This window comes from Pleurodeles waltl, chromosome 1_1 (assembly GCF_031143425.1).
Source record: "Pleurodeles waltl isolate 20211129_DDA chromosome 1_1, aPleWal1.hap1.20221129, whole genome shotgun sequence".
NCBI classification, from domain to species: domain Eukaryota; kingdom Metazoa; phylum Chordata; class Amphibia; order Caudata; family Salamandridae; genus Pleurodeles; species Pleurodeles waltl.
In genome coordinates, this window is record NC_090436.1 from 733,562,040 (window position 1) to 734,715,472 (window position 1,153,433).

Sequence of the window (1,153,433 nt, forward strand, 5' to 3'; positions counted from 1 at the left end):
GATGAAGTGGCGGCCTTCCTCCAGAATTTTCACACGAAGCTCCCCACGGACCTCAGGCTTGGACCGGTACCGCTGGTATCGCCCCACGTTTGGGCGCCAACTGAGGTACTGGGTTTTTCAGAACCGGTACTGATCCGGTAACCCAGCGGTGCCAGGGTACACCCAAAGACCTCGGGTACTTTCCTGATTCAGACTACAGAAACTCAGAGTCTTCTAGGTGAAGTCAAAGATCGAATTTATTGGCTGCAACCAATTGACAAGTGTCCTAGAAGTACAACAGCACGATTTGTATGTTCTCAGGAGACTGTGTTTCAATGCAAAGTCAGGTTTCCTTATATACAGTTTTTTAAGCTTCAGGCAAACATTCTTGACATTTTGGTTGGTCATTCACATGTTTTTACTACAAAGGAAAAAACAGTGTCATGATGAAACCTTATATTTCATGTCATCCAACCCATAATAAATTACCCAGCAAGGCCTAGTATTTTACATCAGATAAGTGTGGACCCCCAATAAAAACGGGCACCTCCCCCTCGTAAAGTAAGAAGAAGAAAAGAGCAGGTGCAGGTGTGAGCAAGATTAGGCAGGGTGTGTGAGCGATAATAAGGGTTTTATGGCATGGTGTGCCTTGATGCTATCTGATTCGGCCACTGGGAGAGGGACTGACCAAACAGGTTTGGCCTGAGGCAATGGTTCCAGCTTGCCCAGGCCAGAGAGAAGTCAATCAAGGTGTACGTGTCCTTGGAATCAAATCTGACTGTATTATAAGCCTATGTGAGGGCAACTTTTAAAAATGGCTGCTGTGTATAAAATGGGAGCCACGAGTGCAGGACGAAAATGGCGATTTCGAGGTGAAAACGCTGCTGGAATTGAGCGAAAATGCTCATGCTTAGTGTACTAGTCATTATCGGTCTTTTGATACTAAAATCGTACTGCTGTGGCAAAGTAAATTACATGGGTCCAGAATTTTTAGAACCACACTACAAGGAAGCTGTAATGTTAGAAAGGCACCCTTTAACTGTGTCCAAAGCAAGGTTTTGCCTGGCTAAGGGTGAGGCAAGCAACGGAATGTCAGTCAAAGATGCAGACAGAGGATCAACAAATTTAGCAGTACACCAAGCCACAAACATATCCCTTTGGCAGATGCATATCATTTTGGTAGAGGGATGCTGGCAACAAAAATGACATCAAAGACTTCAGAAGGGAGGTTAAATACCCTCAACTGTTTCCTCTCAATCTTCATACATGTAGATAGAGAGTTTGCAGGAACATGACCTGTTGCTGCAACAGGAGATCCTCCCAAAGGGGCAGCCTGAGCGAGGACAGATATTTATGTTCAAGAGCTCAGAATACCACAATTGTCTTGCCCGATCCGTGGCCACTAAGATGACTTGGGCTCAGTCATTCTTCATCTTCTTAGGAACTCTGGACAGACATGATATTGGAAGAAATTCATGCAGAAGTTCAGAGCTCCACTTGAGACAAAATGCATCTCCAGACGAGAGGAGTTTTGTAAATTCCAGCATGCAGAAGTGCTGACATTGTGCTTTCTTGGCGGTGGCAATTTGATATAACCTAGGTTCTTTCTCCCCTATCTCTTTACAGACCCAGCACCGCCTACGGATGGAGACACCATTCATGGTCTGGGAGGCATTTGCAACTGAGTTAGTCTGCCAACCCTCCAGATGCAGAACCACCAGAAAAATACCCTGATCATCCAGCCATGTCCGGAAGCACTGGAACTATTGACACAGAGTTCACAACCCCACACCACCCTGCTTGTTGCAATACGACATGTAGGTGGTTTTGTCCATAAACATCTGTACTAGCCATCCCTTAATGGAAGGAAGGAAGTATTTCAATGCCAGGTGAATCACTCTCAGTTCCAACATGTACAAATGGAGCTGAGACCAGAGTGCTTTGAACTCCACCTCGCCCAGTTGGCCACCCCACTCAGAAGAGACACATCTGTCACTAATGTGAACTCTGGATGAGGAAGAGAGAGTAGCCTGCTGCTGATTTAGTCTGCCACTGCAGATCTTTTGCAACTTCTTCTGCTATCTGGACCAGGTGGGAGAGATTTCCCTGATGCTGTGCCCACTAGGACTTCAGATTCCACTGTAGAGCCATATATACGAACCAGCATGTGTTACCAGCAGGATGCAAAAGGCGATGAGAACCAGCAGCCTTAGTCAGTCTCACCGAAATCCAGGATAAAGTCTGACACATCAGAATCATAGTCTGAAATCCCAGACTCCCTGTTCCAGAGGACAAGCCTGAAACAGCACTGTATTCAGATAGCTCTGATGAAAGAGGGCATCTGAGAGGGAGTCAGGTGTGACTTCAACACATTGATAGTGAACCCCAACGAATGCAGAAGGTGCACCATAGTCTGGAGATGGGAAACAAATTACTTTGGCAATCTCGCCTTCAACAGCCAGTCATTGAGAGAGGGGAAGACCGGAACCCCTGACCTTCACAGATGTCCTGCAACCACCACCACCACCCCCACTTTTGTGATTGCTCAAGGAGCTCTGGTAAGGCCAAAGGGGAGCACCACAAACTGAAATTGCTCTTGGCCTACCATGAACTGCAGGTAACTCTTGAGTGCAGGCAAGACAAACTTGCAGAGCTCTTACTTCCATTTGCCCAACGCAACCATTTTATCTCCAGGATCAAGGGCAGCAGACACTTCCTGAGCCAACATGAGCATTTTGATTTTTTCCTTTTTCAGGAAGTATTTGAGAGGGTGTAGATATAAGATAGGCTAGAGGCTACTATTCTTTTTCAGCACCAACATGTAGCAGGAATAGCAACCGTGACCTATTTCTGATATTGGCCCACTCTCAATAGTTCCTTTGGTCAGAAGAGCTAGTACTTACTGTTGAAAGAGTGAGAAGTGGTCCTCCATAAGCCAATTGTTGGACGTTGGTGCAGCTGGCAGGGTATTTTGCAAAGGTAGGCCATAACCCCATTGGACAATCTGAAGCACCCATTTGATAGAAGTGATTTTTCATCACTGGAGCAGATGTGCAGAATCCTTCCACCAACTGTGTTTCCTTGATGGTAGGACAGAAGCTAAAGAGGCTTTGAGGTTGCTGCTGCTAGGCTGGGCCTAGTGCAGCAACAAGAATGGTTCAAATTAAGGACAATAGTAGTGCTTGCACGGAGACTCCTATTGTCCTTGGTTGCATCCGTTCCTGTTGCTGGCACCCGGCGTAGTCACCCAAGTGTTTTTTATCACCAAAGGTGTAGCAGTGGTGGGTGGTAGGAACTTTGTGGATTTCTGCCGATTCTGGACACTTCCACCACAGAAATGTAGGGAAAATGCATGACTTAGGGCAAAGTTAGAGGTTTGAAGGACAGTGTGGGTAAGAAAATGGTATGGGGTGCATTTAAAGCACACCACCTGGACTTCCCCAGATGTCTATTTTTCACCAGTGACAGGGTCTGGTAGGTTTTCAAAAGGTAGAAGCCTACCCAGGCCCAAAAAGTGCATCCGTTCACCATTGCAAGTGGGATGTTATTTGGAGTAAGCAAAGCTCTGCTGGCCCATATGTGAAATTAACACTCAAAAGAGTCAAATCTCCTTTTGCTTGCCATTGGGATGAGATGCTTTAGTCATTGGGGGGAAGGGGAAAGGGAAAGATGGTGTACATTTTGAGGGGTGGGGCATTGCCATGCTCATTTTGTGCAACCCTCACCCCTAATAGTCCCTGGGGCCTAGTAGGCTTTCTGCCATCCAGGAGGCAGGTCATGGGCTATTGCTCCCATCTGCCTCCAATGGGGCAGAAAGTCTGTGCCCATTTTTGGGGGGTGGGGGCATTGCCATAGTCATACTGGACAGCCCCCACCCCCACACTAATAACAAAATAGTCCCCGGTGCCTAGTGGGCTTTCTGCTCCTCTGTGGGAGCTATTGCCCCCATCTGCCCCCCAAAGGGGACAGAAAGGCTGTGCTCCTTTTTTTAAGGGGGGTGGGGGTGTTGTCATGCTGATTCTGGCCAGCCCTTACCCCTACGCTAAGACAAAAAAGAAAAATCCCTGGTGCCTAGTGAGTGTTCTACCTCCCTCCCAGAAGTCAGATCAGGGGCTATGGTCAAAATTTGCCCTCGAAGGAGGGGCAGAAAGAATGTGCCCTTTTTTTTTGGAATGAGGGCATTGATAGACCCACCCCTACACTAATGACAAAAAATATTCTTAGGTTTGCTAGTGGGCTTCCCCCCCCCGGGGTCAGCAAATCAGGGTCTATTGCCCCCATCAGAAAGACTGAACAGCACCCAAAATGAAACAGGGAAAGCCAAAGCCCTTGCCCAAGCGGCCGCACCCCCTCCCTGGTGTCTAGTGGATTAGATCCCTGCTTGGGGATCACCCTTCGTGAGTGATTCCCAAGCAGGGACCCACTTGGGAAAGGTACCACTAGAAAGGGGATATTCTCCTCTTTCGAACAATACCTTTCCCATCTGGATCAGGGCTTAAGGGGCTGAGATAGCCCAACAAGCACCAGTGCAGAGAAAGTGAAATAAGCCGATCTGCTCATTTGTCTTTCGTTTTCAGAGAGATGAGGTCAGTGTGACATGCTTGCTGATTGTCATTTCCCTGAAAACCAAAAAACAGCCTCTGGAGATGGGGAGGCTGTTCCCTACTTCCCAAGGCTGTTTTCTTACAGGAAGAAATCCCACGGGTGCCTGCACCAGAGAGATTTCCATTGCCATGTTCATGGACAGCATGGAGCGGTCCAACGCACATGAGCACTGCAGTGTTGGATGGCTCCCTGCTGTCTGGTGCATGCAAGTGGTTAACCAATACAGCAATGTTCCCAGGGGTAACCTTACTTATGCAGCAGTTCCTGTGTGCCCTACTGCAAACAATTCTATAGTGCCACTCTCTACTTTTGAATACCATGCACTATGTCTTATTGGACATTAAGGCTAACTAGGAGGTGACTTATTAAAATATAAAAGACAGGTTTAGGCCTGTCAAAAGGGGTTAATTTGACAAGATGAATTTGTAGTTTAAACCTCCACAGCCAGATTAGTGCTAGTAGGTTTCTGTCGTGTTTTGCATGTGTGCTACAGTCCATCAATGACATTTAACTTGAAGCCCTTGGTATACTTTGTACCTTGTACTAGGGACGTATAGGTATGTTAAATATGGCAATGAAGTACACTGAGTCCCAGATTTACTAATGCTATGCATAGAGTTTATGTCACGTTTATGATGCAAATCAAGCTCAAAGTGTTGGGTGGGATTTGCTCTGCAATGCAAAGCAGAATTTCCTTTTGAAGGTATCCAAAAGTAATGCAAAGTTGTGCTATGTTCTACTTTGCGTCAAGCAGTTGTTCCTTGGGTAGAATGGGCATTTCCATGCAACCAACCATGGCTTTTAACACAAATCCCATATCTACTATCTTTCATAGAAAGAGATTTGTGGCAAAAAGGTATACCACCTTGAGGCTGGTCTAAGGATAATTATTTACATTTGACCTTATGTTTCCACTTGGCATGCGTGCTGTATTGTACAACACACAGGAAAAGTAGGGAAAGTTTTAAAAGATAGTTAATGTACTGAAAGGGTCCCTTTCCGGTACAAAATGTATGCTTTAGAGAACACACATGCACTATCGCAAAAAGGTTATGTTATTTGGTACATGGCTGTGAAAAGTGGACTAGCTCTAGGGGAAATAAAAGAAGTACCATAGCTTAGTATATATGATGCATTTATTCTCACTCCCTTTGGCACAACACAATGTAGTGCAGCAGCTTTGGTGGCTACTTCACGTTGCATCAAATACTGGTAAATCTTGGCCTTAGTCTTTTCACACTGTATTGTATTGCAATATTTATATAGTGCGTACTTGCCTACATGGACAGCATTCTACACCATTTAGGATGTGTGGTCGGAAAGATGTTGTTTTTGTATGAATCTTTTGTGGAAAGTGTTTCCATGTCATGTGTGGGGACCACCGAGGTGCTGTTATCATGGTATTGAACAGAGCGCTTAGCAGTGTGGTGAATGAAGAGGTGTGAGATAGAGGGGCGTGTATGCGGTTTATGGTTTTCAGTATGCTAGCAGCTTTGAGCAGTTCTGCAGACCTCTGTATGGTATTTCTTATGGTCGTAGTCCACTTATAGTATATGCCAAAAAATATACAAACAGAAGAGTGAAGAAAGGAAAATCAGTAAGTGTACAATAAAATTTAACTAAGAGCAAGAGTTGAAGTAAAAGCATTGTTCGGGAAATGAGAAATAAGAAATATATTTGTATTTATGTATGTACCAGTCCTTGAACACAAACCTCTTAGCAGGATTAAAAAAAATTCTACTGTAAAAAGTTTCATAGGACAATTCGGAGAAAGTTCTCAAGAGTCTTTTTTTACAGCAGTGCATTGCTAAAATGCAGGGGAAAAGTCACATCTTATGGATGCATAAATTTACAAAACTCAATTGGTCTTGCAGAAAACGTGACTTGCGTGTGTAGCTCGAATTGTGGATACAAAGCTGTCAAAACATATCATTCATAGTCAATTGGACTGATATCTATGACTTGTGCACCAATCCTATGACAGTGCTGAAGAAGCATAGGGCTGCCTCAGTGACAGACACAATGCAGGGCAGGGATATAAAACTCCCATGTCTGAAATACAGATCCTGTACTTCACCAACAGGGAAAACATGGGCAGAGAGGAGGTCACATTTATATTGCCACCCATTACTTAGTGGCAGAAAATGTATATGCCGTTAGATGTAGAGGCCCTCTAGGCCTGAACAGGTCAGGGTGCTCTCAGTGTTCCCACAAGACAATGCAAAGTGCAAGAAGGGAGCGCAAGACTGTCACTTTTGCCTTGCCTTAATGCTACTAGTACGTCACTATCACAGGAAAAGGTTAAAGAGGTGTATTATTAATGTGACGGATTTCTGAAAATGTTAATTTATCCTAGACAAGTATGCTCTGAAGCTTTCAGGATGTAGTTATTCAAGGCAGCATTTCATCTACTCGTCTGAAGAGGATGGTTCATATTAAGGGCCAGACATCAGCATAACAGCCCCATTGGAGGCCCTTCCCTAGTGACAACAGCCTGGGATTCAGGTGTGCCCTTGGATGGCTCTCTGCTGCGTAGACAGGGATGGTCAAGCGCTCGGCCCTTTGCTATGTTGAACCTGGATAGAGCGCATTGACACCTGATCGTCAGCCGCTGTTATGATAACGAGGTTGACAAATGAAGCTCTCACCCCCAAGGTGACAGAAGTATGGGGAAGGGCTTCTGCAAGGGATGGGGCACTGAAGGTTTTCTGATAAGAAGAGAAAATGCTGTGTTCATCTCATTCACAGTGGTATACATTCAATGCATGTTCAACTGTTAGCAGAGACAGGAAAAAGGGAATTTCCATACTCAGGCCAGTAAAAAATGTAAACGGGCATTGCAACATCTCGAGGTCTTTGAAAATGTAAAAATTGGCTCCAACCATAAGACACTTTTAGTTATTAAATTAAATTTGCATTACTACATGAAATGCACATCCCTGGTAAAAAAATAAGCATTTAACTTCAAGACCCCAAAAGTCCTCAGATGGTTATTTAAAAATAACCCTCTTTGCATTAAGGAATAGGTAAGATTGAAATGCACACAATGTGAACTAGTTTTTATAAGCTTGCGTTTTTTTCCTTAATTTAAGTTTTACAGGTACAGTGTTTCCTGGATATTCCATTAAGAGCTGTAATGACAGCTCCACATTTGGTCCTAGGAACAGTACACAAACCTCTCCGTTGTCTGTCAAGTTATAATTTTATTTGTTGCATTCTACAAACTGTAGTTTTGCTTTCCTGTTACAAATACAAGACTGAAAGCACTCATTGGGGACAACTTTTGATAACTTTGGAACTGTATATAGATCTTGGTATTTCTATAGCACCTAGCCATTAGCAATGGAGGGAAGTACAAGGCCAAAGGAAAGAAATATATAATTAGTGCTTTAAATGGAAATATAGAGGTTTTGAAGAATGTATTTGTTGGTGTAGAGTGTTGTAGAGTGAAGTGAGGGAGTAGAGTGTCATCGAGTTGAGTAGAGTTCAGTGGCAGAGAGCATCATAGAGTTCTGATGGCTATTGATCACTCTTTTATAAGACCTTCAGTGATGTCCTTCCTCCAATTCTGACCAGTCTCTTCAACGTTTTATAGAGACAGAGGCCCTCACTATGACATTGGTGGTCTTTTCCAAAGTCCGCTGTGATGGCGGCCACCAACAGACCGCCCGGAGGCGGGAATCTGTCCGCCAGATAATGACACACAAATGCAGAACTGACAGAATCCAGCCACAACAACAATCCCACCAGACACCAGGCGAAAAACTGTCGGACTCACCACCATCCCCGCTAGGCCAGCAACACAGTGCCCTCTAAATAATGGACCTCGAATCACCACAGCAGATACTCAACCGCGATCAGACATTGACAAAACCAGTAGCTTTTTCAGAGGTGGAACGTATGGACTTTGCTAATGCTTGTTTTTAACACTGATTGCCTGATGGTGAAACTTAGAGATGGGTCCCTCTCAAATTGTTCTCTTACTTCCCAACCTTCCATTTTCTTCTAATTACTAAAATCCTTACACTTTTAGATCCCATGCCCTTTGATATTCCTTTTTTACACACCAGCAGGTTGCATGTGCACCTTTTAAGAAAAAGCATTTTATAGTTAAATCCTTTCAAAGCAGTTTTTAGCAAAGCGCACTGTATTAGATCGATTGCATGTACATATATATGTATATGTTTACAAAAGCCACTATCGTGACAGATGATATTGCAGAACTACATTAAATTATTGCTTTGAGGTGGCTTGAAGGAGGCCTCTTGAATACCACGTTCTGGCTTTTATTTAAAGTTGTAATATTATTTGGATTCACTGACTCATTCCTTTTCTGCCTTGTTGCGCATACAGAAGCAAAGCATGATGAAAGCAACTGTGGGAGTTTGCAGATTATCTGTCTTGCAGCCATGCTAATTACATGTGAAATTGCTGTGCCTGTGTTGTGTGCGTGTTTGTGATGTTGAAACCCCTGAAACCGCTTATAGTGAACTTGGGCTGTGTATGAGGGGAATTTGCGCTGCTAACACTTATGCTGTGCCAGTGCTGTGTGTGCTAAGGCAAGATGTATACTTTCTGTCTCTACAGACCTTGTGAAGGTAATCTTCACAAGCCTTTACAGCCCCTGCTGTGAATGTGAGAGACATGTGCATAGCTGCTTTCACTCCTGTACCATTCTGTTTGTGCAGGAATAGTGTGCTGCACCTGTGCTGTGTGTGAAGGAAGCTTACATTTACTGCAGCCTGTGAAGTACCAAAGAAGTGAGTGTGAAGCAAGGGTGTGCTACTACTACCTATGCTGAGCTTGATTGGTATCTAAAGGGAGCTTGCCATGTTAGTGTTCTCTATGTTAAGAAAGCTTAGATGACTAATGTCTGTGTTTTATATCTTCTGTGTGTGCAGGAAGTTTACATCGTTGCTGCTAAGGCTATACCTATTGCACATGTGAGAGGAAAAATTGTATTGCTGCTACTATGCCTGCATGTTCCGTGGATGATTGTTAAAAAGCGTTTACTTCTGTGGACTGTGCTTTAGCTGGTGTGTGTGTAACTAAGGTTGTACAGATGCTGCCTCTATTATACTTCATGGAATGCTTAAGTTAATGTTTGAGTGTGGGTGTAAGAGGGTCATATACCCGTTTTCCGTGACAAAGCTGTTGTGTGATTAGGAAATCTTGCGCACTAACTGTATGTGATGTATCTGGTCTTCTTGTGTTTGCACGTGTGTGTATAAATGGACTCTTGTGCTGTTATTCACGCTTTGTCAGATCTGTGTATGTGAGGCGTACATGACAGTTACTGCCTGTGCTGTAGTGGTACCATGTGAGTTAAGCTTCCTCTGCTGTTTTCATTCTGTACCACTTCTGTGTTAGTCAGTTGTTGCCTACGCAATAGCAGTACCATGTAAGGATAGTTTGCTTTCCTGTTTCCATGCTGTACCAGAGCTATGTACGTCAGAGGTATATGACAGTTGTTGCCTACCTGGGGTATTATGTGAGGGAAGCTTGCAGTGGTCTTCCATGCTATATACCACGTCTGCCTATGTGAGAGGCACATGACTGTTGTTGCCAAAGCTGTAGCATTACTATATGAGGGAAGCTTGCACTGCTGCTTTACCTAATTACTGTGATGTCATTGTGACACACACACACAAATACACACCACACACAGGCACATAGGCCCTCATTCTGACCTTGGCGGGAGGCGGAGGCCGCCCGCCAAAGTCCCGCCGTCAGGTTACCGTTCCGCGGTCGAAAGACCGCGGCGGTAATTCTGACTTTCCCGCTGGGCTGGCGGGCGGTCGCCTTCAGACCGCCAGCCAGCCCAGCGGGAAAGAGGCTTCCACGATGAAGCCGGCTCGGAATCGAGCCGGCGGAGTGGAAGCTGTGCGACGGGTGCAGTTGCACCCGTCGCGTATTTCACTGTCTGCGCAGCAGACAGTGAAATACATGTAGGGGCCCTCTTACGGGGGCCCCTGCAATGCCCATGCCAGTGGCATGGGCACTGCAGGGGCCCCCAGGGGCCCCGCGACCCCCCCTACCGCCATCCGGATCTCGGCGGTCCGACCGCCGGGATCTGGATGGCGGTAGGGGGGTCGGAATCCCCGCGGCGGTGCAGCAAGCTGCGCCGCCGCGGAGGATTCAATGGGGCCGCGGTACACTGGCGGGACCCCGCCAGTGGTGCCGGTCCGACCGCGGCTTTACCGCCGCGGTCGGAATCCCCATTGGAGCACCGCCGGCCTGTCGGCGGTGCTCCCGCGGTCCTCCGCCCTGGCGGTCAAAGACCGCCAGGGTCAGAATGACCACCATAGTTTCTCTCTCAGTCTTATTCTAAGCATTCTGTGTCCTACTCTTAACAAGTAGACCACCTTTCAACCAAGTAAAGGAGATGCATTTTGATAATCAGCATGTTCCGTTGCTGACGTGTATTTTTGCACATCTTATTAATTGTGCCTCTTCGTTATTGTGATACAAATAAATAAATTCACAGAATCAGTGCTGAAGCGTTGGGAAGCCACGTGCATCAGCATAGCTGAGGAAACCCATGACCCAGACTATAGGGTAATTCTTGGAGTGTTTCAACATAGTCGAAGACACAAAGGGGCATATTTATACTCCGTTTGCGCCGGAATTGCGTCATTTTTTTTAACGCAATTTCGACGCAAAACTAACTCCATATTTATACTTTGGCGTTAGACGCGTCTAGCACCAAAGTCCATGGAGTTAGCGTCATTTTTTAGCGTGGACACCTACTTTGCGTTAATTATATGCAAGGTAGGCGTTCCCGTCTAAAAAATCGACTCCGAGGCATGTGCGTCGGATTTATACTCCCGGGCAAAAATCACGCCCGGGAGTGGGCAGGTCAAAAAAAATTACGCACGGCCGCTTTTGCGCCGTTTTTTAGCGCCTGCAAAAGGCAGGCGTTAAGGGACCTGTGGGCTCTGAAGGAGCCCAGAGGTGCCCTCCCATGCCCCCAGGGACACCCCCTGTCACCCTTTCCCACCCCAGGAGGACACCCAAGGCTGGAGGGACCCATCCCAGGGACATTAAGGTAAGTTCAGGTAAGTGTTTTTTTTAATTTTTTTTTGTGGCATAGGGGGGCCTGATTTGTGCCCCCCTACATGCCACTATGCCCAATGACCATGCCCAGGGGACATAAGTCCCCTGGGCATGGCCATTGGGCAAGGGGGCATGACTCCTGTCTTTGCTAAGACAGGAGTCATTTCTATGGGGGTTGGGAGTGAAAAAAAATGGCGCAAATCGGGTTGAGGCGAAAAAATTGCCTCAACCTGACTTGCCCCATTTCTTGACGCCCAAGCCCCATATCCCCCTACGCCGGAGCTGCCTGGTGTACGTCGTTTTTTTTAACGCACACCAGACGGCGCCGGCGGCTAACGCTTCAGAATGGCGTTAGCCGGCGCTAATTTTTTTGACGCAAAACTGCGTTACCGCAGTTTTGCGTCAAAAAGTATAAATATGGGCCCAATTACTGCAGAAAAAACACCCAACTGCAGTTTCTTATGAACCAGAGAACATGAGCAGAAAAGCCTCTTTCTCTGGTTATGTCAGAACTGCAGCAGTTTATGATCGAAGCTGCGCTGGAAGAAATAAACAGCTGCTGCCATGTTTGATGTGCATTTATAGGAAAGCAGTGATGCTCCACCATTCTTCTATTTATTCCCTTTTCTGTTTCTTAGTCGGCATCACCGCTTTGCCCCTGTTGCTTGCACTAGTGCAAGGGGAGGAGGTAAGTAACGCTGTTACACCTGTGGCGGAGTTGGTGTAGGGTTCAGACTGCCGTACCTTCGCAGGGGGTCGGCTTGTGCAGCACCATCAGAGCTGCAAGTTAGTAAAATTAAGGAAGAGTCTGAATGTATACTCTGCATGGAGCTACATCGAAATTCACTATTCGAATGGCATTTTGCGTCAAAAAGTATAAATATTTGCCCAAATATTTCCTTAGCGGCTAATTTTCAGTGCAGATTTCGGCAGCAGAATTAGATCTGTCAAGTTATCTCCATGATGAAGCCAACTCTCTGGGAGCTGAAAATACTTTAACGAAAACAAACCACTTTCTCCACAAATTGGTGGATGTTATTTTACCATTAAATGGTGGTAAAGGAACAAAATCCTAGTGGCATACAGTGGAACATCGTATAGTGTGTAGTGGTGTACATTGGAGTGCCATGGAGTGGAATAGTGTACAGTGGAAGAGTATAGAGTGGAGCGACATTAAGTGGAGTGCCATACAGTGGAATAGCGTACACTGGAGTGGGTTAGAGTGTAGTGACGTATAGTGAAATAGTGTAGAGTGGAGTGGTGTACAGTGAGAATGATGTAGGCCGCAGTGATGTATAGTGTAGTAGTGTACATTTGAGTGCAAAGAGTGGAGTGGCATACAGTGGAATAACGTATAGCATAAAGGTTGACTTGAGTGGCATACGGTGGAGTGGTATCTAGTTGAAGCACTTACAGTGTAGTGTTGTAGAGTAAACTTGCATTTAGTGGAATAGCATAGATTGGAGTAGCACCTGGTTTGTGTGAAAAATCTCTGCAAAGGGCTGCAGAGGAGGAGAAGTGTGGAAACAAAGCGGTGTGCGTCGATTTCTCGGGCCGCACACTGTGATGCGACATTTAGTTTCCACACAAGCATGGCTGTGCTTCGATTTCCGGCACTTGGTCGTGGTTTCTTTTTGGGTTGCAGGGTTTTCAGACACCCCGGGGATGTGTGTGGATTTCCTGCGCTAACAGGAAGAGGTCACAGGAGCTGCGTCGATCCAGTGGGCATTGCATAAAATTTTCTACCGCACGGCAGGCACTGCTTCGATTCCTCTCTGGAAGTCAGGCTGTGTCATTCCGACTCAGCTATGCGTTGATCCAGTGGGCCATGTGTCGAATTTCCAGTCGCTATGCTGGTGCTGCATCGATCTTCTTGTTGCAAAGTCAGGCTGCGTCATTCCGGTTCGGCATGCAGTGAAATTTTCACAGTGGGGCAGGCTGTGCTTCGAAGTTTCCCACACAAGGAGTCCTTCTTGAAGAGATGAAGTCTTTTTGGTACTGAGACTTCAGGGAACAGGAGGTAAGCTCTATCCAAGCCCTTGGTGAGCACTTCTTCACCTCAGCCAGAGAGTAGCAAGGCAGCAGGGCAACAGCAAGGCAGAAATCCTTCACAGAAAGCAGTCAGGTGAGTCCTTTGGGCAGCCAGGCAGTTCTTCTTGGCAGGATGCAGTTTCTGCTTACAAGTTTCTTATCCAGGAAGTATCTGAGTTGGAAGGGGCAGAGGCCCTGTTTATATACCCAAATGTGCCTTTGAAGTGGGGAGACTTCAAAGAGTGGCTTAGAAGTGCACCGCACACTCATACACACACAGAAACACTCAGACACACACACTCAGACACACACGCCACACAGACACACATACTCAGACACACACACACACTCAGACACAGACACTCAGAAACACACCGACACACATACAGACACACACTCAGACACACACACTCAGACACACATTCAGACACACACTCAGACACACACTCAGACACACAGACACACACTAAGAGACACACACATACTTAGACACACATACACTCAGACACTCGGACACACTCAGACACTCAGACACTCGCGCACACTCAATTACTCAGACACTCACGCACACTCAGGACACTTGCACGCACTTAGACACTCGCTCACACTCAGACACTTGTGCACACTCGTGCTCACTCAGACAATGAGACACTCGTGCGCACTCAGCAACTCACACACACTCAGACACTCGCGCACACTCGCGCAAACTCAGACACTCAGGCACTCGCAGGCACTCAGACACTCAGACACTCGTGTACACTCAGACACTCGCACACACTTGCGCACACTCAGACATTCAGACACTTGCACAAACTCAGACACTCAGACACTCATGCACCCTCAGACACTTGTGCGCACTCAGACACTCGCGCACACTCAGACACCCATGCACACTCAGACACTTAGACACTCGTGCACACTCAGACACTCACACACACTCAGACACTCGTGGGCACTCAGACACTCACGCACACCCAGACCCTCACGCACACTCAAACACTCACACGTACTCAGACACTCACACACACTCAGACACTAAGAGACTCGCACACACTCAGACACTTAGACACTATTGCACACTCAGACACTCGAGCACACTCAGACACTCGCACACACTCAGACACTCGCGCACACTTGTGCACACTTAGACAATTAGAGACTAGCACACTCTGACACTCTCGCACACTCAGATTCTCGCACACACTCAGACACTCGCACACACTCAGATGCTTGCACGCACTCAGACACTCAGACTCTCGCACACACTCAGACACTCAGACAATCACGCACACTCAGACACTCGCACACACTGAGACACTCTCACAAACTCAGACACTCATGCACACTGAGACACTCGCGCACACTCAGACACTCGTGGGCACTCAGACAGTCACACACACTCAGACACTCAGACAATCACGCACACTCAGACACTCACGCAAACTCAGACACTCGCGCACACTCCGACACTTAGACACTTGAGCGCAACCAGACACTCGTGCACACTCACTCACTAAGACATTTGCACACACACAGACACTTAGACACTAGCGTGCACTCAGACACTTGCACACTCTCAGACACTCGTGCACACTGAGACACTCTCAGACACTCATGCACACTGAGACACTCACGCACACCCAGACACTCAGACACTCGTAGGCACTCAGTCACACACTCTCAGACACTCGCACACACGTAGACACTCAGACACTCGCGCACACTCAGACACTCGTGCACACTCAGACACTCGTGCACACTCCAACACTCGAGCACACTCAGACACTCGCGCACACTCAGTCACTAAGACATTTGCACACACTCAGACACTTAGACACTAGCGTGCACTCAGACACTTGCACACACTCAGACACTCGTGCACACATGTGCACACTCAGACATTTGCGCACACTAGTGCACCCTCAGACACTAGCGTGCACTCAGACACTCACGTGCACTCAGACCCTAAGACACTCGCACACACTCAGACATTTGGAGACTAGCGCACACTCAGACAGTCTCACACACTCAGACACTCGCGCACAAACAGACACTCGCGTTCCCTCAGACACTCATGCACACTCAGACACTCAGACACTCATGCACAGTCAGACACTCACACGCACTAAGACACTCACTCACACTCAGACACTAGGACACTTGTGCACATGCGGACATTTAGACACTCGCGTGCACTCAGAAAATCACGCACACTCGGGCACACTGAGACACTCGCACACACTGAGACACTCAGACACTTGCGCACAATGAGACACTCGTGCACACTCAGACCCTCGTGGGCACTCAGACAGTCACGCACAGTCAGACACTCACGCACACTCAGACACTCAGACACTCGCACAATCTGACACTCAGGCAATCATGCACACTCAGACACTCGCGCACACCCCGACACTCGTGAACACTCCAACACTCAGACAGTCGCACGCACTCAGACACTCACGCACACTCAGACACTCGCGGGCACTCAGACACTCATGCGCACTCAGACACTAAGACACTCGCGCACACTCATAAACTTAGACACTAGCGTGCACTCAGACACTTGCACACACTTGCGCACACTCAGACACTTGCGCGCATTCAGACACTGGCACACACTCAGACACTTAGACACTTACGCACACTGAGACACTTGTGCACACTCAGACACTCAGACACTCGTGGGCACTCAGACAGTCATGCACACTCAGACACTCGCACACACTCAGACACTTGCACAATCTGACACTCGGACAATCACACACACTCAGACACTCGCGCACACTCAGACACTCTTGCACACTCAGACACTCGCACGCACTCAGACACTCATGCACAGTCAGACACTTGGGCGCATTCAGACACTCGCGCACACTCAGTCACTAAGACATTTGCACACACTGAAACACTTAGACACCACACACTCAACACTCGTGCACACATGCGCACACTCAGACATTCACGCACACTAGTGAATACTCAGACACTAGCATGCACTCAGACACTCGCATGCACTCAGACACTAAGACACTTGCGCACACTCAGACAATTGGACACTAGCACGCATTCAGACACTCGCGCAGTCAGACACTTGCGTGCACTCAGACACTGGCACACACTCAGACACTTAGACACTTACGCACACTGAGACACTCGTGCACACACAGACACTCAGACACTCGTGGGCACTCAGACAGTCATGCACACTCAGACACAAGCGCACACTCAGACACTCGCACAATCTGACACTCGGACAATCACACACACTCAGACACTCACGCACAACCAGACACTCTTGCACACTCAGACACTCGCACGCACTCAGACACTCATGCCCAGTCAGACACTTCGGCGCATTCAGACACTCGCGCACACTCAGTCACTAAGACATTTGCACACACTGAAACACTTAGACACTAGCGTGCACTCAGACACTTGCACACACTCAGACACTCGTGCACACATGCGCACACTCAGACATTCACGCACACTAGTGAATACTCAGACACTAGCATGCACTCAGACACTCGCACGCACTCAGACACTAAGACACTTGCGCACACTCAGACAATTGGACACTAGCGCGCACTCAGACACTCGCGCAGTCAGACACTCGCATGCACTCAGACACTCGTGCACACTCAGACACTCACGCAAACTTGCAAACGCTCAGAGACTTGCGTACACTTAGACACTCAGAGAATCACGCACACTCACACACTCCTGCAAACTCAGACACTCACGCACACTCAGACACTAAGACACTCGCACACACTCAGACACTTAGACACTAGCGCACACTCATACACTTGCACACACTCAGACTCTAAGACACTAGCGCACACTCAGAGACTTGCGCACGCTCAGACACTCAGACAATGCACGCACTCAGGCACTTTAACACCGTAAGACACTAGCGCACACTCGGAGACTTGTGCACACCCAGAAACTCAGAAAACACTCGCACCCAGACAATGAGAAAACACTCGCACTCAGACACTCGCACACACTCAGGCAATCACGCACACTCAGACACTTGTGCACAGTCAGATACTCATGCACACTCAGACAATCAGACACTTGCGCACACTCAGACACTCAGACACCTGCGTACACTCAGACACCTGTACACACTCAGACTCTCGCACAAATTTAGACACTCGAGGTTACTCGTGCACACTCAGAAAATTAGAGACTAGCACACACTCAGACACTCGCGCACACTCAGACTCTCGCGCACACTCAGACACTCGTGCGCACTCAGACACTCGGGCACACTCAGACACTGGCTCACACTGAGACACTTGCGCACACTCAGACACTCAGACACTCATGGGCACTCAGACAGTCATGCACACTCAGACACTCGTGCACACTCAGACACTCGCGCACACTCGCACAATCTGGCACTCAGACAATCACGCACACTCAGACACTCGCGCACACTCGGGCACACTCCGACACTCTGACACTTGCGCGCACTCAGACACTCACGCACACTCAGACACTCGCGCGCACTCAGACACTTGGAGGCACTCAGACACGCACACTAAGACACTTGCACCCATTCAGACACTCGCGCCCTCTCAGCCACTCATGCACAATCAGACACTAGTGAACACTCACACACACTCAGACACTCTGACACTTGCGCACACTCGTGCACACTCACACACTCATACACTCACTCACACTCAGGCACTCAGACACTCACGCACACTCAGACACTCACACGCACTCAGACACTCGCGCACACTCAGACACTTAGGGGGTCATTCCAACCCTGGCGGTCGGTGTTAAAGCGGCGGCCAACCCGCCAACAGGCAGGCGGTCAAAAAAATGGAATTCTGACCCTGGCGGGAACCGCCAACACAGGCCGCCACTTTAACACTCCGACCGCCACGGCGGGACAGACAATCAGCGCGGCGGTCACCGCCAACAGGCAGGCGGCAGACAATGTACCGCCCACCCTATCACAACTCACCAATCCGCCACCTTTTCCGGGGCGGGAGCCCCGCCGATAAAAACACGGCGGAAACAGACTACGAACGGGAAAACGCTCACCTCTACACACTCCACGAGGAATCTGGACAGCATGGAACCCGAATTAAACATCCTACCAGCTATTGTCTACCTGCTCATCTACCAGGAGTACGAACGCCGGCGCAGACGACAACGGTGAGTACTGCACCTACGACACAGGGGAGGGGGGAGGAGGAAAGCTTACGGGCACACACATACGCCATACACCCACCCCCCCACCCCAAATACCTACACCCCAATGCAGAGCAACAAGTCAGAGTGACACCCCCCAAACCCACCGGAATAATGCAAAGAGACAATTAAAATGAGCTTTAAAATATATGTATAATATAGCTCCATTGAAGTTATGGGAAATATGCAATATGAAAGATACAAAATAAGGAATGAACATAGTTAAAAATATATACATAGGCAATAAGTCCTGCCCATTCTGTCAAAGTTCCATAGTCCGTGGGCCAATGTGCACAAACACATGGGCAAAGCCCACACAGGAGACCAGATACCATTGGAGAGAACACTGCTGGGGCATCAGATGATAAAACTACAGGCACCTCAGGGGGAAGGGAAGAGGGGGCACCTCAGCCACATGAGTCCACGACGCCAGATCCACGAGGGGCCTCCATGCCCACTGTCCCATCCTGGGGAGTGCAAAGCCACAGTCTCACAAGTCTCTACAGTGGGTGGCTTGCCCACTGTGCCATCCTGGGGAGTGCAAAGCCACAGTCTCTCAAGTCTCTACAGTGGGTGGCTTGCCCACTGTTCCATCCTGGGAAGTGGCAAGCCACAGTCCATCAGATGGATTACCGACTCCACTGTTAATGGAGGAGGCATGGTGCCCAGAGTGCTTCGTGAAGCCCTGCTCGACACAGAACCGGCACTGTCAATGGGCCACCGGTGCTTGAGACGGCGTTGCCCAGCGGAGCGGTGCTTGACAGGAAGGGCCCAGTGGAGCGGTGCTTGACAGGAAGGACCCAGCGGAGCGGTGCTTGAGACGGCGGTGGCCAGCAGAGCTGTGCTTGAGATGAAGGGCCCAGCGGAGCAGTGCTTGACAGGAAGGGCCCAGCAGAGCGGTGCTTGAGATGGCGGTGGCCAGCGGAGCGGTGCTTGAGATGAAGGGCCCAGCGGAGCGGTGCTTGACAGGAAGGGCCCAGCGGAGCGGTGCTTGACAGGAAGGGCCCAGCGGAGCGGTGCTTGACAGGAAGGGCCCAGTGGAGCGGTGCTTGAGACGGCGTTGCCCAGCGGAGCGGTGCTTGAGATGAAGGGCCCAGCGGAGCGGTGCTTGACAGGAAGGGCCCAGCGGAGCGGTGCTTGAGATGGCGGTGGCCAGCGGAGCGGTGCTTGAGATGAAGGGCCCAGCGGAGCGGTGCTTGACAGGAAGGGCCCAGCGGAGCGGTGCTTGAGATGAAGGGCCCAGCGGAGCGGTGCTTGACAGGAAGGGCCCAGCGGAGCGGTGCTTGACAGGAAGGGCCCAGCGGAGCGGTGCTTGACAGGAAGGGCCCAGTGGAGCGGTGCTTGAGACGGCGTTGCCCAGCGGAGCGGTGCTTGAGATGAAGGGCCCAGCGGAGCGGTGCTTGACAGGAAGGGCCCAGCGGAGCGGTGCTTGAGATGGCGGTGGCCAGCGGAGCGGTGCTTGAGATGAAGGGCCCAGCGGAGCGGTGCTTGACAGGAAGGGCCCAGCGGAGCGGTGCTTGACAGGAAGGGCCCAGCGGAGCGGTGCTTGAGACGGCGTTGCCCAGCGGAGCGGTGCTTGACAGGAAGGGCCCAGCGGAGCGGTGCTTGACAGGAAGGGCCCAGCGGAGCGGTGCTTGAGACAGCGGTGGCCAGCGGAGCGGTGCTTGAGATGAAGGGCCCAGCGGAGCGGTGCTTGAGACGGCGGTGGCCAGCGGAGCGGTGCTTGAGATGAAGGGCCCAGCGGAGCGGTGCTTGACAGGAAGGGCCCAGCGGAGCGGTGCTTGACAGGAAGGGCACAGCGGAGCGGTTCTTGTCACGGCGGGCCCCTGTTCAGCGGTGCTTCTCACGGCGGGGCCCTGTTCATCGGTGCTTCTCCCGGCGGGGCCCTGTTCAGCGGTGCTTCTCACGGCGGGGCCCTGTTCAGAGGTGCTTCTCACGGCGGGGCCCTGTTCAGCGGTTCTTGTCACGGCGGGGCCCTGTTCAGCGGTGCTTCTCACGGCGGGGCCCTGTTCAGAGGTGCTTCTCCCGGCGGGGCCCTGTTCAGCGGATCTTGTCACGGCGGGGCCCTGTTCAGCGGTGCTTCTCCCAGCGGGCCCTGTTCAGCGGTGCTTCTCCCGGCAGGGCCCTGTTCAGCGGTTCTTGTCACGGCGGGGCCCTGTTCAGCGGTGCTTCTCACGGCGGGGCCCTGTTCAGCTGTGCTTGTCACGGCGGGCCCTGTTCAGCGGTTCTTGTCACGGCGGGGCCCTGTTCAGCAGTGCTTCTCACGGCGGGGCCCTGTTCAGCGGTGCTTGTCACGGCGGGGCCCTGTTCAGCAGTGCCTCTCCCGGCGGGGCCCTGTTCAGCGGTGCTTGTCCTGTGTTTCTAGGGAGCCAGACCTGGCCAAGACTTCCCACTCAGTCGCCATCCGACCTTGCGGTCGCGGGGCCCTCCTGTGATGGAGTCCTGGGCCCGTGGGTGTCATCCGTCACAACCAGAATGGGGCTGGTAGGGCCCTCCTGGGCAGCTCGCCTGCTGCCTGACTTCTCCGCCCTGCTGCCCTTGCCCTCCTTCGCTGAAGCTCTGTGGCCCTTGCCTCCCTTTGATGATGTGGCAGGTGACGGGGCAAGGCTACTGTCCTTGGTGGCAGCCGTCTCAGGCTTGTCGCGCCGGCCCTTAGTTTTTTTTGTCCTCTTCCCAGGGGGTGGGCTGGCTGTCCCCTTGCTGCTGGCCGATGTTCCTGCCCTAGCAGCTGGTGGACTCCAATAGCCCTGCACTATGGTCACAGTAGATGCAGGGCTGGTGGTGGCTGAGGTGCTTTTTTTACTCTTACCAGATGGAGGGGGTGGGTCAGTGGTTGGAACGAGGTCAAGGTTGGAAAGGAAAAGCACTTTGGAAGGACAGGGACGGGTAGGTGTAGTGGGTATGGGAGTGGAGGAAGAGGATGTGGTTGTAGGAGAGTCAAGTGTGCTCTCTTTGGGTGCAGGTGCTTGTGACGGAGGCTGTCGTGAGGTGGATGGCTGTTGGGTGGGTGGCTGCCTGCGTTTGTGTGGTTTGGAAGAGGCGGGGACAGACACACTGGGAGAGGACACAGGGGACGTGTAAATGGCAGTGGGGGTGGTGACTGCACGTGTGCGGACTGTAATGGATGGTGTGCTGGTGATGGAAGTACTGGCTGATGGTGGTGTGCATGCAGGTGTGAGTGGAGACGTCACAGGGATGGAGGAGGGAGATGAGGAGGTGGGGGACACAGAGGTGGTAGTGACTGTTGGCATGTCTGCATCTGGATGTTGCTTGGGTGAATGCTTGTGGGATCTGTGGTGCTTATGTCTGGATGAGCTGCCCTTGGGTGTAGAGGTGTGTGCAGGCTGGTCTGATGGTGTGGATGGGATAGGCAGAGGAACAGGAGACTGGGACTGGGTGGAGGGAGTCAGAAGAGGGAGGCTGGAGACAGGGACAATGGCTGCCGTCAGTGCTGAGGCCAGAGCGTTGAACGATCGCTGATGGGCAGCCTGACCCGAATGAATGCCCTCCAGGTATGCATTGCTCCGATGCACCTCCCTTTCTACACCCTGGATGGCATTCAAAAGGGTAGACTGCCCAACAATGAGCGTCCTGAGGAGGTCAATGAACTCCTCACTGAGGGCAGCAGGGGTAACTGGGGCAGGGCCTGAGGTGCCTGGGGCAAAGGAGATGCCCGCCTTCCTGGGCGAGCGGGCACGGAGCGAAGGCTGAGGGGCTGCTGGGAGGGCGGGGCTGGTGCGCTGGGTGGCGGCTGTAGCTGTTGTGGCGGTGGGCACGGATGTTGCCGCCACCGCAAGGGAGCTCCCTTCCGAGGACGTGTCGGTGTCGCTGACGTCTCCACGGGTCCCCGTTGTGGAGCTCCACTCGCCCTCTGTCTCACTGGTGTACTCGGAGTCTGTTGCATGGCCCTCCGGGGCCATGTGAGATGCAGCTCCCTCGTGCGCCGATGCCACTTCTCCTCCGCCTGATGATGCTAATGCACACATGAACAGGAAGACAAAGAAAAGGGGGGGGGAGAAATGAAGACAGGTTGAGTGCATGCATTGGCAACACCGTTGTCGGAGAGGACAGACACAGAAGCCCCCTGCACTAGGCCGCGCAATCGGGGTACACTACTCAGTTATTGTGACTAGGCCTACAGGTCTATGGACGACAAATGCACACATGGGTGAGGCCGGACCATGGATAGCTGTACTTGGCACCCTACAGAGGTGGGGGGTGGGGGCACAGGGCCATGCCTAACGGAGGGGCCTAGCCTACAGAATGCGCCCTGGCCTAGAGATAGCCACAGCCCTCCTCCCCCACCCAGACACCTTCACTGTGACCAAAGATAGCAGAATGTGCTGATACTCACCCCCTTGTGTCTGCTGTGATGTCCTCACACGCCCATCCAAATCGGGGTAGGCCACCGCCAGGATCCAGGACATCAGGGGGGTCAATTGGCGGCTGGCACCCCTCCTACGTTGGGAGGCCATCCCCAGCAGAGACTCGGCGGTCTTTCTGGTCCCGCGGCGGATGTCCTCCCACCTCTTTCGGCAGTGGGTGCCCCGTCTGTTGTGGATCCCCAGGGCCCGGACGTCCTTGGCGATGGCACGCCAAATGTCGATCTTCTGATGGGCGCTGACCTATGTGACATGTACAGGGTGGTAAAGGAAATCTCATCACTTTTCTGCCTGGTCAATGTGAGTGCCCCCCCCTCCCCAACCTTGCCATGTGGCACATGCTCTCATCTTTCGTGCGTTGCACTCCTCATTCGCTCCCCTCCCCACCATCTTACATACACCCCACTCAACACAGGCATAGCCCATTCAACGTGCACCCTGTGTACTAACCTGTTGGTCTGGAGGACCGTAGAGTAGCGCATACTGGGGGAGGACCCCATCAACAAGTTTCTCCAATTCTTCAGAGGTGAAGGCAGGGGCCCTTTCCCCAGTCGCAGCAGCCATTGTATCTCCCAGACCGAGGTCACAGCAGCACTTGCAGTATCGGTCCTCTCCTGTGGATGATCAGGTCTCGAGTGATTAATCAGATAGAAAATGGCGGTCACGCCCGCGGCGGTGCGTACCGCCGCGGTGCGTACCGCGACCGCAGGCGCCCATCCTCATTGGCTACTGAAACCCATAGGGTGCAATGTTAACCAATGCGGCTTAGCACCGCGGTCTTCGACCGCCTACCGCCACGGTGTGCCACGCCAGCGCATTGACCTCACATCCCACTGTCACACTTCACAGGTCAGGCAGCCGCCATTTCAAGGGCCCACATGGCATAATTTCTACTGCGTCACACAGGCCTAGGCCTTGCATTGCCACTCATACAAGCCTTTCAATGCATAGCGATTCGTGTACTGTGCAAGCTGTGTGAACGAACCTGTGCGTTGCTTGACTCTGTGCTCCATGTTGTCCTTCCTAGGCACCGTCCGCTGGGACTTGCGAGGAGAAGGATGAATCCTCCCGTGTACCGACCGCTGGTGGACCTGTCGACAATGGAAGAACGACATATCATACTTACATACAGGCTTGACAGAGCAACTATACATGAACTATGTGCCCAGCTGGAGCCAGACCTGATGTCCCCCATCCGCCAACCCACAGGGATTCCCCCTCTGGTGCAGGTTCTGTCAGTACTCCATTTTTTGGCAAGTGGGTCTATTCAGACAACAGTGGCCATATCATCTGGGATGTCTCAGCCTATGTTTTCTAAGGTTTTGTCCAGAGTGTTGTCTGCCCTGATGAAATACATGCGGAGCTACATTATTTTCCCTGAGGTGGGCGATTTTGCTACAGTGAAGGGTGATTTCTATGCCCTTGGACATATCCACAACATCATTGGTGCCATTGATGGGACCCATGTGGCTTTGGTTCCCCCCAAAGAAACTGAGCAGGTGTACAGAAACAGAAAAAGTTATCATTCGATGAAAGTCCAGGTGGTCTGTTTGGCTGACCAGTACATCTCCCATGTAAATGCCAAGTTCCCTGGGTCAGTGCATGACGCGTATGTCATGCGAAATAGCAGCATCCCTTATGTGATGGAACAGCTACAGAGACACCGTGTGTGGCTAATTGGTGACTCTGGTTACCCCAACCTGTCGTGGCTACTGACCCCAGTGAGGAATCCCCGGACCAGGGCAGAGGAACGGTACAATGAGGCCCATGGGCGAACTAGGAGGATCATAGAAAGGACCTTTGGGGTCCTGAAGGCCAGGTTTAGGTGCCTGCATATGACAGGGGGATCCCTAATGTACTCACCAAAGAAGGTGTGCCATATCATCGTGGCCTGCTGTATGCTTCACAATCTTGCTTTGCGACGCCAGGTGCCTTTTCTGCAGGAGGATGGTCCAGATGGTGGTGTTGTAGCAGCTGTGGAGCCTGTGGAGAGTGAAGAGGAGGAAGACGACGGGGACGACACGGACAACAGGGATACAGTCATACATTAATATTTTCAGTAGCACACAGGTAAGAATCACCCACGCCATTTTACATTTACTTAATGCCTCATGCGTCTCTACTGTCTGTGTTTCCCCCCAGTTCCTGTTAACTGATTTGTGACTTTCCCTTCCCTTTTCAGAGCTGTATGACCCACTGCGTGACTTCTGCTTTGTTTGCCCATGGACTAAGGCTTATTGAAATTGGTATGTTATCATCACATAGTAACTGGACATTATTGCACTGCTATGTGTAATACATTTGTTAAGAATACAAGCAGACTGCTGTTATTTTAAGTGCAATAAGTGATTTATTTTAAGTGCTACATATAGGTACATGATTGTAAAACGGTGATGGGTGGGGGTGGAGTAATGTCCATGGCAGAGTCCAGTTCTCAGTCTCACAGGTGCATTGTCCATATGCCTGGGGAAGGATGGAGCAGGGGCAGTTAAAGGTTGGACAGGGTGACAATGTGGGACAGTGGGATGACATCAGGGGGTATCTTATGCTGGCGGGGGTCTTGCAATCCTACTCTGTCTTCTTGTGAGATCTCAGGTTCCGCTTGCGGGGTGGTTCTTCTTCTGCAGGAGGTGGGGTTCTGGTGGCCTGTCGTTGTGTGGGGGCCTCCTGTCCACTAGTGCCGGCGGAGGTGGTAGGCTGTTCCTGGCCTAGGCTAGTGACAGGGGCCCTTTGGGGTGCCACATGGTCCGGCAATGTGGTGACTATCTGGTTAAGGGCCACGACGATGGTCCCCATTGCGGAACCGATGTTCCTCAGTTCCTCTCTGAACCCCATGTACCGTTCTTCCTGCAGTGCCTGGATCTCCTGGAACCTGGCCAGTACCGTCGCCATCGTCTCCTGGGAGTGGTGGTAAGCTCCCATGATGGAGGAGAGGGCCTCTTGGAGAGTGGGTTCCCTGGGCCTGTCCCCCCCCTGTCGCACAGCAGCCCTCCCAGTTCCCCTGTGTTCCTGGGCCTCTGTCCCCTGGACGGTGTGCCCACTACCACTGCCCCCAGGTCCCTGTTGTTGTTGGGGTGGTGGGTCAACCTGGGTGCCCTGTAGTGGTGGACACACCGCTGATTGACGTGTCCTGGAGACAGAGGCATGGGCCCGCTGGGTGGGAGCTGTGCTGGTGTTCCCAGAGGGGGTTGGGTCTGGTGTAGCCTGTGGCTGTCTGTGGGGAACCGACTGTCCAGAGGTCCCCGATGGGCCGGGCTGGTCATCTGGGTCCAGGGAGACAGAGCTGCTGTCATCGCTGGGGGCCTCTTCTGGGGGTGGGATGGACATCTCTGTACCCTCCGTGGCGGTGTGGTGGTGTTCGGGTCCTGCAGGGGTATAAAGGTATGGTTATTGCTTCTGTGTGTGGCATTTCGTGTGATGGGTGGGTGTCCGTGTACCCAAGTGCAGGCATTCACTTGTGGGGGCTTTTGTGAGGGTGGCTTGTGGGGGTGATGTGTGTGTGCAGTGGGCATGCTTTGGTGATGGGTGTCCATGCTTTGTGGTCGCATGCAGGGCTTGGTGTTGGGATGGGTGGGTTGTGATGGTGAGCCATTTGCAAAGAGTTGGTGTGATGGGGGTGGGGGTGAGGGTGGGGGTATGTGCTGGCATGCAGGTGGGTTGGAGGTGGGAAGCAGTAGTGAAGATTTGACTTACCAGAGTCCATTCCTCCGCCTACTCCTGCGAGGCCCTCAGGATGCAGGATGTGCAAGACTTCCTCCTCCCATGCTGTAAATTCTGGGGGAGTAGGTGGGGGTCCGCCGCCAGTCTTCTGCACCGCAATGTTGTGCCTTGATACCATGGAACGCACCTTCCCCCGTAGGTCGTTCCAGCGCTTCCTTATGTCATCCCGATTGCGTTGATGCTGTCCCACCGCGTTGACCCTGTCCACTATCCTTTGCCATAGCTCCATCTTCCTGGCAATTGTGGTGTGCTGCACCTGTGCCCCGAAGAGCTGGGGCTCTACACGGACTATTTCCTCCACCATGACCCTGAGTTCTGCGTCAGTGAACCTGGGGTGTCTTTGGGGTGCCATGGGGTGGTGTGGATGAGGTGTGGGGTGGCGTTTGTGGTGATGAGTGTGGTGCGTGTGGGGGTGTGTGGTGTTTGGTGCGTGGATTCTGTGTGGGTGATGGTGTTGAGTGCCTCTGTGTTGTGGGATTGTCTATTCTGTGCTCTCTCTCTAGCCCTCGTCAATAATTTCGGGTCGTAGGGGTTTGTGGGTGATGTGGGTGTGTGTTTTATATTTTGTTGGGTGTGTGGGAGTGGTGTTAGTATGTGTATCAGGTGTGTGTGTTTCAAACTGACCAATGTGGCTGAGTTTTCTATGTGTGTGTGTATTTTGACCGCGGCGGTGTGTACCGCCAATGGAATACCGCATTTGAAAGATTGCCGCGTGGATTCGTGTGTCGTGATAGTTTGGGCGTATTTCTGTTGGCGTGACGGTGGAGGTTTGGTCATCGCCATTTTTTCGCTGACCTTTGGTGTGGCGGACTTTTGTGGATGTCGGGTTTTTGGCGGTTTGCAAGTTGCGGGTCAGAATGACCGTGGCGGTTTACCACGGCCGCGGCGGTGTTATGGCGGTCTTCTGACCGGCGGTAAGCGCCTTTTACCGCCGAGGTCAGAATGACCGCCTTAGACAGTAGCACACACTCAGACACTCTCGCACACTCAGACACTCACGCACACTCAGACACTCGCACACACTCCGATACTCGCACACACTCAGACACTTGCACGCACTCAGACACTCACGCACACTCAGACACTCGTGCACACTCAATCATGCACGCTCAGACACTCACGTGCACTCAGACACTCGTGCACACTCACTCAGACACTCGTGCACACTCAGACACTTGGGCACACTCAGACACTTAGGGCCAGATGTAGCAAACCATTTGCGACTCGCAAACGGCGAAAATCGCTGTTTGCGAGTCGCAAACGTGTGTTTGCTATGCAGAAATGCATTTTGCGAGTCGGAACCGACTCGCAAAATGCATTTCAGAGTCGCAAATAGGAAGGGGTGTTCCCTTCCTATTTGCGAGTCGCAGTGGTATGCATACGCATACGCGGTCGCAAATGGAGCTGCAGTTACCATCCACTTGAAGTGGATGGTAACCCACTCGCAAACGGGACCACTACCTGCCCTGAAAAAATCCGAAACAAAAGGTTTCGTTTTTTTTTTCTAAGTGCAGCTCATTTTCCTTTAAGGAAAACGGGCTACACATTTGGAAAAAAAAAACTGCTTTATTTAAAAGCAGTCACGGACATGGAGGTCTGCTGACTACAGCAGGCCTCCATACCCGTGAGTGCCCATAGTCGCTATGGGGCCGCAATTTGCGACCCACCTCATTAATATTAATTTGCTCACGCACACTCTGACATTCAGACACTCGTGGGCACTCAGACAGTCACGCACACTCAGACACTCGCGCACATTCAGACACTTGCGCAATCTGACACTCAGACAATCACGCGCACTCAGACACTCGAGCACTCTCAGACACTCCCGTGCACTCTGAAACTCAGACACTCACACACACTCAGACACTCAGACACTCACGCACAGTCAGACACTTGCGCTCACTCAGACACTCGCGCACTCACTAAGACATTTGCACACACTCAGACACTTAGACACTTAGACACTAGCGTGCACTCAGACACTTGCAAACACTCTGACACTCGTGCACACATGCGCACACTCAGACATTCACACACACTAGTGCACACTCAGACACTAGCGTGCACTCAGACACTCGCGTGCACTCAGAAACTAAGACACTCCCGCACACTCAGACACTAAGACACTCGCACACACTCAGACACTCGCACACACTCAGATACTCTCACACACTCCGATACTCGCACACACTCAGACACTCGTGCACACTCATGTAAACTCAGACACTCGCACGGAAACAGACACTCACACACACTCACGCAAACTCAGACACACACACATTTGAGCACACTCTGACACTTGTGCACACTCAGACACTCGCACACACTCAGATACTCTCACACACTCCGATACTCGCACACACTCAGACACTCGTGCACACTCATGCAAACTCAGACACTCGCACGGAAACAGACACTCACACACACTCACGCAAACTCAGACACACACACATTTGAGCACACTCTGACACTTGTGCACACTCAGACACTCGCACACACTCGCACAAACTCAGAGAAACAGACACTCACGCACACTCAAACACTCAGACACTTGTGCACACTCGGACACTCGTGCACACTCAGACACTAAGACACTTGTGCACACTCAGACACTTAAACACTAGCACACACTCAGACATTCGAGCACACTCAGACACTCGCACACACTCAGACACTCGTTGGCACTCGGACACTCACATGCACTCACTCACGCACACTCAGACACTCGCGCACACTTGCATACACTTAGACCCTCATACACGTGTGCACACTTGCGCACACTCAGTCACTCGCACAAACTCAGACACTCACGCACACTCAGACACACGTGCACACTCAGACACTCGCGCACACTCAGACACTCATGTACACTCAGACACTTAGACACTGATGCACAGACACTCAAATACACTCGCACACACTCAGACACCCACACACACTCGCACACACTTGCGCACACTCAGACACTCGTGCACATTCAGGCACTCACGCACACTCAGACACTCGCATGCACATAAACACTTACGTACACTCAGACACAAAGATACTCGCGCACACTCAGACACTTAGGGCCAGATGTAGCAACCGGTTTGCATGTCGCAAACTGCGAAAAACGGCCATCGCGATGCAGATTCACATTTTGCGAGTCGGTACCGACTCGCAAAATGTGAATCCGAATCGCAAATAGGAAGAGGTGTTCCCTTCCTATTTGCGACCGCATCACCATGCTGAGTTGCTTTGTGACCGTGAATGCGGTCACAAACCAACTTGCAGTTACCACCCACTTGAAGTGGGTGGTAACGCATTCGCAAACGGGAACGGGTCCCCATGGGACCCCTTACCCTTTGTGAATGTCACAGAAAATATTTTTTCAGAGCAGGCAGTGGTCCAATGGACCACTGCCTACTCTGAAAAAATGAAACCAAATGGTTTCATTATTTTTTTGAATTGCAACTCGTTTTCCTTTAAGGAAAACGGGCTGCAATTCAAAAACAAAAAAGTGCTTTATTAAAAAAAGCAGTCACAGACATGGAGGTCTGCTGTCTCCAGCAGGCCACCATCCCTGTGAGTGCAGGGACTCGCTATGGGGTTGCAATTTGCGGCCCACCTCATTAATATTCATGAGGTGGGTCTATGCGATCCCATAGCGAGTCGCAGAAGGTGTCTGAGACACCTTTCTGCATGCACTTTTGCGAGTTGCAATTTGGGAATCGGTATGACTCGCAATTTGCAAGTTGCAAAAAATGTTCTTGCTACATCTGGCCCTTAGACACTAGCACTCACTCAGATACTCGTGCACACTCAGACACTCATGCACACTCAGACACTTGTGCACACTCAGTCACGCAAACTCGCACACACTCTCACACTCACACACTCACGCACACTTGGACACTCGCACGCACTCAGACACACACACACTCAGACACTAAGACATTCACGCAAACTCAGACAGTTAGACACTAGCGCATACTCAGACACTTGCAAACACTCAGACACTCGCACACACTCAGACACTCAGACACTCGCACACACTCAGACACTCGCGCACACTCAGACACTCGTGCGTACTCAGACACTCGCACACACTCACGCACACTCAGACACTTGCGCACACTCAGACACTTGCGCACACTTGAACACTCACTTGCACTCAGACACTCGCCCACACTCAGACACTCAGACATTTGCGCACACTCCGACACTCGGACACTCACGCACACTCAGACACTTGTGCACACTCAGACACTAAGACACTCGCACACACTCAGACACTTAGACACTAGCGCACACTCAGGCACTTGCACACACTCAGACACTCGCACACACTCAAACACTCGCGCACACTCACGCACACCCAGACCCTCATGTGCACTAAGACACTCAAAGACTCACGTGCACTCAGACACTAAGATACTCGCAGACACTCAGACAATTAGATACTCGTGCACAGTTAGACACTCGTGCACACTCAGACACTCGCACACACTCAGACACTCGCGCACACTCAGACAGACAATCACGCACATTCAGACACTCATGCACACTCAGACACTAAGACACTCGCACACACTCAGACACTAAGACATTCGCACACTCGCACACTTAGACACTAGCGCACACTCAGACACTCCTGCAGACTCGTGCACAGTCAGACACTCGCACACGCTCATGCACACTCAGACACTCGTGCACACTCAGACACTCCCACACATTCAGACACTAAGACACACACACACACAATCAGACAATTAGACACTAGCACACACTCAGACACTCGCGCTCACTCAGACACTCATGCACACTCAGACACTCACGCGCACTCAGACACTCAGACACTCGCACACATTCGCACACACTCAGACACTTGCGCACACTCATGCACACTCAGACACTCGCACACACTCAGACAATCTCGCACACTCAGACACTCGCGCACACTCAGACACTCGCACACACTCAGACAATCTCGCACACTCAGACACTTGCACACACTCAGACACTCGCGCACACTCATGCACACTCCGACACTCGCACGCACTCAGACACTCAGACACTCGAGCACACTCAATTAGATATTAGCGCACACTCAGACACTCGTGCACACTCTGACACTCAAGCACTCCCGCGCACTCAGACACTCGCGCACACTCAGACAATCACGCACACTCAGACACTCGCACACACTCAGACACTCAGACACTCACAAACACTCAGACACTTAGATACTAGTGTACACTCAGACACTCGCGCACACTCAGACACTCGCGCACACTCAGACACTCAGACACTCGTGCACACTCAGACAACCAGACACTCATGCACACTCAGACACTCGCAGGCATTCAGACACTTGCACACACTCAGACACTGAGAAATTCACGCATATTCAGACACTTAGGCCCTCATTACAACCCTGGGGGTCGGTGTTAAAGCGGCAGTAATACTGCAAACAGTCCGGTGGAAAACAAAATGGAATCATGACCATGGCGGAAACTGCCAACATAGACAGCCACTTTAAAACTCAGACCGCCACAGCGGTAGAAACAAACACTGTGTCGGTAACCACCAACAGACAGGCGGAACACAAAGTACCGCCCACTGTATTTCAACATGCCTATCTGCCACCTTTTCCGGGGCAGAACCAACGCAAACAAAAACACTGCGGAAACAGTACAGAAGGGAAAACACTCACCTCTCCACACCCCACGAGGAACCAGGATGCCATGGAGCCCGAATTGCAGACACTGACGATGCTGGTCTTCCTTCTCTTCTATCAGGAGCACCAAAGACGGCGGCGACAACCACGGTGAGTACTGCACCTACAACACAGGGGAGGGAAAAGAGAGTGACACACACACGCAACACGCAACACCCCCACCCCTACCCTCACCCACAACACCATACACACAAATACATGCAGCAACATTACATATACACTCCCCCCACCCCCTGGAAGAAGGCAAGGACAAAAGGAAATGAGTTGAACAAATGTAATCATGTGAAATCTCATTATCAGAATTCAAAATCCAGTATATACAATTATGTACACCAACTACACAAGTTCGGATAGTGCACCAATCATTGTCCGTGGACCACTGGGCCCAAAATGCACGGGCTAAGCCCACACTAGATACCTGACTGGAAACGGAGAGAACACTGCAGGGGCATCAGATCGAAATGAAACAGGCACCTCAGGGAGAGGGGGAGGGGGGCACCTCAGCCAGATGAACGCACAACGCCACTGCTGCAAGAGGGGGCTCCATGCCCATTGCTGTATCCTGGGGAGTGCAAAGCCACAGTCTCTCAAGTCTCCCCAGTGGGTGGGTTGCCCACTGCTTTATCCTGGGGAATGCAAACCCACAGTCTCTCAAGTGGATAACAGTCTCCACTGGTTCTGGAGGGGGGCTGGTGCCCAGAGTGCTTCATCCTGCCAAGGACTGAGGTAGTGGATGTTATACTCCACTGGTTCTGGAGGGGGCATGGTGCCCAGAGTGCTTCAACCTGCCAAGGACTGAGGTAGTGGATGTGATACTCCACTGGTTCTGGAGGGTGCATGGTGCCCAGAGTGCTTCATCCTGCGAAGGACTGAGGTAGTGGATGTATCTCTCCACTGGTTCTGGAGGGGGCATGGTGCCCAGAGTGCTTCATCCTGCGAAGGACTGAGGTAGTGGATGTGATACTCCACTGGTTCTGGAGGGGGCATGGTGCCCAGAGTGCTTCAACCTGCCATGGACTGAGGTAGTGGATATGATACTCCACTGGTTCTGGAGGGGGCATGGTGCCCAGAGTGCTTCATCCTGCCAAGGACTGAGGTAGTGGATGTATCTCTCCACTGGTTCTGGAGGGGGCATGGTGCCCAGAGTGCTTCATCCTTCCAAGGACTGAGGTAGTGGATGTGATACTCCACTGGTTCTGGAGGGGCCATGGTGCCCAGAGTGTTTCATCCTGCTAAGGACTGAGGAAGTGGATGTGATACTCCACTGGTTCTGGAGGGGGCATGGTGCCCAGAGTGCTCCACGTGCAGTGTGGCCAGTACAATTCACTCACCTGGTTGTGCGTGGCACGACATTGGCGAGATACAGGTAGCATGATACGCCATGGAGGCAGCGACATACCCTACACTGCTGCGGCTTCATCTTCCACCTGCAGGTGCCAACAGTGATGACAGTAATGTTTCATGGAAGCTGCCCAGGGTCCTGGATGGACGAATGACCGCTGGGGATGGTAGGCATGTCAGCGGTGGTGCCACTGTCCGAGGACGTCGCGGGCCAGTGGTGGTGCTTGTGGCGGTGTTTGTGGCGGCGGGGCTTGCGGCGGTCTCTGTGGTGGTGGTGCTGGCGGCGGGGTCTGTGGTGGCGGGGCTGGGGCGGTGCATGGGTCAGTACCTGCTGAGGGAGAAAGCAGGATGTCTCCTGCAGCCTCGGACGGCTGCCGACCGGGGAAGAGGCTGGGGACTGGTAGCGGGACGGGGTAGGGGGCGGTGCAGCTAGCGGTGTTCGCCGGCGTACAGGTTGGTGTGGACGTGGACAGAAGGTGTGACACTGGTCCCTCAGTCGGTGCCACCAGGCCCTATCCTGACCTGCCCTTCTGTTTCTGGCCCTGCCCCTCGTTTGATCGTGGCGCAGTTGTCTTGCCACTATCCCCTTTCGTTTTCGCTGAGCCCTTGGTGGCTGGTAGTTTCGGCTTCTCGCTCCAGGATGTGGGCACCTTTTTCACCTTGGCAGGTGGCAGAATGTCCTTGCCCTCGCTACGTGGCACACTGGCAGCCCTGATGGGTGGCGCACTCGATGACCCCGCAGTTGCTGGCACCACTGTTCCTGGGGATGGGGTGGCTGAGGTTCTGGGCTGGGACCTGGAAAGCCTGGCCCTAGGTGAAGGACGGGGGGGGTGTAGGGAAGAGATCAATGTTAGCCAGGAAATGTTTTTAGACACACTGGGACAGGTAGATGGAGGGGGTTTGGGAGTGGAGAAAGAGGTAGTGGTTGTAGGAGGTGTACGTCTGCTGAATTTGGGTGAAGGTGCATGGGCTGGAGGCTGTTGTGAGGTGGATGGCTGTTGGGTGGGTGTGTGCCTGGGTTTGTGTACTTTGGGAGGAGGGCTCACAGACACACTGGGAGAGGACACTGGGGATGTGTGAATGGTAGTGGGCGTGGTGATTGCACGTGAGCGGTGTGTGGTGATGGGCGTGCTGGTGATGGAGGTAGTGGCTGAGGATGTAGTGCATGTAGTGCATGCAGGTGTGAGTGGAGACGTGATAGCATGCAGGTAGGGTGGGGGATGTAATAGTTAAGATTTGACTTACCTCAGGATGCAGTATAGCCAAGACCTGCTCCTCCCATGTTGTTAGTTGTGGGGGAGGAGGTGGGGATCTGCCGCCAGTCCTCTGAACCGCGATGTGGTGTCTTGAGACCATGGAATGCACCTTCCCCCATAGGTCATTCCACCTCTTCCTGATGTCATCCACTATTTCTTGGGTGCTGTCCCACTGCATTGCCCCTGTCCACGATTCTGAGCCATAGCTCCATCTTCCTAGCTATGGTGGTGTGCTGCACCTGTGATCCAAATAACTGTGGCTCTACCTGGATGATTTCCTCCACCATGACCCTGAGCTCCTCCTCAGAAAACCTGGGGTGTCTTTGCAGTGCCATGGGGTGGTGTGGGTGATGTGTGAGGTGGTGTGTGTTGTGATGTGTGGGGTGATGTTTAGGGGTGTGTGGTGTTTTGTGCGTGGATGTGTATGTGTGATGGTGTTGTGTGCCTCTGTATGCTGGTATTGTCTTTGCTGTGCTGTCTCTCTGTGCTTCTTTCTCAATTTTTGGTCGTAAGGGTTTGTGGGTGATGTGGGTGTGGGTGTGTGTTTTATATTGGATTGGGTGTGTGGGAGCGGTGTGTGTATGTGTATCAGGTGTGTGTATTTCAAATTGTCCAATGTGGTTGTGTTTTGTAAGAGTATGTGTATTTTGAGCGTGGCGGTGTGTGCCGCCAATGGTTTACTGCGGTTCAAAGACCGCCGCGTGGATTCGTGGGTTGTGATAGTGTGGGCGTATTCCTGTTGGCGTGGCGGTGGAGGTTTTGTTATCGCCAGTTTATCACTGACCTTTGGTGTGGCGGACAAGTGTGGGAGTCTAGATTTTAGTGGATTCCGAGCTGTGGGTCATAATAGCTGTGGCGGAATTCTGCGGCCGCAGCGGTGTGTTGGCGGTCTTCTGCACAGCGGTAAGTGGCAAATACCGACAATGTTGTAGTGAGGGCCTTTATGTTTCCAGCCTGCAACCTCAAATTATGAGAATAGTAAGTCCCTGCTCTGGCAATAATATGCAGGGACTGACTGTTAAATTGCAGTGAGGAAGCCCCTTTCTTGCCTGGGCCGCACTCCATGATGTGGGACTTTCCAAAATTAGTAATCAGATCAAGGCTGTTCATGAAGGCTACAAATGCCTCCACCAAAATACTTAAACCTCTCAGGGTCCAAGCCAAAAGTACAGCATCATCTGCATAATGTAACGTAGGAACAAGCAGATTTGCTATTCTTGGTATGTCAGTACTAACCTTAGACAGATGGAAGCTTACATTGTTTAGATAAACAATAAACAATAGAGGTGCCAAAATACATCCTGGCAACCCCCTCTAGCAAGTGGAAAAGTGTCCAACAGATCACCTGCAAAGCATATCTCACCTTAGCGACTAGGTTCTCATGCAGAGTAAATAAATAACATCACCAGAGTAACTTCCAGCCCCAGATTCAACAGCATCATCATAATTCAATTCTATTAATGCAGAATCATATTACTTAAAGAATTACTAAAAACATTAGGGAACAAGGGGCCCCAAAGGTCACAATTATATTTAATAAGTTCCATGGGTACACTATTCGGAACTGGGGCTTTACTGCCAGGACTTTGCTTATGGCAGCTTCTACTTCTTGTAATGTAATAGTCAAAGAGTGGGGGTTTCTCAGGCAGTGCATGGTGCAGGGTTGGATGTCTACATGGGGCTGGCCACAGGCAGGGTTGTATTAACAAAGTAATTTAACATTACTTAACATTAAAAAAATCTTTAAAAATCACTAAAAAAAACAAAGGTTACAGGGACATTATATTTAGGGAACAGAATTAAAAAACTTTAGAAATTCACAGAAAAAAAACAAGGGTGCAGGAACATTATAGTTAGGTTCTGATTTTGCACACACGAAACCAGAGAAATTCAACAGTTATAGTTATACTTATCTCAAGAAACTATAATTCGTGCCTTAAGGTAACTATAACTCGAGCCCTCGCCATGCACTATTAATTATCCCACATACTACACCAGTCATGACATCTTCTATGACATCATTGAAAATATCACTGCAACATTTGTAATACAATTATTGATGATATAACTGTGAATGGCGGGGCATGAGTTATAGTTACCTTAGGGCACGAAGATTTAAGTCCTTTTCTTGATTTGCATCCAAGTAAGTGATGACAGCTTACTATACATAGCTTGTAGGAGTACCTGGTTAAACATAAGTGTTGACCAGGATGAGTGTATTCTTCAAAAGCAGAAAACCGTTTTGAATAAACTTTTTAAAATGTTATCTTATAGGAGTTGGCCGTACTCTCATGTGAGTGACAAGTTTGCACCCGAAAACTAAACACAAGTAAGAGTTTAAAGAGGGTATTATGTGGGGGGGCCTGAGTGTATTGGGCTTAACATAACATTCGAAATTGTAAACACACACTCTTTAGTGCCCTCCTTACCAATTTGATTCAATGGCCGAATTTAGAAATTGAAGAGAAAAAAGTAATAACAGAGTAGAAGAAGTCTTTAACACTACAGGCACTGGCTTTCACAAAACCCTTTCTAGGCAAAGAGTAAGTTCCAAGCCCTAGAAAAGGTAATAAAAAAGAAACATGGAAACGGTGGGAGGAAGTATTGTCGGACATGGCCTTGTTATGGGGATTTGTGTCAATAGAAGTAGCAGAGCAGTCATAGTTAGTAGACTGAGAATCCATGAAAGGTTTTTGAGTAGCTTTAGTATACATTATTGTACACAGAAAAGAATCATTTACTCAGTCTTAGTTAGTCATGTATACATCAAAGAAACATAATTCTTGACAATAAAAACAAGGATCCAAATAAATTGACGATCTTGATAGAAGTCAGCTGACGTGTTTCGTTCACCCCCCTCCCCCGGGACTTCTTCAAGTCTGATAAAAACTGAATATTACAACCTATATGACCAACTAGCTAGATTATAACCAGTAAAAATGTAAAAACTTATTTATTACCAAAAGTAGTTAGAATTAATATTCCCAAGGAAATAAAGAGGTTAACTAACCTCCACGTTCAGCCCTAGTTACCGGACCATTGTGAAAATGGAAAATGAAAAACTGAAGCATATCCATCACCAACACCCGAAATACACCATGGGCCTGATTACAACTTTGGAGGAGGTGTTAATCGGTCCCAAATGTGACGGATATACCACCAGCCGTATTACGAGTTCCATAGGATATAATGGACTCATAATACGGTTGGTGGTATATCTGTCACTTTACCGTCACCTTTGGGATGGATAAACACCTCCTCCAAAGTTGTAATCAGGCCCCATGTGTCCAAATGTGAAAAAAAACGGAAGAACCATTAGAAAACAATGAAGACACAGTCAAGAGTTTGAGAATAAAATTTATGCATACCCTAGATTCAATAACACACTATCTTTGGGAACAGAAACTGATAACCAGAGCTCCAGGGCAGAAAAGCACCAGTGCAAATAAGGACTGAAGAAAAAGAAAGAAAAATGTGAAATGTTACCTCAACACAAATTAAATTTATATACAGAGTAAAAAACATAGAAACACCCGATGTAAGTCGCAAGACCATAAGGTCCAATTTTAAATACACTACAAAAACAATATAGATCGTATTACATTTGTAACCTACCACAGGTAATGAGATCACGCTCAGAACAAAGAATCCAGGAGAACAGCTCTTAACATATCAACCTACCTTGAACAATGAATATTCTCTAATTCCTCCAGCATCTCCTGATGTAGTGATACTTGAATAGTTCAATAATCCATTAACAACCTGGTTTTGATCCTAAGAGTGTCACCATTCAGTCGCTGAAACGTTGCAGTTACCAATGACTAATGTATAGTCTCAATATATATGCAAATTGTGGCCAAAAACGGACACTGATAAGTCCATATGGAATACCTGAAATTAATCAACAGATGTATACTGAATATGAGATTTTCAAAACCAGTGCCCAATCCCTTATGCGTGAAGTAGCAAATTCCCAGCCGTTCGGGAAAAACAAAAAACTGAAATGTTGTGTGTGTAGTAGCACATGTCAAGAGAAACAAAAGTTAAACTGAATTACATACAGGAGTTCTCACAACAGCTCAAAAACAGGCACGTAGCCCATAAGATGTCCCACTTGAATGTTTTGAGAAGCTGTGAGTAACACAAAAGGTCCAAGTCCATAGCATGTTTACACAAAACCCCTGATTACATCCTGTTTGTCCATCTCAAAATAATCGGAAAGTAAATCGGAAAGTCAGCTTGATATGAATCCTCACGATAAATAACATTGTCACCTGGACATGTATCCTAGACCCCAAAACAAGAAACAGATTGATAAGTGCTTCATTCAAGATACCACCAAGCTTATACCTTAACAATTACAAAGAAACAAACTCACCTTAACTGGCAGCCTATCATTCGGCCACACTAACAGAATGAATCTGACCAGAAACTGCCAGGGATGTCCCCGCTCTACATTTTACGTAAATTCTATGTACTGATGTATAAATGCCCCTAGTGCGAAATCCATTCCGTAGAAATGGAAAGAGATCCAGATGATGAAACCGATGTCTAGAAGAACACCCAAGTCTATGACATTGTTAATTATATATTTTAAAGAAATATATTTCTAACTCATGTTGTCCAAAAAGAATCATCATTTATTTACACGCTCCATCTAAATGCACAATATAGGCTAAGCCTGCGATGGCAATAGTCTATATTACATATTACATCCATATATTACCACCATCATAAGAAGAGCAAGAATCCACACATTAAAAATAAAAAATTATCAAATACAGTGTGAAAAAAATAATAAACTAAGGTCCAGGTGAACAACCGGATCTCAAACATTATAGGAGGCCATTATCGGAGCCCAAAATCATAGGAACAAACTCACAGCTATATTTTAATACTGTCCTAATTCATTATGTCAAATGAAAATAGAGTCAATTCACAATTATCTCAGACAAATGAGGGGCACAGCTATTTGATCAACATGCATTTAGAATCCAACCCGATATATAAAACCAGTAGAATAAGATCTCAAATCAACAAAGTACAATAGTACAATATAAGAATAGATACAATATAGAAAGTGGGAAGAAACCCAACTTTTGATCCTGCCAGAACGAGGAAAGAGAAGAAGGGGGAAGGAAAATCCCAAGTCAAAAAGATAAGTGGACAAATGTATGAGGACTATAGCAAAAAAGTTATTAAAGCTAGTAATGTTCCTTAAACATATGCCTGAATACCAAATAGAATGGAGCATAGAAAGCCCAAAATCGAGTGCATCATAGGATGTATCAGATGAAGATGGTGTTAACAATTAAACAACCTAAACACTCAAAATAACACCCATCGATACCATAGAAAATGTATGCATTGGAACAGTAACAGCCAACAGTTTATATTATAGGACATTTAGCAATCTTGCATCCATCAACTTAATTTAATGATTACAAAGATACGTAATAAGCCTACAAACCAGTGTGTGACATATCTAGAGCATGTTAAATATGGTTACAAGAACATAAAAATATAAAATGGTTTGTGTAAACTGCATATTATGCCCCCTATGTAGTAATTAGTGTACGAACTGCCAAAAGAATATATATATCAGTGCATCACATAGAGACAGGCATATTAATCATTTTATGAGATGATAGTATTCCATAACATGATATTTAGAGATATCCAAAACCAATAGTAATACATATACCCCTTGTATTTTACTGTGTGATAAATAGACATCTATATAACTTGAGAACTCATGCAAAGCACCGATCCTTTTCATATCAGCAAGGTCAGATGATGAGTCGATGGCATCTATTGCATATATTTGAGACAATTGTGGATCCCGATCTAACCCAAGAAGTGATGTAATTCCCTATCCTGGTTCATGCCTTTTTTTACATGGCTCTCAGTCTGATAATCCAAAGTACCTCATTACATCTCAAATCTACTGTGCGATCTCTGCCCTTGGGGTTACACTTCATATGAATTATTCCCAAGAATTTTATAACAGGAGTCTTGAGAGTTGGGTGGACTGCATTAATGTGCCTAACCAAAGAGATCTGATCATTGTTCCTCATCAATCTCATATGTTCCTGTATACGTTCTTTTGAAGCTCGGATAGTGCTACTTACATTTAAACCCCACAGGCACAAATCAACAAATATACTACATATTTGGTGTTGCAGTTAATGAAACAATTTTTGGGGAATATCTTACTTTCATTAAAACTAAAGTTATGCGTTCTGAGCATTGCTAGACTGCACATATTAAAAGTACTGCACTTGAAGAAACCCTCAGAGGAGTCAGGTAGCCGAGTTTTAGTCGCCTTAACGATAGGTGGTAAATAGCTGTTGCAAACCCGATCCCTTATTGTTTTGACTGTCTTGTGAATCAATCTTGGTTTCTTTGAAATGATCTGTGAGAGTGTGCTGTCCGTACATAATATATGTCAATGTTTTGGTAAGATTTTATATATGGAATTACTGTCACTGCAGTAAGACGCCATAGATGCCAAAGCTCACAATAGCCCATATAGAGGTTAGCATATGAAGGTGAAAAACGAGAACTCATTGCTACTCCTTACACCTGTCAAAACTACTGTCCTTCATGTATGCAAACATTGTTATCTAATCTAAACTCAGTCATATCAATGTGCATATCTGTATGTTCAATATACGAGGACGATCTATTAGACAAGAAATAGAGGCCCTCTTCCAATCCTCTGTCCTTTGGAATACACGGATACAGTGATGTGACATCCAATGTCTCTAAGACAGGGCAGGGACACAAGGCGTTCCCTGACTAGGCAGGGAAGAACTCCACATGGGTTTTCCCTATCTATGGGGTTAGCCCCTCACATATGTCTCCCTGATTCCCTGTGAATGGCCTTAGGCCCTAGGGAACTGTCCCACTGTGTGTACAGTGTAGATGTGCCAGTGCCCTTCCTACGCATGGTGGGAAGTGACGCTAACCAGTGTGTCCTGGACCTTCCACTACAGGTCAGAGTGGGCACACTTGCAGTGGTATTCAGACATGTGCTGAACCTGGCCTGTCAGGTCAGTATGTGCGCACTTGCCCCATCGTGTCCAATACGGGACTGGGTTTACCATTACACAATGGTGTTCCAATGTACACTGAGCCTGACACAGCAGGCCAGTGGTTGTGCACTTGCACAATGAGGATTTAAGTAACTTTGGGGCCCTAGGTGCTTTTCCACTGTGAATACAGTGTGAAAGTGTGCTCACCTTCTTACTTATGCCAGGAAAGTGGCATTGACCACCATGTGCACATATGGACACTGATTTGCCCCTATGCACTTGGCCTGTCACAGCAGCCCTGAATGGGTGCACATGCACCCGTGTGGTGTCTTTTGACTTGTGTCCAGCCTGCCCCTGCAGATCTGTGTGTGTGCCAGAGCACATGTGTACAGGTAGTGAAAGAATACCCCCCATGTGTGTTTTCACTACCTATGAGAGCTGCTCTGTGGATAGGTTAACATGGGGATAAGTTGCAATTGATCCTGAACTGCAACAGTGGGTTGCAGTGGAGCAGCCGCATGGTGTTTACTATCATTAGATTCACAAGGACAAACCCCTTTCAATGGAAAAGGTGGTTTTGTCAGTAATGCTCTAGAAATGCCACTTCTGAGAAATGGGCATTTCTATGTTCTAAAAATCTTCATTTTGTGCCTTTTTATTCCAACTTCATTTCACTGGAGGCTGGGAAAAGCACATCTGTGCATTCCCAAGTAACATCCATAAAACTTGGGAACCCAGAACGACAGGCCTCTGCCAGTTGAGGGCCTATCTGGATAGATTGGAGATGAGGTTTTGACACTAGGCATGTCGCAGCCAAATCATGGCCCCAATAAAAATAACGATTGTCATTCCAGCGACATGGCAGACAGGACTGAAATTTAGGGGAGGCATCTGTTGTTCAAAGGGAAACCCCCTGATCCACCCCCAACTTCAAAAGCACACTTAAGTATATCTACTGGTACCACACTTCAGGAACGTAGAGCTACGCTTGCTGGAATGTCAGATGGAGACGCTGTGCGGCGTGTTGCACTCTGCCAGGGGACTCTGATGTGCACAAGGAGTATTAATTGCCCCCAGGAAGGGACTGCGCAGTCTTCTGACATTTTGGTTGGCTTGGGCAAACTGGTTGCTGCAGTGTGGCACTCTGAAGCGTGCTCTCCAAGGGAACAACTGCATGCCCCCTGTTCTCTTGTGGAGGTCTCGGGGACATCAAAGACCTCCCTTGAGGGACCTACATCTTCTACCGGTGTCATCTGGAGAGCGGTGCACTTGTAAGTACTCCCATTATCAGCTAGACTTTATTGGGCAGCAGCGGTGCGGGCACTGAAGCAAGTATACTATCTGGAGACCGGTTTTGCCCAGTGAAGTGCCTTCAAAGTATTGTCCACATTTCAAGGAATGTGGCCCTTCATCTTGGGACCATGACACACATAAGCGGTTGATTTGTTGTGAGTGGTTTCACCGGTGTGGGACCCTGAGTGGCCCACCTTTATTGAGTGTGACTCATGAGCTGCATGCTCATTGTGCCCGGTGTCCGTGTCATAGGTAACAACCCTCGGAGGTGTGGGCATCCCAGGAGCAGTGCCATATCCTACCTCGTGCGGCCCCTCTGAACTTGTGTCTTTTGTGTGTGTATCCAGATCGTCTGATGTGACTTATGGCATGGCTCATCAGACGTTGTGCCTCATCCCAGGGAGGCACAGAATTGGAATCACTTGTGTGCATGCTCAAGGATTGTCTGGTGCAACCCAGATCATCACACAAGGACAAGGAGTAATTACTGCCCCAAGGGTATGATGGTGTCTCCCCTGTTCCCTTGTGGAGGTCTCAGGAACATCGAAGACCTCACATGAGGGACCTAGGACCTACACCTTCTACCAGTGTTATCTGGAGAGCAGTGCCCTCGTAAGTACTTGCATCATCAGCTGGACTTCATTGCAAGAGCTGAAGAAAGTATACTATCTAGAGATCGGTTTTGCCTGGTGCAGTGCCCGCATTTCAAGGAGTGTGGCCCTTCATTGTGGGGAGATGGCACGCATAAGTGGCTGGTTTGTTGTGAGCGGATTCACCGGTGCAGGACCCTGCGTAGCCGTCCTTTGTTGAGTGTGTTGCATTCTCTCATGCAACTCCTGACTGCATGCTCATTGTGTGCGGTGTCCGTGTCATAGGTGACGACCCTCGGAGGTTTGGGTGTCCCAGGAGCCGTGCCATATCCTACCTCATACAGCCCCACTGAACTTGCAACTTCTGTGTGTGTATAATACAACTGGAGGAGCACAAACAACAATTTCAAAAAAGTTGAATCATCCAAGCAGGTCTCTTCCAACACAGCCTTTATTTTCTTCATACAAGGAAAAGCAGCCAACATGCTTCATTAACCACAAGTGAACTTCCTCAGGGCTGTAATACAGAAATATATACAATGTACAAATTCCTCAATAGTAAAATAACACAACATCATAGCCTAAACATATGAGAAAACAATTGTGACACTACATTTTACTGTTCAAGGATAGGGATGAAAAATAATACCCTAAAAACATCAATACCAGATTGAAAAACATTTAAAAAGACATAAAACACCACAGTGACTATTAAATATTAAGGATTAAAAAAACAAATATCCACATAAGACTCATAATAATGAAGAATAAACTGTTGTTTGACCATGGGTCCACTTCATAATTCTAATTAGGCAATCGGAGTTCCCAAAACCTGGGTGCACAAATATTTCCTACATCATTGCATTATTACATTCATTAATTAGGTGTATATTCTCATTCTGCTGTTTGATATGGCTATATTACCCCTAAAGAGAGCAACCATATTCCCTCACTACCATAATCCAAAATGAAGTCATTGTAATGAAAAAAGGGGCTTAAATGGAAAGGGATGTTAGACATATCATGAGCCACCATGAGATACAGCAAAGGAATAAATATAAAAATATTATTTGGCTACACCATGCTATACATTATTTTATTTCCAAAGTCTTATCCCTAAATCGTGTCTAAGATGAATTCAATAAGCATATACCACCCCTAGATGTGACACACGGAGACTAGTTGCATACCAACGACGATTTGTAAAAGTTAGGAACGTTGCAATCTTCACATACATCTGCTTCATAAAATTCAGTCACAATGTACCTTTGTGACACGTGTAATAACTCCTAAAAACATTGCAAGACATCGTATGAGATATGGCCCCCATTCGTCATCCCCCAAGAGCCATTTGACATGAGATACATACAGTGAGAAAGCCTAAACACCACCGATTCTACATTGAAATGCACGTGAAATTGGACTGGTTTGTTAATCATTGCGGAACCACCTAAATATTACAACATGACAATACTTCCCTAACTTTAGCTAACCAATCCTATAGTGCAGATTATTGTGCTGCTAGGAGTCTCAAATGTAGTGACATGTCTTACCAAAGTTTAATATAACATCATTAATTCTTTGTTGATCAGACAGTGTTTAATCCAACAAGTTCAAACCAATTTTATGTGCATGAACTAGCACATAATAGATTGCCTGTTACTGCCTAATACCAAATTATGTCAAAATTAGTAAGGTGACTTTTAAGCATTAAATAACCTCGTCCATAAATCTATCCACAAAGGAAAGGTCACACAACCAGGGTCACGCAACAATATTATGTTGTTAATGAATACTGCCTGATGTTCCAGTCAAAACAAAAGTAGGCTTTTTATTTCAAAAGGATTTCCCCAGTTCAATGTTAGGATGCTAACAAATACTTTCCTGCAAGTATAAAAGATGAATTACAGAAACTAAGGACAGAAGGGCTGTTTACGTCTAGACTCACCACTTTCAAAGCAACTCCAATCTAGATCGCCATGATAAGCTCCCTCGTCACTCAGTAAAACACCATGGTAAATTACCTTGCCCGCCCAAATTGACTTCTATTTAATTCTCAATCGTGGTCACATGATTGAACCTTTTAAAGTGAAATCCACGGACCCTTGCAAATCATAATTTTTTATATATTAAACCTGCTAATCAGACTCCATCAAAAGCCATTCAACTAAAATTCAGTTAAATCTGTTCATATACTTGAAAATATAGTGACAAACAAACTATTACTTGGAAGGCCCTCATTGGTCAAATAGGTTATGTCATATTGAAATCAACTAAAGACCATTCTAATGATAGACCAACCAGTAATCAATATAAGAAGATCCGCCCCATTATAAATATTCAAAAGTCACTTTAGCTACTCAAAATTATTTTAGAAAGACGAATCAAAAAATCCATAATTAGAAACCAATCACAGAATAGAACGGATTCAAACCCTGCATCCGTCCTGCACCTTCAAATGGAACACAGAGTGTATCACCTAGTACAGCACAGAGTTCCTCCTCTGTGTTAGTCTCAAATGTTCACATAGAGTTGCTATGTCATTACCCATATTTACATATATCCACTAAACAACAAGAGTAATCCTGTGTCAAAACCTCAAAGCCTTCCTAGCGCAAAACAACCATATTCTCCACCATGTTAAAAATAGCCACAAACAATTCTAATAGTAAACATCATTCATTTGTTTGCATGGTCCTGACTGAGGTAATATAACATGTCATTCAGAACAATAAAGGGATTTCAAAGTTGAATGTTCATATCATATGAACGAGATATCATATAAAAGGGATGTCAAAGAAAATAGTGAAACTCATTCTCAGTGTTGTGTCCCATCGTAACACAGCGAAGACGGCTGATCCAACCTGCTTCATTGCATCTCAACATCAATTCCCTATTACCACCCCTGACATTCAGGGGATCATAGTCAATTCCATGAAACCACATATTAGCCATACCCACATGGTCTTCAACCATATGCAAAGTCATAGGATACCTATTGTCTTTGCTGCGTATAGCACGTATATGTTCTTGTATGTGTGTCTTGAGGGATCATACAGTGCTGCCAACATATATTAGACCACATCCACAGTCAATAACATATGTCACAAACATATTTTTTCAGTTAATATAGTGCTGTAGACTGTATTTGCGTTCTGAATTCAAATTAAGGACCAGATGTATCATCACAGCCCTTTGCGATTTGGAAATTACTATTTTTAAGAAATCACTATTTCCGACTCGCAAAGTGCCATGTATCACATTTGCGATTCGGTAATAGCGATTTCTTAAAAATTGCAAATGCTATTACCGAATCGCAAATTGCGATACCGACCCCATTCGCAGCTATGGGCCTGTTGGCCCATATCTGCGAATTTTTCGCATTTCCAAAATTGCGATTTCTGAACCAGAAATTGCAATTTTGGAAATGCAAAACCCCAGGGTGCTGGGGGCCCAAGGCCCCCTCTGCTGCACCCCAACATTTTTGGGGGACATGTAAGGTGCACACATGCCAAAAGTGCATGTGTGCTTTACATGTACAATTTAAAAATGCCTTTTAAATGCATTTTTAAATTTTGCACATGGTTACCACCAAGTCCCACTTGGTGGTAATTAGAGATTCCTTAATGCCCAATTCGCATTAAGGAATTGCTTCATACATGTGCTTAAGAAATCGCAAATAAGGATTCCTTATTTGTGATTTCTTATTTAGAGAATCGCAATTTGCGATTCTCTAAATGGGGTCACAATTTTAAGGAATCGCTATTTAAGCGATTCCTTAAATTTGCTTTGCGAATGCCTTTCTTACATTCAGAAAGGTGATTTTGCATTCGCAAACGGCCGAATTTTGCAATTCGCACCGTTTGCGAATGCAAAATTCTTTGATACATCTGGCCCTAAATTCCTTAATCTTGTTTTTGCCATACCTACACATGTTACATTCACTACATGTGTAAAATCCCTTGTTTGATTCACACAACCATGTGTTAGATACTCTAATGTCTGTTACATAGCTTGGGCATAGCCAATCTCTTATTGCTCTGCCTCTACGGTATATTACCTTAGGTTTAGAGGTAATATTTTCTTTGATTCCTGTACATCCAATAGTAGGTGCCAATGTTTCTAAAGGATTTTATTTACATCATTACTCATACTAGTATACTGGGTGATAAAGGCCAAATTTCGATCCGTATTCTTAATGTTCCTCTGACTATTACCCAGTGTACTGGCTCTAGACACCTGATGGATTCTGTCCTCTGTCTTTTGTAAACTCCTGTACCCATAACCTCTCATTAGAAATCTTTGTTTAACACCTTGTAGATGTTCATAAAATGTTTCCATTTCACTACAATTGTGTTAAACACGCACCATTTCTCCATATGGGATATTGTTTATAGTTGACCTAGGATGGGCACTGGACGCATGAAGAACACTATTATGTGCAGTCACTTTTCTGAACAGGCTACTATGAACTCTGCCATCTTTGATGTAAAACTCAAGGTCCAGAAAGTCAATCTTATCTCTGCTACATGCCATAGCCAGTCTAACATTGTAAGGCTTGTCACTTACATATTCCAAATAACTTGTCAGTTGATCAGTCGTCCTTCTCCAAAGTACTATAATATCGTCGATATATCGCCCCCAGAAGACAAGGTAATCCGTCCACTTGGAGACACCTCTGCCCCAGGCATGCTCCTTCCCCCACCAGCCCATAAAAAGGCCGACATACGAGGGAGCAAACATGGAACCCATCGCCGTTCCTTGCTTTTGATGGTACTCACGTCTATTGTATAAAAATAAATTCTTAGTCAGGATGATATCAATCATCTCCAAAATCATTGTATTCTGTTCAAGCCAATCAGTGGTTTTGGTCCGCAGGAAAAAATCAACTGCCTGGATACCAAACACCTTCTTAATACAAGTATAGAGGCTTGTCAAACGTGACAAACATCAGGTCCTCCGACCACTCTATATCTTCACATGTATTTACAATATCCTTGCTATCCTTAATGTAGTATGGCAAATTGCAAATCAATGGTTGCAAGAACTTGCCAACCTATTCTGAAAGCCATTCTTCCAGGGAGGCCAACCCTGATATTATAGGCCTCCCCAGGAGGAAAGGGCCCTCCCTTATGTATTTTCAGTAAAATGTAAATACATGGAAATCGGGGATTCTTAACCTGTAAGTAACGATATTCATCATATGAAATCAAAAAACTCTCTGCCCATTCTCTAAGTCTCATATTAATAAAGGAAGAAACTTATTTCATAGAGTTATGGGTTACCAATTCATAGCAACCTGTATCCCCTAGTTGTTTATAGATTTCCTGTAAATAATCTATTCTATTCATGATGACCACACTGCCACCCTTACCCACTTCTCTTATTACTATAGAGTCATTCCTCTTCAAATTACACAAAGGTTCCTTCTCCCCAGATGTTAGATTGTTGGGTCCATAGTTTCTCCTCATATGTCCATCATCTAATCTATATAGATTCTTCATGACCCTATCATTGAAAATATCTATATTACCATGGTTTCCTTTCGTAATAAACCTAGATTTTTCTTTTGGGCCACTGTCAAAACACAAATTCTCAGTGATATCTAAACTATCAGCTAGTCCATCAAGAAATATTGGCCCTCATTACAACTTTGGTGGTCTTCTGGGAAGACCACCTAAGCCGCAGGCACCAGAAGACCCCCAGTGTTAGCTGTCTTCCACCCACCATATCATGGGTACTGCTGGATTTCCACCACACTTTGGGCTGAAATCCAGAAATAGTTGTGCTGGTGGGTGGAGTCGCTCTGGCGGTTCCCCCACCAGCCCCGCCCTGCCAGTAGGACATCGCTTGCCATATTATGGGCCATAATATAGCCTGGCGGTGCTCTGCTGGTAGGGCGCAGCCGGCGGTGGAAACACCCCTTCCCATTCCCTGCCGGAAGACCTTCTCCCCAGAACAGGTAAGGTGGTCATCTGACAGGGGAGGGGGGTGAGAGGGTGGGGGGAGTTGTGTGTGCATGTATAAGTGTGTGGTGTCTGCGTGTGTGCATGAATGTGTGTATGCGTGTCTGAATGTTGAAGTGAGTGCACGTCTACATCTAAGTGTGCATGCATGTTTGGATGGGTGTGAGTATGCGTGCTTGAATGCGTGGATAGATGTTGTTGGGAATGTGTGTATGTAAGTTTAGGTAAATGTGTGTATGCGTGGTGTGTGTCTGTGTGCATGTATGTGGGAAGGGGTGTGGGGAGGGGGCCTCTTTACTGAAGGGGGAAGGGGGCTGTGGCTGAAGGGGGTGGGGTGAGGGAGCACTGTGGGTAAAGGGGGAGGGGTCTAGTGCTTGCTGGGGGAGGTAGGGGAGCCGTCTGCCAGTGACAGGGAAGAAATTCTCTGTCAATGGTAGCCTTTCTGCCATGGTTTTCGTGACGGTGCTACCGCCGCAGAAACCATGGTGGTAAGCCGGCTCCTAATAACGCTGTCGGTCTTCTGTGGAGCGCTGGGTCTGAGATGATGATCTCCGGCCCAGCAGTTCCGACCGCCTTGGAGGTATGAGTGGATATGTGGTGGGTTGGCAGAGGCCAACCAGCCACACTCATAATGTGGTGGTGGGACTGCCACATTTGCCCCGCGGTCAAAAGACCGTCAGGGTCAAAATGAGGGCCATTGAGTCCTCGTATGTAATAGAAAGTAGGAGTTATAAATCATACAAATCAGATACATTATATTGGGGGGTGAGGGTTGTTCAGTTGGATGGAGAGGCACTTTACGGGATACAAAAAAATGATTCTTTAATTTTAATACACGTATAAATTTATATAGATCCACCATTAAATTGAGCACCCTACATTGCACCTCCATTAAGGGAGATGTAGATTGGTATCTCTTTGCGTGCAAATGGGACAATCTAGGGCTTCACAGGTCATCGCACCACAGACATTGCACCTCCTCCCAGGGAGGTGAGATATTTGGTAACTATTGCTTTATTAGAGTGCCTGGCTTGGCTGGGCACCACTGTGACCACATGTGTCCCCCATTGACCCCCCTCAGAAGCTGGACCATATGGTGCACACTGCCAGAGGAGTCTGTTGTGCACAAGGAGTAATTACTGCCTCCAAGTGTACTATGGTGTGTCCCCTGTTCTCTGGTGGAGGTCTCAGGGACAGCAAAGACCTTACATGAGGGACCTACACCTTCTACCAGTGTTATCTGGACAGCGGTGCCCTTGTAAGTACTTGCATCGCAGGCTGGACTTTACTGTGCAGCAGCAGTGCGAGAGCTGAAGCAAGTATACTATCTGGAGATAGTTGTTGCCTGGTGCAGTGCCCACATTTCAAGGAGTGTGGCCCTTCATCATGGGGAGATGGCCCACATAAGCAGCTGATTTATTGTGAGCAGAGTCACTGGTGCAGGACCCTGCAAGGCCTGCCTTTGTTGAATGTGTTGCATTCTCTCATGCAACTCCTGAGTGCATGCTCATTGTGTGTAGTGTCTGTGTCATAAGTGACGATCCTCAGAGGTGTGGGGGTCCCAGGAGCAGTGTCATATCCTACCTCATGCGGCCCACTGAACATGCATTTTTTGTGTGTGTAGCTGGATCATCCGGTGCGACTCGAGTAAACGCACACCAGACGTTGGGGGTCATTCTAACTCTGGCGGGTGGCGGAGGCCGCCCGCCAGAGTTCCCCCGACAGAACACCGCTCCGCGGTCTGAAGACCGCCGCGGTGATTCTGTGTTTCCCGCTGGGCTGGCGGGCGACCGCCAGAAGGCCGCCCGCCAGCCCAGCGGGAAACCCCTTCCCACGAGGAAGCCGGCTCCGAATGGAGCCGGCGGAGTGGGAAGGTGCGACGGGTGCAGTTGCACCCGTCGCGAATTTCAGTGTCTGCTAAGCAGACACTGAAATTCTTTGTGGGGCCCTCTTACGGGGGCCCCTGCAGTGCCCATGCAATTGGCATGGGCACTGCAGGGGCCCCCAGTGGCCCCACGACACCCCATACCGCCATCCTGTTCCTGGCGGGCGAACCGCCAGGAACAGGATGGCGGTATGGGGTGTCGGAATCCCCATGGCGGCGCAGCAAGCTGCGCCGCCATGGAGGATTCCTGAGGGCAGCGGAAAACCGGCGCGAGACCGCCGGTTTTCCTGTTCTGACCGCGGCCAAACCGCTGCGGTCAGAATGCCCTGCGGAGCACCGCCAGCCTGTTGGCGGTGCTCCCGCCGACCCCGGCCCCGGCGGTCAGGAATTACCCCCGTTGTGCCTCATTCTAGGGAGAATTTGTTTTTTTGTGTCCGTGCTCAAGGATTGTCTGGTGTGACTCAGATTCACTGCGCACCAGACATTGTGCCTCATTCCAGTGAGGTATGACAAAGAGCAGTTTGGCCCTCATTACATCCATGTCGGTGTTAAAGCAGCAGTAATACTGCCAACAGGCTGGCGATAAAAAAAATGGGATCACTACCACGGCAGAAACCGCCAACACAGACAGTCACTTTAACACTCCGACCGCCACGACGGTAGCAACAAACACTGCTGTGGTAACCACCAACAGACAGGCGGAAGACAATGTACCGCCCACCCCATCACAACCCACCAATCTGCCAGCTTTTCCGGGGCGGTACCAACGTCATCAAAAGCACGGCAGAAACAGAACACTGAAGGGAAACCACTCACCTCTGAACACTCAACAAAGAACCAGGACGCCATGGAGCCCGAGTTACAGGTCCTGCCCATGCTGGTCTACTTCCTCATCTACCAGGAATACAAAAGGCAGCGGCGACGGCCACAGTGAGTACTGCACCTAGTACACAGGGGAGATGGGGAGGAAAAATAGAGTGACAAGCACATGCAACACGCAACACCCCCACCCCCACCCTCACCCACAACACCATACACACAAACACATGCAACAACATTACATTTACACCCCGTAACCCCTTGGAAGAACGCAAGGACAAAAGGAATTGAGTTAAATCAGTGATATATTAGAAACAGGCAGATATACGTAATGAATAGAAAAACAGTATTTACAAAAATATACAATATGTACATAAGGTCGTAAACTGACCCTTCCAAATGTCGGTGAGCCACTGGGCCAAAATTCATGGGCCAAGCCCATTCTTGACTCCTGCCTCAGTACGGAGAGAACACTGCAGGGGCATCAGGTCGAAAACACACAGGCGCCTCAGGGGGACAGAGAAGGGGGGGCACCTCAGCCGGAAGATGGAATAACGCCACTGCTCCTCGAGGGGGCTCCATGTCTACAGTGATGTCCTAGGGGGGTGCAAGGCCACAGTCTCTCAAGTGGGTGGTTTGCCCATTGCTTGTTCCTGGGGAGTGCAAATCCACAGTCTCTCAAGTGGGTGGTTTGCCCACTGTTTGCTCCTGGGGAGTGCAAAGCCACAGTCTCTCAAGCGGGTGGGTTGCCCACTGCTTGGTCCTGGGGAGTACAAAGCCACAGTCTCGCTAGTGGATGGCTTGTCCACTGGTTCTGGAGGGGGACTTGTGCCTAGTGTGCTTCATCCTGCCAAGGAGGGGGTGAGTGGATGCATATCTCCACTGGTTCTGGAGGGGGCCTTGTGCCCAGTCTGCTTCATCCTGCCAATGAGGGGGTGAGTGCATGCATATCTCCACTGGTTCTGGAGGGGGCCTTGTGCCCAGTGATGCAGCACTTGGGGTGTGGCAGTTCACATTCCGTCACCTGGATGTCTGAGGCACGAGATTTGCAGGGACCCGGTTGCAAGATGGTCCATGGAGGTAGGGCTAGACTCCATCCTTCAGCGGCTAAGGCTGCAAACTGGTGGTAGTGCTGGTGCTGGTGGGGGTGCTGCCAGAGGTGGTGGGAGGCTCCAGCCCATCTGCTGCAGCCTCGGACAGCTGCCCACTGGGGCTGCTTCTGCTGGTAGTGGTGCTACTGTCAGCGGTGCAGGTGGTGGTGCTTGCGGCGGTGCTTGCGGCGGGCCTGCTGGCGGTGTTGGCCGTGGTGCAGGTGCCGGTGCTGCCACTGGTGTAGGGAAGCTTCAGCCCTTCTCCTGCAGCCTCGGAAGGCTGCACACTGGGGATGCTGCTGCTGACAGTACCGGTGCTAGTGGCGGTGCAGGATGCAGTGCAGGTGGCGGTGCTTGTGGTGGTGCTTGCCACTGGGCTGATGGCGGTGCTGCCTGCGGTGCAGGTGGCGGGGCTGGCGGTTGTGCTGGTGGGCACCAGGCCATCACCTGCAGCCTCTGGCGGCTGAAGTGCCTTTCCTGCTGTTTTCTGCCCCTTCCTCACCTTGGCAGATGCTGTTGTGACCTTGGCTCTGGCAGCTTGAGCTTTGGAGGAGGCCTTGCTGGGTGGTTTGTGCTCCTTGCCCTTGCTGCATGCTGTCCCCTTCTTCAACGTGGCAGGTGGCAGAATGGTTTTGTCTTTTGCAAGGGTTGGTGGCACACTGGCTGGTCTGACGGTTGCCACCTTTGAGCCTCTGTGAGTTGCAGGTACCACAGCAGACGCCGGCTTTGTGGCTGAGGTGCTGGTCTGCGTTCTGGTCACCCTGGCCCGAGGGGAAGGACGAGGGGGAGAGGTAGGGAAGAGGTCAATGTTTGCCAGGAAAAGCTTTTTAGACACACTGGGGCGGGAAGAGGGAGAGGGTTTGGGAGTGGAGGAAGAGGGAGTGGTTGTAGGAGGTGTCTGTCTGCTGAGTTTGGGTGAAGGTGCATAGGCTGGATGCTGTTGTGAGGTGGACAGTGGGAAAGGACACAGGGGACGTGTGCATGGATGTAGGGGTGGTGACTGCCAGTGAGGGGTGAGTAGTGATGTGCGTGCTGTTGATGGAGGTAGTGGATGAGGATGTAGTGCATGCAGATGTGAGTGGAGATGCTACTGGGAGGGAGGTGGACGAGGAGGAGGAGGGGCACACAGTGGAGGCAGTGGATGTTGGTGTGTCTGCATGAGGATGGTGTTTGTGTGAGTGCCTGTGTGGATGATGAGTAGTGCTTGTGTTTTCCTGAGCCACTTCTGTGTGTTGATTTGGATGAATGCTGGTCTGAAGGTGTGCTTGGGATAGGCTGGGGTTGAGGGGATTGGGACTGGGTAGAGGAAGTTGGAGGGGGGACAAGGGCTGCCATCAGTGTTGAGGCCAGAGCCTGAAATGCTCTCTGTTGGGCCGCCCCGCGAGAGTGAATGCCCTCCAGGTATTTGTTTGTTGCAAATGCCTCTCAAAACCCTGGATGGCGTTCAGAATGGTTGACTGCCCAACAGTGAGGGATCTCAGGAGATCAATAGCCTCCTCACTGAGGGCAGCATGGTTAACTGGGGCAGGGCCTAAGGTGCCTGGGGCGAAGGAGATACCCACCCTCCTGTGTGAGCGGGCAAGAGAAACACGCTGAGGGGCTGCTGGGAGGGCATTGCTGGTGGGGGGTGGCGGCTGTACCTGTTGTTGGGGTGGGCACAGAGGTGTCCGCCACTGCCAAGGAGCTTCCAGCGGAGGAGGAGGCGCTGTCTGTGGTCTCCCCTCTTGTCACCGTCGTGATGCTCCCCTCGCCCTCCGTCCCACTGGTGCCGTCACCCTCAGTGGGTTCGGCCTCCAGGCCCATGTGGGATGCAGCTCCCTCCGTCGCCGGTACCTCTGCTCCTTCGCCAGATGATGCTAATGTACAGAAGGACAGGGTGACTAAAGAAAGAGGGGGGGAGAGTCAGAGGATACACTTGGTCAATGCCTGCAACAACACTACCGTTGGCGTACACAACACACAGGGAGCAGCCCTATGCACTAGGCCATGCACTACCAGTTACAAAGATAGTCACCAATCCATGGGGTACATCAACTACACACCTGAAACAAACAGGGCCCTGCCAGTAGTAGATGCCTACTGATACCATTGGGGTTGGAGTGCTTCCGAGCCTGACCAACAAGGGACCTACCCTGCCATGTTCGCCGTGGCCTAGGGGCACCCACAGTCCACATCCCCACCCAGGTAAAACCTTAACGCATGCAAAGTTATGATTCTGAATCTGTACTCACCCCCTTGTGGTTGCTGTGATGCCCTCAAGCGCCCATACAACTCCGGATAGGCCACTGCCGGGATGTGGAACATCAGAGGGGTCAGGGTACGATGGGCAACCCTTCCTCGTTGGCAGGCCAGCTCCGGCTGGGCCTCCAACGTCTTCCTTGCCCAGTGGCGCAGATCCTCCCACCGTTTGCGTCAGTGGGTGCTCCTCCTGTCAAAGACCCCCAGGGTCCGCACCTACTTGGCGATGGCATGCCAAATACCCTTTTTCTGATGGGTGCTGGAGGAAAAATACAGCAGAAAAGGGATTAGTCATACCATCCGGACTGTCATACTCATGGCCCACCATGTCACTCCCATCCCCTTACGCACATACATTGACCACAGTACATGCAGCACTCTGCTCAGGACCCCTCAGCTCCCCCCCCTACATGAGGCTGACACACACAGCATTCCATACATTCATGGCCCACGCATCATGCTCACAGTATACTTACCTGTGCGTCTGGAGGACCATAGAGTAAAGTTTACTGGGGTAGGACCCCATCTACCAGTCTCTCCAACTCCTCCGAAGTGAAGGCAGGGGCCCTTTCCCCAGACACAGGTCACAGCAGCACTTGCAGTGTAGGTCCTCTCCTGTTGAAGGTCAGGTAGCAAATGAGTGAACAGAGAGAAAATGGCGGTCACATCCGCGGCGGTGCGTACCGTCACCGCCGGCGTACATCGCCATTGGCTCCTGGAACATATAGGGCCTAATGTTAACCAATGCGAAGTTGCGCGGCGGTCATCGACCGCCGAATGCTACGGCGCACAACACCAGCGGAATTCCCTCTCGACTTCACATACTAGTTCTGTAAAGGAAGAGAAGCATCATTAATCCAATACATGTGTGAATATGACCCTCTGCTCACCGTTTTAATCCCTAGACTTCAACTGCTGAGGATGAATATGAGATGGAGACATCCTCCAGTGTCCAGACCCCTGGTGGACCTGGCGACAATGGAGGACAGACACATTATCCAAACCTACAGACTTGATAGGGCCACAATCCAAGAACTGTGTGCCCAATTGGAGCCAGACCTGATTTCAGCTATCAGCTACCCCACAGGTATCCCCACTATAGTGCAGGTCCTGTCAAGCTCCATTTCCTCGCAAGTGATTCCTTCCAAGTGACAGTGGCCATGGCATCAGGGATGTCACAGCCTATGTTCTCAAACGTATTGACCAGAGTGTTGTCTGCCCTGCTGAAACACATGCACAGCTACATAGTATTCCCACAGGTGGAGGATTTGGCAACAGTGAAAGCTGACTTCTATGCCCTGGGACATATCTCCAACATGATTAGTGCCATTGATGGTACACATGTAGCATTGGTCCTTCAGGCGCCCATCCGAGTCCGGATAGGCCACTGCCAGGATGCGGAACATCAGGGGGGTCGTGGTGCGACGGGCACTCCTTCCTCGTTGGGAGACCAGTCCCAGCTGGGACTCCACCATCTTCTTTGCCCAGCGGCGCAGGTCCTCCCACCTTTCGCGGCAGTGGGTGCTCTGCCTGTCAAAGAACCCAAGGTCCGCACTTCCTTGGTGATGGCACGCTAAATACCCTTTTTCTGGTGGGTGCTGACCTGCATGGAAAAGACAGCAGAAAAGTGAATTAGTCAACCGTCCGGACCGTCACACTCATGGCCCACCATATCCCTCCCATCCCCTGATGCACATACATTGACCACCTTACATGCAGCACTCTGGCCAGGATGCCTCTGTCCCCCCCACATGTGGCTTACACACAGAGCAATCCATAAATCCATGGCCCACGCATCATGCTCACAGTGTACTAACATGTTTGTCTGGAGGACCGTAGAGTAACGTGTACTGCGGTAGGACCCCATCCACCAGTTTCTCTAACTCCTCTGCAGTGAAGGCAGGGGCCCTATCCCCAGACACATGAGCCATTGTTGCTTCCAGGCACAGGTCAAAGCAGCACTTGCAGTGTAGGTCCTCTCTTGTTGAAGGTCAGGTAGCAAGTGAGTGAACAGATAGAAAATGGCAGTGACATCCGCGACGGTGCGTACCGTCACTGCCGGCGTACATCGACAATAGCTCCTGGAACCCATAGGGCCCAATAATAACCAAGTTACACAGTGGTCTTCGACCGCCTACCGCGACGGCACACAACGCCAGCTGAATTACCTCATTTTCACTTGTCCCTCCTCACAGTTCAGGCACCCACCATTTCAGGGGGGCACAGGGCATGGCACCTAACTGCGTCACAGCAGACATTGGCACAGCAACTGATTGTCGGATTCACATCTTGTTTCTGTAAAGTAAATTAATCATCATTAGTGCAATAGATGTGTGAATATGACCCTCTGCTCACTGTTTTTTTCCATAGGCTTTAACCACTGAGGCTGAATTTGAGATGGCGGCATCCTCCGGTGTACAGACCCCTGTTGGACCTTGCAACAATGGAGGACAGACACATTATCATAACCTCAAAAATTAGCAATACACTGTTCCAACCATGTAAAATAGAAAGTAGTGACCGGGGTCCTAAATTCTAGGAGCAAGAGGCCTCACACACCCATAGGGTGTCATGCTTCATCATAGGCACTGCTCCTCATCAGACCGGCGCTGCAATGTCTGACGGGCACCACCCCTGGTGGGGGGGCTCTTTGCCAGAGATCTTTTTATGTGGTGGTGCCGTGACCCCAAAGGTAATTGAAGTGTCAACGGAGATCAGAAAAGAATGTGGTTTAAAATTGACTCTCAAAACCGCCACTGGGACAGTGGATTTAATTAGACCAGATGGACGGTCAGGGCCAAGGTTAAAAATACAATCAGAAGAGTGAATAAAGAAATTAAGATCAATCACTCTTATAGTATCAAAGAGAGGAGTCTGGGAATTCTCCAAAGTCTACCCTCTTCTGATTGTATTTTTAACCTTGGCCCTGACCGTCCATCTGGTCTAATTAAATCCACTGTCCCAGTGGCGGTTTTGAGAGTCAATTTTAATGTACTGTCCTTCCTGCAGCTGCTGGGTTTCCTGCAACTTGGCCAGTATCTGGCCCATTGTCTCCTGGGAATGGTGGGATGCTCTCAGGATGTTGGAGAGCGCCTCGTGGAGAGTGGGTTCCCTGGGCCTGTCCTCCCTCTGTCACACAGCAGTCCTCCCAGCTTCCCTGTTGTCCTGTTCCTCTGTCCCCTGAACCGTGTGCCCACTGCCACTGATCCCAGGTCCCTGATCATCCTGTGTTTGTGGGGTTGCCTGGGGTCCCTGTAGTCGTGGACACACTGCTGATTGACGTGTCCTGGGGACAGTGGCATGGGCCCGCTGGGTGGGTGCTGGTGTTTCCTGAGGGGGTAGGCTCTGTGGTGGGTTGGGACTGTGGCAGAGGAACCGACTGTCCAGAGGTCCCGGATGGGCCAGGTTGGTCATCCTGATCCAGGCGTGTAGAGCTGCTGTCGTCACTGTGGTCCTCTTCGGTTGGGGACTGGATGTAGCCAGCACCTCCTCTCCAGAGACATTGAGTATGGGTCCTTTATAAGGGACTTGTATACAGGGTGTAGAGCAAGAGTAAGGTAAGGGACGAGAGGGGAATGTACCAGGTCCTTTGGAATATACAGAGGGGTGCGTCAAGGTTGCGTTCTTGCTCCACTTCTATTCTCATTATACATAAATAACTTAGAAAGAGAACTGATAGGTAAATGCAAAGACCTTCCTCAAATAGGTAAGCGCCCCGTCCCTACACTTCTTTATGCAGATGATGCAGTACTCATGGCCAGGACACCGCTAGCCCTCCAGAAACTTTTAACCACTTGCATAAATTACATGACAGACCTGGGACTCACAGTCAACCACTCAAAAACCTTTATAATGAACTGTGGCAGGAAACTGAGCAAGTCCTATAATATTACTATTCAGGAGGATAAGGTGAAGATAGCCCCTACCTTTTCATATCTGGGCATAATGCTTGACAAACAGGCCACTTGGGCACACTGTGTGAAAACAAAAAAAGATCAGCTTATTAAAACAACGGCGGCCTTGAAGATCTTCTCTAAAAAGATTGGGGGGATTACCCGGACAAATATGGTAAAGATCTGCAAGGCCAAGTGCATCCCGGCGGCCACCTACGGAGCAAGTATTTGGGGGTATACTAACTGCAATGCGATTCAGACAGTGGAAAACGATTTCCTTAGACACTTGCTAATGATACCAAATAGCACATCATCCTACATTAGTCATGCAGAACTTGGGGTCCACTATGTAATTGATCTGATAAAAATCCAGCCATTATTATTATGGCACAAGGTGTGGACCACTGAGCATACTGGACTAAACAAGGCCATTCTATCTGATTGTACAAGCCTAACACACTCGTTCAGAGTTCCCTGGCTGAGCTACATCATTTTTTTGTTTTTTAAATGGGTTGCAAAGATTATTACTTAAATCCACAATCACTGGAAAAAATAACCAGGAGAGAACTGAGGGCCTTGTCATTGAAGCATTTGGAAGAACAGAGATGGGAAGAGGAATCAAAAAAATCCACCGTAATGTCTAATCAACTAATTTTGTCTACGGACGCCATCCAGCCTTACCTTGTAAGCGTGGCAAACCCTCGACATCGATTTGTTCTTACAAGACTCCGTTTAGATATTTTCCATCGGCTAGTAACTTTTCCGACCATGAATGATTGGAGTATAACTTTAAGAGTTTGTCCTTGTGATGCGAAGGCTCCCCAATCCACAATGCATGTGGTCCTTTTCTGCAAATTTTATAACTCACAAAGAAAACGGCTTTTACTGCCTCTTTTAAGGTCGATTAATTTGCGTCAGTGCCGCAATGCGTATTTTAGTTTACAGTTTTTATCCTCAATTGAAATGTGTCGTATTTTAGCAAACTTCTTATGCTCAGTATTGACTGTAAGGAAGTCTATGGGAGTTCTGGACTAATTTCATTGGACTGTTTGGAATTTTTTTACCTTATGGTAAACACAAAAGAGGAGAAAAAAAAAATACAAAAACTGCAAGGATACTTGATTTGGTATTGGTGTAAATCTATTAGGGGTTTATATACCTGTATTGAATGAATTTAGAATGTGTTTAATTACTTCCCCTCTTTTTAATACTTACTTCTTTTATATATATCTATTTATTACTAAACGTGCTATTACCTGATACTTTTATGGCTGGTTGAAAGCCGAATAAAGTTTGTTTGATTTGATTTGAGTATGGGTCCTGTGGGGATGCAAATGCAGTGTTAGTGTATCTGCGTGTGCCATCTTGTGCATGGGTGTGTTTCCCTCTATGATTGTGATTTACCTGTCAGCTTGTGTGAGTGGTGATTTTGTGGGCTGGGTGAGTCTCTCCACTGGGCATGCTGTGGTGATGGGGGTTCATGCAGGTCTGTGATGAGGGTCCATGCATTGGTGTTACATGTAGGGCTTGGTATTGGGATGGGTGGGTTGTGATGGTGGGGTATGTGTGAGGTGGTGGAGTGATGGGGTGAGGGTAGGGGTAGGAGTTTGTGATGGCATGCAGGTAGGGCGGGTGGATAAAGTAGTTTGACTTACCAGAGTCCAGCCCTCCTGCTACTCCTGCGAGGCCCTCAGGATGGATTATTGCCTAGACTTGCTCCTCCCATGTTGTTAGTTGTGGGGGTCCACCACCAGTCCTCTGTACGGCTACCTGGTGTCTTGAAACCACGGAACGCACCTTCCCCCGTAGGCCGTTCCTCCTCTTCCTGATGTCATCCCTTGTTCTTGGATGCTGTCCCACGGCGTTGACCCTGTCCATGATCCTCCGCCATAGCTCCATCTTCCTTCCAATGGACGTCTGCTGCACCTGTGATCCGAATTGCTGTGGCTCTACCCGGATGATTTCCTCCACCATGACCCTTAGCTCCTCCTCTGAAAACCTGGGGTGTCTTTGGGGTGCCATGGATGTGGTGTGATTGATATGTGTGAGGATGTGTGGTGTGATGTGTGGGGTGATGTGTTGGGGTATATGCTGTGATGTGCGTGGATGGTGTATGGGTGATGGTGTTTTGTGGCTCAGATTGAGTGGGTGCTCCTGGCTTGTGTCTCTCTCCTTTGGCAATGTTGTTTTTCGTTGAAAGGGTTGTGGGTAATGTGGGTGTGTGTTTTATAGTATTGTGAGTGTGTGGGTGTGGTGTGTGTATATGTGTCAGGTGTGTGTAGTTTGAATTGTCCAATGTGGTGGTGTTTTGTAAATGTGTGTGTATTTTGAGCGCAGCGGTGTGTACCGCCAATGGTTACTGCGGTTAAAGACCGCTGCAGTGATTCTTGGGTCGTGATACTGTGGGCATATTCCTGTTGGCGTAACAGTGTGGGTTCTGCTATTGCCAGTTTATCACTGACCTTTGGTGTGGCGGACTTGTGTGGATGTCTGTATAGTGGTGGTTTTCTTAGTGTGGGTCATAATTCCCGTAGCTGAATACTGCCGCGGTCACGATATGTTGGGGGCCGTTAGCACGGCTGTAGGCAGCATTTAGCGCCAGGGTTGTAATAAGGGCCTTTGTGTTGGTTAGCGGGATTGTTAGCGGGATTGTCTTGTGTGACTGAAGACATCGTGCACCAGACTTTGGGCCTCATTCCAGGGAGGTACAGGAGTGGAATCCATTTTGTGGGAGCAAAGGTTTTTCGTGTGTCTTCTAATCCACTAACAAAAATTTGTGTTATCTTAGGCCTCAAAATTTGGAAACAAAATAAAAAAAGTAGATAATGTTCATCTCAGCAGTATTCGGAGATCAATGCTCTGAAAAACACAAAAACATAAAAGTTAACATTAACAGAGCACTGTATGAAATGGAGTGCCTTATGTACCACATTGACATACAGCTCAAGGGAGACACTACATCAATTACATGCCGCCATCATAGACTGGTCATCATGGAAAACATGTGTGTCACATGAAAAAGTTAATTGGTTTGCATTATCTACTTTTTTATTTTGTTTCTTTTGTTTTTGCCAAATGTGAACAGCATAGGCAAACCCAATAGGCATGCAATGGCAGAGAAAAACGGTGAGGCCTTTGGCTATGCCAGCGCTTGCTCCTGGATGATTTCTGGGGAGTTGAGGCTCTGTTATCTTTAATAGAAGCTGAGTGAAGAGACTTTTATTGATGAACCACACAAATGGGCACTTAACGCCATATGTGGAAAAATCATCTATGTTTTATAGCACTTAATTCTGGTATCAATTCCCTTTATAAGCTCCCACACAATTTGGCAGTTATCAAACTAAGAAACAAAGAGAGCAAGTTATCTATGGTTTTTGGTTAAGTGAAGAGGCCTGGATAAAAATCCAGGTCTTCTCGCAACTGTGCCACTAGACAATGCAAGGGCCTGGTGCAGGCCATTTCAATGCTAATATTGACTTTCTAGACGGTTAACTCAGTGTTCTAGCTCCCTAGAATGCACATATATTTTTCACCAACTCATATGTACTTATTTTCGGAGCAATTGGCATATATGGGTCATTAATCTAGACATGAAGGGGTTGACTTGATTGCTCAGCAACTCCCTGGGAAAGCCTACCTGTGAGAAGAACTCAATCAGGGCCTAGGCCACAGTTTTAGTCATCATGCTGGTCAAAGGGATTGCTTTGGGATACAGTGTAGCTCAGTCTTCAAGGAACAAGATATACTGGTCTCTTCTAGAAGAAGCCATTAGGGGGGCGACTAAGTCCATACCCACCCTCAAAAAGGGCACCTCAATGATAGGTAGTGGTCTTAGGGGGGGCTTTAGTCACCTGAGCGGGGTTGGTGAGTTGACAATGACAACAAGCGTTACAGAACTTCCTGAGGCTTGAGAACACCCCAGGCCAATAGAAACGCAGTAGGAAATGTTCTATTTTTTCTCTACCATAATGACCCCCACTGGTTTGACTGTGTTAAGTGGAGGACCTGAGGTTGGAAAGAGAGAGGGACTAGCAGTTAGGTCATGGTGTCCTCATTCTTGCTGACATTACGGTAAAGGAAACCCTTTTTTACACTAAAATAAGTTCCCACTTGTCCAGAGTCATTGGTAACAGCATTGGCCCATGCATTCTGTAAGTCTGGGTCTTCTCTTTGACTCGCTCAAAAGCTTCTTGGTGCTGTCACTAGGTTGGCCACAGCGGGAGAAAGAGGAGTCATTTTAGTTTTGCTTGCAAGGAGGAACTGTCTACTGTTTTCACATTTTTCACTACGACTCAAAATTATTTTCATCTTTCCCCCGCCTATAGGGACTGTGGAAAGGTGCCTCACTTAGCCAGTCCTGCCCACCCTCTTTTGAGCAGGTGACATCCAACAGCCCTGAGCAATGCTAGTAGTCTTTGCCTATTATCATTTCCTCCACTAACTGGGGTACCCTCCCACTCTCATGGTCTCCTCATATCCCTCCAGTTTATCATCACTTCAGCGACTGGGTATGGACAGTTATTATTACTTTCTCATCCTTTTTCCATTTTGGGGAAAATATTCTTTCTGCACTAACCACTGACTGTCTGCAAACCGAATCTACCAGCACCAAGGTGTCCATACCATTCACCGCCATGTGTTTCATATACTTGGGACAACCATCTCCTGCCCATAAGACTCTTTCCTGAAAGAAGCCTACTTCCACTGGTTTGGGTGCCTGATTTTTCTGTGGATAGTTGTGCATTATATGGCCCCACTCAACACACAGAAAGCACTGGGGTCCCTGTGTGTGATCTTTTCCTAAAGGTCATGGTAGCATGCACAATTCTGAGGGGATCTTAAGGGCTTGTTTGAGAGGAGGGGGTGTTCTCCAACTAGGGGAAGGGAGGTGGGAGCTTTTGTGTGGGGCACCATAAACTCTGGTAACCTATGTCCAGTTTAGCTGCCCCAACTCTGTTCATCAGATGCTCTATTTAAGCCACTTCTCACCCAAAGTAGTGCCCCTTCAATCAGTCAATGTCGCTCTCGTACATGTATAATGTTGCTGGTGGTGCACCCTTGGTGTCTCTCTAAACTTTGCCTTGTGGACACCTTAACCCCTGATGACAGGGGTCATAAGTCAAGTATTTACCTGAAAATTGTTTTGTTGCTTGCTCACAGTGCCACTAGAGCTAAACTGTATCCAATTGAACAGCCCCAATCATGGCAAAACATGCTTAGAGTTGCTTGTGTTCTGGTTCAGAGAGGAACTGGCTTGGTAGTTCAGCTGAGCTGATTCTATTGGAGAAGGACCAAGACTGATTTGCATATAACTGGGGCTAAATCTGAAGTGGCATGGTAGGCAAAAGAATGAAGAGTTGAATGCTACCACAATCAATCGCCAGTGGTCAGATTTATTGCAAGCGTTCCTCCCACCACCTTTTGTGTGTTTCTTGTAGAGAGATATGCTTTTCCTGCCTGAGCCCCATGTAAGTTAATTAGCATTACCCTGTGGCTGCCGGCCTGCCCATGCCTCCCTGACAATGAGACAAAAGCCTGGGGTGGGTTGACATTTTTCTTCCCCTTGCAGAAAGGACAGTTGGGATGGGTCCAGAGACCTCTCCTTTCACAAGAAAATGGAAAATGAGGCCTGAAGGAAGACAAGCTTTTGTTACGTAGGCCCATACCATAAAGACTGGCTCCAAACCCAGTGACAGGAAAGGGCCCCGAAAATTGGTGTAACATGGACACAGGGGAAGGGACTGCTCATTTCCCTGGCCACATCTCTGAGTAAATACAAAGGCTCTATACAAGAAAGGAAGGTTTCCCCATCTAAGATTTCAGGAATAAGGTGCGGTGTGGGATTGTTTACAGTAAGGTAAACATAAAAATGGCATTTCGAGGAACCTTCCTCAGCTCACTTATGGAACCTGCAGAAGATAATAGGATTGTACCCTGCTGGTTTTAACCTGAGAAGAGCCCCAAAGGACTGGAGCTGCCCGCTCTTTTATCCAGGAAAAAGAAGAGGTCTACGATGGTCAGTCAGTTCATCTCCTGTGTAGCAACAGGGACACATAAAGATTTTAAAAAAACATTATTTCATAGATTCACATTTTCCCAGTCACACCTGGACCCTGCTGAAGGCCTTTACTGGTTAAAGCACTAATAAGAGTCACCCTCCAGGTATGGGAGCCTTAGATGAACAGCTGAGGAAAAGGGACTTACCTCTGCAAAGTTTTAGGCCTTCCACCCACCGGAGGATTGGGACCACCACCAGAATCAATGCAGTGATGGTACAGCAGTGATGGTACAGCTTCACCAGGCTGAAGAACTAGTTTATCCCACTTGGAGCTTTTTTGAAGATGCAAATTTGTCTCAGCTGACCCTCTGTAAGAAAGTATCTGACCTAGTGGAGCCCTTGTTGGATAAGCCTGCTACCTTGCCCCGCTGGAAAAAAGAACCTCATTTTCAGAGACTAAGGGCCTGATTTAGATGTTGGCAGATGGAAAATTCTGTCACAAACGTAATTGATTTCCAGTGCACCGTATTACAATCCCCGTAGGATATAAAGGGGTTGTAATACGGCGGACGGAATATCTGTCTCATTCGTGATGGAGTATTCCCTTGCGCCAGCATCTAAATCAGGGCCTAAGTCCTAATGCAAAAATCTTGGCCCGTTGAAGGAGCAAAAAGTAACTGGATGATGTTTGGACCTCAGCAGAAGAGAAATTAACATTTCTCACGCTTGGTGCTTTTTCCCCCTAAACCAATGACTTCAGTGGGACCTTGCCCTATGGCTATCAACTTTACATCAACTCACCGGATACAGCTTTCTGTCTTTCCCCACTGGAAGACATTTTACTCCATTTTGAGGACTAATTCAGAAGGTAAAATTCTTGACCAGGTCATCCCATGTGGTGTATTCAACCTCATGATTCATCACGTTTAGGCTCAAAGTGTGTCTAGGTCCCAGTATACCACAACCTCAGACTACCATTGGAGCACAGTGCTTATTGGCACTTTATTCACATAAATGTTTACCAACTCACATCTCTGATTCCCTTTATTGGATTTTTGACATTTTTATATCATTTTGTTTCTTAAACTTCAATCAATTATTCTAATTTGGATTGGGATTTTCACGTTTGGGTGCTTAGACTTTATTTCTGTTTTGGTTTTACATAATTACTTTACATGGTATCTTAAGTTAGACTTGCCTGCTCAGTGCCATAATTACCAGGGGATTGTGTTTAGGTTAATTTAGTGACATTTGGGATTCACTTTGACAAATTAGTGTTATTATTCCTTGTGGTGAGCGACTGCCCACCCCAACTATTAATCCACTTTCTTACAGGTACCTTCCTCTGAAAACAGTGAACACAGAACCATTAACTTGCCCCATGTTTGCTTCTCTCATGTTATTGGTGGATTGCAATGCAGCAGCAAATATTTACCAGTGGCTGATATTCATTCAAGCACTCCACCCATCACTTTTTTTAACTCCTTAGTGTTATTGCCATGTCATTAGAAGTCCTCATGTAAGAACTACCATTGACCCTTGTGTAATCCATTCCTATTGTGGGCACTAGGCCCAGGCACACCAGTTGGGTAGCGTTTTTATCAGGACAAATGGGGGAACCCTGGGTGGTAGGAAGTTTGTAGATCCCTGCACATTCCTGTAGTTTACATCACAGAAATGAAAGTTTTTTTTATTCAATGTTTCACATTTTCAGGGTAGTCTGGGTAAGAACACTTTGAGGGATCCACACAAGCGATACCTCCCTGGACTCCCCTTGATGTTTACTTTTCAGAAATGTCTGGATTTAATAGGTTTCCCTACATGGTTGCTGATCCTAGGACTAATTAGTACACCCACCATTGTTATCATCATTGGCGCAATACAATTTGGGCCCATTCTCCGACATGGGCATGTGGCCCACCTACACAAGTGGGCACCTTTTTTCTTGAGAGACCTGGGGGAATGCTAGGTGGTAGGAAATTTGTGACTGCCTGCACATTCCAGAGCTTTCAATCGCAGAAATGTGAGGAAAATTAGTTCTTTAGGCAACATTTGAGGTTTGCAAGTGATGCGGATAAACCAGGGTAAAAAACATGGTGTGAGCCACGCCAGTCAGCCCACCTTGGAGACCCCTATGTGTCTCATTTTCAAAAATGTACAGGTTGGCTAGGTTTCCCTAGGTGCCGGCTGAACTAGGGCCCAAAATCTCGAGCTACCCACATTTGAAATAAAGGACCAGTTTTGTGTGGAGAAATGCAATGTGTCATGTAGCGTTTTGGCACATTTTCTGTTGCAGGCACTAGGTCTACCCAAACAAGTGAGGTATCATTTTTATTAGGAGACCTGGGGTAATGCCGGGTGGAAGGAAGTTTGTGGCTCCCCACAGATTCCAGAGCATTTCATCACAGAAATGTGAGGAACAATGTTTTTTTAAGTCAAAGTTTGAGGTTTGCAAGGGATTTTGGGTGAAAAACAATGGTGTGAGCCATAAAAGTCAAACCACCCTGGATACTCCTAGGTTTCTAGTTTTCAAAAATGTACAGGTTGGCTAGGTGTCTTTCAGTGCCGGCTGAGCTGGGGTCCCAAATTTCAAGCTACCCAAATTGGGAAAAGGGCTCCTTTTCACTGGAAAAATGTGCTGCATCCATCTTGCATTTTGGGCCATTTCCTGTTGTGGGCACTAGACCAACCCACAAAGGTACCATTTTTATCTAGAGACTTGTGGGAGCATAGATTAGTAGAACATTTGTTTTAATCTACTGTATTTTGCAGCATTTGTGCCTTTCATATGTAAGCCAAGGTATAAGAAAGATGACATTTTGAAACATACCCTCCAAATCATACGCTAGTGTGGGTACCCACAAATTCAGAGATGTAGAAATGACCACTGCTCCTAAACTCAATGTCTTGGGTCCACTTCAGAAATACATAAGTTTCCTTGATACTTATTCACTCTGCCTACTTTGCTATAAGAATTGGTCTATACCGGGTACTCAATGAAAAACCATTGTAAGGTGATACTCAGGTGTTGGCTCTGTATACCTTGGGTTCTTGAAGAACCTACAAACTCATATATCATATCATATATATATCATATAAATATCATTGCAACCAGAAGAGTCAAGCAGATGTAATGGTAAATTGTTTATGTCATTTTGCCATGGTGACAAAAAGTTACAGATGAAAATGTTTTCACAAGTGCCCATTTTCTCTTACTAATTTTAAATATTTATTTATTTCAACAGGTATTTTCCGTATCAAAACCTTGAGGGATCTACACATATGATCCCTTACTGAATTCAAAATTTTGTCTACTTTTCAGAAACCTATATCTTTTCTGGACCACTCATGGGTTTCACACTCATTTCAACCACAAACTGGAAGTAGGTTGAAAGCCGAAAAATTGGAAAATAGGCTACTTTTAAGAAAAATGCCAAAACTGTACTACAAAACTAGGTTTTTGGATTCAGCTCTGCATGTTTCTGAAAGCTGGGAAGATGGTGACTTTAGTACAGCCAACCGTTCGTGGATGCCATATTTGGGGAAAGAACCAACCACTTTCATCTGGAGCACTTTTTCCCTATTGTTCAAAGAAACTCAACATTATGATATTTTTTGCCTTTTTTCACGGTCTCATTCAGGGGAATCCACAAACCCTGGATACATTTACAATCCCCATGCTGTTTGAAAATAAAGGATGCAAATTGCCACCCTAAGCGCAAACTAACCCTAATAGCCAAAAAAGGGTATAGCGCTGGGGGGAAAGGCCCAGCACCTAAGTGGTTAAAATAGATGACTGTAATGGATAGTTTGGTGAAAAAAGATAATGCCATTGGTCTATAAGATACCTTGGTCTTCAATATATTAGATGTAATTCCTTTCAGTTGCTCCTTCATTTGAATGGGTGCTATCACAGAGACACCCGGTCGGCTGTTCCTGGAAGTGGGGCAGGTAATTATGGGTGCCTCTCCTTGACAAAAGTGTGACAATAGGAGATGCCCCCTCGCAACAGACCATGAGGCAAATAGGCCCAAAAATGTGGGGGTACTCTACTACTAAAGTAACAGAGTATGCAAGGTAGGTCCACCTTTTTTATTCAATTCACCTTCCTGAAATAATCTTTTAGATTTAGGTTTTTGAGTGAAGACTTGAGGAATGCCCGAGACCTTTTTAGTCTAAAGAATATATGGGCAGAAACATGTTGGCAGGCAATACACGTAGAGGTACAAAGTGGACATAATACCCATCAGAACCCTGTAGAAAACTCCACGATGGAGTTATTTTAATCATATCAAGGATACCACCCTAATAAAAAAGGACTCTTTTTGTGGGTTATCCTTAGACATTTTTAAACTCACAACTGGACCTGAGTTCCTTGTCCAGTCAGATCATTTCTAAGAACCCCCTCAAGATAGCCCCACTTTAGGTTAAGTCCACCCTAGCAGTATCACCTCTCCAGGGTGGGATGCGGTGGCCAATGATGAAGCATGTCACATTACGTGAGTGAGTCCACCTCATCCTAATGTTTGGGAATTCTTGAGAATTACGGAGTAGGAAGTGTCACAACAATAGAAAGTTTGTGAAATAAAGAGCTCCAGGCTAAGAACATAGGAGTGCCATGCACTATATGCGAGTGTTATCACAGTAACCCAATTAATGTTGCAAATAGGCAAAGGGATGACACATTCTCTTGTTGGCTGGCTCTTGACAATATTAAGTCGTTTGATTATGAATCATAGTCCTTCACTGTAGGTGAGTTGAAAACAGCTTAAACAGTCTGGAAAAAAAGATGTCCCACTCAACCCTAAAAATTGTATTTTCTTCCTTGAAGAGGCTAGCCTTATAGATATGGACAGATGTGTCAACTAAATAGATCTCTCTCCTGTAATTGAAAATGAGCATTGACATTGGCTTGCACAAGACACATGAATTGCACTTTTTATTTTATAAAATATTTATAAACGCTTTATCGCAGCTTTTGAAGTACTTGAAACCAGGAAAAGGTTAGAGATCGGTCAATCAGTTGTTTTGTAAACAACCACATACTCTACTAGCACCCTTTGTTTGAAACACAAACACATTTGTGATTAGCAGAAGTGGAACAAGAATCTGTGAATAAAATTCATGAAACAGGTTTTAAACATGTCTAGTTTCACCCCTTAGGTCATTATTTTACAACTATAAATATTATGCTCACAACGAGATATCCCATTTCATCCAAAGAATAGCTATGCTTTTTCTTCCACTAGAAATTTGCATGGGAATTACATAATTATTATCCTTTTATGAGAGGCCTTGATTTTATTTGCATGAATGATTATTATTTCCTTATACTATTCTGTACTATGATCAGCTAAGGGTGGAGATAATTCCAATGTTGAATATTTGCTTATTGAAAAGGTTTTTAAGTTGGTTCCTGACATACATTTTTATACTCCTAACACACTGAAAACAACTGTGTAGCACACATTGTAGTTCTAAAAAAATGTATTCAGGTCTGCCATCCTTAATCAAAGTTAGAGCATCTGTATTTAGTGTCCTATTTGTCATCAACCGCCTAAAAAAGTTATTTACATTAACATTAAAACAAAACAACCAGTCAGCAATCTGACAGTAACATTGGGAGAAACTCAATAGCTAAGTTTAAGTAACCCATTGAAGGGTTAAACTAGTAATTCATATTAGCAAGACTTTGATGATGCAAATAGAAAATGAATTCCTATCAATCAGCATACGTCCCAGCCAAATGCTCTTAAAGCTCATATACATCCAAGAGGTTGGCATTCTTATCTTTTCTACAGATTGTAATAGCATATAACTTAAATATTTTGAGGCTAGACTTTAAAGCAAGATTAAAATCAGCTGCTTTGTAAAATTAGTCTTTAGTAACAAACAGTTCCAAAGATAATTTCTCCATACTAGGCAATAAATATGTTTTGGATTCATAAACAGATTATAGTAGCTATAAAAGTGCTTTTTTATTGCAATTGTCCATTTCCACAAATATCAAAGCTTTTTCCAGTAACTGGTTCCACCTTAATCAATACAGCATCATCTTTTTGTGTATTTTTATTCGAGCTAGCTATCACTTACACATTCCATCTTTGTTATAAGAGTTTAGATTTTCCAACAAAAAAAAACATTCTGCAGTAAAATTACATTTAATTTGTCAATTATTAAATAATCAATAAGTCACTAATATAATTTATGCTAGGACAAAACTATACTTGAAGGAAAGATCCATAATCTCAGTTTTCTGTAGACCTTTGCTCTGGTGTGATATCCATATTATAAAAGTGGTCAGACCTAAAAAGATGAATATGATGTGCTGGAGCTAAGAGATGAATTAAAAATCTGAACTTATTTTCTGTTTTCCACTTGTAGTTTAAAATAATGTAGGAAGAAGAATATGTCATATGGTCTCACCAAGTTAACTAAAATGCTCCAATCAATTCAAAATATGATAGTCTTTGATAGACTATATTGATGAAAATGTAACACAAATGTTGCCTACACATAGAAAAAAACAAAGAATCACATGACGAACAGATTATCATCCACAAAGAAGTGAGTGAACAATCTAAGATTAAAACAAAGTACTTTTGTACCTGATGCTCCTAGCCTCAGATAAAATCATTTACCATCTCAAAAAGACAGAACCAAAATATTTTATTGTTACTATTATTCACTGGAATTGCTCAAAACTGAAAATGTCCTAGTGGTATGAGATACAATTAATGTATCAAATTGAATTTAAATATGATCCTAGAAATACAAAGACTCACCCCATCATTCTGTGATTTTCTTCAACAAGAAAAAAGTGATAGATTTAACAAGTAACCTAGTAAATTTTCATACAAGCCATTCTTCAAGAGATATCTGGATTTTGTTGAAAATGTAAGAAATATTTTGGCTGACCGTTAAATTGTGCCTATTGTGTTTGCTTTCTTGGAGAACAAAATTGAAACAAAGATTTCATCCCTGGATCTCAGTTTGGTTCTTACCCAAAGTTGCATACCCATAACATAAAAGGGCACATTTCTTTACAGATAGGAAGGTTCAAGACAATAGTGAATAAAGGGCTGGTTACTGTTGGTTGGGAGCCACTGGGTGCCGACATTCTCATCACATAGTTGCATGTTACTTGTGAAGAGATCGATGGAGGCCACTACAAGCAAAAAAGATCATGTTTGCTGTCAGAAATTGTATGTGTTTTTTGAGTCTGGGAAGATGTCTTCTTAGGGTTAACAGATCGCTGTATATCTCTTTCAGTCTCTGCATGCAGCTGCATGCAGCTGTAGAAATATAGGTTTCAGATAGGTGTACAACAGCAGAATGCATGAATTGACTGAACTATTTAGCCTTCTTCTTACCCTGAAATGAACTCGCTGTATTTCTCTTGTGTAATTCAGCTTCCTCATAGGTTGTTTTACAACAACAATATTGACAAAATATTAACTGTTTAAAAAACAAATATGTAAGTATATGGACAAAGACATTACCTTTGTTTGCAAGACTAGCAAGGTAAAAACAAATAGCATAAATGATCTGGAACATTATCATTGATCTAAAGTATGAGCAAACTATTAGTAGGCATTGGCTAATACAAGTGGTATTAGTAAAAAAGCAAAGTATTTTGCAAGGAGGCATTTTTCTTTAAGCAGATTTGTTTGAGGGAATGGAACATTACAATACTGCATTTGTAAGGGTAAATGTCTGAGGATAACAGATATCCCCAAGACAAGCCAGCTGACATAGGTGGATTAGATATGGAAAGGCTCCTCTTGGGAAAGGTGATGTGGGGTTGACTTCAGGAAGGAGTGCACATGGACACTTACCGACATTTTGCTGTGCAAACACTTGAATATTTTATTGAAAAAATGTTATTTCCCTACTTCAGTAGTAGCGATTTGGTTCAGGAAACAGATAATGCATAATGTTATTTCATGGAAAGCTAAAAAAAAAAAAAAAAGTCTGGAATGAAATTACTTGAGACAAAAATGTTTATTTTAAATGCTCTGAGTGAAGCATTGACCCTTCACTATGCATACATCATTTATTTCTATATTATGTCAATAACAGGGACAATCACTGTAATCCTAATTTCACACATGCCACCAGGAAACATCAATGAAATAACTTGATTCACTCTTGTCAGCTGCATAAAATAATTGAATTTAAATTATGTTCAGACAACTCAAATGTATTAACCTATTTACATGTCCATATGTCTATTTCACAGCTCTGAAATAGAGCAAGCAATTCAGCAAGTAAATTGGAAGCTAAACAGAGCGGTGTTGTCTAATAGGATTTTCAAAAGAAAGCCAGATGGTGGTTTATCAATTTGAGAAAAAAAGAAGATATGCACATTGGACATTCACTGAAACTAAAAACTGTAATAAACTGTCAATAAAGATATCCATTTGGCATGAAAAATGAAGCAGAGTACAAGGAAACCATTAATGTATGTTACTTTCTCCAGATCACTGGCTTTTCAAATTAAAGAAATTCTAAAGATATATTAAAGACATTGTATTTGCTTAATTAATGACTGCATGGTATTAACACATATTTTGTGTTACTTAAAAAAAATAATTGAAGACTTTGTCTAGTTGTGTATTGTACACAATAGATCATATGTGTCTTGATATTGCATATCTCACTAACCCATCATTGTGTTCTTAAACTTGATATATTCATTTAATAACACTCTAAAAATTGAAAACTATGTTTTAGCGATTTTATTAATTCTTACACCTATTTTTGTAGAATAAGTATTATTCTGCAGTCCTACATAATTAAAACAGTGTATAACTCCGCACATTAATGCAGGAGGAGCACAGCATATTAATTCTGGAGTTTAAATCTTTACTTGGCAAAATTGCAATAGTGATCCAAATATTACTTATCTTTTCAGATTCATATATCTAATAATGCATTCACAAGGATGAATAGTAAAAACTTTTAATGCTAATACCAGTTATTCCTCAAAAATATGTAGTACATCCAAACAAAATAAATTAACAAGAAAAGTTAGATATGGATCATCAAAGCTATCCAAATAGACTAAATTAGGAGTAAAGGCTGCATATGTTTTATTAGATGTCTAATGGTATCTACATATATCCCATATATTGCTGACTGTTCTTAAACAAAGGAAGAATAATTCACATAAACAGGAACAAGCACACAAATTATGTATTGCTCTCTGAAAGCTTAACTATCAAAATATGTTGTGATAACCAGGTGCATTATTTTCCTTGCAAGAAGCAAAGTAAAAATCTTATTAGATGTTGAATACAGTTCATTAAGTAATTTACCTCAAGTAAAGCTATCAGATGATGAGGGATTAAATGATAGTTCAAGAACTTCTACAAGAATTTAGGATCAGTGAAAAAATCCACCTGTAGTACAGTTAAGTATAGGAATCAGTTGTATGGTAGTAATATGCTGCTGTATGTAATATGACTTCAAAACTGAAAGGGAAGGCAATAAATGTCTTAATATGCACTTACTAAGAACTAAAGATGACCTTATTAGATTTAATGTGCACAGACACGATTAGCTGATCATAAATAAATGAAGTAAGCAAATTGGTCACATTACCATGAGTAATATTGATATAGGTTCCTGATTGCCTACATTGACCAGTTAAAAATATATATAACATGAGCTCCATGGCTACCAAAGTTTACTAGATTGTGCCAATTAGAAGACAATGTATTTACAACTCTTATTGAGTTCATTCTTTCTTGATTTTACTGTATTGTTTAACCCACTTCTAATACCCAAGCTACACCCACAATGCTGCTTAGCTTAGATGTCTGAAGTTATTCTCCAGAGACTGTGTGATACATTTGTCTATATATTTATGTCACAGCTACACAATTTAATTCAAACTCAAAAGTGAAACCTATGTTCCCATAGTCCCAGATAATATTTCCATAAATGAGCAGACTCTACATTCACTCGGCTTTGCAATGGCATGACATCTTTCTTTGTTCAATGATGAGAAGGAAGCACCACATGAAGAGAATGTTAATGTTACTTTTACTTTCAAAACTATTTTTTGTAATGTAAAACCAGATTTGTGGAGTTTCTTTTATGTTCCATGATTCATTACCTCCATTATCACATCCACAAAGCGTATTTTTCAGGTTTTGCAGAGAGAACAAGCAATCCTTAGTTAAAAGGTTATGATCCATATAACAGATAGTAATCCAAATGAGTTAATAGTTGTCAGCTGAAACTACCATGGCAGGAAGGAGCTCTGGCCAACCTCTTTCTTTTATTTCTAGTTAGTGGCAAACATTGATGCAATCAATTTAGGTGGCAAAATAGCCACTGGAGTGAAAGTGAGTTAATTTAAACTTAAAGACGTCTGACATAGACTCCATTGACTGAACTGCCTTCCTTCTAAACACACACAAAGCTATTAGTGTTGTATATGTGATATGTATGATACTCAACCTAGCAAATCAAACAGGTAGCTAAAGTAATCAAAATATTAATTTACATTCTAAATATTACCAGTGAGTATACTGGTACACAGAACATGTTACCAACTGTATTTCAGTCCTTTTGCAGCTAACATTTCACAACTTCATATAAGGATTAAAAAGTGTATCAATTAATAAGCTTTGCTTTTAGAAAGAAAGGATGCCTAGCATAAAAGAATTAGTGAATGGTTACATTCTTTATTTTTCCAGACTCACCCTTCTTGTTTCAAGCTTCCCTCAAGTCAATTTGGTCTGAAGTTATTAAAATATAAGTCACTTCAGGCTGACCGCAAACAAACCACACAAGACCCGTGGAAGGGGTCAAAAACTTCCAAGTAATTTCCGGTGGTTTTAAGTAACAGCTGCCTTTGTACATAATAGCATTAAACCCCAACCACATAAGATTACTGATTTATAAAGGTTGCTTCATATCCATATACAGGTACATATTATTTTACTTCATGTTACATCTGTTTTTTTAATACTAGTGACTGATTGTTTTGTTGGTTGGAAAACAACAGAGAGAAAACTGCTTAGTACAATTCTACTTTTGAAATTATGAAATGAGAAACTTGTTAGTATTTGGAAAGTAACAACATGCCAGAGGTTTTCCAAGCTATACCTATAGGTGAGTGTATGTGACTGTGTATATATATATATATATATATATATATATATATATATATATATATATATTTTTTATGATAGATATAACATCGCTATTATGCCAATAAATATAGAACTTCACACTCTGACTGTCCTCTGAGAGTTAATTAAGCCATGTAAGAGTTAGAGGAGGCCACAATATTTATTTGTCATGGATATTTGCTCAAAGATACATTCATTGGCTGAATCATTAAGAAATACTATCCAGAAACTAAATGCCTCACTCACCCACCTCCAAACAAGGATCAGTCTATTATTTGGAATGAAAGGCTGTTTGTTTGCATTGACAATAATGTTTTGCATTAAAACATCTCTAAAATTATAAGAATATATAGCTAGCTTCCTAAAGGCTAATATTTAAAATACATATATTTTATATCACTGTTTATCAAACATGCATATTTAAAACAGATAGATAGGTGAAAATGGTATGTATGTGTAATTTTCATAGGGAAAAAATTGCCAAAAGATAGTGGAGCTATGTATAAGGTCAAAGACAAACATAAAACCTATCACTGATAGGAGAGGTAAAGTGCTTAATTTGTCAAGCTAAAAAGTACCAGGCACATTTCCAGGATTCCTTGGCAGCTTGCACCTCTCATTGCCCCTGCCAGTACAGCCAATGACAATACCATCACACCTACAAACCATCACACTCCTACAAGTGTGACAATTCAGACTTTTAATACATATTAAATATGGCTATTGTTATACAGCATTGGGTGGCAGGTATTAGCCATTTTAATTAATGTTCAATTATTGAATAACTGTTGCGCTCATCACAAAATTAGACAAACAGTGCCACTAGTTGGCAGGCTGTTGTAAGTGCCGGTGTTGACAATTAAATAGTGATTCCTAGTACTGGAAAACACTGGCTCAAATTAAGCACTGAAAAAGTAGCTGCTTTTTGCAACCTTAACGCACACTTATGTAGTTTTCTTAAAAGAAGTACATATTCAACTCTTTCCTAAATTGGAGCAGAGTTTGATTGGACTTATTGGATAGATGGTTGTTGTTTCTAATCCGGAGCACATAGCTGGGAAATTCATATTATTTTATGTTATTCACTAGAGAGTTTGGATTAGGTGGGCAACTGCAGAAAGCATCTGAGTTGGATTACAGTCTGGATCTGATTCACAGTGTTTTTTCTATGAGAAGTAATATCCTGCTTCTGTCTTAAAAAAATAATCAATGCCTAATTTCTGGGGCTGATTAACAGATCACTTTTTTTGAGCAGTGTATCTTACTTGCCACTAGGTGCAACCTGTAATTGTTTTTCCATGTAAGCATGTCTTACTCTTTGAAAATCATTAGTACGTTAAAAGAAAGGCATCACTGCTCAAAGAAAATGCATTAAAATGTGAGGGTAAGTCATACTTAAGACAGAAATTAAGCACAACTAATCACACAAAAAAGCTTTATGAATTTAAGCACTTGTGTTTGGTATACTAATCAGGCAAATGTATACTACAGCTGTTTGTGTGTGTTATTGTGTTTTGCAGACCAGTCTGATAAACATAGGGTGCTGCTCAATACAACCATTGTCCCTGCTTGGCAAACATGCTTACCAATCATGGAATGGTGCTGACTGAAACAACATTCCACTGACTAACAACCCTTTCAGAGAACCCTTTCAGATAAACCTATACCAAGCTCTCTCATGCCACTGCCTCTTGTTCTTGGACTATTCTGGCAATATTTTTGGAGTTGGCTGTGGCCACAATCTAAGAAAACAGTTTTATAAACACAAGGCCTGCTTACCAAATATTTTTCTACCAAGCAGTTGGGTTCACTTCATTTGTTTGAATATCCAGGAAATAGATGAACCTACTCACATACTTGATTCACAAACCTTTCATTCAAGTCTTACTCTTGTTAAAATCAGGACAGTCTAAGACACTGTTTTGTTGTTTGGTTAGAGATAATCATAACTTGCAAAATGCATAACACTACACAACACTCACATTTGCAAGGTTGGACCAGAATTATTTTCCTGCAAACAGTGCGCTAGACCTCAAGTCACCTACCACCCCAATACCTCGCTGTGCATCAAAAAACAATTTCATAAACTCATTGTTTGTCCTTTGACCTTGACCTCACCGTGACCTCTGACTATTCTGGGCCCTCTTAGGACCCTACCCCAGAGCAGAAAAATGCAATTGCTCTTTTGGAAATGATTGCCCTTTTTACTTGTGCTGGAGGCCCGTTCTCCCCAAAGCAAACCTACCTGTGGTATCCTGACATCTGCTAGTTTGAGCAACCTGACCATTTCTTGATCCCATGGTGCACACCTCATCCTCCAACCATCCCAAAGTGCCACTGTCCTTTAGCATAAATGCACATGTATAGAAATGTATATGTAGAGAAAGCGACTGAACCAACCTCCCGCAAATTTGCAAATTCTTTAACAATTTTTGGAGATTGACTTATGGATTGCATACAAAGAATTCCGACTCTTCAGACACTGCTTTCACAACCCATCTTTAAAAAAAGAACATCTAGTCCTCAATTTATGACATTTGTGAATTTTGGTACTGTGTGTCTTTTTCCGAACAGGAAAAATTCTCTATAATTTCAAGTGGGAGAAGGGTATTATCTGTGACACTGACTTTAACCATCTTCTATTTGCCATTAAACTCAAGGGCATAGTCATATATTTCTTTTTTTTTTCTCTTCATTTCATAAACAAGCTCTTTTTGTCCACAGTATTTTATCGTACAATTGGGGCTGAGATCAAGGACATAGTAATATGTGTCTGCTTTCACTCTGCATTTCACTCACCAGTATTTTTTAATTCAAAGGTTCAAACTCTGGTATTTGCAAAAGCTCCTAGCGGGGTTTCCTCTTAAATCTCGACACCTTGAAGATCTGAAGGTCTACACACATTTGTAACATGGCAGTGCAATGGGTTAAGTAGGAGCACTGCTTGCCTCTTGAGGAATAATGGTAAGTTGGTGACCTAAGGTTCTGTGAGGAACCATAGCAAGTAACTTGTATATGCAATTCAAAAGGAGATTTACCCAGATCGTTTGTTGACAGTATACAGGGCATTACTTGTTTGTGTATTGTTGTGTACTTTCTTGTTAAGACAGGTCACTAAGGGGACATGGTGGGATTTTAAATGAATGGCACGATGAAACATTTTGAGGCAAACCAACCACACACCTGTGCAGTGTAATATTTGGTTTTGCCTCTTCAATGGAACTATAATGAGAGTTGAGGTTATATAAAGGAGGCATGCACCACAGCTCCTGAAGCACAGTGCAGCTTTGGAGATTCAACACCCTGCCAGGTTGTACATGGACCCTTTAAAGGAATCCCAATGGCCCATGTGAAATAGGGAGAAATGCAGGTCACAGGAAACACTGCTCAAATTGAGAATTTATCATCAGGTGTCCAGAAAGCGAAGTACAGTGGACATCAGTGGCAGAGTAAAAGTGTGAAGTATCCCAAAGCAAGGAAAATTATTTCATCTACCTTCATGTTGAGCAGTTAAACACATCTATAACTACGGTGCAGTAGGTCCTTCACAACACTGGGTGACAGAGGTACTGCACGTGCTGCAAAAATATTAATAATATGGATAAACCACAACCTTTCCCAGGTAAAATATTTACTTAGGAATGTATTTAATACTGAAACTTTTTATCCACTTTAACACGTTTAAGTTTCCTAAAAAGGAAGCTTGGTTATCTGGTAATGAGACTTGCCATCCATTTTGGGTGAAATGTTAACATTTACTGCTCACCGGCAGCTTTTCTAGATAAGAACTGCTAACAGGCTGCCACATTGTAAATGGTGTCCCTTTTCCGGTATGACAACATTTGAAACAATAATAACACATGGAACTGATAATTTGGTGCCTGGCATGTGCAAAGTCAGACTTGCTTCGATGTCCTTTTTGTAAGAGGTGTGGCCCAACTCAACAATGCGCTTATTTGACTGGGCCTCATTTACAGAGAGAGCTTTCCATATTTTACAGAAATTGTAGAGGAGATTCCTTAACGCAACCAAAAGAAAAGCTGTTTAAGAAAGTTCTGTAATTACTAGTACTAACGTGCTAAATTGTATCTGCCTGGCTCTTTTGAAAGAAGTCACAAAATAAATATGATATATGTACATGTGTGTGTGTATTTATATTTATGTGTGTGCAAATATATATGTATATATATATTTATATATATATATATAGAGAGAGAGAGAGAGCGAGAGAGAGATAAACAGAAATGTTATTGAGGTTTATTGCAGCTTTCAGTGATAAATATATATAAATATTTCTGTGTGTGTGTGTATATATGTATATATATATATATATATATATATGTATAAAAAGAGAGCGAGACAGAGAGATCAGTGGAAAATGTATTGCAGTTTATTATAACTTTTAGTGAATTTGGCGTCTGCCAGCAGAGAATCAAGATTAGGGGCAGTAGATTTACTGCCAATGTTCAAGGCCACTGGTGAAATTTCTGTGTGTATATGCAGGATATGGAAATGCAACTAATGAGGAGGGTCAATGTCATTTCCCAGTTTCCGCATCGACTGGCCAGGGAGTGGAGAATCAAGTGCATGCAATGCATGCAATTGCATGGTACTTGCCATTTTACAGATATTTCCACTGTCGTTTTATGACATAGATCTCTGAAGTTGAACCACACAATATTGTGAAAGATTTTCTTCTCAAGATGCAATTCATTTGCCCTCACCTTTTTTGGCTTAGTTATATCTGAATGTTGACAGGAATCTTATTGGATCTGAAAGAATCAGCATGATGGAATCTCCACTGATTTTTAGAAATCTACATGGGCAATGTTTTCCACTTAAGCCAAACTATGACATTTGCTGCATTTCCTGGGGGTTCTCCATCACCACTCTAAAACAAGGCCACATTCAAATGTTACTATGTGATATGAGTTTTTGTTCTTGTATTCACATAACTAAAGTGTTACTGAATTCATGTATGTTTTTATGCCCTTCTATTTTATTAACACCATTTTACTAGTAAAGAAATTGAGGCTGAAAGTGACAGTTGATCTGTTTGAGATATATATGTGTCCTGCTTATGGAGTCCAAAAATACCCTAAGTTGGGAGTAACAGATGGTGGGGTCTTGAGTCTTTGTATACCACAATGACAGGTTAACACCAGGTCTGTTTTTTTTCTTTTTACAGAAATAGTATTTCTGGCCTCTAGTTCTCTGTTTTAGCATACATTTTACCTAAGATAGAAGCACAAGTTTTGATATCAGCTAAAACAGGTTGCTTTTTCTTAACCAGACCTGTAAAGCAGACCCAGGCTGTGGCTTCAGTAACCGGCACAGCGAGGCCAGCTGAGATGAGTATAGGCTCCCACAAAGTGTGTCTTGTTTCCGCCAGATGTCCCTGATACAGGGCTATTAGATCCTACCACAAAAATAGAAAAAAGTTGCGTAAAAAAAGCACATTCTCTGTGACCTGACAGAGATGGACGATCCGTTGGGCAGGTTTGTGGAAATATCCAGAATTATATGTGGCTTTTGCCTAGTAACCTTTCCCTTTTCATGGTGCAACTAAATAGTCACAATAGAGTTCATAATGAAATGTAGCAAATAATTACATTTTTTGAGATTTTTGATATATGATGACAAACACATGTAAAGTTAGCTGTTTTGCCAGTTCAATTTAGTTCAATGTAGCCTTTGTTTCAAGCTTGTATTCAATGCATCCATTGCCTAAGTGATTTTGTCTCTTTTTGTGTTGGGTAAGAGGTTTTGGAGAGGCATTTTAGAAAATAAATTCAGAAATACCTTTGAACAATTTAATCCTATTGGACATTCAACATATTTCTTTAACACTGTGTAGACAAAAAATGTTAATTCAACTTGCAAAACTGACACCTTTAGGATAAATCATTTGAACATTTATCAAATAAAGCTAGTGATAAGCCACTCTGTGAGGGGACATACCCTTGGGCATTGATAATGAACATAATAATTTAAGAATTGTGATCTTCACTTGGTGCATGGGGGTAATGTGCACCAGTGTTAGACATGTATTGTGATGCACTCTTGTTCAATAAATCTAAATCTAAATCTAAACTAAAAGCTGATGATTTAAGAGTGGTCTAGTTCCTTTATCTTGGTTCTTCCCACAACACCTCAGTATTGGTGTGCAATTCAACTTTAGAACTTGATAACAGCTGGTATAGGACTTAGGATGTCAAACCATTTTGAGTCCTTAGCTTGCACACATTCTGGCAAGTAAGCAGAAACACTGGAAGGACTGCAAAGAGTCCAAGAAGGCCATTGCTCCAAAAATATGCTTAATGATAATCAAAACGGTTTGTAAATGGACTGCATCCTAAATTAAGTGTTCTGGTTCCGAAAAGTGGCTAGGCAGCATAGAGCTGCCCATTACTTTGCTTTTAATTTCAAACGAAATAAATACTTTCATAAGTAATTCAAATTCTTCCAGGAGAAGTAGGCACAGAGAGCGGAGCTAAAGAACTGACAGAAATAATCCCTTTCTAGGAAAACGATTAAAAGAACCGTCCTGCGACACCCTTCTCATTTACTATGTCCTGTCCCTGACAGACACACCGAAGACAGGAGCCGGTGGAAGTTGTTATGTCGTAGTAGACAATTCATCACACATGCATTCAGACTGAGTGCCGGCCGCGCTGCAAGGTCACACTAAAGCGATATAGATCGTCACGTAGACGCACTGCGGGCCGTATTTATACTCTGGTTGCGCCGAATTTGCGTCGTTTTTTTCGACGCAAATTCGACACTAAACTAACGCCAACTAACGCCATATTTATACTATGGCGTTAGACGCTTCGGGCGCCAAAGTGCCCGGAGTGTGCGTCATTTTTTAGCGTGAACCCCTTCCTTGCGTTAATGATATGCAAGGGAGGCGTTCCCGTCTTAAAAAATGACTCCCAGGCCTTTACGTGGTATTTATACTCCCGGGCAAAAATGACGCCCGGGAGTGGGCGTGGCCAAAAACGGCGCATTTGCGCCGCTTTTTAACGCCTGGGTCAGGCATGGCGTTAAGGGACAAGTGGGCTCAAAATGAGCCCAGATTGCCCTCCCCTGCCCCCAGGGACCCCCCCTGCCACCCTTGCCCACCCCAGGAGGACACCCAAGGACGGAGGGACCCATCCCATGGACATTAAGGTAAGTTCAGGTAAGTATTTTTTTTTATTTTTTGTGGCATAGGGGGGCCTGATTTGTGCCCCCCTACATGCCACTATGCCCAATGACCATGCCCAGGGGACAGAAGTCCCCTGTGCATGGCCATTGGGCAAGGGGGCATGACTCCTATCTTTACAATGATAGGAGTCATGTTGATGGGGGATGGGCGTCGTTAAAAAATGGCGCAAGTCGGGTTAAGACGATTTTTTTGCCTCAACCTGACTTGCCCCATTTTAAGACGCCCATACGCCATTTTCCCCCTACGCCGGCGCTGTCTGGTGTACGTGGTTTTTTTCCACGCACACCAGGCAGCGCCGGTCTGGTAGCGCCGGCTAACGCCATTCAATAAATACGGCGCCCGCATGGCGCTTCAGAATGGCGTTAGACGGCGCTAAATTTTTTGACGCTAAACTGCGTTAGCGCAGTTTGGCGTCAAAAAGTATAAATATGGCCCTGCATATATAAAGCAATGCGCCACAAACAAGTAGCGCTCAGTACCATGGTATCCATGTTGGAAGCGCCGCTGTCCTTTTGTCTATGCCAAATAAGTACACGTTCATGCCCAGTGCCACATATTTCACGCTTTTATATTGCTATTTTCAAGTAGTGCGAGACTTTACTCGGAGTTGTACCTTCTCAGTTCTGACACCTTTCAATGTTCCCAGCCAAGCGTCCTGATTTGTATGCAATAATGACTCGCTATTTACTTTCCATTACAACCTTTCACGGTCCGTCGCGCCTGCCATTCAGGAGGAGCAGTGTCAGTGTCAGCAACTGCACATATTAATGCTCTCACTTCATGATTGTTCATTATGAAATCTGAAACAATTTGCATGTGTTAACACCAATCTAAACACAATCCAAAGAACCACTAATTCCTGCAGCTCGCTCCCGCAGTCCTCAACAGAAGGGCATCAAACGTGTCGTTGAAAGCCGAGCGCGGGAGGGTAGTTAACACTGAAACAAGCTAATTTGAATGATGATGACCGTGACTAATTAGGTGACTGCTTCGCTAGCAATTGCACTCTGTAATCTGAGCACATCATGTCACCAAACAACAGCAAATAACGTCTGCACAGAGGGAAGACAAAAAGCGGAGTAGAATACATGCATGCGAAAATAAAGTAGAATACACGCATGCAAAAGGAGAAAAATAAATATCAGGTAACCTTTCAGAAGCACATACATGGAACAGAGTCCTTGGAGACTCCAGTATGTGCTTGCAAAAAACAAAAATGCATTGTTGTACGTGTTTTTGTATGTGATTCCTGTTTCCTGCCGATTGCAGTACCTGTTTAACTTTCCTACGCATTTCCCTTTTTTACAGTTTCAAGGGATGTCACTTTTCACACGTTGTTTAGAAAGGCACTGGGTATACCCTACATGCAGCGAGATCATGTCTGGGGCATTATGATAGCGACGAAATACAAGAGGTATTGCTTATTTTGGAATAAAGAAACATATTGTCTGCGTGCGCCATTTTGTGAGCCTATACGGAAGCAGCGGATAATGCCGTTAAGCATACTGGCTGTAGTCGTCAATCAATTTACTAACAAGGGAAACAGGATTTAAGTATGATGTGTGTTGAGATTTTTTGTGGGGCCTTATTTAGGAGGCACGCCACTTGCACTGGTTTTTCCTCCTGTACCTTGGACTCACTGTTCTCTGCTCTCCCACCTGTTTTCCCTCAGTTTATCACACAGAAGTACACAAGGGCCTGATTACCTGTTATGCAGAATAGGTTGGGACATTTACCACACCCAATAAATACTATTACCTTGGGATGAGGTTTGGATAATACATCCCATTCTAAGCTTTCAACTTGGAAATGAACATACTATGCAGAATCGGTATTTAACAAACGGAAAAGTGTAGTTTTACCTTTTTTTTCCAAACCTTTGGTAATCATACATTTCGGCACATTTGACCTGCCAGAATCTATCAGGGGAAATATGCTAAGTTTTAATTAGTCACAACTCATAAGCGCAGTTCTCTGTGCAAACAGTTGTTTGCAGAGACATCGGATTTAGCCCTGAACCTGTAATCACAGACCTACAGATACATGGACCCACACACACATAAGCCCACAGGATGAAAAGGGACACAAACAAAAGGAGCTAACGTGACCGTAGGCTGAGAAGTGGTATTGGAAGGAGTCCTATGAACAAAATAAATCAAGACTAATTTCTAGCAAGCACTGGCAATGCCAGTAAGTCTGGCTTATGAACGAAAGTGCCTCTTGTATCACTGATAGGTCTAGGCATGGTCTTGGCAAGTAGATACATGAACTCTGCCTCACACATCCTTTATCCATCCCTGACTTATTCTTGCATTCACTCTCTGACATAATCACAATAAAATCCATACAAATTCAACAACATACACTTAATAAAAGAATAAAAGTAGAAGAAAGAAAATATGTTGCTATCAAACACAGCAGGCATATGCTTGTAATAATAAGCAGAGTTGTAAATAGACTACGATTGATTTAAAGTTCCAGCATGCACCCACATTTAGAACCAATGTGTTGGATATCTTGGAATGGTAAAACAATGGTACACTAAGGACAACAGCATTCCATTATCGCCCCTTGGTTTAGAGGAAGTGGCCCAGTGGGATGTGCTGCACTGCGAATGAAATGAGCTGCAAGCAAGTCACCCGTTAGCACTGCTTAGAGAGCTGTAGTATCAGCTACAGCAATATTAAAAAGAGGAGAAGCAAAGAAATGAAAGGGGAACTATAAAATGAGAAAATTGAAAACTAAAGTACTGGTCAATGACCTCTGACCCTGAAGCACACTCATTTTCAGGTAAATATACACATTTGTTCAGAAAGTGCTGTCACTCACAGTGCAGGCAAGTCAATGATTGATGTGGACTGAACCATAAAAGCCATTACTTCCTGCATTACACTGTCAGAGATGGAAGCAGAGTGTGAGTGATGGATCAATGGCAGAACTGAGCTGGCCCAATGACTCTCCATGTACTTGTATGCATGTATATTTAGATATGTGGATGTACGTGACACTCCATTTAACCAAATACCCATCTGTAAGCTGTAATACAGAGAAGTGATTTATGATTTAATTTATAGAGGTCGTGAATACCTGTTGGTGTCTTGGCGATGGGAATCAGAGAAAACAGCAGCAGTAGCAAAAATATCGGGAGAGCATCCTCTTAAATTAAACTGAGAGCAGCCATGATTTCAGCTGTTTTTTAAAAATAAGAAAATTGGATAGTATTTTCTGATACAGTAGCGTTCTGTTCCACAACAAACAGGTGGTGTGCACAAAACTGCAACCACCCCAGGAAGTTGTATGTGTCCTGGGAACTATAACTGACAACAACAAAGCAGATCTAGGATTTCTGTGGGCTGGATGCCACCTTATTTTCTTTGCCAGACTGGTAGACTTTGTGCCATACGAGTTCTTATGGACTACACAGAGAGCTTCAAAAGCTACTCTCTCCTTTACCAGGAGCCAGTGAAGTTCCTTTAAGGCATTAGACACCGACGAGTACTTAGGTAGTTTCTTTAGCACTCGAGCCGCTGCATTCTGTAGCATTTGAAGCTTCTTAAGAACAGATTGAAGCATAAAGGACATTGCAGTAATCAATCCTGGAGAGGTTGAGAGTAACCACTACAGTTTTTTGTAGCTGGAAAGGGTCATATGGTAATAAGTTCCTTATTGACCTAAGGAGCAGGAAGCAGGAAGACACCACTTTGTTTACCTGATCCCCGAAGGAAAGATCAGCTTCAAAAGGTACACTCAGATTTCTTACTTTGGTCACCATTATGGGGGTAGAACCTAGGGAGTCAGGCCACCATGAATGGCCCAAAAAAGGAGCTCTCTTCCAAAAATAAGTACCTCCGTCTTGTCTGAGTTTAATTTCAGACAATTGGAGGTCATCCAAGTTATAAGGGAGTTCAAACATTCCTTAAACCTGTCTGGCACCTTGTGCACCTTGCCAGGAACTGATACCACTATCAGAAACCATAAGAATGAATCAGTTTAGTTAAAGGTGCTACGTAAATGTTAAGGAGCATAGGACTGAGCGGAAGAGAAAAAAATGTAGAAAGGAAATCCTCAAGGGCCATTGTCTGCTCTCTGTTTCTTACAAAATAGGCAATCAGGTTATGTGTTGTTCCTTGGATCCTCATTTATGTCAAACGTTCTAACAGAACTGAATGGCACACCATATTGAAGGTGAAGGAGAGATTCAAAAGAACTACTTCCGCTCTCCCTTTTTTGTCTTTGATCTCTCTTATCTCCTCCGAGACCACAATTAAAGCTAATTTAGCACTAGAACCTGCTTGAAACCCAAACTGAGCATTGTCGATCACATCATTCGCTTCAAGATATTGAGAAAAGCACATATTCAGATGTTTTTCTAAAGGCTTGGTGTCAAATGGAAGGCGTGAGATTGGGTGGTAGTTTTTCTCCTCAGTTGGAATTAAAGCATATTTTTTTAACAAGGGTAAAATGGAGATCTTTTTCCTCTCAGCCGGAACAGAACCAGATGAGATTATAACATTCAACTAAGTTGTTAATAATGATAACAATAATAATTCACCCAAAGTACCTATAGATTTCAACATATGCATTTCACAATCAACAAATCATGCCTATTGCATTTGTCATAACCTGTCATGATAAACAGATCAAATCTATTCCTCTGAAAATATAGTTTCCTAGTGAACCAATCAAGCCACCACCTGTTATCACTTGCTTGTCTCCATAGCCAAGACTTACTATGTTGTTTAAAAGCCTCCCCACAAGGCAACCACCAAGTATACCATAACATAATAACAAATATCTGCAAAATGCTGAGGTCAAAACAATACAAAATTGCTACTAATAAAGTGTAATAAGGATTACCATATGGTAAATAATCTATCGCCACAATTTGTTGGGGGGGGGGAACCAACACCAAAACCCTTGTTTACTAAGGTAATCTGAGAGATTCCATGTAACCAAATAACTGCTTCCAGGGTTCAACACAGTTTAATAACAATTCGCCCCTAAGAGCCTATTGTATTTAACACATGCTTTTCACACTAAATATGGCCTACTTGCTTTGTGATAACTTTTCCTTTTGAACAGATCTAATCTAAGGGACCTGATATAACTTATCCTACTGAACTGATAAGACATTAATTCACAATAATACCAATCCACCCTTAAATGCCTATTGACTTTAACATATGCTTTTCACAATCAATATACCAGACCTATTGTCTTTATCATAACTTTCCATAATAAACAATCAAGCCCATATATAGCCTTTATCTTTGGCATGCCACTATAACCAACTCAAGCCTACTTTACTATGGGTAAACTATCTAAAAGACAACCGTCTGATAAAACAGTCATACTAGTACAAAAGGATACAAAATTGCAGCTGACAAAGCAAAATACTATCTCTTCAAAGAGAACCTAAAACAACTATTATAGTTCTTATCTTCTATCCTCGTGGTTTGTTTGGGAGAATCACCAAAACTATTGTCTATTATGATAGTCTGTGAAATTCCATGTAATACAATACTTGTCTATAGACTTTAGCACATTGTAATAACGATTCACCACAGAAGCCTGTTCTCTTTCACACATGTTTTTCACAATAAGTGGGTCAGGTCAACTGGTGTAGTTATAATGTTTAATAACAAACAGATCAAACCAATAAAATCTTACATGGCGTTTCCCCATGAACTGATGAATATAGAGTAATAACCAACACTTAAATGCCTATTGACTTTTACATAAGCTTAATATGTCAGGCCTAGTGCTTTTATCATAACAATTCATAAACTTGCCATGGCCACACCAGGCTTGCAACAATAGCCAACTCAGTTCTGTATTGAGTATAAGCTTTACCAAAGGCCAAAACATGTAGTACAAGTAGTCTCTTTTAGTGGAAGCACACAACCACAGCCTAATCAAATCTAGTACTCAGCGAACCCGGTATATATGAACAAAGTCTAAGCCCCTTTCTCAGAAGTAGTTATTTTTTGTTGATCATATAATTTCAGGTGACAGTTGCACTGTAAAGCCAGACCTAAAATTTCATGTAGATTAGTGTAGCCCTGGGTATCCCATTCTGCTCTCAAACATAAAACTGCCCTTTATGGCTCCCTTCCTTCCATCTGTGTTGCTGTCAAAGACAAACACCATAACTTTTCTAGTTATCTAAGTCACTTTTATTGTATTACAATGCCATGCATGTTACCCTGAAAGACCAAGCTCAGAGAAGCTAGGTAAATAAAGGAAATTATCACAGGTGCATGGAGGGCAAGCACTTTTTTGAGGATGTGCATAGCTTCTACCCAATCAAAGCAAGTGGTCTTGGCTCCCAACATTTTGGCAGAGCCAAAATCCTTCTCTAGTGAAGCTCACATAATTGTCTGGCAACAGCTGTGCTGTCAAGCCAGACCATAAAAAGGCAGATTGTTTATATTACAATAAATAGAAAAATACCAAATTTTCCTGCATTCAAGTTTGAGGACCCACAGTAACCTACTAGCAATCAGTGGTTTGGTAGCAAACTAGCAGTCAATGGTAACAATGAATATTAGCCCATTGAAACGGGAAAAAGGAGTTGATGTGCTCCAAATGCTATCTAGTACCTTAAAGAGTGACTTTGCTCTGTGCCACAAAGCCGTGAAGTTAAGGAGTATGATCATATTACTTCACATACGCTCCACTTCTTTGTATCACCATTCATTTTCTTCCATCGGAAGCTAGAATCTGCTTCATAACTGCATGGGCACAACACTTGGTAAGATGTGAAACATGGAGACAACTGGAAGCCAATTGTTTTGGGGGAAACACTAGGGCCATATGTATTTCACACATTTAATTCAAAATCAAAACACAAAAGCACACCTCCCAAAATTGTGGCATTTAGACAGAAATTGTGATATCACTGTTCACATCCTAATTATTGCACCCTCAATCATTCTTTATGGGAGATGGCCCCAGACAACCAGACAAAATCTTGGAACCCATGGCACAGGCTCTTTTTCTTCCACCCCAGGATCTGTAAATTATATCCCCTAGCACACAAAAACAGCTGCACAAGCAGCCTGCTCCATGAGACCAATCATGAGAAAATTTAAATAAAATGTAAAGTATCTCTTCTGAAATGGAATGGAAATACACTTGAATCATTCCAACCATGAGGGTACCCTTCAACAAGAATGAGCAATGACTTACCGGTCATTTGATCCCCCACCTTAAACACACTGATTAATTGCAAAAGCCAGCAATTTGTCACAAATGAGAAGTTTTACACTTCCTTTTTCCACCCATCAGAGATTCAGATAGTCAGTCCATGGCAGATTTAACCTGCAACAGGTCATTTGGAATTCTGACCTCTACCAAGCTAGCATAGATGCCCCTTGCCCCAGACCTTCTTGGTATTATAGGTAACCAAATAATTGATATTCCTTACAACAAGATCAGGCTAGTTCCAAGAATAAAAGCTCCTGGACATTGCTTCAACATATTTCTGCCATGTCCCTCCCTGCAATGTGTAATATTGTCATACTGGTGAAAGGAAGTCCACCCTCATGATCATTTATTGCCTTATGCCTCAGCTGATTGATGCACAATATCCATACACAACCGCAATAGGAATTCAAACCCACTATTTCAGCTCACAGCAATAGATCTGAAGCATTTCATTCAGCTGACTAAAAAACAAATAATCTGCCACCCAAAGTCTTCTTGGCACTATGCCTTATGCCACTTTTTGAGAACAAAACACAGAAAAAAGCAATAGGAGGCACAATAAAATAAATAGTCTATGTATGAAGAACAGATTTACAGCACTCAGTTTTCATGTTCCTATTCTCTTAACTCCAAACCATATCCCGCTGCCTTTGTCGCAGAACCAAGTTTGAAAAAGCGCAAGATGAAATCTTGTGGTTTTGTGCATACAGTGGTCAGGGTATTGGGGCAAAAGTCTTCCATACGGCTAAGGCTGTTGCACACTAAGGGGCAGATTTATGGAAAGTGCCAGTTTTCCTGTGCCCCTTAGCATCCCCCTACCGCCACCATGTGTGCGCCGTATTTATAATACGGTGCACCATGGCGCAGGGTAGGGGGCAATAGAGTCATTTTTAATGACTCTATTGACTCATGCTGCAGGAGTAGCGCCAAACTGTTGGCGCTACTCCTGCAGAGTAGATGGGGGCCTATTCTAAAGAATGGAAGCCCTCTTTAAACGCCGGCTCTTGAGCAGGCTTTAAAAGTGCCACAATAATTTATGCAAGGAAATCTCATAGATTTCCTTGCACCATTTTACCAGCTCCCCTAACGGAGGAACGCCCCCTTTGCATACATTATGCCTAGCCAGGCATAATGTAGTGCAAAACCACCCTGTAAATACAACGTGTGGATTTTGGCCTCGTTGGGCCACATTAACGTCATAATTAATGTCATTAATGTAGTGCAAGGTGGCACTAGGTGCCTATAAATAGGCCCTTAAGTACATTTTCTAGCACATTTTTCCCATCAATGAGCCTGGCAATCCTGTGATTCCACCGAATGTACTCTTTGTTTTATGGTTGCAAGAAATCAAAGTGGATCCAATGTCAAGGGACACCCAAAACGTACTCCTTTTGGTGAAAGTGTTAATTGTCCCCTTAACTTAAATCATGAATGCACTGGCAGTGGTGTGGTATAATCATTAGTATGGGCTTAGGTCTTTATGTCTGACTCTGAAAGGAGGGAAAACCTACCAGCTCACATAAAAATAACTGTATGGCAGAGATGATGCTCGTACACTGCACAATGTTTCGAATGCCTTTCAGTCTGGAGAGGAGTCAGCATTTTAATTGTTTACTGATTGGTAGTTTATATTTCATCAGTGTTTTATTTTTTTTCGACGTGTATATGTGTATTATGTTGTGAATGTTTCAGTCATAGCAAGATTTGAATCTTCCTGTGATGCCATCATTGGAATGTTTGAGCAGATGCTGAGACAAGGTGAATGTTTGACATTTGCAAGCCAGATGTTAGAGAAAGTAGGAGTGAAGGCCAGCAGCTGTTGTCAGTGATCTGGAAGATGCCCTTGTACAGGTAGCACCAGAGTAGCCCATTATTTTGATCTTATCATAAACTGTGTTTTAGTGACCTGCATTCCTGTGTTCAGTTAAAGCACTACAGGCTGAGAGAGATGGACACTGATGTAAGTGGTGGCCAGGCATTCAATCGGGATTCCATATTTTTGGCTTACACTTTGTTCCTTAGGTGTTAGACAAGGCACGAATACAAGAAAGTGAGGAATAACTGACCTGTGCGGGGCTGTACCTGTTAAAATCCCCTGCAAATACGTCTTTTTCCACATTTTTTGTGTAGACCAAATTGTGGGCAAATCAAGGAAATGGTGGAAGCCTGCTTGGCACCTCTGAAGGATAAACTACATTCTCTTAAATCAGCGGTTTCTTTGCTGTCCTCTAGGTTTGGGGCTAGACAGGGCCAACCACGTGACTCTTTTGTACTTGGATCAAATGGTGTTACGGGCTATCACTAAGAAAAGGAAGCTCCTTTGCTTGTTACTCCTGTTTCCCATGGGACTTTGATTAGACAGATCCCTCATCTTCCCCATAGCAACTTGGAGAATCATGTTATGTGTACCCACTGCCAAGCGGGTATTGAGTCTGCTAGACCAGTCCGGATCCAGGTAGTGATTTTTCTACTAAAGGCAGTGTCTTCAGGCCTATCCAGTGGGATCGACCTGCAAAGTGGTCTGTACAAGGTGCTATTTCCACTTTAGCTCTGTGCTCTCGCTTAGAGCTTCCCCCATATTGTGCTCCCTATGTTGTAATCCTCACTAATGTTTCTTTGTTTTCACCTGATTCACTAGAATCCACAGCTCAGCTGAAAAATAAGGTTGGACACTGACTGGGTAAAAATTGTGATTTCAATTTTAGAGACTTCAAGGATATTTTGTAAGTTAGGCGGGTTGGTTCGGTTGTCCCTCCGGCTAAGACTGGGAAAGGGGATTGCATTGTAGTTAACTGTAGATACCCATGGATAGCCTGCCACCTGACTTCCTCATGCTCTACAGAACCCTTCTCTCGTGATGCAATTGGGTTAGCTCCCTTGGGTTTTTTCTACATGCACATCCTTGATCAAGAAATTTCCTGTGCTCGAGTGATGACTAGCTTGCGTGGTGCCCAGCCAGAACAATAGATTCACAGTTTTGTCGGGCTTAGAGGACATTGACTGACCAATAAGCTGGGCTATCTGCCCTGTTCAAGTTGGGGGTCTCTCTAGTGATAGAAAAGGACCTAAGGTAATTCAGTCCCTGAGGTGGTTTCTGATAAGGATTTGTTGCCCCTGACATCATTCATTTCTTGTAATATTGCAGGGTATAATTCCAAGCTCTAGGATACGCAATGGGTGGGGTACATCTCTGCTGTTGATTTTATCCTGCTGCAAGAGACATGGTTGGAAGGGGAAGCTGAACTGGATGTTTTTTAAAGATTTGCTATCCCATCTGCCTGAGCGCCTGGCTGTCGATACAGGAGGGGCCTAGTGACCTTTGTTCCCATGTCTAAGATCTATAGAGCATACCACATTAGATGTAATCATCAGGGCATTTTAATTGTATGGGTGTTTTTTCCCCAACAAATACAATGCTTTACTTGTTAGTTTTTATAATGCTGTGTGAGAGTCAGGATGTCAAATTACTGCACTTTTTTTCTGCCCTACACACACTGAAATCAAGGATGGGATCTATTTAAAAAAAAATGTATGTAATTGTGGCAGGGGACTTTAGTGCTAAGATTAATGGCTACCCTTCCATAGGCAACCCTTTTGATTGGGAGGAGTGTGTTACCATTGGGCACCCCGGGATACTCAAGATGTGATGCTGACTAATGCTCTGTTAGAGATGGGGCTGATTAATACCGTAAAACTGGTTGTTAATTCAGGGACCCAGGCCCCCACTTTTGTTGGTAGAGGGGTGGGTACTACGATTGATTACCTTTTTGTGTCCGCTTCAGTGAGTCACCTTGTACGGAAAAGGTCGGGTCCAAATGCAGGATCTCAGCGATCATAATCCTCTTGTGTTGGCTTTTGACCTCCCCTCAAACAGTCTTTTACCGGCCATTAAGGGTCCTACTGGTCTGGAAGGCAAGAATCACGGTTGCAGGGTGCGTTAGCGCCAGGTTAATATCCCCCAGGTGTTAGTGACTATGGTGAAAAGTAATTTTAACATGATTGTAGAGATTCTTTTATCAGAAAACCTTTCAGCTGTTGAGGTGATTGATGTGCTGGAAGTAATGAATGGGTCCACTAGATCTATTAGCAATTTCAGAGTAGGGCCTTCTTGTAAGTCCCGTAGTGTGTGGTTTGATAAAACGTGCCATGCTGCTAGGAAAATCCTGTTCAAGGAACTGAAATTGTTGCCCAGAAATAGAGTATTTGTGACTGGGGCACAGTATAAGCTTGCCCTGAAGTCCAGGAAGCTGCAGCTAAAGGAGCAGATGTGGAGTGATTTAGTGCATGCCTGCCACACAAAGAATACAAGCCTTTTTTGGAATATTGTTAACAGGGGTAGACTTGCGACAGGAACTTCTGAGGGGATGGGATGCAATATTTCACACAATACTTTTGTTAGCCATTTCCACAGCATCTACTCTTCTGAGACTCGTATGGAAGATGCGGTGGACACAGGTGACCCAGGACAGAGTCTGTCCATTGGGTTTTGCCTAGACGAGGTGGTTGTCGCCTTACAGAAGAGTCCAGCACAAAAAGCTCCTGGGCCTGATGCTACCCCAATAGATTTATATAAAGGAAATATTCAGCTGTGGGCTCCTATCATTGTAAATGTACTAAATGCTGCCATGATTTCTGGGATCCCTCCTTCGTGGAAATCTGACTGCATAGTCCTGGAGTTTAAAAAAGGGAACCGTAGTGAACCTAAGTGTTATTGCCCTATCTCACAGTTAGATTCTTTGATGAAAAGTTTAGGCCGCATTGTTTTGCTGCCTATTGAGACCTGGGTGGAGGAACGAGATCTTATGAGGTGGGTGCAGTATGGGCTCAGGGAAGGGTTGGGGACCCAGGAACAGTGTTTAAATCTGTTGTTGCTGATCAACAAATATACGATCCCAAAAAAGGGACTCTTTACCTGGCATTTATGGACCACAGCTGTTTTTTCGACAGGGTAAATCGGTGTAAGTTGTACGTTTTGCTATCTATGATGGGGTTTCCGAGCCCTATTGTTGAGCTGCTGCAAAAGCTCCACACTGGTACTAATGCCTCTGTGAGATATGGGGTAAAAGGCGAATGCACAGACCCCTGCACCCTCCACAGAGGGGTGAGGCAGGGCTGCATTTTTGCCCCTAAGTTATTTCTCTTATATACTAATGGCTTACATGACTTCCTAGTGGGTAAATGTAAGGATGTTCCCAAAATTAATGTGAAGAGTGTGCCGGCTTTGGTTTATACAGATGATACGGTTTGTTAGCCCGCACTGTGAATGGTGTACGATCTGCAGTAAATGCTTTTGAGGAGTTTATTACCAGCCTAGATTTGGCTGTGAATATTAGCAAAATGTACTCTATGGTTGTGTATATAAAGGGTCAAATGATTAGCTGTGTGCATTATTTCCCCTACCTTGGGATTACCTTTGATGACAAAGGTCTCTGGGTCCCCTGCATTTCTAGGTGCTGCTCATGTTTTAATGCTGCAGTGGGTGCCACTTTTGACTTTTCAGACAGGTTTGGGAACAAGCCTATTCCACCCCAACTCGAGGTCTAAAGGCGTAACTGCATTCCGTTTTTATTGTGCGGGTCTCCTCTTTGTAGGTATTGCAGCACCATGGTGCCTCAAAAAGAAGATAATAATTTTTGTAGACGGTTACTAGGGGTTTGGGCCAAATACCCTGAGTCTTTGCTTGCATGAGGAATTGGACCTGGTGTTTGTAGAAGACAGTATTATGATTTCTCCACTTCTGTGGATTTCTGCCTGGACCAATGAGTGCACCTCCTTAAATAGGAAGGTGGTTTGTGACTGTTTTGCCTGTGACTCTGGTCTGGCCATTCCTTGGTTACAATATATTAAATGCATTGCTTCGCTGTTGGGTCGTCCGGAGATTTTTAACTCCTCGCAGTGTTTACAAGAATCCGATAAGCTTTGGCTTAAGGATCAATTTAACAAACTTATGATGGTTAAAAGGGAATCTACTGAACTTATGAAACTGTCGTTGCAGGACTCTTTAATGATTAAGATGTTTTTGGGGCCCGAGTTTTATTTATTGGTGATTAAAAATGTGTTGGAACGGGTGCTTATTACCCAATTTCGTTTTGGCTCAATCAGATGTAATTTGTGCTTTCAGCATGGTCAGTATGATCCAGAGCATATTCTTATTTGCCCCTGTGATGGTGTTTTGTCCTCAGACACTGTTCCATATTACTGTCTTTTGTGAGTTTTATGCTTCTTTCAGACGGAGGTTTTTATTGCCCTCATTGAAGAGTAAGGGTTTTTTGCAGTGGCATCCAGCTTATCTTTACTTGCGCATGGTGTCTGATTACCGTGGGGTTGGGTATTTTCTGAAATGTGCTATTCACTGGCATGATTGCGCCAATTTTTAAATGTTTTTTATGTCAAATTCTTATTCTTGTTTTTATGTGTTTTTGTATTCTTTTAAATACTTTTATTGTATATCACTTGCTTTATATTTGTATTTGTATAACCAAACAAAGAGGAATTGAATTGAATTGAATTTAAACAATTGATTTTTTATCCACGGAGATGACTAACTATATATCATCTGCATACGATGTAGTGTTGATGCTGTATGACGTAATTAAATCAATTGCCACATAGATATTAACCTCTCGAGTGCCTTGGACGAGGTGACCTCGTCCAAGGCACCAGTTCCCGGGTGCCTTGGGCGAGGTGACCTCGTCCAAGGCACGGGAACTGGGGGGAGCGCTAGCGCTCCCCCCGTGCTCCCCACCCACCCCCCCAAGGCAGGGATGGAAGGGGAAGCCCTTCCCCTTCCACCCCCGACCCCCCACCCCACTGTGACATCAGCGCGCTCGCGCGCGCTGACAATCACAGAGCCTCCCCCATCGCGCTGGAAGCTCAACTTCCAGCGCGATCGAAAGAAAAATGCTTTGCATTTCTCTTTCGATCACGTGGAGGAGGCCCGGAGAGGCTTCAAAGGGAAGGAAATGTATTTCCTTCGCTTTGAAGTCTCTCCGAGCGTTTCAAAAGCCGGATTGCTTGCAATCCGGCTTTTGAAACGCCCACTAGACACCAGGGATTTTTATTTTTTAGTGAAATTGTCATAAGGGAGCGACCCCTTGGGCAAGGGTCGCTCCCAGGGGGGGCATTTTTTTGGAAGGCCTTTTCTGCCCCCAGGGGGGGGCAAAAACCTCTAGGCACCAGGGATATTTTTTTTGTTTTTTGTTGTTTTTTGTTTACTTTTTTGTTTTAGGTGCGGGGAGCGACCCCTTAGGCAAGGGTCGCTCCCCTAGGGGGCAAATTATATTTAGGCCATTTCTGCCCCCCTTGGGGACAGAAACCACTAGACACCAGGGAGTTTTTTTTTTTACGTGATTTTCACACAAGGGGAGCGAACCTTGGGGGGGGGGAATTATTTTAGGCCATTTCTGCCCCCCTGGGGGGTAGATCAGCCTATTTTGATTAGGCCGATCTGCCCCCAGGGGGGCAGAAACCTCTAGGCGCCAGGGCACATTTTTTTTGTGTGTGTTTTTTTTTTTTTTTTAGAGATGGGGAGCGACCCATTAGGCAAGGGTCGCTCCCCTGGGGGGCAAATTGTATTTAGACCATTTCTGCCCCCCTTGGGGGCAGATTGGCCGATTTAAGGTCAATCTGCCCCCAAGGGGGCAGAAACCTCTAGGCACCGGGGACTTTTTGTTTTTTTTGTTTTACAGATGGGGAGCGACCCCTTGGACAAGGGTCGCTCCTCTGGAGGGGAAAATTGTATTTAGGTCATTTCTGCCCCCTTTGGAGGCAGATTGGCCGATTTTTGCTATGCCAATCTGCCCCCAAGGGGCCAGAAACCACTAGGCACCGGGGATTTTTTTTTTGGCGCCAATATCATGCAGGGGGAGCGTCCCCGTAGGCAAGGGTCGCTCCCGGGGGTGGGGTTGGGGGAGCAAATTTATTTTAGGCCATTTCTGCCCCCCCTAGGGGCAGATCAGCCTATTGTTATTAGGCCGATCTGCCCCCAGGGGGGGCAGAAACCTCTAGGTGCCAGGGCATTTTTTTTTGTGTGTTTTTATTTTGTTTGTTTGTTTTTTTAGAGATGGGGAGCGACCCATTAGGCAAGGGTCACTCCCCTGGGGGGCAAATTGTATTTAGACCATTTCTGCCCCCCCTTGGGGGCAGATTGGCCGATTTTAGGGGGCAGAAACCACTAGGCACCGGGGATTTCTTTTTTTGCGCCAATGTCACGCAGGGGGAGCGACCCCGTAGGCAAGGGTTGCTCACCGGGGGGGGGGTTTGGGGGGTGGCAAATGTATTATAGGCCATTTCTGCCCCCCCTGGGGGCAGATCGGCCTATTGTTATTAGGCCGATCTGCCCCTGGGGGGGGCAGAAACCTCTAGGCGCCAGGGCAATTTTTATTTTGTGTTTTTTTTTTTTTTTTTTTTTTTTTGAGATGGGGAGCGACCCATTAGGCAAGGGTCGCTCCCCTGGGGGGCAAATTGTATTTAGACAATTTCTGCCCCCCTTGGGGGCAGATTGGCCGATTTTAGGTCAATCTGCCCCCAAGAGGGCAGAAACTACTAGGCACCGGGGATTTTTTTTTTGCCGCCAATGTCACGCAGGGGGAGCGACCCCGTAGGCAAGGGTCGCTCCCGGGCAGGGGTTTGGGGGGGTGGGGGACAAATTTATTTTAGGCCATTTCTGCCCCCCCTGGGGCCAGCTGACCTAGAGGCCAAAATCCACAGGTAGGCACTTTGCAAAAAACACCTCTGTTTTCTGTCAAAAAATGTGATGTGTCCACGTTGTGTTTTGGGCCATTTCCTTTCGTGGGCGCTAGGCCTACCCACACAAGTGAGGTACCATTTTTATCGAGAGACTTGGGGGAACGCTGGGTGGAAGGAAATTTGTGGCTCCTCTCAGTTTCCAGAACTTTCTGTCACCGAAATGAGAGGAAAACGTGTTTCTTGGGCCAAATGTTTATGTTTGCAAAGGATTCACGGTAACAGAACCTGGTCAGAGCCCCACAAGTCACCCCATCCTGGATTCCCCTGGGATTCTAGTTTTCAGAAATGCGCTGGTTTGCTAGGTTTCCCCAGGTGCCGGCTGAGCTAGAGGCCAAAATCCACAGGTAGGCACTGTTTTCTATGAAAAAACTGTGATGTATCCACGTTGTGTTTTGGGCCATTTCCTGTTGCGGGCGCTAGGCCTACCCACACAAGTGAGGTATCATTTTTATCGGGAGACTTGGGGGAACGCTGGGTGGAAGGAAATTTGTGGCTCCTCTCTGATTCCAGAACTTTCTGTCACCAAAATTTGAGGAAAATGTGTTTTTTAGCCAAAGTTTGAGGTTTGCAAAGGATTCTGGGTAACAGAACCTGGTCAGAGCCCCACAAGTCACCCCCATCTTGGATTCCCCTAGGTCTCTAGTTTTCAAAAATGCACAGGTTTGGTAGGTTTCCCTAGGTGCCGGCTGAGCTAGAGGCCAAAATCTACAGGTAGGCACTTTCCAAAAAACACCTCTGTTTTCTTTAAAAAAATGTGATGTGTCCACATTGCGTTTTGGGGCGTTTCCTGACGCGGGCGCTAGGCTTACCCACAGAAGTGAGGTATCATTTGTATCGGGAGACTTGGGGGAACATAGATTAGCAAAACAAGTGTTATTGCCCCTTGTCTTTCTCTACATTTTTTCCTTCCAAATATAAGAGAGTGTGTAAAAAAGACATCTATTTGAGAAATGCCCTGCAATTCACATGCTAGTATGGTCACCCCGGAATTCAGAGATGTGCAAATAACCACTGCTCTTCAACACCTTATCTTGTGCCCATTTTGGAAATACAAAGGTTTTCTTGATAGCTATTTTTCACTCTTTATATTTCAGCAAATGAATTGCTGTATACCTGGTTTAGAATGAAAACGCACAGCAGGGTGCAGCTCATTTATTGGCTCTGGGTACCTAGGGTTCTTGATGAACCTACAAGCCCTATATATCCCCGCAACCAGAGGAGTCCAGCAGACGTAACGGTATATTGCTTTCGAAAATCTGACATTTCAGGAAAAAGTTACAGAGTAAAACGTAGAGAAAAATTTATGTTTTTTTCACCTTAATTTCAATATTTTTCTTTTTCAGTTGTTATTTTCTGTAGGAAACCCTTGTTGGATCTACACAAATGACCCCTTTCTGAATTTAGAATGGTGTCTAGTTTTCAGAAATGTTTAGGTTTCTGGGATCCAGCATTGGTTTCAAGCCCATTTCTGTCACTGACTGGAAGGAGGCTGAAAGCGCAAAAATTTTTAAAAATGGGGTATGTCCCAGTAAAATGCCAAAACTATGTTGAAAAATGGGGTTTTCTGATTCAAGTCTGCCTGTTCCTGACGGCTGGGAAGATGGTGGTTTTAGCACCGCAAACCCTTTGTTGATGCCATTTTCAGGGGAAAAACCACAAGCTTTCTTCTGCAGCCCTTCTTTCACATTTGTTTTTAAAAAAAACTTTTTTTTGCTGTATTTTTGCTAATTTCTTGGTCTCCTTCAGGGGAACCCACAAAGTCTGGGTACCTCTAGAATCCCTAGGATGTTGGGAAACAAGGACACAAATTTGGCTTGGCTAGCTTATGTGGACAAAAAGTTATGAGGGCCTAAGCACGAACTGCCCCAAATAGCCAAAAAAAGGCCTAACACAGGAGGGGGAAAAGGCCTGACAGCGAAGGGGTTAAAGAGGACAGGACTAAGGGAGGAAACCTGAATAACTCTATTATTAACTGGTCTCTTGGTAGAGAAAAGTTATCCCAGTGAAACTGTTTGTCTCTTTTCAGTCAGAAAATATTTAATCCAAGCTAACACTTTATGCAGGATGCCAATTTTTTTTCAATTCTCTGGAGAAGGATTTAGTGAGAAATAGTGTTGAATGCTGTGAAGAGAGCCATAAGTACCAACACTGCATTATTCCCTGCATCCAGCATCGTTTTTATTGTGTCGTGAACCTCTAATAGGGCTGACTCTGTAGAATGATTGGGTCTGAAGCTCGACTGTCAGAAGTGAAGGGCTTTGAATTTTCAAGAAAGGTGATCAATTGGTGATTTACTAGTTTTTCAAACACTTTGGTTAGTGGATAGGAAGTAGTGAAATAGGTCCAACGTTTGTGAGACTGGTGGGGTCTGGTAAACGCTTTTTTCTGGAGAGGTTTTCCAACTGCAATTTTCCATATGCAGGGGACTTCTGCTGTAGCTATAGATAAACTAATAATTTAGTTGATGACTGGATTGACAATAACATTGGCAGCATGAAGTATCAAGGGAGGGCAAGGGTAATAAGGAGAGCCAGATTTACATGCAAGAATGTACTGATGGGATTGATGGAAGATGATTTCCTGGAATGTAGACAAACTTATTTGATCCTTGTTGTTAGAGCTGCAGGAACCCAATATGACTGGTGGATCGATGGTAAGGACCGCGGCGAAACCCTGTTGTATCATCTGAATCTTCTTCTCCAAGTAAACAGAGATCTGGTTGCATAGGCTCAAAGAAGGAGAAATCTCTCTTAAGAGAGCTTTTGGTTGCTGAACATTTTTTGAGATTTTTAAAATAGTTTTTGTTTCATATTGTGCCTCCCCAATTTGGGTGGTAAAATAAGATATTTTTTTGTCTCTTTAATATTGTTTTTGGTAAAGATTATTTGCCTCTCTGAATTGGATTAAGTCGTCTGGTTTGTAGGCAAGACATCACTTGTGCTCAAGCTGTTTACATTTGAGTTTCAGTGCTGCCATGGCTGGATAAAACCAGGGTGCAGTGTTCACAAAAACAGGGAAAATAAGTCATGTTGGCCCCACTCTTAAAATGAAAGGACAACTGTCATTGTGACCTGGCAGCCCTTTGGTTAGCAGATGTTCTCCTAGTGTAAACACATCCTGAGTCTGGCAAGGAAGGAGCACCACCCATTCTCAGCAATGACCTCCTCTGCCAAATTCTAAATAAGCCCAGAGTGATCAAGCAGGATCACTAATTTGACCCACCAGCCTACCAAGACACATGTCCTTTCTTATTTATCTCCATGCCGCCATAGGGACTGTTGAAGTTCGTTTAAAATAAATAAACATTATTGATTTTAATGACAAAATACATCAGACAATAAGCATACAGCATCCACATCCTGCCTTGAATAGCCATCAACATTTCTTTAGAGCACCTCATCTTGTTCGCCTGCCAGTCTATAATATTCCCACCACTGCCCCTAAGTCTTTCAGTGTTTGCAAGCGCAACCGCTAGGGCTGTACATGGGTTCTTCCTGTTTCACACACCAGTCCATTGCTGCATACCATTCAGACAGACTGGGAGGATCTGGAGGTATCTATTGCATACAATATCTCATTTTGGGCAGTTATTGTAGCTCTCCACGAGTTAATGTGTGCTCTCCACAGGTTCCTTGTATATCGTCCAGGACTCGGGTCAGTACTCTCTCAATTATCAGCAAGTACATGGCAATCAAAGAGCATTTCCAAATCAAGTGAAAAAAGTCAGCATCTTTGTTAGACTTTTCGTCCTTGGCGTGGTCTTCCTTAAATTTGTGCCTCTGTTTCCCAAGTTGCTGATGTGTGCTGGGTTCTGTTTTTGCTGGTTTTGTTACTCCGGACACTTTACCACTGCTAACCAGTGCTAAAGTGCAAGTACTCCGATACAAAATGTGTATGTAATTGATTCATCCATGATTGGCATATTTGATTTACTAGTAAGTCTCTAGTACAGTGCACTTGAGGTGCCCAGGGCCTGTAGACCAAATGCTACTACAGTAGTGGGCCTGCAGCACTGGTTGTGCCACCTACATAAGTAGCTCTGTAATCATGTCTCAGACCTGCCATTGCAGGGTGCAGTTTTTAACTGTAAATTCGACTTGGCAAGTGTTCCCACTTGCCAGGCCTAAAACTTCCCTTTTCTTACATGCAAGGCACCCCTAAGATAAGCCCTAGGTAGCCCCAAGGGCAGGGTGCAGTGTGTGGTTAAGGTAGGACATTTAGTAATGTGTTTTATATGTCCTGAATGTGAAATATTGCTAAATTTGTTTTTCACTGTTGCAAGGCCTGTCCCTCTCATAGGTTAACATGGGGGCTACCTTTAAGTATGATTACAGTGTAGATTCCCTTTGGGAGTGGATAGACATGTGGAGTTTGGGGACTCTGAGCTTACAATTTAAAAATACTTCTTTTAGTAATGTTGATTTTAAGATTGTGTGTTTGAAAATGCCACTTTTAGAAAGTGAGCATTTTCTTGCTTAAACCATTTCTGTGACTCTGCCTGTTTGTGGATAACCTGTCTGGGTCAGTTTGACAGTTGAGCTGGTTTCACCTCTCACTAGACAGTGACACAAAGGGAGTTGGGGTGTAGTCTGCATTTCCTGATGAGGCATCTGTGCTAGGAGGGAGGGGAGGAGTAGTCACTCACGCCTGAAAGGGCTGTGCCTGCCCCCACACAATGCAGTCTCCAACCCCCTAGTGTGTATCTGGGGCCTGGTCTGGGCAAGGCAGGATTTCACAAAAAAGAGAGGCTTTCCTTTGAAGGAAGCCTACTTCAAAGGGCAAAATGGGTATAAGAAGGGCACGCAAAACCACAGACTTTAGAACACTTCTGGAAGCCAAGAGGAACCTCTGCCTGGAGAAGGGCTGAAGAGCTGAGGAAGAAGAGCTGCCCTGCGTGTGACTGTGCTTTGTGGAGCTATCCTGCAGTTGCTGTTTCTGCCTGTGCTAGAGGACAAACACTGGACTTTGTGTTGCCTTCCTTCTTGTGAAAAACTCTACAAGGGCTTGCTTTAGAGCTTGCCTCCTGTTGTTTGAAGTCTCAGGGACAGCAAAGACTTCTCTCTGCCAGCACCTGGAGCCTCTGGAGAGACTCCTACTCTGTCAAGTGGTGCCCACCCAGTTTCTGGGAGCCTAAGAAGAGAAGCTGGCAGCCCAAGAGTGAGAAATCCATGCACAGACTGCTGTGCGGGGAAAAGATCGACGCAACTCTGATCTGCGGCTGAAAAATCGATGCGCTGCCGGCTTTGCGGCTGAAAATCGACGCTTGCCTGCAATGCGACCGGAAGATCGATGCCCGCGGTTGGAGAAATGACTCACAGCATTGCTGGCGGAGGCTGGTGAGATAGCAACCCGCACTGCGTGGTTTTCGCTTGTGAGTGAAATCGATGCATCACAAGCCCTTTTTGACGCACACTTGCCCGTGCTGGGTTATTATTGACACATCCAAGGTACATTTTCACACTAACAGCATTAGCGTTGTTTTTAAAAGTACATGAAGACTCTTTTTGAATTCTTAGTGATAACTTGACTTGTGCATTGTGGATTTTTGCTGTATTGGTCTTGTTTTGTTTAGATAAATATTTTCTATTTTTCTAAACCTGTGTTGTGTAATTTGGTAGTGTTTTCATTAAGTTGCTGTGTGTGTTGGTACAAATACTTTACACCTAGCACTCTGAAGTTAAGCCTACTTCTCGCGCCAAGCTACCAAGGGGGCAAGCAGGGTTAATTGAGGGTGATTCTCTTTTACCCTGGCTAGAGTGAGGATCCTTGCTTTGACAGGGGGTAACCTGACTGCCACCTAAAGACCCCAGTTCTATCAATCTTGGTCTGCACAACGGAAATAGGAAGAGGCAGGCATATCTACCTGCATATCACAGCTGTAAGGGTGTAAAATAGGTAGTGTACAGGTATTTCACTTGGGCCAGCAGATGGGCCAAGTTGAAATAACAGCTTAATCAGAGAACTTCCTAACCACTCGCCAGTCGATGTCAAGGGGTCCCATTCATTCCTCCCACTTCTGTTTGGGGGTTACAAATCTGTCAGGAGCAGTGGTAACTAAAGATCAATAGATCTTTGCTATTTCTCTCTTCCCTCAACCATCCCGGTCTTCCCCCCAGCCTGGATTTTAGCTTCTAATTGACTTTAGCCTGGGAGATCTGAGAGCCCATCTTGGGGGCTAGAGAGGAAATGGTGAAGTTGTACGTATTTATAGAATTGGGTATTGGCCAGGGTGAAATGAGCTTGTGTGTGATCCCTGGCAAATGGCCCATTGGCTAAACCCCATCAGTTGTGCAATATTCCTCAACTATCTCCCTTGCCAGATGGCTTGCTGGGTTAACTTCTCCTCTCACCTATTGAATTGTATTGCTGCATGCCAATTCAGAAGAACTATTTTTGTGACCTTTGGGAGTAGTTGGGGGATGGGTAGGCCATACATTTCCATGACATTTCCAAGACTTAACAGAGACAATGGCATCTAATAGGCCTGGTCAACCCACCCTTCACATAGCCAATCATGGATTGCCAAAATTTGTGTTGCCCAATTGTATAATCATAAATCCACCATCCCGTCCCCCTGTCATACGCTGGTTGTTGATTTTTTTTTAATACAATATGGAGAGAGAGACTCACCCAAAGAAAGGAGCAGATCATGGCTGTGAAGGTTTTGAACCAGTTCGTTGGGATTATCAGTCAGAAGCTCTGTAGAATGTAAATGAGTCTCGGGAGGATAATCATTCGGAACAGTGCCACTCTGCGTAGGGTATGAAGTTGGAGTTTGTCCACCTCTGGACGTCTTTTTCATTTTAAACAGGAGGGGGAGAGGTTAAGTCTTCACATCAAGCCGGGTTCTAGTGCAATGTAAATACTAAGATATTAGAAGCTCAGTCATTTGAAAGGTAGAGAGTTCTGCCAGGTTATATTTTCAGTGCCTGCCTTGAATGGGATCAGTAGAAACTTAGTCCAGTTTACTCAAAGCCTGGTGGCTTCTTCATATAGGTCAAGAATTTGTAGAAGACAAGGCCCTGACATGTGGGGATGAGCTAGGAAAAGCAACACATCTTCAACATGCAATGCTATCCTGTCTTCCGCTCCACACCCCTGTCTCCACCTCCAAACTTCAGAGTCTCAGTCAACCAAGTTGAGTGCCTTCCTGAAGTCAACATGTAAAAGAGCACAGGGTTTTTTGTTTGTTGGAGGCAGGCCATTCCCACATGTACTCAGCTTATACACAGTGGCAGATACTGCAGTTGGGCATAAAGCCACATTGGTCTCAAACAGTTAGAGTGTCAGTTGATCATTATGGCCATACTCATAGAAAACTGGAGCATTAGTCAACAGCGATTAGAATATATTTGTATGCACCATCAGGTGTCAAGGGACCACAATGGTCCAGGTACAAACATTGTAGTGGTTTGTTTGAAATTAGAAGGGGTGTCTGCAGTTGCCATTTAATGCTGGGCCCTTTTATTTGCTGACAAATGTCACAGCAAAGGACATATTGCTTTTGTCTGTTTGTATAGACCTGGCCACCAGCAGCATTTTTGAAGTAAAGAAATAGTAGCCACCACACCTGCATGGGCAGAAGCAACTCCTGCATGTGCAGCTTTATTAACTCATATCTTTGATCTTGATTGGGAATCACACAATAACCCACCCCTGGTATTGTAACTAGGGAGGCATTTAGACTAGGTATGCAGTAGGAATATTTGGCAGGATATGCCTTTGGTAATGGCTTGCTGTCAGCCAAAGCTTTCGCAGCAGCAAGTGTTTCATCATCCAACCTTATTCGTGAACGAGTTATTGCAGCAACAGAAGCCGTAGCTACTGCTTACTTGGCCGCTTCATCAGCCAAGGTATTGCCTGCAATGTGTACTCCTACACGTTGATGTCCCAGTGTATGAACTACATGGGCATTAGGCAGCATTTCCTTTATATCGGCTACTTTCACCCACAATAACCTGTTTTTGATAGTGTTGCCTTTTTCAAGCTCTGAACCCATTCTGATGCCAGTAATGCAGATATTCATTGAAGGACTGGACACAGTAGTATGAATTACAGACTATCAACATTAGTTGTTCTGGATCTGAGTGTTCCAGTGCCACGACCAGAGGCTAAAGTGTTGTAGTTTGACTCTTGCTTTAGGCAAGACTGCTGGTTTAGGGATGACAGCACTTTTGTTTGTAGGTGACAAGGCCAATCCTACAACAAGTCGCAATTGTCGGCCCAACCCTCCCGGCTCACAAGCAGTACCTCACCAAAAACCCAAACAGTAAAAGGTGATTTGTGGCAGCCCTTACGCATGGACTCAAGAGTGAGATGGAGGTCGTGGTTAAATGGAGATGACCATTTTCTCACATGAATACATGTCTCAGTCAAACACAGGCAATTAAGCAGATGCAGTAAAGTTTCAAAAGGCTTTATTAACAAGGCTGCAACCTGCATGGGCTGCAATGATTAAGATAATGAACAATGCAAGAAACAGAATGGTAAAAACAAGAGCCATGAATACAAAGACCCCCACAATCTTGCAATAACATGTAACATGAAATAGATGTGAAATAGGCCCTACTACGCTAGCAAAATGAACCTAATCTCTAACCAAAAGAGAGCTATGTGTGTTAAACCTAATCCACCAGTACCATGTCCATGAGAAGAGCCCCCAACCCTTGTTACTTTGGAATGAGGTCTCTAGAACAGACTCTGTGGGGACACAAAGACTGGGTCAGCATCAAGGAGATGTGTAGCATAGAGTCAATGGCATCTGGTAGGAATCCCACTGATTATATTGTCTGTGTGAGATGTATTTATACAGATCTGGTAGGACCCCTGACGCAGGTATGTTTCCTAACAATGGATAAGAAGGCATGCTTGGGCCGGCAACTACATCACCAATTCCCTGAAAAGATACATTATGCTACTGTCACTCGAAAGTGGGAAAGTACATGATGTGAATACGTACGTATCTCATTTATCTTTGACACCGATAGTGACGCCATTACAGAGTGGCACTGATCATGTGAAATTAAAATTAAAACATCTGCCTACCTATAAACATGGAAGCCATCTTGGAAGAAATAATTAAATAAATGTGCTAAAACAGAGCACAATGAGTAGGTTAAAAGTCATCATGGCTGTCAGAGACATAGCTCATTGGATCCAAAGTGGATGTAATGCTTTAGTGTTAGAAATGGGGTCTTTGGTTGACAGTCTGGTTACCCCCTGTTCAAGCAAGGACCCTCACTCTAGTTAGGATAAAAGAGAATCACCCTCAGCTAACCCCTGCTTACCCCCTTGGTAGCTTGGCAGAGCAGTAGGCTTAACCTCAGAGTGCTAGGTGTAAAGTATTTGTACCAACACACACAGTAACTTAATGAAAACACTACAAAATGACACAACACCAGTTTAGAAAAATAGGAAATATTTATCTAGACAAAACAAGACCAAAACGACAAAAATCCAACATACACAAGTCAAGTTATGATTTTTTAAAGGTTTAAAATAAAAAGAGTCTTTAGGTAGTTGTAACACCACACTAGCGCTGCTAGCGTGAAAATGTACCTGGTTTGCGTCAAAAATAACCCCGCACGGGCGGTGTGCGTCGAAATTAACCCTGCACGGCTGTGTGCGTCGAAAACAACTCGGCACGGCGGTGCGCGTTGAAAAAGCCAGCCACACGACGATCCGAAAGTCCCGCGGCGCAGGGTGCGATCTCTCAGCCTCCGTCAGCGATGCTGCGCGTCGTTTCTCCTGCTCCGGGCGTCGGTTTTTCGGTCGCGTTTCCTGCGGCGTCGTTTCTCAGCTGCGGAACCGGCGTCGCGTCGTTTTCTCAGCCGCGATCGGATTCGCGTCGATCTTTTCTCCGCACGGCGCTCGGTGCGTGTATTTTTGTCCTTAGGCTGCCAGCCTCTCCTTTCAGGGTCCCAGGAACTGGAAGGGCACCACAGAGCAGAGTAGGGGTCTCTCCAGAGACTCCAGGTGCTGGCAGGAAGAAGTCTTTGCTATCCCTGAGACTTCAACAACAGGAGGCAAGCTCTACATCAAGCCCTTGGAGATTTCTTCTTCAAGATGGAAGGCACACAAAGTCCAGTCTTTGCCCTCTTACTCTGGCAGAAGCAGCACTGCAGGAAAGCTCCACAAAGCACAGTCACAGGCAGGGCAGCACCTTTTCCTCAGCTATCAGCTCTTCTCCAGGCAGAGGTTCCTCTTGGTTCCAGAAGTGTTTCTAAAGTTTGTAAGTTTGGGTGCCCTTCTTATACCCATTTTAGTCTTTGAAGTCACCTTTCTTCAAAGGGGACTCACACCTTCTTGTGAAATCCTGCCTTGCCCAGGCAAGGCCTCAGACACACACCAGGGGGCTGGAGACAGCATTGTCAGAGGCAGGCACAGTCCTTTCAGATGAGAGTGACCACTCCACCCCTCCCTCCTAGCAGAGATGGCTAATCAGGAAATGCAGATTACACCCCAGCTCCCTTTGTGTCACTGTCTGGTGTGAGGGGAAAAACAACCCAACTGTCAAACTGACCCAGACAGGGAATCCACAAACAAGGCAGAGTCACAGAATGGTTTAAGCAAGAAAATGCTCACTTTCTAAAAGTGGCATTTCCAAACGCACAATCTTAAAATCAACTTTACTAAAAGATGTATTTTTAAATTGTGAGTTCAGGGATCCCAAACTCCACATGTCCATCTACTCTCTAGGGGAATCTACACTTTAATCATATTTAAAGGTAGCCCCCATTTTATCCTATGAGAGAGAGACAGACCTTGCAACAGTGAAAACGAAATTGGCAGTATTTCACTGTCAGGACATATAAACCACATTACTATATGTCCTACCTTATCCATACACTGCACCCTGCCCTTGGGGCTACCTAGGGCCTACCTTAGGGGTGCCTTACATGTAAGAAAAGGGAAGGTTTAGGCCTGGCAAGTGGGTACACTTGCCAAGTCGAATTTACAGTGTAAGAATACACATACAGACACTGCAGTGGCAGGTCTGAGACATGATTACAGAGCTACTTATGTGGGTGGCACAACCAGTGCTGCAGGCCCACTAGTAGCATTTGATTTACAGGCCCTGGCACCTCTAGTGCACCTTACTAGGGATTTACTAGTAACTCAAATATGCCAATCATGGATGAACCACTTACATACAATTTAAACAGGAGAGCATATGCACTTCAGCACTGGTTAGCAGTGGTAAAGTGCTCAGAGTTGAAAAGCCAACAGCAACATGTCAGAAAAAAATAGGAGGCAGGAGGCAAAAAAGACTGGGGATGACCCTGCATAAGCAAAAGTCCAACACGACCCCCTACCAGCCTAAAGCCAGGGGAGAAAAATCAATACCTTGATGTACTTCCCTGATTGGGGCGATAGAACAGGGACCCAGGCCCACAACAGCAGGGGCATGTTCCAGTTCTACGCCTTCCTGACTCCAGTTGGATCCCTCTGTCCATACTCTCAGGGCCCACTAAGCTAACCCATGGGGAACCCTTCTCCACATCTACAGACACCATCTGTGCAACACCTAACTTTACTTTGCTCACAGATGTATTGCAATGGGCAGATAGTACCACCAGGGCCAACACAGTTGTGTTGCCCACTCCACCCCCGGGGTGTGACTCTCGTCCTCCCCCCCCCAGGGGCAACTCTGTCCACCAGGACAGCAAGCCACAGTGGCCCCAGACAACTGTCAGGGATGAGAGCCCGACCTCAGGCCTCTCTAACCACTGTGACTGTGGAGAGTGGGGGGTGGTAGCCCCAGGTGCCTGGCACCCTTTGACCACTCTCTCTTCCACCAGGTCAGGGATGACAACCTGACCCTGGTCCTCCCCTCTGGGGCTCTGTAACCTCCCTGCAGAAGCGGCATCCCCAGAGTCAAAAACTGTCAGGGTGCTTGTAGAAGCAGTCCTGCACAATTCTTCCACCAGTGCAGGGATGTTAACCTGCAACTGATCCTCCAACCTGGGGTCTGTACCTTCAGGTTGGACCAGGGCCAGGGGTGAGGCTTCCCTCCCCCTGCCCTCTCTTCTGGGGTCCTGAACCACCCAACTAGGAGTGGCCCCCCCAGAAGACAACATGGTAGGGGCACTGTTAGCAGTAGCCCCTTCCTCCAGGTCAGGGGGGACACCCTTAACCTGGCCTCCCAATCCAGGGTCTGTACCCACAGACTGGATCACTGCCTGGCAGACCAGGACTTCCTGGGGGGCATACCTACCCCCTACCCGGTCAGAGTTTACCCTCTGAACCTGGTCATCCAACCCAGGGTCACCACCCTGCGGTTGAACCACTGCCTGGCACACCAGGACTTCCAGGGGGGCACACTTACCCCCCTCAAGGGACACACTGTCCCGAAGGGCCACACAAGAGTCTGGCTGGCGCAGGTCTCCTGACCTCTGCCCATCCGACAGAGTCTGGATTCCCCCCAACCCAGAAATGGTCTCACCAAGGTCATTCATGGGGGGCTCTGCTCTCAGAGCTGACCCCTGACCCTCCAGGTTCTCCACTGGGGTCCGCAACCCCCTCTCAACCCTCTGTCTGGACTTCTGCACCCCCTCACTAGGAGTGGTACTGCCAGACACCAGAACTGGTGGGACGCTGGCTACAGCCGCCCCCCCAAGTTCTCCTGACACTGTGGGGTCTCCCTCAACAGATGGCCCTATGGTACAGGCTAGGCTCCCCTCCTGGTGTTCCCGCAGGGAACCCTCCAGGACCTGGGACCGGATCTCGGGCACCTTGGGCCTCAACCCATCCCCATTCCCTCTCCTCTGAGACTGGACATGGGGTCCCTCACCCATCCCACTACACTGGGACCTACCTGGGACACTACAATCCTTCCCTACCTCACCTGGTTGGGAACTACCTAGACCACTCCTCTCAGGAGCACCCCCAAATGCCTCTTCAGACTCTCTGGTACTCACCCAGAAGTCTGCCTCCATTGTAAGCTCCCTGGGGTCAGAGAACTCACACTCCACCTGGTGTTGGCATAGCTCTGGAAAATAAGGACTAGACATATGCTCTCCAGCAATTACATCACTCAGCCCCTCACATGAATTAACCAAAGTACCCTTCACCCAACCATCCAGTGACTCTGCTTTGAAAAAGCACCCCACATCACCCTCCTGAGACTGGTGAGACAGTACCTGACTGTCCCTGACACTCAACCCACACTCTTCTGGGATGTTTTCACACTCCATAACCAGGACTTCTACCTGGGGGGAACCCCTCTCTCTGTCACTCTCACCTAGAGTCAGTAGAGTGTCCCTCCCACCAGTAGGAATATGACTCCCCATGCCAGTTCCCCAATCCACCTCAGGGACCCTGTGCATCACTGGAGCTACCTCATACCCCTGAACCTCCTGGCGTGTGTTAACTCCCTCCTTCAAGTAGGGCACCACCTCTCTGGGCATGTGCACTTCTGCAGCATCACTGGATATACAATTGTTGCTGCCACCATTCCAGCTGGACTCAGCCCTCATGACTTCCAGCTCTTTCAATTTAAGCTCGTAAGCATAAATCATTTTTTTAATCTCTAAGTTCCTCCTCCTTTCTTCCAACTCCCAATCGAGCTTTTTCAGCTCCCATTGGTACTCCCTCTCTGCCTGTCTGTCCTGTAACTCTTCAGGAGTCAGACCCTTGGGTGACACCCTGCCATCCCTCCTGGGGACCCTCCCCCCAGGCGTAACAGGTTCCTCCACTACACCACTGTGTATCCTCTGCACTTCCCCCCCCATATTCTCCTCCTCTGTGTGCCTTCCAGCCTTCTTGATTGTCACCCAGGCCCTCTGTGCCTGTTGCAGCTCCCCCTCCCTGGTGGAGCTCTCAGTGGGACAGTCAAGATCTTTAAGGAACTGTTTCAATTGAGCAACTGAGTACTCCTTCAGTTTCTCCATTTCAAACACAGCTCCAGCTGTTGCATCTCCAGATTGAGACATGATGGTCACAAGTGCAAAGTTCCAAAAGGCAGAAAAAAATAATTTCCCAATGAAGTAAAAAGAATCAGTCAAGGGATCAGCCAAATCATGGAAGTAGAATAAAAAGAGTCCTTAAGAGAAAAATCAAAAGATCACCAAACAAGTAGTATGTGGTCACGTAGTGGTCTGAAATCAAAACAGTAGTGTACACTTAATTACTGTATGTCAAGTACAAATACAAGTCCAATCCCGACCGCTGGTCACCAATGTTAGAAATGGGGTCTTTGGTTGACAGTCTGGTTACCCCCTGTTCAAGCAAGGACCCTCACTCTAGTTAGGATAAAAGAGAATCACCCTCAGCTAACCCCTGCTTACCCCCTTGGTAGCTTGGCAGAGCAGTAGGCTTAACCTCAGAGTGCTAGGTGTAAAGTATTTGTACCAACACACACAGTAACTTAATGAAAACACTACAAAATGACACAACACCAGTTTAGAAAAATAGGAAATATTTATCTAGACAAAACAAGACCAAAACGACAAAAATCCAACATACACAAGTCAAGTTATGATTTTTTAAAGGTTTAAAATAAAAAGAGTCTTTAGGTATTTGTAACACCACACTAGCGCTGCTAGCGTGAAAATGTACCTGGTTTGCGTCAAAAATAACCCCGCACGGGCGGTGTGCGTCGAAATTAACCCTGCACGGCTGTGTGCGTCGAAAACAACTCGGCACGGCGGTGCGCGTTGAAAAAGCCAGCCACACGACGATCCGAAAGTCCCGCGGCGCAGGGTGCGATCTCTCAGCCTCCGTCAGCGATGCTGCGCGTCGTTTCTCCTGCTCCGGGCGTCGGTTTTTCGGTCGCGTTTCCTGCGGCGTCGTTTCTCAGCTGCGGAACCGGCGTCGCGTCGTTTTCTCAGCCGCGATCGGATTCGCGTCGATCTTTTCTCCGCACGGCGCTCGGTGCGTGTATTTTTGTCCTTAGGCTGCCAGCCTCTCCTTTCAGGGTCCCAGGAACTGGAAGGGCACCACAGAGCAGAGTAGGGGTCTCTCCAGAGACTCCAGGTGCTGGCAGGAAGAAGTCTTTGCTATCCCTGAGACTTCAACAACAGGAGGCAAGCTCTACATCAAGCCCTTGGAGATTTCTTCTTCAAGATGGAAGGCACACAAAGTCCAGTCTTTGCCCTCTTACTCTGGCAGAAGCAGCACTGCAGGAAAGCTCCACAAAGCACAGTCACAGGCAGGGCAGCACCTTTTCCTCAGCTATCAGCTCTTCTCCAGGCAGAGGTTCCTCTTGGTTCCAGAAGTGTTTCTAAAGTTTGTAAGTTTGGGTGCCCTTCTTATACCCATTTTAGTCTTTGAAGTCACCTTTCTTCAAAGGGGACTCACACCTTCTTGTGAAATCCTGCCTTGCCCAGGCAAGGCCTCAGACACACACCAGGGGGCTGGAGACAGCATTGTCAGAGGCAGGCACAGTCCTTTCAGATGAGAGTGACCACTCCACCCCTCCCTCCTAGCAGAGATGGCTAATCAGGAAATGCAGATTACACCCCAGCTCCCTTTGTGTCACTGTCTGGTGTGAGGGGAAAAACAACCCAACTGTCAAACTGACCCAGACAGGGAATCCACAAACAAGGCAGAGTCACAGAATGGTTTAAGCAAGAAAATGCTCACTTTCTAAAAGTGGCATTTCCAAACGCACAATCTTAAAATCAACTTTACTAAAAGATGTATTTTTAAATTGTGAGTTCAGGGATCCCAAACTCCACATGTCCATCTACTCTCTAGGGGAATCTACACTTTAATCATATTTAAAGGTAGCCCCCATTTTATCCTATGAGAGAGAGACAGACCTTGCAACAGTGAAAACGAAATTGGCAGTATTTCACTGTCAGGACATATAAACCACATTACTATATGTCCTACCTTATCCATACACTGCACCCTGCCCTTGGGGCTACCTAGGGCCTACCTTAGGGGTGCCTTACATGTAAGAAAAGGGAAGGTTTAGGCCTGGCAAGTGGGTACACTTGCCAAGTCGAATTTACAGTGTAAGAATACACATACAGACACTGCAGTGGCAGGTCTGAGACATGATTACAGAGCTACTTATGTGGGTGGCACAACCAGTGCTGCAGGCCCACTAGTAGCATTTGATTTACAGGCCCTGGCACCTCTAGTGCACCTTACTAGGGACTTACTAGTAACTCAAATATGCCAATCATGGATGAACCACTTACATACAATTTAAACAGGAGAGCATATGCACTTCAGCACTGGTTAGCAGTGGTAAAGTGCTCAGAGTTGAAAAGCCAACAGCAACATGTCAGAAAAAAATAGGAGGCAGGAGGCAAAAAAGACTGGGGATGACCCTGCATAAGCAAAAGTCCAACATTTAGCGTTTGGAACGCTGGCCTTTGTGACAGCCTCAAGGGCTGTGATCAGAGAGACAACAATAATGAGTTTCCCCTGAGACATAGGTCTCTCTCTAATGAAGGCCATTTGAAGTCAGAATCTTTCATGTGGAAGCAAATCAATGTTTAGCTATGGAGTATAAGTGTGAATTTTATGCAATAGGGACAGTATCAGCCTCATTAAAAGTTACATAGGTGAAACCGATGGTACCAGCAATTACTCTGATGTCAAAATGTGATTTGTTGTAATGCTTTGAGAATGCGTGTATGTTCGACTGTTCAATATTTGCTTGAAGTGGGGACTTATGAAATCATGTAGCAGTGTAATGTGTTGTGCATAGTCTGGATTATAAACTTTGCCAAAATTTTAAAATCCCAGTAAGGACTGTAGCTTTTTATGTGATTTGGTGGTTGCAATTGCGTGCACTCTTCTAGAAAGTGGGGCGCTAGGCTCTTGCCTTCATCTGATAACTCGTATCCCAAAAATAGGACACTGCGAAATTTGTAGCCGAATTCGAAAAATCCCACAACAATGTGGGCCACCCGCCTCAGGTGGTGAATGAGATCATCATCCATTAGTTAGATGTCATCAACACAGGACAATGCCTCAGGGTCAATGTCGTGTAAATGGATGCTACACATGCTGAAAACAGGCCAGGACTCTTTTTATAACCCTGTGGGAGCCTACATTTGTTTTCTTTGAGCCTAAGGCATTAATGCTGTTAAATCCCTGCTTTCAGGTGCTATATTTTGGCAGAAGCCATTGGAAATATCCAACGTTGTTTTGTATTTTTTGTGTGCACTATATTGTTGATGAGTGCTGTGCTATGTGCAGTTTGGATAGCAAATGTGTATGGGTGAATGTTCAAATGTGTATAATCTAAGACTATCCTATATGAATGGTCTGGTTTTGCAACAGAGAATAGAGGATTATTCATTGGCGAGACACAGGGCTCAATTACACCCTGGTACTCTAACTGCGCGAAAACTTATCTCACAGTTGTTTTAGCCTCATGCTTCAAAGGATATTGAGGCTGTTTTTGGGACCTAATTGGTATGATATGGCAGGGAGATTCTTTATCCCACCCTACTTGACTGCGATACAGTATGGGGGCCAGTGCCAATGCACAATCAAATGAGTATGACTCTATTAACTCTATAGGAAGCAGGGGCGCGAAGGGAGGCTTAATGATCTCTTCCCCCCACGGGTCTTCACAGACTAATTCTGGCAGACAATCTTTTTCGGACAATAAGATGTCATAAATGCCAGTCAGTCGTTTCCAAAATATAATGTACATTGTGTGCTCAATGTCTTCCTCTAATTCTATCTTTATGTAATACACTCTATTGGGGGGAGACAAGCATGTCCGCAGTCTCCGCTTCTATGAAGTTGTCAATTGCTTTCTCCTCCAGATGCTCTAGAAGATAACGGCAAACTATTGTGACCTCTGCTGCGCTGTCTAGCAGAGTCAGTGCCCAGTCCCTGTTCTTCAATAAAACTTTCATCTTGCATGACATTCCATGCAAACATAGCTGCCAGCTTATTCTTTTTGAATTGGGGCTTTTGTTGTGGAAGTTTCTCTTCTTTTTTAGCTGAAACATCTGCTGAGCATTGTGAATCTTTTTCTCATTTCACATACTCTGTTCATTGTTCTGATCACTCACTTCTCTCACTATGTTTATCCGGTGAGTCTTGAAAGGAACGAGATTGGCATGTATCAGTATATTGATATCTATCAGGAGTTTTTATATTATCCCTATTTCTTAAGTTATATTTTTTCTCAGAAGGCTCCGATTGTAGAGATTATCCCCTGTCTTTTTCAAATGTTTGTTTTTGTTTATCCCAGTGTTTCCTAGAACCCTCAGCTACTTGATTGGTAGAATCTTTATTGGATTTACCTTGTAATTGTGGTTTACTAGATGTGGCTCCCAGACTATCCCAACCTATACTTGAATAGGTTTTGGCAATAATTGTAGGCAGCTCTTGCTCTTGATTATGTGCAGGAACATCCCGGAGTCACATGTGCACTACTAGTGCTACTGCTTCCCCTTTAAGTTGACTCAATATTATTGAGGACACTGTAGCAAAACTGGCCATTAATTGCATCCCCAAATCCAGGGCAGGGGCAGCCCCATAATCATCTTGAATTTGTTTTAACACTTCCAGAAGATTTGCAAGTGTGGGTGTACTGTGTACGGTAGTGTAGAGTGTGGCAAATACCGTGCCCCAAGTGTTGCAGTTATCCACTGCAAAAACCTTTCCAAATGGCAGGCACATAGTGAGAATTTTGTGTTTATCTTGGGGCCCCATATGGGGAAGCACAGCTTCCAGCGCGTTAATTTTTTGGGCTGCCCAAAACAGGATTTCTTCACGTTTTACGGGTACTTTACCCACGATCAAATGCACCATCGCAGGGTTAATGCCTTGTTGTTGTGTTGAAGCAGTGTGTGCGTTTAATGTTTGCATTACAAACTGTACTAATAGTCTAAGGGGCATATTTAAGAGCCCCTAGTGCCACCTTAGCTCTTCCATAGCGTAACTTTTTAGATGCTAATACAGCGCTAAAGTCGCTTTTCTGCTGTGCCATATTTACAAAGTGGCACAATGTATGAATTGCTCCACTTTGTAACCCCTTACGCCACATTATGACTGTGCCAGGGATAATGTATGCAGGGGGGGGGGTGTTCCAGCGCTAGGAGGCCTGCAAAAATGGCACAGTAAAATTTAAAAGATTTCACTGCACCATTTTTGCCATCATTCTTAATGCCTGCTTAGAGCAGGCATTAAAATGATGCTCCCATAGTAATCTATGGGCCTCCTTGCACTTTGCTGTACTACTGTCACAGTGCCCTTTCCTTGGGATCTGCACGCTGCTGACCAAAAGGCCCACCTCCCGGCGTCACCAACTCAGAAAGCTATCAGAGCGCAGAGTATTGATGAAGCCAGGCAGGGGGAAGGGAATTAGGGTAGGGAACTGCAGGGAGAGAGATCTGAAAAGAAAATGTTTAGGACAAATATGCATATACTCTTTCATAACAGTATAAACTCACCAATAGACTCTGGAACAAAGGCATCTCCGTGATATCGGATTGAGACCCTTTGTGAACTGGGCGTAGCCCCTTCTTTGAATCATGGAACAAGAACGAACTGCAATCTCTGTACCCAAAGATGGCAAGAGCTTTGGACTATGATCATACTCTGAATATTAACCATGTAACAATTATGCTTTCATATCATAAACGTTTGATCTTAGCCTAGAAATGCACAACGATTTAAATATGTATCTCACATATTGTACTTCCCAAAACACAATGAAACTACAGCTTGCTTTTCTCAAGCGCTTTCACATTTGCAACTGAGGCCTGAAAAGTTTTACTAATTGAAGTTGAACCGCTTTGATCGTCATGCATAAAGTGCTTTACTCATTATGCCAGGGGAGCTTCTACTTGTTTTGCCTGAAGCACTTTGCTCGTTGTGTCAAGGGGTGTTTTACTCGTTTTGTCTGAAGCGCTTTGATCGTCATGCCAAGGGCGCTTTACTAGTGTAGCCTGAAGCGCTTTGATTGTCATGCCAAGGGCGCTTTACTCGTGTGACCTGAAGCGCTTTTGATTGTCATGCCAAGGGCGCTTTCCTCGTGTGGCCTGAAGCGCTTTGATTGTCGTGTTAAGGGCGCTTTACTCGTGTGGCGTGAAGCGCTTTGATTGTTGTGCCAAGGATGCTTTACTCATTTAGCCTGAAGCTTTTTTCTCATTGTGCTATGGGGTGGTTTACTCGTGTGGCCTGAAGCACTTTGATTGTCGTGCCAAGGGCGCATTACTCGTTTGGCCTGAAGCGCTTTGATCATCCTGCCAGGAGCGCTTTACTTTTGGTCTAAAGTGTTTTGCTCGTCTTGCTAAGGGGCGCTTTATTTTTGGTAGTAAACAACCCCCTTCAAGATTTAACTCATCAAGACCTTACCGATACGAGTACGACCTACTAATTTTTTAATTCACCATGGAAACAAGGATACTCTGAAATGCTGACACTCTGCCATGCAGGAAATCCACTTTCTTCACAAGAACTCCCTATGAGGTCCGACCGCACCAAAGTCTTCAAAATAGTGAGCAATGTGCTTAGGTGCGGCTGGGCTTTATAGGCCTGCCACACCCCAAGATGGCCACTGCCTCTAAAAACTTGGGAGTTGTAGTCCATTCATAGAATGGCATTGATAAGTGCATCTTGTCCACCAATGTCCTGACCCTGCAGCTACATGAGCTTTACCATAGGGCAGGTGACGCTGATGACCACTTCTGGAGCAAGTGGGGATGACGTGCCGCAAAGACACGAAGCAGAGGTCAGGGCAGGTCCTGGACCGCGCACAGCCTTATTCCTGACAACTGGTGTCAACATTTTTGATGCTATTGTAGCAAAGCACTACTATAGCGTAAAAAATGTTGATGCTATTGTGCTAATGACTGCCATGGTGCACCGTATTATAAATATAGCACAGCCATGGTACCGTTAGGTGGCAGTAGGGGGGAGCAAGAAAATGGCACTCATAATTGATGAGCCACTTTTTCCTAAATATGGGTCTATATATTGCTACAAGCTCAATGTATAAGCGGCAAACCTCAACTACCTTCAAGGTGCCTGTATCAGGATGCAGTGTGTATGTGGCCAGTTGAGGCCAGGTAGGACCATCAGTACTCAGAGAACCTAGCCTAACGTAGTGCTGTATGTGTTAGGGCACCATCGAGCCAGTTCTGGTGGTCTTGAAAAGATAGAGGCATCTCAATGTATGTGTATGCTCTGAATTGTGCAGGTGCATTAGCATGTGTATGAAATGTATTAGTGTTCCCATCAACTGGTGGGAAATTAACCCAAGAGAAGAAACTTTCTGTTCTATAGGCAGGATGACCCACAACCACCCTCAACCACAAATGTAACAGCACCCCCCTAGGCTATAATGCCATTATTTAATAAATAAATAAATGATTACTGAAGGGAGGGCTCATATTTACTGCAATTAACAACCACTGCAGGATTGCCATAGTAAATGTAGTGGTTCAGAGATAACGACATTAATTGGGGATGAATCCTTTTAAAGTTCAAGCTTGAGCAGCCTTCAGTCTAAAAGAGGCAATACCTATCTAGCTGAGGAGGAAATCCTGAATACCACGGACGTCTCCGTATATAGTATTGGGGTGCCTTTAGCACATAGGGAGACACCGATACTCATGGAGAGCCGTAATTCAGTACCTGACCAAACAGTGGTGCCACGTCATGTTGGCTTTCATTATACTAATGAGATTGCTGGATTTGGGTGGCTGCATTACCAGATTGTGGGGAGCTGAGTCCAATTCCACATCGTGTGACAACTGTGTGCCTAACCCTTCCGGCCAGTTAGCAGTACTGCACCAGCACCTGAAGGTGGCAGTGATTTGTGTCAGGCGTGCACATGACATTCTGTTTTTTCAGGGAAATCGCGGCGCAACATATCTCAACTTTTCTCTCAGTTACATTCGTCTCACACATGCAAAGACAAACAGAAGTAGAAATCGGTTGAATGTGTTTTATTGGCTCAACTACATTCTAAATAAAATAGAATGTACTGCAACAATTAGGATGATAAAATATAATAATAGCAATGCAGTGACAAGAAAAGTGAAACTTAGGCAAAGTCTCGCCATAGTCACAGAATGCTATAGGTTGGAATTCCTACCTATGCTACTAAGGTACTACTAGAGCACAGCAGTGTTAGCCCTAATCTGACCTTCAGGATCCCTAGGAAGACACCATTACCCATACCTGAATATTGTTGTAGCAATGAGGGCTGTTGGTGTACTAGATGTCCTCTCCCGGGTAGGGGGAAAAGGCGTCAGTCTCAGCAGACAGCTGTAGTGAAGCAACAGCATGCAATGGCAAGTTTCAGGCTGGGACTCTCCCCCTAATGTATAGGGAGCAGAGGGATGTTTTATGATAGAACAGCTGGTGTTCTGAGAAAACTGCCCTAACGTAAGAGCATATATGTTTCCTGCAAAGTGACAAAGAGTGTGGTGTTCCTACTTTGTACTGACAACAATATTGAGTACTGCCTTGAGCAGGGTACAAACAAGAATGTCCTACTAAAAGAATGAAAACAGTTCCCAGGTTAAAAATGTATGAGATAAAGGAAAATAAAACATCACAGCAGAATGAAGCTTCTGCTCAGAAATTAAAATTAATTATTATAAGGCTAAAGGGAACAAGCAGCAGGCCTATTACTAAAAAATACATACCCATGAAAGCTCATTAAAATAACCTCATGACACCGCGTAGAGATGGCTTTTCTTAATATAATATATTAACAGCGAAGAGCTGATAATCAAAGCACCTGGTCCATGGTGCTAATTTCCTCACAAAATCCTGCCTGGAAATCTGACAGGATATGATGATCTTTCGTCCAGGTCTGGAGCCAGTAGAGAACATGCCTGGCAAATAACTTTGTGTAATGTCTATAAGACTAAAAGGCCTGTAGTTTCCTGTGTTATCTCTCGCTCAATTCTTATGGATGGGAAAAAAATAGCCCATTCCAAAGAGTCAGGAAGATCTTTTCCCCCTGCAACTGCATTAGTGAGGATATTTTGATAGGATTTGCAGACATCAGGTTCACAAAGAAACAAATCACCTGGGATACTATCAGGGCCTGGTGCTTTTACCAACTTCATTGAGTGTAGGGCTACCACAGTTTCTTTTAGTGAGAAAGGGCACACATATGGCTTGCGTTCAGACATTTATGAACCCCTCAGAACATGGTTCATGCTCTAAAATATCAGGAAAGTTTATCACATGCGTTTCTCATTTGTTAAAAAGAGTGGCAAAGTGGGCAACGCACTGATTGGCTGGGACAGATGAATTCGGTTGGGGTACACTCGATCTACTGCTGATGTGTTCATTCTTCAGAAGGGTCTCTTTCCTGGTCAACCTACTGATCCTCCTCTCAATCTCTCCTATTGACCCTTAGAGTTTACATTTTTGCCTTTCTGGCATTAATGAATTCAGATTTATTGCCTTTTCTTATGGCTTCAATCAATCCCTGCTTTGGCACTCTGCACTCCTTTGTGAACCATGGGCAAGAAATGTTTAAGCTAGTCTTTCATTTGGCACGGGGGTCATAAAAAAATATCTTAAAATGGCAAAAGATCAGAATGAAACGAGACAAAATAACGCCAATCAAAAACGGCTGAATCATGTAAGTTAAAAAAAGTCCCAAAAGCTTGGTAAATTTCAACCAATGCTGAAATGTTATCGGCCCATTTTACATTACTTTGGTTATTAGTAAGTAACAATGCTGCTGACTAAGACTCAATTTCACAATTCTGAGAGGTGAGAAAAACGTAAATTGAAAGATCTAGGACCAGTGCATTGTGATCACTATCAGGGTGAAATATAAACTTCATGTCTCTTAAGAAAGTCCACAGCCTGAGGCTCAAGAGTGTATAATCGAAATAGCTTGACGATCTGTGCCTCTTGAAAGTAGGTTTGGCTGGATAGACAGATCTAGAAACCCACTGATTGTTCTTAGCCTATATTCAAGAATTAGGTAGAATCGTTGGCTAGACACCTTTGACCATCTTTTTCACCAGGTTGGCAGATAGCTCTGGGATTCCTCGCTCCTCATCTCCTGATGATAGCATGGTCGCAAAAGGGTTGAAACGTGTATTACAGTCCCCATCTATAGTCACAAGTCATTCTTACTTAACTGAGCCAAAAAGGTTTTAAAGAGAGAGTAGTGTTTGGGATTCATTATTATCAAAAAATAAGTGGACGTAAATAATAAACACAACTATATATCTGAACTCCATTCTTGAGGTAGTCCGCAGGGACAATTTAATACCCAGGATATCCCTAGAACCAGAATCAAGTATTTCAAGCATGCAAACAATCCTTACACTCTACCCAACTTATAAGACCCCCTGAAGCTCGTCCAGAGCTGGATGGGAAGCATTGCTGTAGAATGTTAAATAACCAGATGTGAACTCTGGTCTGTTGCCCAGGATTCCTGGAGTAAGATGATGTGATGGCTATCAATAAATTCGCCCCATTCTAAATCTGCGAGTTTTGATTGACTACCTGCCAGATTCCAAGACAACAGTTTCATTAATTCACTGGACTCTTCCTCAGAGACAGTTGATAACGGTGGTTGTGCATTGGTCAAAAAGAGACCACAGTCGCTCTCCCCCCCTCCACCCTGAGGGTGAACCTGCTGCAGTTAATCAGCATCCGATGCCCCCCAGTGAACAAGGTCTTTGCTCCTCTAGTAGTTTTCTCTGTGTTCAGCAGCTCAATGCATCTGTGCAACTCTAATTTCCTAGGTTGTGCACAAAATAGAATCTAGCGGAAAGCCACCTCACATGCACTCAAAAAAGAAACAGCAAATTCTATATCCATGGGGGAAAGAGTAACTATTCCGGGATTATTTCACAAACTGAAAACAAATTGGGGTTTGTATGTCCTTTGAAATTCGAAGCTGTTTTAGCGATCCAGTCGTTCAGTGTGGAACCTTATTTTGGATGAAAAGACTTGACCATGAAACGTTTTATATTTCAAATTTACCTGCGTCACACCTCGTACAGATACACTGAAGTTCTAGTTCTAGTTATGAAATGTGTAACGGTGACGAGCAGTGGACCCAAATGACCTAAGAAACAGTTAATTTAAAATATGGGGGTAAAAGTGTGTTTTAATGATGCATGCATTGAATGTTTAAACCTATTTTGAATATAGAGAAACATGTTCGTTTCATATTGAATCCTTCTGGAATGCTTGTCTCTGCCGCTGAGTTTCTACAACCCTGATAGAGCTATTTTTGTCTAGCACAACAATTTACTGTGGAAAATGTAGACTTTCTCATGTATAGTTGTTGTAAATGCTGGAGAGTCCGCAAATTATTGCTCCATTATTTCAGTGGGTTAGTTATAACTAGAATAGAATACTAAATGACACAAGTTAAAGCTGCGGTACAAAATACTGTTGGCTTTTGGTTTTCAGTAATTATAAGTATCATATTTAACGGCATGAGAGAAGTTGTGCAGTGTCTCTTAAAAATAAGAGACGTACACTGTTCAGGTTCCAGTCAACCCTCAAAAGGGGTACACATACATTAATTGCCCAGTGTGCCATGCCATGTTTTTGGGAATTGGAAATCTTTTCGGAACTGTGCCAGAGAGTAAACTGAGATATGAAATGATATGCTTTATTTAGTTGTGCATGTGTGTAACATATGTTGGCCAAAGTGAATTATATCACTATTAAAGTACATTTATATAGCACACAATAAAACATAGCATGAAGCTGGTACTTCCCCAGCTCTAAATAGAATGGGAGAACCATGAGTTTTACTCCACATAAGGCCTTAATGTCAAAACAGCATAAACTAAGGGCCATATTTATGTCAAAGTCATACAGCACAGAAAGTTACCTTGCTGCGCTTTGCTTCGTGACAGGGAAAGGGCAGGAATTTGCAGTATTTAAAAGAATACAGCACATTCTTGCCTTTGTCCCTGCCTTTGGTGCCATTTTGGCTGCCTAGCGACAATGCAGGCACCCTTGCACCAATGGCGAAAGAGGAAAAAACAAGGAGAAATAAAGATATTTCTCCTCGTTACACCTGACTAGGGAAGGTGCAAAACTTCCCAGGACTACCACTTTTTGTAAATCTGGGAATGCATCAAAATTCATAGATGTTGTGTGGGAACACCCATGTAACACCCGTGAAATGCCTCTTTAGGGTAGAGTAACCCAATGCACCAATTTGGCTGCATTACTGTGCTTTTATTAGGCCACTCAGGGCCATGCAAGATGGCCTTGCAGGGCTTGATAAATTGCATTTTGGACTTGTTGCGTGGTGCAAGAGCGACGCAATCCCAGTCATAAGTATGCCCCAAAAGAGTAAAGGGATCCTTTACTAATTGATTGCTTCATTTTATGATGTTCATGTCTGTCCTCTTAGGAAGAAATTGCTGAGCCAGACCCACTGTTAACCTTAATAAAAGTATGAGAGTGTACGGTGACTTTGGGGATTTTGGCCCGCATGCAATATAAAAAGGAATTCAGCAGGCCAAGGGTGGTTATTCCTAATTTGTGTTTGACTAGAGAGAAGTAAATGTTTGTCCAGAGTTCAATACGCCACGGTGATGACAATAAGTCTACTGAATCATACTGGAACAACCAGGCTGTGACAGTAAAAAAAGAGTTTGCTGAGCATTTAAACAAAAACAAAAATCACATTTCTTCAGTGGGGACCTTCAAATTTAAGCTTAATTGCTCATGTTGGTGATTTTCTTCATGCTCTGAGGCAAAATGTTTCCAAAAATCAAAATAGAAAGAATTAGGCATACATTGGTTAGTAAGGGTTGCATGAGAAATGCCAATGTATGGTTGACTTTGGATATCTGGTGCAATTGCGCAATCCTTACCTGAAGAAGGCTGATACACTGCTATTATATTTGATATCTGAGATTGCTTCTGAATTCATGCTCTCGGGACAACTCATAAAACTGAACAGTGACTAGTTTGGAGATGGAAAATAGAACACCAATGTCTGACAAAGACATCTCATATACTCCAGCATCAGCTCGACCTTGATAATGCCAAACTGCGTCATATATCCCTAGAAAAGGCCCTCTAATGCTGGATAGCCTCAACCAGAAAGATCTACGAACATTGGGGTAGGACAGGAAAGCTACATTACTTTAAAATTCTTACTTGGGCAATATGGACTACCCCTGAGCTGCTTTCATATAGAATGGTTCTGAAGGAGCTGATTGGTCTTCATAAGAACTGTTCCATGCCCTGGCTCAAGGTTACATTAGTTTACATTTGCCTGATGTGTGTGGAGACCCAGAAAATCTAAGAAGAAATGTGGGCACTGAGATCAGGAGCTTATACTAGGATCATATCCTTTCAGAAGTATGGTGTGAACCACATCAAGAGTGTTTGAATGGCAAGTTTTAAGCTCATCAGTGTATGCCAAAAATAAATCAAATCAAATCAAATCATTAACATTTATAAAGCGCGCTACTCACCCGTGCGGGTCTCAAGGCGCTAGTGGGAAAGGGGTTACTGCTGCTCGAAGAGCCAGGTCTTGAGGAGTCTCCGGAATGCGGAGTGGTCCTGGGTGGTCCTGAGGCTGGTGGGGAGGGTGTTCCAGGTCTTGGCTGCCAGGTAGGAGAAAGACCTCCCACCCACCGTGGAGCAGCAGATGCGAGGAACGGCAGCGAGCGCGAGGCCGGTGGAACAGAGGAGACGGGTGGGGGCGTAGAAGCTGAGGCGTCGGTTGAGGTATTCAGGTCCCTTGTCGTGGAGGGCTTTGTGAGCGTGGGTGAGAAGTCGGAAGGTGATCCTTTTGCTGACTGGGAGCCAATGCAGGTGTCTCAGGTGTGCGGAGATGTGGCTGTTGCGGGGTACGTCGAGGATGAGGCGGGCGGAGGCGTTTTGGATACGTTGCAGACGTTTTTGGAGTTTTGCAGGGGTCCCAGCATAAAGGGTGTTGCCGTAGTCCAGGCGGCTAGTGACTAGGGCGTGGGTCACGGTTTTTCTGGTGTCGGTGGGGATCCAGCGGAAGATCTTGCGGAGCATGCGGAGTGTGAGGAAGCAGGAGGAGGACACGGCGTTGACTTGTTTGGTCATGGTGAGAAGCGGGTCCAAGATGAAGCCGAGGTTGCAGGCGTGGTCTGAGGGGGTCGGTGCGGTGCCAAGGGCCGTGGGCCACCAGGACCCGTCCCATGCGGTCGGGGTGTTGCCGAGGATGAGGACTTCCGTTTTGTCTGTACGAAATACGAAAATACGAAACATTCCTGGATATGATTACTCTCCACACAGCTATAACTTTGTATATCCGTTTTAGGATCGATTTCCTTCCCCTAAATATGCTGACTGCAAAATGGAAGGGGAAAGAAGGTGATTTAGGGTAATGTCCCTTCTGTCTGGCAGATAGGGAAACTGAGATCCATGTTCTATTTTTTTGCTTAATGTACATTTTACCCTGTACTAAGCGGATTATTTCAATCTGTCACCACTTGGGAGTTGGCCGTTGCGCAGAGGCACTGCATATTCTCATATTTGACACATATGAATCAATAGTTTTTGCGCTATCAAGATTCTTAAACTGGGCATGATAAATAAGGACCAGAAGCCTCAACTAGAATGCTCAAACTCACCCTTGGGGTCTGTGGTGTTATTAATATGACTCTCTAGAGTTTGCTGGAACTGACACTTTAATATCAAGATATTTCTAGGTGGTTCACTTGTCACTTTCATACTGATGTCTTATTTAACAGAGTTTCTAGATATCTTTAACTGAAGGTCAAAGCACGATTCAATTTAATATGTATCTCAAGCTTTTGTAAATATTGGACTACTATTATGGTACTGAATTCCTAAAAGCTCATCTTGTCTATGGAAATCCGTCGATTTTTTTTTATTAGGCTATGCCTACTGAAAGCTGATTGTTTTGTATACAACTTGCAAAGAACTAGTACAATAGGAAGTACTATTTCGAACAGTGTGGAGACTGCTGAAGACCTTCATGAACATAAAGCTGCATGCTGCTTATTTCCTTTAGGCCAGGACTAGTCCTGAGATCCTCCTGAGGTTTTGCTGACTGCCGTACTGCTGTCTATTTTGCATTTGTGGAAGCTCCCATCCAGCACCTTAAGCACCGAAATGCAAACACAAAGCACCGAGAAGGCCACTCTGGTACTCACCCGAAGCAGGATGTGACTACCCACGATTTACCCCTCTACAGGGCTAAGTGAGTTGAGTAGTGACTGGCTGGCAACACCACCATTGCCCAATACCTGTCCACAATGTTAGGGGCACGAAACGATCTCAGCATCAGTGGGGAAAGTTTTGGAGGAAGAATCCTGAGCCATACCTGGGGATCTCTTGACTCTGCGTTGCTAAAAAGAGTGCCATTACTTAGTTGTTCTGTTTTCTATCCCAATCCAGAGAGTATGAAGAGAAGGTGCACGATCTTAGTGTATGTCCTTATATCTGAAAGATCACACTCTTCTTGTCACAAATGTCAGATTGTTTTCTGCCCCTTTCAGTACTGTGATGTATGTACTCCGAATATAAAGCTGTTGATCCGGTGTCACTAGGATTTGGGTCATGAGAAATAGTTTTCTAGGTGCCCACAAACGCTAACCCCCAAAAGAAGACCGAGGTGTATCAGTCGCATAATCTTTTGCAACAAGAAAGAAAACGTTAACTTTACTGTCCTAGAATTCTGCTTACCTTTTCTTCAGGTTCTATCATCTGTATTGTATGTTCACTGTAATTCAAATACAAATTTGAAAGAAGTATAATCAAAACAGAGATGACAGGAATGAGTAAACAAACAACTCTGGCAACGGTGAAGAAAGGAACACACCCATGGCTCAAATGTGCACATTGCAATAACGGTATGCTTTACAGAACACAAAATAAACTTTTGGAATTTGAATCTTAAAGCACTGATTGTAAGGAAATGGGTCACAACATCAATCAAATTAAGTTCTACATTCTGGAACAAATCATAATGCTCAATTTAGGAGGCAATATGGATACCTTACTAGCCCATAAATTACATTATTGATGTACCGTTTGAATACCCTGGTCCCAACAGGATTAAATGACAGGAAAGAGATAACATGCTATCGTAATAATGGATGTGATGCAATTTTTTTAACAATAAGAGAAATAGGATCATCTAAATAGATTTACTCTGGATAAAAGAACCAACGTTAGGTGAATGAATAATGTGACTTTATCACAGAGAATGGGACTAACTTCTATTTTCTCGAAATCACCATTAAGACTGATTGGGGAAATATTTACTGTTGGGACAGTCAGACTTATCATAAAGGATGTGATAGCTACCTGCTTATTTTGAATTAATTACGAGAATTGTTTTGATACCATGTGGGCTCACTGTAATACATATTAATGCAAGCCTTTAGCATTATGTCCAACATTTGAGTTATAAATTAGGGCTTTCTTGCTTCATTATCACTAGTTACCTAAAAGGATACCATGTTGATTGTATATGCATGAGCCACATGTATTATGTTTTCTTAAAACACTCAGATCACTCAACACAGTAAGCATGTGTAAAAAAAAACCCTCATGCTTACTGTGCCACTAGAGCCAGGATATACCTAATTGAACAGCCTCAAAAAATGGCTTTTCATTGCTTGTGTTCTGGTTCAGTGAGGACCGGGCCTGGCAGTTCAGGCTTGACTATTCCTACTGGACCAAGGATACTTCCTCAGCCCAACCCTGTTTAACATCTACATGACCCCCCTCGCAGACATCGTCAGATCCTACGGACTCAATATAGTCTCCTATGCTGATGACACTCAACTAATCCTCTCGCTCACTGAAGACCCCCACAGTGCTAAAGCCAACTAATGCAATGCCATGCCCAAGGTAGCAACATAGATGAAAAACAGCTGCCTAATACCAAACACCAACAAAACAGAAGTCCTAATCATCAGGAAGAACACCTTTGTATGAGACCACAGCTGGTGGCCAGCAGAATTCAGACCCCTCTCCATCAGACCACACACAAAACCCCAACATCATCCTAGACGTCCAACTATCCATGAATCAACAAGTAATTTCAGTCGCCTCCTCCTGCTTCTACATCCTCTGCATGTTCTGCCGAATCTTTAAATGGATCCCTACCGACACCAGAAAGACAGTTATGCACACCCTGGTCACTAGCCACCACGTCTGTGGCAATGCTCTCTATGCCAGAGTGTCCTCCCAGCTACTTAAAAGAGTCCAGTGTCTCTACAGAACACCACAGCCAGACTCATCCTCAACTTCCCACACCTCAGGAACCTCCAATGGCTCCCCTCACAGAAGAGATGCCAATTCAAAATCCTCACTCCAAATCAAATCAAGCTTTATTCGGTCAATTAACCATCAAAGCATCACATACATTAAAGGAAAAATTTCAACTCATTTTATAATCTGTACAATAATTAAATAATTTTATAAAAAAAACACATAAATAAATACATACATGTGATATCAAAGTATTCATCTAAAATCCTGCCTGAGCACGCTTCATGGGTCCTTGATTAAAATGGTGATCACGTATATGCCATGCTGTCACTAAAAACTTGCTGACTGCTAAAATTAATTAATTTGATCTATGGCTTTTTTAAAACCCTTATTGCTATACTGCAATTTTCCAGCCCCATTTCCCTACAGGTTTTTCGAATCCATTTTGACTGTGGCAAAAAATATGTTGGGCAAAAAAACATAAAATGCATAAAATGTTCAACTGTTTCCGGGGCACCGCCACAAGCCGGACATATATCTGAAGTAGTGATTGGCCCCCAGTTGCAAGTTAAAGACAACATTGGTAAGGACCCAAAACGGAATCTAGCACATAAACCTTTGCCCTGTAAATCGACCATGAGTTTTACAACAAATATAATTGTTCCATACATTGGACCAGTAAGCTGATTTCAAAGCAGTTTTATAGGATTTCACAAATTTTTGGGGATTCTCCCAATAATCTCCGAACCCCAAGATACAAAACCAATTGGACACATATTTAATCCAAGGAATAATAGCTGCATTTGATCTCTTTAGCAGGTCAAGCAATGATGCTTTGTATAAATCCAATTCAGGGTGGTCCAAATCCTTATCCAATATAATAGAGGTCATAGGGAAATTAAATCAGCTACTTGGTTTAGCCCCAAATCAAGAAACATTGGGATCAGTGGTGTACTTCGGGGGCACACTATCAAAGCCCTCGCAAAATTGTTTTCTCCCACAGTTATATTTGTACATACATAGCTTTATTGGTTACTTTCAACCCTAAAAGCAAAACAACCACCGGTAGAAAGATAAAAGATAAGTAAAAATTAAGTTAAAAAGGAAATAAGAGGAGTAAAAAAGAACATCCTTTACGGCCTTAAAACACATAAAAAACAAACACCTAATCTCCTACTGACTGTCATTTAAATCAATCATGGGGTATTGTTCCAGTCTAGGTGTGTGGTTAAAATTTGATGACTAAAACATTCCATTGTCAGTTTTTCATGTTGTCCTTATTTGGAAGTAAGTTCCGCATCAGCAACTTTCCCCAAGTGATTAATACGTACATGCAAGGCAGCTGTAATGTACTTACTAACCGCACAGGGCAAGGGGGGGAACTTTCCCTCATCAGAATTCTTAAGGCAACAATACAATGTCTTACCCCCATATTTCTACACACTGGCCGTAACCACTTTCGACGCGCAATCAAATAGGCAGGACATAAAAACATAAAATGTACAATGGATTCTGGATTATGGGTACAACTCTGACATAAATCAGATCTTGTAGTTGCACTCCACTTACTGCCATATGATTTGAGAGGCAGACAACCATATCTGAACTGGATATATAAACTCTTACTTAATGGGTCAAGAATTATATCCATAAAAGATTCAAAAGACGGATACCATTTAAAATCAAAAAATTGTGAGGTCAATCTGCCGTGAGTAAGGCACAGCAGATAGTTTTCCCTGACGTAAGTCCAGTATACAGTTTTCAAATGATTCTTCTGCTCCTTCCTTATACTTTCTGGATGACTCCATAGCTCACTAAGACCCAATTTGTGAAACCATTTAGAGATGTGATTAAACCAGGGAATGGTGAGTACATTAGGTCTATCCAAGATGTCTTGGATAGACTCCTTGTATGTAGATAACTCAGGGGTGGACCAAACACGGACCCAAAAAAGCAGAGGTCGTAGGGCAACTACATCTGTGATGCGTGGAAGGTCAAGGTCCCAGAACAATGGCAGCAGTGGGGTACTGCGAGGGCAGGCCAAAGTAGACCTCACGAAATTGTTTTCCCCCACTGCAAGCCTGCCAGTGTTTGAGGACCCCCAAATTTCTGCCCCATAGACCGCTGCACTTTGTGCCTTTGCTCTATAAATTTTAATAATTGGAGTAATCACTCTCTCAGAAGTAGACTTATGAAAACGAAGAATGGCTCCAGATGACTGTACCAGGCGAGCCAAACTTTTGTCGATTTGGGCCCCCCAATGCAGATTGTTGCTTATTCTCACCCCCAAGTAATCTATAGAGTTTACCAAACCTAGGGGCGTTCCATTGTAAAATATTGAATATCTCTTAGTGGGGCCACAACCCAAAGTCATGAGTTTAGTTTTGCTATGGTTAAGTTCCAGACCGTAGTCACCGCAAAACGAACTGAACTTGTCCATGAGTACCTGGAGGCCCATAGGGGTTCTGGAGATCAAGAGAGAATCATCGGCAAATAACAAAATTGGAATTTTATGGTGATTCAAAGATGGGGCATCATTTTGACAATTGGACACGACTTGCACCACCTCATTGATGAACAGTGTAAATAGCATTGGGGCAAGAACGCAACCCTGGCGCACTCCTCTCTTGATGTCTATTTTGTCTGTGAGTTCCCCCTGATTGCCCCATCTTACTTGTGCAAATGTTTTTTCATGTAATCTTTGGATTAAATGCACTAAGTTCCCTGGGATACCAATTTTGTACAATACTTCCCACAGTTTCTCTCTTGGGACAAGATCAAATGCAGATCTTAAGTCTACGAAAGCCACATAGAGTTTTTGCTTAGATAAGGTGACATACTTCCAGAACAGTAATGACAGCCTGAAAACTTGGTCCATAGTATTAGTTTTGGGCCGAAACCCAGCCTGTAAAGGAGATAAAATTTGCTGGTCTTGAATCCAGTCAGTAAGCCTCACTAAGACTTGTTTGGCAAACGTCTTCTGAAGGATATCAATAAGGCTAATTGGTCGATAATTTACAGGCAACCCTGTATCACCCTTTTTATAGATCGGTATTATTTCAGCACCATGCCAAGACTCTGGAATAGGGCTGCCAGCTGCTATGGCATTAGACAACAAATTGATATACCATGCCCATATCTTAGGTTCTGATTTGAACAAATCCCCTGGAATCTTATCCGGGCCAGGGGCTTTTGCTGGCCTCAGAGAATCAATAGCAGCTGTGGTTTCAGCTAAGGTAAAAACAATTCTCTCAGTTGAGATCTTATTAGCAGCCCAACACTCGACATGTGCAGGGTCCTCACTCACATACAAGGCTCTCCACGACTTAGGACCATCCTGCATCAACCATTGACTGAGCTTTTACATCCCAGCAAGACAACTATGCTCCACCTCACTAAACCTGACACACACCCCTGCATCCATTGCAGCTGCAGCTGCAGCAGAGGCCTCTCCTTCTCCTACACAGCTGCCAGGTCCTTGAACAGCCTCCAACTCAGAACAGCTCCCTCCCTGGCAGTCTTCAGAAGGAGACTCAAGACATGGCTTTTTGGCGGAGACACTGCACACTCAGTGCCCAGATACCCTTAGGGGTGATAGTGCTGAGCTTTACAAATGCTATGATTGATTGACTGATTGATTAATCAGGATGAAACATGTCTTGGGTTTGCTTGTTTTCTGGATCAAGGAAGACCTAGCCTGGCAAGTTGGGCTGGACTGCTCCTATTCGAGTATAGTCAGGACTGATTTGCATTTGGCTGAGTCCATACTGAGGTGGTATGGTGAACAAAAAAATGATAGGTTGGGATGCTACCCCAAGCGACTACCAGAAGGTTTAAGTATGTCTCTCATCTGTGCCATGTTAATCATTTTGCACTTGGTTCTCAAGCCACAAATAATGATTATTACAAATAAATTACCTGGTTCTAATCAAGCAGCATGTGCCTCTCTTATCCTATAGGAATAAGTAGACAAAGATGTGTTCTCCTACTGGTTGGTGAGAACTAGGGGCCACATGTACAAAATTTCAGATTTGCGACCCGCAAATTGCGAGTCAGAGCGACTCGCAATTTGCAAGTCAAAAATCTGAATGTCGGATGGTGTCCCTGACACCATCTGCGATTCGCAAGGGGCTCGCAAATGCCCACCTCATGAATAGTCATGAGGAGGGTCACAATTTGCGACCCCCTTGTGAATGGCGGCCATCACAGGGATGGTGGCCTGCTGCGGACAGCAGCCCATCATGTCTGGGATGCTTTTCAATAAAGCAGTTTTTTTTTGTTTTTGTAATGCAGGCCGTTTTCCTTAAAGGAAAATGAGATGCATTACAAAAACAAAAAATGAAACGTTTTCGTTTTGTTTACAGTGACATTCACAATGGGGAAGGGGTCCCATGGGGACCCCTTCCCTTTTGCAAATGGCTTAGCACCCTTTTGAAATGGGGGCAAACTGCAGTTGGTTTGCGACCGCGTTCGCGGTCACAAAACAATCCTACATTGCACTGCGAGTCGCAATTAGGAAGGGAAAACCCCTTCCTAATTGTGAGTCGCAAACACGTTTTGTGGTTCGGTAACCAGGTTATCGAATCGCAAAACTGGGTTTTTGCATCACAATGCGACGTGCAAAAACTACCTACATATGGCTCTAGATGTGCAGACCTTGGGCCTGATTTAGATATTGGTAGACAGGTTAACCCCTTACAAGGGTGATTTGTTATCTCGTCCGCCAAAAGCTAAATTCCATTACATCCAATGGGATTTAGATTTTAGCGGACAGGACATCTGTCACCGTTGTGATGGAGTAACTCGTCCACCCCAGGAGTGGCCTTAGCATGGCAAAGCGAGGAGGAATGCTTTTACATTGCGCCCATTTTGTAACACTTTGTGCTACATTATGCCTGCGCCAGGCATAATGTTTGCAAAGGGGGCATTCCCCCGTTGGGGGTGGGGGCTGAAAAATAAAAATAGTGCAAAGACATTTATAAGATTTCCTTGCATCATTTTCTATGGCACTTTTGACACCTGCTCACAGCAGGCCTTAAAAGAGAGCTTCCATAATTTAAAGTGGGCCCCTATGTACTCTACAGGAGTAGCGCCAATATTTTGGGGTTACTCCTGCAGAGTACATCAATAGCGTCATGAAAAATGACGCTATTGCCCCCCTACCCTGCGCCATACTTTAAATACAGTGCACAGATGGTGGCCGTAGGGGGGCGCTAAGGTGTGCAGGAAAAGTGCTGCTGCACTCAGTGCAGTGCACTTTCCATAAATCTGCCCCCAAATTCCATGGGTGATTGTTTATGTGCAGGAATGTGCCCCTGCATATTCCTGCATTTCAAAAGTGGCACAGAGCGGCTATTTTTGGCGCAGCACCGCGCTGCGCCACTTTTGAATAAATCAGGGCCTAGGTCAATGTGTGTGCTGCTTTATGTGTCTGCGCTTAAACTTACAATGTTCGTTCAGTAAAAGACTGAGGAGGCAGGGCCTACATTTTAGTCCCTGCGAGACCTGGAAGAATACTTGCATCACTGGAGGATTGTTAAATGTCGAAATGTGTAATTTAGCATTACATTTTGTAAAACTGGACATAAATGCATTACAGTTGCCTAAAGGAAACTAAGGAAAAATATACATCATTACAGCACTGTGGAAAACGCTCTAACCTGTGCTTCCAGTGACCAAATTAATAGAAACTGAATCGCGTATGCAGCCGTTACGATATTAACTTTTGGCCTTAGGGCTTTTTTTACGGATTATGCTGGCTGCACGTTTTGTAAGGACTAATTGCAGGGTGGAATAAGTGAATTGTGCTCATGTTTGTATTTGGTATATGGTGTGAAATAATGATGACAATTATATTTTAAATATATAGCTATTGTGTGTATGTGATCAATGTACACAATTAGGATATAGCAAAGCCCTTTCAATGTATTTCATATTCCTCGATGAAGAACAGATAATTTTGAAGCAGTTCCAATCCGCTAATAAATGCATCCCACATCATCGATATTTCCTCAAGAGGTATTACCTCCCGTAATTACCAACTCTTTAGAATGAGCCCAAAGTGTTCGGTATGAAACTTCGCACCCCATAGCATTATCGTAGCATACGGAGGGTCCTTAGAGGTAGCAAAGCATATTTTTTTATGTCTATAAAAATGATCTGAAGACTTCTGATGATAATTGAGCAAAATAGATATGCTCTATATCCAAAGGAAACAATTAACGACATGTAGGAAAATGCATATAACTGCCATGTTCTTAAGAAAACCCGGTAGCGCAGGGTTAATTCATCCTTTGATTTTTCTAAGGTTAAATAGGAAGCATTTGGATATTAATAGTACATATCATTAATGCACATAGACTCCATATAGTTCGTGGCGGTTCCTTGATAATCGCTATGAGTAATTATTATTAAAACCATCCTTCCATCGTAAAGTACATTTGGTACTTGTGATGTTTTACTATATCAGAAATGTAAATGACGAGGTTGCAGTAAGTTTTTCAAACATGTTGACGATGCAAATTATTTTAAATAGTGTTTTGGATTTTGCTGCCAGCAAAGTCTGCTTTTAAAACATACCAATATGGCGTTATATAATAAACATATCGAATGGAGTATATTCGACTCTAGGGCTATGACACCATATAAATATTTCCAAATTACTACTACGAAATACTAAAACGTAATACGGATTTCTAATGCCCATATGTCACCCTGTGCATATGGAACAGTGCAGGACAAATAATAGTATGTTCTAGAAATTTAAAAAATAAAGGAAACACTCACTGCTCTTTCATATTTCTAATGTAATAACTCTGAAATTAAACCATGTAATTTCATTTCATTTATTTAAATTAAATCTCAAACTTTGTTTCTGAAGAGCGAAGCTGCCACCTAGTGTGTATTTGTATTAAAACAGTTACGGTACCAACAAGGCAGGATTCGAAACTACCCCCTATCTTCCCCCTAAAACTAATTCCGCCACCGCCCTCACTAAACTTTCTTACCTGAAAGACAATGTATCGTTTGGGAACATTCAAAGTCACGTTTTTAACTGCATCGCCTCTAGACACCGCAAGGCCCAGACGTTAAAATCACTAGTTAAAGTGTTTCACCATTACAGTGTTTAACTTTGTTAAAAAAATATGTACCATGTGGAGTGATTCAGCACGGACTAATTCCCGCTTTCACCTGCTTCACCTCCTCCTCTGCCTTTCTTAGCTAGTCCAGGCATGCTGAGTTAATCAGCCTGGAGACACGAAGTCCCCTGTACAAAACTGAATGACAAATGTTTATTTCGCATTCGCGGACTGTAGATCGCAGTCTAGCGCAATGGATTGCATACTTTGTAATGTCAGGCCGCTCCTATTTGTTTCCATGAATCGAACGCACCCCACCCATAGACTAACAAACATGCCTCCGAGATTAATTTTCGGGCGTTCATCTGATGTTAAAGTTGGAGAAACTTATTCTATGAGAGAGCACTCTTGCATTGCTTCTAAGCGTGCATAGTCTCCCTACCTACCTCCTAAATTTATGTAGTTTCTTCTCCCTACTTACTCCTACAGTTTTTCTATCCTCGGTCCTCTTGCGCTCAACCATTGCTCAAGGCCATCACAGTACATCCTTTCCCTAGGATTCTGCATAGTTTACTCCCTCCACCCACCTGCAGCAATCCCTTATTTTAAAATTGTCCCACCTGCAAGACTCATGCAAACGTCTTGTGCCATCCAGATAAACAACTATTTTAGAACTTTAATTTCTCAAAAACTTCCAAACAGATTTACCCCAAACCACAAAAAGCACAATTTGTGGACCAAGCTCTAGCTTCCTGCCAGAAGTAAGTGGTAAACTTGTTTTAAACATTTTGTGAAGATTAGTCAAATGCTGCCAAAGTTATTAGCAAAACAAAAAACACTTTTCCAATAGAAACTAGGTCCTAACTATAACTACATACTGGTAACCTCTGTGTTGAATGTTTTGGGACCATTTGTCAAGCGGGGCCGAGGAAAAGGGGGCACCCCAAAACACTTTTTCCCCATGCAATTTTCATAGGGGTTTTTAGACACACTAGAGCCGAACTGCTGGACTGAAATACACCAAGGGGCATATTTATACTCCATCTGCGCCGAATGTGCGTAAAAAATGTTAACGCACATTCGGCGCAAACCATGCCCCATATTTAAACTTTGACGCCCGCGGACGTCAAAATCCTGCTGTGTGCGTCATTTTCTAGAGGCAACAAGTTGACCACACTAAACAGGTGGGAGGGAAAGTGGCAGCACAATGGACCATGGAGGGATGGGCAAAGGTGGGGCAAGGGCAACGAACCAACCATGCAGGACAGGCAAGAGAGGCTGTGGCAATATAACAGACCATTGAGGGCAGAAGTAATAGGCAGTGGCAGTACAACCATACATGCCAACAGACCTAATTCAGAGAGGAGACTTCAGGTGTTTTTAAGCCCAAGTTTTATTTGCCTTTTAAAACCTTGAGGCATGCCTAAAATGTCCTCTTTGTCAATGTAAGTCAATGGGGAAAATCAATAACCAAAGTTTTTTTCAAAAACTCCCTCTTACTTATTGCAAATTGCTGGCAAGGGTGGTACATTGGCTCACTGAGGGCAGGAGGAATGGGGTAGGGACATGGACTCAGATAACAGAAGTCAACAGGGAGATGGACAGGGGCACCAAACTGACCTTACAGGGTAGGGGGGAAGGGTTGCAGCAGCTCAATATACTACACAGGGCAAGCAGGATGGCACTGCAGCACAATGGACCATGAAAAACAATAGGGAAGGAACAGGGCCATACACATGGACAATAGGGGGGAAGAGACAAGGGCAGTAAGCTGACCATACCAGACAGATAGGGGAGACAGTTGCAGCATAACAGACCCCGAAGAGCAGAAGGGAGGGTGCAGGGGCACGACAATGGACCAAACAAAGGCAGGAGGGAGGAGATAGGAGCCTTCACATAGAAAACCGAGGACATGGGCAAGGGGGCAGGGCTGGAGCAGCAAGCTGACCATGCAGGGCTGGCAGGATGGGCTCTGGAAGCACAACACACCATGGAGGGCAACATGGAGACTATAATGACTCAGATAATGGAGGGAAGGATGGAGTGGGTCAGGGGCAGCAAGCTGACCACACAGAGCAGGTGGGAGGAGCTGTGGCTGCAAGGAAAACTATGCATGGCAAGGGAGAGGGTTAGTGGCAGCACAACAGCTATGGTAGGCAAGAGGGAGGGGATAGGGCTTGCACAAAGGATCATGGAGGACAGAAGGGAGGAGTAATGGCTAGATGCAGACAAGAGAGGGCAGGGGAAGGGGCTTCACAAAAGATCATGCAGGGCAGGCAGTAAGATTGGCAGCAAAATGGACCCTGGAGGACAGGAGGGAGGGGATAGGGGCATGGAACTCAGACAGGCAGAGTGAAGGTAGCAGGGACAGGCTACAGTCATATGACCATGCTAGGCATATGGGAGGGGTAGTGGCAGCTCAACAGAACACTCGGAGTGACCAGGAGAGGCAGTGGCAGGTCCATGGAACATGGTGGGCAAAAAGGAGGGAGCAGGGGCACACACAGACATCAGAGGGCAGTGGGAAGGAAGGTAGGGGCAGCAAGGTAAGCACAGACGCTAAGCAGGAGGGCAGTGATGGGCATAGAATTGAGCAATGGAGGGCAGGAAGAGCAGACAGGGACAACCAGTTAAATGGTGGGCCGTGGCAGCACATCAGACCATGCAGGGAAGGAGGGAGAGGGCTGGTGCATGGACTCGGACAACAGAGAGCAGCAAGCTAACTGTTTAGAGCAGGTGGGAAGGGGAGTGGCAAAACAATGGCCACACATGGCTGTAATGAGGGAGCAGGGATATGGGCTTGGGCAATGGATAGCAAGGGGTAGCAGGAGCAGCAAGCTTGTATTTGGGCAGCACAATGCCAGACTAGGCCCTGTGTCCAACCCCACCCCACCCCCACCCCACCGTGCTTTGTTATGGGCATCTTACTTAATGTATTAAAACCCTATAAATTCACACAAAAAATAAAGGTTACAAGGAGATTATAGTTAGGGAATAGATTTAAAAAAACCTTGGAAAGTCACAAAAAAAAACAAAGGTTACAAGTACGTTATAGGTACAGATTTTACACACACAAAACCATAGAAATTCAGCTGTTATAGTTTAAGTTATTTCAAGTAACTATAACTCATCCCCTAAGGTAACTATAACTCGTGCCCTCACCATATGCTGCTTATTACCCCAGATATTACATAACTCATGACATTTACTATGACATCATTGATAATATCACTGTAACTTTTGCAGCAAAAGTATTGATGAGAAAACTGTGCCTGTCGAGGATGTGGCACCCCATCCACCGGGCGATTCATTGAAAATGGGGAGCGTAGCATGCACCCCCCCCCCTTGAACCTTTTCCAGGCACTAGAAACCCCATCCCTTGGGGCTAATTATTTTTTTAAAAGAGGAGTGGGCATACATTTAAGGCCCAGGGGTCTCTATTTTACACTTGTGCCCTAAAGTAAACTATAACCCACACTATTGCCATGCAAATTAAAATAACTCTCAAATTAAATCACTCATGACATGTTCTGTGTCATCACTCATGACATCACCGCAATTTCTCAAATCACTCCATTGATGACAACACTGTGCTCTAGGGCACAAATTAAAGTTATATGGGATAACTGTCACTGGAGAATTTCAGTGGTTTTGTTTGGTAAAATGGTATGTTTTAGCTGACATTTTCACCTAACTACAATGTTCCTTTAACCTTTGTTTTTTCAGTATATTTCAAAGGTTTTTGTGAATACCTAGCTTTAACTTTCAACTTAAACTTTGTTTTTTCAGCGCAAAATATCTATCTATCTCTCTATCTATCTATCTATCTATCTATCTATCTATCTATCTATCTATCTATCTATCTATCTATCTATCTATCTATCTGTCTGTCTGTCTGTCTGTCTGTCTGTCTGTCTGTCTTTCTGTCTGTCTGTCTGTCTGTCTGTCTGTCTGTCTGTCTGTCTGTCTGTCTATCTATCTATCTATCTATCTATCTTTCTATCTATCTATCTATCTGTCTATCTATCTATATACACAGTTTTCTCATCATAATTTGATTGCAAATGTCATAGTGACATAATCAATGATTTCATAGAAGTTGTCATGTCTGGTGTAATATGCAATTATCAATATGAGAACGTTTAGGCACCTCTAGAAAACATTTGCAAGTTTTCTTCTTGCATTTGCTATTCTAAGTATGTGATGATGAGGGGAAAAATCACCCACCTTAGGTCATTTACCTATTTACCAGCCTGAACAGTAAAATATTGGTCATGCTAGTAGACAAAATGGCCAGGTGGCAACTATATTTGTGGTCCATTTAGAGGACAGTGTGCTCAGTTTTGGTAAGACAGACATGCACAAGTTGTCTGGTGTTAGACATGACACCCTTAGGGTGGTCATCCCCTAACTTTTTGACAGGCTCCCTCCACTTTTCTGTCATTGTTTTTGCTGGTATTAGGACTCTGTGCACTTTACCACTGCTAACCAGTGTTAAAGTGCATATGCTCTCTCCCTTAAACATGGTAACTTTGGCTCATACTCAATTGGCATATTTAATTTACATATAAGTCCCTAGTAAAGTGCACTACATGAGCCCAGGGCCTGTAAATTAAATGCTACTAGTGGATCTGCAGCACTGATTGTGCCACCCACAAAAGTAGCCCCTTAACCATGTCCCAGGCCTGCCATTCCAGGGCATGTGTGCAGGAAAATGACACTGTTGGAATGGTCACCCCCCACTTTGTGCCTAGTGTTGACGCCAGCTTTGATTGGAAGTGTGCTGGCACCCTGCTAACCAGGCCCGAGCACCAGTGTTCAGTGCCCGAGCCTCTTCACAGTCCACAAATGGGTATAAGGGTAGAAACTTTGACCCCAAGAAGGCCTGGTGTCACACCTGTAGACAGCATGGACACCAAACTGGAGACCAGGCCTGTCCCAAGAAAAGTCCCACAACTTCTACTCCAGTTAGCACTGGAATAGCCAGTATCCAAGTGGGATCAACAGTATGCCCAGAGCAAATCAGGATTCACACTGAAGCTAGTTTAGTCTCTGAGGGTGGGGTGGATATAGCCATACAAGCTGCCTGGCCATCTAATATGCAAAAATACAGGCAGAAGCTCTTGATAAATGGGACAAAGGTAGAAGCCCTGAGGGATATAGATGTCAGTGTCAGCAATGTGACAGACAACCTGGTTTCCTCAGGACAGTATTTGACTGGACAAACATATCCAGTCACCAATGCTGGCAATGAAACTAAGGTCCATCCCATGGCAATGTTGACTTTAGAATGGAAAAGGGTTACTGGCCTGAAACAGGTAGTGGTCTCTTCTGCAATCCCTGTAAAGTTTTTGCTAGGGAATGATTTGCAGTTCTCAGCATGGGCTGAGGCAGAACTCAAAACCCATGCAGCCATGCTGGTATTCCTGAACTGTTGTGTGTAAAAGCAAGAACACAGAGCAGAGCATAGGATGAAAAAGAAGTGTTGGAGCCTGGAATAATGGCCCAACCTTCCAAGAGAAAAGGTAAGAAGACTGGGGGAACCAGCCTCTGTACAGCAAAAGAAACAGGACCTCTCTTCCCAGGAAGATGTCCTATCCCTTGAGGGAACTGAGCCCATGGAGCTGGAGTCTTATCAGGAAGAGCTCTTGGGCCAAGGAAAACCCTCAAGGGAACAGCTGTGCCAGGGACAAAAGACTGTCCCACTCTTGAAGGCCTAAGTCAGCAAGGTGCTGGGCAAGAAAAAGGAGCTGTCAGTGGCTCCCACAGGGTCTATTGGGAGGATGGACTCCTTCACACTGGGCAACAGATCCCAAACCTGGTGCCACTAGGAGATTGGTAGTGCCTCAGGAGTTTAGAGAGTTCATCCTCACTTTGGCCCATGACATCTCCCTGGCTGGGAACTTGGGACAAACCAAGACATGGGACAGATTAGTGATCCATTTCTATTTGCCCAATATGTCCCAGAAAGTAACGGAGTTTTGTAGCCCCTGTGTCACCTGTCAAGCAAGTGGCAAGACAGGTGGACATCCGAAGGACCCCCTCATTCGACTTCCAGTGGTAGGGGTCCCCTTTCAAAGGGTTGGTGTGGACATTGTGGGTCCACTGGAACCTCCCACATCCTCAGGGAACCAATACATACTGGTAGTAGTGGATCATGCTACCAGATACCCTGAAGCAATTCTCCTTAAGTCAACTACTGCCCCTACAGTAGTTAAGGCCCTAATTGGTATCTTTACCAGAGTGGATTTCCCTAAGGAAGTGGTTTCTGAAAGAGGTACCAACTTCATGTCAGCCTACCTCAAACACAAGTGGAAGGAGTGTGGGGTGACCTATAAGTTCACCACACCTTATCATCTACAAACCAATGGTCTTGTTGAAAGGTTTAACAAGACATTGAAGGGCGTGATCATGGGGCACCCTGAAAAACTCAAAAGGAGATGGGATATCCTTCTGCCATGCAGGCTTTTCACCTACAGAGAGGTGCCACACAAGGGAGTAGGGTTTCCCCCTTTGAGCTTCTGTTTATCCATCATGTGAGGGGACCACAGCACTTGTAAAAGAGGCTTGAAGAGACCTCACCACAAGCCTAAACAAGATGTGGTGGACTGTGTGCTTGGCCTCCGCTCAAGGATGGCTGAGTACATAGAAAAGGCATCCAAAAACCTTGAGGCCAGCCAACAACTCCAGAAGTTGTCGTATGACCAAAAGGCTGCAATGGTGGAATTCCAACCAGGGCAGAAAGTCTGGGTTCTCCCAGGGCACTTCAGGACAGATGGAGTGGCCCTTACCCAGTGCTTGAGAAAAAGAGTCAGGTCACTTACTTGGTAGCCTGGGCACTAGCAGGACACTCAAGAGGGTAATCCATGTTAACCGCCTTAAGCTCTATAATGATAGGGCAGACATAACCATGTTGATGGTTACTGTTGAGGATCAGAAAGCAGAGAATGAACCTTTCCCTGACCTCCTCTCAACTGACCCTAAGGATGGGACAGTAGATGGTATGGTCTATTCAGACACCCTCTCTGCCCAACAGCAAGCTGACTGTAGGCAAGTCCTACAACAGTATGCTGAGATCTTTTCTTTGACCCCTGTTCATACCCATCTGTGTACCCATGATGTGGACACAGGGGACAATGTACCTGTCAAAAACAAAGGGCCATATTTATACTTTTTGACGCTAAACTGCGCTAACGCAGTTTAGCGTCAAAAAATTTAGCGCCGTCTAACGCCATTCTGAAGCGCCATGCGGGCGCCGTATTTATTGAATGGCGTTAGCCGGCGCTACCAGACCGGCGCTGCCTGGTGTGCGTGGAAAAAAAACACGTACACCAGACAGCGCCGGCGTAGGGGGAAAATGGCGTATGGGCGTCTTAAAATGGGGCAAGTCAGGTAGCGTCGAAAAAATCGTCTTAACCCGACTTGCGCCATTTTTTAACGACGCCCATCCCCCATCAACATGACTCCTATCATTGTAAAGATAGGAGTCATGCCCCCTTGCCCAATGGCCATGCCCAGGGGACTTCTGTCCCCTGGGCATGGTCATTGGGCATAGTGGCATGTAGGGGGGCACAAATCAGGCCCCCCTATGCCAAAAAAAATTATTAAAAAAAAAAAAAAAAAAACTTACCTGAACTTACCTGAATGTCCCTGGGGTGGGTCCCTCCAGCCTTGGGTGTCCTCCTGGGGTGGGCAAGGGTGGCAGGGGGGGTCCCTGGGGGCAGGGGAGGGCACTCTGGGCTCATTTTGAGCCCACTTGTCCCTTAACGCCATGCCTGACCCAGGCGTTAAAAAGCGGCGCAAATGCGCCGTTTTTGGCCACGCCCACTCCCGGGCGTCTCTTTTGCCCGGGAGTATAAATACCACGTAAAGGCCTGGGAGTCATTTTTTAAGACGGGAACGCCTCCCTTGCATATCATTAACGCAAGGAAGGGGTTCACGCTAAAAAATGACGCACACTCCGGGCACTTTGGCGCCCGAAGCGTCTAACGCCATAGTATAAATATGGCGTTAGTTGGCGTTAGTTTAGCGTCGAATTTGCGTCGAAAAAAACGACACAAATTCGGCGCAACCAGAGTATAAATACGGCCCAAAATATTCAAACAATCTGACCAAATCAAAGAAAGCATCAACGTGGAAGTCCACAAGATGTTGGAGTTAGGGATCCCCAAACCTCATACCAAAGAGGGAAAGAGAGAAATGAGGTTTTGTGTGGACTACAGAGGACTCAATTCTGTTACCAAGTCAGATGCTCACCCCATACCCAGAGCAGATGAGCTGATTGACAAGTTAAGTGCAGTCAAATCTCGAGTTCCTTTGACTTAATTGCAGGGTACTGGCAAATTAGGATGGCACCTGGAGCAAAAGAGAAAACAGCATTCTCAACACCTGATGGGCATTATCAGGTTACTGTTATGCCCTTTGTCTTAAAGAATGTCCCTGCCACCTTCCAGAGGTTGGTGAATCAAGTCCTTGCTGGCTTTGAGTCCTTTACTGCAGCATATCTAGATGATATTGCTATCTTTAGCTCCAACTGGCAGGTCACCTGGTCCACCTGGAGAAGGTTTTGAAGGCCCTTCAAGCAGCAGGCCTCTCTATCAAGGCATCCAAATGCCAGATAGGCAGGGAACAGTGGTATACTTGCAACCCAAGATCCAGACAATTCTGGACTGGGAAGCTCCAAAAACCAAGACTTAAGTCAGAGCATTCCTTGGCTTGACTGGATACTACAGGAGGTTTGTGAACGGATATGGATCCATAGTGACTCCCCTCACAGAACTTACCTCCAACAAAATGCCCAAGAAAGTAAACTGGACCATAGACTGTCAAAAGGCATTTGACACCCTAAAAGAAGCTATGTTTAGCACCAGTTCTAAAAGCTTCAGATTATTCTAAGCACTTCATTGTGCACACCGATGACTCTGAACATGGGATAGGAGCAGTCCTGTCCCAAACCAGTGATGATGACCTTGACCAGCCTGTTGCTTTCACTAGCAGGAGGTTACTCCTCAGGGAGCAGCGTTGGAGTGCCATTGAGAGGGAGGCCTTTGCTGTGGTTTGGTCACTGAAAAAGTTGAGACCATACTTGTATGGTACTCACTTTATAGTTCAGACTGACCACAGACCTCTCAGATGGCTCATGCAGATGAAAGGAGAGAACCCTAAACTTTTGAGGTGGTCCATATCCCTACAGGGAATGGACTTCATAGTAGAACACAGACCTGGGGCTGCCCATGCCAATGCAGATGGCCTTTCCAGTTTCTTCCACTTAGAAAATGAAGACTCTGTTGGGAAAGGTTAGTCTCATCCTCTTTCGTTTGGGGGGGGGGGTGGTTCTGTAGGAGAATCCCACTGTTGGCATGGTAACCTCCCACTTGTTGCCTAGTGTTGATGCAAGCTTTGATTGGAAGTATGCTGGGACCCTGCTAACCAGTCCCCAGCACCAGTGTTCTTTCCCTAAAACTGTACCTTTGTTTCCACAATTGGCACAACCCTGGCACACAGTTGTAAAAGGTACCCCTGGTACCAAGGGCCCTTTGGACAGGGAAGGTCCCTAAGGGCTGCAGCATGTATTATACCACCCTCAGGGACACCTCACTCAGTGCATGCACACTGCTTTGCAGCTTGAGTGTGCTGGTGGGGAGAAAATAAAGTGTCGACATGGCACTCCCCTCAGAGTGCCATGCCTACAAACCACTGTCTGTGGCATAAGTAAGTCACCCCTCTAGCAGGCCTTACAGCCCTAAGGCAGGGTGCACTATACCACAGGTGAGGGCATGGCTGCATGAACACTATGCCCTACAGTGTCTAAGTCAATTCTTAGAAATTGTAAGTGCAGGGTAGCCATACTAAGTATATGGTCTGGGAGTTTGTCATTACGAACTCCAAAGTACCATAATGGCTACACTGAATACTGAGAAGTTTGCTACCAAACGTCTCAGCACAATAAACTCACACTGATGCCAGTGTGCGATGTATTGAGAAATTCACATAGAAGGCATCTCAGAGATGCCCCCTGTATGTTAGCCCAAGTAGTATTGCAAGGCTGACCAGTCTGTGCCAGCCTGCCACTTCCAGACGAGTTTCTGACCACATGGGGTGAGTGCCTTTGTGCACTCTGTGGCCAGAAACAAAGCCTGTCCTGGGTGAAGGTGCTTCGCACCTTCCCCTGCAGGAACTGTAACATCTGGTGGTGACCCTCAAAGGCTCAAGCCTAGTGTTACAATGCCCCAGGGCACTCCAGCTAGTGGAGATGCCCGCCCCACCAGACGAGGCCCCACTTTTGGCGGCAAGTCTGGAGGGATAATGAGAAAAACAAGGAGGAGTCACCCCCTCAGCCAGGTCCACCTCTTAGGTGACCAGAGCTGAAGTGACCCCCTCCTTGAGAAATCCTCCATCTTGCTTTGGAGGATTATGACCAATAGAGATAGGGATGTGCTCCCCTCCACTGAGGGAGTGGGCACAAGGAGGCTGTAGCCACCCTCAGGGACAGTAGCCATTGGCTACTGCCCTCTAATCCTAACACACCCCTAAAATTAGAATTTAGGGGCTACCCTGAGCTCTGCAACTGAAAAGCGACGTGTTCTACAGGACCAGCAACACATGAAAAGCCTGGAGGGGACTGCCTGCATCACTGAGGACCAAGAACTCCTGTGGGCAGCGACTCTGCCCAACCAGAAGAAAAGACATCCATCTTTAAAGGGACTCCCACCTCACTCCAGAAGCGTGGGTCCCCACTACTCTGCACCCGACACCCCCAGCCCGTGTCCACAGAAACCAACTATCCAGAGAGGACCCCCAGGTGACTCCGACAATGTGTCCACCCTGGGCAGAGATTTCTGCACCCCCATGACGACGCCTGAGGAGGGAATCTCGAGGACCCCACTGACCGCGACTGCCCGGGACGAAGATATCAGATGCCTGGAAAAGCCCTACACCCGCAACCCCCAGGCCCATGAGAAACCAATCACTGGTGCAGCAGTGACCAGCAGGCAGCCCTCACCCTTGCCCAGTCTGTGGCTTGCCCAAGAGGCCCCCCGTGCCCTGCCTGCAGCACCTAAGTGACCCCCAGGCGCCTCCATAGAGTTCTACTGAGAACTTGACGCCTTGTTTTCACACTTCACCCGGGCGCCCGTGCCGCTGTGGGTGCATTTTTTGTGCCTCTTGGGGCCCCTCCAGTACTCCTCCAAACCCCCCTGGTCTGCCCTCCGACAACACAGGTACTTACCTGCAAGCAGACTGGAACCAGAGTACCCCCTGTCTCCATAGGCGCCCACATTATTTTGGCTCCTGTTTGACCTCTGCACCTGACCGGCCCTGTGTTGCTCGTGCTGGGTGCTTGGGGTTGCCTTGAACCTCCAATGGTGGGCTACCTATGCCCTGGAGACTGAACCTGTAAGTGTGGTATTTACCTCTGAAACTGTACTGTACTTACCTCCCTAAAGAACTGTTGCAAATTGCACTGAGTCCACTTTTAAAATAGCTTTTTGCCATTTTAATTAAAACTGTGTACAATATTATATCTATTCAAAGTCTCAATCATTACTATGCAAAGTACCTTTCATTTAATGTACCTACCTGCTAAATGAATCTTGCAGTTCTATAAATAAATTAACAAAATAATGTTTTTCTATATATAGGGCCTGATTCTGACCCCAGCGGTTCCTTACCGCCGGGGCCAGGGTCGGCGGGAGCACCGGCAACAGGCTGGCGGTGCCCCGCAGGGCATTCTGACCGCAGCTGTTTTGCCGCGGTCAGAAGTGGAAAACCGGCGGTCTCCCGCCGGTTTTCCGCTGCCCTGGGAATCCCCCATGGCGGCGCAGCTTGCTGCGCCGCCATGGGGGATTCTGACAGCCCATACCGCCATCCTGTTCCTGGCGGTTCTCCCGCCAGGAACAGGATGGCGGTATGGGCTGTCGTGGGGCCCCTGGGGGCCCCTGCAGTGCAGACACTGCAGGCATGCATTGCAGACACTGCAGGCATTGCAGACACTGAAATACGCGACGGGTGCCACTGCACCCGTCGCACCTTCCCACTCCGCTGGCTCAATTCTGAGCCGGCGTCCTCGTCGGAAGGCTCTTTTGCACTGGGCTGGCGGGCGGCCTTTTGGCGGTCGCCCGCCAGCCCAGTGCAAAAGGCAAAATACCCTCAGCGGTCTTTCGACAGCGGAGCGGTATTTTGGAGGGGGGAAGTCTGGCGGGCGGCGGAGAATGACCCCCATAGACCTATTGGCCTGGAGTTAAGTCATTGAGTGTGTGATTTCACTTATTGCTTGTGTGTGTACAGCAAATGCTTAACACTACTCTCTGATAAGCCTAACTGCTCGACCACACTACCACAAATAGAGCATTAGTATTATCTATTATTGCCTCTGTCAAGCCTCTTGGGGAGCCCCTGAACTCTGTGCACACTATGGCCCTCATTACAACCCTGGAGGTAAATCCCGCTTTCCGCCGTGCAGAAGATCGCCAACATACCGCTGCGGCAGTGGAATTCTGCTACAGGTATTACGACCCACAGCTCGGAATCCGCCATAATACAGACGCCCACACAAGTCCGCCACACCAAAGGTCAGTGATAAACTGGCGATACCAAAATCCACACCGTCACGCCAACAGGAATACGCCCACACTATCACGACCCACGAATCAACGTGGCAGTCTTTCAACCGCGGTATTCCATTGGCAGTACACACTGTCGTGCTCAAAATACACACACATTTACAAAACACAACCACATTGGACAATTTGAAATACACACACCTGATACACATACACAATCCACACCCACACACCCAATCCAATATAAAGCACACACCCACAAACCCTTACTACCAAAAGTTTAAAAGAAGGCCAGAGAGAGAGAGACTGCCTAAAACAATACCAGCATCCACAGACACACAACACCATCACTTACACAACATCAACGCACCTCAAACAACACACACCAACACATCCCCTCACACATCACAACAGACGCCACCACACACATCACACACACAACATCATGGCACCTCAAAGACACCCTAGGTTCTCTGAGGAGGAGCTCAGGGTCATGGTGGAGGAAATCGTCTGGGTAGAGCCACAGCTATTCAGATCACAGGTGCAGCCGACATCCATTACACAGAAGATGGAGCTATGGCGCAGAATTGTCGACAGGGTTAACGCAGTGGGACAGCATCCAAGAACACGGGATGACATCAGGAAGAGGTGGAACGACCTACAGGGGAAGGTACGTTCCCTGGTATCCAGACACCAGATTGCTGTACAGAGGACTGGCAGTGGGCCCCCACCTCCTCCCCCACAACTAACAACATGGGAGGCAATTATGCATCCTGAGGGCCTTGCAGGAGTAGCAGGAGGACTGGACTCTGGTAAGACACATCTTTACTACTTAATCCCCGACACCCAGCCTGCATGCCATCACATACCCTCACCCTTACCCTCACACCCATCACCCCAACAACCCACAGATACCCCACTAACATAACCCACACATCCCAAAATCAAGCCCTGCATGTAACACCAATGCATGGACACCCATCACCAAAGCATGTCCAGTACAGAGACTTACTCATGCCCCAAAATCACCAATCACACAAGGACCAAGCCAATAATGCAAGCACAGGAGTTCACTCACCCATTGCACAAGATGGCACACACAGATACAATAACTATGCATTTACACTCCAACAGGACCCATACCCAACGTCACCGGACAGGAGGTGCCAGACATATCCAGTCTCCCCACAGAAGAGACCCACAGTGATGACAGCAGCTCTGCATGCCTGGATCAAGATGACCAGCCCGGCCCATCAGGGACCTCGGGACAGTCGGTTCCCCTGACACAGTCACAAACAAGCAAAGAGCCTCCCCCCCAGGAAACACCACCACAGCACCCACCCAGCGGGCCCATCCCTCTGTCACCAGGACACGTCAATCAGCAGTGTGTCCACCACTACAGGGAACCCAGGCAACCCCACTAACACAGGACGATCAGGGACCTGGGGGCAGTGGCACTGGGCACACGGTTCAGGGGACAGAGGCACAGGATAACATGAAAGCTGGGAGGACTGCTGTGCGACAGGTGGAGTACAAGCCCAGGGAACCCACTCTCCACGAGGCACTCCCCAACATCATGGGAGCATACCACCATTCCCAGAAGACCATGGGCACAGTACTGGCCAAGTTTCAGGAGACCCAGCGGCTGCAGGAGGCACACTATCTGGGGATCAGGGAGGACTTGAAGTCCATCAACATCACCCTGGTCACCATTGCAGGGGTGCTGGCAGACCTTCTCACCACCAGGCGGGACACAGTGGCACACCAACGGGCCCCTGACACTAGCCTGGACGATGAACAGCCCTCCACCTCTGCCGGCGCTAGTGGACAGGAGGCACCGCCACAGGAACAACAGGACACCAGCACCCCACCACCTGCAGATGGAGAACCACCCCGCAAACGGTCCCTGAGATCCAGGAACAAGACAAAGAACATTGCCAACACCCCCTCCAGGAAATAAGACCCCCCTGAATGTCACACTTTTGTCCCACTATGTCACCCTGTCCATCCTTAAACCGCCATTGCTCCACTTCCTATGCCCCTTTGGACAATGCGCCTGTGAAACAAATAGACTGGACTCTGCCATGGACATACCTCCACCATCACCCCAGCCCATTTTACAACCCCCTCCACTTATTTGCACAGGAATAAACACACCTCAATCACAAAAAAATCTGGAGTCAGTCTGTGTTTTCACAAATGTGTAATTGCAATATCTATGGAATACAGCAATGTCAATTTACTTATTTACATACCAATGTAACACAGCTGTAGGCCAGGAGTAAACATAGCAGAGGGCACAAAGTGGGACCCAGATCTGTGAAATGGAAAGTCAAAGTGTCAAGTCAGTGTCCATACACTGAGTGAAAATGACAGACTTATGCAAGCTCCAACAATAGTATGAGATGTGGGAAGCAGTTACATCTTCTTAACTGTGTCTCACTGGAAGTATTGCATGATGTTGTTGTTTTGGTTGTCGATATCCTCTTCTTCTGCCTCCTCTTCTTCAATGTCCACAGGCTCCACAGCTGCCACAAGACCACCATCTGGCCCATCTGTGGTATCTTCTTGTACTGTGTGTATCACCTCATCACTATCTGTAGAATGTTATTGTGGAAGGGAATGTTGGAGAGATGGAGATTCTGGAAGCTGGGGGAGAAGGAGATGAGAGGAGGAAGGAAGAGGTTGGTGTGGTGAGCTGTGGATCGTCTTTTGTGGATGAGATGTTTATTTTGGACTGAATAAAATCCCATTAAAACAATCTACTATGGATGATATCTTCACACATCCTCCTGCAGAAAAGGCACCTGGCGTTCCAAAGCCAGGTTGTGCAGCATATAGCAGGCCACGATTATCTGGCACACCTTCTTTGGTGTATAGATGGAGGCACCGGAATCTGGGCTTCAGGAGGCCGGAGGTGTGCTTGATTATCCTCCAAGTTCCCCCATGTGCCTCATTGTAGCGTTCCTCTGCCCTTGTCCTGGGATTCCTCACTGGGGTCAGTAGCCATGACAGGTTGGAGTAACCAGAGTCACCTGCAAATGTCAAGGGACAACTGTTAGACACACACTAACCCTTAGGGACAACCCCATACCCAGACACCTATGTCAACTGTATTGGGACCTAGCCCTCACCTATTAGCCACGCACGGTGCTTCAGGAGTTACCCCATCACATAAGGGATGCTGCTATTTCTCAAAATGTAAGCGTCATGCACAGAGCTAGGATTCTTGGCATTGACATGGGAGATGTACTGGTCTGCCAAACACACCATCTGCACATTCATCGAATGGTAGCTCTTCCGGTTTCTGTACACCTGTTCATTCCTGCGGGGGGCGGGACAAATGCCACATGTGTACCATGAATGGCACCAATGATGTTGGAGATATGTCCCAGGGCATAGAAGTCACCTTTCACTGTGGGAAAATCCTCCTCCTGAGGGAAAACGATGTAGCTGCGCATGTGTTTCAGCAGGGCAGACAACACTCTGGACAACACGTTAAAGAACATTGGCTGGGACATCCCTGATGCCATGGCCACTGCCACTGTTATTTGAAAAGACCCACTGCCAGGAAATGGAGTATAGACAGGACCTGCACTAGAGGGGGTATCCCTGTGGGATGGCGGATAGCTGACATCAGGTCTGGCTCCAACTGGGCACACAGTTCTAGGATTGTTGCACGATCAAGTCTGTATGTGATTATGATGTGTCTCTCTTCCATTGTCGACAGGTCCGCCAGGGGTCTGTACATCAGAGGATGCCGCCATCTCATCACCTGCCCCAGCAGACGTGCCCTATGGAGGAGAACAGCGAGCAGAGAGTCATCCAACACTGAGGTATCACAATGTGGTATTTGCAGAAACGTTATTTGTCTATATTCCCGGCCTATATAGGTGTGACGCAGTTTTTATCCATCCCATGTGGCCCCCTGAAATGGCGGCTGCCTGACCTGTAGGTTGGGACAAGGGGATATGAGGGAACTGTGCTGGCGTTGTACACCGTTATGGTGGGTGGTCGAAGTACGCGGCGCAATTCTGCATTGGTTAACATTGGGCCAAATGGGTCCCAGGAGCCAATGGCGATGTACGCCGGTAGTGACGGTATGCACCGCCGCGGACGTGACCGCCATTTTCTGTCTGTTCACTCACTTGATACCTGACCTCTAACAGGAGAGGACCTACACTGCAAGTGCTGCTATGACCTGTGTCTGGAAGCGACAATGGCTCATGTGTCTGGGGAAAGGGCCCCTGCCTTCACTTTGGAGGAGTTGGAGAAACTAGTGGATGGGGTCCTCCCCCAGTACACGCAACTGTACGGTCCTCCAGACAAACAGATGAGTACACTGTGAGCATGCTGAATGGGCAATGCCTGCTTTAAGTGGTGTGGATGGAAGATACATTGGGGGGCTGAGGCCTGCATGTGCGGATGGTGAGTGTATGTGCGTCAGGGCATAGGTGGGAACTGGTGGGCAATGAGTATGATGGTCTGGACGGGTGAGTAATTTCCTTTCCCCCTGTACCATTCCTCTAGGTCAGCGCCCACCAGAAGAAGGGTATTTGGCGTGCCATCGCCAAGGATGTCCGGACCCTCGGGTCTACCACAGACGGAGCACCCACTGCCGTAAAAGATGGGAGGACCTGCCTCACTGGAGCAAGAAGACGGTGGAGGCCCAGCTGGGGATGGCCTACCAACGTGGAAGGGGTGCCCGTCGCACCATGACCCCCCTGATGTCCCGGATCCTGGCGGTGGCGTATCCGGAATTGGATGGGCGCTTGAGGGCATCACAGCAGCCACAAGGGGGGGAGTACACTCTCATTCAGCTGACTCTGTGCGCATAACGAGGTGTCTGGATGGGGGAGGTGGGCAGTGAGTTCCCCTAGGCCAGGGTGAACTTGGTACTCAAGGTCCCTTGTGAGGCAGGCTATGTGGCACCCCAACCCCACTAGTGGTAAGAGCCATCTACACCTAGTCAGGCTCCTGTGACTTCCAGGTGTGCAGCAATTGGGATTAGGCCTCGTACCCCATGGCCAGGTGAAATTTCTAGGAACTGTTAGTGCATGGCGTAGTGCAGAGGGCTGCTCCATGTGTGTTGTGTCCGCCAACGGTAGTGGTGTTGCATGCACTGAACATGTTTTTCATCTGTCTCCCCCCCCCTTTTTGTGGTCTCCCTGTTCTTATGTGCAATAGCATCATCAGGCAGAGGAGCATTGGCACTGGAGCAGGAGGGAGCTGCAACCCACTTGGCCCTGGAGGGTGAAGCAATGGAGTCTGAAGCCACCAGTGGGACGGAGGGCGAGGGGAGCTCCACGACGGGGACAGGAGCAAACACCAGTGACAGCGACTCCTCCTCTGATGGGAGCTCCCTTGCGTTGGCGCGCACCTCTGTGCTCACCACATCAACAGGTACAGCCGTCACCCCCCCACCAGCAACACCCTCCCAGCAGCCCCTCAGCATGTGTCCCGTGCCCGCTCACCCAGAAGGGTGGGCATTACCTTCGCCCCGGGCACCTCAAGCCCTGCCCTAGTCAGCCCTGCTGCCCTCAGTGAGGAGGCTATTGACCTCCTGAGATCCCTCACTGTTGGGCAATCTACTATTTTGAATGCCATCTAGGGTGTGAGAGGCATTTGCAACAAATAAATGCATACCTGGAGGGCATTCATTCTGGGCAGGCGGCCTAACAGAGAGCATTTCAGGCTCTGGCCTCAGCACTGATGGCAGCCATTGTCCGTGTCCAGCCTCCCCCCTCCAACTTCCTCCACCCAGACCCAATCCCCTGTACCTCAGCCTATCCCAAGCACACCATTAGACCAGCATGCACATACATCAACACACAAGAGTGTCTCAAGCAAACATAAGCACCACACATCCCACAGGCACTCACACAAGCGCCATCCCCATGCAGACACACCAACATCCACTGTCTCCACTGTGTCCCCCTCCTCCACGTCCTCCTTCTCCCTCTCAGTCTCGTCTCCACTCACACCTGCATGCACTACATCCTCAGCCACTACCTCCATCACCAGCACGCCCATCACCACACACCGCTCATGTGCAATCAACACCCCCACTACCATTCACACATATCCTGTGTCCTCTCCCAGTGTGTCTGTGAGCCCTCCTCCTAAACTACACAAACTCAGGCACACACCCACCCAACAGCCATCCCTTTCACAACAGCCTCCGGCCCATGCACCTTCACCCAAATTCAGCAGATGTACACCTCCTACAACCACTACCTCTTCCTCCACTCCCAAACCCCCTCCATCTTCCCGTCCCAGTGTGTCTAAAAAACTTTTCCTGGCAACCCTTGATCTCTTCCCTTCGCCTTCCCCCCCATCCTTCCCCTAGGGCCAGGCTTTCCACGTCCCAGCCCAGCACCTAAGCCACCAAATTCCCAGGCACAGTGGTGCCAGCAACTACAGGGTCATTGAGTGCGCCACCCATCAGGGCTGCCAGTGTGCCACATAGTGAGAGCAAGGACATTCCGCCACCTGCCAAGATGAAAAAGGTGCCCACATCCCAGAGAGAGAAGCCGAAACTACCAGCCACCAAGGGCTCAGCAAAAATAAAATGGGATAGTGGCAAGACAACTGCAGCACCATCAAAGGTGGAGAAGGGACAAGAGCGGAAGAGCAGGTCAGGAGAGGGCATGATGGCACCGACTGAGGGACCAGTGTCACAACTTCTGTCCAAGACCACACCAACCTGTACGGCGGCGAACACCGCTAGCTGCCGCCACCACAACCGCCACCTGCACCACCACCGGCACGTCTACAGCCTCAGCGACAGTCCCCAGCCTCTTCCGCAGTGGGCAGCCGTCTGAGGCTGCAGAAGACGTCCTGCTGTGTCCCTCAGCAGGTGCTGACCCATGCACCGCTGCCAGCACCACCACCACAGAAACTGCCGCAAGCACCGCTGCCACAGACACTGCCGCAAGAACCGCCACTGGCCCCGTGACGTACTCGGACAGTGGCACCACCATTAGACATGTCTACCATCCCCAGTGGTCAGTCGTCCGAAGCTGGAGGAGAGTTCCTGGACCCTGGGCAGCTTCCATGAGGCATGACTTCCATCACTGTTTGCACCTGCAGGTGGAAAGCGAAGCCCCAGCAGTGTGGGATATGTCTCTGCCCCCATGGCGTATCAAGCTACCTGTACCTCGCCAATCTTGTGGCACACACACCCAGGTGAGGAAATTGTACCAGCCACACGGCACGTGGAGCACTCTGGGCACCAGGCCCCCTACAGAGCCAGTGGAGAGATACATCCACTACCTCAGTCCTTGGCAGGATGAAGCACTCTGGGCACTAGCCCACCTCCAGAACCAGTGGACAATGACATCCACATCCTCAGTCCTTGGCAGGATGAAACACTCTGGGCAGCAGGCACCCTCCAGAACCAGTGGAGAATGACTTCCACTATCTCAGTCCTTGGCATGATGAAGCACTCTGGGCACCAGGCCCCCTCCAGAACCAGTGGAGAGGTACATCCACTACCTCAGGCCTTGGCAGGATGAACTACTCTGGGCACCAGGCCCCCTCCAGAACCAGTGGAGAATGACATCCACTACCTCAGTCCTTGGCAGGATAAAGTACTCTGGGCACCAGGCCCCCTCCAGAACACGTGGAGAAATACATTCACTACCTCAGTCCTTGGCACGATGAAGCACTCTGGGCACCAGGCCCCCTCCAGAACCAGTGGAGAGATACATCCACCACCTCAGTCCTTGGCAGGATGAAGCACTTTGGGCACCAGGACCCCTCCAGAACCAGTGGAGAATGACATCCACTACCTCAGTCCTTGGCAGGATGAAGCACTCTGGGCACCAGGCCCTCTCCAGAACCAGTGGAGAGATACATCCACTACCTCAGTCCTTGGCAGGATGAAGCACTCTGGGCACCAGGCCCCCTCCAGAACCAGTGGAGAATGACATCCACTACCTCAGTCCTTGGCAGGATGAAGCACTCTGGGCACCAGGCCCCCTCCAAAACCATTGGAGACTGTTATCCACTTGAGAGACTGTGGCTTTGCACTCCCCAGGATAAAGCAGTGGGCAAACCACCCACTGGAGAGACTTGGGAGACTGTATCTTTGCACTCCCCAGGATAAAGCAGTGGGCAAACCACCCACTGGAAAGACTTGAGAGACTGTGGCTTTGCACTCCCCAGGATAAAGCAGTGGGCAAACCACCCACTGGAAAGACTTAAGAGACTGTGGCTTTGCACTCCCCAGGATAAAGCAGTGGGCAAACCACCCACTGGAGAGACTTGTGAAACTGTGGTTTTGCACTCCCCAGGATACAGCAATGGACATGGAGCCCCCTTGTGCAGCAGTGGCGTCGTGCGTTCATCTGGCTGAGGTGCCCCCTACCCCTCCTCCTGAGGTGCCTGTATATTTTCGGTCTGATGCCCCAGCAGTGTTCTCTCCGTTTCCAGTCAGGTATCTAGTGTGGGCTTCGCCAATGCATTTTGGGACCAGTGGTCCACGAACAATGATGGGTACGCTATCCGGACTTCTGTAGTTGGTGTACATATTTGTATATACTGAATTTTGAATTTTGACTATCTGATTTTTCATGATTACAATCGTTACTATCATTTCCTTTTGTCCTTGCATTCTTCCAGGGGGTGAGTGGGGTGTATATGTAATGTTGCTGCATGTATTTGTGTGTATGTTGTTGTGGGTGAGGGTGGGGGTGGGGGTATTGCGTGTTGCGTGTGTGTGTCACTCTCTCCCCCCACTGTGTTGTAGGTGCAGTACTCACCGTGGCCGTCGCTGCCACCGTTAGTACTCCTGGTAGATGAGAAGATACACCACCATTGGTAACACCTGTAGTTCGGGCTCCATGGCGTCCTGGTTCCTCGTTGGGTGTCGAGAGGTGAGTGTTTTCCCTTCTGTGTACTGTTTCCGCCGTGCTTTTGATCACATTGGTTCCACCCCGGAAAAGGTGGCGGATAGGCATCTTGAAATGCAGTGGGTGGTACTTTGTCTTCCGCCTGCCTGTTGGCGTGACTGCCGCTGTGTTTGTTTCTACCGCCTTGGCGTTCCGAGTGTTAAAGTGGCTTCCGCCATGGTCGTAATTCCATTTTTTTTCCGCTGGCCTGTTGGCGGTATTACTGCCGTTTTAACACCGACCACCAGGGTTGTAATGAGGGCCTATATCTCATTTTGATATAATATATAGAGAGCCAGCTGCCTACAATGTGTGTGCAGTTTCACTGTCACCTCGACTTGGCATTTAAAAGTACTTGCCAAGTCTTAAACTCCCCTTTTTCTACATATAAGTCGCCCCAAGGTAGGCCCTAGGTGACCCATAGGGCAGGGTGCTATGTAGACAAAAGGCAGGACATGTACTTGTGTTTTTATATGTCCTAGAAGTGGAAAACTCCTAAATTCGTTTTCCACTGCTATGAGGCCTGCTCTTTTCATAAGCTAGCACTAGGGCTACCCTCATATACTGTTTGAGGGATTGATTCTAATCAGAAAGGGGTAAATAGGTCATATTCAGAATGGCCAGAATGGTAATAGAAAATCCTGCTTAATGGTGACATTGGATTTTATATTACTATTGTAGAAAAGCCACTTTTTGAAAGTGAGCATTTCTCTGCACTTAAAATCTATCTGTGCCTTACAGCCTGTCTCCAATCCCCATCTGGGCTGAGCTGGTTGACAGCTCCTCTGTTTGTGGCTGTCTGGGGGAAACCATTGGAGACTGTTATCCACTTAAGAGCCTGTGGCTTTTCACTCCCCAGGATAAAGCAGTGGGCAAACCACCCACTGGAGAGACTTGAGAGACTGTGGCTTTGCACTCCCCAGGATAAAGCAGTGGGCAAAAAACCCACTGGAAAGACTTGAGAGACTGTGGCTTTGCACTCCCCAGGATAAAGCAGTGGGCAAACTACCCACTGGAAAGACTTGAGAGACTGTGGCTTTGCACTCCCCAGGATAAAGCAGTGGGCAAACCACCCACTGGAAAGACTTAAGAGACTGTAGCTTTGCACTCCCCAGGATAAAGCAGTGGGCAAACCACCCACTGGAGAGACTTGTGAGACTGTGGTTTTGCACTCCCCAGGATACAGCAATGGGCATGGAGCCCCCTCGTGTAGCAGTGGCGTTGTGCATTCATCTGGCTGAGGTGCCCCCCCTCCCCCTCCCCGTTCCCCCTCCTCCTGAGGTGCCTGTATATTTTTGGTCTGATGCCCCAGCAGTGTTCTCTCCGTTTCCAGTCAGGTATCTAGTGTGGGCTTCGCCAACGCATTCCCCCAGACAGCCACAAACACAGGGCTGGGCTGGAAGGGTGGAGGGGCCTGACATTTACATTTCAAAGGCTAGTGGCCTGGCCTCACACAATGGATTGACAAACCCTCTACGGGGGGCCTCTACTGGGGCCCTGGCAGGCAGGATTGTACTGAAAGGGGAACTTGTGCACTTCAAAACCACTCTTGAAGTGTCCCCACTTCAAAGGCATCTTTGGGTATATAAACTGGGTCTCTGACCCAAATGCAGACACTTCTGGAACTGAACCTGCAACCTGTCAAAGGGAACTGCCTGGCTGCCCAAAGGATTCATCTGGACTGCTTTGCTGTGAAGGACTGCTGCCCTGCTGTTGCCCTGCTGCCCTCTAACTTTGCTGAGAAGTGCTTTCCAAGGGCTCAGATTGAGCTTGCCTCCTACCTCGGGGCCAAAAATACTTAATCTTTTCAGGAAACTCCTTGTGTGCTTTAAATTGATGCACAGCCTGCCGGAAATGCTGCACAGCTGTGTTGCGACTGAGAAATCGCTGCACAGCCGAACTGGAATGACGCAGCTAGACTTCCCGAGTGAAGATTTGATGCAGCTCCTGCTTTTCAACAGAAAAGTCGCTGCACAGCCCTACTGAATCGACACACAGCCGAACCGGAATGACGCAGCCCGATGCCCCAAGTAGAAATTGACACAGTGCTTGCTGTGTCACAGAAAATTTGACGTATCACCCTACTGGATCGACGCAATGCCTGTGACTTCTTCCCGCATGCCCAGGATTTCCCCGCATCATCTTTGGGTGTCAAAAGACTCCCGTATTGCAGTGAGGAACCAAGCCTGCGTGCTGGAAATCAACGCAAAGCCCCTTACAGCGAAGAAAGAAATTACGCATCATCTACGCCACGCCGGAAGATCCGACGCACACCCTATTTTTCCATGCTTCTCCTCCTCTGCGATCTCCGTGCTTGATAATTTTGATGCAAACCAGGTACTTTGTCCTAACAGGCGACAACTGTTGATTTCTAAGATTTAAGATTTTTTTTAATCTTGCAAAAGTGATATTTCAACTTGTATTTATTGAGTCTTTACCTTTTGCCCTTAACCACTTCGCTGCCAGGCCTTTTCCCCCTCCTGTGCCAGGCCTTTTTTTGCCTATTTGGGGCAGTTCGCGCTTAGGCCCTCATAACTTTTTGTCCACATAAGCTAACCAAGCCAAATTTGCGTCCTTTTTTTCCAACATCCTAGGGATTCTAGAGGTACCCAGACTTTGTGGGTTCCCTTGAAGGAGGCCAAGAAATTGGCCAAAATACAGTGAAAATTTTGTTTTTTTAAAAAAAAATGGAAAAAGTGGCTGCAGAAGAAGGCTTGTGGATTTCCCCCTGAAAATGGCATCAACAAAGGGTTTGTAGTGCTAAACTCAGCAGCTTCCTAGCTTTCAGGAACAGGCAGACTTGAATCAGAAAACCCAATTTTTCAACACAATTTTGGCATTTTACTGGGGCATACCCCATTTTTGCAATTTTTTGTGCTTTCAGCCTCCTTCCAGTCAGTGACAGGAATGGGCATGAAACCAATGCTGGATCCCAGAAACCTAACTATTTCTGAAAAGTAGACAAAATTCTGAATTCAGCAAGGGGTCATTTGTGTAGATCCTACAAGGGTTTCCTACAGAAAATAACAGCTGAAAGAGAAAAATATTGAAATTGAGGTGAAAAAAACATCAATTTTTCTCTACGTTTTACTCTGTAACTTTTCCCTGCAATGTCAGATTATGGAAAGCAATATACCGTTACGTCTGCTGGACTCCTCTGGTTGCGGGGATATATAGGGCTTGTAGGTTCATCAAGAACCCGAGGAACCCAGAGCCAATAAATGAGCTGCACCCTGCAGTGCGTTTTCATTCTATACCGGGTATACAGCAATTCATTTGCTGAAATATAAAGAGTAAAAAATTGCTATCAAGAAAACCTTTGCATTTCCAAAAAGGGCACAAGATAAGGTGCTGAGGAGCAGTGGTTATTTGCACATCTCTGAATTCCGGGGTGACCATACAAGCATGTGAATTATAGGGAATTTCTCAAATAGATGTCTTTTTTACACACTCTCCTATATTTGGAAGGAAAAAATGTAGAGAAAGACAAGGGGCAATAGCACTTGTTTTGCTAATCTATGTTCCCCCAAGTCTACCGATAAAAATGATACCTCACTTGCGTGGGTAGGCCTAGCGCCGGCGACAGGAAACACCCCAAAGCGCAACGTGGACACATCCTAAATTTTGGAAAAAAACAGAGGTGTTTTTTGCGAAGTGCCTACCTGTAGATTTTGGCCTCTAGCTCAGCCGGCACCTAGGGAAACCTACCAAACCTGTGCATTTCTGAAAACTAGAGACCTAGGGGAATCCAAGGAGGGGTGACTTGCGGGGCTCGGATCAGGTTCTGTTACCCAGAATCCTTTGCAAACCTCAAAATTTGACTAAAAAAACACATGTCCCTCACATTTCTGTGGCAGAAAGTTCTGGAATCTGAGAGGAGCTACAAATTTCCTTCCACCCAGCGTTCCCCCAAGTCTCCCGATGAAAATGATACCTCACTTGCGTGGGTAGGCCTAGCGCCGGCGACAGGAAACACCCCAAAGCGCAACGTGGACACATCCTAAATTTTGGAAAAAAACAGAGGTGTTTTTTGCGAAGTGCCTACCTGTAGATTTTGGCCTCTAGCTCAGCCGGCACCTAGGGAAACCTACCAAACCTGTGCATTTCTGAAAACTAGAGACCTAGGGGAATCCAAGGAGGGGTGACTTGCGGGGCTCGGACCAGGTTCTGTTACCCAGAATCCTTTGCAAACCTCAAAATTTGGCTAAAAAAACACATGTTCCTCACATTTCTGTGGCAGAAAGTTCTGGAATCTGAGAGGAGCTACAAATTTCCTTCCACCCAGCGTTCCCCCAAGTCTCCCGATAAAAATGATACCTCACTTGCGTGGGTAGGCCTAGCGCCGGCGACAGGAAACACCCCAAAGCGCAACGTGGACACATCCTAAATTTTGGAAAAAAACAGAGGTGTTTTTTGCGAAGTGCCTACCTGTAGATTTTGGCCTCTAGCTCAGCCGGCACCTAGGGAAACCTACCAAACCTGTGCATTTCTGAAAACTAGAGACCTAGGGGAATCCAAGGAGGGGTTACTTGCGGGGCTCGGACCAGGTTCTGTTACCCAGAATCCTTTGCAAACCTCAAAATTTGGCTAAAAAAACACATGTTCCTCACATTTCTGTGGCAGAAAGTTCTGGAATCTGAGAGGAGTTACAAATTTCCTTCCACCCAGCGTTCCCCCAAGTCTCCCGATAAAAATGATACCTCACTTGCGTGGGTAGGCCTAGCGCCGGCGACAGGAAACACCCCAAAGCGCAACGTGGACACATCCTAAATTTTGGAAAAAAACAGAGGTGTTTTTTGCGAAGTGCCTACCTGTAGATTTTGGCCTCTAGCTCAGCCGCCACCTAGGGAAACCTACCAAACCTGTGCATTTCTGAAAACTAGAGACCTACGGGAATCCAAGGAGGGGTGACTTGCGGGGCTCGGACCAGGTTCTGTTACCCAGAATCCTTTGCAAACCTCAAAATTTGGCTAAAAAAACACATGTTCCTCACATTTCTGTGGCAGAAAGTTCTGGAATCTGAGAGGAGCTACAAATTTCCTTCCACCCAGCGTTCCCCCAAGTCTCCCGATAAAAATGATACCTCACTTGCGTGGGTAGGCCTAGCGACGGTGACAGGAGACACCCCAAAGCGCAACGTGGACACATCCTAAATTTTGGAAAAAAACAGAGGTGTTTTTTGCGAAGTGCCTACCTGTAGATTTTGGCCTCTAGCTCAGCCGGCACCTAGGGAAACCTACCAAACCTGTGCATTTCTGAAAACTAGAGACCTAGGGGAATCCAAGGAGGGTTGACTTGCGGGGCTCGGACCAGGTTCTGTTACCCAGAATCCTTTGCAAACCTCAAAATTTGGCTAAAAAAACACATGTTCCTCACATTTCTGTGGCAGAAAGTTCTGGAATCTGAGAGGAGCTACAAATTTCCTTCCACCCAGCGTTCCCCCAAGTCTCCCGATAAAAATGATACCTCACTTGCGTGGGTAGGCCTAGCGCCGGCGACAGGAAACACCCCAAAGCGCAACGTGGACACATCCTAAATTTTGGAAAAAAACAGAGGTGTTTTTTGCGAAGTGCCTACCTGTAGATTTTGGCCTCTAGCTCAGCCGGCACCTAGGGAAACCTACCAAACCTGTGCATTTCTGAAAACTAGAGACCTAGGGGAATCCAAGGAGGGGTGACTTGCGGGACTCGGACCAGGTTCTGTTACCCAGAATCCTTTGCAAACCTCAAAATTTGGCTAAAAAAACACATGTTCCTCACATTTCTGTGGCAGAAAGTTCTGGAATCTGAGAGGAGCTACAAATTTCCTTCCACCCAGCGTTCCCCCAAGTCTCCCGATAAAAATGATACCTCACTTGCGTGGGTAGGCCTAGCGCCGGCGACAGGAGACACCCCAAAGCCCAACGTGGACACATCCTAAATTTTGGAAAAAAACAGAGGTGTTTTTTGCGAAGTGCCTACCTGTAGATTTTGGCCTCTAGCTCAGCCGGCACCTAGGGAAACCTACCAAACCTGTGCATTTCTGAAAACTAGAGACCTAGGGGAATCCAAGGAGGGGTGACTTGCGGGGCTCGGACCAGGTTCTGTTACCCAGAATCCTTTGCAAACCTCAAAATTTGGCTAAAAAAACACATGTTCCTCACATTTCTGTGGCAGAAAGTTCTGGAATCTGAGAGGAGCTACAAATTTCCTTCCACCCAGCGTTCCCCCAAGTCTCCCGATAAAAATGATACCTCACTTGCGTGGGTAGGCCTAGCGCCGGCGACAGGAAACACCCCAAAGCGCAACGTGGACACATCCTAAATTTTGGAAAAAAACAGAGGTGTTTTTTGCGAAGTGCCTACCTGTAGATTTTGGCCTCTAGCTCAGCCGGCACCTAGGGAAACCTACCAAACCTGTGCATTTCTGAAAACTAGAGACCTAGGGGAATCCAAGGAGGGGTGACTTGCGGGGCTCGGACCAGGTTCTGTTACCCAGAATCCTTTGCAAACCTCAAAATTTGACTAAAAAAACACATGTCCCTCACATTTCTGTGGCAGAAAGTTCTGGAATCTGAGAGGAGCTACAAATTTCCTTCCACCCAGCGTTCCCCCAAGTCTCCCGATAAAAATGATACCTCACTTGCGTGGGTAGGCCTAGCGCCGGCGACAGGAAACACCCCAAAGCGCAACGTGGACACATCCTAAATTTTGGAAAAAAACAGAGGTGTTTTTTGCGAAGTGCCTACCTGTAGATTTTGGCCTCTAGCTCAGCCGGCACCTAGGGAAACCTACCAAACCTGTGCATTTCTGAAAACTAGAGACCTAGGGGAATCCAAGGAGGGGTGACTTGCGGGGCTCGGACCAGGTTCTGTTACCCAGAATCCTTTGCAAACCTCAAAATTTGGCTAAAAAAACACATGTTCCTCACATTTCTGTGGCAGAAAGTTCTGGAATCTGAGAGGAGCTACAAATTTCCTTCCACCCAGCGTTCCCCCAAGTCTCCCGATAAAAATGATACCTCACTTGCGTGGGTAGACCTAGCGCCGGCGACAGGAAACACCCCAAAGCGCAACGTGGACACATCCTAAATTTTGGAAAAAAACAGAGGTGTTTTTTGCGAAGTGCCTACCTGTAGATTTTGGCCTCTAGCTCAGCCGGCACCTAGGGAAACCTACCAAACCTGTGCATTTCTGAAAACTAGAGACCTAGGGGAATCCAAGGAGGGGTGACTTGCGGGGCTCGGACCAGGTTCTGTTACCCAGAATCCTTTGCAAACCTCAAAATTTGGCTAAAAAAACACATGTTCCTCACATTTCTGTGGCAGAAAGTTCTGGAATCTGAGAGGAGCTACAAATTTCCTTCCACCCAGCTTTCCCCCAAGTCTCCCGATAAAAATGATACCTCACTTGCGTGGGTAGGCCTAGCGCCGGCGACAGGAAACACCCCAAAGCGCAACGTGGACACATCCTACATTTTGGAAAAAAACAGAGGTGTTTTTTGCGAAGTGCCTACCTGTAGATTTTGGCCTCTAGCTCAGCCGCCACCTAGGGAAACCTACCAAACCTGTGCATTTCTGAAAACTAGAGACCTAGGGGAATCCAAGGAGGGGTGACTTGCGGGGCTCGGACCGGGTTCTGTTACCCAGAATCCTTTGCAAACCGCAAAATTTGGCTAAAAAAACACATGTTCCTCACATTTCTGTGGCAGAAAGTTCTGGAATCTGAGAGGAGCTACAAATTTCCTTCCACCCAGCGTTCCCCCAAGTCTCCCGATAAAAATGATACCTCACTTGCGTGGGTAGGCCTAGCGCCGGCGACAGGAAACACCCCAAAGCGCAACGTGGACACATCCTAAATTTTGGAAAAAAACAGAGGTGTTTTTTGCGAAGTGCCTACCTGTAGATTTTGGCCTCTAGCTCAGCCGGCACCTAGGGAAACCTACCAAACCTGTGCATTTCTGAAAACTAGAGACCTAGGGGAATCCAAGGAGGGGTGACGTGCGGGACTCGGACCAGGTTCTGTTACCCAGAATCCTTTGCAAACCTCAAAATTTGGCTAAAAAAACACATGTTCCTCACATTTCTGTGGCAGAAAGTTCTGGAATCTGAGAGGAGCTACAAATTTCCTTCCACCCAGCGTTCCCCCAAGTCTCCCGATAAAAATGATACCTCACTTGCGTGGGTAGGCCTAGCGCCGGCGACAGGAGACACCCCAAAGAGCAACGTGGACACATCCTAAATTTTGGAAAAAAACAGAGGTGTTTTTTGCGAAGTGCCTACCTGTAGATTTTGGCCTCTAGCTCAGCCGGCACCTAGGGAAACCTACCAAACCTGTGCATTTCTGAAAACTAGAGACCTAGGGGAATCCAAGGAGGGGTGACTTGCGGGACTCGGACCAGGTTCTGTTACCCAGAATCCTTTGCAAACCTCAAAATTTGGCTAAAAAAACACATGTTCCTCACATTTCTGTGGCAGAAAGTTCTGGAATCTGAGAGGAGCTACAAATTTCCTTCCACCCAGCGTTCCCCCAAGTCTCCCGATAAAAATGATACCTCACTTGCGTGGGTAGGCCTAGCGCCGGCGACAGGAGACACCCCAAAGCGCAACGTGGACACATCCTACATTTTGGAAAAAAACAGAGGTGTTTTTTGCGAAGTGCCTACCTGTAGATTTTGGCCTCTAGCTCAGCCGACACCTAGGGAAACCTACCAAACCTGTGCATTTCTGAAAACTAGAGACCTAGGGGAATCCAAGGAGGGGTGACTTGCGGGGCTCGGACCAGGTTCTGTTACCCAGAATCCTTTGCAAACCTCAAAATTTGACTAAAAAAACACATGTCCCTCACATTTCTGTGGCAGAAAGTTCTGGAATCTGAGAGGAGCTACAAATTTCCTTCCACCCAGCGTTCCCCCAAGTCTCCCGATAAAAATGATACCTCACTTGCGTGGGTAGGCCTAGCGCCGGCGACAGGAAACACCCCAAAGCGCAACGTGGACACATCCTAAATTTTGGAAAAAAACAGAGGTGTTTTTTGCGAAGTGCCTACCTCTAGATTTTGGCCTCTAGCTCAGCCGGCACCTAGGGAAACCTACCAAACCTGTGCATTTCTGAAAACTAGAGACCTAGGGGAATCCAAGGAGGGGTGACTTGCGGGGCTCGGACCAGGTTCTGTTACCCAGAATCCTTTGCAAACCTCAAAATTTGGCTAAAAAAACACATGTTCCTCACATTTCTGTGGCAGAAAGTTCTGGAATCTGAGAGGAGCTACAAATTTCCTTCCACCCAGCGTTCCCCCAAGTCTCCCGATAAAAATGATACCTCACTTGCGTGGGTAGACCTAGCGCCGGCGACAGGAAACACCCCAAAGCGCAACGTGGACACATCCTAAATTTTGGAAAAAAACAGAGGTGTTTTTTGCGAAGTGCCTACCTGTAGATTTTGGCCTCTAGCTCAGCCGGCACCTAGGGAAACCTACCAAACCTGTGCATTTCTGAAAACTAGAGACCTAGGGGAATCCAACGAGGGGTGACTTGCGGGGCTCGGACCAGGTTCTGTTACCCAGAATCCTTTGCAAACCTCAAAATTTGGCTAAAAAAACACATGTTCCTCACATTTCTGTGGCAGAAAGTTCTGGAATCTGAGAGGAGCTACAAATTTCCTTCCACCCAGCTTTCCCCCAAGTCTCCCGATAAAAATGATACCTCACTTGCGTGGGTAGGCCTAGCGCCGGCGACAGGAAACACCCCAAAGCGCAACGTGGACACATCCTACATTTTGGAAAAAAACAGAGGTGTTTTTTGCGAAGTGCCTACCTGTAGATTTTGGCCTCTAGCTCAGCCGCCACCTAGGGAAACCTACCAAACCTGTGCATTTCTGAAAACTAGAGACCTAGGGGAATCCAAGGAGGGGTGACTTGCGGGGCTCGGACCGGGTTCTGTTACCCAGAATCCTTTGCAAACCGCAAAATTTGGCTAAAAAAACACATGTTCCTCACATTTCTGTGGCAGAAAGTTCTGGAATCTGAGAGGAGCTACAAATTTCCTTCCACCCAGCGTTCCCCCAAGTCTCCCGATAAAAATGATACCTCACTTGCGTGGGTAGGCCTAGCGCCGGCGACAGGAAACACCCCAAAGCGCAACGTGGACACATCCTAAATTTTGGAAAAAAACAGAGGTGTTTTTTGCGAAGTGCCTACCTGTAGATTTTGGCCTCTAGCTCAGCCGGCACCTAGGGAAACCTACCAAACCTGTGCATTTCTGAAAACTAGAGACCTAGGGGAATCCAAGGAGGGGTGACTTGCGGGGCTCGGACCAGGTTCTGTTACCCAGAATCCTTTGCAAACCTCAAAATTTGGCTAAAAAAACACATGTTCCTCACATTTCTGTGGCAGAAAGTTCTGGAATCTGAGAGGAGCTACAAATTCCCTTCCTCCCAGTGTTCCCCCAAGTCTCCCGATAAAAATGATACCTCACTTGCGTGGGTAGGCCTAGCGCCGGCGACAGGAAACACCCCAAAGCGCAACGTGGACACATCCTACATTTTGGAAAAAAACAGAGGTGTTTTTTGCGAAGTGCCTACCTGTAGATTTTGGCCTCTAGCTCAGCCGCCACCTAGGGAAACCTACCAAACCTGTGCATTTCTGAAAACTAGAGACCTAGGGGAATCCAAGGAGGGGTGACTTGCGGGGCTCGGACCAGGTTCTGTTACCCAGAATCCTTTGCAAACCTCAAAATTTGGCTAAAAAAACACATGTTCCTCACATTTCTGTGGCAGAAAGTTCTGGAATCTGAGAGGAGCTACAAATTTCCTTCCACCCAGCGTTCCCCCAAGTCTCCCGATAAAAATGATACCTCACTTGCGTGGGTAGGCCTAGCGCCGGCGACAGGAAACACCCCAAAGCGCAACGTGGACACATCCTAAATTTTGGAAAAAAACAGAGGTGTTTTTTGCGAAGTGCCTACCTGTAGATTTTGGCCTCTAGCTCAGCCGGCACCTAGGGAAACCTACCAAACCTGTGCATTTCTGACAACTAGAGACCTAGGGGAATCCAAGGAGGGGTGACTTGTGGGACTCGGACCAGGTTCTGTTACCCAGAATCCTTTGCAAACCTCTAAATTTGGCTAAAAAAACACATGTTCCTCACATTTCTGTGGCAGAAAGTTCTGGAATCTGAGAGGAGCTACAAATTTCCTTCCACCCAGCGTTCCCCCAAGTCTCCCGATAAAAATGATACCTCACTTGCGTGGGTAGGCCTAGCGCCGGCGACAGGAGACACCCCAAAGCGCAACGTGGACACATCCTAAATTTTGGAAAAAAACAGAGGTGTTTTTTGCGAAGTGCCTTCCTGTAGATTTTGGCCTCTAGCTCAGCCAGCACCTAGGGAAACCTACCAAACCTGTGCATTTCTGAAAACTAGAGACCTAGGGGAATCCAAGGAGGGGTGACTTGTGGGACTCGGACCAGGTTCTGTTACCCAGAATCCTTTGCAAACCTCAAAATTTGGCTAAAAAAACACATGTTCCTCACATTTCTGTGGCAGAAAGTTCTGGAATCTGAGAGGAGCTACAAATTTCCTTCCACCCAGCGTTCCCCCAAGTCTCCCGATAAAAATGATACCTCACTTGCGTGGGTAGGCCTAGCGCCGGCGACAGGAGACACCCCAAAGCGCAACGTGGACACATCCTAAATTTTGGAAAAAAACAGAGGTGTTTTTTGCGAAGTGCCTACCTGTAGATTTTGGCCTCTAGCTCAGCCGGCACCTAGGGAAACCGACCAAACCTGTGCATTTCTGAAAACTAGAGACCTAGGGGAATCCAAGGAGGGGTGACTTGCGGGACTCGGACCAGGTTCTGTTACCCAGAATCCTTTGCAAACCTCAAAATTTGGCAAAAAAAACACATGTTCCTCACATTTCTGTGGCAGAAAGTTCTGGAATCTGAGAGGAGCTACAAATTTCCTTCCACCCAGCGTTCCCCCAAGTCTCCCGATAAAAATGATACCTCACTTGCGTGGGTAGGCCTAGCGCCGGCGACAGGAAACACCCCAAAGCGCAACGTGGACACATCCTAAATTTTGGAAAAAAACAGAGGTGTTTTTTGCGAAGTGCCTACCTGTAGATTTTGGCCTCTAGCTCAGCCGGCACCTAGGGAAACCTACCAAACCTGTGCATTTCTGACAACTAGAGACCTAGGGGAATCCAAGGAGGGGTGACTTGTGGGACTCGGACCAGGTTCTGTTACCCAGAATCCTTTGCAAACCTCTAAATTTGGCTAAAAAAACACATGTTCCTCACATTTCTGTGGCAGAAAGTTCTGGAATCTGAGAGGAGCTACAAATTTCCTTCCACCCAGCGTTCCCCCAAGTCTCCCGATAAAAATGATACCTCACTTGCGTGGGTAGGCCTAGCGCCGGCGACAGGAGACACCCCAAAGCGCAACGTGGACACATCCTAAATTTTGGAAAAAAACAGAGGTGTTTTTTGCGAAGTGCCTTCCTGTAGATTTTGGCCTCTAGCTCAGCCAGCACCTAGGGAAACCTACCAAACCTGTGCATTTCTGAAAACTAGAGACCTAGGGGAATCCAAGGAGGGGTGACTTGTGGGACTCGGACCAGGTTCTGTTACCCAGAATCCTTTGCAAACCTCAAAATTTGGCTAAAAAAACACATGTTCCTCACATTTCTGTGGCAGAAAGTTCTGGAATCTGAGAGGAGCTACAAATTTCCTTCCACCCAGCGTTCCCCCAAGTCTCCCGATAAAAATGATACCTCACTTGCGTGGGTAGGCCTAGCGCCGGCGACAGGAGACACCCCAAAGCGCAACGTGGACACATCCTAAATTTTTGAAAAAAACAGAGGTGTTTTTTGCGAAGTGCCTACCTGTAGATTTTGGCCTCTAGCTCAGCCGGCACCTAGGGAAACCTACCAAACCTGTGCATTTCTGAAAACTAGAGACCTAGGGGAATCCAAGGAGGGGTGACTTGCGGGGCTCGGACCAGGTTCTGTTACCCAGAATCCTTTGCAAACCTCAAAATTTGGCTAAAAAAACACATGTTCCTCACATTTCTGTGGCAGAAAGTTCTGGAATCTGAGAGGAGCTACAAATTTCCTTCCACCCAGCGTTCCCCCAAGTCTCCCGATAAAAATGATACCTCACTTGCGTGGGTAGGCCTAGCGCCGGCGACAGGAAACACCCCAAAGCGCAACGTGGACACATCCTAAATTTTGGAAAAAAACAGAGGTGTTTTTTGCGAAGTGCCTACCTGTAGATTTTGGCCTCTAGCTCAGCCGGCACCTAGGGAAACCGACCAAACCTGTGCATTTCTGAAAACTAGAGACCTAGGGGAATCCAAGGAGGGGTGACTTGCGGGACTCGGACCAGGTTCTGTTACCCAGAATCCTTTGCAAACCTCAAAATTTGGCAAAAAAAACACATGTTCCTCACATTTCTGTGGCAGAAAGTTCTGGAATCTGAGAGGAGCTACAAATTTCCTTCCACCCAGCGTTCCCCCAAGTCTCCCGATAAAAATGATACCTCACTTGCGTGGGTAGGCCTAGCGCCGGCGACAGGAGACACCCCAAAGCGCAACGTGGACACATCCTAAATTTTGGAAAAAAACAGAGGTGTTTTTTGCGAAGTGCCTACCTGTAGATTTTGGCCTCTAGCTCAGCCGGCACCTAGGGAAACCTACCAAACCTGTGCATTTCTGAAAACTAGAGACCTAGGGGAATCCAAGGAGGGGTGACTTGCGGGACTCGGACCAGGTTCTGTTACCCAGAATCCTTTGCAAACCTCAAAATTTGGCTAAAAAAACACATGTTCCTCACATTTCTGTGGCAGAAAGTTCTGGAATCTGAGAGGAGCTACAAATTTCCTTCCACCCAGCGTTCCCCCAAGTCTCCCGATAAAAATGATACCTCACTTGCGTGGGTAGGCCTAGCGCCGGCGACAGGAGACACCCCAAAGCGCAACGTGGACACATCCTAAATTTTGGAAAAAAACAGAGGTGTTTTTTGCGAAGTGCCTACCTGTAGATTTTGGCCTCTAGCTCAGCCGCCACCTAGGGAAACCTACCAAACCTGTGCATTTCTGAAAACTAGAGACCTAGGGGAATCCAAGGAGGGGTGACTTGCGGGGCTCGGACCAGGTTCTGTTACCCAGAATCCTTTGCAAACCTCAAAATTTGGCTAAAAAAACACATGTTCCTCACATTTCTGTGGCAGAAAGTTCTGGAATCTGAGAGGAGCTACAAATTTCCTTCCACCCAGCTTTCCCCCAAGTCTCCCGATAAAAATGATACCTCACTTGCGTGGGTAGGCCTAGCGCCGGCGACAGGAAACACCCCAAAGCGCAACGTGGACACATCCTACATTTTGGAAAAAAACAGAGGTGTTTTTTGCGAAGTGCCTACCTGTAGATTTTGGCCTCTAGCTCAGCCGCCACCTAGGGAAACCTACCAAACCTGTGCATTTCTGAAAACTAGAGACCTAGGGGAATCCAAGGAGGGGTGACTTGCGGGGCTCGGACCGGGTTCTGTTACCCAGAATCCTTTGCAAACCGCAAAATTTGGCTAAAAAAACACATGTTCCTCACATTTCTGTGGCAGAAAGTTCTGGAATCTGAGAGGAGCTACAAATTTCCTTCCACCCAGCGTTCCCCCAAGTCTCCCGATAAAAATGATACCTCACTTGCGTGGGTAGGCCTAGCGCCGGCGACAGGAAACACCCCAAAGCGCAACGTGGACACATCCTAAATTTTGGAAAAAAACAGAGGTGTTTTTTTGCGAAGTGCCTACCTGTAGATTTTGGCCTCTAGCTCAGCCGGCACCTAGGGAAACCTACCAAACCTGTGCATTTCTGAAAACTAGAGACCTAGGGGAATCCAAGGAGGGGTGACTTGCGGGGCTCGGACCAGGTTCTGTTACCCAGAATCCTTTGCAAACCTCAAAATTTGGCTAAAAAAACACATGTTCCTCACATTTCTGTGGCAGAAAGTTCTGGAATCTGAGAGGAGCTACAAATTCCCTTCCACCCAGTGTTCCCCCAAGTCTCCCGATAAAAATGATACCTCACTTGCGTGGGTAGGCCTAGCGCCGGCGACAGGAAACACCCCAAAGCGCAACGTGGACACATCCTACATTTTGGAAAAAAACAGAGGTGTTTTTTGCGAAGTGCCTACCTGTAGATTTTGGCCTCTAGCTCAGCCGCCACCTAGGGAAACCTACCAAACCTGTGCATTTCTGAAAACTAGAGACCTAGGGGAATCCAAGGAGGGGTGACTTGCGGGGCTCGGACCAGGTTCTGTTACCCAGAATCCTTTGCAAACCTCAAAATTTGGCTAAAAAAACACATGTTCCTCACATTTCTGTGGCAGAAAGTTCTGGAATCTGAGAGGAGCTACAAATTTCCTTCCACCCAGCGTTCCCCCAAGTCTCCCGATAAAAATGATACCTCACTTGCGTGGGTAGGCCTAGCGCCGGCGACAGGAAACACCCCAAAGCGCAACGTGGACACATCCTAAATTTTGGAAAAAAACAGAGGTGTTTTTTTGCGAAGTGCCTACCTGTAGATTTTGGCCTCTAGCTCAGCCGGCACCTAGGGAAACCTACCAAACCTGTGCATTTCTGAAAACTAGAGACCTAGGGGAATCCAAGGAGGGGTGACTTGCGGGGCTCGGACCGGGTTCTGTTACCCAGAATCCTTTGCAAACCGCAAAATTTGGCTAAAAAAACACATGTTCCTCACATTTCTGTGGCAGAAAGTTCTGGAATCTGAGAGGAGCTACAAATTTCCTTCCACCCAGCGTTCCCCCAAGTCTCCCGATAAAAATGATACCTCACTTGCGTGGGTAGGCCTAGCGCCGGCGACAGGAAACACCCCAAAGCGCAACGTGGACACATCCTACATTTTGGAAAAAAACAGAGGTGTTTTTTGCGAAGTGCCTACCTGTAGATTTTGGCCTCTAGCTCAGCCGCCACCTAGGGAAACCTACCAAACCTGTGCATTTCTGAAAACTAGAGACCTAGGGGAATCCAAGGAGGGGTGACTTGCGGGGCTCGGACCGGGTTCTGTTACCCAGAATCCTTTGCAAACCGCAAAATTTGGCTAAAAAAACACATGTTCCTCACATTTCTGTGGCAGAAAGTTCTGGAATCTGAGAGGAGCTACAAATTTCCTTCCACCCAGCGTTCCCCCAAGTCTCCCGATAAAAATGATACCTCACTTGCGTGGGTAGGCCTAGCGCCGGCGACAGGAAACACCCCAAAGCGCAACGTGGACACATCCTAAATTTTGGAAAAAAACAGAGGTGTTTTTTTGCGAAGTGCCTACCTGTAGATTTTGGCCTCTAGCTCAGCCGGCACCTAGGGAAACCTACCAAACCTGTGCATTTCTGAAAACTAGAGACCTAGGGGAATCCAAGGAGGGGTGACTTGCGGGGCTCGGACCAGGTTCTGTTACCCAGAATCCTTTGCAAACCTCAAAATTTGGCTAAAAAAACACATGTTCCTCACATTTCTGTGGCAGAAAGTTCTGGAATCTGAGAGGAGCTACAAATTCCCTTCCACCCAGTGTTCCCCCAAGTCTCCCGATAAAAATGATACCTCACTTGCGTGGGTAGGCCTAGCGCCGGCGACAGGAAACACCCCAAAGCGCAACGTGGACACATCCTACATTTTGGAAAAAAACAGAGGTGTTTTTTGCGAAGTGCCTACCTGTAGATTTTGGCCTCTAGCTCAGCCGCCACCTAGGGAAACCTACCAAACCTGTGCATTTCTGAAAACTAGAGACCTAGGGGAATCCAAGGAGGGGTGACTTGCGGGGCTCGGACCAGGTTCTGTTACCCAGAATCCTTTGCAAACCTCAAAATTTGGCTAAAAAAACACATGTTCCTCACATTTCTGTGGCAGAAAGTTCTGGAATCTGAGAGGAGCTACAAATTTCCTTCCACCCAGCGTTCCCCCAAGTCTCCCGATAAAAATGATACCTCACTTGCGTGGGTAGGCCTAGCGCCGGCGACAGGAAACACCCCAAAGCGCAACGTGGACACATCCTAAATTTTGGAAAAAAACAGAGGTGTTTTTTGCGAAGTGCCTACCTGTAGATTTTGGCCTCTAGCTCAGCCGGCACCTAGGGAAACCTACCAAACCTGTGCATTTCTGACAACTAGAGACCTAGGGGAATCCAAGGAGGGGTGACTTGTGGGACTCGGACCAGGTTCTGTTACCCAGAATCCTTTGCAAACCTCTAAATTTGGCTAAAAAAACACATGTTCCTCACATTTCTGTGGCAGAAAGTTCTGGAATCTGAGAGGAGCTACAAATTTCCTTCCACCCAGCGTTCCCCCAAGTCTCCCGATAAAAATGATACCTCACTTGCGTGGGTAGGCCTAGCGCCGGCGACAGGAGACACCCCAAAGCGCAACGTGGACACATCCTAAATTTTGGAAAAAAACAGAGGTGTTTTTTGCGAAGTGCCTTCCTGTAGATTTTGGCCTCTAGCTCAGCCAGCACCTAGGGAAACCTACCAAACCTGTGCATTTCTGAAAACTAGAGACCTAGGGGAATCCAAGGAGGGGTGACTTGTGGGACTCGGACCAGGTTCTGTTACCCAGAATCCTTTGCAAACCTCAAAATTTGGCTAAAAAAACACATGTTCCTCACATTTCTGTGGCAGAAAGTTCTGGAATCTGAGAGGAGCTACAAATTTCCTTCCACCCAGCGTTCCCCCAAGTCTCCCGATAAAAATGATACCTCACTTGCGTGGGTAGGCCTAGCGCCGGCGACAGGAGACACCCCAAAGCGCAACGTGGACACATCCTAAATTTTGGAAAAAAACAGAGGTGTTTTTTGCGAAGTGCCTACCTGTAGATTTTGGCCTCTAGCTCAGCCGGCACCTAGGGAAACCGACCAAACCTGTGCATTTCTGAAAACTAGAGACCTAGGGGAATCCAAGGAGGGGTGACTTGCGGGGCTCGGACCGGGTTCTGTTACCCAGAATCCTTTGCAAACCGCAAAATTTGGCTAAAAAAACACATGTTCCTCACATTTCTGTGGCAGAAAGTTCTGGAATCTGAGAGGAGCTACAAATTTCCTTCCACCCAGCGTTCCCCCAAGTCTCCCGATAAAAATGATACCTCACTTGCGTGGGTAGGCCTAGCGCCGGCGACAGGAGACACCCCAAAGCGCAACGTGGACACATCCTAAATTTTGGAAAAAAACAGAGGTGTTTTTTGCGAAGTGCCTACCTGTAGATTTTGGCCTCTAGCTCAGCCGGCACCTAGGGAAACCTACCAAACCTGTGCATTTCTGAAAACTAGAGACCTAGGGGAATCCAAGGAGGGGTGACTTGCGGGGCTCGGACCGGGTTCTGTTACCCAGAATCCTTTGCAAACCGCAAAATTTGGCTAAAAAAACACATGTTCCTCACATTTCTGTGGCAGAAAGTTCTGGAATCTGAGAGGAGCTACAAATTTCCTTCCACCCAGCGTTCCCCCAAGTCTCCCGATAAAAATGATACCTCACTTGCGTGGGTAGGCCTAGCGCCGGCGACAGGAAACACCCCAAAGCGCAACGTGGACACATCCTACATTTTGGAAAAAAACAGAGGTGTTTTTTGCGAAGTGCCTACCTGTAGATTTTGGCCTCTAGCTCAGCCGCCACCTAGGGAAACCTACCAAACCTGTGCATTTCTGAAAACTAGAGACCTAGGGGAATCCAAGGAGGGGTGACTTGCGGGGCTCGGACCGGGTTCTGTTACCCAGAATCCTTTGCAAACCGCAAAATTTGGCTAAAAAAACACATGTTCCTCACATTTCTGTGGCAGAAAGTTCTGGAATCTGAGAGGAGCTACAAATTTCCTTCCACCCAGCGTTCCCCCAAGTCTCCCGATAAAAATGATACCTCACTTGCGTGGGTAGGCCTAGCGCCGGCGACAGGAAACACCCCAAAGCGCAACGTGGACACATCCTAAATTTTGGAAAAAAACAGAGGTGTTTTTTTGCGAAGTGCCTACCTGTAGATTTTGGCCTCTAGCTCAGCCGGCACCTAGGGAAACCTACCAAACCTGTGCATTTCTGAAAACTAGAGACCTAGGGGAATCCAAGGAGGGGTGACTTGCGGGGCTCGGACCAGGTTCTGTTACCCAGAATCCTTTGCAAACCTCAAAATTTGGCTAAAAAAACACATGTTCCTCACATTTCTGTGGCAGAAAGTTCTGGAATCTGAGAGGAGCTACAAATTCCCTTCCACCCAGTGTTCCCCCAAGTCTCCCGATAAAAATGATACCTCACTTGCGTGGGTAGGCCTAGCGCCGGCGACAGGAAACACCCCAAAGCGCAACGTGGACACATCCTACATTTTGGAAAAAAACAGAGGTGTTTTTTGCGAAGTGCCTACCTGTAGATTTTGGCCTCTAGCTCAGCCGCCACCTAGGGAAACCTACCAAACCTGTGCATTTCTGAAAACTAGAGACCTAGGGGAATCCAAGGAGGGGTGACTTGCGGGGCTCGGACCAGGTTCTGTTACCCAGAATCCTTTGCAAACCTCAAAATTTGGCTAAAAAAACACATGTTCCTCACATTTCTGTGGCAGAAAGTTCTGGAATCTGAGAGGAGCTACAAATTTCCTTCCACCCAGCGTTCCCCCAAGTCTCCCGATAAAAATGATACCTCACTTGCGTGGGTAGGCCTAGCGCCGGCGACAGGAAACACCCCAAAGCGCAACGTGGACACATCCTAAATTTTGGAAAAAAACAGAGGTGTTTTTTGCGAAGTGCCTACCTGTAGATTTTGGCCTCTAGCTCAGCCGGCACCTAGGGAAACCTACCAAACCTGTGCATTTCTGACAACTAGAGACCTAGGGGAATCCAAGGAGGGGTGACTTGTGGGACTCGGACCAGGTTCTGTTACCCAGAATCCTTTGCAAACCTCTAAATTTGGCTAAAAAAACACATGTTCCTCACATTTCTGTGGCAGAAAGTTCTGGAATCTGAGAGGAGCTACAAATTTCCTTCCACCCAGCGTTCCCCCAAGTCTCCCGATAAAAATGATACCTCACTTGCGTGGGTAGGCCTAGCGCCGGCGACAGGAGACACCCCAAAGCGCAACGTGGACACATCCTAAATTTTGGAAAAAAACAGAGGTGTTTTTTGCGAAGTGCCTTCCTGTAGATTTTGGCCTCTAGCTCAGCCAGCACCTAGGGAAACCTACCAAACCTGTGCATTTCTGAAAACTAGAGACCTAGGGGAATCCAAGGAGGGGTGACTTGTGGGACTCGGACCAGGTTCTGTTACCCAGAATCCTTTGCAAACCTCAAAATTTGGCTAAAAAAACACATGTTCCTCACATTTCTGTGGCAGAAAGTTCTGGAATCTGAGAGGAGCTACAAATTTCCTTCCACCCAGCGTTCCCCCAAGTCTCCCGATAAAAATGATACCTCACTTGCGTGGGTAGGCCTAGCGCCGGCGACAGGAGACACCCCAAAGCGCAACGTGGACACATCCTAAATTTTGGAAAAAAAACAGAGGTGTTTTTTGCGAAGTGCCTACCTGTAGATTTTGGCCTCTAGCTCAGCCGGCACCTAGGGAAACCGACCAAACCTGTGCATTTCTGAAAACTAGAGACCTAGGGGAATCCAAGGAGGGGTGACTTGCGGGACTCGGACCAGGTTCTGTTACCCAGAATCCTTTGCAAACCTCAAAATTTGGCAAAAAAAACACATGTTCCTCACATTTCTGTGGCAGAAAGTTCTGGAATCTGAGAGGAGCTACAAATTTCCTTCCACCCAGCGTTCCCCCAAGTCTCCCGATAAAAATGATACCTCACTTGCGTGGGTAGGCCTAGCGCCGGCGACAGGAAACACCCCAAAGCGCAACGTGGACACATCCTAAATTTTGGAAAAAACAGAGGTGTTTTTTGCGAAGTGCCTACCTGTAGATTTTGGCCTCTAGCTCAGCCGGCACCTAGGGAAACCTACCAAACCTGTGCATTTCTGACAACTAGAGACCTAGGGGAATCCAAGGAGGGGTGACTTGTGGGACTCGGACCAGGTTCTGTTACCCAGAATCCTTTGCAAACCTCTAAATTTGGCTAAAAAAACACATGTTCCTCACATTTCTGTGGCAGAAAGTTCTGGAATCTGAGAGGAGCTACAAATTTCCTTCCACCCAGCGTTCCCCCAAGTCTCCCGATAAAAATGATACCTCACTTGCGTGGGTAGGCCTAGCGCCGGCGACAGGAGACACCCCAAAGCGCAACGTGGACACATCCTAAATTTTGGAAAAAAACAGAGGTGTTTTTTGCGAAGTGCCTTCCTGTAGATTTTGGCCTCTAGCTCAGCCAGCACCTAGGGAAACCTACCAAACCTGTGCATTTCTGAAAACTAGAGACCTAGGGGAATCCAAGGAGGGGTGACTTGTGGGACTCGGACCAGGTTCTGTTACCCAGAATCCTTTGCAAACCTCAAAATTTGGCTAAAAAAACACATGTTCCTCACATTTCTGTGGCAGAAAGTTCTGGAATCTGAGAGGAGCTACAAATTTCCTTCCACCCAGCGTTCCCCCAAGTCTCCCGATAAAAATGATACCTCACTTGCGTGGGTAGGCCTAGCGCCGGCGACAGGAGACACCCCAAAGCGCAACGTGGACACATCCTAAATTTTTGAAAAAAACAGAGGTGTTTTTTGCGAAGTGCCTACCTGTAGATTTTGGCCTCTAGCTCAGCCGGCACCTAGGGAAACCTACCAAACCTGTGCATTTCTGAAAACTAGAGACCTAGGGGAATCCAAGGAGGGGTGACTTGCGGGGCTCGGACCAGGTTCTGTTACCCAGAATCCTTTGCAAACCTCAAAATTTGGCTAAAAAAACACATGTTCCTCACATTTCTGTGGCAGAAAGTTCTGGAATCTGAGAGGAGCTACAAATTTCCTTCCACCCAGCGTTCCCCCAAGTCTCCCGATAAAAATGATACCTCACTTGCGTGGGTAGGCCTAGCGCCGGCGACAGGAAACACCCCAAAGCGCAACGTGGACACATCCTAAATTTTGGAAAAAAACAGAGGTGTTTTTTGCGAAGTGCCTACCTGTAGATTTTGGCCTCTAGCTCAGCCGGCACCTAGGGAAACCGACCAAACCTGTGCATTTCTGAAAACTAGAGACCTAGGGGAATCCAAGGAGGGGTGACTTGCGGGACTCGGACCAGGTTCTGTTACCCAGAATCCTTTGCAAACCTCAAAATTTGGCAAAAAAAACACATGTTCCTCACATTTCTGTGGCAGAAAGTTCTGGAATCTGAGAGGAGCTACAAATTTCCTTCCACCCAGCGTTCCCCCAAGTCTCCCGATAAAAATGATACCTCACTTGCGTGGGTAGGCCTAGCGCCGGCGACAGGAGACACCCCAAAGCGCAACGTGGACACATCCTAAATTTTGGAAAAAAACAGAGGTGTTTTTTGCGAAGTGCCTACCTGTAGATTTTGGCCTCTAGCTCAGCCGGCACCTAGGGAAACCTACCAAACCTGTGCATTTCTGAAAACTAGAGACCTAGGGGAATCCAAGGAGGGGTGACTTGCGGGACTCGGACCAGGTTCTGTTACCCAGAATCCTTTGCAAACCTCAAAATTTGGCTAAAAAAACACATGTTCCTCACATTTCTGTGGCAGAAAGTTCTGGAATCTGAGAGGAGCTACAAATTTCCTTCCACCCAGCGTTCCCCCAAGTCTCCCGATAAAAATGATACCTCACTTGCGTGGGTAGGCCTAGCGCCGGCGACAGGAGACACCCCAAAGCGCAACGTGGACACATCCTAAATTTTGGAAAAAAACAGAGGTGTTTTTTGCGAAGTGCCTACCTGTAGATTTTGGCCTCTAGCTCAGCCGCCACCTAGGGAAACCTACCAAACCTGTGCATTTCTGAAAACTAGAGACCTAGGGGAATCCAAGGAGGGGTGACTTGCGGGGCTCGGACCAGGTTCTGTTACCCAGAATCCTTTGCAAACCTCAAAATTTGGCTAAAAAAACACATGTTCCTCACATTTCTGTGGCAGAAAGTTCTGGAATCTGAGAGGAGCTACAAATTTCCTTCCACCCAGCTTTCCCCCAAGTCTCCCGATAAAAATGATACCTCACTTGCGTGGGTAGGCCTAGCGCCGGCGACAGGAAACACCCCAAAGCGCAACGTGGACACATCCTACATTTTGGAAAAAAACAGAGGTGTTTTTTGCGAAGTGCCTACCTGTAGATTTTGGCCTCTAGCTCAGCCGCCACCTAGGGAAACCTACCAAACCTGTGCATTTCTGAAAACTAGAGACCTAGGGGAATCCAAGGAGGGGTGACTTGCGGGGCTCGGACCGGGTTCTGTTACCCAGAATCCTTTGCAAACCGCAAAATTTGGCTAAAAAAACACATGTTCCTCACATTTCTGTGGCAGAAAGTTCTGGAATCTGAGAGGAGCTACAAATTTCCTTCCACCCAGCGTTCCCCCAAGTCTCCCGATAAAAATGATACCTCACTTGCGTGGGTAGGCCTAGCGCCGGCGACAGGAAACACCCCAAAGCGCAACGTGGACACATCCTAAATTTTGGAAAAAAACAGAGGTGTTTTTTTGCGAAGTGCCTACCTGTAGATTTTGGCCTCTAGCTCAGCCGGCACCTAGGGAAACCTACCAAACCTGTGCATTTCTGAAAACTAGAGACCTAGGGGAATCCAAGGAGGGGTGACTTGCGGGGCTCGGACCAGGTTCTGTTACCCAGAATCCTTTGCAAACCTCAAAATTTGGCTAAAAAAACACATGTTCCTCACATTTCTGTGGCAGAAAGTTCTGGAATCTGAGAGGAGCTACAAATTCCCTTCCACCCAGTGTTCCCCCAAGTCTCCCGATAAAAATGATACCTCACTTGCGTGGGTAGGCCTAGCGCCGGCGACAGGAAACACCCCAAAGCGCAACGTGGACACATCCTACATTTTGGAAAAAAACAGAGGTGTTTTTTGCGAAGTGCCTACCTGTAGATTTTGGCCTCTAGCTCAGCCGCCACCTAGGGAAACCTACCAAACCTGTGCATTTCTGAAAACTAGAGACCTAGGGGAATCCAAGGAGGGGTGACTTGCGGGGCTCGGACCAGGTTCTGTTACCCAGAATCCTTTGCAAACCTCAAAATTTGGCTAAAAAAACACATGTTCCTCACATTTCTGTGGCAGAAAGTTCTGGAATCTGAGAGGAGCTACAAATTTCCTTCCACCCAGCGTTCCCCCAAGTCTCCCGATAAAAATGATACCTCACTTGCGTGGGTAGGCCTAGCGCCGGCGACAGGAAACACCCCAAAGCGCAACGTGGACACATCCTAAATTTTGGAAAAAAACAGAGGTGTTTTTTTGCGAAGTGCCTACCTGTAGATTTTGGCCTCTAGCTCAGCCGGCACCTAGGGAAACCTACCAAACCTGTGCATTTCTGAAAACTAGAGACCTAGGGGAATCCAAGGAGGGGTGACTTGCGGGGCTCGGACCGGGTTCTGTTACCCAGAATCCTTTGCAAACCGCAAAATTTGGCTAAAAAAACACATGTTCCTCACATTTCTGTGGCAGAAAGTTCTGGAATCTGAGAGGAGCTACAAATTTCCTTCCACCCAGCGTTCCCCCAAGTCTCCCGATAAAAATGATACCTCACTTGCGTGGGTAGGCCTAGCGCCGGCGACAGGAAACACCCCAAAGCGCAACGTGGACACATCCTAAATTTTGGAAAAAAACAGAGGTGTTTTTTTGCGAAGTGCCTACCTGTAGATTTTGGCCTCTAGCTCAGCCGGCACCTAGGGAAACCTACCAAACCTGTGCATTTCTGAAAACTAGAGACCTAGGGGAATCCAAGGAGGGGTGACTTGCGGGGCTCGGACCAGGTTCTGTTACCCAGAATCCTTTGCAAACCTCAAAATTTGGCTAAAAAAACACATGTTCCTCACATTTCTGTGGCAGAAAGTTCTGGAATCTGAGAGGAGCTACAAATTCCCTTCCACCCAGTGTTCCCCCAAGTCTCCCGATAAAAATGATACCTCACTTGCGTGGGTAGGCCTAGCGCCGGCGACAGGAAACACCCCAAAGCGCAACGTGGACACATCCTACATTTTGGAAAAAAACAGAGGTGTTTTTTGCGAAGTGCCTACCTGTAGATTTTGGCCTCTAGCTCAGCCGCCACCTAGGGAAACCTACCAAACCTGTGCATTTCTGAAAACTAGAGACCTAGGGGAATCCAAGGAGGGGTGACTTGCGGGGCTCGGACCAGGTTCTGTTACCCAGAATCCTTTGCAAACCTCAAAATTTGGCTAAAAAAACACATGTTCCTCAAATTTCTGTGGCAGAAAGTTCTGGAATCTGAGAGGAGCTACAAATTTCCTTCCACCCAGCGTTCCCCCAAGTCTCCCGATAAAAATGATACCTCACTTGCGTGGGTAGGCCTAGCGCCGGCGACAGGAGACACCCCAAAGCGCAACGTGGACACATCCTAAATTTTGGAAAAAAACAGAGGTGTTTTTTGCGAAGTGCCTACCTGTAGATTTTGGCCTCTAGCTCAGCCGGCACCTAGGGAAACCTACCAAACCTGTGCATTTCTGAAAACTAGAGACCTAGGGGAATCCAAGGAGGGGTGACTTGCGGGGCTCGGACCAGGTTCTGTTACCCAGAATCCTTTGCAAACCTCAAAATTTGGCTAAAAAAACACATGTTCCTCACATTTCTGTGGCAGAAAGTTCTGGAATCTGAGAGGAGCTACAAATTTCCTTCCACCCAGCGTTCCCCCAAGTCTCCCGATAAAAATGATACCTCACTTGCGTGGGTAGGCCTAGCGCCGGCGACAGGAAACACCCCAAAGCGCAACGTGGACACATCCTAAATTTTGGGAAAAAACAGAGGTGTTTTTTGCGAAGTGCCTACCTGTAGATTTTGGCCTCTAGCTCAGCCGGCACCTAGGGAAACCTACCAAACCTGTGCATTTCTGAAAACTAGAGACCTAGGGGAATCCAAGGAGGGGTGACTTGCGGGGCTCGGACCAGGTTCTGTTACCCAGAATCCTTTGCAAACCTCAAAATTTGGCTAAAAAAAACACATGTTCCTCACATTTCTGTGGCAGAAAGTTCTGGAATCTGAGAGGAGCTACAAATTCCCTTCCACCCAGTGTTCCCCCAAGTCTCCCGATAAAAATGATACCTCACTTGCGTGGGTAGGCCTAGCGCCGGCGACAGGAAACACCCCAAAGCGCAACGTGGACACATCCTACATTTTGGAAAAAAACAGAGGTGTTTTTTGCGAAGTGCCTACCTGTAGATTTTGGCCTCTAGCTCAGCCGCCACCTAGGGAAACCTACCAAACCTGTGCATTTCTGAAAACTAGAGACCTAGGGGAATCCAAGGAGGGGTGACTTGCGGGGCTCGGACCAGGTTCTGTTACCCAGAATCCTTTGCAAACCTCAAAATTTGGCTAAAAAAACACATGTTCCTCAAATTTCTGTGGCAGAAAGTTCTGGAATCTGAGAGGAGCTACAAATTTCCTTCCACCCAGCGTTCCCCCAAGTCTCCCGATAAAAATGATACCTCACTTGCGTGGGTAGGCCTAGCGCCGGCGACAGGAGACACCCCAAAGCGCAACGTGGACACATCCTAAATTTTGGAAAAAAACAGAGGTGTTTTTTGCGAAGTGCCTACCTGTAGATTTTGGCCTCTAGCTCAGCCGGCACCTAGGGAAACCTACCAAACCTGTGCATTTCTGAAAACTAGAGACCTAGGGGAATCCAAGGAGGGGTGACTTGCGGGGCTCGGACCAGGTTCTGTTACCCAGAATCCTTTGCAAACCTCAAAATGTGGCTAAAAAAACACATGTTCCTCACATTTCTGTGGCAGAAAGTTCTGGAATCTGAGAGGAGCTACAAATTTCCTTCCACCCAGCGTTCCCCCAAGTCTCCCGATAAAAATGATACCTCACTTGCGTGGGTAGGCCTAGTGCCGGCGACAGGAAACACCCCAAAGCGCAACGTGGACACATCCTAAATTTTGGAAAAAAACAGAGGTGTTTTTTGCGAAGTGCCTACCTGTAGATTTTGGCCTCTAGCTCAGCCGGCACCTAGGGAAACCTACCAAACCTGTGCATTTCTGAAAACTAGAGACCTAGGGGAATCCAAGGAGGGGTGACTTGTGGGACTCGGACCAGGTTCTGTTACCCAGAATCCTTTGCAAACCTCAAAATTTGGCTAAAAAAACACATGTTCCTCACATTTCTGTGGCAGAAAGTTCTGGAATCTGAGAGGAGCTACAAATTTCCTTCCACCCAGCGTTCCCCCAAGTCTCCCGATAAAAATGATACCTCACTTGCGTGGGTAAGCCTAGCGCCGGCGACAGGAGACACCCCAAAGCGCAACGTGGACACATCCTAAATTTTGGAAAAAAACAGAGGTGTTTTTTGCGAAGTGCCTACCTGTAGATTTTGGCCTCTAGCTCAGCCGGCACCTAGGGAAACCTACCAAACCTGTGCATTTCTGAAAACTAGAGACCTAGGGGAATCCAAGGAGGGGTGACTTGCGGGACTCGGACCAGGTTCTGTTACCCAGAATCCTTTGCAAACCTCAAAATTTGGCTAAAAAAACACATGTTCCTCACATTTCTGTGGCAGAAAGTTCTGGAATCTGAGAGGAGCTACAAATTTCCTTCCACCCAGCGTTCCCCGAAGTCTCCCGATAAAAATGATACCTCACTCGCGTGGGTAGGCCTAGCGCCGGCGACAGGAGACACCCCAAAGCGCAACGTGGACACATCCTAAATTTTGGAAAAAAACAGATGTGTTTTTTGCGAAGTGCCTACCTGTAGATTTTGGCCTCTAGCTCAGCCGGCACCTAGGGAAACCTACCAAACCTGTGCATTTCTGAAAACTAGAGACCTAGGGGAATCCAAGGAGGGGTGACTTGCGGGGCTCGGACCAGGTTCTGTTACCCAGAATCCTTTGCAAACCTCAAAATTTGGCTAAAAAAACACATGTTCCTCACATTTCTGTGGCAGAAAGTTCTGGAATCTGAGAGGAGCTACAAATTTCCTTCCACCCAGCGTTCCCCCAAGTCTCCCGATAAAAATGATACCTCACTTGCGTGGGTAGGCCTAGCGCCGGCGACAGGAAACACCCCAAAGCGCAACGTGGACACATCCTAAATTTTGGAAAAAAACAGAGGTGTTTTTTGCGAAGTGCCTACCTATAGATTTTGGCCTCTAGCTCAGCCGCCACCTTGGGAAACCTACCAAACCTGTGCATTTCTGAAAACTAGAGACCTAGGGGAATCCAAGGAGGGGTGACTTGCGGGGCTCGGACCAGGTTCTGTTACCCAGAATCCTTTGCAAACCTCAAAATTTGGCTAAAAAAACACATGTTCCTCACATTTCTGTGGCAGAAAGTTCTGGAATCTGAGAGGAGCTACAAATTTCCTTCCACCCAGCGTTCCCCCAAGTCTCCCGATAAAAATTATACCTCACTTGCGTGGGTAGGCCTAGCGCCGGCGACAGGAAACACCCCAAAGCGCAACGTGGACACATCCTAAATTTTGGAAAAAAACAGAGGTGTTTTTTGCGAAGTGCCTACCTGTAGATTTTGGCCTCTAGCTCAGCCGGCACCTAGGGAAACCGACCAAACCTGTGCATTTCTGAAAACTAGAGACCTAGGGGAATCCAAGGAGGGGTGACTTGCGGGACTCGGACCAGGTTCTGTTACCCAGAATCCTTTGCGAACCTCAAAATTTGGCTAAAAAAACACATGTTCCTCACATTTCTGTGGCAGAAAGTTCTGGAATCTGAGAGGAGCTACAAATTTCCTTCCACCCAGCGTTCCCCCAAGTCTCCCGATAAAAATGATACCTCACTTGCGTGGGTAGGCCTAGCGCCGGCGACAGGAGACACCCCAAAGCGCAACGTGGACACATCCTAAATTTTGGAAAAAAACAGAGGTGTTTTTTGCGAAGTGCCTACCTGTAGATTTTGGCCTCTAGCTCAGCCGGCACCTAGGGAAACCTACCAAACCTGTGCATTTCTGAAAACTAGAGACCTAGGGGAATCCAAGGAGGGGTGACTTGCGGGACTCGGACCAGGTTCTGTTACCCAGAATCCTTTGCAAACCTCAAAATTTGGCTAAAAAAACACATGTTCCTCACATTTCTGTGGCAGAAAGTTCTGGAATCTGAGAGGAGCTACAAATTTCCTTCCACCCAGCGTTCCCCCAAGTCTCCCGATAAAAATGATACCTCACTTGCGTGGGTAGGCCTAGCGCCGGCGACAGGAGACACCCCAAAGCGCAACGTGGACATATCCTAAATTTTGGAAAAAAACAGAGGTGTTTTTTGCGAAGTGCCTACCTGTAGATTTTGGCCTCTAGCTCAGCCGGCACCTAGGGAAACCTACCAAACCTGTGCATTTCTGAAAACTAGAGACCTAGGGGAATCCAAGGAGGGGTGACTTGAGGGGCTCGGACCAGGTTCTGTTACCCAGAATCCTTTGCAAACCTCAAAATTTGGTTAAAAAAACACATGTTCCTCACATTTCTGTGGCAGAAAGTTCTGGAATCTGAGAGGAGCTACAAATTTCCTTCCACCCAGCGTTCCCCCAAGTCTCCCGATAAAAATGATACCTCACTTGCGTGGGTAGGCCTAGCGCCGGCGACAGGAAACACCCCAAAGCGCAACGTGGACACATCCTAAATTTTGGAAAAAAACAGAGGTGTTTTTTGCGAAGTGCCTACCTGTAGATTTTGGCCTCTAGCTCAGCCGGCACCTAGGGAAACCGACCAAACCTGTGCATTTCTGAAAACTAGAGACCTAGGGGAATCCAAGGAGGGGTGACTTGCGGGACTCGGACCAGGTTCTGTTACCCAGAATCCTTTGCAAACCTCAATATTTGGCTAAAAAAACACATGTTCCTCACATTTCTGTGGCAGAAAGTTCTGGAATCTGAGAGGAGCTACAAATTTCCTTCCACCCAGCGTTCCCCCAAGTCTCCCGATAAAAATGATACCTCACTTGCGTGGGTAGGCCTAGCGCCGGCGACAGGAGACACCCCAAAGCGCAACGTGGACACATCCTAAATTTTGGAAAAAAACAGAGGTGTTTTTTGCGAAGTGCCTACCTGTAGATTTTGGCCTCTAGCTCAGCCGGCACCTAGGGAAACCTACCAAACCTGTGCATTTCTGAAAACTAGAGACCTAGGGGAATCCAAGGAGGGGTGACTTGCGGGACTCGGACCAGGTTCTGTTACCCAGAATCCTTTGCAAACCTCAAAATTTGGCTAAAAAAACACATGTTCCTCACATTTCTGTGGCAGAAAGTTCTGGAATCTGAGAGGAGCTACAAATTTCCTTCCACCCAGCGTTCCCCGAAGTCTCCCGATAAAAATGATACCTCACTCGCGTGGGTAGGCCTAGCGCCGGCGACAGGAGACACCCCAAAGCGCAACGTGGACACATCCTAAATTTTGGAAAAAAACAGATGTGTTTTTTGCGAAGTGCCTACCTGTAGATTTTGGCCTCTAGCTCAGCCGGCACCTAGGGAAACCTACCAAACCTGTGCATTTCTGAAAACTAGAGACCTAGGGGAATCCAAGGAGGGGTGACTTGCGGGGCTCGGACCAGGTTCTGTTACCCAGAATCCTTTGCAAACCTCAAAATTTGGCTAAAAAAACACATGTTCCTCACATTTCTGTGGCAGAAAGTTCTGGAATCTGAGAGGAGCTACAAATTTCCTTCCACCCAGCGTTCCCCCAAGTCTCCCGATAAAAATGATACCTCACTTGCGTGGGTAGGCCTAGCGCCGGCGACAGGAAACACCCCAAAGCGCAACGTGGACACATCCTAAATTTTGGAAAAAAACAGAGGTGTTTTTTGCGAAGTGCCTACCTATAGATTTTGGCCTCTAGCTCAGCCGCCACCTTGGGAAACCTACCAAACCTGTGCATTTCTGAAAACTAGAGACCTAGGGGAATCCAAGGAGGGGTGACTTGCGGGGCTCGGACCAGGTTCTGTTACCCAGAATCCTTTGCAAACCTCAAAATTTGGCTAAAAAAACACATGTTCCTCACATTTCTGTGGCAGAAAGTTCTGGAATCTGAGAGGAGCTACAAATTTCCTTCCACCCAGCGTTCCCCCAAGTCTCCCGATAAAAATTATACCTCACTTGCGTGGGTAGGCCTAGCGCCGGCGACAGGAAACACCCCAAAGCGCAACGTGGACACATCCTAAATTTTGGAAAAAAACAGAGGTGTTTTTTGCGAAGTGCCTACCTGTAGATTTTGGCCTCTAGCTCAGCCGGCACCTAGGGAAACCGACCAAACCTGTGCATTTCTGAAAACTAGAGACCTAGGGGAATCCAAGGAGGGGTGACTTGCGGGACTCGGACCAGGTTCTGTTACCCAGAATCCTTTGCGAACCTCAAAATTTGGCTAAAAAAACACATGTTCCTCACATTTCTGTGGCAGAAAGTTCTGGAATCTGAGAGGAGCTACAAATTTCCTTCCACCCAGCGTTCCCCCAAGTCTCCCGATAAAAATGATACCTCACTTGCGTGGGTAGGCCTAGCGCCGGCGACAGGAGACACCCCAAAGCGCAACGTGGACACATCCTAAATTTTGGAAAAAAACAGAGGTGTTTTTTGCGAAGTGCCTACCTGTAGATTTTGGCCTCTAGCTCAGCCGGCACCTAGGGAAACCTACCAAACCTGTGCATTTCTGAAAACTAGAGACCTAGGGGAATCCAAGGAGGGGTGACTTGCGGGACTCGGACCAGGTTCTGTTACCCAGAATCCTTTGCAAACCTCAAAATTTGGCTAAAAAAACACATGTTCCTCACATTTCTGTGGCAGAAAGTTCTGGAATCTGAGAGGAGCTACAAATTTCCTTCCACCCAGCGTTCCCCCAAGTCTCCCGATAAAAATGATACCTCACTTGCGTGGGTAGGCCTAGCGCCGGCGACAGGAGACACCCCAAAGCGCAACGTGGACATATCCTAAATTTTGGAAAAAAACAGAGGTGTTTTTTGCGAAGTGCCTACCTGTAGATTTTGGCCTCTAGCTCAGCCGGCACCTAGGGAAACCTACCAAACCTGTGCATTTCTGAAAACTAGAGACCTAGGGGAATCCAAGGAGGGGTGACTTGAGGGGCTCGGACCAGGTTCTGTTACCCAGAATCCTTTGCAAACCTCAAAATTTGGTTAAAAAAACACATGTTCCTCACATTTCTGTGGCAGAAAGTTCTGGAATCTGAGAGGAGCTACAAATTTCCTTCCACCCAGCGTTCCCCCAAGTCTCCCGATAAAAATGATACCTCACTTGCGTGGGTAGGCCTAGCGCCGGCGACAGGAAACACCCCAAAGCGCAACGTGGACACATCCTAAATTTTGGAAAAAAACAGAGGTGTTTTTTGCGAAGTGCCTACCTGTAGATTTTGGCCTCTAGCTCAGCCGGCACCTAGGGAAACCGACCAAACCTGTGCATTTCTGAAAACTAGAGACCTAGGGGAATCCAAGGAGGGGTGACTTGCGGGACTCGGACCAGGTTCTGTTACCCAGAATCCTTTGCAAACCTCAATATTTGGCTAAAAAAACACATGTTCCTCACATTTCTGTGGCAGAAAGTTCTGGAATCTGAGAGGAGCTACAAATTTCCTTCCACCCAGCGTTCCCCCAAGTCTCCCGATAAAAATGATACCTCACTTGCGTGGGTAGGCCTAGCGCCGGCGACAGGAGACACCCCAAAGCGCAACGTGGACACATCCTAAATTTTGGAAAAAAACAGAGGTGTTTTTTGCGAAGTGCCTACCTGTAGATTTTGGCCTCTAGCTCAGCCGGCACCTAGGGAAACCTACCAAACCTGTGCATTTCTGAAAACTAGAGACCTAGGGGAATCCAAGGAGGGGTGACTTGCGGGACTCGGACCAGGTTCTGTTACCCAGAATCCTTTGCAAACCTCAAAATTTGGCTAAAAAAACACATGTTCCTCACATTTCTGTGGCAGAAAGTTCTGGAATCTGAGAGGAGCTACAAATTTCCTTCCACCCAGCGTTCCCCCAAGTCTCCCGATAAAAATGATACCTCACTTGCGTGGGTAGGCCTAGCGCCGGCGACAGGAGACACCCCAAAGCGCAACGTGGACACATCCTAAATTTTGGAAAAAAACAGAGGTGTTTTTTGCGAAGTGCCTACCTGTAGATTTTGGCCTCTAGCTCAGCCGGCACCTAGGGAAACCTACCAAACCTGTGCATTTCTGAAAACTAGAGACCTAGGGGAATCCAAGGAGGGGTGACTTGCGGGGCTCGGACCAGGTTCTGTTACCCAGAATCCTTTGCAAACCTCAAAATTTGGCTAAAAAAACACATGTTCCTCACATTTCTGTGGCAGAAAGTTCTGGAATCTGAGAGGAGCTACAAATTTTCTTCCACCCAGGGTTCCCCCAAGTCTCCCGATAAAAATGATACCTCACTTGCGTGGGTAGGCCTAGCGCCGGCGACAGGAAACACCCCAAAGCGCAACGTGGACACATCCTAAATTTTGGAAAAAAACAGAGGAGTTTTTTGCGAAGTGCCTACCTGTAGATTTTGGCCTCTAGCTCAGCCGCCACCTAGGGAAACCTACCAAACCTGTGCATTTCTGAAAACTAGAGACCTAGGGGAATCCAAGGAGGGGTGACTAGCGGGGCTCGGACCAGGTTCTGTTACCCAGAATCCTTTGCAAACCTCAAAATTTGGCTAAAAAAACACATGTTCCTCACATTTCTGTGGCAGAAAGTTCTGGAATCTGAGAGGAGCTACAAATTTCCTTCCACCCAGCGTTCCCCCAAGTCTCCCGATAAAAATGATACCTCACTTGCGTGGGTAGGCCTAGCGCCGGCGACAGGAAACACCCCAAAGCGCAACGTGGACACATCCTACATTTTGGAAAAAAACAGAGGTGTTTTTTGCGAAGTGCCTACCTGTAGATTTTGGCCTCTAGCTCAGCCGCCACCTAGGGAAACCTACCAAACCTGTGCATTTCTGAAAACTAGAGACCTAGGGGAATCCAAGGAGGGGTGACTTGCGGGGCTCGGACCAGGTTCTGTTACCCAGAAACCTTTGCAAACCTCAAAATTTGGCTAAAAAAACACATGTTCCTCACATTTCTGTGGCAGAAAGTTCTGGAATCTGAGAGGAGCTACAAATTTCCTTCCACCCAGCGTTCCTCCAAGTCTCCCGATAAAAATGATACCTCACTTGCGTGGGTAGGCCTAGCGCCGGCGACAGGAGACACCCCAAAGCGCAACGTGGACACATCCTAAATTTTGGAAAAAAACAGAGGTGTTTTTTGCTAAGTGCCTACCTGTAGATTTTGGCCTCTAGCTCAGCCGCCACCTAGGGAAACCTACCAAACCTGTGCATTTCTGAAAACTAGAGACCTAGGGGAATCCAAGGAGGGGTGACTTGCGGGGCTCGGACCAGGTTCTGTTACCCAGAATCCTTTGCAAACCTCAAAATTTGGCTAAAAAAACACATGTTCCTCACATTTCTGTGGCAGAAAGTTCTGGAATCTGCGAGGAGCTACAAATTTCCTTCCACCCAGCGTTCCCCCAAGTCTCCCGATACAAATGATACCTCACTTGCGTGGGTAGGCCTAGCGCCGGCGACAGGAAACACCCCAAAGCGCAACGTGGACACATCCTAAATTTTGGAAAAAAACAGAGGTGTTTTTTGCGAAGTGCCTACCTGTAGATTTTGGCCTCTAGCTCAGCCGGCACCTAGGGAAACCTACCAAACCTGTGCATTTCTGAAAACTAGAGACCTAGGGGAATCCAAGGAGGGGTGACTTGCGGGACTCGGACCAGGTTCTGTTACCCAGAATCCTTTGCAAACCTCAAAATTTGGCTAAAAAAACACATGTGCCTCACATTTCTGTGGCAGAAAGTTCTGGAATCTGAGAGGAGCTACAAATTTCCTTCCACCCAGCGTTCCCCCAAGTCTCCCGATAAAAATGATACCTCACTTGCGTGGGTAGGCGTAGCGCCGGCGACAGGAAACACCCCAAAGCGCAACGTGGACACATCCTAAATTTTGGAAAAAAACAGAGGTGTTTTTTGCGAAGTGCCTACCTGTAGATTTTGGCCTCTAGCTCAGCCGGCACCTAGGGAAACCTACCAAACCTGTGCATTTCTGAAAACTAGAGACCTAGGGGAATCCAAGGAGGGGTGACTTGCGGGGCTCGGACCACGTTCTGTTACCCAGAATCCTTTGCAAACCTCAAAATTTGGCTAAAAAAACACATGTTCCTCACATTTCTGTGGCAGAAAGTTCTGGAATCTGAGAGGAGCTACAAATTTCCTTCCACCCAGCGTTCCCCCAAGTCTCCCGATAAAAATGATACCTCACTTACGTGGGTAGGCCTAGCGCCGGCGACAGGAAACACCCCAAAGCGCAACGTGGACACATCCTAAATTTTGGAAAAAAACAGAGGTTTTTTTGGCGAAGTGCCTACCTGTAGATTTTGGCCTCTAGCTCAGCCGCCACCTAGGGAAACCTACCAAACCTGTGCATTTCTGAAAACTAGAGACCTAGGGGAATCCAAGGAGGGGTGACATGCGGGGCTCGGACCAGGTTCTGTTACCCAGAATCCTTTGCAAACCTCAAAATTTGGCTAAAAAAACACATGTTCCTCACATTTCTGTGGCAGAAAGTTCTGGAATCTGAGAGGAGCTACAAATTTCCTTCCACCCAGCGTTCCCCCAAGTCTCCCGATAAAAATGATACCTCACTTGCGTGGGTAGGCCTAGCGCCGGCGACAGGAAACACCCCAAAGCGCAACGTGGACACATCCTAAATTTTGGAAAAAAACAGAGGTGTTTTTTGCGAAGTGCCTACCTGTAGATTTTGGCCTCTAGCTCAGCCGGCACCTAGGGAAACCTACCAAACCTGTGCATTTCTGAAAACTAGAGACCTAGGGGAATCCAAGGAGGGGTTACTTGCGGGGCTCGGACCAGGTTCTGTTACCCAGAATCCTTTGCAAACCTCAAAATTTGGCTAAAAAAACACATGTTCCTCACATTTCTGTGGCAGAAAGTTCTGGAATCTGAGAGGAGCTACAAATTTCCTTCCACCCAGCGTTCCCCCAAGTCTCCCGATAAAAATGATACCTCACTTGCGTGGGTAGGCCTAGCGCCGGCGACAGGAGACACCCCAAAGCGCAACGTGGACACATCCTAAATTTTGGAAAAAAACAGAGGTGTTTTTTGCGAAGTGCCTACCTGTAGATTTTGGCCTCTAGCTCAGCCGGCACCTAGGGAAACCTACCAAACCTGTGCATTTCTGAAAACTAGAGACCTAGGGGAATCCAAGGAGGGGTGACTTGCGGGGCTCGGACCAGGTTCTGTTACCCAGAATCCTTTGCAAACCTCAAAATTTGGCTAAAAAAACACATGTTCCTCACATTTCTGTGGCAGAAAGTTCTGGAATCTGAGAGGAGCTACAAATTTCCTTCCACCCAGCGTTCCCCCAAGTCTCCCGATAAAAATGATACCTCACTTGCGTGGGTAGGCCTAGCGCCGGCGACAGGAGACACCCCAAAGCGCAACGTGGACACATCCTAAATTTTGGAAAAAAACAGAGGTGTTTTTTGCGAAGTGCCTACCTGTAGATTTTGGCCTCTAGCTCAGCCGGCACCTACGGAAACCTACCAAACCTGTACATTTCTGAAAACTAGAGACCTAGGGGAATCCAAGGAGGGGTGACTTGCGGGGCTCGGACCAGGTTCTGTTACCCAGAATCCTTTGCAAACCTCAAAATTTGGCTAAAAAAACACATGTTCCTCACATTTCTGTGGCAGAAAGTTCTGGAATCTGAGAGGAGCTACAAATTTCCTTCCACCCAGCGTTCCCCCAAGTCTCCCGATAAAAATGATACCTCACTTGCGTGGGTAGGCCTAGCGCCTGCGACAGGAAACACCCCAAAGCGCAACGTGGACACATCCAAAAGTTTGGGAGAAAACAGTGCCTACCTGTGGATTTTGGCCTGTAGCTCACCCGGCGCCTAGGGAAACCTACCAAACCTGTGCATTTCTGAAAACTAGAGACCTAGGGGAATCCAAGGAGGGGTGACTTGCGGGGCTTGGACCAGGTTCTGTTACCCAGAATCCTTTGCAAACCTCAAAATTTGGCTAAAAAAACACATGTTCCTCACATTTCTGTGGCAGAAAGTTCTGGAATCTGATAGGAGCCACAAATTTCCTTCCACCCAGCGTTCCCCCAAGTCTCCCGATAAAAATGATACCTCACTTGTGTGGGTGGCCCAGGTGCCTGCAACATAATAAGGCCCACAACCTGAAGGGATAGAAGGGATAGCACAGCAAGTTTATAAGGGCATATTCTTTTATACATCTTTAGACGGACTCTGCTTTGGGGACCCACATAAGTGAGGTGTCATTTTACTTGGGAGACTGAGGGGAAAACTGGGGAGTAGGAATTTTGTGCTGGAGCGGTGATCCTACTAAGAAAAATCAGGAAAATATGCTTTTTTATGCAAATTGTGAGGTTTACAGAGGAGTCTGGGTAAGAAAATGTTGGGGGAGCCACACAAGCCACACCTCCCTAGACTCCTTGGGGTGCCTAGTTTTAAAAAGTTTCTGGGTTTTGTAGGTTTCCCTACATGACGGCCGCACCCAGGACCAAAAACATAGGTGGGCCCTCCCCCCCAAACACAGGTATTTTTGGAATATATCACTTTGATGTGTGCACATACGTCCGTGATGTGCCAAACACTAAAATTGTGAAAAGAAACACACTTAGGTTATGTGAAGAAGACCCCTCACCCACCAACCAAGTTGGTGGCATGCTTCATCATCGGGGTCCCACCTGAGGCACCTAGCGTGTCTCAAGTGTGCTGCGACGCCTGATTACAGCGGAGCAGGTTTTGTCATTTGTACCACACATACTGGTTGGATTTGGCACGAGGGTGAGTGATGGTTCAGTAGATCAAATTTTATTAACAAGAGATTTCACAAAAGTGAAATGCACTGGTAATAACTGAAAGGCCAAAAAACTGAACCAATGACTCACAGCTCGTGAGCTGTAAAGCCACGACAAGGCACCAACCGCTTTACAGTCCATTCACACACCTTTCATACATGACATGCACTAGACCATTCACGCCGCCAGCCACGGGCCCAGCACATTACAAGACTCGCATCCACAGACAGCGCCAGTCAAGGGCCCATCACTTTCATACGCCCACATGCCTGATACAGCAATCACACCAGCTGATGAGTGTGTGGACTGGCGTTTGGCCGGCACTGCCAGCCAAGCGCCACCCCACCCACACCACCAGCCAAGCGCCACCCCACACACACCGCCAGCCCAGCGCCACCCCACACACACCGCCAGCCAAGCGCCACCCCACACACACCGCCAGCCAAGCGCCACCCCACACACACCGCCAGCCAAGCGCTACCCCACCCACGCCGCCAGCCAAGCGCCACTCTACACATGCCATCCCCTTTTTTTTGTTTTTAAACAACAAAGAAACCACTAATCATAAATTAGTACAAAACTACAAACACAAAAGCTCTAACTGAATACATGACTAATGCCAACCGTGAAACCGAACATATAAAAATATAAAACACCAGTTTACGCTCACGGAATTTCCCAATAATTCTTCTGTGTGTGGTAGCTCCTGAAACAGCCACCCACACACAGCCCAGGCTTTGAAGGACAATCAGGGCAGTACATCCTAGTCTCCTTCCTGATACCTCTTCGAGCACAGACTCTACATCTCTTAGCAGGAAAGTTTTTTTTGGCCGTGGGAGGAATGTGCTCAGCAAAGTGACGATCTTTCAATCTAGCCACATCCTCCACCACTGCTTCTCTAGGAACTCTTGCCTGTTCCAGCACAACAAGGCTAGCTATGATAGACTCCTGAAATTTCACAAATGTCATCCTTGACTCTGGATAACTATCCTTAAACACAACAAAAGCATTAAAAGTTGCCAAGTGGAACAAGTGAAGCGCTAATTTCTTATACCACACATAAGACTTACGAGCAGCAGTGTAAGGTTCTAACCTCTGATCTACTCTATCAACACCACCCATGTGCTTATTATAGTCTAAGATGCACACAGGTTTGCGCACTTCGGCAACCTGACCCCAAACAGCCACAGGTGAAGTACTCTCATCATGGATGGTGCTTAGCATGTATACATCCCTCTTGTCTACAAATTTCAGAGCTAGCAGCTCATCATTCCGCAAGGCACTGCACTGTCCCTTCTCAAGTTTTTTACAGACAAGCTCTTTTGGATAGCCTTTCCGATTAGAGCGGATTGTGCCACAAGCAACAGTGTCCACTCTGAACAACTCCTTGAACAACCGAACTCCAGTGTAGAAGTTATCTACATATAAATGGTGACCTTTGTTAAACAGTCGTCTACCAAGTTCCCACACAATTTTCTCACTAACTCCAAAAGTGGGAGGACAACCAGGGGGGTCAATATTGGAATCCCTACCAGTGTAGACCCGGAAATTATAAACATATCCTGTACTACTTTCTGACAGCATATACAATTTAATTCCATACTGTGCCCTCTTGCTAGGAATGTACTGCCTAAAAACCAAACGACCCTTGAACAGGACCAAAGACTCATCTACAGATATTTCTTTCCCTGGAACATAGATCTCTGAAAACCGATCTACCAAATGATCAAGGACAGGTCTAATCTCAAAAAGACGGTCAGAATCAGGATGAATAAAAATAGGGCCAATCTGCCCCCAAGGGGGGCAGAAACGACAATAAATACATTGCGCCCCTGGGGGGAGCGACCCTTGCCCAAGGGGCCACCCCCCAACACAAAGCACACATACATACATACTATTTCTGGCGCTATTGGGATTCTGCCCCCCTTGGGGGCAGAAAGGCCTAAAAAAAATAGGCCTCTCTGCCCCCAAGGGGGGCAGAACTGCCCAAAAATACATGAGGGCCCCTGGGGGCGACCCTTGCCCAAGGGGCCGCCCCCCAACACAAAAAATACAAATCAACAATAAAATCCCTGGTGTCTAGTGGCTTTCTGCCCCCCTTGGGGGCAGATCGGCCTAAAAATAGGGCCAATCTGCCCCCAGGGGGGGCAGAAACGACGTAAAATACATTTGCCCCCAACGGGGAGCGACCCTTGCCCAAGGGGCCGCCCCCCAACACAAAAAATACAAATCAACAATAAAATCCCTGGTGTCTAGTGGCTTTCTGCCCCCCTTGGGGGCAGATCGGCCTAAAAATAGGGCCAATCTGCCCCCAGGGGGGGTAGAAACGACGTAAAATACATGTGCCCCCAAAGGGGAGCGACCCTTGCCCAAGGGGCCGCCCCCCAACACAAAAAATACAAAGCAACAATAAAATCCCTGGTGTCTAGTGGCTTTCTGCCCCCCTTGGGGGCAGATCGGCCTAAAAATAGGGCCAATCTGCCCCCAGGGGGGGAAGAAACGACGTAAAATACATGTGCCCCCAAAGGGGAGCGACCCTTGCCCAAGGGGTCGCTCCCCTACACTAATAAGCACACACACACACACATACTGAAATCCCTGGTGTCTAGTGGGCATTCCTGCTGCCCGATCGCATCGCGATCGGGCAGCAGGAATGCTCAAAGAGACATCGAGGGAAAGGAAAACCCTTTCCTTTCCCTCGATGCCTCTCTGAGAGCACCCCCACCCCGCACGAAGGTGAAAAACTCACCTTCTCCCTTAGACGCGCTGGAAGCAAATGGCTTCCAGCGCGTCTTTCCCCCTTTCCCTGAAATCAGCGCGCGATCGCGCGCTGACGTCATGGGGGGGGGTGGGGAGGGGTGGGCGTGAAAGGGGAAGGGATTCCCCTTTCAGCCCTGGCCTGGGGGTGTTGGGGGGCGGCCCTCGGGGGAAGCGCTAGCGCTTCCCCCGACTGCCAGTCCCAGGACGTAATGGTTACGTCCATGGCGCCACATGGGCGCTGCCATGGACGTAACCATTACGTCCGTGGCGGGGAAGGGGTTAATTTAACCAGATAAATATCATTTTTTTCTTAACCTGTGTGGTGTATTTATGTGGTGTTTTCACTGTGTTACTGTATGATTTATTGCACAAATACTTTACATATTGCTTTCTAAGTTAAGCCTGACTGCTCAGTGCCAAGCTACCAGAGGGTGGGCACAGGGTAATTTGGATTGTATGTGACTTACCCTTACTAGGATTGTAGTCCCTATTTGGACAAGGGTGTATACCTCTGCCAATTAGAGAACCCATTTGTAACACCTGGTAATACTGGGAAGGTCTTCACAAGAGCATAAAAAGACCTTGCTAGTTGCCATTATGTATGTATGTATGTAATGTATGTATGTATGTATGTATGTATGTATGTATGTATATGGTATTTCTATAGCACAAACCTAGCCAAAAGGCAGCGAGGGTTGTACATGGTCAAAGGCAAGCTTAAAGTTAGTGAGTAATGGAAGGAAAAAGCAGAGCTGTGGACAGTTAATGCATTGTGATGTAGCATTCTTTAAAGAGGTGAGTCTTCAACTCATTTATAAATTGGAGAAGTGTTGGGGCAGTCCTGACGGATACGGGTATGTTGTTCCAGATCCTGGGTGCGTAGATGGAAAAGGCCTGGAAAAGGCCTGTTGACTTCCATTTCTTTTTCATACTTTTTAGTCTGCAGTCTGATAGTGTCCTGGCTGTGGGTGTGCTGTGATGGTGAGCTTGTCTGCAAGATAAGCAGGAGCTCTAGTTGCTGTGGATTGGTAAATGATGCAGCTGGTTTTTAAGATGGTGCCGGCTGGCAAGGGGAGCCAATAGAGTTCTATCAAGGTTAGAATGATGTAATCAACTTTTTTCCCTCAGTGAGTTGTGCTACAGTGTGCAGGAGTCTAGTAGTCTAGGAGGCCATGGAGTAGGGCATTGTCATCTTTCAGATGCAAGAGTACAGGGGCGTGAACAGCAGTTCCGAAGTCGCTTGGTGGAATAAATGGTTTGACATTCTAAAAAAAAGAGAGAGCTGGTACCAGGTAGTATTTATTTTTGGAAATGTGTTTCATGAAGGAGTGGTTGGTGTTCAGAGTGACATTTGGCGAGAGGTGGAGCTTTAAGGTATCAAGGTTCACGTCATTGAACCAGGTTCTGTATCATGTTATTTGTTCTTGACAAATGAAGGGAATTCAGTCATGGTTGGGTTGAACATCAGGAGGTACTGGTCATCCTGGTTTAGATGATGAAAAGTGATGTTTGAGGTTTTGGATGTCTGAAGCAGAGGAGATTTCAAAGTAGAGATGTGAATCTTGATGCTGTCATCTGTGAGTAGAGCACCAAGAGGCTCCATGCAATGGATGGAGATGACAAGAGACAGAACTGAGCTCTTGGTAACTCCACTTGTGATGGGAATCTTTTGTGTTCTAGCGGTACCATCTGAATATCCTGGCTTTGTTTAGAGAGGTAGGAGGAGAACCATTGAAGGACATTGCTTGTGATTGCCATTTATCACCTAAGGGTGGGGTGGTTGGCTATGTCGAAGGCAGCTGAGAGGTCCAACAATATCAAGAGGCAAGGGTAATTTTTATCTGTGGGCAAAAGGGTATAATCTATGATGTGTAAGGTGGTGGTCACTGTGCAGTAGCATGATCTGAAGCCAGACTAGTGGTTCTACAAGAGATGGTTAGCAATAATGTGATTTTAGAGTTGAACATAGACTTCTTTTTGATGATCTTGCTGATGAATGGTAGATGTGTGATGAACTGGTAGTTGGCAGGTTATTATGGTTTATTTTAGGTTTTGTTTTAGAAGTGGGAGGATCTGGACAGTCTTGATAGCTTCTGTGCAGATCCCATGAGTAAGGGAGGCATTGACAATGGTAAGAAGAGGTAAGACTGCATCCCAGAGAGCGCTTTAATGAAGGATGATGGTAATGCAGCATCTTCATTAGAAGTGGCTTCGGGAGATTTAAGTAGGTCAGCCAGATAGGGCTTGACAGCTGAAAATTGCAGGATTCTATAGGAAGGGGTAGGTGTGAGAGATGAAGCAAGCTTGATATCATCAATAGATCATTTAAACAGGAACATTTATTGACTGTACCTGTGTTCTGGGTAATGGCATGCCATCTTGCAAGTGATCAGAGAAGTGACATTATGTGGAAAACCATTCCAACACTGATCCTGATGATTCATTATGTGTGTAGTCTAAAAGGGGGGTTCTAGTCTGTGCTTGACAGGGCAAAAGTGACTGCTTTGTTTGATTGCAACTTCAGCAATGTAAGTAGAGTCCCATTGGAAAAAGCCCTGCTTCAATTTTATGCCTGGTCTGAGCAGGCGGTCGCATTTTGATGCAGTGAAGTTGTGGATTGATGCAGTGAAAAGTTGTAAATTTCACTGCGTCAGTTCTATATGGATTTTTCCATGGGAATGCCTACTCTGCATACATGAAACCTAGGGCGGATATATTGTGAGGCAGGGCTGTTTGCAAATATGGAGCAGTGTAGTGCACTGCTAGCAACGCCACCGCAGCCAAAAATAATGAAGCGCAAGGGGCTTGTAAATGGTGCCCAAACTTGGCAAGAGCAGCTGACCACAATTGTAGATCTAAAAGTGTGCCCTTTCAGGCCCTTTCCATCCTTATTAGGTCATAGCTCTGAACTCAAACCTGAATATTCTAGAAGCAGTTTAGTGTAGATGTGTCAAAATCTGGATTGAGTTTTTTGGGTTGTACATAATATCGAGGAGTATGGGGGGTTTTCTGTAATTCTTCTTCCATTCTGAATTGTGAAGACAAAGCTTTTAGCTGGTTATAAACAAGGACATAGAATTGAATATCTATTTTTCTATGGAAAGTATTACAACTATAGTCTAGGACCTTACTGTGCCAGTACCTCATCCAGGAAAGGCCCTTTCGGACCTTGCTTTGACACTTTGAGGCTCCTGCATTGCTCCTCTCCTGGTCACTCTCTTTCTCTCATTCTTTCTCTCTCTTTTTCTTTCTGTGTCTCTCTCTCTCAGGCTTGTCCTACCCTTTGTGTTTTTTTCTATCCTCTTTTCTTCACTCACTCTCCTGTCATTTCACTCTGCTATGGGGCATTTCCTTTTGTTATTGGACTTTGTTTGTGTCTTTTCTTTTGCTCACTGCAGTTGTGTGTCTTTTATCATTGTTGTAATTCATTTCTCATTTTATAAGTCCCTTGCTTGTGCCTTTTCTTTTTGTTTTGTGCCATTCGATTTTCTCATTGCCCTTGTTTTATTCCATTATTCTCTCTCACTGTCATTTGACTTGTGCCACTTTTCTTTGTTATGTGCTATCTCTCGATGTAATCGCCGTTTGTGCCATTTCTCCCTGTCCCTGCCTTTCCCCAGTGCTTTAAATCTGCTCCCACTTAACCGCTTTCCACTCTTCCTCTTCCTTCCTCCCACATCCCTCACAGCCCTGCCTACCAACCCCTTTACCTCCCCAGGACCTAATTAATGGCAGGCACAGCACATTCATGTTTTGGCATGCCAAACATAATCCCATGTATGCCTGTCCATTACCTGTCCTTGCCCAATGACAGGAGGCCTGGATCAACTCCAACTCTCCACTACCCCACCACATTCCTCCACAGACTCAATCCTGGGTGCCACTTGCCATGTTGCTACTGTACCATACCAAGCAAGACAATGGGAGTACTCTCCTGCACCTCCTGCAAGTACTAATGCACTCACTTGCACCCTCCTCTCTCCAATCCCTCAGCAACTACACCCAACATGCCACTGTCTAACTCACACACAGCCAGTCACCACCCACACAGCACTACTCACTGTCATGCATTCTACTTAATGCCCGCTCACTCACCAAACATGCCATGGAGGTACAGGACCTGCTCCATGACCATGCTGCAGCCCTGCTATTTTTCAAGGACACCTGATTTAACCCCACAACAGCAACAGAAATTGACACTGTCATCCTCCAGAATACAAGATCGCCAGGCAAGCAGGACTTCAGAAGCCTACAGGTGTAATTACCATCCTCCACAAGCATGTCATCAGCTTCACCAGCTCCACAAGCATGCAGTCCACTAACATAGAACACCTCTCATCCAAGCTACACATCACTACTGTTGTAGGGAAACTGAAATAGAGAAAAACAGGACCCCTCTTGCCAAGGCAAAAGCAGGTTTACTGTCACAGCGGGAAGAATAGTTATCCCCGCACAGATTGAGAGCTGGTCTCAAATGGCTGCTCTCAGATACTCAGTTATATATTTATATGAACAATGTTTTTTTACAAAAGGTCAAATAATAGGTTACTCATTAATCACATATTTGTTACAAAAACATCACATCACCTGTGTCTTCAAACTCCTAACCTTTTCTTTACACATTCTTCATTGTAATTCTAACAATGCTTATTTGATTATGCATGAGTATGCATGTGTATTTTATTGCTCTGAATCCAAGACTTTTTATCAGATTCTGTGTACTCTTGGCTAACTCTATCTCATGCTCCCATTCTTTCAGTCAAAGTCAAACATTCATCTAAGCTTGCAAACACAGGTTTTCCTTTAACTATGACCTTGCTGATCATGCATAAATATGTATTTCCCTGAACATCTCCTGCTCTTGTAGGTGTCCTAACTGCAAACATCCCTCCCGTCTTTATACTGATTCTTCTACAACATGCTATAATAAATTGAATACCACAACATATCAACAACAGTGTCACAAGGGCTGGCAATAACGCGTTTAACAGTTCATGATGGTAGTAAAGCAAACCACCCACTGAGCCAATTATCTGGGTACCTCCTTCATCTAGTATTTTCTTCTGTAGATTATGCAAAGTTTGTCCAGCCTCTGACAACGTTCCATTGTCCATGTCATTTACTTGGACATAGGTACAGCAGCAGTTTGTATTTTGGCACATACACCTACTTCCAAGGTCCTCATAAGGTCAAGTGCATAACAATGCTGCATAATCATCATTCTGATGAGATGCAGCTCTTTCTTAATAGCATTAAATCCATCGATTGTGGTATTTGTTTTCAGAAGTTCCCATCTAGTCATTTGTACCCACCGTGCAGTTGCCTTTGCATGAACAAACAGCAGAATATTTCAAAAAGAACAACTGAGCATCATTAAACAACCTGTACTCTTGGGGAACATTTTTTCAAGTGGTACTGCCATGGTATTATGCAGCTTGTCTCCTTCTGTGATGATATAACAAAGTCGTTGGATGGCTCATGGGGTGCTCATGCAGCATAGAAAGGTTAACTCCCAGAATTACCAAGTCAGAGGTGTGGAAAGTCACTAGTAAACAGTTTGACAGTAACTGAGCATACAATAGTTCTCCATACTGCCAAGAATAGTCCATAATGCTGGAGGTGTCCCCCTGCATGTACCCATTATCTATTGTGGTACTGCAGTTGATATTCATTCCTACATTACCGGTCCATTTCCTCTGAACATTAAGAAACAGATGTTAATCTCATGACTGTCGGAGGACTTACTGTACTATCCATCCAAGTGTGTAGTGCAACACAATATTTTCCAATATATGCGCACACTTTTTCACTGCTTCCTGATTAATATCAGTACCATTCCATAAAGATGTGGCCTATGTGTCAATTCATTATCAGAATGCCATTAATCATGGGCATAAACTGATCCAATAACTCTAAATCCTGGCATACGAATACACTCTGGAGATAAAGGATTTACTAAATTACTATTACACTCAGTGGACGGGCGTGTTACTCCTAAAAACCGTAAACCTAAAACTATTTGTATCCCTTCTGCAGTGTTAGGATGACCTGTTTTATTCATTAGTGCTATCTCATCCTTAATGTCCTACCTGTCTGTAAGGATATATACAATTTCTGCTAAGGAGTCATATTTTGTAGAATTAACTAGAAATTTGACTACCCTGTTTGCATTCGGGCCTTAATCCTATACAGGTAGAGATGTAAAAGACATAAAGCTGTGCCTGGGGTACTTTTTAGTTAAGAGAAACCTGTCTCATGTGTGGCATCTGCAATTAATGTGAACACAAAACATGATTCATTTGCACTTTCTAATCCTATGTTTGACATTTATTGACACCGCATATTATCTAACAACCAGTATGAATATTATTGGACAAATTAATATGAGTAGACAGTTTTCTTTGTGGATGTGCGGTATTAGAACTGGATCTAAAATATACATTACTATAAAGAAGCAATAGTAAAAATAATAGTGTCAAAAGACAAAAAGGAAAACAAAAACAAAAATACATAACTTTTTTTTCACTGGTTCAAAATATAGGCCCTCATTATGAACATGGCGGTCCGTTCCGCTCCGCCGGCGGTGGCGGTTGAAACCGCCAACATAGGAGCAGTCCGGACCGCCAAATAATGATCCAAACAAAACACAGGCATCCTGCGAACCACCCACTGCCAGGAGAGGAGTGCCGCCGCCGACGGTCCGCCCACAGGCTGTCGGAAAGGCCCAACCACCCATCAAATTATGAACCACCATTCCGCCACCAGTTCCATGGCAGGAACCACCGCCACACAAAGCCAGTCGGAAATGAACCAAATATAAGGAACCACGCACCAGAGTCCCACAGAACGCCCTACGGCAGCCATGGATAGAGAGCTGCAGATCATGCCAGCCCTGCTCCTTGCCATATACCTCCACGACCGAGACCGCCGACGAAGATGACAAAGGTAAGTACCGCAACCTACGACACAAGGGAGGAAAGGACACAGTTGCATACCCACCCACTCCACCCATCCTGCAATGCCCCCCAACCCTTCCCAGCAGCACAAGTCATACACCCCACAGCAAGAGGTACTTACCCAACACAAGGCCAATGCAACTTGACCATAGTACATACAAAAGCCCCACACCCATTAAAAAGGGAAACAAATGACCAGGGTTTAACGGCATGCAGCCCAAATACAGGCCATACAGAAACTTTATTCACAAGCTCACAGAGCCAAACAGTGCAAACAGGGCCAATGGCCAGTCCATATTTTCACAAATGTCATGGGCCACAACGGGCCCAACCTGACTCCCACAAGTGCTTGGTACTCCACATAATGGGGTACCATTTGGGCATGCAGGCACCTCACAGAAGTGGGGCAGTGGGTGATGGGGGTGGGGATTTTTGACGGGGTGGGCCTTTGACTTTCTTTAGGAAGGTGGAAGGGGGTGGGCTTCTCCTTTGAAGGGGATGGGGGCTGTTTGGCTCGGGTGGAGCTGGATGGCCTAGGCTCTGTGCGGGCCTTCTTCTTATCTGGGGAAGGGGCACGGGAATGTGGAGAGTGTACAGGGGTGGGCTGTGATGTGGAAGGAGCAGAAAGGACAAGGAGGTGGGCACGTTTGGGGACAAGACGGGGTGGGCCAGTGGGTTGGAAGAGGTCAGCACGGGAGAGGAAAAGTTTTTGGGGAGCAATTGGGGTGAACGTGGATGAGGGCGTGGGCGTGGAGGCAGAGGGAGTGGATGTATGGGGTGTACGGATGTGTGTAGTGGGTGCAGGTGACTGCTCAGTATGCTGTGGTGTGGTGGATGTCTGATGGGTGGGTGTCTTGGTGCGTTTGTGTGTTTTGGGAGGTGGGGGGTGGACACAGTGGGAGAAGACAGACAGCTAGTGTGGATGTATGTTGCATGGGTGTCTGCAAGTCTGGTGAGTGTGCTGCATGTGTCAACTACAGTAGAGGTGGTGAGTGCAGGTGTGGTGTATGGGGTGCATGTAAGGCTGCCTGCTATTGTGGCAAGTGCAGGAAGAGGAGCAGTAACAGTGAGTGAAGGTGCAGTGCATGAGGGTGTGGATGTAGAGGGGACAGACAGGGAGGCGGAAGAGGTGGGCACACTGGGGGAAGTGGACATTGTTGTGTGTGCAGGTGTCTGTTGGCTGTGTGAATGCTTGTGGTGGGAGGTGTGGTGCTTGTGTTTGGAATTGTGCTTCTTCTATGTTGATGTGCTTGTCAGCGTGTCTGAATGTGTGCTTTGGACGCATGAAGGGAGTGGGGTGCTGGAAGGGGTAGAGGAGGTAGTAGGGGGGGCGGAATGGCCAGGGAAACTGGCTGCCGTCCAAGAGGAGGCCAGAGCCTGAAAAGATCTCTGTAGGGCAGACACGGCATTGTGAATGCCAAATAGATAGGCATTTGTCTGCTGCACCTCTGATGCTAGCCCATGGATGGCATTGACGATGGTTGTCTGCCCTACAGAGATAGTTCTCAGGAGGTCAATAGCCTCCTCTGTGAGGGCAGCAGGGCTGACTGGGGCAGGGGAGGAGGTGCCTGGGGCGAAGGAGACGCCCTTCTTTCTGGGTGGGCGGGCACGGGCAGCTCGGTGGGGAGCAGAAGGAAGGGCGGTGATGGAATGGGAGGTGGCTGAAGATGTCACAGTAATGGTGTGTGCATGTTGTGTCCGCCACCACCGGGGGGCCCTCATCGGAGGAGGTCTCAGAGTTACTACCTCCTGTGGTAGTAGCCTCCCCTGTGGAAGACCCCTCGCCCTCCCACCCACTGGTCCCCTGGGCGTCAGTTGTCTCTGCCTGAGAGGATCCGTGGGCCGCTGCCTCCCCACGTGCCGGTGCCTCAGCTCCCTCACCTGATGTTGATGCTGTACCAAACCAACACAAGAGAACAGGGATGGGGAGACAAAACAGGAGAGACACTTGTAAATAGCTAAATGCAGGTACATAATGGTCAGACATACACCCACCCAGAAAGCACACCCAACAGGCAGCATTGTTCACTATGCCCATAGCCATGCCCCTGACTACTGACCAGAATACGGCTCTACACCCATCCCCTGAAATACCTTAGGAGCAGAAGTAGGTGAAACCTGACAGGGACACCCTTACACCCTTTGGGGAACATACAGTAGATGGACACCAGTCAAATTCCCTGTCTCTAAGCAGCATGAGCCCTATTGCACACCCAGACATCCTTCCAGACTGAAGTATGCTCAATGAGTACTCACCCCCTTGTGACTGCTGTGCAGCCTTCAAGCGCTCATCCAGGTCTAGGTACGCCACCGCCAGGATCTGTCGCATGAAGGGGGTCAGTGCCCGATAGGCACCCCTTCCATATTGGGAGGACGTCACCAGCTGGGCTTCACTGATCTTTCGCGCCAAGCACCGCAGGTCCTCCCACCGCTTTCGACAGTCGGTGGTCCACCAGTTGTAGACCCCCAGGGTCCCCACCTCCTTGGCGATGGCATGCCAATGTGCACTCTTCTGGTGGGGGCTGACCTTAAAGGGCAACACAGAAATGGAACACAGAGGTCAGGCACTTGCACAATAGGAACAGCTGGCTGATCGCCAACTATGGGATGGACACTACTCTCAGACATACAAGACAGTCGCACGCAGCATGCCATGCACCATGGCCCAAGCAGGCTCAGAGGTGCACACATATGTCCAATCAACACCATCCATTACACACACACAGTGCACTCCAAACCCAGACTCACCTGTACCTCTGGCCATCCGTACAGTTTCGCGTACAGGGGCAGGACTCCGTCCACTAGCTTCTCCAGTTCTTCCTGGGTGAAGGCTGGGGCCCTTTCCCGTGCAACACGTGGCACATCCATAGCCAGAGGCAGTTCACAGCCGTACACAGAGTGGAGTACCTGTCCGCACGAGATCAGGGAGTCAAGTGATCAAACGATGACGAACGCGCGTACGTTCTGCGGCGGTGTGCACCGTCACCGCCGGCAGCGATCATGATACACCAGGATTCCCCATTGGCATCCATGTTAACCAATGAGGGTGCGAACAGTGGTAAACACCGCCTTAGGCTGTGACGTCAACCGCTAGAGGTATGAGGTCACTTCCACAATGAAAGGCCAGAACAACAGTGGACAGACATTTTGCCTTTACCTACGCATCTACAATTAATTAATACTCACAATTCAGGCTCTACTAGCCACATGAAGCACCTAGGCCTCTGTCCATTCAGTATTGTAGCCAACATGAAATACTCTGTTCCATCATTGTGATGTACATGTATATCTGTCAGGTGGCAGTTATTGTAGAGACACCGCAAAGAACAATGTCATGCACATATGATGGCAAGTGTGCCATTGTATGTGTTTTCATCACTCCCTTTTGTAACCCCTCATAGGTACCGACCCTTGTGGTGAGGAAGGGCACCATCGGTGGGGAAACATCCTTTTTTACGACTTTTTTATTACGAAAGTCGTGGTTAACGAAAGCGTAACAACGCTTTTTTTAACCACGACTTCGTATTTTTGTGCCTTAACTACGTATGTTCTGAACAACGAACATGCGTGGTGAAGGTACAAAGAAGGGAGTTGGCAAAGGTAAGTGGTGGGTTTAGGTTTTGGGGTGGGGGTCGGGGTCAGGGGGTTTTAGGTATTGGGGTGGGGTTGGGGGGGTGGGGCGTTTTTGGTTTTGGGGAGGGGGTGGGGGTCAGGGGGTTTTAGGTTTTAGGGTGGGGTTGGGGGGGTGGGGCGTTTTTGGTTTTGGGGAGGGGGTGGGGGGTTAGGGGGTTTTAGGTTTTGGGGTGGGGTTGGGGGGGTGGGGCGTTTTTGGTTTTGGGGAGGGGGTGGGGGGTCAGGGGTTTTTAGGTTTTGGGGTGGGGTTGGGGCGTTTTTGGTTTTGGGGAGTGGGTGGGGGTTTTAGGTTTTGGGGTGGGGCTGGGGGGGTGGGGCGTTTTTGGTTTTGGGGAGTGGGTGGGGGGTCAGGGGGTTTTAGGTTTTAGGGTGGGGTTGGGGGGTGGGGCGTTTTTGGTTTTGGGGAGTGGGTGGGTGGTCAGGGGGTTTTAGGTTTTAGGGTGGGGTTGGGGAGTGGGGTGTTTTTGGTTTTGGGGAGTGGGTGGGGGGTCAGCGGGTTTTAGGTTTTGGGGTGGGGTTGGGGGGGTGGGGTGAGGGATGTAGGGTGAATGGTGCTTATTGGTAATGATTTTATCAGGAATGCCTTTACAATGAAATATCGTTGTTAAGGCATTCGTGGTAAAATCATTAGTAGTAAGGACGAGGTCGGTGTTCCGACCTCGTTGTTAAGGTTAGTAGTTGTTTTTAATTCGGTGTTCCGTCATATAATCCCATCGGTGTACAGACCACTTGTGGATATGGGGACCATGGTGGAGCGTCAGATCATATTCACCTACAGACTCACACATGCAACTATTCAGGACCTTTGTGCATTACTGGATCCTGCACTAACTCCAGAAAATCGTAATCAGCATGCCATTCCAACTGAAGTGCAGGTGCTCTCCGCACTCCATTTCCTGGCCACGGGCTCATTTCAGGTGACAGTGGGCATGGGTGCTGGTTTTTCACAGCCAATGTTCAGCCAGGTACTGACAAGATTTCTGAATGCGTTTGTACAACATCTGCAATCCTATGTGAGGTTTCCCCAAAGCACTGACCTCCCTGCCATCAAGTCTGACTTCTATGCCTTTGCCAACATTCCCCATGTCATAGGTGCCATCAATGGCACACACATAGCTATCATCCCCCCAAGAGTGAGTGAACAGGTGTACAGAAACAGGAAGAACTTTCACTCCATAAACATCCAGTTGGTATGTACTGCAGACCAGTCCATTTCCCATGTGAATGCCATGTTTCCAGGTTCAGTCCATGATTCATTTGTGTTGAGGAACGGTAGTGTGCCACAGAAGATGGAACAACTCCAAAGAGGACAGAGGGTGGATCATAGGTATGTTTGCCTGTCACTAACTGACACATTTCAGAAAACCAGCCTGTCTGACTGAGGGACATTACAATGATGAGTCTGTATTGCACCATTTACTAGGTAATTCTGGCTATCCAAACTTGCGTTGGATCCTGACACCAGTGAGGAATCCCAGGACGGATGCAGGGAGGAATTACAATGAGGCCCATGGACGTACTAGAAGGGTAATAGAGCGAACTATAGATCTCCCGAAGGCTAGATTCCAGTGTCTACATATCTCTGGGGGTTCCCTGGCCTATGGGCCTGATAAGGTGTGTAGAAAAGTGGTGGCCTGCTGCTTGCTGCACAACGTGGCAGTGAGACATTCTATCCCTCTTTTGGAGGTGGAGGGTGCTATAGGTCCTGATCAGCTACCTCAGAGAGGTGAGGAGAGTGGTGGTGAGGATGAGGAAGGGGAAGATGTCAATTCCAGGAACCAACTGATACAACGCTACTTCCAATAATTGTGTGAGACTTAAGCCTGTCATTGGGGTTGGTGACTAATATTGTCAGTGTGCTATGTCATATGGGGGGGTCGGTAATGATAGGCGATACATGGCCTACTTCTGCATGGCACTGACAGAAAATATATGCATTCCCTCCTTGCCACCATTTGGGCACACAGGACTACCATCATGCTCAAAATTGACAATAAAGTTTTTCTTAGCCAGTTGCATCCATACTCCACTTTGTTCACAATTTAAGACAGGGGACAGTGTTACAGGTGTGAAATGTGTTTTATTGGTAGAAGTAAGCTATTTACAGTTGTCGCGTAGGCTCTCATTATCCTAATGAGACTACTGGATTTTGAGCGGCAAGATCGTTCACAGTGTGGGGACTAAGTCTGACCCACGGTGGAGGACCCTTGTCACTCTAAATCCGGATTTTGCTCCGGCTAACTAGCAGTGCCTCATCTCTCCCAAATGGAAGAGACAATTGGGCAGCCGAGCGCATGACATCTTAGCACTTCCCAGGGAAGTCGTGGTCACTCAGGTCACAACCGGTTCTCTCATACACAGTACGGTCTCAAATATAAATGACAAAGGAAGTTTAAGTTTTAAAGATTGGTTTAATAAAACAACTGCATTTTAGATAGCAAAGTGTGAGCTGCAATAACCAGAACTACACAACACAGTAGGATTAAAATAGTAACGATGAGAGTGAAGCACAAGAATAAGGCTATCATAGTGCCGCTAGATTATTTTCTCTCTAAGTTATATTTCGAGCACAGCATGTGAAGCTCTAAGCCTGCCTTTCAGGTTTCCCTGGGAGGACATTAACCCTCATACCTGAGCAAAGGCCTGTAATCTGCATCAGCATCTGCAAAGGGACATTCAGCATCTAGTTGTAGGTTCCTGGCCGGAATCTCCCTCTTGACGTGTACTAGGACTAGGAAGTGTTTTTATAACTAACACGCAGATGTTCTAAGAAAATGTCCCTACGTAAGGATGTGTTTTTTCTACGAATACTGGAGACTAAACGTCTACCACGTTTACCGGCAATGTACCAGACTGTAGCCTTGACTGAAGCACAGGGTGATCAAGAATGCATTATTTGAGAACACAGTGCTGAACTAAGCTAAACAGTACAATAGAACAAATTAAAACAAGACTGTAAAACTGGTTATTGTAAAATAACAGTGCAAAGTTGAATAAAATATATGTAGGGCAAAGTGCACAGTGGCCTAATACGAGAAACTAACGTGCATGAAGCTATATTAAAAATGGCTACACTACACAGTGATGGGAGTCGTAAGGGTGGGGGGTCCTCAAAACCAACTTGGTGGCAGACTTGTTGGATAGTATTGATGGGTCCATTTTGTTGAACAGTACTTCAAATTGCCCTCAGCTAAGTGTTGTTGGGGAATGGGTGGGATGGTTGCTTTGCATTTGTAGAATGGTCAATTGTTGGAGGGGGCCTTGTTCTTAGCTGGGTTTCCAGTGCCATATCTTGGCCGAAGAGTACGTTTGGGTGCCTGCTGTGGAGCTTCTTGGGATGACATGGTTGGCCCTTGGTTTTCCTGGGAGGGTATTTCCTGGGATGTTTCTGCTTCTTGGGTCATCTGATGCTGGTTGTCCAGGGCTGTTGTGGGGGCCTCTGTCCAGTGTGGGTGTCAGACTGGTTTTTGACCAACTGCAGCAGTGCTCCTGCTATGGTGGCCATTGTGGCATTGTGCTTTTTCCACTGCTCCATGGCCTGTTGGTGTTGTTCCTGCTGCATCCTCTGACTTTGCTCCAGGGTGGACACAATCTGTGCCAACCTGTCTTGGGTATGTTGGTAGGCCCCCAATATCTCTGAAATAACGTCCTGGGCTGCTGCATTAATTCTGTGGCCTCCCCTGGCCCACTGAGACCCTTGAACATTCCCTAGCCCCCTGTGCCTGTGTCCCCTGCACAGGTCTGGCAATGCCACTTGTACTGGGGCCCTCGCCTTCCTGCATGTTGGGAGTGGGAGACTGTGGCCTCTCTTGCTGTGTTCCACCAGTCTGTGCCCTGGGTACAGTGGTGTGGGTACGCCTGCCCTGGGATGCTGGTCTTGACTGGGTGGTAGCAGTGACAGTGGTTTCCTGGGTGGGGCTGCTGCATGGTTAGAGTCCAGGACTGTGTGAGGGGGCTGCCTGGTCATTCAGTGTCCAGGGATCCTCCACCAGTGTCTTGTGAGGTGCCTCTGTCTCCCTGGAGGGTAGTGGCACTCCTTGTCCCATCCGTTAGGGTTGCATGGGTGGAGGTGCATGTTGGGGGACATAGACATGTCTGTTACATATGCATGTTGGTTTGAGGTGTACAGGACTGGGCTATTTTGTGCTGGTGTTACTTTCAGTGGCCTTCCAGGGTGCCTTTGTGAGGTTGACATTGCATTTAGCGCCAGTGTGGGGTTGCATTGTGATGGGGGTATTGTTCCATTGTGGGTACGTGCAGGGGTGGGTGGCTGTGCACAGCGGGAGTGATGTGGCCCTGTTAGTGGGTGTGAGGTCATGCAGGGGAGTGGAGGTGGTGGGTAATGGCTGGGTGTGGTGTAGGTCCAGGTGGGTGTGGGTGGGGTGGGTTGGTGCATGCATTGCAGCTGTGGTGTATATGGGATAATTGTAGATGACTTACCCGAGTCCATTCCTCCAGTGAGTCCAGTGAGTCCCTCTGGGTGCAGGATGGCCAGTACCTTTTCCTCCCAGTCGGTGTAGTCGGGTGGTGCTGGTGGCGGTCCTCCCCCAGTCTTCTGCACTGCGATGTGGTGCCTGGATTCCATGCCACGGACTTCCCCCGCAGGTTTTTCCTTCTCTTGCGGATGTTGTCCCTGGTGCGCGGATGGTGTCCCACTGCATTCACCCTGTTCACAATGGTCAGCCACAGCTCCAATTTCCGGGTGATGGGTGTGTGCTGCACCTTGGCCCGAAGATTTGTGGCTCCACCTTCAGGATCTCGTACACCATGGTCCTTAACTCCCTTTCGGTGAAGCTTGGGTTTTTTGGGGGGGACATGGTGAGTGTGGTGGATGGTGTCGGGAACTAGGTAAGGGTGCTATTCTGTGGGCGGGTGTGCGTCTCCTGTATGCTGGCTTTCACTGTCTGGCTCTGGTGCTCTCCGTCTTCTTGTCCTGCTTTTGTTGCAAGAAATTGTTGGGTGTGTCTGGGGGTGTTTTATGGGGTTCTGGATGTGTGTCAGGTGTGTGGATGATACGCCTATCCAATGTGTGCACTTCTTGCTGTTGAGTCCACTTGCCGCCCGTGGCGGTCGCAGCCGCCAATGGTCGTCCGGCCTCCACTGTCCGCCGAGGTGATTTGTGCATCATTTTTTGGAGGGCTGGATGTGGGTGTGCTTGGCGGTGGCGGTGTGGGCCGGGATTCCCGCCGACGGAGTCACGGCGGGGAGTGGTGGTCTGGGAATTTTTGGCGGGGTTGGGTTTTTTGTTCATTATATGGCGGGTTTCCATTCAACGCCAACGGCGGGATTCTGTTCACCGCTGACATGGCGGTCGGCAGATTTTTCCGCCATGTTCATAATGACCGCCATAGTCTATGTGCAGAGGTGGAGGAGGGTGTTTTTACGGTCACAATCTTCTTCCCACGTCTTGTTTCATTCACTTTCCTGCAGCACTTGGCATAATACAGGGTTTATTGGAGCATCCAGTAGATGGATCCATGGTTTCCTGACACTTACATTGCGGGCAGTGGGAGTGGCCATTGTTATGGTAAAAAGGCAGTCAAATTTCAGATCCTTTCTAATATACACCTAGTCACCTATGTGTACAACTGGGAGGTCAGCCTCAGCAGTGGCACACTTTTCCTTTCCTTTGGATACCTGTTTAAAAATGACTTTTACAAATGTTGTTAACTCAGAGAGATAAATATGCATTTCATCGTCCAAAATTTCAGCTGTCCTTTCTCCCTGCACCTTACTTCTAGTGGCAGGTATTTGTGTGTTCATAAGTCTGTCTGTCACTATCTGATGGGGTAATATCACAACATAAAATAATGGGGAGAGAGTTGAAACTCTTCACTCACCCCCCGCCACAGATCTGGGTTTATCCACCGTTATTTTGCTTGTCAACTCACCCCAGTTCAGACTTAGCTATATGCAAATCAGTCTTGGCGCTGTACCCCATGGGAGCAGTCCAGTCCAAACTGCCCAGCCAGATCCTCCCTAGACAGGATTCAAGCATCTTGGTACCTGTTTCAGGGTATCACCCTTCATCAGCCAGGCTAGCTTGAACCCAGTGGTGCAGTAAGCAAAGGACCCATGTCTGAGCATACCCTAACAACTTAGGGTGCACAAGGCAATATCATAAAATAAATTGATGGATGGAGTGTTAAAGTCTTTCAAACACTCACCCCCAGTCACAGATCTGAGTTTAATCCATCGTTATTTTGCTTGCCACATCACCCCAGTTCAGACCCAGCTATATCCAAATCAGTCTTGACCCTTCTCCTAAAGGGAGCAGTCCAGCCCGAACTGCCAAGCCAGGTCCTCCCTGAACAGGATTCAGTTATCCTGGAACCGGTTTCAGGGTATCATCCTTCATCAGCCAGGCTAGCTTGAATCCAGAGGTGCAGCAAGCTAGGGACCCATGTCTGGGCATACCCAGCCACTGAGGGCGCATAATGCAATATCACAAAATAAAATGAAGGACGGAGTGTTGAAACTTTTCAAACCCTCACCCCAGTCACAGATCTGGGTTTAATCCATTGTTATTGTGCTTGCCACGTCACCCCAGTTCAGACCCAGCTATATGCATTCAGTCTTGACCCTCCTCCCAATGGGAGCAGTCCAGCCCAAACTGCCAAGCCAGGTCCTCCCTGGACAGGATTCAAGCATCCTAGGACCGGTTTCAAGGTATCAACCTTTATCAGCCAGGCTAGCTTGAATCCAGTGGTGCAGTAGGCAATACCTGGCAGTTCGTGCTGGACTGTTCCCATGGGGAACAGGGTCAAGACTGATTTGTATATGGCTGGGTCCAAACTGGAATGGCATGGCAAGCAAAAAAACAGATGGATTAAACCCAGATCTGTGACTGGGGGTGAATGTTTAATTTGTTCTGAATTCCGTTTATCATCTGTTGGTTTTGCAACTATCTGATGGGGTGGCAGGTGATGATCAGAACTAGGTGTGGTCCTAAGGGAGAATAGTGCTAATGGTAAGGAATATGACCATTTTTATGCAATGTGGTGCATTGCTTGCTGATCGTATTCTTCAGTAAGTAGTTTCAGTGCTCAACAATGTCATTGTTCTGGGGATGATAAACAGAAAATTGTGCTTTATCCCTAACATGATTGTGAGATGTGAGAAAATTGCATTAGCAAAGTGCTTACCATTATCGGATCTTATCCCTTCTGGAATTCCCCAGCAGGGGATCACCTCATGAATTACTTGTCGACCAGAAGCTGACAATAACTGTCCTAAGTAATGGACCTCCTGATGACAATACTGAATTTTGTCTTTTACTACCTTGTATCCTCTCTCTGCGAGAGTAACAAAAAGAGATACAGTATCTTTCCTGCACTATTGTTGTGTAGGACTTCAAATTACTGTCATCAACATACTTAAAATTTAAACGATCATTTTCGACTACCCTGTTGAAAATGCTAGGGGATTCACAATACCCTTGAGGCAAATGAGAATACAAATACTGAATCCACTGTCAAATAATGGATGGATGCTAAAAAAACATTCTTGAGATCTATGAAAGAAAAAAAGCTAGCATCCGGAGGAATATTTCTCAAAATAATGGAAGGGTCAGGAACAATTGGATATTCTGCTACCACTATATCATTCAGAGGACACAGGTGTTGAACCATACTCCAAGTATTACCCTTAGATTGATTGACTGGATAAATCAGGGTGTTATAAGGAGATACTGCAGGATAATTTACTCTTCTATAGCAACACCTGTATAGTAGAGGCAATGTCCTCATCTCCTTCGTTAGAAAGGGGATACCATTTCACCCTACGTAGAATAGCACCTACCTATAATGTAATTCTGAATGGAGCAGCAGTACGAATAAGGCCTACATCATGGGGATCTTTAGTCCATAAGGTGTGTGGTACTCAGGAAAGATCTGTATTTTTAACAAAATCAAAGGATTTACCTGGTCTGAACATCCATACTTCCAATGTTGTCCGTAAAGTTATGTCATCCTGAAAGACTATAACCATTTAAAACAAATCATCATCAAACATGTTGATCATCCAGTATTTCCGTATCCATTTTACCTAGCCCAATGAATATAACACATGCCTATAAGACATGGTTGTGATCAAAGGCTATTAGAGCACCATAGGTTGGTGTTGTCTCTAAGGTCTCTATTTGCAGGATCAACTGAGTGGCAAATAACCAAGAATATTGCCCTTGTGATCGGAAAAGGAACTACTTGGGTAACTAACCCTCCCTTCCCAATTACTCTGGGATTTTTGCTATTATTGTGTACACTGCTGTGATAAATGCTTCTTTAAAAGTGGGTCAAACTCTAATTTCATCTCCAGTAGAAGAATCTAGTGTTACAGCCATGATCCTAGCAACTTCACTGCATAGATCCTCCCGCGTAATTTGTTTAGAAGGGCTTTCCTCCCCTTACAGTCACACATGCCTGTCCACTTTGAGGTGGAGTTGCCACTGGGGGTCCTTGATAAATTTGCTGTGGATGCATTTGTTTTACTTGAAGCATTACTGGTTGCTGCACATTTTGTGGTGGCGCCTGAGATGCATATATTTTTTGCGGGTTTGACTGCAGCTGCACTACTGTATTCCCTGGCTGACTGTACACCCTGTCCTTCCATTTTGTTCATCCTACCTCTTAGTCCTGCAATCTTTAATGAAATGCTCATTTATAGGTCAATAATGACATGTTTGATCCTTCCTCTGGGGACCTATCGTGCCCTTTCCTATAACTCCTTGTGCTCCTCTGCTACTTTCTTGCACACTTACACTATCTTGCTGTTGTGGGTACTGTTGTTATGCTAGTCATTGGGACTGTTCCCACAGACACTGTAGTCATCTCAGTGGTGGCTGCTACTACATCCCCTTCCATTGCTCCATTTTTGCCAACTTTTGCTGAACCAACTTGCCTGGAGCCTTCTGTTTTACCTTCTACTTGTTTCTCTTTTTCTCCTATTTCTTTTTACGAAAATGCATTACATGTTATGTTATGTTATGTTAAGAGTTTTCTAAAGGGCCTGGTGTCCCCCCACTAAGAGGTTTCCCCACACAGATCAGTGACTCATGACACTATGGCCCATATTTATACTTTTTAAGCGCCGCATTTGCGTCGTTTTTTGACGCAAAATCGGCGCAAACTTCCAAAATACAATTGCATTTTGAAAGTTTGCGCCGATTTTGCGTCAAAAAACAACACAAATGCGGCGCTAAAAAAGTATAAATATGGGCCTATGCCTCTTTGATGCAGAGAAGCCAAGTTCTGTAGTTTCTTCTGAAACATAGCTTCCTATTCCACATGGGGCCAGGGGCATCCAGTTCCTTAACTTAGGGGCAAGGAATTTGAACAACCAACCTCCTAACCATGCTCTCTTAATTCTGGGCACTACCATCAGTGCATCAAAAAAAAGAGGGATAGGGAGGAATAATGGTCCAGTGTATCGCCTCCCTTATTGAATATGCTATACACAAAAATACACTGTTCCACAAAGGAGGGAGGAGTTCTAATTCTAGGAGCAAGAATCCTCACACACCCAACTGGGTGTCATGCTTCATCATCGGAAGTGCTCCTCGTCAGACTGGTGCTGCAATGTCTGACGGGCACCCCCCTTAGGTGGGGCTCTTTGCCGGAGATCTTTATTCGATGATGCCAAGACCCCAATTGTGAGCTCGGAAGGCAGAAAGGAAGAAAGAGAGCAGTAAAGGTTAAAATTGGCTCAGGACCCAAAAACTCAGGATAACCATTAAATTCAATCAAAGAGGGTCGAGGCCAAGGTTAAAACTAATGAGGAGAGTGAAATGAGTACAATGGTCAAAAACACTCTCTACCACATATATTGGAGATGGGACGGTGTGGAATTACCAGGCCGACCCTGAAACAAGGGTCAACATGTTTCACGTCTTTTGTGGTCCGAATGGATCCAGCGGCGCTTCTTCAGGACCAGGTGAAAATAGACTTCTCCTTCTCTACAATTGAAAAATAACTCCTATAGAATAAGACTATCAATTGTCAGTACTCCAGTCACTTACACTGAGTGTGTGTAGTTAGAACGTCCTATTCCTGTCACCCTGAAATCAAAAAGAACACAGGTGACAAGGTAATCATAAAATTACAACATACAGGTATTGAACTACAAATGAGAGTGTCCTATTAGGTGAGAAACACACTGTGATGGTGCAGTGGTGGCACTCGGGTGCATGAAAATCAATAAAATGCTTACCCCCTCATTAAGGGAACGAGCTTCATCGGATAGCGGGAGCCCAATGGCCAAGCATACACTGTCTAGTCATTAAATAAAACATAGGAAGGTTGTTATTGGGGGAAAACAAATAATAGAGTCCACACACAACAGTAAAGTGAAGCGTTCCCCTTAATGGAAAATATGGTCCCTTGCCACAATTTTGTGTAGAACTCTACATCCCCTGAGCTTATTGCGCAGCAGATATCAGGTCACTAGTATAATAACAATGAGCAAGTCGAGTCATATTAGGAACAGGCATTTTATGGTTTGCTAAACGATACTATAATGATGTTTTCCCCGTCAGTGCAACGAAAAACGGTGTCGTAATAAAACTGGAATATCCAGGTCAATTGGGGTAGATCAACCCAAGGGGTCGTAAAAAGATTAACGATATTAAATCAGGAGAATGTCGCACAAACTACGGCAGCCGCCTAAAAGTGGCCGTGTGTTGTCGATGAAAAGCAAGGCAAGTATCGTGAAAAATAAGCAACATATTATGGAACTTACTTGAGTAGCCCTGGTGCCTGGGAGGTACACCTACCCCTAGCCGCGCTTCCGGAATAATGGGGAAAGCGCGGAGCGTAGGAAAGAGAAACCCGCTTGCCGGAAGCGGGTGCGTCCGGCCAACGCAAGTGTTGCTAGGCAATACTGCTGAATAGTAGAACGCTTCGGTCACGTTGAGAGGCAGCATAAAAACAAAAAGAGGACTGTGCCTCGCTCCACCTTACGATCATTGCTAAACGATCGAGAGACGAAGATGGAACTGTCTCGATCAAACTAGACACAAGGGGGAAAAAACATTGTCGTTCTAAGTCCAAATAGTAATAAAACCAAGACAGCTCACAAGAATGATGTACTTGTAATAAAAAGGACAGTGAAATATAAGGCTGAAATGAAGCATTTATTGGTGATCAAAGAAGGGAAAAGTGCAGTCTAATACTGTGTGTACTGATTGAGACCATCACACCCCTGATATACATGATGGCCCTCAACAGAAGACCTTTGATGCAAAGTAGCAGCAGGCAATATCATACGGCCCCATTAGGAGATTGAAATGGATAGATGAAAAAACAAAGTCTAGATAAGAACTCCACCGTAGATCAATCTATCTTTGTGATAGACTAATCCATGGGATGTCATCATTAAGTCCCTTCACGTGAGTGTTCAATTTGTACACCCAATGCTGTTCAAGTTCAAAAAGGCCCCTCAAGTCCTTAGTCGGGCGCGTCTGCAAAATAACCCACCACATGTCATCTGGCCTGTGGTTCACCTCAATGTAATGTATACTGAGTTTAGTTGTGGTCCGGCCACATCTGATGTTACTTCGATGTTTGTTGATTCTCAGTTTGACTGCTCTCGTGGTCATGCCTACATAACATAAATTACATGGGCACGTAATCAAATAGACACAATTGCGAGTGTTGCAATTGGTATGTTTCAGTGGATGCCAAATGCCTATAGGGTCAAGTTCGAGAGTATCAATGCGTTTCATAAGTGTACACACATTGCAATTGCCACAGGGAAAATGGCCTGCAACTGGTGGAATGTCCCACAGCGCCCTTTGTCTGGAGGGAGTGGCACCAGGGCGTGGTCAAGTATGGACCAGCATATCTCTGATGTTGGTCGTTCTTTTAAAAGCAAAGAGAGATTTAGGAATATCTATTCCTCCACTGCACAAGATGTTCCACCTTCTATGAACCACCTTTTTTATGGTATTGGACAAAGGAGTAAATGTGGATACGCAGGTCAGCTTATTATCTGTAGATCGGGGATTCGTCAACAGTAAAACATCCCAGTTGCAATTTTTAGCTCGTTTATAAGCTGTTTTTACCACATGAACCGGGTAATGGCGTGCGCTCAATTTACTAGTTAGATCCTGGGCTTGAGTGTTGAATGTGGATAAATTCGTATAGTTCCGACGTAATCGAAGGAACTGACCGTAAGGAAGATTATTTCGTAGTGCTTTAGGGTGGTGGCTGTTGTAAAGTAATAGACTGTTGCAATCAGTGGTTTTGTGGTAAGTTCTTGTCACAAGTTTGCCATCATCATTACTAATCAGTAGGTCCAAAAATGGGATTTCAGTGGAGGATACTGAAGAAGTAACCTCAAAAAGGGGTCTAGACTATTGACCCATGTCGTGAAAGCATCGACTACAGAGAGTGGGCCCTGCCAAATGATCAAGATCAAGATATCGTCTATGTACCGGCGCCACAATTTGATTTTGTCATGAAAGGGGTTGGTGGAGGGCAGTATAAATCGCTTTTCGAAATCGTACATATATAGGCAGGCCAAACTCGGGGCAAAAGTGTTAAAGCTTGACCCACTATTATGAACTTTGTGATGTTGAGCAGCAGGCAAGTGGCTGCATTCTGTATCCTCTAAAGTTTTTGAATCCTGCCACTGGTGGAACCTAGGTACATAACGTTACAGTAGTCTATCGTATATAGGGCTGGGACCACCATTTTCCTTGCCCTTTTGGGAAGGAAACTATTAGAGCTTCCTCAGAAGTCTTCTCCCCACCTTGGGTTCAGAAACCACAAGCACACAAGTGAGACCACATCACCATTCTCACACTCAGTGGTTAACTAACAGTTTGGACTTAGTGACAGATATAGTAGTCAGAATCATACAATCACAAATCTTTGACATAAAACCATAAACCATATGAAACACTATGAACAATCTGACACTAAATCAAAACTCCAAACTGAATACAATTTCAAAGCTCTATTACAATCCCAAAATCAATATCACATAAATGGTGTGCAGAACTAAGTTATAAATATACATGAAAACCATATGCTGGCCAAAAGGTCTGAAAAGATTCAGTCTACTAAACATTAATACTGTTAAACACTCCAAAAGAATGATATAGATTAACAACAAAACAATATGCACATTATTATCAGACTTCAAAGCAGATGACGGCGACATCAGTAAATCATCGAAATACAATTTTGACAGTCAATTTCAGAGCTTATCATTAGCCAGAATTGAGACTAGCATGTGTGGGAATGGGCTAACACATGCGGGCAAAAGCAAAAATAAAAGAAAGACAAATATAATTTGGAAAATCATCTAACTAGGGCAACTAATTCTAAAAACACACTGCGGTAAATGATTAAGCTAAAAGGAAACAATAAGCCACATTTAGTTATAACTCTCTTCATGGTACAGTAGACAGCGATGATTTCTCAAGCAGGACAGTCCCCTTCTTCCAGTGTCAGTTAACAGCAGCATCAGAATAGTACAGAAGACAGGCTGCACATTGGACAAATCAGCAATAGAATAAGTTGGGTTTATTAATACTGAAACTTCATTAGGCAATTATGACAATGATGAGAAAGCTTATCAGGGGGCTTAGAGATGAGAATGCGACGGGAGACTTAGACATGGACAGAGTTCTGGACAGTTCTGGACAGCTTTAAGACAAGAGTGGACTAACTATGACAAGATTCTAAGAAGAGCTGTTGATGGACTGACTTCAGTTTAAGTTCTTCACTAATTAAAATATGTACAATTCATTAATTGATTCTTCAGGTAGGCACACTCAGTTTCAGTAGAAGCAGTGGTACAACCAATTTTGCAACATTTCTGAATCTTCTCAGTCAAAGTGTGTTGTCATTTTCCTAACTTTATGTAATTCAACTGAATTATTACATTTTCTAATAATTTGTTTCTTGAGATCCTTTCTCACGACACACAATAAACTAAACTAATATTCTTTCACATCAGAACTACAAAGTTCCTGTCCCTTTTGACAGCTAGAACAAATACTGCAACATTATCTGAACTTGAAACATGCTCTTCGTCCACAATACAATAGAACATTCAACACTACATTAGCAACCTAGGGACAGAATTCAGGTGTGAGGGGACAGAGTAAAAATGTGATTTTCCATTGCTGGTGGCAAAATGAATCTTCCAGGTCTAGTCAAGTTAAGAAGCCTAAATAGACATTAATACAATTAATACATTAATAAAACCTATTGGGCACCTTACAATTCAAATCAAATATGCAAAGCAAATGATCTAGCTGCAAACATTTTTCATGTCATGTTAAAACATTTTTAAATGTGCATTTATTTTTCTGCACAACGTAATTCATAATAATAAAATCCATTTAATTCAATATGTGTGTTTAATTCATACTCAGTACTTCAATTCTACTATCCTACATCTTAATAAACACTCTTAACATTAATTCACATTAGTACTTTAATTAGTATCAATTCAAAACCCTCATGTTAAAAATGTAGGAGCATATTTAAGAAAGGTGGCGCCGCACACAGTGCAGCGCCACTTTTCTTGTGCCCCTTAGCACCCCATAACGCCACAATGTGTGTGCCGTATTTAAAATATGGCACACCATGGCATTAGTTATGGACCTAGGGTCACATTTTTTTACGCTAGTCTGGCGCATTGCAGGATTATCGTAAAAAATGTTGACACTAAATTTGCAAAGAACCCAGAGGCCCATTGTAACCAATGTAAGCCTCCTTTTAACGCATGCTTTGAGCAGGCATTAAAAGTGCAGGAAAAAAATGATGCAAAGAAATCTCTTAGATTTCTTTGTGCCATTTTTTTGCCCCCAATGGGAAAATGCCCCCTTTGCATACATTATGCCAGGCGCAGGCATTATGTAGCTCAAAAGGTTACAAAGTGCTGCAATGCATGAATTGCGCCACTTTGTAAATATGGTGCAGCATTTTTGGCCTTCTAAAGCCACATTTTTGTAAAACAAAATGACGCTAATGTGGCATTAGAATGGAGCTAGGGGCTCTTAAGTATGCCCCATACTGTTTAAAATGAGTGTTTAAGATGAATGGTGGCCACATGGTTCACCATACTTCAAACGTGCACATTTTACAACTTATGTTATTTTATCTGTTAGGCCTTTAAATGCAGATTAATTCATCACCTTCCTGAGTAATTTCAGAGTGTTGAAGCAGGAAATAGCCAGACCGTAGATTTGTTTATCGAACGTGAGGTTCAAATCAAACCACGCGCCCAGATTATTCACAGCTGGCTTAGGAGCAGGAACTCATCCTAGGGAGTCTGGCCACCAAGCTTAAGACCAAATAGATGGCTATTTCCCCACCATCAGAAACTCTGTTTTTCCTGCAATCAACTTAAGACATCTACTGTCCATCCACCTACCCACATCTGAAAGACAGGATTGAAATTGAGCAGCACAGGAATCCTGATCTTGCATAAGGGTGATTATTAGCTGTGTGTCGTCAGAATAAGCATGTCGTCACACGTGCCTGTATCTCTGTCCAGGGTTTGGTTTCTAACACCACTGTATCAAGATTATCCTGCACATCAGAGGGTGAACCCTTGTTCACTACATTATAAAACCATACAGCATTTCCCCCTGTTACTTCCCAACCTTGACCTACTTCTTGAATCCATTTTTCCCTCCCACTGAGAAATCAAACAGGGTCCTCATTCAGCTGCATTGAGTCATGTGGGATATGATATCTGACCTATCAGAATACATCTTCCTCAGCTGATCCCAGACTACTGTCCGAACTAAATTGAATGGGTAACCATCACACCTAGTCTCAGTGAGGGTAACCTTTCTCACTCTAGATTGATTGAAAAACAGTATCTGTCTCATCTCCTATAAGAGAACTAAGTAAACTCTTTATGTCCCCTGCTGCCAGGTTGATGCCTGCAGTTTGTATCTCATAGGACCTAATCCATTTCCCTGTTCCCTTTGTAAGCAGTGGTAACAAATTTTAAAGATTCTTCTTGTCAATTTGTGGCCAAGGAACATAATGAGGTACCCCAGGCCCCTTACGTATCAGGGACATCTGATATATAGGCAATACAGAATGTTGGGGTTTATGCTGCCAGGCATATCTTGGACACGTGAAGCCATAAATAATGCAATCTTCAGCAGTTGTCATGTCATGTGGATCAAAAGACCCTTCCTGTGGCCATGGACTCATCTGCAGGGCTAGACCTTCAGTCCATCTTGCTAATTTATCTACATAGGGTACAACACAGTACTAACTATTTTCTAATTCTGTGACTATCTCACTAGGTATGAGATCAGTGCTGAATGGAACTGATTGAACACTCATCTGCTGCATTTACTTATCATGCAGTGTCATTACTCCTTTAGCCTCATAAGATCCCAACGTGGGATCTGGCTGACCATGTGTTCGCTGAAACTGCAATCACTCAAGCTCTGTTGCTCTGGGTTTCCTAGTTTTAGAGAACACATCCTGCTCTCCCTCTATAGTGTTGGTGCAGTTAGGCAATCTCATCAGTCCCTTTGTATAGTGAAGATTGATGAATGGTCTTTCCCGACTGCTAATGTCATGAATAGGGTGTCTATCCTCTGGAAATCAAAGTATTTCATCCATGTTGTCTACATGCCTATGTATTGACTCTACTCTCCTTGCCATTCTCCCAAAAGTTCCCTAAATTTGTGATGAGAAATTATCACAATATCCTTCTCTCCTAGCTTCCCTCATGTTTCTTCTATCCTCACTGTGTGATAACCATTCCTGAACACTCTCTGGTGAAACTATTACACTCCTCTTCAACTTCTGTCAAGGTGGCTGAATCCCAGACCAGGGTGCAATACAGAGGAAACCACCTGGTGTAGCACACATAATGCACTGGATCTGGCAGTTCAGGGAACTATGGTCCTGCACATAGATTAAACATGTGCAGTAACACAACTACTGGATGAGAAAAGAACTCACCTGTGCACAGTAAGAACCCAACTCATGGCCACATGTAACCCCACCAACCCACCCAGAGTCAGAGCTCCAATATCCCCGGTTATTACACACAGCAGGTGGTAGCATGGCACAAGGCAGATGGTAGAACAGGACACAAACCATACATATGACACATACCTTTATCTCAGTGGAAGTATTGTCTTATCAGCTCTGCTCTGGAGGCAGCTGCATCCTCATCATCTTCCTCATCATCACTTCCCATGTCCCCTTCATCAGCCACTGGTACAGATGCCACCTGCTCTGCATCCAGCAATGGGGTGTGATATCTATGGGCCAGATTGTGTAGCATGCAGCAAGCAACAATGATCTGGCCCACTTTCTGTGTTGTGTAGAATAGGAGATGTGCAGACACCGGAATCTGGCCTTCAGCAGGCCAAGGGTCTGTTCAACCACCCGTCTTGTCCTACCATGGGCCTCATTGTAACTGTGTTCCGCAGCTGTAGTCGGATGCCTCATGGGTGTCAGTAGCCAGAAAAGGTTGGGATAGCCAGAATCACCTGTGTGCACAGAGATAAGGCCCATGTCAAGACCAGGAGTATGTAGTAAAGGTTGTGAAGAGTGTTGAGAGCAGAGGAGCACACATATGTAGGGATTCATACTAATGAACCACGCCCAGTCCCTTTTTAGAGGTGCCATCATGTGTGGGATGGTGCTGTTCCGCAGAATGTAGGAGTCATGCACCGACCCAGGTAACCTGGCCGTCACTTGTGTGATTTATTGGTCAGCCAGACACACCACCTGCACATTGGTGGAATAGAAGTTCTTACGGTTTCAATACACTTGTTCACTCCTCCTGGGTGGCACCACATGAGGGACATGAGCCAGATCATAGAAGGCAGCTCTTACAGTGGCCAAATCCACACAATGTGGAAACCTGATGTAGCTGCGCATATTTGGTAGCAGGGCACATAGGACGTACCTCAGGACGTTGCTGAACATGGGCTGTGACATCCCTGCTGCCAAACCTACTATCATCTGGAAGAACCCTGAGGCAAGGAAGTAGAGGACTGACAACACCAGTACTGTGGGAGGGATGACGTTGGGATGATGAATGGCAAGCAATAGATCATGCGCCAACTGGGTCACCAGCTCCATGATGGTCTGACTGTTCAGACAGTAGGTCTGTATGACGTGTCAGTCTTCCAGGGTGGCAAGGTCGATTAGGTGGCGGAGCCTTCCTCATCCTCAACCTTCCACTGTACCTACAAATAGGAGGGAGTAGAAATCATGATATGCAGCATTGACTATGTGGACGTGGTTGAGCTGTGCACAGTTCACAAAATGTTACCCATGACACACCTTAAATGCACCCTCAATCCACATGCGGCATGTAAAATGGCAGCCGCCTGTCCTGCATGCACTGGATAGATATACGTGAGCTCATCCCACCGACGTAACATATCATGGCCTTAGGTGGTCTAAACCACTGTGCAACTCCTCATTGTTTAACTTGGTTGCCTATGAGAGACAGGAGCCAATGGTGATCGTCGCCGGCGATGTCAGCGGTGGCCGTGACCACCATTTTATGTGCTGCTGCTCACTTGACTCCGGACAGACGTGCACAGAAGACCTCCACCGCATGTGCTGCTGTGTCCTAACTCTGGTAGCCAAGATGCCACGTCCTGCAGCAGATAGGGCCCCAGCCTTCCCCCAGGAGGAATTGGAGAAGCTGGTGAAAGGGGTCATACCCCTGTATGGACAGTTGAATGGGGCACCAGAGCAGCAAGTGAGGCCAGTGTCACTGTCCTTTCTGTGAGTGGTACGTATGAGGATGGGGGCCTTGGGATGAGGCAGAGTGACTGGAGTTTGGACATGGGTGAGGAGTCTGAGCCTATATGAATTGATGACGTGTGAGCATGGTCATGAGATGTGTGTTGTCCCCTGCTGTCCCTGTGATGCCACTCTACATGGCTTTTCCCTTCTGTCTGTGTCACCCATGCAGGTAAGTGCCCATCAGAAGAAGGGGATATGGTGTGCCATCATCAAGCAAGTGCGGACTCTGGGGGTCCATGCCCAACGGAGCACCCACGGCAGAAAGAGGTGGAAGGACCAGAGACGCTGGGCCCAGAAGACTGTGGAGGCCCAGCTTGGGACGTCCTCCCAATGTGGGAGGGGTGCCCGTCGGACCCTGATGCCCCTGATGGCCAGCATTTTGGTGGTGGCCTACCCTGAGGTGGATGGGCGCTTGAGGGCAGCACAGCAGCCACAAGGGGTGAGTACACACTCTCACTTATGATATGTGTTGCCATAGTGGCTCTGGGTCTGCATTATTGGGAAGCTGAAGCGTGGGAACTAAGTGGATTCATGTCTACTATGGGTATTAGCTATCCGGGCAGGATTGGCATCATAGACGTATGGCCATGCAGTCAGTGAATGGAGAGGCAGTCAGTTCCAATGTGGTATCTGTGTTGTCAGCTACTCTCAAGATGTGCTACGCAGCACAAGACAACTGGCTCACAGCATGTGTGTTGTCAGGCCTTTGTAGTCAGATGATGCCAACCACTGTGCCAGGGATGAATGTTGGGTCGTCAATCTGCTGCTAGGCGCTGTATGTGTAGTGAGGCAAGGTGGGCCAAAATGTCACTGTGCAATTTGACTATGTCCTAGTTAGCATGCCAATTAGCCATGCTTGATTCTGATGGGACTGTAGTCCAGGATTAGTGTCTCTCCACGGGCATTTGAAGAGGGCAGGTATTGGGCTGATGTGGCGGATATGTCTCTTATCATGTACACAATTGCATCTGTATAAGCTTCAGCGGTGTACATGTGCATTGCTGTGGGGATACCCATGGTGTTCCTTTGTTGTAGCATATGTTGGTGAGGGCATGGCGTGTCATAGCATGGCATCAGAAGATGATTTAATTACTCTGTGAGACTGATGTGCTGGCATTGACCGATTGCACCCTGTCTCTCTCTCTCTCTCCCACCTACCCTCCCTCCCTGTCCTCCTTTGCCTTTGTGTGCATCAGCATCATCTAGCAAAGGAGAAAGGGCACAGGCGAGTGGGAATTCTGCAGCCCACGGGACCCAGAAGGCTGATACCAGCAGAGTAGTGGAGACCAGTGGGACAGAAGACGAGGGGAATACCACGGGAGGAGACAGGATCGAATACAACATCTTCGGATTCCTCCTCCGATCAATGCTTCCAGCACCATCCTTGTCCACCACCCCCCTTACCAGCACCGCCCTCCATGTAGATCCTCAACCAGTTGCCCTTGCCCGCTCACTCAGGAGGGTGGGCGTCGCCTTCGCCGCAGGCACCTCTGCTCTTGCCCCAGTCCGCCTTGCTGTCCTCAATGAGGAGGCTATTGACCTCCTGAGGTCCATCTCTGCGGGGCAGACAACCATCGTGAATACCATCAAGGGACTGTCATCCCAGATGCAGCAGACCAATGAGTCCCTGGAAGGCATTCACGGTGCACTGCCTGGCCTTTAGAAATCATTTCAGGCTCTGACCTCCTCATTGACAGCAGCCAGTGTCCCTTCTTCTTCCGTTTCCCCTCCAGCTACCTGTTCCCAAACCACATCCCTCTCCTCTCCCCCATCCAAGGCACACTTACTGACCCACATGCATCCACATCAACAGACACGGTACGCAAGGACAGACACAAGCACCACAAATGCCACCACTGCCATGCACACAAACCACATTCAGATGCATACATGCCAACATCCACTCCCATCACCGACTCCCTCACCACCTCCCTTCTGACAGTCACAAAACCACTCACACCTGCAGTCAGCACCTCATCAGTCCCAGATCCTGCCACATGTGCCCTCACATGCACCGTCACCACAATATCAGACCCCCATACATGCACCCCATACACCACATGCGCACACACCATGACTAACATCTTCTTTGTGCATCTGCTTCTTTGCAAATTAGAACTAACTTTCTGGTGGCAGGGGAGCCCCTTAAAACCTGGTTTAAAAGGGCAGTGAGGGTGAGGGGGATAGTGGCCAATGGGCTACTGGTCACCGCAGCGAGCCTCCACCTGTAGTGATCACTTCCTGTGGGAATGGATCACTTTCCTACCCAGAATGCACTAAACCTAAGGGTTGCCAACAAGGCAGAACCCTTCCTTGGCTGTACAGACCCCCTAGCCCACCCTAAGGGTACTGCTAGCCTTTTTGGAGTGTACACCTCCTGCATAGCTAATTTTCCCACCTGTAAGGCTGGACTGGGTAGGACGGGCTTTGTCCTCCACTGGGGGACAAGTAATTAAAATTCAAGGGTAGGTAAATGCCTTTGAGGTTCACCGCCTTGATTACCTTTTCACCCTATCTAGCCTGGGAGGGAGGAGGTGTGACCTCCTGCCTGCCCAGGCTCTTTGTCTCCATCACGTGGAAGTGCTAGCACAATCAGCAGGAGGCAAACTATTGTCTATTGTGCAGAGGCTAGAGAGAGCCCACCAAAACAGCATGGAGCTTGGTAACTTAGCGGGCACCCTCTAAGGACGTCACCTGGGCACATCCTTGGTAATGCCGAGCATGGGCATCATGTTTTAGGTTAAAAAGCAGGATGTTTGATACCAAATATGGGGGACCGTCCAGGCCATCACAGAGCTGGACAGCTGGGAATTGGCCAGATGCCAGTGCATGTTATCCTATGGACCTCTGGTTACTCGTGGTAGCATTACATTTTAAATGCTGTCAATGGGTCATGCATATATGTCCATACTCATAGTACAGTGCACCCTGCCTCCTGGGCTATAGGAAGCCTGCCATAGGGGTGACTGACCTATACTATGGGCAGTAAAAGGACTCTGCCTGCACCTTGTGGTGCAGGCTACTCAAGCAGTCTGACATGGCAGCTCTGCAGTCTCACTTTAACTCAGGTCAATCAGTGCTGCAGCCCCAACCCCTTTACCACCCTTACTAGCGACTTACAGGGGTGGTAAAGTCTTTGCCAATTGGTCTATGCAATGTGACATACAGTGTAAGGGAAAGAGCATAAGTACTGATGTCTGGTTAGCAGGTCTCAGTACCCAACAGGTCAAAAGCAACAGCATCAAGCAGTAAAAAGTGGGGATGATCATCCAAAAATAGCATTTACAGCACCACATTTCCATTTACATGCACACATGCGCATCCATCATCAACATTTATATTTAAAAAAATATAAATACTTTAACTACTTCTAAATGTTAATCACAATTGTTTGACTCTAAACTGTAAACTAAGTCTGTAGCAACTGCTCACTTCCCTCCGTGCTCAGGAGAGTACAACCCTCAAACAATGCTTCTCATAGACCATAGAATGACTTCTGGACATTAAGCCCAGGATGGTGATTTGAGTGTTCAGATTGTATTTAGAGGTAAAGTTTAGCGACTGTGGCCTCTCAGCCATCCCTCTATGCCAAAATATTGGAACACATATTGAACTCCCAACTTCGAATCACCCACATTGACCACTTCCAATTTAAATTGGGATAAACACTCTACCGACTACGCAGCACCTTAACGTAATATTATGGAAGGCTTGCACACAATCTTGCATGCAATAACCTTATTTACATTATACCTGCATTTACCATTGCCAAAGAGACAAGTCACATAATACACAAAACATGGAATGTAATCCCCATTATCCTCACCTTAATGACGGCAACTCCGGGTCTTACCTGCCCCTGACAAAAGGCAGAACTGTAGTCAACACAGTATCTACAGTGTCTGCTTACCTCATCAAAAATGTACAGTAATCTATGCCGAGGGGTTAGGCGGCATTCCAGCAGCAGCAGACACTTGAAGATAAATGGGACTCCCATCTGGCTTGCCCACTGTTTTAGGGAAACTAAAAGAAAGCAAAAAAGGACTCCTCTTGGCAAGGCCAAAACAGGTTTACTGTATTGGCAGGGAGAATAGCTATCCCCGCATAGGTAAACAGCTGGTCTCAAATGGCTGCTCTCAGACAGCCACTTACATAGTTACATGAACAAGTTTTTTTTGTAAAAGGTCAAAAAATAGGTTACTCAATAATTGCATGTTTCTTACAAAAACCTAACATCACCTTTGTCCTCAAACTCCTAACCTTTTCTCTACACATTCTTCATTGTAATTCTAACAATGCTTAACAAACCATTTTGATGCTTCTTTTGTATGCATGTGTGTGCATGTGTTTTTTATTGCTTTGCTCTCAAGGCTTCTTATCAGATTCTATGTACTCTTGGCTAACTCTATTTCCTGCTCACATTCTTCCAGTCACATTTTCAATTTACCAAAAGCACAGAATACATGTTTTTGTGCTGTGGCCATAGATTCATCTAAGCTTTCAAACACAGTTTTTCCTTTAACTAAACCCTTGCTGATCATGCACTCTATTTTCCAGTGAACTCTTCACCTGTTTTGCATCATTCTGGAATGTAGGCCTGTACTGATCTTCTACCACATATAACTCTGTAAAAGTCTCTACTAATGTCTGCAATGGCCCAACTTCTTCACATATTGTTTCCTCTCTAATGCTGCCAACTTTACCCTGAGCAAATGACTTATATAAAGACCCCTGGGACCATGCACCAATTTCTTCAACACCGCAACACATTTCATGGCAACACTCCTTGACACAAGCAACTGCATCCACTTCCGAGACCTGAACTTCCACCTGCAAGACCAAACTCTCCTCAACTCATAAATGCTCCTTAAAAGGCCTGGAAGACCTGGGCCTACTCACTGAATTGTGGGACCTACCCATGTCAATAGAAATCTACTGAACCCCATGTTTACCTCCCTCAATAACATTGAAGTCTTCACCCTTGTCATCGGGTTAGACCAGCCCTTGTCAAGTTCAGCATTGCGTCTCTTTCCAACACACATCAACCACCACCAGACCAGCCCACTGCAACTGGGCCAACATCCTGGATAAGGACTGGAAAATTGCTCTCAACAACCACCAACCCAAACACAGCAACAACCTTCACAAAGCCATCAAGAATTTCAACAACTAAATCACCTTCTGCACTGATGCCCTCAAGTACTACAACATGATGAGAGCTAGACCCTGAGCCAGCTGGAGGAACTCAGGCTTACGAAGCTCCCCTACAAACAACTGGAGCTCACATGAGGAATGAGCAAAGATAGCAAAGACAGGAGCACCTTCAATTTGTCCCTGAGACGCTACCAACAACTGATCCAGACCACCACTCTACCCACTATTCTTCAGCAACAAAATCAGCAGCATCTACAGCTACACTTCTACCAACAGCCAGTCTCAATCTGACTTCACCAATCAAATCCTGTCATCATTCAAAGAACCTATATTCACCTCTTGGCCCATTGTCACCCCGGATGAAACTGCTACTACCAGGAAGTCCATCCACTCTGGAGCCCTGCTGTATTCCTGCCCCACCATGCCTACTCCAGAGGACTTCTGCCCATCAGCACTATGCGCACACCCATCCTAAAAACCTCCATCCCATCAGCAAACTTCTCAAATACTTGGAAACACCCTACAGTCTGACCATTGGTTAAAAACCCTTTACCAGCTCTGCTGTGCACACTAATAACAGACAGATCTCCCTGCTGCCATACCCTGCCAAAGTAAATAATCAACAAACACCTCATCGACTACCTCAATGATTACCAACTGCTCAATACCTCCCAGTCCGGATTTAGACCCTATCACAGCACTGAAACTGCTCTCATCACCGCCACATATGACATCTATGGAATACTAAATCGAGCCACCTGGACCTCTCAGCAGCATTTGAAATGGTGTCTCACTCCGTTCTCATACAATTTCTGCACAACATCAGAATCCAAGGACCAATAATCGGTTGGATCTGCTGCCACCTGAGTGGCAGGACACAGTCAGTCACCTTGGCTCCATACCTAAACAATTATTTTTAACATAATGCATAATATTTTGTAGTGTGGGGATATTAAAAATACTTTTCCTTTTTAAAAGAAAATGCATTCACTGAACAGTGACTTGCTGAGTGTTGTTGTTGCATATCCACAGCTGGGTCACTATCCCTCACCACCTCCCCTGAATAGTCCTTAGACTGTGCGGCTTCGCTAATTGAAGAGAGTAAACTGCTACAATGGGGTACTTGGTTCCCAGCAAAAAATGCAATTTTGGATTTATTATTTGTGAAGGACTCACATCTTTTGCAACCAATAACCCAATTACTCACAATTTAAAAACAGAAAGTTAGGATTAGCTTCACGACCCAGTATCAGTGAGTATCTGAAGATGTGCCTTATTTGCTGGAATATGTTTCTAATGCAAACGACAAATGTTGCTCACCATGATACAAAAGGCCTATGACAGACAATGTACGTATTTCAATATGTTTCCAAAGTCAAACTCACTCATTGGTCTTCCGCTTGTGATTGAGTCTAGCATGCTAGATTAATTTCTACTCCCAGACTGTAGGGTTTCCGTTTTCTTTTGTCTTCCTCAAAAGGTTTTTTCCGACTCCCTATCATCCAATGTTCAAAAAGAACTATTCACATTATACCAAAGAGGTAATTACAAACATTGGAGAAGGGAGAGTCTGAACTGAATTACTCACTATTGAAGTTTTCAGGAAGAGAAATGCAAATGTTAGTAAAATAAACTTTACTGCAGACATACCTCTGAGTTACATTGTTGAAAAATATTACAATGGTATTAGACATGCAACTGTTTTTTGTAGCTTTTTCCTAACCTAATTTGTGACAAATTAAGACTTTCATTCAGAGATATGTTTTGCCATAAGTAGCTATCATAGGAAAAGCAAGTGCAGTGAAAGAAGCATATCAATCGAAATATTAGGCATGTGTCACTTTTGCACACTGTGTCCTTGAAGGCTTCAATGCACTATTTATATTCAGAACAGTTACCAGCTACTGGGGCAGACCTGAAGTCATGCTTTTAAAGACATTGATGTAGTTGTATATCTGAAATGCAGCACACTGTAACATCTAACTTTTATGCCACTGGTGGAAGCCTGCAACAAATTACTGTGGCCTAGTTAAAAATGTGTAAAAGTTAAATACAATCTTTTGCCATGGTTAAGTGCCAGAGTACATGTACTGTGGACTGTTAAGTGGTTTTCCAGTGCCCACAGTCAAAAGTGGCCAGTAACTGCAATTCCAATGAAGAAAAAACAATTGAGGAGACCAGACAAAACCCCACAATTTTAAACAGATATATAGCACAATGGCCCGTATTTATACTTTTTGACGCTAAACTGCGCTAACGCAGTTTAGCGTCAAAAAGTTTAGCGCCGGCTAACGCCATTCTGAAGCGCCATGCGGGCGCCGTATTTATTGAATGGCGTTAGCCGGCGCTAGCAGACCGGCGCTGCCTGGTGTGCGTGGAAAAAAAACACGTACACCAGGCAGCGCCGGCGTTGGGGAAAATGGCGTTAGGGCGTCTTAAAAATGGTGCAAGTCAGGTTGACGCTAAAAAATCGCCTCCACCCGATTTGCGCCATTTTTAACGACGCCCAGACGCCATTTACATGACTCCTGTCTTAGTAAAGACAGGAGTCATGCCCCCTTGCCTAATGGCCATGCCCAGGGGACTTATGTCCCCTGGGCATGGTCATTGGGCATTGAGGCATGTAGAGGGGCACAAATCAGGCCCCCCTATGCCAAAAAAAATATAAAAAAATATAAAAATTTATACTTACCTGAACTTACCTGAATGTCCCTGGGATGGGTCCCTCCATCCTTGGGTGTCCTCCTGGGGTGGGCAAGGGTGGCAGGGGGGGTCCCTGGGGGCATGGGAGGGCAGCTGTGGGCTCATTTTGAGCCCACAGGTCCCTTAACGCCTGCCCTGACCCAGGCGTTAAAAAGAGGCGCAAATGCGGTTTTTTTTGCCCCGCCTACTCCCGGGCGTGATTTTTGCCCGGGAGTATAAATACAACGCATTTGTGTCGCAGTCATTTTTTGGGACGGAAACGCCTACCTTGCATCTCATTAACGCAAGGAAGGCGTTCACGCAAAAAAATGACGCTCTTTCCTCATACTTTGGTGCTAGACGCGTCTAACGCCAAAGTATAAATATGGCGTTAGTTTTGCGCCGAATTTGCGTCGAAAAAAACCACGCTAATTCGGCGCAAACGGAGTATAAATATGCCCCAATGTGTTTACCGCCTTTGAGATTTTGCAAGTGTAATGGCCTACAGCTATGATTAGGACGCTATTGGTAAATCCTTTGTTTATGTTTTTCTAAAAAGCATCAGTTACAGTAAATACAAACTGGACTCTGATCATTTTTGTTGAGAAGAATGCAATTCAATCAGATCAGTAGGTAGATTCCAGGGATGGTTTGGAAATCACTTAACTTCTAAACAATGGTGATTTTTGGCCTGATGCATGATGCTCAGGTCACAATACCTTATGTGTATTTTCCAACATTTTATGACTTGACTTTATTTTGTAATGTGGATGATGTATTAATGAGCTGCTTAACAAACTGTCATATTTCAATATGTAGCACAAATCCTTTTTCTTTAATATGTATGCATAATATCCTATCAATAGTTGATACATTTCACTACAAATTACAATGAGAAGAGTGATGCATCATTTCCACCACCTACTGCTTGTAATTTGCAATGAGTAACAAAGCGCAATTGGCAATTGTAAAATAGTTTTATATATAGGGCCCTTTTGTCTGACGCTGGCAGGATAAAATCCCCAGTCTAGCAACTCTTAAAATATCATCATCTAACTATGCTGATACCAGTTCAGCATCTTTCTGAAGATTCCATCATACCTCTTTATCCTGATTCAGGTGTGTATTATGATAGGCCCCTAAAATTGTTTTACTAATTCACCATTTCCAATCCTTATTCAAAAGCACTGCTCCACAAGCTGCTACCATGACCATAAACCATCAGACATGAGTGAAGAACATATTCTTTTTGGTGAGTGGCTGTGATATAGTATTCTGAAAGTCAAAGTCACAAGATTGTGAACATTGTAGCAAAGAATCAGGACATAAAGAAAAAAGTGAAAAAGAGATTTGTTCTAAAATCACCAGCACGTATGACTAATAACCTGTATTTGAAATCAGTGGTTGTGTATCTATCTCAGAGATTCACAGATGCATAGCAAAATAATGAACATAGGCTTTCTAGTGCTAATTATCTACTGCAACCATGATTTACAACTACTTTTGCAATAATAGGGTAAAATGGTTGACTGAGCAATTAGGCGTGACTGTTGGTCTAACATTCCCTGAAGCCGCTTACCGCATACAATCAGAACTACATTATCAGCACACTGCTTGGTAAAAAATGTAGAATCTGAAGGGATTTGAGTTTACAGAAAATCAGAGTGCAGAATGTGTTCACTTTTCGGAGAATTTCAAAGCTGAAATGTACATAAAAAACAATTACAAAAATACATTCCTTGTTTAAAGCATGTACTTCTCCTAGCTCATCTCAATTTTACTTGCAATTTTGAAATTTACCCCTGCATTCATAATACCACAGATTACTCTCCTCTTGTGTACCTATAGTAGTATCTGAATGGATATATGTACTAGTCATACAGACATGTTGTAGGAAGGTGCAAAGTTCCATCCTATAACAATAGCCATACTGCAGAGAGTCCAGAACTGGTTCTCATCTCATTCCTGATCAGAAGCACACAGACCACTTCCTTATTGGTCTGAAGATGTTTCATTGTCTCATGCTAAAAATACGGGTTGCGTTCAAAATACTGTGGGCCAGATATATTAACGCTGCATACTTGTTCAAAGTCAAAAAAAGTGATGCAAAACAACAGAAAGTGTTGATTTACTTTACTGCAAATCTTGTTTTATGTTGGAAATTTCCCTAAAAGTAATGCAAAGTAGCTGTGCTACATTACTTTGCATCAAAAGTGGTATCCGTTGAGAAATGCACATGAGATTCCATTGTCACTACCTGTGTTTTTTTTAATGCATGGCCATATCTACTGACATTTAGAGACAGGGCTTTGACCACAAAATTGCACTTTCTTTTTTTTTGATAAAGAAAATGTATTGATTTTGCATAAAACAATAATGTATACACTTCAACATGATGCCAACGGGCATCAAACAATAATGGTCAAACCCTAGGCCTCCGCCACACACTGTGAAAACATTACGCATGGTCTAGAGCTTAGAAGCCTGCTATGCCCTCCCACTTCCCCCATATTTTACTGTGTTTGTGTAAGCAACCTCTGGCCTCATATACAAGTCTCTCCCGCTGCGCACACCAATCCACCCCCCGTCTCCACTTAGTCAGTGTCGGAGCAATTCTGGCCTTCCACTCTGCCATTATGTCTCTCTTGGCCACTAGGCATGCCACCCCTAAGAAGGACCGATCTGCTCTTCGCAGCCCTGTGTCTCCCATGACCCCCAGAAGGAGGGGCAATGGCAACGGCAACCTCTTTACCTCTACTTGTAAGACCCCAGAGATCTCCTGCACCACCGCTTCCCAATAAGCCACTATGGTCGGGCATGCCCATACCATGTGGAAGAAATCGGCTGTGTGACTCCTGCAGCGGGGGCATTCCGCCGAGGGGCGGAGGCCCGCTTTATGTAATTTGGCGGGTGTGAGATATGCGATATGAAGAAAGTATGTTTGTATTAACCGGAGGCGTGTGGCCATTGTAAGGGAGCGTGGGGCCATCAGTGCTTCTGTCCAGTCCATTTCCTCCATGGGTCCCATCCAATCCTCCCACCTCTGACGAAGCTCTCTCAGGGGGCCTCCTGCGGTGGTAATCAGGGTGCGATATATCTGGGAAACCCCTCCCCTGCCCAGGTCTCCCATCAATGCTTTGGCTTCCATGGGGCTGTGCTCGGGTATAGTGTCCCCTGCCTGTAGATGAACTAGTAGGGCATGGCGTAGCTGAAGATATCGATGGAACTGTGTCTTGTTTAAAGAGTATTGTGTCTGAAGGTCTTGAAAGGACCGTATGTGTGACCCTCGCCAGACATCACCCAGCGTGGAGATACCTATGTTGTCCCAGTTCTGAAAGCCTTCCAGACCTGCTTCCCCTGCCATAGCGGGGTTTGTTGGGTAAGACGTCTCCACCACCCCGTCACTTTCTGGGCCGTCCGCCATCCCTGTAGTACCACTTTGGTCACGTCTGGGGTCTCTCGGGGGATCGGGCTCCCGTATAGTGCGCCAATGATCCGTGGGTAGCCCATTGTCTGTAATTCTAGTTGGTATGCAGGGTCTATCCACCCACCTCCCACCCAGTCGTTGATTACGAGTGCGTGCATCGCTAGATAGTAGTATTGGATGTTAGACATGCCCAAGCCACCCTCATATATGTCCCTCTGGCATGTTTTGAGCGACAGTCGTGTGCGAGTGCCGCTCCAAATGAATTGGCGCGCTAAGGAGTCCATCTCCTTGAACCATCCCGTGGGAATGGGAAGTGGAAAGTTCTGCAGGAGGTATAGGAGCCTGGGAAGGATCATCATCTTGTACAGCGCAATTCTGCCAAGTACATTCAGTGGGAGGGCTCTCCAGCGTAGGAGATCGAACTTGATTCTCTTTATTAGCGGTGTGACATTGAGTTCCCATGCTAACTCGGGCAAAAGTGAAATGTATATTCCCAGGTATTTGAAGCTGTTTCTCCGTATTGGGATGTTTCGTTGCCAATCTATACAGTTGCGAGAGCAATGCAGGGGAATTAGCAAGGACTTGGCTGGATTTAGGACCAGTCCCGAGGCTTCTGCGAAAAGTCTCAGGATCTCTAGGACACGTGGGCCGCTTTTGGGTGGGTTAGAGATGTACAGGAGCACATCATCTGCGTACAACGCCACTCGATCCTCCGAACCAGAGGGCCAGCGCCAGCGCTCAATCAGTGGGTCACTTCTCAGTAATATCGCCAATGGTTCTATTACTAGTGCAAAGAGTAGGGGGGATAGCGGGCATCCCTGTCGAGTTCCACGGCCAATGGGGAATGGGTCGGAGACTACTCCGTTCACCCTGATTCGGGCAGTCGGGTTAGAGTACAGGAGTTTCACTAGTCCTCGAAATTTAGGTCCGAGCCCGTTCTTATGTAGGACCTGTTCGAGGTAAGACCAATCTACTGTGTCAAAGGCCTTCTCAAAATCCAGTAAGGGTAGTGCCAAGTGCGTATGTGATAGGTTTTTGTGGTGCGCCAGGGCCAGATGTAACCGTCTGATGCAGTGCCTAGTGCTACGGGTAGGCATGAAACCACACTGGTCATGGTGTACCTCCTTCAGCCTGGAGGCAAGGATCGAGGAGAGCACTTTGATTTCAATGTTTAGGAGTGAGATGGGCCGGTACGCTGAACAGTGTCGTGACGAAGATTGGGTTTTGGGGATTACCACAATAGTCGCTTGATCAATCTCAGTAGGGAAGCGGCCTAGATTTTCTGCTTCATCGTACATGTTAAGCAGATGGGGACCCAGGATATCGCTGCATTTACTATATAACTCCGCTGGAAAGCCGTCAGGGCCTGGGGTTTTGCCTGATGCCAGGTTAGATATTGCACATCGTCTCCGGGGACACCCCAGGAAGGGTAATGTCGTTTAGTAGAGGGGCCTCTCTTTCAATAGCAGGGCGTGGGTGCTTGGCATATAGACTAGTGTAATAGGAGGCGAAACACTGTGCAATTTCCATAGATGTTTTAACAAGAGAGCCCAAGTCCGATAAGATCTCAGGTATAATTCTGTTCGCCATGGGGCGGGTGGCTAGCCAGTGCAGCAGCTTCCCGTTTTTATCCCCCCATCCATAGATTCAGGCTGCTGAGGCTCTCCACATGTACTTGGCCGACTCCAGCATTATGTGTTTGATATCCTCTCTCACCCTAGTCAGTTGCCTCATAGTAGTGGCCGATGCCAAGTTTACTTGCTGGCGTTCCAGTCTTAGGGCCTTGTTCCCTAGCTCAGAGATCTGGGAATTTTGGTCTTGTTCACGGGACCGAAGGATGCTTTTGGCGTATCCTCTAATAGTGGCTGTACAAGCGGCCCATATTATCCCTGGGGATCGAACCGAGCCTTCGTTTACCTCGAAATATTGACCAAGATGCTTTCTGATCTCCTGGGTATAATCTTTGTCTTGTAGGTGCCAGGCGTTCAGGCGCCACATAGGCCGTCTGGTGGGGTCCGTTCTGCCAATTCGGATACATATTAGCGCATGATCTGAGACCCCACGGGGGAGAATCTCTGCCCCGCAACGTTTAAGAAGTCTAGGGCGGGCATAAACACCAGATCTATTCTGGATTGCGTCTGGTGGGCCGCCGATGTGTGCGTGTACCGGCGCTCTCTGGGGTGCCAGGTGCGCCACACATCGCACAGACCGAGGCTCTCCGCCCAGTCGCTTAGAGTTGAAGCTCGCTTGGCTCTACTAATGGTGATCCCCCCAGAGACGTCCAGAGTTGGGTCAAGAACTGCGTTGAAGTCACCTTCCAGTAGGGTGGTCCCTTGGGGAAGTCCTGAGGTCACTTGGTGGAGCGAACGTAGGAAGACGTCAAGCCCTGCTGGAGGAGCATAGGCGCACACCAGGTTTAATGGGTGCCCTTGAAGAGTCCCTGCGACTACTACAAATCTACCCTACGGATCGGACTGTGTGGCTGTGATCACCAAGGGTAGAGATCGGTGGAGGAGGATCGCTACTCCTCTGGAGCCTCTGGTGAATCCTGCATGGTATACCCTGTCATACCCACCTCGCGCAAGCATAGGGCACCTGGACCCAAGGAGGTGGGTCTCTAGCAGGAGGACTACTGAGGGGGAGTATCTGCGGAGAGTGTTAAATACTGCTGACCTTTTGATCTTGTCTAATAGGCCATTTACATTCCAGGAGAGAACCTGGGTCATTGAGGGCCAGGCGTGAGATGTGTAGGTATTATACAAGATTGGGTGTGTGGGTGCGAGCCCAGGGATGATCATTTCAAACGTGTTGCCGAAGCCTTAAAATTACAAACCAGGCTAACTAACTTGTCGCCCTTGAAACCTAATTCAAACTCCCCCCCCCCAAAACCCACCCCTCCCCATACTCCCACCCCGGAAGCATCTGTCGCCCAAATACCCGACCAGAACCAGACAGCCAGTAGAGCTGTCATGGGGTGGAGTGGTGGACCCCTCCTTTCATTCGGATCAATTGCAATTAACGGTCACAAATCGAGCACCCAACGTCATACATTTGGAAGTCTCCGGTGCCATCAATGGCAGCCCCACCGTGGACTGCCCGAGCAAACCAAGCGTGGCCAATCTCCTCTCTCGTCCAGCAAAGGGACCGCTCATATCTTGTCAGCCGAGTACCGGAGATTGACTCAAGCAGTCGTTCTCCGCTGTCTGGGATGGTGTCCGAGGCCCCGGGAGGGCATCAGTGGTAATCTCGGTCTGAGGATTAGGGTCCTGGATCGTCTCATCATCTGCAGGAGCGTTCCAGTTTTCGGTCTGCCTCTCCGGGATCTGGTGCGCCTCCGGCTCCTCCGGGGTCCCTCCGCTGAGGAAGGTTCGATACGCGGGGTTTTCCCAGTAGTTTTAGGGGGACCCCTTCGGGCTCCGACGCCCTCCTCCGTCAGCCAATCCCATGACTCCTCTGGTGATTCAAAAAAGTAAGCTTTCCCGGCCATGAGAACTTTGAGGCGTGCAGGAAAAAGGAGCATGTACGAGAGTTGCATTGCCCTAAGTTTTTGTTTAACACGCTCGTATGACCTGCGGCGGGTTTGGACCTCTCTGGTGTAGTCCGGAAAAATTAGGATTTTGTGGTTTTCCCATTGAAGATCTTCCAGCCGCCTCGCTTCTTGAGGATATTGTCTCTATCTTTGAAGTTAAGAAATCGTGCGATCATCGGACGTCTCGGGCCGCCTGGAGGGGGGCGAGGTACGAGCGCCCTATGGGCTCATTCAACAGCAAACAAGGGCGAGAGGGACTGGTCCGGCATCCAAGTTTTGATCCACTTCTCTAGGAATTCGGCGGCCTTGTCATCCTCTATGCCTTCTGGGAAACCTATGAATCGCAGGTTATTGCGCCTTGCCCGATTTTCCGCGTCCTCTGCACGGCGGTGAAGCTCGCTGGTTCGGGTTTGTAATTGGGCCACTTTAGTTTTAAGGTCAGATAAATCGTTTTCGTTCTGCGAGACTCGGGATTCCACTTCAGTAATTCGGTTCACTGCGTTTCTCAGGTCTTGTCTGATGAGGCCCATATCAACTCGCACCTCTCCGATTTTAGTCTCTACGGCCGTCTGCGATGATTGAATAGCTTGGAGAATGGCACTCACTCCGTCCGGGGCTGGTCCTCCGCTAGCCGTGTCTCCCCCTCCCCGTTGGCCCGTCGCAGTCGTGAACTGATCGATTTTTTGTTGGGAGGGCGGAGGTTGCTTGTTCGTTTTGTCTTTTCCCATCGCGGCACCTGGGAAGAGTGGGTCAGGCACCTCACACCCTCTTTACTACGTTTTCAGGCCCGAGGCTTCAGTGTACTATCAAGTGCTTTGGACCGAGGAAGATTCCAACGTGCTGCTCCGTGCAGGGACGGCAGGAGGTCACTGTCTCAGGGGCTTCTTCTAGTCTCTTTTACTCTCTCCCGGGCCCTGTGGGGGCATCATTTGTCAGCACCGCAAGGGGCCGGGTCGTCGGTTTCTCTCCGCCAGTTCCCCTCCTCGCTCCCTCCATTGAGATGGGAGGGATCCTCTCACGGTCACTGCCCGGGCCCCTCCACCTTCAGGGTCCGGTACTCCAACAGCGGGTCCCACTCCGCCTCAAGTGGGCCCCCGATTGAAAAATTTGAGGTCGCCCGGGGTGCTCTCCTCCACCTCTCGGCTCTCAGCCCGCTCCCAGCTCCTGCCATGGGCCAACCTGAGCCCCTTCTGGGCGAGGGCCCGAGGGAGGGTCGGAATCAGGCCACCGGGTCCCTCCCCTGTTGTAGCTGCGGTGGGAGGGGGGGGGTGTCACCAGTTGCCGTCCCCCTCTTCCTCTCCCAAGTCTTCAAGCCTCGTCTTTGCCCTCCCGGGGCTCCACTCGGCTCCCAGCCGGGTCCCGACCTCCCGCGCGGCCCCAATGCCTGCTCTCCGCCAGAGGGGGCTGCGGGGGGAAGGGGCCCCAGCCACGTCGGCGGTCCTTACGTCTTCTTCCTGCCCCGCCGCTACAGCTCAGACCTGCGGGCCGGCTGGGCGGACGGGGGGAGTCTCGTGTCCTCCGGCCGCGCCCGCGTCACTCCACACAGGGGCCACGCCTCTCACCTGGTGCTTCCAGCCCCGTTCGGGGTCCCGCCGGTCCCTCAGCGACAGGGATCCGCGGGTGGGGCACAGTCCAGGCCCCCCCAGGGCCTCACGCTGCTTCCCCGGTCTGCCGCAATCTCAGCCCGGCCGGGCGTTTCTTGCTGCGGCCGCCATCTTTGTTTCCTCTCCCGTAGTCGGCCGCATCGCCGCACAAGCGCGAGGTGTCTGATCCCTGTTCGTTCGTGCCGGTCGACCTCTCTCGGGGCCCCAGGATCACAGGGGAGTCTAAATCGACGTCTTTTTGCTCCTTCGGACCGCGTTAATTAAGGGCGGATGACGGAGGGGTCCAGAGCACTCTCAGAGTGCGACCGCCATCTTGACGCCCGAAGCCACGCCCCTCAAAATTGCACTTTCTTGATGTACGGACGGAGAAGAAACAATTATTTTTCTTCCAAGCTTTTTAAACTTTGTATATGTGCAGTACTGCACAGCCGGCAAAGCGCGAACATTTTTTAAACTAAGTCAAAGCTGCAAGAAAGTATGACACACTTCGCTTGGGAAGAGAGCAGCAGCTCCATATCTGAGTTGAATATGGATTTGTCCTGCTCTCTCTCTCTCAGACAAAGCAGAGCAGCAACTTTAGTTTCATTGTGTGAGATATTAGCAAATCCGCGCATTTGTCTAACGCAGAAGGCCTTAAAGGGCCAATCACATTTACACTGTTATTGCTACCCTACCAGTTGACCTAATACTTAAGGCATCTTAAACTGTTCTCTTCATCTCAGTATATGTGAAGACCACTGGCACAAATTCAGGAAATCTCTCCCCGGCCCTCAGAAATGACGTCACATCCACCTCGGAACTGACGTAGGTGTTGGGGTGTCACATGGGTTGTGACACCATGGGGTCACATGTTAGCCATGTGCCAAGGTCCTAGCCCCTGTTTCTAGGTCTATGGGCTGTGTAAAATGGGGGACCTGCTGGTGTTCACCCTATTTCTGCACCTAAGAGTACAAGTCTGGACATGTCAGACAGTCAGGATCATGTGGCTGCTGCTCACAGGTCGAGACATTGGAAATGTAAGGCAAAACCTCCACACTGTTGGCTAATCCAAAAAGAGGGGCTGGGCAAATGTTGCAAAGGTCATGGTCAGCATTACGTGTAATCCCTCAACATACCAGAGCCATCAACGAGAGCATGTGACCGCTACGTGTTGTAGAGGAGTACTCCCTTTTTGAACCATTGAATTCATATAAGGAGCCGGCTAGTGCTGTGTGCCAAGCCATGAACCATAGCTGTAATAGGTTGTCAGGGAATTATGAAGAGATACAATCCTCTCACAGGAAAAGCCGCCTCATCATGGGCCAGGAACACTATCAATAGATATTATCGGACCCTAACCCCTTTGGTGTTGGATGAGAATGCACAGCCGGCTGCCCCTAAAGATGGGGGTTCTGACATTACCGGATTTCAATAGGAACTTTGCCATCGGCTTGAGAAGCTCAGCCTCAAGGATTTGCCGCAACTGATGTCCCCTATTAAGGCTGAAAGCAATGGCAGCGAAACCTCAAAAGACAAATTAAATGATGGAATCAACTTTATCGACACTGAAGATGATGAAGAAGATATGGGCTTTCAGGAGGACCCTGATCCTGAGGCAGCCGTCATAAAGCCAGCAAGTGTTTACTCTGATGCCGCTTATACACCTATGGACCTATGTGACTCAAAAGATTTCAGAGCAGCCGCAGAGTGTAGCAAAAATTATGAGGTTAGTAAAAAAAAGATTTCAATAGATACATCATGTGTACACTGATATCATACTTTTAACTAATAGTTTGTTTTTTTCTTTATATTTGAACTGTAGAAGACAATTTCAAAAAGAGATGTGCTAGATGGGTCTTAGCCAAAAGTTAACAATGTACATTTTTACTGCTTATGCTGTTGCAGACAGTCTGACAGTATTACCAGACAGAATAAAGAGCTGCATTAGAAATGTGTTTGCACCAACAATTGCACAGAGTTTGAAAATAAAACTCCGGGTGTACCCTATGACACCATATGGCCTGTTAAAGGTTTTGCAAGGACCATTGTGAACACATGTGTTAAACATGACTACTATAACCTCTGTTATGGCTATAAAATTAACGAACCACAGCAGGAGGCTCACAAGTGTCTATACGAGTCGAACACAGCAAGAACAATTCGAAACATATGTAGCAGGTTAGACCTGCACAAAGTATATAAGTTGTTAAGTGTAGCATACGGGTTGTCCTCGGTGAAGAAATATGTGCACGCTGATATGATTATGGTTTTGGCGGCAGTGGTCAATGAGATCCGATACGCGTGCGAGCCCTGCTCAAAACTCGAATGTATGCAGGGGATGTGTACCTATTTTGACAAAAGATTGATAAAAAGGGTCATAGAAAGAAGAATGTGTGATATTTATTATAAAAATAGAAGAATGGGGTCTTTAGCCCCACAAAAGTTGTTTTAAAAAATACATCAGTCGAGGGTAGCATGCCATAACTGCGTTATTTAACTTGACATACTTACTCACTTTTAGGACGAGAATCAGACTGTTGTGATGCAAGATGTCTATGAGTTACACCCTGGATACATGTGTATTGCCAGAATGGTATATGTACTGTTTAAAGAAAGAATAGCTGAAATGTAGCCCATAATACTACAGTATCTGAACATTTCTTGGGGTTGTGCGACATTCCTGAATGTATAACCAGATGGTGTATCAATGTGTGGATGCCTACAATGGATAAATACTGGAGCGTGTACAAAGGGTGTATGTGTGAGTTAAGACTTTTGCCAACGACCCAGTTACGCACAGCTTTGGAGCTTCTGATCGATGATTATTTCACAAATAAGGGTTTTGTATTGTCAGGTCTAGAACTGCACGAGCTTATGAATGCTATCAGTATTCTGAATGTGCAAAGTTATAGGTGGGGCGAGAGGGAAGTCGTGTCTAGACCTATTGAGTGTATATCTATAAAAATAGCAAAATTGGTGACGCTGAGACAGAGTAGCAGTGGGGGTCCTAGTAATGTATGTAGCATGTGTCATACTATGTACACATAGTGAAAAGTCAACATATTGCACGGCAATGCCCAATAGCTAGAAACTGTAAAGTATATTGTGTTTATGCTGCGCTAATGTTCTTGATTTTTAATATAATGGCCTCACACAAAACATTTGTCTTTCATTTCATGGCTTGTAACAGCTGATAACATGTCCGGTGGTGGCGGGTTAAGGAAGCTTTATTACGATACAAGTGGTATCAGTAGATTATCAATGGCAGGCAGACATAATCAGTCTTCAAGATTTAGCAAAATGCAATAACGGTGTGTTAGAAATGGGGTCTTTGGTTGGCAGTCAGGTTACCCCCTGTCCAAGCAAGGACCCTCACTCTAGTCAGGGTAAGTCACACACAATCCAAATTATCCTGTGCCCACCCTCTGGTAGCTTGGCACTGAGCAGTCAGGCTTAACTTAGAAGGCAATGTGTAAAGTATTTGTGTAATAAATCATACAATAACACAATATAGCACCACAAACACAGTGTTTAGAAAAATATGTAATATTTATCTGGATATTTGCAGGTCAAAAGCGATCAAAGATGCAATAAGTAAATGTAGGAATATCACTGAAAAGTGATATAAATTGTCTTAAGTCTTTTTAAAGCAAACAAAGTCTCTTTCTAGCACAAAGTACCTGGTTTGCGTGAAAAATCTCTGCAAAGGGCCGCAGAGGAGGAGAAGCGTGAAAACAAAGGGGCGTGCGTCGATTTCTCAGGCTGCACACGGTGATGCGTCGTTTAGTTTCCATGCAGGGATGGCTGTGTGTTGATTTCCGGTGCTCTGTCGTGGATCCTCTTCGGGTTGCGGGGTTTTCAGATGCCCTGCGGTCTGTGCGTGGAATCCTGGGCTTGCGGAGCAAAGTCACAAGTGCTGCATCGTTCCGGTGGGTGTTGTGTGGAAGTTTCTTCCACACGGCAGGCGCTGCATCGATTTCCCCTCTGAAAGTCGGGCTGCGTTGTCCCAGGTCGGCTGTGCGTCGATCCGGTGGGCTGTGTGTGGAAGTTCCGGTCGCAATGCAGGCGCCGCGTCACCTTCTCCGTGTGAAGTCACGCTGAGTCGTTCCGGTTCGGGATACAGTGAATTTCTCACCACAGTGCAGGCTGTGCGTCATTTTTAGCAAGCTGTGCATTGAATTTTCACCGCATAAGGAGTCTAGTTGCAAGAGAGAAGTCTTTTTGGTCCTGAGAATTCAGGGAACAGGAGGCAAGCTCTATCTAAGCCCTTGGAGAGCACTTCTTTACCACAGCCAAAGGCACAAGGAGCTGCCAACTAAACCCAGCCAGATGTGGATTGTAGGCACAGAAAGATTTAAGTGCAGAGAAATGCTCACTTTCTAAATGTGGCATTTCTAAAATAGTAATATTAAATCCAACTTCACCAGTCAGCAGGATTTTATATCACCATTCTTGCCACACTAAATATGACCTTCCTACTCCTTTCAGATCAGTAGCTACCACTCAATGTATGAGGGGAGCACCAATGTTAGCCTATGATGGAGCAGGCCTCACAGCAGTGTAAAAACGAATTTGGGAGTTTTACACTACCAGGACATGTAAACTACATAGGTACATGTCCTGCCTTTTGCCTACACAGCACCCTGCCCCATGGGTTACCTAAGGCATACTTTAGGGGGTCCTATATATAGAAAAAGGGGAGTTTTAGGCTTGGCAAGTACTTTTAAATGCCAAGTCGAATTGGCAGTGAAACTACACACACAGGCCTTGCAATGGCAGGCCTGAGACAAGGTTAAGGGGCTACTTAAGTGGGTGGCACACCCAGTGCTGCAGGCCTACTAGTAGCATTTAATCTACAGGCACTGGGCACATATAGTGAACACTACTAGGGTCTTCTAAGTAAATTAAATAGTCCAATTGGGTATGATCCAATGTTACCATGTTTAAAGGGAGAGAGCATATGCACTTTAGCCCTGGTTAGCAGTGTGCAGAGTCTAAAAACCAGCAAAAACAGTGTCCAAAAAGTGGAGAGAGGCAGGCAAAAAGTTAGGGGTGACCACCCCAAAGCTGTCAGGTCTAACACGGTGCTCGATATATATTAGTGGTCATAGATGTCTTATCTAAGTACGCATATGCAGAAGCCATATTCAATAAAAGTGGGAGCAGTGTGACCGACACCTTTAAAGCAATCTTCAGGAAAGGACGAACACCTCAAAAACTACAAACAGATGCTGGAAAAAAGTTTTTAAACAGAACGTTTCAAAATTACTAAAACAGTACAATATTAAACATTTTGTAATGCACACTGAGGTAAAAGCAGCCATTATAGAACGTTTGAACAGAACCTTAAAGTCCAAGATGTGGAGATATTTTACGGCCTATGACACTTACCGATACGTGGATGTTCTACAGGCTTTTATAGATATTTATAACACCACTTACCACAGAACCATCCAAACGGCACATGTAAATGTGACAGCAGATAACTCTTTAAAGGTGTGGAGAACTGTGTACGGGAACCAGATCGACGCAGGTGTAAATAAGCCGCTTTTAAAAGAAGGCGACCATGTTAGGTTTTCAAAATTAAAAGGGATCTTCACGAAGGGATACCAACAGACTTTCAGTGATGAGATATTTATAGTGGAAAGTGTGGAGCTTATAGAGGATGTATATATTTACAGGCTAAAGGACAATGATCGGGAAAAGGTGGCGGGCTTCTTTTAAAAGGAGAAGCTACAGAAGGTACCTAATGATCCACACAGGGTGTAAAGGGTTGAAAAGTTTCTGAAAAGGAAAGGTAACGGCGCTAACCAATGTTTTTTTGTCAAATGGTGAGGGTGGCCCGCGATATTTAACAGTTGGGTGTTGGCCAGTTCTGTGCAGGTTGTGTGAGTGCAACGGTGTGGTTTAGATGCCGAGATGGTGACATCACCGTTTTATATTACGCTGCCATACAACGCCTCAAACGACATGTTCCCTGACAATCAAATTTCTAATTATACAGTGAAATTGGCTAAACTGGTTGACCTGAAAGGGGATTGGGAGGTAGCCCTAACGGAAATTCAATACCCGAGAACATGGAATACTTTTTCAATGCTCAAGGTCAAATTTAATATAAAGCGTGAGCAGGACCCTTTGAGCATCCACGCAGGATTTCCTCAAGGCTATTACCCAACAGTGCCTCGGTGGTTGACGCCATCAACAAATCTATAGGCAACATTTAAACATACACAAATGTTAATTAGTGGTAGATAACGTTAGAAGGAAGGTGATTCTTAAAGCTCCAAATCGCGATACAGTGTTTAACTGTTCTGGTAAATTAAGAAGGTTTTTTCGGACAGCACAACATAACAGAAGTCAGATAGAAACTGGACCAGGCGTGCCCCGTTATTAACAGTGGTTTCTATACACTCTACGTGTATAGCGACATCGTAGAGTCACAGAGGATAGGGGATAGTTATTCGACGTTGCTAAGATGGGTCCAGGTGCAGGGCAAAAATAACACAATGGTTAATATACAATACAACAAACCTGCCTATATGGCAGTTTCTAAAAACCATTTTGATACCATTACGATCATGATCTATGAAGATCAGACTGAGCCGGTGTCCTTTAAATACGGGAAAGTTATTGTTAGGCTTCATTTAAGACCATGACACAACAGCGACTATTTACAAGTCATCATGGTGATTAAGAAACATACGGCGACCCCTCTATGCATAGGGATTATTATAGAAACCAGGCTGGATATGGTGCCCCACCGCCGTACTTTCAAGGGGCCCCTTTCATGTACAGGGCTGGTTTGGGGGATTTCTTCCATAGGTTGTTTAGAAGAGCTATGCTGTTCTTGAGAAGAGGCTACGAAATTGCAAAACTGCACGTCAAAGCGGCTGCTACGAACATTGCGCAGGACGTTGTGGGTTCCGTGACGTCTGCGGTTGTCAAATGCATGAATAAATAGTCTGAAGAAGGAGCAGGGTTGGTGTACAAGTCTCGCACATGCGTTAAAAGGAAGCTTGGTGTTTCAATGTGAAGGTGTTCGCCTGCCCCTATAAAAAAAGGCGCCGGTCTTCAAAAACTGCTCACAAACGAAGAGAGCTATGAGGAAGAGGAAGAGAAGGGGAGCTAACATAAATATTTTTTTTAAAGCTGAACACTGCAAACATGGCCTTCTTTCATTGTGCATCGGGTGAATGCACTAATATCGGAGTTAGACCTGTTTTCCCTAAAACACACGTAGACTAGCATGGAAAACAGTTTTTTCATGGAGGTATCATGCTAGCTGCTTTAATGCCTTTGGCGCCGATAGAGTTTTATGTGTCAGGGTCCATGGATATGTATCTGGATCTCAACAATACGCTGCTACACCTCATCTGTAAAATTGTAAATGCGGATGGTTCCAAATAGAGAACAACGCTAAAGTGGTGATGATCTCTTATCCCATAGCAACCATGTTTAATCAGGTGGATATCACCCTCGGGGATTGGCTTATCACGCAGAGTGATAACATGTACGCGTGCAGGGCATACATTGAGAGTATTCTGAATTACAGCTGTGATGCTCAGCTTTCAGCAGGACTCTTCTACAAAGATACTTATGGTCATTTCGAAGCTACAGTGTTGGATGGTCACAATCAGGGTTTTGTAAAAAGAGCAAACTTTGCTGCCGGCAGTAGACAGTTGACCTTCTAGGCCGCATACATTCAGACCTTTTCTACCAAGATAAGCTACTCATCAATGGTATCAATCTTAAGATCAAACTAACCCGCAACAAGGATTCATTCCATCTCATCAGTAAGGATGAGGAACAGTATAAACTTGTTATACTGTCCGCCAATTTGTTTGTAAAGAGTTTGTAAGTGTCATCAAGAGTCAGTCTGGCTCATGCAGAGGCCCTACAGCTATCAAATACCAAGTACGCAGTGGCTCTGAAGATATTCAGCATACCCAGGGTTACCAGATTAACCCAACAGCAAATAAATGTCCTGGGTCAACTACCGAAACTTATTATCATAGGGTTTGTGGACAACACTGCTTTTAGCGGGCTGTATACCTCAAACCCTTTCAATTTAAAACACTACGAAATCAACTACTCAGTGCTGGTACATGAGAGTGCTGTGATTCCTGCAAAGCCGTACACGCCGAGTTTTGTAACATCTAATTTTATCAGGGAATATCTCGGCCTGGTATTGATAACAGGAAAACATCTGAGGGATTCAGGAGTTCTGGTATCAAGAGAAGGGTATGGGACAGGTTACACCCTTTTTGCTTTTGATCTGACATGGAAGACGGGGATCACTATACTCTGATAAAAAATGAAAATCTAAAAGCTGAAATATGCTTTAGTCAACCCTTGGCTACCAATGTAACCATGGTTGTATTTGCGGTGTTTGAAAGTGTCATTCAAGTGAACCATGCACGGCAGATTATGTTTGACATTTTGGGGGGTTGGAGGTCCCTGCCCCAGCCCTACTAACATTGTACAGTGAACACTGTACAGATTTGTGAGTTCTAAAGCAGGCATAAATATGCAAAGAAATACTTTTTAGATGTTTTCCCAAGTGATGGGCTACCCTCAGAAATGGGCGTAAAAATACCTCGATCGCTAGTCTGTAACACAGATCCACATTACAAGGGTGGAACACACTTGTTGGGAATGTTTTTGAATATCAACAAGATTACAGTGTTTGGCAGTTCAGCAGCTTTCCCAGAGCATAGCATCTATACAAAACATGTATTCAAGTATCTAAAGAAGGCACCTGCTAGGGTCGAGTATAACAAGATGCGGGTGCAGGATCCTCTAGCCATCACATGTGGGGAGCACTGTATATACTTTATTAGTAAAATGTCTGAGCTTATGACGTTTATTTTCTGAATTTGTATTCAAACGATCTAGTAAACAAAGATAGTATTGTTGTGAAATATGTAAAAGAAAATGCAAGGTCTACGTCACGCTCTGTTCAAACAGAATATGCCATTTGTCGAAAGTGTAAGGCCTTGTAATGCATATGTACTTGTAACGTCAAATGTCTACAATAAAATAGTTTAAGCTCAATACCATAATATACATTTGTATTCAGCCGCCAAGACACACATTAAACTTTTTTTTTTATAAATGTTAAAATATGACATAAGAGAGATGAAACAGTTAAAAAGTGCTTCTTATACATCATTTTAGTACAAGCAATAAGTATCCAAACATAATAATGAAAATAAATTAAAGCAATCAATATATTAAATGTTGTAAAACTATACACACAGAGATTGTAAAAGAAAATACAGAGAATCACAAGTATCACAGATTTAACCACGGTTTCTTTTTTGACAACAAGTTTTTAGCTGCCAAAGGTAGGGGTGCAGTGTTGCATCAGGGGGATAGTTGGGGGGTTGACGGTGGTTCCAAAACAAACGCTGATGGTGTACTTGGAGGGCTGTGAGTAGGAGCTTTCAAACTTTCGAGCAACTTACAGTGTTCGGTATTACCAACAAGCGTAGAAGGAACTTTGAGTTCTGCAGCGGCGTGTAGCAACTAGTCCCATCCTCTAGGCACTTTCTGAAGCTGTTGGGCTTTGGGGTCTGTGAAACCTTTGATGAGATCTTACATATGAGACCCAACAACTGGTTGCCCTTTGTAGAGGAATTCCCCCATTAATTCCAAGAGGTTAGATCTTTAGAAGCAGCCACTGTACTTAGTAACATTTGTGCTGCACCTCTGTACCTCTGACTTACATTTTTAAAAAGTTCTTCAACCAAGACGTCTGAGGATGGGGATGTTGGGACCGACGGCTGTTGGGGCTGTTGATCCTGAAGTGCTTCATGGGCTGGGATTGGCAGATCAGAATCTTGGGAATATAGAGTCAATGTTTTTTTTTCTTCAGAAGTCCATTGCTTATAGGTTTGTAGGAAGTTTTTAAAAACTCTGGAGTAAAGGTCAGCTTTGTTGTAAGGTTTTAAATTAGTCCTGTTTAAAATATTTTTAATCAGCATCAAGGCGTAGTGTTTCATTTTTTAATATATCCCAAGCATCGTTATTTGTTGTTTGACCCCAGAGTTTTTAAATAAAACAAGCCTGAAAATACACCTTATACCTGGGACATTTCATGCCTTTACATTTATGCTGATAGAGGACATTACGCCCGCAAGCCCTACAGTCTATTTTAGGTAAGCAACGCGCAAGTCTGGTGTGTATGCTCAAGCAGTTTTGCGAGCGACAAAACAGATTACACGTGCAACACTGGGTCTTCTGCTCAGTGGCCTCAATACAACCATGCCTCTAACACATTTTACAGTGCATTTAACACTGATGAGTTGTCTGTGTGTTGTAGATATGGTCCCAGTGGGGTCATACCTACTTGGTTCCTAGAAAACCCTTCAGGTTCAGAATACCATAAAAGTGGTTTTCATTATGAAAAATATAAATGGTCTTGTTTTTCGAATGCTCCCCTGTTATGAAGTACTTCCAGGGACCATTGTGGTAAAGAACTTTCACCGTAATGGCAAAATAGTTCTCAAAAAGCCCTTGGCCCCCAAAACCAACCATTTGGTGATGTGGTATTTCAAGAGCCCTATGGGCTTCAACAGCTCTAGACATAATATGGGCATCAGGCAGGTGTTTGCATCATAGCCTGCAAACACACATAGGAAACCATTAATGGTAAAATAAAAAAAAATAACAATCAAGACAGCTTTGTTTAGGATGGTTGATGACACGGGTCTCTGAACTATAAACCTCTAGATACATATACCTTGTTGCAAGGCATCCATTTCCTCTGTGGACCACGTTAGCTCTTGGGGATCCTGCGTGCAGAAGAGACAAAAAGAAAAGGACTTTAAAACCCTAATGTTTTTTAAGCTATATTCATAATTGCAGGGTAGTCACACAGATAAATAATAGTTGAAGCTTTACCCCACCACTTCACGACTGTAAGCCTCATTAAATAGCATGGTATATATACTTTTAGAAACATAGACTAAATCATATGTCACATTCAAGATTTTTTTTTCCATACACACCTAAGAAATAAAATTATTATTATATATATTTTTTAAAACAATGTTAAGTATTCTATCAACCCATTCAATTTGGAGCCACTACACAGTTCTGAACGTACAATCAAGAAAAAAACTATTGTTCACATTTCTCAAACACATAGCTGTTTATCAAAAAGACCAGATGGTGGCGCCGATGCATAACATAAGATCTAGAGAACTCTCAATATGACATTGTTTAAAATGGTTCCAGAACCTTCAAAACATTATTTACACATATTACTGTGTCATTTATAGCCCATGTAATACCCCACATAATTATAAGCAATATAACTCATACCACATCACAATTTGAAAAAAGAATACAGTTAATTGAATATATTTATATATATGTACAGTGGATTGGCTACTAGATCCTGGAATCCGTTCCAGGTTTTTACCCTCACTCTCAAACCAGTGTGGGTGTGGGGCTCTCTAAGCCCCAGCCTAGAAGGTGATGGCAGACATGCAGAGCCTTGCTCCAACATAAACATGTATTCAACTAACCCCTCCACAGGCATTGAGCAACTGTATGCTGTGGAGGAGCGCCTGGTGCCCCAATCATCGTGCTCAGAGACCTCCCTGGATATAACGACTCACCCCAGGTGCATGTATATGGGTTGGGGTAGGCCTCAAACTGGGTCTACACAGAGCCCACCATTGAGGGGCTATGTGGCAGGGGCTAGAGTCTATAGGTCAGAGGACATGAGCCTTGCACTCGGTGTCCTCCTGATTCACTACTGCTGTGATTCATTTTTTTCATTTATTTTACTTTTTTTTCTAAAGCACGTTGGGGCCCTTGGGCCCATGGTGGTCCCGAGGCTCACTCTGAGGGGCCCCAGGCCCTAACAATAGAGATGGTCTTGATTGCTGGGTGGTGGGGGACAGGAGGGCACTGGCCTTGTGCACTTTGTCCTCCTGCCCCCCTACTAAAGTGTTTTTTTTTTTTTATTTAAAAAACTTATAGGGGCCAGTGGGCCCTGGGGTCCCTAGCCTCCCGCTCCGGGACCAACAGCCCTAACACATTTTTAGGGGGTTGGAGGTCCCTGCCCCAGCCCTACTAACAGTTCTGTAATGGGGAGGGAAACCCGGGTCGTTTGCGGCACAAGTTCCCGTGCATCGTTACACATTGCCTGCTAGAAGGGCTGGGACGGGGACCAACAACCCATGCCCCAGCCCTACCAACACTTCTGTAATGGTGACCAGGGACCCAGGTCGCTTATGGCCCTTGTCCCCAGCCGCCATTACACATTAACTGGTAGGGCCGGGACTGGGACCTCCAGCCCGGCCCCAGCCGTATCAACACTTCTGTAATGGAGGCCAGGGACCAGGGCTGCAAGCAACCCTGGTTACTGGCCTACATTACACACTGCATGGTAGTTGGGCTGGGGGAGGGTTGGAGGTCCCTGTCCCAGCCGTCCTGTGATGCCATTACACAATGCCTGGTAGTAGGGCTGGGACGGGAACCTCCAACCCGGCCCTACCAACACTTCCGGAATGATGGACGGAGACCAGGGGCGCATGCGGCCCAGGCCCCGACTGCCATTACACTATGCCTGTTAGTTGGGCTGGGGCCAGTTTGGAGGTCCCCAGCCCCACCAACACTTCTGTAATGGTGGATGGGGACCAGGGTCTCATGCAGCCCTGGTCCCCATCCACCATTACACATTGCCTGCTAGTAGGGCTGGGATAGGGCACCAACACCCCGTCCCCGGCCCTACCAATACTTCTGCAATGGTGGACGGGGACCCAAGCCGAGAGTGACCCGGGTACCCATCTGCCTTTACACGTCCTGTTAGGGGTATGGGGCTTAGGGATCTGTCCCCAAAACCCCACAAACACTGCAGTAATGGGGTCTGGGGACACAGCCCCTTACGGGCAGGGTCCCCAGCCCCACATTACAGAGTTGTTTGTAGGGTCGGGGACGGAGACCTCGACCCTACCAACACCAATGTAATGAAGGGCTGGGGACCCGTGCGTCCGGGACTACAAATTTTTAAAAACATTCAGAGTTATTCAGAGTTAGATAACCCTATGTTAGAAAAAAAAAAAAAAAACCCTGAGTAATAAAATTGTACGGGCCTAAACTATAGACACGGGGCTTACAATATAAAAAAATTATAATAATTATTATAACGCATACTGTACTATAAGTTTAGGCCATTAATTTTTACAAACCTCTTTGTTTTTTTTCTTTTAAAATACTGTACACCTCTACAAATTAAACAAAGCTTCAAATGAACATAAATGTATGTCTCAAAATAACCTGTACAAAAACATATGCATTTTGCTCTGCTAGGCATAGCTGAAAGGTATTGGGATAACGTCAGGGTGAATTTACAATAGAAAATATACAAACAGGCCTTATTTAACTACCTTAAGTAGAAGAGGGGTAGCATCACAAGTCTGCGCTCTGCCCTTCATATTTTGCTCCTTGAAGGTTCTGAAAGCCCTGGCTCGCCGCAAACTACAAATACGTAGTTCAGAAAAAGAGCCCACAGACATATACACACAGGCCATGAGTGAATGTATCAAGTTGCATAGCCTTCCTATCCTCTATTGACGCACCACCTTCTCAAACTAGGGAATACCAGTTTTTATTCCAAATGTTTGGGTTGCTGTTGCGTCAGTCAAGAGTGCTTATCCGGCACAACAACATTAGTATTATGGTCCGCAGGAGTGTGGTCTGCCACATGTGCCCAATCACTGGAACACACACAGGAGGCCCAAACAGCCTATCTCTGTATAGGTACAGCTTTCCTGTACGTTACAAATGAGAAAAATGACACAAACACAGTTAAAGACAGATATTTTGACGCAAACGTGTAAAAAAAGACGCATATGCGTCAAATTTTGCCGCATATGCATTGAAAAATTACGCTCACAGCCATTATACATCCATTGGCCCCTAGCGGTATTTCCAACACTGCACCCCATGAAATTGCTTATCCATGAAAAATATATTGATCTTTGAATGCGGGGGAATTTTAAAGTATTTGCGTCAAAAGAATTTGACACAAAGCCCGTAAGAGGCATAAAAATGTCACGCATCATAATAAAAACACACTGCATTTGAGACAGGAAGTGATGTAATAGGATATCCTGTTTACAGAAATGGTACAGTGGGTGTACTTTCACTTTCACTTTGCAGTCTGTGAATCTTCTAGACTGTGTGGCTGTGCTGAGAGTTTTGTCATCTGTTGTATTTGTAATTGTCTCAGTAAATCAGTGTAAGTGTGTCTTTGTCATTTTTTTGTCTGATTTTGTCTTCGTACTGTTGGGAGTGTATATTGGTCATCGGTAGTTGGGGTATTGTTGGGCTGTTTGTGGGTTCTTTTTATTTCATATTCCTAGTTTCTTTCCCTGTATTTTCCTATTTTCTCTTTCCTATACCTATAACTCTTTTGTCATGTTGGAAAGGCCATGTCTGGGGAGAATGAGTGAGGAGGAGCTGGGTGCTTTCATTTGGCTGGTGTGCCACTTCCTACCCCTGATGTTAGAGGCTGGTGGCAGGGTGATACAGGGGTTTCATGCGGAGGCTTAGGTGGTCCAAGGTGCTCTTCCATCTGAAGAGAATATTCAACACACCGCACAATGACCACCAACTCAAGCATCGCTGGGCTGACCTTGTTGCCAGAGAGCAAGACCTGCTGGACCAACTGGGTGTGGTGATTGGTGGCCCTGTTGGTGAGTACAATTCAGACTAATGTGCACATTTAAATGCTCTGTAGTGATAGTAGCAGATTTGTGGACATGCTGCATGCAATGTTTGGGGACATGTGGAATGCAAGTTAAATATACAGTGACCCTGATTTATACAATATTTGCTACACATTACCGTAATTTGTTGACGCAAAAGCTACACAAACTTACAAAACACAACTTGATCTTGTCAATTAGTGCTGCTTTGACATCAATAGATGATGGTAATGCAGATCAAACTTATGTTTTATTCATGGTCTGTGAGTGTACCAGGAATGAGATGTATTTCACATGCTAAAGCAAGGAATGAATATAGTCCCCAATTATTTGGAATACATGTCTGGATTGTATTCATGGCCATACGTACAAAGTTCTTCCTAACCTCTGGTAATATCTTAGGCTGATACTTTGACTTGGTTTATGCAGCATTTAAATTAGAAATGGATGCCAAAGTAATGCACACAGGATAATATCTAAATGTTTGGTGCTACTTTCCACAGCTGTAGCGTAAAACTTGGAGCAAGTGCTACACATTGAAGAAAAGTGAAATATGTGGCCTTGTGTTCATTGTTCCTATGTGTTTTAATTTGACTTGGGCACAATTGCTGGAACAGAGCTGATGCATTTGCCATCTGTGTCCCTTTATAGCCATGCAATTCTCATATGTTGATGGGTCTTCATGGGATACATGAACTTGGTGAATGCATGGTCACAAATTATTACTTGCATGATGTTGTGCAAGGGACCCCTGACCGCTTCCATTATACATATAAAGTGACAAAATAGTTTGCTAGTTTATGTTTGGTACACCCCTGCTGATCTAGTGCAGCATATGTACAATAGTTAACTTCTCAGCATGAAGGCTATCACAGCATGGGTGTATGTTAAGAGCAGCAGACCACCATTCCTGTGACTACTGACATTCCCAAGGTCCATACAAATTGAGACCTACCTGATCAAGATTGCCACAGTGGGACATTTGCTAAACCATGTTTCAATTAGGGGACAGTGGCCCTCATTCTGACCTTGGCGGTCTTTTCGCAAGACCGCCGAGTTACCGCCGCGGTGAAGACCGCCGACCGCGGCGGTATGCCGCTGTGCGCATTCTGACCGCTGGGAGCGTTCCGCCGGAAAACCGCCAGCAGCCACACTGGCGGTCGGCGGGAAAGTGGAGACTGGTCAACCTCCACCGCCACGCCAGCAGAACACCGCCCACAGAATTACGACCCACATTTCTGTGTGGCGGTCTTCTGTTGGCGGTCTTCTGTTGGCGGTCACCTCCCCATGGCTCCTGTCACCTCCCGGAGGACCAACGCACAAGGTAAGTTGATCGTCCGTGAGGGGAGGAGGTGGGGGGGTGTTGTGTGATGTGTCCGTGCATGGGGGTGTGCGTGTGAGTGTGTAGAGGGGGTGTGTGAGTGCGTGCATGCGGGCGGGGAGTGCTGCTGTGCCTATGGGCAATGTGTTTAGTTCGGCGGGTGTGCATGTCGGCATGTATGTGTGCGGGTATGTGTCCCCGTTGTGTATGTGTGTGTAGGGGGTGTGTATATGTGCATGTTGGGGGTGTGTGCATGTCGGGGCGCATGTATGTGCATGTCGGGGTGGGGGTGGGGAGGGGGTTCGTACCACCTCTGGGGGGTGGCAGGGGGGTGAAGGGTGTGGGGGGAGGACTCGGGTGGGTAGTGGGGGGTGGGGGAGACCCCTATCAGTGCCAGGGAAGGAATTCCCTGGCCCCGATAGTGCTTACCGCCATGGTTCGCACGGCGGTTCCCGCCCGCAAGAAACCGCGGCGGTAGGCAGGGTCATAATACCCTTGGCGGTCTTGGGACGACCGCCGGGCCGGAGTGCGCAAACTCCAGCCCCGCGGTCATGACCGCCGCGGCGGTCGGAGTGGAGAAGTGGCGGTCGGTCGCGGCGGGGACCGCCGCGGTCAGAATGCCATTTTTAATACCGCCGGTCTGTTCGCGGTCCGACCGCCGTCTCTCCGCCGACCGCCAGGGTCAGAATGAGGGCCAGTGTCAGTTCGTTGTATACCCACAGATCACCCAACTTGGCAAATATTAGATGATGAATGTGGCTAACTATGATTTACAATACCTGATATAGGTACACAGGGCAATGAGTAACACATTTCAGATGCAATGTCTACACCTTTGCCCATGCATTCTATCACATATTATCAAAATAGACACTGTCAGCATATATTTCTTTGTTGTTTTGATTTAGATAAATGGCAAATCCATGTTTAGCGTAAGATTGTTATCAAGCAACACACAGGCTCCCTGCCATCATAGTGTCATAGGGGGCATATACGGCTCTGGGTATACTGTCAATGTGGCACATGTAACCTACAGACAACACAGGCACACATATAATGGATGATAGAAAGCATAATAATTCATGAGCTAAACTCAACCCACATAAGCATCACACAGTAACTGATTGTCCCTTGACGCACAAGCCACAATACCTGAGTGACTGGTATCGCAGTGAACCAGGAATGTGGCTTGGCATGTCTCTCATAACAACAATTGAAGAAATGGAGTACCCTCTATAAATGAATCTGCACCAAATTGAGTAATCATGTTTTTCACCACATGATTGTTAGGGCCACTGCATGTGTGCATATCTGTGTGTATCACTCACTGGAGTGACAAGGTCAATACATGTTTGCAGTGGTATGTCTGTTGGGGTGTCTACATGCCTGAGGTGCTGGTCAATCGTATATAATGTCACACACAGTGAGTTTTAGTCCCAAGTGTTGTACAGTGCGCAGACATTGAGCACATTTTACACTTCCATGTTTTACAGGTGGACCAGCCCCCTACACATTTGGAGAATTGGCTCGATTTGCGAGCCCAGACATATTCAGTAAGTGTTGATATGTTCGTTCAGTGTTGTGTTTGCAGCTGTTGTGTGATTGACTCCTGTGTGTTGGACAGATAGCAAGGTATGAAGTGCTGGCACATGATCTGATATGTGACTTGACTGGAGGTTGACTTGTTTTTCTATATTTGAGTTGGACAATCAGTGGCGTAGAGTCATATTTTGGGAATCTAGTGCTGCGCTGTTTGCATGGGCAGGTGAAAAGGGTGATATTTGTTGCTACATTTATACCAATGAAAATTTTGGAGGTAGCCATTTTCAAAATTTAGTTAGCAAGTCATACCCTGATTCACACAGACCAGTGATGCTGAAGTATTACCCACAGACTTGAGTCTCCCTGTTAACTAATAAACATGTAGGACTGTATGTTTGGGGTCATAGCAGCAACTAGCTCCACATGTTGTGCTACGTTTATGTGGCACTTGAGTAGAATGTCAATGGTGTGCATGCAGCTCAAGCCCAGATGGGTGCTTGCATCTATGTGCTTGTATTGGAAAGGTATTAGTGATATCAAATGATGTGGTCAATGGTCCACATTTATGAACATAAATGTGGATGTGATTGTCCAATGTTTGTGTCTATCCTAGTTGGAAGCCCTCCTTACCTGTGGTGGACTGACTAAACCCATGGACAGCTATCCACAGCTTCCTGGCTGTCCGTGATGTTTGAAAGTATGTGTTGCATGTGCATCCCCCCCGAGGCACAGGGTTAGGTTTATGAAATATGTGTAGCTAGGTGTGAGGATCCCAGTGTAGAAGACAGACATGTAATTCCAACATTCATTTGTTCCAACCTAGGATGCCCCCTGATGATTAGCAACTGCATGCCATCCTGGCAATTCCATTTACAAGTCACATATCATGTGGCCCTTGATTGTCATCCAGAAGATAGTCATTAGATGGCCTTTCACATGTGGACTACTTGCAGCATTTGCTATGTGACTAATGGCAGAACAATGATGCATAGATCATTTAAGTAGGTACACACCTTTTTGAGCATTGCTTTGCTGTTAGATAGGAGATGTGTAGGCTGTGTTGGCATGTAATTCCTCAGGGACAATCTATGATCTGTACTGTGATTTGGGCTGTTAAAGCTAATTTTGAGGAAGTGTTTGAATTTCATCAGTAGATGTATCACACAATGATGTAACTACTGTTTGGCTTTCTCTTTTTTTTACAGCTGCCAACATGGATGCCAATCAGATCCGAGAATTCCAGAGGAGGGTGATGCGTTATCGCCACATTCTGGATGTGGAGTCTGGTTTCCGCCACATGACACTGTGTTATTGCCATGAGAGAGCCACGGGGGTCTGGAGGCCATCCTTGACCACAACAGTCACCAACACCACCACTCCGCACCAAGGATGACAGCCACTGTTGCAGGTCCCTCTACATCATCCGCTCCTGGCCCACTAACAGCAGCTTCTGCACCTCGTCCTTCAAGCATGGCACCGCCAACAGCACAACCATCCACTAGTGGCACACAGACCACCCCTGCTGCAGTCATAGACAATGCGGAATTCATGAACATGCAACGTGACATGCAAGGGATGTTGCGCAGGATGGACAGGCTGTAGCAGGAGGTGTCCCGCAATAGCAAGAGACTGCATGGGATAAAGAAGATCCTGCAGAGGGCAAACCTGTGAGTGTTGGACCCTCAGCCATGATCCCCCCCCCTCCTCTTTCCTGGTTCTTATATTTAGTGGGTTTAGGGGGCTTAGTGTTAGGTTAGAATAGGCTGTTAGTTTAGTTAGTATAAGTGGTTTGGGGGTGGAGGGTATTATATTTTAACATGTGTTTTTTTTGTTGATGATGTTGGGGTTTATGTGTATACAAATAATAAAAATACCAAACAAAAATATAAAAAACATCAAAAATATATATATTTGTTTAGGATAAGATAGTATGTGTTTAGGTTAGTATATGTTGTCCTACATGTGTCCCGTCATACAAGGGGGGGTGGGAGGTTGATGTTTAGATTGTTTCGTCAAATGTGATAAGTAAGTTTAGAATAGGGTAGTTAGGGCCAGTTGTGGGTAATGTGTAGTTAGGATAGGTTAGGTTAGGTAAGGTGTTTCCCCTAGTTTTAGTATCTTTTTTTATTGTTAATAAATATTTAGGTACTCCTTTACAGTATGTGTCATATACTTGGGGATCAGGGCCTTGGTGTGGTTGAACAGTGTCAATTTAGTATTAGCATTTCTGTTCCATCCTGCATCCAAATCCCATTATTGACATGGTTATTCCCAATTCCAATTGAGCTGTCACGTTGGCTGCTACACCAAAGCTACTTCTCTATGCATCTGCCATCCTTTGTACCCACCACTCAAGGTTACTATGGTTCCAAATGTGTTGTTAAGTTTGGATGTATGTTTTCAATCTGTCATAGTTTGAGGCCAGATTTGGAATCTTGGGCACTGTGGTACAGCATTGGTAGTGTGTATTGCTGATGTTGGGAAATGTGTGCTACATTGGATTGCACTGATGGTCCTAGCAGTGTTCCATTTCCTCCTATGACTGTGCAGGTGTGTTTCACTAGCTGGAAACATATGTCCTACCCCCAATGCTGTTGTCTTAGCACTATGACACTTGAGATGTTGCATGGTGGCATTGCAGATATTGTGACCCAGGCACAGGGTAGACCCTGACATGTGCAGCATGTGTATGACATTACTGCTGTGTACCTCATAATGTTACATACAATACCTCATGTGTGTTGCGCCTATGGCATTTGACAGGATTTGCACATTTATATTCATTACAGGGGATTGATAACGTTGTCATCCTGAACCCTCTAATTTAAATGTGAGTTTGATCCATAGGCACATAACAGCCATTAGCTACTTGACCTGCACACACAGCAGAGGTGGTAGTGGCAACTGTTGTAAATGGTAAATACCACTTTCGGATATGGCCTGAGACTGGAAATTGAGCCCTAGTTCATGTAGCAACAATTCCAGCTGTTGTGTGACAGCAGGCCAGTTTTACGTTGTACCCTACCCTCCTGGACTGGCTTTTCTTTCCATCATCCTTGTCATGGCTGAGTCCCCCCATGCAAAGGTTGTTGGCGTAGTGTTGTGCTGTGCCCCAAGTTTGCCCTGCACAGCCCATGTCCCTGTGCTGTGCCCCTTTGCCCTTTCCACTACCTGATTATCATGGCTTACATTCATTGTGTAGTAAGTATGCCCCCCACTGCTTGCAGTTAACAATTAGGCATGCTACTTACCCTGCTTCTGTGTTGTTTCCTGGTAGTCTGCACTGTCCTGTCCTTGTGTCACTGTGACGATCTCCTCAGGGATGACAGCTGCCACCATCTCCTCCATGTGGTCCAGGGCATCCTGCAGTGCTGGACTCCCACCTCCAGTCTGCAGTGCTGCCTTCCTGTTCCTGGACATCTTTTCCTTGGTCCTGCACTTGCAGTCATGCCAGCGTTTCTTGCAGTCGGTGACTGTTCTTCGAGTTCTTCTACCACACTGTTGATCTTATCGGCAATTTGTTGCCAAATTGCCTCTCTCCTACCAATTGGCAATTTAGAGGTGACAAAAAGTTGGTGCTGGTGTTCTGTCACCTCTTTCACCAGTATTTCATGCTCCTCTGCACTGAACTGACACTTCCTTTTCTTCTTCTCCCTCTCCTGGGTCTTGTGTGGGTCCTCCTCCTGGCTGGTTCCTGGTCAGTTGTCATCTTCCTGGGGTCTCTCATAGCTTCTGGGATCCATTTTGGGGCTCCTTTACACATTTTGCTGTGTTTGCACTGATTTTTGACGCTATTATGTCAAAAAATGGCACGTATCCGGTTTGCGACATCGTAAACCGGATTAAAGTCATTTTTGACGGGTTAACGTAGTTTTTCTTTACGACGTGGCACATTGGTTTGAGTAAAAAAAATGACTCTAACCAGTGGTTTGCGCCGCCGTGCGTCAAAGTATAAATTTGACGCCTGGGTGGCGCAATGAAATGGCGTTAGCCAGCGTTAAATTGTTTGACACAAAACTGCGTTGGCGCAGTTTTGAATCAAAAAGTATAAATATGGCCCTTAGTGATTGGTAAAGGTTCACAAGAATGTCACGCTGTAACCATGAGGTCCATCAGAGAACATTGACTAGTCGACGAGAAATAACATGTGCGTTGTAATTTCCGAAATTAAATTGAGCTCTTTAATGTTCAGTATTGCCTTATAGAGTTGAAACATTTTTAGTAAGACTTTGCTGAAAACAACATTGACTCTAGATCCAGATGAGGCAACTGAAATGCTGTCCCATCACCATCTCTCGGTGTAAAGCCTGCCCATGTTGTAATAGCAATACACTTCAGTAACTGAGAGTGGACATACACTGCTATTCCAGCAATGTACAATTAAAATCATTCTACATTGTGTTGTGTTTTCCTTCTGCTGGATCATAGGACTACTTTCTTCCATTCCTTTAGGCGTCTATATATCCAAAGGCAGCGGTTGAAATAACAATGCACTCGGTAGCACCTCCCTCCTTTGCTTTCCTTTTCTTTTATATAGACAAAAAAAATCTGAGGAGAAGCATGTGCAGCAGAGACTCCTTTTCCCCCAACTTGGGCACATCGAGGTGCCTACAAATGTTAGGGAAGTAGTGCAGGTGCAAACACTATGGTGCTGTGTTCACAATTCAGAACCTGGTTCCCGCTAATGTATGCAGAAGATATGCGCCTTTTCTTTGAAATGGCTCTGTCAGTCAGCAACCAAGTGTCATCTTCAAACCACTGTTCTGTGAAACCTTTGAATATTAATAAATAAGCAAGAATGTAATGTACTGGTGTTGTGACTTACACCTCCCTCAGCGGGGAAAGACTATAACAAGCCTCAGTCATACCAGGAATCAGGCCTAGAGCCGAAAAGATGAGAAGAGACACTGAGGTAACGGGGTAAAGGATCCATCACCAATGGTTGAGTAGAGGTAAGTTTATTGTAAGTCAAGTAGAACATCAGGAAGCCTCATCCTGTCAGCAAGACGTCCAACCCTCAACTGCCACAACAACACATTCCTATGTCACCCACATTCCATATTCTAAGAACTGTCTTGCTAACTAGAATGTATAGCTCCTATAGTAACAGAATATCACCAAGTTTACAAGTTACAAAGAGCATAAGTAAATGTACATTACCACAGGGGCGCTGGGGCTGCTGTGATAGAGAAGGCTGCTGTGATGGAGTTACGGTTGGTGATAGTTTGTAAGTTTCATTGAAGTGCTACCGAGATGGCCGAACAGTAGCACCTGCAGCGCTCAAAGGAGGTTGACACTGAGATGAACCAAAAGGTAAGCTGGAGCACGAAGGAGAGGAGGTTGACACTGAGATGAACTGAAACGTAAGCTGGAGCAGGGAGGGATGGATAAAATACTGGGAATTAAAGGATGAGAACCAACAAGGATTTAAAAACAGATGGGGTGCGCAACAGCTGAGTGATGAACAATTAAGAGCATGGTTAGCCGTAACAACTGTGAGATGTTGCCAGGCACCAACCCTGAGCTTGACGTTCTGCACTACCTCAGAATCCAGGCTCACATAGGGGCATATTTATACTCTGTTTGCGCTGGGTTTGCGTCATTTGTTTTTATGCAAATCTGACGCAAACTTAACTCCATGTTTATAGTTTGGCGCTAGACATGTCTACCGCCAAAATACTGGCATTAGAGTGATTTGTTTGCCTGCAGAAAACTAACTTGCGTCGATGAGATGCAAGGTAGGTGCTTCCGGGCAAAAAAGATCTTTATAGCCCTAGCGCCTTATTTATCCTCCCGTGCAAAAATCACGCACAAGAGGAGGAGGGCCTTAACCCCTTTGCTGCCAGGCCTTTTCCCCCTCCTGTGCCAGGCCTTTTTTGGCTATTTGGGGCAGTTCGCACTTAGGCCCTCATAACTTTTTGTCCACATAAGCTAGCCAAGCCAATTTGCGTCATTTTTTTCCAACATCCTAGGGATTCTAGAGGTACCCAGACTTTGTGGGTTCTCCTGAAGGAGGCCAAGAAATTAGCCAAAATACAGTGAAATTTCGTTTTATTTAAAAAGAAAATGGGAAAAAGTGGCTGCAGAAGAAGGCTTGTGGTTTTTTCCCTGAAAATGGCATCAACAAAGGGTTTGCGGTGCTAAAATCACCAGCTTCCCAGCTTTCAGGAACAGGCAGACTTGAATCAGAAAACCCAGTTTTTCAACACAAATTTGGCATTTTACTGGATAATACCCCATTTTTACGATTTTTTGTTGCTTCAGCCTCCTTCCAGTCAGTGACAGAAATGGGTGTGAAACCGATGCTGGATCCCAGAAACCTCAACATTTCTGAAAAGTAGACAAAATTCTGAATTCAGCAATGGGTCATTTGTGTAGATCCTACAAGGGTTTCCTACAGAAAATAACAACTGAAAAACAAAAATATTTAAATTGAGGTAGAAAATGGCAATTTTTCTCTACGTTTTACTTTGTAACTTTTTCCTGTAATGTCAGATTATTTAAAGCAATATGCCGTTACGTCTGCTGGACTCTTCTGGTTGCGGGGATATATAGGGCTTGTAGGTTCATCAAGAACCCTAGGTACCCAGAGCCAATAAATGAGCTGCACCCTGAGGTGCGTTTTCATTCTATACCGGGTATACATCAATTCATTTGCTGAAATATAAAGAGTGAAAAATAGCTATCAAGAAAACCTTTGTATTTCCAAAATGGACACAGGATAAGGTGTTGAGGAGCAGTGGTTATTTGCACATCTCTGAATTCCAGGGTGACCATACTAGCATGTGAATTACAGGGCATTTCTTGAATAGATGTCTTTTTTACACACTCTCTTATATTTGGAAGGTAAAAATGTAGGGAAAGACAAGGGGCAATAACACTTGTTTTGCTATTCTATGTTCCCCCAAGTCTCCCGATAAAAATGATATCTCACTTGTGCGGGTAGGCCTAGCGCCCGCGACAGGAACTGCCCCAAAACACAACGTGGACACATTTTTTTAAAGAAAACAGAGGTGTTTTTTGCAAAGTGCCTACCTGTAGATTTTGGCCTCTAGCTCAGCCGGCACCTAGGGAAACCTACCAAACCTGTGCATTTTTTAAAACTAGAGACCTAGGGGAATCCAAGATGGGGTGACTTGTGGGGCTCTGACCAGGTTCTGTTACCCAGAATCCTTTGCAAACCTCAAAATTTGGCTAAAAAAACACGTTTTCCTCACATTTTGGTGACAGAAAGTTCTGGAATCTGAGAGGAGCCACGAATTTCCTTCCACCCAGCGTTCCCCTAAGTCTCCCGATAAAAATCATACCTCACTTGTGTAGGTAGGCCTAGCGCCCGTGACAGGAAATGCCCCAAAACACAACGTGGACACATCACATTTTTTTAAAGAAAACAGAGGTGTTTTTTGCAAAGTGCCTACCTGTAGATTTTGGCCTCTAGCTAAGCCGGCACCTAGGGAAACCTACCAAACCTGTGCATTTTTTAAAACTAGAGACCTAGGGGAATCCGGGATGGGGTGACTTGTGGGGCTTTGACCAGGTTCAGTTACCCAGAATCCTTTGTAAACCTCAAAATTTGGCTAAAAAAAAACACGTTTTCCTCACATTTCGGTGACAGAAAGTTCTGGAATCTGAGAGGAGCCACAAATTTCCTTCCACCAAGCATTCCCACAAGTCTCCCAATAATAATGATACCTCACTTGTGTGGGTAGGCCTAGCGTCCGTGACAGGAAATGCCCCAAAACACAACTTGGACACATCACATTTTTTGAAAGAAAACAGAGGTGTTTTTTGCAAAGTGCCTACCTGTAGATTTTGGCCTCTAGCTCAGCCAGCACCTGGGGAAACCTACCAAACCTGTGCTTTTTTGAAAACTAGAGACCTAGGGGAATCCAAAATGGGGTAACCTGTGGGGCTCTGACCAGGTTCTGTTACCCAGAATCCTTTGCAAACCTCAAAATGTGGCTAAAAAAACACATTTTCCTCACTTTTCGGTGACAGAAAGTTCTGGAATCTGAGAGGAGCCACAAATTTCCTTCCACCCAGCGTTCCCCCAAGTCTCCAGATAAAAATGATACCTCACTTGTGTGGGTAGGCCTAGCGCCCGCGGCAGGAAATTCCCCAAAACACAACGTGGACACATCACAATTTTTGACAGAAAACAGAGGTGTTTTTTGCAAAGTGCCTACCTGTAGATTTTGGCCTCTAGCTCAGCCGGCACCTAGGGAAACCTACCAAACCTGTGCATTTTTGAAAACAAGAGACCTAGGGGAATCGAAGATGGGGTGACTTGTGGGGCTCTGACCAGGTTCTGTTACCCAGAATCCTTTGCAAACCTCAAACTTTGGCTAAAAAAACACATTTTCCACTCATTTCTGTGACAGAAAGTTGTGGAATCTGAGAGGAGCCACAAATTTCCTTCCAACCAGCGTTCCCATAAGTCTCCCCATAAAAATGATACCTCACTTGTGTGGGTAGGCCTAGCGCCCACGAAAGGAAATGGCCCAAAACACAACGTGGACACATCACATTTTTTCACCAAAAACAGTGCCTACCTGTGGATTTTGGCCTCTAGCTCAGCCGGCACCTGGTGAAACCTACCAAACCTGTGTATTTTTGAAAACTAGAGACCTAGGGGAATCCAAGATGGGGTGACCTGTGGGGCTCTGGCCAGGTTCTGTTACCCAGAATCCTTTGCAAACCTCAAAAGTTGGCTTAAAAAACACTTTTTCCACTCATTTCGGTGACAGAAAGTTGTGGAATCTGAGAGAAGCCACAAATTTCCTTCCACCCAGCGTTCCCCCAAGTCTCCCGATAAAATTGGTACCTCACTTGTGTGGGTAGGCCTAGCGCCCACGAAAGGAAATGGCCCAAAACACAACGTGGACACATCACATTTTTTCATAGAAAACAGTGCCTACCTGTGGATTTTGGCCTCTAGCTCAGCCGGCACCTGGGGAAACCTAGCAAACCAGCGCATTTTTAAAAACTAGAAACCCAGGGGAATCCAAGATGGGGTGACTTGTGGGGCTCTGACCAGGTTCTGTTACCCAGAATCCTTTGCAAACATCAACATTTGGCCAAAAAAACACTTTTTCCTCTCATTTCAGTGACAGAAAGTTCTGGAATCTGAGTAGAGCCACAAATTTCCTTCTACCCAGCATTCCCCCAAGTCTCCCGATAAAAATGGTACCTCACTTGTGTGGGTAGGCCTAGCGCCCACAAAAGGAAATGGTCCAAAACACAACGTGCACACATCACATTTTTTCACAGAAAACAGAGGTGTTTTTTGCAAAGTGCCTACCTGTGGATTTTGGCCTCTAGCTCAGTCGGCCCCCGGTGGAGGCAGAAATGGCCTAAAACAAATTTGCCCCCCCACCTTCCCAACCCCCCCCCCCGGGAGCGACCGTTGCCTATGGGGTTGCTCCGATTGCGTGACATTGGCGCCAAAAAAAAATCCCCGGTGCCTAGTGGTTTCTGCCCCCTTGGGGGCAGATTGACCTAAAATCGGACAATCTGCCCCCAATGGGGGCAGAAATGGTCTAAATACAATTTGCCCCCCAGGGGAGCGACCGTTGCCTAATGGGTCGCTCCCCATCTCTAAAAAAACAAACAAACAAAAAAAAACACAAAAGAAAAATTTGCCCTGGCGCTTAGAGGTTAGAAATGGCCTAAAATAAATTTGCTCCCCCACCCCCCCCCTCCCGGGAGCGACTCTTGCCTACGAGGTCGCTCCCCCTGCGTGACATTGGCGCAAAAAAATAAATCCCCGGTGCCTAGTGGTTTCTGCCCCCCATGGGGGCAGATTGGCGTAGCAAAAATCGGCCGATCTGCCCCCAAAGGGGGCAGAAATGGCCTAAATACAATTTTCCCCTCCAGGGGAGTGACCCTTGTCCTTGTCTGTAAAACAAAAAAAACATAAAATCCCCGGTGCCTAGTGGTTTCTGCCCCCCTTGGGGGCAGATCGGCCTAATCAAAATAGTCTGATCTGCCCCCAAGGGGGGCAGAAAAGGCCTAAAATAAATTTTCCCCCCAGGGGAGCGACCCTTGCCTAAGGGGTCGCTCCCCTTGCGTGAAATTCACGTAAAAATAAAAAACTCCCTGGTGTCTACTGGTTTCTGTCCCCCTTGGGGGCAGGTTGGCCTCATAAAAATAGGCCAATCTGCCCCCAAGGGGGGCAGAAATGGCCTACATATAATTAGCCCCCTAGGGGAGCGATCCTTGCCTAAGGGGTCGCTCCCCACCTCCAAAAAAAACAAAACAAAAATAAAACAAAAATAAAAATGATCCCTGGTGCCTAGAGGTTTCTGCCCCCCCCTGGGGGCAGATCGGCCTAATAATAGGCCGGTCTGCCCCCAGGGGAGGCAGAAAAGGCCTTCCAAAATTTTTTTCCCATTGGGAGCGACCCTTGACAGTTTCACAAAAAAAGAAAATTCCTGGTGTCTAGTGGGCGTTTCAAAAGCCGGATTGCAAGCAATCCGCCTTTTGAAACGCTCAGAGAGACTTCAAAGGGAAGGAAATACATTTCCTTCCCTTTGAAGCCTCTCTGGGTCTCCCCCACGTGATTGAAAGAGAAATGCAAAGCTGAGCTTCCAGCGCGATGGGAGGAGGCCCTGTGACAAATCAGCGCGCGCTGACGTCACAGGCGGGTCGGGGGTAGAAGGGGAAGGGCTTCCCCTTCCATCCCTGCCTTGGGGGGGTGGGTGGGGAGCACAGAGCTCCCCCCAGTTCCCGGGTGCAGGACGAGGTGATCTCGTCGAAGGCACCCAGGAACCGGTGCCCTGGACGAGATCACCTCGTCCAGGGCACAGTAGGGGTTAAATAATGGCGCTAAGCCTGCTTAGCGCCATTATTTATTGCCTGGGTATGGGCAGGAGTTAGGGGACATGTGGGCCTTTTTTCATGGTCAGGGACCTTGAAAACAGCCCACAGGTGCCTTTCCCTGCCACCAAGACACCGCACCTACCCGCACCCACACCTAGAGGGCACCTAAGGATGGGGGGACCCATCCCAGCTAAGTCCAGGTAAGTATTTAATTTGTTTTTTCAAATTTCCATAGGGGAAGCCTAACTTGGGCCCTCCTACATGGCACTGTGCCCTATGGCCAGGACATCAGTCCCCTGGGCCTGGCCATTGGGCTGGTGGGCATGTCTCCTGTCTTAACTGAGACAGGAGTCAAATCCACTGAGTTTTAACATCAAAAAATTATGCTAGTCTGGGCAGAGGTATTTATTTTGCCTCTGCCCATACTAACGTCATCCTCTGAAGCTAAACCCTCTGTTCCCCCTACACCTCCTGCACCCAGCTAGCGTCCTTTTCTATGATGCTAGCCGGACCTTACTGATGGCTAGCATCATACCATAAATATGACACCCGGCCGGCGTCATGGTATGGTGCTAGCCGGTGGTAAACTTTTTGCCGCTGAACTGCGTTAGCACAGTTCAGCATCAAAAAGTATAAATATAGGCCCTACTCTCCAGGATCCCTTTCTCCAAATTGTTCGATCATCACTTATTCTGTATGTAAAAGAGGGTCTACACTTGACATGCCTGGGTAACACTGCAAAAGTATTGTTTCTGACAGCCCTAAAGTTGGCACCACCCTCCTTAAAGAAAAGGCTCACCTTAGTCCAAGAGGGAGAATCTTGCGGAATGTTGACTTCATTTTTTGCTGACATTCATTTTTGTTAGCCTTATGACTATGGGGGTCATTACGACCCTGGCGGCCGGCGGAACACTGGCGGTAATACCGCCAACAGGCTGGCGGTGTTCCGCCAGTCTGTTATGACCGTGGCGCATTAGCCATGGCATTACCGCCGGCCCCTCCACTATATCGCCAGGCTTTGGCCGGGCGTCATAATCCCCCAGGGCAGCGCTGCAAGCAGCGTTGCCCTGGGGATTATGAGTCCCCAACCGCCAGCCTGTCCATGGCGGTAAACACCACCATGAAAAGGCCCAGGACAGCCCCATCACGCATTTCACTGCCCAAATTTCGGGCAGTGAAATGCGTGACGGGTGCTCCTGCACCTGCTGCACATCAACATTGCCGCCGGCTCTATTATGAGCCGGCTTCAATGTTGATGTGACTTTTCCACAGGGCCAGGGACGGAAACGCTGTTTCTGTCCGCTGGGCCAGCGGAAAAGTAATAATACAGAGGGCCAGCCATACCACCAGCACTGGCAGTATGTTAGCTCCTGCGGCCTTGGTGGTCTTTTTCAAAGACCGCCGAAGTTGTAGTGATGGACTATGGCCCTCATTCTGACCCTGGCGGTTCTCTACCGCCAGGGCCAACGGGGGCGGGAGCACCGCCGACAGGCCGGCGGTGCCCCCTTGGGCATTCTGACCGCGGCGCTTTGGCCGCGGTCAGAACGGGAAAACCGACGGTCTCCCGCCGGTTTTCCACTGCCCGTAAGAATCCTCCAAGGCGGCGCAGCTCGCTGCGCCGCCGAGGGGATTCTGACAATCCCTACCGCCATCCTGTTCCTGGCGGCTCGCCCGCCAGGAACAGGATGGCGGTAGGGATTGTCGTGGGGCCCCTGGGGGCCCCTGCAGTGCCTATGCCAATGGCATGGGCACTGCAGGGGCCCCCGTAAGAGGGCCCCGCTAGTATTTCACTGTCTGCGTAGCAGACAGTGAAATACGCGACGGGTGCAGTAGCAATCGTCGCACCTTCCCACTCCGCCGGCTCGATTACGAGCCGGCATCCTCGTGGGAAGGGAGTTTTTCCCTGGGCTGGCAGGCGGTCTTTTGTAGACCGCCCGCCAGCCCAGGGAAAAACTCATTATACCCTCCGCGGTCTTCTGACCGCGGAGCGGTATAATGGAGGGCGGAATCCTGGCGGGCGGCCTCCGCCGCCCGCCAGGGTCATAATGAGGCCCTATGTGTACTTTACCACTGCTAACCAGTGCTAAAGTGCTTGTGCTCACTCTCATATACATGCTTGATTGGCATATAACTGATTGGCATATTTAATTTACTTATAAGTCCCTTGTATACCATATACCCGGGGCCTGTATATTAACTACTAACGGTGGGCATGTAGCACCTATTGTGCCACACACTTGAATAACACCTTAAAACATGTTTCCGGCCTGCCATTGCAACCTGACTGCAGTGTTACACTTGCATTCAAACCTCCTTGCCAAGCCTTAAACTCCCCTTTTATTACATATATGTCACCCCTTCGGTAGGCGCTAGGTAGCCCACAGAGCACAGTGCTGTATAATTAAATGGTTGGACGTTTTAGTTTCACATGTCCTGATAGTGAAAAACACCCAAATTTGTTTTTCACTACTGTGAGGCCTACCCCTCCCACAGGATAACATTATTACATTTAATAAGCTGTAATTCCTAATTGGGAGAAGGTAGCTATGTCATGTTTGGTACCTATGAAATTGTAATGATAAACATTATTTAAAGTTAAAGTCTGAGTTTTCGTTACAATTTTAAAAATGCCACTTTTTATCAATCAATCAATCAGAATTTGTGAAGCACATTACTCACCTGTAAGGGTCTCGAGGCACTAAGGGGGTTTGGTCCTCTGTGCTTCAGTCAAAAAGCCAAGTCTTAAGGTCATTCCTGAAGTGAGGTAACAATGGTGACTGCCTGAGGTGAAGAAGCAAGGTGTTCCAGCTCTTTGCCTCAAAGTAGGAGAAGGATTTTCTTCCAGCCGAGGTCTTCTGTATGCAGAGAACAGTGACTAATGCCTGTTGAGCGGAATGGAGAGGTCTGGCGGGGAATAGAAGGCTATGCGGTGGTTGAGGTAGGTAGGTCCTAGGTCATGGAGAGCCTTGCATGCATGGACAAGGAGTTTGAAGTTGATCCTTTTCTGGATGGGGAGCGAGTGGAGGTCTTTCAGGTGTTTGGTGATGTGTTCACTGCAGGAGATGTTCAGGATACGTCTGGCAGAGGCGTTCTCTATGTGCTGTTGTTTCTTTAGATTCTTCTGGGTGGTGCCAGCGTAGAGAGCTTTGCCATTGTCGAGCCTACTGGTGACCAGGGCGTGGATTACGGTCTTGCAGAAGTCATTTGGGATCCATTTGAAGATTTTCCGGAGAAGTCAGAGTAAGTGGAAACAGGGGAGGCGACAGAGTTGACCTGGTGGGGCATGGCGAGAGATGAATCCGGAATGAAGCAGAGGTTGCGTGCATGGTTTGTTGGGGTGGTGGGGGTGCCGAGTGTCGCAAGCCACCAGGAGGCTTTCCAGAAGGATGTGGAGTGTCCCAGGATAAGGATCTCAGTCTTGTCTGGGTTGAGTTTGCGGAAGCTCTCCTTCATCCAGGTGGTGACGGCTTCCATCCCATTGTGGAAGTTGTTCTTGGCAGTTGTAGGGTTTTCGGTCAGTGAAATGATCAGCTGGGTGTCATCGGCATAGTAGACAATGTTCAGTCCATGGCTTCTGACGATGAACGCAAGCCGGGTCATGTAAATGTTGAGTGTGGGGCTCAGGTAGGAACCCTGGGGAACTCCGCAGCTAATCTCTCTAGCTTCCGATAGGTAGGGCGGGAGTCTGACTCTCTGTGTTATGCCGCTCAGGAAGGAGAATATCCACTGTAGGGAATTGCCTCCGATGCAAGGTGCATGGAGTCTGGAGCAGAGGTTGTGATAGGAGACGATGTTGAAGGTGGACGATAGGTCCAGTAGGATGAGGTCTGCTGTTGGCCACGGTCGAGGAGTGAGCGGATGTCATCTGTGGTGGCGAGGAGGGCGGTCTCCATGCTGTTTTTACTCCTCAAGCCTGATTGGGAAATGTCCAAGATGTTGCTATCCTCGATGTGTTTGCAGACCTGTGCGTTGATGATCTTTTCGATTATCTTGGCTGGGAAAAGCAGCAGAGAGATAGGGTGGTAGTTCTTGAGATCCAGGGAGTCGGCCACAGGTTTCTTCAGGAGCAGACGGATTTCAGCATGTTTCCAGTCCTCAGGGAAGGTGGCTGTCTCCATGGAGCAGTTGAGAGTGTGGTGGAGCTCGGGAGCAATGGAGGTGTTAGCTTTGTTTAAAATGTGGTGGGGACAGGGATCAGTAGGGGCTCCAGAGTGGATGTTGCTCATGATGGAGAGGGTCTCAGCCATGGTGAGGATGCCCCAGCAGTGCAGGATCTGTAGAGGTTCATAGGAGCTGGAGGGTTGTTGGTGGGCTTGGAGGGTCTTCAGGTCTGAAGCTATCATGGATGCCTTTTCTGCATTACAGATATCACATTGCTGTATGCTGGTGTTACAGTGTTTACGTGTACAATAGTTATTAGGATGTCTATAGAAAGTTAATGAGATAAATAGTAAGATATTGTAATATACTGTGAATGGACCAGAATTAAGATGTATTGAGATGATGAACATTGATTCATTATATTTTACAGGGACAAAAAGTACTGCAGAACTACATGGGTGTATTATCACTTATTGAAAAACAATGATGGTATAGTTATGCAACAAGAACAAGAACCGCATATTATCCAAAAATTTAGACTGGTGTCATTTGAAGTAATTAAACCTAGTTTTTTAGAATTACAGGTTGTATAGTTCAACTCCAAATAAGCATAGGTTCCATTCAAGCATAAAACATGGAGTCTTTATCAGGGCTGGAGACTGTGATTATTCACAGAGCACACACTGCATCAGAAAATATGAATGCAATAATAGTTTAGGAGGGTTTTAAAAAAAAACTGAAAGGTAGATTTATCATAATTGCATGCAACACAGCAAGACAACTTGCTGCACTGTTCTGTAAATGGAGAGGGCAGGAATGCACTGTATTTATCAATATATGGTGCATTCCTGCTCTCTGCCTTTGCTGGCACACAATGTGCTGATTAGTGCCAACACTGACACCCTAGCATCTTGGTGTAAGGATGCCCGTGTTATAGGCAGGATTGGCACGTCCTGCACATAAAAATCCTCATTGCCTCTTTCTAAGTGTGGTGCAGAATGCAGCACGCTTAGAAATAGGAAACAATGAGGATAAATAAAGGTATTTCAACATTTCTCCTTGTTGTGCCTTTGGTGAGAAGGCATACAATTCTGAGCCATTGCCATGTCTACCAGTGTTGCTTAAACTGGGAATGCTTCAGAATACATGACTGAAATTAATGCCCCATCACACAGAGTAACGCAAGGCAGTGACTTGAGCTGCTTTGAGTTACTGCAGATTTACCAAACCATTCAGGGTGGCCTTGTGTGGCTTGGTAAGTCTCATTCTCGGTTTTGTGTCACCCTGTGTACCTTTGTGTGGTGCAAAATGTTAAAAAGTCTGGGTTTAAATTCACTGGCTCATGGTGTAGGACAGGGGACATGTAGAAAAACACATACCTAACATAACAACTCAGTTCCTTGGACAAAGGCAATTCAATATCTCAGAATGTGCCTATGATGCACTAGGGTAACAATGTGAATAATGGTGTTCAATGTATACCTACCATTTACCATCAGATTCTGCAAGAAGTTCTTATGTATGACTACAAGAAATCACTGCAAGAGGACAGGTGAGCCAAAAAGAGTAGCTGGGTTACTTTATTTGGAAAATAAAGTGCACAAAAAAGCCAAAGCACATTTTTCATTAAACAAATTGGAATAATCATCTGATTGGTTTAAATAAAGAGGAAGTAGTGCACAATGTTAATTTGATTAGTGCCATCTTTCTGCTCTAAACTCTTGAATGCTATCATTTCATTCAGTGTTAAGTGTGGACATTTGTTGCCACTTCATTGGTGACTAGACAGTTGTTCTCCGTAATGACTGAGAAAAACAACTTTTTGCTCTTAAATGGAGCTTTCTCATCACACACTCTCTATCATTGTGATATTGTGAGGGGCATACACAAGTCTTAAGGTAACAATTGGGACACACAAAATCTTTTGTTGTTTTTCAAATTCCATCAATGGAAATTTGTAGTTCTATGGCAGTAATTGTAAAATTCTGAAAGGCACTGCTTTATGTTTCCCCAAACATTCATCCTTCAGAGCCTTACAGCACTATGGATCCTATTTGTGTGCTTGCTATACATGTTCCTTATGTTACCCTAATTCCACCACTCTCTGCTAAATTTGAACAGAGTTTTATCATTTATAGTTTAGGTGCTAACATTTGCCATCCAAGTTGAATGTAACCACCTATATTTGATTGTTACAAACATATTTTTTAAACTACTAACACAGAATTAATAAAAATCATAAAAACTTGATTATATCAATAAATATATTGATGGCTTCACACCTTATTTTACTTCTGCAACTCCAGTGAGTTCAGGAAGGGCTAAAGGAGGTTTGATTACTTTAGTATCCCTTACAATTCCAGGCAAGGTAGCTTGACCAATCTTAAGTCTCCTCATTATCAATTCAATTCAATTCAATTCAACTCAATTCAATTCAATTGTATTATCATGAATTGGAACTCGAAAGAGATTCACATGTATAGTGATACAAAACAATATAAATACATAATAAATTAATACATTTTCTAAAAAATAAATAAAAAAAAATCCAAACCATCAAATCATTCGAAATAATTCACGCATTATGGATACTTTCAATAAATGGCAATATTTGATCTTGATATGACTTGGATTTATCTTCCTGCTATAAACACAGACTCTATAAATTCCAGGTAACCCCGTTCAGAAGGCCCCTCCTCCCTCAAAGCTTCGGAAAAGACCGCTGCCGTCCCTGCGATATTTAATTTCCATGCAAGGGCCCTATAGGCAATCTAAACACCAGACATCAATATAACTGCAGGAATGTTTGAAAAAATAAAAAAATCCTGAAACAAGATATTTCATTTGGGGGGTTATAACATAAGTCTAAAGCCTCTCTGTAAGATCTAATATTTAACCGCATGAGATGGGTTTCAACCATAATTTCCTCTGAGTGGCTAAAACTGGGCAGACAAATAAAATGTGCTTAATATTCTGCACCCCTCCATGACACAAGTCGCACAAATTAGTGGCACCACCCCATTTGGAAATTAAGTCCCTCAGAGGTACTCTATCAAGTCTAATCAGTACAAAATGTCGCATCACACCATGTGGGGGATTCCAAGTCAGGTAGGATTGTACCACTTTCAGAATCACTGACTTGATTAAATTCTTGAGCCCTTTTTTAGGGCAGCACGACTCAAGATCCAATGAGAAGCCTTTGGACCATGTTATCTCCTTCAAGAATTTTTTTAGGATTATTGGGGGAGTCACAGAAATGTAATCCAGATCCAGCTCTAAAAGCTGGATAGCATAAATGTAATTTCTAAAAAGCCTGAATTTTTCTCTCATATTGTTAAAAATGTTATTGACCCTTTTAGTGTGGGCGTCGGCTGCTGGCTATGGTTTATTGTCCTGCTGCAAAGGATATACATGTATATGTATTTAGCTGAGTGGATTAGTAAAGGCAAGCATTACCTGCACTTTAAAACAAATGATGTGCGAGGGGGACTATGGAGCTATGAGGGGCACTTTTGCTAGGTGGTACTAAGGGAATTAGAAGAGGAGGTAATGGGAGGCAGAGCACCAAAAATGACTGTTGCACTGGGTGCCACCAGCACTAAAGGCTGTGATGATGGGTATGTGGTAAGGTGAAGTAATACTGTTTGTTTTCTTTTTTTCAGTGTCTTCAGAGAATCTGCAGGATCGGAGAAGAAGCGAAGGTAAGATGATGACATTTCCTATTGGACATATCAAACATACCCACAAGCAATTTTGTGACTATCTGCCTTCTATGTAGGCTAGTAATTTAGAGGGGCAGTTTAGCCAGTAGCAGAGATGGCATCTCGTTGGATGACTGCTGCTCAAGCCCTAACTCAAGTTATGGAGGACAGTTCTGATGTAGGATCAGAGACTGAGACAGCAGATACTGAGACAGCATCTGAGGGAGAGGACAATGGGGCAGAATTTGGGAGTGATTTTTCAGTCGGCGGAGTCCCATCCGACGACACCTCTTCCAGTGATTCTGAAGGAGACGATGGCAACAGCCGTGCTGTCCCTTCGCAAGCACAATCTGTGCAGTGGGATAAAATTGGGTTAGCCAAATCCAGAGAGCAGGTGTATGCAGCCATAAGCACAGAAAGAGTGCTCTCTTGGCAGCCCCACTGTTTAGTTCAGCCCCAAATTGCACCTCTTACTGGTGACGCTGGATGTAAAGTCGATACAGCTAACTTTTTGCAAGTCGACTACATCCATGTTTTTTTGGATGTTGACTTCCTTCAGGAAATTGTGCATCAAACAAATTTGCATGCAGACCAATTTCTGAGGGAGCGTGGTGGCACTCTAGGGCCCCGTTCTAGGGCACGCCAGTGGACTCTCACTTCGCTGGTGGAGTTGAAGATATTTTTGGGCCTTACGGTGGGGTTAGTGCAGAAACCCACCTTGCAGTCCTACTGAACGATTTGCACTGTTTGGGTAACCTCCATCTTCGCACCATACATGAGCAGAGGTCATTTTTTGCTACTGCAGCGCATACTGCATTTCAATGACAATTCTGCTGCATTGCCCCATGACCATCCAGACCATGACAGGTTGTTCAAAATTTGGCCTGTCGTGGAACATTTGTCTGCCAGGTTTCCAGAGATCTATACTCCTGGAAAGAATATAGCAGTCGATGAGTCCTTGATCCTGTACAAAGGACGGCTGCTTTTCAGACAGTATATTGTGAGCAAAAGAACTTGCTATGGCATAAAGCTGTACATGCTGTGTGAGAGCTCTTCTAGCTATGTGTACAGCTTGAGAGTGTATACAGGGAATTATTCTACCCTAAACCCTGTATGTTGCCCTCCCGCGTTAGGGATCACAGGTAAGATTGTATGGAAACTTGTCCAGCCACTTCTTCACAAAGGTTATAACCTTTATGTGGACAATTTCTATACAGAAGTAGAGCTGTTCAGTGAGCTCTACAAAGCTGGCACTGTGGCCTGCGGTACAGTTCATTGTGACCGCAAAGGATTCCCGCAGGGGCTTGTTTGCAAGAAGCTCCAGAAATCAGACAGTACTGCATTGCGTTCTAACGAACTGCTCGCAGTCAAGTTCTTGGATAGGCGTGATGTATACGTGCTCACTTCAATTCATGATGAGAGCACTTCCCTCATCACGGTTTGGAGTCAGATGGCCGAAGTCCAGAAGCCCATCTGTATACTTGATTACAATAAATACATGGGCGGAGTGGACAAGAACGACCAGTTTCTTCAACCATACAATGGGTGTAGTAAAACTCGCACTTGGTACAAGAAACTGTTTACCCACCTGATTCAGATGGCAACATATAATGCATATGTTGTTTACCGTCAGACAACCACAGGAAGACTCATGACTTTCCTTGACTTCCAGTTGTCTGTAATTGAAAGCTTCACTGCTGTTACAGAAACAGCAGCCTCCACCTCATGTGTTCTGGAGGATGTGGCAAGGCTGCAGGAGCAACACTTTGCTGATCGCATTCCTAAAACACCCAAAAAAGGACCGTCCATGTCGTCGCTGTAAAGTGTGCTTGAAGCATGGAAAGCGGCAGGAGAGTCGATATTACTCTCCCCAGTGTCCATCGCAACCAGACCTCTGTATCCCTGCTTGCTTTATGTTGTATCATACTAAAGCAAAGTTCTGGGAAATCGACTGAGGTTGACAGTGCAGTGCATGGATACCAAACGTCCATGGGCCACTGCTTCGTTAGGCAAGGAGCCACAGAATTTTACTTCATCTACTTCATCATGGACTTCCATGTGGACTGCTTGAGAGCTAAATCCACCATCAGAGTGTGGTAGGTGTTCTGTTCAATTAACGTGCATTATATTCCCTCTACTGCATATACTAGTGGACAGAACATATGCCACATTGTCACGGAATACCCTTTCTTCACCAGCATGTCTGCCTTAGTTTCAACAGTAGATATGCTCACTCAGTTCGAGGAATTGCTTTGTACAGCATACTTGGACACCTCCAACTTGCATCCACAAACTAGTATAGGTTCACTTGGCAATTATACAGGATTAATCAGGACTCTGATGAGAACAGAGACATGAATGGGTAAGGAAAGCTTATGGTAGGTGTGCCGTCACAGGGATATTGCACAGGTAGAAGGCAGATAGTAAAGGTAGTCAGATTTACATCATCTACACCTACGGATTCAAACCCATTTGTGCCATCCCAGCACTGAAGGAGAATGACCTGCTTTTCATGTTCATCCTCCATCAGAACTTACAGTAGTAGATGTTCAGTTTGCTGTATAAGTGCATTACAGTCTCAGCACTGCACATAATGTTGGCTGGGTTATATGCTATGTTCTCATTGACTCCCCTGTGTGCCAAACACTACCCTTTTTCATAGCCTATGAACTTCTCTTTAGGGAACATCATGAAAAATCCCCAGCATGTCTACCTTAGTTTCAAAGGCAGATATGTTCACTTAGTTCGCGGAATCGCTTTGTACGGCATACTTGGACACACCCAACTTGCATTCACAAACTGGAAGGAGTTGGATTTAGCACAGTGAGTGCATTAAAGGCGCACAAAAAACATGTCTTCCTGAGCCTCAGGTGACTGTCACAGGAGTCATTAGTAAAGGTTCGTTACGCATGCATTTGGTAATGTTAAGGAAGAAGGAGGCAGTTACTTGAAAGGTGGTAAAATGTAGTCATTCTTATTCTGTTCTGTGGCGTGTGAATGTGATGGGCCCTTGTCTAGCAGCAGTAAGTTAATGTAAGTGCAGTGATTGGTTAGACTGGGCCCGTGGCCGGCGGTATGAAAGGGTTGTTTGTTGTGCGTGAATGGCGTGTGAATGGACCATAAACAGGTTGGTGCCTGGACGCGGCTTTATGGCCCTCCTTCAGAAGGCTTGGTTTCAATATTCAGATACTTTGATTAGAGTATTCATGCTTTGAAACCATTGGAGGTGCTAAAACCAACCAGTGTGAGTGGTGGGTTAACTTTAACAAACTAGTACTTGGGGAGTCCAAGGGTGCATGACTTTTGTGACTCTCACCTGTTTTCCTTCACCCAGAATCCCCTTGAAATCACAAAATGTGCTTAAAAAGCACATTTGCCCTGCATTTCAATGAGCAGAAGTCCATGGATCTGCAGGCAGCCACAATTTTTCTACCACTCAGCATTCCACTAAGTCTCCAGCAAAAAACTGCCTCACTTTAATGAGTGGGCAAGTGACAAAGGCAGCAAAGACAGGAGTCATGCCCCCCTGCCCCCCCCGCCCAATGGCCATGCCCAGGGGACTTATGTCCCCTGGGCATGGCCATTTGGCATGGCCATTTGGCACAGTGGCATGTAGGGGGGCCCTAGTTAGGCTCCCCTATGCCACTTCTACGTAAAAAAATAAATACTTACCTCTACTTACTGTAGATGGGTCCCCCATCCATGGGTGTCCTCCAGGGGTGGGTGAGGGTGGCAGGGGGTTGTCCCTGGGGGCAGGGAAGGGCACCTGTGGACTGCTTCCATGGTCAGAGACCATGGAAATCAGGCCACAGGTCCCTTAACGCCTGCCCTGACCCAGGCGTTAAAAAATTACTCTAAACCGGTTTAGAGTAATTTTTTAAGGCCCTCCCCCTCCCGTGCGTCATTTTTGCACTGGAGTATAAATGAGGCTCAAATGCCTTTGAGTCATTTTTTGCCCGGGAACGCCTACCTTGCATGTCATTAACGCAAGGTAGGTTTCCATGGTAAAAAGATGACTTTAACTCCATTAATTTGGCGCTAGACAGGTCTAGCGCCAAAGTATAAATATGGAGTTAAGTTTGTGCCGAATTTGCGTCAAAATAAATGACGCAAATCTGGCACAAACAGAGTATGAATATGCCCCTTAATTCCTCAGCAATGGTCCTTTGTTTATTAAGCTGCAGGTTGAGACTAATCCACTGCCGATGGTCTGTGCCCGAGACAAGGGTATACTAGTGAGTTAAGATTAAGTTAACAAGGATAGGTTTCTCTATGACCATGTTGGTGCCAGTCAGATTGAGTTCTTAATGTGTCTAGGTGAGAATGATGATGCTAGAGATATAATTAAAAGTTTTGGTCCATTTGTGATAGATTCAAAAATCTGCATGCCATGCCATTCAGGCCATACAAAAAGAAATATGTCAAACGGTTTGACTCACACTGTTCAAAGGCACTTAGCAATTTATTGAGAGCTTTGAAAACTGTCCCTAGCGATCCTGATATTGTGTGCAGATGTAGGTGGGAGTACAAAAGAGCTTTAATGGCCTGGAAAAGAGTTCTACACGCTGAAGCTTATCAAGCTTTAATTTGTAAATTCTCTCACAAGGAACAAAATATTTTGGCATATTGTTAATAATCCATACTTTCATGCCTCTCCTGATACAGCCCTAGATGCAGTGATCGGACCTGATGATTGGATTAGACACATTACCAAGATATATTCTAGCACAGCCCACCATAGCGACCCTTGCCTTTCAGGCATCTTTTTTCTGGTCTTGAAATAGTACTAGACAATATCATAGAAGCAATAAACAGATGCCCTGGTGATAAGGCCCCAGGGCCATATGGAGACCCAGTGGATCTTTTTCAAGATAATGTGCCCTTGTGGGCCCCTCTAATGACTAACGTACTGAAGGGCATTGTGAGTAGTGGCCCTCCCAAAACATGGTCACATGCAGAAATTGTGCCTATCTTTAAGAAGGGATGTAAAGGGCATTTCTAGTGTTATAGCCCAATATCATAAATTAATTCCATGGTGCAGATAATGGGCAGGATCTTACTAGAGCACTTACAAACTCAAGACAACAACATTCTTTCTGCTCTACAATTTGTTTTTCTCGCTGGCCTTGGCACGATTGAGCGGAGCCCCAACCTCTACCTTATAATAATTAAATATACAGTGGCCAAGGAGGGGGTTGATGTAATTAGCCTTTATGGATCTCAGTTCAGCGTTCAATTCTGTAAATCGGTCTAAATTATGGAACATCATGACCAAACTAGGGGTGGAAATAAATATCGCCAGCTTCCTGAGGAAAGAACATTCTGAGGTAACTGTTAGTGTTAGCAATGGGCCAGGCGGGAGACCAAACAGACATTCCGACTAGAATAAGGTGTGCCCCAGGGCTGTGTTGTCCTGGCACCTTTCCTCTTCACTTTATGTATAAATGGTTTGGATAATCACCTGCTCAGTTATGATATTAATTTACCATGGGTGGGAGAGCATTCTGTTCTGGCATTTTCATTTGCCAACGATGATGTCCTTCTTGACAGGATCACAACAAGCCTTCAGTGACTGCTAGATCAGTTCTGTATATTTATGGCTAATTAAGATATTTCACTTAATCAGGGTAAGACACATAGGGCCTGATTCTAACTTTGGAGGACGGTGTTAAACCGTCCCAAAAGTGGCGGATATACCACCTACCGTATTACGAGTCCATTATATCCTATGGAACTCGTAATACGGTAGGTGGTATATCCGCCACTTTTGGGACGGTTTAACACCGTCCTCCAAAGTTAGAATCAGGCCCATACTATGGTTTATGGCTCCTATAACCAGAAAATCATCTCTTTTACCCTCAACCATAAAATAATTAGTGCTCTTCTTTTGTTCCCGTATTTGGAAGTTTTATCTGATGACAGCCTTAGTTTGATCTCATATAGGGGCATACTTTTTTGCATCAAAAAGTTTAACACTGGCTTGCGCCATTCCATAGCACCAGCTGGGCGCCATATTTATGGAATGGTGAAAGCCGTGTGAAGGCTGGGCTAGCGTAAATTTTTTTACGTTAGCCGGGTGTGGCTGGCGGTATGGGAGAAGGGGGTTTTGCACCAAAAAATGACGTTATGCTGGCTAGAGTAAAAAAAGATGACTCTAACCAGCCTAGCATCATTTTCTGATGCAAAACTATCCATACCTCATGACTCCTGTCTTAGGAAAGACAGGAGTCATGCCCACCACCCCACTGGCCAGCACAAGGGACAAGTGTCCCATGGGCATGGCCATTGCACCCTGTGCCATGCAGGGGGCCCCAAGTTGTGCCCCCAATGGTACTTTAATTAAAAAAAAAACAATTACTTACCTATACTTACCCTACTTACCAGGGATAGGGTTTCCTCATCCTCCGGTGTCCCTCTGGTGTGGGTGTGGATGCTCCTGGAGCTTGAGGAGGGCACCTGTGGACCTATTCCATGGTGTTTAACCATGGAAATGGATCCACAGGTCCCTTAACGCCTTGTCTGACCCAGGTATTACATAATGGTGCAAAGCAAGCTTTACACCATTATTTAGCACCTCCTCCCACCGTGTGTCATTTTAGCACAGGGATAAATATGGGGCTATGGGGTTAGCACCATTTTTTAGATGGGAATGCCTACCTTGCATCTCATTGACGCAAGGTAGGTTCACACATCTAACAAATGGTGAAAACTCCAATATTTTGACGTTAGAAATGTCTAATGTCAAAATATAAATCTGGAGTTAGTTTTGCGCCGAATTTGTGTAAAAAAATAACGTAAATTTGGCGCAAATGAGATATAAATATGCCCCTAAGTATGAATGATGCCTTAGCAAGTAGTATTGAGGCTGTTTTCAGATTTGTTTTCAAAATGCCAGTGCCAGTCAAATGCCATTTATGGGGCCAGATTGTGGGGAATTGGAGGTCATCTATACATACAGAGGGTCGAAAATGATTTCATAAGAAGATTTTTGGCAGTTCTGATAACCACTGCTACTCATATTTGTCATGCAGAAGTTGGGTTTGATTATTATTATTATTATTATTATTTTATTATTATTATGTTTAAAGGTATTGAGCAAAAAAAAGAAACTATTTTGAACCAAAAGGTCTTAACTGATTTTCCAAAACTGGACAGGGCTTTAAAGATTGCAGTAGTCGCCACATCATCTGCACTGACAAAAACAAACACTCTATAAGAAAGAAAGTGATTGATCCATCAGGCGTGCTTCCATCTGTTAAATTATGAAACTATTGCAAAAACGGTTTATCAGATTTAGGCTAACTACACGTCTTCAATAGTACCATTACAAGTGTTTTATAAACCTAATCGTAAAATGTTGGATACTTTATTAAGGTATTCAATGCACAAACGGAAATAAGCAAAGTATTACGAGAAGGACATGGTTGGGTAGACGCTGTGTAGCACTTTGCTATAGAGCAGAGTATAAGTGAGCTCATGTGTGCCCAACAGGAGCGAAAAAAACAAATAAATAAAAGAACATTTGATCTATAGAATACATGTTGTACTCAAAGAACATTTTTGATAGAATCACTTGTGCAATCGATCGTTCAATGGGCGTTACTATGGCTACACACGCACGCAAAGCATTGAGCAAAAGATTGTCAAGGACAGTGCTTGAAACTGCTTGACATGGTGACTGATTGCTGCCTGTATATTAAAGCTTTAACTTGCACAAGGCATTATTCAAAAAACACAAGTGAACGACTTATTACAATAACATTCTGATGAGTGCTTACAGACTAATAACCCCAATGTCTTTCGTGTCGACCATTCTTGAACATTCTCCCTTGTAAGTAAGAGCCAATCGAGCACATCGTTATTACTTAGCTATAGGATGCTGAACATTTCCTAAAATTTTGCAGAGAAGGAGTTGATTTGTCTAATCTTCAAATGAGATTTAATTGTTGACCATATGTTCAGATCTATTTTTTCTTCTGTATTTTAACCCAGACAAGCAGTGCAAATTCTTACCTGAGGCGATTTCGTTAAAGGGGCTCCCCAAACACCAAGGCCCTCATTACGAGTCTGCCAGTCCTAGGACTGCCAGACTCTCAGTGGCAGTTGGACCACCTCCAATGCAGCGGTCCGGCCTCCACATAATAACTGTGGTGAACACGCCACGGTCGGACTGCCGGCGCCAGTTTTTCACCAGCTGATGGCCTGGGTGTACTGGCGGACTTAATCCACCAGGGCAGCGCTGTCCTGGGGATTACGAGTCCTCGCTCCGTGGCTTTTGCACAGCAATTGCACCATCTTGTAAAAGGTGGCAGGGACAGGGTGCTGGGGGCCCCATAGGGACTCCTGCTCTGCTCATGAACTTGGCATGGGCAGTGCAGGGGCCCCCATGGACAGCCTGTCGCACTTTTACTGTCTGTTAAGCAGACAGTGAAAAGCGTGACGGGTGCTATTGCACCCTATGCACGGCAATATTGCCGCCGGCTCGATTATGAGCTGGCATCAATGTTGTGGGCCGCTTCCAACCGGGCCAGCAGGAAACTCATAATAGGGGCCGCGGAAGGTCACTGCACTGGCGGTGATTTGACCGTGGGAGCTTGTCGGGCAGCCTTTTCCCAACTCCAAACTGGAAATGAGGGCCCAAGTGTTCTATATGGCTTAAGGTCTTGTAAAATTAATAAAGGTGTGCATTATGACAGTAGGTGATCCATACGAGAGAGGACCATTGCCGACGTTTGACTTCCGAAGGATAAGTCTTGAAGCAAAGGCCCATGACAGAAACGGTATACAAATTATGGGATGCACATGGGACTCAACCCCAAATTCACAAACTCATATATCTGGAGACAGATTAAAACAGAGGACTCAATAAAAAGAAGTAGGAGCATGTATTGACATATCAACATTAAGAATCAAGAAACATCAAACCTCAATATATATAAAATTCAACATTCTTTACACTGCTTTTATGACACCAAAGATGATTAAAAAACGATTCCTATCAATAAACTCGGATTGTACATACTAGATTCTGACACATGGTAGGGGAATGTCCAGTAATAGCCACCAACTGGAGAAGGTAATTGGACAAAAAAGAAGGGTTGTTGTGTGTTGGGGCATCTTTGTTGTCCAAAGATTGGAGGTCAAAGAAGAGTCCCTAGACCTCACATTATTATTATATCCAGAAGAACAATAACCATGACTTGGAAATCTTAAGTAGTTACTCCACTTACAAAATGGAAAAAGGTGGTCAAACCTTGGGCAGAAGCAGAGTCAGACACTGCATAGAGGAAAGCGGCATTAGGTAATTCAAGATAGCCTAACAATGGGATGAGTTATTGACAGAACTCATAAATACCGGTAAGAATGGTAAGAATGATGCTAAACCCTCTGCTTATACAAAAAAAAAAAAAGGTTCATACTTGATCCGTTCACTAGAGACAAAGAAGCAACTATAAATGAAACTGCTATGGCAGTACTGATTAATCCTGTATACCTTAGTTCGAAACCCTATGGTTGTGACCCAGAAAACATGGAAAGATATTCTTATAAGTATGCATACGCATATAGACCACTCATCTGAGAACGTTAGATATTAGTTCTACGTAAAGGTTTAATTTAAAAGTTGGAAGTTTGCGAGCAGTGTAATAAAGGGAAGGAGAGGCGTATATATGCAAAACAGCCAACAAGTTATTGACACGGATTAGACTGAGAGAAAACATTGCACTGAGTAGGCATGGACATGGGTAGAGAAGTAAACAAATGTGAGACATGACATGTTAAATGGTGTTGTTTGCCTATTGTGTTGAACTGTACTACATTGCCTATTGTAACCAATATAAAATAAAGATCAGTTGGAAAAATGAGTTGTGCAAATGGACTTAGAGTACTGGTGACAGAGACCATCTTTCCTTCTTTACTTCCACAGCACGTACAGGAGTCAAGGATGACAGTAGTTCTCTATGGTGCATGCTATGAAGTTTGTTGCTACTTGTTGCTGCCACTGCACACGAATGCTATGCACATCTTCTCCTATTATCTCTGTTCATCACACATGCATTATTTGATAAGGCCCCAAATGCCTATCCCAACTGATTCTCTCCACTTACAAATATCCAAAGATTCTAAAATGTGAAATGTTTGGTCTGCTCTTTGACTTACCTGTGATATCTGTACACTTTTTAGAAAAAATATATTATCCATTTTCAGTTTGTGATAACTAGAGAGCTGACAGAGTGTTGTCATCTTAGAATTGTAGTCTGCTGGTGTTACCTACTGCATGAGGTACCTGCTGAGAAAAGGTGTTAGTTTTTCATGGGATTCTGACTGTGAGAAAGAATTCAATGAACTTAAGTGTAGAATAGCACAGGCCCCCAAGCCTGAAAATTTTGATCCCAAGAAATGTTCAATTAAAACCACCAATGCCAATGTCAAGGGATTAGGGGCAGTCTTGCAACAAGGTGGATGTGGCCCTGAAACTACAATCATGTTTATCTCGAGCATACGAGGTGCAAAACGTAGATGGTAATAGAGAGGGAAGCACTTGCCATTTATTGGGCAGTTAAACATTTTAAGACATTTCTGTGGGAGAGTACATTTGTAGTAAGAACAGTTCACAAGTCCCTGTGTGAAGTATTCAATAAAAAGGGAATTGACTCGATTTCCTCTAGAATCTCTAAATAGATGGTGAGCCTGCAAGAGTATCATTTTAATGTAACGTACACTCCAGGGGCAGAACATGTGATAGCAAATATGTTATCCATGTTGGTACAGGACGATAAAGGAGATGACGTAGTGATATTTTCAGTGATTGCACAGAGTTCGTCTGTGAGATTGATTATAAAATAATTTCAGAAGACAAGTGACATAAAGCAGTAAAAGCAGATGAAACTTTACAGGAGGTGATGAAGCTTATCTGTACTGGCTAGAAACATAAAAACAGGGTGGTGTGGAGTGCAAAGATTTTTGGTTAGTGAGAGATCAATTGTCATTAAACAATGGTTTGTTGTTAAGAGGGACTAAATTAGTTCCTCCTGTCAGATTACATGAGGAATTGCTAGGTCAAGCACATAAGTGTCATCTAGGCATCTTGCAAACCAAAGAGAGGTTGCGGTCAACATACTGGTTTGAATGTACAAGTGAAACGTGTGGTGAGAGAATGCATGCATTGTGCATTGAGTGAGAAAATTATGAAATCAAGGACTCAACCCATGATAATCAGGAAAAGACCGTGTGACCCATGGAAAGATATTGCTCTAGACATATTAGGATCCATTCATGCTGCTGGGAATTCGACTTATGTCATTATTGTGACTGATTTATACTCCGGGTGGCCAGAGATATGTTTTTTCCAGAGGAATTATAACACACCCTCTAATTCATTTTTTGAAGATTCATATTGCGAGGGAGAGTTTTCCTGAAACATTGCTTACAGGCAATGGATTACAGTTGTTATCTAAAGAGATGGAGAGTTTTCATCAAGGATGTGGGATTGTACACAAGAAATGTGTTCTCTACCACCCTGAATCCAATTGGATAGTAGAGACATTTAATTGTGTATTAAAGGAGACCATTTTTCTAGCTAAAAGGAATCATCTTAATTGGAAGGATGAAGTATCATAGAGGGTTGGAGTATATAGAGTCACACCACACACAACCACAGGGGGGTCTCCGCTTGTTTTGTTTCGTGGGCAGCACACTAATACTATTCTAGAATTGAATTCAGTTAATCATTTTTAGGTATTAGGATCCAAACAGTGGATGATGAGGGAGGACAAGAAGATGAAAAACAGTAAATTATGCACAGATAAAATCATTCAGTTAAATCAACAGCTGTAAAAGTAGGGTATGTGGCAGTGATACGGTGACCTGGTTGCCATGCAGGTGGTACCAAGCTGTTAAAACCATTGAGAGTTACTAAGGTCTTCACCAATGCCATCAGGATGGAAGATCATCGTGTGTGGTATCTCAACAGAGTGGTGATGTACAAAGGAAAAGAGCTGTAGGATGCAGAGGGACATCCTCAGCAAGAGAAGAATGACAAGTATAAAGATATCAGAGGGGATAAAAATGGTAATCAGGCTGGTTCTTGGAGAGGTAATGATGAGAAAAAATAGAAAATTAGGAAAAAGTTTATACACCTAGAAGGTCTGGTAAAAAAGTTAAAAGTCCGGAATATCTAAGTGACTATGTTTTGTCTCCTACATGTATATTACTATTGCATCTCAGCAAAATTGTTGTATTTTGTTTTTTATTGTGATTTTTTCCATTCAAGATACACAAATGTATTGACTATAATCTTAAATTGCTCTTTACATTTTTGTTGTCTCAAACAAAACTTTGGGCCAGATTTACAAGAATGTGGCACATCAGCTTTGGTGTGCCACTTTTCTTGCACCCCCTAACGATACCATGTGTACGACGTATTTACAATAGCGTCATAATTTATAGTATAAATTGTGGCACTAATCCTGCAAAGTAGAGGGAGGCCCATTGAAAGTAATGGATGCATCATTTTAATGCCTGCTCTAAGCATTAAAAATGATGCTAAGACTGGCACAGTGAAATGTAAATTTCACTGCACCAATTTTACGGGCATCCCCTTGCATACGTTATGCCTGGCGCAGCCATAATGTAGCTCAAGGGCTTACAAAGTGGCACAATGCTAGCATTGCACCACTTTGTAAATATGGCCAAGGAGAATGGCCTCCTTAACGCCACGTGAGCGTAAAGAAATGACACCAGTGTGGCGCTAAGAGGCACTAGGACCTTGTATATCTGGCCCCTTGTTTTTTGGAGTGTTCATCATATATTATAGGTATGCCTTTTCGTTTTATATGAGAGGGAGGTGTGTGGTAACTAGAGATCTGATGTCAGCTCATCTTAGAATTGTAGTCTGGACATTCTAGAAAGTATGAGTTTTGAAAGGTGGTGAGCAGTCAGCACCATCATGATACAAAGAAAACACAGCTGCTTCTGTTTTCATTCAAATTTGATGAATGCTCTCTGGTGACCCAACTAAGATGCACACGTGGGTCTAATACCAAGTTTTTCAGTGCTCCACCCTGTAATTATGCTTCTTAGAGTTACCAGAAGCAGGGCTACCAGTAACTCTGACAGGAGAGTAGGTGGATTTAATAGAGATTACAAAGTGAGAGAATTGGAAAATTACCTGGGGAATTCAGCAGCCCGATTCTCCGGGTGAAATTTAGAAGGCCAAATGAGGCAACCTGATACTCATGACATTGCAGGTTAATTACAAGTGGGTTCAAATTATATTGAGAATATGACTAAGATTGTGTCAGACATTTATGTCACACACAGTTAGGAAACCAGTCGGAAATGAAGAATATATGAGGATGAAAAGATAAATATATATTTTATAAAAACACCACAAAAAAGAAATGAACTGTGGACACAATTACAGCTGGTTCTGAAAGACGCATAGTTTCAAATACAAAGCTTTTTTGCACATCAGTGTGCCATCCAAGAAAATGTGCATAGAAAGACAGCACAGCACTACCTGGAGATCTTGAAGTGGCTCCCAAGCAACACTTGAAAAACTGTAACTCATGCTCCAATCACCAGCATGTTGAACCACGGGAAATCCCTCTACACTGGGTTTACCAAGCAACACATTAGAAGACTACAAACCACCCAAAACTCATCAAAGAAGACTCATTTTCAGCCTCCCGCAGAGAACACATCACACCAGGAGCTTCACTAGCTCTCAATACTCAACTGTGCTCACTTCAAACTCTTCATACATACATTCAGGCACTATAAAACGTAGTCCCTCCCTACTTGACCAGTCGCATTACCTTCCACCAACACACCCAGACACATCCACTCCACAGGATTTCCATTCATACACATCCCACGTATACACAGAACCAAATCAGCAGGACAGGCGTTCTCTTACATCACTCCTAAAGCATGCAACAGTCTTCTGCTGCACATCAGAGCCTCCTCCTTTCTTCTTGAACTTTGCAAGAAGCTGATGACCTGGCTTTTCATTTAACCCAGCTATCATAGACAGGGCTAACTCACACACCTGCTCAGCACCAGGATACCCTTTAGGGTGATAGTATGCTTTACAAATACACATATAATAACAGGAGATCCTGAGAAATTAAACTGTGAACTTGTAATCAACCTCAAATTATATAATCTTACCGTGGCTCACTCTAACACATTGGGGACAAGAGCTTCATGTGTGCATTATCACAGTACTACATCATTAGAAAAAGGTTCAATGTACACATTTACACTCAAACTGCACCAAAAGTATTTAAAGTGCTGTTGGGAATAGACTCCCCCATCATCAAAACCTCAATCATTAGTCAAAATGTTTACCATCATCCTCACAAATGACCTTCAACTTGCTTGAAGATTGACTCTCCCATGAGTTGAAGGAATTATCTTATTGCAGAGAGGCAAACAAGTTAATAAAACAAGCAAATAATGCCGCAAACTGACACATCGGAGAACCAATCCTGACATGGTTACAAAATAGCTGCTCAATTAGGAAATGTAGTGATAATGGATTCAGAAATGTATACTAGAAAGTAAGAGTCTCACCCCTTTTCTGTAAGGGGGTGAGTCTCATATCTCATACTACTGGTTAGATATTTCCACCCAATAATGGTTAATAGCATCTAGGAGGAGATTTCTGCCCAGGTGTATGTGAAAATCGCAGATTTCCCCATGTGAATATACGTCTAATGGCATAGAAATGCACGGCAGTAAAACTGTATGCACCTTTCAGGAATTCTTCTGTGAACTGATGATAGGCATAAAGGAAGCCACTTTCTCCTGCAAATGTATGCTTATGGCTCAAACGTTGTTCTGGATTAAGTCCTTTGACTTGTGCAATGACTCAATCAGCAAGTATTTATTTGTGTAACTTAAGCTTTTATATTGCGATTCTCTGCAACATTTATAAGCTACTTGACAAGGGCAAGGACAAAGAAGAGCAGGACTAGGATTAATGCAAATAGTTGGTAGGCAGACTATAAATCTCACTTCTAGGCCATGAATAGTTAAACAGCTGAATATCAGGAAAAATTTGTTGCCTCTTATCTTCATCTTCCATTCAAAGGTTCATTATTCTAACCTTTCCCATTGTCAAATTCAGATGTTGGATCATAAGGCTCAAGAACTGTGGCAAAGACTTACATTGATCAAAAAACAAAGTTTGTGGCAGAGAAAGTCACCTCGTTAATGTATTAATGGGCTGTCAGCTGATTAGGAAGGTGAGAAAAATAGAAGAAGCATCATTTTTGCTGCCACTAAGTGAGCACTAAAAAATCAAGCACTTTTCACATTTTAAAGTGGCCGATACACCACCATAATTCAGTTTAGCAAAACCATTAATGTGAAGTATACAGTTATAGACAGTTTTAAGTTTAAGTTTATATGTGTACATATTTTGAAAACATAATCAAAATTCATTATTTCCATTTTCACCGACTCAAAGGTACTCAGACGTAAATATGCTACCAATTAAGAATTGTTTATATTTTTATCAATAAAATATTACACATCAATATTTGATCATTTATTGTGCTGAACTCTATGACTGCACTTTCCTAAAGTTCAACAAATGCTTTAAAGTACTACAAAACATGACCCTGCAATATTTAACACTGTTGGAAAGGGGGTTGTTCATGTAATCCATCTATTCTAAAAGTTTGCTGAATCGTACAACAGCCATTTCAGTGATATAGTTTCCAATGTTCCGCTCAGAGGTTTGATCATTCTCTAACCACATGTTTATCTTCTGCTCAGAAAACCATTTTGTACATTGGGTCACCTATTTTACAACACTGGTGAACTATCTCATCAGTCAGTTTATGAAGCTGAAGGCCCACTGTATTACATTTTGTTAGTTATAGTAAGGGATGCTAGAATTATATGGCAATGGAGAACCATTCTTTGCAGCCTGTGGTTAATTTATATGGCACAGAAAGAAATTGATGCAGCTTTTCTTGAAACATTAGGTGACACTAATAATGTCATATTATTATTTATATATTACAAAGAACCAAATGCCATAGACATAACAAATGTTTATTCATAAAGAAAACCATACGCATTCAGCAGATACAATTGAAACTGACAGTCACGAAAAATAATGCATTTGTCTCGCACAGGAGCACTGTTTTCTTAACATTGTCTTTTTTAACTCCCAGAGTGAACCAGTTTGTGTAAAACTTACATTGTTGTACATAGAAAAAAAGGTTAAACTTTAAATGTAGAAATTGTTTGTAATAAAACATAAGCATCTTTTAAACTGTGTATCCCTGATATATCTTTGAACTGGTAGGTTACAGGTTTGCAATCTATATGTCCCTGAACACACAGCTATCCTGTAAGAAAGAGCCCTACAGAATATTATTATACAGTAGGGTTTAATTAAGTATTTTACACACTGTCCATCATTAGAAGACTCATTATGTAGGACAGTTATAAAAAGAAATATCATTGGTCATATTCTAATAAATCCAGAGTGTTTTCAGAAAATGATTATAACTTTGAAGAAAGGTATGTGTGTGAAGAATGAATCTAAACATTGTTCTGACAAATTAGGAGTTAGTTCCACTGCATTTGAATTGAATTGAATTGAATGCACACTGACATGAAGTGCTTTCCTACATGCAAATCATGGCACTCTTTGGAAGAAGCCTGGAGTCACATGCAGTAAAGACAAAGGGTAAGCAAGAACACAGTGTCAGCATATAAGGAGCCTGATGGATATACCACTCTTTTTTGTGTAAAGGGATACATTTGCTCTCTTTTCTAGTATTTTAGAAGCATTTTCACTAATTAGATATTGACATAATTAAACTGTATGATATGTCATGTAGGCCTTAATTACACGCTGCTTAAAACAAGGCTTTGCACATTGCGTTTCCATGAAGACATGTATTTAACTTAAAACACTAACAAATTCCTTTTTTCTCTTTCTTTCCTTTTTTTCTTTGCTTTTCTCTGACCAGTGTCAATTTCATGACGCAAGTTTCATTCTTGAACCAGTAGAATGAATGGAGAAGGTGCTAGGATTCATGTGACCTATGTAAAATATAATAGTATATTTAAATGTTAGTTTAATCTTTAAAAGTTATTTCTTTATGGATAGGATTTGTCAATAGCAGGGTATGAGAATGGGGGTGATCTCATGTGCTGTACTTACCTTGACTTATATTGTCTTATAGAAAGAAGTATTGAGAGAAAGAAATCAAATTGATAATTGTGTTACCAGTTGTAGTCAAATGCATCTTGTGTTTGTTAAGTTTGCTAAATCGATGGAGTTTATTCTTTTTCCATGAAGACATAGTCATTCTATTGGTCCAGACAACAAGTTATCATCAAGAGACGCTACAGAAAGTTGTCTTTTGCTGATATGTTTTATTGTTTAAATGCGTGTTTCCAGACTAGAGATATAAGGCTTTTCTTCCTAAACCGCTTGAGAGTCCCTTTTGCAGAATTCCTTGAGAGCACTTCAACTCACATACATTCTGACTCAGACTCTTTGATGATGTCCCTCAGATTCATTCTAGGGAATAATTTTGACTCTACGTTTGAATTCATGGCGTTCTGAGACACTACTAAAGTTCTCAAACCTCTCTATATGAGAAGTTCTGCTACAACTTTTATGCTTTCACCTCTCAAACCGTGGACTCTTTATGGGTTCTGTTGATACATCTCTCCACTCTATTAAGCTTAGAACAGGGATAATCTTTATGGAACTTGCTTCATGCTTTGTTCTGTAATTGTATTGAAAATCTTATGATGCTAATAAAGAATTAAATTACTAAAGAATATTTAAATAAAAAGTTTAAATCTATACCAACAACCTCATCTTTGACTCCTACCAAATTGAATAATATTTAAAAATATCAATACCCTGTTAACTGAATTGCAGATTCTGATCAATTTCTTCTTACTTCAAAGGACCCATCTTTTAGGCCCAGACGGGGTGGGGACCGTCATGTTTCCAGTTAAATTAAATCTTCAACAGTTCGAGGTCCCTACAGTCCCCACTTCACTAGCTGCAACATAGAAAGATCTCTAAGTGATTTGCACATACATGGTTCATGTATTTGGGTGAGTGAACACCATAAAATACACAGTTTTTTAAACTAATTTTTGGAGTGTTAATTTACGAAACACAACTACCCCATTAAAAATATTTGGTTTGTGTTGTCCAAGAGGCGACTTTATGGAGCCCTTGGAGAACTGGGCGGCAACATTACGGAGCTCTTAATTGACTTACATTTGACTAGGTCATTTTTACACCCATGAAGTTTTAGTGAGCTGAAATATTCTGGTTTTGTTTTTGCTACATGTAATTCGATTTCACACACACACATTAAAAGGCTGGTGTGTCCCTTTTCTTTTTCCTGAGGAAATACCTGTTAGATTTCTGAATACAACATATAAAAATAAGTGTTGATGATCAACATTATTATGCCTGCATGACATGACTAAAGTGGTATAACAGGAATTAGATCAGTGTACCTTCCCAAATGAAGCACATTTGTGCATTGTATAGCCAGGTTACACCGCAAACAATTGACAAAAATAATTTGTTTGTTATATCTTGTAAAGCTAATTTTCACATTACATGAGCACTGCATCTATTTTCACCATGCACAGAGTATCTCGATTACAATATATTGCTGATGATGTTCTGTTAACTGTTATAAGAGAAAATGAAATGAAATTCACTCAATCAATGTGCGTGATTTAATTGTCTCAATATAATGTATTTACTCTTGTGAGGATCACTGTATAGCCTACAATAAATCTTTGAAGTACATGCCTATCTATCAGAAAGAACCACCTTTGATTTTGTATTGTAATTAGCCTAGGTTCTGAGGAATACAGGGTAACAACATATTTGAAAACTGAAGCACATCCATTATCTTCCAAATGTTATTTATTTGATATGCATTGCTATGGTTGCTGACTTAATAGGCAGCCATTTTTTTTTTTTTTTACTAAGGACGCAATAAAGTATTGGACACATACTGTGACAATTAGGTTCAACAGTCACACTTTGAAGAATATGTGGTATCATGGGTATATAGAAATGCAAATTGTTGTTTCTAATTTAAACCGCATTTGTGTTATCAAGTGCTTAGATGTTATCACTTTACACAGAAAAAAAAACTAGAAAAATACTACTGTAAATACTACTGACTGTCCTTCCATTTTGTGATTTATTTAAATATGCATGTCCAATTTTCCTTTCCAAGAAGGCGCACATGTTGTAAATATTCGTTGGGCATAATTTTCTACACAGTATCAGTGTTCTAAAACGTCCTTGTTATTGCTATATTTATCAATAATTCATATTTTGTAGGATTTACCCTAAAATAATGTCAATTGTGTGACACAAATTACTCAAAAGCACTGAACAATATCTAAGAACTGGTTTTGACAAAGTAGCTTTCAGAAATCAATAATACAAGTGTCTTCAGCTGAGGTTTAGCATTCTGGTGAATTATGTCAAATACGTACTTTGGTGATGCTGTTTTTATTTGTCTAGCATAGATACATTAACAAATCTGCTGAACTACACAGGTGGAGAAGAAAATGTAAATTCAGCAGACATACAGAGTAAATCATAGCTACAAGGCACCAAACAGAGACATACAATATGAGCCTCATTTCACGAAGTACTGGTTTTATCAGTGCTATACTGTAATTTCCAGTCCCAAAAGAAAGATTAACAGAATCTGAGATGACTATCGCAATCAATGCGAGATATCGTAGTAGTAGTTGCGTAGTTTTAGCTCAACACTTGCAAATCCTGGTCGATCATCAGCCCTGCAAAGAGAAAGCAGGTCCTATGTTAGTATGGAAAAGCAGTGCTTTCGGCACAAGCCCATATGCTATCAATGAAAGGGCCAGGCAAAAGAGTTAACATGACTGAAACAACCAAGTAGCCTGATATTTAACATTTTCTTTTATTTAAAAACACAGTGTAAGCACATTTTAATATGGGTGAATGCATGGGTCTCACGGACACCATCATACTCGGTAGAGTCAGGCACTTTTTGCAAGGAAATTTCTCAAGCTGGTTCAAACATATCACAGGCCTGTTGATTGTTGTTTAGAACATGCATGCTGACATGCTTTTTATTGATTCATAAGGAATCTTATGAATATCTACCGTTAAAAGGAAAGTGTCAATTTAATTATTGCCATTGTTAATGTGCAATATCCATTTTACACAGTATTAACTTAGAAAAAAATACGTCTCAGTTTAGCACTTCTAAAAAATATAATCTATTTAGGCGCTAATACTCATGAACCTGTAACATGCTTTGAAACTAGAGACTAATGTATCTAAAATTGAAAAAAATTAAAATAAAAAAACCAAACTGTATTTTTATTGTTTAAAATGCTATTTCAAAATATGTCTCTCACCATAGTGACAAAAAAGCTATAAGAAAATTTTTCAGCCAGTTTTGTATATCCATGTGTGAGTTTCAAATACTCGGAGAGAGGGGCAGCTCGGGGGCTATTACCACCATCTGCCCCCAGGGGGGCAGAAAGACTGAACTATGCCATTTAAAAACGGGGGGAGCAAAAGACCTTGCCCAAGGGGGCGCTCCCCACCCTGGTGTCTAGGGAGTGGATCCAAGCTTGGGGATCATCCTCTCAAGGCAAACCCCAAGCAGGGATCCACTTGGGAAAGAAACCATAGGAATGGGGAGATTATCTCATTTTCAGTAATACATTTCCCGTCTTGATCGGTGCTCAGGAGGCATAGATAGCCCTGGGAGCACTGATGCAGAGAAGGTGAAATGAGTAGATTGATGAATGCTGATGAGCGCTGATGTAATTTCCCTGAAAACACAGAAACAGCATCAGGAGATGGGGACACTCTCTCCCAGCTCTTGAGGCTATTTCTTTGTAAAGAAAATCCCTCAGGTGCCCGTACCAGAGGGATTTCCAATGCTGTGTGCGTCGGAAGGCTGCGAGCCATCAGACTCACACAAGCATCATGGACGGCTCCAGGTCGTCTGGCACACCAAAAGGGTTAAACAGAGTGCTAACTGGACACATCATTATTAAGCAACCTCTGTACTACCAGCACTCCCAGTGAAAACATGAAAACAACACAGGGATAGTTCAGGAAAACATTGTAGTGGATCAGTCTGTTTTTTGTCATATTATTTTGTTGTTGTACATAACCTTTCTGTTCCACTCGTAACTGGAATAATAAGAAGCTATTTAGAAGAACTACCTGCTGAATTGAGGTCACATGGTGTGTTAGGAAGCCTTGGCAACATTTGCTCTAGTTGAGGTTTGTAATGCTAAGCCTGGACATCCTGGATCAAACCCAGACCCTCTCTTTTGGCACTATTAGGGGCATATTTATACTCTGTTTGCACCGACTTAGTGTTATTTTCTTTTACTCTAATTCGGTGCAAAACTAACTCCATATTTATACTTTGGTGCTAGACCAGTCTAGCACCAAATTTATGGAGTTAAAGTCATTTTTTGGAAGTGGAAACCTACCTTGCATTAATGAGAGGCAAGGTAGGCGTTCCCGTGCAAAAAAAGACTCTATGGCCTTAATGCCATACTTATACTCCCATGCAGAAATGGTGCACAGGAGGGAGGAGGGGTCAAAAAATGGTGCAACGCTTGCTTTGCCCTGTTTTTTAACTCCTGGGTCAGGGCAGGCGTTAGGGGACCTGTGGGCCTATTTCCATGGTGAAACACCATGGAATAAACCAGCAGGTGTCCTCCCCAGGCCAGAGGGGCACCCCCACCCACACCAGAGGAACTGCAGAGGATGGGGGACCCCATCCCAGGTAAGTACAGATAAGTACAGGTAAGTATTGCATTTTATTTTTTTAAGTGCCATAGGGGGCCCTGTAATGGGCCCCCATACATGGCACAGGGTGCAATGGCCATGTCAGGGGACGCTTGTCCCCTGTGCTGGCCTTTGGGGTGGTGGGCATGACTCCTGCCTTTTCTAAGGCAGGAGTCGTGTAGCATGGTAGGTTTAGCACCATAAAATGACACTATTCTAGCAGAGTCTGGATTCCCCCAACCCAGAATTGGTCTCACCAAGGTCATACCTGGGGGGCTCTGCTCTCAGAGCTAACCCCTGACCCTCCAGGTTCCCCACTGGGGTCTGCAACCCCCTCTCAACCCTCTGTCTGGACTTCTGCACCCCCTCACTATGAGTGGTACTGCCAGACACCAGAACTGGTGGGTCACTGGCTACAGCCGCCCCCACAAGTTCTCCTGAAACTATGAGGTCTCCCTCAACAGATGGCCCTATGGTACAGGCTAGGCTCCCCTCCTGGTATTCCCTCATGGAACCCTCCAGGACTTGGGACCGGATCTCGGGCACCTTGGGCCTCAACCCATCCCCATTCCCTCTCCTCTGAGACTGGACATGGGGTCCCTCACACATCCCACTACACTGGGACCTACCTGGGACACTACAATCCTTCCCTACCTCACCTGGTTGGGAAATACCTAGACCACTCCCTTCAGGAGCACCCCCAAATGCCTCTCCAGACTCTCTGGTACTCACCCAGAAGTCTGCCTCCATTGTAAGCTCCCTGGGGTCAGAGACTCACACTCCATCTGGTGTTGGCGTAGCTCTGGAAAATAAGGACTAAACATATGCTCTTCAGCAATTACATCACTCAGCCCCTTCCATGAATTAATCAAATTACCCTTCACCTAACCATCCAGTGACTCTGCTTTGAAAAAGCACCCCACATCACCCTCCTGAGACTGGTGAGACAGAACCTGACTGTCCCTGACACTCAACCCACACTCTTCTGGGATGTCTTCACACTCCATAACCAGGACTTCTACCTGGGGGGAACCCCTCTCCTTGTCACTCTCACCTAGAGTCAGTAGAGTGTCCCTCCCACCAGTAGGAATATGACTCCCCATGCCAGTTCCCCAATCTACCTCAGGGACCCTGTGCATCACTGGAGCTACCTCATACCCCTGAACCTCCTGACATGTGTTAACTCCCTCCTTCAAGTAGGGCACCACATCTCTGGGCGTGTGCACTTCTTCATTAGCACTGGATATAAAATTGTTGCTGCCACCATTCAAGCCGGACTTAGCCCTCCTGACTTCGAACTCTTCCAGTTTTAGCTCATAAGCCAAAATCATAGTTTCTATCTCTAAGTCCCTTTTCCACTCGTCAAACTCCCTTTGCATCCTTTCTGCCTCTCTGTCCTGCACATCTTTAGGAGTCAGCCCTTAGAGGAACTACTGCTACCACTAATGGAGACCCTCCCCCCATGTGCAACAGGTAACTCTACTACACCACGGTGTAGACACTTTCCCATGCATATATTCTGTGTGCCCCCCAGCTTCATTGGCTGTTACCCAGGCCCTCAATGCCTCTTGACGCTCCCCCTTCCTGGCAGAGCTCTTAACGGGAAAGGCAAGATCTTCAAAGAACTGTTTCAATTGAGCAACTGAGTACTTCTTCAGTTTCCCTAATTCAAACACAGCTCCAGCTGTTGCATCTCCAAATTGAGACATGATGGCAACAAGTGCAAAGTTCCAACGGCAGAAAACAAGTTCCCAATGAAGTAAAAAGAATAGGTCAAGGGATCAGCAAAGTCATGGAAGTAGAACAAAAAGGAGTCCTTAAGAGAAAAAGCAAAAGATCACCAAACGAGTAGTATTTGGTCACATAGTGGTCTGCACTCACAATAGTAGTGTACACTTAATCACTGTATGTCAAGTCCAAATCCCAACCTCTGATTACCAATGTTAGAAATGGGGTCTTTGGTTGACAGTCAGGTTACCCCCTGTTCAAGCAAGGACCCTCACTCTAGTCTGGGTAAAAGAGAATCACCCTCAGTTAACCCCTGCTTACCCCGTTGGTAGCTTGGCAGAGCAGTAGGCTTAACTTCAGAGTGCTAGGTGTAAAGTATTTGTACCAACACACACAGTAACTTAATGAAAACACTACAAAATGACACAACATCACTTTAGAAAAATAGGAAATATTTGATTAAACTCAAAAATAGCGATTAGAAACACAAAATGCTTCGATGAGGTGTTAACACGGTGTTGTGACTGAGTTGTTCCCAACAAGCCGACACCAGCAGCGCCGGACACGGAGTCACATAGACCCCCAAGTACAGTACCTTTGGTGAAGAGTGAAAACAAGTTGATGCGCGAAGTCGGGGATCGTGGCGTCTGTGGGAAACATTGAATCTGCACACTTTGAGTGGCGTCGGTCACGACATGGTGCGGTGACTTCCACGGATTCACGGACTTTAGCGGGCTGCAGCGGCATCAGGCCTGCGAAGGTCGTCGCGTTCCAGCAAAGATCACAGAGTTGGTTGCGGGCGGCGTCACCGGATTCAGCAGCGGCGTCGGTCCGAAGTCGTCTGAAGTTGATTCCTTGGATTTCCACCAGCTTTCCTTTCAAAGGCCCAGGGACTGGATAGGGCACCACTTGTCAGAGCAGGAGTCTCTCCAGAGACTCCAGGTGCTGGCAGAGAGAAGTCTTTGCTGTCCCTGAGACTTCAAACAACAGGAGGCAAGCTCTAAATCAAGCCCTTGGAGATTTCTTCACAAGATGGAAGGCACACAAAGTCCAGTCTTTGCCCTCTTACTCTGGCAGAAGTAGCAACTGCAGGATAGCTCCACAAAGCACAGTCACAGGTAGGGCAGCACTTCTCCTCAGCTCTTCAGCTCTTTTCCAGGCAGAGGTTCCTCTTGATGTCCAGAAGTGATCTAAAGTTTATGGTTTTGGGTGCCCGTTCTTATACCCAATTTGTCCTTTGAAGTAGGCCTACTTCAATGTAAAGTATCTTTTGAATGTGAAATCCTGCCTTGCCCAGGCCAGGCCTCAGACACTCACCAGGGGGTTGGAGACTGCACTGTGTGAGGACAGGCACAGCCATTTCAGGTGTAAGTGACCACTCCTCTCCTCCCTCCTAGCACAGATGGCTCATCAGGAAATGTAGACTACACCCCAGCTCCTTTTGTGTCACTGTCTAGGGTGAGGTGCAACCAGCCCAACTGTCAAACTGACCCAGACAGGAAATCCACAAACAGGCAGAGTCACAGAAATTGTATAAGCAAGAAAATGCTCACTTTCTAAAAGTGGCATTTTCAAACACACAATCTTAAAATCAACTTTACTAAAAGATGTATTTTTAAATTGTGAGCTCAGAGACCTCAAACTCCACATGTCAATCCGCTCCCAAAAGGAATGTACACTTTAATCAGATTTAAAGGTAGCCCCCATATTAACCTATGAGAGGGACAGGCCTTGCAACAGTGAAAAACGAATTTAGCAATATTTCACTGTCAGGACATATAAAACACATTACTATGTTTCCTACCTTAACCATACACTTCACCCTGCCCTTGGGGCTACCTAGGGCCTACCTCAGGGGTGCCTTACATGTAGGAAAAGGGAAGGTTTAGGCCTGGCAAGTGGGTACACTTGCCAAGTCGAATTTACAGTTAAAACGGCACACACAGACACTGCAGTGGCAGGTCTGAGACATGATTACAGAGCTACTTATATGGGTGGCACAACCAGTGCTGCAGGCCTACTAGCAGCATTTGATTTACAGGCCCTGACACCTCTAGTGCACTTTACTAGGGACTTACTAGTAAATCAAATATGCCAATCATGGTTAAACCAATTACATACTATTTACACAAAGAGCATATGCACTTTAGCACTGGTTAGCAGTGGTAAAGTGCTCAAAGTTCAAAAGCCAACAGCAACAGGTCAGAAAAAATAGGAGGCAGGAGGCAAAAAGATTGGGGATGACCCTGCATAAGCAAAAATGTCCAACAAGGGCTATTCAAATCATTTGTCTTTGTTTATTGACAGTTTTGCAGCTTCACACTGCATTGAATTTCTTACAAATTGCAGGACCTGACATGTTCAAATGTCATATACAGCAACAACAGCATAGCAGGACATTTAAAAATTAGATCTCTTTCCCTTCATAACTACCTGCATTACCTATGTTTTTCGAGAATACAACACATACACTGTGCTGTACATATTCAGTATTTGTTCTGAGTTTTTAAACACATTACTTGGTGAAGGCATCCCTAATACTATGAAGTGGATTGGGCTTTCTTGCTATACTTACTCCATACAATGCCGTGCTGGTATACATCTTTTGGCATTGATTGCATCTGGTTTCCAGTCCAACCATGAGTGATAACATAAAGATTATATTGGTGGTGATACAGGTTTTGGTTACAAACCCCTGTCTTGAGGCATCGAAAGTAACGTGGCCAGTTCTGGCATGTACTCACTCTCTCATACTTTAAAATGAATTCATTAATCAGGAATATCTCAAACCTTATTCTAACTCTTCACATACAAAAAACCCTTGCCTTCTATCCTTCAAAAGTGGTTTTTCCTTTTTCTGTATCTTACTATCATGCAATCACTGCCAGTGAATCACTATTTTGGGAGTCAAGAAGGAAATATATTTTCTTTCATTTCCCAGAGACATACTTCTTAGTCTTGGAGGGGGATTGGAAGGGGAGATTGTTTCAGTGTCCTAAACAGAGAGCTCTCATCCATTTTTCTATGAATCATAGGAAGTAGTGTTTCATTAGCAGATTGGAACTTTTTTCTAAGCCATCTGTTGATGAAACACAAGGAGCCATCGCGGAAAAAGAACGATAACTGATGAACCAGCACCACCCATGACACAATTTTACCTTCAGCCAGCTCGAATCATTGCAGTTCCGTTGTCACTTTCATGTTAACACGAAGATGATCACACGAAGATGAACACACCACTGCAGGAGTACGCGTAATTGATGGGACTGTGTAGACTGGAAGGCATAAAAAGTTGTTTGCACTTTGACCTGATAGTCAGACATGTGAAGCACATGCCGCTGCTGACTCACTGCGTTAGAATGAACTCACCTTTGGTAATTAGTTGTGCTTCATGGGACAATTACTGTATGGCAACATACCTGAGTGTACGACTTATGACTCATCAGTAATAAATCCTTGTAATTCCTTTTTCTCTGTGACTTGTACTTACTTATGCCTTAAGCATTAATTTATCTAGAAATGCCAATTCTAATTCACACAGCATTTTCTGTGCATAGTTGTGTCTTACGCCAGATCTAGCTGTCACTGTGTCATAAACTTTAAAGAGCTAATCATAGTTACAGTGAGCACGCCTTACTCCTTTCACTTGATGTTATGTAAAACACAGTAAACGTTTTCCAATGGAGTCATGGGGCTCCAATTTCAAATATAGCCCTTGGTAAAAGAAGATGGCGAGGTGTGTCACAGTACGTATTTCTTAAGGCTGGCATCTAATCAACTGAAGCAAGGTTGGCCTGGGCAGTTAGTGAACATGAATGTGAGATGATCAGAATGTTCATTTTCAGAGACTTATGACCAGACTAAAATTATAAGTGCTATTTATTGCACCTGGTACACAAGAGTAGGACAGGGTTCATTATTTATCATGCCTGATAAATAGCACCTATTACGAGTTCTTGTGGCATATCATGCAGATTTTGTGCCCTCATTTACAAGGGTTGGAGCAGGGCAGCACTGCACGGATTCTTGCTGCACTGCCCTGTGTCAAAAGCAAAGGGCAGGAATGTGCTGTATCTATGAAATACAGCACATTCCTGTCCTTTTCCCCTGTGATGGCATACAATAGGCTGCCATGAGCCACTACAGACACCCTTGCACCATAGTGCAAGGGTGTCTGGGTTGAAAGGATGATTGTTTTTGTGCAGAAAGAGACACCTTCCTGCATAAAACAATCACAAGAGGCATTTTCCTCTTTTTATGTGTGCTGCAGTGTTGGCAGCCATCTTAGGTCTCAGTTTTGGCTGAGTCCCACACAAAAAGATTAAAAAACAGAAAATGTGCCAGGGTAGGGACACCCTGACCCCTTAGCTCTGGTGCTGGGGTTTCAGAGGGACCCTCCCCAGGACAAAAAAGCATTTTTTTAAACTAAGTTTGCAGCAAATTTAAGATGGATCTGTGAATCTGCGGTAAAAAAAGAAACCACCCAAAAAACCAAGCACACTAGTACAGCCCCCCAGTGGGCCAGGTCCCGGGGTCAAGTGTAAATAAAGGAAGGGGGCACCCTCCCAGGGTTTTTATATGCCCAGACGATCACCACCTCCCCGAGGCAATTTCAATGTTGGAGGGGGGACGTGCAGCCCCCTCGTGGAGCCAACAATGGCCCTGGGGACCGCCACATCCCAGGGCCGGCTCCTGCTATGTCTCGGGATGCCACCCCTGGGACATAGCTGTTTAGTGTGACTTGGAAGGAACTTTGACAGTTCCGGTCAAGCCACAGCAAACACTCCACTCACAGTAAGTGAAAGCTGTCAAACAGCTCTTGCTTGGTATGAGCGGTGGTTTCCTCTGTTTCCCTCTCAGTGTCCAGGGAAACAGAGGAAACAATTGCTCTGACAGAGAAGTAGCTGCATCTTTACCGTTCCCTCTCTGTGACAGCAATGCTGGCTCTCGCAGGTGGCAGGGAGCCTTGAGGCTCCCCCACGAACACCTAGTGTCCCCGCAGGGCACCCAGGATTGATGGCCAGGCCCCAGGCTCCCCTCTGGGAAGGGGGACAGCACTGCCCCCTAAAAAAAATTGATAATGGTGAGGCTGAGTCCCGAGGGATGGGGTGCCCGAGGCCGAAATCGGTCCGGGGAGGGTCCTGCGCGGCCCCCTCCCCAAAACAATAAATACATTATAAAAGGTCAGGCCCTGGGGGAGAGGGTCCCTGGGGCTGATATTGGCTGAGGGAGGTGTGCCATGCAGCCCCCTTCCCCCAAAATTAAAAGATAATGGTAAGGCCGGGCCCCGGGGCATGGGGTCTGAAATCGCCTGGGGGAGGGTGGCAGTGTGTTCCTCCCACGGAATTGTAGCAGGTCCCGGAATGGTTTCCTCAGGGCCAAAACTGGCCGGGGGAGGAGGGTGCATGGCCTCCCTCCCTCAAAATGCACATTAACCCAATGAGGTAGCACCTAACCAGTAGAAAGTGCTGCAGTTGGGTAGACTTTTGGAGCAAAACTGAAAATTCTTGTTGGATAGTTGAGCATTTAACATAAATTAAACCTGAACAGGGAGTACTCACAAATGTAAATGTAGCAGGTGCCCCAGTTGAAACTCCACTTCTGGAAAGTACAATGATCCTAACTCCTGGGCTGGTGAAGGCAAAGCAAGTGTGTTTACTCAGTACTTCCATATTGAAATCTGATCTGAAATCCTTTCTGGAGGTGAATGCATCATCCATTTAGTAGAACACGATCAGACACTCTCATACCCACATAGACCCTCTCACACCCACTCTCACACCCGGGTAGACTCTCTCACAGCAAGTATGAAATCTGGAGACACCCTCTCAAACCTATTCCCACACCCAGAGAGACAGGCCCTGTGACCAAATCCAGCTGCGCATGGCCAAAGGCGGTGCACAGCTTGGGGTTGGGTGGTTAGGGGGTTGGCCCCCGGGACTGGCCTCAGGCCAGGTCCTGCAGCCAACCCCTGCCATGCAGAGCCAAAGGCCATGCGTGGTGGTGGTTGGATTATCGTATAGTAATGAAAATTAATTTCCATGAAAAAAAAAACCATAGAAATTCACTGGAAAAAAAAAGGTTGCAGGGACGCTAAAGTTAAGAAATAGAATTTAAAAAAAACATAGAAATTTACTTTAAAAACCAAAGGTTAAAAGGATGTTAAGGTTAGGTTCTGAATTTACTCATAGAAAATGTTAGAAATTCTCCAATTACAGTTATAGTTATTTCAAGGTAACTATAACTCACGCCCTCGCCATGCACAGTATTTTCATGAATAATTTTACAACAAATGTTACAGTGGTATTATCAATGATGGTATAAAGGGTGTCATGATTGCTGTAATATCTCGGGTAATTAGCAGAGCATGGCCAGGGCACAAGTTATAGTTACCTTAGAGCATGAGTTATAGTTACTTGAAATAACTATAACTATTACTGTTGAATTTCTAAGGTTTTGTACAAGCAAATTCAGAACTTCACTATAACGCCCCTGTAACCTTTGTTTTTTTAGGTGAAAATCTATCTATCTATCTAGTTTTAATGTTAATTAATAATGTTTATATTAGAAGTTTGATATTTGTTTCTAAATTATTAGGTTTATTCAAATATGTAATTCGTTTGAAGCAAATTACTTACCTACTATTGCCTAGACTGAAGCAGGAATAGTAAATGTAACTCCTCCAAAGTCTAATGCTTCCATACTGTTGTTTCAACTAGAGGGAATAGTGAATTGAATCCCTCCAAAGCCCAACACCTTTCTTCAGTAGCACTTTTTAGAGTGAAAATGGTAAATTTAACCTCTCCAAAGTCGAACACTTTCCCTACTTTTTCAGTGACTGCAGTAGGAATAGTAAATGTAACCTCGCCAAAGTTTAACGCTTTTCTTAGCGTTGCTTAGACTGGAGTGGGCATAAGTATTCTAACATCTCCAAAGTCCAACACCTTGCCTCCTGTTGTGCTGTTTGGAGTGGGAATAATGAAATATAAATCCTCTAAAGTCTTAAGCTTTCCTCACTGTTGCATAACTGGAGTGGCAATAGTATATTTAATGTTCCCAGACTCAAATAATTTTCATAATATTGGTTCATATTTGTTTATTTTTAATTGTTTTCTTAGGATTTATTTTAAGTTAATTACTCTCTATTTGTCTGGATTATGCTTAATGGCTTGAAACAATGGTTATGTTGAGGAGATACATTAGCACAACATGAATGACATTTTAAGAATGTCCAACCTGGACCAGAATGGGACCGGTTTCAGGATATCACCCTTCATCAGCCAGGCAAGCTTGAATCCAGTGGCAGATTCAAGCTAGCCTGCCTGAGGAGGGGTGATACACATAAAAACAATTGGTCCATGGAGGACCTGGCCTGTCAGTTCGGGCTGAACTGTTCCCATGGGGAGCAGGGTCAAGACTAATTTACATATGGCTGGATCCAAACTGGAATGCCATGGCAAGCAAAAAATGGATGGATTAAACCTAAATCTGTGACTGGGGGGATTCGTTCCACCTTCCGTCCATCATCTGTTCTTTTTGCATTTGTCACCCTAAGTGGGAAGGGTATTCCCAGACATAGGTCCTGTGCTCACTATGCCACCAGATTCAAGCTAGACTGACTGGGTTTGGTGTGTTACCCTGAAACGGTCCCTGGATGCTTGACATCCACAGAGAACCGAGCCTGGAAGCTCAGGGGGAGCAGGGTTAAGGCTAATTTGCATAAGGGTGGTTCCAAACTGGAACGGCACGACAAGCAAAAAATGGATGGATTAAACCTACATCTGTGACTCAGGGGAATGTTTGATTTGTCCCACATTCTGTCCATCATCTGTTCTGTTTGCATTTGTCACCCTACGTGAGAAGAGTATACCCATACATGGGTCCTGTGCTCACTAAGCCACCAGATTCAAACTAGCCTGGCTGATTAGGGGTCATATCCCGAAAATGATTCCAGGATGCTTGTTTTGGTTCAGGGAGGACCTGCCCTGGCAGTTTAGGCTGGACTATTCCCATGGGGAGCAGGGTCAAGCCTACTTTGCATTTGGCTGGGTCCAAACTGGAAAGGCAAGGTGAGCAAAAAAACTGATGGATTAAACCCAGATATGTGTCTGGGCTGCAAATGTTTGATTTGTTCCACTTTCTGTCCATCATCTGTTCTTTTTGCACCTTTCTATTCCAGGGCATGTTGCCAAAAATGATGTCACCAGTTTAAAAGTCATGCCTCTTAGTATTGTGTTGGCAAAGCACCTCTAATAAAATGCTTTCCAATGTCTCATGGTGTATGAGTTTACCTTTATTTAGGCATTTTCAGGGCTCTCACTAGTGTTGTGCCAGTAGAGGGGAATTTGCAAGGCTCTTATCATAAGCCTCTATACTGATCTTCACCATACACTGTGTTAAACTTGGCATCATTGGTATGGTCTCTCCTAACTTTTTGCCCCTACTTCCCAGGTTGCTTCTGTGTGCCTGACTCTGTTTTTGTTGTTTTGCTTGCTCTGGACACTTTACTACTGCTGACCAGTGCTAAAGTGTAAGTGTTCCCTGTATAAATTATATGTGTACACTGGCTTATTTAAGATTGGCATATTTGATTTACTAGTAAGTGGCTAGTAAAGTGCACTAGAAGTGCCCATGGCCTGTAAATCAAATGCTACTAGAGGACCTGCAGCACCGGTTGTGCCACCCACGCTAGTAGCCCTGTAAACATGGTTCAGACCTGCCACTGCAGTGTCTGTTTGTGCAGTTGTAAACTGCCAATTCGACTTGCCAAGTGTACTCACTTGCCAGGCCTAAACCTTCCCTTTTTATACATGTAAGGCACCCCTAAGATAGGCCTTAGGTAGCCCCATGGGCAGGGTGCAGTATATGTTAAAGGTGTGACATGTACTTATGTGTTCTACATGTCTTGACAGTGAAATACTGCCAAATTCTGTTTTACCTGTTGCAAGGCCTATCTCTCTCATAGGCTAACATGGGGGGTGTCTTTAAATATCATTAAAGCGCAGATTCCCTTTGGGAGCAGATAGAAATAAGGAGTTTAGGGTCACTGAACTCACAATTTAAAAATACATCTTTTAGTGAAGCTGGTTTTTAGATTGTGTGTATGAAAATGCCACTTTTAGAAAGTAGGCGTTTTCTTGCTTAAACCATTCTGTGACTCTGCCTGTTTGTGGATTTCCTGTCTGGGTCAGTTTGACCGTTGGGATCTTTGCACCTCTCCTCTAGACAGTGACACAAAGGGAGCTGGGGTGTAGCCTGAATATCCTGATGGGCCATCTAGGCTGAGGGGAGGGAGGAGTGGTCACTTACACCTGAAAGGGCTGTGCCTGCCCTCACACAATGCAGTCTCCAACTCCGTGGTGTGTGTCTGGGGCCTGGCCTGGGCAAGGCAGGATCTTGAAAACAACTGAGACTTCTCTTTGAAGTAGGCCTACTTCAAAGGAAGAGAGGGGTGTAAGAGAAGCACCCAAAACGCCTGGAAATCAGATTACTTCTGGAACCAAGAGGAATCTCTGCCTGGGAGAAGAGCTGGAGTAGCTGGAGTAGGAGAACTGCCCCTTTGCTTGTGACTGTGCTTTGCTGGGTTGGCCTGCAGTAGCTGCTTCTACCTGAGAGAGGACAAAGACTGCCCTTTGTGTGACTTTCCACTGGTGAAGAATCCTAAGGGCTTGAACTGAGCTTGCCTCCTGTTGTTGAAGTCTCAAGGACAACAAAGACTTCTCTCTGCCAGCACTTGGACTTTCTGCTGAGAGTCCTGCCTGCCAAGTGGTGCCCTAACCTGTCTCTGGGCCCTTGAAAGGCGCAGCTGGTGGAAAAGGACAGAAATCCACGCAAAGACCACCATGAGGGGGAAACGTTCGACGCACCCACTGCCTCGCGGCTGCTAAACAAGGCGCCACCAGCTTCCTGGCTAAAATAGATGCTCCACCTGCATTGTGGCTGGGAGATCGACACAACGCGGCTGGAGAAGTGACACCCACAGTGGTTGCCGTTAACGACATAAGCCCCCATGCAGCGCAGTTTCTTGACACCGTGCAACTGGACTTTGACCCAACATCCCTGGGCATGGAAAATCAATGCAAAGCTTGCCCGGACCCGAAGTGCCCATCCGGGATTGATGCATCGCTCTCTTGTGGGAGAGAAGAATCGATGCATGCTGACTCAACTGGAGGAGGAAGGATGCACAATCTTGCCCGCGAGTGAGAAACCGGCTCCTCACTAGCCTTTTCTGATGCACACTTGGCTTTATTTTGATGCTACCCAGGTACTTTTGTGCAATAACAGCGTTCTCACTGTTTTCTAAAGGATTTAAGACTCTTTTTCTTTTTAAATTCATAACTTGGCTTGTGTATGTCGGATTTTTATCGTTTTGGTCTGGTTTTGTTTAGATAAATGTTCCCTATTTTTTCAAAACCAACATTGTCATTTTGTAGTTATTTCACTGAGTTACTGTGTGTGTTGGTGCAAATACTTTACACATTGCTTCTGAAGTTAAGCCTGCCTGCTCATGCCAAGCTACCCAGGGGGTTAGCGGGGGTTAATTGAGGGTGATTCTGTTTTACCCTGACTAGAGTAAGGGTCCTTTCTTGGACGGGGGTAACCTGAATGCCAACCAAAGACCCCATTTCTAACACACTGATATCTCATTATTTAGATATTCAATGCACTATCATAATACACATTTATTATAGACAGAACCTTGCACTGAAAGCCCATTAAAGAAGCAGTCACAGGTTTGTATGGTACACTACTTTTGATTTCCAACAGGCACTGATTACTCATCACCAAGACATCCACGTGACCCTCCTAATGCACATATGGACTGACCTGACAGCTATTCCAGGACTAGGACAATAGTCATATTCTGATCTCTACCTTGCACTGATGTTTCAATAGTAACACATTCAGAGGAGTTTAATTGTACCCTGTTCAAAAATCCCTATTCTGAAACACATAGAGGGCTCTCACTATATGCTTCTGTAGGGACCACCCACATGCAGTAGTTTGTCGATGCTGAGTAAATAACACAATGTTCGATAGTGAATAAAATACAATACATTAAATTATACTACTTTGTCTATGTAGAGAAGATCTGTCTTCGTGGCAAAGAAGCCCTCCCCCACATTTTTGTGTCATGCATCTTCATCAGGCTTATCCCTCATCACTGACACACCAAGGGGTGTGGGGGTGGTCTCTCCTACCAAGAAGAATATTATATTGGGTATGCCAACTCAATTATTTGTTATTGTCTGCCCAGAAAAGATTAGAACAATTTCAGTGGGATGGTAATAAAGTTATAGTTACCCTCTGTCCTCAAACGCCAGTCAGTCAACATGTTTCAGCCAATCACAAGTGCCCAATCTCAGTCAGCTGCCTTCGTCAGGGCTTACAGATCCCTGTGGATGTCCCTGTCCCTAAATTCAGTCAGCTTTACTTGTTGACAGACACACAAACACACATAAAACAGGCAATAGACACTCACTTGTATCTTTTTTCACAGGGAGTTTCAGTAAATGAGAACCAACAATAAAGCAGTCTTAGACATATCACAGATCATTTGGTGAAGAGCTCCTCTCATGCACAACTAAGTGAATCACAGCAAACAGTCAGGCACTGCACACAGTGTAAAAATGATAAGTTAGTTAATTGGTACCCCCTCGTTTAGTAACTCATCCTGTTTTTTTAGGAACATTTTAAAATAAGGAAAGAAGGACAGCATCTCCCTGAAGTCACAAACTATAAGGAGCAACTCTATGCACGCTTGGCAAATTGTAGTACCATTTCAAACATAATCACAAGTTGACTGCCCTCTTATTTTAACTAAGCCAATGGACGGTTGTCTCCTGAGCTGAGTGTACCCTCCTCTTCCACCAGTGATATGAGAGGAGCAGGGAAGCAGTCATTCTTAATACAGTGTCTGTTCCTCTTGCTTCCCTATGTGATGTCATTATGTGTTGGCAGTCACGTTGCACGTACACTTATCTTTTGCCATATCCATTTCCACTACAGTGTTCCCTGTTGCCTGGAGTCTTAGATAAGTAACTACTAAGACAGATGTCTTTGAAAATGTTATATGTGGTTTCATTCTCCACTGTATTAATTTAATGTTTCTGTTTCTAATTATATATTGCAGGTATTTTCATTCAAAGGAGATAGAGACTAAGGGGGTCATTCCGACCCTGGCGGTCCAAGACCGCCAGGGCCGGGGCCCACGGAAGCACCGCCAACAGGCTGGCGGTGCTTCAATGCCCATTCTGACCACGGCGTTAAAGCCACGTTCCTAAAAGGGAATCCGCCGTTTTCCCGCCGGATTTCCCCTGCTTGGGCTGAATCTCCATGGCGGCGCTGCAAGCAGCGCCGCCATGGAGATTCCGACCCCCTTCCCGCCATCCTGTTTCTGGCGGTTTTTACCGCCAGGAACAGGATGGCGGGAACGGGTGTCGTGGGGCCCCTGGGGGCCCCTGCACTGCCCATGCCACTGGCATGGGCAGTGCAGGGGCCCCCTAACAGGGCCCCATAAAGATTTTCACTGTTTGCATTGCAGACAGTGAAAATCGCGACAGGTGCAACTGCACCCGTCGCACCCCTGCAACTCCGCCGGCTCCATTCGGAGCCGGCTTCATTGTTGCAGGGCCTTTCCCGCTGGGCCGGAGGCCGCTCCTTTGGCGGGCGCCCGCCGGCCCAGCGGGAAAGCCATAATGGCCTCCGTGGTCTTTTGACCGAGGAGCAGCCAAATGGCGGTTTCCGCTTGGCGGGCGGCGCCCGCCGCCCTCCAATGTCGGAATGAGGGCCTAAATGTTATGTTACTAAAAGATTGTCTATTTTGATGTTGGCAGTTTTATTTGTACTAGTGGGGGGGGTCTTCCTGTCCGAACTAAGATTTAGGAAAGTTGTTATTTGAAGGACCAGAAAACCACACTAGTACTCACTGAGTGTAGTTTTATTTTAGATTACACTACTTCAAACTGATACAAACTGATACAACCTCCATTAGGGACTGTTAGGCCAGCATAGATGAATACCTTTGAGCATTAAGTAATTGGTACCAAGGTATAGGATCGTCAGCTCAATGTAGGTTTCCATCTTACATATCCATATTTTCTCCTTATTAGGTAAGATATTTTGGGGGTTTGAGTTCCTCTTGTGAACCTATGGTTTACCTCTCACTTCCCAGTGTGGGACAGTCTCTGTATGTGCAGTGCGAGACAGTGATTGGTAAATCATGTCATGGTTTTTTAATATCATATGTCACTCCTGTGTTCACTGGCTTTGATTTTTATTTTAAACCTGGTCATCCCCATGTTTCTCAAGCGGCAAAGGCACGCAATCATGTCAATTAGATTTTCGGAGTTACAAGTAGTGTGCTGATTGACAATCCATGCTGAATTCAAACTGACACTTTTAGTAACTGATACCAGATGACATACAATACACTGCCTCATGGGTCGAGGCCAGTAACTGCTGGTAGTCCCAATGGGTTTTGGTGTGAGTGCTGAATGAAAACATGGGTTTAGATAAATCCAGATTATTGGAACCAAGTGTTCAGCAAGGTTTATTAACCACTTTTTTACAATGTCAGATGCTCTGCTATACAAGTGGTCACATGTATCAGTCGTTCTTCTGATAACTGTTGATGGGCCTCAAGTAAGGTCTTACGATTATTGTTTCTGTCTTGCTTTTTTCCCATTCTTATTATATTTGCAGGATAGTGATGTTTTCTAAATTTAAAGAAAGTGGCCTGTTTTTTGTACTCTAGTAATGAATAATTATAGCATAGCCGAACAAACTGGTGGATGGATAGCTTTCTGCATAGTATCCAAAGGTGGACGATCTTAAATTATAAGACTATTCCTATCCGTTGGTTTATGGGGGATGTTTATTTCAAGGCGGCCATTTGTGGCTAGGATGACCAATCCAGAAAGGCTGATTCATTGTTCAAAACAGTATTTGTAAATTTAAAAAAAATAATTTGATACATTATAAAAAATCCTCTGTCTGAGTAATAGTGCCATGCTAGGCCTAATAAACAGGTCAATGTCAATGAAGCAAAGCCTAAACTTGAAGTTTTTCATGTACGGGTTCTGAACAGAACACATATAGTATACCTCAAATCTGTGTTCAATTTTTGTTACCGCTCCAGTTGTTCAAGCCGGCCTCCCTATTTAATAAGGGCTGGGGCACAAATGTGCAGCTGAAGTGCAGATGGAAAGCCAAAGGGAAGCCAATCTGTGCTCGTCCATGTCTGGATGGGGGCATGGTTGAGAACTCCTGCCAGTTTACCGAAAAAGAGGATTAGTTACTCATTTAAAGACCTCTGCCATTTAAAGCAGTCCCTAGGTAAGAATTGCTATCACAGCCTTGACCCGCTGAGTTTTCCATCTAAATATAGGTCATGTAAGCAGATCATAAGGCAGCCGGAAAGAAAGAAGCCACATGATCCTTTATACTCTGTAACTACAAACGAGGATAACTGGTGCATGTTTTTGATTAACTGTAGGTCTCTCCCTAAACACAAATCTGAGATGTTTACCTTCCTTGTAGACAAGCAGCCGAAAGCCTTATTTCTCACTGAGACTTGGCTTTAAGAAAACAGTGCTAGATGTAGTTGTGACACTTCCTCAGGGCTATTGTATAGTCAGGTGTGATTGCCAAAATAAAGAAGGAGGTGGGGTTGTGATAATCTTTAAAGAACATCCTGAAAGGAATTTCACTCTAGTACCGTTCTGGGGTGTAAAAGTATCTCTTTTGTGATCAAACTCTCTCCTACTTTTAGCTTCGCTGGGCTTCTGGTATATAGCCCTCTGGGGTCAATCACCCAGTTTATTCATGCTTTGCTGGGCATTTTGCCTGAACAAAGCCTTCAGAAAGTCAGCTTCACCCTGCTTGGCAATTTACACTTACATTTTGATGACAACAACTGTGATTATGCAATACATTTTTGCACGACCTTGTTGCAACACAGATCTCTCAATAGGCAATGTCCCTGTGCTTTAAAAAGGACATCTTCTTGATTTAATCTTTACTAGCATTTCTACAATAACATTGGAAGGTCCCCTCTCAGTTTGCTGGTCAGATCACTACATTGTTCCATTTCTTCTTCCAAAAAGAAGAAAGATGGCTTCTCCTTTTCAGTGGCCAGAGTTTAATCGGTCCTGGTCTAAATTAAATAAGGTAAGCTGGGAATCCTGCTCACTTAATTGCATTCTTGACATACATGTAAATATCTCCAAAATAAATATTACATTTAATGAATGGATACAATTTGAGACTGTACAAAACCAGCCGACTGACGGGACAGGCTTCCTGGTTCTCAGCAGAAATAGTAAATAGAAAAAAGAGTGTAAAATAATGGAAAGAGAGTGGATAATAAGCTATGATGCTAGGAGTAAAGTATTTAACAAAAATAGCATTAAAAGAGTATCAATATGCTATAAGCAAAGCATGGATTAATGATTTCAGTTTGATGATGGAAAACTCCTCCAATTCATATATGGAGGTTTATGATATACTCAACTATTATGAAACCAGACAACATGGGTGCTGGCCCTTCTCCATCCGGGTACAGCTGCAATATGCTTGCCGACTACTTTCTGGCTAAGGGTAGCAGCATTTATGAGACCTTGGCAGCACAGTCAGAGGTGCCAGACTGGCGGACCTGAGAAAAAAGCAATTAGGCCCTGTTTCCAGAAGACATAATTGACCTTGCTTAATGTGTGAGATTTGGCTCCTCGCTTGACCCAGCACCTCCTGAAGTTCTATTGAAAGAAGGATACATACTCTTTCTAGTGCTGATATTTACAATGGGTCAGTGGACAGTGAAACTGTTCCTGAGGCCTGGGAACATGCTATTATCAGACATCTGCTCATAAGCCCTCCTTGGACGCTAGGCTTGCAGAGAGCTACAGACCAATATCACTACTTCTAGGCATTAGCAAATTATTAGAGAAATGTATTAATAAACATATCTCTGGCTTTTTGGAAGCCCACAATTTACTGCACCCTACTCAAACAGGCTTTCTGTCTGGATGCAGCACAAAAACAGCTCTCCTAGTGGTCACAGAAGAGTTAAAAATGGCCCTCAACTAAGGGGGATCAGCTGTAATCATTTTGCTAGACCTGTGTGCAGAATTTGATTTGGTCTCTCGTCCAATTTCCCTTAAAAGTTTGGAAGAAGGAGGGATTGTTGGTCTAGCACAAAAATCTTTCACTCCCTTCCTAAGCAACAGAAGTTTTCAAGCTAGTGAAGGACCTTTTTTATTCAGCCTCCCATCACCTAAAATGTCGGGTTCCACAGAGACCTTCACTGAGTCCCACACATTTTCATCTCTATGTCCACTCACTTGCAGACATTATAAGCTGTCAGGGTTTCTCAATGGTGTCACATGCAGATAACACACAGATTATTGTTTTCCTCTCTTCCAATACCGGGGCATATCACGCAAACTTAATTCCGGTCAACTGAAGGTACAGATTGGCTGGTGGCCAGTTGCCTAAAATGTAATGGTGACAAGACTGAGGTACTAATAGTTGGTAATAATCCTTCCTTATGGGGTGATCTCAGATGTCCCTAGGAGATCTCCTGTCTTCCAAGCTGGAGGTAAAAGTCTGGGCATCATCACTGACAGCAAACCTACCATGGAAGACCAGGCTAGAAAGCTGTCATCAGTCTGCTTTGGACATCTGATAACCCTGAGGAAGCTACTGAATTGGCTACCAAGTCCTGTACAAAGAGTGGTTGTTTAGGGCTTGGTACTATCACGGCTGGACTATGGAAACTCCTTATACAGGGAGTGCAGAATTATTAGGCAAATGAGTATTTTGACCACATCATCCTCTTTATGCATGTTGTCTTACTCCAAGCTGTATAGGCTCGAAAGCCTACTACCAATTAAGCATATTAGGTGATGTGCATCTCTGTAATGAGAAGGGGTGTGGTCTAATGACATCAACACCCTATATCAGGTGTGCATAATTATTAGGCAACTTCCTTTCCTTTGGCAAAATGGGTCAAAAGAAGGACTTGACAGGCTCAGAAAAGTCAAAAATAGTGAGATATCTTGCAGAGGGATGCAGCACTCTTAAAATTGCAATGCTTCTGAAGCGTGATCATCGAACAATCAAGCGTTTCATTCAAAATAGTCAACAGGGTCGCAAGAAGCGTGTGGAAAAACCAAGGCGCAAAATAACTGCCCATGAACTGAGAAAAGTCAAGCGTGCAGCTGCCACGATGCCACTTGCCACCAGTTTGGCCATATTTCAGAGCTGCAACATCACTGGAGTGCCCAAAAGCACAAGGTGTGCAATACTCAGAGACATGGCCAAGGTAAGAAAGGCTGAAAGACGACCACCACTGAACAAGACACACAAGCTGAAACGTCAAGACTGGGCCAAGAAATATCTCAAGACTGATTTTTCTAAGGTTTTATGGACTGATGAAATGAGAGTGAGTCTTGATGGGCCAGATGGATGGGCCCGTGGCTGGATTGGTAAAGGGCAGAGAGCTCCAGTCCGACTCAGACGCCAGCAAGGTGGAGGTGGAGTACTGGTTTGGGCTGGTATCATCAAAGATGAGCTTGTGGGGCCTTTTCGGGTTGAGGATGGAGTCAAGCTCAACTCCCAGTCCTACTGCCAGTTCCTGGAAGACACCTTCTTCAAGCAGTGGTACAGGAAGAAGTCTGCATCCTTCAAGAAAAACATGATTTTCATGCAGGACAATGCTCCATCACACGCGTCCAAGTACTCCACAGCGTGGCTGGCAAGAAAGGGTATAAAAGAAGGAAATCTAATGACATGGCCTCCTTGTTCACCTGATCTGAACCCCATTGAGAACCTGTGGTCCATCATCAAATGTGAGATTTACAAGGAGGGAAAACAGTACACCTCTCTGAACAGTGTCTGGGAGGCTGTGGTTGCTGCTGCACGCAATGTTGATGGTGAACAGATCAAAACACTGACAGAATCCATGGATGGCAGGCTTTTGAGTGTCCTTGCAAAGAAAGGTGGCTATATTGGTCACTGATTTTTTTTGTTTTGTTTTTGAATGTCAGAAATGTATATTTGTGAATGTTGATATGTTATATTGGTTTCACTGGTAATAATAAATAATTGAAATGGGTATATATTTTTTTTTGTTGAGTTGCCTAATAATTATGCACAGTAATAGTCACCTGCACACACAGATATCCCCCTAACATAGCTAAAACTAAAAACAAACTGAAAACTACTTCCAAAAATATTCAGCTTTGATATTAATGAGTTTTTTGGGTTCATTGAGAACATGGTTGTTGTTCAATAATAAAATTAATCCTCAAAAATACAACTTGCCTAATAATTCTGCACTCCCTGTATTTAGGTTTTCCTAAATCTGTGATTTATAAACTCCTAGTGATCCAAAATGCTGCTGCCCGGATTCTTTTGGGAATCTCAAAGTATCGGACAGCTTACATTAGCCTTGCTACATTGGCTGCCAATACAAAAAAAATAATTAACTTTAAAGCTTTGTGCCTGGCCCTTAGTGGTCTGTAAAGGAAGGTGCCGTAAATCCTACATCATTTGATTCAATCCTACTCTGCCTCAAGAGATTTAAGATCTGGGAACCTAAATGTGCTTGCTGTCCCAAGGGTAAAGAATGCCAGGAGTGGGTGGGGGAACGGAGGGTTCCCAAATGATGGAATTCCCTTCCACTAGTGCTCAGGCAGAAACATAATGTACTCAGCTTCAGGAAACAGCTTAAATAAAACATACTTGTTTGTGTAATCACAATATTCTAGAAGTCTGGCAGACCGGTTAGAACTGGGAAGTCTGTTGGGTAGCCATGCACTTACGAAATGCCTTGAAGTGAATTGATTAGGTAGGCCAAGCAATGGGCAAACATGCTGCCAATGGAAGATCCATGTGTCTGTAGGGGGAACGTCCCCTCAAATTCAAAAATGTTTAGCATCAGTGCAATCGTAGCTAGCCTTCTCACAAAATGTATTATTGCTTTATAGTCTCAATCTGTGTTATGTAAAAGTTTATCAATAACTTGCATTGTCTTTTCTAGGAGGGTACTGGTAGTCTGTATCCATGCTAATTTGGAATTCTGGGACAGACTTACTAACAGTTCATGTAATGAAGCACAGTAGTGCAACTCGCAATACAAAGAGAGACAGAAATGTACCATGATTACAGAGTTAAGGCACATTTCTGCTGCTTCCCTGTGCTGATGCATTATGTGCCTTGCACCCTAGTGGCCGGGTTGGTTTTAGGCAGGAAGGGAAACCTTCCGGCTTAAAAACTATCCTTAAAGGTATTTCTCTTTTTGAATTTGTGATGCCAAATGCATCACACAAAGAAAAAGGATGTGAGGAAGAGAAATAGAGATATAGGGCCAGATGTATCTTTTTATTCAATTGTGATTACCTAATTGCGATTCCCTGCGAATTGCAATTAGGCAATCACTATTTTAATGTATGAAACTCATGGAGTTACATTTTGCATTTCCTAATGAGTCACAAAGAGACCTATCTCATTAATATTTATGAGGTAGTTGGCAATTTGCGACCCATTAGGAAACACTAAAATCACAGGGATATTGGCCTGCTGGGCACACCGACCACTATGTCTGTGATTGCTTTTAAATAAAGCAATCTTTTTTTTTAAATGCAGCCTGTTTTCCTTAGAGCAAAATGGGATGCGTTTAAAAAAGAAAAATTAAAAGTTTTCTTTTCATTTTTTAAGAGTAGGCCGTGGTCTGTGGGACGACTGCATACCCTTAAAAATGTTTTTCCATGCATTTACAAAGAGGAAGGGGTCCCTTGATGCCCCCTTCCCGTTTTCGAATGGGTTACCACCTATGCGAAGTAGGTGGTAAAATGTGAATGTTTTGCAACTGCATTTCGGTCACAAAACATTCCTCCATACTGCTGTGATTCGGTACTAGGAAAGGGATGCCCTTGACACACCCCTTCCTAATACTGAATCGGTATGTAGTTGCAATTCCAATTTGCGATTCGGTAACAAGTTACTGAATCTGAAATTGAAATTCATACATACCAAAATGCATTTTTGCGGTCGCAAATGGCTTGATTGGGCCATTTGCAACAGCAAAAATGCATGATACATCTGGACCATTTCTCCTTGTTAGGCCCAGGTCTGGGAGGTGTGTCATTTGGATGCATTCCCAGGTTTACAGCTTTTTGTAGATCTGGAAATGTGCTCAAATCCATGGGTAAATGTGTGGGAACTCCCACACTCCACCCATGGAATGCCTCCCTGCTGCAACTTTTTGCATGGCAGAGAAATACGCTGCCTTGCATCACCCTAGATTTACTAAAACACGCAGATCCACACAAGGTGGCTTTGCATGGCTTAGTAAATCCCAATTCAGGTCTTCTGTTGCCCTGCCTTGCCTTCGGTTGCTTTGTTTGGTGCAAGGGCAACACAAGCCCTTAGTAAATCTGGCTTTATTTGGCTAGTTTAAAGGGAAATCAGTCAACCAAATTCAGTGCCTTTTTTGCATCTTTAAGAAAATAGGTAATTCTTTCCACTAATGGTCTAAAAAAACTTATCGCACAACTGTGATAGTAGTTCCAAGATAGATCCTATCCCAGAAATGATAGTGCAGACAGTAAGTGGTCTAGTGGCCTTATGAATATTATAGAAAGTATAAAAAATAAGGTGCTTAGTGTCAGAAATTGGGTCTCTAGTTTGCAGAGGTATTCACCCTGTCCAAGTAGGGACCACATTCCTATTCAGGGTAAGTCACAAAACAATCCAAATTATGCTGTGCTCATCCTCCAGTAGCTTTCCACAGAGCAGGCAGGCTAAACGTAGAAGGTAATGTGTAAAGTATTTGTACAATAACTCATACAGTAACACAGTGAAACCACCACAAAAGTACTCCATACCAGTTTAGAAAAAAAAACAATATTTTATCTGAGTAAAACAAGACCAAAATGTCAAAAATCCAACATACATAAGCAAAAGACACATTTTTAAAGATTTGGGCCCTCATTACAACCCTGGCGGTCCAAGACCACCAGGGCTGTTCTGGAGGAAGCACCGCCAACAGGCTGGCGGTGCTTCCCAGGGCATTACGACCGCGGCAGAAGCACCGCGGTTGCACCGCCAGGGCCGGCGGTTTCCCGCCACAATGGCCCCGGCGGTTGTAATCCACCAGGGCAGCGCTGCTTGGAGCGCTGCCCAGGGGATTACGAGTCCCCCTACCGCCAGCCTTTTCCTGGTGGTACGGGGAGTCGCGGGCCCCTGGGGGCCCCTGCATTGCCCATGCCACTTGCATGGGCAGTGCAGGGGCCCCCTGCCACGGCCCGTGCAGCTTTTGCTATGCAGACAGTGAAAAGCGCGACGGGTGCAACTGCACACATCGCACGGCCGCAACACCGCCAGCTCCATTTGGAGCCGACTCCTGTGTTGCGGCCGAGATCCCAGCTGGGCCGGCGGGTGGAAACTAGGTTTCCGCCCGCCGGCCCAGCAGGGATCTCCAAATGACCGCGGTGGGGGTGCGGCTGCATTGGCGGCCGTCCGGCGGTCCGATCTTGGCAGATGGCTTCAGCCACCCGCCAAGGTTGAAATGAGGGTCTAAATCCCAATAAATCTCTTAGAAATGCAATAGCTCCAACTAGGGCTATCACAACGTTGTTGACAGAGTCATTCCCAACAGCGTGACACCATTTGTGTGGGAGTGTGGGGCCGGTCACAAAGTCACATGGACCCCCAGGAACAGTACCTTAGAAAACTGTGAAACAAAGACGTTGCACGGAGTCAAAGAGGCACCGCTTGTACATTATTCTTATGGCTACCAGGGAAGTGAGGCATCAGTTCCTGTCTGCGAGGCAGGGGAGGTGAGGCGTCAGTTTCATCCGGTCACAGGGGAGCTGAGGCAGTGTCGGTGGTGAGGCATCGGTTCCTTGTGACCTTGCGGGGTCGATGAATCCAGCCATCCAAGGTGTGATGTATTGACTTTGCAGTGTTGCGATCACACTGCAGGACTTCAGCGGCGTTGCGGCGATGTCGGGCTTCTGCGTTCAGCAAGGACCTCTTAGCCAGAGCAGGCAGCGGTGAAGCATTGGACAGCAGTGCTGGTTCTGGAGTCGCTGAAGTTGGTAAACTAGCTAGGAGCTAGTAGATGAAGTCCTTGCCCTGAGACTTCAGAACAGGAGGCAAGCTCAATCCAAGCACTTGTGGAGAAGGCAGAGTCCTTCCAACAGAGTCAGGGGCCAGCAGGAAGCAGAGCAAAAAGCAGGGCAGCAGTCCTTCCAGCAAAGCAATCCAGATGAGTCCTTTGGGCAGCCAGGTAGTCCCTTTGGACTTGTCTGATGTGCTTTATGTTTCCCCACCCTTACTGCTCCACTCCGAAGGGGATCCATTTCTTGGAGTGGGTTAGCAGGGCCCTATGATGAAGCATGCCACAAATTGTGGGTGAGGGCCATTTTTCCACACATAGGTGTTGAACCGTCCTGGTTTCCACACCAGGTATTTTTCTGTCCTCTTTTGTGATAATATATATAGTATAGAGAGGTCGGACAGGAAAAATCTCCTCTCACTCCTTTGTAGTGTTTTGTTGGTAGAAGCCAATGCTACCATGTTTAGGGGGATAAAGCACATGCATTTTAGCACTGGTCAGCAGTGATAAAGTGTGCAGAGTCCTAAAACCAGCAAATATGAGATCAGAAAAATGGAGAGAGGCAGGCAAAAAGTTGGGAGAAGACACCCTAAGGATGTCTGGTCCAACACTTAGGGTTTGAATTCAATAATAAACCTGCCTGATTTTTTAAAACCAATCATTGGATAAGCCAATTAACTTTGTGATTTCACTGTATAGTTTTTTTTGGTAGGAACAGAAGTCAAGATTTTACAATTCCTATTTGTATGCAAAAGGGTTATTAGTAGGAGGAGGTATGCACCTTCAGCTCATACTATAACCACAATCATAAATAAGGTCCAGCAAATCTCAATAAAATAATCCTTGCAAAACCCATTGTTTGGTTTTGCAAAACCCTTGGTAACTTGGCAAGGAGCAGCTAGTTTTTTCTTAAGTCAGTTTAATGTAAAGCATTTAGGCCCTCATTACGGTAAAGACCGCCACATCACAAGTTGTGGGGTTTGGCAGAAGCAACGCCGCCTGGCCTGCCGGTGCGGTCACACCAATGTGGCTGGCAGTGAACACCTCCTACCTGGTGGCAGGCCTCAGCCTGCCAGATTATGAGGTTGCAGACTGCCAGGCTTTCTGTAGCGTTCACCCGGCCATGAAAAACCTGTCGGTAAGGCACCCAGCAACAGGAATCCACATTCCTGTGGCCAGCACATACATGCACACATGTCCCCATACATGCACCCCCCACCCGTCCGCACATTTACAAACCACCCACCCCTCCACACACTTTCAAACACCCCCCAATCGTACACATCTATCCAAAGACCCACACCTGCACTGACATACACACACCACCACTTACACATTTGCACCCCCTCTGCTAACATTCATACCTCCCTCCCCTGCACAGCATTCATACACTCACCTACTCTCCCTGTTCACTCACACAAACACATGTACACACGTACTTACAAACACTCCCCACCTCCCCATCCACAATCATTCACTCCCCCACCCCTCCATGCACGCATACATTCACACACTCCCCCCTCCGCATACTCACACTTGCACACATGCACCCACATTCGCACACATACACCCACACACCACACACATGCACCCACCATGCCAGCAAGACTCTGCCAAATCGTATTACAGCTCTGTAGGAAAGTCCTCCTTTTTTCCCTGGTCACCCCAAACTTTTTGGACAGGTACTGTTGGTTACTGACTCTTGGCTGTGCCCTGGGTACTGCTTACCAGTCCCAGGACCACTGCTCTGTGTAAATTGGATATGCAAATTAGGCTAATTATAATTGGCAACATTAACCTACCTATAAGTCCCTAGTATATGGTAGGGCATGGAGGTTTAGGGACCCCAGCATAGGTAGTGCCCCCATAGGTGCACTGCTGAGGTGCCCAGTGTCAATTTATTGGCAGGTCTGCCTTGCTGGCTGCTTTTAAATTAAAGTTACATGCAAATTCGACTTTGGAATTAAAAGTAGTTCCAAAGTCTTAAACTACCTTTTTTTTACATAAAGGTTACCTCTAAGGTGTGCCATATGTGCCCCTAGGGTTGGGTGCCATGTAACTGTAAGCAGGGACCTTATAAAGATAGTTTTATAGGCCTTGGTGTGGTAAAACAGCCAAATTCGTTTTTCCCTCATTGTAGTGAATGGCCTCCATAGGCTAGAATGGGGAGACTTTATTTTAATTTTAAAAATCCCCTTAAGTAACAGATACCAGATGTTTGGTATCAAATTAATTGTTATAATAAATCCCACAACTTCTTATTGTGGGATTTAATATACCTAGTTCAGGTAAAGAGTTTTAAACTTTACTTGAAAAGTTGACAACTTCAGCCCTTCAGTGTTTTTGCTGCCTTGCTATGATTGGCCAGCCTCTGACAGCCTGGGCAGGCCTTGATGAGGTGTGAAGTGGGCTGGCTCAACACAAAGAGATGTGCCTGGGGGAGGAGATCTCCCCTCAGCAGATGGGGAAGCAGGAAGGGGGAGGGCTGCCAAACTGGTCTTCAAAGGCAGCGAAGGACATTTGGAGCATCCCAGCAACACCCTCACATCCTGCAAACCCAAACAATTAGGTACCCCATTGATTAGATTAGGAGAGGGCAGGAGAGGGGTGTGTTTAGGATTTTTAGCCACACCAGTGGGTGGGCTCCGCCAGATGTAACCTCCAAAAATAACTTTCAGCCATGATAGATTTTTGAGGAATGTTGCTCCCTGGGATTGATTTTCGCCACACTTCCCAAGAAGTGGCCATCACAGGGGGAAGGACCCTGCCCCTGATTGGAGAACCAGGACTCCCCTGTTTTTCACCCTGGAGCAAGGATAAAGCTGGCAGACCTGCACCCACACCTCAGATCCCCATCAGATTCCAACAAGGAAGAACTACAGGAGAAGAGGGACTGCCCTGCTGGACCCCTGACCTGCACCTGGACACTGCACTCTAAAGGACTGCACCAGCTGCATACTTGGGCTTCACCACAAGAAGGACTTTGCCTGGCTTCAACTGGTTCAAGGATCCCTGTTTGCTACAGGTGAAAAATTGCTAACCAGAGTCTCCTGCACCAACTCCTGAAGAAACCAACCAGCTGACCACTGTCCAGTGGCCAAAAAGGAGTTTGTACCAGGTGCATTCTTGGAGTTGTAGTCCGCACCCCCCAAGGAGCATCTCAGAGCTTCTGGAACCTTGGGGAGAACTGTGGACCTCAAAAGGACCTTAAAAGAACATCTGGAAGAAGATCCAGAAGTTTGCAGAACTTTGGAGAACTTTTGGAAAAATGCTCCATAGAGGGACCGACCCGCCACGGCAACTCTAGCCAGGTTGCCTCAACCGCGACCTGGCCTCACTTCGGTTCAGGTTCGTCCCGGTGAAGAAAATCTCCAAAAAAGAGACTAAGTCCGAACGTAGGAAGTTGACCGGGACCCCACAGGCCAGCGTATCCGAGGAGGGCTCCAAGGACGTCGGATCAAGATTCAGGTTTGCCCCGGTCGAAGGATTTTCACCTCGAAAAAATGATTACGTCTGAAGGTAAAAATCTCCACGAGGGCTCCCGCAACGCGTATCCGAGGAAGAGTTCCAGGAGGTCGGATTGGACTGGCAGGTTTGTCCCGCTGAAGAAAATCTTCAGAAAAATGACTAAGCCCTAAGGTAAACTTTGACCAAGGCCTCCCGCGGGCTGTAGCCGAGCCGGGCTCCATCGCGGTTGGCCTTAAACTTTGACTTTGCCCCGGTCGAGGTGTGACCAGATGACCAGATTGGCGCTTTTTGTTTCTATGCGCTAGAAAGCAATAATTCTTTAAAAATTAATATCTCCGGTTCCTCTTATCCGATTTTATTTGTTTTTGTGTCATTTTAAAGCTACAAATATTTCCTATTTCTATAAATTGATTTTGGATTTTTAAACTGTTTCCTGTGTTTTATTTGATGACTGTTTTGTGATATTTGCTTGCTTTACGCTTTATCTCCTAAATTAAGCCTTGTCGCTCGTTGCCAGCTACCAAGGGTTGAGCTAGGTTTAATTTACTGAGACTTAACTAGACCTATTTGGATGTTAGTGGCCTGTTGCTAATTGTAGGTACTTACCTGCCCTTACCAATAACATGCCAGCAAGAGTCCACCAATCCGTATTACAGCTCATAATATGGCGGATGGAGTCTTGCTGCTGTGGCGGTGCTAGCAACGCAACCGCCTGTTCAGGAGTCGGACTTCCACCCATAAATGACTCTAAATATGGCGGTCAGAAGATCGCCGGCACTAGTCATAATGAGGACCTTACTCTCACTGAATTGGTAAATAAGTAAAGATACAACACAATAAAAATTCAACACAAATGTATACAAGTATAGAATATCTTTGTCTTTAAAAAGACACCAAAATTACAAAAAAACAATGCAGGGAACCAGAAATATGAATTTTCAAAGAATAAATTTAAGAAATGGGCATTCTAGTGCCATAAAGCATAAAGCACCACTCACAGCTATCTGGTCATGCTTAACCAGGACAAACTCAAAGTTTTAGGCCAATTGTGATGCAGCACCGGTCTGATAGGGTGAGCACTTGGTCCGGGTCAAAAATTTGCCTTTGCATTTAGGGCCTGATTATGATCTTGGTAGATGGGATTCTCCGTCACTAATGTGACGGATATCCCGCCTGCCGCATTACAAGTTCCATAGGATATATGGACCATGTAATATTCCAGATGGGATACCCATCAATTTTGTGATGGAGTATTCCAGTCACCAAGATTGTAATCAGACTCTTAGTCGTCTTCACTCTACATTGAGTTCTTGCGTACCTCAGATCCAGAGTTCAATTTGACAATAGCAGCCTGTTGCAATACGATGCTTCTGTGAGCCCCTGGAAGTCCCTCTGCATTGACGCCGAGGAGCTCCGGAGCTTTTAGCAGGACAAACCAGCATGGTCTGGCCAATTCGTAATTCGACAATGCCAGCTTGATTTTTGATGTTGAGGTTGTCTCCTCCTGAAGCTTTTTGAAGCTTTGTAGAAAGTTTCCAAACTTTCAGGTCTTCTTCCTTTTGGTTTACTTTGGGGACAAAAGTATCCAGCAGCACCAGCCAAAGTAACAGAGTTGCCTCTTGGGGGGCTAGGACTCAAACACCCACAATGCACCACCACACTCCCGGAAAAATCTAATTACCACTGTCAGCTGGTTTATCCTTTCTTTGGGCTTGTAGGTGACTTCTTCCAGCATTTTTCTACCTGTTGTTGCTCAGGGAGTCCCCCCTTTTTCCTCTGAGGAAGACACAGTCCTTTCTTTGTGGAGCCTTGAGTGTGCAGCAGGTGCAGTTCTTTTGAGTGCAAGCCTTCTGTGGTGCAGTCCATGGGTCCAGCAGGGCAGTCCTTCTTCAGGCAGTGTTCTGAGGAGCTCCTGCAGCTCTGCCATAATTACCTTTCAATCTGGGCTGTCAGAAGCGGGGGAAACTTCAACCAATGGGGGTAAAGTTACCTCCCTCTGCTATGACGACCACTTCCTGCAAAGTGTGGCATATTGTTGACCCAGACTGCACTGTTCTCCAAAAATCAAAATGGAGAAATTCTCTCCTTGGTGTGTGTGTCTGTGTAACCCAGTCCAGAGGTGTGCTGACTACATTCCTCATCCAGCCCCTCTCTTAATCTAATTATGATCAGGGCTCCCATCTGGCTGGGGATCGAGGAAGTGGGGAAGTGCTCTGGATCCTGATACCTGCTCTTCTGCCTTTGAAGTCCAGTTTATCCCGCTATCCCCCTCCCTCTCCCTGGCTTTTTCCAGGAAGCAGCCCTCCTCCCACCAAATGGCTGTATTTCTTCAGCCCCTGGACTCTTCACACCTACTCGAGGAGCTTCGGCTCAGGCTGTAAAAGGCTGACAAATCCGAAGAGGCTGCTACAGGGCTGCTTTAGATAACTTCAGGATAGCAAGTTCTAAAACTACTTTCCTGTAATAGTTATAATAAATCTGACCTTGGCAAGCTGCTGGATTTATTGTAACCATTATTTTGATACTTGGAATTAAATTACTAGCTAGGTTCCATCAAAAGTTAGACTTCATTAAGTTTAAAATATTCTTCCCAATTTAGCCAATGGGGCTAGCAGCACTCCAATAGGGTAAACAACTTTGGCCTTTTTTCCCTATCAGGGCATATGATCACTATTTTATATTTTCCCTGCTTTTTATAACAAGGGTCTTTTAGGGCTTCCAGGCCAGTTGTAAAAAGGTTGTTGTGTACTTTGGAAGTATTTCTAATTCCAAACTCGAATTTGGACTGATGTTGACTTTAAAACCAGCCTACAAGGCAGGCCTGGATTTAGAATGATGCCAGACATCACAGCAGTGCACACGTAAGTGTGTTAAGTCCACTGAGGTCTCTAAACCTACTTGCCCTACCATATTCTATGGACTTACAAGTAGGTTGTCTTGGCCATTTCGAATAACAATTACCATACATCTTTAGAGGACAGAGCAATCACCCTGGACCTGGTAAGCATAGCCCAGGGCACTTTCAGAGTCAGTAACCACCAGCATCAGTTAAAAAAGGGGGTGATCAGGGCGAAAAGAATGACTTTCCTGCACTACTGTAATTGAGGAGACAAAGACATTCATAATTGTAAATTGTGTTCATTTGGAGAACCAAGGCTCCACCCTTATCACCTTGTGTGATTTTACGATGCTGGCTAGATCTTAGCTTTTGTAATTCTATTCTCTCTTCTTTAGTGAAGTTGTGACAGGTGGCTATGTGGATGTTTCTACATATTTCCTTGTCATGGGTCACTACTTGTCCAAAGACATGTGTCTCAGGGGGTAGATTGTTTACCTGGTGAAAGGGACAAGGATTTTTTCCATAGTCCTGTGTCATTGGTTTGTTGTACGTTATCTTCTCTGTCAGAGAACAAGACTATAATCTTATTCTGATAATTAAAATCTCAGTTGAAATGTATTTACTGTATGAGTTGGGGAAACCCCTGACCTTTATTTAAAAGACTTAGGGCCTGATTTAGAACTCGGCGGATGGTTTGCTCTGTCACAACGGTGACAGATATCCTGTCAGCCAAAATCTAAAACCCGTTCCATCCTATGGTATTTATATTTCAGCGGATTGGATATCTGTCACCAGGCCCTTAGCTGTTGCCTAGTACGAAGAGCGTCAGAGAGGTTTGCCTCTAGGTTGTCGATTTGTTGGTCCCTGGTGACAAACTCTGAGTTATTCTTTGGTTCATGTCTTCCCACTGGACCCACTGTCCTTTTTTATCCTCTGTGCAGAGGTACATAACATCTCTGGTAATCAAAGGAAATGATGCCAGTGCTAAAGTCATTAGATAAATGTGTAATAGCTCTGAAAGTTTATTACGATGCAAAAACGTGAGCAATCTGCCGGTTACAGCAACAGTAAAATGGCTTCTTGACTATGGGCACTGCGAATCACAGGTTTTAATTCTTGTAGGACTAATGCAGTCTGTCATCCTTTAAAATGTGTCAAAATGAATTATGTTAATGTTATAATAATAAGAACATTATTTGCACATTTATCTTGCTCCATTCAATGTGAAAGTAAAAATACAAATATGTTTCCATGCGTCACCCAAAACAATAGAACTAGTGCAACTTTAGGTTTGCGTTGTTCTGTCCTAATCAAATCTCTCCCCATGACAAGTGTGTGCTCCTACCCGAGTGATCACAGTAAAATGAAAAAGCATGACAACTTCTTGTTGCTGTCAAAAAATAAAAAATAACTGATTTAGCAGCTCAATGCTATGCCTTAAGTAGATTATTAACGAGCAATCAATGCAAATAATACTCCCTACTCTAGCCTTGCACAGCCCTGTCCAGTACATCTCTGTCTGCTGGTAATCCATCCTTCAGCTCAGTTGCCTGCATTGTTGTCAGTAGTACACAAATCCACAAATCCGTCAGTAGTGGAAATATATGACGATGTAGATTAAAATATCCTTCTGAAAAAATTAAATGAGTGGGTAGGGATGTGTCCAGGTGCCTTAGAACGGATCTGCTGCCATCTCCACAACTACATCCATAAAATAATACTTTGAGTTTTTCGAATGATTCATGCAAAGGGTATTGTACCAAGTATCAGATGGATTCACTAACCCAGGACCTGCAGCCCATATAGGTGAATTCTTAGATGTATGCTAATACCATTCAAATCCACACCCTGGAAGGGATTGCTCTGCCCGAATGGAGACAGCACACCTTCTCTGTTTCGCAGTGGATCACACATAACAAAATGCCTTTTAATTATCACCATGTAACTTGTTAGGGGAAGGTTAGATAACCCTTTCACACATCATGTTGATTAGTGAAATACATTAGAAAGAAATAATACTGAAAAAGAAATTAAATATTGAACTGTAAGAACTGTGGTAGCCATCTAAGAAATGATCAAGAAAATATTTACAGCTTTGTAATTTATTTTAATGAACACAATCAAATTATGCAAAATCTATGGAGGTTCATGTGGTTACAATGCCTTAAGAATGTGTCCAAAGTAGTATCTACATAATTGTCATGGTTGTTGTTTTTTCTTGATGAAGGGGATGAACAATGGCGAAACTTTTTTTGGAGGAGTGATCTGATTGAGCTCATAGATTAATTGTTATCAAATGTTTTCATTAACTGAATTTCATAAGAATGGACAATTGTACCCGCGATTGTGCAAAAAGAACAGCTGATGGGTGGCATGCAGAACAAATCAAACATTCACCCCATGTCACAGATCTGGGTTTAATCCATCAGTTTTTTGGCTCACCATGCCATTCCAGTTTGGACCCAGCTATATGCAAATCAGTCTTGACCCTGTTCCCCATGGGAACAGTCCAGCCCGAACTGCCAGACCAGGTCCTCCCTGGGCCAGAAACAAGCATCCTGGGACCGGTTTCAGGGTATCACCCCTCTTCAGCAAGGCTAGCTTGAAACTGGTGGCATAGTGAGCACGGGACCCACGTCTGGGCATACCCTTCCCACTTCGGGTGACAAATGCAAAATAGCATGCCACTTGTAATCATTTGATCAATTGCCAGCCTATTTTTATGTGTGATATGTAGTCACTGTTATTGTAAAAAAAGTGCATAGATCATGCTGTTTGTGCCCTTTGCTTTGGTATGATCGTTTGGAGTGTACTGATTTTGTTTCACTGATAATGTGATGTGATATTTATTGTTAAGAGTTTGGCGTTTAATTTTAAGAATTAATGGATAGAGTCGCTTGGAGGTCACTGCTTCTGTATACCTCCAAGTCACAATCCATTCCCATCATCTGTGGTGTCCTCCATGTCTCTACACTCTCAAATGTTTGTTTTAAAGTAGACAATCATTTACATATCAGAGCAAAATGTCTCAGAATTACATCAATTTCAGCAGAACAGAATATGGGCCTCATTTAGATATTGGCGGATGGATACTCCTTCACAAATGTGACGGATCACATTACGATCTCCATAGGATATAATGGGATTGTAATATGGCGGACGGGATATCTGTCACATGTGTGACAGAGTATTCCCCCCCACTAAGATGTAAATCATATCCTGTGTCTTAAGGAGGGCACATTTTACGATTGCATTGATGATTTTAGCAATTAATTAAGTCATGATTAATTTGACAAGATTTATGGTAATTAAAGGCATTCTAAATATTTATTAAATAAGCTGCAATTCAATCTACTATTTTGAAACACGAAGCAAAATAAGCATTGGCACAACCAATAAGTCTTGCTAAAGCAAGGGCTATTGGCATTGCACATGTGATTTAGCAATGTTGTATACAGTGTGGCTGCTGTTCAGCATGGCTAAAAGTTAGTGGTGTACAAGAGAGTGGAGTATTGTAGAGTGGAATGGCCAAAAGTGGAGTAGAAGAGAGTGTTGTGTATTAGAGAGGGAGAGGGAGGAGTCGTGTAGAGTGGCATACACTGGAGTGGCACAGAGTAGAGTGGACTGGTGTAGAGTGCACTGGCATAGAGTGTGGCAGAGTATAGTGGCATAGAGTGCAGTGCCATTGAATTCAGCAGTGTATAATGCAGTATGATAGAATTCAGTGGCGTAGGTTACAGTGATGCATAGTAGAGTGGAGTGGCACAGAGCAGAGTAGCACAGAGTAGAGTGGTGCAGAGTAGAGTGATGCTTAGCATAGTGGAGCAGAGTACAGTGGAATAAAGCGCAGTGGCGTGGAGTGCAGTGGCATACAGTAAGGTGACATAGAGAGGAGCAGAGTGCAGTGGAATGGTTTAAAGTGGAGTAGTGCAGATTAGAGTGGTTCAGAATAGAGCGTAGTGGCAAAGAGTGGAGTATTTATGGTGTGGTAGCACACTGCCATTAAAGACAACACATTTTCAATTGAAATTACCATTACATTTGCACAGACATACCGTTTTACTAATACAACTATACAGTGTGGAAATTGCATCACATGGTGTAGTGATTTGTTTTAATCACATTATACTATTTATTTCGAACTCACTTCAGAAATAACAAAAAGCATGCTTCATTGTCTTCCTAATTCTGATATACTTGAGTTCATTTAAATGTTGTGTGCTAGAGAAAAACTCTTCCCTACCCCCAGTAGTCAACATGAATTTCACATAAATCCTCTCTCTTTGAAGTCAGAGAAAGAAAAGTAAACATGCACCATAGGAAGACAGTGCCTGACATATGACCTCAGTCTTTGAATGCACAGCAAATGTGATGAGATAAGAACAAGATTTACATGTCTTTTCACAGAAAAGGAGCACTTGGAAGGATACTGTAAATAACGTTTTGGCAAAGGCAGGTACAAACTCACGCTCCACAGCCTAAAACAAATAAAGCCACCAAATGGAAAGCAAGAAAATGTGAGTTACAAACCACAAAGCCAATGAAAAGCAATGGGTAGAATGTATTCCTAGGTCAGCTTTCTTAATGTCCCCAAGACAAGAAAAGTGGCAGCAAACTATTCAACAAACTAATACGCATGGCGAGATATGCGCACACTTATTTAAAAAGGAGAAAATACATTTAAGAATTATGGTTTCACATTATCTACAAAGCCAACAAATCATGTGCAACTCACTTGTATGTCCAGCACAGCTTCATCAAATCATACATCTCCGTTGGACACTTTGCAGGACAATCGAGTCTGTCTCCCTTGTCAAGCATGGCAAGAATTTCACTCCCCTTCATGCCCTGAGAAACGATAATTTGAGAAACATAAAACAAGATTACAAACAATTCTGACTTATTTAGAAGGAGATTTTTCAAAAAAAGTTGGCAATTGGGGGGTGGGGAGGAAAAATGGTAGTGAAGCAGTAGGAAGACAGGGTTTCAGGTAGGACAGATCAAAAGAAATAGATAGGGATCAACTTAACCTGTTTTTGTGCCAGAATTTGAACATACTGACAGGTCAAATAACACTACAAAGGCTAAATGAAGCTGTCAACATAGAGTGGTATAACGCGATGTAAGGTAGCACTGCTTGCTGTCTACGCAGACTGCATGATACAATGACCTTAAAGAGTAAAATACCTCTGCTAATAGTCACATGACATAATCGTGTGATTTTATCACAGTGCTCCCATGTAACCCCTTAAATCCTGGTTCTGGATATTTTTCTTATTCCTACTACATATACAAAACAGCATATCATAAACAACGCATGCAGGTCCATATGTGTAATATGCTATATATTACCTATTGCTGATGGCACTACCTACCTACTTATAAATGAAAACCCCTTCAATTACATATTTCTGGTACTTCAACATCTACTATACTCTAGTACTTATATTACCACTGATACCCAGTTAATTTTAATTGTATTCCTCTCTCTGCTTCTTCCAATACCCTATTTGTTCTACCTGCCTCAAAGTACCTCTACTTAAAAGTCCCTACCTATTTCTTAGTGCAGCTACCTATATTCTAGTGCCTTAACCTTCACCTATAGCTTAGTGCCTCTACTCTTACTTACACCCTATAACATCTATCCCACCTATATGCTATTGCTATTCCCTTCCTAAGCCAATCAGTACCTCTAACTATACCCTAGATTGTCTATCCCTATCCATGTCATAGTACCTTTACCTATGCTCTACTCCAAACTACATAATAGTGCCCTCACCCTTCTACATCTAACCCTATTCGCACCCTAAGAACTATTTGTCTGCCAATAGCCTTGGACCTGTACTCTTGTTTATACCCTACTGTCTCTAATACTAGCTCAGTGCAAATACATCTACTCCTGTTCCTTTTAGTCCTTACATGTTTTCTTGTCCCTCTTTCAGGTGTTTGTATTTGCACAATTTCTTCAAATATTTTGAGGGAGAATGTTTACCTCATTTTTTGGAATTCATGCAAATGAGTTTTACCAGTCTGACTTATGTTCTCCATATTGGGTTTAAAAAAAAAGGTGAAGCAAGTGGTGCACAAGTGGTCCAGAAAACAAATTGATAATTCTAGAAAAAGCAACTTGTTCTTACGAAGCAAATTGGGACTTTCACATTCGCTCTGAGATGCAGATACAGTCTAAACAAAGTACTCCTGAGAAAGGATACAATTGTAAATATATATAATTGAGGTAGCAATTGTGCTACTGTAGTTAAGGATAGCAACTTACCAGAGAAAAAGCCAGTTTGTGTTTGTAATAACTCCCCACTAGCCAAATCTACACCTAACTTTACAAAAAATGCAAAATAATCAATTTCATACTACCAAATTTGGTATGCACTTGTTAAGTGGTGAAAAGCTGTGAAATAGGTCCTAGAAAGTTCTATTAATTCTATTTAAACAAGAAAATCACCATAACCAATGTCTTCCACAAAACAAAAATACAGAAAAACAAGTGATTGCAAGTACCCCCAAATAAACAAGTTTGTAGAACTAACTTTGATTTAGAGTCTTTCAGTGGTTTTAGTAAATATAGTCAGCGGTTATTGTGTTTTATGGTGGTTTTCTGTCCCCGGTGCCCCCCTCTACCTTCCCTAAAGCAGGGAAGGTTCTTTGCCCAGTTTTTTTTGTACTAGCCTACCTATGCCCTATGCCCACACCCCACCATTCATCCCATGTAAAACTGTCAATTCCCTTACCCAAGGCCTGGGGTGACTTTAGCAACACAAGAGTGTCACATCCTGATGGGCCATCACCAGGTGATGGGCTATCCTGAGCAGGATGGGAGGGAGGAGCTGGCACTTGCACATAAATAGGGCTGTGCCAATCCTCACTCAAAGAGCTATATACCCCCCTGTAGTGTGCCTGGAACTAGGGCAGAAAAGAGAGGACCTGTGTGCCCTCTTTGAATCACCCCCACGTTAAAGGCACCACGGGGTATACAAACTGGAATTCGGATGCTACTGAGTCAGTAGACTTCTGGACCTATGGATACTCTGACAGGAAGAAGGACTGCTGTGCTGTTACAAAGACTGTTACTCTGCTGGACTGCTGACCTGGAAGGATTGCTTTCTTGTCTGTGCTGACCTGCTGCCTGTTGCCCTTCTTGCCTGGATGAGAAGGACTGACCCCCAGAATCAAAGTGACTCCAAGGGCTTGCTAGCTTGCCTTCTGTTCTGAAGTCTCAGGGACATGAAATACTTTTTTCAGTTCTGCTACAGCTTCTGGACTCTGCCAACTGTGAGCCCTACCCTGCCAAGTGATGCCAATCCAGTCTTTAGCCCTTGAAAGTGGGTTCTGCAGCTGTCTTCAACAGAAATCCACTCATTGCCGTTGTTGTGCCAATCACAACCACTGCAGCCCTCCTTGACGCCAATGCATCGTCGCTGAAGACGAGGACATCACAGCACTGACTGCACAGCTCAGAACTGCTGCATCGCATCCCGGCCCTGACGCATCACCTTGGCATCACTGCCTGCACTATAAAGGGTTTGATGGTGCACCTCGAGGACACCACACCAACAACTGCATGGCTCAATGACAAAGCATCCTGGACTGCACCGATCAGACCCGAAACATTGCCTTCACATTGTCTCCCTTGCTCCTCACATCAGATCTTCATTGGCAACCCTCTACACAAGTTACTGTTTCAACAGAGCAAGGTTGCTCCCTGTAGCCGGCCCACATGCCATTGCAATTGGCCCTCATTTTGGGATTCCCCTAGTCTAGCGTGACCAGATAGCCCCAGTTGTCACTTTAAGTTTCTTAGCATCATATTTAGAGATATTCTTTAAAAAATCACATGTCGACTTCTAATGATTGGAATTTTGTCATTTTGGTCTTGCTTTGTTCATTAAATTAGGTTCTATTTTTCTAACGTCGTGTGGATCCTTTTTGTGTGGTGTTTTCACGATTTTACTGCCTTAAGTGCTGCACAAATACTTTACATATTGCTTCTTAAGTTAAGCCTGCCTGCTCTGTGCCAAACTATCAGAGAGTGAGTACAGGTTTATTTAGGGTGTTTATCTGACTTACTCTAACTAGAATTGTTGTCCCTACCTCCATTGTGTGAGGGCAAGTACAGCCCTTCCACTCCTCCCTCCACTCTAGCCCAGATGGCCCATCAGGTTATGTAGGCTACACCCCAGCTCCCAGTGTCTCACTGTCTAGAGGAAATTCACAAACAGCCCAGCTGTCTGTCTGAGCCAGACAGGGAAAACACAAGCAAATGCCCACTTTCTAAAAGTGGCATTTTCAAACAGACAATTTAAAAAACAACTTTACCAACAAATATTAAATTGTGAATCCAGGGACCCCAAACTCCAGATTGCTATCTGCTCTCAAAGGGAAACTCCACTTAAAAGTTATTTAAAGGCAGCTCCTATGTTAACCTATGTTAGAGACAGGCCTCGCAACAGTGAAAACCGATTTTGGCAGTAATTCACTGTTAGGACATGTAAAATACATCAGTACATGTCCCACCTTTAACATACACTGCACCCTGCCCGTGGGGCTACCTAGGGCTTACTTTAGGGGTGCCTTACATGTATAAAAAGGGAAGGTTTGGGTCTGGCAAGTGGATACACTTGCAAGGTCGAAATGGCAGATTAAAACTGCACACACAAACACAGCAGTAGCAGGTCTGAGCCAGGTTTACAGGGCTACTCGTGGGTGGTACAATCAGTGCTTCAGGCCCATTAGTAGCATTTGATGTACAGGCCCTGGGCACCTCTACTGCACTTTACTAGAGACTTTCTAGTAAATCAAATCTGCCAATCATGGAAAGCCAATTACACATACAATTGACACAGGGAGCACTTGTACTTTAGCACTGGTCATTAGTGGTAAAGTGCCCAAAGTATCAAAAACAGCAAAGAAAGAGTCTAGCACACAGTCATAACATGGGAAGCAGAGGCTAAAAAGAGAGGGGAGACCACACCAAGGATGCCAGGTCTAACACACCTCTACTCAGATTAAGAAATAATGAAGAAATTGAAATTCCTGTTGGTCACAAGGAACTGTGCACTAATTGTTTTTGAATGGGTTACAACTTCTCAAACATGAAAAGACCCTGATTAAAATACAATTGGATTTATGAATGATTATTGAATAGCTTGAGATTCCAAACATTGGCAAAGGCAGCACTTTCAGATCGCAGAATTTATACTTAGATGAAGGTATGATAGCACTTACAAAAGAAGGTTGTCTGAGCACAAACATCTCATAGCATCATGGGAACTAGTAGAATGAATTAAAAAGGCACTTTACATATAAACGGAAAGTTTGGATGCATCAAAGTGAGCTTTTGGAAACTGCAGGTTTAAGCAGGAAAACCCACTCTCACAAACATTTAGGATCACACTTAACCCTTTTTTATCAGTGCATATCGAACATTGAAGCTGTGAATTTATGTAAAAAATGATTCGTTATTACGTTAATTTGTCTTATAGAACTTTATTAATTACATTCTGCACTAAATAAATCTGTTATGAAGAACTGTTTGAGAAAAAAGTGCTCAGTTTTTTTTGATGGAGCGCTTAAAGTACTCTCTCACCAAAGCTTCAACAAAGCATAAAAAGAATGGATGTTTTTTCTAGTGAAGAGAAGTGTTTTTGGGAAGAACATAAAATTCTTCTATTTCAGCAGAACACAACATTACTGCACTCAAGGGAGTAGATGAATATATTGCAAAGTAAAGCCTTCTGAATTTGGTGATAAAAGTGATAGAGCGGTCCGTAGTAATAATTTACCTGTGTTTGGACGCTCTTTAGGCCGATGAACCTTTTGACTTAGTGGGAACTCTCTGTACTCTTAATCGATCAATTACATCAAATCAATAATCAATAACGAACATAAGCAATACCTTGTTCGACATAACACTTAACAATTAATCCAGAATACATTTCGGCGAACCCTGACCTTTCAGCCAGGAATAACCACACCAGTTTATTCCAAGTTAGTGAATTTTATATCCCTATATTAGCAAAGCTAGCAAAATATAAATGTGTCTCAACACCAAATGATAAACATATATGAACATTAATAACTGTCCATAACGGCGAAACAGGTGCAATCTATGTAGCATTTGAATCACAAGGTATTCGATAATAGCAATGCAAATCACTAAAACTATAATTTGTAGTGGACTAATTGCATACATTTAGTCAGCATAACAAGATTTCAAATTGCATCGTGCGACATATGGAATCCTCGTCTAACCTCAAATTAGCATCTGCATGTGGGACTTCATGCAAAAACAATTTAGCCACATTAATTTAGAAAAAAAACTCCTAACTAGGGATCTTATCAAAATCAGCAGTTGGTTACCTAAAAGAAACACAATGCAATTTTACAATTTCCTTTCATATTTACCAATTACGATCAGCATACAAGGAAGTCTTCGTCTCACAGGTACCGTTCTTCGGTCAGTATGGGTACCGTTTCTCGATCAGCATGGGTTGGGGCAAAGGGCAGGGGTGGACGGGGCAATTGCCTCACGGCGGCAAGGTAAAACTACTACTTCATGCAAGGGACAAATCAAAGTTAAAGTCTCTAGGGCAAGAATCATTTAAAAGGTCTCTTTCTCTTTATTAGAGAAAGCATCAAAGTCTCTCAAAATGGCGTCGCAGCAAAGTGGGCCATAATAGCTACGAAGTCTGCAAAATGGCGGGTATCGAGCTGGTAATGGCTGTAATAATCCCATTTCTTCTCGTGCACCTGGGTTTTATAGACAACAGTTTGAATCCAGTAGGGTCTTCCATTGGAGGGTTCATAGGTTAGCTTCAAATTGACCAATCAAAAACGACAGTTCTCAAGCTTTTACTTAAGCATACATTATCCTTGGAGATGGGTACGCAAGTTGCAACATTGTCTACCAATTAGCTCACTTTCAGAGCCTCCATTGTCCGCACCTGCAAATCGACCTTGAAGTAAGGAGAAAATATGCCAGGCTGGCACGAAACCTTAAGATAAGCATGTGAACAGTTTCTGTGGAAAAGTACAGCTTCAAGCAAAAATACACGTTTATTAGCACAGTGGAAAAATACGAGCACCTAAACCGTGAGACCGGGCAACTAGGCCAAAGCCTCCGCTAAAGTCATGCTAAGCTAAAGCATTTCAAACAAGCAAATCGTAGCACACGTTTATGATTATGTCGGATTAGTGCAATTCTAATACACCACGTTATATAAAGCAAGCGTATAAATGATGGCAAACTACTCTGAGGGCACATTTTGTCCCCGTACAATCTTTATTAGTTTGGTTAAAGTCACACACGATTATTTCAGCACTACGTTAAAGCGTTAATAAATCAAAACCTTCATTTTCTGCTTCATCAATCCCTCCTCTGATGACTACTTGTCATCACACAATTCATCCCCCACAAATTTTATTCCATTAAAATTCTGTCAGTTCCCTTTTGCTTTTAATCCCCCTAGTTTGCGCTTTGTATTCTTCTGCCATTCTTTTCATAATTTTCTCTTTTTTTCTTCTCTTAATTCTTTCCATAATCATTATTATTCCCCTTTTTATTCCCCAAATTCCAAACACACAAATTATTACTATTAATATTCCTTCTATTAATTTCAATAATATTCCATTCCAAATTCCACCAATCCAATGTCCCACTGAAGCAAGTCCCTTTCCAACCTTCTCCCACACTCCTGGTTCTTTCAATTCCTTCAAATCTGCACTCTCTTTGGTTAGATTAGCAAGCATAGTTTTAATTTTCACACTATTGTCAGGTATATAGGTACAACAGTGTCGTGCACCAAGCATTTTGCAAACGCCTCCATCCTTTGCTAAAAGAATGTCTAAAGCAAGCCTATTTTGAAGAGTCATAGCTCTTTCCGCTGCAAGTTCGGCATCTATCAGGATTATAGCACCTGAAAACTTTGTCAACATGTTATCCACTATAGTAGACAACTTTCGTATCTTGATGGAATTCAACACAACTCCCAATGAAGGAATCATGGCTCCAAATATATCTCCTACCACAGCAGCTGCGGTCTCTCTTTTCTGGATACGATGGGATCCAGATGTCTTTTGAATCGTCGATACGTCATCCAGTTGATAAACCTTTGGGAACACTATACCCAAATAACATCTCCCCCACCATCCCTTTGGAAGACGATAATAGGCATTATACCCACAAATGTAATATACACCTGGAATGACAGGGTCAAGTCCGTTCATCATGAATGTCCATTTGGTCTTAAAGATAAACGTATGTTTACACTCACTCGCTCCTACAAAAATATTGTCATAATAAGATTCACCTCGATATATACAAAATTTCCCTACATGCCAAGCATCTAAAGCTATTTTCCCTTGTGTCTTTATAGCAGCAAAATCATAATTATCTACTGAAGTCCTCTTGTGCAGTTCCTTTTCTAATTTCGCCTTCATCTGTGCCCTTCTATCATCTGTGCGATCTAAAAAGCTTATTTCTACAGCAGAGACTGAGCAAGTAAGGTTCTCCCTATGAGCATGAGCCGTTTCAAAAGGTTGCATTGGCTCGAAAAATTCCCTCATTATTTTGGCATCCCAATCTTTAGCAGTCTGGCTTAGCTGCGCTACTATAGGAACATAAGCAAAGGTAACATCATAATTCGAGTAAAAATACTGTATGTTAGTTTGACCATAAAACCTAGACATTACTATACTACATGTAATCCCATATGTAAGAGGCATGTGGTGATAAGTTACCCCTTCCTTTACTGATGTCGGTATCTGTGTGCACACATAACAATCTTTCGCATCCATAGTCTCAACATACTCTGTCAGCAAGCGATAGAAAACGTTATACGAAAGCTCTTTCTTATCGTGCAAGAGCCTCTCATCCAATGCTAGTCTTTTCAATGGGGTTAGTTCAGTGGCAGTAACAGGAGCAAAAGTAGAAGCCTCAATATTCTCACTCTCACCCTTTCCATGCATTCCAAGCACAATTGCCATTATTATTAGTACACATGTAATTACCAAGCCTATACACACATATTTACAATATTTCTTTCTATTATTTTGCGTAGCGTACCTAGTCATGATCTGTATAGAATCAGAGAGCTAGAAGCACCTATAAATGAAACTATTTAGCGATTCAGTTACAAAGCTGAACGAGCGCAATGTTCACACCGTCTTCTTCAAAAGGCCAGTCACTTATCGGTTAGCAGCATTTGTCTCAATTCGGCAATAACTCAGTCTTTATCTGTTTAGCAAGTCTCATCCGGTTTAGCAATGTCTCAGCTGGTTGTTTCTTTCACGTTAGATTGTAGCAAGCAATATCATTTACTATTCTTTCAATCGACAGAGTCTATGAAACTTTTCTTTTCTATTGGTATCTCTTCTTCTTCTTCGTTCTCGATGCTTAGAGATACAAACTCGTCAGTCCAATCGTCATTGACTGCATATGCCCATTCAGGACCGGAATACCTTCTGTTCGGTATCCTTTTCCTTTTCAATTTTGCTTCTCTTTTCGATTCTGCCTCGCTGGTACTTTCCTCTTTTGTCAAGTCTTTTTCCTCACTTGACGATTGTTCCACGACAGTCACTTCCTTTCTTTTCTCTTTCACTTTTGGCCTTCCTCCTTCGTTCAAACTTTCTTTACCCCTTTCTTTTATTGGCGAGATACTTAGTCTTCTCTTTGCACCGTGTCCATTTGATGGACCTGCAATCTTTTCTGTGGAAGCTTGAACCTTTTCGTTCTGTTCTGCCTCGTTCCCTCCTTCTGGGGAATCAATCACGTTCTCTCTTTCTTTTTCTGTATCGTCTGCTTCTGGGAAAGCCCTCCTCTGATCAGGCTCTCCTGCCTTTTCACCTTTTTCGAGCCCTTCGTCACCGTTACTTTCTTCAGGCTCTTTATCACTTTCAGCTGCTTCAGGCTCCTTGTCACCTTCAGCTGCTTCAGGCTTTTTGCTACCCTCAGCTGCTTCAGGTTGTTTGTCACCTTCAGCTTCCGCGTCGCTGTCTGAACTTTCTCCTTGGTCTCCCCCAAGCGAGTTGGTGTCTTCGTCTTCAGAGAATATCTCTTTTTCTCCGGTTTCTGCCTGTTCGCTTTCAGTTCGGTTCTGTTCTGTCTCAGCACTCAGTACTGTTTTATCAGGCACTGGCAGTTTCAGCGCTTCAACTTCCTCATCTGTGGGACACAACACCTTCTTTGTGTGACTGGCGTGAATCCAGTTGGGAACCCCCGCACACTTCACAGCGGTAGTTGTCGTCAGGATCACTTGAAAAGGGCCTTTCCAACGGGGTTCCAGACACGACTTTCTCACGTGCTTCTTTACCACGACCCAGTCACCTGCTTTCAGTGCGTGTCCTGGACCTTGTATCGGTGGCAAGGTGGTCGCTTCCACCTGGTGAGAGAAAGAGCGAACCACGTCAGCCAGTCCTTTGCAGTAGTCTAACACCATATCATCTGTAATATTCAAAAGCGCGTTTGCGGGAACTGCAGGAAGTCTCATAGCCCTGCCCATGAGTATTTCATACGAAGACAATCCAGTCTTTCTATCAGGAGTGTTTCTCATTGACATTAGCACTAAGGGCAATGCGTCAGGCCATTTCAAATTTGTCGATGCACATATTTTCGCCATTCTCGATTTCAGCGTACCATTCATCTGCTCCACCAGTCCTGAGGCTTCAGGGCGATAGCTACAGTGCAGCTTTTGCTCAATGTTCAGCGCTTCGCAAAGTAACTTTATCACCTCGTTGTTGAAGTGACTTCCCCTATCTGATTCTAAAGAGATCGGGAATCCGAAACGTGGTATCAACTCCCTCAACAATAGCTTCGCAACTGTAAGGCTGTCATTTCTACGTGTGGGGTATGCCTCAATCCAGTGACTAAAAATGCACACAATCACCAACACATATTTCAGACCTCCATGCACAGGCATCTCAATGAAATCCATCTGCATTCGACTAAAAGGCCCGCTTGCCCTACCAATGTGACTCGCGTTCACAACCGTTCCCTTTCCTGGGTTCATCTGCTGGCAAGTGACACATCGATGGCAAACTGCTTCTGCAGCTTGACGAAATCTGGGGTTAAACCAATCAGTTTTGAACAATCGTATCATGGCATCTCTCCCTAGGTGAGCCTGCCCATGATAGAACCGCGCCAGCTGTGATAAGAGACTATTTGGCAAAACAAATTTTCCCTCATGTGAAACCCATAACTCGTCTGGTCTCTTTATACATTGTGATTTAATCCAGGAATCTCTTTCATCCTCCCTGACATTATTTTGTAATGCTTTTAGTTCATCTATTGTATCTACGACCTTCAAGGCAAATGCTTCAGCTGGTTCGAGTTCTGGCTCATTTATCGTATTCCAATCATCCCTGAGTAATATACAGTTCAAGGCACAAAATCTTGCGACTTGATCCGCATATGCATTTCCCAGAGAAACATAGTCCTGTCCTTTCGTATGAGCACTACACTTTACCACTGCAACTTCGGCTGGCACTTGAATGGCGTGTAACAATTCCCTTATCCTCTCCCCGTTCTTCACTGGGGATCCTGAAGAAGTCAGAAACCCTCTCTGTGACCATAGCTGCCCAAAGTCATGCACAATCCCAAACCCGTATTGACTATCAGTGTAAATGGTGACTTTCATCAATGCAGACAGTTGACATGCTCTAGTAAGGGCTACAAGTTCTGCTACTTGTGCAGAATAGACTCCTTGAAGCCATCCCGCTTCCAAGACCCCTGTTACAGTACATACAGCATATCCTGCTTTCAAAATCCCCATCCCGTCTCTTAGACATGAACCATCAACAAAAAGAATTTGGTCATTTTCATCAAGCTTAGTATCCTTGATGTCCGGTCGAGGTTTTGTGCAAAATTCAGTCACCTGAAGGCAGTCATGCTCGACGTCTTCAGCGTTCTCAATTTCGGCATTTTCTCCAGGAAGCAAGGTTGCTGGATTCAACGTAGTGCACCTTTTCAGCTGCACATTCGGTGAGCCCAGAATTATCGTTTCATACCTTGTGAGTCTTGCTCCAGTCATGTGTTGCGTTCGGGAGCGGGTCAAAAGTATCTCAACTGAGTGAGGGACCATGACTGTTACTGGGTGTCCCATCACTATTCCTTCACTCTGAGTGAGGCTGATACCAACTGCTGCTACGGCGCGCAAACACCCTGGGAGTGCTGCTGCGACCGGATCCAAAGTAGCTGAAAAATACGCTACTGGTCTGTTTACGCCACCATGGGCTTGAGTCAAGACAGACAGAGAACATGCATCACGTTCATGACAAAACAATGTGAAAGGCTTCCTGTAATCCGGCATACCTAAAGCTGGAGCCCTGCACATGCATTCCTTCAGTTCAACAAAAGCATCCATCTCATCTCCTTTCAGCTCGATTTCATCCAAAGCATCCTTCTGGGTCAATTTCAGTAAAGGCTTTGCTAGAGTCGAGAAGTTGGGAATCCACTGGCGACAATAACCCACCATTCCCAAAAACTTCCTCACCTCCTTCCTTGTCTTTGGTGGACTCATTTGAAGTACACTCGTTATTCTTTCCTTCATTATTCTCCGTGACCCTTTCTCTATCTGGTGACCCAAGTATTTCACTTTCTTCTGACAGAACTGTAATTTGGAAGGAGACACTTTATGTCCATTCCTTCCCAAATGATTCAACAGAGCAATGGTATCGGCTGTGCAGCCACTTTCTGTCTTTGATGCAACCAGTAAGTCATCGATGTACTGTACTAGGGTTGACTCGAACGGCAATTCTAATGCTTCCAAATCTTTCTTTAGAATCTGATTGAAGATTGACGGTGACTCAGAAAACCCTTGAGGAATTCGACACCAACTGTATACTCGGTCTAGGAATTTGAAACAAAAGAGGAATTGGCTGTCCTCATGAAGAGGCACAGAAAAGAATGCTTGTGACAAATCGATGACTGAGAACCATTCAGCATCGCAAGGAATTTGAAACATTATCACAGCTGGATTCGGTACGACAGGGCAGCACTTGACTATGATGTCGTTTATTTTTCTCAAGTCCTGCACAAGTCAGACCTTTCCACTCGGCTTTATTAGTCCCATTATTGGTGATTTACATGGACTGCTTAACACTTCTTTCAGTACCCACTGTTTTACGAATTCGTCAATAAGTTGGGCAACTTTCATGAGGGTGTCTTGTGGCATGTGGTATTGTGGGGTCTGGGGAAAGATTGCATTGGGCTTTACAGCTACTTTCACTGGTTCCACCCCTTTCATCAATCCCACCTCTTTCCCTGTCATATCCCACACTTCCCTTCCGACTGTTTCCCGTAATTCAGCTGGGATGTCCTCTTCGGTTATCATCGGAAAAAGACAAATCAGAGGATACTCTTCATCGACAGTTTCCACCTCATCCCCCTCTACACTGTCCTCTTCTTCCCCATCACTGCTCGTCTGGATTGTTATTCCTTCGTTCGAACACATGATCGAACAACCCAATTTGCACAATAGGTCTCTCCCCAATAGTGCTATCGGGCTTGAGTCACATACCACAAACTGATGTACCCCTTGATAGTTACCGATGCTGACTGGTACCGGATCTGTAATTGGGTTTGTCAAGTGCCTGTTTGCTACTCCCACCACTTGAACTGTCCTCCCTGAGAGTGGCAAATTTGGTACTTCACTGCTCTTAACAGTTGAACGTGTGGCTCCCGTGTCAACCAAGAACGAGACACGATGACCCATTACTCTTCCCTCTACGTACGGACCCCTTTGATCAACTTCCAAGGATGCCGCAAGCACACAATCTCCTTCCTTTCCTGAGCTTTCACTCTCCCATACATTGTTTATTCCACTCTCACTGTGTAATGGGAACTGTTGTACGGTGCCATTTGTACTCATTACCTGACCTGAGACCTGTGGAGGAACCATCACTTGCTGCTGACTCATTGGTGCCAAGGGTATTTGCATTTGCTGATTAGGTACCATAGGTAACTGCTGTTGCATTGGCTGCATTTGCGTCATCTGCATACGAGGCATCTGCATCTGCTGCGGCTGCATAGGTTGCAATCCCTGCAACTGATTTACAGTCTGAAAATTTGGGCTTGGACCTCTCATTTTCGGTCCCCTCATTGTCTGAAATGCATTGACATCATTGTTTTGCTGACCAACACCTGCACCTGCACCTGCACCTTCCTGCACCACCATCGGGCACTCGCGTTTCCAATGACCTACAATTCCGCACACGTGACACGGCATCACCTTCTTCATTGCCTGCACACCCGTCACAACAGTGTTCAAATCCGGACCATTACTCACAAAACCTCCTCTGCCTCTGCCTCTGGCCTGTGGCTGAAACACCATGTTTCCCTGCAACTGCAACTGCGGTTGTGGTACCTGCTGTTGGAACCCTTGCATCCCTTGCAAACCCTGCAAACCTTTCAAACCTGTTTGAGCTGCCTTAAGCTGCATCATCATCACCTTCTCTTTCAACCTTTTCTGTTTCACTTCTATTTCGTCGCTACAGTATTTCGCATAATTCAACACCTCATCAATCGGTTTCGACTGCCAGCAAATCAAATGCGACTTTATCATCTGACTTATCTCTGGTCTCAGCCCTTCCACAAATCTGAAGACAAAGTGGAGCATGTCCTTCGCCTCGATTGTTTCCGTGCCACTGTAATTCTTGAACGCCTTCAACAACCTCTCATAGTAACTATGAATCGATTCTTTAGTCTCTTGGGCAGTTCGATCAATCTTCTGCCAATCCACGTTTTTCGCGGGTACCTTCGTTTTCAAATGCTCAATCACCTTATAGTACAAGCCCATCACCATAGGTGATGGTGCGCCCGTCTCCCTGTCTCTCTCTGGTTCACTTGTCGGTCAACCTACAGCTCTTTTACAATCCTCCCACAAATCTGCCGGAACCACAATCTCAAACAGAGTGTTCAGGTCTTCCCAGAGACACTTTGCAAGCTTCACAAACCTGTCAGTCTGTTGATACCATTCAATCGGTTTCTCTCTCAATTTGGGAAAATCGTCCGTAAAAGACTGAATGTCACTTCTGTGCCATGGTACATGTACTAATTTTCCCCCTGCTGTCTCCCTCATTGGTAACATGGTTACCGTATCACTACTCTGCGGTCTTTTCTCATTGTGCTCTGTAGCACTGTCCCTCCTCTTTTCCTTCCTCTTTACCCACCTGCTTTCCCACTTGTCTAGACACCTCCACACTTGGGCACTCTGCAGCAGTTCTCTAAGATGTGTCTTCATGCCTGCTGACCTCATGTGTTCAAAATCTGTGGTCCCAAAATCTAACCTGTAGCTCCTGCTCAAGTGTTTCATCTTGTCTATGTCAACCCCGTTTCTGTCCGCTGCTTCTTGCAGACTCTTATGTACCTTGTTCACTTCCTTCGTAATCCTGGGACATAGATACCTCAGCTCTTCTTCCGTGTAGGACTCTAACCTGTTCACACCCATGGTCCCTTCCACCAATTCTTGTGCTTCCATGTTCAACCTGACCCTATTCATATAGTCTTCTCCTTTCCCACTGGCTGAACTTTGTGTGGAATTTAAACTGTTGAACCACTGTGTCAACTGTTGCGCATTCAACCCCATCAGTGTAGCGTTCACATCGACTGCCATTGATGGTTGCGGCAACTTTTCAGTATTCGATGTTAAAGGTATTATCAGTGGGGGGCTCGACCTCACCAGTGTTGACTGAGCACATATAGGACTAAACTCCATCAAGGATCCGGGTCCATTGGGTTGAGCCGCTATCGGAGTTATCCCTGGAGTGTTTTCTATGCACCTCCTTTCGGTCCCATTCTGCAGCATTGATCCCTGACCTCTCAGACCCAAGTTAGGCTGACTATACAGAGGTACCGGTGGACCTACAGTAATGGGTAGTGATATCGCGTCTGGGTTTTGTCAATTCCCATGTTCTGAGGCATATTCATGCCCACACCATGGGTCATCATTGCCGGCATGCCCATCTGACTCCCCGTCATCTGAGCATGTGCATTTCCTCCCTGCATCTGCTTTTGGGGCAGCATAAACTGGGTTGATTCAGCTTGTGCCATTGTTGGGTTGTAACCATTCTGTCCTCCCCTTACGGTCTGTTCTAGAATTGTTCCTCCACTGTTGTCACTACTGTAGTACCCTGGCATCTGCAGCTGATAATCTTCTGCTGGTTTCAACATGGGCACATCTGGATATATTCTCCTAACCTGTGGTATCTGCGGGGTGAACAGCAGACTCGGGTCCTTTGGTCCCGATGATGCTCCTGTTCTGTACCGGTGCCGGAGGGGCAGAACTGGTACTTGGACCTTGTCCATTCTCTGCATAAGGCGGTGGACGGTCGTTCAGCAATTGCATTATTAGCTCCTCATCCTCTAACTCCTCTTCTCTTCTCAACTTTTCCTCGTCCTCTCTATCCTTGGAACACTTCCTGTCTGTCTTACAGGTAGCTTTCTTACCTGTCTCCTCTCCTTCCTTAGTAATTGCGGGGAACAATTTTATCCCCTGCAATACATCTGACCTCCACACCTTTTGTGCATTATCCCACCTAGCATCCGCTAGTGTCTTTTCTACCTTTCTCATCCTGGTCTCAAACTTCTTCTGCTGTTGCTGTCTGGCCATTAGTTCCCAAATCGCTAGAGCCTCAAACTGTGCTGGCCTTGGAGGCACCTTCATGTCGTACATCGTGAATCTCAAATTTTCTAGGATCTTTATATTGAATGTCCCATATATCGGTAACGCTACGCTCCCATGTTTCTCTGTCAACTTGTGCCATTGCTTTAGCCAAAGGCACGGAGCTACCCCCTTCTCTTCCATTACAATGTAAGCTGGTGTACCTTCGGGTGGCGTCTCCTCTCCTACGCTCGCTTTAATGTAAGCCTCCCCCTTCATCGCACTCCTGAATGCTTTAAAGAATTTCATTTTCTCATTTCTTATTTCACAAAGTTTGTAATCAATAGGTGACTTTAATTCCCGGAATACTCTTCACCTGCCTTTCCCCTTCCAATCGAGTCCCACGGACTGCGTCCAATCCGTGCGCGACCCTTCTCTGCAACCAACCTATCCCAGCGCGGCTCCTAGTGACGTCACACTCACACACACTGCGGCTGACAAAGCCTCGAGGCTAGTCCTCCTTCACTCACCTCCTCTCGTAACAACTTTTTGCATGTATCGCGAGCTACCAAAAAAATAAAACAGATCTGTCGGTTTACTACAGGAAGGGTAACACAATCGCTTCAGGACCTTAGGGACCTTTCACTAGCCTCGGCCGCTATTCCGTCTTTCTCAGTCCCCACATTCGCAAGCAAATCTGACCCGCAGATCTACTCTCAACTTGTCAATGATTTATTCTAGTGCACATAGAATCTTATCAAAGCTCGAAGTCGAAGTTTCTTTCACTCCCTAACACACGTACCGACTCGTTGACCACGCCCGATCAACCTACCAAACCGCCCAGACCACAACATGGATCAACCTACTCCGGAGTCTCTTGACCTCGCAGGGCCCGTCTCAACAACAACAACCACGTGGACCTTTTTATGCACAAAGCGCCACACGCACATGAAGTTCGACGACTTCCCTACTCTCACACTCGGAGTCGCACCTCCGCTATCTCTATGAAGTTCGACGACTTCACTACTTCTACACTCGGAGTCGCACCTCCGCTATCCTCTAAAAGAAAAAAAATCCCTCGCAACCTTCTCACACAATCTGCGGCAATAAGCTGTGCAAGCGCAAAACCCTAACTTCTCTCATACCATCACTAGTACCGCCAACGCCGAATCCACACCTCCATTCTCTCCATTCGCAAGCTCCGAGACCCCGGGAAAGTCGTAGTGGACCTAGCCCATCATCATTCTGTCAATCTGTTTTACCCAAGAAAATCTAATTCAACTTCTCGAATGGGGTCTCAAAATGCGTAACCGTTAATTCAACACCATGTACTTTAAGAGTACAGGGTCCCAAAAGACGAAACCATCCTCTGCTACCATCTACTGATAGAGCGGTCCGTAGTAATAATTTACCTGTGTTTGGACGCTCTTTAGGCCAATGAACCTTTTGACTTAGTGGGAACTCTCTGTACTCTTAATCGATCAATTACATCAAATCAATAATCAATAACGAACATAAGCAATACCTTGTTCGACATAACACTTAACAATTAATCCAGAATAAATTTCGGCGAACCCTGACCTTTCAGTCAGGAATAACTACACCAGTTTATTCCAAGTTAGTGAATTTTATTTCCCTATATTAGCAAAGCTAGCACAATATAAATGTGTCTCAACACCAAATGATAAACATATATGAACATTAATAACTGTCCATAACGGCGAAACAGGTGCAATCTATGTAGCATTTGAATCACAAGGCATTCGATAATAGCAATGCAAATCACTAAAACTATAATTTGTAGTGGACTAATTGCATACATTTAGTCAGCATAACAAGATCTCAAATTGCATCGTGCGACATATGGAATCCTCGTCTAACCTCAAATTAGCATCTGCATGTGGGACTTCATGCAAAAACAATTTAGCCACATTAATTTAGAAAAAAAACTCCTAACTAGGGATCTTATCAAAATCAGCAGTTGGTTACCTAAAAGAAACACAATGCAATTTTACAATTTCCTTTCATATTTACCAATTACGATCAGCATACAAGGAAGTCTTCGTCTCACAGGTACCGTTCTTCGGTCAGTATGGGTACCATTTCTCGATCAGCATGGGTCGGGGCAAAGGGCAGGGGTGGACGGGGCAATTCCCTCACGGCGGCAAGGTAAAACTACTACTTCATGCAAGGGACAAATCAAAGTTAAAGTCTCTAGGGCAAGAATCATTTAAAAGGTCTCTTTCTCTTTATTAGAGAAAGCATCAAAGTCTCTCAAAATGGCGTCGCCGCAAAGTGGGCCATAATACCTACAAAGTCTGCAAAATGGCGGGTATCGAGCTGGTAATGGCTGTAATAATCCCATTTCTTCTCGTGCACCTGGGTTTTATAGACAACAGTTTGAATCCAGTAGGGTCTTCCATTGGAGGGTTCATAGGTTAGCTTCAAATTGACCAATCAAAAACGACAGTTCTCAAGCTTTTACTTAAGCATACATTATCCTTGGAGATGGGTACGCAAGTTGCAACATTGTCTACCAATTAGCTCACTTTCAGAGCCTCCATTGTCCGCACCTGCAAATCGACCTTGAAGTAAGGAGAAAATATGCCAGGCTGGCACGAAACCTTAAGATAAGCATGTGAACAGTTTCTGTGGAAAAGTACAGCTTCAAGCAAAAATACACGTTTATTAGCACAGTGGAAAAATACGAGCACCTAAACCGTGAGACCGGGCAACTAGGCCAAAGCCTCCGCTAAAGTCATGCTAAGCTAAAGCATTTCAAACAAGCAAATCGTAGCACACGTTTATGATTATGTCGGATTAGTGCAATTCTAATACACCACGTTATATAAAGCAAGCGTATAAATGATGGCAAACTACTCTGAGGGCACATTTTGTCCCCGTACAATCTTTATTAGTTTGGTTAAAGTCACACACGATTATTTCAGCACTACGTTTAAGCGTTAATAAATCAAAACCTTCATTTTCTGCTTCATCAATCCCTCCTCTGATGACTACTTGTCATCACACAATTCATCCCCCACAAATTTTATTCCATTAAAATTCTGTCAGTTCCCTTTTGCTTTTAATCCCCCTAGTTTGCGCTTTGTATTCTTCTGCCATTCTTTTCATAATTTTCTCTTCTTTTCTTCTCTTAATTCTTTCCATAATCATTATTATTCCCCTTTTTATTCCCCAAATTCCAAACACACAAATTATTACTATTAATATTCCTTCTATTATTTTCAATAATATTCCATTCCAAATTCCACCAATCCAATGTCCCACTGAAGCAAGTCCCTTTCCAACCTTCTCCCACACTCCTGGTTCTTTCAATTCCTTCAAATCTGCACTCTCTTTGGTTAGATTAGCAAGCATAGTTTTAATTTTCACACTATTGTCAGGTATATAGGTACAACAGTGTCGTGCACCAAGCATTTTGCAAACGCCTCCATCCTTTGCTAAAAGAATGTCTAAAGCAAGCCTATTTTGAAGAGTCATAGCTCTTTCCGCTGCAAGTTCAGCATCTATCAGGATTATAGCACCTGAAAACTTTGTCAACATGTTATCCACTATAGTAGACAACTTTCGTATCTTGATGGAATTCAACACAACTCCCAATGAAGGAATCATGGCTCCAAATATATCTCCTACCACAGCAGCTGCGGTCTCTCTTTTCTGGATACGATGGGATCCAGATGTCTTTTGAATCGTCGATACGTCATCCAGTTGATAAACCTTTGGGAACACTATACCCAAATAACATCTCCCCCACCATCCCTTTGGAAGACGATAATAGGCATTATACCCACAAATGTAATATACACCTGGAATGACAGGGTCAAGTCCGTTCATCATGAATGTCCATTTGGTCTTAAAGATAAACGTATGTTTACACTCACTCGCTCCTACAAAAATATTGTCATAATAAGATTCACCTCGATATATACAAAAATTCCCTACATGCCAAGCATCTAAAGCTATTTTCCCTTGTGTCTTTATAGCAGCAAAATCATAATTATCTACTGAAGTCCTCTTGTGCAGTTCCTTTTCTAATTTCGCCTTCATCTGTGCCCTTCTATCATCTGTGCGATCTAAAAAGCTTATTTCTACAGCAGAGACTGAGCAAGTAAGGTTCTCCCTATGAGCATGAGCCGTTTCAAAAGGTTGCATTGGCTCGAAAAATTCCCTCATTATTTTGGCATCCCAATCTTTAGCAGTCTGGCTTAGCTGCGCTACTATAGGAACATAAGCAAAGGTAACATCATAATTCGAGTAAAAATACTGTATGTTAGTTTGACCATAAAACCTAGACATTACTATACTACATGTAATCCCATATGTAAGAGGCATGTGGTGATAAATTACCCCTTCCTTTACTGATGTCGGTATCTGTGTGCACACATAACAATCTTTCGCATCCATAGTCTCAACATACTCTGTCAGCAAGCGATAGAAAACGTTATACGAAAGCTCTTTCTTATCGTGCAAGAGCCTCTCATCCAATGCTAGTCTTTTCAATGGGGTTAGTTCAGTGGCAGTAACAGGAGCAAAAGTAGAAGCCTCAATATTCTCACTCTCACCCTTTCCATGCATTCCAAGCACAATTGCCATTATTATTAGTACACATGTAATTACCAAGCCTATACACACATATTTACAATATTTCTTTCTATTATTTTGCGTAGCGTACCTAGTCATGATCTGTATAGAATCAGAGAGCTAGAAGCACCTATAAATGAAACTATTTAGCGATTCAGTTACAAAGCTGAACGAGCGCAATGTTCACACCGTCTTCTTCAAAAGGCCAGTCACTTATCGGTTAGCAGCATTTGTCTCAATTCGGCAATAACTCAGTCTTTATCTGTTTAGCAAGTCTCATCCGGTTTAGCAATGTCTCAGCTGGTTGTTTCTTTCACGTTAGATTGTAGCAAGCAATATCATTTACTATTCTTTCAATCGACAGAGTCTATGAAACTTTTCTTTTCTATTGGTATCTCTTCTTCTTCTTCGTTCTCGATGCTTAGAGATACAAACTCGTCAGTCCAATCGTCATTGACTGCATATGCCCATTCAGGACCGGAATACCTTCTGTTCGGTATCCTTTTCCTTTTCAATTTTGCTTCTCTTTTCGATTCTGCCTCGCTGGTACTTTCCTCTTTTGTCAAGTCTTTTTCCTCACTTGACGATTGTTCCACGACAGTCACTTCCTTTCTTTTCTCTTTCACTTTTGGCCTTCCTCCTTCGTTCAAACTTTCTTTACCCCTTTCTTTTATTGGCGAGATACTTAGTCTTCTCTTTGCACCGTGTCCATTTGATGGACCTGCAATCTTTTCTGTGGAAGCTTGAACCTTTTCGTTCTGTTCTGCCTCGTTCCCTCCTTCTGGGGAATCAATCACGTTCTCTCTTTCTTTTTCTGTATCGTCTGCTTCTGGGAAAGCCCTCCTCTGATCAGGCTCTCCTGCCTTTTCACCTTTTTCGAGCCCTTCGTCACCGTTACTTTCTTCAGGCTCTTTATCACTTTCAGCTGCTTCAGGCTCCTTGTCACCTTCAGCTGCTTCAGGCTTTTTGCTACCCTCAGCTGCTTCAGGTTGTTTGTCACCTTCAGCTTCCGCGTCGCTGTCTGAACTTTCTCCTTGGTCTCCCCCAAGCGAGTTGGTGTCTTCGTCTTCAGAGAATATCTCTTTTTCTCCGGTTTCTGCCTGTTCGCTTTCAGTTCGGTTCTGTTCTGTCTCAGCACTCAGTACTGTTTTATCAGGCACTGGCAGTTTCAGCGCTTCAACTTCCTCATCTGTGGGACACAACACCTTCTTTGTGTGACTGGCGTGAATCCAGTTGGGAACCCCCGCACACTTCACAGCGGTAGTTGTCGTCAGGATCACTTGAAAAGGGCCTTTCCAACGGGGTTCCAGACACGACTTTCTCACGTGCTTCTATACCACGACCCAGTCACCTGCTTTCAGTGCGTGTCCTGGACCTTGTATCGGTGGCAAGGTGGTCGCTTCCACCTGGTGAGAGAAAGAGCGAACCACGTCAGCCAGTCCTTTGCAGTAGTCTAACACCATATCATCTGTAATATTCAAAAGCGCGTTTGCGGGAACTGCAGGAAGTCTCATAGCCCTGCCCATGAGTATTTCATACGGAGACAATCCAGTCTTTCTATCAGGAGTGTTTCTCATTGACATTAGCACTAAGGGCAATGCGTCAGGCCATTTCAAATTTGTCGATGCACATATTTTCGCCATTCTCGATTTCAGCGAACCATTCATCTGCTCCACCAGTCCTGAGGCTTCAGGGCGATAGCTACAGTGCAGCTTTTGCTCAATGTTCAGCGCTTCGCAAAGTAACTTTATCACCTCGTTGTTGAAGTGACTTCCCCTATCTGATTCTAAAGAGATCGGGAATCCGAAACGTGGTATCAACTCCCTCAACAATAGCTTCGCAACTGTAAGGCTGTCATTTCTACGTGTGGGGTATGCCTCAATCCAGTGACTAAAAATGCACACAATCACCAACACATATTTCAGACCTCCATGCACAGGCATCTCAATGAAATCCATCTGCATTCGACTAAAAGGCCCGCTTGCCCTACCAATGTGACTCGCGTTCACAACCGTTCCCTTTCCTGGGTTCATCTGCTGGCAAGTGACACATCGATGGCAAACTGCTTCTGCAGCTTGACGAAATCTGGGGTTAAACCAATCAGTTTTGAACAATCGTATCATGGCATCTCTCCCTAGGTGAGCCTGCCCATGATAGAACCGCGCCAGCTGTGATAAGAGACTATTTGGCAAAACAAATTTTCCCTCATGTGAAACCCATAACTCGTCTGGTCTCTTTATACATTGTGATTTAATCCAGGAATCTCTTTCATCCTCCCTGACATTATTTTGTAATGCTTTTAGTTCATCTATTGTATCTACGACCTTCAAGGCAAATGCTTCAGCTGGTTCGAGTTCTGGCTCATTTATCGTATTCCAATCATCCCTGAGTAATATACAGTTCAAGGCACAAAATCTTGCGACTTGATCCGCATATGCATTTCCCAGAGAAACATAGTCCTGTCCTTTCGTATGAGCACTACACTTTACCACTGCAACTTCGGCTGGCACTTGAATGGCGTGTAACAATTCCCTTATCCTCTCCCCGTTCTTCACTGGGGATCCTGAAGAAGTCAGAAACCCTCTCTGTGACCATAGCTGCCCAAAGTCATGCACAATCCCAAACCCGTATTGACTATCAGTGTAAATGGTGACTTTCATCAATGCAGACAGTTGACATGCTCTAGTAAGGGCTACAAGTTCTGCTACTTGTGCAGAATAGACTCCTTGAAGCCATCCCGCTTCCAAGACCCCTGTTACAGTACATACAGCATATCCTGCTTTCAAAATCCCCATCCCGTCTCTTAGACATGAACCATCAACAAAAAGAATTTGGTCATTTTCATCAAGCTTAGTATCCTTGATGTCCGGTCGAGGTTTTGTGCAAAATTCAGTCACCTGAAGGCAGTCATGCTCGACGTCTTCAGCGTTCTCAATTTCGGCATTTTCTCCAGGAAGCAAGGTTGCTGGATTCAACGTAGTGCACCTTTTCAGCTGCACATTCGGTGAGCCCAGAATTATCGTTTCATACCTTGTGAGTCTTGCTCCAGTCATGTGTTGCGTTCGGGAGCGGGTCAAAAGTATCTCAACTGAGTGAGGGACCATGACTGTTACTGGGTGTCCCATCACTATTCCTTCACTCTGAGTGAGGCTGATACCAACTGCTGCTACGGCGCGCAAACACCCTGGGAGTGCTGCTGCGACCGGATCCAAAGTAGCTGAAAAATACGCTACTGGTCTGTTTACGCCACCATGGGCTTGAGTCAAGACAGACAGAGAACATGCATCACGTTCATGACAAAACAATGTGAAAGGCTTCCTGTAATCAGGCATACCTAAAGCTGGAGCCCTGCACATGCATTCCTTCAGTTCAACAAAAGCATCCATCTCATCTCCTTTCAGCTCGATTTCATCCAAAGCATCCTTCTGGGTCAATTTCAGTAAAGGCTTTGCTAGAGTCGAGAAGTTGGGAATCCACTGGCGACAATAACCCACCATTCCCAAAAACTTCCTCACCTCCTTCCTTGTCTTTGGTGGACTCATTTGAAGTACACTCGTTATTCTTTCCTTCATTATTCTCCGTGACCCTTTCTCTATCTGGTGACCCAAGTATTTCACTTTCTTCTGACAGAACTGTAATTTGGAAGGAGACACTTTATGTCCATTCCTTCCCAAATGATTCAACAGAGCAATGGTATCGGCTGTGCAGCCACTTTCTGTCTTTGATGCAACCAGTAAGTCATCGATGTACTGTACTAGGGTTGACTCGAACGGCAATTCTAATGCTTCCAAATCTTTCTTTAGAATCTGATTGAAGATTGACGGTGACTCAGAAAACCCTTGAGGAATTCGACACCAACTGTATACTCGGTCTAGGAATTTGAAACAAAAGAGGAATTGGCTGTCCTCATGAAGAGGCACAGAAAAGAATGCTTGTGACAAATCGATGACTGAGAACCATTCAGCATCGCAAGGAATTTGAAACATTATCACAGCTGGATTCGGTACGACAGGGCAGCACTTGACTATGATGTCGTTTATTTTTCTCAAGTCCTGCACAAGTCAGACCTTTCCACTCGGCTTTATTAGTCCCATTATTGGTGATTTACATGGACTGCTTAACACTTCTTTCAGTACCCACTGTTTTACGAATTCGTCAATAAGTTGGGCAACTTTCATGAGGGTGTCTTGTGGCATGTGGTATTGTGGGGTCTGGGGAAAGATTGCATTGGGCTTTACAGCTACTTTCACTGGTTCCACCCCTTTCATCAATCCCACCTCTTTCCCTGTCATATCCCACACTTCCCTTCCGACTGTTTCCCGTAATTCAGCTGGGATGTCCTCTTCGGTTATCATCGGAAAAAGACAAATCAGAGGATACTCTTCATCGACAGTTTCCACCTCATCCCCCTCTACACTGTCCTCTTCTTCCCCATCACTGCTCGTCTGGATTGTTATTCCTTCGTTCGAACACATGATCGAACAACCCAATTTGCACAATAGGTCTCTCCCCAATAGTGCTATCGGGCTTGAGTCACATACCACAAACTGATGTACCCCTTGATAGTTACCGATGCTGACTGGTACCGGATCTGTAATTGGGTTTGTCAAGTGCCTGTTTGCTACTCCCACCACTTGAACTGTCCTCCCTGAGAGTGGCAAATTTGGTACTTCACTGCTCTTAACAGTTGAACGTGTGGCTCCCGTGTCAACCAAGAACGAGACACGATGACCCATTACTCTTCCCTCTACGTACGGACCCCTTTGATCAACTTCCAAGGATGCCGCAAGCACACAATCTCCTTCCTCTCCTGAGCTTTCACTCTCCCATACATTGTTTATTCCACTCTCACTGTGTAATGGGAACTGTTGTACGGTGCCATTTGTACTCATTACCTGACCTGAGACCTGTGGAGGAACCATCACTTGCTGCTGACTCATTGGTGCCAAGGGTATTTGCATTTGCTGATTAGGTACCATAGGTAACTGCTGTTGCATTGGCTGCATTTGCGTCATCTGCATACGAGGCATCTGCATCTGCTGCGGCTGCATAGGTTGCAATCCCTGCAACTGATTTACAGTCTGAAAATTTGGGCTTGGACCTCTCATTTTCGGTCCCCTCATTGTCTGAAATGCATTGACATCATTGTTTTGCTGACCAACACCTGCACCTGCACCTGCACCTTCCTGCACCACCATCGGGCACTCGCGTTTCCAATGACCTACAATTCCGCACACGTGACACGGCATCACCTTCTTCATTGCCTGCACACCCGTCACAACAGTGTTCAAATCCGGACCATTACTCACAAAACCTCCTCTGCCTCTGCCTCTGGCCTGTGGCTGAAACACCATGTTTCCCTGCAACTGCAACTGCGGTTGTGGTACCTGCTGTTGGAACCCTTGCATCCCTTGCAAACCCTGCAAACCTTTCAAACCTGTTTGAGCTGCCTTAAGCTGCATCATCATCACCTTCTCTTTCAACCTTTTCTGTTTCACTTCTATTTCGTCGCTACAGTATTTCGCATAATTCAACACCTCATCAATCGGTTTCGACTGCCAGCAAATCAAATGCGACTTTATCATCTGACTTATCTCTGGTCTCAGCCCTTCCACAAATCTGAAGACAAAGTGGAGCATGTCCTTCGCCTCGATTGTTTCCGTGCCACTGTAATTCTTGAACGCCTTCAACAACCTCTCATAGTAACTATGAATCGATTCTTTAGTCTCTTGGGCAGTTCGATCAATCTTCTGCCAATCCACGTTTTTCGCGGGTACCTTCGTTTTCAAATGCTCAATCACCTTATAGTACAAGCCCATCACCATAGGTGATGGTGCGCCCGTCTCCCTGTCTCTCTCTGGTTCACTTGTCGGTCAACCTACAGCTCTTTTACAATCCTCCCACAAATCTGCCGGAACCACAATCTCAAACAGAGTGTTCAGGTCTTCCCAGAGACACTTTGCAAGCTTCACAAACCTGTCAGTCTGTTGATACCATTCAATCGGTTTCTCTCTCAATTTGGGAAAATCGTCCGTAAAAGACTGAATGTCACTTCTGTGCCATGGTATATGTACTAATTTTCCCCCTGCTGTCTCCCTCATTGGTAACATGGTTACCGTATCACTACTCTGCGGTCTTTTCTCATTGTGCTCTGTAGCACTGTCCCTCCTCTTTTCCTTCCTCTTTACCCACCTGCTTTCCCACTTGTCTAGACACCTCCACACTTGGGCACTCTGCAGCAGTTCTCTAAGATGTGTCTTCATGCCTGCTGACCTCATGTGTTCAAAATCTGTGGTCCCAAAATCTAACCTGTAGCTCCTGCTCAAGTGTTTCATCTTGTCTATGTCAACCCCGTTTCTGTCCGCTGCTTCTTGCAGACTCTTATGTACCTTGTTCACTTCCTTCGTAATCCTGGGACATAGATACCTCAGCTCTTCTTCCGTGTAGGACTCTAACCTGTTCACACCCATGGTCCCTTCCACCAATTCTTGTGCTTCCATGTTCAACCTGACCCTATTCATATAGTCTTCTCCTTTCCCACTGGCTGAACTTTGTGTGGAATTTAAACTGTTGAACCACTGTGTCAACTGTTGCGCATTCAACCCCATCAGTGTAGCGTTCACATCGACTGCCATTGATGGTTGCGGAAACTTTTCAGTATTCGATGTTAAAGGTATTATCAGTGGGGGGCTCGACCTCACCAGTGTTGACTGAGCACATATAGGACTAAACTCCATCAAGGATCCGGGTCCATTGGGTTGAGCCGCTATCGGAGTTATCCCTGGAGTGTTTTCTATGCACCTCCTTTCGGTCCCATTCTGCAGCATTGATCCCTGACCTCTCAGACCCAAGTTAGGCTGACTATACAGAGGTACCGGTGGACCTACAGTAATGGGTAGTGATATCGCGTCTGGGTTTTGTCAATTCCCATGTTCTGAGGCATATTCATGCCCACACCATGGGTCATCATTGCCGGCATGCCCATCTGACTCCCCGTCATCTGAGCATGTGCATTTCCTCCCTGCATCTGCTTTTGGGGCAGCATAAACTGGGTTGATTCAGCTTGTGCCATTGTTGGGTTGTAACCATTCTGTCCTCCCCTTACGGTCTGTTCTAGAATTGTTCCTCCACTGTTGTCACTACTGTAGTACCCTGGCATCTGCAGCTGATAATCTTCTGCTGGTTTCAACATGGGCACATCTGGATATATTCTCCTAACCTGTGGTATCTGCGGGGTGAACAGCAGACTCGGGTCCTTTGGTCCCGATGATGCTCCTGTTCTGTACCGGTGCCGGAGGGGCAGAACTGGTACTTGGACCTTGTCCATTCTCTGCATAAGGCGGTGGACGGTCGTTCAGCAATTGCATTATTAGCTCCTCATCCTCTAACTCCTCTTCTCTTCTCAACTTTTCCTCGTCCTCTCTATCCTTGGAACACTTCCTGTCTGTCTTACAGGTAGCTTTCTTACCTGTCTCCTCTCCTTCCTTAGTAATTGCGGGGAACAATTTTATCCCCTGCAATACATCTGACCTCCACACCTTTTGTGCATTATCCCACCTAGCATCCGCTAGTGTCTTTTCTACCTTTCTCATCCTGGTCTCAAACTTCTTCTGCTGTTGCTGTCTGGCCATTAGTTCCCAAATCGCTAGAGCCTCAAACTGTGCTGGCCTTGGAGGCACCTTCATGTCGTACATCGTGAATCTCAAATTTTCTAGGATCTTTATATTGAATGTCCCATATATCGGGAACGCTACGCTCCCATGTTTCTCTGTCAACTTGTGCCATTGCTTTAGCCAAAGGCACGGAGCTACCCCCTTCTCTTCCATTACAATGTAAGCTGGTGTACCTTCGGGTGGCGTCTCCTCTCCTACGCTCGCTTTAATGTAAGCCTCCCCCTTCATCGCACTCCTGAATGCTTTAAAGAATTTCATTTTCTCATTTCTTATTTCACAAAGTTTGTAATCAATAGGTGACTTTAATTCCCGGAATACTCTTCACCTGCCTTTCCCCTTCCAATCGAGTCCCACGGACTGCGTCCAATCCGTGCGCGACCCTTCTCTGCAACCAACCTATCCCAGCGCGGCTCCTAGTGACGTCACACTCACACACACTGCGGCTGACAAAGCCTCGAGGCTAGTCCTCCTTCACTCACCTCCTCTCGTAACAACTTTTTGCATGTATCGCGAGCTACCAAAAAAATAAAACAGATCTGTCGGTTTACTACAGGAAGGGTAACACAATCGCTTCAGGACCTTAGGGACCTTTCACTAGCCTCGGCCGCTATTCCGTCTTTCTCAGTCCCCACATTCGCAAGCAAATCTGACCCGCAGATCTACTCTCAACTTGTCAATGATTTATTCTAGTGCACTTAGAATCTTATCAAAGCTCGAAGTCGAAGTTTCTTTCACTCCCTAACACACGTACCGACTCGTTGACCACGCCCGATCAACCTACTAAACCGCCCAGACCACAACATGGATCAACCTACTCCGGAGTCTCTTGACCTCGCAGGGCCCGTCTCAACAACAACAACCACGTGGACCTTTTTATGCACAAAGCGCCACACGCACATGAAGTTCGACGACTTCCCTACTCTCACACTCGGAGTCGCACCTCCGCTATCTCTATGAAGTTCGACGACTTCACTACTTCTACACTCGGAGTCGCACCTCCGCTATCCTCTAAAAGAAAAAAAATCCCTCGCAACCTTCTCACACAATCTGCGGCAATAAGCTGTGCAAGCGCAAAACCCTAACTTCTCTCATACCATCACTAGTACCGCCAACGCCGAATCCACACCTCCATTCTCTCCATTCGCAAGCTCCGAGACCCCGGGAAAGTCGTAGTGGACCTAGCCCATCATCATTCTGTCAATCTGTTTTACCCAAGAAAATCTAATTCAACTTCTCGAATGGGGTCTCAAAATGCGTAACCGTTAATTCAACACCATGTACTTTAAGAGTACAGGGTCCCAAAAGACGAAACCATCCTCTGCTACCATCTACTGATAGAGCGGTCCGTAGTAATAATTTACCTGTGTTTGGACGCTCTTTAGGCCGATGAGCCTTTTGACTTAGTGGGAACTCTCTGTACTCTTAATCGATCAATTACATCAAATCAATAATCAATAACGAACATAAGCAATACCTTGTTCGACATAACACTTAACAATTAATCCAGAACAAATTTCGGCGAACCCTGACCTTTCAGTCAGGAATAACTACACCAGTTTATTCCAAGTTAGTGAATTTTATTTCCCTATATTAGCAAAGCTAGCACAATATAAATGTGTCTCAACACCAAATGATAAACATATATGAACATTAATAACTGTCCATAACGGCGAAACAGGTGCAATCTATGTAGCATTTGAATCACAAGGCATTCGATAATAGCAATGCAAATCACTAAAACTATAATTTGTAGTGGACTAATTGCATACATTTAGTCAGCATAACAAGATCTCAAATTGCATCGTGCGACATATGGAATCCTCGTCTAACCTCAAATTAGCATCTGCATGTGGGACTTCATGCAAAAACAATTTAGCCACATTAATTTAGAAAAAAAACTCCTAACTAGGGATCTTATCAAAATCAGCAGTTGGTTACCTAAAAGAAACACAATGCAATTTTACAATTTCCTTTCATATTTACCAATTACGATCAGCATACAAGGAAGTCTTCGTCTCACAGGTACCGTTCTTCGGTCAGTATGGGTACCATTTCTCGATCAGCATGGGTCGGGGCAAAGGGCAGGGGTGGACGGGGCAATTCCCTCACGGCGGCAAGGTAAAACTACTACTTCATGCAAGGGACAAATCAAAGTTAAAGTCTCTAGGGCAAGAATCATTTAAAAGGTCTCTTTCTCTTTATTAGAGAAAGCATCAAAGTCTCTCAAAATGGCGTCGCCGCAAAGTGGGCCATAATACCTACAAAGTCTGCAAAATGGCGGGTATCGAGCTGGTAATGGCTGTAATAATCCCATTTCTTCTCGTGCACCTGGGTTTTATAGACAACAGTTTGAATCCAGTAGGGTCTTCCATTGGAGGGTTCATAGGTTAGCTTCAAATTGACCAATCTAAAACGACAGTTCTCAAGCTTTTACTTAAGCATACATTATCCTTGGAGATGGGTACGCAAGTTGCAACATTGTCTACCAATTAGCTCACTTTCAGAGCCTCCATTGTCCGCACCTGCAAATCGACCTTGAAGTAAGGAGAAAATATGCCAGGCTGGCACGAAACCTTAAGATAAGCATGTGAACAGTTTCTGTGGAAAAGTACAGCTTCAAGCAAAAATACACGTTTATTAGCACAGTGGAAAAATACGAGCACCTAAACCGTGAGACCGGGCAACTAGGCCAAAGCCTCCGCTAAAGTCATGCTAAGCTAAAGCATTTCAAACAAGCAAATCGTAGCACACGTTTATGATTATGTCGGATTAGTGCAATTCTAATACACCACGTTATATAAAGCAAGCGTATAAATGATGGCAAACTACTCTGAGGGCACATTTTGTCCCCGTACAATCTTTATTAGTTTGGTTAAAGTCACACACGATTATTTCAGCACTACGTTTAAGCGTTAATAAATCAAAACCTTCATTTTCTGCTTCATCAATCCCTCCTCTGATGACTACTTGTCATCACACAATTCATCCCCCACAAATTTTATTCCATTAAAATTCTGTCAGTTCCCTTTTGCTTTTAATCCCCCTAGTTTGCGCTTTGTATTCTTCTGCCATTCTTTTCATAATTTTCTCTTCTTTTCTTCTCTTAATTCTTTCCATAATCATTATTATTCCCCTTTTTATTCCCCAAATTCCAAACACACAAATTATTACTATTAATATTCCTTCTATTATTTTCAATAATATTCCATTCCAAATTCCACCAATCCAATGTCCCACTGAAGCAAGTCCCTTTCCAACCTTCTCCCACACTCCTGGTTCTTTCAATTCCTTCAAATCTGCACTCTCTTTGGTTAGATTAGCAAGCATAGTTTTAATTTTCACACTATTGTCAGGTATATAGGTACAACAGTGTCGTGCACCAAGCATTTTGCAAACGCCTCCATCCTTTGCTAAAAGAATGTCTAAAGCAAGCCTATTTTGAAGAGTCATAGCTCTTTCCGCTGCAAGTTCAGCATCTATCAGGATTATAGCACCTGAAAACTTTGTCAACATGTTATCCACTATAGTAGACAACTTTCGTATCTTGATGGAATTCAACACAACTCCCAATGAAGGAATCATGGCTCCAAATATATCTCCTACCACAGCAGCTGCGGTCTCTCTTTTCTGGATACGATGGGATCCAGATGTCTTTTGAATCGTCGATACGTCATCCAGTTGATAAACCTTTGGGAACACTATACCCAAATAACATCTCCCCCACCATCCCTTTGGAAGACGATAATAGGCATTATACCCACAAATGTAATATACACCTGGAATGACAGGGTCAAGTCCGTTCATCATGAATGTCCATTTGGTCTTAAAGATAAACGTATGTTTACACTCACTCGCTCCTACAAAAATATTGTCATAATAAGATTCACCTCGATATATACAAAAATTCCCTACATGCCAAGCATCTAAAGCTATTTTCCCTTGTGTCTTTATAGCAGCAAAATCATAATTATCTACTGAAGTCCTCTTGTGCAGTTCCTTTTCTAATTTCGCCTTCATCTGTGCCCTTCTATCATCTGTGCGATCTAAAAAGCTTATTTCTACAGCAGAGACTGAGCAAGTAAGGTTCTCCCTATGAGCATGAGCCGTTTCAAAAGGTTGCATTGGCTCGAAAAATTCCCTCATTATTTTGGCATCCCAATCTTTAGCAGTCTGGCTTAGCTGCGCTACTATAGGAACATAAGCAAAGGTAACATCATAATTCGAGTAAAAATACTGTATGTTAGTTTGACCATAAAACCTAGACATTACTATACTACATGTAATCCCATATGTAAGAGGCATGTGGTGATAAGTTACCCCTTCCTTTACTGATGTCGGTATCTGTGTGCACACATAACAATCTTTCGCATCCATAGTCTCAACATACTCTGTCAGCAAGCGATAGAAAACGTTATACGAAAGCTCTTTCTTATCGTGCAAGAGCCTCTCATCCAATGCTAGTCTTTTCAATGGGGTTAGTTCAGTGGCAGTAACAGGAGCAAAAGTAGAAGCCTCAATATTCTCACTCTCACCCTTTCCATGCATTCCAAGCACAATTGCCATTATTATTAGTACACATGTAATTACCAAGCCTATACACACATATTTACAATATTTCTTTCTATTATTTTGCGTAGCGTACCTAGTCATGATCTGTATAGAATCAGAGAGCTAGAAGCACCTATAAATGAAACTATTTAGCGATTCAGTTACAAAGCTGAACGAGCGCAATGTTCACACCGTCTTCTTCAAAAGGCCAGTCACTTATCGGTTAGCAGCATTTGTCTCAATTCGGCAATAACTCAGTCTTTATCTGTTTAGCAAGTCTCATCCGGTTTAGCAATGTCTCAGCTGGTTGTTTCTTTCACGTTAGATTGTAGCAAGCAATATCATTTACTATTCTTTCAATCGACAGAGTCTATGAAACTTTTCTTTTCTATTGGTATCTCTTCTTCTTCTTCGTTCTCGATGCTTAGAGATACAAACTCGTCAGTCCAATCGTCATTGACTGCATATGCCCATTCAGGACCGGAATACCTTCTGTTCGGTATCCTTTTCCTTTTCAATTTTGCTTCTCTTTTCGATTCTGCCTCGCTGGTACTTTCCTCTTTTGTCAAGTCTTTTTCCTCACTTGACGATTGTTCCACGACAGTCACTTCCTTTCTTTTCTCTTTCACTTTTGGCCTTCCTCCTTCGTTCAAACTTTCTTTACCCCTTTCTTTTATTGGCGAGATACTTAGTCTTCTCTTTGCACCGTGTCCATTTGATGGACCTGCAATCTTTTCTGTGGAAGCTTGAACCTTTTCGTTCTGTTCTGCCTCGTTCCCTCCTTCTGGGGAATCAATCACGTTCTCTCTTTCTTTTTCTGTATCGTCTGCTTCTGGGAAAGCCCTCCTCTGATCAGGCTCTCCTGCCTTTTCACCTTTTTCGAGCCCTTCGTCACCGTTACTTTCTTCAGGCTCTTTATCACTTTCAGCTGCTTCAGGCTCCTTGTCACCTTCAGCTGCTTCAGGCTTTTTGCTACCCTCAGCTGCTTCAGGTTGTTTGTCACCTTCAGCTTCCGCGTCGCTGTCTGAACTTTCTCCTTGGTCTCCCCCAAGCGAGTTGGTGTCTTCGTCTTCAGAGAATATCTCTTTTTCTCCGGTTTCTGCCTGTTCGCTTTCAGTTCGGTTCTGTTCTGTCTCAGCACTCAGTACTGTTTTATCAGGCACTGGCAGTTTCAGCGCTTCAACTTCCTCATCTGTGGGACACAACACCTTCTTTGTGTGACTGGCGTGAATCCAGTTGGGAACCCCCGCACACTTCACAGCGGTAGTTGTCGTCAGGATCACTTGAAAAGGGCCTTTCCAACGGGGTTCCAGACACGACTTTCTCACGTGCTTCTATACCACGACCCAGTCACCTGCTTTCAGTGCGTGTCCTGGACCTTGTATCGGTGGCAAGGTGGTCGCTTCCACCTGGTGAGAGAAAGAGCGAACCACGTCAGCTAGTCCTTTGCAGTAGTCTAACACCATATCATCTGTAATATTCAAAAGCGCGTTTGCGGGAACTGCAGGAAGTCTCATAGCCCTGCCCATGAGTATTTCATACGGAGACAATCCAGTCTTTCTATCAGGAGTGTTTCTCATTGACATTAGCACTAAGGGCAATGCGTCAGGCCATTTCAAATTTGTCGATGCACATATTTTCGCCATTCTCGATTTAGCGAACCATTCATCTGCTCCACCAGTCCTGAGGCTTCAGGGCGATAGCTACAGTGCAGCTTTTGCTCAATGTTCAGCGCTTCGCAAAGTAACTTTATCACCTCGTTGTTGAAGTGACTTCCCCTATCTGATTCTAAAGAGATCGGGAATCCGAAACGTGGTATCAACTCCCTCAACAATAGCTTCGCAACTGTAAGGCTGTCATTTCTACGTGTGGGGTATGCCTCAATCCAGTGACTAAAAATGCACACAATCACCAACACATATTTCAGACCTCCATGCACAGGCATCTCAATGAAATCCATCTGCATTCGACTAAAAGGCCCGCTTGCCCTACCAATGTGACTCGCGTTCACAACCGTTCCCTTTCCTGGGTTCATCTGCTGGCAAGTGACACATCGATGGCAAACTGCTTCTGCAGCTTGACGAAATCTGGGGTTAAACCAATCAGTTTTGAACAATCGTATCATGGCATCTCTCCCTAGGTGAGCCTGCCCATGATAGAACCGCGCCAGCTGTGATAAGAGACTATTTGGCAAAACAAATTTTCCCTCATGTGAAACCCATAACTCGTCTGGTCTCTTTATACATTGTGATTTAATCCAGGAATCTCTTTCATCCTCCCTGACATTATTTTGTAATGCTTTTAGTTCATCTATTGTATCTACGACCTTCAAGGCAAATGCTTCAGCTGGTTCGAGTTCTGGCTCATTTATCGTATTCCAATCATCCCTGAGTAATATACAGTTCAAGGCACAAAATCTTGCGACTTGATCCGCATATGCATTTCCCAGAGAAACATAGTCCTGTCCTTTCGTATGAGCACTACACTTTACCACTGCAACTTCGGCTGGCACTTGAATGGCGTGTAACAATTCCCTTATCCTCTCCCCGTTCTTCACTGGGGATCCTGAAGAAGTCAGAAACCCTCTCTGTGACCATAGCTGCCCAAAGTCATGCACAATCCCAAACCCGTATTGACTATCAGTGTAAATGGTGACTTTCATCAATGCAGACAGTTGACATGCTCTAGTAAGGGCTACAAGTTCTGCTACTTGTGCAGAATAGACTCCTTGAAGCCATCCCGCTTCCAAGACCCCTGTTACAGTACATACAGCATATCCTGCTTTCAAAATCCCCATCCCGTCTCTTAGACATGAACCATCAACAAAAAGAATTTGGTCATTTTCATCAAGCTTAGTATCCTTGATGTCCGGTCGAGGTTTTGTGCAAAATTCAGTCACCTGAAGGCAGTCATGCTCGACGTCTTCAGCGTTCTCAATTTCGGCATTTTCTCCAGGAAGCAAGGTTGCTGGATTCAACGTAGTGCACCTTTTCAGCTGCACATTCGGTGAGCCCAGAATTATCGTTTCATACCTTGTGAGTCTTGCTCCAGTCATGTGTTGCGTTCGGGAGCGGGTCAAAAGTATCTCAACTGAGTGAGGGACCATGACTGTTACTGGGTGTCCCATCACTATTCCTTCACTCTGAGTGAGGCTGATACCAACTGCTGCTACGGCGCGCAAACACCCTGGGAGTGCTGCTGCGACCGGATCCAAAGTAGCTGAAAAATACGCTACTGGTCTGTTTACGCCACCATGGGCTTGAGTCAAGACAGACAGAGAACATGCATCACGTTCATGACAAAACAATGTGAAAGGCTTCCTGTAATCAGGCATACCTAAAGCTGGAGCCCTGCACATGCATTCCTTCAGTTCAACAAAAGCATCCATCTCATCTCCTTTCAGCTCGATTTCATCCAAAGCATCCTTCTGGGTCAATTTCAGTAAAGGCTTTGCTAGAGTCGAGAAGTTGGGAATCCACTGGCGACAATAACCCACCATTCCCAAAAACTTCCTCACCTCCTTCCTTGTCTTTGGTGGACTCATTTGAAGTACACTCGTTATTCTTTCCTTCATTATTCTCCGTGACCCTTTCTCTATCTGGTGACCCAAGTATTTCACTTTCTTCTGACAGAACTGTAATTTGGAAGGAGACACTTTATGTCCATTCCTTCCCAAATGATTCAACAGAGCAATGGTATCGGCTGTGCAGCCACTTTCTGTCTTTGATGCAACCAGTAAGTCATCGATGTACTGTACTAGGGTTGACTCGAACGGCAATTCTAATGCTTCCAAATCTTTCTTTAGAATCTGATTGAAGATTGACGGTGACTCAGAAAACCCTTGAGGAATTCGACACCAACTGTATACTCGGTCTAGGAATTTGAAACAAAAGAGGAATTGGCTGTCCTCATGAAGAGGCACAGAAAAGAATGCTTGTGACAAATCGATGACTGAGAACCATTCAGCATCGCAAGGAATTTGAAACATTATCACAGCTGGATTCGGTACGACAGGGCAGCACTTGACTATGATGTCGTTTATTTTTCTCAAGTCCTGCACAAGTCAGACCTTTCCACTCGGCTTTATTAGTCCCATTATTGGTGATTTACATGGACTGCTTAACACTTCTTTCAGTACCCACTGTTTTACGAATTCGTCAATAAGTTGGGCAACTTTCATGAGGGTGTCTTGTGGCATGTGGTATTGTGGGGTCTGGGGAAAGATTGCATTGGGCTTTACAGCTACTTTCACTGGTTCCACCCCTTTCATCAATCCCACCTCTTTCCCTGTCATATCCCACACTTCCCTTCCGACTGTTTCCCGTAATTCAGCTGGGATGTCCTCTTCGGTTATCATCGGAAAAAGACAAATCAGAGGATACTCTTCATCGACAGTTTCCACCTCATCCCCCTCTACACTGTCCTCTTCTTCCCCATCACTGCTCGTCTGGATTGTTATTCCTTCGTTCGAACACATGATCGAACAACCCAATTTGCACAATAGGTCTCTCCCCAATAGTGCTATCGGGCTTGAGTCACATACCACAAACTGATGTACCCCTTGATAGTTACCGATGCTGACTGGTACCGGATCTGTAATTGGGTTTGTCAAGTGCCTGTTTGCTACTCCCACCACTTGAACTGTCCTCCCTGAGAGTGGCAAATTTGGTACTTCACTGCTCTTAACAGTTGAACGTGTGGCTCCCGTGTCAACCAAGAACGAGACACGATGACCCATTACTCTTCCCTCTACGTACGGACCCCTTTGATCAACTTCCAAGGATGCCGCAAGCACACAATCTCCTTCCTCTCCTGAGCTTTCACTCTCCCATACATTGTTTATTCCACTCTCACTGTGTAATGGGAACTGTTGTACGGTGCCATTTGTACTCATTACCTGACCTGAGACCTGTGGAGGAACCATCACTTGCTGCTGACTCATTGGTGCCAAGGGTATTTGCATTTGCTGATTAGGTACCATAGGTAACTGCTGTTGCATTGGCTGCATTTGCGTCATCTGCATACGAGGCATCTGCATCTGCTGCGGCTGCATAGGTTGCAATCCCTGCAACTGATTTACAGTCTGAAAATTTGGGCTTGGACCTCTCATTTTCGGTCCCCTCATTGTCTGAAATGCATTGACATCATTGTTTTGCTGACCAACACCTGCACCTGCACCTGCACCTTCCTGCACCACCATCGGGCACTCGCGTTTCCAATGACCTACAATTCCGCACACGTGACACGGCATCACCTTCTTCATTGCCTGCACACCCGTCACAACAGTGTTCAAATCCGGACCATTACTCACAAAACCTCCTCTGCCTCTGCCTCTGGCCTGTGGCTGAAACACCATGTTTCCCTGCAACTGCAACTGCGGTTGTGGTACCTGCTGTTGGAACCCTTGCATCCCTTGCAAACCCTGCAAACCTTTCAAACCTGTTTGAGCTGCCTTAAGCTGCATCATCATCACCTTCTCTTTCAACCTTTTCTGTTTCACTTCTATTTCGTCGCTACAGTATTTCGCATAATTCAACACCTCATCAATCGGTTTCGACTGCCAGCAAATCAAATGCGACTTTATCATCTGACTTATCTCTGGTCTCAGCCCTTCCACAAATCTGAAGACAAAGTGGAGCATGTCCTTCGCCTCGATTGTTTCCGTGCCACTGTAATTCTTGAACGCCTTCAACAACCTCTCATAGTAACTATGAATCGATTCTTTAGTCTCTTGGGCAGTTCGATCAATCTTCTGCCAATCCACGTTTTTCGCGGGTACCTTCGTTTTCAAATGCTCAATCACCTTATAGTACAAGCCCATCACCATAGGTGATGGTGCGCCCGTCTCCCTGTCTCTCTCTGGTTCACTTGTCGGTCAACCTACAGCTCTTTTACAATCCTCCCACAAATCTGCCGGAACCACAATCTCAAACAGAGTGTTCAGGTCTTCCCAGAGACACTTTGCAAGCTTCACAAACCTGTCAGTCTGTTGATACCATTCAATCGGTTTCTCTCTCAATTTGGGAAAATCGTCCGTAAAAGACTGAATGTCACTTCTGTGCCATGGTACATGTACTAATTTTCCCCCTGCTGTCTCCCTCATTGGTAACATGGTTACCGTATCACTACTCTGCGGTCTTTTCTCATTGTGCTCTGTAGCACTGTCCCTCCTCTTTTCCTTCCTCTTTACCCACCTGCTTTCCCACTTGTCTAGACACCTCCACACTTGGGCACTCTGCAGCAGTTCTCTAAGATGTGTCTTCATGCCTGCTGACCTCATGTGTTCAAAATCTGTGGTCCCAAAATCTAACCTGTAGCTCCTGCTCAAGTGTTTCATCTTGTCTATGTCAACCCCGTTTCTGTCCGCTGCTTCTTGCAGACTCTTATGTACCTTGTTCACTTCCTTCGTAATCCTGGGACATAGATACCTCAGCTCTTCTTCCGTGTAGGACTCTAACCTGTTCACACCCATGGTCCCTTCCACCAATTCTTGTGCTTCCATGTTCAACCTGACCCTATTCATATAGTCTTCTCCTTTCCCACTGGCTGAACTTTGTGTGGAATTTAAACTGTTGAACCACTGTGTCAACTGTTGCGCATTCAACCCCATCAGTGTAGCGTTCACATCGACTGCCATTGATGGTTGCGGCAACTTTTCAGTATTCGATGTTAAAGGTATTATCAGTGGGGGGCTCGACCTCACCAGTGTTGACTGAGCACATATAGGACTAAACTCCATCAAGGATCCGGGTCCATTGGGTTGAGCCGCTATCGGAGTTATCCCTGAAGTGTTTTCTATGCACCTCCTTTCGGTCCCATTCTGCAGCATTGATCCCTGACCTCTCAGACCCAAGTTAGGCTGACTATACAGAGGTACCGGTGGACCTACAGTAATGGGTAGTGATATCGCGTCTGGGTTTTGTCAATTCCCATGTTCTGAGGCATATTCATGCCCACACCATGGGTCATCATTGCCGGCATGCCCATCTGACTCCCCGTCATCTGAGCATGTGCATTTCCTCCCTGCATCTGCTTTTGGGGCAGCATAAACTGGGTTGATTCAGCTTGTGCCATTGTTGGGTTGTAACCATTCTGTCCTCCCCTTACGGTCTGTTCTAGAATTGTTCCTCCACTGTTGTCACTACTGTAGTACCCTGGCATCTGCAGCTGATAATCTTCTGCTGGTTTCAACATGGGCACATCTGGATATATTCTCCTAACCTGTGGTATCTGCGGGGTGAACAGCAGACTCGGGTCCTTTGGTCCCGATGATGCTCCTGTTCTGTACCGGTGCCGGAGGGGCAGAACTGGTACTTGGACCTTGTCCATTCTCTGCATAAGGCGGTGGACGGTCGTTCAGCAATTGCATTATTAGCTCCTCATCCTCTAACTCCTCTTCTCTTCTCAACTTTTCCTCGTCCTCTCTATCCTTGGAACACTTCCTGTCTGTCTTACAGGTAGCTTTCTTACCTGTCTCCTCTCCTTCCTTAGTAATTGCGGGGAACAATTTTATCCCCTGCAATACATCTGACCTCCACACCTTTTGTGCATTATCCCACCTAGCATCCGCTAGTGTCTTTTCTACCTTTCTCATCCTGGTCTCAAACTTCTTCTGCTGTTGCTGTCTGGCCATTAGTTCCCAAATCGCTAGAGCCTCAAACTGTGCTGGCCTTGGAGGCACCTTCATGTCGTACATCGTGAATCTCAAATTTTCTAGGATCTTTATATTGAATGTCCCATATATCGGGAACGCTACGCTCCCATGTTTCTCTGTCAACTTGTGCCATTGCTTTAGCCAAAGGCACGGAGCTACCCCCTTCTCTTCCATTACAATGTAAGCTGGTGTACCTTCGGGTGGCGTCTCCTCTCCTACGCTCGCTTTAATGTAAGCCTCCCCCTTCATCGCACTCCTGAATGCTTTAAAGAATTTCATTTTCTCGTTTCTTATTTCACAAAGTTTGTAATCAATAGGTGACTTTAATTCCCGGAATACTCTTCACCTGCCTTTCCCCTTCCAATCGAGTCCCACGGACTGCGTCCAATCCGTGCGCGACCCTTCTCTGCAACCAACCTATCCCAGCGCGGCTCCTAGTGACGTCACACTCACACACACTGCGGCTGACAAAGCCTCGCGGCTAGTCCTCCTTCACTCACCTCCTCTCGTAACAACTTTTTGCATGTATCGCGAGCTACCAAAAAAATAAAACAGATCTGTCGGTTTACTACAGGAAGGGTAACACAATCGCTTCAGGACCTTAGGGACCTTTCACTAGCCTCAGCCGCTATTCCGTCTTTCTCAGTCCCCACATTCGCAAGCAAATCTGACCCGCAGATCTACTCTCAACTTGTCAATGATTTATTCTAGTGCACTTAGAATCTTATCAGAGCTCGAAGTCGAAGTTTCTTTCACTCCCTAACACACGTACCGACTCGTTGACCACGCCCGATCAACCTACTAAACCGCCCAGACCACAACATGGATCAACATACTCCGGAGTCTCTTGACCTCGCAGGGCCCGTCTCAACAACAACAACCACGTGGACCTTTTTATGCACAAAGCGCCACACGCACATGAAGTTCGACGACTTCCCTACTCTCACACTCGGAGTCGCACCTCCGCTATCTCTATGAAGTTCGACGACTTCACTACTTCTACACTCGGAGTCGCACCTCCGCTATCCTCTAAAAGAAAAAAAATCCCTCGCAACCTTCTCACACAATCTGCGGCAATAAGCTGTGCAAGCGCAAAACCCTAACTTCTCTCATACCATCACTAGTACCGCCAACGCCGAATCCACACCTCCATTCTCTCCATTCGCAAGCTCCGAGACCCCGGGAAAGTCGCAGTGGACCTAGCCCATCATCATTCTGTCAATCTGTTTTACACAAGAAAATCTAATTCAACTTCTCGAATGGGGTCTCAAAATGCGTAACCGTTAATTCAACACCATGTACTTTAAGAGTACAGGGTCCCAAAAGACGAAACCATCCTCTGCTACCATCTACTGATAGAGCGGTCCGTAGTAATAATTTACCTGTGTTTGGACGCTCTTTAGGCCGATGAACCTTTTGACTTAGTGGGAACTCTCTGTACTCTTAATCGATCAATTACATCAAATCAATAATCAATAACGAACATAAGCAATACCTTGTTCGACATAACACTTAACAATTAATCCAGAATAAATTTCGGCGAACCCTGACCTTTCAGTCAGGAATAACTACACCAGTTTATTCCAAGTTAGTGAATTTTATTTCCCTATATTAGCAAAGCTAGCACAATATAAATGTGTCTCAACACCAAATGATAAACATATATGAACATTAATAACTGTCCATAACGGCGAAACAGGTGCAATCTATGTAGCATTTGAATCACAAGGCGTTCGATAATAGCAATGCAAATCACTAAAACTATCATTTGTAGTGGACTAATTGCATACATTTAGTCAGCATAACAAGATCTCAAATTGCATCGTGCGACATATGGAATCCTCGTCTAACCTCAAATTAGCATCTGCATGTGGGACTTCATGCAAAAACAATTTAGCCACATTAATTTAGAAAAAAAACTCCTAACTAGGGATCTTATCAAAATCAGCAGTTGGTTACCTAAAAGAAACACAATGCAATTTTACAATTTCCTTTCATATTTACCAATTACGATCAGCATACAAGGAAGTCTTCGTCTCACAGGTACCGTTCTTCGGTCAGTATGGGTACCGTTTCTCGATCAGCATGGGTCGGGGCAAAGGGCAGGGGTGGACGGGGCAATTCCCTCACGGCGGCAAGGTAAAACTACTACTTCATGCAAGGGACAAATCAAAGTTAAAGTCTCTAGGGCAAGAATCATTTAAAAGGTCTCTTTCTCTTTATTAGAGAAAGCATCAAAGTCTCTCAAAATGGCGTCACCGCAAAGTGGGCCATAATAGCTACGAAGTCTGCAAAATGGCGGGTATCGAGCTGGTAATGGCTGTAATAATCTCATTTCTTCTCGTGCACCTGGGTTTTATAGACAACAGTTTGAATCCAGTAGGGTCTTCCATTGGAGGGTTCATAGGTTAGCTTCAAATTGACCAATCAAAAACGACAGTTCTCAAGCTTTTACTTAAGCATACATTATCCTTGGAGATGGGTACGCAAGTTGCAACATTGTCTACCAATTAGCTCACTTTCAGAGCCTCCATTGTCCGCACCTGCAAATCGACCTTGAAGTAAGGAGAAAATATGCCAGGCTGGCACGAAACCTTAAGATAAGCATGTGAACAGTACAGCTTCAAGCAAAAATACACGTTTATTAGCACAGTGGAAAAATACGAGCACCTAAACCGTGAGACCGGGCAACTAGGCCAAAGCCTCCGCTAAAGTCATGCTAAGCTAAAGCATTTCAAACAAGCAAATCGTAGCACACGTTTATGATTATGTCGGATTAGTGCAATTCTAATACACCACGTTATATAAAGCACGCGTATAAATGATGGCAAACTACTCTGAGGGCACATTTTGTCCCCGTACAATCTTTATTAGTTTGGTTAAAGTCACACACGATTATTTCAGCACTACGTTTAAGCGTTAATAAATCAAAACCTTCATTTTCTGCTTCATCAAAAGGAAGATGAGTGACAGATGAAAATTAGTAAGATCAAAGGGACCAAAAGAGAGAAGGTAGAATAATGATTAAAAAAAAGGTCCAAAACAGAAAATTGAGTCACCCAATGACGACCTGGAAGCAGTGGGTGGGTAATGACTATGCACTCATCTGCATACACTGGCATGAATACATTGACAATCAAGTGTTCATACTGGGTGCTTTCCTTTGTTAGCTGGATAATTTCTTAATATGGCACTTGAGGTCTCATTGGCACACATACAGATATATGGCCTGGTGCTGTTTTATCTTGGGTTGTTTGTACTTTTACAGTGCGCTAATCATCCATAGCGGTATCCAGGTGCTTGTGGTAGATGTATAAGGCCCACCCTGGGGGGCTTACTCAAAGAGTCAGGTCTTCAGCTTCTTGCAGAATTTCATAAGGGCAGAGGATGCTCAGGTGTGCTAATAGAGGTTGTCACAGGCTTTAGGAGCCAGGTATGAGATGATGCCATCCTGATTTACTTTTGTGATTGCATGGTGGAGGTGTCTGGAAGGTTGGTGGAAATTAATGCAACTGTTCAGGGGCAGGGCCTGTGTTGTAGAGTGCTTTGTAGGTGTTGGTGAGGAGTCTGAAGTGTGCATGCTTGTTCATCTGGAGCCAGTTGAGTTCCTTAAGGTCAGGTGTGATGTGGGCTCGGCATGGAAGGTTGAAGACAAGCCTGGCTGCTGTGTTCTGGATGGTCTGAGTTCTTCTTATGAGCTGACTGTTTATTCCTGTATATAGTGTGTTCCCATAGTTCAGTCTGCTGGTGATGAGTGCTGGGGTGCCCATTTTGTTAGTGCTGTCTGGTAGCCACCTGAAAATCTTCTTCAACATCCTCAGTGTTTGTAAACAGGATGAGGCAGCCATGTCCAAGGTTTCCTTCCTACGCCACTGGGTGCTGGGGGAGGACTGAAGCCCTGTGGGAAATGAAAATTAGTTCCTGTGCTTCAGATGAGAAGGGTGGCATTTTATGGCTTGGGTTCTTAAGTTGAGAAAGGTGCACTTCCACTCGAGGGTGTGTCCCTGAGTGACTGTTTAGTGGAGTCTGCATGAACAAACTTTAAAGGGGCAAGGGGCCTTATTAGAGTCGCAACACTATGTGCCAGAAGTACAAAGCCCTTTTACAGTCTCAAACCTTACAATTTATCAAATCACTGAGTTTGAAGCTGCAAAAAAGGCTTTTGTTTATGTAGCAAACCAATGTGTAAGTCAGAACATTATTTCAGATTCGAAAATGGAGTTTGCATTCCATTCCAAGTCACAATTAGGAGGGAGAATGAAAGGGAAATGATTTACAGAGGGGAAGGTGTTTCCTAGATACATTCCCCATTGTGAATTCTTTCAGCAACCTTGGGCAATGGAGGAAGTAGGCAGTGGTCCAGGAAACTGCATCCTGCCTCTACTGATGTTTTTACAATTGGAAAACAAAAATAAAATCGAGTTGGAAATGCAAATATGGGGCTAGTGGACTGGTTTTGTTTACATGTTTTATGTATACTGTTTCAGCATTACATGAACTAAACAATACAATACAACAATTCCATCCAAAGATGGAGTGATTTAAACATACATTCTTTTTGAACTACAGGTCACTACAATATCTTGTATGCATCTAAGTTCTCCAGTTAGAGTCTCGCATAGTGGCCAGCTTTTCCTTGCCGCCCCATCACTGTGTTTGCAGCTAATAAAAGGGGTCACAAATAGCCACCTGAAAAATTAACATACGACCTATTAGAACGTAGGTCACATTTAAAAATCCGAGCCCATTTTAAAAAAAGTTAATGCACAACTTGCGCCTACTTTTTCCAGTCTGTCTCTTAGTACATCTGGCCCTATATTTCCCAAAATGCTTATAACCAAAAAGCATAAACCCAGTCAGTGGAACCATAACACAGGCAAGTCAAACTAGGGTATGCACTGTATAGAATTCAGTGCTGCAACTCAAGTCGTATTTCATTTAATTCACACCCTCAGGTGACTGGAATGTATTTGTACCCCATCTGTATGCAGATCATCTTTATTGCCCATGCACGAGAATATGCCTACCATTAGACATTTTTTCACAATCACAGCCTATATATTGGCTGACACTTCAAGTGGAATAGTTCTTGACTGGAAAATAGAAAAGGTCATGCTTTTGACTGAGTTGAGGGCCAAACCAGGCAGTAAAACTCGTTGTTACTTTTCCCAAAAATGTATCATTGTAGGGTCCCTTATCCCATAGTTCATCGCAGCTGTAAATTTGCTTTCAAGTAGCTACACATCAGAGAACCCTTAAGGAACACATATTTTCTATCAACCCATCCAGTTCAATGCCTGCTGAATAGTCTTCTGATATCTGCCGTGCGGCATGCACCATGGACATAAATGCCTATGCATCTCACATGGCTTACAGACTATTGCAGTTGTTTTACATTACCACTCTTTGAGCAATCTTACTTCTCTCCAGGTCTCCCTTCCACAAGGCCTATTTTACCAAAATAACTGAGGCTCTTCTTTGCAGCCTATGACTCCTTTATGTTTAGACGTTTACCAATGGCACGCTGTTTAGTCCTCTGTGATGGATGAAGGACACCTATATGGCTGACAAGGCATTGTGGCAGAACTCTAGTACTGATGTGACGTGCTTGGCACATGTGTGCACTGACTCATTCTCCGTCGCTATATAGGCCTTTGCAGAGTGGCACCATTGAAATATCAAACCATATAGCAACCATGTCATTTAAGTCCATATGCTCACAAGGTGTTGTTATGATGCATGGAATGCGACAATTGTTCTTTAGGGCACAGTCTGATTCTCAATGAATTACCTGCTCAAAATCCATATTGATTGCAAGTTAGAATAGGCGCTAAGCACCCTTATTGCACCGTTGTTCAAATATGCCAATTTTGCTAAATTTGTATTCAAAGGACTGGACTCCTCCCCAGAAATTCGAGTAGCTATGGCCTCTGTGACATCTTCAATGACCGCTCAAATTCCTTTGCCATGGATTAAAAACTAAATATTTATTCAAGGCTTTCTTATCACAATAACCATTTCTAGCCGGGTTTGAGGGCAATTGCGAAAAGCAAAATGTTATCCCAGCACAGCTGAATGTAGTGCGGCATCCCTGAGACTCTTGTACTTAACAGATATTAATAGTACTTAGGCTTCATGGGGCGTCCTGAAAGGCAGGGCCTGCAAGGGCCAGCATTACAAACGAGTTGAGGCTGCCTCAAACTGATTGAATGGTCTTATCAGTGATAGTTTCTCAGGTCCTTATCTGGTATTCTCTGTTTGGCACTTTTGCTCCAGAGGTATCAATGTAATCAATTACCCTTTTGTCAGAAGTTTTCTCTTGTCCTTCTGTATGGACTACAGTGTACGAACACAACTCAGGTGAGCTCATCAGCATGCACACTAGTTGTGTGCACACACGCACACACACACGCACAACCACACCCTCACGCACACACACACACACGCACACTTCCCACTGTGCTCAGTCATTTCAGAACAGTTTAATGTACTGCTGTGTCACCACTGATCAGAATGGCACCTGTAGAGAATTTGCCAGGTGTACTAAATGAAGAACCCTTAAAATGGAATGGGCTCTCAATAAAACGTCCTGGGCTTTTTCTGTAGGACAAAAACTGCTTTGGGGCTGGTGAACTGGGAGTATGTTCAAAAAGTCAGGTAGACGAGTAAAATAAATGTATTGGATATGGTGGAATAGGTTCAAATTTGGCTGTAAATGTATTATTTAATTGGAACATTTGAGTAAAGGGGAACAAAAAAAAGAGTAGTGCGATTTTCCCAAAAAAACAGTGCGTGCAGAGCCTTAACAAATGCCCCCTCAGCACAGCACCTAGCCCGAGTGAGTCAGCGGGGAGGCCCTCCACGCTCTGTGCAGGGGTGGGGGCCTTCCAGTTTCCTTACGCCACTTGGTGGCTGATATTTTCCAACGCACTTCTGCTAGGTAACAAATAAATGACATGGTAGGTGAGCAAACAAAATGAGCAATAAATGGTTGGAGAAGATTATTGGTTGATTCACAGGGATAGACGAGCTTATAGCAAATGGTTCAGTCGCTTAAGAGCAGAGAGATGAGAATGTTCTGAACATATTCCAGGCTGCTGGGACACGGGAAGAGCATATCAAGACAAATTAAGTGCGTTGAGAAAAGTGAAGAGTAATAAAGATAGACATCTTGAAAACAGTCAGCTGTATACCAGTGGCAAGTGGGAGACGGGTTAGAGAAGAGCAGTGTACAAGAAGATGGGTGCATGTATGAGCAGAAAAATGAAAGGAGAATTGACAAGAGAACACGATTTAACTATCATTTATTTACAGCACTCCTTGTATCACCACAAATTCGGATCCCAGAAACTATATCAAATCAAATCAAATCATTAACATTTATAAAGCGCGCTACTCACCTGTGCGGGTCTCAAGGCGCTAGGGGCAAGAGGGGGTTACTGCTGCTCGAAAAGCCAGGTCTTTAGGAGTCTCCGGAAAGCGGAGTGGTCCTGGGTGGTCCTGAGGCTGGTGGGGAGGGAGTTCCAGGTCCTGGCCGCCAGGAAGGAGAAAGATCTCCCACCCGCCGTGGAGCGGCAGATGCGAGGGACGGAAGCGAGTGCGAGGCCAGAGGAACGGAGGAGGCGGGTGGGGACGTAGATATATAGTTTTATATATGACTGGATAGCATTATAAAAGTCTAGTGCAAATGCAACAACAGTGGGAGAAAAACTTGTGCTAATGTTGCATCACGTTACTCGTTATTTGTATAACCAGAAAAGTCAGCGACCGACAATAAGTTGGGAGCTGGAGTATATTGATGCTTCCACATGCAGAAATACCGATGCCATAATTCAGCCCTAAACCTTGTGTTAATGCTGTACTGTAACTAGTAACACTTTTGCCACATATGGGTATTACTAGAGGATTTAATAGACCACACAAAAGACACTGCATTAAGGAAACGAGTTGAGAATCACAGCTAATACATAGGTACTACTCTCAGACAATTTACTTGATAATTGTGTTGTCATTCCTACATAGCTAACTTTGAAACTAGGAACCCTGATTTCTAATTGGGATTTGCTACCTGACTGGTATTTTTGTGATTCTAGCAAACTAGATTTCTTCCTGTGTCTAAAATTGTAAATATGTCCAAATTTAAATATAAAAACAAACAAAAAAAGCAAAACATTACTTTTCACTCCCCCCTTTAATAGCATTAAACTCTAATTCCTCACTGGTAAATGTATTGATTCCGTTGGTAGGTCCTCATTTTTAAGGGGACTCTGAGGGCCTTATTTACAAGCCCTTTGCTTTACCGCTATGGTGGCCCTAGCAGTGCAGTGCACTGCTCCAGATTTACAAGCATACACATTGAGCCCAAAGCATCAGTTTGTAAAGCTCTGCGTCAGATTATACCTGCACCAGTTATAATGTATGCAGGGTAGGTGTTCCCAGGCAAAAAGGCATGCAGAACTGATGTAGTGAAACTTACAACATTTCCCTGTGTCATTCTGCAACTTCATTGCATCAGAATTTTACCGCCTGCTCAGGGCATCATAAAAATGGATGCAGGGCTTTTTCCAAAGGGAGTGGCATCATTTTCACAACACTACTCCAGCAATGCGCAAGTTAAGTGCCAACAGATGTGTCACAATTTCTGATACATCAGTGAAAACGTGCGCCATGGAGCTCTGTACTAAATACAGTGTATCAATGACATTGTTAGGGTATCTTAGGGTAGTGCAAGAAATCTGACGCATCAATGCTGACACAACAGCTTCTTGTAAGTGAGGCCCTAAGGGGCATATTTATGAGCCCCTAGCGCCACTGGAGCATCATGTTAGGAGACGCTCCAGTGGCGCTAACCTCGGCTCCATATTTACAAGGAGGTGTAACGCCACTTTTTGTGGCGTTACACCTCCTTGTAAATATAGGCCCCTCTGATGCAGTTGTCTACGTCAGATGGGCGTGCAATTTGCGTGCCACAGAAACACCAGTTAAATTTGGATGCTGCCTCAGATTTACAAGATTTTGTAAACCTGAGGCAGTGCCAAAATCTAACGCCACCCCCAGGGGTGGTGTTAGCAAGGCACAATGAGGAGGAATACTTTTATTCCTCCACGTTTTTTGCTTTTTCTATGTGTGCTGCATTCTGCAGCATGCATAGAAAGAGCAAAATGCCAGAAATGAATGTGCTGGAAGCTGTCCCTTCCTGCATAAACAATAATTTTAAAATTACGCTTTGGCACTTCTGTGTGTGCTTCATTCTGCCAAAGGGACACCTTCCCGCACATAAACAATCACACCCCTCAACGGAGACGTCCTTGCACGAAAGTGCAAGGATGCCTTCATTGGAGCTGGCAGATAAATTTAGCACCACTGCAGGGGAAAAAACAGGGGTGTGCCGTATTCACTTACACATGGCACATACCTGCGTTGTGAAAATGATGGAGCGCGGCGTTGCCAATTTTGGCACAGCGTCGCGCTCCATCATTTTCACATAAATATGGGCCTAAGTGCCCTAATTTGAATTTGCGATAACTCTGTCTTTCTTCTACCGGAGTTTGTGTTGTCCTCCCAGTATGTCTAACTCCAGAGATCCAAGTTACTAGGCTGGGCCTGTTGCCACGGCCCCTGTTGCATGTGTTATACAATTGTACAAAGCACTGCATGTTCCAAGAGATCCTGCTGCAATATTATGCTCTCTGTAAAACGCTCAGCTAAAAAATAACAATAACGAAATCATGCATTTTCTTCCATTCATTATGCACAGATAAATATACAACATACTTTATAAGGCTTCTGTCCATAAGTGTACGTCTCCCACATCAGTACTCCAAAACTCCAGACGTCGCTCTTGCTGGAAAACTTGAAGTAGCATATGCATTCAGGAGCAAACCACTTGATAGGCCATTTGCCGTGGGTTTTTGCCTGGAAACATTTAAAAGTAAGAATACAGTAGCAAACCTCAAACAAATAAGTACACAAAAAAAGATGTAATGTGGTTGGTAGGCACACTACATTAGAATATACTATATTAATAAATTATTAACGACAGTACATTGACTGAAAGGTCAAACAACCAAGAATTTGCCTTGTTCATAACACCGGACCTGAAACACTAGTGTGAGCTTTGAAATGTCGGAAATGCACTGACATGGGTTGATGTTTTGAATAAATACCCGTACTTTTTGGAGCTCACTGAGCATACGAGTACTAGTCCCAGCAACATTTGACCGTCCAAGAGGACCAACATATGTAACCAAAATTCACAGATATATATTTCTGTACGCAGTAATATCAGGCAAGCTTTGTTTGCACATTGAATCTTTTTGATTTATGGCGTCTATGGGGACATTTTGTCATGAAGAAATCACTTCGCCTATAGCCCATCAACTTTGGCATGTTCCTTACACAGTCTCACATGAAGACTTACTTTTTCGTGTCCTGTTAGCTGTGGTGAGAGACTACCTGCCAAAAGACGGTGACTGCCTACACACAGTTTGTTGTTATTGACCAGCATTAAGGGCTGACCAACACTTCAACGCCCACAAACGCACCCTTCAGAGTAGTTTGCCTCACATGGGAATTTCTTTACACCAGTGGAAATTCTATGAAAGCAAGCTCAATGTATCTGGCCAAAATCTAACAATTTCTGATTCAGTGAATATATAAGAGTCCGGACGTACGAATTTATCTTTCAATTAAGCATGTCAATACCTTTCAGACTTACAAGTCTTGTTATTCAAGATAGTTTGGGTAGCTACGTTATCCTACTTTTGAACCCTAACGTTATGGCTTCTGGGTGCAGAATCATTATGATGTTTACCCATGAATTCCTATGAGTTCGTCAAAATACTGACTGCTGAACTATAAGAAATTTGAGATTCTGTAAACGTCATAACTTCAAATATCAAAACTTACAATTTTTACATATTTACAATATCTAAATCTGCAACACTATAATATGTTATGCAGCAGATACAGGTTATTGGTTGAATGCCAAGCAACATCTGCTGGGAGTGAGCTTAAATGAAGTGCTTGCAACAGATTGTTGCGGAGGTGTGTTACTTCAGAAACCTACTGCATTTATGCACTTTTAAGTATAAATGTGAGAGAGCGTAGCTTATATAATCTATATTAACATGAAATGTTTATGAATTAATGTGTGATAACGCTGCATAGAAACTATAATAGTGATTTTACTTAAAATGTGCACCTGAATTGTGACCAAGGGGAGTGGCCGTCAACGTATACGTGGATTAATAATGATGAGCAAAATGTTTGTATTACGTTAAAATAAGTTTGTACTAATGATTGCATTATTGAATCTGTGCTAAAATCCTTATAGGCCTTAAGTTTGCATAAGCCAAAGCTTATCTGCTTGGCTCTCATATTAAATGTATTCTTCTATTTTGCAGTGTGCTGACTCATAAAGGAACATGACCCTGCATGTTCTTTTTCCTTCCAGTTAGAAGACAAATGTAACCATGTTAGATCCATTCTCATAGCCTTTTCTGGTTTGTAGAATAAATGTTAAAAACAAAATGAAACAGTGTAGATTAATGTAATGTACAAGGTCATTCAAACCGGTGAAGACAATGGAACTGCTGACCAAAAGATGTGCAAAGAATTACAGAAAGATGAAATCATACCGGACGTGCCACCTCTGAAGACATCAATTATGGAGACCAATCAAAGACTTGTAAAACAATATGGGGTGAAGAGTTAGGTGACCTAATGTATTTTCTGATAGGCTAAAGATAGTGGGGTATAACAAATGTCCAATAAAATTTTGGGGGACTGTACAACGGAAAAGGGATAAAAACCCATGACACAGGAAGCCATTTAGAATTAGGTAGGGTATTGATTTTATCCAGAAACGTTGTCACTCTGTTTGGTTTACTCAGGACCATCCTCGCCCTTAGAATTGTCTATTTTACACTTTACCTCCCTATGAGGGAAGTGCCCTTTTGCCCCGGAGCTGAGTTCTGATTAATTCCGATTTGACTGATGTCCTGAAGACGAAGACTGATCCTGTGCGCTGACCTAAACTTTGGAGGGTAATTATGACAATGCAATTGTGATTTGTCTGTTTGCTTTTCCTTTCTAGGTACCAACTGCTTACTTTTGACAGAGTCCGTAGTTAGATGTTTTCCAAATTGGTGTTCTAAATTGTTTTGCATGAAGCCCAACATGCTAATGCTAATGAGTGGTTAGGACAGGTGTTCACTAAACTGACGCAAATAGACAAACGACGGAGACTATGCTTTGTTGAACTGACGCGTTATTGACACTCTGCTAAATTGATCTATGTTCATGCCGTGTTATGTTCTGATGTTTGTGATTCTCGCTTTAATGAAATCTTATCAAAGTTGCCATATCGTGACTATGCTATTATGTTTCTTGGTTTTGAGATTGACGCACCTGCTTTTAGATTGTAATTAATAGGGAATAAAACTTATAAAAATTCTACTAAACTGGTGTGGTTATTCATGGCTGAAAGGTCATGGTAGCGTCTTGAATTGATTAATGACTTTGACTAAGATGAAATGTATTGTCGTGATAAATATTGATGACATTATTGACATATTGATTGACATATTGATTAGCTATCTCGTCCTAAGTTGTCTCTCAACTGGGTCAAAAGATTCATTGGCCTAAAACAAGTCCTGATGTGTAATAAATTATCATAAAGGGACGCGTTAACAAATGCAATGCAGGACATTTGCGGACCCAGGCCAAAAGGTAGACCTCATTTGGAGCATTTTTTGCCAATGATGGACCAGTTCCAAGTGCTTAATTTGAGTCGTAGTTTCTGGTGATCAACCAGCACTTAATTGTCAACATCTTAACTTATGACAGTCTGCCACATGGTGGTCCTCTGTGTCTAATTTAGAAATGTGAACATCAACAGACGTTTATTAATGCAATATATATTAAAAAGGACTAATATCTGCAGCTCAAGCTATTCTTACAGTTTTAGGTGCCTGGAATAGTCTGAATTGTCACACGTGTAGGAGTGATGGCTAGTAGTTGAGTTGGAGCTGTCATTGGCAGCGCTGGCAGGGGTAATGTGTGGTGCAAGCCACAGTGGCCTCCTGATGAAGGCCTTGGCACTTATTATTATCATTTGTTTACAAATTAAGCACTGACAGTAACATAATATAGCAAGAGAAAATAATGAAAGGAATTTAGTTGTCAAGAGTTACCCAGATTGCTACTTTTGAGGTCTTGGTGAGTAATCAAGGTTTACTCCAAAGCTTGATATTGGATTTGAAACTAAGATGCAGTATAAAACATCTGTCACATGAAATAAAATTAAGATTCTTTTAGGTTTCCTAGGAAATCCAGAAGGCCCTAACACGTTGTGGGTTTGAGATACAAAAACATTATGCAAATTCTTCAGAACAATCGGGTCTTTCTCATTTACTAGAGGTTTCGATTCTCACCCTGTGCTCAAGGAGATGGTTGGTGTAAAGTAGGGGTGACAATGCATTTCAAAGGCCTGTGATTAATCTGCAGTTTGTTCTAGTTTTTTTGCAATAGTGCACTGCATGTACAAACCCCAACTAAACCAACAGCAATAAGTGACCTGAGTGACCAAATGGACATCTGTGTAGTTTTAGTCAGCAAGTATCAGGTACACATCTGTCTGGTATAGCTGTGCTGTTATATGGGGCTACCTGACATACTTTAGGGGAACAGTTAAGTCTGGTCCAACGCAACCACATGTGGAGTCTTCCAACTCTGGAGGTACTAGTAATCAGCAGCTGGACAAGCATGGTCAAGATTTTCAGTGTCAAGGAGCACCCACAGGACTACGACACACACGAGATCACTGAAACAGTAGATTTGAATGATTCTAGCACATCGAAGGCATGATTCCAGGGGTGTTAGACGTCTTAAGGCATTACAGCAACTCAATTTACACTTCCAGAATGTAAGGGTCCCTGCTGATGGGCCGATGAAACAAACACACATTTTGGTCCATCAGAACGCAGGGGAGGACTACACTTTCATCTCGGCAGACTTCTTCTGCATGGTCAATGTTGGAAATGGCCTTTCTGCAGAGTTATCCCCAGACTTTTTGCCTTCCTCCTTCTCTTTTTCTGACCTCATTTTTGCTGGATTTATGACTCTGCGCACTTTACCACTGCTAATCAGTGCTAAAGTGCATATGCTCTCTCCCTTTACACATGGTAACATTGGATCATACCCAACTGGACTATTTAATTGACTTATAAATCCCTAGTGGAGTGCACTATATGTGCCCAGGGCCTGTAGATTAAATGCTACTAGGAGGCCTGCAGCACTGATTGTGCCACCCACTTGAATAGCCCCTTAACCTTGTCTCAGGCCTGCCATTGCAAGGCCTGTGTGTGTGCAGTTTCACTGCCAATTCAACTTGGCATTTAAAAGTACTTGCCAAGCCTAAAACTCCCCCTTGTCTACATATAATACCCCCCTAAGGTATGCCCTTGGTAACCCATAGGGCAGGGTGCTGTGTAGACAAAAAGCAGGACATGTACCTGTGTATTTTACATGTCCTGGTAGTGTAAAACTCCCAAATTCGTTTTTACACTGCTGTGAGGCCTGCTCCCTTCATAGGCTAACATTGGGGCTGCCCCCATACATGGTTTGAGTGGTAGCTGCTGATCTGAAAGGAGTAGGAAGGTCATATTTAGTATGGCCAGAATGGTAATACAAAATTCTGCTGACTGGTGAAGTTGGATTTAATATTACTATTTTAGAAATGTCACTTTTAGAAAATTAGCATTTCTCTGCATTTAAATCTGTCTGTGCCTTACAATCCACGTCTGGCTGGGTTTAGTTGATAGCTCCTTGTGCATTCACTCAGACACACCCCAAACACAGGATACTCAGCCTCACTTGCATACATCTGCATTTGGAATGGGTCTTCCTGGGCTGGGAGGGAGGAGGACCTGCTCTCACACAAAGGACTGCCAAACCCCCTACTGGGACCCTGGCAGACAGGATTGAAGTGTAAGGGGACCTGGTGCACTTCTTAGCCACTCTTTGAAGTCTCCCCCACATCAAAGGCACATTTAGGTATATAAACAGGGCGTCTGCCCCTTCCAACTCAGACAGTTCCTGGGGAAGATAACTGGAACCAAAACCTGCATCCTGCCAAGAAGAACTGTCTGGATGCCCAAAGGACTCACCTGACTACTTTCTGTTAAGGACTGCTGCCTTGCTGTTGGCCTGCTGCCTTGCTGCTCTCTGGCTGTGATGAAGAAGTGCTTTCCAAGGGCTTGGATAGAGCTTGCCTCCTGTTCCCTGAAGTCTCAGGACCAAAAAGACTTCTCTCTTGCAACTGGACTCCTTGTGCGGCAAAAATTCGATGCACAGCTTGCTAAAACCGATGGACAGCCTGCCCCGCGGTGAGAATTTCACCGCACGCCAAACTGGAATGACGCAGTACGACTTTGCAAGGAGAAGATTGACGCAGTGCCTGCGTTTTGACTGGAACTGCGACGCACGGCTCACCAGATCTACGCACAGCAGACCTGGGATGACGCAGCCTGACTTCCAGAGGGGAAATCTACGCAGCGCCTGCTGTGCGGAAGAAACTTCCACGCAACGCCCACCGGAACGATGCAGCACTTGTGACTTCGCTCTGCAAGTCCAGGATTCCACTCACAGACCCCGGGGCATCTGAATATCCTGCAACCCAAAGAGGATCCACCACCGAGCGCCGGAAATCAACACTCAGCCGTCCCTGCGTGTAAACTAAACAACGCATTGCCGTGTGCGGCCCGAGAAATCGACGCACATACCTTTGTTTCCATACGTCTTCTCCTCTGCGGCGCTTTGCGGAGATTTTTCACATGAACCAGGTACTTTGTGCTTGAAAGAGACTTTGGGGGTCATTCCGACCGCCGGGGCCGGGGTCAGCAGGAGCACCGCCAACAGGCTGGCGGTGCCCCGCAGGGCATTCTGACCGCGGCGGTTTGGCCGCGGTCAGAACAGGAAAACCGGCGGTCTCCCGCCGGTTTTCCGCTGCCCTCAGGAATCCTCCATGGCGGCGCAGCTTGGGATTCCGACACCCCATACCGCCATCCTGTTCCTGGCGGTTCGCCCGCCAGGAACAGGATGGCAGTATGGGGTGTCGTGGGGCCCCTGGGGGCCCCTGCAGTGCCATGCCAATGGCATGGGCACTGCAGGGGCCCCCGTAAGTGGGCCCCACAAAGAATTTCAGTGTCTGCTTAGCAGACACTAAAATTCGCGACGGGTGCAACTGCACCCGTCGCACCTTCCCACTCCGCCGGCTCCATTCGGAGCCGGCTTCCTCGTGGGAAGGGGTTTCCCGCAGGGCTGGCGGGCGGCCTTCTGGCGGTCGCCCGCCAGCCCAGCGGGAAACACAGAATCACCGCAGCGGTCTTCAGACCACGGATCGGTGTTCTGTCGGGAGAACTCTGGCGGGCGGCCTCCGCCGCCCGCCAGAGTTAGAATGACCCCCTTTGTTTGCTTTAAAAAGACTTAAGACACTTTATATCACTTTTCAGTGATATCTCTACATTTACTTATTGCATCTTTGATCGTTTTGACCTGCAAATATCCAGTTAAATATTATATATTTTTCTAAACACTGTGTGGTGTATTTTTGTGGTGCTATATGGTGTTATTGTATGATTTATTGCCCAAATACTTTACACATTGACTTCTAAGTTAAGCCTGACTGCTCAGGGCCAAGCTACCAGAGGTTGGGCACAGGATATTTTGGATTGTGTGTGACTTACCCTGACTAGAGTGAGGGTCCTTGCTTGGACAGGGGGTAACCTGACTGCCAAACAAAGACCCCATTTCTAACAGTCAATTGTTCTGAAATTATTGAACGCTTAGAAAATGATTATGCGGCTCAAAAAATACATCTGATGAAGGAGCCACCATGACATCCGATGCTTAGGGTGACTATTTAAAAAGTACCTTTTCCATCTAGCAACTAGAAGAGTTACAGGACTGTTAGACCTGACAGCCTTAGGGTGGTCACCCCTTAACCTTGTCTCAGACCTGCCATTGCAATCGCTGTGTGTGCAGTTTCACTGCCAATTCGACTTGGCATTTAAAAGTACTTGCCAGGCCTAAAATTCCCCTTTTTTCTACATATAAGTCACTCCTAAGGTGTGCCCTAGGTAACCCGTAGGGCAGGGTGCTGTGTAGGTAGGTAAAAGGCAGGACATGTACCTGTGTAGTTTACATGTCCTGGTATTGTAAAACTCCTAAATTTGTTTGTACACTACTGTGAGACCTGCTCCCTTCATAGGCTAACACTGGGGCTGCCCTCATACATTGTTTGAGTGGTAGCTTCTGATCTGAAAGGAGTAGGAAGGTCATATTTAGTATGGGCAGAATGGTATTACAAAACCCTGCTGACTGGTGAAGTTGGATTTAATATTACTATTTTAGAAAAGCCACTTTTAGCAAGTGAGCATTTCTCTGCACTTAAATCATTCTGTGCCTTACAATCCACATCTGGCTGGGTTTAGTTGACAGCTTCTTGTGCATTCACTCAGACACACCCCAAACACAGGATACTCAGCCTCACTTGCATACATCTGCATTTTGAATGGGTCTTCCAGGGCTGGGAGGGTGGAGGGCCTGCTCTCACACAAAGGACTGCCACATCCCCTACTGGGACCCTGGCAGACAGGATTGAACTGAAAGGGAACCTGGTGCACTTCTAAGCCACTCTTTCAAGTCTCCCCCACTTCAAAGGCACATTTGGGTATGACAACAGGGCCTCTGCCCTACCACCTCAGACACTTCCTGGAGAAGAAACCTGAACCAGAACCTGCACCTGCACCCTGACAAGAAGAACTGCCTGGCTGCCTAAAGGACTCACCTGACTGCTTTCTGAAGAGGACTGCTGCCTTGCTGTTGCCCTGCTGTCTTGCTGCTCTCTTGCTTTGCTGCAGAAGTGCTCTCCAAGGGCTTGGATAGAGCTTGCCTCCTGTTCCCTGAAGTCTCAGGACCAAAAAGACTTCTCTCCTGCAGCTGAAATCCCCGTGCAGCAAAAATGTGATGCACCGCCTGCCAAGAATGACGAACAGCTTGCTCGCTGTAAAAACATCACTGCGCGGCGATTCCGGAATGATGCAGCCCGACTTTGTGACAGAAAATCATCGCAGCGGCAGCGACGCAACCAGAACTTTGACGCACAGGCCTACTGGAGCGACGCAAGTCGATGGCTGCCATGCGGAAAAAAATTCCACGCATTGCCTACCGGAATCGACGCAGCCCCTCTGACTTCGGTCCGTAAGCCCAAGATTCCACGCATCATCCCGGGGCATCTGAAAACCCCGCAGCCTGAAGAGGATCCAAGTCCGCAGGCCGGAAATCAACGCAACTTCTTCCCCGCGTGGAAAATAATGACGCAAGTCCGTGTGCGAAGGGGCAAAACCGACGCACACTCACTGTTTTCCACGCATCTCTTCCTCTGCGGTCCCTTTCGAGGATTTTTCAATGCAGACTAGGTACTTTTCCCTGCAAGAGACACTTGTTGTTTCTAAGAGAACTTAAGACACTTCTAATTGCCTTTACAGTAATATTTAAACTCTAAGACACTTGATAACACTTTCAGTGATATCCCTACATTTTCTTATTTCATCTTTAATCATTTTGACCTCCATTTATCCAGATAAATGTTGTATATTTTTCTAAACACTGTGGGGGTCATTCTGACCTCGGCGGTAAAAGGCGCTTACCGCCGGTCAGAAGACCGCCATAACACCGCCGCGGCCAAGGAAAGCCGCCACGGTCATTCTGACCCACAACGGCCAAACCTCCAAAAATCCGACCTCCACTGCAGGCCGCCACATCAGCGGGCAGCGATAAACTGGAGATGACCAAACCTCCACCGTCACGCCAACAGAAATACGCCCATGCCATTTCGACCCACGAATCAACGCGGCGGGCTTTCCAACGCGGTATTCCATTGGCGGTACACACCGCCGCGGTCAAAATACACACATAGCACCAAAACACAGGCACATTGGACAATTACAAATACACACACCTGATACACATACACAACCCACTCCCACACAATCAATCAACTATAAAACACACCCCCACATCACCCACAAACCCCTACGACCACAATTACTGAGAGAAGGAGAGAGAGACACAGCAGACAATCCATAGCAATACACACTGAGGCACACTACACCATCACACACACCACATAGTAGCACAACGACCACACACCAACATACTCATCATCACCCCAAAGGCACCCACGCTTTTCGGACCAAGAACTCCGGGTGATGGTGGAGGAAATCCTAAGAGTGGAACCCCAGCTCTTTGGCTCACAGGTGCAGCACACCAGTATAGCTAGGAAGGCGGAGCTATGGCAGCGGATCGTGGACAGGGTCAACGCGGTGGGACAGCATCCCAGGAATAGGGAGGACATCTGCAAACGATGGAACGACCTACGGGGGAAGGTCCAATCGATGGTCTCCAGGCACAACATCGCGGTCCAGAAGACTGGCGGCGGACCCCCACCCACCCCTCCCGAATTTACATCATGGGAGCAAGAGGTCTTCAACATCCTGCATCCTCAGGGCCTCGCAGGAGTAGCCGGAGGAATGGACTCTGGTAAGTCCAATCTCAACTACTATATCCCCCCCACCCCACCAGCATGCCAACCCACACCCCCACCCTCACCCCCAAACCCCCAGCACACATCCTCCCTGACAATGTCTCACCAGCACAACCCACCCATCCCAACACCAACTCCTGCATGCCAACACAATCCATGGACACCCATCACTAAAGCATGACCACTGCACTTACCCCCCCCCCCCACTAACTACCCTCAGAACACCTCCCTCAAGGGAATGCCTGCACTGGGGGACGAGGGCACCCATAACACACACACCATTGCACACACAGAAACAATAACCAAACTTTCTTACCCCATGCAGGACCCGAACACCAACACACCAGCCAGGAGGGTCCAGAAATGTCCATCCCACCCCCGGAACAGGCCCACAGTGAGGACAGCAGCTCTGTCGACACTGAACCTGATGACCAGCCCGGACCATCGGGGACCTCTGGGCAGTCGGTTCCCCTCAGGCAGCCACAGGCCACACCAGACCCGACCCCCTCTGCCAACACCAGCACAGCTCCCACCCAGCGGGCCCATGCCTCTGTCTCTAGGACACGTCAATCAGCGGTGTGTCTGCCACTACAGGGCACCCAGGCTAACCCAACACCCCAACAACAACAGGGACCTGGGGGCAGTGGGAGCGGGCACACCGTCCAGGAGACAGAGGCCGGGGGAAACCGGGCAGCTCGGAGGGCTGCTGTGCGACAGGGGGGGGAGGAGAGGCCCAGGGAACCCACACTCCAAGAGGCCCTCACCACCATCATGGGGGCCTACCACCACTCCCAAGAGACGATGGCGACGGTACTGGCCAGGTTCACGGAGATCCAGGCACAGCAGGAGGAACGCTACATGGGGTTCAGGGAGGAGCTGAGAATCATCGGGACCGCAATGGGGACCATCGTCCTGGCCCTCAACAGGATAGAAGACGCGTTGCGGGACCATGTGGCACCACACAGGGCCCCTGTCACTAGCCCGGACCAGGAACAGCCTACCACCTCCGCCGGCGCAAGTGGACAGGAGGCCGCAACACCACGACAGGCCACCAGAACCCCACCTCCTGCTGAAGAACAACCACCCCGTAAGAGGAGCCTGAGATCCAAAAAAAAGACAGAGTAGGATGTCAAGACCCCCGCCAGCAGGACATACCCCCTGAACTCTTCCCACTGTCCCACATTGCCACCCTGTCCAACCATGAACTGCCTCTGCTCCATCCTTCCACAGGCAAAAGGACAATGCACCTGTGAGACTGAGAACTGGACTCTGCCATGGACATTACTCCACCCCACCCATCACCCTTATAATCACATGTACCAATATCTAGCACTGTAAATAAATCACATATTGCACACAAATCAGTTTGGAGTCATGCTGTATTATTAGCAAATGTTTTACATATTACTGTTCAATATCTGTTCTGTCAATTAGTGATGACAACATACCAATATCAATACGCTGTAGTTCATGGGCAAACCAAGCAGAAGTCAGGCACTGAGTCATACAGCACTGAGAAGGGAAGGGAAAAACAAAAATTACCCAAAAAGATCTGGTGGGAACTACAGAAAGTACAGATGCAGGAGGCTATAAGCAATTGTGAAATGGCGTGGGTGATTCTTACCTGGGTGTTACTGGAAATACTGTTGTATCACTCTGTCCCTATTGTCTGTGTCGTCCTCTGAGTCTTCCTCCTCTTCACTCTCCACAGGCTCCACGGCTTCTACAACACCACCATCTGGACCATCCTCCTGCAGGAAAGGCACCTGGCGTCGCAAAGCCAGGTTGTGAAGCATACAGCACGCCACGATGATATGGCACACCTTCTTTGGTGAGTACATTAGGGATCCACCGGTCATATGCAGGCACCTAAACCTGGCCTTCAGGAGGCCAAAGGTTCGCTCAATCACCCTCCTAGTACGCCCATGAGCCTCATTGTAGCGTTCCTCTGCCCTTGTCCGGGGATTCCTCACTGGGGTCAGTAGCCACGGCAGGTTGGGGTAACCAGAGTCACCTATTAGCCATACACGTTGTCTCTGTAGCTGCTCCATCACATAGGGGATGCTGCTATTTCGCATCACATACGCGTCATGCACTGACCCTGGGAACTTGGCATTTACATGGGAGATGTACTGGTCAGCCAAACAGACCACCTGGACATTAATCGAATGATAACTTTTTCTGTTTCGGTACACCTGCTCATCGTCTTTTGGGGGTACCAAAGCCACATGGGTCCCATCAATGGCACCAATGATGTTGGGGATATGTCCAAGGGCATAGAAATCACCCTTCACTGTAGGCAAGTCACCCTCCTCTGGGAAAATGATGTAGCTCCGCATGAGTTTCATCAGGGCAGACAACACTCTGCTCAAAATCTTAGAAAACATAGGCTGAGACATTCCAGATGACATGGCCACTGTGGTCTGGAATGACCCACTTGCCAAAAAATGGAGGACTGACAAAACCTGCACCAGAGGGGGAATCCCTGTGGGTTGGCGGATGGGGGACATCAGGTCTGGCTCCAGCTGGGCACACAGTTCATGGATAGTGGCACGGTCAAGTCTGTATCGAAGTATTATATGGCATTCTTCCATTGTCGACAGGTCCACCAGCGGTCGGTACACGCGAGGATTCCTCCTTCTCATCCCAAGTCCCAGCGGACGGTGCCTAGGAAGGACAACATGGAGCACAGAGTCAGCCAAACCACAGGTACGTACAGACAGCTTGCACAGTTAAAGAATGGCAATGGGTTGAAAGGCGTGTATGTGTGGCAATGCAAAGCCTAGGCCTGTGTGTCGCAGTCAAAATTAAGCCATGTAGGCCCTTGAAATGGCGGCTGCCTGACCTGTGAAGTGGGACAATGGGATGTGAGGTCAATGCGCTGGCGGGGCACACCGTGGCGGTAGGCGGTCGAAGACCGCGGCGCAAAGCCGCATTGGTTAACATTGAAGCCTATGGGTTTCAGGAGCCAATGACGAAGTGCGCCGGCGGTCGCGGTACGCACCGCCGCAGTACGCACCGCCGCAGGCGTGACCGCCATTTTCTATCTGCTTAATCACTCGAGACATGATCATCCACAGGAGAGGACCTATACTGCAAGTGCTGCTGTGACCTCGGTCTGGAAGATACAATGGCTGCTGCGACTGGGGAAAGGGCCCCTGCCTTCACATCTGAGTTGGAGAAGCTCGTGGATGGGGTCCTCCCCCAGTATGCGCTACTCTACGGTCCTCCAGACCAACAAGTGAGTACACCGGGTGCACATGGAATGGGCTATGCCTGTGTGGATTGGGGTGGATGTAAGTTGGTGGGGTGGGGGGCGAATGAGGAGTGCAACGCCCGACAGATGAGAGCATGTGCCATATGGCAAAGTTGGAGGGGGGGGCCAATCACATCTAACATGCAGGTCATTGATGATTTCCTCCTTTCCACCCTGTACATGTCAAATAGGTCAGCGCCCATCAGAAGATCGAGATTTGGCGTGCCATCGCCAAGGAAGTCCGGAACTTGGGGGTCCACAACAGACGGGGCACCCACTGCCGCAAGAGGTGGGAGGACATCCGCCGCGGAACAAGGAAGACCGCAGAAACACTGCTGGGGATGGCCTCCCAACCTAGGAGGGGTGCCAGTCGCACCATGACCCCCCTGATGTCCCGGATCCTGGCGGTGGCCTACCCTGAATTGGATGGGCGCTTTAAGACATCACAGCAGACACAAGGGGGTGAGTATCAGCACATTCTCCTATCTTTCTGCGCAGTGGAGGCGTATGGGTGGGGGAGGAGGGCTGTGGGTGACATTAGGCCAGGGCGCTTTCTGTAGTGTAGTCCTCTCCCTTAGGCATGGCCCTGTGCCCCCGGCCCCCACCTCGGTAGGGTGACAAGTACAGCCATTGAAGGTCCAGCATCTCCCATGTGCGCGTTTGACGTCTCTTGGCCTGTTGTCTTAGTCAGTAGTACTGAGTAGTGTACCCCGAATGCGCGGCTTAGTGCATTAGGCACCTGTGTCTGTCCTCTCCGCCAACGGTGTTGACATTGCATGCACTCAACCTGGTCTTCTTTTTTCTCCCCCCACCCTTTCTCTTCATCTTCTTGTGCATGTGTGCATTAGCATCATCAGGCGGAGGAGATTTGGCATCGGAGCACGAGGGAGCTGCAGGACACAAGGCCCCGGTGGGCCCAGGAACAGACACCGAGGGCACCAGTGATCCGGAGGGCGAGGGGAGCACCACGACGGGGAACCGCTGGTGAGAGCAGCGAAAGCGACACGTCCTCGGATGGGAGCTCCATAGGGGTGGCGGCAACATCCGTGCCCCCCGCCTCTACAGGTACAGCCGCCACCCAGCGCACCAGCCCCGCCCTCCCAGCAGCCCCTCAGTCTTCGCTCCGTGCCCGTTCGCCCAGGAAGGCGCGCGTCTCCTTCGCCCCAGGCACCTCAACCCCTGCCCCTGTTGCCCCTGCTGCCCTCAGTGCGGAGCTCATTGACCTGGTAAGGACGCTCATTGTTGGGCAGACGACCCTTTTGAATGCCATCCAAGGTGTGCAAAGGGAGGTGCAACAGAGCAATGCGTACCTGGAGGGCATTCATTCGGGTCAGGCTGCCTATCAACGAGCGTTCACTGCTCTGGCCTCAGCACTGACGGCAGCCATTGTCCCTGTTTCCAGCCTCCCTCTTCTTACTGCCTCCAGCCTTTCTCTGTCTCCTGTCCCTCAGCCTATCCCATCCACACCATCAGACCAGCCTGCACACACCTCAACACCCAAGAGCAGCTCATCCAAACACAAGCACCACAGATCCCACAAACACTCACCCAAGCAACACCCAGATGCAGACATGCCAACAGCCACTGCCACCCCTGTGTCCCCCTCCTCCTCGTCTCCCTCCTCCCTCCCTGTGACGTCTACACTCACACCTGCATGCACCCCAACATCAGCCAGTGCTTCCATCACCACCTCACCCTCCAGTACAGTCCACATTCGTGCAGTCACCACCCCCACTGCCATTTACACGTCCCCTGTGTCCTCTCCCACTGTGTCTGTCACCCCCTCTTCCAAGACACACAAACGCAGGCAGCCACCCACCCAACAGCCATCCACCTCACGACAGCCTACAGCACCAGCACCTTCACCCAATGACAGCACACCTGACTCTCCTACAACCACCTCCTCTACCTCCACTTCCATCTCCACTTCTCCTACCCTTTACCTTGGCCCTAAGAAACTTTTCATGGCTAACCTTGACCTCTTTCCCCCCGATGAGCTCCCCCATCCATCTTCAAAGAGTCCCAAGAGCACCGCAGCCACCACCAGCCCAGCTTCGGGTGTCACTGTTGTGCATGGGTTCTGGAGCCCACCCTTTGCCAGCAGTGACACATCGATCAGCAGCAAGGACACGTCCAGCCCCCCCCCCCGGCAAGAGGACCCGCAAAAACAAGGGCCGCCGTGCGAGGACCGACAGGGCTGCCCCCAAGGAGCAATGTGCGGCCACTTCACCACCCACACCATCTAGGGGAGGCAAGGGCCCGAGAGCCCCATCAAAGGAGCGGAAGGGCAGCAGGAGCGCGGAGAAGGTGGACCCCACATGCCACATCCCAGCTGGGAAGGAGGACACTAAGGAGGCCAGGAGTCCGTCCCCGAAGGGTCCAGAAACGTCACGGTCTGAGGGCGACTGAGCAGGGAGTCCAGGCCAGGTCTGGCTCCCTTGACCTGCTGGATGAGCACCGCTGAACAGGGCCCGCCGTGGAGAAGAGCACCGCTGAACAGGGCCCGCGGTGAAGAAGAGCACCGCTGAACAGGGCCCGCGGTGAAGAAGAGCACCGCTGAACAGGGCCCGCCGTGGAGAAGAGCACCGCTGAACAGGGCCCGCCGTGGAGAAGAGCACCGCTGAACAGGGCCCGCGGTGAAGAAGAGCACCGCTGAACAGGGCCCGCCGTGGAGAAGAGCACCGCTGAACAGGGCCCGCCGTGGAGAAGAGCACCGCTGAACAGGGCCCGCCGTGGAGAAGAGCACCGCTGAACAGGGCCCGCGGTGAAGAAGAGCACCGCTGAACAGGGCCTGCCGCGGAGAAGAGCACCGCTGAACAGGGCCCGCCGTGGAGAAGAGCACCGCTGAACAGGGCCCGCCGCGGAGAAGAGCACCGCTGAACAGGGCCCGCCGTGGAGAAGAGCACCGCTGAACAGGGCCCGCGGTGAAGAAGAGCACCGCTGAACAGGGCCCGCCGTGGAGAAGAGCACCGCTGAACAGGGCCCGCCGTGGAGAAGAGCACTGCTGAACAGGGCCCGCCGTGGAGAAGAGCACCGCTGAACAGGGCCCGCGGTGAAGAAGAGCACCGCTGAACAGGGCCCGCCGTGGAGAAGAGCACCGCTGAACAGGGCCCGCCGTGGAGAAGAGCACCGCTGAACAGGGCCCGCGGTGAAGAAGAGCACCGCTGAACAGGGCCCGCCGTGGAGAAGAGCACCGCTGAACAGGGCCCGCCGTGGAGAAGAGCACCGCTGAACAGGGCCCGCCGTGGAGAAGAGCACCGCTGAACAGGGCCCGCCGTGAAGAAGAGCACCGCTGAACAGGGCCCGCCGTGGAGAAGAGCACCGCTGAACAGGGCCCGCCATGGAGAAGAGCACCGCTGAACAGGGCCCGCCGTGGAGAAGAGCACCGCTGAACAGGGCCCGCCGTGGAGATGAGCACCGCTGAACAGGGCCCTTCTTCTCAAGCACCGCTCCGCTGGGCCCTTCTTCTCAAGCACCGCTCCGCTGGGCACCGCCGTCTCAAGGACCGCTCCGCTGGGCCCTTCCTCTCAAGCACCGCTCCGCTGGGCCCTTCTTCTCAAGCACCGCTCCGCTGGGCACCGCCGTCTCAAGGACCGCTCCGCTGGGCCATTCCTCTCAAGCACCGCTCCGCTGGGCACCGCCGTCTCAAGCACCGCTCCGCTGGGCCCTTCTTCTCAAGCACCGCTCCGCTGGGCACCGCCGTCTCAAGGACCGCTCCGCTGGGCCCTTCCTCTCAAGCACCGCTCCGCTGGGCACCGCCGTCTCAAGGACCGCTCCGCTGGGCCCTTCCTCTCAAGCACCGCTCCGCTGGGCACCGCCGTCTCAAGGACCGCTCCGCTGGGCCCTTCCTCTCAAGCACCGCTCCACTGGGCCCTTCTTCTCAAGCACCGCTCCGCTGGGCACCGCCGTCTCAAGGACCGCTCCGCTGGGCCCTTCCTCTCAAGCACCGCTCCGCTGGGCACCGCCGTCTCAAGCACCGCTCCGCTGGGCCCTTCTTCTCAAGCACCGCTCCGCTGGGCACCGCCGTCTCAAGGACCGCTCCGCTGGGCCCTTCCTCTCAAGCACCGCTCCACTGGGCACCGCCGTCTCAAGCACCGCTCCGCTGGGCCCTTCTTCTCAAGCACCGCTCCGCTGGGCCCTTCTTCTCAAGCACCGCTCAGCTGGGCCCTTCTTCTCAAGCACCGCTCCGCTGGACCTTCTTCTAAAGCACCGCTCCGCTGGGCACCGCCGTCTCAAGGACCGCTCCGCTGGGCCCTTCCTCTCAAGCACCGCTCCGCTGGGCACCGCCGTCTCAAGCACCGCTCCGCTGGGCCCTTCTTCTCAAGCACCGCTCCGCTGGGCCCTTCTTCTCAAGCACCGCTCCGCTGGGCACCGCCGTCTCAAGCACCGCTCCGCTGGGCCCTTCTTCTCAAGCACCGCTCCGCTGGGCCCTTCCTCTCAAGCACCGCTCCGCTGGGCCCTTCTTCTCAAGCACCGCTCCGCTGGGCCCTTCATCTCAAGCACCGCTCCGCTGGGCACCGCCGTCTCAATCACTGTTTATGGTTCACTGTGCCCACCATGCCTCCTCCTTGAGCAGTGGAGACTGTCATCCACCTGATGGACTGTGGCTTTGCACTCCCCAGGATGGTCCAGTGGGCAGCCCATCCACTGTAGAGACAGTGAGAGACTGTGGCTTTGCACTCCCCAGGATGGTCCAGTGGGCAGCCCACCCACTGTAGAGACATTGAGAGACTGTGGCTTTGCACTCCCCAGGATGGTACAGTGGGCATGGTGGCTCCTCGTGGATCTGGCGTTGTGGACTCATGTGGCTGTGGTGCCCCCCCCTTCCCTTCCCCCTGAGGTGCCTGTAGTTTTTACATCTGATGCCCCTGCAGTGTTCTCTCCAAAGGACTCAGGTCTCCTGTGTGGGCTTTGCCCTTGTTTCTCAAAACTTTGGCCCACGGACATGATGAATTCGTAGGATGTGCAGGACTTGTTACTTCAGTTATACACTGATGTGTATGTCATTTGTTTTCTTGTGAATATCTTTCATGGTTGTACGATATTTTTCAGGACCTTTTTGGTACATAAATATTTATTCCAAATTTGATTATGTCCTAGCATTTTTCTGGGGTGTTTGGGTGGTGTCACTGTGACTTGTTGCTCTGCATTGGTGTGTACATAGTTGGGGGGTAGGGGGTCGCATATGTGTGTGCCCGTAACCTTTCGTCCTCCCCCCTCCCGTGTGTCGTAGGTGCAGTACTCACCGTTGTCGTCTGCGCCGGACTTCGTACTCGTGGTAGATGAGAAGGTAGACGAGAGCAGGTAGGATGTTTAATTCGGGTTCCATGCTGTCCTCCTTCCTCCTGGAGTGCGTAGTGGTGAGCGTTTTCCCGTTCGTAGTCTGTTTCCGCCGTGTTTTTATCGGCGATGCTCCCGCCCCGGAAAAGGTGGCGGATTGGTGAGTTGTGATAGGGTGGGCGGTACATTGTCTGCCGCCTGGCTGTTGGCGGTGACCGCCGCGCTGTTTGTTTGTACCGCCGTGGCGGGCGGAGTGTTAAAGTGGCTGTCTGTGTTGGCGGTTCCCGCCAGGGTCAGAATTCCATATTTTTTACCGCCAGCCTGTTGGCGGGTTGGCCGCCGCTTTAACACCGACCGCCAGGGTTAGAATCACCCCCTGTGTGGTGTATTTTTGTGATGTTATATTGTGGTATTGTATGGTTTATTGCATAAATACTTTACACATTGCCTTCTAAGTTAAGCCTGACTGCTCAGTGCCAAGCAACCAGACGGTGGGCACAGTATCATTTGGATTGTGTGTGACTTACCCTGACTAGAGTGAGGGTCCATGCTTGGACAGGGGGTTACCTGACTGCCAACCAAAGACCCCATTTCTAACAAGTACGATTAAATTACTGCCCCACTGTTTAAACAAATAGTTAGGAAACAGGTAAAAGCCCTCTCAATCATTAAGAGAACCGAGACATTGTCAAGCAGGAAACATGGAGGCTACAGTATGAAGAGCCTCTCTGGGGAGAATTGGCCAATTACCTCTCTTATGCTTTGGACAAACCACCAAGATTACTATTTATTCATATTAATTTTTTTATGTTCTCCCTTAATGGAGTTTAGGCAAGTATGGCAGTCATATAAACGCCTTTTAAAGCAATGTTGTCTGTGTCGTTATCAATTAGATTCACTGCTGCATATTGTTTTCATTTGCCCTGTGCTCCTACCTGAGAGCTAAGACTGCTCTTTGTTAAAAAAGGGATGCCACCGGGTAACAAATGCACTAAATATGCATTAACTGGAGAGGATCGCTGAATGATGGCTTGTTTGGTAAAATTCCTGGAGAAATCCCTGTCTCTCCTAAAGTCTAAAGAGCCTCTGCAAATTGTCTAATCAGTAGAAGACTCTGAGCTCTGACATACTCCTAAATTGCCTCTCACAAACACTGCAGATGATATAAAACTGCTTACATGATAAGGGGAGGCATGGGCTTTAGTAATAAATATTGTATATTGTTATATCTGCAAGAACAGAGGCTGGTTTTAGAAATAACGTTTGTATATTTTAGAAACTTGCTATGTGATATATGCTGCCGTTTTCAGGTTTTGGATTATCCCAGGTTTTTAGAGGATTATGCACTGTGTAATTTTTAATTAATTTTTTAATAAACTTCTGAATGACTGAAGAAATGAATTACAATTCTGAGTCACTATGACCAGGTTAACACACTGACAAGCATTCTGGTCTTTTTTGATAGAAATGGATAAACCTAGTATTAATTTCCAAAATAAAAAGTAGGCATACAGTTTTTGGGTAATAAAAAGTGGGCATATGGGTTACCCATAATGTGAAATAGGTTTTAGTAATGTCTTTGGGTTCTCACTCTCTGTTTATCACAGATTTACAGGACAATGAAGAAAGAAGAAAAATATAACATCAGTGACCTTATACTACTAAAGTGCCTCCATGCAATATGCAGACACCTCATCACATTGGCTAAAGCAAAAGGACAATACCAGCATCATTAATAAAACTGTCTTAGTCCTGGCCCCTTGATATACCTCCGTAAAAAGCTTCTTTTCAATTTTATGATTTGTGTTGTTGTATTATTAGAGAAGTTATTTAGCTTGGGTAGACATTGCTCATCAAGGCCGATTTTTTCTGGATGACATTTTTAAAAATGGTGGATATGTTGCAGTGGTGTAATATTTCAGGGCCTATATACTTCATTTTGGTGTCAAAACATAGGTTTTGGGGGTCAAGTAGTCTTATAGAGACAAAAAATAACTCCTTAGAGCAAGCCTTCCGCCATTTTTCAAAATTGTGGCTTTATAAAGATGTGTTTTAGCCATCATATTGGTAATTTATTTTAATATTGTTCTTGTTTCAGGTTTTCCATTGATTCAAATTCGTAAACATTAGCCATGCAGGTGGTAGCAGAGACTCTTTGCCTCCTGACAGATTGGTGCTAAGTACAAAATCTGAGGACTTCTTCAACACAGAAAAATGTGTCATATGCCAAACTAATCCAAAAGAAAAGCTAACATCAACTGGGGCTGGATAGAAGAGAGTTCAAGAAATTGCAGAAACCAGTGAATCACCACAAGAACTAGAGTCTTCTGAGAAAGCGGCAACAACCAAAATCAATGCCCTTCCACTTTGGAGATTGATGCTACCACTCGTCTACCTCGAAAAAAGGATCAGAAAGCAGAGGATCTTCAAAGTGTTATCTGAGGTTTAGCCACAACAAGGACCACAGCAATTGACAAATTAATAAAGGGCAACTAGTTTCTTTCAAGGTGAAGCTTTCAGCTAAGTAGCTGATCTAAACAGAGAAGTGAGTGTATTTGCAGCAGATTTGTTCACCAACCCGAACTGTATGCGTGCAAACATTTGAAAATATGAATCTACAATGAGCTCCCAGCAGCAATATAACCACCAGCCTTCAGTTAAGTTTGCACTCTTTGAAAAAGCAAATTAACTTTTTAAGCCACTCTTGAGTGATGGCTACAGGTTAAGACTCAGTGAGATCAGAGAAATAATGGTCGACATTAAGGACACTGTACTGATCCATGGTAATGAAATTATGATTTTTCTGGTGAGAATGTACAATGACAGAATTCATTTTTGTCAGTCTAACAAAAAGAATGAGCCACTTACGGTGTTCTCAGCTGATTCGACTCATGAAGGTCTTTGCTGCCAAAATAAGATCACAGGATGCAGTCAAATCAGCAGGAGCTATTTTAAGAAACATCCTGAAAGATGTAGATTTTGGACTTGTTGACAAATTTTGTGATGCTGCAGAGCTCTGCAAATCATGGGAGTCAACAAGAATGCCTGATGTTGTCTTAACATTTTTTAAATCATTGTTTAATATCAGCCACTTTTTAAATCATTGTTTAATATCAGCAAAGCAAAACTGTTACAAACTAAGGGGCATATTTATACTCAGTTTGCGCCAAATGTGCATCAATAATTTTGAAGCACATTCAGCGCAAAACGTTCACCATATTTATACTATGACGCCCGACCCCACGGATGTCAAAATTCCTCCGTGTGCGTCATTTTGTGGATGTGGGAAATTACCTTGCGTTAATGACATGCAAGGTAGGCGTTCCCACCCAAAAAATTACTTTAAGGCCTGTGAGCCCTATTTATACTCCCACATCATTTTGACGCACAGGATGAGGCGGGCCTTAAAAAACGGCACCCAGCCTGATGTGCGCAGTTTTTTAACACCATGAGTGAGGGCAGGTGTTAAGGGACCTGTGGACTCACTTCCATGGTCTCTAACCATGGAAGCAGTCCAAAGGTGCCCACCCCGCCCCCAGGGACACCCCCTGCTATCCTCGCCCACCCGTGGAGGACACCCATGGATGGGGGGACCCATCCCAGGTAGGTACAGGTAAGTTGTGGTAAGTATAATTTTATAATTTTTTTAAAGTGGCATAGGTGGGCCTAATTGTGGCCCCCCATACATGCCACTGACAGAAGTCCCCTGGGCATGGCCATTGGGCAAGGGGGCATGACTCCTGTCTTTGCTAAGACAGGAGTCTTTTCAATGGGGGTTGTGCGTCAAAAAATTGTGCAATTCCAGTTTGAGCCATGATTTTTGACTCTAACCTGACTTGCACCATTTTATGACACACAACCCCCATTTTCCCCTACGCCGGCGCTGCCTGGTTAGAGTAATTTTTTTAAAATTCTGACCAGCCTACAGCGCCGGCTAACGTCAATCCTTAAATAAGGCCCCTGCATGGCGTGTAGGAATGGCAGTAAAATTGTGCTGGTTTGCGTCAGAAAGTATAAATATGGGCCTAAAGTTCCTGAGTTTGGAACGGAAGCCGACAACATCGATGATGTCTTTGAAGATATAAGTGAAGAAGTGGAAGGCAATCCCATGAACTGACAGGCTTATGCTGTGCAATGTGCTGTCTTTTCCAAATCATGTTTTATGTATTACATCACGGCAAAAAGAAAACTCTGCTACACATGATGACTGCCCACACAATCTATGACAAGTGCAGAAGTAGAGAGCTAATCACTTCAAGGAATTGGATTGGTGTATCAACAGGTTATTATGACATAGTATAGAGCTGGAACTTGCTGCTCTTGATAATTTAGATTTTTGAAGACAGCACTACTTTGTCTGGACCATACAGCTACTGGAAAACAAGCTGTGTCAGTTGTAGGCATAAATAAATGAAGCTGTAAACATATAACCCAACTGCTGTGCCAAAGTGTGCAAAATCACTACAAGCCATTAAAATGTCCCAGTCCACCAGCAAGTTTCAAAGTGGCTGAGGACATGGTTCTTCCTCTACCTGATGCTGCAGTCTGCAAAGCTGGTTTAACTGAATTTGAAAATGAGGGGAGTTGGAGAGGCTATATTCAGGTTTGCGAAAAGACTAGGACAAAAACCGGCATGTGAGATGGTTCAGTTTATAAGAGCAAGTGCCTAGTAGTAGGAGCTTATGGAGCCGGAGCTTGGGTGTATACACCTGCGGGGAAACTCCAGGCCACCAAAAATATTTTTTGTGTAGACTGGCAGCGATTGCTAGAGTTATTGCAAGTTTTATTGTTCAGAGGGAATTAAGGATGGGTTTTATCGAAGATCGTATAAATCTGGCACCTCTACTTTTGTATTTAAAAATAAGGTGCACCCCTCATGCACAATTTTCTAGAAGAGTGTTGGTTGACTGTCTAGCATTGGATAACATAAACTCAGTTCCATGCATGGCTTTTGTAAAATGTACCTTTTATAATTTAGGTTGTAGATCTATTTTTGATAATCCTGAAAATATTCTTGCTATCCATACAGCAAAGTTAGTAGAGTTTTATGGTTCAGCTAGAGAAGAATCTAGAATGGTGGGTGTTCTAGACATGCCTACAGTTATGAGATATATGCACATTTGCACAACATCTAGTATGGAGCCATATTTGTAATGGATAGTGAAACCAGAACACAGATTTTATTTAACCAGATTAAGGCTGAATATAGTCCATAGTTTAATGGCTTTTCTGGTTTGTGGTACCTAGCACACATCTCTGTCTCCATGCCCCTGTGATGGACTAACCAAACAATCCACTTTGCACTTTATGCTATTCTGCACACTGTATGCCTCTCCAAGGCTGACTTTTTTGTGCCCCAGTTTGTTGCACAACCATTTTACATCATACAAAGAGGGGTTGATTTACTTGCAGTCTATGCCTTCTGTTGATATATGCACTGCAGTTACATAATTGATGCTATTACCATAAGAATAGTCCATGCATTGTAATGCTTGAATATTGTCCTACTTCCGGGAAGGCGAGAACCCGTTTTATAAAAAGTGCTGATTTTTGCTATTATATAGGTATAAATGAATTTTTTTTGGGATGTATTATTAATAGATTGTTGTGAAAAGGTTTCAGTCAATTATTGTTTTGAGCTTTACATGTGCTTTTATGGCTAAGTATTTGGTTTGATTTGAACTGAATTTATCAGATCACTTATTCAGTGCTGACTAAAGGATAAAGAAAAGCCAGTTCCTCTGTGGGCTGGAATTCATGCTCTGATCTCCCAGAATACTGTCCCACTGAAGAAGGTTGGGTTTCTACCAGTAATTCCATCTCCAGTCACAAACTCTGCAACAGTATACACAGCTATAAAACATTTCCAAAATGTGCATGCCCAACTTGAAGACCAGTCTATCCTGCCAATTTTCTGTGATGAAGGTGTTTTCCATATTGCAGCTGAAATGTTTATGAGCAATCCAGTACAATTTGATGATCTTTATCCAATGGTGGTCATTTTCCACATGACAAAAGTTGTGTTGTGGTGTTCAGGAAGTTATCTCAGTGGATGTGGCATAGAAAATCCATTTATTTAGGGTGAAATCTTTGGAGAACTGTCCAGTCAGTATTGAATGGAACTCATTATGTTTGTTCGATACAAGGTATGCTAATCATATCTGAGGCTATGGAAACATTGTGTTGGAATGCTTTTGGGAACAAGAATGACAAATTTGGTTTTGCATACCCTATCTCAGAAGTGAACAAGGCACTGGATGCACTTCATTCAAAACACAAAATGCAAAGCAAAGCAATGTTCAATACACTCAATTCAAAAGCAGAAAACCTGAAAACCAAGTTTGTAGAGTTTATCAAAGAATGTGAACATAATTCAGAACTTTGCAAGTATTGGGAAAATGTTTTACACATGATATCTCTAGGTAAAAACTTGATAACATGCTGATCGGGAAGGATTGGGAGCTGCATGTGAAGACTGTGGAGTCACTGATTACTGTGTTTTACAAACGCGATTGCATAAGCTACCTGCGATATGGGTCCTGGTATTTGGGAAGAGTGAAGAAGGGAGAGGTGGAAAAACCATACATCTACAGAAAATTCATCCAAAGACATTCTGTGGTGAAAGACAGAGAGGGAAGGTTCAACGTTGTGGCTCCAGATATGAAACTGTAACAGACAATCCAGAGGTCACAGAAAAGCTCCAAGGGAATTGTTGGTGAGACAGGTAAAAATGAATATGTTGCTCAGTGGCAGCTAGTTTACAATTAAGTCCTTTCTATTTGCAATGTTTTCAGAGAGATGACAAACTCAAAATTAATGGACCATTGTGAAACTGTTCCTCCCCACGGCCTTGTGGGAAAGAGAGTGGAACATTTTAATAAACATATTGACAACTTTGTTCGTTTCATGTAACAGCAAGAAAATCCCTTTGAAATGACTGCGCCTGTGCAACTCCACAACTTTGTGACAAAACAATAATTGTAAAACAATATAAAGACATGTCTACTAGAAGTTATGGAACATTGATCAAAACTATATGCAGAACTGAAGCAGAAGAGATTTGTACTGAAAATAGAAAAAGCTGTTTGACATAATTACTAAAGTTAATCTTCCACACTTTAATTGCCATACTAAGAGTTTTGTCCAACTAGCCACTACAAAACAGGTTACAAAAAAACAACTTTTGCAAGCACATAGAGAGATGGATGTAGCAAAAGAAAGGGGTGAATTTATCAAGGACATTCTATCGCATGATCTTATTTCAACCAACACATTATTTGATGGAGATGCTGCAACCAAACCAGTGAAGCACATACCCGTGCAAGAGCTCTTATACAAAAACTTTCCTCTGAAGAATTTCAATTTGAAAAGGTGTCCTCAATAAAAACTGCTGTTCTTGGGGACTTTATGTCACAATTGCAAATGGTCAAGATTTTATCCAGGCAAAACAGCAGTGAGGTTGTTCAAACTGTTCTACAAATATCCAAGTCAGTTTGCACCACGCAAGAACAGCACATTGTCTTCAACAGTTATCCTGAATTATCTATCACAGAATGTGAGTAAATCAGATGAATGTCTACAAGTGGAACAATTGACCTTGCCTGCATCAAACATTTGACACCTATACTTGAGCACCTTGATGAATTCTGGTCATTAACATCAAACAAGATGAATTGGGAGATGTTAACTCACATAAACTTTTCTAAGGCTTCAGTGAACACTGAATTTACAGTTATTGTAAGTGGAATGATTGACAATGAGGTGTTTGTGCCTGCAGAGATATATTCAAAAGGTATGGGCCATATTGTTCAAGAACTTAACAGCAAAATGGAGGAAGCTGACCTTCGTGTTGTTGCCACATATTGAGTGGGCTGTTCTAAATGGTTCCAATCAAGTCGTTGTACTGTCAAATGACACAGCTGTTATTTTTGTGCTAATTGCCATGTTTAAATGTCAAGGATTGTCACAGTTATGATTACGTTATGGACTGGGTGGGAAACAACATTTAATCCTGCATCATATAAAGTACAAGAAAGTTCACCGAGAGAAGCCCAGTGTTCTCATCAAGGCACATATTTTTACAGGTGATGACACTATGAGTAAAATTGGAACAAAGCTTGGAGCTTTAATTGAGGAACCTGCAAAGTTTCTAAAAGGATTTGCTGAGACTGAAGAAGAATGCAACTTTAAAGATGCAGAATAATACCTTGTGTGAATGTGGAAAATAAGTTCTGACTCACACATTTGACGATCTTTGGTACAGTGAGTTCAAAAGATCTGTTCTGCTGAGTGACCTTCCATCAACGTCATATTCTGTGAATGGACACATTAAAAGAGTGTTCTATGTGATCAGAAGATGTGTGAATATTTTGGATCATGCACATGTGGAGTAAGATCAGTTTGAATTTAGGTGGGATGATACTGATGTTGTGCTAAAACCTACAACATTTCTAAAGCCTCCACCCACATAACGTACATGTACGTGTACTTGCAAAACCTGTGCTACAAAAAGTTGCCCCTGTTGATATGCTCTTCTCAAATGTTCAACATTCTGCAAATGTACGAGCAATTGCCAAAAGCAAATAAATAAAGTGAACCATGAAAATATGTCTAAAACAAAAGTGATAAACATTATTATTTTCATATTCAGATCATAAACATTGTTTGGTGTATACATAAAAGGATTGTCATTTCTATATATGTCTCTTCTTCCTCTATTAAATCTGCCATTCTGGAAAATGGCAGAAGGGTTGCTCTGAGGAGCAATTTTCTGTCTCTATAATACTACTTGGCCCCTAAACCTATGCTTTGACACCAAAATGAAGTATATAGGTCTCATGATTCCTGAAATATTAAATCATCACTGCACCACACCCACCATTTCTAAAAAGGGTGTCCAGAAAACATTGGCCTGGCTCAGCAATGTCTACCCAAGCTAAATTACTTTTCGAATGATCCCAAAACACATTTTATTACAGAGGCATATCAGGGAGCCTGGATTATCAGCAGAAGCAGAACTCTATTTAAGAGAATCAAACACTGCATGAGTCCTCTGGTGTCCATCGTGCACACTCCACAGAAATGTGAAATGTCATTAACCTCTTCTTCACTGAACTTCACTCTTCTTCATACAAACAATTCAACAGCACATTGACAACCCAAGCCTGCTTCTCAACGGAGACTCATGTTTCCATGCTAAATCCTGAAATGGCCACACTTCAATCCCCTGTCTCTAAAAGACCTTGCTTTCGTCATGAGTTTGCTCAAAGCAAAATTATATTGAAATGATATCTTACCCTTATCATGTTGCACACTTAAAAATTCTCCCACAATTCTCAAGACAGACTACATTCTCTCACTTCTAAAAAAACCACACAAGACACTGATGACTCCTACCAACCACAGGAGCTTTACTCATCTGTCCCTCATCAGAATCATTGTCAAAAAAGTAGTTTATGCACAACTCCAAAATGACATCACTATCAACCATCACCTTCATAACTACCAGGCCCACTTTAGATCATGCTGCATCACAGAAGCTACTGCATAGCAATTTTCACATGATGCCCTTCTAACCACAGATAAAAGTGTCCTAATAATGTTCAACCCCTGTCTGACTTGAATGGGATTTAGTGTCAATGTCCTGCACTGGCTCACTTTCTTCCTAGCCGAAACCACTAGTTCCTTCACCCGTGTAGTCTTGGGTCCTACAAGATCCCTAACATCTGTGCAGTCCAATAAGGTTCTATATTGTCCCCTGTTTACTTCAATTTCTACATGGAACTGCATGGGAAGCTTTACACCAGTAACACCACCAACGTGCTGATGACACACATCTCTAAATCAAAGTCCCACCTGTCCCAACTGTGTCTGATATCCAGCACTTAAAACATCATCTGCATTTCATCCACAGTTGGATGTCCAGCTTCTCCTTGATGCTCAACTCCACCAAACTGATTTCATACTATTCACCAAGAACAACCAGCAAAGAACTTGTTGAAACCTGGCTCAGCAAACATGAATGTGAATGTATTTAAACCTCAACTTTGACAAAAAGGCAAGTCACTGAGATTCACTTGGACACAGACCTCACCTTGAAGGAACATATGGCCAGAAAAATCAAGTTGACCTGTTCCTACTCTTTCTCAAAAAGAAATTTAAGTTGTTTCTCATGGAAAGCAGCTTCAGAACTGCTGTTCAAGTTTTCATACGCTTACATCTGCATGGTTGTTACACCCTGCTTTAGGGCCTCCTAGACTCCACAACAGCCCCACCCATATGGACATCCTACAAACTGGAGCATGCCTCACCAAGGGGTGGAGAAACTATGACCACATCACCCACATACTGATGGAACTCCATTGGCTCCCTCTGAGGGCCCACTTGAACTTCAAATCCTGCTACATCATCTATATAGCCAACACAAAAGGCACCTCTATTTAGCTGGTTGATAACCTGACCGCCTCTGGGGAATCTCGACAGACCCACAGCCAGGACACCCTTAGACATTCAAAAAGGAAAAATAAGCACACGGAAAATGACTTTGTTTTTTATGCACCCAGGATGTAGAAAGACATCTCAGTATCCATCAGAACTTCCCAACCCTGTCCTAACTTAGGAAAGAGCTAAAAAGACACCTCTTCATTACACTAGGACACATTAAAAGCCCATCTCAATTCTCAAAATCTAGCTACCCCCCTCAATCACCCATTAACTATAAATTTGCCTTTGACCCTGCAGAGAGTTCTGCTGCCTTTCAGCTCAATTCACATTATACAAATACCACATACATACACATACATACATACGTACTTCATATCGCTAGCAAACTATGGAACAGGTGTACGGGATGGGAAGTCAAGAGGGAATTGGGGACTCACACACAGATGCAGTGCTTCTATGTCTCAAGCACATTCAAAGCAGCTCATAGGGCTTGGGAAAGCTCTCTCATATAGCTGGTCCACCATCTAGACCTCAGCTATATGGGTCATAGTCCAGTCTCTCCCAGTCAAGGCAACTCATCTACAAACCAAGCAGCTAGATTTGCATCTTGCATGGTTAGGCCACTAAACTTAATCCCAGCCTTGGGTAAAGTGTGGACATGGTGCCCTGCCTCAGGCATGTCATTTTTTGAGCAGCTGCAAGAGCACTTCTTTCCATACAAATAAGTACAAACTACAGATCTAATTTGTTTCCATTGCTACTGGGAACTGTGTGTATTTGTTTAAGGCCAAGGCCGTATCACAAGAGTGCCACCATTGACTCCAAACTCCACAGTCCACCAGAACCTAAATATCTTTGCAGGTAATTTCTTGGTCTTCCTACACTAAACGGGTGGGAAAGTTAGAACCACTCAATTGGATATGCACTGCAAGGTAATAGGCCAGACATTCCAGGTAGTTTCAAACAGCTGCCGAGCAGATCAGATGCTGACTCTCATTAAGTAGCTAAATCAGTTTAAGCAGTCTTTTGCTGCAGTGCAGAACACTGGTCTGAATGCAGCCCAGAAACTAGGCATGTGTGAGAAATCTATGTTGTTTCTCAATTATCGGGTGCAGGCACAGCCTCAACCTTACCAGAAGGAGCCTATGTTATGTTCAACATGTGTTGTAGCCTTGTTGAGGAGAGGATACCACTGATACAGCACACTGTCACTAAGAATACTAAGATAGTGGATGGGTAGGTAGCACTGCTGTCCATTATCAAGGGCTTGCACCAGGGCTGTCCAGATTTTGTTTGCCAGGACCCACAAACATTGCCATATGGGAGAAAGTGACTATAGTCCCATAGACAAATAAAGCTAATTCATCATCAGAAAAAGGCAAGGAGAAAGAAAGCTCAGGGCTGAGGCTCCAGTAGCCACTGTGGCTACCACGTTAAACTGGAACATTTACCAGGACTGCACAACCCTAAAAAATACACACACAAATCTATGTAAAGCAATGCAAACTATTGAACATTGGCCAAACAATAGTACATTAGTGCTTCAAAATGATAAATAAGGATTTAGGAAATATGATGAATATATTCACGCCTGTTTAAAAAAGATGAACAATTTAGGAGTATTAAGATTAAATGTGACAAAATTGATTACACATTCAATTCTGGTATCTTACTTTATAATAATTTTCATCACTGCCAAGGGCTTTTGATAGTCCAAAGTCACTGATTTTGGCATAGTGCTGGCTTACGAGCAACACATTTCTGGCAGCTAGATCTCTGTGTACAAAGTTCTGTTCTTCTAAGTACTTCATTCCCATGGATACTTGATGAACCAGTTCTGTTAAGTTTTTGCAATCCAGGTCCCTGCAAGATGACACAGAAAACATTATAAGCTAGGCTGATCATTCACATTATTAATATGGTAGAACGTCCCAATTATAAAACCAAAGAGACTTTTCATTTTAACTACGTTCGTTAAAGTATTTAAAATGTTGAACCAGCTGTACTGAATGAGTAGGTAATCATTATCCATATTTAAAGTAATTTGCAAGGAAATATGACTAATATCTAGTGCAGAATTGGCACAAAAATATGGAGTACAGTAGAGTTTATCTCCCTCTGACCATCAATTGTGCGGAATTTAGGTGAGAAAAATGCAAATATCAAATGAATGCAAAAATATCTATATACTCTTTAAGAAGGCTCTCAATTATCGTGGAAAGATAGCTCTGTGTGTACACCCAATGTGGGCTAGTCGTCACAAGCCTGCATTGAACAAAGTGCACTCAGCTGTTTCTTCTTCTGAGGTTGATACATTGAGCCCCATTGCATTTAGTAAGATTAGCACTTATTATTTACTGTGCCTAGGCACTGCATGAACAAACTACAATATGTCAGTGGTGGCAACACCTTGAGAAGTTGGGCCCTGGGAAGCATTAGCCTGGATGCCGGCGAGTACGGAGACCAGCTTGTGTGTTGGGACCGCAAGGGATTAAATCCAACTGAAGATGCAGTAGTAAAGTGTGTCACCTAGAAGGAGAATTTTGGTGGGGGATCTAATGAGGGAATAAAGGGATGCCAGAAGGCGCATATGTGAACATGGGCCCGTAAGCCCTCCTACCTCCCCCCTAAAAAAGACAGGAGGAGCTAAAGGCAGAGACAGCAACTGAGGTAAGTTGGAGATCCCTCAGCCATGTATGAAAGGAAGAGACAGTGGCAGAGTAACCTCTTTGACTGTCTGAGCCCATTTAATATCAGATCTACCTATGCGAGTGACAGATAAAAGGTGACGGAAGAAAGGCTTTTTTAATCTGAGTGGAGACATAGACAAGGAGAAAGTCGCTTCCCCATTGGCGGTGGATGCGGAAGCAAAGTCTACTCCAGGTGAGAGAACACTCCTGAGAATATTCACAGCAATGAGTATTTAAGTGGTGGCGAAAACTGCAAGTATAGAGGACAGTGAGGGGAGTAGAGGATAAAATGGAGGGACAGGCAAAAAGAATGATGTCAGCAGTAAGATAAAGCATGGTTCTATAGTTAGGAAAATGCAGTTAATAGAAAGCCAGATTAAAGAGACATCCATAGCAATACGTGACCTGGACAACTTAAAGCCCTGCATAATGGAAGGCATGTTACTGCTGGATGGCAGAATTGAGTTCTAGACAGGTTATAGGGAGGAACCCATCTGACATTGTTGGGAGCCCCAAGGCAGATACAACATGAGGACTGAGTAATGAGTGAAAGACTTTGTGCACTCCTTGAAACTGAGTTAGAACTCTGCGACCGAGCTTTAGAGGTGTTTGCAGTCTGCCACAGACGCCTTGGAGGTATGGTGGTGATCATTTCAGCACAAAGTTGTGATGGTAGATAGGGTGGTAAGAACTGAGATTAAAAAAGTGTAATAATTTATAGACAAAGTTCGCAGAAGGTTTAAGAGGAATTTATTGGGTTCCTCATAAAAATTGCAAAGATGCGCAACAACCAGCTGGCTCACATTCCAGGCTGCAACTGACTTGTAAACTGGTATCCTCTCCTGTCATTTGTACTACAGGCACGGTGTAAATTAAATAATGACCAATCATACCACATGTTTCGAGGCATAAAGCGTGAGGAATTACATCACAGCACCTTCCCCCCCAAAATGAATAATTAAATAATTATACAAATAAGTAAATACATCACAATACTTGACATTCCTGTGTGAGAAATTACCTGTAAATTCTAAATATACCATACATACCATCAACATTAATACATCACAAAATCTCTGAATGTTTGAGGTCTTGTTGATTCTCTCGACCTGGTGAATCTTGCTGTGGTCTGACTTAGAAAATTGCTAGCACCTTCTTCAGTAACCAAACCACTACTTTGCTGCCTTTCTAGTGTGAGCTTAGAGGGCTGTACCCATTGTGCCCAATCTAAATCGAGATCAATTTGTTTTTAGTTTACAATGCTAGTTTGCTCTTGTGATGGGTTTTCTAATCTTCTTTTGTTCCACCAGTCTTTAGAGTCCACCATGACTCCGTCTTTGCCAATTTTGCAGACCTTAGTTGGTAATGAAAATATTGACTTTACGTTTTTGACCTTAAAAAGTATTTTTATCAGGACATAATCCCCAACAATCAAACCAGCATTCATGTCATGACCTTTATCAAAATGTTGTTTCATCTAGGCCTGTATGTCAAAAACCTTTGCAGCCACTATTTCTATCAGGTTTGTATCTATATTTGCATTATTTTGAATTTCAAGACTCTCTGTCAACTATGTGGGAAACAAAAGCGAATTATCTTTTCTTCCGATCAACAACAAAAATGGAGTGACCCCTGTGGTGCAATGTGGTGTGGTGTTGTTTCCCAACTATTCTGTTTGAGAAATTGCTTGGCATCCACGCCAGCTGAATGAGCTGTTTGTACACCCTCCTTTATTACTTTGTTACCTCTTTCTACCAAACCATTTGAAGATGGTGAGCACAAGGCAACATGCAAATGCCTGATATCATGTTTGGTCAAGAAATCACACATTAGATCAGAAACAATATGTGAACCATTGCAAGTTATTACACGTTAGTTGACCCTTCTATGGGGAATACTTGCTCCAGGATTTTTAATGCAGCACCTGTAGATGGTGAATCAACAAATGATAAAAAACATCAATTTTGAATGGTAATCAACAAGTAGGATGGCATATCTCATAACACCTGGAAGAGAAACATATGGCCCTCAAAAATCAAGACCTACCTTCTCCCAAGCTGTGTCAAGGTAGGGGGCAGGGTTTAATGGTATTTTACTACGTTTCCAATGCTTATCAGAAAGCAAACACTCAGGACATTTGTCAATTTCCTGTTTAACCTGCGCATCTAATGCAGGCCACCAATAAAGCTCTTTAATAGGCATGCATGTTTTTGGTTGTACCCAAATGTCCCTGATGTGCTTTTGAAATGTGAGACTGAACATTTTAGCTCGAGGAATATGCAAATCACCTCTAAAAATGAGTTCATTCACTAAAGAAAGCTCACCTGTTACTTGGGCAAAGGTTTTCAAATAACCTTGCAGACACCTGGCCTCAAGCCAACACTGTACTATAAATGCACTGTCTTGCTTAAGTATTTCATCCTGCTGACATGCAGCTAACCACTCATATGCTTTGAATATAGCACCACTATCTTGTACAGTCTACATAAGCAGCTGCAGCGAAGCACTCAGCAATCAGCATACAGTTTTGGTCATCTTGCTGGAATCTCCCTCTAACGTACATGGGTCAAAGTAGTTTTTTTTTAATAAAACAGCTGATGTTCCAAGAAAGGATCCCACGAATGAGTGTGTATGTTTCTGTGAACATTAGAGACAAAGCGTACCACTTTTGCTGGCAACCTATCCTACTGCAGCCTTGAGAAAAGTACAGAGTGAAAGAAATGTCTTGTTTAAGAATGCAGTGGTGGCCTAGGCAAAGGACAGCTAGACAGAGAAAATAAAACAAGTCTGCAAATGTGGCTATTGTTAAAATAATAAAAAACAAAGCTGAATAAAATACATCTAGATTAAAGTGTACGGCGGCAGGCCTAGTTTGCTAAAATAGCATGTATGAAGCTATAATTAAAATGGCTACACAACGGTACCGTATCACCAAAGTGACACACTCAACATAATCATTCCTTGAATGTTTCTCAAATTGTTTAAGCGACCTGGAGGCAAATGCAATTTCTTGTTCTTTACATCCTACCCTTTGGCTCAGGACCACCCAAAGACCTTTAACACTAGCATTCACAGTAATTACTGACATGTGATCTTCTTGAATCGCACTGGTGCTTCCACAATGAAGTCTTTTACCTTGACAAAGGGTTTCTGCACTTGGTAGGACCAAATGTATGTCTCAGCAAGGACCTTAAGGGTTACACTGCCAACTCGTACCCTGACACAAAATGAGCATAATTCTCTGCAAGGCCTAAAAAGGAGCGTATAGCTTGCCGGCCATTGGGTGCAAAAGCCCCCTTGATGTCCTTTACCAAAGAAAATTTGGGTTTTATGCCTGCATCAGAAATTGTGTGTCTTAAGCACTCTAGTACTTTCATAGCAAATTTACATTTATCTTTTCTGACAGTCATACCTCTGTGCTTTAAAATGGATAATAGAATACTTTAATTTTGGTAGGCCTGTACTCCTTTGATATCCACAAACAAGATGTTCACAAGCTTTAGAAAGATGCTGGCAACTGATGCCAGGCCAGATGGTAGCCTCAAATATGTAGGCCCCAAAAGGTGTGACAAAAGTCATCAGCTCTTGTGACTCCTTGTCCAAAGTGACTTGGTGATAAGCCAACCTCAAAAAAATGATGGAAAGCCACTTTGTTTTTCCCAATTTTGCTAACATTCTTAGTATTCTTGGTAGAAGGTGGCAGTCTACCAAAATGTTGGCATTCAAGATGCACAAGTCTGCGCATAACCTAATCTCACCTGTACTTTTCTTTGCAACCACAATTGATGCTACCCATTGAAAACATTCAACTGGTTCTACAATGCCTTGTGTATATAAATTGCAAAGCATACGTTTCTCCCTGACACTCAGCGGAACCTGTTGTACTTTGTGAACTAAAGTTTGAGAATTAGGTTTGAGTTTGATGTGATGAAAAAAAAACTTTAACTGTCCTACCCTGTTCATGAAACAAGTCCTTGTACTTGGACAAGATTGCTTCAATTGGTTCTTCCAGACCACAAACTATCTTCACCATGTTTGTCCCTAACAATTACAGGAGTGCTTGATCCAGGCATGAGGCATAGTCACATTTTCTCAAGGTCTTGCCACCCCACGATGATATCTCTGCTTTTTGTGGCTACATACATCTTTGTGACAAACTCTCTACCTAAACAGGTTAACTTAACCATAAAGTAAACAAGTAAATCTATGTATTTTTTACTGAATGCTTTTGGACCTATGTCTGGTGGTAAAAGTGAATTGTGTTTACCACATTTGTCATAGAATGTTGTCTACATCATTAATGTAAGCTTCACACGTGGGACCTTTCACAGTTATACAAACTACATTACATTCAATGGTGAGTACCACATTACTTAACAAATCTGTGCAAGCATTAACTTCAAAATCAACATTATTGATGCAAACAGGAGTCTTGCCACTCGTGCATACCACCTGGAAATGGAGCAAAGTTGCTCAGATGGCTTTTAGAGACACACCTCTAGAAAGCTGTTACATTTCTTTTAGTGTTTCCTTTATGTAATTTTCCTTTGGTGTGAACCATACACACCAAATCAGTTTCTTGGTCTGAAGTTGATCCTGACATTAAAGGTTAACTGATACGTCCACATTCAAGATCTTTGATGATATTAAAGATCTCTCAATGTTTTTAGCTAGATCTATTACCTCACTGTTAGAAATGGGGTCTTAGGTTGGGTGTCAGGTTACCCCATGTCGAAGCAAGGACCCTCACTCTAGTCAGGGTAGGTCACACACAATCCAAATTATCCTGTGCCCACCCTCTGATAGCTTGCCACTGAGCAGTCAGGCTTAACTTAGAAGGCAATGTGTAAGGTTTTGTGCAATAAATCATACAATACCACACTATAATATCACAAAAATACACCACACAGTTTTTAGAAAAATATTTAATATTTATCTGAATAAATGCAGGCCAAAATTATTAAAGATGAAATAACCAAATGTAGGGATATCACTGAAAGTCATATCAAATGTCTTAGAGTTGAAATATTACTGTAAAAGCAATAAAAAGTGTCTTAAGTTCTCCTAGAAACAACAGGGGCTGCGTCGGTTCCGGTAGACGATGCGTGAAATTTTCTTCCGCACGGCAGGCGCTGCATCGATTCTTCTCAGGAAGTTGGGCAGTGTCATTCTGAGTCAGCTTGCGTCGATCCAATAGGGCCTTGCGTCAAAGTTCCAGTCGCGTTGCTGGCACTTCGTCGATCTTCTGTCATGAAGTCGGGCTGCGTCGTTCCGAACTCGGCGTGCAGTGAATTTTTCCCCACGAGCAGGCTGTGCATCGTTCTTGGCAGGCGGTGCGTTGAATTTTAGCTGCACAGGGATTTCAGCTGCAGGAGAGAAGTCTTTTAGGTCCTGAGACTTCAGGGAACAGGAGGCATGCTCTATCCAAGCCCTTGGAGAGCACTTCTGCAGCAAAGCAAGAGAGCAGCAAGACAGCAGGGCAACAGCAAGGCAGCAGTCTTCTTCAGAAAGCAATCAGGTGAGTCCTTTAGGCAGCCAGGCAGATCTTCTTGTAAGGGGGCAAGTTCTGGTTCAGGTGTCTTCTCCAGGAAGTGTCTGAGGTGGTAGGGCAGAGGCCCTGTTTTTATACCAAAATGTGCCTTTGAAGTGGGGGAGACTTCAAAGAGTGGCTTAGAAGTGCACCAGGTCCCCTTTCAGTTCAATCCTATCTGCCAGGGTCACAGTAGGGGGTGTGGCAATCCTTTGTGTGAGAGCAGGCCCTCCACCCTCCCAGCCCAGGAAGACCCATTCAAAATGCAGATGTATGCAAGTGAGGCCGAATATCCTGTGTCTGGGGTGTGTCTGAGTGAATGCACAAGGAGCTGTCAACTAAACCCAGCCAGACGTGGATTGTAAGGACTGAAAGATTTAAGTGCAGAGAAATGCTCACTTTCTAAAAGTGGCTTTTCTTAAATAGTAATATTAAATCCAACTTCAGTAGTCAGCAGGATTTTGTATTACCATTCTGGCCATATCGAAAATGACCTTCCTACTCATTTCAGATCAGCAGCTACCACTCACACAATGTATGAGGGCAGCCCCAGTGTTAGCCTATGAATGGAGCAGGCCTCACAGTAGTGTAAAAACAAATTTAACAGTTTTACACTACCAGGACATGCAAACCACATGGGTAAATGTCCTGCCTTTTACCTACTTAGCACCCTGCCCTCGGGGTTACCTAGGGCACACCCTACGGGTGACTTATCTGTAGAAAAAGGGGAGTTTTAGGCTTGCCAAGTACTTTTAAATGCCAAGTCAAATTGGCAGTGAAACTGCACACACAGGCCTTGCAATGGCAGGCCTGATACAAGGTTAAGGGGTTACTGAAGTGGGTGGCACAATCAGTGCTGCAGGCCCACTAGTAGCTTTTAATCTACAGGCCCTGGGCACATATAGTGCACTCTACTAGGGACTTATAAGTAAATTAAATAGCCCAATTGGGTGTGATCCAATGTTACCATGTTTAAAGGGAGACAGCATATGCACTTTAGCATTAGTTACCAGTGGTAAAGTGCAGAGAGTCTAAAAACCAGCAAAAACAGTATCTCAAAAGTGGAGGGAGGCAGGAAAAAAGTTAGGGGTGACCACCCTAAGGCTGCCAGGTCTAACACTCACTGAGGGTGGGATTTTGCCAACTTAGTGAGCATTCCTGAATCTTCTTAGAAGCGCAATTCAAAACAAATTGATCAAAACTGTATGTATCTAAATGTGGTCTAAACTCACAATTGGCAGCTAAAATCCTGAGGGGGGGACACATACTCCTCCGCACTTCCAACAAAGGGAACTTCTTATGTTTGAAAACGTTATGTCTTTCCAGCATAATACTGGGTTAATCTGAAAATTGATTACATAGTCTTTCAACATATATGTTCCAATGGTCATGACTAGACTGACCACGAGGAGCTGAGATGGGAGGTAGATTATCGACAATTTGTTGTGCAGTTTGTCCTACATTGCCAAATAATAGCACACATTTACTTTGTGGGCTGTAATTGCCCACATCGATAGCCATTAACTGATTCTCAAATAAGCGTAACCATTGGGACGATTTAATGGTTGGCTAGCTTGATTGCGCTAAGGAAGGAGGAGGTTGAGTAATTTGTGGGACTGTAGCCATGATAAGTGATGAAAACAATAGGAACTATACAAGTTAATTTCACCAGATGAGTGCAACACACCTTCTCTAAATGCCAGCAAAGAAGTGTTTTGAGGAGAATTTGTCCTACGATGTCGCATTAAATACAGAGACTGATCTTCACTAGCAATGACCTTCCAAAACGGTGCTCCCAATGTGTGTGTGTGTGGTCCCATGCAACAGTGCAATGCTGTAAAATCCTAGCAGTGAAAATGTCTCCTAGCAACTAGCAAATTCAAGGTGGCCACTGTGTGTGATGTCAAATGCACAGAGTCAGTTTGTAGCAGCACGTGAAATCACTCGCACATCATCAGGCTGCAGAACCAGCAGCAAAAAGGTGCGCAAAGTGGACAAGTGTCTCCTAGCAACAGCATCAGATGATGTTTAAGTGCTATTGCAGAGTGACGTAGAGGTAAGAGGACACCCAAACTCTGGGCACCCAACCTTAAAGCAAGTAAATCCTTCGGGACCAATCAGGAGTGCCAATGAAGCAAGCAAAGGAGAACACGGTGAGACCTGTCCCGCGGCTGGAGCAAGAGTCACTAAATGACCAAAACATCCAAAATGTTGAAAATGCTGGATGGCGTCAGTGGGCAGAAGTCCTCTCATTGCCAAATATGTAGTAATTTAGAGACGCAGTTAGAAAGGGTTAAAAAGGAATTTATTGGGTTCCACATATAAATGCCCGCAACGCAAAACAACCACCCAGCTCAGATTCCAGGTTGCAAATGACTTGTAAGCTGGACTCTTTGCCTGATGTTTGTACTACAGGAGTGGAGTTTATTCAATAATAAACAATCTAACCACATGTCTCAAAATAGAAAAACACAAGGAATTACAACATAGTATTACAAAAATCCAGATTGATTCTGAATTCCAACAGGCTTCTGTTTTTCCCCTGATTTCAGCCCGAGGCATTAATACAGAAGATAATACTCTGGGAAAGAGGAATGAGCTAATGTTAAGGGGCATTTTTGACTCAGTTGGACATCCAGCATAGTTGAGAGTGTATTTATAAAGGTAGAATCAGCCAAGGACTTTTAGCCAACTTGCCCACAGGTGGAGCTTGGAAATGCTGTATGAAAAGGGAAAGTAGGCGAATTGACTGCCATCAGCATCTGTCTGGGCAGTGAACAGGGAATCAGGGACCTTCCACAAGAGAATGTCTGGGGAAAGAAGTTCTTCTTCTATTCCAAGTAACTTGAAGCAGTGTTATGCTACGCACTTTGTGTATTTTTGTACAAGCCCTTTTAGCAACATGTGTTAAATTTTTCTTTTATGGGGCAGTGCCGTGCCCAATAGAAACCTGGCAAAAAATGGCTGAATAGGAGCGAGTTCTTATTGTTTTTCCCATCTGTTATCACAAGATTTCTAATCAATTCAGGCTATCATCTGGTCTTTATTTCAGTGCTTATCATGATGGATACATAAAAAAGAGTGGGAACATATGTAAACAAGGTGATCTGTTTTAAATAGTTTGATATTTTCAGACAGTTTTGCTCAAATTAAATTTACTACATTGATTACAATGGGTGCACCATTTTAATGCCTCCTCTGAGCAGGATTTAAAAATTACAAAAAAATGGTGCAGTGAAATGCTGTAAATTTCACTGTGCCATTTTTTGGGGCCTCCCTGAGTCGGAACGCAGGCGCTGACATAACGTGGTACAAGGATTTACAAAGCGGCGTAATGCACTGATTGTGCCACTTTGTAAATACGTTGCAGGAGAAAGGCCTCCTCAACGCCTCCTTAGCATCAAAAAATGATGCTAGAGTGGTGCGAGGTGGCACTAGTGGCTTGTAAATATGCCCCTAAGTACTTGAAAAAAAGCCATGGCACTGAGGAGTTGCTTTCTTTTCTAATCATAAACATATTTTACAAGGAAAACAAACTGATTAGTGTTCATCCTTTAATCCTTTGAATTACACTTTTATGGGACCATACTAGAGAACCAATGGAAGGAATCCCAACCATTACATAAGGATGTTGGATGTCATAGAGTCCTGCAATCTCTGTATAAATAAAAAGCCTGTCTTTAATTTCCTTATTGCAGGCAACTATTGACGCACCTCGATGCCTGTAATAAAGAAATGGCATAGCTGTTCAGATGCAATAATTTAATACAATCAAGTTCTGAGTCCCAGTGCCTACTGCCAGTACCATCAGTCAAGGTGAGGACAGTACAGGGCACACAATTAAAGCTGCAATTTGAAACATAGCCTTTCCTTCTTCCACTTTGTTTTTCTAGCTGAAAAGTGAGAAGCAGGAAAGAGATATTTATAGCAATACATTTGACTTTTTCAGACCTTAGGTGATTATAGAAAAGAAAGAATCTCACTGCATATTTCTACACATTCCATGTTACAGTGTTTTTTGAACTGCATTAAACTGCTTCTAAAATCTTTTCTTGCAACAAATATCTAACTTTGTTGTGTTTACTTTCGCACTAGAGATTCTACTTTTATGTTCCATGTTTGCAAACATGTTCTCTCTTTCATATGAAAAAAGCAAGAAGGATTGCAGTAGTTGGGGAAAAGGTGATAGTGTGACCCTGTGTAATAAGGAATAAAGTACCAACTGCAGAAGATTACAAGGGTGCTGCAAGTCAACTGGAAGTTGCATCACTATATAAAGGAACTGGGCCTTCTGCCTCATTCCTCTATATGGTCACAGAACTCCTTGGTGACTTGCAATATCCTTATAATGTATGGCAGGGGTACTTTATCACATATGTAATCATGTCCATCAGGAATAAAACTACTACTGGCTGTAAATACATTATCATGAATGCTAACTGAATTACAGGAATTTCCAATTCAAAGTTAGCTCCGACCTGGTGTTAAAATGGATCTCATTATGTGCGACCGTTGGTTACATGTGACCATTATTCATTCGGTTCATAACAGTGAATTCCGACCCTTAACAGCTCTAAAATGCAAGGACTTTTTATTCAGCCATTGTTAGGTGATTCCGAAGCAAAATACTTAAAAAATTGTGACCCCTTCAAGTTTCACCTCTTTGGATTTCTCTTTCGTTTTCCAAAATGTTTACAGTAGGACTATTCTTAAAAGGATGGACCATGAACCATATATTCACCCTTCTTTAATCAAGAGCTACGGCTACATTTAGGAAACTGCTACTGCTGTTTCAGTTTCACAAAATTTAAGAGTTTTGTAAAATCTTCCTCACAGAAGCATGGTATTTTTGCCATTGGAGAATACTAGAATAATATAAGATGGCATTAATTTGTGAACTCGGATTATTGGTTAAAATTTGCAGAAGCATAGCTTTCCATGAAACCCAATTTCAATTAGTTTCATTCTTCAGTTCAAGTTCAAAGCAATCCTTCTGTTTTTTTGAAGCATCGTAGGCTAGGCTTGTTCTGTTCTTTGGCAGACCAGAGGATAAGATCTGCACAACACTACATGACTGAGCTAGCATTGTTGCATTCTGTAGAAAACAATTTCAAGTAGCAGGGAATCCATAGATCACAGTGAGCACTGTGTTCCAGGGCGTGAGAGTATTTTAGATAGGTATTTGTTGGTGCCTGAGTAGAGAGCTTTGTGTACCATACAGCTCAACTTGAAGACACTCCTTTCATCCATGGATAGCCACTGAAGGGTGATACATACAGGGATGATGTGCACAAAGTGCTTGGTTTCTGGGGCTGGTCTGGCTGCAGCATGTAGGGCAATTTGCTATGGTTCAATCCCTGGTAGAATGGAAGCCCCATAGCCATGTCTAGAGAAAACTGGTGCTTGGACCACTAATTTGAAATCAGATTCTGTGATGTAGGATTTAATATTTTGCAGAAGTCTTACCTAATGTTTGACACTTTTGGTTTATGTGTTTTTATGGGCTTGCCTGTTATGTGTGCAGTCAATGAGTGTGGGTCCGCAATTTGGGATATTAAAGCCACAACTCAATTGGAGACGAGATGTGTGGGGATGAGATGATGAGAAATTCTGTTTTGCAGTGCTTCAGTTTGAGATGCTGTCTAGCCATCCAGTATTGAATATCTACTTCAAAAGAGTTTAATGCAACACGTCTTTGGGTGAGGATGCTTTAAGGTCCAGTGGGTATCGCCAGCACAGAAATCAAGTTCTGGGCAACACTATGGCCCTGATTACAACCCTGGCGGACGGTGTTAAAGCGGCGGTAAGACCGCCAACAGGCCGGCGGTAAAAAATTAGCAATTACGACCGTGGCGGAAACCGCCAACAAAGACAGACACTTTAACACTCCGACCGCCATGGCGGTACAAACAAACAGCTTGGCGGTCACCGCCAACAGACAGGCGGGAGAGAATGTACCGCCCACACTATTATGACAGGCCAATCCGCCACCTTTTCCGGGGCAGATTCACTGCGGATACAAACACGGCGGAAACAGGAATTTCGAAGGGAAAACACTCACCTCTACACACCCCACGAGGAACCAGGACACCATGGACCCGGAACTCCAAATTCTACCTGCGATAGTCATCCTGCTCCTCTACCAGGAGCACGAACGCCGGCGGCGAAGACCACGGTGAGTACTGCACCTACGACACAGGGGAGGCAAAAAACAGACACACACACACACAACACTCCCACCCTCACCCACTACAACACACACGCTAATACATGTTGATACATTACAGTTACACCACCCAAGCCCCCCGGAAGAATGCAAAGACAAAAGGAAATTAATGTAACCATTGTAATATATTAAAATCCAGTACTCCAAAATATATATACACTATAAACAAATATATACACCAATAATACAAGTCCAGGTATTGCACCATTTATAGTCCGTGGACCACTGGGCCAAAAATGCATGGGTGAGGCCCACACAAGATACCCGATCAAAACAGAGAGAACACTGCAGGGGCATCAGATAGAAATACAACAGGCACCTCAGGGAGAAGGGGAGGAGGGGCACCTCAGCCGGATGAGTGCACAACGCCAGATCCACGAGGGGGCTCAATGCCCACTGTTCAATCCTGGGGAGTGCAAAGCCACAGTCTCACAAGTCTCTACAGTGGGTGGTTTGCCCACTGTTCAATCCTGGGGAGTGCAAAGCCACAGTCTCTCAAGCCTCTACAGTGGGTGGGTTGCCCACTGTTCAATCCTGGGGAGTGCAAAGCCACAGTCTCTCAAGTCTCTACAGTGGGTGGGTTGCCCACTATTCAATCCTGGGGAGTGCAAAGCCACAGTCTCTCAAGTCTCTCCAGTGGGTGGTTTGCCCACTGCTGCATCCTGGGGAGTGCAAAGCCACAGTCTCTCAAGTCTCTACAGTGGGTGGGTTGCCCACTGCCATAGCCTGGGGAGTGCAAAGCCACAGTCTCTTAAGAGGATAACAGTCTCCACTGGTTCTGGAGGGCGACTGGTGTCCAGAGTGCTTCATCCTGTGTAGGACAGAGGTAGTGGATGGATGTCTCCACTGGTTCTGGAGGGGGACTGGTGCCCACAGTGCTTCATCCTGTGTAGGACAGAGGTAGTGGATGGATGTCTCCACTGGTTCTGGAGGGGGGCTGGTACCCAGAGTGCAACACCCGTGACAGACCCAGTTGCATCAGTGCCCCTGCTGCTCATGGGCTAGCGGTGCTTGATTTCGCAGTGCCCTGTTCAGCGATGCTTGATTTGGCGGTGCCCTGTTCAGCGGTACTTGATTTGGCGGTGCCCTGTTCAGCGGTGTTTGAGACGGCGGTGCCCTGTTCAGCAGGGCTTGATTTGGCGGTGCCCTGTTCAGCGGTGCTTGATTTGGCGGTGCCCTGTTCAGCGGTGCTTGATTTGGCGGTGCCCCGTTCAGCGGTGCTTGAGTTGGAGGTGCCCTGTTCAGCGCTGCTTGATTTGGCGGTGCCCTGTTTGGCGGTGCCCTGTTCAGCGGTGCTTGAGTTGGCGGTGCCCTGTTCAGCGGTGCTGGAGTTGGCGGTCGGTGCTTGAGTTGGTGGTCCTTCATGGCCCAGCGGGGCTTGTGCTGTCGGTCCTTCATGGCCCAGCGGGGCTTGTGCTGGCGGTGGTCTCCTGGGCAGCGGGGCTTGTGCTGGAGGTGGCCTCCTGTCAGAGTCACCAGATCCTCGGGGTTTGAGCACGTTCCCAACACGTCCTCTAATGAACAGCTCCAAGACTCTGATAGACAATTCACAGAGACTGTGAGAGTTCAAGAGGGGAAGAGGGGATTAGGAAGGGTACTGCTGGGAAGGAGACCTTTAATGGGAAAAAAGGTTAGAACACACAATATAACCTGAAGTAAATATTAATAAACATAGTCTTTCTGAAAATATGAGCAATCTTGAATTGCAGTTTTAAAAAATGAACAGATTTTGTGATGATCAGATACCTGTAATGGAATCAAGATGAATTAAAAAAAAACTTTTCTTATTCAAGCATGAATTAGAATAACAAGAATATGCATAATAGGAGCATATAATATTGCATCTAGAACTTCTGATCCTATATATATTTTCCTTGAAATGTTTTCAACACAGATTACACTCCTAAAACACTAGAGAAGAAATATTTTTCAATGGGTTCAATAGTTCAAGAAATATTTCCCATACTTATCAACTCGAATTGCACTAAGCAATTATTCTGGAATGGTAATATGCAGTTCAGAACATAAATAAACTCTAGTAAAAAATTGCATGTCCTGCTGACTCGAATGCCACCATGCAAAGTCAAGAAATGGTTGCACAATAAATAGCAACAGGTTTTGAAATTATCTTAAATTGAATTATACATCGTACCACTTCAAAACCTTCTTTTAAATGTCAATAAATAGTAACACACAATGTATCACAAGCTTTTAAAGCTTCATAAACGAACCGCGCCTCATTGCCGATTCGTGATCAATCATGTATGTGTCAATAAATGTCAGCGCGCAATGCAACTCAAGATTTCAAAGCTTTCAAACAAATTGCGCCTCCTGCTCATTCATAAATATCCACGTGTATGTCAATAAACACTGGTGCGCAATGTAACACAGTTTTTCCTTTTTAACGCTTTTCAGACAAATCGCGCATCCTGTCGATTTGTAAACCTCAACGCGTATGTCAATAAACGCTGGCGCGCAATGTAACATGAGTTTCAAAACTATAAACGAATCGCGCTTCTTGCCGATTCATAAACATCCATGTACACACTTTAACAAAATACTCGAGTACACTTTTTATAACCTTAAAACAAATTGTTGACATAAATAAACAATCAGATCTTAGAATGAGATAATTCTAGATAAAATAAACGGTATTGGGAATAAACCCAAACTACTGTCTCACCACCCAGGAACAAGATGCACTAATGAAGATTTCAAAGCAGAACTGGGAGATCAAAAAGGCCACTGGAACTGAAGTTCTGGAAATAGCTGCTCTTCTGCACTGGAACCTCTGAATAGTGAGCACTGGGAGTTGGGCTGACTCTCCTTATATAGAGTCTTGGCCCAGCCCAGAACCACGCCCAGGCATGTTGCAGGGAAAGTCTCTGGAAGGCCCTGGAAAGAGGCCACACCCTAACCCACTCTGAAAACCTGTAGCAATACCTTGCAAAGAAACAGTATTTGTAAACATATTAAGAATAAGTGTTTAGGATTGAACTCTGCAATGCAAAAGGGTAAAATACAACATATCAGCACAATGCATGAATCATGTTATTTTGAAAGTGATGTTTTTTTGCATTTTTTTACGCCAATACAGCGCGTACTGTTCTGGTGTTGACAGTACTCCCCTCTCCCAGACGCACTCTAGGGCCTGGTTTGCTTGGATTAAGACGATGAAAGTGTCTCACAAGTACTGGAGCATGAACATCAGATGCGGAAACCCATGAGTTACTTTCAGGACCATAACCTTTCCATGAGATTAAATACCATAGATTACGTCCTCTCAGTTTAGAATCCAACACTTTCTTGACTTCATATTCTTCTTCCCCTTGTACTAAAACAGGAGCTGGATGAGGATGGACCTTTTGGACTGCCTTTTTCAAGAGGGAAGTGTGGAACACTAGATGAATCCGCAAGGATCCGGGAGATTGTAGTTTATAAGTCACTGGATTGATTTGCTGAAGGACAGTATAAGGACCTATGAATTTGGGGTTAAACATGTGCTTCTTCTTGAAGTCTATATGTTTTGTGGAAAGCCACACTTGGTCACCTGGTTGATATTGCGGTCCCTCACAATGTTTCTTATCATAATGTCTTTTATATTTTTGTTTGGCTTTTTCTAGTTACTGTTGAATCAGCTTCTGGGTTTGATGTAAATGCTGAATGGTTTCTGACACAGCTGGAGTATGAGAACTGTCTTGAGGAATTGTGATGGGCAAGGTGTCAGGATGATACCCAAATAAACCAAAAAAGGGTGTAACGCCAATGGAAGTGTGGAATGAGTTATTGTAAGCTAACTCAGCTAACCAGAGCATAGATGTCCAAGAATGAAGTGCCTTTTCAGCGTATGCAGGTAGGTATTGTTTTAAAGTCTGATTTAGTCTTTCTGTTTGACCATCTGTTTGAGGATGGTGACTAGTAGATAGTGTAGATGTCACTTGGAGTGTTTTACACCATGTCTTCCAGAAATTGGAGGAAAATTGTGACCCCTGATCGGAGAGGATAACCTTTGGTAGTCCATGATAACGAACCACTCTGTTCAGTAAAATGTTTGCCAATTCACTAGAAGTGGGAAATTTTTTACAGGCAATAAAATGTCCATATTTTGTGAGACTATCTACTACCACCAGAATTACTGAATGCTGTTGAACCACTGGCAGACCTGTAATAAAGTCTAATGAAATGTGTTCCCATGGACGACTTGGAGTTGGAAGTGGATGTAATAATCCTTTTGGTTTAGAATGACTTGTTTTAATGCGAGCACAAACTTCACAGTTGTTTACCATTGCTTTTACATCTTTCGTTAGGGTAGGCCACCAAAAATAACGTTGGATCAGTTCAAGAGTTTTAGGAATACCTGGATGACCTGCCGTAGTTTGATAGTGGGTATGAATAAACGAGCGTCAAGAAAGGGTAAACCTTGTTTGATTGACCTTTTGGAATCAGCTTGGGCCCATGTTTGCCATTTTTCAAAATTGAAGGAATTGCAAATTTCTTCAAAGAAATCTTCAGTTTTTATGATACATAGAACCTTGTCTGGAGCAATGATAGCTCTGGAGGCTTGAAATGCAGGCAACGTGGTAGACTCTTGACGGGACAAGGTGTCAGCCTTGCGATTATCTTTACCAGGCCAGAAGGTTACTACGAAATCAAATTCGGCAAAAAAAAGCATCCAGCGTAATTGCCTAGAGGTCAAAAGTCTGGCGGAACTCATGAATTGAAGATTACGATGATCAGTATATACTGTAACAGTGTATTTGGCACCCAATAAATTATGTCTCCATTCTTTAAAGGCATCCCGAATTGCCAGAAGTTCTTTTTCAGCAATGCCATAGTTTTGTTCGGCTTCGTTCAACTTCCGAGACATATAAGCTACAGGATGAAGTTGACCAGTGTCTTTATTTTGTTGTGATAAGACAGCTCCTATTGCTACATCTGAAGCATCAGCTTCCACTATAAAAGGTTGATTCGCATCAGGATGAGTTAAAACTGGGGCAGTGGAGAAAGCTTTCTTTAAAGTCGAGAAGGCTTGATCAGCTTCTGGGGACCATACAAACTTTTCTTTCTTTCTTAGTAGCTTAGTGATTGGAGCCACCATCTGGGAGAAATGACTTATGAACCTCCGGTAAAAATTTGCAAACCCCAGGAAGCACTGTACATCACAAACAGTTTTTGGGATGGACCACTCAGATACAGCTTTTACTTTCTTTTCTGCCATCACCATACCTTGAGGGGTAAGAATAACCCCCAAAAACTCAACCGTGGTAACATGAAACTCACACTTGGTTAGTTTATAATATAAATGGTGTTTTCGAAGGGCTGCAAGAATTTTCTTGACATGTTGTACATGTTCGTTTTCATTATCTGAGTAGATCAAAATGTCATTGATGTAGACTATGGCAAATATGTCGAGGTACTCTCTAAGAACGTCATTCAAGAAAAACTGAAAAGCTGCTGGAGCGTTACACAGACCAAAAGGCATGACGGTATATTCAAAAAGGCCATATCTTGTCTTGAACGCTGTTTTCCATTCGTCACCCTCTCTCATTCTGACCAAATGATAAGCACCTCGAAGATCAAGCTTCGTGTAGATCTTTGCTCTCTTTACTTGTTCCAATAAAACCGAAATTAGGGGTAAAGGATATTTATTCTTGATGGTGACTTTGTTTAAACCTCTATAGTCAATGCAAGTTCGAAGTTCTCCATTAGCTTTTGGAACAAAAAATAAAGGCGAAGCTGCAGGAGACTTAGAGGGGCAAATGAAGCCATTCTCCAAAAATTGATCTAGATATTTTCGTAAATGTTGGTTTTCATGTTCTGACAGAGCATATACACGACAGTTGGGAAGTGTCGCACCTGGGGCTAGGTAAATTTGACAGTCATAAGATCTATGAGGAGGTAGAGTCTCTGCTCCTTTCTCATCAAATACATCTTTGTACGACGAATACTGTTTGGGCAACTGAGTTTCTTTCTCCGCAGCAGTAGCTATGTTATAGTTGCAAACTGTTGGTACTTGATTTTTTGGGAGACATTGTTCATTACATAGCGCAGATGGGAACATGATTTGTCGTTCTGCCCAATTGATTTCTGGATTGTGATGAGTTAACCATGGCAAGCCGAGGATAATCCCATATTGGGGAGCATGGATCACATCTAGAATGATTTTCTCTTCATGTTTCTTTCTTAGAATCTTATCTTCACAACTCATTGACAAGGGGATAGTCTGAAGAGTTACCGGACCACCAGTCAAGAGTTTTCCATCGACTGCCTGGATGATTTCTGGGTTTTTCTTTTCAATACATGGGATTCCCCCATGCACAAACCAATTGGACATCAACAAAATTCCCAGTAGCTCCAGAATCAACTAGAGCTTTTTTGAAATAGATCTCTTTCTTGACCTGAACTCTTATTTCCAGTTTAAGATTTCTAGATTGTGAAGGGTCCACGGTGACACCCAAGAGCAACCCTTCTCTGCATCTCGGGTGTTTTAGTTTTCCAACTCGTCTGGTGCATTGGCTGCGACCTTCTGAACTGGACCTTGCTTGTTCTTTGGTTTGATTGGACAATCTGTGGCAAAATGACCTTTTCGCCCACAATAAAGACATTGTCCATTTTTTTTGCGTAAGTCCTTTTCATCTTTAGTCAAAGGTCTTCTGATGGTTCCAATTTCCATCGGTTCCGACGTTCTTTCTTTCGGAGTTCTTGAATCTCTGTTATCATGGACGCACCATGAATATTTTTCAATCTTTTTGTACATTCTGCTAAACGATGGTCAAGTCTCAAGACAAGATTTATTAACTCTTTACAGTCTGTAGGTTGTGGATCGATTTGCGCTAAGATATCTTTTAATTCCTCTTTGAGTCCCTTGTAAAACAAGACCGCTTGTTTTTCTTCAGGCCAGAAAGTCTCGGCAACCAGCCGGTTAAAGTTGGCTAAATACGACACTAGTTCTTGATTTCCTTGACGTAAGTTTAATAATTCATGATCTGCTGACTGTGTTACAGCTCTACGATCAAAAACTCTCTCAAATTCACGAACAAAATTTCTCCAATTATACAAGGGACTATTTTTACACACAAGAGGAATTGACCAAGTAGCTGCATCTCCAGTCAGATATGATAACAAGAAAGCTACTTTGGACTGGGCATCGGGAAAGGTATTTGGTCTGCAGGTGAAGTGTAGTTCCACTTGAACCAGGAAAGATTGCGCTTTCAATGGGTCACCTGAGAAACGTTCTGGGGGAGCTAAAGGAATAGCAGCAGGAACATTTAGGGAAATTGGACTACTTCCAGAAGCCTGAGAAGAAGTACCTGGCCAAAACACCCTTGTGGGACTTTGCTCCTTCTTCTCTACCTTATCTTGCAACTGACTCACTCTCTCTGCTAAGCTGGTAGTCAATTCTTTGGATGATACCACCTCTTTTTGGAGCTGGGTGATAGCCTTAACTAACTCGTCTAGCGTGGCCATGCTGAGAACATACACAACCCAGGAGGATAATAATTCGTGGTCTCACTATTCTGTCAGAGTCACCAGATCCTTGGGGTTTGCGCACATTCCCAACACGTCCTTTAATGAACAGCTCCAAGACTCTGATAGACAATTCACAGAGACTGTGAGAGTTTAAGAGGGGAAGAGGGGATTAGGAAAGGTACTGCTGGGAAGGAGACCTTTAATGGGAAAAAAGGTTAGAACACACAATATAACCTGAAGTAAATATTAATAAACATAGGGGGTCATTCTGACCCTGGCGGTCATTGACCGCCAGGGCCAACGACCACGGAAGCACCGCCAACAGGCTGGCGGTGCTTCCTGGCCAATTCTGACCGCGGCAGTAAAGCCGCGGTCAGAAAAGGGAAACCGGCGGTTTCTCGCCGGTTTTCCCCTGGCCAAAGGAATCCTCCATGGCGGTGCTGCAAGCAGCACCGCCATGGGGATTCCGACCCCCTTCCCGCCAGCCTGTTCCTGGCGGTTTACACCGCCAGGAACAGGCTGGCGGGAACGGGTGTCGTGGGGCCCCTGGCATGGGCATGGGCAGTGCAGGGGCCCCCTAACAGGGCTCCATTAAGATTTTCAGTGTCTGCTTGGCAGACACTGAAAATCGCGACGGGTGCAACTGCACCCGTCGCACCCCAGCAAATCCGCCGGCTCCATTCGGAGCCGGCTTCATCTTTGCTGGGGCTTTCCCGCTGGGCCGGCGGGCGATCTTTTGAAGATCGCCCGCCGGCCCAGTGGGAAAGTTAGAATGGTCCCCGCTGTCATTTGACCGCGGGGCGGTGTTTGGGCGGTTTCGGAATGACCCCCATAGTCTTTCTGAAAATATGAGCAATCTTGAATTGCAGTTTTAAAAAATGAACAGATTTTGTGATGATCAGATACCTGTAATGGAATCAAGATGAATTCAAATAAAACTTTTCTTATTCAAGCATGAATTAGAATAACAAGAATATGCATAATAGGAGCATATAATATTGCATCTAGAACTTCTGATCCTATATATATTTTCCTTGAAATGTTTTCAACACAGATTACACTCTTAAAACACTAGAGAAGAAATATTTTTCAATGGGTTCAATAGTTCAAGAAATATTTCCCATACTTATCAACTCGAATTGTACTAAGCAATTATTCTGGAATGGTAATATGCAGTTCACAACATAAATAAACTCTAATAAAAAATTGCATGTCCTGCTGACTCGAATGCCACCATGCAAAGTCAAGAAATGGTTTCACAATAAATAGCAACAGGTTTTGAAATTATCTTAAATTGAATTATACATCGTACCACTTCAAAACCTTCTTTTAAATGTCAATAAATAGTAACACACAATGTATCACAAGATTTAAAAGCTTCATAAACGAACCGCGCCTCATTGCCGATTCGTGATCAATCATGTATGTGTCAATAAATGTCAGCGCGCAATGCAACTCAAGATTTCAAAGCTTTTCAAACGAATCGCGCCTCCTGCTGATTCATAAATATCCAAGTGTATGTCAATAAACACTGGCGCGCAATGTAACACAGTTTTTCCTTTTTAACGCTTTTCAGACAAATCGCGCATTCTGTCGATTTGTAAACCTCAACGCGTATGTCAATAAACGCTGGTGCGCAATGTAACATGAGTTTCAAAACTATAAACGAATCGCGCTTCTTGCCGATTCATAAACATCCATGTACACACTTAACAAAATACTTGAGTGCACTTTTTATAACCTTAAAACAAATTGTTGACATAAATAAACGATCAGATCTTAGAATGAGATAATTCTAGATAAAATAAACGGTATTGGGAATAAACCCAAACTATAGTCTTACCACGCAGGAACAAGATGCACCAATGAAGATTTCAAAGCAGAACTGGGAGATCAAAAAGGCCACTGGAACTGAAGTTCTGGAAATAGCTGCTCTTCTGCACTGGAACCTCTGAATAGTGAGCACTGGGAGTTGGGCTGACTCTCCTTATATAGAGTTTTGGCCCAGCCCAGAACCACGCCCAGGCATGTTGCAGGGAAAGTCTCTGGAAGGCCCTGGAAAGAGGCCACACCCTAACCCACTCTGAAAACCTGTAGCAATACCTTGCAAAGAAACAGTATTTGTAAACATATTAAGAATAAGTGTTTAGGATTGAACTCTGCAATGCAAAAGGGTAAAATACAACATATCAGCACAATGCATGAATCATGTTATTTTGAAAGTGATGTTTTTTTTGCATTTTTTTACGCCAATAGAGCGCGTACTGTTCTGGTGTTGACACCTCCTGGGCAGCTGGGCTGAGGCTGGCGGTGGCCTCCGGGGCAGCTGGGCTGGGGCTGGCGGTGGCCTCCTGGGCAGCTGGGCTGGGGCTGGCAGGGCCCTCCTGGGCAGCTGGGCTAGGGCTGTTGGGGCCCTCCTGGGCAGCTGGGTTGGGGCTGGCGGGGCCCTCCTGGGCAGCTGGGCTGGGGCTGGCGGTGGCCTCCTGGGCAGCTGGGCTGGGGCTGGCGGGACCCTCCTCGGCAGCGGGGATGATGGCGGTCTTCTCCGCCATGCTGCTCTTCCCAGACTTGCCGGATTTCTTGTGGCCCTTCCCCACCTTGGGAGGTGTAACAGATGACTCCACGATCCCACCGGGACCCCTGGGAGCGGCTTTGGTGGCTGGAGTCTTCCCCCTCTCCCGCCGGGCACTGGCCAACTTCTGATGCTTCACGGGGGGACTGGCTGTGCTGTGGCTCCGTGACACACTGGCTGTCCTGGTGGCCGGTGCACTCCACATACCTGTGACTACAGGCACTCCTGGTCTCGGAGATGTTGTGGCTGAGATGCTACTTCAGGACCTATGAGATGGACGGGGTGGGGGAGGTGTGAGAAAAAGGTCAAGGCTGGACAGGAAAATTCTTTTGGACACACTGGGACGGGTAGCTGGAGGGGGTTTGGGAGTGGAGGAAGAGGTGGTGGTAGTAGGAGGTGTACATTTGGTGACTTTGGGTGCAGGTGCATGCGCTGGAGGCTGTCGTGAGGTGGATGGCTGTTGGGTGGATGTGTGCCTGCGTTTGTGTATCTTCGGAGGGGGCGTCACAGACACACTGGGAGAGGACACAGGGGACGTGTGAAGGGTAGTGGGGTGGTGACTGCACATGAGAGGGGTGTGCTGGTGGATGCCTGTAGAGGTAGTGCATGCAGGTGTGTGTGTAGACGAGACTGGGAGGGAGGAGAGAGACGACGAGGAGGGGGACACAGTGGAGGCAGTGGATGTTGGTGTGTCTGCATGTGTGTGATGCTTGCGTGAGTGCCTGTGGGATGTGTGGTGCTTATGTTTGCCTGAGCTTCCCTTGTGTGGTGAGGTGTGTGTCTGCTGGTCTGATGGTGTGCTTGGGATAGGCAGAGGTACAGGGGATTGGGTCTGGGTGGAGAAAGTTGTAGGGGGGAGGCTAGAGACGGGGACAATGGCTGCCATCAGTGCTGAGGCCAGAGTTTGAAAAGCTCGGTTAAGGGCCGCCTGACCAGAATGAATGCCCTCCAGGAATGCATTAGTTTGCTGCAACTGCCTTTCTACACCCTGGATGGCATTCAAAATGGTAGACTGCCCAACAGTGAGGCGGTCAATGGCCTCACTGAGGGCAGCAGGGGTGACTGGGGCAGGGCCTGAGGTGCCTGGGGCGAAGGTGATGCCCACCCTCCTGGGTGAGCGGGCATGGGGCGAAGGCTGAGGGGCTGCTGGGAGGGCGGTGCTGGTAGGGGGGTGGCGGCTGTACCTGTAGATGCGGGGGGCACAGATGTTGCCGCCACCACAAGGGAGCTCCCATTAGAGGACGAGTCCGTGTCGCTGGTCTCAGCTTCTGTCCCCGCCGTGGAGCTCCCCTCGCCCTCCGTCCCACTGGTGAATTCAGAGTCCGTAGTCTCGCCCTCCAGGGCCATGTGGGATGCAGATCCCTCTTGCTCCGGTGCCACTGCTCCTCCGCCTGATGATGCTAATGCACACAAGAACAGGAAGACCACAAAAAGGGTGGGGGAGACAGAAGAAAGACATGTTGAGTGCATGGATTACCGCTACTGTTGGCGGACAAGACAGACACAGAAGCCCCCTGCACTACACCGTGCTCTTGGGCTCTACAGTGAAATTCCTGGGAAATGGCCTATTAGGTTATGGACGACATCTGCACACATAGATGACACAGGGGCATGAATAGCTGTACTTGGCACTCTACAGAGGTGGGGTGGGGGGCCACAGGGCCATGCCTTACGGGGGGGCCTAGCCTACGGAACTCGCCCTGGCCTAGGGAAACCCACAGACCTAATCCCCCACCCAGACAACTCCACTGTGCGCAAAGTCAGCTGAGTGAGAGTACACTCACCCCCTTGTGTCTGCTGTGATCCCCTCAAGTGCCCATCCAACTCCGGGTAGGCCACCGCCAGGATCCTGAACATCAGGGGGGTCATGGTTCGATGGGCACCCCTCCCACGTTGAGCCTCCGCCATCTTCTTGCTCCAGCGGCAAATGTCCTCCCATCTTTTCAGGCAGTGGGTGCTCCGTCTGTGGTAGACCCCAGGGTCCGGACGTCCTTGGCGATGGCACACCAAATATCTTTCTTCTGGTGGGCACTGACCTACATGAAATGTACAGGGGAAGAAGAGAAGTCATTACCAACTGCACCGTCAAAGTGAGTGGCCCCCATCCCTACCCTTGCCATGTGGCACATGCACTCACCGTCTTTCATGCACGCAGCACTCTGCCCCCTTCCTTCTGACATCCAGCCTTCTCCACACATGCATAGCCCATACAACATGCTCCCTGTGTACTTACCTGTTTGTCTGGAGGACCGTAGAGTAGCGTGTACTGGGGGAGGACCCCATCTACGAGCTTCTCCAACTCCTCAGATGTGAAGGCAGGGGCCCTTTCCCCAGACGCACGAGCCATTGTCTCTTCCAGACTGAGGTCACAGCAGCACTTGCAGTGTAGGTCCTCTCCTGTCGAAGATCAGGTATCGAGTGATTGAAGTGATAGAAAATGGCGGTCACGTCCGCGGCAGTCACGTCCGCGGCGGTGCGTACCCTCACCGCCGGCGTACATCGTCATTGGCTCCTGGGACCCATAGGGTCCAATGTTAACCAATGCAGCATTGCGCCGCGGTCTCCGACCGCCTACCGCAACGGTGTACAACGCCTGCGCAGTTACCTCACATCCCATTGTCCCACTTTAGAGGTCAGGCAGCCGCCATTTCAGGGGCCCACATGGCCTCATTTTAAACTGCGTCACACATACCTAGGCCTAGTCTCAACACACCTACAGGCCACCTTTTGTGTATTATTGGTGTTCTGTGTAAACTGTGGGTACGTACCTCTGAATTGTTTGACTCTGTGGTCGCTGTTGTCCTTCATAGGCACCGTCCGCTGGGACATGTGAGGCGATGGCGGCATCCTCCGGCGTACTGACCGTTGGTGGACCTGTCGACAATGGAGGAGCGACATTTGATAGTCACCTACAGGTTTGACCGTGCCACAATCCAGGAACTGTTTATCCAGTTGGAGCCAGACCTGATGTCAGCAATACGCCATCCCACAGGAATCCCCCCTCAAGTGCAGGTGCTGTCAGTGCTCCATTTCCATGCAAGTGGGTCTTTTCAAACAACTGTGGCCATGGCATCAGGGATGTCCCAACCTATGTGTTCCAACGTATTGTCCAGAGTGTTGTCTGCCCTTCTGAAACACATGCAGAGCTACATCGTTTTCCCTCATGTGGAGGATTTTCCTACAGTGAAAGGTGATTTCTATGCCCTGGGACATATCCCCAACATCATAGGTGCCATTGATGGGACCCATGTGGCTTTGGTCCCCCCCCACAGGAGTGAACAGGTGTACAGAAACCGGAAGAGTTATCATTCGATGAATGTACAGATGGTATGTTTGGCAGACCAGAACATCTCCCATGTGAATGCCATGTTCCCTGGCTCAGTGCATGACGCTTACATCCTGCGGAATAACAACATCCCTTATGTGATGGGTCAACTCCAGAGGCACTGTGTGTGATTATTAGGTGAGCCCCTGGAAGCAAGACAGTGGGAATGGTTGTCTGGGGTTATCCCTACATGTTAGTGTGTGTCTAACAGTTGTCCCTCGCCATTTGCAGGTGACTCTGGGTACCCCAACCTGTCATGGCTACTGAGGTCTGAGGAATCCCAGGACCAGGGCAGAGGAACACTACAATGAGGCCCATGGGCGAACTAGGAGGGTGATCGAGCGGATCTTCGGCCTCCTGAAGGCCAGGTTCAGGTGCCTCCATACGACAGGTGGATCCCTATTCTACTCACCAAAGAAGGTGTGCCAGAACATCGTGGCCTGCTGTATGCTTCACAACTTGTCTTTGCGACAACAGGTGCCTTTTCTGCAGGAGGATGGTCCAGATGGCAGTGTTGTTGCAGCTGTGGAGCCTGTGGACAGTGATGAGGAGGAAGGAGAGGAAGCAGACATGCAGAACAGGAACTCAGTGATCCAGCAATATTTCCATTGAAACACAGGTGAGAATACAATCCTGCCTACTACATGTACTTTTACACTACTACCTCTATCCTGTCTGTCGTTTTCACCCAGTGTATGGTCACTGAGTTGTCACTTTCCCTTACGGTTTCACAGATGTGGGTCCCACTGTGTGTCATCTGCTTAAATTACTCATGGACTAGAGCTGTGTGACATAGGTATGTTGACATTACTATTTCAAGAACATTTTGTCACTGTAATTGCAAATACACTATTTTGAAATCACAGACAGACTCCAGATCATTTTGTGCTTTAGGTGTGTTTATTTAAATGCAAAATATTGGAGGGGGAAGTTAAATGGTGAGGGGTGATGGCAGAGGAGTGTCCATGGCAGAGTCCAGTCTATTAGTCTCACAGGTGCATTGCCCATATGGGCATAGGAAGTGGAGCTGGGGCAGTTTAATTATGGACAGGGTGACAAAGTGGGTCAGTGGGATGACAATCAGGGTGGTTTCATTTCTTGGCGGGGTCTTGGCATTGTTCTCTGTCTTGTTCCTGGATCTCAGGGACCGTTTGCGGGGTGGTTCTCCGTCTGCAGGGGGTGGGGTGCTGGTGTGGTGGTCCTGTGGCGGGGCGTCCTGTCCACTAACGCCGGTGGAGGTGGTGGGCAGTTCATCGTCCATGCTAATGTCAGGGGCCCCTTGGAGTGCCACAGTGTCCCTCCTGGTGTTGAGTAGTTTCTTCAGCACCCCTACGATGGTGCCCAGAGCGGAGCTGATGGTTCTGAGTTCCTCTCTGAAGCCCATATACTGTTCCTCCTGCATGCGCTGGGTCTCCTTAAACTTGGCCAGTACCGTTGCCATCGTCTCCTGGGAGTGGTGGTATGCTCCCATGATGGGGGAGAGGGCCTCGTGGAGAGTGGGTTCCCTAGGCCTGTCCGCCCCCTGTCACACGGCAGCCCTCCCAGTTCCCCTGTGTTCCTGGGCCTCCGTCCCCTAGACCGTGTGCCCACTGCCACTGCCCCCAGGTCCCTCTTGGCATTGGGGTGGTGGGTTATCCTGGGTTCCCTGTAGTGGTGGACACACAGCCGATTAACGTGTCCTGGGGACGGAGGTATGGGCCCGCTGGGTGGGTGCTGTGCTGGTGTTTCCAGAGGGGGGAAGGCCTGTGGTGGCCTGTGCCTGTGTGAGGGGAACCGACTGTCCAGAGGTCCCCGATGGTCCGGGATGATCATCTAGATCCAGTTGGACAGAGCTGCTGTCATCACTGTGGGCCTCTTCTGTGGGTGGAGTGGACATGTCTGGACCCTCCTGTCTGGTGACGTTGGGTAGGGGTCCTGCAGGGGTGGAAAGGCATGATTTTTGCATCTGTGTGTGTCATGGTGTGCAATGGGTGGGTGACCGTGTACCCCAGTGCTGGCATTCCTGTGTGGGACCTTGTGTGAGGATGGTTTAGGGGGGTGTATGGGTATGTGCAGTGTGCATGCTTTGGTGATGGGTGTCCATGCTTTGTTGTTGCATGCAGGGCTTGGTGTTGGGATGGGTGGTTTGTGATATTGGTACATTTGTGAGGAGTTGGTGTGATAGGGGTGAGGGCGAGGGTGGGGGTATGTGATAGCATGCAGGTAGGGTGGGGGATTTAATAGTTAAGATTTGACTTACCAGAATCCATTCCTCCAGCTACTCCTGCAAGCCTGTCAGGATGCAGAATCGCCAAGACCTGCTCCTCCCATGTTGTTAGTTGTGGGGGAGGAGGTGGGGGTCCGCTGCCAGTCCGCTGTACCGCGATGTTGTGTCTGGAGACCACGGAACGCACCTTCCCCCGTAGGTCGTTACACCTTTTCCTGATGTCCTCCAGATTTTTCGCCATAGCTCTGTCTTCCTTGTTATGGAGGTGTGCTGCACCTGTGATCCAAATAGCTGTGGCTCTACCCGGACGATTTTCTCCACCATGACCCTGAGCTCCTCCTCCGAGAACCTGGGGTATCTTTGCCGTGCCATGGGGTGGTGTAGGTGATGTGTGGGGTGGAGTGTGTGGTGATATGTAGTGGTGTGTTGTGTGAGGTGCGTGGAAGTTGTGTGATGGTATTATGTGCCTGTGGATGCTGTTGTACTTGCTGGTGGTGTCTCTCTCTGGCCTTCGTTCTCAATTTTTGTCGTAGGGGTTTGTGGGTGTGTGTTTTATATTGTATTGGGTGTGTGGGACTGGTGTGTGTATGTGGCTCAGGTGTGTGTATTTTGAATTGTCCAATGTAGCTGTGTTTTGTAAATGTGTGTGTATTTTGAGCGCGGCGGTGTGTACCGCCAATGGAATACCGCGGTTGAAAGACCGCCGCGTGGATTCGTGTGTCGTGATAGTGTGGGCGTATTTCTGTTGGCATGATGGTGGAGGTTTTGTTTTCGCTAGTTTATCACTGACCTTTGGTGTGGCGGGCTTGTGTGGGTGTCTGAATTTTGGCGGGTTCCGAGATGTGGGTCATAATAGCTGTGGCGGATTTCTGCGGCCGCTGCGGTGTGTTGGCGGTCTTCTGCGCGGCGGTAAGCTGCTTTTACCGCCAATGTTGTAATGAGGGCCTATGTTCCAGTAAGGAGTAATCTATCTTTATTTGTTGGTACTGATCATCTAGGAAACTGTTGTTCTACCTATTGCCATGACAGCCTTTAAAATTTTGAAGAAGATGAGAGGATTCAAATAAAATCTTGAGGAGGGGGATGTATTTCAAATCATTAACATTTATAAAGCGCGCTACTCACCTGTGCGGGTCTCAAGGCGCTAGGGGAAAAGGGGGGTTATCGCTGCTCGAACAGCCAGGTCTTTAGGAGTCTCCGGAAAGCGGAGTGGTCCTGGGTGGTCCTGAGGCTGGTGGGGAGGGAGTTCCAGGTCTTGGCCGCCAGGAAGGAGAAAGATCTCCCACCCGCCGTGGAGCGGCGGATGCGAGGGAAAGCAGCGAGTGCGAGGCCAGAGGAGCGGAGGAGGCGGGTGGGGACGTAGAAGCTGAGGCGTCTGTTGAGGTATTCCGGTCCCTTGTCGTGGAGGGCTTTGTGTGCGTGGGTGAGAAGTTGGAAGGTGATCCTTTTGCTGACTGGGAGCCAATGCAGGTGTCTCAGGTGTGCGGAGATGTGGCTGCTGCGGGGTATGTCGAGGATGAGGCGGGCCGAGGCGTTTTGAATGCGTTGCAGGCGATTTTGGAGTTTGGCTGTGGTCCCGGCGTAGAGGGTGTTGCCGTAGTCCAGGCGGCTCGTGACGAGGGCGTGGGTCACGATTTAACCATATTGGTTGCTGTAGAGAGGTTGACTAGAATACAAAGTCATGAGATGCCATTGTTGAACATGCAAAGTGTATTGTTAATTATTTGCAGTATAGCTGGTCTTTGTGCTGCAGTCTGCTCTAAAGCCTGAATGGAAGTTGTTAAGTATGTCTTTCCCTTAAATATGATGGTTAAAGCGAGAGGTCTAAAGGCACCAGAGAGCCCCCTACCAAGATTGCCACCTGAGTTTTCGACTGTGTTCGCTCAATAAACTATCAGTCAACATCTGCAACTGAAGAACAAATCTGCTTAGGTGTTTCTGTGGCAAAGGAGAAGAAGAAACACTTTCACAAACACTGGAAGTGGCCATTTGTTAGAAAAATGTGTGTGTGAAGTATGGTTCATTGTACCTGGGCCATGCCGATAGGTAGAGGCACCTTTGAGTGCACAAAGGAGATATCTTCACTGTGCCTATGCCGAGCTACGATCTACAAAAGAAGGGGGGGGCAGCACAGAGGTGAAAGGTGCCCATTTGAGAACTGCTGGATGAGGAGATAAATCTTCAACAACACAGGCAGGGTGTCATGAAGGCGTGGGCCAGGCACACAGTTTGCAAGGAGCAGGCTACTGCTACTTTTTTATTGCCAATGGGACTAACCTGTGTGATTGGCTGAACCAAATCAGCATCCACCTGGGGTCTCTGCCAGAGGGGTATTCTTGTCAGAAATGATTCAGGAACTTCCTTTACTGAAATGATGTGAAGAACTTTGCAATTCTGCTCAGAACCACTGATAGCTTGCTGACTGGCCCTGAGGTCTGCCTGCTCTAATGAGATGGGATGAACAGAAGTGAGGAAATGTTTTAAAATTGTAGCTGTGTGTTGTGATACCTGCTCAACATACACCTGACGTGGGAGATGATGCAAATGTACATGGGGGAAAACCGTTGAAGAAGAAAAAGGCATTAGAGGTGATAAGTGCAAAGAATGAGGATTTGGAGGCACAATCAAATTCACAGTGTTTGGGAGATGGAATCCTCCAACATAGGGAAAATGGTGTAATTTGTGGAGAACCAGCTGGTAACTTGTTTCACCATAAACATTTCTCAATCATCTACATGGTAGATTTTGCCCATCTCTCACTAGACCAATATGTGGAGCTCTGCCCAGAGCTATAATAGATCATTGTTAAACTACAGATAAAGAGATACAGTGTTGAGACTAGTGAGAGAAAAGAATGAGCTCCCATATCAAGGACAAACCCCATCTCTATATCTAGAATTAATCTTGGTTGTTCTGGAGGCCAGGGCAGCACTTACACTTGCAGAAAAATACTACAACTGAAGACACTAGAATAGGCTATGCCATATCCTGCAAGACCTGGAATTATTCACAAGGGGATGGAGTATTTGTTCAACAACCGTCTAACTGCTGCCTAATTTCTAAAGACCTTATTCAACCGTACAAGTGGAAACTCATCATCTGATGAAACATTAGTGCCAGAAAGATGCCATCTTATTTCAATATCATATTGCTATATGCCTTGATATGTTACTCTACTGTATAGTACTTAGTTGCTATGCCTGTAAGATATGGCTAAATTTAACTCTGACTATGATGACATGGTTGTAATGGCTGTGGTGCATGGAGTGGTGCATCTCGCCCGCAATTAAGATAGCGCCACCCTACTCAAAATATAAGAATGCTTCTTACCCCAATGCAGCTGACAGGCTAATAGGTACCCACATGGCTTTGATGCATAGAGACAACTCGGATGAGTGGCTGCACCGCTCCACCAAGAGGGCTAGATGATATAGGCTATCTGATATCCTACTGCTCTGTGTCTCACTGCTGGGCCCTGGGATGGGGATAACATAGGCTTAATGCGTGCTTTACACATAGGGCAATGGTTTGTCAGACTGCATAAACATGGCCTATCAACCTGGACTTATAAATTAACAAAATAAGGGCATTATATAACAGACCTCTCAAGAGATTGATACATACTGAAACACTATGACTATTAACTTTGGGTACTGTTCATTCATGCATGGCTGGGTTGCAGCACACAGTAGTCTCAGGTGTGTACGGATTATGGTTGGTTCATTGTTTGGAAGCAACCGAATAGGTAATGCAGAACATAACCACTGACAATTAGGGTTTCAGTCTGGGAGGAGGTTGGGAAGAGAACCAAGGGGACATGTCTTTCAGATTTGGAGTAGTCTGTTGAGCATAAGCTAGGAGCTCAGATATTTGAGTATATTACATTTCACAAACAGGGCAATGTTTACTTAGAGTGACCTTACTGAAAATGTGTCTAATGACCTGGAACATGAGAGACATCAGATTTTCTGAATGGTGGATTTGGTGCAGCATAGTGATCGGGATGGTCGGAAGGGATAGATATCTCAATCTTTACTTAAATTTTCTTGAATAACTTATTGGAATTCATCACTTTTTCTCTGTTGTTGAAGAGAGGTTGAAAGATTTGTATTCTGTTTTATGATCTGAATGTTGCTTTGTTATTGTTTGCTCATCCAATTTTCAGAGAGAAGAAATTTGATTTAGGTTCAAGTATGCTTGTTCTAGACACTGCTTCTCAATAGAAGGATTCAAAGTTTCTAGTCGATGTACTTGGCACCAAATGCATACTATGGCTCTGAGTGACTTCATTCTTAAGATGTCTGGAGTAAGAAGGTGCAGACATTTTCAACTGTTGCTTTTCTTACTGCCTTGGATTGCATGACCAGCAGTATGATCCCATGATGGAATTGGTGCTCAGTACACGGAGTAGCAAATTTTTTCTTGCATGGACACATTGATGTGTTTTGTGTTTCTGATCAAAAGTTTCAATCCTTTGAGTTGTCCAGTGGTTTACATGTGTTACATTTTAGAGACAGATATGGAGAAAGTGATCTGACCAATCCACTGGAATAGGCGTTCAATTCCTAAAAATCTTATTTTGATAACAGGAGAGCAAACCTTCATGTGTCACTGTATTCTAAAACTGTCAAAGGTCATTGTTGTGGAGGAATAAGAAGAGCTGGGAAACAACTATGTCATTGGTGCACCCCTCGTGGAGGTTGATATACTCTAGGAAGAGTTTGGTGGATGTGGAGAGTCAATGCATTGTAATTAGTTCTTATAACTCTTTTACAAATAGTTTATTGTGGCATGAGGACTTTAGATGTGCATGTCTATTCTAGTAATCTCCCTCTAGTATTAGTCCCCCATGTTGCCTCAGGCCCCTCGCCCTCCATGTTGCTTCACCCTCTGTGTTACTTGCCCTCTTACCACTGTCAGTGTTGTTGTTTGCGACTCCCACTGTCTGTGTTGTTGTTTGCCCTCTCTCACTGTCCATGCTGTTGCTAGCCCCCTCCTGCTGTCTGTATTGTTGCTTGCCCTTGCCCACTGCCTGTGCTGTTACTTGTCCGACATGCTCTTCGTGTTGTTGTGCTCCTGCCCACCCCACCCATCATCCATGTTATTGCTCTCTCTCCTGCTCCACCCACTGTCCATGCTCTTGCTCTTCCTCACCCTCTATTCCTTACCTCCAAGTTGCCTCCCACCCTGCAATAAACAATAAAAAACTATAATGCCGCTGGCCATGTCACAGCTCTTCCCCCCCAACAAACATCCTTTGTTTCTTTCCCATATGTCTTCTCTTCATCTTGCCACCCCTCTCTGTGCAATAAAAAGTGCTATGACATGGCCAGAGCTAGTTGCATGATAGTGCTTCTTGTTTTTTACTTTGTTAATGTTTTTAGAAATGGTAGACAGCAGCGTGGCTGCTAAGAAGATTGGCTGAAAGTTAAAAAAATGTGCTATGATGTGGGCAACACTGCTGTACAACATGGCTAAAAACACTGACAAAGTCAATAGCTCTCATAGAAAAGACATTTTAGCTTTGCAAATGCTTTTTTAAGCCATGCTGGACATAAACCATGCTGCTTTACAATATGGCTAAACACTGCTAACTCCGGTACCTCTTGTCTCATAGAAGAGATCTATTGCCTTTGCCAATGCTTGTTTGTTTTATTCTAAGTCTTTATTTTGAAGAGAGTTTCTGTATAAAATATCCTTTCTGCTTCTTTCTCGTCTCTCTCCTAGGTGAGGGCGGAGTATAAAATAGTTTGATCTATTACTAGTTGAGAGATTTTACTCAAAAATATTTCTGTAAAGAAGAGTCCAAATTATTCTATTAAAATTAAGGGCCTCATTATGAGTTTTGTCGTAAGCCAAGCTGACTGCCAAACTAGTGGGAAGGACATCACCGCCATGGAGGTGGCATTCCTACCAACCGTATTACAATGTTCCCGCCAGGCTGACTGGCGGCAACATTGTATTAAGAGGATCCTACCGGACTGCCCGGTGGGAAAAGTTCTACGGAATTGGCCTTGGCTCCCTTAAGGGAGCCAAGGCCAATACAGTAGGATCCCAGCACTATTGGAATGCGCACTGTCTGCAAAGCAGACAGTGCGCATTCCAATTGTGCTGGGCATGGGCAGTGCAGGGGTCGCGCTGTGGCCCTTAGCACTGGCTTTCCTGCCAGACTTCCCATGGCAGGGTGACGCCACGGAATTGCTGGCAGAAAGTGGGGTTTTAATCGGCAGTCACAGTTGGCCTGTCAGGAACCACGTTCCCGGGGGACATGGCGGTCTTCTCATGGGTCTGCTCACCAGGGTTGTAATGTGGTGGTTGGACCGTCATAGTTGGGATGGTCCGACTGTCACCATGAGGCTGGCAGTCCTTGGCCAGCCTCGCAATGAGGCCCTGAGTCTGTAAATCTTGATTCAGTCCTTGACTTGTTTTAAGTGAAATTTAGCAAGGAGCTAAGGATATTGCTGGAGGAGGTGAATTTAAAGGGAAGTTCAATGAAATACTCATATCTAGTATCTTACACCTGTTAAGGTGGGAATGTGGAAGAATAAGTCTATGTGTTTTATTGCATCCTGGGTGCAATACAGAAATTGGACAGATTATGCATGTCCACATTGGAAAGTAAATGGGTGATTCTACTAGTATGGAAAAATGCATTGTCCAGGGAAAACATTTTTAGAGAAGGGCACAGAGTCAGATTTTCTCACTATGCTGGCTTAGTATGTCTAGTTGATGGAGGTCATTCAAGGTTATATAAATGTAATTTTCTTTGGTAATTCGTTAACAGTTATCTTAGTTCTTTCAATTGAAATTCTATTTTCTCATCAGGTTCGTAGAGATCATGGCAGCTCAGTATCTTCTTGAGATGTTTAGCATGACTGTTCAAAGGGGCACAAAGAATCATAATAAGGGGGTTATGGATCAGTAGTAAATTCAAAAGTGCTGAATGTTCCTGGACTTTGAAAACTGATACAAGTATCACTGCACCCTAAATCACTGCATCCTGGCAAAAATTGTCAATGTGCCTTCAGTTTACCACTATGCAAGCTAGTGTCCTGTAACCCATCAACATACCTATACGCAAACGTTTCTTATATAATGAGATTGACATTAAAGATTTATGAAAAAACTGATCACGTTGATAAAATAACTAAAAACCCATCTGAGACTAAACAAAATGTAAACCAATGAACTGATCAATCCCCAGAGTCCTGGAACACTGCTCACCTCGTGCAACACACGCTTGTATAATTCCCCCCACTCTATATGCCAATTAACACTTGTCTCATTTTTGCTCTAACAGTCAGGCCCTCATTACAAGTTTGGCGGTCTTAAGACCGCCACACTCGGGGTGGTGGTTCGACCTCCACATTACGTCCATGGCGAAAGCACCATGGTCGGACAGACGGCACTGCCATATTTTGAAAGGCCAATGGCTTGGCGGTGCCGGCGGTCTTAATCTGCCAGGGCAGCGGGGTTTATGAGTCCCCTCTCCGCCGGCATTTCCATGGCGGTTCCACCATCATACAAAGTCTGGTAGAGACATGGTCTTGGGGGCCCTATGGGGCCCCAGCACTGCCCATAAACTTGGCATGGGCAGTGCAGGGGCCCCCACGGACAGCCCCGCCACGCTTTTCACTGCCAAAATTACGAACAGTGAAAAGCGCAGTGGGTGCTGTCATCCCCGACGCACTGCAACATTGTAATTGGCTCGATTATGAGCCGGCGTCAATGTTGTGATGAGTTTCCCATTAGGCCAACGGCCGGCTCAGCTGGAAACTCAAAATAGGGCCAGCGGGCGGAAAACTGGACTGGCGGTTTTCCTTCCGAAATAGTTTGGGGGACGGTCTCCGCAGCACGTCAAACTCTAAATGAGGGCCCCAGTGCCTTTAAAACCCATGTGGACATCAACCACATTTGTAACTTCTTCCTAGCTCTAGACATGGAGTCACATATAGGTGCAACCCCTAAATTCAGAGATCAGTTTAGTCTTTTGCATGCAAAATCTAACTTGGAACCCTATTAAGCCCTAAATATCTATGCTGCAGAACGGAGAGGAAAGCAGGAGTCAAGAGGCCTGTGGTTAGATAAAGTATTCAAGAGAAAGAACATCACTTAAGGTAAGTAACTTATTCTTCTGATGTATACTTCTAATTTCAGAATTCTCACCTTGTGAATAAATGCCAAAACAATGCCACCTCCAAGGAGGTGGGTCTGAGGAAAGAACATTACACAAGGAAGTTTTTCAAGCATGAACAGACAAAATTAACCTCCAACCGGGTTTTAGTTGATAGTGCTTCGTATGAGTGAGGACAAATGCTCACGTCACAGACTTTGCTCTGGTGGAATGAGGCCTACAACTCTTGAGAGGGATGTTTTGATCAAGACAGTCCACTAAGGATCTGCTGTGGATCCAACCAGTGTAGCCTCTGTTCCTCCTCAAAGGGATGTGGTGTACTACCTCACATGAAAGGATAATACCACCTTCGGGGGAAACAATGCACAAGTCCTAAGTGCCAACTTGTCAGGCAACAATGTAATGAAAGTAAGCTGGACTGACTACACCTGCAGCTCCCTGCCTCAACACACAAAAGTGACTGTTGGGAAGAATGAGGATTCCTGAGTTATAAATCTTAGGGAACAACTATGAAGAGCTAAAATAAGGGGTCAAATGTGTGAAGTCATCAAAGGTCAAAGGGTGTGTGAATGGAGCTAACGTCAAGGAAGCTGTAACTAAATTGAGGTCCCACTGTGGCACAATAAAGAGGAAAGGGAGAAACATGCAAAAGACCTTTACGAAACTCATCACAATGTGTGATTTCAATAAAGAGGATCGACCTGGCAAAATGTAGAAAGGCTGACGAGTAATCTTTAACACTACCCGCAGCAAAGCCTTTCTGGCCCAAAGACAGCACGTACGAAAGGACATCAGTCATCCTAGCTGCAGTGTCAGTCTACTTCTCCTTGTACCAGGTAATGAACCTGGATCAATGACTCAAGTGTAAAAGTTCAATAAGTAGCCAAAATGCCATCTAGAACTTCTTATGGAAGATCAAAATATCTGAGCTCAATCTCCAACCACTGAGATGTTGATTGCACTGGTTTGAGTGTAACACTCTTCCCAGTTGTTGACACAACAGGACGTCCCACAGAAGATGCTGAAGTCTGAGTAGATAATGATGGTCATAGATTTTGATCACCAGATCATCCTGACCCAAACTGGAGCTAGTAGAATCAGCTACACTGAGTTCCATGTGACTTTCTTAGGATCAGTGGAATTAGAAGCAGAGGTAGGAATGCATGAAAGAGGCCATAATGCCAATGAAGGCTGGAGGCATCTCCTAGAAACCCTCAAGGAGGAACTCAAGAGTGTAAAAGTTGGGTTATTGGCTTTTTGGAGACAGCAAAGAGAATAACTGAGGGCACACCCCATCAAGCAAGTTACCCTATGGCATTTCTAGGTGTACCTCTATTTAAATGTTTTAGTACACAATATATCATTGACTACACTAATGTTCTAAGCAATAATTCATTTTAAATATGGGAATTTGTTTCATTTAATGTACCCTTGCAGGGATTTTGCAACCTCAATATACTATTTATTTTTCTTCAGTTGGCAGTATGAAGTAGACTTATTTTATTCATAGTGAATCAGAGACCTCACTAAAGTGTTTCTGTTGTTCACGTCTAACGTTTGTAATTTACATTGTGAAATTGGTCAGCAAGATGCCTTGTGCAGCTCACCTCTTTTGAAACCGCCTGGCAAACAGAGCTGATAAGATCAAAAGACCTTGACCAGTCTGTTCAGATGCACAAACATAGGCTTTAATAGATAGTGACTGTCAAAACTCCAAGCCCAGAAACACATCCTTGAGCAGTGAGACAGACTTTTTTATCCTCTTAATTGTGTTTCTGTAACTGTAGGTCTGAACAACAAATTCGTTAGAGGTGCAGATTACAAGTGTATTGTGAAAGGGCTGTGGCAACTTTGTTTTGCACTTTGTGTGCTCGGAAGCTTGCAATATACCTTGGGAAAGAAAGAGTTATGGGCTGTTTCTCCACAAAGAGCAACAGTCCATTGCTTCCTCTTTGGAGCATTTCCCAATACGAGTCGATTATCAGGCAAAGTACCGAAATATGATGGTATAACTGAACACCCAGAGAATGTTCCCACCCTCACAAGGTCCCCAGATTGTGGAGAGATAAACTGGAATGTTGGGACTGTGGCAAAGGACCCCACTTTCAGTCAAACAAAGGACCCTTACACTGAAGGGTAAAGCAGTAAAATATGACAAATTTGGTGGACATCAATATCATGGTAGGTCCCATTCAGCATTTAAGACTTACAGTCATACGTTACTGTAATGGGCGGTTTATCAAACTGAACTGGGCTCTTGTGATAAAGAAATGTTTTTTACCTGAACTACTGCCTTATAACTTGCAGTGCTGTAGATTCACATGATGTGCAAAAACCTGCCATCTGGTGTTAGATGCAGGTGTTGCAATTGGCTTATTTTTAAATAAGAGGTTTAAAGGTGATTCATGACACGCCCCCAAAAAACCCACAATGCACCAGGAAATTATACTTACCCTAAAAATAAAATCCCTATCAGTTTCAGACATATCTATGAGTGCTTTGGTATCTTTGTCTGTTTTGGATGTGATAAGGACTACCACTATCCAAGAAAGGTAAAGGCTTCCAAAAAATGTCAGGCAGCGCTGAGGTAAGGTTGTTCACTCCAACCAAAAATTGTGCCAGGAAAATTGCTGACTCCCTTCAAATGGTGAGCAAACAGACCTCCCACAATGGTAATAGCCTCAGGGGGTAAGACACCCACCAAGAAAAAAAGTGAAGGTTTTTTGTAAAAACTATTAAAAACAAGGTAATTTGGAAATAATTGTAAATGGAACAATATAATAAAATAACCATAAATGTAACCAAAAATATAAAACTTTTAAATTCATTTTAAATCAAACATATGTAAATTTATAATAATTTTAACAAACATTACCTTAAAAAATGCTAAATAAAAACACTTCCCATGTAAAGCCACTCCTGGTGTTAAGAATCCCAAAGTAATTACCATAATGTAATTACTCTCGATGTCAAAGGTATATGAACTAATAACTGGTATTGGAAAAAAAAGGTTTTCCAATTAGCTCAATATTTGCATCTGGGGATGAGTTGCTTGGATTTAGATAGGTCACTATAGTGTCCATATCTCATGTGAATTGTTGATGGTGTAGATCATCGGTGGGGTTAATCAGACACTTTCAAGCAAGGTCAGGGGGCAACACTTTATGCGCACTCCTCCTTATATTAAAACCACTGAAGCAATAAACATAATGGAGCACCTTGTAACACAACGTGAAGCCATACTACAAACGGCCACCACACCAGTCCATGATCTATTTGTGCTCCCAAGCCAATATAGGTATTGGCATCATCATGTAGCCAAGGTGCCTCTCAATTGGTGCTCTCTTCATCTCTCTATGGTCCCATCCACGCTTCAGATAGGCCTTATCAGCAATCTTTGGAAATGCTCTTCCTCCACGTGCCTACTATAATTTACTGAGAAAAAAATGTATCTACATATTTACTCTAAGGCTTGCATTTATCTTTCTGACAATAAAAAAAACAATTTTAACGTTCCAAAATGTATCAGATACTCATGAAAAATTAGCAGTAAAACAGCTTATCGAATGTCGAAAAAAAAACAAAGTAGCTACTCACTGCCTTTCAATATTTGATTCCTTTCGAGCTAACATAGACACTAAAACGTTGCAGCCTATACTTCCGAGTCTCCACACAGAACCCAAACAGCAAAAATAAAGACTCCTGATGTGCTAAGGATAAGATAAGGAGTCAAGCCTCTGAAGTCGTCAGAGGTCAATGGGTGTGTGATGTTAATTCCTCTTCGTCTGGCATTTCATGCAACAGCTCTAATGCACAATAAAAAATGAAAAATCAATGTATTCCTGCCAAAAAAAGACACACTTTCTGTTCGAACGCCAAAACATTAAACTAAGGAGAGATGCACAAGGAACGGATCACCTCAATATGGCTACCATGTTGGGTTTGTGACGCACTTCGTAAACTGTATCACGAGAGCAGCTTTCTTTCAGAGATCATGATTTTTTCAGCACTATAAATTGGCAATATTTGAATTTATCGTGTTGGAGAAGTTGGTGGTATTTTATTTCCGCATCAGTAAATTGAATTGTGCTTGATTTTGGCACAGTATGTTTTTTTTCACTGTGGCATTTCAATAAGTTACATTTGGCAAATCTATTTAAAATACTGCTGACTGTTATCACCAGACAAATTAAAAATGGGGGATTTCAAACGGTTTATGTGATATGCTCAACACCGCCAACTAGTTCAACACCATCGTGACAAAACTGACATATTAAGGAAATAATTATATTACAATCAAAGTACACCATACTTGTTTTTCTGCAGAAATTTATGGAGTGGCCCCAGATCTGCGAGCTCCATCACCAACATCAGAAACTCGGCTTCGCACAGCCCTATGATCCGCACGATGTAGGGGTTGTCCAGTTGATGCATCACGCTGGCTTCCCGCAGCATCTCCTCCTTAAGAGACGGGTCATTGTTCTCATTCTTAAGGATTTTCACTGCAACTGGCTTTTTGGATCTGGCAGGAACAAAATTAGAGCATGGACTGTCAACGAAAAATATTGTCCATTTTAGTTTTTGCACAATGTATCTTTTTTTTTGGCGCCAGCTCAACAGTGTATTTTTCTTTTTCAATTCACCAGTGTCAAATGTACTGAAACGATAACTTTACAGGATAATTTCATGTTTATTAGGATTGAGCAGGGATAGTTTAAATAAATCATTACTTAACACATTCCTATGTGTATATTTAAATACTGGAGTGCTATACAGAAAACACGCCTGAAGGCACTTTACAAGACCTTGTGAACAAAGATAATTACACAAATCACTCACATTGCCCTAGCATATACCACATGCAATCAGAAATTGTTATTCTGTTAGTTTATAGATATACCCTTCTTATACTAAACATTTGTATCAGTTGCGTAACAAGACTTGAGGGGGCCTCCTGCAAAGTGCATGGAGACCCCCCTCCAAACTCACTCGGGTTCTCTCTCAGACCAGGTTACTGAGTTGAAGAGGGCACCCTGGAGCTTGCATCCCCTCCCCATTCTGCGGGGGCCATTGTTACGCCAACGATTTGTATAGAGCAACACATTCTGTCTCTGGGGTACGAATAGCAAGTAGTGATGACCTGAGTACACCCTGCATATATAAGACTATTGGCCTAAGTAAAGAATTATAACAATAATAACCCTGTATGTAGCACACATATTGTTTGTTGATGCTTGTTAACAGGTTGTAGCCATTATTGCTGCCTCACTACAGGCAGATCCAGCTGCCTCCGTGGAGACAGCATTGCATACTACACTCACTAGAGCCCATTCTTGTTCAAGATTGGTTGCCTTCCGTGTCAATCTCAGTTGCCTTGCTCGTATTTGTTGATTTGCTCCTTGATGTATTTGATCCGCCCACAGGAGCTTTTAGATTTTACTGTCAGTAGATTTGTCATTCTCTCTGCTCCAAAAGTAGCACTGCAGAGACACTTTTAAATAACACCGGTTTTCTATCTTTCAGTGCCATTTAATGGTCACTAAAGAAACTGCAGCAGAAACGTGGAAGATTCAAAATCTATTTTGAGAGACTGTTATAAGCAACCACTTGCAGTGCCGCTGGGTCTTGCTTGTATGTTAATGTAAACGAGACTGATTCGCATTGTCAGTGACTGTTTTATCACCACCTTTCTGCATATCTTAAATCCTGCTAACTTCAAAGGTTATAAGCCAATGCAGTGGTGGTCATTTTACCAAACTGGAAATTATGGGACTTTGAGACAGCTTGCAGACATTCAAATTTGTGACCTGCATTCAGAAGTGTGTGTAAAATTGTTGAACTTTCTATCTAGCTAACAATAAAACCATTAAGATCGTTCAATGGGTAATCTGTTTTATTAGGAAAAGTGCATATATTTAAGGGTATAACTGTTATAAACCTGTGTCCTTGCACCTGTTAATCATTTTCTTTAATTTCTCTACAAGGGCTTTTCTTCCCTGTGGCGAAACCTCTTACTCTTCACCACCACAAGTATTGGGGGATGGGTGTATTTTCATCATTTTCCAAAATGAAAATGGATCAAATTTTCTCATTCGGAAGATTAAGCCAGCGGTCATTTCCAGGGTGGAAAAACTCACATTTTTCGGCTACATGACTCCATTGTTCCCTCCTTTGTGTTGTCCTCCTTATATCCTCTGTCTGTGGTCTTGTCTGCCTCTTGTCTGCCTCTTGCCCTAAGGCGATATACCCATTGCCCATGTCTTTCTTTTCTACTTCTAAGCCCTTCCTGTCACATTAATATCATCTTACAGGAGTCACCTGGCCTTTAAACACTGAGCAGCACTCTTTTCTTTTGTCTTCCATGGTTTCCTCATGTGTCTGTCTTCTTGAATGTCTTTAAATTGTTTATATCTGTACACCTTTTGTGAGAGTGACCTTAGATAAACATGGTCCTTCCTGAGAGAGGATCAACTGTTCAAGAGACTCTGAGCCCCACAGGTCATTATATAGCCACATTTATTGTAACTAACACCCTTTGATATATATAATGTGTTCTTCCTGGTCCCTTTACGGAACTTAAGGCCACTTGAACACATAATCAGTGATAACCACAGCATATTTCGGACCCTACCCAGGAATTTAAAAAAGACCAGTGATGTATGTTAGACCTTTCAGCCTGAAGATGGACTCCCCCAAACCTTTTGCCTATTGCTTCATGTCTTTGCAGACTCAGGGCCTGATTCTAACTTTGGAGGACGGTGTTAAACCGTCCCAAAAGTGGCGGATATACCACCTACCGTATTACGAGTTCCATAGGATATAATGGACTCGTAATACGGTAGGTGGTATATCCGCCACTTTTGGGACAGTTTAACACCGTCCTCCAAAGTTAGAATCAGGCCCTCAGTTTGTTGTCCTTAGGACTCTTAGCACTTTAACACTGCTGACCAGTGCTAAAGTGTGCTTTTGGCTGCATGCAGTGTGTGCTAGTGATGGTCGCGTATGGAACAGAGATAGACTCACATTAATCCCTGATGACAAGGTTGATTTGGTATGCAAACTTTTGGGTGGTGTTGAAGATGGGCAATGAGGTAATGTACCAATCTCGCATCCAAAACATTCTCCTGAGGCTAGCGATTTGCCTAGTCAATTTGATTAGTTTGATACCCATTGATATATTATTATACTTTATAGGAGGGTGTAATGAGTTTATTGTTGTCCAATTGGAATTTTTATTTTGCTATTTTATTTTGTTTTCCTTGTCTACCTGTTGGCTATTTTAATGTTATGTAATGTTGTTAACATTGATATTCATATATTGTAAGTGCTTATTTATGTGCTTATTTGAAATTTGGTTAAATATAAAGGGGTTTGGATATGTTATGTTAACTTGTTCCATGGTACCTAGGCCAGAGATCCTCGGAAAGTGGAGTGGAAAATGGCAGCTGGGCAGGATGGTGGAACCGTCTGTCACTACTTGTCTTCCTAAATAAAGGACAATTCCTCACCAGACTTCAAGTCTCTTTTCATTTGGGCGAGTGGGCACCACCTGTGTTTCCCAATAGTAAGGAGCAGTGCTATCATTTCCCACATCTGTGATGCATCTGTGGTGGGATCAGAGACTGCTCATTGGCCCGTTGTATGCTGGTGCCCCTGAGGCTGACTGGATCCAGCCAACTTCCCGACTTGAGGTGCCTACTGGTGGAGCACTGATTTTGGTAAAAGTGCATAATTTTCTCCTGGTATTGGATTAATTGAATTAACGTGCATGTGCAACCCTACTCTTCATAACCACCATTTTAAGATTTTAAAGACAGGCGGAATTTTGGACATAGAAGCAAGTTGTATGAAGCCACCATTTTAGAGTTAGGCAATCTTACTTGCCAATATTTAAAGTCAAGGTCAAGAGAACAACTGTGATAATTTTACAAGAATACTATTTCTATGCCAGGTGGTCTATAATACTGGTGAATTTAATTGTGACAATTACATTTAAAGAAGAGGCAATATAATATAATATAAATACTAACTTACTATGAATCTGTTTTATTTTTGCTTCAAAGTTTAGTAGCATGGAAGATATTTCTTCTCCACTTCCATTCCTTGCAACTCCTGACAAACCACCTTTATGGTGGACATGGTGATAGGCGTAATTTGAAGCATATCTGAATGCAGTGGATGGGGATACATTCACCAACAAGAAAAAAAGCCCTCTTAATACAAAACCAAGGCCCTGAAGGCAGAACATTTTTTAAAACATTGCCTCTGATTGAAGTGAGAGTACAAACTCATCAAAGTGAAGCTGTTGAACGTGTTGCAACCGATGTAGTTGATGAGTACCTAAATACAATACAAGTTTAAGACAATTTGCACCAAGCAGATATATGGTATTAAAAAGACAAGTGTTATTGGAGACGTCACAAATTCAGGAAGAATCAGTGGATAATTTTGTGCCAGCTTTCAAAATATTGGCACTCACATGTGATTATTGTGACACATGCAACAAAATTATTCACCACCAATTAAAGTTGAGACACTTAAGTGTAAAGCTGTTCGCATATGGGGGGGCTAAAATTGAACTTGAAGGGGAGTTTAATGGCCAAATGGAATCTGGAAAGAGAGCTGCTGACACTGTTATTTATGTAGGTTCAAACCTATTAGGGTGAAATGAGCAAGGTGAATTAAATACAATTTTAGATCCAAATCACCCGGATCACATTATATCTAAATCACAATTATTGGATAAAAGGCACACATGTATGAATGACAGCAATGTTTTCAAAATTTTCTTGAGGTAGTCAATTGCAAAAATCGAACAGTTTTTGCACAAAACAATACTAAAGTCTAATGCTACACCTGTGGTCCACAAGGTTCACAAGGTACCATTATGTTTAAGGGACAATCTAGAAAAAGAATGAATTCAAGGTAGTAAATGGTAAACAAATGGTCTGGCAACTGAATAGATATACATATTCTAGCAGGATGAAAATCAGTTCCTTAGGGAGAGTGGAGGATGTCCATATTTATTAACACATATTACATCTTGTTGGATACATGGCATTCTTGGATCAGTGATTGGATGCCTCAAAATTGGCTCCAAACACACAGCAAAAAGAGAGGGTGATAGTGGACATTATTGTCTGGTGGCCAAGTACCATGAAAGTGGCTTTCCTTATTCTCAAAACTAAACTTTTGAGGACTCACAACTGCCTTCTGAATAAACATTCCACTGCTGGGAGTTTCCCGCTGCAGAATTCCATCCCTCCCATTAAGAGAACTGGAAACAGAGAAATGAAAGGCTTCACATCAAACAACTATTACCAACTGTATTGTTAACACCACACTGGATATTTCAGACAATCTCTCCCATATACAATCCTCTCTCAGAGTCTCTATAAAGTACACGGGCCACAATCTAAAAAAAGGTCCTTCACCGTCTTTAAATTCAGAACCACAAATCTACTCCTATGTGGGCTGTAAAGTTGTAAGCTTGTTTATAAGCCTTGAATTTGTATACACTGATTAGTCAGCACCTTACATTAGTCCCATTCTCACTTTGTTCCCTCCTTCATAATTACCTCTAGTTTGGCCTATAATGCTACAAATCAGACCCGGTTTGGCATATTCAATTTTAGCGCAAGGGTACTGCACTTGTATTGTCACTGGACCTATCTGTCTACCCTTTCACCCTTAGGATCTAGTCCATTATATACAAAATCACATATAACTAAATAGAAATACCAAATGTGGAATGCTATACCTGTAGATTACAGTTTGCTATGTACTAGAATGATCTTACAGAGAAGTACTTTATAGATTTCACTGGAGAGAGTCAGGTTCAGAAGCTTTAGTGCTTGACAAGAATTTTATATTATTAATCATTTAATGGATTCCTTTTTTATACCCAAGGTCTAATTTAATTTCTGCTCCAGTGCAGGAAGAGAAACTAGATAAAAGTCGTTTTTGATGTTTTCTGCTGTGTTTAAGTCATCCTCTTCCAAATTATAGTCTAAATATGTGTAATACTGATGCCACATCCCCAGTATATCTATTGTATTATATCTCACTGGAAAACGCAAATCTTCCCTAGGTTTGATTAATGTTTTCTTTCTAAAAACTGCCAACATGTGGCCTGCCTTCTCCCCATTAACAGAAAATCAGGCTTCTTGGGATAACATTTTTTGATGATTTTAAAAGTGCTTAATTAGTAAAAGAATGAGTCCCGGGGCCCACAGCTCTGTTCAGAGGACCATGGCAGGTGCTATTAAATGTCAGTGCATCAAATACCCAGACTACCAAGTTCTTGAATCCACCCCAATCTCTTTAATTCACCACCAGATATGCTATGTACCTTTATCTCACTCTTGAGGGTTCTTGATTTCTCCATTCCTGAAGTTTCTTCTAATTGTTTTCTTCCTCCTTCTTTCCTCTGTGTGTTTTTCCCTCTCTTGCTCACAGTAAATGTCTGATGAAGAAGAATTAGAGTTGTTCCCAAAAATGGGCACCAGTGGGTCCCACCAGCACCACTGACTCAAATTAAGCACTGAGTAAAGCTAACTTTTTTATTTGGTCTTTGACTGAGTAATATCAGCCATCATCCGCTACGATCATTCCTCCATATCTGGCTAGCATGTTCAGTGTCCTAAACCCAAGTGTAGCATGTTTTTCTGATTGCCTTTAGCATCAAAGAAAGTCCAAAGTTCAATATCTGTGTTAAGTCCCTAACGAAAGCTATGAGTGTGTCCCAAATAAAGAGAGAAGCCTGGCATTGGTCCGTCTTTTTAGTCCCCATCTTTAAATTATGTTGTTATAATGGGATCGCCCTATTATCTTGGAGGGGTAGTATAATAGTCCTCTGCACAAAAAGGGGGATAAATCATCTCTTAGGAATTATAGAGAAAACGCATTGCTTAATGTAGTATGGAAAATCGGTAACAAAAGCATATTAGATTATCTTAAAAATGGGTAACCAAGAGGGAGATCTTGCATTTACCAAAAGCCGGTTTTAGGAAAAACTGGTCAACTGTGGAGATCATTGCAGTAATGCAACTAATACTGGAAAAGTATGTAGGAAACAGGTCAGTTTGTGTATTCGGCATGTATTGATTTTGCAATTGCCTTGGCTTGTGTTGATCGACTCACACTATGGAAGAAACTTGCTGCACTGGGGCTCTTGCCAGACCTTTTACCTGTAATAACAGCATTCCATTCTTCCACTTACTGTAGAGTACTCATGGGATAAAAACTAACTTGTTTGCTCTATGCCGACGATATTGTAATGCTAGATATGACACCAATAGGCTTAAAAATAAGATGAATAGCTGAACAACTTTTGCTAAATTCAATTTTTTGAAGATTAATACGGCAAAAACTCAAATTTGAAACTTCAAGGGCAGAAATTGCCAGAAAGAAATGCAGTTTAATTGGTACGTGGGTAAGGAGTCATTGGCAGTAGTAAGAGTACTTCTGGAGCAGATTTTGTGTACCACACTAAATGAAAAGGCACACATATCCAATATTACTCCAAGGACATCCAGCCATGCAAATGGCCTGCAAATATTATGTAACGCATATGGATGTAGGTACTTTCTCCATCTTTTATAAGTATATTGAATACAAATCCTCCCTTGCCTATTATACCAAGTAGAGAAAATCGACCAGAAAAACTGGGCTTATATAGATTAAGTGGAGAGAAAACTCCTCTGAAAGTTATATACTTTAAATACGTTAGCACCAGTTTGTGTCATTAGTTTGGAACTAGGTCTCACCAGCACAGATGTAGCTGCAGTTTTGTTCTGGTGGCTTCCATTGGTGCATTCTGAAACGAACACTTTGAGAAAACCACCGAAATTGTAAAGGTGAATGTTTTCAATTTTACATCTGGCAAAAATATCTCATTCGTCTTGAATTTGGTTAAATTGGAAAAATAAATATTTATATTGTGGCCTTGTTCGAGTTAAATTTAGTTATTAAAACGTCTTGCCCAGGTCTTTGCATGGAAATGAATACGGATGTCTGCAGTACTAAAAATAAGTTTATTTATATAGCTCCTCTGCAAGTAAAAACAAATCATGAGGTTTGGCGAGTATTTTTTTTTTTATTGAGATTGCCTTTTTTGCCTTTGAGAGATATAACAGATTCATGTGAAAAAGTAAAAAGAGAAGACAGCACATGTGAGTTGTGTAAAGAGAATATTCATGACTTGGAGTATGGCCTCTTCCTATGTCCAGTGTTACATGTTGCACATTGGTTTTATCTGTATCTTTTCCAGAGATTTCATATGTCTAAACTGGAGATGGCACACTCATTTTTAATTTCTCCTCATAATGAAATGGCACGTTGTAGAGTTTATATTTTTTTTTAGAGGTTTTTATCTGTATATTGAGACATTTCCAAATGTCTGTGATATGTAAATGATTTTGTAAGTCTTATGAAATGTTCCTGTGTGTCACGTTCTGTTCAAATCTTGTATAAATAAATACAAGTGTCCCAAAAAACGCAAGGGGAAGCAATGCTAGAAGTAATTTTAAAAAATAGTTTGACTTGCCCCTGAATAAAATCCAAGAAATCTCATTTTAGCAGTGAAGTCCTCCAGAAAGTACTATCTTACCGGCAAATGTTAGCGCTCAACCCACCCTAAAAATGCACCTATTCCATATCTCTTGCTCCAATAACAATTCTCCCTTCTACATGGTCTTCGCGACCATCCTCTCTCATCTCTTGCTGTCCCCATCGTTAACTGAGGACGTCCAAAGGAATGTATTATTTTATTGGCTAAAAACGATATACCATTTTCTGTACAGTTTGTGTTTTAGAATAAAACAAAAGTAAGTAAATAAATCAATAAGTGACCATTCACACACGCTACCAAGCACGGTAAAGCACCTTCGATAAAGGAGGCCACAAATAGAATCACATTTTACGATTTGCTGGCAACCAAACTACCTGTGAGTTCTAGAATTTATGTGCCCAAATCATTGAGTCTTTTTCAATTAATAAGTGATTTCCAGTAAAGAATCAGAGAAAAGGATACTGGCATATTTTTCCTGGTTATGATTCATATGGATTGGGGTATCCGCTGGCTCGATAGGAAGATGAAAGGATAGAAAAAACGAACAGTTTCATTGAGGTTGGACCTTTAAACCCATCCTATCCGGACTGAATTTTGGAAACATAATTTTCTTCTTTGTCCATTTACCAATTAATGTCACCAAAGTTCCTAGAAGGGATATACGGTAATTTCCCCCAAATACTCCTTAAAAACTAGGCAGCATTTTAAGAGCCCTAGAGCCACCGAAGCGTCACTTTTCGCGATGCTCTGGTGGCCCTAAGCACTGCTCCATATTTACAAGGAGGTGTAACACTTTTTTGTGACGTTACACCTCCTTGTAAATATGGGACCCTCCGACGCAGTTTTCTGTGTCAAAGGGGCATACAGTACTTGTTGCAGTGAGCGTTCCACCGCAACACCTATTGCTTTTGACGCTGCCTCAGATTTACAAATTGTCGGGGTGGCGTTAGCGTGGCAAAACCAGGAGTAATGCTTTTATTCCTCCTCGTTTTTTGCTTTTTCTATGTGTGCTGAATTCTGCAGCACACATAGAAGAAGCAAAATGCCATTGACGACTGTTTACGTGCAGGGACACTTTCCTGCACATAAACAATCATTCAAAATTACGCTTTGGTACTTCTATGTGTGCTGTCTTATACAGCACACTTAGAAGTGCCAAATCACCATTATAGATTGTTTATGTGCAGGAAGGGACTCCTTCCTGCACATAAACAATTTATCCCCCCAAAGGAGGCATCCTAGCACTGTGGTGCAAGAATGCCTGCGTTGGCACTAGGCAGCTTAATACGCACAGCACATCGCAGTGCTGCTATTTTTGGCGCCGCACCACGCTGCACCACTTTAGCAGAAATGTGGTCCAAGCTTTCTAACTGAAGCAACACATGAGAAGGTGCTTTGACTCTAATTTAACCAAACGTTGTCTTCAAGTGAATATCATAATGGAAAACTGTGGCAGATGACGTTTAAGCACAATAGTTAAATAAATGATTCTTCATCAATCATTTCTATATTTTATCTTATTTCCGGAATGGCTTATGAAAATAGGATAAAATGAAGCTATGATAATGGCTACAGGCAGAAATTATTAACTTACTTGATCATGTTATAGTATCCTTTCCTTACTGTACCAAAGTTACCAGAACCAAGTTCTGCATCGTTCAAGTTAAGGTCCAGTTGACTGGGATGTATGGAAACTGTTCTGGGCTTTATCTCTTGGGGGTCTGCATAGGGGCTTTCATAGACTTCAGTTTCCATTGGGAGGGCATTCAGCTTAGGAACTGCGTTTGAAAAAAAACACGAAATGGGGCATTTTAATCACGTACATATGTGTATCTTCAGTAATTAATGTACAGAAGTAGGCACAACATTTTCTGGTGAAAATACATCCCCATCCACATTATCTTCCGTTAGGAAAATGACACTTACCTTTTCCTGTGCCCCGGGGTCTCGTTGACTCATATTGGTTCTTGTCTGTGGTGTTGCCATTGCGGCTTATACTTTGAAAAGCCTGGAGCAATATATTTGCAAACATATTTTAGTAAATTAATGGTTTATTCACTGTGTTTTCCTTCATTTTACAGTGTAATTTGCAACAGTGATATTTAGTAGAAAAAAATACTACGGACTATAAAAGCTCTTTGCGCTTTCTGGTTTTTTTTTTAGTAATTAGGCGGCTAGAACAAAGCTTTTGCAACCCAAGCAGAAATCCGTTTGCAGACAAAATCGATTTTTCTGGTAGATTGATCGATTTTGTGTAAGCAGGTCATGCAAATTGTTTTACTGTAAGAACATTAAGCTTGCACCAGATAAAGGAAGACTGCTCGTTTTACCTGGATCATTGGCGTCCACTTTGTTGCAGATGAAATATCCAAATTCATGCCAAAACATTTGTGTTTCAAGGGATGGAGCAGCCTTATAATCGGATAATTATTTTTCATGGACATAGGAACAGGCGGTACAGCAACAATCACATTTACTTTATGCACAGTAGAGTACTATGCAGTTACAGCAAGGCACATTTATTTTTCAAGGAGCCTGTGCATATTCCTAAAATCTCATTTAACACATCATTCTGAGCTCTATGTTCTAATTATGGTCGATTTCAAAAACCTCCATGTTAGACCTGTCAGCCTCAGTGTGGTCTTCCCCTAAACCTTTTGCCTTACTCCTCCATTTTTGCTGATCTAGTTTCTGCTGGCCTTAGAACTTACTGCTAAAGTATATGTGCTCACTCCTTAAAACAAGGTAACATTGGCTTACACCCAATTTGCATATTTCATTTACTGGTAGTCCCTGGTAGAGTGGTAGTGTGTGTAAATTAAATACTTCTAGCGGGCCTGCAGCACTGACTGTGTCACCCACTTCAATTGCACTTTAAACATTCCTCAGGCCTGCCACTGCAGCCTGTGTGTGCATTTTCGAACTGCCATTTCGACCTGGCAAAATATACCTTTTGGCATGCTCAAACCTTTCCTTTTAATACATATGTCACTCCTAATATAGGCCCTGGACAGCCTGGAGGGAAGAGTGCAGTGTGTTTAAAATGTTGCACATGAACTATTAAGTTTTACATGTCTTGGTAGTGAAAAACTCCTAAAGTCAATTTTCTCTACTGCAGTTCATATTTGGTATCTTTGGAATTGTAATGAAGAATCCTAACTTATGATGAAGTCAAATTTTAAATAACAATTTTGAAGATGCCACTCTTAGAAAGTGAGCATTTTCCTGTCTTAGCCATTGTACCCAGGTCACATGGCTAGGTGTAGCTGACAGTTGAGCTTTCTGTATTCCTCCTAGACAGCCACACACAATAGGGGGCTTTGATGTGCCTGGATCTGCCGTCACTGACAGGATGGGAGGGAGGAGCTGGGCACTTGAATAGGCTGTGCCCTGCCTACACAGAAAGGGCTGTATACTCTCTGTAGTTAGTCTGGAGCCAGGGCATGGGAGGCAGGACACCTAAGGACCTCAAAAGGAAACCTCCCGAAGCATCTCCCCCACTTCAATGCCCCATCTGAGTATTCATACCTCATCAGCACCTCTGACATCAAATCTTCAGTACACTTCTGGACCTGTGGATACTCTGTCAAGAAGCAGGACTGCTGTGCTGCTGAAAGACTGTCAGTCTGCTGGACTGCTGCCCTGCTGGAATGCTGCCTTGCTGTGCTGAACTGTTGCCTTCTTACCTGAATGAAAAGGACTGGACCTGAATCTCTTGAACCCAGAACCCCCAAAGTGAACTCATGGGCTAGTTGGCTATCCTATTGGTTTGAAGTCTCAGGGACAAAACTGTCTTCCAACAATCTTGCACCTGGACTCTGCCATCTGTGATTCTAGTCTGCCAAGTGATGTCAACCCTCTCATGGAAGCTTGGAAGTAGGGATATTGTGCTCTGCCAGCCTCTGTGGATCCAGCAGAACTGACGCATTGCTGCTAATGCATGGATCGTAAGTGCAGCAGAGACCCACATTGCATTACATCGACTTATCGATGGCTCGATAACAATGCTGGACTCCGCAGTGCAGCCTTGCAGTCCCTTGGAACCAGTGCATCGCTCTGACTGCACATCGGACTTCGCAACGCAAGCTCTCATCGATGGTATACTCAATGAGGACCTCACTGCATGTATCTCAGCTGAGCAACGCATCTTCGACGCAGATCCTCGCAACGCTCCGCAAACCAGGAATTAACGTACTCTGCTAAGCGGGCCAAACTGGATCCCTGTAGCTGGCCCATGCCCCACTGCTGTCGGCCTATGTGGTGCTCTATATACCTCTGGTTCTAAGGATTGGATATTTGTCATTGTCGTCTTGTTTTATTCATTAAAAATTACTCTATGTTTCTAAACTGGTGTGGGATCCTTTTGTGGTGTTTTTTTTACTGTGTTACTGTTTGAGGTTTGGCACAAATACTTTGCCTCTGAGTTAATCCTGACTGCTATGTGCCAAGCTACCAGATGGGTGAGCACAGGCTAATTTAGGATTTACATATGACTTCACAATCAGAAGAATTGTGGTTGCTGTTTGAGAAGGATTTCACCCATCCTGAACCCGTAACTGTATTTCTTACATGCCATATTGAAAAGCCTTCTGCTAGCTGTAGTTTGTGGTGTGAGTGGAAGCAAAGCAAGGGGGGAAAGGAAGGAAAAGTAATTTATTTTCTGTGGTGATTAGAATTAGAAATCTATATCCTACTGTAGTGTAAACATATTATATTTGAGAAAGGCTATTAATATTTCTTTAGATGTTTGCTTTGTTGGCAAAATGATGTCACTTTTGCTCACAGACGTATGAAATCTGCATTACACTTTTTATTAAGAGACACAAGATTTTTTTTTAAACAATCTAATCACTATTAAATATTATGAGGATGAGTTTTGACGAGGGGGCAGAGTCACCCCTTACTATACATATTTTCTAACAATTTTTGGTAGACACTCCAACTGAATGTTTCAAGGTATATCAGCAAAACAGCAATATAAGAAAGTCCTGCAGTCTGATTATGATTGGAACATACCAGTGGAGGCACAGAGAGGCAGTGGGTGTAAAGAATGACTACATTGCTACTATCAGTGGCGCTGAGAAGAAGCAGGTGTACATTAGGTTTTTTTGGAGGCAGTGGAAGATGAAGGCTTTGATTACGTGTTCAAAAGTAAGGAGTGATAGTGCCACTAATAACTCCAGGGAAACACCTACCACCCTAGCCAATTTATCTGAGTTGGGTAACCTTACTAGGGGATACTAGCATGTGTATTTGAAGATTTTATTGTGGTGCAGTTCCTGTCAGACACATTCATAAAAGATGCATGGTTTTAAAGACAATCATTTCACTAAATGGCATCTAGAAATCAATGGAAGATGACCAGTATGGAGATAATGTTGATTATTTTTACTTTGGCTTGATGAATGCTGATGCTTGAGGCCTCTATGTGCTTACACGCTAAAGCATATGGCATGTGGATGTAAGCATGCCATTTTTCATTGCTCTCTTTGTGACTGGTTCAACCTTTAATTCATTTTGATTAAAAGGTGTGTTCTTTGTTCTGACACTGTTAGAATAGGTTATTTGTAAGTGGCTTATTACTGTGCTCACGTGACCATTATAAAAAGTCATGAGTACAAAGCTCTTTGCATACATGAATGTGGACACACGTTCGTCATATCAGTTGCCATTGCAATTGCTCACAATCAAGGATCTTTTAACTTCTCGTCTAAGAACATTGTTTTATACTTCATCCAGGGTGAGATATGTTCTTTCTTGAAATATGCTGTCTCATCTTGTCAAATGAGAAATGGCTACTGCTTCACCATATAGGTCCCTTTAAAGGAAGTCCACTGGGTGTCCAATTCTTGAATAGGGGGGCAGTCTATCAGATTTTTAATAAATGTATCACTCTGGAATTTTTGTGGCAGTTTTAAAATCATATGTAAAAGGCAAAACACGTTCAACACCAAAACTACTGACTTGATATAGCCTACAGCCTGAACAGGTTATGTACCCACATGAAGATTGCCCTTTCCTGTGCCTAAGACTTTTCAGTTCTAAAAATTTCATAAGAACTGGGATAACTCTGACACATTTAGAATATGAGGTCTGACAAAGTAAAAACTCTGTATTTCTTTTTCCCAAAATCCTACCCGTTTCCGGAGGTCTTGGTTAAAGAATCTGATGTGTATTTCAATCAAGGTCCCACGTGAAATGGATACGTGATATTGTTTCATACTGAAACATTGTTTTTGCCATAAAACTCCTGTAGGCAGCTATTTCCAACCGAGTTATTTGCTTGCATCGTGGGTTAACAGTTGAATATTTTACTGACCACACGCTTGGAATCACTGGTGCCTGCTAAATTTTACAAATGGCACGCCACGGTTCCTTTATCAAATTTTCACCCTGACAGCCTTGGTTTATGTGATGTTAGTGAATTTTGATCTGAAAAAGGGTCTTTTAAGTGTCCAAAATAAAAATAAACATATCATTGACCTCTGTGTATTTCCTTTGGTCCTACAAAGGTGACCTCAAAGGCTTGACTTCTGGACCTACAGAGAATTTAAAATATTCTGAAAAACCATTACTAAAGAGTCTATTTGCCCTGCAGCCAGCAGCATCTGGTTTTCAATGCTCGCTGTATTCCACACAACAATCCTAAAAGTACATCGAATGTAATAGCTGGGCTTCAGTGTTACACAGCGAACACAACCCCGCCTCTACTTAATCTACACTGGTCATTCCAGGCACTTCTCTTGCAACCAAGCTCCCTCCCATTTACTAGTGTTCATCATCATAATATTTTAAAATTTGGTGGCATCTTCAATGAACTGGGTGTCCTCTAAGGCCCAAAGTGCAGAGGATGCTCCTACACTTTGCATACTCAGCTCTTACAGGCGATTCCGTTTTGACATTTCCACCTAGTAGAGTTCAGCATGTAACATCAGAATGCTAAAATAAAAGCAGATGGTGGTCTGGCAGTCTTACATCTGAGTGTCAGAGAAGGCAGCCTGACGTCACCAGTTCAGTAGAATATGATATCAGAGGTATTGACTGTGCATCATCTCTTTATGGTGTTCACTCCTGAACTGGATCATTTTATATGGCACTAGACTAGGAACGTATATCTAAAACGCATACCTTGCACATGCACTTGCAAATGGCTGCATCGCCACTCGTGAAATGAGTGTACATTTTCTTCACGGTCGGTGACCAATTTCCATGTTTATTTTATTTCAAAACAGGTGATCACTTCTACGTTTTTCTTTACATTTTGATTAGCTGAATCAAGTGGTTTGAAACCAGGACCCCAATACTTAGTGCAAACTAAATAATAATCAATTAAATTAAGTTAATTATTAAAATACTTATTTTAAGTAGAGGTCCTCTTGAATAATGTTACATGTTCTCTAATTGCACTTTGTTTTGAGGTAGACTGACAAGCACATTATGGGGCTGATTTACAAAGCATTTATGATTACGGGAAGTAGTACTATTGCAGTTCTCTTTTGCGTACTCTTACATGCCTTTGTGAATCTGTCCTGAAATGTGCAACTCCCCATTAGTAAAAGTTCAAAGAGGGCACAGGCCTTTTTATTGATAACATATGAACATGTATATTACCTCAATATTCACACTGTGTTCCTATTTAAGATGTGTCGAGGCCAATTCACGAAGATATACAAGAGTATGTAAAAGAGTACCATAGGAATATTACTTTACATACTCCAAAATGCTTTGTAAATAGGCCCCTAAATATCCAGAGATTAGCCTTAATCGACCGTAGACTAGGCCCCTGAATTACATTTCAGATTTTGTAACAGGGCATGAGTATACGCCAATTGTTCACAATAAGAAACATTTTGGGCAACAGTGGACAGTTAGTTGTTTCGTCATAAAGTCTTAATGAGGACTCTCTTATCTTTTGTAGGTAGGTTGTTCTACTTTATAATCCAATTGGTATTAATATTGATTGATGATTAACATTATACTTCAAGCTGAAACCACATCCTCACTGGACATTACCATCTGCTGAGCTGGATGTTCGCCAAGCATTAATTCCTTTTTACCTGCATGCACCATGGGAATTGATCAAACTTCCACTGGCCAGATATTTTGCTTCTGACTACAGCATATTAACTACATTTTCAAAATATTAACAAATCCTCCACCATGCTAGTGAGGGTGTAACTCACAATCTTTTCCATCACTTCAGGAAATAGTCCCTGGGTTGTTTCCTCATACTTGTCTATCTCATATGCTGCATCTATGCCTTCTTGTGCCCCTCTGTTCTCCTGGAATGTGAACATGCTGAGCATTCTGAGTGTAATTGTTCTTTATGTGTGAGGCAGTGAGTCAGTGGCAACCAGAGGAGTTGACAGGACAGCCATCTTTGCCTCTGGTGGGATGTCTTACCTGCAACTGCTGTACCTATGTCTGTACCAAATGGTAAAAATTAGTGATGAAAAGACCATGTTTTAAAACACCCCAAATTGGACTCCATTACTGCATGGAATCAGGAACAATATCTGGTGACAACACAAACTGGCACAGCAAGGGCATAACCAGAGAAAGAGAGACACAGGAGGGAAAGAACACAAGGAAATAGGAAGAATGAAATGCGATCAGAAAGAAAGAGAGAAGGACAGAAGGAAAGAAGAGAGAAAAGTAGGGAATGGAGGAAGGGAAACAGAGTAAGCGAGGGTGAAACGGAAGAAATGTGGATTAATATTAGTCGCTCTGCACCCTAATTTGCACGTGTATACTGACATATGAAACAAAATAATTATGATTTGTTGAAATGAAATAATTATGATTTGTTAACGTGTGTTTTTCTGGTGTGCGCTAACTGGGCTTCAGTTAGGCCCCAACGCCACCTTGTTCAAACTAGATGTCATATCATAATGTTCAATCTGTGTTTATATTTCTTGCCTGACACTACATGCAGCAGGTTGTAGGTTTGTATTTCTGTGTAACACTGTTCTCGAAGAGTACCCTAGAGGGAACCCTTTTGCTGCATTCTCCAAAGTCCTTCCTGTTTGCACATTATATTGCATTCATTCACACTGGTTCTCTGTTGCTTCTATAACCAGTTTGTTATAAAGCCTGTGGACAATATTAAGGGCCTGATTATCCCTTGGTGGATGGGCTACTCCATCACAAAACTGATGGACATCCTGTCAGCCATATTACAAGTTCCATTATGTCATATGGAACTTCTAAAACGTCAGACGGGATATCTGTCACGTCGGTGATGGAGTAGCCCATCCACCAAGGTGGCAATCAGGTCTTAGGTCAGAAGGGGTTACTTAATATTCAGGCGGGACGCGCATTGCGCAACGAGGAGAGCGTCACTTGTCTCCAAGGGGGCAGGAGCCCTTTAACTGTAACTCGGCGCTCCCGCTTCCGCAGGACGCGCATTGGGCAACGAGGAGAGCGTCACTTGCCTCCAAGGGGGCAGGAGCCCTTTAACTGTAACTCGGTGCTCCCGCTTCCGCGGGACGCGCATTGGGCAACGAGGAGAGCGTCACTTGTCTCCAAGGGGGCAGGAGCCCTTTAACTGTAACTCGGCGCTCCCGCTTCCGCGGGACGCGCAGTGGGCAACGAGGAGAGCATCACTTGTCTCCAAGGGGGTAGGAGTCCTTTAACTGTAACTCGGCGCTCCCGCTTCCGCGGGACGCGTGCGGGCCAAGGGCGGTCCCGTCCTGCGCCGTCATCGCCCGAAAGAGGCTGGGCTGGGCCACCCCTCTTTCGTTCACAGTAAGGAGTGACTGCTTAAATCTATTTAATTCCCGGTGCATAATCTGGAGTCTCTTTTGCTTTTAGTGGGCCTTTAAAAGCTTAATTAGTATTGTCTTGTCAGTTGCCACGCTGCTGCATTGTTCTCATTTCTGTTAAAATGGGCAGGAAAAGAGGAGCATTATCTGGGCCTCTGGGGGGGGGTGGAGGCAGTAGCAGACAGGGTTATGGCACCACCACATTAGACTCCTTTCTTGCAAGAGCTGTTGGGGTTGTTACAAAAGAAATTGATTTGGTAGAGAGGAGGTTATCCATGGAATTGGAAGATTGGCACCAGGCCCCAACAGATAATGGTCCTCGTGAGGCCGCGGATGTGGAGGTGGATTATCTGGGGGGGGGGGCAAGGTGCTGGTCTGGCTGATGCTGAGCCTGTTCAGGCTGAGCCAACAGAGTCAACAGTGGATTCTGGCGAAACTATCTGCCATTGAAAAACAGTATCCTTGATCTGTGTGCAAGGAAGTCAAGGAAGGCATGGTGTAGGTAATTGTGTGGCTTCGACTAGGCATCCCTGCGCCAGTGAGGAGTTGTCCCTTCCAGAGGTAGCCGCAGGACCCTTGGGGCCCATGGGAAAATCATCTTACCTATTGGTGAATCCTGTAAACTCTGGGGGTCAGGGTGCCTGTGCTGAAACTGCTCCGACTGCACCAACCTCTCTATTGAGGACAGAGAGGACAGTCAATATGTTTAGCTGCAGTAGGCAGCCTGATACGGTTTCTGTGGCAGCTGGGGGAGGTGGCCAATTGCTGTCTGGAAATGATAATCTGAACCCGCCAACGGCCAGGTCTCCCCCCTGCGTGTGCCCCCTATGTGGTAGTGCTGACGAATGTGCCTGTTCTTGTTTCTGGGGCAACTGAGTCTACAAAACAACTCATAAATAAGGTTGGCCATTGGCTGAGCAAAACCTGTGATTTTTCATGTAAGGACTTCAAGGATATCTTGTTTGCCAGAAGAATTGGTTGGGTCTGTCCTAAAAATAAGGTGGGGAAGGATGACTGTATTATTATAAATGTCAGATATCCCGCCCTGACTAAAAGGCTTCTTTCTAGCAATCGTTCTCCTGTCCCTAGTGCAGGTTCTATGGGTATGGTCCCTTTGGGCTATTTTTATGATCACATGCGATTGAGTACTGGGGTGTCTCTTGGCTCTGGTAGGAATCTCCCCCTGGGTCAGTTCAACCTGCAGGTAAACAGTAGAAGAACCAACAGCAACCTATCCCTGGAAGGGGTGGATTGACAATGCGCCAAGGCGCTGGCTATACAAGAAGAGGTGCCCCCACAGTGTAATCTTATCTCATGGAACATTGCGGGCTATGACGCTAAGTTATCTGACCAAGCATGGGTTGGGTGTGTGGCTAACTATGATGTTATCATGCTTCAGGAAACTTGGTCGGCGGGGCTGTCTGTGTGGGATGGGTATGACAGATATGCAATTCCAGCAGTACAGTCTCTTGGTGGTCGCTCAAAAGGTGGCCTGGTTACTCTAATTCGCCTCTCTAAGATAGTGGGTGCTTTTCAAATTAACTGTAACCATCATGGTATATTGCTGGTATGGGTACTCTTCTCCAATCACTTTAATATTTTATTGGTCAACTTTTATAATGCTGTGTGGGATGTGGGGTGTCAAATTGGGGCCCTGTTCTCCGTTCTTAAGATTATGAAATATAGAATGGAGAAGGTGGGATTGGAATTTCGTGCCATCATCTCTGGGGACTTTAATGCCAAGTTGGGCAGGTCCAGCACTGTGGTTAATCCCTTCATTCGTGACTGTGAGGACTACTCAGTGCATGGTCCGCAGGACTCTAGAGGCAGGGATCTATTAAAGGAACTCAGGGAGATGGGCCTCTTGAATTTCTATGATATTGAAGCAGTAGGCACTCACCAACTTCCAACCTATGTGGGAAGAGGGTCTGGATCCACCATCGACTATATTTTTGTGTCCCCTCCTATGAGAGACTTGGTGATTGGGGGTAAAGTGTTAGGCGAGTGCTTTAGCGATCATAATCCCCTTATACTGTCCTTTAAACTCCCTGGGGCCCTACGCTTATTAGGACGAGGCAGGCCTGTGATGGTGGTGACAAAGGACCAGGGTAGGCGGCTTGGGTGGAAGCAAGTAGACCCCCAAAAAGTTGTAGGAAGGGTTGTGGGGGATAACTTACATCTATTTATGGAAATACTCCTGACAGAAGCACCAAATCCCACGACTGTTATTGATGCGATAACAGTAGTAAATGCAGCAGTCAGAGACTGCCTCTTTTCAGTAGGCAGCCACCCTAGTAAACGCAAATGCGGCTGGTACGACAAAGCCTGCTATGATGCAAGGGCAAATTTAAAGATGGCTACCAAGATTCACCCTAGAGATTGGGTTCTTGTAAAAAAAGCTAGAATAAGGTATAAAAGGGCCCTGAGGGATAGTAAGCTAAAATATAAAGATAAAGCCTGGGAAGAGCTAGAGCGTGCTACAGCTTTGAAGGACCCTGGCCTGTTTTGGAAGGTGGTAAATAGAGGTTCCTTTGAAACAGAAACCTCTGAGGGCCTTGGCTGTAATATCGCCCCGGAGGTCTGGGTAACTCATTTTTGTAGAATATTTGAGGGTACCCCCTAAGAAATATCCGGGAGAGTTTGTATGATGTGGCTCCTAACCTAGCAATCAGGTTTTCACTACAGGAGGTCATTGATGCGATACAGAGTAGCGCTCGAAATAAAGCTCTGGGCCCGGACTCGATCCCTATGGACCTGTATAAAGCTAACCCTCAGTTATGGGCACCCATTCTCCTAAATGTCCTCAATGCAGCCATCACTGTGGGCATTCCTGCCTCTTGGAGACTGGCATGTATAGTCCCAGTGTTTAAAAAGGGTGATCGTAATGATCCTAAGTCTTATTGCCCTATATCACTTCTGGATTCCTCTGCGAAGATTCTGGGACGGATTATCCTAGGCCGGCTGGAGGCCTGGATGATAGGAAATGATATTTTAAGTCAGGAACAGTATGGCTTCAGGGAAGGCCTCGGCACGCAAGAACAATGTCTCAATTTACTGATGATAATCGGTAAATACACACAGGCCAGGAAAGGTACCCTTTATCTTGCATTTATGGACCTTAGCTGTGCTTTTGATAAAGTGAACCGGTCTTTATTATGGAAGAGGCTAATTCAGTCAGGATTGGATCCTAATATTGTAAAGCTTCTCCGATATCTCCATTCAGGGACAGTTGCAAATGTGAGGGTGGGCCCTAATGGGGAATGCTCGGAGGCTTTTAAGCTTTTAAGGGGTGTGCGCCAGGGGTGTGTTTTGGCCCCTACCTTGTTCCTTCTATAAACAAATGGACTGTCCGATTTTCTGATGGAACACTGTAGGGATGTCCCGAAGGTGAAGGGTATTGATATCCCTGTGCTGATGTATGCGGATGACGCGGTCCTCATGGCCCGCACGATGAATGGTCTCCAAAAATTAGTTAGAGCTTATGTTATCTTTATGTCAGCTTTGGGACTGGAGGTCAATTTTAAGAAATCGCATTTTATGGTTTGCGGTAAACCTATGAGTAGGGTGGGGGAGCTAAGGGTGGAGGATCAAGTTATTAGCAGAGTCCATGAGTTCCCATACTTAGGGGTCATTTTTGATGAGAAAGGATCTTGGAAACCCTGTATTGCTAGAAGGATTGTGCTCTTTCATGCAAAAGTTGGTGCAACCTTTGACTTTGCGGCTAGGGTAGGTAGCAAACTGTTAGACTTTTCATCCTTGGCGTGATCTCCCTTAACTTTTTGCCTCTATTCCCCAGGTTGTTGATGGGTGCAGGACTCTGATTTTATTGTTTTTGTTACTCTGGGCACTTTACCACTGCTAACCAGTGCTAAAGTGCAAGTGCTCCTGTTTAAAATGTGTACGTAATTGGCTCTCCATGATTGGCATATTTGTTTTACTGTTAAGTCCCTAGTAAAGTGCACTAGAGGTGCCCAGGGCCTGTAAATCACATGTTACTAGTGGGCCTGCAGCACTGGTTGTGCCACCCACACAAGTAACTCTGTAATTATGTCTCAGACCTGCCACTGCAGTGTCTGTGTGTGTATTTTTACACTGTAAATTCGACTTGGCAAGTGTACCCACTTGCCAGGCCTAAACCTTCCCTTTTCTTACATGTAAGGCACCTTGGACGATTCTGACGGGCAGCGGAAAACCGGCGGGAGACCACCGGTTTTCCTGCACTGACCGCGGCCAAAGCGCCGCGGTCAGAATGCCCTAAGGGGCACCGCCAGGCTGTTGGCGGTGCTCCCGTGGTCGGTAGCCCTGGCGGCCACCGGCCGCCAGGGTCAGAATGACCCCCATAGTAATGTGGTTTATATGTCCTGACAGTGAAATACTGCCAACTTCGTTTTTCACTGTTGCAAGGCCTGTCTCTCTCATAGGATAACATGGGGGCTACCTTTAAATATGATTAAAGTGTAGATTCCGCTAGAGAGTAGATGGACATGTGGAGTTTGGGGTCCCTGAACTCACAATTTAAAAATACATCTTTTAGTAAAGTTGATTTTAAGATTGTGCGTTTGAAAATGCCACTTTTAGAAAGTGAGCATTTTCTTGCTTAAACCATTCTGTGACTCTGCCGTGTTTGTGGATTCCCTGTCTGGGTCAGTTTGACAGTTGGGTTGTTTTTCACCTCACACCAGACAGTGACACAAAGGGGGCTGGGGTGTAACCTGCATTTCCTGATTAGCCATCTCTGCTAGGAGGGAGGGGTGGAGTGGTCACTCTCATCTGAAAGGACTGTGCCTGCCTCTGACAATGCTGGCTCCAACCCCCTGCTGTGCGTCTGATGACTTGCCTGGGCAAGGCAGGATTTCACAAGTAGGTGTGAGTCCCCTTTGAAGAAAGGTGACATCAAAGACTAAAATGGGTATAAGAAGGGCACCCAAATCTACAGACTTTAGAAACACTTCTGGAACCAAGAGGAACCTCTGCCTGGAGAAGAGCTGATAGCTGAGGAAGAAGTGCTGCCCTGCCTGTGACTGTGCTTTGTGGAGCTTTCCTGCAGTGCTGCTTCTGCCAGAGTAAGAGGGCAAAGACTGGACTTTGTGTGCCTTCCATCTTGTGAAGAAATCTCCAAGGGCTTGAATTAGAGCTTGCCTCCTGTTGTTTGAAGTCTCAGGGACAGCAAAGACTTCTTTCTGCCAGCACCTGGAGTCTCTGGAGAGACTCCTGCCCCGACAACTGGTGCCCTATCCAGTCCCTGGGCCCTTGAAAGGAAAGCTGGTGGAATCCAAGGAAATCGACTTCAGATGACTTCGGACAGACACCGCTGCTGAATCCGGTAACGCCGCCTGCACCTGATGCCGTGACCTTTGTTGGAACGCTCTTCGCAGGCCCGACGCCGCAGCAGCCCCGCTGAAGTCCACGACTCCGTAGAAGTCGCCGCACCACGTCGTGACCGATGCCGCTCGAAGTCCGTGGATTAAACGTTTTGCACAGACGCCGCGATCCCCGACTTCGCGCATCGGCTTGTTTTCACTCTTCAACAAAGGTACTGTACTTGGGGGTCTACACGACTCCGTGTCCGGCGCCGCTGGTGTCGGCTTGTTGGGAACGACTCCGTCACGACGCCGTGTTAACATCTCATCGAAGCATTTTTGTTTCTAAGCGCTATTTTTGAGTTTAATCTATAAAAATTCATAACTTGACTTGTGTATGTGGGATTTTTGTCGTTTTGGTCTTGTTTTGTTTAGATAAATATTTCCTATTTTTCTAAACCGGTGTTGTGTCATTTTGTAGTGTTTTCATTAAGTTACTGTGAGTGTTGGTACAAATACTTTACACCTAGCACTCTGAGGTTAAGCCTACTGCTCTGCCAAGCTACCAAGGGGGTAAACAGGGGTTAGCTGAAGGTGATTCTCTTTTACCCTGACTAGAGTGAGGGTCCTTGCTTGAACAGGGGGTAACCTGACTGTCAACCAAAGACCCCATTTCTAACACAAACCTATCAAACCCCTGCTTGAAATCTATAGGCGGAAACGCCTACCTGTCCTCCTGTATGGTTCGGCACTCTGGGGGCTTAGGGATACCCGAGCCCTTATAGTGGAAGAAAATCGTTTTTGTAGAAGGCTTCTGGGTGTTGGACAAAATATTCCTGGTTTCTGCCTTCACCTGGAACTTGAGCTTGAGTATGTACAGGACACTACCCAGCTGGCTCCCCTTCTGTTATGGATCTCAGTTTGGAGTAACGAATATGCCATTCTTAATAGGGATATCCTAAGGGACTGTCTGGCCTGCAACAATGTAAAGCATATTCCCTGGCTGTCGCACATAAGGAAGATGGCACATGACCTGGGGAGGCCTGATTTGTTTGATTATCCCGAGGACCTGACTAGCTACGATAAGAAATGGGTTAAGGATAACTTTCTGAGGATCCAGGAGACCAAGAGGGAGGGGGAGGTCCTAAGGAAAAAATCGATCAGGGATTTTATTATGCTAAAGATGTGGGTGGGTCCTGAGCGATATCTCTTAGAAATTAAGGATGTGAGGGAAAGGTCTCTCATAACTCGATTTCGCTTGGGGATCATTAGAAGTAATCTGTGCTTCCCCCTAGGTCAGTATGGGGAAAAATGTAATAGACCTTGCCCCTGTGATGGGGTGTCCCATCAGACCTTGATCCATTTTACACTGTTTTGTGTCTTTTATGCACCATTTAGAACCCGATTTCTTTTACCGCTCCTAAGGCCCAAGGGTTTCGTGCAACACCGTCCTGCTTTTATGTGGCTGCAAATGGCCTCAGAGGTACTGGTATGGAAGGGCCTGGGATCATTCCTGAAGGGAGCTACTACTTGGCGCAAAAATGTAGAATTTTTAGAGTGATTTCTTTTATTCTTTTTCAGTTTTTATGAATGAGGTTGTTTCATGATGAGTGTTTTTATCATATATGGTATTTATTGGTATTTTTACAATGTATTGGTGATTATTTGTTGTAATGGATGAATTTTTTCATACCGAATAAAGCTTCTTCTTCTTCGTGTAGTGGGTTAGCAGTGATAGGGTTATGGATGCTCTAAAATGTGAAAATGTGATATGTTGGAGTGCTAGCGCAGGTGTATTAATAAAATTATTAATGAGTGTTCATGTATTCTGAATAATGGGTTTGTGTAGAAAATATAATAATGTAGAAACATAATGCAAGCGTTTGAGAATGTGATTAAAAAGAGTGGCCGCCAATGTTCACAAAGTGTACTTATTAGTAGATTAATATTGTGAAATGTTGAATATATGTTTGACTAATGTAGCAATATGTCATATTCAGGGTTATGAATTATGTCCTAGTTCTATTAATCGTAGGCCTTAACTTAGCGAGTGTCGGCCTACTTGCCAGGCCTAGTGTCAAAGCTGTATTTCTTAACGGTTAATAAATGGCTATCCTAGGGAGTTAAACTGTGATTTTTCATTTTGCATTGTTTAAATGTGCTCATAGCTGAAGTCTTTTCTCATGAGAACCGACTGCAAGAAGATGCTATTCTTGCTAATGTATCATTTTGTGTGTAATGTGTGTGAGACTGACTTTCTCAGGAGGAGAACAATGGAGATACTGACTGGAGTGGAAGCTGCAACAATATTGTTACCTGACAAGCTGGATGTTGAGGACATCACAGGACATCCAATCAACAACATGTGAACAATAGTATAATTCATAGATTTTAAGTTTTAATTTTATTGGACAAAGTGTGAACATGCGATTAACTGACCAACGGGGATTTGGGAAATAGTTTTACTGGTTTTAATTATGTAGTAAATCCTAGTTCGTTTTAATGGGATAAGAGGAGTTAGCTTAGCCTCTGGCTTGCAGACTTGTGCCCCTGTCACCTAGTGACTTTTAACCTACTTAGCATGCTTTGTCTTAGCCCATTTGATTATTTAATTCTTCTAAGATGGCTGCCTTGTTTATAGTTAGGCCACTTGTTATGCTTTGCATTATCAGTGTGACCGTGCTAAGGTGTCAAGATCAAGCAACAAAGACAAACAAACAGTAGGTGTTCACACTTAGGGATTTTCCCTCTCTATACTTTTGAGGGATTGTTTATATTAATTGCAGTCTCAAGCATGTCTGTTATCTATTGTTTGGGAGCACACCTACATCAGGTGTCCTTGTAGATCTGTATAAATACATCGCACTTTAGACAGATAATCAGAGGGATTCCAACCAGAGGGCATCACCACCATCGCTGATACCGATGCTGCACATCGTCTTGACGCTGACCCAGTCTTCGTGTCCCTACGGAGTCTGAGATACAGACCTCATTCCAAGGTAACGAGGGTTGGGGCTACTCTCATGGACATGGCATTGGCAGATTAGGTTTAGCAAACCCAGCTCTCCTTTAGGTAGGAGCTTAGGCCTCTTACACTAGGGTATTAGGGCATATTACATCTCATATGTCTTTCTTATGCATTGCAAGATGGTGGGGGTCTTTGTAATAATGACTCTCGTCTTTACAATTCTGTTCCTTGCATTATTCACTATCCTAATCAGTGCAGCCCATGCAACTTACCGCAAATTGCAGTTATGTTAAATAAAAACGATTGAAACTTTACTTCATCTTTGTCATTGCCTGTGTTTGTATGAGACATGATATATCTGTGAGAAAGGGGTAATTTCCGTTTAACCACAACACTCCCTGAGATGTCTTATTCTCGAGTCCATGCGTAAAGGCTGCCACAAATCACCTTTTACTATTGTGTTTCTGGTGAGGTGCTGCTAGTGAGCCGGTAAGGTTGGGACAACAGTTGCAACTTGTTGTAGGATAGGCATAGCCGTCTACAAACAAAAGTACTGCCATCCTTTAACCAGCAGTCTTGCCTGGAGCAAAAGTCAAAAATACAACAATTTAACAACACTGCACTGAGAAAAGACAGGTTAATTGCCCATTTTCTTGCTGGCCGAAAGGTTAATATTTTCTTTTGCGTCCTGACAAGAGATGTACTTAACTTTATTGCTTAAAGCCTTTGCGTTTTCTGAACTTTGATGCTGAATCCTGACTGCCTTGCTGATCAACTGATGTCCTGACGAGGAAGACTGACTCTGGTTGCTGATCCACATTGAGGATAGGTATTATGAATTAGACTGTTGATTATCATGTGTATTTGCTTTCCTTTTCTATGAACCAACTGCACGGTTTTGATTGAGCCATAGTTAGATGTTTTTCCAAATTTGTATTACTAAATTGTTTTGCATGAAGCCCAACATGCTGATGTGAATCTGATGTTATTTAAGGATCCTCACTAATGAAAATATGCTAACAGGGAATAATGCTTGATGAACTTCTCTGCTGAATTCAAATGTATGTCATCACTTTGACGCAGCTGACTTTGCTATTAATTTGTACTGTAAATTTAGAACGTGTTGTAGTTCAAGCTTTGATTAGATTATGTTTCTTTCGCCGCTTTGGACAGCCAGTATTGTTTCTGTATATGTTTCATTTGATTTTGAGATTGATCTACATGACCTTAGCATTGTTAATATAGGGAAATAAATGTTCTAACTTTTACTAAAAGGTGTGGTTATTCATGACTGAAAGGTCATGGTGTGTGGCAATTACTGAGTTCATTGATTATTATTGTTATTGATTGTTGATATTGTGTATTGGTTATAAATTAACAATTTGCATGTACTGGAGCTACTTAATTGTGAGTCGAAAGGTTTATCGACCTATTTGTGTCCCCTTGTAAGTTTACTTATTAAGGTCAGACGCGCTAACAAAAAATGATGTAAAAGTGGCACAAGTGTTTCATAAATCAAGCCCTTAGAACTTTTCCAAGGTATGCATCACCTTTCCTGTGGAAAATTCACCCACAAATTTGTACTCTACGATCGGGTACCTTATACTGGACAGTCATGCATACTTGCGAGTATGTTGAAAACAAACATCAATTGTTTTTTAAGTTAAAAATTCCTCACTGTTAAGTTTCCTGCTAATCCATGATAATAGACACAAAGTCCAAAGGTGTTCCCAACACTGCGTACTCCTTTCTCCTGGAACAGTGACTAGACTGCTGCCACAAACCTTGATGAACTGATGACAGGAGCTTCGCTATAGTATTAAAGGTAGACCTTATAAGCTATAGTAGCACATTGAAAACATCCAAATTGAGGAAGATGGCTGCAGATGTGTAACGTCGTTTTCCAAGGTAAACTGAGATGGTCTTGCCAGAGGGGTGTCCGTTGCTTAAAGCCGGTTTCGATAGGCGATTGCTCCCAGATGCTGTATGACCTCTACTGCTTCCTCTATGGTGTGAGTATGTCTTAAGGAGAAGCTGGCTCTCATGTGCAGCAGTTGTTACAAGCAGCTCGAAACTCAATGACCGGTATGCAAGTCCTCTTTAATTCAACAGCGTGCATCTTAATTACACATGCCGGTTAAGTGCATTGTTTGAAAAATAATCCCTGCACAACGGCATGAGCTCTCACAGTAATGTGGTTAAATCCTCCAAAAACACACCATCGCTGCGATGTTTTATCAAATACTGGCTCCATGCTGGTTCAGTGCTAGTTCATACTCACAGCGTCTGCCAATAAAGCTGCACTTTAGTTCCTCATGTGGCTGATGTAGGTTAATTTCACTTCAGAAATGCTGCATTCCTTTGTTAATCTGCGCTGCCCGTTCACACAATGCAGTATATGCCAACTTCAACCATGTTGACACTAAAGTAAAGCATGAACTTTTACAATTAAGCCAGTCAAACTGCAGTGTAGGAGACTGGCTTGGTTTGTAGTGGGTACCTTGGGTACTTACACCTTATACCAGGTCCAGTTATCCCTTATTAGTGAAATGTAGTAGTGTTCTAGCAGCTTAGGCTGATAGAGGTAGCTATAGCAGAACATCTTAGGCTGAACTAGGAGACATGCAAAGCTCATGCAATACCACTTATAGTAACACAGTACTTTTACACAAGTAAAGACAATACTCAGTGTTACCAAAAATAAAGGTATTTATTTGGGTGACACAGTACCAAAAATATCTTAGAGACAATACTCCTTCTGGAGGTAAGTATTATACACAATATATACACTAAACACCGAAATTAGACAAGTAAATAGTCATAGAACAATGCAAACAGTAGGAAATCCTATAGAATGCAATGGGAGAAAATAGGTCTGGGGGCAACACAAACCATATACTAAGAAAGTAGAATGAGAATCACAAACTCCCCCCTAGACAAGTGTAGTGTGTGCAGAACTGCTGGGAGAGTACGAATACAGTAAAGGTAAGTAAATACCCCACCCCAAAGCCTAGAAAAGCAGGAGTAAAGTACTGCAAGTTTCCTTAGGACACACTACACCTCGATTTGGGGATTTTGCAGCAGCCAACCAAGTCTACAAAGAACAACTGTTGGATTATTGGACCTGAAGACCTGCAAAGGAAGGGGACCAAGTCCAGAAGTGGAAAGAAGTTCCAGGAAGGACAGGAGCTTCTGCTAAACCAGAAGTGGGTGCAAAAGAAGAGTCCACGGTTAGTCGAAGACTGCAGAAATGCACCCTAGAAAGATGCCAGCGGGTTCCTGCATGATGCAAAAGATGTCCCACGGTGTGAAGATTGTTGCAAACGAGATTTCGTGTTGGAAGTCGCCAACAAGCCTTGGCTATGACAAAAGTGAGTTTTGCATCAAAATGCCGTTAGATTGACCCAGGAGGGACTTGGGGCCTCAACTCTGTGTGAGGAGGAAGAGGGGGCTCTCAGCACTTTAGAGAGCCCTCAGGATACCAGCCAGCACCCCCAGGAGTCATAGGATACAGGTTCAAAGGAGGTGCAAAATGCAGTTGATGCAGCACAACAAAAGAAGGTCCCACGCCGCCGGAGAACAACTCAGTGAGTTGTACGTTGCAGGATGGAGTGCTGGGGACCTGGGCCAGGGTGTGCACAAAGGAATTTTGCAAAGAGTGCGCAGATGCCTCAGGAGTCGAATAAGACGCAGTACACAGGAGTACCATCGCCCTCGGGGAAGGCAAGGTCTTACCTCCTCCAAATTGCGTCAGCAGGACCTCAAGACAGTCTATGTCGATGATGTCCACCCTCTGTGTCCTTAGGAGCACGCTCGTCGCTGTGAGAGGAGTCCCTGTGTACTGGTCGTCATCTTGGAAGGTGCCTGCTTAGAGCAGGGGAGTGACTCTGTCACTCCATGGGAGATTTCTTCAGTCCTTCTGGTGCAGGATGGAGACAGGGAGTCCCCAGAGTGTGCACACTGTGAAAACTGTTGCAATTGCTGACTTGAAGCTGAGGGTGCTGAAGAAAAGTGTCTCTTGCAGACACTTTGTTGCAGTTACAGTGTTTCTTGGAGCAGGCTGCTGTTGATCCGAGGTCAGAAGAGTCTGAAGTTGTTGCAGAGGATTCCTAAAGGAAACTTGCAAGCAGAATCTGAAGAGAACCCACAGGAGAGACCCTAAATAGCCTTGAGAGGGGGACTGGCTACCTTATCAGCTAAGGACCTATCAGGAGGGGTCTCTGACGTCACCTTCTGGCACTGGCCACGCAGAGGCCTCCAGAGTGCCCTCACACCTTGGAAAGCAAGATGGCTGATATCTGGGACACACTGAAGGAGCTCTGGGCACCACCCCTGGGGTGGTGATGGACAGGTGAGTGGTCACTCCCCTTTCCTTTGTCCAGTTTCCCATCAGAGCAGGGGAGAAGGAGCCCCTGAACTGGTGTAGACTGGTTTATGCAAGGAGGGCACCATCTGTACCCTTCAAAGCATTTCCAGAGGCTGGGGGAGGCTACCCTCCCCACCCTGTAACACCTATTTCCAAAGGGAGAGGGTGTAACACCCTGCTCTCACAGGAAATGCTTTGTTCTGCCTTCCTGTGCCTGGGCTGCCCAGACCACAGGAGCGCAGAACCCTGGCTATGAGGTGGCAGCATCTGTAGCTGCAGTGCAAGCCTCAGCAAGATGGTTTGGCAGTACTGGGGGTCCATGGCGGAGCCCCCAGGATGCATCAAATTGGCTCCCCAATACCAGATTTGGAATGGGGGGACAATTCCATGATCTTAGAAATGTTACATGGCCATATTCGGAGTTACCATTGTGAAGCTACATATAGGTGTTGACCTATATGTAGTGCACATGTGTAATGGTGTCCGCACACTCGCAAAGTCCGGGAAAATGGCCCTGAACTATGTGGGGGTACCTTTGTAAGTGCAAGGGTGCCCTCACACTTAGTAACTTTGCACCTAACCTTCAGCAAGTGAAGGTTAGACATATAGGTGACTTATAAGTTACTTAAGTGCAGTGAAATGGCTGTGAAATAGTGTGTGCACTATTTCACGCAGGCTGCAATGGCAGTCCTGTGTAAGGGTTTGTCTGAGCTCCTTATGGGCTGCAAAAGAAATGTTGCAGCCCATATGGATCTCCTGGAACCCCAATGCCCTGGGTCCCTAGGTACCATATACTAGGGACTTATAAGGGGGGTCCAGTATGCCAATTGAAATTGGTGAATGAAGTCACTGGCCTACAGTAACAAACTTAAAAGCAGAGAGAGCATAAGCCCTGAGGTTCTGGTTAGCAGAGCCTCAGTGACACAGTTAGGCACTACACAGGCATACACATTAGGCCACAAACTATGAGCACTGGGATCCTGGCTAGCAGGGTCCCAGTGAGACAGGCAAAACATACTGACATATAGGTTTTTATCTATGAGCACTGGGTTCCTGTCTAGCAGGATCCCAGTGACACAGTAGAAACACACTGACACACACTCACAAACAGGCCAAAAGTGGGGGTAGCCATGCTAGAAAGAGGCTACTTTCTCACATGCAGTATTTCTGTTAACTGCAGGCTGTCTGATGAGAAAGACAATGGTGGGGCTTCCAGGGTGTTTTTCTTCACTTCAGTTTAAATTTCTTCTGCACTGTATTACATTTTTCACTACTGTGAGGCCTACTATTCTCATAGGGTAGTATTGGGGATTCCCTTACACACTTTTAGGAGGTAATTCCTAATCAGAAAAGAGAAGCTCGGTCATGCTTGCTATGTTTAAATGGGTAATGATAAATCCTCCTTTTTGGTGAAGTTGGATTTCACATTAGTGGTTCAGAAATGCCACTTTTAGAAAGTGGGTATTTCTCTGTGCTTATAACACTGCATGTTTGCAGCCTGTCTCCAATAGACGGCTGGCCTGGGTGACAGCTACACTTTGTCCATTTCCTCTAGACAGCTACCACACAGGAAGGGTTGGGTGTGACAGGGGATACATCTATATATATCTGCATACTGATAGACTTCCTGGGCAGGAATGGGGTGAGGTGGCTGACACTTACACTTCAATAGGGAAGTGCCTGTCCCCACACAAAGGGCCAATTGCTCCCTACTGATAGTCTGGAGCCAGGGCTGGGATAAAAAGGGGATCTATGTACTTCAAGTAGCTTTGATGTCACCCCCACTTTTAGGAATAAGTACTGGGGCTCTGACCCTAGCAAATCAATACTGGACTTGGGAAGAACTCTGCTGGAGTTAGGGCTGCTGTGCTGTAAGAACTGCCACTGAGGTTGGATTGACAGTTCCAAGTAACTGCTTCTCTGCATTGCTGAGCTTCCATGCTGTTTGTTGATATTTGCCTTGCTCAGGACAAGGACCGGACCTATCTTGCAGACCCAAAGTGTTTCCAAGGGCTTGATGACTTGCCCCCTGTTCTTCAGTAGAATCAGGGACATTAAAGACTACTTGTAACTCTCTTGGTGCTGTTGGACTCTGCAATCTGTGGGTCCTACCCTTGACTGAGGTGCCCCTCACCAGTCCTAGGCCTCAGAAGTGGGTTCTGCAACTGATTTCTCCATTAACTGACACATCGCCTCGATTCTGGAGCATCGCTTCCTAGACACACAGGCTGTTTGAAGATAGTGGATTTACAGTCAGTGTGGCTCGACAATTATGCAACCCATTCACTTCAATGGCGTTCGACTACATTGTGGGCCACAAAGATTGAAAGTGACACATCGTGCCCTCAATGTCAACACTTTGCTCCTTCAAATGTACTGCTCAACAGACCCTGCTTGGGTTCTGTAGCCTGCCTACCCTCCATCGCGGTCAGCCTGAACTTTGGATTTGTACCGGTCCCTTGTGACCTAAAGTAACGTTTGGACGATTAGTGGCTTTAAGCACTATTTCACATTTAATCTTTAAAAATCTATGTCTTAACTTCTACTGATGGGATTTTTGCTGTTTTGGTCTTGCTTTACTCAAACACATATTCTCTATTTTTCTAAACTGCATTGTGTTACTGTGTATGTGTGTTGCACAAATACTTTACACATTGCCTCTTAAGTTAAGCCTGTCTGCTCTGTGATAAGTTACCAGAGGGTGTGCACAGATTAATTCAGGGTGTGTTTCTGACTTACCCTGACAAGGATTGTGGTCCATACTTGGACAGGGTGCATACCTCTGCCAACTAGAGACCCAATTTCTAACACGGAGTGATTAAAAAACAGTATTATCTACAGAGTGCATAACTCCTAGTTCACAGCTGAGATAAACATTAAAGCGTGCGTATTGTAGTGTCTGCCAATGTATGTCAGTTTGGCTGCTGAGTCAGGTCCCTGTAGAATGGACATGAATGGAGCAATTAACAGGAGAGGCTTCCTCATACTACTGGGCTTGTAGAAACATCAGATTATTGAAGACAAAGCAGGCAGAATGGGGGGAGAGTGCAACATGCAACGTAAAGGGATCTGCGTGTATGCACGCATGCTAGGAGGTAAATCTTTGGGTGTGTTCCCACATATAAGTACCAAGTACATGCAGGCTAGGTACTGCATGCTGATCATTTTTTTGTATATACTAGTTGAGGTGCTGTGGGTCTTTTTCTTAAGGTCCTTTGCTTGAATGCAAAGGAATCAGTAACAAAAGGTACACAGTATCCCGACAGCCTTAAGCATTTAGGGGCATATTTATACTCCGTTTGCGCCGAATTTGCGTCGTTTTTTTCGACGCAAATTCGACGCAAAACTAACTCCATATTTATACTTTGGCGTTAGACGCGTCTAGTGCCAAAGTTCATGGAGTTAGCGTCATTTTTTGGCGTGAACACCTTCCTTGCGTTAATGATATGCAAGGTAGGCGTTCCCGTCTTAAAAAATGACTGCGATGCATATGCGTCGTATTTATACTCCCGGGCAAAAATGACGCCCGGGAGTGGGCGGGACTAAAAAACCCGCATTTGCGCCGGATTTTAGCACCTGGGTCAGGGCAGGCGTTAAGGGACCTGTGGGCTCAGAATGAGCCCAGAGGTGCCCTCCCCTGCCCCCAGGGACACCCCCTGCCACCCTTGCCCACCCCAGGAGGACACCCAAGGATGGAGGGACCCACCCCAGGGACATTAAGGTAAGTCCAGGTAAGTTTTTTTTTTTTTTTTTTTTGTGGCATAGGGGGGCCTGATTTGTGCCTCCCTACATGCCACTATGCCCAATGACCATGCCCAGGGGACAGAAGTCCGCTGGGCATGGCCATTGGGCAAGGGGGCATGACTCCTGTCTTTGCTAAGACAGGAGTCATTTCAATGGGGGATGGGCGTCGTAAAAAAATGGCGCAAATCGGGTTGTGGCGATTTTTTTGCCTCAGCCTGACTTGCACCATTTCTGGACGCCCATACGCCATTTTCCCCCTACGCCGGCGCTGCCTGGTGTACGTCGTTTTTTTTAACGCACACCAGACAGCGCCGCCGGCTAACGCCGGCTAACGTCATTCAATAAATACGGCGCCCGCATGGTGCTTCGGAATGGCGTTAGCCGGCGCTAATTTTTTTGACGCAAAACTGCGTTGGCGCAGTTTTGCGTCAAAAAGTATAAATATGGGCCTTATTTACTAAGAGTGGTTGACATACCTTCTCCAACTCTGTTTTACTTGAGTGCTTTTCTTTATCACGCTGTGCATCATATATGATGGGTGGTGTGCCAGACAATATTCTGGTGGATTTTTCTTTTTACTTAATCAAGTCTACTGCAATACAAGCTGGCCATTGTATAATGTAACTGGATGCTTTGAGACATAGACAAACAGAACATAGTTGCCACTTAGGATGGCTGCTTAGAATGGTTGCATACTGACACTTTTTTCACACTTTGTAGGCACTTGGTTTTGTTTTCTTTGTAGTTTTATCCTGTTCATTTTACTGTGTGGGGGATACTTCCTTAATGGTTGTGAAGGTGATTAGATGTGAGTGCATGTTTGGCTTGAGTCTTGTTGAGTGTAGTTTTCTGTATTGTATAGTTCTGGCAGTCTCAACTAAAGTTTTAGGTTTATGGTTGTTATAGCAGTTTGTTAGGTTAAGGAGGATGTTGTGTTGAGGATGTTTGGCTTATGTCTGGTAGGATTCCTATGTCATTCTGTTTTGGCAGATCCTTCCTGTTTCATTGTTGTTCCTTAAGAAAAAAGGAGAGTTGTGTCATGAAAACTACATGTATATTGTCCTGAGCCCATATCAGTATGTGTGCCTGCCCATTCTCATACAATATAATTGCACTGGGAGTTCAGTGTTATGTGAGTGTCTGCTGAGTGCCAAGCAAGATAGTCTGAATTATGTTTGTGATCTGAGTATAAGAATAACTCCATTTAAAATAGTGTTGAAGATACCCAGAACATATGATTCCCATCAATGCATGGAGTCTTAAAAGATTGTCACCTTCTCAGCTATCACTCCTCTCCATAATTTCTTGTCATAAGAATTCAGAAGCCTTATTTCTGGGAACTACCACATGTCCATCTTTCAGTCTCATGGTCATTATCACACTAGTAAACTGAAAATGACACCTTGGGGTCTCATTCTGGAGTACCTGGAGGGGATACCACAGAGGTAAAATAATTATGAGTTTTCCCTGGAATAATATGCTATTGGATGTTCTCATATGAAACAGACACAACTCTCCTGATCTCAGTTGGTGCCACTCACGAAGTACAAGAGAATTTGGGATTCATAAATAATTACGAAATAATGTGGGTTTAATTAACACAAACAGGTCACAAATTATATAAATGACCAGTATTTGACATAACAAAGCTTTTTAAAGTTGACATGACTAGGCATCAAACCCACTTTTTTTTCCTCTGTTGTACATTTTGAAATGGACATCGATTCTAGTTCCTCTTATTGAGCACCTCTAGTTGAAATGTGCCCTTCAGTACTCTGTTAAGTACCCGTCATTCATGTGTTTTCATGGTATCTTAAAATGTTGATGTTCCTGAAGGAAGCCTGCAGGTAATGCTGCAAATGTTCACGGTTGATCTTTATTGCTGGTTAAACCATGCTCCATTCTTTCTGTAGTGTATTGTTTAGTAGTGCAATGTCATTTTCTATTGTGGTATAGCTAAAAAGAAATGTTTTTGGGGATGTGAGCCAGGACTTTTCTGAGATTCCTATAGAGCATGTCCTTATGAGAGAGTGTTCTTTGACTTTATACTTAAAATAGATTTCCCTTGCATTTAAAAATGAGCAGACCCTATGAAACTTTGCTCTCTGATTTATTTTGTACTAGAACGTATCTGGTCTACTAGGCTTTTGTAACTAGAATGGCATTTATTTGCATTTTGAGATTCACTGACATTTTGATTTGAACTAACTCAGTTTACCTTCTATAAGGATTCAGAATTTCGAATTAACTTTCATGGTTTTGACTTTGAACCCTTTCTGGTATAATTGTTATTTGATTTGGCTTGGTTAATCCGTATTCTGGGGTCATCATCATTTGGGACCTAGGCAAAGTCTCCGATCCCGAAAATGAGAGCTTAAGGATAATACATTACCGCCAGCAGTTTTCAGGAGAACGTATTACTGCCAACAGCTCCTTGATCGACTCTTAGATTACATCTATTCCCAGCATTGGTAGTCGGCTCCATGTCCCTGCTGCAGCTAACCTGCATCATCTACACAAGGTGTGCTCTTGCATACAATAGACAGCATGGGTCACATGATGTGGACTACATAACATTGGAATGAGTGTGCAGACACAGAGTTAAGATCCCAGACTGCACCACTGAAACAATACTGTTGGTGGCGACTGTGAAATATCTGTGAATAGTACTGCATTCTGACTTGCAGTACCAACAAACCAATCTCCAACTTTTTACTTCGCTTTTACAAATACCTTGTACTTATACCATGTATCTATCTGGATGCAGCTTTGGTAGTGCCAATATATTTATTATGACTGAGCCTGTGAGTGGTAGGAGTTGTTGTGGCTGGCCTAGTAGCACACTCCTTTTACCCTTTGGGTCAGCTATATTTCCCTGCCAATACAATGTTTTCTATATAGATATTCAATAGTGAGTGGTCAGTTTAGTCTTGGGTCTGCCAAGAGGCAATTCATAATTTTTAGGTAGGGCAGAGCGGGGACAAATGGCAGTCAAGTAACTCTCATCCTATTACAAGGCATTCTTCTTTCTTATATTAAATGAGTGTGGCTTTCCCCAGTGCAGCTGGAGCAATGGCACCATGGTCGAGAGGTGTGAGGAGTGCACTGCACCTAAACTACAGATGCCTTTTATGAATGAAAGGGTGGTTAGAGGTAGGGCCTTGTGGTAGGGCCCAAGACACACTTGCTAATGCACAGGTATATTCCCCTTTTGTACTTGAATCAGAGGATGAAAAGTCCAGATGAGACCAGTTCAATGCAAAGACACATATGATAGGACAAAGCAGCTTTACGTCATTGTGAATTCTGCCTCAGGGTTTGGACAGAATTATTAGAAAAGCACAATGGAGCAAAGCAGCATGCAGTAGTGTCCCAGTAGTATCGAACACGTACAATATATAGAGGATATAGAGTAGCTCAGGCTGAGTCAAAACTGAGGGCTGACACGCCTAACTCTAAGCTGATACACCTACAAAGAAATGTGAAGTAGCTTATGAATGACTTTGGTAACTGTAGCTGAAAACATGATCTGATACAAAAATCAAAAGATTTTTTAAAGCCAATAATAATCTTTGTTGGATTCTAGTGCAATTCTAGAGATCATAGCAAGGATGACATCCAAAAAGACTCATCCAACTAGACAGGGATCTGTCAGCAGTCAGTCTTTTAAACCCCAAAAAAGGTAATTCCTAAAGAAGAGGCTGGCATCTCAATGGAAAAGAAGAAACAGGTGCTGAAGCAACCAAAAAGCTGTCTGCCTAAAGTAAATTTGTAGGTTTACAGCTTTTAAAGGAGGAATACACAGTTAAGGTCTTTTACAGTCACCTATAGAATATGCACCATTTCATTGTGGTTTTGAAAAGTTTCATCATGTTGACAAGCCTCACTGCTTGACTAGAGGTGGAAGGACACCTGGCACTGATATTCCCTTTCAATAGAAAAAGCCCTCCAAAACTGAATAGTGCTGGTTTTCTTTATTGATCTTCACATCTCAAAAACCTAGTTGACCATTAGTACTTTTACCTGGGGAACTATATCACTCTGTTCCTTGTGGTATCCCACAAGATGAGCTGCTGAACAGCCCACACCTACCAAGCACAGTAAGTCCTAAAAGTGGTTGGGGAAATGAATTGTCGCCAAAGAGGAGGACATCAGTTGATCAGCAAGGCAGTCAGGATTCAGCATCAAAGTTCAGAAAACGCAAAGGCTTTAAGCAATAAAGTTAAGTACATCTCTTGTCAGGACGCAAAAGAAAATATTAACCTTTCGGCCAGCAAGAAAATGGGCAATTAACCTGTCTTTTCTCAGTGCAGTGTTGTTAAATTGTTGTAGTTTTGACTTTTGCTCCAGGCAAGACTGCTGGTTAAAGGATGGCAGTACTTTTGTTTGTAGGCGGCTATGCCTATCCTACAACAAGTCGCAACTGTTTTCCCAACCTTACCGGCTCACTAGCAGCACCTCACCAGAAACACAATAGTAAAAGGTGATTTGTGGCAGCCTTTACGCATGGACTCGAGAATAAGACATCTCAGGGAGTGTTGTGGTTAAACGGAAATTACCCCTTTCTCACAGATATATCATGTCTCATACAAACACAGTCAATGACAAAGATGAAGTAAAGTTTCAATAGTTTTTATTTAACATAACTGCAATTTGCGGTAAGTTGCATGGGCTGCAATGATTAGGATAGTGAATAATGCAAGGAACAGAATTGTAAAGACGAGAGTCATTATTACAAAGACCCCCACCATCTTGCAATGCATAAGAAAGACATATGAGATGTAATATACCCTAATACCCTAGTGTAAGAGGCCTAAGCTCCTACCTAAAGGAGAGCTGGGTTTGCTAAACCTAATCTGCCAATGCCATGTCCATGAGAGTAGCCCCAACCCTTGTTACCTTGGAATGAGGTCTCTATCTCAGACTCCGTAGGGACACCAAGACTGGGTCAGCGTCAAGACGATGTGCAGCATCGATATCAGCGATGGTGGCGATGCCCTCTGGTAAATATTAAAGTGAAGTTATGACTGGAAGCAGAATCTGCCTGGAAAAAATGTCCACTTTTTTAACCTCTTTCCCGCCAAGGATGTAATGGTTACATCCGTGGCTGCAGCGCTCAGGCACCACAGATGTAAGCATTACGTCCTGGGACCAACCCTTGGGGGAAGCGCTAGTGCTCACCCCGAGGGACGCCCTCCACCTCTCCAGGTCAGTGCGATGACATCTTCAGAGGGTGCCAGATGCGCTGGAAGCCATTTGCTTCCTGCGCATCTTCAGAGGAGGAGGTGAGTTTCTCCTCCGGCCGGGGGTGGGGGAGGATTGTTGCTAAAGAGTCTCTTTCAGCATGATGCAATCGGGCAGCAGGAATGCCCACCAGACACCAGGGATTTGTTTATGTGTGTGTGTTTACTGTGTGGGAGAGCGACCCCTTGGGCAAGGGTCGCTCCCCTTGGGGGGCCAATGTATTTATCGCTGTTTCTGTCCCACTTGGGGGCAGATCGGCCTTTTATTTTTAGGCCGATCTGCCCACCTTGGGGACAGAAGCCACTCAAAACCAGGGATTGTTTTGTGTGTGTTTTTTTTCTTGGGGGGGGTGGCCCCTTGGGCAAGGGTCGCCCACAAATGCCAAAAAGCAATATTGGGCAGTTCTGCCCCCCTTGGGGCAGATCAGCCTATTTTTTTAGAGCCATCTGCCCCCAATGGGGGCAGAATCCACTTAGCGCCAAGGATCATGTGTGTATGTGTGTGCTTTGTGTGAGGAAAGGAAAAAAATCCCTGGCATCTTGGTGGCTTCTGCCCCCCCTGGGGGCAGATGGGCTTAAAGACATTGGCCAATCTTCCTGCAAGGGGGCAGAAATGGCATAGAATATATTGCCCCCTTATAGTCTAACTTTTTTGATGGGGCTGATAAGGAAACCATCACTGTCTTCATATTGGTCTCCTAGTCCCTTGATGGCAACTGCTATATTTCCTGCAATCGTGAGTCGTAACCGGTATGAGCTTCTTCTTCGAATGTTGCATTTTGCTGATAGTGCTTTAGCCTTGCCACAAGATCACCCTGATTCTTACCGTCTTTTTAAGATTAGACCTGTCCTTGATCACTTTGTAGATGGTTTTTCAGAGATCTATGTTCCAGGCAAAGAAATAGCTGTAGATGAGTCTTTGGTCCTGTTGAAGGGTCGTTTGCTTTTTAGGCAGTACATTCCTACCAAGAGGGCACGGTATGGAATTAAATTGTATATGCTGTCTGAAAGTAGTACAGGATATGTTTATAATTTCCAGGTCTACACTGGTAGGGATTCTAGTATTGACCCCCCTGGTTGTCCGCCAACTTTTGGAGTTAGTGAGAAAATTGTGTGGGAACTTGGTAGACAACTGTTTAACAAAGGTCACCATTTATATGTAGGTACCTTCTACACTGGAGTTCAGATATTCAAGGAATTGTTCAGAGTGGACACTGTTGTTTGTGGCACAATCAGCTATAATCGGAAAGGCTATCCAAGAGAGCTTGACTGTAAAAAACTTGAGAAGAGACAGTGCAGTGCCTTGTGGAATGATGAGCTGCTAGCTCTGAAATTTGTAAACAGGGGGGATGTGTACATGCCAAATACCATCCATGATGAGAGTACTTTACCTGTGGCTGTTTGGGGTCAAGTTGCTAAAGTGCGCAAACCTGTGTGCATTTTACACTACAATAAGCACATGGGTGGTGTTGATAGAGTAGATCAGACGTTGGAACCTTACACTGCTGCTCGCAAGTCTTATATTTTGTATAAGAAATTAGCAGTTCACCTGTTCCACTTGGCAACTTTTAATGCTTTTGTTGTGTTCAAGAATAATTCTCCAGAGTCAAGGATGACATTTGTAAAATTTCAGGAGTCTGTCATAGCGAGCCTTGTTGTGCTGGAACAGGCAAGAGTTCCTAGAGAAGCAGTGGTGGAGGATGTGGCTAGATAGAAAGATCATCACTTTGCTGAGCACATTCCTCCCACAGCCCAAAAATATTTTCCTGCAAAGAGATGTAGAGTCTGTGATCGAAGAGGTATCAGGAAGGAGACTAGGATGTACTTCCCTGATTGTCCTTCAAAGCCTGGGCTGTGTGTGGGTGGCTGTTTCAGGAGCTACCACACACAGAAGAATTATTGGGAAATACCGTGAGCGTAAACTGCTGTTTTACATTTTCATATGTTCAGGTTCACGGTTGGCATTACTGTCATGTTTTCAGTTAGAGATTTAGGGGGTCATTACGACCCTGGCGGTCGGAGACCGCCAGGGCTAAAGTGGCGTCCGTACCGCCAACAGGCTGGCGGTACGGAGACCCATATTATGACCGCGGCGGTAGCGCCGCGGTTGCACCTCCGGGGCCGGCGGTTTCCCGCCGTTTTAGCCCCGGCGGTGATAATCCGCCAGGGCAGCGCTGCCCTGGGGATTATGACTCCCCTACCGCAGGCCTGTTTCTGGCGGTTTGCACCGCCAGGAAGAGGCTGGCGGTAAGGGGAGTCCTGGGGCCCCTGTGGGCCCCTGCACTGGCCATGCCACTGGCATGGGCAGTGCAGGGGCCCCCTAACAGGGCCCCTTGCAGCTTTTCACTGTCTGCATAGCAGACAGTGAAAAGCGCGACGGGTGCTACTGCACCCGTCGCACGGCCAAAACACCGCCGGCTCCATTAGGAGCCGGCTCCTATATTGTGGCCGCATCCCCGCTGGGCCGGCGGGCGTAAACTAGGTTAGCGCCGGCCGGCCCAGTGGGGATGTTGTAATGGGGACCGCGGGAGTGCAGACGCTTTGGCGGCCGCACGGCAGTTACAGCTTGGCGGGCGGCTTGTAATGACCCCCTTAGTGTCTGTAGTTTTGTACTTATTTATAATTAGTGGTTTCTTTGTTGTTTAAAAACAAAAAAAAGTGATGGCGGTGTGCATGAACTGGCGCTTGGCTGGCGGTGTGCATGGAGTGGCGCTTGGCTGGCAGTGTGTGTGGGGTGGCGCTTTGCTGGCGGTGTGCATGGAGTGGCTCTTGGCTGGGTGTGCCAGCCAAAAGCCAGGCAACACACTCCATTCAACTGGTGTGATTGCTGTATCAGTCATGTGGTCATATGAAAGTGATGGGCCCTTGAATGGCGCTGTCTGTTGATGCAAGTGTTGTAATGTGCTGGGCCCGCGGCTGGCGGCGTGAATGGTCTTGTGCATCTCATGTATGAAAGATGTGTGAATGGACTGTAAAGCGGTTAATGCCTTGACGCGGCGTTTCTGCTCACGAGCTGTGAGTCATTGGTTCAGCTTTTTGGCCTTTCAGTTAATAACAGTGCATTTCACTTTTGTGAAATCCCATGTTAATAAACTTTGATCTACTGAACCATCACTCACCCTCATGCCAAATCCAACCAGTATGTGTGGTAAAAATGTCAAAACCTGCTCTGCTGTAATCAGGCGTTGCAGCACACCTGTGACATGCTAGGTGTCTCGGGTGGGACCCTGATGATGAAGCATGCCACCAACTGGTTGGTGGGTGAGGGGTCTTTTTAACATAACCTAAGTGAGTTTCTTTTCACAATTTTATTGTTTGGAACATCACAGAAGTACGTGGACACATCAAAATGATCTATGACAAAAAAAACTTTATTTGGGAGGGGCACCTAAGTTTTTGGTCCCAGGTGCAGCCTTCATCTAGGGAAACCTACCAAACCCAGATTTTTTTTAAACTAGACACCCCATGGAGTCCCGGGAGGTGTGGCTTGCATGGATCCCCCAACATTTTCTTACCCATTCTCCTCTGCAAACCTAAAAAGCATATTTTCATCCCTTTTCTTTGTAAGATCACCGCCCGGCACAAATTTCCTACCACCCAGCATTACCCTCAGTCTTCCAAGTAAAATTACACCTCACTTGTGCAGGTCCCCAAAGCAGAGTCAGCCTAAAGGTGTATAAAAGAAAAATATGTGCTTATCAACTCACTGTGCTATCCCCTCAATCTCTACAGGTTTTTGGCCCTTTTCTGTTGCAGGCACCTGGGCCACCCACACAAGTGAGGCACCATTTTTTGGGGGAACACTGGGTGGAAGGAAATTTGTGGCTCCTCTCAGATTCCAGAACTTTCTGTCACCGAAATGTAAGGACAATTGTTTTTTGGGCAACATTTTGAGGTTTTCACAGGATTCTGGGTAACAGAAACTGATGAGAGCCCCACAATTCACCCCATTGTGGATTCCCCTAGTTGTCTACTTTTTGAAAATTCACAGGTTTGGTAGGTTTACCTAGGTGCCGGCTGAGCTACAGGCCAAAATCCACAGCTAGGAACTTTGCAAAAAACACGCTAGATTTCAATGTAAAAATGTGATGTGTCCATGTTGCGTTTCCTGTCGCGAGCGTGAGGCCTACCCACGCAAGTGCGGTGCCATTTTTATCGGGAGGCTTGGGGGAACACAGAATAGCAAAACAAGTGTTATTGCCCCTTGTCTTTCCAAACATTTTTTCCTTCCAAATGTAAAACAGTGTGTGAAAAAGACGTCTACTTGAGAAATGCCCTGTAATTCACATGCTAGTATGGACACCCCGGAATTCAGAGATTTACAAATAACCACTGCTTCTCAACACCTTATCTTGTGCCCATTTTAAAAATACAAAGGTTTTCTGGATACCTATTTTTCACTCTTTATATTTCAGCAACTTCATTGCTGTATACCCGGTATAGAATGAAAACCCATTGCAAGGTGCAGCTAATTTCTTGGCTCTTGCTCCCTAGGGTTCTTGATGAACCTACAAACCCTATATATCCCCGTAACCAGAAGACCGGCAGACGTAACGGCATATTGCTTTAAAAAATCTGACATCGCAGGAAAAAGTTACAGAGTAAAACATTGAGAAAAATGGTTGTTTTTTTCACCTCAATTTCAATATCTTTTTATTTCAGCTGTTATTTTCTGTATGAAAACCTTGTAGGGACTACACAAATTACCCCTTGCTAAAGCCAGAAATTTGTCTACTTTTTAGAAATGTTTAGCTTTCTGGGATCCAGCATTGGTTTCCCACCCATTTCTTTCACTAACTGGAAGGAGGCTGAAAGCACAAAAATAGTAAAAATGGGGTATGTCCCAGTAAAATGCAAAAATTGTGTTGAAAAATTGTTTTTCTGATTCAAGTCTGCTTGTTCCTGAAAGTTCGAAAGATGGTGATATTAGCACCGGAAACCCTTTGTTGATGTAATTTTCAGGAAAAATACCACAAGCCTTCTTCTGCAGACCTTGTTCCCATTCTTTTTAAAAAATGAAATTTTTGCTGTATTTTGGCTAATTTCTTGGTCTCCTTCAGGGGAGCCCACAAACTCTGGGTACCTATAGAGTCCCTAGAATGTTGGAAAAAAATAACGCAAATTTGGTGTGGGTAACTTATGTGGACAAAAATTTATGAGGGCCTAAGTGCAAACTGCTCCAAATAGCCCAAAAAAGGCCTGGCACCTGAGGGGGAAAGGCCTGGCAGCGAAGGGGTTAACATTACTTTCTCCCGCCATTTTGGTTGTTTTTCATTTCCTCTAGTTTTGATACATAAGGCAAGTGAGGCAATGAAAGGTAATTGTCAAGATGAATGCAGGATTAGAGACTCGTTCTCATGGATATGAAGTCTTCATCTTAGTATCTTCTTTTTTGGAACCCAAAGCTTGCGATGTATAATCAATTAAGACATGGAGCTCTGCAAGTGTTATCTACTGCTGGTTGTCAACTGATTTTTTTTTTTACAGAAAGCCTTGTTCCCATTGGTATGGCGTCCAACTATGTATCAGATGTATATTTTGTTTCATTTTATACATAAACCATGATATTGTATGTGTAATAAAATGCATGTATTTGAATGACCACTCGTTCAAAAACCTACTTATAAAATTAGCTACGGCACCTATAAGTAGCTGATTATAACCCACAAGCCTTGGGTGCTTAATGTACAAAAATGAGCTAAATATCATATTTCTATATCTCAGCAATAAGATAATTCAAAGTGCTACACAATGCATAAAGTGGAGGGCTGCTTAAAGATCTGTAGTAAGTTACCTTAGGAATGGACTAGAAAAATCGTCAATGTGGCCCTGTAATAGTTATCATAACTCAACTTCATTGGTCAATCAATCAATCAATCAATCAAGTATTTGTAGAGCACAACTTATCATCCGGGGGTTCTCACGGTGCTGAAGTGGGGGTGTGGATCAATTGAAGAGCCAGGTCTTGAGGTCCTTTCTGAACTGAACCAGCGAGGATGACTGCCTGAGGTGGAGCAGCAACTATTCCAGGTCTGAGAGGCAAGGTAGGCGAAGAATCTTCCTCCAGCCATGTCGTTTTAGGGATGATGGTGAGGCCAGTTGCGCAGAGGGGAGTTTTCTGGGGGGTGCATAGAAGGAGAGCCGTTGGTTGAAATAGGCAGGACCGATGTTGTGAAGGGCCTTGTAAGCATGTCTCAGGAGATTGAAAGTGATGTGTTTGTTGGCAGGGAGCCAGTGTAGGTCTCACAGGAGGGCGAACATGTGGCTGTGTCATGGGATGTCCAGGATGAGTCTGGCCGCGTTGTTCTCTATTCTCTGTAGTCTTGTTTAGTGCTGACAAGTGCATGGGTGACTGTTCTTCTTGCGTCGATGGGGATTCACTTGAAAATCTTTCAGAGCAGGTAGAATATGTGGAAGCATGAGGATGAGACGGCGTTGACTTGTTCTGCCATAGAGAGTGCGGAGTTGAGAATGATGCTGAGGTTGCGTGCCTGGTTGGTAGGACATGGGGCAGTTCCTAAGGCAGTGGGCCACCAAAAGTCATACGAGGGGGTGGGGGTGGAACCCAGAATGACGATCTCCATCTTTTCAGAGTTGAGCTTGAGGCAGCTGTCTCAAGCTGCGGCTGCCTTCATTCAATTGTGAACGTTGCTTTTGGCTGTCGATGATTCGTCGGTAAGGGAGGGAATTAGCTGTGTGTCGTCTGTGTATGAGATGATGTTGAGCCTGTGGAGTCTACCGATCTTGCCGAGCAGGGTCATGTAGACATTGAAGAGGGTCAGACTCAGAGAGGAGCCCTGGGTTACTCCGCAGCTGGTTTCCGTCGGTTTCGAAGTGAAAGGTGGGAGACTGACTTTCCGGGTTTGGCCGGTGAGGAATGAGCGAATCCACTCCAGGGCTTGGATGCCGGCATTGTGTAGTCTGGTGCACAAGGTGGTGTGGGAGACAGTGTCAAAAGTGGCAGAGAGGTCAAGGAGGATGAGGGCTGCTGTTTCATCATGGTCCAATAAGGCATGGATGTCATCTGTGGCTGGTAGGAGTGCAGTTTCAGAGCTGTGGTTGCTCCTGAATCCAGATTGGGAGGATTGTTTGTCTCAATGAACTCAGTGAGCTGTGTGTTGATTACCCTGGTTGGAAAAGGGAGCAGTGGGATTGGTCTGTAGTTCTTCAGCTCGGTTGGGTCTGTGGAGGGCTTCTTCAGTAGTGGGTTTATCTCTGCGTGTTTCCATTTATCCAGGAAGGTGGCAGTTTGATGGAGCTGTTGATAGTACAGCATAGTTTGGGTGCAATGGTGGCACTGGCTCGTTTGAAGATGTGGTGGTGGCCTGGGTCCGTGGGTGCCCCACAGTGAATGGTATGTATGAGCTTCCAAGTAACGTCCACAGTTTTGGAGAGTCCAGTGGTCCAGGGTCGGCAAGGGGTTGTGGTCTGTGTTGGTGGTGCTGGTGTGTGGGGGGTGAGGGTCTTTGCTTGCAAATCCTTCATACATGCCCTGGATTTTTCACTGGGGACGCGTGTTTTGGTGGCGGCAGAAGGAGGCAGCCAATTGTGAGAGGGCAGGAGCCCTTTAAACTTTCCTCGGCGCTCCCGCCTCGTGGGACGCGCGTTTTGGTGGCGGCAGGAGGAGGCAGCCAATTGTGAGAGGGCAGGAGCCCTTTAAACTTTCCTCGGTGCTCCCGCCTCGCAGGACGCGCGTTTTGGTGGCGGCAAGAGGAGGCAGCCAATTGTGAGAGGGCAGGAGCCCTTTAAACTTTCCTCGGCGCTCCCGCCTCACGGGACGCGAGCGGGCGGCGCCCGGGCAAAGCCCGGGCCAAGGGCGGGCCCGTCCTGTGCCCGTCATCGTCCGAAAGAGGCTGGGCTGGGCCACCCCTCTTTCGCTTACAGTAAGGAGTGACTGCCCAAATCCATTTCATTTACCTGATACATATTGTGGTGTCTCTATTTTGCTGCTAGTGGACTTTTAACAGCCTATTTAGTTTCATCTTGTGTGTTGCCCCGCTGTTGCTTCGTTCTCAAGCACTGTGAACATGGGCAGGAAAAAAGGAGCCCTATCTGGGCCTCGGGGGGGGGGGGTGGCAGCAGCAGACAGGGCTATGGTGCCACCACTTTAGACTCCTTTCTTGCAAGAGCGGTTGGGGTTGTTACAAAAGAAATTGATTTGGCAGAGAGGAGGTTATCCATGGAATTGGAAGATTGGCACCAGGCCCCAACAGAAAACGGCCCCCGTGAGGCCGTGGCTGTGGAGGTGGACTTTCTGGGGTTAGGGCAAGGTGCTGGCATGGCTGATACTGAGCCTGTTCAGGCTGAGCCAACAGAGTCAACAGAGGATTTGGGGTCCCTTGGCCCCTCCAGAAGAAGTAAAAGACTTCTATTGTCTTCTCCCCCGGCCTGTCCTGCGGAAAATTGTAGCCCTCCCCGAGGAAAAGAAAAGCCTTAAAAAAACTGATACCAAAGACAAAAACACCTCTCCTGGAGCTCCCTAAGGGTGTGAGCACTGATTTTTCACCTTGCCAGCATTATGGGCACGACACAACTAATATACTGACTAAATTTCGGGAGATTATTCAGGAGCTTTTGTCTCCCGTAGTGGCGAAATTGTCTGCCATAGAAAAAACAGTATCCCTGATTTGTGCGCAAGGAGGTCATGGAAGCCAGGGTGTTGGTAGAAGTGGGGCCTTGAGGAGGCATTCCTGTGCCAGTAAGGAGTTGCCCTTCCCAGAGGTAGCCGCAGGACTCTTGGGGTCCATGGAAATATCATCCCACCTTTTGGTGAAACCGGTTAATAATGAGGGACAGGGAGCCTGTGCTGAAACTGCTTTGACTGTACCAACACCTTCATTGAGGCCAGAGAGGCCAGTCTACATGTCTAGCTGTAATAGGCAGCCAGATACGGACTCTGTGGCAGCTGGGGGGGGTGGCCAACTGCTGTCTGGAAATGACAATTTGAACCAGCCAACGGCCAGGCCTTCCCCGGCCTGCTTGGATCTCCCCCCTGCATGTGCCCCTTACGTGGTAGTGCTGACGAATGTGCCTGCTCTTGTTTATGGGGCAACTGAGTCTACAAACCAACTCATAAATAAGGTTGGACATTGGCTGAGTAAAAATTGTGACTTTTCATGTAAGGACTTTAAGGATATCCTGTTTGCCAGAAGAATTGGGTGGGTTGGTCCTAAAAACAAGACGGGGAAGGGCGACTGTATTATTATAAATGTCAGATATCCTGCCTTGACTAAAAGACTTCTCTCTAGCCATCGCTCTCCTGCCCCTAGTGCAGGTGCTATAGGGATGGTTCCCTTGGACTATTTTTATGATCACATGCGAGCATGTACTGGAGTCTCTTCTGGATCTGGTAGGAATCCCCCCCTGGGTCAATTCAGCCTGCAGGCACACAGTAGAAAAACCAACAGCAACCTATCCCTGGAAGGGGTGGATTGACAATGCGCTAAGGCACTGGCTATACAAGAAGAGGTACCCCCACAGTGTAATCTTATCTCATGGAATATTGCTGGCTATGACACTAAGCTATCTGATCAAGCATGGGTTGGGTGCGTGGCTAACTATGATGTTATCATGCTTCAGGAAACTTGGTCGACGGGACTGGCTGTGTGGGATGGGTATGACAGATATGCAATTCCAGCCGTACAGTCTATTGGTGGTCGCTCGAAAGGTGGCCTGGTTACTCTAATCCGCCTCTCTAAGATAGTGGGTGCTTTCCAAATTAACTGTAACCATCAAGGTATATTGCTGGTATGGGTACTCTTTTCCAATCATTTTAATGTATTATTGGTCAACTTTTATAATGCTGTGTGGGATATGGGGTGCCAAATTGGGGCCCTGTTCTCCATTCTTAAGATTATGCAATTTAGAATGGAGAAGGTGGGATTGGAATTTCGTGCCATCATATCTGGGGACTTTAATGCCAAGTTGGGCCGGTCCAATACTGTGTTTAATCTCTTCATCCGTGAATGCGAGGTCTATTCAGCGCTGGGTCCGCAGGACTCCAGAGGCAGAGATCTATTAAAGGAACTCGGGGAGATGGGCCTCTTGAATTTCTATGACATTGAAGCAGTAGGCACTCACCAACTTCCAACCTATGTCGGAAGAGGGTCTGGATCCACCATTGACTATATTTTTGTGTCCCCTCCTATGAGAAACTTGGTGATGGGAGGTAAAGTGTTAGGCGAATGCTTTAGCGATCATAATCCCCTTATATTGTCCTTTAAACTCCCGGGGGTGTGTCGCCTATTGGGACGAGGCAGGCCTGTAACGGTGGTGACAAAGGACCAGGGTAGGAGGCTTGGGTGGAAGCAAGTAGATCACCAAAAAGTTCTGGGAAGGGTGGTGGGGAACAACCTACATCTATTTATGGAAATGCTCCTGACAGAAGCGCCAAATCCCATGACTGTTATAGATGCGATAACAGTAGTATATGCAGCAGTCAGAGACTGTCTTTTTGTAGTAGGCAACCACCCTAATAAACATAAATGTGGGTGGTACGACAAAGCCTGCTATGATGCAAGGGCAAATCTAAAGATGGCTACCAAGACCCACCCTAGAGATTGGGTTCTCGTAAAAGTAGCGAGAACAAGGTATAAAAGGACCCTGAGGGATAGCAAGCTAAAATATAAAGATAAAGCTTGGGAAGAGTTAGAGCGCGCTACAGCTTTGAAAGACCCCGGCCTGTATTGGAGGGTGGTGAATAGAGGTTCCCTTGAAACAGAAACCTCCGAGGGCCTTGGATGTAATATAGCCCCGGAGGCCTGGGTAACTCATTTCTGTAATATATTTGAGGGTACCCCCCTAAGTAAAACACAGGAGAGTGTGTATGATGTGGCTCCTAACCTAGCAATCAGATTCTCACTACAGGAGGTTATTGATGCGTTACAGAGCTGTGCGCATAATAAAGCTACGGGCCCGGACTCGATCCCGATGGATTTGTATAAAGCTAACCCTCAGTTATGGGCACCCATTCTCCTAAATGTTCTCAATGCAGCCGTAACTGTGGGCATCCCTGCCTCTTGGAGATTGGCATGCATAGTCCCAGTGTTTAAAAAGGGTGATCGCAATGATCCTAAGTCCTATCGCCCTATTTCACTGCTGGATGCCTCTGTGAAGATTCTGGGGCGGATCATCCTAGGGCGTCTGGAGGCCTGGATGATAGGAAATGATATTTTAAGTCGGGATCAGTATGGCTTCAGGGAAGGTCTTGGTACGCAAGAACAGTGTCTCAATTTACTGATGATAATCAACAAATACACACAGGCCAGAAAAGGTACCCTTTATCTTGCTTTTATGGCTCTCAGCTGTGCTTTTGATAAAGTGAACCGGTCTTTATTATGGGAGAGGCTAATTCAGTTAGGGTTGGACCCTATTATTGTAGAGCTTCTCCGGTATCTCCATTCAGGGACAGTGGCAAATGTGAGGGTGGGCCCAAACGGGGAACGTTCGGAGGCATTCAAGCTTTCAAGGGGTGTGCGCCAGGGGTGTGTCTTGGCCCCTACCTTGTTCCTTTTATATACTAATGGACTTACAGATTTTCTGATGGAATACTGCAGGGATGTCCCGAAGGTGAAGGGTATTGATATCCCTGTGCTGACGTATGCGGATGACGCGGTCCTTATGGCCCGCACAATGAATGGTCTCCGAGAATTAGTTAGAGCTTATGTCATCTTTATGTCAGCACTGGGGATGGAGGTCAATTTTAAGAAGTCGCACTTTATGGTTTGTGGTAAACCTATGAGCAGGGTTGGGGAGCTAAGGGTGGAGGATCAAGTTATTAGCAGAGTCCACGAGTTCCCATACTTAGGGGTCATCTTTGATGAGAAAGGTTCTTGGAAACCCTGTATTGCCAGAAGGATTGTGCTTTTTCATGCAACAGTTGGTGCAACCTTTGACTTCGCGGCTAGGGTAGGTAGTAAACCGATCAAACCCCTGCTTGAAATCTTTAGGTGGAAATGCCTACCTGTCCTTCTGTATGGTTCAGCACTTTGGGGGTTTAGGGATACCCGAGCCCTTATGGTGGAAGAAAATCGTTTCTGTAGAAGGCTTCTGGGTGTTGGTCAAAATATTCCTGGATTTTGCCTCCACCTGGAACTGGACCTTGAGTATGTACAGGACACTACCCAGCTGGCTCCCCTTTTGTTATGGATTTCAGTTTGGAGTAACGAACATGCCTCTCTTAATAGGGATATCCTAAGGGATTGTTTGGCCTGCGACCATGTAAAACATATCCCCTGGTTGTCGCACATAAGGAAGATGGCTCATGACCTGGGGCGGCCTGAATTGTTTGATTATCCCGAAGACCTAACTAGCTATGATAAAAAATGGGTTAAGGATAACTATCAGAGAATCCAGGAGACCAAGAGGGAGGGGGAGGCTCTAAGGAAAAAATCGATCAGGGAATTTACTATGCTAAAGATGTGGGTGGGTCCTGAGCAATATCTTTTAGAAATCAAGGATGTGAGGGAAAGGTCTCTCATAACACGATTTTGCCTGGGGATCATTAGAAGCAATTTGTGCTTCCCCCTAGGTCAGTATGGGGAGAAGTGTATTAGACCCTGCCCCTGTGATGGGGTATCCCATCAGACTTTGATCCATTTTACACTGTTCTGTGTCTTCTATGCTCCATTTAGAACCCGATTTTTACTACCGCTCCTTAGGCCTAAGGGTTTTGTGCAATACCGTCCTGCTTTCATGTGGCTGCAAATGGCCTCAGATGTACTGGTATGGAAGGGCCTGGGCTCATTCCTGAAGGGAGCTACTACTTGGCGCAAAAATGTAGAATTTTTAGAATGATTTCATTTATCTTTTTCAGCTTTTATGAATTGAGGTTTTAATTTTCTTCTGTTTTTTATTTCTATATATATATATTTATATGTATTTATATGTACATGTTTTTTTATGATGGGTGCGTTTATTATACATGGTTTTTATTGGTATTTTTACAATGTTTTGGTGATTATCTGTTGTAATGGATGAATTCTTTTTCATACCGAATAAAGCTTCTTCTTCTTCACTGGAAGAAGGTGGCAAGGTTGTCGTGGAGGTCTTGGGAGTGGGGATGTCTGTGGTGTCATTGCTGAGATTTGAGCATTCTTTGACTATTGTGAAGAGTTCCTTGCTATTATGTGTGTTGGAGTTGATGCGCTCCTGAATGGCTGATTTTCTGGCTGATCTGATGAGTGATGTGACAGAGTCTTTGAAGGCTTTGTGGTCTAACTTGCTCTTACTGCTTCTCCACTTCCTCTCGAGTCATCTGAAGGTGCTATTGAATTCTTGGAGGTGAGAGGATAACCAGCTGGGTCTCCTGTGGTTTTTATTGCTGGTGGGTTTCCTTAGGGGGGCTAGAGTGTTGGCGCAGTCAGTGATCTATTGGTAGAGGATTGTGGGCCGAGGCGTTAGCGTCCGTGATGTCTGGGAGTGGGGAGTGGCCAAGAGCGGTCGAGAGCGGTGGTGAGCTGGTCAGTCCGGGCTTCGCTGAAGAGGGTGGAGGTCCGGGGCTGTAGATTAGGGTTCCACAAAGGGTGGTGTTCGGATTTGTCTGAATCTGAAAGTGGAGGTGTTCAGCAACAAGGAATTGGACATCGATGCTGGTTGTGAGGCGGAGTGAGTTTTTTGGGACGATGGCCATGCCTCCTCTTGGTTGGTTTGTGTCTGGGATGGCAGTAGCGATGTACGGTGCTGAGGTGGTGGTAATCCAGGTCTCCATGAAGAAGGTGACATCAGGGCTGATGGGGTCGAGTAGCTCCCAGACTTCTATTGCATGTTTGATGAGGGAGCAAGGGTTGAGTAGTGTGCATCTGAGGGGTCCAGGTGGTCTAGCAGAAGGGAGGTTTGGTGTGCGAGAACATGTGAAGGTGCAGTTGTGCAGGAGAATGGGCCATGGGTGACCTTAGGAAAGGCATGGTGGCATGCGTTGGAGCCTCCGGTGTTGAGGGCATGCAGGGTGCTGGCATTGTATCGATGGATAGTGCAGGAAGCAGGGTCCGTGGAGTTGGGCACGGTCCAGGCACAAACAGGCTTGCATTTGGCATGCCAGTGGTGCAGGTCGCAATTAAGAAGGGGGTGGGGAGGTGGAGGGATTGCTCAGTTGGGAGGCTGGGAACACAGTACAAGGAGGGGGCGGGCTTCAGGGGCAGCAGCAGTAGGTGAAACAAGGAAAATGAAAAAAAGGAGGCAAAGAAGAGGAGGAATGTGAAAAAGCAAAAAGGCAGAAAAAGGGAACCGAATGGCAGAAAGGCAGCAGAGAAAAAAACAGAACGGCCACCGCTGGCCACCAGGGATGAGGCGCTGGCAGGGTGCTCGCAGGTGGAGGAGGGCCTCGAACACAGTGAGCCAGGCCTTGCTCACAGGACGCAGGGCAGCAGCAGCAACAGGTGGTCCTGCACGGTTGGAGTGATGCAAATGCTGCCCAGAGGTCAGTGAAGTTGGTGAACCTGGGACGTTGGAAAATACAACACAAAGATGATTTATGAAAATGTGTTCCTGACAGCCAGGAGCCTAGCCAGAACCCACTCTGGTTTTATCAGACTCCCTCCTCTGCAGTGTTAGTACACTCATCCAGCTTTGCTGAGATATGATAATTGTCTCTAATGAGAGAACAAACGATCTTTGGAAGAAGATGGCCTTCTGGCAGAATGTTAGTGGTGGTTTACTAGAGGACACACACCCCTACTTATGTACAAAAATGAGGATGTGGTGAACAAAGAGGAATTACAAAGAAAAGACAGGGCTTCTTTTGCTAGCATTTTTACATTAAGTAGTGCTCCCCTTTTGAAGTTTGACTTTGCCATTGATAGCCAGGTACTAGTCAATATATGACACGACTTGGGCTCAGAACCAGTTTAGGTGGCTCTCTGTCTGGGAGTGAAGGTGAGGAGATAATCTCTATATGCCAGCCCCCCAAAGTGGGCCTATGTGGTAAAATCAGGAACTATTCCAAACAAGGATTGACACTGAGAGGTCGGAACCTTCATAGGATATGTCGATGTCTTACCACTTCTCTCTACCCACTGGCTTCTATAAAAAGGCTCATAGACAGGGAATTAAGAACACAACTAAACTGGTAGAGGAACAGAGGAAGAAGAACCTACTATCTACATCCATCTGTGCAAATAATTGATTGATTGATTGATTGATGTCGAGGGCAGGAGTAAAGTTGTTTTCAGGCTACGGCCTCGGAGCGAGCAGACCTTAAACCGACATGGGTGTAGTTAAAGGGATTCCTTCATGGGAAAGTTTATTCTCCCTGTGGCAAAATAAATAATATTTACAAAAAGCAAATACACTTTTAAGTTGTATGCCTGCAGGCAAAACGTGCACCTGTAAATGTTCTAGCCTTTGTAAAGGGTTACAAATGAGCAACAGCTGAGACTATAAGAGTCTCATATATGCTCAACACTGCCAATCAAAGTTTTTGAGATTGAGTTTTCAACAGGTGAGGCAGAGCACTAGGTTGATCATGAGAGAGCGTAGTTTATATAATCAATATTAACATGAAATGTTTATTAACTAATGTATAATAATGATGCATAGAAAATGTATTAATGCATTATGCAATAACGCGTGCTTGAAATGTGCCCATGGGGAGTGGCCATCAATGCATACGGAGACTAATGAAAATGACTAATGTTGATGAGTTATTATGTTAAGACATAGTTTTACACTAATGATTATAGGTTGTGTTGTTAAAGTTCTGCTAACAAATCATTAGGCCTTAGTTAGCATGAGTTGAGGCCTAGCTGCCTGACTCTCATATTAAATGTGTTTTCCTAAACGTGCAGTGTGCTGACTTGCTGAAGGGCATGAACTCTTGTTTTTCTCCAAACTAGAAGCTGAATGTAACTGTAGTAGATCCGTTCTCATGAAATTCAACTTGCTTATAGAAACATTTTAGCTGAATGCAACAGTGTAGATTTGTACCTGCTACAAGGTCGCCTAAAACGGTACGGACAATGGAGCCACTGACTGAAGATGTGCAAAGAATCACAAGAAGATGAAATCATACCGGACATTCTACCCGCTAAAGACGTCAATCGTAAGGACCAATAAAAAACGTGAGAACTGTTATGGTGTGACAAATTCGATGAGCTAATTTGAAGGCAATTGGATAAAGATAGTGGTGTGCAACCCCTTGTCAAATGAACTTTTAGGGGACTGTACAACGAAAAAGGGATAAAAACCTATGACACAAGGAAGTAGTTTAGAATGGAGAACAGGAGAGACTAGAGAATTAGTTAGGGAGAGGCTGATGCGATTTGCTATGATCCAGACACTTTGTCACTTTGCCTGGTGACTTGCTAATATACTTAGAACCATCCTTGTCCTTAGTTTGCCCGTATATACTTTACCTCCTTATGAGGGAAGTGCCCCCTTTTACCTGCACTGAGCACTGACTGATGGCGAATCAACTGATGTCCTGAGGACGAAGACAGAACCTGAGTGCTGACCCAATACGGAGGGTAACTATATGACAATGAAATTGTGATTGTCTGTTTGCTTTTCCTTTCTAGGTACCAACTACTACTTTTGACAGAGACCATAGTTAGAGGTTTTCCAAATTGATGTTGCTAAATTGTTTTGCATGCAGCCCGACATGCCAATGCTAATTCGAGGTTAGATGAGGGATTCACTAAACTGACGCAAATAGACAAATGACTGAATCTATGCTTTGTAGAATAATGTGCTAATGTTGCTCTGCTTAGTTTGACCTATGTTGATGCCGTGTTATGTTCTAATAATTATGATTTTTGCTTTAATTAAGTCTTATTCGAGTTGTCAAATTATGACAATGCTGGTGAGCTTTTTATTATTGAAATTAATAAACTTGCTATTAGAATTGTAATCAATAGGGAATAAATATCACTAAATCTTACTAAACTGGTGTGGTTATTCATGACTGAAAGGTCGTGGTGGTTTCTGAGTTTTATTAATGTCTTTGACTGAAGTAAATCTTCTTATTATAGTAAATATTGATGACATTATTGACATATTGATTGACATGTTGATTAGCTATCTCGTCCTAAGGTGTCTTCAATCAGGGTCAAAAGATTCATTGGCCTAAAACGAGTCCCAAAGTGAGTAAATTAGTCAGAAAGGGACGCGGTAACAATCACATGAGCTATCAAATAACTATGTAGTTATCTGTTAACTGAGAAGTCGCAAAACAGTTTTATTTCTGGGAAGTTCTGAGCAACGGCTGAACATGCCAAACAGCATAATTCTCTGTAGAACGTTTCCCTACACAAGTCCTAATTGTAGGAATTAAGGAAATATTTAAAAGGACATTAAAAAGCTCCCATAGCATTCATTATGATTTCTGATTACAGTGTGTCGCTGCTTTATAGTTACTTTCCAGATTGTGTACTGTCACCATAAGTCATCATAACTGTGTCCATGCCATCCCCTACAGCCTCGTCTATGTTCCAGAGCTGATTTGACAACATATTCTCTACATGTCACATTTAATGCACGCAGACAAACAAATCCCTATGAAGAAGAACATGTTTTGCTAATTCTCATCAACTATGTTCCACTTCCGTCTTATCAGTTCCAGTCCTCCCCCTACAACCCTCTTAGTCATCATAGTCCTTATCAATGAAAGTGACCCATAGGACGAGGTATGGACCATGTTACTTTTCTTAAAACAAAACATTCCTTGAACTCTTTTTTCTGTGCAGAAGGGCATCCTTACGATTTCTTCTTTTTGCTTATGTTGATATCTAGGATGGCTCTTCCTGGTAGTGCCGCTGCCTGAAAAACCTACTAAAATTACTTGTAGAGCTTGCTGTGACCCAAAATGTATCCTTGCACTGAGATAGATTTAGCAGCAAGCGAAAGATAGGATAAAGACAGACCTCATGCAATGAAGAAAACAATTGAGTGTTTTTTTAAAAATACAGCTGACTGTCCAGGGATTTGATGAGGAAAGGAAGAGTGTTCCATAGTTTGAAAGATAGGAATGAGAAAGAAATGTTTGGGAGGTTCAGCAGGCAAAGACTTGTGCATCGGTCCAACTAACTAGCAATGTACTGATGGAACCTACACTGTAGGTAGGAAAGGCACTTATTATGGAAGTCGTGGAGGACAATGCAAAAATAATACATTTCACCTAAGGGTGCCATCGGAGAATAGATAGATAGGGGGAAATGAGGGACATGAAGCCAGGAGAATTTTGAATGTGCTGATGTTGTTGGAGAGCATAACATGGAAAGCCAAGAAACAGAGAATTTGAGTAGTCCAAGCTGGAAAGAACAAGGGCCTATACTTCAGTTGGAACACAGGGGAGGAAGTAAAGGGAGAATTTTGTGACTAAGGCACAGCAAGTGAAAACATGAAGAGGACAATTTATTAATATGGATAGATAGGGAGACTGTTATCAAAGTACAACCCACTGTTACTATCTTCAGATAGAGGAGTTGGCATGTGTCGTGTGTGTGCCAGTCATCACTCTGAATCCCAAACAGAAGACTCCTTGCCCACAGAAAGAATGCCTGGCTTTGTCTGTATTGAATTTGAGGGAATTGTGGTGCATCAAAGAGAATACTGCAGTGATACAAGAGAATACGTTATTTTAGACACCAAATGAAGAAAAGTGAAGCTTGATATATAGCTGGGTATTGTCTTCATGGAAGACAAGGACATAACTGAAAGATGTGTTTAAAAGAAAGAGATGTAACATAAATGTTGAAAAGTGTGAGTCTAAGAGAAGAGCCTTCGGGAAATCCACATTGAATTTGCAGACCTTAAAAGGGGATGATAGACCACTTGGCTGCAGTTGGTCACTTAAGATTTGATTCTGGCAACAGACTTGTACCTGATGCCCACTGAGTAGAGATGAACAAGGACTGTAGCAGTGCATTCCACATCGAAAGTTGTTAAGAGCTCAAGTAGAATTAGGGAAGTGGACCAACCCCGTCCACAACAATGAGACAGAGATCAAGTATAGCAACAAGTATTGTTTCAGTACTGTGCATGGCACACAATCCAGACTGAGGATCATTAAAAAGATGATGAGTTCCAGGCTGGCAGAGAGTTGCATACTGACTTCTTTTCAATGAATTTGATGGGGAGGTGAAAAAGAAATATGGGGTGAATATTACTAGCAAATGTGGTTTTGACATTGTAGTAGTAGGACTACAAGCCCCTGCTGCTGAGAGTGACTGAGTTCTAATGGTGGGCTAAGTTTATGACAGATCGAGGAGAACTTTTCCATCAAAGAAGGTGGAGAGCACATTGCAGAGAAATAAAAAAAAAAGTTATGACTAAGACATTGGAAGTGTAACGTTTCTTTCCTTTACACCAGGAGATACAAGTGTATACATCAATGCTCAATAAAAACAAAAGATGAAAAAGGAGAGGACTTCCAGCATCTAGTGAATGCCCTCTTAGCAAGTAAAACAGCTGGATCCAAAAAACAAGTAGTCAGCCTTGCTGTTTTAGGTCAGGGATATATCACCAATAGAATGGCACTGGCACTGTCTGGAACAATCTTTCAGTGACTTCAGGCAATGTGGCCAATACCCCTGTCCAAAGGGTTGTTGCATTGTGCAATCCCAGAGCATATGTATCTGCTTGCATACCATGGCATCTAGGGCACTTTGGAGAGATCAAGAGAAGAGTCTTTGTGGATTATACGGACTTGAATGAGTTTAAAACAGATGTTATGGGTGGCCTTTGTAGGGCATCCTAACACAGTCCACCATCCCTTATCACTGAAAAAATAATGTAAAGCGGTTTCCTAGGATTGAGGGAGGGATAGAAGCATCTCTCCTGCATACCCCTGAGCTGCCCTTTAGAGCCAAGTGACCAGCCTTTTCCCATGAACTATTGTGTGGATTGTTTGTTTTACAGCATGCTTATGGGGCTCTGTGTGTGCTGCCTGTGAGGCTGCTTGTAACACATCCTTTTATATGTGCGGAATCCAACCCCTGACAAGCCAGATAACTCCACCAAGGTCTGGAAACCATCAAGAATTCCCCTTCTCAAATATATTGTCTAGTGTGGTGAGCCCTACTGGATCCCAGGATTTTAATTCACAAGCCGAAGCAATACCACCAAGCAAAGGGAGGCCTAACTGAGAAAGTGTAGGTGTATAGCAGAGGGTAGCTCTTGTATATCATAGAGCATTAAGCAGACAAGTGAGCGCTACCCTAAGCAGCAGGGTATGATGCAGAGACCTCTTAAAAAGAGGGAAAGAGAACACTGATCAGTGCACCAGATTGTAACTGGGTTACTGTGAAACCCATCGCAGCAAGATGGTGGCCAGGCAGCCAAAAAGCGGGCCACAGCAATTGCATGGCTTAATTATCTGTGAAAGTCAGGAGCCCCAAGGCCTCCTCCATCAGTAGGGAGCTTCAGCTTTGTCAAGGCAAAACGACGATGGTCCATGCCCCACACCTAGTGGTCATTAATTCCTGCAACTTCCTAAAGGTTTTAATATGTTATGATTGGGAGATTTACTAATTGGTAGATCAAGTGGGGGAGCATTTCCATTTTACAAAGGGCTAACGTCCCATGACCAAACATAGAAGTCTGACTTATAAAGTGATTATTCTTTTAGCTTTGAAGTTTTTTACTGATGTTGCTGGACTTTTCGCTGGCATTGAACTATTTAGGTTTGTGACTGACAGTGCCTTATCTTGTCTGGCCAAAAAGGATGACCCTTACAATTGAGTAAGAGAGCTGCTCAGATCAGCCAGCACATTTTTCTTAAAATAAATTTAGGTGCTCTTTGCTTACATACTGGCCCAACTGGGGGTATGGGTTTATTTAGCTCAATGACCATAGACCAACTGTAAACTTAAGGGATGGCCAATGTAAATGTGATCATGGAGAGAGGCTTCCTGAAACTCCATAACCAAACAGATGCCACACTGTTCAGTTGGTATATCCACAGGGCGAATAACAATTAGATGAAGATGATCTTGGTATAACTGCCTCTGGGAAACATTTAATGCAAAGTTAATCAATGCTACATAGGATCACTTTAGCAGCACTCTTACCTTCCAAGAAGTATTTCCTTCTACCTTGTGGGGCACTGTTCAGTCCTAAGGAGATGAACATAGCACTTACCATAGTGCTCTGGTGAAAGGCCTCTGTTTCCTTCCTAGCATTAGAAGTCTTATTTTCTGGAGTGGAGAGATTGGCTGAAAATGTAGCTCCTGAATACTTTCTTCATTCAATTCCCTAAAACTCCGTAGGTGGATTTGATGGTGTGATGTTGCCTTCTTTGCAGAGAACACCATAATTGCTTCTAAGGATGCGTTATCTGAGTACAAAGTTGATAAAGTGGCAATGTGTCCACAATGTTACGTGTTCAAGCTGGGAGTCACGGTCAGTACGTTTTTTCAAGGGCTTGTTTCCTTGCTAGCAATATGTCTGATTCCTCTTGTCTACGGTGGCATTTGCTATGCCCCTCTTCCCTGATCTTTCTTCTTTTTGGTGATTATATTACAAATTTCTACCGCTTTTGAGAAAAAAGATTGTATAAGAGCCATGGGAGTGGGCTGCTGCAAGGCTGAAATAGAATTACGTTTTCACTTACCACCACCCTCTGTGGTAATCACGCACCCCTCTACAAATATTTGGGTCTAGAAGAATGCTATGAGGAAAAGGGTACACACTTATCTGCAGGAGTGTGTGGTTATTCTTGTTCCCAGAAGAAGTGTCATTAAGGGATAATTTCCCTTACATTTGTAGTTCTGAAGCATCCTGAGCAGTTCTGACCTATAATCAACCACAAGAAAGGGAATAGGTTTGTGCAAAGCATAGTTGCTCAGAATGGTGATTCCTCAAGGATTCACCTCCTCAGGTCCTATTGGATGATTTATAATGGTAGTCACCTCATATTTGTTTTCTTTCACATTCTGATCCAACCCTCACAATGGAAATTACTGTAGTTTGCCCTGCCATATAGACAGTACCAGTTTGGTATATTCATATTTGGTTTGAAATAATAACTTAAGGTGTTCCTCAAAGTTTTTTGTTGTTGTCCTTTTGGAACCCTTCATGGCAAGGGATGCCTTCTATTCCCTATACTTGAAACACAGGCCTTCATTGGTAAATGGTGCAGCAAACCTTCTAGGGTAGGGATGCTGTTCATCATCTCCTCCTGAATATTTGATGGCTAGTTAACCTGAAGAAGTACATTCTGATCCTTCAAAATGTGCCTTTCCTACAGTTGGACACTGTGGGGCATATTTGTCAATGTTTTGCGTTAACCTTGTGCCACACAAGGGGCTGCAAGGACAACGCAAAACCTAAAAGTGATTTATATAGCTGCACCAGGCCACCTTGCGTGGCCCTGAGTGGCTTGATAAATCCAAAATAATGCTAGACAGCACACATTGCTGCCTTGCGTTACTCTGCGGCAGGGAGGCGTGACATGGGTGGAGAGTGTGTATTCTCACGGTTCCACCCATGGATTCTGACACATTCCCAGATGTATTAACATTGTTCGACACCATTCAGACAGAGTCTTTAATAATCCACCCTTGCACAATCAGCCTTTACTCAACATAAACCCCCAGAGGACCCAACGTCGTAACATCTTGAGAAACCAGCAACTACAGCATCCTAGTCTCTTCCCTGGATGTAGGGGGGAATAGGCGGCAATGTAGGGGGGAATATGACCATCATCTCAAATTAGCTACCACACATTATCATCAACACCATTTAGGGGGGTCCAGGCTGTGTATCTGACAAGGGCCCCAAAATTGGCGCATAGAGAACATGAATCAACTGAATCCCAAGTCAATAAGGTGACCCACTGGATCAGCTTTTCAATAACTCACTCAGATATAATATATGCCCAACGCCTAGCCAATGGCCCAAGTTTGTATGACAACATAAAATTGGTTGTGAAGGATCAGGACCTTGTGAACGGCCTCTTGACCATGGAAACAGATTTGTTTCCCCTACAGGGATGCACTGTCTAATTTAAATTGCCCCTGAATATGTAACTGAAGATGCATTGAGGGCAGTGAATTTCCAGAAAGGTCACTCAAGCGAGGTTCAGTCTGCCAAGAACCACAGTTCTTGTTCTTGGAAGTGTGTCTAAAGATAGGACAAACGCAACTGGGCAATGACTTCACAGTCGTAACCTGGGATCCTGTCTGCCTGCACAGGGAAATGGGGCAGAAACTCAGCTTGTACCCACCAGTTGTAGGATCTTCCACAAGTAAAGAAAACCTTTGATTGTTTCCACTCTAGGAGATTGATTGACTGGCTTGTACTGCTAAGAACTCCCGAGCACTTTAGGCAACAGTAAAACTAATTTCCAAGCGCTTCTAGAAAATGAGAAACTTAATCACAAATGCAGATTTTACATCTCCCACCCTGAAGCATAATTTGATGGAACGTTGCTGGATTAAAAATTAAACTAGCTGATCCAATTTGGGGTTTCTTTATTGATGATTGTGAAATGTGTATATTTTAAGAGACGTTATGTGTAGATCTCTATTTTACATGTGGTTGTTTGACCATTTATTGCGCTGATGTTGCCCGGTAAAGAGGCCACCCAGCTGGGGGCTTTATTATCTAGGCAAATAATTTGTTAAATTGTAAGGTCAAGAGTCTTCCTGGATCCTCTCCCGATTACTTGGCGTTTCTTTAAGTAAAAACAATATTTGTGTATGTACAACAGTCCCAATGCAGTGAATTCAACGTTGAAGCTTTTAGATGACTTCTTGGGTGTTTTACTACCCGATGCACTTATAATAGTAGCCAATGATTTTAATGTGTCATTTGAGCCACTTATTAATTGTGATGTGAGTGTATCTGAGGAAAAGGACGCCACATGACATATACCAAAACTAGGCATTTCCAAAACAAGGCTGGCACCATGCAAACCAATTACTGGGAATAACATTAAGACTAGGATTAATCCCCATCAGACCAGGAAGGAACTTTCACCTTCAAGCGGTTAAATTATGCCAGCAGAATTGACTATTTCATATTATCTTTGAACATGTGGACATCTATGAAGGATATGATAGTCTTAGAAAGGGCTGACAGTGATCATAACACCCTTAAAATGGTTCCTTAGTCCTTGGAAGACTTGTCTCTACCCAACAACAAAAAGGCCTCTAAATGGGAGTATGTCGAAGCTCATCCTGACATACTGAGACAGAGTAGCTGACACATTGGGCAAAATGGAGAATACAGTAGATCAAGAGGCAGCTTTGGATCTCATAGTCATGCAACATCAGGACCTGTTTGACAGGCTAAGGGACCTGTTCTAGAGGGTACCTTAACATCACATCCATGGTACAATATAAGTTGTAAGGAAGCCATATCATCCCTTCTAAAAATAAAAAATCTCAAGAATATGGTGCCATGCCACAGGCTAGGAATCACTATAAAAAGGTGTTAGAACAAGCCAAGACAAATTGGGAGACTGAAACTTGGTTAGATCTGGTTTTGGCAGCAAAAACAGGCAACTCGTAGACTTTCTAGGGCATCATCTCACAGGGTAGTCAGTCTTTGGCACCTACAGTAGCCTTCAATGTTCAACCACAAAGTTGGGTCCAGCATTGTGGAAATTTGCACTCTGATTTTTAAGAAGAAGTAGAGGTGGGTGGATGCAATGATAAAGAGAGGGATAATTTCCCGTGAAGATTCTCTCAAAGCAATGAAGTCAATCATCTGTAGTAAAGCCCCAGGGCCAGATTGCATACCTGCCAATTTATAAGCATCTGAGTCGGACCTCTGGGTCCCTTATATTAACATCCTTTCTGAGGCAATTATAAAGGGAGGCAATATACCAAAATCATGGAAGCTTACCAAGATCATTCCAATACACAAGAAAGGGCGGCAAGATGATTCTGACTTAGACCCATTAGCCTCATAGATGGAAAATGTATGGAGTGGGCCCCACAAACCCTACCCTTTCAGACTTGCTGGCAGGGTTTAGGCCAAAGACAAGCACACTGGACTAGTTACTGAGATTCGGAGCGATTTATTGGAAAATGTTACTGCTAGGAAAAGGTCACCTTTATGTAGTACTTTTAGACCTAAGGGCAGCATTTGACCTGGTCTCCCAGATAAAGCTGTGGGAGGTCTTAGAAAATATGGAGATACATGAAGACATTTTAGATACCCTGATCAGACTCCACACAGGTAATCTTTCACATGTTAGATATGGGAAACATGGTGAACAAATCAATCCTTTTAAAAGTGAAAGGAGAGTAAGACAGGGCTGTGTCCTCATCCTTTTTTCCATATTTTGGCACAGGCACTTGACTTTCCAAACAATGATGCACCTAAGATAGGTTCAATCAAGATACCCAGGCTCTTGTTTGCTGATGACACATAGACTACAGACTATTTTAAACCGCTTTTTGTCCTTTTGCTCTAATAGTGGCCTGGAACTCAATATAGGAAAAACAAAATTCATGGCCCTTAACCCATATAAGTCGATCCGGTAAACATCTTTGTAAGAAACATGCCTCTTGACCAAGTATATGATTTTACTTACCTGGGGGTAAATGTGTTTCACAACTTTAGTTGGAAACACAAAGTCAGTGAAAGTGCGCACAAGCTGACCCTAGAGACAAAAGTGATCCTCAAAATGGCTAAAAAAAATGAAATCTAAAAACTGGCTACCTGCTCTTGAGGTCTATTGGGCTACAGCTAAACGTCCAGTACTATATGGAGCTGTACTCTGGGGCCATGTGGATACACATGAGCTTACACATGCAGAGAACAAAATCCTAAGGAGTTTGACTAATCTTCCTTCAAGTATGCCTTTGCTTCCGTTATTGCAAGATATAGGATTATTTCCCATCTCCTTTAATGTTAAATTGAAACCTCTGCTATATTGGCATAGGTTCTGGTCCACTCCTGAGTTGGAACCCTATAGATGCCCTCTTTGTGAACTTTTCGGTCAGAGGGACTACCTGAAAATTCCATGATTAGTCAAAAACAAAAAATATGCTTCACCATCTTGATCTTGATTCCCTTTGGATTAATCTAGAAGAAGCCATTACGTTGTCTAGACAACAGATACAAGACAATTGTAGGGATTTCCTTTGGGGAGAAAAGATCAAGAACTGTAGGTCAGGAAACCTGACTGATCAATTTTTAGATCACAAGAATTTTCCATTGTGTGAAACATCCTTTGATATTATACAAGGCTTCCAAGATGGCAACTTTATCTGAAATTCAGGTATGATACACTTCTGATCCTTAATATGGAGCAATGGGAACAGCTCTAATAACATATGCCCTGCATGCTGTCAATATACTGAATCAATTTCTAATTTTGTGTTTTTCTGTCCAGCCTATAAGGCAATCCCATTTTCCCATTTTCCCATCTCATAGAGGTGAGGAAATACGAGACAACACTTCTTAAGGATGTGATTGTGGTCATCATGGCCACATTTGTGCAAGCTGCATGGTTAATCTGCAACAAATGTTTACCAACCCCTCTATTGCAATTACAAGGTGAGAGCCCTTAACTATGAATCTGGTCCTAGGGGAACCTGGAAAAATGCCCATGAATACCGGTAACTCTCAGGTGGAGAAGAATTTTAGGTTATTTATCACAACATTTTAGTGATAATGTGGCCTTAAGTGTTCCACGTTTATTTGTAAAACAGTTATCTAGTATATATTTTTTTAATATCTTTTACAGGAGACACAGGTCTTTTAAATAAAGCATTATCCATGCTACGAATGATACTATGCTAAACAAAAAATTAGCTTTCATCACTTATGTATCAAGCTCTAGAGTATTGTTTAGTCTTTTTTATCCAGACATTTTGCTAATTTGCACACAGAAGGACAACTATCGTTATAAATCAGAAAATAAATGTTATGTTTTTTTACTATTTAAGTTTTATGGATTCTTAATAAACGTTTTTGATGACCAACATTGGAAGACCTGGTAATGTAACCGAATTGTACACCGCTCTACTAGAGGTGCAACAAGGAGAAATATCTTTATTTATCTTTGCTGTTTCCTTTTAAGTGTGAAGAAAATGCCCCTGAGGATTGTTTATATGAAGGAAGGTGTCTCTTTCTGCACAAAAACAATCCCACCAGCAATGCAGGCACCCTTGCAACATAACGCAGGGAAGGTGGCTTTGGTACTAGACAGTTAAAAGTGTGCTAGTGCTAGGAAAGGACAGGAATGCTCTATATAATGGTAAATTCTGCACATTCCTGCGCTTTCCCTTTGCCTTTCATGTAGCAAAGCAAGACGGCTTACTGCATAGAGTGAATTTTTTGTTAATATGACCCTATGTTTAGGTAAATGGCCCACCACCTGCAAGACTCAAACAATTCTGACACCTCATTATTGCTTTCCTGCATTCCTAAAGGCTCCAGCTTCCCGCTAGCTGCAGTGAGACATGGCCTTATGCACTTTTGTTGTCTCCTCCATCATGGCCTCCTTAAAGTTGTTGGTGCTCCATTTATTGTATTAGAATATGGATGCCATATAGTGTAAATTTCAAGTATCTTGGTTGATAATGTGATCTCACCTACTGCAAGGAGTGACTCTGGATCTCTATTACTTTTAATTCTCACAATGGGTGCCAGCATGAAGTACTAGCAGGTTTCCTTTGGCATTGGTTTCATTCATGACACATAGGGCCATAGGTAAAACTGTTCAGATTTGGGGCATACATCAAAAAGATAAGAGTGCACTGCCAACATCAATATAGCAGATAGGACATCTGCCACCTTACCCTGGATTGCCTGCTCTGCCAAACTTTTAAAATGTCCGTAGTCACTGCTGCAGACCTCCAGGCTCTTTGGACCGAAAGGAACTCCTAGCTATCATGAATATTTCCAGGCCTTCAAGACCATCTTTTGGAGCTCTTGCTCATCATCATTATTGATAAACCAATAACCAATATTTAGGGGCACACAATCCATCAGAGTCATCAAAGATGATGTTTTTTCCTGGGTAAAAGCCTTCCATCTCTGTCTCTGAGCAGTGCTCATTCCAGGAATGGTGAAAGTTCACACTCACACACAGCCCATCTCAGCATAGCGTTCTAATTAACCCAGGTGCTTGATCTCGGAGAAGGTAGTATTTACTGTATTTTGTTGGTGTTGGTAGCCAGAAAACATGTATTTGCTAACAAAGATAAGGTCCTCTTCCCTTTCCATTGCTTCAGCTGTCAATATCCAGGTGATTAGGTGTTGATTCCCTTTATCATACTGGCCAAATGGTTCTTCTGTTTGCTTTGCCCCTTTCATATTCTGCTAAAGCTAGAAAAAGGGAGCTACGGGGCCATCTTGGTATCTTACCGGTAGACCAGGACACTCTTGCTCCCTCTTCTACAAAGATAATAGCTCCAGAGTTACACCTGCCACTGAATGCATTTCCACTGAAGTAGCCAGATTTCTCACCTCATTTCCTGAAGAGGGTGAACATGACTATCTGCTGAGAGAAAGGCTGTCAACTGAGACAGCCCCTGCCCTTAAACTTTCCTGAATGCTGGCTAATCTGAAATCGTATTCATATTAATGCGGGTCTTTCTTATTTACATGTGCAAAGAACTCCATCTCACCCATCTTTGGTGATGCTTTCAAAATCTGTGATAAAAGTGAATCGAAGAAAAGGACTGATGTTAAGTATTTTCAAGGATATGCTTCTCATATATTGCATTATTTTGAACACTTTCATCCCAGGAGGCATTGCCCTTTTCCATCCTGAGTCTCTCCTTTGGCCCTGAGTAACTTACAATCCACTGATATATAACTTTTGGAGGATGGCTTCTTTAAACTGTTGCCCACAAAAATACATTTGTTGTGGCCATTCCTTCAGGGAGAAAATTGGAGAGCTTGCGGTCCAACCTTTTTTACAAACCCAACCTGGATTTCACTCTAAAAGGGCTTTTGGTTAGGCCTTCACCAGAGTACCATCCCAAGGTCTACTTTGGCTATCATATTTTTTTGTACTTCTCATACTTATGATACAGGAGTCTACTCACCATTGCCAGTACATGAGGATTTATCTCTGCTGCACTAAACCATTCACTTAGCCTAACTTCCTCTCCCTCATTTTTGATGCCAGTCTTAAACATAGGAAGTCTTCATCTGATAATCTGAGTATTTGGATTTAGCTTGTATTTTTCTAGTGAAGAGCAGGCTACGGTTCAGACACCTTCCCATAATTGGAGTTAATCAATACAATGTATCTCTGCACACTAAACTGAGTGTAAATGGGTTGTCATAACATACATCTCTCAGACAGTCAAGTGGGTTACACTAAATAAATTTGTGTCCTACTACATGCTCATTTTGGAAGCCTCAGCAGATTTCTTCATTGTGCTGTTCACAAATCTGCTTTGATGTAATATGTGTGATTTTGATAGAGTATTTCATTAATAAATAATTGGTTTCATATTACATTGGTCTAACTCTTATACTGCACTGAATATCTTCATTGGGAATGACTATGACTTGGAGGAGGCTCACGGTGGTAATGGCCCAACTGTTTATTGGTAGTCTTCCTTATAGTGAATCCTTCTCTACCATGTTATATTTCAGAATTGTCTTGCTCCCTCACATTTTGGAGTTGATGTGGCTGGTGGTGGACTGTTTTCATGTGTGTGGGTAGTCTGTGCAAGCATTGGAAGAATTGTAGAAGGAGCCCATATTGTAGATGGCATGGTCTAAAAATAGAAAAATAAATGTTTCTTTTCCAAAGTTCAAGAAGGTGCCATTCAGGGGGCAAGGGTCAGCCTCACTGATAAGCACTGTTAGGAAAAAAGTAGGATTCACTTTAATAAAGAGTACTGATAGGTAATTGCAGCATTTAAACCTTCACGTTCAAGCTATTTTTTCTGGCTGATCACAGAGGGCATATTCTGACTTGGACCTGAGGTGATGGCCACACACCATAGATACACTATATATTTCCCTGATTGCTTCATGAATCTAGTTGCGCAAGGTTAATCATTATAACAACAAATCACTCACTGGAGAGTGCAACATGTTACATATTTCTAAAAACATTCAATCTCTAAGATGTTTAACACTTTTCAGATTAGAAAACCTACTCACAATTCTGGAACTGATGTAGTCAATAGAAACAGGAGAGCACACAGTTTATAAGTGGTGAGTAATTTAGGTGTTTACTGCATTGTTAAGGACAGGTTCAAAGACACAAACAACAACAATTAAGTCTGAGCATTACCCCTGATCACTACAGAAGCAAGGAATTGTAAGCTACTTTGTGGCAACAGTTTAAAGTATACTCATTGTTTAATGTATCTTAATGTACAATGTCCACTGGGAAGGCCAAGATATCCCATTAAGGTTGTTGGAAGTGATTGGGACTGTGAGGTGAGCATTGTAAGTGTATGCAGAATATGCACAGCCATCTGTGCAGTACTGGTGTCTCTTTACTAAAAAGAATGAGCCTGCAGACAAATACCTTAGCATGTCCCATTTAGGACACACCAAACTACAATCCCTAATAGGAGTAACTTTGCATTCTGATAAAGAAAAATACTTTTTGTAGTCCAGTGACATTTGCTTACCTCTATAAAATTGAGTCGTATTTAGGCTCAGAATTAATTGTTGCAAGTTGAACTTAAGAAGAGTTAAAAAAAATCAGAAAGACCCAAAAGTACACACTGTTAGTAGCCAAAACCACACTGATTAGTGCATGTTAAAGATAGCTAAATTTGGACAGTCCACTTGTTAAGGCATCTGCAAATATTGTGTGGATAATGCACCTTTTTACTGCCACCTCTTGGAAATGAGTTGGATTTGAGTCTTGAGATAAGTCCTCCAGATTTTTGGGAACTCTAGAAACCACAATGTCAAAAAGGATCAGTAACTGTGTCATGCAAAACTGAATAGGCACCTTAAAATCTAATAGTGAACTAGGCCTTTTCCTGTGTGGATCATTTGCAAGTTTCCATTTGTGATGAATTATTACACTTACAGGGCAATTCACAAAGGTAAAGTTCACATGAGTAATTTACATGGGTGACTTAATTTTACACTTTCGAATAACATTAATACTTTTAACTATTTACAAATTCCCAGTGTAGAGATATTCAAAAAGGAATGGAACCAAACTAATGAGTGTTAGTTACTACTGTCAACAAAGAAACACTAGTAAGTTCAGCTCCAGACATGGCCATTCACTGATACTGAAACACCCTCCAATAGAAAATAATGGAGAACTGGACTTAAAATAAAACCGTATAGGAAATAATGTTAAATTACATTAAACTACTTAAAATAATAAAATAAGTATATTTTATTTATTAACAAATGTATAAAAATAAACATTTATTATTCAATTGTAAAATATTTTAACCTTCATTATACTAATTTCTAATAAAATATAAGGAAATTACTTTTAATTTATTTTATAAAAATATTTTTGAACTAATTGATACATAAATAAATAAGAGTTTATTACTATTTATTTTTTAATTTAAACACCAGAAAAAGTTCCTTAAGTGAAAACAACAAATTGTTTGCAATGTTAATGATTAAAATTAATGTATAGAATAATTAAAAGAAATTTAATTATACTCTAATAACAATAATTTAAAAAAATAATATTTATTTATGTCACTATTTTTAAATAAGTTAATCCTATAGGGTTTTATTTTAAGTCTACGTATATTATTTTCTAAGGGATGGTGTTGTAGTACCAGTGCTAGGCCATCTGTGGTGCTGGACTTAATCCAGCTCTGAGCTGGAGTAATTTACTACCGTTTTGGGTCCCTTTTAGGCCTTTGTAAACTTACAAGTGCAGTTTGTGATTAGCAATGGGCTTACTCTTTTGTGAGTGGGTTCATGTCCCAAGCTAAACCCCACTCTAAACCCCTCCTTATTCTCCTCAAAACTCCTCCCATTTAGTGGTAAGTATGCCCCCTTTTCAAGCCACTCACTCAGCCCCTCCCACATTTACTACTAAGTAAAAAACATTAATGTGTGAGGTCCTCCAATAGAAAAGATAAGAGCGGGGTGGAGATTTACACTCTTAGATTTGTGAATAGCATGTTATTGTACTTTAGTAGTATTATTGTAGTTTATTGTATTGAAGTACAACAAAATGACGTTTCTGAAAGGGCGCATTATTGTTTGACACAGTGACCTGATGTACATTCAATAGGATGCAATACAGATATCTAATAGGATATAATTGCCTACATTTCACGCTTTTTACAGTGTTACAATGAATAAACAAATACTGAGTATGACAGCTTAGACATTTATAAACTTTTAATATCACACACCTATATATTGCAGTATACCATGCAGGCAAAAGTAAGATGCTGAAACACACCACTGTCTTGAATGATATGTTTATATTGCAATTTTTGTTTTGCAAGAAACAGCAATTCTGGTTCAAAAATATAAAAATTATTGATCTCTTTTTGTCTACGATATATATGCAGTGTTGTGAATAACCCTTCACCACTGACCGCCCCAACTCTCACAACCTCCCAATAAATGTCTTAGCATTAACAGAGAATGACCCTAAAACATATCTAATCATCTAAATCTGCAGCCCCCACACTGACCTTGTCACCTTTACACAAACACACACACACACACACACACACACACACCGAAACAAACACAAATACAGGTGTGGCCAGCAGGGATAGACTGCAGTCCTTGACCTGGGGCTAGGCCTCACGACCAAACCTCTGGAGGTGGGCAACCCCCAATACGCATGGAGTTTGGTGCATCTTTTTTCAAGAAATGTATTTACAATGTTCTGATGAGAATGTAGGGTTCATGGACCTAGCTAAAAGGTTGGAAACCCTTGCAGTGTCCTACTGGAGCTCCAGTAGGAAATGGAATTTGCAGACCTATTTCAGAGTCCACAAAGCCCAAGAGACGCTTAACAAGTTAACAAGACCTATGTTCACAGGTTACCTGAACTGTGGCTGAATTTCACAAAGACTGCTGTAGGTTCTGTAAACCCCATGACAAGATACACATTTTTCAAATGTTATCCTTTGAGGAAGACCCGGAAGTCAGGAGATGCTACTCATGCTCTCTATTTTCAATGTATTTTTTGGGACTGGAGGATGGAGCCTCTGAGTCCTATAATGGCAGCCTCAGATGTTTTCTGCAGTTAGTCAATTAGATGCCAGAGAACCTGGATCTTGATCTGCAGAACCATAATCTGCTGGGATTCATTAAAAAACACCAAGGTTATTAGCACATGAAAACCATTTGACCCCTCTTTTTACTTTTCCCAACTTAATGATTCTGCAAAAAGCTTGTCAAAGCTTGTCAAAGTTACAGAAGAATAAGCATGCTAAAAATCTGCCAAATTCCATATGAAGTTGCCAAATAGTGAAACAGTTATTAACCAATTAGTACTTTTTTGACTCACCACCTTAGGACTCTGTGCTCTTTACCACTGCTAATCAGTCCTGAAATGCTTGTGCTCACTCCCTTAAACATGGTCAATTTGGCCTACACCTGATTGGCATATTTAATTTCCATATTAGTCCCTAGTATAGTGGTATATCGTGTATCCAGGGTTTGTAAATTAAATGTTACCAGTGGACCTGTAGCACATATTGTGCCACCCACTTAAGCAGCCCCTCAAAACATATCTCAGTCTTATACCGGTGTTTAACTGCCAAGTGGACTTAGCAAAACAACCTGTGCCAAGCCTTAAACACCCCTTTTATTACAGATAAGTCACGCCTAAGATAGGTCCTAGGCAGCCCACATGGCAGGATGCACTGTAAGTAAAAGACTGGAAATTAACCTTTAAGTTTTACATGTCCTGGTAGTGAAAAACTCCTAAATGTGTTTTTCAGTACAGTGAAGACTACCTCTCCTATTGGATAGGGTTGGGTCAAAATTAATGTCTGGTTTCTAAGTAATTGGACATTGTAATTTTAAATCCTCTTTCTTGATAAAGTCAGATTTTAAGTCACAATTCTAAAAATGGCACTTTTAGGAAGTTGGCATTTTCTTCTCAAGCTATTTTGTTCCTGCAGACAGTTCCTGGGTCACTTGAATGGGTGTAGTTGGCATTTGTACTTTGTACATTCCTCTCATACAGCCACACAATAAAGGGGTTAGATGAGCCTGGATGGGCCATCACTGGTTGAATATTGTGGCAGTGGCGCTGGACACAACCCCACTTGCAGATCAATAGTCTGTACCCAGCCTTCATATAAAGGACTTCACATTACCTCACTGTTCCTGTAGTCAGGTTGGAGTCAGGGCAGGAGAGGCAGGAAACTTCAAGCACTTCAAAGAAAATTTCTATAAATGTCTCCTACTTTAAAAAAAGGCACCAGGCATACAAATAAGGCCCTTAGTACCACTCTTCGGTTCACTTTCTAGACCTGCAGAAGGACTCTCAGAGGAATGCTTGCTGCTGTGGCCTGCTGTGTACTTCAGAAGGCTACTTTCCTGCACCAGGAAGGACTTCTCTGCTGCCTAAAGCTTGCCTTCACCCCTCAGAGACCTGCCTGGCTGCTTGAGCCATGTTCCACTTCTTGAACCCAGGACTACCAGAGTGACTTCAAAGGCTAGTTGGCTGGCCTCCTAGTCAGAGCCAGAAAAAGATCCAATCATCTTTAGTCCACAGCTGGACCCAGCCTTAGTGAGTCCTTACCCTCCAAGTTGTGCATCTCCATTCCTGGACCCTTGTGAGTGGTGCTAAAGGTGCTGAGATAGCCAATATCCAAAACTTGGGATTTTTAAAATATTCCGCTAAGAAGTGCTCTGAGAGCCAAGAGGAGATCGGGACCTACCTGCTCATCCATCAGCCCATGGTGCATCACCAGTTGGCCTCAGTTCGCAGCAGCTCCCACGACGTTCTTTTCCATAGAAAATCCTGTTCAGCAGCCCTTCATGGAGCCCTCATCAGCTACAGCTTGCAGCTTTGTCCAAGTAGAGATTTTTCACTTCCATAAAAGAGAATAAGTCCGACATAGAAGTGTTCATCACTGCTACTTCGTCCAGTGGCTCCTTGATGTCCCCCTCTCCTCAGATACCGCCTTCAGCCTTGCCCCACTGAACTCACACATTTTCCAACAAAATTTCTCCGAAGTCAGAAGATAAACACTGACCAGGCATAAGCCACTTCTTGTATCCGACTTACGCTACATCCCAGTCGGCCATATTTTTCGATCTTGACCAGGTGTTGCATGACTAGATAACAGCGGTTGGCGCTCTGCCCTTTTAGTCACTCGTTTTTACCTTAAAATGTAAAAATTCTTATTCTAGTTCTACTGATTACATTTTGGTCATAACGGTGTCAATTTTTTTTTTTTAATGTAATGTTTTTTCCTAAATTGGTGTGGGATTTTTCTTGTGTTGTGTTGTCACTTTATTACTCTTTGTGTGCTGCATAAATACTTTACGCATTGCCTCTAAGTTAAACCTGACTGCTTTGGTGAGAAGCTACCAGAGGGTAAAGCACAGGTTAAATTATAGCCTGCTTTGGTTCACCTTGACAGCGATTGTGGCTGTTCACTGAGCAGGGTTAACATCTCACTCAACCAACAACCCATTTTCGCACAGACCAGTTTGCCTCTCATTTTGGCTTCAGTGGCTCAATACACAATTGCACCTGGGTGTTAACAACCCTGGTCTTAGAGAACACTAATTTGGTTTTGTGGCTGAGGTGTGGTCAACAACTGTTCCTTTATCAGGGATGTGGAGCCAGGAAAAGTTGGCAGACCAGAACAGACTTTACACTTCTTATTTTGATTTTGTGATTCAAATTGCAACTGACTGTATCCATTAATTTCCAGAGGCATTCTAGACTCCTTGGCTTCTGCTCCAGGAGGAGTGAAAACAAGTCTGGACCATGACACAAGAGAGGGCAACTCAATTCAAGAAAGGGATGGCTCGGGGGAAATTGGAGCTCCTCTAGATGGATGATGGCAATGTCTATTTTAGTTTCAGGGATTCTGGGAACTCTCCTAAGAACCCCCTTGGACTTTGGAAGAAAATAAATCTGGAAATAAAAGGACTGAGCTCAAAATCTGAAACATAGAAGCCCCATGGATTCCTGAATTCTGGTGCCGAGCAGGGAATAGATCCAAAGGCAATTGTTTGGCCTCCTGTTTGGATGCTCCAGAGAAACAAAAACCAGGACTCTGGCTCCAACAAATCCAGATGTGGCAGACCAGTGGGTACTGGATTCTGCAGGAGCCTTGGCTGGAGTGAGGCCTTGTGTCTGGAGTCTGCCCTGAAGACCTGTCAGCTGCAGTTGGAGAAAAGTGGGATTCATAGGGCGATTTATATGTTGGTGGAATGTATACTCATTCGTAGCGGTGACGGAGTATACATACTGTTAACATGAAGGTTGTCCCACCCAATTTAAATGCTGGCGAACATTCAGTTTGGCCACAGTGGAGTCTACTCTGGCTCCCCCGTGGCCAAACTTCTCCAACGACCCTGGTGTGTAAGGCCGTCGGAGGAATGGTTCCATGTCCGCTCACCAACATTTATATGAGTGGACATGAAGGCATTTTTTACTATTTCTTACTGCAAGGTAAAACCTGGCAGTAAGCAACAGAAAAAACATCATAATGATTTCCCTGCTGTGGGAGAAGACTCCCATGATGAGGGGAGCATTGTATTTTTCCTTTGCAAAAAGAGAATTCAGTTTAGGTATCTTCTTTATGTAAAGAAAAGTGAAGAATAAAAAAAATACTCTGTGCTACAGGGCTGAGCTTCATCCTGCTGATGCAGCTCGTAGCACAGAGTAATATGCACTGCCAGGAACTGCTGTGACAGTGGTTCCTGGTAATGTTTTTATAATAGACTGTTTATTTAGCAGTCATTTGTAAATTAGGAGCCAAGAAATAAATCTCCCCCTTATTTTCTTCCATCTCCAGAGTATGGAGGCGACAGAAGAGTTGCAGAGGTTTGCCCATGGATACCGTCGAGGATGATTAGTCGCACTTTACAAATCCTGTTTGAGTGATTGATGGCACACCCAAGGCAGACAACAAAATGAGTTTTATCCCATTCTAAGATTTATGCTGCACTGAAAATTGGCCCAACGGGACGTTGTGGTAAAAGTTTCCAGCCTTAAGGTGCCTAGCTAAAGCATCCACCCTTGCCCTGCTGGAGGAGTTTGAGAGCCAAAAAACCCTGGGCTGTGAAGAAAGACACATCTATAACAGCAACAAATTGACCTTGGTGGCTATGAAATCAAGCTCTGTGCAGCTCAGTTCTTTTGAGGCCTATAGCAACATCTTCGTTGAAAGCTTGATGGCAATGTATGGAACTTCATGAGACTGTCAAAGGCTTCAGCCTCACATCTTGCAGTGCTGGAGGAATGTAACAATCAAAATCAAGGCTAAGTCCCAAGGCAAAAACTTTACCAGTAAGTCCCATTTGGCTTAACCGACCTCCACTCGTTGATAGTCAGCCTGAAATAGCACATAGACCATGGTTAACTGCAAACTAAGGTTGGGGGTTACTATGATTTAATGCAACATAGCACAGCAAGGGAAATCGCTACTCTGTGCTGCATGAAAGAGAGAAATCAGAACTGCATCATATTTACAATGAAGTGGCACTGTTCAGCTCCCTCATTGCACTGGTGATCTTTGGGCTGCCTAGTGACAATGCAGGCACCTTGCCACAAGGGTGCCTGTGTGAAGGCCAGGATAGTTGTTTTGCAGGAGGGGGTACCTTCCTACACAAAAAACAACCCTTTTTTCTGTGTGCTGTGGGATACAGAAGATATGCACAAAGGAAGAAACAGGCACACCATTTTCGCACAAACCTATGTTTACAATTCATTGTAAATATTGATGTGCACCAAAGTATGTAGGTGGATGTATAGGAATCCCCATGCTCTAGCCATGTCATGCTTACCTGGTGCAAGGTACTACAATGTGTGTTGCCTTGCATTTCTTTTTAGGTTGAGCACTTTCTGACCTGTTGCTAGTACTGTAGGCTGCTAACCACGTCCATCATTTTCACTCGTTCGTGGGCTTGCCTTTCAAATATCCCTTGATATCATTGGTAAATGCTTTACGTTTCTCCTGCCTTGAGGCTGCTATGTTACTGCCTTGAGGACCGACCCTGTTACATTGATAATCACATGCTTATCAATATGCTTTACTGTGAGCGGACTACTTTTTAAATGATTTTGTCTCGCCCCTTCGTGCTCCAAGGCACTTTCAAGTCTTACACAGCGCAAACTATATCTGCAGTACTGGAGAGATTTGCATGACTACCAGTTACTTCACACTGTTTAGTTTCTCCTTTGCTCCATGGCAGCCATGACTCCTTCAAGTTTTACATAGCGCAAACTCAATTGCACTCGATGTCCCAAACAGATGGCAGCTTCTCCATGCCAGGGACATGTGTTATAAGGTATCTTAAACATTAGGGCCAGGAAGCCTGTGGCGGTTGGGATGTGATTTTTTTTTTAAACCTGACATTCATTTTGCTGCAGCTCCTGCATGCCTTTTCCTGAAAGCTGAACAATACCACACCCCAAGAGCTTTTTCATGAGGTTTGTACTGGGCACTCCCGAATCCTTGTGGACCTTCTCTCAAGACCAAGGTCATTAGTAACTCAGAAAGAGAGGCCCACTGTCCTTGTAGAAACCTTTCACTAAAAAACAGCATGGTGCCTTTCTTGTGAAGATGGAACATCTCTACATCCACCCTGCCTGGTGCCCCGCCTCTCTCCCGAAGCACTGTCCTGAGATTACACCTTGGTTCTGTGACTGGGATTTATGGTTATTTGTGCAGAGTGGTAGAAACGCTTGGTGTGGTCAAAAGGGTCACAGTGTGGGGTCCGTGTTTTGGAAGAGATGCATGAATGTATTGTTTTCTGTTCATTACTTAATTTCCAAAGCCACATGCTGCTTATGTGGGCTGTAGTAGTTTTAAGTGGAATCCATCCGATCCTCCGTGCACACATTTGTTGGCATAGGTGGCTGCTAAACCATCCCACAGATAGGTCTGTTACTGATAAACCCCTCTCATTCCCTGGACCGTTTGCTCTTCATATTTGACATTGTGCTTCTTCGCCAGCAGCAAGTATAAATGCAATTTGTATTGGACCTCCTGAATGCTTTGGCAGCAAAATAAAAAAGGTAGCATTTTTGTCACCTTTTCAAACTTTAAATTGACATAACGTATAAGTGGCTTAATATCATTTAATCACCCAATTTTGTGGGGCTGCTGAATGTTGCTTTCTGTGTATTTAGGTCGAGCGGGCAAGCGCTTCTTACCTGTTGTTTGTATTGTGAGCTTTTAACATTTAAGCACGCCCATCTCAAGCCCCTCACTTTCACTTGTTTGTGGGCTTCCCTTTCAAAAATCCCTTGATGTCATTGGTAAATGCTTTACATTTGCCCCACCTTCAGGCTGTTTTGTTACCACCTTGGGGACCGACCCTGTTAAATGGATAATTACACGATTGCAGATATGCTTTATTGTGAGCTGACTATTTTTTAATTTATTTTGTCCCTCCTCTCCGCTCTCCTTGGAACTTTCAAGTCTTACACAGCGCAAACTCAATCGGCCACGATTGAAGCTCTTTGCATGACTAACAGTTAATTGTCACTGTTTATTTTGTTTCCTCTTTGTGCTCCAACTCAATCAGCAGTACTGGAGCGATATGCATGACTACCAGTTACTTCACATTGTTTTGTCTCTCCTTCACTCCATTGCAGCCGTGCCGCTTTCAAGTTTTCCATAACGCAAACTCGATCACACTCAGGCCCTGATTTATACTTCTTGGTGCAAAACTGTACTAACGCAGTTTTGCAAAAATGACGTTAGCCGGGTGAGGAAGGCAGTATGGAAGAAGGGGGGTTTGCACCAAAAAACGACATTAGGCAGGTTAGAGTAAAAATAAAAAATACTCTAACCAGCCTAGCATCATTTTATGATGCTAAACAATCCATACCATATGACTCTTATCTTAGAAAAGTCAGGAGTCATGCCCACGACCCCAATGGCCAGCACAGAGGACCAGGGTCCCCTGGGCATGGCCACTACACCCAGTGCCCTGTAGGGGAGGCCATTTCAGGGCCCCCAATGCCACTTTAAAAAAATACTTACCTGTACTTAGCTATACTTACCTGGGATGGGTTCCCCCTTCCTCCGCTGTCCCTCTGGTGTGGGTGTCCCTGGGGCCTGTGGAGGGCACTTGTTGGCTTATTCCATGGTGTTCCACCATGGAAATAGGCCCACAGGTTCCCTAACACTTGCCCTGACCGAGACGTTAAATAATGGTGCAAAGCAGGCTTTGCACCATTATTTGACCCCTCCTCCCCGTGCATGACTTTTGCATGGGAGGATAAATAAGGCGCTAACGCCTTAGGCACATTTTATGCCCAGAAACGCTTCCTACCTTGCATCTCATTGACGCAAGGTAGTTTTCCGCAGCCAAAAAATGACTTTAACTCCAATATTTTGGCGCTAGACATATCTAGCGCCAAAATATAAATATGGAGTTAAGTTTGTGCTGTATTTGTGTAAAACAAATGATGCAAATCCAGCTCAAACAGAGTATAAATATGCCCCTCAATGTTCCAAACAGATGTCAGATTCTCCATGTCGGGGACATGTGTTATAAGGTTCCTTTTGCCATGGCACCACCATATGCAAAAGCTGAGATGCTCCCATATACCTTAACATTGTGCGAACATCATGTTAATGTTTTGAGATTACGTTTAAAGGTGGCTAGTTTAACATTTGTTCACAGCAAATCATGGATCTTCAGCCAGGTTATTTTACCACCTTCACGGAAGTCGGATAAATTGCTCTCCTGACAACCTGCATTCTACATGAAACTAAAGTTATATACCAAATCAAGCCAAGAGATTACATAATGGTTATATCCCAGCCCCTTTTACCACTGTTAAGCACTGGCATTGTTCTGACTTTGCAAATGTTAATAACCTTGTTTCCTGAGGATGGGGGGGCAAAATAATGATTTAAATAAAAATAATAAATAATGGCAATATTTTCATTTTTTGCTGCATACAGAAGAAGAAGGTAAATTGAAGTGCTTTAGTTATATGCAAGGCCACTGGCATTATGTGGCAGAGATGACCAAATTATGTGGCAGGGTTCACCAATTTATGTGGCAAGAAATGTCTAGTTATGCATTTACAATACCAATAGCTGTAACTCAAGCAAAAAAGACCTATTGCATTGCAAATGCTTGATTTTTTTGTTTGCAAAGCTACGTTTTGGTGTCTTTTTACTAATTCGGGTTTTCTCTATGATTCTAAATTGGTTTGGAAATGTTATTGTTTTGCTTCCTTGATTTTAAAATTGTTGATACTCTTTGAACTTAACACACGTGTCTCGAAATTACCTGCTACTTGGCCCACAGCTACTAAAGGCTGAGAAGAGATTCACTGAGAACAGTGTTGAAACTAACCAGGATTTGTTTATTAACTTGCTAAGTGTACCTCCTTCCCAAATTCATGATGCTAATTCTAACAGTATGCACTTTAAAAAAGTGCAGTTGTATAAAAAGGGCACACAAATATGCTCTGCGTAAAAACAGGCCTTCGTGATACCTCCCCAGATAAAGAGAGATAGAGGAGCTTTCTAAACATTATTAATAACTGTGTGCATATATCTCTGTATTTAACATCTCTATTATCACTAAGGCCAGTGAGCTGCATTGCACAATTGTTAAGGTTCTAGTATATGTTTTTCATTTTGCCACAATGTATTACTAACAAAAACAGAAGAGTATTATTATTAACTATTTGGTTACACAGACTTCTTTTCACAATATGTACTGGATGGCAGACATTGGATTTTGAAATCTTTCACCTATAGTTCTCTCAAATGTCTCTATAAATATTCAAATTTTTAACTTGCGTATCCATTGTTGTACCTCATGTATTTTCATTTGCATTAATTTTGAATTCATTGTAATGTGGGTTCATCAGAGGTTTATTGTGAGAGTAAAACGCTGAAGCAATTCAGAGCTGTAATCACAGAAGAAATAAGCAAGCTCACAGGACACACAAAAAACATTCTTCTCAGTGAGTTTTGCAAGCAGATACGTCCACGGTTCATTATGGCAGGCGGTTTAGATACCATTTGAAAGGGGGTAAGCTTCACTTCAATACTTGTAAGCATAACATTTGCATTCAGGAAACACATAGGCCCTCATTTCAACCTCGGCGGTCTTTTGTAAAAACCGCTGAGGTACCGCCGTGCTGAAGACCACCAGTGCAAGAGGTTTTTCACGCAGCGTATTATGACTTCTGGCAGCCCTCCGTCCTTTTTCGGACGGAGAGCCGCCAGCAGCCATACTGGCGGTCGGCGGGGAAGTGGAGGCTGCTCCACCTCCACCGCCCCGTCATTAGAACACTGCCCACTGAATCACGTCCCATGATTCGGTGTGGTGGTGTTCTGGTGACAGGGAGCTGGCGGCGAAGCAGCCCCCATGGATCCCTTCCCCTCCCGGAGGATCAATGGACAAGGTAAGTTGATCGTCCATTAGGGGAGGGGGTGGGGGAGTGTTGTGTGCGTGCATGGGGGTGTGCGTGTGAGTATGTAGTGGAGGTGTGTGAGTGCATGTATGCATGCGGGGGTGTGCTGTGTGTATGGGAAATGTGTGCGGGTCAGTCTGTGTGCATGTCTGTTTGTATGTGTGCAGGTATGTGTTGTTGTAGTGTATGTGTGCGTTTAGGGGTGTGTGTATGTGCATGTTGTGGGTGGGGGTGGGGAGGGGGTGTGTGTATGTGCATGTTGGGGGTGGGGTGAGGGAGGGGAGTGGGGGAGACCCCTATCTGTGCCAGGGAAGGAATTCCCTGGCACTGATAGTGCCTACCGCCATGGCTTTCATGGTGGTTCCAAACCACCCGAAATCCATGGCGGTATGCAGGGTCCTGATACCGCCAGTGGTCTGGTGACAGGCGCTGGGCTAGAAACCAAAGTCTCCAGCCCAGCGGTCGTCACTGCCCTGGCGGTCGGAGTGGAGAAGTGGTGGATGACCATGGGGGTCATAATTCCATTTTGTTTTTCCGCCGGCCTGTTGGCGGTTTTACCGCCACTTCTCCCCCGTCCGCCAGGGTCATAATGAGGGCCAGAATTATGCACACAGCAAAGTGAACAACTTCCTTAAATTATTGTGCATTGTTTATTAAAGGAATATACAGAAATCTCTTTAAAGCCTTCTGTTAACATCTCAGTTATTACATTATATAGAAATACAGACCAAAGGCAATCTCTATATTACTTGCTACACTACTTTCTAATGAGGAATATTTTGGGTGTCAGAGATATACACAAATAGGGGTTCACTTTTCTAAGTTGCTGCAGCTAAAGACAGTGTAGTATTTTCTAAAGTGGACGTCCACAAACCAAACGTTTGAACTCGACTCTGAGTAAATGATGGCCACTAGTAGACATCGGGACTGATTTAGAGCTTGGCTGATGGGCTACTCAATCATAAACGTGACGGCTATCCCATCAGCCGAATTACAAGCTCATTATATTGAATGGCACTTGCAATACGGCAGATGGGATAACCGTCATGTTTGTGTCAGAGTATCCCATCCGCCAAACTGTAAATTAGGCCCATAATGTGCAAAATTGTTAAATAGGATGTTGGAGTTTCTAATGTGGACGAACTGTGATGCAAATAGTGGACCATTTTAAAACCTACATGGCTGTCTTACTGTAGGAAAATGCCACTGCTGGCATGGTTACCCCCTAACTTTTTGCCTTTTGTTGATGCTAGTTATTATTGAAAGTGTGCTGGGACCGTGCTAACCAGGCCTCATTACCGGTGTTCATTCCCTAAAACTGCACCTTTGTGTCCACAATTGGCACAGCCCTGGCACACACTTTGTAAATGGTACCCTTGGTACCAAGGGCCCTGTGGCCAGGGAAGGTCTCTAAGGGCTGCAGCATGTATTACACCACCCTGGGGACCCCTCACTCAGCACATGCACACTGCCTCAAGGCTTGTGTGTGCTGGTGGGGAGAAAATGACTAAGTCGACATGGCACGCCCCTCAGAGTGCCATGCCCACAACCCACTGCCTGTGGCATAGGTAAGTCACCCCTCTAGCAGGCCTTACAGCCCTAAGGCAGGGTGCACTATACCCCAGGTGAGGGCATAGCTGCATGAGCACTATGCACCTACAGTGTCTAAGCCAATCCTTAGACATTGTAGGTGCAGGGTAGCCATAAGAAGTATATGGTCTGCGAGTCTGTCAAACTCGAACTCCACAGTTACATAATGGCTACACTGATACTGAGAAGTTTGGTATCAAACTTCTCAGCACAATAAACCCACACTGATGCCAGTGTGAGATTTATTGAGAAATGCACACAGAGGGCATCTTAGAGATGCCCCCTGTATACCAGCCCAACTACTAGTGCTAGGCTGACCAGTTTCTGCCAGCCTGCCATATCCAGACGGGTTTCTGGCCACAAGGAGTGAGTGCCTTTGTCACTCTGTGGCCAGGAACAAAGCCTGTACTGGGTGGAGGTGCTTCACACCTCCCCCTGCAGGAACTGTAACACCTGGCGGTGAGCCTCAAAGACTCAAGCCTGGTGTTACAGCGCCTCAGGGCACTCCAGCTAGTGGAGATGCCCGCCCCCGGGACACAGCCCCCACTTTTGGCAACAAGTCCGGAGGAGATAATGAGAAAAACAAGGAGGAATCACCGTCCAGCCAGGACAGCCCCTAAGGTGTTGTGAGCTGAGGTGACTCCTGCCTTAGGAAATCCTCCATCTTGCTTTGGGGGATTCCCCCATTAGGATTAGGGATGTGCCCCCCTCCCCACAGGGAGGAGGCACAAAGAGAATGTAGCCACCCTCAAAGACAGTAGCCATTGGCTACTGCCCCCCAGGCCTACACACTCCCCTAAATTGGGTGACCCTGAACCAAGGAAATGTGATTCCTGATGACCTACAACAACAAGAAGGACTGCTGGCCTGAAAGCCCCGCAGAGACGACAGGGACGACAACTAACTTGACCCCAGACCCAACCGGCCTGTCTCCAGACTCAAATAACCTGCACAGCGACGCATCCAGCAGGACCAGAGACTTCTGAGGACTCAGAGGACTGCCCTGCAACCAAAGGACCAAGAAACTTGCATGGACAGCGGTTCTGTCCAAACAGCACCAAAGAAACCATATTTAAAGGGACTCCAGCCTCACTCCGGAAGCGTGAGTCCCCAACACTCTGCACCCAATGCCCCTGGGTCATGTCCAGAAGAACCAACACTGCAGAGAGGACCCCCCAGGCGGCTCCAACGATGTGGACACCCTGAGATGACCTCCCTGCACCCCCACAGCTACACCTGCAGAGAGAATCCAGAGGCACCTCCTGACCGCGACTGCCCGGTAACAAAGGAACCAGACGCCTGTAAGAAGCACTGCACCTGCAGCCCCCAGACCCGAGAGAAACTAACTACCAGTGCAGGAGTGACCTGCAGGCGTCCCTTATCCTTGCCCAGTCAGTGGCTGGCCCGAGAAGCCCTCCTGTGCCCTGTCTACATCGCCAGAGTGACGCCCGGGTCTCTCCATTGATTTCTACCTAAAACCCGACACCTACTTCACACACTGCACCCGGCCGCCCCTATGCCGCTGAGGGTGTATTTTGTGTGCCTGTTTGTGACCCCCCAGTGCTCTACAAAACTCTCCTGGTCTGCTCCCCGAGGACGAAGGTACTTACCTGCTATCAGACTGGAACCAGAGCACCCCTAGTCTCCATATGCGCCTATGCTATTTGGGCCCTACTTTGACCTCTGCACCTGACCGGCCTGTGTTGCTGGTGCTGGGAGTTTGGGGTTAACTTGAACCCCCAACGGTGGGCTGCCTATGCCCCGGAGACTGAACTGGTAAGTGTTTTACTTAACCATTACTTACCTCCCCCAGGGACTGTTGATTTTTGCAGTGTTCACTTTTAAAATCGGTTATTGCCATTTTTGCCAAAACTGTGTACATTACTGTTTTAATTCAAAGTTCCATGTTTACCTGTGCCTAGCATATCACAATTTATAAATTTACTTGAATTCTGAATCTTGTGGTTCTAAAATAAATTAAGAAAATAATATTTTTCTATATAAAAACCTATTGGCCTGGAGTTAAGTCTCCAGTTAAGCTAAGTCTAAAGTGTGTGTTCTCATTTATTGCCTGTGTGTGTACAACAAATGCTTAACACTACCCTCTGATAAGCCTACTGCTCAACCACACTACCACAAAACAGAGCATTAGTATTATCTAAATGTGCCTCTGTGCACACTATCTCTCACTTTGTGATAGTATATACAGAGCCAACTTCCTATAGTTACTCTCAAAGGCCAGTGGATTTAATGAAGCGTGAGAACCTTAAAACGTGGTTGTTTCCTTTCTTTGAAGTCATACTGATCAGCTCACAATTAACTCCAAATCTGTTAAATATATCACAAAATGTATTTTTACAGTGGAGCCTTCAACTCCAATGAGCCTCTTGGTATAAGACAGATGCATATTGTTATAAATTCAATGGTACTCAGTTGACCTCAGAACGTCCCTCAGACTCGCAGGGATTTGAATCTGTGACCATGAGGTCAAATATAGATCCTTTGAGTGGATTAATTTGTTCACTGAGACAACACACTCAGGGTCTTAACTGTGTAGTATTATAGGTCAAATAGTCAAACCAGATGCCCTTTAAAAATTCTTAGCTGTTGACAACTGGGCCACCTCTCCTCAAATAAAATGTATAAATATTTCAGCCTAATGTACTGGAAAATATTACTCTATTTTGTATTGGGGTATTGACCACAGAGGTATTCGCCTTATCTGAAATAGAGTATCCTCTCCTAGGGCCCAAGTACAAGTCAGACAGAGCAGAAATCCCATATGGAATCTCTCTGCCATATCACAACTGGTCTGGTGATCCTGCACCCAGATTTACTGGTTGCAAACATGGCCTGATAAAATAGCTTGAGGCTTTGGAGGCAACAGCAGCCAAGGTTCGGTCCATATCCTCGCCTGGTGTTTTTCTATGGGAAGGTGTGAATTTTGCATGTTAATGCACATTTGCACCTTACCTCGTCTAGCCTCCATACTTCCCTCCTTCCACCCCTGTTCTGCACTACCTACCAGCTCACATTTACTAGAGCAGGACCAAATTATTCAGTGGTTCACTAAGTTAAGCGTCAAGAAGACATGCCTGGAAGTGACATCACATGCCCTTTGACCACCCCTTTCACTCACACACATACTTACATATACATAACAGTCACACTTACATACACTGTCTCTCACATAAACACGCTCTCACCCGCAAGCACACACACAACATACACTTAAAAGCATATTTTACTTACCTCAGTTGCTTTGGAAGAGTATATTCCAGCTAATCGTACTCCATTTTTATTACACTAATAGGGAACAATATATTATTTTTCACTATTAGTTTAATAAAACAATTGTCAGAAAAGAGAGTGGAGCCCCAGCTGACTGTCGATAAGGGGAAACTGTCACTGCGTTCCTTGCACTGCATTTGCCAGCTGTGAGGCCAGGGGTCACAAAGGGCAGGGGTTGCAGGTAAGTGAAGTCCATGGCTTTATTATCTTTCTCTTTTGGCTTTTCAATCCACATTGACAGAAAAGGGATCCCTAACGTTATGTAGAATACAAAGGGGTCTTAAGGTCTTAAGGAAGAAAAGTATACACTTTTACCAGGTCCTACTGAGATTGTTATTCACCAAAAATAATGATTTTGTCTTGCAAGGAAGCTTATGAGCATTATTTTATCAATTCTGCCCCTTCTAAGACGGAGGGCAAAATAGAGTTTGTTACAAAAAAGTGAGCACAAGTAGGCCTGTTTTCTGCTGAGTGCAAAATTGTTGGTGCAGTCAGTGGAAAACAAGCCTACAAGTGACAACTTATTGAAATTAAAAGTGTGCCCCTTTTATTTTGCTTACCCCATGTATGTTTTACAACTCCTCTGTAGTTTGGGCTTGATTAAATGCCCACACATGTGCCTTTAGAAAAACATCTTTCCATTAATGGATGGACCATGCAGAACAGTATTGTGTAACACATGCTAAGAAGCACTGTAAGATTCAAGACACTCAAGCCTAATTCTGCAAAAACTTTGCATTCGCAGAGCCAATGCAACTGACTGTGCGAATGCAAAGTCTAAAATCACAATGCAAAGTGCCTTGCAATTGGCAAGTACAATTCTGATTTGCAAGGAACACATTATGAGCCATGGTGAATTTCGGTAAAAATGTAACAAAAGAAACATCTCTCATCCTGTGCAACCTTCAAAGTTATGTACTCACACTGTGTGACAGTTTTGTGATTGAAAAGGAACAGTGTGGCTTTGTGACATTTTATGAACATTTTCCTTTGCAGTGTGAGGGCTTTGAGCATCCGTTATACGAGATAGAAACCGGCTGAAGCACAGTGTAAAAATTACCTACAGCCAGCCTCTTTTGAGAATAAGCCCCAAGACCTTGGAAAGAAACAAAGCATATTTTTCTGTACTAAGGGCCTTATTTTGAGTTTGGCAAATGGGAAACTCTTCAAAATGTGATGGATATCTTGTCTGTCATCTAACAAGTGGAGTAGGACATAATGCACTTGTAATAAGGCAGATGGGATAACAATCATGTCTGTGATGGAGTAACCCTTTCACCAAACTTTAAGTTAGGCACCTTGTCAAACTGTGTCAGATATCTAGTCCGCCGTATTACAAGTGCCATATGATGTAATGCATAGGCTATACTGCACATGTGATGAGATGGACAGGACATCTGCCACGGTTGTGATGGAGTGTCCTGTTCCTCAAACTCTAAATAAGGCCCAGAGGGCCCTACTGAAATAATTGATGCTTGGAGTGTCCTGTGTAACATGGATTTGCACAAATAACTAAACAAAATATTGTATGGATTATTCCCACTGTATAGGCAAAACCCCTTTCCAAGTCTGTTGCTCGTGCAACAGTTTCATTTTGAATGAGACTGAGTTGCATCATTAATCTATGAGTACAAAGCTTCTTTTAGTGCCTTTGATGTTTTTGAGTTAGAAACAATATTTTGTTGAAATTTGCAATTTAGGCACAAGTTTGTGGAATATATGGCAATTGTGGTAAATCCCTAAATGCATGGAAAATGCAGGGGCTGCAAAACTAAATAATTCTAGTGGTCCTGCAAATAATGTATGTGGGAGAACACATTTTAGAATTACTTACCACAGGGTGCGCTGATGGAAGTGGAGGACGTGTTCCAAAATCAATACTTCCTGCAAAATAATTAACAACTTTCAAAACACTGTTAAAAATGTTGGTATTTCCTTATTTATGGCAGAAAGTAGTTTAGTTCCAAAGAGTATCACAGAATTATGTCACTCTATAGAATTGTGTCAGCAGAGGAGTTGTTATGGTCTATGAAGTCTAACCAGATACTGAAGTCCCCAAGGATGCTCAATGAGGGGGGAGGTTGAGCACTACTAATGGAATAGCTTTGCAGAAAGGATCAGGGAGGGCTTGTGTACTAACAGAACAGAGAGTAGGAATGGCATAGCCATTCAGGAATGTTTCATGAACATTCCGCATCATCACCAGCCAAGTCTTACTAATGAAAAGTATTTCAAGTGAGAGGATATGAACAAAAATGATTAGGTATAGAGATCAAACTGATTAGACTGCAGGGGTCTGAAAGATACAAGTTACCTTTAGAGGTAGGGGTGGGTGGACCAGCTGACTGATAGGAAAGAAGTGGGCTGAGGAGAGGGTAGTGGTTGTGATGAATGTAGAGTTAGGAAAAGGTGGCAAGCAAAAGCTGAAGGCATATGATGATTGTGAGAAAACAGGGCTGATTGCAGAGCCCCCCTAACTTTTTGCCCCCATTTTCCACTTTTTGCTGGTGTTTTCCTGACTCTGATGGTGCCCTGGGTACTGCTAACCAGTCCCAGGGCCTGTGCTCTGTGTAAAATCAATATGCAAATTAGGCTAATTATAATTGGCTAAGTCAACCTACCTATAAGTCCCTAGTATATGGTAGGGCATGTAGGTCTAGGGACCACAGCATAGGTAGCGCACTCATATGTACACTGCTGAGGTGCCCAGTGTCATTTTAAAGGCAGGCCTGCCTTGCTGGCTGCTTTTAAATTAAAGTTATATGCAAATTCGACTTTGGAATTAAAAGTAGTTTCAAAGTCTTAAACTACCTTATTTTTACATATACGTCACCCCTAAGGTGTGCCCTATGTGCCCCTAGGGTTGGGTGCCATGTAATCATAAGCAGGGACCTTATAAAAATAGTTTTATAAGCCCTGGTGAGGTAAAAAACTGCTAAATTAGTTTTTCCCCCATTGTAGTGAATTGCCTTCATAGGCTAGAATGGGGACACTTTGGTGGTCATTACAACATTGGCAGTAAAAGCCGCTTACCGCCGTGCAGAAGACCGCCAATACACCGCCGCGGCCACGGAATTCCGCCACAGCTGTTATGACCCACATCTCGGAATCCGCCGAAATTCAGACACCCACACAAGTCCGCCACACCAAAGGTCAGTGATAAACTGGCGAAAACAAAACCTCCACCGTCACGCCAACAGAAACACGCCCATGCTATCACGACACACGAATCCACGCGGCGGTCTTCCAACCGCGGTATTCCATTGGCGGTACACACCGCCGCGCTCAAAATACACACACATCTCCAAAACACCGCCACATTGGACAATTCGAAATACCACACCTGATACACATACAAACATCACTCCCACACACCCAACACTATATAAAACACCCACCCGCATCACCCACAAACCCCTACGACCACAATTCACGGACGAAGGCCAGATAGACAGTGAGCACAGCAACTGAGAACCCCACCACACAGATGTAGGAAAGTACCATCTTGCCTGGCATGTTACCCCCATTTTTCACTGTATATATGTTGTTTTAGTTGTATGTGTCACTGGGACCCTGTCATCCAGGGCCCCAGTGCTCCTAAGTGTGCCTGAATGTGTTACCTGTGTAGTGACTAACTGTCTCACTGAGGCTCTGCTAATCAGAACCTCAGTGGTTATGCTCTCTCATTTCTTTCAAATTGTCACTAACAGGCTAGTGACCAATTTTACCAATCTACATTGGCTTACTGGAACACCCTTATAATTCCCTAGCATATGGTACTGAGGTACCCAGGGTATTGGGGTTCCAGGAGATCCCTATAGGCTGCAGCATTTCTTTTGCCACCCATAGGGAGCTCTGACAATTCTTACACAGGCCTGCCACTGCAGCCTGAGTGAAATAACGTCCACGTTATTTCACAGCCATTTTACACTGCACTTAAGTAACTTATAAGTCACCTATATGTCTAACCTTTACCTGGTAAAGGTTAGGTGTAAAGTTACTTAGTGTGAGGGCACCCTGGCACTAGCCAAGGTGCCCCCACATTGTTCAGGGCCAATTCCCCGGACTTTGTGAGTGCGGGGACACCATCACACGCGTGCACTACATATAGGTCACTACCTATATGTAGCTTCACAATGGTAACTCCGAATATGGCCATGTAACATGTCTATGATCATGGAATTGCCCCCTCTATACCATCCTGGCATAGTTGGCACAATCCCATGATCCCAGTGGTCTGTAGCACAGACCCTGGTACTGCCAAACTGCCTTTCCTGGGGTTTCACTGCAGCTGCTGCTGCTGCCAACCCCTCAGACAGGCTTCTGCCCTCCTGGGGTCCAGCCAGGCCTGGCCCAGGATGGCAGAACAAAGGACTTCCTCTGAGAGAGGGTGTTACACCCTCTCCCTTTGGAAAATGGTGTGAAGGCAGGGGAGGAGTAGCCTCCCCCAGCCACTGGAAATGCTTTCATGGGCACATTTGGTGCCCATTTCTGCATAAGCCAGTCTACACCGGTTCAGGGACCCCTTAGCCCTGCTCTGGCGCGAAACTGGACAAAGGAAAGGGGAGTGACCACTCCCCTGACCTGTACCTCCCCTGGGAGGTGCCCAGAGCTCCTCCAGTGTGCTCCAGACCTCTGCCATCTTGGAAACAGAGGTGCTGCTGGCACACTGGACTGCTCTGAGTGGCCAGTGCCACCAGGTGACGTCAGAGACTCCTTCTGATAGGCTCCTTCAGGTGTTGCTAGCCTATCCTCTCTCCTAGGTAGCCAAACCCTCTTTTCTGGCTATTTAGGGTCTCTGTCTCTGGGGAAACTTTAGATAACGAATGCAAGAGCTCATCAGAGTTCCTCTGCATCTTTCTCTTCACCTTCTGCCAAGGAATCGACTGCTGACCGCGCTGGAAGCCTGCAAAAATGCAACATAGTAGCAAAGACGACTACTGCAACTCTGTAACGCTGATCCTGCCGCCTTCTTGACTGTTTTCCTGGTGGTGCATGCTGTGGGGGTAGTCTGCCTCCTCTCTGCACTAGAAGCTCCGAAGAAATCTCCCGTGGGTCGACGGAATCGTCCCCCTGCAACCGCAGACACCAAAGAACTGCAACACCGGTACCCTGGGTCTCCTCTCAGCACGACGAGCGAGGTCCCTTGAATCCAGCAACTCTGTCCAAGTGACTCCCACAGTCCAGTGACTCTTCAGTCCAAGCTTGGTGGAGGTAAGTCCTTGCCTCCCCACACCAGAATGCATTGCTGCGAACCGTGACTTTTGCAGCTACTCTGGTCTCCGTGCACTTCCGGCGGAAATCCTTTGTGCACAGTCCAGCCTGGGTCCACGGCACTCTAACCTGCATTGCACGACCTCCTAAGTTGTTCTCCGGCGACGTGGGACTCCTTTGTGCGACTTCGGGTGAGCACAGTTTCACGCATCCTTGTAGTGCCTGTTTCTGGCACTTCTCCGGGTGCTACCTGCTGCTGAGAGGGCTCCTTGTCTTGCTCGACGTCCCCTCTGTCTCCTGACGCAATTTGCGACATCCTGGTCCCTCCTGGGCCACAGCAGCATCCAAAAACCCTTACAGCACGATTTGCAGCTAGCAAGGCTTGTTGGCGGTCTTTCGGCGGGAAAACACTTCTGCACGACTCCCCACGGCGTGAGGGATCCGTCCTCCAAAGGGGAAGTCTCTAGCCCTTGTCGTTCCTGCAGAAACCTAAGCTTCTACAGTCCAGTAGCAGCTTCTTTGCACCCACAGCTGGCATTTCCTGGGCATCTGCCCATCTCCGACTTGCTTGTGACTTTTGGACTTGGTCCCCTTGTTCCAAAGGTACCCTCGACTGGAAATCCATCGTTGTTGCATTGCTGGTTTGTGTCTTTCCTGCAGAATTCCCCTATCACGACTTCTATGTCCTTTGGGTAACTTTAGTGCACTTTGCACTCACTTTTCAGGGTCTTGGGGTGGGCTATTTTTCTAACCCTTACTATTTTCTAATAGTCCCAGCGACCCTCTACAAGGTCACATAGGTTTGGGGTCCATTCGTGGTTTGCATTCCACTTTTGGAGTATATGGTTTGTGTTGCCCCTATCTCTATGTGTCTCCATTGCATCCTATTGTAACTATACATTGTTTGCACTGTTTTCTAAGACTATTACTGCATATTTTTGGTATTGTGTATATATATCTTGTGTATATTTGCTATCCTCATACTGAGGGTACACTCTGAGATACTTTGGCATATTGTCATAAAAATAAAGTACCTTTATTTTTAGTATAACTGTGTATTGTGTTTTCTTATGATATTGTGCATATGACACTAAGTGGTACTGTAGGAGCTTCACTCGTCTCCTAGTTCAGCCTAAGCTGCTCTGCTAAGCTACCATTATCTATCAGCCTATGCTGCTAGACACCCTATACACTAATAAGGGATAACTGGGCCTGGTGCAAGGTGCAAGTACCCCTTGGTACTCACTACAAGCCAGTCCAGCCTCCTACATTGGTTGTGCAGCGGTGGGATAAGTGCTTTGAGACTACTTACCACTCTTGTCATTGTACTTTTCATAAGAGAAAAATATACAAAACAAGTTCAGTGTATATACACATAACGAAAAAGTTTTGCATTTCCACTTTTCACTCTTTTCTAAGTGCTGAAAAGTACTTCTAACTTTCTAAAAAGTTCTAAAAAGTTGTAAAAGTTTTTTTTCCCTGTCTTTCTAAAAAGCTCTGACAAACTTTTTTCTCTTTTTCTATCACTTTAACTCTCTCTAAAAATGTCTGGCACAGGCCAAAATGTTGATCTGTCCAAACTTGCATATGATCACCTTAGCTGGAAAGGAGCAAGGAGTCTCTGCATAGAGAGAGGTTTGAGTGTAGGGAAGAATCCTTCCTTGGAATTGTTACTTAACATGCTTAGAGAACAAGATAAGGCTAAAAGTGCCCCATCTGTTGAAAAAGTAGCTAATGGTTCCCAATCTGATCCAGGGACTCCCCCAGGAAAAGATTCAGGAAAGAAACTTCCAAGCCTGCCCATTACTAGACAGTCTAGCATAGTTGGTACTGATGTTGAGTCACACCATACAGATAGTGTTGTCTCACATCATAGCAAGAGCATTCATTCTCATCACAGTAGAAATGATGTTTCTGTTAGCCAAGCTGTTAGGGTGCCCTCTGTAAGGGACAGGTCTCCTTCTGTCCATTCTCATCATACTTCTGTTTCAAGACATGTCCCTCCCACCCACCCTGATGACAGATTGTTAGAAAGGGAGCTCAATAGATTGAGAGTGGAACAAACCAGACTGAAGCTCAAGAAGCAACAGCTGGATTTGGAGAGACAGACTTTAGAAGCAGAGAAGGAGAGACAGAAACTGGGTTTAGAAACCCATGGTGGCAGCAGCAGTATTCCCCATAGTCATCCTGCAAAAGAGCATGATTCCAGGAATCTGCACAAGATAGTTCCCCCTTATAAGGAGGGGGATGACATTAACAAGTGGTTTGCTGCACTTGAGAAGGCCTGTGCTGTACAGGATGTCCCTCAAAGGCAGTGGGCTGCTATCCTATGGCTATCATTTAGTGGAAAAGGTAGGGATAGGCTCCTTACTGTGAAAGAAAATGAAGCTAATGATTACAAAGTTCTTAAGAATGCACTCCTGGATGGTTATGGCTTAACCACTGAACAATACAGGATAAAGTTCAGAGAGACCAAAAAGGAGTCTTCACAAGACTGGGTTGATTTCATTGACCATTCAGTGAAGGCCTTGGAGGGGTGGTTACATGGCAGTAAAGTTACTGATTATGACAGCCTATATAACTTGATCCTGAGAGAGCATATTCTCAATAATTGTGTGTCTGATTTGTTGCACCAGTACTTGGTGGACTCTGATCTGACTTCTCCCCAAGAATTGGGAAAGAAGGCAGACAAATGGGTCAGAACAAGGGTGAACAGAGAAGTTCATACAGGGGTGACAAAGATGGCAACACGAAGAAAGATGGTAAGTCTTCTGACAAAGGTGGGGACAAATCTAAAAATGAGTCTTCATCAGGCCCACAAAAACACTCTGGTGGGGGTGGTGGGCCCAAATCCTCTTCTAATCAAAACAAGGAAAAGAAACCATGGTGCTATTTATGTAAAATAAAAGGCCATTGGACAACAGATCCCAGTTGTCCAAAGAAAAGCACCAAGCCTCCTACCACTACAACCCCTACTGCTACACCTAGTGTCCCTACTAATAGCAGTGGTGGTGGGAGCAAACCTACTAATAGCCAATCCAAGGGAGTAGCTGGGCTCACTATTGGTAACTTAGTTGGGGTTGGTCTTGTTAGGGAGACCACAGAGGCTATATTAGTCTCTGAGGGGGCTATTGATTTAGCCACCTTAGTTGCTTGTCCCCTTAATATGGATAAGTACAAGCAGCTACCCCTAATAAATGGTGTTGAGGTTCAGGCCTACAGGGACACTGGAGCCAGTGTGACTATGGTCATAGAGAAACTGGTCCACCCTCAACAACACCTACTTGGTCACCAGTACCAAGTAACCGATGCTCACAACAACACACTTAGCCACCCCATGGCTGTTGTAAATCTCAACTGGGGGGGGTGTTACTGGTCCAAAGAAAGTTGTGGTAGCCACAGATTTACCTGTAGACTGTCTACTAGGAAATGATTTGGAGACATCAGCTTGGTCAGATGTGGAGTTGGAGGCCCAAGCAGCAATGCTGGGCATCCCAGGGCATATTTTTGCTTTAACCAGGGCTCAGGCCAAAAAGCAAAAAGGACAGGGAAGCTTGGATCCTGGAACAATGGACCAAGTGCTCCCTAAAGCTAGGGCTAGTAGAAGTAAAGCACTTCCTACTATCCCTCCCTCTACAGTGGATTCTACTTCTGAGGAAGAAGAATTTCCACCCTGTGCAGAACCTACACCAGAGGAGCTGGAAGCAGACACTGCTGAGCTTTTGGGTGAAGGGGGGCCTGCCAGGGAGGAGCTGAGTGTGGCACAGCAAACCTGTCCCACACTAGAGGGTCTAAGACAGCAAGCTGTCAAACAGGCTAATGGGAATGTCAGTGACTCTCACAGAGTTTACTGGGAGGACAACCTCTTGTACACTGAAGCAAGGGATCCTAAACCTGGAACTGCCAGGAGGTTAGTGATTCCTCAGGAGTACAGAAAGTTCCTCCTAACTCTAGCCCACGACATTCCCCTAGCTGGACATCTGGGACAAATGAAAACTTGGGACAGACTTGTTCCCTTGTTTCATTGGCCTAGGATGTCTGAGGACACAAAGGAATTTTGTAAGTCCTGTGAAACCTGTCAAGCCAGTGGCAAAACAGGTGGCACTCCAAAGGCACCCCTTATTCCACTGCCTGTGGTTGGGGTTCCCTTTGAAAGGGTAGGGGTTGACATAGTTGGCCCCCTTGACCCTCCTACTGCTTCAGGCAATAGGTTTATCTTGGTGGTAGTGGACCATGCCACAAGATATCCTGAAGCAATTCCTTTAAGGACCACTACAGCTCCTGCAGTGGCAAAGGCCCTCCTGGGAATATTTTCCAGGGTGGGCTTCCCAAAGGAAGTAGTATCAGACAGGGGAAGCAATTTCATGTCTGCATACTTAAAGGCCATGTGGAAGGAGTGTGGTGTGACTTACAAGTTCACTACACCCTATCATCCACAAACAAATGGACTGGTGGAGAGATTTAACAAAACTCTCAAAGGCATGATTATGGGTCTCCCTGAAAAACTCCGCAGGAGATGGGATATCCTGTTACCATGCCTCCTTTTTGCCTACAGGGAGGTACCCCAGAAAGGAGTGGGCTTCAGCCCCTTTGAACTCCTCTTTGGACACCCTGTTAGGGGTCCACTAACACTTGTCAAGGAGGGTTGGGAACAACCTTTAAAAGCTCCAAAACAGGATATTGTGGATTATGTACTTGGCCTCAGATCAAGGATGGCTGAGTATATGAAAAAGGCCAGTAAAAACCTTCAGGCCAGCCAAGAGCTCCAGAAGCAATGGCATGATCAGAAGGCTGTTTTGGTTCAGTACAAACCAGGGCAGAAAGTGTGGGTCTTGGAGCCTGTGGCCCCAAGAGCACTCCAAGATAAATGGGGTGGACCCCACACAATTGTTGAGAAAAAGGGTGAAGTCACCTACTTAGTTGACTTAGGCACTGCCAGGAGTTCCCTTAGGGTGCTCCATGTCAATCGCCTGAAACCCTACTATGACAGGGCTGATCTCACCCTGCTCATGGCAACTGATGAGGGACAGGAAGAAGACAGTGATCCTCTACCTGATCTCTTCTCTTCCACAGAACAAGATGCTCTTGTGGAAGGGGTAGTTTTGGCTGATTGTCTTACTGCTGAGCAGAAAGACCATTGCATAAATCTCCTGGGTCAGTTTTCTGAACTCTTCTCTACTGTGCCAGGTACCACTTCTTGGTGTGAGCACACTATAGATACTGGAGACAGCTTGCCTGTCAAAAGTAAGATCTATAGGCAGCCTGACCATGTCAAGGACTGCATAAAACAAGAGGTGCAGAAAATGCTAGAACTGGGAGTGGTTGAGCACTCTGAAAGTCCATGGGCTTCTCCTGTGGTACTTGTGCCAAAACCTCATTCCAAAGATGGAAAGAAGGAAATGCGGTTTTGTGTAGACTACAGAGGTCTCAACCAGGTAACCAAAACGGATGCTCACCCTATACCCAGGGCAGATGAGCTCATAGATACACTGGCATCTGCCAAGTATCTAAGCACTTTTGATTTGACTGCAGGGTATTGGCAGATCAAATTATCAGAAGATGCTAAACCTAAAACTGCATTTTCAACCATTGGAGGCCATTACCAGTTCACAGTAATGCCTTTTGGATTGAAAAATGCACCTGCCACTTTTCAGAGGTTGGTGAACACAGTCCTGCAAGGGCTGGAAGCTTTTAGTGCAGCATATTTGGACGATATAGCTGTCTTTAGCTCCAGCTGGGATGATCACCTGGTCCACCTATGGAAAGTTTTGGAGGCCCTGCAAAAGGCAGGCCTCACTATCAAGGCTTCAAAGTGCCAGATAGGGCAGGGGAAGGTGGTTTATCTGGGACACCTTGTTGGTGGGGAACAGATTGCACCACTTCAGGGGAAAATCCAAACTATTATAGATTGGGTTCCCCCTACTACTCAGACTCAGGTAAGAGCCTTCCTAGGCCTCACTGGGTATTACATGAGGTTCATTAAGAACTATGGCTCCATTGCAGCCCCTCTTAATGACCTCACATCCAAGAAAATGCCTAAAAAGGTATTATGGACAGCAAACTGTCAGAAAGCTTTTGAGGAGCTGAAGCAGGCCATGTGCTCTGCACCTGTCCTGAAAAGCCCTTGTTACTCTAAAAAATTCTATGTCCAAACCGATGCATCTGAATTAGGAGTAGGGGCAGTACTATCACAACTTAATTCTGAGGGCCAGGATCAACCTGTTGCTTTTATTAGTAGGAGGTTGACCCCTAGAGAAAAGCGTTGGTCTGCCATAGAGAGGGAGGCCTTTGCTGTGGTCTGGGCTCTGAAGAAGTTGAGGCCATACCTGTTTGGCACTCACTTCATTGTTCAGACAGACCACAAACCTCTACTTTGGCTAAAACAAATGAACGGTGAAAATCCTAAATTGTTGAGGTGGTCCATATCCCTACAGGGAATGGACTATACAGTGGAACATAGACCTGGGAGTAGCCACTCCAATGCAGATGGACTCTCCAGATATTTCCACTTAGACAATGAAGACTCATCAGGTCATGGCTAGTCTTATTGTCCTTCGTTTGGGGGGGGGGTTGTGTAGGAAAGTACCATCTTGCCTGGCATGTTACCCCCATTTTTCACTGTATATATGTTGTTTTAGTTGTATGTGTCACTGGGACCCTGTCATCCAGGGCCCCAGTGTTCATAAGTGTGCCTGAATGTGTTACCTGTGTAGTGACTAACTGTCTCACTGAGGCTCTGCTAATCAGAACCTCAGTGGTTATGCTCTCTCATTTCTTTCAAATTGTCACTAACAGGCTAGTGACCAATTTTACCAATTTACATTGGCTTACTGGAACACCCTTATAATTCCCTAGTATATGGTACTGAGGTACCCAGGGTATTGGGGTTCCAGGAGATCCCTATAGGCTGCAGCATTTCTTTTGCCACCCATAGGGAGCTCTGACAATTCTTACACAGGCCTGCCACTGCAGCCTGAGTGAAATAACGTCCACGTTATTTCACAGCCATTTTACACTGCACTTAAGTAACTTATAAGTCACCTATATGTCTAACCTTTACTTGGTAAAGGTTAGGTGCAAAGTTACTTAGTGTGAGGGCACCCTGGCACTAGCCAAGGTGCCCCCACATTGTTCAGGGCCAATTCCCCGGACTTTGTGAGTGCGGGGACACCATCACACGGGTGCACTACATATAGGTCACTACCTATATGTGACTTCACAATGGTAACTCCGAATATGGCCATGTAACATGTCTATGATCATGGAATTGCCCCCTCTATACCATCCTGGCATAGTTGGCACAATCCCATGATCCCAGTGGTCTGTAGCACAGACCCTGGTACTGCCAAACTGCCTTTCCTGGGGTTTCACTGCAGCTGCTGCTGCTGCCAACCCCTCAGACAGGCTTCTGCCCTCCTGGGGTCCAGCCAGGCCTGGCCCAGGATGGCAGAACAAAGGACTTCCTCTGAGAGAGGGTGTTACACCCTCTCCCTTTGGAAAATGGTGTGAAGGCAGGGGAGGAGTAGCCTCCCCCAGCCACTGGAAATGCTTTCATGGGCACATTTGGTGCCCATTTCTGCATAAGCCAGTCTACACCGGTTCAGGGACCCCTTAGCCCTGCTCTGGCGCGAAACTTGACAAAGGAAAGGGGAGTGACCACTCCCCTGACCTGTACCTCCCCTGGGAGGTGCCCAGAGCTCCTCCAGTGTGCTCCAGACCTCTGCCATCTTGGAAACAGAGGTGCTGCTGGCACACTGGACTGCTCTGAGTGGCCAGTGCCACCAGGTGACGTCAGAGACTCCTTCTGATAGGCGCCTTCAGGTGTTGCTAGCCTATCCTCTCTCCTAGGTAGCCAAACCCTCTTTTCTGGCTATTTAGGGTCTCTGTCTCTGGGGAAACTTTAGATAACGAATGCAAGAGCTCATCCGAGTTCCTCTGCATCTCTCTCTTCACCTTCTGCCAAGGAATCGACTGCTGACCGCGCTGGAAGCCTGCAAAACTGCAACATAGTAGCAAAGACGACTACTGCAACTCTGTAACGCTGATCCTGCCGCCTTCTCGACTGTTTTCCTGGTGGTGCATGCTGTGGGGGTAGTCTGCCTCCTCTCTGCACTAGAAGCTCCGAAGAAATCTCCCGTGGGTCGACGGAATCGTCCCCCTGCAACCGCAGGCACCAAAGAACTGCAACACCGGTACCCTGGGTCTCCTCTCAGCACGACGAGCGAGGTCCCTTGAATCCAGCAACTCTGTCCAAGTGACTCCCACAGTCCAGTGACTCTTCAGTCCAAGTTTGGTGGAGGTAAGTCCTTGCCTCCCCACGCCAGACTGCATTGCTGGGAACCGCGACTTTTGCAGCTACTCCGGCCTCCGTGCACTTCCGGCGGAAATCCTTTGTGCACAGTCAAGCCTGGGTCCACGGCACTCTAACCTGCATTGCACGACCTCCTAAGTTGTTCTCTGGCGACGTGGGACTCCTTTGTGCGACTTCAGGTGAGCACCGTTTCACGCATCCTTGTAGTGCCTGTTTCTGGCACTTCTCTGGGTGCTACCTGCTGCTGAGAGGGCTTCTTGTCTTGCTCGACGTCCCCTCTGTCTCCTGACGCAATTTGCGACATCCTGGTCCCTCCTGGGCCACAGCAGCATCCAAAAACCGTTACCACACGATTTGCAGCTATCAAGGCTTGTTGGCGGTCTTTCGGCGGGAGAACACTTCTGCACGACTCTCCACGGCGTGAGGGATCCGTCCTCCAAAGGGGAAGTCTCTAGCCCTTGTTGTTCCTGCAGAAACCTAAGCTTCTACAGTCCAGTAGCAGCTTCTTTGCACCCACAGCTGGCATTTCCTGGGCATCTGCCCATCTCTGACTTGCTTGTGACTTTTGGACTTGGTCCCGTTGTTCCAAAGGTACCCTCGACTGGAAATCCATCGTTGTTGCATTGCTGGTTTGTGTCTTTCCTGCAGAATTCCCCTATCACGACTTCTATGTCCTTTGGGGAACTTTAGTGCACTTTGCACTCACTTTTCAGGGTCTTGGGGTGGGCTATTTTTCTAACCCTTACTATTTTCTAATAGTCCCAGCGATCCTCTACAAGGTCACATAGGTTTGGGGTCCATTCGTGGTTCGCATTCCACTTTTGGAGTATATGGTTTGTGTTGCCCCTATCTCTATGTGTCTCCATTGCATCCTATTGTAACTTTACATTGTTTGCACTGTTTTCTAAGACTATTACTGCATATTTTTGGTATTGTGTATATATATCTTGTGTATATTTGCTATCCTCATACTGAGGGTACACTCTGAGATACTTTGGCATATTGTCATAAAAATAAAGTACCTTTATTTTTAGTATAACTGTGTATTGTGTTTTCTTATGATATTGTGCATATGACACTAAGTGGTACTGTAGGAGCTTCACTCGTCTCCTAGTTCAGCCTAAGCTGCTCTGCTAAGCTACCATTATCTATCAGCCTATGCTGCTAGACACCCTATACACTAATAAGGGATAACTGGGCCTGGTGCAAGGTGCAAGTACCCCTTGGTACTCACTACAAGCCAGTCCAGCCTCCTACATTGGTTGTGCAGCGGTGGGATAAGTGCTTTGAGACTACTTACCACTCTTGTCATTGTACTTTTCATAAGAGAAAAATATACAAAACAAGTTCAGTGTATATACACATAACCAAAAAGTTTTGCATTTCCACTTTTTACTCTTTTCTAAGTGCTGAAAAGTACTTCTAACTTTCTAAAAAGTTCTAAAAAGTTGTAAAAGTTTTTTTTCCCTGTCTTTCTAAAAAGCTCTGACAAACTTTTTTCTCTTTTTCTATCACTTTAACTCTCTCTAAAAATGTCTGGCACAGGCCAAAATGTTGATCTGTCCAAACTTGCATATGATCACCTTAGCTGGAAAGGAGCAAGGAGTCTCTGCATAGAGAGAGGTTTGAGTGTAGGGAAGAATCCTTCCTTGGAATTGTTACTTAACATGCTTAGAGAACAAGATAAGGCTAAAAGTGCCCCATCTGTTGAAAAAGTAGCTAATGGTTCCCAATCTGATCCAGGGACTCCCCCAGAAAAAGATTCAGGAAAGAAACTTCCAAGCCTGCCCATTACTAGACAGTCTAGCATAGTTGGTACTGATGTTGAGTCACACCATACAGATAGTGTTGTCTCACATCATAGCAAGAGCATTCATTCTCATCACAGTAGAAATGATGTTTCTGTTAGCCAAGCTGTTAGGGTGCCCTCTGTAAGGGACAGGTCTCCTTCTGTCCATTCTCATCATACTTCTGTTTCAAGACATGTCCCTCCCACCCACCCTGATGACAGATTGTTATAAAGGGAGCTCAATAGATTGAGAGTGGAACAAACCAGACTGAAGCTCAAGAAGCAACAGCTGGATTTGGAGAGACAGACTTTAGAAGCAGAGAAGGAGAGACAGAAACTGGGTTTAGAAACCCATGGTGGCAGCAGCAGTATTCCCCATAGTCATCCTGCAAAAGAGCATGATTCCAGGAATCTGCACAAGATAGTTCCCCCTTATAAGGAGGGGAATGACATTAACAAGTGGTTTGCTGCACTTGAGAAGGCCTGTGCTGTACAGGATGTCCCTCAAAGGCAGTGGGCTGCTATCCTATGGCTATCATTTAGTGGAAAAGGTAGGGATAGGCTCCTTACTGTGAAAGAAAATGAAGCTAATGATTACAAAGTTCTTAAGAATGCACTCCTGGATGGTTATGGCTTAACCACTGAACAATACAGGATAAAGTTCAGAGAGACCAAAAAGGAGTCTTCACAAGACTGGGTTGATTTCATTGACCATTCAGTGAAGGCCTTGGAGGGGTGGTTACATGGCAGTAAAGTTACTGATTATGACAGCCTGTATAACTTGATCCTGAGAGAGCATATTCTTAATAATTGTGTGTCTGATTTGTTGCACCAGTTCTTGGTGGACTCTGATCTGACCTCTCCCCAAGAATTGGGAAAGAAGGCAGACAAATGGGTCAGAACAAGGGTGAACAGAAAAGTTCATACAGGGGGTGACAAAGATGGCAACAAGAAGAAAGATGGTAAGTCTTCTGACAAAGGTGGGGACAAATCTAAAAATGAGTCTTCATCAGGCCCACAAAAACACTCTGGTGGGGGTGGTGGGCCCAAATCCTCTTCTAATCAAAACAAGGAAAAGAAACCATGGTGCTATTTATGTAAAATAAAAGGCCATTGGACAACAGATCCCAGTTGTCCAAAGAAAAGCACCAAGCCTCCTACCACTACAACCCCTACTGCTACACCTAGTGTCCCTACTAATAGCAGTGGTGGTGGGAGCAAACCTACTAATAGCCAATCCAAGGGAGTAGCTGGGCTCACTATTGGTAACTTAGTTGGGGTTGGTCTTGTTAGGGAGACCACAGAGGCTATATTAGTCTCTGAGGGGGCTATTGATTTAGCCACCTTAGTTGCTTGTCCCCTTAATATGGATAAGTACAAGCAGCTACCCCTAATAAATGGTGTTGAGGTTCAGGCCTACAGGGACACTGGAGCCAGTGTGACTATGGTCATAGAGAAACTGGTCCACCCTCAACAACACCTACTTGGTCACCAGTACCAAGTAACCGATGCTCACAACAACACACTTAGCCACCCCATGGCTGTTGTAAATCTCAACTGGGGGGGGGGTTACTGGTCCAAAGAAAGTTGTGGTAGCCACAGATTTACCTGTAGACTGTCTACTAGGAAATGATTTGGAGACATCAACTTGGTCAGATGTGGAGTTGGAGGCCCATGCAGCAATGCTGGGCATCCCAGGGCATATTTTTGCTTTAACCAGGGCTCAGGCCAAAAAGCAAAAAGGACAGGGAAGCTTGGATCCTGGAACAATGGACCAAGTGCTCCCTAAAGCTAGGGCTAGTAGAAGTAAAGCACTTCCTACTATCCCTCCCTCTACAGAGGATTCTACTTCTGAGGAAGAAGAATTTCCACCCTGTGCAGAACCTACACCAGAGGAGCTGGAAGCAGACACTGCTGAGCTTTTGGGTGAAGGGGGGCCTGCCAGAGAGGAGCTGAGTGTGGCACAGCAAACCTGTCCCACACTAGAGGGTCTAAGACAGCAAGCTGTCAAACAGGCTAATGGGAATGTCAGTGACTCTCACAGAGTTTACTGGGAGGACAACCTCTTGTACACTGAAGCAAGGGATCCTAAACCTGGAACTGCCAGGAGGTTAGTGATTCCTCAGGAGTACAGAAAGTTCCTCCTAACTCTAGCCCACAACATTCCCCTAGCTGGACATCTGGGACAAATGAAAACTTGGGACAGACTTGTTCCCTTGTTTCATTGGCCTAGGATGTCTGAGGACACAAAGGAATTTTGTAAGTCCTGTGAAACCTGTCAAGCCAGTGGCAAAACAGGTGGCACTCCAAAGGCACCCCTTATTCCACTGCCTGTGGTTGGGGTTCCCTTTGAAAGGGTAGGGGTTGACATAGTTGGCCCCCTTGACCCTCCTACTGCTTCAGGCAATAGGTTTATCTTGGTGGTAGTGGACCATGCCACAAGATATCCTGAAGCAATTCCTTTAAGGACCACTACAGCTCCTGCAGTGGCAAAGGCCCTCCTGGGAATATTTTCCAGGGTGGGCTTCCCAAAGGAAGTAGTATCAGATAGGCGAAGCAATTTCATGTCTGCATACTTAAAGGCCATGTGGAAGGAGTGTGGTGTGACTTACAAGTTCACTACACCCTATCATCCACAAACAAATGGACTGGTGGAGAGATTTAACAAAACTCTCAAAGGCATGATTATGGGTCTCCCTGAAAAACTCCGCAGGAGATGGGATATCCTGTTACCATGCCTCCTTTTTGCCTACAGGGAGGTACCCCAGAAAGGAGTGGGCTTCAGCCCCTTTGAACTCCTCTTTGGACACCCTGTTAGGGGTCCACTAACACTTGTCAAGGAGGGTTGGGAACAACCTTTAAAAGCTCCAAAACAGGATATTGTGGATTATGTACTTGGCCTCAGATCAAGGATGGCTGAGTATATGAAAAAGGCCAGTAAAAACCTTCAGGCCAGCCAAGAGCTCCAGAAGCAATGGCATGATCAGAAGGCTGTTTTGGTTCAGTACAAACCAGGGCAGAAAGTGTGGGTCTTGAAGCCTGTGGCCCCAAGAGCACTCCAAGATAAATGGAGTGGACCCCACACAATTGTTGAGAAAAAGGGTGAAGTCACCTACTTAGTTGACTTAGGCACTGCCAGGAGTCCCCTTAGGGTGCTCCATGTCAATCGCCTAAAACCCTACTATGACAGGGCTGATCTCACCCTGCTCATGGCAACTGATGAGGGACAGGAAGAAGACAGTGATCCTCTACCTGATCTCTTCTCTTCCACAGAACAAGATGCTCTTGTGGAAGGGGTAGTTTTGGCTGATTGTCTTACTGCTGAGCAGAAAGACCATTGCATAAATCTCCTGGGTCAGTTTTCTGAACTCTTCTCTACTGTACCAGGTACCACTTCTTGGTGTGAGCACACTATAGATACTGGAGACAGCTTGCCTGTCAAAAGTAAGATCTATAGGCAGCCTGACCATGTCAGGGACTGCATAAAACAAGAGGTGCAGAAAATGCTAGAACTGGGAGTGGTTGAGCACTCTGAAAGTCCATGGGCTTCTCCTGTGGTACTTGTACCAAAACCTCATTCCAAAGATGGAAAGAAGGAAATGCGGTTTTGTGTAGACTACAGAGGTCTCAACCAGGTAACCAAAACTGATGCTCACCCTATACCCAGGGCAGATGAGCTCATAGATACACTGGCATCTGCCAAGTATCTAAGCACTTTTGATTTGACTGCAGGGTATTGGCAGATCAAATTATCAGAAGATGCTAAACCTAAAACTGCATTTTCAACCATTGGAGGCCATTACCAGTTCACAGTAATGCCTTTTGGATTGAAAAACGCACCTGCCACTTTTCAGAGGTTGGTGAACACAGTCCTGCAAGGGCTGGAAGCTTTTAGTGCAGCATATTTGGACGATATAGCTGTCTTTAGCTCCAGCTGGGATGATCACCTGGTCCACCTATGGAAAGTTTTGGAGGCCCTGCAAAAGGCAGGCCTCACTATCAAGGCTTCAAAGTGCCAGATAGGGCAGGGGAAGGTGGTTTATCTGGGACACCTTGTTGGTGGGGAACAGATTGCACCACTTCAGGGGAAAATCCAAACTATTATAGATTGGGTTCCCCCTACTACTCAGACTCAGGTAAGAGCCTTCCTAGGCCTCACTGGGTATTACATGAGGTTCATTAAGAACTATGGCTCCATTGCAGCCCCTCTTAATGACCTCACATCCAAGAAAATGCCTAAAAAGGTATTATGGACAGCAAACTGTCAGAAAGCTTTTGAGGAGCTGAAGCAGGCCATGTGCTCTGCACCTGTCCTGAAAAGCCCTTGTTACTCTAAAAAATTCTATGTCCAAACCGATGCATCTGAATTAGGAGTAGGGGCAGTCCTATCACAACTTAATTCTGAGGGCCAGGATCAACCTGTTGCTTTTATTAGTAGGAGGTTGACCCCTAGAGAAAAGCGTTGGTCTGCCACAGAGAGGGAGGCCTTTGCTGTGGTCTGGGCTCTGAAGAAGTTGAGGCCATACCTGTTTGGCACTCACTTCATTGTTCAGACAGACCACAAACCTCTACTTTGGCTAAAACAAATGAAAGGTGAAAATCCTAAATTGTTGAGGTGGTCCATATCCCTACAGGGAATGGACTATACAGTGGAACATAGACCTGGGAGTAGCCACTCCAATGCAGATGGACTCTCCAGATATTTCCACTTAGACAATGAAGACTCATCAGGTCATGGCTAGTCTTATTGTCCTTCGTTTGGGGGGGGGGGGTTGTGTAGGAAAGTACCATCTTGCCTGGCATGTTACCCCCATTTTTCACTGTATATATGTTGTTTTAGTTGTATGTGTCACTGGGACCCTGTCATCCAGGGCCCCAGTGCTCATAAGTGTGCCTGAATGTGTTACCTGTGTAGTGACTAACTGTCTCACTGAGGCTCTGCTAATCAGAACCTCAGTGGTTTTGCTCTCTCATTTCTTTCAAATTGTCACTAACAGGCTAGTGACCAATTTTACCAATTTACATTGGCTTACTGGAACACCCTTATAATTCCCTAGTATATGGTACTGAGGTACCCAGGGTATTGGGGTTCCAGGAGATCCCTATAGGCTGCAGCATTTCTTTTGCCACCCATAGGGAGCTCTGACAATTCTTACACAGGCCTGCCACTGCACCCTGAGTGAAATAACGTCCACGTTATTTCACAGCCATTTTACACTGCACTTAAGTAACTTATAAGTCACCTATATGTCTAACCTTTACCTGGTAAAGGTTAGGTGCAAAGTTACTTAGTGTGAGGGCACCCTGGCACTAGCCAAGGTGCCCCCACATTGTTCAGGGCCAATTCCCCGGACTTTGTGAGTGCGGGGACACCATCACACGCGTGCACTACATATAGGTCACTACCTATATGTAGCTTCACAATGGTATCTCCGAATATGGCCATGTAACATGTCTATGATCATGGAATTGCCCCCTCTATACCATCCTGGCATAGTTGGCACAATCCCATGATCCCAGTGGTCTGTAGCACAGACCCTGGTACTGCCAAACTGCCTTTCCTGGGGTTTCACTGCAGCTGCTGCTGCTGCCAACCCCTCAGACAGGCTTCTGCCCTTCTGGGGTCCAGCCAGGCCTGGCCCAGGATGGCAGAACAAAGGACTTCCTCTGAGAGAGAGTGTTACACCCTCTCCCTTTGGAAAATGGTGTGAAGGCAGGGGAGGAGTAGCCTCCCCCAGCCACTGGAAATGCTTTCATGGGCACATTTGGTGCCCATTTCTGCATAAGCCAGTCTACACCGGTTCAGGGACCCCTTAGCCCTGCTCTGGCGCGAAACTGGACAAAGGAAAGGGGAGTGACCACTCCCCTGACCTGTACCTCCCCTGGGAGGTGCCCAGAGCTCCTCCAGTGTGCTCCAGACCTCTGCCATCTTGGAAACAGAGGTGCTGCTGGCACACTGGACTGCTCTGAGTGGCCAGTGCCACCAATAGACGTCAGAGACTCCTTCTGATAGGCTCCTTCAGGTGTTGCTAGCCTATCCTCTCTCCTAGGTAGCCAAACCCTCTTTTCTGGCTATTTAGGGTCTCTGTCTCTGGGGAAACTTTAGATAACGAATGCAAGAGCTCATCCGAGTTCCTCTGCATCTCTCTCTTCACCTTCTGCCAAGGAATCGACTGCTGACCGCGCTGGAAGCCTGCAAAACTGCAACATAGTAGCAAAGACGACTACTGCAACTCTGTAACGCTGATCCTGCCGCCTTCTCGACTGTTTTCCTGGTGGTGCATGCTGTGGGGGTAGTCTGCCTCCTCTCTGCACTAGAAGCCCCGAAGAAATCTCCCGTGGGTCGACGGAATCACCCCCCTGCAACCGCAGGCACCAAAGAACTGCAACACCGGTACCCTGGGTCTCCTCTCAGCACGACGAGCGAGGTCCCTTGAATCCAGCAACTCTGTCCAAGTGACTCCCACAGTCCAGTGACTCTTCAGTCCAAGTTTGGTGGAGGTAAGTCCTTGCCTCCCCACGCCAGACTGCATTGCTGGGAACCGCGACTTTTGCAGCTACTCCGGCCTCCGTGCACTTCCGGCGGAAATCCTTTGTGCACAGTCAAGCCTGGGTCCACGGCACTCTAACCTGCATTGCACGACCTCCTAAGTTGTTCTCTGGCGACGTGGGACTCCTTTGTGCAACTTCGGGTGAGCACCGTTTCACGCATCCTCGTAGTGCCTGTTTCTGGCACTTCTCTGGGTGCTACCTGCTGCTGAGAGGGCTTCTTGTCTTGCTCCACGTCCCCTCTGTCTTCTGACGCAATTCGCGACATCCTGGTCCCTCCTGGGCCACAGCAGCAACCCTTACTATTTTCTAATAGTCCCAGCGACCCTCTACAAGCTCACATAGGTTTGGGGTCCATTCGTGGTTCGCATTCCACTTTTGGAGTAAATGGTTTGTGTTGCCCCTATCTCTATGTGTCTCCATTGCATCCTATTGTAACTATACATTGTTTGCACTGTTTTCTAAGACTATTACTGCATATTTTTGGTATTGTGTATATATATCTTGTGTATATTTGCTATCCTCATACTGAGGGTACACTCTGAGATACTTTGGCATATTGTCATAAAAATAAAGTACCTTTATTTTTAGTATAACTGTGTATTGTGTTTTCTTATGATATTGTGCGTATGACACTAAGTGGTACTGTAGGAGCTTCACTCGTCTCCTAGTTCAGCCTAAGCTGCTCTGCTAAGCTACCATTATCTATCAGCCTATGCTGCTAGACACCCTATACACTAATAAGGGATAACTGGGCCTGGTGCAAGGTGCAAGTACCCCTTGGTACTCACTACAAGCCAGTCCAGCCTCCTACAACAGAGGCACACAACACCATCACCCATACAACATTACACGCACAAAACACCACACACCACTACACATCAACACACACATCAATACTTACACCACCCCACACATCACCCACACCACCCAATGTCACGCCAAAGACATCCCCGGTTTACCGAGGAGGAGCTCAGGGTCATGGTGGAGGAAATCCTACGGATAGAGCCACAGCTATTTGGCTCACAGGTGCAGCACACATCCATAGCCAGGAAGATGGAGCTATGGCAAAAAATCGTGGACAGGGTCAATGCTGTGGGACAGCATCCAAGAAATCGGGAGGACATCAGGAAGAGGTGGAATGACCTACGGGGGAAGGTGCGTTCAGTGTTCTCCAGGCACAACATCGCGGTACAGCGGACTGGCGGCGGACCCCCACCTCCTCCCCCACAACTAACAACATGGGAGGAGCAAGTCTTGACCATCATGCATCCAGAGGGCCTCGGAGGAGTCGGTGGAGGAATGGACACTGGTAAGTCAAATCTCAACTATCAAATCCCCCACCCTCACATGCTATCACACACACCCACCCTCACCCCCTCCCCTAACACTCACACTCCTCACTAATGTCCTAATAACACAATCCACTCATCCCAACACCAAGCCCTGCATGACACAACTAAGCATGGTCACCCCTCACCAAAGCATGCTGACTGCATATACCCAGAACAATCCCCTAACCATCATCACACAAACCCACACACAGGAATGCTTGCACTGGGGTACACAAACACCCACCCATTGCACACCATTACACCCACACATGCAATAATCATGCTCTTATATCTCTGCAGGACCACTAAGGAACGTCACCACACCGGAGGGTCCAGACAACTCCACTCCACCCACAGAAGAGGCCCACAGTGACGACAGCAGCTCTGCCCTACTGGATCCTGATGACCAGCCCGGACCATCTTGGGCCGCAGGACAGTCGGTTCCCCTTGCACAGGCACAGCCCAACACTGACTTTCCACCCTCTGGTAACACCAGAACAGCACCCACCCAGCGGGCCCATACCTCCGTACCCAGGACACGTCAATCAGCGGTGTGTCCACCACTACAGGGAACCCAGGATAACTCACCACCCCAACAACAACAGGGACCTGGTGGCAGTGGTAGTGGGCACACGGTCCAGGGGACGGAGGCACAGGAACACAGGGGAACTGGGAGGGCTGCTGTGCGACAGGGGGCGGACAGGCCAAGGGAACCCACTCTCCACGAGGCCCTCTCCTCCATCATGGGAGCATACCACCACTCCCAGGAGAAGATGGCGATGGTCCTGGACAAGTTTCAGGAGACCCAGCGCCTGCAGGAGGAGCAGTATTTGGGGTTCAGGGAGGAGCTCAGAACCATCAGCTCCGCCCTGGTCACCATCGTAGGGGTGCTGAAGGACATACAAAAGACCATGAGGGACACCGTGGCACTCCAAGGGGCCCCTGACACTAGCCAGGACGATGAACTGCCCACCACCTCCTCCGGCGCTGGTGGACAGGACGCCCCGCCACAGGACTACCACACCAGCACCCCACCCCCTGCAGACGGACAACCACCACGCAAGCGGTCCCTGAGATCCAGGAACAGGACAGAGCAAGATGGCAAGACCCCCGCCAGGAAATGAGACCACCCTGATTGTCCTCCCACTGTCCCACTTTGTTACCCTGTCCATACTGAAACTGCCCCAGCTCCACTTCCTATGCCCATATGGGCAGTGCACCTGTGAGACTAATAGACTGGACAATGCCATGGACATTCCTCCACCGTCCCCCATCACCATATTACTACCCCCTCCATAGTTGGGCACTTAAATAAACACCCTTGAACCACAAAACAATCTGGAGTCAGTCTGTGATTTGGTAAATATGTATAATCAACGACAGTGTCAAAATGCGTTTCCAATTGTAAAGCCAACATACCTATGTCACACATCACAAGTCCTTGAAGGATGCAAGCAGATGACACACGTTGCTAACCACACCTGTGAAACCGTAATGGAAAGGTACAACTCAGTGACCAAATACTGCTATGAAATGACAGACAGGATAGTGGTAGAAGTGTGAAAGTGAATGTAATGGTAAAAAGAAAACTGTTCCCACCTGTGTGTCACTGGAAATATTGCTGTATTACTGACTCCCTGTTGTCTATGTCTTCTTCCTCAGCGTCCTCCTCATCACTGTCCACAGGCTCCACAGGCTCCACAGCTGCCACAACACCGTCATCTGGACCATCCTCCTGCAGAAAAGGCACCCGGCGTCGCAAAGCAAGATTGTGAAGCATCGAGCAGGCGATGATGATCTGGCACACCTTCTTCGGTGAGTAGAATAGGGAACCACCTGTCATATGGAGGCACCTGAACCTGGCCTTCAGGAGGCCGAAGGTGCGTTCGATCACCCTCCTAGTCCGCCCATGGGCCTCATTGTAGCGTTTCTCTGCCCTGGTCCTGGGATTCCTCACTGGGGTCAATAGCCAGGACAGGTTGGGGTAACCAGAGTCCCCTAATAGCCAGACACGGTGCCTCTGGAGTTGACCCATCAGAAAAGGGATGCTGCTATTCCGCAGGATGTAGGCATCATGCACTGAGCCAGGAAACATAGCATTTACCTGCGAGATGTACTGGTCTGCCAAACATACCATCTGTACATTCATCGAATGATAACTCTTCCTGTTCCTGTTCACCTGTTCACTCCTGTGGGGGGACCAAAGCTACATGGGTCCCATCAATAGCACCTATGATGTTGGGGATATGTCCAAGGGCATAGAAGTCACCTTTAACAGTAGCCAAATCCTCCACCTGAGGGAAAACGATGTAGCTCCTTACGTGTTTCAGCAGGGCAGACAACACGTTGGAAAACATAGGCTGGGACATCCCTGATGCCATGGCCACTGTTGTCTGAAAAGACCCACTTGCAAGGAAATGGAGCACTGAGAGCACCTGCACGTCAGGGGGGATTCCTGTGGGATGGCGGATTGGTGACATCAGGTCTGGCTCCAACTGGGTACATAGTTCCTGGATAGGGGCATGGTCAAACCTGTAGGTGATGATCAAATGTCGCTCCTCCATTGTCAACAGGTCCACCAGCGGTCGGTACACCGGAGGATTCCGCCATCTTCTCAAATGTCCCAGCTGATGGTGCCTAGGAAGGACAACAGCGACCACAGACTCAACAAAATCCCAGGTATGTACCCACAGATGCACAGAACACGACACCAAAGACAAAAATCTTCCTGTATGTGTGTCGAGTGTAGGCCTAGGTATGTGTGATGCAGTAGTAAATGAAGCCATGTGGGCCCCTTGAAATGGCGGCTGCCTGTCCTCTAAAGTGGGACAATGGGGTGTGAGGTAACTGCGCTGGCGTTGTACACCGTCGCGGTAGGCGGTCGTAGACCGGGGTGCAATGCTGCATTGGTTAACATTGGACCCTATGGGTCCCAGGAGCCAATGATGAATTGCGCCGGCGGTGATGATACGCACCGCCGCGGATGTCACCGCCGCGGACGTGACCGCCATTTTCCATCCGTTCAATCACTCGATACCTGATCTTCGACAGGAGAGGACCTACACTGCAAGTGCTGCTGTGACCTCGGTCTGGAAGAGACAATGGCTGCTGCTTCTCGGGAAAGGGCCCCTGCCTTCACTGCTCAGGAGTTGGATAAGCTAGTAGACGGGGTCTTCCCCCAGTACACGCTACTCTACGGTCCTCCAGACCAACAGGTAAGTACCCAGGGAGTAAGTTGTATGGGCTATGCCTGTGTGGAGAGGGCTGGTTGTAAGAGGGAAGGGGGCAGAGTTCAGGGAACATGAATGAGTGTGAATGCATGTGCCACATGGCAAGGGCAGGGATGTGGGCCACTCACTTTGACGGGGCAGTTGGTAATGACTTCTCTTCTTCCCCTGTGCATGTCATGTAGGTCAGCGCCCACCAGAAGAAGGACATTTGGCGTGCCATCACCAAGGACGTACGGACCCTGGTGGTCTACCAGAGACGGGGCACCCACTGCCGTAAAAGATGGGCGGACATTCGCCGCTGGAGCAAGAAGAAGGCAGAGGCTCAGCTGGGGATGGCCTCCCAACGTTGGGGGGGATGGCCTCCCAACGCCCGTCGCACCATGACCCCCCTGATGTTCCGGATCCTGGCGGTGGCCTACCCGGAGTTGGATGGGCGCTTGAGGGCATCACAGCAGACACAAGGGGGTGAGTACAACATCATTCTGGGGACTTTGCGTGCAGTTGAGGGGTCTGGGTGGGGGAGGAGGGCTGTGGGTTTCCCTAGGCCAGGGCGACTTCCGTAGGCTAGGCTCCTCCGTAATGCATGCCATGTGCCACTCCACCCCACCTCAGTAGAGTGCCAAGTACAGGTATACATGCCCCTGTGGCATCCATGTGTGCAGATGTCCACCATAGTGATGTAGGCCAGATCCCAGAAATTGCAGCTGTAGAGGCCTAGAGCGCGGCGTAGTGCAGGGGGCTGCTGTGTCTGTATTGTCCGCCAACGGTAGCAGTAAGCCATGCACTCAACCTCTTTTTCTTCTGTCGTCCCCCCCCCCCCCCTTTCTGTGCTCTCCCTGTTCTTTTGTGCATCAGCATCATCAGGCGGAGGTACAGTGGCACTGGATCACGAGGGAGCTGCGTCCCACATGGCCATGGAGGGCCACACCACGGACTCAGAATGCACCAGTAGGACGGAGGGCGAGGGGAGCTTCACGTCGGTCACCGGATCACCAAACAGCGACACGGACTCGTCCGCCGATGGGAGCTCCCTTGTGGTGGCGGCACCATCTGTGCCCACCACTTCTACAGGTACAGCCGACACCTCCCCTACCAGCACCGCCCTCCCAGCAGCCCCTCAGCATTCGCCCCGTGCCCGCTCACCCAGGAGGGTGGGCATCACCTTCGCCCCAGGCACCTCAGCCCCTGCCCCTGTCACACCTGTTGCCCTCAGTGAGGAGGCCATTGACCTCCTCAGGTCACTCACTGTTGGGAAGTCTACCATTGTGAATGCCATCCAGGGTATAGAAAGGGAGTTGCAACACGGTAATGCATTCCTGGAGGGCATTCATTCTGGTCAGGCTGCCCTTCATCGAACCCTGCAATCTCTGGCCTTAGCACTGATGGCAGCCATTGTCCCTGTGTCTAGCCTCCCCCCTCCAACTTCCTCCACCCAGACCCAATCCCCTGTACCCCAGCCTATCCCAAGCACACCATCAGACAAGCATGCATACACCTTAACACACAAAAGTAGCTCAGGCAAACATAGGCACCACACATCCCACAGGCACTCACACAAGCATCACACACATACAGACACAGCAAAATCCACTGCCTCCACTGTGTCCCCCTCCTCGTCGTCTTCCTCCTCCCTCCCAGTCTCGTCTACACTCTCACCTGCATGCAGTACATCTACAGGCACTAGGACTCGCACCAGAACACCCAGCACCACACCCCGCTCACCTGCACTCACCACCCCCACTACCATTTACACGTCCCCTGTGTCTTCTCCCAGTGTGTCTGTGACGCCCCCTCCCAAAGTACACAAACGTGGGCACCCACACACCCAACATCCATCCACCTCACGACAGCCTCCAGTACCTGCACCTGCACCCAAAACACCTAAAGTGACACCTCCTACAACCACCTCCTCTTCCTCCACTCCCAGACCCCCTCCAGCTACCCATCCCAGTGTTCGTCAGAAACTCTCCCTCAGCAACGTTGACCTCTTTGCCCCCACCCCTCCAATTCATAAGCCACGTAGTAGCGCCTCAGCCAAAAAGACTCCAGTACCAGTGGTGCGTGTTCAAGGTGTGTGGAGTGCACCGGCCACCAGGGCAGGCACTGTGACACAGAGCCAAAGCACTGCCAGTCCACCCCCTGTAAAGCATCTCAAGTTGGAAAGTGGCCGACGGGACAGGGTGAAGACTCCTGGTGGAAAAACTGCTCACAAGGGTCCCAGGGGGATTGCAGAGTCAGCTGTGACTCCTCCAAAGGTTGTGAAGTGCCAGAAGAAGTCTGCGCAGTCTGGTACTAGCAGCACGGCGGAGAAGGGCGCCATCCTCCCCGGCGGCCGGGACGCCACCGCCAGCACCGTCGTTACTGGTCAGGAGACCACCGCCGGAGTCAGTGCCCAGGAGGGCAGGAGTATCGTCACTGGTCAGGAGACCACCGCCGGAGTCAGTGCCCAGGAGGGCAGGAGTACCGTCACTGGTCAGGAGACCACCGCCAGAGTCAGTGCCTAGGAGGGCCCCGGCAGCCACAGCCCCGCTGGGCAATGAGTGACCGTCATGCCACACACCAATGCACAGGTCAGAGACTGCCATGGCAAAGCACCGCTGAACAAGGAACTCACCGCCATGGTGAAGACCGCTGAACATGGCAAAGCACCGCTGAACAGGGTGGAGCACCGCCATGGCAAGGCACCACTGAACAAGGAACTCACCGGCATGGTGAAGACCGCTGAACAGGGCAGAGAACCGCTGAACAGGTCAGAGACCGCCATGGCTAAGCACCGCTGAACAAGGAACTCACCGCCATGGTGAAGACCGCTGAACAGGGCAGAGCACCGCTGAAGAATGAAAACACCGCCACATCAAGTATCGTTATCCCATGTACAGCTGGGACAGTGATGGAACAGGAAGCTTCACGGGGAGCCTGATGCAGTGTGGGCACCATTCCCCCTCCAGAACCAGTGGAGACATGCATCCACTCCGTCTGTCCTTAACAGGATGAAGCACTCTGGGCAGCAGTCTCCCTCCAGAACCAGTGGAGACTGTTATCCACTTGAGAGACTGTGGATTTGCACTCCCCAGGATGGAACAGTGGGCAAACCTACCACTGTAGAGACTTGAGAGACTGTGGCTTTGCACTCCCCAGGATGGAACAGTGGGCAAACCAACCACTGTAGAGACTTGAGAGACTGTGGCTTTGCACTCCCCAGGATGGAACAGTGGGCAAACCACCCACTGTAGAGACTTGAGAGACTGTGGCTTTGCACCCCCAGGATGGAACAGTGGGCAAACCAACCACTGTAGAGACTTGAGAGACTGTGGCTTTGCACTCCCCAGGATGGAACAGTGGGCAAACCAACCACTGTAGAGACTTGATAGACTGTGGCTTTGCACTCCCCAGGATGGAACAGTGGGCAAACCAACCACTGTAGAGACTTGAGAGACTGTGGCTTTGCACTCCCCAGGATGGAACAGTGGGCAAACCACCCACTGTAGAGACTTGAGAGACTGTTGCTTTGCACTCCCCAGGATGGAACAGTGGGCAAACCACCCACTGTAGAGACTTGAGAGACTGTGGCTTTGCACTCCCCAGGATGGAACAGTGGGCATGGAGCCCTGTCGTGGATCTGGCGTGGTACTGTCATCCGGCTGAGGTGCCCCCCCCTTCCCTTCCCCCTGAGGTGCCTGTTGTATTTCTATCTGATGCCCCAGCAGTGTCCTCTCCGTTTGTGGACAGGTATCTAATGTGGGCCTCACCCATGCATTTTTGGCCCAGTGGTGCACGGACATTGATATGTGCATACCTGCACTACTTCTCGTAATGTATAAGAGCTGGAATGTGTATATATATCTGTATATATTTGGTAACTGTATTTTGATACATTACAATTTTTGAACTGATTTCCTTTGGTCTTTGCATTCTTCCGGGGGGGGTTGTGGTTTGTTCCTGTGATTTTGGAAATGCATTGGTGTGTGTTGTAAAGTGCGAGGGTGGGGGTGGGGGTGTTGCGTGTGTGTCCATGACTTTTGCCTCCCCCCTCCCCTATGTCATAGGTGCAGTACTCACCGTTGTCTTCGGCGCCGCCGTTGCTGGTGTTCGTAAATGAGCAGGACGACAAGGGCAGGTAGGATTTGTAATTCCGGCTCCATGGTGTCCTCCTTCCTCGTGGGATGTGTAGAAGGTGAGCGTTTTCCCATTGCAAAAGCTGTTTCCGCCGTGTTTTTATCCACGGTGAATCCGCCCCGGAAAAGGTGGCGGATTGGCGGGTTGTGATACTGTGGGCGGTACATTGTCTCCCGCCTGTCTGTTGGCGGTGGCCGCCGCGCTGCTTGTCTGTACCACCATGGCAGTCGGAGTGTTAAAGTGGCTATCTATGTTGGCGGTTTCCGCCACGGTCATGATTCCCTTTTTTTGTCCGCCGGCTTGTTTGCGGTATTACCGTACCTTTAACACCGTCCACCAGGGTTGTAATGACCCCCTTTATTTTAATTTTAAAAGTCCCCTTAAGTAATGGATACCAAGAGTTTGGTATCAAATGAATTGTTATAATAAATCCTACAACTTCCAGTTGTTGGATTTAATATAACTTGTTCAGGTAAAGAGTTTAAAACGTTACCTGAAAAGTTGCCAATTTCAGCCCTGCATTGTTTTTGCTGCTGTGCTTTGATTGGCCAGCCTCTAGCAGCCTGGTCAGGCTGCCTTGATGAGGTGTGAAGTGGCCTGACTTCACACAAAGGGATGTGCCTGTGGGAGGGAATCTCCCCTCAGCAGATGGTGGGTCAGGAAAGGGGAGGGCTGCCAAACTGGTCTTCAAAGGCAGAGAAGGACATTTGGAGCAACCCAGTAACACCCCCACATCCTGCAACCCCAGACAACTAGGTGCCCCATTGATTAGATTAGGAGAGTGCAGGAGAGGGGTGTGTTTATGATTTTTAGCCACACCAGTGGGTGGGCTCAGCCAGATGTAACCTCCAAAAATCTTTTTCAGCCATGATGGATTTTTGAAGAATGTTGCCTCCTGGGATTGATTTTTGCCACACTTCCCAGGAAGTGGTCATCACAGGGGGAAGGACCCTGCACCTGATTGGAGAATCAGGACCCCCCTGTTTTTCACTCAGGAGCAAGGATAAAACTGGCAGACCTGCACCCACACCTCAGTTCCCTACCAGATCCCTACTGGGAAGTACTCCAGAAGAAGACAGACTGCCCTGCTGGACCACTGGCCAGCACCTGGAACCTGCACTCTGAAGGACTGCACCAGCTGCACACTTGGGCTTCACCACAAGAAGGACTTTGCCTGACCTTCAACTGGTTCAAGGAGGGACTCCCTGTTTGCTACAGGTGAAAAATTACTAACCAGAGTCCCCTGTACCAACGCCTGAAGAAATTAACCAGCTGATCACTGCCCAGTGGCCAAAAAGGTGTTTGTGCCAGGTGCGTTCTGGGAGTTGTAGTCCACACCCCCCAAGGATCATCTCAGAAGCTTCTGGACCCTTGGGGTGAGCTGTGGACCCCAAAAGAACCTTAAGGGAACATCTGGGAGAAGATCCGGAAGTTTGGAGAACTTTTGAAAAAAAGCTCCATAGAGGGACCGACCCGCCACGGCAACTCTAGCCGGCTTGCCTCAACCGTGCCCCGGCCTGATTTGCAGTTTCGTCCCGGTGAAGAAAATCTCCACAAAAGAGACTAAGTTTGAATGTACAAAGTTGACCGGGACCTTCCAGCCAGCGTATCCGAGGAGGGCTCCAAGGACGTCGGATCAAGATCCAGGTTTACCCCGGTCGAAGTATTTTCACCTTGAAAAAACGACTAAGTCCGAAGGTAAAAATCTCCACCAAGGGCTCCCGCGAGGCGTTTCCGGAGAAGAGTTCCAGGAGGTCGGATTGGACTGGCAGGTTCGTCCCGCTGAAGAAAATCTTCAGAAAAACGACTAAGTGCGAAGGTAAACTTTTGACCGAGGTCTTCCGCGGCCTGTAGCCGAGCCGGGCTCCATTGCGGTCGGCCTTAAACTTTGACTTTGCCCCGGTTGAGGTGCAACCAGATGACCCAATTGACGCTTTTTGTTTTTAGGCGCTAAAAAAACTATAATTCTTTAAAAATTCATATCTCCGGTTCCCCTTATCCGATTTTTTTGTTTTTGTTTCATTTTAAAGATAAAAATATAATCTATTTTTATAAATTGGTTTTGGATTTTTAAACTGTTTCCTGTGTTTTATTTAATTACTGTTTTGTGATATTTGAATGCTTTACACTCTGTCTCCTAAGTTAAGCCTTGTCGCTCGTTGCCAAGCTACCAAGGGTTGAGCTGGATTTTATTTACTGAGACCTAATTGGACCTAAGTGGAGGTTAGTGGCCTATTGCGAAGTGTAGGTACTTACCTGCCCTTACCAATAACCCATTTTCCAACAATGATATAGAAGTAGAGGGTGAGGTGGGAGTGCAAATGACAAAACAAGGGTGGATCATATTGTGAGGATGGAGTGAATGCTACTAAGCGGAATGAGTGTTGATTAGTTTAATTTTGAATGATGGGCTGCTCTCAACTGGTGCACATGCAGTTTATCTTTTTTAATTAGATTGACGTTACAGGCGTAAGAGGTTTTCTAATGGAGATTTGCCTCTCTAGCGGATGGTCCTCCTGTAAGACTGGACTTCGCTGCAGCCCTAAGTCAGGTACAGAGTGAAAAAGACCTTGTGATGACTGGGAAGTGTAACTATTTGTTGCCCCCAGGCTGCTCCTCTTAATAGCAGAATTTCTACGTGAGTGAGCATTGGTGTTGGCCGGCACCTTGTGTTTCAAGTTGTGGTGCTAGTAAATATTTTACTTTTGGATTGTCTGTTTGCTGTCCCTTCATCATCTCTTACCCAGCTAAGCTAACATAATATGAGCAGTAGGTACCACCGGTTCAGTTCTTTGTTTGAATATCTAAATAAATGATATGTGGCAGCTTGCGTATAACACTTTCAGCTTTTTCTCTCCTTTTACCGGGCAAGTAACTAGAATTGGGCATGCTATAGTTCTGCACATTTAAAAACAAAAATGGGTGGTTGTAGGAAAAGATTTGCTTGCCGCCTGCACACATATTTTCCATGACCACTATAGCTTTGCTCAGCAGATGATTTATTGCAAAGCTTTGCCATATTGTGAAGTATGTCGACTAGTTTACTTTATGTGAAGCAAACTAATTAGATAATAAAGAGTACGTTAGGACATTTTTTAGAACATTTTATCAATAGAGTATATAGGAAACTGATGAAATCAATGTCACAGTTGCGAAGTTTGGGCAAATCAAAAAAAAGTTGGAGGTCTGTCGGGTGTGCCCCTTTCAATCATAAATATATTGTTTATGGGCAATTTGGGGGGGCAAATGAATTGACCACTTTGTAGATTAAATTGCCCTTATAAGGGGCCACAAACACATTATCCAGATTTGGAGCAAAACCTGCCTTTATGCCCTAACTTTATGTAGCATGCTTGCATAATTTAAACATTTTTTTTGCTTGTACAGATTATAATTGACACCATTACAATAGAAATATAGGGGGTGATTCTAACTTTGGCTGGTGAAACGGGAACTGCCAAAAGACCGCCGCGGTTATTCTGAGTTTCCCGCTGGGCGGGCGGGCGACCGCCAGAAGGCCGCCCGCCCGCCCAGCGGGAAACCCCTTCCCACGAGGATGCCGGCTCCGAATGGAGCCGGCGGAGTGGGAAGGGTGCGACGGGTGCAGTTGCACCCGTCGCGATTTTCAGTGTCTGCTATGCAGACACTGAAAATCTTAGTGGGGCCCTGTTAGGGGGCCCCTGCAGTGCCCATGCCATTGGCATGGGCACCGCAGGGGCCCCCAGGGGCCCTACGACACCCGTTACCGCCAGCCAGGTTCTGGCGGTCAAAACCGCCAGAACCAGGCTGGCGGTAAGGGGGTCGGAATCCCCATGGCGGCGCTGCCTGCAGCGCCGCCATGGAGGATTCCCCAGGGCAGCGGGAAACCGGCGGGACACCGCCGGTTTCCCGTTTCTGACCGCGGCTGTACCGCCGCGGTCAGAATGCCCATGGATGCACCGCCAGCCTGTTGGCGGTGCATCCGCGGTCCCCGGCCCTGGCGGTCCATGACCGCCAGAGTTGGAATGACCGCCAGATTCTTTTCCATATAGAAACATGTTGTGTCCAATATGTGAATTTTTTATTTTTTTTATTTAGTTCAATGAGATATCTTTTTGATTTACCTATTTCCAAATTCAACATGACACTGTATAGGTCACAATGGATTAACCTATTTTTACCATTTTACATTCAGTACTTTAACATTGTTCGTCTTTATGTAGTAATGTACAGTAATTTATAGCATTTGCATTCCGCTGTGTAGGTTTGTAAACCTAGGGCAAGAAAGTGGATGATTTCAGACACTCAAAGCTCTCTTGAAGTGAGGAGGAGTCTAAGTGGGCAATACTTAATTGAATGTAATGTAAAATTCACACAAGCCTGAAAAAGATCAATGTTAATCCTTGTTTTGAGGTAGCTTGGTTTGTGTCATGCCCTCTAGTAAACTCGGAAGGGGTTTAATCCTCATTTCTATACCAAAATCTAATAAATCTTGTACTGGGACAACTGGCTGTAAGTGAGCAAAGTTAAACAAAATTCTGAGCCAAAGTTTCAAAATTATACTTAGTGGGACAACAGGATATATTTGAGACAAGGTTTTCCAGCCAAGGAGCTATCATTTTGTTTTCTTTGCCAAGTATTGTAACATACTGTAGCTTATACTAATTATTTGCCACGTTCCCAAAACTTTTTTGCCACGTTGGAAGTAGTATAGTCGAAATATAATGTGCTTTACACTTCCTGATTTATATACTACAAGAGTCCTAGGAGACACACAAATACAATGAATTGTCATTATGTTATACAGGTTATTGTATGATGTATTCATTTTACAAAAATGTATCTATAGCCTAATATTCTTTAGTACTTGTCTTTTCTGAACATGGCTTTCGCAGGGCAAGTTCTTCATACTTTAAAGTAAATAAGTATTTTAAAGTAACTTCACATTCCGTATTATTTACACTGAATGGCTGTATTTACTTTCAACCAGGTTTTTTCTGTGGAGGTAAGTCTTACATTGAAAGGGCATTTGTTTACTGCAACCAGAAGGGATGCAATCATAACTGATGTTGAATAAATAAGGTGCATTTTGAATGCTGGACTATAATATTAAATAGCTGAATACCCAATATGCTATTCACAGTTTAGCTCTTTCTGCACTAAACTTGACTTGAATAAAGGGAGATTTGGCCAGCTGTACACAAGATTGCCACACTTCAATGTTCTACCTACTATCTGCTAGGGATCATACTCACATGGAGAGCGCCCAACTCCAGATTAACTGCATGACACTGGAACCTGCTGTGGCTGGTGTACTAAGTCTCCAGAGTCAGCAGTCATGGCACGGCATGGGTAGGAATGTGGGGACTGCAACATGTTGGCTGCACCACATGATAGGGAAAGGACCTGTACCCATTACAGAAACCCATCGTTGGATGATGGTGAGCTGTGGTGATTCCTATGCCTTGCTACATGAACAGAGATTGGGGGTGCCCCTCTAATGTATCGCCTTAGATAAAGGGTGAGTCATGTGATTGGTGTGTGGCATACCAGAGGTCCCCTGTGTCGGGGGCTGATACAATGGTGGTGAGAATTTAAGCACTATGAACAACAGAGTAGATGTGAAGACATCTGTGGAAGCACAGCCTGAATGGCTAGCCTGGGAGACTGTAGCAGCAGGAAAGGGGAACTCCTCCTCGAAAAGGTGAAAATATGTGTGCACACCGGTCGGTCTCTCCCACCTTGCATTCTAGTTGCAGGGTGTTATGGGGAAGCTACTCTATGGTGTTCCAATAGTTGAGAAGATCTCCTGTGAAGAAGATCTCTTATGCAGTCTGGGGCTGAGGTGGAGTGGAGACCATTGGACCCCCACTATGAGTAGACTCTGTATGCTACTGGTTTAAGAAAGTCTAAGTGGGATTGTGGTTGCTCTTCTGTGAATCCCAGGACTGCCTCTTCTTGCTTGGGAAAATCCTTTCTTAGCTACCCACTGGGCCCCGCTGAGGACTTTGTCTTGTTATGCCTTCCACTTCCATCTTTACATTATGATCTATTCCCATGGATTTAATGAATCAGTTACTAATATGGAACATTTAAGCTGAACACTCTCAGATCACAATCCCCTGCTGTCAACAGCATGTTGGGTAAGGAAATTTACCCCATTACCCACTTGGAAACTCTATGTACAGTTCTTGCAAAATCCCATGGTTATGGAGTCAGTAGAGTGACGCATAAGGAAGTACTTTTGCACCAATAGCCACACCACACCTTCAAATGGCACAGTATAGGAAGCCTTCAAAGTGCTGGTATGGGGATACTGGCAGACCTAATCCATATGAGATAAAAAAACATTGGAGAGGGAGCTTGTCACTCTGGAGGGGAATATTCAGCAACTGGAAAAAGATTCACCAGTGACCCTGCAAAACAGTGCAGCTCTTCTATAGAAGAGAATAAGGCATGCTGGTGTTTTGGAACATCTTCATGTTGTCATATATCAGGAGTACATAGCTATGAATCATGCAGAGAGGGGAGGAGGAGACAGGTGCTAGCTTGGATAATACAATTGGTAAATACAGGGACACCAATCACCACAACACAAAATACACAGGGAGTTTGTATAACATTATGAACACTTGAACAGACAGTAGGGGCAGGCCACAGGGAATAATATTGAGACCTTCCAAGACAGAGCAATGTTGTCTGATATCCCAGATAAAGCTATAACACTCTTAAATGGGACCATTAAAGAGACCAGTATTAAAATGGTACTCAAGTACAAGGCAAGGAACAAAACCCCTGGCATGGATGGGCTACCTGCTGAGTTTTATCAAACATATGCCATGCGTCTCACACTGTAATTGCCAGATGTATACCAGGAGGCGCTCCCTATCAGCCACAATGAAGAAGCACTGATAAGTTTGGGCACCCAAACCTGGGAAGAAGGCTCTCAGGTTTCCTCTTATAGGTTCCTCTTCATGTTAAATTTGGACAATAAAATTATTAGGAAAATATTGACAGACAGCCTTTATCCTTATCTGAAAACCCTAGTACATAATCAGAACGTTTTTGTTCCTCTGAGAAGCATATCCTTAAATATCACGAGATTCTTTAGGGTCCTCGAAGAAACTCCAATCGAATGGAACATTCTATATGCTGTGCTGAGAAGTATGGCATTCGGGGAGGGCTGGGACACACAGGTTATATTATTATATGCAGATGCAAGAGTCTGGATGGGCCAATGCATATTTGTTGCAAAATGGCCCTCTCTGAAGGATCACCCCAAACCTCTTGCCTTCCTCCTCCTCTTTTTCTGACCTCACTTTTGTTGGCTTTTGGACTCTGGGCACTTTACCATTGCTAACCAGTGCTAAAGTACATGTGCTCTCTCCATAAAACATGGTAACATTGGCTCATACCCAATTGGCATATTTTATTTCCTTGTAAGTCCCTAGTAAAGTGCATTACATGTGCCAAGGCCTGTACATTAAATGCTACTAGCGGGCCTGCAGCAGTGATTATGCCACACACAAAAGTAGCCCCTTAACCATGTCTCAGGCCTGTCATTGCAAGGCCTGTGTATACAGTCTCACTGTCACTTAGACTTGGCATTTAAAACTACTGGCCAAGCTTTAAACTCCCCTTTTGTTACATATGTCACCCCTAATGTAGGCCCTAGGTAGCCACAGGGCAGGGCGCTATGTAAGTAAAAGACAGGACATGTACTTGGAAGTTTACATGTACTGGTAGTGAAAAACACCCAAGTCGTTTTTCACTACTGTGAAGCCTGTTCCTCTCATAGGCCAGCATTGGGGAAAAACCCTATATACCTTTAAGTGGTAATTTCTGATCTGAGAGGAATGGCATTGTCGTGTCTGGTATGGTTAGAATGGTAGTGAGAAATCCTGCTTACTGGAGAAGTTGGATTTAACATTTACTATTTTAAAAATACCACTCTTGGAAAGCAGGCATTTCTCTGCACTCTGTGCCTATCTCCAATCCATGCTTGGTCTATGCTGGTTGACAGCTCCCCTTGGCATTCCACCTAGACAGCCATAAACACAGAACAGTCAGCTGCCTCTGTATTTATCTGCATACTAATGGGTTTTTTACAGGGCAGGAAGTGTGGAAAGGCTCTCACTTACACTTTAAAGGCTAGTGGCCTGATCCCACAAAAAGGACTGATGCACCCCACATATCTCCTGGAAGACAGGACTGGGTTGAAAGGGGAACTGGTGCACTTCAAAACCACTCTTTGAAGTCTCCTCCACTTCAAATCACATTTGGGCATATATACACTGGGTCTGTGATCCCCCTCAAATCAGACACTTCTGGACCTACAACTGGACTCCATCAGAAAGACTGCCCTGCTGCTCAAAGGACTCATCTGGACTTCTTTTCTAGAAGGACTGCTCTCCTTCTGGTTGCCTGGCTGCCTGCTGCTCCCTGACTCTGCCGGAAGGACTCTGCCTTCCCCCACAGTTGATCTCCAAGGGCTTGGTCTGGGCTTGCCTCCTGTTAACGAATTTTCAGGGCCATCAAAGACTTGACCAGAGAGAGAAAATCCACTGTGTCAGAAAATCAATGCAATGCCTGCAAAACTTGAAGCAGCGCCTGTCTCACGGTTATATAACCACTACAATGCCTACCATATCTATGCAGTACCTGTTTCATCCTCCCAGAATGTTTTGGATTTTCCACGCATCATCCCTGGGGTCAAAATATCCCCGCACCGCAGTAAGAAGCCAAGACTGCGCACTCGGAAATCAACGCATCACCTTGCCCGCAAAGAAAGATCGACACATCACCTGCACCGTACCCAAAAAACCAATGCATCGCTTTATTTTCCAATGCATCAACTCCTATGCAGGACTCTGCGGCATAATATTAGACGCATCCCAGGTACTGCGTGTTAAAAAGATGCAACAACTCATTCTTATGGATTAAGACCCATCTAAACCTTTAAAAAGTGATATCTTGACTTGTGCACATTGGATTTTTGTCATTGGTGTGGAGTACTTTTGTGGTGTTTTGACTGTGATACTGTATGAGTTATTTCACAAATACTTTACACATTGCCTTCTAAGTTAAGTCTGCTTTCTCTGTGCCAAACTACGGGAGAGTGAGCATAGGACAGTTTAGGTTGTGTTGTGACTTACCCTGACAATGTTTGTGGTCCTTACTTGGACAGGGTGCATACATCTGCCAACTAGAGACCCAAATTCCACCAGTATCCACATATGTTTCCATTAACAGTGGAACCAGGCAAAGGTGCCCCTTGTCACCTATGCTGTTTCTGCTGGTGATAGAGCGTTCACTAGCATAGTTAGGACAGGGGTTGTTACAAGATTATCCTACTGCAACAAGGTAAGACACTTCATTTTATGCAGACACCATGTTTCTGTATTGCAAGGATGCTGAGACGGGTATTGCTTAGAGTGTGCAGTTGTACAGTTTCTTGATACGCTGGGCCTATGCACAAACTGGGCTAAATAGTGTGCATTCCCAGTATACCATACTATTGTACTTGGCCCTTTCTGCAGGGTAATTCCCAAACTTTTTGCCTTCACCCTCCTGTCTTCCAAACCCATTTTGTTGACTCTTATGAGTCTGCTCACTTTACCACTGATAACCAGTGCTAAAGTGCTTCCTCCTTTAAGCATGGAGAAATTGGCTTAGACCCAAATGTCACAATTAACTTACTGGTAAGTCCCTAGTAAAGTGTTACTACATGTACCCAGGGCCCGTAAATTAAATGCTGCTCATGAACCTGCAGCATTGACTGTGCCACTCATTTAAGTAGCCATTTTAAACAGGCCTGACATTGCAGCCTGTGCCTACAGTTTCAAACCGCCATTTTGACCTGGCAAAATTAACTTTATTACAGTTTGAAGTACTGCATAATACTTTACACATTTTCGCTAAGTGAACCTGACTGCTTTTGTGCCCAGCTACCATAGGCTTGATCACAGATTACTTTTGGGTTTGCTTATGACTTCACTCTGACAGAAACTGTGGTTGCTGCTTGAATAGGGCTTCACCCCCTCAACCATAACCTAATTTACTACACCGACCCTACAACATGCTCCACCTACAACATTTAAATAACTGTGAGTGTACATACACCATAGGAAAATACTGGGGAAGAGAACCTGGAAATAACCCTACAGGCTTTAAGGGGTTGTGCTGAGTTCTGGCAGACCCTGTAGCTGACCATTGTTGGACTTGACATCCTTGACGTGGTCTCCCCTAACTTTTTGCCTCTGCTTCCTATGTTGTTTCTGTGTGCTGAGCTCTGTTTTTGATGTTTTGTTTGCTCTGGACACTTTACCACTTCTGACCAGTGCTAAAGTGAAAAAATGTTCTGCGTATAAATTCTATGTGTAAATTGGCTTATCCATGATTGGCATATTTGATTTACAAGTAAGTCCCTAGTAAAGTGCACTAGAGGTGCCCAGGGCCTGTAAATCAAATGCTACTAGTGGATCTGCAGCACCGGTTGTGCCACCCACACTAGTAGCCCTGTAAACATGGCTCAGACCTGCCACTGCAGTGTCTGCGTGTGCAGTGTTAAACTGCCAATCCGACTTGGCAATTGCACCCACTTGCCAGGCTTAAACCTTCCCTTTTTATACATCTATGGCATCCCTAAGGTAGGCCCAAGGCAGCCCCATGTGCAGGATGCAGTGAATGTTAAAGGTGGGACATGTACTAATGTGTTTTACATGTCCTAACAGTGAAATACTGCCAGATCCGTTTTTCACTGTTGCAAGGCCTATCTCCCTCACAGGTTAACATGGGGGCTGCCTTTAAATATCATTAAAGCGCAGATTCCCTCTGGGAGCAGATGGAAATATGGAGTTTGGGGTCATTGAACTCACAATTTAAAAATACATCTTTTGGTAAAGGTTGTTTTTGAGATTGTGTGTTTGAAAATGCCACTTTCAGAAAGTAGGCATTTTCTTGCTAAAACCATTCTGTGACTCAGCCTGTTTGTGAATTCTGTGTCTGGGTCAGTTTGACAGTTGAGTTATTTGCACCTCTCCTCTAGACAGTGACACAAAGGGAGCTGGGGTGTAGCTTGCATATCCTGATGGGCCATCTAGGCTGGAGGAGAGGAGTGGTCACTGACACCTGAAAGGGTTGTCCCTGCCCTCACACTATGCAGTCTCCAACCCCCTGGTGTGTGTCTGGGGCCTGGCCTGGGCAAGGCAGGATCTTTTGAACAACAGACTCTTTGAAGTAGGCCTACTTCAAAGCCAGAAAGAGGTATAAGTAGTGGACCCCAAACCCTTGAAGATTTGATTACTTCTGGAAACAAGAGGCACCTCTGCCCCGGAGAAGAGCTGGAGAAGCTGGAAGAGGAGTACTGCCCCTTTGCCCGTGACTGTGCTTCACTGGGTTGGCCTGCATTAGCTGCTCCTGCCTTACAGAGGACAAAGACTGACTTTTGTGTGACTTCCCACTGGTGAAGAATTTCCTCCTGTTGTTGAAGTTTCAGGGACATCAAAGACTTCTCTCTGCCAGGACCTGGACTTTCTGCTGAGAGTCCTACCGTGCCAGGTGGTGTCCTAAGCTGTCTCTGGGTCCTTGAAAGGTGAATCTGGTGGAAAAGGCCAGAAATCCACGCAAAGACGGCCGTGTGGGGAAACTTGTGATGCACCACCCGCAACGTGGCTGATAAACGACGGGCCACCAGTTTCCAGCTAAAATCAACGCTCCACTTGCATCGCTGCTGGGAGATCGACACAACGTGGCTGGAGAAATGATGCGCAACACCCACAGCGGCTGTTGTTAACGACGGAAGCCCCCATGCAGCGTGGTTTCTTGACACGGTGCGACCGGATTTCAACACAACATCGCTGGGTGTGGAAAATCAACGTAAAGCCTGACCAGAATCGAGGTGTCCGTCCAGGATCGATGCATTGCTCTCTTGTAGGAGAGAAGAAACGACGCATGCTGACCCGACTGGAGATGCACGGTCTCACTTGTGAGTGAGAAATCGACGCATCGCTGGCCTTTTTTGACACATGCTTGCACGTGTGGATTTATTTTTGACGCTGCCCAGGTGCTTTGTGCAATAACAGCATTCTCAATGTTTTTGAAATAAAATCAGATCTCGACTTGTGTATATTGTATTTTGTGGTCTTGTTTTGTTTAGATACATATTACCTATTTTTCTAACACTGTGTTGTGTCATTTTGTAGTGTTTTTATTGTACTATTGTGTGTGTTGGTACAAATACTTTACACGTTGCTTCTGAAGTTAAGCCTACCTGCTTGTGCCAAGCCACCAAGGGGGTGAGCCTGGGTTAACTGAGGGTGATTCTCCTTTACCCTGACTAGAGTGAGGGTCTTTGCTTGGACAGGGGGTAACCTGACTGCCAACCAAAGACACCATTTCTAACAACCATCATGGTAAGAATTGCTTTATCTAAAATAGTAATGCCCTTGTGCATGAGATACCACTTCGTGAATCTTCCGATCTGGATACCTTGATCCTCATTTAATGGAGTGAATACTTTACTTGGGGAGTTGATCTTGGATGGAGGCAGGCATAGGGGGGCATTACATACTCTGCAGTGAACCAGGGACTCAGAGCTGCAACAGTAATCTTTGGTTCTCTTGCACTGTTTTGCTTTCTTGTGTTTTTTCTCTTCTCCTTTTCATTTAAGCCAACTGTGCTACATAAACGGATACCACCACAGGTTGTGGCTTACACCTTTCTTAGCGCTGATTATCCTGAATGGAAGCAGACAGCACTCTGAAAATACCAGGTGTGCAGAATATGGCAGTGATGTAAAGGAGAGATTGTGGTACTTGTTCAGGTGTAAAATTTACTTAACGCAATAAAAACAAGTTTAAAAAGTGGATATATTTTTTTAGGTTTTAATTTAACTTAATATTACATTTTCCTTTGCACACGCTCTCGAAAGAAAAAGAAGGAAAACTGCCTCTTTTTGCAAAGTTAAATTATACTCTGGTGTGCCTTTGAAAGACATTGTCATCTAATGCTATTATGTACCTTGTTTATTAGTAGAAGGATGAGAAAGACATTTTTGGAATAGTGTTGTGAGCCAATGGTCTATTGTTCTGTTGAAAACAAACTTTTTATCATGGTTAGTAGTTGTGGTCATGGTTAGAGAAAATCACTGGGTAGTATTACAACCTTTATTTTACTTGAATGTTCAATGCCAGAATGCACTCTTGATTCTTGTGAATGCCTGGATATTAAATAGATGATATTCACGGAGCTTGATAAATTAGTGAGGGCATCCGCTGCTGTTAAAGGTAATGAAGTCATCCAGGCCTTTGAACAGGTGTGCAGGTGCTAGTCCCCACAAGGTTAGTTAAAAAGCCAGATCTTCAGCTTCTTGCAGAATTCAAGAAACAATGAAGTGTCTCGGATGTGTTGAGGGAGGTTGTTCCAGATTTTTGGTCTGATGTAGGTGAGTGAGTGGCCACTATGTCAGCTGTTATGGATTCAGGGTGTGTGAGTGAGTGAGAGTCTGGCTGACAATGAATGTCTGGTCAGCTGGAGAAAGCGTATGCAGTTGTTCAGGTGTGCTGGTTCAATGTTGTGCAGTGCTTTGCATAGATGTGTGAGGAGTTGAACAGGCTGTGTTTCTGTATGGCATGCCAGTGGAGCTCTCTGAGGTGTGGCGAGATGTGCGTACTGCATGGGAGGTTAAGAATGAGCCTTGCTGCAATATTCTGGATGGTCTGGAGTCTGAGTAGGAGCCGTTTGGAGATCCCATATAGAGTATGTTGCCATAGTAGAGTCTATATGTAATAAGGGCTTGTATGATTGTATGTCTGGTGTTCTGGATCATCCATCTGAAGATGTTGTGTAGCACACATAGGATGTGGAAGCAGCAGGAGCTGTGCTGATATGCGCTGTTATGTTGTTGTAAGGAAATGCCTCCTTGGCATGGTTACCCCCTGACATTTTGCCTTTGCTGATGCCAAGTTATGATTTGAAAGTGTGCTGAGGCCTGCTAACCAGGCCCCAGCACCAGTGTTCTTTCCCTAAAACTGTACCTTTGTTTCCACAATTGGCACACCCTGGCATCCAGGTAAGTCCCTTGTAACTGGTACCCCTGGTACCAAGGGCCCTGATGCCAGGGAAGGTCTCTAAGGGCTGCAGCATGTCTTATGCCACCCTGGGGACCCCTCACTCAGCACAGACACACTGCTTGCCAGCTTGTGTGTGCTGGTGGGGAGAAAATGACTAAGTCGACATGACACTCTCCGCAGGGTGCCATGCCAACCTCACACTGCCTATGGCATAGATAAGTCACCCCTCTAGCAGGCCTTACAGCCCTAAGGCAGAGTGCACTATACCATATGTGAGGGCATAGGTGCATGAGCACTATGCCCCTAAAGTGTCTAAGCAAAACCTTAGACATTGTAAGTGCAGGGTAGCCATAAGAGTATATGGTCTGGGAGTCTGTCATACACGAACTCCACAGCACCATAATGGGTACACTGAAAACTGGGAAGTTTGGTATCTAACTTCTCAGCACAATAAATGCACACTGATGCCAGTGTACATTTATTGTGAAATACACCCCAGAGGGCATCTTAGAGATGCCCCCTGAAAACATACCCGACTTCCAGTGTGGGCTGACTAGTTTTGCCAGCCTGCCACACACCAGACATGTTGCTGGCCACATGGGGAGAGTGCCTTTGTCACACTGCGGCTAGTAACAAAGCCTGTACTGGGTGGAGGTGCTTCTCACCTCCCCCTGCAGGAACTGTAACACCTGGTGGTGAGCCTCAAAGGCTCACCCCCTTTGTTACAGCGCCACAGGGCACTCCAGCTAGTGGAGATGCCCGCCCCCTCCGGCCAAGGCCCCACTTTTGGCGGCAAGGCCGGAGGAGATAATGAGAAAAACAAGGAGGAGTCACTGGCCAGTCAGGACAACCCCTAAGGTGTCCTGAGCTGAGGTGACTCTGACTTTTAGAAACCCTCCATCTTGCAGATGGAGGATTCCCCCAATAGGATTAGGGATGTGTCCCCTCCGCTCAGGGAGGAGGCACAAAGAGGGTGTAGCTACCCTCTGGGCTAGTAGCCATTGGCTACTAACCCCCCAGACCTAAACACACCCCTAAATTGAGTATTTAGGAGCCCCCAGAACCAAGCAAGATAGATTCCTGCAACCTGAAGACAAAGAAGGATTGCTGACCTGAAAGCCCTGCAGAGAAGACGGAGCCACCAACTGCTTTGTCCCCAGCCCTACCGGCCTGTCTCCCCACTTCAAGAAAAACTGCACCAGCGACGCGTCCCCCAGGGTCCAGCGACCTCTGAAGCCTCAGAGGACTACCCTGCATCTAAAAGGACCAAGAACTCCCGAGGACAGAGGCTCTGCTCCAAAGAAGAAACAACTTTGCAACAAAGAAACAAACTTTAAAGGACTGCACGTTTCCCTCCGGAAGCTTGAGACTTTCCACTCTGCACCCGATGCCCCTGGCTCGACCTGCGGAGAACCAACACTACAGGGAGGACTACCCAGCGACTGCTACCCTGTGAGTAGCCAGAGTTGACCCCCCTAAGCCCCCTCAGCGACGCCTGCAGAGGGAATCCAGAGGCTCCCCCTGACCGCGACTGCCTGCTTCTAAGGACCCGACGCCTGGTAAAGACACTGCACCCTCAGCCCCCAGGACCTGAAGGATCCGACCTCCTGTGCAGAAGCGACCCCCATGTGGCCCTCTCCTTTGCCCAGGTGGTGGCTACCCCTAGGAGCTCCCCCTTTGCCTGCCTGCTTCGCTGAAGAGACCCCCGGGTCTCCCATTGAACTCCATTGCAAACCTGACGCCTGTTTGCACCTGGCACCCGGCCGCCCCCTTGCCGCTGAGGGTATACTTTTTGTGCTGACTTGTGTCCCCCCCGGTGCCCTACAAAACCCCCCTGGTCTGCCCTCCGACTGGCAGACTGGAACCGGGGCACCCCCTTCTCCATTGAAGCCTATGTGTTTTGGGCACCACTTTGACCTCTACACCTGACCGGCCCTGAGCTGCTGGTGTGGTAACTTTGGGGTTGCCCTGAACCCCCAACGGCGGGCTACCTTGGACCCAAATGTGAACCCTGTTGGTGGTTTACTTACCTGCAAAACTAACAAACACTTACCTCCCCCAGGAACTGTTGAAATTTGCAGTGTCTAGTTTTAAAATAGCTTATTGCCATGTTTGCCAAAACTGTACATGCTATTTTGCTGATTCAAAGTTCCTATGATACCTGAGTGAAGTACCTTTTATTTAAAGTATTGATTGTAAATCTTGAACCTGTGGTTCTTAAAATAAACTAAGAAAATATATTTTTTCTATATTAAAAACCTATTGGCCTGGAATTGTCTTTGAGTGTGTGTTCCTCATTTATTGCCTGTGTGTGTACAACAAATGCTTAACACTACCCTCTGATAAGCCTACTGCTCGACCACACTACCACAATTATCTCCTTTTGCCACTATCTTACCTCTAAGGGGAACCCTTGGACTCTGTGCATGCTATTTCTTACTATGAAATAGTACATAAAGAGCCAACTTCCTACAGTTGAGTTTATCATCAAGGATGATTCCCAGTCTTCTGGCGTGGTGGGTGGGTTTTGGTGTGGGACTAGCTTTGACAGCCACCAGGTTGAGTCCCAGGCAGTGTTCCTGTTTCCTAAGACCAGCACATCCATCTTGCTGGACCTGAGCTTCAGGCAGTTGGTTCTCATCCATTCTGCTACCTTGATCATGCAGTTGGTGAAGTTGATTCTGGAGTTGGCTGTCTTGATGCACAGAGATAGGATGAGTTGGGTTTCTTCGGCGTAGGATATGATGGTTATGCCTTGGAATCTGATAACGTTGGTGAGCTGAGTCATGTAGATGTTGAACAGGGTGGGACTGAGAAATTAGCCCTGAGGGACTCAGCAGATCAGGTTCTTGGATTCCAATGTGTAGGGTGTTTGTCTGACTCTTCAAGTTCTTCCTTTGAAGAAGGAGCCGATCCAGTTGAGGGCCAGTCCTTGGCTGCTGATGTCATGGAGCCTTCTCACGAGTGTGTAGTGAGAGACTGTGTTAAGGACTGTGGAGAGATCGAACAGGATGAGTGCTGCCATCTCTCCTCAGTCCAGTATGGCCCATTTGTTGAAGATGGTGATGTCCTCATTGAAGTTGTTGGTGATGTTGGGTTTAACCTGTCTGGTTCTTACATTTTTCCCCAGCTGGGGATTGACAGGCTGAGGCTGGTGGGTGTGTTGACTTGTGTTGATTTTTAAGTGGATGTTGAAGAGGTCTGTCCATGTGAGCGATGAGGTGGAGTTGTAAATGATCCTGTCACTGGTGGCCACAATTGTGTCCTGCTAAGTGTTTTAGCTCTGTGAAGTGTTGGGTGAGCTTGATGTTGTCCAGACTTTCAAGTAGGACTGTGGAGCACTGGTCTTTTTGGTCCCCTAGGTGTACATTGAGATCACCAAGTAGTATGAAGTTTCTTGAGTTGACGGTGAAGGGGACAATGAAGTCCATGGTGTGGCTGCTGAAGTTGGTTTGTGGCCCGGTGGTCAGTAGGCAAGGAGAAGATGCTGTTGATTTACAGTTTGAAGTGCATTTGTTCCATGAAGGGGGTGTTGTTCTCCAAGGATGAGGAGCATATGATGGTGTTCTTGTGGATGTTGGTGAGTCTTCCTCCTGGCTTCTGAAGGAAGGCCTGTTGTTGTACAACTTTGTAGACCACTAGGCTAGTTGTGGCAAAGTCGGGTGCTGATGTGGGGTTGAGCCATTTTTCAGAGAAGAAAAGGAAGTCCAGTGCATTTTTGCTGAGGAGATTGCAGATCTCAGTAGCATGTTTGCTGAGAGATTGTGTGTTGAGAAGTATTATGCCAGTGGCTGTTTGGATGTGGGTTTGGCATGCCTAGTGATGTTAAGGTGAGGGGTTGGTGGTGTTGATGGTGCTTGATTGGTGTGTGTGGGTGTGCTGCTGCAGGGGAACCAGCAATTGGTGCAGGTGACAGCTCCTATTGTGGTATGTGGCACATTATGGCAGCAGCAGGAGGAAAGGTGTCCCTGGTGGCGCTATGGAGTATCACTGGGGGCTGATGGGACTAGCGTTTCCGGCGCTGGGTATGGTTCCAGCGCAGACGGGTGCAGACAGGCTTACTTTTGGTGTGCAGTGGCTGCCACTAAGTAGGTCGTGAAAGGGGGGGGGCTAGCACTGGGGGAGGCAGTAGGAAGAGCTACCGCAGGAAGAAGAGGTGGGAAGGAGAATGCAGCAGAACTGCAGGTAAGGAGCAGGGGAAGCAAGAAGGAGCGCAGGACGTGAGTGGAGGACTGCGGGAGTGTAAAAGAGAGGGACGAAAACTCAAAAGCGAGAGAGAAAGCACTAAAGCACCAAAGCACAAACAATCTAAAAAATCAGAGAATAGCAACAAGTAGCACAGAATGGCACAATAGAGCAAATGATGGCATAAAGGAGTAATAGAGCAAAGTAGCATAACGGAGAACAAAAGAGCAAATAATAACACAAAGTAGCAGAAAAGAGCAAAGAATAGCACAAATTAGCAAATAATAACACAAAATAGCACAAAACAACACAAAGGAGCCCAAAATGTACTAAGTTGACAGGCCGTAGGGTTACAAATAGAGAGTAGAACAGAGAGAAAACAGGGGTGAAAATAGAGAGCACAGAGTGCTAAAGGAGTGAGGCAGGAGCCTTAGGGTGACAGAGCTGGGTCCAAAAGGGGCTTGACTGGTCGAAGGACCGGTCCAGGTAAGTGAGCGGCTTACTCTTGACAATCATTTCATCAAATGTCTATATTGGCATTTTAATTTCAGACCTTCTAAACATTGTAGGGTATGCCCTGAATTTGGTCTTTTTTCTATACTATGTTGATAATATTCATGGTGTTAACCATACGATTAGCTGTGTGGTACCAAGGAGAATTCCTTAAAATACCTTATTTATGAGGATATCTTCCTAAAAAGCACCCAGTCTTCTAATGTAAAATGTTTCAGTAATATTATTATTCTTGATCATTATCTTCCTACTTGTGTTTCTAATATGAATCTTTTTCAAAGTACATACCTCTTAAAAACGAAATTTCAAACGTGCTTCTCATTAAAACGACTTAAACTTACCACACAGGTAAATCAAGTTATTTGCATCATACATATACCAAAAAAAAGAGCCGTAACCTGATTGTGTTCCTGAGATTAAAAAATAATTTTACTTTATAAGAGTGCAACTGTTTTATATTACGATTTTATTGGTTTAAGGCACGTGCCGTAAACTGGCTAAACTCGGAGAACTTGGCTTCTATGTACAAAAGTTAACAAAGCAGTAAAACACAAAGGTTGTCTTTGCCCCGAGTTAGTACACCACAGGTAGAAATTGTTATGTTTTTTTTTTAGAAACGAGGTGCAGATCTAAAACGAGGAAGTCTGTTACTTTGATGTTAAATCTAGCAACTTCACTGGTTGTACCTACGGGAGACAAGATATGGCTTAAAGAAGTAATATGTTTTCTAGCTGCTGCAGTTGCACTTACATGTGTACCTCAAGCAGTGCTTTAAACCAATTTAAAACATGACTTGTCTCTTGAGGCTCTGCTGATGACTGAACAGGCCTCCCGCATTATAGTATAATTAGACAATACAAAATGTACACCAATATAACAAATATTTTACAAATGAAAATTCACATGTAGGTTAAAATAGATGGCCAGAATTATTATTTGATTCAGGTAGAAGAAAGGAAATGATCAATGCCATATATACGTCTAAAATGCTAGATAAATATATACTCTATCTATTTAATGTAATTATTTATACAATTTGGGGTTTACCCTTGAAGATATCAGAACTCTATAGAATACTTTAAATAGAACACTCACCGGCTCTTACACCTGGCTGAGGACACGGGTATGTAAGAACCCTCAACAGACCATCTGGTTTGTACGAATAATGTTCAACGAGCTTAATGGGATAAAAGAAAAGCCAGAAAACAGTATTATTCCGTTGCAAAATATTAAATAACTATTTGGTGTGAAGCATACTCTGCATTTGCCAGTCACAATACATGCATTTCTTGAAGGACACTTTAGTGTTTAAAATTGTTTCATTCTTTTTGTCAAGAAAAATGTTATATTGTATGGGGTAAAGTAACTTCAATATTATGAAAATTCTGGCAGTCACTGCAGGGTTCTGTGAATGAATAAAGGCACAAGGCCAGGTGACTCCTGTCTTTATGAGGGCAAAGAATTCCGAGGAGACATATATATCCCTATATTGTAAGTGTCGATATGCTATTCAGCATATTGACCACAACCTCAAATGCCTCTGAATGACATTTTGTACTGTTTCTCCTTTTTCCATATCTGCCACATGGCATTAAAACAAACACAAAGATTGTTGTAAGAGGGATGCTAGCTTTTCCATGTGTTACCATGCCGAGGTTTTTATGTTTTTTTGGCTATGATTGGTGGTGGTTTCCCCTGCGCCGACTTACTATACTTCTAAAATACATGTTTGCATTATACAACCCCACCCTGTAAAAAAAATGCAAGGATAACTTTTGACATGTTAGGCCATGCTGATAATTTTCAGTCCTATATAGTAAATATATTGATCACCCACAAAAAAGGGAAACATAGCTATTTGATAAATTAATCCCTTCTTTTTTCTAAAACAAAGTGAGTACTCAATGAATGCCACCTTTCTCCTTTTGACTCACGACGTGCTGCTGCTTCAGTCCATTCATTCAGGTGCAAGAAGATACACTATTTTCCGTAAGAGACCAAGCCACAAACGATTTGCTCTATGAAGCAACAACATGATAATTGTGCATGGAGAGGGAGGAGTCACAAGCAGCTTATGCAACTGGGAGCCGCATACCTCCTGAGAGGCAAAAGGCACACATACCCCTGATGACGCAGAAATGAAGGTTTTACATTTATTAGCGCTTAAACGTAGTGCCGCAATAATCAAGTGTGACTTTAACCGAACTAATAAAGATTGTACGGGGACAAAATGTGCCCTCAGAGTAGTTTGCCAACATTTATAAGCGTGCTTTATATAACGTGATGTATTAGAAGTGCACTAATCCGACATAATCGTAAACGTGTGCTATGATTTGCTTGTTTGAAATGTTATAGCTTAGCATAACTTTAGTGGAGGCTTTGGCCTAGTTGCCGCGTCTCACGGTTTAGATGCTCGTATTTTTCCAATGTGCTAATAAACGTGTATTCTTGCTTGAAGCTGTACTTTTCCAGTGAGATCGTTCACATGCTTATCTTAAGGTTTCGTGCCAGCCTGGCATTTTCTTCTTCGCTCCAAGGTCAATCTGCAGGTGCGGACAATGGAAGCTCTGAAAGTGAGTTAATTGGTATAAAATGTTGCAACTTACGTAACCGTCTCCAAGGATAATGTATGCTTAAGTAAAAGCTTGAGAACTGTTGTTTTTGATTGGACAATTTGAAGCCAACCTATGAACCCTCCAATGGAAGACCCTACTGGATTTGAACTGTTGTCTATTTAAACCAGGCGCACAAGGAGAAAGCAGCCATTATAGCCATTATTGCCGTTACCAGCCATTTTTATAGCCATTTTTGCTATTACCCGGACATCATTGCCATTACTCGCCATTACCCGCCATTTTGCAGGACATTGGCCATTATGGCCCATCTTGCTGACTTTGTCATTTTGCCGTCTTCGAGAGACTTTTAAGAAATTCTCGCCCTAGAGACTTTAACTTTGATTTACCCTTTGCATGAAGTAGTAGTTTTATCTTGCCGCCGTGAGGCAACTGCCCCGTCCACCCTGCCCCTTTGCCCCGTCCCATGCTGATTGAATCCGGTACCTGTGAGACGAAGACTTCCTTGAATGCTGATTGAATTTGGTAAATATGAAAACAAATGTACAATTGCATTGTGTTTTCCTTTTAGGTAACCAACTGCTGATTTTTGATAAGAGCCCTAGTTAGGAGTTTTCCAAATTAATGTTGCTAAATTGTTTTTGCATGAAGTCCCACATGCCGATGCTACTCTGAGGTTAGATGAGGATTCCTTTTGTTGCACGATGCAATTTGAGACCTTGTTATGCTGACTAATGTATGCAATTAGCTCATTACAGATTATAGTTTTAGTAGTTTGCGTTGCCATTATCGAAGGCATTGTTATTCAAATGCTGCATAGATTGCATCTTTTCCGCCGTTATGGACAGCTATTAATGTTCATTTACATATATCATTTGGTGTTGAGACACATCTACATTGTGCTAGCTTTGTTAATATAGGGAAATAAATTCATTAACTTTGAATAAATTGGTGTGGTTATTCATGACCGAAAGGTCATGGTTCGCCGAAATGTATTCTGGATTAATTGTGAAATGTTATGTTTATCAGGGTATTGCTTATGTTCGTTATTGATTATTGATTGGATTAAATTGACTGATCTCGGGTGAAGAGAGTCCCACTTGGTCAAAAGATTCATCGGCCCAAGAGCCTCCAAAACCCAGGTAAATTATTAGTATGGAACGCTCTATCAGTAGATGGTAGCAGAGGACGGTTACGACTTTTGGGACCCCACTCGAGACATACATGGTGTTGAATTAACGGTTTCGACTTTTGGGACCCCACTCGAGACATACATGGTGTTGAATTAACGGTTTCGACTTTTGAGATCCCACTCGAGAAGTTGAATTAGATTTTTCTTGGGTAAAACAGATTGACAGAATGATGATGGGCTAAGTCCCTCGTGACTTTCCCGGGATCTCGGAGCTTGCGAATGGAGAGAACGGAGGTGTGAGATCAGCGTTGGTGGTACTAGTGACGGTATGAGTGAAGTTAGGATTTTGCGCTTGCACAGCTTATTGCCGCAGATTGTGTGAAAAGGTTGCGAGGATTTTAGAGAATAGCGGAGGTGCGACTCCGAGTGTAGAAGTAGGGAAGTCGTCGAACTTCATAGAAATAGTGGAGGTGCGACTCCGAGTGTGAGAGTAGGGAAGTCGTCGAACTTCATGTGCGTGTGGCGCTTTGTGCAGAAAAAGGTCCACGTGGTTGTTGTTGTTGAGACGGGCCCGGCGAGGTCAAGAGACTCCGGAGTATGTTGAAAAGTGTATGAGTCACTTGTTTATGTTGTGGTCTGGTCGGTTTAATAGGTTGATCGGGCGTGGTCAACGAGTCGGTACGTGTGTTAAGGGAGTGAAAGAAACTTCGACTTCGGGCTTTGACAAATTCTAAGTGCACTAGGATAGATCATTGACAAGTTGAGAGCAGAGTCTGCAGGTCAGATTTGCTTGCGAAAGTGGGGACCGAGAAAGATGGAATAACTGCCGAGGCTAGTGAAAAATCCCTAAGGTCCTGAAGCGATTGTGTTACCCTTCCTGTAGTAAACCGACAGATCTGTTTTATTATTATTTTTTTGATAGCTCGCGATATATGCTAGAAGTTGTTACGAGAGGTGGGTGAAGGAGGACAAGCCGCGAGGCTTTGTCAGCCGCAGAGTGTGTGAGTGTGACGTCACTAGGAGCTGCGCTGGGATAGGTTGGTAGCAGAGAAGGGTCGCGCACGGATTGGACGCAGTCCGTGGGGCTCGATTGGAAGGGGAAAGGCAAGCGAAGAGTATTCCGGGAATTAAAGTCACTTATTGATTACAAACTTTGTGAAATAAAAGACGAGAAAATTAAATTTTTTAAAGCATTAAAGAGTGCGATGAAGGGAGAGTCTTACATTAAAGCGAGCGTAGGAGAGGAGACGCCACCCGAAGGTACACCGGCTTACATTGTAATGGAGGAAAAAGGGGTAGCTCCGTGTCTTTGGCTAAAACAATGGCACAAGCTGACAGAGAAACATGGGAGCGTAGCGTTCCCGATCCATGGGACATTCAATATAAGGATCCTAGAGAATTTGAGATTCGCGATGTACGACATGAAGGTACATCCAAGGCCAGCACAGTTTGAGGCTCTAGCGATTTGGGAACTAATGGCTAGACAGCAACAGCAAAAGAAGTTCGAGACCAGGATGAGAAAGGTAGAAAAGACACTAGCGGACGCTAGGTGGGATAATGCACAGAAGGTGTGGAGGTCAGATATATTGCAGGGGATAAAATTGTTCCCCGCAATTGCTAAGGAAGAAGAGGAGACAGGCAAGAAAGCTACCTGTAAGACAAACAGGAGGTGTTCCAAAGATAGAGAAGACGAGTCAGAGGATGAGGAGTTCATCATCCAATTGCTGAACGACCGTCCACCACCCTATGCAGAGAGTGGACAAGGTCCAAGTACCAGTTCTGCCCCTCCGGCACCGGTACAGAATAATGAAACTCCGAATTCAGAAACTCCATCGGGATCTAAGGACCCGAGTTTACTGTTCACCCCGCAGATACCGCAGGTTAGGAGAATATATCCAGATGTGCCTATATTGAAACCAGCAGAAAATTATCAGCCGCAGGTCCCAAGGTACTACAGCAGTGACAACAGTGCAGGAATGATTCTAGATCCAACCGTAATGGGAGTACAGAATGGTTGCAACCCAACATTGGCACAAGCGGAATCAACTCAGCTTTTGATGCCTCAAAAGCAAATGCAGAGGGGAACCGCACATGCTCAGATGACGGGGAGTCAGATGGGCATGCCGGCAATGATGACCCATAGTGTGGGAATGAACATGCCTCAGAACATGGGAAATGGACAGAACCCAGATGCGATAACCCTACCCATTACTGTAGGTCCACCGGTACTTTTGTACACTCAGCCTAACTTAGGTATGAGCGGTCAAGGATCAATGGTGCAGAGTGGGACGGAGAGGAGGTGAATAGAAAACACTCCAGAGATAACTCCGATAGCGGCTCTGCCAACTGGATCTGGGTCCTTGATGGAGTTTAGTCCCATATGTGCTCAGTCGACAGTGGTGAGGTCAAGTCCCCCACTGATGATACCTCTAACATCGAACACTGAAAAGTTGCCGCAACCATCAATGGCAGTCGATGCGAATGCTACACTGATGGGGTTGAATGCGCAACAGCTGACACAGTGGTTCAACAGTCTGAATTCCACACAAAGCTCAACCAGTGGGAAGGGAGAAGACTATCTGAATAGGGTCAGGTTGAACATGGAAGCACAAGAATTGGTGGAAGGGACTATGGGTTTGAATAGGTTAGAGTCCTACTCGGAAGAAGAGCTGAGGTACCTATGTCCCAGGATTACGAGAGAGGTGAACAAGGTACACAGAAGGTTGCAAGAAATAGCTGACAAACAAGGGATTGAGATAGATAAGACAAAACACTTGAGCAGGAGCTATAGATTGGATTTCGGGACCACAGACTTTGAACACATGAGGTCAGCAGGCATGAAAACGCACCTTAGAGAATTGCTGCAGAGTGCACAGGTGTGGGGTTGCCTAGACAAATGGGAGAGCAGATGGGCAAAGAAAAAGGAAAAGAAGAAAGACAGTGTCCCAGAGCATAAGGAGAAAAGACCACAGAGTACTGATGCAATAGCCATGTTACCAATGAGGGAGACAGCAGGGGGAAAATTAGTACATGTACCGTGGCACAGAAGCGACATTCAGTCTTTTACGGATGATTTTCCCAAACTGAGAGAGAAACCGATTGAATGGTATCAGCAGACTGATAGGTTTGTGAAGCTTGCGAAATGTCTTTGGGAAGACCTGAACACCCTCTTTGAGATTGTGGTTCCGGCAGATTTGTGGGAGGATTGCAAAAGAGCTGTAGGTTGGCCGACAAGTGAACCAGAGAGAGACAGGGATACGGGTGCACCATCACCTATGGTGATGAGCTTGTACTATAAGGTGATTGAGCATTTGAAGACGAAGGTTGCAGCGAAAAATGTGGATTGGCAGAAGATTGATCGAACTGCCCAAGAGGCTAAAGAGTCGATTCATGGTTACTATGAGAGGTTGTTGAAGGCGTTCAAGAACTACAGTGGCACGGAAACAATAGAGGCGAAGGACATGCTTCATTTTGTGTTTAGATTTGTGGAAGGGCTGAGACCAGAGATAAGTCAGATGATAAAGACGCATTTGATTTGTTGGCAGTCGAAACCTATTGATGAGGTGTTGAATTATGCGAAATACTGTAGCGACGAAATTGAAGTGAAACAGAAAAAGTTGAAAGAGAAAGTGATGATGATGCAGCTTAAAGCAGCTCAGACAGGTCTGCAAGGTTTACAAGGGTTGCAAGGGTTCCAACAGCAGGTACCGCAGCCGCAGCCGCAGCCGCAGCCGCAGGGAAACATGGTGTTTCAGCCACAGGCGAGAGGCAGAGGCAGAGGAGGTTTTGTAAACAATGGTCCGGATTTGAACACTGTTGTAACTCCGAATGGTGTGCAGGCAATGAAAAGGGTGACGCCGTGTCACGTGTGCGGAATTGTCGGACATTGGAAACGCGAGTGCCCAATGATGGTGCAGGAAGGTGCAGGTGTTGGTCAGCAAAGCAATGATGTCAATGCATTCCAGACAATGAGGGGACCGAAAATGAGAGGTCCAAACCCAAATTTTCAGACCATAAATCAGCTGCAGGGATTACAGCCTATGCAGCCGCAGCAGATGCAGATGCCCCGTATGCAGATGACGCAAATGCAGCCAATGCAACAGCAGTTTCCCATGGTACCTAATCAGCAAATGCAAATACCTTTGGCACCAATGAATCAGCAGCAAGTGATGGTTTCTCCACAGGTCTCGAGTCAGGTAATGAACACAAATGGCACGGTACAACAGTTTCCATTACACAGTGAGAATGGAATAAACGATGCATGGGAGAGTGAAAGTTCAGGAGAGGAGGGAGATTGTGTGCTTGCAGCATCCTTGGAAGTTGATCAAAAGGGTCCATATGTAGAGGGAAGAGTCATGGGTCATCGTGTCTCATTCTTAGTTGACACAGGAGCCACACGTTCAACTGTTAGGAGCATTGAAGTACCAAATTTGCCACTATCAGGGAGGACAGTTCAAGTAGTGGGAGTAGCAAACAGGTACCTGACGAACCCAATCACAGATCCAGTACCAGTCAGCATTGGTAACTATCAAGGGTCACATAAATTTGTGGTGTGTGACTCAAGCCCGATAGCACTATTAGGGAGAGACCTATTGTGCAAATTGGGATGCTCGATTAGGTGTTCGGATGATGGAATTAGAATTCAGACGAGCAGTGATGGGGAAGAAGAGGAAAGTGTAGAAGGGGACGAGATGGAAACTGTCGATGAGGAATATCCTCTGATTACACTTTTTCCGATGATAACTGAAGAAGATATTCCAGTTGAATTGCGAGAAACAGTCGGAAAAGAAGTGTGGGATATGACAGGAAAGGAAGTGGGATTGGTGAAAGGAGTGGAACCAGTGAAAGTGACAGTAAAACCCAATGCAACCTTTCCCCAGACCCCACAATACCACATGGCACAAGACACCCTCATAAAAGTCGCCCAACTCATTGACGAGTTTGTAAAACAGGGAGTACTGAAAGAAGTGTTAAGCAGTCCATGTAATTCCCCAATCATGGGACTAATAAAGCCAAGTGGAAAGGTCCGAATTGTGCAGGACTTGAGGAAAATAAATGAAATCATAATTAAATGCTGCCCTGTCGTACCAAATCCAGCTGTGATAATGTTTCAAATCCCTTGCGATGCCGAGTGGTTCTCAGTCATCGACTTGTCACAAGCATTCTTTTCGGTGCCTCTTCATGAGGACAGCCAATTTCTCTTTTGTTTCAAATTCTTAGACAGAGTCTACAGTTGGTGTCGAATTCCTCAAGGGTTTTCTGAGTCACCGTCAATTTTCAATCAGATTCTAAAGAAAGACTTGGAAGCGTTAGAATTGCCATTCGAGTCAACCCTAGTACACTACATTGATGACTTACTGATTGCATCTAAGACAGAAAGTGACTGCACAGCTGACACCATTGCCCTACTGAACCATTTGGGAAGGAATGGACACAAGGTGTCTCCTTCAAAATTGCAGTTCTGTCAGAAGAAAGTGAAATACTTGGGTCACCAAATAGAGAAAGGGTCACGGAGAATAATGAAGGAAAGAATAACAAGTGTACTTCAAATGAGTCCACCAAAGACAAGGAGAGAGGTGAGGAAGTTTTTGGGAATGGTGAGCTACTGTCGCCAGTGGATTCCCAACTTCTCAACTCTAGCAAAGCCTTTACTGAAACTGACCCAGAGGGATGCCTTGGATGAAATTGAGCTGAAGGGAGATGAGATGGATGCTTTTGTTGAATTGAAGGAATGCATGTGGAGGGCTCCAGCTTTAGGTATGCCTGATTACACAAAGCCTTTCACATTGTTTTGTCATGAACGTGATGCATGTTCTTTGTCTGTCTTGACCCAAGCCCATGGTGGCATAAACAGACCAGTAGCATATTTTTCAGCTACTTTGGATCCGGTCGCAGCAGCACTTCCAGGGTGTTTGCGCGCCGTAGCAGCAGTTGGTATCAGCCTCACTCAGAGTGAAGGAATAGTGATGGGACACCCAGTAACAGTCATGGTCCCTCACTCAGTTGAGATACTTTTGACCCGCTCCCGAACGCAACACATGACTGGAGCAAGACTCACAAGGTATGAAACGATAATTCTGGGCTCACCGAATGTGCAACTGAAAAGGTGCACTACGTTGAATCCAGCAACCTTGCTTCCCGGTGAAAATGCTGAAATTGAGAACGCTGAGGACGTCGAACATGACTGCCTTCAGGTGACTGAATTTTGCACAAAACCTCGACCTGACATTAAGGATACTAAACTTGATGAAAATGACCAAATTATTTTTGCTGACGGGTCATGTTTAAGAGATGCAATGGAAATTTTGAAAGCAGGATATGCTGTATGTACTGTAACAGGTGTCTTGGAAGCGTCCTGGCTTCAAGGAGTCTATTCTGCACAAGTAGCGGAGCTTGTAGCCCTTACCAGAGCATGTCAACTGTCTACATTGATGAAGGTTACCATTTACACTGATAGTCAGTATGGGTTTGGAATTGTGCACGACTTTGGGCAACTATGGTCACAAAGAGGTTTCCTGACTTCTTCAGGGTCCCCAGTGAAAAACGGGGAGAGAATAAGGGAATTGTTACACGCCATTCAAATGCCAGCCGAAATTGCAGTGGTAAAGTGTAGTGCTCATACAAAAGGAGAGGACTATGTTTCCTTGGGAAACGCATATGCGGATCAAGTCGCAAGATTTTGTGCCTTGAACTGTATATTGCTCAGGGATGAATGGAATTCGATAAGTGAGCCAGAGCTTGAACCAGCTGAAGCATTTGCCTTGAAGGTCGTGGATACAATGGATGAACTAAAAGCATTACAGAATAGCGTCAGGGAGGAGGAAAGAGTTTCCTGGATTAAATCACAGTGTACAAAGAGACCAGATGAGTTATGGGTTTCAAACGAGGGAAAATTTGTTTTACCAAATTGTCTCTTATCGCAGCTAGCGCGGTTCTATCATGGGCAGGCTCACCTAGGGAGAGACGCCATGATAAGATTGTTCAAAACTGATTGGTTTAACCCCAGATTTCGTCAAGCTGCAGAAGCAGTTTGCCATCGATGTGTCATTTGCCAGCAGATGAACCCAGGGAAGGGAACAGTTGTGAACGCGAGCCACATTGGCAGGGCGAGTGGCCCGTTCAGCAGAATGCAGATGGACTTCATTGAGATGCCTGTGCATGGAGGTCTGAAGTATGTGTTGGTGATTGTGTGCAGTTTTAGTCACTGGATTGAAGCATACCCTACACGTAGAAATGACAGCCTTACAGTTGCAAAACTATTGTTGAGGGAGTTGATACCACGTTTCGGATTCCCGATCTCTTTAGAATCAGATAGGGGAAGTCACTTCAATAACGAGGTGATAAAGTTACTTTGCGCAGCGCTGAACATTGAGCAAAAACTGCATTGTAGCTATCGACCAGAAGCCTCAGGACTGGTGGAGCAAATGAATGGTACACTGAAATCAAGAATGGCGAAAATATGTGCATCGACAAATTTGAAATGGCCTGACGCATTGCCTTTGGTGTTAATGTCAATGAGAAACACCCCTGACAGAAAGACTGGATTGTCTCCGCACAAAATTCTCATGGGCAGGGCCATGAGACTTCCTGCAGTTCCCGCAAACGCGCTTTTGAATATTACAGATGATATGGTGTTAGACTACTGCAAAGGTCTGGCTGACGTGGTTCGCTCTTTCTCTCACCAGGTGGAAGCAACCACCTTGCCACCGATCCAAGGTCCAGGACACACACTGAAAGCAGGTGACTGGGTCGTGATAAAGAAGCACGTGAGGAAGTCGTGTCTGGAACCCCGTTGGAAAGGCCCTTTCCAAGTGATCCTGACGACAACTACCGCTGTGAAGTGTGCGGGGGTTCCCAACTGGATTCACGCCAGTCACACAAAGAAAGTGTTGTGTCCCACAGATGAGGAAGTTGAAGCGCTGAAACTGCCAGTCCCTGATAATAAAGTGCCGAGCGCTGAGACAGAGCAAAACCGAACTGAAAGCTAACAGGCAGGAACAGGAGAGAGAGAAATATTCTCTGAGGACGAAACAACTGACTCACTTGGGGAAGACCAAGGAGAAACCTCAGACAGCGACGAAGCAGCTGAAGGTGACAAAGAGCCTGAAGCAGCTGAAAGTGATGAAGAGCCTGAAGAAAGTAACGGTGACAAAGGGCTCGAAAGAGGTGAAAAAGCAGGAGAGCCTGATCAGAGGAGGGCTTTCCCAGAAGCAGACGGTACAGAAAAAGAAAAGGAAAATGTGATTGACTCCCCAGAACAAGGGGACAAGGCAGAACAGAACGAAACTGCTCAAACTTCTTCAGAAGAGGTCGCAGGTCCATCAAGTGGACACAGTGCAAAGAAAAGACAAAGTATATCGCCAGTAAAACTAGGAACTAGAGAAAAGTTGAATGACGAAGGGCCAAAAGTGAAAGAGAAAAGAAAGGAAGTGTCTATCGTGGTACCAACCTCAAGTGAAGAAAAAGACTTGACCAAAGAGGAAAGTACCAGCGAGGCAGAATCAAAGAGAGAGGCAAAATTGAAAAGGAAAAGGATACCAAACAGGAGATATTCCGGTCCAGAATGGGCATATGTAGTCAATGACGATTGGACCGACGAATTTGTATCTCTTAGCCTCGAGAACGAAGAAGAAGAGATACCAATAGAAAAGAAAAGTTTTATGGACACTGTTGATTGAAAGGGTGATAAATGACATTGCTTGCTATAATCTAACGTGATACAACCAGCTGAGACATTGCTAAACCGGATGAGACATTTGCTAACCTGATAAGACTTTGATAACCTGATTGACTCTTAAACCCGATTTGAGACAACATTGCTAACTGAAAGAGACTGAGTTCTGAGTTATTGCCGAATTGAGACAAATGCTGCTAACCGATAAGTGACTGGCCTTCTGAAGAAAACTGTGTGAACATTGCGCTCGTTCAGCTTTGTAACTGAATTGCTAAATAGTTTTCTTTTTATAAGTGCTTCTAGCTCTCTGATTCTATACAGATCATGGCTACACAAAACAGTAGAATGAAATATTGTAAATATGTGTGTATAGGCTTGATAACTGCATGTGTACTAATAATAATGATAATAGTGCTTGCAATGCATGGTAAGAGTGAGAATGAAAGAATTGATGCTTCTACCTATGCTCCTGTTACTGTCACTGAACTAACTGCACTGAAAAGACTAGAATTAGATGAGAGACACTTGCATGATAAGAAAGAGCTTTCGTATAATGTTTTCTATCGCTTGCTAACAGAATATGTTGAGACTATGGATGCGAAAGATTGTTATGTGTGTACACAGATACCGACATCGGTAACGGAAGGGGTGACTTATCACCACATGCCTCTTACATACGGGATTACATGTAGTATAGTAACTTCTAGATTTTATGGTCAAACTAACATACAGTATTTTTACTCAAATTATGATGTTACCTTTGCATATGTTCCTATAATCACGCAGCTAAGCCAGATTGCTAAAGATTGGGATGCTAAAATAATGAGGGAATTTTTCGAGCCAATGCTACCTTTTGAAACAGCTCACGCACACAGGGAAAATCTTACCTGCTCGCTATCTGCAGTAGAAATAAGCTTTTTAGATCGCACAGATGATAGAAGGGCACAAATGAATGCGAAATTAGAAAAGGAGCTACATAAGAGGACTTCAGTAGATAATTATGCTTTTGCCGCAATAAAAACACAAGGGAGAATAGCTTTAGATGCTTGGCATGTAGGGAAATTTTTTATATATCGAGGTGAATCTTATTATGATAATATTTTTGTAGGAGCGAGTGAATGTAAACATACGTTTATCTTTAAGGCCAAATGGACATTCATGCTGAACGGACTTGACCCTGTCATACCTGGTGTATATTACATTTGTGGGAATAATGCCTATTATCGTCTTCCAAAGGGATGGTGGGGGAGATGTTATTTGGGTATAGTGTTCCCAAAGGTTTATCAACTGGATGACCTATCAGTGATTCCAAAGACGCCTGGATCTCATCGTATCCAGAAAAGAGAGACCGCAGCTGCTGTGGTAGGAGATATATTTGGAGCCATGATTCCTTCATTGGGAGTTGTGTTGAATTCCATCAAAATAAGAAAGTTGTCTACTATAGTGGATAACATGTTGACAAAGTTTTCAGGTGCTATAATCCTGATAGATGCTGAACTTGCAGCAGAAAGAGCTATGACTCTTCAAAATAGGCTTGCCTTAGACATTCTTTTAGCAAAGGATGGCGGCGTTTGCAAAATGCTTGGTGCGCGCCACTGTTGCACGTATATTCCAGATAACAGTGCAAAGATTAAAACAATGCTTGCTAATCTAACAAAAGGGAGTGCAGATTTGAAGGAATTGAAAGAACCAGGAGTGTGGGAGAAGGTTGGAAAGGGACTTGCTTCAGTGGGAAATTGGCTTGGTGGCATTTGGAATGGAATATTGCTAAAAATAATACAGGGAATTCTAATAGTTCTAATTTGCATCTTTGGAATTTGGGGAATAAAAAGGGGAATATTAATGATCATGGCAAGAATTAAAAGAAGGAAGGAAGAGAAAATGATGAAAAGAATGGCAGAAGAATACAAAGCAAGGTCAAGGGGAACTAAAAGGCAAAGAGAACTGACAGAATTTTAATGAAATAAAATTTGTGGGAATAGTTTTGTGTGATGACAACTAGTCATCAGAGGAAGGATTGATGACGCAGAAATGAAGGTTTTACATTTATTAGCGCTTAAACGTAGTGCCGCAATAATCAAGTGTGACTTTAACCGAACTAATAAAGATTGTACGGGGACAAAATGTGCCCTCAGAGTAGTTTGCCAACATTTATAAGCGTGCTTTATATAACGTGATGTATTAGAAGTGCACTAATCCGACATAATCGTAAACGTGTGCTATGATTTGCTTGTTTGAAATGTTTTAGCTTAGCATAACTTTAGTGGAGGCTTTGGCCTAGTTGCCGCGTCTCACGGTTTAGATGCTCGTATTTTTCCAATGTGCTAATAAACGTGTATTCTTGCTTGAAGCTGTACTTTTCCAGTGAGATCGTTCACATGCTTATCTTAAGGTTTCGTGCCAGCCTGGCATTTTCTTCTTCGCTCCAAGGTCAATCTGCAGGTGCGGACAATGGAAGCTCTGAAAGTGAGTTAATTGGTATAAAATGTTGCAACTTACGTAACCGTCTCCAAGGATAATGTATGCTTAAGTAAAAGCTTGAGAACTGTTGTTTTTGATTGGACAATTTGAAGCCAACCTATGAACCCTCCAATGGAAGACCCTACTGGATTTGAACTGTTGTCTATTTAAACCAGGCGCACAAGGAGAAAGCAGCCATTATAGCCATTATTGCCGTTACCAGCCATTTTTATAGCCATTTTTGCTATTACCCGGACATCATTGCCATTACTCGCCATTACCCGCCATTTTGCAGGACATTGGCCATTATGGCCCATCTTGCTGACTTCGTCATTTTGCCGTCTTCGAGAGACTTTTAAGAAATTCTCGCCCTAGAGACTTTAACTTTGATTTACCCTTTGCATGAAGTAGTAGTTTTATCTTGCCGCCGTGAGGCAACTGCCCCGTCCACCCTGCCCCTTTGCCCCGTCCCATGCTGATTGAATCCGGTACCTGTGAGACGAAGACTTCCTTGAATGCTGATTGAATTTGGTAAATATGAAAACAAATGTACAATTGCATTGTGTTTTCCTTTTAGGTAACCAACTGCTGATTTTTGATAAGAGCCCTAGTTAGGAGTTTTCCAAATTAATGTTGCTAAATTGTTTTTGCATGAAGTCCCACATGCCGATGCTAATCTGAGGTTAGATGAGGATTCCTTTTGTTGCACGATGCAATTTGAGACCTTGTTATGCTGACTAATGTATGCAATTAGCTCATTACAGATTATAGTTTTAGTAGTTTGCGTTGCCATTATCGAAGGCATTGTTATTCAAATGCTGCATAGATTGCATCTTTTCCGCCGTTATGGACAGCTATTAATGTTCATTTACATATATCATTTGGTGTTGAGACACATCTACATTGTGCTAGCTTTGTTAATATAGGGAAATAAATTCATTAACATTGAATAAATTGGTGTGGTTATTCATGACCGAAAGGTCATGGTTCGCCGAAATGTATTCTGGATTAATTGTGAAATGTTATGTTGATCAGGTTATTGCTTATGTTCGTTATTGATTATTGATTGGATTAAATTGACTGATCTCGGGTGAAGAGAGTCCCACTTGGTCAAAAGATTCATCGGCCCAAGAGCGTCCAAAACCCAGGTAAATTATTAGTATGGAACGCTCTATCACCCCCATCCACTGCATCTGCGGTTGTCATTGGGTTACCGTACTGAGATTTCATACAGATGGTGACAAACAATCTTCTCTAACAGTTTCCTTGGAAATACCTTTTTCTATTTCGTGAACGATGAAAATGGAAGGAGTGGTTGAATTCATCTTAGACATGGGCAGGGACACAGTCCAGTTAATCTTTTGTTTCAGCCACTATTCCACTCTAGAGAGACACCAGCCATATGTAAATCAGTTTGGGGTCTCTGCAACAGAAAGAGTCAAGCATCAACTGCCAGACCAGGCCCGTCGAGATGGAAACACAAGCAACCCCAGAGGATTTTTGGCCAAGTCAATGAAGTAAAACTTGAGTCCTGTGTCCTGTGGCACAGTGGTCATAGGAACCACATCTGGGAATACCTGCTGCAGCTTCTACAACAAACAAAACAGTGAAGGAAGATAGGCTGGACCTAATCTCAGCCACTGGTTATGGGTTGGTGCATCATTTCAGTCCATCGTGTTCATCCATTTTAGCACTTTAAATAGAAACCAGCCATACGAAATTCAGTTTTGGGACTGATCTAGTGGAAATAGATGAGCCTGAAGTCCTGACCGGGTCCCCTCCAGTTGGGAACAAACGCAAACACAGGCTTACTTAGGCCTTTTTCTAGTGCTGTATAGCTGGTTGCAGTCTGAGGTGACATAGTGGGCAACAAAATGATGAACTGGGCTATAACCTAAGTAATTACCAATTTCTGAGATTAATCCATCAAAGTTTTGTTTTTCTTCATAAAGGGTATGGGCACTGTAGCATCGACTATCATTGTCATACAATGAATAAGTACTGTTGGGTTCCCTAAACCTAGTAGTGTTAAAATTCACAAGAAATGGTAGGACATTCGCTCCTGATTAAAAGTAAATCTATCCAGATGACAGACTGGGGTAAAGAATATCTGATCTTCATTGGAATCACCAGCAACACCCATGCAGGAATTACTAAAGTCAACCCTCCATTCTTACTCTGTGTTGGGTGTGAGCAGCATAGATAATTCAGTACCAGCAGCACCAAAACCTAAGTGCACATATGCAAGTGTGTCAGTTTTGTTTTTAAATTGAAAACGTGCTTATGGGATTTTAACTACAGCAACTACTGTTGCATTACAGGAATACTAGTGCAATAAAGTTAAACTTTATTTAAATTGGTTTTGAAATTTATAATTTTCATAAATCAGAAGAAGGGTTATAACAATCATATCCCTAATATTTAGATGTTGAATTTAACAAAACGTTAGAATAAGTATTTAAAATTATAATCTCAGTTGAATAAAACATCAAGCATTGCCTTTTCTATAAATACCCCATAAAGAGGAAGCAGAATGAATGGAAGAGAAGGATCAGGAAATGGAAGAGCATACAGAAAAAACAGGCTATCCCAGTGGTGGCATTAGTGTATATGGAAGTGACCAGACACTTTTAGGAATAAATCTGAATCTTTCTCTGAGAATGCCAAATATTCACTCCTCAAATTAACGTGTTTGTTTGTGTGCACTTGTGTTTCTTCTTTTACTTGGAGTTTGTGCATTAAGATATAGTGTATGTAGCAAGTGATTGATGACATAGCCACTGTCACCTACAATAAATACCAATGTAGTCATTCCTAATCCTTCTGTGACGTGCCCAATATAATACGTGTTAAAAATATTATACTTACCCAATGGAAAACCATCATAAAGGTCACCTCTGGCAATGCGACTCTTAAATCAGTCTAGAACCTGTGCCAAATTGTTTGTAAGGAGACATTCTGTATTGCAGACCATGTGTATATAAAGGCTAAATTGATATTTCCAATTTCTGTTCAGAAATTAAGTTGCATACAGTGGATCGATTGGTACGTATGTGCTATATGCACAGCCAGTAACATGGCAATAGGTGAAATTCTGTCCTGAACTGTAGAATAGTGTCCTGTAATCCCTGAGGAGTATTTGCCGAATATATACAATTGTTTATTACACTAAACAAAGCATCTAAAAAAACTACAGAGGGAACTCCGCGATACCCCACCTGCAGCTGCAACAATGCCTTGATAACATCCAGAAGCAAGGAGGCGGATTGGGCATAATTCTTGAACATATGTTAGAATGGGTTGGACTCTATTTGTGTTCACTCCTTTCTAGCAATGTGCCCTACTCTTGTATCAGAACAAATAGATCCTGAAGGCTAAGCCTCTACATTCCGAAGATGTTCTCTAGACTCTGTCTGGTCAAAAAGCCAAAATATCCGCTCCAGTCACCTCCCTCTATATTTCAAGTGGAAAACAAATCCTCGTTCGCTTCACAATGACACACGGTGCTCCCACATTAGAAAATGAAAAGGTAGTCTGGTTCCCATTTCTTGCACCTTGTTACCACTGAACCCACTTAAAGGTAATTTGCGAGTGAAAAATGGGCAATTTGAGACTTAAAAAGACATATTACTTGCAATTCGGTATTGGGTAATCACAAATAGGAAATGTCGCAAAATAAAATATTCATAATTTTGTGTGTCGCTATGCCATTTTTACAATTTCAATTTTTTTGGCCCTTCGTAAATATCTACATGCAATCTTCACAGTCTGTCTGTTTTCTTATTTGCTAAACGTTAGTACATCTGGCCTCACAATCAGTAGCAGTCCAGAGCATTTTGGAGATTTCCTGGCCTGATCATGCATTTCTATTTTTTCTAATCCTAATCCAACCCTCACAGAATTCTAGTTTAAAGGATTAAGTTTGTAAACATATAATAGGCAATGGAATGCAACCATACCACGTAATTTGTGCTTCCAATTTACTAAATCTATTGAATTATTAGCAAAGACAGAGCTCGAAGCAGGCATACCAAATGTTCTCCTAGACCAATTTACAACATTCTATGGAATGTACAGATCCCCAATATCACACACCTTCCACTATATAAATCTTAACATATTGACAAGTGCTACTAAATGAAAGGCACTACTTTGCAAGCTACCTAAAATAACTGTAACTGTTAGAAAAAGCTATCAAATACGTTTATCTCATCATAAAGATAGGGTATCTTCTTGGTCTCTGTCGCTCTCTCTCTTCCTTCTTGTTTCCAGCCCCCGATCTTTCTTCACAATATTATCTTGTTCTTCCTGTTTCTTGATTCATTATTCAGTACTCAGCTCTACTCTACTCAAATTACAGATCTGTGAATCTTCTGCTTTAGTTGCATTTTTACTCTCAATGGCCTGGAGAATTCGGTCCACTTCTCACTTGCTACTTACACCTTTAGCTCTACTGTATCTCCTTTTCATTTCGTGATTCATTACAATGTCTTGCCATTAAAGTTATCTTTTTTATTCCTAATTATATCTTTTCCCCCCTCTATTTTGCACCTTTAGACATATGTTCTAGATCCTTTCCTTGTCTCACCCGTTCTACACTCACTCACATATGGCTTGATCCCTTTAAATAGTTCAACCCGCTCTTATCTTAACATTTAAACCTGGCAAAGTAACCCTTTGCCAGGCCTAAACCTTCCTTTTTATTACATATAAGTCACTCCTAGGGCAGGCCTTGGACAGCTCAATGGCAGGGTGCAGTGCATTTAAAAAGTAGGATATGTCTTTTCATGTTTACATGTCTTGATAGTGAAACGCACTCAAATGTGTTTTTCATTACTCCAAGGCCTATCTCTGCCATAGGATAGCTTTGAAATTACTTTATTAGATTTTATAAGTGTAATTCCTAAATGGGAATAAGTAACCCCTTCATTTTGGTGTCTATGGAATTGCAATTTAAAATTCTAAATTATGGTGAAGTCAGATTTGAAATTACAATTCTGAGAATGCCACTGTTAGAAAGTTGTTCTTTTCTTGCCTTAGCCATTTGGCAGCTATAGCCTGTCTCTAGGTCACAGGACTGGATGTGGGTGGCAGTTGGGCTTTGTGTATTTTTCCTAGAAAGCCACACACAATGGGAAGCTTAGGTGTGACTGGCTGGGCCATCACTGGCAGGATGGGAAGAGAAGGACTGGACTCAGCCCCACTTATTCTTGAATGACCTGTGTCCTGTCTCCACACAAAGGGCTGCACACCCCCAGTGGTTAATAAGGAGCCAGGATGGCAGGGCATCTGAGCACTTCCAAGGAAAGCCTCTGGAAGTTTCTCCCCACTTCAATGGTACAACTGTGTATAAATACTGGACCTCAGACACCAACACTTCAGTATACTTCTGGACCTGTGGATACTCTGCCAGCAAAAGGACTGCTGTGCTGCTACACAGACTGTCACTTATGTGGACTGCTGCTCTGAAGGAACTGCTAAATATGCTGTGCTGACCTGCTGCCTGTTACTATCTTGCCTGGGTGAGAAGGACTGGACCAGCATCTCTTGAACCCAGAACCCTGGCTGACTTCAAGGGCTAGTTGGTTGACCTCCTGATCTGAAGCCTCAGGGACATGTCATGCTTCCAACAACCTTACTCCTGCACCTGGACCTGCCAAGTGGTGGCCCCTAGTCCTGGACCCTTGGAAGTGGGCTTAAGGTGCTCTGCAGGTCTCTGTGGATCTGGCGGAAGTGACTGATCTCCTCTGCTGCATGGTGCAAACCAGAGCAGAGCCAGCATCCTCAGCAGAGGCTCTTGCATCGCTCATCGACAGCAGCCTCAATGACGACAATGGACTGTGCACCGCAGCCTTTCAGCTCCTTGGAACTGACACATCATTCCCACTGTGTGCTGCATTCTCTATGCCTAACTTCACACTACAACTCTGTCAGTGGGATCGTCAATGAGGACATAGGCACCACCATCCCAGTCCCACAACAACTCAGAACCTACGCATTAGTTTGGCTGTGTGATGCACTGATTTGGCAGTACAACACATCTATGATGTGGATCCTCATAATACTCCGCCAACCAGGATTTAGGGTACTTTGTACAGTGGGCCAAACTGGGTCCCCGTAGCCTGTCCGTGTTCCATCGTGGATGGCATGAACTTGTGAGTTTGTCCCAGTTTGTTGCATCAAGATATCCACAATTGGTGCTTTGTGCTTTTTGAAACTATTTTTACCTGCTTCTTTAAAACTGAATATCTCGGGTTCTGCTGATTGGATGGTTGTCATTTTGGTCTTATTTTATTCATATTTCATTCTATATTTCTAGTTTGGTATGGGATTATTTTTGTGTGGTGTTTTTAATGTTTTACTTTTGGAAGTGTTGCACAAATAATTTACACATTGCCTGCATGTTTGTGTAACTGCTCAGTGCCAAGCTGCCAGAGGGTTGAGCACAGGCTAATTTAGGGTTGGCCTGTACCTCACCCTGATGAGGAATCACATTGCTGCTTGGCAATGGCTCACACCACCGACAACCAAGAACCCAACCCAATATCTCACATTGGTGATCAGTGGGGAGTGCGGGACGTGTGTTTGTGCAGTGCCATACAATGATTTGATGTACACTACCATCCACTCTCTGAGACCAATTTGAATGTTACATTTTCCATGATTAGCCTCTTGCCTTTTCTAAATTCTTTCTTTGACTTCTGTGTCTCATCCCACCTCTACAAATATGGAGCTTGAGCTCGCTAACATGGAACCCTACACTGTAGCACAGCTTAATGAGTTCTCTAAGGAGAGAGTACTTCCAGCTGGAAACACCACCAGAAAGTTGGAGCTGCAAAAGGCACTGAAGGCCATAGTGGAAATCTACCAGTCACTGGCTACAACAGAAGGAGATGATGAGATGGACAAGCCAGGAGAGGATTTGGAGGCCAGTCCTGAAAGGCATCAATTTGCTGAGGTAGAGGATGTCTCTCCTGAGTTCGAACCCCCTGTCAAGGCTTGAAGTAGTGTGTCTTCCCAGGGTCTGACCTCAGAGAAGCTGGCAGACTGGAAGCCAGACAGGTATTTCAGGCTGGAGATGGTGAAACTCAGGATAAAGGAGAAGAAACTAGCCATGGAGGCAGAACGGAAAAGGGCTGAGAGAGCCTTGGAGGAGAGGAAAATCTTGCTGGCTAACAAACTGGGTCTGAAGAAGCTGGACCTCAAGGCCAGACGAGCAGGGTGCAGCAGTAATGGTGACAGCATACCTGTAATTCCCCCTGGAGACAGGAGGGTCCATATCCCAAATGGTTAGGTGTTACTTTGGTGTTTGAAGCTCATGAAATTGCTTTACAGATGCACAGGATCCCTGAGGAGGATTGGTGGGCTAGTTTGTCACATCCTTAGTTAGTGGAGGTACCTACTGGCCTTAGAGTAGGGAGAGCGGATGAGGTATCTCTCCCTGAAGGAATACCTTGTCAGGAAGTATGGCCTTACCGAAAAAGAAGTATAGGCAGTTGTTTCGGGCCATCTAGAAGGTGCCCAGGCAGACCTGGGTGGATTGTGTGGATTCCTTTTGCAAGGCACTGGATAGTTAGGTGAAGAACAGTGAAGTAAAGGATTATCAGGGGAGGTACAATTTAGTTGCAAAGGCGCACATGTTCAGTCTTTGTTTTAGAGATCTGCACCAACACTAGATTGACAGAAAGCTCACTGATTCAAGGAGGTTGCTAAGAAGGCAGACCGCTGGGTCAGCACCCAGGTCCACAACAAGGTATCTGGGGGATCACAATAAGGGTGGACAGGGTTTGCAACAAAACAAACAAACAAAGGAGGGCAACAAAAATGTAACTAAATAGTTCTCGAAAGGCTCCCAAACTAGTTCCATGGGTCAGAACTTTCATATCTCAACTAAGAAAAAAGATGAAATGGTTCCCTGATAGTGCTATGAGTGCCAACAGGAAGGGCACTTCAAGGGGGATGCCAAGTTTCCCAAAAGGGCACAGCCCCCCACTGGTGGGAAGTCACTAGGGTTGGCTGATGTAGCAATGAAGAGGAGATTGTCCCAGTTATTGGGGGGGCAGTATAGTGGTGACCCTAGTGTACTTGGGCAATAAAGAGATGGCACAGATAACTCACTTGCCTACTAATACTAGAAAATACAGACAGTGGATTACCATCAGTGGGCAGGAGGTGGAGGCTCTGAGAGACACTGGAACCAGCATGACAACTGTCAGATGTCATCTGGTGACCTCAGAACACGTAGGCGGTCATTCTGACCCTGGCGGTTGAAAACCGCCAGGGCAGAGTGCCGCGGAAGCACCGCCAACAGGCTGGCGGTGCTTCATGGGCAATTCTGACCGCGGCGGTAAAGCCGCGGTCAGAAAAGGGCAACCGGTGGTTTCCCGCCGGTTTACGCCTGCCCCAAAGAATCCTCCATGGCGGCGCTGCTCGCAGCACCGCCATGGGGATTCCGACCCCCTTCCCGCCATCCTGGTCCTGGCGGTAAAAACCGCCAGGAACAGGATGGCGGGAACGGGTGTCGTGGGGCCCCTGGGGGCCCCTGCACTGCCCATGCCACAGGCATGGGCAGTGCAGGGGCCCCCTAACAGGGCCCCATAATGATTTTCAGTGTCTGCCTAGCAGACACTGAAAATCGCAACGGGTGCCACTGCACCCGTCGCACACCAGCAACTCCGCCGGCTCCATTCGGAGCCGGCTTCATAGTTGCTGGGGCTTTCCCGCTGGGCGGGCAGGCGGCCTTTTGGCGGTCGCCCGCCCGCCCAGCGGGAAAGTCAGAATGACCACCGCGGTCATTTGACCGCGGTGCGGTCTTCTGGCGGTCTCAGCCCGGCGGGCGCCGCCCGCCGCCCGCTGGGGTCGGAATGACCCCCGTAGTCCCTGATGCATTCCAACAAGCTGTTACAGCTGACGGACATGAGAGGCACTACCCAGTGGCTTTGGTTCCCTTGGAATGGGGGTGGGGTTCTCAGTTTCATTGAGGGTAGCTGTAGATATGTTCATAGCTGTGGACTGTTTGCTTGTCAAAGAACTTGAGCACATCATATGTAAGGAGGTGGAGCTCAGAATGCACTTGGAGTTGTTATGATTGCCTGACAACACAGTCTATGGCAGCTGAAGAGGGTAGTCAGGAGGACCTGGAACCTAGAAAAGTGACTCGGTTGACTGCCAAAAAGAGAAAGGGAAAGGGAATCCCGCTCAAAAAACATACACGGTCTGAGATAAGCCTGAACGGGAGGGGTGGCCCCAGAACCTGAAGTGATGGATGCAGCCACCTTGGGGAACCCACCTGAGCTACTGAACTGGCAGCAGGAAAGGGAGCCCCTACCAGGCTGCAATTCTGCAAGGTGCAGATGAAGTGCCCCACTCATAAGGTCCTACTGCGGCAGGCTGAGGCCCAGGCAGTTGGGGACACCTCTGGTGTCTCCTACATAGCGAGCCTAAGGTGCCTGAGTCTGAGGCAACACATGTGTATGTGGCTCTCCAATGCTATATGGCCATCCTACTGGATCTGGCTCATGCTGTACTCCTGGAAGGTCATTGGGGCAGGGTAATACCTTTGACAGGCTTGTAATCCATTTTTACTGGCCTCAAACTAGGTGGCCCTCAGATGCCTTCTGCAGTCCTTTCTACCTTCCAGGTCAGTGGCAAGTCAAAGGGGTCGCACAAGGCTCCCCTGTTGTTGGCACCCCCTTTGAAAGGGTAGGCATCAACACTGTTCAGTCTCTGGACCCCAAGACAGCCTTGGACAAGAGGTTCATCCTGGTCTTGGTGGACCATGCCACCCAGTAGCCAGAGGCTATCCCTCCAAAGACAGTGACTGCACTCACAGTAGCAGGGCCACTAATGGGGATATTTACCCGTGTATGGTTACCCACGGAGGTGGTGTCAGACCGTAATACCAACTTCATGTCAGCATACATGAAAGTCATGTGAAAGAAGTGTGGAGTAACCTAAAAGATCTCCACTCAATACCATCTTTAAATCATTGAGCTTATTGAGAGGTTCAACAAGACCCTCAAAGGCATGGTCATTGTTCTGTCAGAGCCCTCAAGGTGTGAGCAAGATTCCAGACAGGATGTGGTCAGCTCCATGCTGGCACAACGTACCCAGATGAAGCACTTCTGGGAGCAAGATAAGGCAAATCTAGAAGCCAGTTAGGAGATCATGAAACAGCAGTATGACCAGATGGCCACACACAAGCTTCAGCCTAGCCAAAACATGTGGGTGATGAAGCCTGTGGTGCCAATGGCACTGCAAGACCACTGGTCTGTGCCCAAAGGTGTAAAAGAGCACACTAGTAAGGTCACCGATTTGGTGGACCTCAAGACTCCCAGGAACTCTCTGAGGGTTTTGCACATGAATCGCCTCAAACTACACTTCGAGAGGTCTGAGTTAACCATTCTCCTGGTCACGGGAGATGGAGTGGAAGAGGACGATGAGCCTCTCCACAACCTCCTTACTTTTAAGGAGCAGGAAAAGTCAGTGCAGGGTATCAGCCTCTCCCCTACACTGAACCGAGAAAACAAAGAGAGACTGTCACCAGTTGTTGGGGCAGTCCGACTGTGTACAGGGTGCACCTATGATACTGACACTGGTGAAGAGTAAAATCTACCAGTTGTCTGACAAGGTAACATCCAGCATCAAGGAGGAAGTCTCCAAGATCCTGGAATTAGGGGTAATTGAGCCCTCAAACATCCTTTGGTCCAGCCCAGTGAAGTTGGCCCTGAAGGCTGCCCTCGCCAGGTGGCACTGAAGAACTTAGGCTCTGTGTGGATCATCAGGGGTTTAATGTAGTCACCATACACCATATCCCTCAAGCTGATGAACTCATAGATCGGTTAGGGGCTGGGAGGACCACCTGTGCCACCTCAGAAAAGTACTTACGGTTCTGCAGAAAGCAGGCCTGGCTATCATAATCTTTTGTCCCCAGCAAAATTCTGCACCTCTTACCTCACAACTAGTGCATGTAGCTGGACATTCTTTCTTATTGGTCATTGTGAGGAAATGTCTCTACACTTTTTGACTAATGCTGATGGTTTTGACTTTGAAAGTGCACTGGGACCTGCTAGCCAGGCCCCGGTGCCAGTACTCTACCCACAAAAATAAAGTAATGGTGAATTGGAGTCCTTTTATAAGTCCCTTGTAGATGGTACTCAAGGTATCCAGGGGAGAGGAGTTAAGAGGGTCATCAGGGACCTGCAGCACTGATTGTGCCACCCCTGGGTGACCCAAACTAAAGTGTCCCTTTGCCAAGTTTTGGTTTGCTGCCAGTGGCTCAGTAGGGCCATGAGATAATTAGGGGTGACACTCGGGCAACCCTGTGATAATGGCTCCATTTTGGCACCACTGAAAAGGAAACTGTTTGGTATCAAACATCTTGTTTCATTAAAACCTGATTCCTCCTCAAGTTGGATGCTACACGTACCATGGAGGATGCCTTAAAGATGCCCCCAAAGGTACCCCAGTTTTCTCTGGGCATTGGTCAACATTTATGGGTGCTGGCACCAAGACAGGAATCTGAACCCCTGTGAGAAGGCGTGACGGCTCCCAGGACAAAGGCCTGCTTGGGCGGGAGGTATTACTTCCCTCCCTGACACGATGGCCAGTAAAGTGGCACACAGAGGGGGCAGCTTCAAAGCTGATACCGTTTATGAAAGACAAATAACCCCCCCCCACCTCCACGGAGGGAAGCTCACCCCCTGCCCTCAGGCCCATACGCATCCGGGGTAGGTGAAAAGGAGCAAAGGGAAGGTATTTGTCAGGAGGCATACACCCCAAGGGGCTAATTGCACCCCTAGGGTTGGCATACACTTCTATACAGCAGAGAAAGGGTTCTGCCATCTTTAGCAGAGAAATAAACTCTGGGGCCTAAGGGTGCCATACTTTGCAGTAAGTGATCACCATTTGGGATGGGTAGTTGCAAGACACAGATGACTATCGGCCACTGGGCCCACTCCCCCAAACCACCCCTAACTCCAGGATTTAAGGGGCTCTCTTGACACTAGATCCTCAGATCACCTGGACTGAAGACAAGAAGCTCTGTGTCTATACTGTGTCTGAACTGCAAAGAAGAGCATCTGCACCAACCACCTCGCCTGCTGCACCCCGCAACACAAGAGGCTATAGGACAAGGGTGAGAACCCAGACTTTGTTCCCTCAAAAGGTGCCAAGAGAGCCCAGATTTTCCAAAGACTAGTCGAGCTAGTCTCCTGTTACCAACCTCAGGTATATCAAAGGCTGGAAGTGCTGTTTTTTTAAGACACCACTGCCTGTGATGAAATTGCAACATGCCCAGCCAGTAAAGGTTGTGAAGGATGAGTCTTGACCCGGTCCAGTGGTCAAAGAGTACCCTACCCTCCCTATTAACCAAAATACAGAAGGTAGGCATCACTGGTGCAACAAGCTGACCAGTGGTTCACCTCCGAATAGACATCAGCTGGAATACAAGCCGCCTGCGAGGACATCGATCCTGTTTGATGTCACTGGACCCCAGGTTAAAGCCCAAAGGGATTCCCCTGCAGCAATTTTCTCAGAGATCGCTAGAATCATAGTACTCAAAGTCCTTCCATGCATCTCGCGATCTAATTGGCTAAGAAGTGTAAAGGATACAGAACGCCCTAAAAACCCATTAGTGGGTAAGTCTGACTGTAAGATAATTTTTGTGGCTCTCCTCTGAGTGGGAGACCATTTGAACCACCTTGCTAGGTGTTGTATTAACCCCATTCTAACTTGCGTACTACTCTCATCCTGAGTACCACTTCTATGCTGATTATCTAGCCAACCCATTCAATCAAATACTCTGTGTAGTACACACATATTTCATTCAATTTTGTGGCTCCTCACCTGCATTTTACTTTACATTGTCTATGAGAAGCAATTATATTTCCTTTTTGACCTTCTAGTGTTGAGGCACTGTTCTGCCCCTGTCCTTTTCACTTGCCTTCATCATTAGTGTGACATAAAATGGCACACATTGTACAGTGTCTTCTTGAGTTTATTATATTGTAAGTGCCTCTTGCACCAACTTGCATCAATGTTTCTTTCTTAATCTTCTTAAGATATCCATTCTCATTTCAGTCCAATTTACAGCATTCTATGAAAAGTGCATATCCCCAAATACCACAATCTAATAATAGCACAAAATACTATAGTGAAAATTGTACCTTTGTAAGAAATCTCTCTAACCACAAACTCCTTAAAGAGCGAAAGGTTATTGTGAGAAATTGAGTTTTTGGTTGGAGGAAGGGGATCAGCCAACAGCCACAATCGCTGTCAGGTACACCACAAAAAAAAAATCCCTAAATTAATCTGTGCTGAATCCTCTGATAGCTTGGCACAAAAGCAGTCAGGCTTATCTAAGAGGCAATGTCTAAAGTATTTATGGAGCACACAAACAGTAATAAAGTGATAAAGCAACACTAATAAATCCCACACCAATTTAGAAAAAAATAGAGTACAGCTTAACAAATTATTTCAAACAAAATGACAAAAATTCAATCAATAGAACCAGAATTTTAAAAGTTTTTATTAAAAACTGGCACTTAAAAGATCAAAGCACTAACAGTGGACATCTAGTTGTACGAGAGTTGGTAAAAAAAATATGGCTGACTGCGATGGAGCGTGGATCAGATACAAGAAGTGGATTGGGCCAGGTCAGAGCTTACCTTCGGACTTGAAAGAACTTTTGAAGAAAACGTTCTGAGAAGATAAAGTTCAGAGAGCCAAGGCTTCAGGCAATATCCAGGAGAGGTCGTTGTCAGGGAGCCGTTGGATAAAGTCACTGTGAAGAGTTCTACATTTGGACTTCGGGCCTTATTTAGATATTGGCGGATCTGTTACTCTGTCACAATGGTGACGGATATCCTGTCCACCAAAATCTAAATCCCATAGGGAATAATGGGATTTAAATTTCGGTGATGAGACATCTGTCACCATTGTGACTGAGTAACTCATCCACCAAGATCTAAATCAGGTCGTAAGTCTCTTTTTTGGAAGTTGAAGGTCTCCAGCGGGAGAAGGCAGGAGGCTGTAGCAGATGAGAGTTCTATTAGGCTGGATATCCCTTTGGTGAAGGACTGATGAACAGATTTCCTGCTGCAGAAATGAATGCGGCAGGACCTTCAATGAAGTCAGTCCAACCGGTGATGCACCTTGGGTGGATAGACGAACAGACTTGTCCTGGTCTTCCCTTGGCTCTTACAACTGTTTTTAGCCTAAAACTTTCTTAAGTCCCAAGTTTGGGATTTTTGCTATTTGGGCACCTTTGACACCACAACCAAGGATCCAAGACTAGAGTGGCATGACCTTGGGTTTCAGGATTCACTCAGGCAGAGTTGAGGTAGGCGTTTAAGATGGTGGCAGCCTGTTGTGCCCCTATGGCTCTGAACAGGAGGCCAGCAAACTAGTCCTTGAACTCCCTCTGGTAGGCATGGTTTCAGTTGATGAACCAGGACTCAAGCAGCCGGCACGCCTCTGAGGAATCAAGGCAAGCTCCTGGCAGCAAAGCAGTCATTTCAGGGGCAACAACGCAATCTTGAGGAATATACAGCAGGCCACAGTAGCAGGTAGTCCTCAGAGTCCTTCTGCAGGTCCAGAAAGTGAACTGAAAAGTGAGTCTGAGGGTTCCCTTTTTATATGCGGTGCCTTCTCTGAAGTATGACAAGTGTCTAGAGAATTCTCTTAGAAGTGCTTTCAGTTTTATAACTTTCCTGTCCTTCTGGCCTGACAAGTCATTTATGTGAAAGTGAGGCACAGCCTATTCAGTTGCAAGTGAAGCTGTGTTCAGCTCCGCCCCTCATCCTGCCGGTGGATGGCCCATTCAGGCAAACCTAACTCCACTATTGTGTGGCTGTCTGAGAGGAATAAACAAAGTCCAACTGCCAACTACACCCAGTCATGTGACCCAGGAGAGGAAGCACATACCAAATAGCTTAAGGTAGGAAAACAACAACTTTAGTAGTAGTAGTAGTATTTTCAAAGTCTGATTTTGACATTAAGGAAAGATTTTATTTACAATTTCTCAGGCACCAAAGGATGAAATGCTTAATTGTTCCCAATAAAAGGTTATCACTTATTTAATGTAATAAGGCAACTCAATGTTAGGTAGGCCTCACAGCAGCAAAATACAAATTAAGGAGTTCTTCACTATCAGGACATGTACAACTTAAAAGTACATGTCCAACCTTTTAATTACAATGCATCCTGCCCTATGGGCTACCTAGGGCCTACCGTAGGGGCAACCTATATGCATGAAAAGGAGAGGTATAGGCTAGATAAGGGGTTATATTGGCAAGTTGAATTGGCAGTTTAAAACTGCATACAGGCTTCAATGGCAGTCTTGCGACATGTTTTAAGGGGCTACTTAAGTGGGTAGCACAAAAAGGGCTGCAGACCCACTAGTAGCATTTACTTTACAGACCATTGGTATATCTACAAAGGACTTATAAGAAAATTAAATATGTCAATCAGGTGTAAGCCTATTTTACCATTTTTAAGGGAGACAGCACAAGCCCTTTAGCCCTGGTTACCAATAGTAAAGTGCACATAGTCCTAAGGTGAACAAAAACGAATTGTAGCAACAAGTGGACGATGAAGGCAAAGGGTTTGGGAGGAGCCCACCCTAAGGTTGACAGGTATAACAGTTATCCTACACAAGCTGCAAAAAACATGGCACTCATGATACAATCCTTAGGACAAGATAATTTATAAACAAATGAGTAACCATAATCACTTAGTGAGAGTAGGAATAAAAAGCACCAAACCAATACCATTGTGGGAGCTGAACATATTCCAAATGAGATTTTTCAGAACTTTAAAGTCTCTTTCTAACAATTGCTCTTGCCACATTTCCTCTGTCCATAAACTATCTTTGAACTTAAAATAAATTTAGAGTCTCGTTGAACTCCAACTGTGTTATTTAATGAGGTTGAGTCTATCAAATCTTTAGCAGACAATTTGACCACTTACTTTTTCAGGAAAGTAGAAAATATTCAGGAGTTTGATATGGTTCAAAATGTCAAAGTGCTTACTGATCATCTCTTCCACTTAAGACCACTGACATGACAGCATAATTTCAAAGAGTAACTCTACTGGTTCTCACTTAGACATCTATATGGAAAAGTTAATTTACACCATGAAAGAGACTTTCAACTCTCAACTTTCGACTTCAACCCTTAATGATATTTTGAACAGTACCTTCAGAGCAGGAGTGGGATCTGACGCCTTTAAGATGGTAATTATGAGACCATGTTGGAAAAGTCTTCTTAGACTCAAAAAACTCTATAATATCATATTTTACTGAATTAAATGGGAGAACAGTAGCTTCTTAGTTGGAAGAGTCTGAAGAGGGATTTGGCCTTGTCCATGAGTCCGAGGCAGGATTCCACCCTCATATAGGAACAGAACTGCTAATTATCTCTGGAATAGGTATTCACCTATAGATAATTTAAGAATGTTAGTAGATGCAAACAGTGTTGGTACATTGATATTATAGATCTTTCTACCAAATTCAACACTGTCACCTTTTCACTCTTTTAGGTAGTGTTGGAGAACTAATCCATTAAAGGGACATTGCATCAATGGACAAGCTCATCTGTATAAGACAGAATTCAAGCAGTCCAAGTGACTTCCAAATAGAGTTTAAAGCACGTTAGCTAGGAATTTCCTCAAGGCTCACCATTGTAAGAGCTCCTATTTAATTTGTAGCTATGTCCTTTAGCACACCTTCTGCAGCTATTTGACAAGACATTTATTTATATGCAGACAATACATGTTTGTTTAATGTGCAACAGCATTCAGAAAAATAGCTCCTATAATATTACAAATGCACAGAAAATTGTGTGTATTTAGAAGTCTTATCATTTTTTGATACTATATCTTTCAAAAGAGAAATTATGTTAGTTGGCAATAGTCCCACTACAAAGAATAGTGCCCTCTGGCCCTCTTCTGTGGCTCTTCCCTGGCCAATTCAAAACCGTGTTTTCATCACCTGTATTCATGTATGTATATTTGTGGAATATCTGTAGTGTGAACCTGGGCAAAAGCAGGAGAGTGTTGAAAATGGACAAAGACTAGCATAATGTCAAATACATTAAAGGAGGGGTAGCTGATTCGTGGACAGTAATTTTGAGACTCCTACATACATTTTTCTGCTTTACATTTCTCACTTAGAATTGTAACAATCAAAGCATTTGAGGATTGTGTTTTGCAATATATGGAATTACCAAACAGAAGCTTTATATTCTTTAAACACATAAAAACAAATGTAATTCCCTTTCAAATAATTTTCCAATCATTTGGTTCAACTCCAAAAGTATTTTAAATTAATCAGTCTGTTTTACACAGAAAATCTTCCAAAGATACAGCATGACATTTTTAAGGAAATAAATATATAAAAATACATTGTGGCGCAATTATGAAACACTCCATTTTAATAACGTAGGAAATGAGTGGCAGAGTCTTCATAAAAGTAGTAGTGGAGCTATTGAACCATATTTCTATGGATATTATAGCTGACTCAAAAAACCTGGAATTTTGTAAAAGCAGGAAACTGGCTCTTAACTTTCTAATTTTATACTTTCCTGAGTTTGACATTATTTGTAGTTCTTTGTTTACATCCCTGCGACAAATGTATTGTTGAATTGTCCAGATGCTTTTGCTCAGATCAGTATCTTTCCTGTCTAGTTCTTTTTTGAGTATTGCCTGCAATTTCTCCTTGGTATATCTTTTTGATAATGCCAAGAGGCTTGAAAGACAAATGTTATCCTTTAAATGATAATAATAATAATAATAATAATAATAATAATAATAATATTTATTATAATAATATAGCCATTAATAATGATACAACTAATAATAATAACAATCATCATCATAATAATCATAATCATAATCATAATCAAAATCATAATAATACATTAGAAGACATTGCACAAATCTCCAAACAAATCCAACACAGATTAAACATGCTAAATACCCATCAGCAGAAATTTCTATCTTTATCTGCGATCCCTCGGCATGTTTCCCACATAAAGAAATTGACAAGTATTCGAAAAGCTTGACAGAAACATTTCTGTAGTATCAAATTCTATAACCATAGCTCACTGGCTAAAACTTTGAGGCTCAACTTGCATACTGACCATAATAATCCAGAAGATATTCACAGATCTGGTTGATGATAGATCTGATTACAATTGATCAAAACAGAAGAGACCCAGTGGTTATAAATATCTTATCTCGATTTCTCTTCACTTTTAAAGCTATTCAAGGTGTTTTTAAAAGGACTCTCACCCACAATAAATACTAGTGGAATGCTTCATTATAGAGTCCTCGTCCAGATACTTGCTGCATCTGGATGGGCTCAACCTTGAACACAAGGGAAGTTTTTATTATTTTTCAGGGATCCAAAATTATCTATGGTACCTTAATAATAATTTATGAGATGGTGCTTTGACAAAGTTAAAAACAGCTAGTGATGTTGTTTGAGAGCATTAGTATTTCCAGCGTGCGCAAGTCAACATGTTTCGGTCAATACACCTTGTCCCGTAGCGTCAATTGGCTTCCTTCAGGACCAATATAAGAACCCATGGCCTGTTTATTTCAGATTATTTACCTCACTACTTAGGATTTTGCATTCATGACATTTACTCATTCAAGCATGTCTTACATACAAAACGACTAGTCAAATTCTGGATAAAATACCCTCATGAAGTCCCATGAGGTATTGGAGGGTGGTGGAACTTATTTTCACACTTTCGTCAAACAGAAGCACCAGACTTTTAGTCTATTCAATTCCTCCAAATCCTGTTACCAATGAACTTGTTTTAGAAACATGCAGAAGGTTCCCATGAGCGGCCAACAGAACTACAAATTCTGAATAATGGCAGACTTTGTGCTAAACAAATGCCACTAATATTAGTGAGAGACTTTGTACTCATGAATGTTAAATTTAATAAATTGTGGAAAGGATAAGAAAATGTGTTGTACTTCTTTATTGTGAACTTTTATGTTGTTCCAGGTCTGAGCAGACAGTTCTCTGCTTGTGCAATAAATGCAAATTGTGCACATCTTTTGCTGAATCTTAATTTGCCAGCCACAGTCACAATTACACATTGGCAAATCAATATTTCAACAAGTGGCTTCTACTTCCTGTTTTGCTGCTGAAGCGCAAGACCTGTCATCCTGTCATGTGGTTTTTGCTGTACATTTTGGCATACTTACCTAACAGCTAGACAACATATCATAGGGAAGAAACTGACAAATAGTATTACAAACTGGGGGATGAGATTTCACTGAAAAAGTCATTTTTCATAAATTTCACATAGATTACCTGCCAGAGTGTGTCAAACTTCTTTCCATCTGGGATAGATAGTTTCCCAGTTTTATCTCTGTCAATACGGTAGTGTAGCACTTTTCCATCATTAAGCAAACACAGAGCGTAGGACCCTTTGTCATCTCTTTCTCTGATTCTGTAAAAGAACAAATGAGTTCAGTTGTGTATTAATGGTCACCATTGCAATTTAATGCATTGAAATTATATATATATATATATATATATATATATATATATATATATATATATATATATATATATGTTAGCAAGTACAGACGATCTTCAAGTAATCCCAATGCAAGACATTTATATCTTCAAGGAAAAAGTCCTACTTTGGGTTATTACTCTCATACAAAACAAGGCCTGTGGGTTGTAAAAGGTCTCTTCATAAAAGAAGGCAGCAGACATCATTTACAATCAACATATAGTATAACATCTTGAGATAATTTTTACTTCAAAGTGAAAAAGAAGAACATTTACTGTCATTTACTCTTGGAGTTCAAACTTGACATTTTGCAAAGAAATCTGTTCAGTTTGTGTTATATTAAAAATGGAAAGCAGCATTGCACCCTGCTCTAATGAATACACCAGTTAAGGTAATTCATCTAACAGGTATTTTTTAGTGGGGACAGGATCTGGCTGAGTTGGATCATTGGTCTCTTCAAAAATTCTTAATGTGTAAAAAAAAGCTATAATGTCAGAAATGCATCAAGGTGGTGTTTTATTACAAGGGAGTGGAAAGGGCCAGATACGCCCGTAGGTTATTAACTATTTACATTAAGCCATTCTTACCCAGAGCACATCCCAGATATAGTTAATTTACATGGGGCGAGATTATCCATTGACTGTCAAAGAAATATTAAATGAAGAAGAATTATTAAGGTGATCCATCAATAAGTGTAGTAAAAAGAGCTGACATCCAATGACACTTATCCATGTTTCACTGCATACATTACATGAGAGAGCATGAAGATTTTGCTCTACAGAGATTGAGAAAGATTAATCACATGTATATTTGCTTAGTCAATGTGGTTCCCCCATTTCTTTTTAAGGTGCCATACAAAACCTCACGAATTGTGCCTCCTATTTAATTGACAAACGTTTAACATATGGTGTACGTATTTCCAAAAGGAAAGCAAGTTGATGCACACTTTGTAGTGATATGGCTTTTGAGAGGACTCATTTGACATGAAGTAGATGAGCCTGTGCTGGAGAATATAATCAAATCATATCTAACCATTTCCAGGAAATGCCAGAACGGTTATAACTGTGAGAAGCACATGCAATGTCGTCTGACAGCTTTGGTGTGTGCAAAAAAGAAACATTTGACCAGAAGAAGTAAGGACTGAGTCTTGATCTAGACATTTTAGGGCTACCTTTGCACCAGCTGAACAATATTTAGAACCTGCTACAGGCAGTGATAGCTGTTTGGAGGGCCCCATGATATGTACTATTCAAAAACGTACAATAAGAGGTAAATAGAGTAGACTTTGGGTCAGACTATTTCAGGCACTGGCTTGCATGTGTTTTTATGTGTTGTCATTGCTTGGATGGGCTGCCGGGCTACAATGTCCCACTTGTATTTCCACTGGATTACACTGGATTGTGGATTACACTGGATTGTGATGGGAGTATTAACTAATAGTCAAGGCAGACTACAGATGTAACATGCAGCTTGAGGCACAGTGTGTGTTCTTTGATTAGTTTGCTTACACAACCATATTTTAACTGCAGATGTATGTCTTTTTTAGAAAGTTCTTGATGTTTGAATTATGTAACCTTTCATTCAAGCACAAGGATATTCACTATTCAACTATACTTTTCTGTAGTGACAACGTGTTGGATTTATGGCTCTTTTGTTGATAAAATACACTCTAACTCAGCTAATGCAGCCTGCTCATCAACGGGGTCCTAGTGCCAGGTTCCATGTTGCTGTATCCCAGGATTGGCTTCATTATCGGATTGGGGTAATATGATAGCTAGGGAAACCAATAAAAAGTAACCAAGCTGAAAACGAATACTATCCCGGATAAAGTGCGGGACCTACTGGCATACTTACTCCTTGTTTAGCTTCATTTTTCGTTTTACTCTTTTTCAAATTTTCATTTTTAGATTACTCATAATTTCATATGTAAAGACATTATGGCCCATATTTATACTCGGTTTGGGCTGAATTAGCGGAATTTTTTTTTTCCGTTAATTCAGCGCAATCCTAACTCCATATTTATAATTTTGTGCTAGAAACGTCTAGCGTCAAAGTTATGGAGTTTATGTTATTTTCTGGAGGGGAAAACCATTGATGCAAGGTAGGCATTCCCGTTGAGAAAAGGACGATATGGCATTTGCGCCATATTTACACCTCCCCCACATAGAATCCAGCACGGGGGAATGGGGGCCTTAAATAATGGCGCTAAGCTTGCTTAGCACCATTATTTAACGCCTGGGTCTGGGCAGGTGTAAGGGCACCTGTGGGCATATTTCCATGGTAAGAGACCATGGATATTGCCCACAGGTGCCCTTCCCTGGCCCCAGAGACACCCCCACCCACATCTACCCACACCAGGATGTCACCTAAGGATGGGGGATCCTGACTTGGGACCCCCTGCATGGCGCTGGCTCCAATGGCCATGCTCAGGGGACATTTGTCCCCTGGGCATGGTCATTGTGGTGGTGGGCATGGCTCCTGCCTTTACTAAGACAGGAGCCATGTCCATGAGGCTTGTGCACCAGAAAATGGCACTACACTGCCGAGAGGCAATTTTTTGGCTCCAAACAGTGTAGTGCCATAATTTGGTGCACAAGCCCCGGTTCCCCCTACACCTCCCTGCCCTGTTAGAGTCCTTTCCAAATGGACGCTAACAGGGCCTTAGCCCCGGCTAGCTCCATTCCATAAATATGGCCCCCAGCCGGCGTCTAGGAATGGTTCTAGCCGGCGCTATACTTTTGGGCGCCAAAAAGTATAAATATGGGCCTATGTTTTTAAAATGACATGTAGTTTTCAAGGTTATTTGTGAAACTTTAGTCGAATTAAAAGGGAAATATGGCTGTGCTTCATAAAGCGAAACCTGAGTACATTCTGTCACGATTTCTATTAAACTACTGTATACCTTATTTTATTTGTAAAAAGATAGCTATTCCTATTAAAGGAAGTACACTTTTCCACCAATAGGCAGACCTACTTGACACTTCTTTACCTCCCACATAAATGCACCATATCTAGTGCCCCACAAAACTAACAGAACCTAAAATCCCATAAAACACCCCCCAAAATGACATCACTTTCTCTACAAAATGTGTGTTGCGGAAAAGAACCGGAACATAGCAGTCCATTGCAAATATCAAAGAAAAACACTTCACGTAGAAAGATATTATTTTGAAAGATAGGATAAGTGTCAAAAGTTATGTCTGACTTATATTGGCAATATATCTAATGTTCTGTGCATTTGATAATGTAAAAGCTTTTGGAAAGCTTATGTGCAAAACTGGGTGTATATCCCAATAATATTCTGATAATTCTAAGACTCGCACAGAGATCCTCGAAAATAAATTGCCAAGGAACATTATGAGATCACCATACAGGTCCAGACAATGCAGCTCATCAATAAATAAGGATATCTTACTATCACCTTGAATCCAATACTTCTTCTAATCATTACTTCCTAGTCATCTCTTCGACTACACCATTACTTTAGTAGTTAATACTGTTAACTAAGCAACTAGACATATTACAGGGAACTGTAAGTTAGCATTATGCTTAGAATAACATTATTATTATTTAAAGTTAATTCATTTTTTAGTTTTAGGACTATGGTTAGAATTACATTTATTTAATTTATCATTAGGATTACAGTTACCACTCGGGTAAGAATAAGGTTTCTTCTATTTAAGTTATCATATTTAGCTGTATCCTCATTTAGAGTAATGATTACAGTTGGAATTATTTTTAAACAAGGATACTTTTTTCAGTTAATTTAATATAGCTAAGGTCAATTTGTAATATAATACAATGCAACATAGTTTTATTTACAGATTTGGGCATCTAATGTCTGCTGAAATCTGTCTTCTGAAAAGGATTACTATACAAACCCCTTGAAATCCATGAGTTGGTTCCCACTGAACACATAAATGCACATAACTCAAAATGTTTTCTTGGGTATGAGTTTTTTACAGTGCTCCAAACATAAACCAATTTGCAAACTACCTGCAGAAACTGGCCATACTGAAGCTACTCAGCAGAGACTTTAGATCACGTTACAGGGCGCTGTAACTTCAGTCAGTAAAAGAGGAGTTTTTATTAATGTATTTAGGAGTTTTATAAAGAAACACCTGTCAGCACACTGCTAAAGCAGTTTGCAATGCTACGCAGTATATAAGTATAAGTGGTCAATGTTAGACTGGGTCAAGCATAGTGCCATCCAAAACAATAGTCTTAGTGTTTTTTTTAAATGGCGATTAGTAAATTTTGATCTGAAGCTGGGGATCAAGGCATTCCACAATCTGCCCAGTGATCTCTGTTTGTGTATCTATCAATAGAAAGGTCCATTATTGAAGAAGGTACAACTAGGATCACTGTATCTTCATGGCTGAGGTTTAATAGGGAGACAGATGCTTAGGGAAGCATATTCTGTGTTCCAATAGACCCTGCAGGTGGTGCAGAGGATAATGAATTTGATTAAACTTAAACAGTCCTTGGTCACAATTTGTCAGTTTTAGGTATGGTTTGTATCCTTTGCAGGATGATTGAGAGCGATTTTGTGAGCCTTGTGTGGACATTTGTCAGAAGAGAGAAAGGGTTCTTCTGAACATGTATGGCTGCAGATCTACTGCTTTAAATGCAGCACTAATTTGGCATGTTGATGATAGATGAGAGATGAATATGATCACCCAGTTTCTTGCTTTTTTGATGTGGATGTGAGATGAAGGGGAAAGTAACCAGACTTGTAGGTAATCATAAAGGAAGATTACTCTGGTCTTTCCCTTCCAATACCAGGACCTTCTTGATGTCTCCAATAAAATTGTGAATGAGTTAATTCAGGCACATATTGTTTAGCGATAACATGATGTTTATATAGCTCTCTATTCAAATATTTCAGTTTATGGGCCTGATTCACAAAGGTAAACTTAGACTTTGGTCTAACCTTAGACCAAAAGTCTAAGTTTACAAATTTGGGAACTCACAAAGGGCATTTATAAGTACTATCTTTTGGTCCGCATTTGGGACGGAGACCCACTCTAAACTACGATTGCCGGGGAGACAGGGTGGACTGGGTGCCTCCTCACTGGAATCATATTACCTAGCGGCACAGCTCCACTGGATATCCTCTGGATATTCCACTGGCTGGCAGGAAGCAACTTATATGAAACCACCACAGATAAGCCCTCCCCCATTACCAGTTAGCTTTCTCTGTCAGTTCTTACTGCTCTCAGTCACACTCCACCATTCATGGTCGCTACATGCCTGGGTGGCCCACAAATGTCCAGCCCGAATATTCCATTTGACATGACATATCATGAAATACGTCCCCGAGATCCCCTTCCTTGAGCTGTCTCTGCTTACTGGTACCCTCAAGATGAAGGACTTGACTGCTTGCCACACCAGATCAACTGAAACAATAGGTAACCTGTTCCATGATCAACACCTGTTAATATTTGACCAATTATGGCAAGACTATAATATCCCCCTGGTCAATTCCTCCTCTACTGCCCACTAATGGCAATGTGCCACCAAATATGGCACAGGGCACATGACAAACCCTCCACACATGCTTTCGTCAATGCCTTATACACCGGGTGTCACCTGATCACATAGTTACAAAAAGCAAATAGAGAACATACAGAGGTCTCCCTTTCTCCCCTATGACAAAAATGGAGGATGACTTAGAGCCGGCACTCCACAACTCAAAATGAGCATTGGCACTTGAATCAGCCCAAGTCATCTCTCGAAATGCACTGTTCAAGAGCATACAATACACACTCTTATACTGGGCCTATTAGACCTCGACAAAGCTAAACTGCATATTCCCTACAGATCACCTCAACTGTCCCTTATGACACTCTGAAACAGCAAATCTCTGGCACATGCTGTGGGAGTGTCTCACTTTAGCTACATATTGGCAAGTAATCCACGATGCCTTAGGGTCTGTTACAGAACTCCCATCCCTGAACGCATGGGAAGCAACAGCTCTGGGGATCTATAAGCGAGATAAGAAACAAGCAGTTTGGGCCCGCTTTGCAATCCTGGCTCTATTACTTGCTAAGTGACTTCTGACCCTAAAATGGAGGGCTCCCCAGCCACCATTCCCAACAAAATGGTAGTTGATTCTTCTCTTTTGGGGAAAGGCTGAAAGCATGAACCTGCACTACGAGGATGCCCATCACCTCCGTTAGCAAACCTTAGCAGAAGCATGGAACATTATACTCATGCAGTTCAAAAGGAGTTGGGGGAAACAGATGCCCTTTCTACCTCCTTGGGGTGCTTAGCTGCAACTCCCCCTTCACCACCTCATCTGTGGGATAGATGCCTCAGACTGCCCTCCCATGTTGCCCCTGACACCAGCCATTTTACACCTCAACCATGGAATGTGACTCTCACCACCTAGAGTCCTAACTGTTCCCCCGTCTGCTGCCACCCCTACTTGACACCCTGTTCACTTCTGCTTGTGCTGCTATGTAATATCACCCCCACCTCAAGTTCCATGTCCCAGAGGGATGCATATTCGAAGATGACAGACTGGAGTGGCATTCTCCTTGACACACCAAGCACTGACCACTCAGTTAGATAATACTTTGCACATCCCAGCGCTGGAATATCAACACTGTTAACTCCTGATCCAAAACTATCTTGTAACTCACTGCGAACGTACCTCCAGACTGACAAGTCTGTGTTGCCAAGTTACAACTAAAATGTTCATGTTATGATAACTCTGTCATCTTGTATTAAAATTGAAATCAAAAAGACAAAACCTCCATAAAAAGAAATTGCAAAAAAAAAATCAGAGGTTATGTCATATATACAAAAAATAAAATACGGTGCCAGGATTTTGGAAAATCCCATTTATCCATTGACGCCATTGGGCCAGCTGCTTGGTTCAAATGTCTGAAATTCTGGCTCAACCTACAGCATTTTGCAGATGTTAAAATTTTGCAGGTGACTGATATCTCAGCTGATGAGCCACTGTTAGGGCACTACTGTAGTGCAAACTGGGAGCAAAATAATCCAAGTTATCTTGAAACCCGACCACTCTGAAGGGTAGCAGTCTGCCAGTGATGAATTGCAAGTACTCAAAAGAGGCATAGAAAAATTAGCTGATTAATATGAGGGGAATCCCTTGTTCAAGACAGACGTATAAATGTGATCTCGCAACAGCTATCTTGCATTATTGATAACAGGATTTTTCTCACAATACAATGGCATCAATCTGCCACTACTGGCAGACCACCCCCTTGTGGTGCCTGGCTAGCATGCTTGGAATCCAACTTTAGTGCTCCCATGTGCACTAGCTGTTGATGGAGTAGGTGGTGCTCATGTGAGTAATACCATGGACTGGTGCTGCAGAAGAGATATTCTGTACAAAGGAGGCACACTTCTTAAGCTCTTCATGCACTATTCTAAGCCAAGACATTCTTTTAGGTTTGATCCTAATACCTTCATGCTTTAAGTAAGGGCAATATACATTTCACGGTGGCCACCACACTAACATTGATGACAGGTTATTCCCTTTTTGGAATTTATCCTGCTCACGTCCAAACAGTGGAGCTCAAATAATTACTCTTCTGCATCCCACCTTTCATTGACCTTTTATGCCCCCAACTCTTCACGACCCCATAGGTTTGGCCTAGCCACTTTACCCTTCATGTATGTACCAGAGTCAGCAAAGATCATGTCTGTGTCTGGTGAGACAGCAAATGTCATTCTTGTCTGGTATGCTCCTTGTCTCAGAAATGATTTAGCAGTGACCTAATAACATGAGCTACAAGTCAGGACAGCTTCCAAGATGGCTATTGCAGTTAGGTTCCAAGTTGGCAAACAAGAGCATTTTCTGTGGCTATAAAGTCCTCAAAAAAGTAGTGATCAACAGTGGAGTCCAGCTCTTCTGATGAGAAGATGCTCATCGACTACACAAGACTGTTTCACAATCACGTTCGAAATACGGTATTGCTGTAGAGCCAAGGAAAAATACATTTCAAAGGAAGAGTGACTTATTTCTAGCATAAAGAAACAAAGTGCCATGTGTTATAATGGAAGGAAAAGTTAGATGTATCATCATAACATTCATATAACAGTTGTGTTTATAGCAGAAATAATTTGGTATGCAAATGTAGCTTATGAGTGCTGCAGCAGGGCATCAAAACCTTTCGACGAGTATTTCACAATCATTGTAAGACAGAATTAGTGGCAGATTTGAGAGTCCCTACCGCCTCCTTGCACCACATTAGTATAATATTTGTTAATAGTAATGTGGCCCAACGAGGCCAAAATCACAGCGTCAAATTTACAAAGTGGCGCAATGCATGCATGCATGGCGCAGAGAAATCTAGGAGATTTCTTTGTGTCATTTTGTCCGGCACTTTTAATGCCTGCTCAAAGCAGGCGTTAAAAAGAGGCACACCATTGTTTACAAAGGGCCTCAATCGGCTTTGCAGGATTACCGTCAACATTTTTTACGCTAATCCTGCAAAGCTCCGAACTAGCGTCAAACATTTTGACGCTAGTTCCCTAACTACCGCCATGGTGCGCCGTATCTTAGATACAGCACACACATGGTGGCATTAGGGGGGGCACTAAGGGGCGCAAGAAAAGAGGTGCTGCACTACGTGCTGCGCAACTTGTACTAAATCTGGCACTTAGTTTTGTGGAGTGCATGAAAACATATATCTTTTTATAGGTTGAGAGATTTATTTCTCATATGCATGAAAACAAAATGTAACACGTTATCATGGAATAACCTGCCAGGCTAAATACGGAATATACGTGTAAGGGCTGCAGCTAAAGAAGAAAGAACTCTGAGTATGCAGTAGAACTGTAGATATGCAGATATTGATGACGCAGAAAAAGAGGGTTCGATATATATTCATGTACACTGTGTAACCGACATATATATTGAAGTGTGATTTTAAGTAAAAGAAATAGTGTACGAGGGAAATTGTGCCCTCGGGGCAGTTCGCCATCATTATAAAGGAGCTTTATTAATCATGAAGTATTAAAAATGTATTAATCCGGCATAATCGCAAATGCATGCCATGATTTCTTGTTTGAAAACTGTTTTGCTTAGCTTAAATTTAGTACAGGCTTTGGCCTAGTTGCTTGGTTTCAAATTCTAACTGCGTGATTCTTTTTTTCCTTGAATTAATGAAATATATTCTTGCTTGAAGTTGTATTTTTCCAGTAGAAACTGGCTGGTACACTTATCTCCAAGGTTTCGTGCTAGGCCGGTTACATCCCCTTTGATACAAGGTCAGTCTCTGCAGGTGCAGACAATGAAGGTACAGATAGTAAAATAATTGGCAAACCATGATACAATTTGTGTTCCAAGGCGCCAAGGACAGTGTATGCATAAATGGGCGCTAGTAAAAGACAATTTTTGATTGGACAATTTGAAGCCAACCTATGAACCCTCCAATGGAAGACCCAACAGAATTTGGAATGTTTCTTACTTAAACCCACCGGACACAGAGAAGTCAGCCATTTTCCTCGATGCCAGTTTGAAGCCTGATGCCAGACTCCATTTTGGACGACACCCTGATGCCCTTTTCTCTATCTGAGAGAAAGAGACTTTAAGAATTCTCACCCTAGAGAATTTAACTTTGATTTGCCCTGCCTTGCCCATGCAGTAACTTTGCCCTATTCTCCTTGCCGTTGCAAGGAAGCTTGCCCTTAACTTTGCCCCTTTGAAATTTACCCCATGCTGATCAACCGGTACCTGAAGGACGAAGACTTTTCTTGAATGCTGATTGTATTTGGTAAATATGAAAGGATAAATGTATTATGCATTGTGTTTTTTTTCCTTTTAGGTACCAACTGCTATTTTGATAGGATCCTAGCTAGAACTTTTCCAAATTTGTGTTGACTAAATTCGTTTTGCATGAAGTCCCACATGCCAATGCTAATTAGAGGTTAGTCGAGGTATTCATTCAATGTATCATGAAGAATTGAAATCTTGTTATGCTGACCGAATGTATGCAATTAGTCAAATACAGTTAGTTACATTGGTGATTTGCATTGCTATAACAGAGTGTATCATTATTCAGATTTTGCGTAGATTGCGTTTCTTCCGCCGTTATGGACAGCTAGTAATGTTCATATACATATATCAATTGGTTTTGAGACACATATATATCGTGCTAGCTTTGTTAATATAGGGAAATAAATTCACTAACTTTTAATAAACTGGTGTGGTTATTCATGACTGAAAGGTCATGGTGCGCCGAAATACCAACTGTTATTGATTTCTGATGTGTTATATTGATCTATTAAGTGAGTGCTGATAACCGATTACAACAGTTATTGATTATTGATCTGAGTGACTTGACTATTGAGGATGAGGAGAGCCCGACTCGGTTAAAAGATTCACCGACCTCCAACGTGTCCAGGTACAAGTAATTTATAAGGGCTGGACGCGTTATCAGTAGATGGTAGCAGAGATTGATGGTTTAGCCCTTTGGGACCCCATCCGAACAATAGACAGAGTCAGGTTAGAATTTTCTTTGATAAAACAAGTTGGAGAGATGATGATGCCCTAAGTCCCCGATGACTTTCCCGGGATCTCGAAGCTTGCGAATGAGGAACATGCAGGTATGAGAACGGTCTCAGCGTTTCTAGTGACGGTATGAGTGAAGTTAGGGTTTCGCACTTGCACAGCTTATCGCTGCAGATTAATTGAGAAGTTTGTGAGGATTTTAAGGGGGGTTAAAAGATATTAGAGGAGTGTTACTCCAAAAGGTGTGAGAGTAGGGAAGTCGTCGAACTTCACATGTGTGTGGCGCTTTGAGCAGAAAAATTGTCCACGTGGTTGTTGATGTTGAGACGGGCCCTGCGAGGTCAAGAGACTCCGGAGTATGTTGAAAAGTGTATGTGACACTTGTTTGATGTTGTGATCTGGTCGGTTTAATAGGTTGATCGGGCGTGGTCAACAAGTCGGTATGAATGTTGCAGAGTGAAAGAAAACTTCGACTTTGAGATTTGACGAATTCTAAAGTGCACTAGAATAGTTCATTGATCAGTTGAGAGTAAAGTTTGCGGGTCAAATTTTGCTTGCGAAAGTGGGAAACCGAGAAAGATGGAATAACTGCCGAGGCTAGTGAAAAATCCCTAAGGTTTCTGAAGCGGTTGTGTTACCCTTCCTGTAGTAAACCGACAGATCTGTTTTATTCTTTTGGTTAAGTGCTCGCGTTATATTGCAGAAATTAGTTTATGAGTGAAGCCGAATGAAAAGAGGACAAGCCGCAGGACTTTGTCAGCCGCAGTGTGTGAGTGTGACGTCACTAGGAGCCGCGCTGGGATAGGTCGGTTGGTGAGAAGGGTCGCGCACGGATTGGACGCAGTCCGTGAAGCGCAATTGGAAGGGGAAAGGCAAGCGAAGAGTATTCCGGGAATTAAAGTCACTTATTGATTACATATTGTCAGAAAAACAAAAGACGGAAGGATGACATTTTTCAAAGCATTTAAGAGTGCCATGAGGGGAGATGTTTATATTAAAGCAAATGTAGGAGAAGAAACACCGCCTGAGGGTACACCAGCTTACATCGTCATTGAAGAAAAGGGTGTAGCGCCGTGTCTTTGGCTAAAGTAATGGTGCAAATTAACAGAAAAACATGGAAGTGTAGCGTTCCCTATCCACGGGTCGTTTAACCTAAGGGTTTTAGAAAATCTGAGGTTTGCGCTATACGACATGAAAGTACCCCCAAGGCCAGCACAGTTTGAGGCATTGGCAATTTGGGAGCTAATAGCTAGAAATCAACAACAAAAGAAATTTGAGACAAGAATAAGGAAAGTAGAAAAGACCCTAGCGGATGCTAGATGGGACAGCACACAAAAGGTTTGGAGATCAGACGTATTGCAGGGAATTAAATTGTTTCCAGCGATTACCGAGGAAGAGGAGACGGAAGGAAGGAAAGCCACCTGTAAGACAAACAGGAGTCAGTCCAGGGAAGGAGAGAGCAATAGAAACTCGAAAAGGGGAGACGAGTCAGATGATGAGGAGTTCATTATACAATTACTGAAGGATCGCCCACCACCATATGTGGAAAGCGAAAAAGGCTCAAGCATTAGTACTGCCCCTCCAGAACCAGTACAGGGTAATGTGACGCCAAATTTGAGAAGATCTCAGAGGCCGAGCAGTTCTGACATGCCTTTCTCACCACGAATACCACGGGTTCAGAGGATGTACCCAGACGTGCCAACATTGAAACCTGCTGATAACTATCAGCCACAGGTCCAAAGGCACTATTGCGATGAGCATAATGTGGGAATGACTTCCGATTCAATGGCGCAGGAAGGACAAAACTATCAGAGACCGACATTGATTCAAGCTGAATCAACACAGTTCTCGATGCCCCAAAAGCAGACACCAGAAGTGCGAGTGGTAGAAAGCCAGTTAGGTATGCCAGCAATGATGAACCACAATGTGGGGATTAACATGCCACAGAATTCGGGGAACAGACAGAATCCAGATGCAATATCTCTACCTATCACTGTAGGTCCACCAGTACCACTGTACATACAGGCAAATTCAAGCACCAGCGACCAAGGGTTAATGATACAGAATGGGACAGGGAGAAGATGCATAGAAACCACTCCAGAGACAACTCCGATAGCGGCACTGCCAAATGGATCTGGGTCCTTGTCGGAGTTTAGTCCAATTCCAATTTGTGCTCCGTCAACCGTGGTAAGGTCACATCCACCACTATTAGTACCGTTAACCTCACAGACTGAAACATTACAGAAACCGTCGATGGCAGTTGATGTAACTGCTACATTGATGGGACTGAACGCGCAACAGTTGACACAATGGTTCAACAGCCTGAACTCCCCACAGAGTACATCAAGCGGGAAGGGAGAAGAATACCTGAATAAAATAAGGTTGGGGATGGAGGCAGATGAACTGGTAGAAGGAACAATGGGTTTGAACAGATTAGAATCATACACAGAGGAAGAACTAAGATACATGTGCCCTAGGATTACAAGAGAAGTGAGCAACATACATAAGAAGTTACAAGAAATTGCAGACAGAAACGAGATCGATATAGGTAAGACCAAACACCTGAGCAGAAGTTACAGGTTAGACGTCGAGATAAAAGATTTTGAACACATGAGATCCGCAGGGATGAAAACACACCTTAAAGAGATACTGCAGGGTGCACAGGTTTGGAGATGTTTAGACAAGTGGGAAAGCAGGTGGGTCAAGAAAAAGGATAAAAAGAAGGAAAACACTTCAGAACGAAGTGAGAAAAAACAACAGAATGACGATCTGATAACCATGTTACCAATGAGAGAGACAGCAGGGGGAAAACTTGTGCATGTACCATGGCACAGGTGCGATATTCAATCCTTTACGGATGACTTTCCCAAATTGAGAGAGAAGCCGATTGAGTGGTATCAACAAACGGATAGATTTGTGAAGCTCGCGAAGTGTCTCTGGGAAGACCTGAATACCTTATTTGAAATTGTGGTTCCGGCTGATTTGTGGGAAGATTGTAAAAGGGCTGTCGGTTGGCCGACGAGTGAACCAGAGAGAGATAGGGACACAGGTGCGCCATCACCTATGGTAATGAGTTTGTACCACAAGGTGATCGAGCACTTGAAAACCAAGGTTGCGTCGAAAAATGTGGATTGGCAAAGGATTGACAGGACCGCTCAAGAGGTTAAAGAATCTATACACGCGTATTATGAGAGGTTGTTGAAAGCGTTTAAAAATTACAGTGGCACGGAAACGATTGAACCAAAAGACATGCTCCATTTTGTGTTCAGGTTTGTGGAAGGGCTGAGACCCGAAATTAGCCAGATGATTAAATCGCATTTGATTTGTTGGCAGTCAAAGTCGATCGATGAAGTGTTGAATTATGCAAAATACTGCAGTGATGAGATTGAGACAAAGCAGAAAAGATTGAAGGAAAAGGTGATGGTGATGCAGCTCAGAGCAGCTCAGACAGGTTTACAAGGTTTGCAAGGGTTTCAACAACAGATGCCGCAGCAGCAGCAACAGGGAAATGTTATGTTCCAGCCACAGATGAGAGGCAGAGGTCGAGGAGGTTTTGTGAATAATGGTCCAGATTTGAATACCGTTATGATTCCAAATGGTATACAGGCAATGAAGAAGGTGATGCCATGTCACACGTGCGGAATTGTCGGGCATTGGAAACGGGAGTGCCCAATGATGGTGCAGGAAGGTGTAGGTCAGCAAAACAATGATGTCAATGCATTTCAGACTATGAGAGGACCGAAACTGAGAGGTCCGAATCCAAATTTTCAAAACAATATGAACCAGATGCAGGGTCTACAACCCATGCAACCGCAACAGGTGCAAATGCCTCGTGTGCAAATGACACAATTGCAGCCAATGCAACAGCAGTTTCCTATGGTACCTAATCAGCAAATGCAAATACCCTTAGCACCAATGAATCAGCAGCAAGCAATGCTTCCTCAACAGGTCACGGGTCAAGGAATGAATCAAAATGACACAGTACATCAGTTCCCGTTACACAGTGAGAATGGAATAAACGATGCATGGGAGAGTGAAAGTTCAGATGAGGAGGGAAATTGTGTGCTTGCAGCATCCTTGGAAGTTGATCAAAAGGGCCCGTATGTGGAGGGAAGAGTTATGGGCCATCGTGTTTCATTCTTGGTTGACACAGGAGCTACACGTTCCACTGTTAGGAGCATTGAAGTACCAAATTTGCCACTTTCAGGGAGAACAGTTCAAGTAGTGGGAGTAGCAAATAGGTACCTGACGAACCCAATCACAGATCCAGTACAAGTCAGAATTGGTAACTATCAAGGGTCGCATAATTTTGTGGTATGTGACTCAAGCCCGATATCACTGTTAGGGAGAGAACTATTGTGCAAATTGGGATGTTCGATTATGTGTTCGAACGATGGAATTAGAATTCAGACGAGCAGTGATGGGGAAGAAGAGGACAGTGTAGAAGGGGATGAGATGGAAACTGTCGATGAAGAATATCCTCTGATTACCCTTTTTCCGATGATCACTGAAGCAGATATTCCAGCTGAATTACGGGAAACAGTCGGAAAAGAAGTGTGGGATATGACAGGAAAAGAGGTGGGATTGGTGAAAGGAGTGGAACCAGTGAAAGTGACCGTAAAACCCAATGTAACCTTTCCCCAGACCCCACAATACCATATGGCACAAGACACCCTCATGAAAGTCGCCCAACTCATTGACGAGTTTGTAAAACAGGGAGTACTGAAAGAAGTGTTAAGCAGTCCATGTAATTCACCAATAAAGGGACTAATAAAGCCAAGTGGAAAGGTCCGAATTGTGCAGGACTTGAGGAAAATAAATGACATCATAATTAAATGCTGCCCTGTAGTACCAAATCCAGCTGTGATAATGTTTCAAGTCCCTTGAGATGCCGAGTGGTTCTCAGTCATCGACTTGTCACAAGCATTCTTTTCGGTGCCTCTTCATGAGGACAGCCAATTTCTCTTTTGTTTCAAATTCTTAGACAGAGTTTACAGTTGGTGTCGAATTCCTCAAGGGTTTTCGGAGTCACCGTCAATTTTCAATCAGATTCTAAAGAAAGACTTGGAAGCGTTAGAATTGCCATTCGAGTCAACCCTAGTACAGTACATTGATGACTTACAGATTGCATCCAAGACAGAAAGTGACTGCACAGCCGACACCATTGCCCTATTGAACCATTTGGGAAGGAATGGACACAAGGTGTCTCCTTCAAAATTGCAGTTCTGTCAGAAGAAAGTGAAATATTTGGGTCATCAAATAGAGAAAGGGTCACGGAGAATATTGAAGGAAAGAATAACAAGTGTACTTCAAATGAGTCCACCAAAGACGAGGAGGGAGGTGAGGAAGTTTTTGGGGATGGTGAGCTACTGTCGCCAATGGATTCCCAACTTCTCAACTCTAGCAAAACCTTTACTGAAACTGACCCAGAAGGATGCATTGGATGAAATTGAGCTGAAAGGAGATGAGATGGATGCTTTTATTGAATTGAAAGAATGCATGTGCAGGGCTCCAGCTTTAGGTATGCCTGATTACACAAAGCCTTTCACATTGTTTTGTCATGAACGTGATGCATGTTCCTTGTCTGTCTTGACCCAAGCCCATGGTGGCATAAACAGACCAGTAGCGTATTTTTCAGCTACTTTGGATCCGGTCGCAGCAGCACTGCCAGGGTGTTTGCGCGCCGTAGCAGCAGTTGGTATCAGCCTCACTCAGAGTGAAGGAATAGTGATGGACACCCATTAACAGTCATGGTCCCTCACTCAGTCGAGATACTTTTGACACGTTCCCGAACACAGCACATGACTGGTGCTAGACTCACAAGGTACGAAACAATAATTCTGGGATCACCTAATGTGCAGCTGAAAAGGTGCACTACGTTGAATCCAGCAACCTTGTTTCCCAGTGAAAATGCTGAAATTGAGAACGCTGAAGACATCGAGCACGACTGTCTTCAGGTGACTGAATTTTGCACCAAACCAAGGCCTGATATCAAAGATACCAAATTAGAAGAAAATGATCAAATCATTTTTGTTGATGGTTCATGTTTAAGAGATGCACTGGGTGTATTGAAAGCAGGGTATGCTGTATGTACTGTAACAGGTGTTCTGGAAGCCTCTTGGCTTCAAGGGGTTTACTCTGCACAAGTAGCAGAATTGGTAGCTCTTACTAGAGCATGCCAACTTTCTGCACTAATGAAAGTTACCATTTACACTGACAGCCAATACGGGTTTGGAATAGTGCATGATTTTGGACAATTGTGGTCACAGAGAGGCTTCATGACCTCTTCAGGATCATCAGTGAAAAATGGTGAAAGAATAAGAGAATTGTTACATGCCATTCAGTTACCAGGGGAAGTAGCAATGGTGAAGTGCAGTGCACACTCGAAGGGACAATACTATGTTTCCCTAGGAAATGGATATGCGGATCAAGTCGCAAGGTTTTGCGCATTGAACTGTATATTGCTCAGGGATGAATGGAATTTGATAAGTGAACCAGAACTTGAACAAAGCAAAATATTTGCTCTAAAAGTTATAGATACAATGGACGAATTGAAATCCCTACAGAATGGTGTCAGTGAGGATGAAAAACTCTTGTGGACTAAATCACAATGTGTAAAGAGACTAGATGAATTATGGGTTTCAAGTGAAGGGAAATTCGTTCTTCCAAATAGCCTTTTGACACAGATAGCCAGATTTTACCATGGACAAGCTCATCTTGGGAGGGATGCCATGATTAGGTTATTTAAAACTGATTGGTTTAACCCCAAATTCCGTCAAGTTGCTGAAGCAGTTTGCCACCGCTGCGTCATTTGCCAACAGATGAACGCAGGGAAGGGAACAGTAGTAAATTTGAGCCACATTGGAAGAGCAGGGGGTCCATTCAGCAGGATGCAAATGGACTTCATTGAGATGCCTGTGCATGGAGGCTTGAAGTATGTGTTGGTGATTGTGTGCATTTTTAGTCACTGGATTGAAGCATACCCTACACGCAGAAATGACAGTCTCACAGTTGCAAAACTACTCTTGAGAGAGTTAATACCACGTTTCGGATTCCCGATCTCTTTAGAATCAGATAGGGGAAGTCACTTCAATAATGAAGTAATAAAATTGCTTTGTGCAGCACTGAACATTGAGCAAAAGCTGCATTGTAGCTACCGCCCTGAAGCATCAGGTCTAGTGGAGCAAATGAATGGCACATTGAAATCAAGAATGGCGAAAATATGTGCATCGACAAATTTGAAATGGCCTGACGCATTGCCTTTGGTACTAATGTCAATGAGAAACACCCCTGACAGAAAGACTGGATTGTCCCCACACGAGATTCTCATGGGCAGAGCTATGAGACTTCCAGCAGTTCCTGCAAATGCGCTTTTGAATATTACAGATGATATGGTGTTAGACTACTGCAAAGGTCTAGCTGATGTGGTTCGATCTTTCTCTCACCAGGTGGAGGCAACCACCTTGCCACCGATCCAAGGTCCAGGACACACCCTGAAAGCAGGTGACTGGGTCGTGATAAAGAAGCACGTGAGGAAGTCGTGTTTGGAACCCCGTTGGAAAGGACCTTTCCAAGTGACTTTGACGACTACCACCGCTGTGAAGTGTGCGGGAGTTCCCAACTGGATTCACGCCAGTCACACAAAGAGGGTGTTGTGTCCCACAGATGAGGAAGTTGAAGCGCTGAAACTGCCAGTACCTGATAACAAAGTGCCGAGCGCTGAGGCAGAGCAAAACAGAACTAGAAGCGAACAGGCAGAAATAGAGGAGGGAGAAATATTCTCTGAGGACGAAGCAACCGATTCACTTGGGGAAGACCAAGGAGGAGCCTCAGACAGCGACGAAGCAGCTGAAGGTAACAAAGAGCCTGAAGCAGCTGAAAGTGACAAAGAGCCTGAAGAAAGCAACGGTGACAAAGGGCTCGAAAGAGGTGAAGAAGCAGGAGAGCCTGATCAGAGGAGGGCTTTCCCAGAAGCAGACGGTACAGAAAAAGAAAAGAAAAACCTGACTGACTCCCCAGAAGGAGAGGACAAGGCAGAACAGAACGAAACTGCTCAAACTTCTTCAGAAGAGATCGCAGGCCCATCAAGTGGACCTAGTGCAAAAAGAAGACCAAGTATATCACCAGTGAAACTGAGAACTAGAGAAACGTTGAACGACAGTGAAGGGCCAAGAGTGAAAGAGAAAAGAAAGGAAGTGTCTGTCGTGGTACCAACATCAAGTGAAGAAAAGGACTTGGCCAAAGAGGAAAGTACCAGTGAGACAGAATCAAAGAGAGATGCAAAACTGAAAAGAAAAAGGATACCGAGCAGGAGGTATTCCGGTCCGGAGTGGGCATACGTAGCCAATAACGATTGGTCAGACGAATTCGTATCCCTCAGCCTTGAGAACGAAGAGGCAGAACTTCATTTTGGAAATAAAAACTTTATGGACTCTGTTGATTGAAACCATTGATCACTTGATTGATTTTCTTTTACCGGCTAAGACATTGCTAACTTGACATTGCTAACCTGATTGACTTTTCAACCGGCTAAGACATTGCTAACTTGATTGACTTTGAAACCGATTTTGAGACAACGCTGCTAACTGATAAGAGACTAAGCTGCTAAAGAAACTGTGTGAACATTGAACTCGTTCAGCTTTGTGAATACCTGCAACTTAGAAAAAAAAAAAAAAAAAAAAAACCCTGCAAATACGCTTTGATAAAGTGTCTTCAGCTTTCTGATTCTATACAGATCATGACTAGCTTCACTACACAGGGGCGTAAAATGAAGTGTTGTAAATACATGTGTATAGGCTTACTGATCGCATGCGTACTAATAATTGTAGCAATAGTTCTTGGAATGCATGGTAAAGGCGAGAGTGAGACGAATGATGCTTCTACTTCTAAACCTATTATCGTTACTGAACTAACAGCTCTGAAGAGACTCGAGCAAGACGAGAGACACTTGCATGATAAGAAGGAACTTTCATCTAACGTTTTCTATCGCTTACTGAGTGAGTATGTTGAGACCATGGATGCGAAAGATTGTTATGTGTGTACACAAATACCTACCTCAGTAGTGGAAGGGGTAACGTATCACAGCATGCCTCTTACGTATGGAATTACATGTAGTATAGTAGCTTCCAGATTTTATGCTCAAAAAGACATTCATTATTTCTATACTAATTACGATGTTACATTTGCATATGTCCCCATAATAGGGCACCTAAGTAAGATAGCTAGAGATTGGTCTGCCAAATTAATGAGGGAATTTTTCGAACCAATGTCCCCTTTCCACACAGCTCACGCACATAGGGAGAACCTTACATGCTTGCTTTCACCAATAGAAATAGAATGTTTAGACCGCACTGACGACAGAAAGAACGAAATGAAGGAGAAATTAGAGAAGGAGTTGCACGAAAGGACGTCTGTAGATAATTATGCTTTTGCCGCAATAAAGACACAAGGGAAAATAGCCTTAGATACATTTCATGTGGGAAGATTTTGTATACATAGATTTCCATCATATTATGACACCGTTTTTGTGGGAACGAGTGAATGTAAACACACATACGCATTTCAACAAAAGTGGACGTTCATGCTGAATGGACAAGACCCAGTTATTCCTGGAGTATATTATATTTGTGGACTCAACGCCTATTATCGTCTTCCTAAAGGATGGTATGGGAGGTGTTATTTGGGAATATTGTTCCCAAAGGTTTACCAGTTAGATGACTTAAAGAAATTTCCAAGGCTGTCTGAATCACATCATGTTCAGAAAAGGGAGACAGCTGCTGGTGTGGTAGGAGATATATTTGGAGCTATGATTCCTTCAGTAGGAGTCATATTGAATTCAATCAAAATACAAAAGTTGTCTACTATTGTGGATAACATGTTGACAAAGTTTTCGGGAGCTATAATCCTGATGGATGCTGAACTCGCTGCAGAAAGAGCTATGACTCTTCAAAATCGGCTTGCCTTAGACATTCTTTTAGCAAAGGATGGCGGCGTTTGCAAAATGCTTGGTACGCGTCACTGTTGTACCTATATACCCGACAACAGTGGAAAAATTAGAACAATGCTTACAAATTTAACTAGAGAAAGTGTAGATTTAAAGGAATTGAAAGAACCCGGAGTTTGGGAGAAAATTGGAAAAGGATTTGCTTCTGTGGGAAATTGGCTCAGCAACGTTTGGAACGGATTGTTACTAAAAATAGTAAAGGGAATATTAATAATATTAATTTGTCTATTAGGTTCTTGGGGAATATGGAAAGCTTTCAAAATGTTAAAAGCAAGGAACAAAAGAAAAAGAGAAGAGAAAATAGAGAACAAAATGGTGGAAATTTATAGGGAGAAGTCAAAAGGGACTAAAAGGAAAAGGGAATTGACTGAAGTGCCAAATTACTATACAGAATTTTAATGGAATAAAATTTGTGGGTAGATTTGATGTGATGACATAATTAGTCATCAGAGGAGGGATTGATGACGCAGAAAAAGAGGGTTCGATATATATTCATGTACACTGTGTAACCGACATATATATTGAAGTGTGATTTTAAGTAAAAGAAATAGTGTACGAGGGAAATTGTGCCCTCGGGGCAGTTTGCCATCATTATAAACGAGCTTTATTAATCATGAAGTATTAAAAATGTATTAATCCGTCATAATCGCAAATGTATGCCATGATTTCTTGTTTGAAAACTGTTTTGCTTAGCTTAAATTTTGTACAGGCTTTGGCCTAGTTGCTTGGTTTCAAATTCTAACTGCGTGATTCTTTTTTTCCTTGAATTAATGAAATATATTCTTGCTTGAAGTTGTATTTTTCCAGTAGAAACTGGCTGGTACACTTATCTCCAAGGTTTCGTGCTAGGCCGGTTACATCCCCTTTGATACAAGGTCAGTCTCTGCAGGTGCGGACAATGAAGGTACAGATAGTAAAATAATTGGCAAACCATGATACAATTTGTGTTCCAAGGCGCAAAGGACAGTGTATGCATAAATGGGCGCTAGTAAAAGACAATTTTTGATTGGACAATTTGAAGCCAACCTATGAACCCTCCAATGGAAGACCCAACAGAATTTGGAATGTTTCTTACTTAAACCCACCGGACAAAGAGAAGTCAGCCATTTTCCTCGATGCCAGTTTGAAGCCTGATGCCACACTCCATTTTGGACGACACCCTGATGCCCTTTTCTCTATCTGAGAGAAAGAGACTTTAAGAATTCTCACCCTAGAGACTTTAACTTTGATTTGCCCTGCCTTGCCCATGCAGTAACTTTGCCCTATTCTCCTTGCCGTTGCAAGGAAGCTTGCCCTTAACTTTGCCCCTTTGAAATTTACCCCATGCTGATCAACCGGTACCTGAAGGACGAAGACTTTTCTTGAATGCTGATTGTATTTGGTAAATATGAAAGGATAAATGTATTATGCAAGATTGCTAGTGGGGTGAAAAATGGGGTTAAATGGGCGCTCAGGATCAACAAATAGCATCAATTATAAATCAAGTAGACATGAAAACAAAGAAAACCCTGGGTGCCTACACAAGGGAACACCCCCTTCCCCCTTATAGGTTAGAAACAACTCAACAAAAAGGATTAAATAGTGTGGCACACCTAGAAAAGATATTTGGTCTGTAGAAAATTCTGCAATTTCGAGTATCAACTTTTAATACAAATTCAAAAAGTCCATTTAATGCTTTACATATTCGCTCCTCATAGGTATAAACATATCTCCAATATGGTACAATTCAAGCCGGTACAATTCAAGCCAACACGTGTTTCGTCTTGGGAACACTTCAAATCGATCCCAAACGACTTCTTCAGGGCTAAAATTGTAAATTAAGTTGATTAAGTTAAAAATCAAAATCCTACAACCTAGTCCTCAGAGTTAACAAAGAAAGTGTTAGTGGACATTCTAACTTAAGTCCCAAACAAATTGGCCGAAGTATTAAACCGTATAGTATCATTATCTCTAATAGTGTCCCTTAATCAAAAGGAAAAAGGAAAAAGAGAAAAGAAAAGAAAAGAAAAAGAAAAACTATGTGAAATAAGTGCCCAGATAATCCCCAATGGATTATCAATGTGTAAGAAGTTCGAGAGGTGATTATAAATAATCTACAAAACAACATCTAACCTGTATTAAACCCAAATTCCAACAATCCATGATGAAAAAACACCCCTGTGTCAATTATCGTACAGTAGCCTTCAAAAAATCATACCTCTTAATTTTTCAAAAGGTTGACCCAACTTCAACCATTCTCACGCACCATCCACGAAAAATCACACAAAAAGTAAGTGATGATTATCTGAAACAAGAATATTAATGCCTATTATATTTCCTAAATCGGAAATGCTCAAATAAAATTAAGTCAACAAGGTTCGCAATACAGTTACCTCTCATCACAGGATTTCTAAAGTCCAATGTACGATTATGAACCATCTATGTTGATCATTAGTCCAAGAATCAATGAATATCCAATACAATAACCTTTATTGCGCCTCCAGATCTAGCAAACAGATAAACAAAATCCATAGAAAGTGAATAACGATTTCATGAAAATAGTCTGTATACCATGTTAACAGGGGAACGTACTTCAATCGTTCAATCTAGTGTGATCTCAGGAAGTCCCAAAAGCAATTTACTCATACCATTACGATTAACTAGGGGCACCCTCAACCATCAAAAATCAGTCAACATTGAACACACGTGGACACTATTCAAGTGCCGACAAACACCCCCACATCAGGGTCTTTTAACAAACAACAAAAACAATATCTCGCTCAAGAATCCACCCAAAACTCACCGAAGGACGAAGACTTTTCTTGAATGCTGATTGTATTTGGTAAATATGAAAGGATAAATGTATTATGCATTGTGTTTTTTTTCCTTTTAGGTACCAACTGCTATTTTGATAGGATCCTAGCTAGAACTTTTCCAAATTTGTGTTGACTAAATTCGTTTTGCATGAAGTCCCACATGCCAATGCTAATTAGAGGTTAGTCGAGGTATTCATTCAATGTATCATGAAGAATTGAAATCTTGTTATGCTGACCGAATGTATGCAATTAGTCAAATACAGTTAGTTACATTGGTGATTTGCATTGCTATAACAGAGTGTATCATTATTCAGATTTTGCGTAGATTGCGTTTCTTCCGCCGTTATGGACAGCTAGTAATGTTCATATACATATATCAATTGGTTTTGAGACACATATATATCGTGCTAGCTTTGTTAATATAGGGAAATAAATTCACTAACTTTTAATAAACTGGTGTGGTTATTCATGACTGAAAGGTCATGGTGCGCCGAATTACCAACTGTTATTGATTTCTGATGTGTTATATTGATCTATTAAGTGAGTGCTGATAACCGATTACAACAGTTATTGATTATTGATCTGAGTGACTTGACTATTGAGGATGAGGAGAGCCCGACTCGGTTAAAAGATTCACCGACCTCCAACGTGTCCATGTACAAGTAATTTATAAGGGCTGGACGCGTTATCAATATCTACCTACTCAACTCTCACTTACACTGAGACGATTGCTCAAAATTGGCTGGTAGAAACTGACAGTGATGCCAGAGTGAAATAGTTAATTGAAACATTCAATTTCACGATGGTTTAGGCTATTTCTTTCCTTTTCATTCCATAAAAGTTTTGGTTAAGTTAAGCGGTGTGGCATTAAAATGCAAATATTACAAAGAGGCATACAAAAATGTGTATGCATTCATTACCACAGTAAAGCCAGACCTAATGGGTTGACCAGCCCTTATCTATGTACGTTTCCTGAGATGATTCACTGCTGCAACTTCCTTTGTAGAAAGCATCGGATTTCTAATCGACATTTTAATTGCACATGAATGGGAGCTAAGCTGGGAAGGAAAGGTTAATTGTAAAGATGCGAATTATTTCCATGATACTTGAGATCTGAACATTTTTCACACCCAACCCTTACAAATACACATATTTGATGAATATTAGTAGTGAACAAAGCTGCAGTGATATATAAGAACAGAAATGTATTTACCAGTATGATTGCAAGCAAAGAAAAAGAACAGGCTTTGAAGATGGGCTGGCATGAAGGAAAGAAAAAACTTTAGCGTGAAAACCTTAAAAGTAGGGACTTATTCACAATGGCATTTTGATGTACCTAAAATTATCATATTCTTTCTCAAATTCTTGCATGCCTTTATGAAGAACTCCAAAACATAAAATTGGAATACTCAGTGAATATTCATAAACAGTTAGTACAAACAGAGAGGACTGCACCCTATGTGTACTTTTATTAATAGGGAGATGGATGTTTTGGGGCCGGTCCACAGTCATGTCATAGTAGGGGCACAGCTTAACAGACACAGTAATGTCTACGAGTATGAGCAAATGCACCCCCATAGGCTCAAGGACACGGGCACAGCTGCAGGATGGAAAATCAAAGAGAGGTAGTGGAATGTGACATTGAAAAGCAAATGGCAAACAAGTTGTTAAGCTTTGTTGTCGTTGGATCGGATTGTACTTGCGAAGCCTACAAAAAGGACGGAGAGAGAGTACAGAGTCCATGCAAAGAACAATGTTCAAATTAACCAACATAACGGGTCGCATAAGTAACGTAAGGTTTTTCTTTTAATAGAGACTGAACTCATGCTTCACAAATCGGGGTCGCACGGGGTGCGTAATGTGTTGCGCTATAGTTGAATTTTAACACGTACAGATATCAATGAAATTAATTACCTAAAAAATGTGTTTCTGAACAATTAGAAATTTAAGACGCATTTGTGTAATGAAATAGAAAACAATGTGCTCCCGGACTATATAGAGACCTTTAAATGTGCAAAGTGTCTAGGTGCAATCATTAACACACAACGAAGAATGTTAAATGATCACCTTAAAAAGAATTAACGTTAGGAATGCTCTGGGAGGGGGCGTGTGTTGGAGTGTAGCTTTTATAATCAAAATTAACATGAAATGTTTGCGTATTAATGTATAATGTTGCTGCATATAAATGTATTAATGTACTTTTGCTAAACGTGTGTGTGAAATGTGTCCACGGGGAGTGGCCACCAACGTATACAATGATTAATGAAATTGACTAATAATGGAATATTAATGTACTAATGTATGATTTTGTACTAGTATTAAGGATTATATGTTAAGGTTTTGCTAATTAATCACTAGGCCTTAGTTAGAATGAGTTAGGGCCTAGCTGCCCGGTTTCATATTAGATGTGTTTTTCTAACATGCGATGTACTGTCTTGCTGAAGGACATGTAGCCGTACTTTTCCAGAAGCTAGAAGATATGTGTAACCGAAGATATGTGTAACCGTAGTAAATTCTTTCTCATGAGATTCGACTTGCTCAAGGAGACATTCTTACTGAATGCAACAGTGTAGACGTGCAACAGGTACAAGGGCGCCTAAACTGGTTTAGACAATAGACCTACTGACAGCCTGAGAAACTAAAAGTTTTCACCTGACATTCTACCCGTTGGAGACGTCAATTACAGGAGCCAATAAACTACATGAGAACTGTCATGGGGTGACAATCTCAATGAGGCGACAAATGGACTATTGGATGGAGATTATGATGCACCAAAACTTGCCCAATTGGAAATTAGGGGACTGTACCACAGGATCGATTTAATTCTTGAACACAAGGAGAAATCAGCCTTATTATTGTCATTCTAGCCATTCCCTGCCATTATAGGCCATTCTTTGCCGTCACCTAGCCACTTTGTCACTTTGCCTAAAGACTTTGCTGTTTGATTCCTCAAACTATTCTTACTCTACTTTGCTTAGCCCTTTCTATACTTTTCCTCCTTATGAGGGAAGTGCCCATTTGTAGGAAAGTACCATCTTGCCTGGCATGTTACCCCCATATTTCACTGTATATATGTTGTTTTAGTCTATGTGTCACTGGGACCCTGCCAGACAGGGCCCCAGCGCTCATAAGTATGTGCCCTGTATGTGTTCCCTGTGTGATGACTAACTGTCTCATTGAGGCTCTGCTAACCAGAACCTCAGTGGTTATGCTCTCTCTGCTTTCCAAATTGTGACTAACAGGCTAGTGACCAATTTCACCAATTCACATTGGCATACTGGAACACCCATATAATTCCCTAGTATATGGTACTGAGGTACCCAGGGTATTGGGGTTCCAGGAGATCCCTATGGGCTGCAGCACTTCTTTTGCCACCCATAGGGAGATCTGACAATTCTTACACAGGCCTGCCCATGCAGCCTGAGTGAAATAACGTCCACGTTATTTCACAGCCATTTACCACTGCACTTAAGTAACTTGTAAGTCACCTATATGTCTAACCTTCACCTGGTGAAGGTTGGGTGCAAAGTTACTTAGTGTGTGGGCACGCTGGCACCAGCCAAGGTGCCCCCACATCGATCAGGGCAAATTCCCCGGATTTTGTGAGTGCGGGGACACCATTACAAGCGTGCACTTTACATAGGTCACTACCTATGTATAGCGTCACAATGGTAACTCCGAACATGGCCATGTAACATGTCTAAGATCATGGAATTGTCACCCCAATGCCATTCTGGCATTGGGGAGACAATTCCATGATCCCCCGGGTCTTTAGCACAGAACCCGGGTACTGCTAAACTGCCTTTCCAGGGTCTCCACTGCAGCTACTGCTGCTGCCAACCCCTCAGACAGGTTTCTGCCCTCCTGGGGTCCAGGCAGCCCTGGCCCAGGAAGGCAGAACAAAGGATTTCCTCTGAGAGAGCGTGTAACACCCTCTCCCTTTGGAAATAGGTGTGATGGCTGGGGAGGAGTAGCCTCCCCCAGCCTCTGGAAATGCTTTGATGGGCACAGATGCTGCCCATCTCTGCATAAGCCAGTCTACACCGGTTCAGGGATCCCCCAGTCCTGCTCTGGCGCAAAACTGGACAAAGGAAAGTGGAGTGACCACTCCCCTGACCTGCACCTCCCAGAGTTCTGAGTGGCCAGTGCCAACAGGTGACGTCAGAGACTCCTTCTGATAGGATCTTACCTCTCTTAGTAGCCAATCCTCCTTCCTAGGTAGCCAAACCTCCTTTTCTGGCTATTTAGGGTCTCTGCTTTGGGGAATTCTTCAGATAACGAACGCAAGAGCTCACCAGAGTTCCTCTGCATCTCCCTCTTCACCTTCTGCCAAAGGATTGACCGCTGACTGCTCAGGATGCCTGCAAAACCGCAACAAAGTAGCCAGACGACTACTAGCAACCTTGTATCGCTTCATCCTGCCGGCTTTCTCGACTGTTTCCAGGTGGTGAAATGCTCTGGGGGTAGCCTGCCTCCTTCTTGCACCAGGAGCTCTGAAGAAATCTCCTGTGGGTCGACTGAATCTTCCCCCTGCAACCGCAGGCAACAAAAGACTGCATCACCGGTCCTCTGGGTCCCCTCTCAGCACGACAAGCGTGATCCCTGGAACTCAGCAACTCTGTCCAAGTGACTCTCACAGTCCAGTGACTCTTCAGTGCAAGTTTGGTGGAGATAAGTCCTTGCCTCCCCACGCTAGACTGCATTGCTGGGTACCGCGTGATTTGCAGCTGCCCGGCTCCTGAGCACTCTTCCAGGATTTCCTTCGTGCACAGCCAAGCCTGGGTCCCCGACACTCTAGCCTGCAGTGCACAACCTTCTGAGTTGTCCTCCGGCGTTGTGGGACTTCCTTTTGTGACTTCGCGTGGACTCCGGTTCACTCATCTTCCAAGTGCCTGTTCAGGTACTTCTGCGGGTGCTGCCTGCTTCTGTGAGGGCTCCCTGACTTGCTGGGCACCCCCTCTGGCTCCTCATCCAAGTGGCTACATCCTGGTCCATCCTGGGCCACAGCAGCATCCAAAAACCCTAACTGCAACCCTTGCAGCTAGCAAGGTTTGTTTGCGGTCTTTCTGCAAGCTTCTTCACAAAGTGGGACATCCATCCTCAAAGGGGAAGTTCCTAGTCCTCTTCGTTTTTGCAAAACACCAAGCTTCTTCCATCCAGTGGCAGCTTCCTTGCACCCTCAGCTGGCATTTCCTGGGCTCCTGCCCACTCTCGACACTGTCGCGACTCTTGGACTTGGTCCCCTTGTCTTACAGGTACTCAGGTCTGGAAAACCACTGTTGTTGCATTGCTGGTGTTGGTTTTCCTTGCAGAATCCCTCTATCACGGCTTCTGTGCTCTCTGGGGGTTGTAGGTGCACTTTACACTTACCTTACAGGGTCTTGGGGTGGGCTATTTTTCTAACCCTCACTGTTTTCTTACAGTCCCAGCGACCCTCTACAAGCTCACGTAGGTTTGGGGTCCATTCGTGGTTCGCATTCCACTTTTGGAGTATATGGTTTGTGTTGCCCCCATACCTATGTGCTCCTATTGCAATCTACTGTAACTTTACATTGCTTGCATTACTTCCTTTTGCTATTACTTGCATAATTTTGGTTTGTGTACATATATCTTGTGTATATTTCTAATCCTCATACTGAGGGTACTCACTGAGATACTTTTGGCATATTGTCATAAAAATAAAGTACCTTTATTTTTAGTATATCTGTGTATTGTGTTTTCTTATGATATTGTGCATATGACACCAGTGGTATTGTAGGAGCTTTACATGTCTCCTAGTTCAGCCTAAGCTGCTTTGCCATAGCTACCTTCTATCAGCCTAAGCTGCTAGAAACACCTCTTCTACACTAATAAGGGATAACTGGACCTGGCACAAGGTCTGAGTACCTCTGGTACCCACTACAAACCAGGCCAGCATCCTACATTGGTTGTGCAGCAGTGGGATAAGTACTTGTAACTATTTACCACTTTGTCATTGTGTACTTTTCATAAGAGAATAATATACAAAACAAGTTTAGTGTATGTACACCTAACCAAACATTTTTGCTTTTCTTCTCTTACACTTTCTGCTAAGTGCTGAAAAGTACTCCTAAACTTCTAAAAGTTTCAAAAAGTTTGAAAAAGTTTTTTTTCTGTTCTTTAAAAAGTCCTGAAACTCTTTCTCTCTTCTCACTGTCTCTAAACCTTCTTCTATCATGTCTGATGTAGGAACTGCTCATAAAATGGTCAATACAACTTATGACAATTTAAACTTCAAGAGCCTAAGGAGTCTCTGCATTGATAGAGGTTTAGTGATAGGAAAGAACCCTTCAAGAGAATCTCTATTTAACATGCTCATTGAGAATGATAAGTCCCTAGCAGGCACTTCAACTGAGAAGTTAGTAGATAGCTCCCATTCTGACTCAGGGGAACCCCTTGAGGGAGGTGTGGAGGGTTCTATTCCAAATCTGCCCCTCAGCAGACCACAGAGCAATGCTGGTAGTAATAGGAGCTCCATCATAGTAGGGATGTTTTTATTCCTGGAGGCCAGGTTGTTAGAGTCCAAGCTGTTAGGGACAGATCTCCCTCTGTTGGTTCCAATTTATCCTCAGTGTCCAAGCATTTCCAACCCACCCACCGTGAAGACAACATGTTAGAAAGGGAACTCAAAAAGTTGAGAGTGGAAGAGACCAGGCTGAAGCTTAAACATCAACAGCTGGCTCTAGACAGTGAATCCCTAGACCTGGAGAAGGAGAGACAGAGATTGGGGTTTGGACCCCATGGTGGCAGCAGCAGTATTCCTGATAGTAATCCTGTGAGAGAGCATGATTCCAGGAATCTGCACAAGATAGTCCCCCCTTACAAGGAGGGGGATGACATTAACAAGTGGTTTGCTGCACTTGAGAGGGCTCTATGGTACAGGGGGTCCCTCAAAGGCAGTGGGCGGCTATCTTTCAATGGAAAGGGTAGGGATAGGCTCCTTACTGTTAGAGAAAGTGATGCTAACAATTTTGCAGTTTTGAAGGATGCACTCTTGGATGGATTTGGCTTACCCACTGAACAATACAGGATTAAGTTCAGAGACACCAGAAGAGTCCTCACAAGACTGGATAGACTTTGTTGACTGTACAGTGAAGGGCTTTGGAGGGGTGGTTACATGGCAGTAAAGTTTCTGACTACGAAAGCCTGCATAATCCTATTCTGAGAGAGCATATTCTGAATAACTGTGTGTCTGACTTGTTACACCAATAGCTAGTGGACTCAGATCTGACCTCTCCCCAAGAATTGGGAAAGAAGGCTGACAAATGGGTCAGAACAAGAGTGAACCGAAAAGTTCATACAGGGGGTGACAAGGATGGCAAGATGAAGGATGGTAAGTCTTCTGACAAGGGTGGGGACAAATCTAAAAATGATTCTTCATCAGGCCCACAAAAATCCTCTGGTGGGGGTGGAGGGTCCAAATCCTCTTCAAATCAAGTAAAAAAAGCCTTGGTGTTATTTATGAAAAGTAAAAGGCCATTGGACAACTGATGCCAGTTGTCCAAAGAAAAACACCAAACCTCACACTACCACAACCCCTACTGCAAACTCTAGTGCCCCTAGTAATAGCAGTGGTGTTGGGAGCAAACCTACTAATAGCCAATCCAAGGGAGTAGCTGGGCTCACTTTTGGTAATTTAGTTGGGGTTGTTCTTGTTAGGGAGACCACAGAGGCTGTGTTAGTCTCTGAAGGTGCCATTGATTTGGCCACCTTGGTTGCTTGTCCCCTTAATATGGATAAGTACAAGCAACTTCCCCTAATCAATGGTGTTGAGGTTCAGGCCTACAGGGACACAGGTGCCAGTGTTACCATGGTGATAGAGAAACTGGTACACCCTGAACAACATCTACTTGGTCACCAGTACCAAGTGACAGACGCTCATAACAACACTCTTAGCCACCCCATGGCTGTTGTGAATCTCAACTGGGGGGGGTTACTGGTCCAAAGAAAGTTGTGGTTGCTTGAGATTTACCTGTAGACTGTCTACTAGGAAATGATTTAGAGACATCAGCTTGGGCAGAAGTGGAGTTGGAGGCTCATGCAGCAATGCTGGGCATACCTGGGCATATTTTTGCTTTGACAAGGGCTCAGGCCAAAAAGCAAAAAGGACAGGGTGACTTGGATCCTGGAACAATGGACCAAGTGCTCCCTAAATCTAGGGGTAGGAAGGGTAAATCCCTACCCACTATCCCTCCCTCTACAGATGATTCTCCTCCTGAGGAAGAAGAATTTCCTCCCTGTGCAGAACCTTCACCTGATGAGCTGGCAGCAGACACTGTTGAGCTATTGGGTGGAGAGGGACCTGCCAGGGAAGAACTGAGTGTGGCACAGAAATCCTGTCCCACATTAGAGGGTCTCAGACAGCAAGCTGTCAAGCAGCAAAATGGGGATGTCAGTGACTCACATAGAGTTTACTGGGAGGACAACCTCTTGTACACAACGGCAAGGGACCCAAAACCTGGAGCAGCCAGGAGATTGGTCATTCCCCTGCAGTACAGAGAGTTCCTCCTAACTCTGGCACATGACATTCCTTTGGCTGGGCATTTGGGCCAGATTAAAAATGGGAAAGGCTTGTCCCCCTGTTTCACTGGCCTAGGATGTCAGAGGACACAAAAGATTTTTGTAAGTCTTGCGTGACCTGCCAAGCCAGCGGCAAGACTGGTGGCACACCAAAGGCTCCCCTTATTCCTCTACCTGTGGTTGGGGTTCCCTTTGAAAGGGTAGGGGTTGACATAGTTGGCCCCCTTGACCCTCCTACTGCTTCAGGCAATAGGTTTAGCTTGGTGGTAGTGGACCATGCCACAAGATACCCTGAAGCAATTCCTCTAAGGACTACTACAGCACCTGCAGTGGCAAAAGCCCTCCTGGGAATCTTTTCCAGGGTGGGTTTTCCAAAAGAGGTTGTATCAGACAGGGGTAGCAACTTTATGTCTGCATACTTGAAGGCTATGTGGAAGGAATGTGGTGTACCATACAAATTCACCACACCTTAACATCCACAGACAAATGGACTGGTAGAGAGGTTTAATAAAACTCTCAAAGGAATGATAATGGGACTCCCTGAAAAACTCAGGAGGAGATGGGATGTTCTGTTACCTTGCCTCCTTTTTGCTTACAGGGAGGTACCCCAGAAGGGAGTGGGCTTCAGCCCCTTTGAACTCCTATTTGGGCACCCTGTAAGAGGTCCTCTAACACTTGTGAAGGAGGGTTGGGAACAACCTTTAAAAGCTCCCAAACAGGATATAGTGGACTATGTACTTGGCCTAAGATCCAGAATGGCCGAGTACATGAAAAAGGCCAGTAAAACCTTCAGGCCAGCCAAGAGCTCCAAAAGCAATGGCATGACCAGAAGACTGGTCAACCAGGACAGACGGTGTGGGTATTGGAGCCTGTGGCCCCAAGAGCACTCCAAGACAAATGGAGTGGACCCCACCTCATTGTTGAGAAGAAGGGCGAGGTCACCTACTTGGTTGACCTAGGCACTGCCAGGAGTCCCCTTAGGGTGATTCATGCCAACCGCCTAAAATCCTACTATGACAGGGCTGATCTCACCCTGCTCATGGCAACAGATGAAGGACAGGAAGAAGAGAGTGACCCTCTCCCTGATCTCTTCTCTTCCACTGAAGATGATGCTTTAGTGGAAGGTGTAATTTTGGCAGACTGTCTTACTGCAGAGCAGAAAGACAACTGCATAAATCTCCTTGGACAGTTTTCTGAACTCTTTTCAACTGTGCCAGGCACCACATCTTGGTGTGAACACACAACTGATACTGGAGACAGCTTGCCTGTCAAAAGTAAAATCTATAGGCAGCCTGACCATGTCAGGGACTGCATAAAGCAAGAAGTTCAGAAAATGCTTGATCTAGGAGTGGTTGAACAATCTGAAAGCCCATGGGCCTCTCCTGTAGTGCTTGTACCAAAGCCTCACTCAAAAGATGGAAAAAGGGAGATGAGGTTTTGCGTAGATTACAGAGGTCTCAACCAGGTAACAAAAACTGATGCTCCCCCTTACCCAGGGCAGATGAGCTCATAGATACACTGGCATCTGCCAAGTATCTAAGCACCTTTGATTTGACTGCAGGGTATTGGCAGATCAAACTGGCAGAGGATGCTAAAGCTAAAACTGCATTTTCAACTATAGGAGGGCACTACCAATTTACAGTGATGCCCTTTGGGTTGAAAAATGCACCTGACACTTTTCAGAGGTTGGTGAATACAGTCCTGCAAGGGTTGGAGGCTTTTAGTGCAGAATATCTAGATGATATAGCTGTCTTTAGCTCCACCTGGGATGATCACCTGGTCCACCTGTGGAAAGTTTTGGAGGCCCTGCAAAAGGCAGGCCTCACTATCAAGGCTTCAAAGTGCCGGATAGGGCAGGGAAAAGTGGTTTAACTGGGACACCTGCTAGGTGGAGAACAGATTGCACCACTTCAGGGGAAAATCCAGACAATCATGGATTGGGTTCCCCCTACAACACAGACCCAGGTAAGAGCCTTCCTAGGCCTCACTGGGTATTACAGGAGATTCATTAAAAACTATGGCTCCATAGCAGCCCCACTTAATGATCTCACTAGCAAGAAAATGCCTAAAAAGGTATTGTGGACAGCTAGCTGTCAGAAAGCTTTTAGGAGCTCAAACAGGCCATGTGCACTGCACCTGTCCTAAAAAGCCCATGTTACTCCAAGAAATTCATTGTTCAAACTGATGCATCTGAATTAGGGGTAGGACAGTCTTATCACAACTTAATTCTGAGGGCCAGGATCAACCAGTAGCTTTTATCAGCAGAAGGTTGACCCCTAGAGAAAAGCGTTGGTCTGCCATTGAGAGGGAGGCCTTTGCTGTGGTCTGGGCACTGAAGAAGTTGAGGCCATACCTGTTTGGCACTCACTTCATTGTTCAGACAGACCACAAACCTCTACTTTGGCTAATACAAATGAAAGGTGAAAATCCTAAATTGTTGAGGTGGTCCATATCTCTACAGGGAATGGACTATACAGTGGAACATAGACCTGGGAGTACCCACTCCAATGCAGATGGACTCTCCAGATATTACCACTTAGACAATGAAGACTCATCAGGTCATGGCTAGTCTTATTGTCCTTCGTTTGGGGGGGGGTTGTGTTGGAAAGTACCATCTTGCCTGGCATGTTACCCCCATATTTCACTGTATATATGTTGTTTTAGTCTATGTGTCACTGGCACCCTGCCAGGAAGGGCCCCCAGTGCTCATAAGTATGTGCCCTGTATGTGTTCCCTGTGTGATGACTAAGGGGGTCATTCTGACCCTGGCGGTCCATGACCGCCATGGCGGAGGACGGCGGAAGCACTGCCAACAGGCTGGCGGTGCTTCCTGGGCGATTCTGACCGCGGCGGTAAAGCCGCGGTCAGAAAAGGGGAGCCGGCGGTTTCCCGCCGGTTTCCCGCTGGCCCAGGGAATCCGCCATGGCGGCGCTGCTTGCAGCACCGCCATGGGGATTCCGACCGCCTTCCCGCCAGCCTGTTTCTGGCGGTGTCCACCGCCAGAACCAGGATGGCGGGAACGGGTGCCGTGGGGCCCCTGGGGGCCCCTGCACTGCCCATGCCACTGGCATGGGCAGTGCAGGGGTCCCCTAACAGGGCCGCACAAAGATTTTCACTGTCTGCTTTGCAGACAGTGAAAATCGCGACGGGTGTCACTGCACCCGTCGCACCCCTGCAACTCCGCCGGCTCCATTCCGAGCCGGCTTCATTGTTGAAGGGGTTTTCCCGCTGGGCCGCCCGGCGGTCTTCTGGCGGTCGCCCGCCGGCCCAGCGGGAAAGCCGGAATGGCCGCCGCGGTCTTTTGACCGCGGAGCGGTCTTTCGGCGGGAACCGCTTGGTGGGCGGCGACCGCCGACCGCCACGGTCAGAATGACCGCCTAACTGTCTCACTAAGGCTCCGCTAACCAGAACCTCAGTGGTTATGCTCTCTCTGCTTTCCAAATTGTCACTAACAGGCTAGTGACCAATTTCACCAATTCACATTGGCATGCTGGAACACCCATATAATTCCCTAGTATATGCTACTGACGTACCCAGGGTATTGGGGTTCCAGGAGATCCCTATGGGCTGCAGCACTTCTTTTGCCACCCATAGGGAGATCTGACAATTCTTACACAGGCCTGCCCATGCAGCCTGAGTGAAATAACGTCCACGTTATTTCACAGCCATTTACCACTGCACTTAAGTAACTTGTAAGTCACCTATATGTCTAACCTTCACCTGGTGAAGGTTGGGTGCAAAGTTACTTAGTGTGTGGGCACGCTGGCACCAGCCAAGGTGCCCCCACATCGATCAGGGCAAATTCCCCGGATTTTGTGAGTGCGGGGACACCATTACAAGCGTGCACTTTACATAGGTCACTACCTATGTATAGCGTCACAATGGTAACTCCGAACATGGCCATGTAACATGTCTAAGATCATGGAATTGTCACCCCAATGCCATTCTGGCATTGGGGAGACAATTCCATGATCCCCCGGGTCTTTAGCACAGAACCCGGGTACTGCTAAACTGCCTTTCCAGGGTCTCCACTGCAGCTACTGCTGCTGCCAACCCCTCAGACAGGTTTCTGCCCTCCTGGGGTCCAGGCAGCCCTGGCCCAGGAAGGCAGAACAAAGGATTTCCTCTGAGAGAGCGTGTAACACCCTCTCCCTTTGGAAATAGGTGTGATGGCTGGGGAGGAGTAGCCTCCCCCAGCCTCTGGAAATGCTTTGATGGGCACAGATGCTGCCCATCTCTGCATAAGCCAGTCTACACCGGTTCAGGGATCCCCCAGTCCTGCTCTGGCGCAAAACTGGACAAAGGAAAGTGGAGTGACCACTCCCCTGACCTGCACCTCCCAGAGTTCTGAGTGGCCAGTGCCAACAGGTGACGTCAGAGACTCCTTCTGATAGGATCTTACCTCTCTTAGTAGCCAATCCTCCTTCCTAGGTAGCCAAACCTCCTTTTCTGGCTATTTAGGGTCTCTGCTTTGGGGAATTCTTCAGATAACGAACGCAAGAGCTCACCAGAGTTCCTCTGCATCTCCCTCTTCACCTTCTGCCAAAGGATTGACCGCTGACTGCTCAGGATGCCTGCAAAACCGCAACAAAGTAGCCAGACGACTACTAGCAACCTTGTATCGCTTCATCCTGCCGGCTTTCTCGACTGTTTCCAGGTGGTGAAATGCTCTGGGGGTAGCCTGCCTCCTTCTTGCACCAGGAGCTCTGAAGAAATCTCCTGTGGGTCGACGGAATCTTCCCCCTGCAACCGCAGGCAACAAAAGACTGCATCACCGGTCCTCTGGGTCCCCTCTCAGCACGACAAGCGTGATCCCTGGAACTCAGCAACTCTGTCCAAGTGACTCTCACAGTCCAGTGACTCTTCAGTGCAAGTTTGGTGGAGATAAGTCCTTGCCTCCCCACGCTAGACTGCATTGCTGGGTACCGCGTGATTTGCAGCTGCCCGGCTCCTGAGCACTCTTCCAGGATTTCCTTCGTGCACAGCCAAGCCTGGGTCCCCGACACTCTAGCCTGCAGTGCACAACCTTCTGAGTTGTCCTCCGGCGTTGTGGGACTTCCTTTTGTGACTTCGCGTGGACTCCGGTTCACTCATCTTCCAAGTGCCTGTTCAGGTACTTCTGCGGGTGCTGCCTGCTTCTGTGAGGGCTCCCTGACTTGCTGGGCACCCCCTCTGGCTCCTCATCCAAGTGGCTACATCCTGGTCCATCCTGGGCCACAGCAGCATCCAAAAACCCTAACTGCAACCCTTGCAGCTAGCAAGGTTTGTTTGCGGTCTTTCTGCAAGCTTCTTCACAAAGTGGGACATCCATCCTCAAAGGGGAAGTTCCTAGTCCTCTTCGTTTTTGCAAAACACCAAGCTTCTTCCATCCAGTGGCAGCTTCCTTGCACCCTCAGCTGGCATTTCCTGGGCTCCTGCCCACTCTCGACACTGTCGCGACTCTTGGACTTGGTCCCCTTGTCTTACAGGTACTCAGGTCCGGAAATCCACTGTTGTTGCATTGCTGGTGTTGGTTTTCCTTGCAGAATCCCCCTATCACGACTTCTGTGCTCTCTGAGGGTTGTAGGTGCACTTTACACCTACCTTACAGGGTCTTGGGGTGGGCTATTTTTCTAACCCTCACTGTTTTCTTACAGTCCCAGCGACCCTCTACAAGCTCACATAGGTTTGGGGTCCATTCGTGGTTCGCATTCCACTTTTGGAGTATATGGTTTGTGTTGCCCCTATACCTATGTGCTCCTATTGCAATCTACTGTAACTTTACATTGCTTGCATTACTTCCTTTTGCTATTACTTGCATAATTTTGGTTTGTGTACATATATCTTGTGTATATTTCTCATCTTCATACTGAGGGTACTCACTGAGATACTTTTGGCATATTGTCATAAAAATAAAGTACCTTTATTTTTAGTATATCTGTGTTTTGTGTTTTCTTATGATATTGTGCATATGACACCAGTGGTATAGTAGGAGCTCTACATGTCTCCTAGTTCAGCCTAAGCTGCTTTGCCATAGCTACCTTCTATCAGCCTAAGCTGCTAGAAACACCTCTTCTACACTAATAAGGGATAACTGGACCTGGCACAAGGTGTAAGTACCTCTGGTACCCACTACAAACCAGGCCAGCCTCTTACACCATTCGCACGTCTTGCTGAATTTTGCTGAGTTTCCTGGCTGATGGCGAATCAACTGATGTCCTGAGGGCGAAGACTGACTCTGAATACTGACCCATTACAGAGGGTAAATATATGATGATGAAATTGTAATCGTCTGTTTGCCTTTTCTTCTAGGTACCAACTGCTCTTTTGACAGAGACCGTAGTTAGATGTTTTTCTAAATTTGTGTTGCTAAATTGTTTTGCATGAAGTCCAACATGCTAATGATAATTCGAGGTTAGTTAAGGAGTTCACTGAATGATGCAAATAGACAAATGACTGAATCTATGCTTTGTTGAATAATGCGCTAATGATACTCTGCTAAAGTTAATCCATGTTGACGTTGTGCCTTGTTCTAATGTTTATGATCTTTGCATTGCTGAAGTCTTATTCTAGTTGCCACATTGTGACATTTTTGATGTGTTTCTTGGTATTGAGACTACTAAACTTATCAGTAGAATTGTAATCAATAGGGAATAAATATCATAAATCTTACTAAATCCTGTGTGGTTATTCATGACTGAGAGGTCATGGTGTGTTTAATTTCTTCTTAATGTCATTGATTAATTTGATTGATTTGCTATTGTGATTATTGATGAGGTTATTGATCTATCGATTGATAGGCTGATTAGCCATCTCGTCCTAAGGTGTCTCCAATCAGGGTCAAAAGATTCATCGGCCTAAAACGAGTCCCAGAGTGATTAAATTATCTAGATTGGGATGCGTTACCAGGTGGCTGACTGCCGGCTCTAAATGGGAGCTCCAAGCTGGAAGATAGCATTCTACAACACTGTACGGCAACACCAATTTAAATCGCCCCAGTGGCGGTTTCTTCATTATGCACAGGGGCGTCGCCTCCCTTTTAATCTATCAAATGTTTAACTGTGTTGGCTTGATTCCAACTTTTTTTGCCACAGCAGGTGGCATGATGGAGACCCAGGCAAAGTTATAGAACAGTGGGTGCTGCCTCTGCTCTGATCCTGCCTGCTTGATGATTGGCAGGTGCCTGGCCTCCTTAGGGTGAAGTGTGCCGGGCCTCCTTGGGGGTGAAGTGTGCTAGCGCAGGTGGTTTAATAAAATTATTAATGAGTGTTCTTGTACTATGAGTAACGCATTTGTGTAGGAAATGTAATAACCTAGAAAAAAAATGTACACATTTGAAAATGGGACCACGATGAGTGGCCTTCAATTTTTACAAAGTATACTTATTAATGGTTTATTATGATGAAATGTTGAGTATATGTTAGATTAATGTAGTAATATGTAATATAAAGGGTTATGCATTATGTATCAGCTTTATTAATTGTAGGCTTAACTGAGCGAAGGCCTTGGCCTAGTTGCCTGGCCTCATGTCAAGCTGTATTCTTAACGTTTAATATAATGGCCGTTCAGGGAGTTAAACTGTGATTTTCCATTGTACTGTCTAAATGTGCTCATAGCTAAAAGTCTTTCTCATGAGAACCAATTGCTAGAAGATGCTGTTCTTGCTAAATGCAACATTATGAGTGCAATGTGTGTAAGACTGACTTTCTCAGGAGTAGAACAATGGAGACACTGACTGGAGTATAAGCTGCAACAATATTGTTACCTGATGAGCTGGATGATGAGGACATTACAAGAGAAGCCAATCAGCAACATGTAAACGGAGTAGTGGTAGAATTCATAGATTTGAAGTTTTAGTTTTATTGGATGAAGTGTGAACATGCGATCCCTTGACCAATAAGGACTTAGGAAGTAGTTCTAGGAAATTTAACTTAACAGGACTGCACTGAGAAGAAACCGGCATTGCGCTTTTCCCTTTTGCCACCGTCATTACTTTCTTGTGCTTCTTGATGAAGGACGTGCTTAAATTTATTGCTTAAAGACTTTGCGTTTTCTGAACTTTGATGCTGAATCCTGATGCCTTGCTGACTGAACTGATGTCTTGCTGACGAAGACTATCTTAGCTTGCTGATCCAAATTAAGGAGAACAATATGAATTCCAAATGTGACTTGCAATGTATGTTTGCTTTTTCTTTCTAGGTACCAACTGCACTGTTTTGATAAGAGCCATAGCTAGATGTTTTCCAAATGTATGTTTACTAAATTGTTTTGCATGAGGCCCAACGTGCTGATGCTAATCTGGTGTTAGTTAAGGATTCTCACTAATAAAAGTCTGCGATAGGGAATAACGTTTGATGTATTTCTTTTCTGAAATCTAAATGTATGTGATATCAGTGGCTCAATTATTCTTATTATTAATTTGCGCTGTAACCTCAGAATGGGTAGTAGTTCTAGCTTTGATTAGATTGTGTTTCTTTCGCAGGGTTGTCCAAGCAGCGTTGTTTCTGTATGTGTACCATTTGATTTTGAGATTATTTTATGTGAATTTAGCATTGTTGATATAGGGAAATAAATATTCTAACTTTTACTAAAGGTGTGGTTATTCATGACTGAAAGGTCATGGGGTGTGACAATTACTGACTCCAATTGATTACTAATGTCATTGAGTATCATTTATTATTGACATTATTGATTAATTACTGATTATTGATCTGCATGTATAGGAGTTATGGGGGGAACATCTTAATTGCGAGTCAAAAGTTTCATCGACCTATTTGCGTACCCTTGTAAGTTTATATATTAAGGTCAGACGCGCTAACAAGTGCGCATGTCAGTTTGGACAGGTACCTTGCTCCGACCAGCCCGACATGCGCATTTGAACCCTAGCCAGGGTCTACAATTGTAGGAGCCTTGTATTGTTACCACAGACCCCAAGGCTCCAAATGAGCGTTGGCACCTCCTGACCCAGCCAATCCTCGTCTTGCTGGAGTCGTGGGGGTGGGACCAGGCCTGAGGGAAGGTGAAGTCATACCTTCCATTACATGCTTACGGCATGGACGCACGACAAGCAGAACAGCCTGAGGCAATTGGCAACTAAGACAAACTCATCGTGTTACAGTGTTGTTCAGTGCTGAGGGACCGTCGGATGGTTGGTGAGTGTTGCAAACTTTGTGATATAACTTAAGCATGATAGGTAAGCACGTCTCATGCAGTCGGTGCATGGTGGATTCAACCCCGAAAAGCACATGCAGGTACTAATGCAACACGCAGCTGCCACTTACTTGCGGGAAATTCCCAGGCTTCCCCAGTGCCCTGAAGAAGATCTCTCCTGCTCGAATACATCGAGTTATGATATTGTGTGGCATTTTTGCCCTGCTTCGCGCTTTAGAAAAAGAGAAAAAAAACTGTGTGTGTTTATCGGCACCCTTAGCTGAACCAGCAGCAGAAGTCGTGAGGGGACCCAGACCCCCAGACACTGGCCACCTAGCTGTCAGGTTTGGGAATGAGTTGGGGAAGTGAAGCGCCTCGGAGACCATCTCCTTGGCCTGCAGCTCCTCAAGTCAACCCTCTCCCCACGCTGCCTCCTGCAAGCTCAACACTGGCAAAACCAATAGCTCTTCCACAGCTGAGACCTATTGGCTTTCCAGAGCTTGTTTCTACATACGATGAGTGTGAGCCGCGTGAACTCACTCCCTCTCCTTTTCAATATGCCAGTACTTTCTGTGGAGTATTTACACAAACGTGCACCTATACTCATCGCTTTTCACCTCTCCCAGTATCCGATGGTTGTGCCTCTACCTCACATGCAGCATATCTAAGTGCCTCAAGAACACACTTCTCATGAGACAACTTGTGCACCGCACATGTCTACTTTTGCACTTCAATGTCGTCTCATTCACCTCATATAGTTATCGTACAACATTTCTTGAGTCATGAAACTCGCAACTCGTTTCCTTGCTTCCTCCCCTTTCGTTCCTATCACTATTGTGAAACACATGGGTGAAGGTGTTATTGAACCACATCATGTTCTTATGTAATAGCAATAACCAAAGATGGAAACAACTTGATAAAAAATGTGTTTGATTTTTATTTCATTTTTTATTTAATGAGAACTGCATTGGCGATTATTTATTTTACAATACTTTAACTGCAATTTCCCAGTCGCAGTGGAAGCTGCAGAAAATAAACAGAGCTCATCACAGCACTGATTATCTTCTGCTCTCAGAACTGATTTTACCACTTTTTAGGGTAGGTGTCGCAAAAGCAGTGCCATGGATCAAAAATGGCAAGTCAGGGGTTGCAGCTCTGACACCTGGTGACCCTAGTAGAAACCAAGAGTTAGGCACCTGCAGGTTGTTCTGAATTGGTACACTTCTTGAGAGGGATCTTTGAATTGGAAAATACGCATATGGTGGGTGCTTAGTAGGCCCCCAATGGGAGTGGTTTGAGGTGTGTCATATTCTGTATGTCTTGTTGTCTCTGAGACTTGATTATGCATTGAGTATTCAAGGTGCCCTATTGTATGAACTGTCTGTGAAGATCTTTCAAGGAGTCAACTGGGCTTTTCCTTCATGGGAACTGATGAGCTTATGATCATTGCTTCTGGCAGCGATTTGGAAATTCAACCTCACTCCAGGATCACCCCAGACTTTTTTGCCTTTTTGCTGAAACCTATTTTTGCTGGCTATAGAGCTATGTGCAATTTACTCCTGCTAACCAGCGGTAAATTGCTTGTGCTTTTCCTTTAAATTAGATGACATTGATAATCACCTGATTGGGATTTTTAACTTACCTATAAGTCCCCAGTATATGGTACCGAGTGGGACACAGGTAGTAGGAGACAGTATCACAAAGACAGACTTGTTACGCCAATGCTACTTTTTATTCACTAACAACACACAATGCCATAGTTTATGAAGTGGACGCACAGGTATCCCTGCAGGAATGATTAGATTTAACAGCAGGTGTTTTACATGCTTAATTGTGGCCGAGTAATAGTGTTTGTAGGCAATTTGGGTGATAAATCCATACCGCCTGGATACAAGGGACTGGAAAAAACATGTCACATTTTTGTTGCATGGATTTCATCAGGGTTTGCTACTTACCTAATCATTCAGCAGTGATATAGGAATCCATGAGTGCAATGGTGTTTATTTTGATAAAATTGACCTTTTTCACGTTGCTCTTCCTATTGTCTGGAGGTATGCCTGCAGCCTCAACATATATTTGCTAAATTGCCTTCATTTCAGTCATCTTGCAGTTGAAAAATGTTTTCCTTTATAAACGTGTCCAAGCTGGAAGTGCTGAGCCGGGGGTAGGGCTTGGCTCTAGGAGCCAGTCCATGAGCCATCAATGGATTTGCCACCAAATAATTGACACGGCGAAAGTAAATGAAAATGTAGTGGTGTTCGCTACTTAAAATTCATCCCTAACCTTTGCACCCCACCACTTTCAAATGTCAGCAGCCACCACTGGTAGTGACAGGATTGAAGGCAGGGCAACCAGAGATATAAATTCCTGCCCTCTGAACCCAGCTCGGCCCCCAAGGAAGGGCTGCTGCATTGAGGCGGGCCCTACCCCAGAACGGAGCCTTGAGACCCAGGGCCCTGTTACCGGCTGAGGGGAAGCACCTGTTAGCATGAGCCCCTAGATTTGGACTGGTGACTCCTGTGGCACTTAGTTGCCAGTAGTGGGACTGCCTTGTGGGTAGTGGACCCGGGAGGTGTTGTGGACTTCTTGCAAGTTGGGCCTCTGCTGGTCATAAGAGCCCCTTTGCCAATGGGAAAAGAGAGAATCACACAATGTGCAGGTGAAAATCAACTCAATGTCAGTGGATGTACGTCTGCTACGGGCAGAACTACAAAAGGTGGCACAGCGCTCCTTGAAAACGAACAATAAGTGCACAAACTCCAGGAAGAGGTGGCCACCCTCTGGTATGCAGTTGCCAGATTGACAGCACAGACGCAAAAACTGGAGATGCGGTTGGAGGATGCAGAGGGACCATCCCGCCAGAGCAACCTGCAGTTCATGGGATTTCTGGAGGGTCCTGAGGGGAGTACCCCAGACCTTTTTCTTGAACAATAACTTTGTAGTGTGCTGCTGGGGACAGCCCTCAACACGGTCTTTGTGGTTGAGCGTGCTCAGGGGGTACTGGAGCCGCCTCCGCTACCTGGAGGACTACTGAGGACTGGGATGTCATCCTGCATTCAGTGCGTCAGACAGGGGACCCTGTCTTTCAGAACCAGACAATCTGCATCTTAAGAGACTGCACACAAGGACTGCAGAGCTTACCTCACTCTTTTGGAGGTGTCAAGTAAAAACTGAAGGCAATGAGTCTCACCTATATGCTGCTTTTTCCTGCAAAGCTCAAGGTCCTCCACTGTGGGCGTTCCCACTTCTTCACGTCACTGGAGGAGGTGTAGGACTTGGCAGAAGTCCGAGTAGAGGGCCGGGTACCATCACAGATGGTGAGGGGACCATGGGAGTGGTCGCAGGGATGGCGCTGTAAGGGATCATCAGGACATCAGTGCAACAGAGACAGGAAGATGCTGAGCTCCGTAATGAGGGTTGTGGTCTGCCAGGATGAGACACTCGATGTAGAGAGCCAGAGATTGGAGAAGGTGGCGGCGGAGATGGCATTGATGGAGACAGTGACATCAGGTAACTCTTGCATGAGTTGCTCAGGAGTCGTTGATGACATGGTGGAGGTGCCCTGAGAACTGGATGGTCCTCCCATCCCATCTTCTTGTTTTGTATTATTGTTTACTGTGTTGGTTTCATTTGTGATTTATTTCCTGGCTCACCCGACGGAGTCCAACGCACTCACAAAGATATTGGACATAGGATCTGACATGGGCCTTATCTCGCTTTTGTACACAGTAATGAAATGGAATAGTCAAGTGAACATGAAGAGGGTTCATATGGGGTGGAAAGGAGGGGGAATGGAAACGTGCATGAGCTCAGGTCGGGACATGGCACAGTTTAAACTCACACATTTATTTTACCTGCATCGTGCCTACCTTACGCCACAATGACTACAAAGGATTTTCCCAACTAGAGCCAATTGGTGCCCCAAGTGCAGTGGGCCCCCGGCACACTTCATAATATGGCATGAGACTGCCCCAGAATAGGAGACTATTGGACGGAGGTGGTAGACAACCTGTGCAGGGTGACGAGCACTCGAGTAGAGAGAAAGATGTGGCACTGCTTGCTGGGATTGTTGGCGACCCCTGTTAAGGGGAGGAAGATGAGGTTTCACTTTGCCTTGCTGGGTCTGGTATTAGCAAGGAGATGTATTACAATATATGGGGCTAGGCCTACGCCACTGTCACCAGATCGATGGCTGGCGGACCTCAGGGAGTGAACCGTCGCGGAGGAATGGAGGCTGGAAAATGTGAGAGATGATGAAAATGCAAAGCTTGACCCGAAGACCTGGGGAGAAATGCTGGAGAGCTTGACAGTGGATGATCAGAGGATCAAAGCAGATCCGGACACCTCAGGAGTGGGATACAACTGGTGGGTTAGACAACAGTGAGAAATGGATTGAGCATCAGGCTGTGGAAAGCAGTGTGTGAGCAGAGCCAGGTGTCGGGGGAGGAGAGGTAGAGGTCCTACCTACTGTGTGTGGGGTGTGAATGATGCAGGTATGGGAGAGTAGGCAGCTGTGTCTGTGTCTTATAAGTGGAGGGTGTGGGGGGTTGCAGAAAAAGGAATGAAATGGAATTCAAACTAGGCAGCATTGGTATTAAGCAACCCCGGGAATTAGCAGCACCAGCAACAGACTCCTAATAAAAGCTTTGGGGAGATGCACTTATTATTTTTACAAAATAAGTACTGCTTCTGTAATCAGCTAGAGAGCCAACCAAAGGACAGCTAAATGCTATCCTCTAAACGTGCTATGGATATTGGTATTGCAGTGTCACCTCATTCTGTAATAGAAAGGGGCATATTTATACTCCGTTTGCGCCGAATTTGCATCGTTTTTTTCTACGCAAATTAGACGCAAAACTAACTCCATATTTATACTTTGGCGTTAGACGCGTCTAGCGCCAAAGTTCATGGAGTTAGCGTCATTTTTTAGCGTGAACACCTTCCTTGCGTTAATGAGATGCAAGGTAGGCGTTCCCGTCTTAAAAAATGACTCCCAGGCATGTGCGTGGTATTTATACTCCCGGGCAAAAATCACGCCCGGGAGTGGGCGGGGCAAAAAAACCCGCATTTGCGCCTCTTTTTAACGCCTGGGTCAGGGCAGGCGTTAAGGGACCAGTGGGCTCAGAATGAGCCCAGAGGTGCCCTCCCCTGCCCCCAGGGACACCCCCTGCCACACTTGCCCACCCCAGGAGGACACCCAAGGATGGAGGGACCCATCCCAGGGAAGAAAAGGTAAGTTGTGGTAAGTATTTTTTTAAAAAAAATTTTGTGGCATAGGGGGGCCTGATTTGTGCACCCCTACATGCCACTATGCCCAATGACCATGCCCAGGGGACATAAGTCACCTGGGCATGGCCATTGGGCAAGGGGGCATGACTCCTGTCTTTGCTAAGACAGGAGTCATGTTAATGGCGTCTGGGCACCCCAAAAAATGGCGCAAATCGGGTTAAGACGATTTTTTTGCCTCAGCCTGACTTGCCCCATTTTTGGACGCCCAAACGCCATTTTTCCCTACGCCGGCGCTGCCTGGTGTACGTCGTTGTTTTTCACGCACACCAGGCAGTGCCGGTCGGCTAACGCCGGTAACGCCATTCAATAAATACGGCACCCGCATGGCGCTTCAGAATGGTGTTAGCCGGCGCTAATTTTTTTGGCGCAAAACTGCGTTAGCGCAGTTTTGCGTCAAAAAGTATAAATATGGCCCAAAGTGTGCTACAAATTGCCATACTAATATCAAGTGTGCCATCACACATTTTAAGGAATAGCCCACTCTATGTATGCAGGAAAGGAAATGGTCGTGAACTATGGGCCAGATGTATCAAATGATTTTGCACTTGCAAACTGCGAAATCGGCCATTTGCGAGTGCAAAATCGTGGTCTGCAATGCATCAAAGGCATTCGCAGACCACAAAATGAAAATCGCAAAAATTGTGATTTTCTGCGTTGCGACCTGGATTTTGCGAATCGCAATTTGCGATTCGCAAAATCCAGGTCGCAAGGCAATTCTGCAAAAAATCGCAAATTGCGATTTTTCGCAGAATGGTATTTTGCACATGCAAAATACCATTGTCTGCAACCAGGTGGTAACCTGGTGCAAAGTTTTAAAATGCAGTAAAACTGCATTTTTAAATTTAATATGTAAAGCACACATGCCCCTGTGGCATGTGTGTACTTTACATGGCAAAAAAAAAGATTTGGGGTGCAGGAGAGGGGGCCTTAGGCCCCCAGCACCCTGCCCTTTCGCATTTCCCAAATTGCGATTTCTGGTTCAGAAATCGCAATTTAGGAAATGCAAAAAATTCGCAGCTATGGGCCAACAGGCCAACAGGCCCATAGCTGCGAATGGGGCCAGTATCGTAATTTGCGATTCGGTAATTGCATTTGCGATTTTTAAGAAATCGCAATTACCATATCGCAAATGTGATACATGGCCCTTTGCGAGTGGGTAATTGCGATTTCTTAAAAATCGCAATTACCGAATCGCAATGGGCCAGAATCATACATCTGGCCCTATGTGCTGAATGAGTTGCCAATAGTGTTTACAAGGCAATAGGTTAGGTTTGTATTTTAATAAGTGCCTTGAGACACCCAAAAGAATATCTTGGTGTTTGAGTCACACAAGAAAACAGGCGCAAAAATTGGATGTAGAGGAAAAGAGCCAAGATCTAAGGAATTTTTTTTATCCAGTGTTAGAGGTGAGTGCATTTTCTCATGACATATAGCACTTCCTTTGCTCTTGATCTATAAGTGAGGCATTAATTGCAATGATCCTACAGTACAGCCATTTCTAAAGCAGGTTGGAATGGCACACCTTGAAACTGAAGATGGCTCAAAACTTCAGTTTCAAAACTAAACCGAACATACCGCATCAATACATTCTGAAATGCCATTTCATTTTACTACTTTCACTAAAACAGCACATGAAGACTTCCAGGCCAAACATAGGATCAGAGACTAGATCAGATTTGAACAACAGAGAACCCAACTGCTTGGCACTGCCTAGTAAATAAGTAAATATCAAATAAACGTACAACTCTTTAGATTTCGCTTATGTAATCTTTCATCACAAAGCCATCAAGAATCATCGTCCTCACTCCTAAATTTGCAGTTACACAGCACTCATAATCCTTTGTATTTTTCAGACAAATCTGTATGCTACTGTATGAAACAATGTCAGTCATCACTTCGTCACTCATTAAGCTTTACAAAACTAAAACTGAAGATCTAAACCCAAGGGTTCTGTTATTTCCTATTATGTGTTCTTTGTAAGTTGAATCATCTGCTTTTCACAAGTACAGAAGCCTTATGGACATCAGGATTACATTAAAGTGACTGCTCTCAGGCAAATCTCAGACAGTCAACTTAGCTAGTGTCCTTCCCAACTATAAAACCATAAATAAATGAGACACAACAAGATATCCCAATACCTCATTAATTTCCAGAAGTCATACCCCGGGATTCAGACCATCCTAGAATAAAAGCAAACTTTTTAGAACATTGTGGCCTCATTCCGACCCTGGCGGTCATGGACCACCAGGGCCGGGGACGGAGGAAGCACCTCCAACAGGCTGGCGGTGCTTCAGGGGCAATTCTGACCGCGGCGGTAAAGCCGCGGTCAGAAAAGGGAAACCGGCGGTTTCCCGCCGTTTTTCCCCTGCCCCAGGGAATCCTCCACGGCGGCGCTGCAAGCAGCGCCGCCATGGGGATTCCGACCCCCTTCCCGCCAGCTGGCGGGAACGGGTGTCGTGGGGCCCCTGGGGGCCCCTGCATTGCCAATGCCACTGGCATGGGCACTGCAGGGGCCCCCTAACAGGGCCCCATTAGGATTTTCAGTGTCTGCAAAGCAGACACTGAAAATCGCGACAGGTGCCACTGCACCCGTCGCACACCAGCAACTCTGCCGGCTCCATTCGGAGCTGGCTTCATCGTTGCTGGGGCTTTCCCGCTGGGTGGGCGGGCGGCCTTTTGGCGGTCGCCCGCCTGCCCAGCGGGAAAGTCAAAATGACCGCCGCGGTCCGGTCTTTTGGCGGTCTCTGCCCGCCGGGGTCGGAATGACCCCCTGTGTGTGTTGAAGAAGCAGTGGAACTCTTACAGAGTATACAAAACTAGCTTAATTCAAATACTAGCCATAGCACATCACCTCCCATCATCAAGGCTATGGCATAGCCCTTTTGGAGCCACTGAGATGGCTTAGGTCTGTTTCACAACAGTTGAAGGTGCTGTAGCCTATTCCTTCTCAAGATTATGATTTGGATGAGATTGATTGATCGTTTCACCCAGCATAGAAGTGTATAGACGAGAGCATCAAAACTTTGCAATAATCAATTCAAATAACAGTTTAATTCATTTAGCCACACGAAGAATACTCCAAGCTGAAATAAAGTCCAAGGGTGTTTATTACACATTAAGGCTCAGAGTAACTGTTACAAATGGAGTCTCTGGTTGGCAGTCAGTCTGCACTCTGTCCAAGCAGGGACCCACACTCTAGTCAGGGTAATGGAGATACACACACCTAGGATAACCCCTGTGCCCCCCTTGGTAGCTTGGTGAAAGCAGTCAGGCTTATCTCAGAGGCAACGTACACAGCTCTTACACAGTAACAAAGTGAAAACACCACAAAAGGACTGAACACCAGGTTAGAATAATAGACAATATGTATGTGAGTAAAACAAGACCAAAACAACAAACATCTACCATACACAAGCAAAGTTATGAATTTTTAAAGATTAATGTAACGCTTAGAAACACAAATGCTTTGATTTGGTGATATTACAGAGTCGTGGTAGAGTTGTTCCCAACACTCCGATGCCAATGGCACCGGTGATGGAGGCGCACGGACCCCCAGGTACCTTACCTTGGGAAAATGAGAAAACAAGCCAGTGCACGTTGTCGGGGATCGAGGTGTCACTGAATTCGGTGCGGCATCGGTTTCGGTGCTGCGGAGCAAAGGAGCGGATGTGATGCTGCAAGGCGTTGGGTCCTTCTTGCGGAGCTGTGGAAGTGAGGCAGCCTCGGTGCGAAGCATCGGATCCTTGCACTCCCAGCGGGGTCGATATCCAGCGGTCACGACATGGTGTGGCAACCTCACAGGGTTGCGGTCACGCCACGAGGCTGCTGGTGCCGTGGCAGAGTCGAGTGTCACAGATGACAGTGACACAGCACTTCGGAACTCACAGAGTCGTGGAGTTCAGTGGGGCTGCGGCATTGTCGGGCCTGTGGGGTCTTCGCACTCCTGTGGAGACCACGGTTTCAGCTGCATGCGGCGTTAGAGGATCAGGCAGCGGCATCAGTCCAGGCATCGTCGAAGTTGGTGTACTTGGATTTCTTGTTTTTTTACCAGCTTTCACTCCCAAGGGTCCAGAAGCTGGAATAGGCACCACTTGGCGAGTTAGAGTACACAGCAAGTGAACCTAGAGACTGGTAGGTAAAGTCTTTGTTGTCCCGGAGACTTCTTAACAGGAGGCAAGCTCAGTCCAAGTCCTTGGAGAAACTTCACAAGCAGGTTACACAGGAAAGTCCAGTCTTTGCCATATCTAAGGCAGAATCAGCAACTGCAGGCCAATGCAGCAAAGCACACACAACAAAGGGGTAGTACTCCTCCTCCAGCTCCTTCTCCTTGGCAGAGGTTCCTCTTGATCCGGAAGTGTTCTAAAAGTCAGGGATTTGAATCCACTACATATTCCCAGTTCTGCCTTTGAAGTAGGCAAACTTCAAACAAAAGTCCCTGTTGTTGACAAGATCCTCCCCTGCCCAGGGCTGGCCCCAGACACACAACAGGGGGTTGGAGACTGCAATGTGTGAGGACAGGCACAGCCCATTCGGGTATAAGTGTCAGCTCCTCCCTCCCCACTCTAGCCCAGGAGACTCATCAGGATATGCAGGGTATACCCCAGCTCCCTTTGTGTCACTGTCTAGAGGGAATTCACACCAGCCCAACTGTCAGTATGAGCGAGATGTAAAATACACAAGCAGGCAGAAGCACAGAATGTTTAAGCCAAAAAAATGCCCACTTTCTAAAAGTGGCATTTTCAAACTGAGAATCTAAAAACCAACTTTACCAAATGATGTATTTATAAATTGTCAGTTCAGAGACCCCAAACTCCACATCTTTATCTGCTCCCAATGGGAAACTGCACTTAAAAGATATTTAAAAGCAGTCCCCATGTTAACCTATGAGACAGATAGGCCTAGCACCAGTGAAAACTGAATTTGGCAGTATTCCACTGTTAGGACATATAAAACAAATCAGTACATCGCCTACCTTTAACATACACTGCACCCTGCCCATGGGGCTACTGAGGGCCTTCTTTAGGGGTGCTTTACATGCAGTAAAAGGGAAGGTTTGGGCCTGGCAAGTGGGTACACTTGCAAGGTCGAATTGGCAGTTTAGAACTGAACACACAGACACTGCAGCGGCAGGTCTGAGCCATGTTTACAGGGCTACTTATGTGGGTGGCACAATCAGTGCTGCAGGCCCACTAGTAGCATTTAATTTACAGGCCCTAGGCACCTCTAGTGTGCTTTACTAGGGACTTTCAAATATGCCAATCATGGGAAATCCAATTGCACATACAGTTTACACAGAGATCACTTGCACTTTAGCACTGGTCAGTAGTGGTAAAGTGCCCAGGGTACAAAAAGCCAGCAAAAACAAAGTCCACCACACAGTCAAAACATAGGAAGCAGAGGCAAAAATACAGGGGAGACTACACCAAGGATGCCAGGTGTAACAGTAACATAGATGATTCTCAAAACAAGACTATAAAGATACAGAATCATAATAGGTTTTCCAAAACCTCCTAAAGAAGTTCAAACAAACTAACATCAGCAAAACTAGATATTCAATGACCGCTACACATATTAGCAATAAGAACATTTGAAAAGGAGGAAACAAACACTGTCTAATTTTGTTAAACATTTGGCAATACAAATGTTGCAATTTAGAAACCTGGGCAAGTTGTAACCCTATGAATGAGCAAATCCATGTAAAGATGTGCTGGGACAAGCATTTGAGGAAACAAATGCCACAACACAAAAAGGACAAAAGAATTTGGAAAAAGGAAATCTGAGGAAACAGGTAACTAACTAAGGTTTGCAAAAAGTAAGTAAAAAATGAAAACGTCAGCAATTCAGAAACTCAAATGAGATTAAGCAAAGTGAATTAAAACAACACATTCATTTTTGCATTTAATACACATTTGACATTCTAAACTATAAATTCTATATTAGTAAGCTCTGTCAGTGTCCATGTTATAGTAATTTCCAAATGAAATGACTCTGTTAACCCATTCATGTAGCTTTAGTGCAGAACTACATTATCTACATTCGCATGTTACTTTTAAACTACCTCTTTAATGAAAGCTATTATCGTTTTAGTGCAGACCATTAATTAACATCATGATTTACAACATAAAGCAAATTACCTGATTAAATGAAGTTTAAAGGCTATACAACATCATTTTCTACTACTGACCTATAGTGAATGTACATTAATATGGCTTTTCAGTGCCCTACTCTACAATTAAACTTTTATTAGTTTGATTAACAAAACGCATAGATTGTCACATATAGTTGATCAAGGTGACATTACCTTTCAAATCTCTGACTTCTCGATCAATACTGTGGCATATACATTAAAGTCCCTAATGTCAAAAACGTCTCCTACATCATCAAAGATAAACTAGAAAATATATTGTGGAACTGAAGGCTTGTGTTATCTCACAAGGACACACTCACAAAAGAAACACGCTGTCCTCACTCCCTCAATGTAAACACATTCGGACAAAAATATCTCACGTAAACTTCTATCAGAAGAGGAAAGCAACTCTGCAAAATCTGCTTGGTACATTTTTGAACACACCATTTGTTGTGTATCAACCATCAGTGCTTCAGACTTCTAGCATGTTCTGCCAATATGAATATGATAAGTGAATTGTGCATTGCATGGCATTTACTAATTATTTGTTGGTGCATTCGAAACTGGGAATATTTGTTTATTCACCGAACATTCAAAATGCCACTCCTCCTGCTTCATTGTGTTTAGACGATTTCGGTCAGTTTCAGATTATATGGAAGCATTTGAAGAATTTCAAAATAATTTGGTCGGGTAGCACTAACATTTCTGTCACAAGTTTAAGCCCAAATGAAGCAATTAATGTGTTTGTTACATTTGTATGAGTTGTGACTGATACTTGTGAGTTTGGAGGGTTTAGAATCCCAGTTGAGCAGAGACCAATTAAATGCTACCTGAAATTCCAAAGAAAGTCCATGAGCAACTGTTAGCTAGTTAAAATCCATCTCTGCACAAGGGGCTTGTTATCACGTAATGCACTGAAACATCCCAGGAAAACGAGAGGCAATTACATATGTGCTCTTCTGTACCAGTTATCAGTATATCAGTACCAAATCCAATGTCAGCTAGTCAAGGAGCTAAAGCCAGTGAATGGTTCAATTGTAAACAATAAGTTGTTCAATCAGTTGAAAAAAATCCTACAATCTCTCAGATTCACAATGTTTTTTAAATGCAAATCACCCTCCCGTTTAACTAATTTTCTAAACTTCCTAACACTTGGATTGGTATGCAGAAATGTGGCAAAGTGGGACACTTTAGCAAGGTTAAAAATAGATGTGTTATGAGGGGGTCAAAGATGAGAGAAGACAGTTTGGTACTTCCCTTTTCCAAAATTAGTACATAACAAACGTGAATGAATGTCATCTCACCTTAAATCCACACGTCTTTGCCATTGCTAAACTAAGCATATCAGAATGGGATGAAATTATTGACAACCTCGAATATAAACTGGGTGCAAACAATACTTCCGCTCTATTTTTAAAACTCAAAATTAAGGCCTTAGTTTCCTTTTTCGTTTGGTCAGCCACGAATATCAGTGTTTTTCAGCCTTTTATCGGTATATCTGTTTAATAAACTGATCACTTGAACTCTGTTATGTGAAACTAATCAACCAAACCTACTTGATGAAAAGAACTTACAGAAATGTTCCATTTTTCTTTGATGATAAAAGGATGGTGTGCTCTGACGATTCCCGAGAGACCTTTCCATGGAACCAAGGCATGGTCTCATGGGCGGTGGTTGCTATCAGCTTCTCTAACTGAGGCTTTTGACTTATTATAGCTTGTTCCAGGGCTTCCCCCTAAACATAAGAAAAATAATAGAAAAAACAGTTACACATGCATATAATTAATAATTAAGTTTAGGTTAACCATAAAACAGTGAAACACAAGGCGAAAAGAGATGTCTGTCTCTTCCAAAATCATTCAGAGCCCACTTTACATCAACTGTATGATTCACTGAAATAAAAAAAAACTCACTCCACGTAAATATAGTTATTCCCTCCAACTGGGCCTAATTTTTGGATCATTACTAAATGTCCATATTGTTTTAGACATCTGCCTGCATAGACACTCATCCAATTAGCTAAACATGGTAGTTCACAAAATCCAGTCTACATCAGAAATACTATATATAATACATTTATATAATTCCCCTATTTTAGTTTCTTATACATTGTGGAGTGTCAAACAACCCTTTACATTCCGTTTTCTGTTCACTTCATCTTTTATAAAAATCACTTTACATCCTGAAACGACACTTAAATGCAGTGGAGGGGCAGTGGATGCTCTCTTAGATTCCAATCAACTGTTCCAATGAGCTTACTTTACATCACACACTGCACTATCCTCCAGGGCATTATTAGATCATTCAAAAACGTGTTTCAACCCTATATTAAGGGCTCAGAAAACATATGTTAACAAATCACCTTGCATATTGATGACACAGTCAAGACAATGGCTCATCATAACCTCTTAACAATCAAAAGGAATTAGAAGGAGAATGTGCAATTTAATAACTCAAAATAACATTGAACCAGTGTTGGGACACACTCATTTGATTTTCCCATTGGACATCTTTCAAAAACTCCTTCTGATATTCCATCGGAATCTGTGTAGACATGAAGAAATCTTCCATAAGGAAGTCAATGACAAATTTTGGCCAACATCTGGCACACTAATCCTAATAGTGATGTGGGAGTCTACATGCTAGACCTAGTAAATGTTATCACCAGTTTGTAGAACAGCTGCCTTGCTTCATCAGCACTTTTGGTACAGATTTAATTTTACTCAGGTGTAAAAAGAGCCGCTTCTGGATGTCATCTGCCACCAAGATTTTCTAAGTCTCAAGTTTATTGATGACATCCTGGCATATCACTACTCAAAAGTCTACAACAAAGAGACCATCATGAATATGTGCAAGGAAAAAAAGACATCTGACAAGAAGTTAAAAAAATATAAACTCAATCAGATCACTCTGATATTTAATGGCTGTGAGAAAAAGGATTATTAGTTGAAGTGGATGGTAGTGCTTTTCAAGCAATAATGGCACTATTCCTGACTGACCAGCTCCGGTTAGGCCTCAATAACTTAAATCTGAGCTCAACTCTTGGTATCGGTAGTACAGACCAGACAGGTTAAACTTAGGAGAAATGTGTAAACCATTTATCATATACCAAATAGTTAAAAAGTAGAAAACACTACACAATAAAAATATATCTCTAATTTATAAAACTAGAGACAAATGTTATGAAAAAATAGACACCAAAACAACAAATATTGAAGCATTGCTACACGGGGATGGGAAAACCAGCCCCAGAATGCTCTAGGACATTGGGAGGGTGACAAGAGGTGGCCCCAGCATCCTGCTGTGCTATAAAAGAATTTACACCTACCTTCTATGCAGGATGTATTGCTGCACGAGGACTACCAGTCCCAGAATCTGCTAGGACAAAGGGGAGGTCTTAAGGAGGTAACACCAGTGGCCTACTAGGCTATAAAGTCCATTACGCCTGCCCGCTGCACAGGACATGCCCGGGTAATGCCTGGGCCAATGGCGAGCCTGTGTTCATCTGTCTGTGAGTAGAGGAGTTTGGGCTGGGCCCTTCCCATGGTGCTGCACCCCCTTTCCATGTGATAAACTGTTCTTCCATTACATTAGCTGTAAAGTGAGATTTGTTCCCTAGCTGGGCATACACATTAAAGCCTTTTCACTGCCTTGAATTACTGTGACTAGTGTGGCAACAGCTTGTATGGCACTTTACCCACCTGGATTCTGACTGGTCTAAAGAGAAAGAGGGGAAAAAAGCCATAACACAGGCAAATGCAAGCTGGGGAGATCCAATTCAACTAAAGCCAAAAATTCCATCCTTGATGGATTTACTGAGCGGCCACGAAGAGTCATTTATAAAGAAATACTACTTGCGGAGCAGTGGCTGTCACTTGTTGTTGACAGCTCGACACGCCCCTACATATTACCCTAACAGGTTCATCTGTACCAACAGGAGGAGCCCAGAGCAGCAGCCCTGAAGCTATTTTCATCAAGAGTCAAACTCCTCCAGCCTATCTCCCTCCAATGACAGTTATTTTGCCTCCCGTGCACAGATCACCACCTGCTAAGCAAACGAAGCCAAGGTAGCAGTTAAGACTAAGGGACACCATGGAGGACCCTTCGATGCTGCAATCCTGTGACACCCCTGCTCTTTCAACCTCTCCTTAACATATTATGATGCCAATTACCTCCTTACTCGGATGACTGATACAGTCAAACTAATTTCATCCACTAGCATCCTCTCAGTGCTTGCTCATTTTATGGCTACTGAAAGAAAGCTGTTAGGGATCACAAAGCCTGGAATCAGAGAAGGGAATTCCACCTTTGCAACTCTGGGCACACAGACTACAAACTCCTTTGGGCACGCACAAGGCACTTTTGCACCCCTGTACAATTTCCCACCAAATGGAGCCTGTAACCTTATCCCAGATGACATCAACTTATCCTTATCTCGAGCCCCTTCATCAATCCCATCTATTGACTGTCCACCGAAATATGCCTGCTCTGGATAACATTAGAGGCAGCTTATCTGTGTGTTATGTACCTCCTGCTTCTTGTACCTACATTGTTGTCTCAGTCAATGTCTCTAGACTTCAACCCCAGGTGACTGAGAGTACTGATCAGTTAATAAAGGCCACCCATTGGCTACATTCTAATGTTCATCATAAAGCCTGCTTGTTTTCTGATATATTGTTTGCTTGTCAAGTGGAATGGGTGGGACGCAGGGTTAAGGAATATGAAGAGGATTTTATGATTGTTAATTTTGCCAAACCCTTTGTTGCAGGGGCATTGATAAGATCTTCCTACTTGGGCCTCACTCGGCAAAGTGTTGCAAAGGTATTGCCATGAGGTTACCTTTATAGAGATTTGGAAAGAAGGTGTAGGGACTGCCCCTAAGACATCAGAGGGTATGTCCTTTTCCATGTTCACTAACAATCATTGTTCTGGCCTCTCTGGGGAATGTAGTAATGATTGACATAAAGGCCCACTCCCAAAGCTGAAATTGGCATTGAAGCTAATGTAATGGGTATTATGTTCTCCAAACCTCTTGTCAATAACATGATTATGGGGGTAGGCCACAGTCAGCTACAAAACTCCCATTAGGATTATCCTGCCTTGAAAAAAGTGTAACGTTGCTGAGTTGGAACAAAGCTGAGCTTGCCACTAAAGTTTGAAAGAAGAACTGTGTGGATCTTATCTCATCATATGACACTGTACTACTACAGGAGACCTGAACCCTTAGGGACTTATTCTGTGAAGGGAGAGTTTGTTTTTCTGTCCCTGCTTCACCATCTGCAATGGGAAGGGCATGTGCTAAGCTAGCTGTATGGTTTAAAACCACCCTTGGTTGTATTATATTGCCCATTCCCACGACAACAGGCTAATTCAGGCATTTCAAGTCAAATGGTTTAGAAACACATAGTTTTGTCCTTATTAATTTTTATAAAGACAATTCTTCCACTAATGATAATCTCTATTTTGTATTCCTTTTTTATTTTAATGGTGACCTTGAAATATAGGCTCAACAACTGCCATGAATATCATCTTTGCATGGTATTCAATGCAAAACTTGGATACAAGGTGGAAGGTTCCAGTGGACGGTAAACCTGACATTTTGGCTCGCCCTTCTGCATTAAGGACTGTAAAGGGTCGATGTTGTACCCCTAGTTGTTTAAGTATGAACTTTGCAATGTGTTTGAAAGAGCGGCACCACAGTGGTTATTGATTTCCTCATTCAACGATGGGCAGGCAGATCAATAATTCATTACATCTTTTCCAGTAGGAACTTTCTCAATAGTATTGTGGATGGGGTTGTTCGCCTCAGAATCTACAACAATCACAATCTACTTTTCATTATTCTAGAATGCCCAGAGAACTGGTCTCGGGTCATTGCTGCGGAGGGTGTGGACATCCACCCAGGAGGAAATGATCCAAGGCTGGTTTGAAGGACTGCCAACTTGACACATACCCAGCATAGTCTTTGTGGAGATAATCTGGGTATGCTTAATGACTATCTCAATCAGACTCTGGGTTCAACCTGTAGTGTGGACACCTTTTTGGCCTGCGGACACATTATTAAATCTTACTTTTTAAAGCAAAAATAAGTTATAAGACAGCTGACCATTCCTTGTTTGACAAGGCATGTAGGGCGGCTAATAGATGCTTGCATAGAGCCTTATAGTCTACTCCGAAGCACCCGGTGGCTGTTGCCACTTTCGAATATCATACAAACTGACTATTAGCAGGAGGAAGGCAGAGCTTGGGGAGGAACTATGGACCACCCTGGTTACCTCCTGCAGGACCAGAAATACCAGTCAGATTGGCCACATTGTCAAAGATATCAAACTTTTTAAAGCTGAGAACAATTTGATGTGTGCCAGCATCAGTGCTGATGCATGGGTGGATCATTTTAGACAAGTGTGCCACACATCTGACGTAGCCAGTGAGGATTCTGAAACCGGAGTACCATGCATTTCCCTGGGTATTGAATTCTCTGTGGATGAAGTAGCTGAAGCCATTTGTGAAAGCCCTATGCACAAAGCCTCAGGGCTCGATGGAGTATCTATGGATTTATACAAGCTGGATTTGGATTTATGGGCACCTATTTTTTTACAAATCATGGTAATTTAGCTTGCATGACTGGCCTGCCTGAGTCATGGTGCTCAGCCATTATTTTCACTATTTTCAAAAAGGGAACCAGGCATCCCCTTGTTGTTGTAGTCCAATTTCCCAATTTGATTCCGATGTGATAGTTATTGGCAATGTTATCCTTAATAGAATTATGTCATGGGTCACTGATAAATGAATTAATTGTGATGTGCAATACAGCTTAAGAGCTGGTTTGGGCACATATGAACAGTGCCTCAATTTGTATCTAGTAGTTGCTAACATACAAATAGTTAAAAAGTGGCCCATTCTACTGAGCCTTCATTGATCTGGCCTCCACTTTTGATAATGTGGTTACATTCACCTTATGGGATAAGACAGAATCCATGGAGGTAGAAAGTGGTATGGTGTCTTTTTTACATGCCATCCTCTTAGATTTTAGAGCCTCCTTTAGATTTGGGACTAATGGTGAATGCACCAAGAGTATTGGCCAGGGTTGAGGTGTACAGTAGGGATGTCTTTTTTATTTCTTTTATACATCAATGCTCTGGATTCTACCCTAGTTCGAAAGGGCAGGGACATACTAACGGTGACTGGCTGCCATGTCCTTGTCCTTCCAAATGTAGATGAGGCTGTTTTACTTTGTAAAAATGTTTTTGTGTTGTAATTATTTTATTAGCAATAAAAGTACAAAACAAAAACATAGTGGGGAAAACATGGAATACAGACTGTAAGATATATAATACAGTACAGTATACATATATAGATATATATATATATGTACATGGTCCCCATATTTATTCGCAAATCGTACAAACCACAATGTATGGGGGATACTATAGGTTAAGCATCATCAGTCGTAGTCCCATACTTACTAAAGGTTAGCAATATTAAGGGAACAAATAAGAGAGGGAGGGGGAGTGGAGGCGCAGTATGTCATAGGATGTGGAAGAAAGAGATAGAAACGGGGGGAGAGAAAAAAAAGGGGGTGGTGGTGAGGAAAGTAGGGGGTGGGAGGAGTGTAGATGAGGCGACGAGTTCACAGGGTATCACAAATGTAAGCGAAAAGGGCAATGCGGCAATAGTATGTTGGTACAAGGACTTCAAGAGGGTGTGAGGTAAATAGCTAGACATTTAGACGACTAGGCAATATGCCGAGCTATCAGGGGAAGGGGAAGGAAACAGGAAAAGACGGTGGGTGGGGGAGGGTATGGGGAAGATGGAGGGGAGAGGGGGAAAGAGAAAGGCAACAGTAAAGAGTCCAAGGCTAAAAGTCAGAGGGTAGAAGTGAGCAACTAACGTCCAAGGGTACAGAGGCGAAAACAAAATAAGGAGGGGGGATGGGCGTGGGTGGTGAATAAAAAAGAGGGGGGACAGAATGTTGGGGAGAGGGGGGAGGGGGTTGAGGAGGGAAGGCTGGGGTAGATGGGGAAGAGATATAGGGAGTGCATGTTGGGGGGTGGAGGGAGTGTAGTGGGCAAGTGTTCAAGAGTGTGTGGGAACAATGGAAGGGGGGAGAGAGGGAGGTAAGGTACATAGTTACAGGGCCGTGGGTAGTGCCATAGACGGATCAAACAGTAAGGGGAGGTGGGAAGGGGATCTTTATCAACAGACTGATGGTGGTGGGGGGGTCAGCGAGAAACGGGGCCCATACCCTATGGAACAGGGCAGCCTGATCTTGGAGATTATAAATGATCTTCTCATATGCTGCTATTCTGGTCATTGCTGTTATCCACTCATCTGGGGTGGGAGGATCTGCCGATCGCCAATGACGGAGGATACAGATTTTCGCTGTAGTGAGCGCTGTATGCAGCAGTCTCCGAAGAGGGTGCGATAAGGTCGGAAGGGCATCCATATCATGTAAAATAACAAGAGAGGAAGGTAGCTGTGCTGGGAGCAGAATTGAGGCAGATAGGGTGAGGTCAACGGCCTCCGACAGGGGCTGGGCCGACAGGCAGCCAACAAGAATTTGAAGAAGATCACAGTGCATCTCCGAACAACGTCAGCATGTCGCGTGAGGGAGAAGCCCTGCTCGGTGTAGTCTCACTGGAGTCCAATACCAGTCGTGGATGATCTTAAAGAGGCAGAATTTCAAGCGAGCTTCATGGGTGCCTCTGTCCAGTGCTTCCAGCAAGTCTACCCAGTCCTCCGCGTGGAAGGACCTTCTCAGGTGAGTTTGCCATTGTAGACGAAGATTTTCTAGAAGGGGCTGTGAAAACTTATTGTGTAATAAAGACCTCATAAAGACCTGCCATGACATATTTGTGCTTTCCCCACGCTCAGAGGTAAAGCACCACAGGTGAAGATTGAGATCCCCGTTGGGCAATGTCTGCATTATGCTGCAGGCAGTGTTTAAGTTGCAGATGCCGCCATTCTTGTCGTGGGTGAAGACCAAAACCCTCCTGTAATGAGGCAAAGGGCTTGATCGCCCCATCCTGTAGGACCTGGCCCAGATGGGTGATGCCAGCTTCCTTCCAATGCGACCAAATAAGGACCCTCCCCCTATCCACAGGCTATCGTTGTTCCACAGGGGTGCCTGGGCATGAAGGGAAGGATGAACTCCAAGCAGGAGGTGGGCTCTTCTCCACGCCGCTCATGTCGCCCTCTAGATCGGATACATAGATACGGGGGGCTAGCGCAGTAAAGTACCTCCAGGCCTCTGCCATGAGAAAGCAGAGCTTTCTCTACTGTTACCCACTGAGGCAGCTCTGTTGTATCTGGAATTAGAATAGCTAATGATGACAAATGCAGAGCCAGGGCATAATGCTCCACCGAAGGGAGTCCCAATCCCCCGGAAGAGCAGCACGCCATGAGTTTGGCAGGAGCAAGGCGTGGGTGCATGGAACCCCATACAAAGGTTCTAATCGCTGCGTCAACAGAGTGGGACAAAGAGAAAGGCACTTGAAGAGGCAAAAGGCCTAGAACATAGGTGAACCATGGCACCGTAACCATTCACACTGCCTGCACTCAGCCCCACATGGAGAGGCCTAGGTGGGTCCATTTGTATAGAGGTAAATTTTGGAGACCCCACCAGGCAGGGCGAGTCCCCTTATCGAGGGGGAAGCATGGATAGTGGCCGCGAGCGGTTCCATAGCCAGTAAGAACAAAAGAGATGATAGGGGGCGGCCCTGACGGGTCCCTCTGCGAATGGGAAAAGGATCTGAAAGAAAGCCCCCACAATTAACCCACGCTGTGGGATGAACATACAGGAGGTGGACCCTGGAAATGAACTGGTCCCCTAGGACGAACTTCTTCAGGGTCGCAAACAAGTATGGCCATTCGATGCGGTCAAACGCCTTCTCAGCATCTAGGGATAAGGCCAGGGCAGCTTCCGGTGTATTCCTAGATGCCCACAGGGTGTGGCAGAGGGTACACAAATGATTTCTGGAGGTACAGCCCGGAACAAATCCTACATGGGAATGGTGGATAAGGGAGGGTATAACTTTACGCAGATGGTTCGCTAAAACGCTGGCCAGAATCTTAATGTCCCCATTTAAGAGGGAGATAGGCCGATAGCTACTGCAGAGTAAGGGGTCATGTCCCGGTTTTGGTATGACTGCGATCGTGGCTGAGCCTGTCCGACAGGCTTCATCCAGCGCTCCGTGAAGGACATCAATCATCTCGTCCCCTGCCCATTTATAAAATTCCGCTGGGAAACCGTCCTCACCAGGCAATTTGGGGGGTAGGGTAGGTCAGAAATTACCTCCACTATCTCTGGCCGGCTGATATCTCCTTCCAGGAGGGCGCAGCCTTCTGCAGAGAGGGAGGGCAACGTTATGCCACTGAGGAAGGTTTCGATGTGATCAAGCGTGGATGTCGGCTCAGGGGTGTACAGATGACGGGAGTAGGATGGAAACTCATTAACTATTTCGTGTGGACGTGTGAGTGTCGTTCCAGAGCGGGCAGTGAGCGCTGGTATGGCCAGGGCTGCCGTTCTCTGACAGAGTTGCGCCGCAGGTAGCCTACCCGCCTTCTCCCCCTGTTCATAGCATCTGCCCTGTATGCGTTGCAATGCATATTCTGCCTGTGAGGTATGGAGATCGTTTAGCGCCATGCGGGCGCGTTCCAATCGTCTGCGCACAAGGAGGGATGGGTGATCCGTGTATTTGTCGCGTCAGCTGATGTATAACTTCTTCTAGGCTCGCTTGCTTTGCTCTCCTGTCTTTGTTTGCCAGTGCTGCATCCCTCATCATCTGCCCCCGTATGGTTGTCTTGGCCGCTGCCCATAGGACCCTCTGAGAGTCAGTAGAGCCCTGATTGTTCTGAACACATGTGGACACAAGGTCTCGCAGTCGCTCCTTGCCCTGTGGGGAGTGATAGCGGTGGACTGCCAGTCTTCAGGGCTTACGGCCAGGAGACATCAGACCCAATTGGACAGCAATTTGCACTGGGGAATGGTCCGAAAGGCCACCCTCCAGTATCCAAGCATCCGCAACATGCGCCACTAGGCCATGGGAGATGAGAAAATAGTCCAACCGGAACTGTGTGCCGTGGACCGGCGACAGGAAAGTATATTCTCTATCGGTCGGGCATGCCAGTCTCCAGTAATCAACTAAACCATTATCCTGCATTACGTCAGACTGGAGGGCACTATCACCGGTGTTGGCCCCATCTAGGGGGCCAGTCCTGTCCAACACTGCGTCCCTGGCCAGGTTCCAATCTCCTCCTATGACGTATCTAGTGACCCCTATCTCTGATAATAGGCAGGTGACTTGCAGGAAAAACAGGTGCTTAGATTCTGTGGGAGCATAGACGGATCCCACGCAGAGGGAGGAGTCTCCAAACTTAAGTTTGGGGAACACATAACGACCCTCCGTGTCTATCCATGTTTTAGAGACCAAGCAAGGTATATTTTTTCGCACCAGTACAGCAACGCCACATTTTCGTGGGGCACCTCCATCTCGTTCTCTGGAAGTGGGGCTACAACTGAATAACGCTGTTCCTACCCAATCCCAGTGCAATTTAGCAGATTCCTCTCTATCGAGATGAGTCTCTTGTAGCAGAGCTATATCTGCTCGTTTCGATTGAAGGTATGAGAGTATCTTTTTCTGTTTTATGAAGTGGGTCAGACCGTTGACGTTCCAGGATAAGATCCGCACTGGGGTGGGTAGGTTTGGGGGAGATCCGACCATGATAGAGTGGCTGCGTAGGCCTCACCTAGGTAGCAGTAGAGAATGGCGGGTGTATGCGGGGAGGTTGGGGGTCAATACAAGAACAGCTAAAGAGACAAGAATAAAAGAAATGTGAACTATGGGGGGGTGAGGTAGGAGATAGCACTAGTGCGAGAGGGCGGAAGGTATGGATGCTGAAAACTTAAATCGGGAAGGAGGGGTGGAAAGGGGTGAGAGATGGGGCGGTGGGAGGTGGGGGGGAGCCCTGGAGCATGGAGGGATTGGAACAGAGAGGAAACAGAGGTAGGGTAGCCAGAAGACAAACCAAAGAAAGAACGACCAAGGGAGAAGAATGGAATAGAAAGGTTGATAGGGAAGAAGAACGGGGGTAGGGGAAGAGAGCTGGGAGGAGTGGGTGTGTTACAGACGACAGAACGAGTGAGTAATAGCAAGGGAGAGGTAGGGGAGAGAAGAAGGGGGGAGGGGGGACAAAGGGAACTGTAGCAGAGCACGAAAGCTCCGCACTTCGGTGACAGTAGTCTGCGGGTCTAAGCCCAGGCTGTGGAGCCCTTGTCCCGACCAGCGGGCCCCCGGGCCCCCAAACCGGGGAGGGCGGGCGCCTGCGATTTTCCAAGGGAGCCAGTGCCCCGTTCCATCGACTATGCATCCACAACAATGATACCCCACAGTAAGATTTACACTGGGGGCTACCGTGTGAAAATCACAGATAAAACGAGTGGTGGCTGGCCAGTGCCGCGAGGGCGGCGGGGGGGAGGGTGCCGATGAGTGAGTGCAGTGGCAGAGGAGCAAAAGAATATATGAAGAAGGGAGGGGGAAAGGAGCGAGGCGCTGGCAAGGGGGGGAGAGAGCTTGTATGGGAGAGGGGGTGAGCGGGATGCGCTGAATTGAAGTGTCCCAGCAGGCACGGGGAAGAGGAACATCTCTCTCATGGGTCAAACCGGATCTGAGGATCGGACAGTGGTCCTCCTGCCCTGCCACTACAGTGTGACCCAAGTGTAGTACGATGCGTCTGTGCTAAGGTGCGGGAAAGGAGGGGGAAGGAGCTGGGAAGTAGGAGGGGGAGGGAGCTGGGAAGTAGGAGCCGTGTCTCGTGCAGCGATTCTGTGTGTGAGGTGGGGGAGGGGACGGGGAGGAAGGGACCTTTTTTAAGATATAGTAGTAACACATGTAGAGGGAACATCGAACAACCAATACTAACATGTAACAACCGCCTGGTCCCGTTATGTAAAGGAACTGTGAGAGGGGAGGTTACAAAATCAACCTGGGTACAGGATGCAGGGTCTTTGAGGCAGATCAAAGGGCAGAACATAAGAGTGTCCACTGTTCATGGCTTGCAACCCAGTGGAAGTATGCCCCAAACTCAAAAAAGAAGAAACAGAACACAGGAAAGAACAGTACTCATCTGCCAGGTTCCACGATGGGAAGCTCGTTACGGCATGTGCAGAATAACGGTGTCACCGGTAGCAGTGTGGACATTACGCATCTGGTTCCCTCGTTCTCAGGTAGGAGCTGCAGGGGGTTTAAGGGAAGAGCGGGATTTGTCTCTGTCTGCCACTTGAGTATGCTATGCTACCGCGAGTAACACCTGTCCGCTGTCATCATGATTCTTTGAGAGTCTTTCAGGGTCTCTGCTCCTGTTCAGGGCCTCTAGGGGGCCATGGTGCGGTCGCTCGGGAGCAGATTCCATTGGTAGTGGGTTTGGGGCTGCCGCAGCCAAAGCCTGAGGTTGGGGTAGGGTGGCTGTATCCATGGGATGGACTGATAAGCTATTGAGGTAGAGACTCAAGTCGTAGAAGAACATGGATACATTATTCTTTGTGATCCACATCCTTGCCGGTTCAAATAAACCAAACTTAACCTCCAGCTGGCGCAAACGGGTTCACAGGGCCAGGAAAGCTTTTCTGCATTCACTAGTTTCTTTGGAGAAGTCAGCAGTCACCCGTATCTGTTGGTCATTCATACGGAATGGACCCTGCATGCATCTTTTTGCAAAAGCTGCCGAACCTGCATGTGTCGCAAGAAGCAGGCTATGATAGGTCATGGATGGTTGTCTCCGTCGCGGCGTTTAGGACTCAGTCTGTGCGCTCTTTGAAACTCCTGAGGGGGGTGAAAAGTCAGACCGGTAAGTTGAGGCAAGGTCGTCTTTAGAAAGGACTGCACATCCGCTCCCTCTATATTTTCCGGAAAACCAAGAAAGCGGACATTGTCTCTGCAGCTTCTGTCTTCCAGATCTATGACCTTGCTGCAGAGACACAAGAGCTCTTGGTCTCTGTCAGGAACAAGCGCTGCCTGAGTCTCCACTGTCGTCAACCGCTGCTCCAAGGCAGTCACCCGCGATTGGAAGCCTGCAATATCCAGACGCATCGACTTTGTATCCTCCGTTAGGGAGGTCATCATGCTATCCATCCCCTCAAGTCTGCTGCCCACCGCTGATATCGCCTGTAGGATGCGGCCTGTAGAAAGGCAAGAACGGGCTGCCCTCACATCGCTCCAAAGGGCTCCCCAGATGCTGCCGCCCTCCACGAGCTCATGGCTGTTCTGCGGGGGACGCACACAGAGCCAAAGCGCCTCCCCACCTTGTCCATGGCCCGCCGTCAGATGGAGTGTCCCAGCTAGGCCGTCATTTCCAAACGTGGCCAGACCACACCACCGATGATGCTGTTTTAATGTTAAGAACACCTAATAGTTTTCGGTTACTTCCAGATACCTTTGCCAGTTTTATGTATAGTCTAGGCAAGGTTACAAAATTAGTCAAAACGTTTGTCATGGCTTGTGGCCCCAAAAATTTGAACTAGCAATGTTTCGCACTAGTTTGTCACTTTTCTTAACTTTGCCCTTGAGCAGGGCAAACATTGCTGTTTTAGCATGTAAATTATCTATTTTTTAATAAACCTTGTCTTTATTATTGTTTTGATATGGACTGCCAGTAGATAATTTGTATCTGGGCTAGTGTGATATTGTTTATTTAGATTATCCTATTGTTGGCCCCGAACATCCTTGTTAATATAGCAGACCGATTTGAGCGCTTTGTTGGTAGGTAATTGTCGAGTATGTCCCCTGACTTTATGTTGTATTTATGATCTTGCACATTGCATTGTACTATGTAATGTAGGTTTGTATGCAAGTCTATCTATGTTATAAATGTTTTAACCTGTTGTTTTTGTTATACTTTTATGGTTTATTTTCAACCAAATAATTTGAATGAAACAAATATCAGATGCAGGGAAATGGAGATATGATTTTTTTTCAAAGTTTTAGGTATTTCTAGCACCATCTCCGCATTTATGGTCATGTAGACTAGGTCAAAGTCAAAAGTTATGAGTGACCACAATGCAATGCGGTTTGGAATCAGGGGCCAGGTTTTGTTGAGTGGAAAGTTTTACCTTATGACTGAGACTCTGGGATAGAAGCTGAAAATTCTCAGTGGTGTCAGGCAGCAGGCTGTCCTCAGATGGGTTCCACAAGGTTGGATAGTCCTCAAGCAAAGTCCTGGTGAAGCCATTGACTTTTAGCAGGAAAGGCACTAGCAGGAAAAATTATAAATTCACGCCCAAGGAAGGTCCCTCGCCGGCCAGATATTTTTTGCACCTTCACTGATAAAGATTTTCACTTTTGGACTTAGAAACATTTTTGGAAGACATAATCTTTACAGCACAGCGAACCAGCAAGTTGATTCCATCTGGCAGTGTGAGTTCAGCAGATGCAGCTTGGTAGCAGTCCTCTGGTTGGCATTGGTTCTTTTGGCAAAAACCGTTGAAAAAGTTTCTAAGTCCTATATTTTAGGGTTAGGCAGGTGAAGTATACACTGACAGTTATCAAAGGGCCCCAGGATATGAGGCACACCACTTGAGTGGGTTCTTCAGTGAAGTGGGCTTCATGCAGCCTTTTGTTTTCTCTTGGCTTAACAGCAGGCTAGCCAACTAATCTCTGGAGTCTACTCTTCAGTCCTGAGTTGAGGTGGGAACCCTGTATGTGTCAGTGCTGCCAGGGAAATGCTTAATAGGATTTTCATGCATTACATAACACAGTGGTCTTAGTTATCAATGCTATCTGTGAGTAACCAGCTGCTTATGAGATTAAACTTCTGCATGGCCAACTAAGTTTCATCCTGAATTGAACAAAAGTGGCTATTTTGGAAGTTCCAGCATTATGACTGGGTTATGTGGAGACAATTTGTATGATAGGGGTAAGGCTAAAGGGAATGTGACAAGTAATAATGAAAGGAAACTAAATAGGTTGCTGGTCTACCTTAATTTCAACATAGAAGCATCCATCTGTTGAGTTACATGTTGCCTTCACAAGACTGAGTTATCAGGTTAAATACAAAGGATGCTTAATAATGTGCTCTGTTTCATCCAATATCCCACGTGTAGAAGTTAGTCCAGGACAGGGTTAGATCTTTACTGGGTTAATTATTAGGAGCGTCCCATCCACACTCACGCAGCAACAGCTAAGCCAACCTTTAGCCTGGGGAAATAGAAACCCCTTACATTCTACATTCTACATGTGATGTAATACATCTCATATACCACATAAAGCATTTCTACTGTTCCTGTTAGAAGTGACAATTTACTTGTTGCCCTTTTGGGTTAAGCTCAACACAGTATATTTTCACATATATTTTGTTACCAGTTGTTGACAGTTAAACGTCGCCAGCATTACATTTGATCATTTTAATTATTTAGGTAGCATTACAATTATGGCTAAGGCCAGCGAGGTTTCAGAGGAACATCTGGTTGTGATATGGGAGTTGTTACTAAGATTAGATGTTTTTGTCAATAAGCAAATGTCCATGTGAGCACAAACTCAAGAGAAGGATTTGTAAGCCCAATGTACAAAGTTATTTTGTGGTCACAAAATGCAAAAATCGCCTTTTGCAACAACAAAATGGCCATACAGGATATAATAACCCTATTTTGCGAGCCGGCATCCTGTTATAGACTTGCAAAATAGGGATTGTGACTCGGCGTTCCTAAGGTGTCCCTTCCAAATAGTGACTCGCAGACCCAAGTACGATTGTTTTGTGACCCTGTATGTGTTTGCAAAACAGTTGCAGTTACAGCTAATTTCAAATTGGTGGTAACCCATTTGCAAACATGAAGCCCTTGTGAATGGGGGTGGCAAAAAAATTTCAGAGTAGGCAGTGGTCTCACAGACCACTGCCTACTCTGAAAAGATTAAATTGAAATGTATCATTGTTTTTTAAGTGCATCCTGTTTTCGTATAAGGTAATGGGTTGAATTTAAAAATAAAACTGCTTTATTGAAAAAGCCGTCAAGGTGATTGTGGGCTGCTGACCCACCGCCAAATGTGTATCACTTTGGGACCTGTCTCATGAATATGAATATGAGGCAGTTTCCTTACGACCCATTTGGGAATCGCTAACAGTGTTTCTGACAATGTTGTACTTTTTGTTTTGAGACTCACAATTTGGGATCACAAAAAAATCTCACTGCGAGTCACAAAAATAAGGGTCATAGATTTGGCCCTAGATTTCTTAAGCAGTTTACATGCTGATTAAATCTGCATCCAGGAAACCTGGCGTATCATTGATTTTGTTTTCTGTTGATTATACTGTTTTATGCTGCAAAATGTTGCCCTCTAAGAAATGTCATGCAAAAGGGGGAATTGCTATACTTCAGAGTAATAAGTTAAAATGGGAATATGAAAGCTATGTAGTCCCTTCTAATCTTTTCCAAGTACTGAAGGTTAATTTCTACTTAGAGGGTGGTAGAAGAGTCCCTTTGCTAAAGGTAAATGCATATATTCCCCCAGATAACTGTTATAATAGAATCCTATTTGAAGTGTTTGATTACATCTCATTGATCGAGATGAAGGAGAATGTGCAGTGCTGCTAGCTGGTGACCTAAATTGTAAAGGGTCCAATCACTCTATCAACGTATTCAGCAATGCAGAAACATAATCTGCATTTAACATCTTGCCTTTCCTATTCCCACCTAAAGCTAGGATAAAGGAGGGTATATTCGTCTAAAGTCTCTGAAGAAAAATGGTTGTATGATTTTAAATGGGAAATTCAATTTGGATTCACCTGCTCCATTTACACATAATTCCTTGATGGGAGGCTCTATTATAGATTATTTTGTTGCTGCTTACTGTATAGTGCAATAGGTTGAGGATTTGGCAGTCTCTGATTCCTCATTTAGTCATCATAGGATTCTTGTCCTTTCTTTAAATGTGTGCCTGTCTGCTGTAGAGGCCTGGAATATCGAAGACAAAGAAACCAATTTTAATAAGAACACTGGGAGAACTTGCTGGGTCCCTTAAAAAATAACTCATTTAAAAACTTGTCTAGAGAGGGCCATTCTGTTTCCAGATGATTGGAACAGGGACATCCTTAAAAGTTGTTCTTAGTTTATGGGTCAGATAGTAAAGGGCAACTGCCTAGTATGCTCGGGCCACCACATAAGAAAGAGTTTCCCTCTGTGCTGCTGGGAATGGTATCTTTTTTAATCCCTTTCCTTCTAAGCTTTTTCCCTCATGTGCTAAGCCTTTTTTAACTATTTGGGGTAGTTCATGCTTAGGCCCCCATACATTTTTGTCCACATAAGTTATCTACACCAAATTTGCATCCTTTCTCTGACAAAGGATCTTGGTGTATTATAAATCCACTCTTGCTGATAAGGAATATCCTCAATTACCCGTAATGTCTCCTCCTGGGGGATGTTGGTATATAAAGACTCAATATCCAAACCCATTAGGAAATCCATCTTCAGGTCAAAATCCAACTTATTAGCAAGATTAATGACATCTCTAGTATTCTTTAAGTATGACTCACTCTTTTGGACCAAGAGTCTCATAATATAATCACAAAATTGTGACAAAGGCTCCAAAACAGAGCCAGTTCTTGTTACAATAGGGTGACCCGGTAACCAAGAGACCTCTGGGTGCTGCATTTGCCCTTAGGTACTCAGTTAAAATTGCACCAAGTAGAATGGTTTTTACCAGTGTTTTCTTAAGGTCTACTAAGGTATCCCAACCTTCTGCCTGAGTCAAATGTGCTTCTACAGGTGTGGTTAACACTATGCACCCTTTTCTACCATTTTCTATGATTCTGCAAGTTACTCTCCCACTAAGGAGGTTGCAGGACTGTTTAGTCATGCTTACTCCTTTTTAGGTCTTCTTGGTATGTGAGCCTGGTGGAGATGTTGGAGGAGGATCCTAGTCCCCTCCCAGTGTTTCAGAATTTGTTCAAAAGTTTAGAAGGTCCATTGTCTAATGGATTGATGATTTTAGGGAAACATGGTTTGTTGCAGGTCTTTCTACACAAGCCTCAAAGTTGTTAGTGAGTACTGGGCAATTGGATCCAAGAAGAAGTATCCGTCAGTTTGAGCAACATAGGCTGGCGCGTTCTTGGGTTGCATTATTACTGAGTCCACTGAGGTGTCTTTACTACGTGTGATTTTTGTAAAAGAGTTGTTTCATAAAGGTTTATTGTAAAGATCTAGGAGTTTGAAATGTTCTGTAAGTGCAACAGGTCTAGTTTTGGGAGAAGGTGTTTCTATTTGTAGACATCTTTAGTTGTAAAGATTGTTGGAAGAGTAATGTAGGGACCTATATTGCTTCAGTATGTGGTACCTTGGGATGTCAACAAAGGTTTTGAATTATATTTTGCAGCAGCCAGATAATATATGTTTTCTACAAAGTTGTTATCATAGAAGGTGATAGAGGGTGCTGATGTTCATATGTTTTTTAGTCATTTGAGAGCTTTTCTGCTGATTATGCTGTTAATAATTCCCTTAAGAGATTTAGTTGTGGAGGGCAATATTTCACTTGATCAGAAGAACTAAGACTATCAATTTCTATCCTTTTTTCTAGAAAACGTGAAACAGTCTAACTTATGTTTGGTCTAGTATGTTATAGGATAGATGTCAATGTCACAAGAATAGAGGTTAGTCTGTGATGTCCAGGTGTTGATCTTGAAAGTGAAGCTTCTTCTCAACCAGTGAATGGCAAAAAAGATTTTGGGCCTGATTTAGATCTTGGCGGATGGAATACTCTGTCACAAATGTGACGGATATCACATCCGCTGTATTACGATCTTCGTAGGATACAATGAGATTGCAATAAGGCGAATGTGATATCCATCATGTCTCTGACTGAGTATTCCCCTCCTCCAAGATCTAAATCAGGCCCTATGATATGAGAAGCCTCATTCAGAGGTGGCAGACTGGAAGCTCAATTACAGAACAGCCACCCTGCCAAACATGGAGTTCTCTCACTTCATGACGAGTCACAATAACTGCTGTTATTCCAAAAGCAGAACCGCAGCTGCCTCACAAACACTCAACCCAGACATTGCAATCTATTGAACAGAGGACTCTTAGGACATAGGGCCATATTTATGGTCCAGTTTGAGTCACTCTTGCATCACGCAACGTGGTGCAAGAGCAACGTAAACATTAAGTAAGATTTATGAACCCACAGACGGTCACCTTGCGTGGCCCTGCATGGCTTCATAAATCTTGAGTAATGTAATGCAGTGAAAATTACTGTGTTATATTACTCTGCGTCAGGAAGACATTTCTATGAGTGTTGCATGGGTGTTCCCATGCAACATCCATGTATTTTGGTACATTCCTAGATTTACAAAAACTTGTAAACCTGGAAATGTGCAAAAAAGACACACCTCCCAAGAGAGGCATAACAAGGAGAAATATGTTTATTTGTCCACGTTTGTGCCTCTTTCCCTCTTTTTATGTGTGCTGCATCCTGCAGCACACATAGAAAGAGAAAAAGTGTCTCAAGATTGTTTTTGCGCAGGAAGGTCTACCGTCCTGCACAATAACGATTCTGCATGCAACACAGGCACCCTTGCAAGGGTGCCTGCTTTGGCAGTAGTCTGCCAAAAGGGCACCAGAGCAGGGGGAAAGCACAGGAATGCAACATATTCGATAAATATGGCACATTCCTGCCCTTTCTCTGTGGTGGGACGCAGTTCAGCAGGGTGACTTGCTGTGCTGCCCTGCGACACACAAAGCCTGTAAATATGGGCCATAGTGCTGGTAAACGCACCCTATTAGGGAGGGTTTACAATAAATAATTTTTCCTGCCTATGTCCACCGTGAGAGGCAAGGCAATGCCATGCTGAGAAAATAAAGTATTGCCAGCAAGCACAAAGTGAAAACTCCCTTCCAGTCGGGTCCACTGGTATTTGATTTTTCTGAAATGAAATCTAGCTTTGGGAGTGTTCTGAAAAAGAAACAGGTATTGGCAATGTCAATATGTCTAGCTTTAAAAGAATGTTGTCTGGTAATGTGAAGCACTACAAGTAAATAGTATTAGAAATATCCCTTTTTGCAGGGTTATCCCCAAACGTTTTGTTTCTGACCTCCTGTTTTTGACTGTGTACTTCATGTTTTTTTTGCTGGCTTTACCACTGCTGAACAGCACAAAAGTGCAAGTGCTCCCTGTCTAAATTGTATTGGTGATTGGTTTATACATGGTTGGAATATCTGATTCACTAGTAAGCCCCTAGTAAAGTGCACTATGTGTGCCCATGTCCTACAAATCAAATGTTACTAGTGGGACCACAGCACTGATTGTGCCACCCACATGAGTAGCCATGCAAGCATGTCTCAGACCTGCCACTGCAGTGTCTGTGTGTGCAGTTTTAAACTTCCATTTGGACCTGGGAAGTGCACACACTTGCCAGGCCCAAACCTTCCCTTTTATTACATGTAGGTGAACCCTAAAGCAGGGTGCAGTGTATTTAAAACACAGCAAATATCCTGGTGTGTTGAACATGCCCTGATAGTGAAAAACTGCTAAATTCGTTTTTCACAATTGCAAGGCCTATCTCTCTCAAAGGGTAACATGGGGATTTCCTTGAAATACCTTTTAAGTATAATTTCCCAATGGGAGCAGATAACAAAATGGAGTTTAGGGTCCCTGAACTCACAATTTAAAAATACATCTTTTGGTGAAGTTGGTTTTCGAATTGTGAGTTTGAAAATGGCACTTTTACAAAGTGGCCATTTTCTTGCTTAACCATTCTGAGCCTCTGCCTGTCTGCTGAATACATGTTGGGCTGTTTGTGCACTCACTGTAAACAGTCACACAAGGGGAGCTGAGGGGTGCCCTGCATATCCAGATAGCCCATCACCTGGCTGATGGGTCTTCCTGAGCTTCAGTGGTGGGAGGGACTGACACCTACACCCTAATAGGCTTGTGCTTGTTGTCACACAAAGCAGTCTCCAGCCCCCTGCAGTGTGTCTGGGGCTAGGGCAAGGAAAGGCAGGGTCTTATGTACTATAAAGACTTCTCTTTGAAGTCTGTCTACTTCAAAGACAGAAATGGGTATAAGTACCGGACATCTGACACCACATAGTTAGAATCCTTCTGGACTGAGGAAATTCTGCCAAGAAGAAGAGCTGGATGCGGTAGGAGAGTCTGCCACTCTGCCTGTTGCTTTGTTGTGCTGGCCTACTGCTTGCTGCATCTGTCCTGGGAGGAGTGAAATGAGTGGGCTTGGCTTTCTACATCCTGCTTCCAAAGGTTCTCCAAGGGCTTGGACTGAGCTTGCCTCCTGTTAAGAAGTCTCAGGGACATCAAAGACTTCGACAGCCAGTGCTGGGCTCTTATGCTGAGAGTCCTAACTTGCTAAGTGGTGCCAAATTCAATCTCTGGGCCCTTGGTAGAGCAAGCTAGTAATCTGAAGGAGAAAATCCACAAATCAGCTCACTGCATTGGAAGAATTGACGCCGCAGCTGATAAATTGATACAGCTACTGTCTTGTGGCTTCAGAATCCATGCGCCGCCTGTATCTCTGTGGTCCCATCAACAAAGAGCATCTGGATTTTCCATGCATCGTTCCTGGGTGCCAATTTTTCATTGACCCGGCACTGCAGTAATTATCCGAGGCTGTGTGTCTGGAAATTAATGCATCGGCCTTTCCTGTGAGGAAAGAATCAACGCATCACCTCCCCTGTCAGTAAGGAACCGACACATCATCTCACCTGCCAGAAAAAAGTTGATGCATCACCTCCCCTGCGCAGTAACAAACTGATGCCTTGCTTTGCTTTTCCGGCGCCTCACCTCCGATGTGGCCCACATCGTCTTTGTTTCTGACACACACATAGGTACTTTGTGCTAAAGAGATACATTCATTGATTCCTATGGATTAAGACTTGCTTGAACTTTTAAAAAGAGATATTTTGACTTGTGTATGTTGGAGTTTTGCTGTTTTGGTCTTGTTTTACTCAGACTAATATTGGCTATTTTCTTAACTGGTATCAAGTACTTTTGTTGTGTGTTCACTGTGTTGCTATATGTGTGCGTGTACACATACTTTACACATTGCCCCTGAGATAAACTTAACTGCTTGAGCCAAGCTACCAAGAAGGTGAGCAGGGGTTATTTTAGCTGTGTGACTCCCGTATCCTGACTACAGTTAGGGTACCTAGTTGGACAGGGTATAAACCACTGCCAATGAGAGACCCCCATTTCTAACAAATAGTATGGGAATAGAAGTGTATTTGTGTGGAAGCAAAGAACTGGAGAATACAGTAACAGTTGTGCTTTCAAGCCACACCTAAACATCCATGTAGGTTAATGACTGTCCTCTTCTCATTAACTTATCTAGTTGTCATTATCTAGCTATCTAAGACACTTTATTAGCATTACAAAGTAATGTGTATATTTCTGTAAGTTCAGGCTCAGACAAATGGATAAATAAACAAAATAATAACTGTGTAGAGGGCAAGCTTTTTTTCTGTGGAAGGACACAACGTCTGCCCAATCAAAACATAGACATGGGTCCCAACATGTGGGTGGAGCCAAAACCCCTCTCTACAGATGCTCACATAATTGTCTGGCGGCAGGTGTGCTGTCAAGCTAGACCATAAAAATCAGGAGAAAATAGGTTGAACAAACATGACGCCTACTCTGCATTCACTTGTGTCTTCAGTGCATCTGCCCAGTTTTGCGTGTCCTTTCCCAAGGGATGGAAGGTCAGGTACTGTGCTAACTTGGAAAGAAAACTATCAAACTGTAATTTAGGTCCTTTGTCAAAGACACAGCTTTGCATGTTATCCTACCCACATTTTAAGAGCAGTCTTTATATTTGAATGAGTGCAAAGTTTTTTATAAATAAAACATTATTTTTTAACACTGTCATAAACTTAAATCTAATTTTGTTTATGCTGTATATTGTTGACTGTTTTTTTAGTAACATGATGTTTTATTATTTTTTAGTGGGTACAACAACCATGATTCTAGTCTCAAAATTCTGCAATTCGTTTCTGCAAAGCTTGAGTGAAGGTTGTGGAAGTTTTTCAAAGACAGTGTTGTGGTTAGATTTAAGTATGAAAGCATGACAATGGTTTTCTCTTATTGTGGAATGCCCATGAGCAGAACTTTCAATGCTGTGGGGTTACGTCATAATGAATATTCAAATAGGAGACAGTTGGAGGTGTTCCCTTGACAGCCTGACTGCAGTGGCATTGCTATGCCATTGAATAAATAATGTAATCACCTACCAGCATTTCTGGAGAGTTATTTGTCACAACAGACTGTTTATGGACTTTTATCATATGGACATTTTTAATTTTTTGTCAAGAGGAATTCTGAGGTTGTGGGAAAGTTAGGCTTCCAAGTCTAACTTGCTTGGTTACTGTCGCTGCTTAAGGGACAAGTAATAAATGAATGCACATTATAATATGGGAATGGTGGCAGTTCATTGAAGACAATTACCACTTCTGTCAATTTTCCAATGCCCTAATCACGCAGCAGGCCTCCATGTTAGCGAGTGCCTATACTCGCTATGGGGCCGCAATTTGCGACCCACCTCATGAATATTCATGAGGTGGGTCCTTGCAACCCCATAGCGAGTCGCAGTCGGTGTCTGAGACACCGTACTGCATAGCAATTTGCGACTTGCAAATTGCGAGTCGCAGGGACTCGCAATTTGCAAGTTGCAAATTGCCAATTTGCTACATCTGGCCCTTGATCTCTATGCTACAAATTACACCTTGTATTAAAACAAGTCTAATATGATAAACACTCTTTGATGAGACTTTTGTATCCCTTTCCGATATCCGGGTTCCAGCATAGATTCTCACAAACCTTATATCAAGGTTTGTCGTGCCTGCAGATGTGATGCATCTGCCATTCAAACCAATTCCCAAATATATTAATGCCCGCTCTGTAGCAAAACATTGCCATGTGATAGTGGACATTTGTGAGTCTCTTAGCCTTAATTCATCTGATCTTACTCAAACCTGGTTTAGAGACTCAGTTGATATCTATCCTGATGAATTTGTAACTCCCTCATACTCCAACTTAAGGTGTGATTGCATGGAAGGACTGGTGGTGGGATCATAATTATATTAAAATATTATTTTTAAATCCAACTTAGCCCTGAAACAAACATAAGCTACTGATAATTCACGGGGGAATTATTTGGGGTTTCTTATTCACTGATTTGCTTTTAGAATACCATCACCAACTTCCAGAAGCTACCAGTAATCATTTAAAAGACATTGGTTCATTTGCCTTGGAACACAAACATGCCATATTTATATGGCTCAATTCTGGCAAGTCCTCAGGAACCAATTTTCTCAGAGAACTTGAGGTTTGTAATCTGACACTAAATAACCACAAGACCCTGTGTGAAAAAGGACTTTTACTAGATTATTTTCTCTTCTCTCCTAACTGACCCTACCAGGTCAGAACATATATATCCTTTACATGGTCTGGTCAATTAGGAGTACCATTTTGTATTCAGTTGGCAAATAAACTGAACAATATTACTAAACAGATTGCCTCAGCTTTTCAAAATTTGAAGGGTTGCTCACTGGAGAAATTTTAGAAGTTCTTCTCATCTCTCCCCACACCTCAATCTGGAATGGAATCTGGACAGTAGATGGCAATCTTGGCTCACAAGTGAATCATATTTTATGATAACATGTCCACTTGTCTGGAAGAGAGAGTGCCTAGCCAAGGTAAATACATTTTTTCAGGCATGATAGACAAACGTTCAAAGCTAGTTTAGTCCTAAACTCCATTCTTTAAAACTCCAAATAAGGTAAGCAGAGAAGGAATACCATACTGAATATACCCTTCATTCCAGAACCGCTTAATGAGAGATGTTCAAAATATATGAATCTGAAATTTATCAAGAACAAAAATCCAGATATGCTGCCAATTCCTCAAAATAAGTTAAGACAATCCATTATGTGGCCACACACACAAAAGGTAGTAATGCCACTCTCCAATCACAGGCATTCTGCAATACAGTATAAAGGTTTTCCTGTTTAAAATATTTGAGACTATTCGGGGTCATATTACTCCAAAGCATACATCTGATGTCTCTGAATCTGAAGTTCATTCCTTTTAGTATGACAATACAACTATTAGTACTGCACCCTTTTTATTTAAAGATCTTACTCACGCTGACTTTCTATCAGCTATTGATAGGACAAAAGCACCTGGTTTTCCCAATGACCCTTGTTAGGCAGCTTTAATAAAACAAAGAGCTTAAGTTAAGGGTGCGAAGACCTTCTCCCTGCTTAATCAATCCCTTAAAAATGTTTGGAAATCCACCTTAGTGAAGCTTTTATTTAAACCCACACACACGCACACACTTACTTTTCTCATCTGATCCAAACAGCTATTGCCAAACAATCCTGCTTTTGGTAAAAATCCTATCAAATAGTTTTTAACCAATTTCAGCCTTTTGTGGAATCCTGAGCCATCAACCATGTCCTCCCTGGGTCACTACTGGAAGCCTTTGAGCTGTCACTAGCAATCTTTACAATGGTTTAACTCTTTTTTGACAGATTGCACCCAAACAGCTATGTTGCTTCTTTTTCATTCAGTGCTAAATTTATCAAATGCTGGAGGCCACAGGGTTCCATCATATCTCCGCTTCAGTTTGCTGTGTACATAGAAACGTTAGCAAGATTTCTTAAGAACAACAGAGTTACGTTTTACAGATATGCGGATAGTACAAGTATAATTTTTGACCAGTCAATGAATATGGCCTTCTACAGACTTAGATCCATCAAAGACTGGTCCCTTGTCAATTGTTCATCAGTGGACCACTGAAGAAATTTCAAAATGTAATAGTTTCAAGACAGAATATTTATTCATCAAAGATACAAGGACCACACTTCCCCGAACTACCTGGGCATACTTAATTGGCCCCTCTCAGCCATCGAAACAATTTCATAGCCATAGAAGCAGCACTCAAAATGGATGTACTCAAGGCTAAAGTGGCTAAATTAGACTCAAAATATTTTGATATCTTAACCTTCTCAAAATTCTGTTGCCATTCAATGATAAGACTTTCCAAATACCACACGCTGTAAATTTCTCACAACTGGACTACACGTCATGTGCCACCTATGGAGGGCATATCTGCAGCTCTTCACATTCTGCACCGGCTGCCAATTAAAAAAATTAGTTCTGTTTATGTCTTTGATGCATTTAAATAAGGCAATACATGGCACTGCTCCATTGTTCCTGAAAAGAAAACTACTGCTATAAACCATTAACATCTTTAATGCCACGGGGTCCCAATATTCTCTGTGTTCTCAGAATTGGTGATAGTGCCTTTTCAGTCATAGTTGTGAAGGAATAGAACATATTACCTAACCATTTTTGTGTCACCTCTAACATACTGAGTTTTCAACAATGTTTGACATTTAATTTGTTCAAGGTACATTATATTGCTGTTCTATCCATTTTATTTCACTCTTATTTTAACAGCAAAAATCTTTCTGCACATGTATGCTTTATACATAAAATACTATACAATAATTAATAATTTTTGTCCACACCTGCAGGAAATAATGCCTGTTAATTACCTGCCATGCAATTATGAGTCCAAGCCACAGAGCATGATTACAAAGGGTAAGTGGTGGAATAGGGTAGACAGCAGGGATTTCCAGAGAAGCAGGAGTGGGCTACCAATGAGTGCTCCCTGTGCAGGCCAATAATGTGCACATTGAGGGTGATGTGCTACAGCAAAAACTTTGACAAGCCTTTTTTCTTTTTACTTTAAAGCTGCATTATGTGTGGTGGCAATAACAATTTGACATAGATTGTGATATGGACCTTAGCTAACTTAAGTATCGATGAAGTCGGGTTGCACATGTAGCTATTTCGCATAAGACAGATTCAAGGTTTGAATTTTTAGGGAGGAGCATAAACACACTAATAGTTACCTAACAAAACCAGCCTTTAGAATTTAGTACATGAACACATCTTCTGAAATTACAAAGCTATTAGTGTTAAGGGCATCTGAAGTGTATATGCATTTTTGTAATGAAACGTACAACACACTTACTAGAGCATTGGTTCCATACTTTTACCATTAGCCAAACAATTAGACTTGGTAGTACATGAATAGAAGTAGTACGAGAATGACACAAACATGGACCTACTGTAGCAGACAGCCATTAGAAAGACAATAATTAAATGTGTAATATAAAAATAAGTTGTCAGTTAGCACTCAGTTCTGAAACATAATTTTAGACATTACTACATTATGGCATGAGGTAAGGCAAAGCACTGTTAGTGTGCAGGTGTTTACCCATAAAGTAACATCACCTCTGTCCTCTGAAACTCCTGCTTAAAGTACTGTAAAGTAATGAATGGAGATGAAATGGGCTTCATAAACATTTTCCTCATGATTTCTGCCATATTGAAAATGAAATCCCTACGCATCTCTGATGTTAAACATTTTTTTAAATTTCATTTCAAAGACAGGAAGACATTTGTGTATTATTTAATTAGTGGTTTATATTATATACACATATAATTGTGAGATTAAATCAAATCCAGTTTATATCTTCATACAGTTAGCGGACTGGCATGTCAATGAATGCTCAAATATGTAGTGCAAAAAGTGATATAAATGTATTTTAATAGAAGTGAAAGCCTGTTTATACAGTGGATGGGTGCTCCTCTAAATGAATAAACGAATACCCTACTATTGTTAGTTGCTCTGTTTTTACACAAAATTTTCAGTGTTGAATTTCCCCTCCTATCCCTCACATTTGCTTTTCCACAGAGTCTTCTATTCTATAAAGACCTTCTTTAAGCTGTAGCTGTATAACTGATGTAGCAGAAACTTTAGTGCTGCCCCTCGTGTCACAGGGATCATCTATATGTAACAGTTTATGCATTACGTTAATCAAAGTACTAATAGTTTGATTGTAGAGTGATGCACTGTGAAGCCATTTTAGTGGGCATTCGCTTAGACTATTGACTTAGACATGAGTAGTATTGAAGTTTAATTACATGTTGGAAGGATTAAACTGACATTATCTTATACTTTAGGCTATAAACCAATGGTCTGGATTGAAACAATATTGAATTTGTAATAATGAATGTTTTAAATATGTGTGAAATATAAAGAAATGTAGTTCTAGGTTATACTGACTGAAATGTATTAACAGTCATTGCTTTAAAGTTACTGTAAGATGAATGTTAACAGAGAACTATTAAGGCAGATTTTATAGTTTGCATATTAAAATGTGTTTTATTTCAATGTATTAGTGAAATGTATTAACCCACTTGCATTAGCCTAAGTGAGGCCTGCTAGGCACTGTATTATCTGACTGTGCAGAAAATGTCAAGTCATCTTGCCAACGTGTACTTTTCTTTCAGACTTCATTCCCATGAGAAGACTAGTTTGGTAATAGATGCCTATTGTTTAACACATAGAGAGATGTAAGAATCTGACCTTGGATGTAGAACATACTGGATTGTGGACTAGCGGTTTAGACATTTGTTTCAAACTTGTGTGGAGCTACACGGATAGATGCTGTTCTGATGAGTTGTTTCAAGTTGGAGTCAAATGATCGATTTCTATTGGCTATTGTCCCTTCACCGTAAAATGAACCGTTGTCCTGACTAATTGGATTGCAGTATGAACTTTAATATGTCAATGCCTAGCTGGACTTTGGTGAGATCCCAGCAGACCACTGAAGAATCCAGTCAGCATCCTTTAAGAGATCCAAATGTTTCCCAAAGATGAGAAGCTGAACCCCTTTTGTGTGTACCAGTTGGAGAGGTATCTTCCTCTCTGCCTTTGCCCCTTTAAAATGCCTTATTGAGATTTAGAGATTTTCTTCCTAACCCTTACAGGTAACCCTTGACCAAGCTTCTGACATGCTGACGCTTTCCCTTTTTATCTACTTTCTGTTCACCTTAGTTAGTAACTTGTTGCCAGAGATTACTTTTTTCCAGATTCTTTTTGTCCTTTTGGTTCTTTTTGTCTTTTCCCCGCATGTGTTTTGCCCCACACAATTTCTCCCCTGATTGGCTAACCGGTAGGGTTTCCCTGTGGCCAGCCAAATTGAACTATAATAATTTGAACTGCTTTAATGCTTGGTAAAAGTGAGCCATGTTTGTTTTCCGTCCATCAAATTATCTCACTGATGTTTTGTATTGTTTTTGTTGAATGCCTAGTTCTCCTAATGTTAGTTGGCCTGAACTTATTTTGTCACAGTGAACAGCCCTTTGTAATTCTGGAACTTTATAATTTTGTTTTGTGAATTGCCTACATGACTCTGAGCTTAAAGTTATAATAAATCTCTTAACTTTATTCCTGTAGGGTTACATTAGTCATACCGGGCAATTTAACTGTTTAGTACTGACATTTTGTTATATGGTTCTACCACATCCTATGCAGTGTCCAAAGATCCGTAGACCTCGTTGAGCATTGATTCCTGCAAAGAATGAAAATGCTCCAGCATAACAAAGCCTTATTTGATGAGAATGACTAAGTAGTCTAATATAAATTACATTTACACAGTAAATGCAATAAACTAAGAAATTTTACTTTTTGGTTTAATATCAATAGGCTAAATCATAGGAAAAAAAAACACTTTCTAAAACTCTTACACATAAGTAAACCTTGGAGTGGTTTGTAATATAGCTAAAATAATAAACAATATTTCATTCAATGTAATAAACATCTGCTGACAAAGGGATGATGTGTAAATTACCTGCAAATTCCAGGTCTGCTTGACGTATTCCCTGATTAGTTGCTCCTTTAAGTCTTCAAATGGACCAACTTTTGGCTCAACTCCTTTCGGACGATTACATGGTTTCTTCAGCAAACATACGAGGCCATCTGTTTCCTGGGTGTGATAGTTACAGACCTCCAGTGGACTTAAGTGGGATTTTCCTCCAGAAATGGCATACGTTCCATTGATCTCCCTCTCAATTGTGTAATGATGGCACTTTCTGGCACAGGAAATGGACAGTGCAAAACCACCAAGATAATTCCGACTCTGACGAAGCAAATATAACCCGTCACTCAGTCCTCCTTGCTTCAGGTACTCTTCTGCTTCTTCTCTTGTAATATTGCCATAGAAGAAGGGCAAATGATTAGCACTGTCTGCCATTTTGATGATTGTTCCTTTTATATTCCTTTAATAATGCAGGCTAAGACCTAACCTGTAGATAAAAAATACAATTATGAAAAAATTTGAAAAAGGAAGGAAACATTACAAAACACATTGACTTTTGGTTTATTGTTCAATGCACAACACTTTATATCATTTTATTATTTTCTTTTTCTAGCCTGACTATCCTAATGTTCACTTAAATACACCAGTAGCAGACATTGTGTATTCAGCACTCTCAAATGTATTTTCTGATTCCACTTGTCAGGTTACTACTTCCAAAATATATTATATCCATGTCTATGCGTATGCCCAGGTAATGCAAATACTCATTATATGGGTTCATTACAATCACTTTGGAGACATCACGTTGATAATAGCACAATCAAATTTACCAGTACCATGGAGTACACAGACTGCTAACTTCACCATAAACCTCACTATGTGCGGAGGGGGTGGGGCCTTAAAGGAGCGTGTCCTCATGCTGAGAAGCACCTATGAGGTACTTTTGCCCACACCCCAACCCTCAAACAAAAATTACAAAAGCTTTCTGAAGCTGCTGCTGGTGTCCTGGGGTGTTTTCACACCAGTAATGGATATCGGCCATTAAAACCACTGTTTTCAGTAGTTTTCAGCTCGTTTCCCCCGCCACCGTGTTATATCGACTCCTCACTGGGATGCCTTGTAAGGGGAGCCAATATCGTGTGTCACATGGTAGCACCTTGTAAGTTAGCAGGTCTGAGTACACTATTTTCAGGAGGCTGTATTACTGCTGTATTCCAATATTTGTATAGGAAATGGGAAATAACTGCAGGAATCGGTCCTTGTGCACTGATTCATGCATTTTTTTGCCGTTCTGCAGCCCTCATGATGAAATCTGAAAGGGAAAAAGAAATTGGCATGCAGTTTTACCCTAACATTTTTAACCCCTGAACCCCTATTTCCTTCTGCATTGGAATCACGAGGTTTCTCATAATGAAGGTAACTGTATCACAGAAACACCAGGCATTTGATGGAAGTTTACAATGTTCCTAAATGCCATGGCATTTGCTTATCTTTTCTAAATCATAATGCTCCAACATTTGTTGGGGGGGTGGCATGGTATTTTCCAAAATGTGCAGTAGACACCGAATTCCCCAGATCTATCCCCGTCAACTATTGACAGGTGAAATGTGTTGATATTTACTTGGGGAAATTTGAACTAAAACTCAGAAACATGTGAAATTGTGGCAAACACTGATTCTACATGTAATTTTCTGAATCTGCTGTATTCACTGGTGCCTGTAATTGTCATGCCATGGTATCAGATTTTTTCCCTGCTTAATCCTGTTTGAACAGGGGTCAGAAAAATAGTTTGTATGTATTTAACATATGATGCAATAGTTGTTTTGTGACTTCCCATAAAATAACACAGTATACGTTCATCTAATTGGTCTTGCTTCCAATGAGCCCACCATGAGATTCCTCTAAGTATGTATACTTTATTCTAGTGTTTCATGATTGCTTCCAAAATGTAAACATTCTCTGTGTAAAATGCATGGAAAAGCATTGAGAAAATCAGATTGGCTACATATTTTATACAAGAATGCTGAATTGCACAGTACTGTGAAGGCAACTATCTGACAATTTTACAGAAAATGGTTCTCATTGATCTGTAGATGTGCCTGCTCACCTTTCCCTCCCCTCAGAACACCCTGTCCACAGACAAATGCCAATCTAAAGGTCCTGTTTTGAAAATTATTTGTTTCAGGAAATGCCCGTGACATCAGTACTCTGACCTAGGTGCTGACAGAAGCAGTGATTTGATCTGAAATGATCTGGAGGCCATGGCTGAAAAGCTGCTATGGTCGACACTTATGCCTTCTTGTGAAGAATCTCTGTAAAAACTGAGATGCTGAAACACTACTTACAAGGTAGTTGGACACTGGTTTTCAGGAACGATCTGTCATCTTAGTTCTGCAGTGCTAAGGAGAAGTGTTTGGGGTAAAGATGGATGCCATGTGGAAGTCTAATGAATGAATTCAGGTGAGCAAGCAGAGCTATTTAGGATGAAAAGATGGCTCAATGTTGTGCATATAATGACAACATGTAAGGAATAGCTCTAATTTCAAAGGAAGTGAGGGCTGCGCTATCATATGAAGAAAACAGCAGTGAGGTAATTTGTGGCAGACATCCTGAAATGGCGCCCCACAGTGAAGAGGTCTGGCTACATTGTGGAACTGTTCTCTTCCACCTGAACTGGAATGCTCACCCTCAACTGCAGTTTAGAAAATTAAAAGATCAGAAGAGAACTCATTACTATAGCCCTGCAAAGACACATTTATGTGATTGTAGTGAAAATTTTGTTTTATGTTTGGTGGAGTTGTCAACATTGACAACATTTGACTAATAAATGTGCAGGGCTGAGACCGTCACAGTCATTACACTTGGCACAGTTTGGGGGGGAGAGCAGTGCTAACAACTCCAGTGGACCACAAGATCTGAACCCTATTAATCATTTACGGGGATGAGTTGACACTGACCTATTAGAAAATGGCTATTGCAAGCTGATGGACAATCTGTGAAATCTCAATGAGTCAAAATTGGGTTTTCCCAGGATGGCATAACATATGAGGTATAACAAGAGGTGGGAACTTTAAAGTAACTAAATGAGGATAGAGACATCAGCAAAACTGAATGTCCCTACATTGTGTCCCAACACAAGATCACACAGGTATGGCAGCCTTACGATGGACACCATAGACAGAATAAACATTGAGGCGCACATTTCAACCAACAACTCAGTGGAAAAGAGCCTGTCTCTGTTTTGAGAAAGCTATAAACAATATCACTAGAGAAAATCATGAGGCAAATTAAGCGGCTTGGCTCTAAAATTAAAATGATGAATCAGGGAACCTATGATAACCACATAGAATGTATATCAGTAGAGAGAGGAAATGAAATCATTCAAGGGCAGACTGTCAGCAATGGAACATTAGAGGAATGGTGAAAGGCTGCATTAATATGTTCACCTTTGACTTTAATGTGCAAATTGTACACTGAAACAACTTCAGGTCCTTTAAAGTGTATTCTTACCCAGTGTTTTGCACTGCATGCGTCATCAACTTTGGAAAGAAATGCGCTAACCAGGCATCAGGAAGCACCCACAGCTGCTAGATGCAATCAGTCATACGGAAATGTGTGCAGACAGGTCTTTAAGTGGGATGGAAAAAGTGGGGGTTCTGTGATTCCCATAGTATGCAACCTGTCCTGTATTTTGGTTCCTCTCTGAAATGTTATTGCATCCAGAAATATAATACATACACCTAAAACCTGTCCGTACTGTTAGCTTTGTCGGTGGTTGTTAGCTTTTAAGATAAATGAGCAGCCACAATGATTAGTTATACATTTTTAACATTGGAAATGTTTCAATTCTGAAACTGTGAGACTATGGATTAAATAATATTGAGGCCTGTTGAAGATGTAGGGACTTCAGTTATGTGTGCTTTATGTTTGATATGTTTGCCTTTTTTCTCTTCACAGCTCATCCATCTGCACATTTTCAACCTACTCTCTCCTCTTCAGCACCCTCTTTTCACTCTCACCTGAATACACTTCCTCACATCTCCCTCATTTTACCACCCCAAACATACACTGCACTCATTCACATTTAAGCACTTTTTTTCCTTCTGCTTTGGCCATCTAAATATTTTGGCCTTTGTGCCCCCTTCACACACACTTACACTGAATTTCAATTGTAACTGGAATACATGACCAATGTTCTGTGTGCTCTGCAGAGACGCCAACACATTAACAGGCACTTTGCTTTGAATTCAGTCTCAGCACCAGAGCTCTCAGTCAAAGCCCCTCATAAGCACCTGGCACCAATCAAAGTGTGCACTATGCAAGAGTAATAACATGCACAAAAAATACAGAAACAGAGCATGATGAAACAGCTAACTCTCTTGGGGAATGCAACATTATTAAATATGTGCAATAAGAGGGACTAAATAGCTGACACACATTACACACATTTTAACCTTCATTGTTCGCATATCATTCCATATTTTTGGCATTCATGCTAAGGGCATGATGATCGGGCCAGTTTGAAAGCCATACAGCACATAAGTGCCTTTACTGTAAGCATGTATTTCTCCCTTTGTGCTCGAGTCCGATGTTTGGATCAATTTCGCAAGGGAACAAGAACCCGATCGCCTTTTGGATCAATTTAGAGAGGGAACAAATACAGCAGCTCCACTTCTAAAGGAGCCAGCGATCTGCAGTCAGGACCTGGGGTGTCACAGTGGGGGAGGTTAGTGCGACGAGTAGTCTCAGCACAATAAAAATAACTCAAGATAAGCATTATAACACTTACCCAAGCCAAGGCACTAAACTAGATGTGCTTGTATCCACTCCTACTGTGACGAGTGGAGAAAGGGTGGGGTCTATGCATGTGAATAACAGACGGCTGACCTCATGCAGGGATGAAGACTCTGACGCCTGAAATCTGACGCTAAGTGCGTCACCAGCCTGTAGTTGCTCATGACATAGACCACATTTAGGGCTTTAGAGCAGTCAGCCCTGAGTCGTGCGTCACAGTGTAGAAAGTTGATTTACTGCCTGGCTTCCATCTCCTGCTCCAAGGTGAGGTGGGCAAGGCTGCCTGGGACAGACAGCCCTGACTTAAATGCATCAGTTTGTTTAGAGTTATGATCATTAGGATCAAATCTCTGAACAAATTGATCTATTTATTATGTTCTGCTATAAATGTGTAGGAAGTTCAGATGGGCACAGCCCTTCAGCCCTAAAGGAGAAACCGCCCCTGCATTCATAATAAGAAGTTGAAGGAGGCATCCTCTATGGCAAGCCATGTGTAAGTTGTTCTCTAACATATTCCATGTTTACAAACAATGGATCTAACCTTCGTTCACCATCTTATCCTAACAGATTGCTAGCTAAACTGGTTAGACTATCTACAGTTTTGTATGGGACTTGACTCATAGTTCACTATACATTGTAGGCAGATCCAGAAAGCACGATCTTGGATCTTATAAAGCCAAAGAGGTCACAAAGGCTGCAATGCCTACTTACACAGCACAAAAGGTGAAGGCAAATGTATGAACTTATCTCAGCTGCTTAGTATGGGTTGCCTTCCAAATGCCAGGTGTAAATTCCAAACCTGCTGATGGATCTCTGGTTCATGGAGGGCTGAACAGCATGCTTTTTTTGCTGACAGTGCTTCAAATGTATCAGTAAGAGCAAGTTTGGCATAAAGAATGCCCGCCAAGCTGGCAGGAAAATCAAAAAAACATTTAGGCTATCAGTGCCAAAAAGATGATTAACAGGCTACCCACTTAAGTTTTAATCACTCAAAAAACATTTTTGAAGATGTTTCTGGAAATATACCACTCTTCCTAAGCATTAGCCTCACGGGTCATCTGACAACTTAACTTTGCGTCCTTTGTTTACTTAGCTGTGTGAAACAATGGATGACATACAGCAGCGGCCAACATAAATTAGAAGTGTTAGGGCAAGAGGAGGGGGGTCTAGGATAGCGCAGTGGGGAACCATGGGGGAGCATGAGGGGAATGTGTGGGGGAGTTAATTAAAAAACCAGCTGATGCTGCCAGCCCCCTTGTGTCTACTTCCTAGTCCTAGCATCAAAGACCCCCTGTGGAATCCCGAGCTGCTCTCAAGCTATTACTTAACATGAGAGCAGCATTGGGATTGGCCTGAGGAGGCTTGTTTGCCGCTTGCTCAGGCACTGGGAGTCTGTGCTGTTTCTCCAATCCAGCTCTCGAATACCGCTGGGTTCGTAAAATCTAACTGTGCATGTCAGTTTGGCTGGCCTCGAACGGACGGCCAAACAAACATGCGCAATTAAGGGCACACTCCACTTTCCTCTCGTCCCTCCCCATTCCCATGCCCAGCCCCACTCCTCCCTACACAGGCTGGTTCACACAGCAGCACAAAAGTAAAACAATAGTGAAATATCATTTTATTTTTCTGCTGCTGGCTTTGAACCAGCGGGGCAATGCTCCTCCGCCACTGTGGAGGACCCGCCGCTGAAGGCATAGATATCTGAAGGTACCTTTATTTGTATACTTACAATAATCTGACATATGCTGTATTTTTTTTGTAATAAAGGAATCATCCAATGAATGATTTCATAATAGGTCTCAGAACCCAATTGGACATCATCAGCAACATTCTGGAATCCCTACTGTTGCTGATTATGATGTTGGTCTGGGTAAATAAGGAGAATGTATATGTTTATTTTGGGTAGACCCTCCAAGTTAATCACTGTTTTCCTTCCTTGTTTTGAATTCTATGATACATTTTATAATCATCCTTATCATTTTTTTCCTGATGAGGCAAGCTTGAAAATGATCTGACACAAAATCGCATTGGTATCTTGATTTTATGATACACCCCATATTCAGAAACCTCATAATAAACCAACAGTGGTCAGAGAGAAACAAATCAGTGTTTTTCACAAGCACACCAGTGTTTCAGTGGCCAACAAAGCAATTACATGAATGTATATATTTAGTACTCCACTGGTTCAAATCTTGTTTCATTATCTGCGAGCATAGATACCTAAAAAAAACCTTTAATTCACTATTTATTTCTACACTATTCCACAGTAATTTCTTTTTCTTTTACTACACTATGGATAGGATCTGACAATATTAAATAACAGAGCAACTGAAAACATGAGATTAACCCCTTACACTGAAGGGGCAGGGTTTTAAGTACCACTCAGCAAAAATAGTTTCCCTCAGACCTTAAGAATTGGAAAGAATTCCATTCATTTACTTTATGCTTCGTAAGCTGTGTATAAAACCGTTGTATGAGAAATATATAATATTTATTGTTCCAATATGAGCGAATCCCACAAATACTAAAATGTTCACTTTTAGAGAACTATAAATGTGACTTGAATTTTAGACCGTGTAAAGTGAATAGTGATATGATGGGGAGCACCTAATTAGTAGCATATGATGTGCCTCAGGGTCTATCCTACCACCCAGTTATTTAACATCGATATTGAGTGGGATTGGATTTCTCAATTCGAACCATCAGTATGATGATGACATTCAACTGCATTAAAAAATGTCTTCTCCTACTGACATTCTCTGACCAAAAATAATGTATCACTGTGGACTTGATTGCAGCTTTTCAGTCTTTTGAGGTAAAAAAAACAGATATATATATATACATACATATATATGGAGAGAGAGAGGTGGGCAGCAGGACTAGGTAGAGAGAGATCACAAAATCAGAGAGGTAGAAGAGAAAGAGAGAAGAGGAATGAGCGGGACTGGTTTTGAGCATTTTCCGAGGTCTGCTTTTGGTTCTTCTATCTGGCTCTCACTGCCACCTGCCATTCTTTATTTTTCAGATTGTCACCTGGTTAAAAAAAGTCTGTATATGGTCTGTACATTACTGTGCCTGAGGAACAAGACTCAGAGGCTGACCGCCAGACTATGATCCTGCCACTACCACCAGGATCACAGATCCTGATGGGTTGGCAACAGGTCATGGTCAGCCACTGCGGTGCCAAGTTCGGCACTGTCATGCTGATCACGACTCCACTTTCTGCCAGCCTTTTCATGGCAGGGTCCCTGAAAAGGCTGGCGGAAAGCCTTTGCTGGGGGCCACAGGGGGTCCCTGCACTGCCCACAGCTATGTCATCGGCAGTGCAGGGGCCCCCCTCCTAGAACATTCAGAATGGGCACCATCCGCTCTGCGCACAATGCTCATATTAAGGGTGCTTGTGTGCAACAGCATTGACCTCGGCTCCCTAAGGAAACTGAGGCCAATACCGCTGCACTATTTCTTCAGGTCTGACTGATGGAAATGTAGTAATATGATGTTTTCATCGGGCAGCCCTGTGGAAACATAGAAATATGACGGTGGTGAGGACGTCAGCTTGATGGCGATCTCATACCCACAGGTTTGCTTGGCAGTCCGACAGTCAGACTGCCAAACTCATAATCAGCCCCTACATGCCTGATCATGATCTTGGTGGATACAATACTCCAACACAAATGTGACGAATATTCCTTCCACCATATTGCAATCTCCATAAGATGTAATTGGATTGTAATACAGTGGATGGAACATAGTAACCCTGCCTGCCAAAATCTTAATCAACCCCTAAACCTTAGAGGAGTCTCTTCATGTTTCAGGACACCCCCTTTTGACATTCCTCTGGCCAAGAACGAACCTGTTAGCTCGCCTTATCTTTATCTGGTCCTTGTCTCCAGATGAGACGTCCTGTGGTAACCTGTTGACTGAGGATCAAAAGAGTGCTTTATTTAACATATCTTAATCTACAAAGTGGCTTTTAGTGTGATGGAGCAAATATATTATACGTTGTGGTATTTCTTTGTTCACTAGCTGATGCAACTACTTATGCTATGTATTCTTTTGAATAGTGCTCTGCCATCTCTCATAAAATAAAATAAACACTAATTAGTGTACAGACCGGATTACTGCTCAAGTTCAGCAAAAATATTCACATATTTGATTGAGAAATTAGTAACAAGCAGCAGTTTCATTGTATTAGTGACTTTCACATAATGCTCTTAATTTGACAAAAACTCACACTTTTGTTGTGAAACTTTGCATCATTTTTTGGATTTTTTCCATATGTAGTTCGACCTTTTTGTATGTCAGCATTTAGTGGTCAGTACAGCTTTCCGTGGTGGCCAATGTAGGTGGTATGAGAATGCAAGTTCACACACAATCAAGATAAAGTAAAGGAAGGAAGTCTTCTGCCCCTAAAGCATCTCAAAACCAGATCAGAAACCTCCTACAACGACAACGAGCAAAGCAAGCAGACTATCCAAACTTAGGGTAACTTAGACGTGCATCAGAGTCAGTTAGCTTTGCTTTGTGCATTAATTAATGGACTACATTGTAGAACATCTGGAGTTCTACCCTGCAGGGCACTGCAGCACACCATGTGAATGTTCATTTTTGATGAGAAGTATTCACATTTACCGGACCAAGCTCAAAGACATGCAGAGGCAATAAATACTGTATATGCCCCTTATTTATTGCTAGATACCACGTTTGTTTTATTTTGTTTTTCTGAGTGTGTAATGGTGCGAACATAAACATCTCTGGTACCTAAAATCCCAGTCTCCCTTTGATCCAGACCCAGTTTCTGCCATATATGAAGTATAATTTGCATTTACTATTTTTTTCTGAAATTTGTAGGTCATAATTATTTCACTTAAACGGTCGACTGAACAATTGTATCGACCTTGTACTAGCAGCTATCCTAAAACATCGGATACTAATGCTTCTATCCACCCGACTACTTTTGGCCTACCTCTTGTGTAGCAGCTGGGGCTAAATTATGTCTCTTACATGTCTGAATTGTGCCTTCGGTCTATGAAGTATTGCATTTGTTGATTTGTAACTACACTTAACACCTATTAGTTAGACGTTTATGCCTACCATCCCAAACAGAACACATGTATAAAAGTTTGAATTGCCTCCAGATTTTGACATTCAGCTTCTACAAAATCTATTTTTTATATTTTTTTTGCTAATCTGCCCCTACCTATGACCTTTGCTTTGCAATCAATTATTTGCTGTTATAATTACTCAGTCCTCCTTCCCTCAAACTCTCCACAATATTGTCTACACTAATGAAGCCGGTGTACTCTGTCTCTAGAAATATATCTGTGTCGTCTACAACGGATCACCATTTTGTCATGGATCACACTGTGAGCTTGCCATGAAGTAGTACCCTCATTAGCGCAGTCGTTTTTTCCACGGTCTTCACAATTAGTTACTATTCATTCAAAGTCTGCAGCTTTACTTACCTACTTCATATAAAGTCAAATTATTGCATAAAACAATTGATATTAGAGTCTGCTTCAGTGTCACTTATTGACTTGAGTAGACTTTGCTTTGAGAATGGCATAACTGCATTAACTGCTGTCTCCTGTTCAAAATATCTGAAGCAAATATTTTCCAGCACTGCCGACTGAACTAGGTCTTTATGGATGGCTTCCATTAAGAACAGAGACCAGGAAGAAACCCAGGTCCATGTTTATACTTTTTTAGGCCGCATGTGCATCGTTTTTTGACGCAAAATCGGCGCAAACGTACAGTTTTGTAAATTTGCGCCGATTTTCCGTAAAAAAACGACGCACATGCGGCGCTAAAAAAGTATAACTATGGGCCCCAATTTCTTGTCTGTGCCTGAAGTGCCGCTATTTTTAGCATTTATGTGTGAAATCTGGTAAAATTCTGCCACAAACATGCAAACCTGCACTATTTTCCGCCTTGAGAACTGATACGTTTGGGGATAAATCCACTTACAGTCAGTGCTTGAAATGGAAAAATAGAAGTGCAGTTACTCTGTATCAGAGTACCTACTTGTTTCTGAGAAGTGCCGGTACTCTGCAATGAAAAGTATTACGTTTTTCTTGAGAAGTGCAGGTACTCTCCCTCTCAAAATAAAGAAAGTACCGGCCCATTTAAAGCACTGCTTACAGTGCTTTAGTTTGATTTACGAAACGGCACTATACTCAGCTGTAGCTGTTTGTGCTTTTAAATCGTGTGATAATATATATCCTGCATGTAAGGCGCAAATTCTTTGACTACTTAGATGGAAAACAAGCAAGCCCAAGCAAAAATATTCTGCTTTAATGCCTACGCTGTATTGTATAAGGCGACTAATTCATCGCCTGATCAAAAAAACACAAGGAAACAAGTGAACTGTGCGTTTGGACTGATATTGGGCGTTGGGCAATGTGATAAAATCCACCTGTACAAAGCTCCAAACCCACATAAGCTCTCATTCCCACCAAAACAGCATCTAACTGGAATCTGGCATAGATGCCATTGTGCACAAAAAGGTTAATTATTATCTGATTCGCTGCTGCAACACATTGTAGACTAAGGAAGGACACTATTTTTTGATATCCAGGTGTTGTGACAAACTTCTTATGGACCGCTGTCTCTGGGAAACATGCATGCATGCAAGTAACTGATTGTGGTTTGTTGGACTGTCAGCAGTGACACTGGATCACAAAATGCTTGTATTTGCAAGGTTCGACCACCAGCTAATATATCACAAAACCTTTGACTCATTACAACGGACTATATGACACGACACAGCCTTTGACCTTCATAACATCAAATGACAATTCTTAATGAAGTTAAAAAATATTACTTTAAAATTATTTATGAAAAATTTGGACAAGCAGATAAAAAGCTATTTAGCTCATTACCTGTACACCAAATGAATGGGATAGAATACTTTCTCATCCCCACAAGATATCACGTAATGCTATGATTTATTTAATATACTGCACAGGGCTTACCTGACCGTGGCACGCCTAGGGAAAATTTACGATACTGCAAACACTACAGCCCAAATTTATACTTTTTCCCACAAAACTGAGCATGCGCAGTTTTGTGGCCAAATGTATAGTGCCGGCTTTCGCTAATCCACAGCGCCAGTCGGGCGCCATAATAAAGGAATGGTGCATGCCAGGGTTAAACTTGGGTTAGCCTCTTAAAAGAAGATGCTAGACAGGGGGGGGTGGTGGTAGGGAAGGAGGGGGCTGTGCATCAAAAAATGGCAGTAGCCTGGTTAGAGGAAAAAAAATGCCTCTAATCAGACTAGCATCATTTACTGGTGCACAACCACTAAAAACATGACCCCTGGCTTAGGAAAGACACTAGTCATGTACACCACCCCAATGGCCAGCACAGGGGACATTGCACCCTGTGTCATGCAGGGGCCACAAGTTAGGGCCCAATGGCACTTTAAAAGAAAATTAAAAAATACCTACTTATACTTCCCCTACTCATCTGGGATAGAGTCTTCCATCCTCTGGTGTCCCCCTGGTGTGGACGGGGGTGTTCCTCAGACTTGGCGGAGTGCACCTGTGGACCAATTCCATGATGTCTAACCATGGGATGGGTCCACAGGTGCACTAACGCCTGGTCTGACCCAGACGTTAAATAATGGTGCAAAGCAGGCTTTGCAACATTATTTAGCCCCTCCTCCCACCCGTGTGTCATTTTAGCACAGGGGAATCAATATGGTGCTATGGGGATAGCACAATTTTTTAGATGGGAATGCCTACCTTGCATCTCATTGACACAAGGTAGGTGCACGCATCCAAAAACTGGTGCAAACTCCTATATTTTGATGCTAGATGTGTCTAATATGAAAATATAAATATGGAGTTAGGTTTGCACCGAATTTGCGTAAACAAAATGACGCAAATCCAGCACAAATTGAAGTATAAATAAGGGCCTATGTGTCCTCGCTGCTTGACTGGGAAAGCAAACATTAAACCGCCCATACGCTACCACTTTCTGGGATGGAATTATTAAAATTATTATACTTGTTATAGGCCATGGTGACTGGCAGAACCTGAAAGGCTGTATTGTGGCTCTTTACCCACGCTCCAAACCTGTAAAAGTTAATAGTCAACTCTTGGACCTTACTTTTCTCCTCACCTGAGGTGTTCTCACTATGCGTTGGAAGGCACCCTGTTCGACCTGCCTTTCTCAGCAAGGTCACCTAAACGTTTTGCCTTCCTTCACTTCTCTTGCTGAACCCGTTTTAGTTCACTAACCAGCGCTAAAGTGCTTGTACTCCCTCCTTTAACATGGGTAAATTGGACTACACCTAATTGGCACATTTAATTTACTTGTAACTGCCTAAGAAATTATATTACCTGTTAGACTTGGCATCTTTGGTGTGGTCTCCCCTAACTTTTTGTCTCTGTTTTCCAGGTTGTTGATGTGTGCTGGACTCTGTTTTTGCTGTTTTTGTTACTCTGGGCACTTTACCACTGCTGTCCAGTGCTAAAGTGCAAGTGCTCCTATGTAAAGTGTATGTGTAATTGGCTTTCCATGATTGGCATATTTGATTTACTAGTAAGACCCTAGTACAGTGCACTAGATAGAGGTGCCCAGGGCCTGTAAATCAAATACTACTGTGTGGGCCTGCAGCACTAGTTGTGCCATCCACAGTAGTAGCTCTGTAAACATGGCTCACACCTGCCACTGCAGTGTCTGAGTACAGTTTTAACTGCCAATTTGACTTGGCAATTGTACTCATTTTCCAGGCCTAAACCTTCCCTTTTCTTACCTGTAAGACACCCCTATGGTAGGCCCTAGGTAGCCCCATGGGCAGGGGGCAATGTATGTTCAAGGTAGGTCATATACAAATGTGTTTTATATGTCCTGACAGTGAAATACTGCCAAATTTGTTTTTCACTACTGCAAGGCCTATCTCTCTCATAGGTTAACATTGGGGCTGCATTTAAATATGATTAAAGTGTAGATTCCCTTTGGGAGCAGATAGACATGTGGAGTTTGGGGTCTCTGAACTCACAGTTTAAATACATCTTTTAGTGAAGTTGGTTTTCAGATTGTGTGTTTGAAAATGCCACTTTTAGAAAGTAGGCATTTTCTTGCTTAAACAATTCTGTGACTCTTCCTGTTTGTGGATTCCCCTTCTACGTTAGTTTGACAGTTGGGCTGTTTGCACCTCTCTCTAGATAGTGACACAAAGGTAGCTGGGGTGTAGTCTCCATATCCTAATGAGCCATATGGGCTGAAGGGGAAGGGAGGAGTGGTCACTTACACCTCAAAGGGTTGTGACTGCCCTCACACAATGCAGTCTCTAACCCCCTGGTGTGTGTCTGGGGCCTGGCCTGGGCTAGGCAGGAACTCACAAACAAGAGAAACTTTCCTTTGAAGTAGGCCTACTTCAAAGCAGAAAAGGAGATAAGAAGAGCACCCAAGACCCCTCAAAAAATAAGATCCCTTCTGGAATCAAGAGGAACCTCTGCCAAGGAGAAGAGCTGAGGAGAAGTGCTGCCCTGCCTGTGAGTGTGCTTTGTGGAGCTATCCTCCAGTTGCTGTTTCTGCAAACTAAAGGGGAAAAAGACTGGACTTTGTTGTGCATTCCTGCTTGTGAAGAATCTCGAAGGGCTTGAACTGAGCTTGCCTCCTGTTGTTGAAGTCTCAGGGCCATCAAAGACTTCCTCTGCCAGCACCTGGATTTCTGCTGAGACTCCTGCTCTGCCAAGTGGTGTCCTATCCAGTTCCTGGGCCCTTGAAAGGTGAAGCTGGCAGACAGAGACTGAAAATCCAAACATAGACCGCCGTGCGGGGAAATTTTCGACATACCTTCCGTGACTTATAAACAACGCTCTGCTGGCTTTGCAGCAGAAATCAATGCTCCATCTGTATCACAGTTGGAAGATCGACCCAACGTGGCTGTAGAAATAACGCGCAACACCCGCTAACAGAGGCTGATAATGACGCAAACCCCGCGCAGCGCAGTTTTGTGATACTGTGAAACCGGATTTTCAACGCAACATTGCTGGGTGTGGAAAAACAACGCAGAGCCTGGCCGGCTCCGAGGTGCCTGTCTGGATCGACACATTGCTCTCTTGCAGGAGAGGAGAGACAACGCATGCCGATCCAACCGGAGGAGGAACAACGCACAGTCTTCCTTGTGAATGAGAAATTGACTCATCGCTTGCCTTTTCCGATGCACACTCGCCCGTGCAGTGTTATTTTGACGCTACCCAGGTACTTTTATATGCTAACAACGATCTCACATTTTTCGAAAGGATGTATGACTCTTATTCTTTTAAAATTCATATCTTGACTCATGTATGTTGGATTTTTGTTGTTTTGGGCTTATTTTGTTTAGATAACACTACCCATTTTTCTAACCCTGTGTTGTGTCATTTTGTAGTGTTTTCACTGAGTTACAGTGTGTGTTGGTACAAATACTTTACACATTGCTTATGAAGTTAAGCCTGCCTGCTCGTGCGAAGCTACCAAGGGGGTGAGCGGGGGTTAACTGAGGGTGGTTCTCTATTACCCTGACTAGAGGGTCCTTGCTCGGACAGTGGGTAACCTGACTGCCAACCAAAGACCCCATTTCTAACAATGGTGATCAGATGTTGTGATTGGACCTGTATTTGTACTTGACATACAGTGATTAAGTGTACACTACTGTTTCAGTGCAGACCATATACAGCTTGCTTTGGCTTTTTCTCTTTTGGATTGTTTTTTTTTTTCTTTTTTCCTACTTCCATGTTTTTGGTGATCCTTGATTGACTTTTTTAACTTCATTGGGAACTTGCTTTCTGCCATTGGAACTTTGCACTTTTGTTGACTTTTCATCATGTCCCAATCTGGAGATGCATCAGTTGGAGCTGCTTTTGACTTACGGAAACTGGAGAGCTATAGAGTGGCTCAGTTGAAGCAGTTCTGCAAAAAACTTGCCTGTCCCATTAAGGGCTCCACCAGGTAGGAGGAGCTGCAGCGGTCTGAAGAGGCATTTGGGGGTGCTCCTAAAGGGAGTGGCTTAGGTATTTCTCAACTAGGGGAGGTGGGGAAGGCTTGCAGTGTCCCAGGACTGTCCCAATGTAGAGTTATGGGTGAGGGATCCCATGTCCAGTCTCAGAGGAGAGGGAATGGAGGTGGGCTGAGTCCCAGGATGCCAACGGTACAGTCCCGGAGCCTGGAGTGTTCCATGAGGGAACACCAGGGAGGAGCATAGCCTGTACCGTAGGGCCATCTGCTGAGGGGGACCCCCTAATGTCAGGAGAACTTGGGGGCATTTGTCACCAGCGTCCCTCCAGTTCTGGTGTCTGGCAGCACTACTACTAGTGAGGGAATGCAGAAGTCTAGACAGAGGGTTTAGAGGGGGTTGCAGGCCCCAGTGGAGAACCTGGAGGGTCAGGGGTCAGCTCTGAGGTCAAAGCCCCCAAGGAATGACCTTGGTGATACCATTTCTGGGCTGGAGGGATTCAGGCTCTGCCAGATGGGCAGAGGTCAGGACACCTGCGCTAGCCAGACTCTACTGCAAGCCTTAGGGAAGGTTTTTACCTTGTGAGGGGTAGGTGTGCTCCCCAGGAAGTCACTGATTGCCAGGCAGTGGTCCAGTCTAAGGGTACAGACCCTAGGCTGAGGGGTCAGGTGCAGGGAGTAAACTTGGACCTGATGGGGTGGGGTGGTTTGCCCAATCACCCCCTGTGTGACCTCTAGGGGTACTTTCTGTGGTGGGGGTACAGAACCCTGGGAGTAGGGGCAGGGGAGGGAGAGAGTCACCTCTGACCCTGGTTCAATCCAAGGGTACCGACCCTGGGTTGAAGAGCCAGGTTCAGGGTGTGTCTCTTGACCTGGAGGAAGGGGCAACTGCTACCAGTACCCCTACCATGTTGTCTTCTGGGGGTACCACTTTGGGTGGGATGGTGCAGAGCCCTAGAGATAGGGGCAGCGGGAGGGCTGCCACACCCCTGACCCCAGCCCAGCCTAAGGGTGCAGACCCTGGGCAGGGGGACCAGTGCCAGGGAGCCATCCCTGCACTTCTGGATGAATTGTACAGGAATGCTTCTTCAAGCACCCTGACAATTCTGGATACTGGGAGGGCACTCCTAGTTGAGGGGGGCAGGACAGCAGAAGAAGGGGTGGGGGAAGCCTCTCACCTGACCCCAGTCCAACCTGAGGGTACAGACCCCAAGCTGGAAGACCAGTTGTAGGTTAACAGCCGTGCACTGGTGGGAGAATTGTGCAGGACTGCTTCTACAAGCGCCCTGACAATTCTGGATTTTGGGGGTGCCGCTGCTAGGGGAGGGCACAGAGCCACAGAGGGGAGGATCATTATCAGGCTGCCATCCCTAACCTGGAGAAGGGAAGAGTGGACAAAGGGTGCCAGGCACCTGGGGCTACTGTCCCTCACTCTCCAAAGTCACAGTGGTTGGAAAGCCCTGGATGGCTTGGGGCCTGGCTTTCATACGTGATAGCTGTCAGTGGCTACTGTGGCTTGCAGTCCTCATGGACAGAGTTACCCCTGGGGGGAAAAGGAATCACACCCCAGGGTGGAGTGGGCCACACCACCATGTTGGAAATGGTGGCACTGTCTGCACACTGGGATACATCTGTGAGCAAAGTAAGGTTAAGTGCTGCCCAGATGGTATCCGAAGGTGAGGAGAGGGGTCCCCCATGGGTTAGCTTAGTGGGCTCTGAGAGTATGGACAGAGGGATCCAACTGAATTCAGGAAGGTGTAGAACTGGAACATGCCCCTGCTGTTGCCGGCCAGGGTCCATGTTCTATCGCCTCAATCAGGGAAGTCCATCAAGGTATTGATTGGTCTTCCCTGGCTTTAGGCTGGTGGGGGTGTGTGTGTTGGACATGGCCCATTTTGAATGGTTATCCCCAAACCTTTTGTCTCCTTCCTCCTGTTTTTTTCTGACCTGTTTTTGATTTAGGACTCTGGGCACTTTACCACGGCTTACCAGGGCTAAAGTGCATATGCTATCTGTGTAAATTGTATTGGTGATTGCTTTATCCATGAATGGCATATTTGATTTACTAGTAAGTCCATCCTAAAGTGCACTAGAGGTTGCCAGGGCCTGTAAATCATCAAATGCTAGTAGTGGGCCTGCAGCACTGATTGTGACATCCACATGAGTAGCCCTGTAAACGTGTCTCAGACCTGGCACTGCAGTGTCTATGTGTGCAGTTGTAAACTGCCAATTCAACTTGGCAAGTGTACCCACTTTACAGGCCCAAACCTTACCTTTTTGTACATGCAAGGCACCCCCAAGGTAGGCCCTAGGTAGCCCCGGGGGATGGTGCAGTGCATGTTGAAGGTGGGGCATGTACTGTGTTTTACATGTCCTGACAGTGAAATACTGCCAAATTCGTTTTTCACTGTTGCAAGGCCTATCTTTCTCATAGGTTAACAGGGGAGCTGCCTTTAAATATCTTTTAAGTGTAGTTTCCTTTTGAGAGTAGATCGAGATTTGGAGTTTGGGGTCTCTAAACTCACAACTTGAAAACACATCATTTAGTAAAGTTGGTTTTAGATTGTCAGTTTGAAAATGCCACTTTTAGAAAGTAGGCATTTCATTTCTTAAACCATTCTGTGACTCTTCCTGCTTGTGTATTCCGTGTCTGGATCACACTGACTGTTGGGCTGTTTGTGAATCTCCTCTAGAAAGTGACACAAAGGGGGCTGTGGTGTAGCCTGCATATCCTGCCCTCACACGATGCAGTCTCCAACCCCCTAATGTGTGTCTGGGGCCAGTCCTGGGCAAGGCAGGATCTAGTGAACAGCAGAGACTTTCCTTTGAAGTTTGCCTGCCTCAAAGGTTGAAAGAGGTATAAGTAATGGAGGCAAAACCCCAGATTTTCAAATTTGCTTCTGGAACCATGAGGAACCTCTGCCAAGGAGCAGAGCTGAAGAGCTGAGGAGAAGTGCTGCCCCTGCCTGTGACTGTGCTTTGGTGGGCTATCCTGCAGTTGCTGCTTCTGCCTGTGAAAGGGGACAAAGATTGGACTTTGTGGTATATCCCTGCTTGTGAAGAATCTCCATGGGCTTGGACTGAGCTTGCTTCCTGTTTTGAAGTCTCAGGGCCATCAAAGACTTCCTCTGCCAGTACCTGGACTCACTGCTGAGACTCCAGCCTGCCAAGTGGTGATTTATCCATGCCCTTGGCCCTTGAAGGTGAAGCTGGTAGAACAACTGAAATCCACACACAGGAAGCCATGCTGGGAAAATTTAGACACACCACCTGCAACGCGGCTGTAAAAACAGCACACCACCTGCTTCATGGCTGAAATTGATGCACCACCTGCATTGCAGCTGGGAAATCGACGCATCACCTGCATCACGGCTAGAGAAACAATGTGACAACAGCTTGCGGCTGCTAAAATGACACAAACCCCACGCAGCGTGGTTTTCCATCACCATGTGGCCAGATTTCGCACGCAGCATCGCTGGGTATCAAAGTCATCATGAACCTGCACGGATCCGAGGTGCCCTATCCGGAAATTGGCACACCACTCTCTTGCAGGAGAAAAAAATTACGCATCGCCTACCTGACCGAAAAAGAAACGATGCATCGCAGACTTTTTCAACAGAAATGCTAGACCGTGCGGCTTTATTTTTGATGCAAACCAGGTACTTTGTGTAACAACAATGATTCCATTGTTTTCTATGTAGTAAGAATTGTTTTACTTTAAAAATTATTAACTTGACTTGAGTAAGTTAGATTTTTGTTGTTTTGCTCTTGTTTGATTTAGTTAAATATTGCCTATTTTTCCAAGCTGGTGTGGTGTGCATTTTGTAGTGTTTTCACTGGATTACTGTGTGTGTTGGTACAAATACTTTACACATTGCCTTTGAGATAAGCGTGATTGCTTGTGCCAAGCTACCAAGGAGGTGAGCAGGGGTTGTCTTAGGAGTGTAACTCCCTTACCCTGACTAGAGTGACAGTCCCTGCTTGGACAGACTGCAAACTAACTGCCAGCCACAGACCCCATTTCTAACAGTGTGCAGTGCTGGAACGAATATTACCCGTATCCGTGAACATTTACAGTATACACCAGCCATGTGTACTAGTCTCAGAATGCACTACATCAACGCCCTGAGGCTTGCGAAGTAATGAACCAAGTCAGACTTGCTTACCAATGCTCACACTTTTTCATTTGTTTAAACACTTGGTTTGAATTATCAGAAAAAAGAAACATGATTCCAAAGAATAAACAGTCCAAGTGTTGCTTCACACTTGAGCTTGTGTTTGTACATCTATCAATTAGGGTATCACATGAAGTATGGAAAATTTCAAGCTGCAATCCAATGCATTTTGGGTATCAACCCTTCATCAGGGGTAACTGTGAAAAAATATGATAAGCTGAAGTCAGGTGCAAACCAGTCCTCAGTTACAGTAAAAAACAAATAACAGAGACAAACAACCTAATCCAAAATGAGCCTAAAAAGCATGTGAAAATCGAATTGTGTGTGCTGCATAAGCATGCTCAGATTATTATGTCCTTCCCATTCTACGCAAACAACCAAAACATGTTTCTCCTACCCTCAGAGTGCTGTGTTGTCCATGTTTAAATAACACATGAAAAAAAACCAAGAAAATGCATGCAAAAAAAAATCAACCGTCCAAAATATGCACCTCGAGTGCCCGTAGTACACTCTGTAACTTATTAACATACCAGACTGCGGGAAACGCATTCAATAATAAAAGGACCTGTGTGGAGGACAGCACATAGCCGTCCTTTATACACAACTGGTTAAATGCTCCTAGAGGGCCTGCAGCACCAATTGTGCCACCCACTGAAGTAGCATTTTTAAACATGTCTCCGGCCTGTCACTGCAGCCTGTGTGTGCAGATAAACTGCCATTTTTGAGCTGGCAAAAAAACCTTTTGACAGGCCTAAACCTTCCTTTTTAATACATATAAGTCATCCGTAAAGCAGGCACTAAAGGCTCATACAGCCACGGCCGTACTGTATTTAAAACATAGGGCATGTGTGCTTAAGTTTTACATGTCCTGATAGTCAAAAATGTCTAAAGTAGTTTTTCACTGTTGTAAGGCCTATCCCTCCAATTGACTAACACTGGGCTACCTTATTACATCAAATAAGTGCTAATTCTGGATTAGAGTACCTTACAATGAACAACGGTTCCCTTGTGGGAAGATCAAAGTCTATGTTTCCTAGGCAAAAGTAGATGCAATCTGGTTCATGATTTTCAAAACCAGTTGTTTAATGGTTGTTCATATATCAATATAAACAAATATATACATACCTCAACAGTATCACAAGTAGGTGCTCCAAATAAATGCACAGAATTCATGATTAGTGAAAAGTGGTGAAGAATAGTGCACAATAGTGTATAAAAAAAACCTAGAAATATTGACTTAAAACACCTAAACCTGGCTCTGACCATAGACTTGAAATAGCCCTACAGGTTCCAATGTTAGCAGTAAGCATCCATTAAAGTCAGCATTTATATGTCAAGGTTTCAGCCCTATGGAAACACATTTTGAGGAGACTTCACCAGGACTATTTGGTAGCCAACTCTCACCACGGCTCGGGGGGGCGTGGCCTGACCGCCGGGCAAGATGGCCGTCACCTTGTGAGGCTCTGCCCGGCCCGTGGCCGTTTATCCGTTTTATTGACACACCTGACGGTTCGGACGGGTACCGGCTGGACGCGCATTAATAGTAAGCGCCCCTGGGCCGTTTTCTGCGGCTCAGAACGGCGCGAAGACCAGAGCAGCAGCTGAGCGGAGACGCGGGCGGGCCCACACCGGGTGCGCCCGCGTGTGCGGAACGCAAGAGGAGCGGGCGGACAGAGGTGGAGCCTGCACCGGCCGCTGAGGGACTGGGCCGGGCGTTGTGCTAGAGAAGCACGAAGCGGACGGGGGGATCCATTGCCCCCGGCCGCTCACGGAGGTGTTTCTCCGCAAGCGGGGTGACGCCTGGGGGCCACTCGGCGACGGGGTCGCGTCGCGGCCCTACGGCCCCACGGAGTGCTTTACATGGTGGCGCTGGGGCGAGGAGCCACTGACGGTCCTCGTGGTTCTCCTGCTGCCTAGAGGTATTATACGGACGTGGCTGGAGAGGCGAGCTCTTGCGTGGGGCTTTGGAACCTGTGGCTGCTGACAGTTTGGGCACAGTGAGGAAGTACTCCGGGACCTGGGCGAGCCTCTTGGGCCGTTATTTCGAGGACACAAAGGTACGACCTGATGGAGGGCGGTGAAAACTGAGATTGCAGCCTCCTGCGGAGAAAATCGGGAGGCGAGGATCCGGCTGGGCAGCGTAGGCCGATCGGGCCTGTGAGGGCAGGCTGGCGTTCAGGGGTCCCGCTAGTCGATAACCCCTGTGGCTGTTACGGGGGCCCCCGGTGAGTGTCACGCTACAGAAGGAGTTTCTTTTGGAACCGGGAATTCCCTTGGTCTGGCTCCACATACCTGAGTCTGGTTGGAGGTGCTGACGCAGTGTGGAACGATGGGTAAGGCTGATCAGCGCCAGGCTAAACTTACCTTTGAAGGTGGGAAAAAAAAGAGCGCTGTTGCTGGCTCCCAGTCCTGCGAGGAGCCGAGCGAAGAGGACAGTTCTGTGGCATCGGTGAAGTCCATGTTCTTAGACCTTAAGACCAGCTTGGCTGGCATCGATGCTAAGCTGGACCATGTTACCGAACAGCTTGATCGAATTAGGGCACGTGTTGATGATCATGACTCCAGATTTGCTGCTTTGGAGACACGTACATCTGAAATAGAGGATGCACGCCAGGGCGACAGAGATCAGATCGCTCGAATGGATCGAATACTTGAGGTCATACGCAACAAGAACGAAGACTTGGAATCAAGATCTCGACGCAATAACATACGAATCGTGGGGCTGCCGGAGGCGACCGACATGGGGCGAATGGAAGACTTTATAGAGCAGATGTTATCTGATTTGTTTGCTGGCGAGCTCTCTCGGTTGCTGGTGGTACAGAGAGCTCACAGATCCTTGGGACCCCGTCCTCCTCCTGGGACTCCTCCACGCCCAATTATTGCACGTCTACTGAATTACCGTGACCGTGACACGGTACTCCGATTGGCACGAGAGAGACGCCCGTTACTCTATAAGAACTCCGAAATAAATTTTTTCCCAGACAAAAGCTTGGTGTGCAGTCCCAGAGGCGAGCCTTTTTGCCGGTTAAGCGTCTGTTGTCACAAGCGGGAGTAAACTTTGCTCTGCTATACCCTGCTAAGTTAAGGGTGCGTCATGAGGGTAAGATGATCTACTTCACAGACCTGAAACAGGCGACCAAATTTGCCCGGCAGCTACATAGGAGACGGGAGGCTGTGGAGCGCCGGGGACGTGACGACGACGATGCTGCCTTAAGTGACAATGACTAATATGCTCTGGTTGACTGAGTACTCATTGCTGGAACTGCTTGAGCGCGCTGGCTGCTTTTTGCCTGGCTCCCTGTCAGCTCAGGACTAATGGTTGGCCCACGGGCCCCTCTCTTTCGGTGTTAACTGAGTAGAGAGGTATCTGGCTGGTCATAGCCCCTAGGATGAGTCCTGTCAATTTTTGTTCTTGTTCTTGGGGTGGGTGTTGGGGCCAAGATGGATGGGATTCTGGGTGGGTCCATTTGGGGGACCTGTGTGGGTGGGGGGTGGTTGATCTCTTGAATGGTTGCGGGGTGTTGTTTCACTTTCTCTGTATGGATGTTTTATTAGCTCCTTTGTTAAATACAAGGCAGGTGGTGGCTGGTCTTCGAATTCGCTTCTGGCTGATTGTCGATGGGACCGAGGGGTGAGGAAGTGTCTGTGATCAAATGTTTGACTTGGAACGTGCGAGGGCTTAATGATGGCAGGAAGGCTCGCCTTGTGGCTGCCTATGTTAAGAGACATGCAATTGATGTGTGTATGCTACAAGAGACGCACTTGGTGAAGTCCACAATATGCAGACTTAAATCTGGGTGGGTGGGTGAGATACATAGCTCCACATACTCGAGCTATTCTTGTGGAGTTGCTATCCTAATTCGTAAGGGGCTGCAGTGGCGCACGAAGGAGGTACTGGTGGACCCAAATGGCAGATACGTAATGATGAGTGGTGTGCTTCTAGACAAAGCGTGCCGCCTGGTGGCTGTATACGGGCCGAATGTTGATGATCCAGATTTCTTTTTGGAGCTGTGGCGCTTAATAGAGTCGCTGGGTCCTGGCGCGGTGATATGGGGGGGCGATTTTAATGTCGTCCTAGACGCCAGGTTGGATAGAGAGAGCCTAGCCAGGATGCAGCATGTTGCAGCTGCTAAAGCGCTTGAGATGGTGATGCGCGATGGTGCGTTGGTTGACCTGTGGAGGCGACGACATGGGGAGGCGAGAGAGGGTACATGCTTAAACTACGTGCATGGTAGCTGGTCCCGTATTGACCGCTGGCTGGGCTCCGGGGATACTTTGGTTTGGACTAGAGCAATTGACCACCTCCCCCGCACGCTGTCAGATCACTCACCGGTATGTTTGGAATTGGAGATACCGACTGAACTTGGTAGATCGGCTATGAGGCGTCTGCCTAGGGGGGCGCTCCGGGATTCGGCCTTCCGCGAGGAGTTGCGAGAGGCGATCAGATTGTACTTTGTAGAGAATCAGGGAACGGTGAGGTCCCCAGGAACTATTTGGGAGGCATTCAAAGTCGTTATCAGAGGGGTATGTCTCTCGAAACAACATGGCATAGTAAAGACGTTGAGGCGTGAGATGGCTGAAATTGAGGCTCGGATCGCTGAGTTGGAAAGACGATTGGAATCCCACTGGTCCAACGAAACTCTCGCTGAGATTCGTCGAGAAATATCGCAGTATGAGGAGGCCTCTCTCAGAGAAATTTGTTTCCTCGGGAGGGAGGCTCGAGCTCGCCAATATGGGGAAGGTGAAAGGGCGGGTCGCACGTTGGCAGCACTACTTCGCAAGCCTTGGGCCGGTGACTATGTCTCCGAGATTGTGGATAGTGAGGGGAGGAGTGTGTCAGGATCAGGTGGAGTCATGCAGGTATTCACTGAATTCTATACAAGACTTTACAAGGCTCCGGCGGACGCTAGCGGGACTGATGCACTAGGGCCCTTTGAGGACATCGCGTTAATATGGTTTGATGAAGTGCACCGGAAATATCTGGATGAGCCATTCTCAGTGGAGGAGGTGGCTGCGGCTATCCGTAGCATGCCCGGGGAGAAATCTCCTGGGGTGGACGGCTTAACCCTTACGTTTTATAAAGAATATGTGGATATTTTAGCTCCCCGACTATTGGAGGTATATGCAGAAGCCTTAGAGACTGGGTCCCTTCCGACCTCGCTCTGGGAGGCTCTGATTGTGACGATCCTGAAGCCGGGCAAGGATCCGACTCAATGCGACTCATACCGACCGCTGTCTATGATAAACATTGATAATAAAATTCTTGCAAAAATGATTGCAGCAAGATTGCAGCCCCTCCTCCCTAGCTTGGTACTTCCGGACCAGTCGGGTTTTGTCCCGGGAAGGTCTACGGGCCATAATTTACGCACTTTCTTTGCGGTGACGAGTACACTGGTAGAGGATGATAATGTAGCAGCTGTTTTTCTGGACGCTGCTAAAGCGTTTGATTCCTTGGCATGGGACTATATGTTTGCCTTGCTGGGACGGGTGGGACTTAGCGCGCGCTTCCTTCGTTGGATTAAATTGTTGTATACGTTGCCCACGGGCTAGATTGCGCCTTAATGGGAATGTGTCTTCCCCTTTCCCTGTAGCGCGCGGCACGCGTCAGGGATGCCCGTTGTCCCCTCTCCTTTTTGCTGCGGCAATAGAGCCTCTGGCGGCTCGGCTCCGCCAGAAATATAACGATATGGGCCTACAGTTTCGGCAGCGGCCAATTTTGATATCTCTATATGCTGACGATATTGCATTATATGTACGGAACCCTGACCAAAATCTGGACACACTGTTAGATGAGATTGTGCGTTTTGGTACCTTCTCTGGAATCACTATTAATTGGTCTAAGTCCGTGGTGTTGCCTTTGACCCCCAGAGTGCCGCGTTATGAGTCACGATACCCCCTGGTGTGGGCAGAGGGCCCTGTGCGCTATTTAGGTATACAGCTGAGCTGTGACGTGAAGGAGTTGTGGCGTGCTAACTATGGCGCTGCTCTGGCGTGGTTGGAGGGGAAGGTAGAGATCTGGCGTACCCTCCCGCTGTCACTGATCGGCAGGATTGCTGTTGCAAAGATGGTGGTTCTGCCGAAGTTTTTGTACTTGTTTGTGAATCTTCCGCTCCCGCTTTCGAGAGATTACCTGAGACGCCTACGCTCTGCTCTGATCTGTCTGGTATGGGCGGGCCGCGCGTGCATTTCCTGGGAGAGGCTGACGTTGCCGTTTGAGCTGGGTGGGCTTGCTGCGCCGGACATGGAACTGTACTATCTATGCGCTCAGGCACATTTTGCGTATTACTGGTTAAATCCTATCCGTTATCTGCCACACCTGGCGCCTGAGAGTGACTCTGTGTGGCCAGACGACCTGGCGAGGGCATTTGGTGGGCGTATTCCATCCCGGGTGCTGGGGATCGACCCGGTTTCCTGCACCCTGCGGGCATGGGGGCTTACTGCTGCGGCGGTCTGGGGCTGCGATTCCATTCGCCCCCTCCTTGCCGGTCATGGCGATAGCTGATGGACAATTGCACCGCGACGATGGAGTACGGGGGTTTCTTCGAGATGCTGGCCTGACTGAGATGAGAGATTGGATGGTGGATGGTCGCTTACTTAGCGTGTCCGAGATACTGACTGACCGCGAATGTACGGTGCTTCAGCGTATGTATGTGATACGTGTCCGCTCTTTCCTGCGGAGCCGTCTGTGGAACTCAGCTGAGGCCCCAGTGGAGTCCCGTGCACTGGAGGTCCTTTGCTGTGCGCAATCTTCCAGCGGGCTGGTCACCAGACTCTATAACTGCATGCAGGAGCGGGGAAGTAACTTTCGGGAGCCGTCTAGATTAGCGTGGGAGGCAGATTTGAGTGAGCCCATTTCGGAAGCTTTGTGGCGTGGCTGCTGTGCTCATATGAGAGCGCTGACGCCCAATTATAGACTCAGATTGTTGCATTTTAAGTTTTTGCACAGAATATATTATACTCCAGTGTGGCTCCATTCTCGGGGGCTACGTGAAGATGCGTGCTGCATGCGCTGCCGGGCCCCAGAAGCTGTTTTTTTACATTTGGCATGGGAGTGTGCAGATATTAATGCTTTCTGGGTGGCTGTGTTTGATGCAATCTCTGAAATGGTCGATACAGAAATTCCTGCCACTCCTAGAACCGCGTTGCTTGGGTGCGTGGAGGATATCCGGGCAACAAATAGACGCTTGGTGGGACTGCTGTTGTTGTTGGCCAAGCGTAGAGTGGCCATATGTTGGGGCGGAAAGAGAGTACCACGTCGTTCAGAATGGTTGCGAGATGCTGCCTTTTGTCATGATCAGCTCGTGGTCTTCTGGAATTTGATGCCTGAAGGGTCCAGACCCAGGAATATCTGGGCCCCGTTAGATAATTACCTGGCGGCTCAGGACGAGTGAACGAAATACTCAAAGAAGCCCGGTCTGAACTATTGCCCCCCCCCCCTTGGTACGCTGGCATTTATGCCTGAAAGGTGAATGTTTGCTGTTGACTGCCAGTTCCAACCGCCTGCCTTTCCTTCCCCTTTTTTTTTTTTTTCTTTTTCTTCTGTGTGTTTGTTGATATCCCTCCACTGGCTGCATATTGTTATTATTGCACCATGGTTAATATAATGGCCCCGTGATAATCTGATATGGATGCAGCATCCAATGGTGGAAAGGAACTTAGAAGAACAAATGGTCTGCAATGATTATTGTGTAATTATTTGATCTCCCTATGCTAAACGTATGTAGAGATTAACTGTGGACAGCTGTTATATGTTGAATTGTGCTGCTTGGGGGGGATAGCTGTTGCATTGTTGTAAGTTGATAAAATTGATAAATAAATAAATAAAAAAATAAAAAAAACTCTCACCACGGCTCATGAGCATAAGGAATAATCTCTTGGCACCTGCAATCCACCAACTTTGTGGATCCGCTCTGGATTATCAATAATTGTTTCACATATTTCGAGGCACATGCTGCGGCCATTAGACACTGAATCAATACAAGCTGACTGTAAGTTGGGGTAACATGTATGGTTATAATGTATTCCTGTGGAAGACAAGGAGAAAATTGTGCAGTATGGGCTCCTTTTGATGGCGAACGTGCCCTTTCGACCCAAAACTCTCCCACCAGTGAGACCTGCTCTTTACATTATAGCGACTGCCATTGGAGACCGACAAAGTGAGAACCACACTTCACACTACAGCAACGATAGCCCACAGTGATTGCCACCATGAAGCTTTGAAGCTACGCCCGACCAGCTCTTCTTGCTACAGTGACAACAGCCTGCGATGTCCGGCATGCTATTCTCGCTAGACCACTGATCAACTGCAATGCTCTACCTGCTCCTGGGGGCATCCTCCACCGTAAGCACAACTCTTTGCTCCAGAATCAGAAGATAACTCTTAAGTGGGACTAACCAGATCTATGGATCCGACCCATGATTAATCGCAGTTGGACTGAACTTGTGACTTTTCCCTGGTCTAGTGGGGCCAAATGATCGTGAGTGGCACTTTGTGCTTTTAAGCGCTACTTTCAATAAAAGCTTTAAAACCTGCATTTCTCCATTTCTGCTGATTGAGTTTTTGTTGTTCTAGTACCATTTTATTTATTAAAATCTACTACTTTTTAAGTGATTTTTGATTTTGTCTGCACCCTGTTTTCACTTTATTACTGTCTATGTGCTTCATAAATATTTTACTTTTACACATTGCCTCTAAATTAATCCTGACTGCTTTGTGCCAAGCTACCAGAGGATTAAGCACACATTTAATTAGTGATGTCCTGTGGTTCACCCTGACAAGGGTTGTGGTTTTTGTCCGTGTGGGGCTTCCACCCCCCTCCAGAGATAAAATGACGCCAGTTGATGGGAATATGCTATTGATTATTAAAACAATATAAATCAGTTTTAAAATAAATAAAGCTATTTCATTCAGGTACAATTGTGACAGGCTGAGTGCTGCTACCTATTGTCATATATTTATTTAATGCATTTTGAAAGTCATCTTGCTGCCTCTGTGGCAAAAATATAAACTGCCAGAATATAGTGTCGGTAAGTATAAATGGATAAATACAGGTTTACTATATCTAACTTCAAATATGTACCTTGACAATATATATCTTCAAGGAATGTTGATGTGAAATATTTGAGAGCAGTAAGTGATTGTGATTTCATCAGCGATCGTAAACATGGAAAGACATACCAGTGATGCATTGATTGCTGTCAACGCCAAATACATGCACTTTGCATCATCCGTAGCTGAGCACAAGTATCTTTGTGAACAATGCTGTATGCACGTTGGATAATAACCACCACTACTTATGCAGGGGTTATCTGGAAGGGATACACATAGTTTTCGAAATACCAGTCCTCTGTGGTCATCCCTTATTGTGTTAACAAATATCCATCACTGTTGCTGCCCATTATAGGTTCTTGGCTAGTCTGTGACGAAGGAAGAAAATGTAGCCCCCCACCTAGGTAGCTGACATTTCAATATTCTAAAATGGTCTGTCTATGATTTCCAGTGATTGTACACTGGACACACATTCCAGCACTCCACACAGCTACATCAATACAAGCCTGCATGGGTCTTGTGATGGGGCTTCCAAAATGTGGAGATGGGCACTGCCTTTTTGTTTAAGTTACAATTATGGAACTTTTTTTATAGTTTTGTGAAATGGGACACTAACATAGCCGTAAAGAACAGAAACGCATAAGTCTGTGTTCTGTGTGAACCTGTGTATTTAATTACATGAAGAACAGTGGTTCGAAAGGAACGCATGAGAACTGACAGTCAAACATTGTGAAATCACTGAAAGCAATGAATGCAAAAAAGCATAATACAGGTTCTAATCTTAAGGTATGGTTTACTTACAACATCATCCAGATTCAGTGGATGTACTGTGACACAGTAAATGTAAAGTGACCCCAGTGAGAAACCCCATCTAAGAATTAGCAAACAACAGCACGTGAATAAACAAACCAGTTTCGGTATGGATATCCTTGCTGTGAGGCCTGTTCTTGAAAGAGGCAATTTACCTAACAATGACAACCAGTGTTTTGCAAATAAAACTTAATATTTAGCATGTCTCACTTTTATAAACCGAGGCATGTCTCACTTTTATAAACTGAGTCACGCAGAGTAGTGCGTTTTGCCATTGTGCTTGCCAATCACGTAATGAGTGATACAGCTATTGGAACATGGTAATAAGTGATTAAATTAATGAGCTAGAGTATATCAATGGTACAGTGACTGAAGGCAACCTCAAAATGCACGGTTTAAGTAGAGAGCAATAGAATAGGCTGCTTACAGTTCATGAAGTAGCAAACACATCATGGGTGAATATACACATTTTTTGGATGGCAGAAAAGAAGATAAATCATTGTTCAATAGGGGTAGCTATTAAAAACCAAATATAGAGAAGGCGACCCCTATTCATACATTTATGTACACTCGCGGTTCTGTCCTGAATTGTTCTATGCGTCCCTGAGCATCAATCTTCCATTATTTAAAGGCAAGTTTTTTATGTTTTACTATGAAGGACTGATTTTCTGGATTCAGTAACACTACACATATTTACGTGGGCTAATTTCTGAGGAATAAACATTTCAAAATAAGCTCCCAGAATCATATATGAAGACATGTGGAGAGGAACTGAGCCACTTTGACTCTGGACAATATATAAGAAAGAAGGACTGACTCATATCTACTTGCAATTGCGGCAAATGGGCTACACTACAGGTGAAATCTGGTTGTGCAGTGATATGTTGCCTACGCCAGGGATTTCCACATAGCTGAAATCTTGCAAAATCCATACATTTTGCATTATGCTATTTTATGAGATTTTATGGGGGTGCATTTCACATGATTTTACCCACAGAATCCTGCTTCAAGCAAAACTAATCTTGAGGGAACCATAAAACTGTGGCTGAGAGACAATTTCTCATCAAAAAGTGTTTTTTCTGTATCATGAGTGACAATTGCATACAATAGATTGTGCACACTTTGTACTCACTTTGACTTACTCCACCCCAGACCCACCCACTTTTCACCTATGAGGAACCACGTCATTACCTGACATGTTCATTCTTGTGAAGGTTGTGCTGGACTGAGCTGCTATAAAAGAAGGAATAAAACCACTCAGCAACAGATGTACAGTGGACTATCTTTAAAAGGATCACCCATAGAATTTTTCTGCCAACCTTACTTTCCATACAAAAAATTGGACTTGAAAACTGCAGCACTTCAGGTGTGTTCTACTATAATTTCAAAGACAATATGTCGACCCACACCTATATCGACTCTTCAATATCGACTTTCAATATATGCCCTCGGAAAGTAGATGGGAATTCAAGAACACTAAATATAAACTTCCTTATATATGCTTACATCAATGTTATGTTTGTAGCACATATTGTGGAGTTGATTTACATGTTAGTCGATTTTCCTAATCTTAATATTGTGGCATATACCCATGCCCAAAGTTTGAATGATGGAATGAACTGGGATCATAGGTAGAAATATGTAGTCTAGCAAGAGATTTCTAAAGAGTGAAAAATGACCTTATGTTGGCATTCACCTTAAGCTAATACTATGAGGTTTGGCCTCCGTGATCCTTTTATGTGTTTCAACTGAATTTGTTCACAGACTTGAGACACAATTGTAGCACAGTGATTTGTATCCCTTCATGACATATGAACGAAGACAACCCAATAATGGCCCTTACTAATTTGCCTATCATAGCAAAAGTCAACATACACAATCATGGGTCTTTAATCCAATTTTCAACCTAAAATAAGATAGACATACTGATAAGACATTCACTTGATGGTGGTTATTGAATATATGCCCATGTACACAAATTGACAAGAAATTCACTAAGTTAGTCTAGATCGAGTAAAGGTACAGCTGGTCTGCACCATCTCTATCCATCACATAAGGTTAATGTGATAACGGCATGCAGGAAACTGGGCTTTTAATTGAGGGGGCTGTGGACCCTTCTCAAGCAACAACCACAGTCCCTGTGGGAATCAACCACAAAAAGTCAATAAATTAACCCGGCTTAACCCTCTGGTAGCTTAGCACGAAAGCAGTCAAGCTTAACTTAGAGGCAATGCGCAAGGTATTTATGGAGCACACAAGCATTAATAAAGTGAAAACACAATACAAATCCCAAAACAACTCAGAAATACAGAGTAAACTGAAATAACTAATTTGACACCAAAACCATAAAAATCTAATCAGTAGAAACAGAGGTATGCATTTCTTATCCTTTTGTAAAATCTAGCACCTGAAAGATGGATTTGGCCCAGACTTGGCTCACCTTTGGACATAGAAGACATTTTCAAGGAAAATGTCTTAGAAGGTAAATTTCAGTAGGGTAAGGTAGCCAGCATTGCCTGAGGAGGAGGTGTCATGGTCAGGGAGCCACTGGACAGAATCACAGTGAAGATTTCTCCATTCAGACTTTGTTGAAAATCTCCAGTGGAACAAAGCTGTGGAATGTAACAGAATAGGATTTGTTGCTGTGGAGAAGAATGTAACTGGAGGTAATGAAAAAACAGGCCGATTTGATGATGCTCCTTGGCTAGATCAGAAATAAAGTAGATCATGGTCTTCTGTTGGTTTTTGAATGAAAATGCTTTCATTCCTGAGATTTCCTTATTGGCTGTTTGGGCACCTTTAGCACCACATCCAAAGGTCCAGGACATGGTGGTCACCACTGGTAGGGCAGGACTCACTTCAGGCAGAGTCTAGGTGCAGGGTTAAGGTTGTTGGAGATTTTTGTGTCCCCTTATCTCAGATCTGGAGGTCAGCCACCTAGCCCTTCGAGTTACTCTGGTAATTGTGGGTTAAGGGTGGTCCTCTGGTGGGAGCAGGGTAGTTCTCAGAGGTCCAAAGCAGGCCTCAAGCAGCAGGGCTGTCCTCTGAAGTAAAAAGCAGGCCTTCTGAGTGTCCTCCGCAGGTAAAGGAGTAATAAGTGGCTCAGGAGGTCCAATATTTATACCTGGTGCCACCCTTTGAGGGGGGAAAACATCTAGTCCACTCCCACATCTGTTTCTAGAAATTTCCTTCCTTCCCTATCCAGGCTCCAAGTGGTTTAGGGTGACAATAGGTTGGTGTCAAGTTCCTTTGTGAGTGTGCTGAGGCAGCATTTGAAATGTAAATGGTGCAAGGAACAGCTCTGCCCCTCCAATCTTGGTAGGATGGTCCTCTCCCAGCTATACATAGAATGTATTGTTCACTGTCTGGGCCCAATATGCATTCCTGATGGTAGAAGAATTATTAGCAGGTCTCAATATGTTTAGGGCAGGAAAAGGCCAACTTGACAAAAGTGGCATTTTCAAAATTGTAATCTAATACCATTAAAAAGGATTTTAAATTACATATCATCTGAGTCCACTCATGATAATTCTACCTGATTCCAATCAAAAGTTAGCATATATTGAATGTTATAAGGTAACTCCATGTTATCCAATGGTAAAGGTAGGCTTTACAGTAGTGAAAAACAAATTTAGGAGTTTTAAGCTACCAGGAAGTTTTAGGTCTGGCAAGAGGTTTATTTTGCCAGGTTCAATTAGCGATAGAACACTGCACTACAGACTACAATGGCAGACCTGAGACATGTTTTAAAAAACTTCACTGACTGGGTGCACTATGAGTGCTGCTGTCCAGTAGTAGCATTTCATTGACAAACCCTCTGTACCTGTGGTATCATACACAGGGGAATTACAAGTAAAATAAATGTGACAATCAGGTATAAGAAAATTATAAAGTGCTAGGGGCAAGACACAAATTAGCAGTGGTCCAGTGTACAGAGTCCTAAAAGACAAAACAAAACTGGTTCAGAAAACAGGAGGGGTGAAGGCAAAAGGTTTGAGGATGACCCTGCAGGAAGGACATGTCCAAAATTACTCCCCTCTAGCCACAAGCTAGGGTGCACTAATCAATGCATTGGTGGGCTTCCCTGCTTTGGCAATAGAACTGCACAATGGGGCTCTTATGCAGAGGAACTTGTCAGTTTGATGCCCTTCTGACATCAGTCAGATCCCTCTGTCAACACTCTTCTGCGCCACTGTGCCAACCCACAGGGAACCTTTCTCCTCACCTGTGGACCCCATCTGTGAAGCTCCTAACCTTAGCTTGCACATAGAGGCAACCCAATAACAGGCAGTACCAGCATGTCCCCAAAGTGATATGGCCCACTCTCCCCTTTGGTCTGATATCTATCCCCAACCTAAGGAAAACTCTGTCCATATGGAAAGAAAAAGACGCTGACAGTTGTCAATGTCAAGAGCCAGGCCCCAGGCAATCCACTGCCAAGTGGAAGCTCCACCAAGTGAGGGCCTTATGCAGGACTCACCTCCAGGCTTCAGGCTGGCAAGGACTTCCCTAACTGCTCCTGTGGGTCTTCTGAACGCTGAGATTTCCTAGAGTGGGGGAGGGAAACTGTTCTGGGTGATAGGCACCTTCCTTATATTCTCCCTCCCACCAGTCCAGAGGTGGTAGCCTGAGACTGGTTCTCCAGCTCAGAGTCTGTACTCTGAGGCTGAACATGGGACATGGGTGATTCATTTCACCATCTGCCCCTCTATCTGGAAGTCCAGAAACCAGAGCTTTCAGGGTATCCTGGGTGCCTGCTGCCTTCCGTTCTTCTAACTCTGGTGGTAACTCATTTCCCAGAATGCAGTCAATGGGCCTCTGGAGTGAACTATGGCCTTCCTCCGGGGTATTTCCCCACCCCATTCTAGGGGTATGAGAGCCACTGGGTGGACAAAGTCCTGCAGATGGACCTGGATTACCCTACACACGTCTCCAGTGTACTGATCTGGGGAAACCTACTTTTCCACCACCATGGTCCGGCTAGTATTGGTATCCCTCAGAGCAGCAACAAGCATCCCATTGACTGTGATCTGATGGAAGTGATGAGACTCGCCCTCAGAGATCATAAGCCTATCCTCTGAGTCTATCTCCCAACTAAGGGAGATCAGGGCATGTTCTGCCCTTTACTCCAGGGGACTCCTTAGTCCTAAGGCCATATTGGCTTCCCCTGTAGAATTTCCGCCAGTGGATGGTTTCTTGGGACAGACAGACTCCCCCTGCTTGTTTCCTAACTGGGAACACTCAAAGTAACAGGGCTGGAAATGGGCACCTTCGGCCACCGCCCACCAGAACCTCCTCTCTGCTTCTCAGAAGGAGCATGGAATACTTTCCCCCACTTTATTCTGGGACCTGTTTTTGTCTTCCTGGACCTCCACGTTATTCTGCTGTGGGAAACCTGACCTACCAATCCTGAGGTCACTCTCCTGTAACTTCTCAAAGACCCTGGTTCTGAGCCAGTGGACCATCTCCTTAGCAAGGTCCCTCAGGTCAGTACACCTAACATCCAAAGTGTTGGCACAATTTTATAAAACAACTGCTTAACATGTGCTCTCTTGCAAATTGTAAAGACCCTTATAACTACTTACATCACTGCCTTTCACTCAAGAATCCAATGCCTTGCAAAAGTAATTGATAAAATCCACACAGGACTGTTGGGGCAACTTCCTGCTGTCCATACATTTCTGCCTGCACTTATCAGGGACAAGCCCATACTTCTTGCAAGGGTCGAATTGGCAGTTTAAAACTGCACACACAGACATTGCAGTGGCAGGTCTGAGACATGATTACAGGGCTACTTATGTGGGTGGCACAACCAATGCTTCAGGCCCACTAGTAGCATTTGATTTACAGGCCCTGGGCACCTCTAGTGCACTTTACTAGGGACTTACTAGTAAATCAAATATGCCAATCATGGATAAACCAATCACCAATACAATTTATACAGAGAGCATATGCACTTTAGCACTGGTTAGCAATGGTAAATTGTGCAGATTCCTAAAGCCTACAAAAACAGGTCAAAATAGGAGGAAGGAGGCAAAAAGACTGAGGAAGACCCTTCAAAAAGGGCCAGGTGTAACATGTGGCATATTAGCTACCTTAGATATAGCAGCTGAACGTAGCTAGAGGTTATTTAAGTCTCTTGTCTGTAACCTGTGGTTCACATAGCAATGTTTTTTTTTTCTCATACAGATGCCCCCTGTGCCTCAGAGGGCCAAGTGCCTGGGTTCAAATGGCAACTGAAAAAACACAATGTAGGAAAGCGGGAACTTTTCCTGCAAACACTCACATACTTCAAGGTTGCATCTACCTGTGAAAGAAGGCACACAATCAATTTATTTGTATAAAAGACACATTATAAGACACATGGGGCCTCTCACAGCATGAAATGAACAGTAAAAACATGGAGGGTTAGAGGTTTTATTTGATGATTGGTGGAAAGATCTGTAGCAGCCTTAGCATGACTGTAGAGAGGAACAGATAAACAGGGATTTAGCCAACAGCTACCATCTTTATTTATTGTCAAGAAGAAACCCCCAGGATAGCTTTTGCCAGAAAGCCAATTCACCCAAAATAGTATCTAGATCAAACTGTTAAAAAATTGGGTGGCAAAAGTCTAAATAATATCAATTTGACTTCTCAGAAGCCATCACTAATCACCATGTGGTTTGCCTTTGAATTTGTCTATGTAACTCCCTAAGGGGGCACTGCCTACTACAGATAAAAATAAGAAGCATTTACAACATACTTTGCTAAATGCTCCCTGCTAGCCTACCTGATTATTGAAGAGAGTGGCTTTAGATTTGGACTCAAATCTTTGAACCTAGAACTCTATTGAAGATTCAGTGGTAATAGACTGCTGGTGACCCCAAAGGAAATAGGGGTGAAGGTCTAGGCTAGATGTCTGCTATTGCATCTAACTCTTCTTCTACAGCTTGAAAGTACAGACAGTTCCGGAGTAAGAGGAAGCTATGAATTTCTGGACGTGATCAACCTGGACAATTCAACTAGCCTGTCTTTTTGGTTGCCCATGACAAATTATCCCTGTGTCTGCAAAGCAAAAAATACCATGCATATTTAGGGAGCTAGAGCTCCTTCTGAGTTATCCAACTCACTTTAAATGGAAAAGTTGGTCTGGACCTGAACTTGTGTTGTGGAAAGCCTTTCTACAACTTGAACGTTGGCCTGGGGTCCAAGAAGAGTTTCGGACATATTTCTATATTGCTGGAAAACGAAGAAAGAAATTACAGGCTAAGGGAATAATTTAGACATTGTTGGTAGTAGAGCATTCAACAAACAACAGTAACAGCCCTATCTTCCAGCTTTGAGACTCTTCTTCCCTGTTTTGTTGGTGATGGAGCATTCAACAAACAAAAGCATCAGCCATATCTACCAGCCTTGAGACTCCTCTGCTCTGTTTATAGCAGAGCCTGGAAACTTTGAACTACAGCCCTGTCTGCCATTTGGTCACCAGGTTCTGGGCGGGCAAAAATAGGACAGGGTTGCTGCTCGCCATTTAAAAGTGATAAGTGTGCATCCACCACACGGGCATTGTAATCACAGAGATCACTGCCAGGAAGTTTTATTTTTGTGGTTTTCCCCATTTTAAGTTTTTGACTGCGATTTGCAAGGGTCAAAAGCATAAAAGTAGTATTTGATCTCAGTGGAGCCCAAGAAGCAATGGTTTCCAGCTGAGCCTCAGTGGAGATTTTGAACCTCTTTTGAAAATGTTCAAGTAGGAAGTTAAAATAATTGAGATAAACTACCAAACCTCCCACTGCACACTCTATTGTGGTTACATGCTTGCCCTTCACAACACTTGACCGAACAGAACAGACAACTTTAATCCAATCATGCTCCATCAACAGTCAGCCTTAGTGGTGCCTCTGTACTATTCTAAAACCTCTTAAACTAACTCTGATTTCTGACTTTTCATTGTTTTCCTTGTACCAGTATTTGTTTTCATAATTCTTTCCGACCCCTACATCCCATTCTCGTAATTTCCATGGCATTTTACTCTTACGTTGTTTTTTTTTGTTTTACAATACATTGGTTTCCAATAAATTAATGATTGTACGGTTGCTGCTTGTACCAAGGTAACAGGAGTGAGCCAAGGTACCAGAAGTGAGCTACGTATCACGCGCAGAAACCAATCTACCTATTAGGAAGTAGATTGTTTTAATTTTTGAAGGAGCGTAACCAAAGCTCACATCAAAACAGCATCTTCTGCCTTCATAGTTTGCCGCTTCTGTTTCCTAAAAATATGCGAAAAACAGTGTTCTCGTGAAATAAAATACATGTTTATTGAACTGTCCAAGTTAAAACTAGCTCCAGTGTGAAGTCCAGTTTCTGCTAATTTATGACCTCAAATCATGAAGCAAAATCAATATTTTTAAGTCAAACTTTTCTTTGTTTTTGAAAATCCATTAATAAAATAAAACGCGGTAGAGTGCAATAACGAACATGATCAAACGCTTGAACCTAGTCTCAATGCTGGGAATTACTTAAAGCAGACATATGAATAAAATAAGCTCATAACAGGGGTTTTTGAATATTGCTTAACCTTAGTTCACAACTACATGGCGGAATAGTGCATAGGGGGCAAAGGCTGCGCATGTGATTCAGATACCTGTTGATCCATGGCATGACACGCTTTATAAAAACTTAAAGGGCCATGAGATGTGCAGAACTTTTTTAATCACTGATTAATTTTCCACTTCTGTTTTTCATCACTTTGTTGACACACAAAGGATTATGTCTTTAAATGAATAAAGTATGACCATCATGGAACTGTAAATGCACTGCTGAGATAAGAAAGATGGCTTTCTTATACTTTCAGAAAGGAATATAAACAGGAAGCAGCAGCGAGAAGGTGATCTCTCTCTCGGGAGCCCCACCTTTGTGTTTAAATGCAGATGCACTTACTGTGTATGGCTGAGTGAACACGTCTAAAGTGTGAGTGGTTGCTCAAAGGCCTGACATCAGAAATGATCTGCAAAGGAACCTGAAACAGAAGAAACGGGTAATCGTCATCACAGGTGCAACATAATTTTTAAAATAAGCAGGAAATTGTTGCTTTTTGTAACTAATGTATTACACATTTCTTTTAGAGGTCTGCGTGTAGCTCCACAAATGTGTAATGCTGGTTTCAGAATAAATAATGCAGGACATGCATCATGGGCTATGTTTACCAAAGTGTCCGTAAGTGCTATCTATCTATCTATCTATCTATCTATCTATCTATCTATCTATCTATCTATCTATCTATCTATCTATTTATTTTAAACCTATTTTATTGGTTTTCAGTACAACACAAACAATGCAATCCTCCCACTGGTGGTCCCCACCACCGGGGTTTCCAGTCGCAGACCAGGGTGCTCCACGCACGTGCCCTTTCCACCGGACCCTGGCCCCTCCGTACTTCTCGGTGTCTTATTGTTTCCTCTGCTTTGGCCCATTTCAGGACCTCTCTCCTCCAAGTACTTACTCGGGGGCCAAGTGTCACTTTCCATGTCATTGCAATTTCTTGTTTAGCTAAAACCAGGACCAGATCTTGGAACTGGTTAGTGTGTTTATGTTTGGTCTGCCGGTGATAGCCCCCCCAGCAGACAATGTCTGGGATCGTTAGGTATCTTCTGCTCAATAGTGTCTGTAAGTCGTTGCATGATCAAGCGCCAATACTTGCGTATTGTTGGACAGTACCAAAACATGTGAATGAATTCGGCACCTTCCTCCCCACATCTTGGACATCTAGCCTCTGTTGCCCGAAGTGTCTCCTGATCCTGCCTGGAGTCAGATGTGCTCTGTGCAAAACATATGTTGATCAATTTGAATCAGGCGTTCAGAGAGGCTCGCAGAGTCCAAGTTAAGATTTCCTCCCAGTCGGTGTCTGTAATGGGAGATCCCAAATCTACTTCCCACTTCTGTTTAAGAGCTGTCAACAGCTGGCATATCATTGCCCTGAGTTTTCTATAAAGGCAGGTCACGGCCCTACGCGTCCCCGTGGCACTCACCAAGTATTGATTCACTATCTATCTATCTATCTATCTATCTATCTATCTATCTATCTATCTATCTATCTATCTATCTATCTATCTATCTATCTATCTATCTGTCTATCAGGCTTAAGACCATTAACACTCTGTCAAATCAACCACTTGGCTTTTAAGGAAGTCTTTGAAAGATGTATTTTAGGTTAATTCCACAGCCGCAGCCAAGCCTCATTTCCCATTTACTTTCTGTTGCCCCAATCTATTTTCCTTCCTTCTCCTGCTCTTCACAGTCCACACCCACATCCAAAACAGTAAGGCAGAAGCAGACCGTTTTCACCTGCTCAGAGCAAGTGGTAAATGTATGTGTTAAACACCACATAATTGAGAATTCCTTGTGGTTTCACAATGGGTAAATACAGCTCTGCATGGCGCCTCTCTATTCAATGGGAGGTAGTTTGTAACTGTACAGAACTGGTGTAGATTAACAATAAATTCACATGCAAATTTAAAACCTTCCATTATCGTGCAACTTGGAATCTGGGCCTTTATGTGGTGTTGCACTTTACCAATAAAGCAATCACTCAATCAGTCAATCTAGGATTCAGTGCCACTGACATAGAATTTTCCTCCCAAATGGCCCTCATAGCTTTTAAAAAGTATCAGAATACACTACCTTCAGCCCAATGTCTGCCTTACTGAAAACAGAGGGCCTTCTTTATACCCATGCCATTGTTGACCCACTGCGACCGGTATGCCATACTTATGAAAGCTCACTGGGTCCGATATGATTTTTGTGAAAATTGCTTCTGTCAACTTATTAGCTGGTCTAGCATGTACTTATGGTTGCCAAATCTTTCTTTGTTTTTCAAAAACGAGTCCCCAAAGTCTTCATTTGTTTTTTTAAAGAAACTCAATGTCCTTAGCACATTTGGAGCTTTTCACAGTGAATGAAAGTAATACTCTAAGTATAAATGAGACACCAAAGTGGAAAGGTGGGTAGATGGGGGATCTGCTAATTTTTCTATATGCCCTGTTACTCCCACTTCTAAACAAAGCCCTTAGGGATGATGTTGTCCCAAACACTGTATGCTCAAAGTGCTGGTTAGGAAAGATTTAATTACATCCCTCTACTCTCACTTCTTGAATACAAACTGTGTCATACAACAGATGTCACCTTGCATTCAGATACACTGTGTGTATCATGAGCTAACTCAGTAAGTTTCTAATCAGCCTATAGTCAGTTGCACAAGGACCCCAGAGCTTTAATGTTACAACTGGTAAGGGTAACCAGAAATGAGTAAGCCAGTGTCACAAAACCCATCATCTTTCATGGCCATTAGAAAAACCCATTCCAGCAGTCAGTAGTAAACAGACTCCAGACAGAGACACCCAACAGTGCCTATGTCACATCTGAAGCTGCACTGACGTGCATAAGATATGACATACATATTACCTTTAGTTAAGCTAGCTGAACAAAATGAGAATCTAGGTAATCAGAAACAAAATTCAGAATCTTTCCTAATTCTTCAGGAATTGTCAGTAATGAGGAGGTAAATGGCACAAGCTGCATATTTATGGTGTTGCTTTTAAATACCATGGCAAAATCAATTTTTTAGAATAATATACGTAGATTGAGCTAAGTAAATGGTCGACCAGATCTTCAAAGTGTGATTTTTCTATTACAGCAACTCTTGTAAATGTATCTTACAACTCATTCAACCATTCACTTCCTCCAATTAGGATGCAGCACTTTTTGATGTTGTGTGAAGGAGGTCTCAGTTACTAGCACTGAGTGAATGGTTTTGTCTCCACGCAAGGTCAGATTTACTAAATAACATTTACAAAATGTGGCACCATTATTTTAAGTAAACTTAAATGTTCTGTTATTTCTTAGCCCTTAATCCTTTCAAATATGACAGGGTTAGCGAAGCCCAGTTTGTTAAAATTTGTACCTTCTGGAGACAGTATTCACAAATAGGTAAATCTTTTATTAAGGACAGTACTGATAATCCCTCACTATAGTCATAAAAAATGTTTTAAAACAGTACTTGTGATTATTCTTCATCATCATAACATCTTTAGAGCACAACTAACCAACGTGCATCTGAGTGCTGCATAAATATTTAGTAGATGCAAAATCAGAACAGGGAAGAATCCTCTAATTTCTCAAAGATGTCTCCTGTTGTATGAGTGGAGTAAGTTAGTGAATCCTCTGCATGACTTCTGCACACTGAGAGAACAATATATACTTTTTTTTCCAGTTTACTGGAACGCTCTAAAAGAACTGTATTATTCCAACTAGATTTAAGGTAATTAAGTTCATATTTAAAAAAAAAGGTTTCTTGGGCAACAGCAAAGCCTTACGATTTATCTTAAGATAAGATCCATAATGGTGGACTTGAAGGCTCCACAGTTTTTAGTTTTTTTCCTAAACTCAAATAACAAGGTGTTATAGTAATCCCTCTTAAAGACTATATTGACTCCGACAATAGTGACCCTATGGTTTTATAACATATTCTCTGCAAGGATTTATTATATTAGCTCCACAAGGACACCACTACAGTTGCATGACTATCCACTGAGCGACTGGAATTATTCCTTGAGTTGTATACTCATTGTGACTTTGAACCGGTCTAGCACGACCAGAAAATCGCAGCTGGTGCTTTGTTCTTTTTGGCATTAAATTGACCTAAAAACATTAAAAACTCATTACTCTGGTTCTACTGATTGGATTGTTGTCATATTGGTGTTATTTTATTTATTAATGTTTACTATATTCCACTAAATAGGTCTGAGATTATTCTTGTGTTGTGTTTTTGCTTTATTACTGTTTAAGTGCTGCATAAATACTTTACACATTGCCTCTAAGTTACACCTGACTGCTTGTGTGCCTTGTCTCATTTCAGTATGCATCTTACTGTTCATGATATATTGGGATGTTTTGTTCCATCATAGCAGCTGGCCTACTGCCTACCACCAACCTAGAGTTTCAGGGTTCCACAAAATTTTGTTTCCTCTGGGACTCACTATCATCAATTCATCTGAAGTACCTGGTGAGTTGAAGTGGAATTTCCTTCTACACTGAAGACTTCTTTGTTTATTGCTCATATGTGTTAATCATCTTTGTGATATCTGTTATACATTCTTGGTGCCCTGACCCTGAAACTACCTTCTACAACATCTCTCCTAGGATTTCACCTCCCAGCCCACCCTTTACTAACCAGGGAAGTCAATCTGAACATGGACTCCAAGGAAGCCCAGTGGTCCATTTACAGCAGCCAGGACAGATAGGCTGGATGTGCACAGAGTCATAGATTTGCAAAAGAGGATCCCAGTGGGTTGTGTAGAGCCTGTGTAAACTATAAGTTAAGGAAGAGTAGTGCAACATTGTGCATAGATAGTGATGTTATGTACAACTCTGCTTGTACAGAAACTCATCCCATGAGATGCTGTCTAATCAACATTATAAACCTAATGATTTTAAGCCTAAATTAAAGGTATCCATTTAAATGTCATGTTGCAATATAATAGAAAATCCACAGTATAAGCAGCCACAACAGGGCAGTGAGAGAGAAGGGAGACAAGGTTAGACATATACAAAAATGACAGAAAGCTAGGGTTCTGGTATACAACACTATAGACTTTAGGCATAAGCCCATTTCTTCGTTGCAGACTCTAATCTCTCATTTCTTGATTTGCGATTCAGAAAAGTATCAGGGTAGTCATCAGTGATCTGCAATATGGGGTCAGCATCTTTGTAAGCAGATTTGGCATGGGAGGTATCTAGGCTTGATAAGCCAACCGATTCTAAGAATGTTTCTAAGTCCACTGTCTCATGAAGTTCTGTGATTTTCCCTCATCTGCAGTCATCAGAATGGCTGGTTCGAAGAGGCCATATGTAATGCCTAATACTTATGGAGCATTTTCTTCCATCTTATGTGTTTCCTGTAAGAATGCAGCCCATATGAAGACCCAGTGGTTGTTGTAAAGCAGGTTAAGGTAATAACTTATTGGGTTTGGTGATGTGGCAAAAAACATGTGAACATGGACTGGCTGTATGCAATTATCCATTAATTGAAAGCAGATCCTGTAGGCCATTGGAGTGCCAACAGGGGAAGAAAGGAGAGTGGTGTGACCTCGGGGTCGAACGCTGACAAAAATGAGGACGTCACCTGCCTCTCCAAAATTAATTGTTTTGGTCTGCTTGTGTCTTCCAAATCAGTGGTTCTTAACATTTTGACTCCTGTGGACCCCACGTAATCATTACTGGAACCCTAAGACCGCCAATGGATCACTGTTCGAAAACAGGGACCCCCCCTGAGTCATTATTGGAAGCAGTAGACCCCAACCTAAGCATTTTCAATTATTTGAACCACAGCAATATACAAACAATATAGAAACAAGCATTTATCAAACAAATACACACAATATTTAATAATGTATTTAATTCACAAACCACTAGCAAAACAAATCAAAATTTTAATGGTAAGGTTGGAGCTTTTCTAAATTCAAATGAGGCCATTAGTTGTCCATACTGCATTTCTGTTTGATGCACTTGCACTGCTTCCCCTGAGTCAATATGAGGATACTAACTTAAGTGTTAGCCTCTAATTTCAAATTCTTTCACAGAACATTTTTAAATGTTCAGAATAACATTTTGCATTTTTATTTATATATCCTATATTAATCTATTAATACTATTTAATTTTGTAAGCAGGCACGGACCCCCTGAGTAGCTTCCCGGACCCCCAGGGGTTCCCTGACCACAGGTTGGGTACCACTGTTCTAAATCAATAGTTTTCTGACAGAAGAGCCATAGTTCTAGATAACATGTCTAGATGGTCTTCTATTGCTGATACTATCTTGACAGTAGAATCCAGTCTTGTTAGAACATGGCAAGGACTTCACTTGAGATGCCTGAGACACCATGTCTTCGAGAACAGAACATATCATGGTCTTGATGCAGGTGAGGTCCCTTAACAGTGCCTCTAATGTGATCTCGGGAACCCCACCAGTGGTACCATATGGTTGGCATGGCATGGCATGGCTTTATTGCTGGCAATTGCATCTCTGATCACAAGATGAAGGTCAGTTTTGGTTTGGACATTTGAATATCAAAACACTATTGTGCACAATGACAGATCTTTCAGTAGAATGTGAGCAGTCTACATATTTCCACATGCATGAGCAGCCCTTACTAAGATAGACTGGTGGCACTTCTACAAGTAAGTAAACATTTTTGAAAGCAGGTAACAGTACTCCAAAGCAGAAAGGTATGTCTTAACTGTAGTATACAGAGGAACATAAGACAGGCATTCCCCAGACTGTGGGTTAATATGTGCAGTCATGGTTTGCAGCAGTGAAGATGGCTGCTCCCCAAACAATGAGCCAACAGAACCAGTTTCTGCAGATGGTATAAGCGTTCACTGCCAATATAGAGATCAAGAGCTTCAACAGTATACCATATTATGTGATGTCACAGTGCATTCAATCCTGCATAGTTTGTCTTATGCATCATCAAAGACCCCCTGCATTAGATCTCATGTGGACAGCGATCCAGCACAGTCAAGACAGACACAGACCACAATAGGTTCCTGTATAGTTGGGGGGGAGAGGAGGGAATCTGCAGGTCACATAGTGAAGTCTGCTAACCCACCACCTCTTCAACAGTTACTGCTCCACTGAGGCTTTCCCAAGAGCCTTCTCTCCTCACAATGGATGACTGGGTTCATTGTCAGCGAACATTGTCTCTCGGGCCAACAGGTCTCTGCAGGGTAGCTCCTAGCATGGCCTCGATGCATCTCCTATCACATTCATCAGGCCTTATCTCAGTAGCAAGTACATCACTCACTGCTCCTAAGAATCCTCACAATCTGCCTCACGATGGGCCAAGAGGACTGCAATCTCCCAAAAAGGTCTCTGGAAGCTAGAGACATTATTAAAGATAATTCTGGGAAATTTGATAATAGTTGGCTTTTGATCTTTGGATCACCACAATTTGGCCTTCAGCACCGACCCATCAAGGCTCCCTTCACTTTCCATGTGCAATCTCCTGCTGGTAAATATAGTTTTCACACAAAAGCCACCAATTGTCGTATCAGCACTTACTATGGTGCATGGGGGACTACAGCCGCTTGGATGGCTCATGTTGAGGTAAAGTGTTGCTTCCAGGACAGTGCAATTCAAACTGGGCTGAAGAGGAGGGGAAGAGCCTCAGGGGGAGTTGGCCATTTTAGTTACAACAAAACCCACCTCCACCTCAAATATGAATTTATATGCACCATATAAATACATCCTGATTTGAAAACAAGGATCAAAAGAAGTTATGCAACACCCACTTCATCCTTGAAGATGCTACATTTGTTACAGATTAAAGAGTGTAAACCTGAAAATATGTTCCATAACCCACAGACTATTCAGTCCACTGGTCCTGAATTATGGGGGATATTTAAAATGTACCACCTTATGCCATCAACCATATCCTTTGCCAAACTAAAAACGTAAAGTCTAAAATGTTTTATTTATCCAGGGCGTTATTGCTTGGAAACTACTCCCCCTCCATCCAGAAAGAGGTATTGGATCATAAGCCTGAAATTAAAGAAATGTAATAAGATGGAAACACTTTTGAAGCATTATGTACATCATCTGTATTAACTGTTTAGTAAAATCCTGCATCCGAAACAAACACTTAAAAAGGTGAGACTTCCGTTAGGGTCCGAATTGTGTGAACGCAAACATTATCCTAATGTTGAGGGGGAGCTTAATCCATAAATTAGAACAATAGAGAAGGTGGCCACGGTAGGAAAATGTGGCTAGCGTGCTAGACATTTCAAGGTTTATATTTCTTAAAGCAGATGCTTACACAGAAAGTTGTCCTTTAAATTCTCTTACAAAAATCTTGGGTCTAGCTGATTCAAACTTTTCTTAATGGGTCAAAGATATTAAATGTTATCCTTCATCAGCTGGTATCCATTGCAGTAATATTATAGCTGCGGACACATGGTACATTTATCAAAGGCTCGTCAACGGGTACACCTGAGCAACAACAATGCATGTTTTTTGATTTTCCAAGGCAAAAAACTATTTGCCTAATCCAGAAGGGAGGCAACAACAGAACGCACAATTTGAGGGAAGGGTCAATCACCCTCTAAAATTGGGAAAAGAGAAATATAATGTTTACTTTTTGACTAAGCCCTAAATGATTGAGTACTATGCTATGGGAAGAGTGCAAAGAGCTTTACTACCCATGACAAGGTGCTGAAGCAATTATCATAAATTGCAGTTACCAAAAAAATGCACTCCTATTGTTTGACATCAGGAACAAGGCACCGTCATAAATAGAATTCAACCGTAGAAAATTGTATGTTTGGTAAAAGAATGATAGAATGGCAGTAATATATTCTGGGATGTCTGGCTAATGTGATCTCCCGAACATGATAGCCACTGTCTTGTCATCATTAAATTGAAGAGACATCCAGTTTTTGATTTCCACTATACAGCTGATGAGTTTCTTCTAGTTTTCCATTGAATCCAAGTATGAGCTTTGCAACATCAGAGCACCAGAAGAAGTTGTGATTATTCTGCCAATGTTAAGATGTTTTGAATATACATTACAAATGGAAGGAAGTGAAAGAAAGTGATATCAATTGGTCAGTCCTGGCACATTCTTGTTGTTCAAGGAAAGATTCAAGCCAGTTTTTGCTAATCTCAATGGTCCTGGCAATAGACTTCATGTTGTGGCGAAAAATCAAGTGACCCACCTCCACAAAAACCAAATGGGCAGTGCCAGACCTTCGTCATCTACTATCTACAAGAGACTGTCAGATTATCAGTTGTGTCATCTGGAGAGTTCCATTTCATTAAAAGGCCACAGACCAGACTGATTGGGATCCATGATACCATATCAGTGAAGGTTCGCAAGACCAGACAGTTTAATTTCAAGTGCAATTGCAGTTTTTCCCTTACACAGAGGCAATTAGCCAAGTTCTTTTTAAAGACATCTACATTGGAACTAATATATTGCGAAGGTCATTTGCTTATAGTTTCCCTCAAAATGGCGTCTCTGACTATAGCAATAGAACTATGTATTTATGAGCTGCCAGCATTCTAAATGTTCTTCCCTGCTATTCATGGATTTTGTTTTAATGTCAGGTTTCTTGTTTGCAGCTAGAATTGTATGTTAGACTGTGTCACTGCTAGAATAATTGTCCCCTACCTGGTCATTGTGGTCCTAGCAGGGAAATATCCAGGAAGCACAGGTCAGCACAACCTGCGCAAACCCATGTCAAGATACATGCAGGAGGCCTAATCCTGAAAGCTGTTCAGGCTCATAGAAGGGGTGCCTGCTGGTCTGGGCCATATTGGGCAACTCTGGGCCTGTCCGGACTATTTATAAATATTTAAAGCTACTCTTACATCAAGGGCTGTACACCTAATAAGAAGGCTCAGTAAGAGTCCACTAGCCAAGTTGGCACTTGATGCCAAGAAAGTATTCAACAAGGTCCGTTGGGGATTCTTAGTGAAGGTGTGACCAAGTTCAGTTTACGGGAGAACAGGATTTAGATGACTATGGCGCCCTACTTAACTCCTACAGTCAGTATTGAAGTAAGGATGGATTTATGAGCCTCCATACTAAGGTTATACATTTCTTTATTGACTGCATGTGTGTGTATTTTACATACATATACATATATATATATATTTGTAGATATATTCACTGGATAAAAACAAAGCTTACAGGACCATTATAATTAGGCTCACATTTTAAGTGTACAAAACCATGGAAATTCACCAAATATAGTTAGAGTCATCTCAAGTAACTATAACTCATGCCCTTAGGTAACTATAACTTGTGCCCTCACCATGCACAGCTTTTTTGTCAATAATTTTACATCAGATTTTACATTGATATTATCAATTATGTTATCAAAGATGTCATGAGTGCCATAATTTGTGTGGTATTTAGCAGTGCATGGCGAGGGCATATCACCAAATTCAATTCTACATAACATGTAAGCATAATATGGCACATTAAATAGTTAGATATGCATATTGGGGGTGGAAAATCATAGTTCTCTGCATGTGTAATATTACACACAGAGGTTTTGTTACTTAGCAGTATCTGTAGATTTAGGACCCTAAGGACCATATATATCATATCATAGACCGTAAATGTTGTCACTCTGGCCTCATGTACTCAGCCCTCATGTGTGAAGAAACCTAAATGTGAAACTAGAACAGAAGTATATTCTTAAAACCTGATGTATGACACACTGACCTGACCTAGAAACAAGCACTTCCTGTGGGCAGCATCAAAGTTTGCAGCTACACAAATACGTTTTCGTCTCAGCAATATTGATTCCCTTTTGAAATCCAATATCATACCTTGTTTTTGTTCATTTTAAAATATATTCTATGTCTGTTCTTAGTGACTTAGGGCCAGATGTATCAAAGGGTTTTACCCATTCTGTGCCTATGGAAAAATGTGTTCATACATATGGCTCTTAATTAATAAATAGTTTTCTACACACATTGCTCTAGAAACATGAATTTGGTATTTAATACTTACTAGTACGTTATAATCCTCCTATATATTTTCTCTAGTTGGCTGAACACTTAGGGATGGTCTGTAAAATTGACCCGTTACTTGTGCTTTCTTCAGGTAATAGCACCATAGGTATCGATAACTTGAGGGGAAAGACTATTTCCTGACTACATTTTCATGGAGTTTCATCTAATTTCGACAGCAAAAACATTTGGACATACAATTTCGGCGTTAGTTTAATCTCAATGTAGCCTATAACTCCCTTTACCAGCGCCATTAGATTACCTTGACACTGGTAATAAGGCCCATTGAAGGGTATTTCTAATACATCATAGCAATTTATAAATATGTTAGAGAAATAAACAAAGTGGCAACATGATTCCTAGGCTTATCTGATAGAAAGGATACTGACATAACAGCCAGCTTTTTCATAGTTCATCTCAAAGATAGGAATAGTTGTGCAGTCATTTCCAATCCCAAATGCTAGTGCCCAGTAAAAAGCCACAGGTTCTTAAAGAGTTTGGGGCCTATTCACTAAGATACTTTGGTCATAAGCATATGTTTACAACAGACTGTACCCTACTTGCCAGAAAGTCACAGCCATTCCTAACTGGCATACGCACTTTTGTGTTGAGATTTCAACAACGAACGGAGAGCTTTACGCACCCAGGAATTCCACTGCACGGGTGGAGACGTGGCCCTTCAGAATCGTGGTGAGCCTTGGAAGTTTGTGAAAGATCATATTCACAACCACCTAGATTTGTCAGCATTCACAACTTCTATCCCGTTTTGGATTTATTTATTTCAGCCAAGAGCTGAAGCAAATACATTTCCAGGTTGAGAATAATAATCCTCGGTTTTGGTATAGGTACAGAGGATGGGCTTTCCCAATGGGTAAAGAAAGAAAAAAGTCTGAATTTTTACAGAAAATCCTATCCCCCCACCCCCGTGTGAAGGTCTTCACAGTACCAATGGGATCCTGCTGGAAACGTCACATGACCGTCCCAGAAGTACACCTGTGTCTGTGAATTTCAGAAAGTAGGACAAGTATGTGCAGGTACAGGAAAAGATGGAGATTTCCTCCCATACTTTTCCTACTTTCTTTGTGAATCGGGGCCTGAATGTTTCAGCTCAGTCAATCATGAAATATCATTAATCAAGCAAAATCATGTTTATGGAAGCGCTGTCTGGCAGTTTACTCCAACTGTGTTTCAAAAGGACACTAATATTAATTATCTATTTGTTTCAAGACAATATTATCCTCGTCTATACACAAATGCCATACTTTGCAGCATTTAAGTGTGTATTTCATGATGACATACTTAAATTATGGTTCGAGAAAGGCACTATTTAAAAGCTTGACATAAAGGAACATAAACAAAATACAACATTCCACTTTAATTATGCATTGAAAATGCTAATAGTTTTTGCTATTCATGAAACGTTTTTCTCAAACTTCAGCATGACAAAGTGAACAGATGCTACACGTGCATCAGAAGTAAAAACGTTTTTAACACATAACACACAGAATACAGTGCATCAAAAGTACCTGTACTGTGAGCTGCGAGCATGAATTCATGCATGTACACAAACACACACACACACACTGAAATAATTGTATTATAATATGAGAAGGATGTGAGTCCCTTATAAGTAACAGGTCCGCACTTGTCTTAATACTAAGCGCCAAGTACTTTGTTGTAGCACTTGACTCTCTCAGAATAGCGAAGCAGAGCATTTCAAGACTTACTCTGGGAGGTGGTGTGGGCTGGTAATCTCATTTCGCTTCCACCCAACAACACTCAATGGATTATTTTCTAGTCAGTGTTTTTGTTTAAAAAAAAAACACATTCCTCTATTATATCCACTACGAAAGACTATGCATTAAATTCCAAAAATATATATTTAGGTAGGTGGGAATACCTTTGGTGACACCCTCGTCATCACATTATAGTGTTAAAACTAGATTTGTGGTTTGCAAGCCTGTGGCCAAGCGCTGCAGCATCTTTTTCTTTTGTTCTTGTCTTCTTAGCTGGGTTGCCCCAATCCAACCTGGGACAACCACAGACAGTGCTGTCAGTTTTGTGCTGCAAGAAGAGACCCATGGGTCACACGACTTGTACGGCTACCTGCACACAGTTCCTATGCTACGCTGGAGCTTCCATCTGCTTTGTTCTGCTCCCGCCATGATTGTTTTTTTGCTTCCATTCATGGGTGGGAGTAGTATAGTACCCTGCCTGCACAGAGCACGGTCAGAGTGGAAACTGTCCATCTCAAATCCCCCAAACCCCCATGACGTGGGCCTCAATGGCCATCAAGGCCTCATTACTTTGCTGTCCCGGAGAATGGGGTCCCCAGGACAGTTTTCTGTTACAATGGGCCCTGGAAGATGAGGTCCGCAGAGCCAAAGTTGGCTCTGGTGAATGGCCCCTCTCACAACCTCTCCCCAGTGTAATATATTAACAACAATTCACTGACCACAAGCCTTAGCCCATCACAGGGGTATGAAGTGGAGATCGGGCAGGGCAAATCTTCAAAGAAGCATAACTCTGGCTTCATTGGGCTGATTTCCTTCTTTCTGGCCTAACTTTGCTCCAGGTGGCCAGTGCTAGTCACTAGGAGTTTTCAACGTCTTCTGGCTTTTAAATGACTGCATTATGCACAGAGCTGATATTGCTTGCTTCCTGTATCAGCCTTCTCCTCTGCCAGGCTCTTTTTGCTCCTCTCCTGTGAGTGGGTTCATCTTTTGCGCCCCTTCTGTGACCAGAGAGCAGAATACAATCCTGCCCCTAACCCCAGGCCCCAGAGCTTTGTGACTGCAGTATTGCAAGGTAGTTATCAGATGCAGATTTCCTCCATGCCCCTTTGCTCTCCCAGGACTAGGTTAAACAGTGATAATTGCTCCTTTCATATGGGGAGGCCTTTGTTTCCATGGCTGCGGAGCAGCCTAATGAGCCAGGCCAGTTGGGGGGCGGGGGCAAAGGCACTGAATCTGATTATGAGCCGAGCCAGAGAAATATGGTAAGTCTGGAAGTTCCATAAAATGTGGATGAACTGTGTTGTGAACTGAAAATTCAAACTCAACAGGTATGTTTTACCCCAGTTTGATACCTTGCTGGACCCTGGAAGCATAAGTGGAGTGAAACAGAACTTTAGGTCAGATTTTGACTAAATGTATAATAGTGACAACATCACAAATTTTCCAGTAAGCACTACTAACCTATCTATCAGTGCCCACTAATATTACAAGACCTACCTCAGGTTAGCACCAATTCTTTCAGAGTCCCTTCTGCACCAGGCTACCTTTGTGCCTTTGCTAGGATGTGCATGTTTAACCATCTCCAGGCCCCTTAACCCAGCTGCACAGCAGAGGCCTTATGTTAAAAGGTGGATACTGGTAGTTAACACACTTAGTCCAATTACCAACAATTTACAGTGAGTGGGACTCAGGTAGTGAGACTCACTTCAGCAAGCAGTCCAAAACAGAGTAGATTAAAGCAAAATCCTGGTGGACACCGTGAAAGAATTGTTAGGGTGCATAGGGAGAAATACAGCCAGAAAAAAGAGGATCTCTTATGGTTGTAAAGTGTATACCACACTGGTAATGCTCCACCCTGAGTGTTGCACCCAGTTCTAAAGGCACCATCGGGATTGTTGTGTTAATTTGTAGAGACCTCGCCTCAGTTGTTCTTTAGTTACAAACTTATATGTGGAGTATTGCATCAATTTCCGAAGGCCTCAGCTGGTGCATTGTGTGAAGTTTGGAAGGCCACATTTGGAGTGTTGTGCCCAGTTTAGAAACCTTATCTGGAGTAACATATCCTGTTCTGGATGCCAACTGGCACATTTTACCAGCTCTAGTGGGACACTTCTGCCGCATTGTGTCCAGTTTTTGAGACTTCATATGGATTGTTATACACAGTTCTAGGGGCCTCATCTTAGTTTTTTCCCTGTTATGACCCTTTATATGAAGTACAGTATCGGTTTTGGAGGCTTTAGATGAATCATGGTCTCAAAGTTTCAGGAGAACTCAGAAAACTTAACTTGGTAACGTGTTGTGCTTCAGATGGCAAAAGGCGCATTTCACCAGTTTTGGGGTAGAGGGGGGCACCTCTGCCATATGGGGTCCGGTTCTCAATAACTCAGTCGTGTGGGATAGTGAATGTTTATTGCTGGATCAGTTTGTGTGCCTGTGTTGATTGATAAGTTGGTAAATGAATGGATGTAAGTGGATCAGTGAGTGAGTGTATGAATGGAGTGAGTGTGATGTAGTGAGTGAATGAGTGGATGAATGGTAAGCTGATGGCTAAGTTAGACAATGAGTGAGTAAATAAGTGATTGAATGTGAATGGGTGAGTGAGTACATCATTGATGAGTGAGTAGATGGGAGGTTGGGTTAATGGATAGGTGAGTGAGTGGATGGGTGAGTGAGTAGTTGAGTGATTATGGGTGAATGAGCATGTGAAAGCATGGACGAGTGAGAGAATGAGCGGATATGTGAGTTGGTGACTAAGTGGGCAGGTGAGTGGGTTAATGAATGGGTGGATGAGTGGATAAGTGAATGAGGGAATGGGTAGGCGTTTGGACAAAATATCAAGTTGTGCATATCAGGAGACACAAATATTGGACAAAAATATTGTGCCACAAAAACACTGAGATGCAAAAATATTGTTTTCAAGGATATTCTTTTCTTAGGTAAGTAATATAGTTTTTAAGAATATTTTTGATGTTAATGTCATTTTTAATATTATAGTTGTAATAAATATCGTTTTGAATTAATTTCATGTGCAATTATCTCATATGTTCATTGTATGTGTTTACTAATGTTTATAAAACTGTTAATAAGCTTATAAAGTACAGTTTGTAATTTTAAGTGAGTCAGAATTGTTAATGTAATTGTTAATAGTAATTAATAGTGTCATAACTGGTTGCTGGGTTTGTAGAGGATAGGTTGGGAAGTTTATTAGGCAAAAGCAAATCATTAGTCAATTAATAATTTTTAATGAATGATGTGATTGGTATTAATTATGGAAATTATGTTATAATGATTCATTTTAGTTGTATTTCAGGTGCTGGTTGCTAGGCTTGAAGGTGTATAGAGTGGGAAGGTAAGTAATACTTAATTAGTAACTATGTATTATTTTAATAATTATTATTTAATTGATGATCAATTATGTCAATTGTGTAATAATTACATATTTGTTATGTTTTAGGTGTGGGCTGCCTGATTTGTAGGGCTATAGGGTGGGAAGTTAATTAAGTAATAATGAATTAACAATTATTAATTCCTAATCAAATATTTAATTGATTTTCAATTACATGTAAGTTGTGCCATTCTTATTTATTTGAGTTACATTTTAGCTTCAGGATGTTGTGGTTGTAGGGGTCTAGGGTGGAAAGTTAAGTAATAACTAGCATTTATTAATTGTTAATTAATTATTTAATGTATTTTAAATATGTAAGTTACTTTTTAGTTATCGTTCAGATTTTTAGATGCAGACTGTTAGGGTTGTAGGGATGGGAATTTAATTAATTAATAATAGAAAAACAATTATTTGATTGAGAATTGTTTTAATAGGAATTTAAAAAATATGCAAATTGATCAATGGTAGTTTTTAAATATACAGTAGGTAGTTATAGTTAGGACCATGTTTGCAAAGGAAAAGCATTTTTTGGACTTGCCTATATCTTTGGCATCGTTGCTGTGTTTCTTGTTGTGCATGGAAAGTTTCAGTGTGACCCGGCAAAGCGGGGGCCAAGAAAAAGGGGGTAAAAAAATGTTTTGTTTCCCATGTTAATTTCCATGGGATTCTTTAAACACGACTACAGGCTGAACCACTGGTCGGAATTACACCAAATTTGGCAGAAAGCTAACTGTCGGTAAAGGAGATTACGCTTTTGCTTATTTAGAGTAAATCCATTCAGCAGTTTTTGTTAAATTTACGGAAATTCAAATTTGTATATCTCTGGCTACAAAATATCTGCGAACAAAGCGAGCTCGTGCAGGGAAATGCACAGCTCTGAATTGCTGCCAACACTTCAAACCAGGAAGTGTTGACAGCCATCTTGGGACTTGGCTTGAGCCGAGACCCAGAAAAAAAGTAAAAATAAGTGAAAAGGTGTCAGGATAGTGACACCTTGACCCCTTAGCATTGGTGGGTGGTCCCAAACAGAGGCCCCACCAGAGCAAAAAACATTTTTTTTAAATTATATTTTTACAAAAAAAAAACAAACAAAAAAAAACAAGTGCAGGCTCCTGCAGTTGTTTTTTATAGGCCCGAGCGCGCCAGGTCCTGGGGGCATTATTAATGTAGTGTGTGTGGGGGGGCACAGCTCCAGAGACTACCACCTCCCCGGAGCTTTCATTTTTTTATATTCAGGAGGGCCATGGCCCCCCCCTACCCTGGAGACCGCCACCACCCCAGTGCTTTTATTTTAAAATATGTGGGGAGGATCGCGGCCCCCGCTGCCCTGGGGACTTCCACCTCCTGGGGCTTTGCTTTAAATATATCTGGGGGGCCCTGGGCCCCTCGTTCCCTAGAGGCCTCCACCCCAGAGGGTAAAGTTTGAATGAAGTGAAGCGGTCCACACTGGACCCCCAGTACCCTGGAGACCACCACCACCCCGGGGCTTCTAGCTAAACATATGCAGGGGAGCCCACAGTACACCCGTACCCTGGGGACCACCAGCCCCTGGGGCATTAATTAAAGTATATGCGCGGGGCTCGCAGCTCCTCCATGCACCGGGGACCACCACCCCGGGGTTCTAATTAAATACTTGTGGGAGGCCACCACACCCCGGGGACCACCACTCCCTGGGGCAAAGTTTAAAAAAAAGAAAGGGTGTCCGTTAGGGACCCCCATGCACCGGGGACCACCACCCCCCCAGGGCTATGACCTAGTTGGAGGGGCCACGCGGCCCCCCTCTTGTAGCCACTGATGGCCCTGGGGAGCACCATCCACCAGGGCCAGCTCCTGCAATGTCCCAGGGTGCCAACCCCCAGGACATAGTCCTTTGCTGCAGCTACAGCCACACCACAGCAAACACTCTGCTGTTTGACAGCTGGAACTTTACAGCAGGTCCTGCTGTCAAACATCAGAGCTTTCATCTCTGTAGCCAGCACGCGTACAGGGGACAGAGATGTAATGCTTCGGCAAGTAGGGAGCTGCTGTCAAAGCAACTCCATGCTTTCTGAAGAATTGGCAATGCAGGGGAAGCCTTGCCAGGTTGCCCGTAAGGGCTTTTTATTGGTAACAAAATATGAAAAATAAATAAATATGTAGGGACCGCGGCCTGAGGGATCCCTCACAGGGGTGTGCGAGTCCAACTGAACTCATTAACATTTTTTTTTAATTAAATTGGATAGAAATATTTCATTCTATGTATATCAGACCTCAAAGCATAAAAAACTATCTCTCTCCCTCTCGCTTGCTTTCTCTCTCTCTGTCTCTCTTTCAAACAATTCTCCCATTCACGCACCCACTCAGAGACTTACGCCCCCACTCAGACCTACTCAGACACTCACGCACCCACTTACAGACCCACTCAAACCCTCATGCACTTACTCAGAGCCCCACTCAGACCCTCAGGCACCCACTCAGATCCACTCAGATAGTTACACACCCACTCACCCACCTACTCAGACTGTCACACACCCACTCATAGACCCACTGACACCCTCATGCACCCACTCACAGACCCCCGCATACACTGACACACCCACTAAAACACTGATGTACGCACTTTCACGCCCAAAAAGACAATCTGATAGCTACTCTCACCCTCATATATGCCCCCTCACACCTATTCTCACACCCAAAGAGGCCGCAGACAACTCCCGCCATGAAAGGCTTAAGGGCAATGTGCAGTATGGATTTGGGTGGTTAGAAAGGTTGGCTGCAGGGTCTGGTTACAGGACAGCTCTCACGGGCAACCTCCAGTGCACATGAGTGAAGTGTAAGGTTGGGTGCTTATAGGGGATTGGCCACAGGGCCATAGTAATACTGTACGTTAAAAAAACATAGAAATTCACTTTGAAAATACAAATGTTACAGGGACGTTACAGTTAGGTTCTAAAGTTACTCGTACAAAATCATAGAAATACAGCAGTTATAATTAGAGTTCTTTCAAGTAACTAAAACTCATGCCCTAAGGTAACTATAACTCGCGCCTGTGCCATGCACAGTTGTCTCATCAATCATTTTATTGCAAATTTTGCAGTGAGAATATGAAAGATGCCAAAGAATATGTCATCAATTATATAACATGTGGACTATTAAGCTGTGCATGGTGAAAGAGTGTGTTATTCTTACTTTAGGGCACGAGTTTTATTCACTGGATTGAACTCTAACTGTAACTGATGAATTTCTATGGTTTTGTACGAGTAAATTCAGACCTTACTATAACGCCCCGGTAAACTTTGTTTTTTTTTCTGTGAATATATATAGAAATATATGTGTATATCTATATATATATATATATATATATATATATATAGAAATATATGTATATATATATATATATAAAAACACAAAGGTTGCAGGGACGTTATAGTTAGGTTGGACAAGTGCATGGACAGTGCAGGGGGCCCCCAAGGGGGCCTGGAGCACGCCTTCCGCCAGCTCTCCCACCAGGGAGAGGCTAGTGGCAGAAGGGATCATTATCCGAGGGGCAGCAATGCTTGCAGCGCAGCCCTTTCGGAAAATGATTCCCTCCACCGTCAGGCTACCTGTCGGTGGCAGCCTGGCGGTGCGGCCCTCACTGTGTCCATAATATGGCCATTCAGGCCAGTCTTTGCCCCCGCCGCTGGCATGGCGGTCTGAAACGCCGGGGTTCATAATGGAATAATGCTTAGAAACCTAAATAAATTGTAGATTCCATGGTGTACCCATGGTCCACTATTCATACTCCAAAGCGTCATGTACATGACATGTAATTCAATGGAGTCTGCATGGCAGAAATATGCAAAATCAATTTCTGTTATCCTTTGAAAACATGTCTTTAACTCCTGCAGAAATCCCCATATCTTCATGAAATTGTTGGGAGTACCCATTCCTTACCCACTCTAGAAAGGTGCTTACTTACTCCTTCTCTTTGGAGATGTAACTTTATGGCTTGTGAAAGGCCCGGCAGCTCTTTCTCAATGAACAAAATATATTAGTTAGGGTGTGTTCACTTTGGCTGAAAACAACACCCATAAATGTCACCGATTCTGCCCTTAGTCTGAAATGTACTCCAAAAATAAAACCACAAAACTGGTCATTGTGCGGAGGCTGAAGTGTTCAATGAGCCTGATTCTGTGCCTCAGACATAGGGAATTTGAGTAATAAGGTAACTGTCCTTTGCATGGAAAACATACAGGCTCACACTTAAACGTTGCGGTATTACCGTAACACTATTTTGGTGGTGAGCATGCACTTTAAAAGTGGTTTAACAAACCATAACAAAGGGAAACATCAGACCATTACTTATGCCATTGAAGAGGGTTGCCAAACCTCTTGGTTGCTGCTCAGCTGTCGACCATAAGCAAATGCAAAACAACAGGGTCAAATAAATGTTTGAAAGACTCCATTATAGGGATCCAAATGTTGCGTAGTGTAACTAATGCTTCTGAACGGTTCTGAAAAATCTGCAAAGGTTTCGGGTTCAAATTTTCCATATTTGTTCATTTTAACTATAAACCAAAGCACAAATCCATCCACAAGTGTGATTTACATTAACTTCGAGTTATTTGGTGGTAATATATAGTGATTTAAGGTTCGATATTACTAAGATGTCAGCAGGGAGCTCACTGGGACTTAGCAAGCTTTTCACCAGAAAAATTTTGCTGAATTTCCAATTTTCACCCATCACAAAATGTGCGGTTTTCCAGTTTGCTTCACCCGTGCAAACTTTATTGGAGATTTTCAATATTATTTTCCTCACATTGCGAGATCATTTTCACTCATTAAACACAGCCTAGATTACTTTTCTCTTTTGCGGATTTGTTTCTAATGCACTATGGCAACAGTAAGCACAATTTTCCTCTGCAAGTTTACCATTTTGCGACATAATATTTATTAGTCAAAACTTTCATGCAAATTTGGGAAAGCTTAGAAGTTCAGACTTTGTAAACTTGATACGTTTTCAACTTAACTTAGCTAAAGGTTGAAAAAACATAACGGAACGTCACACATCCCTTATATTAACTGGAGAAAGAAGAGCATTTGTTTTATAAATGAAACCACTGGAACACATCCGGTGTTATAACATTGTGAATACTAATTTTAAATAGAGTATTCAAATAAAAAGGGAAGCTTCACATTTTCTAGTAGCAATGTGTACAGAAGAGGAAAATTGTAGCCAGCGAGCTGTCAAATATTAACTGTGGTAGTTCAATTGGGGCCAATTTTAACTAGACACTCATTGAAAGTACTTTGTAGTGTAGTTTCTCAGTGTTCCTGTGAAATGATGATCCTTCTCCAGTCTTTGGACATCCACAGTATAATTACAGTTATAGGGAAGACAGATTCAACACCTTTTTTGGTGAAAAGGGGTTGCAATTTATGTAATAGCAATGCTGGTCCTTTACCTCATGGGGGTCAGGATGTATCTATCTTTCTATCTATCTATCAATCTATCAATCTATCTATCTATCAATCAATGACAAATACATAGGTTAAAACTTAGTTGTAGTTAGGAAAAGTATATTTATTCTTTCTATACAGACCAAACCTAAAATACATAAACATTTGAAATTCTACAGTCATAGTTATACCTTTAAATTCATAATGTATGCAAGACCTCCAAATTACTATAACTTGCACACCGCCATACACAGTGTTGTTCACTTGCTAAACACACTAGAGTAATTATATAATGCCAATATGGAAAAAAAAGCATAGGTCTGCAAAGGTTTGTGGAGATTTGTCAAACAGATACAAAGTTATTAGCAAGCAAAAATCAGATGAATGCCTGAGGTCTGGGAATCCTAACTATATATTACTGCTGCCAGTGCATTCTAATTCTAAAAATATACACACATATATATATATATATATATATATATATATATATATATATATATATATATATATACATATGTATATAATAATTATTCACTGTATGAAAGGTTAAAGTGACATTTTAAACTAAAGAAAAACACTGGAATTCAAGAATTATAGTTTACTAAGCTAACAAGAATTAGTGCTCCCTCCATGCATACTCGTCATCAATGATGTGAATTGATATGGTATCAGCGATGTCATCAATGATGTCATTGAAAATGTCATGGGTGATACAATCTGTGAGGTCATAAACAGACCTGAACTGATTTACACCAAATCACAAAAATGACACTCACAGGATAAACATCTAGCTTTCTTTCAAGTTTGATGTAATTCTGTAACACCAATTTTCTGTATCATTGTCTATTTATCTTTATCGTAATTGCATTTTGGGACCCTCCTTTTTCTCATCTCCTTGATGACAGAGACCAGTCGCACTCCAATTGCTCCAGGAGTGATGCTCCAAAGTACTGCATCATGCGTTCACGTCACAGCTGCGCTGGTGGAAGCGCTTTCAGTCCTCCTTGTTGTAACGGACAGCCATTGCACAGAAAAGATAGCAATAGCAAGACGCCACCTGTTATAGCCAAAGTTATCGGAAATACCCCCAAAATACTGGAAAATATTGAGTGAATAGTTGAAGGTATTAAGCCAAATATAGAGGAGAAGGTGTGAATGAAACCAAAACCAACAGCCTTAAAGACATTTGCGATTCCAGTAGTACTGGACGCATTAAATATCCATCCCATGAGCTCACCAAAGCGCCTCGAAAAGTTAGTACTTAAAAGGGACTGTATCTCTGCGGATGACCTCACAACCTGAAGCACATAGTTCTTGCATGCAGATGTAAGCGCCACATGTTTTTGAAACAATAGAGCCTTGAGTCTGCTCAACTTGTCAAAATTCACATTTGAAGTAGCGATATGGGACCAAATGTCGGCTACTTCCCTCTGTCCTGTAGGAGGAAAAAGTACATTCCCACAGCATGTAACAATTCTGGAGACTGAAACGACATAAACTATTCCGGCTCGCATCCCACAACAGCTCTCACTACTTAGGAGCACATAGCTGCCATTCGAGAGCACCTGGAATGCAGGTCCAATCAAGGGGACTGGAACTCCCTTCAGATAACAAGCCAAGTTCGCTGCTGAAGCGTTACATGCCCTATGCAAGGACAGAAGTCGTACATTCACTACCGCTAAGAAAGACCTCTTTCATGCCACTGAGACATTTGTACAAGAAGGGTAGCTCGCACACCTTGTGTATGTAACTTACTCCTAGCCTTTCATATCTGCCCACTGGAATGTGTTTTAAGCAGGATGTGAACTGAAGTGTTCACTGAAATAGGCAGATTGATGACCTTGTGTATTAACCACTCAGCAGATGGTGTTTCAGCCACAGTAAAAGGCAACTTTTATAATTTCTCAATGTTTAACATGACATAAGTCGCTTCTTTTTTTGCCATTAGTTGCTGTTTCGCATTAAATTAAATGTGGAAAATATGTTCCTTGCGCTGACGTGTTGCCAGGGAACGCAACCTGCTTTCAGTGTTTGATGTGTCCAAACTAGCTGCATAATGGATCTTAGTTGACTCTGTCTATGATGTAAGGAGGACATGTCGCTTTGTACTATGTCTATTGCAGATAGGTTAATATAATCCTCACTTTCAAATACAGTAAAATACTGCAACTCAGTCATCATAGAGTCAACTGTTTTCATATCCCAATCATCAGAAACAACTTCGGGTATTATTACGCTGTTCATAGAAAGATTAAACACATATGGTATTTGAATGACCTCTGTCAGGCCATATTTATCAAATGTGACTTTATCCCAAACAATCCCATCAGGAATTGGTATAGCAGAAATGTTCACGTAAGACAATTCCCTGCCGACCTTGTGAGAAGAAAAATGGGGTTTTAGGACCCCATCCATCAGTTCAACTGTTGATAGTTCAGGAAGGTAATGACCATGTATTAATAGAAAGAAAGTAAGAACAAAGCCAAGCCAAAGGAGGAAAGCTAAGACAGTCAAGGAAAGCCACAGATAGTTCCATGGAAAAAAAAGTAATTTGTTTTAAGCCAGTTCATCAGCTTACGTGTTTTTGGCAGTTCAGATGCAGAAGAGGAGGATGAGTCCGAAAGGGTGTCATTGATGTCGCAAAGTATCCAGAAGCAGTTTGTGCAAAAACTGGAACCGTATTTGAAGGAGGAGGACTGGTAGAAGTCTCCTGCAGCGGCTCACTGTAAATGATGCCATACGTTTGTGTAGAAGTCAAATCAAATCGATCAGCAATTTCTGTACTGGCTGTTGCAATGGATGGTAGTGGAACTAATGCAAGATCGTTCTCCACCCTCGCCAAACTCGGAGAGGTGTCAGCCTTGCTGCTCAAAACCTGTAGAGGGACATCTTGACCAGTAGTAAGAGAGATTCGGGTACTACTGGTTGTTCCTCTTGGTCTGCTGTGCAGGATTGGCCACATGGTGTAAATTGACATTGTCGATGGAGACAAGCTGTTTTCTTTAGAACCAGGCAGCAGTGGTAGAATAACAGTTCTGGTACAGTGTATTCCCAGGACTGGTACCGGTCCAAAATAGGAACCAAACTCCTTTTTCACAGCAACTTTTTCACGTATGAGATCCCCAACCTTTGGAATCCAGCCGGTAGATGTTATTGGTACATCCTTAATTCCTACGGAGGCAGCACTGGCGAAAGCGTTGTCACCACGGAACTGTTGTAATTCCTGCAAGACAGTGACATGTTCATTTATGTCAAAAGGTTTTTATGCCGCCTCCACGCCAGGATCATCACGATCTGGAACATACATTTGAGTTCCAAACAGGCACTCGTATGAAGTACGACCCCCTAGGGACATTCTAGGCAGATTAATAAGTGCTCTATGTGCTCCATACAGGTGATTTAGCCAACTACAGCCCGTACCTAATACTGTGGCTGTTAAGGATTGCTTAAAATCTCGGTTTCATCACTCCATGACACTATTTTCCTTGGGATGAAATGAAAACAAGTAATGGAGTTGGACTCCTAACGAAGCCACAATGTCCCTGAATGCCCTTGAGGTGAAAGCAGGGCCCTGGTCCAAGTGGAAAACTGCAACTGCATATGTGCCGATAAAGACTTGCAAATCTTTAATAACAGTCTGAGCGTCAGCCGAGCGTTGTGGCCACACCCACCGAAATCTGGAGTAGGAGTCGACAGCGACTAAGATGTATTTGTATGCACTATCAGGAGTCAGGGGACCACAATGGTCCAAGTACACACATTGTAGTGATTTGTTAGAAATTAGGAGGGGTGTCTGCGGTGGATGTTTGACAGTGGATGCCTTAAGTTGTTTGCAGATATTACAGCAAAGGACATACTGCTTGGTCTGTTTGTATAGACATGACAACCAATAATGAGCTTGCAACAAAGATATTCTAGCCACCACACCAGGATGGGCAGAGGCAACTCCATCATGCACTGCTTTTATCAACTCTGGTCTTAGGTCTTTATTGGGAATTACTCAAACTCCCACACCTGGTATTTTTACTTCTGCATATTGGAAGCCTCCTATCTGGTACGAATATTTAATGGGATCTCCTTTAGGTAAAGGTGTGCCGTCAGCCGAGGCTTGCACGGCAGCCAGTATTTCATCATCCGGTTTTGTTCTAGAATGAGTTACTGCAGCAACAGAAGCTGTAGCTACTGCTGATTTGGCTGCTTCATCAGCCAGTGTATTTCCAGCAACGCATATTCCAACGCGCTGGTGTCCAAGTGTATGTACAACATGGACATTTGGTAGTGTTTCCTTCAGATCTGCTATTTTTCCCCACCAAAGACTGTGTTTGATGGTGTTACCTTTAGAATCTCTGAACCCATTCTGGCACCAGTAATGCAGATATTTATTGAAGGACTGGACGCAATAGTACGAATGGCAGACAATCACTGTGAACTGTTCAGGATCCGTATGTTCCAGTGCCATCACCAGAGCCTTGCGCTCTGCTAGTTGTACAGTGCAATCCTCTAGGGTTTGCCTAAAGGTATGTTGTGGATAGAATTTACTACCCTCCATATAGCCGCTTACGACTGCGCAAGCAGCGGAGTATTGATGCTTAGTGCCTATTGCGGGTTGTGCTGAGCCATCGGTGTACATGACTCTTTGATATTGATCAGGGTATTATTGTTCATACTGCAAAAATGTGTTTTCCCTGGGCTAGTGGTCTTTCTTTAATGTCAGCCATCCTAACAGCAGTGAGAATTTTCTCAGTGGGAGCAAAACGCTATTCTGCTGTTGAATTCAAATGTGATTTGTATGCAATCAGGACTCTCTTACCCTCATTGAATGTTACATATGTGAAACCAATGGCACCAGCAATTACTCTGATGACCAGATGTTTTGCAAGCATGTTCTTCTTGTTTAGGTGCTCTGAGAATGTGTGTGTGTTCTAGTGTCCAGAATTTACTGGAAACGTCAGGACGTATTAAGTCAGAGAAGAGTTTTATGCGTGATGCATAATCTGGAATGTATGTTCTGCCAAACTGTAGAAAACTCAATAGTGATTGGAGTTTTTTAATGGTATTTGGAGGTTGTAACTGTGCAAATTTTTTTAAGACTTGTGGTGCTGGGGCTCTTTCCTTCATTTGATAATTCGTATCCCAGAGTCAGGCACTAAGGAAGGCTATTTTTGTTTTTTTTATTTTTTGAAGTTGAATTTATAGCCGAATTCGGCAAGTCCCACAATAATGTAGGCTACCCGTCTTGGATGTTGCAGTAACTCATCACCTGTGAGGTAGATATCATCTACATAGGACAGCACTTCAGGGTCAATGTCGTGCAATACTGAAGTTACACAAGCCGCGAACAGTCCTGGACTGTTCTAATACCCCTGTGGTAAACAACAGAATTTGTTCTGAGAGCCTAGTGCGCTGACACTTGTTAAGTCTCTACTCTCAGGTGCTATATTTTGGCAGAAGAAGCCACTGGAAATATCAATGTTGTTTTGTATTTTGCAATGAGAGTTTTGTATAGCATATGTGCATGTATGACTGTTTAAGTGTCTGTAGTCTAAGACTATTCTGTATGAATGGTCCGGTTTAGCTACAGGGAATAAAGGATTATTCATTGGTGAGACACAGGGTTCGATTACACCCAAGTACTTTAGTTGTGTGAGGATTTCCCTCACAGGTGCTTTAGCATCATGTTTTATTGGGTACTGGGGTTGAGTTTGGGGTTGTTTTTTAATTGGAATTACATGATGGGGGAATCTTTATCCCATCCTACGTGGCTGTGATAAAACGCGGGTGCCTACGCCTATGCCCAAGCAATGGCATAGAATTCTGTGAGCTCATCGGGAACAGAAGGTGAGAAAGAAGGTTTGATAACCTCTTACCCATATGGGTAAGCACAGGCAAATTCAGGGGGCCAATCCTTCTTGGCTAGTAAAATATCATAAATGTTAACAATGTGGTGCCAAAAAATTGCATCAATTGTGCTTTCAATGTCTCCTTCTAACTGTATTGTTACTTTGTATACCCTGTCAGGCATGGAGACGCATGTCCACGGTTTCAAATTGTAAGAAGTCAACAGTTGCTTTCACCTCCAGATACTCTTGAAAATTCCGGCAAACTATTGTGACCTCTGCTGCGCTGTCTAGCAGAGCTAGCGCCCACATCTAGTTCTTCAATAGAGCCCTCTTCTTAAGTGGCATGACAAATCGCAACTGCTGCCACTTTTTTCTTTTTAAATTGGGGTTGGTGCTGGGAAGTTTCTCTTCTTTTTGAACAGAAACCTCAGTTGAGGGCGTTGTGATTCCTGCCTCGGTTTCACGTACTCAGTTCTTCGCTCTGACCGCCCACCTCTCTCACTGCGTTTTTTCCGGTGAGTCCTGAAAGGAATGAGATTGGCGTGTATCAGTGTATTGCTATCTGTCAGGCGTTTTTATATTATCTCTATTACTGAGATCATATCTATTCTGAGGGGTCTCCATTTGCGGAGTTCCTCCCCTTTCTTTTTTAGGTATTTGTTTTTTTTTTATCCCAGCCTTTTTTAGAACCCTCAGGTGCTTGTTTAGTAGAATCTTTATTAGATTTACCCTGAAACTGTGGTTTCGTGGGTCTGGCCCCCAGACTATCTCGACCAATACTAGAGTAGGTCTCCGTGACAATCTTTGGTAGCTCACGTTCTTGATCCTGAGGAGGAAGTCCCGGAGCCGCATGCGCACTGCTAGTGCAACTGCTTCCCCTTTACGATTACTTAATATAATTGAAGATACTTTGGCAAAATTGCCCATAAGCTGCATCCCCAAGTCCAGGACCGGGCAACCCCGTATTCATCTTGAATTTGTTTTAACACTTCCGGTAGATTGGTAAGTGTCAGTGTACCGTGTGTGGTAGTATAGAGCGCACCAAATACCATGCCCCAAGTACTGTGGGAACCATAACAAATGGCAAGCACATAGTTAATATTCTATGCTTATCCGGAGGTCCTGTATGGCGAAATACTGCTTTCAGTGCATTTATTTTTTGAGCTAACCAAAATGGATCTCTTCCCGTTTGGCGGGTACTTTACCCATGATCAAATGTACAGTCACAGGATTAATAGCTGGCTTTACTGCATGTGGTTACACCAGGCCAGCACGTGCTGGGTTTGTATTTAAAACTGTACTAATAGTCTGTATACTTCCGTAAGCTCAGTATATAAGCGGCGAACCTCAGCTACCATCAAGGTTGCTGCATCAGGGTGCAGTGTATGTGGCCAATAAAGGCCAGGTAGGACCATCATTACTTAGAGGACCTAACCTAACATGTAGGACTGAATGTGGTAGGGTGCCATCAAGCCAATTATTATGGTCTTTATAACATAGAGGTATTTCTAGATATGCATATGCTCTATATTGTGCAGGCATATTTGCAGGTGTGTAATGGTGAAATGTATTTGTGTTCCCATCAGTTGCTGGAAATGTGACCCAAGAATAGAACATTTCTGTTCTATAAGCTGGATGAGGATAAACAACAAATGTAACTGGACCCCATGTGCTGTTAGGCCATATCTCACTAAATGTGCAGTAAGGAGTGGTCGCATATTGACTGCACTTGCTACCCGTTGCGGGTTTGCCATCCTGAATGGTAAATTTAGTTTTGAAATGAGCACACCAAATGGGGATTCCCTTTTAGAGTTCAAGCTTGAACAACCTACAGCGTTAGTTAGGTACTCCCTACTTAGCTGAGGTGGAAAAATCTTCAATAACACAAACGTCTCCGTAAATAATACTGAGGTGTCTTTCATGTAGTGAGACAGAGATACTCAGGAATACCCGTAAATTAGTGCCTGACCAAACGTTGGCAGCACCATGTCGCATAGGTTCTCAGTATCCTAAGAAGACTACTGGATTTGGACGGCAGAATCACCTGTATTGCGGGCGGCTGAGTCTGATCCCGCACCACGTGACACCTGTCGGCCCAATCCGGGTTTTGTTCCGGCTAACTAGCAGTGCCTCATCTCCACCCAAGAGCAGGGATGACTGGGGCAACCAGGTGCATGACATAAATTACTCCTCAGGGAAATCGTGGTCACTCGGATCCCATCTGTTTCTATCAGTTACATTAGTCTCACATATGCAAGGACAATCAGAGACAGAGTATAGTTCAATAAGGCTTTTATTGAAGTAACTGCATCTTAGATAATATGGCATGTATTGCAATAACTAGGACTATGAAGTACAATAGAATAAAAATTGTGACAAGGAGAGTAAAACACAAGAATAACGCTACCATATAGTCACTAGAGTTTTTAAGGATAATTCATACCTAAGCTATGTTAGAGCACAGCGTGTTAAGCTCTAATTCTGCCCTTTAGGTTCCCCTGGGAAGACATCATCCCTCATACCTGAGCAAGAGGCGTCTAGTCTACATAAGCAGCTACAGCAAAGCAATCAGCATACAGTGGTGATTATCTGGCTGGAATCTCCCTCTAGCGTACATGGGTCAAAGTAGTGTTTTTAAAATAAAACAGTTGATGTTCCAAGAAAGGATCCCCACGTAAGAGTGTGTATGTTTCTGTGAACATTGGAGACAAAGCGTACCACTGTTGCCGGCAACCTATCTTACTGCAGCCTCGAGAAAAGCACAGAGTGAAAGAAATGTCTTGTTTAAGAATGCAGTGCTGACCTAGGCGAAGAACAGCTAGATAGAGAAAATAAAACAAGATCATAAATGTGGCTATTGTTAAAATAATATAACAAAGCTAAAATAAACATATCTAGGTTAAAGAGCACAGCGGCAGGCCTGGTTTGCTAAAATTACATGTATAAAACTATAGCTAAATGGCTACACAACAAGATCACCCCAAAGCTTTCCAGGAAGGTGCTGCACACAAGGAATAATACACGATAAAACAGCATTGTAACACAACACTATATTAAAACAAGGGCTATGATTATGCACACCAGGGGCCTCCTTACGAGGCTGGCAGTCTTGAGACCTCCAGCCTCGTGGTGGTGGTCAGGACCGCCACTGCTGTGGCAGTCTTACTGCCACATTAAGACCCTGGCGGTTAGACTGCCAGGGTACCCCCAGCACCGCCGGGATGCATGATCCCGACGAGCTGGCGGTGGCGTAGATCGCAACCAGCCGGGCGGCGTAGCATGCAGTGCGGCCCTGCTGACTATGACCTCGTTCTCTGCCAGCCTTTTCATGGCAGTTTTACCGCCATAAAATAGCTGGTGGAGAACAGGTCAAGAGGGCCACAGGGAAGCCCCTTCACTGCCAGTGCACTTGGCATGATGATTACCGACATCAAGAAAAAAATGGAAACAAAAGTACAATACTATTACAATGCAATAAGAGAAACAGTACAGTTAGGCAATTTTTCAAAAATCTAATGATTAGTAGTAGATCGCTCCTGAGACACAGCAAAATGGAGGATCATGATGCTCACACAAAGTTTGTTACAAGCATGTACAGTTTACTGTTCAGTTCCCGACTGAAACAATGCATAAACAAAGCAATTTCAATTGCAAACAGTACGGTAGAAATCAGGGTGAGTGTTGTGGAGTTGTACTATCTGAGCCCACAGGGGCAGGCCTATGTCCTAGGTTTAGGATGACTGACCAACCACTCAGCACTTGGATCTAACACTAGCTGGGATCTTAGAGTGTTTGGGTTAGCTGCTTGGCGCTGGGGGATGCCAGCCACATCATCAATCTGTCCCACAGAAATGAAGGTAACGCTACAAATCCAAATGTTTTCTCCTAGGCAAGAAAGGCCTTTACAGATTCTGGCAAGCTAGCACACAGATTGGGTGGTTAGTCACCCTAATATATATAAGGTTCAATGTAGAAAGCAAAAGCAACAAAAAGTGTTGCAGAGAGTGAATCTGCTCAGTAGGCGTAGCCACCACTCAGCCTATATGTATTTTAGCAGTAGTTTTCTTTTGGGCATCTTGTTCCATTCTCTACAAACACCAAAAGTAGCAGTGTTCATGTAGGTAAAGACAAACCATTCAACAAGCTGGAGGCAATATCCAGCTTGAATGTCCCGATTCAAGCAGTTTGTGTAAGGGAGTGTGCATCAGTGGTAGTTGTACTGAGTCCTCTGTAATCGACAGACAAGTAGAGGTCAGTTGATCCCTGATTTAGAAAAATTGCCAATAGTCTTGACTGAGGACTTGTGAGAGTTCAATTACCCTTATGTCCAGCACCTTGGTAAGTTATGACGTGATGCATTTCAGCATCTTGTTTGACAACCAGCAGGTATTTCTTTTTATTGGCATAGCCAACAGGTTGTAGTTTAAAGTTGTTACACAGCAACACGAGCTGCTGTGTAACACAGTTTCAAGTATGACGCAGCCAGCATTGACTCCGCCATGGTACTTTGTGTTCATTTACGTTAAGATATGTTGTACAGCAGGTCGTGCTCCTGTGCAACATGTTTAAAGAAGGGAGCCATGATAAAATGTACCTGGAAGTGGAAGACGGAGGAGTGGTGGGTGAAAACAAGAGGGAGGGTAGGTTAAAATACATGTTTGGTGGACAGGAGGGCCAGATGGGGAATAGTGGGTGGTGTACAGTGGGAGTGGAAAATAGGGTGGACAGGGATGCAATACGAGAGTGATGGGGCAGGGAGCTTTGGGCAAACAGAGGAGTGGAAGTAGAAAGATGGGAAAAGCATACACAGCAGGCTTCGGCAGAAGAACTACAGACATATGCAATCATAGAGAGTGCATTTGTTAAAGTAAAAAAAAAAAGTACCTTGGGCATGGACGAAGACTCCAAGCCCAGGAGGAGGAAACCAGGGCCCGCAGGAGTGCAGACCAATTGAGAGCAAGTAAAGGAGACCCACATGGAAGCCAGCCAATGTGAGTAAAGAGCTGCTGGCCAACAGGATGCAAGGAAATGATCGGTCAAAAAGGAGTCAGCCAATCGTAAGAAAAGTGACACGAGAGCCAGCCAATAGTAAGTAGAAGTACGTAATGGGTGTGCTCTGAGCCCTTTTTATGAGTTATTTTTTTAATACAATAGAGTTTGCCACAGCGCAAGTGCTGTGCAGGCGAAATCTAAAAAAGTGATGGTGCTAGGGCCCTAGACAAAGTATCAATGAAAATAGCTCTGAAAAATACCTGACATTGACTGACACCAAATCCTCCTGAGAAATACCCTGACATTGACTGAAACCAAATCCTCCTGTTGCTGGGATGTCAAGTGAGCTGCAAATTGAGGCCCAGAGATAAACGTTTTGCATTGCCCTTGTTCCACTCAAGGCGAACCAGGGTGACGCAAAACCTAGAATGAAATTTATTATGGCACGCAGGGGCATCCTGCTTCTCCTTGCCTGGCTTGGAAAATATGGTGTAACGCAAGCCTGAACTTCCTTCAACAAACATGGTGCAATACATTTTCAAAAATGTTCTAATTAAAGACAGAAGACAGAAAAAAATCACATATTTTCAACTGTTAACAAAAACAGGAACTAAGGGCAACATGTACGAAGGTTTTTAGTGGTCTCAAACATTTCAATTCACAGGATTGAGCCTATTGTGACTGCTAAAAACCATTTTGGTATGTACAAAGCCTATTTTGTGATTCGTAATCTAATACATAATTGCAAAATAGGTATGCAATTCAGCATTCAGAAGGGGCATGTTACGGGCATCCCTTCCCAATAGCGACTCACAGGGGATGTATGAATATTTTGTGACAGGAAAGCAGTTGCGAAATATTTGAACTTCACCACCAAGTTCAATTTGGTGGTAACCATTTGCAAATGGGAAGGGATCCCCAAAGGTGTTCACCTGCATACTGATGGGTCTTCCTGGGCTGGAAGTGTGAAGGGGAGCTCACACTTACACTTCAACAGGGAAGTGCTTGACTCCAAACAAAAGGCTGATTACCCCCTACTGATAGTATCGAGCCTGGGCTAGGTTGAAAGGCGGACCTGTGCACTTTGGAGAGGTCCTTTGAAGTCACTCCTGATGTCAAAGGAACTTTTGTCTAGATGTACAGGGGCTCTGACCCCTGAAATTAGTACCCTTCTGGGCCTGAGAGAAACTGTTGGAGTAAAGGCTACTGCGCTGACTGGATTGCCACTTTTCTCTGCTTGGCTTTTCTCAAGAACTGCTGCCTTGCTTTGCTGCACTAACCTGAAGCCTGCTGACCTCTGTCCTGCCAAAAATAAATGAGGTCTACACACAGAGTGACTCCAAGGACTTGCTGGCTTGCCACCTGTTCTTCCCGAGATCTCAGGGACATCAAAAATCTTGTCACCTACTTCTAGATTTCCTCCTGCATCTGGGGAACTACAGCGCTGCTCGATTGCTGCAGGTTCAGCGGGCTGTGTTTCCCCAGTAAAACCTCACTGATTTTGTCTCACTACTGAAGCTGACCAACTGATCGTAATACCAGTGCCTCAGCAGGAGCACCATTTCGGAGACCACTCTTCCTACAAGGTACACTGTGTTAAGAGCGTCCGGATCCGAGTGGCTCTCACCACTGTACTGCACCCCTTGTCACTGCGTGCTTGTGATGGACTTGATGTGCGCTGGATCTGAGCCGTACTCACCACTGTGCTGCACTCCTTGAAGCTGCATGCCTGGGACTGCCTTGGTGTGCGATCAGACCCGAGCAGTCTTAGGGACTGTGCCACACTCCTTCCCCTGCTAGATGTCCATATGATCCTTGTATGGCCGCCCGGCCCAAGAGACCTAGTTGTTTTGTTGCTGTGCTCAACACAGCAGTTCTGGTACCCCTCCAAAGGGACTCATTACAAGCCAAACGTTCTACACAGGAGAGCACAACTGAATCCCCAGTAGACCCATTAATAGAAGCGCACCAGCTCCTGAAATCACAGTAATACATGAACCTTGAAAGACTCATATATTTCTTAAAGCATTGCTTGATATATTTTAATGTGAATAACTCGTAATCTACTGACTGGATTTTTGTTGTTCTGGTGTTAACTTGCTCAGACAAACATTCTCCATTTATCTAAATTGGTGTGGAGTACTTTTGTGATGTTTCTCTGTGTTATTGTGAGTATATGTTGCAAAATTGCTTCACATAATGCCTCTTAAGTTATGCCTAGGGTAAGCGGCGGTTAATTTAAAGTGTGTATGTACTTACCACGACTAGGACTGTGATCACCACTTGGACAGGGTGCATACTTCTACGAACTAGAGACCCAGTTTTGAACACTGGCCAAAATAAAAATGGATTGTTTATTCAGGGCTAGGTAACTGATTTACACTTTAATAACAATGCTGCAATTGACAATTGTCCTTAATTTTATTTAAAAATTAGCACATGTGTATGGTGCGACAGACCAGATACAATAATCATTCCAAAATCATCAACAATTTACAGAGCAACTCCGTCAATTGATTTGTAAGGCCTATATTTAAAAGTGATCAAAAAGCAACATGAAAAACATACTCTCCCTTGGCTTTAGATTTATTTACATGAGAAAATACTTTCATTAGCATTACATCCCCTTTTGTGAACTTAAAAAATGACCGAACATACTTAAAAAGATTTTCTGTGTGTGTGTCAGCTTACATAGGGAACTAGCTTTAATTTGGGCTCACATTATCCATGCACACATTAACAATTGATCATGCACTAATGCACTTGTATTTCCAGCAATTAAAGGGCACAAATGGCCACTGACAGTAAGGCTGTCAGTGGTTCAGTGTTGTAATAGTCATCCATAGTTCTAGGCAGTAACAATTACCAAAGGCCACCTTGCAACACATAATGTAATGGCTCCATGCTCCAGGCTGTAATGAATATCAATGTCAATGTCAATATAAATATCCATCATTGGACATTGCCACTAATGAGTAGTAATGGTCTCCGTTAATAATGAGCACGAATATTGGTCTTCTGCAGTAATGAACAGCAATGCACCCAATAAATAATGACCATCAATGGCTCAGGCAGTAATGAATGTTAATGGCACCAGGCAGTAATGATCATACAAGCTTTACCCAGACGTAATGCATCAAATGGACATTGATATTACCAAGAACTCACACAGCAGTCATACGTGTCATGCATGTATACAAATTGAAACCACTAAAAGAGCTGCACACAACTTGTATGTGTCCAGTACACTGAGACTAAAATACTTAGATATTTGGTTCTCATTGTTATGACCAACTGAATTAAATTTGCTGTGAAAATATTAACTAATGAATACGGAAGTTGTTGCATGTGCAGCTTTAAGAACAAAAATCAACTTCATCTTCGATGTTTTTGCAACAAGCTATCGCCAGTTATTTCTATCTTTGCTATCTATTTCTCATGCATGCATACACGCACAACTGATGAGGCCCTTATGTTTTGTTCACTGACATTTTTTTTTATGTAAACAGTGCCTCCATAATAAATGATTTGTCGATTACATTTCAAAACTCAGGACTAGGGCACTGAAATCTTTAGTATCTTAAATGTGAATTATGCTAATACTTAGTATGATTTTGGATTGTTATAAACATTGTGGGCCCGAGATCCGCCCGACTGCGGACATAAAGATACTACTAGTAAATGCCCTTTGAGAATTCCTAAGTCATAAACTTACATGTTCGGTCTAAGTTGAAATCTAACATCTACGTTTACCTTTGTCAATCAGGCCCTGCATTTATTATAGGTTTATTACAAAACCACATTTTGGAGAAGCGGAGTATCCCACAATAGGCCGGGGATAGGTAGGGACAAGATCAGCATACATCATAATATGAACTAAAATTATCATGTGTCTGCTGTTCAGGTCAACTTGCACATGCCAACACCTTCTGGTAAGATTGTCTAGTTTTGCAACACTGACATGAACAGACACACTTGGAAGAAGCATAAACCCTGCATGCTTCACCAATAAGAGAACATTCACGAGCAGGAAAACACAGATATCAAATGAGGGGACTGAAGTAAGAGAAGGCAGGGCATGCCATGGCATGCAGACACTCAGGGGCATATTTCTACTTGTTTTGCACCGAATTTGCATCATTTCTTTAGGCAAACTTGGTGTAAAACTAACTCCATATTTAGACTTTGGTGCTAGACCCATCTAGTGCCAAAGTTGTGGAGGTAAAGTCATTTTTTGGGCATGGAAAACCACCTTGTGTCAATGAAATGCAAGGTACGCATTCCCGTGCAAAACATGACTCTATGGCCTTAGCGCAATATTTATCCCCCTGTGCTAAAATCAGGCACGGTGGGGAGGAGGAGTCAAATACCATTTTTTAATGCCTGGGTCAGGGCAGGCGCTAGGGGACCAGTGGGCCTATTTCCAAGGTGGAACACCATGGAATAAGCCCATAGGTGCCCTCCCCAGGGTCACCCCTACCCACACCAGAGGGACAGTGGAGGATGAGGGACCCCATCCCAGGTAATTTCATGTAGGTAAAGGTAAGTATTTTTTTTAAGTGCTATTGGGGGCCCTGAAATGGGTCCCCTACATGGCACTGGGTGCAATGGGCATGCCCTGGGGACCCTCATCCCCTGTGCTGGCCACTGGGGTGGTGGACATGACTCCTATCTTTTCTAAGACAGGAGTCATGTGGTCAGAAAATGTCGCTAGGCTGGTTACGGTCATGTTTTTTTTTACTCTAACCAGCCTAACGCCATTTTTTGGTGCAAAACCCCTTTATCCCAAACCGCCACCCCCACCCGGCTAACGTCATTTTTGTTTATGCTAGCCAACCCTTTGTGCCGGCTTCCACCATTCCATAAATATGGTGCTCGGCTGGCGCTCAAGAATGGTGCAAGCCGGTGCATAACTTTTTGATGCAAAACTGCATTAGTGCAGTTTTGAACCAAAACGTACAAATATGAACCTGAGTGTTAGAATCTGGGTTTAGGGTTGGCCAAGTTATGCACCTCGTCCAAGAAGGAACCACAATCCTAGTCAGAGTAAGTCACATACACACTGTAAATTAATCTGTGCTCACCTTCTAGTCGCTTGGCACAGAGCAGGCAGGCTTAATTTAAGAGGAAGTAACACTTGGGACTGTAACACAGTGAAAACGCAACAACAATATTCCACACCAGTTTAGAGAAATAGCTTATATTTTTATTAATAAAACAAGGGCAAAACAACAAAAAGCCAAAACGTAGAAATTACAATATGAATTTTTAAAGAATTAACTTGTAGTTGTAGTGCTTAGAAGCATAAATCGCCAACCGGGGATATCTGTTTGCACTAGATTAGCAATGGAGCACGGTTGAGATGCTGGGACCAGTTTTAGCCCATTGAAATGTCGAGAACACGATGCACAATGAACTTTTCCTATCAGAGTTCTTCACAGGTCCAGCAGCATAATGAGTTGGTAGGGTCAGCAGTCCATTACTTATACCCAGTTGTGCCTTTAAAGTGGGGGTGATCCAAAAGAAGGCTCTTTGAAGTGCAGAGAGGTAATTTTTTCTTGCCCTGGCTCCAGACTCACTACAGGGGGGTATGCCACCCTTTGTGTTGAAGCAGCACACTTCCTATTCAGGTATAAGTGTCAGCTCCTCCCTCCCATCCAGCCCAGGATGGTTCATCAGGATGTTGATGGCCCATTAGTCACACCTAAGAGTCCTTTTTATGTGGCTGTCTAGAGGGAATACACAATCCCAGCTGCCATTCCAGCCCATGTATTGAAGACAGGCGGCAGACACACAGGGCTTAAGAGCAGGAAAAGTCCAACTTTCTAAAAGTGGCATTTTAAAAATTGTAAGAATAAATCTGACTTTACCATTAAAGAGGATTTATTATTACAATTCCATAAGTACTAAACATGATACCGACTCCTTCTCAATTAGGAATTACAGGTTATTAAATGTAACAAGAAATCCCCAATGTTAAACTATAAGAGGGGTAAGCCTCACAGTAGTGAAAAGTGAGTTTGGGAGTTGTTTACTACCAGGACATATAAAACTTTAAAGTGTATGTCCTGCCTTTTAATTACATAGCACCTGCTCTATGACCTACCCAGTGCCTATAGTAGGGGTGACATATATGTCATACAAGGGGAGGTTAAGGCTTGGCAATAGGGTTTACAAGCCAAATAGACATGGCAGTGTAAACTGCACATACACTCTGCAATTCCAGGCCTGAAACATGTTTAAGGGCTACTTGAGTGGGTGGCATAAGCCCTGCCGCAGTCCCACTGGCAGCATTTATTTTACAGGCCATGGGCACATGTACACTTTACTAGGGACCTATATGTAAATTAAATATTCCAATTGTGGATGTACCAATCAAACCATGTTTAGGGCAGAGAGCATGTGCACTTTAGCACTAGTCAGCAGTGGTAAAGTGCTCAGAGTCCTAAGGCCAACAAAAAGAAATCATCAAAAATGAGAGGCAAGGAGGCAAAAAACTGTGGAAAAACCCTCCTAAGGCTGACAGGTCTAACGTGTGCCCCTGTCCCCCAGCTGAAAGTGGTGAGAACTACCCAACCTCCTGGGAGTTCTCATCACTAAAGTGGAATAACCTAGAGAGACCATTAGCACTGGCGTGGTTTGACCCAGGTCTGTGTTCCACCGCAAAGTCAACTCCCTATTGGGGGATGAACCACCTCAACAATTCTGGATTGTTATCCTTTGTTTTCATTAGCCACCTGAGCAGCCTGTGGTCTTTCGGAATGTGGAAGTGAATCCCAAACAGATATGGTCTCAACGTCTTAAGTTCCCAGACCACAGCAAATGCTTCCCACTCAATAGCACTCCACCTCTGTTCCCTGGGAAATATCCTCCTAAAAATGAAAGCTACAGGTTGATCTAGGCCCTCATCATCAAGCTGTGAAACTACTGTCCCTATGCCAGGCTCTGAGGCATCAGTTTGAGCAATGAATTCCCTGGAAACGTCAGGGGTGCTGAGCAAAGGGGCTTTGCACATGGACTGCATTAGGGAGTCAAATACTTTTTGGTACGCCTCTGTGCAAATCACATTTATAGGCTCTATCACGGGGGCAAAAAATTATTCCATATCCCTTGTCAAAGCTCCTGTAGTACCTTGTGAGGCCTAAGAAGGTTCTCACCACAGTTTGGGTTTTGGGGGCTCCCAGGCCATGATAGCCTCCTTCTTGCCTGGAGGTGCTTCACTTTACCAGTGCCCACCATGTGTCCCACGTATACCACAGACACCTGCCCTATCTGGCTCTTACTGGCCTTGATAGTCAGGCCTGTTTGTTGCAGGATCTGAAGCACTTGCTGCAGGTGAAACAGGTGGTCCTTCCAGCTGCTACGGAAGACAGCTAAGTCATCCAAGTAAGCAGCGTGAAGGCCTCCATACCCGCCGAGAATTAGTTCACCAACCACTGGAATGTGACTTGGGCTTACTTGAGTCCAAAGGTTATAAAGTGGTAGTGGCCCTCTGCAGTGGAGAAGGTTGGCATCTCCTTGGCACCTTCAGTTAGCCCAATATGCCAGCATCCTGAAGATGAAAAATACGGAGGAACTGAGCAGCCCCTACAACTCGGTGGAATGTATTGGGTAAAATCTGCTCTGGGGCCAACATCTGACTCCTTACCATAGTCATGCTGGCTTCTGGTGCTCTCAGAGCCTCAACACCCTGCCCATTGATGGTGACCCACAGACTGAACTTTGCCTTATTGGAAGGTACATGGGTCTTTGCGACTATCTCCATGTCACCCAAAGACACTAGGGTGACCTCACTGACTCCCCCCACTAACTGGAAGAAACTCCTCCCCAAGACCTACACTCACCACTCATGGTGTCTTACCTCCAGTGGGAGGCTGAGCCCCTTGCAGCACTGGGGATCCCCCTTGTAGTGCCCATACTCAAAACACTCATAGCACTTAAGGTTTTTGTTCTGACTCTTGTCAAGAAAGCCCTTTTTCTGGTGGCCAGATTGTGAATGGGATCCTTTCCCCTGTGAACTTGACTGTTTTGCGGGCCTTTACAGAACTTCTTCTTTTTATCTTCCCCCTCCTTCTTCTGGTAGAAACCCTCACCCCCCTTTAGGCGACCCCACACAGATACCTTCCTAGACACATTAGTACTGACCAAGATGTCTGCCCACTCAGCAAGCCTCCTGGGGTCAGTAAGCTTGCTATGAACTAGGGGCTGACGGAGCTCTGGAAAACAAGTATCTAGCATGTGCTCTTTTAAAATTAGGTTGTAAGCTCAGTATAATCATCAACCTTGCTGCCCCTCAGCCATCCCTTCAGTGCCTTGCTGGCATAGTCAAGGAATTCCACCCATGTTTGTGATGAGACTTTATGGCTGCTGCTGAATCTCTGAAGCTTCTATTGCAGTGTAGTATGTTTGTTCCTCTACTTTCAGTGGTAAGTGTGCATCCCTCCCCACTATTGGCATGTACCACCACAAGTTACCCCAACAGGACTCCTCAGTAACCTTGAGCACCCTTATAGTCACCTTACAGGCTGCAAAACATTTATAAGTGTAAACCCCCACCACATAACTGGACACTGTAGGTAGGCTGCCACCATTCCTGCTGACTCCATTTGCATGGCTTCCGTGCCCATCTGCCTGAGGCTCAGTGATGGGCCATTCGCATTTCCTCCATGGTCAGCCTCTTTTTTTTCTAAAATTGCTCCTTCTCCATTTTGAACTTGGAAAGCTCTAGTTTCAATTTCCTCTCCTCCCTCCTGTCCTCTAACTCCACTGGGGACAGGTTCCTTGATGACACACTGCTCCCTGCATGTGAGTGGACCTACAGTCCTGGAATGATGTTTCACTCCTTCTCAATAGGTTGCCTGTCAGGACCCTCTGGCAGGTCTTGTTCCAACTCTTCATTTTCTGTGTGGGTCTGATGGGGCTATGCCCATGCTCTTAAACGCTTCTGGAGTGCTGTTGCTTTCTTAGAGCTCCCTTTAGCAAGCAATCTCGTCCCCTGGCAGAATCCCTTGAGCAGGGCCACTGTTTAGCTCTCTAGGTTAGCCATCCCAAACTCCATCTTGGCATGTGAGATCATAGACACAACAGGAAAAAATAAGATTAGGGAAAATTTAGAAAACCAAAGGTGTCAATCAAGGAGAACTGATTCAAACTGGTCTAGATATGGAGTATTAGTGTACACCAAGTCACTATATGGCACTGCACACACCCACGTCCCATCCTCACCGATGATCACCAATGTTAGGAACTGGTTTTCAGGTTGGCAGAGTTATGCATCCTGTCCAAGCACAATCCTAGTCAGGTTAAGTCGGATACATACTATATATTGCCCTGTGATCACCCTCTGGTAGCCTGGCACAGAGTAGGTAGGTTTAACTTAAAAGGCAATGTGTAAAGTATTTGGGCAATACTAGAGACTAACACAGTGAGAACACCACAAAAAGACTCCACACCAGTTTAGAAACTTTGCTTATATTTTTATGAATAAATATATCAACACAACGAAAACCCAAAAAATAAAAGTCTAGATATGAATTTTTAAATAGTAGACTGGGTTGCAGTGCTTAGAAGCACAAAGCACCAAATGGGACTATTTGGTCACGCTGCAGTGTGTCAAATCTGAAAAATCAGGCCGACTGCAATGGAGCCTTGGTCGGATACAGGAACCAGACTTGGCCCGTTGAAACTGTACCTTGGTTCGGATCAACATCGAGAACAAGATGCAAGGAGCAAAGGAGGCGATGCATTGGCGTTGATCCGGAAGATGTAGACAATGCATCGGATCTAAGTCGTGAAAATTCAGAGATGTGTTGGGAATGGAGGCGATGCATCTTGCAGTCGGCATTGTGCTGCTACCAATCCTCGCAGCAGCAGCAATGTGATAGCCTCAACAGCGAAGAGGTGTCCTCGACCACACAGCAGTGGCAATGCGCTGGCATTGATGGAGAAGTGCCAGTTCTGATCTGCCCAATGGCATTGATGTGCAGGTTCTGGCAGTTGCAGCACTTTATATCCACTTACAAGGGCCCAGGACTGGATTGGCACCATTTGCTGGGGCAACACTTGCAGCAAACAAAGTGCATGTGATGTTGTAGGATAGAGAGAAGTCTTTGACGTTCCTGAGACTTCAGAAGAATAGGGGATAAGCCAACAAGCCTTTGGAGTCACTCTGGGATCAAGTGAGAAAGGCCCAGCCCTTACTTAGCAGGGCAGAGGGCAGCAGGGCAGTGCAGCAGAAATGCAGTTCTTCCAGAGCAGCTTTCTAGAGTGGCAGTCCTTGTAGCAGCACAGCAGTCCTTCTTCTTTGCAGAGTTCTTCACAGGTCCAGCAGCATACTGAGTGAGTAGGGTCAGATGTTCAGTACTTACACCCAGTTGCTCCTTTGAAGTGGGGGTGACTTCAAAGAAGAGTCTTTGAAGTACCCAGAGTTCTCTTCCTCCTGCCCTTGCTCCAGACTCACTACAGGGGGTGTGCATCCCTTTGTGTTGAAGCAGGACACAGCCTGTTCAGGTGTAAGGGTCAGCTCCTCCCTCCCATTCTGTCCAGGATGGCCCATCAGTTGCACTTAAGAGTCCCCCCAGCCCAAACATTTACTGGAGACGGTCTTTAGGCAAACAGGGCTTAAGAGCATGAAAATGTCAACTTTCTAAAAGTGGCATTTTCAGAATTGTGAGAATAAATCTGACTTTACCATTAAAAAGGATTTATTATGAGAATTCCATAGGTACTAAACATGACATATCTACTCCTCAATAAGCAATTGTAAATGTTAACCTATGAGAAGGGTAGGCTTCACAGTAGTGAAAAACAAATTTGGGAGCTTTGCACTATCAGGACATATAATATATATACTGCCTTTTAATTACATAGCACCTTTCAGTATGGGCTAACTTGGGCCTACACTAGAGGTGACATCGATAATAAAAGGGGAGTGTAAGGCTTGGTAAGAATGTTTAAATGCCAAGTCGACATGGCAGTGTAACATTCATTCTCCACAATGGCAGGCCTGAGACAAGTTTAAGGGCTACTTGAGTAAGTGGCACAAGCTGTGCAGCAGTCCCTCTGGTGGTATTTAATTCACAGGCCCTGGGCACATGTAGTGCACTTTACTAGGGACTTGTATGTAAATTAAATATGCCAACCATGAATGTACCAATCACACCATGTTTAGGGAAGAGAGCACATGCACTTTAACACTGGTCCTCAGTGGTAAAGTGCTCAGAGTCCTAAGGCCACCAAAATAATTCAGCGAAAATTTAAAGCAAAGCAGGCAGAACTTCTGGGGGAAGACCACCCTAGGGCTGACAGGTCTAACACTCAGACACCATGGTATGCAGGGCTGTTGATGATAACTTCCAACGTGCAAACAGAGGCCATTGAATGAGGTGAACAGCAACATTGGGAACTTATCACCATGAGCTGAACCTCAGCAGCATCCTGGTATCTCATCACTACGCCTTCCAAGTAGCTCAGAAGACAGCAAAACTCCACAAAGAAGGTGATGCGAATATAAGTCAGTTCTGAAGATCACCATAAATTATTCTTCACTCTTTCCTTTTAGAGGGCCCTCTTTGGGGTGGGGATGAAGGTATCTCTAACTTTACAACAATGCTTACATGTAGGGCTGGCATATGGGAGGCCTTTCAGTAACTATGTTTTTGCAATTACGTGATTGTACCTGTTGGACTTTTTTTGCTTATGCAGGGTCATCCCGAATCTTTTTGCCTCCTGCCTCCTATTTTTTCTGACCTATCGCTGTTGGTTTTTGAACTCTGAGCACTTTACTACTGCTAACCAGTGCTAAAGTGCATATGCTCTCTCTGTAAATTGTATTGTTGATTGGTTTATCCATGATTGGCATATTTGGTTTACTAGTAAGTCCCTGGTAAAGTGCACTAGAGGTGCCAGGGCCTGTAAATCAAATGCTACTAGTGGGCCTGCAGCACTGGTTGTGCCACCCACATAAGTAGCTCTGTAATCATGTCTCAGACCTGCCACTGCAGTGTCTGTGTGTGCAGTATTAACTGTACATTCGACTCGGCAAGTGTACCCACTTGCCAGGCCTAAACCTTCCCTTTTCTTACATTTAAGACACCCCTAAGGTAGGCCCTAGGTAGCCCCAAGGGAAGGGTGCAGTGTATGGTTAAGGTAGGACATATAGGGGGTTATTCTAACTTTGGAGGAGGTGTTAATCCGTCCCAAAAGTGACGGAAAAGTGACGGATTTACCACCAGCCGTATTACGAGTCCATTATATCCTATGGAACTCGTAATACGGCTGGTGGTATATCCGTCACTTTACCGTCACTTTTGGGACGGATTAACACTCCTCCAAAGTTAGAATAACCCCCATAGTAATGTGTTTTATATGTCCTGACAGTGAAATATTGCTAAATTCGTTTTTCACTGTTGCAAGGCCTGCCCCTCTCATAGGTTAACATGGGGGCTACCTTTAAATCAGATTAAAGTGTAGATTCCCTTTGGGATCAGATGGACATGTGGAGTTTGGGATCTCAGCTCACAATTTAAAAATAAATCTTTTAGTAAAGTTGATTTTAAGATTGTGCGTTTGAAAATGCCACTTTTAGAAAGTGAGCATTTTCTTGCTTATACCATTTCTGTGACTCTGCCTGTTTGTGGATTCCCTGTCTGGGTCAGTTTGACAGTTGGGCTGGTTGCACCTCACACTAGACAGTGACACAAAGGGAGCTGGGGTGTAGTCTGCATTTCCTGATGAGCCATCTGTGCTAGGAGGGAGGGGAGGAGTGGTCACTTACACCTGAAAGGGCTGTGCCTGTCCTCACACAATGCAGTCTCCGACTCCCTGGTGAGTGTCTGGGGCCTGACCTGGGCAAGGCAGGATTTCACATTCACAAGAGACTTTACTTTGAAGTAGGCCTACTTCAAAGGAGAAATTGGGAATAAGAAGGGCACCCAAAACCACAGACTTTAGAAACACTTCTGGAACCAAGAGGAACCTCTGCCTGGAGAAGAGCTGAATAGCTGAGGAAGAAGTGCTGCCCTGCCTGTGACTGTGCTTTGTGGAGCTTTCCTGCAGTGCTGTTTCTGCCAGAGTAAGAGGGCAAAGACTGGACTTTGTGTGCCTTCCATCTTGTGAAGAAATCTCCAAGGGCTTGATTTAGAGCTTGCCTCCTGTTGTTTGAAGTCTCAGGGACAGCAAAGACCTCTCTCTGCCAGCACCTGGAGTCTCTGGAGAGACTCCTGTTCTGACAAGTGGTGCCCTATCCAGTCCCTGGGCCCTTGAAAGGAAAGCTGGTGGAAATCCAAGGAAATCGACTTCGGACCGACGCCGCTGCTGAATCCGGTGACGCCGCCTGCACCCGACGCCGTGACCTTCGCTGGAACGCAACGCTCTTCGCAGGCCCGACGCCGCTGCAGCCCCGCTGAAGTCCGCGCCTCTGTGGAAGTCGCCGCACCACGTCGTGACCGACGCCGCTCGAAGTGCGCGGATTCAACGTTTCGCACAGACGCTGCGATCCCCGACTTCGCGCATCGGCTTGTTTTCACTCTTCACCAAAGGTACTGTACTTGGGGGTCTACGTGACTCCGTGTCCGGCGCCGCTGGTGTCGGCTTGTTGGGAACGACTCCGTCACGATGCCGTGTTAACACCTCATCGAAGCTTTTTTGTTTCTAAGCGCTATTTTTGAGTTTAAACTTTAGAAATTCATAACTTGACTTGTGTATGTTGGATTTTTGTCGTTTTGGTCTTGTTTTGTTTAGATAAATACTTCCTATTGTTCTAAACTGGTGTTGTGTCATTTTGTAGTGTTTTCATTAAGTTACTCTGGGGGTCATTCTGACCCCCGCGGGCGGCGGTCGCCGCCCGCGTGGAGGGAGCCGCCATATGGCCGCTCCGCAGTCGAAAGACCGCGGAGGCCATTCTGGCTTTCCCGCTGGGCTGGCGGGCGACCGCCAGAAGGCCGCCCGCCAGCCCAGCGGGAAACCCTTCCCCACGAGGAAGCCGGCTCCGAATGGAGCCGGCGGAGTGGGTATGTGCGACGGGTGCAGTGGCACCCGTCGCGTATTTCAGTGTCTGCATAGCAGACACTGAAATAGAAAGTGGGGCCCTCTTACGGGGGCCCCTGCAGTGCCCATGACATTGGCATAGGCACTGCAGGGGCCCCCAGGGGCCCCGCGGCACCCCCTACCGCCATCCTGTTCCTGGCGGGAGACCCGCCAGGAACAGGATGGCGGTAGGGGGTGTCAGAATCCCAATGGCGGCGGAGCGCGCTCCGCCGCCATGGAGGATTCACAAGGGCAGCAGAAAACCGGCGGGAGACCGCCGGTTTTCCTTGTCTGACCGCGGCCAAACCGCCGCGGTCAGAATGCCCTGCGGGGCACCGCCAGCCTGTTGGCGGTGCTCCCGCATCCCCGGCCCCGGCGGTAAGGAACCGCCGGGGTCAGAATCAGGGCCTCTGTGTGTTGGTACAAATACTTTACACCTAGCACTCTAAAGTTAAGCCTACTGCTCTGCCAATCTACAAAGGGGGTAAGCAGGGGCTAGCTGAGGGTGATTCTCATTTACCCTGACTAGAGTGAGGGTCCTTGCTTGAACAGGGGGTAACCTGACTGTCAACCAAAGACCCCATTTCTAACATTGGTGATCAGCGGTAGGGATTTGGACTTGTATTTGTACTTGACATACAGTGATTAAGTGTACACTACTATTTTGAGTGCAGACCACTACGTGACCACATACTTCTTGTTTGGTGATCTTTTGCTTTTTCTCTTAAGGACTCCTTTTTGTTCTACTTCCATGATTTTGCTGATCCCTTGACTGATTCTTTTTACTTCAGTGGGAACTTATTTTCTGCCTTTGGAACTTTGCACTTGTGACCATCATGTCTCAATCTGGAGATGCAACAGCTGGAGCTCTCTTTGAAATAGAGAAACTGAAGGAGTACTCAGTTGCTCAATTGAAACAGTTCCTTAAAGATCTTGACTGTCCCGCTGAGAGCTTCACCAGGGAGTGGGAGCTGCAAAAGGCACAGAGGGCCTGGGTGACAGTCAAGAAGGCTGGAGGGCACACAGAGGAGGAGAATGTGGGTGGGGAAGTGCAGAGGATACACAGTGGTGTAGTGGAGGTACCTGTTACGCCTGGGGGGAGGGTCCCCAGCAGGGGTAGCAGGGTGCCACCCAAGTGTCTGACTCCTGAAGAGTTACAGGACAGACAGGCAGAGAGGGCTCGCCGGTTGAAGTTCAAGGAGTTGAGGATGCAAAGGGAGAAGGAGTTGGAAGAAAGGAGGAGGGACTTAGAGATCAAAAAGAGGATTTGGGCTTATGAGCTCAAAATGAAGGAGCTGGAAGTCATAAGGGCTGAGTCCAGCTGGAATGGTGGCAGCAACAATTTTATATCCAGTGCTGCTGAAGAAGTGCACATGCCCAGAGATCTGGTGCCCTACTTGAAGGAGGGAGTTAACACACGCCAGGAGGTTCAGGGGTATGAGGTAGCTCCAGTGATGCACAGGGTCCCTGAGATGGATTGGGGAATTGGCATGGGGAGTCATGTTCCTACTGGTGGGAGGGACACTCTACTGACTCTAGGTGAGAGTGACAGGGAGAGGGGTTCCCCCCAGGTAGAAGTCCTGGTTATGGAGTGTGAAGACATCCCAGAAGAGTGTGGATTGAGTGTCAGGGACAGTCAGGTACTGTCTCACCAGTCTCAGGAGGGTGATGTGGGGTGCTTTTTCAAAGCAGAGTCACTGGATGGTTGGGTGAAGGGTACTTTGGTTAATTTGTGTGAGGGGCTGAGTGATGTAATTGCTGGAAAGCATATGTTTAGTCCTTATTTTCCAGAGCTACGCCAACACCAGGTGGAGTGTGAGTTCTCTGACCCCAGGGAGCTTACAATGGAGGCAGACTTCTGGGTGAGTACCAGAGAGTCTGAAGAGGCATTTGGGGGTGCTCCTGAGAGGAGTGGTCCAGGTAGTTCCCAACCAGGTGAGGTAGGGAAGGATTGTAGTGTCCCAGGTAGGTACCAGTGTAGTGGGATGGGTGAGGGACCCCATGTCCAGTCTCAGAGGAGAGGGAATGGTTTGAGGCCCAAGGTGCCCGAGATCCAGTCCCAGATCTTGGAGGGTTCCATGAGGGAACACCAGGAGGGGAGCCTAGCCTGTACCATAGGGCCATCTGTTGAGGGAGAACCCACAGTGTCAGGAGAACTTGGGGGGGCGGCTGTAGCCAGAGCCCCACCAGTTCAGGTGTCTGGCAGCACCACTCCTAGCGAGGGGGTGCAGAAGTCCAGACAGAGGGTTGAGAGGGGGGTTGTGGACCCCAGTGGAGAACCTGGAGGGTCAGGGGTCAGCTCTGAGAGCAGAGCCCCCCATGAATGACCTTGGTGAGACCATTTCTGGGTTGGGGGAATCCAGACTCTGTCAGATGGGCAGAGGTCAGGAGACCTGCGCCAGCCAGAATCTTGTGTGGCCCTTGGGGACGGTGTGTCCCTTAAGGGGGGGTAAGTGCGCCCCCTAGAAGTCCTGGTGTGCCAGGCAATGGTTCAACTGCAGGGTGGTGACTCTGGGTTGAATGATCAGGTTCAGGGGGTAAACTCTACCCTGATGGGGGGTAGGTGTGCTCCCAAGGACGTCCTGGTGCGCCAGGCAGTGGTTCAACTGCAGGGTGGTGACTCTGGGTTGGATGACCAGGTTCAGAGGGTAAACTCTGACCTGGTGGGGGGTAGGTATGCCCCCCAGGAAGTCCTGGGTTGCCAGGCGGTGGTCCAGTCTGTGGGTACAGACCCTGGATTGGAAGGCCAGGTTCAGGGTGTCCCCCCATGTATTCCCCCCTGACCTGGAGGAAGGGGCTACTGCTAACAGTGCCCATCCCATGTTGTCTTCTGAGGGGTCACTCCTAGTTGGGGGGTGCAGGACCCCAGAAGGGAGGGCAGGGGGAGGGAAGCCTCACCCTTGGCCCTGGTCCAACCTGAAGGTACAGACCCCAGGTTGGCGGACCAGTTGCAGGTTAACAGCCCTGCACTGGTGGAAGAATTGTGCAGGACTGCTTCTACAAGCACCCTGACAGTTTTTGACTCTGGGGGTGCCGCTTCTGCAGGGAGGGTACAGAGCCCCAGAGTTGAGGACCAGGGTCAGGTTGTCATTCCTGACCTGGTGGAAGAGACAGTGGTCAAAGGGTGCCAGGCACCTGGAGCTACCGCCCCCCACTCTCCGCAGTCACAGTGGTTGGAGAGGCCTGAGGTCGGGCTCTCATCCCTGACAGTTGTCCGGGGCCACCGTGGCTTGCTGTCCTGGTGGACGGAGTTGCCCCGGGGGGGGGGGACGAGAGTCACACCCTGGGGGTGGAGTGGGCAACACCACTGTGTTGGCCCTGGTGGTACTATCTGCCCATTGGGATACATCTGTGAGCAAAGTAAAGTTAGGTGCTGCACAGATGGTGTCTGCAGATGTGGAGAAGGGTTCCCCATGGGTTAGCTTAGTGGGCCCTGAGAGTATGGACAGAGGGATCCAACTGGAGTCAGGAAGGCGTAGAACTGGAACATACCCCTGCTGTTGTGGACCTGGGTCCTTGTTCTATCACCCCAATCAGGGAAGTACATCAAGGTATTGATTGTTCTCCCCTGGCTTTAGGCTGGTAGGGGGTCGTGTTGGACTTTTTTGCTTATGCAGGGTCATCCCGAATCTTTTTGCCTCCTGCCTCCTATTTTTTCTGACCTGTTGCTGTTGGTTTTTGAACTCTGAGCACTTTACTACTGCTAACCAGTGCTAAAGTGCATATGCTCTCTCTGTAAATTGTGTTGTTGATTGGTTTATCCATGATTGGCATATTTGGTTTACTAGTAAGTCCCTAGTAAAGTGCACTAGAGGTGCCAGGGCCTGTAAATCAAATGCTACTAGTGGGCCTGCAGCACTGGTTGTGCCACCCACATAAGTAGCTCTGTAATCATGTCTCAGACCTGCCACTGCAGTGTCTGTGTGTGCAGTTTTAACTGTAAATTCGACTTGGCAAGTGTACCCACTTGCCAGGCCTAAACCTTCCCTTTTCTTACATTTAAGACACCCCTAAGGTAGGCTCTAGGTAGCCCCAAGGGCAGGGTGCAGTGTATGGTTAAGGTAGGACATATAGTAATGTCTTTTATATGTCCTGACAGTGAAATATTGCTAAATTCGTTTTTCACTGTTGCAAGGCCTGTCCCTCTCATAGGTTAACATGGGGGCTACCTTTCAATCAGATTAAAGTGTAGATTCCCTTTGGGATCAGATGGACATGTGGAGTTTGGGGTCTCTGAGCTCACAATTTAAAAATACATCTTTTAGTAAAGTTGATTTTAAGATTGTGCGTTTGAAAATGCCACTTTTAGAAAGTGAGCATTTTCTTGCTTATACCATTTCTGTGACTCTGCCTGTTTGTGGATTCCCTGTCTGGGTCAGTTTGACAGTTGGGCTGGTTGCACCTCACACTAGACAGTGACACAAAGGGAGCTGGGGTGTAGTCTGCATTTCCTGATGAGCCATCTGTTCTAGGAGGGAGGGGAGGAGTGGTCACTTACACCTGAAAGGGCTGTGCCTGTCCTCACACAATGCAGTCTCCGACCCCCTGGTGAGTGTCTGGGGCCTGACCTGGGCAAGGCAGGATTTCACATTCACAAGAGACTTTACTTTGAAGTAGGCCTACTTCAAAGGAGAAATTGGGTATAAGAAGGGCACCCAAAACCACAGACTTTAGAAACACTTCTGGAACCAAGAGGAACCTCTGCCTGGAGAAGAGCTGAATAGCTGAGGAAGAAGTGCTGCCCTGCCTGTGACTGTGCTTTGTGGAGCTTTCCTGCAGTGCTGCTTCTGCCAGAGTAAGAGGGCAAAGACTGGACTTTGTGTGCCTTCCATCTTGTGAAGAAATCTCCAAGGGCTTGATTTAGAGCTTACTTCCTGTTGTTTGAAGTCTCAGGGACAGCAAAGACTTCTCTCTGCCAGCACCTGGAGTCTCTGGGGGAGACTCCTGCTCTGACATGTGATGCCCTATCCAGTCCCTGGGCCCTTGAAAGGAAAGCTGGTGGAAATCCAAGGAAATCGACTTCGGACCGACGCCGCTGCTGAATCCGGTGACGCCGCCTGCACCCGACGCCGTGACCTTCGCTGGAACGCGACGCTCTTCGCAGGCCCGACGCCGCTGCAGCCCCGCTGAAGTCTGCGACTCCGTGGAAGTCGCCGCACCACGTCATGACCGACGCTGCTCAAAGTGCGCGGATTCAACGTTTCGCACAGACGCCGCGATCCTCGACTTCGCGCATCGGCTTGTTTTCACTCTTCACCAAAGGTACTGTACTTGGGGGTCTACGTGACTCCGTGTCCGGCGCCGCTGGTGTCGGCTTGTTGGGAACGACGCCGTGTTAACACCTCATCGAAGCATTTTTGTTTCTAAGCGCTATTTTTTAGTTTAATCTTTAAAAATTCATAACTTGACTTGTGTATGTTGGATTTTTGTCGTTTTGGTCTTGTTTTGTTTAGATAAACACTTCCTATTTTTCTAAACTGGTGTTGTGTCATTTTGTAGTGTTTTCATTAAGTTACTGTGTGTGTTGGTACAAATACTTTACACCTAGCTCTCTGAAGTTAAGCCTACTGCTCTGCCAAGCTACCAAGGGGGTAAGCAGGGGTTAGCTGAGGGTGATTCTCTTTTACCCTGACTAGAGTGAGGGTCCCTGCTTGAACAGGGGGTAACCTGACTGTCAACCAAAGATCCCATTTCTAACAGTACCTCATTGCACATTAAATCTACTAGGGACAATCTAGGAGAAGAAAAAAAATTCCTAACATTCTGACTGACCATTAGAACCAAACAATTGCTGATTAATGTGAACTGATCCATATCTGCCTGACATTTGCCATCATGCAAGTTGTGTGACTTTTAGCACCCTCTCTCTGTAGATTATATACTTTTGCCACATATGGCACAAACACTATTAATTCAAAACTTATTATATGGTATCAAGGTGTACCCAGTGCCCGTAAATTAAATGTAACAAGTGGAGTGCAACACCTATTGTGCCATCCACGACAGTCACAGTGGAGATGACTGCAGGCCTGCCACTCGTAACCTGGCTATGCAGGTTTTAACTGCAAATTCGACCTATCAAAATAACCCCTTCTGACAGCCTAAAATATTCCTAAATATTTATGGGTTACCCCAAGTAGGCCTTATTGCCTATAAAGGCAGTGCACATGACATTTAAAAGTAGGACATGACAAATGTTATTGCTAAACATGTCCCCATAGTGACAATTACCTCAAAGCTATTTTCACTATAGCAAGTTTGGCTGTTACAAAGGAAAAGACTGGGATGCAATTTTAAATACTAAACGCCACATTAGTGTCATTTTTATGACACTTATATAGGTCAATGAGGCCAAGTTTGCCGCACCAGATTTACAAAGTGGCGCAATGTATGCATTGCGCCACTTTGTAATCCTTTGCACAACATTATGCCTGTGCCAGGCATAATGTATGCAAAGAAGAGCGTTCACCCGTTAGGGGGACCGCATAAATGGGTCAGTGGAATCTGTGAGATTCCACTGACCCATTTTCAGCGGCTATTTCTAAAGCCTGCACAGAAGGGGGCACACCATTATTTATAAAGGGGCCCTATGTACCTTGCAGGATTAGCGCCAAACGTTTTGCTTAGCAAAGCACATTGAGGCCAATTGTAAACAATGGTATGCCTCCTTTTGACACCTGCTCTGAGCAGGCATTAAAACTGCTGAAAAAAATGATGCAAAGAAATCTCAGATTTCTTTGTGCCATTTTGCAGCCCCCCCTAATGGGGGAATGCCCCCTTTGCATACATTATGCCTGGCACATCACCTCACCGGGGCTATTTTATTTGAAGGGGGGCCACCCCCTGCTATGTCCCAGGTGATGTACAGCAAACACTCCGCTTGCAGTGAAGGAAAGCTGTCAAACAAACTGTCTCCCTGTCCACGCATGAGAGAGGAAACTATTACTCTGGGATTTTTGTTCCATCCATATATGTATGTTTTGCACAGCTGGTTTATTTGCGGAAATAGATTTATTAGAAATAAAAATCCAGGTAAATGTGGGTATCATCAGTATACTGATGAAAAGTAAAAAGATATACCAAGACGTTATCAAGTAGTTTAATGCAAAGGGTAGAAGAAATGTGTATCATGTTGAAGTTCTAAGGAATATGGCATAGCAAAGGAATGGGATCAGAGAGAGCTGCACCTGTATTGGTCAACTATCTGCATTCCAAGGGGTATGAGCCAAAGCATTACAAAATGGGTCCACTTAACCCCATCCTGTTTTGAAAGTATCGAGTGGAGTATCATACCCCTCAGTGTCAAATGCTGCAGCAAAACACACTAAGAAATGATGAGTGGATTTTTATTCTTAATGAATTTATCTCTCAACAAGGGTTTTAAAAACATTGTTAACAAATCTCCCTTACAATGGAGACGGTGAAAACTTGCTTAACCATTTTCACCCCAACAACTGGAGCTTTTTAGCTATTTTTTGTACTAAAAATCATTTGTTTTCAGTGAGAATGGATAGGCGGCATACCTGTTGTGACTTACGAAGATCTGCAGTGACTGGGGCTGATGGGTGTGTGACAGTGGACCCAATACCTCCCTGGATGGTTGTAATAATACCCCAATGGCAGAGAAACAATGTTGATTTTGAATGAAGACCTCGCTAGGGTTGAACCCAATAGCTTCCCAACACTAGACAGATGTCTGATGTTAACTACATTACAGTCTCCAGGGATGTCTTTTGGTGAGGAGCCAATCCATCCAACTCTCTGTACCATTAAAATCTTATTTTTCTCTGCAGGGGTAAAATTTTGATGCATAGCCAGCCAGTGAATGACCATATTACGGGCTTGTTCCCAAGATTCAATTTGACCAGACTTTAAAGGTGGCACTCTCGCCAGTGTTAACACATACGGGCAGGCCTCCGGAAGCAGGTTTAGGGTCACAGTGATAGGGTTGTAATCCTGCCTGGATGGTTGTAATAATACCCCAATGGCAGAGAAACAATGTTGATTTTGGATGAAGACCTCGCTAGGGTCCACTTTCCCTTACCACCCCCCTACCGCCAAAATGTGTGGCCGTATTTAAAATGCGGCACACCATGGCGCATGGTAGGGGCCATAACATCATTTTTCATTATGTTATTGATGTACTCTGCAGGAGTACATAGGGGCCCATTCTAAAGAATGGAAGCTCCCTTTTAACGCCTGCCCTGAGTAGGCATTAAAAGTGCCGTAAAAAATGGAGCAAGGAAATCTCATAGATTTTGTTGCGCCTTTTTTGGGCACCCCTAACAGGGGAACGTTCCCCCTGCATACATTATGCCTGGCGCAGGCATAATGTAGCGCAAAGGGTTACAGAGTGGCGCAACTATGTAAATACGGCGCGGGGATTTCGGCCTCATTGGGCCACATTAACGTCATAAATAATTACGTTAATGTGCGCAAGGTAGCACTAGGGGAGTATAAATATGCCCCCAGGAACGTGGAGAAGGCTCTGTTTTTCAGGAAGGTGGCCCAGCCTAGCCTTGGCCAGGCACAGACAGGCTCGAACTTGGATGGTCTTTGCCCAGGAGCATTGCTAAACTTGTTTTATGGATGACATAAAATCACTTTACAGTAGTATCAACTGTACAGAAGAATCTCATCTATTTTTGTAATATGGCATGTTTTAAAATGTTGATCCTTAATGTTTTCACTGTGCATAAAATCATCAGCATACACATTTAAAATAAGCAAAAAAAGAAACAACCCCATGAAAATGACAGCCATAAAACTCATAGATGCAGAACCACAAGAAACTGAAAGCATCACCTCCAAAATAAAGGAGCATGACATCGGCCGGAAGAAAATATTTACAAATATGCATGAGCCGGAAGAAGATATTAAATCAAGAAAAGGGTAGAGAAAGTTCAATACAGGAACACTAGATGAGGGTGAAAATGTGGCAATGACCTTCCAAAACCCATTGCGCTGCCCAGTAAATAATGGAAAATGTAGAAAAAAATAATAATTTAGCATTTTCTCTTACTTTTGTAGTATATGGACACCTAGCGAGTCCATGGAAACCTAGCGAGTCCTCTGAACCAAATTGCTGTTTTTGATTCATTCACACATTGTCAGTTGATATATTGTTATATTTATTACACACTTCATATACCACTTATGCTGTTTCTAAGCCCTGTAAATCCAATGTTATCACGAAGCTACTTAAATGTATTCAATTTACTGATGTGACAATGACGGAATTACAGCGAAGTGACCTTTGCTGAGATTCAAACTTGCCACATGTTTTAGTGACAAAGGTTCAACTAAGTGAGCCATGCAACACTTTAAAAATCATGGATTATTATATTTATGTTTCCAATTATTTATGTTTTCAATTATATCAGCTTTTCTGCAATTTATGATCACCTTGACTTCCAAAGTTCATTTCCATGCAAACACCACTTACTACTGATTTTCTGGATTCTCCTCACCAGCAAAAAATTGCTATAGGTTTGAAGCTAGAAATGCTCAGCTAATCGCTCAGTGTCTTGCTTTAATAATCAGTGGAAACATAAAAATAGCATTTCTTAAAGAAAACTAGTTACGCCTCCTCACATGCAAAGGCCCACTCCACATCATGTGGAAACAACTACAAATATGCAATACAGTTTTAAATGAAAAATAATTTCTGCTTTATTTTTATATATACTTATACTTTCTTTGCACTAAATTAGCGTACATTTTTTTTTTGCTAATACAGCGCAAAGTTAACTCCATATTTATATTCCGATGCTAAACCCGTCTAGCGTCAAAATATTGGAGTTAAAGTCATTTTTGAGAAGCGTAAAACCACCTTGCGTCAATGTGATGCAAGGTAGGCATCACTGTTCAACAAATGACTCAAAGCCCCTGGCGCCTTATTTATCCTCCCTTGCAAAAAAGGTGCACAAGGGAAGGTGGGCCTAAATAATGCCACTAAGCCTGCTTAGCGCTATTGTTTAACGTCAGGGCAGGTGTTAGAGGACTTGTGGACTTCTTTCCATGGTCAAACACCATGGAAAGAGCCCACAGGTGCCCACCCCAACCCCCAGGAACACCCCAACCCACACCAGAGGAAGGGGGTACCCCATCCCAGGTAAGTAGGGAAAGCTTGTCCCCTGTGCTGGCCATTGGGGTGGTGGGCATTACTCCTGTCTTTTATAAGACAGGAGTCATGTGGTATGGATGGTTGTGTGTCAGCAAATGACGCTAGGCTTGTTAAATGCATTTGTTTTTCCTCTAACTAGCCTAGCGTCATTTTTGGGTGCAAAACCCCCTTCCCCCACACCGCCACCTCCACCCGGCTAACCTAATTTTCACAGACGATAGCCCAACCTTTGGGCCGGCTTGTGGGATTCCATAAATTTGGTGCCTGGCTGGTGCTCTAGAATGACGCAAACCGGGGCTATACTTTTTGACGCAAAACTGCGTTTGTGCAGTTTTGCTTCAAAAAGTATAAATATGGGCCTAAATGTTTCAGACTCATTTGAAAGACCTTTCAATCATGGCATTTCAAAACATTTATGCTTCGTTATTGGGATCTACACTTAAACAACTGTATTTCCTCTTGTGAAAGAATCAGACATCCATATCACATACCTTACAGTTAATTAGACCTAAATGGCGTATTTAGAAAAAGAGAAGTTACTCACGTTAATATGACTACAGGTTATAAGAGAGAACGCAACAAAAATACCAAACTACCACCAACCTTGACAAAGAAAAAAAGAAGTAAAACAAGCATTTGTAATGTGATAGGTCTTGCATTAGCGAGAGTTAGAGCTGTTGTTTGTGGTTGTAAATGATAATGACAACCTTGCATTTGGGACCTTATAAATATTTTGCCATGCAGCACATTAAACCTTGATCAGAAATAAACTATGGGGCATATTCATACTCTGTGCTGAATTAGCGTCATTGTATTTGACGCTAATTCAGAGCAAACTTAACTCCATATTTATATTTTGATGCTAGACCCTTCTAACGTCAATATATATGAGTTAACATCATTTTTTGGATGTGTGAAACCACCTTGCGTCAATGAGATGCAAGGTAGGCATTTCTCGTCCAAAAAATGACTCTAAGCCCCTAGCGCCATATTTATCCACCTTTGCAGAAATGACGCACAGGTGGGAGGCAGACCAAAAAATGACATTAACCTTAATTTGCGTCAAACTTTAACGCCTGGCTCAGACCAGGCGTTAAAATCAGGCCAACACACCACTACTTAAGTAAACCACACAGAAGCAACATAGGCAACCCACAGGACAAGATGGAAGTGTTACAGCTCCAGCTTGGGACAGGACGCAGAGGACAACCACAACAGCAACCGCCACCACTACTGCAGGAACCACAACCACCACTACAGCACCCACAAAGGTATCGCAGAAGGCAGGAGTGGATATTCTGGAACAGGACAACCCTCCCTGGCCTCACGGAACAAGACCTCATTAGGACTTACCATCTCAACCGGCAAGCCATGCTACGCCTGCTGCACCACACTGAGCCACAGATCACAGCCAGACTGCAGGCACCACATACCACCTGTCACAAAGCTGCTAGCTGTCCTGCATATGCTGGCAAGTGGCTCATTCCAGACAATGGGTGCACTGGTTGCTGGTGTGTCACAGCCGTCTTTCTCGGTTTTCCTGCCGAAGGTATTGTCGCGTGGGCTCTCATTATCCTAAATGAGACTACTGGATTTCTAGGTAGCAGGATCGTTCTCGGTGTGGGGGACTGAGTCTGACCCACTTGGAAGGACCTCTGTCACCCTAAATCCGGTTTTGCTCCGGCTAACTAGCAGTGCCTCATTTCTCCCACGGGGAAGAAATTATTAGGCAGCCGAGCGCATGACCTCTTTGGAACTTCTCAGGGAAGTCGTGGTCACTCAGATCCAAACCAACTCTCTCATTTACAATATGATCTCATATACAAATGACAAAGACAGTATAAGTTTTATATAATGTTTTAATAAAACGACTGTATTTTAGATAATAAGGCATGAGCCGCAATAACCATAACAATGCAACACAGTAGGATTGAAATAGTCACCAGGAGAGTAAAACATAAGAACAAAGCTATCATAGTGCCTAACAGTTTCTACTCTCCCTCTGCTTGTTCTATTTAGAGCACAGCATGTTAAGCTTCTAGCTGCCTTTCCGAATCACTGGGGAGACATTAGCCCTCATACCTGAGCAAAGGCCTGTGATCTGGTTCAGCATCTGCAACGAGGCAGTCAGCGTCTAGTTGTGGTTCCCTGGTCGGAATCTCCCTCTTGCGTGTATTGGGACAAGGAAGTGATTTTATAACTAACATGTCATTGTGATCACAAAATGTCCCTACGCAGGAATGCCAAATCTAAACTCCTACCACGTCTATCGGCAATGTACCAGACTGTATCCTTGACTGAAGCACAGAGTGAATATGTTATGGAGAACTCCAGTGCTGAAGTAGGCAAAACAGTGTGATATAAATAAAAAAACAACACCGTAGAACTGGCTATTTGAAAAATAACAGTACGAAGCCTAATAAAAAGCATTTAGAGCAAAGTGCACAGGGGCTCTAAGCTGCCAGCAAATGAATAAAACACATCCAGGGCAAAGTGCGCAAAGGCCTAAAGCCTGAAGCTAATGCGCAAAGGATACGTAAAACTAACCACACTACACCCTCCCCTTGTCGGGAGCAAGTGGTTCCAATAATATAAAAATATGCCCCAAATATAAACAATACATAAAACTATATATTTTGACAAGGTCAGAAGACAACAAAGTCATAAATTTAGGAAACATGTGACGATAAAGCCAAATTAAATATAGTGTCAACAGACAGAAGCAATAGAACGTAGGAGCTCCTCCACTTCGATGTATGTTAATATCGGAAGATCCACGCCACAAAGTACCATGGAGCAGGTGTGTTCCAAAGCCCCAAAACCATCCAGGGCGGCACACCGTGCAGGGCCTAGGAAAGAGACAACACCATCTTCCTCCAGGAAGGGAATCTCATAAACCGCCTCACGAAGCAAACGCAACCGTAGTACACAAGTCTGGGAATGAGCCCTAATCGGGAACATCAACAAATCAGTTTTGACCACTGGAGGGCGCTGCAGTGAGAGACAGAAAGCCAGTGCATGTTCAAACAAGCACCAAAGGCACCGAAACACAGGTTGCACACAATCCAAAACTGATCGGAATGACAGAGACCAGTCACACTCCAAATGTCCCAGGAGTGTTGCTCCAAAATGCTGCATCATGCGTTCACGACACAGCTGCGCTGACGGGAGCAGCAATACAGGATCTCGTCGTGGCGGGACAGCCATTGCGAAAAAATAGCAACAATAGCAAAACTCCAGCCAACAAAGCCAAAGAAATCGGGAAACCCCCAAAAATGCTTCCGAAAATAGAGTGTATAGCCGAAGGTATCAAACCGAATATGGAAGAGAAGGTGTGAGCAAAACCAACGGCTTTGAAAAAATGTGCAATACCAGCAGTGCTGGATGCATTAAATATACAAGTTCACCGAAGTGACTCGGAAAGTTAGTATTCAAAAGGGACTGTATCTCCGCCGATGACCTTGCCACCTGAAGTGCGTAGGTCTCGCTAGCAGATGTAAGGGCCACATGCTTTTGAAACAATAAAGCTTTTAGCCGACTCAACTTGTCGAAATTAACCTTGGAAGTAGCAATATGAGGCCAGATGTCCGCTACCTCCCTAATTTGAGTGGGGGGAAACAACACATTCCCGCAGCACGTAACGGCCTTGTTGACAACGACAACGTAAACTATTCCGGCACGCATGCCACAGCAGCGTTCGCTGTTAAGAACAATGTAACTGCCGTTAGAAAGCACCTGGAAAGTGTTTTTATTAACCGGGACTGGAACTCCCTTCAGATAACAAGCTAAGTTAGCAATCGAAGCGTTACACGCTCCGTGCAAGGACAGCTGTTTACAAACCATGGAATGGCTGACAGAAGCTTCGCATTCGCTACCGCTAAGAAAAACCTCCCTCAAACCATTAATACATCTGTATTGAAAGGGAAGCTCCCACACCTCGTGGATGTAACTGTCTCCCAATAGTTCATATCTACCCACCGGAATGTGCTTCAAACAAGAAGTAAATTGCAGAGTGGAGATAGGCAGATTAATAACCCCATGAATCAACCATTCAGCTCACGGAATCTCAGCTACCGTGAAAGGCAGTTTCTCCAATTTCTCAATATTCAACATGACATACGTCGCTTCCTTTTCAGCCATCAGCTGTTGTTGACGAGTCAAATTAAAGGAGATAAAGATCTCTCTGGCACGAATGTGCTGCCATGGAACGCGACCCGCCTTCAAGGTCTGAAGAGTCCAACCCAGCTGCATGATGGACCGCGTCTGACTCTGCCCATGATATAAAGAAGACATGTCCGATTTAATAATGTCAATAGCAGAGGAAACAATGCTGTCAATCGTGTAAACACGGTCAGAAAGGGTATGCATGCCATTATCAACAACAGACAGTCTGTAGCAGATTTTCCTGATCAATCTGCCTCAACCGGGCTGCAGCCTCCTGTTGTGAAAGCTTCCAAATCTCATTATAAACTTTGTATAAAAATCTTTTCTTCTGTGGTACCTTGGGACCTGACAAAAAATCTTGTAAATCAGTATCATTAGACAGTAACGTGAGATGTGACTTAACTGCATCCAGCGTGGATGACTTCAACCATTGCTGACAAAGCTTCCCCACGCTGTATGTAGTTATAATATCAGTATGTTCTGGTGAAATGTAATGAGGGTCTGCCCTACTAGTCCTGAACCCCCCTGAAGAGGTGACAAAACGTTGATGACACTCATTAGTGTCTACAGGCCATAATAACCACCCGCCCGGATGTAACGATGAAGTGTTAAGCGTACCATTCTGGACCCAATGTGTAAATTCACTAAAAGTAGCATTCAGATAGTGCTGCCAGTTGTTTAATTTGGAAGGGACAGGTATACTAGGCAAATTCAACTCTCTAATCGTCGCCAAGCCCAAACAGCTAGTCTGTTGTACTGTGTCATTGAGGAAAATCATCTGCACAGGGATAATACATGCTCTAAATAATGTATCCCTGCCTTGCATCTGCCAATTTTTCGTACCCCAAACACTTTTCAAGTCAACAGTCTTAAACCAGTATTCATACCCCTCGACCGAAAGTTTAGATACAAACAAATTTGAATACAGTAATTTAGTATTGGTCAATAAAATTTGCTTATTAGAATACGGTGCAACTTTAAAAAAGTAAGACTTAGCATTCCGCGGATCATGCCCAGAAAAATATGCAAATTTATCATAATACATTTTCGAACTCCCTTGTGGAGGAGTCGAGCAATGTTCCCATTGCACATAATTAAATATGGACTTAGGGCTACTAGCTTTATGAATAAAGTGGTATCCATAATAGTTGTAGCAAAACATGTCACCATGATTATCTCTAAATTGGTAAGCATCTTCATCGTCATAGACAGTATAATATTGCAAATCTGTTTGCATAGAATCTACTGTCTTCACATCCCAATCATCAGAAACAATGCCTGTTATAACAATATCATTCATTGATAACTTGAGGACATACGGAATTTGAATCAATTCAGTGGGACCATATATATCAAACATTACTTTATCCCACACAATCCCATCCGGAATCGGTATTGCAGAAATGTTCACATTGGACAAGTCTCTTCGAACCATATGAGACGAAAAATGTGGTTTTAACACAGTCTCCACGTGCTCAATGTCAGATCGATCAGGAAGAAAATGACCATGTATTACCAGAACAAAAGTAACCACAAATCCCAACCACAAAAAAAAAGCCATTGCAGCCATTAAAATCCACAAATAGTTCCAAGGAAAAACAAAATACGTGCGTTTAAGCCAACACAGCAGCTTACGTGGACCTCGGACCGAAGACATTGAGGACGAGGAGTTGGACACTGCATCATTAGTGTCGTTGAAGCAGCCAGAGGCAGTTCTTGCAAAAGGTGCAACTGTGAACAAAGAAGCAGATGGAGGCTCTCGCCTTGGCACACTATAAACAACATGTTCAGAAACCTCAATAGAACGTACAGCAACTTGATCAAAAGATTCCAAATTAATCGTCGACTGTGGAACAAACGCAAGATCATCATCCACCCTCCGCAAGCTCGGAGAGGAAACAGCGTCGGTGTAAATCACCTGCAGCGGGACTTCTTCCCCAGTAGTGAGAGGGATTCCGGAACTACTGGGTGTCCCTCTTGGTCTGCTGTGCAGAATCGGCCACATGTTGTAACTTGACATTATCAATAGAAACAAAGCGATTTCCTTTGGCCCCTTGCAGCGGCGGTAAAATCACAGTTCTCGTGCAGCTAACCCCTAACACAGGGACAGGTGCTCGATAAGAAGGACCAAATTCTTTCTTTACTGCGACCTTTTCACGCACTAGATCCCCAATCCTGGGTATCCAACCAGTAGGAGTTACTGGCTCATCCTTAATTCCTGAGGAGGCAGCACTTGCAGAAGAGTTATCTTCACGGAATTGTTGTAAATCCTGTAAAACAGTGACACGATCATTTATGTCAAAGGGCGTATCCGCCGCCTCCACACCAGGACCATCTAGATCAGGAACATACATTTGTGTTCCAAACAGGCACTCATATGAAGTACGACCCCCCAGTGACCTTCTAGGCAAGTTATTAAGTGCTCTCTGTCCTCCATACAGGTGGGCTAGCCAACCACGACCCGTACCTATAACTCTGGCCATTAAGGATTGCTTTAAATCACGATTTAAACGCTCCACAACAGAATTTCCCTCGGGGTGAAATGGAGACGAGAATTGGAGTTGGACCCCCAACGAAGCCATGGTGTCCCTGAATGCCTTAGAGGCAAAAGCAGGGCCCTGGTCCAAATGAAAAGCCGCAACTGCAAATGTATCGATAAAGATGCGCAAATCTTTAATAACAGTCCGAGCGTCAGCCGAGCGTTGTGGCCATACCCACATAAATCTGGAGCACGAATCTACAGCAACCAATATATATTTGTATGCACTATCTGGTGTCAGCGGACCACAATGATCCAAGTACACACACTGTAAAGGTTTATTTGAAATCAGAAGGGGCGTCTGCTGCGGGCATCTAGCCGACGAAGCTTTAATTTGTTGACAAACGTCACAACAAAGGACATACTGCTTTGTCTCTTTATAGAGACCAGGCCACCAGTAACGAGCCTGTAACAGTGAAATCGTGGCAGCCACACCAGCATGTGCAGATGCCATCCCCTCATGTGTTGCAGAAATTAATCGAGGTCTCTCAATCTTATTGGGTAGTTTACGTACACCAATGCCTGGAATATTAACAACAGCATTTAGCGCACTACTCAAGCAGTAACCATATTTAGAAGGAAATCCTTTAGGAAACGGCGTGCCATCAGCCGTAGCTTTTATGGCAGCCGAAATCTCTGTGTCTGGTTTGGAACTCGAACGAGTCACTGCGGCCACAGTAGCGACAGCCACTGCCGACTTTGCGGCTTCATCAGCCAAAGTATTCCCAGCAACGTGTATTCCAACACGCTGGTGTCCAAGTGTATGCACAACATGGACTTTAGGAAGCGTTTCTTTCAGATCCGCAACCTTACCCCACAACAATTTATGTTTAATGGTGTTGCCTTTAGAATCTCCGAACCCAATCAACTTCCAATAGTGCAGATATTCATTGAAAGACTGAACACAGTAGTAGGAGTCACAGACCAGCAAGGTCAAAGTCGCCGGATCCGCGTGTTCCAATGCCAACAATAGAGGTTTGAGCTCAGCCAGCTGTGCAGTGCAATCTCCCAAGGTTTTAGTATAAGTATGTCGGGGGCAGAACCCTTCCCCCTCCATATTGCAGCTCACTACCGCACATGCAGCAGAATACTGCTGTTTAGTCCCAACCGCTGGTTGCGCAGAGCCATCGGTATACATGACCACCTGATATTGGTCAATAGGCAATGTGCCAGCAGGGACTGGGTACTCCATTTCATATTGAAGAAATTCTTGAGTCTGCAGTTTAGGGTCAAATATGTAATCTACATCAGTGGCTGTCAAAGACGTAGCCCATTGTATCCATCGCGGGTGTAAAGCTTTCGAATTGGGAACACTCGCTTTTGTAACAGCCTCTAAGGCCGGAATCGGGGAAACGACAATGATGCGTTGGCCCTGGGCAAGCGGTCTTTCTTTAATCACAGCCATCTGTACTGCAGTGAGTATTTTCTCAGTCTGTGCAAATCATTGTTCTGCAGCAGAATACAAGTGGGACTTGTATGCAATCGGGACTGTCTCACCCTCATTAAAGGTGACATATGTAAACCCAACAGCCCCAGGTATCACCCTGATGACTAAATGTGTCTTATTGTCCCGTGTGTGTAAGTGTTTAACTGCTAAGAGATCAGTCTGCAACTCTAGCAGTATGTGTGTATGATCAATCGTCCAAAATCTACTCGAAAAATTCGGGCGAATCAGTTCGTATAAAGGTTTTATATGCGTAGTATAATCAGGAATGTAAGTTCTGCCAAAATTCAGAAACCCCAACAATGACTGGAGCTTCCGAACCATATTAGGAGGCTGCAATAAAGCACATTTCTCCAAAAAATGTGGCGCTAAGCTCTTGCCCTCACTCGACAGCTCATATCCCAGGAAAATGACGCTGAGGAAGGCAATCTTTGATTTCTTAAAATTAAACTTATAGCCAATATCAGCAAACCCCACAACAATGCGCGATACGCACCTTAGATGTTGCAGAATCTCATCGTCTGTCAAATATATGTCATCAACATATGATAACGCTTCAGGGTCCAACTCGTGCAGCATTTCAGTCACACGAGCCGAAAACAGTCCTGGGCTATTCTTATACCCCTGAGGCAAACAACAAAAAAAATTCTGAGAGCCAAACGACTGAAACTGGTATAGTCCCGACTCTCGAGCGCTATATTTTGGCAGAAAAATCCATTCGAGATATCTAACGTTGTTTTGTATTTCTTACGCACTATATTGTTCATAAGCGCTGAGCTATGTGAATTCTGTATTGCATATGTGCGTGTATGACTATTCAAATGTCTATAATCCACCACTATCCTATATCAATGGTCCGGTTTAGCAACCGTAAATAAGGGATTATTCATCGGCGAGACACAGGGCTCAATTACACCCTGGTACTCCAATTGTGTAAGAATTTTCCTAACCGATGCCCTTGCCTCAAATTTGATAGGATACTGCGGCTGCGGCTGAGGTTCGCCCTTTATTGGAATTACATGATAAGGTGATTGTCTATCCCACCCCACGTTATTTCTATATAGGGCGGGAGCCTGTGCTAGAGCCCACGTTTTACTATAGGACTCTGCTAGTTCTCTCGGAACAAGTGGTGAGAAGGAAGGTGCAATAATCTCCTCCCCAACAGGACAGTCGCGAACAAAGTCAGGTGGCCAATCCTGTTCGGCCAGCAAAACATCATATGATTTTACCACATGGTCCCAAAAGATGGCGTGTACAATGCGGTCAATGTCCCCTTCTAATCGCAGAGTCACTTGATATACTCTATCAGGATCAGAGACTCGCATATCCGCCGTTTCGACTTGTATGAAGTCATCAGTTGCTTTCACCTCCAGATGCTCTAGAAGACTCCGGCGAACTATTGTGACCTCTGCCGCGCTGTCTAACAGTGCTAACACCCATGTCTTGTTCGTCAAGAGAACTCTCTTCTTGAGCGGCATGTCGAACTGAGACTGCTGCCACTTTCTTCTTTTTAAATTGCTGTTTTTGTTGCAGCGGTTTCTCTTCTTGTTTAACAGAAACCTCCGCCGAGCGTTGTGAATCCTGTCTTGGTTTCACGTACTCCGTCCTCCGCTCTGACCACCCACCTCTCTCACTTCTCTTCTCTGAGGAGTCCTGAAAGGAACGAGATTGGCGTGTATCAGTATACTGATATCTATCAGGCGTCTTCAAATTATCCCTATTCCTGAGATTATACCTATTCTGTGGGGTCTCCGGTTGCGGAGACTGTCCCCCATCTTTCTTAGGTGTTTGCTGTTTCTTTTCCCAGCGCTTTTTAGTACCCTCAGGTTGCTGCTGTTTAGCATTATCTTTATTATTTTTACCCTGTAATTGGGGTTTTTGTGGTCTAGCCCCTAGGCTATCGCGACCAATACTGGAATATGTTTCTGCTATTATTCTCGGAAGTTCCCGCTCCTGATTAATCTGCGGAACGTCCCGAAGACGCATTCGCACTGCTAGTGCTACTGCCTCTCCCTTGAGATTACTCAAAATAATAGAAGAAACCGCGGCAAAATTGCCCATTAACTGCATGCTCAAATCTAAGGCAGGGGCAGCCCCATATTCATCTTGAATTTGGTTAAGCACTTCCGGTAAATTAGCTAATGTCGGTGTACTGTGTGCCATAGTGTAGAGCGCGGCAAACACCGTGCCCCAGGTATTACAAAGGTCCACCGGAGGAACCATCCCATACGGAAAACACATCGTCAATATTCTATGCTTATCCTGAGGTCCCGTATGGGGAAATACTGCTTCCAGCGTATTCATTTTTTGCGCCAGCCAAAATGGAGTCTCCTCACGTTTAGCCAGTACCTTACCCATAACTGAGTGTACAGTGGCCGGATTGCTACCCGGAACCACTGCTTGTGGGTGCGCCGGAGCAGCACGCGCTGCATTAGTATTTAATGCTTGCATTACAAACTGAACCAGTCTTCTGTATGTAGTTGCTAAGTCTATATATAAACGACGCACGTCAGCCACTGCCAAATTTGCAACTGCAGGATATGGTGTGTAAGTAGCCAATAAGGGCCAGGTCGGACCATCATTACTCAGTGGACCTAACCTCACTTGTGCTAGTGTGTGTGGGAGGGCGCCATCAAGCCAATTATGGTGTTCTTGATAAGATAAAGGTATCTCTAAGTCTGAGTAAGCCCTGTACTGTCCAGGGACATTCGCAACAGTGTATTCGTGAAAAGTATTTGTACCCCCATCAACTGCTGGAAATACGACCCAAGAATAAAAAAGTTCTGTTCTATAGGCTGCATGGGCGTCCACCACAAAAGTGACCGGACCCCCCTGGACCGTCAGTCCATGTGCTATCAGATGTCCTGTGAGCGGGTGACGCATATTGATTGGTATATTCACTACATTAGGATTCGGCATTCGTTAAAAAAAAAAAATAGCTATAGGTCAGAGAAGGCACACCAATATTGGGGTTTTTCCTTTCAAAGTTCAAGCTTGAACAACCAACCACTAAGCAATAGGCCGTACCTATCCCGTGGTGGTGGAAACCCTCAGCCCCACGGACGTCTCCGCGTACGGAACCGAGGAGTCAAAATATATATGAGAGAGTCAGTCGGACCTAAATATTAGAGCCAGACCAAACGTTGGCAGCGCCATGTCGCGTGGGCGCTCATTATCCTAAATGAGACTACTGGATTTCTAGGTAGCAGGATCGTTCACGGTGTGGGGGACTGAGTCTGACCCACTTGGAAGGACCTCTGTCACCCTAAATCTGGTTTTGCTCCGGCTAACTAGCAGTGCCTCATTTCTCCCACGGGGAAGAAATGATTAGGCAGCCGAGCGCATGACCTCTTTGGAACTTCTCAGGGAAGTCGTGGTCACTCAGATCCAAACCAACTCTCTCATTTACAATATGATCTCATATACAAATGACAAAGACAGTATAAGTTTTATATAATGTTTTAATAAAACAACTGTATTTTAGATAATAAGGCGTGAGCCGCAATAACCAGAACAATACAACACAGTAGGATTGAAATAGTCACCAGGAGAGTAAAACATAAGAACAAAGCTATCATAGTGCCTAACAGTTTCTACTCTCCCTCTGCTTGTTCTATTTAGAGCACAGCATGTTAAGCTTCTAGCTTGCCTTTCCGAATCACTGGGGAGACATTAGCCCTCATACCTGAGCAAAGGCCTGTGATCTGGTTCAGCATCTGCAACGAGGCAGTCAGCGTCTAGTTGTGGTTCCCTGGTCGGAATCTCCCTCTTGCGTGTATTGGGACAAGGAAGTGATTTTATAACTAACATGTCATCGTGATCACAAAATGTCCCTACGCAGGAATGCCAAATCTAAACTCCTACCACGTCTATCGGCAATGTACCAGACTGTATCCTTGACTGAAGCACAGAGTGAATATGTTATGGAGAACTCCAGTGCTGAAGTAGGCAAAACAGTGTGATATGAATAAAAAAACAACACCGTAGAACTGGCTATTTGAAAAATAACAGTACGAAGCCTAATAAAAAGCATTTAGAGCAAAGTGCACAGAGGCTCTAAGCTGCCAGCAAATGAATAAAACACATCCAGGGCAAAGTGCACAAAGGCCTAAAGCCTGAAGCTAATGCGCAAAGGATACGTAAAACTAACCACACTACAGTATTAGATGCAATCATCTCCTTGACACCCCACCACAATTGCCTTCCCAACGCTCAGCAAATGCAGCAGGAGATAAAACAAGGCCTTTATCCATTTGCTGGCTTTTTCCGCATGTGCTGGGTGCAATGGACTGTACCCTTGTCCGACTTGTCCAAACTGCAGCAACAGAATATCTATATAGGAACCGGAAACATACGCATTCCATAAATGCGCAGGCCATAGTGGACCACCGTGGAGTATTTATGAACAATTTAGCCAAGTATCCTGGTAGTGTCCATGACGCATACATATTCAGGCACAGCAGGATCAAAAAACACTTCTAGGATGGCCAATATGGCAATGACCTACTTGTGGGTAAGTAAACAAAACTAGCAATATACACACAACACACCAATCCTGTAGGACACACAAGACATACTCCAGAAACACATGGCCAGGGTAACAACGATGTGCAGGAAATAAAACATATGCACCATGCTGTAGTACAGCACAATCAGTGGCTAGCACAAACACATACACCCACATGTACGTAACACATCCACAACTTGACAGGCACACCACGTGAAGGACAGGTGGAGCTACGCGCCCTTTGCTAACAGAAGATGTCCACAAACCATTACAAGTGCCCAAAGGTTGACTACTAAACACACTTTACACCAGACATAGAGTAGCACAGCAATGTCAATGGCTTACATCATGGTCATGTCAAGAAAGTCACACATAGACACAGCCCCCTTATATGCTGTGCAAGTCTCTGCCAGAACATACATGAAATGCCAGACAACTGGTGCCAATACCAACTACATCTCATCAACCCATACCTGACTTACCTGTAGTGTGCATATACATCTGCCTGATGCATTGCGTTACACCCATAGGAATACCAAATTAACAGCCATTACATACCATGTGCCAGATTTGTGAGAAGTGGCACCACACCTACTGTAGTTCCACCTCACATGCACCACTTACTGACCCACAACACCATCATGTCTGTACCGTAAACAATAAATGGCCCACCATGAGGCAGAGTCACTGTTAGACAGTGGAGATCATGGATGCTATAGTGGGACCCTGTAGGAGTATTTAGGACATCACTGACCGCACATGCACTGTGCTAAGGGACACATTTGTAAAGTAGCTGTGCCCCATCCCATAGCCTGCACTGTGCATGTGTTGACAGTATAAATGCTGATTCATGTATTGGAAGATAGGAGAAACCCTGGTAGTAATGTTGATCATCCTGAAACAATGGAATACACACATCAGCTGCCACTCAAGATCACTAAGGGACATATGTAAGAGCCTTAGTGCCATCATCATGCCTGCTACTGTATGTACAAGTTGGCGGATGACCACTCTTTTGTTACTTGATGCTACATTGTAAATAGGGCCCCCTCCCATGCAACACATTGCGTGGAAGGGTGGTGCAATGTGTCTTGCTGTAGGTGTGTCACCGCAAGACACATAGCATGATGACACTGACTCAGATGTAGGTGTCACCTAAAACCCGAAGCAGTGCCAACATCAAACACCACCCTAGGGGTGGCATTTGCAGGTTGCAATAAGGCAATAGACTGTGATTTTACCTCATATGAATGTGCCACCTATGCGTGCTGCATACTGCTGCACACACAGAAAGAGCAAATTGCCCATGAAAATAGTAAATGTGTAGGAAGGTGTCCCTTCCTGCGCATATTTATCCACCTCCACAGGGCAGCCTCCAAGCACCCAGGTGCAAGGTTGGCAGTGTTGGTGCACTGCTCCAGATTTGGCACCAGCGCAGGGGACAACAAAGGGTTGCCTTGTAACATATTACACATGGTGCATTCCTGCACAGTGAAAATCATGCAGCAGGCGTTGCCAATTTTGGATCTGTGTTGTGCACTGTTATTTACTCTTTAAAATGGGCCCAAGTGTTGCACTTCATCTGTACCGCCTCATGTCGAAATGACTGGGATGTCCAGGCTTTGTAGGGCTACCATGTTGTCACTACATCTGACCCCATTGTGTTGCAAGGATGTGTCACGTCCCCTCTAGTAATAGCACACTGCTACAAAGATGCACTAGACAACACATGGTACATACATACTGAGCATCAGTTAGGAATCTAAATTATATGTCCCAGGTCCTTGAGCCAATACCCAAGATTGTCATGTCCAACAACACAGTGATAGTAAAACTTAGCACAAGACCAGGAACTCACACCATACTAAAAACTCTGAGTCACAACTAACTCCAACTAACAACTGCCATGCTACATACTAAACCTTTTGCAAGCTTTAACAACAACTTCCATCGTTTACCTTTGCAGCGGATCAAGATTACGGCATATAGCCGTGGGTGATGACTCCATTTGCAAACCCTAACAGAGCAGCAGAGCGTGCCTACAATGGGGGACCCGATCAGACACGCAATGTGGTGGAAAGGACGTTTGGCATCCTCAAATCCAGATTCAGGTGCCTGGACCTGACAGGAGACAGCCTCCTTTATGCCCCACCCATTGTGTGTAAAATAATCCTCACATGTGCCATCCTGCACAACATATGTGTGCAAATGAACGTGCCATTGTACGACCAGGTTTCTGCCCTGCCTGAGGAGGAGGATGGTGCTGACGATATGGAGGGGAAACAGCACAACACAGCTGCTGGGGTACGCTGGAGACAACATATTGTTGACAACTTTTATACATAAGAACCACAGAAATCACCATGGAAAACTTGTATATAAACAGTTCACATGTTTCCACCAATCCTGCTTTGGTCTATTCAATCTCTACTACATATGCCATAGGAACGTGACTCTAACCTCAGGGAGCATGTAACAAACACTAAACTGGCAAGTATAGTAGCGACATCATATGTGATGTTTACATCATACTGCCTCCATCACACGCATCTCTTACAGCCTTATCACTGGTATGTGACAACTGAAGGACACAATACATGAACCACTACATATTTTGTACATTCACATTGCCAACTTGCTAATCAATAGCCTATCACATCCAACTACATCATGTCCTAATAGGATGTATGCAAGGGGCCCACACATGAGGTAGGGGATGTCAAAAAAATTAATTTAAGTAATGTTGGAACTGAACACTGTCACAACTCAGTGTGATAGTTGCAATGGCTGCATGGAACATGTGTGATGAGGGGGGATTTCATTGGTAACTACAGTTATCTTGATTTTCCCAGTGATAGTAACCAATGGAAGAAGTCGAGCCTGCGCAGTCTATCTATGGTAAAATGTCCTGCCACTGCCATGGGACACAACCTTGACACAGGGTAAACATGGCCTCACTCATTGCACAGACACGTCTGTGGAATGCACATTGGTATGGATGAGAATTTACACAGCTAGGGCTGCAGGTCCACAATACAAAAAAACAACTATTGGTAAATGCAATGAGTTAAATAAAAAATGTGTGATCAAAGCATATTCTGGGTGGAATGTAGGCAGAGTGTGTTATGTACCAAAGGTGTACACATGTCAGGCAAATATGCTGTTTTCACACATGTCTCCAGAAAATCTATATCTAAATACGGAGACAGATGTGTGGTTGTATTTCCTAGGTCACAACAGTTCACCCATCATCAACAATGCCTGACCTGTGTATGTAGCTTTAAATAGTATGCTCTGTATGACAAGATCACACATCACATACCAAAATACAATACACAATCACAATACAGAACAATTGCATGGTACTAAATGTTAAAATGGGTCCCATACATGTTATGGGCTCTAAAAGCACAATCTGGAGTGGGTGCACTACTATGTGTTGCAATGTCCAATACAATCAGAGATCCAACAACACATTGAGTCAGAGTACACCTAGCCATGTAGGTAGGTTGTTCCAAGAGATTAATGAAGACCTGAGATGATTTCTAACCATTACACCATACAGTCATGGTTAGAGTCAGCTAGGTTGTGGGATGCTGGAAGTATTGCATGACCATGTTCCATGGAGGGAATGGATGGACAGCTCAGAGATACCCACTGATAGTTCCATATAGTACATGCCATGTCACCTGGAGACTACACAAGTGCTGTGCCATGTCATGATATGTGTGCATGGCACTCATTACATCTCACAAATACCTCCAATGGTACGGGAACTAACAAGTTGCCAGGAGGAGGAAGAGGCAAGATCCCAACATCACCCAAGTCATATGTTAGATTCTGTCCCCACATCACCACACAGTGTAGTTGTAGAAGATGCGTACAAAGCTGTAGCGGCCACATATCTGTGATTGATGGAGGACATAATACATAACTTCACAGTAATGCTAGAAAATAATAGGGAAATGAACAGAGATACTCCAAAACAGACAGTGCAACACATCAATGATTGCAGGTCTATCCTTCACATATGTATTTTGAGGCTGGCCAGGTACATACATGACCCAGACATCTTTGGCACTACCATAACATGACAATTGACCTACCCCTGGCACCATGACATGAGCATCTTACGTACCACACCATCTGTATCATGCCATTAGTTGATCGTTGAGACAACTACACTCATACAACCCCCACACATGCTGCAAATGGAAACAGATGATGAGTCCCATGAATGTGAGATGTCCTACATGTGCAAGCATCCGAGCACTGTACCTGAGAGGGGTAGGCTTGACATCCTGGTCTGTATGAACACATCTGTGCATGTGTAGAACCACTGGGGAGTCAGCATAGGCTGCTGAGTTCAAATCATTAATGGCATTAATCCCAGCTTTGTTAAGCCACAGGCCACTGCCCTGACTACATCAACATAGGACATAGTCAGGTGCCTGTTGTAGCTGCACAGGGGCAAGAACAAATCGGAGCACCAGGGACTTGCAATCTCCCAAATAAACATGTGTTTCTGCAACAGTGATACCCTGTGGTACAGCAGAGTATGTGACAGTAATGACAAACATGAACGAGACAAATCTGAAAGTCCATTCGGAGGCTGGCACGCATATACAACATCTCACTGCACGCTTTCAACCATAATGGCCCTGGCATTGTAACGTATCAGGATTCAGGACAGTAAACAACCTAGCAGTACTATGATGGCATAGGTAGCGAAACACCTGTGGCATCCATATATGGTCACCACATGTGTACCCACATACATATTGAATAGGTGCAAGTGATGTGACTGCATATGCAATAGTCAAATTCCAAGATCTGCTGATGCTGTAAGATTGTAATGTGACCTTGAACATCCCCTTCCGACACCAATCTCATAATGTGTTACCAAAATGCACTTACACTTGTTTCTACACACACAGGGCGTATTACATATATTACAAACACTGGTGTACATGACATTACCAGCAACTGAGATGCATGGGTAATCACATGACACACGTGTACCTGAGCAACAAGACGGAACATACAACTACAAACCACAGAGTCAACACACAATGCCACGTAACTCATCAGTGGAAATGTGACGTTAAAGCAGGTCAAGTACACTGCATACTCTGAGTCCAAGTTGTAATGACTGACACATGACAGAGCATTTGTTGGAGTCATTTCATCAGTCATGGGTATGTCTAAAAACTTTTGTCACAGAGTTTACTATGTGGTACACCCACACATTCAGATACCGACACATATCTACACATAGGGCACACATGTGCCAAACATATGTGGACACACTGTTAGTACACATGCATATATATATGCACAACGTGCAAATGATAGCATGCTGTTGACTCCGTAACACAGTTATTGGTAGAACCAACCAATCACACCCTTACCACATTGCTGCATGGACTCCCATATGTGGCCACACCCCATATGCCACATTGCAGCACAGCCCATGTTATATGTATGGTGAATCAGGGTGCACTCAAGGACAATGCAAAACAACACGCAAACAAGAAATGAGGCAACAAATATGACACAAAGTTGTCAAAAACTTCTGCAAACGTTAAGAAAATGACGCATGGGCCCTTAGGGTAAATTCTACGTTCTCACTCTTCTTAATGCAGCCCTCTGTAAAATCGTCGCATAACCGCCATGCGTCAATGTAAGTGACGCACATGTGTTATACATCTAAAAAACTATGCCTATCCCTAATGCGTCAAATAAACACATGCATAACTGAAAAACGTGGCGCACACGCCCAGGAAGTGATGTAATAGGAAATCCTTTCTACAAGCATGGTACAGTGGTTGTAGTTTCACTTTTTCTTTATAGTCTGTGCCTTTGTGACTGTTTTGGTTGCGTATTGGAGCTGGTTTTCAATTGCTGAGTGTGATTGCACGTTTGTGGTGTCCCTTGTGCTGTGTCCTATGTAATTTTGTGTGCATTCTGTCCTAGAAGTTGTGGTTTTGTGTAGTTCTCGTCCAGGTTTGTAATTGTACTGTAGGGTGGCTGTCCGGGGTTGTTAATTAGTTGGGATAGTTGGGTTAAGTTAGTGGGGTTAAGTTTAATTTTATTTTGCATCATAATTTATTGGGGTGAACTCCATACATCTGTTGACATGTCTGACAAGGGGAAGATGAGCAGAATGTCTGCAGATCAGCTTGGAGGATTCATTTGGCTAGTTGCACACTACCTGCAAATGATGCTGCAAATGGGTGGCCGGGTGTTCCTCGGCTACCGGACCAAAGCAAGGTGGCTGCAGTAAGGCAAGGTGCTCCACCGCCTAAGCCGTGCCGGAATGACCACCAACTGAAGCATCGCTGGGCAGATCTGGTGGCCAGGGAGCAGGATCTGCTAGATCACCAGGGGATTGAGATCGGCAGAACTGTTGAAAACTGTTGGAAAGTCTCCCATTGGCATACTATTGACTGTTTACTGCTTTTTAATGACAGGAGCAGAACAGTTAGAGTGCTGTATGCAATGCTTGTGAACAGGTTGTATGCAACCGGTATGAAGAGCATCTGCGCCAGTTCAGGCCTGGAGTTCACATGTCCAACAATGATACCAATGCAGGATAGATGTCTGATGAGTCCTGCACAACCATCAAGGAGGCACAAATTTCAAAGCCCATAGCATCACCTGTGCACCGGCGTTGTGTCATGTATGAAACGCTAAGGCACTGCCACCCTACTATTTTTCCCAGGAATGTGTCAACAAAGTGGCGCAATGCATGCACAGTGCAACTTTGTCAACATTTCATGCACATGAGCTCTGCCCCATCCATTATGTTTGCAAAGGGGGTTTACCCGCCTTAAGAGAGGCAATGAATATGGCACATTTGATTCTGTGAGACAACTTTGCCACATCAGTCATGAAATAATCAACGCATGATCATTGCAGACATACACAGCGCCTCTGGGTGCCTTGCAGGACTAGCTTAACTACTTGAGTTGTAAGTCTTGCAAAGTACCAGGGTAGTGACATGTATTTACTACACAACTCCCCCGTACATCATGTTGCACCGTTTTGTATAGACGGCCCACACATGGTGTTATCAGGTGTGTGCTAAAGGGCACACTTCATGTGGGGCAGCACTAGGGCCGGATTCATGAGAAGTTAGCACTGCCCTTGCATCATTGTGTGACGCATTAGCAGCACAAAATTAATATCAAACGGTGCTCACTTTTCACTACTCAAGTCCAAGGTGCTGCCCCACTGTTGTCCTATTGGCCCCATTGTGTCATTAGGCAAGGCTAGCTATGTAAGGGAGATTGAACATGATTGGGAAGAGAATACTGACAGTTCCATGTTCCAGTTCATGTTCTGTCACAGACAGCATCTACCGCCCCATACTACACACATGTGTAGAGTCTTTTCCACTGGCCTACAACTCCTCATTGACAGTATGAGGCTGCACTGCATCAGCTCCATCTCTGCCTCCTCACTCATTAACCTGCAACACCAGATGCATCCTCTGACCACAGAGCAAGTGTGTCTGTGTTGAGCGCTATTTCTATGCCCATATACTTCTCCCTCACTGGATTGACAATAGTGTACAATGGCAACAATGGAAGGCCACCCACTATTTGCAATGCATACATGTCACAATGCAGTCAATGTGCAGGTAGGTAAACCAACTGCACAGGTCCACAGCCATAGCAAATCCTTAAGTGTGTCTGCCTTGTGATGGCACACACATTTAACTCTGTTCATTGCAGGGTGTGTAATGCAAATCCCCAACGCCTTGCAATACCCACACAATCCTAGGGAAGTAGCGTGTCTGTGAGCAAGATAACGACATAGTTGTTTCCTACATCTGTTGCAGGCAGAAACGCCATTGGTGTGACAATGGTCCTGCCACTGCTACAACCACAGCATATCCCTCAGATAGAAAATACATGATCAAACAGTCCCAGTTGGCAATGGAGGCGTTGTGCCTACAGACAGCTGCATGACAATGCCACATATAAATGTTGTAGGGTGTAGCACCACAGGAGTCTCTGGCCCAGTGCTTGTGTTCAGATTTGTGGCTCTACGTTGATCGTAGTGGTGTGTCTCTTGCACTGATTTCCACTAGGATGACTAGCTCACTCCTCTTAACTAGTTCACACTGAAATTTGTTGTCTGATCTCAGTGACTAGGATTTGACACTAAGCATAGTTTACCATTCATGTCTTACAGGTGGACCATCCCCCTACACTGAAGTGGCGTGGTTTGAAGACCCTGGTGTATCCAGTACGTGTGAGAATATGTGTCCTGTGAAGTAATCCAGGGTTTGGTGTGAGTGAGTCATGTGTGTTGAATACAATGCCAGATATGATAAGCTGCCCAATGATGAGATATCATAGTAGGCTGGATGGTGATATCATGGCCATTTTAAAGAGCCCCAAGCACCACCAGAGGGTCACGTCTTGTGATGCTCGTGGTGCACAATGGCCAGCATTGTGTATACAAGGTGGTGACAAGCCACATGTAGAGCCATAGGTAACTAAGAATGACTGAGTGCAACACTGTGAGAAAATTGGCAGTGGTGCCGTCATTTGTACAACACAGGGATGCGCCATAGTTAATCGTATACAGTGCGCCCATGTGTTGTCTTTTGTGGTGTTGCTAAATTTGCAGCCAAGCCCCAGTGCAGCCACCTTTGTGCCATGGTGCATGGATGGCTGCATTGAGAGGGGGAATACCCTCCTGCGCAAAATAGTAACTCCATATGTGATTTGCCCTTACTCTGCGTGTTGCAGAGTGCAGCATGCATAGAAAGAGCAACAAACAAGGGGTTATGCCAATTTTTCTCCTCATTGCATCCTGCTAACGCCACCACTGGCATGGGTTTAGCCAAATTTGCTCTGACTGACGTGTAAGTAGACTTCAATATCTGGGGCAGCGTGATAAGCTGGAATGGGTGTTGCTGTGGCACAATCACAGCAAAACCCATTGCATTTAGACGTAGTCCAAGATGAACAGATTTGCTCACACCAGAGTCAGTGCCAAATGCAGCACACACCCCCAAGGGGGGGCCTTAGCAATGTGCAATAAGGATGAATACTCTTATGTATCCTCCTATTGGGATCTTTCAATGGCTGATGCATTAGGCAGCACACATCTATTGTATATCCTCTTTCTCGGTTACTGTATTGTGTTGGAAGGTGTCCCTTCCGGCACATAATCAAACTCTCCCTCAACGCAGCCAACAATGCACCATGGGGCAAGGCTCTCTGGATTGATGTATGTAAGAAATATGTGTCCAGGCATAAATGACAACACAGGGGTGTACCATATTGATTCTTAATTGGTGCATCCCAGTATTGTCATGAAAGTGGAGGACTGGGCTGGCAATTGTTCCCCAGCATGGCGCTCTGTCTTTTGCACTCCATGTATGTTTCACTTTTGTGGAATGTCATTGGCTTGCATGCAGGTCAAGGCCCAACGTGTGCTGGCATGGAATTGTGTGTGAAAGGAATAGTCATGGCAGATCCTGTATTGATGGGTGTCTACACCTGGACACATAAATGTAGATGTGATTCACCTATGGATACCAGCTTCCTAGTTAGCAGCCCTCCTAACATATGGTCCACTCCTTGACTCCATGTATGAGTGGTCAGGCCTTGGTGGATGACCAGGACTGTTGAGATGATGGATAGCATGGCCATCCCCGTTAGGCTCAGAGGGAGAGGAATACCAAATTTTTAGGTAGATGTGATGTCCACAGTGTAGGTGACAGTTATGTTGATCAGGCTTGCATGTGTACCTATCAGCTCTGACTCCTTATGGTTACCAACAGCATCCCCCCTCCCAATTACATGTCCAGGTTTTTGGTGATGTATGGTTGGAAATAGACACAGATGAGGAGGAAATCTGGACCTGATTAATGAAAAGTTAGCGCTGCCTTTGCATTATTTTTTTACACAAAAGCAGCACAAACTTACTAAATATACATTTATATTTTGTAAGTTTGCGTCGCTTTATCGTTAAAAATATGATGCAAAGGCGGCGCTGACATTACATTTATCAGGGCCTTTGTCTTTTCTGGCATGTGAGTTGCAGTGCATGTGTAATTAGATGTAGCAGTGTAAGCTAGTAATCTGTACAGACTCCACCCAATACTGACACTGATGGTTGCTTGTCTTCATATTATAGCTGCCAACATGACAAATGAGGAGAGGTGTGAGTTCCAGAAGAGAGCAGTACAGTACTGCTACATCCTGGCAGTGGAGTCTGGGTACAGATGTATGGGTCACCACTTCCGGCCAAAGAAGGCTACAGGGGAATGGCAGGCATTCCCACATGGGGCCCCCACACTGCCTAAAAAGTCTCAGCAAGATTCAGGTGCCTCAACAGCCCACACCACCGGCTGCCATTGCAACACAGTTGCTGCAGGATCTGCAGAGGGACGTGTCCCTTCGTTCTTACACATTTGGACTGATTGGAGGCGGAAGTTAAAGGCAACAACAAGATGTTGAAATACTGCAAAAAGAAGCTAAAAAAGGCAAAAGCCAAACTGTGACTACAATGTGATTTGCCACCTTCCAGTTCAGTCCCCTCCCTTATGATGTTATTAGATATTTTATTGTGGGTTTTAGAATGTTAGTGTTAGGTTAGTGAAGATTTAAAGATTAATTAGGATAAGTGTAGTTGGGGGTGTTTTTTTTTCTTCTTATGTGTTTATTTGTGGGTGGTTGGGTGGGGGGTCATGTTGGGGTATCTATGTGTTTTATTTTAAAAAAATGAGAAAATATATATTTATATATATATATATATATATATATATATATATATATATATATATATATATTTGTTTAGGATTAGTTAGTATATGTGTAGTATGAGTATTTGTGTCCTGCATGTGTCTTGTAACTTAAGGAGGTGGGGGTCCAATGTTTAGAGTGTGGTGTTCAATGTGTAAGTTAAGTTTAGCATAGGGTAGATATCTTTAGTTGTTGGATACATATAGTTAGTATAGGTAAGTTTGAATTACGGTAGGTTTTAGATGTTTTTAGGCTACTGGAATTTATAATAAACATTTTTGCATTCTCCCATACAATTTGTGTAATATGCTTGAGTCTCAGGGTCTTCCCATGAGTGCACAGGGCAAATACGGGGTTGGCCTAGGGATTCCTTCGATTCCTTCCTGCCTTCAAATAGCTCTCGTAACATGTGTGTTACCTATTGACAACTGAGCTGTCACATTGGCAGAAACCTCACATCTAATAGTCCATGCATCTGCCATCCAGTGGACCCACCACTCATGATGACTATGTTTACTTTGTATTGGACAGGTAGGGCTGGTACTTCAGCTGTCAGTGTTGGGGTCCTGTGTAGGTATGTTGGGAACTATGTCACATCTGACAACAGCCTAAATTGGAACTCTATCCTGCAAAATTGACCGGTTGCCATCACTAATGAGGTTAGCTACATCTGTATCACACCAATGAGTTCTTCTGGTACTTCCAGCTGACGATATTGCTCTAGACTTCCTTTACAGCCACAACTGCCGTATATAGGCTCATATTTATATTTTTTGATGCAAAACAGCACAAAAGCTGTTTTGCGTCAAAAAGTATAGCGCAGGCTTGCAGCATTTCAGGGTGCCAGCCAGGCGCCATATTTATGAAATGCCACAAGCCGGTCCAAAGGGTGGGCTACCATAAAAAAAAATGATGTTAGCCGGGTGGGGGTGGCGGTATGGAAGAAGGGGGTTTTGCATTAAAAAATTGTGTTGGGCTGGTTAGAGGCCAAAACAATGCCTCTAACCAGCCTAGCATCATTTTCTGTTGCAAAACCATCCATACCACATGATTCCTTTAATTTAAAAAATAAAATACTTAACTATACTTACCTGGGATGGGATCCCCCATCCTCTGGTGTCCCTCTGGTGTGGGTGGCTTAAAGGGGGCACCTGTGGACCCATTCCATGGTGTTCAACTATGGAAATGGGTCCACAGGTCCCCTAAAGTCTGCAAAGCATTATGGGCTGAGTTACCGTGAATACATTAAACCTTTATCAGAAATAAAGGCCCATATTTATAGTTTTTGTCGCAAACCAGCGTCGGCACTGGTTTGCACCAAAACATTTGCAGCCGGCTAACGCCATTTCTACACACCAGACGGGCGCCTTATTTAAGGATTGACGTTAGCTGCGGGCTGGTCAGAGTAAAAAACAAATGACTCAAACCAGGCAGCGCAGGCATAGGGAAAAATGGGGGTTGTGCGGCAAAAAATGGGGCAAGTCAGGTTTGAGTCAAAAGTCATGGTTCAAACCAGACTTGCGCCATTTTTTGACGCACAACCCACATGGTAATGACTCCTGTCTTAGCAAAGACAGGAGTCATGCCCCCTTGCCCAATGGCCATGCCCAGGGGACTTTTGTCCCCTGGGCATGGCCATTGGGCACAGTGGCATGTAGGGGGGCCCAAGTTAGGCCCCCCCCCTATGCAACTTTAAAAAATAAAAAAATATATACTTGCCTCAGCTTACCTGTACTTACCTGGGATGGGTCACCCCATCCATGGGTGTCCTCCAGGGGTGGGCGAGGGTGGCAGGGGGTGTCCCTGGGGGCAGGAAAGGGCACCTCTGGACCATGGAAGTAGGCCCACATGTCCCTTAACACCTGCCCTCACCCAGGCGTTAAAAAACGGCGCACATCAGCCTGTGCGCCGTATTTTAAGGCCCGCCCCCTCCTGTGCGTCAAAATGATGCGGGAGTATAAATAGGGCGCACAGGCCTTAAAGTCATTTTTTGGATGGGAACGCCTACCTTGCACGTCATTTAGACGCCGAATGTGCGTCTAAATTTTTGACGCACATTCGGTGCAAACGGAGTATAAATATGCCCCAAAGTGTGTTTGTTCATTAGCAGACGGCGCAGTATCACTGGTGGTGGCTAGATTTCCCTGTTGAGCCAACTAAGTCAGTAATGCTTTAGAGCAATTGTCTTTTCAATATCAGGAGTGCGTAGCACGCATTACACATCTTCAGGTCAAGCAGGAATTTCAGAATACTAACAAGGCCCTTACAACACAACCTCCTCTCAGCTGTGAAAAAAAGACAAAAGCTTCAGCTACAAGAGAATTTAAATATTCACTGAATGGTGGAAGAGGCTATGATATTTGGGCCCCCTCTCACCTAGTGTGACCCACAACATTGCCTGAACAGAAAGCGCACATCCTTCAAAATGTTTTGGGGTTGGTCCCATTGCCTAGGATGACCACAGGCTGAATTATGGGCACAAATATATTGTAAAATGAATGCCTTCAAAGCAATATATGGTGAGTTTCCCCGAGTACAGTGAATATTGTAGTATCAGCTCTTCTGCTGTGCCGGGAGAGCCGCTGCATTCCTAGGTTGATTTCATGCGATATAAAGCAAAAACAAAAAAATACAAAACACAGGTACAACACAACTACTTATAATTACTGCTTATGTAAACTAAGGACCAGGTGATAAGCAAACGTAGAAAATAAACTGTGCACGTGCACACAAGTGTTCACTGACAAACACGAGAGGCAGGAAACAAAGAAAAATAGTCTGTCCAAATAACAGAAAAACATTTGAGGCCTAAGTACACTGTACGTGGCCGGTGCTCCTCGGCCAAGTACAGGAAGTGACGTATCGGTAGCCAAACCACTTAGGAGGCAGAGAGTGACACAAGAGTGACACTGCATTCATCCTATTGGAAGTGGCAGGCAGCGGCAGGCAGCGGCAGGCAGGACCAAGGGCCAGATGTAGGAAAGGATTTGCAACTCGCAAACTGCAAAAACTGCCGTTTGCGAGTTGCAAATCGCATTTTCCTATGCAGAAATGCATTCTGCGAGTCGGACCGACTCGCAAAATGCATTTCAGAATCACAAATAGGAAGGGGTGTTCCCTTCCTATTTGCGATTCCTAGTGGTATGCAATACCATTTGCGACCGCATATGCGGTCGCAAATGGTGTTGCAGTTACCATCCACTTCAAGTGGATGGTAACCCACTCGCAAATTGGAAGGGGTCCCCATGGGACCCCTTCCAGTTTGTGACTGGACCCAAAAACATTTTTTCAGGGCAGGGAGTGGTCCAAGGGACCACTCCCTGCCCTGAAAAAATACCGAAACTAAAGGTTTCATTTTTTTTTTTAAGTGCAGCTCGTTTTCCTTTAAGGTAAACGGGCTACACTTAAAAAAAAATAAACTGCTTTATTTAAAGCAGTCACGAACACGGAGGTCTGCTGACTACAGCAGGCCTCCATGTTTGCGAGTGCCCATAGTCGGTATGGGGCCGCAATTTGCGACCCACCTCATTAATATTAATGAGGTGGGTCATTGCGACCCCATACCGACTCGCAGACGGTGTCTGAGACACCGTTCTGCATGACATTTTGCGAGTTGCAAATAGCGAGTCGCTAAGACTCGCTATTTGCAACTCGCAAAATGCTTCTTTAGTACATCTGGCCCCTAATGCCTATACCCCAACAACAGGTCTTTCAGACAGTACATGCGCGCTGTCTAAGCTTGACCCTAAAAAAGTGGGTCTGGATACAAACTTCTGATAAAGTGAAAAAAAAGTTAACCAACCAGGATTAGTCTATTTTCCAAATACATTCTTGCAATTTTCAGAAAATGACTTTAAAAAAAAATGCTTCTTGATTTATATGTTCTTTGGGGTTCGATTCTAAGAAATATGCCGGATTAACTTTTGTATCTTCCTGGTACATCAGAAGGTGAGCAAAGCAGGGGATTCTATTTTACAAAGAGATGTTGAAATGGCTATATTAGAGTCAATTTGCAAATTATTTTCCTATTTCAAAAAGGATTTATAAAAAGTATAACATACAAATGCATATGATTAGAAGAAACAAAAAGGCAGTGAAATGTTCATGCTAAACTTGCACAGTATAAAATCCACCTTCCTCTTAATACGTTTGATTTAAGCATGTGCAAAATTGGAGTGTACTATGAAAGTAAAAACTGCTTGAAGAGCAAAATCACAGCATGTGCAAATGCAAAGCGCAATCTTTAAAAGATTGGCAAGGAATCAGAAATGAAAAGAGAATTACGACCCACAAGGCTCAAATTCCTTAAACAAATTTGCTAAACAGGAGGAAAATATTAGCTTATTTCCTCACTGCAACTGGCATTTTTTGGTTTAGATTTTAAAGAAATAAGTTTAAAATAATTGTTTTGGTAAAAGAACACTCCTTCCTCTGCAAGGTTTTTCCCATGGCAACTTTCTTGCTTGTTACAGACAAAATAGAAATGTTTTGTATTCTACACAAGGAACTCTAGCATCATTTAATACAATGTGAAATTTAAACATCATGCAGTTGAAAACGTTTGTGAATCAATAACAGCTGCTAATTTTGTGATCTATCACATGATCCACTTTTCCCATGTACCTGCATCTTTCAGAAATGAACCACAACAACACTCATTTTGAGTTTGGTAGACGGGAAAGCCTGACTGCAAAACTCTAGACAGGGTGGCCACCCCGTAGTAGCGACCACCCCGCCGGACCTATTAGGTGTTTCCGCCTGTCAGCCTAGCGGTAAATAGGCGGCAGCATTGTTTCCGGCTTGTAATCGAGTCAGCGGCAATGCTGTCGCCTGCAGGGTGCACAAGCACCTTCTCAATGTTCACTGTCTGTACAGCACCCCGGTGGCCCCCTGCACCTGTTCTCTGCCAGCCATTTTGTGGCAGTAATACCACCATGAAAAGGCTGGCGGAGAACGAAGCCGTAATCAGTAGGGCGACACTGCATGCAATGCCGCCCTGGCTGATTGTGATCTCCGCCACTGCCAGCCTGTCGGGATAATGGATCCTGGCGGTGCTGTCGGTACCCTGGTGGTCCAACCAGCAGTGTCTTAATGTGGAAGTCAGACCACCACAGCAGCGGTGGTCCTGACCGCCACAGCGAGGCTGGCGGTCTCAAGACTGCCAGTCTCATAATAACCCCCTTTATGTCCAACCATTGCGTTTCAATTTTTGAGTTTGTTTTTGGATTGTAAACATGTTTGTTTTGTGTTCTTTATATACCATAGAACTGCTTAGTTTAGCATGAGATTTGCACGATTGGGCAAAATTAAGGAACGTAGGGCTAAATGTACAAAGCATTTTTGCTGTCACAAAAGGCCCAACTTGCAGAATTGGCCCGTCTGCGACCATAAAAATGCTTTTTGTAATTTACAAACAATAAATTGCAATTTAGTAACTTGTGACCAAATCACAGTTGGGGTTTGGAAACAAAAGTAGAATTGCTATTTGCAAGGAGCGCATTCAGGGTGTCCCTTCCAAATAGGGAATCTGAATGGTATGTACTAATGTTTTGCGACTGAAATGCAGTCACAAAAAATTTGCACTTGAATGTTGGTGGTAATCCAGTCACAAATGGACTCCTTGGACCCATTCCCCTTTGAAAATGTTTCAAAAATTGCTACACTAAAAAAATGTAAATACAAAATTTCATTTTTGGTTTTTAAAAGCATCCCATCTTTCTATAAGGAAAACGGGTATCACTGAAAACAAATTATTGATTTATTTAAAAGCAACCACAGACACAGTGGTCTGCTGACACCAGCAGGACACCATCCCTATGATGGCAGCAAATTCTAGTGAGTTACAAACTGCAACCAACCTCATTATTATTATCAGCGAGGTAGGTCTATTTACGACCCACTAAGAATTAATAACTTTGAAATCAGGGCCAGATTTTACTTTAGAAGAACTGAAATACACAGTGGCTGGGTATCACTGTGGGCGCACACTTAAAATATCAATGCAAACATCAATTACAATGCAACTTTTATTCTTTTCTGGTTCTCCAAAGGGAAGCCACCTGACACCCCATATTGTGCCGAACTGGCTCAAAGAACAACACCTTTAATATGGTCTCCATTCTTGCAATTTCCAGTACAATGTTCTTCTCCTTTGTGTTAATTCATCCAACACGTTAAGAACCTTTAGCCACACGTTAAAAACCGTTAGCCAACATGTGATTTGTCGAGCTACTGTATCGCTCATGACTTTCTCAAGGCTCAGTGTTCACAAACATCCTGGTGGTAGTATTCAAAATAATTTTTTCAAGTATAAATTATGAGTCATTATCCCAATACCCCATCAGAGAGTGCTCTGTAGCCACGTGTATGTCAGCATCTGAGACCATATTAAAAATGGACATTTGATATAAATATATTGGACCATTTTAATTTGTGTGTCTGAGGGTATTGTTCTTTCACTTAGTACATTAGAAATAGCGATTACCAAACAGCGATTCACAAAATTGCTATTTGGTAATCAAGATTAAATACATCTAGCCCCTAATCATTTTCTTCTCCTCAGTCCCGTCTAACAAAAAGAGGTAATTATACTTATTTCATTGATATCTGCAAAAACTTTCAACCTTCATGACAACATTTTCTCTACGTCTATTATATCCCGTTATCCTCAAATTACCTAGACCTGTTTGCAACACCATCAAGAGCTGTACACAGAGAATAACTACTCATCTCCATTCAAGGCTTTACAGTGTGGAGGATTCATAACTTTCTCCTCCTTCCCAAAGGAGGTGAAAATATACACCAACAAAAACCTGATTTAAAAATATTTGGAGGGCAGTTCACAAAGGTATTAATACGTATGTGAAGTAGCACTACTTCAAGTACTCATAAATGACTTGTTGAACTGGCCTCAAAACAGCTAAAATTGGAATATTAGAGGAATATTCACTCACAATTAGTAAAAATAAAAAGGAATTCACACTTTTATTAATAGACTGTTAAATAATTTGGGGCCAAATCACAAAGGCATTTACACGTTGATGAACTTGTACTCCTGTGGAATTGCTTCACATACTCATAAAAGCCTTTGTTAATTGGAACCTTAATCATGTAATTTTTGTGCTTTAAGTAAAGTAAAGTAAATACTCAAAATACAAAAGTTGAAATGCCATAGACCATCTTTACCCAACGCAAACATAACCAGGTCCTCTCTGCTTTTGCAAAACTGAGACAACTTAAATTTTACACCATGCATACATTTTCTTGGGTTTATGCTCACAGGAGGCTGTGGTCATTTGTTCTGCGTAGTTTATCTTTCACACATATGGAAATCACTGATGTGAATAGCAGCACATTTGCAGACAACAATTTTAAATATTCCAACCTAGCCATCTTTGTATATAGTAAAGAAGAACTTTTCAGAGCATGGTATCAGAATATAATGGTCAGAATACCACACAAATTGTCTTCTAAATATGATTTACAAAAAACTCCCCATTTGGATTTAATAATAGAAAATCTACACCTAATGAGACAGTATTTTGGAAGCAATATTAAGCACTTCGCTGCCAGGCCTTTTCCCCCTCCTGTGCCATGCCTTTTTTTGCCTATTTGGGGCAGTTCGCGCTTAGGCCCGCATAACTTTTTGTCCACATAAGCTAACCAAGCCAAATTTGCGTCCTTTTTTTCCAACATCCTAGGGATTCTGGAGGTACCCAGACTTTGTGGGTTCCCCTGAAAGAGGCCAAGAAATTGGCCAAAATACAGGGAAAATTTAGTTTTTTTCAAAAAAATTGGAAAAAGTGGCTGCAGAAGAAGGCTTGTGGTTTTTCCCCTGAAAATGGCATCAACAAAGGGTTTGCGGTGCTAAACTGAGCAGCTTCCCAGCTTTCAGGAACAGGCAGACTTGAATCAGAAAACCCAATTTTTCAACACAATTTTGGCATTTTTCTGGGACATACCCCATTTTTGCAATTTTTTGTGCTTTCAGCCTCCTTCCAGTCAGTGACAGAAATGGGCATGCAACCAATGCTGGATCCCAGAAACCTAAACATTTCTGAAACCTAGACAAAATTCTGAATTCAGCAAGGGGTCATTTGTGTAGATCCTACAAGGGTTCCTACAGAAAATAACAACTGAAAAAGAAAAATATTGAAATTTAGGTGAAAAAAACATAAATGTTTCTCTACGTTTTACTCTGTAACTTTTCCCTGCAATGTCAGATTATCGAAAGCAATATACCGTTACGTCTGCTGGACTCCTCTGGTTGCGGGGATATATAGGGCTTGTAGGTTCATCAAGAACCCGAGGAACCCAGAGCCAATAAATGAGCTGCACCCTGACGTGCGTTTTCATTCTATAACGGGTATACAGCAATTCATTTGCTGAAATATAAAGAGTAAAAAATTGCTATCAAGAAAACCTTTGTATTTCCAAAAAGGGCACAAGATAAGGTGTTGAGGAGCAGTGGTTATTTGCACATCTCTGAATTCCGGGGTGACCATACTAGCATGTGAATTACAGGGCTTTTCTCAAATAGATGTCTTTTTTACACACTCTCCTATATTTGGAAGGAAAAAATGTAGAGAAAGACAAGGGGCAATAACACTTGTTTTGCTAATCTATGTTCCCCCAAGTCTCCCGATAAAAATGATACCTCACTTGTGTGGGTAGGCCTAGCGCCCGCGACAGGAAACGCCCCAAAGCGCAACGTGGACACATCCAAATTTTTGGAAGACAACAGAGGTGTTTTTTGCGAAGTGCCTACCTGTAGATTTTGGCCTCTAGCTCAGCCGGCACCTAGGGAAAACTACCAATCCTGTGCATTTCTGAAAACTAGAGACCTAGGGGAATCCAAGGAGGGGTGACTTGCGGGGCTCGGACCAGGTTCTGTTACCCAGAATCCTTTGCAAACCTCAAAATTTGGCTAAAAAAAACACATGTTCCTCACATTTCTGTGGCAGAAAGATCTGGAATCTGAGAGGAGCCACAAATTTCCTTTCACCCAGCGTTCCCCCAAGTCTCCCGATAAAAATGATACCTCACTTGTGTGGGTAGGCCTAGCGCCCGCAACAGGAAACGCCCCAAAGCGCATCGTGGACACATCCAAATTTTTGGAAGACAACAGAGGTGATTTTTGTGAAGTGCCTACCTGTAGATTTTGGCCTCTAGCTCAGCCGGCACCTAGGGAAACCTACCAAACCTGTGCATTTCTGAAAACTAGAGACCTAGGGGAATCCAAGGAGGGGTGACTTGCGGGGCTCGGACCAGGTTCTGTTACCCAGAATCCTTTGCAAACCTCAAAATTTGGCTAAAAAAACACATGTTCCTCACATTTCTGTGTCTGAAAGTTCTGGAATCTGAGAGGAGCCACAAATTTCCTTCCACCCAGCGTTGCCCCAAGTCTCCCGATAAAAATGATACCTCACTTGTGTGGGTAGGCCTAGTGCCGGCGACAGGAAACACCCCAAAGCGCAACGTGGACACATCCTAAATTTTGGAAAAAAACAGAGGTGTTTTTTGCGAAGTGCCTACCTGTAGAGTTTGGCCTCTAGCTCAGCCGGCACCTAGGGAAACCTACCAAACCTGTGCATTTCTGAAAACTAGAGACCTAGGGGAATCCAAGGAGGGGTGACTTGCGGGGCTTGGACCAGGTTCTGTTACCCAGAATCCTTTGCAAACCTCAAAATTTGGCTAAAAAAACACATGTTCCTCACATTTCGGTGACAGAAAGTTCTGGAATCTAAGAGGAGCCACAAATTTCCTTCCACCCAGCGTTCCCCCAAGTCTCCCGATAAAAATGATACCTCACTTGTGTGGGTAGGCCTAGCGCCCGCGACAGGAAATGGCCCAAAACACAACCTGGACACATCACATTTTTTCATAGAAAACAGGGCCTACCTGTGGATTTTGGCCTCTAGCTCAGCCGGCACCTGGGGAAACCTAGCAAACCAGCGCATTTATGAAAACTAGAAACCCAGGGGAATCCAAGATGGGGTGAATTGTGGGGCTCTGACCAGGTTCTGTTACCCAGAATCCTTTGCAAACCTGAAAATTTGGCTAAAAAAACATGTTTTCCTCACATTTCAGTGACAGAAAGTTCTGGAATCTGAGAGGAGCCACAAATTTCCCTCCACCTAGCGTTCCCCCAAGTCTCCCGATAAAAATGATACCTCACTGGTGTGGGTAGGCCTAGCGCCCGCGACAGGAAATGGCCCAAAACACAACGTGGACACATCACATTTTTTCATAGAAAACAGTGCCTACCTGTGGATTTTGGCCTCTAGCTCAGCCGGGCCCAGGGGGGGCAGAAATGGCCTAAAATAAATTTGTCCCCCACCCCCCAACCCCCCTGACCCCCGGGAGCGACCCTTGCCTATGGGGTCGCCCCCCCCCCCCCTTGCGTGACATTGGTGCCAAAAAAAAAATCCCCGGTGCCTAGTGGTTTCTGCCCCCCTTGGGGCAGATTGACCTACAATCGGCCAATCTGCCCCCAAGGGGGGCAGAAATGGTCTAAATACAATTTGCCCCCCAGGGGAGCGACCCTTGCCTAATGGGTCGCTCCCCATCTCTACAAAAACAAACAAACAAACAAAAAAAAACCACAAAAAAAACAATTTGCCCTGGTGCCTAGAGGTTTCTGCCCCCCCGGGGGCAGATCGGCCTAATACCAATAGGCCGATCTGCCCCCAGGGGGGGCAGAAATGGCCTAAAATAAATTTGCCCCCCCAACCCCCCCGGGGAGCGACCCTTGCCTGCAAGGTCGCTCCCCTTGCGTGACTGCGCAAAAAAAAGATCCCTGGTGCCTAGTGGTTTCTGCCCCCCTTGGGGGCAGATTGACCTACAATCGGCCAATCTGCCTCCAAGGGGGGCAGAAATGGTCTAAATACAATTTGCCCCCCAGGGGAGCGACCCTTGCCTAATGCGTCGCTCCCCATCTCTAAAAAAACAAACAAAAAAAAAAAAAAAAACACAAAAAAAAATTTGCCCTGGCGCCTAAAGGTTTCTGCCCCCCCCCGGGGGCAGATCGGCCTAATACCAATAGGCCGATCTGCCCCCAGGGGGGCAGAAATGGCCTAAAATAAATTTGCCCCCCCACCCCCCCGGGGAGCGACCCTTGCCTGCAAGGTCGCTCCCCTTGCGTGACGGCGCAAAAAAAAGATCCCTGGTGCCTAGTGGTTTCTGCCCCCATTGGGGGCAGATTGACCTACAATCGGCCAATCTGCCCCCAAAGGGGGCAGAAATGGTCTAAATACAATTTGCCCCCCAGGGGAGCGGCCCTTGCCTAATGCGTCGCTCCCCATCTCTAAAAAAACAAACAAACAAAAAAAAAACACAAAAAAACTATTTGCCCAGGCGCCTAGAGGTTTCTGCCCCCCCTGTGGGCAGATCGGCCTAATACCAATAGGCCGATCTGCCCCCAGGGGGGGCAGAAATGGCCTAAAATAAATTTGCCCCCCTCACCCCCCCCCCCGGGGAGCGACCCTTGCCTACAAGGTCGCTCCCCTTGCGTGACGGCGCAAAAAAAAGATCCCTGGTGCCTAGTGGTTTCTGCCCCCCTTGGGGGCAGATTGACCTACAATCGGCCAATCTGCCCCCAAGGGGGCCAGAAATGGTCTAAATACAATTTGCCCCTCCAGGGGAGCGACCCTTGCCTAAGGGGACGCTCCCCATCTGTAAAACACAACAACAACAAAAATCCCTGGTGCCTAGTGGTTTCTGCCCCCCGTGGGGGCAGATCGGCCTAATAAAAATAGGCTGATCTGCCCCCATGGGGGGCAGAAATGGCCTAAAATAAATTTGCCCCCCAAGGGAACGACCCTTGCCTAAGGGGTCGCTCCCCTTACGTGAAAAACAAACAAACAAAAAAAACTCCCTGGTGTCTAGTGGTTTCTGCCCCCCTTGGGGGCAGATTGGCCTCATAAAAATAAGCCAATCTGCCCCCAAAGGGGGCAGAAATGGCCTAAATATAATTTTCCCCTATGGGAGCGACCCTTGCCTAAGGGGTCGCATCCCACACCTAAAAAACAAAAGAAAACAAATAAAAAAACAAACCAAAAAAAAGTATCCCTGGTGTCTAGAGGTTTCTTCCCCCACTGGGGGCAGATCGGCCTAATAATAGGCCGATCTGCCCCCAGGGGGGGCAGAAAAGGCCTTAAAAAAAAATGACCCCCTGGGAGCGACCCTTGCCCAAGGGGTCTCTCCCTTCTGTCAATTTCATAGAAAAAAAAAAAATCCCTGGTGTCTAGTGGGGTTTCAAAAGCCGGATTGCAAGCAATCCGGCTTTTGAAACCCTCGGAGAGACTTCAAAGGGAAGGAAATACATTTCCTTCCCTTTGAAGCCCCTCCGGGCCTCCCCCACGTGATCGAAAGAGAAATGCTGAGCATGATGGGGGAGGTTGTGTGATTGTCAGCGCGCGCTCGCGCGCTGACGTCACAGGGGGGGTGGGGGGGCTCGGGGGTTGAAGGGGAAGGGATTGCCCTGTCAGCCCTGACCTAGGGGGGTGGGGGGGCGGCCCTCGGGAGGAGCGCTAGAGCTTCTCCCGAGGGCAGCATTCAGGACGTAATGGTTACGTCCATGGCGCCACACGGGCGCTGCCATGGACGTAACCATTACGTCCGTGGCGGGGAAGGGGTTAAGGGCACAATGCGCCTAATTCAAAAGTGCATTTTGCAGTAGGTATAGTAGTACTACAGTAGTACTGCTTACTACAAAATGCAGTTCACAAACCTGCTGGTGTAATTCTTCACCTCCGCCTTCCCTATCTAATCGCTGGGGAGATCCTCACACATGTTAATTTGCTACTTAGAAGTAAATGTAGGAGGGACCGGGGGAGTGGCTAGGAAACGGGGCACACTTACTACTAAATGGGGGAGATTTAGGGGGGATTAAGGAGCAGTCTAGTGACTGTTATGGAGGGGGTTGAGTAGGAAAGTGCACCCACCCAGAGATGACTGAGCCCATTCCTATTCTCAAATTGCACTCCTATAGTTACTACAGTCACAACAGACCCAGTCCACTAGTAAATGTACAGCTCAGAGCTGGATTAAGTCCAATACTGGACACTGGGACAGAGACCAAACCTATGGTAAAGTGTAGGGAACTTCTAAAATGTTAATTAAACTTGAGAAAATTTAATTTTTATGATATATATTTGTTTTAAATGTAGAACAAAATACAAAAAAGCGCTACAGCATTATTGACCTAATTTGAATGAATGTATTATATTTAACTATATTAGAATAAGTAAAATTATTTTTCTAAAGTTTGCATAAAAAACCTAGTAACAGTAAAAAAATATATGTATATTTCTATTACGTACTGCTAATTATTAAAAGTGATGTATAAAAAAGTAAAAAAAATGTAATGATATTTTAATAATTTACTTCACTTTAGTAATTCACAAAAATGAAATACTAAATATACTAAAATAGTTTACATTTATATAATAAATTAGATTTTTTACTTTTTAGATGATTTTCCACAGTCAATTAAATGTATGTAAATAGTTTTAGACAGTTCAAATAAATTATTTTAATATAACATTAAGGGCCCGATTATGACATTGGTGGTCTGAGGACTGCGCCTGCGGCAGTCCGACCGCCACATTACGAGGTTGGCGGGCAGACCCCCCCAAGTTACCGCCGTCCCTGCCGGGATCTTCGATCCTGACGGGCTGATGGTGGGTGCAGGTTGTAATCAGCTAGAGTGGCGCTGAACGCAGCACCGCCCTGCTGATTATAATCTTGTACTCTGCCAGCCTTTTCATGGCAGTACCACTGCCATGAAAAGGCTGGCTGAGAACATGAGGGTGCTGGTGCCCCCTGCGTATGGGTCAATTATGAGCCGGCGACAATGCTGCTGCCACTTTCCCGCTGGGCTGACTGGCAGAAACCTTGGTTTGCACTGGTCAGCCCAGCGGGAGAGTCTTAATGAAGCCGGCAGAGAGGTCACAAGCATGGCGGCACCCACCTCGTCGGGAATTTGGTGGATGGGTGTTCTTGTCTGCCAAATTCGTAATAGGGCCCTAATTTCTATGGAGTTCAATTTTAAGTCATTGCTTCCATTACTACACTTTTGAGTAACTTGAAACTGTTAACTGGCAAAGAGCAAAACTTTGTAAAGTTACTCAAAGGTGTAAGAGTAAACATACACTTCTGAATCATTCACAAGTGTAATTTACCTTTGTGAACAGCCCCAAATATTTATCTCAGACAATATTTAGGTATGTAGTATTGTGACATTTAAACCCTTTTGAAGAGGTGTACCTAGAGTTAAGAAGTGATTAAATACTAAAATCTATCCATAGAAGTCTGTGAGAAACTGAGTTGTTGGTTGAGTGGGGTAGAAACCCCGCAAAAGCAACAGCCACAATCCTTTTCAAGGTGAACCACAAAAAGTCACTAAATTATATTGTGATTAACTCTCTGATAACTGGGCACAAAAGCAGTCATGCTAAACTCAGAGGTAATGTGTAAAGTATTTATGCAGCACACAACAGCAACAAAGTGAAAACACACCACAAGAAAAATCCTACACCAATTTAAGAAAAATAAAGTACATTTAAAAAAATAATTGACATCGAAGTGAAGAAAATCCAATTAGCAGAATGGATTTATATGTTGTTAGAATTTAAGGTAAAAATGGTGCCTAAAATGTCAAAGAACCAACTGCAGACATGTAGTCGGTCCAGACCGGGGTAAAGTTGAAAAATATGGCCGTACAAGATAGTGTGCAGGTGAGATACAAGGAGCTGATAGGGCCTATTCAGCACCTACCTTCGGACTCGGATAAAATTTTGCTGAAAAATATCTTAGAAGGAAAAGTCCAGCAGGACAAGGCACCAGGTAGTGTCTGAGGAGGAGGCATTGTCATTGTGGAGCCTCTGGATGAAGTTGTGCTGAAGACATCTATGTCCTGAGTTGGTCTCTTTTTTTGGAAGTCCCAAATTTCCAGTGGGATAAATCCACAGGCTGCAGCTGATGAGGGGCCTAAAAGGCCAGTTTCCCCTTCTGTGAAGAACCGATGAACAGGATTTGCTGCTGTGGAGAAGAACGTAGCAGGAGATGCTGCAAAGTCGGGCTCACCAATTATGCACCTTAGGCGGATAACCTTCACTTGATTCTCAGAGCACTTTTTAGCTGAAGTTTTAGATTTTGGCTATCTGGGAACCTTTGGCACCTCTAATAAGGGTCCAGGACTGGGGAGGCACCACTTGGTGAATCAGAAGTCGCTTAGGCTGGGTTCACGTGCCGATTCTAGGGGTTGGATCCTTTTCTGTCCCTGAGGCTCTGGTGATCAAGAGGCCAGCCAATCAGCCCTTGGAATCACTCTTGTTCAAGTGATAAAACAGGGCTCAAGCAGCAGGGCAGACCTCTGAGGGCTTAAGGAATGCTTCAGGCAGCAGAACCGTCCTTCCAAGGACAGCAAAGCAATGTTCTGAAGAACACAGCAGGTCACAGCAGCAGGCAGTCCTCAGAGAGTCTGTCTGCACATCCAGAAAGTGAACTGAAGAGAGGATCTGAAGGTCCTATTTTTATACTTGGTGCCTTTTTTGAAGTAAGAGAAGTTTCCTAAGATTTCCTTTGAAGTACTTGGAATTTCCTGCCTCCCTGCCATCGCTCCAGCTGGCTGCAGGCACAATGGTCTAGTGAAGCTCTTTGTGTGAAGGCAAGGCACAGCCTACTGACTTGCAAGTGGGGCTATGCCCAGCTCCACCTCCCCCCCACCTCTCATGCTGCTAGTGATGGCCTAACCAGGAATACCTGATCTCTCTATTGTGTGGCTGTCTGGGAGGAATGTACAAAGCCCAACCGTGAACTACACCAATTCATATGACCCGGGAACAGGCTGCAAGCTTCAAATAGGGCAGAAAAAGGTAAACTTTCTAAAAGTGGCATCTTCAAAACTGTGACTTAATACCCAACCTTACCATTAAAGAGGATTTTAAATTACAAGCCTTAACTGGAAGTGAGAAAAGCAGCCCAGCTTATGTAGTCTTTCTCCCGCGGGCCTCACAAATCGTCTCCTCCCCAAATGTCTAAAAGCACATGTAGTAAGAGCTCCTGTGGCACGCATGCTCTGGCCAAGTAGGCAGAATTGGCTTTCAGTATATTTTCCACTAAATCAAACGTCAAACCTAGTGGCTTTGTCAGGACCAGTTTATATAGTTCCCACACATGGTGGGGAGCTAATATCTTAGTACTGAGCAATTTACAATGTATTTAAGTGGAAGTTATGAAATTTAATGAACGTCAGAGACCAAACCAGGGGTAAGGTGAACCTGGAAACGGAAGACACTAAAAAAGCACAGTGATGATGATAATGGAAAGATATTTATTAAGCACAGGCATGACGTAGAAGTCCATCTCTGAGCTGGCAAACACAGAAATTAAATCAACACAGAAATAGGAGAAGAAAATGGGAAAAAACTCTCAAAATGAACAACTAAATGTTAGCTGTTTCAACCATGCTGTTGACTACTTTAAAACTTTGAAGTCCTTAGTCTTCCTATGAGATTTGATTTCAGTATTTCACTGTATACTCTAGATTAAACATCTTCTTTAAACAAGTTAATTTATATTTACACATATAGAGTATAATTACCAGGGAAGAACTAGTTCCTATTCTTAGAGCGTGTAAAAAACGGAAACTACATGGGGATGCTTACAAAGGCATGATGTGTGTTGCTGGTTCCTGCAACTAACTCACTTACAACTGAGAAATAGTAGGTATTGTTTTTGGAAACCTAGTGGATCAGCATTAAAAATGGCTACAAATTAGAAAATTCAAGGCCGACATGGCAGTTCAAAATTCTATCCCATTGCTCACTGCAGAAATTTCACATTAATTGTATAACATTAGTAATTTCACTGGGATCACAGCGAAATGTATCTACATTTGATGTGATGGTAAAATTTGATATATTTTTTATTCATTATTACTAGCAGAAGAAAGCAATCCAGCTATGTTAAATTAAAGGAATCTGCAGAGCTCCGCTGTCTGTTCAGTATCATCTTCTGTGGATGATACTTTCACATATAATAATATTCTCACTGACAGTCTGCCTATTGATTGTGCCCTAATGTTACTAACAAATCCTACTATCTTACTAAATTCCTATTTTGACAAACTTTATTCCAGAAAAGAATCTTACAGCAACCATACATGACTATCTGATGTGATTTCTAGAAAGTAATCGCACTACTATTTTTTTTGTGCATTTCACTGTTTGAGACAACCTAAATGTGATGCAGCTGTGACTCCTACCTTTAACATTCCATCCCATGGCCAAATATTGCAACAGGCCAAGACCATCAAAGCACCTTTCTTTCATTTAATAAAGGAAAATAGACAAAATATAAAACATATATTTGTGATAACGTTCAAAAGGTCCCGGTAACATTCTCATTCATTTCTGAAGTGATACTTTACTTTCCATTATCTTTCCCCACCACTGAACATAACATTTTCATTTTCACATTCTTCTCCATTCTCAATGATGTTGACAACTCTGTACTTATTACATTGGATACCAACTTCCAACAGCACACACCCCTTCCTAACCTTAACCAAGCTCACCTGCTGTGGAAATTGTGAATCACCAGCATAGGCAAACTTCAGCGTTTTCAACTTTACTACATCTACCACCAGGAACCTCACATCTCTAACACCATTCGAATAATGTCCTTCTACCTTCCTTTCCCTTCAAACTTCTCATCCAATAGGTGCAATTCCCTGATTCATTGGCATCACTCCTATCCCCCTTTCTTCCAGTAACAAACTGCTTAGTCTCATTCCGCTGGTCCACAAACAATACAATATCATATAGCCTGTTTCCAGTCCCATGTGGCCACATTGCTTCTGGATGCAGCCACATACACCTGGAAATGGTCTAATTGTTCCCAGGGAATGTTTGCTCCCTGGGTACAGGCAGTAAATTACTACATGGCTACAGTTTACAAGGTACACATAAACACACATACTAGCTGATTGCTGCATTAAAGGAGGTAGGTAAAACATCTTTCCTCCCAAGAATTACCGTGTTAAGATCTGAGTTGATTTTGACATCCAAGGTAAAAAAGTGTGCATCACTGTGTAACCCTAAGCTGCCTCAAGCACCTCAACTGCTCAGCAACAGCACGCATATTTTTACGTATTAAGGTCTTATGAAAGATAGCTCTGAACAACACGTTTCCTGTCTCAATAGGCCACTCCCCCATAGAGTTCATCATCACAAAACAGATACAAACTAGTTCAAAATGAGCAAGCCTCTGATTCTGAAATGGCAAATATCTCCTGTTTTACACACGGTTCTGTACCACAAGTGCCAGTCTTTGTTTGTCTGTTCCAAGACAGGCTCCACATGCAATACTCGCCCCACACTCCACTCCATTTATTTTTGCTCCATTGCAATTGGAGTCCCTACTCAAATTAACTTTAAACCTTAGACCAGCAATAATATGGCCACTATCTTTTCCAGAGCAAAAGTGGGCAATAAATATACCATAAATGGGATCGATAGGACAGTTGGGATAAACCATAAGAAATATCTCTTCTTTAGACTGGCCAACTGGGTACCTCCACTCCTGGTCCTAATCAGTCCTGCAACAGACAGACATGTTTCTAATTACTGAACCCACGCTAACTCAGTATTGTGCATATGTCTGTAGTTGTCCTACCTACATAGTTTAAGCTACAATCTCAAAGAATTTGATAGACCACATTTGTTGGCTCTTAAATCCTATTTTAAATTCCCATACTAAAACTTTTTTAGCTTTGATTGTGACAACAAAGACATTGGAGTAACCACATTTTCAATGACCCCACTATTAGTGGCAATTTCTATTCTATAGCAATGATCATATTCTATGGTGACAACAGATACGTGTGAAGAGAAAAATCTTTGCTATAAACATCATAACTCGTTTGAACTTGGTGCTGCATTTGATGCTAATGTAGAGCTCTGAGTGGTGTGGCTCAATCTGCTCAAGTTAGCACACATTTTTGCAGATGAAGAATTGTGATTTCTGTGAAACAACTCAGATCATGCAGCTGATGTGAACATTTCACTCAGTATTGGTGTGTCGTTATCAATAAACGTATTTAGAAAAACAACCCAGAAAAGGGAAAACCGCGACAGAAAAAAAGTTTTTAGTTAGAAAAACCCTCACCCACCAGGGTTACCTCGTGGTGGCATGCTTCATCATTGGGTTTAAACACTGAAAATTTTCCCTGCAGAGCACAGACACTGATGGGTAGTATTTAATTTAATTTAATTGGTATATATCATATTAAACTAGTAACATCATCCAGAGGGGGGTATTTTTAACTTACCAAAACCCCACCTCTCCTATCCTTTTCCAGCATCCACATCGCTGATACCAAAAGTGCTCCCACGTATTCCGTCGGTCGCAGCATGCCTCATTCTGCAGCAGAACGGGAAGGAACCCAATGATGAAGCATGCCACCAAGGGGTAACCCTGGTGGGTGAGGGTTTTTCTAACAAAAAAACTTTTTTTCTGTGGAAGTTTCCCCCTTCTGAGTTGGGTCTCTAAATATGTTTACTGACGCTTCAAGGAGGATAGACCCTCCCCTTTGACCCTCCTTCTCCCCCTTTGTTTAGCAGTGTTGTTATCAAGTCATTCTTCCTCAAGTAATAATATAATTTTACTACTGGTCTGTATCCATAACCGATGGAATACTAATTAGTGTTGACTAGCAGACTGTGGCTGTACCATTGTCTAATTGTTAATTTCTTTGATATTACAGAACACTGGTAGCCCAATGTTTCAATTATTAAGCAATGAGTTGTAAGAACATAACTAAATATGTTTTAGGAGATTTATATATTAATTTATAAGTACTGAGTCAGATAATGTATGACATCATGTATGTTTTAAAGGAGTGAATCAGATATCTCAGACAATTTTTGGTGAATTTCGAAGGCATATTATAAATGTGTGTCTCTAAAAATAAATATTTTGTATTCTATCAAATTTGTCTAGTAAATCACCTCAGAAAGAGACACTGATAGGTACTGTGATCACTGTCCAGCGCTGTCTCATGCTGCCACCAAGCAGGAGGCCCACTGATTTAGTGGGGATTGGTCCAAGTGTTTCAACTTCAGTTTTTCCTTTTGATCACCCGCCTCCCATCTTTTTACTACAACCCTTATGTGTTGACCTACAAAAGCACATTGACACGGAAGAGGAAGTATGACTTCTCTGCATACTGATCAAGGGACTTTCCTTTGCAAAACAGACAATGATTCACATAATGTTCTCAGAACAAGCAGTAACCTCCTCTTACTAGTATGTGCATTGACAGTAACATTTCAATGATATCCCTGTAAGGTAGTTGTATATTTTTAAACTAAGTGAAATGGTTTATATTATTTTTTACAAACATTGGGGGCACTGGGATGCAGTGTCTGAATTGCCTCCTGTCTTTGCCTTGGATAAAACTTATCCTTAACATGGGAATAATTTATTTGTTTTAATACTGTACTTGTTGAAAGCAAATATGCTCAGGGGATAATGTACATTTTTATGGAAAAAAGTGCTACATGGACAGAAGTTGATATAGCTATACGAAATGTAATAATGTTTTCCAAACCCATTACTTAAAATTGGAATTAGTGCTAAGACTCTTGGGCACTATAACAAGCTGGTCACAAAACAAATTATTTCACTTCTAATACCATGGATATTTTAATCGCACACTTTCTACATCTTGCATGGCCTTGTGCTTCTATAGTACTAATGAAAATGACCATCAGTTGTCCCAGCTGCGCCTCTTTTAATGTTTTTATTCTAAACTAATTTCAGAGCGATGTATTTTTTCTATCAATAGGCAAAGCAAGGACAAAATGTCCATAGAACAAGAAAACCAGGAACAACATAGGCAACTGCTTTGGCTTCAGTGTAACAATTAAAGCAACCAAACATGCATTAATTCTGTTTCTCTTTTCAAACTGCATCTTTCTATGTCTCCTATGTTTCTGCTCTCTTTTTTAATTCCCCAGTCCTGGGATGCGTCTTAGCATCACTACCACCTCAAGAGTGGAGAATAAAAACTGCAACACAGTGAAATTCCACAGTCTGCACAATCATTTGCAGGAGATAAACGATTCCTACAGGACATTGTGTATTTTTATGTACAAATGCCAAAAATGCAAAGGCTGTTATTTCAAAAAATAATATTAGTGCAATGCAGGTCTACAATTTATTATATTAACATCTTCCAATATTAGATAACATATTAGTATGCCAGTGAAAAGCTGTTCCAGGAGCAGATCCCTGATGCTGACTTGTGCCATGCAATGTGACAGGTAAAGTAGAAACTCACTGCATTAAGAACATGACTGCATTAGTGAGTTCCTACACCTCAGAACAGAGCAATCTCACTCACCACTCTCAACAGTCTCTTAGCTGCTAGCTTATGATGGGTTGAAAATTCCCAAAAGGGTGGTGCAGTCCCGCTTTTCTGGGGCAGATGTGTAACACTGCTTTTGGGGATTCAAATTACTTTTCACCCAGACGAGTTATAAGCTCCTCCTTCCCATTGCTCCAGAGGGTGCAATTAATGCACAATCACCCCTCCCATCCCCGTTGCATAGTGTACATGTACACAGGAAGACTACCCCCAGTGCATAGTGTGTAATTGTAGTATATTCCTAAAGGATTTAGAATATCGCTCATGTGTATGGCGAACACCACACGCACGTGAAAGAAATGCCCCTCAAGGAATAGTTGGGCATCTTTATGAATTCTTGCAGTGCATTCTAATGTGTATACATTTTTTTTTAAAGTGCCTTAATTCTGCGGGAATTGTGTAATTTTGTTAAATGCAATTACTAAATAAGTCATAGACGTCTGTGACTGGAATATTTAAGACATTGCCTCCAAGTAACCAGAAGGTAACACAGTATTTGCTGTAACATCCGCTACGCAACTGTGATACTTCTCATGAACTTCACATCTAATACGGACTACTCATGTGTGTCGGGTCTACAAACGGAACAAAAAACCTGAGAGCAGTCTACTCTCCCTTAGAAATTCCTATCCACATTATACACTGATAATGACTGGCTTTTTTACTTTTTCCAGAATGCTGTTTATTTTAAATTAGTTGAAATTGTATTTTTTTTTTTATTCAGGAAGAAAGCGTAGTGGCTTAACTTTCAAATAACCCGGCTCTAACTCTTTTGAAAACTCAAGGCCTATTTAATGAATTAAGTATCTCGTACTAAAGCAACATATTACCGGGCACAGAACAATAAATAGAGGCGCATATTCCACTTAAAGAAAAAAAACGTAAGAAGTAGACAAACGTTGCTTTCTAGCAGGGGCTAGAACTCGACTTTGCTCTGTAAATCTCTCGATTTAATCTCAGCTATTGAGATCAAACAAATACACGCTGACAACATGCCAAAATTACAGAAATTCACGACGTAATAAAATGTTCTTACTCCAGATGTCAGCACTATTTAGCATTATAAAGAGTGGACAAGAACACGCCAGCAATAGTGCGTAAAGACAATTAGCAGTGGGTGCACTACAGTTAACTAGATACAAATTAAAAAAATATTAACAAAATATTTATTTATGACATACCTGCCCTCTTAGAATTAATTTTCGGCTTCTGATAATCCAGAGAGGGGTGAAGAGGGAGTCGCAGCAGTCAAAGTGTCTCGCTCAGTGCCACACCCACCCAGACACCTCAAATCCAGCAGAAAAAAGAAGACACACTGAAAAAGTCAGCAAAAGAAGTCAAAATCCCCAGAAGACACTTACATTTATCGAACAGCAGTTTAGGAAGAAGCAGGCCGCCATGAACCGTACTACGATCTGTCAAAAAAGGGGAACGAGTCGTTCGCTTCCTCAGTTTCGTTATAGTCGTGGTTGTATTTTTTCAACGGCTCGCACTATCAGGACACACTGCTTCCTTTTTACTCAGCATTGGCACTTTTTTTATCTACGCTTTTGCATATTGAGATGTTTTAACAGCACCCAGTGTGCGATCGGGGTGTTGGGAAATAATGCAAAGATGTGTGCTTTCAGTAGGATTACTGGAATAATTCTTTTGAAATACTGTAGAATATTTTCGTGTCTGTATTTTGTTTCAAGCAACCCCGCCAGCTACACGTTGCTCTTCGCTGATGACGGCCAAATAGCCAGAAACACGTGTCCGAAGATACGGCACTTGCCGCACCAACTTATGGTTAAAAACATTCAAAACTCTATTCAAATTCGTGCTACTGACTGCATTTACCATGATGCCTTGGGGTCACAAATACTGGAATGGAAGACAGGGTGCTCCCCATTTTGACTGTTGTAATTAAGGCTCCCGTGAGCCTCTGAGCTGACGAGCTCGGGTGAAGCACCTGTGCGCCTTCTTGAGTGGTACTTAAACCTGTGAATACTTTCAAGGCGGCATTTCAAGCAACCCCGCCAGCTACACGTTGCTCTTCGCTGATGACGGCCAAATAGCCAGAAACACATGTCTGAAGGTACGGCACTTGCCGCACCAACTTATGGTGAAAAACTTTCAAAACTCTATTCAAATTCGTGCTAATGACTGCATTTACCATGATGCCTTGGGGTCACAAATGCTGGAATGGAAGACAGGGTGCTCCCCATTTTGACTGTTGTAATTAAGGCTCCCGTGAGCCTCTGAGCTGACGAGCTCGGGTGAAGCACCTGTGCGCCTTCTTGAGTGGTACTTAAACCTGTGAATACTTTCAAGGTGGCGTTTCAAGCAACCCCGCCAGCTACACGTTGCTCTTTGCTGATGACGGCCAAATAGCCAGAAACACGTGTCCGAAGATACGGCACTTGCCGCACCAATTTATGGTGAAAAACTTTCAAAACTCTATTCAAATTCGTGCTAATGACTGCATTTACCATGATGCCTTGGGGTCACAAATGCTGGAATGGAAGACAGGGTGCTCCCCATTTTGACTGTTGTAATTAAGGCTCCCGTGAGTCTCTGAGCTGACGAGCTCGGGTGAAGCACCTGTGCGCCTTCTTGAGTGGTACTTAAACCTGTGAATACTTTAAGGCGGCATTTCAAGTAACCCCGCCAGCTACACGTTGCTCTTCTCTGATGACGGCCAAATAGCCAGAAACACGTGTCCGAAGATACGGCACTTGCCGCACCAACTTATGGTGAAAAACTTTCAAAACTCTATTCAAATTCGTGCTAATGACTGCATTTACCATGATGCCTTGGGGTCACAAATGCTGGAATGGAAGACAGGGTGCTCCCCATTTTGACTGCTGTATTTTGTTTGCCTGTAAATTGTGTCCGCTCTTGGTTATGCGTGAGAAACAGGAGATGTGTTTTTGGGTGTTTGGGGTGGTGATGACTTAAACCTTAGTAACGTTTTCCATCAATTGTATGAACGCCAAATGTGCCTTATTTTTTCCAACATACTGGTGGTTCTAAATGTAGGGAAGGTTTATAGTTCCACTGGAGGAAACAGAGAAAATAGCCAAAATATTCCTACATTTTGTTTCCATATTGCGAAAATGGATTACATTGATGTGCAAGAAAGTATATATTTTTTGGGGCACAATGGCATCTATCAAAGGCTTCCTGGGCTAGGCTCACCATCTTTCCAGGTTTTCAGGAACAAGCAGGGTAGTATGAAAAACGTTTTATTTTACTACAGTGTTTTCATTTTTCTAGGAGGCAGTCCATTTTTGCTGTATTTTTGTGGTTTCTACCTACTTACAGTTTAGGGTGGAAACACATGTGGAACCAATAATTGAACCAAGAAAGCAATACATGTCTGAAAAGTAGACCAAATTCTGAATTCAGTAAGGGATCATTTGTGTTGATCCCTCAAGGTTTTCTTGAAGAAAAAACTGTTGAAAAAAATACTCAAATTGAGTAAGAACAAAAGCCATTTTTGAAATTTTCATCTTTGATTTTTTTGACACAATGGCTGATTTACAAATGCAACGTAGCACGTCCAACAGACTCTTCTAGTCATGGGTTTATATAGGGTTTGTATATTCTCCAAAAACACAGTCAGTAACTGACTTGCACCTTAGAATGATTGTTGGACTTTTGCTTATGCAGGGTCATCCCAAATCTTTTTTCCTCCTGCCTCCTATTTTTTTCTGACCTGTCGCTGTTGGCTTTTGAACTCTGAGCACTTTCCCACTGCTAACCAGTGCTAAAGTGCATATGCTCTCCGTGTAAATTGTATGTAATTGGTTTATCCATGATTGGCCTATTTGATTTACTAGTAAGTCCCTAGTATGGTGCACTAGAGGTGCCAGGGCCTGTAAATCAAATGTTACTAGTGGGCCTGCAGCACTGGTTGTGCCACCCACACAAGTAACACTGTAATCATGTCTCAGACCTGCCACTGCAGTGTCTGTAAGTGTATTTTTACACTGTAAATTCGACTTGGCAAGTGTACCCACTTGCCAGGCCTAAACCTTCCTTTTTCTTACATGTAAGGCACCCCTAAGGTAGGCCCTAGGTAGCCCCAAGGGCAGGGTGCAGTGTATGGATAAGGTAGGACATATAGTAATGTGGTTTATATGTCCTGACCGTGAAATACTGCCAATTTCGTTTTTCACTGTTGCAAGGCCTGTCTCTCTCATAGGATAATATGGGGGCTACCTTTAAATATGCTTAAAGTGTAGAATCCCCTAGAGAGTAGATGGACATGTGGAGTTTGGGGTCCCTGAACTCACAATTAAAAAATACATCTTTTAGTAAAGTTGATTTTAAGATTGTGCGTTTGAAAATGCCACTTTTAGAAAGTGAGCATTTTCTTGCTTAAACCATTCTGTGACTCTGCCTTGTTTGTGGATTCCCTGTCTGGGTCAGTTTGACAGTTGGGTTGTTTTTCACCTCGCACCAGACAGTGACACAAAGGGGGCTGGGGTGTAACCTGCATTTCCTGATTAGCCATCTCTGCTAGGAGGGAGGGGTGGAGTGGTCACTCTCATCTGAAAGGACTGTGCCTGCCTCTGAAAATGCCAGCTCCAACCCCCTGGTGTGTGTCTGAGGCCTTGCCTGGGCAAGGCAGGATTTCACAAGTAGGTGTGAGTCCCCTTTGAAGAAAGGCGACTTCAAAGACTAAAATGGGTATAAGAAGGGCACCCAAATCTACAGACTTTAGAAACACTTCTGGAACCAAGAGGAACCTCTGCCTGGAGAAGAGCTGTTAGCTGAGGAAGAAGTGCTGCCCTGCCTGTGACTGTGCTTTGTGGAGCTTTCCTGCAGTGCTGCTTCTGCCAGAGTAAGAGGGCAAAGACTGGACTTTGTGTGCCTTCCATCTTGTGAAGAAACTCCAAGGGCTTGAGTTAGAGCTTGCCTCCTGTTGTTTGAAGTCTCAGGGACAGCAAAGACTTCTGTCTGCCAGCACCTGGAGTCTCTGGAGAGACTCCTGCCCCGACAAGTGGTGCCCTATCCAGTTCCTGGGCCCTTGAAAGGAAAGCTGGTGGAAATTCAAAGAAATCGACTTCGGACGACTCCGGACCGACGCCGCTGCTGAATCCGGTAACGCCGCCTGCACCCGACGCCGTGACCTTTGCTGGAACGCGACACTCTTCGCAGGCCCGACGCCGCTGCAGCCCCACTGAAGTCCGCGACTCGGTGGAAGTCGCCGCACCATGTCGTGACCGACGCCGCTCGAAGTGCACGGATTCAACGTTTCGCACAGACGCCGCGATCCCCGACTTCGCGCATTGGCTGGTTTTCACTCTTCACCAAAGGTACTGTAGTTGGGGGTCTACACGACTCCGTGTCCGGCGCCGCTGGTGTCAGCTTGTTGGGAACGACTCCGTCACGACACTGTGTTAACATCTCATCGAAGCATTTTTGTGTCTAAGCGCTATTTTTTAGTTTAATCTCTAAAAATTCATAACTTGACTTGTGTATGTCGGATTTTTGTCGTTTTGGTCTTGTTTTGTTTAGATAAATATTTCCTATTTTTCTAAACTGGTGTTGTGTCATTTTGTAGTGTTTTCATTAAGGTACTGTGTGTGTTGGTACAAATACTTTACACCTAGCACTCTGAAGTTAAGCCTACTGCTCTGCCAAGCTACCAAGGGGGTATGCAGGGGTAAGCTGAGGGTGATTCTCTTTTACCCTGACTAGAGTGAGGGTCCTTGCTTGAACAGGGGGTAACCTGACTGTCAACCAAAGACCCCATTTCTAACAATGATTTTTTATTGTGTACAGATTAAACAACAATTTATACTGTAAAATATAAGGAATTAAAGATGGGTAATGTCATAAATCTGGATGTTGTTTGGGAAGGATGAAAGCCTACTCAAGCAACAGCCACAATCCTTGTCAGGGTGAACCACAAAGTCACTAACTAAACCTGTGCTTAACCCTCTGCTAGTGTGGCACAAATGCAGCCAGGATTAACTTAGATATAATGTCTAAAGTATTAATGTGGCACGTAAACAGTAATAAAGTAAAGACATAACACAAGAAAAATCCCCCACTAATTTAGAAAAATGAAGTACAATTTAATAAATTAGTTGACATTAAAATGCTAAAAATCCAATCAGTACAACTGGAGATATGCAATTTCAAAGATTGTAGGCAAGTATAGGGCCTAAAAGCATGAAGCACCACTTGTGGGCATCTGCTGGTTATGCTAGACCGGGAGAAAGTCACAAGTTCAGGCCAACAGCAATGGAGCATGGGCTTGATACAGTGAGTAGGTTAGTCCAGCTGAAAAAGTTATCTTCTCAAAGTCTGGTATGAAGAGTGCAGTTCGTGGTGGAGGAGGTCGCAGCAGAGTATTGCAGATAGCTGTCCCTGTAGCACAAAGAGTAGGCCAGGCATCACAGATGGATATTGCTGTATTGCAAAGATCCAGTCAGACGTCATGGATGGAAGTTGCTGGAGCTTTGCGTTGTGCGTCACAGAGGGCTGTCAATGCTGTAGCTCAAACTGCATTTTGCATTGCCTGTGGTCACTGGCAGTCTCTGTAGCACAAAGAGTTGGATTCACAGGAGCTTTGTGTTCGCAGTGATTGCGGAGGCAGATTTTGGCACAAACAGGTCTGTTTGCAAAGAGCCCAAAACCTCAGGAGTTCTCTTTTATCTTCAGTGGAGTGTAATCTGATGCCAACCAAGGGCCCAGGACCTAGGGAGGTGCCTCTTAGGCATCAGGGACTCACTCTTGCAGTGGCCAGTAAGGCTTAGACAGGTGCAGTTGCAGGTCCAGGCAGGTCCAGATGCAGCAGGACAGCTGGGGAGTTGTGGGAAGGCCTCTGGATCTTGTTATGTTCCTGTCGGTCTGAACAGGAGGCCAGTCAGCTGACCCTTGGACTAACTTCAAGTAGCAGTGGATGAAGGAGGCAGGCCCGTCTTCCTTCTCAGAGAGCAGGGCAGGCCCCAGACAGCAGGGCAGTCCTCCTTCTGTACCATCCACATGTCCAGGAGTGTACTAAAGAGCTCGTCTGAGGTTCCAATTTTAATACCTGGTGACAGCTTTAAAGTGAGAGAAACTTTTTGGCTTCCCACTGTAAGAAATGGCGCAGTCGGCAGAGGAGGGTGAACCCCTTCTCAAGTAGCAACCACAATTCTTATCAAGGTGAAGTCCCAAGCAACCCTTATTAACCTGTGCTTAACCCTCTGGTAGCTTGTCACAGAAAAGTCAGGCTTAACCTAGAGGCAATGTGTAAAGTATTTGTGCAACACTTTAAACAGTAATACAGTGTAAACACCACACAAGAAAAATCCCACACATATAGAAACATAAAGTAATATTTAATAAATAAAACAAGACAAAAATGACAAATATACAATCATTAGAACCAGAGTTATGATATTTTAAAGATTTCAGTGTAAAATAGCACCAAACAGCACAAAGGCCAACCTTGGTTGTACGAGACTGAGAAAAAGTCACGGGTCAGATACAGGCACAAGGTTATTCCTGCTGAAAAGTTACCTTCTCAGTCCAGTGCAGAGTCCAGTTTGAGGTGGAGGGGCCACGAGTAGCAGGGAAGCATTGCAGATGGTCGTCACTATAGTATGAAGTGCAGGCTGGGAGTCACCGACAGTCATTGCTGTAGTGTGAAAATCCTGTTGTCGTCATGAGCGGTCAGGCCAGAGCTGTGTGTTGGTGCTTCCCACGAGTGGTTAATGCTGTAGAGAAAAAGGTCAGGCTGACAGAGCTTTGCATTGCCGGGCTATGTGAATAACAGGGATTCAGCACCAATGGTTCATTTGCTGTTGCGAGAAGCCTAAAACATCAATTTAGCCTCTCTTTGAGGCCACACCAAGGGTGCAGGACCTGAAAGGCACCACCTGAGGGTCAGGGGCTTGATTCAGCTGGATCTGGATGCTGGTGCAGATGGTTGGTACCCTGTTATGTCCCTGTGGCTCAGAAAAGGAGGCCAGCGGACTCACCTTTGGAGTCACTCTGGGAGTACTGGGTTCAGCTAATGCACAACCAGGTTGTCTTACCTTTAGTCAGTTTCACTTTCTAGTCAGGAATTACAGCTAAAAAGTGTATTAAGGAATTCCCAATGCTAGCCTACGAGAGGAGTAGGTCTCACAGCAGTGAAGTGGAAAACTAATTAGGCTGGTTGTCACTACCGGGCGTGTAAGACTTAAAAGTACATGTCCTAACTTTTACTTATACAGCACCCTGCCCTTAGGATTACTGAGGGCCTGACTTAGAGATGACTTATACGCAATAAAAGGGGAATTTAAGGCTTGACAAGTAGAATTAAATGCAAAGTCAAAGTGGCAGTGAACTGCATGAAAGACTACTTGTGTGGGTGGCACAATCAGTGCTACAGATCCTCTCGTAGTATTTAGGCTACAGGCCCTAGGTATATGGTATACCACTTACAGGGGTCTTACAAATGACCTAAATATACCAACTGTGTATATACCAACGTTACCATGTTTTGGAGAGAAGCACATTCACTTTAGCAGCAGTGGTAAAATGCCCTAACACACCTACACACACTCACTGACTCTGGTTCCCGGTGCAGCTGCACCTGCTGTACCAGTTGTAGCTACACCCTTTGCTTACTTTCACTCCCTCTCACAACTTCCAATCACTCATTCTAACACATTCATACCTCTTCACTCACTCCATTGTACTCACTTTCACTTATTCATACACACTCAAACTCTGATTTCCACTCACTTTCACTCTCATGGACACACTCAAACACATTCATACACACACTTTCAATCAATCCCTTTCATTCTCAATCACCCACAAACACACCTACAAACGCATACACATGTGTGTAGAGAAATAACATTTTTTCTTACCTTTCTTATTTAACCTGCAACGCAGAGGCTATAGGGCAGCAGGCACACATGCATAGAGAAATAACATTATTTTGCTTACTTTTCTTACTTAGCCTTTACCTTGGAGGCTCCATAGCAGGAATTTGGTGCTGGGCAAGCAAGTCATGATTCCCAATGAGAAGCCAGGCAGAGCAGCAACGGCATGTTTGAAAAAGGGAAGAGCCACCTAAATCCCAATCCTAGCTTCTTGATAGGATTGGAAGCACATACCAATAAAAGGTAAGGATACTGCCCCTGCTGCTCTCTGTGGTTTTTCATTGGCTTCAGGGATGCACTGATGTGCACCTTAAAAGCCAAATTTTAGCAGATAATCTGTGCTGCCTGAGGCATGTCCAGAATGTCTTCTAAATAAAATAGATTGTGCCTATGTGAGGGGATCTTAGTTGATCTATGCCTCTAAGGTATGGGCAATCCAGCCATCCAGCTGCAAAGTGTTTTGTTTTGAAACAACTGTGTAGCTGGATCCTGCCTCAGCCCCTTCCTTGGCGTGGATCCTGGAGGCCAGGCACAGAGGGCTGACCTATGCACTGGCAGTGCTCATGAGAACACTGAATATTACTAAATTGAAAAATGCAAAGGAGCCTTACAGGAGGCAGGTGGGCTGCACCCTGATGCCTCTGATTAGCAGCCCCTGTTGTTTAAATATATCCACATCAAACGTTTATATAATAATTTGATGAGACAAAAAGACAAGTTGAAAACTAACGTACAAATGAAAAAACACATTTCTGGATGGAATGGTTATAAACACCATTGTTAAATGGCAAATAAACAATTTTCTATTCATACCATTTTTAACAATTTGCTAATGGTCTCTAGTTTTCAACTCATAACAAGTTAAAGAATACACCCTACAGAGAAATGTTTAGAATGAAAAGAATAATTTCAGAGGAACCGGATTAGACAACGAACATTAAAATAATTAAATCTAAGTTTAAAGAGAGATTTGTGTAGACAAGAAACATAGGGAACATGAAAAAACTAAATTGAAATACACAAAGAGATGTTTACTTATGTACAAATATAAGAATACTACCAGCAGGTTGTTAACAAATATTAAGTAGTAGAATCTTATTAACAAACAATAAGATAAAGGAAGTCAGTAAACAGAAATGTTGAAAAATACAGGATGTGGAACTTGAAATACATTCAATATCGATCTCCAATGATTGTGATTCAAAAACGGAAAACCCATTGTGCAGACCTGATTTAAGCATATAATGAAAGGACAAATTATTCAACATGAAAACCCGAAAGATACCCATGTCTGAACTGTGCTCATTGCATATATTTATTGAAAGATGCCGTTTTAGATCACCCATACAAGGAAATATTAAATTAAAGGAGTACACATCTCTTGAGACTAAACAGTCTAACTATGAGATCAAATGTCACTGCTGACTATTGGGTGGCATTTGCTATATACGTTTTGAAAACAGATGTAAGGAACACCGGTTGAACACTAGAGTATTGAATTCTAAATTCCCCAATAACTATACATTTTGTATACAAAGCTCATCATTTATTGAAAATTCATGTTTAGATACTAGACGTGATTCCCACAAATAGAGGGGGTGGTGATACATAGTTTTGACTTTTCAAAAGAAAAATATTCAGGATTGAATAACATGACACATACGACCTTGAATCCAATAAGTTATGTCAGGATTGGTTATGTTTTTTTTAATAATTATATTAGAAGTCATTATCTACTTGCATAATAGCTGCAGTGAAAAGCTGACCATAAGGGGATCACTAAACTGGTAAAGTGTGGTACAATAATATCAAGGACAGAATATGGAGGGACATACTATATAAAGGCAAGTGCAGACAGAGTTACTATTCCTAAATCCACATCTATGTACCTTGAACATATATGTACCATAAAGGTTCCTATATGACGGTTTTTGTATGGAAAATCTAGACTTACTTTTCTTCAATATGTTGTCCTCTATGTTGTGTCCCATCAGTATTGTGGGGGTCAATATATAAGGTGCACACCCAACAAGAGCCTGATACCATAACAGTAAAACAACCCTCTGAGTTAATTTTTTTTTTTTCACTTTCAGTTTGGCAGCAGGTGTTGCAGTTACTTGTGTGGGGTAAACAGTACTGTGGAAGCAGATGACAACACACTGGCATATGTATTAATGTCTTGAAAACTAACAACTAGAGGGCACACGAATTGCATTACCCTTTTGAGTTATGTTTTCCTGCTACATTACTAATCTAGGATGATAAATCTCTCTGATTATGTATTGTCTCTACCCGCATTCAACAACCCAAGAACCACTGGGCTCAGCTGGCTTGAGATGCAAGGTAAATGGGGGACCGTGATCTCTGACATTCTGAAAATCTGCCCTTTCATGCTTTTACCCACCATCTCTTCATTTCTGCACCCACAGGAGCACGGAAGCCAGAACTAAATACAGTTTAGCCAAGCAATACATATCACAAAAACAAATATTGTCTTAACACCAAAACAGCAGCAAGGGACATTGCTAAGCCCAAAAGAACGATCACTATCCTGCGGTGATACTGTATGCAAAGAGAGTGAACAAGTCAGCTGTGCTTCTTCAGAGGCTATCATCTTCCAGAGAAATTAGGAAAAGTCTGCTTCATAGAAGCAAGGTATCTACGTTTTTACATCCATAAAGAAGGATCTGAAACCTTTACAAAAATAACTGTCTTCATGGACAGAATGAGATTAAAAACACAGCAAATTGGCAATTCAGCTGGCTTACCAAAACCATGGCATCTGTTTTCCATGGAGACCACTGATCAATACATCTTCCACACAGCCATCTAAATCATGGACCTCCTTCCATATTTGCATTCCAAATGCAGTGATAATTCTAAAACTTAATAGTGTAGAAGATATTGTATTAAGATATGATCATGTTTGGGAATACATCACAGCTGAGAATGTAATTGCAGCGTAAAGTACTTGTACTCAGAACTCCTTCCTCACACACAGCCATTTGATAAAAGCCCTCTCTGCACATCCCTTAAAACTCTCTACCAAAATCAGGCAGGCCACCTCTGTTTATCATGTCACCTGGGTAACTCCAGCGAAGGTCAGAGACAGGAGTATCACTTTTTGAAGCTGAGTTTAGGCCAGGGCAGGCTGTGGGCCAGAACCCCTAATCCACTGCCACCACAGTGACCATATAAAAGTTAAGATGACAACATGCACCTAGCACAACCACTTTCACTATCCATCCTTACAACCACACCCAGGTCAAGACCATACATATGCACACTGCAATCCCACAATACATAGACCGAATCTCATACATATCCAACTAATCACCGCACACCCTCAGACTATGAAATACACATTGATGCTCATTAACACAGCTTCATGCTCCAGATATCACTAACCTCATCACCTATTTCAACTCTGACATACTCTTCAGCACAGAAACATGTCTCAGCCCTACATCCTTGTCATGCTAGATGTTCTTGTTCTCACATTTGACAAATTCTCAGACATCTGCCCACTTCATCCTTTTGGCATGCCCACACCACCGTCCTGGGTGATTTCAAACTCTCAGACAACATAAACACAAAAAAGTGGGCATGCTTCTCTCTGAAACCACGTAAAAGGGTACACAAGGGTACTAAAATCACCAGCTATCTAATGTAAACCTCCCATGCAAATGGACTGGGTCGATCCCCCCACCAAACCGTCTCCCTGCTCAGCATCCAAACAAGACCTTGATTCCGCTCAAAAAAAGGGACAAACCTTCAGATCCTTCAAAGTTTTCTGAATTGGCAACCAAAAGCTCAAACTCACCTCCTGCCCTGCTTTCTCCATGTCTAACTTCAACACTCTCCAAAACAAATACAACATTTTTCTGGAAAAACTTGCAAATACCAATGCTCCAACTAAACCATAGTGGGAGCAGAATCCTTCCCCACTCTGGTACTCCAAAGACCTGCTGACAACCAATGCTTCATCCACAGACAGAAAATAAACTGGAAGACAAACAGAAACCCAAATGAACTTATGCTTTGAAGTTCCTACGAGAGACAATTGAACAGATCAGCCAAAGCCATGTACTGCATCACTACCATCAATGCAGCTGCTAACAGAAGAATAACGCTCTTCAAGCAATGAATCAGCCTCCTGTCTGACCCTCATGTCTCACACTCAACGGACAAGTGCAATTTTATCAACCTCTTTCTTTTTCAGTCATGAAATACAGAAGACCTAACACCACGCCAGCACCAAGCCTGCTTTTCCTCTTACGCCCAGCCCTTCCCATAGTATCTTCATCCTTAAAAGCCCTTCCATTTACACATTTTGCAGACTTAATCAACTCCCTCAAAGCTACCTTGTATGAAGATGATATCTTACCATTGTCCTTCATCAAAGCCCTCTCTAGAGAAACTATATCAATCCTGTTAGACTTTTCATCCATGGCGTGGTCTCCCTTAACTTTTTGCCTCTGTTTCCCAGGTTGTTGATGTGTGCTGGACTCTGTTTTTGCTGTTTTTGTTACCCTGGGCACTTAACCACTGCTAACCAGTGCTGAAGTGCAAGAGCTCCTATAGAAAATGTGCATGTAATTGGTTCATCCATGCTTGGCATATTTTATTTACTAGTAAGTCCCTAATACATTGCACTAGAGGTGCCCAGGGCCTGAAAATCAAATGCTTGTCGTGGGCCTGCAACACTGCTTGTGCCAACAACATTAGTAGCTCTGTAAACATGGCTCAGACCTGCCACTGCAGTGTCTGTTTGTCTAGTTTTTAAACTGTAAATTCTACTTGGCAAGTGTACCCACTTTCCAGGCCTAAACCTTCCCTTTTCTTATGTATAAGACACCCCTAATATAGGCCCTAGGTAGCCCCAAGGGCAGGGTGCAGTGTACGGTTTAGGTAGTACATATATAATGTGTTTTATATGTTCTGACAGTGAAATATTGCTACATTCGTTTTTCACTGTTGCAAGGCCTGTCCCTCCCATAGGTTAACATGGGGGCTACCATTAAATCTGCTTAAAGTGTAGATTCCCTTTGGGAGCGGATGGACATGTGGAGTTTGGGGTCTCTTAACTCACAATGTAAAAATACTTTTAGTAAAGTTGATTTTAAGATTGTGTGTTTGAAAATGCCACTTTTAGAAAGTGAGTATATTCTTGCTTGTACCATTTCTGTGACTCTGCCTGTTTGTGGATTCCCTGACTGGGTCAGTTTGACAGTTGGGCTGGTTGCACCTCTCACTCGACAGTGGCACAATGGGAGCTGGGGTGTAGTCTGCATTTGCTGATGGGTCATCTGTGCTAGGAGGGAGGGGAAGAGTGGTCATTCACACCTGGAAGGGCTGTGCCTACCCTCACACAATGAAGCCTTCAACTCCCTGGTGTGTGTCTGGGGCCTGGCCTAGGCAAGGCAGGATTTCACAAACAAGAGAGACTTTCCTTTGAAGTAAGCCTACTTCAAAGGGCAAAATGGGCATAAGAAGGGCACCCAAAACCACAGACTTTAGAACACTTCTGGAAACCAAGAGGAACCTCTGCCTGGAGAAGAGCTGAAGAGCTGAGGAAGAAGAGCTGCCCTGCCTGTTACAGTGCTTTGTGGAGCTATCCTGCAGTTGCTACTTCTGCCTGTGCTAGAGGACAAAGACTGGACTTTGTGTGCCTCCCTTCTTGTGAAGAACTCTCCAAGGGCTTGATTTAGAGCTTGTCTCCTGTTATTGAAGTCTCAGGGACAGCAAAGACTTCTCTCTGCCAGCACCTGGAGCCTCTGCTGAGACTCCTACTCTACCAAGTGGTGCCCATCCAGGTTCTGGGGCCCTGAAAGGAGAAGCTGGCAGGACAAGAGTGAAATCCACGCACCGACCGCTGTGCGGGGAAAAGATCAACGCAACTCCAATTCGGGGCTGAAAAACCGTCGTGCCGCCGGCTTCGAGGCTGCAAATCGACACTCGCCTGCAGCGTGACTGAAAGATCGATGCACAAGGCTGGAGAAACGACGCAGAGCATCGTTGACGGAGGCTGGTGAGATTGCAACCCACGCTGCCTGGTTTTTGGATCATCGTGCAGCAGGATTTCCGATGCAAACATTGCTGGGTGTGTAAAAACTACGCAAGGCCTGACCACACCTAAGAGTGCAGTTTGAATCGACACATCGCTCTCCTGCGGAGAGACGAAATGATGCACGCCGACTCGACTGAAGGAGAAACGACGTTCGGTCTCGCTCGTGAGTGCTGTTGATGCATGGCAAGCCCTTGTTGACGCACACTCGCCCATTCTGGATTATTTTTGACACACCCAGGTACATTTCCAGGCTAACAGCGTTAGCGTTGTGTTTAAAATTACATGAAGACTCTTTTTGTTTTTTAATTGATAACTTGACTTGTGTATTGTGGATTTTTGTCGTTTTGGTCTTGTTTTGTTTCGATAAATATTCTCTATTTTTCTAAACCTGTATTGTGTCATTTTGTAGTGTTTTCATTGAGTTACACTGTGTGTTGGTACAAATACTTTACACCTTGCACTGTGAAGTTAAGCCTGCCTGCTCCTGCCAAGCTACCAAGGGGGCGAGCCGGGGTTAGCTGAGGGTGATTCTCTTTTACCCTGACTAGAGTGAGGGTCCTTGCTTGGCCAGGGGATAACCTGAATGCCAACCAAAGACCCCAATCTTCACCAGTATTGATTCCTCCATCTTTCAAAATATCTTTCCAGAAGCTCTCCAGACAGGCTAGATACTAGCCAACCTATGTTTCTTCTCCAGGATCATCAAAAAAGCAGACCCTCCCCTACTCCAAGATCATATCAGTACCAATCTTCTCATGCACAACAACCAATTTTTTCTTGCAAATCTTAGGCAACAACCTCTTGACCACACATAAAGATGACTCTTGCTTCTTGATATTGCTTCTCTGTCATCTTTGACCAACTCAACCTCGTCCACACACTGAGCTTGTACAAGGGAGCCATTGGCAATGTCCATTACTGGCTGTCCTTCTTATCTAACTGACAAAGGGGCATCTTCAGGTCAAAGAATATCCCTGCCAACTGTGGAGTCCTACGGGATTCCAACTTATCACCAGTTTTGTTCACGAATAAAAGCATCAAAATTCACCAATATGTTGAGTATATACAACCCTACTTTAAATTCTCCTCCTCTCCAAACATCCTATGACTCAAACACTGCTTGCATCTTGCCATCTAGAACCTACCTGAACCCTAACCTCTATTGTGACTGAATCTCTGTTATTTGCCAAGACCAACGGAACAAGTAATATCCACCAGTACAAATCTTGCTGAAGGGATAAGCACCTAGACAGATTTAAGACCCAACTTTCAACCAATGCTAAGTCACCTGAATTCACCCTGGACAGCAGCCTCACCCTCAAGTAAAATATTGCCAAGAATGCAAAGATGCCCTGGTACCAGCTTTCTCGTCTAATGAAAATGAAACCAATGTCCCCTGAGAAAGACTTCAGAACTGCTATTCAAGCCCTTATACTCTTACATCTGGCTGACGGCAATGTCCAGCACCATGGCTCCTAGACTCCACACTGCTCCCTCCTTAAGGGAATCCCACATGCCTCTGCGGGTTATAACCAGGGTTTGAGGAATACGTTTAAAATGCCCACACCCTGATGGCACTTCAGTATCTCCCCTTACTAGCCACCACCATCTTCAAAGCCATAATTCAGAAATTAAGTCAGCAACATTGTTTTTCTGCCTGACAAGCTACCCAACTCCTATGGCTCTCAGCAATCCTGTATCCTGGACGTGATTAAACCAGCAACAAAAATGTGTGTAAAAAATAAAACCCAAAAAAGGCCATAGGCTTCTTCATCTATGCGCCTACAATCTAAAAAATATCCCGGGATCTATCAGTGTTGCCCCAACTCAGCTGTAATTTAGGGAAAGAGTTTAAGATGTATCATTTTAAAGAACAGTAGACTACAAGATAGTACCAGTACACTTCTTCTCCCAAAGCTATCTTTACAATCACTTGCATTTTTGCCTTTGGTCCCCTGTAGAGCTCCACTATCTTTTGGCTAGGTTTGTGCAATACACACTACATCCAGACATGCATTTACAATCTACATAGCTGCCACTTGAATTTCAATGGTGATTGGAGCATGGATACAAAAAAGGCATGGAAAGGTTTTCTTTGAAGAAATTAAAACTACCCATTATATTAACAAAAGTAACCATTTCTAGAAGTGATAAATGGTGAAGCTAACGGTGTAGTAAAAAGTGCAACCTACAGACAGAGATCAGAAACTTGAAATGAGTCTGGGTTATTTGACTTGAATAGCCCCATAAATGCAAGTAGGCATCAGAGCAACACAAGTCCTAATCCAAGTACTAATTAAAAGAAAATCTTCCCTCACAGATGAGGGCTCATTATATATGAGGCAATGCACACAGAGCAACAGTGATATCCCCCCCATATATACAACAATAAGCGTAACTTTAAATTCACCTCTGATGATACATGAGGAATGCACCGGAAAAGCTAACACCCAGCAAAAGCATATCAGTTCACTGGATGTAAGGTGTTTTGTCTGAAAGACCTTCTGTTTCAACATGAGGTAACAAGGTCCAGTCAGACGTGCCATCTGATTGATGTGGACATAACAGAAACAGTAAAAAAATTAAAAGGTTGCTGCCAGATCTTAACAACGCTGGGCCAATACAATTAAACAAAGTATCAAGTGTTCAGGGTCTCAAAAGACACAGCTGGATCTAGATGTAAATGAATATGCCATACTATGGTGGGATTACCTGTATGAAGTAACAAAGAATGAATAATTGACGCACAACAAAATCACCTTATTTTAGCATAATGGTGTATGTTTGGGTAACGGAACTTGAGCCTGCATATATGGGAGACACAGTGGATTTTAGTCTATGGCCTGATTATAAAAAATCTGCCTTTACATTTGTTGTACCTATTTGAATGAGTTTGCAAATTCCCTATTATAGCTGTTGGGAAAGTGCAGTAATTTCATAATGAATATGTGACTGGCTGATCGCTGCAATATTTGGCATGCCTTCAATGAAATCAGGTTAGAATGACATATGTAGCTATCTAAGGCTAACTCCATAGTATGGGAAGTATCTTATCTTCCAACTGCTGGAAATAACTCTAGGAGACTGGCTCTCCATATAGTGTCCAAAAATGATGTGCACTGTGCAGACAGTCTAAGCAGCTTCACCTTGGTTCACAGAGGTAAAAACTAGACCACCTAATGCTCTAATATTTATGGTAGCTAGGTCGAGCAGTTAGGCCATTCATGTAGAAGTGCAAAGCATTTGTTCTACTCATAGTATCAATAAAAATGGACAAACACTCAAAGGAATAACTCAAGACCAATTTACAAAAATACTTACGATTTTCAGAAGTTTTTTAAGACCAAGATCATAAAAATCAGGTACGTACTTTTTAAGCTATGATTTTTCAAGGTTTGGAAAAAGTATTGCTTTTGTGGGTAGTTACGCACCATAGGAATCAATGCGAGAAAACTTTTTTGTGTTTAGGCCGAGGGCATCAAGAGGTCATGTGGACCAGCCGGGGAAGTTCATGCGGTTCCCAGTTTTGGCGGTTTTTAGTATTTAAAAGTTACCCCTAGTGTAGTACCTAAATGCTCATAGTAGGGTGCATGGTATTTAAACATAAGTACCTGTATACTGAATGTTTTACAAGTCGTGTTTCAGTGCGGCAAGGCTGGCTCTCCAAAAGATTAACACTGGTTACCTTATTGCATGTAATAAGTGCTAAATTCAGTTTGAGAGCTGCTAGAAAAGTACTCTTCCACTCATTTTAGTTCTCATTTAAAAAATCCTCTTTAACGGCAAAGTCAGATTTTAAATGACTATTTTGAAAAAATGCCAGTGTCCAAGGTCACGTGACTGTTAATGGCTCTCCTGTGGAGTGATGTGCATTCATCCCAGACAGTAGACAAAGTGGCCTGGGTGGGGAGAGGTGAGGGTCTTCCTGACAGGATGGCTAGGGAGGGACTGTGCCCCTGTCTTGATTACACTTCAAAGGGTAGCCTCAGGGTTGCACCCAGCCATTCCTGACTTCAGATGAAGCCTATCCTGTCACTGGTAGAAGCAGCTCAAGCCTGGGCCAACCTGGGCCCACAAGCTCTTTTTTTCCTCTAGCCAGACTGGAGCCAAACCCAGGAGAAAAGGCAGGAACTGACAAGAAACAGTCTTAGAGTTGGCCCCTCAGGCTGACATTGACCATAAAAGTAGCACCCCCAGAACCTGAAAGCAAAACTCTCCTGGACCTGTGAAGACCAAAAGAAGAACTGCCCTGGTGTCTGACAAAAGAAAACTGGACCTCCTTGCCTTGAACATAAGACCCCGGAAGTGACTCTAAGGGTTATAGCTTCCAGAGACCTTTCCCGCTTTCCAGCTGACCTAAGCCAGCAGACCTGTCCCACTCTGCTGGCTTCTGTGGAAGAGAGCCCTGACCACCAAAGTGTCATCCTCAAGGTCCTGGACCGTTCACTGGAGTGAGAGTGCACCTCTCCCTGCAACACTGAAGCTTCAACCAGATCTGTCTCAGAGTGACGGCAAGGTCTGCAGAGCTACACAGCTCCAAACCAAAAGCTTCACAGGATTTGATGCAGAGTAAAGCCAAGACCCTCAGACCCGCACACCTCTCAACTGAAGGCTTCCCAAGATCTGATGGCAATGTATGCAAAGCCTCACAATGCAATTATCCTACCAAACTCAGAAGATAAAACCTCTAGAAGGACGAATGTAGTCCTGTACCTGGCCTCTGCTACATCGATGTGATCATGAACCTATGAGTTTGCCCTGGTCCAGCGAGGCCCCATACCCACAGTTGGTGCTTCTTGGTGCTATTTTTATTAAAAATTTAAAAAACTCATAAAGTTGTCATTATGGTGACATTTTATTTATATAGTTGCTGCACTGCTTTGAATGAATGACGGACAGCAGTAATGCATCCTAGCTACTAGGTGATAGCACATTTCTGCTGTCTCCTAGTGCTAGCACGGTTGCCCTTGTGCAAGGGTGCCTGTGGTATAGGCGTAATTGTTGTTCTGCAGAAAGGCAAACCTTCCTGCACAAAGCAATGCTTAGGGGCAATTACCTCTTTCTATGTGTGCAGTGGAATGCAAAATATATAGAAAGCAGAAGTAACAATGAGAAATAAAGATGTTTCTCCTCATTACACATGCATTGGTGGGGGGCAGCTTTTTAGTGCAAGCCTAGGTTCATTCACCTTAGTAAGTCTGAGATTGAGTCAAAATCCAGGGGTGGATGCATGGAAACACCCATGCTCCACCCATGGAACACCTCTCTGGTGCATAGCACTTTTCCTTGTGTTACTTTGTATTTACTAAACCACGCAGAGTGGCTTTGCATGGCTTAGTAATTGACAAAAATGAATTTGCTTCAGGTCTGCGCCATGAAAGTGACACAGCCCTGAAGCAAAACCTTAGTAAATCATTGCCCATATTTCTAAATTGCTTCGAGATTTTTCTTGTATTGTGATTTCACTTTATTTTTGTTTGAACATTCTTTAAATATTTCACACATAGCCTTTAAGTGAAGCCTGGCTGCTTTTGTGCCACGCTACTAGAGGGTTAAGAACAAGTTTATTTAGTGACTAATGGTTCATCCTGACATGGATTAGTTCAATATTTGAGTGGGAATATCACCCCTCTGAACCAATCACCCAGGGGCAAATGTGGTGCAGGGCAGGACAGAAAGTCACCTTGACGTGCTGCCAAGAGTCACAGGCAAAGGTCAGGAATGCACTGTATTTGCAAAATACAGTGCATTCCTGTCCTTTCCCCCTGCACTGGTGCACAATGGGCCGCTTAGGGTCAAAACAGGCACCCTTGACCCATGGTGCAAGTCTGCCTTTGTTGCATGCAGGATTGTTTTTGTGCAGGAAGGGGCACCTTACTGCACAAAAAACAACCCTGAGAGGCCTTTTCCTCTTTTTATGTGTGCTGCAGAATTCAACACACATGGAAAGTTGCAAAAACTAATGGAGCATTTCTACTCATTATGGGGGTGATTCTGATATTGGCGGGCGGCGTGAGCCGCCCGCCAAGCGGGAACCGCCAGAAGACCGTACCGCGGTCGAAAGACCGCGGCGGTCATTCTGGGTTTCCCACTGGGCTGGCGGGCGACCGCCAAAAGGCCGCCCGCCAGCCCAGTGGGAAACAGCCTTCCCACGAGGACGCCGGCTCAGAATTGAGCCGGCGGAGTGGGAAGGTGCGATGGGTGCAGTGGCACCCGTCGCGTATTTCAGTGTCTGCATAGCAGACACTGAAATACTTTGTGGGGCCCTCTTACGGGGGCCCCTGCAGTGCCCATGCCATTGGCATGGGCAGTGCAGGGGCCCCCAGGGGCCCCGCGGCACCCCCTACCGCCATCCTGTTCCTGGCGGGAGACCCGCCAGGAACAGGATGGCGGTAGGGGGTGTCAGAATCCCCATGGGGGTGGAGCGCGCTCCGCCGCCATGGAGGATTCTCAAGGGCAGCGGAAAGTCGGCGGTACACCGCCGACTTTCCGTTTCTGGCCGCGGCTGAACCGCCGCGGTCAGAATGCCCAGCGGTGCACCGCCAGCCTGTTGGCGGTGCTACCGCGGTCATTCGCCCTGGCGGTTTTTACCGCCAGGGTTAGAATGACCACCTATGTCTCCCCTCGGGGGCATAGGATTTTGGTGCATTCCTAGGTTTACCAGGTTTGGTAAATCTGAGAATGCGTCAAAAATCATAGGAATTGCATGGAAACACCCACGCAACGTCCATTGAACTTCTTCCCAGGTCAGGGTAATGCTGCAGTGATTCACGCTGCATTGCATTACTCCAGATTTATGAAGCCACACAAAGCGATGCAAAGTGTCCTTGCGTGGCTTCATAAATCTGACTTAGGGCTTGTGTCACTTTTGCACCACGCAACACCACATGTGTGGTGCAAAAGTGACACAGTGGAGCTCATAAATATGCCCCCCAGTGTCCTACAGCCCAGTAGCACACAACCAAGCAGACAGATAGATGGACTGACAAACAAACAGACAGACAGGAGTGGCTCCTTCGCTATGGCGAACGAGTGTCGCCCCACTGGCTGAGTCAGAAGCAGAAAAATAAAACAATAGTTTTCTATTGTTTTATTTTTCTGTTTCTGCCAAAGCAGTGCAGGGAGGGGCAGGCCTCGGCCATGGGAGGTGGGAGGAGGGGAGGGTGCACCTAAGTGTGCATGTGTGTTTGGTCGGCCTTCTGAGGCTGCTTAGGTTTCTTGGCTGGAGAAACAGCACAGACCCCAGGCTTGAGCCTGAGCAGCAGTGACTGCCGCTCAGACCAATCCTGACGATGCTTACATGCTAGGTTTAGCATGTAAGCAGTGCCAGGATTGCTGGGGAGCCTGTGCTAGTGTCGCTGCGAATGCTGGGACACCAGATCAACAAAAAGTAGGTAAATATTATTTTTTTCTCCCCTCGTGTCTGTCCCCGCCCCTCCCCTTGTGATTTGCAGCTGCTGCCGCTGTAGACAGATAAATACTATATGCTGGATTTTAAAGAATTAAGGATTGTTTCCGTTTGGCACTGTCCATGAAATGCTGATTTGCTGCCCACAAGTTCAAGAATGTTCTTTAGAGCTCATCTTGCAACCAGGACACAGTCTGATTCTGTTTGCCGAGTTTCACACAATCTGGTGTACTGTACTACCTGCGCAGACCTATATAAAGTTGCGAAGGCCAGTGTCTCAAAACATAGCATATTTATTTTCACACTTTATTAGCTTTGACACAAGGTTAACTCCTTGGCTGCTGGGCCTCCTCCCCCTGTTTGGGGTAGTTTGCGCTTAGGCCTTCATAATTTTTTGTTCACATAAAAACACTTTTGCCTCAGATTTTGGTGCTGCAAAGTGCGGGAATCTGAGATGAGCTGCAAACTTCCTTCCACCCAGCATTCCCCCAAGTCTCCCGATAAAAATGGTACCTCACTTGTGTGGGTAAGCCTAGTGCCCACGACAGGACATGCCCCAAAACAGAACGTGGACACTTCACATTTTCCCAAAGAAAACAAACCTGTTTTTTGCAAAGTGGCAAGCTGTGGATTTTGGTCTCTAGCTCAGCCTATACCTAGGGAAAACTACCAAACCAGTGCATTTTTAAAAACTAGACACCTAGAGGAACCCAGGATGGGGTAACTTGTGGCACTCACCAGGTTCAGTTACCCAGAATCCTTTGCAAACCTCAATATTTGGCAAGAAAAACACTTTTTCCTCACATTTCGGTGTACCTCACTTGTGTGGGTAGGCCTAGTGCCCGCAACAGGAATAAATCACACAATGTCAATGTTGGTCCTTACATGAGGGCAACTGTTGACCCTGGGGTGATCCATTCCTGATGCAGGCACTAGGTACAGGCACTCAAGTGGGGTAGTGTTTTTATCAGGACAGGTGGGGAAACACTGGGTGGTAGGACTTTTGGGGATCACAGCATATTCCTGCAGTTTGTGTGACAGAAATGCAAGAAACATTTGAGTTTTTAATCAACATCTCACCTTTGCAGGGTATTCTGGGTAAGAAAACTTTGGGGAATCCACACAAGTTACACCTCTGTGGACTCCCCCGGATGTCTAGTTTCCAGAAATGTCTGGGTTTGGTAGGTTTCCCTATAAGGCCGCCGAGCCCAGGACTAAAAACACAGGTGCTTGCCTTACAAAACTAGGCTGTTTTGTGATACATAATTTTGATGTCTCCACAATACAATTTGGGTGGTGGGATTTGGGGCTGAACTAAATTGGGGAGCTCCCATGAGAGCACTCTCTCTGTGCTTGCCACCGCATGCATCTGCTCTCTGGGTTGGGCTAACCCGCTATTGTCCCGCTGCACAGACTATGCTTGCGAAGGGACAGCAGGACTGTCCTCATCACCTCCCTCCTAATCAATGGAAAAGGAGTTATCGAATGGGACTCCTCCGACTGAAAAATCACTCCCAGAGTCTGCGCCATTGTCCTATCCCTCAGATGCTGTCTCAGTATCTGCTGTCTCAGTCTCTGACCCCACGTCAGAGCTGTCCTCTATAACCCGAGAGAGGACTTGAGCAGCAGTCATCCAACGAGATGCCATCTCTGCTACTGTGTAAGGAAATGCCTCCTTGGCATGGTTGCCCCCTGACTTTTTGCCTTTGCTGATGCTATGTTTACAATTGAAAGTGTGCTGAGGCCTGCTAACCAGGCCCCAGCACCAGTGTTCTTTCCCTAACCTGTACTTTTGTATCCACAATTGGCAGACCCTGGCATCCAGATAAGTCCCTTGTAACTGGTACTTCTAGTACCAAGGGCCCTGATGCCAAGGAAGGTCTCTAAGGGCTGCAGCATGTCTTATGCCACCCTGGAGACCTCTCACTCAGCACAGACACACTGCTTGCCAGCTTGTGTGTGCTAGTGAGGACAAAACGAGTAAGTCGACATGGCACTCCCCTCAGGGTGCCATGCCAGCCTCTCACTGCCTATGCAGTATAGGTAAGACACCCCTCTAGCAGGCCTTACAGCCCTAAGGCAGGGTGCACTATACCATAGGTGAGGGTACCAGTGCATGAGCATGGTACCCCTACAGTGTCTAAACGAAACCTTAGACATTGTAAGTGCAGGATAGCCATAAGAGTATATGGTCTGGGAGTCGGTCAAACACGAACTCCACAGCACCATAATGGCTACACTGAAAACTGGGAAGTTTGGTATCAAACTTCTCAGCACAACAAATGCACACTGATGCCAGTGTACATTTTATTGTAAAATACACCCCAGAGGGCACCTTAGAGGTGCCCCCTGAAACTTAACCGACTATCTGTGTAGGCTGACTAGTTTTAGCAGCCTGCCACAAACCGAGACATGTTGCTGGCCCCATGGGGAGAGTGCCTTTGTCACTCTGAGGCCAGTAACAAAGCCTGCACTGGGTGGAGATGCTAACACCTCCCCCAGGCAGGAATTGTCACACCTGGCGGTGAGCCTCAAAGGCTCACCTCCTTTGTGCCAACCCAGCAGGACACTCCAGCTAGTGGAGTTGCCCGCCCCCTCCGGCCAGGCCCCACTTTTGGCGGCAAGGCCGGAGAAAATAATGAGAAAAACAAGGAGGAGTCACTGGCCAGTCAGGACAGCCCCTAAGGTGTCCTGAGCTGAAGTGACTCTAACTTTTAGAAATCCTCCATCTTGCAGATGGAGGATTCCCCCAATAGGGTTAGGATTGTGACCCCCTCCCCTTGGGAGGAGGCACAAAGAGGGTGTACCCACCCTCAGGGCTAGTAGCCATTGGCTACTAACCCCCCAGACCTAAACACGCCCTTAAATTTAGTATTTAAGGGCTACCCTGAACCCTAGAAAATTAGATTCCTGCAACTACAAGAAGAAGGACTGCCTAGCTGAAAACCCCTGCAGAGGAAGACCAGAAGACGACAACTGCCTTGGCTCCAGAAACTCACCGGCCTGTCTCCTGCCTTCCAAAGACCCTGCTCCAGCGACGCCTTCCAAAGGGACCAGCGACCTCGACATCCTCTGAGGACTGCCCCTGCTTCGAAAAGACAAGAAACTCCCGAGGACAGCGGACCTGCTCCAAGAAAAGCTGCAACTTTGTTTCCAGCAGCTTTAAAGAACCCTGCAAGCTCCCCGCAAGAAGCGTGAGACTTGCAACACTGCACCCGGCGACCCCGACTCGGCTGGTGGCGATCCAACACCTCAGGAGGGACCCCAGGACTACTCTAAGACTGTGAGTACAAAAACCTGTCCCCCCTGAGCCCCCACAGCGCCGCCTGCAGAGGGAATCCCGAGGCTTCCCCTGACCGCGACTCTTTGAATCCTAAGTCCCGACACCTGGGAGAGACCCTGCACCCGCAGCCCCCAGGACCTGAAGGACCGGACTTTCACTGGAGGAGTGACCCCCAGGAGTCCCTCTCCCTTGATCAAGTGGAGATTTCCCCGAGGAACCCCCCCCTTGCCTGCCTGCAGCGCTGAAGAGATCCCTAGATCTCCCATTGACTTCCATTACAAACCCGACGCTTGTTTCTACACTGCACCCGGCCGCCCCCGCGCTGCTGAGGGTGAAATTTCTGTGTGGGCTTGTGTCCCCCCCGGTGCCCTACAAAACCCCCCTGGTCTGCCCTCCGAAGACGCGGGTACTTACCTGCAAGCAGACCGGAACCGGGGCACCCCCTTCTCTCCATTCTAGCCTATGTGTTTTGGGCACCACTTTGAACTCTGCACCTGACCGGCCCTGAGCTGCTGGTGTGGTGACTTTGGGGTTGCTCTGAACCCCCAACGGTGGGCTACCTTGGACCAAGAACTAAGCCCTGTAAGTGTCTTACTTACCTGGTTAACCTAACAAATACTTACCTCCCCTAGGAACTGTGAAAATTGCACTGTGTCCACTTTTAAAACAGCTATTTGTGAATAACTTGAAAAGTATACATGCAATTTTGATGATTTGAAGTTCCTAAAGTACTTACCTGCAATACCTTTCGAATGAGATATTACATGTAGAATTTGAACCTGTGGTTCTTAAAATAAACTAAGAAAAGATATTTTTCTATATAAAAACCTATTGGCTGGATTTGTCTCTGAGTGTGTGTACCTCATTTATTGTCTATGTGTATGTACAACAAATGCTTAACACTACTCCTTGGATAAGCCTACTGCTCGACCACACTACCACAAAATAGAGCATTAGTATTATCTATTTTTACCACTATTTTACCTCTAAGGGGAACCCTTGGACTCTGTGCATGCTATTCCTTACTTTGAAATAGCACATACAGAGCCAACTTCCTACATTGGTGGCAGCGGTGGGATACAAGACTTTGCATTTGCTGGACTACTCAGCCAATACCTGATCACACGACAAATTCCAAAATTGTCATTAGAAATTCATTTTTGCAATTTGAAATTTTTCTAAATTCTTAAAAGTCCTGCTAGGGCCTTGTATGTTAAGTCCCTGTTTAGCATTGTCTTTTAGAGTTTAAAAGTTTGTTAAAAGTTTGAAATTAGATTCTAGAAACAGTTTTAGATTCTTTAAAAAGTCTTCCAACTCTTAGCAAAATAATGTCTGATACAGAGATGAATGTGGTGGAACTCGACACCACACCTTACCTCCATCTTAAGATGAGGGAGCTAAGGTCTCTCTGTAATATCAAAAAAATAACCATTGGCTCCAGACCTACCAAAATTCAGCTCCAGGAGCTGTTGGCAGAGTTTGAAAAAGCCAACCCCTCTGATGATGACCTCACAGAGGAAGAAATTAGTGACTTGGAGGCCAATGTCCCTCCTCCAGTCCTAAATAGGGAGAACAGGACCCCTCAAGTCCTGTCTCCAACTGTGTTAGTCAGAAATAGTGAGTCCCTCACAGGAGGGTCCCACATTTCTGAAATCACTGAGGATGCTCTCAGTGAAGATGACCTCCTGTTAGCCAGGATGGCCAAAAGATTGGCTTTAGAGAGACAGCTCCTAGCCATAGAAAGGGAAAGACAAGAGATGGGCCTAGGACCCATCAATGGTGGCAGCAACATAAATAGGGTCAGAGATTCTCCTGACATGTTGAAAATCCCTAAAGGGATTGTAACTAAATATGAAGATGGTGATGACATCACCAAATGGTTCACAGCTTTTGAGAGGGCTTGTGTAACCAGAAAAGTGAACAGGTCTCACTGGGGTGCTCTCCTTTGGGAAATGTTCACTGGAAAGTGTAGGGATAGACTCCTCACACTCTCTGGAAAAGATGCAGAATCTTATGACCTCATGAAGGGTACCCTGATTGAGGGCTTTGGATTCTCCACTGAGGAGTACAGGATTAGGTTCAGGGGGGCTCAAAAATCCTAGAGCCAGACCTGGGTTGACTTTGTTGACTACTCAGTGAAAACACTAGATGGTTGGATTCAAGGCAGTGGTGTAAGTAATTATGATGGGCTGTACAATTTATTTGTGAAAGAACACCTGTTAAGTAATTGTTTCAATGATAAACTGCATCAGCATCTGGTAGACCTAGGACCAATTTCTCCCCAAGAATTGGGAAAGAAGGCGGACCATTGGGTCAAGACAAGGGTGTCCAAGACTTCAACAGGGGGTGACCAAAAGAAAGGGGTCACAAAGACTCCCCAGGGGAAGGGTGATGAGACAACCAAAACTAAAAATAGTAAAGAGTCTTCTACAGGCCCCCAAAAACCTGCCCAGGAGGGTGGGCCCAGAGCCTCTTCACAAAACAATGGGTACAAGGGTAAAAACTTTGATCCCAAAAAGGCCTGGTGTCATAGCTGTAAACAGCATGGACACCAAACTGGAGACAAGGCCTGTCCCAAGAAAGGTTCCACTCCAAACTCCCATCCAGGTAACACTGGTATGGCTAGTCTCCAAGTGGGATCAACAGTGTGCCCAGAGCAAATCAGGGTCCACACTGAAGCTACTCTAGTTTCTGAGGGTGGGGTGGATTTAGCCACACTAGCTGTCTGGCCGCCTAACATGCAAAAATACAGACAGCAACTCTTGATTAATGGGACTAGAATAGAGGGCCTGAGGGATACAGGTGCCAGTGTCACCATGGTGACAGAGAAACTGGTTTCCCCTGGCCAATACCTGACTGGAAAAACTTACACAGTCACCAACGCTGACAATCAGAGAAAAGTACATCCCATGGCAATGGTTACTTTAGAATGGGGAGGGGTCAATGGCCTGAAACAGGTGGTGGTCTCCTCAAATATCCCAGTGGACTGTCTGCTTGGAAATGACCTGGAGTCCTCAGCATGGGCTGAGGTAGAACTAAAAACCCATGCAGCAATGCTGGGTATCCCTGAACTGGTGTGTGTGAAAACAAGAGCACAGTGCAAGGCACAGGGTGAACAAGTAGAGCTGGAGTCTGGAAGAATGGCCCAGCCTACCAAGAGAACAGGAAAGTCAGTTGGGAAACCAACTGCAACACAGCAAAAGAAAGGGAACCTCTCTTCTCAGGAAGAAGTTCTGCCCTCTGAGGGAACTGAGCCTTTGGAGCTTGAACCTTATCAGGTTGAGCTCTTAGGCCCAGGGGGACCCTCAAGGGAGGAGCTGTGTAAGGGACAAGAAACCTGTCCCTCTCTTGAAGGCCTTAGGCAGCAAGCTGCTGAAGAGTCCAAAGGCAAGAAAAATGGAACGCATAGGGTCTATTGGGAAGATTGACTCCTGTACACTGAGGCCAGAGACCCCAAACCTGGTGCCACTAGGAGAGTGGTAGTGCCTCAGCTGTTCAGGAAGTTCATCCTAACATTGGCCCATGACATTCCCCTTGCTGGACATTTGGGACAAACCAAAACGTGGGAGAGGTTAGTCAACCACTTCTACTGGCCCAATATGTCCAACATGGTTAAGGAGTTTTGCCTCTCCTGCCCCACCTGTCAAGCCAGTGGTAAGACAGGTGGACATCCAAGGGCCCCCCTCATTCCACTTCCAGTGGTGGGGGTTCCCTTTGAAAGAGTGGGTGTGGACATAGTTGGTCCACTAGAACCTCCCACAGCCTCAGGAAATATGTATATCCTGGTAGTAGTGGATCATGCTACCAGGTATCCTGAAGCTATTCCCCTTAGGTCGACTACTGCCCCTGCAGTAGCCAAGGCCCTCATTGGTATCCTTACCAGAGTGGGTTTCCCTAAGGAGGTGGTGTCTGACAGAGGTACCAACTTCATGTCAGCATACCTAAAGCACATGTGGAATGAGTGTGGAGTGACTTATAAATTCACTACACCATACCATCCACAAACTAATGGCTTGGTTGAGAGATTCAACAAGACATTAAAAGGCATGATCATGGGGCTCCCAGAAAAGCTCAAAAGGAGATGGGATGTCCTCTTGCCATGTCTGCTTTTCGCTTACAGAGAGGTGCCACAGAAGGGAGTAGGATTCTCACCCTTTGAACTTCTGTTTGGTCATCCTGTAAGAGGACCACTTGCTCTTGTTAAAGAAGGCTGGGAGAGACCTCTCCATGAGCCTAAGCAAGACATAGTGGACTATGTACTTGGCCTTCGCTCTAGAATGGCAGAGTACATGGAAAAGGCAACCAAAAACCTTGAGGCCAGCCAACAGCTCCAGAAGTTTTGGTATGACCAAAAGGCTGCACTGGTTGAGTTCCAACCAGGGCAGAAAGTCTGGGTTCTGGAGCCTGTGGCTCCCAGGGCACTCCAGGACAAATGGAGTGGCCCTTACCCAGTACTAGAAAGGAAGAGTCAGGTCACCTACCTGGTGGACCTGGGCACAAGCAGGAGCCCCAAGAGGGTGATCCATGTGAACCGCCTTAAGCTCTTCCATGACAGGGCTGATGTCAATCTGTTGATGGTAACAGATGAGGATCAGGAGGCAGAGAGTGAACCTCTCCCTGATCTTCTGTCATCAGACCCAAAAGATGGCACAGTAGATGGAGTGATCTACTCAGACACCCTCTCTGGCCAACAGCAAGCTGATTGTAGGAGAGTCCTACAACAGTTTCCTGAACTCTTCTCCTTAACCCCTGGTCTGACACACCTGTGTACCCATGATGTGGACACAGGAGACAGCATGCCTGTCAAGAACAAAATCTTTAGACAGTCTGACCATGTTAAGGAAAGCATCAAGGTGGAAGTCCACAAGATGCTGGAATTGGGAGTAATTGAGCGCTCTGACAGCCCCTGGGCTAGCCCAGTGGTCTTAGTCCCCAAACCTCACACCAAAGATGGAAAGAAAGAGATGAGGTTTTGTGTGGACTACAGAGGGCTCAATTCTGTCACCAAGACAGATGCTCATCCAATTCCAAGAGCTGATGAGCTCATAGACAAATTAGGTGCTGCCAAATTCTTAAGTACCTTTGACTTGACAGCAGGGTACTGGCAAATAAAAATGGCACCTGGAGCAAAAGAGAAAACAGCATTCTCCACACCTGATGGGCATTATCAGTTTACTGTTATGCCCTTTGGTTTAAAGAATGCCCCTGCCACCTTCCAAAGGTTGGTGAATCAAGTCCTTGCTGGCTTGGAGTCCTTTAGCACAGCTTATCTTGATGATATTGCTGTCTTTAGCTCCACCTGGCAGGATCACCTGGTCCACCTGAAGAAGGTTTTGAAGGCTCTGCAATCTGAAGGCCTCTCTATCAAGGCATCCAAATGCCAGATAGGGCAGGGAACTGTGGTTTACTTGGGACACCTTGTAGGTGGAGGCCAAGTTCAGCCACTCCAACCCAAGATCCAGACTATTCTGGACTGGGTAGCTCCAAAAACCCAGACTCAAGTCAGGGCATTCCTTGGCTTGACTGGGTATTACAGGAGGTTTGTGAAGGGATATGGATCCATTGTGACAGCCCTCACTGAACTCACCTCCAAGAAAATGCCCAAGAAAGTGAACTGGACTGTGGAATGCCAACAGGCCTTTGACACCCTGAAACAGGCAATGTGCTCAGCACCAGTTCTCAAAGCTCCAGATTATTCTAAGCAGTTCATTGTGCAGACTGATGCCTCTGAACATGGGATAGGGGCAGTTTTGTCCCAAACAAATGATGATGGCCTTGACCAGCCTGTTGCTTTCATTAGCAGGAGGTTACTCCCCAGGGAGCAGCGTTGGAGTGCCATTGAGAGGGAGGCCTTTGCTGTGGTTTGGTCCCTGAAGAAGCTGAGACCATACCTCTTTGGGACTCACTTCCTAGTTCAAACTGACCACAGACCTCTCAAATGGCAGATGCAAATGAAAGGTGAAAATCCTAAACTGTTGAGGTGGTCCATCTCCCTACAGGGAATGGACTTTATAGTGGAACACAGACCTGGGACTGCCCATGCCAATGCAGATGGCCTTTCCAGGTTCTTCCACTTAGAAAATGAAGACTCTCTTGGGAAAGGTTAGTCTCATCCTCTTTCGTTTGGGGGGGGGTTGTGTAAGGAAATGCCTCCTTGGCATGGTTGCCCCCTGACTTTTTGCCTTTGCTGATGCTATGTTTACAATTGAAAGTGTGCTGAGGCCTGCTAACCAGGCCCCAGCACCAGTGTTCTTTCCCTAACCTGTACTTTTGTATCCACAATTGGCAGACCCTGGCATCCAGATAAGTCCCTTGTAACTGGTACTTCTAGTACCAAAGGCCCTGATGCCAAGGAAGGTCTCTAAGGGCTGCAGCATGTCTTATGCCACCCTGGAGACCTCTCACTCAGCACAGACACACTGCTTGCCAGCTTGTGTGTGCTAGTGAGGACAAAACGAGTAAGTCGACATGGCACTCCCCTCAGGGTGCCATGCCAGCCTCTCACTGCCTATGCAGTATAGGTAAGACACCCCTCTAGCAGGCCTTACAGCCCTAAGGCAGGGTGCACTATACCATAGGTGAGGGTACCAGTGCATGAGCATGGTACCCCTACAGTGTCTAAACGAAACCTTAGACATTGTAAGTGCAGGGTAGCCATAAGAGTATATGGTCTGGGAGTTGGTCAAACACGAACTCCACAGCACCATAATGGCTACACTGAAAACTGGGAAGTTTGGTATCAAACTTCTCAGCACAACAAATGCACACTGATGCCAGTGTACATTTTATTGTAAAATACACCCCAGAGGGCACCTTAGAGGTGCCCCCTGAAACTTAACCGACTATCTGTGTAGGCTGACTAGTTTTAGCAGCCTGCCACAAACCGAGACATGTTGCTGGCCCCATGGGGAGAGTGCCTTTGTCACTCTGAGGCCAGTAACAAAGCCTGCACTGGGTGGAGATGCTAACACCTCCCCCAGGCAGGAATTGTCACACCTGGCGGTGAGCCTCAAAGGCTCACCTCCTTTGTGCCAACCCAGCAGGACACTCCAGCTAGTGGAGTTGCCCGCCCCCTCTGGCCAGGCCCCACTTTTGGCGGCAAGGCCGGAGAAAATAATGAGAAAAACAAGGAGGAGTCACTGGCCAGTCAGGACAGCCCCTAAGGTGTCCTGAGCTGAAGTGACTCTAACTTTTAGAAATCCTCCATCTTGCAGATGGAGGATTCCCCCAATAGGGTTAGGATTGTGACCCCCTCCCCTTGGGAGGAGGCACAAAGAGGGTGTACCCACCCTCAGGGCTAGTAGCCATTGGCTACTAACCCCCCAGACCTAAACACGCCCTTAAATTTAGTATTTAAGGGCTACCCTGAACCCTAGAAAATTAGATTCCTGCAACTACAAGAAGAAGGACTGCCTAGCTGAAAACCCCTGCAGAGGAAGACCAGAAGACGACAACTGCCTTGGCTCCAGAAACTCACCGGCCTGTCTCCTGCCTTCCAAAGACCCTGCTCCAGCGACGCCTTCCAAAGGGACCAGCGACCTCGACATCCTCTGAGGACTGCCCCTGCTTCGAAAAGACAAGAAACTCCCGAGGACAGCGGACCTGCTCCAAGAAAAGCTGCAACTTTGTTTCCAGCAGCTTTAAAGAACCCTGCAAGCTCCCCGCAAGAAGCGTGAGACTTGCAACACTGCACCCGGCGACCCCGACTCGGCTGGTGGCGATCCAACACCTCAGGAGGGACCCCAGGACTACTCTAAGACTGTGAGTACAAAAACCTGTCCCCCCTGAGCCCCCACAGCGCCGCCTGCAGAGGGAATCCCGAGGCTTCCCCTGACCGCGACTCTTTGAATCCTAAGTCCCGACACCTGGGAGAGACCCTGCACCCGCAGCCCCCAGGACCTGAAGGACCGGACTTTCACTGGAGGAGTGACCCCCAGGAGTCCCTCTCCCTTGATCAAGTGGAGATTTCCCTGAGGAACCCCCCCCTTGCCTGCCTGCAGCGCTGAAGAGATCCCTAGATCTCCCATTGACTTCCATTACAAACCCGACGCTTGTTTCTACACTGCACCCGGCCGCCCCCGCGCTGCTGAGGGTGAAATTTCTGTGTGGGCTTGTGTCCCCCCCGGTGCCCTACAAAACCCCCCTGGTCTGCCCTCCGAAGACGCGGGTACTTACCTGCAAGCAGACCGGAACCGGGGCACCCCCTTCTCTCCATTCTAGCCTATGTGTTTTGGGCACCACTTTGAACTCTGCACCTGACCGGCCCTGAGCTGCTGGTGTGGTGACTTTGGGGTTGCTCTGAACCCCCAACGGTGGGCTACCTTGGACCAAGAACTAAGCCCTGTAAGTGTCTTACTTACCTGGTTAACCTAACAAATACTTACCTCCCCTAGGAACTGTGAAAATTGCACTGTGTCCACTTTTAAAACAGCTATTTGTGAATAACTTGAAAAGTATACATGCAATTTTGATGATTTGAAGTTCCTAAAGTACTTACCTGCAATACCTTTCGAATTAGATATTACATGTAGAATTTGAACCTGTGGTTCTTAAAATAAACTAAGAAAAGATATTTTTCTATATAAAAACCTATTGGCTGGATTTGTCTCTGAGTGTGTGTACCTCATTTATTGTCTATGTGTATGTACAACAAATGCTTAACACTACTCCTTGGATAAGCCTACTGCTCGACCACACTACCACAAAATAGAGCATTAGTATTATCTATTTTTACCACTATTTTACCTCTAAGGGGAACCCTTGGACTCTGTGCATGCTATTCCTTACTTTGAAATAGCACATACAGAGCCAACTTCCTACATACTGGCTATACTGTTGCTCTAAAACACTAGCCTATGTAGACAGTCAATAAATTGCTGGTGTGTATGATACGTGCAACAGTAGAGGTCACCTTACCTTGGCTTCTTCCCTCAATCAGCACGTTCTTTCAAGACACTCAAAAAAAGAGACACTATTACTGCACCTCTAGCGCTCAGTCATTATTGGTGCTCCCACTCCCATGACCTCCTCCTCAGATTCCCTCACTATCACCCAGCAAAAGTGCCCTTTATCTCTCCATAGCCCCCGCACATACATTTAATTTGTATTATAGAGCAGGTAATGACTGACTTTACTAATGTACTCAGCTATTTACATAAAAAGTCAGATTTTATCTTTGCAGTAGGCATATAAACCTTCTGCGCTACTTTATGGCATCAAAACTGCCACTAGACAAAAGTCTGATCATTCTGTAGGAGAAACATAATCACAAGACTTACTTGACTTTTTTATTGCTGCCTAACAGCTACAGTTGAAACGCGTCAGTTGAAGTATGTCCATTGTTTGAAGACAAGTGGTGGAGAACATATATATATATATATATATATATATATATATATATATAGATCACTTTTTATATGTGGGTCTGGTTTTCCTAGGGGTCGATCGCAGCCCCCAGGGAAACCACACACACGTTGACAAAAGTGATATATATATATAGAGTAACGCTGACCGGAGTGTTAATATATATATATATATATATATATATACACACACATACATGGATATATATATATACACACACATACATGGATATATATATATATATATATATATATATATATATATATATATATATATATATATATACACATTTTATAGTAGCTGTATGGTTTCCGTGGGGGCCATAGTGACCTTTTTTGTAATTTTGGCCTCTGAGGGGTAAACCTACCTTTAAAAAAAAATAATATGCCCCTGGGTGAGGGGCGGCCTGTTTTCCGAGGGAGGGGGCCGACCCCCCCAAGTGAAATCCCTGGTGTCTAGTGGGGGTGTCCTGGCCCTCGATCGCAGCTGTGCTGCAATCGAGTGCCATGAAACCGGTTCAGAAAGGCCTTGTTTGAAAGGGGAGACTCCCCCCTTTCAAACGAGACCTTCCCGAATGTCGGGAAGGCCGTTTGGGGCTGTTTTTTGCTCCGATGGAGAAAAAAAACAGTGACTTCAGCACGCCTCACGGCATGCTGATATCACAAAGGGGCGGGTGGGGGTTCGAGGGAGACACAGAAGGCCTTCCGTGTCTCCCGGAGTGTTTTTAAATAAAAAAAAATCCTCAGGTGCAATGCACCCGAGGATTTGCACCTGAGGATTTTTTAACACCCTCCCTGGTGTCGGCCATTGGTCGTGACCCACACCAGGGAGGTAGTGCACTAAAACGGTTAAAATGGGTAGATAAATGGGAAATGCATGAAATCAAACAATGTTCCCACTGCAACAGAAGGCTGCAAACTGTTTGCCACTATGTGTATGTTTACCTTAATGGCAAATTTGTGGTCCACCAGCTATACCTCCTTAAAACCTTGAAGCATATCATACCTGCTCCTCACTGTTCAGTCCTACTGCTGCCAGTACTCCAGTCCCGAAATCCTTGGTTCCCAGTGGAAAGCAGATTAATTCTCATAACTATTTGTATGGTTCATGAACCAACCTACCACAACACACTACAACCACAAGATGATAGTGTCAGATTAAAAATGTGTATCCTGCAGCACAAATATACTCCCAGCTTTAAATCACAATAAACCATCTTCCAATCTTTCCTGGAGCATTCAGGATCAAAAATGTGTTTTCTATTCACCTATGTCCTTCCTGCTTCACTATCACAAAGAATATAAGACCTTATTAATTCAATGTCTATTTTAAGTAGAAGTAATAACTACACCTCTCTCATTCCTATCCATTACTAAGTCCTTCTGTAGAAAAAGTGCACAAGAGACTCCTCAATGTTCACACATGCAGTTGCTTAAATTCACTTTAAGCAAGTCCTAAAACATGCTTAACTTTGTAATTTTAAGTGACAAATTTCTGACTAGCTATTAGTTTTATATTTTCCCTGATTATCTAACAATCTGCTTTTTATATTCTAGTTAAAGTTCATGTACAGTTCTGCAGTGCCATCCATGTGCCTGGTTTTCACTCTATAGAGCTACAGATAAAAGGTGACCCTAAACGTGCCTAGCAGTGTTTTGTGCAGTTTCTTGCATTTCTTTTTCTCTCTTCTGGTGTGTTTGAAATGGATTTATGTAGGAAAGTTCACACTGTGTATAAGAGGCAAACCTGGACTGTGCTGAAGTAGCTTTGCATGCTGTTTGTAGGATGTAGTATGTTTCAGCATTTTGAGTCCATGCACCACTCACATTAGGAAGGTGTTATTTTTTTCAGATTGACAGGCTTTGCCACCAGGGCAGAGTCAGCTTTGCACCCAGACCTCATCTGGATTTACAGATAATGATTAGATGCATAATGTGAAATGATGTGAGCAGAGCATTGCTAATTGATTCACAACTCCACCTTTGTTGACTGTGAAGGGCTTTTCTAGAGTTCTCGGAAAAATGAACACTGATATCACACCTTAAATTCCACCCCATACCCTAAGGACAATAAGAAGAAGTATAGTGTCCACTCCTTAAAAGTGTGGTGTGGACAAGCTAATCCTTATCTTCTTACTCGAACTCTAAAGTATGAGCCTGTTCTTAAGAAACAAATGCTTGCCATCAAGAATTCTTGGAATCATAAATTAGTAGGAATTCCCCGGTACAAGAATTATTGGTCCTATGTCAAGAACATCTCTAATGCATGATCAGATGACTGTGTGTACTCAGTGTTATACATATTTTAGACCTATCACAGGCTACATTATTTTATGATTCAAAGTGTGACAAAATAATCTAAGCAGTAGGCAACAGTATACAAGAGTCTGAGACGTGTCTTCTTCAACTGGACAAGAGTGCCACACAGCTTTCTATTAAACCATAGGGGCTATCTTTTCACAGCTGTGTTAGTAATATACACAGGGGCATATTTAACAAGGTTTTACATCACTGTTGTGCCACACAATGGGGCGCAATGCAATGGTGACGCAAAACCTACAATGACATTTATCAAACCATGTGGATTGCTTGGTAAATGTGCAGTAATGTAAGGCAGCGCAAGTCACTGCCTTGCATTACTCTCCCACAAGAGTTATTCCATAGATAAAACATGGGTGTTCCCATGCATCAGCCCATAGATTTTGGTGCAGTCCCATATTTACCATTAGTGGTAAACTTGGGAATGGGGAAAAATTCTACACCTCCCCAGCAATGTTCCCTCTAATTGTTTTCCTCTGTGTGCGGCAGTAAAAGGTCTCTGTGCACTGCAGCCTAGGCTATGTGTGCCAAGAACCTGACGATGCATGCAAGCCTGGCCACTATAAGGAGGGCTTGGGAGTTCTTCTCCCAAGAAAATGTGGGCAAAAATTCCACCATCTACAACACATTTTTCATTTTACATTCAACTGTATTAGCAGCATAGTAAATGATGACCTTACAGTGCACCAGGACAGGGCAATCTTTGTTGGGCACTTCAATGATTCCCTCACTATCATTTTCCAGGAATGCCTGCATCTTTCCGGCGATTGCTGTACCCCGTGTTTTGGTCCTGCTGTGAAGGACAAACCCCACGCTAACACACACACAAACATAAAGAACATGACAAGCACATACATGGATGCCAAGATTGAAGCTCTGGAATACCTCGAGACACTGGCACAACTATATCCCTCCTCACTCACGCCATCCCTTAGGAAATCTGCTGCGAGACCCCCTCTGAGACCAGTTACTGTTAAGTTTTCTTTTTTCTTTTTCTTTTTTTCTGGGTCACTATGGTTTATAGGTAAAGACCCTACTAGTAAAATTGTATCACATAATTACTTAAGCAAACCATGTAAACACAACACCAGACTACACGACCAACCCCAAACAAACACACGCACTGAGTGAAACCTGAATGAAGTTTACTAATTGGAACGAAGCTGAGTGATGTGTACCGTTTAACTGATGCTTAATGTCAATGTTCACACCTGCTGTTTCTAAGAGAATGTACAATTATTTGTTATGAACTGTGATGTACAGGAAAAAACATATAATTAATAAACATATTTTAAATGATTGTAACTTATGAACTGCACAGTAACAAAAGGGTCTATGTGACAAAAACAGTATCCCACAGTCACTAACACATATAATGCTGTTCTGTGATCTGCATGGAAAATGTTCTTTGCTGCAGGAACTTTAACCCTCTGCAGTACCTTATATGAGTTAAAGCTGCCACGAGACAAAACTCCAATCGCTCTCCAGCAGGCACATTAATCACCAGAATTATCTTGCAGATGCACACACGTTGACAAATGCAAAAATACATGTGCATACATGCAAACAAACCGCACGTACTTGCATAGTCAAACTACGTACTCAAGCATACAAACACGTCACATATGTACAAATGCACATTAAAGTGCACACAGACACACAAACACACAACTTATGCAAATGTATACAAGTACATGTATGCACATTGTGCAGGCCCGCTATTTTCCCTTCTTTCTGTGGTGACTGTCCCAACAAGGCCTCCATGGTCACAAATTTCACATTGGCGGTATCTAAGCATAAGTAAAACTTTTGTCGATGTTCTGAGACATTCAGCATTTTTGAAGTGTCTCTTGTGTGATATTTTTTAAGTACGGTCTTCCGAGGGGCACATTCAGAAATCTGCTTTCGGTGGGGAGGTGCTGGTAAAATTCCTGTGTGTTTCACTAGCCTAGGGTGATGAAGTTTCACCATCTATGCAGAGTTTCCAAGACAACTTCCTCTGCCAATCAGTAGTAATTATAACAGGGCTCTATAATCTAAACTTTAAGGCAGTGATGAGAGGCTGTTGCTACCCATCTCAATTGTACTCGTTTTATCAACCTTGGGCGGCTAAAAGTCTGAGTGAGTCCATTAGATTCCAATGTGCGACACTACCTTAGATGAATCAAAACTGCCACTAGACAAAATTCTGAGCTCTCTCCAGCAAGTGCATGAATCCCCAGGGGCATCTTGAAACTTTTATTGTTGCCTGAAAATTATGGGATATACAAGGAACTCTGTACCAGGTGCTTTCAGAACTGCTGCACTGCTACAAAAGTGGCTTCCAGTAACAAAGGCAGCCCCCACCCTTAGACCTTTCCAGCCTTGGCTGAGAGTATCATTAAATATAAAAACACTCTTGATCGTTTTAAATTGTATTTATCTAACAGAAAGCAGTGCTTTCTCAAAACATGCCACATGCTTTCATCATCATGAATGTAAAATTGTTACACAATCTTCTTCACAAGTCATGAAGCCTGCCTCCTATTTTTTAAATGAATGCAGCAAGTGGCATGTGCAGGAGCTGCTAGCTGCTTAACTTGTGACCCTCTTTAACCCTGCAGACTGCCGTAAAAGAGGAATACTTTCATGACACTCGTGCTCTCCTCTGTGCTCTCCTCTTCAACGGTGGTCTTCTCCTCAGCCTGAATTCGCTGCCACTGCTTCCAAGGAATACAGCAACAAGATAATGACTGTTTTTCGCAATGCTCCCATTTTATAAAGCTGTGGCGCAAAATGTCTCTCGAGTGGTCTGCAGTAAAAGTGTGTGCGCGCTTCAAACGAGACACTGCGGACTTCGGGCAGCACAGGTGCGCGTGCGCACACGCACACACCTTACAGGGAACACTGCTCCCCAGGAGAGGGGTAACGAGGAGAAAAAAGCTTATTTCTCCCTGTTTCTTCCTCTTTCTATGTATATCCTGCATTTTGCTAAAATCAGCACACATAAGAGGAAAAAGCCTCAGAGAAATGTTCTTGTGCAGAAAGGTGTCTCTTACAACACAAAACAATCCTGCCTACAACACAGACACCTTTGCATTGGGAGCAAGGGTGCCTGTGTTGGAGCTAGGCTGCAGTTGGCACCCCAGAGCAGGAAGAGAGCAAGGAAGAGAGCAAGGATCCTCCGTAAATACGGCACATTCCTGCCGTCTCTCTTTCATGCACAGCAAGGTGGCTCCGTTGCTTTGCGTGGATATATGATTTGCTTTGCTATGATGTGCAGGTTAGCTGGGTTAAAGCACTCACAAAGGCATGGTGACTCTGTGCTCACTCCACGGAGCATGCGGACAAACAGGTGTGTGGAAGATACAGGAAGCACACATAACGACATATGTGGAATCTTGCCAGAACTTCCAAACCTTCACAGAACAACGATACTACGTGAGTGTTTGCCAGATGCTATGAACTTCTTTCCCCACGCCCACCCTGTTTTCACTGGTTTCACAGATTACCTCTTAGGCTAAGAAGCAAAAATTAATAATGTGCAATTCCTTACCTATTACTGTGTGTTTCTTTCAGAAGTTCGATCTGCCTTGATGCATTTGCCAAATGTTCCACGGAATTTGGATAGCAAACAGTTAACATATGCTACAAGGAAGTAGCAGACTTGGAAACTGTAACTTGGCCAGGCACATTTTCTTTGCCTGTTTTCAGAGACGCTGGGCTGCACCACGAAGCCTGGCACCTCTGATATCTTCCTGGTTCCTTGTCGCGACGTTCTCACATATTTTGCTTTGGAAGATTGCTGTTAGCAAATTATAAACCCCATGTAATCATCATCATATTCATTTAAATGTTGACCTCGCTCCATCTCCTTTTCAAACTCTTTTTGTGAGTGGAGAATACATTTTGCCGTGCCTGCCAATTGGAAAGAAGTAAACCTTGTGAATGTGTCTCACCGAAAGTGACGTGAAAGGAGTTTCCATGAGAGACACGCCTTTATTTCGAGCAAACAGTGCAGACCATGATTGGTGAAAGAGCAACCTGAGTCAGCCATTAACATTTTTATTTTAAGATGGATTTGGTGAAGGTGGAGACATGAGCTCCAGCAGGAGTAAAAGGAAATAGACGTGGTGTGTTCGAGGAAGTTCCCAGATAAATGGCGTCCTGATATCCACATATCAGTAGCGTAACGAAACTTCAGGGGCACCCCCTACAACATACCTGTAGGTCCCCTCACCCCAGTCAGTGGTCTGCTGCCTGTGCACTGCGTACTGTGCTGAGGGGGCACCCTGGAGCTCGCCCCCACCCATCCCGCACAAAGGGGGCTGATGGGGCCACATATACCTGTTATCGTGCCTCTCATAACAAGCACATGGTTGGACGTATTTGTAATCTATTTATTGCTTTTCTTCTCGGTTGATAACAACAAAATATACAACATCATATAGCGCTCTCAAGTTTCCCAGGTCCATCACAAGTAGCTCATCCACACCAGGCTTTTTTTTTTGCATTCGAGAATGTAGTCCTGATTTTCTAATGGGATAAGCATGACTATAAGTCATAGATTGCAAAGAAAACACCCAAAATGGATGAATTGCTTAAGAAGTTAAAACCTGAGCGCTCCGAATTATAAAAAAACCCTGCAATTAATACAGTTATAAAATTGGCAATATGCTCTATCAAGATTGGGATTCTGAGTTCCTCATCACAGTTTCTAATTCTTGGTGTTAGAAATGGGGTCGTTGGTTGGCAGTCAGGTTGCCCCCTGTCAAAGCAAGGACGTCATTCTAGTCAGGGCAAAGGAGAAACACACTTGGTTAACCCCCGCTGACCCCCAGGGTAGCTTGGCATGAGTAGAAGTGCTTAACCCAGAAGCAATGCATAAAGGATTTGTACCAACACACACGGTAATATAGTGAGACGCTACAAAATGGACACCACATAGGTTTAGAAAAATAGTAAATATTTATCTAAGTAAACAAGACCAAATATGATAAAAATACACAATACACAATTAAAAATATGAATTTAGCAATTAAAAAAAAAAATAGTGCCTAGAAGCACCAATGCTGCAATTTGCTGTTAAGCGGCGTAATGACGGAGTCGTTTCCCACAATGCAACACCACTGGCACCTTTTACGGAGTCACACAGACCCCCAAGTACTGTACCTCAGCAAAAGTGTGGAAAATAGGTTGGTGCACGCAGTCAAGGAGTGAGGTGTCGCTGGATCCTAGGCGGAGTTGGTTCTGGTGCTGCAAGTCAGAGGAGTGGAGGCGTCACAAAGAGTTGTCGGGTCCTTGCTACAGGGCAGTGGAGGTGAGGCTGCTTCGGTTGCGAGGAGTCGGTCTAAGGGCACCTCCAGCACAGTCAAAGTCCGATGAAATTACGATTCTGCGGGCGACCTTACAGGGTCGCCGTCACGTCACAGGTGCTGAGACGGAGTCGGGTGTCACGAATGTCAGTGCTACGACACTCCGATCTTGTGAGTCCTTGCGACGTCAGTGGCATCAGTGACGCGGGGCCTGCGATGTCGGTGGGTTCGCCATGCTTCTGCGAGGTCCATGGCTTGTGGTGCAGGCAGAGTCACGGGCTCTGTGCAGCGAAGTCCTTACGAAGTCGCACAGCATCGTCCAATATCGTTTCACTGAAATTTGACTAGAATACATGCTCAGGGGCCCAGAAACTGGAATGGCACCCTCTGACAAGCTAGACCCAACAACATGCAGTCTCAGAAACAGGTTGGTGACGTCTTTGCTGTCCCTAAGGCTTCAAAAACAGGAGGCAAGGTCAGTCCAAGCCCTTGGAGATACCTCTCAAGCAAGAATGCACAACAAAGTCCAGTATTTGTCCCCTTTCACAAGCAGAAGCAGCAACTGCAGGATAGACCAAAATTCATTTTCCACTACTGTGAGGCCTGCTCCTTTCATAGGCTAGCATTAGTACTGCCCTCGGATACTGCTTGAGTGGTAGATTCTGATCAGAAAGGGGTAACCAGGTCATATTTAGTATGGCCAGAATGGTAATAGAAAATCCTGCTTATTGGTGAGTTTGGATTTTTTATTACTAGTTTAGAAATTCCACTTTTAGAAAGTGAGCATTTCTCTGAACTTAAAAGCCACCTGTCCCTTGCAGCCTGTATCCAATCAACGTCTAGGTTGTCCTGGTTGACAGCTCCCTTGTGCATTTCACCCAGACAACCACAAACACAGGACACTCAGGCACACCTGCACTCATCTGCATACTGATTGGGTCTTCCTGGGATGGAAGGATAGAGGGCCTGACACTTACATTTCAAAGGCTTTTGACATGCCCTCACACAATGGACTGCCAAACCCTCTACTGGGACCCTGACAGAGAGGCCTGTACTGAAAGGGGAACTTGTGCACTTCAAAACCACTCTTTGAAGACTCCCCCAGTTCAAAGGCATTTTTAAGGTATATAAACTGGGTCTCTGCTGTTGCCCTGCTGACCAGTGACTTTGCTGAGAAGTGCTCTCCAAGGGCTTGGATTGAGCTTGCATCCTGTTTTCTGAGGTCTCAGGGCAAAAAAAGACTTAGGCCCTCATTTTGACTTCAGCGGCCTGCAACGTAGACCGCTGAAGTCCCGCCAGCCACAAGACCGCCAGTGATGGAGGTCATCACAGCACTATATTATGACTGCTGGCAGCTCTCCGCCGTAAAGTGGGTGGAGAGCCGCCAGCAGCAATACTGGCAGTTGGCAGTGCAGTGGTGGTTGCTCAGCTGGCACCGCCACGTCAAAATAACATTGCCATGCCTATTACAACTTAGTAATAGGCAAGTTGGTGTTGTCTAGGCGGGGTGCTGGCGGCAGAGCAAGCGCCATGAACCCCGTTCCCTCCCGGATGAATACGCAACCACCAGGTAAGGTGATCAACCAACAGGGGAGGGAGAGAGGGAAGGGGGGTGTTGAGTGATGTGTGCATGAATGGGGGTGTGTGTTTGTGTGAATGGAGGGGGGTGGGGTGACGTGTTTGTCTTTGTGTGCATGTGTATGCAAGTGTATGTGTGTGTGTGTGAATGTCTGTGTGCGGGGGCTGGGGTGGTTGTCGTGGCCATATGTGCATGTCTGTGTGAATGAGTGTGCATGTATGTGTGCGTGTATGTATGCATGTGTGATGTGTGCCTGCGTGGATGTATGAGGGTGGGAGGGTTCTGAATGAAGATCAGTGGGGGCGGGGGGTTCTGAATGGGGATCGGGGGAGGGGGTTCAGAATAGGGATCAGGGGGGTGGGGGTTCTGCATGGGGATTAGGAAGGGGGTGTCACTGCTTGGGGTGGGGGGCTTCTGATGGGGGTGGGTCCTACATGGGGGGGTTGGGGAGTCCTGCTGTGGGCTCAGGAATGAGCATTCCTATCACCAGTGTCGTTACACCCAGGAATTCCGCCACGGAATCCCTGGCGGTAAGGATGCTCACAACACCATGGGCGGTGTCAGGTGGACCGCCGAGTCGAAGGTGGTCCACCTTCGGCCAGGCGGTCCTACTCTCCCGGCGGTACAGGTGGTGAACTGGCTGCAATACAGCCAGTTCACTTCCATTTTCATAATTTGGCGCTCCTGCACCACCATGCTGTCAGCGGTCCGACCGCCACAGCCGACGTGACAGTGCAGGACCACCAGGATCATAATGACCCCCTTAATCTCTTCAGGAAACTCCCTGTGTGCCAAAAATCCATGCACAGCCTGCAGGAAACGACAAACAGCCTGCCTTGTGTAGGAAAGTACCATCTTGCCTGGCATGTTACCCCCATTTTTCACTGTATATATGTTGTTTTAGTTGTATGTGTCACTGGGACCCTGGTAACCCAGGGCCCCAGTGCTCATAAGTGTGCCTGAATGTGTTACCTGTGTAGTGACTAACTGTCTCACTGAGGCTCTGCTAATCAGAACCTCAGTGGTTATGCTCTCTCATTTCTTTCCAAATTGTCACTAACAGGCTAGTGACCATTTTTACCAATTTACATTGGCTTACTGGAACACCCTTATAATTCCCTAGTATATGGTACTGAGGTACCCAGGGTATTGGGGTTCCAGGAGATCCCTATGGGCTGCAGCATTTCTTTTGCCACCCATAGGGAGCTCTGACAATTCTTACACAGGCCTGCCACTGCAGCCTGAGTGAAATAACGTCCACGTTATTTCACAGCCATTTTACACTGCACTTAAGTAACTTATAAGTCACCTATATGTCTAACCTTTACCTGGTAAAGGTTAGGTGCAAAGTTACTTAGTGTGAGGGCACCCTGGCACTAGCCAAGGTGCCCCCACATTGTTCAGAGCCAATTCCCTGAACTTTGTGAGTGCGGGGACACCATTACACGCGTGCACTACATATAGGTCACTACCTATATGTAGCTTCACAATGGTAACTCCGAATATGGCCATGTAACATGTCTATGATCATGGAATTGCCCCCTCTATGCCATCCTGGCATAGTTGGCACAATCCCATGATCCCAGTGGTCTGTAGCACAGACCCTGGTACTGCCAAACGGCCCTTCCTGGGGTTTCACTGCAGCTGCTGCTGCTGCCAACCCCTCAGACAGGCATCTGCCCTCCTGGGGTCCAGCCAGGCCTGGCCCAGGATGGCAGAACAAAGAACTTCCTCTGAGAGAGGGTGTGACACCCTCTCCCTTTGGAAAATGGTGTGAAGGCAGGGGAGGAGTAGCCTTCCCCAGCCTCTGGAAATGCTTTGTTGGGCACAGATGTGCCCAATTCTGCATAAGCCAGTCTACACCGGTTCAGGGACCCCTTAGCCCCTGCTCTGGCGCGAAACTGGACAAAGGAAAGGGGAGTGACCACTCCCCTGACCTGCACCTCCCCTGGGAGGTGTCCAGAGCTCCTCCAGTGTGCTCCAGACCTCTGCCATCTTGGAAACAGAGGTGCTGCTGGCACACTGGGCTGCTCTGAGGGGCCAGTGCCACCAGGTGACGTCAGAGACTCCTGCTGATAGGCTCCTTCAGGTGTTAGTAGCCTATCCTCTCTCCTAGGTAGCCAAACCCTCTTTTCTGGCTATTTAGGGTCTCTGTCTCTGGGGAAACTTTAGATAACGAATGCAAGAGCTCAGCCGAGTTCCTCTGCATCTCTCTCTTCACCTTCTGATAAGGAATCGACTGCTGACCGCGCTGGAAGCCTGCAAACCTGCAACAAAGTAGCTAAGACGACTACTGCAACTCTGTAACGCTGATCCTGCCGCCTTCTCGACTGTTTTCCTGTCTGTGCATGCTGTGGGGGTAGTCTGCCTCCTCTCTGCACCAGAAGCTCCGAAGAAATCTCCCGTGGGTCGATGGAATCTTCCGCCTGCAACCGCAGGCACCAAAAAGCTGCATTACCGGTCCCTTGGGTCTCCTCTCAGCACGACGAGCGAGGTCCCTCAAATCCAGCAACTCTGTCCAAGTGACCCCCACAGTCCAGTGACTCTTCAGTCCAAGTTTGGTGGAGGTAAGTCCTTGCCTCACCTCGCTGGGCTGCATTGCTGGGAACCGCGACTTTTGCAGCTACTCCGGCCTCCGTGCACTTCCGGTGGAAATCCTTTGTGCACAATCCAGCCTGGGTCCACGGCACTCTGACCTGCATTGCACGACCTCCTAAGTTGTTCTCCGGCGACGTGGGACTTCTTTGTGCGACTTCGGGTGAGCACCGTTTCACGCATCCTCGTAGTGCCTGTTTCTGGCACTTCTCCGGGTGCTACCTGCTGTTGAGAGGGCTCTTTGTCTTGCTCGATGTCCCTTCTCTCTCCTGGTCCAATTTGCGACCTCCTGGTCCCTCCAGGGCCACAGCAGCGTCCAAAAACGCTAACCGCACGATTTGCAGCTAGCAAGGCTTGTTGGCGTTCTTTCGGCGGGAAAACACTTCTGCACGACTCTCCACGGCAAGAGGAATCCGTCCACCAAAGGGGAAGCCTCTAGCCCTTTTTGTTCCTGCAGAAACCTCAACTTCTTCTGTCCAGTAGAAGCTTCTTTGCACCCGCAGCTGGCATTTCCTGGGCATCTGCCCATCTCCGACTTGCTTGTGACTTTTGGACTTGGTCCCCTTGTTCCACAGGTACCCTAGATTGGAAATCCACAGTTGTTGCATTGTTGGTTTGTGTCTTTCCTGCATTATTCCTCTAACACGACTTCTTTGTCCTTAGGGGAACTTTAGTGCACTTTGCACTCACTTTTCAGGGTCTTGGGGAGGGTTATTTTTCTAACTCTCACTATTTTCTAATAGTCCCAGCGACCCTCTACAAGGTCACATAGGTTTGGGGTCCATTCGTGGTTCACATTCCACTTTTGGAGTATATGGTTTGTGTTGCCCCTATCCCTATGTTTCCCCATTGCATCCTATTGTAACTATACATTGTTTGCACTGTTTTCTAAGACTATACTGCATATTTTTGCTATTGTGTATATATATCTTGTGTATATTTCCTATCCTCTCACTGAGGGTACACTCTAAGATACTTTGGCATATTGTCATAAAAATAAAGTACCTTTATTTTTAGTATAACTGTGTATTGTGTTTTCTTATGATATTGTGCATATGACACTAAGTGGTACTGTAGTAGCTTCACACGTCTCCTAGTTCAGCCTAAGCTGCTCTGCTAAGCTACCATTATCTATCAGCCTAAGCTGCTAGACACCCTATACACTAATAAGGGATAACTGGGCCTGGTGCAAGGTGCAAGTACCCCTTGGTACTCACTACAAGCCAGTCCAGCCTCCTACACCTTGTGACCGAGAAATCACCACACAGCTGAACCGGAACAACACAGCTCGACTTCCTGAGTGGAAACTCGAAGCAGCGCCTCCTTTGAAACAGAAAATTTGACGCACCGCCCTACCAGATCGACGCACAGCCGAACCAGAATGACGGAGCTGACCTCCTGAGTGGAAAATCGACACACTGCCTTCCATGCATCCGAAAAATGGATGCATCACCCTTCGGAATTGACACAATGCCTGTGACTTCTTTCAGCGTGCCCAGGATTTCCCTGCGTCGTCCCTGGGTGTCAAAAATCTCCCCACATCTCATTGAGGAACCAAGACTGTGGCCAAAAAACAACACAACCCGCTTGCAGCCTGGAAAGAAATGACGCATCGCCTGTGCCATGTCGGAAAATCGGATGCACACCATATTTTTCCACGCATCTGCTCATCTGTGGTCTCCGTGCGTGTTATTTTTTACGCAAAACAGGTACTTTGTGTAACCAAGAGATAACTATTGATTTGTAAGATTTAAGACTCTTTTTAAACTTGCAAAAGTGATATTTCAACTTGAGCTTATTGAATCTTTATCGTTTTGACCTTCTTTTAACCAGATGTATATTATCTATTTTTCTAATCTTGTGTGGTGTATTTTTGTGGTGTTTTCATTGTGTTCCTGTATGATGTATTTCACAAATACTTTACACATTGCCTTCTAAGTTAAGCCTGACTGGTCAGTGCCAAGCTACCAGACGATGGGCATAGGACAATTTGGGTTGTGTGTGACTTACCCTGACTAGGATTGAGGTCCCTACTTGGACAAGGGTGTACACCTCTGCCAACTAGAGACCCAGGGCCAGATGTAGCAAAGGGTTTTACCCATTCTGTGTCTATGGGAAAATGTGTTCGTACATATGGCCCTCAGTTTCTTACACAGCCCATGCAATTTACCGTAGATTGAAATCTTGTTAAAACTTATTGAAAACTTCACTGCATCTCTTTCATTGGCTGTGTGTGATTGATACATGTTGCTCAGGTGAGAAAAGTGTAATCTCCATTTAACCACGACTCTCTTGTGATGTCTCACTCTTGAGTCCATGCGTAAAGGCTGCCACAAATCACCTTCTACTGTTTGGGTTTTTGGTGAGGTACTGCTTGTGAGTCGGGAGGGTTGGGTTGACAGTTGCAACTTGTTGTAGGATTGGCCTAGCCACTTATAAACAAAAGTGCTGTCATCCCTAAACCAGCAGTCTTGCCTAGAGAAAGAGTCTAATTACGACAGTCTGAGCCATGTTTACAAGGCTACTTGTGGGTGGCACAATCAGTGCTGCAGGCCCACTAGTAGCATTTGATTTACAGGCCCTAGGCACCTCTTGAGCACTTTACCAGGGACTTACTAGTAAATCAAATATGCCAATCATGGAAAAACCATTATACATATGATTTCACATAGGTAGCACTTGCAGTTTAGCACTGGTCAGCGGTGGTAAAGTGTCCAGATTAACAAAAACAGCAAAAACAGAGTCCAGCACATAGCAACAACCTGGGAAGTAGAGGCAAAAAGTTAGGGGAGACCACGCCAAGGATGCCAGGTCTAACACGTGCCCCCCAGCTGAAAGTGGGAAGAACTACCCAACCTCATGGGAGTTCTCTTCACTAAGGCGGAAGAATCTAGACAGACCATCAGCATTGGTGTGTTCTGTTCCAGGGCGGTGTTCCACCGTAAAGTCCATCCCCTCTAGGGAAATGGACTACCTCAACAGTTTTGGATTCTCACCCCTCATCTGCAGTTACCATTTGAGGGGCCTGTGGTTGGTCTGAACCCGGAAGAGAGTTCCAAACAAGTAGGGTCTTAGCTTCTTCAGCACCCAGATCACAGCAAAAGCTTCATGGTCAATTGGACTCCACCTACGTTCCCTGGGAAGTACCCTCCTACTGATGGAAGTTCCAGGTTATTCTATTCTAGGCTCTCTTCATTTAGCTTTAACAACACTGCACCTACACCATGCTCTGAAGTCAGGTGCCTTCAGCATGGGTGCCTTGCAGATGGCTGCCTTCAGGGCATAAAAAAAGGTTTCTTGCAAGACTCAGTCCATATCACTTTCTTTGGTTGCTTTTTGGAAGTTAACTCTGCTAAGGGAGCAAAAATGGTGCCATACCCCTTAACAAGTCTCCTATAGTAACCTGTGAGACATAAAAAGGCTCTCACCTCAATCTGAGTCACTGTAGGCTCCCACACCAGAATAGTATCAATCTTCGGTTGTAGAGGTGGCACCTAGCCACTCCCTACCAGGTTCCCCCAGTACACTACAGAGCCCTGCCCTATTTGACACTTGCAAACCTTAATAGTGAGGCCTGCCTTCTGCAGGGCCTCCAACACTTTACAGAGGTGCTGCCAGTGTTCCTACCAAGTGGATCTGAACACAGCAAGATCATCCAGGTAGGCTGCCCTGAAATAATCCAATCCAACACCTGGTTAACCAGCCTCTGAAAGGTGGCAGGGGAATTTTTCATCTCAAATGGCATCACCCTAAACTAGTAGTGCCCATCTGGGGTAGAAAATGCAGACTTCTCCTTGCCACCCTAAGTAATAGCAATCTGCAAATATCCAAACGTTAAATCAAACATACTTAGATATTTGGCAGCCCCTCATCAATCAATGAGCTCATCAGCTCGGGGGATGGGGTGTGTGTCTGTCTTAGTGACCGCATTGAGTGTCTGGTAATCCACACACAACCTGAGTTCTGCATTGGCACCAGGAACAGCAGCTTTTAGGACCAAGACCACAGTACTGGCCCATGGGATACTGGAGAACTCAATAATCCCAAGAGCTAACTTTTGGATACCTCATCCTTTATGTTGGCCCTAACCTTGTCAGTCACTCTGTAAACTTTATGCTTCACAGGTGGACTGTCCCCAGTGTCCACATCATGTGCGCACAAGTGCGTGGCCCCTGGGATCAAGGCGAACAAGGAGGCAAACTGTCCCAACACCTGGCGACAGTCCCTCTGTTGCTCTGGGGTCAGGGAGAGGGAGAGGTTCACACCCTCCACAGACCCATCTTTCACCTTAGCAGACAGGAGGTCAGGAAGAGGCTCACTCTCTTCCTCCATCCCAACATCTGTTGCTAGGAGCATTGTCACTTCTGTCCTCTCAAAGTGAGGCTTGAGGTGGTTCACATGTAAAACCCTCAAAGGGTTCCTAGAAGTCCTCAAGTTCATCAGATAGGTGACATCACTCTTTTGCTCCACCACCTCAAAAGGCCCAATCCATGTATCTTGGAGAGTGATAGGCTCCACTGGGGCCATCACCCACACTTTTTGCCCAGGAGGAAACTCAACCAGAGTGCCATTCTGGTCGAACCACTGTTTCATATCTTCCTGACTTGCTTCCAGGTTCTTTTGAGCGACCTTCCTGAAGCATGCTTTCTGGTTTCTAAAAGCCAGATTTCCCCCATATTTCTGAATACATCCTGGGGGGTTCTTACTGGAGGCTTTGTCCAAGCCTTCCCTTACCAGTCTCAAAGGTCCCCTGACAGGCTGGCCATACAACAACTCAAAAGGGTTTAATCCAAGACCCTTTTGTGGCACCTGCCTGTAGGCGAACAGAAGGCATGGCAAAAGGATGTCCCACTTACGCCTCGAGGGCTCCGACAGGCCCATGATCATGCCCTTCAATGTGCGGTTGAATTTCTCAACCAGACTATTTACTTGGGGATGATAAGGAGTTGTAAACTTGCAGGTTACTAAACACTCCTTCCATAGAGACTTCATATATGTAGATATGAAGTTGGTACCCCTATCAGATACCACCTCCTTGGGGAACCCTAGCTGGTAAAAAAAAACATCAGTGGATGTCCCGTCACAGGGGTAGTGATTGATTTTAAAGGAATGGCTTCTGGGTACCGGATGTCATGGTCCTTCAAGACCAGGATGAACCCGTTGCCCCTGGCTGCCTTGGGACCCAGAGGCTCCACAATGTCAATACTAACCCTTTCAATGGGGATGCTGACTACAGGAAAAAGTTGAAAGGGAGCCTTACATTTCTCCCTACTCTTGCCACTTACCTGAAAAGTTGGTAAGACCTACAGTGTGCATCAGAGTGCCTGCACATTTGGCGCCAGTAAAAGTGGGTGACACGCCATTCAAAGGTCCTGTCCTGCCCCAAATGTCTAGCTAAAGGCACATCTTGAGTGAGACCCAGTAGGAGGGCTCTGAAGCACAGGGGTATCACCAGCATATGGGCTGACCCAGGCTCTGCAACCTTAGGCTCACTATATAGGATGCCGTCCTCCCAGTAGATCAAGTGTGATCCAGATTAGTTGCCAGATGCCTGGTCTGCAGCCTGCCGCCACAAACCCTCTAGACCTACCTTCTTTGCTTCACAGAATGCTTTCCTAGTGTGTCTCCCTTCCTGCTGCCACTGGGCCAGCTCGGGTACCTCCCCCAGTTCAACCACCTGTTCCCCTGTAGGCTCCAGGGTGTCCCCCTTAGGCTCAGCCTCCTCTGGGACTGTGGGAATGTCTGGAGCGGGTTTCCCGCACCCCTTGTCCTTCCTCCTTCTGGCAGACACCTGGGCTACTTTTTCAGGCTCCAGGGTCTCTTGATCACCCAGATAGGCTGCCATTGACTGCTTGGACGCACACTCCCACCCAGGCAAACCCATCATCTCCAAGTGAGGCCTGTATTCCACCTCCTTCCAAGGGGAATCCTCCAAGTCATTGCCAAGGAGACAATCTACAGGCATGGTTGGACTTACAGATACTCTCAAGGCACCTGAGACTCCCCCCCATTCAAATGGAACATGTGCCACTTTGCACAGGCACTCTGAGTTGTCTTCAGCAGCTACTTTGTGAAGTACCTGGGGATCTACCTGCTTGTCAGACACCAGGTGACTTCTCACAGTAGTCACACTGGCTCCTATGTCTTTCAGAGCCTCCACCCTCTGTCCATTGATGGTCACCCACTTCCTGTACTTCTTAGTGTTTTCAGGCACAAGGGTTCTATGGACCATCTCACTGTTTCCCTAGTAAGACAAGGGTCATCTCAGCTGCCTCTCACACACCTGGAACCAACTCCTCGCCAAGCGCTACACTGGCCAAACTCTGTGACTGAGCACCAGTGGGTGCCCGTGTCCACCTAGGACATTTGGGATCCCCCCCTCACATCACCCACCTGGTCACGTGCATAACACTTGTGGGGACCCCCCTCTGAAAGTTTCCCTTTAGAAAACCATGGCTCCTTTTCAACTGGGGGCAGGGAATCCTTACCATGGGAACTAGGTTGGGGCCTTTTAGCGAACTGCCTGTTTACCATTACCCCCCCGCCACCACTTCTTCTGAGAGGGACTCTGCCAACCCTTGGCGTGGTCTCCCCCACACCTATTTTGGACCCTGGTGCTTTCGCAATGGTCCATTTGGTGCGCAAGCTTCCTCGGGTCAGTCAGCTTGCTGTCAATCAGGTGCTGGTGCAGCTCTAGAAAACAAGGACTGTATAAGTGCTCCCAAGCAAATAAGTTGAAACGCCCCTCATGTGTTACCTCACTGCCCTTCACCCAACCATCCAGTGACCTGCAGAAAGAGTCAACACACTCTAACCATGTTTGGGATTCCTTCTTCTTGTAGGACCTAAACTTGTCCTCATACTGCTTAGGGGTCATGATAGTGTAGGTGAGTCCCTGAGGATCCCGTAAGGATGTCAAGGTGTCCCTCCTTCTGCCTCGAAGTGCTTCCACAGTCCCACCCCCCAATGTGCTTCAGGGACCATGTTCATTAGGAAAGCAGATTCATACCCCTTAAACCACAAGTAGATATCATCCTCCCTCTTATAATCCTTAACTAGGTCTTTGGGCGTGTGCAACCTCCTTTCAGACTGCACTGTGGTACTGCTGCCACCATCTCTACTAGACTGGCTCTTCTGATCTAGTTCTCTCAAACTAAGCTCATGAACCAAGAGCATCTTTTTCTCCTAAATGGCCAACCTCCTCTCTTCCATCTCCCTCTTCATCTAATTCAAACAGGTGCACCCTCTCTGCCTCTCTGTCCTGCAGGTCCTCAGGAGTCAGACCCTTAGAAGACACACTGCTACGCACCCTGGAGTCCCTCCCCCTGGCAGTACAGGTACCTCTACTACACCCTCATGGCTGTCTGGCACCTCCTCACCCTCAATATCCTCCTCAGTGTGCCCTCCGGCCTCCTTGGTTGTTACCCAGGTCCTCAGTGCCTTTTGCATCTCCTCCTTCCAGGCAGAGCTCCTAATGGAACAGGCAAGATCCTTATTGAACTATTTCAGTTGGGCAACTGTTTAGCTCTCCAGCTTCTCCAACTCTAAAACAGCTCCAGCGGGTGCATCCCCAGATTAAGGTATTATGGCAAGTCAAAAACTGCAAAGTTCCAAGGCAGAACAAAAAGTTCCCAATGAGAAGTTCAAATGTCCAAGATAAGAAAAAGGCAAAAACAGAATAAAAAAGAAGTGGTATGTGGTTACATAATGGTCTGAACTGAAAATAGTAGGGTACACTTAATCACTGTATGTCAAGTACAAATACAAGTTCAATCCTCACTGCTGATCATCAATGTTAGAAATAGAGTCCTAGGTTGGCAGTCAGGTTGCCCCTGTACAAACAAGTTGCCTCACTCTAGTCAGGGCAATGGAGAAACACACTTGGTTAACCCTGCTCAACCCCTTGGTAGCTTGGCACGGGCAGAAATTCTTCACCCAGAAGCAATGCGTAAAGTATTTGTACCAACACACACAGTAATACAGTGAAGCAATACACAATGGACACCACATTGGTTTAGAAAAATAGTAAATATTTATCTATGTAAATACTAAATACAATAAAAATACACAATACACAACTAAAAATCTGATTTTAGCAATTAAAAACATAAACAAATAGTGCCTAGAAGCACCAATACTGCAATTTGATGTTAAGCGGCGTCGTGACGGAGTCGTGTCCCACAATGCGATGCCACTGGTGCCATTTACCGAGTCACACAGACCCCAACGTACAGTACCTTAGGAAAAGTGTGGAAAACAGGCTAGTGCACGGAGTCGGGAAAAGAGCATCACAGAATCCGAGGCAGCATCAGTTCCGGTGCTGCGTGACAAAGGAGCAGAGGTGTCATGAAGAGGCGTTGGGTTCTTGCTGCGGAGTGGTGGAGGTGAGGCGGCATCGGTTATGAGGAGTCGGTCCCTGGGAACCTCCGGCACAGTCGATGTCCGATGAAATCACTATGCTGCAGGGCAACTCACAGGGTTGCGGTCAAGTCACAGGCGCTGCGACAGAGTCGGGTGTCACAGACTTTAGTGCTACGACACTCCGATTTTGTGATTTCTTGGGATGTCAGTGATGTAGGGCCAGCGAAATCGGTGGTGTCATCACGCTTCTGCAAGGTCCACAGCTTCAGGTGCAGGCGACTTCATGGGTTCCGTGCAGCGGCATCCTTACGAAGTCGCATAGCACCGTCCAATGTTGTTTCAGTGGGATTTGACCAGAATTCACGCTCTGGGGCTCAGGAACTGGAATGGCACCCTCTGACAAGCTAGAGCCAACAACAGGCAGTCTCAGAAACTGGTTGGTGAAGCCTTTGCTGTCCCTGAGCCTTCAAAAACAGGAGGCAAGCTCAGTCCAAGCTCTTTGGGGATACCTCTCAAGCAGGAATGCACAACAAAGTCCAATCTTTGTCCCCTTTCACAGGCAGAAGTACCAACTGCAGGATAGCCCAACAAAGCACAGGCAGGGATAGCACTTCTCCTCAGCTCTTCTCCTGGCAGAGGTTACTCTTGAATCCTTGAATTAATCTTGAGGTGATCTAAAGTCTGGGGTTTTGGGTCCAATACTTACACCCCTTTCTGCCTTTGAAGTTGCCCAACTTCAAAGAGAAGTCTCTGTTGTTTACAGGATCCTGCCTTGTGCAGGCCAGGCCCCAGAAACACACCAGGTTGTCGGAGACTGCATTGTGTGAGGGCAGGCACAGCCCATTCAGGTGTAAGGGACCACTCCTCTCTCCACTCTAGCCCAGATTGTTCATCAGGGTCTGCAGGCTACACCCAAGCTCCCTTTGTGTCACTGTCTGAAGGAACTTTACAAACACCCCAACTGTCAGTCCGACCCAGACCTGGAATCTACAAACAGGCAGAGTCACAGAATGGTTTAAGCAAGAAAATGCCTACTTTCTAAAAGTGCCATTTTCAAACTAACAATCCAAAAAACAACTTCACTAATATATGTATCTTTAAATTGTGAGTTCGGAGACCCCAAACTCCATATTTCCATCTGCTCTCAAAGGGAAACTGCACTTTAACAAAATTTAAAGGGATCCCCTATGTGTTACGGCTTTGGGTGGGTCTGATCAGAACTCTGGTTGGGACACCCCTTGAGGTCACCGAATATCCTAAAGAGGTAGTATACTGGGGCAGAAGAGCAGCTAAAGGCATACACAGAAAGGACAGCTATGGACAGGCACAGGAAAGTAAAAGCAGAGCAACCCATGTGTGAACAAACAGGAAACAGATTATTAATGGACAAACACGCTGGGGTTGTACACAGACTAAGGCGCAGAACCTCCCACAGTGACAGGGAATTTCAATGCCTCTGTGCAGTTTACTCTTACAGATAGTCACCCTGCCAGCCCCATAGAAAGGAGGCAGCAGAAGTGATTCTGTCTCTGGACCCTAGAGCACAAACAAGGATAGTACTTACATACACAAGACACGCTCTTGTGGGTCCAGCTGGAAACACAGTGGCGATTCCTGTAAAAACAGCAATAGCTCACTGTCACTGTTAGGCATGAAAAACAACGTATAACACTAGACAAGGAAGGGGGCTGGAATTGCCTCCTGGAGACCAGGAGCCAACCCCAGTACAAAGGAGGACACTTATACACTGGTGAAGACTGATGGAACACTTACCAGACACAAATACCCAAGAAGAAACGGAAACAAAAACAGAAGGAACAAACTAAGAGGTAGAGGCAGGAACTGGGAACAGGCTCAGGCTGAAGCAAAGGCAGGACTAGAACTGTAAAACAAGGCACAAGTTTCTGGCTGGAACAAACAGAGACAGGACTGGGAAACAGAGAGCAGGATCTAGCTGGAACAGGCAAGGACAGGGCTGAAATACAGGGAGTAGGAATAAGCAGTGAACAGGACTGGGAAACAGAGAGCAGGTTCAGGCTGAAACAAGACAGTACAGAACAGAGAAATAGGGAGCAGGCTCTGAAAGAAACAAACAGGTACAAGGCTAAGAGATATGTAGCAGACTCTGGCTGGAACAATCAGGAGCAGGGCAGAGAAACAGGAAACAGGATAAAACTGGAACAGAACAGGAACAAAACTGGAACACCATCCGATGAGGGGTCTGTAGCACAAAGGAATCGAACTCCAGTGCACGACGAGGATCTTGAGGAAATGGCTGCTTATAAGCAGTTCCAAGCTGGGCTGCACAGGAGAGGTCTCAGGTGTGTGTAATTTCAGACACTTGTAAGTCCTGGAGGAGAGGATCCGGTGAAAAGGAGCAACTGGACTTCTCCCATAGAAAACAATGGGAAACAGAATCCAGGCTTTCCTGGCTACCAGGCTGTGCATTATGGGATTTGCAGTCCCAGGAAGCAAATGTAGTACTACATAAGTATACCATGGCGAAAAGAGAAACAAACAGGAATCAGCAAGGGACTCTAGATAACTGTTCAAGGTGATCCCCAGTCTTCAGACAGTCCCCGTACAGCACACCCTAGAGATGAGACGACTGAGTCGTAACACTATGTTAACCTATGAAAGAAATAGGCCTTGCAACAGTGAAAAACGAATTTGGCAGTATTTCACTCTTTGGACACATATAAACACATCACTAAAAGTCCTACCTTTAACATACACTGCACTCTGCCCATGGGGCTACCTAGGGTCCACCTTAGGGGTGCCTTACATGCAAAACAATGGAAGGTTTGGGCTTCGCAAATGGGTACACTTGGCAAGTCGAATTGGCAGTTTAAAACTGTACACACAGACACTTGAGTGGCACGTCTGAGCCATGTTTACAGAGCTACTCATATACGTGGCACAATCAGTGCTACAGGACAACTAATAGTATTTGATTTACAGGCCCTAGGCACCTCTAGTGCACTTTACTAGAGACTTACTAGTAAATCAAATATGCCAGTCATGGAAAAGCCAATTACACATATGATTTCACAAAGGGAGCACTTGCACTTTAGCAATGGTCAGCATTGGTAAAGTGCCCAGAGTAACAAAAGCAGCAAAAACAGAGTTCAGCACATAGCAACAACCTGTGGAGTAGAGGCAAAACGTTAGGGGAGACCACGCCAAGGATGACAGGTCTAACACTGGGTATCAGTAAGACATGCTTTTGACTGATCTCTGTGGCAGGAACTTGAACAAAAATATCACTCTTGAAGACAGAAAACAAGTTGGAATTAGTTACAGGAAGGATTCTGTCATTGTCACAAAACAGGCATAGTCTGTCTTTGGGTGGCATTAGAACCCATGCTTCTGTATCTTCAATAAGAGAAATTTTGCAGTCTTTAAGACAATTCCTCCATCCAGTACACACAGAATGAGATAGAATTCAAATCTGTCCACTGTTTGCCGTCTGTAGTCCTGTCAAATTTTGAATAGCAAAGTTCAGACTCGAGCTTGCCTTATATTGCAGTAGCAGCACACCAAGGTCAGTAAAGCGTCTTCTGATCTGGACTTGAGGTCTCTCTAGGACTTGAGGTTATCTCTAGACTCACAATTTCTATCGAGGTATAATTACTAATTGCCAATAACCACCTCAAGGCTCAGGCTCCAATAAGCACAGGATCGAGGAAATTTCATGTAGTCATAATTCTGCACTGTAATTGAGGTCTAGGATTTCGTAACTTAATTAGTGCAACCAACAGGTGCAATGGACTCGTGCCATAGAGCAAGCTGAAGTTTGAAAGGCCATTATTTAAGTTCTTTACACGATTAACTTTAGAAGTCACCCACCACACTAGGGTAGTTTGGAGTTAAATTGTACTTTGAGGTACTTGTTTTCATTGACTGCTTGAATGATAAGGATTTTTAAATGAAAGTTACCTCAAAGCTGTTTTACTGAAAACCACAATTTGAGTTTTTCCACACTTAAGTGTGAGGCCGTTATGAAAAACCTATTTAGCTTAGGCCTTTGGTGGGAGCTGAATGCTAGTTGGCATTGAATTGCGATCCAGCAGATCGCCATTGTAACTAAGGGTCAGTTTCGGAATGGACCCAGTCTTCTGGAGAAAATTCTTGGCTACGAAATTAATCCAGGTTGATCAGAAAGATATTAACGGGCATGGGAGTAAGAACACGCCCTTGTTTGACACCTGTCCTGCTAGGTATATGATTTTCGTCAAAGTTGGCATTTCGGCTGCCCAATTTTTGTTATGTCAGTGGCTCAGGCTGGCCGATAGGGTAACTGTCATCACTCAGGTAGCATCTTTTCTCATAGTAATTAACGCTTAATGGTGTTGAAGGCCATTAAGTAGTCCACAAATACACAATGTGGTGACACCATGCCCTGCCAGAGAGACTTGCTGGAGAGCATCAGTGACACCATTATACTGTGTTTGTGGACATCCCTTTCACAGATCCACACAGAGTCACATCAACAGTGGTCTTCCTTTTAACCCACATGTTGAGTTACTGTAGGAGAATTTTGACAAAGATTTTAGTTAACGGTGTTAAAATATGAATGCTAGCAGTTGCTGCTACCCTCCCTCAATAATGGAACTAGTGTCATGCCTTTTCAGTCCTGTTGAACTTAATATAGAATTGCACAGTATAATGATACAAGAATTATTGTCCATTATATGGAACTAGTTTTAACATATTGGAGGTCTGGCCACTTTTCCACATGACAGTAGAAGACTTACCTTTTCCATGTAATTCAAAAACATGTTCCATTGTCTGAGGACTCATTAGACCGACTAGTCTTTCTACTATATATCTGTTTTTTAAAGCTGATCATACAGATTGGCCATATATGTTATTTGCAAATATAGTTTGATATTTTTCACCAAGGTTACCTGGGGTGAGTCGGTACAGCCCTTGGACTTATGTCACCAGAATTTGTTTAACTTTTTAATACCAACATTTTGACAATAGTATTCCTTTACTTCATGCTGATACCGACTTTTAGTTTACGAGTTCCTGACTTTTCTTTTAAATAATCAGGTGTAGTTGGTCGGATGGCTAGTTATAAGTGAAATATAGGAATCTCAGCCGTGTTTTAAAGTTTTGCTTCTTGCCCACATTTATACTAAGTCACCCTACGGAAGTTCTTCTGATTTAATTTTTAGTTAGTTGTTCAGCGGGAGAGGCAGACTCATATATTTCAAAGACTGTTTCTACTCTGACACATTTTTGCCTAAAGAAGTGCTCACTGGGCTTTGTTGGTGATATTTTTTGCAATAATATTTTGTTTTTCACTACAAAGAGAGAAACGAAAACAGTCGTATATACTGAATAGGAGGTTGTACACGTGAATGGTTCCACATAATAAATGTAAAGTCCATGGTATAGTATTTATGTAAAATCCACGTATTGTCGTTTTTTAAAAATCTGGTAGAACAAGTAGCCATAGCCACCTATTTAACAACCTCTCGTCTAAATGGAATATAATAAGATTCATAAGAACATACCATCGGAAGATTAAGCCCATTAGTTGCCCTCCCCATTCCCTTAATACATCTACACCCTTTGGTCCAAACTGCACTACAATAACCTTTAGTTTGCTTCCCCATTCTAATATGCATCTGCTGGTAAATTACAAGAGCCTATATACCTCTGCCATCAATTAGTAGCAATATTAGAGTAAGCAGGCAAGTTGATGCCAGCTACCCAAACCAATACATATTGGACCTCCATCTCCACCCCTCTTAGCCATTTGGAGCCATCTATACAATCAAATCATACATTCTGTGTATTGTACATTTAAGCAGTTGCATTCGCCTCCTCCCACCAAATGAAGAACACACTACTGACCATAATGGTTGCCTTTTGGATCTGTCCATAGGCTGCACCTTTGGAAGATGATCAGAGGTTAATCATAATGCCCATATTGTCCCTGAAGGTACAAGGAGCCCTTCTATTCCACACTTGACCTCTGGTTCAATCAACCGGGATAGCTTCTTCAGTGGGGTGCAGTAGGAAATCCAATATCTGGTTATAAATGCAAATCTGGTAATTGATTATGTATAGTCTGCAATTTTTGATGTGTCCAACAGCCATTCTCTCTCGTCTGGAACAGCTGACTTCCTCCAGTGCCTTAGAATACACGTTTGCTGTTGCCTTTCCGGTCACCTCTACCTCTTCCTGTGTTTTGTGGGAACAGTACTACCATACATGTCATGGAAGAGACCTAGACACCTAGTATAGGTTAAATGGACGTTTTCAATTTAACCTATTCCAATTGCTACCCATGGTGGGGGGGATGGTTCATAATTTTGGGCAACCAGGATCCTAGAGCCTATATGTCGTAAGTGAAGGCCCTTCACCTTGGTGTGTGTGTGGAGCTTAGTTATTAAGATTCAAAGTTTATCCGTTCTCCAGACAAAGGACTTTGGCCCTCATTACAACCCTGGCAGTCAGTGACAAAGCAGAGGTAATATCGGCAACAGGCTGGAGGTAAATACCCCCAAACTTTGACCATGGCGGAAACAGCTCAGACAGACAGCCACTTTAACATACAGACCACCAGGGCAGAATCGACAGGCACCACGGCGGTAGCTGCCTAGTGTCAGGGGAAAGTCAATGTTCCGCCCACTGGATTATGACACTACAATCCGCCACCTTTTCCAGACGGTACCAACGCCATCAAAAGCCTAGCGGAAACACTGCACAGAAGGGAACCAACTTACCTGTGGAGACTCAGGGAAGAACCACGCCCCCATGGAGCCCTAGCTGCATATCTTCCCAGTGATCTTCTATGTCCTGCTCCACCACGAACATCAATGCCGGCGAAGACAACCACAGTGGGTACTGCTGCCTAGCACACAGGGGAGGGAGGGAGAAAAAAGAGAGTGACACACACACGCATCACCCCCACCCCCAACACCATACACACAAGCAGATGCAGTAACATAACATATTTACCTCTTACTCCTCAGGAATAATGCAAGGACTACAGCAATAGAGAGTGTAATAAGATAAATATAGTAGAAATACGTGCATCCAAATCCAAAACTATGTACATATTTCATAATGAAGGGACACTGCCCAGTCCTCAATGTAAGTGGGCCAAAGGGCCACATTACAAAGTCCAAGGCCCCACTTGTCTCCTGCAACAACACAGAGAAAACACTGCAGGGGCATCAGTTCGAAAATAGGCAGGCACCTCAGGGGGAGAGGGAACGGGGGAAACCTAACCCGGAAGATAGAAGAAATCCTCTGGTCCTGAAGTGGGCAACATGCCCTGTGCTTGGTCCCGGGGAGTTTAAGGCCACAGTCTCTCAAGGGGGTGACTTCCCCACATGCTCTGGAGAGGGCAGCGTGCCCTGTGCTTGGTCCTGGGGAGTGCAAGGCCACAGTCTCTCAAGTGGGTGACTTCCCCACATGCTCTGGAGGGGGTATTGGGCCCTTTGCTTGGTCCTGGGGAGTGCAGGGCCACAGTCTCTCGAGTGGGTGACTTCCCCACATGCTCTGGAGGGGGCATTGTGACCTGTGCTCTTGATCCTGGGGAGGATGGGGTGAGTGGATGGCATCTCCACTGGTTCTGGAGGGGGCATCGTGCCCTGTGCTCTTCATCCTGGGGAGGATGGGGTGAGTGGATGGCATCTCCACTGGTTCTGCAGGGGGCATCGTGCCTTGTGATCTTCATCCTGGGGAGGATGGGATAAGTGAATGGCACCTCCACTGGTTCTGGTGGGGGCATTGTGCCCTGTGATCTTGGGGAGTGCAAGATCACAATCACTCAGCTGGGTGTCATACCCACAGATTTTCAGGGGCAGGCCCCACAACAGCCCATGGATACAGGACTATACACTGTCCACCGGCGGTGATGGTTGCTCAGTAGGGGCAGTGGTGGTGCTGCTGCTGGTAGTGGTGGGGGGAGGCTCCAGCCCATCCCCTGCAGCCTTGGATGGCTGCCCACTGGTGCTTCTGCTACTGGTGGTGGTGCTGGTGGCAGTGCTGCTGGTGGAGCTGGTGGTGGGGGAGGCTCCAGCCCATTCCCTGCAGCCTCCTACGGCGGCCCAGTGGTGCTGCTGCTGGTGGCGGTGCTCCTGGTGGAGCTGGTAATGGGGGGAGGCTCCAGTCCATCCCCTGCAGCCTCGGACAACTGCCCACTGGTGCTGCTGTGGCTGCTGGTGGTGCTGGTGGCGGTGCTGCTGGAGGAGCTGGTGGTGGTGGTAGGGGGAGGCTCCAGACCATCCCCTGCAGCCTCAGATAGCTGCACCACCATGGTTGGTGGTGTGGGCAACAACTGAGTCCCAGCACCAGGCCCCTTGTCCTTTCTGCCTGCTGGTGCAGGCCCCTTGCCCTTCCTGGAAGCAGCTGGGGATTCTTCCTTCCCCTTCCTGGCAGCAGCTGGAGATTCCTCCTTCCCCTTCCTCACAGCAGCTGGGGGTGACACCTTTCCCTTCCTTTCAGCAACTGGTGGTGGCATCTTTCCCTTCCTTTCAGCAGCTGGGGGTGGCATCTTTCCCTTCTTGGCAGCACATGGGGCAGGCACCCTTTCCGTGTGGCTGCCTGGAGCGCGGGATCCTTTCCCACCAGGAGTTGCTGTGGACCCTACTGGGCCCATGGACTGGGTGGCTGAGGTGCTTGCCTTTGTTTTACACACCCTGGCTAGATGTGAAGCATAGGGGGGAAGAGGAGTAGGGAAGAGGTCAACGGTGGAGAGGAAAAGCTTCTTAGGGACATTGGGGCAGGAAGAAGGAGAAGGTTTAGGAGTGGAGGAAGAGGGGGTGTTGTAGGAGGTGTCTGTCTGCTGTGTTTGGGTGCAGGTGCATGGGCTGTGTACTTTGGGGGGACACAGACACAGTGGGAGAGGACACAGGAGATGTGGGCATAGCTGTTGGGGTTGTGTCTGCAGGTGAGGTGTGTGTTCTGCAAGGTGTGGTGGTGATGCCGGTAGTGGATGATGGTGGAGTGCATGCAGGTGTGAGTGTAGACACAACTGGGAGGGAGGTGGAGGAGGAGGAGGGGGACACAGCGGAGGCAATGGATGTTGGTATGTCTGCATCTGGATGGTGTTTGTGTGAGTGCCTGTGTGATGATGTGTGGTTCTTGTGATGCCTGTGCCACTCTTGTGTGTTGTCATGTGTGCATGCACATCTGCCTGTGTGCTTGGGATAGGTTGGGGTTGAGGGGAATGGGACTGGGTAGAAGAAGTTGGAAGGGGGAGGGTCAAAATAAGTACAATGGCTGCCATCAGAGAGGAGGCCAGATCCTGGATTGATCTCTGTTTGGCCGCCAAGCCAGTATGAATGCCCTCCTGAAATGTATTGGTCTGTTGCATTTGGGCTGCTAGCCCCTGAATGGCATTCACAAGCGTTGACTGCCCAACAGAGATGGATCGCAGAAGGTCAATAGCTTCCTCACACAGGGCAGCAGGGCTCACTGGGGCAGGGCCTGAGGTGCCTGGGGTGAAGGAGATGCCCACCGTCCAGGGTCAGCAGGCATGGGCAACTCTCTGAGAGGCTACTGGGACGGCAGTGCTGGTACGGGGGTGGCAGCTGTACCTGTAGATGGGGTGGTCACAGAGGTGTCCACCATCACCAGGGAGCTCCCATCGGAGGAGGTATTTGTGTCAGAACTGTCCCCTCCTGTCTAACCTGCGGTGCTCCCCTCACCCTCTGTCCCACTGGTGACCTCACCGTCGGTGAACTCTGCCTCCTGGGTCCTGTGGGATGCAGCTCCCTCTGTTGCAGGCGTCACTGCTCCACTGCCAGATGATGCTAATGCACATAAGGACAGGATGACAAAACAAAAAAGGGGGGGTAGATAGACAAAAGATACATTTGGTCAATTGCTGCACCAACACCACCGTCGGCGTACACAACACACACACACACACAGGGAACATCCCTACGCACTAGGCAATGCACTACCAGTAACAATGCTAGTCCCCAGGGCAATGGAAGGGACACATACTGCCAACTGCAGCATACCTGGGACCCACATAGCCCTGCCCAGTAGTGGATGCCTACTAGCTATGTGGAAGGAAATTCAGATCAGAACCCTGCCCAACATGGAACCTACACTGCAATATCACGCCTGGCCTAGGGGCACCCATAGGCACACATCCCCCACCTGGATACTTCCCCAGGCATAAGTAGTGAGGATGGGCACTGTGATCACCCCCTTGTGGCTGCTGTGATGCCCCCAAGTGCCCATCCAGCTCTGGATAGGCCACCACCAGTATGTGGGGGCCATCAGGGGGTCAGGGTTCGATGGGCACCCCTTCCCCATTGGGAGGCCATCCCCAGCTGGGCCTCCGCCGTCTTCGTGCCCAGCGTCTCAGGTCTTCCCACCGTTTCCGACAGTGGGTGCTCTGCCTGCCATAGACCCCTAGGGTCCACACATCCTTGGTGATGGCACACCACATACCCTTCTATTGATGGGCGTTGACAGTCAGAGGAAATATACTCAGGGAAAGGTATTAGTTAGACCGTCCTGCCTGTTGCACTCATGGCCCACCATACCCCTTTCCATTCCCCTTACACACAGAGACATGGCCCAACATAAATGCTGCATGCTGCCCAGGTCCCATTCACAAACCCCCCCAACACAGGCCTTCACACCCCCCACGCCATACATTCATGCCCCATGCATTGTACTCACACTGTACTCACCTGTTGGTCTGCAGGTCCATTCAGCAGTCCATACTGGGGTAGGACCCCATCCACCAGTCTCTCCAACTCCGCCGAGTTGAAGGCACCGGCCCTTTACCCAGTTACGCGAGCCATCGTAGGTTCCAGACACAGGTTACAGCAGCACATGCAGTGTAGGTCCTTTCCTGTTGAAGGTCAGGTAGCAAGTGAGTGTACAGATAGAAAATGGCAGTGACGTCCACGGCGGTGCATACCTTCACCACCAGCGTACATCACCATTGGTCACTGTACCCCATAGGGCCCAATGATAACCAATGAGGAGTTGCACGGCGGTTCCCAACCGCCTCCCGCAACGGCGCACAACGTCAGCGGAATTACCTCACTTCCACCTGTCCCTCCACACAGGACAGGCAGATGCCATTTCGGGGGGGGGGGGGAAAGGCCATAGATCCTAACTGCATCACCGTTAACAATTGTACATTCAGGACATGTGCCACTAATGAATTATTAAAATCACATCATGCATTGAACTATAGTGGTTACAATGCACAAAAAATTACCGGCTCCTCATTCTTTTGCCCCATAGATTGCAACCGGTGCGGGTGAACAGGAGCTGGAGACATCCCTCCATGTACAGACCCCTGGTGGACTTGGCAACAATGGAGGACAGGAACATAATACTCACATATAGACATGACAGGGCCACAATCAGAGCTGTGTGCCCAATTGGAGCCTGACCTGATATCTGCTATCCGTCACCCCACTGAGATCCCCCCTCTTGTGCAGGTCCTATCTGTGCTCCATTTCTTGGCAACTGGATCTTTCCAAGTGACAGCGGGCTTGGCAGCAGGAATGTCACAGCTAATTTTTTCAATTGTGTTGACCAGAGTGTTGTCTGCCCTGATTAAACCCATGTGCAGCTACATCTTTTCCCCCCAGGTGGAGGACTTGGCCACAATGAAGGCTGACTTCTATGCAATGGGACATATCCCCAACATTATTGGGGCTATTGATGGAACACATATAGCATTTGCCCCCTCCCGCCTAAATGAACAGGTCTTCAGAAATTGAAAAGGTTGTCACTCAATGAATGTGCAGATGGTGTGTTTGGCGGATCAGTACATCTCCCATGTCAATGCTAAGTATCCTGGGTCGGTGCATGATGCTTTTATCCTGAGGAATAGCAGCATCCCAAATGTGATAGCCCAACTACAGAGACACAGGGTGTGTTTAATAGGTGAGACCTGGTTCCCACCCAGTGGATGTTGGTGTATGGGTATGGTGTGGGCCATAAGGGTTAGTGTGTGGCTAACAGTTGTCCTTTGATATTTGCAGGTGACTCTGGTTACCCCAACCTCTCATGGCTACTGACCCCTGTGAGGAATGCCAGTACAAGGGCAGAGGAACATTACAATGAGGCACATGGGCTAACAAGAAGGATAATTGAACATACACTTGGCCTCCTGAAGGGGAGGCTTTGGTGCCTCCATCTAACAGGTGGACCCCCGTGCTACTCACCCAAGAAGGTCTGCCAGATCATCGTGGCATGCTGTATGTTGCACAACCTTGCCTTGAGACGCCATGTGCCTTTTCTGCAGGAGGAGGAGGCTGGAGATGGCCGTGTGGCATCAGTGGACCCCGTGGACAGTGAAGATGAGGAGGCAGAGGATGAGGATGAGGACAACAGAACTGCAGTGATACATCAATACGTCCAATGACACACAGGTAAGACCGTCTAGCTTCACATTTTTGCCAGTTTAATGTTTGACATTGTAACTGGCAGGCTGTGACTTCCTACTTATGTGGCCACTCACTGTACCCTTTGGCATCTCTATTTGCAGATATTGGTGCCCCAGTATCATTCCTGGTGTGTTCACTGCAGCCAACTACTGGTCTTTCCTATGTATACATTACTGTACAGTTGAATTGCAATGTTTAAACCTTGTTAGACGAATACATGCTTAAATCATTTGACATACTCCATACTTGTATTTTTTCAAAGGGTGTTTATTTAAGTGGTATGAAGAAAAGGGGGTAGTGCAATGGGCTGGGGTGATGATGGAGGAAAGTTCAGGGTAGTGTCCAGTCTATTGGTAGCACAGATGCATTGTCCAAGGGGGAATAGGAAGGGGAGCAATGGCAGTTCAAGGTGGACTTGGTTACAGAGTGGGACACAAGGGTGACATTCAGAAGAGTCTTATTTCCTGGCAGGGGTCTTGGCAATAATCTCTGGCTTCTGCCTGGATTGCAGGGAACGCTTTCGGGGTGGTTCTCCTTCTGTGGGGGGGTGATGATGGCCTGTTGGTCCTGTGGCACACCTCCCGTCTACTAGCGGCAGCTGAGGTGGAGGGCTGTTCAGTAGTCTGGTTAGTGGCAGGGGCCCGCTGGTGTGAACACTGCCACCCTCATAATGTTGGCCATGTCTGCCAGCATCCCTACAATGGAGACCAGGGTGGTGTTAATGAACTTCAAGTCCTCCCTGATCCCCAGGTACTGTCCCTCCTACAGTCGCATGTTCTCCTAAAACTTGTCCATGATCTGGCCCAGCGTATCTCAGGAATGTTGGTATGCACCCAGGATCACAGTGAGTGCCTCCTGGAGAGTCGTTCCCTAAGCCGGTTCTCCCCCTGCACACAGCAGTCCTCCCAGCTTCCCAGTTGTCCTGTGCCTCTGTCCCCTGACCCGTGTGCCCACTGCCACTGACCCCAGGTCGCTGATTGTCCTGGGTTTGTGGGGTGCCCTGGGGTCCCTGTAGAGGTGGACACGCTGCTGATTGACGTGTCCTGGGGACAGAGGTATAGGCCCGCTGGGTGGGTGCTGTGGTGGTGTTTCCTGAGGGGGAGGCTCTGTGGTGGTGTGTGACTGTGCCTGGGTAACCAACTGTCCAGAGGTCCCTGATGGGCCAGGTTGGTCATCCAGATCCAGGCGAGCAGGGCTGCTGTCATCACTGTGGGCCTCTTCTGTGGGGGAACTGGATGTTGCTGGCACCTCTTCTCCAGTGACATTGGCAGGGATACCTGTGGGGATGTAAATGCAGTGTTATTGTTTCTGTGTCTGACATATTGTGCATGAGTGGGTTGCCCTCTGTGGTTGTAATTGCCCTGCCAGCTTTGCCTTGTGTGAGCTATTATTTGGTGGGCTAGCTGTTTCCCTCTGGTGTGCATTCTTTAGTGATAGGTGTCTATGCAGGTTTGTGAGTGGTGTCCATACATTGGAGGTGCATGCAGGGCTTGGGACTGGGATGGGTGAGATGTGATGGGGGGGCGGGAAGTGGTGGAGTGATGAGAATGAGGGTGGGGGCATGTGATGGCATGAAGGTAGAGGTGTGATAGAAATATAGAGAGTTGACTTACCAGAGTCCAGTCCTCCTCCTACTCCTGCCAGGCCCTCAGTATGCATGTTTGCAAAGACTTGCTTCTCCCTTGTTGTTATTTGTGGGGGGGAGGTGGGGGTCCACTGCCAGTCCTCTGTACAGGTAGTTGGTGTCTTGCAGCCACGAAATGCACCTTCCCCCATAGGTCGTTCCAGCTTTTCCTGATTTCATCCCTTGTTCTGGGGTACTGTCCCACGGCGTTGACCCTGTCCATGATTCTCCGCCATAGCTCCATCTTCCTAGCAATGGATATCTGCTGCATCTGTGATCCAAATAGCTGAGGCTCTACCCAGATGATTTCCTCAACCATGACCCTCAGCTCCTACTCAGAGAATCTGGGGTGTCTTTGTTGTGCCCTGGGTGTAGTGTGAGTGGTGTGTGTGAGGGTGTGTTGGGTGATGTGCTGGGGTGTGTGTTGTGAGGTGCGTGGGTGATGTATAGGTGATAATGGTATGTTGCTCTTGATGTGTGTGTGCTCTTGCTGTTTCTCTCTGTTGGCAATGATTTGTATTCACAAAGGGTTGTGGGTACTGTGGGTGTGTGTTTTATAGTGTCCTGGGTGTGTGGGTGTGGTGTGTGTATGTGTGTCAGGTGTGTGTAGCTTGAATTGTCCAATGTGGTGCTGTTTTGTTTGAATGTGTGTATTTTGAGCAAAGCAGTATGTACCACCAATGGTTTACTGTTGTTGAATGTCCGCCGTGGTGATTTGCGGATCATAATGTGATGAGCAAAGTTCTATTGCCATAACGGTGTGGGTTTTGCTACCACCAGTTTATCACTGACCTTTGGTGTGGCGGAGTTGTGTCTGTGGCTGTATAGTGACGGATTGGAATGTGTGTGTCAGAATATGATAAGCGGACTTTCGCAGCAGTATGTTGGCAGCAGTCAGCATGGCGGTAAGTGGGATTTACCACCAATGTCATAATGAGGGCCTTTATTTCAGAGTCTATCTGGAGTAATAAAGAGCATTCCCATGGCATTATTATATCACTTTGCTATCAAGTAGCTGTCATCATTTTTATCACTTGACCCCACCACCATAGTGACAAATTTAGTCAAGACCATTTTACAAAATCCAGCTTCATCTTAGCCTAAACTCATTCACCCACACATATAAAGCTCTCTACAGTACTAGCCCTGCCTACCTGAACAGCGGTATTCACTACCACCCGCCTTCAAGCCACCTCCACTCTTGTCAGTCTCTCACTAACACACAATTCACACTCACAAAAGCAGAGCAGGGAGGCACACCTTCTTGTACCTGGTCCCTAAAACCTGGAACAACCTCCTACAACACATCAGAGGGTCCTCCTCTCTTCTTGACATTTGCAAGAAGCTGAAGTCCTCAGGGCTGACCTCACACACCTGCTACAGAGAACCTGAATATCCTCAGGAGTAATTAGCGGGCTATAAAAACCTGAAAACATAACATAAGATGTTATGCTTTGCAGTATGCATCAAGTCTCTATTTAGCAACATTCCCAGCAATGTTATTTCTTTTGGGACTCACCTCATGTAGGCCTGCTCTATACATGGATTTGTTGGTCTGTCTGAAATCAGCATTACTTCTTACTTACCCCAGATGACCCTCTAACCACAGATGACAGCGAAAGTGTCTAATGAAGTCGTTAATACTGGGATGGAAGTCCAGGGTTACAGTATTGTCATCAAAATATTGTCTTCATATAATAATTAATTTATGTGCCCAGCTTTAGACTGGATGCGCTGTTTCTATGGAGAAGCTCTAGCACCTATGATCAATAGTTCCAAGGGAAGTATGAAAGGAAAAGATGATGGGAAAACCTTGATGCGTGCCATACTGTTTCTGGATTGTATGTGACAGCTGTCCTCCAAAGATAATTTGTGCCATTGGTTCTTTGTATAGCCAATGGACTTTCTGGATAAAATCCTACACTACCCCAAATTTATGGAGCATCTTAAACAAGTAGGGCTTTCAAACCAGTTGAAGGTTTTTTCTGCCTCTAAAGAAAGGCCTACCACTTCCTCTGGGGAATGTCTTGTTTCCCATATTAAGTGCGCTAGCATTCTCCAATGATTCCTTGAGAATGGCCTAGTAAAAAGACTGCCTGTGTGGCGTGGAGCAGAGAGATCACTTTTTGGAGTCTGTTGGCCAACACCCTGGCCAATACCTTAATGTCCACGGTCAGGAGGTGTATGGGTCTGTAGCCTCCACATTCCAGTGGGTCCTCCCTTTCCTTGGGGATAACTGTTATGGTTGCCTTGTTAGAAACAGGTCCCACAGACCCTGAGTCCTTGGCCTCACTAAAGACTTGATAGAGCGCTTGCATCACTTGTGGTTTATATGTCTTATAAAAGTCTTCAGGAAAGCCACTTTCTCAAGACGATTTACAAGTCGGGAAAGCCAATATGGCTTCATTCATTTTTTTAAGGGAGATCACAAGTAATTTCCTACCCTCATCTGATAAGGTTGGGATGAATCAAATCTAGAAAGGTACTCTCAGTTGGGGAGTCTATGACATAGCTAGTAGCATATAGGGATTTATGAAAGAAAGGAAGCAAATTCCACCACAATATGAACTGGGTCCTTTAGAAGTTGTTCCTTGGTGGTTTATATTATCAGAATGGATAGCTGGGCCTCTATCTACCTCAACTGGAAAACCAACATTCAGGCCACTTTCTCCCAACCGTTGCAATGACACCATTTGAATTTTACTAGGGCTTTCTCTGCAACTGACATGTTTAGCTGATTGCATTTAAATTTAAAATTGTTTAGCTTCCAGCTTTCACCAGGTCTGAAGAGTGGGTCTTATCTTATACCTTATTGCCATCAATGCCTGTATTTCTTGCTCCAAATTTCTCCTCTTTTTATCAAAGGCCTTTCTAGCCGTCCCTCAGAAGGAAGCCTTTCCAAGTTGCCTTTCTGTTGTTTCAAAGTACTGTCCTACTTATGTGTCCACAGTGACTACTACAGCAGTATCTGCAATGCCAAGGAGATCCCAGAAAAGAGAACAGATCAGGAGGAGCAATTGTGACAGGACATGTAAAGTCTGAGGAGTTCTAGATTCCCAGTCCTATTTCTTACCTGCTCTAGCCTTATAAAGTTCAAGTGACAGAGGTGTGCATCAACATGGAACGACTACTTTTCTCCCTTTGATAGTGGCCCTACTTACCCGATACTGCTTTAGTTTAGGTGCTTTTTCTCACGGATGCCAGTAATTCCTGCTCACTTTGGATAAGAAAGTGCATATGCACTACATTTGAAAGATGAATGTATACATCAAAACAGTATATGTGCCAAAGGGGAACAAGAGGATCATTAGCATCGAGACAGTGTCTAAAAGTCAATGGCTAAGCAAAGGCAGAAACCCTCCCTTGTATAGCAGACACGGGCACTCAGAGATCATTCCTGCATAATAAAGGTTATGCAAAAGTGGGGCAACACACATAAAAAGAGAAAAGAAATAAAGAGAAATAAATGTATTTCTCCTTGTTGTGCCACCCCTGGGGTGGCTTAAGGTTTTGGCACATATCCAGGTTTACAAGCTCTTGTAAATTTGGGGCGTGTCAAAATCCTTGGGTGTCTTGTGGGAACACTCACTGCAATGCCCATGGAATGCCTTGCTTGTGCAGAGTAAGGCAACACAGTGATTTGCGCTGCCTTGCCTTCCTCCAAATCTACGATGCCATTCAAGGGCATGCAAAATGACTTTACATGGCCTCATAGATGATTTCAAGGTTTGCACCACTGTTGCATCACAAAAAGTGATGCAACAGTGGTGCAAGGAGCTCGTATATATGCCTCTTGGTGTCTCTGGTGACATCTCTTTCACCTGAGACCGAGAGTTATCTTTGTGCCTTTCTTAAGTCAGTCAGTATTTTATCCAGGTCTGCTCTGTCAGAATGTCAGTACTTATTCGGTCAATTCTGCCCGTGGCACTTTCTAGAATGTTGTGTTGTAGAGGTTTGGGTTTGAGCTGTGCTGTTTCCCAATACTTCGACGATGGCGTGGGCCAGGACATTGTTCTTTTGCCAAACTATGTTGTTCATCCGGGTTGTTCCTTGGTAAGTAAAAGCATTGTTGCTGGGTCCAGCAGGCTGAATTTGATTCCATCTCTTCACAGCTTCGGCCATAGTGCAATAAGCTGCTTTAATTTAATCACTGTTTCATGGGAGAAGTCCACTGAAATGTGTACCACTAAGCTCTCCTGTTTGAAGTGCTCTTTTTCATTGCTTGTAGAATCAATTTGGCATGTTGGTGTGCAAGAGACAAGCAATGATGGCTCTGTGCATATTCATCTACTCAGACAAGAGAGGTCATATTCAGGACACGCTTTGGAATTCCAGGGGTACCCAGAAAATATGTAACATGTAACACGCTTGTGTGAAAGGAGGTCAAGAAGGTAGTCATATCCTCCCCATCCATCCATTTTGGTACACTGTAGAGCAGGGATCTCTACCCTTTTCTGTAATAAGATTGTAAGAAAATGGGTTATTAATAGCTGGGATATTTTCCCCCATCTAGTAATAATACCTCAATTATTAATAGGCCTAATCAAGTCTCAGTAAATTTTTCCTTGCTCAACTCTTTGTAGAGTATCAAACAAGCAGTCAGGCTTAACTTAGAAGGCAGGTATGTGCAAACCAATTAATATCACCAAAACTGTAAATAAGTAAAAGACACAATACAATAAAACTCCAACACCAATTGATAAAAATAGGAAATATTTTTATCTTCAAAACAACACTAAAATGACAAAAATCCAATGTATGGAACAGAATATATAAATCTCTAAATATGACATCAAAAATGGTGCATTCTAGTACCAAAAAGCTTAAAGTGGGTTATGGCCCACATGGTGCCTGTGTGATAGTGTCCTTTTGAAGCTTTGCTGTCCTCATACTGCAGTGGATGGTTGGGTTGCACCACGGGCCCCGCAGTCAATCCCTACTTATTTGGGGCTTACCGGTGACTGAAGGGAACCAACTGTGAGCCCCATACACTGCTGCCTTCCTTCTCAACACAAGCTGACCAGCCAGTGTGTGCCTCCTGTAGCCTTAACATAGTAGCGATCTTGGGATTTTAGAGTTGGTGAATGTGCAACTCCAACAGCGGCCAGGCCACGACTTCCGGCTTCCCCCAATTGATTGATGGATCACAGATGGAGCAGAGACTCGTCGGCATGGTGATTGTGCAACAATGGCACCAGTGGGGCCGATTGGCAGTGGCAGTAGGGTGTGTGAGGCCTGGAGGCCTTGTTGAGACTGTCTCTGGAGCCGGCGTGCGCAGGACTGGGAGCGCTGAAGGCCGGCATGCAGCATTTCTACCCGAGCGCCACTGCATAGATTGACGGTCCAGAGACCAGTGCTGCATCGGCTCCATTGAAGCCGGAGGCCTCCGCATACATGCAGAGTAAGCACCCCCCCTCTCAAGGTGCTAGCGAAGACACCTCTACCAGATATATAGACCCCATCACAGGCCTCTCTACACCTGGTGCCCAGCTGGATGAGTTTTTGGGCTACATCGTTTACCCCTATCTGACCAACTGCAATGCCCCCAAGCACATGCACAAAAGTGACACTGGCCTGGTGAGGTTTTCTGGAATGCCCTGCCGGCATGCTGGCCCGTGACATCCCAGGTCAGTGAACATAGCTAAGAGGATGTTGTCTGGGGTGTCAGTGGAGGAGACTTGGGGGTGGGCAATTGTGCTACTAGGAACTTACCTCTTGGGGGCTTTGCCTGATTTGTGCCTCATTCCAAACAGTGCCTTTTTTCTGCTTTGTTGCTCTAAGGGTGTCACAACTCCATTACTGTGAGCTACGGCAGCTTATTTTGGCGAGGACACCTCACTTACTTCCATGGGGACAGTCTGCAAACTTAAGGACCCCAGAACCTGAAAGGCTGCTTAGGGGGCGCACACGTGACCACATCGATTGCCCCACACAGCAGTTGTACAGTTCTCTATTGTGCCAACACAGCGTCTTCTACCCCCAACAATGACGCACCCATCACCCATACCTTTTTGGAAAACAAAATTGGCACCCTCAGGGAAGACCTAGCTGCCTTAAAACGTGACATAGCACACAAGGTCATATACATGAGGAAGGATATTGGTGAGCTGGGCCAGAGAGTCTCTGCCCTGGAACAGTATGATGATTTGTAGGAGGAGGAGCTGGAGGCCCACAGGAGAGAATTATTAGAGCTGAGGGATAAGAATGTAGAACTCCTCTACCAGCTGGAAGACCTTGAAAACAGGTCTTTTTGATCTAACACGCGTATTAAAGGTACCCACTACAAGCAGACTCAGGGACCCTTGAGGACTACATCACCCACCTGTTTCACCATGTGGTGCCCAAACTGGCAGAGCAGGAAATAGTCTTTGATCACACTCACAGACTGGGGTGTCCAGCTATGTCCCCTGTCATGCTCCAGGGTATAGTCACCTGCTTCCAATTGCATCGTCGGAAAGAAACCATAGAGGGTGCAAAAATATGGCTATACCAAGGCCTTTCTCCAGTAATGCTTTAGGATTGCAGTCTTTTTGGCCCATAATTAACTTTTTGCGGGGACAAGGGATCCAGTACAAGTGGGGACACCCCTTCAGGCTAATCTTTTAATGAAACAACAAGACTCGCAGTATGGGCACTATGGAGGAGGCCCGCTCATTATTAGACATGGACAAACTACAATAGGATGACAATGCTCAACGTCCATTGAGGGCTGCTGCGGGGCCAGCTGTGGGCCTTCCCCGCTCTTCCCATCCGACCAAGAAGCAGTTCAATAAACTAACTGACCCTGAAAGTCGTAAGGAGAGAGCTGCCCTGTTGCATCAACTACAGCAACAGGATAAAGCATCAGAACCTGAATATGACTGAACAGACCAGTCAGGCCATAAAATGACTGAACAGACCAGTCAGGCCATGAGGAGAGCCACTTTTTGCAGACTAAGGTGCTCATTCCAAGTTTGGCAGTCATTACCGAAGATCACCGTGCAAACGGCAGCTGATATACCGCCAGTGATGGCGGACTGAAGACTGCTGCATTACGAGTGACCCACACAACACCGCCAAAAATAGACCAAAAAAACAACACAGTCGGTCCAAACGACGGTATGAAGGAGGCGGCTGCACCACCACCACTGCCACGCCTAGAAAATTGGGCGCTCAGGATAATGGTCGTAGAAATAGTCAAAGTGGAGCAGCGACTGTTTGGAGCACTGGTCCAGCAAATATCCATAGCCCAGAAGAACGACTTATGGCAGAGGATAGTCAACAGGGTGAATTCAGTGGGGAACCATCCACGCACAAGGGATGACCTTGGGGGGAAGGTACGGGCCATGGCTTCCAGGCACCAAGTGGCCGTCATGAATACTCGTGGGTCACCTCCCCCATAAATAGCACAGTGGGAGGAGATGGTCCTGGCTATACTACATCCAGAAGGGCTGACGGGAATTGCTACTGGACTGGACACTGGTAACTCTACTGTACTTACTGGCCACCATGTCCCTGTGTACAGCATGTCCCTTCACCACCTTCTCACCCCCTCAAACCACCCGAATGTGCACAAACCTTCTATTGGCCCTATACCCACCCTTGCATGCCACAGCTTCCCACTGACACCATTCCCTCACTGCCCCACCTCGTGCACATATGCCTCATACAGCAGAAAGTACCACAACTACCACAATGCAACACTCCCTACCCTTGCCTGACTGCTACACCCATATCACTTCTCTGCAATTGTACGTTAAACCATATCACTCCTCATCACCAATATGTGGTAGGAATGCACATCAGTACATGGCAATGACAGTAGCAAGACAAATGTAAACTGTACTCCAAATTAGGGCCATTGCAACCTTCCACTGATGGGAACACAATCAGTGGACTGGAAACTGTCAATGCCATTACTGCCCTGCAAACACAGTGAATGAGGGAATACAACCATTTGTGTCACCGCTACAATATGATCATCTGACACAATACCTCTCATCTCGAAGGTCTCCCAAGTACTGACACACAGCAGAGGATCCCAGTGGCAGGAAGCCCAGGCCTAGATGCAGCACCAATTGGGGAGGATTCACTTGCAAGTCTGGATTCGGACAACAAACCTGGCCCATCAGGCATGAGTGGTCAGTCCACCACCACCAGCCTCACCCTGCCACAACTCAAACCATCTCCACTGTGGCAGCCAGTGCACAGGAGAGCCCACCTTCCCATACCTGTGTCCCAAGGTCACATCAATCATCAGTGTGCCACACAGGACAGGGGCAGGAATCAACGGTGAAAACCCAAGATAATGACAGTCCTGTTTTCAGTCAGAGGGGGCACACTGCACCAGAGGCACAGGCACAGGGGGCAAGGGCCAGTGGAAGGCCAATCATGGGACAAGGGACGAGGCAGGTACAGGACACAATTGCCCAGGAGGCCGTCTCCAGGGTCCTGGGATCCTACCAGCAAACCCAGGACCCGGTGGGCCAGATACTCCCCACATTGCAGGACATACAATGGCTGCAGGAAGAATACCACCAGAAGGCCAGGCAGCAGTGGCAGGCACAAAATGCCACCATGGACTCTATCTTAGGGGAGTTCAAGGAACTCAACTGCATCCTGCGGACATTCTCCACCCAACAGCAGGACCCATCCAGTAGTCAGTCAACACCACTGCCCTCAACACCAACACCTGCCACCGGAATGGAGGCACAGCAGGAGGACCCACAGGACACCAGCACCCCTACCCCCACTGCTGAGGAACCCCCTGTAAAAGTGATCGCCCATCCAGACATCCTGCAGGACCTCAGGCTAAGACCAATCCCACCACCAGTAAGTGATCCCTCTTCTGAAATGCCACCCTTGTGTGCCACTGTTACACCCTGTTGGCTGTCCAATACCAAGGTCACATCATTCCGAGGCAAATGGACACAGGACCTATGAACTACACAGCTGGAGCACCCACTCTGATCATCACCTAGAGCACTACCCCACTACTTTTGACTGTGAAATTCTACACTAAATAAACACCTATTATCACAAGTAATGGTGCATGTCTCTTTATTGTTAGTATTGCCAAATATGTTACAGAACAACAAAAGAATACACAGGTCTACACAACAAAAATGTGCAAGTTACTGATGTAGTGGTATACTCCAGCAGGTGTGTAAGTACATCCATATTGTTTTAATATCCACTGTCAACTATGCCAACAGTCAAATCAGCAAGCAGACTGCATACAGATATGTTACCTGAAGAGGGATAAATAAATGGAATGAGGTACAATGTTGTAAGGAATGTAATCCACAGTCGTACATCAATAGCAGTTGAACTCAAACACAGGATGAGTGTCCCAGCAGCTATGTCACACCATATGTAAGGGTCTGCATTGACATTCACACACATGTGGGACAGGAAAGATTAAACATAGGTAACATCCTCCATTGCACAACTCCCTGAGTAGTCAGGAACACGTACTTGACACACAGCAGATGACAATGCGTGACATGCCTACGCAGCAGGGCAAGACTGATAAGTCCCCCTAACATATCCCCAAACAGGCAGCCTGAGTACCTTAAACCTTTAGTACAAGTAGAAGGCTGTACCGCAATGGCACCAGCATTCAACAAATAAACTTAGCAGCCCTCCATTTCCACTACCTCTCATGGTGAGTCACCTACCCTTCAAGGTCGTTAACCAATATGGAAGGCTCAAGTCCCACACATACCTTGATGCATGCAAATACTGCCTACAGATTGGCTTCAGCAATACATCTCCCATGTGCAGATGATATGTAATGCAGACATACCTGTACATCAAGGAAAGTAGTGACAAATCATGTCAGTCCTATCATCATGTGCCTCATCCTCGTCAGTCTCCCCCTCAGCATCAGAGTCACTGGCCACAAACACTTCTCCAGCATTAATGTCCCCCTCCTCCAAAAGTGGGATGTGCCTTCAGAGGGCCAGATTATAGAGCATGCAGCATGCAACAATGATCTTGCAGACTTTCCCTGGAGTGTACTGTAGGGCACCGCCAGACACATGAAGAGGATGAAATCTGTCTTTCAAGAGACCGAAAGTCCATTCAATCACACTCCTTGTCCAGCCATGTGCCTCATTGTACCTGTTCTCCCCTAATGTAGCTGGATGTCTCACAGGTGTCAGGAACCAGGGCATGTTGGGGTATCCAGAGTCACCTGTATGGAAAAGGAAACATGGCCATAGGTAACATTGCTAGGTGGAGTGCTGACTGTGTCATGAGGGGTATAAACATCTGACATGGAGAACAGTACACATACCTATGAGCCAGGCCCTTTCTCCCTGAAGCTGTGACATCATTGCAGGGATACTGCAGTTCCTCAGGATGTAGGAATCATGTACTGATCCAGGGAATTTAGCGTTCACATGTGTAATGTGTTTGTCTGCAAGACACACCACTTGTGCATTGAGTGAATATGTACTTTTCCTGTTTCTGTAGACATGTTCATTGATCCTCGGAGGTACCATGGCAATGTGAGTCCCATCAATGGCCCCAATTACATGTGGGACATTTGAGATGTTGTAGAAGGCTGCTTTTAGAGTGGGAAAATCTGGAGGTAGTGGGAACATAATGCATCTGTGTACATGCTTGAGTAGGGCATCCAGCACATTCTGCAACACCTTACAGAACTTGGGCTGCGAAAATCCTGCAGCCAGCCCCCTGGGACCTGAAAAGAGCCACTTGCCAGGGAATGCAGGACTGACAACACCTGGATTGTTGGAGGGATGGCATGGGGATTCCTCAAACCTGGCAGGAGGTCTGGCTTCAACTGGGTGACCAGTTTCTTGATGCACCAAGGGTTTAGTCGATAGGTCATGATGATGTGGCGCTCTTCCATGGTTTCAAGATTTATGAGTTGCCGGTAAATTGGGGCATTCCTCATCACTCCATTGTGGCCAAATCTGTGCGGGGACGCAAACAACAATCTGGGAATCTCTCACAATGTAGGCTATTCAGTATGAAACATGACAGTCATTATGTAATAGTCATGCCTGTCATGTTGTGGGAGTACACATTACTCCTCCCTCCGTACATAACCAGATGATGGCACATCATTCCTGTGAGAATGGAGGTATACAGGACATGTACACCTACACCTTCCCTGTGTTCCACTATACTGATCAAATATGCTGACAATTGTTGTGACAAGTGTGGAAATGTCAATAAACACGCAATACATGTGCCTATATTCACCATGTCAGACCTGAAGAATGTATTTGTGACAGCATGAAGGTAGTTACGCTGTGTAAACTCAGGACAGTAATGTCACAGACTAAAATGGCATCCGCATGTCCGGCATGCATTGGACTGCTGGAAGTGCCCTCGTTCTTCCGGCGGAAGTCGTCATGGTGGAGCGCGGTCAGAACTGCTGTGCAACTCCTCATTGGTTAACATTGATGTCAATGGGAGACTGGGAACAATGACGATCACCGCCGGTGGTGATGGTCATGACCGCTGCGGTCGTAACCGCCATTTTGTGTGAGACAGCTCACTTGACTCCTGGCATTTGGGATAGACAGACCTCCCCTTTTGTGTGCTGCTATGTCCTGTCTCTTGGAGCAATGATGGCACGCACTGCAAGGGAAAGGGCCCGAACCCTATCAACAGAGGAGCTGGAAAACTTGTGGAAGGGGTCCTACCCCTGTACGGGCAGTTGTACGGAGCTCCAGGACAACAGGTCAGTACAACGTCCTTTGTCCCACATGTTGGGTGGTGTTTGACAATGTATGTGTGTGTGTGCACATTGACATGTCATGACTGATCAGGTGTGTAGCATGCACTTGATATGTGTGGGATATTGCCAGTGTGCATGAGCAGTGTTTGTTGTGTGTCGCCAAAGCTTACTGCTCTCCCATCCCCCCTTTTCTCACTGTTTCCCAATCAGGTCATCGCCCACCAGAAGAAAGGGTTGTGGCAAGCCAGCGCTAGGGAAGTGCGGACCCTGAGGGTCCATTGCCGCCAGAGCACCCACTGCAGGAAGCAGATGGAGGACCTGCGACGCTGGGCCCGGAAGACTGCAGAGGCCCAGCTGGGGACAGCCTCCCAACGTGGGAGGGGTGCACGTTGGACCCTGACCCCCCACACTGGCAGTGGCGTACCCTGAGTTGAATGGGCGCTTAAAGGCAGCACAGCACACCACAGAAGTGTTGACTGTCAGGTCACTACTGCATGGTTGTGCTCTGTCACCCTCCTTGGACTTGGAATGATCTTAGTCAGATGTGATTCAGGGAATGTATAGTCCTGGTTGCCGCACCCATCAAGTAGGAGTGTGTGATGGGTGCTATGTTGAGCCATGTAGGATAAGAAGTGGAGGAACTGTGACACATGTTCAGCTGTAGGTATGGGTCTCTCAAGTCTGCTATCATATCAATGGCTGCATCCTCCATTTCCGTGTGTACTGTAGTAGTACAAAGTGGTCATGATGGTACTGTATATGGGTAATGACCGGTATGTTACGTGAAGGTTGCAGTTGCATCACTTCCTACATCAATGGATCCTCTGTACCACATGTACTCCTCACATTCCTGTCAGTTAGTTAGTATCCTGAGTCCCTCTCTACTTAGATTGGTATCATCCTGTAATGGATGACATGTGGTTGGGTATAGTCCTGGACTTGATTCTAGGAGTAGTCATTTTGGCATTAACGGGCATATGTTTGTCTTAATGCAGGAGTTTGGTCTGCAGGGTTAAGATGGGTTTGGACATAGCTTGCATGACTCTATTTGGGAATAATTGCTAATTGGTCTATTGTTTCGCAGACAGGGACTGTTATCTGCATTGTTTATTTGTGAAGTGGATATGTGGGTTCTAATACTTTCCTCCCTTTCTGTTTCTGCCACGCTCCTTTTCTCTCTCCTCCTCTGTCTATGTGTGCATTAGCATCATCTGGCGAGGAAGGAACGGCACCGGCGGGTAGGGATGCAGCAGCCCATGGGACCCAGGAGGCGGCCAGCAGTGAAGCCGAGGGGACCAGTGGGATGGAGGGCGAGGGGAGCACCACGGGGGAGACTGGAGCTACCACAACATCTGATTCAGATACCTCCTCTGATGGCGGCTCCCTGGCGGCTCCCTGGCAGTGGCAGACCCTTCTGGTACCACACCAACACCATCATTGTCCGGCACCCCCCTTACCAGCACCGCCCTACCTTTTTCACCCCTCCCAGTTTCCCGTGCCTGTTCACCCAGGATGGTGGGTGTCTCCTTCGCCGCAGGCACCTCCGTCTCTGCCCCAGTCAGCCCTGCTGCCCTCAATGAGGAGGCTATTGACCTCCTGAAGTCCATCTCTGTGGGGCAGACAACAACCGTGATTGCTATCCAGGGACTGCATTCCAGATGCAGCAGACAAATGCGTTCCTGGAAGGCATTCACAGTGCCTTGTCTGGCCTACAGAGATCGTTTCAGGCTCTGGCCTCCTTGTTGACAGCAGCCAGTGTCCCTTCATCTCCTGTCCCCCCTCCAGCTACCTGTTCCCAATCCACAAGCTGTTCAAACAGGCATGCACACACACAACAAACATCTGCAGACACAACAAACACTTCTCACACCACCTCCTCCCATACAGTCACATCTCCATTCATGCCTGCCAGCACCGCATCATCACACACTGGTCCTGCTGTCATTCCTGTCATCCCCTCAATCACCACAACAGCAGACTCACAGTCACACACCCCACATACCACACCCACACTCACCACGACTACCGTCTCTGCCACCTGCAGCACATCCACCTCACTTGCATATACTACAGCATTCACTCACATCACCCATTCCCTCTCCATGCATCTCTGCCCCCTCCCAAAAAATGCATACGTACCCACTCACCTACCTAACGTTCAGCCACCACACACATCCAGACACTGCACACACCAGCATCCACATACAGCACACAGACACATCAGACGAGCACTCCTTCTACTTCCACTCCCAACCCTCATTCATACGACCTCCCCCGTGTACCTAAGAGAGTTTTCCTTTCAGCCCTTGACCTTTTCCCTACTCCTTTCCCACCCCGTCTTCCCTGTAAACAGCATGTTCCCCTGCCCCTCTCAGGCCCTTCCACCTCCCATTCCTTGGGTACCCAATCTGGTGTTTCCCCTGCTCCTCCATCCAGCAAAAAATCCACCTCTCCCAGTGCCAAGGTCACCCCTCCCAAGCCCAAGCCGAAATGTGCCCCTTTCACATCCAAGCCTCCTCAACTATCCCCACACCCCCTGAGGTGTCTGCCTGTCCCATTGCCGCCCCTATGAAGTGGAGGCCTTTTTTCAATCAGGAGTCAAGTTGAGCCCATATTAATGGACAATGTGTCCTGCTGAAGTGGACATTGGACTTGCCATTGGCACATTTTGTATATAGTTTATTTATTGTTTGAATACATCTGCCCACATTGCTGTGGTTGGCAAGACAACGTGCTTGTCCTGGTTTCCTTTTACATGGTGGTGTGACATCTGTGTGCAAAGGTGTGTGCGGTCTGTGTGTGAATTGTGTCTGTGTTGTCGCATCCACTTGGTAGATGGTTTGGGCCATGGGGATGTGTGTGTCTGCTTGCTTGTGTGCTTGTTTGGGGTGTTGTGTGCCTCTGTGTGTCTAGTGCTGCAGGTGTGTATTTCCTTGATTGTTGGTTGTACATGTTGTGTCACCTGTATGATTGTTTGGATGTATGTTCACAGCTATTGATTGTGTGTCATTGCTTCATGGAGCTCATGGTGTGTGTGTGTATGTGTGGTGTTGCTCATCATGCCTGTTTATGCCAGCATTGAGGTGTTTGTGGGTGTAGTTGTCATTGTGTGGTTATGGGGTGTGTTGGTGGTGTTGTGCGTTGTGCTGTATGTTTGGCACGTATTTGCATGGCTTTGTGTGTGTATTGGGTATTTGGCATTGACGTCTGTTGTGTGGGCATGTGTGTAGATTTTACTGTGTGTGTGGGGTATGGGTGTTGTGTGTGGGAGTGTATCACTGTCATTTCCCTCCCCTCTGTGCTAGGTATACTTATGGTTGTCGTCTTTGTCGTCGTCAGTGGTCCTGAAGGTGTATGGCGAGATACAATGCTGGGAAGACTAACAGTTCATATGCCATGGCAGCCGCAGCGGTGTCTCTGTGCCTGGAGGTGGATGTTTCCTTTTATATTTTCTGTTTCCACCATGTTTTTCATGGCAGTAAGGCCCTACCGGATATCCTGGCGGAGTGGTTACTCGGAATTTGGAGGGTGGGCCGTTGGCTGCCGCCTGCCTGAAATTGTCTTCGGACGGCAGATGCTGCTTGTTTGCGGTGGCGGTGCTGGCAGTGAGTTGTCTATATTGCATTGGGTTCACCGCCTTACCTGTTATTTGGCAGTCTGCACCACCACCCTGCCGGCGGTCACAAGACCGCCATCGGCGTGGCGGTTCGGTTACCGCCAAACTTGGAATGAGCACCTAAGTAATTAACTATTAGCGACTCTGAGGGGCGCCGCAGTGCCTCCTCACTCCCTTAACAGACTTTTTAATTGTTGATGGAGTTCCTGCCTCATCTTGCTGCAGCGGGCTGATGATCCTGAATCTCACCAAAGATACGGACCCTTTGTGCTTTGACTATTCTGCTCTCAGTTTTACTGTTATGTATTTTTCTCTCCTTCCCCTTGCTCAACAGTCTTCACCTTGACAGACAGGCTATATCCATTGCTGCCCATGCTAGTACAAGGAAGGTGCCACAACAATATTTGTGCTGCCCCTTCCAGCTTAAAACAACACGAGCACCGCTCCATGGTTAAGGTATTAAGGTGGTCATTATCAACATGGTGGGACAAATTGGCCACAGCACACAGAGAGTAATGTCCAACAGTAAGGCAGAAAAAGATAATCCTGGTGTTGTTCCGTGGGTTGAGGGAAGTATAAAGTTGAAACGAGTCTCAAATCCTGTTTGCAGATGGTGTCTTTATTTATAGATGCTAAGAAAGCATTGAGTCATCGTGGAGATACAGCCAACACATGTTTCGTCACACAGGTGACTTCATCAAGGCTGAGTAAATAGTAAAGAGCTGTAATAGGTATGGCTGCGCCAGGCAGCTTCAGGTACGTACGTAAAAGGCTTGCATGAAAATGAAGATATGAGGAGGCCCTGATAAGCCTATAAAAATGACCATTAAGCAACGTAGTGGTGAGCTATCCGGTAACCGCGAGAAAGAGTTACATGGTGGGAAACACCGCCAAACGCCGTGGCAACGGTGAACAGGACCCCGTCATATAATGATGCCAAAAACAGAACCTCCAATAATTCTGCTACCTCCAGCCACCACCAGACCCCTTCATGGCAGAAAGGATGTATACCCCACCCTGCCACCACCAAGCAGACAATTCCTCTGTCCTCCAAATAATGATGCACTAATCACCACGGCTCATAGTGGATGTCGAACGACCATTGGCGGTACGGATCACCACGGCCAGCAATGGGACCCAACAGCAAGAAATGCACACATTGGCAAGTTTGAAACCCACACACCTGACACACATCCACAACACTATAAAAAAACACATACACACCCCACAATCCTTTGCAACGCCAATGGCATGACAGATATTGACAATATAACACACATACACTGAACTCAACATCACAGAAGTCACACACCCAACCACACAACAGCCCCTCACCAATAATCCTACAACACACCACCCACAACATACACCATGGCACCCTCTAAGTACCCCCACTTCACAGATAGGGAGCCAAGGACCATAGTGGATGAAATACTGAAGGTCGAGCCACAAATCTTCGGGGCACAGGTCCAGCACACACCCATCGGCAGGAAGATGGAGTTATGGCAGGCGATAGTAAACAAGGTCAACACAGTGGGAAACCATCTACGCACAAGGGACGACATCCGCAAGAGATGGAATGACCTGCACAGGAAGGTGAGGTCAATGGCATCCAGGCACAACACCCCCGACTACACTGACTGGGAGAAGGTACTGGCTATCCTGCACCCGTAGGGCCTCACTGGACTCACTGGAGGACAGGACTCAGGTAAGTCATCTACAATTACTTCATATCCACCCCACCTGTAATGCGTGTAGCACCCCACCCCTCCAACTACCACCAGGACCACCACCCCACCCAGGCCACAATGGCACTACTGCACCCACAATGCACCTCCACATGCCATGCAAAATGTAAGGACAACCCCACAATAGGTCCCTGCATGGCCAGACAGGGGAATAAACAGCACAAAATAGTGCAGAGCTGTGCATCCTTATTCAAATTAGTACATGTAACATATGTGTCCATTCCCCCCACAGGCACCACCACCCATGCCACCCTGACGGAACGGCCAAGGAGTGCCAGCACCCCACACAAAGACAGAGACCCCATTCAGGAGACTGGAAAGGAATGCATGGGCAGTGAGGATTATCCTGGGCTGTCACACAGTCCTGGACTGTCACCCTCCAGCAGCCACACCCAGGATACCACTGACACCCCTACCACCCACCCACCACCATCAGCTCAGGCCAAACAACCCCACACCAGTGTCTCCAGGCCACAGACTGGCACACTACAAGTACAGAGGCCAGAGTCACCACCAACTAACAGGTAGGATGATGATGGCCCCAGTGCAAGTGGGACTGCCAGACCTGTGCAGGGGACACAGGCACAGGGGGCTAGGCCCAGTGGGAGGGCATCAGTGCCCCGGGGGGAGGCCAAAAGATTGAACCTGCAGCCCAGGAGATGATATCTGAGGTACTGGGAGCATACCACCATACCTAAGACAGAATGGGCTAGATCCTGGCCACCCTGGAGAGAATCAAAGGCTGCAGATAGCCCAACACCAAGAGACCATGGAGCAGTGGAAAAAACTCAATGCCAACATGGTCACTATTACAGGGGTGCTGCAGCACCACTACCCAAGCCAGCCTGAGACCCCACAAACCTGGAAGCCCCTATGACTGCCCAGGACACAGACCCGCCCTCTACATCTGCAGCAGCAACTGGACTGGGGCACTGGCAGAGGACACACAAGAGACCAGCACCCTTACCCATGCTGGCCAGCAGCAGACACTTGAATGCGCCCACAGACCCAGATATGACACTGAAACACCTGCCAAGACCAAGGCCTCCATTAAGAAGTGACTTTGACCTGAACTGTCTCCCAAATGTGCCACTCTGCAATCATCCTCACCCACCAATAGCAACATAACAACTTGCAAGGGACATATGAACCAATATCCACTGCCACCAATCGCTGAGCCCATGTACCTGGTATGGATATCCACCATGAGCCTTCTCCCTATCACTGTACAGCGCACCTATGCAATTGTGACACGCAATAATACACATTTACACCAATTCGTATGTCCCCTGTCATTATGAATATTCAATTGTAAGTGTGAATGCATTAGCCTGTCAATTCAATTTTCATACCTTTATTGCAGGAATGGTACCCCACGCACTACATCGTCTGGAGTAAACCAAAATGTACACCATGTTTGTTTCCATGGCACATGCCACCTTAGTCTTCAGGTAACAGTGTCAATGACTAGAGACACCACATCCCCAAACAAATGGGTCAGACAAACATTATGGAGTGCAGGCAACATCATCAGTGAACAATACCTCATAGTCACTGGCAGTATAGGTGGATCAGCTGGTTCCTGGAGGGGACATCTTCACCCTCTTCATCCTCACCATCACTCTCATCCCCTCTCAGAGGTAGCAGGTCTGGATTTACAGCAACCTCCTCCTCTAGTATGGGGATAGCTCTTCTCACAGCCATGTTGTGCAGCATGCAGCAGGACACCACTATCCTACACACCTTTTCAGGGCCATAACACTGGGATCCCCCAGAATGATGGAGGCAACAAAATCTAGCCTTCAGGAGACCTATAGTGTGCTCAGTCACCCTCGTAGTGTGTCCTTGGGCCTCATTATAATTCCTCTCTGCATCTGTCCTGGGATTTCTCACAGGTGTCAAGAGCCATTGCAAGTTGGGGTAGCCAGAATCACCTGCAAAAGTGGGCGAAACAGGACTGTAACAAACTGCCATTACTTGCATACAGCCTGGCTGTTAGCTATGTTCTGATCCAGTGTCATACACACTCACCTATGAGCCATTCTCTGTCTCCTTGTAGTTGTTCCATCATGTGTGGCACACTGCTGTTCCTCAGGACAAAGGACTCATGAACTGATCCTGGAAACCTGGCATTTACATGTGATGTACTGGTCAACGGTACACACCAATTGTATATTTCTTGAGTGGAAGTTCTTTCTGTTCCTGTACACCTGTTCATTCACTCTTGGAGAGATGAGAGTTATGTGAATGCCATCGCGGGTACCTATCACATGGGAAATGTTAGCAAAGGCATAAAATTCAGACTTGATGGCAGGGAGTTCAGCTCTTTGGGGAAACTTGACATACGTCTGCATGTGTTGTACAAATGCATCCAGGAATTTGGACAGGATGAGGCTGAACACTGGCTGTGAGAACCCTGCACCCATGCCCACTATCACCTGAAATGAGCCCGTAGCCAAGAAATGGAGTACAGAGAGCACTTGCACTTCAGTAGGGATGGCATGCTGATTCCGATTACCCGGTCTTCAGTATCCAGTAAAGCACATAGGTCCTGGATTGTTGTACGACTGAGTCTGTAGGTGACAATGATGTGACGTTCCACGATGGTATCCAAATCAACAAGAGGTCTGTACACAGATGGGGCCCTCCCTCGCCACATGGGTCTGTGCCTATGGGGAAGAAAGAACACATATGAGGGACACACATACACATGCAAAACATGTTGTGTATGAATAACTGGTGTACAATACGTAGGTTACACACACAAGCGATGTATGATGTACAACTTTAGGGACATGTATGCAGTGATACCTCTGGTCTGATGTAAGGAACAGCCTCTCATGTGGGCAGGGGACTAAGGGCTGGGATCTGAAGGCCCTGAATGGGGCCCATGACCAGGAAATATGTATGTGGTGGTAGCAAAATGGCAGCCTCCTGCCATCCAGATACGAAGGAGTGGAAGTGACATAATTCCGCTGGCGGTAGTTGTCATGGCAGAAGGCGGTGTTCACAGCCTTGTACCCATTCATTGGTTTACATGGTTGTCAATGGGGAACCTGGGCCTATTATGATTGCTGCCGGCGGTGACGGTGCACGCCGCCGCGGAGCGTATGCCATGTCGTCACCCCAATTTCACTTGACTCCCGAATCCCCTGCATGCAAGTACTCGACAGAGTGTGCTGCTGTGCCCTGACTCTGGTTACTCCAATGGCACATGTCATAAGGGAAAGGGGCCTGGCCCTCACCACGGAGGAGCTGGAGAAGGTGGTGGACGGGGTCCTTCTCCATATGCCAAGTTATATGGGCGACCAGAGGAGCAGGTGAGTTTGCGGATGCCCGTATGCATGTGTGGTCGATTTATAACTGCACAGGCGTAGATTGTGTGGCAAGTAGTGTTACTGAGGTGGTAAAATGATCCTGTGAAGTTTCCGTCCCATTGGGAACGACATGTCATTTGTATCAGATGGGCATATCCTGACGTCTGCTTTTCTTCTCTGTGTGTCCCATACAGGTCAGCGCCTATCAGAAGAAGAGATTCTGGCAGGCCATCGCCAGGGAGGTGTGGACCCTCAGGGTCTACAACTGGTGGAGCACCCACTGCAGGAAGCGTTGGGAGGACCTGCGGCGCTGGGCCAGGAAGACCTGCAAGGCCCAGCTGGGGAAGGCCTCCCAACGAGGAAGGGGTGCCCGTCGGACCCTGACACCCTAATGTCCCACATTCTGGCAGTGGCATATCCGGATTTGGATGGGTGCTTGAAGGCAGCACAGCAGCCACAAGGGGGTGAGTACCAACACTGTTTTATATCACTTCGATGGATGTGTCTGGGTGCTGTGGTATGTATGCTGTTCAGTGCCTGGCACACTGACATGTGTTTTTCAGCAGTCCTACCCCCCCCCCCTGGGCACGGGAATGGTGTGGGGCAGGTGTAAATAGGCACAATAGGCCCTTGGGGATTGATCTTTGTGTACTGTAGGGTTCTGTGTGGGCACATGGACTAGTGGGTGCATTGGCTGGCCATGGTCCCACATGTGTGTAGTCCACTCAGTTCATCAGATCCATGTTTCATGTGGTAAATGAGTTGTATGCTGGGGTAGTGGCCACTAGTCATGACTATTGTTGTAGGTGCTGCGTGTAGGTGTGTAGGCTGGATGGGAGTGTGTCTGCACCAAGTATGTACATCCATTCAGGTATTTACAGATTTCTCTCATGTTTTGTCTCCCCACCACTGTGCTCTTGTGTTCTTTGTGTACATCAGCATCATCTGGCGAGGGAGCAGTGGCACGGGGAGCAGTGGCACGGGTGAGTGGGGATGCAGTGGCCCACAGTTCCAATGAGGCAGAGTCAACCGACGCCAAGGGGACCAGTGGGTTGGAGGGCGAGAGGAGTACCACGGGCAGGAAACTACCACTGGCAGTAGTGACTCTGATACCTCCTGCAATGGGAGCTCCCTGGTGGTGGCAGACCCTAGTGGGCCAACCCATTCTTTGTCATCTTTCGCCACCCCCATACCATCACCACCCTCCCAGTTGCTCCCCACCCAGTTGCCCGTGCCCACTCACCCAGAAGGGTGGGCTTCTCCTTCACCTCATCCCCTGCCCCAGTCAGCCCTTCTGTCCTCACGGAGGAGGCTATTGACTTCCTGCGGACCATCTCTATAGGGCAGACATCCATCGTGAATGCCATCCAGTGGCTAGCATCCCAGATGCAGCAATCCAATGCATACCTGGAAGGCAGTCACGGTGCCATGCCTGGCCGGCAGAGATCTTTTCAGGCTCTGACCTCCGCATTGACAGCAGCCAGTGTCCCTGGTCTTTCCATCCCCCTCCCACCACCTCCACCCCTTCCAGCACCCCACTCCCTTCACCCATCCCAAGCACAAGTACAGACAGCCATGCACACACATCTACACATAAGAAGCACAGAGAGAAACACAAGCACCACACTTCCCACCACAGGCATACACACAGCCAATATACAAAGGCACACACAACAACATCCACTTCCCCCAGTGTGTCCACCTCTCCCGCCTCCCTGTCTGTCACCTCAACATGCACACCCACAAGCACTGGACCCTCAGTCACTGCTGCTTGACCCATTCTTGCAGTCACCACAACATCTGACATCCAGTCATCCACCCCAGGCACCATACCTGCACTCACCACAATTACATTGACTCATACATGCTGCACACTCACCAGACCTGAAGACACCCTGACAACATCCATTTACACTGGCAGCTTGTCTTGTCCCACTGTGTCCATCCCCCCTTCTCCCACTCAAACTCAAACATTCCCAGATACCCACTCAACACACATCCACCACACATCATCATACTGTACAGGCACCTGCATCCACCTCCAGCACTCATACACCTGTTACAAGCACTCCCTCTACCTCCACTCCCACACCTTCCTCCATATCTACCCCAACTACCCCTAAAAAACCTTTCCTGTCCAGTGTTGACCTGTTCGAACCCACTGGACCGTCCCTAAACGTGCCCATCTCCTTGCCCTGTCCACTCCTTCCTCGTCTAAGTCCACCCCAGTCTGCCCTTCTCATTCCTGTGCCCCTTCCCCAAAGAGAGAGAAGCCCTGTGCTGTCCCAGGTCCCTCTGCCACCCCCAGGTCCAAGCCCGCTCCCCCACATTCCAAGGGCAAACCCAAACCCTCTCCACCTCCCAAACATAAGCCCAAGCCCCCCATTCCAGACGTAAGTCCCCACCCCGCCGCCCCCTGCTCCTGTTCCCTGAGGTGCCTGGCTGCCCCATTGATGTCCCTTTACGGTGGAGTACTCTGTGCACATGTGGGAGTCAAGTTTGGCCCATTTGGGCACTTTAGGCTATTTCTCATGGACTGGCCAATTGCCTTATTTGGACATTCCTATATTAATTTTGTAATAAAGTTTGTGTGCCCAGTGGTGCTGTTGGCATAATATGGAGACGTGGTCCATTGTTTCATTGTGGGGGTGTGGTGTTCACATGTGTGTACTTTGGGCAGGTTTTATTTGCCTTGTGTTGGGTAAGTACTGCTTATTTTGGTGTGTGTGGCTTGTGATGGTGTGAGGAGTTGGGAGTGTGTTGCAGGGTGGGTGGGGTGTATGGTTGTGTAACTGTGCCCTTTCTTCCCTTGTTTACTAGGTTCCGGTACTTACTGTTGTTGTCTTCGTTGGCGTTCACAGTCTTGGAGGTGTATTGGAAGGAGCAGGAATGGCATTATTTGCAACTCTCTCTCCATGTCTGCTTCGGCATGTTGCATGTGCCTACGGTGAGTATTTAATTGGTTCTTTTCTGGCACGCCCCAGAACTGACAGCGGTCTTGTGCTTCATTATTTGTGGGGCGGGTGGGGCCTTTCCGTCGGCCTGTTGGAGGACTCTTCCGTCGTTGTCGGCACTCCAATGCTGGCAGTGTGTGGATGGGCCGCTGGCTGTTTCTCATGTGCGTCATTATTTGCCGGTCCGGACCACCAGACTGTTAGCAGTAGTTACCGCCACCACCGGCAGAGCGGTAATTGCCACCTTGTTCATAATGAGGGCCTGAGTATTAATGGACGGGGGTTCAATGTGCCGGCGAAGCGCATATCGCTTCTCTCATTACATAGAGACTCTAAGCATGACATCTGCTTGCTTCTGAAGCACCTCTACTCCATACAGACTTTAAATGTCTGCGGTTGCCCTGGTTTGCCCATCAGTACTTTTCCTCAGGACCTGAGAAGAGGGCGGGCAATACTGAGAGCCTCACACCTACTGGGAAAGGTACTACAAATACAGTAGAAACTGTCTGATAGGCTCATTTGTCTACAGGTAGAGGTGAGGTGCTCTATCTGTATTGTTACCTCAGTCTATGCCTTGAAAGAACATCAGGAGGCCTTTCTTCTATGTAATGTAGACTACGCCCTTACAAACCTCTCCACACCTTTATGACAAATTACAACACCTCATAAACAACTTTATTTGGGATGGGAAGAAGGCACGTGTGGCAAGGAAACAAGCATACCTGAGGCAGGCAAGGGAGGACTAGGTATACCACACCTAGAACGTTATTACTAGGTGGTGCAGCTCAGATATTTGGTGGAATGGACCAGGACAAGCACTGATAAACATTGGTGCTTCATCAAACAAACAGTCGCAGTGTTACACATATGGAATATACCGTATGTCACCCGCCAGGAGTTTATATATCTCCTGTCACCAGGGAGATGGTAGGAGTGAGGGTAATGTTCAGGAAACGTAACGCCTTTCTTCTCGCATATGGGCTCTAACCCCATTGAAAGGCAATCCAGGTTTCCCCCAGTATCAAAGGGGTCCATTTTTCTAACATGGCATGAAGCCAACTGTAAGAGGAGAGGGGATTTCTTTGATAAAAATGGGATTCTGGACTTCCCCCAACTCCTCTCCAATTATGACCTTCCCTCCACTGTATAATAGCAATATATTGCCCGCCTTCACTGGATCATGCAACCACACATCCTCCCCCATGCCAGCTAATCACTTACACCCTTCGAAAAATAGCTTCTCACATGACAATCTGACAAGCACATTCTTTCAGAGATCTATACATTCCATCTCACTCCCATAACACATTCCGAATCACTGGCACAGAAGAGATGGGAAGTGGAGTTCGAGTACACCTTCACACCTAGGGAATGGCATGACATTTTAGTCAGAGCACGTATCTTAGCCTGTAGCACAACGGGCAAAGACATGTTTCTCATAATAGTCCATTATTGGTATTACACCCCAGCTAGCGCAGCTCTGTGGAAACTGGGTGGTGACTGTACTTGCTGGAGACACTGTGGCCAAAGAAGCACCCTGACACATTTGCTATGGCGCTACCCTAAGAGTCAGCAGTTTTGGTTGAAGGTTCTGGCAGATATTGACAACATACATGGCATGGAACTGCCTAGATTTCCTAGCTATATCTTAGTAGGTCTTCCAAATGCTTTGACCTACCCCTTGAAATCATCGAAGGGCAAGCTATCACTCTGACACTGTGGGTGACCAAACAGATTCTGTTGTCCCATTGAGGCGCAGGTGCTGCCCCGACGTGACTAGATTGATTCCATAAACTATGGGAACTCCTGGGGATGGAGAAACTGACAGCAGTAGTGACCCACACACTACTAAAGTTTGACAAAATGTGGGGCTCTTGCATAAGATTCTTATTGGGTGAATTGAGGGAATTGATTTGCACAGTCTATCTCCGCATACTCCACCTCACACAGCAGAGCCACACTGATGAGTGATATGCCAGGCTCTTGGCCTCACACCCTCCTGTACATGATATAGTTCCTTTACTCTGTGCTTTCTAGGTTCTGTCGAGCCTTTACCTTTCTTCCAGTCTGTCCACTTCCCTGACCCTGATCTCTCCCCTTTCAATATTCCCAGTTATTGCCTCTCATTCCACTGTCCTCCACTGGCCTATTGATGTAAGTGGGATGTTGTATTGTTACCTGTTTCAAAACAATAAACACATTTAACCTTAAAAAGCTTAAAGCAACACTCACAGCTGTCTAGTCGTGCTAGAGCTAAGAGTGACTGTGCCTTCCTTGAGGGTTCTCCATGTACAATGAGGTCACCTAAGACTGGTATCCATAGGATATCCAGCCCCAGGGAGCTTTGGGAGAATGGTGCAACCCGGGCCCAGGGGTGATATCATTGGTCCCCTTTTCTCTGGGGGTGGGGCTTATCTGACTGTTGGTCTCCCCTGTACAACTGGGCTTCATCCACAGTGTGGCCCTGGTAAGTGATAGGGTTTTCCTTGTGGTTAACTAGCTGAGGTTCTACTTGTTTTTATAAAGATGGCTGAAAAGGCTGTAGCTGTGAGTGAGGAGCTTAATGTGACATGTGAAGTAGGCAGGGAGGATTTAATAAAGTCTGGATTCTTTCCACAGCCTTGGGTGAGCGAGGCTTGCCCAAAAAAGGTCTGCGGCCAGTGGTGTTCTGACAGCAGTCCTCACATGTTTGTCATCACAACAAAAAATGAAGATAAAATCTGAAGCATGACAGGAACTAGCTGGTGTGGCACAAAGCTCAAAGCCTCTGCAAGGAGAGGGGGCTGAAGGCTTACCTGCTGCAGGTGAAGCTAAAGGTTCCTTGAAAGAAGTTAGGGGCCGTGCTCGCTCCCACATAACAAAAGGGAAGCAACTGGCCAGTGAAATGTGGGTCTCAGGGGATTTCATTAAAGAGAGTGTGCTGTCCTCCACTGAGACTGCCACGCCCTTGAGTTGTGCAGTGACTGGAAAAATAAGACAGAGGGCAGCAGATTGCTTCTACATGATGATAAAATTGAGCAATCACATGACACACTTCTCTGAGGGAAAAAGACATATAAAAAAGAACTTGGCTACTAAATTAGACAGTGCTGAATATAGTGGCTTGTGTTTCAAGACTCATTTACCCTTGCAGGGTGATAGTAACAGAGAGGGGGAGTTAGCTTACATTGAAGTGCAGAATGCTGAAGAGGCAGTGAGAGAGGAGTATTTCCAACCAGCAATTAAGTCACCATTAGCAAGAGACAAAGGGTTGAAAGCACAGGGAGTGGACTGGGAGAGAAAAGGTGAGAGTTTGGGAGAGCACTACAAAAAACAAGAAGGGATGTCGGAAGATGGGTGTAGGTGGTTGGAAAGTCAGAGCAAGTCAGAAGGATTTTGCAGATTGGTCAGGGCCCAGGACCACAGACCCCTCAGGTTGGGGGACCTGCAGGGCGTAGAGGGAGAATGCTACATGACGACAACAGATGCAGCGAAGTTGAACCGGCCAGGTTTGAAGCAACCTGGGATGTCCGGCCTGAAGAGAGGGAGAGGTTTGGCACAACTACCCCTAAAGCAAGGGAAAATAAGACATTGTCTTCACTAGTTCAATATTACACTAAAATTAATTTGAAGTCTTTTGATTGTGGTGTGTTGTGGAATGCCCGGTTATGAGTGGTCTGGTTGCAGAAGAAGATGGAGCGTGAATTGGATTATAATAATGAAGATGAAGGATTGGAGGAAGGGGAAATACCAAAATGGAAAGAATGCAATGAGCTAAAGAGGCTCAAGGGAAAAAGAAAGGGGAGACAACTAACATCTTTTGTGAGACTACTGTGTTGTAAATGGTGGTGTCAGCTGGGCAAAGGAGAGAGAAGAGGTGGTTGGGGGTGCGCTCAAGAGAGGGGCGAGCATTGGCGATCATCCCCAGATGTGACAAACAAACTGAGAGCAGGTGAGGAACAGTGGTGGAGTAGTTGAGAATGGGGTAGAAATAAGGATGCATTTACAAAAGTGGAAAGCAATGTTGGGACAAATTTGGTAGAAAAGGGAGTAGCTACTAATTCAATGTCAGAGGAGGCAGCAGTGTCACTCACAAAGGATAAAGATGATTGTAAGGGAGATAATGAATTTCAAATAAATCAAAGAAATCAGAGTAATCAAAGAAAACAAAAGACAAGGAAGAAATGTCAGGCGAAGATTAGTCAGAATGTAAGGCAGAAGATTTGAAGAGTTTACCTTACATCAGTGTGCATATGCCTCTGGGGGCGCACTTGAATAATTAAACAAAGGAAAAAATTTGGAAAAGGGAATTTGTAGATGTGTATAAACTATTACACAGGGAAATACTGTCAGAAGAGGAGCCTAAAGAGGAGGCTTAGGAGATAGCTAAGAGACCCCTGGTTCCTACAACAGTCACCACATATACATCAGCATTTCTGATATATGCAAGCGCCTATTGTGAGATATTTACAGAGAGATCAGTGTCAATATTTATATGGACACCGTAAGGAAGACACCCATGGATTTTGGGAGGGTTTGCCTGGTTGTATTACAATGAAGCGTTCAGGGCTAGGATAGTTCTGAAAACAGACAAACCATGCAGAGAAGTGGACAACTAGCTATGGGTGCAGTGGATGTTCTCACAACAGCCACCTCAGACAATGCATACAGCAAGTGAGATAGCTTGGAAAACCCACCTCTTGGGGTGGGGAATGTGGGGAAGAGGTCAGGGGTCTATCCCAGGAACATGCTGGAGTTTCAACATAGTATATTATCAGAGGAACCTGTGCAAAAATAAGCATGAATGTGCAAAATGCGGAGGTGAGCATGCAGTTGTGTAGTGTTTTGAAGCACAGACACATTTCAGTAGCAGTGAGGCATGGTAGAGAGAGGGGGATCTTTCCAGTCTGAGAATAAGGGCTTTTACACCAGATAGGCTTGGATTTTTGAACTATTGGCTCAATTTTGATCTCAACAGGGAGGTGTTAAATGGAGGTTTAGAGAAGGTTTATGGCTATGTTATCGGGGCCCAGAAAAAGGAGGTTTGCAGAGAAAATGAAATCAGCAAAAAAAATCCACAAATAGTGAAGCATAAGTTGGCAAAAGAGGTAGCAGAAGGGAGGATGCCAGGTCCATTTACAGTTTGGCATTTGTCAGATCTGATGAACTCTTCCCTTGGGGTGGTAATTAGAAAAATCAACACAATCCATGATATTAAACCTCACTCAATAACCACACTGGTTTATTAAGAAGAATTATAAAATGTATTTCCCTAAATTAACAATGCTAAGGTTACAAAAAAAACTCTCAAACACAAATGGTAAGCGTATATGATCAATAATGGCTGGTTAGAATGTCTTGTATATCTCAATTTGATTAAGACAACTAAACAAATTATCTCCAAAAGAATCACACTTATTAATAATACCAAAACCGGTAATAATGGCAAAGTACATACTAGTTAAGCATTCAAATAATCTCAAGATATATCATGAGCATTTCAAATTAGTTCCCTCACTAACCACAAATTAGCATCAACATGTTGGGCTTCATGTGAAAAGAATTTAGTAACACAAATTTAGAAAAACTCTTTAACTCAGGTAATGATAAAAAAATATTATGAATATGCAGCAATTGAATCATAAATTGCAGCTGGTACCTGAAAAGCAAAAGAGACACATTTGACATTACAATGACATACATTACCAATAATAGAAAATGAAACAGGAAGTAGTTTGCTTCAGCCAGGGGACACCATCAGTTATGTCATCAGAAGATTTTGGCCTAACAACAGCTAAACCCACACAGCCCAAATAAAACTCGAACCATCGACTCTTGTAATTGAATCTGACTCTGGAGAATTCTACCCAAGATTTTATACTAAATCCTAATAAGCTTATGATTGGTCAATCTATGGGGTAGTTACACTTCAGCCAATCAACAACTAAATTGATAACTTAAAATATATCAATTCTACACTAACTAGAACATTTCCTTCAATAGTAGCATTTCCTCTTCCGTCTCATCTGTAGCTCCATTGTTCAATCGCCTCTCAAGCGCCTCATCTGAGGAAGAAAATTTACTGTTTCACTTTACTTCCATCCTCGAGGAAAGACCAAGTATTAGTAACATTCTCAAACAATAGGATATTCAACCAATTTATGCAATGCTCGGTTTAAAACATGACCTTGTAAGACATAATGCAGCAACCCACTAGGAGTTGCTGTGGATACATCTTTGAATTATGAAAAATAACCACAACATTTAGTTAGAGTTTTGCTCAGTTAAGAACAGAAAACGAACATTGGTAACCATTTTCAAAAGTCACCCGTTTTACACGTTAATTCATTACACATTTTAGTCACGCAAAATCATTAATAAACATATTCGAAAATTCACACTCTCACAATGTGGAAGTGGCCTTAGTGACAAGGGTGGGCCCTGGTACTGAGCAATCAGTACTGTGACATTGTCAGCCTTTAGACTCCTCCCAGTTCATCTGGTTGATTTTTCCTTGTTGGGTATCCAGTTTGATGGCAAGTTGTATGTTGACAACGTTTTGGCAGTGCAATTTCTTGTAAGTTATTTGAAACATTCAGTACTTTTTTTGCAGTGGTGCTTTACGTTTAAGACTGATCAGAAGTTGGTTATGCATTACTTGAATGATTTCTTGTTTGAGGGTGCAGTAGGCATGAATGAGTGCCAAAAGTGCTATACAGTTTTCACGACATGCCAGAAGAGGTAGGGATGCCATTGGCTCCTGAGAAGAGTGAAGGTCCCAGTACATGCTTGGTCTTCTTGGGCATTGAATTGGACAAGGTTAAAATGGAGGTGAGGCTACCTGAGCAGAAGGTCAAAGAGATTGTTGCTTTACTGGAAGAAGGGATTTTAGCACATAAACTCCAGTTACAGCAGATTAAGGGCCAGATGTAGCAAGCCTTTTGCATGTCGCAAACTGCGAAAAACGCAGTTTGCGGAATGCAAAAGGCCGAACGCGATGCTCATCCTCAAATTGCGAGTCGGTACCGACTCGCAATTTGAGGATGCAACTCGCAAATAGGAAGGGGTGTTCCCTTCCTATTTGTGACCGCATCGCCATGCTGAGTTGCTTTGTGACCACGAATGCGGTCGCAAACCAACTTGCAATTACCACCAGTGTCACACTGGTGGTAACACATTCGCAAAAGGGAAGGGGTCCCTATGGGACCCCTTCCCCTTTGTGAATGCCAAAAAATATATTTTTTCAGAGCAGGCAGTGGTCCTATGGACCACTGCCTACTCTGAAAAAAACGAAACCAAATGGTTTCGGAAGTTTTTTCTTTTTGCAGCTCGTTTTCCTTTAAGGAAAACGGTCTGCAAAAAGAAAAAAAAAACTGCTTTATTGAAAAAGCAGTCACAGACATGGAGGTCTGCTGACTACAGCAGGCCACCATCCCTGTGAGTTCAGGGACTTGCTATGGGGTCGCAAACTGCGACCCACCTCATTTATATTAATGAGGTGGGTCTTTGCGACCCCATAGCGAGTTGCAGAAGGTGTCTGAGACACCTTTCTGCATCCCATTTTGCGAGTTGCAATTTGCGAGTCGGTCAGACTCGCAATTTGCAAGTCGCAAAATTTTCCTTTCCTACATCTGGCCCTAAGCATCTTAATTTTGCATGCCATGTAGTAAGAGCTGCAAAAAGGACAGATGATGGATGGAATGCTGAACAATGTCTAACAAACATTCCCAATCTCAGCCTAAATCCATAATTTATTTGCTCGCCACGCCATTCCAGTTTGGAACCAGCCATATGCAAATCAGTCTCGCCTGTACTCCCCATGGGAACTGTCCAGCCTAAACTGCCAGGCCAGGTCCTTCCTGGATCGGAAACAAGCATCCTGGGACCTGTTTCAGGGTATCACCCTTCATCAGCCAGGCGAGCTTGAATCTGGTGATATAGTGAGCATGGGAACCCATGTCAGAGCGTACCCTTCCCACTTGGGGTGACAATTGCAAAGAGAATAGATGATGGACGGAATTTTGATCAAGAATTTATAAATAAGGGTGTCTGGGAATAGCTGCGCACTCTCATGTTAGGTGTGACAGTAATGTAATAGTTTTAAGCAAGCATCATAAGTGTCCGGTGCTCAAGAAAAAAGGATGAGCCACCCTCAGTTGGGGAAGGGCCATACAGTTATTCAACAGCTTTGAGCACACTATAAGTAAATCCATGTTGTATTCACAGGTTTACAATTGCAACATTATTTTCTTTTTAGTTGAATCACAAATGCCAACACGTGTTTCATCAGGCCTGCTTGATTTGCAGCTGACTTCTTCACGGCTATAACAAATTCAGAAAAGTGTACATCGTTTCAGGGAGCAGTTTGCATATCCAATGGTAAGTGCCGTCACCCAAGGCAAGAACAAGCCACTCGAGCACCGAAGATAATGGGGGTTACAATAAGTATTGCCAAGGAAAGAAATATCCATGCATTTCCTGGTTAAGGTTAAAAAGAATAACCACGCAATTGATAATTAATCTTCCCTACACCCAACGTGTGTTAGTATCTCATCAATTTCTGCATGGTTGATGTGCCTCATTACCTAGCAGTCCTGTTTTTTTATTTGTATCATGTGTCCTTGTTATCTATGTTGTAGGCATTTTAAAATACAGATTTATACTTTCTTACTGCTATTGTAAAAGTCATACACCTAGCTTAGCAAACCAGCACCATAATCATATCTTTCCTTTTTATCTTAGCGTCGTAAATGGAAAATTATTTGTCCTTTAAATCAGGTATTATGGATCCTGTGCAAATCCGTAAGATGAAATACAACCAGTAGTCCCTATAATATTTAAATTTTTATCAACTGCATGTTCAGTCTCCAGTAATGTATCTATTGGGACCAAGGCAATCTATGATATGTATTGTATCAAAAATTCAATACTTGAGTAGCCAACTTCATGGTCCTCTAGAATACTATCACCCATCAATAGCTCTGATTTTTGTTACAATGTAATCAGCAGCACACTATGAGCAAAAAATGATGGAATACTATATTATGCCAATATCAAGTCACCTGTAAACCCATTTGTGAATACAAAAAAGTGATTGGCACATCAACCCAAACTCAATCACATCCTCATTCACACATTATCTGCATCGCTCCTAACAGTTCTATTCCCAAAAGAAACTAAGTGTATTGGCTACGTGTCACAACATATCACCTCAAATCAGTAAAATACCTGGGAGAGTGCTTCTGAGTCCGCATGGCGTCTAGCCAGGAAATAGCAGCGTGGAACTCATGCGCCATCCTTAAATCTCCTCATACACGTGCTAAGAAACCAGGTAGTACCTCGCCTCAGTCTCAATTAGTGAGAAACAAACACCCATGTCTCTGCCACACAGATATAGGGCAATAAAAGTAACTGAATCAGCTGCCATCATGTAATATTTCCAAAAATAAGAAGCTCTCAACTCAAATACTAGTTGGTTTAAAACCATCAGTACTCTTTATATATAATAGGTAACCTTTAGTAAAGTCCAATATACAAGTAACAAGGAATGGATAAGAGTTGCAATATCTAATTTAGAAATCCAATATGACCCCTGAGTACAGCATAAACCTTGTCCAATGAAAAATGGTTAGGTCATTTTATATAAGACATCTCATTATGCTTGTGCTGCTGAGTACGGAGAGGATAACTTTGTACTAGTGTGCCCGTACTCAAGTCAAGTGTTACAAAGTGTGTCATAGCAAGATGTAAGTGGTAATGTGAGTATAGGAAACAAAGTTCAGAATATATATGGGGCGTGTTAGTTTCTATCATTGTGCCCCTCATACTACTGTATGGTACAGGGCTTATCATATTAGAACGATGGTCATGAAGAGAGCGTTTGTAGTTTCAGGTCTCATGCAGGGGAGACAAGGTTGAAAGCTGTGCATTGTCAAAGCTGCAAAAAGAACAGATGATGTGTGGAATGCTGAACAATGTCAAAAATTCACCCCCCCGGTCACAGATCTGGGCCTATATACATTCTTTTTTGCTCGCCACACCATTCCAGTTTGGACCCAGCCATCTGCAAACCAGTCTTGACTCTTCTCTGCAGAGGAATAATCTGAACTGCCAGGCCAGGTCCTCCCTGGACCGGAAAAAAGCATCCTGGGACCGGTTTCAGAGTATCAACCCTCAAGAGAGAGGCTAGCTTGAATCCAGTGGCATAGTGAGCATGGGACCCACGTCTGGACATACCCTTCCCACTTGGGGCGATAAATGAAAAAGAACAGGTGATGGATGCAATGCTGAACAATGACATTCCCCCCGTCACAGATCTTTGCCTAAATCCATTTTCTGCTGGCAATGCCATTTCAGTTTGGACCCATCCATATGCAAATCAGTCCTGAACCTGTTTCCCATGGGAACAGTCCAGCCCAAACAGCCGCCAGGCCAGGTCTTCCCTGTATCGGAAACAGGCACCCTAGGACCAGTTTTGGGGTATCACCCCTCATCAACCAATCTAGCTTGAATCTAGTGGCACAGTAAGCCTGTGACCGATGTCTGGGCATAACCGGCGCACCTAGGGCTACAAATTCAAAAAGAACAGATGATGGATTGAATGATGAACAATGTCAAACATTCACCCCCAGTCAGAGAGCTGGACCTAAATTAATTGGTTTTTGCGCATGATGCCATCCTAGTTTGAACCCAGCCATATGCAAATCAGCCTTGCCCTGCCCCCATGGAAACAGTCCAGTCCAAGCTGGCAGGCCAGACCCTCACTGAAATGGAAACAAGCATTGTTTGACCAGTTGCAGGGTATCACTCCTCATCAGCCAGGCTAGCTTGAGTCCAGTGGCACGGTGAGCCTGGGGCCTACGTCTGGAAATACACGACGCACTTAGGGAGACAAATGCAAAAAGAACAGATGATGGACAAAATGCTGAACAATTTCAAACATTCACCCCCAGTCAGAGATCTGGACCTAAATCCATTTATTTTACCCACCATGCCAACCCAGTTTGGACCCAGCCATTTGCAAGTCAGCCTTGACTCTGCCCCATGTGAATAGTCCAGCCCGAGCTGACAGGCCAGATCCTCCCTGGACTAGAAACAAGCACCCAGGGACCAGTTTGGGGTATCCAGCCATTTGCAAGTCAGCCTTGACTCTACCCCATGTGAATAGTCCAGCCCGAGCTGACAGGCCAGATCCTCCCTGGACTAGAAACAAGCACCCAGGGACCAGTTTGGGGTATCACTGGGGGTGAATGTTTGACATTGTTCAGTATTCCATCCATCATCTATTTTTTTTGCATTTGTAGTGGAAGCTGGCAGGACGTTTTGTCACTGCCTTGGCTCTGCCAAGGCTGGGGCTAAGTTACTGCACCAGAGAATTTAGATTTTAGCAGCAGAGCAAGCAGACTTTGAAGTTTGGTTAATATTTTGAGAGGTTTTAATGGTGTCACTATGTGGTCTCTGGATGTGGATTTCATTTGGATGGTTCAGATATTTTCAGATGCAACAGGATCCAAAGGTTTTGGCTTGTTTTGGGAGGGTAGATTGTGTGCAGAGAAGTGGCCCTCAAAGTGAATGGAAGAAGATAGGAGTATTGCATTCTTTGATTTTTTTCCCTTTGTTGGTGACTCTGTGTGTGGAGGAAGAAACTTGAGAACAAAACAGTCACTTTTCATGTGGACAACAGAACTCTGGTGGATTTGGTCATTGAACAGAAAGCAAAAGAAAAACATATTTTAAAGTTGCTGCAATGATTTATGCTGGGCTGCTTGATTTATAACCTTGTATTTAAAGCCAAGCACATGCCAGGTGTGGACAATAACATTGCAGACGCATTACCACAGTGGCAGGGATTCTGTGATTTGGTGCCCCCAGACTTGCAAAAAAGTCAGGTACCGCAAAAGTCTGGAACACAGCAGATTGAGAATGCTGGAGCTGGTAAATAAGTTTATGGCTGTGAGCACTAGGACTTCTTACAGTGGAGCTTTGGGAAGAATTTTTGAACAGTGGTGCAGCAAGCAGAACTCGGGATGAGTATGGTTTAAGAAAAGATGTATTATGTTTCATCACAAGCAACAGTGATAATAAGAATTTAGCCACAACAATTCCAGTAAAGCTAGCTGGTTTATGTTTCTATGGACGTTTTCTAGGATATGAACCCTCAGCTGGTGAGATGGGAAGAAGCGAGTAAGAGATGTCATCTTAACAGGGGCCTTGTTTCTATGGGTACATTGTTATTGCTGATAAAGGACTAGTCTGTTTTTCCCCTTTTTAAAGATTATTGTTCAGCTTATGTATGTCATGGTTATTTTTCAGTGCTTTTCGTGTGTCAGAATTACAGGGCAGAGGCCAATCAGGGGGCATGATAATGTGGTAAGAATGTTTCTTGGACGTTCCAAAACATATCAAACAGATAAAGTAGCAAGAGTCCTGTTCCACAGGATTGGTGGGTCAGTATGCCCAGTGGAGGTTTGGTAGGATTTTAGAACAGCAGGGAGGGCTTGTCAGATCTATTTTTCTGGCAGACAGATGGTTCTAGGTTACAAGCTTCCCAAGTACTAGCTGTGATGAGAAATATTCTGTGTCAAACAGAAGAGGGCCCTTTCCTCGCTGGTATTCCTTCTTTCAGGATCGGTGCTGCTTCGGAAGCAGCACGGTTGGGGGGTTCTTTGCAGGAGGCAAAGAAATTGGACAGATGGTCATCGAACTGCTGCTTATGTTAAATAAGACAACTAGAAGATTATTGGTTAATTTGTTAACACTTGTTTCTCATTTCAGGTTGTGTAGCAAGACCTTCCTTGGTGTTCGTTACTATTTGGATTGTGGGGCATTCATGCATTAAATGGGCTGCGAAACAAGCAGAAATTCATCCTTTCAGAAAGAATTTGGGTTTTTGTTGTGATTAAATTAATATTGATTGGTGGGGCAGCGGAGGCATGAAGTGGGGACAACTGCTGCCATGTGGATGAAAACTTGTGTGGGTGAGAGCATGTGCAGGCGCTTTGGTTTTGCACTTGGAAGAAAATGATCTGGTGCAATTATCAGGATTGTGGGTTACTGAAAGAGAGAAAGAAGGACCTTGACTTGATTGGTAAAATCATGTTTGGACAGTATTGGTTTTGAGAAGAGTTTGGTATGGGTGTTGAAATTCACAGTGTTGGAGAGCTAGAAGAAACATCATTAGAGAAATACAGTATTTTTGCAAGACTAAGGGACTGGGTTGGATAGACCACAAGGACATCAAAAAGGAGGATTTCATGTGCTATGGGCAAAATGGGGTTCATCTATCATTCGTGGGGATGGATTGTATTTATTGGAGCTGAGAGATAATCTGGCACTGGCAATAAAAAGATGGTGCTGACAAACTTGCGGCTGTTAGAGTGACAGCCAGCTGTTTAGCTTCCAAGATGAAATGGGGGATGCCTGTTTTGGCGACAGCCTGACTGTGATTGTTTTCAGCAAAGAGAAGATTAGGGATGGGGAAGAGGGCAGGAAAACTCATTGACAGGGGTTTTCTTGGTGGCAGAAATGAAGGAACTCGTGATAAGCCTGAAAGGATGGGGACATTGCAGAATAGTCCTTGGCAGAGGGAACACACTGGAATGATGGTTGCGTTATGTGTGAATGTCAGTGAATTAAAGAAAGGGGCAGGTGAAGAATTAATGTTTGGTTTATGGTTTTGGGACTGTTCTTGTTGAGGGGAGGTTTAGGGGTGGTGGATTAGGAAATTTCTTTGTATAAGTGAGGTGGGTTTTTTAAGCTATTGGTAAAAATATCAATAGGTTTCCAATCTGCATACCTGTCTTAACAAAGCAGCCTTTTGCTCTCACCTAGGCCTGCTTATTTTGTGCTGTTTCGCCCGACGAGGGTGGTATCTATAGGATGTCTACCACTGGGAAGATTCGGGCAAATGGTGCAGCCTGGCCCGGTGGTGATATCATTAACCCCTTATCTTTGGGGATGATTAGTCTCCCCTGTACACCTTTGTTTCATCTGGCGGTGTGGTCTTAGTAGGCTATTGGGTTTTTCTAGTCTCGCCCTCTCTCTCCCTTCTTTTTCCTTCCTTTTTTGTGGGCTGGTAAATTAGGTAGGTCTTGCAGTTCTAAATCTATGTTTTGTGCCTATTAGGGCTGGTTGCAGAAATAGAGGAGCTCATGGCAGGCCAGAAGGGTTGGGAGCATTGCAGAGTAGTCCTTGGCAGAGGGAACACAGAGGAGTGATAGTTGACTCATGTGTGAAGGTCACTGAATGAAAGAAAGGGGGTGGTGAAGAATGAATGCTTGGATAATGGTTTGGGGACTGTTCTTGTCTATCGTTGGGGGGAGGGTTAGGAAATGTCTTTGCATTAGTGAGGTGGGGATTTGAAGCAATTGCTAAAAATGTCAATAAGTTTCAGATCTGCATACCTGTCCAATTAAAGCATCATTTTGCTACTTTTTTTCTCTGGTTGCTCTGGTTTTTCTTCGCCGTTTTGCCCAATACTGTTTGACACTATAGCCCGTTCCTTGTCTCCATGAACCTCTGCTTGTGTCTGTCCCTAAATGTAGCTCCTCTGCCCTGAGCTTGTCAAAGCAATATGTTGCTTGACATGTGCCCTTGCCTGTTGGCTTCTTTCTCAATCTACTCTCATTGCCCAGCAGTAGGGTTCAGCCATTGCAATTTGTCTTTGAGAAATATAGGCTGCACGCCAGGTATGTCCTTGCAGGCCACTATGGCCGCTTCACTACTCGCCTCTTCCCAGCGTGTTCAGTTTGTCTCACGGTCCAAACAGCCTCCTCAGCGGGTTTACTTGCTACCACATGCCTGGTAGCAGGCAGGGTGGGAGGAGGGGTGTCTTTTATTCTGTGGCAGCGCTAGGAATACATTTCAATATTTTAGCCTCCAGCGCAATGCCCAAGCACTTACTACATCATTGTCCAACAAGCAGCTCCTCACTCCATCCTCTCGAGGTTGTTAAACCAGACTAGAGGCTCCCCAGCAATCAGAGCATTTCATAGAGCTGCCATTTTCTAACATGATATAGCTCCACCCCCTGTTGATGATCTTTAAGGAACTGACTGATGTTAATTATAGTTAGCCTTTTTTGACTTGCATGCATTTTGAATACTGATTTCCTGCAGACTGTCTTCATGCTTGAGGTGAGGTGAGGATATGAGGTTGGCACTTGGGGCCAGATTTGTACTTTTTGCTGCAAACCTGTGGCCTAAGGAATGGCGCTAGACAGCTATAAGGCCCTGTTAGCATCCTTTGAAAGGACGCAAATAGGGCCTGGGAGGCGTAGGGGGAAACTGGGTTTGTGTGCCAAATTATGGCGCTACACTGTTTAGAGGCAAAAGAAATTGCCTCTAAGCAGTGTAGCGTCATTTTCTGGGGCACAAGCCCTATGGACATGGCTCCTGTCTCTGTAAAGACAGGAGCCATGCCCACCATCCCAATGGCCATGCCCAGGGGACAATTGTCCCCTGGGCATGGACATTGGGGCCAGCGCTGTGCGGGGGGCCCCAGGTCAGGGCCCCCGAGTGGCATTGAACTGCAAAAAAAAATACTCACCCGGACTTACCAGCGGATGGGTTCCCCATCTGTGGGTGACCTCCTGGTGTGGGTAGGGGTGGGTGGTGGTGTCCCTGGGGACAGGGAAGGGCACCTGTGGGCAATTTCCAGGGTCTCCGATCATGGAAATCTGCCTACAGGTCCCCTTACGTCTGCCCATTTCATAAAGGGGTAAACACTAACCCAGTTGTGTCATATTTCAGTAGGCAGTTCATAACCCTTAAGGCTTTGGATTATGACTCCATACGTACAGCCTAGAATCCCTTTACAAAGGAGATCTAATGCTGCCCACAAACAAGGAACATTATAGAGAGAACATTTGGACTTCTTAAAGGCAGTTTTAGATGACTCCATAATGGGAAGCTGCTATGGAATGTGACCCAACAGTGCGTTGCAAGATTTTAGCTACACGTGCTATGCTGTATGCAGGAGTTTAATCACTGAAGCAGCAACTGATGATTCTAAAGAGGGGAATGTAGACATTACCTCTCGCTTTCCACATTCAGGACATGATGCTGCAAGAGCTCCTAAAGGATGTTGCTTGCTGAGATGATGTGACAAACAATGATTATTAAGGTACTTGAACATATTTGGTTAATATAAAGAAAACTAATATACCAAATGTTCAAAGTAGCAAATATTATTTGTTCTATTTATTCACAGATTATGTTTTCCAATGAATAGCAGAATTATTGTTTTAGTTTTTAAGAACAGGATATTGTGCCTATTTATGTTTCAATGTTTTTTTGTTGTTGAAGTTTTACATTTGGAGGCATACAAACAATGTATACAGTAACTGCTGACCAAAGTGGTCGGTAATATCCCTCCATCCCATACCAGTTGCATGGATGTTGGAGTGTCACAACCTACACATCAGAGTTGGTTAGGAGGAAACAGTATAGCGTGGTAACTCTGTTGTGTCTAGTAGGTCCAAGGGGTAAAGTCTCTGACAGCATGTCCTGCTTTGAAAGTCAGAGTTCAGATAGAGAAGAATTGGGTCCCAGAGTCTGTGAAAAAGCTGGGATTTGTTCAATGTGTCATGTGCGATCTTCATGGGGCTGTACAGGTGCCGCAGTATATGAAGCCAGTGTTCATATGTAGGATTGGTGGGCTTCTTCCCTGAGTGAAAGGATTGCATGCTTAATGATCAGGAAGAGGTGAAAGATGGGCTTGCCTGCAGTGGAGTGAAGGAGATAAGAGCCCTCAATGGATCTTGCTGGCAGAGCAAATTCAGAAAAGTTTGTAGTGTTGGCTGCCCTGAATCTGGGAGATTGTTCAGAAAATAGTTTCCCAAAAACCTCTGGGAAGGGCCAGGATCATAGTATGTGTGAGAGGGTGCCAGAGGCACTGTACCCGTGCAAACATGCAGCTGGGTAGGCCACACTGATAGTTTGCAGATGGTAGGTTGTGAGATGCCAGTGGTACAAGATTCTATAAAGAACTTTCCTACCCTGTGCATGTCAGGCAAAGTTTGTGTTGCGAAGGAGAACCTCACAGTTTGGTGTCTAGAGTAAACTGTTGGTCCCTCCAAGTGTAATTGGTACAGTGTTTTGAAAGATGTTGTCGAGCATTTAGAAGGTAATTAACATAGCGGTGGGAGATCTAGTGGTGGAAGTGAACACACTAAAATTGATCAGTTTCCAGAACCCTATAGTTAAGGTTGAGTTCTTCAAAGGTGCTAAACAGGTCTCCAGTGAAAAAGTCCCAGAGGCAGCCTTTCTTTCTCCATATGTGGAAGGCCTATGTCATCAGTCCCTTGGTTATATCTGGGCTGTCCCTAATGACAGGGCTAGAAGAATAAAAGTCACCCTCTCAAGGTTTTGGGAACCCATAGGATCTCACCTATGAGCCTAGATGCTAGGTTGAGGCCTGTAAAACACCAGTATTTGCCAGTTTTCCCTTTGAGCCATTCAATCATGTAGTGTAATTGGAGTGCCTGATAGTAGTGGAGCAAATGTAGTGCCCATAAGACCCCCTCCCTACGATGTCTGGTGCAGGTCTGAAATTCTAATCTACAGCATTCCTTCCCCAAATGTAGGACATGCAATCAATCAATCAATTTGTAAAGGCGCTACATACGCTTGAGGGTTTCAAGGTGCCGGGGGGAGGAGGGAGAGTGCTGCTACTGCTCGAAGAGCCATGTCTTGAGGAGTTTTCTGAAGGAAAGAAGGTCCTGGGTCTGTCGTAGGTCCGACAGGAGGGTGTTCCAGGTCTTGGGGGCGAGGTACGAGAATGATCTGCCGCTGGAAGATTTGCGCCGGATGCGCCGGATGCGCCGGATGCGCCGGATGGAGGCGAGGGCGAGGTTTGCAGAGCGGAGTTGCCGGGTGGGGGTGTAGAAGCTGAGTCTGTTGTTCAGGTATGTTGGTCCGGTGCTGTGGACTGCCTTGTGTGCGTGGGTGAGGAGCTTGAAGGTGATCCTCTTGTTGACGGGGAGCCAGTGAAGGTCTCTTAGGTGGGGGTGATGTGGCAGTGGCGAGGAATGTTGAGGATGAGTCAGTCAGAGGCGTTTTGGATGCGTTGGAGGCGTTGTAGGAGTTTGGATGGTGCTGACGGGGGCCTGGGTTACTGTTTTTCTTGTTTCTGTTGGGATCCATTTGTAAACTCTGCGAAGCATGCAGAGGGTGTTGTAGCAGGAGGAGGAGATGGCGCTGACCTGCTTTGACATGGAGAGTGAGGAGTCGAGGGAGAAGTCGAGGTTTTGTGCGCTGTCGGTGGGTGTCGGTGGGGGACCCAGCGTGGTCGGCCACCATGAGTTGTCCCGGGCGGAGGGGGTGCGCCCAAGGATGAGGACCTCTGTTTTGTCCGAGTTCAGTTTAAGCCAGCTGTCTGTCACCTCTCATGCAGGTAGTTTGGATACTGTTAATTTCAGTCACAAGCATTGGCAGTGGCATGGCCTGGAAAAGGTACAAGATGAGGGGGAAGAGTGTCATTTTAGGGTCTGCGATGCATCCCAGCCAGGAGAGAAAGTGATTCCTCCAGGTGAGTAAAGATGCCATGGTATTGAGTAGGGGGGATTCAAGACTGAGAGACGTACAAGTAGAGGGGGCAGGTGTCATGTGGCTCCCCAAATATCTGATGGAGGTGGTTGTCCATCAAAATGGCATCACTGTGCTGATGGGTTCCAACAGGACACTACCCCCCATGAAGACTAAGCCTTCCAATTTTGTCATGTTAATCTGGAAACCAGTTACAACCTGAAATTCCTCCAGCAGAGGGAGTGTTGGGGTTCCATGAGTAGAATTAAAATGTCATCCGTGAAAGTGGACACTTGTTTCCATTTAAACAAAGTAAGCAAATCATATCATCTTGAAGTTGTAATACACATTGTCATAGCTTAATTTACTGTTAGGCTATTGACGTCTAGTGCTTGGTTGTAGATTATAATGAAGTGTGGCCTTTCCTGGTCCTTCTTCACCCTAGTTTCTATTGCTTCAAGATGTAGAAGGCTGAAATACTACTCACACTTGATCCCTCCTCAGTTTCCCTAACAGACTTTGGTGGACTATTTATTGCATTAGCAGTTTGCATTTCCTCAAGCATATTTTTTATTTGTACAAAGGTCTTTGCCACATCACTACTCTAATTCAACCTGCATGTTGGCTGTTCTTCTAAACATAGTGGAGTCACTGTAGCCAACCTTTCCACCAGTTCTGGTGCCATTGAAATGGGCGCTGAATGGATTGCAAAATACTTGTTTCAGAAATCTGTGTGCACCCAGCAATTTTCACACAATAATTAAACTGTCAAGAAAATGTTGCATAAACGTAGTCTTTGGCTCACCCTACAAGGTTTGTTTTCACACCAATGGAAGACAGGAGTGAGCTTAGTTCAATGCACCACCGCTGAATTTGAAAGACAGGTATTGTAGCCCCGCAGAGCCCCGCCCAGTACATAACTGAGGTGGTGTCAATGCTTATGGGTTACTAACAGGGAGCATTGGTAATCCAAATGATAATTCATTAATGATTTGCACACTCAAGATCACTAGAAACGGAATATGTTTCTAGTGCACACAATATTGTCAACGTGACAGAAGATAATAAAAGGCAGCAAAGCTTTCATATGACAGTGAAAACAGTGAAAATCGTAGCATAATAACTTATTGCCCCTACAGCCCACAGTGCTATCTCTAAACGCAATGCTAGTTCTAGTAGATGAATAAATAATAAGCCTGAATTTCAGAGGTGAATTTCTGTTTGAAATAGCTTTGTCCGCTTTTTCAAGCACAAGGCCACAAGTTGGGAGTTTGTGTCTATGCAAGAACACCATCCTGGCATCAGTTTGTGAAGGCAGAATGGAATGCTTTGCAGAGTCTCAGAGAGTCTTGCTGGAGGCTTCTCGGGTCGAGATGGAATCCAGTGCTGTGTTCATCTAGATCTGTGTCTGTGACCGAGTGAAGTTTATCCCTAAGTGGTCAAGTGTCAGTCCTTATATACTACATCTTATCTGAGATGGAATTTTCAATGTCACTTTAAAAATGTTTTAAAATAATCATATACATCAGTGGATGTACTAAAAAGGTAAAAAATATGTTCATATAGATTACATTGTTTGGGTTATGGCTTTTATTGGACCTTGAAAAATGCACCTGTCCCAGACTGATGATGCACTGTGGATTTTTGTCTATGTCATTGAGGGGAGAATATGACATAATTTAAGGTCAAAAGGATGTGACATATTTACAGTTGCTCAGGAAGATAAAGGCCACCATGTTTTAGACTTATGAAGTTTAAGACCCCCATTTGGTAGAGAGGCATTTGACAAAATGGAGTCTCTGCCTGCACAAAATAAAGACTCCATTTATGTGTTCTAAAGCCTAAAAATAAAATAACATAGCCTTAAAGCAAGTGATAAATTAGATAACAGAATTTAATTATGGAAGGAAATAGTCATAGAAGTTATGACATTCCTGGACTAATTTCTAAACTAAATAGTCAATAAATTATCACTGAACGTGTTTTGACCAATCGTGCTTATCAGACACATTTGTTATACATTTTCATGAATAAAAGCACATGCCAGAAATGTGCATTTGAAGAAATAGCAATTCGTCACTTGTTACATGTTTAATAAAACATGTCTTCTAACTGAAATGCAAAATGGGGTCTCTGCGCTGGAAGACATGATCCTTACAACAATTTTAATATGATATGTGAGGTAATTTGCATTGCATGGCAAGGGTGCGAGCTATACTTCCCTTAGAGTACAGATAGCCTACACCCCTGCAGGCAGCCAACTCAACACTGCGCACGGCTGAGGTTAGCAACAGGACCTGGGCTGTGGTCAAGCCCTGTGATCCACCCACCCATAGGCAAGAAACCCCACACTGCGAACGGCCTTTGGCCTAAAGCCAGGCCCTCTGGTCAACTCACTGGAAGGCAGCCAACCCCCTGCAGGCTTCCAGCCCCATGCAGCACACAGCCTTTGGCCATGAATAGCTGAGGCAGGGAGGGTGCACAGCCCTCCTTCCTTTTTCTTTACATTTTGGCCTTAGGGGATGGGGTCCTTGGGCCCTTTAAAGGCATAGAGACGGGGGCTTTATGCCTCCTCCTGTCACTTAATTACTCGTGCCGCAAGGCCCCCTCCCATTTTTAATGCATTTTGGCTCCGGGCAGTGGGGCCTCCAGGGCCTAAATAGTCTGGGGGAGGGGAGCTGCACACTCCCTCCCTTGTTTTTATCCCAGCTCTGGGGACGGGGTACTCATAGCCTCTCAGTGGCTCGAGAAAGGGGGCAAGCGCTCCATTCCCCAAAATAAATACATTTGTTTTTCTCCCTGGGCCCTGGCCCAGCCCACAGTTGTTTTTCAAACAAGTGTGGATACTCCATGAATTCGCAGCAATCTGCCCCATGCCTGATTTTTTACATTTTTTTAGGACTTAGGTCTGAGTCCTGAGTCCTAAGATGTCTGCCACCACTTCTTGGTTGATGTGGCGACATCCAATCAGATTGCAGCAGAAGATCTTTCAGATCTGCAGAGGCTCCACACCCCTATATCTACAAATGTTTGAGCATTAATGGCTTGAAAACTGGTGAATGGATTTACATTACATCACACAAAGCACTCTTGCTGAATCTACATCTAGCCTTCTGCTAAATGTGGTGAAAATCCATTGAGAAGTTTGGGCTGTAGCTATATGTAAAGTTCCTATGGAAAAATAAATGGGGAAAATTGCACTGAAGCGGACAGGGAAACAGATGAAAAAATGTATCCCGCCCACAGGGAGCAGCAATTTTAGCTGCTCCCTGCAGGCAGGAGCAATGCTGGCTCCGGGGAGCCTGCTGGAGCTGTGGAGGCACTGGGGCTCCCCTCATGGTCCCCAACAAAGAAACAGTGGGTGCGCAGGGTGGGCTCCAGGGCACCCACCATTTACTGGCCGAGCCCTAGTGGATGTGAGTCCCTGAGGCAATATTGGTCAATGAAGGGGTGCTGCATGCCCCCTCTCCCTTTTAAATATGGCTGGGACCCAGAGATGGGGTCTCAGGGGGCCGAAAGCAGCCCAAGGAGCGGGGCTGTGTACCCATCTCCCCATTCACAATACGGCTGGGCCCTAAGAGATAGAGTCCCCAGGACCAAAATATGGCCCAGAGAAGGCAGCATTGTACCATCTCCTAAACAAATGTGAGGGGCCCAGGGCATGGGTTCCATGGGGGCACAATTGGCCTTGGGAAGGTGGCTGGGTGCCCCCCTCCCAAGTTGGCTGCCTTTGGGGGGTTGGTCAGGGCCAGGCCCTATGGCCAACCCACAGGCTGCATTAAAAAAAACTAGAAATTCACTAAAAAAAAACAAAGGTGACATAGGCAGTATAGTTAGTAACTATAATTTTAAAAAACCTAGACATTCAATAAAATCTAAATATTATCATCATCTTCTACATTCCACACCTTATTCTTCACTTAATGCTGGGATACCAAAACATATATTCCACTGGGAAGAAATTACATGCATAACAAGAATTCATTCCAAACACATTTATTAAAACAATTTAAATGAAAATTGCCACATACTTGACACTTTTAAGCTTTTAAGATACATTCATTACATTCGGAATCTTTGTACCACACTGTAATTCATATCCCTATACCTTATTCAATTTGTAATGCTTTGCAAAAGTACATTGTCTGTCCAGGTAGCAGCTGCACAACAACTGTGCAGATATCTGTCAAGAGAACACCATCCCATTCCACTCATGAGGCAGCAACCCATCTCCTTGAGCATCCCTGAACTGAACCAGGAACTGAACCAGACACCAGCATTCACACAAGTGCCTGAAATAACAACATTAACTCAGCTGCTCAAAAAAGAATGAGAGGCTTTTCTGTCCTATTGGCTTGATCAACACTTAGAAAATAATAAATTACATTTTCTGCAATCAGACGGTCTACATGAATACTAACCGCTCTCACTCCATAAATTGACTCAATATTGTGCACCTCATCCTCAGCAACAGTACTGATGGAATCATTGTGTGTGTTTCATCTTTGAAACAAATTAAGGCCTCAAAACCTTTTCAATAAGGAGGACCACTCAACAAAGTTGTCAGTTCCCCAATCCTTTAAGCTGTTACAATAGCCACAAAAAATGAATCCATGGTGAAAAACTTTAGAGGCACTTCATCCAAAGGTTCAAAAGGATTTTGGTCAATGAGGCTATCACCAATAAAAGATCAATAAAAGACACCAGCGACGAGCATCTTATTGACCCTGTGACTTAAGACATGAAAACCTGTAAAAAGTCTGGAAACACAATTTTTAAAGCAAGAAAAGGACAACCAAGGATTATGAGATGCCTTAATGGCAGCTCACTGTTGCTTTGTGATAGAATTAGACAAGCCCTTGTCAAAATCATCCTGTAAAAGGTGCAGAAGTTGGAGATAAATCCCTGTCTATATACCACCTAAATAAATAAGCCGTTTGATGGTTGTATGCTTTTCTGGTGTAATCTTTCCTTGAGGACTGTATAGAACTGGCTACAGAAAAGGAATGACCTAAATTCCTAAACCCTTCCCTCTCAACTTCCATATCGCCAATTTCATTTTCTGAACAGCCTACACAGATAATAGAGGAGGAGCAATCAGAAGATAGAGTCAAAGAGGAAGGAGCCACACCTGATCCACCGTCATTTCCCACAAAAGTGAAAAACAGTACCTCTTTGGTAAACATGGACAGACTTTGATTTTTCGCCAGAAGGTGAGGAATTAGAGCAATAGGGGTAATGCATAAAGCAGCTTTTTGGCCACTGGGATGTTAATGTATTCCACCATATAGCAAGGGAGTCTTGAAACCTTGGAAAAGATGATGTAGAAGAGCATTGAAGTGATCTGCAAATAGGTATTTTTCCGGTTTGCTGAATCTTCAGCAAATCTCTCTGAAGGTTAGGAACAACAGTGTCAGGTTTTTAGAAGATGGAAATATTCTTCTTAGGGTATCAACTATTTGATTGTACTTCCCCTTTATATGAATTGCTCAGATAGGTTGTGGATTCTTCTCTGACCAAATGAAAATGATCTGGTCTAGGAGAGATAGGGATGATGATGTTGTGCCAAACTACCTGTTCACATATGACATGGTAATCAAGGTATCTGTCCTGATTAAGACACGTGATCCCTGTATCTGTCCCTGAAAAACTTAAAGGGCTTCCCAAATTGCACTCAATTCCCTACAGGTGGAGGACTGAGTTCCTTGATGAATTGTACAAATTCCCTGAGCAGTTAGTGGTCCCAGTAAAGCCTCCAGCACCAGCTGAGGCTCAGGAGACAAAGAAATTCCTCTGCCCAGATTGAAAGGGTACAGCCATCACATCATCCGAAATCTGAGTTTCTCCAACGCCGTAATATGGCATCAAAATCCTTTGAGGTAAGTCCCAAAACTGTAGGTCATGAAGTACTAGTGGACCCAGATGGAGCTGTGCCCATGTGTCAACAAACAAGGCAGCTACCTAAAATGGAAAAAAATGAAATCAGGGTATGCAAGAAAAACACGGACTGTGAAAACTCTTTTGGTATGCTCCAAGCAATACATGCAGTATCTGCATGAACCTGCAGAATTGTCTTGCAGAAGCCAATTCCTGGTGCAGGAGAGCAGTCTCTGAATCAGCTTGGGATTTCTTGTGAGAGGCAGGCAGACCAAGCCTACATCACGCACAATTGTATACCATACTCTGAGAAGGTTCTAATACCAACTGATTGTAACAGACAAGGAATCCAGACCTCTTCAACATTCAATCCACCTGCTGGACATTGAAAGTTAGAGTCTGTCTGGATTGAGACAGAAATAATTCATCCAGGTTAGGATCAATTTGATGTTCTTTTTATGCAAGGGAGTCTTTATAATCTTTGTAAATAGGGAATTGGCAATGGATTTTCCACACCGTAAAAAGCCTCAAAAACCTCTGAGTTTTTTGCTAGATAGGAATGTGCAAATATGCATTTTGAAGATCTATACATGCTAAAAGCTCTCCTTATGTATTAATGGGATCACTTGCTACAGGGTATTCATTTTTACATGAATTGTTTGCAAAATATATTCAGATTCTTCAGGTCTATTTTCAGACCGAACTCTGAAGCAGCCTTGAACCTGTTCCCTCTGTGGTAATGAAACTGTGGTACTAGAACTATTACATTTTTGTTCTTCAGCAATGTAACATTCTGATTCAGTGCCACTCTTTTCTCCAGATACTTTGGCAGAGGAGTCAGAAAAAATGATTCCCTGACAGAAGCTCTGCAAACTCTAGGACATAACCATTGGAACTGATCTAGGTGACCCCTTTGCCCTTGGCCTCCTCCAGTTTGACACTATGGAACTCTAATATTCTTCTTCTAACAGGGTTGGTGATTACGCCTCACATTCTGAGAAGACTGAGGGGCATATTTACAATAAAGAGGCACATCATAGATGATGCACCACTTTTCTTGTGCCCCTCCTCTGACACCTAATGACATCATGGTTGCACCATATTTACAATACGGTGCACCATGGTGGTCATAGGCACAATAGTGTTAACATTTTGGACGCTATTGTGGTGCTTTGCTACACTAGTGTCAAATATTTTTACGCTAGTGCAGCTGAGCGCAGGGAGAAACAATGAATATAATGGGTGACAGATTTTAATGCCTGCTCTGAGTAGACATTAAAATGACGGAGAAAATGGCGCAGTGAAATGTTGTAAATTTCACAATGCCATTTTTTTGGGCCTCCCTGCGCTGGAACGCCCCACCTTGCACACATTATGCCTGACGCAGGCATAATGTGACGCAAGGGGCCGCAAAGTGTCGCAATGCAAGCATTGCTCCACTTTGTAAATATGACACAGCAGAAAAGCCACCTTAGCGCTGCTTCAGCTTAAAAAAAATGACACAATGGAGGCACTAAGGTGGCACAAGGTGCTTGTAAATATGCCCCTTAGACTCATTGGATGAATGTCTAGTTTGAAAAACGGACTTATTAGAAGATGGCTCATATGTCCTGTAGCCACGATGTTCATAGGGCTCTTTCTTCCAATTAAAGCTCTTGAATTGATTTTTGAAAGGTTGCATGAGATTTCGTTCTTGAAGGACTTATGAATTACATTCTCTGATTCTTTCCCAAAAACCTTATCCCTAGAATACTGGAAAACCAGCAAGGTGATGGATGGAATGCTTGAATTATTCTCAGTCACTGGTAAACGCTTGGGCTGCATCCCAATCCATCATTCTTTTTGCCCACCATGCCTCCTCAGATTAGGCCCAACCATCTGCAGATCATTCTTGACCCTCCTCCTCAGGGGAATAGTCTAGCCTGACCTGCCAGGCCAGGTCCTCCCTGAACTGGATCACAAGCAACGTAGAACCAGTTTTGCCCTAATTAGGGCTTTCTAGCCAGGTATACCTTGGTTCCAGTAGCATAGTGGGCCAGGGACCCACGTGTGGGCATTCCCAGCACACTTGGGCAGCAAATGCAAAAATAACAAGGTGATGGATAGAATGATTGAATTAATCACAGTCACTGGCAATCATTCAGGGTCGCATCCCAAATCATTGGGTTTTTTTTGTCCACCATGCCTCCTCAGTTGGGACCAAGCCATATGCAAATAAGTATTGAGCCTGCTCATCATAGGAACAGTCCAGCTCGAACTGCCAGGCTAGATTCTCTCTGAAACATAACCCAAGCAACCTAGGACTAGTTTTGCCCTAGTTAGAGCTTTTCAGCCAGGTGCGGCTGTGGTCAAGTGGCGCGGTGAGCCCGATACCACTTTGGGCAGCAAATGCAGAAACAAAAAGGTGATGGGTGGAATGCTTGAATTAATCTCAGGCACTGACAGTCTGTCAGACTTCATCCCAATCCAACATTTTTTTTTCCCACCATGCCACCATAGTTTGGACCCAGTAATGTGCAAATTAGTCTTGATCATTCTCCTCACGGGAACAGTCTAACCCAAACTGTCCAGCCAGATCCACCATAAATCGGAACACACGCAAACCCAGGACTGATTTTGCCCTAATTAGGGCTCTTCAGCCAGGTATAGCTTGGTTCCAGTGCACAGTGACCCCATGAGTCATGTCTGGGCATACCCAGCGCACTTAGGGCAGTAAATGCAAGAACTATAAGGTGATGGATAGAATGCTTGAATTCATCTCAGCCACTGGCAATCGTCCGGAGAATGGGATGCATCACACTCTGGCATTGCCCCCACTTCCACCCCAAAAGGGACAAACCAGTCTCCCTACCCCTCTCAAGGGCAGACAGAGGACTTGCTCCCAATTTGCCCCCAGATGGCAGAAATCCAAGTGGATGATGGGACTATTTTTTCTTATAAAATAAGAGGGTGAATCTGGTCTAACCTGACATCAATCCCAACCCCATGTGTCTCCAACCAGTAGCTCGTGAGCTACCAGTAGCTTTCCAGCTACCTGTAAGTAGCTCTCCTGTGGTCAGCCCAGCCTGCTAATATTGAAGCATTACCTAGGTTGAATTAATATGTGTATAGCAACATTAAAAAGCAAATATTTGAGACAGCAATGTGTGTCTTTTCAGAACTCATAAGCTGATGTTTGGAGAAAAATTATTTAATGTTCAAAATGTATTTGAAGATATTTTTTGAGTGATAAATCATGTGGTGTTGGAGAGACATATCACTCATATTATTACTTTGGGGTGCCAAATAGAGATTTCTTTGTTATCAGGGTGACAGTGGGATAAGTGGTTTTCTGTGTCCAAATGAGATCTTATAGGCCGACATTTTGTTTTGTTTAGGATTTTTGTTATTTGCTTGTATATCAGTGCTGTGCCACATGGCTGTTAGAATAAGGTTCTTGAGTGTTATTTTTTAGATTGACTGCAGGATTGATTCTGTATTTGAACAACAGTTCCTATGGACTTGACAAGGACAATTTAAGTTGGCAGATATCATATATTAATTATTGAAGAAAAGCATACATGCCTTTGGGATCAAGCGTGAGTCTGTGTGAGATTTCAAAAAAGATCCCTGCCTGGCCCTGGCCCTCTGATCTTCAGTGACTTTGAATAGATTTGACTTTTGTGGATATTAATAGGAACTACCATTTTGTTTTTTTGTTTATTCAATTAGAGGGCTCATTGATTGTGAATCGGACACATTGGAAAAAAAAAAAGCATAATAAAAATCTTATTATCTGGTGTTGTGAGGGTATGAAGTCATAACTAGGGTGCTATCCTTTATTGTTCACCAAAATGTTGTTCTGAGAAGTGATAAGACTGATTTAAATTCTTTCAGTTCGTTTTAGGTGCTACCTGAGAAAATATGATTTTCGTCCTGATGGTGAGCCTTTAATGATTGGTTCTTTTTGTGGGGTCGAAATGTTGACATCATTTATTGTGGATTATTCTTCAATAAGATGAGCGACTTCTGGACACCTTGATTGAAGGGGTCTCTTTGGAGATAACTTGTTAAACATTTTTAGCCACATTTTGTATATAATGTAGATAACACTTGGCACCTTATTTATTTCACTAATCACGTTCACTGCGCCGTTATCTTGGGAGCACCTAAATATGTTGATTCATGTTTTTAATTGAATAAAATGATACTCAAATAGACTCTTTCAACCATGCAGGTGTACAAAGTTCACGTCAAAAGCTATACTTCCCCCTTGGGGCCAATACATTTTTTGCTACATTTCCTGTTGCAGGCACTAGGCTTACCCACCCAAGCGAGGTTTACATTTTATCGGGAGACTTGGGGAAATGTTTGGTGTCTCCGACAGACATCAAAACTTTCCATCACAGAAGTATGAGGAAAATGTTTTTTCTTAGTCAAAGTTTCAGGGTTGCAAGGGATAATGGGTAAGGAAAACCTGGTGAGAGTCACACAGGTCACCCTACCTTAGATTCCCCCAAGTGTGTAGTTTCCAAGAATGTACAGGTTTGCTAGGTTTCCTTAGGTGCTGGCTTAGCTAGGGCCTAAAATCCATAGCTACTCACATTAGGAAAAAGGGTCAGTTTTTAGTGGAAAAATGTATTGTGTCTGTTGCGTTTTGGTCAATTTCCTGTCTTAGGCCTTAGGTCTACCCACACAAGTGAGGTACTATTTTTATCGGAAGACATGCAGAAACATAGAGTGGTAGAACTTTTGTTATTACCAATTGGATTTCTTGCATTTGTGCCTACCTAAGGTAAGCCAGTATGTAAGAAAGAAGACATTTTGAAGAATGCCCTCTTAATCACATGCTAGTATGGGTGCCCACAAATTCAAAGATGTACAAGTAACCATTGCTCCTAAATCCCATATCTGGTGCCAATTTCAGAAATAAGTAGGTTTATTGATACCCTTTTTTCACTCAACATATTTTAGCATATGTCTATACTCAGTAGACAATGTATACAATGAAAAAACAATTGTATAGTGCAGCTCAGTTGTTGGCTCCTGGTACTTGGAAAACCTACAAACCCGATAAATCACCACAACCAAAAGGATCTAGCGGACATAATTTTATATTGCGTTTGTAAGTCGGTAATTGTGACTAAAAGTTACAGATGATAATATTGTCACAAATGTCTGCTTTTTCATTCTCATTTTCAATATTTCTTTATTTCAACAGTTAGTTTCTTTGGAAAAACCTTGAGGGTCATGCACAAAAGATCCCTGGCTAAAATCATAATTTTGTCTACCTTTCAGAAATGTATAGCTTTCCTGGATCACCCATGGGTTTCACACTGGTTTCCATCACAAACTGGAAATAGGTTGAAAGCACATAAATAGAAACCTACCTCTTTGAAAAATGCCAAAACTGTGGTAAAAATTGTTCTTCTATTCAGCTCTGCATGTTCCCGAAAGCTGGAAAGACGGTGACTTTAGCCCAAAAAACCATTTGTTGATGCCATTTTTAGGAAGAGAAAACACCGATCATTTTATCCTGAGCACTTACTTCCATTTCTCTCCCCTAAAAAAAAAGCTACATTTTGTCTATTTTCTCAGTCCCCTACAGAGGAATCCATAAACCCTAGGTAGCTTTAGAATCCACTGGATGTTGGAGAAAAAGGATGCACATTTGGTGGGGATACATTATGTAGAAAAAAGTTATGAACACCTAAGCGCAAAATACCCCCAATAGCCAAAAAAGGGCTCAGCAATGGGGAGGAAATACTGCAGCAGTAAAGAGGTTATGGCCTGTTTCTACCAGTGCCTCTTTCCTTCCTGGAAAACGTCCCAGCACCTGGACTTAAAGAGGTCACTGTACTGCCAAGGCGTTCATTTGAGCTGAAAAGCCAGTTGGCGCACCACTCTTGTTCTCCTCTGAGAACAATGAACAGCGGACCAATGTTGCGCTTGCAAGCAATGCGCGCAGACAATATTGGCAGAAACAGTCCATGGAAAGCAAAAACAAATTGGTTGCCAAAGCGGTCTGCTACATTTTAAAAATATAACCTGATAGCGCGTCCAGTCTTTATAAATTACCTGTACTTGGACACGCCGGAGGTCGGTGAACCTTTTAACTGAGTTGGGTTCTCCTCATCCAAAAATAGTCGGATCACTCAAATCAATAATCAATAACCATTGTAATCAATATCCAATACTTAATCAATAGATCAAACGACACATTAGGAATCAATAACAATCAGTATTTTGACGCACCATGACCTTTCAGTCATGAATAACCACACCAGTTTATTTGAAGTTCATGAATTTATTTCCCTATATTAACAAAGCTAGCATGATATAAGTGAATCTCAAAATCAAATGATATATGTTTACGAACATTACTAGTAGTCCATAGCGGCGGAAGAAACGCAATCTACGCAAAATCTGAATTATAATGCACTCGGTTATAGCAATGCAAATCACTAATATAAGTAACTGAATTTGACTAATTGCATACATTGGTCAGCATAACAAGATTTCAATTTAGCATGGTGCATCGAGTGAATACCTCAACTAACCTCTAATTAGCATTGGCATGTGGGGATTCATGCAAAACAAATTTAGTCAACACAAATCTAGAAAACTTCTAGCTTGGGCCCTATCAAAATAAGCAGTTGGTACCTAGGAAGGAAAACACAATGCATAATACAATTATCCTTTCATATTTACCAAATACAATCAGCATTCAAGAAAAGTCTTCGTCCTTCAGGTACCAGTTCGATCAGCATGGGGCAGATTTCAAGGGGGCAAAGTTAAGGGCAAGTTTCCTTGCGGCAGCAAGGAGAATGGGGTAAAAGTTACTGCATGGGCAAGACGGGGCAAATTAAAGTTAAAGTCTCTAGGGTGAGAATTCTTTAAAGTCTCTTTCTCTGGAATAGAGAAAAGGCATTGAAGATATCGTCTAAGATGGCTTCTTGAATCAGGCTTCAAAATGGCATCAAAGAAAATGGCTGACTTCTCTTTGTCCGGTGGGTTTAAGTAAGAAACATTCCAAATTCTTCAGGGTCTTCCATTGGAGGGTTCATAGGGTGGCTTCAATTTGACCAATGAATAGTGTCTTTCTCCTAGTACTCATTTATACATATATATATTGTCCTTGGAGCCCTAGAACACAAGTTGCAACAAAGTTTGTCAATTATTTCGGTATCAGTCCTTTTATTGTCCGCACCTGCAGGAGCTGACCTTGCATCAAAAGGGATGCAACCAGCCTAGCACGAAACCTTGAGATAAGTGTATTAGTCATTTCTACTGGAAAAATACAACCTTGAAAGTGAAATAATATGTCTTTGTTAGTGCAAGTGAAAAACACGCAGTTAAATTTGAGACCAGGCAACTAGGCCAAAGCCTCTGCTAAATTTAGGCTAAGCATAAAACAGTTCCAACAAGAAATCATAGAATACATTTGCAATTATGACGGATTACTACATTTTCAATTCTTCATGATTAATTAAGCCCGTTTATAATAATGGCGAACTACCCCGTGGGCACAATTTCCCACGTATATTATTTTTCTTTGCTAAAATCACACTACCTTATACGATTTTGATTACATGATATATGAATATTTGTTAGTCCTTTCTTTTCTGCGTCATCAAACCTCACATGAAGTTTACGAAACGGGCCAAGACACTGCGAACATTATGCCAAATAAAAGACGCGTTTTTCAATGTAGCCTGCAGCACCTTAAAATCAAAATCTGCTCCATATCCAATATAAAGATACCACAGGCCACAGCACTGTGGAGAAAAGTTACCTTATTGCAAGTGCACAAATAAAAAACAAGAAGATTTTTAGTCCTTCTCCTCTTTAGTTACATGGGTTGTGTTCTAGCACAAAAATAAAAGAAATGTGCTTGATGTTCGTGAAGTGAGAAGATGCTTCTGTACTGCATTAAGTGAAGAATGGAATAAGGAATGTGGATGGTGGCTGTTGCATCCCCATAGATACATTCAATTGGAAGCACTCCTTTATCAATGTAAGAAGGACAAGTGTTGTGCATAGATACCTGCAAGTAAGTGGTGCTCTTCTTGAACTATATGACCTAACAGTTTTTCTCTAATGGTGTTAAATCACCACCTCATGAACTTCTTTTAAAGTTATAAGTATAGGTTTATTTGCAAAAGTCGTGACTGACTGAAGGTGCCTGAAATTATAGAGGGAACCTTGCAGCTGTGAAAGTGGTCTTAAACATGAATTGGCAATATCTAATAGAATGCCATTGTGTGGTATCTCTGGACATGTGTGCGCTTACAGAAGAGAACTCGATTTTCGCTTCTCTGAATAAATGATTTTATTGTAAGCAAAAAACTGCTGCTGATATTCTTCTTTGTCCTCCAAAACATCAAGAGGCATATTTAAGAGTGGTTTGTGCCATGCATGCAATGCGTGGCACAAACCACTAAGTTATATTTTTGAAGCCACACAAAGCCACTTTGGCCCATATTTAAAAGAAAATGACGGAGCATGACGCTGCGCTAAAATTGGCAGCGCTGCGCTCCCTCATTTTCACAATACAGGGATGCACACTGGCGCTAAATTGAGCTGCCTAGCGCCAAGACAAGCATCCTCGCACCATTGTGCAAGGATGACTGCGTTTATGGAGTTTGATTGTTTAAGTGTGGGAAGGTGTCCCTTCCCGCACATAAACAACCACTAATGGCGATATGACACTTCTGTGTGTGCTAAAGAATGCAGCCAACACTGAAATGCCAAAGTGTCATTTTGAAATGATTGTTTATGTGTGGGAAGGGACACCTTCCCGCACATAAACAATCATGTCTGGCATTTTGCTCTGTCTATGCGTGCTGCAGAATGCAGTCACTAACAGGCACTAGGGGCTCTTAGATATGCCCCTTTGTGCGGCTTTGAATGGCTTAAAAAATGTAGCGTAACGCAAGGCAGCGCAAAATGCTGCAAGGAAGGTGTTCCATGGTTGTTGCATGAGTGTTCCCAGGCAACTCCCATGGTTTTGATACATTTCCAGATTTACCAAACCAGGAGGGGTATATCTTTATTTCTCCTTGTTTTTTCCTGTTTCTTTGTGCTGCATTTTGCAAAACAACCTCGCAGGATTGCTTTTGTGCAGAAAAACAGTCCTGCATGCAACGTAGCTACCCTTTCACCATGGTGCAAGGGTACCTGAATTGGCGCTAGGCTGTCAAAAGGGCACCACCCTATGGGGGAAGAACAGGAATGTGGTGTATTGGATAAATACAGCGCATTCCTGCCCTTTCCCTGTGTCCCAAGGTGACTTGCTGTTCTGCCCTGCACCACAAAATACATAAATCGGCAGGTAGTTTTTTCTTTTCAAATGTCTCTCTTTGTAGTGTGGTAATTGTGGTTCTGCACCTATAATCAAAATAACTTACAAAGTTCCAGAATGCAAAGGAAAAAAATATAACAGCATGAGCTATTAATGACTGATATGGGGCAACTTAAGACTTCACCCTTTGCTCCCCTACTGCATTTTGACACATGCACCATTGTTTACATAACTTATTGTCCTCACTTTATATCACCTTGTGACCTCTGCTGGGCATATGCCATTTGTGTAACCCGTTAGGCCTCCTTTATGTGGCTTTGAATGAAGTGATTTGGACAGGGAGTGAGGCCATTAGAAAGTGGGGATGAGCCAAGATGTTATCTGCTGTAGCATGTTTTACATGTATCTCAGGGGAACTTTACCAAGTCCTGACATCTCTAAGAAGCTACAGCAGTGGTCACGAAAATACTTGCATTGACCCTATAGAAGTTTATTGAAGTGACAATGTGCTCACAGAGGGTATGCCAAGGATTTCTGCTTTTTGGAAAGCAGGGTGAACCCTGCAGGTTGCCCCAGAAAATAGAGGTAATATGTGGTTGTGTCATGTGGCTTTCCTTCAAGCAAAATGGAAACAAGCATCAACAAATCCAGTAGATCATGGCTGCAAAACCAGTTGGGTTAGCAGATGTTTTTTTAAACCTTTTTTCAAAAAATTGAAAATTCATTGAAAGGTTGCCTTTGTGGTTGCACATATACCCATGGTGGCCCTCTCTGAGTGTATTTCAAGAAACTCCATTCAATGATGGCTGCAGCAGATGTGTGTGCATCCACAACATGCTTTTGTTGAATGTATTTTCTAATGTCAAGTGGATTTGAGAAATAGCAGGAAGTGAGAGCGGGGTTTGCAGGTGGTTTGAAACCCTTGAATCTTCTGAAGTGATTAAAAGGGTAATTGGTTTAGTACTGAGAGTAAGAAAAGAGTGAATTATATTAGGTTTGGAAATTAACAAAACTACTTCGTCATTTAGTGTACCTGCTATGTTAGCTGGAAAAAGAGGGTGTATCTTGCAGGTGATATGACACCCTTGAATGTTATGAATTCATTTGTTTGAGCCATCAGCTATGCACTGAGAGCACCAGGCAAGTTAAGAGTTGGAATTCGTCTTTGCCCTGACCACCAGAACTCAAGGATTTTATTTGATTTGATAAAGCGCACAGCTACCCAATTAGGGTCTCCTGGGGCTAAACCATAGAGATAGTAAAAGGATTGCGATTGCTATGTAAATTCTGTGTCTTTACTCCTATCAAGCATTTCAGATTGTTTAGATATTTACATAAATGCAGCTTGAGCTTAGATACCTTCCATGCAAAAGAAGCTGCATTGGTGGTCAGAGGACATATACCCAGACACTTTGTATCACACCACTTATATAAGAAAGCATTCTTTGCAAACTGAACAAACCGTTACATTCGCTCTAGCTACCTCTTTTCACAGAGGCCAGCCTTTGAGTGCCTAGAAGACCCTCAACCCAAAGTGAGTGATGCATGACCACACTGTTGCAGTATTTTCTCCTTATCTTCCTGTAAAGTGTGACAACATAACTGTGTAATAATAGTGTTTTATTAAGATAAAAAAGAAGCATTCACATTGTGAGAGCTATGAGCAGGCTTTGGAAGACATTCTGCTTCCAGCTCTGGCACTGTGAAGCAGGCATGCTTGTGTTTTCTGTTACTCTGCTGCTAGGAATCCCTGGAGGACCGCATGAAACAACCATGCCTAGTGGTGCTGCTATGGTCTTGTGAAGCAAGTATGCCCGAGGAGCAACACTGGTACTGCTGGGTGAGGTATGCCTGGAATGCAGAGCTGGTGCTGTGAAACAAGCATGTCTGTGGCGCTACTCTGGTATTATGAAGCAGGCATACCTGAGGAGCAGCTCTGGCACTGGGATACAATGGATATCTTGGTAGCAGCTATAATGAGGAGAAACAAGCCCTGGCAGGACGGGCTACTCCACAATGGCCCAGAGCCAGCAGCTGAAAAATAAAACAGTATTTTATTATTGTTTCATTTTGCACCTGCTGGTTGAGGCAGCGTGTGCAGGGAGGGGTGGGGCCAAGCTATAGGAGGGGGAGGGGGATTGGAGTTCCTGGAGTGCACTTAAAAGCCATGTCAGTTTGGCTGGCCTTCTTAGGCTGGCCAAACAGACATACACACTTAAGTTTCTCCAGCCCAGCTGCACAGCCGGGTTGGAGAAACAGCACACACTGCCATGCATTGTCTGAGGGGCAGACCAAGCCGCTCGGACCAATCCTGGTGCTGCTTTTAGCTAGGTATAGCATGAGAGCAGTGGCAGAATTGCGTGAGGAGCCTGTGCTGATGCCCCAGGGACTGGTGGGACACCATCAGGAACAGGACAGAAGAGGAGTGAGGCATACAGGAGCGTAAGCGGCAGTACAGGTACGTTTAAAAAAAAAATATTTCCGTAGTCACCTGTTTCCCCCGCCCCCCACTCTCCCACTTTGAGATTTGAGGTGGTGGTCACTGGACTGTCTTGTAGCTGTGAGTGGTGGAGCAATGGATCTATAGCGAACCTGGTGTAGTAATGCAGCATGCAAGTCAAACATACAGCTGTGCAGTAGGCTTGCCTGTGAGGTGCTATAGTGCTCTGAAAAATGGAGGAAAACTATAGTTCTGAAATGCAGTTATGCATATAAGCCGCTCTTGTATTATAGATCAGGCAAAGGGAGTCTAGTGCCGTATGATGCAGGCATGTCTTATGAATAACACTGATGCTGTCAAAAGGGGATGTCTATGGTGCTCTCATGGTGCTGTGAAGCAAGTGTCATTATAGAGCCGTGAAGCAGCCACAGAACAGAACAGCTCTGTGGCTGCAAAGCAGCTTCTTTCTGGAACAGCCCTGAGGAGAAATGGTAGAGGAAACACTTTGGAACTTTTAAGCAGGTAGCTAAATATGGGTCGCAACTCTGGGACTGTGAAGCAAGCATGCTGACGGGATGAATCTCTCTTGTTGTAAAGGCAGCATGCACAGGAAACAGATCCTGTGCTGTGAAGCAGGCATGCTTAGTGACAACCATGCTTCTCTGTCGCAAATAAGCCTAGGGGGCAGTGCTTGTGTTGTTAAACTGGCATGACATGGGGACAACTCTTATCCTGTGATGGAGTAATCACCCATGACCTTTCTCTAGTCTGATAAGCCCATACGCCTGGGATGTTGTGAAGTGATCTGTTGCTGTCAGAATGCATGCCTCTGAGACAGATCTCATGCTGAGGACAGGGTCCCCCTGAGCCAGCTATTAAAATGAAGATCAGGCATGATTTGGGGACCTCTGCTGCATGAAACACTTATGGCTTGGAGCTGACTGGTCCCGTTGGAATGGGAATGCCCTCCTGCATGGTGTTCAGTTGTGTTCTCCTTCAATGAGTGCCCAACTGTGAACACCAGGGGCCAGATTTATCAAAATGTTGCTTTGCCCTTGCGTCACACAGAAATTGCAAGGGCAATGCAGCACTATAGTCAGATTTAACAAGCCACATAAGGCCACATTGTATGGCCCCTAATGGCTTGAAAAATCTGGAGTAATGCAATGTGCCCCAGGGAAGCGTTCGATGGGTGGAACGTGGGTGTTCCCACTCATCCACCCATGGATTTTGATGCATTCACACACAGTGGTAGACCTGGGAATGTCTCAAAATGCTATGCTTTCCAGGGGAGGCTTAACAACTAGAAATATTTTCTTTCTCCTTGTTTTCTCCTATTTGTATGTGTGCTGTATTTTGTAGCACACACAGAAAGAGGAAAAAGCCTCAGAGGATTGTTCTTATGCAAGAAGGTATCCCTTCCTGCACAAAAACAATCCTGCCTGTAACGCAGGCACCCTTGCACCATGCCTCATAGGTGCCTATGTTGGTGCTAGGCAGCCAAAAGTGTTCCAGTAGAAGCAGAGGACAGGAATTCACCATGTAATGTTATATATGGTGCATTTCTGCCCTCTCCCTTTCACGCCATGCAAAACAGCAAGGTGTCTTGCTGCATTGTGTGAAGTATTGATAAATCTGTTCCCTAGTTTCCTCGTTTTTCAGGCTCATCCAGCATGTGTGTGAAGTCCTAGGCCTATCCTTTGACATGAGAGAGGTCCTGGATCTGCCACAGTGGACTACTGATCTTGTCAGAGGTTTAGTATGTAGTGTAGTGGTGGCAGCCTACAGTGTTTTGTGCACCAATAGTTGTGGCCAGACCTTATTTTCTATCACAGGATTGGAGCCCTATTGGCCCACTTTTGTGAAGCTCTGCTACTACCTGCTAACTCAGGTCCTAATGCTAACATCCCAGTGCTTGTTTCTATGTATACCTGTGTGCAACCTACATACTGCCTACATTGTATGTATGAATGAGTCAGAATAATGGAGGCTTGTGGTTTCCATTATGTAAGCTCCTGAGCTGTTTATGTACACAAGATGTAGGTGAAGTTGCTTTCCAAGACTGTGGAAGTGTATAACCCACACTCCCAAAGCTAGTGAACTGTGGATAAATGAGACAGACTTTCCTGTAGTAAATATAGCATGTCCTTTTGCTGTAGGAGCTGCTGATGAGTCTTCATGAGCACTGCTATTTGGTAGATTGTGGTGGTGAAGGGTAGGACCACAGTCTTTTGTTCTAAGTGTAAACAGTCCTCTAGATGAGATCAGCCTTCAGTCGCTCTTCCTGACCACTGGCTGTTGGTAGACATGTCCAGAATTTTCACAACTCTTTGTGCCTCTGTTGTGGGTGCGCCAGCCCTGATTTGAGCAGCATCACTGCATATCAAGGCTGAGTCTGGAAGACATCCCGGGAAGAACGCAAGAGAGAAGAACTGACTAAAACCAGTTCTGAAAGTGCAAAGAGGGAATACACATTCCTTGTCTGCTTTATATATATAAAGTTTGGAGCCAACATAATTGTTGTTCTACTTCTCTTTGACCAAAGAGGGGGATGCTTTGCTGAGTACCCAGGGGATTGCTGTGGAACCAGACCTGGTGTCTGCCTGACAGCCAGCTCCCCAGAGGTGAGGGACATCACCTGAAGTCTGACCATGAAGGAATATCTGTCTCTCTGTCCTGATGCTGACATGTCTGAAGTAGAAGCGGAAAGGAGTGGGAAGCAGCTGATCCCAAAACTGCGGGCCTGTCTGCTGAAGAGAGAGAGATCAACCAGCATTTACCTGGAGCATCATCTTTCTTTCCTGCAATGGTCTGTGCTGTGACAGTGCCCTAAAGTGTGCCCAAAGAAGACTGCACTACTGTGATTCAACAAGGGCCCTGGAATTGCTGGAGTGCTCTTTAGCAGACTCCGCTACTGTGATTGTGAACATTGTGCCCCATAGTCAATCAAGTCACTGTATCACAAAAGAGAATGGAATCAGAGCCTCATTCCCTCCTGAGTAGTTCATAAAGTGGTCCTTTGACCTCTGACCAACTACGACTCATCCTGTGTGAGGAAGAGGTCCTGCATCCATCAAGGACTTTCAGTAAAACACCAAAGCCGTCGATAGCCAGTCCCTAAAGGTTCTACTTCCAAAACCAATGCCAGACGACTGCTTTACTTGAAGAGTGATCAAACATGGCCACCAGAGGACTAAAAGACTCATATTCCTGAGTGCAGGTGGTGAGGGGAGATAGAGAGGTGTTGGAATACTACTTGCAAGAAAATGAAACAGAGGGCATGTCATGGGCAATTATTTGGGACCCAGTCAAGGCTATATTGATAAATTAAGCACACAACTACTTGCTATACATTAGCAAAATCTAGACGATTAGAATTAGAATCAGAATAGCGTGATTGGAGGCTGAACACAAGTGTGCAGGTTTGCAACATGTATCCAGAGACCTGAGAATTCAAAGGGAGAGCTGTAGGCTCTTCTGACAAAAGATGCAGTGAAGACACTGCTGAGTGTAAATCAGACATAGTATGAAGAGGTAAATAAAGCAGACAGGCTACTGACCTACAGGTTATGCCAAAATGCTACTAGGAATTATACTGGAGCAGTGTCCAACCTCAACGGAGTCCTACAGACCACAAATGAGGAAGTTCTTGCAGCTTTCTCATACTTTTATTCTGTTTTATACAACAAGGAGGACCCTGCAACATGATTATCTCTGAAATATACAGTGTCCATGTTAGAAATGGGGTCTTTGGTTGGCAGTCAGGTTACCCCCTGTCCAAGCAAGAACCCTCACTCTAGTCAGGGTAAGTCACACACAGTCCAAATTATCCTGTGCCCAGCCTCTGGTGGCTTGGCACTGAGCAGTCAGGCTTAACTTAGAAGGCAATGTGTAAAGTATTTGTGCAATAAATCATAAAATAACACAATATAGCACCACAAAAATACACCACACAGTGTTTAGAAAAATATATAATATTTATCTGGATATTTACAGGTCAAAACGATAAAAGATGCAATAAGAAAATGTAAAGATATCACTGGAAAGTGATATAAAGGGCCTGATTCTAACTTTGGAGGACGGTGTTAAACCGTCCCAAAAGTGGCGGATATACCACCTACCGTATTACGAGTTCCATAGGATATAATGGACTCGTAATACGGTAGGTGGTATATCCGCCACTTTTGGGACGGTTTAACACCGTCCTCCAAAGTTAGAATCAGGCCCAAAGTGTCTTAAGTCTTTTAAAAGCAAACAAAGTCTCTTTCAAGCACAAAGTACCTGGTTTGAGTGAAAAAATGTCCCCAAAGGGGCAGCAGAGGAGGAGATGCGTGGAAAATGGTGTGTGCGTCGGTTTCACCTCTTCACACACTGACGTGCGTCGTTATTTTCCACGCGGGGAAGACGTTGTGATTATTTCCGGCGTGCGGACGGGTCTCCTCTTCGGGTTTCAGGGTCTTCAGATGCCCCGGTGTCTGTACGTGGAATCCTGTGCTTGTTGACCAGCTCTGCGTAGTTCCGGTGGGCGATGCGGGGAAATTTCTCCCTCACGGCAGGCGCTGCGGCAATTTCCCCTCTGGAAGTCTGGCGGTGTTGTTCAGGTGGCCCGTGCGTCGAAGTTCCAGTCGCACCGCAGGCGCCGCGTCGTTCTTTTCCTCGTGAAGTCGAGCGGCGTTGTTCCGGTTCGGCGAGAGGTGAATTTTTCACTGCAGCACAAGCTGTGCGTCGAATTTTTCGCTGCACAAGGAGTCCAGATGCAAGAGAGAAGTCTTTTCGGTCCTGAGGCTTCAGGGAACAGGAGGCAAGCTCTATCCAAGCCCTTTGAGAGCACTTCTGCAGCAAAGCAAGAGAGCAGCAAGACAGCACGGCAACAGCAAGGCAGCAGTCTTCTGTAGAAAGCAGTCAGGTGAGTCCTTTAGGCAGCCAGGCAGTTGTTCTTGTCAGGGTGCAGGTTCTGGTTCAGGTTTCTTCTCCAGGAAGTGTCTGTGGTGGTAGGGCAGAGGCCCTGTTTTATACCCAAATGTGCCTTTGAAGTGGGGGAGACTTCAAAGAGTGGCTTAGAAGTGCACCAGGTCTCCTTTCAGCTCAATCCTGTCTGCCAGGGTCCCAGTAGGGGGTGTGGCAGTCCTTTGTGTGAGAGCAGGCCCTCCACCCTCCCAGCCCAGGAAGACCCATTCAAAATGCAGATGTATGCAAGTGAGGCTGAGTACCCTGTGTTTGGGGTGTGTCTGAGTGAATGCACAAGGAGCTGTCAACTAAACCCAGCCAGACATGGATTGTGAGGCACAGAAAGATTTAAGTGCAGAGAAATGCTCACTTTCTAAAAGTGGCATTTCTAAAATAGTAATATTAAATCCAACTTCACCAGTCAGCAGGATTTTGTATTACCATTCTAGCCATACTAAATATGACCTTCCTACTCCTTTCAGATCAGCAGCTACCACTTCAACAATGTATGAGGGTAGCCCCAATGTTAGCCTATGAAGGGAGCAGGCCTCACATTAGTGTAAAAACGAATTTAGGAGTTTTACACTACCAGGACATGTAAACTACCTAGGTACATGTCCTGCCTTTTACCGACACAGCACCCTGCTCTAGGGGTTACCCAGGGCACACATTAGGGTTGACTTATATGTAGAAAAGGGGAGTTTTAGGCTTGGCAAGTACTTTTAAATGCCAAGTCGAAGTGACAGTGAAACTGCACACACAGGCCTTGCAATGGCAGGCCTGAGACAAGGTAAAGGGGCTACTAAAGTGGGTGGCACAACCAGTGCTGCAGGCCCACTAGTAGCATTTAATCCACAGGCCCTGGGCACATATAGTGCACTCTACTAGGGACTTATAAGTAAATCAAATAGTCCAATTTGGTGTGATCCAAGGTTACCATGTTTAAAGGGAGAGAGCATATGCACTTTAGCACTAGTTAGCAGTGGTATAGTGCGCAGAGTCTAAAAACCAGCAAAAACAGTGTCCACAAAGTGGAGGGAGGCAGGCAAAAAGTAAGGGGTGACCACCCTAAGGCTGTCAGGTCTAACAGTCCACATGTCGGAACTGCCATCCTTTGTATGACCTCCCTCCAAACATTTTGTCTTCACAACTCCTGTTTTCTGAATTTTGTTTTTGTTGGCATTAGGACCCTGCACACTTTGCCAGTGATAACCAGTGCTAAAGTGCCTGTGCTGACTCCCTCAAACAAGGTACAGTTGGCTTACACAAGACTGGCGTATTTAATTTACTTGTAAGAGCATGATCAACGGTACTACCTATCCCCAGAGCCTGTAACTTAAATGTTACTAGTGGGTCGGCAGCACTCATTGCGCCACCCACCCAATTAGCACTTTAAAACATGACTCAGACCTGCCAATGCAGTCTGTAGTACAGTTTTAAAACAGCCAATTCGACCTGGCAAAATAAACCTTTTACCAGGCTTAAACCTTCCTTTAAAAAAAATATGTCATCCCTAAGGTAGGCCCTAAACAGCCCACAGGGCACGGTGGATAGTATTGAAAAAAAGGAACGTGTTGTTAGGTTTTACACATCCTGGTAGTGAAAACTATAGCACTTGGAAACCTTTTTACATTTAATAAGTTCTAACTTTTAATTGGGAACAGATAGGGATATCAAGTTTGGACTCAAATGAATTTTAATTTAAAATCCTCTATAATAATAATGTTATAGATAGATTTTAAATCACAATTCTGAAAATGCCACTTTTAAAAGGTTGCCATTTTCTTGTCCTAACCATTTGGTGCCTACTGCCTCTGCCCTGTGCCACTTGAATGTGATTAGCTGTTGGTCTTTGAGTATTTTTCTCAGACAGTGGGACAAACAGGACTAGGTGTTGATAGGATGGGCCATCCTATGCAGATGGTTGCAGTGGAACTGTTTCCTGGCCCTCCTATATTTCAAAGAGCTGCTTCCACCACACACACAAAGGAACCTGATATAAGTTTTTTGGCACCCAGACTACTTGCAGCCTTGGCAGGGAAAGGGAAAACCTTTCTGGATCCAAGCATGGTGGTAGCCAGGATGTTGTCCCCAAATTATAAGCAGTGCACCATGTTTAAATATTAGACCCTCAGAACAGCACTTCACTACACTCCTGGACCTGTGGAAGAATTCAGAATCCTGCCTTGTACTCCAGATGACTGCCCTGCTGCTTAAGACCTGCCTTGTTCTCCAGAGGATTGCATGTCTTCTTGCTACCAGAGGACTATCCGGCTGCCTGAGGCCTGCCATGCTCCCCAGAGGACTGTCCTGCTGCTTGAGACCTACTTTGCTGCTTGAAAGAGAGAGGACCATTTCCTTGAGCCCAGGTCTACCACAGTGACTTCATGGACTAGTTGGCTAACCTCCTGTGTGAGTCACAGGGACAAAACAGATACCTGGTTCCTGAGTGAGTCCAAAATCCATAAGAGGTGCCCCCCCAGGTCTCGGAACCTTCTAAGTGGTGTTAGAGGTACAGCTCCTTCCTAACCCTACAAATTGGGTCTTGGAAAGCAGACAGAAGACCTAGGCTTACCTGCTAGCCAGTCCACCCAATGTTCATCACTGGTGGGTCTGACTTTGTGGTTGTTCCTGCTACCTTCTTCTCCTGCAGCAGAAAACCTAGTTCAGTGGGACCTCCTAGCGATGGCATCTGACATTGTGGAGCCTTCTTCGGCTATGGCTTGCAGCTTTGTCCCGCTCAAGGTTTTAGAGTTCTAAAATATTGTCTAAGTCCAAAGGTAAAATTCTTCACCTGGCTTGATGGCAGACAGATCTCTATCAATGACCTCCTCAGCCTGGAAATTAAGCTTTTCCCACACTACGCTTTTTCCTGCCATCATTGAAGGCTTCACCAAGACTTCCTCCAGTGGCTCCCTGATGATGATAATGATGATGACTCCTCAAACAAAGCCTACTGCCTAGCTCCACTGAACTTTACCTTCTACTGGACTTTTCTTTGAAATGTTGAGACTGGGCCGAATTCACCGAATGTATCCGAATCACCCTCCATCACAGTTGTACTTAACCTTAACCTTAAGCCCAAGTTAGAGCTTTGATCTTTTAGGTGCTATATTTCTTGAAAACCTTCAAAAATGCATAACTAAGGTTCTACTGATTGGATTTATATTGTTTTTATGTCATTTTATTTATTAAGATAGTGGGATGTTTCTTGTGTTGTGTTTCCACTTTATTACTGTTTGAGCGCTGCATAAATACTTACCACAATGTCTCTGGCTGCTTTTGTGTCAAGCTGCCACAGGGTTAAGCACAGGTTCGTTTAGCTATTTTTTGGTTCACCCTTATAAGGATTGACGTTGTTGCTTGAGCAGGGTTTTTACTCCCCCAAATCAATAACCCAATTTCTTACACCACTTGTCCCCCAGGAGACCTGAGAGGAGCTCAAAGGAGGGATCTCAAAGGAGGAAGTCAAGCCCTCATCAAATACCTTCATCTATACAAATCCCAGGGCCCAGATGGGTTCACCAACTTCTTCAACAAAACATTTATGACATTGACACTTGTGTTTCTCCTCAAACCAAAGAAACATCCTACATTATGTAGCTCGTATAGACCCATTGCATTACTGAACAGCGATGTGAAAATATACACAAGAATCATAGGATTCAAAACACATAGCCACAAGTAATATCCAACTGCCAGGCAGGCTTCATCCGCAATCGTCAGAATGGGAACAACAACTAACTGGCCTGGAATTTTTTTGTAATCTTTATTTTAGAGTTCCAAGATAAACAATACAGTATGGAACAGAGGCCCATCCAAGCAACATAGTACAGCATTGTTGGCTGGGAAGGCGACCACAGTGTAGACTGCATGAAGAAACACAGGCTGCCTAATAAGCCAGCATTCTTAGTCCAAGGAGCCAAGAGAAGGAGGGTGTGCAGAAAGGGAGAACAGCCAAGGTGTGTGGAAGGAGTGGTGAGAAGGTGGTGGGAGTGGGGGAGACAGAAGAGATCAGGGGTCCCTGGTGCCCTTCCACCCGATGTCAGCAGTGAAGAAAATTAAGATAGTGGAGAAGACAGCGGTGGAATATCCAGTGACATCATCCATCCCGGACACCTTGCCCAAGCATCATCCCTCATGCACCTGACCCATCACGGCATGTCCTAGAGGAATGGGTACCACACTTGAAGATAGACATCCAGGTTAACATTTAGTGAATTAATTATCCGTTCGTAGGACGCCACCTCAAACATTTCAATCAGCCAGCCTGCATGTGTAGGTATGCGTGATGAGTGCCAGTACTGAAAGATATGCATGCTGAGACAGATAGGGCACTGCAGCAAGATCTTGCAAAAGCACAGTGGGGTGGGAGAGTGGGGAGGAGAGTGGAAGAGTGCTGCACAGCGTAGTGTGGATCTTCATGCACAGTCCTTAGAGGTTAGGACAATCATGCAGAATGTGTGGAATGTCCTAGCATGGGGAGGGCACAGTGCCAGCAAAGGGATTGGTGAAGAAGGTCAGTGCGTTCCAGCTTGGAAGTCTTCCAGTACCAATCACTTAATGATTTAAAAGTGCAGAACTTCATCCCCGCCTCCCTTGCACCTGTGTCAAGCCCTTCCAAGATCCCAGCCCAGTCCTCCTCATAATACTCTACTTGGAGAAGCATCTGCCATGATGCTCTCAGCTGGGTAATACTGGCATGTGGGCATATGGAATTCCTCCCAAATGGCCGGGAAGGACGTAAGACTACCATCCATATTGGGAGATTGTTTCTATCGCTACCTGCCTCCATTCAGACCAGTCGGTTGGAGATCACTGATGTGGATACCAGCTTTCTGCCACAGAGGGGCTTCAGCATGCAGACAATTGTTGACCGAAAAGAGGGTGTGTGCCCACTTTCAGGCGATGGCCGTTGCAAAGATTATGGGGTTAGCTGACCACGCCCTAAGGGTGCCATATACATAAAGCGAGGAAAAGCCAGATGGGCTTGTTAAAAGATTTTGTTCTATCAGAACGCACAAAGGGGGGCCCACCACACACAGTTGCATATGGGTGAGCTGTGCCAGATGAAGTGCCATGGCACACTGTTTCACTGAGGGGAGACCCAGACCACCATACTTTCTATGCGCAATTAATATGGAATGAGCCAACCTTGCCATGCCATGTCCCATATGAAACTCTTGATGAGGTGATCCAAGGAGCAAAGGAGTGCTCAAGGATCTGGAAGAGCATCTTCCCAGCACATACGTAAACCTGGGGAGAGTGACCATTTTAACCTCCTGGACTTGCCACCAAAGGGAAAGTTTGAGGTGTGTCCACTTGACAAAGTCTGTCTTTGCCCGCTCCATCAGAGGCTCAAGGTGATCTGTAATCATGCTTTCCAACCCCTTGTTCACAAGTATTCCCCTGGTACGTAAGATGGACCGGGGTCCAGCAGAATTTGTAGCCCCGGATTGCCACTGTTGTAGAGGACAAGAGGGGAAGGGCCTCACTCTTCTCCCAGTTGACCATTTAGTCAGCTACCTGAGCAAAGAGGGCAGGGAGAGAATGGGTGAGATCTGTAAGTAAGAAAGATGTCATCTGCAAAAAAGGAATAGACAAGAAGGGCCAACCCTGATCAGAACACCCACTTTTCCAGGTAATTATTACTCATCCCAGGGCAAGAAGGAAAAGAAGCAGGGAGAGATGGCAGCTCTGACGAGTCCTGCTTCTAGTCTGATAAGGCACAGAGAGGAAACCCCCACAATTCACTTGCACTGAGGGATCGCTATACAGTAGCTGGACAGTGGAAATCAAGTAATCCCGGAGATCAAACCAGTAGGTCTTTAGCCAGCTAGAGGACATGAGCCAGGGTTCCTAAGTGGTTGCAGGAAGACCATCCTGGAGCAAAGCCGACCTGGGTGGGGTGGAACATGGTGGGTATGATCTTCTTGAGCCATGCTGCTAGGATACTCACTAAGATCTTAATGTCCCCATTCAGGAGCGAGGTAGGTTGGTAGATGTCACATGAAAGAGGGTTCATGCTGGCCTTGGAAATTCAGTAATGAGGGCCTTTTAGGAAATTAGACCCAGGCTGCCCAGCTCCCCTGCCTCAGCGTAAGCCGGCGGAAGGAATTTCTCCATATCACAAGCTGACCATTTGTAGAATTCTGAGGGGAAGTGGTAGTCCCAGGGCACCTCGTTGTGAGGAGCAGCAGAAATGACCTGTGAAATCTCCTCCTTATTGATACGGCCCAAGAGCAAGGCCGTGCCACACTCGTTCAGGTGAGGGTGAGTGACCACATCCAGTAAACGATGAAACACCGGCATGTTAGTCACTGTCTCTGTTGTGTAGCGGGAGCTATAAAAATCAGCAAAGGCATCTGCAATCTCCATGGGGTGAGTGAGGCGATAGAGAGAGTGGCCCCCATGGGGGGGCAAAGGGGGCAGGCTGCTGTGGAAAATGCTGCATCATGAGGGTGCCTAGGGTGTAGACTGCTGATTGGGAGTGGAGGTGACCGGGTTGGCACCAGGGCCTCAATCATGTGCACCAGTCCTCCCCTTTCAGGATTCTTTGTCCTTGTGGTACCTGGGGCTTTTACTCAGGGCGTCCGGGACATCCATACGTTCCCCAGAGGGTGAGGTGAATTAGCAAAGTGTGTCTGGGCTTAAATGCACCTCAGGATGGCCCCAGAGACCCTCCAGCAGGGTGAGATTCCAAGGACCTGAGGCTTCAGGTGGCCATCACTGTTGCCAGCTACGCTCTGGATGGCCTTGAATCCTATCAACAAGGCCTCCTGTGACCGAACTCAAGTAGTACTTCTCTCGCTAGACACGGAAAAGGCCTTGGATGGGGTGAACTACAGGTTTAGATAGAAAACTTTAGTCAAGGCAGGGTTGGGACCTGGAATTTGCACTATGATATTGGTAAATGTCCATGCCCCATCTGCTTCAGGCTCTCTGAGGATATACCTGTGTCCCAAGGCACAAGACTGTGGTGTCCCTGTCACCTTCAATTTTTGCTTTGTCAATTAAACCCTTGTTACATTAGATTAATGCAATTTCCACCATGACAGGACCTTTAGTCTCAGGGAAACAGATCAAATTAGCAATGTTTGCTGAGAAAAGTTCTAAGCAGTTTCAGGATTTAAGGTGAAGTGTAGCAAATCAATGGCAATGGGGACCAGACCTAACAATGAGCAAAGCGGAATCCAATGGTCTCAAGAAGGAGTGTAGTTTCTTGGGGCTACTTTATCAGCACATATGAACCACACATACTAGGCCAGCATACCCCCTTTATTGGACCTTTACAGAAGGGGACAAATGGAAACCTCTTGCTTAAGCTGCATGAATAGTATAAAAATCAGCTTTCTCCCAAAACTCCTATATAAGGCCCGTACATTGCCAGTATGGTTTCCAAAGCCCCATTGCAAATGATCCACAAGAGAGTGTGGGCCTTTATCTGGGACAATAAAACTCCTATGGGGGTGAGGACCCCGTTGTTTAGATCACAGCATGAGGTTAGCTTGGGAGTCACAGACATTCCTAAATACAAAATTGCAGCTCAGTTGGCCCAAGCTCTGGCATTGCCCTTCGGGGGCAAAGAGAAACTGTGGTGCTGTGTGGAAAATTATCACTGCGGAATTCCCCTAGGCAATTTATTATGGCTGCCACTTCGCTCACAAAGGAGATGTGGAGATTTGCTGCAACCCACCAGGCTCATGCTGACATATTGGGGAGCGATGGTGCTGTCTCACCAGGCCACAACATTTACCACCGCCTCGCCTCAATACCAGTGACTATGGACTTAAAACCAGGCAGGCTGGCGGCAGGCTACGTCTTTTGGCTATGTTGTTTGAGGGCAGGAATTTGCTAAATAGAGACTATTATGCTACTACATTTCTCCTGTGACATCCAGATTTATTTTGAATCACACAGTATTTACATTGAGCAGGGCCTCTTGACAGGAATAATTTAGAGATTTGACTAAAATGGAAGAAATCTTCTCTCAAGGAGACACTTACAAATGCTACCACAAGACCATACTAAGGATTAGAAAAGATATGTCCTTTACAATCAAGGATAGAGGACGACATAGACTTTGAGCTCCCAGAGAGCTCATGGTTATTAATTTGGAGATGTACAGCGAAATCCTCAATGTGCCTTATTATAAAGAGACAGCATACAAGAATACTTTGAGATGGTATATGACACTCACACAACAAGGAACGTTGATTGGAGCTACAGGGAGGTGTTGGTGAGGTTGTAGTGAGGAGGGTACATATATTCACCTGTCCTAAAGCCCAGACTTTCTGGCTAACGTCTTACAAACAATTATAGAGATCGCTAGTATGATCCCTTTAACAGGACTGTTGGAAGAGGTGGATGTTGAGGTGCATATCAACTGGCAGAATCAGCAGGGAAACTTATATCTGAACTGCTTCTGTGAGTAGACTGACTATGCCATTTAGATAAAAGGGCCCTGAACAACCAATGATAGAGTTATGGTGGCGCAAAACATGGAGGAGTTATCAGCTGTAACTCCACACTACCTCCCTCAAAAAATCTGTGACGGCTGGCCATCCCTAACACTGAGAGTGATGAGGGGTTTATAATTGGCTCTGCTTGCAGTATCACAGTAGGACGGACCAACAAAGGCCAAATACTCAACACCCCACTGGGATGGCCCGTTAGCCGCTGCTTGCTCCCTGAATGAAGTGTGGCAGTGTCCCTTAAAAACATCTCTCTTGAATCTTCAGCATCATCCGAGGCCTGTCCTGCCCCAGGCTGCCCTCCAGCCTGCCCCAACACAATAACAAAGTAGGTCTCTAGATGAAGATGCTCTGATGTTGCTTTTGCACCAAAAAACATAACCTATTTTTACCAGACTCGTCAGTGGGAGCCAAAAAGCACTATCATGGATAAAAAAACGCTCTTGTAAAATTGGCGCACCAACACTGTGCAGTAGGGAGCTGAGCTTGATTATAAGTGAATCCTTGAGTGTCCATGGTCTGGATAAACTACCAAGTGCCCTTGGAGGACATAGAGAGATAGGGGAGTAAGGGAAAGTGAAAGAGGAAGCAGCACACTGGAGGAGGGAGCCAGAAAACACATCCATTTCCTAGGAGTGAGTAATATGAAATAAAAAATTTAGCTGAGCTGAATGCACGCAGTGTCAGCAGTGGAAGGTTACAAGTCAGACAATCAGAAATCTCTGAGACAGAATTGCTGCTGGGTGAGGTAATCAAAGTAGTAGAGAGGAAAGCCATCAAATCAATAGGAGACCACAAAGAGAGACACTATAGCCATCCAGACATGAGCAAGGGCCTGGCCCAAAACCCATCCTATGTATATTGAACGGAATAGGGTTTGCCGGTAGACAGGAAAAACTATTTTTCTAGTTGAGATTAAAAACGGGTTTTCAATAGAGGCGCATGAGTCTGTGCTATTTGGCATGCGGTATTGACAGCCTCGTACGCAAAGTGTGCCTTTCTAAACAGTTGCCCATTTTGTGGAGCAAACATTTTGTAGCATGTTTTTTTTTTAATGGGATCATTTGAAATGGTGTGTTACGCATCTCACCGGTGGCACATGTGTTGGCATAGGGGCCTGAGATTATATGATGAGCTCTCTCGTTTCTGGACAGTATGAAAGTTAGGCAATAATTTTTCATGGAGTGTGTAACATACCCAAGGGCAATTTCGGAAAGAGATGTGACAGTTTTATATAGAGCACTCATATACAATAACATTGAATAGCACCCTTGGGAACATCTGGAAGGAGTGGTGGATCTAGCTACAACTGAGAGAACAAGGGTGAGAGAAGGAAGCGCACTGGTAGAACAAAAATCAAATCATAAAAGTGGTCCGGGAAACATGTCACAGTGGAGGCGCATGGACAAGAACTTGCTCAAATAAATATTTTGCACCCGAGTCATCAGATCATTTCTTCAGGACAACATTGTCGTTTGTCATCAACTGTATGCAGAGATTGCTCAAAGTCTGATTGCGGGGCCAGTGGAGGCCTGTTTCAACTCAAGACGTTGTGAAGGTAAGTGTCTCAAGCTGCAATGAGTTTACTTCTCAGAAATTGTTTGCCACTGTAATGCGTCAGTCAGTTGGCAAGATACTAAGATTTGTTCAGGTGAATGGAGTTATATGCCATGCAGATAGATTTTAACCCGACCCTCACTTCCAGGAGTAACCAGTGCGGCTCTAATAGAATCCAAGCGATGTGACAGAATTTTTGAATTTTTGCTTGTCTGACCTTACTTTAGTTACAGAATGAAAGATCGCTTTGATAAGTGTGAGTAGTGAGAGCAGAATCCCAGTTAGAATAGCATCAAGAGAATGTTAGGACACGAGCTGCTATTTTAGATGACTTGACCATAAAGAGTGTTTCTATTTTCTTTATTGAATGTCCATTTTCTGTTGAATCTGATCAAATGTGACATAAGCATGAGTGTGTTGTCCAGGGTGAAGACTAACGCTTTTACCTAAGGAAAAACAGCTAGTCTTTAAAATCATTAGTCATTAAAATGTGTCACTATGACGTGTGTGCTATTGCTTCAGTGAAGGCTTTCCTTGTGTGTCTGTTTGTACTCTGTTATCATGTGTCTTTCAAGTGAAATTTGGCCTTGTGGTTCTCATTTTGAGTTTCTCTGAAAATCTGCAGTAATAGAACACATTGCAATTCTGTCACCTCACATTGTATGCACTGTGTTACTTTTAGGGTACCTTAAGGCAACAAAGTTGCCTTAAGGTACCCATACATGTGTGATGCAGTAATTTCCACTTACTTACAAAAAGTGCTGAATGTGTAATACACTGCTTAGCACAAATTTGACCCAATGTTTGTGCGTTTCCCACGATCTGTAATCGGAGGCCCTAAGTCTTATTTTGTGCATTGACTCTTTCATTCCATCTGGGGCTGTTTTATGGATAGGGTGTGTAGTGAGCTGTGTTCTGGTTGCAGAACCCTCCCCCATACACTTTTTACCTGGGTTTTAGATGCAACTTTAACTGAAGTGTACTGGGTTCCTTCTAACGAGGTCCGCAGTGCCAGTGTTCCTTACTAAAACAAGACACTTGGTCAGTTGATCCCCAAGTGACCAGGCCCCTTAGCCCTCCTATAGGTCCCTAGTAAATAGTACCCCTGGTACCTAAGGCATGGATTGGTACTGATGAGGCCCCCTCAGAGCTGCAGCACAACTTGTGCTACTTGAGGGACCTAGCACGAACTTTATGCAGACTGCCACTGCAGGCCGCATGACAAGGTGCTCCCAAAATTGAAAACACGACATGGCACACACTTGTATGCCATGTCCCCTAAAACACTGCTTGTATTATCAATAAGTCACCCCTACAGCAGGCCTTCAGCCGTAAGTCAGGGTGCATTATACTACAAGTTAGGGCATATATGCATGAGCAAATATGCCCATGGTCGATTCCTAGGCATAGTAAGTGTGCAGGGAAGCCATTTTAAATACATGTGCTGGACACTGGTCAATACGAGTTCTCCAGGTACATGATGGCTTCTCTGAACCTAGGGATGTTTAGTATCACCCATCGCATTTTAATAAACCCTCACAGAGTCCAGTGATGGATTTATTAATACATACACTCAGAGGACACTTTAGGGGTACCCCCTGATAAACCTACCAGCTGCTGGTGAGCTCACTGACCGGTTCTGGCCAGCCTGCCATCAACAGATGAGAATCTGACCTCCCAGGGTGAGAGCCTCTGCTCTTGAGAGGTCAGAAACAAAAGCCTTTCGGGACTGGGGTGGGGTGTTTCCTATCCCTCCCCACAGGATGACCTGAAATCCAAGGCAGGAGCTTCAAAGAAGCCCACCACCTTTGGTATGCAGATCTGGCCTTCCTCAGAGGAAGATGCTAACCGCCCTGTCCCAGGGCCCATTTGGCACCTGAACAGGTGGGAAAATTTGCTATGCAGGAGGTGGGTTGCATTTCCAGGCTTGACACGCCTCTAGGATGACTAGCCTGAAATAGACACAACTTAGTAAATATTACCATCTTGCGTATGGTGGAATTTAGGCACTCTGGACAGGATGATGCCCACTCCACACAGGAAGTGCTCATGTAGGGCGTGGAGTGACCCCAAGGGTAAGTAGCCCATTGTCGACTACCCTCCACTCATATTAATGCCTCCTGTAAATTGAATATTTACAGGACCCCCTAATACCAGATCCTCAGATTTTTGCTGGACACAAAAGGAGTCGACAAGAAGCCTGCTGAACCCGAGAAACGAGGAGCATGACTGACTTTGCGCCAGCCCTGCTAGCCTGTCTGCTCCACCTGTCCCTCAAGGAGAAACTGTTGTGTCCTGCCAGGGCAGCCTCCAGGAAACTGGCAGAGTTGCCAGTGCTCCGCAATCACCAAAAATAACTCCCTTGGAATAGAAAAGCTGTCCCTTGCATCTGTAGGCACCCATGAAAGAACTGTGAGTACCTGGAACACCAATAAAATGATGTCAGACATCAACACTGCACCTGAGAGGTCTAGCTCGAGGTGAAGTGGGTCAACGGTGTTGACATGAGCCCCAGGTACTCCAGAGACACCGACCACCCTGAGCTTGCCCTCTGTAGACTTCCCAATGGCGTCTGCAGCCTGATTCTGCAGACCCCCCTCACCCTGACTGCCTCAGTGATGGAGACCTGCCAGTCCACTGAACCTCTGCACCCAGATGTCCCAGACTGAGGAGAAGAGGACCACTGGCGTCCCTATGTCCCCCATGCTTGTGAGATCCAAGTCCACCTGTTGATTTGCCCAGACTGTCCCCCCAGTCCACACCTGCAGCCTGTTTCTGTGGGCACCCTGCACCGTCACCGCCTCCGGTGACAGTAAACCCAATGGTCCAAACTACTTCCACACCTGGATATCCCTGACAGAGGAGAACAGGACCACTAGTGTCCCTCCATCCCCAAGCATCACAAGAACTGAACCCTCTAGGTGGTTCATCCGGACTGGACTCTCTGTCCACCCCTGCAGCTGATTTGTGACCGGACAGATCCCCATAGGCTTACACAGGGCACCTGACGCTGTACTGCACCTGGCTGCCCCTGTGCCATCCGAAGTGACCTGTTGGTGTGCCTTGGACCTTGCCCCATACTTATCAGAAGTCCAGGAGATGGGTCCCAAAATCTGCTGTACTATACCTGTATTCATTGCTTATTCTTGCTCCATAGGATTACAATACCTCATCTGAAAAATGCACTGTCTACTCAAAAATCTATAACTCAAAAAGTACTCACCTGACTCTAGTGTTCTTGGTATGAAAGCTTATTTAAAAGTATCTGTTATTTTTATAAATTGGTGTCATATTTCTTTAAGTGTGTGTCTCCCTAATAGCATGAGTGTGTGCCTTACGTGCTTAGCACTAACCTCTGATGTGCCTAACTGCTCGTCCACACTACCCAAAAAGAGAGCATTTGGGATGTAATTTGTGCCTCTGTGATACCTCTGGGGATTGCTTGGACTCTTTGAACAGTGTACCTCATTTTGGTCCACCATATAAAGAGCCAGCATCCTACAGGGTGCACTGTCCCCATTTGTGCTGTGATGCACGTTTAACAGGGTGCACCATGCATAAGCAAGGACAGTGCACCCTCTTATAGATAAATAGCTCCAGACACACCATCAGACTTGGGAAAGGTTTAAGAACAACAAAAAGTGGCCTTCTAAGAATCACCAAGAGACTCCAGCCCGGGGGAGGGCTCATGTACATGCACAGACCCTTCAGGGAAACATTTTAGCTTCAGGAGAGGCAAGGGAAGGGCCCAGTTCCAGTCCCCAGGAGATAGACAAACCAGGTTGAAGTATTACAGATAAGTATTACAGTAAGGACCATGCACACCAAAACTATACCTATCTTTATTATTTCAACAAATTATCTGTCTGAGGTAGAAATCCTCAGAAGAGGCCTCTCCTATGAAATAACTGAAAAAATGACTTATTCCAACTTCGAACAGAAGTTCAAAAGCTCTTCCTTTGAGTACAGCTCAATTATTTTTCTATGCATGAAATCCCATTAAAATCCTTTGCAACCATCTTTTGGACTCCTTCTACTTCTACTTTTATTTCTCCTACCAATCTCTTACCACCTGAGGTTATTGCTTTTGAGAATAGTGTTTTGTAAGATCTATCTTTTGTGTGGAAGGAAGGTACTTCACCCCATTCAATATCAGTCTTGAGGAAAGGAAAGCCATGAATGCCCTGAAAAACAATACAGATATTATAATTAAAACTGCAGACAAGGGTGATGGGATCATAATACAAGACTGGTCTAACTATGATAAGGTAGTCCTCAGGCAATTGAACATTCAGGAAAATTACACCAAATTATGACACAATCCCTTAATTGATATCACAGAATCCATCCTTAAATTGACCACAGCAGCTAAGCAAGAGGGCCTCCTTATACCACACAAATGTAAATCCCTTTACAAAAAATGTCTCAGGAGCCCATTTCTTTATATGCTCCCCAAAATTCATAAAGATGTGCAGAGCCCACCTGTGAGACTTATACTTTTCAGATATAGGTCTGGACTTGAATCCTAGGAGAATACAAAAAACATTTCCATCAAGGACTTTGTCCCTTTGATCCCACTTATTCCATTACAGCACCCACATGATCGACCTCATAGATGGTTTGGAATGTAATCCCCTTAATGATTTGTTGGTGACTTTAGAGATAGAGGGGGTCATTACAACATTGGCGGTAAAAGGCGCTTACCGCCGTGCAGAAGACCGCCAATACACCGCCGCGGAATTCCGCCACAGCTATTATGACACACATCTTGGAATCCGCCGAAATTCAGACACCCACACAACACCGCCACACCAAAGGTCAGTGATAAACTGGCGGAAACAAATCCTCCACCTCCACGCCAACAGAAACACGCCCATGCTATTACGACCCACAAATCCACGAGGCGGTCTTTCAACCGCGGTATTCCATTGGCGGTACACACCGCCGCGCTCAAAATACACACACATCTCCAAAACACTGCCACATTGGACAATTCCAAATACACACACCAGACACACATACAAACACCACTCCCACACACCCAATACAATATAAAACACACACCCACATCACCCACAAACCCCTATGACCAGAAATTAAAGACGAAGGCGACAGAGAGAGAGCACAGAATAGACAACCCCACTACACAGAGGCACACAACACCATCACCCACACAACATCCACGCACAAAACACCACACACCACTACACTCACCACAACCATCACCACATACACCACCCCACACACACCACCCCATGGCACACCAAAGACAACCCCGCTTCTCCGAGGAGGAACTCAGGGTCATTGTGGAGGAAATCGAACGGGTAGAGCCACAGCTATTTGGCTCACAGGTACAGCACACATCAATAGCCAGGAAGATGGAGTTATGGCGCAGAATAGTGGACAGGGTGAACGCCTTGGAAGTGCCTTGGGACAGCACCCAAGAAATAGGGAGGACATCAGGAAGAGGTGGAACGACCTACGGGGTAAGGTGCGTTCAACGGTCTCCATGCACAACATCGCGGTACAGCGGACTGGCTGCGGACCCCCACCTCCTGCCCCACAACTAACAACATGGGAGGAACAAGTCTTGACCATCTTGCATCCTGAGGGCCTCGCAGGAGTCGGTGGAGTATGGGACACTGGTAAGTCAAATCTTAACTATCATATCCCCCACCCTACCTGCATGCTATCACACACCCCCTCCCTCACCTCCTCCCCTATCACTACAACTCCTCACTAATCCACCCATGACACCAACCACCCATCCCAACACCAAGCCCTGCATGACAGAACTAAGCATGGACACACATCACTAAAGCATGCCCACTGCACATACCCAGTACACCCCCCCAACCATCACCACACAAACCCACACACAGGAATGCTTGCACTGGGGTACACAAACACCCACCCATTGCACACCATTAGACACACACATGCAATAATCATGCTCTTATGCCCCTTCAGGAACCCGAAGGACCGTCACCACACCAGAGGGTCCAGACAACACCACTCCACCCCCAGAAGAGGCCCACAGTGACGAGAGCAGCTCTGCCCTACTGGATCCTGATGACCAGCCCGGACCATCATGGGCCTCGGGACAGTCGGTTCCCCTTGCACAGGCACAGCCCAACACCTACCTTCCACCCTCTGGTAACACCAGCACAGCACCCACCCAGCGGGCCCAAACCTCCCTACCCAGGACAGGTCAATCAGCGGTGTGTCCACCACTACAGGGCACCCAGGGTAACCCACCAACCCAACAACAACAGGGACCTGGGGGCAGTGGTAGTGGGCACACGGTCCAGGGGACGGAGGCACAGGAACACAGGGGAACTGGGAGGGCTGCTGTGCGACAGGGGGCGGACAGGCCAAGGGAACCCACTCTCCACGAGGCCCTCTCCTCCATCATGGGAGCATACCACCACTCCCAGGAGACGATGGCGACAGTCCTGGACAAGTTGCAGGAGACCCTGCGCTTGCATGACGAACTGTATTTGGGGTTCAGGGAGGAGCTCAGGACCATCAGCTCCGCCCTGGGCACCATCGTAGGGGTGCTGAAGGACATACAGCAGACCTTGAGGGACACCGTGGCACTCCAAGGGGCCCCTGACACTAGCATGGACGATGAACTGCCCACCACCTCCGCCGGCGCTAGTGGACAGGACGCCCCGCCACAGGACCAACACACCAGCACCCCACCCCCTGCAGATGGACAACCACCACGCAAGCGGTCCCTGAGATCCAGGAACAGGACAGAGCAAGATAGCAAGACCCCCGCCAGGAAATGAGACCACCCTGATTGTCACCCCACTGTCCCACTTTGTTATCCTGTCCATACTTAAACTGCCCCAGCTCCACTTCCTATGCCCAGATGGGCAGTGCACCTGTGAGACTAATAGACTGGACTCTGCCATGGACATTCCTCCGCCATCACCCATCCTCATTTTACAACCCCCTCCCATTTCTGAGCACTTCAATAAACACCCTTGAAACACAAAACAATCTGGAGTCAGTCTGTGATTTAGTAAAAATGTATTATCAATGACAGTGTCATAATGGGTGTACCATTGTAAAGCTAACATACCTATGTCACACATCACAAGCCCTTGAAGGATGCAAGCAGTTGACACATAGGTAACCACACCTGTGAAACCGTAATGGGAGGGTACAACTCAGTTACCAAATAGTGATTTAAATAAAAAAACAGGATAGAGGTAGACGTGTGAAAGTTAATGTAATGCTAAAAAAGAAATGTTCTCACCTGTGTCTCACTGGAAATATTGCTGTCTGACTGACTCCCTGTTGTCGTTGTCTTCTTCATCAGCTTCATCTTCATCACTGTCCACAGGCTGCACAGCTGCTACAACACCGTCATCGGGATCATCCTACTGCAGAAAAGGCACCTGGTGTCGCAAAGCCAAATTATGGAGCATGAAGCAGGCGATGATGATGTCGCACACCTTCTTCGGTGAGTAGAATAGGGATCCACCTGTCATATGGAGGCACCTGAACCTGGCCTTCAGGAGGCCGAAGGTGCATTCGATCACCCTCCTAGTCTGTCCATGGGCCTCATTGTAGCGTTCCTCTGCCCTGGTCCTGGGATTCCTCACTGGGGTCAATAGCCAGGACAGGTTGGGGTAACCAGAGTCTCCCAATAGCCATACACGGTGCCTCTGGAGTTGACCCATCATATCAGGGATGCTGCTATTCCGCAGGATGTAGGCGTCATGCACTGAGCCAGGGAACATAGCATTTACCTGCGAGATGTACTGGTCTGCCAAACAGACCATCTGTACATTCATGGAATGATAACTCTTCCTGTTCCTGTACACCTGTTCACTCCTGTGGGGGGGGACCAGAGCTACATGGGTCCCATCAATAGCACCTATGACGTTGGGGATATGTCCAAGGGCATAGAAATCACCTTTCACTGTAGGCAAATCCTCCACCTCAGGGGAAAATGATGTATCTCCTTACGTGTTTCAACAGGGCAGACAACAATCTGGACAACACGTTGGAAAACATAGGCTGGGACATCCCTGATGCCATGGCCACAGTTGTCTGAAAAGACCCACTTGGACGGAAATGGAGCACTGACAGCACCTGCACGTCAGGGGGGATTCCAGTCAGATTGCGGATTGGTGACATCAGGTCTGGCTCCAACTGGGTACATAGTTCCTGGATTGTGGCACGGTCAAACCGGTAGGTTACGATGACATGTCGCTCTTCCATTGTCAACAGGTCCACCAGCGGTCGGTACACCGGAGGATTCCGCCAGCTGCTCATATGTCCCAGCAGACGGTGCCTACGAAGGACAACAGCGAAGAACCAGTCATTATTCCTCCAGGTATGTACCCACAGTCACACACAAGACTACACCACTCACAAAACCCTTCCTGTATGTGTGTTGAGTGTAGGCCTAGCTATGTGTGACGCAGTATGAAATGAAGCCATGTGGGCCCCTGAAATGGCGGCTGCCTGACCTCTAAAGTGTGACAATGGGATTGTGGGGTAACTGCGCTGGCATTGCACACCGTCGCATTGGTTAACATTGGACCCTATGGGTCCCAGGAGCCAATGAACAGGTGCGCTGGCGGTGATGATGCGCACCGCCGCGGACGTCACTGCCATTTCCTATCTCTTCAATCACTAGATACCTGACCTTCGACAGGAGAGGACCAACACTGCAAGTGCTGCTGTGACCTCGGTCTGGAAGCGACGATGGCTGCTGCGTCTGGGGAAAGGGCCCCTGCCTTCACTGCACAGGAGTTGGAGAAACTGGTAGACGGGGTCCTCCCCAGTACACGCTACTCTACGGTCCTCCAGACCAACAGGTTAGTACACAGGGAGCACGTTGTATGGGCTAGGCCTGGGTGGAGAGGGCTGGTTGGAAGAGGGAAGGGGGCAGAGTTCATAGAACATTAATGCATGGGAATGAATGGGCCACATGGCCAGAGTAGGGAGGGGGCCACTCCCAACGACGGTGCATTTGGTAATGACTGTTCCTCTTTCCTTGTGCGTGTCATGTAGGTCAGCGCCCACCAGAAGAGGGACATTTGGCGTGCCATCGCCAAGGAGGTCCGGACCCTGGGGGCCCACCAGAGACGGGGCACCCACTGCCGTAAGAGATGGGAGGACATTCGCCGCTGCAGCAAGAAGACGGCGGAGGCTAAGCTGGGGATGGCCTCCCAACGTGGGAGGGGTGCCCGTCGCACCATGACCCCCCTGATGTTCCGGATCCTGGTGGTGGCCTACCCGGAGTTGGATGGGCACTTGAGGGCATCACAGCAGACACAAGGGGGTGAGTACGACCTCATTCTGCGGACTTTGCGTGCAGTGGAGGTGTCTGGGTGGGGGAGGTGGGCTGTGGGTGTCCCTAGGCCAGGGCGAGTTAGGTAGGCAAGGCCCCTCCGTAATGTAGGCCATGTGGCACTCTACCCCACCTCAGCAGAGTGCCAAGTTGAGGTATAGTTGCCCCTGTGGCATCCATGTGCGCAGATGTCCACCATTGCCATATAGGCCATACCCCAGAAATTGCATGTGCAGAGGGCAGGAGCACGGCGTAATGCAGGGGCAGCTGCGTTTGTTTTGTCCGCCAACGGTAGCGGTATGCCATGCACTAAAACCCTCTTTCTTCTGTCTCCCCCCCTTTTTCTGCTCTCCTTGTCCTTTTGTACATCAGCATCAACAGGCGGAGGTACAGTGGCACCGGAGCACGAGGGAGCTGCATCCCACATGGCCATGGAGGGCCACACCACGGACTCTGAATGCACCAGTGGGACGGAGGGCGAGGGGAGCTTCACGTCGGCCACCGGATCACCAAGCAGCGACACAGACTCGTTCGACGATGTGGGCTCCCTTGTGGTGGCGACACCATCTGTGCCCCCCACCTCTACAGGTACAGCTGCCACCTCCCCTACCAGCACCGCCCTCCCAGCAGCCCCTCAGCGTTCGCCTCGTGCCCGCTCACCCAGGAGGATGGGCATCACCTTCGCTCAGGCACCTCAGGCCCTGCCCCAGTCACCCCTGCTGCCCTCAGTGAGGAGGCCATTGACCTCCTCGGGTCACTCACTGTTGGGCAGTCTACCATTGTGAATGCCATCCAGGGTGTAGAACGAGAGTTGCAACACGGTAATGCATTCCTGGAGGGCATTCATTCTGGTCAGGCTGTCCTTCAGCGAACCCTGCAATCTTTGGCCTTAGCACTGATGGCAGCCATTGTCCCTGTGTCTAGCCTCCCCCCTCCAACTTCCTCCACCCAGACCCAATCTCCTGTACCCCATCCCATCCCAAGCACACCTACATACCAGCATGCACACAAGTCAACACAACCAAGTAGCTCAAGCAAACATAGGCACCACACACACCACAGGCACTAACACAAGCCTCAGCCACATACAGACACAACAACATCCACTGCCTCCACTGTGTCCCCCTCCTCCTCTTCTCCCTCCTCCCTCCCAGTCTCGTCTACACACACACCTGCATGCACCACATCTACAGGCACCATGAATCGCACCAGGACACCCAGCACCACAAGCCGCTCATCTGCACTCACCACCTCCACTGCCATTTACACGTCCCCTGTGTCCTCTCCCAGTGTGTCTGTGACGCCCCCTCCCAAAGTACACAAACGCCGGCAATCACTCACCCAACATCCATCCACCTCACGACAGCCTCCAGTACCTGCACCTGCACCCAACACACCTAAAGTGACACCTCCGACAACCACCTCCTCTTCCTCCACTCCCAGACCCCCTCCAGCTACCCATCCCAGTGTTCGTCAGAAACTGTCCCTCTGTAAAGTTGACCTTTTTGCCCCCACCGTCCCCTTCCAATTCATCAGTCCCGTCGTAGCGCCTCAGCCAAACTGCCTCCAATACCAGTGGTGCCTGTTCAAGGTTTTTGGAGTGCACCGGCCACCAGGGCAGGCAGTAGGACCCGGAGCCAAGGCACTGGCAGCCCACCCCCTGTAAAGGCTCTAAAATTGGAGAGTGGACGATGGGACCGTGTTAAGACTCCTGGTGGGAAAACAACTGACATGGGTTCCAAGGGGATTGGAGAGTCAGCTGTAACTCCACCAAAGGTGGGGAAGGGCCAGAGGAAGTCTCCCCAGCCTGTTGTGAGTGTCACGGCGGAGAAGTGCGCCATCATTTCTGGCGGTCGAGACACAACCGCCAGCACCGTCGTTACTGGTCCAGAGACCACCGCCAGAGTCACAGCCCAGGAGGGCCCAAGTATCGTCACTGGTCAGGAGACCACCGCCAGAGTCACAGCCCAGGAGGGCCCAAGTATCGTCACTGGTCAGGAGACCACCGCCACCGCCGGAGTCAGTGCCCTGCAGGGCCCCGGCTGCCACAGCCCCGCTGGGCAATGATGAAACGTCATGCCACACACCAATGTCCTTATCAGAACCGCCATGGCAAAGCACCGCTGAACAGGGCAAAGACCGCCATGGCAAAGCACCGCTGAACAGGGCAAAGACCGCCATGGCAAAGCACCGCTGAACAGTCCTGAACCGCCATGGCAAAGCACCGCTGAACAGGGCAAAGACCGCCATGGCAAATCACCGCTGAACAGCGCAAAGACCGCCATGGCAAAGCACCGCTGAACATTGCAAAGACCGCCATGGCAAAGCACCGCTGAACAGGGCAAAGACCGCCATGGCAAAGCACTGCTGAACAGGGCAATGCACCGGGTAGGAATGAAAGGACCGCCACATCAGGCATCCTTATCCCATGTGCAGCTGGGACAGTGACAGGACACGACCTTTCACGGGGAAACTCATCCAGTCTGGGCACCAGTCCCCCCCAGTACCAGTAGAGACCTGCATCAACTTGAGAGACTGTGGCTTTGCACTCCCCAGGATGGCACAGTGGGCAAACCACCCACTGTATAGACTTGAGAGACTGTGGCTTTGCACTCCCCAGGATGGCAGAGTGGGCAAACCACCCACTGTATAGACTTGAGAGACTGTGGCTTTGCACTTCCCAGGATGGCATAAATGAGCAGGGAGCCCCGTCGTGGATGTGGCTTTGCAGTCATCCGGCTGAGGTGCCCCCCTTCCCTTCCCCCTGAGGTGCCTGTAGTATTTCTATCTGATGCCCCGGCAGTGTTCTGTCCGATTGTGGTCAGGTATCGTTAGTGGGCCTCACCCATGCATTTTTGGACTGTTGGTGCACGGACATTGTTATGTACATATCTGCACTACTTCTCGTATTGTATATAATTATGACTGATTTTCATATATATATCTGTATATTTTTGTATGACATGTATATTGGCACATTACATTGTTTGACCGATTTTCGCTTTGTGTATTCATTCTTCCGGGGGGATTGTGGGTTGTTACTGTGATTTTTTGAGAATGCATTGGTGTGTATGTTGTAATATGCGAGGGTGGGGGTGTTTGGTGGGTGTCCCCCTAACTTTTGCCTCCCCCATGTCGTAGGTGCAGTACTCACCGTTGTCTGCGGCGCCTACGTAGCTGTTGGTCGTAGAGGAGCAGAAACACAAGGGCAGGGAGTATTTGGAGTTCCGGCTCCATGGATTCCTCGTTCCTCGTGGGATATGTTAGGTGAGCGTTTTCCCATAGCAAAAGCTGTTTCCGCCGTGTTTTTATCCACGGTGAATCCGCCCCGGAAAAGGTGGCGGATTGGCGGGTTGTAATAGTGTGGGCGGTACATTGTCTTCCGCCTTTCTGTTGGTGGTGACTGCCGCGCTGCTTGTCTGTACCGCCGTGGCGGGCGAAGTGTTAAAGTGGCTGTCTTTGTTGGCGGTTTCCGCCAGGGTCATAATTCCCTTTTTTTGTCCACCGGCCTGTTTGCGGTATTTCCGCTGCTTTAACACCGTCCGCCAGGGTTGTAATGACCCCCAGAGTCATAAATGCACTAATATTTCACAGAGAAGCATGACAATTGTACATGAGATCTTGGAGGCTAGACTACACCCTGAACAAGTTGTGACATTCTTTATTGTGCAACTTCTTGACTCAGTACTGCTCAGCCTAACTTGGGGTTCACCAGCAACTCTGATACAGAAGAGATCCCCTACCTTGATCTCATCTTAAACACCAGGAAGGCACACTATATACAGGACTTTACAGAAAATCCACAGAACGAAATACTTTCCTCAAATACCAAAGCTTTCACCTCGGGGCCTTTAAAGACGGCTTACACTAAGGCCAATTTCTAACACTCGAGCATAATTGTAGTGAGAAAATACGCTATTTTCATGAAGCCAATAGTTCAAAGAACAGGCTACTTGAAAGGAGTTACCCTCGGCAACTTACTAAGAGAGCAATGAAACATGCCTTTTTCTTCCCAACGGAGGAACTCCTGCAACAAAAAACGTAAAAATGATCCGAATAAAATAAAAAAATATTGCCCAATTCTCCAAACTAATAACACCTCTTTGGACCTCCTGGTCAATGCAGGCACTAAACAACCCCTGAGAAAAGATACCTTGCACGCCAACTGGGGCCTAACAGCTTTAGTGGACCCCTTTTCATGTACAAATTGTGCTGCATGTAAATTCGGTGTAAATAAAAAGAAATTCATACAAGGCACATTACAGTGGGACTTGAAATTCTTATCAAACCGTAACTTGTCAATGGTGTCCCTTTGGTTTATGTAATTTGTATATGGTGTCCATGTGATTTGATTTACATGGGACAAACCACTCAGCAAGTGAAAAACGAACTGCACAACATAGGAGCAGATCAAATGCAAAGTGCACAACGCCCCCCTTGTGGCACATTTTTGGAACACAGTTGAAGTGCGGACAACATTAGATGGTAAATCATTGAACAAGCAGCGGCTCCTGAAGGGTTGGCAACATCTGCGGTATTCTCCACTGCGTGAAGTGGCAATGAATAGGCAGATGCAACTCCATTCACAAAGGACTCAAATCCGTGCAAGGAATGAGAAATTATGTAACCTTATGTGACTAATGGAAAGTTCAACACTATGGCAACATTGCTGTCATTTTGCCACTCCTTTATGAGTACCAACCAGTACTGGCTCATTCTTCCTTGGGCCCTTCATCAAGGCTGTATTTCACTATGTAACTCATACTACATTTTACTGTATGGAAAAATTCCCCTTATGTATTCTAATAAGTACGTTTCTCTCTTTTTATTAAGTCTTTTCTCAAAGTCCTTTTTTCTCGCTTCTCTTTTACTAAATGTAATATTCAGTTGTTCGAAATTATTAATTAATGTAATCAGAAAGTTTAGAAGAACAAACTATACTGTTGTCTCGCTCGCAAGGAGTAGTTAATGAGAACCTTTCCGCGTCCGAAGCATCGCTTTGGAACATGGCCATATTTAACTGCTGTCCTCCTTGGAGCAGACGCTAGAGGAGTTCTGATAGCGACGGTCAGCCGCACTGCCAACACCAAACTCTGCCTGGATGCTGCCATGATTCTTTCCGGCTCACAAACGATTCCTGACGGACTTCTGTGGCTGGCGTTCTGCTTCTGTATTTCACGAAGCATCTCGCATGAACCCTTTTCACACTCGTTTGGTGAGTCGAATTTTACCCAATTGCCCTGTGTACACGTTACTCATATTGACTTTAGCACTAATGTACATATTATTTACCACTGTTTAGGTACCTTCACTGACTGAGTAAGTAACTGTAGGAAAGTGCCTCTTTCGAGATGGTTAACCGCGCTCCCCAAACACACTTTTTGCCTGGTATTTGATGTGGTTTCAAAGTAGTTAGTGCCCATGGGCCCTTCTAACCAGGTTCCCTGGGCCAGATCTCTTTCCCAGAACTGTTGTGATGCATCAGCACAATTAGCAACACCTTTAGCTGCCACTATAAGTCCCTAGAAATGATACTTAGGTACCCATGACATGGGGTACTCAGGGTGGGCTTGTGAGGGCAGCAGCACAGATTGTCAGGAGCCATGCATCCAAGTGCACCCATCACTGCCATTGCGGGCTAAGTGACCTGCTGCAATCCTAAAATGCAAAACTGACATCAATCAATCAATCAATCACATTTATAAAGCGCGCTACTCACCCATAAGGGTCTCAAGGCGCTGGGGGGGAGGGGGTCAGTGCTCGAAGAGCCAGGTCTTGAGCTGCCTTCTGAAGGGGAGGTGTTCGGGTATGGCGCGAAGGTGACTGGGCAGGGAGTTCCAGGTCTTCGCTGCCAGAAAAGAGAAGGATTTTCCTCCGGCGGTGGTTTTGCGGATGCGGGGAACGGCTGCCAAGGCCTGACCGGTGGAGCGCAGAGTGCGCGGAGGGGTGTAGAAGGAGACGCGGGAGTTGATGAGTTTGGGTCCGAGGTTGTAGAGGGCTTTGTGTGCGTGGGTGAGGAGTCTGAAGGTGATCCTCTTGTTGACCGGGAGCCAGTGGAGTTTTCTCAGGTGTCCGGAGATGTGGTGGTGGCGAGGTATGTCCAGGATGAGTCGTGCTGCGGCGTTCTGGATCCGTTGAAGTTTCCTCTGCAGCTTGGTGGTGATGCCGGCGTACAGAGTGTTCCCGTAGTCCAGGCGGCTGGTGACGAGGGCGTGGGTGACGGTCTTCCTGGTGTCGATGGGGATCCAGCGGAAGATCTTGCAGAGCATGCGGAGGGTGTTGAAGCACGCTGAGGTCACCGAGTTGACCTGTCTGGTCATCGAGAGGGAGGAGTCCAGGATGAAGCCGAGGTTGCGTGCGTGGTTGGTCGGTTGGGGAGTGCTGCCTAGGGCGGGGGGCCACCAGGAGTCGTCCCATGCAGAGGGGGTAGGGCCGAGGATGAGGACCTCCGTTTTATCTGTGTTCAGTTTCAGTCGGCTGTCTGTCATCCAGGTCGCTACTTCCTTCATGCCGTCGTGCAGTCTGGTCCTTGCTGATGTGGGGTTGTTGGTGAGGGATAAGATGAGCTGAGTGTCGTCGGCGTAGGATATGATGTCGAGTCCGGGTTTGCGTGCGATGTTTACCAGGGGGGTCATGTAGACGTTGAATAGGGTGGGGCTGAGGGAGGATCCTTGGGGTACGCCGCAGATGATCTCCGTGGCTGCGGATCTGAAGGGGGGGAGGCGGACTCTCTGGGTCCTTCCGGAGAGGAAGGAGATGACCCATTCCAGGGCCTTGCCTCTGATGCCGGCGCTGCAGAGGCGGTCTATCAGGGTGCGGTGGCAGACCGTGTCGAAGGCTGCAGAGAGATCCAGGAGAATGAGGGCCACGGTTTCACCCTTGTCGGTCAGGGCTCGGATGTCGTCCGTGGCTGCGATGAGGGCGGTTTCGGTGCTGTGGTTGGCCCTGAATCCGAACTGAGTGGAGTCGAGGGAGTCGGAGGTTTCCAGGGCGGCGGTGAGTTGAGCGTTGACGATTTTCTCAATCACTTTGGCGGGGAACGGTAGGAGGGAGATAGGCCGGAAGTTTTTGAGTTCGGTGGGGTCTGCTGTAGGTTTCTTTAAGAGGGCGTTGAGTTCTGCGTGTTTCCAGCTTTCAGGGAAGGTAGCAGTGGTGAGGGAGGCGTTGATGACGTCTCGGAGGTGGGGTGCGATGATGTTGTCGGCCTTGTTGTAAATGTGGTGAGGACAGGGGTCGGAGGGTGATCCCGAGTGGATCGAGTTCATGACGCGGGTGGTTTCCTCGGTGGTGGTAGGGTTCCAGGCGAGGATGGTGGAGATGTCGTTTGCGGCTTCCGGGGGCGGGTTCATGTTGGTGGTCGGGAAGCTGTTGTAGATGTCGGCAATCTTACGGTGGAAGAAGGTCGCGAGGGAGTCGCAGAGGTCCTGTGAGGGAGGGATGGGGTTGGTTTCTGCGTCCGGGTTGGAGAGCTCTTTGACGATGCCAAATAGTTCCTTGCTGTTGTGGGCGTTGTTGTCAAGTCTGTTCTGGTAGGCTGTTTTTCGTGCGGTGCGGAGGCGTTGGTGGTGTTGGCGGGTGGTGTCCTTGAGAGCTGTCAGGTTTTCCTCTGTCGGGTTGAGGCGCCATGTCTTCTCGCGGAGGCGGCATTCTTTCTTGGAGTTTTTGAGTTCGGTGGTGAACCAGGAGTTTTTCTTGTGGTTGTTGGTGTTGGTTTGGGTCTTTAGAGGGGCCAGGAGGTTGGCGCAGTCGGAGATCCAGTTGGTGAGGTTGTTGGCGGCCTCGTTGGGGTTGCTGGTGCTGGTGGGTTGGTTCAGGGAGAGCGTTGCTGCGAGTTGTTCTGTGGTGATTCGGTTCCAGTATCTTTTTGGTGGTTGCCGGGTGTGGTGATGCACGGTGGTTTTCTTGAAGCTGAAGTGGACGCAGCTGTGGTCCGACCATGTGAGTTCGGTGGTGTGGCTGAAGGTGATGTGTTTGCTTGAGGAGAAGATGGGGTCGAGCGTGTGTCCGGCGTAGTGGGTGGGGGTGTTGACCAGTTGTTTCAGTCCCAGGTTGGCGAGGTTGTCTAGAACGGCGGTGGTGTTGTTGTCGGTGTGGTTCTCCAGGTGAAAGTTGAGGTCTCCTAGGAGGATGTAGTCGGTGGATGAGAGTGCGTGGGGGTTGACGAAGTCTGCGATGTCTTCGCTGAACTTGGTGCGGGGTCCTGGTGGTCTGTACATGAGGGTGCCTCTTAGGGTTGTCTTGGGGTCGATGTGGATCGCGAAGTGGAGGTGTTCGGCGTCGGGAAGTGAGTTGTCGGTGTGGGTCGAGATGCTGATGAAGCTTTTGTGTGCGATGGCGATGCCTCCTCCGGTGCGGTTGAAGCGGTCTCTCCGGATGATTTTGTAGCCGTCGGGGATGGCTATGGCGATGTCGGGTGCCGAGGAGGGGTTCATCCAGGTCTCGGTGAGGAAGGCGATGTCTGGGTTCGTTGAGTTGATGAGGTTCCACAGTTCGATGGCGTGCCTGTGGACGGAGCGGGTGTTGACCAGGATGCATTCGAGGTTGCTTCCGGGGGCGTCGTTCTTGGTGGTGGCGGTGTGGGTCCGTAGGCAGGTGAAGCGGCAGTTGCTGCAGGTGAAGGGTCCGTGGGTACGTTTGGGGGTGGCGCGGTAGCAGCCCGGCGCACGGCCGGGGTTGAGGTTGGCGAGGGTGGCGGAGTCATAGGTCAAGCGGGGGGCGCGGGGGCCAGGGGTTCGGGCACTAGGCGCGGTCCAGGCGCGGACGGGCGCAGACGGGCTTGCCTTAGGCGCGCCTTCGGCGCGCCAGCGGCGCGCCCGCTGCGCGCGTCCGCTGCGCGGCCTCGCTGCGGCCGACATTTAAGGGGTAGGTGGGGAGGCGGGGTCAGCTGGGAGGTGGGAGGTGGGCGGGCAGGGGAGCTGGAAGCGGCAAAAAAGAGCGGCAAAAAAGAGCGGCAAAAAACGGCGGGAAAAGCGCGGTAGGAGCGGCGGGAAAAGAGGCAAGACGGCGAAAAGGGAACAAGAGCCTACTAAAATCTACTAAAAAGGAGGGGCTGAGAGGGGAGGATGGCGCACGGCACTCGGGGGCACACGCACGGGATACAAGGAGAGAAAAGGGGAATTTCAGCCACTCGGGGGCACACGCATGGGATACAAGGAGAGAAAAGGGATTTCAGTCAGCACCAGCACAAGCTCAAGCACTCGGGGTACACGGGCAAGAAGGGGGGAGCACACTCACAGGAGAGGAAGGCAGTCAGGGACTGGAGGCGCTGCGTGAGCAGGGGAGCGACCTACCCGAGGGTCAGTGGTCGCTACCTCTGCCTCGCAGCGGCCGCCATTTAAGGGGTAGGTGGGGAGGCAGGGTCAGCTGGGAGGCGGGAGGTGGGCGGGCAGGGGAGCTGGAAGCGGCAAAAAAGAGCGGCAAAAAAGAGCGGCAAAAAAGAGCGGCAAAAAACGGCGGGAAAAGCGCGGTAGGAGCGGCGGGAAAAGCGGCAAGACGGCGAAAAGGGAACAAGAGCCTACTAAAATCTACTAAAAAGGAGGGGCTGAGAGGGGAGGACGGCGCACGGCACTCGGGGGCACACGCACGGGATACAAGGAGAGAAAAGGGGAATTTCAGTCACTCGGGGGCACACGCATGGGATACAAGGAGAGAAAAGGGATTTCAGTCAGCACCAGCACAAGCTCAAGCACTCGGGGTACACGGGCAAGAAGGGGGGAGCACACTCACAGGAGAGGAAGGCAGTCAGGGACTGGAGGCGCTGCGTGAGCAGGGGAGCGACCTACCCGAGGGTCAGTGGTCGCTACCTCTGCCTCGCAGCGGCCGCCATTTAAGGGGTAGGTGGGGAGGCGGGGTCAGCTGGGAGGCGGGAGGTGGGCGGGCAGGGGAGCTGGAAGCGGCAAAAAAGAGCGGCAAAAAAGAGCGGCAAAAAACGGCGGGAAAAGCGCGGTAGGAGCGGCGGGAAAAGAGGCAAGACGGCGAAAAGGGAACAAGAGCCTACTAAAATCTACTAAAAAGGAGGGGCTGAGAGGGGAGGATGGCGCACGGCACTCGGGGGCACACGCACGGGATACAAGGAGAGAAAAGGGGAATTTCAGTCACTCGGGGGCACACGCATGGGATACAAGGAGAGAAAAGGGATTTCAGTCAGCACCAGCACAAGCTCAAGCACTCGGGGTACACGGGCAAGAAGGGGGGAGCACACTCACAGGAGAGGAAGGCAGTCAGGGACTGGAGGCGCTGCGTGAGCAGGGGAGCGACCTACCCGAGGGTCAGTGGTCGCTACCTCTGCCTCGCAGCGGCCGCCATTTAAGGGGTAGGTGGGGAGGCGGGGTCAGCTGGGAGGCGGGAGGTGGGCGGGCAGGGGAGCTGGAAGCGGCAAAAAAGAGCGGCAAAAAAGAGCGGCAAAAAACGGCGGGAAAAGCGCGGTAGGAGCGGCGGGAAAAGCGGCAAGACGGCGAAAAGGGTACAAGAGCCTACTAAAATCTACTAAAAAGGAGGGGCTGAGAGGGGAGGACGGCGCACGGCACTCGGGGGCACACGCACGGGATACAAGGAGAGAAAAGGGGAATTTCAGTCACTCGGGGGCACACGCATGGGATACAAGGAGAGAAAAGGGATTTCAGTCAGCACCAGCACAAGCTCAAGCACTCGGGGTACACGGGCAAGAAGGGGGAGCACACTCACAGGAGAGGAAGGCAGTCAGGGACTGGAGGCGCTGCGTGAGCAGGGGAGCGACCTACCCGAGGGTCAGTGGTCACTACCTCTGCCTCGCAGCGGCCGCCATTTAAGGGGTAGGTGGGGAGGCGGGGTCAGCTGGGAGGCGGGAGGTGGGCGGGCAGGGGAGCTGGAAGCGGCAAAAAAGAGCGGCAAAAAAGAGCGCCAAAAAACGGCGGGAAAAGCGCGGTAGGAGCGGCGGGAAAAGCGGCAAGACGGCGAAAAGGGAACAAGAGCCTACTAAAATCTACTAAAAAGGAGGGGCTGAGAGGGGAGGACGGCGCACGGCACTCGGGGGCACACGCACGGGATACAAGGAGAGAAAAGGGGAATTTCAGTCACTCGGGGGCACACGCATGGGATACAAGGAGAGAAAAGGGATTTCAGTCAGCACCAGCACAAGCTCAAGCACTCGGGGTACACGGGCAAGAAGGGGGGAGCACACTCACAGGAGAGGAAGGCAGTCAGGGACTGGAGGCGCTGCGTGAGCAGGGGAGCGACCTACCCGAGTGGACACAGCCTGTGTGACCTGTTCACTACACACTGCATGCAATATAGGTATGTCATCCCTCTGGCAGGCTTTTTCAGCCCTAAGGCTGGGTGCACTATACTGCATGGTTGGGCATAGATTCATGAGCAATATACCCTACAGTGTCCTTGCTAAAGCTGGTACGTAGTAAGTGAACAGATCAGCCACTTGACATGCATGTGCTTGAAACTGGTCAGTACGAGTTTCACAGCTACATGATGGCCACTCTGAACCCTGGGTTGTTTGGTATCAAACTCAGAACAATAAATCCAAACTGGTACTAGTATTGGATTTATTACAAAATGCACCCAGCGGCCCCCTTAGAGGTGACTCTTGCAAAAGCTAACTAACCCTGGCATGGTTGCTGGCTGGTCACAACCAGCCTGCCACCACCAGACAAGATTCTGTAATACTGGGATAAGAGCCTTTGCTGTCTGGGTTCAGAAAACAAAGCACTTCCTGGGCAGAGGTGTTATACCTCTTCTCTGAATAATGTGCACAACCTAGAAGAACTTTATTCGGTATGAAATAATTCAACCCTTAAATTACATAGACAACAATAGATAACCATAATATCAATAAAACAGTAAAATCAGCATAATCATAATTTAAAAGCAGGTCAAACGTCATTTTCAAGAATAATAATCTAAAACATCCCTTAAAAAAACTCTAGGTTATTACGCCAGGTAATGGCTCCCCTGAAAAACAATCCCAAACCCCTCCATACCAATGCATCTGAGGCCATTTGCAGCCACATAAAAGCAGGGCGAAATTGCACAAATCCCTTTGGCCTCAGCAGGGGTAATAAAAAACATCTTCTAAAAGGTGCATAAAAAACACAGAATAATGTAAAGTGGGACAAGGTCTGCAGGGACACCCCGTCACAGGGACACGGTCTAATAGATTTTACACCATACTGACCTAACGGGAAACAGAGATTATTCGTAATGACCCCCAGACGGAATCGAGTAATAAGAGTCCTTTCCCTCAGGTCATTAATTGCTAAGAGATAGGGCTCAGGACCTACCCCCATCTTTAACATAATAAAATCCCTGCCCGATTGTTTCCCTAATTCCTTTCCCTCTCTTTCAGCCCTCCGCATTCTTAAAAAATTCTCCTTCACCCAATTCTTATCCTGGCTGGTCAGACCCTCGGGAGAGTAAAACAAATCCAGCCGCCCCAACTCCTGAGCTACTTTTCTTATGTACATCAGCCAGGGAATGCATTTTACATTATCACAGGCCAAACAATCCCTTAAAATCTCTGTATTAAAAATAGCAAAATCATTTCTCCAAATCGAAATCCATAGCAAAAGGGGAGCCAACTGAATAGTGTCTTGCACACACTCAAGATCTAGTTCTAGATGTAGGCAGAAACCAGAGGTATTTTGACCAACGCCCAATAGTCTTCTGCAAAAACGATTTTCTTCAATGATGGGCACTCGGGTATCCATATACCCACAAAGTGCCGCACCATACAACAGAACAGGGAGACATTTTCGCCTATAGATTTCAAGCAGGGGATTAATGGGTTTGCTTCCTACTCTTACAGCAAAATCAAAGGTAGCACCAATTGAGGCATGGTAGAGCATACTCCTTCTAGCAATAGAAGGTTTCCATGAGCCTTTATCGTCAAAGATTACCCCTAAATATGGGAATTCATTGACCCTGCTGATAGTTTGATCATCAGCCTTTAGCTCCCCAACCCTGCTCAGAGATTTACCACATACCATAAAATGCGATTTCTTATAATTTATCTCTAGGCCCAAGCCTGACATATAAAATGCATAGGCTCTAACAGCTTTTCGGAGACTGTTCATAGTGTGGGCCATAAGGACCGCATCATCCGCATATGTCAGTACCGGGACACTAGTGCCATTCACCTTTGGGACATCCCTACAGTGCTCCACCAAGAAATCAGACAGTCCATTAGTATATAGGAGAAACAGAGTAGGGGCCAACACACACCCCTGGCGAACACCATTGGTGAGCCCGAAAGTCTCTGAACATTCCCCATTTGCCCCCACCGTCACGTTGGCAACCGATCCCGAGTGGAGGTACCGAAGCAGCTCCACAATATCAGGATCCATCCCTAACTGACTTAACCTTTCCCACAGTAGGGACCGATTTACCTTATCGAAGGCACAGCTGAGGTCCATAAAGGCAAGATAGAGGGTGCCCTTCCTAGCTTGCATATATTTCCCAATCATCATCAGAAGATTAAGGCACTGCTCACGTGTGCCAAGACCTTCCCTAAAGCCATACTGATCCCGGCTCAAAATATCCTTTTCTACCATCCAAGCCTCAATACGCCTTAAGATGATCCGCCCCAAAATCTTCCCAGAGGAGTCAAGTAGGGAGATAGGGCGATAGGACTTCGGATCATTCCGATCCCCCTTTTTAAAAACTGGAATGAAACAGGCCCCCCTCCAAGAGGCAGGGATTCCCACAGTAACTGCCGCGTTAAGAACATTTAAAAGAACGGGTGCCCATAACTGAGGGCAAGATTTGTACAAATCCATAGGTGTGGAATCCGGGCCCGGGGCTTTATTACTAGCACTGCCCTGGAGTGCATCCATAACTTCCTGGAGCGAAAATCTAATCGCTAAATTGGGAACCACCATAGACTCTTTTTCCAAATTATTTCTTATAGGGGTTCCCTCAAAAATTCTACAGAAATAATTTACCCAAACCTCCGGGGCAATATTGCAACCCAAGCCCTCGGATGCCTCTGTGGCAAAGGAACCTCTGTTTACCACCTTCCAGAGCAAGCCAGGATCCTTCAGGACTGAGGCGCGCTCCAAATCTTTCCAGGCCTTTGCTTTAAATCTATCCTTACTTTCCCTCAGGGCCCTTTTGTACTCAATTCTTGCTGCTTTCACCGCGGGCCTATCTGTGGGATTTCTTTTGAGGGCCGTTTTCATGTGTGCCCTAGCATTGTAACAAACCTTATCAAACTAGCCACTTCTGGGCTTGTTAGGACATCTGTCTATCGAAAATAGACAGTCTCTAGCTATATATTAACTTCAGCTATTGCATCCATCACTTCCTTTGGGCTCGGAGTCTCTCTCAAAAGTATGTCCATAAACAGGGGTAAGTTTCCCCCCACCACCTTCTCAATGACTTGTTGGGCATCTACCTGTTTCAAGCCAAGCCGCCTACCCTGGTCTCTTATCTTTACTATTAAAGGACCATCCTACACTAATTTACTTAGAGCCCCTGGAAGTTTGAAACACACTGTGAGGGGGTTATGATCACTCATACATTCACCAAGCACCTCTCCGCCAGTAATCAGATTTTTGAATGACGGAGACACGAAGATGTAATCAATTGTGGTCCCAGACCCTCTACCCACAAATGTTTGGAGCTGGTGAAAATCCACTGCTTCACTATCCCGGAAGTTCAAAAGGCCCAACTTCCTAAGTTCCTTGGTCAGAACCCTGCCTCTCATATCCTGAAAGTCATCCACCAAGTAATCCCCACAGTCGTAGTCGAAGGGATTTACCATTGTACTAATACGGCCCAACTTAGCATTAAAATCACCCGATACAATGGCACAGAATTCCAGCCCCACCTCCTCCATTCTACATTTCAGCACCTGGAGAATGGAGAAAAGAATCCTAATTTGGCACCCCCCGTCCCATACAGCATTATAAAAATTAACCAACAAAATATTAAAATTATTAGAAAAAATTACCCAAACAAGCAGTATACCCTGGTGGTTACAATCATTTTGGAAGGCTGAGCTGCTGGGATGGCGAATCTATCATATCCATCCCAAGCAGCCAGCCCCTCAGACCATGTTTCCTGCAGCATAATAATATCATAGTCAGCCATACGCCTAACCCAGTCCTGGTCAGATATCTTGGCATCATACCCTGCAATATTCCAAGAAATAAGGTTGCACTTCGAACCCATCCCCTCCAACGCAATCACAGTCTTAATGCATTGTCAATCCACCCCTGCCAAGTCCGAGGTTGTATTGTAATCTGTTCTCCTACAAATTTTCCACTGGCCATTCTGGCCTAAAGCGGGGATCCTACCAGGGTCAGGAGAGGGATCAGCGCCCAGTCGCATATGGTTGTAAAAGTATCCCAGGGGGGCCATACTAATTGAATCTGCCATAAATAGGCCTGACTATATGAGGAGAGACGCCGTTGGGCCAGGCCCGGGTATGTGACATTTATAATAACACAATCCTCACCCCCTTCTTTTTCCCTTGCCCCAATCCAGTCAATTCTTCAAACAAACAAGACATCCTCAAGATCCTTACACAAAAAATTGCAGTTTCTACTCAGCCAATGGCCAGTTTTGTTTTTTAGTTGGGCCGTAGATTCTGTTACCCCACGGGCCAGAGCAGGAACATTGGTCAATACTACCACATATGGGGCACATGCCGGGGGGAGATCCAGATGGGCCAATGACATCTTCTTACTCAACGGATTCTGAATGGGCTTCCCAACCAGCTGTAGGCAGGCCCCCCCAACCACCGCAGAACCACGGTCAGACTGACTTCCGAGGCTAAGACCATTCAAGGCCCCACTGCCCAAAGGTGGGGCGGTAGTTGGGGCCGACACAGACTGAATGCATGCACCTTGACCCCCAGCACTCAACAAGGTAACTGGATGCTGAGGAAAACTTCCCAGGGGCCCACCATTTTCTTATTGTTGATTCTCATCCACGCTAGGATGAGATACACAACACAGGGCCTTACACCCTCCCAATGGATGGCTCCCTTGGCTTCTTAAATCACCTAGCCGAGCAACTGCTTTTTCTATCACTGATAGTTTTGCAATCACAGGTGTCAAGATACCCTCAAACATTTCCTTAAGCTTTAGCAAAAGAATAGTTGTATCACAGCCCATTTGCTCACTGGATTTTATACCACCATATAACTCCTTGCAACTGTCCACAAGAGAAGCTTTCATTTTAGGGACAGATTTCTTCAGTGTCTTTTACTTCCTTGGCGGGGGGCTGCACTTCTCCATAGAACAGGCCACAGGAGAAGACAACAGAAGCCTTTTGCTTCTTCTCGAAGGCCCTGGGTCGGCAGAGTCCCCTAATTTCTCTGCATGGTCACGCTCTGATGCAGCACAAAGCTCTCCTCTATGGTGGACCACCACCCCCTCCTCCTCCTCCAAAACCACTGAGGGATCACTGACTAACGAGACATGACCCCAATCCTCCATCTCCATAGTTAGCCTCCTCTCCGCCAAGTCAATTTCCTTGGTCACGACCCCAACTGCTCTCACAAGAAAGGAGTCCAGAGTTGTTTTTACATTCCCCTGCCTGCCACCTCCACCACTCATGGCTCCAGATAGATGGCCCTTTTTCCACCCCATTTAGCAAGCTATAGCTCCTCACCAAGGGCAGCAGCAGGATACACACTTTGAAAAAGGGCTTTGCGCAGAAAAGTCTCCAGGCACTAAAAAAATAGGTAGTCACCAAAGAGAAAAACTCACTATCCCCGGAAAGATGAAAGGGGGGTGGCCCAGCCCAGCCTCTAACGGTCGAGGACGGGCGCAGGACGGGCCCGCCCTTGGCCTGGTCTTTGCCAGGGCGCGTCCCGCGAAGCGGGCGCTCAAAACAAGTTTAAAGGGGCCGAGGTCCCACCCCCAGCCACAGCCGAAGTCCACAAAGCGTGTCCTGCGAAGCGGATGCGCAAAACAGGTTAAAATGGGCCGAGGTCCTGCCCCGAGCCGCAGCCGAAGTCCACAAAGCGCGTACCGCGAAGCAGGCGCAAAACAAGTTTAAAGGGGGCGAGGTCCTGCCCCCAGCCGCAGCCGAAGACCACAAAGTGCCCAACCATGCCTGAAAGCTTCAAAGGGCTTTCCACCTTTGAAACTCGACCTCCAGTCATGCTGGTAGCAGCGGATGGCTGCCCCCATTGCAAACCCCTACTTGTGGCAGGATCAACAGTGGGAAAATGCACAAAGGACAGGAGGAATAGCCAACCCCAGCTTGTACCACCTCTAATGTGTTGCATGTGAGGTGATCTCTCTTTTTCATTTTCCTTCATCTTTCATGGTAGGAAAATAGCCTATCAGGAATAGGGAAGTAACTTCTGTCCAAAGGAAGTGGTCACATAGTGGATGTAGCCATCCTAAGGTAATTTACCCATTGTTCACTACTAGATACTCCCCTAAAAGCCATTACATGCAGTACTTAGTGGGCGCCCCTAAACCTGCAGATCAGATTCCAAGGACACAAGAAGGCCAGCAACAGAGAAGATCTAAAGCTCTCTAACTGCATTCCTGCTGAACTAAGAAACATGTGCCAAATCCTGACTGCTGCACCCCGGAATTGACAATTGCCGCTGAGGGGTTGCATGCACATCAGACAGACTATACTAAACCGGTGAGGGCCTCAATCCTTCTGAAAAAACAGGGAACCACCTGAACTTCTGCAGCTGGTCCACAGGACCTCTTGATGAGCTCTACCTAAAAACAAAAGGAGACACTTAAAAACGCTTTGCCTGATTTTATATGCATATTTAAAGTTCTCTCCTATTGATTCCTGTGGTGCGTAATTACGCACAAAATCAAGACATTTTCTAAACTTTGAAAAATGATAACTTAAAAGGTACTTACCCAATTTTGATGATCTTGGTCTTAAAAATCTTATAAAAATCTTAAGTATTTTTGTAAATTGGTCTGGAGTGTTTCCTTTGAGTATGTGTCCATTTTTATTGATAATGTGTGTTCAACAAATGCTTTGCACTTCTCCAAGATTGGCCCAACTGCTCGACCAAGCTACCATAAAGATTAGAGCATTAAGTGGTCTAGTTTTTACCTCTGTGAACCAAAGTGGGGTTGATTGGACTTTGCACAGTGCACATCATTTTTGGACACTAAAGAGAGAGACAGCCTTCTACAGTAACTCATAAGTCAGGAGTATTTTATTATGATAGGGAACGATAACAGAGGTCCACATAATTAAAAACAACAGAATTAAACCAAAAACAATACAGCAATACATATACATTATAAACCAATTTAGAAAAATACAACTCATCCAACTTTTACATAATTGTGTAAAAGGGTTAACATTGATTAGCAAGTTGATAGATCATGCTACAAAACACTCAATTCAATAGAAACAATGCAGCCTTAAATAGTGACACTGTGCATACCACGGTAAGAAATATTAAAAAAATACAGATTTATACTCTGAAATATCAGGGAGAGCAAAACTTGTAACATTTTAAAAAATAGGGGCCTATAGATTAAAGAAAAATTAGTTATTTAGAAAACAGTTCTGACCATGAAAAAACATGGCAATCTTATTATAACAAAAGAAGTGCAATTATGAAGATAAAGGGCCTCATTATGACACATTATGAGTGTGGCGGGTTGGCCACTGCCAACTCGCCAAATCTCCACTCATACTGCCATGGCGGTACAACCTGCCGGGCCAGAGATGTTCATCTCCGACCCGGTGGTCCACAGAAGACCGCTGGTGGCATTATGAGACGGCCTACACCCATGGTTTCCACAGCTGTAGCACCACCACAAAAACCATGGTGGCAGGGCTACAGGTGACAGGGAATTCCTTTCCTGTCACCTGGAGACGGCTCCCTCAGGCAAACACCTGACCCCTCCAACCCCTACACACATAGCGCCCCCCGTACACACATAGCACCCCCCACCCACCCCCACCTCCCCGCATACATGCACACACACACGCACCACGCATACACCCATTCACCTCCACTTTCAGATATACATCCACTCACACTCATCCATACACGCATTCACTCCCACATACTCCCATGCAATCAGGCACGCATTCACTCACACATTCTGATACACATTCAGGCATGCATCCATACAAACATATTCACACGCACAAACACTGACATGCAGACATGCACTCACTGCAACATTCTTACATGCATTCACTCACACGCATACAACCAGGCGTGCAGCACAACACTCATAGACGCATTCACAGAAGCACACCCAAATTCATACACACACGCAGACACACACACTCACACACAACACCCCTCACGCTCCCACCCCCTCCCCTGTTTGACGCCCGACTTACCTTGTCTAGCGAGGAGGTCGTCCAGCAGGTAAGGGGTGGTGCTACTGCCGGCAGCGCCCCACCGGCAGCACCCAGCCAGGCCGTATTAATGGTCTTAATGCGCCTGGTGGAGTCCTTGTGGTGTGGCAGTGCAGGTGGTAGCACCATGGATACTGCCGGATTTCCACCCACAGTGTGGCAGAAATCCGGCAGTACCCACTACATGGCAGGCGGAAGACCACCAGCACTGGTGGTCTTCTGGCGCCCGTGGCTTCGGCGGTATTAAGAAAAGACATAATGAGGGCCAAAGTCTTATAAGTGCTACATTAAGGTATACCCATACTTAACTAAATGTCACCGGCCGTTAGTACAAACTGGCCATTAGAGGTAAATATAGAAATCTTATAAAACATTCCACTGATGGGAACGTTATCAGCTTACAGGCCTCCCAAGCAAATCATAAATTCTATATTGGAGACAGAAACCCAAAAAAGTGACGACGTGCTTTCAGTACCCATAGCAATATATAGTATTCTGTGTGCAACACTGACCATTGCAGTGGAAGGCAAGTATAGTGCAACATATGATGTGCAGATATTGCAAACATAGAGTCATTTGACTGTACAATGATCAGCTTGTGAGCCTCCCAGGCAGACCCTAAATTCTATATAAGAGGCAGAGCCCTAAACAAGTGACACATGCTTTCTGTAACAGTAGCAACATATGTTATTCAGTGTGGAATACTGACCATAACAACATAAGCCATGCATAGTGCAACATATGATATGCAAGTATTTTATAGAGTCATATGGTTGTGCAGTGGTACATCCCTACCAGACTATCAATCCCCAGCCTAACAGGAGGGCAGTGGCATTAAACACACAATCAGGTGATGATGCAACCAGATCATTAATATTTGTTAAAAATATATTTAAAGAATTGATAAATCTTATTACAAAACATTTCATGCGATGGGAATAGTACGGATATACGAGTCTCCAGGGCAGCATGTATGTTATGTATTAAAAACAAAGGCCTTAAAAAGTGGTGACATGGATTCAGTAACATGGGACAAACAAAAAGAACATGATTAAGTTCTTGAATATATAGGTGACAAAGCTCACACGTTCTTTCCTCTTTGAGGACTTTATCCAAAATTCCAGTGATATTACGGAGGAGAAGCAAATACATTCTCAATAAAGGTATAAGCCTTCTGACAGTGCTGCTGTGCCGAGGACGTAACCACTACGTCCTCGGCACACAGCCCAGAGGGAGCGCTCTCGCTCCCTCTGTGTGGTTCCCCCCCACCCCCCAAAGTCAGGGATGGAAGGGGAAGCCCTTCCCCTTCCACCCCCGACCCCCCCACACACCCATAATGACGTCAGCGCGCGATCACGCGCTGACTTCATTATGGGATCCTCGCCGCACAGGAAGCCATTTGCTTCCTGTGCGGCGACGAGTAAAGAGGTGAGTTCCTCTTCCCGGTGGGTGGGGGGTTGGGGCTAAAGAGGCACCGGGGAAAAGGAAAGGCTTTTCCTTTTCCCCGGTGTCTCTTTGAGTATTCCTGCTGCCCGATCGCATTGCGATCGGGCAGCAGGAATGCCCACTAGACACCAGGGATTTTTTTTTTTTTTTGTTCTTTCGTGTTTTTGTCTTCCGGGGAGCGGCCCCTTGGGCAAGGGTCGCTCCCCTTTAGGGGGCAATTACTACGGCCATTTCTGCCCCCCTTGGGGGCAGATCTGGCTACTTTTTAGCACTAGATCACCAGGGATTTATATTGTTATGAGCATTTATGTGTTGGGGGGTGCCCCCTTGGGCAAGGGGCGCCCCCCCAAGGGGGCAGAGAACTGTTGGCCTTTTCTGCCGCCCTTGGGGGCAAATCGGCCTATTTTTTTTAGGTCCATCTGCCCCCAAGGGGGGCAGAAGCCACTTAGGCACCAGGGATTGTGTGTGTAGTGGATGGGGGGGCGCCCCCTTGGGCAAGGGTCGCTCCCCTTTGGGGGGCATGTCTTTTAGGGCCATTTCTGCCCCCCTTGAGGGCAGATTGGCTACTTTTTAGCCAGATCTGCCCCCAAGGGGGGCAGAAAACACTAGATCACCAGGGTTTTTTATTTTTATGTGTATTTATGTGGGGGGGTGCCCCCTTGGGCAAGGGGCGCCCCCCCCAAGGGGGCAGAGAACTGTTGGCCTTTTCTGCCCCCCTTGGGGGCAAATCGGCCTATTTTTTTTAGGTCCATCTGCCCCCAAGGGGGTCAGAAGCCACTTAGGCACCAGGGATTGTGTTTGTAGTGGATGGGGGGGGGCGCCCCCTTGGGCAAGGGTCGCTCCCCTTTGGGGGGCATGTCTTTTAGGGCCATTTCTGCCCCCCTTGAGGGCAGATCAGCCTATTATTTTTAGGCTGATCTGCCCCAAGGGGGGCAGAAACCACTAGAACGCCAGGGATTTTTTTTAATGTGTTTATTTTTGTGGGGGGGGGCGTCCCCTTGGCCACGGGGCGCCCCCCCAAGGGGGGCATTGACCTGTTGGCCATTTCTGCCCCCCCTGGGGGCAGATGGGCCTATTTTTGTAGGCCCACCTGCCCCCAAGGGGGGCAGAAGCCACTTAGACACCAGGGATAGTGTGTGTGTGTGTGTGTTAGTGGATGGGGGGGGGCCTTGGGCAAGGGTCGCCCCCCACTTTGGGGGCACATGTACCCAGGACATTTCTGCACCCCTTGGAGACAGATCAGCCTATTATGTTTAGGCTGGTCTGCCCCCAAGGTGGGCAGAAACCACTAGAACGCCAGGGTTTTTTTTTTATTTGTTTTTTTTTGTGGGGGGCGTCCCCTTGGTCACGGGGCGCCCCCCCAAGGGGGGCATTGACCTGTTGGCCATTTCTACACCCCCTGGGGACAGATGGGCCTATTTTGTTAGGCCCACCTGCCCCCAAGGGAGGCAGAAGCCACTTAGACACCAGGGATAGTGTGTGTGTGTGTGTGTGTTAGTGGATGGGGGGGGCCTTGGGCAAGGGTCGCCCCCCACTTTGGGGGCACATGTACCCAGGCCATTTCTGCACCCCTTGGAGACAGATCAGCCTATTATTGTTAGGCTGGTCTGCCCCCAAGGGGGGCAGAAACCACTAGAACGCCAGGGATTTCTTTTAATTTGTTTATTTTTGTGGGGGGGTGTCCCCTTGGGCACGGGGCGCCCCCCCAAGGGGGGCATTGACCTGTTGGCCATTTCTACACCCCCTGGGGGCAGATGGGCCTATTTTGTAAGGCCCACCTGCCCCCAAGGTGGGCAGAAGCCACTTAGACACCAGGGATAGTGTGTGTGTGTGTGTTAGTGGATGGGGGGGGCCTTGGGCAAGGGTCGCCCCCCACTTTGGGGGCACATGTACCCAGGCCATTTCTGCACCCCTTGGAGACAGATCAGCCTATTATTTTTAGGCTGGTCTGCCCCCAAGGTGGGCAGAAACCACTAGAATGCCAGGTTTTTTTTTTTATTTGTTTATTTTTGTGGGGGGGGCGTCCCCTTGGTCACGGGGCACCCCCCAAGGGGGGCATTGACCTGTTGGACATTTCTGCCCCCCCTGGGGGCAGATGGGCCTATTTGTGTAGGCCCACCTGCCCCCAAGGGGGGCAGAAGCCACTTAGACACCAGGGATATGTGTGTGTGTGTGTGTGTGTGTTAGTGGATGGGGGGGGGGGCCTTGGGCAAGGGTCGCCACCCACTTTGGGGGCACATGTACCCAGGCCATTTCTGCACCCCTTGGAGACAGATCAGCCTATTATTTTTAGGCTGGTCTGCCCCCATGGTGGGCAGAAACCACTAGAACGGCAGTTTTTTTTTTTTATTTGTTTTTTTTTTGTGGGGGGGCGTCCCCTTGGTCACGGGGCACCCCCCCAAGGGGGGCATTGACCTGTTGGCCATTTCTACACCCCCTGGGGGCAGATGGGCCTATTATGTTAGGCCCACCTGCCCCCAAGGGGGGCAGAAGCCACTTAGACACCAGGGATAGTGTGTGTGTGTGTGTTAGTGGATGGGGGGCCTTGGGCAAGGGTCGCCCCCCACTTTGGGGGCACATGTACCCAGGCCATTTCTGCAGCCCTTGGAGACAGATCAGCCTATTATTTTTAGGCTGGTCTGCCCCCAAGGGGGGCAGAAACCACTAGAACGCCAGGGATTTTTTAAAATTTGTTTATTTTTGTGGGGGGGCGTCCCCTTGGTCACGGGGCGCCCCCCCCAAGGGGGGCATTGACCTGTTGGCCATTTCTACACCCCCTGGGGGCAGATGGGCCTATTTTGTTAGGCCCACCTGCCCCCAAGGGGGGCAGAAGCCACTTAGACACCAGGGATAGTGTGTGTGTGTGTGTGTGTGTTAGTGGATGGGGGGGGGCCTTGGGCAAGGGTCGCCCCCCACTTTGGGTGCACATGTACCCAGGCCATTTCTGCACCCCTTGGAGACAGATCAGCCTATTATTTTTAGGCTGGTCTGCCCCCAAGGTGGGCAGAAACCACTAGAACGCCAGGGATTTTTTTTTATTTGTTTATTTTTGTGGGGGGGCCTCCCCTTGGGCACGGGGCGCCCCCCCCAAGGGGGGCATTGACCTGTTGGCCATTTCTACACCCCCTGGGGGCAGATGGGCCTATTTTCTTAGGCCCACCTGCCCCCAAGGGGGGCAGAAGCCACTTAGGCACCAGGGATAGTGTTGTGTGTGTTTTTTTGTTTTTTTGTTTGTTTGAGGGCTGTCCCCTTTGGCAAGGGTCGCTCTCCATGGGGACACACTACTAAAGGTATTTTCTGGCTTCCTTGGGGCAGACAGGCCTATTCTTTTAGTAGGCCCATCTGCCCCTATGGCAGAATCCACTTAGGCACCAATTTCTAAATGTTTGATGGTGGGGTGTTTGTCAACTGAAGAAGTCTTTGCATTTGTGATAAAAAATGTTTTCCTCCTTTTTGTTCTAGTATAAAGCTTTTGCTTTATTTGCTGTGGCTCCTTGCGGTTTTGGCGGTGGTTGACCTGCAGTTTGCACAGTTGCATGTTTTAGGTAAGTAAAAACAATTTACTCCAAAGGAGTATTGTTGCAATGCATGAATGACATGTTTGTAGGGGGTGTACTAAATGCAGGATTGTGTGTGAAATTGTCCTTAGGTTTGTGCACAATGATATTTGTTTTGTCTTATTTCTAATTTGCCTTTCTTTATTTATTTTTAGTGGGATATCATTGGTGATTGCTGTGTAGTTGCTGGTGAATCAAGCTTTTTCAGGCAAGTGAGCGGTATAGTTTGTGAGTTTATAACTCTTACTAACAAAGCTACACTTTCTTACTTGTCTTACACAGTGCTGGTTGTTGGTGGTGAATTTGTCCAGTTAATTTTAGCAGGAGAGATTATGGCTAGCCGCAGGATGACCGCTCAGCAGGTGGTTGGTATGCTTTTTGAGTCACAGTCTGATCATGACTATGAGACGGACTCTGCATCTGAAGCAGAGGAGGAAGTCAGAGATTCTGGCAGTGATGTTTCTGTTGGAGGGGAATCTTCTGATGATAAAGCCACACTCAGTGCAGATGAAGGGCCTGTTTTAGAGGAGGACATTGATGTGCCAATAGTGCAGCAACCTGGGGCTGAAAGGTTTCCCGTTATAAGACCTGATGTCTGGGTTGTCCCAAACATGGAGCAGCCAGAGTTGCCTGCCTTTACTGGTCTCCCGGGGTGTAACGCCAATACAGAGAACTTTATGCCTATCAATTTCTTTGAGTTATTCATGGATGATATGTTTTTGGAAGAGATTGTTGAGCAGACTAATTTGTATGCGGAGCAGCATTTGAGGGACACGCTGCTAGACTTAGGCCACACTCTAGAGCTGCCCAGTGGATTCCCACAAATTTGGAGGAGTTAAAAAAGTTTTTGGGTTTGACTTTTTTGATGGGGTTGATAAGGAAGCCGTCACTGCCTTCGTATTGGTCTACTAGTCCCTTGATGGCAACAGCTATATTTCCAGCGACCATGAGTCGTAATCGGTATTTGCTTCTTCTTAGGATGCTGCATTTTGTTGACAATGCATTAGCCTTGCCACGAGACCACCCAGATTCTGACCGTCTTTTTAAGATTAGGCCTGTACTTGATCATTTTGTAGATCGGTTTTCGGAGGTCTATGTTCCAGGCAAAGAGTTAAGTGTGGACGAGTCTTTGGTCCTCTTCAAGGGTCGTTTGGTTTTTAGGCAGTACATTCCTAGCAAAAGGGCACGATATGGAATTAAATTGTATATGCTGTCTGAAAGTAGGACAGGATATGTGTATAGTTTCCGTGTGTACACTGGTAGGGATTCCAATATTGACCCCCCTGGTTGTCCTCCCACTTTTGGAGTTACTGAGAAAATTGTGTGGGATCTTGGTAGACGACTGTTCAACAAAGGTTGGATTTGTATGTAGATAACTTCTACACTGGTGTGCAATTGTTCAAGGAATTGTTTAGAGTGGACACAGTTGCTTGTGGCACAATCCGTTCTAACCGGAAAGGCTATCCAAGGGAGCTTGTCTGTAAAAAACTTGAGAGAGGACAGTGCTGTGCCTTGCGGAACGAGGAGCTGCTAGCTTTGACATTTTCAGACAAGAGGGATGTCTACATGCTAAGTACCATCCATGATGAGAGTACTTCCCCTGTGACTGTTTGGGGCCAGGTTGCTGAAGTGCGCAAACCTGTGTGCATTTTAGATTATAATAAGCACATGGGAGGTGTAGATAGAGTTGACCAGAGGTTGGAACCTTATACTGCTATTCGTAAGTCTTACGTTTGGTATAAGAAGTTAGCACTTCACCTCTTCCACTTAGCAACCTTCAATGCTTTTATTGTGTTTAGGGATAGGTCTCCAGAGTCAAAGATGACATTTGTGAAATTTCAGGAGTCAGTGATAGAGAGCCTTATTGTGGTGGAACAGGCCAGAGTTCCTAGAGAAGAAGTGGTGGAGGATGTGGCTAGATTGAAAGATCGCCACTTTGCTGAGCACATTCCTCCCACACCCAAAAAAGACTTTCCAGCTAAGAAATGTAGAGTGTGTTTTCGAAGAGGTATCCGGAGGGAGACTCGAATGTACTGCCCAGATTGTCCTTCAAAGCCTGGGCTGTGTGTCGGTGCTTGTTTTAAGAATTACCACACCCAGAAGAATTTCTGGGAACAACCATGAGTGTAAACTCATGTCTGTTTTGTATTTTCATGTGTTTAGTTTCATGGTTAGCATTTCTGTCATGTTCTTAGTTAGAGCTTTTGTGTTTGTAGTTTTTTAATTCTTTCTACTTAGTTAGGGGTGCCTCTGTTAAAAAAAAATAATAAATTATGCCATTGTGTGTGGAGTGGGGCTTGGCTGAGAGTGTACATATTGACTTGCTGTTGGCTACTGCAACACACTGCCAGCCAAACACCAGTCCACACACTCCCATCAGCTGGTGTGATTGTTGTATCAGGCATGTGGGCGTATGTAAGTGATGGGCCCTTGAGTGGCGCTGTCTGTCGATGTGAGTGTTGTAATGTGCTGGGCCCGTGGATGGCGGTGTGAATGGCCTTGTGTGTGTCATGTATGAAGGTTGTGTGAATGGACTGTAAAACGGTTGGTGCCTTGTCGCGGCTTTACAGCTCACGAGCTGTGATTCATTGGTTACGTTTTTTGCCTTTCAGTTACTAACCGTGCATTTCATTTTTGTGAAAGCTCTTCTGTTAGTCAAATTTGATCCACTGAACCATCACTCACCCTCGTGCCAAATCCAACCAGTATGTGTGGTAAAAATGACAAAACCTGCTCCGCTGTAATTAGGCGTCGCAGCACACCTGTGACACGCTAGGTGCCTCAGGTGGGACCCCAATGATGAAGCATGCCACCAACTTGGTTGGTGGGTGAGGGGTCTTTTTCACATAACCTAAGTGTGTTTCTTTTCAAAATGTTAGTGTTTGGCACATCACGGACGTATGTGGGCACATCAAAACGATATATTACAAAACTACCTGTGTTTGGGGGGGAGAGGGCACCTATGTTTTTGGTCCTGTGTGCGGCCTTCATCTAGGGAAACCTACCAAACCCAGACATTTTTTAAAACTAGACACCCCAAGGAGTCCAGGGAGGTGCGGCTTGCGTGGATCCCCCAACATTTTCTTACCCAGACTCCTCTGTAAACCTCAAAATTTGCTTAAAAAAGCATATTTTCCTTACTTTTCTTCGTAAGATCACCACTCCAGCACAAAATTCCTACTCCCCAGTGTTCCCCTCAGTCTCCCAAGTAAAATGACACCTCACTTATGTGGGTCCCTAAAGCAGAGTCAGTCTAAAGATGTATAAAAGAATATGTCCTTATAAACTTGCTGTGCTATCCCCTCTATCTCTACACGTTTTGGGCCTTATTCTGTTGCAGGCACCTGGCCCACCCACACAAGTGAGGTATCATTTTTATCGGGAGACTTGGGGGAACGCTGGGTGGAAGGAAATTTGGGGCTCCACTCAGATTCCAGAACTTTCTGTCATCGAAATGTGTGGAAAATGTGTTTTTTTAGACAGAATTTGAGGTTTGCAAAGGATTCTGGGTAACAGAACCTGGTCAGAGCCCCGCAAGTCACCCCATCTTGGATTCCCCTAGGTCTCTAGGTTTAAAAAATGCACAGGTTTGGTAGGTTTCCCTAGGTGCCGGCTGAGCTAGAGGCCAAAATCTGCAGGTAGGCACTGTTTTCAATGAAAAAATTTGATGTGTCCACATTGCGTTTTGGGGTGTCTGCTGTCGCGGGCGCTAGGCCTACCCACACAAGTGAGGTATCATTTTTATCGGGAGACGTGGGGGAACGCTGGGTGGAAGGAAATTCGTGGCTCCTCTCAGATTCCAGAACTTTCTGCCACAGAAATGTGAGGAACATGTGTTTTTTTAGCCAAATTTTGAGGTTTGCAAAGGATTCTGGGTAACAGAACCTGGTCCGAGCCACACAAGTCACCCCATCTTGGATATACCTTGGTCTCTAGTTTTCAGAAATGCACAGGTTTGGTAGGTTTCCCTAGGTGGCGGCTGAGCTACAAGCCAAAATCTACAGGTAGGAACTTTGCAAAAAACACCTCTGTTTTCCTTCACAAATTTGGATGTGTCCACGTTGCGCTTTGGGGCGTTTCCTGTCGCGGGCGCTAGGCCTACCCACACAAGTGAGGTATCATTTTTATCGGGAGACGTGGGGGAACGCTGGGTGGAAGGAAATTTGTGGCTCCTCTCAGATTCCAGAACTTTCTGCCACAGAAATGTTAGGAACATGTGTTTTTTTAGCCAAATTTTGAGGTTTGCAAAGGATTCTGGGTAACAGAACCTGGTCCGAGCCACACAAGTCACCCCACCTTGGATTCCCCTAGGTCTCTAGTTTTCAGAAATGCACAGGTTTGGTAGGTTTCCCTAGGTGGCAGCTGAGCTACAGGACAAAATCTCCAGGTAGGCACTTTGCAAAAAACACCTCTGTTTTCCTTCACAAATTTGGATGTGTCCACGTTGCGCTTTGGGGCGTTTCCTGTCGCGGGCGCTAGGCCTACCCACACAAGTGAGGTATCATTTTTATAGGGAGACGTGGGGGAACGCTGGGTGGAAGGAAACTTGTGGCTCCTCTCAGATTCCAGAACTTTCTGCCACAGAAATGTTAGGAACATGTGTTTTTTTTAGCCAAATTTTGAGGTTTGCAAAGGATTCTGGGTAACAGAACCTGGTCCGAGCCACACAAGTCACCCCATCTTGGATTCCCCTGGGTCTCTAGTTTTCAGAAATGCACAGGTTTGGTAGGTTTCCCTAGGTGGCGGCTGAGCTACAGGCCAAAATCTACAGGTAGGCACTTTGCAAAAAACACCTCTGTTTTCCTTCAAAAATTTGTCTGTGTCCACGTTGCGCTTTGGGGCATTTCCTGTCACGGGCGCTAGGCCTACGCACACAAGTGAGGTATCATTTTTATAGGGAGATGTGGGGCAACGCTGGGTGGAAAGAAATTCGTGGCTCCTCTCAGATTCCAGAACTTTCTGCCACAGAAATGTGAGGAACATGTGTTTTTTTAGCCAAATTTTGAGGTTTGCAAAGGATTCTGGATAACAGAACCTGGTCCGAGCCACACAAGTCACCCCATCTTGGATTGCCCTAGGTCTCTAGTTTTCAGAAATGCACAGGTTTGGTAGGTTTCCCTAGGTGGCGGGTGAGCTACAAGCCAAAATCTACAGGTAGGCACTTTGCAAAAAACACCTCTGTTTTCCGTCACAAATTTGGATGTGCCCACATTGCGCTTTGGGGCGTTTTCTGTCGCGGGCGCTAGGCCTACCCACACAAGTGAGGTATCATTTTTATCGGGAGACGTGGAGGAACGCTGGGTGGAAGGAAATGTGTGGCTCCTCTCAGATTCCAGAACTTTCTGCCACAGATATGTTAGGAACATGTGTTTTTTTAGCCAAATTTTGAGGTTTGCAAAAGATTCTGGGTAACAGAACCTGGTCCGAGCCACACAAGTCACCCCATCTTGGATTCCCCTAGGTCTCTAGTTTTCAGAAATGCACAGGTTTGGTAGGTTTCCCTAGGTGGCGGCTGAGCTACAGGCCAAAATCTACAGGTAGGCACTTTGCAAAAAACACCTCTGTTTTCCTTCACAAATTTGGATGTGTCCACGTTGCACTTTGGGGCGTTTCCTGTCATGGGCGCTAGGCCTACCCACACAAGTGAGGTATCATTTTTATAGGGAGACGTGGGGGAACGCTGGGTGGAAGGAAATTTGTGGCTCCTCTCAGATTCCAGAACTTTCTGCCACAGAAATGTTAGGAACATGTGTTTTTTTAGCCAAATTTTGAGGTTTGCAAAGGATTCTGGGTAACAGAACCTGGTCCGAGCCACACAAGTCACCCCATCTTGGATTCCCCTAGGTCTCTAGTTTTCAGAAATGCACAGGTTTGGTAGGTTTCCCTAGGTGGCGGCTGAGCTACAGGCCAAAATCTACAGGTAGGCACTTTGCAAAAAACACCTCTGTTTTCCTTCACAAATTTGGATGTGTCCACGTTGCGCTTTGGGGCATTTCCTGTCACGGGCGCTAGGCCTACCCACACAAGTGAGGTATCATTTTTATAGGGAGACGTGGGGGAACGCTGGGTGGAAGGAAATTTGTGGCTCCTCTCAGATTCCAGAACTTTCTGCCACAGAAATGTTAGGAACATGTGTTTTTTTAGCCAAATTTTGAGGTTTGCAAAGGATTCTGGGTAACAGAACCTGGTCCGAGCCACACAAGTCACCCCATCTTGGATTCCCCTAGGTCTCTAGTTTTCAGAAATGCACAGGTTTGGTAGGTTTCCCTAGGTGGCGGCTGAGCTACAGGCCAAAATCTACAGGTAGGCACTTTGCAAAAAACACCTCTGTTTTCCTTCACAAATTTGGATGTGTCCACGTTGCGCTTTGGGGCATTTCCTGTCACGGGCGCTAGGCCTACCCACACAAGTGAGGTATCATTTTTATAGGGAGACGTGGGGGAACGCTGGGTGGAAGGAAATTTGTGGCTCCTCTCAGATTCCAGAACTTTCTGCCACAGAAATGTTAGGAACATGTGTTTTTTTAGCCAAATGTTGAGGTTTGCAAAGGATTCTGGGTAACAGAACCTGGTCCGAGCCACACAAGTCACCCCATCTTGGATTCCCCTAGGTCTCTAGTTTTCAGAAATGCACAGGTTTGGTAGGTTTCCCTAGGTGGCGGCTGAGCTACAGGCCAAAATCTACAGGTAGGCACTTTGCAAAAAACACCTCTGTTTTCCTTCAAAAATTTGGCTGTGTCCACGTTGCGCTTTGGGGCATTTCCTGTCACGGGCGCTAGGCCTACGCACACAAGTGAGGTATCATTTTTATTGGGAGACGTGGGGCAACGCTGGGTGGAAGGAAATTCGTGGCTCCTCTCAGATTCCAGAACTTTCTGCCACAGAAATGTGAGGAACATGTGTTTTTTTAGCCAAATTTTGAGGTTTGCAAAGGATTCTGGGTAACAGAACCTGGTCCGAGCCACACAAGTCACCCCACCTTGGATTCCCCTAGGTCTCTAGTTTTCAGAAATGCACAGGTTTGGTAGGTTTCCCTAGGTGGCGGGTGAGCTACAAGCCAAAATCTACAGGTAGGCACTTTGCAAAAAACACCTCTGTTTTCCGTCACAAATTTGGATGTGTCCACGTTGCGCTTTGGGGCGTTTCCTGTCGCGGGCGCTAGGCCTAACCACACAAGTGAGGTATCATTTTTATCGGGAGACGTGGGGGAACGCTGGGTGGAAGGAAATTTGTGGCTCCTCTCAGATTCCAGAACTTTCTGCCACAGATATGTTAGGAACATGTGTTTTTTTAGCCAAATTTTGAGGTTTGCAAATGATTCTGGGTAACAGAACCTGGTCCGAGCCACACAAGTCACCCCATCTTGGATTCCCCTAGGTCTCTAGTTTTCAGAAATGCACAGGTTTGGTAGGTTTCCCTAGGTGGCGGCTGAGCTACAGGCCAAAATCTACAGGTAGGCACTTTGCAAAAAACACCTCTGTTTTCCTTCACAAATTTGGATGTGTCCACGTTGCGCTTTGGGGCGTTTCCTGTCGCAGGCGCTAGGCCTACCCACACAAGTGAGGTATCATTTTTATAGGGAGACGTGGGGGAACGCTGGGTGGAAGGAAATTTGTGGCTCCTCTCAGATTCCAGAACTTTCTGCCACAGAAATTTTAGGAACATGTGTTTTTTTAGCCAAATTTTGAGGTTTGCAAAGGATTCTGGGTAACAGAACCTGGTCCGAGCCACACAAGTCACCCCATCTTGGATTCCCCTAGGTCTCTAGTTTTCAGAAATGCACAGGTTTGGTAGGTTTCCCTAGGTGGCGGCTGAGCTACAGGCCAAAATCTACAGGTAGGCACTTTGCAAAAAACACCTCTGTTTTCCTTCACAAATTTGGATGTGTCCACGTTGCGCTTTGGGGCATTTCCTGTCACGGGCGCTAGGCCTACCCACACAAGTGAGGTATCATTTTTATAGGGAGACGTGGGGGAACGCTGGGTGGAAGGAAATTTGTGGCTCCTCTCAGATTCCAGAACTTTCTGCCACAGAAATGTGAGGAAGATGTGTTTCTTTAGCCACATTTGGAGGTTTGCAAAGGATTCTGGGTAACAGAACCTGGTCCGAGCCGCACAAGTCACACCATCTTGGATTCCCCTAGGTCTCTAGTTTTCAGAAATGCACAGGTTTGGTAGGTTTCCCTAGGTGGCGGCTGAGCTACAGGCCAAAATCTACAGGTAGGCACTTTGCAAAAAACACCTCTGTTTTCCTTCAAAAATGTGGCTGTGTCCACGTTGCGCTTTGGGGCATTTCCTGTCACGGGCGCTAGGCCTACGCACACAAGTGAGGTATCATTTTTATTGGGAGACGTGGGGCAACGCTGGGTGGAAGGAAATTCGTGGCTCCTCTCAGATTCCAGAACTTTCTGCCACAGAAATGTGAGGAACATGTGTTTTTTTAGCCAAATTTTGAGGTTTGCAAAGGATTCTGGGTAACAGAACCTGGTCCGAGCCACACAAGTCACCCCACCTTGGATTCCCCTAGGTCTCTAGTTTTCAGAAATGCACAGGTTTGGTAGGTTTCCCTAGGTGGCGGGTGAGCTACAAGCCAAAATCTACAGGTAGGCACTTTGCAAAAAACACCTCTGTTTTCCGTCACAAATTTGGATGTGTCCACGTTGCGCTTTGGGGCGTTTCCTGTCGCGGGCGCTAGGCCTAACCACACAAGTGAGGTATCATTTTTATCGGGAGACGTGGGGGAACGCTGGGTGGAAGGAAATTTGTGGCTCCTCTCAGATTCCAGAACTTTCTGCCACAGATATGTTAGGAACATGTGTTTTTTTAGCCAAATTTTGAGGTTTGCAAATGATTCTGGGTAACAGAACCTGGTCCGAGCCACACAAGTCACCCCATCTTGGATTCCCCTAGGTCTCTAGTTTTCAGAAATGCACAGGTTTGGTAGGTTTCCCTAGGTGGCGGCTGAGCTACAGGCCAAAATCTACAGGTAGGCACTTTGCAAAAAACACCTCTGTTTTCCTTCACAAATTTGGATGTGTCCACGTTGCGCTTTGGGGCGTTTCCTGTCGCAGGCGCTAGGCCTACCCACACAAGTGAGGTATCATTTTTATAGGGAGACGTGGGGGAACGCTGGGTGGAAGGAAATTTGTGGCTCCTCTCAGATTCCAGAACTTTCTGCCACAGAAATGTTAGGAACATGTGTTTTTTTAGCCAAATTTTGAGGTTTGCAAAGGATTCTGGGTAACAGAACCTGGTCCGAGCCACACAAGTCACCCCATCTTGGATTCCCCTAGGTCTCTAGTTTTCAGAAATGCACAGGTTTGGTAGGTTTCCCTAGGTGGCGGCTGAGCTACAGGCCAAAATCTACAGGTAGGCACTTTGCAAAAAACACCTCTGTTTTCCTTCACAAATTTGGATGTGTCCACGTTGCGCTTTGGGGCATTTCCTGTCACGGGCGCTAGGCCTACCCACACAAGTGAGGTATCATTTTTATAGGGAGACGTGGGGGAACGCTGGGTGGAAGGAAATTTGTGGCTCCTCTCAGATTCCAGAACTTTCTGCCACAGAAATGTGAGGAAGATGTGTTTCTTTAGCCACATTTGGAGGTTTGCAAAGGATTCTGGGTAACAGAACCTGGTCCGAGCCGCACAAGTCACACCATCTTGGATTCCCCTAGGTCTCTAGTTTTCAGAAATGCACAGGTTTGGTAGGTTTCCCTAGGTGGCGGCTGAGCTACAGGCCAAAATCTACAGGTAGGCACTTTGCAAAAAACACCTCTGTTTTCCTTCAAAAATGTGGCTGTGTCCACGTTGCGCTTTGGGGCATTTCCTGTCACGGGCGCTAGGCCTACGCACACAAGTGAGGTATCATTTTTATTGGGAGACGTGGGGCAACGCTGGGTGGAAGGAAATTCGTGGCTCCTCTCAGATTCCAGAACTTTCTGCCACAGAAATGTGAGGAACATGTGTTTTTTTAGCCAAATTTTGAGGTTTGCAAAGGATTCTGGGTAACAGAACCTGGTCCGAGCCACACAAGTCACCCCACCTTGGATTCCCCTAGGTCTCTAGTTTTCAGAAATGCACAGGTTTGGTAGGTTTCCCTAGGTGGCGGGTGAGCTACAAGCCAAAATCTACAGGTAGGCACTTTGCAAAAAACACCTCTGTTTTCCGTCACAAATTTGGATGTGTCCACGTTGCGCTTTGGGGCGTTTCCTGTCGCGGGCGCTAGGCCTAACCACACAAGTGAGGTATCATTTTTATCGGGAGACGTGGGGGAACGCTGGGTGGAAGGAAATTTGTGGCTCCTCTCAGATTCCAGAACTTTCTGCCACAGATATGTTAGGAACATGTGTTTTTTTAGCCAAATTTTGAGGTTTGCAAATGATTCTGGGTAACAGAACCTGGTCCGAGCCACACAAGTCACCCCATCTTGGATTCCCCTAGGTCTCTAGTTTTCAGAAATGCACAGGTTTGGTAGGTTTCCCTAGGTGGCGGCTGAGCTACAGGCCAAAATCTACAGGTAGGCACTTTGCAAAAAACACCTCTGTTTTCCTTCACAAATTTGGATGTGTCCACGTTGCGCTTTGGGGCGTTTCCTGTCGCGGGCGCTAGGCCTACCCACACAAGTGAGGTATCATTTTTATAGGGAGACGTGGGGGAACGCTGGGTGGAAGGAAATTTGTGGCTTCTCTCAGATTCCAGAACTTTCTGCCACAGAAATGTTAGGAACATGTGTTTTTTTTGCCAAATTTTGAGGTTTGCAAAGGATTCTGGGTAACAGAACCTGGTCCGAGCCACACAAGTCACCCCATCTTGGATTCCCCTAGGTCTCTAGTTTTCAGAAATGCACAGGTTTGGTAGGTTTTCCTAGGTGGCGGCTGAGCTACAGGCCAAAATCTACAGGTAGGCACTTTGCAAAAAACACCTCTGTTTTCCTTCAAAAATTTGGCTGTGTCCACGTTGCGCTTTGGGGCATTTCCTGTCACGGGCGCTAGGCCTACGCACACAAGTGAGGTATCATTTTTATCGGGAGATGTGGGGCAACGCTGGGTGGAAGGAAATTCGTGGCTCCTCTCAGATTCCAGAACTTTCTGCCACAGAAATGTGAGGAACATGTGTTTTTTTAGCCAAATTTTGAGGTTTGCAAAGGATTCTGGGTAACAGAACCTGGTCCGAGCCACACAAGTCACCCCATCTTGGATTCCCCTAGGTCTCTAGTTTTCAGAAATGCACAGGTTTGGTAGGTTTCCCTAGGTGGCGGGTGAGCTACAAGCCAAAATCTACAGGTAGGCACTTTGCAAAAAACACCTCTGTTTTCCGTCACAAATTTGGATGTGTCCACGTTGCGCTTTGGGGCGTTTCCTGTCGCGGGCGCTAGGCCTACCCACACATGTGAGGTATCATTTTTATCGAGAGACGTGGGGGAACGCTGGGTGGAAGGAAATTTGTGGCTCCTCTCAGATTCCAGAACTTTCTGCCACAGATATGTTAGGAACATGTGTTTTTTTAGCCAAATTTTGAGGTTTGAAAACGATTCTGGGTAACAGAACTTGGTCCGAGCCACACAAGTCACCCCATCTTGGATTCCCCTAGGTCTCTAGTTTTCAGAAATGCACAGGTTTGGTAGGTTTCCCTAGGTGGCGGCTGAGCTACAGGCCAAAATCTACAGGTAGGCACTTTGCAAAAAACACCTCTGTTTTCCTTCAAAAATTTGGCTGTGTCCACGTTGCGTTTTGGGGCGTTTCCTGTCACGGGCGCTAGGCCTACGCACACAAGTGAGGTATCATTTTTATCGGGAGACGTGGGGGAACGCTGGGTGGAAGGAAATTCGTGGCTCCTCTGAGATTCCAGAACTTTCTGCCACAGAAATGTGAGGAATATGTGTTTTTTTAGCCAAATTTTGAGGTTTGCAAAGGATTCTGGGTAACAGAACCTGGTCCGAGCCACACAAGTCACCCCATCTTGGATTTCCCTAGGTCTCTAGTTTTCAGAAATGCACAGGTTTGGTAGGTTTCCCTAGGTGGCGGCTGAGCTACAAGCCAAAATCTACAGGTAGGCACTTTGCAAAAAACACCTCTGTTTTCCTTCACAAATTTGGATGTGTCCACGTTGCGCTTTGGGGCGTTTTCTGTCACGGGCGCTAGGCCTACCCACACAAGTGAGGTATCATTTTTATAGGGAGACGTGGGGGAACGCTGGGTGGAAGGAAATTTGTGGCTTCTCTCAGATTCCAGAACTTTCTGCCACAGAAATGTTAGGAACATGTGTTTTTTTTGCCAAATTTTGAGGTTTGCAAAGGATTCTGGGTAACAGAACCTGGTCCGAGCCACACAAGTCACCCCATCTTGGATTCCCCTAGGTCTCTAGTTTTCAGAAATGCACAGGTTTGGTAGGTTTTCCTAGGTGGCGGCTGAGCTACAGGCCAAAATCTACAGGTAGGCACTTTGCAAAAAACACCTCTGTTTTCCTTCAAAAATTTGGCTGTGTCCACGTTGCGCTTTGGGGCATTTCCTGTCACGGGCGCTAGGCCTACGCACACAAGTGAGGTATCATTTTTATCGGGAGATGTGGGGCAACGCTGGGTGGAAGGAAATTCGTGGCTCCTCTCAGATTCCAGAACTTTCTGCCACAGAAATGTGAGGAACATGTGTTTTTTTAGCCAAATTTTGAGGTTTGCAAAGGATTCTGGGTAACAGAACCTGGTCCGAGCCACACAAGTCACCCCATCTTGGATTCCCCTAGGTCTCTAGTTTTCAGAAATGCACAGGTTTGGTAGGTTTCCCTAGGTGGCGGGTGAGCTACAAGCCAAAATCTACAGGTAGGCACTTTGCAAAAAACACCTCTGTTTTCCGTCACAAATTTGGATGTGTCCACGTTGCGCTTTGGGGCGTTTCCTGTCGCGGGCGCTAGGCCTACCCACACATGTGAGGTATCATTTTTATCGAGAGACGTGGGGGAACGCTGGGTGGAAGGAAATTTGTGGCTCCTCTCAGATTCCAGAACTTTCTGCCACAGATATGTTAGGAACATGTGTTTTTTTAGCCAAATTTTGAGGTTTGAAAACGATTCTGGGTAACAGAACTTGGTCCGAGCCACACAAGTCACCCCATCTTGGATTCCCCTAGGTCTCTAGTTTTCAGAAATGCACAGGTTTGGTAGGTTTCCCTAGGTGGCGGCTGAGCTACAGGCCAAAATCTACAGGTAGGCACTTTGCAAAAAACACCTCTGTTTTCCTTCAAAAATTTGGCTGTGTCCACGTTGCGTTTTGGGGCGTTTCCTGTCACGGGCGCTAGGCCTACGCACACAAGTGAGGTATCATTTTTATCGGGAGACGTGGGGGAACGCTGGGTGGAAGGAAATTCGTGGCTCCTCTGAGATTCCAGAACTTTCTGCCACAGAAATGTGAGGAATATGTGTTTTTTTAGCCAAATTTTGAGGTTTGCAAAGGATTCTGGGTAACAGAACCTGGTCCGAGCCACACAAGTCACCCCATCTTGGATTTCCCTAGGTCTCTAGTTTTCAGAAATGCACAGGTTTGGTAGGTTTCCCTAGGTGGCGGCTGAGCTACAAGCCAAAATCTACAGGTAGGCACTTTGCAAAAAACACCTCTGTTTTCCTTCACAAATTTGGATGTGTCCACGTTGCGCTTTGGGGCGTTTTCTGTCACGGGCGCTAGGCCTACCCACACAAGTGAGGTATCATTTTTATAGGGAGACGTGGGGGAACGCTGGGTGGAAGGAAATTTGTGGCTTCTCTCAGATTCCAGAACTTTCTGCCACAGAAATGTTAGGAACATGTGTTTTTTTTGCCAAATTTTGAGGTTTGCAAAGGATTCTGGGTAACAGAACCTGGTCCGAGCCACACAAGTCACCCCATCTTGGATTCCCCTAGGTCTCTAGTTTTCAGAAATGCACAGGTTTGGTAGGTTTTCCTAGGTGGCGGCTGAGCTACAGGCCAAAATCTACAGGTAGGCACTTTGCAAAAAACACCTCTGTTTTCCTTCAAAAATTTGGCTGTGTCCACGTTGCGCTTTGGGGCATTTCCTGTCACGGGCGCTAGGCCTACGCACACAAGTGAGGTATCATTTTTATCGGGAGATGTGGGGCAACGCTGGGTGGAAGGAAATTCGTGGCTCCTCTCAGATTCCAGAACTTTCTGCCACAGAAATGTGAGGAACATGTGTTTTTTTAGCCAAATTTTGAGGTTTGCAAAGGATTCTGGGTAACAGAACCTGGTCCGAGCCACACAAGTCACCCCATCTTGGATTCCCCTAGGTCTCTAGTTTTCAGAAATGCACAGGTTTGGTAGGTTTCCCTAGGTGGCGGGTGAGCTACAAGCCAAAATCTACAGGTAGGCACTTTGCAAAAAACACCTCTGTTTTCCGTCACAAATTTGGATGTGTCCACGTTGCGCTTTGGGGCGTTTCCTGTCGCGGGCGCTAGGCCTACCCACACATGTGAGGTATCATTTTTATCGAGAGACGTGGGGGAACGCTGGGTGGAAGGAAATTTGTGGCTCCTCTCAGATTCCAGAACTTTCTGCCACAGATATGTTAGGAACATGTGTTTTTTTAGCCAAATTTTGAGGTTTGAAAACGATTCTGGGTAACAGAACTTGGTCCGAGCCACACAAGTCACCCCATCTTGGATTCCCCTAGGTCTCTAGTTTTCAGAAATGCACAGGTTTGGTAGGTTTCCCTAGGTGGCGGCTGAGCTACAGGCCAAAATCTACAGGTAGGCACTTTGCAAAAAACACCTCTGTTTTCCTTCAAAAATTTGGCTGTGTCCACGTTGCGTTTTGGGGCGTTTCCTGTCACGGGCGCTAGGCCTACGCACACAAGTGAGGTATCATTTTTATCGGGAGACGTGGGGGAACGCTGGGTGGAAGGAAATTCGTGGCTCCTCTGAGATTCCAGAACTTTCTGCCACAGAAATGTGAGGAATATGTGTTTTTTTAGCCAAATTTTGAGGTTTGCAAAGGATTCTGGGTAACAGAACCTGGTCCGAGCCACACAAGTCACCCCATCTTGGATTTCCCTAGGTCTCTAGTTTTCAGAAATGCACAGGTTTGGTAGGTTTCCCTAGGTGGCGGCTGAGCTACAAGCCAAAATCTACAGGTAGGCACTTTGCAAAAAACACCTCTGTTTTCCTTCACAAATTTGGATGTGTCCACGTTGCGCTTTGGGGCGTTTTCTGTCACGGGCGCTAGGCCTACCCACACAAGTGAGGTATCATTTTTATCGGGAGACGTGGGGGAACGCTGGTTGGAAGGAAATGTGAGGCTCCTCTCAGATTCCAGAACTTTCTGCCACAGAAATTTGAGGAACATGTGTTTTTTTAGCCAAATTTTGAGATTTGCAAAGGATTCTGGGTAACAGAACCTGGTCCGAGCCACACAAGTCACCCCATCTTGGATTCCCCTAGGTCTCTAGTTTTCAGAAATGCACAGGTTTGGTAGGTTTCCCTAGCTGGCGGCTGAGCTACAGGCCAAAATCTACAGGTAGGCACTTTGACAAAAACACCTCTGTTTTCCTTCACAAATTTGGATGTGTCCACGTTGCGCTTTGGGGCGTTTCCTGTCGCGGGCGCTAGGCCTACCCACACAAGTGAGGTATAATTTTTATCGGGAGACGTGGGAGAACGCTGGGTGGAAGGAAATTTGTGGCTCCTCTCAGATTCCAGAACTTTCTGCCACAGAAATGTTAGGAACATGTGTTTTTTTAGCCAAATTTTGAGGTTTGCAAAGGATTCTGGGTAACAGAACCTGGTCCGAGCCACACAAGTCACCCCATCTTGGATTCCCCTAGGTCTCTAGTTTTCAGAAATGCACAGGTTTGGTAGGTTTCCCTAGGTGGCGGGTGAGCTACAGGCCAAAATCTACAGGTAGGCACTTTGCAAAAAACACCTCTGTTTTCCTTCAAAAATTTGGCTGTGTCCACGTTGCGCTTTGGGGCATTTCCTGTCACGGGCGCTAGGCCTACGCACACAAGTGAGGTATCATTTTTATCGGGAGACGTGGGGGAACGCTGGGTGGAAGGAAATTCGTGGCTCCTCTCAGATTCCAGAACTTTCTGCCACAGAAATGTGAGGAACATGTGTTTTTTTAGCCAAATTTTGAGGTTTGCAAAGGATTCTGGGTAACAGAACCTGGTCCGAGCCACGCAAGTCACCCCATCGTGGATTCCCCTAGGTCTCTAGTTTTCAGAAATGCACAGGTTTGGTAGGTTTCCCTAGGTGGCGGCTGAGCTACAAGCCAAAATCTACAGGTAGGCACTTTGCTAAAAACAGCTCTGTTTTCTGTGATGTGTCCACGTTGTGTTTTGGGGCATATCCTGTTGCGGGCCCTAGGCCTACCCACACAAGTGAGGTATCATTTTTATCGGGAGACTTGGGGGAACATAGAATAGCAAAACAAGTGTTATTGCCCCTTGTCTTTCTCTACATTTTTTCCTTCCAAATGGAAGACAGTTTGTAAAAAAGACATCTATTTGAGAAATGCCCTGTAATTCACATGCTAGTATGGGCACCCCGGAATTCAGAGATGTGCAAATAACCACTGCTTCTCAACACCTTATCTTGTGCCCATTTTGGAAATACAAAGGTTTTCTTGATAGCTATTTTTTACTCTTTATATTTCAGCAAATGAATTGCTGTATACCAGGCATAGATTGAAAACCCACTGCAGGGTGCAGGTCATTTATTGGCTCTGGGTACCTAGAGTTCTTTATGAACCTATAAGCCCTATATATCCCCGCAACCAGAAGAGTCCAGCAGACGTAACGGTATATTGCTTTCGAAAATCTGACATTGCTGGAAAAAGTTACAGAGTAAAACGTAGAGTAAAATTGATGTTTTTTTCACCTCAATTTCAATATTTTTCTTTTTCAGTTGTTATTTTTTGTAGGAAACCCTTGTAGGATCTACACAAATTACCCCTTGCTGAATTCAGATTTTTGTCTACTTTTCAAAAATGTTGCGGTTTCTGGGATCCAGTGTTGGTTTCATGCCCATTTCTGTCACTGACTGGAAGGAGGCTGAAAGCACAAAAAATCGTAAAAATGGGGTATGTCCCAGTAAAATGCCAAAATTGTGTTGAAAAATTGGGTTGTCTGATTCAAGTCTGCCTGTTCCTGAAAGCTGGGAAGCTGGTGATTTTATCACTGCAAACCCTTTGTTGATGCCCTTTTCAGGGAAAAAACCACAAGCCTTCTTCTGCAGCCCATATTTCCAATTTTTTGAAAAAAACAAAATTTTCACTGTTTTTTGGCTAATTTCTTGGCCTCCTTCTGGGGAACCCACAAAGTCTGGGTACCTCTAGAATCCCTAGGATGTTGGAAACAAAGGACGCAAATTTGGCATGGGTAGCTTATGTGAACAAAAAGTTATGAGGGCCTAAGCGCGAACTGCTCCAAATAGCCAAAAAAAGGCTCGGCACAGGAGGGGGAAAAGGCCTGGCAGCGATGGGGTTAAAGCAAATATAGTCAGCTGGGCATTTACACTCTAATCTAGCCCAAAAGTTATTTTAGCCTGCTCAAAGGACCTATAGAGAACAGACTTTTCTTTTTGAGGAGAGAAGATTTCGCACTTCAAAGCAGCCCACAGTGTAACCTCCTCACCACCCATGAGCAAATTTCCCAACCTCAGCACAGCGGCCAAGGACAAGGAATATGAGGTCAATAAACCAAACTTTAAACAAAGAGCATGAGGGGCTGCCATAGTATTAAGATTACATAGCTGAAGAAAAATTTGACCTTCAATTCCCTCAAAGGAGCCCCAAAGACTGATATCCAACACTTCTCTAGCGTAGCAAAGTGAGGGGGAGATTTTAACCCTGTAAATTGACAGAACATGCCCAAAAATGGCACCTCACAATTTTTCTACAATCTATTCAGGGCATTTGCTTGAGAAAGGGCCCCACGTGAATGCTCCTTATCCCACATATTCTTTAAAAAGACCTTACCTAGATAAACATCCAAGTCAACCTTTTCTAATTTGTCCAAACCAGTTAAACGTCCACCTTAATATTAAGGGTTTCTAATGAAAGATCAGTATTTTACTTTAAGCTATATTTATTTTTAGAAAGTGGACTTCTTTGTACTATGTCAGTGCAGGCCGGCGACTTTATAAGCAAATAGGTGTTAAATCCATTATGGAAACATCATCAGCATATAGTAGGGAATTAACAGACATCGAACCAATTCTTGTAGGATCATCCTTCACCAAACTAAGAGTACTAGGACGATCATGAATATAAAGCGAAAACAAAAAACAACCCTGCTACAGCCTATTTTGCATTTTGGCCTGACACGACAGACCCTGTGTCCCTCCCATCAAAATTTGACACCAGGCAGCAGAATGCAATTCCACAATAAGCCTTAGTAAATGGTGCAGAACACCCAAAGAGAAGAGCTTCCTCCACAGCGTTTGATGATCATCTTTATTAAACGCTGAGGAGAAATCAATGAATGCCTTGTACACAGGCATTCCCTGAGAGAGTGAATATTTTTCAATTATCGCTTAAAAGATAGCTATGTTATCAAGAGTGCTATGATTCCTCCTAAAGTCAGCTTGTTCTGGAGGAATGATGTTTTGTTTTCGAGCCCCTTTCTGCAAGTGGCATAGCACACTCCTCGTAAAACGTTCACTAGTCACATCCAGCAGGAGCTATCTTCCTACATTTTGTCGGGAAGATTTAGGACCCTTTTTATATAATGGTACAATAACACTGCCCTTCAATGACAAAGGGCGTTTTCCAGAACCATAAACAAACAGAAGACCTAAAAAAGCTCCCCAAACTGCAGACTACTTTTTGATGACTGCAATAGAAATCTCATCAGGCCCCATGGCCACAGAAGATCTAGCATTATTTATAAAACCCACAATTACATCTACTCGGGGAGCACCATACAGGGTGAACATCTCTTCATCTGAATGCAGCACCAGAGGGTCTCCTGCCCCAGTATTATTTGCACACAACTCAGTGATGTACCACACCCAGACTGTTTCAGAGATAGGAAATGCATGATTATTCACCCTAGCACCACAATATTTTCGTGTGTCTTCAGAAATGATGACCTCTCCCAGATTAATCCACTTTAAATCACATTCCATCCTACATTCTCAGGGCTTTAAGTCAACGTCTAGCATGCTAAAGACAATCAATTTTGCACCATCTAATTGAAGAAAACAACAAATATTGTTTTCTTACCAGAAAATGTATTTCTTGAAGCAGTGCCTTCAATTTAGAATTATATTTTTCCAACTGCCAGGGGTCCTTGGGCCTCAAGCTCAACTTGATTAATTCCTCCAAATAGAATTCAGAGAGTTATATGGGATCATCCTATATGAAATCCCCAAGGAGAGCACATACTTTGTTAATCTAGGCCCTTAAGGATGCAATATTTTTAGCAGCCCCAAAAGAATGACCATTTGACTTATTAAAATGAATCTTACCCAGGGCAGTGTTTTCAGGAATTGATTCCTTGAGATTAGAAGCCACAGTTGTACCAACTGCACCGTAATCACTCAAATCATTAGGAAAAACCATGAGCTTCTCACAAGCCCCAAACACTTGAAAAGACACTATCACATAATCGAAGAGACTTTGGCCCTCATTATGACCGTGGCGGTCTGAAGATTGCCAGAGCAACAGTGACGGTCTCACCGCTGACGGGCCAGCTGTGAAGACCACCACATTGTGAGTGTGGCGGTTTGACCTCTGCCAAACTGTCACATCCCTGCTGGTACCTCCAGGACAGTTGGACAGCCAGACCAGAGATCAGCATCGCCGACCTGGCGGTCCACTAAAGACCGCCGGCGTTATCATGAGTCTCCTTTCCGCCACAGTTTCAGCGGTGGTAGCAACGCCACAAAACCCTGGCAGAAAGGCTACCAGGGACAGGAAATTTATTTACTGTTGCTGACAGACCACTCCTCCAAACACCCCTTGCAATTTCAATAACCCTCCTTACAGAACAGCACCCCTCCCCAACCCCACTTCCATAACACCACACTCCTTCCCACCACCCCCTTCCATAACAGCACCGCCCACCCTCCCTGAATACATGCACATGCACACACACACCCACACGCACCCCGCATACTGTCATTCACCAACACTTACATACATGCATTCACTCACACGCATACATACACTCATTCACTCACATGTATACATACAGGCATTCACTCACACGCATACATACACGCATTCACACAAACATTCTAACATGCACTCACTTCAACAATCATACACGCATTCAAACATCCATGCACACATGCATACACACACACGCATTTAAACACCCATACATGCACACGTACACAATTTCACACACGGAGACAACACCCACTCACTCACGCACACACAATACCCCCCACCCGAACCACCCCCCCTCTCCCCTGTCGGACGATCGACTTACCTTGTCCGGCGAGGAGGTCGTCCATCAGGGAACAGGTGCTTCCACTGCTGGCAGCGCCCGCAATCAGGACACCGCCACGCCTTATTACTGCTCATAATATGGCCGGCAGATTCCTTTTGGCGTGGCTGTGATGGCGATGGAACAGCCTCTGCGCCTCCGACTGCCAGCACAACTACTAAAGGATTTCCACCCAAATTATGGTGGAAATCTTTCTGTATTCGTAATATGGCAGTTGGAAGTCCGCCAGAACTGACGGTCTTCTAGGGGTCGTGGCTTCGGCAGTCTTAGGAAAAGTCCACCAAAGTCACAATGTGGGCCTTTGTGTTGAACCTGACTGAAGAGTATAAGAGGCAACTTCCCCCACTGGAGATCTTCCATTTAAAATTACCCAATCATAATTCCGAGAGCTTCAAGCAATAGGAAACCTTGCTTGTCTGTTCTAATTTTCTCAGGGAGCAAAATCTCCGGAATAGAACATGCCTCCTCTTTATCAACATTCACGAAGATAGAAGGGGCAGAGTTGGATACCTTTGCAGTTAGGTCTCCCATGATTATCACCAAAGGGCAATTTTCCACAACGCTAATGTTATAAACAAAAGCGATGAAAGAACTCGCCAGATAATCAAAGGGCTTCCCTGGTGGAAAATACATATTGGCTACTTAGAAGGATGAGGGACTTCCACTTGCATCATGAAAGCCTAATTCCAGACAAATACATACATTTGAGAGAAGGTTAGAAACTTCCTGTTTCCAACTAACTGAATCCTTCAGTAGAATTGCCACCTCTCCACTGGCGTGACCCCGTTCAGAACACCTTGCATTGGAGGAAAATACAAAATAGTCAGCAAAAGTAAACTCAGTGCATGACCATGTCTCCTGTAAACATGTGAGTAAAGGATTAGGAGACTTGAAGAAATTTAATTTACTCTCATCCTGTCCCAGTCTGGCCATTTTCCATGACAAAAATAGCCCACCAGAGCTACTGTGATGACTCATTGTTCGTAAAATAGGGACAGGCGTTATTCAAAGCACCCGTCACCCAACTCCAATTTGAGAGATCATAATTGGCCTTAACAACATGCAACAGGGATGGAGGGTCCTCCACTATATTGATCACATGCACCCCTTGCCCTAATAAAACAACATCTTTAACACGGCGACCGTCATTGACCGATTTGCTTTTGTGAGATTCTACAGTGGGGCAGTGATCCCCAAATACTCAACAACAGGAACCACTTCAAACCTTCTTTTTAAAAACAAGCCACATTTTGTACAACCAGATTAGCAATTGCCAATTAACCATAAGTGTCTCTGGAAAAAGGGGTCAATACATAAGAGTGAATGGCCCCATTTATAATATCGCTACTTTTTAACAAATGTAATCCTTCGCTTTCAAGGAACACATTCAAAATAGAGCTTCTATTCACTGGAGAAGACTCAGTATCAAAAATCAGAATTAAATCTAAGGTGGCAGATAGAGAGGACTGCTCTGGACGTGAAGGCTCCCGTCGATTGTCCTGAATCCCAGGAGCTGAATGTTTTACTCCAAGATTACACAAAATACTGTAATTAATTGAAGAGGCCATGTGAATGCTCGTATCTTTTCCACCTTGCATATTTAATGATTGAGACACTTGAATTCCCATATTTGCCCTACCTAAATGGGACCTTCCCTCACTTAGCACCACAAAAGAATTCAAGCAGCCCCAGACAGCTTCTTCCCCACTACCTTAGTTTGGGATAAGAGGATTTTCCGTTCCCCCCTCACTCCCGATGTAACAAGTGGCAAATGCAGTAAAAGAACTCTGGTAGCCCGGGAGGGGAGGAGAAGAAGGGCAATCCGAAAGGCTATTTATCACCCTGGGGCTGCACTCTTTCAGGAGAATCTGCTTTAGAGGAGTAGTAGAAACATTACTTACTGATGGCATCAGCATCATCTACCCCTCCTTAAGATTCTTTCAGTCTTAGGGCCTGATTTAGAGTTTGGCAGAGGGGGTACTCTATCAAAAAAATGACTTATATCCTGTCCACCGTATCATTATCCCATAATAGCCTATGGAGATCGTAATATGGCCGGCGGGATATCTGTCACATTTGAAATGGAGTAACCCATTCGCCAAACTCTAAATCAGGCCCTCAGTTATTGGGGAAGTGCAATGTTTTTCATTTCACACTTAAAAATTCTTCTAATCTTTTTGTTCTTCTTTTCCTTAACAGGGCCTTCCTGTCTTTCCAGGAGACGCTCAGCCTTAAACTCAACTTCTGAGCTGCTTGCCAGATCAGAGTTATGCAACACAATAAAAGAACTACTAGTTTTGAACCTCCCTTCAGGCACTACCTCTGGGTGAGATACTACTCCTCTCACCTTTCCTGATTTCCTAATAACTTTTTAGGTCCCTATTTTAAATAATGGGAAACACTCTGCTTCAGTTGTGTCTGAAGAGGGTTTATTAGAGTCCACAAGCAACATATTTCAGCATATCTTCTCATTATCAAGAACAAAACCATTTTCAATGGACACTACATACCTCATACAGTATGCTTTCCAGCTTAAACAAAGGCATTCCTTACGCCTCCAGAAAGTGCAGCTAATACTGGGTTATACACAGGCTTTAAACTTGACTTACAAGAACTTGCATCTGGGTTCAAGTTAGAGAGACCAGCTTTATTTACACTCTGCACTTCCAATAAAATCCCTGACATAATTTCTAATACATGGTCAGCAGTTAATACTGTTTCTTCTAATAAAGACTGTATCTAAAACACACTTTTTACAATACAGAATAAAATGCCTGATGAAAATCACCCTCCCCACTGCCTGTGTGCAGTTGTTAACTTGAGAGAAAGACATCCTAGTATAGATCAGGAAGAGCCCCCCCCCAAAAAAAAAAAAGAAGAAGAGCTACAGGAGGGGGAGGGAAAGACGTGAGGGCCTAATGGATGGATTTAAATTGGCTAGACCCCCATTGTCCAACACTTTCCCAGGAGAGAAGCTATTTGAAACACCTGCCCTACCCCGGCTTAAAGGTCAACATTGATACCAGGTAACGTCAAATCCTCCTCAAACAGAACCTCTTTGTCCACAATATTACCAGCTTTGCGTTGGCTGTAGAAGCAGCTCTTTATGCACAGGCATCTCCACAACAACCCCCCTCCTGAGGAGGAAATGGCAGATATTCTCCTGTGGCATTACCAAAGGAACACTCCCAGAGTTAGGTACTAATGGAGCTGCTGCTGGCTTTTCCTCCAAGGGTACTGCAGTGGAAGTAAGATATGTGTCTCCATAGTAAATCTGGTTCCGTTTTCTTTAAATACAGTGCATTCCTGCCCTTTTCAAGTGATGCAGTGGAGGGCAGCTAAGTGACTTGCTGTGCTGCACTGTGCCACTTTTTCGTAAATCTGGCTTCCAATTTCTAACATTGGTGATCAGTGGTGAGTACGGGACTTGTGTTTCTGCAGTGCATTACAGTAATTTGGTGTACACCATCCACATATTAGACCAATTCAAATCAATTTTCTTTGTTCCTCATTGGCTTTTTTCCCCACTCATTCTGATTGGCATTTTTCATTTTTCCATTCTTTCAGATTGTCATTTTTGTTTTCCTCTACAATCATGTGTCTGACTGAAGGTCCTACATCTGCACTTGCAAGAAAGGACTGTGAACTGGCCTAACTGGAGAGTTACATTGTGGCTCAGCTCAAGGGCTTCTGCAAGGGTTTTGGGGTTTCTACAATAGGCATCATCAGGAAGGTGGAGCTATAAAAGGTGCTGAGGGCTTGGTTAGAAGCTCATGATGCACTTATGACCCCAGAGGAGGAGAAGGAGATAATAGAGGATGATGTGGAGCTAGGCAAAGGTTCCCTGGAGGTGCCTGTGGGGCAGGGAGCCAATGGAGTAGAGTGTCCCCCTAGGGCAGGGATCAGCATTTCATCTAGAGGCCTGTCCACTGAGGAGCTGGAGGACAGGAGAGAGGAGAGGAAATTGAAATTGGAGCTGGATAAACTCAAATTGGAGAAAGAGAAGGCAGAGAGTGACTTAGAGGAGAGGAAACTCATGTTGGCTCATGAACTGAGTCTGAAAGATCTGGACATTAAGGCCAAGCAGGTTGAGTCCAGCAGTGATGGTGGTAGCAATTCTGCAGTGTACTCTGAAAGGAGGTTCCACGTACCCAAAGGATGGGTGTCTGACATTTTTGGTGGGACACAACATAGACAGTTGGTTTGAGGCCTATGAGTGTGCACTACAGATGCACAAGGTCCCTGAGGGGGATTGGGGAGCTAGTCTGTGGAGTCACATTCCTAGCCAGGGGCGGGACACCCTACTGGCCAGGGTGGAGGGTGACAGGATGAGGTATGCCCCCACAAATTAGGTCCTAATCAGGAAGTTTGGTCTGACACCAGAAAGTACAGCCAGGGGTTCGGGGACATTCAGAAGCTATCCCAACAGACCTTAGTGGATTCTGTGGATTCCTTTTGCAATGGATAACTGGGTGAAGGGCAGTGAGGTAAAGGATTACGAGGAACAGTATAACTTGATAGCAAAAGAGCACATGTTCAGTTTTTGTTTTCCCGATCTGCAGCAACACCTTGTTGACAGTAAGCTCTCTGACCCCAGGGAGCTTGCTAAGGAGTAGAGCATTCAAAACGCCTCGGCCCGCCTCATCCTCGACGTACCCCGCAACAGCCACATCTCCGCACACCTGAGACACCTGCATTGGCTCCCAGTCAGCAAAAGGATCACCTTTCGACTTCTCACCCACGCACACAAAGCCCTCCACAACAAGGGACCGGAATACCTCAACCGACGCCTCAGCTTCTACGTCCCCACCCGCCTCCTCCGTTCCTCTGGCCTTGCGCTCGCTGCCGTCCCTCGCATCCGCCGCTCCACTGCGGGTGGGAGGTCTTTCTCCTTCCTGGCAGCCAAGACCTGGAACTCCCTCCCCACCAGCCTCAGGACCACCCAGGACCACTCCGCATTCCGGAGACTCCTAAAAACCTGGCTTTTCGAGCAGCAGTAACCCCCCCTTTCCCCTAGCGCCTTGAGACCCGCATGGGTGAGTAGCACGCTTTATAAATGTTAATGATTTGATTTGAAGGAGTGGACGGCAGGGTCAGCACTAGTGTCCATAAGAAGGTATCTGGGGGAGAATTACCACAAGGGTGGGCAGGGTCCCCACTAAAAAAAGGAGTGGAGGATAAAACCAAGAGCAAGTAGTTCTCTGAGGGGCCTGTGGGTCAGGGATCCAACCCCCTACTAAGAAGAAGAGGAAGTGGTTCCCTGACAGTAAGTCTGCAGGAAAGGCACCCCTGGGGGTGCTTTGATTCTCAGCAGCAAGGTCACTTCAAAGAAGAGGCCAAGTTTCCTAAGCGGGCTCAACTCCTGACCGGTGGGCAGTCACTGGGGTTGGTTAATGTAGCACTTGCGGAGGAGATTGTCCCAGATAGTTTGGGAGATAGCAAAGAGGTTACCCTAATGTCCCTGGTTGATGGAGAGATGGTGCAGTGTACCCACATGCCTGACAATATTGGGAAGTACAGTCAATGGGTCACTGTCAATGGGCAGGCTTTTAGAGGCACAGTGCCAGCATGACAATGGTTAGGTGCCATCTGGTGTCTTCAGAGCAGGTAGCCCATAATGTGTTCCACCAAGTTGTTGCTGCTGACAACCATGGGAACCACTACCCAGTGGCTCTGGTTCGCTTTGAATGAAGGGGGTCTCAGGTTTCGTGAGGTTAGCTGTGAGTCCATCCATGTCTGTGGATTGTTTGCTTTGTAATGACCTAGAGCATACCGCCTGGAATGAGGTGGATCTCAGGTCACACTTGGGGATGTGGTTGCCTGAGTGGGTGTGCCTGACCACACGGTTCATGGAAACCATAGAGGGTGCTCAGAAGGACCTGGAGGAATGGCCCAGGGTCCTGCCAAAAAGAGGAAGGGCAAGGGATGTGGGAAACCTTCTGCTGAAACTTCCATGATCTGGGAGGAGGCTGAACCTGTGTGGGGTGTCCCAGTACCTACAGGGGAGGACGTTGCTGAACGGGGGAACCTGCCTGAGCTGTCCAACTGGAATCAGTAAGGGGGTGCCACCAGGGGGGAGTTCTGCAAGGTGCAAAGGAAATGCCCTACTTTTGGGTCTTTGGTAGCAGGCTGAGACCCAGGCAGCTGGTGACGCCTCTGGCAAGTACCAGATCTACTGGGAGAATTGTCTCCTGTATAGTGAGCCTAAGGCTTCTGAGCCTGGTGCAACATGGGTTTGTGGTCCCCCAGTGCTACAAGGCCTTCTTACTGAGTCTGGCTCACAATGCACCACTGGCATGTCATTTGGGGCAAGACAAAACCTTTGGCAGACTTGTCACTCACTTTTACTGGCCACAAATGAGGAAGGCATCAGTTGCATTCTATATGCCCAAATTACCTAGCAGGCAAGTGGCAAGACAGAGGGGAAGTGCACAACCCTCCTACAAACATTTCCTTTGATTGGCACCCGATTTTAGCAGGTAGGCATCAAAATCATTGGGCCTTGGACCCCAAAACAACAGATTCCTTCTGTTCTTGGTGGACCATGACACCCAATACCCAGAAGCTATCCCTCTAAGGACTGTGACTGCACCCGCAGTGGCCATGGCACTGATGGGGATTTTGACCCATTTGGGCTTCCCCAAGGAAGTGTTATCTGACCAGGGTAACAGCTTCATGTCTAATTACATGAAGACCATGCGGAAGGGGTGTGGGGTACCTTCAAGTTCTCCACTCCTTACCACTCCCTTACCAATATGTTGGTTGAAAGGCTCAACCAAACCCTCAAAGGCATAATTATGGGTCTACTCAAGCCCATGAGGCATGAGTGGACACCCTCCTGCCTGTTGTTCGCCTATAGGGAGGTACAGTAGAATGGGTTGACTACAGTCTCTTTGAACTTCTGTATGGGCACCATGTGAGAGGGCCTCTCACCCAGGAGAGCCCCACAGATGTGGTCAGCTACATTCTGGCCCTTTGTACCCAAAAAACCTGCTTCTGGAAACTTGCCCAGGAGAATCTGGAAGTAAGCCAAGAGGACATGAAGTACTGGCATGACCAGAATATCAATCTGGTTGAGTTTCAGCCTAGCCAGAATGTGTGAGTGGGCCTGGAGCCCAGAGCTCGGCAAAAATACTGGTCTGGGGCCTATGAGGTAAAGAAGTGGAAGAGTGAGGTCATCTACCTGGTGGACCTCAAGACTCCTAGTAACCCTTCCAGGGTCCTGCATGTTAATTGCCGAAAGCCCCACTTCAAGACGTCTGAGACTATCATCCGCCTGGTTACCGATGATGGGGTGTAGGAAAGTAGCCTCTTTCAAGCCTTGTTACCCCCACGTTTGGCCTGTTTGTGAGTATATGTCAGAGTGTTTTCACTGTCTCACTGGGATCCTGCTAGCCAGGGCCCAGTGCACATAGTGAAAACCCTATGTTGTAAGTGTGTTTGTTATGTGTCACTGGGATCCTGCTAGCAAGGACCCCAGTGCTCATAAGTTTGGGCCTGTATGTGTTCCCTGTGTGATGCCTAACTGTCTCACTGTGGCTCTGCTAACCAGAACCTCAGTGGTTATGCTCTCACTGCTTTCCAAATTTGTCACTAACAGGCTAGTGACTACATTTACCAATTCACATTGGCATACTGGTACACCCATATAATTCCCTAGTATATGGTACTGAGGTACCCAGGGTATTGGGGTCCCAGGAGATCCCTATGGGTTGCAGCATTTCTTTTGCCACCCATAGGGAGCTGTGACAATTCTTACACAGGCCTGCCAGTGCAGCCTGAGTGAAATAACGTCCACGTTATTTCACAGCCATTTACCACTGCACTTAAGTAACTTATAAGTCACCTATATGTCTACCCTTCACCTGGTGAAGGTTGGGTACAAAGTTACTTAGTGTGTGGGCACCCTGGCACTAGCCAAGGTGCCCCCACATCGTTCAGGGCAAATTCCCTGGACTTTGTGAGTGCGGGGACACCATTACACGCGTGCGCTATACATAGGTCACTACCTATGTATAATGTCACAATGGTAACTCCGAACATGGCCATGTAACATGTCTAAGATCATGGAACTGTCACCCCAATACCATTGTGGTATTGGGGTGACAATTCCATGATCCCCTGGGTCTCTAGCACAGTACTCGGGTACTGCCAAACTGCCTTTCCGGGGTCTCCACTGCAGCTGCTGCCAACCCCTCAGACAGGTTTCTGCCCTCCTGGGGTCCAGGCAGCCCTGGCCCAGGAAGGCAGAACAAAGGATTTCCTCTGAGAGAGGGTGTTACACCCTCTCCCTTTGGAAATAGGTGTGAAGGGCTGGGGAGGAGTAGCCTCCCCCAGCCTCTGGAAATGCTTTGATGGGCACAGATGGTGACCATCTCTGCATAAGCAAGTCTACACCGGTTCAGGGATCCCCCAGCCCTGCTCTGGCACAAAACTGGACAAAGGAAAGGGGAGTGACCACTCCCCTGACCTGCACATCCCAGGGGAGGTGCCCAGAGCTCCTCCAGTGTGTCCCAGACCTCTGCCATCTTGGAAACAGAGGTGTTGGGGGCACACTGGACTGCTCTGAGTGGCCAGTGCCAGCAGGTGATGTCAGAGGCTCCTTCTGATAGGCTCTTACCTCGCTTGGTAGCCAATCCTCCTAACGTGGTAGCCAAACCTCCTTTTCTGGCTATTTAGGGTCTCTGCTTTGGGGAATTCTTCAGATAACGAATGCAAGAGCTCATCAGAGTTCCTCTGCATCTCCCTCTTCACCTTCTACCAAAGGATCGACCGCTGACTGCTCAGGATGCGTGCAAAACCGCAACAAAGTAGCAAGACAACTACCAGCAACATTGTAGTGCCTCATCCTGCTGGCTTTCTCTACTGTTTCCAGGTGGTGCATGCTCTGGGGGAAGCCTGCCTTCACCCTGCACCAGAAGCTCCGAAGAAATCTCCCGTGGGTCGACGGAATCTTCTCCCTGCTAACGCAGGTACCAAAAGACTGTAACACTGGTCCTCTGGGTCCCCTCTCATCCTGACGAGCGTGGTCCCTGGAATTCAGCAACTCTGTCCAAGTGACTCCCACAGTCCAGTGACTCTTCAGTCCAAGTTTGGTGGAGGTAAGTCCTTGCCTCCCCACGCTAGACTGCATTGCTGGGTACCGCCTGATTTGCAGCTGCTCCGGCTCCTGTGCACTCTTCCAGGATTTCCTTTGTGCACAGTGGTCCTCCGACGCCGTGGGACTCCCTTTTGTGACTTTGCATGGACGCCGGTTCACTTTCCTTCCAAGTGCCTGTTCAGGTACTTTTGCATGTGCTGCCTGCTTCTGTGAGGGCTCCCTGAGTTGCTGGGCGCCCCCTCCCTCTCCTCCTCCAAGTGGCGACATCCTGGTCCCTCCTGGGCCACAGCAGCACCCAAAAACCCGTACAGCGACCCTTGCAGCTAGCAAGGCTTGTTTGCGGTCTTTCTGCGTGGGAACACATCTCCAAGCTTCATCGCGACGTGGGACATCCATCATCAAAAGGAGAAGTTCCTAGTCCTCTTCTTTTTTTTTGCAGAACTCCAAGCTTCTTCCAACCGGTGGCAGCTTCCTTGCACCCTCAGCTGACATTTCCTGGGCTCCTGCCCACTCTCGACACTGTCGCGACTATTGGACTTGGTCTCCTTGTCTTACAGGTACTCAGGTCCGGAAATCCACTGTTGTTGCATTGCTGGTGTTTGTTCTTCCTGCAGAATCCCCCTATCACGACTTCTGTGCTCTCTGGGGGTAGTAGGTGCACTTTACACCTACTTTTCAGGGTCTTGGGGTGGGCTATTTTTCTAACCCTCACTGTTTTCTTACAGTCCCAGCGACCCTCTACAAGCTCACATAGGTTTGGGGTCCATTTGTGGTTTGCATTCCACTTTTGGAGTATATGGTTTGTGTTGCCCCTATACCTATGTGCTCCTATTGCAATCTATTGTAATTCTACACTGTTTGCATTGCTTTTCTTGCTATTACTTACCTAATTTTGGTTTGTGTACATATATCATGTGTATATAACTTATCCTCATACTGAGGGTACTCAATGAGATACTTTTGGCATATTGTCATAAAAATAAAGTACCTTTATTTTTAGTACTTCTGTGTATTGAGTTTTCTTATGATATTGTGCATTTGACACCAGTGGTATAGTAGGAGCTTTACATGTCTCCTAGTTCAGACCAAGCTGCTTTGCCATAGCTACCTTCTATCAGCCTGAGCTGCTAGAAAAACCTCTTCTGCACTAATAAGGGATAACTGGACCTGGCACAAGGTGTAAGTACCTCTGGTACCCATTACAAGCCAGGCCAGCTTCCTACATGGGGTGGAAGAGTAAGTTAACCCCTCCCCGACTTTCTATCTTCCAAGGAGCAGGATAGGCCAGTTGAGGGTGTCAGCCTCTCCCCTACACTGACGTTAAAGCAGCAGTAGCCTGTGCAGATTGCCTCTTCATTCTACTTTACCACCAGACCTCACCACATGGTTTGCCCATGATATTGATCCCTGGGGCAGCAGACCTGTAAAGGGCAAAATTTACAGATCATCTGGTGAGGTGAGAGCCAGCATTAATGAGGAGGTCACCAAGATGCTGGTGTTACGGATAATTGAGACCTCATATAGCTCTTAATCCAGCCCAGTGGTGTTGGTCCCCAAGGCTGCCCCTCCGGATGCCACACTTAGGTTCTTTGTGGACTACTGTGGGCTCCATGGGGTTATCAAGACTGATGGGTACCTCATCCCTGGATCTGATAAGCCCGTAGATCGGCTTGGAGATGCCAATTTTCTCAGCACATTTGGCTTAATGTTTGGGTACTGACAGATTGTCTTGGCTGAGGGGGCAAAACAGAGGTCTGAGTTTTCTACACCAGAAGGACACTTCAAGCACCAGGGCATGCCTTGGGGGTTGAAGAACACCCCTGCCACCATCCAAAGGTTGGTCAACCAGGTCCTGGCTGGGCTGAAGAACTTCAGTGCCACCTATCTAGACAACATTGCGGTCTTCAGTTCTAGCTGGGAGGACCATCTTAGGGAAGTGCTTCAGGCTCTGCAGATGGCAGCCTTGACTATCAAGGACAGTAGGTATCAGGGCAGGGTTCTGTGGTCTACATGGGTCACCAAGTGGGAGGTGGCAAAGTGCAGATCTTCCAGGCCAAGATTGAGACCATTCTGGTTCGGAACCCCCCAAGACCCAGAGAGAGGTTAGAGCCTTCTTAGGCTTCACTGGTTATTATAGGAGATTTGTCAAGGGGTATGGTACCATTGTTGCCCCATTGACTGAGCTGGTTTCCAGGAAGCAGCCACAGAAGGTGATTTTGACTGGGATATGTCAGAAAGCTGTTGACGCCCTAAAGGAGGCCATGTGCACAGCACCCATGCTCAAGGCCCCTGAATTCTCCCAAGAATGTATTGTTCAAACAGATGCCTCAGAGCATGATGTAAGGGCTGTGCTCTCACAGCTAAATGAAGAGGGCCTGTACCAACCTGTAGCCTTCATCAGTAGGGTTTAGACAGACCAAAGGCCCCTCAGAAGGTTAATGCAAATGAGGGATGATAATCAAAAACTGTTGAGGTGCTCCATCTCCCTACACAGAATGGACTTTATGGTGCAATACTGTCCTGGGACAGACCACGCCAGTGCTGATGGTCTCTCCAGGTTCTTCCATGTTAGTGAAGAGAAGTCCCAAGGGGTTGGGTATCTCTTCCCACTTTCACCTGCAGACACACATGTTAGATCTGGCATCCTTGATGAAGCCTCCCCTGACTTTTTGCCTTTTGAACTCCAGTTTGCTGACTTTGTTTTGCTGGCTTTAGGACCCTGGCCACTGACCAGTGCTAAAGTGCGTTTTCTCTTTCCCTAAAACATGATATCATTGGCTTATTCAAAACTGGCATATTTAATTTACTTATAAGTCCCTAGTAAAGTACACTACTTGTGTTCGGTCCTGTAAATCAAATGCTACAGGTAAGCCTGCAGCACTGATTCAGCAAACCACTTAAGTAGCACTTTCAACAGGATCCAGGATTCAGGACTGCCATTGCAGAGCCTTTGTGTACAGTTTTAAGCTGTCATGTTGACCTGGCAAGTTAACCCACTTGCCAGGCCCCAAACCTTTCTTTTTAATATATATACCTCAACCCTAAGGTAGGCCCTGGACAGCCCGAAGTGCAGGGTGGGGTGTATTTAAAATATTGGACAAGTAACATTACGTTTTACATGTAGTGAAAAATGCCTAAATGTGCTTTTTACTTCTGCAAGCCCTATCTCTCCCATAGGTCAGCATTGGGATTGCCCTATTATATTGTATAAGTGTTCTTTTCCGATTTGGAGGAGATGGGAGTTTGGTGTCTCTCGAATCACAATTTAAAAACACAACTTATGGTGAAGTCAGATTTTAAATTGTAATTCTCAAAATTCCACTTTAAGAAAGTTGGCATGTTCTGCCCGTATCTGAATACACACCTGGGTGGGTGACAGCTGGGCACTTGTGCATTCCCTCCAGACAGCCATAAAGAGAGCTTAGGTGTAAATGAGTAGCCATCTGCATTTTGATGGGCCATCCGGGGCAGGGTGGGAGAGAGGAACTGACACGCCTAAATGGGATGTGTCCTGAGACTTCACAAAGGGCTACATAAACCCCTGTGGTGTGTCTGAAGCCAGGGCAGGAAGGCCAGGGACTTGGTGCATGTCAAAGGCCTGTCTTTGAAGCCTCCCCATGTCAAAAGCACCACTGGGTATAAGAACTGGAGTTCTGACCCTACCAAATCAGAATACTTCTGGGCCTGAGGACTGCTGAGCTGCTGAAAAGACTGTCACTCTGCTGGTCTTTGCTGGTCTCCTGCTTTGCTGTGCCTGCCCTGCTGCCCTCCTTGCCTGGGAGTGAGAAGGACTGGACCAGCATCCCTGCATCCCCAGAATCAAAGTGGCTGCAAGGGCTTGCTGGCTTGCCACCTGTTCTGAAGTCTCAAGGACATCAATGACATCAAAGACTCCCCTCAACCCTGCTACAGCCTCTGGACTCCTCCACCTGTGAGTCATACCCTGCCAAGTAGCGCCAATTGAGTCTTGGGACCTTGGAAGTGGGTTCTTCAGCTGTTTCCTTCAAAAATCGATGCACCTTCCCTCGACGTTGACGCATCGCCGCTGTCACTGAGGACAAAGACATTACATCGCTGGCTGTGTGGCTCAGCAACTACATATCACCTTCATGGCAAAGGGTTTGATGCTGCACCACCGCTCAAGGACATCGCATTGACGACAGCGCTACGAGACAACAACGCATCTCTGACTGCACGCATCAGAATCGATGCATCGCCTTCACATCATCCCCTCTACTCCTCACATTGAATCTTTACTTTTGAAACATCCCTCCACACAAGGTACTTTTTCAGTGGTACAAAATTGGTACTTGTGGCTGGCCTGTGATCCTTCCTGGTTGGCCTGAACCATATTGATTTATCCCAGTTAGCGCGACCAGAGAGGCCCAGTTGGCGCTTTAGGATTGTGACCACTACATTTGCAGTTAATCTTTAAATTCATGTCTCAACTTCTACTTACAGGATGTTTGTGTTTTTTTCTCTTGTTTTACTCATAAAAAAACGAATCTGTTTTTCTAACTTAGGTGTGGAGTCTTATGGTGGTGTTTTCACTGTTATTGTTTGAAGTGTTGCACAAATACTTTACACATTGACTCCTAAGTTAAGCCTGCCTGGTCTGTGCCAAGGTACCAGAGGATAAGCACAGGTTATTTAAATGGTGTGTAAGTGACTTACCCTGATTAGGATTGCGATCCCTACTTGGACATAGTGTATACCTCTGCCAAATAGAGACCCAATTTCTAACAGTAATATAATAATTAGCATTGTTATTTGTGGTTGTGATCTATTTTATAAATTACTGAGAATGGAAAATCTAAAAAATAGGGAGAATATCAATTGGAATTTATCTAGATGTATGCACATACTTTCATAAGCAAAGTGTTGCAAAATTCCTGAATGTTGTCCAATGTGAGGGTTGTGATGAGGTTTTTGAAGTTGTGATGACAACAGGATCAATGAAGATTGACAACTGGGAAATGTAAAATAATGTGGCTCAGGTCCAAAATGTTGAGTAGCTGGTTAGCTTTCCACCACTCATGGCATAACCAGGGGAGGCTCCTCCGTAATAGCAGAGGAGCATCCCCCCTGCTTAGAGTCAGGCAGTGACAAATGAAATGATAATAAAATAATTGTATTATCATTTTATAAGTCACTGTCTCTCTGACAGCCATGGAGGAACGAGGCTGGGGCCATAGGGTGGGCCATGGGGAGGAGGAGTGGTGGGCACTGTAAAGTGTGCATGTCAGTTTGGTTGGGTTAGAGAAATGGCACAGGCTCGCTGTGCCTAAGCGAGCATCAGACCAGCAGGCTCAGGCCAATGCCGGAGCTGCTCTCATGCTTGGTATAGCATGAGAGCCGTGTCTGGATTGGGAGCCTGTGCTTTTTGCCACAATGACTGAGGGGGGACGAGAAGCACAGAGGCGGCTACAGGCGGGACCAGTGCAGCAGTTACGTTTTTTTTTTTTTACCCCACCCCACCCAGCCCTATCCATTCACGTTTGATTGCCAGCAGCCAACACTGGGCATATTTGCTGAGCAATAAGTGTTCCATTCTCAATGAACCCTCACTTTTAATAACATTGTAGTTCAGATTTTCTGCCACTATTTGGGAGCATCAGTTTTAATGGCATATATTCCGACCCTCTTCCAGTGTTTGAATTCGTTCAGAGGGACAGCAGAGTATGTTGTGCGTCTGCTTGAAGATCAGTCAAACGCAACTTATCCCCACTACTTCTGCATGATCAGTTATTTTATCCCTTCTGCGCTATCCAATAGACCAAGGAAGTAGAAGAGACAACCTTTCAGTGCATCAGAAATAAAAAAAACATTATCACTTTCTCTAGTCTGCCAGCTTAGCCGCCTCCTTCCCCCTCACCGAGTCTGTAATATCAGATGGAATATTAGAACAAAGAAAGCCGACTACTACTCAAGGACAATGAAGGGGGGATTTTTAATATGTATTTCCTATTATCGCTGCAGCACCGTTTTAGTGTATTTATTGCAGGCACTCTTTATTGATGAAAACTCAAGTTGTTTCAGAATGTTCTGCAAATATCCGCAGGGACATTGAGCAGTTGACTGCTGCCAGAAACCTTGATAAGCATGGCCTTGGGGTTAGATGATTCTAGTGCAAACAGTTAAAAATAACAAGACACATGGGGTGCAAAAGTAACTGGTTTGCTTTTCAGCTGTTTATTGGTGTACTTAGCTATTAAACAGACACTATGGGTTTGTGAAACGTTCGCATGGATAATATTGATGCCCCCAGCCGATGGTGTGAGAGAAGAGCTTTTATCTACACCATGAAATACATCAGTATGTATCTATCTGTAGCTCTAACACGTGAAGAAAATGATTCCTTCCTTGCTGCAATGTTTTTCATTATTTGATCATATTTATCTTGCACCACATATATTGCTTTCAAAACATCAATTATATTAAGAGGGCAGTCACAGTTTAAAAGAAGGGCACATATTTTGTAGTGTTGTCTATCGTTCGTCTTGAAACCTACTGTGCCCCCCTAGTAAGAAATGCGCATTAGTGTTCTATGGTGCTGTTTCCCACTGGAACTTGGTGAATCAAAAGGCCTCACAGGGTAAATCGACAACGCAAAACTGGAGACCTGTTTCAAAAACATATGCTGGAAGCACCAAATAAAATAAGTACTCCGTTTATTACAAAAGCGTCTATATGTAGGCTTGTCTTCTACTTAACATAACACCCCATGCCATACCTAAACTGTTTTACTCTGGAACGTGAAACGATGCAATAAATAAATGGTATTTCTGCAAGACACAATCATTACTTCTTGGTGAATAATATTTGAAATAGAATCTGCAAAATATGTATAGTTTTCTTTCTTGTTTGGTTTGGTTTGGTTTTCTTTCTTGTTTTGTCTGGTTTGTTTTTTTCGACAGCAATTGTACTTATTTTTTATCAACTTGCGGGGGCGTATCTTGGTCAGTAAGATTGGGGGAGTGAACCTGAGATCTCCCAACAATCACGCTGGCATATATTGTGAAAATATATTGAATGAGAAGCAGGGCATGGGGCGGCATAAGGGGCAGATCGTGTTGTTAAGAGTACTAAAAACACATTATTTTTTTCAAACTAACCAACATTTATTAAAACCTTCAGAACAGAGACGAGTAGTGTGTGTGAAAACCCCAGGTGAAATCCGACACAGGCCTCACCATACCCGACTGAAAGCAAGCACTTGTACCCACTATTTATTACAAAATAAAACAAATTAAGGGGTATCCTAACAATTCGCATTCCTGTCCATTTCCACTGCCCGCAGACCCCGCTCATGCACCCTTCTTGTCATATAATGTATTTAAACATTATATGCCATCCTGAGTCTTGGAAAATCTGAGGATTCGTGCACTGTGAGAGGAAGTGATGGTCATGGATAAATATGTAAGACTAGGCGTAAAATTCAATAAATCTCATGTATTGACCATTTACAACTAAGGGCGTAACGTATCATTGCAGTTTGCAGTCGCAAAACTGGCTATTTGCAAAATTGCTCCCGCAAGCTCACAATATATTAAACGCGTTTTGCCAGCCAGAAAATCAATCCAAACTCGTAAAGGCTTTTTGCTGATCATTACTAATTGCAATTACGAAGAGGCATGAAAGGGCCTTTCTCTCCTAATTGCGATTTGGATCAATGCCTCAATGTATCAATGCTTTCTGACCACAATTGCAGTCCCAAACCATTTAAAGGTTACACACTGATTTGCAAGGGAGAAGCTGTCAAAGGCAGGCAGCTTCCCCTTTGGGAATTATGAAAGACATCCAAATTCATTCTTTAATTAGTGATATATTTTTAGACTAAAATGAGCATGCAGCAACTCGTTGCAGATTGTGGAAAGTGATACCACAGTAATTCTCATTTTTTATGTTTTATACACTGTATTGGTTTTATAGCCTACACAATAAAATTATTTTCAAATGAACTGAAAAACTGCAACTCTGATTTGGAAGTTGCCTAGAAGCAGCAAAAACTAGCCTTTTCCATTCCACTGAACCATGGGCATCCAGCTTGTTTTGTGCTTGAAGCCGAGCCCGTTTACTGCAGATCTTCACACTCGTGATTAGCCCTTTCTCAGTTTTCAAGCACCACCCTAGCTTGATGCATCTATCCAGGTAAAGAAGTTGCCACGTTCACCCACTGATGATGAGAGAAAATAGAAATACCATAGATTTTCATTTCCGTGAACAGGTCATTTCCATCACAGGTTATCCATTTTTCTGGAGCTTATCTTTCTTTAATTGCGGCATTGTGCCAAGTCAGTCATGCAAATGTTTTGGGGATTTCTTGCTCGAAGTGTCCCGTATGTAACACTGCAGCAATAGCTCAGGTTAATTCACATAGTTCTGCCTTCTTTATACTTTTACAATGTTAATTCTAACGAGAATGAAACATCGATGAAGTGGTAAGGTTTTACTTAGAAAACAATGATGTACGTACTGTATACATTCACACGTAATGCATTTAAGCATATGAGTAGGGGTCTGCAGGTTTTGTTTTAATGACACGAGCCGATTACATTAATGATTTAATTCCATTTTACTCTTTGGCTTCCGGTATGTCCGCCCCTTCTCCGGCCCACCCAGTTTAGGCAAGAACTGCAGGGTATTTCTGGTGAAATGCTGTGCGACATTTTAACCGCTTCCTGTTCCAGACGTGATGAACTGGTACGCTGTGGTCAGGAGTGTCTCAATTGGCCTCGGCTGCAGCATCCGCTGGCCAGAGCAGACTGCTGATCACAAGTGAGCTAAACGTGTGAAATCCTGTATTTTCATCTGTAGGTCGTGACTGAAACTTCCTTAGCGCCACAGATACAGCTCTTTCGCGATCAAAGCACGCCACAGTCCATTTCAGTGTAAAAGGCCATTTATTAGGACAGGATTGCACTTCCACTGTTTCAATTGGCAAACTGTAACTTTACAACACATCTTAACATGCTCCTGTTTGTTTAAAGCACCTTGCCACCATCCCCCATGATCTCACTTCCAACACAATCCAATCTAGCCTCCTCCATCCAACCATAGCATCCTTCCTTGCCGTTCCCTCACTCTGTCCCATGCATCCCACACCTTGTCATGCCCCCCCCCATGCTCCCTATTTTAATCTCCTCCTCAGGTGTGGATGGGCCAGCATCTGATTCTCCAACCCCAACTACTGCCACAGTGGCCCCCCCATCGCAAACCTGCCCTAACCCTTGTGAATTCTCTATTCTCAGTTCCCACAAAACCCACACCAACAAATCCCTGTTTTTGCCAGGTGGGTGGTAACAAGATTCCTGCTCCTTCTACCGCTGCGAGGGAGGCCCGGGAAGAGGAATACCCCTTTTCTGTGACCCCCTCTTATGCCCCCTTTTTTCCCACCCCCCTCCATCTCCCCTTCCTGTCCTGTCCTGCCACATCCTTAACATGAAGAATGCCGTGGGAAGACTAGGTTGTGCCCTGCTTCCCATGGGACCCTCCACAGTCAGTACACCTAGACTACACGTCTACATACAGAGCACGTTAGATAGAATCTGGCAGCATTTATGAAGCAGATAAAGTATCTGTCCACTTGATTTGTCTGAATTAGGGTTAGGTTTGTATCACAAGAGCCCTTCAATCTTCAGGGTGCCACAGAACAGAGCAATAGTGATACCTTCAATTAAACGGCTGAGAAGCAAAACTGAAGCCTTGTATTTAGCAATGTGCAAATACTTTTTTTTTTTTTTAATTGGTGGGCTTTCTTTTCCAGAAGTACTGTAAGTGATGTATTGAATCGTAAATATTCCAAAGTGAGTAATTTCCGCAGAATCAAGTCAAAGGACCGACTCATGATGATGAAGGATGGGCTGCAAATTATGTTGAGTATTTTGCATAACTAACAGACCTTCCAACTCCCAGGGTGTCACCATGTGTCACATGATATCTGCTCCCTTCACATAACTGTCCAGCAAGGAGCCCATATCATACTAAATGTGAAGAGTGACACCCAGCCTCTACGATACGTTGTATTGTAGCTACACAGACAATCAAACACAACACTCCATAATGTGTAAAAGGCCATGTATTAGGATAGGATTACAATTGAATTAACACTTCAACATTTGTAATAACTCCAAGACATATTTTAACATAATCTCCTTATACCCACCCCATTCTCTCTTTGCCCTAAGCTTTCACTCTAGCACCACCTTGCTTCACTCCTCCTTTTACTCCATGAGTTCCATCCATACCAGTCTCATTCTCACTTCTTTTATCCAAGCATCCTTAAATTAAGCCTCCTTGCCCTGTCATGGGCATCCCATACACCATCTTCCTTCACCTATGCTCCCTTCCTCCCCCTGCCTGAGGTTTGGATACGCCCACATCTGTCTCTCCACCCCCAACTACTGCCTCTGCCATTGTAACCTGTCCAACTATGGCAACCTGTGAGCACTCAATCCGCCTAATCCCGATTGTAGGGTGGGTGGGTGGCCAAATCTTTGCACCATCTGGTAGTGCATAGTATGAGTCAAGAAGAGGACAAACCCCCCCTCCTGGCTCCTTATATTGTATCCATCAAACCCCACCCTGCCTACCTCCCACCTATCCAGTCCTGTTGTGTCTTTCCCCACATGAAGAATCCCTGAGGAAGACTAGGCTACTCCTTTGGCTACCCTGGGATTGTCCATTGTGAGGCAATCATACACAACACACAATAATGTGTAAAAGGTCATTTATTAAGGCACAATTGCAGTTCATTTAAAATTTCAACATTTGTAATAACTTCAAAACATCTTTAAATGTAGTCTCCCTAAACTCACCTCCCATTCTCTCTTTACCCCAGCACTATTTTGCGTCACTCTTCTTATCACATTTCACTCCATGAGCTCCTTCCAAACCTAGACCCTGATTTATACTTTTTTTTTGCGCTGCATTACCGTCTTTTTTTTACACAAAAGCAGCGCAAACTTACAATTGTATTTTGTAAGTTTGTGCAGCTTTTGCATAAAAAAATTACCCATGCGGCAAGACCTTGATTTCATTTTCCAAACAAAAAGCCCTCATTGCCTGTTTAAGGGCCAGATTTACAAGGCCCCAGCGCCTCCTTGCACCATACTAACGTCATTTATTTTACGCTAATGTGGCTCCAGGAGGCAATTTTTACCGTGGCATGTTTACAAATTTAAAAATGCATGCATTGCACCACTTTGTGACCACTTGCTCCATAGTTTTCCTGCCTCAAGCATAATGTATGCAAGGGGGGGGCGGTCTGGCGTTAGAAAGCCTGCAAAAATGGTGCAGTGAAATCTACAAGATTTCACTGAACCCTTTTTGGCATCATTTTTAACGCCTGCTCAAAGTAGACTTTAACATGATGCACCCATTTTAATCAATGGGCCTCCATGCACTTTGCTGCACTAGCGTCAACATTGTTTACGATATATCAGGAAAGCGCAACAATAGCGTAAAAAATGTTGATTCTATTGGTGTAACTTGCGCCATGATGCACCATATTGTAAATACAGCGCAACCATGGGGTGGTTAGGTGGGGAAGGAGTGACACAAGAAAAGTGGTGCATCAGCAATGATGCTCCAGTTTCTTGTAAATATGCCCCTAAGTTTCCTCCTGGCTTTGTCAATGGCCACATGTTTAATCATTCCCCTCCATTTCCTAAGTTGCACAAACTCAGTCCATATCAGGCAAGTTGCTGCCAACTTTTGTTGAACTAAGAGTTGCATTAGGGTTAGCCCTGGTAACTGAACCAAAATGTTTTCACCAAAATGTAGAACAAGCAGAACCATATAACCCCATTTTGATAATATACTTGCTAAAAATGGCAGCAGGTTCCTCCATCTCAACCCGCTTTTTCCCTCACCAAAGCACCTCTTGCCCACTGCCCGGCAATCCCAGGTTACGTCCATAAATGTGGGGTTCCATGTATTTGTCTGCTCAGTGGATAAACAAATGTCCAACCATCCAAGTGATCATTTTATGTCTCTCAGGGCTGATCACATACTCTATGGGAAAAATACAAAGATAGCGTGCATCCTGTACCTCCCGACACTTCCCCAACCAAAATTCACCCATCATTTATGCACATATCTCTCACAAATCCTGAACCTCCACCTGCCAATCCTGTGAATCTGAGACCAACTCCATCCCAATTGTGCAGCTGCTATTGCTGCCCTAATCCGGAAAGAATGAGTCCAAAGATTAGCAAGGTTCTGTCCTAACTTCTGCAAATGGAGAACTGGCAACAACTGGAAGGCCATAACCTTGCCCCACCACCCTTCATGACAAAGAATTGCCTCCTGTCTATGACGTGGGCATTCTATAAAGCTGTGCCATTTACTTACCAGGCACGCCTTTTCACTCCCTCCTTCCAATAACCATACACATTTGCCCCTCCTTGTCTGTTCTATCTTGGGTTTCCACAACCAAATACCCAGCTGTCCCCTTTCCAAACGTACCTTTCCAGGTAACACTCCTAATTCACGTCCTCACCTCAAAAGCTCAGATACCCGAAAGGCTCCAAAGAACATCCATATCATGCATAACCCAAACAGAGACTCCTGAAACTCATCATAAAAACACTTGGGCAAACATCGCAATATGTCAAGGAGAAATTCAAACTTGATAGCTTCCCTATCTGCACTTGCCACACTTTGTTCTCCTCCTGAAGCATCACTGACACCAATTAGATGATTTGAGTCATCTAAAAAGGACCTCCACACACAGAGGTCAGCTCTCACAGCCATGGAAATGCATATCTTATGGTGTGGCAGAGGAGGCAATGCCCAGTCTCCTGCAGAAAGTCAGTCCTCCCGCACCACTCTGCATGCAGAATTCAAGAACCTCAACAATTTCTTGTCCTGAGTTCCAATCTCCTTTCCCCAATCACTTCTTCTAAAAATCTTTGAATCCCCTGAAGCTTTGCCCTGGCCAGCATCACTATCATGTGGTCTGTGTCCAATTCAATGCCCAACAAAGGTAAAACTGTGCTAGGGCCGTCTGTCTTTTCAGGAGCCAATGGAAGTCCCAGATCCACCACCATGCCCTAACAATGCCACAGTATCCTGAGACATTCACCTGATCCAGTCTTCGAAACAAAGAGGAAATCATCCCAATGGTGCAACACTTCCTGGAGCCCACTGCCTCATAAAGACCCATTGTAAAAAGCTACTGAAGGCTTCAAACAAGGCACAAGAAATGGTGCAACCCATTGGTAGCACTCTGTCAACATAATCACACCACCCAGTTGCATACCCAATAAGGGAATATCATGGGGGTGTATGGGCAATAGCCAAAACGTTGACTTGATGTCACACTTTGCCAGTTCTGTCCCCCATCCACACAGTCAGACCAATCTGATGACATTATAAATGGAAGCAAACACCAATCTTGTGTAATCTGTAGCAATGAAGTAATTCACAGAGGACACTTCCAGCCAGAATAGATGGTGTATCAACTGGAATTCCCTTTCCCTCTCCTTTGGAACAACACCCAAAGGGGATATGATCTAGTCTGTCAAAGGCCAGTCGTACAATGGGCCCACAATCCTCCCTTCTTCAACCTCTTTCAGTGATTTTGCAGATAGCACCTCTGGCTCTGCCATGGCTGACCACAAATTGTCAGTCCACCTCCTACCCCTGGGTCCATAATAACCAACCCTGAAGCCCTCCTGAAGTGCCCACTTAAATCTCAAACCTGTTTCTCTGTCAGGATATTGTGCCAGCCATGGCAGTAGGCTTCCCAGCCTAAGTGGCATAGGAACCACCGGGCCCAGCAGTACATTGAGGTTTTTTTCCCTTTGGTAGCCTTTCATTGCTCTGAGGGGCTGGCCAGTGTTAAACACTGTGTAACGAGATGTCTGCTTCCACATTTGGAACACTCTGTGTTTGTGCTTGGGGCATTTGGCAGACTACCCACCTCCTGTTGGGTGGGGCAGGGTTGAAAAGGCTTATATGTAATAGGAGGGCCGCTCACCGTATGAGTCAAGGCCATAGATTGTGTTGAGAACATCCACTGCCTCCACAGTTCCAAATCTACATCCTCCCAAGGTTTATCCAGATTAACACTTACCCTGGCTCCACATTCCTCATCATAACTGAGCCAAGCATAGCCCCAAAGTATATTTGTGGTTTGCATATGATATCCATGTTCTTGCATAAACCAATGCCCCTGTCTACATACTTTTTACAGTAGATGTTGGCATAGATCAGGAAGGCTGACATCCAGTTCTCCATAGTAATGGGCTTCCTGGGCCGCTGAACTAACTCAAACTCTTCATCTTTAGAACCAACCTTAGCTTGATTGTCCCTGTATAAGATTTTGAAAACATCCACATACTCGTGTTTCCATATTTTGTTCTAACTTTTATCTGAAACAAAATGAAATGATGAATGGAGTGTTTAAACTTTTCAAACACTCACCCCCAGTCACAGATCTGGGTTTAATCCATAGTTATTTTGCTTGTCATGTTACCCCAGTTTGGACCCAGCCATATGCAAATCAGTCTTGACACTGTTCCCCATGGGAACAGTCCAGCCCGAGCTGCCATGGCAGGTCTTCCCTGGACAGGAAACAAACATTCTGGAACTAGTTTCAGGGTATCACCCTTCATCAGCCAAGCTAGCTTGAATCGAGTGGCGCAGTGAGCAAAAGCAAGCTTTGCACCATTATTTAGCCCCTGCTCCCACCAGTGCATCATTTTAGCATGGGGGGATAAATGGGGCTATGAGGTTAGCACAATTTTATTTTTTAGATGGGATTGCCTACCTTGCATCTAATTGACACAAAGTAGATTCACACATGTAAAAAGTGGTGCAAACTCCAAAATTTTGACATTACATGAGCCTAACGTCAAAATATAAATATGGAGTTACCAAATTTGCGTAAAACAAAATGACACAAATTCAGCACAAATGGAGTATAAATATGCCCCTTTGTATTTTGGTGTTGAGGGGTAGGTGGTGAGTTCAAAGTGCCTCGGGCTGTGCTCTGAGCAGGACCATGCCCCCTGTGAGACACCACCCCCTCCTCACACATTTGAATGACAGTTAATTAGCGCTTACTACCCCTGAAAAGGCAGTTTTGCACAAGTTGGCAGGTCTGAACTTGGCATTATGTTATTTAGTCTTCGGATAGTTTTTTTAAACACATTTCCTACACACGTTTAAACAATACATATTTGAGCCCAGATTTATACTTTTTGACGCAAAACTGCAGTAATGCAGTTTTGCGCCAAAAAGTTTAGCGCTGACTAGCGCCATTTTTTAACGGCACCAAGGCATCATATTTATATTATGACCCTGGGAGGAGCTAAAAATAGTTTAGAGTCAAAATTCTTGACGTTAACCATTGCGCCTTGCTGTAAGGCAAAAATACGATAACGCTGGAAAAATTACTCTAACCCATTTTACGAAACGCAAACATGTTGCAAAACAAAAATGCACCATTTTACCCACATTAGCGTCAAACACAGACGCTAACGGAGAAAACAGTGCACAGGAGAGACAAGATGGACCTGGAAAGCCAGGAGAGGCCCCAGGGGGACCGCAATCAACCATGAACCAGCCAGGAGGACACAGACAAGACCAAGGGGAGGGAAAACGAAATGAGGAAGTGTTGTTTCAGTGCAGAGGAGCATGAAATACTGGTGAGAGAGGTGATGGAGCATCAACATTAACTCTTCATCACCTCAAAATTGTCAATTAGCAGGAGAGAGTCAATTTGGCAGCAGACAATAGACAAGATTAACAGTGTGGCAGAGGTGAGGAGAACCGTAACAGAGTGCAACAAATGCTGGTATGATTGTAAGTGAAGGACAAAGGTAAAAAATGGCAAGGAACAGGAAGGCAGCACTGCAAACTGGAGGTGGTAGTCCCGCATCACAAGAGGACTCGGACGAGATGGAGGAGAGGGTTGCATTGGTCATCCCGGACGAACTGGTCCCTGGAATCACAGGACAGGACAGCACAGACTACCAGGAAACATAACAAATGCAGGGTATGGGGGAAATTAATGTCAAATTGTCAAGTGCTAGAGGGGAAGGCACATAGGACTCACACAATGCATGTCAAAGGACCGCAGAGGGACACATTGCACACAAAGCAAGTTGCACCATGCTGACGTAAGCTACACATGTACCTATGCCTTGGTAGTGCCATGCACCATAACACATACACAACTTGGACATATGTCAATCACCAGGCCTAACTAATTACATGTACAAATGCAACACGTGGGATGGATGGCATATATAATGACTGTGCCTCTGGTTGTGTCATCACAACATCCCTTGCATATAGACATATTAACTCTACCAACATGACCAAGACTTCAGAGACTAGGTAGTCAGTCAATGCCATACCTGAGGTCACGTCATGGTGGTGTCCCTTGCAGTAACACCTTGCAACTGCCTTGCCTTCTTGCCCAAACACTTGTGCTGCATCTTACAGGACACAATTCATTGCAACTGTCCCAGACATGTGCTGGTGGCACCATCCCGCACATTGACAACACACCCACATAAGGCAGACACCACTCCATCATGCAGTGAGGATGCCCCCTGGGTGCAGGGAACAATAATCTGAGCAGGCGCTGGGGTAATAGCAGGGTGGTCCTGTATCACTGGAGACCTGCCACCACCCAGACCAACTAAACTGGTTTAATGTGGAACCACACATCTTGATGCAGAACAGAAATGTGCCACTACAGAAAATATGTACCACAGACACAACAGTTACAGGCTGAGCTGCTGACAATGACTCTGACACAACCATGTGAGACACATAGGAATGGGGAAATAAACACACACATAAAACACATGGGGTTTGACTGTGAACATAATGGTATCTAATTCCACATTGACAGACGGGGGATGGTGCATGGCTAAGTCTGGTGTTGGTTACGCTTTCAGTGCAGTGTACCCTTTGTGGTTGGCATGATCAGTCACACGTTGGGATGGTGGGTGGAAACCTGTCTGCTCATGGTAGCTCTGTCGGGCACTTAGCACAACATTGTTGATGGATCAAATAGAGTCAGTGCCAGTCTTGGGGTACATTGGGTGTTACAGGACACACTTCACTTAGCTCTGCAAATCAGGCAGTGGAAAGGGCAAAGGGGCAGGGCATGGGACCCCCTGCACTGCCCATGGCAGGTGCATGGGCTGTGCAGGGACACACCACACCACATCACCACCAGCCTTTGCATAGGGGTTTCACCGCCAGGCAAAGGCTGGTGGAAATGCGAGAACAGATCTGGACTGTAGCGTTGAACGTAATACTGGTCTGGTGTCATAAGACAGGTGCCATTGCCAGTCTGTAAGATGCTGGAAACCTGCCAGTGATAGGCCAAAGGCAGATGGGGCATTCCTCATTGACAATAGTTACTACTACCACCTGCGCTGTTGGGGGTGGCCGTATAGACAATGGCAGTCAGGTGGTCACAGGACTGCCACACTTGAAATGAGGGACCAGTATGACTACCTGTAGAATCACCATCAAACTAGTTAGGGGCCGTGACCTAAGTTCAACTCCAGTTAACTGGTCATGTCCATAAACTCATTTACAATCAGGCACTGTCACATACATAATGATGTACACAGCAAAAATATTATACCCATGCTGACCATCCCCGGGTCTACCCCTGTCCCTGTGTCAAATTAGCTGCACTGCCACCATGCCGCATCTCATGTATCATGGTGCAAGGATGGCTGCATTGAGGGGGAGATAACAGGTGTGTAGGAAGGCGCATCTACCTGCACAGACAGAAGATGAAATTGAACTCTGCTAGGTCCATGTTTGCTGTGCAATGTAGCAAACATTCACATACATCAAGGTGAGGAGCTATCAACGGTAGCAAGAGCATAGTGTCCTGGCAATGCCAACGCTGGGGTGGTGTAAAATTACAGTACTGCATGGGTGTAAGTGAAACATGTAAGACTGGGACAGCAGCATATTGACATGTATGTGCTGTGGCTTGAGCACTGCAACACCCATTGCAAGGCATCACCATGCAAATGGATGCATAGGGAGGGTTGACAATGAGAAGAGGATGTTAAGCCACAGAAAGGATATACATCACACCTAGTAGATATGATGAAGCAAATTGCCCCACCTGAGCGTCCACTCATGTGACACTGAGGTGGAGCAAGGGTCTGATGGACTGCAACCATGATGTACTGGAACAATGTTTGAGAACTAAGATAACAATGAGCCTCCAATAGCAAGTCAGTGATATGATATATCAACTTCCACAACACAGAAAGATTGATTTTACAAAATCTCATTGCAGAGGATGATGGCTCACCTGCTTATCTGCCTGTCCTGGAGTACTCAGATGATCTGGATGGCCAGCTGTCAACCATCAGCCAAGAGACCCTCCAAGAAGTTCTCGTATCCCTCCAGACACCACCTCCAGTCGCAAGGAGGAGTAATAATGTAGCAGCTATCCCAGATGCCCCACCCAACACCCCAATAGTACGACCGGCCAGCACCGACACAGCTGAGTACTCCGAGGTCCCAGGGACCAGCTTTGAGAGGACAGTGGTAGGAGTCCAGCAGAAGCTGTCCAAGGAGGTGTGTGTGGGGATGCAGACTATGGCAGTCAGCCTAGAGGGTATGCGCACGTGCCTTGTTACGGCCAATGAACAGACTGCAGCCAAACGAGGCACACAATGCATGGAGTCCAACAGCGTCTGAGGGACGTAGCTGCTGCCATGAGGGAGAAGCCACAACAAATGCCCTCCCAAACTGGCAGCAGTGTGCTTGAGAGCAAGATGCACTGCATGCACCGGGAACTGGCCTCCCTCAGGGCAGACATGGATGTCTACCACAGGGATGTTGCTGCTACCCTAAAAAATCAGCAGTTCCTCCTTGCTGCAGTGATGCCATTTGTTGTTCGACAGATGGCAGCTGCCAGGAATTGGGAGTCCACATCAACAACCATTGAAGTGTGTGTGGCCCCCTCTACCTCCCTACCACCACCATCAAGGGCAGCGGAGACACCACACACATCGGATGATGAAGATGTGAAACAGATCATCTTCACGTATTAGAGTTCCCGACAGCACAAGCCCATGCCACATGGGCAGTGTTTTCCTTTGTCCTGTGCTTGAGATCATGCCAGTGTTAGCACATTTGGATATGTGCACTCTTCAAAGACACACTGTTGAATTGTCTGCTATGAACTGTCATTGTCTCTCACCTAGAAATTGGCAAATCATGTTCCTCCACACTCAACGACAATTCACCCAAGCATGACATGTCCCTCAACCCTGGACTTGTGTTGTTTCACAATTGTATGGATTTCACTAATGGGGTCACAGACCTGGACACTGTAAATATTGCACTACGACACTTGTAAATAAACACCTCCTACACAACCAGCATGTCTTTGCGTATTGTAACACATCTACTATGCTTAGGAATTGTGATGTGTGTAACCATGTCTTTAGTCACAGAGTGTCAGAACAAGAGAGCAGGAATATGGGGGCACATATCTACGCACAAGGTTCCTACATTATGAACGACAATGCAGGTCTCATACCCTACAAGCAATTCACTGAGTATGTCAAAAATGTAGAACACATGTATGCTTCACCCACTACATGTGGCAGGAATGGCTGTGAAACAGTTCTCTGCAATATTGTTAGCTGGGAGTACCAGTCGAACACATTGGTGTGAAACAGAGGTACTTAACCTCATCTGTAATTGGCACTGGTCAGCAGTATTTTCTGATCCATAGCAGCACGTGGTGTGGGCTGATGCACAAATGCTGAAGGTGTTCCAGCTGTGGTTGTAGTCGTGGTGTCAGCTGTGCCCCCCTGCACTGCTGTGGAGCTGGGTCTCCTCTGTGTGGCCACTGCCAATGTGGGGCCCCCTTGGGTGAATGCCCGCCATTCACCGGTTGATCTCTCAGCGCGATAGCAGTGAGCCATCCCCCGGAACCCAGATTCCACTGCCAGGATATGTCGGTAGCAGACTACCCTCTTTTGGAATGCTTGCAGTTCTTCATTGCTCATGTTGGCAGCTTTTAAATTGAGACAGGCAACCATCAGTGTCAGCATTGTGTGGAGTATTTACAAATTATTGGCTTACACTCTACATCTAATTACACATGCACTCCAACTGACATTCTGGAAAAGACAATGGCCCTGATAAATGCAACGGCAACGCTGCCTTAGCATAATTTTATTGACACCAAAGGGGCGCACAACAAGATTAGGAACCAAACCAAATGACGTGTGCAATGATTTTGTGCAAAATGTAATGATGCAAGGGCAGCGTAAACTTCACATAGAACAGGCCCAAATTTCCTCATCATCTGTGTCAATTTTTTTTAACCATACATCACCAGTAACTTGAACATGTTATTGGGAGGATGGGATGCAGTTGGTAACCATAAGGGGTCAGTGCTGATAGGTAAACATGCAAACCTGATCAATATGACTGTCACCTACACAGTGAGCATCACATCCACCTACAAATTTGATATTCCTCTCCTCCTGTTCCTAAGGGGGGATGGCCATGCAATCCATCATCTCAGCTGTCCTGGTCATCCACCAAGGCATGCCCACTCATACATGGAGTCAGGGAGTGGCCATATGTTAGGAGGGCTGCCGACTAGGAGCTGGTATCCATTGGTCTATCACAGCTACATTCATGTGTCTAGGTGTAGACACCCATCAATACCTGATCAACCAATACTATTCCTTACACACCCATTTCCATGCCAGCACATGTTTGGCCTTGACCTGCATGCATACCTATTACATTCCACATAAGTGTTACGTACATGGAGTGCAAAATACGGAGCGCCATGCTGGGGGACAATTGCCAGGCCAGACCTCCATATTCATGACAATACAGGGATGCATCAAATTGGGTTCAAAATGGTGCATCCCTGTGTTGTGAGAATGACTGAGTGCCCCACTGCCAATATTCTCACAGCGTTGCACTTCTTAGTCACATTTGGCCATACATCTGGTTTGTCATCACCTTGTTTACACGATGCTGCCCATTGAGCACAATGGGCCTTACCAGATAGGACCCTCTGGTGGTGCATGGGGAACCTTTCAATGGGACACAATGTCCCACCTACTTTGATATCTGATCATTTGACAGCTTATCACATCTAGTTTTGTGTGACTCACTCACACCAAACCCTGTATTACTTCACAGGGCACACATTATCACACCTACTGGATACATCTGGGTCCTCAAATCGCGCCACTTTCCCGATTGTGTAGACGGCAGAGCCACCTGTAAGATATGAATGGAAAACCATGCTAAGTGTCATATCACTGTCTTTACTGGTGGACAAAAAATGTCAGTCTGTACTATTTTAGAGGCGTTACCTAGTTATCCTAGTGTAATACAGTGCAACAAACACACCACTACAAACACACGATGACAATGACACAGGTCTGTGAGTGGTGAGTGAGAGCCACACATCTGCACACTTACACTGGGCCTGAGGCTCATGTAGTGCTACACCTGCAACAACCATATGTGGGCAATCTATAGAAGATGGCCCTCCATGGTATCAGGGGGAGTTGTGTAACAAATACATGACACTACCCTGGTGCTTTGCAATACAATTGACTCAGGTACTCAAGCTTGTCCTGCAAGGCACCCAGAGACACTTTGTGATGGACATGCGGCTCAATTATACGTCTGCAATGATCATGTATTGAGTAATCCATGACTGATGTGGCGAAGTTGTCTTATGGTATTAAATGCCTCATTTACAGTGCCCCCTAAGGCGGGTAAGCCCCCTTTGCTGACATATTGGCAGGAATCATGTGCGTGAAATGATGACAAGGTAGCGCTGTACATGCACTGCCCTACTTTGTTGACATAATCCAGGTAAATATGGTAGGCTGGCGGTGTCTTGGCGTATCAGACATGACACTATGCCGGGGCACAAGTGTTGGCATGGCCCCTGAATTGTGTGACTTAGTGATGGTTGTGCATGACTCACCAGACATCTGACCTGCATTGTTATAATGGTAGGACATGTGAAATCCATGTCTAGACTGGTGCAGTTACACTTCATTCTGGTTGCATGCAACCTGTCCACAAGCATTGCATGCAGCACTCCAACATATCTGCTACTGTCATTCAAGAGCGGTGAACAGTAAATAGTATGCCAATGGGAGACTCACCAACAGGGCCACCGATCTTGACACCAAGATGATCAAGCATATCCTGCTCCCCGGCCCCCCATCTCCAACATCATCAGCAGGTAGTGGGCTACCAGCCACACAAACCCACCCAACTCTTCCTCGCTCATCCTTGTCAACCTCCCCTACCAGACATATTATAACTAGAAAGGTTGACCACAACTACTTTGAAAAACAAATTAAATGCAAATAAAGGAAACTTAAACCCAATAACTAATCCCAACTATCCCAATTTAACAACTATCCAATACAGGCACCCCACAGTACAAATATAAATATACACAAAAAGCACACAAATTTACAAACACTGGGACAATATACAGATATTATTTAACAAAACACAACAGGAGGGACACCACAAAATACAATACGCAAGGAAATCACAACCACCAACTCCAGAACACAACCACACAGTCACAAGAGGCACAGACTGTAAAGAGAAAGTGAAAGTGCACCCACTGTACCATGCTTGTAAACAGGATTTCCTATTACATCACTTCCTGTCCCTATGCCTCACGTTTTATGTTATGCATATATTTATATGACGCATTTGTGTGGGTATTTTAGATGCATGACGGGTGTGCGTTCATTACCGTTATGCATAGAATTCACTGAAAATCAGCATTAAGAAGAGTGCAAAGGTGAAATTCACGATAAGGGCCCATGTGTCATATACTTTGCGTTTGTGGATGTTTTGGACGCATTCGCGTAAATGTTTTTGACTCAATTACTGATTCTGTGGTTTTGTTCCATTGTCTTTAGGTGCACCCTGTATCAACATACAAATGGCCAGGCTGTGCTGCCGTGTGGCATATTGCGTATGGCCACATGTGGTAGTCCATGCAACAATGTGATGAAGGTGTGATTGGTCTGTTACACCGATGTGTGTGTTACAGAGTCAACAACATGCAAATAGTTGCACGTTCTGCATATGTATGCATGTGTGACAACAATCTAGCCACATATGTATGGCAGTCAGTACAATGCAATATTTCTGGTTTGTGAATTGTGTTTTCGTATGTGATGTGTGATGTTGTCATACAGAGCATAATATTTAAGATGACATACACAGTTTAGGCATGGTTGATGATGGCTGAACCAATGCTACCTAGGAAATATCACCCGACAACTGTCTCCGTATGTGGATTTGGAGTTTATTGTGACTTGTGTGCGGCCTACACATATGTCTGACATGTGTACATCTTTGGTACTGTGTATGACACACTCTGCCTACATTCCACCCTGATTATGTTTTGACCAAAAATGTTTGATTAAACTCATTACATTTAGCAAAGGTTGTTGGTTTTGTTTGGTGAACCTGCAGCCCCAGCTGCATATGTTCTCATCCATACTGAAGTGCATTCCACAGATGTGTCCATGCAATGTGGGGGTCATGTGTACCCTGTGTCAGGATTGGGCACCATGGCAGTGGCAGGACAGATTACCATCGATGTACTGCGTAGGCCCAACTTCTTCCATTGCTTGTTATACCTGGGCAAATCATAATTACCATTGTTACCAATTATGTCCCCCATTGTCACACATGTTCCATGCAGCCATTGCAACTCACACACTGAGTTGTGACAGTGTTCTGTTCCAACATGGTTAACTTTCTAATTTTTGTCATCCACTACCTCATGTGTGGGCCCCTTGCATACTTCCTATTTGTACGTGATGTCATTGTGTGTGATGTGCTATTGCTGAACAAGTTGGCAACATGGTTGTACAAGATATGTTGTGGTCCATAGATTGTGTCCTGCAGTTGTCACATACCAGTGATGAGGCTATTAGTGATGTTTGTGATGGTGGCAGTACAATCTTACACATCACATATCATGTTGCAACAGTACTTGTCAGGTTTGTATTTGTAACATGCTCCCTGAGGTTTGACTCACAATCCTATGGTATATGTAGTGGAGATTGAAGAGAGCAAAGCAGGATTGGTTGTATAAGAGAAGTGTTTATTTACAAAATTGACAAGGTGATTTAAGTGTTGCTTAAGTGAAAATGTTTTCAACTATGTGCTGTCTGCAGCATATCCTAGCAGCTGTGTTGTGCTGTTCCCCCTCCATTTCTACACCATCATCCTCCTTCTTCTCCTCAGGCAGGTCATCAACCTGGTCATACATGGGGATATTCATCTGCACACATATGTTGTGCAGGATAGCACATTGTGATGATTTTGCAGACAATGTGTGGGGCACATAGGGGCACCTGAATCTTAACTTTAGTATGCCAAAGGTCCTCTCCACGATACTCCATGTCCTACGATGTCCCTCGTTGTATGCACACTCTGCTGCTGTGCTTGGGTTTTCAAATGTTGTCAAAATCCATGGCTGTATGCCATAACCCTGATCTGCTGCAAAAGATAATAGGAGTAAGTTTTTGTTAAGGGTTGCAACAGGTTCGTCATGTAGTATGGCAGTTGTCATTTTGAGGTGGTTGTGACTCATATTTGTTTGTGGTATGGTGTGAGGTCCTGGCCTCAGGCAAAGTTTTCTTAGCACTGTGTTGTTTGACATGACCATCAAGACTATTGGCTCAAGGACTGCGGACGTATGATTTGGTATCCTAACTGATAGTCAGTATGTATGTACTATGCGTTGTGTTGTGCACCTTTGTATCAGTGTGCTATCACTAGAGGGGACATGACACATCCTCACAACACAATGTGGTCAGATGTGGTGGCAACATGGTAGCACTACAGAGCCTGGACATCCAAGCCATTTTGACATGTCATTACAGATGAAGTGCAACACTTAGGCCCATTTCAATGAGTTAGTGACAATGCACAACACAGCTCCAACATTGGTAGCACTGTGCTGCAATATTTTGACTATGCAGGAATGCACCATGTGTGACATGTTACCAGGCAACCCTTTGTTGTCCCCTGCGCCAGTGGCTTATATGCAGCTGTGCACTGACACTACCAACCTTGCACTAGGGTGCTTGGCTAGCTGCCCTGTGGAGGTGGATGTGTCTGTGCAGGAAGGGATGCCTCCCTTCACATATGTTTCTTCGATAGACAACTGGCTCTTTCTGTGTGCAGCAGTATGCAGCATGCATTGGTTGGCACATTCATCTATTTTCTGCAAACTGCACCCTGGGGTGGTGTTTGATGTTGCCACTGCCTCAGGGTTTAGGTGACACCTACATCTGAGTCAGCATCATCATGCTATGCATCTTGTGGTGACGGACCTGCAGCAACTCACATTGCATGCCCCCTTCCACACAAAGTGCTGCATCGGAAGGTGGCTGATTTCCAATGTGACTTCATGTCGCATAAGAGTGGTCATCCGCACACTTGTACATACAGTGCAGGCCATGAAAATGGCACTGGGGGCTCTTACATAAGTCCCTTAGTGATCCTGAATGGCAGCCGATGTTTGTGCCAGCCATCAGTTGTCCAAGGAAGTGTATCCCATTGTTTCAGGATGATCAACATTACTACCAGTGTCTCTCCTATCTTCCAAACCGTGATTCAGCATTTATACTGTCAATACATGCACAGTGCAGGCTATGGGATGGTGCTCAGCTACTTAGCAAATGTGTCCCTTGGCACAGTGCATGTAAGGTCAATGATGTCCTGTATACTTCTACAGGGTCCCACTATGGCATCCATGATCTGCACTGTCTAACAGTGACTTTGCCCCATGGTGGGCCATTTATTGCTTATGGTACAGACATGATGGTGTTGTGGGTCACTGAGTGGTGCATGTGAAGTGGCACCACAGTAGTTGTGGTACCACTTCTCACAAATCTGGCACATGGTATGTGATGGGCATCAATTTTGTATTCCTATGTGTGTGAGCCAATACGTCAGGCAGATGCATATGCACACTACAGATAAGTCAGGTTTATGTTGATGAAATGTAGTTGGTATTGGCAGCAGTTGTCAGGCATTTGATGTTTGATGTTGCAGGGCATGATTTGGGGGATCTGTGCCTATGTGAGACTTATTGAACATGAGCATGGTGTATGCCATTGACATTGCCGTGCTATTCTTTGTTTGGTGTACTGTGTGTGAAGAGTACATAGTAGGCAACCTATGGGCACTTGTAGTGGTTTGTATATTTCTACTTTTGGCAAAGGGTACATCTCTGCATCTGCCCTTCACGTGGTATGCTTGACAAGTTGTGGGTGTGTTACGTATATGTGGGTGTATGTGTTTGTGGTGTGCACTGATTGTGCTGTACTGCAGCATGGTGCATATGTGATGTTAACTGCATATCTGTGTTACCCTGGCCATGTGCTTTTGTAGTGGTGTTTGTCTTGTGTGCCCTGCAGGGTTGGTGTGTTGTGTGTATATTGCTAGGTTTGTTGACTTACCCACAAGTAGGCCATTTCTATGTTGTCCATCCTGGAAGTGTTTGTTGATCCTGCTGTGCTGGAATATGTAGGCATCATGCACACTCCCAGGATACTTGGCCAAAATGTTTGTGAATAGTCCCCGGTTCTCCACTATGGCCTGCACATTGATGGAATGTGTGTGCTTGCGATTCCGGTAAATGTGCTCAGTTGCTGCAGGTGGCACAAGTCGGACATGGGTGCAGTCATTTGCACCAAGCACATGCGGGAAGCCATAAAACTGGTAGAACCTCTGTTTAACCTCCTGCTGCTTTTTCTGGGTGTTGGGGAAGCTGATGTAGTGGGGTGTCAGGGAGGTTATTGCTTCTAACACCTTTGGCAGGAACACAGAGAATGACGGCTGTGACACACCAACACCCAGGGCACCAGTTGATTGAAATGGGAAAGTTGCCAGCATATGCAGGGCAGCTAGCAGTTTTATTACAGGTGGTATGTTGTGTGGGGTCTGAAGGCTGGCTGTGATTTGGGGCTCAGTGTGGTGCAGTAGGTGAAATATGGCTTGCCGGTTGAGTCTGTGTATCCTTATAATGTCTTGTTCTCTGAGGCCATGGAGGGTTGCCCTGTTTCTGAATACCCTCTCCTGCCTTCTGTGTTGCCTTTGTGGTATGTGTTGTGGTGGTTGCTGTGGTGGTTGCTGTGGTTGTTGCTGTCCTCTGCATCGTCTCGCAAGCTGGAGCAGTAGCACTTCCATCTTGTCCTGTGGTTTTGTGATGTTGCTTCTGTGTGTTTTCCTTAAGTAGTGATGCGTTTGCCTCATTTTAATGCCTGGTCTGACCCAGGTGTTAAAATTTGATACAAATCGGAGTTAACTTCATTTTTTGGCTCCGTCTCCCACCCATGTGTCTTTTTTGCCTGGGTGGATAAATATGGCGCTAGGGGCTTAGAGTAATTTTTTGGCGGGGAACACCTACCTTGCATCTCATTGACGTAAGGAGGTTTCACACATCCAGAAAATTAGGTTAACACCAATATTTTGATGCTGGACGGGTCTAGCATCAGAATATAAATATGGAATTAAGTTTGCGTTGAATTAGTGTCAAAATAAATGACGCTAATTCAGAGCAAACAGGGTATAAATATGGACCTTAGTGTATGTGTAAAGTTGTATGAATGGCATTTATGAGCATAGTTAACCTAAATGGTTCTCTACTGCGTGTGCATGTTGAATGTATCCTGCACCATGGTCATGCATTGGGCTCAGGTGCTTGTGCTGTTTTTTTTCCTGTCAATATATATGTACACACCCTGTATCCACTCCACAGATTTAGTGATTTTGCCCAAACAGTATATTTTCTTTTGATTAATTTTATGTTGCTTCGTCAGAAAAGAAATGGAAAAATCACAATTTTATGAATATCTAAACTAACTGACACAGGAGAAAAGAAAGAAAAGTCACTGCATTTTACACAGATTTTCAAATCTTTTGAAACGGTCACCAAGTCCTCCGATTAGGTAAAAAAACAAAACCATCGACCAGGTGGGTCCCTCGCAGCTCTGAGTTTCTGTGCCACTGCTCCTTCTGCGTGGCATAAGGTACGACCAGGAAAAATGCTACAAAGAAAAATAAGCACTATGGTGGTCATTCCAACGCTGGCGGTCGGTGTTAAAGCGGCGGCAAAACCGCCAACAGGCTGGCGGTAAAAAAAATTGAATTCCGACCGAGGCGGTAACCGCCAACAGAGACCGCCACTTTAACACACCGACCGCCACGGTGGTACAAACAAACAGCGCGGCGGTCACCGCCAACAGACAGGCGGGAGTCAATGTACCACCCACAGTATCACAACCTACCAATCCGCCACCTTTTCCGGGGCGGTAGCCCCGCCGATAAAAACACGGCGGAAACAGCCATTTCGAGGGAAAAACGCTCACCTCCATACACCCCACGAGGAATCAGGACAGCATGGAACCCGAACTCCACATACTCCCAGCTATAGTCTTCCTGCTCCTCTACCAGGAGCACGAACGCCGGCGCAGAAGATAACAGTGAGTACTGCACCTATGACACAGGGGAGGGGGGAGGCAAAAAATTACGGGGACACGCCCACCCCCACCCTCACCCACTACAACACACACATCAATGCATAGCAATACATCACAGTTACACCCCCCAAACCCCCCGGAAGAATGCAAAGACAAAAGGAAATGATCTTAAACATTGAAATATATTGCAATACTGCCAAAATATATATATACACATCAAAAACTCTTATATACAGAAATGTACAAGTCCGAGCATTGTAGCAGGCATTGTCCGTGGACCACTGGGCCCAAATCACATGGGCAAAGCCCACACAGGATACCTGACTCTAACGGAGAGAACACTGCAGGGGCATCAGATAGCAAAACTACAGGCACCTCAGGGGGAAGGGAAGGGGGGACACCTCAGCCAGATGAGTGCACGACGCCAGATCCACGAGGGGCCTCCATGCCCATTGTTCAATCCTGGGGAGTGCAAAGCCACAGTCTCACAAGTCCAGACAGTGGGTGGGCTGCCCACTGTTCAATCCTGGGGAGTGCAAAGCCACAGCCTCACAAGTCTAGACAGTGGGTGGGCTGCCCACTGTTCAATCCTGGGGAGTGCAAAGCCACAGTCTCACAAGTCTATACAGTGGGTGGGCTGCCCACTGCTCAATCCTGGGGAGCGCAAAGCCACAGTCTCACAAGTGGATAACAGTCTCCACTGGTTCTGGAGGGGGCCTGGTGCCCAGAGTGCTTCTACCTGTGCAGGACAGAGGTAGTGGATGCATGTCCCCACTGGTTCTGGAGGGGGCCTGGTGCCCAGAGTGCCTCGTGCAGCCCTTTCCAGCCCCTGCCGCTCATGGGCCAGCGGTGCCTGCAATGGAGTGGCCAGTTCAGCTGCGCTTGAGACGGCGGTGCCCAGTTCAGCGGTGCTTGAGATGAAGGGCCCAGTTCAGCGGTGCTTGAGATGGAGTGCCCAGTTCAGCGGTGCTTGAGATGAAGGGCCCAGTGCAGCGGTGCTTGAGACGGCGGTGCCCAGTTCAGCGGTGCTTGAGATGAAGGGCCCAGTGCAGCGGTGCTTGAGACGGCGGTGCCCAGTTCAGCGGTGCTTGAGATGAAGGGCCCAGTGCATCGGTGCTTGAGACGGCGGTGCCTAGTTCAGCGGTGCTTGAGATGAAGGGCCCAGTGCAGCGGTGCTTGAGACGGCGGTGCCCAGTTCAGCGGTGCTTGAGATGGAGTGCCCAGTTCAGCGGTGCTTGAGATGAAGGGCCCAGTGCAGCGGTGCTCGAGACGGCGGTGCCCAGTTCAGCAGTGCTTGAGATGAAGGGCCCAGTGCAGCGGTGCTTGAGATGGAGTGCCCAGTGCAGCGGTGCTTGAGATGAAGGGCCTAGTTCAGCGGTACTTGAGATGAAGGGCCCAGTGCAGCGGTGCTTGAGATGAAGGGCCCAGTTCAGCGGTGCTTGAGATGAAGGGCCCAGTGCAGCGGTGCTTGAGACGGCGGTGCCCAGTTCAGCGGTGCTTGAGATGAAGAGCCCAGTGCAGCGGTGCTTGAGACGGCGGTGCCCAGTTCAGCGGTGCTTGAGATGAAGGGCCCAGTGCAGCGGTGCTTGAGATGGAGTGCCCAGTGCAGCGGTGCTTGAGATGAAGGGCCCAGTTCAGCAGTGCTTGAGATGAAGGGCCCAGTGCAGCGGTGCTTGAGATGAAGGGCCCAGTTCAGCGGTGCTTGAGATGAAGGGCCCAGTGCAGCGGTGCTTGAGACGGGTGCTTGCATTCCTGTGTGGGGGCTTTTGTGACAGTGGTTTGGGGGGGGATGGGTATGTGCAGTGGGCATGCTTTGGTGATGGGTGTCCATGCTTTGTAGTCGCATGCAGGGCTTGGTGTTGGGATGGGTGGGTTGTGATGGTGAGACATTTGCAAGGAGTAGGAGTGAGGGGGGTGAGGGTGGGGGTATGAGTTGGCATGCTGGTGGGGTGGGGGGGGTGAAGTAGTGAAGATGAGACTTACCAGAGTCCATTCCTCCAGATACTCCGCCGAGGCCCTCAGGATGCAGGATCGCCAAGACCTGCTCCTCCCATGTTGTAAATTCTGGGGGTGGAGGTGGGGGTCCGCCGCCAGTCCTCTGCACTGCAATGCAGTGTCTGGATACCACCGAACGCACCTTCCCCCGTAGGTCGTTCCACCACTTCCTGATGTCATCCCGATTTCTTGGGTGCTGTCCCACACCGTTGACCCTATTCTGCTCCATAGCTCCATCTTCCTGGCAATGGACGTCTGCTGCACCTGTGTTCCGAATAGCTGTGGCTCTACCCGGATGATTTCCTCCACCATGACCCTGAGTTCCTCCTCAGAAAACCTGGGGTGTCTTTGCGGTGCCATGGGGTGGTGTAGGTGATGTGTGGGGTGGATTGTGTGGTGCTAAGTGTGGTGATGTGTATTGGTGTGTTGTGTGAAGTGTGTGGTAATAGTGCTGGGTGATGGTAATATGCGCATCTGGGTGCAAGGTTATCTATTTCTCTGTGCGTGGTCCCGATTTTTTAGGAGTGGGGGTTTGTGGGTGATGTGGGTGTGTGTTTTATATTTAATTGGGTGTGTGGGAGTGGTGTGCGTATGTGTATCAGGTGTGTGTATTTGGAATTGTCGAATGTGGCTGTGTTTTGTAAGTGTGTGTGTATTTTGAGCGCGGCGGTGTGTACCGCCAATGGAATACTGCGTTTGAAATACCGCCGCGTGGAATCGTGGGTCGTGATAGTGTGGGCGTATTTCTGTTGGCGTGACGGTGTCGGTTTGGTTATCGCCAGTTTCTCGCTGGCCTTTGGTGTGGCGGACTTTTGTGGGTGTCTGTATTTTGGCGGTTTCCGTGTTGTGGGTCAGAATGACTGTGGCGGTTTACCGCGGCCGCGGCAGTATGTTGGCGGTCTTCTGACAGCAGTATGCACCTTTTACCGCCAATGTTGGAATAACCACCTATATCTTGACTCCTCGAATGCCCAATAATTACATTATTAGGGCTATAAATAATTCATAGTACATAATGAAGGCTGCGATGTCCCTGGGGTTATTGTCCAAGCAAGGCCTGCACCTGGTACCTTTCTATTTCTCCCAGTGGCATGAAAGGTCTGTGTACAAAAGATACAAAGACTATGAACATATACTGTTTGATATTCGCAAGACATTTACTCACAGAGAGACACGTGGACTGTAATGGAAATGTAACGTCAGGCAAGTACCTCTGAGAGAGAATGGGAGAGTCAGTGACATGACATGCTAGTGTTAGTGCTGACACGTGATTGACTCGTTCGCCTAATAATGGGACTTTGGGGTAACAGTAGCTGCTTTGATGTCTCTTCTCCACTTGATAATGTGCTTGATTGTGTGTATTACATTAATATCTAGTACCTGGGTAACATTATATCCGAATTCTACAGTTCCAGGGATACCTTTCAATTACATTGTGTGCTGTATAGTTAATTATATACTGTATAAAATAATCTGTAAGAATCCCACACCTCAGCAAATCAGGCATTACTGTTGGAAATTTACATTTTGCATGTGGTATTCCTGCAGATTTTTACTTTCTTTTGCTGAACTCTTTTTTGTTGGCCATAGGACTTTGTGCACTTTACCCCTGCTCACCAGCGGTAAAGTGCTTGTGCACTCCCTTTAATCATGGTAAATTCAACATATTCCTAATTAGTACATTTAATTCACTTGCACTCCTAGTATATGGTACTACATGTACCTAGGGCCTGTGCTACTAGTGGGCTGCAACACTCATTGTGACACCCACTAAAGTAGCACAGTAACACCTGCCTCAGGCTTCCCACTGAAGCATGTCCTCCAGTTTTAAACTACCATTTTGCCCTGGCAAAACAAATCTTTTGTCAGGCTTAACCTTCCTTTTTAATACCTATAAGTCCCCCCTAAGTTAGGCCTCAAATACCCATAGGGCAGGGAACATGGTATTTAAAAAATAGAACAAGTATATTTAATGTTTTACAAGTCCTGGCAGTGAAAAACCGCCAAAGTCATTTTCACTGTTGCAAGGTTGTCTCTTCCATGGAAAACCTCTGAGTTACACTTTATTAATCTACATTGTTTAATTTTAGATTGAGAGCTTCCAGAAAAATGAATACTTCATGAAATAATTTTAATAGTAATATAGTAACTTAAAATACAACTTAATGGTTAAGACAGATTTTATATTACTGTTTTAGAAAGAACACTTTCAAAAAGTTGTAATTTTCCTGCCTAGATCAAATGGGTCTTTCAGCCTGTGTTTAGTGTCACAGTACTACTGACAGCTCCCCTTGTAGTGAGATGTGTATTGCAACCAGACAGTGGACAAAGGGCTTGGATGTGGAGAGGTGTTCTCTTCATTGAGTAGGATGGCCTGTGTGGCTCAGCCCAGCCCCTTCTTGAGCTTCAAAGAATGTTTAGCATGTCACGTGCAGATGTAGCTCCGCAACTAGGCCTGCTTGCCTAGTTCTCTTTTGTCTTGCTAGCCACCTTGGTGTCACAACGAGTGGGAGGGGAAGCTTCTCAGAATTGCTTTGCATTTACCACAATGGAGGTTTGTCTGTTTCCACAGCTGCACCTCTGGATGGGCACAGAACACCCTGACAGAGGAAAGAAAGTCTGGAATGTTGGTTTTTGGGAAAGAGGGGGACTGTGTAATAGCTTAGAGTAAAACACACAGGATTGGTTAAGGAGTGGACAGAAGTTTTCCCCATCCACATGCTGGCACTTGGCATAAATGTGGCACCCCAGTGCCCTCCTCCAAACACTTCCGGAACTGTGGACAATCAGAAGGACTTGACCTCCTGTCTGAAGATGTAAGAGCCTGCCTCTCTATGTAGTATGTAAAACCAGGCACACTGTGTAGTGAGTCAGGGCAACCACACAGGGGGTTACAAAGGTAAAAACTAGATTACCTAATGCTCTAGTTTGTAAGGTAGCTTGGTCGAGCTGTTAGGCCAATCTGGTAGAAGTGCAAAGCATTTGTTGTACTCATAGTCTCAATAAACCAAGACACACACTCAAAGGAATAACTCAAGACCAATTTATAAAAATACTTCAGATTTTTATAATTTTGTTAAGACCAAGATCATCAAAAATTGGGTAAGTACTTTTTAAGTTATGATTTTTCAAAGTTTAGAAAATGTCTTGATTTTGTGTAAAATTACCCACCATAAGAATCTATGGGATTTTTTTAAAATACATATAAAATCAGACATTGCAATTTATCAATGTCTCCTTTTGCTTTTAGGTCGAGGTCATCAAGAAGTCAAGTCCTGTGGGCCAGCCGGAGGAGTCCAGGCAATTCACGTCTGGTGCAGGAACACTGCAGAGGACCTCTTGGAAAATCAAGGCACAGGTGGACTTCAAGGTGAATCCGGTAGGCCCCTTGGAATGAAGAGGTTGCAATGGATGGGGCACCCTTAGAGCACAGCTGGTTGTTTGGTGCACGGCCCAGGGAGGGTGGGTGCAGAGCAGATATATGAGACAGGAGCTGTGTTTAAAGGTGCCCTTGGAAGCAGTAGGCAGGTCACTTTGAGAGTGGATTGCAGGTCAGGAGGGCCACTTTGGGGGTGGGTTCTTATGTGTCCTGAAGTCCATCAACTGAGGCTTGCTCTTGGTCCTTTTGGAGTTCGGGTGGACTTTTCTTCTTGGTGTCTGATGTTGAGTGACAAGTACCCTGGGCTATTGCACGGTTCAGCCACTGGAAGTCACAGTGCCGTCAAACTTGGCACACTTGCAGGATTTGTCCTCTGGGTCTGTCAGGTGAAATTTTGTCTGGCTGCGATATCCAATTCATTGGTCAGCAGCTGGTCAGTGAACTGGACTTTACTGGCCTTTGGTTGCAGGGAGTGATGCATTCACTCTGGAGGGAGATCTCTGGCAATTTTCAGAAGGGTCGAGGTCCTATGGGGTTTTGTAGAGCCTGTCCGATGTCAGTGCAACCCCGCAGCGGTGATTGTCAAGTCCAGGTGCAGCAGGCATGTTTTTTTTTTTTTCACGTTTGTTCATTGGTTTTCAAATTTTATTTCAAATTAACATTATTTCAAAGAATGACAGTGTACATATGTTAGGAGATTGTTTCGATGGAGTTCTTTTTTTAAAAAAAATTTGTTCCAAAAAGCATCTCTACAAGTTAGTGTACAAATATTTGTTTTATATAGTAACAAAACTTTCAACTGGAAAAGAAAAACATAACCATGCTTGCATGTGCTTGTGTGCAATATAATGGGATGGAGTGGATGCAGTGTATCGTGTTCCGTTGAGTATCAGAAAAGAGAGGGGTTTTGCAGTGTAAGTATTCACCTCTGGCATCTGGATGGGTGTGCATATGTAGTAATGTGTTTATCAGTGAGGATCTCGTATCTCAAGGCGGATTTAAATCACTTTTGGCCTCCACATTCAAAACCAGAGGGTCCCAGCATTCCACTCCCGTATAAGTGATACCACATACTCGAAGCCAGCGGAGATGGTGAGCTTCTGCTTTAGACCAGGTTAGCAGATCTTTTAGCCATTGTGTTATGGTCGTGGGAGTCAGAGATTTCCATGACATAGCAATTCTACATTTAAATACCACAAATGCTAAATCAATGAACCTGTGAAGGTATTTATCTCCTTTTTTCGTGTGCGAATATTGAGTAAGCAAAAGGTCGGTGTTACAGGTAAGGGATGATTAGTCATTTCCGATATCATCTCAGTAATCTTGTGCCAAGTGGTCTGTAACACCGGACAGTCTCACACCATATGGTAAAACCCAGCTAAGGGGGTGGCACAATCGCAGGCAGACCGGTTCATGTGTAGGGTACATGTGGTGGATGCGGTGAGAATCAAAATATGCGTGATGTATACAATTAAATTGGGTGAATCTGAACCTGGCGTTTTGGGATATTTCCTTTACTGACTGCACCGCCCTGTCCCAATCCACTGCAGTCAGTGGTTGTGGTAGCACTGTGTTCCACTTTTTGTGTGGTAATAGGTCGTTTAGTGGTCCTGGCTGATAGAAGTGTAATGCGTGAGATATGGGTGGTTCAGTAGACATTGCAGCCCAAAGGCCACGCATGATCTGCAATGTAGTATAGTAAGTGATAAATTGTCCAGGTGCAATGTCATGTTCTGTGACCATTTGTTGAAAGGATCTGAGTGTACCCTTCAAAAAGAAATGCCCCAGGCGGGTAGCCCCTTTTTCCATCCAATAGGCGCGGTCATGAGCCTGTATTTTCTGTTTTACCCCAGGCATCTCCCATATCGAGATCTCCGGTGAGTAGGGGATGTAAGGTTCCCTCTAAGTGTAAATAACAGTGCCAGCATATGTGTGCCACTTTCATTAGTGGGGTCATCGTGGTACAAGATCCATTGATACCAGTTAGCCTAGTGTACACTGCAACGCTCCCCAGATGGGCTTGTATAGCACGTGTTTCCGGATGTGGTGCAGAAACCAACCATGAGGTCGGCCATTGCAATTGTGCCGCTGCGTAATATATTTTGAAGTTTGGAGCACCCAATCCACCCTCCTTTAGGCGTCTCTGGAGTTTAGAAAGGGCTACTCTACAGCATCTGCCCCCCAAATCAAATCTAAGAGCAAGCTGTCCAGTGTTTTAAAGAAGGTACGTGGTATCACTATGGGTAGTGTGGAGAAAAAATACAGTAACCTGGGTAGGATTAACCTCTTGGATATTGCCACACGGCCAATCGGCGATAGTGGTAGTGACTGCCAGAAAGTAATGGATGAGCGTATACAGTATTTGCAATCGCCTTATGTAAGTTGCCGTCAAGAAGGCCCTTTGTCATATGATAAATATTAACTCCCAGATACTTAAAAGTATCGTATTGCCACTGCAAGTGGGAGTTGGTCATGGTAAATCTGTCCACAGGGGGGCATGGGGTCAGCGGGAACACACATGACTTAGGCAAATTGACCTGGAGACCTGAGAGCCTCCCAAAGGTTGTCAGTATTTGTTCAAGCTCAGGTAATGTAGTATGTACATCTCTAAGATAAATGAGAGCATCGTCCGCATAGAGGGACACCACGTGGAACCTTTGTGAGTCCCATATCCCCCACGATTCAGCCTGGCTCTGCTAATAACATGCCAGGGGTTCCATTGCCAAGGCAAAGAGGAGCGGCGATAGTGGGCAACCTTGTTGCGTCCCTCGTTGTATGCTAAAGAAATTTGATATCACCTGGCCCATCTTCACCCTAGCCAATGGTTCCCTGTACAACGTTTTAACCCATCTGAGAAGATGAGGTCCGAATCCCATTGTTTCAAGACAATCAAAAAGCAAGTCCCATCCCAGGGTAGCGAAAGCTTTTTCTATGTCTAGGGAGACTGCCACTTGATGTGTATCCACGGTTGACGTGTTGTGGATAATATGTAAAAGGCACCTGATATTAGGAAATGTGGTGCGGCCTGGTATAAAGCCGGACTGGTCATGGTGTACTAATGTTTGCATTACGGGGAGTAATCGGTTGGCTAGTACCTTTCTCAGTTTCTTACAATCCAGGTTGAGCAAGGACAGAGGGCGATAGGATCGTACATCCGTTGCATCAGGTCCTGGTTTAGATAATACTACTATCAGGGCGTAAAGAGTGTGGTAGGGAGCCTTTTTCAAAAGCCTCATTATAAACTTCCAGTAATCGTGGGGTGATGGTAGTGGAATAAGTAGTATAATATTCAATCGGCAAGCCGTCTGCAAGTAGCATTTTGTTGGTTGCTATTTGCGTTATAGCTTCTTTGATCTCCTCTAATTGTATGGGTTCTTCTAAGATAGTGCGTTGTGTGGTAGTGAGACTAGGGAGGGATTTTCCTTCCAGAAAATCCTGTACATGGCTCATGTTTAAGTTAGTCGGTTTTTCATATAACTGTCAGTAGTAGTCATTGTGATTGATAGCTAGTTTTGATGTGGCTACTGTGCCATCCTTTGTCCTAATTGACATGGACGGTGTGCCACAAGGCACCTCGCGGAGAATCCAAGCAAGCACCTTGCCCAAGTGATCTCCTTGGGCATGCTACAGAGCCATTCGTATACGATAATCGCGGTGACTCAAGATAGATTGAGCTTCATGACAACGGATACAGAACTGACGGAGCTGTAAGAGGGATACAGTTCATCTCACATTGTGTATTTCCGCGTGGCGTAAGTCTCGTTCCACCTCAAAGAGGTCGCGTAATAACTGCTGTCTAACTCCGCAGGTAGCGGCCATGCAGTGTCCACAAATCACCACTTTGTGAGTGTCCTATTCTATTGCCCGGGACGAGGCTGAGCCAGCATTCGCTATGAAGTATTGCCACTGGATCTGCAACAGTGTCTCACGGAATGGAGGATCTGATAGAGCCTCCATTTGTAGGCACCAGTTAGGTATGGAGCGTTGCGTGACACCCCAAGTCAGTGCCGCTGTCAGTGGGTTATGGTCCAAATGTGTTTTTGCTAGGTATTCTAAGCGATCTATGAGGGGTCCGTTGTTAGTGGTGCTAAAAAGGATATCTATCCTAGTGTGTAAGTACAGGGGAGTAAAACGAGTATTCACGTTCTTGCGGGTGACCAATGCGCCATATGTCGCCAAGCCCCATATATGTGTGCTCCAACTTCGTAAGTGGTGGGTAATACGGTTGCTGGTTGCCGTAGATAGTGGGGGGTGAGAGCGTTCCAATTGGGGGTCCAGGATGCAGTTAAAGTCTCCACCCCACACTGCTGGAGTTAGTGGGTCTTAAAAAAGCATCAGAGAATCTAAGAATTGTAGTTGGTTCATATTAGGGGCGTATACGGCCACCAAATTAATGGGGGTGCCATCTAGACTACCTTCTAAAATGACATGCCGAGCTTCTGGGTCTATAGTTTGTGTCGTAAAGACAAAGGGGATCCCAGGGGCTACCCATATGAGAACTCCACTGGCATATGCAGATGTGATAGTGCCACATGTTTGTCCGCGCCATCTGGACTCTACCTAGTTCTGAGGCCGTAAGATGTACCTCCTGGAGCATTGCGATATGTACCTGATGACGTTTGAGATACAAGTGTATTCTATAGCGCTTGATGTAGGATGCCATACCCCTTACATTCCAGGTTAAGAATCTATATTGTGGAGTGTGGGTCAGTGAGGTCATGTTAGACTTCATTCCTAATACAATGTGGGGAGATAATATCTTCTTATCTACTAGTTGTATCTTACTGCTTGATCCCCCACTGCACTCACAGCGGTCACCACTCATGTTCATCCACGTTATTATTGTCCCATGTACATAACAGCAATGTCGTACATAACGATATAATGTTAAGCACAGTAAAACAAGCAGGTAAATAAAAAGGCACTCCGACTTCAGTAACAATCCTCCCCGGGCCGTAGCCATATAGTCTACTGCCCAATGCACATAATCATGCACGAAATAACATTTACCATGATACCTTTATGAACAATGTGTCCAAAGATACATCATGTGGGGGTGATGTCAACGTGGGTATTGGGTCGACCCGCAGTGGGGCCCGTGACTTATTGTGAAAGAGGAGTCCGGAAGAGTCAGTGCTTGCAGAAAGGACCCGTCAGTTGACGAGGGGGGGGTGTATCTACTGGATCACTATGCAAAACTGATTGGTTGCTTGGGTTCAAATAATTTCAGCCACTGATCCAGGTCTAATGTGAGGATCCTTATTGCTGCCAGTCGAGGCGATCTCGGAGCCGCCAGTGTCGGACCCAGACGTTTGTATATGATCGGAGCGAAGAGCGGTGAAAGAGTTATTTCAATGTTGTGTCGCTGCTGCTACTGCTCGGGCCTGTTCTGCTGCTGCTTGGTTTCCATCTGGGCGGGAGCTGGGTGGCTTCCTACGACGCCGTCGTGGTTTAGGGGTCACATATGTGTCTGTCTCTTTCTCCTCTCCAAGTGTTGCTGCTAGGCCTTGCATGCAGCCAAGTCCACACATCCTCTGATGACTGGAAAATGTGCTTTTTTCATGGTCCATGATTTTAAGTTTCGCTGGGAAAAGAAGAGCATATTTGATTGCAGGTCACGGAGCCATTGTTTAACCTTCAAGTAGGACCCCCGTTTGCTTTGCACCTCCATAGTGTAGTCTGGGTATGCTGAAATCACATCGTCATCAAAGTGCCACGGACCTTTGGTGCAGAATAGTTGAAGGATTAGGTCTCGATTGCGAAAGTTCAGTAGGTGGGCTAAAAGAGGATGCGGCGGAGCTCCCACTCTGGGGGGGGGGGCATCCTAGTATGCGGTGAGCCCTCTCTATTGAGAACAATGGGGGTGTTTTATCTTTTAGCACTGTCGAAAGAAGACACTTTTTCAAGAACAGTTCGGCACTGGGAAGTTCCGAGCGATCAGGAAAGCCAATAAAACGGATATTGTTGAGCCGTGAACGGCCTTCTGCATCTTCTGCTCTATGATGTTGTGCAGATAATTCTTTTTGCATGGACGTTATTTGCGTTTGCATTGACTGGAGGGTCGGCGATATACTTTGCATGTCTGATTCGGTCTGGGTAACCCTATCTGCTAGCTTGCGATGATCTGCTCTTAATAAGTTCACTTCCAAAGATACCAAATTAATTTTAGCCTCCATGAGGTTTTAGTGTCTAGTATCGCATGCAAAACAAATTCACATTTCTCAGAGTGACTATTAAGCGTGGATTCAGGATGTCGGAAATGATCAACTTGTGATGTCTGTTGAGTGAGTATCGACTACTTGACTGGTTTCTCCTGTTGTCTTGATAGGTTGTGGTTTCTCCATAATTTCGCGAGGGAAGGATCTATGGTAGCAAGCATGCTCTCGTGTTTTTGGTTCAGCAGTAATATGACCTTATGGAACGCTGTAATTGCGCCACACAAAACAGTACTGTTGTGAGTAGGCCATGCTGCGCCAGGGCTCACAGAACAGCGAGTCACTCAACCAGCGGCACAATATAGCTCGAAGAGCTGTAACGTTATGTGGTGAGAGAACGATTATTAAGGTATAATCCTGTGTTCTGTGTGTGTTACTGCAACATCTCTCGTGGCTAAATAAGGGAGGGAAGTCGAATAAGCAAGTCCCAATATGTATTCCCGCAGCCAGTGCTAGCGTGACCAGCAGGTTTGGCATGGTCCCACCTGCGCTAGTGCTACTTCAAAGCACAGTGCAATAGTTGCAAGGTAGAGTTTCAGGACCTCCTGTGGTCTTTTAAGCCTCGGTTCTTTTCAGCTTGGCTGGTAGGCCTGGCGCTATTCCGCGCACACCAGTATTATTTTGTGGATCAGTTCACTAATGTCCAGTTAGGGTCTAAGCTAGTTTCTAGGTCTTGCTCAATCAGAACAACAGTGTCATACGCTCTATTGCCCCCACAGCATCAGCAGACCTACTGTTTTTCAGGATAGCACTGTTCCCTCGTCTTCCGCAGCGTTACACCCGTTCCTCATAGTCCCATGGTATGGGGTAGCCTGCAACTGAGCGCGACTCCACTTAGCTTAATGCCGTGCGTCGCCGCTCGCTGGATGTCTCCGTGTGCTCCTGGCAGGTACAATGTTTTCCGCTGGGTCGTACGTGGATCTCCAGGGGTCCCCGCACATGATGCCGGTCCTCTCGTCAGCAGCGAGGTGCCATTCTCCACCCTCCCGTGGCCACCATAGTGTTGGGTGTTCCAAGCCCTGTAACGCTGCCGCGCCGTTGCAACCATCCAGGCCTCCGCATGTACGGACCCAGTTCGGCAGGTCCGCGCACTGTCCGTAGGGCCTCTGTAATGGCAAAATACAGGATAATGACCAGGCCTTGTGCAGAGGTCCCTAAAGATCACCCAACACGGTCGCCATCTTGGACACGGCCATTTGTAGCAGGCATGGTTTGGCGCCTTTTTCTTTGAGCAGTAGGAATTCAGTTTTTTAGCCTTGGGTCTTCTTTGTTGCAGGCCTTCTTGATCCCTTTGAATTTGATCTGCAGGTCCAGCGGTGCCGACTGAATACTGACTTTAGTGGGCATTTAGTGGAGTACCTAGTAGTGATCAATGGGTCATCTATCTTAGGGTGGCTACACCCACTATGTGACTACTTCCTGTGGACAGAGGTCACTTCCCTATCCCTGAAAGGCTATTTCCCTACCATGTAAGATGGAGGAAAATGAAATAGAGGGAACACCTTACATTCAGCACGTTAGAGGTGGTACAGGCTGGGGGTGGATCCTGCCCTTTGTGCATTTTCACACTGTTGCTCCTGCCAAAAGTGAGGTTTGCAATGGGGGCAGCCATCTGCTTCTAGCAGCAGGGAGGGGGTCAAGTTTCAGGGGCAGTAAGCCCTTTAAAGCTCATAGTCAGGGCTGTGCACATTTCTGGGGAATAAGGTGTAACACCATTTCCCAGGAAGGGCTTTGTTCTCTGGACCCAAAGGGCACAGGCTCTTACTCCAGGGTTCCAGAATCCTGTCTGGTGGTGGCAGACTGGTTATGACTGGCCAGCAACCATGCCAGGGTAGTTAGCTTTTGCCGGGGGAACCTCTACAGTGAGATAGACGTGATGGTGATGGTGGTAGTGGATGAGGATGTAGTGCATGCAGGTGTGAGTGGAGACACAACTGGGAGGGAGGTGGACGAGGAGGAGGAGGGGACACAGTGGAGGCAGCGGATGTTGGTATGTCTGCATCTGGATGATGTTTGTGTGAGTGCCTGTGGGATGATGTGTGGTGCTTGTGTTTGCCTGAACCACTCCTGTGTGTTGTCTTGTGTGCATGCTGGACTGCCTCTGTGTTTGGGATAGGTTGGGATTGAGGGGAATGGGATTGGGTAGAGGAAGTTGGAGGGGGGAGCCTAGAAACAGGGACAGTGGCTGCCATCAGAGAGGAGGCCAGAGCCTGGATTGATCTCTGTTGGGCCGCCATGCCAGTGTGAACGCCCTCCAGGAATGCATTGGTCTGTTGCATTTGGGCTTCCAGTCCCTGGATGGCATTCACAATGGTTGGCTGCCCAACAGAGGTGGATCACAGGAGGTCAATAGCCTCCTCACTCAGGACAGCACGGCTAAATGTATGTATGTATGTATGTATGTATTGAGTATTTATGAAGCACATTCCGGCCCAAGGGCATTGAAGCGCTAACTGGGTGAGGCGGGGTAACTAGACCGGAGATCTCCCAAACTTATTGAGGAAACAGCCAGGTCTTGACCAATTTCCTAAATGTTAAATAGTTATGTTCTTGCCTTATATTCAGCGGTAAAGAGTTCCAGATTTTAGCAGCTGCAATGGTAAATGCTCTGTCTCCCCACTTTACTTTCTTAGTGCGGGATATTTGAATTTGATAGGCATAGGCCGAGCGCAACAGCCGATTCGGCCTGTGCCATTGCAGCTTGGTGGTAAGTGTCATAGGCCCAATCCCATGGACAGCCTTGTGAGTGATGCAGAGAGCCTTAAAAGAGAGCCGATGAATTACTGGCAGCCAGTGTAGATCTTTAAGGCAGCTCTTAACAGAGGCCCCACGAGGCAATTGGGGCAGGGCTAAATCAGGCAGGGTCTGAGGTGCCTGGGGTGAAGGAGATGCCCACCGTCCAGGGTGAGCTGGGATGGGAAACTCTCTGAGGGGCTTTTGGGAGGCCGGTGCTGGTATGGGGGGTGGCGGCTGTAGATGGGGTGGGCACAAAGGTGTCCACCACCACAAAGAGGCTTCCATCGGAGGAGGTATCACTGTCCGAACTGTCCACTCCAGTCTCTGCCTTGGTGCTCCCCTCACCCTCCGTCCCACTGCTGCCTTCACAGTTGGTGGATTCGGCTTCCTGGGCCCTGTGGGATTCAGCTCCCTCCGTCACTGGTGCTTCTGCTCCTCCGCCAGATGATGGTAATGCATGTAAGGACAGGGTAACAAAACAAAAAGGGGGGCAGAGACAAAGAGTACACTTGGTCAATGGTGCCAACAACATCACCGTTGGCATACATGACACACACAGGGAACAGTCCTATGAACTAGGCAATGCACTACCAGTCACAATGCTAGTCACCAGCCGATGGACATGGACACCTAACACCAATTGCAGCATACCTGAGACCCACAGACCCCTGCCCAGTAGTGGATGCCTACTAGCTTGGTTGGAGGAAGTTTACATCAGACCCTGCCCAACATGGGACCTACCCTGCAATGTCTGGCCTACCCTAGGGGCACCCACAGGCCCAAATCCCCCACCCGGATACCACCACGCGCAAGTAGTATATTGGGGCACTACACACAACCTCTTGTGGCTGCTGTGATGCCCCCAAGCATCCATCTAGCTCCGGATAGGCCACTGCCAGTATGCAGGCCATCAGGGGGGTCAGGTTTCGACAGGCACCCCTTCCACGTTGAAAGGCCATCCACAGCTGGGCCTCTGCCATCTTCCGTGCCCAGCGTCTCAGGTCTTCCCACCGTTTGGGACAGTGGGTGACCCGCCTGCCGTAGATGCCGAGGGTCCGCATGCCCTTTGCGGTGGCAGGCCATATACCCTTTTTCTGATGGCAAATGGACACAGGGAAAGCTATTAGTCCGACCGTCCTGCCTATTACACTCATGGCCCACCACAGCCCTTCACATCCTCTTACGCACAGACATGGCCACACATACATGCAGCACGCTGCCCAGGGCTGTTCCACCACCCCCCCACACGAGGCCTTCACATACAGCACATCATGCATTCATGCCCCATGCATTGTGCTCACAGTGTACTCACCTGTTGGTCTGGACGCCCATACAACATTTGGTACTGGGGTAGGACCCCATCCACCAGTCTCTCCAACTCCGCTGCGGTGAAGGCAGGGGCCCTTTCCCCAGTGACACAAGCCATGGTCGATTCCAGACACAGGTCATAGCAGTACATGCAGTGTAGGTCCTTTCCTGTTGAAGGTCAGATAGCAAGTGAGTGAACAGATAGAAAATGGCGGTCACGTCCGCAGCGATGCGTACCGTCTCTGCCGGCGTACATCACCATTGGCCACTGTAACCCATAGAGTCCAATGATAACCAATGAGGAATTGCATGGCGGTTCTCGACCGCCTCACACAACGGCGCACAACGTCAGCGGAATTACCTCATTTCCACATGTCCCTCCATACAGGACAGGCAGACGCCATTTCAGGGGGTGGGGGCAGGCCATGGCACCTAACTGCGTCACAGTACACATAAGCACCATTTGGACATATCCAACAATATACTGTTACAATCACAACATGCAATGAAGTGTAGGGTTGGAAATATGAGATACTGACCAGTTGTTCACCGTTTTGCCCCATAGATTGCAACCTCTGCAAATGAATAGGAGATGGAGACATCCCCCGTGTACAGACCCCTGGTGGACTTGGCAACAATGGAGGACAGGCACGTTATCCTCACCTATAGACTGGACAGGGCCACAATCACAGAGCTGTGTGCCCAATTGGAGCCTGACCTGATATCTGCTGTCCGTCACCCCACCGGGATCCCCTCTCTTGTGCAAGTGCTATCAGTGCTCCATTTCCTGGCAACTGGCTCCTTCCAAGTGACAGTGGGCTTGGCAGCAGAAATGTCATAGCCAAAGATCTCAACAGTGCTGACCAGAGTGTTGTCTGCCCTGATTAAACACATGCACAGCTATATCATTTTGCCCCAGGTGGTGGATTTGGCCACTGGGAAAGCTGATTTCTATGCAATGGGACATATCCCCAACATTATTGGGGCAATTGATGGTACACATATTGCATTTGTCCCCCCCCCCAGAGAAATGAACATGTTCCGAAATTGAAAGAGCTTTCACTCAATGAATGTGCAGATAGTGTGTCTGGCGGACCAGTACATCTCCCATGTCAATGCAAAGTATCCTGGGTCTGTGCATGATGCCTTTGTCCTGAGGAATAGCAGCATCCCATATGTGATGGCTCAACTCCAGAGCCACCGGGTGTGGCTAATAGGTGAGCCCTGGCTCCCAGCCAGTGGATGTTGGTGTATGGATATGGTGTGGGCCCTAAGGGTTGGTGTGTGGCTAACAGTTGTCCCTCGATATTTGCAGGTGACTCTGGTTACCCCAACCTCTCATGGCTACTGACCCCTTTGAGGAATCCCAGGGCAAGGGCAGAGGAACGTTACAATGAGGTACATGGGCGAACAAGAAGAATTATAGAGAGGACATTCGACCTCCTGAAGGCTAGGTTTTGTTGCCTCCATCTCACAGGTGGTTCCCTGTGCTACTCACTCAGGAAGGTCTGCCAGATCATCATGGCATGCTGTATATTGCACAACCTTGCCTTACGTCGCCAGATGCCTTTTCTGCAGGAGGATGAGGCTGGAGAAGGGCATGTGGCATCAGTGGACCCTGTGGACAGTGAAGATGAGGAGGCAGAGGATGAAGATGAGGACAACAGAAGTGCAATATTTCGTCAATACTTCCAATGACACACAGGTAAGACAATGTAACTTCACTTATAATTGACAGTTTTGTGTTTGACATTGTCACTGGCAGGCTGATTTTCCCACCTCTATGGCCACTCACTGTACCCTTTGGCATCTCTATTTGCAGATATTTGTGCTCCACTATCACTCCTGGTGTGTTGACTGCAGCCAACTACTGGTCATTTCTATGTATACATTACTGTACAGTTTTTGTTGCAGTGTTTATACCTTGTTAAACGAATACATAGTTAAATCATTTGACATACTCAATACTAAGGGTGTTTATTTAAGTGCTAAAAAGTAGAGGGGGATGTGCAATGGGCTGGGTTGATGGTGGTAGAAAGTCCAAGATAGAGTCCAGTCTATGTGGATCACAGGTGCCTTGGCCAAGGAGGCATAGAATGGGAGCAATCGCAGTTCAAGGTGGACAGGGTGACAGAGTGGGACACAAGGGTGACATTCAGGAGAGTCTTATTTCCTGGTGGGGTCTTGGCAATAGTCTCTGGCTTCTGCCTGGATCGCAGGGAACGTTTGCAGGGTGGTTCTCCTTCTGCAGGGGGTGGGATGCTGGTGGCCTGTTGTTTCTGTGGTGGGAGGGGCCTCCTGTCCACTAGCGGCAGTGGAGGTGGAGGGCTGTTCATCGGTTTGTATAGTGGTGTGCAACTGCCTCCCTCATAGGGATGGCCATGTCTGCCAGCACCCCTGCAATGGTGACTAGGGTGGTGTTTATGTCCTTCAAGTCCTCCCTGATCCCCAGGTACTGTCCCTCCTGCAGCCGCTGGTTCTCCTGCATTTTGTCCAGTATCTGGCCCATCGTCTCCTGGGAATGGTGGTATGCTCCCAGGATCTTGGTGAGTGCCTCCTGGAGAGTCGGTTCTCTGGGCCTGTCCTCCCCCTGTCGCCCAGCAGTCCTACCACCTTTCCTGTTGTCCTGTGCCTTTTTCCCCTGAACCGTGTGCCCACTGACCCAGGTTCCTGATTGTCCTGTGTTTGTGGGGTTGCCTGGGGTCCCTGTAGTAGTGGACACACTGCTGATTGACGTGTCCTGGGGACAGAGGTATGGGCCCGCTGGGTGGGTGCTGTGCTGGTGTTTCCTGAAGGGGGAGGCTCTATGGTGGTATGGGACTGTCTCTGGGTAACCGACTGTCCAGAGATCCCTGATGGGCCAGGTTGGTCATCCAGATCCAGGCGTCCAGAGCTGCTGTCATCACTGTGGGCCTCTTCTGGGGCGGGACTGGATGTTGCTGGCACCTACTCTCCGGTGACGTTGGGTGGGGTACCTGTGGGGATGTAAATGCAGTGTTATTGTTTCTGCGTGTGACATCTTGTGCATGGGTGTGTTGCCCTCAAAGGTTGTTTTTGCCCTGGCAGCTCTGCCTTGTGTGAGTTGTTATTTGGGGGGGGTAGCTGTCTCCCTCTAGTGTGCATGCTTTAGTGATGGGTGTCCATGCTTTGGTGTTGCATGCAGAGCTTGGTATTGGGATGGGTGGGTTGTGATGATGGGGTGTGTGGGAGGTGGTGGAGTGATGGGAGTGAGGGTAAGGGTAGGGGTATGTGATGGCATGCAGGTAGGGGGTGTGATAGTAATAGAGATTTGACTTACCAGAGTCCAGTCCTCCTCCTACTCCTGCCAAGCCATCAGGATGCATGATTGCCAAGACTTGCTCCTCCCATATTGTTAGTTATGGGGGAGGAGGTGGGGATCCATCGCCAGCGCTCTGTACAGCTAGTTGGTGTCTTGCTGTCACGGAACACACTTTTCCCTGTAGGCTGTAGGCCGTTCCACCTCTTCCTGATGTCATCCCTTGTTCTGGGGTTCTGTCCCATGGCCTTGACCCTGTCCACAACTCTCCGCCATAGCTCCATCTTACTTGCATTGGATGTCTGCTGCACCTGTGATCCAAATAGCTGTGGCTCTACCCGGATGATTTCCTCCACCATGATCCTTAGCTCCTCCTCTGAGAACCTTGGGTGTCGTTGTGGTGCCATAGGTGTAGTGTGAGTGGTGTGGGTGTGTAGGGTGATGTGTTGGGGTGTGTGATGTAAGGTGCATGGATGGTGTGTAGGTGATGGTGGTGTGTGGCTGTGGTCTTGTCTGTTGTCTTGCTATCTCTCTTGTGGCATTTGTTTGTAGTCATTAAGGGTTGTGGGTAATGTGGGTGTGTGTTTTATAGTGGTGTGGGTATGTGGGTGTGGTATGTGAATGGGTGTCAGGTGTGTGTAGTTTGAATTGCCCAATGTAGTCTTGTTTTGGATGTGTGTGTGTGTATTTTGAGCGTGGTGGTATGTACCGCAAGTGGTTTACCACCATTGAACCGTGGTGATTCGTGGGTCATAATGTTGTGGGCGTAACGGTGTGGGTTTTGTTACTGCCAGTTTATCACCGACCTTTGGGCTGGCGGACTTGTGTGTGTGGCTGTATAGTGATGGATTGCTATGTGTGTGTCATAATATGGGTAGCGGTGATCCGCAGCGGTGGCGGTATGTTGGCGGCAGTCAGCATGGGAATAAGCGGTAGTTACCACCAATGTCATAATGAGGGCCTATATGTCCTACCTTAACCATCCACTGCACCCTGCCCTTGGGGCTACCTAGGGCCTACCTTAAGGGTGCCTTACATATAAGAAAAGGGAAGGTTTAGGCCTGGCAAGTGGGTACGCTTGCCAAGTCAAATTTACAGTTTAAAACTGCACACACAGACAGTGCAGTGGCAGGTCTGAGCCATGTTTACAGAGCTACTAATGTGGGTGGCACAACCAGTGCTGCAGGCCCACTAGTAGCATTTGATTTTCAAGCCCTGGGCACCTCTAGTGCTCTGTACTAGGGACTTACAAATATGCCAACCATGGATGAACCAATTACATACACATTTTGTATAGGAGCACTTGCACTTTAGCACTGGTTAGCAGTGGTAAAGTGCTCAGAGAAAAAAAAAACAGCAAAAACAAAGTCCATCAGACTTCAACAACCTGGGAAACAGAGGCAAAAAGTTAAGGGAGACCACGCCAAGGATGAAAAATCTAACATATTCCATCTGTCCAAACTGCAAAAGCTGGAACATGAAACCTTTTGCCTGCTTTTCCTCTAGAAAACTGCTGGGAGACCAGGACTGCCATGGAACCAAAGTCATTGACATTGTATTGCCGGTCAGGTATAGCTTTTTCATATACCCCAATAGGGCGATTTGACTTCCAGAAAAATCTCTAATTCTAAATGTAAAGAGTTTCATTGTGAGCGATGCTGAGAAGCATCCTATTGAGGCCTATCTGGACATGGACTCCTGTGTTCTCCTGCTTGAAGCATTCCCATTGTTATCAACAACTACACCTGGACCCTGCTCTCTAGCAACCCACTGTTGTCGAGCCCAGCTTTGACTCCAGCTTTGAGCTTGCCCCACTGATGACTCATCAACGGTCATCTTTTCTCCACACAAATATTTAAGCCCAAAGGAAAATGTTCCATTTATGAACCTGGTCCCTGTATTCGACCCGCACTCCATTGTGGTCAGTCTTAACTTCCGACTTTGACTATGCCTCAGCAGAGTTGATGGAGTCGGACTCTACAGAATTACACACAGTTGAAAAAATCCTTAGTGGAATTCCGCAGAGAAGGAGTTCTGTGACCTGCAGAGTCCTGAATCTGCCTGATCTCAGAAAGCGCTAAGCAGGGTCGGGCCTGGTCAACCAGACCAGACCCTGCTTAGCATTTCCAAGATTGGGTGCATCCAGGAGGGCTGTAGGCAGTGAAAGCTGCTAGTAAGGCCTCCTGTGCAGTACACACGGGACACGCAGGTGCACAAGAGGCCTGAAACTGCAGCTTTCACTGAATTCAGGCCAGGGCCATTTTGGGCCTTGTTTGTTCCCCCTTATGCACAAACAACGACAAAAGAAAGAGACAAGGATTTTCTTGGATCTTCACAGGGGTCCTCTTCTCCTCATCATCCTACAGCGACGAGTATTCTTCAGTGGCTGCCTCCCTCTGGCTCTGCTCCGGTGCGCTACAGCATAACTATGAGTTATGGGCTGCACAGTGCAAGATCAGACTGTCTGCATTTGCGCTGTGCAGGCTGCAGCATCCACCAGGTATGCTCTGCTCCGCTGGTGGAGCTAGCAGAGTTTTTTGGATAACTCAGTGCTCCAAGCGGAGGATCAGGTTCCAAAAACTCTGTTAGCTCCACCAGCAGAGCAGAGCTCCCCGCACACCCCTAACCTTGACTCTCTCTAAAATGACGAGATAATTGTGGTTTGCTCATTATGACTTTTGGCACTATTTTTATTCAAACATATGCCTTTTTCTACCTAATAGATATATCTATAGGGGTACAGTCATACTTAGAGTTTAGTGGTGGGTGAGGGCATATCGTGGCTTGGGTAATTTTAGGGTTTAGGTTGGGTGAGGGTATTTGGGTGGCAAGGGTATTTTTAGGGTTTAGGGTGGGTAGAAGGATTTGGATGGCAAGGGTTATTTTAAGAATAAGTGTATTTGGGAGGCAAGAGTATTTTTAGGGTTTATGGTGGGTGGGGGTATTTGGGTGGCAAAGGTATTTTTAGCTTTTAGGGTAGCCAAGGGTATTTGGGTGGCAAGGGTATTTTTAGGCTTTAGGGTGGGTGAGGTATTTGGGTGGCAAGGGTATTTTTAAGTTTTAGGGCGGGTAAAGTTTTTTGGGTGTCTAGGGTATTATTAGGGTTTAGGATGGGTACGGTTTAAATATATACACATACAACCATAATTATGTATTTATGCATGTGTGTATGTGGGTGTATATATATATATATATATAAATATGTTTTGCACCTAGTGATGGTCGCCAATAGCTAGTTATAAATAGGGACCAGTTTCTATTGAAAGAGCAGTTTTTTACATGCCTATATCTTTGGCTCCGCTTAACGAATTTTCACAAAATGTTCCCAAAAAATTGACAGTCACATCAGCTGCTGTCTGGAAAGTGTTGGGGTAATCTGTCTAATGGGGACAGATAAAAAGGGGGGTAAAAAAGGAGAGTTTCCCATGTTAATTCCCATAGGAATTTTGAACAGCGATAGCGCCCGAACCAGTGGACGGAATTACACCAGATCTAGCAGAAAGATAACTCTTGGTCCATAAAGCACCCTTTTTGTTATGTGGTGTAAATCCTTTCAGTATTTTTTTTTTTAAAGATATTAAAGAAAATCCAAATATGGATTTATAAGGAAACAAAGACTTTGCAAACCTTGCCGATCTCATGTTTTTTTCTACATTTGATACAATAAATGAGGCATGCTGATTTATATGGCCGTGGTACGAGGTTTCACTATTCTATTAATTATGACTAGTGGGCATCGGCATGTGTTGGAGTATTTGGGGATCGCCACCCCTCCACGAGCCAACCACATTTAAGTGGCGGTGATACCGGATGTGTTTGAATATGTATATATATGCATGTATATATATATATATATATATATATTTATATTGACTTGTGTGATAAAGGCATATGCGTTGTAATGAATGCATTGTAAAAGCATGCATTTTAATGTATGCATGTTCCAATTAAGGACTCTGACAACAGTTTTAGAGCACTCCTGATTTCCCAGGTTTCGTGCCTGGATGCACTCTGAATTTGTAGGACCAGAACTTAGAGTTTTGCTTGTTATACTGAGACATGTGTTGGGCCTGAGGGAGGACCCCTTCTTACAGTACTGTGGCCACCTCAACGGCAGTCCCCACACACCCTCTTCTGAGAGGCAATTTGCGAGTTTGCACCCCCCAACTCACCAACCCTGGAGTGAGCCATACAGTATTTGCCATGGGAAGGTCTGACCTGAGACAAGGCAAGAAAAGACAAAGGGGCATGCAATCCCAGCAGGCCTCCCCAGTGCCATCAGATAATGGCTATAACGGCAAGAATGACAAAAAGGCAAAACGTCTGGAAATTACATCCAGCATTCAGGAAATACACACAATAATGGACCAGTCAAATGCAGGGATGGACCTCATGAAGCACAGGCTTGAAAAACATGGCAAACGGCTGAAACCAGACCTTCAACTCAACAGCCCCTTCATCACAGGCGTGGTGCAGCAACTCAAACATGAACTGGGGAAGATGATAGCCAAAAATGAAAATTTTGAATCAATATCACCCAGGAACAATGTACACATAATTGGCCTCCCAGAGGCCACGATGATAGGGTAAGCCTGGACCCTTCATTGAATCCCTTTTGTCTGAGTTCCTGGGCAGGGAATGCTTCTCCTAACTTTTTGTTGTTGAAAGGGCACATTGATCTTTAGGCCTCTAACTGCCATTGGGGACCCCTCCTAGACCAATCATTGCCAGACAACTGGAATACAGTGATTGAGATGTGGCCCTTCAGTTTGTATGACAGAAGGGCACTTTGTTCTATCAAGGCTCCATGATCTCCATCTATCCTGAATTTAAACCAGCCAGGAAGCTAGAAGAGCATTTGCAAATACAAAACAAATTCTACAAGTTAGAAACATTAAATACGCCATGCTTTACCCGGCACATCTCTGGATACAACTGGTAGACCAAACACATATTTTGTCAACCCTATTGAGGCATTCAAATTTATTAAATAAGCCTGGCATCACACAGCCAAAGAGTCTGAGGGACCTCAGGACACTGGATTGTAGCGCCTCTGCCAGTTCTAGATAAAGTCCTATTAGGGATCCTCTTTCAGACAACTCAACCTGACTGGATTTCATGGACGAAACTGTATCCTTAACAATACTGTTTTATGCAGTGACTGCCCAAACTTGGACAGTGTCCTTTTCTTACTATTTGCATGCAGTTTCTAGCTGGACCCCATCTTCACCTCCAGCAACTATGTCAAGTACAGCCATGTCACAGAACTCACATAGACCGACCACTCCATCATCCACTTCAGCATTTCCAGCCCCCTCACCACCACCCCCAAGATGACCAGTGCCCCCCACCACAGCTGGAACAAAATCTTGGAGACCAGTTGGACGACTGTCCTCAACACCTCTGAGCTCTTCACCGCCACCGACCTTGAGCAGGGAGTTAAGAACTTCAATGCCTGGATCACCAATTGTGCCAATAGCCTCATCCCCATCAAGACCAACAACCAAAGGAAACCTTCCAAAAGGGCCAGCTGGTACACCCAAGAACTCAGAACAGTGAAATGAGACAGCAAACAGCTGGAAAATGGACGGCATACCAGTAAGGACCCTCTGTCAGGGCTGCCTCTAAGACCTCCCTCTACCACAGCATGCTGAGAGCAATAAAGAAGACCTAACCACAATCACTGACATGAGCACCAGCAACACCAAGGAACTTTTCAACATCAATAAGAAATTCTCTAACCCAGCTGTCAGCAGAAACAGCATCACACCCTTGCAAGAGCTATACGACAACCTCGCCGACTTCTTCCATGACAAAATCATTATTATATACAGAAATACTAATGCAAGCTGACCACCTGAAACCTGCTTTCCACCCATCATACCACCATCATCATGAAATCCATCCACTCGGGATGTCCCATGGACCTATGACTACAGCACATCTTCAGTCTCCGAAACCAAAGGACTGGCCAGGAACTCACCACTCTGCTTAACACTTCAATCACCACTGCAACATTTCAGATGCCTGGAAACACTCAAGTCAGACCACTACTAAAAAAAAACCCCTCTGCTGACCCCAGTGAACTCACAAACTACCAGCCCTGCTCCCTTTCCCAGCAATAATATTGGAAAATATTATAAACAAGCAACTCATGATACACCTGGAGCAGAACCAGCTACTTGACACCTTCCAAACCAGCTTCTGCAGCAATCACAGTAACAAGACCACCCTGATTGCAGCCACCCACTACATCCGAGCCCTCCTCGACCACGCTCCTCCACCTAGGAGACCCAGCATCTCTGATCCTCCTCGACCTCTTGGCAGCTTTCAACACCATATCCTACCACATGCTGATCGCTGGACTCCACCATGGAGATGCGCACAGATGGATCATCTTCTTCCCAACTGGAAAAACATAGAGAACAGAAGAACACAGAGGATCTACCGCCCACCTTTCACCTTCAAATCAGGGGTGTGGAATTTAACAAAATATCTACTTGTCAATGGGACAGGCTGCGTCCTAAATCTACTTGTCCTGTAAAAAATGTCACTTGTCCCTTTGGTGCTAACTAGTGCAGTGACAAATTATGGCTGCAATTTAATTTTATATAAGCTCTGATAATAGCCTCTCTGATTATGCCAGGGCAATAGTCCAGTTTGAATACTACAAGTGTCCTCTTCCTAACTTTCCACAGATCACATACTGGGGCTGCAAGTAGCAGTGAACAATAGTTTCAGGGATGGAATGCCCATATGAAACTGAGCAAACCTACTAACTTGCATGTTTTAGGGATTTTCACCAGCACTTCTTTGGACTTTTTCCATACTGAGAAAGTTTGGAAATTTAATCCTGACAAGGGCAGAAGTTAAACTCCCACGGTTGGGTACAAAAATGGTTGAAGGAAAGTGAACTTGTAAACGTTCAACAGATATTTGCATGATCAAATCTATGCGTGCATTGTTGCTCATGCTAAAATGTATTTCACAAATATTTTCTAGGCGTATGATTTCCTGACCTACTTCTGTAAATTAACAAAAGTCATAAATCTGTACTAATGCAAACACATATATCATGGGTGCACTTTTGTGACTTTCTTTAAGAATTGGGACCCTAATTAGGTCTGAGGTTAACCAGCACTTATTTTGATTTTATTGCAATTCTATCTTTTGCTGGCTTCACTGTGAGTGACAGCTTTCTGTTCTTCCACAATGAGCATATCTGCACACAATGTACTTTTGGTCAGTGCCAGGGACTTCTGAGCAGTGTGTGCTTTTTGAGACCAAAAAATACTTTTTCTTTTTGCCAATGTTTATTATAAAGGTGCATGCCTGGCAGCTCCCACAACAATAAAGTTTTACAAAAACCACATGAAAACAAGTCACGCATTGGAAAAACCAAAAGGCTGACCACCAATATCAGACCTATAGCTTTGCCAATGCTTGTTTATTTTGATGTTTCCCATAATCTTGTTCAAACTGGTAACACTGATTTTTCTTTATGTTTTTTTAGCATGCATCAACACATTTTACTAAAGGATGCTTCAAATAAATAGTACCTAAAATTTCACTGTAGATTAGCAAAACCTTTGTTTCCTAGTAGAATGTTTTGTGGATGTTTTTTTTTTAAAGTTGCTTTCAAGCTTCTTCAAATATTTGCATCTGATCAGAGAGCATTCTCGGAACATTAAGCATAGTTTCATATTGTTAAACTTTGCAAACATCCCTACACATTTTCATAATGGAACCAAACTCATTAGTGCAGTCTGAGCTTATAACATTCCCATAAAGCACTCACCCTTATAATAAAGGGTTTGCATAAATGAACCATAACATTCAAACAGCATTAAAATATGGACAACAATATTACTCTATAACTGCAGACAGTGCCTTTCCCTGATCCATTATGTGGTACTATAAACTGTCAGCCAACTAGTTTGTGCTGCAGGGGGTTGGTCCGTCTTGTGCTAAGGACAAAATAAACATGAACACTTGTAGTCCTTGACCCCAAATATATGTCCTGAGCATTGGGCTATAGGAATTCCACATCCCTGTCCGAACCCAAGAACATTGCCTCCCGTGTCCCCTGGGGCTCATCCCTCAGCCCCACGCTCTTCAACATGTACCTGACTCCCACTGGCCAACATCATCAGATTGCACAGCTTTAACATAATCTCCATTCCCAGATGACACCCAATTCATGCTCTCACTCACCGACGATCCCAATGCAACCAGGAGCAATTCCCGTAGATGCGTGATGAGCATCTCTGACTGGATTAACAACAACTGCTTTCAGCTGAACACAGACTAGATGGAAGTACTAATCTTGGCAAAAAGAACAGCCCATGGATAGACTCCTGGTGGCCATCAGACCTAGGACTCACACCGAAGCCCTCCAACCCTGCCTGAAACTTCGGAATCATCATTGACAACAAGCTCACCATGAAATCACAGAACAACACTGTCTCCTCCACCTGCTTCCTCACTCCTGAGCATGCTACCTAAGATCTTAAAAGGGCTACCACTGCACACAAGACACAGAGTGACACAGGCCTTCATCACCAGCCGACTTGACTATGGCAACGCTCTCTACATAACAATCGCTACAACCTCCTACAAAGACTTCAAACCATACAGAACGCCACAGCCAAACTCGTTGTTGACCTCCTCCAATGAACCCACATAACTTTCCACCTCAGTCAAAACCACTGGATCCATGTACGGAAGAGATGCCAATTTAAGCTGCTGAGTGAATGATTTAAATGACCGCTTTGGTACTTCTAAATGGTTTGCACTTTTTTGTAAATTAAGCCTATCTGTTCTATGCCATAGCTACCAGAGGCTGGGTTCAAGTTCAATTAACTGAAACCTTTTTGGACCTAATGTGAATAGGGCCATTTTTACTTGTGTTGGACTACCATTCACCCCAACTAAAAATCCACTCTCTCACAATGTTCCTTGGATTTCCGTGGTGTATTTTTCATTTGGGCAGGTAGCAAGTAAAATGATAGACATTACGTGTGGTGGTATTAATATCTAAATTAAGTTGATTAGGCAAATTTAAATGGACAATTATTATGTAATCCACACTAGCTGTCACCAACTTTTGATGGAATCATGTTGTGAGTACACCACTCAGTTCAAAGGTCAGCACTTTTCAGAACCTAACTATAACATCCCTGTAACATTGTTTTTTAAAGTGAATTTATATGTTTTTTTAATTCTATTTGCTAACTATAATGTTCCTGTAACCTTTGTTTTTTTCAGTGAATTCCAATGTTTTTTTGATGTTACGTAGTTTTTTAATTCAACCACCATACCCCACAGCCACATCCTGTGGCCAACACCCCAAAACCCACCCAACCCTGTACCACACATGGCCTTTGGCCGTGCTTGGCAGTGATTGTAAACGGGGCATGGCCTGCAGCCAGGCCCTGCAGCCTACCCACTATAACCACCCAACTCCATGATAGCGGGTGAGAAAAAAGTAGATGTCAGCGGGACCCCAGACACCCTTACTGCCATCCAGATTTCGATGTGCCTTACTGCCAAGAAAAAGGTGGCAGTCCGAACTCCACTTCTGAGTTGGCGGACTGTGGGGGGGAGGGGTGCAACTCACCTTTTTTCCTCATTCCAATTCTATTTTCGACTGGATATGACTGGACAACACTTGCTGTCGCTGGTTCCACTGACCCATGGAGAAAATAGGTCACCCCATCACCAGACTCGAAGGTAGGAATGCCACATTGCCATGGGATGTTGGGTGGGCACTGTATGGGCGTTCGGGCCACTGAAGGTTATACATTTCACTGTGACATGCAAATGTCAGGGAGACAATTGTTTCACACATTGCTGGTGACACACTGGCACAACCCCACAAAATAAAATTGATCGGACTGTTGAAAGGTCTCAAACATTCACCCCAGCCACAGATCTGAGTTAAATCCATCATTATTTTTCTCACCACATCACCCCAGTTTGGACCCAGTCATATGCAAATCAGTCTTGATCCTGCTCCCCATGGGAACAACACAGTACAGCCTAAACTACCAGGCCTGGTCCCTAGATGGGAAACAAGCATCCTTGAACCGGTTTGGGGATATCACCCCATATCAGACTGGCTAGCTTGAATCCGGTGGCGCAACGAGCAAGGGACCCACCTCTGGGCATACCCTGGCCACTTAGGGCAAACATAGCAATACTACAAAATAAATTGATGGATGGAGTGTTGAAACTTTTCAAACACTCTTCACCAGTCAGAGCTCCGGGTTTAATCCATTGTTATTTTGCTTGCTACATCACCCTAATTTGGACCCAGCCATGTGAAAATCAGTCTTGACCCTGCTTTTGTGTTTGTATTTGTGTTTTTTTAACGGTTTGTGTTTGTTTTAACAGTTATATATTGATTTAGGTTAACTGATCGATTTGTTCAATTTTCAAAATGTTTACATTTCTATTTATTTTTCCATGTTTTATAGTTTGTTGATGTATGTGTTTCACATTTGGATTGTAGGGTTTATTGAGAGACTGGGTAGGTTTTAAATAGAGTATTTAAAATCTGAAATTATTGAATTAATGTATTCATTATGTTAAATTAAATTTGCAAGCAATTAATTGTTCTTAACATTAATTTTAATTGACAAATATAATTTAATACAAATGCAACAATAATTTCATTATTGTTAATGGATGTGGCAACTTGTGTGGTTTTGATTTTGTATAAATGTATATTTTATTTAATGTAATCTTCATATTTATGAAATTTTAAAAGGAAGCACATTTTTGTAAATAATTATTTTAAGATATAAATAATTGTTTTTAAAATGTGTGTGTTTTATGGGTGATTTTGAAGTATCATGTCACATTTACGTTTCTTTGATTTTTTATGTAATTTAGAAAACAGTCCAGCCTGAGCTGTGAGGCCAGGTCCTCCCTGTACCGGAAACAAGCATCCTGGGACTGGTTTCAGGGTATCACCCCTCATCAGCCAGGGAAGCTTGAATCCGGTGGCATGGCGAGCAAGGGACCCAAATCCAGGTATACCCTGGCCACTTAGGGCGAACATAGCAACACAACAAAATAAAATGATGGACAGAATGTTGAAACTTTTCAAATACTTCCCCCAGTCACACATCTGGGTTGAATCCATCATTATTTTGCTCGCTGCATCACCCCAGTTTCGACCCAACCGTATGCAAATCAGTCTTGACCCTGCCCCCTATGGGAACAGTCCAGGCTGCACCACTAAGCCTGGTCCTCCCTGGACTGGAAATAAGCATCCTGGGACTGGTTTTGGGGTATCACCTCTCATCAGCCAGACAAGCTTGAATCCAGAAGCGCAGAGTGCAAGGGACCAATGTTTGGGCATACCCTGGCCACTTAGAGGGAATATATCAACACAAGAAAACAAAATGATGGATGGAGTTTTGAAACTTTTAAAACACTCACCCCCTAATCACAGATCTGTGTTTAATCAATTGTTAGTTTGCTCACCACGTCACCCCAGTATGAATCCAGCCATTCGCAAATCCGTCTTGACCCTGCTCCCCATGGGTACAGTCCAGCCCAAACTGCCAGGCCAAATCCTCACTGAACTGGAAACAAGCATTCTGGGACCGGTTTCAGGGTATCACCCCTCATCAGCCGGATCAGCTCGAATCCAGTGGTGCAGCAGGCAAAAGACCCATGTCTGGGCCTAACCTTCCCAATTAGGGCAATTTTATCAACACAAAAGGACGATGGATGCAGTGCGGAAACTTTTCAAACACAAACCCCTCTAGTCACTGATCTGGGTTTAATACATAATTCTTTTGCGCACCATCCCACCCCACAGCTGTAACATCTAAATACCACAGGTATAACACAGATGACTTGACAATTTTTTCGGGCCTACAGCCTATATGGCTTGGTTGTAACAATGACAAGATCGAAATCATGCTCATAATGTTTAAATTATTCTACTATTCTATTGAATTTCAAGATATTGTTAACTTTAATATTATAATTTACTGTAGCGTAATTAAACGAAAAGTCAGCAAATGTACACATAATTATGTGAAATACAAATTTGTCATTTCACACATATTTTAGCTTCAAAAAAGTGCTCACATCAATGTTTGCTTTGTGGATGCATTTAAACAAAAGCAAAATGAACAACAGCTCCATGTTGTTGTTCTCATGTGTTTGCTGTAAATTATTACAGTAGATGGCACTATTTCTTATGAATTTTTTCCACAGATGGCATGCAATTACATAAAGTGAAGAAATGGACTAATTTCAGGAATATCATATAACAAGTGTAACATCAAACTCTGGAACATATGCTAATTAGAGTGGCAGATTTGAAATTTTGCATAGGCCTTATTTGTTTTATGTTTTCATTTTATTACATATGTTATGAAATTATTTTACAAATATATTTCTTCTGGTTGATGGATTTATTGTTGGATTAGGTAAGTATTTTTTATTATACATATATTAATTTATGTTAATATATTATATTAAATTAAGTTAATTTATATGTTAATTGTAACTTATCTTATTGTTACTTACTTGTTCAAGACTTTTTTACTTAATTCATATTTTAATTTGTGTATTTTATTTTAGGTTGTGTTCATTGGTTAAGTAGGCTTTTTAATATTAAATGAATGAAAGGTAATTAATTTATTAAGGCACTGAATTTTTGTATAATTTGAAATTTATTTATTATTTATGTATTCTTTTTCTAATACTGGTCATTGGAGTTTTGTGTATTAGTAGTTTGTTTTAACAGTTATATATTGATTTAGGTTAACTGATCGATTTGTTAAATTTTCAGAATGTTTACATTTGTATTCATTTTTCCATGTTTTATAGTTTGTTGATTTATGTGTTTCACATTTGGATTGTAGGGTTTATTGAGAGACTGGGTAGGTTTTAAATAGAGTATTTAAAATCTGAAATTATTGAATTAATGTATTCATTATGTTAAATTAAATTTGCAAGCAATTAATTGTTCTTAACATTAATTTTAATTGACAAATATAATTTAATACAAATGCAACAATAATTTCATTATTGTTAATGGATGTGGCAACTTGTGTGGTTTTGATTTTGTATAAATGTATATTTTATTTAATGTAATCTTCATATTTATGAAATTTTAAAAGGAAGCACATTTTTGTAAATAATTATTTTAAGATATAAATAATTGTTTTTAAAATGTGTGTGTTTTATGGGTGACTTTGAAGTATCATGTTACATTTACGTTTCTTTGATTTTTTAAATGTAATTTAGAAAACACGTTGTTAGGGGGAAATTTTATTATTTGGAATTAGTGAATGTGTGCCCCTCATTTCTATGCCTTTTCTCAAATAACTGTTAAATTTGGTTTAAAATGTTAATCAGCCCTCCCAAATGTATACACATTCCTCAATGTTTGTTAGATTGACGTTAGCATAGTAAATGTACCATCACATTGTATGCACTTTTCCCAACAGATGCTAGACTGGAGTTAGAATGATACATCTGACACTCAGTATGTGTGCATTCTTCAATGTTAGTTAAATTGGATTTAGAATAGTACATCTGACCCCACCCTAAATGTATGCAATTTCCCCAACATTTGTTAGACTGGAGTTAGAATAGCAAATCGTACCGCCTCTTATGTATGCAGTTTTCCCAGTGTTTGTTAGAGTGGAGTTAAAAAAGTAAATAGACCCCCACTGAAATGTAAGCATTTTCCCCAACATTTATTAGACTGGAGTTAGGAAAATAAATCAGCCTCTCTTCCCAATCCATGCACGTTCCCCGATGTTTCGTATGTTGGAGTTAGAATAGTATATTTGACCCTCTAATGTATGTATTTTCATCAACATCTCTTAGAAAGGTTAATGAATAGTGCATTTTATTTGTTACTCCAAAATGTAAGTATTTCTATGATATTTATCATGATGATACTTAAAGCAGTGTATTGATTTTTCTTGATTAAAGTTTTGTACATCTTTTAATTAATATTTTTGTTATTTAATTTATAAGTATAAATGTTTAAAAATGTTTGTTTTATCATTGTGTTTTGTTTTGTTAGCACTGTTTTTTCATGTGTTTCAGGCTGTGATGTGGTGATTTTAACAAAACTGTTAACATTTATTTGTAGCAGTTTTGTAACAATATAGTTTAATTTCAATCTGTATAGATTTAAAAATACATTTTGATTTTTTATTATTAATTTTTAATATTAGCTTTTCTATTTACTAATTATATTTATTCACAGAATATATTCATTGTGATTTATAATTTAATTCAGAATTGTATTTATGTTATTTTATGAAGTACTTTTAAGGCTACATAAAATTTTCAGAATTTACAATAACAATAATAAAATCTATTATCATAACCTTGGTATGTTTTACATTGTATATGAATTGTACAAAAGTACTAGCACTTCTCAGGAGCAAAGAGGCACTCTAAATTTTGAGTACCTGCATTTCGATATAAAACACAGTGACAGTAGCCACTGTATCGTTATACATGACTTATACAATTAATTTAACCTTTGTTTTTTAGTGAATCTATCTATCTATCTATCTATCTATCTATCTATCTATCTATCTATCTATCTATCTATCGATCTATCTATTTTCGCAGTAGATTCATGGATCCTCCGTGAATTTGAGGCAAACAATTAAAAAAAAATGTTTATTGGCCCATTTGTGTTTTTTTTTACTTTTGTCTTAGACTTCAGCTCAGTCTGAGTTCCAAGATGGCTGCCAACACTTCCTGGGTGAAGTGTTAGCAGCCAATCATATCTCACCATGAGATCTGTTGGATCCCCAGACCCTCTACATCCCTAGATATATACATTTTTTTCCTTTAATAATTCCAAAACTCCTCAATGGATTTGCAGCAAACTGCAGAAAGCACTTTTTCTGGACCAAGATCTCACATTCTGCCAAATTTGGTGTAAATCTCTCCAGCGGTTCAGGTTGTAGTTGTGTCTAAAAACCCTATGAGAAATTGAAAGTGGAAAATGTGTTTTGAGACCCACCCCTTTTTCTTGGCCCCCACTGGAAAGGTAGTTTGGAAAATTTCTTGAAGATTTGCCAAATGGCACCAAAGCGATTAGCAAAAAAAAAGCTTCAAGTATTAAAGGCCCCAAGGCCCCAGGAGCCCACACTTGGGGCCGATCTCTATACAGAAGGGCCTCGCCTCTATGAGCCAATAATGGCCCTGGGACCCCATTCCTCAGGGCCAGCTCAGTGGAACATGCCCCGGGGAGCCCACCCCCAGGATATAGCAATTTCTCTACCAGCAGCGGCATGGGCATGGAAACCTGTGTTTGCTCTTGCTTGGTGGGAGCATTTTTTAATTTCCTGCCAAGTGGAGAATTCACCAAGGTTCTCATTAAGAGTTTGTTGGTCCCTCCGTGGGTCCACTTAACTTGCGGGGAGGATGTCACCTCCATGGCGGTCGTGTTCCTACTCCCTATTATAATATTCCTGCCGGTATATCAGGTGGGAACATTATAAAACAGACAGTGCGTACTTCCATGGTGCTGGGCAGGGGGCCCCCAGCACACCCTCACTGACAGCCTTGAGGGTAGTTGTAATCAGCCAGGCCAGTGTCCCCCTTCCTGAGTACAACTCTGACTGCCGTCATGCTTCGAGAGCAATCATCTAAGGTTTTGTGTGAGTAATTTCAGAACCTAACCATAAAGACCCTGCAACCTTTGTTTTTTTAGGTGAATTTCTATGTTTTTTTAAAATTCTATTTCCTAACTATAACGGCCATCGTCCATGTAACCTTTTTTTTTTTCAGTGAATTTCTAGGATTTTTTTTAACATAAAGTAATTTTATTTACTGTACATTAATCCAACCACCACCACACACAGCCTTCAGCCATCAGCTATACCCAGCCAACTCCATGCGTCGCACAGCTAAAGGGTCTGTCTCTCTGGGTGTGAGAATAGGTGTTAGAGGGTGTCTCTCGGTGTGAGAGTGTCTCTCTGGGTGTAAAAGTGAGTGTGAGAGGGTCTGAATAGTTCTGTGAGTGGTTGTGTAACAGTCTGAGTGGGTCTGTGAGTGGGTGCGTCAGTGTCCGAGTGGGTCTGTGAGTAGGTGTGTCATGTTTGAGTGAGTCGACGAGTGAGTGCATGAGAGTCTGAGTGGGTCTGTGAGTGGGTGCATGAGTGTCTGAGTGTGTCTGTGACTGGGTACGTGAGGGTCTGAGTGGGTATGTGAGTGGGTGTGTGAGTGAGTGGGTCTGTGAGTTGGTACATGAGTGCCTGAGTGGGTCTGTGAGAGGGTGCATGAGGGTTTGTGAGTCTGTGTGTGAGGGTCTCTGTGGGTCTGTGAGCAGGTGTGTGAGGTCTGAGTGGGTCTGTGAGTGGATGTGTGACAGTCTGAATGGGTCTGTGAGTGGGTGGGTCAGTGTCTCAGTAAGTCTGTGAGTGGGTGCGTCAGTATTTGAGTGGATCTTTGAGTGAGTGCGTAAGGGTCTGAGTGGGTGTGCGAGTGGGAGAAAGAGATTGAAAGAGCTAAATTAAGAGAGAGAGAAAGAGAGTGAGAGGGAGAGCCATAGAGAGTTTTTGGGCTTTGATGAATGATATACTTAGAATGAGATATTTCTGGACAACTTGAAAATAACAAATTATCTGTCAATTAAAAAGAGTGAGATCACCTTTCACTTTTGAAGTTTAAATGAAATTATAGAAAGATAATGACCATGGAGACACATGGAGTAGAACCCTCAGTGTGAGAATCAGAATAAGTGACCTTCACCTTTAGGCCATAGGTGACTACTTACTGTGATGCTTCCACACATACCTATGACAGTCAACCCACGCTTATGATTGGAAAGAAGCATGAAGGTTCCATCACTAGGAAGATTTAACAGTCAAAACACTAGTAAATAAACAAACATACTGCCAAGCGATACTAGGATTTGAACCTTCATCCTACTGAGTGATAGCACAAGACCTTCACCATTAGGCCAGAAGTGACTCTGTTCTTTTCTGCATCTAACCATAACTATAACCTTCATACCAAACATCTTGATAGCCTGACTCTGTGAAGTCATTGTATAGAGAGACCATTGCAATAACAATCTCTCTCTCTCTCTTCCATCCCTCTATGGGATGGAAGAAAGATAGAGAGTGACAGAGCCGCAGTGGGAGCCTGAAGGCCCCGTTGGTCCTAGCCAGCTCCCCACATCCTGCGGGAGCTGGCATTGCTCCCACAATCAGGGAGCTGCTTTAAATAGCAGCTCCCTGCTTGCGGAAGCAATGTTTTCATATGAAAACTCCCCTTTCTGCAAGCAGGAGTTGTTTGACTACTCTCACTTACAGAAAGCAGAGTTTGTTTGCTTTCAGCTTCCACCAAGGAAAAGCAAACAGCTTTTTCCCAGGGATGAGCAACCTGGGACATAGTGGGAGCTGGCCCTGGAGGGTGGCAGTCACGAGGGATATCTTTGGTTCCTCGAGGGGGGCCACGCAACCCCCCTCCATTGTGAACTAGCCCCAGGGAGGAGGTGGTTCCCAGGACCAAGGGTCCATGAAAGACCCCCTTCTTATTTTAAATTCATCACCAGGCAGGTGGCATTCCCCAGGGTTCCTGGGGGTCTGCACGCCCCCACAATTACGTTTAAAGCTCCAGGGAGGTGGCTGTCCCCAGGGCTGCGGGAAGCTGCACAAACCCAAGTTAATTATGTTTAAAGCCCCAAGGAGGTAGCAGTCCTCGGGGCTGCGGAGGGGCTTGGGTCACCCGACATTAATTTTAGTTTAAAGCCCCAGGGAGGTGGCAGGGGTGCAACATGGCCTCCCACCCAAATTTTATTTTATAGCCCATGGGATGTGGGGGGGCCCAGGGCTCCGGGGGAGGCCATATTGCCTCCCCCATATGAAACTATTATTTTGCCCTTGGGAAGTGGCAGCCCCTGGGACAAATAGAAGCCCTATTAGGGGTGCCCCGTGTACTACCCTCCTTTATTAAAGCCTCTATTGCTCCCAGGACCTGGCCCTCTCAGGGGCTAATTAGAAGAAAAGGGTGGGAAACCACACTTTTTTCCAAACATCTTGGAAAATCAGCAGATTTGGATCTGCAGACTTGTCTGATTTTGTTTTTAATGCTTTTTAGCCCTGGAGTGGTCCCTCTTGGACCCCAACACCAGAGCTAAAGGGTCAGGGTGTCCCTACCATGGCCCCTTTTCTTTTTTTCCTTTTTTTCTAGGACTTGGCTGAATGAGAGTCCCAAGATGGCCATCAACACTTCCTGCTTGAAGTGTTGCAGCCAATCAGAAATCAGCATGGGGACAGTTGGATCCACAGAGGATATGCATCACTATATACCCATATTTTTAAACTCTAGTTTCTCCAAAACTACTGAAGGCATTTACACCAAATCTCAAAACGTGTGCTTTCTAGACCAATATCTAGCTTTCTACCAAATATGGTGTAATTCCATTTAGCGGTTCAGGCTGTAGTCAAGTTCAAAAATTTGAAGAATCCTATTGATGTTGAATGGGAAAAAGAAATTCAGGCCCCCCCATTTTTCTCGGCCCCCACTTGACAGATCACCTCAAAAATAGGTATACTTATAATATTTATATATATTAACCTATACAATGTCACTATTTATGTTGTTTATATATCTGAACTTTCAATTATTCAACATTATTTTTTATCACATCATTTTTGAGAATGATATTCTGTCATACTATCATAAGAATTCAAACAGGACAGCCGCATATGAGGAAGGATTGGGCGAGTTTTAGCATGCTAAGCTTTTTTTAGAATACACAATAAAAATCTTCCATAATGGAGATCAAATTGCAGTAAGCTTCCTCCCATCCCCCGTAATGGAGATTTAATCTTTCATTTGTTTAATGCTCACCATAAATGTTTGTCATCAAATAAAATTCCCAAGTAGTGATAGGTAGCAAATAGCTTCAGCTGATTTTAGCCGAGTCAAAAGTCCCTAAATTTTGACTTACTGAACTACAAGAATTAGGTTTATCAATAAACTTGGATTTTGTGCGAAGCTTCATAGACAGGGTCTCCAGTGCACGCTGCAACCCCTATAGAAGTTTTATCAAGAATTAATGTTGTCTTCCAGTAGCAGCTAGTACTCTATAAAAACGGTGGCGTGGGTTGTGGCGTGATGCCGAAAAGACTCACCCATGCTGGCTGTGTGGCTCTCCTCCTTTGAGTCCTGGACGCTCATGAGCAGAAAGTTGGTTCACCACTTCCTGTTGTGCCAATACCCAATCCTGGAGGTGCTCGTATGCTGTTTGTATTTTTGGATCATTGGTTGGAGCAAGCTACCCCAATGCTCATTAGGAGGCTTGGGGCCTGTGCCAGTAATCCCCCAGCTGTTTCACAGCCCTGGGATTGCTGGGTCTACAGTGCGCATGTTGAAAGGGATGGCTGTAGACAGTCGGCCTATCCGACATGCGCACAGGTAGCAGTCAGCATGCTGCTATCGCAGCCCTGCCCCCACCCTCACAGATGTGCTGTAATAGCAGCATGGGCCAGCAGTGTAGCACAAAGAATAATAAAATGGTAATCCCCATTTTATTATTCTGTGTGTTTACCTGCAGCATTAGCTGCAGGCGTGGAAACACTCCTCCGCCCATTAGGATGAGCTGATGCTGTTGTCATCATAATAAAGAGTTCTAATGCGAAGGCTCCTTTAATAAATTAAATTGGTCAAGTTTGCTCCAGGGAAATATTCTAGTCAATTGAATGATAGTAAAAGAGACACGGCAAGGAAACATCCTTGGTGTAGTCCCGACTGGAAAAAGATCCTTCTATATATCTGGCATTTGTGACTTGATGTAACAACATAACAAGTCTCAGCAACTAGGTAAACTGATAAATACATGAAGTTATGAAGGGTGCCTAATAATATTAGTATGCGCCACAGCACATATTGGTTTATACCATCAGAGGCTTTGCACTGGGTGCCACTTCCTGCAGTAGTCAAAATGCACATTCAAATTCACTCCATGTTCACAATAAAGGTCAATATTATAATCAGCTCAAGCACTGTTAGAAATTGTTTCTCTAGTTGGCAGTCATTGTACACCCTGTCCATGTAGGGAGCCTCACTCTAGTCAGCATAAGAGAGATATACAGCTCAGATAAGCCCTGTTCACCCCCTTGGTGGCTTGGCACAAGCAGTCATACTTATTTCTGAGGCAATGTGTAAAGTATTTGTGCCAGCACACACACAGTAATACAGTGAAAACATCACAAAAGAACTCAACAACAGTTTAGAAACATAGCCAATATTTATCTGATTAAAACAAGACCAAAATGACAAAAATACAACATTCACAAGCAAAGATATACATTTTTATATTAAAAAGAGTCTTAGGGCCTGATTACAACCATGACGGATGAGATACTCCATCACAAATGTGATGGATTTCCCATCCGTCATATTACAAATTCCATTATATCATACGGAACTTGGAAAATGGCAGGCAGGATATCCGTCACGTTTGTGATGGAGTATCCTATGCGCCACGGTCATAATCAGGCCCTTTAGCTACTAAGTTAGGACTTGTCGCTCATTGCCAAGCTACAAAGGGTTGAGCTGGGGTTAATTTATTGAGACCTAACGGAGCCTAGTGTGGGTTAGTGGCCTAAATGTACTTACCTGCCCAACGGGTACCAATAATCAACTTTCCAACACCCTTCCTTCATAACTTACAGTTTAGATGTATCTAGAATCCTTACCTCTCACTCTAAAACCTCCAAAATATATAAGTATCTTTTTCCTCCTAATCCTATGGGAACCAAGTCCAGGACTGAACTACTTCAGGGACATGACTTAGGTATAACCTGAAATGTTTCCCGATCTGGCTTCGTATTAATAAAATATCCTGCTCATCTAACACAATGCAAACACTGTTTTTTATTAATCACAGACTTTACATTACTCCACATCACTGTGCTAAGTTCTACACAGATAAATCAATCAAAAGTTGGTCTTGTGATTTTCCTAACAGTGATATTATCCATATTCTATTTTGGTACCACAACACATTATCATTTTGGCATAGGGTTTGGGCTCAAATCACACAGGTATTTAACTGCTCCACAGCCTTTAAATATCCTTAATCTTTTTAGGGGCTTTAATTAATTAGTTTTCTCCCCGATATGCTGAAACCAAATTGAAAGTTTTTTTTTTTTTGCGGTAGCCTTACAACAAATTGCTCAGCAAACTTTCAACCACCATGAAGCTTTACCTCTCTGTCCTTTTCCTTATTATTGATTATAATTATATTTTATTGTATATATTATTTTTCTTTTTCCAACAGAATATGCTTTTATGACATAGACTGTGTGGACCTTAAGCATTATTGATATATATTTATATTACCCTTCCCTTGTAATGTGTTTAAATACTGTTTTATCTTTTACCATAGGATTGATTACACCTGCACTTGTTGTTGATAAATACAACTTTTTAAACACAAGGAATTACGATTTGACTCTTAGCTTCTTTATACATAATTCAGAGGCTGAGACAGTTTGTCAGAGTTACAATGATGATGATGATTATTGAGAACTCATACCTTTGCATCTTGAGTACCCTATGTGTACGGGTATCATTAAACATTGCAGTGCTAAGCTCATCAAGCTTTTTCATATGATGGTCAGCGCACTGTGACTGGTCTTCACTGCTCTCTCACACAAGCTTTCCAGCCCTGTCTTGGCACCAGCAATTTGTCTGCTTGGGATATGACTAGTTTTACAGCATCTATGCAAATCTTCATTTTTAAGTGTTATCATAAATCACCACCTTGTACCGCTTCAATAAACATGGGTGATCAGCCAACTTAATTACTATGATCATTTTTAGGGGGGAGCACAAAGCGCTCCGTCCCCTGCTGTAATCTCTCTTTGGGCCTCTAACCACACCCATGTCACGTCAGTCACTTTCATTGGTTCATGGGATTGCCTTTTAAAATCCGCTTGCTTTCATTTGTGAAAGGCATGCATACATCATGCCTTTTCCGGTGTTTACCACCTACACAGCACCGATAAACTTCTGAAAACATACGAGGCTCAATGTTTTCAGCATGGTTTCCGGGCTACTATATCTTTTTATTTTCCACGCAGCGCGATTGCCCTGGGGTTTACATAGAGCGATCGTGCTGCGTTTTTCTTCTTTTCATTTGTGTGGCAAGAAAAGTCCAGTAAGGAGTTTACAATGCTAATAGTGCTAACTCGAGCAAATGCGAGACCCATTGCTTTGCAAATGCTTGTTCGTTTTTGTAGTCCTGCATTTCAAGGTGCCAAGGACTGACCTAGTACAGAGTTAGGGACTGCTATTATTAGGAAGACTAATTGGTCATGTCTTATATGTTCTCTGACTGCCTATTCATTGCCTCTTAAAGCAGAATTTTATGTCTATTATGTCATTCTTGACTTGAGAACATATTGATCAATCATTACTTTTACTTAATCCCTTGATGATTAATGTAGGTCGAGTTTTTCTAGTATTTTGTTTGTGAATTATCCCCAAACAAATATTTTATGGTCAGAAGACTATAACTCCAAACTCCATTGTCATATCACTTGTAATCCTCGCTTGTCTGCGAAAGGTATGCATACTAAATATCGAAATCAGAATACTGAAGGTACTAAATAGCAAGGACGAAACATAAAAAAAATATCGACAGTTAAGTAAATCAAGAGTTTTTTCGCCTACTATGTGGTATATAGATATCTTCAGGATACATAGAAGTATAGTTAGGAATAGTAAATCTATACTTCACAAAATGCACTTACCTTTCGATATTTTGTCCCCTTATATTCTGTCCTTGATACTCTTGAACCAGTTCATGACCTAACCTTCCAAAAAAGTGCACTGTGCTTAAGAGGATTGAATTTTTCTGATTTTTCTGATAAAGTTAATATGTGCTTAAATAATGAACATATTATTTAGGATATCTATACCTCATATCTCATATAGACGCTTTGGATGCCTGTATCAATCAGTCATGGTCCTTTCATAAATATCTGGCTAATTCTTTGAATGGTACATTTGCTTTGAGAATAATGACGGATTCGATTGGGACCATTCACCTAAAAACATAGGCCCTCATTATAACATTGGTGGTAAGTGCCGCCTACACCCGCAGCGACGGCCGCCAAAAGACCGTTGCCGCAGCTAACATCCGTCCGCCATAATATGACCACAGCCGGATTTCTGCCACATGAAGGGTGGAAATCTGGCTGTGGCCAGGCTGGGGGACGGTGTTAAGGTGGCACTGCTACCACCAGCAGCGTCACACCAGTAGACCGCCGCAAGCCGTATTATGAAAAATAATACGGCCTGGCGCTGTTCTGCTGGCAGTAGCAGCTCCCCGTCCCTTCCCATTCTGCTGGAAGACCCCCTGAATGCAGGTAAGTCGGGTTTCAGACAGGGGAGGGGGCTGCGGGATGCTGTGTGTGTGTGGGGGTGTGTGTCCATGTGTGTCTATGAATGTGTGAGTGTGTGCGTGAATGCGCCTGTGTGTGTAGTGTTGTTTGTGTGTGTGTGTGTGCATGTGTGACAATGCGTGTATGAAAGGAAATGTGAATGCGTGTCTGCATATCAGTATGAATGTGTGTACGGATGCGTGCATAAATGAATGGATGCATGCATGTATGAATGTGTGTATGACTGTGTGAGTGAGTATGTGAATGCATGGTGTGTGTCTGCAAGTGTGCGTGTATAGAGGGGATTGCCAGGGGGGAGCGTGGATAAAGGGGGGGGGGCATGTGGAGAGTCTAAAGGGGGGTGGGTGAACCTCCTACCAGTAACGGGGAAGGAATTCCCTGTCACTGGTAGGGCCTACCACCATGGTTTTCGTGGTGTTACAAATGCCACAAAAACCATGGCGGTAGGCAGGGTTGTAATGCTGCCGCAGTACAGTAGCGGCTGCCCGGTTAGACTTTTATCTCCAGGCCGGCAGCTGCTACCACCATGGTGGTTGGTGTGGTATATGGGCAGGTTGGCTTCAGCCAACCCGCCAATGTCATAATGTGGCAGTATGTACTGCCAGCCTGTCGGCAGTACTACCGCCACATTTGAACTGACCGCCGGGTCATAATGACCCCCATAAACTTTAGATATGGCTGCTGCAAAAATTGAAGATGGTCGGCCAATTCATGATTTAAGTGATTTCTTTGTTGATTCTATGGGTTAAAAATGCCATTTGAGTTGTTAAGTTGATACGTCAACTGTCTTGGCTACCTGGAACATTAATGTGCAAAGGGCCATATTTATACTTTTTGACGCAAAACTGCGCCAACGCAGTTTTGCGTAAAAAAAAATGGCGCCGTCTAACGCCATTTGGAAGCGCCATGCGGGCGTCAAATTTATACTTTGACTTACGGCGGCGCAACCAACAGGTGGGAGTCATTATTTCGTGACGCACACAGCGTTGGTCTGTCGTAAAGGAAACCAACGTAAATGCGACGCACATCACTGTGGGTCGATTTACGACAGCGCAATCGTGAAAACGCCGTTTTTTTTCACGCTATTGCATTACATTTTTGCGCGAAAACTGCCCTTTCAGGAGAGGAGACCCAAAATGGATCCTAGATGCCCCAACAGACCCCAGGAGGATGAGAGCAGACCAGGAACCAGCCAGGAGGAAGCATACAGGAACCAGGACATTTAAAAAAAAAAAAGAAAGTGTCGCTTCAGTGCAGAGGAGCAGGAAATCCTGGTGAAAGAGGTGACGGAACACCAGCACCAACTTTTCATCTCCTCAAAATTGCCACTCAGTAGGAGAGAGGCCATCTGGAAACAAATTGTGGACAAGATTAACAGTGTGGCTGAAGAACGCCGGACAGTCACCGAGTGTAAGAAACGCTGGCATGACTGCAAACGTAGGACCAAAGAGAAAATGGCCAGGAACAGGAAGGCAGCAATGCAGACTGGAGGGGGGAGTCCAGCACAACAGGAGGCCCTGGACCACATGGAGGAGATGGTCGCAGCCGTCATCCCGGAGGAGATCGTCACAGGGATTCAAGGACTGGACAGCGCAGACTACCACGACACAACGCACATGCAGGGTAAGTCGCATGGGGAATTCAAATGCAATAATGAGGATTGTAAGCAGGGGGGGGATACCTACTACACAATGCATGTAAGTCAGCACATATATGAAGTGGCATGGGGAAAGGGGCACGGCAGGGGGCCATGCCCAGTACTGACCGAAGCTGGGGCACGACAAAATACAGCAACAACAACAGTCCCACGGGGACATCCTGTAATTACAACAAGAGAGCCAAGGGAAAGCAGTGACAGGTGGGAAGGACACTACCTCAAATCCACATCCAGGCACTTGTCTTGCAAAATCTATTCCCCATCAACTAGGTCCCTACCTGTAATGCTGGAGCAAATACAACAACTGCAACTTAACTGCCACCACAGTTGACAATAACACCTCTCATCTCTGTGCAGCTATAGTACCAAATGGCAGGAACCCCACCCTGGAACATACATACCTAAAATAGGGGGTGAGGATGACATAACTGACACATACATAACCCTAAGTAAACAGCAATAGGAGCCACACAGCACTAACGACACACACATGCTGCATACGTCAGGGTCCCTCACGTGCCTGGCTAACAAGGCTACATCACTAATGTCATACTGCTCAGACAACAACATTGAGTAGGGGACACAGGCAACTGGTCACTGAGACACATCTGCACAGTCTTACAAAAAAATAGGACATTCATACGATAAACAGGCCAATCCAGTAAGACACACATTATACCCCATCATATACAAACATCAACAATGTTTACATCCATACCACATCCTAACATTGACATGCATAGGTAATGCCACGTAACATGTACAGTTCATGCAATGTGAATAAAAAGTGTATGGGGCAGGGCCTGAGAGGCAAGTGTGCTGGCAGGGCAGTCACAACACCCACAGTCAGTCAAAGTGTAGTGTGGCAAGTGAAACGTATACTTTGCGCATTAGCCTCAGGCTGGAGGCCTTTGTGCATCTTACCCTGAATGTACTAATACTCATTTGCTCACATCTAAGAGCCTCAGAGCACTTTGCACTAAATGATTCTCATTGCCCTTCCTATCAGTTAATGTAGCAAATAGTCAGTCCTAGGGAGTTGTTAATTAGTCAAATCACCCTGTTTTGCCTACTTCTGCACTGGAGTTTGCCAGAACATATTCACTCTGTGCCCCAGTCAAGGATACCGTCTGGTACGTTGCTGATAGATGTGGTAGGGTTGAAGGTTTGGCATTCCTGCGTAGGGAAACCTTGTCATCACCATGACATATGTCTTTTAAATTCACTTCCTCGTCCCAAGACACGCATGGGGGAGTTTCCAAACAGAAATTCACAACTAGATGCTGCCTGCCTTGCTGCTGATGCACAACCAGATCCCAGCCCATTCCTCTGATATGAGGGATGATGTCTCCCCTGTGATTCAGACAGGCAAGCTCCAAACTTAACATGCTGTGCTATACATAGAACAAGCAGAGGGAGAGTAGAAACTGTTAGGCACCATGATAGTTGTGTACTAATGTATTAGTTTCCTGCGGACTATTTCAATTCTAACAGTGTGTATTGTTTGGGTTATTGGGGCTCACACCTAAATTCCTACAAGTCAGTTGTACAATGAAACTTCATATCAAACAAATACTGTCTTTGTCATTTGTGTATGGGAACATACCGGAAAAGATAGAAATGTGTAGGACCTGAGTGACCACCACTTCCCTGCGAAGTTCCAAAGATGTCATGCGCTCGGATGTCTAAACATTCCTTTGATGTGGGAGACCAGAGGCACTGCTAGTTAGTCTGAGCTAAATTGAATATCTGGGTGACAGAGTTATATACAAGTGGGTCAAACTTAGTCCCCCACACCATTAGCTATCCTGCTTCCTAGAAAGCCAAGAATCACATGTAGGATAATGAGAGCCCACCCAACAAAATGTCCCTCCATAACAATAGTGAAACACCGAGTGAGGAGTAGGACAAAAAAACACCTATTTCTAAATAATTACAAAGCAACACCTAGAGGCGACCTGGCAGACATGTCTGAAAGATCCATATCATACATGTGACACACAGGTGGGCCATAGGCCTACAACAATGCCCTATGACGGACAGCAGATACCAAGACAAACACAGAGTACAAAGTTAAGGCATCCAAAGGCTTGTATCTTAGAGCAAAATTGTCACAACACAGACACACTAATTGTACCCTGTTTCATTGCAGAGGAACATGGATCTCCTGCCGATCTGCCTGTCCATGAGTTCCCTGATGACATGGATGACGAGACCATCAACCTCCCACAAGAGACCCTTGACATGGTCCTTGAAAGCCTCCAAACCCCGCCTTCAGTCACAAGGAGGAGCACAGAAGAAGCAGCCACCACAGTAGAACCACCCGCCACCCCAATTGTAAGACCTGCCAGCTCCAACACAGCTGAGGACTCTGACGACACTGGCACCAGCTTCGAAAGAACTGTCGTTGGGGTCCAGCGGGAGCTGGCCAAGGAGGTGTGGGTGGGGATGCAAACTATGGCAGCCAGCCTTGAGGGGGTGCGTTCGTGCATGTTGTCAACTGCTGATCAGGCAGCTGCAACGCAAGCCAGAACATCGCTCTTGGAGGAACTTTTAAAAACACAGAAGGAAATCTGCACAGCTGTCATCCAGTTGACACAACAACTCCAACTGCAAGCCAGTCAACGTGTGCACGAATGCAACATAGAACCCCTCAGGGCCGACCTGGCTGCCTACCATCGGGATGTGGCTGCCATTCTGAAAAACCAGCAGGCCCTCCTTGCTGCAGTACTGCCCTTCATTACTCGATAGGGATCAGCCCCCGGGATGTCTGCCTCCATGTCTTCTAACACTGAGGTGTGTGTTGCCCCTTCACAACCAACAACAACAAGGATACACCAGGCAACACACACATCAGAAGAAGAAGACATGGAACAGATAACATTCACACGCAAGAGTACCCGGAAGCCCTAGTCCCTGCACCATGGCCTACTCTGACCAAGGTCCTACGTTTTGACACATGCCAGTCTCACTACAACTACCCTCAATGACTGTTCGGCAATCCACTGTATGACTTGTCCCCATTGGCAGTGAATGTTTCTCTCCTACCATTTGGCAATTCATGTTCCTCTGCACCGTCTGTGACCTCACCCCAGCATGTCAGGAGCATCATCCACACCCCGTCTGTAGGATCACCATGTAAGAATGCACCAGAACGGACTCAGCTAACATTGTGAATGGACATTTTGCATTACACCACCTACAAATAAATATCACTTGCACACCTATTGTGTCTCTGTGTCATTTCACACTTCAACTGTGCAGTAGATAACTCCAAAGTGGCTGTGTGGCAACCATGTCGATTCTCTATACTACTGTCCTGATTTCATGTATACTGAAACATCTGTGCAGTGGCCAGGATTGCATCATAGCTTTACTATACTGAGGAAAATAACTGATGAAGGGACTAAGCACACACAATCATGCTGTGTTGGACAGAATGATGCACCATCTACAGCTATTCTAGACAACTAATGGTGGCTGAGAAATGTAGGCACCATGCGATACTAAAATTGGAAATTATGCTGTAAAATGAAAGGAATGATAAACAAATTACACTGCATCAATCACCCTTACGGCGTGTACTTCCATGAAGGAAAGTCATGCTGATTCAGTACACACATGATGTAGGTCAGCAATGACAGCAACAAGACAAGAGTGTGAACAAATCCTCATCTACAAAGCTCTCCCTGAACTTCACAATGCTGTCCGACCTATCTATTTACCTACAATAACAAGTCTGGAAGCACTCTTTGTGAAGTAGGATACATACCAACCCCAAACCTTGATGATCAATGCACACTACCAAAGTTGGCTCTCCCACATGGTGGATACTTACCAAGTTAGCACACGGGTAGCTGGCATGTTAAACCTCATTAGCCTGGGGATAGCGAGCATGGAACACAAATGTCATACTAAAACTTTCTGCTACACTGATGTCAAGGCTATGAAAAGGTAGCAACTAACCCATCAGGTAAAGGGTTAACAAAATTTTTATTTCAAAGTAGTAATAAAAGAGGCAACTAAGGGAAAGGTAAACCTACACTAATCTAACCTGACTACTACTAACCCACAACTGTCCCTAACTAACCTAAGCTAAACTTACTCTACACACGTAACGAAACAATCTAAACATCAACCCCCCACCCACCATTAAGAGACAAGACACATGCAGGACAACACTTACTAACCTACACACATACTATACTATCCTAAACAAACATATATATTTATATATATTTTTTTGTTGATATTTTTTTGTATTTTTTTTTTTAATTAAACAGGAATCCCAACATTGCCCCCCACCCACACACCCACACAAAAATATTAGATAGAAAGAATAAGGACCCCCCACCCTCTTACCTAACACTAACTAAGCTAATTTCCTATACTTATCCTATATCTAAACCCCCAAACCCAACTAACAGTATGAAAAAGGAAAGAGGTGAGAGGAGAGGGGTAAAAGTTCAGGAGGGCAAAATGACTACAGATTTGCCCTCTGTAGTGTGCGCCGGATGGAGCGCACCTTCTTCTTCACCTCATTCATGTCCTCCGCAAGGTTGTCAACCTTGCGGATCAACCTGTCCAAATTTCTGGACAATGCCTGGAAGGCTGCAGGGTCAATAGGAGGGTCAGTGCTGGTCTGGGTGCCGGTGGAGGTTGTTGCTGGAGTGGAGTGGCCACGGGACAGCCCTGCTCCCAACACACGGCTGGGTCCAGGTCTGGATGAAGATGCCTGGTCCGTTGCTGTGTCCCCTTGGGCAGACCTGGTGGATGTAGTGGCGGTGGTTGTTGGTGGCACCGTTGGGGGAGCCTGTGGTGTGGCATACCACGCCCCGGAGGCCCGATCCGAATTATATCTGCGGGCCATCCTCCGATACCCACACTGCACCTGCAGGATGTGCCTGTACCTCATTGCACGGCGCTCGAAATGGTTGCACTCTGCGGCACTCAGGTTTGCAGCTGTGAAGAGAAAAGGGAAATATTGAGCATTGAATTTACAGTGGGTTGAATACCACCATGGGTCATTTGTCCATTACTAGAAATGTATTTTTTGCAGCAATTGTTACAACATAGTTCACGGAAAGGCTCAGAGGAAGTACATGTGAATCCTGCATACCTAAGGGCATATCACACCTAGCATATACATGTCTCTACATGATGGATGACATCACCCTAAACTACTCAACCAAATCATACCTAAGGCATGAGACATTATGGCACCAGCTCTTCCGCATACTGACTTCACTACATATGTCATTCTATGTGATAACAATCATACTCCTCACTCAATGGCATTTGGAATTAGTTGTGTGCTAAGATTGAACCCCTGGCCCAGAATCATATGTCCACACTAGGGGTCAGATGTAGGACTCTTTAAATAACAACTAGCAATTATGCAAAGCAGAACGGTGTCTCTGACACCGTCTGCAAGTCGCTATGGGGTCCCGAAAACCCACCTCATGAACATCAATGATGTGGGTTCCAAGTTGCCCCACCGTAGCGACTATGGGCACTCACGGGGATGGAGGCCTGCTGGGACCAGCAGAAATCCATAGACGTGACTGCTTTTAAATGAAGCAAGTAATTTTTCCCCAAGTGTAGGCCGTTTACCTGAAAGGAAAATGAGCTGCAATTAGTTTAAAAACACAATAATTCAACTTGGAAATTTTCAAGGTAATTATTGGTCCCTTAGACCACTGGCTGTTTTGTGCAGGATTATTTTGGTCCACTCACAAAGGTGAAGGTTTACAATGAGGACCCCTTCCAGTCAGCAAGTTGGTTACCATCCACTTCAAGTGGATGATAACAGCTACTCACTTTGCAACCACGTACTCGGTTGCAAATGGGATTGCCTACCACTGTGATTTGCAAGTAGGTCTGGTAAACCCCTTTATCATTTCCATTTTGAAAAGCATTTTTCTAATATGTACATGACCACCAAATACATTTTGGAATAGGAAACAGACGTTTGTAAATCACAAACATATATTGATGCCATTTGCAACTTGTAGACATTTTTCTCACTCTGGCCCTAGGTACTAACTCAAGTCACAAAAGGTGTTAAGTACGTGTAACATACTGGTTGCTACAGTCCTAGGTACCCTGTTTCACAGTAACATCCCAGTCTTTGTGGGTGGTGTGGGAAGAACAACCAACAATCCCATGTTCAATGCACACCCAGGAGTGTACAGAAAGTTCAACAAGTATGTGCCTTCACACACAACACCTATGAAGGGCTAGCAACACGTTGTAGTCAGCCCAACCTTGTCACATCCCAGGTCCACACATGTCAAAATGATATGACTTAGCCCAACATAACATACTATTAGTGAGGCATGTTTAACAACACACACAGAGGAGGTAGAACACCCATTCACATGATTCAACTGAACACCTAGGCCATTGCACTCAAGTCACATACACTTCGAGTTCACCTTGTGGAAGTACATGGCCCCGGAAGATCCGACCTACAGTGTACACAGTCCATCCTCAACTAGGAAGAAACACTTGTCATCAAAGCCATGTGCCTAAGCTATCTGGGAGACTGTCAGTCTGATATGCAGACTCAGTTGATGGCAAGTCCCTGACCAAGTCTAACATTGACCAGTGTATTCCAAATGAGTCATACCATTCCCAATTGCCGCCCTAATTGAATGGGCTACAACCCCTCAATCTGAGAGATGACTAGGTATTGCTTTACAGAAACATTATTCAAATTTGATATCACACTAAAACAACAAAGCCAATGAACGGCCAGCACATCAAATCATGAATTCTCTTGAACACACAGTAATCCATCATGCTTCATTACCAAACAATGTAAATAGCACTCAGGCGACACTCACTGTAGGTATCCGGGTCGTCAAAATGGGCCACCTCTCCCACGGTGTACGGGGCTGGTCCACCTGTAAAGCATGAAACAAAGATTATACTCAGACTGGGTGAACGGACAAATAATTTCTGTTACAATGACACTGTGTGAATATGACATGGTAATGATAGACTTTCACACATGCTCATCCTGCATGGATGACTTTGTATTCAACATTATCATTGGATGAGTCTCCTGCTCCAGTGTCACACCCTACTACACTCATGCAGTGGCCAGGACAGTCATGTGTCGTCCAAGTTAATCCTCCATTAGTATGCCCCAACAATAATGTTAACCATACATCTCAGCATGTGCATCCCAGAGAGACATTCCAAAACTGGTTCCATGAGGACTGCATGACCACTCACAATCAAACAGGCTATGTGGACAGGTTCAACACACAGCAACCAGACACACATGTGACATATGTGTGTACAACATGACTAACTTCATGTGACGTGAAGGCAACACACATGTATAGCATCATCATGTGTTTCCAATTTTCTGTCTAGCTATGGCGTCTGCATATGTAGGTATGTTGTTTCTACATGACGTACTCACTGCCCATTATGACCAGTGGAGTACAAATAGAGCAGTTCACGTGTTGCTTTTCTGACACATATGCAACACTACATTACATGCAGCTACAGGCATCTGGTATGTGTTGCAAAAATTATCCATCGGACTGGTAGCATAGGTCTTCATACACATTCTGCAACAAATACACATTAGGACACATATGTATACCTTTGTAGCGCAGCATTTGCAACATTTTGTGACGCAGAGAGGGGGCGACTTAGCAAAATACAAATAGATGTTGGATTTTAATGCTGTTATTGCGTGTACATGTGTTGCAAAATATGGGGATTTATGTGTATAACCATGGGCCTAGGTTTCCCTAGCATTACACACAGTCAGCTACTTATTTTGCAGATTGGCTAACAATCATCACATGTTCACACACAGATTTCTATCATTCCCATTTAATTGATTTTTACTCACCAACATGGCCACCAATCCGGAGTCCCAGGTGGTCCAGCAGGTCCTGTTCCCTGGTGATCAGATCTGCCCAGCGGTGCTTGAGTTGGTGTACATTTCTCTGACTCCCGTAGACCCGGACCAGGTGATGGCGCACCTTCTCCCACCGGATTTTCCTCGCCTCCGTGTGATACCCCTGTATCACACGGCCCCCAGCTTCCAGCATTAGTGGGAGGAAATGGCTAACTAGCCATATGAACCCCCCCAATTCGTCTTCACCCATCCTGGACAGGCGAGGCCTACCTGACATATTGAGAGGACTAATAATGGACAAAATAAATATGAAAGTAAAAGTGGGAAATGGGGAAAGGTAGAGGTGTGAAAGAAAAAGAAGAAGGAGAAAAATAGCCCAACTAACCCCCCAAACTATGCTACCCACAACAGACTCCCACTGACAATACAAACTATCACAGGTATAGACAAAATAACACTAAACAGACTGAGACAATGTTATACAACAATAATAGATTGACACAGGACAACACCTTTCACACAACCACACAGTCTAGATAAATCTGAGACTGCAAAGTGAAAGTGAAAGTTAACTCCCAGTACAGATTTTGTAAACAGGATATCCTTTTACATCACTTCCTGCAGAAAATGGCCGCCATTTTTATTTTCCCGTTATGCGTCATATTTTCACGCATACACAGTTGTGCGTCATTTTTTGTTGACGCATTACAGTGCACATGATGCGGAGTGAAAAAATATTATATGAATATTAACAATTTATAATGTACATGAGATGACCAACATATTGTCCATGTAGCGTAAATTTTACCACGCATACAGCATGGGCGTCATTTTTTTTACACGTACAGTAGTGCACATGATGCGGAGTGAAAAAATATGATATGAATATTAATAATTTATAATGTACATGAGATGACCAACATATTGTCCATGTAGTGTCAATTTTACCACGCATACAGCATGGGCGTCATTTTTTTTACACGTACAGTAGTGCACATGATGCGGAGTGAAAAAATATGATATGAATATTAATAATTTATAATGTACATGAGATGACCAACATATTGTCCATGTAGCGTCAATTTTACCACGCATACAGCATGGGCGTCATTTTTTTTACACGTACAGTAGTGCACATGATGCGGAGTGAAAAAATATGATGTGAATATTAATAATTTATAATGTACATGAGATGACCAACATATTGTCCATGTAGCGTCAATTTTACCACGCATACAGCATGGGCGTCATTTTATTTACACGTACAGTAGTGCACATGATGCGGAGTGAAAAAATATGATATGAATATTAATAATTTATAATGTACATGAGATGACCAACATATTGTCCATGTAGCGTCAATTTTACCACGCATACAGCATGGGCGTCATTTTTTTTACACGTACAGTAGTGCACATGATGCAGAGTCAAAAATACTGATGATGTAAATTATACTTTGAAGGTGAAATATTAAGACACTTTTGGAGACATTTGTATTTGACTCTGCATTGTGTGCACTCATGTACGTGAACAAATTATGACGGCCATGCTGTATGCGTAGAATATGGAGCACATTTATCCTTATGTCTTCATGTTTTTAGCTTTGGAAAGGTGATTTGTCATGGTCAAACGGTGCGATGTGATACACATTTGTGTTTGTATATGACACATGTCCGTTGTTTTATGTATAGAAGGCATTCACACTGTAATGTTTTGGATACGTTAACTAATGTATTGACCATATTTGACGACATATTTGGTGTAATTGCTGATGGCTATTTTGAAATGATGGATGGGATACCATTATGTATTCCGTCTCCAAAATGTGTCCACATTTAGGATGGTGATGCTTTTATCTGTAGTCCTAACAGGGAGTGGGAGAGTCACTTTCAGTTTTTATGGGGCTGAGCATGTCCCATCATGATTTTGTGTTTCAGATTTGTGTTGGACTTGTGACATGGAGGCCACACATGTGCCTTATGCATGTGTTTAGTTCACAAGTACATGATTCTTGTATGTTTTGGGGGCGGTAGAGGTGGACTTAGGCCCCCAGCACCCTAGGATTTGACCATCCAGAATAGCTACTGTATCCATGGAGTATATTTATTATATCATGGCAAACCTGCAGCAGCGGGCTAATGTAAGGCCATATGGTATGAATGACTGTTGACCATTCATTGATCTCATTAGCCCATTTGACGTTTGCAGTAATGATGAATTGGAGCTAACTTGCATACCATTTTCCTATGACTATGTTTGCAAGACTCTCAGCGTTCCCGATGTGATAATGAGAATAATTTTTTGGTTGTCTGTGTCCCTTTCTGCATAAACTGGTTTAGTGTCATGTTACAATCTTCCTGCTTGGTTCAAACTGGGACACAACTGTGATGGTCTACTTTCAAATATTAGATTGATTGTATGACATATGTGTACATGTGTGTGGGAATGTGGATCCACTATCACCTGTCTGGGTGTATGTTGTCACTGTAACTTCAAGGTCTCCTCCTGAGTTAGTGGCAGCTGATGTTGTAGCTATTGTGTATTGCTCATATCACACACTTGAGAGTAGCCATTGATGACATGGTCACGTACACATGGATGGTCCCACCCAGTCTCTGAACACGTGTAATGTGACTTTCAAATGATCTCCAATTTTGGGCTGGATAAGAGACTGTTTCAGTTGTTTGGATCCGGCATGTGTAATTGTCACATTTGTACTCTTGTTGGGCTCTGTGTATGGTAATGTATCATGTCACATCCTACCCTCTGTGCATACAGTTGTGATGTTTATTTTTGGTGTGATGAATTTTAATGGCATTCTTGATCAATGAGACAACATTCATCTTCAGCTATTTCAAACTAAAGGTGGTCAGAAATGAATAGGCCAAAGCATGATGTGGTGTTTGTTATCTGTGTTTATTTACAAGTGTGGAATACAAGTGATTATAATAACTTAAGTAAAAAAATTGTTCACAAGCTGTTGGCGCCTACGCACTCCTGCTGCCGTGTTAGGTTGTTCCCCCTCCTGTTGCCGGCCAGCATCCTCCTCATCATCATCCTCAGGCATGTCTGGGTCCGGTTCAAGGAGGGGAATGTTCCTTTTTACACAAATATTGTGTAATATGGCACAAGTGAGTATGATCTTACAGACCATCTCTGGGGAGTATAGTAGGCTACCGCCAGTAATGTCAAGGCAGCGGAACCTTGACTTTAGGATCCCAAAGGTCCGCTCCACAATGCTGCGTGTCCTCTTGTGGGCGTCATTGTATGCCCGCTCAGCAGCAGTATTTGGGTTCCCATATGGTGTCATTATCCAAGGCTGGATGCCATACCCCTGATCAGCTGAAAGAGAAACACAGAATGGTATCAATTAGATGTAGGAGGCACTGTTGTACGTATCTTTGATGGAAGTAGTTGTGTTGTGTTGTCTGTGACTATTTTGTGTACTAATGTGACAACCTATGGTTGTTGGTGGAAACTTTGGCATTGTTTTTTTTCCTTGGCTGAGCAAGTGTTTGTTGGCTAACTGTTTGTCAGCAGGATGTATTGGTTTCTCAAGTACAGTGTGCCCTCCCTTGCATTGTGACTTGTGACACAGGTGTCCGTGTGTCCTCACTGGGGGTGTGATAATAGTTCCATGCAGAGTTGAAACATGAAAGTGTATTAGAAACGTTCAATTGAACATACCCAGGCCATCCCATCCCTTCAAACTTATGCATTGTATTAGTGTACAGGTTATTGTGAGACTTCCAATTTGCAAGGTGACATTTAGGCAACCACAGTCATGAATGTCTTCACACTAAGCTGTAGAGTAAATTCCAATGTGTGAGAGGTTCAATGGTGACTTGTGAAACATGGCTAGTGATGTGAGTACCTCAGTGTGTTTCTGTCTAGGTGTTGCTATTGTGGTGTATGGGTTGTTTATCCTAGAGGGTTTCTGTGCAGTGAGTATATAAGTAGATTTTTGTCCTTACCAACAAGTAGTCCATTGCCATACCGTCCATCCTGGAAGTGTTGGTTGATGGCGCAGTGACGGAAGATGAATGCGTCATGTACACTCCCAGGATATTTAGCCACAATGTTGCTGATCAGTCCTTGGTGATCGACTATGGCCTGCACGTTGATGGAATGTGTGTGCTTCCTGTTGCGGTAGAGGTGTTCACTCGCAGCAGGTGGCACAAGGCGTACGTGTGTGCAGTCGATTGCACCAAGGACGTGCGGAAAGCCACTGATGGCGTAGAACCCCTGTTTGGTTTCCTGCTGCTTCTGCACTGTGTTAGGGAAGCAGATGTGGCGGGGTGTCAGTCCAATGATGGCATCCAGTACTTTAGGCAGGAATGCGGAGAAAGATGGTTGTGAGATTCCACCAACCAGGGCACCAGTTGTCTGAAACAAGCCACTTGCCAGCATGTGAAGTACGGCAAGCAGCTTTGTTTCTGTTGGGATAGTACGTGGAGTCCCTAAAGTGGGGGCCAATTGCTGTTCAATATTTGTCAGCAGCTGCTGAATGGCCTGCCAGTTCAACCGGTACCTCTCGATGATGTCTCGTTCCCTGAGGCCATGCAGGGTTGTTCTTGGGCGGAATATCCTCTCCTGCCTTCTGCGCTGTCTTTGGGGTCCCTGCTGTTGTTGTTGTGGCTGCTGTTGTTGCTGCAGGGCTCTACGTCTACGTGCACGCTGAAGAAAAAGCACCTCCATGTCTCCCTGTTGCTGCTCTGATGCTCTGCTGCTCTGTTGTTTGTTCTGTGTGTTCTGATTAAGTACAGGTGTGTTTGCCCCATTTTAACGCCTGCCCTGACCCAGGCGTTAAAATTTCACGATATTCGTGCTTTGCGTGATTTTTTTGCGCCGCCTGCCGCGCGGGAGTGATTTTTGCCCGGAAGCATAAATATGACGCACCGCTAGGTGCGTCGGTTTTTTGGGTGGGAACGCCTACCCTGCATGTCATTAACGCAGGGCGGGGTGCCGCTTCCAAAAACTGGCGCACATAGCGCCATTTTCCTGGTGCGCCGGATCGGGCGTCAGGGTTTAAATATGGGGCAACGTTTGCGCTGAAAGTGCGTCAAAATTTTTGACGCACATTCGGCGCAAACGGAGTATAAATATGCCCCAAAGTGTTTCTTTTTTAATATCCCAGGCTATTGTGTCAATGCTACATGCAGCTTCCTGTATTGTGGCGGTAGGCCCTAGGTAGCCCCACGGGCAGGGTGCAGTGTATTTGAAAGGTAGGATAGGTACTGGTGGGTTTTATATGTCCTGATAGTGAAATACTGGCAAATTCATCTTTCACTATTGCAAGGCCTATCTTCCCCATAGGTTAACATGGGAACTGCCCTTAAGTATCTTTTAACAATGCAGTCTCTAACACCCCGGTATGTGTCTGGGACCAGGCCTGGGCAAGGCAGGATCTTGTGAACAACATAAACTTTCCTTTGAAGTTTCCTACTTCAAAGGCAGAAATGGGTATAAGTAGAGGACCCAAGACCCCAGACTTTTAGATTACTTCTGGATCAAAAGGAGCCTCTGCCAAGGAGAAGAGCTGAAGACCTGCAGTCAGGAATCAACACATCGCTTACTTTTCTGATGCACGCCAGCTCGTGCAGCATTATTTTTGACGCATCTTGGGTTCTTTGTGTAAAGACAACACATCCATTGATTTTTATGGATTAAGGCCCTCATTACAACCCTGGCGGTTGGTGTTAAAGTGGTGGTAATATCGCCAACAGGCTGGCAGTAATAACTGCCAAATTATGACCATGGCAGTGTTATCTCTGATAGACAGCCAATGTACCACACCGACCTCCAGGGCGGAATCAACAGCCCCCACAGTGGTAGCCACCGACAGGCAGGCGGAAGTCAATGTTCCGCCCACCATATTATGACATAGGAAACCGCCACCTTTTCGGGGGTGGTACAAACGACATCAAAAGCCTGGTGGAAACAGAGCACAGAAGTGAAAGGACTCACCATTTGCGACACAGGGAACAACCACGCCACCATGGAGCCCGAGCTGCATGTTTTCCCCATGGTCTTCTACTTGCTCCTCAACCACGAACACCAACGATGTCAAATATGACGACTGTGAGTACAGCTGCCTAGCATGCAAGGGAGGGGGGAGGAAAACAACAGTGACACATACACGCACAACACCCCCCCAACACCATACACACAATCAGCTGCATTACTAAAACATTTTTATCCCGTACCTCGGATGAATAATGAAAGTACAAAATGTTTTACAAAAAGTGAATGTAATGAGATCAACACATCAAGATAAGTGAGGCAAGATAATAGATACATACATATGTACATAATAAGGGACACAGCCCAGTCCACAATGTACGTTGTCCACATGGCCTTAGGCCAAATTTCAAGGCCACACATGGCACCTGTCTCAACATGGAGAGAACACTGCAGGGGCATCAGTTTGGAAATAGGCAGGCACCTTAGCTGGACGGAGACAGGGGGTCAACTCAGCCGGCAGATGGAACAAGACCACCGGCTCTGGAGGGGGCAACATTCCCTGTGCTTGGTCCTGGGGAGTGCAAGGCCACCGTCTCTCAAGTGGGTGACTTTCCCACATGCTCTGAAGGGGGCAACATGCCCTGTGCTTGGTCCTGGGTAGTACAAGGCCACAGTCTCTCAAGTGGGTGACTTCCCCACATGCTCTGGAGGGGACAACATGCCCTGTGCTTGGTCCTGGGGAGTGCAAAGCCACAGTCTCTCAAGTGGGTGACTTGCCTACATGCTCTGGAGGGGGCGCCATGCCCTGTGCTTGGTCCTGGGGAGTACAAGGCCACAGTCTCTCAAGTGGGTGACTTGCCCACATGCTCTGAAGGGGGCATCGTGCCCTGTGCCCTTGATCCTAGAGAGGCTGGGGTAGGTGGGTGTCTTACCCACTGGTTCTGGAGGCGGCATCATGCCCTGTGCCCTTGATCCTGGGGAGGCTGTGGTAGGTGGGTGTCTTACCCACTTGTTCTGGAGGGGCCATCATGCCCTGTGCTCTTGATCCTGGGGAGGCTGGGGTAGGTGGGTGTCTTACCCACTAGTTCTGGAGGAGGCATTGTGCCCTGTGCTCTTGATCCTGGGGAGGCTGGGGTAGGTGGGTGTCTTACCCACTGATTCTGGAGGGGGCATTGTCCCCTGAGCTCCTGATCCTGGTGAGTGCGAGGTCACAGTCTCTCAGGTGGGTGTCATAGCCACTGGACTTGCAGGGGGCAGGCAGCACAGCAGCCCATGGTAGCAGGATTACATACCATCCACCGGCGGTGATGGCTGCTCAATGGTGGTGGTGCTGCTGCTGCTGGGGAGGAGGCTCTTGCCCATCCCCCGCAACCTCAGATGGCTGCTAAATGGTGGTGGTGGTGCTGCTGGGTGGGGGGTTCCTGCCCACCCCCTGTAGCCTTGGATGGCTGCTCAATGGTGGTGGTGGTGCTGCGGGGGGAGGCTCCTGCCCATCACCTGCAGCCTCAGATGGCTGCTCAATGGTGGTGGTGGTGCTGCTGCTTGGGGGGAGCCCTGCCCATCCCCTGCAGCCTCAGACGGCTGCTCAATGGTGGTGGTGCTGCTGCTGGGGGGGCTCCTGCCTATCCCCTGCAGCTGCGGACAGCTGCACAACCATGGTTGGTGGTGTGGGCTCCATCACAGTTCCTGCCCCAGGCCCCTTGTCTTTCCTGCCTGCTAGTGCTGGCTCCTTGATCTTCCTAGCAGCTGGGGCAGGCTCCTTAATCTTCCTGGCAGCAGCTGGGGCAGGATCCTTTTACTACTTACCAGCAGCTTGGGAAGGCTCCTTTCCCTTCTTGGCAGCAGCTTGGGCAGGCTCCTTTCTCTTCTTGGCAGCAGCTTGGGCAGGTTTCTTCACCCTCAGGACATGTGCCCTGGATCCTTTTCCCCCACGAGTAGTTGTGGTGACGACTGGGTCCATGGACTGGGTGGCTGAGGTGCTTGGCTGGGTTCTTCCCATCCTGGCCAGATGTGCAGGACGGGGGGAGGGGTAGGGAAGAGGTCAATGGTGATTAGGAACAGTGTTTTAGGGAAACTGGGGTGGGAAGACGGATAGGGTTTGGGAGTGGAGGAAGAGGGAGTGGTTGTTGGAGGTGTGTGTCTGCTGATTTTAGGTGCAGGTGCATGGGCTGGTTGCTGTTGTGAGGTGGATGGCTGTTGGGTGTCTGAGTGCTTGCGTTTGTGTACCTTAGGAGGGGAGGGACAGACACAGTGGGAGAGGACACAGGGGATGTGTGCATGGCTGTTGTGGAGGTGCCTGTCAGTGAGGTGTGTGTTCTGGTAGGTGTGGGGCTGATGCTGGTAGTGGATGATGCTGTAGTGCATGCAGGTGTGAGTGTAGACGGAACTGGGAGGTAGGTGGAGGAGTAGGGGGAGACAGTGGGAATTGTGGTTGTTGATGTGTCTGCATCTGGATGATGTTTGTGTGAGTGCCTGTGGGATGAAGTGTGGTGCTTGTGTTTGCCTGTGCCACTCTTGTGTGTTGTCTTGTGTGCATGCTGGTCTGCCTGTGTGCTTGGGATAGGTTGGGGTTGAGGAGAATGGGATTGGGGAGAGGGAGTTGGAGGGGGAGGGTAGAAACAGGGACAATAGCTGCCATCAGAGAGGTGGCCAGAGCCTGGATCGATCTCTGTTGGGCCACCAAGCCAGTGTGAATGCCATCTAGAAAGGGGGAGGGTAGAAACAGGGACAATAGCTGCCATCAGAGAGGAGGCCAGAGCCTGGATCGATCTCTGTTGGGCCACCAAGCCAGTGTGAATGCCATCTAGGAATGCATTAGTCTGTTGCATCTGGGCTTCCAGCCCCTGGATGGCATTCACAATGGTTGACTGCCCAACAGAGATGGATCTCAGGAGGTCAGTAGCCTCCTCACTCAGGGCAGCAGGGCTCACTGGGGCAGGGCCTGAGGTGACTGGGGCAAAGGAGATGCCCACCCTTCTGGGTGAGCAGGCACGGGTAAGTTGCCGAGGGGCTGCTGGGAGGGCGGTGCTGGTACGGGGTGGCGGCTGTACCTGTAGCTGGGGTGGTCACCGAAGTGTCCGCCACCACAAGGGAGCTCCCATCGGAGGAGATAACTGTGTCAGAATTGTCCCCTCCAGTCCAGTCTCCGCCGTGGTGCTCCCCTTGCCCCCCGTCCCACTGGTGCCCTAAGCGTCGGTGGACTCTGCCTCCTGGGTCCTGTGGGATGCAGTTCCCTCCATTGCCGGTGCCTCTGCTTCTCCGCCAGATGATGCTAATGTACATAAGGACAGGGTGACACAACAAGAAGGGGGGAAAGAGACAAAGGATACGCTTGGTCAATGGCTGCACCAACACCACCATTGGCGTACACAGCACCATCACACACAGGGAACAGCCCTACGAACAATGCATTACACTAGCAGTGATATTGCTAGCCACCAAGGCATGGGGAGTGGCACACACCGGCAAATGCATCACACACCTGGGACCCACGCAGCCCTGACCAGTAGTGGATGCCTAAGAACTAGGTAGCAGGACTATCCCTTCAGAACCCTAGCCATCAGGGGACCTACACTGAAATGTCAGGCCTTCTTTTGATGGGCGCTGACCTACAGAGGTAATACATACAGGAGAACTCCATAAAAGAAACAGTCCAGCCTGTCAAACACATGACCCACCATACCCGAGTCCATAACCATTGGCACACACATAGGCCATCTCACAACATGTACAACGCCAACAGACAATCTCCAACCCCCACCCACCCTTACACGATGCCTTCACACACATATTCATGCATCCATGTCACATGCATCGTGCCCAAAGTGTACTCATCTGTTGGTCTGGAGGCCAATACAGCAGTCCGTACTGGAGTAGGACCCTGTTGGAAAATGGGTTATTGGTTAGGGCATGTAAGTACCTACACTTAGTAATAGGCCACTAACCTCCACTTAGGTCCAGTTAGGTCTCAGTAAATTAAACCTAACTCAACCCTTTGTAGCTTGGCAATGAGCGACAAGGCTTAACTTAGGAGACAAAGCGTAAAGCATTCAAATATCACAAAACAGTAATTAAATAAGACACAGGAAATGGTTTAAAAATCCAAAGTCAGTTTATAAACATAGATTATATGTTTATCTTTGAAATGACACCAAAACGAATACAATCGGATAAGGGGAACCAGAGATATGAATGTTTAAAGAATTAATGCTTTTTAGCGCATAGAAGCAACTAGCGCTCAAAGAGTTAAAAAAAAAAGGTCACACTGGAAAGGAACAAAGTCCAGAGTTCAGGCCACCCACGAGGTAACACTGTCACAGTTACTTACTGTTTGATTCAGGAAAGTGGTCCACAGCACCAGCCAAGGGTTCAGAAGCTCTGGTGTGCCTCTTGGGGTCTAAGACTACAACTCCCACAATGCGCCTCTTCAACTTATGGAGTTGCTCCAAATGTCTCCAAACTTCTGGATCTTCTTCAAGAGGTCCTTTTTGTGTCCTTGAAGAGTCCACAACTTGATCCAAGGTTCCAGAAGCTCTGAGTTGCTCCTTGGGAGTTGGGACTACAATTCCCAGAATGCAACTGGTCAGAATCTTCAAATGGCCACTGGACGCTGGTCAGCTGGGCTCTGCTTGCAGGACTTGATGCAGGGGACTCTGGGCAGCTCCTTTGTACCTGTAGTAAACAGGGAGTCCCTTCTTGAACGAGTAGAAGACAGGTAAAGTCCTTTTAGTGGTGAAGCCCAAGTGTGCAGCTGGTGCAGTCCTCCAGAGTGCAGTGTCCAGGTGCAGGTCAGGGGTCCAGCAGGGCAGTCCTTCTTCTCCTGTAGTTCTTCCTCATTGGAATCTGATAGGGATCTGAGGTGTGGGTGCAGGTCTGCCAGTTTTATCCTTTCTCCTGGATGAAAAACAGGGGATCCTGGTTCTCCAATCAGGTGCAGGGTCCTTCCCCCTGTGATGACTACTTCCTGGGAAGTGTGGCAAAAATCAATCCCAGGGAGCAACATTCCTCAAAAATCCATCATGGCTGAAAGTGATTTTTGGAGGTTACATCTGGCTGAGCCCACCCACTCGTGTGGCTAAAAATCCTAAACACACCCCTCTCCTGCCCTCTCCTAATCTAATCAAGGGGGCACCTAATTGTCTGGGTTTGCAGGATGTGAGGGTATTGCTGGGTTGCTCCAAATGTCCTTCTCTGCCTTTGAAGACCAGTTTGGCAGCCCTCCCCCTTCCTGCTTCACCATCTGCTGAGGGGAGATCTCCTCCCCCAGGCACATCTCTTTGTGTGGAGCCAGGCCACTTCACACCTCATCAAGGCAGCCTGACCAGGCTGGCCAATCAGAGCACAGCAGCAAAAACACTGCAGGGCTGAAGTTGGCAACTTTTCAGGTAACGTTTAAAACTCTTTACCTGAACAAGTTATATTAAATTAAACAACTGGAAGTTGTGGGATTTATTATAACAATTAATTTGCTACCAAACTTCTGGTATCTGTTACTTAAGGGGGCTTTTAAAATTAAAATAAAGTCTCCCTATTCTGGCCTATGGAGGCCATTCACTACAATGAGGGAAAAACAAATCTGGCTGTTTTACCTCACCAGGGCTTATACAACTATTTTTACAAGGTCCCTGCTTATAGTTATGTGGCACCCAGCCCTATTGGGCACATAGGGCACACCTTAGGGGTGACTAATATGTAAAAATAAGAATAGTTTAAGACTTTGGAACTACTTTTAATTCCAAAGTCGAATTTGCATGTAACTTTAATTTAAAAGCAGCCAGCAAGGCAGACCTGCCTTTAAAATGACAATGAGCACCTCAGCAGTGCACCTACGGGTGCACTACCTATGCTGGGGTCCCTAAACCTACATGCCCTACCATATACTAGGGACTTGTAGGTAGGTTGACTTAGCCAATTATAATTAGCCTAATTTGCATACTGAGTTTACACAGAGCACAGGCCCTGGGACTGGTTAGCAGTACCCAGGGCAACATCAGAGTCAGGAAGACACCAGCAGAAAGTGGAAAATGGGGGCAAAACGTTAGGGGGCCTCTGCAATCAGCCCTGTTTCTCACAGACCCCATCCACCAGTCTCTCCAACTC

General features: G+C 45.3%; 1 protein-coding gene across 9 annotated transcripts; it reads right to left on the reverse strand.

Moving 5' to 3' along the window:
• Window positions 1-298,778: 298,778 nt before the first annotated feature.
• Window positions 298,779-895,450, reverse strand: SYK (spleen associated tyrosine kinase). Of its 9 annotated transcripts, XM_069227425.1 has the most exons (16): window positions 895,061-895,450; window positions 865,852-865,968; window positions 753,205-753,283; window positions 714,541-714,994; window positions 685,415-685,575; window positions 631,260-631,398; window positions 598,186-598,267; window positions 549,633-549,682; window positions 531,198-531,269; window positions 471,041-471,122; window positions 470,709-470,892; window positions 460,856-461,065; window positions 420,064-420,253; window positions 389,577-389,717; window positions 339,455-339,567; window positions 298,779-302,559 (listed from the first exon to the last, which is right to left on the reverse strand). In XM_069227425.1, the coding sequence occupies exons 4-16, from the start codon at window positions 714,940-714,942 to the stop codon at window positions 302,487-302,489; spliced, it is 1,899 nt and encodes a 632-aa protein (XP_069083526.1). In that variant the 5' UTR covers window positions 714,943-714,994; window positions 753,205-753,283; window positions 865,852-865,968; window positions 895,061-895,450; the 3' UTR covers window positions 298,779-302,486. The 9 variants fall into 9 exon arrangements, with proteins under 9 accessions (XP_069083526.1, XP_069083534.1, XP_069083546.1 ...); XM_069227433.1 differs by lacking the exon at window positions 865,852-865,968; XM_069227445.1 differs by lacking the exon at window positions 753,205-753,283.
• Between the last annotated feature and the right edge of the window lie 257,983 nt (window positions 895,451-1,153,433).

What these genes read in the sequence shown, in the direction of transcription:
- SYK (XM_069227459.1), bottom strand. Translation starts at nt 714,942, where the DNA reads ATGGCAGACAGTGCTAATCATTTGCCCTTCTTCTATGGCAATATTACA. An exon ending in TTCCATCAGCGCACCCTGTG is followed by an intron (nt 531,270 to 549,632) that starts GTAAGTAATTCT and finishes TGTGGTTTCTAG; the next exon opens with AGTTCCCAAAAATCTGGAGG. An exon ending in ATGGACAGAAGCCTTATAAA is followed by an intron (nt 339,568 to 389,576) that starts GTATGTTGTATA and finishes ATCGTTTCTCAG; the next exon opens with GGCATGAAGGGGAGTGAAAT.